At 45.3% G+C, this 948,838-nt stretch overlaps 7 protein-coding genes, 1 long non-coding RNA gene and 1 other non-coding gene across 39 annotated transcripts; 3 read left to right on the top strand and 6 right to left on the bottom strand.

Annotated features, from left to right (window-relative positions):
- Nucleotides 1-23,137: 23,137 nt before the first annotated feature.
- Nucleotides 23,138-26,147, bottom strand: LOC134809152 (uncharacterized). Its single transcript, XR_010154149.1, has 2 exons — nucleotides 25,220-26,147; nucleotides 23,138-23,730 (listed from the first exon to the last, which is right to left on the bottom strand). It is a non-coding gene; the product is annotated as an uncharacterized LOC134809152 (long non-coding RNA).
- Nucleotides 26,148-27,416: 1,269 nt separating this feature from the next.
- CDH26 (cadherin 26) lies at nucleotides 27,417-120,523 on the bottom strand. 15 transcript variants are annotated; one of them, XR_010154143.1, is made up of 19 exons: nucleotides 120,391-120,523; nucleotides 116,182-116,264; nucleotides 96,734-96,790; nucleotides 95,576-95,681; nucleotides 82,714-82,861; nucleotides 80,971-81,137; nucleotides 80,648-80,776; nucleotides 78,130-78,315; nucleotides 76,606-76,865; nucleotides 73,573-73,715; nucleotides 71,605-71,844; nucleotides 70,040-70,261; nucleotides 69,333-69,463; nucleotides 66,425-66,502; nucleotides 63,221-63,274; nucleotides 59,318-59,392; nucleotides 34,750-34,945; nucleotides 32,411-32,688; nucleotides 27,417-28,187 (listed from the first exon to the last, which is right to left on the bottom strand). XR_010154143.1 is itself a non-coding variant. In XM_063802694.1 (19 exons), exons 1-19 carry the CDS (start codon nucleotides 120,412-120,414, stop codon nucleotides 28,138-28,140), a joined length of 2,421 nt encoding a protein of 806 aa, XP_063658764.1. In that variant the 5' UTR covers nucleotides 120,415-120,523; the 3' UTR covers nucleotides 28,016-28,137. The 15 variants fall into 15 exon arrangements, 11 of the variants coding, with proteins under 11 accessions (XP_063658764.1, XP_063658767.1, XP_063658763.1 ...); XM_063802694.1 differs by having other exon boundaries at nucleotides 28,016-28,187; nucleotides 32,617-32,688; XR_010154144.1 differs by lacking the exon at nucleotides 63,221-63,274.
- FAM217B (family with sequence similarity 217 member B) lies at nucleotides 116,844-131,709 on the bottom strand. Of its 2 annotated transcripts, XM_063802702.1 has the most exons (5): nucleotides 131,614-131,709; nucleotides 127,403-127,525; nucleotides 123,207-123,318; nucleotides 123,004-123,089; nucleotides 116,844-121,579 (listed from the first exon to the last, which is right to left on the bottom strand). In XM_063802702.1, exon 5 carries the CDS (start codon nucleotides 121,573-121,575, stop codon nucleotides 120,424-120,426), a length of 1,152 nt encoding a protein of 383 aa, XP_063658772.1. In that variant the 5' UTR covers nucleotides 121,576-121,579; nucleotides 123,004-123,089; nucleotides 123,207-123,318; nucleotides 127,403-127,525; nucleotides 131,614-131,709; the 3' UTR covers nucleotides 116,844-120,423. The 2 variants fall into 2 exon arrangements, with proteins under 2 accessions (XP_063658772.1, XP_003953840.1); XM_003953791.6 differs by lacking the exons at nucleotides 127,403-127,525; nucleotides 131,614-131,709 and adding an exon at nucleotides 124,981-125,194.
- PPP1R3D (protein phosphatase 1 regulatory subunit 3D) lies at nucleotides 125,585-128,668 on the top strand. Its single transcript, XM_001142110.8, has one exon. It carries the CDS (start codon nucleotides 125,585-125,587, stop codon nucleotides 126,482-126,484), a length of 900 nt encoding a protein of 299 aa, XP_001142110.4. The 3' UTR covers nucleotides 126,485-128,668.
- An 84-nt stretch (nucleotides 131,710-131,793) lies between the features above and the next one.
- Nucleotides 131,794-223,621, top strand: SYCP2 (synaptonemal complex protein 2). 5 transcript variants are annotated; one of them, XM_063802690.1, is made up of 45 exons: nucleotides 131,794-131,895; nucleotides 133,312-133,404; nucleotides 143,001-143,068; nucleotides 144,005-144,148; nucleotides 144,975-145,105; nucleotides 145,869-145,971; nucleotides 146,278-146,302; nucleotides 148,911-148,996; nucleotides 149,940-150,025; nucleotides 150,291-150,325; nucleotides 151,230-151,372; nucleotides 151,454-151,506; nucleotides 153,069-153,114; nucleotides 153,643-153,738; nucleotides 158,066-158,126; nucleotides 163,690-163,838; nucleotides 164,682-164,756; nucleotides 165,217-165,363; nucleotides 168,983-169,082; nucleotides 169,908-170,068; nucleotides 171,905-171,974; nucleotides 172,298-172,355; nucleotides 172,767-172,900; nucleotides 173,042-173,478; nucleotides 178,657-178,784; nucleotides 179,527-179,563; nucleotides 183,322-183,392; nucleotides 183,485-183,542; nucleotides 183,995-184,050; nucleotides 184,468-184,525; nucleotides 185,020-185,188; nucleotides 187,415-187,452; nucleotides 187,910-188,080; nucleotides 189,975-190,173; nucleotides 191,380-191,585; nucleotides 195,458-195,643; nucleotides 196,516-196,606; nucleotides 196,879-197,034; nucleotides 197,599-197,735; nucleotides 198,838-198,932; nucleotides 199,035-199,134; nucleotides 199,567-199,625; nucleotides 199,781-199,859; nucleotides 199,988-200,044; nucleotides 222,558-223,621. In XM_063802690.1, the coding sequence occupies exons 3-45, from the start codon at nucleotides 143,045-143,047 to the stop codon at nucleotides 222,576-222,578; spliced, it is 4,536 nt and encodes a 1,511-aa protein (XP_063658760.1). In that variant the 5' UTR covers nucleotides 131,794-131,895; nucleotides 133,312-133,404; nucleotides 143,001-143,044; the 3' UTR covers nucleotides 222,579-223,621. The 5 variants fall into 5 exon arrangements, with proteins under 5 accessions (XP_063658760.1, XP_054530837.1, XP_063658761.1 ...); XM_054674862.2 differs by lacking the exon at nucleotides 222,558-223,621 and adding an exon at nucleotides 201,030-201,871; XM_063802691.1 differs by lacking the exons at nucleotides 144,005-144,148; nucleotides 222,558-223,621 and adding an exon at nucleotides 201,030-201,871.
- LOC112206571 (U7 small nuclear RNA) lies at nucleotides 212,457-212,520 on the top strand. The gene has a single exon (XR_002940990.1). It is a non-coding gene; the product is annotated as a U7 small nuclear RNA (small nuclear RNA).
- Nucleotides 217,476-488,401, bottom strand: PHACTR3 (phosphatase and actin regulator 3). Of its 6 annotated transcripts, none has more exons than XM_001141144.5 (13): nucleotides 488,221-488,401; nucleotides 322,293-322,454; nucleotides 317,726-317,803; nucleotides 310,229-310,411; nucleotides 298,265-298,474; nucleotides 292,133-292,307; nucleotides 291,096-291,343; nucleotides 259,243-259,396; nucleotides 228,590-228,645; nucleotides 224,715-224,776; nucleotides 223,621-223,761; nucleotides 219,930-220,006; nucleotides 217,476-218,072 (listed from the first exon to the last, which is right to left on the bottom strand). In XM_001141144.5, the coding sequence occupies exons 1-13, from the start codon at nucleotides 488,333-488,335 to the stop codon at nucleotides 218,057-218,059; spliced, it is 1,677 nt and encodes a 558-aa protein (XP_001141144.1). In that variant the 5' UTR covers nucleotides 488,336-488,401; the 3' UTR covers nucleotides 217,476-218,056. The 6 variants fall into 6 exon arrangements, with proteins under 6 accessions (XP_001141144.1, XP_054530844.1, XP_001141229.1 ...); XM_054674869.2 differs by lacking the exon at nucleotides 488,221-488,401 and adding an exon at nucleotides 482,119-482,143; XM_001141229.6 differs by lacking the exon at nucleotides 488,221-488,401 and adding an exon at nucleotides 460,667-461,257.
- A 253,643-nt stretch (nucleotides 488,402-742,044) lies between these two features.
- EDN3 (endothelin 3) lies at nucleotides 742,045-767,889 on the bottom strand. 5 transcript variants are annotated; one of them, XM_063802688.1, is made up of 5 exons: nucleotides 767,243-767,789; nucleotides 766,388-766,700; nucleotides 746,850-747,026; nucleotides 745,615-745,660; nucleotides 742,045-743,704 (listed from the first exon to the last, which is right to left on the bottom strand). In XM_063802688.1, the coding sequence occupies exons 1-5, from the start codon at nucleotides 767,292-767,294 to the stop codon at nucleotides 743,696-743,698; spliced, it is 597 nt and encodes a 198-aa protein (XP_063658758.1). In that variant the 5' UTR covers nucleotides 767,295-767,789; the 3' UTR covers nucleotides 742,045-743,695. The 5 variants fall into 5 exon arrangements, with proteins under 5 accessions (XP_063658758.1, XP_001140677.2, XP_009435781.1 ...); XM_001140677.6 differs by having other exon boundaries at nucleotides 742,045-743,700; XM_063802689.1 differs by having other exon boundaries at nucleotides 742,532-743,700; nucleotides 745,615-745,674; nucleotides 767,243-767,391.
- A 44,304-nt stretch (nucleotides 767,890-812,193) lies between these two features.
- ZNF831 (zinc finger protein 831) lies at nucleotides 812,194-947,916 on the bottom strand. 3 transcript variants are annotated; one of them, XM_054674870.2, is made up of 8 exons: nucleotides 947,833-947,916; nucleotides 925,379-925,522; nucleotides 907,127-911,665; nucleotides 876,341-880,111; nucleotides 875,093-875,229; nucleotides 864,041-864,192; nucleotides 818,150-818,310; nucleotides 812,194-817,391 (listed from the first exon to the last, which is right to left on the bottom strand). In XM_054674870.2, exons 4-8 carry the CDS (start codon nucleotides 880,073-880,075, stop codon nucleotides 816,546-816,548), a joined length of 5,031 nt encoding a protein of 1,676 aa, XP_054530845.1. In that variant the 5' UTR covers nucleotides 880,076-880,111; nucleotides 907,127-911,665; nucleotides 925,379-925,522; nucleotides 947,833-947,916; the 3' UTR covers nucleotides 812,194-816,545. The 3 variants fall into 3 exon arrangements, with proteins under 3 accessions (XP_054530845.1, XP_003317081.3, XP_063658757.1); XM_003317033.5 differs by lacking the exons at nucleotides 907,127-911,665; nucleotides 947,833-947,916 and having other exon boundaries at nucleotides 925,379-925,695; XM_063802687.1 differs by lacking the exons at nucleotides 907,127-911,665; nucleotides 925,379-925,522; nucleotides 947,833-947,916 and adding an exon at nucleotides 888,252-889,475.
- Between the last annotated feature and the right edge of the window lie 922 nt (nucleotides 947,917-948,838).

Below are 948,838 nucleotides of genomic sequence, written 5' to 3'. Positions count from 1 at the left end.
GAGGAAACAGGCAAGGACAGATCTCCAGGGCTCTTGCTCTAATTTTCACAGTGCAAAGGAGCCTCGGAGGATTTTAAGCAAGGGAAAGACATGGATGGTTGACTTGTTAAAGGATCGCCCTGTGTGGAGAACAGGCTGCATAGGGGCAAGATGAGAAGCAGGGAGATCAGAGAGGAGATGTGGCTGTCACCCCGGTGGGAGACAGAGGCAGCTCAGGGCAGTTTTAGGAGACAGGGAGAAGGCCACCAGCTTGAGAAACTGTCACGTGAATTCCTCGTGCGCCACTCAGTTCTTAGGACATTCTTCCTCGCCCCAGATGCAAGGTGTGCAGTTCCATCTACCCAGACCCTCAGTGCTGAGGGTCCTGGCCCCTGCCAGCAGCAGCTAGGGCTTCCAGCTGGTCCCCGAGGTCGAGCATGTGCATCCCATCAGAGGATACTGATGTCAGGACCGTAAGGACATCTGAAAGGTCCAAGGGGGGACATATGGAGAAGGAAGAAGGCCTCGCAAGTGTCTCCAGAGCTCAACACCCAGAAAGGGATGCAGGGTCACCAAATATGCCTTTTCATAGACTGACTTCAGCGTAAGGACGCAGGCTGCAGCACTGACCTCCCGGCATGGAACTTTCTATCTGCCGTCCCTTTGTTCCCTGACTTGTTAGAACATTGGGGAATGGCCTCCCCAGTTTTCTGCATTTTCCCTTCTTTCAAACAGATTTTCTCTTTTTGGGAGGTATGCCTGGCTGCACTGGAAAGTTAGTCTCAAATATGATTCTGCCTCAGTACTACTTAGGAAAGCTTTTCAAAAATACAGACTCCAGGGCCCATTGCGGGACTATGGGATCAGAATTGTTCAGGAAGGGTTCCAGAAGCTCTTCTTTCTAAAAGCCCCCTAGACAATTCTGAGGACCAGATGCTTTAGACTGGGACCAAATGGAAATATAGATGCAGGGATGCTTTCCTACCATTCCCCAGAACTTGCTTTAGGGACTGCAGTGCCATCCCAACACACAACACCCAGAACTGGCTCAGACATCAGAGGCCAGGTACACTGCCCACAAGAATTTCCAGCTAGGAGCTCCAGGCTCCCCAGAACTGGCACTTCTGACCAACTGGCCAAAAATTTGGCATTTCCCACAACCCCCTCAGGTTTCATAATTTGCCAGAACGACTGGCAGAACTCAGGAAACTGCTGCAGTGACAAGATTACAGTGTTATTATCAAATGGTGGAAATACAGCCCAGCCCAGTGAAGAGATGCATAGGGCCAGGCCTGGAAGGTTCCATGGCATCACCCTGTGGATCGGGACATATCACCTGCAGGCACCTTGATGTGTTCACTAATTGGGAGCTCACCTGAGCCCATGTCCAGAATTTTTATTGGAGTTTCGTTACATAGGCATGATTGATTAACTCACTGGCCATGCAATTAAACTCAATCTCCAGCCCTCCTCCCCTCACTGAAGGACTGACGTCATGTTGGTCAAAGCCCCAAGCCTCCAATTACCTGGCTGACCTTTCTGGTGTGGTCAGCTTCCATCCTGGTAATTTCATGAGCATAAACTCAGGTATGGTTGGAAAGGCCCACCATGAATAACATAGATTCTCCTATCACTCGGGAAGTTTCAAGGATTTAGAGGTTTCCTCCAAGAAACCAGGGCCATAGCCCAGCCAAATCCTTTATCATGGAACCGGGAGATTTGTAACTGGACTGACGCTGTCACGGAAGAAAGCCATTTTGGTCTGGCCTCCAGCAGAATCAGTTGACAATAGCCTTGAGACCTCCACCTCCTTGTTAGTGGCCTGAGACGCCTGGAGTAAAACAAAGACAGTAAGGGCTCTGGCCATTTATCATAGGGTGTGGGTTCTGTGGTGATGACAGTTGAATTGGAGGAGGATTTAGAGAACATTCTGAAGGAGATCTGTGTGCATTTCAGGGAAATTTCCTCTTTAACTTGTGCTTCCTTCCAGAACATTCTGGAAGGAGGTCTGTGTGCATTTCAGGGAAATTTCCTCTCGAAGTTGTGCTTCCTTCCAGAACATTCTGGAAGGAGGTCTGTGTGGATTTCAAGGAAATTTCCTCTTTAAGCTGTGCTTCCTCAGCACCAGAGTACCCGGGGAGCTCTCCCACTTCCTGCAGGGTGGGTTGGGTTCTGTGGGTTCGTGCCACTCCCAGATCACAGGCAGGCACAGCTTCAAAGGCAAAGGGGTGCAGGACCAGGCCACATCCTGGCACAGGAGACAATGTCTACACCACAGTCCGTGACACCAATGACCATCCATCCCATAGTGGGTTCTAGGCATCATGCTTCCATAGCAACTCCAGGCCCTCCACCCCAGCCTCATTTCTTGTGACTTTCAATGGGAAACTAGCAGGAGAGAGAATAAATTTTGGTTTTTCATTAAAGAGGACCACAATCAAGGGAATTAAATTGCACTTATTTAAGGCCTTTCTCTCCCAGTCCTGAGGGGAGAGGTAATTTCACAAGTTAGCCCAAGAGCCCAGAGACTGAGTTAGGTCTGCCGAAGCCAGAGTCCTATTTCCTTCACTGCAGAAGGCTTGGGCCTGCACACTTAAGATGTTTTCTGCCACCCCCAAGTCAGAGGACACCCTCCCTCGGGCCTTTTCAAATCCCTCCAATTTTTCTCCAAGCAGCCAGCTCAGTCTTGGGCTCCAAGACCCACCCACGTTCAAAGCAGCAACTTTGGCCAGAAAAAAATGAAAGAAGGGAATTCTCTGTGTGAAATAATGGATTACAGATACAGCCACTCCCCCGTCACTGCCACCACTTTAAAATGAATTTCCAATTGAAAATAGCCATTGGACTATAGATAGCTTGGTGCAGAGATGGCCGGTCAGGCTGTACTCCCAGATGCCTGGGTCAGCAAATTCCAAAGCATCTACTCAGCAGTTCCACATTCTTCCAAGAAAGTTCAGTTCTCTCCCTCCTCTCAGCTCTGGGACCCAGGGGCTAGAGATGAGGGTGGCCACCCCCACCCTGTGTTGATGCCAGGCACCTCTCCCCATGAGGACTCCAGGCACCGAGTTAAGTAAATTAAATAAAACTATTTGAGCTTATTTATGGCTTGTGGGTTTTTCTGGTCAGCCTGACCTCCGTGAGCACCTTCAAAATAAGATTTCTATTAGGGAAGATGACTTCAGCATTTTAAAATTTTTTCTTGCCCCCAGAGTCATGGTTTTAATTAACAGTATCACCGAGTGGCTCTCCCTGGCAGACAGTGGCGTTGCAGGCCTGTTGAGGCCCGGGGGGGGAATGAGCCAAGCAGATTCTGTTTGCGTTAATCCTGCCAGTGCAGAAGCTGCATCTCAGGGTAGAGCGACTACAAAATGAGCTTTCAGGCCACGAGCATCTTCCAGCAGAATCTGGGGGTGTCAAGGCTGCCAGACACAGCAGGCATGCCCGCCTGACCCCACGTTGGACAGGCAGGGCTCATGGCTACCCCAGCTTGCTGCGGGGAAGGCTGCAGAGAATCCCAGCTGCAGTTGGTTCCTGACAGGCCAGGCAGCACTTCAGCACTGCAGATTCATCGTCTTCTCAGGCACCCAGCGTGAGTGCCAGCCTTGAAAAAAATCAATCAGCTGTGGCTCTAATTCATTATAAGCTCCAAGCAGCCCGAGCCTGTGCCATGAGACGGGCCGAGCTCTGCATCCTGGCTTGGTGGAGCCCGTAGATATGACCAGCCTCCTGCTGCAGTGTGGCTGCAAGACGCCTTCCCCATGGCCCTGGGTAGTGTGCCTGCTGCCTGACAGCGAGCAGCAAAGCCCTGAGACAGGATTGCCATCAAGCGTTCATGGTGCAGGGTTCTTTGGGGGCATTTATTCTGTCTCTTGTCAATGGCAAGGCGAGGCAGGGATTCATCATGTCAGACCCTGTTCTTCCCGATTTGATTCTGTGTTTGACCTTGCCCAATCATACAAAAATATCCCCCTCTACCAGCAGTTTAGGTCAAGGAAAGTACAGACACCCCTCATTATCCAAATATTTTCAATTCCTGGAAACACTTTGGAGAGCAAATTTCCAGACATCAGGGCTTCACCCCTTTATGTGAACTGGGAAAAAATAATAATACATTCCCAGGCCAACAAAAACAATCCCCAACCAATTTTCCAAATATCTCTTAAGACACTCTTAAACACCTACATAGCAATGTGCTAAGGATGCTTGCACAATGCAAACACTTAGGACTCCTGCTTTTTGATGAGTCTACATTGGATGAACTTCTGGATGGGGATGTTCACATGCAGTATTTAACATCACTGAATGGAGTCAGATTAGAATTATGTTTTCCTTCTACACTGTAAGGGACGTGCATAAAATGTTAACTGCACAAATGAGGTAACAGGTAAAAGACAGAAGCTAGGTTACATCCAGCTTGGGAGGGGCAACACTGGAGCTAGAAACGGCTAGACCCCAAGGAAAGGGAGGGTGGGGAGGAGAGTGACACTGAGGAGCTGCTCTGAACAACCTGGCAGGATCCCCACGGGCAGAGAGCCGAGATGCCCACTGCTGTGCGCCCACCCTCTAGTGGGCACCTCTACGCACTTTCTTATTCTGAGTGAACTTGGGTAAAATATTAACACATTGTTAAGGCAGATCATTCAGATCAGGAAAAACTGGAGTAGGCGGAGTGATCAGCACTGGGTTTTCCCTCCCAAAAGGTAATTGGACAATGACTGTGTGTGACAGGGACAAATGCATTCGGGCGCTAGAGGTTCAGCCCTCCTCTTCCCCTACCCACTAAAGAAAATGTCATGTTTGCCGTTTCACATGCCTGCCTCATGCTAAAACGTGGAGCAGAAAACAAGGCCAGAGCCGTGAGGGCTGGCTCCAAGGAGCCTCTGGGAAAGAAAGGGGCTCTGGAAAAGCTCTGGAGTGAGACCATGGGAGGGGAGAAATACGGGTGAAAGAATCGGAGGGAAAGTCAGAGAGAGGTTTCTCCTTAAAGGGTTTGGAAGAACTCAGGTCATTTTTCCAATTGCTTTGAGTGTCTGCTGCTTCTCTTAGTGGGATGCTAAGAGCAGGGCAGATGGGGCCCCAGAGACGTTGATGTTATGCTGGGACGTTCAGTTCAGTCTGCTCAGATTTAATTTGGGCAGCAGCATTCACTTTTTAAGGGTGCTACAGGTGCCACCAGAAAGTCTAGCGTTCAAAAGTCTGCTACAAACACAAGGAGGCTGAGTGCCACCTTGTGCCCCTGTCGCAATACCTGGTTACCCGCCCACCCCAACACACCTGCGCTTCCCCAGGACGGCCTCATTCACAATCCCTTCCTCTCTGCTGGTGTTGCAAGCACTCCATCATGAACATGATTCAACTGAGTCTTCTTAGTGTTGACGAGAAACTAAGCCCAGAGGGAACAGGCAGCTCCCCCCAAGCTCCCTCAGGACATGGTGAGTCTGGGATCTGGACCCAGGCAGGCTGGCTCTGCAGCCAGGCCCCTCACTGCAGCTGCCCTTCAAAGAATGTCTGGCTGTGCAAAACAACCCTGAACCACCTCCTGTCACCACTCATGAGGCCTGTCCTGCCCCTGCATGGCTCACACTTGCCAGTCATTGTCAGGACTTACCTGCTAGAATCACACAACCTTGATTCTTGACCTGGTTCTGCTATGAGCCTCGCCCATAACACCCCTCAAATCTATAGACCTCCCCAAGCCCCAGATTCTTCCTTGTCAAACGGGGTTGTTGTGAAGGACCCATGAGGCAGCACCTGTGTGGAGTGTGTGGTGGCCCAGGGCCCACCTGCAATCACCTGCAGCACAGGTCCCCAGCCTCTGCCTGTGGACCCTCGCTGGCCCCAGGAGCACATGGCCTATGCTGGGCAAACTAGAAGCACCAGAAGTTCATGGCCAGGAGCAGGAAGTGGCAGTCAACACCCAGTTTTCCAGTCCTCCAGAGGGCAATTCTGACACATGACGCAACATAGTGGCTTAGACACCCCCACTGGAGAAATTGAACCCCAAGGTCCTCAGTGATGGCCTTGTTTGTGGTCACCCTAATCCCCGGCCTTGCTCCCTTCCAGGTTTCAGCCCCGCTTCCTCACGGTGCTGCTGGATCACCGTCCATGTTAGCCGCTTGCACCCGAATCCTCAGCTCAGGGTCTGTTTTGGGGCGACCTTATATTAAGAGAGCAGAGTCTGGCGCCTAGTAAATACTAAGCTCTCAGCAAAAGGTATGTGTGTGATATAGAGGGAGAAAAGATTCATACATACACATATGTGTGCATATGTGTACCAATATGCACTTGCAAATGTGGAAATCTAGATGAATGTACATGTGTTTATCTGTATGTATATATGTGTGCATACAGATATGTGCATGTATGTGTATATCTGCTATTTGTCTATATCCACATATATGTATGTATGCATATAGATGTGTGCATGCAGGTATATATGTGTGTATATCTATATCATGTGTATGTGTCATGCATGTGTGTCGATGTCAGTGCATGTGTGTATATGTACATGAATGCACATGCATAAATGTGTATATATGTGTGTATATATGCATGCATGAGCATATTTAAATATAGCTCTGTGTATATGTTTACATAGGTGTATGTGGGCATGTATGTGCATATATGTATAGGCATGTGCATATAGGTGTGTGTTTATACATAGACATGTGAGTATATATGTATATATCTATATGTGTATATATGTATTATACATATATGTAGATGTGGGCATAAGTATTTGTGAGTACATGCATGTGTACTGTATATGTACACATCTATAAGGATGTACATTTATGTATCTGTAGGTCTATATGTGCATGTGTGAGTGTACATGTGTACATGCGTATACGTAGGTATGTGTGTATGTATATATGAATGTGTGTCTGTATATGTGTATTCATCGTGTGTATATGTGTGTGCATGTGTTCCTGTGTGTGCATATGTGTTCCTGTGTGTGCATATATGTACATATGTGTGTGTCCACAGCTGGGTGGTGAGAGTCACACAGCAGGAAACAGGTGTTCCCTGACTGCGTCCCCAGAACGTATTCTCCGAGGGCCTCTCCATGACTCTCTGCTGGCCTCACTTCCAGGCCCCCACGCTGGGCCTTATCCCACCTCTCCCTGCCCTCAGCTCCTTCTTTGCACAGGTTCCCATTCACCAGAGGCCCCCGGCTTCCTCCCCACACCAGGTTACCTTGGGAAGTGGGAAAGCCGGAAGAGGAGACCTCACAGCAGAGCCTACCAACAGCTGCTCAGTGGCAGGACCCAGGGCGGCTGCAAGGAAATGAAATCCCCTCTCACTTAACAGCCTAATAAGGATTTGAACCTGAATCTGCCAGGAATTTCAGTTTAACTGCTTTCTCAGATGTGAAGAACATGTCTGGGCTTTCAAGCATGCCCCGGGGAGGAGCCGCGACAGGCTGAAGGGGAGGATGGCGCCTCTTGCTGAGGCTCCACCTGCCCGAGCTTCTCTGTGAGGCCCCGGAAAACAGCACAGGCCTGGCAGGGGAGCTAGATGTGCAGATGAGAGGGGGCAGCCGTCCCAGGAGACCAGCGCTTGTGGGGGGAAATGATGTCAGCAAGACGCAGCGGCAGCAGCAGCAAGGAGTCGCTTAAGGACATTTCCAGCTGCCCTGGGCAACCTGATCCTCCTGGGAGAGGGGCCCACAGACTCAGAAGGGCTGCAATGCTCAGAGCCCAATCCTCAGGGCTGCGCACTTAGCCAGACAGGCTGAGCTGCATGAAACTGCTTTGTCATTCACACTGGGCCATTCACACTCTCCCAAGTGGAGTCCTCACCCCTGATCCTGCCGGCTGGTGGCCAGGCCCAGGGCCCCTCACTTCCTCCTTCCGCCTCATGTGTTCTGCTCAGCCACCTTGGCCTCCTTCTAGTTCTTCAACAAGAGGCTCATCCCCCTCCCAGGGTTTGCTCTGGTGCTCCCTCTGCCTGGAGTGCCCTTCCCAGCTCCTCACAGGTGCGGCTTGTTCTGGGCAGTCAGGTGCTTCAGGCTTCCCTGCCCCCCTGCCACCAGCCTCCTATTTAATTTCATTCTTGCAGCTGGCCCTTTTCTACTTTGTCGTGTTTAACTCCCTACCATTTATTTTTCTCCTCTCTCCCTGGAAGGCGAGCTCCCTGGTCATCGTGGGCCTTGCGTGTGTTTCTCATGCTGCATCCTCAGAGCCTAGAGGCATGGAGTAGCTGCTCACTGAATCCTCACGGAATGAATGAATGATTGACCACACCCATCACATTAAGCCTTATGGGATTATTATCAAGAACGCCCTATTTAATGATGGGGACATGCTGCCCCACTTCCATCCCTGGGCCTTGGTGCACAGGCCAGAAAGTCCGAGACAGACCATCTGTCGTCCTTACAGGGGACCAACTTGCACAAACAAATGGGCATCAGCACCCACTGGGAGCAGCCGTGACCCCTGGGTCCTCGGTACCAGCCACAAAGCCAGTTCTGAGTTTGTTCAGAATCCTGCTTAGAATGAAGGATGCTCCTACACCAGAGATCTCTTAATACGACCACCAAACACCACGGGATTTTCCAAGGTAGCTGCCACAGCCGCAGCACACAAGCTCTGTTCCTGGCTTGCTTCTGCCATCTGCTGGCCACTTGATAAAAGGCACCGGGGGTTATTTTCCAGTCTCTCTGAGGCTCTTGTTTTGTGGGAGGAACTCATCATCACCTTTATCTTCACAAGGGCTGCTTGGCAGACCTGTCCCATAAGTAGTGCAACTCGGGAAGATCCTAGACCCCTTGTGGGTAGGGCAGTCATCCAGTCCTGCATCTTATGACTTCACACGTTACAAACATTAACTTGCTAAACACTCAATGTGAAACCTAGGAGTAAGGGACAATTATCTTTACTATCTACAAACAAGGATGTTCAGGCACAGAGAGGCTCAGTACATTGTGCAAAGTCACACAGCTACAGAGTTGTGAAGCCGAGATTGGAACTCAAGCAATAAGGCACTTTGATGGCAGGCACCTTAATGGGGGGGGGGGGAGAACACCCTTTACCAACAACCATGCAAATGGCCCAGGTGCTCCTGTGACCCCTGATCCCAGGGGCTCCACCAGAGCACCAGAGAGAGAGGGATGTGGGAAGAGCAGAGGACAGAAGAGGACACGTGCATCTAACCACTCGGAGGACAGGAGAAGGCGCCCTAACCTTCTGAGCTGCCATCTTCCAATCAGGAGGAGGGGAGCACTGGATACATAATCTCAAGGCTTTCCCTACAGTTCTCTCAACAGGACAGACAGGCAGGGGTGCACAGTGGTTAGAGCACAGGCTTTTTGGTCAGACAGAACTGGGTTAAAGATCAGACACGTCCACTCACTCTCAATGAGTCCGTATCTGTAAGCCTAAGCTTCCGTCCTCACACATGTTGATAAAAGAAAAAAAAAAAAAAAGGCCAAGTGCAAAGCTTTTAGCATTGTTTCTGGTTCAGGGTATGGACTTAATACATGTTTTCTATCATTATAACCACACTAAAGGCTCTGAGAAGTCCTGCAGGAAGGAAAACTACTTGTCTTTATCTCAGCCATCCCCAAGCTAGCTGCCCACAGAGCCACCATGGAGCCCCACAGCTCTGTCACCCCACAGGGCCCATGTGCCTGGCCCATTCATGTTCCCTCACATGGGAGCCTCAGGCCCCAGTGGAAACAGACTCAGGAGACAAACCCAGGCCTCCTGCTCCCAGCTCCCCACTCTGTCCTTCTGCTTCTACATCCAACTACCCCCAAAGCAGTTTCTACAATCCATAAACAAAAGAATTCAGAGACAATTCTCCAGGGCTCCCAAGACGACATATTTCATCTGTGGCTTCTACAGTGCTTATTTGTCAGTTTTACAGACCAGAGGCAATGAAGAGTCTAAGGCCAAGAAGGCTGTTTTTAATAATTCTGTCATTATTCTCAATTTTCAGCACCACCACACATGAAAAACCCATTTCCAATTCCCTTAAAGGTGTTAAATGGTTTTTGCACTGTGTTGCAAAAGTTTGCCGTCAGCCAAACTGCTACGAAGTGGGCTTGTAGCGTCCGGTCCTGAGCTGTGGGAACGACTTGGTCGGGCCTGATCCGCTGGAGCCCAGCTCTTTCCCCAAGCGTTCAATTCCCAGTACATGCCACACGGGTCACTGTGGATTTCAGGGTGGACTCACCGCGCTGCTGAGTGTTGCAGTCCAACCGATTTCACAAGACTCCATGCAGGACACCTCCACCCGGCCCAGGCTCAGGCAGGATATGAACAGGAAACCACTGTTTCCTGCCGGTCAACACTCAGGAACTGATGAAGTAACCCAGTGCCCAGCCCCTCTGACAGCCACGGAGCCAAGAAGAGGGAAGTGAGGCGGCATCCAAGGCGGCCCCTGAAAGAACTAAGCAAGGCAAGTTCAAGGGGTTCAGGGCTCTGCAGCAGCTGATGGGGAGCAGGGAGGAGCATTCCGTTTTCAGGGCATTGAAAGTCCTTGAAAGGAGAAAACTTTTATAAGGAATGACAAGGCCTGGATGCAGAAGGTGGGAGACCCCTGCCCTTAATAACCGTCATAGTTACCAATGACAACTATGATAAAGAGATGACTTTCTGTGGCTCCCACTTGCTGCCCTCTGTGGTTCCAGGCACATCACAGAGAACTCTTCATTTTCATGAGGCCCCATAAGGACATCCCTATCAATATCCTGATGTTACAAATGAGGGAACCAGGACACAGAGATGCTGAGGAACTTGTCTGAAGTTACATGGTGGAGACATAGCCTGGGACACAGCAGTGAGAGGGACAGACAAGCCCTGCCCCTGTGCACCAAGCCATCTGCTGGGGACGCAGAAATCAAACAGCTCGTGGCTGCCCTTGTGCCCAGCGCTGTGGGCATAAGCGAGCTGCTTTGAAGAGACAGCGTGGTGACCTGCCCGGCTGGCCCAGGCAGCATCACACAGCAAGAAGGCGGGCTTTGAAGGGTTTTAAACAGAGTCGTGTTCCCACGTCTGCAGTGAGAGGGCTGCAAGCCTTTGTGTTTTTCACACGATGTTACACAGCGTTGGGGTCCACAGACCTGCCTCGGAAGCTGCTCATGGGCAAATGGACGACCACAGGTGGGGAAGGAAATTTCCCCCAAACACACACATGCTTCACCCAGAGCAGCCAAGCTGTTTGTGTGTTTGTGTGTATTCATGTGTGTATGTGTGTGTGTGTGTCTTATGCCTAATGGTTCATTGAGTTTAAGGATCTCTCAGCTCCCTTGCAGCACAAATGTTTCATAATTTGGTGGTTAGCGCACAGTGACCAGGCAATACACGTTCATCAAAATGCACCAATGAGACAGAGACAGGAGAGGATGTTTTGGCAGCAGACAGACATCCAGGAGGCACAGCACACCCCCATCCCCCGGCCCCAACCTCAGAGAGATAATCAGGGGAACAAAGGGCATTAGTATGAAATGACCAAAGAGACTTACCGAGCAACATCAGACTCCCTGCAACACGTGTGCTGATGGGACAGAGGGGGAGTTATTTTTATACTTAAGAAATAACCAAGCATTCTGCATGCCCAAAACCAGTTTGGGTTTTAAATACCTTTCATAATTTTTCTGACTATGGAGGTAATACATCCTCAGGGCATAAAATTTAGAAATTATAGAAGAGTATTTTAAAAAATCCAACCATTGAGCAATAACCATTATAAAAATTTTACTGTTTTCCTTTCTTGTCATTTATCTAGGCTCATACAGATATTTGGGGCTTTTTTCACAAAACTAGGAAAATGTTAAAATATATATTCTAATAATGTCTCGATTTTATTATTAGATTTATCATAACCATAAAAGATTTGAACACTTTTAACGACAGCATATTATTCCATTTCCATGGAATTACTGTAATGAATCTCCTACTGTTGGGTTTCAGTTGCTTCCAAATTTGAATGTAAATAATTTGGGGGCAGTTCTCACTCCATCAATGGCAGACTAGGTTGAATACAGCCGAGGTTTTGCAGGCACACACTATGCCCAAATTAAAGCCACAGCCCAGGATGTTGGCCATGGAGAGATGATGCTTTCAACTGTATCAACTCTTGAAGCTGGTGAACCATGGCTTCTCCCCTTCAGGCGCTGGCAGACCTTCTCCTCACACTCTTGGCTCTTTGCTGGGCTGACAACTCCCTACTTGCCCTGCAGGCCTTCCCTGAGCTCTGGGGTCTTCTTTCTGCCCCCTTCCATAGCTCCCCGTGGCTGCCACATCTCAGCACTGACATCCTACGTGGCTCTTTGTCCACACCTAGCTCCCTAGACCATGCACCCCTTGTGAGCTAGGTCTTTGTCTTCCACATGGAAGTTCTCACTAAACACTTGAATAAAGGAATGAATAAACAAATGAATGAACAAACAATCTAACAAAGAAGGAGCACATGGGCTGACCTTGCAGGGCTCTCACGCCAAATCCTGGAGGCGCCTTCTGCAGCCGTTTCTGTCTCCCAGCCAGTTCACCTGCTGCTCAGGCTGCTCCTCAGAAATGGCGCGTACAGGAAGCACGTGCTTGTTTGTGCTGGCTCCATGTTTGTTTGCATTTAGGATCACGGAGTTTACTCAATTAAGAAATAGAGTGGAGAGGGGGTACTGCCTCTGTTTGGCAGACAAAACAAACAGAGGAGAGGGGAAGATGTCCAGGGCAGATTTCTCCCGCTTTCAATCTTAAATAAATAACCAGTTTCCCGATGCTAATTTTTCCTCTTTATGATCTTGTCTATCTGTGCACAGACGATGAGGTCTGATCCCTTGTGGTCCCAAATGCCACGTGGCAGTGAGCTTCCAGGCCACGTCCCTATTGCACCAGAAGAGCCCATGTGTGTCTTTGTGAGCATGTTCATAGTTAACCTTGTTGATCATTACATGAACGTGTTTAATCCTTACAAGAAGCCTGGGAGATAGGAACTCTTACTGTCCAAATTGCACAGATGGGGAAGCCGAGACACAGAGAGGTAATGTAACTTGCTCAAGACCACACAGCCAGCAATGGCAGAGCCTGGATTTTAATCCTGACAATCTAACTTCAAAACCTATACCTGTGATCACCAGCTAGTCCTCAATAGCCAATGTGCTGATTTCTAAAGAAATTCCAGCACATTCCCGCCATATATAAGCAGCCTGTTATTCCCAGGGAATATAAATGCCTTGGGTTTAATTTAATGAAAGCTGTTATTGGAAAAGATACACCAAGATAATTAATTCCTTAAACAATGGAAATGAGGCTGCAGTTGTGTACAATTTTGTTTTTAACTGGAGGTCTCCCACCTCTGGAAGAGGGTGTGCTAGAAAGCTGAGAATCCCAGGAAGAGAACTGGTAGGTGAGTCTGGAGGCTGCATGAGCCTCAGGGTCATGGAAGGTGTGCCAGTGTGTGGGTGCCAGACTCAGAAGAGGGTGCCAAGATCACCTGGAGCAGAGCATCCAGGGAGCTGGACAAAGCTCTCAGAGATCTTTCCCTGCTTTGAAATGAGACAACCAATCCAGGGTATAAGTCCATGCTGGAGCCATGGCAAAGAAGAACTAGGACCCAGCCCGCCAGCCCCTTTTTGAGGCTGGGACTTCTTGTTACCTCTACAGGATAGTATGATAGAAGGCCCCCTGGCACAGGGCCAACTGGCATATAGTAGGTAACTTCTGCATGTTCGGAGGTTAGTTTTAGCCTTCTTACCCTTTATGATAGCACCCTGATCCCCCCGCCCCAACTTCCTATTGTGTGAATCCTGCTGGGTGGGACTCTCCAAACAAGGATCTCACCCTGCCCAGAGGGGAGGCACGTAACCTGAGCAGATCCACTGGACCCTCTTGCTCAAGGTCCCCACCTTTGAGGAGAAGACCCCCAAAAGAGTAGAAAAGGTGCCTATGTCTTCTGGCCACAGCCCTGAGGCCTCCCGGACACCAGAGTGCCTAGGCTCTGGTTCTTTCTAGGTCCATTTCTCCAGCTTCTGCCCTACATTTGTGCATTCCCCCAAGCCCTTCCAGCAAACTCCCTCTCTGCTTCCCTGTTATTCTGGCTGTTGCCGACACTCAGGGCCCCTGGCAAAGCAGCTGCCCCACAGCTGGTTGTGGAGAGAACAAGCAGCATCTGAGAGTGGGAATGTGTGTCCTCTGCAGCACCCCATGCCCTGGTCAAGAACTCTGCTTTTGTTTTACTGCCAGGAGAGCTTGGGACCATCTGTGCACCCCACTGAGCCTCTGTGTCCCCCATAAAATGAAAACCATAACAGTTCCACAGGGCAGGAATGTGGATAGAACAAGGTAATGAAGGTGAAGTGCCAAGCTCAGAACTTGGCACGTGGCATCTAGTACAGAACAATGATGGTCTATCTCCAGAGCCTGGGCTGGAATCCCCCTTCTTGAACATCCTCTCTCTGCAACCTCTTTTTGGCTCTGTTTCTTCAACTCTGAAATGGACGTAACAGAGCCCAACTTGAGGAGTGAGAAGTACGGGAAGTCAAATACATGAACACCCCTGATGCCTGAGACACAGACCTTGGTGATTTTTTGAGGTATACCAGTAGAGATATGATGAGAAGTGCTTTATTTTTTCTAACTGCCCTTCTATTTCTCTGGTTACATAAAAAGTCTCAGGTCAGCACTCACCTCTATTAAAGACCCCATCATAATAAAGAGGGTGCAGGGCTCAGCTGGGTCCTCACAGGCAATACTACCAACCAGCATTTAGTTGTATGTTTTATGTCATATTTTGTATGGTTTCTTTCCATTCCTAGAAAGCCTTACTAGTTTTCTACTTGGAAGAGAGTTGGAAATCTTACTTTTTTATTTTTTAATTTATTTAATTTTTAATTTTGGGGGGTACATAGTAGGTATATATATTTATAGGGTTCATGAAATGTTTTGATCCAGGTGTGCAATGCATAGTAATTACATCATGGGGAATGGGGATATTCATCCCCTAAGCATTTATCCTTTGTGTTGCAAACAATCCAATTATACTTGATTAGTTATTTTTAAATGTACAATTAAGTTATCATTAACTATAGTCACCCTGTTGTGCTATCAAATAGTAGGTCTTATTCATTCTTTCTAATTTTTTGTACCCCACTTTAAAAATACATTTAAATAAAAAATTGAGTTGATTTAAAGAAAAAACTGAAGTAAATAACAGTATCAGCGTTAGAAGAACACGGCCAAGACCTTGAAGGTGGCACATGCTAGACGGTAGGGAGGCTGGAGATAGTGGATGTAACGCAACAGGAACATGGCAGGTGTGCTGTCAATCCAAACTGTCATCATTATCATCATTAGCCCCAGTTAGCAGGCCTGGTGTGAGCAAAGGGGCCAGCCTGCACTCACCTCCTTCCGAAAGCTGCTACCCTTTGGAAGCATAATCGGCTCTGAGGGCAATAGGGATAATTACACAGGGGATCCATGCCACTGTGCCTGGTGATTAATCACCAGCTCTCCCTGATGCTTCCAAGCAACCCCGGCTGATGGGCATAATCAAACCCTGCAACATGGGTCCTCCCACCAGCCACAAAACGTGCCGCCTGTGGCTCAGACAGATGTTCCTTGGGTTTCAGACCATGGGAAAATAAATGGGCTAATTCATCACCGCTCCTCTGAAAAACACAGTCCAACCCTGCAATATCCACCAACTCCCTGCTGGCAGAAGTCACCCACTGCACTAGTGAACCCAAGAGACAAATGGCATCCTTTGCCTATGATTGCTTAGTGGACTCCTGGGGTGCCAGACCCAGACATGGCCATCAGGCGGAGTTCATTCTCAACCCCACCTCCAGGTGGCACTTTTCACCTGAGACGCTCAGCCCCAGCCAGGTAAGCCCTGCTGTCCTTAGCTATGTGAGCCACAGGTAGGAACTAGAGACAATGTTCATAATACACCTGGGCAGGGGGTAAACACAGGCGGGCTCTTGTGATGGTTTGCTTGCATAAAAATGAAAATGAACCAGGCAGAAGCCTGCAATATGAAGTGTGGCTCTGACTGGAGCTGAACAATATTTGACCCCCTCATCCAAAATGTCAACATCACCGCATCTTTCTCCTAATAGAGCTGTGTGCCTATGAGCCTTGAAAGATCTGCATTATAATCTGTAAATGTCTAGGAGTCAGTATGACAATTATCTGAGGACTCCACGGATATGATGAATGGACAGAAAGACAAGGACAAAATTGGGATCCAGGCTAGGAACTAGGAGAGACAAGGACCCTAGGGGAGAGAGGAGCAAGAGGGTGAAGGAAGGGAGTGGGAGGGCAGAGAAAGGAAGGAAGAAAAACAAGAAAGAAGGAAAAGAGATGAATCATATATTAGTCAGGACCTGTTGATTGGAAGTCACAACAACCTAAAATAAACTGGATTAAAAAGAAGTAGAAGAATATTGACTCATGGAACTAAGATATCCAGCAAATGAAAAGACTTCAGGCAAAACCGGATGCAGGTGTCGAAACAATAGTATCGGCACCCATTGTCCCTCCATCTCTCCACGCTGCTGTCCTCTGCACCTCAGGAAGGCAGGTATGGAGCAAGGCACATGCTAGACGGTAGGGAGGCTGGAGATAGTGGTTGTAAGGCAACAGGAACATGGCAGGTGTGCTGTCAATCCAAGCTGTCATCATTATTATCATTAGCCCCAGTTAGCAGGCCTGATGTGAGCAAACCGGCCGCCTGCGCTCACCTCCCTCCAGCAACTTCGGATTTTCACCACCTTACAGACCAGAAACCCAGAGAAAACCCTGCGTTTATATCGAGTCCCCCTCCCCGAAAGACTCTCATTGGCTTTCCCAGGTCATGTGCCCACTGCTGGGCCAATCACTGAAACCAGGAACAAAGGAGTATTCTGATTGGTCAGTTTGGAACATGTGATTAACAGTCTCAATAGCAACATGGACAGAAGAGAAGTTCCCAGCATGAGGGGTGTTCGGCAGATAGAAAAGGCAGAAAGGGAAGAGAAGGAAAATGAAATTTCCTGGACACCTGCTCTCTGTCAAGCACAATTGAAATAGTTGTTTTTTTCCAATTTAATCCTCATCATAACCCTGCCAGATACGCATTTGTATCCCCATTTTACTAGTGAGAAAATTGAAGCAATGTCAAACTTAGCCGCCTCCAGCTGTGTAGACATATCAGACACTGGGATATGACAGTTGGGGATGGATTCATGCAGCCCCACCTCCACCACACTACCCAGGACTGATGTGTTCATGAGCCCACCTGGGCTGCTGGCCCATGAAACTTCAGCTCCTACCTTGGCTGATCAGTCAGGCAGCAGCCCTGGCTCCAGTGCAGCTCATGGAATCGTCAAAGACCTTTGTTACTTTGTTACTAAGCAATCGTTGGCGCACTTACTCACCCATCATGTAAAAATACTTTCGGAGTCCCTACCATATACCAGCTGCTGTAATAGGGATCAGGAACACACAAATGAACAAGACAACCCAGCCCTCAAGGAAAGACAGGCAATCAGGAAAATCAAAAACAAACATTTGTAAAATATTCTGAAGAGGCAAATGCAGGAAGATCTTGATTATGAGGAACACTCCAAAAATGTATCTAATTTGGGGGGTCAAACTTTCTAGATAGCTAAGGCCTTAGGTTTTTTGGGTTTTTTGTTTTCTTTTTGTTGTTGTTGTTCTTGTTGTTGTCATTGTTGTAGTTTTTTGAGATGGAGTCCCGCTGTGTCGCCCAGCCTGGAGTGCAGTGGCATGATCTCGTCTCACTGCAACCTCTGCCTCCCTGGTTCAAGCGATTCTCCTGTCTCAGCCTCCCAAGTAGCTGGGACTACAGGCACTCACCACCATAGCCAGCTAAGTTTTGTATTTTTACTAGAGACGGGGTTTCTCCGTACTGGTCAGGCTGGTCTCGAACTCCTGACCTCAGATGATCCACCTGCCTCGGCCTCCCAAAGTGCTGGGATTACAGGCGTGAGCCACCGCGTCTTAGGTCTTTAAGAATAAAACTGGCTACAGTGTGCTATAATTGCACCACTACATTCCAGCCTGGACGACAGAGCAAGACCTTGTATCTAAAATAAAAATAAACACAAAATAGTGAGGGCCCTTCTAGGGTAGAGATATTTCTTAACTGTAGCACATACTTTTCCTGACTACCTGAGTGGCATTTGCTGCACCCAGTGGAACCTTCCTTGATGACTTAGGGTCTTCATGGTCAACATGAGTGATGTAATGAATTGAGTGGCCTCACAGTGGACCTGGCTGCCCGGGGGCAAGTACTGGAAGCACTGGGGGAGAGGCTACATCCCCATGTGGGTGAGATCTTGTAGGTAGATGGAAAAGAATGCGGGATTCTGCAGAGATTCTCAACAGGGGATAATTCTGTCCCCCAGTGGATATTTGGCAAAGTCTGGAGACACTCGTGGTTATCAAAACTAGGAAAGGAGAGGTTGCTGCTGGAGTCCAGTGGGTAGAGGCCGGAGATACTGCTAAACATCCTACAATGCACATGATGGCCCCCCACAATAAAGAATTATCCAGCCACAAATGTCAATGGTACTGAGCATGAGAAATTTCAGGCTAGATGGAAATTAGTTTGTTGACAGTTTGAAGAAATAATCCAAGTAGATGATTTAGCTTAGTGTATGGCAAATAAGGAGCTGTTAAAATGTATTGAAATATTCGCTGCTATTATCTTCATCACCACCATCATAACCGTCACCATCATCATTATTATTATCATAATTTTTTTTCTTATAAAGCCACTTCCAACCTCCTGTATTCCACTCGGGCAATGGTAACAAGGATTGCTGGGTTAGACCTGCATCGTCAGAGCACACACATTGTTGTTCCGTCACTGACTCCTAAGATGACTTTCAATACATTACCCTGATCCTCCTAAGGACTCAAGATACTCACCTATAAAATGGGCAAACTGCTGTCCTCTTCATATGATGAAGACAGAGCTCAGTGCGTGTTAAGTTTCCTGCTGTGAATTACTTTGAATGTCACGATGAAAAGCCAGTTTATACATCCAGGAAAGTGGATTCCCATATTCCTCCATGGCTGTCAGTTTCACTGCTGGAAACACCACAGCCGTGACCACGACTATCCTTCAGCTGCATTCTTCTCTTGCAATCCTCCAGCCCTTCAGCATCCAGGCAAAATAACTGGCCCCCGCCCACCCCCTGCAACACACATAATCTCCGTGGACTATCTGGCCCCCTCCCGAATATTTCCAAAGATTCTAAGAAGTGGGAGAAGGAGGCCCTGGGCTTTCCAATGGTCACCTCGTCTGTCTTCTTGCTTTGCTCAACGTCACTAATGTCTTATTTCTATTGTGGCTGCTCCATTCTGTCCCAAATGTGGCAGCGCCTCTGTTTCTTTTCCCAATATACCACCTGGTACAGTTTACACCAGGTGAAACTTACCTACCAAGTTAGTGGATATAAAATCTCATGACGAATTGGAGTAGGAGGGCTGTAGAGAGCATGACGAAGGCAGATCAGAGCAGAGAGCAGAAAGCAGCTTCACACCAGATGCCAGAAGATGCCCGATGATGCCGGCTCAGCCCCTCAGCCACAGCCCATCGTGGGAGCCCCAAGCTGCTCTCTCCTCCAGTGCCAGCCCACCCTGCCACCCACTCTCACACAGGGCCCATTCTTCCTTGGGGCCCCATGCCCTGCCTCAAATCTATCTTCAGGGCCTACCCCAAAGAATTGTGTTTAGGAGCTACTTCTCAGAAGACTGAGAAGTGTAAACTAGAATTGAGGAATATTTCTGTCTCAAAGAGTGAAAAACATTTCACACTGGAACACGGAGGACTCACATTTACTTTATTGTGTAAAACAATGTGGCTTTCTTTGCCAGTATTTCCCCATTCCAGGCAACACTAGATACTTTACCTCTCATGACAAATAGGCCTAACAAACGTTTTCCTAGCAGAATGGCTATTTTGTTAGGCAATAAATTTTCCTTCCACTTCCTCATGCAACCAGCATGTGTTATGTCTAGTTTTTAAAAGAGGAACTTCTTGTCCTGGTGCACTCTCTTTCAGAGCTACATCACCGTGGCATCTACTTTCCACTGGGAGCAGTTCTGATCCCCTCGGGCCAGCCTTCCTCCTGGGAGACTTCCCAAAAAGCTGTTACTCCCCTTGATCTTAGCCACAAATCCATCATCTACTGGACCGTTCTTCTTGGAAGGCATTCAAAATGTGATACGTTTCAAAATCAATTTTCCTTTGGTGTCCAGTAACTTGCGGGTCTCATAGAGCTTATTCAAAAGCCAGTAGAGGATGTTTGTTTTCCTTCTCTTTTGCTATTCAATATGGCTTTAAAGCCTTTCCCCAAAGTAGAGGTAAAACTCATATGTGTATTATACTTTCGACTCAAACTCTATTCTGCCGTAAAACACCAGAATTTATTCATCCTATTTAACTGTAACTTTGTACCCATGGCCAATCTGTCTGCATTATCCTCTTCCTCCTACCCTCCCCTGCCTCTGGTAAACACTATTCTTTGCTCTCCTTCTATGAAAGCAGCTTTTTTAGAATCCACAAATGAGTGAGATTATGCCTTATTTGTCTTTCCGTCCCTGGCTTATTTCACTTAACAAATGTCCTTCAGGTTCACCCATATTGCCACAAATGATAGGATTTCATTCTTTTTATGGCTGAATAGTATTCTATGGTGTGTGTGTTTGTATGTGTGTGTGTGTGCATGTGTGTGTGTTTCTTTGTCCATTTATCCATTGCCAGACACTAAGGTTGACCATATCTTGGCTATTGTGAATAGTGCTGCAATGGACATAGGAGTTTGAATCTCTCTTAGATATACAGATTTCATTTATTTTAAATAAATATTCAGTGGTGGAATTTCTGAATCATTTGATAATTCTATTTTTGATTATTGAGAAACCTCTATAGTGTTTCCATAATGGTTGTACTAATTTACATTCTCACCAACAGTGTCTAAGTGTTCCCTTTCTCCACATCCATGCCAGCATTTGAAACTTTTTGTCTTTTTAATAATATAGTCATTCTAATTTGGGCGAGGTGATATCTCATTGTAGTTTTTATTTGCATTTATCTTATGATTAGTGAAACTGAGCATTTTTTCATGTACCGATTGGCCATTTGTATGTCTTCTTTTGGGAAATGTCTACTCAGATCTTTGCCCATTTATTAATCTATTACAGTCATCCCTCAGGATTTCAGGACCCCCCTCAGATGCCAAAATCCTCCAATGTTCAAGTCCCACAAATACTACATTTTCAATCCACATTTGGTTGAATCCACAGATGTGAGACCCTCAGAAAGGGAGGGCCGGCTGTATTTGCTTTTTGCTGTTAAGTTGTTTGAGTTCCTTATGCATTGTAGATATTAACTCCTTGTCAGTATCACAGTTTGCAAATATTTCCTCCCACTCTGTAGGTGGTCTCTTTACTCTGTTGATTATTTCCTTATCCTCTCAGATCTAGAACAAGACAAAGATGCCTACTTTCACCACTTTTATTTAACATAGCACTGGAAGTCCTAGCCAGAGCAATTAGGCCACAGGAAAAAAAAGGGGGGCCTCCAATTTGAAACGAGCAAGTCAAATAGTCCCTGTTTGCAGAGGACATAATTGTGTATATAGAAAGCCCTGATGACTCCATCAAAAAAAATTTGTTAAAACTAATAAATTCAGTAAATTTGCAGGATACAAAATCAACCTATAAAAATTAGTAGTATTTCTACACACAATAGTGAACATCCGAAAGAGAAATCAAGAAAGCAATCTCACTTATAATAGCTACAAAAATAGAATAATCTACTTAGGAATACATTTAACCAAGGAGGTGGAAGACTTCTACAATGAAAACTATAAAACATCAGTGAAAGTAATTGAGGAAGACACACATAAATGGAAAAATATCCCATGTTCATGATTTGGAATCAATAATATTGTTAAAATATTCATACTACCCAAAGTGATCTACAGATTCAATGCAATTCCTATCACAACACCAGTAACAGTCTTCACAGAAATTTTTACAAATCCTAAAATTCATATGGAACAACAAAAGAAGTTAAATAGCCAAAGCAATCTTTAGCAAAAAGAACAAAGCTGGAGGCATCAAACTATCTGGCTTCAAGATATAATACAAAGCTATAGTAAGCAAAACAGCATGGTATTGACCTAAAAATAGGTCAATAGAACAGGATAGAAAACATGGAAATAAATCCACACACTTACAACCAACTGATTTTCCACAAAGACACCCAGAATACACATTGGGGAAAGGACAGTTTCTTCAATAAATGGTGCTGGGGAAACTGGATATCCACATGCAGAAAAATTAAACTAGACCCCTATCTCTCACCATACAAAAAAATCAACTCAAAATGGATTAAAGACTTAAATGACTTAAATATAAGACCTGAAACTATAAAACTACTGGAAGAAAACATAGCCATAGGGGAAATGCTCCATGTCATTGTTTTGGGCAAAGAATTTTGGATAAGAACTCAAAAGTATAAGAAACAAAAGTGAAAATAGACAAATTGGATTACATCAAACTAAAAAGTTTCTACACAACAAAGGAAATCAATTTTCATTTTCTTACATCAAAGTTCGCCCCATTCCTGCTATGGGGTTAATGGGAGGTGCCAGGCCCTCTGGCTCTCCAGTGCTCGCCTTCCTGGAACTGCTACTCTTCCCCTCCAGGAAAAGACTCGGGGAAAGCTTGCCTATGGCATGATCATAGCTCCCCCTTGACAAATGTAAACCAGTGGTTCCTCATTAGCATGCATCAGAAATTACCAGAAGGGCTTGTTAAAATACTGATTGCTGGACCACACTCCCAGGATTTCTGATTCAGTGGGACCTGATAAATTTTTATTTCTAACAATTTCCAGGTGATGCTAATACTGCCGGTCCAGGGACCACAGAGAATAAGTTATGTCAATAGCTCCAAACTACCTCAGTGGTGTTTAGACTTTTGAATATATAAGCATCATCAAGGAGTTATTAATGATGAAGATTTTAGATCATCAAGAGAAATAAAATGTAAGCCACATATGTAATTGTTAGGTTTCTAATAGCCACTTTTTTAAAAATCAAAAGGAAACCATGAAACCAATTTTTAAGATATACTTTATCCCAACACATTCAAACTTTTACCATTTCAACATAGAGTCAATATCAAAGTGATTAATAAAATATTTTCCTTATTTTATTTATACCAAATTTTCCAAATCAAGTGTGTATTTTGCTCAATGCAGTTTCAGACGACCCATAACAACTGGGGGATCATAGCTCCTGTCCCAGACAGTGCCGTTCTAGGGCCTTCCCTTGGGAAACTCTAGAAGCTGCTCTTCTAGAAAGCCCTCCCTGCCTCCCTCCCACCCCTGAACTTCCCTCCAGCACCAAAAAATTCATACCAACTTTCCCTAATTCAGTGCTTCTCAACCCTAGCTGCACTCTGGAATCACTTGAGGGACTTTAAACATCCTGAGGCTTGGGCTTCACCCATCTGTGTTCTGATGTCAGTGGTCTCTGGCGCAGCCCAGCAATGGGATAGTTTTAAATCTCTCCAGGTAATCCTAATGTGCAGCTCTAGTCATCTCGTGGAAGCTCCCTGACCCAGCGGGACTGTTAGCTCCTGAAGACAGTGTTCCTCACCTCCTGGGACCATGCAAGACGTTCTCAATCCCAGGCCTCATCCAGAACTGCTGAGTTCAATCTGGCATTTTTATAAGACTGTCAGGTGATTTCTCTGCATATTGACGTTCGAGAAGCACTACCTTAAGGGGAGCAATTAAGAAATTAATTGGGCAAATGTTTCGCATTGTCTGTGAGAGAGCTAAATAAATCTTCTCTACCCTCCAGGCTGGGGGCCAGGCCTAGTGAAACTCCTCAGTAGAAAGATGGAGGTTGTGCAAAGGGTTCTTGGAGGGGATGTGGCTCTGAATCCAGTCCAGCCATTACACTGGCTGTTCTATGTTTGGAAAACCACTTGCCCTCTCTGAGCCTCAATTTATACAGCCATAAAATGAGGGAAATGGGCATAATAAAAATGATAAAAGTCTAGTTTACAGATGTGGGGAAAAGAAAGAGAGAGCAGACTGTTACTGTGTCTATGTAGAAGCAGACATAACAGACTCCATTTTGTTCTGTACTAAGAAAAATTCTTCTGCCTTGAGATGCTGTTAATCTGTAACCTTACCCCCAATCCTGTGCTTGCAGAAACATGTGCTGTGACTCAAGGTTTAGGATTTAGGGCTATGCCGGATGTGCTTTGTTAAGCCGATGCTTGAAGGCAGCATGCTTGTTAAAAGTCATCACCACTCCCTAATCTCAAGTACTCAGGGACACAAAACACTGCGGAAGGCTGCAGGGACCTCTGCCTAGGAAAGCCAGGTATTGTCCAAGGTTTCTCCCCATGTGATAGTCTGAAATATGGCCTCGTGGGAAGGGAAAGACCTCACCATCCCCCAGCCCGACACCTGTAAAGGGTTTGTGCTGAGGAGGATTAGTAAAAGAGGAAAGAAGGCCTCTTTGCAGTTGAGATAAGAGGAAGGCATCTGTCTTCTGCTCGTCCCTGGGCAATGGAATGTCTTGGTGTAAAACCCGATGGTATGTTCCATCTACTGAGATAGGAGAAAACTGCCTTAAGGCTGGAGGTGAGACATGCTGGCGGCAATACAGCTCTTTAATGCACCAGATATGTTTATGTATGTGCACATCAAAGCACAGCACATTTTCTAACCTTGTTTATGATACAGAGACATTTGTTCACATGTTTTCCTGCTGACCCTCTCCCCACTATTACCCTATTGTCCTGCCACATCCCCCTCTCCGAGATGGTAGAGATAATGATCAATAAATACTGAGGGAACTCAGAGACTGGTGCCGGCGCGGGTCCTCCGTATGCTGAGCGCTGGTCTCCTGGGCCCAGTTTTCTTTCTCTATACTTTGTCTCTTTGTCTCTTTCTCTCTTTCTTTTCTCAGTCTCTCATCTCACCCGACGAGAAACACCCACAGGTGTGAGGGGCAGGCCACCCCTTCATCAGAACCATTTTTCTTGGTTAATAATTTTCAAAAATCAAATTGGTTTCTACCATTTTTAAAAGGGAATTTGACATAATATCCCCAAATTCTAGTTTATCCTAAAAAATTCAAAGATCTGGCATCCCCAGGTCTATATTTATTCTGGCAGACAGTTAGGTAAAGCAATTAACTCTCCAGATGCTCACAACCTCACCCAGCCCCGCCGCTCGTTACAGTACTCACCTAGCCCAGGAGAAGGTTGAGTTTGAGAACTTGTACTGCAGCAACAATATCTAAGCTGGAACTGTGTTTCCCAGGATTCTTTCTGCTGTATGTTTCCAGGCCAAGGTTGGCCACAAAAGAAACCTATAGTGAACTGGAAGGCAGAAGTGAAGCCACATCCAGTAGGCTCAGAAGGGCTGGGCGATGTTGAAGCACCTGCTCGGTGTTGCTGATTACGGGCCAGGCCTGCAGCTCTTCCAGCTCCAATGAGTCCTGGGCCAGGTGCGCGAGCAGAGCAGCCTCCTGGTAGCTTCCTTCTGCAGGTCACCTGTGACAGATCTGGGTTCTTCTTGTCCCTTGTGCATTCCAGGTTTTCCTTATTCTCCCCTACTTCCTGTCTCCCGGACTCTCAGCCCTGCTGATCTATGGTGAGTTCAGGCCAACCACCAGGTTTGGAGACAACAGCCTTCCATAGACTTCTTCACCGTCTTCCATACTTGCATAATGTATAACCCTAGAAGAAATCTCTAGCTCCAAATAACTCACAGGGATTGATCAGGGAAGCAAAACCTTTTATCAACACTGCCCTGGACTTCACAAATCTCCAAAGCAGCAATTAAATTTTGTAGTCACAGGTCAATGTGAAAATCACATGAGAACTCCGGGATCCCTCATAGACAATGCAAAACATTTTGCCCAATGGATTCAATAGACCAGTGGGTCTCAAACCTTAATGTACACATGTATCACCTGGGGATCGTGGTCTCTTTTTGAATTGCAGATTCTGGTGCAGCGGGCCGGGGGTGGGGGCTCAGATTCTGCATTTGTAACAGGTTCCCGGAGAATGCTGGTGCTGCTGGTCCAGTGACCACACGTTGAGTAGCAAAGTGTTCAAAGGTTCATGAACCCCTCATAGAAGACCTCCCCTAAGGTCTCTCCTAATTATAATGTGCAATTGTTTGCCCGGCAGTTTGGTTGAATAGATTGCCCAAACTGAGAGGCAAGTCTGGGGTGGCCTGAGCAATGTCTGCTAAACCTCATAATAAATTTCCCCATAGATCCCCACAATGAAGCTGCAATGAAACAGAAAGCCCCTCACACCATGGGCTTTGCAGCTGTTACAGAACAGCTCAGCCAACTTTGGTCAGCACAGCCTTACTTCTGGAAAGGAGATTCTTGCCTGCCCTGGGCAGGGAGTGAGTTCAGACAAAGACCTTGGCGATGGGGTACTCTCTCCCCGCACCCACCTGCCGCCTGTGGTGAAGTAAGGCCTTCACCTTCTTCACTTTCTCATTGAGTTATACAACCCAGAGCCTGCCAGATTGTGGGTTTCTGTGGACTCTGTCATCCCTATTTACCTTTTTCTCTAGCTCCTGGTCCTTCCTGATACACATAGTAGATGCTCAATAAATGCATGCTGACTGAATGAATGAATATGCAATTTTCACAATAGTCCATCTGAAATTAGGCTCCCTTGGCCATCCAGACCTTCTAGGGCTTCCCACATGCCTCCCACTGTTTATTTGTAAGCGTTCAAAGTCCAGAGGCTCTTGTCACCATTGCCCTCAACACAAGAGAGTTAGAAAGGTAAGACAAGGCTCAAGGTCACAGGCATGGCTTTTAGAGGCAAAGAAGAAAGGTTAAGAGCAGAGGTTCTCAAATTTCAGCAGGAACTCCAGTCACCTGTGAAGACTGTTAAAAATGTAGATTCCAGCCAGGTGCGGTGGCTCACACCTGTAATCCCAGCACTTTGGGAAGCTGAGGCGGGTGGATCACTTGAGGTCAGGGGTTCGAGACCAGCCTGGCCAACATGGTGAAACCCCGTCTCTACTAAAAAAGTACAAAAATTAGCCAGGTGTGGTGGCGGGCACCTGTAATCCCAGCTACCCAGGAGGACAAGGCAGGAGAATTGCTTGAACCCGGGAGGTGGAGGTTGCAGTGAGCTGATCACACCACTGTACTCCAGCCTGGGCAACAGAGCGAGAATCCATCTCAAAAAACAAAAAACAAAAAACAAACAAAAAAACCCCCAGAAAAACAGATTCCCAAGGCCTCAGCCCAGACCTGCTGAATGAGCCTCTGGAGGTGGGACCCCAGCATCTGCATTTTAACACACTCCCCAGAGACTTTGGTGCCTGGTAGGTTAGGTTCCACCCCTCATGACCTACTTCTGTCCTGCAACCACCCTTTGTTAGCATAAAACAGCAAGGAGTGTGTTCGTTCACCCTTTAGTGCAACATACATTGATGAAGGTTTCACCTCTCACCAGCACTGTGTTGAGTATGGAGGCTACAGAAGAAGATAAGACACATCACTGGCCCCCATGAGCTCGCCTACAGCCTAGAGGAGGGGCAGACAAGCCAGGAGGCAGTGTGTTTTCCAGTGGTTCTGTGAGGCACTGCAGGGATCAGAGGAGAAATCCAGCCCAGTGACCATCCCTGCTGGCACCTGAAGGCTGAGAAGGAAAGCGCCAGGAAAACCTCAGTATGATTGGGACACAAAATTCCAGGCAGAGTGTGGAAGAGATAGGCTTGAGGGTGTCAAGTGCAGAATCTGGCCTTCCGTCCTGGGGGCAATGATGACAGGAATGCAACGTGTGAAATCCACACTTCACAGTTAAACTCTCATGCGATGGGGGTGGAGTGCCCACAGAGTATGAATAAGAGGTGAGGAGGAAATACCCGTCCTGGAAACACCATCCACTCTTGAGAACCTAGGTGACTGTCTCCCATCTGAAAAGAGTCTGCAATAAAATAGTCTTTACAGTTATTCAGAGTTTTCCCTGATCCTGCCAACCTCCGTACTTGATTTAAAATCTTTCCATCTGGAATTATTAGTCCAGAGCAGTTTATCAAAGAAAAGATGGATGGTGCAAGCCGACTGCTGCTAGCATTCAGAAAAACGTGTTCTCTCTCTGCCATTCAGTGAAAGTTCTTTAATCACAGTTGATTGGAGGTTACCAACCTTGAATTATTAGTTAATGGCATCTCTGCAAAGGAATGATTTATTGGGTGAGTAAACTTTGCAAACAAACACAGATCCTCCATTGCTGGCTATTTCGTCGGAAGCTGAAATGTGCATTATTTCAACTGTCTTTCTATGACAGTTTCTTTATATTTCTGTGAATCTGAAGCAGAGGCTAATATTTAGCCTTGATCTCAGATTTCTCTGCCATCGAGATGTTAAGAATACAGAAAGTCAAGGCACAGAAGAATCCCCAGATGTTCTGTTTCCAGGGTTCGCCTATGCTCTCAGGCTCCCTTGCAGCTGGCACCCCACCTGGGAGCAGCCTCCCTGTTGAGGATCACCATCGGGAGAGGAGCCTGTGGTTCAATGGCTGTACCTCTGTCACCTTTCACCAGGACCCTATCCTGAAACACCAGCCAGGGCCAGCACCACTCACTGCTGGAGGATCCCTGCTCTGCCACCTCTCCTTGGTCCATTTGTTCTCAAGCAAATGACATTGGAACCAAGAAAGGAATGTGCTCTGTTTGTCAATTGTCAGGCAGGGGACACATCTTCCCTTTCTTCCCTCAAAGAGGGACTGGTTCAGCCTCAAACCCTCTGAAGGGCAAGATCAGGGGAAGCAGGAATGCTGGAGCTTCCTCAGCCCTCTCCCCAGCCGTGTGAGTCACGGGTGCACCAGGCTCCCTCCTGCTGTCCCTCCACTGGGACACTGCCCCCTCCAGTTCGCTGTTCATACTCACAGGCAGCTCGGGCATTTGCGGGGCTTCCCCAACCCCCAGACTACGTCAGACCCCTGGAGATACACTCTCCTGATTCACAAACCTTTTGTGTAGCACTGAATGTAGTTATGATTGCATTTTTTGTGTGTGTAGTTATTAGATTAATTTCCATCTCACCTCTTCGGAGGCTCATTGTTTTTGCTCCCTTCAGCATCCCTGGTGCCCAGTGTTGGAGCTGTGGTTGGTAACTAAGAATGACCAGTGGTTAGAATCACTTGAGAGAGCAAGAAAGCCCCTGGAGGTGGCAGGTGGAGAGCAATGTTTCCACTTCATTACCCAGAGGAGGCAGCTGACTCGGGCGTGTAGCTCATGGGCTGGCCAGCCCTTGCTGCTCCCTATGCCACCTGCAGCCAAGTCCCTGGGCAGCTCAGCATCCTCAGCTCTTTGTTAACAACTCTGGAGGAGGTAAGCAGAGCACCAGCAGCCAGGGGGAGATACAGCAAAATCTCTGCCATGATGGCAAGAGGACCAGAGCCCACACGTGACCTCGGGAGGTAGACAAGACTCCCTGTGCGAGGACCATCGGGGCAGCCAGGAGGGCTGGTGGAGTTTCTGTAGATAGGGGTGGGGACAGGACTCCAGGATGAGGGCACAGAGTAAGCAAAAGCCTGGAGGGAGGCCCAAGATGGTCTCTGGGGTAAAGACCTGTAGCTGGGGTTTTGGGCTTCAGGCAGAAAAGGCAGGCTCATGGTTCGGAGGCCATTGAATGGAAATTCCCAGGCACTAGGGAACCACTGATGGGTTCTGATCCAGGGAATGTGTGGCGGGGGATCTTCTGGGGATGTTTGTACCCAACAGATGAGAGACACTGAAGCAGGGAGATTTGTCCAGAGGCTGGGGGAAGGGTGGCAATGGGGACAAGACAGAGTTTGGGGAGGTGATGCGTGTCCAGCATGACTTCGCAGCTTAAAGGCTAAGCAGGTAGGAAACAGAGGTGACAGTGACCAGGATGAGAGATGGGCCATCAACCCACCACACATGAAACACGCAGCCAGGTCAGATTGCTGTGTTCCAGGGTCAAGTCTGGTTTGGTGCAGGAAGGTGCAGAAGTTTCTTGTCACCTCCTTTTCTCACCATTCAGAAATCAGTGTCCTCTTAAAGCCATAAAGAAGAGTGATACATTTGACTTCATCTTTTTTTTTTTTTTTTTTTTTTTTTTTTTTAGTTTTCGCATGGAAAAAGATCTAAAAAACCAAAGGACAAACTGAAAAAAAAGTAACATATATAACAAACAGAGCTAATATCCTCACATACTGTATTAGCCTGTTTTCACACTGCTTTCGAGAACTTCCCTGAGACTGGGTAATTTATAAACAAAAGAGGTTTAATTGATTCACAGCCTGTAGGGCTGGGGAGGCCTCAGGAAACTTACAATCATGGCGAAAGGGGAAGCAAACATGCTCTTCTTCACAAGGTGGCAGGAGAGAGAGAAGAGAAAGTGAAGCGGGGAAGAGCCCCAAATAAAACCACCAGGTCTCGTGAGAACTCACTCACTATCATTAAGAACAGCATGGGGGAACCGCCCCCCGTGATCCAATCACCTCCCTCCCTCAACACGTGGGATCACAATTCGAGATGAGATTTGAATGAGGACACACAGCCAAACCATACCACATACAAAGCATTCCTACAAATAAATAAAAAGGACCACCAATCCATCAGAAAAAAAAAATGGGTAAATGACAAAAACAGGCAGTTCACAGGAAAATAAGTGGCTCATAAACATAATTTCATATGTTCCAGCTTCATTTATAATGAAAGTTATGGAGGTTAAGACTAAAATTACAGACCCTTTTTAAGTTGTTTTACTTAGGCTGGTAAATATTTAAAAACTGATAATACACACTGCTGGTGGGAATGTTGGAAAACAATTTGTCAATAGGTATTAACATTGTAAACGTATGTTCCCATTCCTCTAGGAATTTCACTGCTAGGACTGTATCCTAACAATATGTTCATGCATGCATAGAAAAAGTGTGAATTAGAATGTTCTCAGCAGAACTGTTTGTTGTAGCAAAAAGCCAGAAATAGCCTGAATATTCTCAGCAGAAAACTGCTTAAGTTATAACACAGTCATACAAACAATGACATAAAAACTCTAAAAAGTGCAATAACTATACCTATGTTGACAGGGCAGGATCTCTTAGGTGGATTGTTAGGTGAATAAATTAAAGTGTGGTTCAGTTTACACATTGGTATTAAAAATTTTAAATGATATGCATTTCTATTTAGAAGATACTGTGAACCATAATCACCTCTGTGAAGGAGAACCAAAGAGCTCAGATCTGGGATGGGAAGGAGTCCAGCTCTGAGCTGTTGGAGCTTTGGTCCTGTCCTTGTCAGGCCTTCTGAGCCACTGGCCTTCCCCACCTGTGCCGGAGCCTCCACCATCAGGTTAAAGCCCACTGCTGTTGTTTGTGGTGTTCAGTCGCCAACCCATCCATCTCTCAGACTGGCTCTTTCAGAAAGTAAAACAGACAGGGCCTTGGCTCCAGTCTCCGACAATGTCAGGAAAACTTGCTGAAAGTGGCCTTTCATTTGAGCCTGAACACTAAAGGAGAACTGGCAGAAACGCCCATGTGAAGGCAGCTGGGGGCGGGCTGACCTTTGTAGCTGGTGGGGGCCCTGGCGCCCACACTGCTGTCGGCTCTCCCCGGGCTGCCTCTGGAAAGCAGTCTCCTAAGTGCAATCTCTAGGCCCCTGACCAAGGTATTTTTAGCCACCCTCCATGGTAGCCACGGCTCTGAGGCTATGAGCAGAGACTTCAAGGGCAGGGCCAGGGAACATTCCTGAACTCTGGGTCTCTGCTCTGGGCCTGGCCTGTTCCCAAGGCTAATTTAGAACTTTCCTGGCTACCCTTGTGACCTTTTGCCTCATGACCCTTCCCCCAGAGCACAAAGCTCTGGCCCCACAGTTCCTGACACAGCACTGTCTTTTCATGGTGAGCAGTGGCAGAGGGACATTGCCTTCCCTTCGAACAATGTGGCTTTATGGACAAATGGAGCTGGTGACACTCTGTCTTGAAGAGCAGCACTTCTAAGCTGGAATGCAGGGAGACACTCTCTGTCCCAGGGTTCCTGAAGCTTCAGCTCCCTGGGCTTCCCACCTTTGCTATATTGACAGTTCCTGGTTTTCCCTGTGCTGCCAGCTGCACTGATTCACCCTCTTCACCTATATATTCACTTTAGTTGCATCCTAAAACATAGGATATATGATATCATGGGTTGAACATGCTAGTTGCTTTTTTAATGCATTAAAGGAAGTTCTATGAGAATTTATAGAAGGGAAAAAAGAGAAAAAGTAATTCTTACGTGCATATTGGATAAGCAGTGACCAGGCCAGTGGTGAGAAACATGGTGAACTGCCATCCACAGTTTGCAGAGGAAAAGTTATTTATGACCAGGGCTTTGCACATTATTTCTTCTTCATGATCACACACACACACACACACACACATCTTGTCTACCTGGATAATTGCCATCTCCTCCAGGAAGCCATTTCCAAGGCCCTCACCGCCAACAGCAGGCCCATGCCCCTCCACCGTACTCTCTGCTCAGCCTGAGACAGCCCTGCAGTTGTGACCACCTGCCGATTCTCCTCTGTAGTCTCCTGGGAAACATGCCTTTTTGTTAAGGGGTGATGGGGAATGCGCACTCTGGACTCGAACCCCACCTTGTTCATTTCTCAGCTGCATAACCTTAAACAAGTGGCTCCTTTGCTTTCTCCCAGCCTTGTTCTCCTCATCTGCAAAATGGGGTGATAACAGAAAGTGAGAATTAAATAACGTAGGCAAAATGGTAACACAGGCTTAGCATTCACTAAGCATTTGATAAGTATTTGCCACGTGCATGTATGCATGAAGGAAGGCAGCCTGTGTACACGAAGGAGGTTAAACAATAACCCACAGCTTCAGATCCACCAAAAATCTTATTACAAAGACAAGTTCCCGGGGCAGTGATGGTGGTAAGAGTAATAGCAATGACTTCTCAAAAAACCTGTAAGAGGGGTGTTACTATTTTCCCCATTTTACAGACAAAGCAATAAGGACTCAAAGTGTTGAATACACTTAATCAAGCTCACACAAGGTGAATAATAGAGCTGGTGTTAAGCCCTGGCTTCCTCCCAAACCAAAGCCAAATGCTCTAAATGCCCACATCATGTGTCTTTCATACACTGTTTTTTGATCCTCTATGAGACACCAGGATTGGAAATGTGATTCTTTTTTTTTTTATTATTATACTTTAAGTTTTAGGGTACATGTGCACATTGTGCAGGTTAGTTACATATGTATACATGTGCCATGCTGGTGCGCTGCACCCACTAACTCGTCATCTAGCATTAGGTATATCTCCCAATGCTGTCCCTCCCCCCTCCCCCCACCCCACAACAGTCCCCAGAGTGTGATATTCCCCTTCCTGTGTCCATGTGATCTCATTGTTCAATTCCCACCTATGAGTGAGAACATGCGGTGTTTGGTTTTTTGTTCTTGCGATAGTTTACTGAGAATGATGATTTCCAATTTCATCCATGTCCCTACAAAGGACATGAACTCATCCTTTTTTATGGCTGCATAGTATTCCATGGTGTATATGTGCCACATTTTCTTAATCCAGTCTATCATTGTTGGACATTTGGGTTGGTTCCAAGTCTTTGCTATTGTGAATAATGCCGCAATAAACATACGTGTGCATGTGTCTTTATAGCAGCATGATTTATGTTAGGCCCACATTCAAGTTCTTCGTAATTCCATCATCTAAATGAGTTTTGAGTTTCATTTCTGACTAACAACAGTAGAAATCCACCTTACATTGCTAGAGGAACCACATGCATTCAGTATCTATGCGTTCATTCTCACCTCCTCGTCTTCCTGGCAAATAGATCATGGTCACAGGACTAGTTCTGGCCAATAGAATTTAATAGCCACTGTGCTTTCTTCATCTTTTCCCCTGCCAAAGCCAACCTACAGGCCCAAATTGTGCACTTACTGGACTTTGCCTGATGATAAATAAACCTTCATTGGGTTAAAAGCCTTGGTGGATTTACCTGTTTCAGCTGCCAGCATTAATTTCTCCGACTGATATACAGATGAATTTCAGGGTGAATTTCTCACTCAACTTCCCCCACACATTGCAAAGCTTGGGCTTTATGCCACCATTTTAATAATGATAGTTATTGAATTATAATACTGTGAGATTATGATTTTTCTTTACTATTCTTAGGCTGTTTGGCTCTTGAGAAACAACTTGGTGTCATTTCATATTAATAACTGATTTAAAGAAAGAGGCAGGCCTTCCATGCAGTGTCACCTGTGTCATGAAAGCTAATAGAAGCAGACAGCTGCCTGTTGGGGTCTTGACTTACAAATCGCAAGACAGATGAAGTCCATAGGCTTCCAAAGTGGGAGGATGAAAACTTTAAAAAACAAAACCAGAAACTGGGAAAGTGAAGACAGTGGCCGCCACCCAGCTCCATGATAAACTCCCAAGAGGCTGTGAGCCAGCGTGGGAAGAACACAGCCCTCTCACCTTTGGCCCCCCAACTCTCTCCCAGCCTCTCTATAAAGAAGTTTGCATATCACACAAAGCCAATCAGCAAAATACAACAAAATACATCAACTGCTCTGGGAATTACAAGCAGAATTCTGTGAAGATCATACTCCTTTCATCTGAAGAAACTGAGGATGTTTTTACAAATAATTAATTCAATTGATTTAATTCTCAAGGATTAACTTGAATGCCTGAATTCATAACTGAATCTTTTTTAAAAGGAGAAATCTAGTACATGCAAAAATATAGAGACTCAAACCTTCCTTGTGGTCATAAACAACTTTCTTGAAAGAGGGTGTTCGAGCCAAAGCCCCGTGTTTCCGTTTACCAGTCTGCGTTAGTCTCCGTGGCATCATCTCCTTGTAAATGTCTTGTGGCAATCCTCGCCCAGCTGTGGCTCTTCCCTGGGGGATGATGCAGCCCCTGCTGAGGCTGAAGCGATTTCTCTCTTTAGACTACACAAAGCAGGTGAGAGGTGCTCATGAGAAGGTTCTCCTGGAAAGCTGGACTTCCAGTTCATCCCCACTGCTACATTCCCACCAGCACCATGACAGTTTACAAATGCCATGGCAACATCAGGAAGTTATCCTACATGGCCTAAAAAGGGGAGGCATGAATAACCCACCCCTTGTTTAGCATATCATCAAGAAATAACCATAAAAATGTGCAACCAGCAGCCCTCGAGGCTGCTCTGTCTAGAGTAGCCATTCTTTTATTCCTTTACTTTCTTAATAAACTTGCTTTCACTTTGAAAAACAAAAACTTTTGAAGGAAATGTTTTCACTCTGGGCTGGTTTCCAAAAACTTGAATCAAGCACAAAAGTGAATTCACTGGTGCAGGTAATTGTCCAAGGGGAGTCATGGCTTCTTAACTAGGTGCAGGACTTAAGCAATGTCATTAGAACCCACTCCACTCCCTCTCAGCTCACTTCCATGCTGCCCACATCTGGTGGCCCCCAACCACTCTGCCTCTTCCCCTCATGTTCTCAAGGTGGCTGCAACTGCCCCTGCACTTACAGCCTCTCAGCTTCAAAGTCCATCCAAAGAGTTGGAAAGACCCTGGGCCCCACTCTCACTGGCTCAGTTTGGGTAAAATGCACATCTCTGAACTAATAGTGGTGGCCAAGGGGGTGGGCTACATTAACTAGTTAAAATCTTCCAGGATCTGCCTCTGGAACTTACAGAAACAGAGGATGAAGAGATGGGGAACTACCCAAAGGAAGTCCAGATGTTTTCCTAGAAGAAGTTGAAGGGATACTGAAAAAAACAAAACAAAACAAAACAAAAAAAAGCAAACAAAAAAAACCCCCAGATACTTAAAACACCAACAGACCAAAGTTTCTCTGCTGTGATTGACTTCAAATCACCCTGATGTCCTGGAATGCTGAGGCTCTGGAGAACTCAGGTGGAAAACCCTCCAGTCAAAATGAATCCTCAATTTTTCAAATAGACACAGGCCCAGACTGGGGAAGTCACCCAGCAAAAAGGTAGCAGAGCTCCACAAAACTTGATTCTGGTGATGGTATACTATCATATCAGATTGTAGATATTCAATATATGTCTTTTTTTATATTAACATATCAGTTATACCTCAATAAAACCAGGGGTTGTGGGGGAAGGTGGCAGAAGGGATCCCCAGTTCACTTTCTTTTTCCCTTCCTTGTTTTTCAACCTCAGTGAAGACTGAATCTCTTGTCTCTCAGTGACCATGTGTTCCTTTGCTTTTATATATTATTTATTTATTTATTCATTTATTCATTTATTTATTTTTGGTGGTAAGGACACATGACATGAGACCTACCCTCTTAAGAAATGTTTAAATGTGCACATATACACCGTGGAATACAATGCAGCCATAAAAAAGAATGAGTTCATGTCCTTTGCGGGGACATGGATGAAGCTGGAAACCATCATTCTCAGCAAACTAACGCAGGAACAGAAAACCAAACACCACATGTTCTCACTCATAACTGGGAGTTGAGCAATGAGAACACATGGACGCAGGGAGGGGAACATCACACACTGGGGCCTGTTGCGGGGTGGGAGGCAAGGGGAAGGAGGGCATTAGGACAAATACCTAATGCATGCAGGGCTTAAAACCTAGATGACGGGTTGATAGGTACAGCAAACCACCATGGCACATGTATACCTATGTAACAAACCTGCACCTTCTGCACATGTATCCTAGCACTTAAAGTAAAATGTTGAAGTGCATTGTTGACTATAGGTGCTACGTTGTTGACTATAGGTGCCACGTTGTTGACTATAGGTGCTACGTTGTTGACTATAGGTGCTACGTTGTTGACTATAGGTGCTATGTTGTTGACTATAGGTGCCACGTTGTTGACTATAGGTGCTACGTTGTTGACTATAGGTGCCACGTTGTGCAGCAGACCTCTAGGACTGATTCCTCTCATGTAACTGTAACTTTATACCCGTTGACAAACAGATCCCCATCTCCTGCCCACCCCCATCTCCTGGAAACTACCATTCTATCTTCTGCATTTTCATCTGACTCTTTTTGATCACTCACATCAGTGAAACCTTCCAATCCTCGTCCCTCTGTGTCCCACTTATTTCACTTAATAGAATGTCTTCCAGACCTATCCATGTTGTTGCAAGTAGTAGGATTTCCCCTTTTTGGAAGGCTGAATAGCATCCCCTTGTGTGTCTATATCACGTCTCTTTACTTGTTCATTTATCTGTGGACATTGAGGTTTTTTCCACACCGTGGGGACCGTGAATAACGCTGCAGCGAACGTGAGAGTGCAGATACCTGTTTGAGATCTGGATTTCTATTCTTTGAATATATCCTCAGAAATGGGATTGCTGAATCCTACGGTAGTTCCATTTTTAATTCTTTAAGGAATAACCATATTATTTGTCACAGCAGCAGTACCATTTTACATTCCGATCAGCAGTGTACCAGGGTTCAGATGTCTCCACAACCTCACTTGCCATGTCAGCCTAAGACACGCTATCCTCACAGGCCAGGCTGCAGCCTCCTGATCAGCCCTGCCTCGCAGCTGTTGCCCATGCTGTGTCCCTCTGAATGTCTCCTGCCTATGAACTCCCTGCTCAGCGTTTTGAATCATCTCCTTCTGCAAGCTTTTCTCTCCCTCCACTGCCCCCTCTGCATCACAGCACGTAAATGCTTTTTTATTTGGATTGCCTCTCGCTAAATCAATAAACATAGAGTGCCTACTACATGTCAGGCCCTGGGGATTCAGCCACAACCAGTTCCTTCCCTCAAGGAGCCTGCAGTCCCAGTGGGGAAGACAGGCTTTTAAAAATGTGGAAGATCAAAAGAACCCAATCTCAAAGGATTACATACTGTATAATCCCATTTATATCACATTACGTAAGTGAAAACATTTTAAAAATGTTTAAAGCTGATGGTCACCAGTGGTTGTAAGAGTGAGTGGGAAGAGGAGAACAGGTGTGGTTACACTGGAGCAGCCTGGAGGCCCTGGGGGTGCTGCCCTGCTCAGCACCTTGTTCAGCATCAGTCAGTGGTGATGATTACACAGACCTACCCAGGTGGCAAAACAGTGCAGAACTTAATGCACACACAGAAGAGCACAGGTGAAACCAAGAAGCATGAGTAAGGTAGGTGGAGCATGTCAATATCAGTGTCCTGGTTGTGATACTGTCCAGTTGTCTGGTCAGATGTTACCCTGAGAGAAAACCGAGTGAAGGGTATGAGACCTCTTTGTATTATCTGTTACAAATGCATGTGAATCTATCATTATTCCAACCAAAATTTCAATTTTAAAAGGTAGCAGGTCACCCACATAGAATATAAACAAAAATTATTTAAAATTAAATAAAATCAAAAATTCAGGTCTTCCATCTTGGTAGACACATTTCCAGTACTCAGGGACCACCCATGGTGGCTGCTGTGCTGGGCAGCACCGACCGTTTTCATCACTGCAGATCCTGCTGTCGGCCAGCAATAGTCTGTACCTCTCTGGGATGTGGGTTACACAGTTGAGTGCATTTGTCAAAACTCATGGAATGGTGAAGTTAAGACCTATGCATTTCATTTGTAAATTTTACCTTTAAAAGTATCAAACTCAACACTACCTAGGCAAAGTATTTAGGGGTAAAGTATACTGATGTCTGCAACTTACTTTGAAACACATCAAAGAATAGGATGAAAGAAGAAGAAAGAGGATAAAGAGGAAGAGGAGGAGGAAGAGGAAGAAAAGAAAAAAGAGGGATGGAAAGACGCATTGATGTGTGTTAAAGCAAATATAGGAAATGTTAACTACAGAATCTAGATGATAGGTATACATGACTTCATTGTACAATTCTTTCAACTTTTCTATATCGAGGGAAAAAAACAACAGATTAAAATGTGACCCTATGACTCTCACCCTCCCACCACTGTCCTTCTTTTTCACCTGAGCCGTATACAAGCAGTGACCTTGAGGCCCCTACTGGCTGAGGGGACATAATCAGAGTCTTGTAATCACATCAGCACTACTTCTCCTCTGCCCAAGACCATAACCCTGTCCCCAGAGAGCTAAGTGACCACCTACTGCCCCTATCCTCCGCATGCCCCTCAACACACACACATACACACTGTCCTGGCTCCATTTGCTGCTGTGGCCCCTCGTGTCTTCTCCAGCCTTCTTGCAGGAGCCGCATACCAATAGTCGCCATATCACTCATTCACTCAGTGAGCACTTAATGAGCACCTATGCTGTTCCAGACACTGTTCCAGGCACTGGAGATGCCTTGACAAAGCTTCCCTGTGGAAGTTTACATTCATGCTAAGGTTTGATGTCATACAGATTACCAGAAAATTCCCTGCTTAAAAGCAGCATAAATTTACCCTACAGGGTCTGTAGGTCAGAAGTGTGGGCACAGCGCAGTTCAGCTTGTTCTCTGCCCTGAGTTTCACAGAGCCAAAGTCAAGGCATCAGCCAGGCTGCACTCCTTCCTACAGGCTCTGGGGGAGAATGCATGCCCAAGCGCTCTCAGGTTCTTGACCAAATGCAGGTCCTTGTTTGTGGGACTGAGGTTCTTGTGTCCTTGCTGGCAATCACCAGTGGGGTGAGGGGATGCTCAGATCCTGGAGGCCATCCACATTCCTTGGCTTGTGGCCCCCTTCAAAGCCACTAATGGCAGGGTGAGTGCTTTTCTTGCTTCCGGTCTCTGTGAAGTCCCTTCTGCCTCACCTCCCTTCTGCCTCCTCTTCTCCCTCTCTCTCTCTCTCTCTCTCTCTCTAACTCCAGCCAGAGAGCTGTCTCCACTCTTGTGGGCTCATAGAATTGCACTGGGCCCACACACAAGATGCAAGATCAATGCCTTATTTTACAATCAGCTGGTTATTCACCTTAATCCCCTCTGCAAATTCCTTCACAGTAATGCCAGATTAGAGTATGAGTTGAAAGGCCTCAGGAATCTTGGGAGGATGTCTTCACCATTCTGCCCCCCATAGGGAAACAAACAATGAACCCCAGAGCAAACACAGACTTCCCAGAGCGGATTAAGGCAACAGTCACTTTGTGGGACTTCACCTCCTACTAGATTCTAAGTCAGAATGAAGCCTTTTTCAGGCCATGCGTCCCAGTGAGGCCTGGTTGCCTGGCTCTGGGCTCTGAGAAAGCTAACACCACAGATTCCACATAAATGAAATAGTGTCCAGCACATAAGGTCCATTTCGGTAGATTGAAAGCATTCAACACTACGCCGGGTTCATTTTGATCAGGGGCAAGCAGCTCCTAATCACCTTTACTGTATTTTCAGACTCTTGGTTTAAGGGTGTTTTGATAAAGGATAGTATTAGCTGTAGTCAGTGCTTGGCAGTCTAGGTGCTGGGGAAACTGGCAGTGCCAGCCCAGAGTTGGCGATCTAGGTACACGCTTACCGCACTGCTTAATACTCCTCTCAGTTGGGCTGAGAGAGGAAGTTTTAAAAAACTTTTTAAAACTTAAAAGTTTTTAAAAACATTTAAAACAGGTATGCCCAAGGGCTCAAACCCTCTACAGGCCCATGTGGGAATGAATGGCCTTGTGACTCAGGTAATGAGTTCATCTGCCCTTCACCACACCTGCTCCCAGCCCAGAAGGGTGTCGCTGAGGCTGATCACCCACCTGCTTACCCCGAAGACCCTGGAGGACTTCTGGCAGTTTCCAAAAATCAAATCCAAGCTCAAAAGGACACTGTGACATTGTGAGGTCAGTGGAAAGGGATATTTAAAAGGATATGCCATGGGGCAGTGACAGGCATTTTGGAAGAGAATTTTAGGAATCTGTTAAGCAATAGTGTAGCACGGTGTAAGGAGGAAACTCTCTCATTGTACAAATACTTGTTTAAACATAATGGGAAAAATCTGTTCACTGAGTGCATTTAACTCATCGAGGCAATCACTCTAAAGCATAGCACACGTTTATGCATCAGTGGTTTTCTATTTATTGGTTTGTTTTTTAGGCCACATTACTGGGGCTACTTAGTATTAAGTTCGACGATGAATGACAGAACACAGTGCCCCCACAAATGCTGACTTACATTTATTTCTCTTTTGTAAAAGTTTGGGGATCCAGGCCTTTTTGGCCTGCCAGTGTGAGGGACTCAGGCTCCTTCCAACACAGGATTCCACTGAGGACGCCTCCCTTCCCAAGCTCTGCAGATAGTCCCCCTTCAGGTCGGCAGCCAGCCTGCAGGAAGAGGGAGGAGAGGCAGAGGAGGGCACACCTGCTTTCTGCAGGACCCTTCAGAACTTGCACGACCACCTCTGCTGCCACTACATGAATCCCATTGGCCAGAACTTAGTCACCTGGTCACAGCTAGGTCAAGGAAGTCTGAGAAATGCATTGTACATTTGGGAAAGCCATAGCCCTGGCTAAATTCAGGGTTTTATTTCTTAGGAATAAGGAAAGAAGAGATCATGGGAGTGGGTGGGGAGATAGTAGTTTCTGCTACAGTCCACTCCTTTGGCCACCCACAGACCTGTGTGAGCCTTTCTTCCCATACACAGAACATGCTCATCTCTTGCTCCCAAGAGATACATCTGCAAAATTCCATCCAATCACTGCATCTGACTCTAGATCTGGCAACCCAGGGTAAAGCACAGTCCTTTCTCTGAGATATGAATGAGGATTTTAACGGTTTGACAAACTACAAACTAAGTAATAAGTTACTTGTTCTCAATACATCCAACATAAGGGAGATGAGTAAGAACAGAAGAGCTGTGACTAAAACTACCACTTGGTAGTTGGAGGCTGATAAACACAGCCATCATCATCCACACACGTGAGCAAATCCCAGTGGGCAGGAAGAGTGGAGTCTCCTTCTGTAGCATCACCCGCCATGGCCATGGCCTTGTGTTCTCAGAGGCTCTTCCCTACTATTATCTCCCCTGCTGTACCCAGTGTGGGGGGCAGAGGGTATGCCCTTCCTGAGGCTACACAGCGTTCACAGTTTGCTTCTTGCTTTGAAGGTTGGTTGTTCCAACCCCCCAGAGGAATCACTTTGGGGTTAAACAATCACAAGCTTTTGCAGACAGACCAAACTGCTGGTTTCTTTGGTAAAACAGTTTTTCAAAAACATAAAGACTTCAGATCTACTTGTTTCCAGTGAGCTCTTCTGTGAAGACACGTTTTTAATGCTGAAACTTCTGGTTTTTCCTTATGGGCCTCCATGCTCTGCTGATATTCTCTCTCTCTCTCTCTCTCTCTCTCTCTGTCAGCATAATGGTACCCACCTGGAGCCATGGGAAGGAAGGGCTTGGCTGGGAAGACAAAACCCTTCAAATGACTTTTGACACAAGGTTCCAAATTGGCAGGATGGGGCACTAGTTTTATTTTCTGCTAAGCAGGCTGCTTTGCAGAAACCATTTCTACGACTGATATAGTTTGTGAAACACAGCAGTTGTTTTTTCAACCCTGCAAGGCTCCAAATTACCAAGCTCTCAGTCAACTTAAATTGCAGACTACAGGTAGAGTGCCTCCATTAGCACACTGTGTTTCCTTTCATTCTTGCTCAGGTACTGGCCAGCAGTAGCCAAAGTCCAGCTCTCTCTTGTAGAACATTGCTAAAAGCAGTGATAAGCAGCTAATGCTTTTTTTTTTTTAACATTATAAATTTCTCCTGCCATTTCCTGCCTCAGTCCTTATTCAGGACATGGGCTGCTTTTCAAAAAACAATGGGCAGTGGTTTTTATCAAATGCTTTGTTTCTGTATAACAAGGGTCACTGGCTCTCTAGCTCACAATATTTGAGCCCCTGCCACCTGAACACATCCATTAAGCCAAGGCCACGTGCTTTGGTTCTGCTACTTGTAGCTCACTTCTCTTGGTCTCTATTTTGTATCAGTTAAGATTAGACCTGGCCATGAATGACAGAAAATCCAAAAGAGCAATGGCTTAAACAAGACACATTTAATTCTTCCTCACTTTGAGTCTAGAGGAAGGTGGTTCAGGAGTGGAGTGGGGCTCCCTGGTGCACAGGCACCTCTGCCTCTTCTATCCTGCACTACACTGTGTATCAGCTCTGACGGCAGTGACCAGAATGGCCGCCCCACCTCCAGCCATCACATTCTAATTCCAGCCAGTAGAAGAAGAGGGAGAGGAAACAGACACATCTCCACCCTCTTCAAGGACACTTCCTGGAAGTTGCCTCCCATTGGCCAGAATTTAGTCACATAGCCATGCCTAGCTGAAGTGGAGGATGGGAAATGTTGCTGCCATTCTGCCTGGCAAGTGCACAGCAAGAATCAGGGTTCTTTTACTGGGGAAGAAGAGGTAACACGTTTTAGGGCAATCAGCAGTCTCTGCAGCCTCATACTTGCATAAAATTTCAGCAGTAGAATGCTTGTGTTGGGAACAGTGAAAGGACTGTTTTCATGGCTCCAGAATTCTTTATCCTTCTCCTTCTTCATAGCAGATTTATTTGGCCTTTGACACACACATTTCAGAGAAGACAATGACTAGACAAGGGTTGCAGTCTCTGCCACACAGAAAAACTCTCTGATGAGAGGAAACCATCTTAGAAACGCCCTCTATTGGGCACTGTCTTGATATCCTTGACGGCTGCCACAGGTCATCTTTGAGGGGACCGTTGCTATGCCTACTTCACAGAAACATACAATGAGGTCTCCTCGGTCAGTGTTTCACTTGGGAAAAGGAAAGTTTTAACAACTGAGGTATCTGCTGTGTTTAGTAAATCATAAAAGTAAGCACAACGAACATCTTAGATGAAAAGCTCCACAAAACCAATCAGATTGTTATTGCACATAAAAACCAAAATTGATGAAATGCAAAATAAATATTTAACTTCTCAGACTGCCGCTATCTTTGGACTGCTGGGTAATTTGGAGGCTAATGTTCATAATAAAATCACATTTTCTCTGAAAATATTTACTATTTCTGTTTATTGCCTTATTCATTGCCGTTAGCAAGAATTAGTTTAATTCATGAGTATATGTGAATTCCATTACAAGCTAAGAATTTTCACCAAAACCTCCTGGTGCTGATGTTTCTAATGGATGCTTTCTTTAAGCATGTAGGTAGACTTGAGAATGAACTTGGGAGGAGGACCAGCAGACATCCAGGAATGTCTCCTGCAGACATCAGTTGGGGAAGGTGATAATATATAATATAGACTTGCATGTAAAGGGAAAGGCTGAAGTATCCTATGCCAGGGGTACTTCATAAAGATGCCAACATGATCATTTTCTTCACTGGACACTATAATTCCAAGACCAAAAGGCCTATGAAAATAGTCAGGATATATATATATGTGTGTGTGTGTGTGTGTGTGTGTGTGTGTGTACAGATAAGGATATCGGCTTCAAAATACACAAAGAAGACAGCAAACTAAAAATTCATAAATGTCTAACTAAATATCTATAAAACATGACATTTTGTTACCTCATTAACTGTTAAATTTGTTGTTCATGAGTATTGCATGAATATTTTATTACTATTGAAAACAATTTGTCAGAGAGCATCTCATAATGCAGGAATTCACAAATAAGCAAAACTGCTGACATTTTGTAGCCAGTAGTAAGCTAAATAAGTTACCCATAGTCAAAAGCAAATTTATTTAAAACCTTTCAAAATTTGTATGGCAATGTGTTCATTTTTAATGTAAGGTATGAATACATCTTAAGATGTCTGATATGATGTAGAGGTTCCAAATAGAATTCCCCAGAGAAGGAGTCAAGCACACTTTTTCTATGAAGAGCCAGAAAGTAAATATGAAGGCTTTGTGGGCTGTGGGGTCTCTGTTGCAATTACTCAGCTCTGCTGCTGGAACACAAAGGGAGCCATAGATAATACCTAAACAAATGAGCATGGTTGTGTGCCAACAAAACTTTATTTATAAGAACAGACAGTGTGCTATATTTGACTCATGGTAGTAAGGCAAAGCTAGAAGGTCTAATAACCACCTATTGCCCTTACCAACAATTCAGACTCAAAAGTATATGTTTCTGGGAGTGATATCAGCAAGATGGCTGACTAGAGATGTCTGGTGCTCTCCCAGACCCCCACCAAGAAAGAATCATGGCAACAAATAAATAACTAAGCTTTAACTGGAGTGTTGAAAAGAGAATGCTGTCATGCAGCAGAGGAATGGAGAAGTACCTGTGACGGCTAGAAGCCCAGGAGGGCAGTGTAGAGGCACCGTGCATCTGCACCCCATCTCCCCTGCCTGGATCAGATCAGCCCAGAGACAGGAGGGACTTTCCATTGCAGGAAAAAGGTAAGCAGAAGATCCCTAACAGTCCCTATTGCCACTGCAAACACCTACAGTCCTTACATACAAGACTCCCACAGTCCTCACAAAGCCCTGAGCCCAGTTTGGAGAGCTGCTAGGATTTCACTGAACTGCATTGTTCCAGATTAGTAGCACAAGGTGCTTACCCCCCACACTGTGAGCCAAGCTCTCACCCCCCCATACCCACCCACTGTGAGCCAAGCTACTGCAGGACAGCACCATTCTGAGACCAGAGCCACACTCCGGAGTGTGTTATGCTCTGGAGATCAGTCGCAACTGTACGTCTACAGCACCAGCGCTCCATATTCATTCCACCAAGCCCACATGAGTGTCTGAATGTCACAACCCCAGCTGTGTAGATTCCAGGCCCAGAGTTAGCTGTGACTCAGGATGAGCCCAAAAAAGAAACCCACCCTTCACCGCCCACATTTCCAGTGGGACAAACGGCCTTGCAGTCCTGCCCAGGGTGAACCCACTCTTAAGCCAGCCAAACCACTGCATGCCCTACCCCAAGTGGGAGAGGTCCCTGAGGCACTAAGCAGCTGATACATCCCCAGGCCAGCCGAGAAACCATGTGCCCCCATCTCAGGCCAGAAAAATAGCCCTGTGGGCTGCTGCAGGAAGATACCTTCCAGGCTGGCCAAGAGGCCTTGTGCCCCTGTCCCAGGCCTGAGAAATAGCCCCATATGATGCCCCTGGCAGGCATGATCCCAGGTCAGCCAAGCAATTGTGTGTCTGTGCCCCCAGCCAGAGTAATAATCCCACGGTCCCAACTCCAGAAAGCCAGACCACAAGTTGGCTCACCCACTGTGTGCACACATATGCCCCTGACCTAAGAAACAAACCAATGAGCCCACCTCTAGCAAAGATGCACCACCACTGCCATAAACTCTCTCAGCCCAGGCCACTGAGACAAACATCACTAGCATGGATTATAGTTGAAGACACTACATAGAGACTACACTACTGTGTCCACTTAGAATCAAAGCCAATGCACCCCATCAAACCAACACCCCAAAACCCATCTATATGAATAAGTTTTTCCATATGAAACCTACTCCATAAAATTAGAAGAGGTGACTGTTTCACCAGATATGTATAAATCAATGCAGGGACACATCAAACACAAAACAGGCAAGGAAACATGACACCTCCAAAGGAACATAATAATTCTCTAGTAACAGACCCCAATTATAAGGAAACACACAAAATTCCAGTAAAAGAATTCAAAATAATAATCTTAAGGAAATTCAGTGAGATATAAGAGAATACAAATAGACAATTCAACAAAATCAAGGAGCAATTTCTGATATGTACATGAAATTCAACAAAAAGGTAGATATAATTAAAAAGGATCAAGTGGAAATTCTGGAATGGAAGAATTCAGTGAATGAAATTAAACAATATAATTGAAAACTTCAACAATGGACAAGACCAAGCAGAATAATAAACTTCTGAACTTGAAGACAAGTCTTTTGAAATAACATAGGCAGACAAAAAAAGAATGAAGAAAGACTACAGGATTTATGGGACACCATTAAGTGACAAATATTCACATTATGAGTGTTCCAGAAGGAGAAGAGAATGGAAAAGGTGTATGAAATATATTTTATGGAATAATACCTGGAAACATCCCAATTCCTGTTGAACAGATAGGCACTCAGATCCAGGAAGCTCAAAGAACTCCAAATAGATTCACTCCAAATAGATTCTCTCCAAGTCACATTATAGTCAAATTGTCAAAAGTTAAAGGCAAAGGAATAATTTTAAAAACAGCAAAGGAAAAGCATCAAGTCACATATAATGGAATCCCCATTAGACTGCGGATTTCTCAGCAGAAACCTTACAAGCCAGGAGAGAATTGGATGATATATTCGAAGTACTGAAAACAAAACAAAACTTGCCAGACTATAATATTATACCAAGCAAAGCTATCCTTCAGAAATGAAAAAGTAAAATCTTTCACAGACAAGCAAAAGTTAAGAGAATTCATCATAACTATTCTGATCTTACAAGAAATGCTCAGGGGAGTTTTACATCTAGAAGTGAAAAGAAAATAACCACAATCATGAAAACATGAAAAACTATAAAACTCACTGGCAAAGCCAAAAACAAAGGGGAAAAAAAGTAATAAAAGCTTATCACTACAGGAAACCAGCCAACTGCAAAAAAAAAAAAGCAGTAAGAGAGGAAGTAAGAAACAGAGGATATACAAAATAACAACATGGCAATCAATAAATCAATAAAATGACAGGAGTAAGCCCTCACTTATCCATAATAACCTTGAATCAGATTATATTCCTCATTTAAAAGATAAAGACTGCCTGGATGAATTTTAAAATAACCCAACTATATGCTGGCTTCAAGAAACTCACATCACCTGTAAAGACACACATAGACTGAACATGAAGGGGTGGAAAAGATATTCCACACAGACAGAAACTAAAAGTGAGCTGGAGTAGCTATACTTATATCAGACAAAGCAGACTTTAAAGTCAAATGCTGTAAAAAGAGACAAGAAAAACATTAAATAATAATAAGGGGAACATGTCAGCAAGAGAATATACCAATTATAAATAAACATGCACCCAACACTGAACCACTAGATCTATAAAGCAAATATTATTAGATCTAAAGGCAGAAATAAGCCCCAATACAATAATAGTTGGGGACTTCAACATCTCACTCTCAGCACTGGACAGATTATTTAGATATAAAATCAACAAGGAAACATCAGATTTAAACTGAACCTACCAAATAGACCTAGTAGACTTTACAGAACATTTCACTCAACAGCTACGGAATACACATTTTTTTTCATCAGCACATGTAACTTTCTCCAGGAGAGGCCATATGTTAGGATACAAAACAAGCTTCAAAAAGTTTTTAAAAATCAAAATTATATAAAGTATCTTATCTGACCACAAGAGAATAAAACTAAAAATCAAGAACAAGATGAACACTCAAAACTATACAAATACATGGAAATTAAGCTACATGCTCCTGATGACCAAGGAGTGAGAAAAGCAATTAAGAATGAGATTTTAAAATTCCTTGAGGCAAATAAAAGTAGGAAACACAGCACACCAAAATCTATGGAACATAGCAAAAACAGTAGTAAGAGGCAAGTTTAAAGTAACAAATGACTACATTAAATAACTAGAAATATTTCAAATGAGCAATTTAATAATGTATCTTAAGGAACTAGAAATTCAAGAAGAAATGAAACCCAAAATTAGTAGAAGGAAAGAAATAATAAAGATCAGAGCACAAATAAACAAAATCGAGACCAGAAAAACAATACAAAAGGTTAATGAAACAAAAAGTTGATTTTTTGAAAAAATAAATGAAATCAACAAACCATTAGCTAGACTAAGAAAACAAGAGAAAAGATTCAAGTAAATAAAATTGAAAGAAAAAATTGAGATGTCACAATAGAGACCACAGAAATACAAAGAATTATTAATTACTGTGAACAACTATATGCCGGTAAATTTGAAAACCTAGAGGCAATGGATAAATTCCTAAACACATACAACCTACTAAGATTGATCCAAAAAGAAATAGAAAACCTCAATTGACCAATAACAAGTAATAAGATTGAATCAATAATAAAAATTATCTCAAGAAAAGAAAGTTCAGGGCCGGATGGTTTCACTACTGAATTCTGCCAAACTTTAAAGAAGTATTAATACCAACTTTTCTCAGACAATTCCACAAAACTGAAGTGGAGATAGCTCTTCCTTTCTTACTCTATGAGGCCAGCATAACTCTCATTCCAAAGCCATACAAAGACACACAGAAAAAGAAAACTACAGGCCAATATCACCAATGAACATAGATGTTAGAACCCTCAACAAAAATATTAGCAAACCAAATCCAAAAATATATTAAAAAGATAAAAGATCATGGTCAAATGGAATTTATCCCAGGAATGCAAGGCTTTCATATACCCAAATCAGTACACATGATACATCACATCAACAAAATGAAGGACAAAAACCATATGATTATCTCAACGGATGCAGAAAAAGCCTCTGATAAAATTCAGTATCCTTTCATGAGAAATCTTTTATACCAAAAATTAGGTATAAAAGGAAAGTGCCTCAACAAATTAAGGCTATATATAACACACCCACAGCTAACATCATACTAAATGAGGAAAAGTTGGAAACTATTCCCCTAAGGACTGGAACAAGACAAGGGTGCCCACTCTCTCTTCTTGTATTCAACATAATACTGAATGTCCTAGCCAGAGCAATAAGACAAGAGGAAGACAAAAAGGGAATTCAAATTAGAAAGGAGGAAGTCAAATTGTCCCTGTTTGCAGATGACATAATCTCATATATAGAAAAACCTAAAGATGCTACCAAAAACTCTTAGAACTGATAAATAAATTCAGCAAAGTTGCTGGAGACAAAAATCAACATACATAAATCAGTAGCATTTCTATACATGAACAACAAACTAGCTGAAAAATCAAGAAGGCAATCCCTTTTACAATAACTACAAAAAATTAAAATATCAAAGAATAAGTTTAACCACGGAAGTGAAAACCCTCTACAAAAAAAGATTACAAAATACTGATGAAAAATCAGAGGATATAAACAAATGTAAAGACATTTCATGCCCATGGATCAGAAGAATTAATGTTGTAAAATTATCACACTATGCAAAGCAATCTACAGATTCAATGCAATCCCTGTCAAAACACCAATGACATTCTTCACAGAAATAGAAAAAAAAATCTTAAAATTTGTGTGGAACCACAGAAGGCCCTGAAGAGCCAAAACAATTCTGAGCACAAAAGACAAAGTTACAAGGATCACACTATCAGACTTCAAAATATACTACAAAACTATAATAACTGAAACAGCATGGTACTATAAAAACAGACACATCAATAAATGAAACAGAATACAGACTCAAGCAATTAATACACATATCTTTAGCCAACTGATTTTTGACAAAAAGACTAAGAACATTCATTGAGGAAAAGATAGTCTTTCCAACAAATGGTGCTGGGGAAAGTAGGTATCTATATGCAGAAGAATGAAACTAGACTCCCCTCTCTCACCCTATACAGAAATCAACTCAAAGTGGATCAAAGACCTAAATGTGAGACCCAAAACTATAAGACTATTGGAAGAAAATCTAGGGAAAATGCTTCAGGAAATTGGTCTTGTAAAAAAACTTATGAGTAAGACCTCGAAAGCACAGACAACAAAAGCAAAAATAATCAAATAGGATTATATCAAACGAAAAAAGTTTCTGCACAGCAAAGGAAACTACAGAGTGAAAAGTTAACGTACAAAATGGGAGAAAATATCTGCAAACTATTTATCCAATAAGGGGTTATTATCTGGAATACACGAGGAGCTCAAATATCTCAACAGCAAAATAAAAAGAATCCAATTTTAAAATGGGTAAATGATCTGAACAGATGTTTCTCAAAAGACATAAAATGGCCAAAAAATATATGAAAAAATGCTTAACATCATGAATGGTCAGGAAAAGGCACATCAAACCCACAATGAGGTATTATCTCATCCCAGTTAGGATAGCTACTATCAAAGAGTCAAAAATAGCAAATGCTGGGCCAGATGCAGTGGCTCACACCTTTAATCCCAGCACTTTGGTAGGCTGAGGTGGGCGGATCACCTGAGGTCAGTAGATCGAGACCAGCCTGGCCAACATGGCGAAACCCCATCTCTACCAAAAATACAAAAAATTAACTGGGCGTGGTGGCTCGTGCCTGAAGTCCCAGCTACTTGGGAGGCTGAGACAGGAGAATTGCTTCAACCCAGGAAGTGGAGAGGTTGCAGTGAGCTGAGATTGCACTACTGCACTCCAGCCTGGGCAATAAAGTGAGACTTTGTCTCAAACAAAATTTTTAATTAAATTAAATAAAGAAAAGAAAGCAAATGCTGATGAGGTTGCTGAGTAAAGGGAACCCATACGCTGTTGGTAGGAATGTAAATTAGTACAGGCACTTTGGAGAAGAGTATGGAGGTTCCTGAAAAACTCTACAAATAGAACTACAATATAATTCAAAAATCCTACTACTGGGCATTTGTCCAGAGGAAAGGAAATCTGTATTTTGAAGAGACATCTGCACCTCATGTTTATTACACCACTATTCACAATAGCCAAGATGTGGAATCAACCTAGCTGTCCAAAGGCAGATGAATGCATGAAGAAAGCATGGTATATATACACAATGAAATATTATTCAGCCACTAAAATAAAAAAATTCTGTCATTTATGGCAACATGGATGAAGCTGGAGGACATTATTTTAAGATAAATAAGCCAGCTGCAGAAAGTTGAAAATCACATGTCCTCACACATATGTGGAAGCTAAAACCAAGCAAGTTTATCTCGGAAGTAGAAGGTAGAACAGAGGACACAGCAGCTGGGAAAGGTGGGGGGAAAGAGGGATAGGGAGAGATTAAAGGATACAAAATTACAGCAAATTATTCCTAGGAGGAATACGTTCTAGCACTCTATACCACTATATGTTGACTATAGTTAACAATAATACATAGTTTTAGATAGCTAGAAGGGGGATGGATATTGAATGCTCTGTACCAATACAAAGAAATGAAAAATGTTTGAGCCAATGATTACATTAACCACCCTGATCTGATCACTGTAAATGTATTGAAACATGACTATGTACCCCCTAAATATGTACAATTATTATATGTCAATTATTTAAAATGAAATAATAAAGTTTTAAAACGAGATAATTTTTAAAAAATCTACAGGGGACAGAATGAAAGAGGCAAGTATAAGGAGGCAATCGAATAAACTAATGTTTACTTTGTTTTGTTGTCCAAAAACATGTATTTTTCTTAAAAAAAAAAAAAGACTTTTATCCTGAATTACCCAGAAAATGCCCTAGACTGTCCTCTGAGTCATGCTAGGATCAGTACAGCTGTTCTACACATTCAAGCGTCCCATTCAGACATTCCAGTGCTTTAAATGTGATTTTTCTTCTTTTTCAGCTTCCCAAAGCAGAGGAAGACCGAGGTAACCAGGTAGGAAAAGGCCAGATCTCCTTAAAAAGAAGTATTTGCACAGCTTCTTCAAAAAGAAGGAGAAAGTTTTAACTCTGAGCTGTAACTCACTGTTTAACATAATGCTTCACTGATTCACCAGCAAACATGTTTCTACTGATTTATTTTAGGGCATGAGAGACGGCATTTGCTCATTAATTATATAAAATTTTTATATGGCTGTAGACTTTTAGATATCCAATATGTGCATTAAAGTGTCCAAATAGCATTTTAAACTTTGCTTAGTCAGTCTCTTATCTATTACTCAGACTAGAAAACTGACTATTTTTAGGGCATATGTCCCCTATTAAGATTTTTAAAAGAAACCATTTCCTCCCCTGAAACTGACACTAGCAGTAAGTGGACAAGTAAAAACCAATTAAATTTTGTGGTTTTGTTTAAAGATAAAATCTAATCAGAACTTACTCATTCAAAGGCTCCTAACTCTTTTACTTACATAATACATACAAGTTAAATTATGTCAGCTCTTCATTTTTTAAAGAGTATACTGTTTATAAAGCTTTCAGCATAATCATTTTTCTCAAGATAACATATTTTATCTATTTATCTAATCAAAAAGTGAACAGGGACCAATACTTATTTTTTTAAAAATCACTTCAAATACTGACAACAAATGTTATAGAAAAAATTTCTCTATTTACCTAAGTTTTCCCTTAAATGGAAGCAGAATCATAATCATAGAAATGTAAGTAACGTTTTCAAAATCTATTTTTATTTTTCTTCAGTATTACCTGCTGTTCCCAAGTGGCTGGGTAATCTATGGGTTATATTTTCATTTACCCTCAAAGCTAGGCTGCCAGTGGAAGCTAAGAATAACACAATTAAATTCAAGTTTCTCTAGAAAATATGACAAATCAAATTTTAAGAAAGCGTAACTTGTGGTTTTGCTTTGGTTCAAGATGGCTGATCTGAGAATATCAAAGCATTTAATTCAAACTAATAGTGTGTCCTCATCCTAGGACTAGAAGGTAATTTTTCTTTTAAGGAGGGAAAAGAAGAGCAAAGGGGAAAAATCCCTGAATAGTGATTCCCTTCCATGAATTATTTCAATTCTCCAAAATAGACTTTTTTTTTAGGAAGGAACACCTGACTCTGAATATATTTCCTCAAACGGAGTCGCTTTTGAACCCAAAGAGTCCAGCAAATCAGGTTGCAACTCCTGTTCCAAGCTGGCCAGAGAGCTGAGGGATGGGGCCCCTCCACACTCCCCTTCCTCGCTGTAGACGTGAGGTAGGTAGGCGGGGTCATCTTCCAGCACATTGGCAACATGGAGTTTCTGGGGAAAAGTGGGGGAAAGAGAAGGTAAATGCCATGTGCTTCCATACCCAGCTCATTTCTCTAGGTTTGATTCGAGGAACACCTCAATGCAGTAGTAACAGCACTCAGGCCCCGTGTCCTCAGCTGACACAGGAGTTCGTACAGTTCCAGAAGTGGCAGCCATGCTGAGGGGAGACATCCCACCTTACAGTCTGAGAGGGAACTGTGACACAGTGGTGGCCGCCCCAGGAGTATGACAGGAGCCCCCAGGAGGACCTCCCACCTGCTCCCACCCTCTTGCAGATTCATTCCTTGAGGCTCGCCCTTCCCTGTCCTGTGCCCTGGACACCTCCCCTTCCCATGAGCCCCCGACCCTCGTTTGGACAACTGTCCCCTCTCTCTTCATCTTTACCTGGCCTCTTGCTGTGGGCTCCTTTCTCCCGACCCACAAATGTGCTCAGGTCTATCCTTCAATCTGCTCATACTTCACAGCCTCCCTGCAAGAAAGGGCGGCCACCACTTCCTGCCACCCCTTTCTCACCCACGTGGCTCCTCAAACCACTGCCCTCCAGTCTCCCCATTCATGCTCAGGCCATGGCTTCGTCCATCCCTAAGCAATGGTGATGTCCCCGTCACCATCTCTGTCTGTGACACTCCCTACAGTCACATCCAGAGCCAGAATTCCAACCAGACAGCTCCACAAGGACATCCACAGAGACCTCAGACTCAACATCCTGGAAACCACTGTGGTTTTGCCCACAACCTGCATCTCCTCCCACATCCCCTCCCTCAATGCTCGCCAAGCACAGTGTGCACCCCCTGTTACAGGGGCTAGCCGGCTACAACCCAGGGGATAATCCAGCACACCACCTGTTGTTGTAAATTAAGTTCTACTGGAGCACGGCCAAGACCGTTTATTTGTGTATCATCTGTGGCTGCTTTCACAGAACAATGGCAGGGCTGAGCTGTGGGAACTGGCCTTCAAATCCTACAGGATTTACTATCTGGCCCTTTATAGGAAGTTCACTGACCCCTGCAGCATTAGATGATTTCGAAGGTATCAGAACACATATTTATTTGAATGAATGGCCATTTTATCATATATTTCAAAACATAATAACAAGCACGCCAACTCCATGATTTCACACTAGCTGATTGTAAAGCCAAAAGCTAATTAACATGTGAGCTGATTTACAGAAATGCATTAAATACATCATAGTGAGTGGGTTAAACACAAGCGTGACAGTAGTGACAGAATGACCAAAGTTCATGAAACTCTAGCCTGACTTAAGTCAGGACATCCCCTACCGCCCAGCTGCTCAACCTTGAAACCTAGAGTCATCGCCAACTCTCCCCTGCCCCATCCTCTCAAATGCTCAGCGATATTTCTAGTTCTGTCCCCTCTCCTCCAGCCCCATGGCCAATGCCTGAGGATAGGTCCCTATCTCCACTCATTGGGGCGAGAGTGGCAAGTTCACTAACCTCATTTCTTGTTCTTCTGGTCACCAGGCAAGATCACATTTCCTGCCTCTCTGCTAGATGTGGCTACGTGACTGATGAAATAGGGATGTCAGGGACACGTACCTGGCCGTGAAAGCCTCCCCAAGAGCCTCTGTTCTTTCTCTGTCCTCCAGCCCCATTTCCAGTTCTGAGTGGTGGCAGAGCCACAGAGTGGGAGGACCCTGGGCAGGCTCCGGCTCGACACCCACCCTGATGTGTGACGTGAGCCAGAGGTGCCTGCTCTGCGCATTAAGCCACCCTGCTCTGGGGTTGCCATGGCTTTCTCCCTCCAAACAGCCCTCTTCTCACCATCTCCTCCTCTCCCCAACCTCTCCTGCCTTAGGTCCACCCTCTGCACAAACCCCAGAAACATTTCCTAGGCTTCATATCTGCTCATTCCTGTCTGCCTAGAACCCTAGACAGCCCTCCTCTGCCAATCTCCAACCCAGCAAACTCCAGCTCAGCATTCAGGACCCAAGTCATCTCTCTGTGAAGACTTTTCTGGCCTGAGTGATTCAATAAATAGGGGAGGGGAGGAGAGGGGAGGGGAGAGGGACTTTAGCCTATTTACCTTCTAATACCTCTAGAGGGTGCTATCTGAACCCAGAGCCAGTTCTACAGACCTTGGCAGGAATGGGTTTAGTGGGAGCCTGTCTAATCCGTCACTGCTGATAGTAATTCTGAGAGGGTGAGCTCATGTAGGGCATGAAAACAGTCAGAATCCTGGGGCTCAAGCCCAAGGTGGGAGGTGGGGAGGGCCTGGAAAGGGCAGCTCTGGGGCCCCAGGGACCCCATGCGTGTCCCCATTCTGATGGGACCCCTGGGCTTCCAAGCTCTTAACTATGCCCCCCGCCCCGCCCCGCCCAGTGACTGCAACAAGCTGTCTCCAGCTTCCTCTGGTTCTCAGGAGCCCTGCCTGGGCCCTTGTTTAGTGGGAAATGCTGTCTCCCCGCCCCAGTCTACTGCTATGTCAGGCTTGGTGCCCACGAGAAGCGCGGGAATGCTCACCTGCACATCTGGCCCATTGACTGGGTCTGCTCACTCAGGGACCGTGGTCACTGTCTGACCATATGGCATGGGGGAGCTGGGGGCAGGGGGAGGAAAGAAAGTTTTTACAGCAAAACCAGCAGATACACAAGCTCTGGCCTACGTGTTAGGAGTCTGTTCACGTCCTTGCAGTGAAGCTGAATAGATAATTAGCGACGGACCTGGTGTGTGCAGAGCAAAACAGAATCTGCAGTGGGGGCTGTGCTGGGTGGATTCAACTTCAAAACCCCCAGGCTGACAGCAGAGCAGTGGATGTCTGCACCCTGATTCAGCAACTTTGGAGGCCTCATCAGATCAATAATTCATCATACACCACCATCCAAGTTAGAGGGCTCACAAGGAAAGAACAGGGCCCTCTAATCTGGTGTTCCCTCCTCTCACACCACCAAGCAGAGCTTCGAGCTTCCATTGAATAAAGCTGCCTCCCTGCCCCACAGAGGGAGGAGGGTGGCCCGCGGCTGGAACACGTCCCTCTCCTGCTCAGCCAGGCAGGACCTGCGATACTGTCCACACAGTCCACTTGGCATGAGCGGTATGTGTGCATGTGCATGCGTTCACGTGTGTGTGCGCAAATGTGAAAATGGGTAAGCTGGATACTACGTGATGATCACCACATGCTACGTTTTCTGTAGAGACATAATCTGGTCTGCACAGAGCTTCACCCGAGAGTGTAGCAGAGCTGCCCCAACTCTCCTTTGTAGATGAGAAATTAAGGCTCAGAGAGGAGATTTCCCTGACCCTGCTTAATGATCAGGTGGGCCCGTCTGTAGTCGGCCACTCTGTGCCCCATTTCTGGCTCTGTCCCTCATGCCTTTACCATTGGAGCAACTTGTCTGAGCCTCCATTTTTGGATTCATCTATCACATTGGGTTATAGTGAAAATGGTTCTTTCATTGGTTCTTCAGTGACCCCTGTGTCATGCACCAGTAATGACACAGCCTGGCCCTCAGGGAGGTTACAGTCGGCTCGGGAGAGACATATGGAAATTTCCCCGCAGCTCATCCTTCATCTTCCTCACCAGCAGTCAGGACCTGGGGAAGGGCCCTGCAGCCCTGAGTCTGTGGGTACACAGCCCCCTTCTGCAGAAGCCTGGCTTGCCTGCTTTTAGGCAAAGCTTCTAGGCCCGGAGAAGATGTCTGTGTTCTCTTGAAGCAGGTGTCAGGCAGCACCCATTCTGCAGGGCTAAGGAGTGGGAGTGAGAAGGGGCCAAGCCTACAGCACCTTTGGGGCTGTCACTGGGGCACAGAGCTGGAGCTCCCACCTGGGGACTGTGACAGGAACCAGAGGAAGCAACACTGGGGAGACCCCAGACAGTGACTCTACATCCAGACACAGTCTGGGCTCACTTCCTCAGGCCACAGTGTTCACAGCCCTGTCTGTCATCCACTCTGACAACCACAGCAGGAGACGTCCAGGCTCACCAATGGGTTTCACAAAACAGGATCCCAGGACCTCAAGTCAGAGGCTCAGATGCGCACCCCAGACCCACTACAGCAGGGTCCACAGAGTTGGTACTGGGGATTGCTGCTTTTTAATGAGCCCCCTAAGTGCCTAGACCCTGGAGCCCAGTTGCCTGTATTTGAGCCCCAAATCTACTGCTTTCTGTGGCTGTGACCTTGGACACATTACCCAACTTCTTTGTTTCTGGGTTTCCACATGTTATAAAAAGGCATATGACAGCACCTCCCCCAATAGGCTGATGTGCAGACTAAGAGTTAACATCTTTCAAGTCCTCAGAACAGAGTCTACAACAAAGTGAGTATTATACACGTGTTTGCCAAAAAAATAAGTCTGGCCTGACAGAGACTGTCTACATTTAGGTCTTCCTTTGTGCTTATCATTCCACAGGCCTGAGTTCCCACTGCCCTGCAACAGGAGGAGCTGCTTAGAGTCAGAATGGCCTGGGCAGCTTCTTGGTACCTCCTTCCCCAAGCAGGGGGCATGCAGAGCCTCCATGACACGAGCATGTGGACTGACTCTGCCCTATCCATGTAAACCTGCCCATGGGTTTGCCCAGCTCCCAAGCTGCTTTCTAATCTTCCCAGGAGTACGCAGTGGCTGTGTTGATGGACCTTTCAGGATATACCTGAAATCAGAATCTCACACAATAGAACCCTTCAGCGCAGTCAAACTACATCTTTCACAATTTTGCAGGAAAAGATCCTTCATTCTGAGGTAGGAGGCCAGCAGGTCTTGTTTTCTGGTCACAACCCTGCTGACCAAAACAGGATCTGGTCCAGATGGGATGAAGTTAAAAAAAAAAAACCAGCAGAAACCAGCAGATGAGACGAAAGTGAACCCTGGATGCCCTCATTGCTCACTGGTGCAAGAGACTCACACCAGTGCCAGGACAGCTTACAAATGCCATGGCAGTGACCCAGAAGTTATCACCGCTCTCCTAGAAAGTTCTAAATAACCAGCCCCTCCGTTTGCATCAACTTGCTGCTTAATTTGCATGTAATTGAAAGTGGGTTTTAGTGGGTATTTATATACAGTTGTCAACAGCCCATACATTTCTGACTCTGAGTGTACTGCCTATGAGTTAGCCCTGCCTTGCAAGGAGCAGTAATGTTGAATAGAAGACTGCTGTCTAACACCTCCACCTCACCTTTGAATTATTTCCCAAAACCCTCCTGGGCTAATCCCCAGTTTTGGGGCTTGCCTGTCCTGTGTCAATTCTGTCTTCAGTTGGGTTCTGCAAAGCAGCACTGGATGGAGGATTTCCATGAAAGTGATTTCTATGGACTTAATTGTGTTCCCTCTCCAAATCCATATGTTCAGGCCCTAACCCCAATGTGATGGCATTTGAAGACGGAGCCTTTGGGAGACAATTAGGTTTAGATGAGCTCATGAGGGTAGAGTCCTCATGATGGAATTAGTTCCCTAATAAGAAGAGATACCAGGGAGCTTGGTATCTCTCTCTCCATCCCATGTGAGGACACGGCGGGAAAGTGGCCATCTGCCAGCTAGCAAGAGAGCTCTCACCAGAACCCAACCATGCTGGAACCCTGACCTTGGACTTCTAGCCTGCAGAAACATGAGGCAATACATTTCTGTTATTTAAGCCACCAGTCAGGCTATGGTATTTTATTATGGCAGCCTTAGCTGACTAATGCAGTGATTTAGGAGGAAGTGTCCCCAAATCAAGCCTGGAGCACAGTGGGGATGCAGAACCCATAGCCAGTGCACAGGACAAGAGAAGCTCTCCCTACCTGATTCAATGTCTCTGCCATCCTTCCTTCCACCGGAGCCAGGAGTTGTCTGTGCATTGTGGCATCTGGGTAAGCCTGCAAGCAAACCAGTAGAGTTTCATACCACAGCAGAGCCCTTGTCCTACCCCCAAACCCCTGTGTGTCAGTGGCCCCAGCATAGATGGGGCACACTGAGCACAGTTCTCTTGGAGGTGAAGAGCCAGGCCCAGGGCAGTTTGCTCATGTTTCCTCTCTTTGTGTTGGGGGAGAGAGGGAGGCCCTGCAAGCTCTCATGGCTAGACTTTCCAATGCCTGGGCTGAAACAAACTTTCAGTGAGGAAGGAACCCAAGTGAGCCCGGCCAGGAGGGTTGTTCCTGCTGACAGCCTCAGTCATGCCTTGCACCCCCTCAACTACATTGCCCCTCCTCGCTCATTTTGGCTTCTCTTCCTCTGAACCTTGCCCATTGTTTCCCATGATGGGCTGCTGGCAGTCACCTGCTCATCTGGCCCATGTCTGTGGATCTGGGTCTCTGTGCTATCTAAGGGCAGAGGATACAGTGGTAGGAAACAGGCTTGGCATCTACTGGAAGGAGTGGCTATCTGGGGGCTCACAAATCCCACCACTAAATCATGTGAGTCAGGCTGGCCTGGAGGCAAGCAAAGCACCCGGGGCCTCACTGTCGAGCTCACGCAGGTGCAAGGCAAGCACCCAAGAGTGGCGGTAAATGTAAGACTGATCACCAAGGGAAGGTTTAAGAGGGGATCTCACCCAGTTGAGAGCAGGGAGTTCTCAGGAGGAGGAAGTTGTAGGGCCATGGAACAGAAGGGAATTCCAATGAGAAGAAACAGCACAGGCCCTAAGCAGGGAGGGAACTTGGCATGTTCTGTGGCTGGAGCCCAAAGAGGTGGGGTGCTGGGATGGTTAGGGAGGTGGGGGGAGGCTCAGAGCAAGTTGAAGCCATACGTGAGCAAAGGCCACGTGATAGAGGGTCTCACAGGACATTAAAGACATAGGTCTGTCTTAGGCTGGGTTCTGCAAAGCAGCCCTGGAGGGAGGATCCCCTTAAGGTCATAAGGTTGTAGACTTTATCCCAGGTGCAATGGCAAGCCAACAGAAGTCTTAAATTGGAGAGTGACATACGATTTGTGTTTTTAATCACTGGTGGCCTTTATGGCTGAGATGACTTCTATCTTACCTGGGTTTAGGGATACTTATTGGGTTCCAGAAGACATATGTAAAATATGATAAAGCCTGGGGCAATTATGTATGTCCATGAGGCCATATATACACATACATACATACATACAGATATACACACATGGACATATACAGACAAACATATACACATGTTCATATATGCCTACTCATGCCTCTGTACATGTACATGCTTCTATACATATACATATAGACATATAGACATATATACATATACAGTTGACCGTTGAACAATGTGGGGGTTAGGGGTGCTGACCCTGCACAGTTGAAAACATGCCTATAACTTCTGATTCCCCCCAAACTCAACTAACAGTCTACTGTTGACTGGAAGCTTTTCCAATAATATAAACAGTCAATTAATGCACATTTTGTATGTCATATGTATTATATACTATATTATAACAAAGCAAGCTAGAAGAAAGAAAATGTCATTAAGGAAAATATATTCACTATTCATTAAGTAGAAGTGGATTATCATAAAGGTCTTCATCTTCATTGTCTTCTCTCTGAGTAGAATGAAGAGGAGGAGGGAGAAGAAGGGTTGGTCTTGCTGTCTCGGGGGTGGCAGAGGCAGAAGAAAACCCACATAGAAGTGCAGCCACACAGTTCAAACTCCTGTTGCTCAAGGGTCAACTGAATACACATATCTATCTACATACACATGCACACATACAGTTATGCACGGCATAACGTTTCAATGACAGGCCGTCTATATAAAGCTGGTCCCATAAGACTGTAATGCTGTATTTTTACTGTACCTTTTCTATGTGTAGGTGTTTTTTTCTTTTTTCTTTTTTTTTTTTTTTTTGAGATGGAGTCTCGCTCTGTCACCCAGGCTGGAGTGCAGTGGCGCGATCTTGGCTCACTGCAAGCTCCGCCTCCCGGGTTCATGCCATTCTCCTGCCTCAGCCTCCCAAGTAGCTGGGACTACAGGCGCCCGCCACCACGTCCAGTTAATTTTTTGTATTTTTAGTAAAGACGGGGTTTCACCATGTTAGCCAGGATGGTCTCTATCTCCTGATCTCGTGATACGCCTGCCTCGGCCTCCCAAAGTGCTGGGATTACAGACGTGAGCCACGGCGCCCTGGCCTGTGTAGGTAGATACACAAACACCATTGTGTTCCAATTGCCTACAGTATTCAGTACAGTCACATGCTGTACGGGTTTGTAGCCTAGGAGCAACAGGCTACACCAAGAGGTCTAGGTGTGTAGTAGGCTACACCATTTAGGTTTGTGTAAAACACTTTATGAAGTTTACACAGTGATGAAATCACCTAACAACACATTTCTCAGAACGTATCCCCATCATTAAGCCAGACATGACTGTACATATACACATGTGTGTACACATAGTGAAGCCACATCATACCAAGGTAAGCTGAACCAAACATACTAAGCCAAAGAGGCAAGGTGTGGACCACTACAAGCAGCCCTAGGGACCCTGCTGCCTGGTTCCCAGTGCTGGGAGCACTTGACTGGAGATGCTGTGCCCTCAGTCTGTTTAGCCCCAGGGGCCTCTCAGAGGAGGACCCTTAAGATGTGGGCTATGTACAAAGTACCCTTGCACCAGATGCTCACTGACCAAGCATGGGGCTCATCCAGGGCCAGAGGAAGACGCCATGTCAGTTTCCAGCCTGGCTCCTTCCCGAGGTAGACTTGGGGTGATTTTGCCTCAAGCCAGCTTCAGGTCCTAACCCCACACTATGTATGGCTGCACTGTGGCTGAGAGAGCACTATCTCTCCTCTCTGGGCTTCTGTGGACTTAGCCACTGGTTTAACTCTATCCCCAGGGCCTACGACTCCTCAAAGATACTTCAGCTAGAGTATTTGAAATTTATTTTCATTATTTACAAATTATTTCAATAACAATACTGAATATTATTTTTATAATATAACAGAAAGTGGTTTACATCTTTTTTAGTCTCCCACACCAACATGTAAATTTGGGATGCCATGTTAATTAGCTTTTATGCAACTCAAATGAAGCTTTTGGTCCCATGTTTCATTAATCAAAGAGAACCCTAACATTGTAAACTGAGCTATTCAAAAACCATTAAGATTTGAAACTGCTTGTTGGTATATATCAAAATTTTCTTGATACTTTAAAAACCAGTTTATAATAATGCGAGGCAATGAATTAGGTGTTAAGTTAACATAATTTTGCAAACTATATCCACAACATTCAACTTCCTTCTGTTTACATCAGAATCATTATTTTTATTGGCTATTTTGGTAATAGGTATATGTCATTAATGTCAGTGCATACAAAATTAGTACTTAGATGTTTTATTTACAATGGAGTTATTTGTAGGATCTCATTTGAAAAGAAGAATTCTGCTGCAGAACATATTTAGAAAAAAAAATTGACTAGATGATGTCTAAGACCCCCTTAGCTCAAAATTTCTATAGGTCTGTGACAAAGCACAGCAGAAAACTCAGCCTATGACTGAGGTCTTAGCAACTCAACAGCAAAAGAAATTTGCCAGGGACTGAAAAGCTCTTATGCCCTCGAGTCACGGGATAAATGTGCCTTAACTACTTCCAACCTCTCTTCACATTTGCTTCTCCTTCAGTTTGCTTGGATGTTGGGCATATTTTTTTTTATCACCTCTTTCCTTCCAAATTTCCAATTTTCAGGGATTTGCACAGCTTTTAGGCAGAACAATAAGGTAAATTTGTTCACGGTAACACCTACATCTGTACTTACAGGAGTAGAGTGTATGTTTTTCACACCTCTTGGCTCAAAGGGCTTGCCATAACCCTTAAAGAAAGATGAAATATTTACTGATTTCAAATAAATTATCAAAGGATGCAAATACATAACTAGAAATTCTTGCAGTCATATTGCCTTTCATTTTTGTACTAAAGGTATAGTAATCCTAAAGAGTGTAGATATTCATAGCAGAAATTCATGAACAAGTTTCACAGTTGCTTTGTGAAGAAGGAACATGAGAATATTAGATTTGCAAGCTCTATCTTGGGTCCATTAACACCCAGTAAGATTTCCTTTGTGCCATGGCCATGCCCTGAATACAAACAAATGACACACATCCACTCCTAGGACCCAGGCCTAGTGGCACAACTCTCAGGGCTCAGTGCAAGATGAAAGTTGGGGGCCCTTTGTTCAAACATTAAGAATTTCAAGATGGTGACAGTAGAATATTAAACCAAGCAGGGGTTCTTTAGAGTGGGAGGCCCTGTGCCATGGTGTGGGTTCCATGTCCATGCAGCTGGCCCGAACAGGACCAGAAGGATCAGCTGCACGGACATGGAACCCAACATTCATCAATGCGGGAGCCCTTCAGTGATGGATTTGTGGCATCATCTTTGTGCAAAGAAGAACATCATGTTTTCATCTTTGCTCAGATACTGCCTGTGCAAAGATATGAAATTACAGAGATCTTGAATGTATTTTAGAAGCTTTCCCTCATAAAAATTGGATGTGATTCTACGGCTCTGTAGACCCTGAATACCTCTTTTAATTCTATATCAGAAAAGTACATTTTGGTTAAATAATGGCCAGTTAAACTGGTGAGGCCCAAATAAGGTCTGTGACTGAGAACTGTACTCACAGTGCTGTGCCAAAGCCCATTTTCTGATTTGATCATGGAGTAGGGTTACATGAGATGGTATATTTGGGGGACCCCCAAGAACTCTCCAAACTATTTTTGCAACTTCTAGTTAGTCTAAAATTATTTCAGAAAAAGTCATTTCACAAAGCAATCGTCCTGGAATTTGTATGTAGAGTACAAGAAGACACAACACAGATGGGAAGTCAGGCCTCCCTTTCGCTGGAAGCATGCAGTCACTGGGCTGGAATTTAGTCAGGGCCAAAGTGCTGTGCTTTTAACTTTATAGATGATCTCTGGTGCCCTTAGAAGGACATGAGAAAATGTATCTATTTGTGGATGTTCTAAAAAGTGTCATATTTGATCAGGATTATCAAACAACTCTAAACACAGCAGCCATCACCAATAATAATACCTAGTTCTATAGATGGAAATAGAGTCGGGTGGAAAAAGCCCAGCTTCTCAGATTTTCATTGACTATGTGCCTTTTTCTGACAGTATCACCGAATCTTCTACAACGGCCTTCTCTCAGGGGGACCAACTGTTAGTCACTAGTGAGATGGCCGTAGCAGGGAGCAACCTTCTGGAATTCACCCAGCTCCCCAGAGCACAGCGTGCTTGGGCTGACCTACTCGCTGCAGATGGAGGCACTTCCTCGAGATCCTAGAGGGAAAATGCTGATTTACTCAAAAGAGAATGGATTTCTCTCCAGCTGGAAACAAAGTGGGCATGCGTGACCTCTCACCACTTCCCCTTGCTCATATATTCATAGGCAAACACAAATTAACACGATGAGAGGGAGGGCGCGGTGGGGGGAAAAGGAAAATGAAGAGAGGCAGGGAATGCAGGGATAAAAGGGCAGGCACAATGGAACCGCATGGCAGGAGGAGGTTTGAACATGAAGACGCTAATGTTCTTTCCATGACACAGACACCTGAAAACTGCATAGACACGCAGATGACATCTAGAAGGTGACACTCACAGGTGAAACTGTTTAGATTCAGGGATGGGATTGTGGGCATTTTCTGCCTTGGGTTTCTGTTATTTTAATAGTAACCCTTCAATAATGAAGTTATATTTCAAAGAAAATAAAGCAGGCAATGGACCTTGACAATGGTCTCATTGACGCTATTTCACACTATTCAGCAGATTTTAAAGTATCAGGTTACCCCATAAATCATAAGTGACGGCTTCACTTAGAGAAAGTGTGTGAATGGCAGTTTATTTAAGCAGTCACCAGAGATGTACTTACTACAATATTTGCAGGACACTGAAGGGAACCCAGAGATACACCAAAACCTAGAAGGTGGAGGCTTTGGTTCCCTCCCCTGTAAAATAGGGAAGCAAGATTGCCCCCACCACACACACGCCCCTATGGGTTCTGGTGAAAATTCAATGAGATGAGGCATGCAAAGTGCATAGTGTGCCCCTCAGGGCAACACCTAGACCTCTAGAAGTTTGCAGACTGGCTCAGAGGAAGGAAAGAGAAGGCTCTCGCCAGCCCAGGAGGCAAGTTTGTAGGAATTAGAAAAGGGCAGCCCTTCCCCCAGGAGCACAGATTAGTGGTCAGAATGCACAGCGGACCCAGCCCTGCTCACTGCCCTGGCCAGGCACATGCTCATTTATGGCAATCCTGGGTCAACTTTGTTTTCAAAGTAGGGGACACCTACTAGTTATAGAATGGAAGATTTAGCTACTTGGGAAACAATTTTAAATAACACTGATTTGCACGGTGAGAAAATTATTCCCTTTCTAATTCTGTTTCCACACCCTAATGACATCCAGGAGGAAGTGTCACTCTGGTGCTAGCCTGGCTTCCACGCTCTGCCTTCCTTGCAGAGGGGCCCCGGGCCTTTGGCAGTGCCATCGTCCACCCAGTCATTGTGCCCTACTTCTTTCATGGCTATCTTCACACTTGCCTGCTCTTTATACAAGTAAAACTGTTTTCATTTACAGTTGAAATATAAAATTTCCTACTTAAATAAATGTACTTAATGTGGATACAAGCCCATTTTAAGAAAAAAGTGTCTTAAGAAATACACTAGTCCAAGTGCCATATGCATATGGCAAAAAATCACCATATGGCACTGGACACAGTGCTATTTGGAAGCACAGGGTCATCTGACACCGCAGCAAAGATGAAAGAACTTGGCCACTGAAAGGCAAGGGTGTTTTAGGCTAAGGGAACCATGGGGCTTTGCAAGTAGGGGCTGGGGTTGCTGACTTGAAGAAGAACCTCCCTGGATGTGGCACTGGGAGGAGCATCCCAGGTGTTCCTTGTCAGGGAAACCACCAGGAAAGTCACTTCTCTGAAATCCAGAAGCAAGTAAGGGGCATTTTACCTTAACTCCCTGCGTGGGTCCTGCTGCAGCTGTGCAGATGAGCAGAGCCGGCCTCTGGCCTTCAACATCTGACCATGTCTGTAGAACACAGAGAAAGAAATATGACAAAGGCTGAAATCACAGATAGCAGAAATAAAAACAGAAGGAAAGGAATGACATTTTCTCCAAAACACATTGTATCTATGCCATCACAGAAGAAGTCCAGACTGTAAAAAATACACCTCTCCTGTAAATCTGGATGACTTATGTGGGAAAAGAATGTTATTTCTGTTTGCCTTTTGTAATTGCTCGCTGGGAGGTTGAGCTTCTCATGGTTCAGGGTTCCATGTAAACTGATGGTAAAAGGCTCATTTCAGGAGCTCTCAGAACTGAAAAGCTTGTCTTTTTCTAGGGCTCATGGTGATGGCTCTTGGGGTCACCAGCATTGCATGGTATTCTGTGCATTGTCCCATTCATTTATCACCCAACATATATGTTCACTGAGGGACTCAGGTTGATGGGTGCTGGATTTCTGTTGGCCAAGGGCTCATTAGCTTCCCCACATGCAGGGAAGGCATCTATGCATTTCTGTAGATCATCACCATCAGATGGCATCCCTATAGTTTAGTAGTAGAATGTGACAACATGTGTGCAGCTAGTCACGATATCTTGCATGGAGTTTTCCCAAGAGCACAGAATGTTCCTGGTGAGTGGATGTGCAAGGTAGGCTGGTATATTCATGTAAGATGGACAGAGGGATAAGTGCACCTAGAGATGGCCTTATTTACCAAGGTTACAGAGATATAATCAGTAATTACTGCTAATAATGCTAATATTGGCAGCCACCCTTTATTGCATGACTCTTAGTGCTGAAAATTTTACATGTGTTATTTGATTAGAGTCCAAAAAACTTAAGAGACAGAAGACTATCAAGCTCACTTTATATATGAAAGTCAGATTCAGTTAGATTATGTAACTGATCAATCACAGATTTGGAATCTACACCCAGGTCTGTTGAATTCCACTTCTCAGAGCCCTAAGATACTGAAGCAGGAATGGAGATGTGCCTTTAGCTGTGAATGGGAAACAAGAGAAAGATTTGTTGGTACAAGAAGAGAACAGAGCCCCTTGCCCAGCAGGAGGTTCTCTTGTCCCGCTGGCATAGCTGGTCTTTGACCAGTGCCACCATGTCATTAAGCCCCCTCCAACCCTCCTGGTCTTAGCATCACAAGGGCCAAGGTTCCTTTCCACCCACACTGCTTCCATAGCTGCTTCCTCTTTTCCAAGAGACAATCACAAAGCTGCTGGGAAAGAAGGGTAACCAGGGCATCCCCACTGTCCCTTCCACCTCAGCTACAACCTGAACCAGTGCTCAGGGAGTGTGACATTCCTGCCAGTCTCCTCCAAGCTCAGCAGCTTTCACTCTCTCCCTCCAAGGAGGAGACTGAGGCACAGCTCCTGGGACTGGGAACCATTTCTGTTTCCCTTCATGGTTGAGCCTCTGAGCCACTGGAACTGTCCAAGGCAAGAAATTCTACTGTTACACAAAGACTGCTGTTTGTCCAGATGGTTTTCTTCTTAAAATTACACAACAAATCAAGTTTACTGCTGCTCTCACATTTGGGATGCGGAGATTCCTTCCAGGGGACTTCACAATCTGGAGAGTTTGGACCTTGCTCCTGTTTCCCCACCCAGGAAGGGCTCACAGGAGGGTGCACAGGCACATACCTGCCAGAGGAGCCTAAGTGGCTGCTCCCTTCCCTCCTTCATGCCGCAGGGAAGACAAAATGCAAAGAACCCTGGGAGCCTTGGGCGAGCACCAGCTTCTTCAATCAAATATTTTTGAGAAACTCTCTAATTACATGAGCATCATATCAAGTTCATTGGAATATCTTTTCCCTAAATGTCTGACTTCATTCAATAAGTCTCTCCCTTCCAGGAAAAAAACATTGGTGGAGGTGTAAGATGGGGTGACCGAATCCTCTGTGTGTGTTTCCTTTTGACATTTCTTTTGCGTTCATTTTCTAAATCAACCACTTAATTCTAGATGAAGACAAACAGGAGAGCTCACAATGCTTTCATCTCTTTGTCTGTCTAACCCCAGCCCAGGGTTGCTGCAAGGATGACTAAGATAATGTAGGGCCCATTTCAGAAGCAGCCAGTTTGAAAAACCAGTGGCCATTGGCCAATTACTTTATATGGCTCTGCCTTGTGTTAGGTGCCTTCATAGGCATCCTCTTTGATCCACAACCTATCTAAGAATTTGACTTTATCATCCCAGTTCACAGATGAGGATGTAGGGTTAAATGATGAAGCTAATGAGATGCAAAGGCAGAAACAGAGCCTAGGCCTTGTACCTCCAAGGGCAGTGAGCTTTCTGGTTGGCCTCTGCCAGACAATGGTAGAAGAGCAGGTTCTGCCATGATCTACTGAAAGCCATGGCCAAGAAGCCAGCTCAGACTCATTTAACTAGTGAGCCTAACACAATCCCATTTAGGGAACGTCTACTTAATAAAAATCACTATTTCCCTAAGCACAGTTTCTCAAACTCAGCACTTAGGAAACTGGGGCAGATAATTCTCTGTGGTAGAGGCTGTCTTGTGTGTTGTAGGCTGTTTAGCAGCATCTCTGACCTCAACCCACTAGATGCCAGTAGCACTCCTAACTGTGACCATCAAAACTGTCTCCAGGCATTGATGAATATCTCCTATGGGGCAAAATTGCTCATGGTTGAGAACCATTGATCTAAAAGAATAAATTCATTTATCTGAGTTAGATAGTATTTGCAAGAATTTTTTCCCACTTGCTACTGAAACACGGGTAAGAGTGAAGAATTAAGAGGTGGCACAATGGGTGAAAAAATACATGCTGTATGTCTGTGTATTAGTGAATTCCTTGCCATAAGACACAAAGCATGACATTCCACTACCTGGGCTGAAGTAGCTTTGCTCTCCGCATTATACATGACCAGTGTTTGGTGGCCTTCATCATTGGATACAGAGCATCCATGCCTCTTAGGTTCAAGCACAAAATAGCATCGCAACAGAAAAAGCAGAGCCACTGTTATAAAACAAAGGGGAAAAACAGATTAGACAAGCTCACCCATATCAGAGGTTTCGTGAGGATCTTGTTCTGTTCATGTATAACTCAGTCATGAACTGGCAAGGCCAAATTGCGTCTTAGTCATCTGTGTAGCTATAAAGTTCAGCACCGTTCCAGGGTACAAGTAGATGCTACATAACTGTTTGTTGAATTAATCAATAATACTATCTGGCCAGTAATATTGTATTGTTTCTTGGAAAAGCTGCTTTCTTATTAGCCTTGCCAGGTCCAGGAGCCTGAATATCTGTACATTGCTGTCTCCATGGTTATTGCAAACAAAGGGCCACTCCTTGACTATATTTACCAGTGGATTCCATTGTGAGTAGAAGCTGCTTTTGCTGGCCAGGGATCTTGCCTGGCCAGCTTGGCAACCTCTGATCTGCATCTAGGAGCCTGAGTACACCCAGAAGTCATTCTCAAAGCCATTCCACCAATCCTGCCACCGCTGTCCCCTACCCCAGCAAGCCCCTTACCCCTGGCCTATTGCCTGGGGAGAGGAGCCACAGTCCCAGGACACCCCTACAGACCACTGACCTGCCAGAGCCACAAACGCTGCACAGACAGGGAACAGGGCCCCCACAAGAAGCCCCACTTCTGCATCTGCATGCTCCACACACGTGAGCCCACTGGCACAGGGGCAGATCCTTACATGGACAGTTTGCTTCTGGGAAAGTCCCTGTTTGTCTCCAATGAAGAGTGGCACCAAGTAATTACCACGTGGCAGGCTTCTCAAGGTTAAAAGTTCAACTGATTGACCTGCAAAGGGAAAAAGAACATGGCATGCATTGACTCACTCATCTGCTCATCTGCTCAACACACGCTCACTGAACGCCCTGCACGGGCCAAGCTCTGTATGAAAGTAAGCCAACTGCAGAGTTAGAGGGAGGGGTCCTCAAGGGTACCCTCACTTCTGACACCAACTGCAAGTTCACGGATTCCTAAGACCACCCTCAGGTTCAACAATTCTCTAGAAAGACTCACAGAACACACTGAAAGTTGTTACAGTGATGGTGCCGTTTTTTACAGGGAAAAGATACAGATGTAAATCACACAAGGAAAGAGGCACCTAGGGCAGAGTCCAGAAAAGCACCAGTAGCAGAGCTTCTCATCATCCTCTCCTGAGAAGCCAGGTAAGCGTCGATGAGGGACAGCACACATGGGATGTTGCAGTCAGGGATGTTCACCTGAGCCTCAGGCTCCAGTGTCCTCCTGGGGCTTGGTCAGGCAAGCTGGTGGGCCTCCCAGGTGGGCGGCCTCAGTCTCCAGCCTCTCTGGTAATAGACTGATACTATGTGACCAGAAGTCCCCAGTGTAAATCACATTGCCCCTATCCGGCTCAGCCCAAGACACCCCAGGTAAAGAGACACTGGTGTCAGACATGATACCCCAATAGAGATCACCCAGACCCCAAGGACAAAGACCAGACCTCTCTTTGGGCAAGGCGAAGTGCTTTACCACACACTCCAGGTCTGAGAACTACAAACTTGAGCACACAGTTTCAGCTGAAACCGTGCCACAGTCTACAGACGCCACGGCTAGAGGCACAGAGGAGAGTGTTGACAGTGGATGCCAGTTGCTTTTAACCTGCTCAGCATGTTCATCTTCTGGTAACAGTGCCCCAGTGTTTCCTTAGGGAAGCCCACACTTCCTGAATTCTCAGTATGAATCAGGAGAGGGTGAGCCCAGATCCCAACAAGGTCCAGGTGTGGGCTGGGAACCAGCCAATCAGCACATCCGCCCTCCCAAGTCCCACCCACAGTGATTGACAGGGCAGCTGACCCAGGCCAAACAGTGACGTCAATCCTGGAGCTTCCCTGGAAACACCCTTCTTGCCAGATGCAAGAATATGTCTCAGGGACTCTCAGCAGCCTCCTACCCCCTGATGAGGAGAGTTTCCTAAAAAAGAAGGAACCTAGAGAAAGGCAGACCATGTGTGGGAAGGATATCCAGGGACATCTTTTGAGCACCTAGAGCCAGCTCTGCCAGAACACAGACCTCTCCGGTTTTTTAAGCTAATAAAGTCCTTTTTTGCCTAAATCTGTTTGAATTGGATATCTGGCATTTTCCACTCTTTGCCCATGACCAATACAAAAACTCACCCCAATTTCTCCCCAACTTCCATGTGTCCTCCGCATTTCCCCAGGTATTGTCCAATTCAAATGTAAATGGGTCAGAGAACGGCTCCAGGTCCGGATCCTCTGCCTCGATGTGGAGGGGCTCATGCACAGCAGACTCACAGACCTCCATGTAGCGGGAACGTGGCCGGAGAGTCGGGACGTTGTCATTGATGTCAGACAGGAAGAGCATTAGGGTCCCTGTAGCAGTCTGCGGTGGGAAGCCTTGTATGGGGAGGAAGTTTCAGGAGTTGTTTATCTCGTGCACACACAGCCCTGGAGAATGAGCACTCTCCGTCTCTCAGAAAAAAAATATTCCTGAAATACTGGAACTGTTTCCCTTTCAAAGTCATAAGCTCTCCTGGCATGCACGTGATCTGTTTTCCTGCTTTTATGAGCATTCAGAATATTTGGGTAAGCTAATAAAGCACTTACCACCTCAAATCATTTGTAGAACAAGGTAGAATGTGGCTTCATTAAAAAAACAAAAGGCCAATCAATGGTGCCAGGCATCAAGGATGGGTGGGGTGGAGGAAAATGGGTGTGACTAAAGAAGGGCACCATGGGGGTCCCCAAGGGGAGGCAAATGCGCTGCGTCTCCGCGTTGATGTACTGGTTACAAGGTTACACTGTAGTCCTGCAAGGTGTTGCCCCTGGGGGAAACTGGCAAAGGATACTCAGGATCCACTAGATTATTTCTTAAAACTGCAAGTGAATCTACAATTATCTAAAAGGACTTTTTCTAATTCAAAAAAGTGGCAATCATCACTTCATAACTGCAAATATATGGAGCCAACCTAAATGCCCATCGACCAATGAGTGGATAAAGAAAATGTGGCATATGTATACTATGGAATACTACTCAGCCATAAAAAAGAATGAAATCATGTTTTTTTGCAGACACTTGAATAGAGCTGGAGGCCATTCTTCTAAGTGAATAACTCAGGAATAGAAAATCAAATACTGTATGTTCTCACTTATAAGTGGGAGCTAAGCTATGGATACACAAAGGCATGAGTGATATCATGAACTCTGGAGACCCAGAAGCAGGGGAGGAGGGAGCCAAGGGCTAAGAAATCTCACATTGGATACAAGGTACTCTACTCAGGTGACCAGTGCACTAAAATCTTAGACTTCACCACTGCATAATTCATCTACGTAACCAAAAACCACTTGTACCCCAAAAGCTTTTGAAATACAAAAAGCAAAAAATAAAGGAAAAAAAAAGTACCAATCATAAAATCATCCATAACAGAATGACGGAACCCTGAAACACTGGCCCCATTTTCTCTCCTCCCTTAATGCTGATTAGGAACACGTGTTTCATATCTCCATTGCCCCCCGCCAACATTCCACTAGTTAATTACAGAATGGAACGTATAGTGATATATCACTTGGAGCTTGGGTTTTAGTTCACAGACTTTCTTAAATACAATTTTAAAGTTATTTGAACATTTTTATTTCTTCAACTTTGCTTTGGTGTGTTTAAAGTTTCAGCCTTGGGAGAGTGTAGAGAAAAAGCTGAAACAGGCTTATAAAACCACCCATTCTGGTTTATGACAAATGTGTCCCTTACAGTCCCATTTACCTGAGCTCATATGCCATCCCAAGCACAGGGAAGCTGTGCTAAATATTTATCACACATCATTGGCTTTGACAAAGAGCTAAAGAGTTAGCTCATGAACAGATGAAAAAGATGCTGGGTTTGATTGCAGCCTCCTTGCTGGTTTAATTGTCTCTTCTGAATGAATACTGCCCTCTTTCGATGGTATTGGTCCCTTGTTTACCATTTCAAGAATTATTACCAAAAATAATCACCAGCATGGATGCAGAGTGATAACAAGGTTTATTTTATCCTTTTCTCTGCTGTGCTGAAAGACGCTCACCAGGGTTATTTTCCCGCAGGAAGCAAGAATGAGCATTTTATTCTTCCAATTTTGGGTAAACACTCACCATCATCAACAGCGTGAACGATGATTACATAAAAACTGTTATTTACATGAGGGGATTCTCGGTCAATTGGCTCCACGGTGATGACCACTCCGGAGTTTTTGTCGACGCTGACCCAATTTGCTGGGTCATGAACCAGTTCATATCTTGTAGAAGGAAAATGGACAGCAATTTTTAAAATTAAAAACTTACATTAAAAGATAAAAAAGTTGCATAAAAAAAACAAAATATGTCATAGAAACACTATTTCTACTACAAGTAATTTGAGAAATTCTAAGAGCAATTAAACTATGAGAGTGTTTAATTCACGAAAGGAATGGAAGCACAGGGAGGACAGCCTAAAGACTCTCCTAGGTCTGTGGAATTGACATTCACCAGAAGACCAAGCGTCCCCCTCCTTGTTGGACTGAACATAGTTTTGTCTGCCTTGGGGAGATGTTTCAATCTGGAAAGGAACCCATCTTCAGTGGCCTGTAGATGATGTTAGCTTAGTGTGAAAAACCAACCTGCCCTTGCAACAGAAACCTAGGACTTTACCCCTGGTGTGTTCCCTTTGCAGCAGAGCCCTGGCAGTTCACAGTTGGGTAACCCTATTCCTCAAAGTGGTCTTCTACATCCCCCTCACCTATGTGAACCTGACACCACTGTAAGGGGTGGGCCACGCCAAGCCCTCCAGGATTCCTGAGAGCTGTCAGCCATTGGATTGCATCCTTTGCAACCTTGCCAGGTTGCCACCCCAGCTACCTGCTGAGGGCACCGCAGCAGGAACCTCCTGGACTCAGGCAAACAACAACAACAACAAAAAGTGCAGGTCCCAGAAAGGTGCGGAGAGGGGCAGTTTCTCCTTATGCTTTTCCTTCATCTTCTGGGCAAATGTTTTTCAAAGGGTCAGCAAGGATCCCTCTCTCATGTTGCGTGGGTCACAGTTTTTAAAGGGATTGAAGCTTTTTGTGCACTGCTTCACCTCTTAGGGAAAGTTCCAGAAGTTCCTTAGAAGCACTGTGATTTTGCAATGTTTACAAACGAGGGGAAGAAACTCAGAGTTCCTCTGTGGATTATCTCAGGCCAAAAGGCAGCTCCCTCAGCTAATGCAGATGAAGCAGAACTAGAGGAAACCAAAGCTGCCCCCAACCCAGATCATGCCTCCACCCTGTCACAAAAGACACTCATCCTGCCTCCTGGAAAAAGCCATATTGAGGCTAAAATGATGGACTGTTAGTTCTTGATTTCAGCACAGTCCAAACATTTCCTGAGACCTACGTATGAGCCAACCATCCCAAGAGACAGGAAGACAGCAATGAATTAGGAAAGGCTCCTGTTGGTGGTGCCTAAAAGGATCCCCAGCCAGCATCATGGGCACCCTTGGGAGCTTCTTAGAAATGCAAATCTCAGTCCTGGCCCCAGACCTCTCAATCAAATTCTATGGGTGGGTTGGAAACCAGCCTGGCCAACATGGCAAAACCCCGTCTCTACTAAAATTGCAAAAATTAGCCAGACGTGGCAGCATGTGCCTGTAGTCCCAGCTACTCAGGAGGCTGAGGCAGGAGAATCACAAGAACCTGGGAGGTGGAGGTTGCAGTGAGTCAAGATTATGCCACTGCACTCCAGCGTGGGTGAAAGAGAGAGACTCCATCTCAAAAAAAAGAAAAAAAAAAAGAAAAGAAATTGTAGGGGTGGGGCCCAGCAATCTGCATTTTAACAAGTTCCCCCAGAGACTGATACACACTATAGTTTGACAGCTACTTCTTAAGAGCCTTGCTAACTCAAGGTGCACCACTGTGCACCAGAAGGGGTCTGTGAGCTGTTGGTTGGCTGCTCACAATGAGATAACTGCAAAAATGAAGAGCAAGTGTTGAGAAGCCCTTAGAGTCGTCAGCATTGTTGTGTCCACCTAGTGCATGAAAATTTTTCTAGTAATTCAATTTCATTATATTTTGCAAACTTATCACTCCATAATGAATTGTAAATTTTAAAAAAATCTAGCCATTCCCAACAGATAAGTTGAGAAGTGTTGCTGTAAGGGGAGGAATCTCACACTGAAGTGTGGACCGAGGCCAAGTAAGCACGAGAAATGAGTGAAGCTGGTGGAATGGGGTCTGGGGCCAACTGCTGAGCTCAGCCTGGAGAGAGAAGGGGCATGACTCATGACCCCTTTCTGTCCCCATGATCATGGTCTCATGGAACATAGACCCAAAAATGCCAATTTCTTCCATTTCTTCAAGAACATCAAGAGATTCAGGCCATATGCCACCCAAGTGCCCATCGATGGATGAGTGGGTAAACAAAAATGTGTCAATACCACATATGCATACTCAGCATCAGAAGGAAGGACATTCTGATACATGCTAAACGTGCATGAACTTTGAGGACATTATGCAAAGTGAAATAAGCCAGTCACCTAAAGACAAATGTTGTATGATTCTGCTTTGATGACCTGGAGTCATCAAACTCAGAGAGACAAAAAGTCAAATGGTGGAGGCCAGGAGCTGGAGAAGGGGGAATGAGTGGTTAATGGAGACAGAGTTTCTGTTTGGCCAGATGAAAAGAGTTCTGGAGATGGAGGGAGGTGATGGTGCACAACGATGTGAATGCACTTAATGCCACTGACCCGTACCCTTACAAATGGATAAAATGGTAAATTTTATGTATATTTTACCACAATTTACAAAAAAAACCCTCGCTTTTCTTGCCCAGAAGCAAGAGAGGTACTGGTTTATAACTTCTGGTACAGATGGGGGAGATAGAAAAATGTAACGGATTATTCTAACACAAAGGAAAGAATACAAAAGGAACACATGGAAAATGCAAAGGAAAACCAACAAGTGAGTTCTTCTGCTGGGGTCAGAAAAACCTATGGATAGAAGACGACATTTAACTCAGGTCAGTGGTCATGCACTGTGGCTTCTTGTATTTTCGTCACGGAGACTGAGGCAACCTCGTGAACACGTCCAAGGAGCTGGTTTTCTAACAGGAGCCCTCTTGGTTATGTGGCTATTTCCACTTAAACAACCGCCCTTCTTGGCCCTCTCTTCTCACCTTATCTGGCTGTCTGGATCCATGGCATTAAAAGTTCCCAACAGGGTCCCAGGCCTGGCGCCCTCCTCTTTACTGACAATGAAGCTCTGGGGGTGAAAGGCTGGTGGGTCGTTGGCGTCTGTCACCTGCACACTCACAGTGGCGCTGGCTGCTGCCTTCCTTGGCGGCTGAAGCTTTCCTCTCTCACAGAAGAAGAGCCTCTCCTCATTCTCCACGACAATGATGAGGCTTTGCGCTGGGCGAGTCTCATAATCCAAAGGCTGGAACCCCAGAGAGAGGATTTCATTAGCACCTGCTGCTCCTCTGGCCAGAGGAAGCCCAGCACCGAGTCATCATTGCAAACTCAGAGCTTGTGGCTTTTGCACTTCATTTATTATTTACGTTGTCTTTGATAATGATCAAAAGACAGTCTACAGCTCATTTTCAAATCATTTATGGAGTTCTTTTCTCTTTTATTTTTTCCCTCCTCCTCTGCTGGTTGAAAAGAGCCACCATCCTTCAGAGGGTAATGAAAAATGCAACAAAAACCATAGCCTAATGAAACATTAATGAGACAACCATGCAGCAAAAAGTCAGGGGAACTTAGGGAAATATAGATATTAATGATCATAGTTATTCAGGGTACAAAGTGGTCAGTTGACTTAAAAGGATTGAAAGCCTGGGAATATTTTGAAAATTCAACCCCAGGCATCTGGTGCAGCGTCTACAGAGCCTTGCTATTCATAGCACGGTCCGCAGGCCATCAGCATCCCCTGGGAGCTGGTCAAATGGGCAGGCAAATCTTGGGCTCTGTGCCAGACCTGCTGACTCAGGTCTGCCTTGTCCCCAGGTGACTCACCTGCCCTGCACTGCACTAGAGGCCCTGGTCACTCTAGGTCTGGTTGTGAGCAATGAAGACTAGAGGCACTGGGGTCAGACTGCCCCAGTGGGATCCTCCACTCCACCCCTCAAGCTGTGTGGCTTTGTGTAAAGGACCTAACCCCTCTGGGCTTTGGTTTCCTAATCAGTAAATGAGATGGTAATATTAATACTTTCTTCCAGGCCAGCTTCTCCATTAGGCACAGTGCCAGGGGCTCTCCATACTCTTGGAGCCACACAGATGCACTCCCATTTGTTTTAAACTTTAAAAGTCTTAAACACTGAAAACTCAGATGAAAAGAAAGAACTTTTAGTGTTGAAGAAAATGTTTTCATTTTTTAATGACATCTGAAAAAGAATAATCATTTTAAGGCCTATGTAAATCTATTACATTTTGCCTACAACAACAAAAAATTAAATGGTGAAGTATTTAGTCATATCAAAATAAGTTTTATTATTGATATCATTTTGGTAGGAGGAGTCCTCAGCCCACACACAGAAGTGGCACTGAGACCCTGCCTTCCTTGCCTGGTGACGTGTGGTACGTAATGGGCTCAGCACCCAGCATCCACGGACGTTAGCTCCCTGGTTCATTGTGAGTGATCCTACAGAAGAGGCCTCAGCATCTGCCACTAACTGGTTGGTATGTCACCGGTATGGTGTTACCTTGATAACATTTAATATCCCTTCGTTGGTCTCAGGGTCAGTCGAAATGTCAAAATGCTCCTCTTCATTGCCATGCAATATGTTGAATTTTGCTCTCCAAGCTGATGTAAATGGAGAATCTCGATCTTGAACCAGGAGACGCAACACGCCCTGGCTGGCTCGGCCTTCAGGAATCTGAATCTTATACTGAAAGAAGCAATCATCATGTCCATGTCATGGAAACAAAAACACAATTGAAAAGGAAAGCAGAGAGGAAGGAGGGAGAGAAGCAGAGAGAGAGCAAGAGAGAGAAGGAGAAAGAATGTTGCTCCTCATCACAACACCCTGGATATTCCTCATGCTGCTAAACCTGCCCTAAGGGATTCGCAACTCCGTCTGTTACAGCAGAAGGTGCATACGTTGGAATATCTGCCCCCTCCTACCTGTGACTCGCTAAATAATTCTTAAAGTACTCTTAAATCCAACTCAATGCCCTATTTTTTCTAAGAATTTTAAAAATAATAATACACAATCCTAGTTTATGCTCTCTAAAAATCCTAGCTCTTCCCCTAAAATAGGACACTTGTGGTTATTCAGATTAAGGTGATCATTTTTCTAACACATGTATATCTTCAAAATAGCTTGTTATTCAATACTTTTGGAGGCAATGTTTCTAGACGAGCACTTCAAAATAACAGGGTATATTTTTTTCCAGCCATATTTTTGAGAGCATTGCTTTTTACCAAGCCAGGAAAAGATTTTGAAACAAGGTTCAAGCATAATATTATTTTGTAGTTATTATATACTTCTGGTGAGGTGCTTTGGTTTGCAAACATTTCACTTTGGTTTATACAGGTTTTTTTTTTCTAATTAAATGACACCTTTTAAAAATAATTGTTTGCATCATTTATTCAACAACAGCTTCTATGTGCCACATTCCATTTCAGATGCCGTGAACAAGACAGGCAAAAATTCCATCCTTGATGGAGCTGAGAGCTGAGAGTGTGTGTGTGTGTGTGTGTGTGTGTGTGTGTGTGTGTGTAGGGGGATTTATAAAATAAATAAAACTGATTAAGTAGAACACTACTAAGCAGAAGAAAGCACAAAGGGGCTACAGTGTGTCCCAGGAAAGAAGAGGGAGGGTTTTAACTCAGTAGTCAAGAAAGGGCTCACTGACAGAGTCAGGAGAAAGGAAATATGGTGGATATTTACTTTTTAAAAAATACATATAGAATAGTAAAAAATAAAATATTGGAAATAGATCTTGAGTGATTCTTATTTTATCTCTTAGCCATCTCACATGCCTTAGGTGGAGCACCCATCCCAAACCATCTTACACAGTGGTTTTCAATGCTTTCTTAAAGGCTGGGAGTCTTGCAGCCTGGGAAATCCCATGTGGACCCTGACATACAATGTTTTTAAATGGTCACTGCAGTTACTTCTGTACTTGGATAAGGTAAGGTATGGAAGGCGAGGCCAAAGCCTACCTGCTCACCTTCCCTCTAGAATCCTGAACACGGTGTGAAAACCTCAGGTGCAGACTTCTCACCCAAGGGTGATTCTTCTCCCTGAGGGACATTTGGCAATGTCTGGTGACACTTTTGGTTGTCACAGCTGAGGGGCGCTACTGACATCTACTGGGCGGAGGCCAGGGATGCTGGTGAATATCCCACAGCACACAGAGTAGCCCCCACTCCAAATAATCATCTGGCCCAGTGTCAGTTGGGCTGAGCATAGGAACCCCTGACTCCAAGTAAACAGGAATTCCCTGTCTTCCCCTAGACCTCAGTTTTCCCATCTGTAAAACAGAAATCGTGTTGTAGTTTCAATAATCAAAAATGAAAAAAATGCATGTAAAAGTTTTTAGCATAGTTTCTGGCATACAGCAGTCAAAAATGTAAGCTCATGTGACCATTATGAACTGCTTCTATGTCAATATGATTTGGCTTCTTGATTCTAGCTTAAGTCACTTTGGAGAATTGCACATATCTTGGGTGACTGCGCGATATAGTTTGGAGATCTGTCCCCGCCCAAATCTCATGCTGAAATGTGATCCCCAGTGTTGGAGGTGGGGCCTGGTGGAAGTGTTTGGATCATGGGGCAGATCCCTCATAAATAGCTCCGGCCATCCCCTTGGTGATAAGGAAGCTCTGGCCCTGAGTTCACATGAGATCTGGTCATTTAAAAGTGTGTGGCCCCTCTTACCTCTCTCGTTCCTCATTCTTCCCCACCCACCTCCCGTGTCTTGCATGCTCTTGTTGTCACCGAGTGACATGCCTGCTCCCCCCGTCCTTCCGCCATGATCATAGGCGTCCTGAGGCCTCCCTAGAAGCTGAGCCGGTGCCAGCCCCAGGCTTCCTGTAAAGCCTGCAGAACCATGAGCCAATTAAACCTCTTTTCTTTATAAATTACCCAGTCTCAGGTATTTCTTCATAGCAATATGATAACAGCCTAACACCCTCTCCGAGAAAAACTGAGCCTAGGACCCAAGGGCTACTTGTTTTGGGGCTTAGACGTTGGGGCGGCCCAGGAGCCTCACGTTCTCCTGGGTAAATGCAGGCCTGTGGTTGTTGCCTTCTTGCACATCCACGTGAACGGTGGTCGTGGATGACAGTGACGGTTCTCCACAGTCCCTGGCTCTGATTAGCAGTGTAAACTGAGGAGCAGTCTATGTGGGAGGAAAAGGAAAGTTAAGCCCCTCAAATACAGGAAAGGAAAATATTAATAAAGAAATATTCTGTTTAGGAATTTCAATAGCAAATCTAGCCACAGAGGGTTCCCCACTACAAATGTAGAATCTAAGCCTGGGGCTCAAGGATGGGCCACACATTTCATTTAAAAAAAAAATAAAATCCACATAACCTCATAATCTAAGCACCCGGAGAGTCGTATTTCTCCACTAAGGCGATCAACCCGGAAACCACTTTCTTTCAGTAATGGTGTTTGAGAAATGAGGAAGTAGAGGACTTGAGAATTTGGAGTGTTTTCTTCATCCAAATCGACTGCTAACATCTGAAAAATAGGTTGCCCTAGAAAGAATTTTTAAAAATTGTTACTATCAGATAAAGGTAGCCTATCAAACCGGTAAGAGGATGAATTATTTGCTAAATGGCATTGGGGCATATACCAAAATGAGTGGAATGTTTAAATATAAAATAAACTATGGACATACTAGAAAAGATAAGGATGAATATTTAATTAGTTATAAGATCAAGAACTTTCTAATCATGACTGCCAATGCAGAATACTTACAGGACAAAATTGGTGGATCAGATTACACTTTTAATTTCTGGCAAAAAACTGTGGACAAAATTTAAAAGAAAATGATAAAGCAGGAAAATATATCTGAAACATACATGGCAGGCAGATATTCTTAATATAGACTGCAGAGGTTAAAATCAAGAAAAATGACAAACACACTAACAGAAAAATGAAGAAAAGAAAGGAAAAAGTAACTGATAGAACATGGAAATGGCGAAGAAACATAGCAAAATGTTCAAGCACATAGTTATCAAAGACCAACAACACACCAAGCATCTTCGTGGACTGGGGGCAGGTCAGCAAATGAGGACCCCTACATTGTATGCACAGCGCAAACCAGCAAGTCTACATCTCTGAATTCATGCTAAGTAAATAATGCTTGATTGGGACACAGATTTAGCTTAAATTTTATCATTGAAATATATTTTATGAAAATAACAGAAAGTGGCAAAAAAACATAAATGTTCAACCATAGGAGATCGGTCAAATACCTTAAAGCACGTCCATAAAATATTACACAACAGGGTATTTTAGAAAAATATCAGGTTACAAACAGTAAAATTGCACCTTTAGAGAGGAAATTTATAAATATGCACCTGTGAAAAAGCACACCAAATATGTGTAAATATTTACCATATACGCATATACAATGTGTACTATGATAAAGATGAAAAAATGTATGTACATACAAATATGCATTTGTAATTATACATACAAATGTGTGAATGCATACACATATATAATTTTAACACACAGCATGTGTATTCACACACACAGAAAATGCACACAAAAATGCTGAAAGAATACAAACTGAAACACGAATGGTTGTTATCTCTCATGGGTAACATTAAAGATGCTTTCTTTTTCAGTCTTTTCATTTCTTGGAATTTTTTGGAGAGATGATTATACAAAAAAATGATTTTTGTTATTAAAATAAATCCACATTCTAGTAAGAGTCGGTTGGGTTTAAGAATGCACAGTATCTGTAACTCGGAGGCTATAGATGTGATCGTGTTGCCATTTTACAGACAAAAAATGTGCAGAGATATGCAGAAGCTCATCACCCAGCTCTTTCTCCCTCACTGCATGTGGCTTTATTTTTAGAATGGCATTTACATATCAACCCTTCCCACTGATGTAATTCCCACATCACTTTATTGCCGATACAAAACGAGGCTTACGGACCTCAAAGCATTTCGCTCAGATCCAAGGCCTGCGATCTTTGAGATGTGAACAGTAAAAACTCTCCCTGACGATGACTAGGATCAAGCTCCTCATCAATATTAATGAAAAGGAACAGAGCAGAGACAGAAGGAAGCCCGGCAGCCCCCCAGCCGCACACACCTGCAGATTGGTTTTCTTGCACAGTGATGTTAAATTCCTTCTCTGGAAACTGGGGTGCATGATCATTCACATCACTGATCCTAATGTTGAAAATCAAGGATGTATCCACAATTTTTCCTGTTGAGCGCTCCACAACATCAAAATAAACCTAGGAAGCAGAGAGCTGTAAAAATCCTGCAGAACCATTTACTTGATGACACTCTAATAAAATAACTGTTATCCTAATTATGTGTTACGTCTGTCTCCTCCTCTAGACTGAGAGTTCCGGAGGGCAGGAATCAGACTGCCCTCATTTACCAAGTACCCCAGAGAGCAAGCATAGTACTGGCACAGATTAGGTGCTCAGCAAATGTGTAGAACAAGCCAATGCTCTGGCTTGGAAAAAAATGATCAGTTATTACTAGGTTCAAATCTCAGTCTCTCCACTGGGTAAACACATGCAGGTTGCTAGTGAGCCTCCGTTTCTACAACCTATCAGTGTTGTCATGAGAAATAAATATATTAACTGAATATTACTGAAACATCACAGAGAGCAGACAGTTAAAGATTTTTGGGAAAGTGAACATTTATAGTAACTAGCACAGCTACTGACATGCTATGTTTTTAAATGGCCACTGCGGTTACTTCTGTACTTGGATAAGAAAAGTCAGTCCACGTCAAATATGCATGTGTGAAATCTTTCACTTCAAATGGTCTCAAATCAATTGTTTAAGCTTCCACCTTAAGAAATTTTAAAAAGACATAATAATAAATCCAAACAAACAGAAAGCGATAGTAAAGGTAAGAGCACATATCAATAAAATGGAAAACAACAAAACAATAGAGAAAGTAACCAACGTAATCGCATGTAACCAAAAGCGATTCTTTGAAATGATCAATAAAGTGAATAAACCTCTAGGCGGACTGATGAGGGAAAATAAGGAAGCAGAGAGAATTATCAATAATGAGAATGAAAGAAAGGATATCACTAGAGATTCTACATACATTAGAAGAAGAATAAGGACTAGTATGACCAAGTTTATGCCAATGAATTCAGCAACTTAAATGAAATGGACCAAATTCTTAATAAAGAAAAACTACAAAAACTTTCTCAAGAAGAAACAGAAAACCTGTATAGTCCTATATATTTTTTTAAAGTGAAATTTATAGTTTAAAATCTTTCAAGAAATAAAAACAAAAAACTCCAGGCCCAGATGACTTCAATGATAAATTCTAGCAAAATATGAAAGAAGAAAGACCAATTCAACAGTCTCTTCCAAAAAATATAAAAGGTAGAAAAACTTCTCAACTGATTATATGAGACTAATATTACCATGATACAAAGTCAAATTTTTATAAATTACAGGGAAAACTACAGAACAATATCTCTCATGAATCTAGAGTTAAAAGTTCTCAACAAAATACTAACAAATAATACCCAGAAATATATTAAAAGGATAGTACATTATGACCAAATGAGGTTTATCCTGAGAATTTTAGGCTGATTCAACTTTCGAAAATCAATTTCAGCAATGTCACAAGATATAAAGTTAATCTATAAAAATCAGCTATATTTCTATAAACCAGCAATGAATTATTAGAAATAAAAATTTTAAAACAGCTCCATTTACAAATCTAAAATACGTATAGGATCTATTTAGTGAAAATGTTAAAACACTGGTGAAAGAAATCAAAGAAGACCTAATTGAATGAAAAGATATACTGTGTTTACAGACTGAAAGACTCAGTATTGCCAAGATGACAGTTCTTTCCAAATTGACCTATAAAGTCAGCATGATCCCAATCAAAAGACTAGCAGAATATTTTAGAGATATAAACAAGCTGATCTGAAAATTATATAGAAAGGCAAAGAAATTTGAATACGCAAAATCATTTTGAAAAAGAAACACAAAGTTAGAGGACTCACACTATATAATTTCAAGATTTATTATAAAAATACAGTAATCCAGAGAGTATAGTATTGACGAAAAGATAAATATATACATCACTGAAACAGAATAGAGAGTTTAGAAATAGGCCCACACAAGTATGGTTGATTGATTTTTGAGAATAATACAAAGGCTAGCCTTTTCAACACATGATTCTGAAACAATTAGATGTTCATAAGCAAAAAAAAAATAAACCTGGGTCTATATCTCACACTTTAGACAAAAATTAATTCAAAATGGATCACAGACATACATGTGAAACATAAAACTATAAAACTTTTAGTAAAAAAAGGAGAATATCTTGATGACAATGTGTTAGATAACACCACCAAAAACATGATCCAGAAGAGAAAATATTGATGAATTGGATTTTATCAAAATGTAATAACTTTTGCTCTGTAAGAAATGCTGTTAAAAGAATGAAAAGACAAAGGTAAGAATGAGAAGACAAAAATGAAAAGACAATTGCCTGAGAGAAAATACTTCCATTTCATATGCTGACAAAGGATTTGTATTCAAAATTCAATAAGAAAACAAACAATATATGGCCGGGTGTGGTGGCTCATGCCTGTAATCCCAGCACTTTGGGAGGCCTAGCTGGGTGGATTACCTGAGGTCAGGAGTTTAAGACCAGCCTGGCCAACATGGCAAAACCCAGTGTCTACTAAAAAAAATACAAAAATTAGCCAGGCATGGTGGCAGGCAACTGTAATCCCAGCTACTTGGGAGGCTGAGGCAGGAGAATTGCTTGCACCCAGAAGGTGGAGGTTGCAGTGAACTGAGATTGCACCATTGCACTCCAGCCTGGGAGACAAGAAAGAAACTCCATCTCAAAAAAAAAAAAGACAAAAACAATACAATTTAAAAATGGGCAAAGGGTTTGAACAGACACCTCTCCAAAAAAAGAGATACAGATAGTAAATAAGTCATCATTTGTCACTAGGGAAATCCACATTAAAACTGCAATGAGATATCGCTACACACCTTTTAGAACAGCTAAACTGAAAAAAACCTGACAATACCAAGTGCAGCCAAAGATGCAGAGCAATCAGAATTCTTATACATTTCTAATGAGAATGCAAAATTGTTCAGTTATTCTGAGAAATCGTTTGGGAATTGCTTATCGAGTTAAACATACACTTACGTGATCCAACTAAGCCACTCCTAGGTATCTACCTACAATAAATGAAAACTGACTTTCACATAAAAGCCATATGTGGGCTGGGTATGGTGGCTCACACCTGTAATCCCAACACTTTGGGAGGCTGAGGCAGGTGGATCACGTGAGGTCAGGAGTTCATGACCAGCCTGGCCAACATGGTGAAACCCCGACTCTACTAAAAATATAAAAATTAGCCAGGTGTGGTGGTGGGTGCCTGTAATCCCAGCTGCTCAGGAGACTAAGGCAGGAGAATCGCTTGAACCCAGGAGGCCAAGATTGCAATAAGCTAAGATCGCACCATTGCTCTCCAGCCTGGGCGACAACAGTGAAACTCTATCTAAAAAAAAAAAAAAAAAAAGTGCATAGCAGCTTTATCTCACCACAATTGAAAAGAGTCCAAGCACCCTTTAGTTTTATAAAGTGAGAAGCAAGATACTACTCAGCGATAAAACAGAACAAACTTGGCTGGGCACGGCGGCTCACGCCTGTAATCCCAGCACTTTGGTAGGCCCAGGTGGGCAGATCACAAGGCCCAGAGATCAAGGCCATTCTGACCAACATGGTGAAACCCTATCTCTACTAAAACACAAAAAATTAGCCTTGCGTGGTGGCAGGCGCCTGTAGTCCCAGGTACTCGGGAGACTGAGGCAGGAGAATTGCTTGAACCTGGGAGATGGAGGTTGCAGTGAGCCAAGATTGCACCACTGCATTCCAGCCTGGCGACAGAACAAGACTCCGTCTCAAAAAAAAAAAAAAAAAAAAAATAGAAGAAGAAGAAGAAACTCTTGATGCACACAATGACATCGATGAATATAAGATTCATTATGTGAGGTGAAAAAAATCTAGACTTAAAAAGCCATGTATTGTGTGACTCCATCTCTATGATATTCTAAACAAGGTAAATGTATTGGGAAGGAGAAGAAATGAGTGGTTTCCAGGGGTTAAGGGTTGAAGGAGGGTTTGTCAAAACTCTTAGAACCATACATCAAGAGATACAAATTTTACCGTACACAAGTTTTGAAAATAAATTTTTAAAAGTAAAATACATATAAATTCGGAAGGAATAAAGGCAGTTGAGGGTTCTCAGGTCATTATATTGTCAAAGAAGTTATTAAAAACTTCATATCAAATCTAATAAGTGAAGAGTGAATGTTATAATTTCTCTGTAATTATTTTCTCCTTCTGTGGAATTAGACCAGAGAGAAAAGTTGTGGGTGGGGTGAGATTTTTCATATATTGTACAAAATTTTGTAAGAAGCCCTATTAATTTTATATGTAAAAAGTAAATATAAGATCGGGCGTGGTGGCTCACACCTGTAATCCCAGCACTTTGGGAGGCCGAGGTGGGGGGACCACCTGAGGTCAGGAGTTCAAGACCAGCCTGGCCAACGTAGTGAAACCCCACCTTTACAAAAAGGCAAAAATTAGCCAGGCATGATGGTGGGTGCCTGTAATCCCACTACTCGGGAGGCTGAGGTGGAAGAATCACTTGAACCCAGGAGGCAGAGGTTGCAGTGAGCCGAGATCACCCCATTGCACTCCAGCCTGGGTGACAGAGCAAGACTTCATCTCAAAAAAAAAAAAAAAAAAAGTAAGTATAAATAATAGGAACTCTCATTTATTGCTGGTGAGAATGCAAAATGGTGCAGCCACTTCGGGGGACAGTTTGGCAGTTTCTTACAAAACTAAATGTACTCTTGCTACACAATCCAGCTATCAGCCTTCCAAATGTGTTGAATATGTATGTGCACCTGACAACCTGCACACACATGTTTATAGCTTTATTCATGATTGTCAAACTCTGGAAGCTACCAAGATGTTTCTCAGTAGGTGAATATGTAAATAAGCTGTGTCCATCCACACAATAGAATATTATACAATGAAAAAAAGGCATGGAGGAACTTTGAATGGTTATTGCCAAGTGAAAGAAGCCAGTCTGAAAAGGCTACATAGTGTATGATTCCAACTATATAACCTTCTGGAAAAGGCAAAAGTGGGGAGACAGTAAAAAGACCAGTGGTTGCCAGGGGTTCTGGGGGTAGGGAGGGGTGAATGGGCAGAGCCCAGAGAGTTTTAGAGCAGTGAAACTATTCTATACGACACTGTCATGGTGGACACATTTGTCGAAACCCATAAAACGTAAGATGCCAAGAATGAAGCCTAATGTAAACTATGGGTTTTGGTTAATAGTCATGTAAAATACTGGCTCAACAATTATAGCAAATGTAGCACATACATTATAGCAAATGCACACACTACTGCAAAATGTTCATAATAGGGGAATCTGAAGGGAGGGGGTGGGGGGAGGGGAGGATGGGAACTCTGTGCTTTCTGTTCTGTGCTTCTGTCAATCTAAAACTGCTCTAAAAAATAAAGTCCATTAATTTGAAAAATATGATGTCCCTACTTACAAAATAAATATATATATATTAATAAAATATAATAAATATGAACTATAAGAAAATATACATGTGTATTTTAAATAAATATACATATTTTTAAAAGCAAGTCGAATCAGGCTTGCTCCTGAATCTCTCATTGCTCTAGTATAAAGGGTGCTTTTGTTTGTTGAAGGCTGAAAAGGCTGTGGGCAAAGGCAGGAGTTCAGAGTCGCAGAAAAGGGAGTGGGAAAGGGCATGGATCCTGGCACGAGGGTGGTCCAGGCAGAGGCCTGTTCTGCAGTCAGACCACTGGATTCTCAAGGATCATCTGGTCGCCAGGTACAGTATCCTGCTTGGGGTAAAAAGGTTTAGTGCAGAAGCCTGGCTGCCAGCTTCAGCCAGGCCCAGGGCGGACTCACCAGCACCAGCCCTTCCCGTAGATGGCCTCCGTTCATCCCCGCGGAAGCCCTGGAGGAAGGCACCCTTGCTGTCCAGCTCTGCACCATGGAGAGACTAAGTGACTATTTCACCTTCAGCTTGGAAGTAGAGTAGCCCAGATTCAAGTCCAGTCAGGGATCAAGACTGCACCTTCCGCCGATTCTTCCTCACTTCACTCTATGGCTACTCAGTGCCCAGGGTCGGTGGCCCTCCCAGGGGGCCTCTAAGGGCCTTGAAAGCTTTAGGCAACACTCTCTCCATCCCCTTCCTCAGGGGCCTAAACGTCTTTCCCTCTGTATTGTTTCGCATGACTGCCTGAGCCCCCTTTCCCTGCAGACTTGCGGCTCATTCCTCTGCTTCCATCACCGTGGTCCCACCAGGTCTCCTAGCACAGCAGCCCCCATGTCTAACGCAGGTCAGTGCTCCTCCTCCCCCACAGCAGGACTGAGGGAGGCTTCAGGGCTTCTACCACTGAGCTAGTCCACTGCAGGGACTCCAGCATACATTTTTAAATTTTTGTGCAAATAAATTGGCTTTCTCACTCACCATCTCTACATTCTCCTCCATAATGTATGACTGTGCTGGCAACTCTTTGCTCCTTAATCACCCTGACTTCTGGCTGTAAAACTGTGCCAACTGTACTCCTTCCATTTAAAAAAAGAACCACTTGTGTGTTTTATGTTTATTATTTTATATTTCATTTATTATCCTAAAGCTACGTATGAGACCTTTAGTTCCATAAGATGCCTGAGAAACATGAGTGCTGTTTATTCTTTGGCAAGATGCTAAGAATTTCTAGGGATTCGGGTTACGATGGAGAAAAGAAATGTCATGGACATTTTCTGCACTTGGAAAGTGTTTCCAGCCTTTGGTTATAGCCTCAAGATTTATACCTTTGGATAAACAAACCGTGGTGCATTAACTTGATGCATCACATGGCTGTTTGAAATTACAGGCACAAGATCTGCGGCCTTCCATGCAAATGAGCACATAGGAACACCTTCAGCGCCAAATGCACAACACAAAATCACTACTGCATAGGTTAGACTGTGTGGTGAAAAAAAATTAACAAATAATTATTTTGAGAAATATAAAAAGATGGGTTTTGGGGTAGCTTTGTATTCTACAAAAATGAGCATATTTTGATATAAATAGATAAGGTCCATACACAGAAAAAAATTAAAACTTTTTCTGTTGCTGTCCTCTGTCTCAAATCTTACAGTAATTCTCAACCAGGGCTACTGCTTTCTTGTACATGCATGGAGTTAATAAATGTGAGCCTCCCCCACACCACCCCCTGAACACAATTTTTCTTTTGGCTGGTTTTAGAGACCCCATCAGGATGCTCAAGAGTAAAGAAGTGCTACTAGAATGTCTTTTTTGCCACTACATTAGGCTTACTTGATTTTTAATAATGTACTATCTTGATGGACTGCCAAAGCCAACAATAAACGCTCTCTTACAGGAGCAGATGGTTAAGCTAGGATGCTCAATTTGTGTAGTGTTTAGGACACGTCCTAATTTATAGGACATGGCTTATGCCACCCTTCCTGGTTGGTAATCCTTCTCATTGGACCATTTCACATGCTCCTAAATAGTGTGTAAGCCCCTGGCTGTTAGTTTCCTGTGGCTGTTGTAACAAAATACCATAGACCCCCATGGCTTACACTAGGAACTTATTCTCTCACAGCTCTGGAGGCTAGAGCTGAAATGGAGGAGTCAGCAGGGTTGGTTCTTCTGGAGGCTCCGAGGGAGAGACTCTTCCGGGCCTCTCCTGGCTTCGGGTGGTTGCTAGCAAACCTCAGTGTTCCTTGGCATCACTCTAATCTCTGCCTCCACCTTCACCTGGCATTCTCCTCTGCGTCTGTCTCTGTGTCAAAGATTCTCTCTTCCTCTAAAAATACTGGTCACTGGGTTATGGCCCACCCTAATCCAGTATGACCTCATTTTAACTTGATTACACCTACAAAGACCCTATATCCAAATAAGGTCACAGGGGTAGGTACCATGAATTAGGACTTGAACATGTCTTTTTGGGAGACACAATTCAACTCACAACACCCAGCAAGGCCGAGGCTGCATTTTACTCTGCTTGTTCATTCATTTACTCCTTCATCTAACATGATTAAGGGAGAACCTATTATGTGAGGGGCCCTGATCTTGACCCTGGGGCAATGGCAGACTTTCCCCAAAGTCAACAATAAGGCAGAGTCTCTCCCCTCTTAGAACTACATTCTAAGAGGGGAGATCAGCATTCTAATGGAGGAGATCAACTATCAACAGATAATTAAACACAAAATTCACATTTCAGGTGATGAGTGGTGTTGAGGAGAAAATAAAACAGGGTAATGAGACGGAGAGTGACAGGCAAGGTTGGGGCATGCCTCAGAATCCCCACCCTGTATCTTTCCTTGTGGAAGTCTGTAGTTAAATGACAGGGCCACGGATCAAATAAGTACCTAAATCAATATTAAAAGACAACTGTGGTCAATGTTTGGGGGATCAGAACATGGGTTTGGCCTAGCCAGGGAGCTCCAAGCATAGGGCCCTGAAAACCTGACATAACAGAATTAATGGGGATGCCATGTGTTTCCCCGCACCCCACACTGTCACTCTTTGCTCTAAATGGTGCCTAGGATCTATCTGTGATGCACCAAGCATTTCCAACTCAACTTCGAGTTTCAGGAAATGCTGTTAGATATTTGGCTTTAGCATTATCAGCTTTTAGACACAAAGTCCCATTTTAGACATTATGAATGTCAACCCTTAATACATCATTTAAAATGTTAAAAGCATAGTTCACAAAAATGTTCTCCCATTCTGCAGGTTGTTTACTCTGTTGATAGTTTCTTTTGCATCTGAAAAAGATTTAATATCTAGCATCTATAAGGAACTTAAAATTACAAGAAAAAAAAACCCCATTAAAAAGTGGACAAAAGACATAAACAGACACTTTTCAAAAGAAGATATACTTGTGGCCAGTAAGCATATGAAAAAAAGCTCAACATCACTGATTATTAGAAAAATGAAAATTAAAACCACAATGAGATACCATCTCACACCAGTCAGAATGGCTATTATTAAAAAGTCAAAAAACAACAGATGCTGGTGAGGTTGCAGAATAAAAAGGAGCATGTATATACTGTTGGTGGGAGTGTAAATTACTTCAACCATTGTGGAAGACAGTGTGGTGATTCCTCAAAGAGCTAAAAACAGAAATATTATTCAACCCAGCAATCCCATTACTGGGTATATACCCAAAGGAATTTAAATCATTCTATCATAAAGACATATGCATGGGTATGTTCATTGCAGCAGGATTCACAGTAGCAAAGACATGAAATCAACCTAAATGCCTATCAATGGTAGAATGGATAAAGAAAATATGGTACATGTACACCATGGAATACTATGCAGCCATAAAAAAGAATGAGATTATGTCCTTTGCAGGAACATGGATGGAGCTGGAGGCCATTATCCTTAGCAAACTAACACAGGAACAGAAAACCAATACTGCATGTTCTCACTTATAGATAGGAGCTAAATGATGAGAACACATGGACACACAGAAGGAAACAGACACTGGAGTCTCTCAGAGGGTGAAGGGTGGGAGGAGGGAGAGGATCAGGAAAACTAACTAGTGGGTACTAGGCTTAATACCTGGATGATGAAATAACCTGTACACTAAACCCTCATTATACAAGTTTACCTATATAACCAACCTGTACATGAACTTAAAATGAAAGTTAAAAATAATAATAATAATAAAAGGAAAGGAAAAAATAAAATATTGAAAGCAAACAAGCAAACAACAACAAGTGAGCACTGAATGTTTGGTTCCATCCTTGCGCAGACCATGACCATTACTAGGTCCTCCCTACTCAATGTGTGGAAGCCCGAGGAACAGCAGCATGGGCATCACCTGGAGCTTGCTAGACATGCAGGCTTTCAGGCTTCACCCTGACCTACTAAAACAGAATCTGCATTTTTACCAAGATCCCTAGGTGATCTGTTTGCTCATGAAAGATTGAGAAGTGCTATCTCAGGGTCTCCTTATGACTACTCTTCTTTTTAACAGGCACTGTTAAAAGTCATTCTTTTTAACAGACACTGTGAATTCTGCACAGAAGGGAGGCATGCATTCATACGGATAAGGAAGACCTAGAGAGTCATTTTTGCATGTTCATTGGAGTTTTAGAACAATTTTCACCTATTTAAAAACTAGAGATTCAGAGCCTATCAGTGAGTCAAGGGTATATCTTTTATTGTGTATATAAGTACTTTGAGATCACTGGAGAAAAGCTTCAACTGTTACTTTTCTTGAATGTTAATCAACGTCTTTCAACCCTGAAAGAGTTAATGAATAAATGTACAGCCAAGCACGCCTGAGAACCAAGCCCAGTTCCCAGCAGCTCCATTCCACTTAAGTCAAAATAGAACAAAGTTTGACTACCTAAGGACTTCCTATGATGTTAGGTGAGTAATGTGATACATGGTTCAGGGCTTTTTTCTTTATAATTTCCTTTCCTAGTTTAGAACCTGAATTTCAACTTCATAGTAAACCACAGTGTTGCAGTGATGAAATCGTAAAGAACACCTGCACTCACAATAAGACATTGTCAACAGGTATGCAACTGCTCATGTATCAGTTATTGGGCAACCCATTGGGTCTGTTATGGCTTGTCTCCATATTTCAGAAGTCACTCATCAAAAAATAAATTAGCCCATTTTATAAACATTCTGTGACCCTATCTCCAAATGCTTTCAGATATCCCGATCATGCTAGGACACTGGTCATTAGAATAAAGACCTATAGCGGCTCACATCGATTGCAGAAATCATTACAAAGCCAAAGTCCACAACTCTAAAAGAAGATTACAAAAGTCTCAGGCATACTCGTAAAGCTTGTCACAAGGCATAATTTCTCAATCTCCCGGAACCTGGCACATAGTCAGCTTAAATAATGCTTACCAAATACAACAGTCTTGCAAGAGCTTTTAAATCCGAGCTTAGAATATATTAAGTTTTAGATACCGTGAAAGACGGTGTCATTTCTCGATCAACAGGGCGGTGAACATATATCCTTCCATTCTCATGATCTTCTAGAGAAAACAAACCAATCTCTGGATATTCATCCACACCAGGTCCACTGATTAGATACATTAGTGACATGTTATAAGACATATTATTGAACAGCTGGAAGGAGGAAAAATGGAAAGAAGAAAAAAGGAGGATGAGAATAAGCCACTATGATAATCAAGTATCAAGGCTAAGAATCAATGGCATCTTTAAGAAATTATACCCAGCAATGGCACATCTGCCAAAGAAATAAATAGATGGGCTGAGATGCAGGAACAATGATGTTGACCTGTTAGCTGCAGTTTGGTCTGTAACAGTGAAAATTTGGAAATAGCATAAATGTTCATCAACATGAAAAAAATAATATAATGATACTTCCTTCACATAGCATGGGATACTCTGTAGCCTTTAAAGATGTATTTACACTGCCACGGAACGACGAGCAGGACACATCACTAAACAAGAAAGGCAAGCAGAACAACACACCAAGTGTGATCTCATTTCTTGGATGCAAATTCACATCAGAAAATCTGTAGAGAAATATCTGGAACCACACATACCAATTTATTAATATCAATTATCCCTTGAAGGAAAGAGAAGTAGGGATCACACAACTAACATTTAGAAAGAGCTTAGAATGAGTGGGCCTACAATATGCCTTGCTTGCCTTAACCTATTTAATCTTTAAAACATCTCTGAAATGTAGGCAATATCATTGACCGCATCGTACAGATGAGGACACGTTAAAAGTCTCTAACTTACCCAGCAAGGACGTGGTGCAGTAGGAATATGAACCCACTCATTCCCCCTGACTCTTAGGCATATACACTTTTAACCACTGAGACTTGAAAACTTTCTGTACTCTTTATGTTTGTTTTTAACAGTAGGCGTGCACTATTTCCTTTTTCTAAGAATCATAGAATGCCACAGCTATAGCAGAACTTAATCAGTACTTAATTCAAAGGCCCATTGGTACTAGGAAGGTAGTGGAAATAAACAACATGAGCCTGGTGAAAAGATTCTGCTATTCCAATACCATGTGACTTCTTCAAGGCAGTGCTCGCCCTCAGCATGAGGGAGGCAATAGGGAGGGGTGGAAACTGGTATTCTGAGTAACTCAAGCCCCACCTAATTGTTGTAATGTGGGAATGTGGGTTCCTTGTGGCCAGAACTTTCCATTTTTAAAAAGTCTTTAGAAGGGCAAAATTTTTAAGACAATCTCCCTTATTTATTTATTTATTTATTTTTGAGACAGAGTCTCACTGTCGCCCAGGCTGGAGTGCAGTGGTGCGATCTTGGCTCACTGCAAGCTCCGCCTCCTGGGTTCATGCCATTCTCCTGCCTCAGCCTCCCGAGTAGCTGGGACTACAGGCACCTGCAACCATGCCTGGTTAATTTTTTGTATTTTTAGTAGAGACAAGATTTCACCATGTTGGCCAGGATGGGCTCGATCTCCTGATCTCGTGATCCGCCCACCTCGGCCTCCCAAAGTGCTGGGATTACAGGCGTGAGCCACCACGCCTGGCCGACAATCTCCCTGTTTTTAAATAATATTAAAAAAAAAAAAAAGCCTCTGCATGGGCCAAATAAAGCAGACCTGTCAGTTGGAATTAACCACCCTGTTGCTGTATGAGATTCTCATCAGACACTCACATGGAGAAGTGACTCGTTCAAACTCACATAACCAGGTAGAGTTAGAGTGAGTTCTAGAACCCAGGCATCCTGAACCCCAGGCCAGTGCTCCTTCTGCTCTACTTCACTCCCTGGCCTCACTAGCACATAACCTTTCAAGACTTAATCTTCCTGGCCAAAGGGGCATGCTTACTTAGAGGGCATGATGGGGTCATTCCTTAAGAGTAGGCACCTTACCTCACCAATGAGTTTGGGAAAGGGTCCCGGGTCTTCCTCCACCAGCTCCAAGGTGGTGATAACCCATCTTCTCTTGGATCGCCGTAGAGGCTGGTAGATCTTTTCCTGGAACTTATAGTGACAGTGGTGACAATGAGGATGGCAGTGATGCTCACAGCCAGGATTTATCACACCCTTACTTCATGTAAAGGCCCTGTGCTGACACTTGGCCTGCATTCCCTCATCACCAGAACAGCCACCTAAGCTTGGAAAACCCAAGTGCCTGTCTTCTTAATAGCTGTAGAGTCATCTCTAACCACGGGGCTGATGCTGTCCGATGATTTGACGTGGTTCTTGAGATAATTTCAGGAGCTATCCAGACATAGCATTAAAGATGACTGTCTGCTATGTGCCAATGGCTGTCCTATAGTAGACATGCAAACGGTTGTTGAGAAAGTTTTCCCACTTCCATTTATCTCTCAATCTTCCTGAAATTATTGATGATTAGGTGCTGATAGACCTTTAATGCCTCTCTGTATATGACTATCCCTTTTAACAAATGTGCAGATATGTACACAAAGAGAAAGAGAGTGACTTAGACTCAGATCTTGGGCTCAGATATTTGTCAGGTAAGAGAATATATGAAATTTAAAGCATTGTTTTGTTTGCATTATATATTTTCACAGTTACCATCTATTATAAGTGAAGTTGGTTTCTAGCCACATTAATTTTATCAACAAAAATGTAAGTTCTTTTTTAAAAAAATTACTTAATGATAGAGTGAATTGACCAAGAGAACAATACCAAGTAAATAATCACAACGTGGCATGAGGATATGGCAAAACTTCACAGTGGTAGGTGCATGACTGCTGCAATGGAAAATATGAAGTTCAATATATTTTAATTCCATAAAGAATAAAATGATGTGGACAAACCTCCATGCTTATGGTGTACAGTTGAATTTTGATGTTCACAGGCTGCTCATATTCTAATTAGACATAAAAGCATCATCTGCAACTCTCTGGCAGTCCCTCAAGATTCTAAAAGGCCACATGAAGTTACTATTTTATTTTCTGCAAACCAAACATTGGCAGGGCACTAAAGAACTCCAAACTGCAATTCTGTCTCTAAGTCAAGTGTAGAGACTGATTTTATATATTAAGAAACTGACTTCCAAACCTCACCTTTGTTTGCTTAGTAAGATCATCTGTTTCCTGTTGAACACTGTCAATGATACTGACCTTAAAAATAAAAATAATATTAATTAGTAGAGAATATACTTACCAGAATCACATGGAAACCACCTGGAGTTGCACAAATCTAGAATTAGAAATGATGAAAACAGAACTTCTGTACTTAGTTTTGGTAAATAGAATTTCTTATCCTCTACATCTTAATTCTTGATTGCCACTTATCTTCTCTAACTATAGGAGAAATAATGAAAAGAATTCTGATTTATTATTACCAATGGTGGGGAGACGTTTAAAATCATAAAATACTACTGTTAGTTAACAAAGCAGGAAGTAGAACTTGTTTATTCAGGATGAGCACAGATGTATTTATATGTACACATGTAAAATAACACCAAATATTAATTGGTGACGAGGTTTAAGTGGGCTTTTCTTTTGTTTATTTTGCCCCTTATTTCTAAGACATTATTTACAATAATTAATAAAATAATAGACATGGCACTTTACATTTACATAATGACTTAGAGTGATAATACTTATTTATAATTTGTATCTCAACAATCCTTTCCCTTCCTCCAAAAAATACATGTACAAGACTGTTGAAATAGAAAGAGATAAGTCAGCCAGGAGCGGTGGCTCACGCGTGTAATCCTAGCACTTTGGGAGGCCAAGGCAGGTGGATGACCTGAGGTCAGGAGTTCGAGAGCAACTAACCAATATGATGAAACCCCATCTCTACTGAAAATACAAAAATTAGCCGGCCATGGTGGCACGCGCCTGTAATCCCAGTTACTTGGGAGGCTGAGACAAGAGAATCGCTTGAACCTGGGAGGCGGAGGTTGCAGTGAGATTTGATTGCACCACTGCACTCCAGCCTGGGCGACAGAGCAAGACTCCATCTGAGAAGAAAGAAAGAAGGAAAGAAGGAAAGAAAGAAAGAGAGGGGGAGAGAGAGAGAGAGAGAGAGAGAGACAGAGAGAGACAGAGAGAGACAGAAAGAAAGAAAGAAAGAAAGAAAGAAAGAAAGAAAGAAAGAAAGAAAGAAAGAAAGAAAGGAAGGAAGGAAGGAAGGAAGGAAGGAAGGAAAGGCAAGGAAAGGAAGGAAGGAAGGAAGAAAGAAAGAGAGAAAGAAAGAAAAAGAAATGAGGGAGGGAGGGAGGGAAGGAAGGAAGGAAGGAGGGAGGGAAGGGGAAGGGGAAGGGGAAGGGAAGGGAGGAAGGAAAGAAAGAAAGAGAGAGAGAGAATGGTCCTGCAATGTATGATTAGAACCAGCAGCAAACGAAAGGGTGGGAGTGGGGAGGGAGAGAGACAGTGTGCACGCAGGATGACTAGAATAAAGCAAACGGGGCAAAAAGTATAAACAACTGGTGAATTTTCACATGGGGTATTTTGGAATTCTTTGTATTTTCCTTAAATCTTACAAGTTTTATACCAAAACAAAAACTTATCAAAAAAGACAATTTCAGGAACTAAGATTGGGTATTCAATTTAGCACTAAGATTCTTGCCAGTTATAATAAAAAGGGAAAGTCTGTCTTTAAAAATGAAACATTTTTAATAAAACCTTTTCTTGTTATACAGTCTTCCTATTTAAAAGAAAATTTGATAGCAAAATGCTTTGAGCATACAGAAAGAAATAGAGAATGACATAATGATGCCCATCACCTAGTTCTCTCAAACCTTCATATTTTTACCCTATTTGCTTCGAAGTGTTGAGATGTAAATCGTTACAGATAAAATTGAAACTTCCTGTGTACCCCTCCCTCATCTCACTTTTTCCTCAGAAGTAACTCTCATCCTAAATTATACTTAGCATTTCAATGCATGTTTCTAAACCTTCACTATATGTATCTGTGTGCATAGATATGGCTATATATTCATAACAATGTGTAATTTTTATGGTTTTGGATTGGACTTTTAAATAATGGTTCACAGTAAGCATCATCCCATAACTTATTATTATTATTTTTTTTACTTATCATTGATTTTTCATTTTGGGGGAGGATGTGTGTGTTAACACCTACAGTTCTAGTTCATTCATTTTTATTGCTGTAGAACATTTCACTATATGAATAGGCAATAATCTATTTATCCATTCTCCTAGTGATGGTCATTTAGGTTGGTTCCAGTTTTTCATTACCAAAAATGCTATGGTAATAAACATCCATGTATATATGAAAAGTTTCTCTGTAGCAGCAATTTTCAAAGTATGGTTTCCACAGCCCTGTAAGAGAGTCCACAAGGCCAAACTCTTTCATAAGAGCACTAAGGCATTGTTTGCCTATTTTGCTGTCTGACATTTGCACTGATGGTGCAAAACAATAACGTTGGTGAGTGGAATTGCTGATGCCTCAGCACAAATGAAGGCAGTGGTACCAAACTCCCCACTGTATTCTTCACCACCATGCACTTGCTCACGCACTTGCAGGAAAAACCAAAAAGAAACACAAAGAAAACTAGTTTCATTTAAGAAGGAAATAATTAGTGAATTTACTCAATTACTGTAATCGCTTGAGAACTGATGAAGTAGTAAAAAATATTAATTGTTTTAAATTGCAACACTTGAGTGTACATCTTTTAAACCCTCTTCGTGAGTGGATGGGAAGTATGTACAAGGCACTGCTGCTGTACATCAAGGCAGAAGGTTTATCTCAAAGAAACGTACTTGCGTGATTGCTTCAGTTTCCAGCTGAACAGGCCACTTTTTTTTTTTTTTTAATGCAACACCATTTTACTTGAAAGAACAACCAACAAACTGTGATGATTCACGCCAGGGTATCTGATATACGGTTCCTTGATGATGAACAAAGTGAGCTTTCACTTCAAGAAAATCAATCAATGCACAGTATCTGTTCCCACTGATAAATGTAATCTTTCAAGCAAAAATCAGAATTTTAGAAAACTTGTGTCTGCCAATATAAGCATGAAAGCTTCCTAATAATTAAAGATTTTTACTATAATAGCAATAGTTTTTTTTTAATTTTATAGGCTGAAATATGTCCACACAGGAAATGCCTGCATAACTCAATAGCCAATGGCTTCCTAATGATCAACACATCATGTTCTAAAATCAGGTGCAGGCAAAAGAGTCATCCAGAGTGCAAGAGAGACCAGTGGATTTTAATGGAACGGAGTAGGGAAAATTCAGTGATATGGTTTCAGATTCCACCCAGTAAATAACTGTTAAGACATTACAGTGTATTGAGTTTTGGTGTAATATCAAAGAAAAATATCCACAATTATCTGTTCCAGGTTATTAAAATATTCCTCCCTTTTCAAATATCTGTGCGAGGCCAGAATTTCTTCATATACTCCAACCAAACAAATTCACAACAGACTGAATACAGAAGCAGAAAGGAGACTCCCGCTGTTTTCTTTAAAGCTGGACATTCAAAATATTTGCAAAAAATATATAGATAGTGGCACTTTTTCCACTAAATGGAATTTTGAAAAATATGGATAGTTTCCAAAATATGTGCTATTTTTATTAACATAGAATGGGTTTATTATGGTTATGTCCAATGAATTGAGAAATATGTTTAAAATTTCCCTGTTTTAATAGCTACCATGGTATCAGCAAATATAACCCACATAACCTAAATCTCTAGGACTGATACCTAAATCACCAGGGACAGAGCCTCCACCCTGGTTGGCTCGTCCGCGTCAGAATCTATCATTATTTATCCTTATTCACATTACAATACAAGAGGCCATGGTGGGTGGTGGGTGGGTGATGTTATTGGGTTGTATTGTCAGCATCAGGGCTAATGATAATATTTGTTTCCTGGCCAGGTTATATTTCTGTCTATTTACCTGAAGGAAAAGAATGTTTAAACTCTGAGTTTAAGTCTGAAATCTCAAACTGATTTTTTTAGACAATGGATGCTTCTTGATTAATGTCAGTAGTTTGAAATTAAGGGCCTACCCAGGTGTATAATTTTTAAATGGAGAAAATTGTAGTTCTTGCAAAAGATAAAGAAATTAATTCCGTTTCTGAAACAGGTGTATTTCCAGGTGGCCAAGGGTATTAACAAGGAATATATTGAGGTTTCTTGTTCCCTCTGGGCCTCAGTTTCCCCTTCTGTAAATTGAGGGTATGAGACAAGGTGTCTTTAAGGGCTCTTTCAACACTAAAGCTCTGTAAATTCATTTTATTATGATAAGACATAAACGGCACAGTTGACAGTCATGTAAGAGCTGGCTGAAGTGTTCAAAAAGAGGTTTGAAATGGTGGATGTTTATACTTTGCCAGAGATGCCTTAAATTTCACATTGTTGTGCATGTTTCATTTCTCCTCTCTTTATGCATGTCTTAGAAATTAACTTGAGATCTCTCATCTGGGTGATGCAGGAAGACTGGAAATTGTTATATTTTCTGTAATGATTTTGTAAGTGCTCTCATTATATTTCTCATCCGTGCCAAATTTAGGCAGTCTGTCCAAAGAGGAAATCTTTCAAAAGATTTACATAATGCTTTCTATAATGCGGTGGTGTGGGCCTGGGGTGGGGGGGGTTCTTTCTAGATGCTTGTTCCCTCAGCTACCATGTCCACCAAACCACTTTATCAGAGGGGGCCAGGCAGACATATGATTGCACGGTCCGCCCTGCACATGATTTGACAGATGGCTCTGGACCTGGGGCATGTAACCAATATCATTCAGGCTGGCCTGGCTGGGCAGCCATGGCATCTTTTGGGAGAAAATTCTCTGAATGAATGAAGATGTAATCTGTGACTATACAGGATACTAAAGAGCTAAGAGGCCTATATAGAAATCATTCTCCCCCAAAATGCTTGGAAATATTTCATTTTTAAATGCAAGCTTTTATTTAAGCAGAATTCGGGTCCTAAAAATCAGCAGAATTTGGATCAAGGACTCTGTTCTGCAGGTTTATGTCTTTGTTCCAGATTCAGTGACAAGTAATGACTAGCCATAGGAAAGGAGTCTTTCTCCCCTCTTCAGTCATTTCCAGTTCTGAGAGCCGACGAGTCCTCAGCTTGGGGCTGTGGCAGGCTTGAAAGACCACGGAGGAGAGAGGTTTTAAGATAAGGAAATTGGACAGTGAGGAAAACCTCTTTTTTTTTTTTATTTTTGGATGATGAGGAAAGCCTCTTAAGCTTTCATTCAGGGAGAATTTGGATCCTAGAAATCACAGAGTTTCCTATGAGAGATTCCTCTAGAGATTCTTTTAATCCGTACCCAATCTCTCTCTTCTGGGCTCTAGACCAGGGCAGTCCTAGGAAAATCTCTGTGAAGATGAGAATGTCCCTGCTGTCCTGGCCAGTGTGGTAGCCCCTAGCCACATGTGGCTAATTGGGCCCCTAAAATGTGGCTAGTGTTAGTATAGAACTGAATTTTAAATTTTGCTTAATTTTAATTAACTTAAATTGCCACATGTGACTAGAGGCCAATGCAGATAGTATAAAGTATTGGTTAAGCATGTGGATTTATAAGTTTAGAAGACCTGAGTTTAAATCCTGTTCTATGGGCAACATGGCAAAAGCCTGTCTCTACAAAATATATAAAAATTAGCCAGGCATGGTGGCCCATGCCTGTAGTTCCAGCTACTTGGGAGGCTGAGGTGGAAGGATCGCATGAGACTGGGAGGCGGAGGTTGCAGTGAGTTGAGATCATACCACTGCACTCCAGCCTGGGCAGCAGAGTGAGACCCTGCCAAAAAAAAAAAAAAATCCTTATCTACCCCTCACCAGCTATGTGATGTCGGGCAGGTAATTTATGCTCTGGAGTCTGCATTTCCTCATCTGTGCACACACATGCACAACCCCCACATATGTACATGTATAAGTGTTTGTATGTATTTGATCCTCACAACAGCCCAATCATGAAGGTACTATTATTATTCCTTTTTAACATACAACACTCACACACAAAGTGCTCAGGATGGCAAGGGCTACGTAAGTATCTCCTCTTTTTCCTATTCAAGTCTCTAGGCAACATTTCCACTGGCATCTCCCACAAGCAACTCAAATCCTACATGTCCCAGACTGATAGCATAGCTTGTATTCTCACAATCCTGCCCATCCTGGGGGCTCTCTAACCACAAAAGACACTTACCTACTCATTCCAAAGGTCATCCTTGATGCCTCTGCTTCTCTCATCCCCATGTCCAAGTTCTGTCAAGTTCACTTCCTAAGGCCAGCTCTTCTCTGCCTCCACCCCAAACAGCTAAAGTTTCCACCACCTCGGGAACCCACAGGATTGGTCTCTCCCATTCATTCCATCCTTCTGTGGTGGGTTGAATTGTGTCCCTAAAAGTGTATATTGAAGACCTAATTCCCAGTACCTGTGAACGGGACCTTATTTGGAAATAGGCTATTTGCAGATGTAATTCTTAACTGAATTACAGTTAAGATGAAGTCACACTGGGTTAGAGTGGGCCCTAATCTAGTGAGCAGTGTCTCGATAGGAAAACACAGACACAAAGGGATGATGCCATGTCATGACAGGGGCAGAGACTGGAGTGACATAGCTGCAAGCCAAGAAAGAGCTGGGATTGCCAGCAACCCACCAGAAGCTGGGGAGAGGCCAGGGAGGGTCCTCCCAGTCTCAGACGGATTTTGGCCCTGCTGACACCTTGGTTTCAGACTTCTGACTTCTAGAACTGCAAGAGAGTACATTTCTCCTATTTTAAGCCGATGTACCAGTTTGTGGTTCATTGTTTCAGCAGTCTGAGGACACTAATATACGTTCCTAACACATTCTCTGCACAGAGGCTTGAGTGATCTTTAAAAGCACAGATCTCACACCCCTTTCCACCCAGTGTTTTTACTTCTCTTAGGACAGAATCCAACCTGCTCTGTCCGCTGCTGACCCTCTCAGCTTCACCTCTGACCACACTATCCCCACCTTCTGCAACCCATCACTCTGTTGGTCTTAAATGAAGGGCTGAAAGAGTAATTCAGTCAGAGCATAAATGCTAACAATTTATTAAAATGTAACTCAATTCAGAATTTCCCAGATTGGTAACAACGCCACCACCACCAACAACAAAAAATCATAAGTGGCTTTTCTCATTGTACAGTTTCATTCTCTTAAAACTTCCCTCTTCTCTGGTCTTTGAAGCCTGCCACAGCCCCAAGGTGAGGACATATGAGCTCAGAGGCCTGGAAATGACAAAAGGGGAGAAAACTCCTCTTCCTTGGCTTGTCATTACTTGTCACTGAACCTGGAACAAAGACATAAACCTGCAGAACAGAATCCTGACTTGGTGATTTGGCTTCATGGCCAAATGACAAAGAAAGGGTGTGGGGATTTCAGAGGAAAACTATTGTGGACACAATAGCTCTCCAGCAGAAATGGTATCAGCTTGTAAATATGGAGATCTGAACAGGGGGAAGTAGGTATCTGTCATAGATGTCACAGATGGCAATAAGCCAATTCAGGGGGCGGGGATGTAAAGGAATGGAACGGAATGTTCCTCATAGCCAATTTGACAATTATGGAGCACCTGCCAGGTGTAAAGCTCTTTAAGAGTTAAAGGTCCAGCATTCTGATTGCTAAAAACTTCTTATATCTATTGAATCATGTTCTCTTCATCTGTCTTGATTCCCTGGAATCTACATAAAGCTGCTGTCATCAATCACTGAAGTACAATCCACAGACCCATTCCCACTGCCCACCCCCACCCAACCACCCTCAGAAGTCAATTAATTTGCTTTGGCACTGCACTAATACGCCAGAGGGAAGAGAATTCAGGTCTGTTTCCTGATCAGACTCATTGTGGGTAGGAGCAGGAGCGAGGGAAGGATGGGGACAGGATTTGATCTGGACTATATTCAAATCCATGCAAACATGGGCTACTAAAAAGGACTTCTGTGAAGTATTGGAGATCAAATTAATGTGCTGTCTGACTAAGGGAACTCGTAACTCTTGATATGGCAAAATGTGCCCAAGAAAATTCTCCAAACCTCAAGCAACTGGTACCAAACAAGTTATCCACTTTCAGACAGGGTTTTCCCCCTATTATGTTTATTGGTGTATCCCCAGTGCCTGGCCCAAAGCAGGTATCCAGTAAATAGTTTTAGCATGAGCTCTGAATGAATATTGGCAACCATTTTCACTGTGATTAGAAAAACGGCTGGGTCGTTACTGAACTGTGAACCTAATAGTAGACAGAGGCTCTCTAAGAGAAGATGACGTTTGTCTGGGCAAGGACATTGCCATGGGAATACGTGTGCCATGGTAAACGATGTGCAGAGTCAGGGAGGTAAAGGGAGATAAAGGTTTTCAAAGGAAAAAATGAGAAGGATTATATCATTGTTTTGAAACAATTATCTTTGGCTACAAAGATCAATAAGAAGGGTGACACTGGTCTGAGTTTGCACAAAAAGTTGCTGGGAAGATTTCTTCGAAAAAGTATTTTTTGTGTAAGGTTTTAACGGCCTTTGTGCAAAGTTGTTATTTTTGCAGAGCTTTTGTGATAGTTTTAGTTATCAAGCCTACAAATGCGAGAACCCCCTTTTCATAACCTTCTTTGTGTCTATATATCAGGCTTTGTGCCTGTGAGTGTGAGTGTGTGTGTGTGTGTGTGTGTTTTAACATAAGGAACTCCATTCTGATTCTGACAACTTTCGCAGTACCAAGGGCTTTTACGCTTTTCCTCATTCACTGGCACAACCACTGGCTCAGATAAATTCAGTTACTAGCTCCATTTTCAGGTGAAGAAAAATAGGCTTAACAAGGTTATGTTAAAACCAGTGCACTGACACCCAGTGCACTCCCAGATCAGCTCAACCTGAACCTTTGGGGGCAAAACCCAGGCACTGAGATCCCTTGAAGCTCCCTAGGTGAGTTCAACTTGATCCAAGGTAAGGAACAAAGTTAAGCTGGCCTAGGTACCCAGCTGGCTGTGAAGGAGCCTAGGTCAGGACGCCAAGCAGCCCAGTCCAGAGGTCACAGTTACCAGCCACTGGGCTGCTTCCCACCCTCAGCTGGTATTCAAAGGAAGAAATGATTCCCTCTCCCTACCTACAGAAAGCCAGCGAAGCAGATCATAACCAACAAGCGCATGCAACATTACCTCTGTCCACTCTAAGTACAAACAGAGCAAGCCCATGTGTTTCGAATCCTGACTCCACTAGTTTGTATTCCCATTTAAACAGTGGCAGTTGGGGGCAATGGATTTAGCCATTCCATCCCCGTGGGTTTGCTCAAATTGCCTTGGATCCAGACAACTGAGATTTCCTCAATCTTATGTAAAGTGTGAACAGAAGTATCATTATAAAACTTGGCAGGGCGCAGTGTCTCAAGCCTGTCATCCTAACACTTTGGGAGGCTGAGGCAGGCAGATCACTTGAGGTCAGGAGTTTGAGACCAGCCTGGCCAACATGGTGAAACCCTGTCTCTAATAAAAATACAAAAACTAGCCGGGCATGGTGGCGTGCACCTGTAGTCCCAGTACTCGGGAGGCTGAGCCAGGAGGTTGCTTGAACCCAGTAGGAGGAGGTTGCGGTGCACTGAGATGTCACCAGGCACTGTAGCCTGGATGACGAGACCCTGTCTCAAAAAAAAAAAAAATTGTGTGTGTTGGCTGGGTGAGGTGGCTCATGCCTGTAATCCCAACACTTTGGAAGGCCAAGGCGAATAAATCACTTGAGCTTAGGAGTTCGAGACCAGCCTGGGCAACATAGTGAAAATCCATCTCTATAAAAAATACAGAAATTAGCCAGGCGTGGTGGTAAGTGACTGTAGTCCCAGCTACTCTTGAGGCTGAGGTGGAAGGATCACCTGAGCCTGGGAGGTTAAAGCTGCAGTGAGCCTTGATCATGCCACTGCACTCCAGCCTGGATGATGAAGCCAGACCCTGTCTCAACAAAAGGAGAAAGAAACAAAGAAAGAAAACACGTGTGTGTTGATGTAATCTCACTAAAAATAGTGTGAACTATATAAATTAGTTTTAAACAGGTCCCTTAGCCTGCTCCCACTGTTGCCCCAAACAGACTGGGACCCTTAACTTCCCTTTATATAAATCCAGAGCCCCTGCTACCTAAGCCGTTCTCAAGACAGCCAGCCCTGGGTCCCAGCAGGTCACACTCAGTCCCTCTCCCCTCCCTTAGCCTAGAAGGGGCAGGGCCAGCTTGTGCTTTGCTTTCAGTTCCCTGCACCTGAGCACTAGGCTGCAGGCTCAGCTTACCTGCAGCAGCCACAGCAGCAGCACTAGAAGCAGCAGCAGCGAGGGGTGGCTCCCGGATCTCATGGCCATATGGGAATACCCAAGACAGACCCAGAACGTGCAGCTGCTGACCAGTCCTCCAAGCTGGTGGTCTCACCGGAGCCACACACCTCCTTCTCAGCCAGCAGCTTCTTCTCTAATGGTTTTCAGGTCACTTTGGCCCAGATGCTTTCATCCCATCTTGCTCCTCCCTTTTCAGCTTTTCTTGCATTTATCAGAGTGGGGTGGGCTGACTTGTAAGCTTGAACATACGTTTGCCACAAGTAGAGTTCCTAGGAAGGGTGGGGTAGAAACTAAAGCCACCATGGTCCTGCACGTACACAAAAGACTGGCTGGGGTCTGACCTCAGGAACAACAGCTCAGCCAGAGGAAGTAAAACCAGCACCTATCGGAAAGCAGAATTATTTGTTTCTTTGTTTCCTTGTTTGTTCTAGTTTCCAAATAGAAGGTCCAATCATCTCTTTCTATAGCAGGATATGTTAGTGACTATTTTCTATAATCTTATCCTCTTGAACCAAACAAAAAAAACTAGAAAATGACAAGAATGATAACTTTATTAAGGGGGAAGGGATGGGGAAGAATGATAGAAAAGAAAAATCAACTTTTACTTTCCAAAGCACTAAAAATTGTTATTCCAACAATATCCCAGGGCTCTGGGGTTTGCAAATTATTTCTACTAAAACCTTTTTTAAGCTTAGATTAATCTGCCTTTTTGAGTTTGGAATTAAAGTGGGAGGGAGGAGAGATGGGAAAGAGCCTCCCTATGGACAGGGATCTCTGTGGCAACCCGGGAGTCTTTGCATGAGAATTCTGAAAGAGACAATTTGAGATTATATTATACCAATACTTACGGTTGCAGTAAGCAAGTTTTAAAACACAATCTGTGATACACTAACCCTGATTACCTTAACATGACCTTTTTATCACATTACCTTGTTTAAAGTAGTAAACAGATAAAATAAAAGGTAAACTTTCTTTGCTTGTTCTAGATATTGGCTTAGGCAAGGATTTCATGACCAAGAACCAAAAAGCAAATGCAATAAAAACAAAGATAAATAGCTGGGACCTAATTAAACTAAAGAGCTTTTGCACTGCAAAAGGAACAGTCAGCAGAGTAAACAGACAACCCACAGAGTGGGAGAAAATCTTCACAATCTATACATCTGACAAAGGATTAATATCCAGAATCCACAATGAACTCCAACAAATCAGTAAGAAAAAAACAATCCCATCAAAAAGTGGGATAAGGACATGAATAGACAATTCTCAAAAGAAGATATACAAATGGTCAACAAACATATGAAAAAATGCTCAACATCACTAATGATCAGCAAAACGCAAATCAAAACCACAGTGCGATACCACCTTACTCCTGCAAGAATGACCATAATCAAAAAATCAAAAAACAGTAGATGTTGGTGTGGATGTGACAATCAGGGAACACTTCTACACTGCTGGGGGGAATATAACATAGTACAGCTGCTATGGAAAACAGTGTGGAGATTCCTTAAAGAACAAAAGTAGAACTACCATTTGATCCAGCAATCCCACTACTGGGTATCTTCCCAGAGGAAAAGAAGTCATTATTCGAAAAAGATACTTGCACATGCACGTTTATAGCAGCAAAATTCACAATTGCAAAATCGTGGAACCAACCCAAATGCCCATCAATCAACTAGTGGATAAAGAAAATGTGTATATGCGTATCTATATGTATATATACACATATATGTGTGTATATATGTGTATGTATATATATATATATACATATATACATATATACACATATATACATACACGTATATACACACATGTATATATACATACACATATATACACACATATATATGTATATATATACACACATATATATGTATATATATGTGTATATACAGATATATATGATGGAATACTACTCAGCCATAAAAAGGAATGAATTAACAGCATTTGCAGTGACCTGGATGAGATTGGAGACTATTATTCTAAATGAAGTAACTCAGGAATGGAAAATCAAACATTGTATATTCTCACTGATTTGTGGGAGCTAAGCTATGAGGACACAAAGGCATAAGAATCATACAATGGACTTTGGGGAATTGGGGGGAAGAGTGGGAAGAGGGTGAGGGATAAAAGACAACAAATATGGTGCAGTGTATACTGCTTGGGTGATGGGTGCGCCCGGATCTCACAAATCTCCACTGAAAAACTTACTCATGTAACCAATATGCCACCTGTACCCCAATAACTTATGGAAAAATAAAATTAAAAAATAAAAATAAAAAAGAACTCATCAAAAATAAAATATAAAATAAAAATCTCCCAATTAAAAAAAAACTTTCTTTGCTTAACTGAACATTCATAGCTCTGAGATGCTGCTGAATATTTTAATTTGAATAGTTTATTTTTATTGAAATTAATAGCTTATTATTGAAAAGAATAATAAATACAACTTCAAAGTCTATAGATATTTCCTGTGCATAAAGAGAAACTGAACACCTTGTGCCTATTTTCAAAGTGGATATTTCTATAATGATAGCCTATTTTTAAAAAACTGATTAAGTTAGAATTACTAATTTAGAATATATAAGTCAGGTGAGCTAAACCATGTTAAATATATGTGAAAAAACCACATCAGTTGAGCACTCCCTGCTGCTAGAATAGCGCTGGGGACTAAAATATTCTTGCTAGAAAGGCATTAGCCTCACAAAGTTCTAGTCTGGGCGGAGCTGGGGGACAACAGTGAATGATTCCACTTTCACATTCGTTTTAAGTTTAAAAGAAATTGGTATTTTAAAATTAGCCGGGCATGGTGGCACACACCTGTAATCCCAACTACTCCGGAGGCTGAGGCAGGGGAATCCCTTGAACCCGGGAGGCGGAGGTTGCAGTGAGCTGAGATCGCATCATCGCACTCCAGCCTTAGGCAACAAGAGTGAAACTCCATCTCAAAACAAAACAAAACAAAAAACACCATAGGAACTGGTATTTTAATATATTAGAAACAAACAAGTTTTCAACATTCTCAAGCATTTAACATAACTGAGCAGAATGCCAGTTCCCCACACGGCAACCCTACTTGGGTAGGCCACGGGGCCTGGAACTCAGCTGGTGATTCTGGGCATCACCTGCCGCACATCTTGGGTGAGCCTGAGCTTGAAGATGTCCCCGCTCCCTTTCTATTCTGAGCATGTGATCATAGTGACAATAGTCTAGCGCTCCTTTCTGTGTCCTTGGAAGTACAGTAATACTTTATAGCCACATGGTGGCAGCTCCCAGCTCCCTGTAAGCTGACAAATGAAGAAATGAGATTACTCATGAGATAAAAGTTACTTGATTGCAAGGGAGGTATGAGCTACAATTACCTACCCAGGGTCAACCTTCTCATGTTTTTGAGGAGTGCCCCCAGCCACCTCCAGTTCTCACTGTTCTTTTTTTAGTAATGATGATTGCATCATGAGGCATCCCCACCCGGCTTGGATTTCTGCGTGGACAGTGGTCTGGCTGGCCAGGCCTCATGCCCAGCTGAAAGGAGGGGAACTTAGGTGGACAGTGGGACTGAGGGAAGATGACAAATGCACCCGACTCTGCCTACATTTTGCATTTTCCATATGGATCAAGTAAACACCAGAGAAGTAAAGCGCTGGGCTCGAGCCTTCTTTCCTGGCTGGGGAGGTGAGAAGGCTGGCATTCGATGCCTCCTCTGCAGAGGTGAGCCAGCCGCAGTGAAAGGCTGGGAGAGTGGCCTGTTACAGAGGACAGGCCTTAGGCTTTCCCTTAGTCTCTCTTTCTGTCACCAACGCTAGGGGAGGCAGAGCCTGGAAGAGGGAGGGAGCAGAGGTGTCCCAACAGCAAAGCACCACCATGCCTTAGGATCTCAGTGCTGGGTTGGAAGGTGAGGAGGGGCTGCCCAAGCCTCCCCTGCCCACACACCCACCTGGGAGTCCAGCCCACCCAGGGCGGATGGAAGAGATTAGATTTCCATCAAGGCTGACATCGAAGTTTTAAGCTGGGCTGGTTTTACTGACTGACGTGACTGGGTAATAATGAGCCCCAGTTGTAACTGAGGGATTGAAATGCTTTGGGTGAAGGCTCAGATTAAGGAAGAATAAAATGGCTCATGCTTATATGTCCCCTGAGTCAAGACCTTTCTATATTCACTAACACAAAAATAATTTTCCAGCCAATACTTCTGAATTCAATTCCCGTTTCTTCATAGTCACAAGAAAAGTTTAATTTCTCAGAACACTCTTGAGAAGGGTTTTTAAAATAATCAGGGAAGAGTTCTGCTTCCAGTAGTGGTGAAGTAGGTTCAACTCTGCCATAGACATAGCAGCTATTAACATAATATAAAACAGGGCTGGGCGCAGTGGCTCATGTCTATAATCCCAGCACTTTGGGAGGCTGAGGCAGGTGGATCACCTGAGGTCAGGAGTTTGAGACCAGCCTGGCCAACATGGTGAACCCCTGTCTCTACTAAAAATACAAAAAAATTAGCCAGGTGTGGTGACACATGGCCAGCTACTTGGGAGGCTGAGGCAGGAGAATCGCTGAGGTGGAGGTTGCAGTGAGCCGAAATCAAGCCATCGCACTCCATCCTGGGCAACAAGAGTGAAACTCTGTCTCTCTCTCTCTCTCTCTCTCTCTCTCTCTGTATATATATATAGTATAAAACAGCTACCCACAGTGGAGGCCCTGGAGGGTGAGCATGGCAGGCAGAAGCTGGAAGGATACTGATGCCTGGAATAGGCCACAGCTGGGACTGCTAGGTGGCTAGACGGATGGACAGAGTAGACACAGCCAGGTGGCAACTGTCTGGTTATGAGAGTAAGCATGCGGGTATTCACTGTGAAGCTCTTTCCACTTTCGTATATGTTTGATTTTTTTTTTTTTTTTTTGAGACAGAATCTCACTCTGTCACCTAGGCTGGAGTGCAATGGCGTAATCTCGGCTCACTGCAACCTTTGCCTTCCGGGTTCAAGCGATTCTCCTGCCTCAGCCTCCTGAGTAGCTGGGATTACAGGCATGTGCCATCATGCCCAGTTAGTTTTTGTATTTTTGGTAGAGATGGGGTTTCACCATGTTGGCCAGGCTGGTCTTAAACCCCTGACCTGAGGTGATCCACCTGTCTCGGCCTCCCAAAGTGCTGGGATTACAGGTGTAAGCCACCGTGCCTGGCCTGAAAAAATTTATAATGCAATATTGGGAAAAAACCAGAAAGGTGAATTTGACTCCATCGAGGAAAACTCCATCAGCACTTTACTTCTCTGTTGTTTACTTGATCCATATGGGAAATGCCAAATGCAGGTAGAGTCCAGTGTGTTTGTCATCTTCCCTCAGTCCTGCTGTCCACCTCGGTTCTCTTCCTTTCAGCTGGGCATGGGGCCTGACCAGCTAGACCACTGTCCAAGCAGAAGCCCAAGCCGGGCGGGGATGCCCTCATGATGCATTCATCATTATTAAGTGTAGTTTTACCCAATACCTGATAGTGTATCTCTAGTTGTACCCCAATATCTTGTCACATATATTAAGAGCTGAAGTTCATTAGATTTCATATTAGAATAAAATAATCCATCATTTGTGTTTCTGGATTTTTTTCAAGGACTAAGAATTTTTTCAATTCTGATTACTAATCACATGGGTTGATTTGAGCGTGCATACTGAAACTTAGGTTTTGGTATCTTGTCAGCCACTAAGAGCTGGCCAGAAAATTATCTTGGAGAGATTTTAATCTCTTGCCCCAATTTTTTTTAACTAATATGTAGTTGCAGATATGCAATTAGAAAAACAAACAAAAACGCTGCCAGATATAACTTATTGAAGGCATTTTCACTTTTTGCAAGTATATTCCAATGCTAATCATACTAGTGGTATGAATCACCATGCTCTTTCTTCTATCATTTATGTTTGTAAATCAAGCTTGTTCAACCTGTGGCCCAGGACAGCTTTGAAAGCGGCCCAACATAAATTCATAAAATTTCTTAAAACATTATAAATTTTTTTGCATTTTTTGTTTTAGCTTAACAGCTATTGTTAGTGTTAGTGTACTTTATGTGTGGCCCAAGACAATTATTCTTCCAGTATGGCCCAGGGAAGCCAAAAGAATGGACACCCCTGACATAAATTGTTTATGCTTCTTTAGGAAAGGAGAAAATGAAGGAAAGGAAAGTAAAGGGGAAGATTTAAACAGCTGTTTTTACCTTCCTGCATCAAAAACTGTTCTGTTAAGGTGAACACATATACTTTAAAAAATCAGAACATCTTCAATTAAACTTGTTAAGCTATTTCAGTATTATATAAATTCTACAAATAAAAAGCATTTCATTCCAGCATTTAGAAAACTGAAAACACCACGTGAGAAAAGCAAAGACTTCCTTTTCTTTCTCCTTGCTTTATTAGGCAGAGTATCTCAAGAGATGGGTTTAGAGGAAAAGCTTGCTGACAGATGGTGAACACTCTTCTAATCCTGGACAAAATGACCAAGTGAGTGAAAGGAAAGAGACAAGGGAAGTCGAGTGAGTGTTCCACACCTGGAGTTTGAAAATCTAGGAGTCTGAATGTAAGGAAAATCAGATGAGGTGGTTAGGTGATCTAAGAAGCCCGAACGCTTATATTTTAAGTATTTGATCCATCCTGAGTTGGTTTTTGTATAAGGTGACAGATAGGGATCCAGTTTCGTTCCTCTACATGTGGCTTGCCAGTTTCCTGAAACAATAAAAATTCTAGAAGACAACATTGGAAAAATTCTTCTAGACGCTGGCTTAGGCAAAGAATTCATGACTAAGACCCAAAAAGCAAATGCAACAAAAATAAAAATAAATAAATGGAACCTAATTGAACTAAAAAGCTTCTGCACAGCAAAAGAAATAATCAGCAGAGTAAACAGACAACCCCAGAATGGGAGGAAATATTTGCAAACTACACATCTGACAAAAGGAATAGTATGTAGAATCTACAAGTAACACAAACAAATCAGCAAGAAAAAACTAAGTAATCTCATTAAGAAGTAGGCAAAGGACATGAGTAGACAGTTCTCAAAAGAAGATACACAAATGGCCAAGAAAAACGTGAAAAAAGTGCTGAACATCACCAATCATCAGGGAAATGCAAATTAAAACCACAGTGAGATACCACCTTAATTCTGTAAAACTGACCATTATTAAAAACTCAAGAAACAATAGATATTGACATGGATGTGGGGAAAAAAGAATGCTTGTACACTGCGGATGGGAATGTAAATCAGTACAACCTCTACGGAAAACATATGGAGATTCCTTAAGGAGCTAAAAGTAGATCTACCATTTGATCCAGCAATCCCACTATTGGGTATCTGCCCTGGTATAGTTTGGCTGTGCCCCCAGCCAAATCTCATCTTGAATTATAGTCCCCATAATCCCCACATGTCATGGGAGGGACCTCTTGGGAGGTGATTAGATCATGGGGGTGGTTCGCATGCTGTTCTCCTGATAGTGAGTGAGTTCTCCTGAGATCTGATGGTTTTATAAGGGGCTTCCCCCTTCACTCGGCTCTCATTCTCCCTCCTGCCGCCCCGTGAAGCGGTGCCCTCCACCGTGATTGTAAGGTTCCTGAGGCCTCCTCAGTCATGTGGAACTGTGAGTCAGTTAAACCTCTTTTCTTTATAAATTACCCAGGCTTGGGTATTTCTTTATAGCAGCATGAGAACAGACTAACACATACCCAAAGGAAAAAGAAGTCATTATATGAAAAAGACACTTGCACACGTATATTTATAGCAGCACAATTCGCAATTGTAAAGATGTGGAACCAACCTAAGTGCCCATCAACTGAGTGGATAAAGAAAATGTGATATATATGTACACACTCACACACGCACATATATATAGTATACTGTGGAATACTACTCAGCCATTAAAGGGAGCTAAACAATGTCTTTTGCAAAACCTTGGATGGAGCTGGAGGTCATTATTATTATTATTATTATTATTATTTTTTGAGACAGAGTCTTGCTCTGTCACCCAGGCTGGAGTGCAGTGGCACGATCTCGGCTCACTGCAGCCTCTGCATCCCAGGTTCCAGGATTCTCCTGCCTCAGCCTCCTGGGTAGCTGGGATTACAGGCGCATGCTACCACGCCTGGCTAATTTTTGCACTTTTGGTAGAGACAGGGTTTCGCCTTGTTGGCCAGGCTTGTCTCGAACTCCTGACCTCATTATTCTAACTGAAGTAACATAGGAGTGGTAAACCCAAATCTTTATGTTTTCACTTAGAGGTGGGAGCTAAGCTATGAATATGCAAGGGCATACAGAGTGACATATGGACTTTAGAGACTCAGTAGGGGAAAGTTGGGAGGGAGGCTGGCGATAAAAAACTGCGCATTACGTACAATGTACACTACTCGGGTGACAGGTGCACTAACATCTCAGAATTCATCTCTATATAATTTATCCATGTAACAAAAAACCGCTTGTACCCTAAAAGCTATTGAAAAAAATAAATAAATAAACTTCAACTCCTTAGCATTCACTTGTGGAGCAGATTTTATCAGAGGCCGTAAATCACTCATTTAGGCAACCTGTTAGGTAAACAGCCAGCCCAGTGCCTTTAAACTATGGAGAAAATAGGGCTAGATAAGCAAATGGCTTGCTTGAGGGGGAGAGGGCCTGCCAGCTACTCACCCACCATAAAGTAGTCACTCAAACTTGCAGACTTAAGTACCAGGAAAGCAGATTTCTCAAACTTTAATGTGCCAAGGATTTTGTTAAAATGCAGACTTTGACTCAGTAGGTCTAGGGAGGAGCTCACATGAAATTGTCCTCGCTTAATGTAATCTAAAGTTAAATATGTGTTATTTGTTTGCTCTAAAATCTCATTTAAGCTAGGGCAATTATTTATGACTATTCCATTTTTAATTCCATATATATTTTCCAGTATTATTACAGTAATTCCTTATACATTAAATTGCTGAAGACAAAAATATTCAAATTGTATTTTATGAAACAGGGATCTCTGTGAAGATTTTTATAAATTGATGATTTATGTTACTTCATTGAGGACGATTCTATGCTGGATACAGTGTTTTATGATGTGAGACTGTTCAATGAATCAAAGAGAATCCTCCACAGCACCTAACTGCATATAATAAACCACTGTATTCTCTGATGGCAGAGTGAAGTTAAATAAAGAACATGCTTTGGGCCTGAAGTCAAAAAGTCTTTGTCTCTCCATTTCTTTTTGATTCCAGTAAAAACCTTTTTATTTGACTAGAAGGTACTCACAGGCCAAATTCACTGCTATCTGAAAGGGTTTGGTCGCCACCTTGTGGATAATAAAACAGCAACAGCCCAAAATAATACAGTTCCTGTACAAAAAAAAAAAAAAAGATTTTAAACCTCCAGCATGGTTAATTTTCAAAACATATCCAAAAACTTACTTTTTAAGCCACTGAACATTACTGCCACAATTTGGTAGACTCAAAAGAATGCACCCTATTGTCAGAGTGAAGTTAGAAAGAAGAGCAAAGGGCTTTTGAGAATGTTTGCAGCTGGAGCTGCTCAAAACTGCTATCTCCTAACCAGGCCACTTCCTTGAAAGAGACGGTACTCGTTTCCGGATATGTACATAAAGGTGAAAGTTCATTACATCACAGGTTACCTTAATTTATGCTTACTGAATTTGCATCCTGCTACCCTAATTAATCCTCAACATGGAGTAGTAAGTGGAAGAGCGACTCAAGAAATGTACTGCAATGCTTCTCTGATATATCCGGTAATGTTAACCTGTGCTTTGGCCACCCATGTCGCTTAGTGTTAAGACAGGAGTTGTAACAGCATTTCATCCTGGGCAATTCCTTTAAATAACCAGGGAGAAAATAAAGGCAAGCTTCAGAAGAGAACTGCATGAAAAGCAAAACAAAACAATACCAGAAAAATCCAGACAATATTTTTCTGCTGTTTAATTGATCTCAAGGAAGGAGAAATTCAAGTCCACAAAAACTTACATCAATTCTGTTTATCACATACACAACTAAACATACAATATAACAGCAAATAACAAACATGCTGAATATTTTCAAGCCATTTTGAATGGTGTCCTGTACATGTACATAAATAATAAATACTGCTTCTGAATTACCTTAAAATACAGTACCACCAAGAGTTATATTTCTATGTAACTACTCCATAAGTGAGCATAAAGGAATGAGGAAGTAGATGATATCCATATTAGATAAAGTAGAAAGTCTTATGTCCTTCTGAAAAGCAACACAGTAGGCCCAAGAACAACTACAAACCATTTTCCTTTTAGCTAGTAGGTATATGGCAAGACCAATGATATTCTCTTCCCCATCCTTTTTGTCACAGGGTATGAAGTCTATCCTATTCAAGTTAGTTACAAGTCTTCAGCCCATTTAGTCATCTAAGAAGTTGAGAAAGTCTAAACCTAAGTAATCACAGCAAATACTGCAAATACTGATATACTTTTAGTTCATTTTTGAACTTTTTTACATTTTTTCCATTAGATAATTCTAAGCCTAAAATATTTTTCTTTTTTTTTCTTTTCTTTTTTTTTTTTTTTAAAGAAACTTGGATTGTTTTAATTGGTTTAAATGCAGGGTATATGTAAACAACTCCCCAGAAATGAGAGGCACTTCTCGGAAATACAATGACCCATGTCACTAGACTAGCAAAAGACTCAATGCTTTTGACTTGATGAACTGAATGAGTTCATGATTCAACTTTCTAATGTTGTCTACTTGAAAAATAGCAAGATTCTTATCTGCAGCATTTAATGCATTAAGATGTATTAGATAGGCGTATCAGATATCATAAAATTAAAATTGTGCTTATGTTAATTCTGTAATAGACCTAACTTTAAAACACCTCATGTTATTCACTAGGAGCTATGATCTAGTCGTGATAATATTGGTTAAAATAGTCAATCTGAGGCAGAAAGTAAACAAGCAAAGTCACTTTTGCAGGCTTTTTAAACTGTATAACACATGAAATTATGACTATTCCCCAGATTATGCAACCAGCTTCAATTTAAAAAGCTGGGAACAAATATTATGAGGCGTTACTTCTCAATTTCTTTCTTTTTCTTTTTTTTTTGAAACGGAGTTTCGCTCTTGTTGCCCAGGCTGGAGTGCAATGGCATGATCTTGGCTCACCACAACCTCCGCCTCCCGGGTTCAAGAGATTCTCTTGTCTCAAACTTCCGAGTAGCTGGGATTACAGGCATGCACCACCACACCCGGCTAATTTTGTATTTTTAGTGGAGACAGGGTTTCTCCATGTTGGTCAGGCTGGTCTTGAACTCCCGACCTCAGGTGATCCGCCTGCCTCGGCCTCCCAAAGTGCTGGGATTACAGGCGTGAGCCACCACGCCCGGCCACCTCTAAATTTCTTAATCACGATTGTCTTCAGCTCAGACATACACAAGGCAAGTAGAATTACTAATAAATCACTTTACCCTCAACCATTCAAGGTCTCTAAGAGCATGCACATGGATACATGACGGGGAAAGGCAGCAACTCAGCATAAACACTTTAGTATTAACATAAGGAGTATATATACATATACACATATGTATAGAATATCATGCTTTTGAATATCTATGGGCCATGAAACTTCATAGAGAGCTGCATAAAAATCTAGCAGAGAAAGGATCATAAGTGAAGTGCCAGCCATGGATAACAGACTAATCTGTGCTCACAAAAAAGGGCAGGCAAGGAACACACAGACATCACTCAGGAACTACAGGAAAACTAAGCGTAGTGCTGTTTTCCAAATATAAAACATATACTAAGTACAAAAGTTATAGTATATTTGAGGACTACGGAAGTAATACTTACTATATGTACATCTTTTGTTCACATAAAAAGCTTAAAGTAAGATCTTAGCATAAAAGTATGCTTTCTCCAGTAGGATGGTGTGAGAGGGAAAGAATGTAAGAAGGAACTTGTACAAGTCTGAAAATTAAGTCTTGAAAGTAAAAGGCTACCATAAAAAATACTATGTCATTTGGTATGATTAAAATCAGATTTTAAAAGACCTTAAAATATAACCTTTGCACATTGTTTTTTTATAATTATATACGTATAATTATAGCTACATAATCTTGTCTTTATGCTGTTTTTGATATTTTTTCAGACATTTACTGCTGTCTGAAAAGTTTACAAGCTATTATATGTTCCCAAATGAAAAATGCCAAGTTTTTCATTTGCCCCAAAGGTGAAAAAATTGAAACCTCTACGTCAAAAACAAATACAGTAATTGCTTAAAGGGATAAAATCAACTATAATGACATGGGCAGTATTAAAATACACTACGCAAATATGAACAGAAAACTCACAGCACAACTATAGGAACAAGAAGATGTTATTTAACTGCAGTGAAATAAGAAGGCTTGGAGAGAGTTGGGAAGCCTGAACACCAGATAAGGGAGTTTAGAATTCATTCAGCAACCTTACTCATATTCCACTCTCCCGCCCCACACCCCAAGCAAAATAATAAAATCCTGCTCTTGCAAACTGAAACAGATCATTATTTTTGACTAAGGACCACAGGGTGTGGAACCCAAATCAGTAACTTTGTAACTATTACACTGAATGTAGGTCCATGTGTTTTGATCCTTTTACAGGCCCTTCCTTTACAAATTGTAAAGAGTGATTTCCCTGGGGTGCCTCTCTGGAGAAGCTTTACATGCCAGCAATTCCAGAATGTCAAATATTTCATTCTCAGCCCCACCAAACAGCAGTAATCATGCTAAGCCCATTGACTTTGGAAAATTCTGCAAGTTATTTTAACCTCAGTTCGGAGAACTCAAAAGTAGGTTTTACCACCACCTCTAAGTTTAAAATGCCCCTCAAAAAAGAAAAAAAAAACCATGTCAGAGAAAATGTATTAAAGTACTAGATTCCACTGTCTCTCTAGAAAGCAACCAGCTTAGTGATAAATGACTACTCAAAACACAAACTCACTACTCCCTGACTTGAGGAAGAACTAAAGCTTCTCCTAAGGGTAAAATGAACAGAAATTTTGCTTGAGGAGTTTATAAAAAAGTAAGCGAGGGAGTGGGCAAGAAGGGCCTTATTTTGAACATTTAGGATTCCACACCATTTGAAACAGTCTGCACTATTTCATATACTTACGTGCATGTGAAAATGGGGAGGTAACACCACTAGCTGCTCTACACAGACCGGCTACTGTAGCTGAGGTTTCACTGACACTTTCCCTGGAGAGGTGCCATTTTATTCCTTTATATGGCACATATTTTACATAATTTTTATCTAAAGGGCTCTCATTTGCCTAAGACTGACAATACAAAGAAAGGCTTATTGAAAGACACCTCCCTTTGAAAATAACCCCACTCAGGGTAGAAATAAAGGTGGACAAAAATGCCAATCAACTACTTAAATGTCAGTATTTGTAAAATTCCTTAAAATTCACAGTATTTTGACTTTTGGAAGCGCTCTAACATTGAGGTACCTGCAGGTCTTGGCAATTCATCATTTTAGATATTTATTTTAGTTTATATGTGTTTTGCTTTACTCCGTTTGTTTTCAGTTTTTTCTCACTCGATACAGTGGCATGACCACAGCTCTCTGCCTTTCCCTTTTTCCTAGGATGTGCATGTGCTTGTGTTTTGGAGGCCTTACAGGAATCTGCTGAGTCCAGAATCACAGCTGCCTGTTTGGGAACTCGAATGTGACCGCTGGTTTCCACCTTAGAGCTGCTTCCACTGCCGGACAGATCCCAGCGCTGCAGCTTCGTACTCTTACTTGATTTCTTTTTCTTTTCTTCTGTCCTCATTTCAAGGGTTTGCCTCTGAGAACAAAACCTGGTACCACCAAGCACATCAATGGGTCTAGGGGAAGTCTCAAATGCATAATGTGATGGGTGGATTTCTTCATGGTGAAAAGCTTTCTTTCGGGAAGGGCCTGACTTTGAAGCCCCTTCCTGGTGAGGTAGTGGCTTGGACAGAGCACTAGCAATTAGCTTACTTCTCCCAGGGCTTTTCAGTGCCCCTGAGGTCCCAGGGGCAGTGGGGGGCCTTGCTTTGCCCCCCTTTGCTTTTTCACACTGTACAGTCTGGACTTGCAGCCACTCAAGCTGAATAAGTCTATCGATATACTTCCCAAGAAGTCCTCCCACTCGGGGCACGGCTTCCGTTTTGTTCTCTGCGTTCAGAAGCAGGGCCATATCTCGTAAGTCCCAGGAGCTGAAAGGGGATGGAAGGAAATTAGGATAATAGTATTCAGGCTTTGTATGGCCCTGACCAGGGTGAAGATCAAAGTAAACTGGATCAATTTCTTCAGCTCGAAGATTGAGATCTGGAGGTGTGAGGGGAGAAGGAGGAATGGGAATTCTTTCCGAATCAGAGAGATCACTTGCACTGTCCTCATCAGCATTCTCTTTAATAATTTTCATTGACTGAAAATCAAGAAACAGTTTATTCCCTGAGGCCCCCTGACACCTGGAACCGAGTGGATTCCTTTTGCGTCTTGCTTCCGGGGAAATGCTTTCTTTAAGTTTTTCTTCAGTAGGCTGGGTGACAGCTGTGAGGCTGCTTCTCGGCTGGGAAGAAGCGTGGGGTACTTGGGATTTACTCTGCCTTTTTCCTGAAGAATTCTTTGAATGTTGCACTTTATTCCAAGATGGGCCAGCATTCATATTGCTGTGAGAAAATAAAACTGCAATTCTTACCACATATGACAAAAAATGGTCTGGCTATAATTAAACAAACAAAAAGAATCTTCTAGTTGTACTTTTTTTGTCTCAGCTATTAGTAGGCATTAGAAAATGTCAGCTTCCAAACTCCTTAAAGCATAAGTAATTTTATAGAACATTTTCCCATATAATACTCTATTTGAGATACATTATATAATGCATGTGACAAAAGAGAATGCACAGTTTCCATTTTATATCAAATATTAGCATTTAGGAAAAACATTAACATTTCTCAAAGTGCTTGTTTCGTACTTTCGTGTGTACTTTAAAAAAAAACATTAGTTTGGAAAAAATCAGTCGTAGAACTCTGGAATTGTTACCATCAAAAGCATTTAATAACATTCAGAAGTAAAAACAGTTTTATTTTATACACCTATTTTAAATTAAGTGTAAATATCAAATAACATGCAAGTTTTGCAGTTTAATCACTGATTGGTGGCGATTCTGAGCTGAGTGAAATTTTAATATATAAAAGCATTGCACATACAAACCTGTACCTTAAATCAAAAGCTTGTTACAATGTTTTCAAACAGAAAACACATTTGGGAAAATTGTGTTTAAAGAACAGAAATAAAATCATATGGTGCCCTGTAACACATATGAATGAAAACACAGGGTCTTAGTGTTACCTTGTGAATAGCAGGTAAAGGGAATAATGAATACTGTGTGCATTATGAGTATAGAAACTAATTCTCTCTGGCATAATTTATTCTGATGCTGAATCTCACATCAGAGTTGAAAATATCCTCTTTTCAATTTATTTACCAAGAACGTGGCACTTAAGATTAATAATACTTCTCTGTAATATAAGTCAGATAGAATGAATAGAAATGGGTGGTAAACATGCTTTCTGGAAACTTCAGAGGTTCATTTGCCCAGTGGTTTCAAACAACCTAAGCAACTATTTGAATACGTGCTACATTTTAATTAATAAATATGGAGGACATTAAATCATTGCCAATAGTACAACGTGTGCTCAATAAATGTTGAATAAATGAAGAAATGAAGGAATCTCCATTATTCAGAATTCATAACACTGTTAAAACATTTTGTTCCTGCCTGTCAGTATGCATCCATAAAAATTAATTATTGTCACTATCCTTTTATATAAAAGGAAACTAACATAGAAAAGTGATTAAAGGACTTACTCAAAATTATAATTCTGCTAACAACTGCCAGAATTATGACCGTTGGAATCCTTATCCACTATTATGCTTAAACCACTTTTCTATCCATTTCTGCTAGAAAAAAATTATAAATGTATATTTCTTATCTATAGACATACTTTTTTCCCCACTCCACATATTCAATCTGGACAACAGAGATAATGAGTCTTTTGCAAGATAAAGCAATTATACTAAAACTATTTACCTGCTTTTCTGATGAGATTCATTCACCCTATTCCTCTTCTTGAAAAAATCACGTGGCTGATCATCATCTCGGGTTTGATGGACTGTCTAAAAACAGGGATGCAGTAATAAACACTGTGAACATGTACACAAGAAACAAGCAAGCAAACAAAAAAAAATCCCAGAATAAATCTAAGTCAGATTTTTCTTCTAAGTTTACATTACCTTTCCTGTAGTGCTCAAAATATTCTTGCTCAATCTGCTGGAAGATGATGACAGCTGGGGAGGTGACTTCTTTATTCCTCTTATATTTGGAAAGGTCTCCTCACCACCGGAACTAGAAGCAACAGAATACTGTCAGTAACTATTGATTGCAAAGGGTCCTACCACCAGTATTGGGTTGGTTTTTCACTTGTTTTTTAATACTTGTATAATATTGAAATATTAAGGCTGTGATCATATAGTGGTTTGCACTCTAGGTTATGAAATACTGGGGAAGGGAGACATTGTCTTATGCTTACAGCTTTGTCTTTTCTGCTTATTACAGTAGATATTAGAGACAGGATCACAGGATCACACTACTATAAATACTGTGAATGGATTCCATCTCTCTCTCTCTCTCCCTGTTCACACACAGGTATAATCTTCCTTGGAAATAATATGTTGAAGAAATCTGGAAGGCTAAATAAGGTCAGGTCTTATTCCAGCGTTCAATCATTGCATTGCCCAATCATTCATTCATGCAACAAATAATTACAGGAGTACCCAGAAAAATGGCAATGATTATGCACGTCCCTGTTCGGAAGGAGCTTAAACTCTAGGAGGAACGTTCCCATTCAATTTTTCGGCCTTCTCTATCACATCAATCCATTATAAGACTTTCCATATATTCACACATATTACATATTATATATTATCTCTTTATGAAGCATTGTTGATCTATACCACATATTGCTGTTATTCCCCTCTCATTTTGAGTGGCCTATTAAAAGTGCACTGAATGGAAATTGGATACTTCTCTTTCCCGTATCACCTGTCTCTGTAAAATAAAAGAGATGATTATAGAAGATTTTTATTTTCTTCCTGAAACTTTCCTGTATTTTTCCCACAATAATCATGTAAGCCTTTTTAGTTAGCTCACATCCAATGATAAATAAAATCACTCTCTCACATTTCATGAATTATACCACAATCAACAGCCTTGACTCATTTTAGATGCAGCGAATGTTCTTGAATCAACCCCCTTTCATTAGTCTGGTTTTCTTTCTGCTTTGTCCCTCTGGACAATAAAAAGGAACCTTCTTAATGGAATGGCTGGCCCCAAACTGCTCTCTGGAAAGTGCACTTGCATCTTTTCTACTTCATTTCACCTGGTATGCTTTACACCAACAGCTGTGGGGTTTTGTGCTCAAAGCTACCGGGTGAGAGACACGAATGCCTGCAGGGTTCTAAATAGGCAGAAAACAAGCTCCAGGCCTTGCTGGTGTTTCTGGCTTGCTTGGAAACAAAGCTAAAAGTCGGAGATTCTGGCTACAAATATGCTCCCCAAGCGCCAGAGGCTGATTAAGGGCAGCTGCAGAAGTCATCAGCGGGTAATAACTCTTGTTCCCCTGTCTTCCTCTCTGGCGCTGAGTCCAGGAAGACAACAGCAGCACCTCCCCTCCCCACCCTCAAGGGAATCTGCTGGCCATTCGGTGCGGCAAAGCATTCTGGGTGATGTGGACATGACGCTGCTCCTCTACGCAGTGAGGCTCCCTCGGTCTGACCAAGGGTCCAGGTTGCAGTGAACCTGTCCAAAGTGTGGGCTGGCCTCGATGTTTAAAATTAGCCTGAGACCAGCTCCTGGCAAGGCCGGTTTTTGCACCACCGCTCCCCCCATCCACAACCCAGAAATCTAAGGACACGCAGCATGCATTTTCCTTGTCCTCCGTTTGTGCAGACAAAGCCTATGATCGATAGGCGCGCAGTCCAGGCAGACGTAAACAGAAATTGATCAGACCTGTTTCGCGACTGCAGCGGACACGTGACGAAGCTGCCAGCCTTCCTTCCTCTCCGGCGCCCGCGCGGGGAGGCCCGGCTGCGGCGCGCTGCGGCAGGGGAGCTGGAGGCGGAGGCGCGCAGCTCGGCTGAGCTCCCTGGCTGAGCTGAGGCCGGCGGGGGCCCGCCTGCAGGCGGCGTCACGAGGGGCGGGGCGGAGGCTCGCTAGGAAGTTGCACCCGGTCAAGTTGCAGCCTTGTAAGTAACGCCGCCGACCGGGAAAGTGGGAGGGGCCGCTCCCGGAACGCAGCCTTCTTGTAAGAACCTCCAAGGAAGCAAGAAGAAAAAAGAGGCGCTCCCCTGCGCTCCCGGGAGGCCTCTGAAAGCTTCCACTAGAGAAAAACTCCCCACTCTTACAATTTCTTTAACCGCAAGAAGCGGAGGACCTGGACAAGGACTCGAGGAGCAAGGTGGCGAACCAAGGGTAGGGCGCACCGGGCCCGAGAGGTCCCCCGCAGGTTGCAGATACGGTGGACTCTCAGCGGCTTCTGAGCACGGAGGGAGCTGTCGCGGGGTCGGGAGGTCGTCTCTCATCCCTGCCTCATTTTCCGACGGCCGGCGGGGCCATGTCCAGAGGCCCGAGCTCCGCGGTCCTGCCTAGCGCCCTGGGATCCCGGAAGCTCGGCCCCCGGAGCCTCAGCTGCCTGTCGGACCTGGACGGCGGCGTGGCCCTGGAGCCGCGGGCCTGTAGGCCCCCTGGGAGCCCGGGCCGCGCGCCGCCGCCAACGCCAGCGCCGTCGGGCTGCGACCCCCGCCTGCGGCCCATCATCCTGCGGCGGGCGCGCTCACTGCCCAGCTCCCCCGAGCGCCGCCAGAAGGCCGCGGGCGCGCCGGGCGCTGCGTGTCGGCCGGGCTGCAGCCAGAAGCTCCGCGTGCGCTTCGCCGACGCCCTGGGCTTGGAGCTGGCACAGGTCAAGGTGTTCAACGCGGGAGACGACCCGTCCGTGCCGCTGCACGTGCTGTCGCGGCTCGCAATCAACTCGGACCTGTGCTGCAGCAGCCAGGACCTGGAGTTCACCCTGCATTGCCTGGTGCCCGATTTCCCGCCGCCCGTCGAGGCCGCCGACTTTGGCGAGCGCCTGCAGCGGCAGCTCGTGTGCCTGGAGCGTGTCACTTGCTCGGACCTTGGCATCAGCGGTACAGTGCGCGTGTGCAACGTGGCCTTCGAGAAGCAGGTGGCTGTGCGCTACACTTTCTCGGGCTGGCGCAGTACCCACGAGGCGGTGGCGCGGTGGCGCGGGCCCGCAGGCCCCGAGGGCACGGAGGACGTTTTCACCTTCGGCTTCCCAGTACCGCCCTTCCTGCTGGAGCTCGGCTCCCGCGTGCACTTCGCGGTGCGCTACCAAGTGGCGGGTGCCGAGTACTGGGACAACAACGACCACCGAGACTACAGCCTCACATGTCGCAACCACGCGCTGCACATGCCTCGCGGGGAGTGCGAAGAGAGCTGGATCCACTTCATCTGAGCCGCGCGGGGACCGGCCACCTGGAGCCTCCACACCTAAGCTGCGCCTCCTGTCATTTCCCTGCTGGGCTCTCACATCTATCTGGTTGTTCTTCACCATCCTCCAAGTCCTCTGACCTAATTTTCTGCTTCAAGGTCCCCTGGCAGTGGCCCATCCTGTCTTCTACTTGAAACGTCTGAGTCACTTGGTCTAAAAAGTAGCCTCAGGTGGCCAGAAGGCCGAGTTGTGTAATGAGTTGGGGCAGGGTGGTGGGGTGGGTGCATGGGAGGGTGGGCCCTCTGGGGAGGCCCAAGCAGCTTGTTTTGCAAAGGCCCAAGTCCTCCTGCTAGGAAAAGCTTTTGCATGTGTCCTGAATGTGTCTCTGTAAACACAGCTGTTATTTATTATTGTGATGTTGGGACCTTTAGCCCATAGCGGATGCCTCCTCAGGAATATTCTCGATTTAATAAGCTAAAAAAAAAAGTTCTGTGTTTGTGCCCACAGTAAACAGAATGTACAGTGTGACCCACATCGTGGTCCCTCCAGGCATTCCTGCCCCAGGACAAGGAAAACCTGAGCCCACATCTGATTGCCAACGGCTGTAGCCTTCTAACAGTGGGAAACTATTAATAGGCAAGAAATTTCTGCTTTATCAGTCATCACACAACCATTCCTGGGCATTGAGACTGTCCTGGTTAGGCTGTGTGTCTCCTACATTAACAGCTGGGGAGGCGGGAAAAGCTTCAGACTTTTAAACTAGCAAAACAGTTACTTCTCTGCATTCACAATTCTGATTTCATGTATTTCTCTGTACATGTTTGATCATTATCGGGCCATTCTGTTTAAGTTTGAAACTAAGCATTTTAAGAAGTCTTGCCTCAGTTATTTCAGTTTTCAGGTGACTAGAGAATTTCAGGCAACAGTGCCCTTTGCAATTACCTTTTTGATGATTCCGGTGACTATTTTTACTTCTTGTTAAGCATCAGAAGATGTCAGCATTCATCTTTTGGGAGTCCAGTTACAAGGTGGAACTAGAAGGTGTTTTCAGCAATAGCCAGAGCACTGGAGGAAAAATAATTGACAAATATTTATACTTTTAAATTGTTTTGAACTGTATTTACATACATCATGTTTTATCAAGTACCCACCAACTTTATACTTTGTGCCTTCAGATAGAGTTTCTAACATTTTCTAGTTTGTCAGTTTTAAAATATAAAATTCTTTTATGTTTTTAAACCGTCAACCGAGAAGTCAAGACCACTGTCCCCTGCTGAGTTAGGCAATCACTTAAAACTCCAAAGAACTCCAGGCTGAGGAGTTCTTTTGGTGCTGAACAGTGGTCTGACAACAGGTGCTAGAATTAAGGTGTGGAAAAAAAAAACAGCCAGGAAGGACAAGATCTCCAATTTGTGAAGCTTATGATACAGCTGAAACCAGTGTGATCAATTTTATGCTACCTGTCACCAAGAAATTAACTCTAAATTTTTGAATGCTTGTTGGCATCTGTCAAATCAATACTGAAAGGATGCATTTCGGCTTTTAACCAGTTTGGTTCTGATCATTGCAACCTCTGTGCTTTTATAATTCAAAGAACAAGGATAGCTTTCTTCGGTATCTTTTAATATAAGAACACTGAATTTTGACTTGAAATATTGTGACTAAATTGCACAATCTCTGGCTATTAGCACTGTTCACTACATTAACATGCAAGAAGCCTTGTTACATTTCCTGCTATTTAACAAACTGTCCAATTAGGTCAGCAAGCCTGTTAGGGCCTTCACTGCTACGCCTCTGGCCCCAAAACAGAGAGCAAGACAATTGTCCAGAGAATTTAGATATGAGTTAAGAGCTGCCAGATTTATTTTAAGGCATGTAGAGAATCTCATAATCTATGTGAAAGTCACTTGCCAAAAAGGTTTTGGTCATGAAAGTGAATGTTATATATTTAATATTAAGTGAACCTCCCGTGCCTTTTAAAAAATATCAACATTATGAAATTTAAAAGCTTAAATATATTTGCCTAGTTGATAAAGAGGCTGTGGAACAACTGAAGGAGAACTTTCAGACCCTAAAACAGTTATATTACTTAGATGTTAAAATTTTCTAGTGGGCTGTGCAATTGCCGGGTTGTCCCCCCAAACGTATTTTAATATGTTATTTAAAATGATTTTACCCAAGCCTAAGTATTAAAGTATATGTGCAAAAGTGGTTGTGAGCTATTCTATTATGCTTCAGTATGTTTTTCTTGTGGCCTAATTACAGAGACCAAGCTTTAGAAACTTCTTGTCTAAATCATTTCACATGCAAGTCTTATCCTTTCTACAACACGCTGCCTCAGCGTCAGAAGCAGAGTTGTTGTATGTGTCTTTGAGAAAAGGAAATGCAATTTTATATGCCAGGTCAGCATGAGGTATGAAGAAAGCTCTAGGGGAATACAGGGAATGTGATCATTAATGTACTTCTCTTACAACAGTTAATGACACTGTGCAGGCAGTAATGAGTGTGTGTCTGTCTGCCTTCCGGATCATGACCCTCACCCTAAGTACAAAGTCTTGCACATGGGGGAAGAAAACTTAGATTTATTTTGTCTTCCCTTATTTGCTTGGCCACAGTGCTAAGTGCTTTAAATATGTGATTTCATTTAATTCTGAATGTTATGCTACCTGGTAGACAATATCCCCTTTTTCTTAGCTGAAAATAAAGCTCAGAGTGGTGTAAGTACAGCCACAGGCCACATAACATTTCACTCAACAGGGTAACTGTATATATGACGTGGATCCATGGAATTATACCAGATTTTTTTCTGTATCTTTTCTGTGTTTAGATACACAAATACCCTTGTGTTACAGTTGTCTACCGTATTCACTGCAGTAACATGCTGTATACAGGTTTGCAGCCTTGAAGCAATAGACTGTACTATATATACCTGAGGTGTGTAGTAGGCTATACCATCTAGGTTTTTGTAAGTAAACGCTAAGATATTCACACAATAACAAAATTGCTTGAGGAAGACACCTTTCTCAGAACTTACCCCTATCATTAAGCAATACATAACTGTAATTCACCTAAAGTCCCATAGCTGGTAAGTAACAAATTGAACATTCAAACCTGTTTCAAAGTCAATGCTCTCTCTACCTGTTATATGACATATAGAATATTCCAAATAAATGCTTGTTGATTCAGAAAGCTAAATTAATTGAACGCCAAATTATGATATTTCTCTTTTTTGAGAGAAGGTCTTGCCTTGTCACCAACGTTGGAGTGCAATGGTGCAATCATAGCTCACTGCAGCCTCCAGCTCCTGGGCTCAAGCAGAATTCTCCTACCTCAGCCTCCCGCGTAGAGCAGCTAGGTGCACAGGCACATGCCACCACGCCTGGCTAATTTTGTTTTTTTGTAGAGATAGGGCCTAGCTATGTTGCCCAGGCTAGTTTCAAATTCCTGGCCTCAAGCAATCCCATCAACTCAGCCTCCCAAAGTGCAGGGAGTATATGTGTGAACCACGGCACATAGTTTCCAAATTTTGATTATAATTGATAAGGTTTTTCATGAAATGCTGCGGTCTAAAACCTTTAAAAAAATTAACAGTAAAATTAGTGATATCGTTTTTTTCTTCCATGTTGTAGTTCACTGATGTTTACTAAATAATCCGCAGGCTTCCTGAACACATGAAGCAATAAAAAAGACTAACATTTTTCTTCAACTAAAAAGCGGCAAGGTAAAAAATCATCACTATTAATTTTTGAAGTGTATTAGGAAAATTTCTGTGCGTTCGCAACTCCACCATGAAGGATCTTAGATCTATTGGCGGAAAACTAGGTATGAAAATAATTATGCAAAATTGCCAGGTCACAATTTTGAAGCACTCTTCGATCTTCTTACATTTTGTGTTATACATTATTAGTACTTAAACGTATAATTCAAAAGCATTGAAAGCTTTGAACATATAAAATCCCCTCAAATCCCTGCGTACACCTGTGTACCTTAGATTGCATATGTAATCTGTCAGCTCTGAATTAAAAAACTAAGATATCAAAATTAAGTTCGATGGGGGTAGTTACAAAGTTGTCAAGAAGTTGGTAATTCTAGCTAAGCAGAATATTTAAAACACCTCTGAGAGCTTATTTACTGTGATTTGATCTGCTCTGGTCCACAACTGAGCTTTGATTCTATTCCCTTGTGTTTATTTTTTTCAGGTGCTTTCCACCGCACATTTAAATCTTAATCCCATATTTTTAAACAATTAGTGCCTTTTAGATAAGAAATTAAAATGTTATTAAAATATAATTTTAAATTTTGATTTGAAGATACCTATAAAAGTTTAACTACACATACAATTCAACTTTTAAAAATTGATCCGACACAAATATTGATTAATCCAAAGGTGGTTTGCTGCAGTATTATTTGTAATAGAAGTGTAGGCTCATCAGTGGAGGATTGAATTCCTCGGATGAAGTTAATCCACATGATTAAATAATTACGAAGCTGTTAGAAAGACCGAGCTGCATCTCAGTGCACGTGGAACAGTTTCCATCTCAGAACGGGAGCACGGGGAAAACACGCAGAAGACTGAGCGCCGAACACCGACGCCCTCTGCGAGCCAAGGGGCAAGGAGACCCTTTCGCGGCTGTGCCTGTCTCAGAAGGGCCTGCGATTTTTTACACAAGCACCCGCTGGCTGCATAAGTTAAACGGATATCTTAAATGGAAACGTCTGAAAGAGCCTAGGAATACGCAGTTGGGTACCCAGCTCAGCACCCCGTCTCCGGACCTGCGGTCTCTCCCGCCCTCCTGCACCCGCACCCAGGAGCCCAGGCGGCCCTGCGCCCCCTGCCGGCAGGAGCCAGGCCTCACCCAGGAGTCGTCGGCCCGGCGCCCTGGTCCCCCGGTCCAGCTCGCCCCTGCAGGGCTGGCTGGAGCCGCGGGTCCCAGTGGCTCTGGGGACGCATAGCGCGGGGATGGGCTTCTCCTGGTCCCGCCCGCGCTTCCGTCCCTTCCATCCCTTCCTGCTCGCCTGTCCCGGGACCAGGGCCCCAGTCAAGGCAGCGCGTCTCCTCGCTGGCGGGGGTGACTCCGCTCGCGGGGCGTTCATCAGGAGAGCATAGCGCGGGAGGACGGGCCTAAGCGCGGGGACAGCCGGGACCCACTAACCTGAGGGCCTGGCCTGAGCCGCGCCCACCGCGTCCCCCTTGGCTCAGGCCTCGGGCGACCCCGGCGAGCGTTGGCGGGGGTGGGGGGGGGGGGGGCGGGACCTGGCTGGCGGCGACGCCGATTGGACGCACTATCGACCGCACCTGGCGCGGATTGGACGGGCGCTTCCCGCCTTCCGCCGTTCGCCTGAGGCGCTGCGGCGGTCCCTGAGGCGCAGAGTTGCGACGCTCGGCAGCATAGGGGGCGGCTCCACCGACACTACGCGGACGCCTCCTTCCGCAGGCAGGTTGAGCAGAGTGCCTGGGTGGGCTTCCCCCACGGCGGGGCGCGGAGGGAGGGTGGGGCTTCGGCTTGGTCTTTCAAGCCGGCAGGCGAGAAGCTTCCGACGGTTGAGGCGGAGCGGTTGTGGAAGCTGCTGAGGGGGAGGGGGTGCGGTTCTGCGGCAGTGGGCGGAGGGGAGGCGCCGAGGCTGGGCCAGGGCGTGGGCTGTGCAGAGTTCGCGGCGAGGGTGGCTCGCGCACGCGCGAGGCTCCCCATCAGCACCTGCCTGGCCAGCCTCGGCCTCGGGGATGGGAAATGGGCGCTCGGAGCCGCCCCCGCGCGTGGGCGGCTCAGTCAAGGTGGCTGAGGCGCGGGGCGGTGTCCTTGGCGAGCGGGGAGCAGGCCTGGGGCTGCGCGCGTCGCCGGCCCGAGGAGGCTGAGGGGTGCGGGAGAAGCGGTGGCGACGGGAGCCCTGGGGACCGCTGCTCGCCTGCCTCCGGGACACCTGAAGGGGGGTTGGCGCTGCGGCCTGGGGCGCATCTCGGGTGTGTGTGTGCTTTGTTGGTTCGGGGGTGACCCTTGGAAAAAGGGGTCACCGTGCCGGCGGTGGGAGCAGGGACTTCGCCTTCGGCCTCGTTGTTGCCACTGCCGGTTCCACTTAGGGAAGAAGGGAGTGCGCGCAAAACGTTCCTCCTGCTCGGCGCCTTCAGTCCCTTCTCTCCCTCCCGCCGTCCCCACCTGCGGCCTCTCCTTGCGGTTGAGGCCGCCAGCCCCTCCGCACAGCTGGGCCTGACGCGCCCCGGAGCGGCTCAATGCGCGACACGTGGCTCCACGTGCGGCCTTTTCTGGACCGGGCTCCAGGCTGGCCGAGCATCTGCGAATACGGCAGCGTGGTTTTTTTTTTTTTTTTTTTTTTTCGAGACGGAGTCTCGCTCTGTCACCCAGGCTGGAGTTTAGTGGTGCGATCTCGGGTCACTGCAACCTCCATCTTCCGGGTTCCAGCGATTCTCCTGCTTCAGCCTCCGGAGTAACTGGGACTACTTGGCGCGCCACCACGCCCAGCTAATTTTGTATTTTTAGTAGAGACGGGTTTTCTCCATGTTGGCCCGGCTGGTCTCGAACTCCTGACCTCAGGTGATCCACCTGCCTCGGCCTCCCAAAGTGCTGGGATTACAGGTATGAGCCACCTCGCCCGGCCTACATTTTTTAGTAATGATGGGAGGAGGAGGACGCCTTCCCTCCCCTTCATTCACCTTTAATGTCTTTTTGGACACCTTAGCTATGTTAGTTACCATGGCAGAGGGGACTTTGAATTATCCACTGCTGCTTGCATTTATTCAGCAATTTTTCCTTTGGGGGAAAATCTTTGCCTCCCTCATCTGCCAAATTGTTTTCTTTGTTGTTGTTTTTATCCGTAACGCCTTTATCTGCCTGCAGATACACAGTCATCATCTTACTAGTTCTCTGTGTTGCTCGCTAACCAGTCCCCCAGTTCAGTCGACTGGGGCCCAAAGCCTGCTTACTTGACAGGTAAGTCCACGCTTCTCTTGAAACATTATTATTCTGTTCTCGGTTTCCGAAGTCGTTCTGTTACATAGTAGTAGTTCCTAAAGATCTTTTAAATTGCTTCCTTATGAGGCTGGAAAAAATAAGTGTATAACTTTTGTTTCTTTTTAGAGTTAGCCTTCTCTTTCACTTGCAAATGTTGACTTGTTTGATGATGTGGATAGTGCTGTGCTTTTGACTCTATTGTGGCCTGTATGCATTCAGCTTTGAGGCATGCGTGTGTGTGTGTAACCTGATTATTCAGTTTGCTTTCCTTGGTTTGTTTTTCCCCAACTGACTTCGTGCAAAAGTAGATTAGAAACTAAAACCATCTTGTTAGCTTTATGTGCCTCTTTGGCTGTACTTTTTTCTGTGCTGTAATTAATGTCTCAGGGCACTTTGTAAAATACAGTGTTTCAAATTGCTTTAGTTCTGAAAACAGATAAAGCATACGCTAATGGGCAAGCCTGCCTCAACAGTTGCTGGCCCTAGGGAAAGAGTATAAATGGAGCCCCCACAACATATTTTAAGTATTTAAAGTTTTAAATCAAGTTTTCAAATTGTAAAATAAAATAGTCTCAAATTTCACAAATACACCTTCACTGCATCAAAATAGAAAACTACATGTATGGCTATGATTATTATTATTGAGACAGGGTCTTGCTCTGCCGCCGAGGTGGGAGTGCAGTAGCGTGAACATGGCTCACTGAAACCTGGACCTCCCACTTCAGCCTCCTGATTAGCTAGACCACAGCTGCGATCCACCAGGCCAGGCTAACTTTTATTTTTGTAGAAATAGGATCTCACCATGTTGCCCATGCTGGTCTGGAGCTCCTGGGCTCAAGCAGTCCTCTTGCCTGGGCCCCCCACAGTGCTAGCCACCAGCATTACAGGCATAAGCCACCAGCCAAGGCTATTATTTTTATGACTGAATCCTGAAAAGTACCAAAGATAACTGAATGCACTTATTATGGATATCTGATGATGGACTGGTAATCTTTGAATAAGTGATAAAATACTTACATAATTCATAAGTTACTGTGTATAGTTCATTTTTATTTTAAAAATCATGTTATAATGAAGACTTTTACTTATTTACTATTGACAGCCATGATCTAAGGGTTAAAACTGTAATTACTCAAAATGTGTTATACTCAAAATGTATCAAATTTGGGTTTATATCACAAACATAAAATAGGTGTAAAAAGTATTTTTCTTTAAAAAATTCTTAAATATTAAAATTATCATAGAATTGTAATTAATAGTTTCCTTAAAAATTTTTAATAACACCGGAATTGCTTATTTTTGAATAATTACCATATTAAATATTATAACAATACATTTATTCACTATTTTAGTGTTTGCTTACTGTCTAATGTAGAGTCCATGTCATGTTCACGTAGTTCATGTCTAGATCTACATATATATTAATATGGATTGCTTACTACTACAGAATGTTCCTCAGCCAACATGTGCTACTGTTGCAAATACTGTGCACTAATTTGCTAGTATTTCTAGAGTCACAAATTGGAGTAAAAAGAGAAGGAAGAAGATGGGCATTTGGCACTGTTAAAAAGTAATATCTTGTCATGCAAGAATCATCTGTATTCTTGCTTTGCAGGGGAAGGATTTGACAATATCTCTTTTCTCTTACCTAAGCACTTGCTCACATGCTATCTTTGTTCTGAAGCAGAGACTAAAATGTTAGCATTAGCACAGTCTGAAACCTTCTCTGTATTCAATTGTGGCTTCACACTCCCCGACTTCTTTAAGCATTTTTTTTTTATTATGGAAAATTCGGACATACGTAAAGTAAGCAGAATAGTGTAATTAACTGCAGTCCTTTTCTTTCATAGGCATAGGCAAAGGAAGTTCAGGGGCCTGAAGGATAGAGTTATGAGAATGAATAATGTGTTCATGGTTATAGACTTTCTGGGGGTAGGCCTGAGTCCTGGGTTTTGAGCTAATAGAGATGCCTGTGTGCTCAGTAATAAGAGATAGTGAGAAAGAGATTACACTATATAGAGTGCATAGCAGGGGCCCCTTTTGCTCTGTCCTAATGGTTGTGGTGATTGAAAGGGTATGTATGAGCGTATGTTGAACCTTAGGAAACAGAATTAAGTTAATTTAATCAATTGTATTCTCAGTCTAGGCACCATGCTTTACTGCACTCCTCTAAATAAATAATTAAAATTGTCTCTTTTTTTTTTTGTCTTTTGGTCCATTTTATTCCCTATCCCTAGGGTTATTTTCTTTACCTGTGCAAATCATCCAATGTTCATATGCCCAGTATTTGTATCCTTCTTTAATAAAGTATCCTCTGGTATTACACAGATACACACATATAAATAACAGTGCATATAAGCCTTTATTAAGTATACTTTAGATTTTACATAAAGAATTTCTATTATCTCATTCTGCATTTTTTATGCTTTATATTGTGTTTGAGATGCACCATATTCTGAGATATAGATCTTCTTCATTATATTCAGCTACTGAATTCAGTTGCATCACTCACCACATTTCATGTTTACCTCCTCACCCACCACACTGACAGAGGCAGTTTTCAGTTTCTTGATAATAGAAGAAATGCTTCAGTAAATATTTTTATATTCCCTTTGTGCTTTTGAGTTTCTCTAAAGTGTAAAATTAGAAGTGGAACTACTGTCATATGGTATTCAAGTTTACATTTTTACCCAATGCTATCAAACTCTTTTTCAAAGTGCAGTTATTTGCTTCCCACCAGGAGTACATACATGATTTCCAATTTCCTTTATTCCCACTGTGACTTGGTAGTATCAGTCTCTTTGGTTTTTGCCAATATGGTGGGTGGTGGAGAGGGGACTGGTTATTGTTTTACTAGCATTCTGATTACCATGGAGGTAGCATTTTCATTTCTTTATTAGCCAGTTGAGTTTTATTTTCTGAATGACCTCTTCTTATTTTCCATTTTTGCTGTTGGGTTATTGCTTTTTTTCTCCTTGATTTGTTAAGTTCTTCATAATAATTCTTTTTATGTTAATCCTTAGTCTCTTATTCCATTGCAAATGTCTTCCTAGTATGCTGCCTCTCTTTTACAAACAGTGATGCACAAAAAGTTAAAATCTATTACTTTTTATGTTTTGTGCGTTTGTTTTAAATTCTTTCCTCTTGGAACATCTTAGTGATAGCCTCCTGAATTTTCTGCTAATAGTTTATAAACATTTACTTTTTACATTCATGCGGTTAATTTATCTAGACCTTATTTTTTTATGGCAAAATAGATTTCTAATGTTATTTTTTCCACATGCCAAGTCACTTTTCCCAGACCATTTATTGACCAGTTTACCTTTCCCGATTTGCAAAACCATCTGACTCAAATATGAACTTCCAATATATGCTTATGTGTTTGAATTCTGTTTTGTTTTATTGATCCATTTGTTTTCCATTCTTAATACTTCACTGTTTATAGTTATTTCTTGTGACTTTGTAATATGTTTTAATATCAAATAAGGTGATTTTTCTTCTCTAATATTTTAAAAGTTAGTATTAGAGCAGCATTATTCCTCCATACATGTTTTAAAAGAATTAGCCAAATCTCTCAAATTATTATTTTGTGATTTTTACTGGAATTGCTTTGGAGTTTAGAAATTCAGATGTTTATTTTAGTGAAGCATTGATGGTTTTATAATGTTAAGTCCTTGCATTAATGAATAGGAACAACTCCATGTATTCATATCTCTTGCTAAGATCTTTTTGTTAGATTTATTCATTTTAGTTATTTATATTAAAAAATGGAATTGTCTGATTATTGCTAATATAAAAAGGAACACTGTAGATATTTATGTTGAGCCTTGCTGGAATCTCTCAAAGGTCCTCTGGTAAACAGCATTCCTCTTTCTTCCTGGGTTCTGACAGAGTAGGAAAAGAAACGTAACCTTCATTAGTCCTATATTGGCTAGGTTCATGGGTGTGAGTTTAGGTTGTTGGCCTAGTGAATTTGCTAATACTGAGCTCCAGAATTAAGCAAACTTACTGCCCAAGGCACTGCAAGGTAATTGAGTTAGACCTTTCCAGACCTGCATTTTTCGCCTTCCACCCTGGAAGAGAAAGCTTACTGTATTGACTCCAGAAAAAAAGGACAGAGCAAAATACTGACTTTCTCACAGGGGCAGAGCTTCCAGAAGGAACAAAACTGAAAACAACATGAAACTCCTCTTTCAGTTTTCATGTAAACAAAAGGGTGGAGCTGAGCTGAGCCTGGCTCGTTTTCCTTCCCAAATTTACCAATCAAATATTTCCAGCTCCTCAGTGGTGATGTAAATTAAAGGAATAGAGAGAGGCCGATGGTATACTCAGTCTTTCTCACGGAAGCTAGGAGTAGGGAAAAGGTATTTCTCTCTAACATTTCCTAGCTTTTTGTTCACTTAATTATTAACCTGTTTTTTGGAGGAGATTTATCTGGATGGTTCTTTTCCTTTCTTCACGAGGCCATTACCTTCTTTTGGGTATTCTCTTTGGATTGTGGAAGAACTTTAGATGTTGACCCTGGAAGAAGATTCTACTTTGGGTTAGAACAGAAAATTGAAACCTAATGCCACTCTATATCTGAGGCAGAAATGTCATTGTTTTACTTCCCATTCCAAATTATCTCTAGATATATGGTAGAGCCTTTGATGTACTATACTGAACAAAGGTATTTGGCAATACATAAAGATGTTTCAGCAGTAAAATGCCAACAAATTTGAATGTAAAGATTTTCTGTTTTGAACATCTCAGGGAACATTAAGGTTGCAAAATTAAAACCCTTTACAAGTTAAAGACCAAGGACTGAAAGATTTAAATGTCCAGAATCCTTTTTTTGTGCTTCTGAATTTAAAAGTCTGAAGGCCAAAATTTTTAAGTCCCAAAGACACATTCTCAACAAATCTCATTATGTTCAAGTGCAGTCAGATTCTTTGGTGGAGTTGGAGTTCTTTCATCAGCTGTAGCTTCAGCTGTTTTCCGTGGAAAGGAAGTACCAGTTATATGTTCTCAGAAACTGTTTGTTCAATGCCAAAGTTCTGCTATATATTTCCAGTAGACCAGTCTCTGTCAGTTATCCAGAATCTGACTTGTTTCACTTTAATTGAAATGGAGAAAATATTTCAGCAAGAGGCTAATTTTGGCACTGCATTTGAGGAAAATTTCTATAATTATGTCACCCTGTAATGGCATTGCTGCCTTATGTGCAGGGGGGTAACCCAGGCTGCCCTGGTTACTAGCTCTTATATGACATGTTTTCCTTCCCCACCCAGTACATTCAAAACCTCAACTTTTATTTCTTCTTTGAATCCCATGTTTTTGGCATTCCAATATTAAGTTTGGGCTTTATGTAGTGACTGTTATGGGTTGAATTGTGTTCCCCTAAAAAGATATGTGAGATTCTAATTCCCAGTATCTCAGAATGTGATCTTTTCTGGAAATAGGGTCTTTTGTATTTAACCAAGTTAAGTTATTAACTTATTATTTAAGTTATTAGGGTGGGCCCTAACCCAATATATATTTATAAAAAGGGGAAATTTGGATACAGATATGCATAGAAGACAATGTGGAAAGTAAAAGGAAGAATACCATGTGATAAAGGAGGCAGAGACTGGATTTATACTGCCACAAGTCAAAGAATGTCGGCAGCTACCAGAAGCTTAAAGATCCTTCTTCCAGCACTTTCAGAGGGAGTATGATCCTACTGACCCCTTTACTTTAGACGTCTTGCCTCCACACTGAGATAATTTCTGCTGTTCTAAGCCATCCAGTTTGTGGCACTTTGTTAAGGCAACCCTAGGAAATTAATACAGTGAGAATCCACACATAGCTGTGAGCAAACATTTTTCTTCTTGTTACAGAGGCAGTTGGCACAATTCCATCCCTTATGGAATTTCTCGGATTTATGAAACCTGTCTTACAGGAGAAGGTTCCTCCTTCAATCCATATTTGTTTTGGCTGGAGACTGTCTCCCAGCAGATTCCTGAATGGAAGCTGCTTTTGTTACTTCTAAAGTTTGTTTCCTTAATACTAGGAGGTGGGGTTAGGAAGAATTCTGAGCCTATAGACAAACATAAATTCAGAGCTATTATTTCCACAGTTCTCTGTGAGGTTTTGACAAACTAGTGAGGTTTTAAAGCAGGCAGTATTGTTCTGCTTCACTTCATCTAAATGAACACTCATGAACTTCTGATTTTCTTAAAAAAAGAAATTAACAGATTGATAATAAATTATAGTACCTACATGCATTTGGGAGAAGTAGTAGTCCCAGTAATCCTCTGTTTGATGAGGAAATCTTCCCTCTATTTAAAACATTTAGGAATCAAAGATGTCAATTATAACCTTGTTACCAGGGCAATACGTTAACAAGTGAGGCAACTGGTCAGAGTTATAGACTCTTTTGAAGGTGGAAGGTCAGAGGCTATGACATTAAATAGGCTGTGGTGCCAAAATAGGACCTTTTATTCAGTTCATGTTTCCAAGAGTATGTTTACATTAACTGATAACCAGATAACTTAGTAACAGTTGTGAATATTCACACATGTGAATAATGTACAAGAGAAAAATACTTTCATCTGTGTGGCCTGCCTTGTTCTCTCAATGATGTTTTCCAACAGAGTTCTTTCTTTTGTTAAATCCTATGCTCATGGATTGAGAAAATCAATAGGTTATTTTAAGTTCTGGGCTACATGTGCAAGATGTGCAGGTTTGTTGCATAGGAAAACCACCATGTTGTGTGTCATGGTGGTTTGCTGCACCTATCAACCTGTAAGTATTAAACTTAGCATGCATTAGCTATTTTTCCTAATGCTCTCCCTCCTGCCGCCCCACCAGGCACCAGTGTGTGTTGTTCCCCTCCGTGTATCCATGTGTTCTCATTGAACAAGAATTTCTAATTTTAAGGTTGTCCAACTTATCAGTTGTCTTTTATGGTTAGAGCTTTTTATAATCTTGCTTATTGCTTATTGCATGGTCATGAAGATGTTCTAATATATTATGTTCTAGAAACTTAATTGTTCTCAATTTTCATTCCACCTGGAAATGGTGTTTGCATATGGTATGAGATGGTTGGTATGAAGTAGTGAGGTTTTGTTAAATTTCTTATGAACATCCAGTTGAACAGTATAGATTAATTGAAAAGATTATCGTACCCTTTCCTTACTGCTTTGTGTTCTACCTTGATCATAAATCAAGTCATGTGTATAGGTCTGTTTCTGGATTCTCTTTTCAGTACCATCTGTGTTGGACTTTTATGGTAAATCCAACAGTAATATAGTTTTATTAGCTTTCTTTTGTTTGTGTGGTAGCTATCTTTTTATTTCCAACTGTTTTATAGCCCTTTATTTAAGGTATATCTCTTAAAATATAATATTTTTGGACAGCATATAGTTTTAAAAATGATTAACCTACCCGACAATCCAACTTTTTTCTTTTTAATTTTTGTGGGTACATAGTAGGTGTCAATGGAGTACGTAAGATGTTTTGATACAGGCACGCAATGATAAATGAGCACATTATGGAGAATGGGGTATCCATCCCTCAAGCACTGATCCTTTGAGGACAATCTGACTTTTAATTGGAGTTGTAGGGGAGGCAAAACTTTACCTCTTCCCTTTTAGAGTTAAATTGACATAGATCAACTGGAGAAAAACACACAAATTTCTTTAATACATGTTTTACATGACACAGGATCCCTCATAAGAACATGAAGACCCAAAGAAGTAGTTAGGGTCAGTTATATACTGAATTGGACAAAGAATAGTAAGTTGTGAAATAAGATAAGGCAAAGAGGCCTTAGGCTAGGGTAGTTAATTGGGTGGAGAAATGACTAGGAAGATAGGAGTGGGTTTAACAAAGTTTGGTTGTACAGATTTTCTTAATTTTAACTTCCCCTCCTTAATTATAAGATTACTTCTCTTTTGGTATAGTGAGGACATCTTTCACATGGGAATTTCATTTCCTGCTTTTAGGAAACGGAATGAAGGTGAGAGTGATCTTGTACCTGCTGTTTTTTGTTAAGTGCCCTTAATTTAAAATAGTCAATATGTGAGAGCAGCATATTGGGAGGGTGACATTCTTACTTCTTCAGAGTATTTAATATATTTTACTTTCAATGTAATTACTGATATGTAACTTTTAATCTATCACCTTACTTTGTGTTTTCTGTTTTTCTTTCTTCTTCTGGGTCTCTTTCTCTTTCTCTCTCTCTCTGGATTGATTAAAATGAAAACATTACAGCCTCCCTCCCCCCACTTAGCTTAGTAGTTACGTATTTTTTCACTACTCATTTAGTAGTTACCTTAGAAATGATGACATGCATTCTTTTTGTTTATTTTAGAGACAGAGTCTCCCTCTCTTGCCTAGGCTAGAGTACAGTGTTGTAGTCATAGCTCACTGTAACCTTCAACTTCTAGGCTCAAGCAATTTCTCACCCCAGCCTCCAGAGTAGCTGGGATTACAGGCACACACCACCATACCCAGCTAATTAAAAAAAAATTTTTTTGTAGACATGGAGTTTTGTAACATACAATATTTTTTAAAAAAATTCCCATAATTATTAAAATGAGATGGTAAGAAACATAATCATCAGACTTTATTATTTATAAATGAATAATACTATCAGGCACATGGTTCCTCTCAGAATAACCTTAGTACTTTGTTCCAAAAAAGACAGGCAAATAATTATGCATATTCTACAAAACACAATAGGGATACAGAGCTTTGAGGAAGACTACAGCAATGATTTGCATTTTCTTGACCAAAATAATGTTAATTCCTTAGGTGTTCATGGCAGGGAGAATCAATGACCTTTATCTTTGATCTTTGTCAGAAACACACAAGATAGGATTGTTTGAAGTGATTTAATCTATTTTTGGTCCTGTTTTCATAAGCATGGAATCTCTCTTTAGAACCTGGTGCATATTTTCTATTAGCCATATTGCAATATATTAATTTGTGGCAGTTATTTGTATTTGCATCCCATGGTCTTTAAGGACCCAGATAACTTTGGGAAAGTGAGGTCCTCACCTTAATTTCAGCATTCAACCAGAAACTGGGGGTTCTTTATCTTTCCTGAACAGTCTTGTGGACATATGAAATGCATTTGAGTTATCTTTTCCTCCTTTCCTTGCATATTTTGATCCTGTTCATTGTTAGTATATCTGCATATTCCTCCTTTCTTGAATATTAATAGCCCAAATTTCATTTGCACATTAATTCAAGAGTTTTTTTTTTTTCCTTGTTCTCAGAGGTGGAACAAGTATAGCAGGGAATCACTGGAAAGGGAGATCCAGGTTATTCTTTTACTAACTAGCTTTGTGACCTTTTGGCAGGATATTTGACATTAATTTAAGTAATCTATAAAAAGGAAGAGCTTGACTAAATGATCTTCAGGCTTTTCTCTAGAAACTTATTTGATCATATTCAAATGTGTAATTTAATAAACAGGTAAGTGTTTAGTGAGGAAATTAATATTGCCTTTGGTATAAATAATGCATATTTATGTGTGTAAGATATTTAAACTGTTAAACACATGAAACAGATTGTGAGATACAGAAAATATATGTTTTCTTTTATAGGTGTTTATTTTGTCTTGCTTTTTTTTTTTTTAAATGAAGTCAAAATGCCAATAAGACCAGATCTCCAGGTATGTAGTCCTAGACCAAAAGTAAGTATTTTCATTCTGAAAATCACTTTTTGTTTACTTACAGGTATTCAGTGCTATGTTTTTAGCAATGATAAAGCTTACATGTTTTTATGAAATGGTCAAAAATAGTTTAAATAAAGTGTCCTTTCATGTATTCAGTAGATGTTTGCAAAAGCTATATTAAGAATATTTATAAAGTATTAAAAATGCTGATTCTTTATACCTACCTTTTACATTGAAAAGAATTATGCACTGATTCATGCATAATTTATGCTTGGATATTTTTGTATTAAGTTTTAGAGATTAAAATATTGTGTATTTAGGTAAAGTGTAAGTGTTAATAATCTATTCAACATGTATGCAGTTCACAGCCAAACCTGTTTAGTGATCAGGTTGCAGTATGAACATTTGTTATTAATGAAGTTGTACTTTAATAGCAAGGATGGCAGATTTTAATAATGTTATAAATATTATATAATGGTAATGCTTAATTTATGTTAGTTGGCATAATTTCTAAAAGGTGCTTTTGCCTGTCTTTATGTATTTTTTTCTTTACTATTTAAACCCCGTTAAGAGATTAGTAGTCAGGTATGCTAGGCTTTTATTCTTGGTTTAAGTGTTTGCTACTTTAAACTTTTTTTGCTTTTTTCATCAAGTTTCTATTGAGGTTGACATAAAGATGACCTTAGTAATAAAAGATATGAATTGGAAATATTAATAAAATATTTTTTTCTAATCATATTATCAAAGAAATGTAATTTCTAATTCAGTTGTTCCAAATTTAATAGTGGCCATATTTTTAAAAAACACGTGAATTAATATTTTATGAGTTCATTTGAGAGTTTTCATGTGAAAGCGGTTCTCAAATTACTAGATTGCATAAGGTAATTAATTTTGGTTTTGATACAGTATGTGCCGTTAAATGTATTTCTCTAGCAGTTGGAAAAATGCATTGATGATGCTTTAAGAAAAAATGATTTCAAACCTTTGAAAACACTTTTGCAAATTGATATTTGTGAAGATGTGAAGATTAAATGCAGCAAACAGTTTTTCCACAAGGTGGACAACCTTATATGCAGGGTAAATATTCATTTTTGCTGAATGATTGTTACAATTATTAGATAGAACTCTAGTTTTAGAAGGAAGTACTCCATCAGAAAAAAATGAATAGGCTTGGGCAAGCTCAGTCATAATTATATAAATAAATGCTTATTTCACCATTTGCTTATTATTGTTTGTTTGTTTGTTTGAGGAATCTCAACACATTGGAATGTCATTTCCCAAATAAAATATACAAAAATATGTGTTCACAACGGCTTTACTATTAACTGTGGCTGAAACTGGGGAAAAAATACTTCAGCTCTTTGAAGTTTAAACAAGTTGATAGATTTTTTAAAAAAACCTATCAGTGTATACTTGATGTTACATAGGCAATGCCTACTTCTGTCAAAACTAAAACATAGAAAAATCACCCCAAACTTTGAATTTAATCATATTTAAGGCATTTTCATACATGAGAAAAGGTGATTATTGATAATCCCCTCACCCCAGTATCTGAGATTCATTATGAATCCAAGAAATTGAATAAAAATTTCTTGTTTCTGTTAGTTAAATACATGGAGCTTTTTAGAATGGAAAGTTGCTGATTCATTGTGTCATAGTATAAAGTTTCTTGGATTTATACAGATTTCCATTTTTGTCCTGAGTTTGTCATTCCCTGATTGTATGGCTTTGGGCAGGTCACATTCTTAAACCACATTTTCATCTGTTGCAATATAGAGGTGATTAAAATGACCATCTTTCAGGATTTGTGAAGATTAAAATATATGTGTAACGCTCCTTGTACAATGTCTATTTCATACTGTTTTGTGTTTACAGAAATTTTAATGTATACCTTTTATTTCAGGAACTTAATAAAGAGGATATCCACAATGTTTCAGCCATTTTGGTTTCTGTTGGAAGATGTGGCAAAAATATCAGTGTATTGGGGCAAGCTGGACTTCTAACGATGATAAAACAAGGACTAATACAAAAGATAAGTATGGAATATGTAACATATTCATGTGAATGAAATATTATAAAAGATATGCTTTCTAGTAAGAAATTATCCAAATTGTTGAAAATAAATTTAGGAACTTTAGGTACAATTTTTGGAATAAAACATTTCTATAACTTGTGATATATGTTACAAATATAAAGATCACAAGAAAACTGTACAAAGACAGACTCCTTGATAATCATGTGAGTTTAAGCTCCCTAAGGCCTTTACTTGCTTTATTGTCTCTTTAACTCTTATTATCTAACTTCATTTTTTGTTTTTATATTGTTTGTCTCCCATGCTAGAATGTAGGATATTGATTTTTGTCTCTTTTGTTCATTGCTACATTATTGTCACCTAGAATAGTATCTGAGATGTATGTACTCAAATATCTGAATTAAGGTAAAATAATATGAAAACCTTTCATATAGTAACAATATCAAAATGGTCTAAATTGTGATGATAATTTACTTCCTTCTATTATAATAAACGTACCCTAACTAGGAATTTGAAGGAGAAATAAGGATCTTCTACATGGAATCAAAATTAACTTACATCTATTCCCATTTCAAACAATGGGAAAAGATAGTTAAAAAAAAACGAGGATCTTTAAAAACATGAATTTATTTTGATACAACTCTAAAATTTTAATTTTGATGTATCTTTATTCCTAGGTTTACTGTTGATGCAAAGATAGATAAGTACATTCTTAAAATTATTAAAATGGAACTCAAAGTAATAAGTTCATTCCTTTTTTTACATGGTTGCCTGGTTTGAAAAATCCAAGGACATTATTCAGAGTCAAGGAAATTCAAAAGATGAAGCTGTTCTAAATATGATAGAAGACTTAGTTGATCTTCTGCTGGTAAAAATCACATTGATTACACTGATATTTATAAAGCATGTGTTTATTTAAAAAACAGTTTGTGTTCTCTGTGCCCTGAGCCTAAAAGTCACTAACAGATTGGTTGGTGACTTGGTTGGATTGGTCTGTTCAGATTGTATAAAGCATTTATTCTGGTAAATATAATTAAATGGTTAGTTAATAAAAAGTAATTATGCTGTGAGTTAAAATGTAATCTGTCATTTCAATACCATTTGTAATGGTTTATAATATTGTAATGGTTTGTAATATATAGTAACTTGTAAATTATTATTCACTTTTTTTCAGGTCATACATGATGTCAGTGATGAAGGTATAATAAACACTTATTTTCTATTGGAACAATAAATTTTACTGTTAGAGTTTTAGTATAATTTTACAATTCCCATTGTATTGTCCTAGTATTAAGAACTCATTATCTGATTCAAGGATCAACAAACTTTTACTGTAAAGGGCCAGATAATAAATATTTTAGACTTTGTAGTCCAAGAGAAAAACAATTAAGAATATTATGTAGGTACTTGTATAACAAGAAAGAAAAACAAATTTCTACGAATGATTTATTGATGGCATTGAAAATATAATAGTTGTACAATTTTTTGTAATATAGGTCTACTAATAATGAAACTTGCATTTTTTTTGCGAGAGAATAACATTTCATTTAATTAGGGTTCAGAGTTAGTGTTCTGTTTTCAAAATTGATTGTAAATGTTCGTTAATCCCTGTCTATAATGAGGTTTTATGTATGTCACATTAGAAAATGGCTTTTCATGCAGACAGTGCCAAATACTGATATCAGTGCATAAGCATGCTTTTAATTGAGCGTGTTCATCACTTGAAAGGCATTAATAGAATTGTTAGGTTCTTAACATTTGCATTTTAGAATGTCATTGCATTGCAAATTAATCACTTCCAATTGAAGGTTATGTGGAAGCTTCCCAGTTGCACAATTAAATGGATTTTGAAATGTGGAAATTTCCTTTGTACTTACAACAAAGCCCAAAAACACTGCTAGACCTGTAGTTGGAGTTTGGAAAAAATATATTCCCTGCAAATTTGTGTGGAAATGGAGATGTTGCTTCCTGTTTTGACAGTCTGTGAAGTGTATAAAGCAGCATAGCATTACTTGCCTTTCAGATCACCTTAGTTATCAGAATGACTTCACTGCAGTGTTAAGTTCATGATGCAAGCATTATTTTGTCTTGTAATTTTGTGCCCAATTCATTTAGAAACATTGTTAACTCTGCAGCCAGTGCTAATTACCAAAGCCATTCAGTATTCAGCAATAAAGGTTGAGGACAGCTCTTGTTCAGAAAAATTTCAGTCTTGGTGCTGGATATCAAAAAGTCACAATAAAACCCCACTGCCATTTGACTGCTGTGTGGTAGGGAAAGTCAGAATACTCAGCTTCTGCTTCTGACAAAAATTCAAAGAACTGACCGTGGGTAAACTGACAAGAGTGAATGATGTTCACCTTTGACACTACTGTTTTAATAAAACATGATAGATTCAAATAGTTTTCACAGAGCACTTGCTGGTGAGTAATACAGTCATGCAAAAACAGGCAGTGAGTTGCATTTAGTTCGTGGGCCATAGTTTGCCAACTTTGATCTAATGGAACAAATTTTCAATAGTAAATTGAGAATACAGAATATGTTCCTACTCATTCTTTGACTTGTGGCCTGCTTGTGCCAAGCAATCAGATCCAAGTTATTTTAGCTCTGTGTTGATTGAAGAAGACTTACCTAGGATTGGTCAATGAGGCTGGTGAATTATTTATAAATAAAGGTACTCGCTGTCTTCAGAGCCAAAAAGTTTTAAACAGATTGCCATTGATTTAAATAATAATTAATCCTACCTCTTCATTGATTGTTTTTGCTACATAACAATGTAGTCTAAATTTTTAAGTTTTTAGGGAAAAAATGATCCTAAAGCACCAGCAATTGTAAAGTGATCCACCTGATTTTTAAAGTAAATAATTGTATCTTTTCATCTGAGTAATTTTTTCTTTTTATGCAGTCACTTTGGAAAATTGTACATTTGTTGTTACAGTATTTCCATTGTTTAAAGTTATTTTTACAATTTGCATTATGAAACAGCATGTACACATTCCTCTGAATATACTTAGTATTGATAAAGCCTCATCTTTCAAAAATGCATTAACGTAAAAGGGGCTCACATCATTTAGAACTTCATTGGGGTTAAGATGTGTTGGTCTTTATGGGTATAAAAATTTTTGATGTATAACTAAAAATTAATGAGGTCAGTTTTGGTAAAAGCCTTAGAATTGAAGTTTTCAATTTTGAACTATATTTACTTAATCTAAAAAAAATAAATAAATACCTCCTTATGTGCCTGCAGTTAGAAACTAGATCTAGAGTTGTCCCTTGACAGTATTAGATCTAGAGTTGTCCCTTGACAGTATTAAAATCAGTCACATTTGTTGAGTGGTGTTTTTTGCAAGGCCAAGTAGAATTAGGACTTAATTTCATTCTTTCTCATCCCCAAGCCCTGGTGGGCCTTCTTCTGAACTGCAGTAGTATATCCTTTCCACTAACTATTTATTTTTATTTTTTGAGACAGGGTCTCACTCTCACCCAGGCTGGAGTACAGTGGCACGATCACGGCTCACTGCAGCTTTGACCTCCTGGGCTCAGGTGATTCTCCCACCTCAGCCTCCCATGTAGCTGGGATTACAGGTGCCCGGCTAATTTTTGTACAGACAGGATTTTGCCATGTTGCCCAGGCCGGTCTCAAACTCCTGGGCTCAAGCAGTCTACCTATCTGGGCCTTCCAAAGTGCTAGGATTATAGGCCTGAGTTACCATGCCTGGCCCCTTTCCACTAACTCTTACAAGAAAAGACTGACAGTTAAGAGGATTTGAAATGAACATTTATCAATAATTTAACACTTTTATTCAGGTAAAAAACAAGTAGTGGAAAGTTTCGTACCTCGCATTTGTTCCCTGGTTATTGACTCAAGAGTGAATATTTGTATTCAGCAAGAGGTAAAGTCATTTATTTGTGTTTTAAAAACTAAAAATGAGAACGTGAAGAAAATCAATAGCAATTAAATTGAACATTTATTTCACGTAGGACAAAATTACTTAGCTTGGAGTACATTTCTATCATCTTAATCTATTGCCTGACATATTTCCGAAATACTTATTGAAAATTTATAACCATATGGGTTTATGTATGCATATAGCTCAAATGGAAATAAATTATACCAACCAGATTTTTGGAGTGCTTAAGTATTTAAATGCTAAAAATAATCTGTATTAGTATATGTATGTGTGTATATGTACTATAATCATAAGAACAAAATTAATAAAGTAACATTTTTTGGCTTCCTCAGATTTTATAATGGAGTTAAATGTAAGTTTTATTGCAAAAAGTACAAGTGCTTTAAGTATCGGAGTCATGTTATATTCTATTTTTGATATTCTATAGTTTATGTTGTTTTTATATTCATTATTTTATACTTTATTATTTTTATTTTTATTTTTTTGAGAGAGTCTTGCTCTATCTGCCTAGGCTGGAGTGCAGTGGCGCAATCTCAGCTCACTGCAACCTCTGCCTCCCAGGTTCAAGTGCTTCTCCTGCCTCCCTCCCGAGTAGCTGGGATTACAGGCACGCGTTACCGTGCCCAGCTCATTTTTGTATTTTTGGTAGAGACAGGGTTTCACTATGTTGGCCAGGCTGATCTCGAACTCCTGACATCAAGTGATCCGCCCGCCTTGGCCTCCCAAAGTGCTGGTATTATAGTGAGCCACCATGCCTGGCCTATTTTATACTTTATATATTCTTTCCTCCATCCTACTCCATTCCCATAATAAAACTCAGTGATTAAGAAAAAATTAGGCTTCTAAGTTTATGTGCCTAGAATATTTCTCTTAATAGTGTTTCACTGAATGTAAAGTTAATGCAGTATCTTTTTTTCTTTTCTAGATAATAAAAAGAATGAATGCTATGCTTGACAAAATGCCTCAAGATGCCCGGAAAATACTCTCTAACCAAGAAATGTTAATTCTCATGTAATAATCTGTACTTATATGGTTTTTATTCTTAAAATCCATAAGAATGTTTTATAAGACAGACAACAATGAGTTTGCATTAATAATGAAACTGATAAACTGTTGCAGCTTTTTAATATAATTTAGTGTATGCATATAATTTCTGCAAAAGTCGGTGATATTAGCCAATTGTAAATTTTTGTGAAGTTTCTTTTCCTCCTAAACATGTGGACTTCCTATTTAATTGATATTGGTCTATTTTGTAATCTGTTATTTTAATTCACAGGAGTAGTATGGGAGAAAGGATTTTAGATGCTGGAGGTAAGTATGTCTTTTCAAAATCTAAAATTATTCCATATTTATGAATAGCAGATAGTATCTTTTTAATTTAAATATTAGCATAGCAATGTGAGACTGAGGGAATTATAAACTTTATGTACAATTAAGCAATTTTAAATAAATATACATGAAATTTGTCTTTGGGACAAAAATAATTTAGGACAGTAGGCGTTAGATACATACAATTTGTGCCTAATGGTAGACTTATGAATAATATAGCTTAATATAATAGCTTAAATTAATAGCTTAATTTAATAGCTTAATATAATAGCTTAATTAATAAAGCTTAAATTAATAGCTTAATATAATGGCTTAATTTTTCAATAGACCTGAACTACTTGTGCTAAGAAATTCCTCAGATTTTTTATGAAATTAGGGTGTCTAATATTCTTGATATTGATGGATTTGTTTTTAAACAATGTGTTTATTAAAATAACTTAAAATTTATTTTCTAAGCTTTTTGTGAATGAATTTTAATATGGTGATTTACATGTAGAATAAATCATGGTTTAAAGTACTCTGGGATAACTGTAAACATGTTACACAAGAGGAAAACAGATTTTGTAACTTATAGACAACTGTGTGGGTTACTTTGCATTTTATATCTCTAATAATAATGAAATGGCAGTGTCTGAATATTTAGAAGTCTCAAAATTTTTTTAAATTTTACTTATTTCTTCTGTTGGCACACTTGTTATTTGGGCTGTGTTAATTCCTCAAATGATGAGATATTTCTAATCCATATGAAGAAAATATTAATGGATTAATCAATTACATTAATATATTCTTATTTCTCTTGCTTATTCTAATACCTTGTAAAATATATGGTCTTTTATAAACTTAATTTTCATAATTGTAAATCAAACATTAACTATTTTTTTAATAGATTATGACTTACAGGTAGGCATTGTAGAAGCTTTGTGTAGAATGACCACAGAAAAACAAAGACAAGAACTGGCACATCAGTGGTTTTCAATGGATTTTATTGCTAAGGCATTTAAAAGAATTAAGGACTCTGAATTTGAAACAGTAAGTTGTATAACAATAACAGAAATTCGTGAATTTTTAAAAATTATTATGATTTTTAAAAGTATTTCTCTTTAAAATTAGGATTGCAGGATATTTCTCAACCTTGTAAATGGCATGCTTGGAGACAAAAGAAGGTAAACTTAATGCAAGATACAACCATTTACTGTCAAATAAATAGAGCTCAAGAGTGAGCACCCAGTTGCATCTTTATACGTTTAACTTTATTTGTTCTTGTTCTCTACACTATGTTGGAGTGTTGAATGTTGCATAGATAATTTAAAACAATAACATGATTTTAGCAAATTACTACACCAGTAATCTGAAGTAATTCTGCACTGGCCTTGTTTTATTTTGTACTTTTTAGAGGGAAAAGTTCATTTCTGTTTAATTCATATTAATTAATAACTTTAGATGTTCAAAATTGGCTTACTATACTTCTGAGTTGCATATCCGTTATTATTTAATGTTTGAGGGATAATAAAAATCTAGACATATTTATTACTTGAATCATCTCCTTCATCCACATACTGGAATGTAAATATATAGCAAACAAATCATCTTCCTTTATAATTAACATATGGTAAGTAGGATCTTTCTGAGGGGCATGAAAGTATGTGTAATGTAAATTTTAATCTTTATAACGACAGAAAAACAGGATTTGCAATGCCTGGCACCTCATAGATGTTCAACATAATTATTGGATGAATGAGTTCACATTTATTTTACTTACTAAAGAAATTAACGGTATTGTAAGGGTTGTGCAAGGAGTCATATTACCTGATTTGAATCATAAGTTCCTCTCTTCCTGTTCTAATATTGGGCAAATTATTTAACCTTACATGCCTCAGTTTCCTTAGCTGTTATATAATATTAATAACTACCTCATATGTTTGTGATATAGATTAAAATGAGATAATATGCTGAATATGTAAAATAGTATCTAAGAAAGCATTCTGTGAATTTAACCATTTTTAATGTAATTATTCACTTGTATTCTTATTTAAGTTCTATGGAAACATTAATAAGCTAAATTAGGAAACTCTGCTCATATTTGATAGCACACTGTATTAGTCTGTTTTAATACTGCTGATAAAGACATACTGGAGACTGAGACATTTACAAAAGAAAGAGATTTAATTGGACTTAAAGTTCCACATGGCTGGGGAAGCCTCACTATCATGGCAGAAGGCAAGGAGGAGCAAGTCCCATCTTACATGGATAGCAGCAGGCAAAGAGAGAATGAGGAAGATGCAAAAGCGGAAACCCCTGATAAAACCATCAGATCTCGTGAGAGTTACTCACTACCGCAAGAACAGTGTGGGAGAAACTGCCCTCATGATTCTGTTATCTCCTACCAGGTCCCTCACACGACACATGGGAATTATGACAGTACCATTCAAGACGAGATTTGGGTGGGGACACAGAACCAAACCATATCACACACAAAAACATTTGGTGCAATCATTTTAGTCAAAATGGTAGATTGAGTAGTATCGTCAAAGTAATATGATTTTCTCTACATAAATGTCCACTAAACATGTATTTTGAGAAGTATTAAAGAGGGAAATATGATTTTATTTCAATTATTATGACCACTGCCTGATTTCCTTTTGATTCTAGGCATGATTTCTATTACTGGACAAGATTATGCTGTGAAAGCTTATTTATTTTTTTCTTAAACTACTTTTTATTTCAGGGTCTTTACATTTCCTTGTTTATCAGCATTTCTTGATAAATATGAGGTAAAATTTTAATTTAACACATTATTTTAGTTATTGCATGAATTTTGATAGTCAAGTGAATTATGAGTTAAAAATGAATAAGAACACTAAAAATAGTTGTAATTAGATCATGAATGTAGCTGGTCGGTCTAGTATTCTGTATCTGACAGTGAAACCAGGAGAAGTTTTATGGAACAGCATATTCATTGCCAAGAATAACTGAAAAATAAAGGCTGTAGTCCAGTTTTTCTCCTGTTTCCTTAAGACCATTATTGATTTATCATGTATGAATCTATTCAAACTAGTACTTTCAACCTTTATTAGCACTTGGAATATTCTTAATTTCTTGGAGCTAGTTGATTTTTTATAAAACACTAAAGTAGCATTTCATTTGATTTTTAAATTTATCTAAATATTATACTTGTCTGTTCTTTCACTTCTCTCTCCTTCTAGCTTTGTTTTCTTGCTTTAGCCATGAATATAACATCATAATTGTCTATTATTTCTAAAATCATTGTATATTCCAGTTTTGTATGTTTATTTTGTTAGCTGCAAATACCATCAGATGAAAAACTTGAGGAATTTTGGATTGATTTTAATCTTGGGAGTCAGACTCTCTCATTCTACATTGCTGGAGATAATGATGTAAGTTTCATTTGGTTGGTATTATTCTTTATGTATATGCATATATAAGATTTTTACTTTAAGAATGTGGATTTCTTTATATGTTCTAGCCAGTCTTTACCTAGATTTTAACATTAGCTCTAGTAGTTTGATTAGCATAGCAACCTACCAAGCTAATTATAAATGCAAACTACTTCTGATGTTTTATTGTATAAGAAAAAATAATGCTGAGTTTTAATACTAATTTTTTAACATAAGCTTTTCAAAAATAAATGTTAATTTATGACAGTTAAAATTTTATATTCACATAAACAAAGTGAATTGACTTTAGAAAAGAGAAGTTACTCAAATACAGTGGCATTCTATTGAAAATATTATTAACAGACAGTGACAAGTGGTCCTAACTTAATCATTCATAAAACCTTCTCTTTGGAAATAGGACTTGATTGGGAGTTAATTTTAGTTTTTTTCTTCCTATGCTTTATCATAGCTGTGCTCAGATCTTCCAAATAGGTGGCATATTTTCTGCTGACCTGCATGTTTTTTACCTGAGGAAAATCCTTGAGCCATTATTTCATAATAGCTACCACCTCATATTTGATACATTTGCATACATTTAGCTCAAATTATGTAGTCCGTTTGCCAAAATCTGAGTAAGAGTTGATCAGCATTTACTAATCTGGTTGTGGCTGGTGATATTATAATAAGGCTTTAGTCTTTTTAGTCTGTTTCTTATAGAATCCTGCCATTTGTTCCAGGTAAACGTTTTATAGATGAACATTAATCAAATGCCTTTTAGGATTTCCACATGCCTTTATTGCTTTTTATTTTAAAGTACCTTCTTAGAATGCTTAAAATTGAGTTCCAATGACTAGCACTGCTTCTCAGCGGCACTGACAGTTTCCATTAGTATACTTCTCCTGCAGGATTTGTAGGAGTGTTTTAAGCTGATTTTTTTTCGAGGAGCTACTTAGGCAGGTGCAAAAGTAATTGCGGTTCTTGCCATTACTTTCAATGGCAGAAACTGCAATTACTTTTGCACCAGCCTAATAGAATTTCATTATGGGAGAAAAGTATTGTTATTAAATAGCAGTAACTACTATAAAGGAAATAAATAGGGCAGTGTTCCTTTATTCAGTTTGGTCTAATGGATTATTGAGATAAGAAAATAAGCAATTAAACATGGTGAAACCCCGCCTCTACTAAAAATACAAAAATAAGCTGGGCGTGGTGGCAGGCGCCTGTAGTCCCAGCTGCTCGGGAGGCTGAGGCAGGAGAATGGCGTGAACCCAGGAAGCAGAGCTTGCAGTGAGCCGAGATCGGGCCACTGCACTCCAGCCTGGGTGACAGTGCGAGACTCTGTCTCAAAAAAGAAAAAAAAAAAAAGAAAAGAAAAAAAAGAAGCAATTACACTATAGCAGTATACATGATAGGGAAAGTATAAAATGCATTTATAAGTATTTAATGCCTAGTGTGTTCCAGACACTGATCAAGATGCTGGGGGACTCTTCTTTCCAAAACTATATTTAGAATCCTCTCTCTCCTGAATTTCCGTAGCTGTAGTATGTTATCCCGTTATTCTCTCTTGCTCTCCATAAAAGCCATTCTCCACAGTGGCTCCTTGAATCCTTCTTCTGTCTCTCTGACATGGCATACAAGGCTTTTTGTGGCCTGGTCTCTGGCTGTTTCTCTGATATTTCATATATTTTCTATGATGACTGTGTTCCAGTCACATTTATTTTTCTATTTCTCTAACACAGATTATGCCCATCTTAGGTCTTTCTTAGTTCTTCTGCATAGACCTCTTCCTCCAGGTCCTTGCATCTTAGTTCTTCCCATTTAGATTTAAGCACAAATGTTGCCTTCTCATAGAGTATTCTCAGGTTACTCAATATAAAGTAGCCTCACAGCCACATTATTCCACATTGTCTTATTTCCTTTATAGTAGTTATTATTTAAAATCATTTTGTTTATTTGTTGTTTGTTGTCTGCTTTCCCGCATAGAGTATAAGATTAGTTTATAGCTATTCAGTGGCTCATGTTTGTTGGAAGAATGAGTAAACGGAACATTGAAAGAATTGAAAGATGTACAGAGGGCATAGGGGATTGCAAAAATATAGGAAGTGTGGAGCCAAAGGAGGATTTTAAGTAGGAGGTAACATCAGTTCAATGAATATCTATTGAGAACTATGTGTCACGTATGTACTAGGCACTGGAGAACACATTTGTGTAAAAGATCCCCCCCGGTAGGGGAAATGGATAAAAATAGACTGGGGAGAATGGATAAAAAGGAAAAATACTAGAGGCAGTTAGGAGGCTTTTGCAATAATCCAGGTGAGAAATAATTGTGGGATGGTTTTGAGATATAACAATGGGCATGGATGGAAATTGATAGAATCCAGAAAGACTTGAGAGGAGACAGAACTGAGTAAACTTGGTGATTTGTTTGTAATTTTTTAAAAAGAAGGATTACTAAAATTTGGGTAGCTGGATGGAATTTGAGCCGTAAGTAGAGATATAGAAGCTATCTGTATATAAATGACAGAAACATGGGTTTTAATGAGTGCCTATGTGAAAGAACTATGAAAACCAAATTTCTACAGGATAAGTAGAAGAGATTTTAGCTAGAAGGATACTTGAAGAATCGGCCAAAAGGGAACAAATTAAAAGGGTATAGTGTTACGGACGACAAAGGAAAAGAGGTTTTATGAGAGGAAATGATCAACACAGTGAAATATTCCTGAGAGGGGAGGTTAAATAAAAACTGGTAACCCATGAAAGAGCAGTTTCACTTACATGGTGAAGAGTTTAGGCATTCCTAGAAAGTTAAAATATCGGTTACGGAAGTAAAGACATCAAGTTAAGGAAAGAGCGTGACATGTGGATTCAATGTAGGGGTTTTTTGGGGTATATTAAGGATAAGAGCTTTCATAAATTGATGGTGAAGGGCAGATAGGGAGAGGTTGAAGGGAAAAATTGAGGTCAGGAGGAAGGAGTATAATGGAGGGAGAGTGGGACGTGAAAATGGAACAAAATTGCTACAACATACTGATAACTGTTGAATCTGGGTAAGGGCATATTTTGGGTTTATAATACTATGATTTCTGATTAAAAATCTGTTTGAAAATTGCCATTATGTGTGTTTTTTAAAAAGTGAACTAAGTGCCTTGATATATAAGGAAGAATCAGTTTTAAGTTGGTAGATGATAACAATTATTGGGAATAGAGTATGCCAACTGAGATATTCCTCAAAGGAGCAAGTTTTTTACACACAGAAATAGGAGGCTGCTCAAAGCCTTGGGGAAAAATTAGAATACTGTCCCTTTCCTCCTGATCCTGAGGTTTTGAGGTAAGGGATAAAGGTAGTGATGTCATCAGGGTGTGACTGGTTTCAATTAAGGTATAGGAGAGAAGGGAATTAGTGAAAATAATAAGGATTTAGAGGAATTTCTCGGGAATGAGTTGTCCTTAAATAACAAAAGTATTTAGTTTTTTTTCGTTTTGTTTTGTGTTTTGTTCTGTTTTGTTTGAGATAGAGTCTCCCTCTGTTGCCCAGGCTGGAGAGCAGTGGTGCGATCTTGGCTCACTGCAAGCTCCGCCTCCCGGGTTCACGCCATTCTCCTGCCTCAGCCTCCTGAGTAGCTGGAACTACAGGCGCCCGCCACCATGCCTGGCTAATTTTTTTTTGTATTTTTAGTAGAGACAGGGTTTCACCGTGTTAGCCAGGATGGTCTCCATCTCCTGACCTCGTGATCCGCCTGCCTTGGCCTCCCAAAGTCCCGGGATTACAGGCGTGAGCCACCGTGCCTGGCCAGGAATGGTATTTAATTTTTACTATAACTTTGTGAATTCAGTATCATTCAGTTACACACATTTTCAGTGAAAATACTTGGGGCAAACATTTTAGGTTATTATTCATGCGCATTCATATTTAAATCAAAGGACAATCAGTTAATGAGTATTGTGGTTACAGGACCTGGGATAGGTAGTAGGAGTGGGAATTGAGGAATGAGTATGACTTCATAAAATATTTCAAAGAAAACATAAAAAGACTTGGTAACATTTTTAAAAAGGGTATTCTCTAATTAATATTAACAGTCATTCTTTTTTTTGGTTAAGAATAGAAAATTGTCAAAATCATCATTTCGTTTTGATAATGAACAAATACATTAAATGTAACATGTGTAATATGTAGTTAATTGGTGGAGCAAGAAAGGTGTTATATAAACTAGTTACTTAGTGACTAGCAAAAAGAATTGATAGTTCCTGTAACTTGAAATTTGATGTTTAAAGAAACTGTAAATCAGAAATAAATTATTTATGGCCAAAACCTGCTTTTAAATTTAAGGATCATCAATGGGAAGCAGTTACTGTGCCAGAGGAAAAAGTACAAATATACAGCATTGAAGGTATTAAACTTGTTTTTTTCTAATAATTTTCTTAATTCTTACCATATGGAACAAATGTTACATCCTTTCTGGGTTAACAAAACAGACTAATGAAAGCAAAATCAATATTTTCAGATGTTCACATTCAGAAATTCATCAAACACCTTGATCCCATGTTTCCCTACTAATCTCCCAGCTCTACCCCTGTACTTACCTCCTTCCCTGTCTAGTCTAAAACCAGTGATCCAGTTTGTCATTCTTGTCTCTATGTTTAAGGCTCCTGACCTTCCATCCCATTTGCTTGATTAAATCTGAATATCTGGTTTCTCCAGTCCTATAACTGGAACTGCATAACGCTAGTGGACAAAATCAGACTAGTACTATTACAAATTTAGATATTAAGACATATTTTATCATTTCAATAGACATGTAATAATATCTCATGTTTTTTATTTGCATTTTTCTAATGACTAGTGATGCTGAGCACTTTTTCATGTGCTTTCTGGCCATTCATATATTTTCCTTTGTAAAGTATATATTTTAAATATTTTGTTCATTTTTTATTGGACTATCTAGTTCTTAGGTATCCTAGATTCCACTCCTTTGACATATATATGTTCTATGTTTTCTCCAAAATTGTATCTTGCTTATTCATTTTCTTAATGATATCTGGTGAGCAGTTTTAAATTTTGAAATCTACTTGATCTATTTTTATGGTTATTGCTTTCTGTGACCCAAGAAATTTTTGTCGACTCTTAAATCACTAAGATGTTCTATTATTTTTCCACAAAAATTTTATAGTTTTAGCTTTTATGTTTAGGAGTATTATAATCTCAAATTAATATTTGATTAAGGTATGATGCAGAGATTGGAGGTTCATTTTTTCATATAGATATGCAGTTATTACAGGATTATTTGCTGTAAAGGCTTTTCTTTTCCATTGGATTTCTTTGGTTTCTTTGTTGAAAATCATGACTCTGTAATAGTGTGTCTATTTCTTGGTCCTCCAATCTGTTCTATTTATCATAGGTCTTCTTTTCTTTATGTCAGTACCACACTGTTTTGATTATGGTAGATTTGTGGTTAGTCTTGAAGTCAGTCAGTATAAGTCTTCCAACATTGTGGTTTTTTAAAATATTGTTTTGGAAATTATAGGCCTTTTGAGCTTCTATATAAATTTTAGAATTGGTTTATCAATTGCTTGCTGGAATTATGTCTCAGGTTTTAGATCAATATGGGGAGAAATAACATGTTAACAGTCATAACTAGTTCATAAACATGGTGTATCTCTCCATTTGTTTAGGTCTTTGATTTCTCTCAACAGCGTTTCACAGTTTTCATTGTATAAGTCTTTTGATGAATTTGTTCCCAAGTATTCAGTCTATATGTTTATAAATAGAATTGATCTTTAATTTTACCAGTCATGGGATCTGCAAAAGAGGTAGTTTTACTACTTCCTTTCTGATCCTTATGCACTCCCTCCCTCCTTTCCTTTTGTTGCTTTATTGCAATGTATAGAACCTCCAGTGCAATATTGAATAGAAGTGATAAAAGTGGACATCTTTGCCTACTTCCCAATCTTTGCTTAGGAAAGAACATTCAGTATTTTACCATTAAGTATAATGTTAGCCAAAAGTCTTTTGTAGAGATAACCTTCATCAGATTAAGGACGTTGATAACTCTTCATATTTGTCTATGCACATGAAACCATCATGGCAGTTAAGTTAATATAAACATATCACCCCCAAAATTTCTTTGTACTTCTTTTAATCTATCCATCCTTCTACTCTACCCCCAGGCAATTACTGATGTTTTCTTTATCTTTGATACATTTACATTTTCTAGAGTTTATATAAATGGAATCATACAGTACATAGCAATTTTTGTCCAGCTTCTTTCTTTTAGAACACTTTTTTAAAAAAAGAATCAAGCATGTTGCATGTATCAGTAGTTTATTCTGTTTATTGCTGAGTGTTAGTCCATTGTATAGATATACTTCAATTGGTTTCTGTAGTCACCTGTTAATGAGCATTTGTAATGTTCCCAGTTTTTAGCTATTATGAAATGCTGCTGTAAATATTCATGTATAATTAATTACTTCTGAAAATATATTTTTATTTCTCAGGTAAATACTAAGAAGTTCAGTGGTTAGTTCAGACCCATAGGCATATGATTAGCTTTTGAAGAAACTTCTAAAGTGTTGTCCAAAGTGATTTTACCATTTTACATTTTCACTATCAGTTTATAAGACTTCCATTTGTTCTACATCCTTTCTAACACTTCTTATGGTCAGTCCCTCCTACCATCTTGCCTTGTTGCACTGGCTGTATAATTTTCAGTACAATGTTAGTAGAAATTAAAAGAGCAAACATATATGCTTAGTTTATGATGTTGGTGTTGAGGGTGAAGGGGATTATTTTTTCTTCTATAATTATTTCATGGTGACAATTTCTCTTGTTAATTCAGGTAAGCTAGTTATTTATATGGCACTTTCCCATCTCTCTCTTGCTCCCTCTCTTGCCATGTGATATGCCTACTCCCCTTTTGCCTTCTGCAATGATTAAAAGCTTCCTGAGTCCCTCATCAGAGGCAAATACTGGCACCATGCTTCCTGTACAGCCTGCAGAACTATGAGCCAAATAAATCATTTTTTAATAAGTTTCCCACCCTCAGGTGTTCCATTATAGCAGACTAATACAGACTAATACAGTCTTCTAAAAAGATCTGTTGTTTCCTCTCTTGATCAGTCATATGTTGTTGCCTCTATGGATGTCAAGTAATTTTATGATAGATAATGCATATACAGGAACAATAGATGCTCCAGATAATCCTTCCACCAGAAGAGTTTCTTTTTTCTTCTTAGGCAGAGGGGCTGAAGGACTGATCCAGTCATGAATGTTGGTCTGTGTTTAGTTCTGGTTTTAAATTTACTCTTTGTCTTGTTTGCCTCTATTACTCAGGTGTGGCCATCCCAGTCTGTTGATGATGAGCCTATTAGATTTGTGTCTTCTGAACCTGAGAGACTGTGGAAGATACAGTTCTGCCTCTTAGAGGTTTCCAGCTCAGCTCTCCAGCCGTTCACTCTACTCAGTCCAAAATCTGGCAGATATTTTGAACAGGACACTGAGTACATGCCTGAGGATGATACCTGTATCAGGCAGTACATTGATTCCAAGCCCATGAGACTATAAGAGAGTTAACTGCCTTTTATCAGGTTTGGTCCAGCTCCTTGTGCTGCCCCAGAATGAAGGGAAAATTAGTTATGCCTTTAAAGCTTTTAAGTGTCCTATTTGTTACTCCAGGCATTACTGCTCACTAAATACTTGCTTGTCTTCTTTTCTCCAGCAGAGGTTCTCTTCTTAAGCCTACAAACAGAATTAGCAAATTTCCTTAGAGAAAAAAAGGCCAGAGATCTAATTACATGTACAGCTCTCTGACACCTTTAAACATATGATATTTTAATCCTTCTGATTTTTTAAAACAGGATATTAGCCTGCCACAATATCCTACATTTTCCCCAGAAGTGGAAGTCTCCAGCTTCCAACTTTGGACTCTCACTGCTACTTGGCAGTCTTCCATGTCCATAGTTGCCATCCCTCTCCAGTTGTCTAACAGCTACTACTTAAATTTTTAAGTTATCCTTAACCTTGCCTTTTTTGCTTTCACTATGATGTGGTAATTCAGAAGAACATGAATTTTTCAGGTAAGAATACTTACACATTTTGGCCCTTCAGACCCTCCATCTCCAAACATCTTTTTATCTGTATCCTCCTTTATCTCTCCTGTAAACAGAAGATATTTGTCTACTCTTGTTGAAGGGTAATTTCTCTGAGTTCTCCACACACATTCTCCAAGTCTTTGCTCCATCAATTCATATTTTTTGTATCTTCCTCCTCTCTCTCAGTACCTCTTTTCTCTCAGTATAACAATGGGCTCAAATGTCTACATCATAAAACAAAAAGCCTACTTTTATCCTATGTCTTCCTGAAGCTATCTTTTTCTCCCCATTCATAGCCAATTTTGAGAGAATAGTTTTTACTCTTTCCTTCTCTTTCTATTGATTCTTATGTTATAAAATCTTGACATATTGATATCCATAAATACTTGGATTTTATAGCAAGCAACAAAACAAAGTTTTCTTGTATCTCAGTAACACTAACTAATTAAAAAGGAAACCAAGCCATTATATAGTCCAGACAGAGCAAATATCAGGAATTTCAACAAAGCAATCATTAAAATATAACAGATATTCATAAATTTCTATGTAAGTAGCCATAACATAGGTAGACAAATTTTTGTACAAATAGGCACAAAGCATTCAGCAAAATAATAAATTTGAAGTAGTTCTAATATCATGTGCAAGCAAGGAGTTAAAGCAAATATTACATTTAATATAATTTACAGTAAGCTATAGAAAAAAAGTCAAATGCATATCAGAAGAATAAAACAATCAGCAGAAATAGACCTAAGAATTACAAATGTTTTAATTTTCATCAAAACATGAAACATCATTTTTAAAGCCACCTAAATTTTCATCTCTGAAACCTGAAAACTTGTCACTGTTTAACTTTTAAAAACTACTAGCGCTCTTTGAGTTTGAAACTATGGTTACTACTTTCAAGCAATTGCTAATTCTTAGTACCTTCAAAGGTCATTACTGTGAAAGTTTTATGAGCATATATTTGCAAAAGCAAATAAAACATTTTCTGCTTGGGCAGGCCTCATAAGAATCAGGACATTTCATAGCCTGTAGGACATTTGTCCCTTAGGCCACATCATGGCGTGGCCTGCAGAGCTTTTTCAGATGTAGAGATAAATTTCCCTACTTTGTGTGATCCTGCTCCTTCAGAGTGTTTTTCTCTTGCCCAAAAGTACATTGTGGGCAGGGTTGGAGACTTTTCATTCGGCAATAGAATTCCTGCCACAAGTAGGACAGGAGCATGGTGGCCTCTGGTCTATAATACAGGTGCATTTATTAGATGCCAGGTAGTTTTTTGGTAACTTTTGTAGGGAGGGAGAGTGTGACTATTTCTTATAAGCTGGCACTTGCTGTATTCTCTGTTTACTGGATTGGTAAGTTCATTGAGGCCAAGTGCTAGATCCTTCTCACCTCACAATCTCCTGACACTTAATTTTTGTCAAATGTTGTTGTCAGCATGTTATAACAACTGTGGATTTAATAGAAATGTTTATATGTGTATGTCTAGAAATATGGTAATTATATGGAATTAAAGTTATTGTTTTTGTTTGCCTTTTTTTAAATTAAGAAAATAGTATTCTCAGATGTGTTCAAGGAATATTTTATTAAGAATTTGTTAGGGTCCAGAATGTATTTAGGATTCTATCTTATTAGTTATAGCCATATCCTGTATTTTATAGATAAGAACACTGAGACTAGGAAAGCTAAATTGACTTGATTGATTTACATAGGTAAGTAGTGCCAGAATTGATTAATTTAAACACTGTTCAATATTGAGAATTTGAATTTTGATTCAATTAATATGCTACATCCATGTCTTATTTATAGTATACTTGCAGAGTAGTATCATAGAGACATAAACTAATCAGTGTTGTTTCTATACAGTGAGAGAATCAAAGAAGCTACTGACAATAATTCTGAAAAATACAGTAAAAATTAGCAAAAGAGAAGGGAAAGAATTGCTTTTGTATTTTGATGCATCACTAGAAATCACTAATGTAACTCAAAAAATTTTTGGTGCAAATAAACATAGGGTAAGTCTTTAAACTTAATAAATATTTACTATTTTCATAATTCTGGAAACAGTTTGGGGTTATAAGTTTTATTGCATTTTTTCCTTTCTAGAATTCTTAAAATGTAGATTTTAGTTCTTTAAATTTGTACTGTTGAAGAGTCATCAGCTTGTTAGTCATATCTATTGAGATACCCATTACAAAGTATCTCGGATGACAAAATTAGCAGCAGCTGCTCAAAACATTTAATGAATTTCTGCCAGGTGTTTAAAAAGTAAAATGAGAGAAAGCACTGTTTTCAAGATTTTAAACATCGTGAGAATTACACACATGATACATCAGAAGAAGTAAATAATGGCATAGGGAACATGAGTTATAGACATTGAAGAAAGAGAATGCTCATAAAGAGTCAGGTTTGGAGATTAGCATTGTTATGGATATGGGACTTGAAATGGCCTTTGAAGTTGAAGGAAAGGATTTAGATAAAATACTTTCCAGGCATGTGGAAGACATTATGAGCCAAATATTGTTTAACTGAGAATCTAAGGTGACAATTCGTGTGATGTTTTGGGGAGATATTCAATTGACAAATTTTAATAGTACAAAAGATTTATGTTGCATAATATTAGATGTATTTGTGAGGAACCCTTGTTCCTCACAAATGACAAGCTAAGGTGACTGGTTAAAGGGGAGTAATTGAAGTGTTCTGAGAAGGTATTCATATATGCAAAGTAATAATTTGGGATATTTGGCAATTTTGGAAGAAAACAGGAAATAATTACATTAAATGGAAATAAAATGACATATGAAAAAGTGGAAAGAAAATGAAGAAAATGTCATCACTGTGAATTGATTTAATTTTAGGAATCTATCAGAAAACAAGGTATTTCAGTTGCCAAAACGTCGCTGCATATACTTTTTGATGCAAGTGGATCACAGGTATGTCTCAGACTTACTTGATTTTTATCACTGGGCTAAGTTTAACCATAACTAATGGAACAGTAATAAAGGTGTTGTTGGAGGGTGAATATATAGAAAACAAATGGTCTCAATATAAACAGTACCCCAATAAAATGTATATGATGTTTAAACATGTTATTAATGATAATTTTAGTGTAAAGAGTAGGGTTATTAATAAATATCAGTTTAGTAACTTTAAAACTTTAAAAAAGCAGTAAATGTCCTTCCATTAATGCCAAGCTTCTTTTATGTCTATTAGAGTTTGAAAAAATGGATGCTTTTTATTGGATCACTTTGTAAAAATTATAACAGCACATGGATAGAAAAGGGAAATAATTGAATATGTGAGATGAGTAGGAGCTTAAGACATCCAGTGATTGTTGATTACTTTCTGTGGTTTGCAGTTTTAAATACTTTTTTTTTTCATATTCTCCAACAGATTCTAGTGCCAGAAAGTCAAATCTCACCAGTCGGAGAAGAGCTCGTTAGTTTAAAGGAAAAATCAAAGTCCCCAAAGGAATTTGCTAAACCTTCAAAATATATCAAAAACAGTGACAAAGGGAATAGAAATAATAGTCAGCTTGAGGTAAAGATGGTGTCAAAATACTGGCTTATAAAACTACCATTGATCAAATCACTGCTATATATGAGTACTGAAAGAAGCATCTAGAATTTATATATTATTGGCCTTGATCAATCACATTTCAGAGTGTTTCTCCTACCTTTGACAAATGCAAACAAAAGATAGTGTGTGTCTTAGCAAATTGTGTACATGTATAGGGGTTAGAACAAGATACACTTTACAGTTGTAAATTACAAATCAGAGATAGATAAGATAACCTACTTCTTGAATGTATCCTTTTTGTTCTGTAATTGCATTTGGCTATAATGTAGAATAGAAATGTATAATGTTCTGTTTATTTGCATGAGGAAAAAAAAAGTATGAGGTTCTTTCTTTTACTCCTTTTCTTCCTCTTCCATTGAAGGACCTCCTCTAGGTCACATCCAAGAGAATAATTTCTCATAAATGGAACCCCTACCACCATACCTTGCTGTGACACTTGACATTGTCGATAGCCCCCTGTTTCTTAAGGTCCACTCCTTCAGCTTCCATTGTATACCACAGTTCCCTTTCTGCTTCTATTACTACATTAGAAAAACTTTCTTTCCATACCTCTTGGTAGGTTTGCTCTAAACCCAAAACCTTGATATCCAGCTTTTGGAACATCTTGTTGCCTTCTTTCTTAGAGAGCTTCCTTCATGTTCATAATGTGAGCTCTTAAAATGTAGCAGACTTTTCTTCAAAATTCTATAGCTGCATCTCTACTTGTTTTTCTGTATTTCCGTTTGTATGTCTCTTCAAGACCTTTCCTGAAGTCTAAGCTCAAACATTTTATCTTTTGACTAAAATCTGCATCTGTCTGTATTTCAGTAATACTACTGTTAATTTTTTTGGCAATATGCTTTATTTCAGCCTCTTCTCCCCTTGTATCTGGAACCAAGGTGCTTGTGATTATTCTTTCATAGTATCTGTGTCTCACACCCATTCTTTCTTGTTTCATCTGCCATTACGCATCTCAGCACACTTAGGTTAATACAGTAGACTCCTCGTAGGACTTTGTCACCACTGTTTTATCCTATGAGATACCCCGAATAATCAGCGATTTTCCTTAAATATCAGTATCTTGATAGCATTCTTCTACTCCAAAAGTTTTGTGATTTCTGTGTTCATCCCACTGACTGAATAAATTTTGGCTCAGTTCTGAGACTTTCTATAATTTAATTTTACCCTTTCTATTAAAACTGTAGTATGTATTCTCCCCTTTTGTAAGGTAGTTTGCTTTACTGTCTCTTTGCATGCCATGTTCATTCATGCCTCTAGATGTTCATTATTTGTTTCTTTTTTTACCTTTACCCATCTAAAGCATACTTAGATTTGCAAGTCTTGTTCATTTTCACTTTCTCTTTTTTTGCTTTCCTTTTAAAACATTTTACATATCTTTTTTTTTTTTTTTGTAGGAAGTCTTTTATTATACTTTAAGTTCTGGGATACATGTGCAGAACATGCAGGTTTGTTACATAGGTATACACGTGCCAGGGTGGTTTGCTGCACCCATCAACCTGTCATCTACATTAGGTATTTCTCCTAATGTTATCCCTCCCCTAGGCCCCCACCCCGCAACAGGTCCCAGTGTGTGATGTTCCTCTCCCTGTGTTCATGTGTTCTTAACTCCCACTTATGAGTGAGAACATGGGGTGTTTGGTTTTCTGTTCTTGTGTTAGTTTGCTGAGAATGATGGTTTCCAGCTTCATCCATGTGCCAGCAAAAGACATGAACTCATCCTTTTTTATGGCTGCATAGTATTCCATGATGTATATGTGCCACATTTTCTTTATCCAGTCTATCATTGATGGGCATTTGGGTTGGTTCTAAGTCTTTGCTATTGTGAATAATGCTGCAATAAACATACCTGTGCATGTGTCTTTGTGTTAGAATGATTTATAATCCTTTCAGTATATACCCAGTAATGGGATTTGCTGGGTCAAATGGTATTTCTGGTTCTAGATCCTTGAGGAATCACCACACTGTCTTCCACTTTCTTTTTATTTAGTTTTTGAGATGGAGTCTCGTTCTGTCACACAGGCTGGAGTGCAGTGGTGCAATCTTGGCTCACTGCAACCTCTGTCTCCCAGAGCCTCTGCTTCTTGGGTTCAAGTGATTCTCCTGCCTCAGATTCCCAAGGAGCTGGGATTATAGGCACCTGCCACCACACCTGGCTAATTTTTGTTTTTGTTTTTGTTTGTTGTTGTTGTTTTAGTAGAGACAGGGTTTCCTTGTTAGCCAGGCTGGTCTCGAACTCCTGACCTCAGGTGATCTGCCCTTCTCGGCCTCCCAAAGTGCTGGGATTACAGGCATGAGCCACTGCACCCGGCCCATTTTTTGATTTCTTCGTGGAGCTTTGCCTGATTATTTCAGTTTTTACTAATCTCTCACCTTTACGTAACTATAACTCTCACAGGCACTTCCATATATTTTGGCATGTTTATGTTACTATTTTGTTTTTTAGTCTTTTGTTCTCAATTAAAAGTGTCATTTATTTCCCCGAGATAATTAGCACATGAAAGCTATTTTTGGTGTCTTTATATCAGAATCATGTTGGGTGCTTATTAACAATGCTGATTCTTAGCCCCACCTTAAATCTGTTGAATCTTAAACTCTTGGAAAGGTCTTAAGCACACCAAAGTTCGAAAAACACCATACTACTGTTAAATACCTGTGCTCTGTTTTCAATAAGGATGAACTGTTTGAGGCATTTATATGAATAAGTAACTGTTCAGGTTCCATTCACTATGCCACTAAAAACTTAATTTCTCTAAGAAAAATCTGTTGGCTCAGAAGCTTGTTTTCTAGTTAATCTTAGAATTTTCTTTTCTCTTATCCTTTCCATCCTTCCCTCACGTTTCATATACATACCCACTCACAACTGTATCATTTTTTCCCCTGTTCTAGGGACAGGTGCCTTAAAACCAGCTCTTTTATGCCTCTCTGCAGTATGTCACCATCTACTTCTTAATATGGCATTCTCTGAAACTCCTGTCTCTTGTAGTCCCTGCCTCTGCTTATCTACTTCTGTCCCTCTTATAAATTAGTGTGAGATGATACGGGAGAAAACAAATCTTTATTGGAACCACTAGATTATGTGCCACTGAATCTATGAATTCCTGCAGCTACTTCACTCCAGTTTAGTCTTCACAGATTATTAGTACAATTTTCAAAAATGTGTGAATGTTTTGAAGAAAGCTTAACATGAAAGCACTCAAAATAATTTCATATAAATATGTAATCCAAACATCCTCATGATATAGAATAGGAAATTGCAAGCTATGGTTAACCAGATAAACTCAATATTGATAAAATATTTTCAGCTAGCATATAAAGGTACTGTACTTCATAGGTATGGATATTCTATAAATACTCTTTAAAACAATGTTCCTTACTTGTTTTAGCTACTTATTTAATACCAAACATGAAGATGAACCTTTCATATCAGCCTAAAACATGGAAATTTATGAATATTGTGTTGTTTATTTAAAAAACATATATCTTTGGCATGTATCAAGGCAAAATGTTATAAGTAAAATTGTAGGATATTTAATTTCAAAAAGACTGTGTTTACAGTGGTTGTTTTTCATCATGGTTTCAGAAAATTACTCCTAGCAAAAGAAAAATGTCTGAAGCATCAATGATTGTTTCTGGTGCAGATAGATACACTATGAGAAGTCCAGTACTTTTCAGCAACACATGTAAGTTTTATAGTTTTAAAAGATTTCTAACAATTATTTTAAAGGAGGCATTTTTTAAGGCAATTCTGAACATAATTTACATAAAGGATAAGTTTGGTGTATAAAAATTGATAAAATATGAACCACAAATGTCTTCTAATGGGAAGAAAAGTATAATGCTAACATATGAACAGAACAGTGTTCAAAATACTAATATTCGACATTAATAATTTATTATAATTTAAGCAGGACACAGCATATCTTACTGGTTAAAACACTGAATTAACCAGGCCAGGAGGACTTAGCTCCCCACTTCCAGCTGTGTGCTTTGTACAGATATCCTCTAGCTAAATTTAGAACCAGTTTTTTTTCTGTAAGTGGCACTTAAGTATCTATCTTATCAAGTTGTTTAGAGGATTAAATAAAAATCACTCATTTAATAAGTTATCTAGTGAAACTTTAAACAGTGCCTGATACATACTAAGAGCTAAATAAAAGTTTTAAAAAACCTGATACTGTGTACTAGTTAAAGTCTTAGTCTATATGACAACTTAACATTGACCTTCTGTTCTAAAAATCTTGTTGCCTACTGGCCAATTGCCTAGTATCTGACAGGCTCCCCAAACTTAATAGGTCCAAAATTAAATTAATCTTTCCACCCTTCCTGCATATTTTTCCTTCACTTATTATCTTGGTAGATGGCATCTATATTCACTTAATTATCTAAGCCAGAAACCTGGGAACCATCTAAGCATGTTCGTTTCTTACCTTCCTCATCGGAAAAGTACCTCAATAATAGCAATAGGTAAAAAAAGAAAAATCTGCAATCCTTGTCCTCCTTTTTAGCAATACCACCACGAAGAAGAAGAATTAAACCACCACTGCAAATGACGAGTTCTGCAGAGAAACCTAATGTTTCTCAAACATCAGAAAATAGAGTGGATAATGCTGCATCACTGAAATCTAGATCATCAGAAGAAAGACATAGAAGAGATAATACAGACAAAGTAACTTTACCTTGAAAGTATTTTAAAAATATTTTTTCAAGTAATTGTGGAAATATGTATTGAGCTAACTCCTTTTGCAAGCTGCAAGTATCTCATTTTGTTTAAAGCATTACCTTTTTTCCCCTAAATGTTTATTGCCCTTGAAAGTAGGGTCCTTCTGGCATTTGACTCATTTACTGTGCTTACAATAAGAGTTATGAATATTAATTCACTATAACTTGATTTATACATTTGGGGGCATAAATGAACCTGCCATAATTATTTAGTTTATTATACAAATTAGTGACTACTATGGGGAAGACTCTGGTATAGGAATGTGAAGTACAAGTGGACTGTGTCCTTAAGTTTCTCAAAATTTAGCATGAAAATTAGATACTAAGTTATATAAGCATTCTCAGATTTACACATATAGGATGCAGTAGGAACCAAGTAGAGGGTCAAGTGCCTAACCCCATAGCTAGAGGTGAGGGTGAAGATCAGGAGATGCTTTTTAAGAAAATATGGAGAGTGAATTGACTTTTGAAAGGTCAGTAAAGAGTCAAATGGATATTGAGGAGAAGGGCATTTGTTCCAGGTAGTTGAAAAGACAGAGCAGGAATGGATAAGAGAGAATAGTTTCTTGGAGAAACAGGAGGTGATCAGCGATGCAGATAAGCTTGTAAAGGAGGAACATCTAATAGCTGTTGTTTTTTCTGAAGTGTGAAGATGGTGAGTTTCTCCTGGAGATCTGTTGAAGTACAGGGTTCAGGGACATGTAAAGCTATGTGCAAGGTAATGAAGAGGCCTAAGAATAAGTGTTAGACAATGTTGACCCAGTTTAAATATGACTATGAATTTTATAGCATAAATATGTTCATAAATATGTACAATTTTCTCAAAGCTTAGTAGCCTTGGTGTTAATAGTAAGATGAGAACAGATGATGGATTCTATTTTTTTAATTTAAATGGGTATATGGTAGAAAGATAAAGGGTATGAGAGTTGAAGATATTAAAAGAAAATAGTCAAAGTAATGGTTCAAGTTGTCTAAGTGTTTCTTAATAAGGGGATTATTTTTCAGTTGTGCGACATGGTCCTAAATGTTGTAGGATGATAAGCATCCTAGCTAGGATTGTGCTTACCTATTGTCAGGCCCTCTGTCATTGTGACAACCCAAACCACACCTGCGTATTTCCATAATGTTCCCCTCCTAGTGAGGAGAATCACTGGCTAGAGTAAGAAGGAAAGGCAGCCAGGATGAGGCAAAATACCTTAGACTAAAGGGAATATTTTTCTGATAATAGTGGCAGATTTGTATTTGATCTGGATTAAGTGTTATCTTTGGCTATGGAAATAGGGAAGCTTGCTGTAGGAAAGCAGTTACCTGGGTAATGCAATAGATACTGTTACAAATAAAAAACTTACTAAACAAAAATCTTCCTCTTCAATATCTGATGATAATTCTGAAGAAACAGGAAAAGTGAAATATAAGAAAGAAAGAATGGACCATATCAAAATAGATAAAGCAGGCTATGTAATCAACAGCAGCAGGAGAGATTCCTCGTGGAGAGTCTAGAAATTGTCAGTTACAGATGAAAATTGAATTGTTATGCTAGCTATGGATGTGATCAGAAAATTTATGCAATATTCTGCCTCGTCTGCAGTGACAGTTTTCTTCTTGTGTTTCAGGATAGGGAATATTCAAAAACGGGCATAACGTTTATGAAATATATAAAAATAGTATCCAACTTTTCATATCAAGGCAGATTTGTTTTAAAAGACTCAAACCTTAATACTGTAACGTTTAGGTTTTCATGTAACATCTTAAGTTTACGTTAACCTGTTTCCTGTGTTTACAGCATATCAAAACTGCTAAGTGTGTAGAAAACACAGAAAATAAGAATGTTGAATTCCCAAACCAAAATTTTAGTAAGTACCTTGTGGTTTAATTTAGTCACTTTTTTAGAAAATGTATATACTTCTCCCTGTATTACCATTTAACCCCACTGGCTTTCATTGATTTGAAAAAGATTTACAAAGAATTTGTTTGACTTTGTGCAAGGAATTTTTGAGGTTACAAGGAAATATACAACCTTTGTTCCCCAGAAGTTTGGGTTTAAGAGAGAGGATGCAAAATCGATCAATCTGTTCATCCCAATATGTGAACCTTTATAGATTTCTATACTAACCTCCCTATCCCCCTGCCAACTGCATGAAAAAAATGAAAATATTATAATATTTGTTTTATTTAGGTGAACTCCAGGATGTTATACCAGATTCACAGCCAGTGGAAAAAAGAGATCATGCTATGTAAGTATGAGAAAACCATCGAATCATTTATACTAATGCTGTTTTCAGTGAATGTAACAGATGTGGAGGAAAAGGACTTTATATGATTAGAATGTAGTATTAATCATCTCTCAAGTATTATGACAGCACAATGGGGAATTATGTATATGGTTTTTTTCCCCATGTGGTCCAATATAACTCTTTTCAAGTGGAGAGACTTAAAATGAATGAGATTTTTAAAATGTATAAACAATGAATGTGTAGAAATATAACTTAGTTTAAATATACAGTAGAACTGTAAGATAAGGTAAATTTCCACATTATTTTCACATAAGTAATCGCTTTCAGTAAACATTGACTACATTAAAAATCAAGGTCTTAAAGTCATAGGCTAATGTTTTGTAACATTAAGCAAATTAATTTATTTTCTAGATTACCTGGTGTTTTAGACAACATCTGTGGAAATAAAATACACAGCAAATGGGCATGTTGGACACCTGTAACAAACATTGAACTATGTAATAACCAAAGAGCAAGTACTTCATCAGGAGACACATTGAATCAAGGTGAAACTTAGTTTTATCTATATGTAATAGTTCAGTGTTAATTTCCTCAAATGTCTAACAAGTATTAAAACAAATTTAACAAATTTTACATATGTCAACTTATTAATTTAAAAAGAATTAATTTCTCATTTTCCCCAATAGATATTGTTATAAATAAAAAACTTACTAAACAAAAATCATCCTCTTCAATATCTGATCATAATTCTGAAGGAACAGGAAAAGTGAAATATAAGAAAGAACAAACCGACCATATCAAAATAGATAAAGCAGAAGTAGAAGTTTGCAAGAAACACAATCAGCAACAAAATCATCCTAAATATTCAGGGCAGAAAAATACTGAAAATGCCAAGCAGAGTGATTGGCCTGTTGAATCTGAAACTACTTTTAAATCGGTTCTCCTAAATAAGACAATTGAAGAATCGCTGATATATAAGAAGAAATACATATTGTCAAAAGATGTGAATACTGCTACTTGCGATAAAAATCCATCTGCTAGCAAAAATGTGCAAAGTCATAGAAAAGCAGAGAAAGAATTGACTTCTGAGCTTGATTCCTGGGATTTGAAACAAAAAAAAATGGTGAGCTTTCAATGTGTTTTGATTTCTGCATATCCATAAGATGCCTACTTGATAAGAAAGAAAGAAACTTGATTAATTGCTACACATTTAACATGTGTAATACCTTGTTTAATTCAGTGCCCAGACTCTCAGAATTCCTCACTCACCTCTCCCTTGTCATAGCTCTGATAGAACAGTACTAGGCGCGTATCAGACATGTAAATATGTATAGAATTAATGAACCATGCAGTTCCTGTCTCTTCTTTTTAGGTTCCTCCCACTCTTTCCTTTTGACTTGGATATAGAACTGTTTGTACATTTCTTATAATTCTTACCTTTCTTTTTAATAAATGTTTTTTTTTCTCTCTTTGACTGTAACCATAGACTATGTTTTATTCAACATTTGTTTTCCTGCATGTCCTAGCACAGCCTTATACACAGTAGCATCTCAAATATTTTTTGGATGAATGCATTTAACCTTGACAAGGTTTTGCAAGAAAGTATGTGAATGGGTTGGAAGAGACTGTCTTCTATTGTAACTGTTACTCATCATTATTAGAGCTCCCACTTTCTTTTTCAGATTAATCATCTCTGGAGAACATCTCTAAGACATTTTTAGCTACTTTGCCACCAGACTTCCAGGGAAGAAAATATTACTTTTTTGTAACAGTTACGGGTAAATCATTTTTTCTTAACTATCAAAATGCAGATTAAGAACAATTTTTTAATTAGAATACATTTCCACCGCAGGTAATGCAATCTGCTTTTTGATATTTCTGAAATAATCCAGGTTTTATAGGCTTTTATTTTCATTTATCTTCTGTAGTAATGCTGATACCTGGGAAGCCAAATTTCTGGAGTCAATGTAAAATGTTAACACAATGTAACCTCTCAATGTGCAAATTATATTTAAAAGATAATTTGCAATTGTATATAATTAGGCATTATTTAATTTGTCTTGACCAGCCTCCTTTAAAATATTTTTTACACCTGCAGCTCACTTTTTATGCCTAATTTGGCTGTTTTCTTCTTTAATCATATTCTTTTGGGTCCCTTTTTTTCTTGGGTCCTAATATGTTATTTTCTCTTTCTCAGCTGCTGTTTACTTCCCTGAGTCCCAGGGAAAATAAGGTTCTTTTTGTCCAAACAAAGATCTGTCTTTAAATTTAAATTTTAAATTGCTTTCTTTGGTATTTAGAATAATTTCACATAATTTCCCTGAGCTAGTCATTTTTTTTTTCTGGGAGCACAAAACCTAATAATCTTTTCTAAGCTGTGCTCTGATTTTTAAAAAATCAACTTCCTGTTTTCAGAAATTGTCTTCAGTCCTTCATAGAGTCACTACCTGTATCCTATTTAGAATTTCCCACCAGTTCATGAATCACTGTCTCTACCTACCTACCTACCTACCTTCCTATCTACCTATTTATTTATTTATTTATTTATGTATTTATGTATTTATTTATTATACTTTTAAGTTCTGGGGTACATGTGCAGAACGTGCAGTTTTGTTACATAGGTATACATGTGCCATGGTGGTTTGCAGCACCCATCAACCCATCATCTACGTTAGGTATTTCTCCTAATGTTATCCCTCCCCTAGGCCCCCACCCCTCAACAGGCCCCAGTGTGTGATGTTCACCTCCCTGTGTCCATGTGTTCTTATTATTCAACTCCCGCTTATGAGTGAGAACATGTGGTGTTTGATTTTCTGTTCTTGTGTTAGTTTGCTGAGAAATGATGGTTTCCAGCTTCATCTATGTGCCAGCAAAGGACATGAACTCATCCTTTTTTATGGCTGCATAGTATTCCATGGTGTATAATGCCACGTTTTCTTTATCCAGTCTATCATTGATGGGCATTTGGGTTGGTTCTAAGTCTTTGCTATTGTGAATAGTGCCGCAGTAAACATACATGTGCATGTGTCTTTATAGTAGAATGATTTATAATCCTTTGGGTATATACCCAGTAATGGGATTGCTGGGCCAAATGGTATTTCTGGTTCTAGATCCTTGAGGAATCACTGTCTTCCACAACGGTTGAACGAATTTACACTCCCAACAGTGTAAAAGCATTCCTATTTCTCCACATCCTCTCCAGCATTTGTTGTTTCCTTACTTTTTAATGATCATCATTCTAACTGGTGCTAGATGATAACTGTCTTCTAAGGTAGCCATCTGTCTGATACTGTCTTTCTACTTACTGGATCACCCCAGAGCAACCTCTGTAGTTCAGTGGCACAGATTTCCCAGGCTGGCTCCAATTATACTGGAATTTCTGAAATCATACAGTATTTTGGAGAAGGTTCATTTTTGGTACATTTCTATCAAGACAAGTAAACCACTCTGATAATCTTAAGGGGACATTAATAACTTAGTACCTATTATATATAAGAACATATGGACTTAAAAATTGTTAAAATAGTAAATTTTGTGTTTACTAGATTTTTGTGTATATTACTACAACTAAAAAACCTATATGCCTGATAACCAGAGAAAAGTAAATATAAAATCAGGAGACCTCATATCTTTAAGAATAATATTGGAGTTTATTAAAACTAAGTTATCTAAATTATGCTGAGAATAATTCTTATTTTGTAGTCCTTTTACTTTTAAAAAAATCATTTTTGGAGCAATTTTAGTCCCAAAAATGAGTTGAAAGTATAGAGACTCCTCGTATACCCATTTACCCATTCCCCTATTATTAACATCTTGCATCACTGTGGTACATTTGGTAGAATTGATGAGTCATTATTGATAAATAATGATTATTAACTCAAGTGCTTAGTTTACATTAGGCTTCATGCTTTGTTGTACATTCTGTGTGTTTTGACAAATATGTAGTGAAGTGACATATCTACCATTACAGTATTGCACAGAATAGCTTCAGTGCCCTACCATTCCCCTGTGCTCCACTTGTTTGTTCTTTCAACTAGGAATGTATTAAATTTACAGATCGTTAGGAAGAACTGACATCTTGACAATATTGAGCTTTCTATCCATATATGTGGAATATCTCTTCATTTATTTAGATCTCCTTTGATTTCTTTCATCAGACTTCTGTAGTTTTTCTCTCGTACATGTTTTGTTAGATATACATCTAAGTATTTCTTTTGGCAGTGCTAATGTAAATTATATTGTGTTTTTGATTACACTTGTTCATTGTTGGTTTATAAGAAAGTGGTTGACTTTTGTATATTAACCTTGTAATTTGCAATCTTGCTACAATTGCTTATTACTTCCAGTAGTTTTGTTGCTAATTCTTTGAGATTTTCTACAGACAGTGATGTCATTTGTGAACAAAGACAGTTTTATTTCTTTTTTCCCAATCAATATACCTGTTATTTCCTTTTTCTGTCTTATTGCATTAGCGAAGAATTCCAGAACAATGTTAAAAAGAAGCAATGAGAAGGGACATTTTTGCTTTGTTTCTGATTTTAGTAGGAAAAGCATCTCGTTTCTCACCATTAAGTGTGATGTTAGCTGTAACTGTTTTTGTAGATGTTCTTTATCAAGCTGAGAAAGTTTCCATTTATTCCTAGTTTGCTAAGGGTTTTTTATCGTGAATCTGTGTTGGATTTTGTTAGATGCTTTTTGTGTATCAATTTATATTGATTGATTGATTATTTTAAATTAGCCTGTTATGATGGAGTACATTAATTTTCAAATGTTGAATCTGTCTTGCATACCTAGAATAAAATCTACTTGGTAATAGTTGCATAATTCTTTTTATACATTGTAGGATTTGATTTGCTGATATTGCTGATGTTGCGGATTTTTGTGTATGTGTTTATGGGAGATATTGGTTTGTACTTATACTTGTTTGTAATGTCTTTGGTTTTGGTATTAAGGGGACATTGGCCTCATAGACTAAGTTAGGAAGTAGTTCCTACTCTTCTATCTTGTAGAAGATTGTGGAGAATTGGCATAATTTCTTCCTTAAATGTTTGATAGAGTTCACAAGTGAACTCTTTCTGGTGTTTTGGTAGGATATCAAGTATTCATTCCATTTCTTTAATAGATATAGGCCTAGTCAGATGATCTGTTTCTGTTTACATAGGTTTTGGTAGATTGTGTCTTTCAAGGAATTGGTCCATTTCATCTAGCCTATCACATTTGCGGGCATGGAGTTCATAATATTGACTTATTTTTATGTCTATGTGATCAGCAGTGATGGCCCTTCTTTCATTTCTGATAGTAATTTCTGTTTTTTTTTCTCTTTCTTCTTAGTTAACCTGACTAAAGGTTTATCAATGTTATTGATCTTTTCAAAGAAATGGTTTCTCCTTTTTTCAGTTTTTTATTCTTATGGGTAGAAACATTTTTAAAAATGTCTGCAAAGCACTCTGTACAGTTCTGTTAAAAACAACAGGTGCTGGAGAGGATGTGGAGAAATAGGAACACTTTTACACTGTTGGTGGGACTGTAAACTAGTTCAACCATTGTGGAAGACAGTGTGGCAATTCCTCAAGGATCTAGAACTAGAAATACCATTTGACCCAGCCATCCCATTACTGGGTATATACCCAAAGGATTATAAATCATGCTGCTATAAAGACACATGCACACGTATGTTCATTGTGGCACTATTCACGATAGCAAAGACTTGGAACCCACCCAAATGTCCCTCAATGATAGACTGGATTAAGAAAATGTGGCACATATACACCATGGAATACTATGCAGTCATAAAAAAGGATGAGTTCATGTCCTTTGTAGGGACGTGGAAGAAGCTGGAAACCATCATTCTCAGCAAACTATTGCAAGGACAAAAAAACACCGCATGTTCTCACTTGTAGGTGGGAATTGAACGATGAGAACACTTGGACACAGGAAGGGGAACATCACACACTGGGGCCTGTCGTGGGGTAGGGGAAGGGGGGAGGGATAGCATTAGGAGATATACCTAATGTAAGTGACGAGTTAATGGGTGCAGCACACTGGCATGGCACATGTATACATGTGTAACAAATCTGCATGTTGTACACATGTACCCTAGAACTTAAAGTATAATAAAAAAAAATTATCTTGAGTTATTTTAATGCCTAACAAAGCTCAAACTTACTAAACAGTTGACTCTCTTTATTTCTCTCTGCAGTTATAAATAGAACCAGATTTATCTTAAAAGTTTTTTTCAGCCTTTATTTTTCCTTTAAAGATTAACTGGTAGAGTTTAAAAGTAACTTACAATTTTTTTCAGAGAGAAAAGTCAAAAGGGAAAGAATTTACCGATGTAGCAGAATCCTTGATAAGCCAAATCAATAAAAGATACAAAACAAAAGATGACATCAAGTCTACAAGAAAATTAAAGGAGTCTTTGATTAACAGGTATGTTCTTAAATTTCAGACATGAATATTTTTCTGACAGATACAACTATATTACACAATTTTAAAAAGGTTAATTTTAAACATAGGTTCAGATAATGTAACTTTTCAGTAGAAAACACATGGTTACTTAATACTTTTATAAATAGTAGGTGTTTAAATTACACAAGAAGGGAACTAAATTTGAAATTTGTCATTCTATTGTCTAGTTACATTTTATATAGGATCAAAAAACACATCAATACAACATACCATTTTAAAAATCTTTAGGATGTAGACATTGTACTTACTGAATCTAGTAATGAATAAATATATTTAAATACATTGCTTAATGAAATACAGAATTTAACCAGATATGAGTTTTTTTGTAGTAAATAGTACATTCTTTGCAGTCTTTCCAAAGATTGTTTATTACAAAATGTCTATTTATAGTCTATTAGGTGGTTAATTCAAGTTTACGTTAATTCTGGCCTTACTATAGGTCATGAATAAATGATTCTTATGGTGGAATCATTCATTTTAAATTCACACTTTCTGCTGCATTAATGATTCAGCTTCGAATGCTCTATTATAAGTGCTGTTTACTGTGAGTGAAGTAGCAAAACTATCAGACTATTACTGTTACATTTTGGTTATTTTTAACATTGAATATAAATTTAGTGACAAACATGGTTTATCTTAAAATGACTTTTATGATATTGATACTGATTTGCTTTTTCAATTTTGACAAAATCTTTTTTTACAGTGATTTTTCAAACAAACCTGTTGTACAACTCAGTAAGGTAAGTGTTATTTACTTAACTTCACCAAATCTATAGTCAAACTCAATATTTGACCATAAACACTAAAATAGCATAGTGGTAAAATGGAATTTGATACGATGTTTTCAGAATATTGCTAAATGAATGATAACCACTGACAGGTTTAATAGCAAGTACTCAAAATAGCCCTCCAACCTTCTGTTTTTCAAATAAAAAGCTTCTTTTACACATATGAGCATAATATTTTTACTTTTTGGTACATGATTCAGTATATCCTTATCGCGCGTGCGCGCGTGTGTGTGTGTGTGTGTGTGTGTGTGTATTTTTTTAATAGCCGATCCCATCTCTCCTAACAATTAGATCCTACTGAAGTTCCAATTTTGTTTAAAAAAAACCTTTACTCTTTATCCAGGCTTATAATATAAATTATCTTTTTTCTAACCTCACAGTTGCTCTCTGTGTCCACTTAATATTTCAAGTTTTGAAGTTCACCCTCTGTAAGTTCTTCTTGAATGTTTTCTCCCCTGTCGAGGCCAACTCCTATCAGCCCAGTTTCGGTTCTGATTTCTAATCTCTGGATTGTTACAATAGGCTTTATGTGTTAATAATTTTCTTTGCCTCTAGCATTTCTCTGTGTCAATCCTTACATCACATTCACTACCAGCTTTTTTTCTTTCTAAAGCACACAGCTCCAATCATGCCACTTTCTTGTTCAGAAACCTTTTTTTGGTCCCTGTTGCTTATTGAATTAAATGGAAACATAGACTGGCTCACTTTTCCCTTTAAAAGATTGTCTTGTTTCTTAATTTTCTAGGCATGTCATGCATAACTTGAGGTTTCCTGAAGTAAGTCTTTCCTAAGTATTCTCTTTTTCTTCTCCCTTTGCAATGAACTTTAAACTGAGTCAGTAGGCTCTCTCACCCTCTTATCTGATTATTAAAATATTTCTCTTTGTACCTTCCTTATGAAAACTTTCCAAGATGCCCTGACTCAAAAACCCATTTGGCAAGAATTCTGAATCTGTACAATAGAGTGTTTTGGTACCTTTTAAATTTTTATTTATTTTTGCTATTTTACTCATGGGTTTTTTCTTCTGTTTTTTCACTATATTTTGAATCATCTTTGTATTTTCTGTAATATTTTTGTGCTCACCTTTGTATTCTCTATAATACCATTGCTGCCTTTTGCTTACCTTCTTTAACATCTTTGCTCATTTTTACATATTCTGTAACAGCACACAAACGATGCAACAGGTGAATGAACATATGTATGCAAGCACTGGTAAAAATCATACTGGGAAGGATAAGTCAGATAAATGATCAGAGGAGTAATATATTGAGAGATAACCTTTTTAAAATAATGCAAATACGTCTATATAAAATAACGGAAAGAAATTGAAGATGAATCACAACATAAAATTAATATTTTAGGTTTTAATATTTCTAACTTACTAATTATTTCTGATCAGTAATCAATTATTTAGTGATATTTAATCATAGTACATTTCTTTAATACAGTATATTACAATTAATTTATTAAATGTTATTTAACTTCTTTTTTTGCCCTCACTACTTTGAGATCTGGTTGAATATATTTTTAGTTGTGGGCTGTATAAATAATTTAACACATATTTTTTTCCTAACAATACTAGTTAATTGATAGCTTTTTGACTCTTTTACATGAGATTTTACATAAACCTTAGCCTCTCTCAAAGTTTTCTATTTAAAAGTTTAAAGCAAATGAGAGTCCAAAACAAAGGAAAAGCATGCTTGGTTTGTGGTGATGGCATCACCAAAATTTAGCTTATAGAATTCCAGTAAGGAGGTCATTTATTTACGTACAACAATGTCAGTAAGTATTAAGGTTAAAGGATTTTATTAGATTTACAATATTTTCTATTGTATTTTTACTATTTAAGTCTCTGATATTTAAAGAAGTGTTTTTTTATTGTATGTATTTAAGGTGTATAACATGATATACATAGTGAAATGGTTACTATAATCAAATTAATGTATTCATTCATCTTTGTGTGTGTGTGGCAAGAACGCATAAAATCTACTCTTAGCAAATATCCCAAATATAATAGGTTGGTGCAACAAACTATTATATAATACAATACTGTATTATATATAGTTGGTGTACTATACAATACTATTAATAGTCCTCATGTTCTGCATTATATCTCTAGACTTACTCATCCTACATATCTGCAACTTTGTATCCTTTGATCTCCCTTTTTGCTTCCCTCCTGCCATCCTCTGGTGACCACTGTTTTATTATCTTACGTCTATAGATTTGACTTTTTTTTTTTTTAAGATTCCACATATAAGGGAGATCATGCAGTATTTTTCTTTCTGTCTGGTTCTTTCACTTAGCATAATGTCCTCTTGTCTTGGTTCATCCATGTTATAGCAAATTTCAGGATATACTATTTTTAAGGCTGAATAATATTTCTTCATATATATACACGCACCACAGTTTCTTTATCCATTCATATGTCAGTGAATACTTACTTTGTTTCCATGTTTTGATTATTATAAATACTACTGCAATGAACATAGGAATGCAGATACCTTTGTTTGTTTGTTTGGAGACAGAGTCTTGCTCTGTCCCCCAGGCTGGAGTGCAGTGGCGTGATCTTGGCTCACTGCAACCTCCGCCTCCCTGGTTCAAGCAATTCTCCTGTCTCAGCCTCCTGAGTAGCTGGGACTACAGGCGCATGCCACCATGCTCAGCTAATTTTTGTATTTTCAGTAGAGACAGGGTTTCACCATATTGGTCAGGCTGGTCTTGAACTCCTGACCTCAGGTGACCCACCCACCTTGGCCTCCCAAAGTGCTGGGGTTACAGGTGTAAGCCAGTGTGCCCAGCCCTAGGAGTGCAATTATATATATGGGTGGTGATTTAATTTATTTTGCATATATTTTTATTCAGTTTAAGGAGAATGTTACAAATGTAAGATTTATGTTAGTGGAAGCACAACTAGAAAAATATTTTAAAATGCACATTATTTGTTTGCCACATAGAGTAATGTACAAGTTTTTTTGTTGAGGTAAAATATACATATAAAATTTACCATCTTTATCATTTTTAAGTGTACATTTCACTGGTAATATATATATATTTTTAATCCCTTTGTTCCCCCCCTACTCCTTCCTACTCTTCCTGGCCTCTGATAATCACCGTTCTACGCTCTATCTCCATAAGATTCACTTTTTTAGCTCCCACTTATGAGTGAAAACATGCGGTATTTGTCTTTCTGTGTTTGGCTTCTTTCACTTTACTTTGGCCTCCAGTTACATCCATGTTGCTACAAGTGACAGGATTTCATTCTTTTTTTATTGCTGAATAATATTTCATTGTATATACACATACTACATTTTCTTTATGCATTTATCCACTGATGGACACTTAGGTTTCAATAATGCTGCAGTAACCATGGGTGTGCAGATACCTCTTTGGTATATTGATTTCCTTTCTTTTGGATATATACTCAGTAACTTGCTGGATCATACCGTAGTTCTATTTTTAGTTTTTTGAGGAAACTTCACACTGTTATTCACAGTGGTTGTACCACCATTTGCATTCCACCAACAGTGTATGAGGCCCACATCCTCACTAACATCTGTTATTGCCTGTCTTTTTGGTACAAGCCATTTTAACTGAGGTGAGATGACATCTCATTTTTTGATTTGCATTTCCGATTAGTGCTGTTGAGCATTTTTTCATATACCTGTTAGCCATTTAATGATTTTTTTATAACCCTCTTTTCTATTCAGGAAAAAGTTCAGAAAAAAAGCTACAGAAAACTGAAGACTACCTTTGTTAATGTTACTTCTGAATGCCCAGTGTAAGTATTTTTTGTAATATTTTTCATTTTCTTCATATTTGAAGAGACTACACATATTTAAGTGGAGCTAATATTGCTCTTCATTTTCACAGGAATGATGTTTACAATTTTAATTTGAATGGAGCTGATGACCCTATCATAAAACTTGGAGTAAGCTAAAATACCAAGATACTTTGTATTTACTCAGAAGTTACATTGTATTTACCATGCAGTTATTACATAGTATGTTTTTAATGTGCATCCTCATATGCTTTAAAATTTTTAAGAAATATGTAATAATATTTTGGATAACCAGCCTACGTATATTTAGGTGGCTTTTTTTTTTTAATTTTTGTTTTGGAATAAGGTAGAGAAAAACAAGCAATTGTGGGGTAGAAAGCCTTCACTACCAAGAAAATCACCTTTCTTATTGATGAAAAAAAAAACTATTCTATTTTTAGTGTATTGTATTTTCTTTTCAAATACAAATATTGTAGTAAAGTTAATTTTATGTCAAATCTTATGATTTTGTGAAGCAAAACTAGATTTTATGTTTATTCCTTTTAATTCTTGTTTATTTTGACACTGACACCTCTTTTTTTTAATGTTTATTTACAATATAGATCCAAGAGTTTCAAGCTACAGCTAAAGAAGCTTGTGCGGATAGGTCAATTAGATTGTAGGTATTTTTATTAGATTAAAATATTCTGATCTTCTTTTTTTTCTCTTAAATATCTCCTCCCAGTCTTAGAGTTTTTTAACAAATGAGAAGAGTGAATAAAAATGCTAGTCATTATTACTCTCATTATGATTCTGTTACTTCAACATTTACTCTTTAAATTAATATGCAAATTATCATCACTTTGAATATTAGTTGTATATCCTAGATCATAAAGCTAAAAAGACTTAGTAGTTCTTTAATCCAACATAGTTATTTTATAACTGAGGTCAGAGAGGATAAGTGGCTTGGCCAGAATAATATAGCTAATTAGTGAAAAAGTTAAGACTGAAAACTCAGGTCTAATTGTCCATTGTGTATTACCTTAAGAAACAAGTATGAACGGTATTTTTTAATTAATACATATTTTTGTTTAAGGGTAGGTCCAAGGAATCATGATGAACTTAAATCTTCTGTCAAAACAAAAGATAAAAAAGTAAGTTATAATATCTCAATATGTCTATTAGAAGTAGTATTTCTCTTAATTTTTAATGTTAAAGATTATCAAAAACAAGAAAACAAAAACATTTTGATTGTTTTATTTATGCAACTATCCACCTTCCTATTATGAATTTTCTTATGGTCTTTCAGCTATTTGTAATCATCTAATAAAAGAAATGCCATGTTTAGTTTTTTTAATATGTATACTATTAGGTTATACCTCTCTGGAAATAAGTTGTTTTGATTTAACTTTGAATTAACAACATCAACACCAAAATACAAATATCGTTATCTGATCTGGTTTTCCAAGTGACTTTCTTGGATAGGTTATTAATGCCATCCTAAATTAGGATGTTAAGAAATGACAAGTTAGTTTTCCTGTTTTGGGTTTTGTTTTTTGTTGTTGTTGTTGTTGTTTTGGTTTAACTTACCTTGCATGACATAATGAGATGTAGTATTTCTTCATGCATTTCAAACTTTTTTTTATAGATTATAACAAATCATCAAAAGAAAAATCTGTTTAGTGATACTGAAACAGAGTACAGATGTGATGACAGCAAGACTGATATTAGCTGGCTAAGAGAACCAAAATCAAAACCACAGCTAATAGACTATAGCAGAAATAAAAATGTGAGGAATCATAAAAGTGGAAAATCAAGTAAGAAATTATCTTTTGGATAAATGTTGCAAATGATTTTGCAGTTTATTTCAATTATTGAAAATGCTTTATATAAGCTTATTGTATTTAGACTGTTCATTACCACATACTTTCATGGATAGGACAAAACACTAGTTTTATGTTTTTTGTTTTATTTTAGTAATACGGTTATATTTATTTTTAATAGGACCTTAGGGACACAAATTATGACTTATCATTATCCTTGGCTCATGATTCTCGTCACTTGTCTACTCATGGCCCAGTATTATCCAGTTATTTAGCTAATTATTGTGAATAATATACCAAGTACTCATGAACCCAACACCTTTAAGACCAAGGCTTGAACTTTGACACTAATCTATATATATTTACATGTATTTACATTTGTGTGTGTGTGTATAAAATATATATATTTATATGTTTATGTGTGTGTGTGTATATATATATATTTATATTTACTAAATATCCCATCTTCTTGCTGCACCCAACACGCATCCTTTTTTAGGAATTTATATAGACACAAAAAATATATCAAAAGGAAAACAGTTTTCTTCCAGATATTTTTTTTTTGGGGGTCTAAGTTTTCCACAAAGTATTTTCCTAGAAAGTGGCTTCTGCTTTCTCTGTGATAGTGAATCTCCTGAAGCAGTTGGTAAGAGTTTCAGGTATAAGTTTTGGCTAGAGAGAATTACCATTTTCATAGCTGAACATCAATTTCAACGTTTGCTAAAACAAAGATTTTATATGTTGCATTTTTAAAAGAAGACTTAACTCTGTGCTTTTCAACTAAATGTATATTTATTTTAAGGGCATCAGCTTTCATTTTATTTCAGGATTAAAAATAACCAGTAGTTACCTAAAAATAGAAGTGAATTTTGGCATGTGTTTAGAAATGAAGCTGAATCTTGAAATTTAGGTGAGAGGTCACCAGATACATGAGGAAGTAAAGCAGCAGGATTATCATATATAAAAGGGAGAGAAGTATGGAATAGAATAGTATATTCAGGGAATGCAGTATTGAGGTATTTGGTACATAGATCATATTTATGGGAAAATGGTGAAAGGTGAGGCTAGATTGCATCATAGTCTGAACCTTGAAGCAGCCAAAGATAAATATAGTAAGATTCACATGCCCTCAGGGAGCTTACAGTCTAGTGGGAAGACGTACAAATAAAAACATTTATAACATGAAGTAGAAGATTAGAGATCTCACGAAGATGTTAGAGGTTAGTGTCATCACTAAATATTTATAAAATTTAACTTACGAAATTGAAATTCTGTATGAATTCTTTTGTTTAAATTATTGAATAACTACAAGTTAACGTGTTTGAGTTGACTTATTGCCAAGATTAGAGGACCTCTCTTCCAAAACAGCTTTGCTTCCTTTGCTTGGATAATCTTATTTCTTAGGTTTCAGAGACTATTTGGAAAGATAACATTATGCTTGAAAGGCAAAAAAGAAGTGAGACTAAAGCTGCTATCAATAATATGGGTAAATCTTATTAACATTGTGATGTATGGAAAATAAATCGTAGGATATTATACAGGACATGATATTTTATAAATCTCATTATATTGTTTAGAGATTTATATCTATGTAATAAAACTTGTTTTTAAAGCAAGTAACTAAGACCTGCAGATTTCAGGACAGTAATTACCTTTTAGCAGAAGGGACACGGAGGATGGTATAAGAGAGCATACGTAAGTAGATTCAGCATTATACACAATCTGGTTCTTAAATTGAGTGGTAGATTTATAGGTGTTAACTTTTTAACTTATGCTGACATATTCTCTTATATGTTTAAAAAGTTCTATAAAATAAAGGAGAGGGAGGAAAACTGGCAATTCATATCATAAGAAACACTTTACAGTAAAAGTTATCAATTCTTGAAAATTACATTTTTGAATGAGTTTAAAAATGGTGCCAATCAGAGATGTGGTACAATTGGGCTACTAAAAAGTTCTGGGAAAGGAAAAGCTTCCAAAATAGTGTATTGTGAGGCCAGATTCTTCAGCAGAAGAGGTGAGAAGATTACGGTGTCAGGAGGGCTGGTATCCTGGTGGCCTGAGGCCACATGGAGGTTCACTTATTAAATGCTAACACATGCTTTAAAAACTTACTACTTTTTATTATTTTAATTTAAATATGCTGAAATGATGTTCTAATAAATTTAACGCCTATTCTTATTTACTGTGAAAATTTAACCTTATTTTTCTGAATTACAGGATCATCCTTGGAAAAGGGACAGCCAAGCTCTAAAATGGTAAGCCAAGAAGTTTGTGTTCAAACATCTCTTTAAAATTATTTTTTCTTGCCATATAAAAATAATTCATCATCTCATAATCTTATCCTTGTTATCAGTTATGTGTTTTATGTACCTCTTCCTTCTTTTGCACACTTTCTCCTGGTTCTTTTTAAATCATACTGGCCTTTGTTTGACTCCATTTTATTCTGTGCTTTTAGGTATTTTTAAAATCTTTTACTTCAGTTAGATAGTATATATCAGGCTTCTCAGGGACTTAATGGTAGGGATACAGAGATGGTAAAGATGATAACTGGAATGGGAAGATAAAAATCCATTAATTTAAAGTATGTTAATCAAGAATCATTCTTACAAATATTTTATGTAAAACTTGTCACAGTGCCAATTTTATAGCAAATTGCTTGTATTTCTTGTACCTCAAATATTGATCTAATATTCAGGAATTTTTCTCCTAAAGACACCCAGTAAAAATATCATGAAAAAGACGGACAAGACAATTCCGGAAGGAAGAATCAGACTTCCACGAAAAGCAACCAAAACAAAAAAAAATTATAAAGATCTCTCAAATTCAGAATCAGAGTGTGAACAAGAATTTTCACATTCATTTAAAGAGAACATACCAGTAAAGGTAAATAGATACAGTTCAGATTAATTTCTAAAAGCCTCTTAAAATACTAAATATATATTTTTGTAAAAAATGTCAAATTTATCTTGTTACTTCTTAAGAGTTAACTTCCTTTATGACAAAACTTAAATAATAATTCTAGAAATTTGCCCTTAGGCAATATAATGCTAAATTTTGTAATAAGTTGGCATTTTTGTTATAAAACAGATGTCTGAATCTAGTGAAATTATAACTTGATGATAGTATCTTTGAAAGGGAGAAGTACTTAATCTTCTAAAATTAGGCTTTAATAAAGTATAGCATGGAGAAGCTGTGTGTCTGTTGAGTGAAAGCAAAACATTGGTGTCTGAGGTTCTTCCCACACACTGGCCCACCTGTCACCATCCCTTACTTCTTCCTTATGTCTCATAATGTCCAGACACATTCCCAGTCACCTGTTTTTGAAAGCAAAGTTAAATATTTATTTATTTGTCTGGCAGTCTATCATCTATAGAAGTAATGAGATGTCAGTATAATTTCATTTTTTCTTTACTTGAATATTCAATAGTTTTCTATAACTCCAATTATGGGAAAAATATATATACTTATATTACTATTTTAGTATAGTGTATGTGTATAGTATATAAATATATGTAGTGCTTACAATGTGTCAACTGCTATATTAAGCACTTTACAGATTTAATGTCTTAAAATCTCATAAGTACTATAGGTAATTAGTACTATTAGTGTCATCCCATTTTACAACTGAGAAAATTGAGGCTCAGAGAGAAGGAATTTGCTCAAGGTCACACAACTAGGAAGTGGTAGGTCTAGGATTTGAAACCAGAGAGTCTGGCACTAAAGATAGGTTTCTGAACAGTATAGTGTGCTGATTTGACATCATAAACTTCCATCTCTTCTTTTTTGCAATCTTATCTCTTACCCAAAATACTTTAAAGACTTCCTAACTTAGGTCTACATTTTCTATCACTTCTTCTTCTTTTTTTTTTTTTTTTTTGAGACACAGCCTCGCTTTGTCACCAGGCTGGAGTGCAGTGGTGTCATCTTGGTTCACTGCAACCTCCGCCTCCAGTGTTCAAGCGATTGTCCTGCCTCAGCCTGCCTAGTAGCTGGGACTACAGGCGCACGCCACCACGCCCAGCTAATTTTTGTATTTTTAGTAGAGACTGGGTTTCACCATGTTGGTCAGGATGGTCTCGATCTCTTGACCTCATGATCTGCCCGCCTCGGCCTCCCAAAGTGCTGGGATTACAGGCATGAGCCACCGTGCCCAGCCTTCTGTCACTTCTTAAAGGAAGTTTACCATACAAATAGTCATATGCCTTCTCAAGCCACCTCTCATCTTATCCCTCTTCAAAGGAAGACCCTAAAAATATCTCTATTGTCAGATATTCAGAGCATCAAAATGCCATTCCAAGCTTTTTTCTACCCTTCTCCAGTGTATGCCCAGAACTGTGAAATGGTCAGATAGTATAACCTGTGACTCCCAAAAAAGACCTGTGCCTCTCAACTCCCTCTGTTCTTGCGAAGTCTTCTCTATTCGCAGTATGTCTTCCCCTTTCTACCTTCTTTCACAAACTCCTTAGTATCTCAAATACTATGAAATTTAGGAATGCTTTCTAATTTCCCTAAACTGGATATAATCTTTGAACCCTCAAAGAAGGCTATTTGTATCTCTTAAGATATTTATTATAGTAAATGTATTATATTCTCCTGTGAATTTGTCTTATGGCTTCTAGTATATTAGAAAGTCTTTCACTGCTCATGTCTAGGTCCTTGTTATGCCTGTATGTGGTAATATACAACATTTAATAAATATTTGAATATAATTTGTTTTATGTGTCCAAGTGTAAATATTTGTACTTGAGTATAATTTGAAAGTTATTGATACATTTAGGAGGAGAATATCCATTCCAGAATGAAAACGGTAAAGCTACCAAAGAAACAACAGAAAGTCTTCTGTGCTGAAACAGAAAAGGAACTATCAAAACAATGCAAAAACTCATCTCTACTAAAAGATGCTATACGAGATAATTGCCTTGACTTATCTCCCAGATCTTTATCTGGCAGTCCATCATCTATAGAAGTAACGAGATGTCAGTATAACTTTGTTTTTTCTTTACTTGAATATTCAATAGTTTTCTATAACTCTAATTATGGGAAAATACAATTTTAAGACTAATTTTGAGGGGTATTTATAATTATAGTAGTTAAAACTTCATTGTTAAGCTAATTAATGCTAGTAACTTGACTTTTGATAACATGGGAACAATGCTACTAGGATACTGATGTTTTTCATGTTAGGAAGTTAAAGAGCAAATGCTTTAATATGGAAAATAATATATATTCACAAATTATAACTTAATCTTAAAAAAGTACTTAATTTTAATGTGCTTTTTTTTAGCTCAATATATATTTAATAACATGAGAATTTTTGGAGAATTCTGTTTTTTCTATTTACATTTCATTAACAAAAGTCCAAAGAATATCTTCCTCATTCTGTGGACCCACACTGGATTAATACCGTATACAGTTGAGGTTATGCTTTTATTTTTAAATGATTGCTAAAGAAAAATTCATATTCTTTGGAGCTCTGGTATATGTGTATGCCTTTCTAGTATAGAAAGTATAAGTTTGCCCTTTTTATACCATTTTTGTTTCCTTGTAAGGACATTTTAAAGCATTTCTAAATGCTAATCATTTCAGTTAAAATACAAGACTTAAATCAGTTAGTATACTTCTGCTTCCTCTAAAGTAGCTATTGTGTTCTCAGTACTAAGGACCACTATGAAATTTCACATAAGCGCATACTCAGGAGATAGATGTACATGCCCTGATTCGATCTGAAAATTGTCTGAGGATTTATTTATATTAAGATTTATTCCAGCAGTAAATTTTCTAATTTTTATGTGAAAGATGTAGAGCAGATGATTTCTCAAGCCTTTTTCAATCATAAAATTTTGTGATGTGTATATATAACACAATCAGCTATGATGTCAGAATACTCAAGATAATACTTAGGTTGATGCTTATATTTCAGGTCATACTGTAGATATTTTTGTTGGAAAATGTTTTGAAAGTTCTTGTTACAAGTACATTTTAAATTCAGCCATTTTGTTTTTCAGTCTTACAAATATTTTAAATATAACTTGGTCTTAATATTTTTAAAGCTATCCTTTTTTATAGCTAAGATTTGAAGATCTGACAAATTCTTAGGATTTAAATTAATCGTGCTATTTCTAAAGCAGACATCAATGATAACGCTTGCCATCTATTTTCTTTTTTATTTTGATGCAATATAGGTATAGAGAAAATAACAGAAAAGGATTTTACTCAGGATTATGACTGCATAACAAAATCTATATCACCTTATCCAAAAACTTCATCACTTGAATCCTTAAATAGTAACAGTGGAGTTGGAGGTACAATAAAGTCACCCAAAAACAATGAGAAAAACTTCCTGTGTGCAAGTGAAAGTTGTTCACCAATTCCACGACCACTGTTTTTGGTGAGAATGTATATATATTTTTCTCTTTATCAGATATATCTGAAGGTAGTAAGTTATTTTCCCTATCATCTTAATCAGATACACATTGCTTGTCTATTTAAGGTTTTGGGTTTGGTCTAGGGTCTTGGGGGAGAGGGACATAATGACAAGAGAGAGATACTTGCCAGTCTTGATGAACCTAACAGACAAATAAATGTATAGCTATACAGGAGGAAGAATGTGGTAGCAGGAGAGTACAGTAGTTTCTCATTATTTGTGGTTTCACTTTTTGAGGTTTCAGTTACCTACAGTCAACTGTGGTCTGATAATATTAAATAAGAAATTGCAGAAATAAACAATTCATATGTTTTACATTGTGTGTAATTCTGAATAGTGTGATGAAATATTGAGCCATCCACTCTGTCCCTCCTGGGACGTGAATCAACCCTTTGTCCAGTGTATCCATGGTGCTGTATACCCTACCTGCCTGTTAGTCACATAGTAGCCATCTTGGTTACCAGATCAACTGTAGAGGTATTGCAGTGCTTGTGTTAAAGTAACCCTTATTTTACTTAACAATACCGCCAAAGGGCAAGAGTATTGATGCTGACAATTCAGATAGGCCAAAGAGAAGCCATAAAGTTTTCCTTTAAGTGAAATGGTGAATATTCTGTGCTTAATAAGGAACCAAAAATAAGGTATGTGGAAGTTGCTAAGATCTATGGTAAGAATGAATCATCTTTCCATGAAATTAGGAAAAAGAAATCTGTGCATAGTATAATAGGGTGAGGTACTATCTGTGATTTCAGGAGGGTCTACTATATTTTAAGAAGAAATGATACATATAATGTGATAACATAGATGAGGAAGAATGAAGAACTTCTTTTCAACATATATTTACTTTTTATATTCCTACCATTTACCTGTTAAACTTCCTTATAAACACCTAAACCAAATATTGTAATTGCACTGTTTTCAACTAAATTATCAATTTACTTTGTCAACTTGTAATTTTTGTAACTAAAGGTTATTGAAGGCCATAGACTTTAAATTATGGTGAAATCTGAAAGAAGTACCTGCATTGCAGGAATAAGCCTATTCAGATCTAGAAAATGTGTGTAGTTCTAATGTGTAGAACAATTAGTAGTATCTCTTAGGAAGTGATCACTCCTGTTACAAAACTCTTATCTGTACTCTGTACAGTAATCACCCCTTATTCTCAGGGAATACGTTCCAAGACCCCCCAATAGATGCCTGAAATGGAGGATAGCACTGAATGCTATATATACTATCTTTTTTTCCTATACATACATACCTATGATTGTTTAATTTAAACATTAACTTATAAATATGCAATTTATAAATTATTACAATGACAAAACAACAACTATAACAATACACTTACAGCATCACTACTCTTGCTTTTGAGGGGCATTATTTAGTAAAATAAGAGTTGCTTGAGCACAACGATATCTCCACAGTCAATCTGATAACTGAGATGGCTATTACTTGACTAACAGGCAGGTAGCATATACAGCATGGATATGCTGGACAAAGTGATGATTCATATCCCAGGCAGGACAGCCCGATAGCCAGAGATTTCATGGCACCACACAGAATTGTGCACAATTTGAAACTTATAAATGATTTCTGGAATGTTCCATTTAATATTTTTGGGCCATGGTTGAGCATGAGTTATTGAAACCCTGGAAAGCAAAACTGCAGCTAAGAGGGACCATTGTGTGTCAGAAAGATAAAAGTGGAACTATGCTGTTTAAAGTAGAGGTAGGAGATCTAAACCCTAGATCTACCTAGCCTCCTTCACCTCCTTCCCCCAAATAATCCCCAAGGCATATTTTCAAAACTCTGAGTTTCTACAGACCACAATTTGAAACCCAGTTTCACACTAGTGAAATTCACACAAATTCTCCTGTGATCCTTTATCAATATAGTTGGCCCTCCGTATCTGTGGGTTCCACATCTGTGGATTCAACCACAGACAACAATATATATTTTTAATTGTGTCTGTATTGAACATGTACAGACTTTTTTTTCTTGTCACCATTTCCTAAACAATACATATAACAACTATTTAAGAGTATTTACATTGTATTAGGTATCATAAGTAATCTAGAGATTACATATGTATATGGGAGGATGTGTATAGGTTATATGCAAATACTGAACCATTTTATATCACAGATTTGAGCATCTTCTGATTTTGATATCCACAAGAGGTCCTAGAACCAATCCCTTTGTTTCTGTCATTCTTATTTTCCCCCGCATCCTTTAATCCCTTCAGTATGCCACCTTGCAAAATCTCCAAGCCTAGGTAATCCCCACCCACCATCTTTGATGCTACTCTGTGTTAGATGGAATTTTAACAGTTACATATTCATTGGCTGGACACTCATGAGACATTCCCCCATGCTGCCCCTTTACTGTCAACTCTTAATAAGGTGTTGGAAATTTGCTTTATATGGTAGTTGAACCTGCTTACGCTCTCAACACTGCTATGAGATAGTGCTCATTTCTCTACAGTTTTAACTAAGTAGATGTTATCAGTTGTTTCTGTTTTTGCCAGTCTGGTAAGCATAAAGTTGTGTCTTTAATTTGCATTTTCCTGACTCATTGCATCAATGAGTATTTTCACATGATTTTGGCCATTTTGTGAATTTCCTGTTTGTTTTCTTATTTTTAAATTGCATTGCTTGATTTTTCTTACAAATTTGTATGAGTTCTTAATATATTCTGGATATTCTTTATTCGTTGTATATAATGTAAACATTCTTTTCCTAGTATGTATATTTTCAGTTAATTACACAACTTCCCTATGACAAAAGATAGGACATAATCAAATTTACCAATCTTTTGGGTTGTTCAAGAAATCTTCCCCTAAGCTATTGTCATAAAAATATTTTCTTATTTTAGATTTGAGTCTAAATTTGACTCAAATTTTAGATTTGAGTCTCTCCAGGCTTTCTTTTTCATATGGATATCAAATTAGTGCGACATCAGGAGTGGAATAGTCTTAATTTAGTCATAGGCTGGGTGATCACATGGGCCTGGATTAGGCACCATTAGATTTTACTGTTTACTGGCCTGTTTATCTATCTCTGTGCTAATACCACCATTGCTTTAATTGGGGTCATTTTACATTTATACGGTGTTACATACCCCCTGCCCCACCATTCCTCAGAATTCCTTTGGCCCTTTACTGATTCATATACATTTTAGAATTAGTTTGTCTAAGGGAAGAATTGCCATTTTTCAATATTGATGTTGATCTTTCTTATCTACACATCATTTCTCTCTCCACTTTTTTGTCTTATTTCCTGCAAAGTTGGGTGAAGTCTCCTACAAAGGAAATTATGCATCTTGTTAGATTAATTCTTAAGTATTTTATGGGTCTTCTTTTTGCTGTATTAAAAGACTTTTTTTAAAAATTACATTTTCTGAGTTTTAAAATTTTTATATAGAAAAACTATTGATTGTTTTATCTCCAACAACCTTGCTGAGTTTTATCATGATTGTCTGCCTAGATTCTCTTGGCTTTTCTGTATAGACAGCCATATAAACTGTTACACATGAAGATTGGAACAGAAAATGCAAAAAAATTCTTATTCGTGTTCTTGTTAAGGTGACTTTGACCTCTGGAGCATAGAAACTGTACTAGCAGGGATCCTTATCTACAGGTTTTGGTCATCAAAGTAATAATCCACTTGCCTAAGGATTTTTTATTTTTAGTTATGAATTGGAATTGAATTTTTGCAGTGAATTAAGTAGTTTTGCAGTTTTGCTTTAATGTTTCTTATGTTCAACTCTTTTTGAAGTGGGGGGCTTTGAACAATTTTGTAACTTCTTATTGGGTTTTTGTATGTCTTCATTCATAGCCCAGACATACTCCAACTAAGAGTAATACTATTGTAAATAGAAAAAAAAAAAGTTCTCTGGTACTTACACAAGAAACACAAAACTGTAACAGCTATTCAGATGTAAGCAGTTATAGTTCAGAAGAACGGTTTATGGAAATTGAATCTCCACATATCAATGAAAATTATATACAAAGCAAAAGAGAGGTAAGTGTGGGACTATAACTTATAAATTTTCCTTACACTAAGATGGTTCTTATAAGACTCAGATTACTGACCTTTAGTGGTAATTATAATATTTTAATGCTTTTCAACTGTTATTACCTGAAAATCTGATGTTTAAAGTATATAGAATGGCTTGATCATAGAAAAATATTTTTTGATAGAAGAAAGTTGAAACTTTTAAAATGAGAGTAGTAAGGTCTTAAATAGTGAGGATACCACTGCTGAACCCCAGATTGCATATTTACAATTGGCACTTTCTGGTTTCGTGAATATATAGGTATTTGGTTGAACTTCCTGCCAGCATAAAAGCCCATCCATCCATCAATAAAAATATTTTAATAACCTGTAAAATATAGAAAATCAAGACAGAATTTTACAACTTGGTGAGGGCTGTGATTTGAGCTAGACCTAAGTGGATGGGTAGGTATATGTAGATTAAGTGGAGAAAAATCAGTAACCTATGTAAAGGTTACTAAGTAAAACCTGTATATTCAAATAGTATAACATAAGGTTAGATGTGAAAGATGTGGTTTGAAAGAAGAATAGTTTAAACTTTAGTTTTCTGTGGCTCCTCATTTCCTGACTCAAAGAAATGGAAATCCTAATAAAGAAATGAAAAGCAGGAATAGAAAAAAATGTAGCTCACATCACAGCTATTACAAGAAGATTGAGGTCAACTTAGAATCAAGGTTAACACATGGTAAATATTAGAGATGAAAAGGAAGGGATAGAAACAATCTGAGAAAGAATTGACAGCATTTAAAATTATTGGTTTTTGGGTTTGAGAAAGGTGATAAAATGTGAATTGAAATATATTTACGGAATTTTTTTCTAATTTCTAATACGTATTTTAGGAAAGTCATTTAGCATCTTCATTATCCAAGTCTAGTGAAGGAAGAGAGAAAACGTGGTTTGATATGCCCTGTGATGCTACTCATGTATCAGGTTTGTAGTCATATAGTCTTGCTTTTTAAAAAATGATTACTGAAATGCTACGTGACATTTCAACTAAAGGAATTATGTATTTTAAGTCATACCGTTATTCAACTTAATGTAAAAAGAAAATAAGTAAACTAGGTAGAATTGAATGCATAATTACCTAAAACATAATAAAAATACTTAGTGGAAACAAAGCCTTTTTAAAATAAAGGCAAGAAAATATTAGGTATTTTTAATGAAAATTGCAGCGCTTTTAACTTTCTTTAACTGTTCCTAAGGCCCCACCCAACATCTTAGTCGCAAAAGAATATATATAGAAGATAATCTAAGTAATTCCAATGAAGTAGAAATGGAAGAGAAAGGAGAAAGGAGAGCAAACTTGCTTCCCAAAAAACTGTGTAAAATTGAAGATGCAGATCATCATATCCACAAAAGTAGGTAGATCAGTAGCCTGTATCAAAATACAGTTATTTGGAGGGTGGTTCTTATATTTTGAATGAGTCTATTTACAAAACAAATTTGTAAAGACAACTTCGGATATGTCCAAGATGGATGATGCTTCATTGCAAAGTTCACATTTATATGAATAATTGTTGTAGTAAGGGTCTTAGATGCCCATAGATCTCCCTCATCATTCTGTCACTTACTATCACATTTAGGTTAACTAGAGTATGAATTTACTGATGTGCTAGTACCTCACTAAATACCTAATAATAATGTGGAACTAGTTAAAAAGCAGTTAAAAAAAATCCATAAATGTTCCAGCTTAAAGTAGTCATTTCTGCTGTACTAACCATACCAAAAAGTTTGTTTTATAAATCAGAATAATCTCATTTTTAAATTAAAAAAACATAAGGAACTCTTCTGCCTTTGATTTCATAATCCTTAGGTTACACATAGATTCGGAAAATAAGATAGATTTTGTTCTTAGCCTAATTACAAGGCTAAATTTAGAGTAATGCATATTTTAACTTCAGCAGATTGTTTTCATTTTTTAGTGTCTGAAAGTGTATCTTCATTATCAACAAATGACTTTTCTATTCCTTGGGAGACCTGGCGAAATGAATTTGCAGGTATAGAGATGACTTATGAGACTTACGAGAGGCTCAATTCAGAATTTAAGAGAAGGAATAATGTGAGTTATTCTTTAAATTATGATTTATACCCAATAATATAATAATATGCCACACTTTCTACTAGACCATTGGCTTGTTTGATCCTTTGGCAACAAAATATCCATTCATGAAACCAACTTTCCTTATATGTGAATAATTGGAATAAAATCTGTATATTACCCGTATTCTTTCTTTTGCTACTACTTTTTTCTCTTTTGTCCTATTTTCCTTTGCAGTTTAATGTTTTGGCTTTTCTGTGAATTTTTTTTTTTACTGGACAGTTTTCATGCCACTTTTCAAGACATTTTTTATGTCATTTAGGTGAGCATTAATGAAGATAGTATAGTGTAGTATAAAGAATGAGCAGCTGCAGTCAGAGAAATACCATTTCATTTTGTTTTACTAGTTCTGTATTATAGTTATGTAGTCTTAGTTTTTGAGGTTCCAGTGAGATAATGCAAAAATGCTTTTTAAAAGAATTTTTAATTATTAGTAATATATTTCTGCCTATCTCTTTCACATGCCTCTATTTGGAATCGATAGTTTTTTATGCCCTCCTTTGAATAAAAGATGTTTTGGGCACAGGTTATCAACACCGCCCCCCCCCCAATCTTGCTTTCCTTTCTCCTATATTCAGGGTTAAAATTAGAAATTGCTTGTTTTTTCTGTTTCTTTTTTTTTTTTTTTTTTTTGCCCAAGGCCAACCTAATCTGAATAGAGAAGCTTTGACTTATATATTCTCATATGTGTCTGTAGCTAGATTTAAATATATGTTTTTGTGAAAAAAATGGTTTTAAAAAATTCTGAGTGTGACTTTTAGGCTGTGTCTTTGAAGAGAATTATAACCATCAGCATTTTTGTAAATACTGTAGAGTGTGGGGTTCTTATGAAAACAGTTGAGGACTCAACCCTTAGTCAAAGACCTACTGATGGAGTTAAATAAGTTCACTCAGAGCAGTGTCTATTAACACTTCAGTTTAAATAACTGAGTTTTTAATTTTTCACTTTTCCAAGTTCTTCTTAGTAATTTACATTTCGTGGAAAATTATTTGCTGTTACTGTAGTCTTGGTTAGAGTGTTATTTTGTAAAGATATTTTAACTTAAAAATGAGTATTTTTCAGATCCGACATAAAATGTTGAGTTATTTTACTACGCAGTCTTGGAAAACAGCTCAGCAACATCTGAGAACAATAAATCATCAAAGTCAGGACTCTAGGTCTGTAATAAAAATCTGTTCTGAAAACTTTTGAATGCTACATATTCATATATTCTGAATGCTACAGTTTTTAAAATTAATCTCATTTTGTTTCTGTAATAGGATTAAAAAACTTGATAAATTCCAATTCATTATCATAGAGGAGCTGGAGAATTTTGAAAAAGATTCACAGTCTTTAAAAGATTTGGAAAAGGAATTTGTGGTTTGTTACTTTAAAAATTTTTTAAATAAGTTTAAAACCTTATTTTTAAAGAGCTATACTTGGAAAAACTTTCTTTTTTGGGAGCACATCCTAAAGCTTTTTGTTCAGAAAATAATTTAGTTTTATCTTAGATTTCTAATCAGCTTCATAGAAACACTTTTCAAGTACGAACTTAAATTTATGATGAATATCTTTGATAATGAGAAATCCTGAGAGATTTTACTTTCAATTTTATTTTAATTTGAAAGAGCGTATGACATCTGGAATATTTTTAACATATAGTGATACTGTTTATTTAAATTTGTAATAATAGAAATAGAGTAATTCTACTGTTGGATTTTAATTTTTAATCATATTAAAGTTTAACTGGATTTTATTTTAGGACTAAAATATTTTATTTAGGACTAAATAAAATTTTATTAATTAATTTAGGACTTTTGGGAAAAGATATTTCAGAAGTTCAGTGCATATCAAAAAAGCGAACAACAGAGGTTAGTATGACATTCGTAATGACTATAATCTATAAAATTAGATTTTTAAATTAATAAATTTCTATTTGAAAAATTAAAATTATATATACTATATTATAGCACTCTAATTTGAATTATTGATAAATACAAGGTTAACTCATTATTTTACTTCTTAGGCTTCATCTTTTGAAAACTTCATTGGCTAAAAGTGTCTTCTGTAATACTGATAATGAAGAAACTGTTTTTACATCCGAGGTATAAATTTTATGCTTTTTATAGGTTACCTCTCTTGATTACAAAAAGAATTTGTTAATGTAACTTTGTCTTTGCTGTGAAAACTTTATGGTAAATTTCATGGGTGAAATATATTTACTTTTTTACAGATGTGTTTGATGAAAGAAGATATGAAAGTGCTGCAAGACAGGCTTCTTAAGGACATGGTAAGTCAACTAAGTTTGAAAATGGGATAATCATACTTTAATGTCTTTTGTTTTTGATTTTTTTGTGTGTGTGCTTTTATGTCTTTCTTTTTCTTTTGGGTTGAGAGAAGATAGTTTTAGCCCAATTACTTTTAGTTCTTTAAATAATGGGAGCATATTTATAGTGAAAGAATAGGGGTAATTTAAACAGGCCCTCCTAAGGAGTAAAAGAGAATATAAATTTGCAAATTGAAAAATTATCTGAATGATTTGTTTGCAGTTTCTAAACACTGGGTACTGCAGCAGGCGTCTGTCCTGCTGTGTCTTCTGAAGGAGAAAATATGGCAGGACAAAACTCCCAGAAAGTCTGTAGTTTAGTGGAAGAATTACTGTCTGTTTGGACAAGATGTCATTTACTTAGATTTGAGGATTAAATTAGTTTACTTTCCAGTGGCCTAGTAGACCAGCAGCTGCATTCTGGGGGGAAACGTGGACCTGGGAAGGGACTAAAGGTACTGTTTTAAGTGATAATGTCTTCGGAGTTTTCTCAAAGATGAAAGGCATTTTTAAGTACACTGATCTTTGTATACACAGTATATTAATGTACTTACAAAGATAGAACCTCAATATGCTGACATAGTACAGGATCAAGATGTGGCTAAGCTAGTTTAGCTTCAAGCAAACAAGCTACTTAACTAGGTTGATCCTTGTTGAAATTGTTTTCTAGACTTTTAATTTTACTCTCTTCCTTTAAAAATTGAATCTAAATTTCACTGGTTTGGGGCTTTAAAAGATTAGAGCCTTCTCTCAACTGATTGTCTTGAATATCAGTAATGATCACAGAATTCTGTGGATATCTGTAGACCTGTTAGAATGCAGTATCTTCATGAAAGAAGTTGTTTTAAAATGAATCACTAATAACAGCTTGATTTTTTTTTCTATTTTATTTGGTGGTTTTACAGCGAAAATGTGAAATCTAAGTGTGATTTTTTTTTCTTGGCTATAGCTAGAAGAGGAGCTTCTTAATGTACGCAGAGAACTGATGTCAGTATTCATGTCTCATGAAAGAAATGCTAATGTGTGAAATCTAGTTTTTATCACCATACTTTATCTAATTATTATTCTCTGTGTATAACTGAGGAAATAAGAATAGTCCTACAAAGAGAAAAATATACATGTCACCGAAGCAAGTGTACCCTTTATAGGAACCCTCAAATTAAAAAAAAATGTCTTTTAATGGATGAGAGGGAACCACTATAACATGAGTCCAAGCCCAGAAGACTTCTGTCTATACAATATTTTTTTTTACTTTTGGAGATAGAAGCTTTAAGAAACTTTTTTGAGTTAATTATACTCATAAAATGAGTTTCTTTAATAAATTAAATTTTATTGTGTAAAATGTATTATTACATAAAATGTGTTTTTGAATCAATGCAGTTTGGGGATGAATATAATTAAAATATGTTTAATAACTTAGAATTCAACTAATAAAAATTTAGCCACACTTACAAGGGGGAGGAAGTCCCTAGTTTAAAATGTATAACTGAGTGGTAGATCAGTACTTTCAGCACACTGTTGGAAACATTTATTCAGATATGGCTCTAATGTATTAGGAAGCACTAAATGGCCTAAAAAAGCTACTACATTGCCTAAATATGTTAATTCAATATAGAAGTCCTATTTCATAAGCAGGCTGTTTGACAAATACTTTTAATCTAGTAGTCATTGTAATATCTTGCTAGATTAATTTATAAAAATGAGTATACATTTGATTTGCTTTTAATGAAGTTGAAATAAATGCTTATGTCACTTGAATAAATATAAATCATTATATTCCTATTTTGTGAACATTGGGTATCTGAAGAAGGATATTTATTTGATCCAAAGTATAATACTAAGTAGCTTTACTATCCCTTGTCTATTCAATGGTAGCAGAGTATTATTCAAAAATAATACCAGTAATTAAACAGTGGGAAAACTGGCTTCTTAAAACCCTTCTCATTTTGGTCAGCTTTATGCAATTATTAGCATCAGCTAAGATTTATTGATAGGGTAGTGGGGTTGCTATTTTAAGAGAGTGACAGCGTTGCAATATTAAATACCACTCAGGACTTGCAAATCCATCTTGCCCTGTGAAGACTAATTCCATCATGTCTTATCACCCTGTTTACCTCATCGTCAGCCAAATTTCCAAGACTCCTAAATCATACCTCATACTTGATTTCAATACTGTACTATATGTGTAATCTATCCCAGGTTCTTTATTCTTTCCAACTCTTCTAAAATCCTATCATTACCAGCAGTTGTGCCCCTCTAAACCTCAATTTCCAACATTCTTATCACTCCAGCCTATCTTTCCAACTTGCTTTGTATAGTAGTCTCAGGCTATTTATACTTTTTCTCTATTCCTGTTACCTTCTTGTCTGTCCTTCCTTCCTTACCCATTCTAGATGCCAGAGTTCAAAATAATACTCTCTTGCCCTTTCTCTTCCTGTCAACCTTATCCACTAATTCTTAGCTGTCATTCTACCAATTGAACAGCACAGGAGAAAATAATACAATCAGGCTTTAAATGTATGGCCACGTACTTCAAATGGACACTCAACATTGCTCAACAGTCCTTACTCTGCTCTCTTTAATTGGCTTTACCACATTTCCAGAGTATTATTGCATATAAATACCTCTTTCCTTGATTCTTTACCTTTGAGCTGATTGTCTAACCTCATAATTTTCTCATCTTCACCCTAAAATCTAACATGTTTCCTGCATCAAGACCAGCATTTTCTGATTTCTCTTTCAGTCCAATAGCAGATTTGTTTATTTAAGAACAATCACCCTACTAGTGATTAATGGGTTTTAATCCCATTATCTTTGATTTTCCTCTCCTGATTTTTATAGTCCATGTTAATTAAATAAGTAAATAAGTAAATAGGCCTTCCATTGACATCAAAATCTCCTGAAACCACTGCCCTACCCATATAATTATCCATTCACTTTTACAAAGAATATATCAGAATAATCTTCTCAGGTTACTATCTCAACTTCTTTGCTTCCTTCCCTCAATGCAGCTCTGCCCCTACTATTTCATCAAAACTACTTTTATCAAAATCAACAGTCATTTAAGTAAAAACAGATTAGATTTGGTAACATAGCCTCTCAGTGGCATTTCATGCTTAAAATCCTCTGCTGGCATGTATTTGCTACTCTTCTGTGTCTTTTCCTTGGGTTCATTCCTAGTCTCTTTCTTTTCCTCAGTCAGTACTTTCACCTTAAGTAATTTCATCTAGTCCCATATAATAACTATTTCTGTGTTGATGATCTCAAATTTATAAACGTTCTGACCTTCACTTTGGACATCAGAACATTATAAATACTGCTGTATTGACGTTTCTAATAAGAATCTCAACTCTCAAAACAACTTGATTTGTCTCCCTTACCATTCTTTCTCTTCATCAAAGAAAACGTGAACTTTGTCTTCCTATCTCAATAAAGTTACTTTTAACTACCCAAATATTCAAACCAAAACCTAACAGTAATTCCTGAATTATTTTCCTTTTAGCCAAACAGTAAATTGATCAACAATTCCTATAGATTTTACTGCCAAAATATGACCCACATCTGAATACTTTCTGCCACTTGCACTGTCTCTGTGACAATGTCAGTATAATTTCTCACACAGACAATTTCAACGGCCTCTTACAATGGCTTTTCAGCATTTATACTTTTCCTTCCACACTTTTTTCACTTAGCAGCCAACACTGTCTTGCTAAAGCATAAATCATACCATGTCACTCCCTTACATAAAACTCTCCAGTGACACACACTCTTAACCAGTGGGTCAAGGGACAACTCATAAGGGAAATCAGAAAATACTTTGACAAATGAAAATGCAACATACCAAAACGTGATCCGTTGAAAGCAGTGCTCGGAGGGATATTTATAGCTGTAAGCACCTACAATAAACAGTAAGAAAGGTATCAAATCAATAACCTTACTTTATACCTTAAAGAACTAGAAAAATTTAAAGCTGTCAGAATCGATGAAATAATGAAGAACTAGATCAGAGATAAACAGAACAGAAAAACAACACAGAAAATCAATAAAAACAAAATTTGGTCCTCTGAAAAGATCAATAAAATAAACCTTTAGCAGACTGACTAAGATAAACAGAAGACTCAAATTACTAATGTGAGAAATGAAAGTTAGGGACATGACTACTGAAATTTCGGAAATAAAAAGGATTCTAGGAGAATACTATGAATAATTATATATCAATAAATTAGTTAACCTAGATGACATCGATAAATACCTAAAAACACAAATTACCAACACCGACTCAAGAAGAAATAAAAAATATCAACAGACCTATAACATGTAAAGAGGTTGAATTAGTAATCGAAAACCTCCCAACAAAGAATTCTATCATTTAAATAATGCCAGTTTTTTTTATTTTTTCAAATTTATTTATTTATTTTTTAGAGACAGAGTCTCACTCTGTCACCCAGGCTGGAGTATGTTGGTCTGATCTTAGCTCACTGTAACCTCAAACTCCTGGGCTCAAGTGATCTTCCTGCCTCAGCCTCCTAAGTAAGCTTAGGACTCTAGGCATGTGCCACTATGCTCAGCTATTTAATATTTTCTAGAGAATGGGGTCTTGCTGTGTATCCCATGCTGGCCTTGAACTCCTGGCCTCAAGTAGTCCTCCTGCCTTGGCTTCCCAAGTCACTGGAATTACAGGCATGAGTCACCATGCCCAGCCCAGTCCTTCTTAAACTCTTCCAGAAAACAGAATAGGAGAGAACATTCCAAACCACACAATGGCGTCATTACACACTAATATTCTCTGTGAGTATAGATGCACAAACCCTCAACAAAATAGCAAACCAAATCCAGCTTCACATTAAAAGCATTCCATACCGTGACCAAATGGATTTATCCCAGCCAAGCATGGGTGGCTTAACATAGGAAAATGAATGTAATATACCATATCAATAGAATGAGGGAAGAAAAAGAAATATTCTTAGTTGATGCACAAAAAGCATTTGACAAAATCCAATACCCTTTTATAATAACACTCAAAAAACTGGAAGTAGAAGGAAAATTCCAAAACATGATAAAGAGTACGTATGAAGCCCTATAGCTTACATAATACTCAATGGGGAAATACTAAAAGCTCCCCTGCCCTGCCAAGACCAGGAATAAGACAGGGATGCCTGCTTTCACTGCTTGTATTCAATATTGTACTAGAAGTTGTAGCTAGATCTAGAAATGATGCAAGAAAAAGAAAAAGATTTCCAAGTGGGAATGGGAGAAACAAAACTATTTCTCCTTACAGGTGATTTGATCTTATGTCTAAGCAATCCTACAGAGTCAAGAAAATCATTAGAAGCTAATACAAATTCAGCAAAGTTGCAAGATACAAGATCAACAGAAAAATCAGTTGTATTTCTATATAATAGAAATTAACAATACAAAAATGAAATTAAGAAAACAATGTCCTTTACAATAGCATCAAAAAGATTAAAATTCTTAGGAATAAATTTAACCAAGGGAGGTATAAGACTGAAAACTACAAAACATTGTTGCAAGAAATTAAAGATGGCCTAAATAAGTGGAAAGGTAATCCATGGTCATGGATTGGAAGATTTGATATGTTAAAATGGCAATACTCCCTGAAATAGACTACAGATTTAATACAATCCATATCAAAATCCTAATGGTCTTCTTGCAGAAATGGAAAAGCTAACCCTAAAAATCATATGAAAATGGAAGAGACCCAGCATAACCAAAAAACTCTAATGAATAAAGTTGGAGAACTCATACTTCCCAAATTCAAAATTTATGACAAACCTACATTATTGAAATTATGTGGTACTAGCATAATGATAGACCTCTAGACCAATAGAATGTAATTGTGTGTCTAGAAATAAATCCACCCATCTATGGTCACCTGAGTTTCATCAAGGGTATAAGACCATTCCATGGGGGAAAGTATAGTTTCTTAAATTGTTCTGGGACAATTGGACAAACACATGCAATATAATGAGGATGGAACCTTACTTCATATCATATACAAAAATTAATGGATTAGAGACCTAAATGTAAGAGCCAAAACTCTGAAACGCAGGAAAAAAATGCAGGAGTCAATCTTTATGACCTTGGATCTGGCAGTGGATTCTTAAATATGATACAGATACAAGCAATGGAAGAAACATTAGATAAATTGGACTGTAGCACAATTCAAAACTTTTGTGCATCAAAGGACACTCCCAAAAAGTGGAAAGACACCCTACAGAATGGGAGAAAATATTTGCAAATTGTATCTCTGAGAGTCTAGTATTCAAAATATATAAAGAAGTGTTAAAACCAAACAACAAAACACAACCCAAATACAAATGGCCAAAGGACTTGAATAAGCATTTCTTCAGAGAAGACCTACAAATGGCCAGTAAGCACACAGAAAGATATTCAGCATGATTAGTCATTAGGGAAATGTAAATCAATACCATAATAAAATGCCACTTTATCCCCACTTGATACCTAGAATCAAAAAAACAATAAATTTTGGTGAGGGCGTGGAGAAATTGGAACTCTTGGACATTTCTGGGGCAGTGTAAAAGAATGCAGCCACAGTGGAAAACAGTTTGGTGGTTCCTCAAAAAGTTAAACGTAAGAGTTACCATATGACCCAGCAATTCTATTAGGTATATGCCGAAAAGAATTTCTATTAGTCTGCTTTGGCATTGCTGTAAAGAAATACCTGATACAGCATAATTTATACATAATAGACGCTTAATTGGCTTGTGGTTCTACAGGCTTTATGGGAAGCATGGTGCTGACATCTGTTTACCTTCAAGGGAGGCCTCACAAAGCTTATCATGAGGGAAGGTGAAGAGGAAGCAGGCATGTTATATGGTGAAAGCAAGAGAAGAGAGGGAGGGAGAGAGAGAGGAGGAGGTGCCACACGCTTTTAAATGACCAGATCTCAAGAGAGCTCACTCACTATTGTGAAGACAGCATCAAGTCATGAGGGATCAGCCCCTAGGACCCAAACACCTCCCACCAGGCCCTACCTCCCACATTGGGGATGATAATTCAGCATGAGATTTGGTGGGGACAAATATTCAAACTACATCATTCTACCCCTGGCCCCTCCCAAATCTTATATGCGTCTCACATTGCAGTATACAACCATGCCTTCCCAAGAGTTGCCCAAAGTCTTAACTCATTCCAGCATTAACTCAAAAGTCCCAAGTCTAAAGTCTCATCTGAGACAAGGCAAATAAATCGCTTCCACCCATGCGCCTGTAACATCAAAGGCAGGTTACTTACTTCCAAGATACAATGAGGGTATAGGCATTGGGTAAATATTCCCATTCCAAAAGGGAGAAATCAGCCAAAAGAAAGGGGCAACAGGCACCATGCAAGTCCCAAACCCAGGAGGGTAGTCATTAAATCTTAAAGCTCTAAAATAATCCTTAACTCCATGTCCCACTTCTCATACATCTGAAATCTAGGTAGAGGGTGCCAAGCCTCATTCACTCTTGCACTCTATGCACCTGTAGGCTTAACACCACGTGGAAACCACCAAGGCTTACGGTGACTTGTGCTCTCCAGAGTGGTGGCATAAGCAGTATCTGGGGCCCTTTGAGCTGAGGCTGGAGCTGGAGTCAGGGATGTAAGGAGCAGTGTCCTGAGGCTGCACAGGATATGGGCCCTGGGCCTGGCCTGGCCTACAAACCATTCTTCCACCCTAGGCCTCTGGGCCCCTTGTGGTAGGGGCTGCAATGAAAGTTCTCTGAAATGCCTTCGAGGCCTTTTCCCCATTGTCTTGATAGTAGCACTTGGTTCCCTTTTAGTTATGCCAGTATCTCTAGTAAGTGGTTGCTCCACAGCCTGCTTGAATTCCTCTCCCAAAATAGCTTTTTCTTTCTCTGCCACACAGCCAGGCTGCGAATTTTCAAAACTTTTACTCTCCATTTTCTGTTTAAATATAATTTCCAATGTTGAGTCATTTCTTTGTTCCTACATGGGAGCATAGGCTGTTAGAAGCAGCCACGTCACTTCTTGAACACTTTGCTGCTTAGAAATTTCTTCGACCAGGTACCTTAGGTCATCATTCTCAAGCCCAAACTTCCACAGATCCCTAAGGCATGAACAGAATGCATCCAGCGTAAAATGTGTGACCTTTGCTCCAGCTCCTTGTAAGTTCCTCATTTCCATCTGAGACCTCTTCAACCGAGACTTCACTGTCCATATCACTATCAGCATTGTGGTCACAACCGCTTAACCAATCTCTAAGAAGCTGCAAGCTTTCCCTTATCTTTTTTTTTTTATTATTATTTAAGTTTTAGGGTACATGTGCACATTGTGCAGGTAAGTTACATATGTATACATGTGCTATGTTGGTGTGCTGCACCCATTAACTCGTCATTTAACATTAGGTATATCTCCTAATGCTATCCCTCCCCCTTCCCCTACCCTACAACAGGCCCTGGTGTGTGATGTTCCCCTTCCTGTGCCCATGTGTTCTCATTGTTCAGTTCCCACCTATGAGTGAGAACATGCAGTGTTTGGTTTTTTGTCCTTGTGATAGTTTGCTCAGAATGATGGTTTCCAGCTTCATCCATGTCCCTACAAAGGACATGAACTCATCATTTTTTATGGCTGCATAGTATTCCATGGTGTATATGTGCCACATTTTCTTAATCCAGTCTGTCATTGTTGGACATTTGGCTTGGTTCCAAGTCTTTGCTATTGTGAATAGTGCCACAATAAACATGTGTGTGCATGTGTCTTTATAGCAGCATGATTTATAATTCTTTGGGTATATACCCAATAATGGGATTACTGGGTCAAATGGTATTTCTAGTTCTAGATCCCTGAGGAGTCGCCACACTGACTTCCACAATGGTTGAACTAGTTTACAGTCCCACCAACAGTGTAAAAGTGTTCCTATTTCTCCACATCCTCTCCAGCACCTATTGTTTCCTGACTTTTTAATGATCGCCATTCTAACTGATGTGAGATGGTATCTCATTGTGGTTTTGATTTGCATTTCTCTGATGGCCAGTGATGATGAGCATTTTTTCATGTGTCTTTTGGCTGCATAAATGTCTTCTTTTGAGAAGGGTCTGTTCATATCCTTTGCCCACTTTTTGATGGGGTTGTTTTTTCTTGTAAATTTGTTTGAGTTCATTGTAGATTCTGGATATTAGCCCTTTGTCAGATAAGTAGATTGCAAAAATCTTCTCCCATTCTGTAGGTTGCCTGTTCACTCTGATGGTAGTTTCTTTTGCTGCACAGAAGCTCTTTAGTTTAATTAGATCCCATTTGTCAATTTTGGCTTCTGTTGCCATTGCTTTTGGTGTTTTAGACATGCAGTCCTTGCCCATGCCTATGTCCTGAATGGTATTACCTAGGTTTTCTTCTAGGGTTTTTATGGTTTTAGGTCTAACATTTAAGTCTTTAATCCATCTTGAATTAATTTTTGTATAAGGTATAAGGAAGGGATCCAGTTTCAGCTTTCTACATATGGCTAGCCAGTTTTCCCAGTACCATTTATTAAATAGGGAATCGTTTCCCCATTTCTTGTTTTTGTCAGGTTTGTCAAAGATCAGATGGTTGTAGATATGTGGCATTATTTCTGAGGGCTCTGTTCTGTTCCATTGGTCTATATCTCTGTTTTGGTACCAGTACCATGCTGTTTTGGTTACTGTAGCCTTGTAGTATAGTTTGAAGTCAGGTAGCGTGATGCCTCCAGCTTTGTTCTTTTGGCTTAGGATTGACTTGGCAATGCGGGCTCTTTTTCAAGTGGGCGTCATCCCTGGGATGCAAGGCTGGTTCAACATATGCAAATCAATAAACGTAATCCAGCATATAAACAGAACGAATGACAAAAACCATATGATTATCTCAATAGATGCAGAAAAGGCCTTTGATAAGATTCAACAACGCTTCATGCTAAAAACTCTCAATAAATTAGGTATTGATGGGACATATCTCAAAATAATAAGAGCTATCTATGACAAACCCACAGCCAATATCATACTGAATGGGCAAAAACTGGAAGCATTCCCTTTGAAAACTGGCACGAGACAGGGATGCCCTCTCTCACCACTCCTATTCAACATAGTGTTGGAAGTTCTGGCCAGGGTAATCAGGCAGGAGAAGGAAATAAAGGGTATTCAATTAGGAAAAGAGGAAGTCAAATTGTCCCTGTTTGCAGATGACATGATTGTATATCTAGAAAACCCCATTGTCTCAGCCCAAAATCCCCTTAAGCTGATAGGCAACTTCAGCAAAGTCTCAGGATACAAAATCAATGTGCAAAAATCACAAGCATTCTTATACACCAATAACAGACAAACAGAGAGCCAAATCATGAGTGAACTCCCATTCACAATTGCTTCAAAGAATAAAATACCTAGGAATCCAACTTACAAGGGACGTGAACTACCTCTTCAAGGAGAACTACAAATCACTGCTCAATGAAATAAAAGAGGATACAAACAAATGGAAGAACATTCCATGCTCATGGGTAGGAAGAATCAATATCATGAAAATGGCCATACTGCCCAAGGTAATTTATAGGTTCAATGCCATCCCCATCAAGCTACCAATGACTTTCTTCACAGAATTGGAAAAAACTACTTTAAAGTTCATATGGATCCCTTATCTTTCTTTCTTCTTCTGAGCCCTCCTCACTCTTCTAATCTCTTAACCAGTTCCAAACCTGCTTCCACATTTTCAGGTACCTTTATAGCAATGTCCCACTTCTCAGTACCAACTTTCTGTATTAGTCCATTCTTACATTGATACAAAGAAATATCTGAGACTGGGTAATTTACAAATAAAAGAGATTTAATTGGCTCACAGTTCTGCAGGCTTTACAGGAAGCATGGTGCTGGCACCTGTTTGGCTTCTAGGGAGGCCTCAGGAAGCTTACAATCATGGTGGAAGGTAAAGAGAAAGCAGGCAAGTCACATGGCAAAAGCAGGAGCAAGCAAGAGAGTGAGTTGCAGGGGCAGATGACACTCAGTTTTAAATGACCAGATCTTGTGAGAACTCACTATTGTGAAGAAAGCACGAGCAAGCAAGAGAGTGAGTTGCAGGGGCAGATGACACTCAGTTTTAAATGACCAGATCTTGTGAGAACTCACTATTGTGAAGACAGCACCAAGCCATGAGGGATCCACTCCCGTGACCCAGACAAATCCCACCAGGCTCCACCTCCAGCAGTGGGTATTACAATTCAACATGAGATTGGGGTAGGGACAGATATCTAAAATATAGCAGAATTGAAAACAGATTGAACAAACACTTGGATGAGAATGTTCACAGCAATACTATTCACAATAGTCAAAAGGTGGAAACAACCCAAATAGCTGTCAACTGATGATGAATAAACATAATGTGGTATATATCCATACAGTGTAATATTATTCAGCTATAAAAGGAAAGGAGTATATAGTCATGCTACAATGTGGATGAACCTCAAAAACATTCTAAGTGAAAGAATGAGACACACAGGTCATATATTTTAGGATTTCATTTATATGAAATGCCCAGAATAGGTAAGTCCACAGGGACAGAAAGCAGATTAGTGATTGCCAGGGGATGAGGGAAAGGAATAATGGGGAGTGACTGCTTAAAAGTTATGTTGTGATGAAATGTTTTGGAGCTAGATAGAGGTGAGGTGGTAGTTACATAACATTGTGAATGTACTAAATGCCACAGAATTATACTACTTTAAATGCCTTATTTTATTAATCTGCATTTCATCTGAATTATTAAAACTTATTAAAACCAAGCCTTTATATCACGGGCTAGAAGGCCCCACATGAGCTGACCTCTGCCTCCCTTTACCCTTATTTTGTACTCCTTTCCGCCTTGTTGAGTATGCCTCAAGCATTACTTGAACAATCTCACTTTTTTCTAACTCTTTGGTTTTGAGATTCCATTTTCCTGGAAACTCTTGCTGTTTTTCACGTGTCCATTTAAGTGGTAATTCTTTAGAGAGCACTTCCCTCACCATCCAATTAATGTTACTATTTCTGTCTATCATATAGCAGTTTTTGGTATCTGAAATTTCTTTATTTCTGCCTTGCCTCCACAAACTCCACTTCTGTAAATTCTGTGTGGGTAGGAAACTTGTATGTCTTATTCATCACAATTTTCAGAAGCTAAAAGAGTGTCTGGAAAAGTAGGCTTACAACAATGTGAATGAACAAAGTAATGAATACGGCAGTTTTAAGTAGGAATTTACTAAGTTCAAAGCGAACTAATGTGTCTCCTAAAATTCAAGTCCTATATGGTGTCAGCATTTTCATTGTAATTGGTAAAGTATTAACCAGCCATTTGAACATCTATTATATGATATGCACTGAGCTCAGGTCTAGATACACAAATGAGTAATAAATGAACCCTTCCATGGTGTTAGACAGCTCTTTTAGAATATGTCTAGCAGGTTTTTCAGTTTTCACCAGAATGCCCACCTCAAAACAGAGATGAACTCCCTACTTAAAAATGAGGATATGTGTGCTTTTAATGTCATGCAGAATCATACAGATTTCCATTTCATTGGACCCTTAGAGGAATCATATAGGCAAATCAAATGTACATAGACTTCATTGTTAAGACAATGTATTTGTAATGGTTAGCTTTAGTTTTTCTATTTAAAATAAAGGCGCATGAAAATATTCTGAATTGACGTCTACAGGAGAACAACATTTTAGGAATACAGGTGTGTTGAGTGACATCAATATGTTGTACCATCTTGAGCTTTAGATAATATACTTTTAGCTTATGCTGTGATAGCAACAATTTTAAATAAAAGGAACTTGGAGGAGTGGAAGTCACACTAATGAAACACTTGCCTTTAATAATGATGAGGCTTTATTTACCTAATTTGATGTACATTTTGTACAAGTCAAATACAAAGATAATTGGGTTTATAAATGAGTATTGAAATTTGGAATAGATTTGAAGTTAAAAGGTTTTAAGCTTATTTAAAAACAATTTAGCTATTTGACTTCTATGTAATTCATTTCTAAAATGTTCTATTATATGTTTATTTAAATTTTTTAAGTTCAGAGCAAGATCTAGCAAAGTTTGTCCTGAGGGGCTATACAGAAAATGTTGTAGGCTTTGTGGGCCAGAAGGCAAATTTCAGAGTATCACGTCGGTGCTTATTATAATAATTTCAATTGTAACCATTTAAATATATAAAAACCATTCTTAGCTTACTGGCCACTAAAAGGGCAGGGGCTGGCCAGATTTGGTCTGTGGGCTGTAGTTTGCAGACTTCAAGTTCGGAAGGGAAATCTTATAGATCAGAACTCTCTGTTCTTTATTATAAAATTTTTCCTTAGTTTATCTTACTGTTTCACAGAAATAGTGATTTAAATCAATTTTGCATAGCAGAGGCTAATGAGTATATTAATTAATATAGCTAAAATTCTTGATTGTTCTATTTTAAACATATTAAAAATAAATGATCATTGTAGCTAATGACTTAAATTTCTTACCTGGATTGTAATCTAACACCCTGGTGTAGGTTTACCGCATGTCCTCAACCAAATAGAGCTGTAAGGTGGTAACTGTCCCAGAAGTACACATGGAAAAGGACATGGAAGAGAAGAAATTTTACGTTAGTATAGCTAGGCAGAAACCTAAATACTAAATTCTACAGCCATTACTGTAGTGATCTCATTGCCACCAAATCGTAGTGTCATGGATGGCCAACACCAACTTAAAAGGCCAGCAGATCCTTTAAATGAATAATAGATGGAGTGGTTTTCATACAGCATTTAATTCAACATGAAATTTGTAGTCTACAGTGACAAATTCTGCCAACTCTGAGTTCAGTGCCTAGCGTTGAGCTTCACAGTTGCTGGAGTTAGTTCTTTAACCATTCTGTTACCACCTATTAACAGTTAAACCACATACAGTTAGTGTATAAGTTTCTTATCTAATTAAAACTTAAAGTATGGAAGAATCATATATGCTATGAATAAACAAGTAGAATTTTGAGCAAAATAAAATACCAGCAAATAATATCAACAAACAAATCTAACTTGGAATGTAAAAATTGAAGCAAGATGATAGGTGGTTCTGGAGATTGTGCTTTCTGCCACATCAGGTGTCACCATTATAATTAAGAAGTAGGCTATCTGGAAAGCAGAGAATGGACTGGTGGTATAGACCAGTCTTTTAGGGAACACACCTGAATTGTAGTAATACATTCAGTGTATGTATTTTTGAGAAGGGATAATAAACTGCATTTAGAAAGGAATAATACACATATGTAACATGTCTGCAACTTGAAACATTAAATTATTGTCATATGTACCATATATCCAGATTTCTTTCCTCCCATTGCTTAGTAAGAAAACTGAATTTTTAGAATTTCCCCATTTATATCTTTAAGATTTACAGTTGAGATTAAAAACTTTGAAAAGGTTTTTTAAGAAAATTTTTATTACTTTAAAAATACTGCTCTATTTTCATAGAACTGTGGAACTGCTAACCAGTACTTTGTTGTTCATTCTAACAAACATTTTTTGTTTGAATATGAACTAGTAGTATGTTCCTAGTATCATCACTGTAAATAAATTTGCAGCTTAAATAAGCAAATGGGATTTATAGAAATCTTTTTGAAAATATTTTTCATATATTCAGTTTCATATGTTCACTTGCTTACGAATATCTTCTGAGATGTTTTCATATGAAAAATGGAGAAAAAGGTCTCTGGAAAAAAACTAGACAAATGGGTATCGGAAGCATATAGTAATAGCAGTTTTAATAGTACAATTAGGATTTTGCATTTCTGAGCTTGAATTTGTTGTTGAAGGACTGTAGGTACATAGCTAAAAACTTTGACTTTACTTCCAATGTATAATAAATGTAGGCCTGTAATTACCATATCTTTCCACAAGGTGGATGTCTTGATGTTAGGTTCTTCCTCCCCGCTCCCACCACCATTTCAATTGTCAAAAAATTACTTAGGTGATATGATTTCAAAGTCTCTTTATTTTATTTTTATATTTTTTGAGACAGGGTCTTGCTCTGTCGCCCTGGTTGGAGTGCAGTGGTGCAATCACGGCTCACTATGGCCTTAACCTCCCGGGCTCAAGTGATCCTGCCACCTCAGCCTCCCTAGTAGCTGGGACTACAGGCGCATACCACCATACCCAGCTAATTTTTTGTTTTGTAGAGATGGGGTTTCGCTATGTTGCCCAGGCTGGTGTCGAACTCCTGGACTAAAGCAATCCACTCATCTCGGCCTCCCAAAATGCTGGGATTACAGGCATGAGCCACCATGCCCAGCCCCCTTTAAATTCTTTTAGAAATACTTTTTACAAAGTCATATAATGTGGTATTTCCTCTATTACATTAGCTTAAAAGTTACTAGATGTTTCTAGAAGATATTTAATTTCCTCTCACTAAATTACTAACATGCTTGTAAAAACGTTTTGAACTCCTTAAAAACAGAACTTTTGATTTAAATATTCATGATTGCTTTAATAATTTTTTCTGAAAATAGGGACAAATGATTTGTAAATTTATTGCATAAAAACCTCATTATTGAATACTAGTAATGAAGAATTCTGATAATTCATATATACTGTTATTCAGTAGGACAAATAGTTTTTTCTAAATCTGTTGGCTGTTAAGTATATAAACTTTCTCTTCAAATTATAAATATATGCAAATCCGTGTACATATACATGTATGTCATCAGTGTAATATGACTTGTGAATTGCTTTTTAATTTTATTCCTCTAACTTGATAGTTGTGATGTGCAGGTGGAGAGTAAATATACTTGATTCAATTTTAGTTTATCTCTTAACCCTTATAATACCTGATAAGAACATGAAATATGTAAGTATAGTTTAGAGTAATAGTTTGTGCATAATAAAAACACAATGGTAGAAGTTAGATACTATTGCCACAAATTTTGATTAAAGTGAATATGTCTGCTGGTTTTAGGATATCTTAGAACCTTTGAGTCTGAACCAGTCCAAACCCTCCTTTGGTTATCCTGCACTTTACCTTTTTAGTTTTATTATCCACTAGTTATGGGACTTGGGGAAAAAACTAAATATATGTCCCATCTAACCAGGTCATTTCTAACTATAGGATCTGCCTGGTTCTTTTGTTAAGCAGTACTGATCTTTTGTACTTTGGGGGCCAAGGTGGTTTCTAAACAGTAGCACCTTTTCCTTTTCTGTTTCATAGTAAATATATTAATATTTCTATGTGAGGGAAATTGAAATCTTAGTTTTACATAATTTGGGCTCCCATTAATATTTTAAATTGAATATTAAATACAGAGAGCTTCTAATATGTTGCTTAAAATAGAAAAGAGGTAAAGTTTTGGCTACAAATAATGGGTTATGAATAACAGAAAATATATAATGTATATATATATATCAAATCCTTTAAATTTAACTGACTTAGAAAGGATTTAGATACATTTCACAAACAAATTGAGGCTCAGAGAAGTCAACTGATTCACAGAAGGTTACAGAGCAGCTAAGAGGTAGAGCTGGAATTTTTCTACCATAACAATTTCTTATTTAAAAAAACTATAATTCAATGAACAGTGTGTTTTGCTAGTCTCTAGGACTGATCATAAGTCACTTTGGACAAAGTGCTAACATAAAGACTTGGCAGTTTCTGTGGGCGTCTGACCCAGTAGCAGTCTTAAGTAGAAAAGGAAAAATAGTGGAAAGCAATGAGGTAGCATATGTGGCAAGAAGTCATAGAGGACACTCAGTTGCTCCAGGTGCTACCTGGCAACCATATCAGTAGCTAACATTTATTGGATTCCCAGAACGTCCTCAGCAATGTGCCAGCACTTTAGCTGCTTTGTCTTATTTAGATAGTACAGCAATGTTGTGTGAGAGAGAGATGACCATACTATAGAAAAAACAAGTAACTTGTTGAATAGCACAGAGCTTGGATTTGTGCACAAGTTCTGCAAGCTCTGAAAGTCATGCTCCAAGTTACTGTGCTTCCTGCCTCACCAGTATACCAGGAGGGAAGGAGGAGGGAAGGCTCATCTCTGTAAGGACACTTATTTGAAAGCCAATTAAAAATATTTTTCAGGGAACATTTATTGTTAGTTTCCCCCTTTGTGCCAAGATTTTCACCTTTGTGCTGGGGTAAATTTCCTTTCTTTAACAGTGTTTGCAGAGGTGAGCTTTAAAATACTCTAAAGAGGCATACTTTTCATTTTGATAGAATTTTTCAACAAATTATTGCTTATTTCTTGGTTAAAGGCACTCAATTTGATTTTCTAAGGCACAAACCAAACACATAAAAAGTTGGAATTCTCATTCATGTGTTTGGATTCTGATCGTTCAAAAGTAAAAATTGACTTGTTTCACAGATCCCTGTTCTAAAGTACCACTCATCCCAACCACAAGAAAATGTAAAGCCTGGGTTAATTTCCTGCAATAAGTAGTCATTTAATTAAAGAACAAAATTAACAGGAATCAAAATGTTGCAGCTGTATTTTTTGTTAGACATTATATAAAAAAGGAAAAGTATAATACAGTAAATCATCTTGTATAACATGAACTTAAAGAGTTTTCAAATTAATTATGATCAGGATAAAAATGTCTTTTGAACATAATACTGAATGACACTGTCACATGTCCCTCATGTCAGAGGCCTGGGAGTGGTGAGCCTGCACATGCACGTTGCCCGTCCTCCATTACACTGCAGAACTGTAAAACAAGGTTGAAAGGCAAACAACAGTTTTCTTCTGATAGAGTTATGTTGGGTCTTAACTGACCCCAACAGTTCACACTCCTCAGACACCAAAGAAGGAAGGAAGTGTGTCCTCTGGTTACTCCTCTTGCAGGTAAGTGTGGTCAAGATTGCACCTGTGTGTGTGATCCTACTCTTCTCACAAACACAGCAGGTAGGGTAGTCTTGAGCTGAACTTCAGGAAAGTTCCCTGATGAATGTTCAGTGTTGGTATCAAAAAATTAAACACAAATTCTTCTCAGAAGAAAATCTCTATGGCCTGTGGAATCTAGAGATTATAAAAAAGACAAAGAATTTAAGGTTATTCATTTCTAGCAGTTAAAATAGCCAAAAACCTTATACAAATAAATTTGCTGCTATTAAAAAGATTCTCAGAAGTCCCATATGTAAAACATGAGGATGGAGCTACTCTGGTTAAAATAGGGTAGAGTCTCAGAGGGCTCCCCACTCTCAGGCCCCTGTTATATGCTGAATTCTTAGGACTATCTAGAACTTAGTTTTAAAACTGTGAGTTAAAAGCCCTTGAAGCACACAGAAAGGCCAGGGCTTTGCTAAATCAGTAGAAATGATGAATTTGTTAATAAATTATTGAAAATTATAGTAGAGTTATGACTTTTTGTAGAGTAATATGTTCACAGTAATTTTAAAACTCTTAAAATCTCATAACTAAAAATACCGTTCTGACTCTTGAATTGTTAAAATGTGGTATAAAGACCCTAAAATTATTTCCTTATGTTCAAGTATTAGAGTCATTAGTTTAGAAAGCTATCAACTTAGGACAATAAACATCTTTACTAAACATTTAATAATGTATAATCGGAAAATGTACAAAATTGAGATTGCAATATATAGAATATGTATTCATTCTATTTAAGACAGAATGAACATTAAATGTAATTGTGCATGATTTACTGAAACTATTTTTCCTAAACATTCATATGACCTATTCCTCCATATGACCTATTCCTCCCCAAAAGTATGTTAGTCATGGGAGGGAACCTTAAAAAACAAACTCTTTGCATAATTTTTTCCTATTCATCCAACTTTCCCTTCCCCTTGATATATTCACCCTAAAACCATTGGTTAAGGTGGAATTCCATTGTACTTAGTTTCTGTTCTATAGCCACATTAATCTTACAGAGTAAATCTTTCAGATAACAATTGCAGTGGCCACTTTGTAACAAACAGAAAACTAAAACTATTATTTTAGTTTAAGGCAGTATCTACATGCAGGATTTCCTTTCTCTTTGTATGTGGGCCTTGAGCATCTTCAGATAAAGGAGAAGACAAAGCAACTGATACAGTTGAAGGCTTGTTGCATCACAGTCATCTGCTTTAGAATCAGAGATGTTTGAGAACTTCACATAATTACTACCGGTCATGGCCATGGAAAAGAAGTGGGGGGAAATACTGAAAAAATATGCAGTTCAATAAGTAAAGAGAGTTAAATCTTTTCCCAACTTCGTCATCACCAAGAAGCCCAGTGTCATCCCTTGCATATCGTAGCATAGACAGAGAATATATTCATCTTAATGGGAAAAGTCTTGATTATGGGAGAATCAGCCAATATATTCCCAATGGAACATAAACTCCATGAAGATGGGAGCCTCCTTTATCATATTCACTGTTGCATTCTCAGCACTTACTCAAATATTTACTGAGGAAACAAATACTCAGCTTTAGGAGAACACTGGCTGTGTTAAAGATGTGACTAATAATTTACGATAGGAAAAAGTAAATGTGAAGGTGGGGAGTGACTAATTTCACAAAAATCTATAAGTATAAACAGGTGAGTTCTATAAATTGGAGGAATTCTGAATATTAGAGGGGAATTAAATACACAGAAAAATTACTTTCATTGCCTTGAGGCTTATTTTTGTTAAATATGCATTAACTACTTAAATAAACCGATATTGTTACCATACATATCACCTTTCACCAAGTCCTAAAGGAAATAATGGGAGCAGGCAGCATTCTTACTTGAGGTACATTCTGTTTGTTCAATAGAGTTCTCTGGAAAAATGCTGAATTTGTATAGCTGGATACATGGTTTGTGGCGGGGGAGGGGGAAGGCGGTGTGTGTTTCAAAAATAAGTACCATGAAATTCATAGAAACAAATCTGACCTTGTCAAGTGCTTGCTTGATGCATGTACCTCCATTTCATTACTTTTGTACTCATTTAATTCTTTACGAATTGCTGCCTGAAATTTAAAAACAAGACATTGTTTTACAGGATATTAAAAAATCAGGAAATTAGCATCGTGTTTATAAATTAACCATTCCTAATCCTTGTTGACTGTATTATGTAATATACAGAAAAAAACAATTTTTTGGTTCATCATTAAAACTGCCATACTCATTATTATAGTCCTACCAAGCTAGTATGTAGCTAATATTCTGGAAGTCTTTGTAAAAATTTTATTGATACATAATATTTGTACATATATATAGGGTACATGTGATATTTTGTTATATGCATAGACTGTGTGATGATCAAGTATTTAGGATGTCTACCTCCAGTATTTATCATTTCTATGTGTTGGGAACATTTTAAGTCCTCTCTTCTAGCTGTTTTGAAATATACACAACATAGTTGTTAACTGTAGTGACCCTACTCTGCTATAGAACATTAGAACTTATTCCTTCTAATTGTACGTTACTACCGGTTAACCAACCTCTCTTTCTCTCCCCAAACCCTGCCACCCTTCCCAGCCTTTGGTATCTATCATTCTACTGTCTACCTCCATGACATCAACTTTTTTGATCCCACATGAGTGAGAACATGCGGTATTTGTTTTTCTGTGCCTGGCTTATTTAACATAATAACATCCAGTTCCATACATGTTGTCAAAAATGACTGAATTTTCTTAAGGTGGAATATTCCATTTTGTGTGGCTGTGTATACACACTGTATTCACATATACATATATACACGCACTACATTTTCTTTATCCATTAATCTATTGATGGACACTTAGATGATTTTGTATCTTGGCTATTGTTAATAATGCTGCAGTGAACAGGGGAGTACAGATATCTCTTCAATGTACTGATTTGATTTCCTTTGCGTATATACCTAGAAGTGGCATTTCTGGATCATATAGTTTTTAAAAAATATTTTGAGGAGTCTCCATACTGTTTTCCATAATGGCTGCATTAATTTACATTCCCATCAACAGTATATAAAAGTTCACTTTTCTCCTAATCCTTTCCAGCATGTTATTTTTTTAATAACTATTCTAACTGGAATAAGATGATACCTCATCGTGGTTTTGATTTGCATTTCCCTGTTGATTAATGATGTTGAGCATTTTTTCCATAAACCTGTTGGCGATTTGTATGTCATCTTTTGAGAAATGTCTATTCATGTCTTTTGTCTACTTTCTAATGGGATTATTTGTTTTTTTACTGTTGAGTTCCTTGTATATTCTGGATATTAGTCCCTTTTTGGATGAATAGTTTGCAGATATTAATATTTTCTCATATTCCCTGTTGTCTCTTTACTCTGTTGATTTGTTGTGTAGAAGCTTTGTAGTTTAATATAGTCTCATTTGTTTATTTTGGTTGTTATCTGTGCTTTTGAGGTCTTAGCCATAAAATGTTTGCCTAGACCAATGTCCTGGACTGTTTCTTCTGAGTTTTCTTTTAGTGATTTTATAGTTTGGGGTCTTTATTCTTCAAGTTGATTTTTGTATATAGTAAGAAATAGGGGTGCAGTTTCATTCTTTTGCCATATGGATATCCAATTTTCCCAGCACCATTTGTTGAAGAGTGTCCTTTCCCCAGTTTATGTTCTTGGCACCTTTGTCAAAAATCAGTTGGCTGTAAATAAGTGAATTTTTTCTGGGTTTTCTACTCTTTTCCATTGGTCTATGTGTCTTTTATACCAATATTATGCTGGTAGTATAACCTTATAATATATTTTGAAGTTAGTGTGATGCCTCCAGCTTTGTTCTTTTTGCTAAGGATTACTTTGGCTATTCAGGTTCTTTTTGGGTTTCACATGAATTTTAGGATGGCTTTTACTATTTTTGTGAAAAATGACATTGGTATTTTGATAGGGATTGCATTGGTCATTTTAGCAGTATTAGTCCTTTCTATCCATGAGCATGAGATATCTTTCCATTTGTGTGTGGCCTCTTCAATTTCTTTCATCATTGTTTTGTAGTTTTCCTTGCAGAGGTCTTTCACCTCCTTGGTTAAATTCATTTTCAGGTATTTTTGGTACCTATTTTAAATAAGATTGCCGCCTTGATTTCTTTCTCAGCTAGTCCATTATTAGTTTATAGAAATGCTACTAATTTTTGTATGATTTTGTATCCTATGGCTTTAGTGAATTTATCAGATCTAAGTTTTTGGTGGAGTCTTTAGGTTTCTCTAGGTATAAGATCATATTGTCTGTAAAGAGGGATAACTTGACTTTCTCTTTTCCAGTTTGGATGCCCTTTCTTTCTGTTGCTCGATTACTCTGGCTAGGACTAGTATTATGTAAGTGTTCCATTCATTAATTTGCTGAACTGTAGTGGGAAGACAACCCTTCCCCAAACTCCGTTCACTCCATACCTAAACGGACCAAGCACATGCTTAGGGCACTAATGAAACAGGAACACCAAGACAATGAGTAAACTTCAGCTTTTGGTGAACTTGGAATTTTATAATCAGAGATAATCTAGAAATAAGCCTTTCTAACTTCAGCATACATTAATATTTTGGCTTCCCCAGGCCCACTTGCATCATGTACTTCTTTCTCAGATAAACACTCGAGGGACCTGATGAGACTGAAAACATCAAACACAGCCTCTGGGACAAGGAAAGTCTTTAAGAACTTTAGGGGTATATTATTCTCATACTCAAACACATCTGCAGACCACCAAAGATACTTCTCCTCGCATCACTGTGATCCTCTGAGCACATCAGTCACAAAGAACCAGGCAAGTTAGTCCAACACGTTCGCATTTCTCCAAGTTGATGCAATATCTGTGTACATACTCATACTCAGCATATGAAGAATGAAGAACAATTAGCAAATTCCTTGCCTGAATGTATAATTTTTCTCTTCCTGAAGGCTTTAAGTCTTCTGAAAATTAATAGAAGCAAGAAGGTGACAAAACTCTATGGACACTCTTGGGCTTAAATCCTGCCAGTCAAGTGTTTGATCACAGACAAGAACTTACCCTCTCTCTGCTCACCAAATGTCATGCAGAGACTCTATGACCTACTACCTCCTTGTGTTCTTCCTGCCTCTCTAGCTGTTCAGTTCAGACTTCTTAGGAGGTTCTCAGAGATACCTCAAGCTGCACAAGTCCAGGGGGAGAATCTAGAACCTTTTCTATACTGTAGAGGCTTTCTTGAATGCCTCTTTGTCCCCACTGTAGCTCTTTTTGTTTAAACTTGTCAGTTGATCTCTTATGGCAGCCTTGCCCACCTTTGATTTATCCCTTATACCAAGGTTTCTCAATTTCCACAGTCTTGACATTTGGTACTAGATAATCCTTTGTTGTGGGGGCTGTTATGTGCATTGTGAGATGCTTAGCAGTGTCCCTGGCCTCTACCAGTAGATGCCAGTAGCATCCCGAGTTGTGACAATCAAAAATGTCTCTAGACATTGCCAAATGTCCCTCGGGGCAAAACTGTCACCTAGCTGAGAACCACTTCTCAATCTGACCCTGAATTATCTTTGAGAAACCAATATTTACTGCAGTATACCCTTAAATAGTTGAGGGCTCCTACTGTCTATGAATAAACTCCCTGGCATGACATATTTTGCCTTTATTATATCATCCAACACCCCCCACCAGCACAGGCAGTTAGGTACCTTATCTGCTGCTGACAGTCTCGTCCAGGGTTTGTCTGCCCTCCTGTCATAGTCCTGCGCTTTTGCTACTTCCACGTAATCACTGAATCGTATCAGAATTTTTCTGTCTCTTAATTCATCAACAGTGGGTCTCTGATTAAGCTAAAATTAAAGATCATCATAGTTAAGTATCACATGCCAAACTAGTTTTGAAGTACTCTGAACAAACAGCACTTCTCTTAAAAAAAAAAAAAAAAAACTGAAACTGGAAAATATAACCCAAATACAAGCAATCTCTAATGTGAAGGGCTGAAATTATATACTGTACTCTTAAATCACAATCCCCCTTCCTCCAACATATTTTATCAGAAGGAGTCACACCCCCAGTAGTACACAGCACCAGCTCAAGGAATGGTTAGTGAATTAAGTTAGATTTTATGGCATCACTGGCTTCAGATACAATTAGATAAGCTTTTTAAAAGTACTAATAAAGTTATTATATGTCCAGCTTAGGAAGGATATTCTGTTAATTTCAAGAGAATTATTATGGAGCAGCACAACGAAGAAGGGGAATCCAGAACACTTGAATTTAGAAATGGTCAAGGCTTTAAAAGTAGATTAAGATTTATAGAGTTGCTACCTGTATTGGCCATAGTAAATGTTAACTATTTGAGTCACAGAGAACAAACCTTTGAGTCTAATAAAGCTTTCTGCAACTGAGGAACTTCTAGACATATTGGAGGTGAACAAAAGCGATGAGTGTAGAATGTGACTAAAACACTGATACCCAGGTATGCTTTTCCTAGACACTGTAAATTAAGAAAATGCCAATCAACTTCTGGCTTCCACCTGAACATAAGTAAAAAATGTCATGTGCATTGTGCACCTCTCCAAGGACTACCGTGCTAGGGAAGGACTTCGTCCATAGGTAATGTCAGAGGGAGTTAATTCATTGTTGCTGAGCAAATATCCTGATTTAACTGATGCCATGATGTCCAAGAGAACATTATTCATGATCACAGAGTGATACCTAGCATTACCCATCCCACCTGCTACCGAAGCAGCTGTTCTCTAGACCACCTTTTATTATTCAGGCAATAAAATGCTTATACTACCTTTCTTGTCAATCTTTGCTTGATTTCTCTTCTTTCTTCCTGCTCTGTCTGATCATTCCTTTCTGTGAAAGATTAAAATAGGAAAAAAAAATAACAAAGAAACAGGTTGAAACGTTCTTCTCTTGAGCAGGGAAGTGTTCCCAAGATATCCATATTTCTGGGAGCTGAAGTTAATTCCACATCACTCTTGGTGTTTTCTTCCCACTTTGTCAGTCACTGCTCAGGAGATCATGGTCTCATTACACAGAAATACTTGTACTAAGCAAAGCTTTGCTGTCATCCCAACCTGGTCTCCTCAGCCCTTCTGTGCATTAGAAACAACCACAGATATGGCTGCTGTTTGTTTAAGGAAGTAGACACCTCTGTGTCTGTCTTTCTCACTGATTTTTCTTTCTCCCCAAATATCTTTATATTTACATCTAGCACTTAGATGCCACATAAAAAAAGCTGTAGTAGACTAAGTAAATAAATGTATATGTACATTTCAATATAAATAGCACTGCCACTAATTTTTTTCCTTAATAAGCGTACAGACTTTTTAACCAACATAAAACATGGAACACCTTCTTCAGCTCCTGGGCAGCATATGCTTGCCTGGAATTTATATGTTCAGACTATATTTCAAATCTTAACACATCTATGAACCTCGCTGACTCTCCATTGCTGAAGCGTGAACACTGTTATATGACAGTGCCTTTTAAAGGATCCCAAGTCCCTCAGCAAAATTAGCTTTGCTTGGTAAGTTGCGACTATTAACATTCAAGCTGTGCTCGCACCTACCCTTGGAAGCTAAAAATAGACGAAAGTGCTGAGATATAGTATAAAACGTAAGCTTCCCCCTGGGATACAAGATAATGGCTGTCCTATTTCTGGTGTTCTCTGTTGCTAAATAAAGCCTTATGTCCCTGACCTGAACATAGCTCCATTCCTAGGAAAGAGATTTCAACAATCAGCACTCCTAGAAACACTGGTAGGTTTTGGTAAGGGAAATCCTGCCACTTGCAATTAACACAATTTCACATTATCTGCCTTTATGTAAAAGATGCATTTCAAATATTTATACATTTGTGGGATTGGTTATATGAGAGTTTAATATATTGTGCTTTCCAGTAATTTTTTTTTAAGTGAGTCATCTTGGATTAGGGTGTTTTAGAAAACGTAATGAAATCCTCTTTCTGCTTAATTCTTTATACAAGTGAGAAACCAGAAGAAACCATACTTTTAAGGTATCATCAGAAAGCTGATAGAATTAGAGAGACATTGTGAAAGTGTCCAGACAAGGCAAGCCATGAGGGATTTACGTGACGTAAAATTTTTCAGATTTCTTTAAAATAGGCCATGGGCAGCTCCCAAGTGCAGCTTCCATGTGAAAAGATTGAAACAAAGTCAGATCTTTTTTTTTTTAAATCCTGAAAAATGCCATAATTACTACGAAGGTCACCAGCAGGGTCTTTGGAGAACTGATCTTTTTTGGAAGTTCCTGTCAGAGTGCTGCTTTGTGCCAGGCGCTCTGTTGGAGACCTCCTTCAAGAAGTCCTCCCTGTTAGCCTAAGCCCACAGACCTCCCCTTCTGAGCTCCCCTCAGATATATTTATGAATTTCTTATTTCCAGACCCAGAACACCCTCTGCATTATACAAAGCAAGGGACCCATAATCAGGACTGCTATACTCATATTTTCTGGAAATAGCTCCAGCAGCTTGGACAGTTATACCTGAGACTTCCATGAATATCCAGAAATGTATTACTGCTTCTGATGCAGTAGTTAAGAAGATGGGCAATGGAGTTAGGCAGACCTGGGGTTGAACTCTAGTGCTATCCTTTTCCCAATATTCATTTATTAAAAAGTGCAAACCTCACAAATATGTTGCAGTGATTAAACGAGGGAATATATACCAAGTACTGAATATAGTCCCTGGCACAGATTGGGCCTAATAAAGAATTACCATCACCATATAAAGGGGCCCCTGCTCTTCTGCTTTTCTATCCATGTTATAGTGTTATATGGGCAGAGTTTTGAGTGCTCCTCAGATATGACTGCAGTTAGTCATGAGCTCCCCCTTGAAGCAAATACAAAAGTGATATTCTAAGAATTGGTTACAAGAAGAAAATACAATACAGTATGAGTGCTTGAAGTCCTGTGTATCTAGAGCCTATGAGTATGATATTTCATACTAGGCTATATATAGTTACCCTATTCTCATCTCCACAGAACAAATGTAAAACCAAACACCCACCACAAACCTAGCAGTAAAATTCTCAGGTCCTTCCACTCAGGACACTAGAGAGGGCTTCCGAGCTAAGGACAAACCTACATTCACTGATGAAGGCACAGTGTTTATGGCGGGATTGCCATGGCCACCGCAGAGGAAACCCATTTTCCCTTTCGTGCACTGAAGGTAAGGGCAGTCAGTTTCAGTTATGCATTTGCTAGCTCCCTATTCACCAAAGATAGTTCTATTTCTAAGGCTCTGAATTTATTTCCAAAGATTAACACAATTAGAAGTACTTGCTGATGGGAAGACCTGGTTGCCCACGATAGGAAGGAAGAGGCTGCTACTGAAAGAAGACATGGTTCCTGGGTTAAAGGTCTGGGCTGTAGTACTCTCTTCCTGTTGCTGACAGCAGGCTACTTGGAATGTGGTGCTTCCTGTGTCTTGAACTTGCCTGGTTCAAGTCTGGACTGCTACTTTTAGTAGCATCTGCAACTTACAAGCTTTATAAATAAGTGACTTAATTTTTAAAAATTCAAATATTTGGCAACTGAAACAGCTTGACTTTTCTGTCTGCCTACTTAATTAAGCATGTTATCAATGAAGAGCTTTTCTTTAAATCCTCAGAGATGGTATAGTTAACATAGAACAGTAGTCACTATATCTTAAGTTTAAAAAGTAAAATGAAGAAGTCTTTATCTGAGGGTTATTTTCAACAATCTATAAAGGAGGGGATTGTTTTAGGCAGTTAATGAAGGCATTGAGGCAAAGAAAGGAGGGAGGAATCAATTCAAGTTCAGTACCCAAGGGGCTCTGCAGTATTTTCTGACAGAAAGTCAGCTTGGTCAGTTTTATTATAACTTCATAAAAAGATGTTCACAAATAAGAAAACAAACTCAGAGAAAGTCTGCAGTATTCATCACATAGAAAAAAAGTCCTTTAAAAATCCAAGCCATTAGAAGACACTTTCTGTGAAAAACGTTTTAAAAACTGAAAATGACTAGATAAAGAACTATTGGAGAAACACTTTTTCAAGAGGTTTGGCCACCCCTAAATCACTGACTTTATGGAATATTTAATGGAATATAGTGCCCTAGAGCATGGAGGTTACTCATGAACACCTATGCTCAGCGTATGCTATAATTGTCCACCTAACGGGAAATGCAAGGGGTTGCAAGGCTGGGAGCAACAGAGGGTCCTGGAACCTCAAAGTCCTGAGCCACAGGAAAGCTTCTCATGGCTTCACTGTTTCCCTGAGCTCACTGCTTTATTCCTCCCAAGTGTAACAGGCAAGGGGCGTGTCCTTCTCTAGTGTGTTCATGCGGTTCATGCTTTGTGATTTCTATAGCCATGAAGAACCCCGACCCACACTGCCAGGAAGACCTGCTTGAAACCTAACGCACTTAGACATATGGGACTAACCCTGAAAATAAAAACATCTTTATGCTAAGAGGAAAGGAGTTTTTTTAAATTAAAAAAAATGTTTCTAGGTATATCAGCTTTCCTTTGGGGCTTGCTTTCAGAATTCAGCAGCAGCTCAGGTTTACTGGGAGCATGGAGCATTCCGCTTGCAGAGAAGGGCTGGGTTATGGGAACTCAGGATTTGTGCAACAGCCTCACCACACGTGAAGGAAAACCTCTAGAGGAATCACCAGCTACTCACGTTTCAAGATATTTCTTCTCTCCAGCTCTTCCACGGCAGGTCTTTGGCTCAGCCGTCTGCGGAAAAACACTAAAATTACATTTTGCACCATAGTGGCTGCCTGCAAATTCCACCTGGGGTCTGCAAGGATGAGAGGTGGCTGGCAAACCCCTATAGATCACCTCCCAAAATTGGGAGGAGAGAAAGTGAACCTTTGGTTGTTGCCTCTTGCTGGCAAAATCAAGTCAGACTTCCAGGTGACAGTCAAAGCTCTCCCGTCACAGAGCTAATACTAGACTAGTCCTTGCTCCAGCTCCACATGTGCAGGTCTTCATTTTTCTGATCTGTCGCCCAAACCTTGCCTGGTCTGGACTGTTCACCGGAGCAGTGTGTTTAAGCAGCGAGGAGATCTGTTCAGGAAATTCTTTTTCCTGCCCATTGGCTTAGGGAGGGGTGGGTAGCACCACCTGTTTTCAGGCTTCTGGATCCAGAGATGCTGGGAGATTCATGCTTCCCAGCACTGCCTCCGTTGTCAGCACGGGAGACACCAGCCTTGGGAGCACTGATCTCTCCTTCCGGCTTTCTGCCTGCTGAACTGCTGAGTAGAGCCGCCTGTGCCCAGCCCAGCACAGGGGGAGTGTCTAAAGACGTCTAAGGGGCCTCCTGCCTCTTGTCAGCAAGCATGCAGCTCAGCTCGAGCGCTGAATAAAAACTGGGAATCTCTTCCAGCCAGCGCAGCTAACAGAGCTGAGCCCACCCACACGCATTCCCCTCCCACCATCAGCCCAGACGGAGTGTGCGATATGAAGACAAATTATTATTTCTTTTTCAAGTGGTCTCTCATTGAGGAAGTTGGAGGATGCAGCCAACAACAGTCACCACCAAAAAACATAAAGGGCTTGTCAGGAGAAGGAGACATCATTATCCAAAATTAATGCCAAGCTCTGATTATTTTTATGACTACAATAATATTGTCCTTGGGCCAGAGCCAGAAACCTTCCCACTTCCAGATCCTCTAACCACAGCAGGGAGACAACAGGGCCCAGTATTTGAATGCCCAGAATTTAGGGCCATAATATTTTGCCCCAGTGAGGATGTTGCCTCCATTTAAAAATTATTTATCTCCTATTTATAATCCTTGTCCCAGCAGAAAGCCTAGGGCATTGCGGGGCTCAGCCACTCCTCCCTCCCCACTAGAACACAACCCTTTGTGGTTCTGCTCCCCTGTGGGCTTTGTCTTCTGGCTCTGTGGGTGGTTACTTCCACATCATATCTCGATGTTCAGTGAGACGTGAACCTCCCCCCTGATAATTCCTGGCTGGAATCCTCCCCAGTCCCAAACAATGTATGCAAAGCCTAGCTCACTTAAGTGTTGCTTTTGCAGTCTAGTCAAAACACCCCAAAGGCCACTCATTCAAGCACTCAGGAGATGACTATGACATATTTGCTATGTGCCAGGCACTGTTCCAAGCCCCCAGAACAGAGTGCTGAGTATGGGAAGTCTTCCCTGCCCTTGGGAAGCTCATAGTCTAGAGCAAGCTTGTCTAACCCATGGCCTGCAGGCTGCATGCAGCTCAGGACAGCTTTGAAGGAGGCCCAACACAAATTCATAAACTTTCTGAAAACACAAATTATGAGGGTTTTTTTGCAATTATTTTTAGCTAATCACCTATCGTTAGTGTATTTTATGTATGCGGCTCAAGACAATTCTTCTTCCTGTGTGGCCCAGGGAAGCTGAAAGATTGGACGCCCCTGGTCTAGAGGTAAAGGCAGACAAATGAACAAAATCATCTGAGAGAGTGGTCAGTGCCGTGGAGGAAATGGCGGATATGGTGGGTGAGTGGTTGGGCAGGGGCAGATACATTCAGAATCTGGCAGAGATACATTTCGCTGAGACCCAAATGAAGAGAAGAAACCAGTGTGGGAAGACCATAGCGTCTCTTAACTGTTCACACACTGGGCTTAAACACTGAGGGAGTGAGGATGGGGGTGGGTAATCAAGGCAGGCTTCATGGAAGAGGAAACTTCTGAGAGAGTTACACAGAATCCACTTGGTACAGCAGTGTCTGCAAGAGTCTTGGAGAAGGAATTAGGTAAAGGAAGAGAAATCATCAGGAAATTGGAGTTGTCTGGGGTCTCCCCTTAGAGCTGGGCACCCAGCGTTAGCTCGCTTCTGAATGTATCTGAGTCTCTGTAAACAGGGAATGGTAAGAGAACCCAACAGCCTCTGTGTGTGAATAATGGTGGGGCAGACCACCATAGGAAAAGCAGGAACAAGCCAGATTCCTGGCCCCCATGCTGCCCACAGAAGGGCTCGGAAGCAGGAAGGAGATGGGATGGAGGGGGAAGGCACACAGGCACTTTTAGAGCAATAGAAATGAAAAATCCCTGAAGCCCAGCAAGAGTGAGCGCACCATGAGTCTTTTACCCATGAAAAGGTACTTCCTTTGCACAGCTCCTCTGGCTAAGAGGGAGAGGCTGTGTATAGGAATGGGATCTTGGGAAGTAAAACGTGGAGTCCTAATAAGTAAGCAACAATGAGGAAGGGGTCCTAGGTGGGGGAGAAGAATTGTTCTGAGAGCCAGCTAATCACAGACAACCCACTGGCATGACATCCTATTTCCAAACACCTTGTTCCACTCGAAGATCCAGCAGTACTATCTTATCTGCACATAAGCCCCTCTGGCACAACCCTATAAAACTTCCCTCCAGCCCCTGCCTCTTTGCAGCAGCCCCTTCTCTACTGTGCTGCCCATTGCACCCTTGCAACGGATCTTCATACTTTCTCTAATAAATTTGCCTTTCTTTACCTATAACTGCCTTGGTAAACTCTTTCACTGTCCGCGATGCTGGCCCCAGCCATTTGTATTTTATGTGTGGCTCAAGACAATTCTTGAGCCAGCTGCCCAGCCAGGAACACCCATAGGGACACCTGAGGAGTGAGGCTGTGCATTTCCTCAAATCTGAGAAGTACCCCAAATGTCCCTGGAGGCTAGTGTCCACTGGCATGGCCCCCGAACAAGGCTTCCCCCCGCCCTTTGTTGGAACCTTGTCTTTCTCATCTAAAATGAGAATTAGTACCAGACCCTCTTAATGAGCATTAAATGAGATAATGCACAAAAATGTTTGTGACAATGCATGCTTGGGATATAGTAATTTCTCAAGAAAACCCAACCTGTGACTTGCCAGCTGATCGCGGACCATGTTCCCAGAAGAGCATTTCATCCAACTGGTACACCTCAGGAAAGTGTGGACATCAAGCCAGCAAAAACTGTGCAATTGGTCCCAAGGCACAGAGGCAGTCTGGTAGTGGTCCAATCGCTCACTGCAGGGCTTCATCTAGCTGCCAAGCTTCTCACTGAATGTCAACAGGGTACCCCTGAATGGTCTAGAATATGCAGTCCTCTGGGTAGACACAGCCCCAGAGGCACAGGGTTGTAAACAGAGCAAAAGGGTGCTCAGGCCAGGACCCCACTGGCTTGTCACCAACCTGCCTCTCTACCTACAGAGTGCCAGGACCCCACACCTGGAAGGGTGGATGCAGAACCCTAGACAGTGCTGTGGGCCCCAAGACCCTCCCTGTGGTTCTCACCAGTGGAGGGGATTGAGGTGAGCAAGAAGACCCCTGACTGCCAGGTGAGGGTGCTAAGCAGGGTCTTAGGGTGGTTCTGCCAACCCAACAAGGCCAGGCCACCGTTCAGACTAGGCTCTAATCTGCACATGAATGGCTTCCCAGAAGGTGACACTTTAGTTGGGATCTAGAGGATGATTGGGGATCGCTAGGTGAGGAGAGGACATGTGCAAAGGTCCTGAGGCGGGGTCGTTTAGATTGCAAGGAGGTGTGTGTGCACTGAGGCTGAGCAGGGGCAGGACCCACACAGCCTGGCATCCCTGGAGAGGGAGTCTGGATTCACTCCTGGAACCCCAGAGCGGCACTGAAGGATTTAAAGCAGACCTGGGTGAGATGGGGTATGGGCATGCCAGGACTAGATTTGCATTTGCAAACACTCTCCGGACTCTTCCAGATTTCTGTCCAACAGAGATGGAGATGAACCCACCACCAAGAGATACGGACCTGCCCAGACCCCCACCAGATACCAAGGACAAAGTGTGCTGCAGGCCTGTGAGGGCCCCCTGAAGTGTTCAAGACTTGGGGAAGAAGTTGGCCACAGAGCAAAAACACCCCACACTCCAAATTAATACTTGTTACCCTAAGTATACATAAAAGATACCCTTTTGTCCACCTGCTACCTGAAGCTATGCTAACTCTTCATGCAGAGTTGGGGCTTCCGAAAGGAAAAACGGTGACGAGCCTGATGCCAAGGACAGACAATTACTTTGCCAACATTACAGGTGAGACCCTTGAGGCTCAGAGAGAGGAATGTGATCAGCAGCTACTACAGCTGGAATCAGAACCCACAGCCAGTTCCAGATGCTGGGAGGGCTGAGGCAGGGAGGAACACCAGCAACACCAGCTGGCAGGAACTAGCCAGCAGGGACACAGCTGGGATGAGGCCCAGGAAGCATTCTCCCAGCACAGAGAGTCAGGTCCAGGCAGAGGCATGCATCACAGGCCACCACCCCTGCCCCACAGTGTGCTGACCCCTGCCCTGACACACAGTCGCCACTCAGGCCAGGGTGGCCCAGGAAATTTTCTAGGCAGAACCATGGCCAGGAAAAGGGCAGTCAGGTTGAACGAGTCATGAAGCTCTGTGAGAGCAGACCCCCAGAGCCGGCACAGGCAAGGGGAGCAGCCTGTGTCGAGGAGCAAAGGAATGGGCGCCGGTTCCTCTCCCTCACTACATAGCCTGCTTGGACCTGGCTGGGGCAGGGATGCCGCCAGGGCTTCCTGGGCTTTGAGCTTCAGTATCAAGTTGCTCTCCGAGGAGCCACTAGAGACGTGGCCGGAGCATAGCTGGGCTTTGGAAGCTGCAGAAGGCCTTGCAGAGGGGTGGGGCGGGGTAGGTGGGGGTGTAGAACCCCTGTGGGATTCCCCAAACCTCCCCACCCTCTGCAGCTGCTTGAGACTCCTGATTCAGAAATGGGGCTGCTGGTGACGTCCTGGTGCCGCCTGGAGCTGGGGAAGCCACAGTCTATTTCTGACTCTCCCCACTGACAAAGCCTGAGTGTGGCAGTTAATTAAAGCATCGCGTGGGTGTGGGAGCAACACTAAGAAAAGAAACCCCAGGGACAGAGAGCAGCATCTGCCGGTCTCCCTACCTGGTCCCTGCTTGTGCACACACGAGAGGTGGGGATGACAGGGAGGCTGGAAGGACCAGGCTGGGCTGGGGAGCCAGGAAGAGGCTGAGCAGGCCCTGGAATGCAGACAGGAATTAAAGGTATCGAGCACGACACACCCTGGAAAAGGATGTCTATATGTTCAAGTGTGGATGTGAGTCATTTCTGGGGGCCAAGGGGGCACCAGCCAAACAGGTGACCCCACAGGCACTTCCTGGTTCCGAGTGCCTCTCACACGACAGATCTGTAGCAGTCACCTACGACACACCTGGCCCTGTGCTGTGAGTAGCACAGAGGAGACAGGGAGCAGGGGACAAACAATGGGGAGGAAGGGGCCTAGAGGTGGAGCTGATGAGACTGCCGACAGCCTAGACAGTCAGGACGCCTGGAGAGTCATGATGCAACTGTGCCACCCACATTTCCAGGTCTGTGGAGGCTGTCAACTGTCTTCCACAGTCAGCACTGGTGCCCCAGCACTGGCACAGAGCTAGGATTCCAGTTCCAGCTCTGACCCCTGCCAGCTGGGTGATGGGGTCACGCCCTCCCTTACTTGAGCCTCTGATTCCCCAGGTGAACACCTGCCAACAAAACCCACAGGGATGCTGGGAGAGTCGAGAACACTAAATACAGGAGGAGGTTGACACACAAATAGGTGGCATCATTACTACTATAGCACTGATATTATTCACCTGGCGTGCTGAGCCCAGGTCTCTTCCACCTTCAGCCAGCAGAGCTGTAGGCTCCATCCTGCCCAGTGCCTCCTTGCAGGCCTGGATCCCCAAGAATCACTCCTCCTTCAGACACTCACAGCCTCCTCCATCAGACGGATGCTCACACCCTCTTTCAACATCTGCTCATTCACACCTCCATCAGATGTTCACATCTTCCTCCATCAGATGCCCACACACTCCTCCATCAGACACTCACACCCTCTTCATCACTCATGCTCTCTCCATCAGACATTCACACCGTCTCCATCAGACACACCCTCCTCCATCAAATACTCACACCTTCTTTCATCATCTACTCACACTGTCCATCACTCACTTGCTTCCATCAGACACTCATACCCTCTTCTATCAGACACTCATACCCTCTTCCATCAGACACTCACGCCCTCTTCCATCAGACACTCACGCCCTCTTCCATCAGACACTCATACCCTCTTCTATCAGACACTCATACCCTCTTCTATCAGACACTCACACCCTCTTCCATCAGACACGCACATGCTCCTGTCTGTCATAGCCTCTTTCATCAGACACCCCCTCTTCTCCCATCAGACGCTGTCTCAGTGCCAAGTTTGTACCAGTTTCTGAATCGTCCTCTGCACACACTGCTCAGCTGACTGCCTTCCTGCATGATGAGCACAGCAGCAGGGGCTGCAGGTAATTTCAGGAAGTGGAAGGACACGGGGTCAGGAGAAGCATAGTTCCAGCTCCCCAAGCTTTGCTTCCCCAATGAAGCCCCACCCAGCCAGGCTGCCCCACTAAACGCACATCCCCCAAATCTTGATCTCACCCCAGCACAGATGTCACAGAAGAGGTTTGAATCAACATCTAAAGTCACCTCAGTGTGGAGCAGAAATTGAGAAGCAATTCCTTCCATACAAGGCAGAATGCCTTCCTAGAGAGAACAGACAGCTCGACACCCACAGGGGACGCCCGGGCTATTTTGGGAGGCTCCTTTCTGGGAACGCCAATCCTGCCCCACAGCCGCCTTGAGTCACGGAGAAAAGCTGGCGGCCCCCGCCTGGAGATGGGATTCCCCAGCAAGGCAGCGTCTCCACACACCATTCACACGACGCACTGATGCATCCTCAGACATCTGATGGTGAATGGGGCAGATGCCTCCTCTGCTTGCCCCCAGGCGCTCACCATCTGGGTGCACGGATGACAGGCACATTGACCCTATGTCTCAGAGCGTCAGAGCAATGTGGGTGTGTCTGGAGAGAAGTTCAGGAAGAGAAGAGGACTCTCCAGGCCATAAGATGAGGCCTGGATGATGAAAGAAACTGCCCAGGGAAAGACCTGGGATGGGCGTCCAGGCAGAGGGGATGGAGTGTGTCCACACTAGGAAACAGCAAGCAAGGATGTTCTGCCGACTGAGGGCTCAGCTGAGAGGTGCTGGCTGCTGGTCCACACGCCTGGGGCAAGCCCCATCTCAGCAGCCAGCAGTCCTGACTTCTGGGATGCCAGGGAGGATGTGACTCCAGGCACTTTGAGTCCAAAGCCGACCTTTTCACACCCTGTTCCCCACCTCCTCACACCTGCTCTGTGCCCAGCATCCTGGGCTCAGGGGCTGGCTCCAGCCACCACCCAGGCACACACCAGACCCCTGGGAGAACTGGCTCCTCTTACTCCCTACGTCCAACACCCCAGGAAGCTCCAAGTCTGCTGGGTTCTGCTTGCATCCATCCATCCGTCCGTCCATCCATCTGCCTCTCTCCATCCCCAAGGCCACTTCCCTGATCCAGGCCACAAGCCTCAGCCCTGGATGATGGAGACTTCCACACTGTCCACCTCCCTGCCCACAGCAGCATAACTCTAACTCCTACTCCCACGATGAGCTCAAGCCCGGGTTCCCACCATCCTCAGGACAAACTCCAAGGCCCTCAGCAAAGCCTTTCAGTTTATGGTGACCCCTCCAGCAGCCCCTCCTACTCCCACCCCTCCCAAAACTCCATGCCGGGTGATGGCCCCACGTCAAGCTGCATTTACCAATAGGTGGCTGTTCACACTGTCCCTGTCCGGCAAAGATGTCCTTCTCCTCACACAGGGGTCCGCAGCCCCACTGTACCCCACACCCCCCCATTATAACAATTGTCCTGTCTTGTCCCTTTTCCTCCAAATCCCTCACACGCATAACCAAAAAAACAACGTAACACCCTATCTGCAATATAAAGGAGGAAAAAGGAAATTAAGTTTTAATCAAATAACACATATTCTGATAGGTAAGTAAGTGCCAGGCATGGCTGGATTAGGTAACACAGCACACACTGCCAATGCTGCCGCTACAGAAAAATCACCATCACAGTGCCAGCCACCAATGCAGACAGACCCACAGCTGCCACACTGGTCACTCCATGCCCTGAGAGACACTGGTGGAGGAATGCTTCTTGGTGAAGCTCTGGACAAAGCAAAGTTCCCTCCCCAATCTGTGGGAGAGGTTTCTGGCATTTTGCATTCCAGGAGACGCCACCTGTAATACAGCTCCACCAAAATACCTCGTGTGTGTGTCCACAATGCACTTGGGCTGAGGCTCAGTTAATCATAAACAGGCTTCGGACTCTCATGAGTGTCCCAGGGACATTCAGAAGTCAAGTGGAATGGGGGGCCAGTCTTCATTGCTAAGGGAGTGCCCCATGGCTGCAGAACACCTGCCTCCCGGGACCATCCTGAAAATACAGCAGGAGCTCCAGTTGCTGTGACAATCCACAGAGCTGCCCTGAATTTCCAAAAGGCAACAGAACGGCTGGCCTGCCTCCTGTGTCCTGGGGGCATAGGAGGCAGGGCAACTTCAACTCCACCAGGAAGCCCCGCCAAGCTTGGTGCAGTGGGGGGCTTCTGATGTCGGGAAGGTGTCCCATGCCTCTTGTGCCCACAGTAACAAGCCTTCAGGCCAAAGGCTCCTGCCTACTCTGTCCTCCCAACCCCACCCTGCAGGAGAAATATGTCCCCTGGAGCCTGGGCTCCCTCCCAGGGCAGCACAGAAAAGAACTCCAGGTACGTGGAGTTGGCCTCCCAGACTCTCCAGTGTCTCTTGTCCTCCACCTCCTGGGTGCAGCCAGTCTCCTCTCTGCACCTCCATGGTCTCACCTGGTGAGACTGAAAGGAGAGAGCCGTATGTGAGGGGGCTAGCCAGGCCGCTGTGCCCTGGGCTCCGCAAGCTGCACACTGCACTGTCTCCATCACTGTTGCTATTTCTGTTTTGTCAGCCTGGCTCTGTGGCCCACTGTAAGCCAAAAAGGGACTCTAGACTGCCCTGCCCAGGGTTGGGTTAGTGCCCCTGGGATACAGATGAGATGAGTCCTTCACCCTCTGCACCAGGAACAGCCCCACTGGTGGTGGGGAGGGGTCTCGCCTCCAATCAGCTGCCTGGAGCCGGGTGTTCCAAGGGTTCAGGTGAGGCACCAAGATCATTTCCCGCCCCCCCATGAAGGCCAGCTGGTCACCAGCACCAGTCTCTCTGGATGGTTCCCGGGCTGCCCTGAGAGGCTTCCCCAACCCCACCATGAACATGCCCCTTCTACCTCCTCTTCCAGGTGCTAAAGACAGCAACATGGACATCAAGGGACACCCAGGTCACCTTCCATCTGGGAACTCTCAGAGGTACTGAGGAATCGCATGGTGCCTGAGAACTATGGGAGGGAAGGAGGGATGGAAGGAGAGAAGGGAGGGGAGCAGGGAGAGGGACGGATTCAAATCCTCTGGAGGAAAACCAGGCCCTTGACTTTCAGGACCAAACTTGCATCTACCTGTAGAGAGGCACTTTCTGTTCTCACAGTCAAGGTAACGCAGAGAACGTCATTCACAGTGACACCCAGCCCTGCCAATGCTATTTTTGAAAGGAGGAAAGTGGAGTGAGGAAGAAAGGCCAAGAACATGTGTGCAAAGAGGAGGGAGAGAGGCACCCTGCAGGGAAGGACGTGAGAGAGGGAAGCAGAGACAGCAGGCGTAAGAGGCAGGGCCAGGACTGTGTGTGCAGAGCAGGCACGAGAGACAGGGCAGGGACGGAGTGTGTGGGAGAGCGGGTATGAGAGGCAGAGTGAGGACAGTGTGTACAGAGAGAGCAGGTGTGAGAGGCAGGGCCAGGAGGGTGTGTGCAGAGACAGCAGGTGTGAGAGGCAGGGTGAGGATGGTGTGTGCAGAGAGAGCAGGTGTGAGAGGCAGGGCCAGGAGGGTGTGTGCAGAGAGAGCAGGTGTGAGAGGCAGGGTGAGGACAGCATGTGCCCTGTAATGCCAGGTGTAAGGCTGGGGCAGGGGAGTGCACTGGAAGGAATGTGCCCCACACCCCACTGGGCCCCACCACCCTGCCTGGCCTCCTTGGGTCCCAGCCAAGGGTGAGCCAAGCCCAGGTTGAGTCAGCTGGGAAGAATCAAGATGCTGGCCCCACATTGGCCCGGACCAGGGACACTCAGTGAAGATCTGTGTTCATCCACCAGGACCCAGAGGCCCGAGCCTGTGGCAGGGAATTCCTGGAGGGAGACAACCTGCTGAAGAGCAGAGCTCCAGCCTCCTCGAAGCCACTGAGCACCCCTCCCCTCCCCCACCCCACTGATCTCCCTCCTCCCCATACCTTGTCCTCCTTTGGTCATGCTGACCTGCTGAGCTGCCCTTGCCCAGCGCGGCTGCTACAACACAGTCCCCTAAACTCAGTGTCTTATAAAAAACAAAAATCCATTTCTCCCTGTTCTGGAGTCTGGGAAGTCCAAGGTTGAGGTGCCAGCAGATTCAGCATCTGGGGAGGACCCACTTTCCCAGAGACAGCATCTTCTCACTGTGTCCTCACATGGTGGAGGGAGCAATGCAGCCCTCAGGGGTCCCTTTTTTGAGGGCGCTAATCCCGCTCAAGAGCACTGCACCCTCGTGACCTAATCACCTCCCAAAGGCCCCATGTACAACCACCATCATACTGGGGGTAACACATGAATTTGGGGAGGACACAAACATTCAGACCACAGCACATGCCAAGCTGATTCCCACCCAGTGCCTCTGCCTGGGCCCTTCCCTCTGCTGAGAAAGTTGTTACCCAGATCTCCCTATGGTTCAGTTTAAACCTCTTCTTCCAGAAAGCCCACCCCGACTCCTCCAGCTGAAGTAACTGGCTCCTTTCTGCACAGGTTGCTCCCCAGTGCGTTTGTGTATTTTGTGGCCTTCATGGCCAGAATTGATTATTTATGTTTTGAGTACCTTAATGGTAAGAACTGCATCAGTAGTACCCAATGCTGTGTACTCAGGGCCCTGGAACCAAGCCTTGTCCATGATAAGTGACCAATGAATGAGTGACTGAATGAATGAATGAGTGAATGAATGAATGAACAAGTGACTGAATGAATGAATGAGTGAATGAATGAGTGGATACATGAATGGGACATCAAGGCAATGCCAGGTTTACATTGAGAAACTTGAGCCCAAAGGCTGGTTTTGACAGCAACAAGGCAACCTTGGGCAAGCCACCCTCCAAGCCTGTGAAAGACACACCACAGTCCCATGCTTGCACAGCTGCCACCAGAGTACAAAAGGCAGTATGTGTGCCAACCCAGGACAAGGCACCAAGCTGGCCAGTTAGGGACTCAGGACCCCTCCAAGGGCAGAGACTTTGTCTACCTGGTCACTGCTGAATCCCCAGCCCCTGCACAGCCTCTCAAGCTGGCACAGCAAAATGAACAGAGAAGCCACTGGCAATACAGGGGCCCCGCTGCAGGGGGCATGGTTCTGGGCTTGTGGGACACAGCTCTGCCTTACTAGTAGAACTGGGCTGCTGTTGTGGGGCAAGTCCAAAGTTCATCATCATTCACAGACCTCCATGGAAATAACAACCACATGGAGTGTGTGGTTGTGCCAAACAGCACGTCACTGTGCCACCTCCAGATCAGCAGAGGGCAGAAAGTTGGAAAATCCACAATGTTGACAGAGTGTAGACAGAGCCCCTCCCCCCCCCCACTGGTGGGGCTGTCAATCAGGGGCATTCCCTGGTGGTCAGTGCTCAGGTCAAAAATGACAGATGTATATATTCTCTAACCTGCCAGTTCCAGTTCCAAGATTTCTGATGTGTGTGAACATCCTTCCACATGGGCCTCTTACAGACACACGTATGAGGATGTTCATTATAGCCAAGCACAGGGCAGAGCCTTAATGCCCACTGGGCGTAAAGGACCTGTGTTCAACCCTGCAGTGGAATTCAATGCCATTACAGAAAGGAACCGGGTGCTGCTCCATTAGCCCTTATGTGGAAGGCTCTCCCAGCCAGACTCTGGGGAAGATAAAAGGGAATAAACGTGAATATAGAAACTGCAAAACCACATCATCATTAAGAGTCTAAGCTTTGAACTTGCCCTTTGCTTGAATAGTGGCTTCTCTACAAATCACCTGAGGAGAGAGGCTGTGAGTGAGAGACTGAGTGCAATCTTACATCTGCTCATGAGCTTTCTGCCAACCTTGAATCTGTGAGGGTCAATTTGATGTGTCAACCTGAATGGTATGGGGGGTGGGGTCCCAGTCCCCAGTTACTCAACCAAACACTCCTCTAGGTGCTGCTGTGACGGCGTCTGGTAGATGTGACCAAGGGCCATGATCAGCTGACTTTAAGTCAAGGAGAGTGTCCTGGCTGAAATGGGTGGGCCTGATCTGATCAGTGGGAAGGCCTTAGATACAGGTTGAGGCTTCTTGAAGCAGAAATCCTTCAGTGGCCCCAGCCATGCTGGGAGTCCCGTGCTGACTTCGTGGCCTCCCTGTTGATTTCAGAACTGCCTGGCCACACCAGCTGAGCTGTGCATGGATCAGGAACTGGTTGCTTCTGTTCCCAAACCTATTTGCACCAGGTGTACTTGTCTCTGTAATAAATTTAATTAAGCTTTTAATGCACATTGATTAAATGATCTCATACGGGTGTAAAATGAAAATGTAAATTCCATGAAAACTAAGCTTTGGAGTCAGTAGAGGCAAGTTGCTAAAAATACCACTGTGCAGTTTGCGTGGGAGAGAGAAGTGAGATCTGGGGAGGTGGGGCCTTAAAACTCTGGAAGGATTCTGCACTGAGATTGCTTCCAAGTGCCTTTAAATACTCACTCCTCTCCGAAGAAACTGTCAGTGGAACTTGGAGGAGACACATCCAGCCTTTGTTTAGAGCAAAAATAACTTAAGTTGGTAGATCCTTCCTCAAAGAAATGTCCTTGGATTCTACCTCAAAGTGACGGCCAAACAAGTGACATCTGTATGGTTTAAAATTGTGTTTAAAGCATGAACAAATCATGCTTATGATCTCTTCTTTCAAATGGCTTTTTGAGTAGTCACCTGGGGCTGAGCACTGAGGACAGGTCTTTACCTCCCTCCAGAGACTGATGCCGAGCGAAGGATCTACCGCAGGTTCCAGCTCACCCCGAGCTGGGCACAGCACATGGGAGGTAATATCTGCAGATTACTGTTCTGGGCGTTAGGACTCCTATAAAGACCCACTTCTGAATGATCACAAATGGCCCCGTGGACAGTGGCTGACTCCGGACAGATGGATGAGGTGGGAGTGAGAAGTACCGTTTTATTTTTTACCATGTATATAAGTCCCTTCTTCAGATTTCGAAAATGGAAAGAATACGTAATGCTCCCCACTGCCTGCTCCCAGGGCTAAGATCCTTTGGGGTCCATTCCACAGGCACCAATGGAGCACCTGCCAGGTACCAGGGCCTGCCTTGCCCTCCAGCTCCTTCCGCTTTCCTCCTTGGACGCTGAGCATTGTCTGCCTCTGATCTTTTGCTTGGGCAGGGCCCCTGCCAGCCCTTCCCCTCCCCATCTCCATCTCTGGGCTTCCAGGGTCACTCCCATGCACTCCTCCCTGTGGCTTCCCAGGGTCCCCGGCCTGAACAGCCCGCCCCTCTCCAGGATTCACCTGCCCTGGCGGCTGTTCCACTGGGCACATCCTGTGGCTCCCATCCCCCACTCCTAGTGAGGCTGGGAGCTGGAGGCAGGGTCTTGCCCAGCACGGGGCCCGAGCCACACGGTAGGTGCCTGTCAGGCTGACTGAACCAGCCGAGTCAGAGAGAAACCAAATCCATCTGAAAGTGTCCTTGATTTAAGACAGGCGCACCCCATCTGCAGACCACACCATTCCCACAGCACCCAGACCTTCATCAGCAACAGCACTGAGGTGCACCAGCGCCCACCAGCCCAGGAGGGGATGCTGGAAGCCATCTGCATGGAACACGGTCACTCTGCACTGCAGCCCTTCCCTTGTCCAGCCATAGCCACATATTCCACATGTACACACACATGTTCACCTGACCTCCCCTCCCCCACGCTTGCTGGTGGAATGGAAGCTTCGGAAGGCAGCCCCCGCATCTGCTTTGTTCTTCCCCCCATCCTAGGCCCAGTGCGGAGAGTGGCACATAGAGGCTGTTCAGGAAACATCTGTTGCTGAACTAAAATATTGGGGAGGGGGTGGGATCGCTGGGGAGGTGTTGGGATGGCTGCGGAGGGGGTGGGATAGCTGCGGAGGGGGTGGGATCACTGTGGGGAGGGGGTGGGATGGCTGCGGAGGGGGTGGGATGGCTGCAGAGGGGGTGGGATGGCTGCGGAGGGGGTGGGATGGCTGCGGAGAGGGTGGGATGGCTGGGGAGGGGGTGGGATGGCTGCGGAGGGGGTGGGATCGCTGCGGAAGGGGTGGGATCGTTGGGGAGGAGGTGGGATCGCTGGGGAAGGGGTGGGATCGCTGGGGAAGGGGTGGGATCGCTGGGGAAGGGGTGGGATCGCTGGGGAAGGGGTAGGATTGCTGGGGAAGGGGTGGGATTGCTGGGGACGGGGTGGGATCGCTGCAGAAAGGGTAGGATTGCTGGGGAGGGGGTAGCTGTGTTTGTCCACATCACTCTCAGCGCCTCTCAGGGTTCCCCTTTCCCTCCTCCTCCTCAACTTCCTGCCAGCTGCTCACCTCCCTGGCCCAGTGTGGGAGGGTCAGGAATGGGGCATTTTTAAATTCCCCGGCGGTGCTCTCCAAGCCCATAGGGATCCACATGCACTCCTCAAACCAGGCTGCTCCAGAAATCATTTAGAAATCATTGCTACCTAACAGACAGAATGATTTCTGTCTCTTCATTTGTTGCTTCTTTTCTTCCTTTAATGTAACAAAATTAACTTGAACACCTAAAGCAGCAGAAGCCGCGAGTTTCCTACCCCATCTCCCTTCTCCCCTTCTTATGCCTGAATGCTGGTCCTATTCAGAGCAGTCTCTTTTCCAGCTGACCACGGCCACATGAGGAGGGTCCAACCAAGGAGCAGTAGGTAGATGTGTGTGGAGGAGCTTCTGGGAGGAGCCCTCTGGAAAAGCTGACTCAGCTGAGATGTATGCCCCTTTGGGACTTGAATATGATGTCTGGTGCCTTTGCAGCCACCCTGGACCATGGAGGATCAACACCGGCATAAGGGTAAATAGCAGGAAGGTAAGAGGAGTCTGCGTCTTGTTGATTTTGGAACAACCATGCCAGTCCTGACTGCCTGTGCAACTATTCCAGGGAGTGGGGTGGCTCTAACGTGCGGTCTGGAGTCAGCCCGCCTGGGTCACATCTCAGCTCCACTAGCTTACTAGCTGTGTGACTTTGAGCATCTTACCCAATCTCTCTGGGCCTCCATTTCCTTAGCTGCTAAGAACATCCAATAATAGCATTTACATCTTATGTTTATAGGAATGCAGGCAAACACCACCCCTCATACATAACACGGGTTTCATACATGTTAGTGAGCTATGGTTGTGCTCTTATTACTATGACTACTACTCACACACGCTAAGCCCCGATCCTGGGTGAAGCAGGACTGTGTGGTATTTAGTCCCTGCAAGCATCTGAGCAGGCAGACATCACACACCCATTTCAAGGCTTGGACTCACCAAGTGACTTCCCTGGGCTCACTCAGCCCATGGCTCTCAGCTAGGCAGCCTCCAAGTCCACCAAACCACCTGCTCCCTGGTTTGGGAATCACATTTTATTGATACTGAATGGGGGTTGATGTTGTTTTGCATTTTCTTACAAAACATGCTGTACCATCCTCTACAGATTCCCAAGCAACCAAGGAAAACAAACAGCAGCTGACCCTCCCTGGAGCCCTCAGCAGGGACAGGGCCACTTCATATTGACACTGCACAGAAGGGGCCTGAGCCTCTCCCCTGCACAGGATGGGACTTGGGGACCCACTCCCTGTACCCTGCATGCCACACACAGATGGGCTTTCCCTCCCTGTACACGGGGACTTCCACCCAAGACGATGAAGTGTCATATTTATATCCTCTGGGGCTGAGATTTGCCAGTTTAAACTTGTCCCAATTTGGAAGCTGTGTGTTCTGTTGCTTAGCTACCTCCATCTAAAAGCAGAACGTACAAGATCCATACATGATAGCCACCATTTTGCCTGATCCATGCTGGCCTTGCCTGCCCTGGCCTTTGAAGGACTACCAGGCCCCTCCCTTTAGGGCTGAGGTTGATTTCTGCCCACAACACCACACAGAGCCTGCTCACAGCACTGCCTCATGAGCTCCTTTGCATTTTTGCAACAAATCCTTGAAAGTGCCCTCATAAATCTTGGTGGTCTTCTTGACCTTGGAGGCTCTGCAGTGTTCACAGGCAGACCCCTCACCACAGTGGTGAAGCAGGAGGTGGTGCCACGCCAAGAGCTCAGGAAGGTGCATCTGTGCATAACAGACCTGATCTCCACTTGCCCTGAGATTTCTAAACAAAGAGAGACTGGAAGCCCCAGCAACGGTCCCCCTGGAGGGCTGGGAAAGTCAGTCGGATAAATCTGCAGCATCAAAAAAAGGAAGAAAATCATAAATTGCTAAATGCCAACAGCTTCTGTTCTTGGGATCTCAGAATCCAAAGAAGGCTATAGATGGCAGAGCCCTGCATGCCTCAGCTGACCCGTGGCCAGTACTGGTACAGCACCGGCCCAACCAGGTGCCTCAGTTGACGGGTGGCCAGTACCGGGACAGCACCGGCCCAGCCAGGTGCCTCAGTTGATGGGTGGCCAGTACCGGGACAGCACTGGCCCAGCCAGGTGCCTCAGCTGACGGGTGGCCAGTACCGGGACAGCACCGGCCCAACCAGGTGCCTCAGTTGATGGGTGGCCAGTACCGGGACAGCACTGGCCCAGCCAGGTGCCTCAGCTGACGGGTGGCCAGTACCGGGACAACACCGGCCCAATCAGGTGCCTCAGTTGATGGGTGGCCAGTACCGGGACAGCACTGGCCCAACCAGGTGCCTCAGTTGACGGGTGGCCAGTACTGGGACAGCACCGGCCCAACCAGGCCACACACGGGGGTGGCAACCTGAGCTGGACCTGTGGGATCTGCAGGGTTCCGGCTCAGACTCACCTTCCCACCATTTTGTTTTGTTTTCTTTTTTTTTTAACGACAGGATCTCAATCTGTTGCCCAGGCTGGAGTGCAATGGCACCATCATAGTTCACTGCAGCCTCTAACTCCTAGGCTCAAGCCATCCTCTCTCCCTCCTGAGCCTCCCAAGTAGCTGAGATCACAGGTGTGCACCACCATGCCTAGCTGTTTTTAAATTTCTATTTTTTGTAGAGATGGAGTCTGGCTGTGTTGCCCAGGCTGATCTGGAAAATAGCAGGAAGATAAGAGGGAGGTGCCTCAGTCCCGTGGGCAGTTGGTGACTCAGGCACCTTCCTCTTATCTGCCTGTGGGCACCCAGGTCTGGTGACCAGCCTGGGCAACACAGCAAGTGATCCTGGACTCAAGCGATTCTCCTGCCTCGGCTTCCCAAAGTTCTGGGATTGCGGGAATGAGCCACTGTGCCCAGCCCCCACCATTCTCAAGAGTCCTCTTCCCTCCAGGCACGATCAGACTCAGCAGAGGCTCCGGAACCTGCTTTAGATGTGGGCTTCCTTCCCCTCATAGGCCAAGCCCCCAGACGTCAAAGGGGATTGAGAGCCCAAGTTCCCCGAGTGTCTCTAGGGAGCAAAGATGGGGCAAATTCGTGATTATGGAAATGATGAAAATGATGATGAGGATAAAAATGTTGACAAAGTTGTTGCTAAAGATGATGGAAAGATAATGAGGAAGAAAAAGATGAAAATGACAAAGATGATGATAAACAAGCAGTGAAGGTGATGATAGTGATGAAGATAAAATGATGGCAATGAAAAGATGCCGAAGCAGAAGAAAAGGATCTGAAGAAGATCAAGTTGGTGAAGCAAAGGGAATGGTGACACCAATAACTGGTCATGTTTAGGAGACGCCTTCCCATGCAGTTTCCCCTTCGTCCCTGCAGCAGTAGCTGCAAAATCACCAAGTACCCACAGGACTCAGTACCATTCTAGGGACTGGAGATACAGCTGAGAGGGAGAGGCTTCTTTTTGGAGTGAGGAAAATATCTTAAAATCGATTGTGCTGATGGAAGTACAACTCTATGACTATGTTGGAAGCCCTGAATTGGACACTTAAAGTGCGTGAAGCATGTGGTGTGTGAATTATGTCTCAACAAAGCTGTTAAAACTGAAAGAGACAAATTCCCTATCCTCATGGAACTCAGATTTCTTCCTTTTCTTCCTGGAGAGCTTCCTCTCTGCCAGGCATGATTCCAGGCATTCTACGTGTGACGGCTCATTGCATCCTTCCCGTGGCCCCACAAGACGGGCTCTGTTGTAGTCACATCCCTTTTACAGAGGAGGAAAGTAAGGCGCATGTCAGGAGGTGACTTCCCCATGCCCACATGCTGGAAAACTGCAGAGCTGGCTGGGAACCAAGGCATTCTGTCCATCCTGACTTCTCAGCGGTGCACTGTGTGGCTTAGTTAGAGCAAGGGTGGAGCTGAGAGGGCCGCACACAAGGGCCCCCTCACATATGCGAGGAAGGAGACAGGTTCGCTGAGGCTCCCTAGGATACTGACAGTGGTAGCCCTGGAGGCTTCTGCTGCTGACAGTCCCTTTACAGGATGACCCATTTATTTTCCCTGCTAACTCAAGAGTTGAAAATCCCCTTAACCTCAGTGTAAAGAAACATGTACTTCTCCCAATACAAGTGCATAAGTGACTTCACATCAGAGGTGGCCAGTGGGTGGTCCCAGGCCAAATATGGTCCACAAATATGTTTTCTGGGTGCACACATTGCTTTTAAAAATAGGAAGAGGCTCTCAACATTTACATGAAGGCTATTTCACCAAAAAAATCAAATCTTCAGTTTCTCTTGGAAATTCTGGCCACAATGGCCTGACATATGGCCAGGGGTGATGGCCCACAGGATCTGAGTGACAGCTGCCCTCTTGAGCAAGAGTGCACACTCCCCAGGATGCCACAGCCCTGCCTGGCCCAGGTCACTTATGGAGCATTTGGGTCTGTGACTTCTACTCTGTTGAATGAGCTGTGAAGACGCCATCCCCCACCCGCCTCCTGTGGCAAGTCATGGGTTAATATTATTGGTCTTATTCATTCCGATAAAGCTTTCTCTCCTATTCCTCCTGACAAGTGCTCAGAAAGCTTTAGGAGTAGCTTGTTTCCACCAGAGACTTCCTTCCAGTGAGGGTGAAGTGGGGGCTTCTGGAGTATCCTCACCTGAGGGCCTAAGGACCTGCAGCTCAGAAACAGCCCAGGCTGGTCAGCAGCCAGACGGCAGTGGTGTCGCCAGAAGCGTATGCAGACCCTGGCCTGGAGACAGCACAGAACCAGTCTCCAAAATTGGCAACGGCCACTGAGGTCCTGAGGGCTCACACTATTCACAAATACACTTCTGAATAGGTTGGTTATAATCAATGTAGTAAATGGAATCATTGCTTAAATGTATCCAAAGAGCCCACTATGCAAAGAGAGATATTCATTCAATAAACACTTATTGTATTGAACTAAACTCTTATTTTATTGAAATAAACTCTTAGGAAATTCCATCTAACCCACTGTGCGTGCTGAGACAGTTGCATGGATGGATGGACAGATATTAGGGTACATCAAGCACAGTGAATAGGATGCCATTTAGTTCAACAATGTCTCCATCCACCTCCTCATCCAACTACACAACATCCAACCACTTACCTACCCATCTACCCATTCATCCAGCTGTCTCTCCATCTACCTACTCATGCATCTTATAATGCAATTACCCCAGCAGCCATTAATCTGTTCAATCATCCCACCATCCAGATGGCCATCCATCTAACTACCCAACCACCCACCTATCCAATCATACAATCATCCATCTATCCATCTAACCAACCATCCATTCAACAGTAATTAGCTGGGAGCCTACTGTGTACCAGGCACTGAGGATGAAACATTGAAGAAGTTTCTTCCTTCCTTAAAGGAAAGTCTACTGCCTAGGTGGAGGATAATTTGAACCAGAGGATGGCCATGGATGAGTTCCAGGGAGTTGTGAAATAGGCTAAGGAAAAGGACTTTGAGCTGGAAAGACTCAGGTTCATGTCCTCACTCAGCTACTCACTGGCTACTAACAATTCTGAGCCTCCATTTCCTCACATGCAAAGTGGAGGCTGTGAGGCCTATCACACAGGAAGGAAATACTGTCATGGACCCAGAGTCCCCAGCGTGCAGACTGCTCTAGAACAGGGGTCCCAACCCCAGTACCCATCTGGGGCAACCTAGCCTATTAGGAACCTGGCCACACAGCAGGAGGTGAGTAGTGGCGAGCAAGCATTACTGCCTTAGCTCCACCTCCTGTCAGATCAGCAGCAGCATTCGATTCTCAGCAGATTGTGAACTATGCATATGAGGGATCTGGGTTGCACACTTCTTATGAGAATCTAATGCCTGATGATCCATCCCTGTTTCCCATCACCTCCAGATGGGACCATCTAGTTGCAGGAAAACAAGCTCAGGGCTCCCACTGATTCTATATTACAGTGAGTTGTATAATAACTTCATTATATATTACAATGTAATAATAATAGAGATAAACTGCACAATAAAGGTAATGTGCTTGAATCATCCCAAAACCATCCTCCTCCCTGGTCCATGGAAAAACTGTCTTCCATGAAACTGGTTCCTGGTACAAAAATGGATGGGGACTGCTGCTCTAGACAATGGTGGCTATGCAAGGAGAAATTCCCACAACCATAGGAGATGTTTGCACACCTGACATGCTTAAAACTCTCATCCAGTTCGCAGACCCATGATCCATAAAGGTAAATGATCACAAGCCTCATCGCCTGTTTTGCAACCTTGGGGTTCACTATAAAACAGGAAACCCAAGCCAGGCGTGGTGGCTCACGCCTGCAATCCCAGCACTTTGGGAGGCCGAGGCAGGCAGATCGTGAGGTCAAGAGATCGAGACCATCCTGGCCAACATGGTGAAACACTGTTTCTACTAAAAATACAAAAGTTAGCTGGGCATGGTGGTGCACACCTGTAATCCCAGCTAATTGGGAGGCTGAGGCAGGAGAATCGCTTGAACCCAGAAGGCAGAGGTTGCAGTGAGCCGAGATCACGCCACTGCAGTCCAGCCTGGAGACAGAGTGAGACTCCATGTCAAAAAAAAAAAAACAAAAACAAAAAACCGGAACCCCAAGTACAGCTGAGTCTTTCCTGCCACAACTGCATTTCTTTTGGCTGAAGATGCCCAGCTGTTGGCATTTTGATCAAGAACGGTCCTGGATATGATGAGTTCCTTGTTCGTCTCTGCATTTACCTTCTTTCTGGTGATCCCTTTGGAAATTGTCCCACTGGCAATTTAGGAGACTGACCAGACAAATGTGCTTTTGAATATCAGGAAGCCAAATTCCCCCCGATGAGGTCCCTCCTCATGTGTACACCACACTGGGAGAACAGTCTGGGCTTTGCTCCTTGAAGACTGTTCATTAACAAGAACCCTCTTCAAGTCGAGGGTTCCCTGAACTTCCTAGTCCAGCCTGGGTCCACAGGGACAGTCCCAAGGTCTGGCTTGTGAGATGTCACCTCTGAAGTCGGGGAACTCAGCCCCCAACTCCCTTCTCAGCAATATGAGGGAATCTCACCCTCCCCCCACCTCCTGTTTGATCCAAACAGAAGCCCTTTACCCTTGATGTACCCAACCTAAAACCCCAAATTATTCAGCAAGGCCCAACCGCGGAGGCCCCGCAGGCTTCAGAACAAGAAAAAATGGGTTTCCAGACCCCAGTGTCTTCAGATTGTGCTTTTAAAAAAAGCTTAACACTGCTCCATTCCCGAGAGACAGACAGGGCTGATTTCACTGGAACACACAGAAGCCTGTTGTGGTTCCTGGCGGTCAGTGGAAACCAACCCCTCCCTTCTGTACAAGTGTGTGAAGCTGGAGGGAAGATAGTGTAGAAGGAAACGGACCAAGGATAACAGGAAGTACAGGACCGTATAAAACACCACGACGGGCTCTGAATACCCTCGACCTCAGCTGAGATCAGCAAGTCCAGCATGGACCGGGCAGTCTCCCGTTCCAGCCCATGTGCTCCTTGGGCAGTCTAACCTGCACAAGTGGATGGAAGCACTGCCAAAAACCCCAGGCACCTGACGGCATAGGGACCCTTTGGACATATAACCTTTCCCCTGTGTCTGCCTGCCTTCTTCCTGGATTCCCTCTCCACCATTGCAGATCCACCCACCCCTAGGCTGGCAGGCCCTCCTCCCTCACCCCCAGGCCTGCCGTTCATCCTCACCAGCTCTGCCGTCCTCTCTGCAGCCCCGCGTCCCCAGGATGGTGCTGGCTCCTGGGCCTGTAGCATGTGAGAAACCCTTGTCTCCCCACCCAGCTCTAGCCTTGCTCTCCCAAACCAGCCCTGCACTGCAGCAGAGGGGTGTTTCCCAGACATGCCCTCGCTCCTGACCCCTCAGGGAGCCCTGGCTGCTTCTCGGGAGAGCCAGGCCTCCTCATCTGCCATTTCCCACCAGCTTAGCCAGCGCCTCCTTGGTGGGCAAGGTCCTCACAGAACAGCAGAGCAGGGCCCCGCCACACCAGTGGGCACACCCTGAAGAGGCGAACAGAACAGATGAGTAAACGGCACTTTCAGCAGCTGTGGAAGTGGCTAAAAACACAGCAGGGGACGATGTGACACAGGGTAATGGCGAGGCTGTGCCACTGGGGGATGGTCAGGAAGGTGACATCTGAGCTGAGCCCAGAATGACAAGAGGAGGTCTGTGTGGATTGGGAACCCATAGCGGGCAGCACAGGAGCCTCCACCACCTGGACCCATGGCCCCTCCAGTCTTCTCCCTCTGCCCTGCCACCCTCACCCAGCCCTGAACCTTCTCAGCCCCCAGGGTGGTCCTGGAAAGGCGGTGCTGCTTCCCACCTTCGAGCTCTCACTGGCTGGTCTGCCTGGGACACCCTCAACCCTCCCTCCTGAAGCTGGTCCACACATCTATCTCTGTACATCTTTCACCAGACACAATAATTTATCACCTGTGAGTGCCTCTTTTCATCTCTGCACCCCAGCGCCTAGCACGTGCACACTACATGAATTCGAAATCTCTGTAATTGGGGGGTAAGCACCCCAAGAGATGGGCAATGACATTGGATGTGACAGGATCAACTGGGCCCGTTCTGCAGGTGCAGCCTCCCCCTGTAGGTAATTTCAAATGCTACCTTCCATCCCAGCAGCCATGGATTAACCCTGAGGCAGAAGGCAAACTTTGCAGCCTTTTCAGGGCAGCAATGATAACTGTGACAAGAGAAACCGTCAGCGCTTGCGGCAGCTCAGCCCTGCTCCGGGAGTGACCCATGTCAGGTGTGTTCACTCCTCAGTGAGGGTCTTGGGGGATGTAGTAAGATCCATGAAGGAGCCTGTGTCCAGCACCCACACCATACCGAGCACAGAACTTCAGGGTCACAGACATCAGCGGGCAAAGGACTCAGCCCAGTGAACGTGGACCATAACCACCTCATTAACACAAACATTCACCGGAAACTGGCCTTTAGCTATAGTGTATCATCAGCTTCCTGGCCCTGTCCACAAGGTGTGAGCCGGATGCTTGGCCTCAGGCAGCAAGGCTCAGTGGCTGGGAGCGAGGGCCCTGGAGCCCACAGCCTGGCCATTCATGAACTGTGAGAGCCGGGGGCACTGCTTAGCCTCTCTGCCCAGTCTCCTCATCTGCAGAGCAGGGATGATGGTCCCTGCTCGGCATCGCAGGCAATCAGCACTGCATCTGCCCAGCGTCAGGGCAGACCCTCTCAGATGCTATTAGTGGTATCATTATGAAGGCTGGCATCGGAAGCTGATTCTTCCCCCGCTTCCACGTGTCTGAAATTTACCAAACACCATTTCTGTGGAAGTGAAAATTTCGGTCCATGCAGTTTCAGGTAAAAGCTCACAGCAGAACGAAGGCCCCATTGAGACAGGCTGGTCACCTGGCTGGCCAGGCGCGGTTTCCGCCTTGCAGCCCAAACCACAGCCTCTGCGGGGACACTGTCTGTCTCCACATTTCTGTGCGTTCTGTCTCCGGGACCAAAAATAGGCCTGCCTTGCCTAAAGCACATCTAGAGGAGGGAGCATCTAAACTCGCTGCACGCTGTGTCCTGCTCCTGCAGACAGAGCAGGAGTGGGAGGCCACAGCCCAGGAGGACACCTGAGGGTGCAGCGTGTTCTGGAGGCCACAGAACAAAACGTGCAGAGAAGCCACTCAGAGATCCGCTAACTGCTGTGTGAACATGCTAAGTGCCCCCTCCTGAAAGATGCTACTGAGCATTAATCAGCTTCTCACACACGTTCCTGGGAGCAAAGAACGCCCCAAGGGGAATGACAGTTTGTGCATGACTTAGGAGGTGCCTACCCTATTCCTCTCTCTTTGGGCAAAATTACACAACAGTCACGAATGGGAATGACACTCAAGCCCCATCAACAGCAACGCTCCTGCACTCCCTGGCCCACTAGCATCGTGACCGCTGTTCATGCAGCAGCATTCATTTCATCCTGCCACAAGGCCTGCTGCTGGCCTCTGCCCCGTGCAGGTGACAGCTCGCCCAGGAGAGCATCCAGCCTTGACTGTGACAGCAGCAGCTCTGGCCCCAGCACCCCCTGCTGAGAATGTGCTTTTATGACTTTCTTCAGGGACCAATGTGGAATCTTCCAGAGGGCCCTGAGGCAGGTATTGCCACCATCCCCATTTCACAAACAAGGAGAGAGATTCTGAGACACTGGTGCTGGCCTATCTCACGCAGCTGAGACAAAGACGGCTGGGGTTCTAGCCTGCTTGCTGCACTGTTCCAGGGCCCTTGCTGGGCAGTGTCTCTTTCTATATGTTCCCGCTGAGGATGTCCAACCCCCCACTGCTCCATGCTGTGTTGACAGTCTGCACTGCCACCACCCCCAACCCCCCTGTCTTTGCCCTGTTGCCCAGGCTGGAGTACAATAGCATGATCTTGGCTCACTGCAAACTCTGCCTCCCAGGTTCAAGCGATTCTCCTGCCTCAGCCTCCCGAGTAGCTTGGACTATAGGCACCTGCCACCACGCCTGGCTAATTTTTGTATTTTCAGTAGAGACGAGGTTTCACCATATTGGCCAGGCTGGTCTCGAACTCCTGACCTCAAGTGATCTGCCTGCCTCAGCCTCCCAAAGTGCTGGGAATCCAGGCATGAGCCACCAGACCCGGCCAACATTCTGCACTGCTTTAGAGCAAGTGTGAAGTCCTTTGCCCGAGACACCTGGTGCATTGCCTAGTTGCCAGCGGATACCCTGATCAAAGCCAAACCAATATAAGAAAATTCAAAGCCATGCCTAAGATAAACAAGCAGCCACAGTGCTTTCATGTCTAGAATGCTTCTCCCAGGCCCAGGGCTAGGGCTCTAACAAATGGCCCATCTCACTGCACGGCAGCTTCTGCAAGCTAAGTGGCCCTGGGCCAGTTACCTTCTCACCAAGGCTTAATTTTCTTGTCTGTAAAATGGAGATGATAGTACCACCTGCTTTACTGGGTTACTGTGAAGACTACATAAATTAAAGAAAGTAAGGCAGACATCAAGCACATCGCCAGCACCTATGCTGAAAGCCGGCAGCAGGTGCTTCCCACTGCTCTCCTTAGATGGTGGCTGTAGACAGGATGGAGGCAAAACAGCCCGTGCCTCTGTGCATAATTTCCAGTGCACACCTACCGTGCAGGAGCTGCGGGCCTCTCATACTCTGCTGATGCATCTATACAAGTTTTAAAGGTAAGCTGAGCTCCTACACAGAGAGGGGTGAAAATCAGCATAGAGCTTCACTCTTTCAAATGGGACCCTGACTTTCCTGGGGGTCCCAGACCAAGCACACGGATGTGTTCTGGGGTAGCCGTGGGGAGCAGTGACTGCTTCGCCAGGAAAAGGCCCGGAACACTCAGAAGATAAAATATGAAGGTTCTGGAAATTAAAAAAAGGAAATCGCAAATGTTCTTTGGGATACAGTAGATGGCACGTTGCCATGGCAACCAGAGGCTGAATTACTTAGCAAGAGACGGTGGAGGAATCTCTGAAAGGAGGCAGAGCAGAGACAAAGGGAGACCAATTAAGCCACTGCTGTAGGGAAAACAAACGGCGCCTCCAGGAAGCCATGTCTGACCTCCTGGGATGCTGCTACTCCGCTGCTGTTTTCTCTGTGTCTAATTCCAGGTTTTTAAACATGGTGACAAATAGCAGGGAGCTACTACATTCCAGTCCAAGGTTTAAAATTAGTTCCAGATTCAGTAAGTAATGGAGTAAAAACAAGCCACAGGGCCCATGTTTTTGGTACTTCTTACATAGGGGGGCGTTTGGGGTATCCCCGGCAGCCCAACCTTCTCCCAACTTCCTCTCAACCTTCACAGTCGGCGGTGGGGACCCCAGGCGTCTCTCATTCCAAGACCCACCATAATTTTTGTTGTTTTTTGAACCACATGTACTATCTTCCATTACTTACCTTTTTTTTTGTTGTTTAGATCAATTCACTTAGTATTTTAACTTGAAAGAACTTGGTTTGACTATCAAATAGAAAACCATTATTAACTGGTACAGGTAAAGGCAACTGCAAATAACAGAAGTGAATAAAATTCTGATGACCTCTAGGCTGGGGAGGATTTTTAAACACGGTACAAATAGTGCGAACCATAAAGCACATCAGGGGTCAGCAAAGTGCCAGCTGGACCCAATGGACCGCTGGCTATTTTTGTAAATAAAGTTTTATTGACACACAGCCATGCCCCTTCATCCTCAGATTGTCTACAGCTACTTCATCACTACAGCGCCTGAACTGAGTAGGTGTGGCGGAGACAGCCTGGCTCACAAACCTCAAAATACTGACAACTTGGTCCTCACAGAAAAAGGCCGTGAGCTCCTCAAGTTTATGATCAGCAATCTGACAGCCTTAAAAATCAAAACTTTTGTGCCTCAAAGAAAAGTATTTTAAAACTGAAAATACAAGCCCCAGAGAGAAGAATCATGTAACTCAAAATGGGGAAGGATTAGAAGCTACATCTTCAAAAGTAAACTCCTAAAAATCATTAAGATAAAGAAAACTTCAGGCAAAGTACATAAAGAAGAAACCAAAAAGCTGATAAACGCTGAAAATAATGCTCAACCTCACCAGAAATCAGAGAAACAGGAAACCAAGCCTTAGGAACACACGTCCCACCACTGAGACTTGCAGAAATGAAAGCCTGGGATGACGACACCACGATGCAGAGGCCGAGCGGCAGGGCTGTCCCAACCGCTGGTAGAAATGCAACCTGCACCTGCGCCTCAAGCACAACTATGTAACACCTGGAAGGGTAGGACCTCGTGCTCTATCCACAGCCCCACCCCGGGCCGGCCTCACCTGCTTACGTTCACGGCCCTCCACCGTGAAAACACTCAAGTAAGGATTTTGGTGGGAGTTGGGAACACTGGGGCTCAAGCTCCCCAGCGGAGACCAGAAACAACCCTTCCTCGAAATGAAAAGCCCCACTGCTCAGAGGAAAATCTGCCCAGAGCGGGAGTCCAACATGCAGATCATGGATTCTCACCTGGGGAGCGTTCTGTTGTCTCTGACCTCAGGGGACGTTGGGCGGTGTCTGGGACACGTTTGGTGGTCAGAAGCGGAGGGTGTACTACTAGTATCTAGTGGAACGCGGGAGGAATGCTGCTAACACACTACACACACGGGACGGCCCCTCCACGGAGAACGATCTGGGCCCAAACATCAATGGTTCCCTGGCTGGGGACCCTGCTGCAGACCCTCACTTCTCAAAGTGTGGCCTGCGGCCCAGCAGCGAGCAGTGTCGGCAGCCCTAGAAGCTTGCTAGAAATGCAGATTCTCAGGCCTCCCTGCACCTGCAGCATCAGAACCTGCATTTTCCCAGGGTCTCCAGTGACTCAGGGGCCTGGGGACAGCAAGGGTGCAGAGCAAACCAACAGAGGCACTGGCGCTCCGGGAGCTGGTTCCCCTCACCCCTGGGGCACTGTCTCTCCCTCCAGGGAAGGGTTGGCTTTTGAGGTTTAAAGAGGGAAGGAGCGGACTAGGGACTGTCCAGGGCACTGTCTACCAAGCCCAGCCCTACACAGACTGACTCACACCTCACAGGGTGGGCAGGAGATGTGGACTGTGGCTGCTGGGACGGTGCACCTGAGCTTTATCAGAATTTCCTCTCCTACCGCACACGAGACACGTTAGCCTGCCATCTGGCCTGGTGAAAGGGGAAACAGAGGCCCACCCTGCCAGAATGGCATGACTTTCCTCTGAAAGCCCACCGATGCCTGCTCAGTGGCTCTTGGCACCTTTGGGCAGTGTCTGTGGGCGCAAACTGGGGTACGCAGCAAGCTCCGAGGGGTTCTGAACTCCAGTGGCTCTGGAATGTGGAAAGCGACTAGGGAGGTGCCCGATCCTGGAAAGCCACCCAGGTCAGCTCCACCTGGCTCATGGCAGCCTTGCCTTCCAAAAGAAGGCCCCCATTCTGTCTCAGGGGCATGACTGGATCCCTTCAGACCTCAACCAGCATGACGCAGCAGCTCCACTCTGTCCTGCCCCATGAGACAGTCCAACTCCAGCCCAGCAGACAGCAGGGACCACCCAGGGAAACTTATGGGGGTGCAACACAGAAGGTGCCCACCCGTGGCTCTGGGTCACAGCCAGACGGCAGATGGGTGGACTTGGTGCACATATTGTCCAGAAAATGATGTGTATGTGGATATACCTGTATGTGTATATATGCACAGACATGCACCTCATGACATTTCAATGATACACGACATATATGACACATGTATGATAGTTGTCCCAGAAGATGAAAATGGAGCTGTAAAATTCCTTATGCCTAGTGACATTGTTGCTGTCATATAACATCGTGGTGTAAGGCGTTCCTAACGTGTGTGTGGCGATGCTGGTGTGAAAAAACCGACTGTGCTGCCAAGGCCTCTAAAAGTCTAGTGCGTGTAACCGTGCAGTACATCACACGTGATCATGATATGAAAGGACTGTTACTGCTTTATGTATTCACTATAATTTTAATGATTATTTTAGAGTGTACTCCTACTTATTAAAAAAAAGTTAACTGTAAAGCAGCCTCCAGCAGGTCCCTCAGAAGGAATCCAGAAGGCATTGTTCTCATAGGAGATGACAGCTCTACGCATGTTACTGCCCCTGAAGATCTTCCAGTGGGACAAGCTGTGGAGGAGGAAGATGACAGCGATGGATGGTTCTGACCCCATGCAGGCCCAGGCTAATGTGGCATTTGTGTTTTAATTTTTAATAAAACATGTAAAAAGTTAAAAAATTGAAAAATATAAAAAGCTTGTAGAATAAGGGTAAAGAGAAATTACTTTTATACAGCTGTATAATTTGTGTTTTGTGCTAAGTGTTATTATAAGAGTCCGAAAGTTAAAGTTTATCCAGTAAAAAGTTACTGTTAAAGAAAAAAAAAGTTCATGTAAATTTAGCGTAGCCTAAGTGTGCAGTGATTCTGAAGTCTGCGGAGGTGCACGGTCGCGCGCTAGCCTTCCCGTTCACTCACTGCTCACTCAGGACTCACCAGAGCAACTTCCAGGCCTGCAAGCTCCATTCATGGTAAGTGCTCTATACAGAGGTGACATTTTGTGTTTTGTATGTCATATTTTTACTGTACCTTTTCTATGTTGAGAAATGTTTCGATACCATAACGTGCTAGAATTGCCTACAGTATTCGGTAGAGTCATGTGCTGTACGGGTTTGTAGCCTCGGAGCCGTCAGCTACAGCGTGGAGCCAGGCGTGCAGCAGACCGCGCCCTCTGGGTTTGCGTAGTGCGCTCTGTGATGTTCCCACGACAACAAAATCTCCTAATGACGCATTTCTCAGAATGTATCCTGTCATTAAGTGACACGTGACTGCATAACTGTGTGTATGTGGGTGGGGGGGTAGCTTTACTTGACAAATTTAGAAGATCTGGCAACACTGGATCCACCTTCTTGCAGGAAAATGATCAGATAGAGGTGAACAGAGACTGCCCCTGTCTCTAACACTGACAAGCCATGTCCTCATCAGTTTGGCCCAGTCCTTGCCTGGCTGCTACAGGCCAGTGGAGCAATTCACCCTCCAGGAGGCATTTGATGATGTCCAGGGACAGTTTTGATTGTCACGGGAGGTGTAGTGTGTAGAGGCCGAGAATGCCGCTAAACATCTGAGCATGCACGGGACAGCCCCCACAGGAAAGGGCCCCCACACGGCCCCAAACGTCAACGGCGGCGGGGTCAAGAGACCTGCTGCAGACGGTGGGTTGTGCGTCCCGACCTGGCACACCCAGGATGTGGGATCTCAGAGGGGCTCCGCCTGCAAGGCCAGAGCACAGGCCTGGCTGTGCCCACACGCTGCCACTTACTTGGAAAGCTTCATCTCGATCTGCTGCCGGATCTCCTGTCTTTCTTCATCAGTCCTTCTGGGGAAAATGTTCCGGTCTTCTAGTTCCTGTTTGCTTGGCCGGTTCCTTAGCTTCACGGCCAGGAGCTCCTTCTTGCATTTCCGTGGCAGTGTTCCTAATAGCCCCATCCAGGGCAAGAGGAGAGAAGGGAACAAAGGAGACAGGTCTTAGCGGAGGGCTGGCTTGTCAATGGAGCCGCCCACCTGCCAGAGGAAGGACTCCAGACCGGGGTGATGGTGGCTAGAACTGAGAGGACACACGCTCGCCAGCTTGCGGCACTTTCCAGTGGAACAGTGGGCAACACAGGGGTAAGGTGATGTCACCATCTCTGTCCACTAAGTCCCCTACTCATGGGTTTCCAGGTACAGTCCCGGCTGACACCTGCTGTCCCAGATGATTACTAATAGCACCCACATTTTTCTTTCAAAAATGTCTGAGTTTGGACCAAAAATGACACAGTGACTTTCCCCATGGTGGCCGCTGCCCCCACCCAGCTCCACATGGTCCCTGCACTTTCTCCCTGCCCACTGTCCCCCCAGCCACATGGCTCTTCCTTCAGTTTCTAGATAGCCCACCCTAGGGTCTCCATGTCATCTCCTTCCTCCGCCTACCGCACAGCTCTGCCAGGACCATCCAGGGTTGGACCCAGGTCCTCAGAAACCCTCTGAGCCTCCAATCACCACCACTCCACTTATCTTAATTCCCCCCAACCAACTGATATCTTTTCAGTTTGTTTACCATCTGTCTCCTGCAGAGACTTTAAGTGACAGCCTTTCCCCTACCCACCCATGTCCTAGCAGGGTGTGGAGATGGTAGATCATTGGTGAATACTGTTGTGTGAACTTAAGGGTGGGCTGACTCCAGGTCTGCTAGGCCAGCCTTTGTGTTCTATGTGTGTCTGGAATCAGCTGAGTGAAGTTAACAGCATGAGAGGAAGGTATTAGGGAATGGAATGTTTATATTTACTTAGGAGCAGAGATGGGGTTTAGCTCTTTCGCAGGCAGAGAGTGTCATTCCTTAGTGCACTAGGAAATGTGGGTGCTAGTTAATTCAGCTTTCCGAACAGCACAGTCCCCACCTGCCCTGCCACTGCAGATGCTGCTGCCTGCAAGTAACTCCAAAGTATCACATGCAATGTAGGTTGCAGTTTTGCAGTTTTTTTGGGCCGGGATTTAATTCCTGGGGGCTCAAGTTATTATCCAATATGGTCACTTCCATAGATGAAGGCAGGTTTTATTTCTTAAGAAACATGGTACCTAAAAGGAAGTCAACTCCTAGTGTGGAGGCGGGAATGCAAAGCAAGAAAGTCAGTTGAAAAACATGGTTGTTTCACAGAAGTTTGGGATAAAGTAAGATACAAAAAGTGGAACTCAGCCAAGTCTTGAATTTCTAACATGCGATTGTTTGCCACGTGTTTTAGAGAGAAAACAACTCTGAAAATCATTTCAGCAAGGGCTCAGGCCCCACTTTGTTTTAATAGCTTTATAAATGACTGCAGTCTTGTATTTATAGTCTCCTCAGGAGCCTGGAGGAATCGCAGGCATTTTTCAGTTGGCCTTTACTGCATGTTATGAGAGAGACTGAATGCGACGGTGACATTCATGAATGCAGGAAGTCTCAAAGGTCTCGGGACAGATTCCTTCATAATGCTAAGGGACTAATACAGGAAAAGGAACTGCCATTTTCAGAGAACTAGGATATGCTTCAACATAAAACTATACTGAACGTGGTTTAATCTTTTCAGCTTTTGATGAACCAAGTCCTTAAGCCCATTGCAAATGTCTCAGGCTTATCATCACATACTTTCAATCGTATTTGTTCTTAACCGAGAAAAAGTTCCCTTCTTTGCAGATTTCTAGACATAAATGAAAACTCACTCTGTGTGAAATCTGTGCTAGGAGCAAGTCATTCTCATTTACTTATTAATCCGGCCTCTATGAACACAGCAAGGATACACAGTAGGACTACAACAAAAACTTATAGATCTGACTGATCTTCACCAAGGTATCAGAAGGTTACCAGGTTTTGCTACTTAAAAGCCAAAAGAGGAAATTTCCAAAAGACATAGCTTAAAATGAGGACTTTTCATGGATTTGAGTGACCCTTCTACCCACTGATTGAATTAATCTAAATGAGCATGCCTTCCCAGAGCAGGCTGCCTAGCACTGAGCAGGAGGTAGAAGCTGAGAAACAGGTGCAGGGATGGACGGAGAGCTTTCAGTCTAGACTGTGTGACAGACATCACCCTCCCCAAATGCCCCCAAACACGCTTACTTTCTCATCCTAACCTTTGATCTGGAAATCCCACTTCTAGGAGTCTGTCTCCTAAAATGATTGGGACAAACACATAAAAAGTACATGAAAGGATGTTCATCCCAGACTTTTTCATAAAAGTAAGAAATTGAACACAACGTAAACATCCAGTCAGAGGATGCCTGTTAAATTACGATGCATCTGTTCCATCTGAATATTGTGTACCTATTAAAAATGGTGGCGTATATGTTACGGAATGACAAAAGATAGTCACTATATATTGCTAAGGAAAGCAAATGACAGAAAGTATGCATATTATATGCCAGAATATATATGTGTATGTGTCCAATTTTGTAAATATATATTAAAATAAATTGGCAAATAAAAGCCAAGAATTGATCATTTTACTTAATTTTGGTTACTGTATTTTATTTTTTATATAGTTTCCTTATAAAAAAAGAAGTCATTGCTTAGAAAGAACATTGTTAGGTAACATCACAGAAAATGACAAAAAAAAATCTCTCCTTTGTAAAAGCAAAGAGAAAACTGGCAAAAAAAGATTGCAGTCAATTTTTTCACAATTCTTGAAATTAACCACGTTTACAGCAAAACAAGGAATGTTTATTCCAGAAAAATTGGTGGAATTTTGAGAAGAATGTTTCACCTTTTCCAGTCCTGTGCCCCATTCTTCAACTCTGCAGTAGCCTTGACATGTGACAGTCTGCATTTGTAGTGAAGACCAGCTGCCTGGCAGCCACCGAGGGAACAGAACGGGGCTAGAGCTCTTCAAAGACTCATTCCCCCCAAACTGTCATCATTTGACCCATCTTGTGTTCCCTGGAACACCACTTTTGCAAGGCTGTCTGTATTGGACCTGATCCAGAGCTCACCCAGTGCAAAAGGCCTTTTTCTCAAGGGGGTTTGAAAATAATACAGCATTGTCTTTCCAAGTACACAACTTTCATTTATCTTCAGACCAGTCCTGCTCAGTAATACCCTATGGAACCCTTTATTGGCAAAACTCAATAAAAATCCATGCATTGTGCAAGAAATTAAACTAAAAAGTAAAACCCTGATATTACCAGCTCTAGTCCAACTCCAGCAAATGTGGTGGGCGGGGGCATCTTTCCAATCACAAGTGACAGGGCTTAGGAGGAAGGATGGGCAAATGCCGGCTCCTTCTCTCCGGGTACCAGAGTGGCACAGATAGCTGCTAAGTGGCACTGCTCTCAGCTCCACCTCACCAAGCAGGAACTGCCTTCCACGCTCCCTGCACACAGACACAAACATGTGTGGGGCTCAGGACATTCCCCTAGCCCCGGTCTCATCAGGTCCCATCTTCCATCCCAGTGGAGCAAAGGATGCTCAGGAGAATCCCAGACTCTGTACTCAAGCACACAGAAACATGGACACCATCAGTCACTCCCTTCTTTGTGAAAGGCTCTCTTCTCTCTCCTTGCAGGTCTCTGCCCTAGCCTGCTATCCTCCTGCCTAAATGATTATGTCTCAGTTTACTTTGCTGGCTCTTCATCATCTCCCCTACCTCCATAGGTGGGTGTGTCCAGGACCCAATCCTCAAACCCCTTCACTCTCTGTCCACATTTTCTTCCTATATGACCTCCTGTGTCCCATGACACTAAGAACCAACTGCTACTGGCTCGAGATTTCCATCTCCAGACACCACCTCCCTCCTGAACTCCAGGCTTGCACATTCAGCTTTCTTCACCATGCTTCCCCCAGATCTCTAGCAGGCATCCCAAACTTAGCACGTCCAAAACTAAGTAGGACCTCCTGCTCTCCTGTCGAAGCACAGAGTGGTTAAGAGGCAGAACCAGGATGTAAACCAAGGCCTGACTCCAGCGACCACACTCCCAGCCTGACATTTGTGGATCTGCTCAGTTCAATAAGGCACCTTCCCATAATGGACCTGTTCCATACCTGGCACTGAAGAGCAAAGATGAGGAAGATGCCGCACATGTCTCGCTAAGCTTGGTCAGGTGAGGGAAGGAAAGGTAAAACCGGCATTTATCATGTTCTCAAGCACATTGTGTGTGTTTCTATTTGTGCACCATCACAACATATCCTAATTATTTGTGTGGCTCTTTCCCTAACCACAGTCATTATATGAGCTTAAAACATTTTCACTCCATGGAGAAAAACAAATATGGTGGGTTTATCTACAGCGAGGATTATACCTTGTTCATTGTTGCCATATACAAACTTAAAAGCTGCGGAATGATCTGGTGCAAGAGAGAACAAATAAGCCACATGAGGAAGGTAGTGTGCCAGAAAGGGACTTCTGAAGGAAGTAGCATCTGAGCTGAAGCCTAAAAATAAGTGGGGTTCCCATCTGGGGACACCCAATAGCAGAGCCTAACTTTATTCTCTAGAAGGAATGTGTTGTGAAAACTTGTCTCAGTCTTCAAAGTAAAAAGCTATGACATTAACTTCTGCTTCTGACCAAGGTGGACAAACATGGACTGAATTGTCTTCCTCACTCAAACCTCAAACACAAAGTCAAAATGTATAAAACCGTAGTTTTCAACGTGCTAGAAATCAGCAACAGAAGACAGTGATTCTTGAGAAATGAGAATCAAATGGAGTAGGCCCATGACTGGCCAGCTACTGCCTCTAGAGGGTTGCCAGGCCACAATCCAGGGAGGGGGAATCCAGGAAGAGCCTGGAAAACTCCCAGAGTTGAGAAGATGAACCTGAGAGGCCAAGGGGATCAGGGCAGCCAGAGTTAGCGTGAAAGAGACCTGGAGAGGAGAGAGTTGCATAGTAAGAAGACCCAAAGATCTGCAGAGGGTCCCTTGAACCCTCAGTGGATTAATATGTGACTCTGAGGAAAGAATCCTCTGAAATGATGAGATAGCAGTGCCCAGTGCACACATGGCACTAGACGGAGGGCCGGTTCCCATCAGCCAGACAGAAAACTTCATGGTGTACAGACATTGAATAGAGTACACAGGGGGTTCTGCCTCTGGAATGCGAGTTAGCTGTTGAGCTAACTCAATAATTGAGCACTGCTCTGGTTCTATCTAACAAATGTTAAAGCAAAACCTGGCATGAATTAGACTATTTTCAAGTAACTTAACTGCTTCCCAGAACAAAACTCAAGAGTATTTATAGGAATACAAAAAACATCCAACACCCAAGAAGGTAAAATTCACATGTGTCATCCAATAAAAAATTACCATGCCTGCAAAGAAGCAGGAAAAGGCTCAGTGAACTTTATGCATGAAACATAAAGAAAACTGTGTCTGGGCCATGGTAATCAAAATCTATAACCATGAGAAAATATTAAAAGTGTACAGAAATACAAAGACATTCTCTGTATTCACTGTATAGAGTAACAAAGAGAATGACAGCAGATGTCTCAAGAGAAACAATGTGGATGACAAGACAGTGGAGCAACAATTACAAAGTAATGAAAGAAAAAAAACCCCAGACAACTCGGAATTCCATACTTGGAAAAACTATCTTTCAAAATAAAGACAAAATAAGTACCTTCTTGGACATAAAAAAGCTGGAAGATTTCATCACCAGCAGACCTGCATTATAAGAAATGACAAAGGAAATCCTTTAGGCAAAAGGAAGATGATAGCCAATAGAAACCTGAATCTATACCAAGGAAAGAAGAGTAATAGAAACGGTAACCACAAGTGTAAATATGTAATTGTTTTCTTATTATTTATCTTTAAAAGAAAACTGACTTTGATACTAAAAATAAAGTAGTATGAGGTTTATAACATGAGTGGAATGGACAACAACAATAGAACAAATGTTGGGAAGGGAGAACAGAAGTATACTCTGGTGAGGTCATGAGACTAAAAGTGAATTAGCATACTATTGCTTGAGGTAGGCAGTGATAAGATAAGAGAGGTATGCTATAACCACTAAAGCAACCATTATAACTATGGAAATAGTCAAAGAGGTATATAGCTAATAAGCCAACAGAGGAGATAAAGTAGAATAAAAGAATCACTCAATCCAAAAGAAAGCAGAAAGATAGAGAAGATGGAAAAAACTAGATGGAACAAATAGAAAATAAATTGCCAGACGGTAGAGTTAAACCTAATAAAATAATCATTAAGTGCAAATGGTCAGAATACCCTAATTAATGGCAAAAATTTTCAGAATGGATTAAAACATGAGACAAAACTATGTGCTGCCAACAAGTCTTATATATAAAGAACCTATAAAGAACAACAAAACTATATATAAAGTTACAAATAGATTAAAAATAAAATCTTAAAAAAGATGTACCATTCTGACACTAATCAAACAGAGCTGAAATGGGCACATTAATGTCAAGCAAGGCAGAATTCAGAGCAAGAAACCTCATCAGGTTCTTTGAAAAGGGTCATCTTATAATGGTAAAGAGATACCTTCATCAGGAGAGCATAATGATACTAAATATTGACAAACCTATGTGAGCTTTAAAATACCTAAAGCAAAAAGTGATAGAATTGAGGAAAGAAATAAAGAAATCCACACATCATTACTTGGAGATTTCAAAACCCCTCTCTAAATAATTCATAGAATAAATAGAAAACTTGTAAGGCTACTGAAGACATGAATGACATTATCGACCAATTTGATCTAACACTTATAAAGCACTATACCAAACAACAGAAGAGCACGCATTCTTTTCAAGTACACACGCAACATTTACCAAGATTGGACATATTCTGGACCAGAAATAAGCTTCAATAAATGTCAAAGGACTCAGTCATACCAAGTATGTTCTCTGACCAGAGTGGAAATAAATTGGCAATCAATAACAAAAAAAATACCTCTAAAAAAAACCCACATATTTGGAAACTAAATTAAATTCCTGAATAATTCATGGCTCCAATAAGAAATCAAAAGGGAAATTTGAAAAGTGTTTTGAAACAAATGAAAATACAATATATCAAAATAATGGTAACAGGGAAATTTATAACATTAAATGCCAATATTAAAAAAGAAGAAAGGTCTCAAATCAATGATATCAGGTTCCATCTTAGGAACTTAGACAGAGAAGAACAAAATAAACCACAGGAGTAGAAGAAAAAGATAATAAGGATCAAAGCAGAAACCAATGAAATTTAAAAAATAATAAAGAAAATAATTCATCAGGAAGAAGAAGGAAAAAGAGATGGTAAGGGAACACACAAATTACCTATATCAGAAACTGGAGAGGTGACACTGACATCATCTAATTCTACAGATGTTAAGAAGATATAAAAAATGTAGTGAATCACTTCATGCTAATAAATTTGACAATTGATATAAAATGAACAACTTCCTTGAAAAAACACAAACTACCAAACCTCATTTAAGAAGAAATATGTAACCAGAATGGACCTATATTTATTAAAAATAGAATTTCTAATTAAAAATCTTCATGCACATACACACTGCAGTCTCAGACACATGCACTGATGAGTTCTACAAAACATTTAGGGAATAATACTAATTTTATGTAAATTATTTCAAAAAAGTGAAAGGAAGTTGTTACGGTTTGAATGTTTGTGTCCCTTCCAAAATTCATGTTGAAACTTCATCTCCAATGTAATAGTGTTAACAGACAGGGACTTTTGCAGGTGATTAGGGTCAGGAGGTCTCCTCCATCATGAATGGCTTGAGGGCTCCTCCATAATGAATGGATTTAAGGCCCTTATAAAAAGGGCTTCACAATAGTTCACATCTTTTTGTCCTTCCATCTCTTGTCATGTGAGGACACCTAGATGGTGCCACCTATGAAGAATGGGTTCTCACCAGACATTGAACTTGCCAGCTTCTTGAACTCCTAGCCTCCAGAACTGGGAAAAATAAATTTGTGTTATTTATTACCACCTTGTCTGTGGTATTTTGTTATAGCAGCATGAATAAACTAAGACAGGAGAGACTACAAATAATTCTGTGAAGCCAGAATTTACTCTGACAAAGTAAAACTAGAAAATATTCCAAGAAAAGAAAATGAAAGACCAATATTCCTGAAAAACACTGATGTAAAACTCTAAAAAAAAATAGCAAATCAAACCCAACAATTTATAAAAATTGTGATACACCATGACCAAATGGAGTTTTTATTTCAGGAAGGCAAGATTAGTTTATCGCTCAAAAAGCAACAATGTAATTTACCAAAATTCACAAACTGAAGAAAGGAAAGCACACAATTACCTCAATGTACATAGAAAAAGTATTTGGCAGCCAATTAGGAAACTAACACTATAGCTTGCTACCACTATTGCCACAGACTTCTGCAGACTAGGCAACAGAGGTACTCACAGGCATTGCTGACATTGATTACAGCTGAAAAACCTGCACAGAGACTATATTACTGCACCCACCTGGAACCAAGGGCAATGTACTCTACCCTACTGACACCCTAGGTCCCATCTATAGGTAAAAGTTTTTCCCAAAATATGCCAATCTATAAAATTAGAAGAGGTGATTGTACCACAATATGTGCAGATACCAATGCAGGGACACAAGAAACAAGAAAGCAAGGAAACATGATGCTGCCAAAAAAAAAACCACAATAATTCTCCAGTAACTGACCCTAAAGAAATAAAACTTTATGAATCGCATGAGAAGAAATTCAAAATAATGACCTTAAGAAACCTTAGCAAGATACAAGAGAATACAGTAGAAAATTCAATGAAATCAGGAAAACAATTTATGATCTGAATAAGAAAGTCAACAAAGAGTCATCATTTAAAAAGGAACAAACAGAAATCTTGTAGCTGAAGAATTCAATAAATAATTTTTTTTAATTGAGAGCTTCAACAACAGACTGGATCAAGCAAAATGAACTTCTGAACTCAAAATAACCCATCCAGAGGGGAAAAGAGAGAGAGCAAAGGATTAAAAAATGAAGAAAACCTATGGGACTTATGAGACATCATTAAGTAAACAAATGTTTGCATTATGAAATTTTCAAAGAAGACAGATAAAAACACAGAAAACTTATTTAACAAAATTACAGGTGAAAAATTCCCATGTGTTGGCAGAGATATGGACATCCAGATCCATGAAACTCAAACATCCCCAAATAACTTTAACTCAAAGAAGTCCTCTCTCAGATACATCATAATCAAACCACCAAAAGGTGAAAACAAAAAAGATTCTGAAAGCAGAAGTAAATAAAAATAACAAAGTCACATATAGGGGAATCCCCATTAGTCTATGAGCAAACTTCTCAGCAGAAACCTGTCAGGCCTGGAGAGAATGGGATGATAAGAGAGGGGGGAAAAAATCCCTACTAACCAAGAATATTATATCCAGCAAAGCTATCCTTGAGAAATGGAGGAAATACAATCTTTCCCAGGCAAGAATAAGCTGAGGAAATTCGTTACCACTAGATTGCCTTTACAAGAAATGCTTAAGAGAGTACTTCAACCAGAAGTGAAAGGACAATAATTACTATCATGAAAACATGTGAAAGTATAAAACTCACTGGTAGATGCAAATTCATAATCAACTTCAGAATCTACATTATGATAATGGTGTAGGTAAATCTTTCAAATCTCTAGTATGAAGATTAAAAAATCAAAATGGTCAAAAATAACTATAGCTACAATAAGTTGTTAAGAAACATACAAAATTAAAAAGATGTAAATTAAGGCAGCATAATTATAAATTGTGGGAGTGGGGTAAGGTAAAAGTCTAGAGTATTTGTATGTGACTGGAGTTACATTGTTTTCTACTTAAAATAGTGTATTATAACTTTATAATTTTTTATATAAGCCCCATGGTAACAAAAAAAAATTACAGCAGGTACACAAATGAGAACAAGGAAAGAATCAAAGCTTCGCACTACAGAAAACCATCAAACCACAAAGGTAAACAACAACAGAGGAAAAGAGGATCAAAAGATCTATAAAATAACCAGAAAACAACTAACAAAATGGCAGGAGTCTTTACCCATCAATACTAACTTTGAATATAAATGAATAAAGTCTCCAGCTAAAATAGAGAGTGGCTAAATAGATTTTTAAAAACAAGACCTAATTGTATGCTGCCTACAAGAGATTCACTTCACCTCTAAGGACACACATAGACTGAAAGTGAAGGGAAGGACAAAAATACTCCATGCAAATTGAAACCCAAAGAAAAGCAGGAGTAGCTATGCTTATATCTGATAAATTAGAGTTTAAGTCAAAAACTGTAAAAGGTCATTATACAATGATGAAATCAATTCAACAAGAGGATATTACCATTGTAAATATATATGCATACAAATTTGTACCTAAATATATAAAGCACATATTATTAGATCTAAATGAAGACATAAATTGCAACACAATAATAGCAGGTGATATCAACACCTTACTTCAGCAATGGACAGATCGTCCAGTCAAAAAATGAACAGAGAAATATTGGATTTAGAGTGTACTTTAGACAAAACAGACATAATGTACATTTACAGAACATTCTATCCAGCAGCTGCAGAATACACATTCTTCTCAATTGCACATGGAACATTCTCCTAGATAATATATTAGGCCAGAAAACAAATCTTAACAAATTTAAGAAGATAAAAATCATATCAAGTATCTTCTTTGACTACAAAGGTATAAAGCCAGAAATTAGTAACAGGAGGAACTTCAGAAACTTTTCAAATATGAGGAAATAAAACATCATGCTCCTGAATAACCAAGGAGTCAACAATGAAATTAAAAGGGAAATTAGAAAGTATCTTTAGACAAACAAAAATAAAAACATACCAAACCCTATGAGATGCAGCAAAAGCAGTTGTAACAAGGAAGCATGCAACAATTGCCTACATCAAAAAATAAGATGTGAAATAAACAACCTAACACTATACCTCAAGAAACCAGGAAAAGAACAAACTCAACCCAAAATTAGTAGAAGGAAAAAAAAATAAAGGTTAGAGCAGAAATAAAATAAAGACTAGAAAATACAAAAGATTAACAAATGAGGTTTTTTTGAAAAGATAAAGCTGACAAATCTTTAGACTAAGAAATGAAAGAAAATCAGAGATGAAAAATGGAACATTAGATACCACAGAAGGAATCATAAGACACTATTATGAACAATTACCTGCACAATGCACAGTATGAACAATTGGATAACCTAGAAGAAATGGATCATTTCCTGGACACGTACAGCCTACCAAGATTTACTTATGAAGAAATAGAAAATCAGAACAGATCAATAATGAGTAAGGAGATTGAGTCAGTACTAAAAACTCTCCCATCAAAGGAAAGTCCAGGACTTGACTGCTTCACTTCTGAATTCCACCAAACATTTAAGGAACTAATATCAGTTCTTCCTAAACTATTCTAAAATATTGAAAAGGAAGGAGTATTTCCAAACTATTCTACAAGGCCAGCATTACCTGTTACTAAGACCAGATAAGGACACAAAAAAAGAAAACTATAGGCCAGCATCCCTGATGAACATAGATATAAAAATCCTCAACAAAATAATAGCAAACTAGATTCAACAACACATTTAAAAAGATCCTTCAACATGATCAGGTGGGATTTATCCCAGGGATGCAAGCATGGTTCAATATGTAAAAATTAATATGTTAAATCATAGATGCAGAAAAAGCATTTGACAAAATGCAACATCACTTCATAATAAAAGCTCTTAATGAAGTCAGTTTAGAAGAATTGTTAACTCAATATAATAAAGGCCATATATGACAAATCCATAGTTAACATCATTTTGAAGGAGGAAAATTGAAAGCCTTTCCTCCAGGATCTGAAACAAGACAAGGATGACCACTCTTTTTTTTTTTTTTTTTGAGATGGAGTCTTGTTCTGTTGCCCAGGCTGGAGTGCAGTGGCACAATCTTGGCTCACTGCAACCTCGGCCTCCCAGGTTCAAGTGATCCTCCTGCCTCAGCCTCCCGAGTAGCTGGGATTACAGGTATGCACCAGCACACCTGGCTAACTTTTTGTATTTTTAGTAGAAATGAGGTTTCATTGTGTTGGCCAGGCTGGTCTTGAACTCTTTATCCTCAAGTAATCCACCTGTCTCACCCTCCCAAAGTGCTGGGATTACAGGCATGAGCCACCATGCCCAGCTAAGGATGCCCACTTTTACTACTTTCATTCAACAAAATACTAGAAGTCCTAGCCAGAGCAATTAGGCTACAGAAAAAAAAAAGGCATCCAAATTAGAAAGGAAAAGCTAAATTGTTCCTGTCTGCAGATGACATGAACTTCTATATAGAAAACCCTAAAGACCTCACCAAAAAACTGTTAAAATAAACAAATTCCATAAAGTTGCAGGATACAAAAATCAACATACAAAAATCCCTACTGTTTCTGTACAGCAATAGCAAACTATCTGAAAAAGAAATCAAGAAAATAATCCCATTCACAATAGCTACAAAAAAGTAAAATGGGAATAAATATAACCAAGGAGATGAAAGATCTGTATTCTGAAAATTATGAATCATTGAAAGAAATTGAAGATGACACAAATAAATGAAAAAATATCCTTTGTCCATGGCTGGGAAGAATAAACATTGTTAAAATGCCCATATTATCCAAAGTGATACACAGATTCAATGCAATCTTTATCAAAATACCAATGACATTATTCATAAAAATAGGAAAACAATGAATCTAAAATTGGTATGGAGCCACAAAAGACACTGAATATTTACAGCAATCTTGAGCAAGAACAAAGCTGGAGGCACAACACTACCTGACTTCAAGATATACTACTACAGGCTGGGTGCAGGGGCTCACACCTGTAATCCCAACACTTTGAGAGGCCAAGGTGGGAGAAATGCTTGAGCTCAAGAGTTCAAGAGCACCCTGGAAAACATAGTGAGACCTCGTCTCTACAAAAAAAAAATACAAAAATTAACTGGGTGTGGTGGTACATGTCTATAGTCTTGGCTACTCAGAAAGCCAATGTTTGAGGATCACTTGAGCCCAAGAGGTCAAGGCTTCAGTGAGCTGTGGTTATACCACTGCACTCCAGCCTGGACAACAGAGTGAGACCCTGTCTCTAAAAAAATAAAATAAAATAAATAGATATACTACAAAGCTATAGTAACCAAAACAGCATGGTACCAAACAATATTTTGGTATAATAACTAAAGCAGCATAAAAACAGACACACAGACCAATGAAACTCTCAAACATAAAAATCAATTGACCTAATTTTGAAAAATGGGCAGAAGATTTTAATAGATATTTTCCCAACAAAGATATGGTGATAAGTATATGAAAAAATGCTCAACATCATTAATTATTAGAAAAAATGCAAATTGAAACCATAATAAGACACCACAACACACCCACTAGAATTAAAAATTAAATTCTAACTCTCTGCTAAGTCTGTGGAATTCTGCATATAGGCATAGCCCAGCCCTTGGCCAACTGGATCTGCACAGAGTTCTTTACATGAAATTAAAAAGACTGACCACGTCAAGTATTGGAGAGGATGTGGAGGAACTGAAACTCTAATACCTTGATAGTGAGAATATATCAGAGGACCACTCTAAATAGCAGGATCACTTCACATTTTTCCGGTTATTAAAAAGTTAAAAACCTACCACATGACTCAGCCATTCCACTTCTAGCTATTTATCCAAGATAAGTGAAAGCATATGTCCACACAAAGACTTGTACACAAATGCTGATCACAGATTTATTTGTAATAACTAAAAACAACCCATATGTCCATCAACAGATGAGACCTGGTTGATGCTTCCAAGGCCCCTCATTTGTTCCCAGCTGTTCCTGATAGCCCCACTCCAAGAAGACCACACATGGCACTTTGATCCCAGGAAGAGCTGCCCTCTCTAGAGTGAAGAGAGGTGCCTGGCTCTAAGACTAGTCGTCAGAATCCTCCCTTCTATTCCTAGGTGAGTGGGGAGACAGGAAAGGGACAAAGAAGAGGAGGCAGATCTCACATCAGTCTTCTCCCTGATACCTAATCTCCAAGATGGAAAAGCTTAACATATATTAATGTATCTTCGCTTGTATAAGCATAAAACAGCCCCAATGGGACAGATAAGAAACCAGTAGCACTGGGGCTCCTTTGAGCAATGTATACTGAGTATACCACCTGTTTGCAAAAATAAATAGAAATACAATCAGTATGAAACAATGAGAACACATGGACACAGGAAGGGGACCATCACACACCGGGGCCTGTTGTGGGGTGGGGGGTGGGGGAGGGATAGCATTAGAAGATATGCCTAATGTAAATGACGAGTTAATGGGTGCAGCACACCAACATGGCACATGTACACATATGTAACAAACCTGCACTGTGCACATGTACCCTAAAACTTCAGTTAAAAAAAAAAGAAAAAAGAAAAGTGCTCGCATGCTTCTCCAGGGTGACCTTCTAGCCACTCCTCTGGGCAGTGCTCCTTGAGGTCAGGACTTCCCAGAGGACAAGGCTGTAGGGTGATTTGCTTCCCAATGGGGAGTCCCAGTCAGAGCCACCCTTCAACCTACAAGGGAGCTTGCTCTGACCATCAGAATTAGAGCCCATCTTAGTTTGTTTCATGCTGCTATAACAGAATACCCAAGACTGGGTAATTTACATTGAACAGAAATTTATTGGCTCACAGTTTTGGAGGCTGGGAAGTCCAACAGCAAGGTACCAGCATAACAAGGGGCCTTCTTGTTATGTCACAACATAACAGAAGGGCAAAGAGAGGCTGAGAGAGGGCCAGACGGACTCTTCTATACCAGCATTAATCCCATCCATGATGGTGGAGCTCTCATGGCCCAATCACCTTTTAGAAGTCCCACCTCTTAATACTGTTATAATGGCAATTAAATTTCTACATGAGTTTTGGAGGAGACAAACATTCATACCATGGTGGAGCTGAAAGGTGCTCACCAGGCTCTCCTTCTACCCTCACCTCCCTGGTGAATTAATGAAAAGAACACCAAAGTTCATGGAGATATGAGTTGTCCCAGGTCATAGCTGAGACCAGAGAGCTGACTGCCTCCCAGCAAAGCTCAAAGAACTATGTTCTCTTCCTCAGCTACAAAAATAATGTATGCTCATTGCAAACAACTTAAGCCTAATAGTATTAAGGAAAAATAGTCTTCCTTTCTCTGCCCACATCTCACCTCTAAAAAAAGCTACTGCTAACATTTTGCAGTATCTACTTCCAGACCTACTTCTATACAATTAACAATTTACAGACTCCCACTTAATTCTGATGTCTTACAAAAGTAGGATCATACCATACACACTACTTTGCAATATGCTGTTTCCTCCACACCACAGCTGGTCCTGGTTCCAAAGCAGGGTGTTTTGATCCAGCTCTTTCAATAGCTGTTAATAACCCCACAGTGTGAACATCACATAATCCCATCATTTATTGGTCCAGCTCACCATGAATGGACACTTAGGTTAGTGTTTGTTTTTGTACTTCTAACCAAAGCCGCAGAAAATGTCATCATTCCTGCATTTCTCTGCATGCATATGAATATTGCCATCAGCTTGATCCCTAGAAAGGGGAAAATTCCTGAGTCAAAGTTTCTGATTACTGTAGGTTTTGGCAGGAGCTCTTTTGGCTATTTCTCCCTGTATCACCGGGCTGGCTACTGCTTTTAGAACCAGTCTCAGGTACTCTCTAGAGAAGAAAAAGGATGCCAATGTGGTGGGAGAAGGGAGAGGATCAGGAAAACTAACTAATGGGTACTAAGATTAATACCTGGGTGACGAAATAATCTGTACAACAAACCCTCATGACACAAGTTTATCTATATAACAAACCTGCACATGTACCCCTGAACTTTAAAGTTAAATTTTAAAAAAGGGAAAAAAAGGAAATGTATATAAATAAGAACATAAGGCAAAGAGGCTTTGGAGTTAAAATAAGCTCACGATGAGATATCTTTTTCTCAATTAGCCTGCATGTTGGAATTTATCCTAAGGACATAATTACAGAGATGCACAAAGTCTTAGTTACAAGGAAATATGTCTCCACGTTGCTAATGCAGCCATTTCCCAGCACAAACTGCAAGCCAGGATTGGCAGTCGTGGATCCTGGTGGGTTCAGGCTGCATGAATTGATGTGCATGAGGCTTTGGCATTTGGGTAGAGGGAGTAATGAATCCCAGGAAAGAGGAGGGTGGCAGGGATTCCCCAACTCCTCCCAGCCTGGCCTATGTCCTGGCTTTATAAGCCCCTGTGTGAGAACAGTCCTGGAGTCTGTTTTGCACAAGCAGTGACATTTTCAGATATTGTACCTTTTAATTCTAGAACTTCCATTTGGTTTTCTTTTTGTTTCTGTTTCTCTGCTAAGATTCTCCATCTGGTCATTCATTGTGATCATTTTGTTGACACTCTAAGACCTCTAACATATTTATAATAACTGCAGGTCCATTTTGGTTTTGAACAAAGCCTTAAGGTATGCCCCTTACTCCTAAGTCTTGGTCTTTGTGGGATTTCAACAGTCTGTTGCATTCATCAAGATCTCTTCATTCTGTTTGAGCTGAACTCCCAACATCTCCTAGCACCCCCTGACCTTCAGCTGTCATGCTCACAGGCAATCTCTGCTAAGTCTGTAGAATTCTGCATATAGGCATAGCCCAGGCTATGGCCAACTGGATCTGCACAGAACCCGTTACATAGCTCCTTCCTGTCCTACAAACTCCAGCTGTTTCAGTAGCCCAGACTCCAGTCTCTGCCTCCTCATCTCGGTGAGATCACCACTCTGCTCAGAGGCCACCTCCCTGCACCCTGCAGGAAGATGCCTCCCCCAGAAACCAGGGAGATCAATTATGGGCTAACCCAGGGGTCTCCACTCTCTCAAGGATAACAGGCATGTACTGTTGCTGTTCAATGCCTCAAAACAGTCCTCTCATTCATTTTGTCCAGTCTCTCGTTTGATTTTAGTGGGAGGGCAGCTACCATCGCTTCATCATGGCCAGAGGCAGAAGTGCCTGACGTTTTCTGAAACAACAGTGACACTGTTATAGATGCCGACACCAGACTCTGGGGGTCTTGAGGGCAAACTCTCCCTGCCATGCCTGACACATACATCATGGCACATCTTTTCTGAATGAGTGGGGCTGTGATGTTGGAGGAGGGGACTGCCTGGGCTTTGATATGGAAACATGGAGATGACATTAGCTGAGTATGAGGATCTGGGAAGTTGAGCGGGTTTCCTGGGAAAGAGGACAAGGTTAGCTTTGGCTCTGCTGAACTCAGGGTGCATCAGGGCCTCTGCAGGGACAGTGGACAAATGGACATGTGGGGTTTTAGCATCAGAAAGAGCTGGAGCCAGGGATGGAGATTTGTGACGATCCACGTATGGGGACAGATGTGAGGTTGAGCCTCAAGAGAGAGCACAGAGCCAGCAAAGGAAGGAGCCAGGAAGCTTGGGCCTGCTCACCTTTAGGGGCGGGTCAGGGAAGAGGGGCCAGGATGGCAGGAAGAAAGGCAGGGATGGTGTCCTGGGAGCCAGGGAGAGAGCAGGGTTGGAGGTTAATGAGAGGAGGGAGCCAACAACGGGGGAGGAGGGGCTGCCAGGTGTGGGGGGCATCCAGACCCTGCAATGGGTGCCTGAGGGTAAGGGAAGTGTCACTATCCCTCAGTCTGAAAGGGAAGCGCCCAGGCAGGCCTTCTGGGCTGATGAACTTTCTCTAGAGAAAAACGCATCTGTACGATGTCGTGGCTGAGATTGGAGGCTATTATTCTAAGTGAAGTAACTCAGGAATGGAAAACCAAACATCGTATGTTCTCACTTATGTGTGGGGGCTAAGCTATGAGAATGCAAAGGCATAAGAATGATACAATGGACTTTGGGGTCTTGGGGAGAAGAGTGGGAGGGGGGCAAGGGATAAAAGACAAACAAATATGGTGCAGTGTTTACTGCTTGGGTGATGAGTGCACCAGGATCTCACAAATAACTTACTCACATAAGCAAATACCACCTGTACCCCAATAACTTACGGAAGAAATAAAATAAAATGGAAAAATGCATCTGTGGGTGTGTATTTCAGATGGGAGCTGGTGTTGCATGTTTACTACAGAGTCCTGTGGATCTCTACCGTTCCACACCTCCAGGCTTCTATAAAGTCTAGTTTCTGTAAAAAGCATCACTACCTGTCACACAGAGGAAAGTGAGGGTGCTTTGCTTTATACAGTAGCTGTAAACCAGTAGGAAGTGGGTGTGGAAAAGTCAGGCTCTGTCTGAAAGCCTGAGCTCTAGCCCAGGGCGCCTGACTAAGGAATGGCACTGGAAACTCTCCTCTCCAGCTCCTGGCCAGAGGGGCTGTCTAAGGAGTGGACTGGGGACTCTCTTCTCCTCCTGGGCTCCTGCTGTGAGGGTTTTTGTGTATGCCACGGTTGTTGGCAGAACAACAGCCACAAAGATGTCCCCATATCTCTTGTGCATTTTCTTTATATAAGGAGTGAGATCACTGGCATAGTAGACAAGGCTGCACACGGCCACTCCCCTACTGGCTTCTCCAGAATGATCTCTGCCTGTCTTCTTCCCTTTCCCTTTCGTCCCTCAAAGGCTGGGCTTCCTTCCACCCTGGAGCTTCTGAGCCTGTGAGACCCTCCCACCTCTGCTCCTCCTCTGGATCTCAGCTCTGTGCCCTCCCCAGCCCAGCCCTGGAAGCCAGTGCACTTGCCAGGGCACTGCAGTTGCATCACAGGCCTGGATGGGGCATCCTCTGCGAGAATGCCTGTGCCCATGGATGTAATTTACATACTCACCAAGAAGTTAACATCAACTCTTCACAGCAGGTCAAGTGCAAGGAGACCGCTCTTCTCCAATCTTCCTACAAAAACGTGGTGTCTATTTTCCTACCCCTTGTGTCTAGGCCAGCACTGGGACATGGTTTTGCAACAGAATAGGGCACAAGTGACAGGGTTTCCTCTTGCTTCCACTCTGCATGATTTCCCTTACTCTGACACCACTGCCACCATAGCCATGAAATTTAAAATAACACATGCACGTTGGATTGCAAAAGTCCTGCATACTTCCTGAAAAAAAAATAGTGATTAGTGAAGATCACCATTGTTGAGGACTTCTACAAGCAGCACAGAAAGAGACTTCTGTAAATACCTGTTAACTACACAGAGAGAGCTCCATGGACACCCGTCAACTGCACAGAAAAAGACTTCTGTAAACACCTGTCAACTGCAGAGAGAGAGCTCCACGGACATCTGTCAACTGCACAGAGAGAGCTCCATGGACATCTGTCAACTGCACAGAGAGAGCTCCATGGACACCCGTCAACTGCACAGAGAGTGCTCCATGGACACCTGTCAAATGCACAGAGTGCGCTCTGTGGAGACCTGTCAGCTGCACAGACAGCGCTCCATGGACACCCATCAATGGCACAGAGAGTGCTCCACGGACACCTGTCAACTGCACAGAGGGCCCTCCATATGCCCCTTTAACTGCTCAGCTGTGCTAAGTGCCATGCCGCGCACAATGGCCACCCTGACCTGTTGAAGTTTCAGGATGGCTCCACCAGGTCCTCGATGGCTCTGCCCCCAGGGCTGCTCCCTGGGCTGCTGTGGATGGACCTGCTCATCTTAAAGAGAGAGGAGCAGGGGGCCACAGCAGCCCTCGCTGTCCCCCACAGAAGGGCCTTGGAGTAGGCAATCTCACATCATTGAGTTGTCAGGTTCTCAAAGTAATTCTCAGAGGGATCACCATGACCTTTTTGGAAGGGAAATTGAACCTCCAGCAGGTGCCAGCCCCACAGACTGGGACCCAAGTGGGCAAACTGAATGGCCACACAGAGCTCAGAGCCCAGCCAAGGCCCCCAGACACCAGGCTAGCCTGCACTCCTTGGGGGCACACACGCAGAAGCTGGGGAATGAGCAGGGCAAAGGGGAGGATCCCAGCCCCAGGCCTCCTGCCACAGAGGGGCTCAGTTGAGGAGGGAGCTGGCAAAACACCGAACTGACTCAGAAGTTTGAGCATCACAGGGGAAGGATATTCTGACCTCTGAATCCAAACAGTGTTTACGACTCAGACTCAGCGGCAGTTCACTACCTGCAAATAAACAGAAAAGTCTAGTGCTACCTGGGGATGCAGGGGAGGCAGAGGGCCGTTGGAAAACCAGAAGCAGGGGATGCAGGGCAGGGGATGCAGAAGCAGGGGATGCAGAGGGCCGTTGGAAAACAAAATGAAGTAGGGGATGCAGAAGCAGGGGATGCAGAGGGCTGCCGGAAAACAAAATGAAGCAGCTTTAAGGATCGGACCTCACACGCTGTGCTGGTGCAACATGCCAGGGACACACCCACTGGACAGATGCTGGTGCTGCTGACCACGGCCTTCCTCTGTGGATGTGACTTGGCTTTCCTCACAGTGCATGCAGGAGGTGCTCAATAAATGCTCTTGACTGACTATATGGTCCCTGTCAGCGTGGAGCTGGGCAGGGCCCCTCTAGTCAACTCAGGTCGCTGGCAAATCATCTGCCGCTTCCTCCCCTCTGCGCTTTCTCTTTCAGCCAGGGGCCCACAGCAAGAATGGAGTCCAGCAGCACCATCCCCACTCCCCAGCTCCTGCCAGTTTCTCCTCTCTGCCTCAGTCTCCCACATTATGATTCACCTGTGTACCACCGCTCTGCCCCAGAATTCACAAGTTGAAGCTTTGACCCACAATGTGACTGTATTTGTGGGTAGGGCCTGTAAGGAGGTAACTAAGGTTAAGGAGGTTGCAAGAGCGGGGCCCTGATCTGATGGAACTGGTGTCCTTGTAGAGGAAACAGAGGCCAGAGTACTCCTCACCCACTCTCACCAACCAGCACACAGGGGAACGGCCCTGTAAGGACACAGAGAGAGGCCTCACTGGAAATCACCTTGTTCTTGGACTTTCAGCCTCCAGAATGGTAAGAAAACAAACGTCTGTCGTTTCAGGCACCCACTCTGTGGTATCCTGTTACGGCAGCTGGAGCTGACTCTGACACTCCCTGCAGACCCCATCCCCTCCTGCCTGGGCCTCCTCATGGCCCCTCCCTGTGTTTTCTCTGGCGCCCACCCTCCGACCCTTGGAAAGTCCCGGGGCCCTTTCCAAGGCTTGAATCATGACAGATGGCATCAGGTCTGCACTCCAGAAAGATCAGTTCAGCTGCAGGAGATCCCGCACTGCTTCCCACCAATGGCAGCAAGAGCAGCCAAGATTGAATGAGCCCCTGCTGTATGCCAGGCCCAGAGGTAGCCTTTGAATGCGTTTCCCATGTCATCTCCCCGCAGCCCTATAAGGCAGGTGCTAGGATTTAGTTTTCCTATTTTGCAGATGACACCATCCCACAGTGTAGCCCAAGGCCACATAGCCAGGAGGTGAGTGACTTGGGACAACCCTCAGAGGCTTCACACTTTGGTGTCTTTTGAATTCCAGCTTTCTTTACAGGGTGAATAAAGGTCTCTCTCCCTGGCAGTCCCTAGTTCTCACACTGGGCTCTGCAACAACCACGCTACCCTGTGCACCTCACGCGTCTCATCTCCACGCCCAGGCTCAAGCCGTCCCTATGTGGAAAGCCTTTACCTTGATGACCAGGACTCCTCATTTTAAAGCTTTGGTTCTCCACCCTGGCAGCTCTTGAGAGTCACCCGGTGTTTGGGTCAGGGCTCTCCAGAGACACAGAAGCAATGGGATAGACACACACCACACACACATATACATATGCACACACATACATGTTTGTACATACACATTCTATATATACATATATATATATACATCCACACACACACACATATGTGCATATGTGTGTGTTTTAAGAAATTTATTTTAAGGAATTGACTCATGCGATTGCGGGGGCTGTACAGTCCTGGATTTGGAGGGCAGGCCAGCGGCTGGAGTGGATTCCGCAGTCTTGAGGCAAGATTTCCTCTTCTCTGGGAAACTCCAATTTATTCTCAAACCTTTAACTGACTGGAGAGGGCCACTCAAAGCCCCTTAAAGTCACTGACTGCAGGTGACAACCACATCTACAAAATACCTTCACAGCAACACGCAGACTAGCATTTCAATAGCTGGGTGGAACAGCTCAGCCAAGAGGACACACAAGATTGACCTTCACCCTTGCGGAGCCTGCAAAGTGCAGAGGCCCAGGCCCCAGGGAGACCGATACAGTTCCTACCAATGCTTTTAAGAGCACACGGCTGGCCCAGAATAGCTGCTTTCAGATGCACAAATCACAGAGTACTCTTTGCCTGTGTCCATCTGGTGCTCATGCCCCAATCTTGAAATCACCTCCTGGGGGCTCCTGCCTCCCCCTTGCTGCAGGCACCTGCGGGCTGGGACCCTGGCTTGTATCACTGTGTCCACAGCACCCAGGGCAGTGCCTGGCACCTATGATGTGCTTACGCATTGGACGAACAGTGGGCTACAGTCATGTGCTGTGGAGCTGGAAAGCCCTGGATTCAAAATGGGCAAGTTTCATCCCCTCTCTTTGCCTCATTTTCCTCTACTGTTAACAAACAAACAAACAAAAAAAGCGGTAATAGCAGCTGTCTCATCACCTTGTCAAGGGACTTAGGCAATAAAATGCATGAAAAGTGCTTATCAAGGTACTTGATGGGAAATAATAGCTCAAACAAAAAAAAGGGCCGGGGTGGGGCGGGGCGGGGGGCAGCCCTGTTTCAGCTGATTGTCACTGGGGCTGTGCGTTCCCACTCTGAGAGCTCTGCTGCTTGGTGCTCAGCCAGAACCACCCTGGGCCAGATCTGCCTCCGCTGCAAGACGCCCACCAGGTCGTCCTGAGACCAGGTTCTCACAAGCATCCTGCATCCCAGCGAGCATCTCCAGCGCCATCTGGTGTCAGTGCAGGGAGTGGCTGGGTTTCCACAGCCTTTCAAATCTCTAGCCCCAACTTTCAAGAAAAGGCAGGGGCTGCCTGCTGTTCTGTGAAGTCACCATGGAGACGACTGTGGGGGAGTCCTCACTCGCTGCAGGTGGCTCTTCACTTTACAGAAGGATACACTGCACGAAGCCTTTCAGTACACCCTCCCCACACTTAAAATGGCATTCAAATAACACGTTAGCATTCACTTTTTACAAGTACGTCTACTGGGGAAAGGATCCCGGAGCTTGCAAAGAAGGCTTTCTTTACATTTAGACAGTACCAGGAACTGCCTGAGTGTCGCCTCTCTCTGTGTAACGTTCTCCATGTCATCAAATGCCCGTGTCACACCACATTCTTGGCGTCACACATTTGTCTTAGGATTTTGATATGGTTTGGCTGTGTCCCCACCCAAATCTCATCTTGAATTGTAGCTCCCATAATTCCCAAGTGTTGTGGGAGGGACCCAATGGGAGATAATTGAATCATGGGGGTGGTTTCCCCCATACTTTTCTCGTGGTAGTGAATAAGTCTCATGAGATCTGGTGGTTTTATGAGGGAAAACTCCTTTAGCATGGTTCTCACTCTCTCTTGCCTGCCACCATGATTGTGAGGCCTCCCCAGGCAGGTGCCACTGTAAGTCCATTAAACCTCTTTTTCTGGCTGGGTGTGGTGGCTCACACCTGTAATCCCAGCACTTTGAGAGGCCGAGGTGGGTGGATCACCTGAGGTCAGGAGTTCGAGACCAGCCTGGCCAACATGGTGAAACCCTGCCTCTACCAAAAATACAAAAATTAGCCAGGCATGGTGGTATGCACCTGTAATCCCAGCTACTTGGGAGGCTGGGGCAGGAGAATTGTTTGAACTCCGGAGGTGGAGGTTGCAGTGAGCCAAGATTGTGCCACGACACTCCAGCCTGGGCAACAGAGCAAGACTCCGTCTTAGAAAAAACAAAACAAAAAACAAAGCAAAACAAAATGAAAAAAAAACAACCACCTCTTTTTCCTTATAAATTACCCAGTCTCAGGTATGTTTTTATCAGCAGTGTGAAAACGGACTAATACACATTTCAACTCCCGACCCAGCCCTCTTTTGCGTTGTTGAGTTTATGGTGAACATCAGCTTTTAAGGTCAGTCATGAGCTCCTAGAGGGTTGGAGACTGTGTCTAGTTTCTCCTTAGAATCCTTGAGGCCTAGATTGGGACATATAGTACTTGTTGAATACATAGCAAGGGTGTGTCTTAAGAAGCTTTAAAAAAAATCTATAAAGCTGGGAAATCCCGTATGTCCCTTTACTCTTGTACCACCTAGCTGACTGGAATTGACTCATGGGATTGTTGGGGCTAGGATTTACTCTTTCACTCCTGCACCAGCACTAGAACCCCCCTGTGCTTGCTAAAATATACTTCCTAGGGCCTTACTCCTAGGACACAGTGGGGCAGGCTGTGCTAGAACATATTAATATGTACATAGTCACTCTCTCGGGTCACCTTTTATTACTATCTTGCATGTATATTTTATAAAGTACACAGTATATTAGCATGGTACCCCTAATGTATAGTTTATAAATAAATAATGTACAAATATCAGATTTTTTTTCTTTTGCCACTGGGACACACCCTCAGAAAACCTTGGCAGCAGGGCTACCACGTGAGCGCCATGTGCCCACACAGGCCAGGCCCTCCATGAGCGTTGTCTCATCCGCCCCCAGGACAACCTGACAAGGGGGTCACTGACATCACCTGTGAGCTACCGAAAGGCAGCCAGGGCCCAGATGTGCCACCACCTGCCCAGGGTCATCCCAATGGGCAGAGTAATCTGAGGCTGGGCGCCGTGGGTTACCCAACCTGGTCTGGGACGGGTGGCTCATGGCAGGTGCCATCGAGAGGCCTTCTTGAGGCTTGTTTCTCCTGACCAACCCAAAGGTCCCCGCCAGCCTGTCCTGGCACATAGACCCCGGCGATTAATTCCCCTTGCCCTTGTCCCTTGCTAAGCAGGCAAGCAAAACCACAGCCAGTTACACAAACACATCAATTGCATGTCCGGATGGAGAACAGATGTACCTATGCAGCGGCAGGGACATCAACACTCTCATTGATGAATTGGCCGAGGAATGAGGAATAGCACAAATCAGCTATGGAACATTGACAAACTGGGAGCTAAACTTTGCTTTGTGCCTGTGAGGCAGTATTTTGATGAGCGGGGGATGCCCAGTGCTTCCCTGTTCCTACATGCTTCTCAACCACAGTGATGATGAGGGTGACAGTGCTGATTACCACGGCAACCAGAACGCTTACTGAGCACAATGAGACAAAGCTATACTTCGGTGAGCACCCCTGTTTACCTTCATAAGAACTTTGTTGTCACCCCCATTTACAAGGGATAGAACTGAAGCACAGAGAGGTTAAGAAACTTTTCCAAGGTCACAGAGCTAGAAAGAAACATGTCGAGGCACGTGGGGTGGTCAAATCCTGCAGCGAGTCTCTCTACGCAGAGTAAGCCCCAGAGACGGAGGCCCACCCAGCTGCACAGACAGCCCTCCCTGTGACATTCCCAATGCCAGGGGCCAGATGTTTGTGTCCCCCAAAATTCCTATGTTGAAGCCTAACCCCAATGTGATGGTATTTGGGGGGTAGGGTCTCGGAAGGTGATTAGGTCATTAGGTGGAACCCTCACCAATGGGATTGGTACCCTTAGGAAAGGGGCCTCAGAGAGCTCTGTGGCCCCTTCTGCCATGTGAGGACACATAGAAGGCACCACCTATGAGAAAGTGGGGCCTTGCCAAACCCCATGTGTCAGAACCTTGATCTTGGACTTCCCTGTCTCTGGAACTGTGAGGAATGAATTTCTGTTGTTTATAAGACACCCAGTCTAGGGATTTTGTTATGACAGCTCAAAGGGACTAAGACTACAGCATGGATGAAGTGGAGGGCCTGTGCTGTCCTTACATGGGCCCAGGTGAGACACAGTGGTGAGTCCTAGCCTGCAGCCTTGCTGTCATGAACACCTGGGAGAAGCTGTCTGCAGGAGGAGGAGCAGCACAGGCAGCTGGGGGGCTCTGGAGAAGTCAGCTTTCTTGCATCAGTAGGTTCTTCCCTTGCAGCCCTGATTCCCATAGCAGCCCCTCAGTCCCTCGCTCCCCCTCATCACGTGTTTCTACTGCGCCCAGAGCTGGGACACTGTGAAAAACCAGACAGGTGTGGTCATGACTCTTGGGTTCAGCACAGAGAAAAGACAAAACACAAACATCTTTTTCTTGACAGGTTTTAAAACTTAAATCTTGGGGCAGTGACAACACAAAGACTGTTTCTCATAAAATTCGCTTTTGATGACTGGAGAATGAGCGCAAGGCCCTGCTCACCCACCGCTGACCAGGCATACCCACGAAGGCACCCCCTGTGCGAGCCTGTGTGTGTGGGCACGCATGTGCATGTGGGCATAGGGCCTCCACCATTTCTAAAAATTAAATTCTCATGCAGATGCATTCTCCATTCTAATAGAGAACTGAAGTTCACAAAAACGTTTGATAACAAAAATTTTCTTTTTCACATGGGATAAGACAATGTCTGCCAAGCCTCCCTCAACAGGGGAAAGAGAGGGAGAGAGGGAGAATAAATGAATAAATGAATAAAATAGTAGTTGTTGCGATTAATAATTGATTAATTTGCTGCCTGGTGCTTTCTGCTTTCACACCATGGAGATGTGAAAACAATGTATCAGGCGAGACAGTGGGAATGGGGTTTGAACTCAACACACTGCAGAGAGAAGCAAATAACAACCATTATTCACCATTGTCTGCACCAGGCAAAGCAAAATACTCTTACAGGCCTTTCCTACTGTGAGTAATTTTCCCCCCAAAAAGCAACATTTATATACTTTCTCTATGACCAATATTGAATTTTCCCACAGCATATTATCTCAGAGATCTATCACTTCTGGAGCATTGGGGACACAGTTGAGAATGTGACAAAAGCAAAGCACTGCTTTCTGCACTTGATTTCAGGGCTTCAGGGACCCTAGACTCTATACCCTGGGACCAGCACACAGAAGCCTCAATTTGCAAATGGCTGGAGGCTGCACCTCAGACATACCTACCAGTTTGTGCAATGAGCCCAGCCCTCAACAAGGAGTTTCTCAGGGTCAGACAGGAATCCTGACCTTGGCCCACAAAAGGCCCATGGAGGAAAGGGGGCCTCACCCAGGGCTTGCAGATGACACCCCATGTAACACATTGCAAGTGCAGACAGCGGTGGGCCTGGGCCACGTTCACGACAGCAGTTTCCAGAATGAGTTTCTACAATGAGTGCTACCTTCCCCCACTCTCAGACCCCAGCTCAAACTCCGTGTTCACTTACAGACACCGGGTTTCGAGAACAAATAACAAGAGGCTCAGGTCTGAGCCACGCCATGGGAGAAACAGTCCAGGGATGAGGGCTCCCTGGACCTGGCACCTGTTAGTACTTTACAGGCACTGGCTTCTCTAATCCCCCATTGGCCCATTCTGGCTCATTCATGTAACTGATATTTATTTTGCACTTAGCACTCGTGAGCTGTGCGCACAGTAAGAACTACAGAGGCGAAGACTTGGTCTCTCGGAGCCCACGTGCCGGTAGAGAGGCTGCATGGGCAAAGCCAATGGTATTGGGGTCAGGGACGCTGCCGTAGGGGAAATAAGGTTGGGTGAGAAGAAGGGGCCAAGTGTTGCCACACAGCGGCCAGGTGGCTTCCTGCACTGAGCGATGTTTTAAACGCGGTGGAGCCATGCACACCTCCAGGGACAGCAAGAGTCTCAGGGGCTGTGGTTGGGGTGTGAGGACCATCAAGGAGGCCCACGGGCTGGGTCCAAGGGAGAGGCGAGCTGGGAGAGGGAGGCAGGCCACATGGGGTGGGGCCACAGGCACTAGGGAGGATGTGGCATTCAGTGCCTCAGGGAGCCACTGGAGGGATTTGAGCAAGAGGTGACATTATCCAACTTCTATGAGACCCTGGTCCTGTGGCCACCTGTGTGGAGAATGAACTAGAAATGGGGCAATGGTGGCACAGAGAGACCGCCTGGAGGCCAAGTCCAGGCAGGAGAGCACAGCAAACCATTGCCAGAGAAGAGGGAGTCGGCTGGACCCGCGAACTGCTCCAAGGGGAACAGAGAGGACTTCAGGGTCATCTGGACATCAGCACAAAGCCAAAAGCTTCACAGGAGGCTTAGATGTATTGATTGAAATGGAGAAGAGTCCCAGCCCAGGGCGCAGATGGGAACCGAGATCTGGAGATGTAAGCTGTGCAATGCGCACCAGTCCCCATGTGGACGCATGCGTAGAGTCCACAGAGACACCCTGGAGCTCAGGGGCCATCGGCTGGAGGGACAAATCGGATTCATCAGGGTCACAGATGTGTTTAAAGCCACACAACCAACAGGTGCTTACTGACTCTTAGAACCAGGTACCGTGGGATGATGGACACACCACGGGACACAGACAGATACCAGCATGATCCCTCATACAGACAAAATTAGACAGTCAACAATAAGTAATTGATAGGTAGCAAAGAGACAGAGAATAGAGAATGACAAGAATTAGTGTGAGTCTGCAACTGTGTCCCAGCTAGGAAGGAAGGTTCAGTGTTGTCATAGAAGCCAACAATGAGGGCCTTCGTCTGACAACAAGGAAATGGGGCAGGGACAGGGGAGGGACCTGCCCAGGGCCAAGTCCAAGCTTCACAGCACATTCTGTTGGAGGCCATGGACCGGCCCAGCCACAGAGATCCCAGGGATGGAGGGGACTTTGTGGGTCAAATCCCAGAGCCTAGCTTTGGCTCAATGAGAAGAGGAACGAGTTAACCAAGAGGAGTGGAATCAGGGGGTTGAAAGGGGGTTCTCTAAAAGATATGCCAAGTCCAAATCCCCAGGACCTGTGAAAGTGACCTTATTTGAAAAGTGGATCTTTGCAGAAGTAATTAAGTTAATCTCTAGATGAGGAGATCACCCAGGATTATCCAGATGGGCCCTGCCTGCAATACTACTATCCTCATATGAAGGGGAGAGGAAGGAGGGAGAGGAGGCAGCTATGTGCCCACGGAGGCAGGGCTGGGATTCTCAGGCCAAGAATGCAGGAACCACGAGAAACTGGAAGAGAATGGCTCCTCCTTGGAGCACTCGCAGGGAGCACGACCCTACCCACACTTTGATTTTGGATTTCTAGCTTCCCGAACTGCAGAAGAGTAAATTCTGTGGTCATAAGCCACCCAGCAGATGATAAGGTGTTACAACAGCCACAAGAGGCTAACACAGCTGGCCGTGACCAGGCCACCTGGCTGAGCAGGAGGCGTCCCTGTGCAGAGCACTCAATCAGAGAAGGCAGGCGCTGGGCGGGAGGGACAGAGGCGGGAGCCAAGGGTGCTGCTAGATGTGCTTTGATGCCGTCTCCAGTGCAGAAACTCTGTGTCTCAACCACGCTGCTGGCTCAACCACGCTGCTGGCTCAACCACGCTGCTGTCTCAACCACGCTGCCGGCTCAACCACGCTGCCACAGAGGGTTTTGAGGGCATATCCGGGCCAGGCCTGAGGCTCCCGAGAGGTAAAATGCAGATTCCCATCCTCTTCTGTGTTTAAATAAAATGACTGCATTATACCTTTAATGCCAGGCGTGAGGACACTGCATCTGGATGGCCTAACAATGCCCTAAAGGAAAGTCAAGCCGGGAGACCCTTCTGGGCCAGAGGCTCTCCTCCCCAGGGGCTGTCCTCCCCAGGGGCTGTCCTCCCTGTGTGGCTGGTGAGGACAGGAAGAAGTGCTCTCCGAGGTGCACCCTGAGCCAGGCCCTGTGCCAAGGGCTGACATGGATCAATCCACTCATCCTCAGAGAGGGTCTAGCACAGAGCGGAAAGCTGGCGCTGGCAGCCTGGGTTCAAGTCCCAGCCTGGCACCAATGAGCTGCATGACCATGGCCAGTTACATGGCCTCCCTATGCCTCAGTTTACACATCTGTAAAATAAGGACTATGATGTCATCAGCCTCATGGGGCTCCTGTGAGGATAAAACCTTTCTTGTCACAACCTTAGACCAGCATCCCGGACACAAGAAGCACCCGGGAAAGGGCCCTGGCTGCTGACATTGTCAACGTCAAGGGGAAGCAGTTCCCATCTCCCATCTCCCTCTTCACCCATGAAAGCATTGTGTCCTGGAGTGGATAAGGGACTTATGGAAGGGCACCCCCAAACCAGGGGCACAGACTATGCCAGTGATTCTCAGCTGGGGGTGATTCTGCCCCTCGGGGCATCTGGCCAAGTCTGGAGACGTTTTAGATTGTCTTCACTGGGGGAATCCAGTGTGGAGAGGCCAGGGATGCTGCAGAATATCCTAATGTGTCCAGGACAGCCCCCTCCCCAGCAGAGAATCGCCTGGCCTCATGCCACCAGCGCTGAGGCTGAGGGACCGTGCTCTAGCCCTTGACCATCCCAACACCAGCTCTACTCAGAAGTGCACCCTCATAGCACCCTCCTGCTGGAGGCTCACAGGTGTTTAAGGGCAAGGATTCCAGGGCCTAACGAGTTTGGGGAACACCACAGGCGCCAGCCTCTTCAGAGAGGTTGGTGCCCTCAGGCCAGTGACCAGCTCCTAGTTTCTGCCACAAAGACACTGGTTCTGCGATGGAAGTCAGCCTCCTCCAAACACACAGGTGACAGCACCCCCACCCCTTTCATGTTTTGCAGCCACATATTCAGAATTGCTTCCTCGGACCCGGTGGAAAGGCTCCAAAGCAGCAGGAAGCGGGAGGCTATGGAGCCCTGGGCTGCCGGTCTGTCCACCCATCACAGTACCCACCGCATGCCTTCAGTACCAGCCAGGGTCAGCACCGACATCTGATGCCCTTTCCTGCTCCCCACAGACACCCAGGGAGATGTGGCCTGAGCTCTGCCCATGCCTGCAACAGTCACCATGAGATGCTTCCAGGAAGAACAGCAACGGACGCTTCCTGATCCTTGCCTTGCAGGCCAAACACCACGGCCGCCCTGGACCTTCCTGGGACTAATCAGAGGGCCCCGCACAGCCGGTACCAGCTGGGAGGGAAACCCCCTCAGCACTTCCTCCTCCTGGCCTGAGCCTCCTTCTCCCTTCATCACAGGGTGGTCTGCAGGCCTCTATCGTCCTGAGCCCTGGAGTCCTCAAGGGTAGGATGGAGCAATTACTCTGACCTCGAGAACGCACCATGAGGACAAATACGGAGCTGGCTTCCAAGGACCCTGTGAGCATCTGCTCCCAAACAAGCATATGCTGCCTGTCCCATCCACAGCACTTCTGAGACGGCCATTTGAGATCAATAGAGCAATCTCTCTTCCTCCCTCTCCCCCTGCTTCCATCTCGTCTTGCTTTACTTGTTACAGTTTTTTTTGTTTTTGTTTTTGTTTTTGCTATAACTTCTGTACACTGAGCATCTGTACACCAACTATATACTGTTCGCCACAGCATCCTCAGGGGTGGCATTCTCTAAGTCACTTGCTTCACCACTTTTATGTTGTTTTTTTTTCACACACACATGAAAACTAATACGCAACTCTCAAAACAATTTCACTGTGGTATTTTCTAATTCCTTGCTCTAAGCCTGGCTGTGCACCCCTACCCCAGCTTGTTTCAGGAGAAGCTCATTTCCAGAGGACACAGCCCCCCTCTTGTTTCTCCCCAGGTGCAGCCCCTCGACCTGTTCCTCCCCCAGGCATGAGCTCTGTCCTCGACCCCCTGGTGACACTAGACCTCTGGCCGAGATCCCCACACTTAATGGGCCATCCTTTCCTCACCAGAAATAATGGAGTCGTTCAGCGCCTCCTCGTCCTGATACAAAAGCAAGTCGTCTTTGAGTTCAGAATTTATGATCAGGTTCTCCTTGTTCTCCTCAGATTCCTTAGCGGCAGTTCGCTTGTTCTCCAATGCCCCGTCAAAGCTCCAAGCCTCCTCCCTCTCCTTGCCCCGCTCCACGCTGGACGTTCTCGACAGACGGACATCCAGCCGCTTCTTTGGAGACCCTTTACTTTCTCTTCCTTGAAAACTAAACCAGAAAGATGGTTCAGGTTATAGGTCCCCCCCTTCACCCAGAAACCCAGCACGATTGACTTTGGAGCTTATAATGAATATCACAGAGGCAGCCCCAAAATGCATGTGGCCTCTTGGTTTTTATCCTGGACACACCGGAAGGAGCATGAGGATTTGAGTTCAAGGCAAATGGCTGTTTACAACATGCTGTTTTGAAAAGCACAGAACATGCAAGTAATAAGACCTGCCAAAATACATGCAATCAATGTTCAGGGCGAGGACTTCACAAAAACTGAGAAGGACATTTTGTTTGTCTAATATTCCTCCAACCCATACTGTCTCCCATTACCTATTTTACCTCTAATCTTTCACAGTCCATGAGACACATGTGATCCAAAATAAGAGTAAGCTGCAGGCACAGGCTGCCTTACACTCTTGCCCAGTGACAACTATGAAGCCCTCAGTGTCCTGGGACAAAGTGGAACGGCCACTTTTCTCTAAGTCAGTCTCTCCTGCAAAGCTCCCACCCCACCGTGGGTCCTGAGGGGCTCACGCACAGGACTTTGTGGCCAGGTTCCCACAGTGCACATTCACTGTGCACCCCGTCCCAGAATGTGGGAACCAAGATCAGCTATGTAATCTGCAGAGCGAGGTGCAAAATGAAAATGTGACTTCCTTGTTCAGAAAGTGACTGTAGAACGGGACACCCAGCCAAGGCCCTGGGCGTGGCATGAGCTGCACAGCCTGAGGCTGGCCAGGCAGGGATTCTGGCAGCACAGGTCTCCCTCATGGGGCAGGGCCTCACCTGTCCTGGCGGTGCTTCGTGGCCAGCGCCCTGTGCAGCTCCTCAATGACGCGGCTTGGGGGAAGAGGCCGGTGGACCGTGGTGAGATGCGGAGACCCCGTGGGTGTGGAGAGCTGGCCCCGGAGGGAAGGGTCGGCACTCTTCATGCTGGAGGCTTGGAAGAGTGCGGCTTGGCCTGGGGTGTGGGAGGAAGCAGCAAGAACATAGGTCTTCAGGAGCTGGGACCAAGGGTTTTGCTGAGACTGGAGACCATGAGCGGAAAGGACGCTCCCCTGCACCTCCAGGAGGCAGCCCCAACTAATGCCAAGATGCTGGACCGGGATCCCTGCTCCCAAAGCTAGAGGCCAGGGTGCATCTCTGTCCAGTTCTGCTCCATCTGTAGGGCAAACCCTGTTAGGGGCCAAGCCTTGCAGACGCCAGCACCAGCATCCTCCCCGCAGGGCGCTGGGCTTAGAAAAGCCTCCTGCCTGCTTCTCTGCTATGAATTCAGCTTCCTGAAGCTGCTTCTTGTTCTTGGGAAACCCGGAAGAATCTGTGCAGCCACCCTTCAGCCTGGATGAGCACCATGGTCCGCTCTGCCCTCCCCACAGCATCTGTTCCAGCACCTTGGGCTTGCACTTCCAGCCCCCAGAACAGTAAGGAATAAATTTCTGGGCTCCAACCCTCTCCCTGTATCTCTGCCAGGAGGATCACCCCAGAAGGTGAATTGGATCACTCTCCCATCTTCCTTAGGACGTGATTCGAACTCATGGCCCAGTCTCAAGGCCCCTGGGGGTGGCCCCACTCGGCTCCCTAGCTGCATCTCCACCTCACTCTCTTCACTCCAGCATGTGAAGATCGCTCCCGTCTTTGAAGGCACCACACTCCCTCCAACCTGAGTCTTTGCATGGGCTGTTCTTTCTGCCTGAAATGCTTCCCCGCTCCTCTGCTAGAATACCATTTCCTTAGAGAGGCCATGATCAGATCCCCTGTCTCCTGTCCCCTGGGACCTGAGCCTGCCCTGACACTTTTCCTCTTACTTGGAGTGAATCACGCTGCCCAGTCTGTTTCTTGCCCCTGGGCAGGCCTGTGTCCACCTTCCTTCCTACAGTTTCCCCAGGCCTGGCACTTAAAACACAGGCAAGAAACACTTGTGTACATGAAATGACTTTGAAGATGATTCTAAACAGGCTTTGCTCATTCAAGTCTAACTGAGTGGGACACCCCCTCCTTCCATCAATGACAGTCTCCTGCATGTGCTCTGGGCTAGCAGGGTGTCAGGTGCCCGGAAGAGCAGAGAGCATGGGCTTTGTCGTCTGCAGATTTGGCCTCTGGTCTTGATCTGCCATTTCCCAGTGTGCAAGACTCTGGGCAAGTCACTGAAGCTCTCAAAGGCTTAGCCTACTTGCCTGTAAAATGAGACCATCAGCTCCTTTTCAGGAGCCTAGCAGCTGGCACAGGCCCAGAAGCTCTTAGGTGTTCAGCACAAACTCTCATTCCAAAAGCATCCTGGCAGGACTGGTGCAAACACCAGATCCCTTTAATCCCACCAGCAAAACAACCAGATCTAAACTACCCCATTCCCTAAAAACCAGAAACAAACTTCCAATACAATCCTGGGATGTGGACAGCATCAATAAAAAGTATTCCTCAAAACCCAAAAGGAAACTGTAAACCTCCTGGAGGACTTTAGTTATTTCACTTTCTCCACAAGCACCTGCTTGGCCAGACAAGGCCAGGCCACAGGGAAACGGGCCAGGCCCTGCCGTCGGCTGGTAGAGCCAGACAGAGGCCAGGCAGACAGAAAGAGAGCAAATGATTGTAGAAGAGAGGAGGAGACAGAAGGAGAGGGAGAGAAAAGGGCAGGGAGAGAAAAGGGCTGGGAGAGAGAGTGGGAGAGGGAGGGGGAGGGGGGCGAGAGGGCACCACGCAGGTGGGCTGAGAGTACTGGGCTGGTCGGGGGGAGGTGGTAGCTGGTTTGGGAGAGGGAGGTCAGGAAAGGCTTCTCTGCAGAGGGAAACTTTGAGCTGAGACCTGAGAAATGACAAGGAGCCAGCCATGCAAGAAGTGGCCAGGCAGGGCAGGGGCTGCAGGGAGACCCATCCCCAGCTTCTGCACACTGCGCTGTCCTCTCCCCACTGGCCTCAGCCTCCCCAGACTGCTCCTGCTCAGGACAGTGCCCCACTCCTGAGCACACGCAGGTGACACTCAGCATCCCCCAGCCCCTCTGTCTCTAACCATCATTGCCTCTACTTCTCACCCCAGCCCCATGAGGAAGGAATCACTAGCCCTTTTGTACAAATAGGGAAACTGAGGCAGCTTGGTTTGCCTGCTCTCGCTCAGCTTGGTGGAGCTGGGATCCCACCCAGGTCTCTGCCCCACTGTCAATCACAGATGTGACAACCAGCACTGCCCCCACGGCCCCCATAGAGCTTTGCCTGGCTCGCCCCACCCAGCTTGTGCAGGGGACCACTTGTCACCCCCATTTCATAGATGAGGAAGCTGAGGTTCAGAAGCCACCTCAGGGGCAGGCTGCCAGGAAAAGGTGGGGGCTGAGATCAGCACATCGCACCCAGCTCCACTTACACTTGGCAGAGGCTGTGGGACTCCCATCCCGCAGAGTTGAGTGTCACCAACTGGACCAGGTAACAGCAGGGGTAAAGGAGAGGTAAAAGGGAGAGGGGTAAACGCATCTCCAGGGACCAGGCAGGTGAAACCCAGGAATGCAAAGGACCTCCTGCAATTTCTCCATGGGGGCAGGGTGCGGACCACAGCACACAGAGGAGAACCTGCCCACCTTAATGGGCCTGTAGTGACTCAGAGGGTGATCAGAGATGAAGACTTTTCAAGAAAGTCCAGGAATTTGGCCTATGAACCAGGAAGCAAGCCCTCATCAGAGACACCAAATCTGCCGGCACCTTGATCTTGGACTTCCAGCCTCTAGAAGAGTGATGAATAAATTTCTGTGGTTTATAAGTCACTCAGATGAACTAAGACACCTGCAGTCCTGCCTTGGGTGGAGACTCAGTTGGGCCAGGGTCCCTCCTGCAGCAAGGGAAGCCCAGGTAAGGAGACTTTCTTCTTTGCTGCCATCTAGTGTTCACATGCTGAAGCACATGAACCTTTTCCCAAAGGAAAAGGAAAAAGAGGAACTGAGAAAATTAAATCAAAGTCACCAAAATGTAGTCTGTGCAGGAAGAAGCCAGGCCAGGGCCCATAGCTCGGAACCACCCTCCTCCGCCTCCCAGTCTCAATTCAGTCCCTATGGAAACGCATAAGTGTCAGAGTATCCCCTGATGTCCTTGCAACTGAGGGCAGGGCGGAAGCCAGAAGTGTCCGCAGACTGGGGACAGAACGCCAGAATTTAGGGCGTGTGGAGTCAGAATGAAGACCTGTGCCATCTGAGGCCCGACCTTCCCAAGCTCGGGAGAGGCAGGAAACTCTCTGGGTTACCAAATTATTGAGGGTCAGGAACAAATTATACATTCGCCAGAATAAAATGAGGTGGATGGTGGCTAATTGAAGGGACTTTAAATGGTTTTAGGTTTCAATGGAGGAAAAAGGGAGCTATCACAAAGACAATAACAAAATGCAAAGTAGCACAGTTTTGCCTCAAACTTTGTACTGTAATTTATGTGGCCATGTTGCACAAAGACTGAATATTTGGATTCATCTACAGAGATGTAGAAAGATGCAGAAAGCAGACAGACAGGGTTCAGAACACGCATGCATTCATTCACTCATCCATCCATCCATCCATCCAACCATCATCTGCACTTGCTGAGTGCCGGCTGTATGCCCTGTACTATGCCTGCACTTGGATTTGACAGTGAACACAGACGTGTGGCCGTCTCTCGGGGACTACTGTCTGGGGGGCAGGTGGTTAGAGAGAGGCAAACCATCCCACAGACAAGGCGTGTATGGCTCCTTGGGCAGCCCAAAGCAATAGAACAACTCTCACAGTTTTGGAGACCAGAAGTCTGAAATCAAGATGCTGGCAGGGTTGGTTCCTTCTGAGGCTGTGAGGGAGATGCCGTCCCAGGCCTCTCTCCCTGGAAAATTCTTGGCGTTCTGTGGATGCATCAGTCCCATCCCTGTGTGTCCTGTCCTGCCTCTCACATGGACACTGTCACTGGATTCAGGGCCTAACTGAATCCGCATGAGCTCAGCTTGATCTTTAACTTAATGGCAGTTGAGAGACCCTTATTCCAAACAAGGTCATGTTCTGAGGTTCCAGGTGGATGGGAATTTTGGGGTGACACCATTCAACCCACTAAACAAGGTGGGGCAATGTGGTAAATGCTGGAAGATGGGGCGCATGGTGCTATGAGGTCAGGGGTCAGGGCTGGCTCCCCTGGAGGAGAAACAGCTTGAGCTGTGGTCCCAAGCATGCAAAGGTACTGACCAGGCAAAGCAGGAAGGGAGAATGTTCTGGCAGGGAGAACAGCTGGAGCCAAGTCTCAGGGTGGTGGGGTGACGGGGGCGCCCCCTCACTCATCCCTCCACCCACCCAGCAGCACATTCTCCCACAAACCAACACTACTTGGGGAACCACCGGGCACCACAGTCCCACATCTAACCCATCCAGGGCATCTGCAGTCCCAGCTGAAGAGTCCCCCTGTGGGGTGCATCTCACCTCCTCCATTTCTGTGGTGTCTGGCTGAGAATCATCAGTTAGATCGGAATACTTAATTCGTGTTAGGTGTACAAGGAAAATGCCCCACTGAAAGCATTTTCCACCCAAGAGTCACCTCCAGATTGAACATTCACCCCATAAGGGGCAGTAAGGTCCCCAGAAAAGAGCCAGGGGCTGGGACCCAGCCCTCCCGAGCTCATGCCCGGGCTCTCCCCGTCCCAGCAGCTGACACCTCTTCCAAAAGGTGGCAGTTCCCTCTTTCATGAAAACTGGGAAGAAGCACAATGAGGATTAGATGAGATCGCAGAGGGGAGGGCACCAGCCCCTGGCCACACATGTGGTAGCAACAAGCTTTGGGCCCAAAAACCGGGTTCAAAAGTCTCAATCATTTCCAGGACCTGGGACAAGTTACTGGAGTTTCCTGAGCCTGTTTTCTCAACCATAAATGGGGCACCTCGTGCCTACCCAAAAAATGGCAATTATTGATGGTGGTTAATCACTGGTTAGGTGATTGTAACAAAACTGTCAAACTCTGCTATGCGTCATGTTTCACGCCCACAGCCTTCAAAGACAGCACGCGAGGCTTTACCCTGAAAAGTCATTATCTCCTGATCAACAGCCTACTTTTTCCCTGAGACCATCAATGTGTCCTGTTTGCAGCAGTCAATTCCAGACAAAAAATACCTAAGCTTGCAAAGTAATTATCTCTACTTGCTAGGCTTATTCTGCCAGTGTGACAAAAGCTACATAAGTATATGACTGTGGGGGCCTCTGTCCAGCTGTGCACCCCTATCTGACCATCAATGTCTGCTGTTTACTCCTGGCTCTGCCTTGCTGGACAGAACTCACTGGAAAGTGAAACAGCAAAACAGAGACCAGCAGAGAGAGGGAGGGAGGAAGGGAGAGAGACTGACTGAAAGAGACTGAGACTCAGAGAGAAGCACAAAGAGAAAGACAGACACATGAACATCCAGAAAGAATGGAACGGAACAGAACAGAACGGAATGGAACAGAAAGGAACGGAAAGGAATGGAAAGGAAAGGAACGGAATGGAATGGAAAGGAACAGAACGGAAAGGAAAAGAAAAGAAAAAAGAAGAAGAAAAGCCAAGCCAAGCTAAAGCCAAGCCCCATCCTGGGAACTGGCTGCACCTCTTGCATTCAGGTCCTGGAAGATCCCCCCTTTGACTCCTGCAAAGAGACTCCCCTGTTTGCTTGAGGGAGCCTAGGCAGTCTGCTCCTGACAACCACAGTTTCCTTGGTAAGATCTACTCCTCTGGGCCTGCCCTGAGCCCCAGTCACAGAAGCTAATGATGAGAACCAGGCCATAGTGGGTGCCCAATCAAGACTGGTTGAAGGTATGGATAGATGGGTGGATGGGTGGATAGATGGATGGATGAATGGATGAGTGAATGGGTGAATAAATAGACAGATGATGGATGGGTGGATGAATGTAGGATGGATGGATGGATGGGGCAGAGAAAGGAAAGAGGATGGACAGGATGCATGTGGACCCACCTGTGACATTTTTTGTGATTTTGGAGCTTGCCTTGGGTGGCGGAGTGGGCAGCAGTGGGGGGCTGGGGAGCTGGCCCATGGATCTCTCCAGAGGTCTGGGAGGACTGTCCAGGGAATCAGCCCCAGCTAAGGCTTGGGAGAGCTCATTGGTGGTGGGCAGGAGGCTGCCAGCGTCTGCTTCTTCACCACTGGATGCAGATGGCATCTTGGCTGGTTCGAAGGCAAAGCAGAGAGTTAAAAACATGTTTCCTCTGACAGCAGTGGAAGTAAGAGAGCAAAGCAAGAGGGTTTGGTGGGATGGGATCGTGAAGAGCATACAGAGCAGTGACCTCACACAGGCACTTGACTTCCTGCAAGTTCAACTCTCAATAGAACCATTGGAAGCAGAGAGAGGAGGATGGAGAGAAGAAAGTCATTTCAATAGTATGAGGGATTCCATTCTTTTTTCCACATGAGAGGTCCATGCCACAGCTCCCACCTCACCTAGGAGCAGTGTTCACCATGCCAGGTTTTGGAGTCAGACACACCCAGGCTCAAGTGGTCTCTGAATTTACTCTTGGACCTTAAGTTACTAAATCTCTCCAAAACTCCATTTACTCATGCATGGCATTGTGTTAACAATAGTCCCTCACAGGATTGTTTCTCAGTTTAAGCAAGAAGTGGCCATGACACAGTGTAACCCTCCAGTCCAGCAGCTCTCATTCTTATTTGTCTGTTTGCAGCAGCCCTAATATCTGGCATGCCAGCCTAGAGTGGGAGTGAGGATAGGAAGGATCGACTTGGAGGAAGGGTCAGGCCACCCAGAACCCTCATCCCTCCCTTTCTAGCTGCTGATTCAGGCTCCATCCACCTCCTTCACAACCACCCCTCAGCCTGCCCATCCCCAGCTTTCCCTCAACCCATCAATCCTTCCCTTTCTTATTTCTCTTTTTGCCTGGCTTGGGTTCCATCATCCATTATTTCAACAACAATCTGACCAACAGTCCCTAAGTCCTTTGCCTGGATTCCTTTCCATTTAACTCTCTGGAAAAGTTTCATCTGGGGATGAAGCTGCCACTTGTCTGCTCCTGCCCTTGCCTACTATTGCAGAAGGAAGAGCCTACGGAGTCCACTTCAGGAAGAACTGTCACTCTGCAGGACCCGTGGCCAGGAGCTTCCTCCTGCAGGTGCTCTTCATGACTGCTCAAGCCCTTTCTGTCCCTTCCCCACCTCCAGCTTCCCACCTTTGCCTGCTCCCACCACACAGCTTCACCTCCAGCTTTACAGGGGAAACTGAGGTCATCAGACCGGGGCTCCTCTTGGATTTCTGACTCAAATGCAAACTGCTGTCCCCAGCATCTCTATTCTTCCTTCCCTCTGATCCAAGAGAGATGGTCTCCCTGGGACCAGCACTCCCTCACTTCCTGCCCTCTCAGCACACTCTTGAGTGCTAAGGCCTGTGGAAGGCACCTGGCATACATCATCTTATTCAGTTTTTACAACTACCCAATGAAGAACACACGAACACTCTCCCCACTGTATGTCTAAGGGAAAAGCCTAGTGGAGCTGGAGCTTGTCCTTGGGTCACTGTGTTAGCTCCTATGGGGTTCATTCATCTATCAGCTGCTGTTTCTGGAGGTACCCAAAAGCTGTTGGGTGCTGTCCATGGTGCTGAAAACACAGTGGTCAGGGGAGGGGGTGTTACAACAGGCCTAATTCCTGCCTGCAGAGAGCCTCCAGCTAAACACCAGATGCAAATATTGCATGCTCCTTGTATCCCATTAGCTATCATTAGTTTCTGTTCCTTTATTGGCTATGTTGGAAGTTTTAAACTCTCATTCCCAGCCCTTTCTTATGTTAAGTTCGTGACAATGGAGTCCTTATCTCAGAAGGGCCAGCCCTCCTAATGCCTGGAGAACAAAATCTCTGAAAGCAGAGATGGAGTATGTGTTGTTCTCCCTCAACAACACATACTCCAGCTGCAGAGGGCAGACTCAGCTCTGTGTTATGAAGTTGGCCTGAACTGAGAACAACCATTACAATTGGCTGTATACTCTTGTTCTGCATGGATACCCACATGAAAATGCTGTTTTCATTTTATTTTTCTTATTACATTAAACTGTCCTCAAAAGTGTTACTTGTTAAAAAGGGTTTAAGACTCCTATGCTTTGAGACTGTCATTATGTCATCTGACTTGTAACCTATAATGTCTAAGAGTCTACAACTCTGATTAGTTGTTTCACTTAGTAACTTTTGCCCTGATAATAATATCAAAGTAAATATTTTATGCTTTCTAGGTAAAAATAGTTGTGAGGTGTTCTTGTTAAGCCACAGGTAAGCACAGAAATGCCCATTTTCTCTATGTAAGTTCCAGTTAGAACTTTGTGGAGTTTTCTGTCTTGTGTGAATCAGCACAGGCAAGTGGACACCCTCATTCTTGGGACACCACACTTCACAGCCCATTTCCTCGGCAGCCAAGTTCCTGGCCAAGACCACCAGGCATGGGGTGAGCTCTCAGTAGCCAGCCCAGGCCTAGTTTTCTTCTAGGAAGTTTCCTCCTGGGGGATCCCACCCCTTTTCAGATATTCACACATGTATTATTCTGAAGCCCTTTAATATGGTCCTTGCATCCACACCCTGCTTTGATTGTTTGGGTTTACAGGACTTCTTGTTCCTGATTGCTTCTTTGTGAATGGGTTACGCTCTCAGGGTACTGGTCACCCAGCACATTTCCAAAGTTCTGCTTTTGGGAGACAGAGATGTCACGGAAATGGCTCACCTGGCCTCAATTACACCAGTATCCAGCATCCGCCCCCTTCCTCCATGTGTTTGACTTATTTACAAACAAGTGACTTTGGTCTCCACCTTGCTTAGCGAGTCTCACTCTCCTCATCTGTACAAATATCCGTATAAAATACCTGACCCTGCCCACTACAAGTGTGGAAAGGCCAACATGAGACCATGGTGGGGAAGGTTTGTCTAGAGCTACTCAGCACTCCTCTGACTCATCTCCTCCAGGACAATGTGGCCAGCATCTGAACCAGGCTCCAAGGGTCTGCTCGGAGGTGCCACCAAAGGAAATATTACCAGGGAGGAAGAGCAGCCTGGGGTCAGTGTCCCCACTCCTGGGTCAGCCCCAGCCAATCATCTGGATCTATCTTCTATGTCTGATCTCCACATAAGACTTCACTAGATAAGCACTGACTTGGGCCAGTTCACATTCCCACTGAGCTATTGACAGGTTGTCCCCCTTGGCCTGCATCACTGACTTATCCTTCTTTTCAGGATCCCAACAAGATCTAAAATATTCTACCCAAAACCAAACCAAACACTCTTGACCTCATGCACACTCCCAGCTTAGTTACAGTTATCTGCTCCTTTGAAAAATAAACTTATGAAAGATGACCTTTAACACTGCATCTCCCCCCAGCAAGGCCTGGCCCCCTCACTGAGCCAGGGCCACCCCACTCAGCCATCCACCATCTTTAACACTTTCCCCTCTGGCTTCCCGACACATACTCTCCTGGTTCTCCCCTGGAGCCCTGGGCACCTCTGCTCAGCCTCTCTGGCAGGTCCCACCTCCTGCATCTGAATGTCCACCTGGGCTGCCCCAGGAGGCAGGCCTAGGTCCTCTTCACTGTCTAACCTTCTTACAGGTCATTCTCATCCACTCCTCTGGCTTCAGAACTGATTCCATTTCTCTGTTAACCCTGGACCATTTCTCTGAGCTCCAGACTCATATGTTACCAGTTGGCCACATTGGCATCTCCATCTGGAGGCCAATCACATCCAAACTTGAATCTTGGTCCCCACAAAAAATTCTCCTGAGCCTTCCCTTCCCTCTTACTCATTCAACCATCAACTCATCTTGCAAATGTTATTGAACAACCATGGGTTCCAGGCACTATTCTAGAAGCTGTGGACATGGCGCTAATCCAGACAGATCCCTACTGTATTAGTCTCTTCTTACACTGCTAAAAATAACTGCCTGAGACTGAGTAACTTATAAAGAAAAGAGGTTTAATTGGCTCACAGTTCAGCATGGCTGGGGAGGCCTCAGGAAACTTACAATCATGGCAGAAGGCAAAGGAGAAGTAAGCACCTTCTTCACAAGGCGGCAGGAAGGACATGTACCAAGCGAAGGGGGAAGAGTCCCTTATAAAACCATCAGATCTTGTGAGAACTCACTATTGTGAGAATAGCATGGAGGAAACTGCCCCCTGTGATTCAATTGCCTCCACCTGGCCTCTCCCTTGACACGTGGAGATTATGGGGATTGTGGGGATTATAATTCAAGATGAGATTTTGGGTGGGGACACAGCGAAACCATATCACCTACTTTCACCAGGTTTAGTGCTCCATGACCCACCAGCTGTCCAGCCAGACCAGATGCCCCATGCCATCCTTCTCTTGTCCTCTCCACCCTGTACCCACCCCTTATATCTAATTCACAGGCAAGTCTCATGAACTCTACCTCGAAAATATTTCTCAGAAATATCCACGTGTTTCCCAGTGTGAGCTGTCAGAACTTCTGCCTGGGCCTCCTCACCAGCCTCCCAGCTCCTGGCAATGCTTCCCACCCCAGTGGAAACCCATTCTCCAAACCAAGGTTTGGCAGGCCTTTCCTGCAGAGGGCCAGGTAGAAAATATTTCCAGCTTGGGCCATGTGGCCTCTGTTGCTATTACAGTCTCTGTTAGTATGGAGAACTCTGGAAGGCTAGCCAATCCAAACTACATCTGTCCTTGTTTCACAGCAAAGTAGATGTGCAGACACCCTGACCCTTGGTACTACCCAGTAGCACTTTCTGAGATGATGGACACGTTTCTTCCTTGTCCATATGGTGGCCACTAGACCCTCATGACCACTGAACACTGGACAAGCAGCTGGAGTGAAAAACAAGCTTAAATTTTAATTATTTCAAACAGTCACATGGCTAGTGGCTACTGCACTGGACAGGGGAGCTCTGGATTTCCCAGGACTGAGTCAATGGTCATAGTGCCACTGCCTTAAGGCACAGGGTAAAGGGCAAGTCTCTGAGGTCCCCTCATTCCACCTGCCCAAGGTGGGACTATGGGTTCCCCACCCTTCACCCTGATGGCCATGAGACTCACCACACCAGCTACGCTGACCAAAACCCTCCTCCAAAGTCTCCCCCGAAACATCCATCCTCACCACACTGAACCCTCACATCCTTAGCCTGCCTGATGGCTCTAAGGACAGGAGACGGTTTTCAGCATCTCCTCTCTCCCTCCCTCCTCCCCATCTTCCCTCTCCTCTCTGACACCGCCCTCTGCATCTCACATGAGTGTGCAGCCACGTTGTATTTTGGAATCTTGTCAAAACTGAAATTGCAACATCTGTTAACATCTCAAGTGCTGAATCAATTTTTTAAAAAGTGGAAGAAGACACTGGTTCCCTGCATTTGGGGGACCCCTCCCTTGGGGCTGGACCAGCAGAGGCTCCCTCTTACCAAATGCAGTCTCAACCAGAGGCTTCTACACTGTACAAACCCCAACTCAGGGGTCAGGGCTAGGAATGGAAATACCTGAAGCTCAACCACAGTGCCACAAGTTCACGACTTACTGGTACCTCTTTGCTAAGCATGTTCCACTGACACCCTTCTGTGTAATCCCCACTTATTTTCTAGAGCAGGGGCTGATAAACCTTTTCTGTTCAGATGCAGACAGTAAACATTTTTGGCTTTCCAGGCTAAGAGGCAAAATCAAGAATATTATGTAGGAACTTAAACAACAAGAGGAAAAACTCTGCCCTGCCACTTGCCTCGAGAGGGCTACCAGGGCAGGGGGAACACTTTGCAGCCAGTTACCACCCGCTGAAGACATTCTGGAGTTCAAGGGTGGCCAGCCCAAGGATGGATGTGGTGAGCCATGGTCACTTGTACTCCACCCCGTACACCCAGCACATCCTTGGTCTCAGCTTGGGCAGCTGGCTGTGGGCCAGGTGGCTCACCAACTCCCAGATGAGGTTCCTCCACTCGGTGCCCAGCAGTTGCCCAGAGCCCAGGCCCCAGGGGTAGCTGGGACCAGCATAGGCCCCAGGCAGTGGTGAAGGGCAGCCACCAACTGGGGAGACAGGAGCAGGACGCAGGGAGGGAGGCACCTCACCGTGGTCTCCTGGCTCCCAGGACCTGCCCACTAGAGCAGTGCTCCACGGCCATGCAGACACAGACATGGGCAGTATCTGACCTACAGCCTGCAATTTGACAGTCCCTGTTCTAGACTCACATTCCAGAACATTCCAGAAGCAGAACAAATGTTTGTCTCCTGTTTGGCTCTAGGGTTTAGGCTGTAGACTGTTATGGTGAAGATCAAACCCAGTCCTGCCACTGGGTTTGATCTGTTTTTATGCTCTATGGCCTGGGAAAGTGACTTAACCTCTCTGGGCTCTGTTTTCTCATCCAAAAATATGAGGCTGTTATAAGATAATAGAGTGCACACAGAACACGCTCCCTGAGTGTCACTCTCCTTTTTAATTAGTGCACTCGTGGGAAGGCCAGAACTCAGCCCCTGTCCCATAGTAGAAACACTGAAGAGGACCCTGTTCCCATTTGTGTCAAAACACCATATCCTTCTGGGCTTTGTAGGGAATGCTCTGTTGCTGGTGTGGCACTTATGAGTCTGTTTTCATGCTGCTGATAAAGACATACCTGAGACTGAGTAATTTATAAAGAAAAAGAAGTGTAATGGACTCATAGTTCCATATAGCTGGGGAGGTCTCACAATCATGGTGGAAGGCGAAACGCACATCTTACATGGTGGCAGACAAAAGAGAATGAGAACGAAGCAAAAGGGGTTTTCCCTTATAAAACCATCAGATCTCATGAGGCTTATTCACTACCATGAGAACAGTACTGGGGAAACCACCCCCATGATTCAATGATCTCCCACCAGGTCCCTCCCACCACACGTGGGAATTATGGGAGCTACAATTCAAGATGAGATTTGGGTGGGGACACAGCCAAACCATATCAGGCACCATCCAAACAAAACCAGGAAAAGCAAAATCGCCCCAAACACAAAAGCCCAAAGTCAACCCAAATCACCAAACCAAAGGCTCAAGGAAAATAATGGTCAAAATCATTGACAGTGTCCTCCTCCTGAGAGATTTGCAATATTCAGATGTATCCCCTGCCATCCACACTCATCATGGTTGGGGCACGGGGAAGCAGCAACTCCAGTCCTGGATGTTGCCACCTGGATGCCAGGAGTGACCCAGGACAGCCCCTTATGCTTTTTGATGACCCCTCTCCCCCACCCCCAGCAAAGCTCATGGGAGGTTTGCTTTTTAAGAGAAAGCAGCTGACCTTTCAGGACAGCAGTGAGCACCACTGCAGACACCCCAGGGGCTCCCACAGGTGTAGACCATCACCCACAGGGCACCATGTTCTGGGCCCCCATGAGGTTTCCCTGAACTTGTCCAAGGTCAAGGAGAGAAGCAAGTCCCAGGTTCCAGCACTCATGTGACACATTTGCCACTTGAGGACCTGGCTTTGTCTGCCATTAGATGACATCTGTCTGTCATGGAATTACCCACAACACAGAGCGACTGGGCCCAGATGTGGGCAGCTCCCTTGGGTGCTGAGGTGCAGAATGTGGGAAGAGAACAGACAGCATCAGACACACAGCATCAAACAGCTGGTCCCCCTGAGCTCTGCAGTAGAAACCGGAGACCTAGGACCATGTTGCCTCACAGTGGCCTCAGGCTTTATCTCCTTCTATCACAAAATACTGAGGCCCAAAGCAGAAGATTAAAAGTCAGTAACACAGGGATTGGCTCCAAAGACTAGGCTCTTAATCTTCATGGAAGGGGTTGCAAACTCCAACACCCATCTACAGGGACAGACTCTGTTCAGCTCCAGCGACCCTGGCTGTGTGGGAACAGGGATCCAGGGGGGCCTGAACTTTGATGACTGAAAAGAAACTGCACATCTGGATTTCTGTGAACACTCCTGATTTTTAAACATTGGCTTGCAAATTTTTAACCAGTGCATTTAATGTCCCTGTGTTAAGTTATACCCTGTTTATAGGGATGTTGCTCATGGCCAAGCTTCTGAACATTGACCTGGTGTTGTGGAGGTGACCGATGTCCCTGGTGCAGGGTCCCTGGTGCAGGATCCCAGGCCTGCAGGGCTGGATGAGGCCTCGGGGTTGTCCCAGTCATAGCAAACTGCAGGTGGCCCCACATCCCAAAACACACATGCTACCAGACAGATGGCCTCTCTGGGAGCATCTGTAGGCAGCTAAATAATGCGCGTTAGTGCGTCCCTTTCCAAGGGTTGTTTTTGACAATGAAGACGACAGATGACAATGATGATGACAACGATGATCGTGAGAGTAACAGTGATGCTACAGTAGCAGCAGCAGACACTTTCCAAGTGCTCGGTGTGGGTTAGGATGGAGATAAGTCTTTCCTGGGGATCACTTAATTTAATTTTAGCGACCCTGGGAGGTCAGTGTGACTACTATCCTCATTTTACAGTTGATCAAATAGGACCAGAAAGGTTAAGTCCCTTGCCCATGGTCCCACAGCTCAGTAAGGAGTTCAGCCTGTGTCTCAAACCCAGATCGGCCTGATGTCAAAGATGTTGCCCTCTGTTTCCAGTCATTTGGACCAGTTATTCGACTTGTGTGCCAGCATTTCATCATGGGTGTGAGATCTCCGGGGGCTGCTTCCAGGGCTAAGTAAGCTAATGAATGTGCAGTCATTAGTAAAGCACGCTCCCCCACCCTGCATGCAGGCAGCCACTTGTGTCACCTCTTGTTATCCCCAGCATGATGACAAATGTCACTAACTGCTAATAAGCCAGCTGCATCCCTAAGGAATGGAATGGTCTTTCTTAAATCAGACTTGTGGCTCCTGCTTTAGACATTTTGGACATTCCTCTGTACTTTCTATACTTTTGTTTGCTATATTTTACCTTAAGTGAATTTACATTTTTATCTCTGTTTATAAGAAAAAGCAAATCTCTATCATTGCCCAAAATGAGAAGCCAATACTACTTGCCCTAATTACTGAAAAGTATTTTCATTATTAATGTTTAAACATTTTCATTATTAATTAAACATTAATAATGTTTTCTCATTGTCTGTCCACATGCCATTCACAAGAAGTCATCTGACAAATCCCAGGGGCACAAGACCCACACTGGGGAAGCCGGGAATGAGACAAGTGCCCAGGGAACCACGCACGGCTCCAGTCTCCCTCAGGTCTTGCCGGGTCACCAGCAGAGCACTTCCTACAAGGCAAATCCCATCGTCTCTCCATCCCTGGGGGTTCCAGCTGCCCTCGGGGATAACCTGCCAGGCCTCTTCTCTCTCTCCAATCTGTGGGCTGTTTATTTTAAATTTTTTTTGAAGCAGGGTCTGGCTCTGTCGCTCAGACTGGAGTGCAGTGGTGTGATCACGGCTCTCTGCAGCCTTGACCTCCCGGGCTCAGGCTATCCTCCCGCCTCAGCTTCGTGAGTAGCTAGGACTACAGGTGTGTGCCCACACACTCAGCTAATTAAAACCAAAAACAAAAAACAAAACTTTTTTGTAGAGATGGCGTCATGCTATGCTGTCCAGGATGACTTTGAACTCCTAGGTTCAAGTGATTCTCCTGTCTTGGCTTCCCAAAGCGCTGGAATGATAGGTGTGACCCACCTCACCGGGCCCTGGATTGTTTTTAATCACTAAAGTTCCACCGACAAGAGCCCCACCCTTTCACCACTGACACTGCTTTTGTGCTACCAGGGGGCAGAGGCGAGTGGCTGCGTCAGACACCTCCAGCCTGCAGAGCTGATGTTCTTTCCTCTCTGGCCCTTTACAGAAAACGTGTGTGTTCCTGTCCCCTGTCTTTGCATGTCATTCCCCTTTCTGGGATGCTCTGCACCTCGCTCTCTGCCCAGCTGATTCCCACTCCTCCCTCAGGCCTCACTCAGGAGAGGGTCCTTGATACAAACGTGTAATCTCAACAGACCCACTCTGCTCTCAGGAACCCATCCCCACACCCAGCATCTGGAGAGAGAGCGGGAGCGTGTGTCTGAGGTCAGAAGAGGGCACTGAGGGGAGCAGGCACAGGCCCTGAGCTGAGCTACAGAAATCACTGCCAAGGAGAAGCGTGACCCCCATCAAGGGCTGGGAGCAGCAGCCCTGCCTCCCTCGGGGAGGCTCACAGGCCACACACAAGGGCTGGGCTGTGGGGACCACACCACGGCAGGAAGGCCAGGCTCTGCTCAGCCTTAAGAACCATGCCAGCGGGTTGCATAAATATCTTCTTTTGAGAAGTGTCTGTTCATATCCTTCACCCACTTTGTGATGGGGTTTTTTTCTTATCAATTTGTTTGAATTCTTCGTAGATTCTGGATATTAGCCCTTTGTCAGATGAGTAGATTGCAAAAATGTTCCCCCATTCTGTAGGTTGTCTGTTCACTCCAATGGGAGTTTCTTTTGCTGCACAGAAGCTCTTTAGTTTAGATCCCATTTGTCAATTTTGGCTTTTGTTGCCATTGCTTGGTGGGGGGAGGGGGGAGGGATAGCATTAGGAGAAATACCTAATGTAAATGACGAGTTAATGGGTGCAGCACACCAACGTGGCACATGTATACATATGTAACAAACCTGCACGTTGTGCACATGTACCCTAGAACTTAAAGTATTAAAAAAAAAAAAAAGAACCACGCCAGCCCCAAAGTCAGATGCCTGGGGCACACAGAGACCTGTGTGTGTGGAGGGGGCCTCTGCGTGAGAGCTGGGACCCTCCAGAAGTCACAACTCTCAGACCCCAAATTCCAAGCCAAGTGAAACTGGAGAGACACGGCCACCCCCGAAGAGGGCTGAGCATGCCTCTGGGCAAGTGCCGCTAGCGCTGCAGGGGCGTTGTGGACGGGCGGCCTGTGAGTGTGTGGTGCCACCCTTGTGTGGCAGAAGGAAGTCCCGGGCACGGAGGACCAGGTGTCCACCCGCTCTGAAGCAGAAGCCCAGCAGGCTGTCCTGGGCCTGGATTTCCAACCTCCCACACTCATGGAGAGACGCGTTCACCTTCCCACCCCCAAACCGTGTGAGACTCGCTTATAGCTTGAAATTTTACGAGACATCAGGATTCCAAGTCAACAGTGAAGCTCCGTAAGAATCACTCTGCCAGGTGGGCAGGAGGAGGAGGAGCTGGTGAAGCATCTGCAGGTGTCTGTGGCCAGTTCCTGCTTTCCTCCCCTCTATCCTTCCTCCCTTCTCCCCTATCCTTGGGAAACACCCTGGTCTATTCAATTAAAATAAAAACAACCGCCACTACGCAAAGCCCCTACTGCCTTTGATAATAGTCACTCTATGCGGCAGACACTGTGCTAAGTTCCTCCCACCCTCCAAACAACCCTGATGTAGGTCCATTACTTTTCCCATTTAACAGAGGGAAACTGAGGCTTGGAGCAAGGCACCAAGCCCACCTCCCCTCAAGAAGCAGTGGAAGAGCCCCGCATAGGCTGCAGCATGCTGAGCCTGCATCAGCACCGACCAGCTCCCAGGCATGCACACATGCAGGGACTTCAGCATCTCTTAGGCCAAGAGGCCCCCTGTGGCAGGATTTCGGCCACAGAAAAGTCCCTCAACCCTACGTCCTACCCTTTTAGGGTCACTAAAATCCCCCCACTGGGCACTTGCCCCTCCAGAGAGCACTTTCCTGCCTAGAAGTTCCCAGAGAAACACAAAGACGCCCTGGGAGGGGGGTAGGTGTGCCAGGGAGATGAACATCGTTAAGTACCTTCACTTATCGGCTGTGCCAGACTTGGAAAGAGACAGTAGAGAAAAGTGCCCCAGCAAACACTTCAACCCAGCCAGGCAGCACAGCATGGCAGCGCTTAGAGCACGGGCCCAGCTCTCTGGAGAACAATGTTCTACGAGGGCTGTTGCCTAAGCTATAGCCAAGGACAACAGTGGGGACGTATGGCCATTCTAGGAGCAGCTCAACTTCGCGTGGTCTCCAGCCAGTACCTGCATCATCCAAGTGGGCGGCTGAGGACAGTGGCTTGTCCAGGGAGACCTGGTCCGTCCCAGTGGCCAAGGGGCTTCCGGGCTGGGCATCTTCTGAAGTCAGCGTCTCCGACTTGGGAGTGGGTGGTTCACTCTGTACAGATCGGGGTCCTCCATCGGGGTTGCAAGTTTTGCTTTCAGCATCTACAAGGAAATGTAGCTGTCAGCTGGGCCTGCGCCTCCCTTCCTTCATCCCTTCCGTCATCCCAAGAGTCTTTCTTAGAAGTATCCATTCTAGGCTCTGGGTGGTCCCCCACCCCTCTCCCCCTCACCACACACCCTAGGAGTCCCTCTCCAAGTCTGGACTTTCCAGGGGAGCCCTGGGCACTTCAGCACACCCTAGCCTGGTTTCTGCTCTTACACTCCACTCCCTGTGTGCACTCTTCCTCCGACACCTGTGGGAGACTGCACAGTGCCCCTGAGCCACGTCCACACCCACTGCCATGCACCTTTGCAGTAGCCCCACTCTGACCCCGGCCTCTGCCCTGGAGCTTGCTTTGGTCGATGGGACACGGTATGACGCAGGACTGGCATGAGAAGTGCTTGCACATCCCTGCTCGTCCCTCCTGTTTCCCTGGACCTTTGCCCTGAAGACATGCCCAGCAGCTGGCTGGAGTCAGCAGACCCATGGGGCAGATCACAGGCCAACCCAGACAGGGGACAACAAACAGTGATTGCTGTAGGTCTCTGAGATGCAGGGGTTATCATGGCTGCAGAGAACCAACTCACCTCTGCACCCACCGTTTGACCCTCAGCCAGGCATTAAACAGGCGTTTATTGATCACCGGCTACGTGTCTGGCACTGTAATAGACCCTGGCAAGGTGGAGGTTAATAAGATACAGTCCTTGCTCCCAGGGGTCTCACACTCTGAGGAAGCCACGCAGATGACCACACATGGCACCGTGAGCCCAGGAACGGGGCACACCCATGGATGGAGGGGCCACAGAGCCGGGGGTCCCTAGGTCTGACAGGCAGCCTTCCCAGAAGAGGAGGCACTAGCAGGGCGTAAGGAAGGACCTGGTGCTTTCCGTCTCTTGAAGCTCGGCTGCTGCAGCCTCTGAGGGTCTGGCCCTTCACTTGCCATCCCTGGGTTTGCACCTTAATGGTGAGGGGCTCAGCACTTGGAGAGCAAAATAAATGGCCCAGTTACCCAACTGTAGGATGGCAGGGCCCTCGGCCAGCAAGTCACAGTCACGTCACTGAGATGCACGTTACAGTCCCATGCACAAAGCCTCCACATAGCCCTGCAGGACTCCTCTCAATCTCTACAGCAGTTCCTGGAGGCCCGGTGCAGAGGGCAGTGTGACCTGCACATGTCGACACAGCCACGAGGTGGCCGTTTGGGGATGCTAGCCTACGCTGACCTCCTTCCACACACATCCCATCCTGGCAGTGGAAGGAGGAGGCAACATTTACTTCAGGGTCAGGGTCCATAGGCCCTGGTCAGTCCTGATTCCTACCTGCCATCCCTGTGTCCTTCAACAGTGTCCCTTTCACTCCTAAAAGTGTCCTGTTTGGACAAACAGTATACAGTCACCCCATCATGCGTCCCACCACCTGTAAACGGTGTTTTGTGCCCAAATAGCAAATTCCTCTGGATCTCAATTTCCTTATCTATAAAATGGGGATAATATTTCTGCTTGCTTCATGGCAACATTGTGAGAATTAACGGAGCTAAGGTATGGAATGTGTGTGGCATAAGATAGGCACTTTACATGTGCTTTCTGTTGTTGTTGGTGATGGTTTCTGACAATGAGAAGAGGAGGGTGACAAGAGTGATCTGGCCCCTTGGTCTGCACCTTTGGGCCCATCTGCTAACAGCAGGCTTAGGACAGAACCGTTTCTCCCTCCAGAGTCCTCACCACACCCAGGACTCATGCCAGACCCATTTCCTGCCTGGGACCCTGGAAGAGATTTGAGCTTGTCATCGCTGCTGATCATATTCCCTCTGCCGCACATGTCTCCTCCGGGAAGAATGAAAAGGTCAGCCATGCCAGAAGTCTGGAGATTTAGGGCTGGACGATCTCATCCATGCAGCCGCGTCAGTTGCCCAGAGGTCCAGGCGAGGCTGGCAGGCTCTTCCCATAAGGCGCAGATGGCCATTGCGATGGGCTCTGTGGGCCATGTGCTGTATCCCCCGTGCTGCAACCCTTGATTTTTTTTTTAATTTTTATGAAAGTCTTTTCTATTTAAAAAGCATTCTTAGCTCAAAGACCACATAAAAACAGGTCCTGAGCCAGATTTGACCCTTGGCTATAACAGCCCACCAACCCAGATACAAGCCAAGAGAGCTCACCGAGTAGACAAAATTAGAGGTCACAAAGCTGAAAACTGAAACCAGCCCCTTCTCGTGACCGACTTACTCGCATTTGACGTGCAACCGTGACAGCACAGCTTACCCAGCCCCTGGCAACACACAGGGAATGTGAGAGCTGCCGTGGGGGAGCACAGGGCTCTGCCAGCTTGAGCTTCACACCTACCCTATGTGACAGGCAAGGCTGCCACCCACCACTTGCAGTTATGGACACCAAACCTTAGAATGCACAGGTCTTTTGCTGCCATGACTGTCACTGCTGTTAATAATAAGGATGCCTCCACCATCATCATCAAAATCATCACAACTGCCACTATAAAAAGGTCATAACATTGAACCTGGAAGGCTCAGAGGTCTCCAGACTCAGAAAAGCACCATGCCCCTCCACAGTCTTTGAACCTTCCCCTGCTTTCTTGCAGGTTTTCTGCAAGGACTTCTTGCAGGACTTCTCTGGGCTGCGGTCAGAGCTCCAGCTCATAATCATGTTCAATGAAAAGTTTCAGTTCCCAAAATAGCCCTGGTGGCAGGGCTGTTGCTAAGAAACGCTGGTTGGGGAGGGGTTGGGGGAGTGGTGGGAGCCCAGGCCCTGCTCCTCTTGCTGGAAGGTCAGCCTCCGCCCGGCCACTCTCCTTCTGAGGGCTGCAGAGCGGAGCGCGGGGCAGTGCGCCTGAGCAGCCACAGTGAGAGGGAACATGCTGCAGACATGCACACACACTCATACATGCACATGCAGGCACACACGTGTGTCGTGGCACATGTGCACAGTGCAAGCACAGGTGGGTGCACACAGGTGCACGTGCATGTGTGTGCACACGTGCAGACATGTGTCCCCCGGCGTTCCTACCACATGGAAACCAGATAGACTTGATTTGTCACTCTCCAATTCCCTGAGGAAAGAATGCCTAGTCAATCTCAGGTCACTGAACACAGCACAGAGTAATAAACTCTCTTCTTTTATACCCAACGACGGGGTAGGAAATTCCTTAAATAATTTAAGAAAATGCCAAGTCAACGCATACAGGGAGATGGAGGAAAGTCATTCAGAACATAAACAGTGTCTAGCCCAGAGAAACGTGGGCTGGGGACCAGGGCAAGGGGGCTGGGGAAGGGGACCCCTTGTACCAGAGATTTGGTCTGGCCTCGCTTAGTCACGGATATCCGAGACGAGGGTGGAAGGAGCACTGAAGAGAGCAGAGGGGTCCCCTCTGCCCTCCCCAGGGCACAACGGGCTCCACTGCACACACCTAGTCATGTAATAACGCCACCAGCAGGGTCCTTCCTAGGTCCAAGCTGATGACTAGAGTCACAGGAACGAGAGGGGAGGGGGTCACAGTGGTTCATAAAACAGACCATCGATCATAAATAACACCCCAGAGGGAGCAAACTCATGCCCTGGATGCTGCCTCACCCCCGGGAGCTGGCGGGCTCTCTTCTGCTGGCCCTGCCCAGAGTCCGGCTCACTCCACCAGGCTGCCCACCTGCTTCAGGGCAAGCTCCAGGGTGTCCAATGTGTAGGTACATGTGTGTGTGCATACATGCGCGTGTGCAGGGCAGAGGGCAATCCTGGGGTTTGTCCTGGCCAAGGAAGTTCAAATGTGAGTTTCGAGGGGGCTCAAATGAGGCTCCGGAGTCCCTGACAATCCACTCCCACAGCCTCACAGGGCCTGTCCTGCATGAAGTCCCGTCCACCTTGCAGGGAGGCTCATGAGCCTGGCCGGCCACAGGAGGGCGCCCCCGGCTGCAGATTCGTCCCTGCCAGCAGTGGAAGGCGGTGGCTGAAGCCGGTTCCTTAACCCCAAAGCCAGGAAAGCGCCTCTGCTCCTCACCCTGGAGAGTCCTCACATCCACAGCAGAGGCGGCGGCACTGGGTGCCTACCCCAGAGCAACAGCCCTCAAGCCTGATCCTCCCCTGAGCCGGAGAGGGCAGGTGCACAGCCACCGCCAACAATTCCAGTCATCCTGCAAGAGGACCCGGTGACCCAGCACCAGGAGGATTAGGGACAGACAGGGTCTGACTTCAGGTCGACCCAGTGAGAAAAGACATTTTTGAAGCTAGTGCAGAAGGGAAACTGCGGTGCAGGGAAGGATTTAGCCAGGAGCCTGTGGCCAAGCATCTGCGTGGATCCCATTATTACAGCACGTTGATTACAGGTTGATTACAGGTGGCACACAGTAAAGGATGCAAGCAGCACAGAAGAGTCGACTGCGAAAAGCAAGTCCAAGTCCCCTCCCAGAGCAACCCCTGCTGCCCGGTCCCTGATATTTCCCTGCAGAGACACTCGGACTCCTCGCAGAACCCACCCACTCGCACTGTGGCCGCCCCACGCTCCCGCAGCAGCGTGGTCATGCCTCTGCCACCCCAGCCGGTGTGTGGGCAGGGAAGACGGGAGGCGTCTTGACCCAAGCCCCTCTCCCTCTCCTGCTTCCTCCTTCCTCCTTTCCTCCAACCCAACCCACCATCTCAAGGTCCCTTCCACCGCGGGGACTTGCGCTTGCTGCTCCTGTGGGCTGGAAGTCACTCCCCGCTTCCGTCTGTCTCTTGGCTTTTCAACCTTCCTGCATCAAAGTTGGAATCAGCTGTGGAGGATGAGGAAGCACTGCTGCCTGGGTCCCACGCCCAGTGCATCTAATTTAACTGCTGCCTGAGCGGTGGAGGGTTATTATCTCTCCAGGTGATCCTAATATGCAACAGACTCTGAGAACCAGCCTAGGTCCTCCTGCCCACCTTTGGACCTGACTCAAACATCTCCCGGCCCCCCGAGAACCAGGTCAGGTCCTGTCTCATGATCTTAGGGTGCTGCATCCATAACTGCACTCACCGTGGTTGTGAGTTGCCGGCTTTTCGTGGGATTACCTAATGGCCCCACTGGATGTGCGTTCAGAACAGTATTTTGCTCACCTGTGTCCTCAGCAGCTAGCACAGACCCTGACACATAGTGGGCACTCAATAAAATGTCATGGCATCAATTTAGGAGTGCATTTTCCCTCTCAAGGAAAGTGACTGTCTTTCAGGCCACTCTAGTCCCTGGTCCATAATCATTTAGCAAGAGAGAGAGTATGGAAGGTAGAGATGAGCAAACCACAATGTGGGGAGCAATCCAGCTCCCCCACCTGGATTTGACATCTTTAAATGGTTGACAAAAGAAAAAAAATCAAAAGAAAAATAACAGTTTGTGGCACATGAAAATTATATAAAATTCAAAGGCCAGTGGCCATAAATAAAGTTTTCTTGGGACACAGCCATGCCCTCTCACGCATGTTTTGTCTCCGGCTGCCTTTGCGCTACAAAAGCAGAGACAAGTAGTTGCAACAGAGACTGCACGGCCCCCTGAAATATGCACTATCTGACCCTCTCCAGAAAAGGTTTGCCGACCCTGATCTAAAGTGATTCTGTAAGCCTGTGGGTGTGTGATGTCACCGTCAGAGGCACGGAAGCCAGAGACCAGGCTCCCACGGCAGCAGGGTGAGAGCCACACTGTCAGCCTGGCCGCGGCCAAGCATTCGTCTCCAGCCTCTGCTATGACTTCATCAGACAAAGTCATCTTGCAAAAATTCAGAGCGGAAAAAAGCCAACGCTCCTAGAAGTTTTCCCCTTTAATTAGTCAAACTATAGCTTCATTTTTGAGAGGAACCAAATCTATATACTTACTCTTTACTCAACAAAAGTAGGATATTTTTTAGAATAGACGAGAAAAGGCCTTAGCATTGTTTTCATCTTCTTTTCTCCTTCCCTAAGATCCAAAGGTACGCTTGTTGGCAACATATTCAAAATGCCGGAGTTTGGCACTTTTTTGTCCCATCCCAATGAAAATCCTCCAGATTTCTAGCTCAGCAACCGCATTCCGCCAAATCCGAGCGTCACGACGGCGTTAACCATCTGAGTGCCACGGGACTTGACACCAAGCTTTCCTCGCACATGTAAGGTTTTATTATCACTATGAAGCAATTTCCCATGTAGATTTCCCCTAAAAATAGCATCATCAAAATACTTCACTCTTCGAGTCTAAAGAAAGGAAACGATGACAAAAGCCTGGGCCCACAATCGGGTTTGTGTGCTGACAGGCCCGGCTGCATAAAATCTGGATTCGTTTATTTCATGAGCTTCCTTCCTAATTCCTGATATTTGGGCCAAATTACAAAGACACTAGTAATATTTTAAGGCTGAAGTGGGGAGAGAGGAATTCAATATATCCATGCAAGCCTCAGGAAACTGGCTATGCATGGCCAGATTCCTCAAATCAGCAGGCCAGAGCTTGGTCCGGCTCCAGAGAGTCTTCCAGAGGCAGTGAGGTTTTGTGAAACCTCCTAACCAAGATTTAGCCTCTCAGGGAACCGGAAGGCACCAACGGCCAGTGTCAGCATCCAAGTCCTGGGCCTCACACCTCCAGGAATCCATCACAAAGAGAAAGACTTGGGAATTAAAGAACTCTGTTCAGTTAATTGCATGAGTGATAATAACTGGCCTTTCTGAAAGATGGAAACAAAGATGATTATGTAGACACCACTGAGATTAAACTCTCTAGACCAGAGACCAAGAGATCAGGATTTGTTCTGTGTCTCTGCTCTCAGGCTGCAATGACTTGGGGCAGTCACCACCCAGACCCTCACACTCCTCGTCTGCAAGTGGGATGACCACTGCCCCTCTCCTCAGGGATGCTGGGAAGACCAATGAGACAGGGCGTGCACAATATCCCACCCCACCCCAGCATGTCCTGAATGCTTCCTGCATGGTGGTAGGGGGAGTAGGTAATAGTGGAATTAAAAATAATTTGCCCAAATGGAGGACTGAAATGTGAATATGAAAAAAAATTAATGCTGAAAAAACCACTGCTACCACTTTAAAGGAATTGGGATAAACCACCAGCTTCATGCACACCCAGCTCTGTTAGACATTCCCCAGAGAGGAGTGGTGCCATGAGGGGGAGCTCTTCAGCTCAGTAATGGGGTCTCCCATGCCCCTGGGGGCTGGACCAATGGAATGGCTCCTGACATGGGGCATCTCTCCAACCTTGCAGGCTTCATCTGAACATGGCCCTCCTTGGATTCTACTCTGTTTCTGATGGGCTTCCTGGGCTCATGTGAGACTTTTCATTCTGCATTCCCAGCACCGTGCCCTTCCAAGCCAGGGACGGGTCCCACTTACCCTGCTCCATCATCTCCAGCAGCCCCTTCTTGATGAGCTCCTCTCGGCCTTGCCTGCCGGCCATCTTCTTCTCCAGCGCTGCCCAACACACAAACACACAGGTGAGTCTCAGGCAAAGGTGTCACTGGGCCCTGTCCAAGCCACAGCCAATGCCAGGCTCAAGTTTACAGACCAAAAACACTGAGCTAGCAGGCGCCTCGGGGTTAGGGGGCCTAGTCCACTGGCGAGGCCCAACTTTCTTACCAAGAGTGCTGCTAAGCAATGTGCATAAACCACAGCTAAAGAGCAGTGCACGCAGTAGATATTCTACAGCGATCATTTCTGTGATTTATCTGGAAAGCCCCTGCACATATAAAGCCCCTCTCTAAGCTAGCTCTCACCAGCCATTCCTGCCCTTCACCAAATGTTCCCTAAATTACCAACCAAGGAAAGTGCCCTCCCTCTGCCCCCAACACCCCGGGCTCCTTTCCGTGGTTACTGTTCGCCTTTGCGAAGTGCCTCCTGGCTGCTGTTAACATCCACTCACAGATGAGATTCTCCTGTGCAGCTCTCCCACTAGAGCTTCTTCCAATAAACCCAGGTTAAAAGCTTCCAGTCTACCAGATGGACAGGAAGGGAGGAGGCCAGCCCCCAGTCCCCTTCCACCAAGCCTAATTTGCCAAATCTTTGTCAATTCCGCCTTCAGAATAGCCCTTTCTGCCTCCCCCTCCCGGAGCAAAACACTCTTGAGCGACGGCCCCCACCTTGTCCCATTCTCCCTTCTTTCACAGGCAGGCCTCGGGCTGCTCCACAATCATCTTCTTCCTTCCGTCAGGAAAACTGTTTGCCTACAGGTGAGCCCCAATTTCCAAATACAAGACTACATAACCACCTCAACCCTTTCTTTGAAAGATGCAGCTTTGCAAGGGCTGTTTCCACCGCTGTGATGCTTTTCCCCGCCTTTCCCAATGAACCAATTACATCTCAGCTCAATGCAGCCTGCTCACCTGGGTCTTCTCCGACCACTGGGCCCAGAGCAGTGCCCGCCCTGCTCATTTCCACCCCAGGGCCTGCTCAGTGATCCTGCCATTAACCCTGGATCACAGAGAGTCCATCAGTGTTCTGTGTGTGCAGGGGGCCCTGCCAGATGCCGGGGAACAGACAGAGTCAGCCCACCTGGCTTAGCTTAATGTCTAGTTGGGGAGGCAGATGACAAACAGGCACTAGCAATGGAATTATTTCACTTACTCAAAAGCATTTCCTGAGCACCTGCTATGTGCCAAGTGCTGAGCTGGGTGCTGGGGAGTCACGGAGGGCAGAAGCCCTGCAGCCTTCACAGGTGGGGCTCCACTGGGGGAACAGGCCATGGTGATCAGGTGTTCAATCTATGGAAACCCCTTACACATTTACTGAGCACCTACTGTGTGCCAGGCACCATGTCAGGCACAGGAGATTCTGCCATGAGCAAGACAGGCACAGCCTCTGCCTGATGCCAGCACAGGTGGGAGGACAGATGGCAAGTGTCTAGAAGTGGGCGAGGAGGAATAAGTCAGGCCTGGGGCGGGGGACTGACTGGGGGGCAGTTGTCTGGGGAAACCCATCCCATCCTTGACCTCCGGGGTGGCTTCCCTGAGGATATTTACCCTAAAGCCAAAGGATGAAAAGGGAAACCCAAACACAGCAGGGTGGGGACATTTTTGGGCAGAGAAAACAGAATTTCCTTTCTGTGGTCCCAATTTCCAAGCCAATTTCCAGGTGCCAGAATTGTGGATAAAATTGACAAAGTGAATGCTGACCTTGGGAGGTGTCAGCAAAGAGGCTGCAGCCAGGCTCACAAAGCAGATAAGAAGAACAGGGGTGGAGGCCTCGAGCTCTGAGTGCACCCCGTCCCCAGGCCGGCACCAGGCGGTGCTCATGGTGGCTAGCCTCAGACATCACAGGTCTTTGCCTGCACTGACTCAAGGACTTCCCGATGACCCAAAGATGCAGCTGCGAGGGTCTACCCTCCCCCTTTCGGGGATGGGGACATCAGTGGTGGTGCAGCTTGTAAAGGTGGTACAGTGTGTAAATGGCTGAGTGGATCTGAGCCACCTGCCAGAGCAGGCATGGACTGAGATGCTGGTCCACCCTGCAGCCCCTGAGAGCCATCTTCAGCCGGTTCCCCCAGCCTCGCCTACCAAAACCACTGTTTGCTACATATTTCTCTTTCAATCATCTTTGCATTCACTTCAACTCATCCTAACCCGTGATGCCCGTGAAATCAGGAATTTGATATGCTGAAACAAATAACACCCCCCGCTTTAAGGGAAAATAGTGGTTTGGAATAAGTAAACAAAATGCAGCACTGTTTCTCGAATTTCCAGATGCCCGAATGGCGGTCCTGAAGGTGGGGATGCTGCAGGTAAAAACCTCGAGACCTCCAATGCCCTTGCAGGGTCCCCAGAGCATCTTGTTGGTGAACTCACACGGCACAGCTTGGAGTAGGCCAAAGAGCCCAGAGTCCTCAGAAGACAAACCTCAGCCTTCCAGTCCCACTGCTGGGGGCAGCAGGCATGGAGAATGTCAGAGACCCCCCTGAGGTCACAGAGGTCACTCTGCTCCAGTCCCCCGGACTTTCACTGCTGCACAGACGTGCCTTCCCCAGCTCGCTGCCTTTTCGAGGGCTGTTCCCACTGCTGCCATGCTCTTCCCTGCCTTTCTCAATGAACCAATTACATCTCAGCTCAATGCAGCCTCCTCACCTGGGTATTCTCGGACCACTGGGCCCAAAGCAGTGTTCGCCCTGCTCATTTCCACCCCCCAGGGCCTGCTCAGTGATCCTGCCATTAAGCCTGGATCACTAAGAGCCCATTAGTGCCGTGTGTGTGCAAGGGGCCCTGCCAGATGCAGGGGAACAAATGGAACCCGCCCACCTAGCTGAGCTTAGCATCCAGTGAGGGAGGCTGCCTTGCAGCCTCACCGGAGTCTGCAATCGACTCACGTGCTGGTTCACTTGGTGGCTTCCACACTTTGTCACTCGACTCCCTACTCTGCAGAAAGCTCTGGGTGGGCAGGGCCTGGGCCCCTCCTGTTGGTACTGGGCACACAGGAGGTGCTCAAGATCTGCCAAATGATGATGCTTGTTCTGTTTCCACTTCAACAAGAATTCATCTATCAACTTCTTGGTTGATAAAAATAATAATAATAATTTTGTAAAGCACACACAAAAGCATGAGTGGAGGGCCTGCTGTCGGTGTTGGCCGCCTCCCCTGCTGTGGGCCTGGGCGCTGTAACACCTGGCCTTCGTCTCCACCATCCTCAAAGCCCTGGAGCCTGCACCTCTTCAGAGCTGGAAAGGAAATGGGACCCCAGGGACCCCCCGAGGCAACAGCCTGAGACGGGCACTCGCCAGGGCTGGTTCCTGAGGCCTGGGACTGATTCCACAGCAGCAGCTCCCTCACTAATTGTTTTTAGGTGTGGCTCACAGGCATGTGGCTGGAGGCGGGGCCCTGGGGTGGAGATGCGGCCTCCTCCGGGCTCTCTTCTCAGAACACTGCCATCTGCAGAGCCCAGGCTGATGAGCCACCACACCTGGCTGCCAGGGTCCAAGCCTCAGCCCCGCCACCTGCTGGCTGTGTGACCCTGGGTGAGTGATTTCCCTTTCTGGGCCTGTTCCCCATCCCTACGATGGGGCAGGATCCTGCGGGAGTGCTGGCCTAGCAGGAGGTTCTGAGGGTTGAGTTGGCTCCTCCATGCCAAATGCTGGGGGGCCGTGTTCTGCCGTCATGTGCCTTATGGCTGCTTGTCCCGTCATCACTGCCTGTGTCCACCCTGTCTGTGGTTCAGCCTCATGGCTGCAGTTCCCAGGGTGGATTCCGAGGAGGCAGGGGCAACGGGACCAGCCATCGCAATCCCGCTTCCCACAGAGCCAGGGGTGGCAGGGTGTGAGGGGGCAGCAGGAGGTGAGTGGGGGAACCTTCTAGATGCTTTGGTGGGAGGGTGTAGGGAAGGCACACTGAGACAGCTTAGGAGTGGGGGAGCAGCCTCTGTCTTTCAGGAAGAAGAGAGGCCCAGAGGTGTCAAAGCCAAACCGACGGCCTCAACCCTGAGTCACCCAGGAGGCTCTTGGCCAACTAAACCCGAATCTGTGGGGGTACGACCCAGGCCCCAGCATCCTCCAAGTGAGATTGCAGGTGTGGGAGGTGAGGTGGTACGGGAGTCGCGTGGGCTGGGGGCTCACCACCCAGGTGAAGCCAGCAAGTGAGACCTTGCTCCAAAGCCAGTGTCTCGGCCCAACCCGGCCCTAAATGAATCAGAGGCTTCGTTTTTAACAAGGTCCCAGTGGACTTGTGGGCACCTTAGGGTCTGGGCAGAGCGTCCCACATGGGGTGCCTGGTGCCAACTCCACCCCAAGGCTTCAGGGAGGCCAGGTGGGCCCTGGAGGGGCCAGCGGGGTAACTTGCATGGCTCCCGGCCATCACAGGCCATGAAGCACATCTGCCCCTCCTGTGTAGGGGCCAGGAAGTCACAGATCAGCAGGGGCCGCAGCACCATGCCAAGGACGCTGGTCCCAGCCACAGCCTGCCCGTGCCTGTCACCAGGCCCTTACCTGACGTTGTCTGCTTCAGTTTTTCGTTTTTCTTTTTCCTCCATTTCCAGGGTTTGAAGATCCTGCCCAGGGTGGCCAGTTTGCTGTTCCTCCTCACAGGGGGAGTTCGAATCCCTGAGACCAGATATTCAGGACGCGCCGGGGGCGTTTGGTCCATCTCATCTGGAAGACGAAAACCAAGGGGGTCCTCAAGTGGCCACCAAACCTATGTGACTCCTGGGGGCCCAAGGTGACGACCTCTTACCCTAAGGGGTCACCAGTGATCCCCCCAAAGCCTGGACCCCAGGATGGTTTTCCAGCAGTGCGCCCACAGTGGCCACAGCAGCTCAGCAGCGTGCGCTGAATTTCCCTCTGTGAGACCCTCCCTCCTGCGACCCACTCATGGCCACCAGAAGCCTTCGCCTTCCGCCATATGACGCGCCACGTGTGAAGATGTTCCTAATTCCAGCATGAAACGCTGCCTGCCCAGGAGCCTTGCTGGTGCTCTGCCCTCCACTCACGCTGCTCTCCCTCCCAGCTGCTTCTCTGCCTCATAAACTTCAGCTCCTCCATTGAATAGGACTTTGTCCAGAGTCTTTACCTTCCTCTTGTCCCAGACAGGGTCACTCCCTTGTCTTACGCCCATGAAGCTACCTATGCAGGCACCAATGAGCCGCAAAGACCTCTGCCTGCCTGTCCTCCTACCAGGCTGCCACCTCTCCTAGGGTAGAGCCTAGGCCTGGGGCAGCCTTGGACCCCAACGCAGAGCCAGGCCGGTGAGAATTCTGAGCAAACGGCTGCAGGGTGAGCACGTCTGTGAGCACGTCTGTGAGCAGGCAGAGGAAGCAGTGCTCCTGGACCCCTTCCTTGTCCATGAAACGGCCATGATTGTAGACTCTGGGACACGTGAAGATGAACGTCCTAGGAAGCTCATGGCAGTGCTGTTTGTTGTAAAAGAGACTCATAGCAACCTACATACCCATCCACAGGGGACTGGGTAAGTCATCGTCTGTCCTGTCAACCACCTGTGTGCAGATGCAGAAAGAAAGAAAGTGGATCTCCAAGCACGGACAGGAAACTGATCTGAGATAAACAGGCCAAAGAAAACCCCAGTGCACAAATTCACACGCACACGCCACCAGTGTGTGAACAGGGGTGGTATACAGGCACACACTGGTGTGTGGAGAGAAAATGTCTGTGGGCCCTCCAAAGAAATGGGGAACCCCGGGGCTGGGCACAGTGGCTTACGCCTATAATCCCAGCACTTTGGGAGGCCCAGGCGGGCAGATCACAAGGTCAGGAGTTCGAGACCAGCCTGACCGACATGGTGAAATCCTGTCTCTACTAAAAATACAAAAATTAGCTGAGTGTGGTGGCGGGTACCTGTAATCCCAGCTACTCAGGAGGCTGAGACAGGATAATTGTTTCAACCCGGGAGGCAAAGGTTGCAGTGAGCCAAGATCACACCATTGTACTCCAGCCTGGGTGACAGGGTGAGACTCTGTTTCAAAAAAAGAAGAAAAAAAAAAAAAGAAAGAAAGAAATGGGGAGCCCTGGCTGTTGGCAGGTGGGGGAGAGAGGGAGATGTGCTTCATAGGCTGTTTTTGTAGCACATGCCGTGTGTCCCTTAGTAGGAAAGATTAGTTAGAATGAAACAAAATGCAACTAACAAAATGGTAAAGTTAGAGAAGCTCACGAAGTAAGCCAGCGTCACCTCCATCCCAGGGTCACAGTGTAGAGCAGAGTTCAGGCCGTCACCCAGGCAGGACTGAGAATAAATGAGCACATTGCCCCAGATGCCTCCTGGGACAGGGAAGGGACGTTTCTTCTGGCAGCAACAAGGACCTGAGTCCCATCCAGGCTCTGATTTAACCTCCCAGTGTCGCTGGGGGAGGAAGATCGCAGACCCGTGGGGTGCTCCCCAGCACGGCTGCTACCACAGGAGCCCAGACCTCTGCCAGGACCCCTCGCCCTGCGAACATACACACTCCCCCACAGCTGGCTCAGCCTCCCATGGTCAGCGCGTGGTCAGTTCCACAGCCAGCAGGTGAATTTGCCTTGTTACCTGTGGAAGGGGCTGGGAGCCCTAAGCTGATGCAAACCTCAGAGCCCCAGGAAGCATGGACATGCTGGGAGAAGGGCTGGAGGGTGTGGCTAACACGAGGGCTCACCTGAGGAAGGAGGTCACCTTTGTCAGAGAGGACAGGGAGGGAGACCACCAGTGTTCGAGGGGAAGGGGCATTACCAGTGTCCAAGGGGCCGGGGGTTATGATGGGCAAGGCCCCTCAGACCCAGGGAAGGGGTCACACTCCCACATTTCCCACCTAAGGCACCCCATGCATGCCACTGGCTGCCCCAAGGAGGCCCAGGACGGCCTGCTCTGAATCTGGGCTCTGCAGCGCTCAGCCTGAGAAGAGCCATATGAGGCAGCACCCGAGGGCCCAAGGCCCCACATGGCAGTGACCTCTGTGCCCCCAGTGACAGGCGGCCTGCCTGGAAGCCTCTAGAACTTCCACAGGGTCTGGCTTCCAAAGGGCTGCACCTGTCTCTAGCCCAGGGCGTTCGAGTAAGCCACCCGGCCCCTTGGAGCCTCAGTTTCCACATCTGTTAAAAAAAAAAAAGATACCGTGATAATCATCCCTGATAGGTAAGGTTGAGGGGAGGACTCAGTGTGGTCATAAATTCTGGGAAGGCCAGTACAGTGGCTCATGCCTGTAATCGTAATGCTTTGGGATGCCAAGGCTAGAGGATTCCTTGATCCCAAGAGTTTGAGACCAGCCTGGGTAACACAGAGACTACACCTCTACAAAAAAATTTTTGGAAATTACCCAGGCATGGTGGTGCATGCTACTTAAGAGTCCGAGACAGGAGGATCACTTGAGCCTAGGAGGTCAAGACTGCAGTGAGCTATGATTTGCACCTGTACTCCAGCCTGGGCTACAGAGAGAGACCCTGTCTCTAAAAAAAATTAAAATGAAAAACAATCTGAAAACAAAGATAAACATCCACAATACACAGTTTATTAATAGTTCATGTTATCATCCATGTAAAATAATATTATCTATATGTCTAGACTTTATCATCACTCTGATTAACATACCATGCCAGTGTAGGTAACTTTTGGTCAAAATTTCTATTATAATAATTTCTATGATATGAGCAATAGAATAATGATGATGGAGTAAACGCTGGTCACTGCCTGTGCAGTGCCAGGACTATCCTAAGGCATTGTCCTATTTTACCTTCACAATAAATCTATGAGCTAGAGATCATTCCATTTTATATCCATTTTACAGATGAACAAACTGAGGATCAGAGCCCTGAGCCATTTTTTTGTTGGTCTCAGAGCTGGGAAATGCTGTGGCAGGGCAGGACCTTGAGCACCCTGACTCCAGAGGCCCCTCTGACCTTCCAAAGCTGCATCGAGGGGACCCAAAGCAGAACACAGAAGGATGGGACACCAAGACAAGAGGATAAACCAGGCCCTCCCTAGGTGGGTTGGGGCATGAGGCCATTCTCTCCAGGCATTACTAATAGAGTGCTGATATGGTTAGGCTTTGTGTCCCCACCCAAATCTCATCTTGAATTATAATCCCCATAATCTCCATGTGTCAAGAGAAAGACCAGGTGGAGGTGGTTGGATCAGGGAAGTGGTTTCCCCCATGCTGTCCGCATGATATTGAGTGAGTTCTCTTGAGATCTGATGGTTTTATAAGGGGGGCGCTTCCCCCTTCACCCTGCACTTCTCCTTCCTGCTGCCTTGTGAAGAAGGTGCCTTGCTTCCCCTTCACCTTCTGCCATGATTGTAAGTTTTCTGAGGCTTCCCCAACCATGCTAAACTTTGAGCCAATTAAACTTCTTTCTTTTATAAATCATGCAGTCTTGGGCAGTTCTTTTTGTTTTATTGGGGGCACTTTGTAGCAGTATGAAAACGGACTAATACAAGTGTTAACTGTGCTAGGTGCTGTGTCCACAGATGCTCCACAAAGCAGCCCCAGGGGGAAAGACAAGCCCAGGAATGTCTTGTTTGACATTCTGGGCTCTGCAAACCATTAAGGAAGCTACAGCAATGGCATCCTCCACTGTGTTTTTGAGGCGACCCCAGCACCTAGTGCCTGATACCCAGTGGGAGCCCAGGAAATGTGTGGAACCAGGGCAGCTGCAGAACACCAATTAACCACAGATCCTCCCGGCCACCCTCTCCCCAAGGCCACGGGAGGCAGAGGGATGTACAGGGATCCTTCTCTTCTCAGAGACAATGCATTCCATGTTCTCATCCTCTCCTTTCCTTCCTCCACCTACAGACACCAGATGGAAGCAAGACTGTGACTCCACATGGCCCTGGGAAAGCCTGCTGTCCTGAGCATGCTTGGCACAAGGGGAAGGATGGGCTAGGTCTCCCCAAGCCTCCAAGCTCAGCTGAAGATGAAGACGAAGATCTCCAGGGATGAGCAGAGGAGATGAGAATGGAGCATAATCATTGCTTTATTTATATCTCACCTCCTTCACAAAGGATCGGCGGCAATCACCAGAAACACACATACACAGCTGCAGGATGAAGGGAGTGTCAGGAAGGATCTGGAGGAATCAGGGTCTGCTCAGGGCCACAGCATCAAGGAGTTAGGTGGGTCCCCACGACAGACACCACATGGGCTCCAGAGGAGGGTATTTGTGTGCCCTGAGCTTCCTAGCAGCCAAGGCAAAACGGAGTAGCACACAGAATAAACTACAGATCAGACCCTGAACCCAACTTTCTTTGCCACCTGCATCATAACAACCCTGGTCCAACACCAGCATCCCTGCCCCAGCAACTGGTCTTCCTGTGATCCGATGTCTTAGAAATAGAGCTCTAACCCTATCACTTCCTGCTCACTTCCCTTCCCCAGGGAAGCCCCAGGGCTTCCCTTCTCATTTAGGACAAAATCCAAGTTAATCACTAAACTTGTGCAGCTCTCTGTGCTCTGCTGCTCCCTCCCCCTTATTATCATCCTTATTGTGCATTAGTGCTTGCCATGTGCCATGGAAGCCAGTGTGACGTAGCTGTGAAGAACATGGGGGCTGGGACCAGGCACCCCAGGCTCCCCTCCTGGCTCTGCCACTTACTAACAGGAGGTTGAAGCATTGACTCCCTGCATCCCCTTTGCCAGGGCCTTGCTGGGGGGTATGGTGTCTCTTTCTTGCTGTGGCTATGTGACTGCTTCCACTGGTGGAAAGTGGGCAGGAGGGGCAGTGGCGCCTCCCCCTCCCTACCACCATCACTGCCAGGACCACCGTCACCACCTGCACTATTTTAATCAGCTGCCTCCCCCTACTTCTGCCCTAGTGGCTGGAGCAGGTTCTGGGGTTCCCACCCCATCTCTGACACACAGTGGTCCTCACAGCAGAGCTGAGGGCTGGCGAGGGAGCACTTTGGCCACTGAGGAGACTGCACTCCTCTCTCCCTTTAAGAATTCACTCACTCACTCACTCACTCCACCTTTCAACAAATACGTACTGACACCAACCATGTGCCATGTATCCTAATAGGCACAGGGTGTGCAGAGGTGAACAAAAGAGACAATGCCTGCCTTTGTGGGGCTGTACTCACCTGTAGGAGATGAACAATGAATAAAGGTGTGAATTTAAACAGTCCTGGCTCACCGCCTGTGGGATAGCACTCCTCACTATTTCTTGCCTTCCTATTTTTCTCATCACAGGTATCAGCTGGTGTGCATGCACACACACGCACACATGCACACACACAGACACACACATGCACACAGAGACACACACATGCACATGCACACAGACACACGCACACATGCACACACACAGACACACACACACGCACATGCACGCACACACTTATTTGTTTACCTGTTTGTAGTTGTCTCCACTCCTCCTGCCCATGCCCCGAGCTGAAGCTCCTGACTGCAGGCCCTTGATGGATGTTTGCAGCTGTATCTCCAGTGCCAGCAACAGCTCAGGCACGTGCCAGGGGGACATAGAGAGCCCTGAACCAGGATCCCCACAGACGCGAGGAAGGACAGGACCCAGGGCCTGCTCAGGGAGCCTCGAGGGCAGGTGTCGACTGACCGACTGTGACAGGGTCAGCACTGGGTGCTCCAGAGGGCCGCCCCAGTGGGGAACAGGACAGGGGCTATGATGGGAAAGGGGCAGGCTGTCCAAGACAGGAGGAAACAGTGGTTGAGAGGCGTGGATGTGCTGGGGAGGCAGGCAGGGTCGTAGTCAGGGACTTGAACCTGATTCAGAATTCAGCAGGGAGCCACTAGAGGGTCTTCAGCTCAAAAGACCCTTTGCTCCTAAACCAAAAATCCAATGCATTGACCAGGACAGATGCCTTAGTCTAAGCAGCTCCTCAAGGGGCTCAAGTGTCATCAGAGGAGTGAAGACCCCATGCCCAGGGGCCCCAGGCTGTGCTGCTCTGCATCCCCCTTGGGAGGAAATTCCCTCTCCCCTCTGCCTTCCCTGGGGTGGCTGAAGCCCAGGACTGTGCCAGGGGAGGGCTTGTGAGAGCTATGACTCTCCGCCCAAGAAGAGAAACTTCAAAATAGTGCTGCTCAGAGAAAACTACTTACAAACCCCTCCAAGGGCAGAGGACATGAGCCCATCACTGCAGGTGTACAGCGGGGCAGGTGTGGTCATCCACGGCACGGTGTGGCCTGCGGATGCTGGTGGGCAGGTGTGCACAGAGTGGGTAGGTGTGTATCTCTGAGGGTGGGTGGGTGAGCAACTGCAGAGCCAGCATGCATGGGCATGGGTGGGTGTGCACCTACACGGGTGGGTGGGTGAGCACCTGCGGAGCCAGTGTGCATGGGCGTGGGTGGGTGTGCACCTGCATGGGTGGGATGCCATCTGTGGGTGGGTGCATGTGGCCCATGCACACCTGTCCACAGAGGGAAGGGACAGATGGGAGCACCTCCCCCCACTCCAGGAATTCTCTCCCCGTCTCTCCCTGCAGTTCCTGAGGAACTGCCTTCTCACACTGGAGAGACTCTGGAAGGTGCAAACACATTAGCAGCCACCCCCCAGCCTCTGAATAACAGTAGTGCCAGGTTCCACTGCACCTCTGCCACCTCTGAGGCATTAGAGGTTAATTAATGGGAAATGTCTGTCACACCTGGCATCTGTGTGAGGAAGTGCTACACACAGCCTCAGTCCTCAGATGATGGATGGGGCAGCTGGCCCTCCCCTGCTGATGTCACATGCTTGCAACTCAAGGGACAAGCTCCAGCCTCTTTGGCAACTCCAGCCAGCCCTCTCCCAGGCCTCTCTCAGGCTCACAGTAGCTGGTATACTTGTCCCTGGGTAACTAACTCCATCCCTTTCCCCCATCAACAGCCACACAGAGCTATGAGGCAAGAACTGTTCTAGGACTGACGGAACACTGACCTCATGGAGCTTACAGGCTAATTTCCATGCCTGGTGCAGGGCCAATCCCTTTATTCACATTTCCTTCCATCCTAGCTCTGATCACTCTCAGATTGTGTCCTGGGATTCACTATTTATTGACTGTCATCTGCATTTCCCATGAGAACAAACATAAGCTCCATGACAATGAGAACCGTCACTCTCGTGCTTGTTGCTGGGTCTCGCATCTTTGCTGGTTCCTGGCACCCAGGGGGTGCTCAAATAAACACCTGATTGACCTGTGAATCCAGAGTGCAGGGCTGCCAAATGCTGGAGCCAGGGTCTGTTCCTCGTCCATCTGACTTTGATGTCCACCCTTTAGTGACATCAGGTATTTTTTCATCCTCATCTTTCATCCACTAAGATATCTTATCTTATCCTTCCACTTCACGAAATTCCCCAAAACATATTGGAAGGAAAGCCCCATATCTCTGGGGGAGTGAGGTCAGGTACTCAGTGCCATGTGCTACATGGCTGATTTCTTAGAGAAGAAAGGTGCCATCTCTATCAGATAATATTGCAAAATAATTTTTTCCTTGTTTGTTTTATTCATTCACTCACAAACCCATTCATCATATCGGCTGAGGGCCTGCTGTGTGTCAGGACTGCTCTGAGTTTTGACAGAGCAGTAAATTCCATCAACATGCCTGCAGTTTCCCGCTGCATGAAGCTCATGTATTTATGGAGGAGAAAAGAAGGAACACAGAAAGTGTAAGGCAACCTCATAATGTGACATGAGCCACAATAGAAGCAAATAAGAAGCTGAGATATGACCTCTATTTCTTCTTTGAGTCCTTACCTGTAACACCAATACGTGGAGACCATTGTCTTTGAACAAAGCACAGTGTTAGGCCTGAGGGACAAAGTGGTGCTAGGTACCCTCTCTCCTGGGGGACTCAGTGACCACTGAGAAAACTAAGGTACCTGGAACCACCAGGAAGAATCAAGAAAGAGGATTATAATAGCAGAGGAAGCAACTTTTCCTGCTTGAGGGTGGGATAACTCTAAGAAGGCTACTAGAAGCTGGGGGAGGTAGTAGGTAGTGATAATTGAGTTGGGTATTAGAGGTTGAGTAGGATTTCAGTAAAACGTGCAAATTCATAAATGCATGGCAGTACATGCTGTTTGGGGAATGAGGAGTCATTTGGGGAAGCTAGGTCTGAGGTCCCCAGTCTCTAAGGCTCAGAAACCCAGTAAAATTTCCACATATAAAATTGGGATCCACACAGATATGCTAATGTCCATTATGCCAGTAATGGCCAACACACACACACACACACACACACACACTACACAAAGCAATCATCTATGTTCATCACAACTTACTACACATAATAGAAAAAATATAGTCTCAGAAAAAAACAAACAAACAGAATTTTTAGGCCTGGGCACAGTGGCTTGGGAAGCCAATGCAGGAGGGCTGCTTGAGGGCATGAGTTCAAGCCCAGCCTGGGCAACATAGTGAGACCCTGTCTCTACAAAAACGAAGGAAAAAAAAATTAGCTCGGTGTGGTTATGCACACCTGTAGTCCTAGCAACTCAGGAGGCTGAGGCAGGAGGATTGCTTGAGCTCAGGAATTCCAGGTTACAGTGAATTGCACCACTGTGCTCCAGCCTGGGCAACAGAGCAAGACCCTGTCTCTTAAAAAAAATTAATTGATTCTACATTCGTAAATGAAAACCCAACTGCCTTGCTCTTAGTGTTCTTAATTTGCTGGCATGGGTCTGTGCACTGGAACTTGAGAACCCTTAGGCTGGAGCTTATGGTCTATGGAACAGAGTTGACATAGGTGAGCTTAGGAAGGCGTGTGGGGACCTGACCAAGAAGAGCTGTGTGGCTGTGATAAGAGTCCTGGGGACAATGTGGAGTCATTGAGGGACCTGGAGCAAGTTCAGCCTTGTGAGAAGACCACATGGAATCTCGGTGAGGATGGCAGACTGTAGGGGGAACAAGGCTGAAGGCAGGAAGGCAGAGGATGGGGGCACTCACACATATGGAAGAGCCAAGGAACATGAAGGTTTGTTTTTGTCATCACTGTCATCAGCAACGGCAGCATCTACTGAGCATTTGCTGTGCAACAGGCTCAGTGCTGAGCACCTGGCATGAATTTGCTCATTGTATTCCATCATGACCCTAGCAAGCAAAGAACTATTTTCATCACCTACATTACAGATGAGGACAATGGAGGTTTTTAACAATGGCCTGGAGCTGTCCCATTGACTCCTGACAGTGGAAGGTAACTGCAATTCCCGAGCCACCTCTAGACCTCATGTTGGCCATGGCTTCTTCTGGCTGCCCCCTCAGCAGCCCTTAACTCAAAGGGCATCTCCTTTCTGTCCTTCGCTGGTTAGTGGAGGTGCTAAGAAGCACAGAGAAGAAAAGACAAAAGCCTGGCTAAGCTTCAGAGTGAATAATTGGCCCCTGGAAAATTGTGAATTGAATAAATACTTAATTTTAGGAGAACTTATATTTTAATGCCAAAAGGGAGGCCACCAAAACCTTTTGCATGTTCATTCCAGGCAAACAACCCTAACAGGCAGGGCCTATGTTTTCAGCTCCATTTTACATTTAAAAAGTAGAGGCTCAGAGCAGGAAAGCACTCGTTCAAGGTCACACAGCTGGTAAATGGCAGGTCTGCCGCAGGCTCTCTGATCTTCAGTTTACCATCTAGGCACACAGATGTGAAATAATTACCCCAGGGCACATGCTAGTTAGTGACAGAGTGGAGCTTAGAACTCAGGTCATCTGCTGTAAAAGCCCTGATCTTAACCCCACAGCCTCTTTGACAACTCCGCCCCTCTCCCAGTCCTGTGCTAGATGACACAGAGCAGATGATAACGCTGCTGTCTAAGATCTGGGAGGAGGAAGGAGAAATAGGGCTGGCAGGAGGAAGAAGTTAACCTTGAAAGCAACATACAATAACCTCACACGGAAGCACTGAGCACTGAAAAACCAATTGCCTGTGGCCAGGCTGCAAGAGATGTGGCTTGACAGCCATCTACAGAAAAAGGGCTGGGCATTTTCGGAGAGTGACCACCAGAATGGAGCTGAACCTCCAAAATCAAGTTTTAAAAATAGATTTCAATCTCCCAAATGTAAAAGTTCCTGGTTTGACCTCCTCCACCCCTAGAAAATTCCTAAATAATGACTGAAGAGCATGATATTTTGGGTGTGCTGATCAATAAAAACAAAACAAGGGTCATACCATCCAAGGACAAAGTGAGACCATTTGACAAGTGTCTTATAGTCACACTGCTTATAATGGAGGAATAAACTGCTTGCTGGTGTTGGGTGGAGGGCAGGGAGGGATGCAAAAAAAAAAAAAAAGGAGTGAATTTATTCAAAAAAGGGAAGAAAATACTGCTAAATGCCTATGGCTCTATTCCTAAAACCTTATAGGCTTTTTTCTACAGCCCTGCAAGTTCATTCATCAGAATCTGTAATCTGATTATAGCCCTTATTGGATGGAATAACTGCTGACTTTTCCAGTATAGGGGAAACAGAGACCTCAACAACTGCACAGTGCAATTCCTAGACTTAGGGTCCGCTTCCTCCTCCGGCACCTAGCACAGTGCCTGGCAGGTGGGTTGAATAAATGAGTGAGCGAGTGAATAAATGAATGAGTGGATTGATCCCATGATACAACAATGGAAGCAGAATCAAATGCAGGGCAATGGTTTTTAACAATGGCCTGGAGCTGTCCCACTGACTCCTGACAGTGGAAGGTAACTGCAATTCCCGAGCCACCTCTAGACCTCATGTTGGCCATGGCTTCTTCTGGCTGCCCCCTCAGCAGCCCTTAACTCAAAGGGCATCTCCTTTCTGTCCTTCGCTGGTTAGTGGAGGTGCTAAGAAGCACAGAGAAGAAAAGATAAAAGCCTGGCTAAGCTTCAGAGTGAATAATTGGCCCCTGGAAAATTGTGAATTGAATAAATACTTAATTTTAGGAGAACTTATATTTTAATGCCCAAAGGGAGGCCACCAAAACCTTTTGCATGTTCATTCCAGGCAAACAACCCTAACAGGCAGGGCCTATATTTTCAGCTCCATTTTACATTTAAAAAGTAGAGGCTCAGAGCACGAAAGCACTCGTTCAAGGTCACACAGCTGGTAAATGGCAGGTCTGCCGCAGCCTCTCTGCTCTTCAGTTTACCATCTAGGCATGACACCGGTGTTTCCCAAAGTGTTTTCCATGGAACTCTAGCATAGGGAGATGCTGAGAGGATTAAAGTAGTTAGAAAATGCTGTCTGTACTAAAACCCTCTTCATGAGAGCCCCAGTGCATATTAGCATAGTATAGGCTCTGAAAAGTTCTGCAGGAAGAAATCGTATTCAGTTGTTTAGCTAGATTTTCCTAAACAGACCTATCAGACAACCGCTATTTACACCTTGCTGCCTAGACTGCAATAACCCCACAAAAGCTGTCAAATCGTTTGAGCAATAAACCCAGGACTAAGCACTTTGAATGTATTCCGGATAAATAGTGTTAATAATTTATTTTTGGACTATAAAAGTCTTTTATCCACTATCTGTATTCCAAAGATAACAAGATTCTCTAAGATCTAGGCAGAAGTTGGGCCTCAAAATTTCCCAAGTCATTAAGCTTCTTCTAGCTGTCTAAGGCACCCTGCACGCAATGCTGCTGAAATTAAGACTACATAAATGGGCATCATTGATGACTCTGACACCAGTGGAAAAATCAAGACATTATTAAAGTGGCTTCTTTTCTTTCTCATATGTATTGTGGAAAAAACAGCACATCTAACTAGAAAGCCCATCTGTTTAGTATCAACCCTATAGTACTGCCAATGGTCGCTGGTGCCTGCCAGACATATGGTCAGTTTTCCAAGTGAAATTCAGCTCAAATCTGTAAATCAAGTGGATCTGAAAATGCTCTATAGAATTTGGCAGCACAAATTCAAACATGAAGAGGATGAGGAAGGAGAAAGGTGGAATCTGGAAAATTGGCTTTGTTGTTGTCATCATTGTGATTATTTTTTGTTATGTGGCTTAGTAGGATGCATCTGCATTTGCAAAGAACAAACTCTTATAAAAATTATTGTACAAGAGGCTCATCTATATCTTTGCAAAGGCTAAAAGCTGCTTTTACAAACTTCTTCCCTGAGATTATATTTTACAGAAAAGGAGGAAAATGAGCATTTCAGAGAAAGGACAAAAAGTGAAATAACACATCAGGAGACTTTAGTATTGTAGTAGAAATTTAGAGAAATAATATCACACAACATCTTCAAAGTCTGAGTTCCAACCCTGACTTTCTAAACCTAAAGCATAAGGTGAGTTTCTTATATATAATATCAGCAAAAGGTTAAAGAAAAACAAAAGTCAATTTAAAAACTGTGTATACTCTAGCATTTTTCAGAGGGATTAAATGCATTTAAGTGCTAGGAAGACTTTAAGCCAACAGATTTGTGTTTTGAAAATGTGTCCCTCACTCACTTTGCTTAGGTCAGGAATTGGTAAATGCCTTCTGTAAGGGGCCAAATAATAAAACTCTGAGGCTTTGCGGGCCACACAGTCTCTGCTGCCACCACTCAGCTCTGCTGCTGTAGTGTGAAGCAGCCACAGATGAGACATAAATTAATGGGCATGGCTATGTTGCAATAAAACTTTATTTGCAAAAACTAGTAGAAAGTGAATTTGGTTTGTGCATTTGACAGTTCCTGGCTTAAGTGATCCTTTAAGAAATGTCTTCTGGGAAAAAATACTACTGGGTGCCCCAAGAAGAAAAAGGGAGAGAATAAATGGTTTTGGATCCTGATCTCTTATCTTCATTTCACTTCTAACCCCTGGGGGGCAGTCCAGCATCACTTTCACCTGTACAGTTCTGCAGCCTCTGCCCTGGTTTCCCGCTTCCACTCCTGCCTACCCTGCAAGCAAGCAAGCAAACAGGGCCTTATATTGCTCCCCACATGACATCACAGTGGCTCTTAGGATGAAATATAAAACCCTCACTGTAACCCCAGAGCCCTGGCCTCCATTTCTTAAGCTTCTCTACCACCATGGCCCTCCTCGCTCATTAAGTGCTTTCCCACCATAGGGCTGCCTTCTGTGCCATTCCCTCTGGAGGCAACACTTTTCTCTGATGAACTCCTACTCATCCCTCATGGTCTCACCCTTCCTACCCACCTGTTAGGTTTCCTGTTATTTTTCCACCATGGCCTTCAGCGCAATTTTTAATTAGCTCTTGATGTATGTGTTCATTAGTTTTATGTCCATCCTGGCTACTTGACCATGAGAGCAGAGACCAAGTGTGACCTGTACAGCAGCCTCTGCAGGCCCTGAAACAGAGCCCAGGAGGGCCTAGCCAGGGCTCAACAAGTATATGAGAACCAAAAGGAGATGGGCTGAAGATCCATCTGCGCTCAAGTGCACAGTCCCTACCTGTGCATACCAGTCTAGGCCCATCTGAAGCTTAAATCCTGCAGAATAGAGCGTGCTTCTGAAGATTTACCAAGTCTGGGTCCAACGTGAATTCAATGACTTTCCCTGCCACACCGAGGAGGACTTTCACCCGAGAGCCAAGGACATCATGCTTGAATGTCTGGAACTGTCTGCATTTCTGATGTCATCAGGGCTGCTCGCTTCATCACAGGCCCCTTGCCTGGGCCTGGTTCCTCTGGTGATTGTCATGGAAGTGACACAACAAGATGGAACCATTCCAACAAACCAGCAAGTCATGCAGTGCAGGCTTTCCGGGAGCAGCTGACAGCAGGTGACAGAGCCAGTCCCTCTGGGACCCTTCTCCTGAGATGGCACCATCTGTGGGCATCCTTAAAGGTCAACCATGGCTGTTGAGGAACCACTTTCTCTGTGCCCACAGGGAGGGCCAGCCCGGCTAGCAGATGCGTCACTAACTCCCCTGGCTCTGGCCCCTCGCTCTTCATCATCCCGGGACACTAAGGTGTCTCTGGTCTCCAGTGAGTGATCTGGGCCATGCAATTTCTTTGCCCACTGCCCCCTCACTCTGCACACTGCACTGGCTCACTCGTGCCTCGGTCTCCTTTTCCTTTTCTGAGCATCTTCTCTGGGCCTGAGACCCAGTGCCTGCCCTCACAGTCCTGAGGCCTGGGAGCGGGGACAGCCAAGTGAACGGTCACTCAGGACAATGTGACTTTGCTACATCTGCCCTGCCCTGACTCCCCCGGCCCAGGTCTCCCTCATCGCTCCCAGGCTCCCGCAATGCCCTCCCTTCGGGTCATATGGCATACACCCCTGACCCCGCCTTACCCTGCCTCAACCCCTCCAGTGGCTTCCACAGGAGTTAGGCCTCCCTTTCGCCCTCAAAGCCCTGTGACCTCTCCCTGTGAGCCGCTCCAACCTCACAGTTCTCTGCAGCCTCCCCAGGCTCATCCCCACCTCCGGATCCTAGTAAGCAGCCCCTCAAGGGAGGCTCTCCTCCACCTTTGCAAAGCTGCCTCCTTCTTATCACTTGGGTTTCATTGCAAACATCTCCTCCTGGTCCATCAGAGCAACAGTGAGACATCCAAGCACCCTCCCACCCAACCCAAAATTCTCCGCATGGCACACACTCCCTCCACGGTGCTGTTATTTCAGCTGACTTGGTGTTGTCGGTCCCTCCCCACTGGAGTGACCTTGTCTATAGCAGGCACCCAACAAATACTTTGGAAGGAATCAGGGAATGAATTAATGAATGGAAGAGGCAGGACAGAGATTAAGACAGGGTTCTGTGATCAGAAAAAGGAATGGTCTCCAGACTCAGGTAAGACTCTTTGTGGAAAAGAGATGACAGCTGAGGTCACTTTGAAAAAATCAATAGGAGTTAAGAAAGCTATAATAATAATAATAATAATAATAATAATAACAAAAGGTAATAGTCCATTGTATGGAAATTGTTAGTCCATTGATCTGTCGATGGCCATTTAGGTTGTCTCCACATACTGGCTATTGTGAACAACAGTGCTGCTATTGGACATTCATGTGCAGGTTTTTTTCCCCCTAATACCTGTTTTCAGTTGTTTTAGTTAGATACCTGGAAGTGGAGCTGCTAGCTCATACAGTAATCCTATATTTCACATTTCCAGGAACCACCCAATTGTTTTCCACAATGACTGCACCATGTTACGCTCGTACCAGGAAGAAAGCACTGACACCCACTGCAGCACAGATGACCCCCAAGATCATGGTGCTAAACGAAAGGAGCCAGTCACAAAAGACCACTCAACAAGGCAGACTGGTGGCTGCCGCGGGATGTGGGAGGGGAGAATGGGCATGGGATCTCCTTTGGGTGTGATGTGAAAATGTTCGGGAACTAGACACATGTGGCAGATGCCATATCATGAATGTACTAAATGCCACTGAATTGTACACTTTAAAATGGTTAATTTTGTGCTATATGAATTTTACCTCAACAACAGTAACAACAAAATAAACAAAATCCCCTATCCATTGGGTATTTGGTGCCAGATGATTTTGTGCTGAGCCCTTTTCATGTCTCATTCCATGCAATCATCACACCACTAAGGAGGCAGGCGTTACAGGTGCAGTATTCTTGATCCGAAACACTTGGGAGCAGAAGTGTTTCGGATTTCAGATTTCTTCTGATTTTGGAATATTTGCATTACCAGTTGAGCATCCAAAACTTTGAAATCCAAAATGTTCTGATGAATATTTTCTTTGAGCATCATGTCAACACTAAAAAAGTTTTGAAATTCAGAGCATTTCAGACTTAAAATGTTTGAATTAGGCTATTCGGCTTTATAAGTATCTCATTTAACAGGTGAGAAAAGCGAGGCTCAGAGGGAGAGGTGACTTGCCCAAGGTCACATGGCATCAAGTGGCACAGCGAGGCCTCAAACCCAGGGACCGTGAATTCTCAAGATTCAAACCTGCCCAACACAGCCACTTCTCCTCCAGGAGACAGAAAGTCTCTGAGGGTCAAGAACGGCGCCTCTGACAACCCAGTAGTTCCCCCATCCCTTCTCTAAGCTGTGGCATGGTGGCGCTGACTACAGTCCTTATACACGACTGGCACTTTTACATCAGGCAGAAAGTATGATCTAAAGCAAAAACAGCCCAAATGTCCATCAGCGGACAAATGGACACATCAAGTATAGTCTATCCAGACGATGGAACATTCCCCAGCCATAAAAGGGAATGAGGCCTGGACACCTGCTACAGCGTGGAGGGACCCTGATAACATGATGCTGCATGGGAATAGCCGGCCACAAAAGTCCATATAGCGTCCATACAGCGTATGATTCCATTTACATGAAATGTTCAGCACAGACCAATTCATACAGACAGAAAGTAGATGCGTAGTTATCAGGGGCTTGGAGGAGGGGAGAATAAGGAGTATCACACAATTTCCTTGTAGGTGATGAAAGGTTCTGGAATTAGACAGCAGTGATGGTTTTGCAACAATGTGACTGCACTCACTGCACAGAGCACTGAACTGTACTCTTTGGTTATTTAAATTAAGAATTTAATCAAAAACACTGTAAAATGAAAAGAAAAAACACAGAGCAGGAAAAGATGTTTGTAACATATTTAAGGGACATAGTCCAGTTTCTAGAATATCAAAAGAACTCCCACAAATGAACAAAGTCAAATAACTCTGTGGAAAATATGCAAAGTCCGGGAACACCTTCCAAAAGGAGGTATCCAAACCGTCAACAGCATATAAAAAAGATGTTCCCCCTAATTAATATTCAGGAAAATGCAAATTATATCTAGCATGATTGGCACACATGAATCGTACCCTTTAAAATGGTTGAAATGGTAAATTTGATGTTACACGTAGTTTAGTGCAAAGAAAAACACAAAAAGCATGTCCTCATCCTGTGGAACTCCCTACCAAGTCAAGAAGCTGGGGCTGGACCAACAAAGCCAACCTATAAGAGCAGGGGTTTCCAGGGAGGGAGAAGGAGCAAACAGTTCTGCGTTTTTCCGTTTGCCTGCGTCTTGAGTCTGGCTTGACCTGGTGGTGAGGAGGCCCAGTGTCATGGGGAATAAGTGCTGGATGCAGTGATTCCAGCAGCAGCAGCTCTGCACTGAGCAAAGCACTTCCCATTGACTTAGTGCTGGTGGCTTCTGGGCCTGGCATTCTGGTCACACACACCAGGCCAGCCCTTAGCAGAAGTAGGATTGGGGGGCCAACAAAAAGCTGGCCAGGATGCCAAGTGACAACCCAAACATGCAGCATGACTGTGATTTATGCAGATTTCAAAGAGCAGTAAAGTCTCATGCAATATGCAAACTTAAAATTACCCTAAATTAAAAATTTGTCAAGGATCACATATTTCAAAGCATCTGGCTGTGGGGATTGTCAACTGGGCTCGTGCCATCGACCCTGGAGGTACTGCTATAGCTGACATCAGAAGCACGTCTCCCTCGTGCTGGAGCACATGGTACACCCTGTTCTGGAAGGCCTGTCGGAGAGGATCGGAGTAGAACACTGGATCCACGTGGCCTGACCCCAAGCGGATACTGTCAGTGCTCTGCCCACCCCTCCAGTCCCAGGCTGTGGAGCCTCCCAGCTCCCATGTGCTTTTGCCCCTAAGGGCACCCCTACAGGCCAACTCCCAGCCTCTCAGCCTCTCTGTCCTCCTGCACAGAGCCGAGAGCCAATGACTGATGGTGGCAAGAATGTAGCCTAGCCCCTGGCCTCAGCAGAGACAAACTCTGACACACTCATACTCAGAGTACCCTCAGGGTCAGGCCGCAGCTGCCCCTGCACAGCTGTGCCTGATACTACCCCTCCTTGGCCTCCCTGTGCCACTTTCCCAGCACTGGTGCCAGCTTCTCCTGGGACAGCTTTCTTATAAATTACTTGCTCTCAAATCCTCATTCCAGGGTCACCTCCCCAAAACCCAAATCAAGACAATCATCTGCTCTGGGCCAGGTACTGGGGTGATACCCATGAGCAAAACCAGGTGTGGTGTCTGTCCTCACTGAGCTCACAGCCCACCGGTGTTCACAGCCTCAATAAGGCACACAGCCCACCCGAGCTCACACCCACCTAAGCTCATACCGATCTGGGCTCACAGCCTCGGTGGGCACACAGCTCACCTGGACTCACTGAGCTCACGGCACACCTGGGCTCACACCACACCTGGGCTCACACCCACCTGAGCTCATAGCCTCACTGAACTCACATCCACCTGGACTCACAGCTGCCTGAGCACACAGGACACCTGGGCTCACAGCCTCACTGAGCACACAGGACACCTGGGCTCACAGGCTCACTGAGCACACAGCACACCTGGGCTTGCAGCCATCTGAGTGCATAGCCTCACTGAACTCACATCCACCTGCGCTCACAGCCTCACTGAGCACACAGCACACCTGGGCTCACAGCTGCCTGAGCACACAGCACACCTGGGCTCACACCCACCCTCCTCTCAACATACCTGAGCTCAAACCCACCTGGGCTCACAGCCTCACTGAGCACAGAGCACACCTAGGCTCACAGCTTCCTGAGCACACAGCATACCTGGGCTCACACCCACCTGGGTTCACAGCCTCACTGAGCACACAGCACACCTGAGCACATACCTACCTGGCACACAGCCACCAGGGTTCACAGACATCAATTAGTGAATGTTGCACATCATAGCTGCATCATGAAAATGCAGGTAAGCATTTTGAGGAGAGAGGGAGAGTCGCTTGAGAGCGTGTACTGGAACTGGAGAAACTTCCTGAAAGAGATGCCTCAAGCTGAGGTGAAAAGGATCAGCTAACTGCAAAAGGCTAACTGACTCGCCCAGGATCACACAGCATTGGGTGACAGCCCTGGTTATATGCACTAGGCTTCAAATCTCCCCAGGTGAAGAGGATTCCTACAGGTCCCTGCCGGCCACGCACCCCTGAGGGTGCCCAGACCAGAGTATTACAAAGCATGGAACTCATTCAGTTGCTTCTTGCAAACTTCAAAGGCAAAGAGACTGTGGACCTCACAATGATCCTATTCCTCCCCATTCAGATGTCTTTTTAAAAAACATTACTCTCAAACTGCCTTTATGAACATAAAATATTGGAAGGTCTTTGATCACAGTTCCCAGCCTAGCAAGCAACCTCCAGGTGGTGGTTTAAATACACTGTTGAAATGGAGTCCCTGGGGACCACTCCGGTCTTGGCCTCAGAAATCATTTCCTCCTTCATGCATTAAGTAAATGAAATTAAGCCTGAGAGCTCAAGTCCTTTTGGGGGTTGAAATGAACATGGGCAGGAACAGAATGAGAGAAGCCCTGCTCTAGATCACATCCCGACCCTGAGGGTGCATGTTGGCCAGCCCAGGCGCCACCTCTCGTGGCCAGGGATGTGTTGGCACTATGGCCGGGCAGCTGCTCAGGTCAGGTGTGACCATGTGAAAGGTGTTCAGGCTCAATAAAAGGTGTGGACAAGCAGGTGAGAAATCAGAGCCTTCACACACAGTGGGGAGGATGCAGACCAGGCAGCCAACATGGAAGGAGTCTGGCAACTCCTCAAATAATTCAACATCGAGTCACCATACAGTGATTCTACTCCCGAGCAGACCTTGAGGACCGAGTCACCATGAACATTCTACTCCTGACCACGCCCCAGAGACCGAGTCACCATATGACCATTCTCACTCCTTACCATTGCCTGAAGACCGAGTCACCATATGACCATTTGACTCCTCAGTAGACCCCAATGACCGAGTCACCGTACGATGATTCTGCTCCTGAGCTTGCCCCGAAGACTGGGTCACCATATAACCATCTGACTCCTGAGTAGATCCCGTAGAACTGAAAATAGGTGTCCACACAAAAATGTGCACGTGAATATGCACAGCAGCTCTACTCATAATAGACACAAAGTGGGAAAGAAACCCAAATGCCCATCAACAGATGAATGGATAAAGAGAGTATGGTCTATGTATCATGGAATACTATCAGCCCTAAACTGGCAATGCCGCAATGCAGGTGAACTTGAAAACACGGTGTTAGGTGAAACCACCCTGCCACAGCACACCCCACACTGTACGATCCTATTTGTATGAAGTGTCCAGAGAGACAGAAAGTAGATTCGCGGTTGCCAGGGGTAGGGAAAGGGGAAGTGGGGAGGGAGCGCTTAATGGACATGGGGTTTCCTCTTGGGATGATGAAAGTGTTTTAAAATTAGACTGTGGTGCAGTTGCACAAACCCGTGAGTGTAGTAAAAACCACAGAACTGTGAACTGTATAAGGGTGAATTGTATAATATGTGAATTATAATTCAATAAAGCTGAAGAAGGAAAGAAAGAAAGAAAGAAAGAAAGAAAGAAAGAAAGAAAGAAAGAAAGAAAGAAATAAGAAAGAAAAGAAAGAGAAATAAATAAAAAAGAGAAAAAGGGAAGAAAACCAAGATGGTCAGGGCCTGCCCACATCCTCTCTCAGGGCCATAGGCTGAGCTGGTTGAGAGCCACAGGGCGTCTTTCCCAGCACACCATATAGGAGTCCATCTGATAGCACGTGGGACCCAGCAGCCACACAAGCTTGCCTCTTACAAGCTGCGGTGCTCACCACCACCCCCATGCCCCCACCGTGAGCAGAGGCTCCTCCCAAAACAAGCATGAGTATTTGCTAACCTCTCCCAAACCCCTGAGGGCTCCTCTCCCGCCATGGCTGCCCCTCAAGCCCACTCCCCATCATGTGTGGCATGCATGATGGCAAGAGCGTCCCCCTCATCCCCTGCCCATCCCAGCTGCCATTCTGGCCACTTACCGGTCCACTGACCTCATGGAAGCAAAGAGATCCCCAGCAATGCACAGCAGGCCTTGCCGTCCTGTGCTGAAACCCTCCAGGGCATCCTCCCACCCCTCCATTAAGGATCCAATCCAAACCCCCTGAGGAGCCTCTGGCCTCACTTGGTGCCTTCTCCGTCATGCTCCCTCCATTCCAGCCACGCTGACTGCACAGGGAAGTCCCTGATCGTGCCCTGTTTGTTGCTGCCTCAGGGCCTTCCAATCAGCCACCCTCTCTGCCAGGAATACCTTCTCTCAACACTGCCACAGTGCTGACTCCTCACCCCTGAATGCCCACTGCACAGAGGTGCCCACCCTGCCCACCCACTGTAGTGGCTACCTGTACCTTCCTCAGTTCAATCTGAGGTGCCACCTTGTTTTACTTTTTTTTTTTTTTTGAGACAGAGTCTCACTCTGTCGCCCAGGCTGGAGTGCAGTGGCATGTTCTTGGCTCACTGCAAGCTCCGCCTCCCAGGTTCACACCATTCTCCTGCCTCAGCCTCCCGAGTAGCTGGGACCACAGGTGCCCGCCACCACACCCGGCTAATTTTTCTGTATTTTTGAGTAGAGACGGGGTTTCACTGTGTTAGCCAGGATGGTCTCGATCTCCTGACCTTGTGATCTGCCTGCCTCGGCCTCCCAAAGTGCTGGGATTACAGGCGTGAGCCACCCTGCCTGGGCCCTTGTTTTACTTTCTTTGGGCCACTTGTCACTCTTTGACGTCGTCTTGTGTATTTCTTTTCTTTTCTGTTGGAATACAAGTTCCTTGAGAACGGGGACTTTGTCTGTTTGTCCAACCATTGGATGCCCACAGAGCAGCAGGGGCTCAATACATTTCAGTTGATAGCAAATAACTACTGTGTTCAAGTTCCTCCGCCCTCAGGATGGGAAGCCCCCAGGCAGCAGTATCCTCCCCATGCAATCTGGTCCTTGTCACTCTCCAGCCTCCCGACTCATCACCCTTTGCTCCAACCAGACTGGCCTCGTCTAGATTCCTTAGGTATCTCTAGTTTCAAGAACTTTACACGCACTTTGCCTTCTAGAACCCCCTTCCCAACTCCTGGCCTGGCCATCTTCTACTCTGGGTAACAACTTACACTTTTCTTCCTTCAAAAGGCTGTTCTCGACATCAGTGGACGAAGCTGCTTTGTGCTGCCACATCCCCCACCATCGCCCCATCATCATGTCTCACCCAGAGCTGGGAGTCACTGGCTTCATCAGGTTTCTTGCTGGACTGACTCCTTCCAGGGGAAGAGACAGGCGTGTCTTGCCCCGCCACCTACCAGCACAGAATCTCCACAAAGTCAGTCCTAGGAAGGACCTCTGGAGAGAAGAATGGCCACCGCAGATGCATCCTACACAGCCTGGGGCAGCAGAGCAAGGCTTGGGCCCCATGAGCCAGAATGGACTGGGTTTGAATGCAAGCTCTTATTAACTGTTCAAACTTGGGCAAGTTACATAACCTCTCTGAGCTTCCGTTTCCTGTCATGTGCAATGGGGATAATACTAGTACCTGCCACAAATAGTGGCTGTAAGAATTAAATGAGCTAATGCATAGGAAAGGGTTGACATGGTGCCTGGCAATAGCAATGTTAATAAATGTTAGCCAGCCACAGCACCACCTCCATCATCCATTTTTCTAAGCACCGTGGTATACCACAGTCCCTGACACCCAGTACAGAAATCCAGGGTCCCTGACACCCAGTACAGAAATCCTGGGTGAAAATCACTCGATTTTCAAGGATACCACAAAAAGCAAACATTTTTTATCAAGTCTTTAATTTTCAACACAATAAATGTTCCCTTCCAAAAGCAAATGACCGAAGATAAATTAAAAAATCAGCAGTTCCTTCTGGAATCTGCGAGGACTGGGTTAGATGTTTTTAGGAGAAGTGGCCACTTTGGCAAGATTCTTAAATCCTTCTTAAGAGGATTCTCGGAAAAAAATGCACGGCAAACACAATTTGGAAGAGCTGATGTACTTGGATCAAAGGAGACGTAGGGGATTGTGTGCACCTTCGGCTTCCCCTTGAAGTGGACTTTGGCAGGAGGCCTCGGGCTGCATGAGGGAGACCAGCCCTGAGTGCGCACATTCAGAGGGTAGAGTCAAGCACAGCGTTGCGCTTAGTAGGTGCCATCAGCACCATGGTCTCTGGTGGAGCACCATGAGATAAAGTTACTGGACTACCCCCAGCAAGTGCCCCCCACTATGCAAAGGGGACAGGAATTGAGAGACAGAAGAGCCCGTGGCCTCTGCCTGTCTGAGTTTCCCACGCCCATCCAGGTGAACACCTGGATTCATTGATGGGCAGCTTCTGTGTTTATTGATCATGTATTACGGACCCAACGCGGGCCTGAAGAGCCCAGCAGACCACCCTGTGAGATGTGGACCACTTTGTATAAGCCCACCCAAAGAAATGGCGACTTTTCGGACCAGATATGCTAGCCTGCTCGAGAGATGTTATGGTCTTCAAGATAGCACCGTGCCACACCGCAAGGTAACTGGTCACGGTGCCCCTTCCTCGTTTTAGGTCTGCCCAGCACAGATGCCTGTTCCCTGTGCTCATCATATGCCTCCTATGAGAGAGCTGGAAGGGCAGGAAAACCAAGAAATGGAAACACAGGCCCCACTTTCTGGCATCTACAATATCATTTGGAAAAACAAAATGCAACCAGCTGGCATTTTGAAAACATGGAGAAAGCCTGGGCTTCAGAATGAGGAGACGCAGGCCCTTGGACAGGCTCCATTTCTTCCTGGCCTATGACCTTAGGCAGCCCCAGGGCCCTCCAAGCCTTTCCAGGGTCATCATTTGTAAAACAGGGCAACAATAATGTTAACATCAGTCACACCAGTGATGCAACGGGAAGAAGAAGGGGTCACTAAAACCAACTAGTTTGGGAAGCCGAACTAATTCCCCTGAATCTTTCAAATTCCCCAATCCTTGCAGATTCCAGAAGGAACTGCTAATTTTTTTCAAGTCCAATCTTTCAAGTAAGCTAGGGGTTGCATGTTCCATGCTACCATTGCCCTGGGGGAAGGTGGGCTAAAGGCTACAGAGACATCCTTTTGGCTGAAAGCACAACAACCCTTCAGGCTCTGGCAAATTTGAAACTCTCTCAAGAAGAAAAATAAAAGGTAGGAAATTCCCCTTAAGAATAGGCTAAGAGACTGGGAGCGGTGGCTCATGCCTATAATCCCAACACTTTGGGAGGCCGAGGTGGGTGGATCACAAGGTCAGGAGTTCAAGACCAGCCTGGCCAAGATGGTAAAACTCTGTCTCTACTAAAAATACAAAAATTAGCCGGGTGTGGTGGCAGGCGCCTGTAATCCCAGCTACTCGGGAGGCTGAGGCAGAGAATTGCTTGAAACCGGGAGGTGGAGGTTATAGTGAGCTGAGATTGCACCACTGCACTCCAGTCTGTTGGACAGAGTGAGATTCTGTTTCAAAAAAAAAAAAAAAGGAAAAAGCTAAGAATAAGAGAAAGGGAATTTCGCCCCAGTGTGCAGTTTAGCAGCCCGACAGCCCCGGGGGAGGTGCATTCTTAATTCATTCATCTGGTGTTAGCAAGGGCTGCAAACTAATTTATTTTAAAAAAAAAACCCTCATGCAACTGTACACTTTCACACATTAAATTTTCATAAGATCTGATGGATTCTTGTCTGGATGAGGAATGGCTCTCAGGAGGGGCTTGCCACCACTTGGAGGAGCAGAGACGCTTTCTGGTGACAACACGCCCATGCGTAGGCCAAGCAAAACGACGCAACCATTCACAGCTGCTTGCAACACAGGATAGACATACGCCGCCATCTCCGCAAGGCTGAAATATGTTGACACCCTTTTTAAAACAGAGCCGTGTAAAGTGAAAAGTTGCATATTCCTCAAGGTTTTAATTTAACTCGCATTAGATTGAACCATTTAAAACCTCCAATATTCAGCTGTCATCGACCCACAAAATTGGCAATTTCAAACAGGTCACCTTAATATAAGTCAAAACCAGATCTCATTCCATAATGAAATATAAACAAAGATAGGAGCATGATTAAAATTATTTTGGAGTTTTTTTTTTTCTATATCATCAAAAGGGGCCTTTCACGATGCTGTACCTGCATGTCTCTTTCCTCTAATTCCAGGCACTGCACACACTGGATTTGACCCTTGTAGATGGTCCAGGTGGGTGAAACCACTGGCCCTGGGGTCAGAGACCTTGGAGGGGTCTTGCTGGAGCCCAGCCACAGATACTGCATCTGCATTTGCCTCTGCATTTGCCTCCTCCCCAACAGGACCAGATGGAAATGATGGGCTGGGCAGCAGGATGCCTCATGATCCAGGGTCAGTCTCAGCCACACAGCAACCAGGAGAGGAACTGGTGGCTCTGGGTACTGTGTGGCAACTTCAGAAGTTGTCATTCTCCAAGCAGGGCAGAGCAAGCAGCCTGGGAGGTGGGCAGCAACAGTGACACAGCTGCCCAGGACTCAGGCCTGGGGGAGCCATTTCAAATCTTCCATGTGACAAGGTTTGGGGAAGAAAGACAGAAAAGGGGGAATCTTTTTGCCCTTCACCACCTAACTTCTGGGTTTCCCCAGCCCCTAGCTTCTAAGCATATGTGAGGAAACTACAAACCCAAGCTTCCTTCCACTTGGGACCTTTTCCAGCCTCTTAGCTGTATCTGTAAACCTGGATGGGAGGTCCATTCCAGGACATGGAGCTACCATCACAAAGGACATAAATCTGTCTACAATGAAACTGAAAGACTGGATGATAAATGAATACATTTGAGTGCTTCATCAGAGATTTAAGTGCCTTGAATTTTTGCAGAGGTTTTCTTAGACTTCAGACTTCTAAAAAATGCCATTCTGGAGGAATAGTCAAAAAAACCACACCTTTATATAGCAAAGTCATTTTTGTTAAGCAAGTAATTTTCTTCTTTAGAGATCTCTAACAAGGAACAGATCTATATATCGTGGTTTACGCCAGCACCAGGAAGAACACGGGCTGGGGGGTGGGTTTCCAGTGGGGATTCCAGCTCCACCCCTGAGCATGCACGAGGCTGTGAGCGAGTTGCTCCACCTCTCTGAGCACGAGTGTCCCAGGCTCTAGAACCTGAGTGATAATGCTATCCCCCTTACAGGGCTGTTGTCACAATTAAATGAGATAAAGCACTCAGCACAGTGCTGCAAACGTGAATTAAGTTAGACAGTGGGATAAGTTCAGTGGATTTCATCCGTGTCAGTATCCCAATTAGGTGTGTATATTCTAGTTTAGCACTGGGGGAAAATTGAGGAAAGGTTACATAAGATGTCTCCCTGCCATTTGTCATAGCTGCATGCATGCACATTTACAATTATCTCAATAAAAACTTCAATTTAAAAACGTCACCCAGTGCTGTTTTCATTATTAAGATCATTAATTCTGCCAAAAAGAATACACTAAATAAACACTCAAGGGCCCTTTCAATTTTTCATGAATCCAAGAAATAATTATTTTTATGTACTGTTTGTGTTGGAAACAAAATGAATGTAGGAATAAAACAACTTCTCAAAATAATCTTAATGCAGTAAATCTATTTAATTTTTGTGTTTATGAGCATAATAAATTTCAATTGCACTTCATCCATCCATTAATTCACTCACTCATTCATTCATGTATTTTACCAACACTAAGAGAGCACCCAGTGCTGGGCATGGGGACCCATCAGGGAGCATGATAGATTCAGCCTTCACCCACGCTTGCGTTTTTTGCCTATTAATGGCCTTCTGGAACCCTTTAGAAAGGAAGGAGAGCAAGGCGCATTTATTGAGCACCTACTGTGTGCCTGGTCTTGCATTGGGCACAAGAGTATCATTGGTGAGTAGAAGAGGTGCAACTGTTTTCATCATGAAGCCCGCAATTTGGTGACAACAAATGACATTAAAACAAAAATAATCATACAGATAAATGTGTGAATTATGAACATGTAAATGCTAGGAGAGAAGAGCATGGGGGCTCTGAGCTTAGGGGGCTGGAGAATCTCCTTTAGCCCAGGGGACCAAGAAAGTCCTCTCTAAAGAAGTGACGTTAATAATGAGCAGGACTCTCAGTTGAAGAGTGAAGAGGGCTGGGTGCAGTGGATCATGCCTGTAATCTGGGTGGCTGAGGTGTGTGAATCATCTGAGGTTGGGAGTTCAAGACCAGCCTGGGCAACATAGTGAAACCCCGTCTCTAGTAAAAATATGAAAATTAGACAGGTATGGTGGCACACACCTATAATTCCAGCTTTTTGGGAGGCTGAGGCACAAGAATCGCTTGAACCTGGGAGGCAGAGGTTGCAGTGAGCTGAGATCGAGATCGCACCACTGCACTCCAGCCTGGGCAACAGAACGACACTCTGTCACAACACACACACACACACACACACACACACACACACACACAAAGGGTGAAGGGAAGAGCAAAGCAGGGGCAGGGAACCTCATTGCTGAAGGTCCTGAAGCAATGTCTGGGTGGAGACTGAAAACATGGAGTGGAGCCCTGGAGTGGAGTGAGCACCATGAGCCAGAGGAGGGGCAGGGCCAGCACACAGGGACCCAGAGCTCACAGCCAGGTGCATGGACACACACTCTCAAACTGGAATAGAAAACACTCCTTGGTCCAGCATGTGAACTCCTAGAAGGCGGGCATGTGTGTTTCACTTCTGCTGTATCCTTAACTGCTGCAGTGTCTGGTGTGCTACAAACATTTAGGATATTTTTTGATGAATAAATAAATATACAAATGAATCATTCCCACTAGGAGAAAATATGGACAGGCACCTCTGCTTCTACCTTTAACGTTTTTTTTCTTAACTTGGAACCTCACGTAAAGGATGTCACCTCTTCTAAACATTTGAGTATCTGATGAAGGATGTACGGGCCCCACAGTAAATTCCACCAAGCTCTCAAGGAAGAAATAATACCAGTCTTACACAAGTGTCAGAGAGAATAAAAAACATGAGGGAATCAATTTTAAGAGGCCAGCATAACCTTCATACCAAAGCCAGAAAAGGGCATCACTAGAAATGAAAATGACAGGCCTATCTTTCGTGACCATAGATACAGAAATCCTAAAGAAAACATTAGTAAACCAGAGGCAGAGAAATGCAGAAAGACAAAACATGGAAAACAAGTTAGGTTTAATCTAGAAATGCAAGATTAGCTTGACATTTAAAAATAATCAGTGGAAATCACCACATTAACAGAATAAATTAGAAAAGTTATAGGATCACTCCCAAAAATACAGAGATAGCATTTGATAAAACTCCTAACACACTTATGATTAGAAACTGCCAGCAGATTAGGAATAAAAGGAAATTTCTTTAATTTCATGAGGAATATATACAAAAAATCTATTGCAAACCCATACTTAAGGACGAAATATTCAAATCTTTCCCTCCGAGATTGGGAATGAGACAAGAAGGTCTTTATTTAAAATTGTATTAGAGGTTTTAACCAGAACAACAAGGAATAAAATGTTTAAGGATCGGAAAGGAAAAAATGAAGCTTTCCTTTTTTTCTCCAGAGAAATGTTTTTAGAAAATCCAAAATAATCTTAATTAGAATAATTTAGCAAGTTTCTTACATAGGAAGTCCATATACAAAAATAAATTGTATTTCTATATGCCAGAACCAAAGAATTAGAAAATTATATTTAAACGAGATAACTTAAATGTCATTAAAGCAGCATAAAATACTCCAGAATAAATCTAGCCAAAGATGTGCATAAGACCTATACATAGAATACATTATTGAGAAAAAAGAAAAATAGCCTAAATACAAGGTGGGATATACCATGTTCACAGACCAAATTACTGAATGTTTTAAAGATTTTATTTGCTCCTAAATTGACCCACAAGTTCAATGTAATTCCAATCCAACTTACAAAAGGTTTATGTGTATGTGTGTAAATTAATTCAAATTTTTATATAGAAATGTCTAGAACCAAGAATGACTAAGATGATCTTGAAGAAAAAAAACAAAGTGGTAGGATTTCCACTATCAGATATCATGACTGATTTTAAATCTCCAACAATTATGATGATGTGCTATTGGAACAAGGGCAGACAGGCCAATGGAACAGAACATGGAGCCCAGAAATAGACCCACACAGTGTACTGACTGATTTATGTGAAAAGAACACAGCTGTGCAGTAGGAAAAGAATGGTCCTTTCACCAAATGGTGGAGGATCAATGGGATATCCATATGGGAAAATTGATTCCTGATCCCTCCCTCATACCATACATAAAATTAATTCTGATTCCAAATTTCAGAGCAAAACAAATAACACTTCTAGAAGAAAACAGGAGAAAAGCTTTATGGTTTGTGGGTAGGCAAATACTCCTTACATAAGATACAAAAAGGAAAAAAGATTGCTAAATGGACCTACATTAAAATTAAATATTTCTTTTCCTGAAAATATATAATTAAGTGAATGTAAAGGCAAAGCACATTGAGGAACTTCAACCAAAGACTCATATCCAGAATATATATTTTTTAAATTCCTAGAATTCAATTTTTAAAACTTTCAAAAAATTGAACAGGTACTTCATAAAGAAGACATACAAATAGCCATGAAAAAATAAAAAGGAGCTCAACCTCATTCGTTTTCAAGGAAATACCAATTAAACCACAATGCAATATTTCCATACAAGTATCATGATGTCTAAAATGTTTAGAAAAAGCTGACAGTATCAAGGGTGGGTGGGGGAGATTAAAGAGCAACTAGAACTTCCATGCTGCTGTGGGAGTTGACCATGGTTCAAACATTTTGGAATACTGTTTCACAGTATCTACTAATGCCAAACATATGCAAGCCATATGACCCAGCAATTCTTTACCAAAAAAGGAGGAAAAAAAAAAGCGAAAGACAAAAACGAGCTCAAGAAGGTTACCAGAGGTATCACTCATAACAGCCAAATACTAGAAATAACACAAATGTTATTAACAGTAGAATGGATAAATTGAGAATATATTCACACATTGGAATACTATACAGCACAGAAAATGATGAAATATTATCACACCCGGTAACATGGACCAATCTTAGAAATATAATGTTGAACAAAAGAAGACAGATACAAAACATTACATATTGTTCAGTTCCAATTATGTAAGACTCAAAAACAAGTAAAACTAATCAAGACGATGTAAATTAAGACAGTGGTTCTCTCTGGGGATACCTGGGTAGGGGTACACAAGGGGACTACTGGGCTGCTTTGTTATGTGAGGGTCATAATCAATAAATGTTTTTACATGAAAAGAAACGTGTCTATTGAACACCTGCTCTGTGCAAAGTAATGTCCTATGCCTAGTAGAAAACACAAGAAGTACCAGATATGTCCAGGAATCGACTTCAGTGTTAAAATGTAGATAGAAAAACAAACTCAAGTAGTTGGAATTTCTCTGGGCCTCTGTGGACCCTCATGAATGTAAACAGATGCCCAAAAAGGCACACATTCAACAGGCACCCAGGAGAGCTGTTTTCTCACCTCCACCCTGATTCAAAATGAGAACTCAGACCCTAGACCCTGTTGTGAGAAACGAGGCAAACTCGCTTTGTTCACCCAAGGTCTCCTTCCAGGCTGATCCAATATTATTTCATATCTCAACGGAATGTTTTGGGTTGAAAATAGAAATGAGAGAATACAGAAATTAGAATGATAATGTTTTTGGTTTGAAATCAAAAGTAAATCATTTTTCAAGAGTAAATATAAATGGGCTACTGGAAAGAAGTCTTCATTAATGTACTAAATGTCTGGCAATTACAAACAACACTGAAAGTTGAATTAACTTGGGTTGAAGCTGAGAAACACAAGCCAATTAAATACAGCACATATTTCTTTCCTAAATTTAATCAAATAATACACCTGACTGTAGGTTTTCTAAAAATACAAGTCACCCAGAAAATGACCAGAAAGAAATTGCACAATCAACATAACAAATATGTCTTCAGTGAATTCTATCTGGCCAATGCTATGATGGGCTATGCTACAGAAGATGTGTAGTTGATTAGGACAAATTGAGTCCCGTCCTCAAGAAGTTCACAGTGAGCTGAAGAGTTAAAGGCATTTGCAAAAGTCACTGGAACCCTCGAGAGTGTGCAAAGTTATGGCTGGGAGGGGACCACAGTATAAAAAAATGACAAGGAAGAGTATCTAACAGACCTGGAAATGCATCTCAAAGCTATAATAATCAAAACTGCATGGCCACAGTGGAAGTGTCATTACTCAGATCATGGGGTGCATCTACATGAAATATGGGATAGGTTAGGTCAAGATGAACAAAAGCACCATAAGCCAATGGGAAAAGCATTTCTCAACAATGCAACGCATAGCAGAATCATAATCAGATATTTGGGGAAAAGTCACACTGGAAATCTTTCATACCCCCACTAAGATAGATTTCAGTTTAATTTGAAAAGTATAATTGTAGAAAATCTAGGGGAAAAAACTGATTCAGGGTTAAGATAAAATTTTTAAGCTTAGAAGAAATAGAACCAATCAAGAACAAAAGAATAGCTAGTCCAAATTACATAAGAATTTTTAAAACTTTTCATTCAAAATCCATATAAAAAAGTAAAATAATGAACTCTGGAATATATTCACAATCAATGAAAAAAAAAAGTCCTTAGTATATAAAGACCTCTTTAAAATGAACAAGAAACACAAAAGCCTCCTCTTCTCTTAACCCCATTGAAAAGAGTACAAATGTTTTCAATCATTTTCAGAAGAAAAAATATAGCAGTAAACAACTGAAAAAAGAAAATTAAACTCTACAAGTTACCCCAAAAGAAACAAATTAAATACAGACTATCCCTGACTTACGATGGTTCTACATAACACTTTTCAACTTTACAATGGCGTGAAACCATTGCAATTTTGACGGGGTAAAGAGTATTTGATAAATTATATGAGATATTCGATACTTTATTATAAAATAGGCTGTGGTAGATGATTTTTGCCTAAATGTAGGCTAACATAAGTGTTTTGAGCACATTTATGACAGGCGAGGCTATGATGTTCCGTAGATTAGGTATATTAAATGCATTTTTGACATGATATTGTCAACTTAAGATGAGTTTATCAGGACAAAACCCTACTGTAAGTTGAGGGGAATCTGTAATGAGTTTCCATTTTTGCCAAACTGGTAGTTGATTTCTTAAAAATCAACTCATCAGATTGGAAAAGATTTGGAAAGATGAGCTTACAGTACATATGGGAGTGAAAACAAATACCACCTTCCTGAGAAAACGTTTGGCAATGTGTGTCAAGAGCTTAAAAGAGTTTACGCTGTTCAAAAATACTTATATTTCTACATACACAATCAGAGAGAGACAAAGCCTTATGCACAAGAAAACAATGTAAACAACCAAACAGCAAGAGGAATGTTTACATAATTGTAGGAGAGAGGTAGAACAGAATTTCAAGTATCCAGTGAAAATTATGTATTTGAAAAACATTTAATGATACCAAAAAATTTTCAAGACACATGCTATATTTAAAATTGGGATATGTAATTATATATACAATATGGCATCAGTATTATAAATATTTTCTGTATATATGTATACATGAAAGATGAATGGAAATATGCAAATATTTGTAGGGATTAACTGGTTGATATGACTGGGAATGACTTTTATTTTATTTATAAATATTCTATAATGAGTGTGCAATACTTTTAGACTCAAAAAGAAAAAAGACTTTATTTTTCCCCCAAAATCTTTCTGAAGGTGTAGCATTTGAACCAGACCTTGAGGGGTGGGTAGGATCCTGACAGGTGGCAAAGAACGTTCCCATAAAGGAAGGTATGATGCAGGAACATCAAGAAGTGGGTGAGGGGGTGAGGGAAAGCCATGGTAAGAGAGGTGAGGAAGAAAAAGGAGGAGGAGGCCTGGAAGAGGCTTGAATGCCAAGGTAAAGGCTAATGAGGATGAAGAAGATGCAGTTGGAAGTTAGGGAGTCATTGATGCAGCTGTTCATTAAAATAGCAGAGGGGAAGGCTCTGTAGAAAGAGTTCAAGTGCCTCCAGGAACCACACATGAATTTAAAAGCAAGCAAGCAAGCTGGTTAAAAATAGTGGGAAATTTGAAAGTGTGTGCCTGCCTTTTAAAGGGCCTAGCCAGTGAACTCGCTGCTGTGGTCCCCATTTTGCTGGTTACGATGATGCTTTGAGCCCCAGCTTGACCTTATTGCCGCCTCCCAAGAAACAAAACAAGCTTCAAAAACCAGGACCCAGTCACAGTCCAATGAGGACCACTAACATCTCACATCTGACAGCCCCATCCTTCCTGAGGTCTGCTTAGAGCCTGGTAGACTCCTGGTGTGGGATAAAAAGCAGGAGAATGGGATGAGTAAATGAGGCCACATCTATCTTTTCCATTCTTGTTTACAATACCTGAATAAATGGGCCTTTTTGTGCTTGTTAAGATAAGCCTTTTGATTCAAGAATAGGGGTGAACTAGAGAGGATTTAAATAAATCTTTCCAGAAACCAATCTGCAAAAATAGAAAGAAGAAAAGACCTCAAGCCAGGAAGACCTGAGCAAAACCCTGACTTTGCCACTTACCAACATGTTCCCTGAGACCTGATTTTTTCCTCTGCCAACTCAGGAATGTCAGAACACAACAGGTTCTGCAAAAGGACCAGATAACAAAATACACATGACCCCATAAAAGACCATGTCCCATATCACTACAAGTAGCCTATAAGCTGCACTTCAGAGATGCCGAGGGATGGCTTTACCTAATCAAGGAAGGCACCGAGACTCTGACTCAGCAGAATGGAAAGTGCTGAGTCAACCTCAGGAAACTAGTGTTCCACCTGCACCATCTCCCCCAACACCACCCAGAATTCCCATCAGGTCCTTCATGCATCCTGGAAAAAGGGGAGGCTCAAGGCATGAAAAATCTAATTTCTTCCTAAAACATACTAAGGACAATTCCTACTCCCAAGTAGGTGCTAACTCTCACATTTGAAGTCACCAAATTGCCCTTCCTAAGATGAAGGTAACAAACTACTCTCTTTATTCAATAATATAACCAGTACTTCTGGGAAAGTGTCTATGCAGATAACAGGGTCTGGCAAAAATAAAAGAGAATCTAGAACTTCAAAGTTTTGTAAGATTGGAAAAAAACCCTGGCTTCTTAGAGCCAATGAGAAAAGCAACAAAAGAAAGCCAAAAAGGCTTTAACTAGCAAAGGGTGGTTTAGAATTTGTCTGCTGTCACACCTGTGGTTAAAAATCCCAAATGGATTTATGTGGTGTTAGCAAACTAGGACAAAATTCATCGGCAAAGGGACCATGGTAATAGCTCTTTTATGGGAGCCTGACAAGATCAGGGTCCTAGATCTATGGAAAAGGTACATCTCAAAAAAACTGTAGGTGTGGTTTGGCAGATGAAGCCAACTGGGACCAAAAAAGTTTTGAGAGATTTTTATTGTCCAAGCCATCACCAGATTGAATAAAAGAGACTGAACGTTGTAGAAAATAATCCCTGGACCTCCATTTTTCTAGGCTGAGACACCTGCTCATACTCTATGAAGAGCATGTCTTCCAATATCTTCTTTTGATTCCGCCAGCAAGGATAACCAAAAAACGAAGACTTCAGAAAGGTGGCGCTAAAGCCAATGAAGAAGGCCAATGAAGACTGGAAGGTAGTCCCATGGAGCCAAACCAGCTCAATGAAGGAACTCTCTTTCCCCCAGAGAAGGGAATGTCACTGTATTTGCATGGGAGAACTTCAGGGTAGCGATCATTTGACAGTTCATCGTCCCTTTTCTGAACGTTTACTGCAGTTATCCCATCCCTGTTTCAAGATTAAATCTTAGGTGTTTGATGGTGGGGGCAGATCACTTGTCATAAGTCTCTGAATAAAGAAGAGCCATGTCCAAACATGATGTAAAGATAATGATTCATCACCCAAAGATCCTAGACAATGAGCTGTGAGTAGTGACTGAGTGGGACTTTGGGGCTGTCTCCCATGAAGCAGGACCTAAATATCTGGGGACCAGCAGGGCAAGCGAAAGCAGACTCTATTATGACTCACAAATGCTCTGTGCCTCTCAGCGGGAGGGAATTACACATCCCCACCTGTAGAACCCAGGCCTGCACATGGGACTTATTCTGGCCAACTGAATAGGAGTGGAAGTGGCATCTGCCCCTTCTGGGCGGATGCTTTCCCAGCCAGGGCACAGTTCTCCATGTTCCCCCTTCCTGCCTCTGTGATTGTGGAGGATATGTGGATGTGGTGCCTCGGTCCAGCTGGTGCCCAGAGAACTTCCATAAGCAGCGTCCCTTTGCTATCCCATGATCAACATGCCGAATTAGAGAGACACAGGCACCATGGCTGTGAGCCCCTCAAAAGTTCAGATCACTACAGCAGCACGTGCCCAGCTTATCCTGATGAACTCCCCCCTTCCCCATCAGCAGTCCATTGGCTTGGATGGAGCTGATGCTCCCATCTGTCACCCCAGTGACCCAGCTGTACAGACAGAGGTAGGCCTGGCCAATCAAATCAGAGCATCACATTTCACTGGCCACCATGACTGGTTCAGGGGATGGACATGTGACCAGGCTGGGCCAATGAGAATCCATTCCAGGACTTTTTCTGGAACTGTTAGGAAAATTTAAAATATATGTTTTCCCAGGTTAGTCCATTTCACATTGTTAAAAAAGAAACACTTGAGAATGGGTAATTTATAAAGAAAAGAGGTTTATTTGGCTCATGGTTCTGCAGACTGTACAAGAAATACGGCACTGATGTCTGCTTCTGGTGAGGGCCTCAGGAAGTTCCACTCATGGTGGAAGGTGAAGGGGTAGCAGGCACGTTCGATGGCAAGAGTCGGAGCAAGAGCCGGGCAAGGGGGCTCACGCCTGAAATCCCAGCACTTTGGGAGGCCGAGGTGGGAGGATCGCTTTTTGCTCAGGAGTTCAAGACCAGCCTGGGCAACATAGTGAAACCCTGTCTCTACTAAAAATACAAAATTAGCCAGGCTTGGTGGCATGCACCCTAGTCCCAGCCACTCGGGAGGCTGAAGCAGGAGAATCACTTGAACCCAGGAGGCAGAGGTTGCAGTGAGCTGAGATTATGCCACTGCCACTGCACTCCAACCTGGGTGACAGAGAGAGACTCCGCCTCAAAAAAAAAAAAAAAAAAAGAGTGGGAGCAAGAGAGAGAAAGAAGAAGGGAGGCCCCAGACTCTTTAGCTACCAGCTCTCAGGAGCTCATCACCATGGGGAGGGCCCCAAGCCACTAGGCCCCACCTTTAACACTGGGGATCACAAATCAACAGGAGATTTAGAGCGGACAAACTTCCAAACCGTATCACTAAGTAAGGATTGCTAAGCTATGAGAATATGAGTCAGGGGCTCTACACAGTCATTTCCTCCCTTATGGGGAGAACCTGCTGGGGGATGAAGCCAAATCAGATGGACACAGAGCCAGGCACAAGACAGCAGAGCCCTGCTGGCGTGGTCCACATCACTGAATGCAGCCACCTGCCTGATGCTCTTAGCTTTTCAGCTCGGTGAACCAATCAATGCCTCTCTTCATTTACACCAGCTCAAGTCGGACTATTTTTTTTTCCTGTACTCATTACTAAAAGATTCTTTATGCAAATAAATTTCATGTTCTCTTTAGTTAGAAAACAATAAGACATTTCTAGAGAAGCACTGAGGATAAGGTCCACAGATGATGTGAGGACTTGAGAGGTAGTGGGTGTTTTAAATCCAGGAGAGAAAGCAGGTTGCCTCCTCCTCAATCGCAAAGGAAAGAACCAAGAGCCCAGACCCCAGGGAACCAGGCTGGGCATGGTTTCCCTGCTGTGTGTCTAGTCTGGGTGCTCAAACAGAAGGTCCTCTGGTTGTTCTGGCTTTTCATGTATGTGTGTGACCACGTGTGTTCATATTCTAAGCAAAAACACAAGATTGGAACAAGCAAAGCAGAAAAAAAAAGCCCTTCTTTCCCCAATTAACAGCTCCTGGGGAGAGGGCTCTCTTTACAGGAACAAGCTTAACAACCATGAACACTAATGTGATCCAGGCAGGAACCCGGAGCAGCACTGGCTCCTGGCAGCTGGGAATGCATGGTCTGTGCTCTGGGTGGTGGGTTGATGAGTAGCCTCCAGGCCCACCCACCTAGATGGGGTCACAGTGCCATGTGTCCCCATTCCCACCTTTGCAAAAGTCTCCAGAAAACACTGGCCACATTGAATCAGAGAGACACAGAAAGGAACACACAGCTGAAACGTGTGCTGCAGTTTTGGTGCCTCTCTGTCATTTCCTAATTTGTTTATGCAGCGTCCTAGACCTCACTTGCCCTCTGGGTGGCCTTATCAGACTCTTCTCATTAACTAGGACAGAGTTCCACAGTCTGAAACTCCAAAATCAACCCTATTGTCTTTTGCAGAAATCCAAATACTACAGGCCAGTATGGGAAAAGTTTGAGTTCGTCAGGGAATTCAGAGGAAGCCAGTGGGGTCTTAATGTCACTGTTTTCATCTGGAGGCCATTGAGTTAATTATGTGAGAAACTTGTTTGCACAATAAAAGTTAAAGCCTATTGCACAATTCTTCTGGAAGGTCACCTGCTGACTTGGAATTGGTGCTTTGGAAGGTGGCGTGGGCTCTTTCTGCTCACTGCAGCTCTGGCCTCTGAGTCAACCACACCCCCAAAGTCTTCATCCACCACTTGGCTCAAAGAGTAACTGGACACCCAGGGTAGATCCTCGTCCCTCCTCAGGCTCAAAGGCCAAGCATGAGGGGGCCACCACCACCTCCTCTCACAGCAAAGCAGAAAGACCAGTGATCCAGCAGCCCTTCATTCTTGGGCTCACAGCCTGCAGGAAGGGAAATGGCAGTGACAGGTTCAACAGACAAGCCTTCTCCACAGACAGAGGGCAGCGAACTGCCCTTGAACCAGGAGTGTCTCGGCTCAGGTGCACTATAAGCCCCACGGGAACATTTCACAGGAAGCACCCCTTTCATTGTTCACCCTTTGAGCAGCTGATGAACCAATCTACACTCAGAGAACTGAAGAGAACCAACTTGAAAACTATTTTATTTAAATACTAAGAGGGTATTTAACATAAACATTAAATAATAAGTAATAAGATAAATACTAAGAGAGTAAGATGAATCACTCTTTTAAGGTTACAAAATGAATGAATCCAAATTAGTATTTTTTTCTAATGTTAGCAAAATCACCAGATAGTTTAACAGGAAAACAAAAATCTCATCTGCAATAACCAATGCAAAACATTAAACACATAGAAATAAAACTCGTAATAAATTGTTGGGTTCCCTGGGAAGAAACCATAACGTTTAAACTTAGAATTATATTGACTTTAAAATTCTCAAATACTGGCCAGGAGTGGTGGCTCATGCCTGTAATTCCAGCACTTTGGGAGGCTGAGGCGGGCGGATCACTTTTTGCTCAGGAGTTGGAGACCAGCCTGGGCAACATGGCAAAACCTCATGTCTACCAAAAATACAAAAATTAGCTGGGTATGGTGGTGCACACCTGTAATCCCAGCTACTTGGATGGCTGAGGCAGGAGAATTGCTTGAACCCAGGAGGTGGAGGTTGCAGTGAGCCCAGATGGCACCACTGCACTCCAGTCTGGGCGACAGAGTGAGACCCTGTCTCAAAAAAAAAAAAAAAGAGAAAGTCTTAAATACTAGGACAGACATACTAGGCTTTTGAATGGGATTACTCACTTTGGTAAAAATATCAGTTCTCCAAAATGATTGTATAACTTTTATGTAATTCTCATTGTATTTTATAATCTGATCTGATATTACTCATAATATTCTTCTTGTAGCATACACATAATAGAATGGCTCTCAAAATTGAAAAAAATATAATAAAGGAGGTGTTTGGCTGGATATTAGAATATATAATAAAGCTGTAGTTATCAAAACAGTTAACATGAAGACATGGCAGATCCAGACAAATAAAATAAAAAGTCCAGAAAGAGAATTTAGTATAATGTAAAAAATGGGAATACTATAAGACGTGCATTTCCAATCAGTGGCCAAAAAAAAAAAAAAAAAGACTACTCCCAGGATAGTGCTGAGTCACTGGGCTACCCAGAATGATCAGGAAGCTACACCTCACATTCAAATGCATTTCCCATGAGCTGAAGTAGAAAGAAAAGGAACCTACAAGAAAGCCAGAAGAAAATAATCCAGGAGAGAAAGCAGGTTGCTTTCTCTTGGTGATGGAGACCTTCTTAAGTATAGGAGCAATTAATGAAGTCTTAAAGAAAAAAATACTAAATTTGACCTAACAATTTTTCAAACTTCTGAACATGAAAACATACCATAGCAAAATCAGAATGCTACTAAGAAACTAGGGACAACATGTCTAATGTAGACAACAAAAATGCATCATTACAAGAGAACCCTTAAAGCCACTCTTAATGGGAACATAAAAAGATGGGTCATTTTATTCCTTGCCGATGGGAAGGCCACTTGTTCCCTTCTCTCTGGAGAGTTACTTAGCAAAAATGTATGAAAGTCTTTAAAGTGTTCAGGCCCTTTAACCCAAGAATTTCACTGCTAAAGATTTTTTGTAAAGAAATGAATGAAGATGGTTTCAAAGATTCCAGTGTGAAGGGGCTTTCCAACACAACTTTTCATCCCATGAAATAACAGCCCACTATGTAGAAATCATGTTTTCAAAGACAAATTTAAAAATGAGAAATTGCTGGAGGGACACAAAATCAAATATAGAGAACTATCTAGACTTTGCTTTGAAATACGTGACACACATACACTTAACTTTCATTCAGTTAGTAAATTGGCACTGAGTGTCTTCTCAGGAGTACTCTCTATAGAGCAATGAGGACGACAGACAAGAACTCTGACTGCTCAGAGTTTCCAGTCTGATGAAATTACACACACACACACACACACACACACACACACACACACACCCCCCAAGGAAATACACCAAAATATTAATGATATCTAGAAGAACTATGGGTAAAAATTATTTTATTTCTTTCACTGATCTGAAAATATTTATCATGCACATGTCTTATTTTCATAATTGGAATGAAACTTTGGTTTAAAATCTCACCATTTTCTACCCAGAACACAAACCTTACAAACCTTCCCCCATCAAATTACACAACGATCTCACTAGTGTGTCTATAAAGCTAGGTTTCCCCTGGGCTGCTTGTGCATTATCTGAAGATGCTTTCCTTGAAAATAATTTCCTTTGTTAAAAGCAAAAAATGGGCAAGGAGAAAGAGTATGAGACAACGATATGACTGCTATATTTGAAAAATCTAAATGACCTTTCAAAAGACTTAGACTTAAAATAAATGCATGACTCAGGAACAAGTGATCCCAGTGACTAAACGTCCTCATAAAAATACCTTTAAACCATCCCTAACTGTAGATAATTCACCATACCGAAAAAAAAGGCTATTCATGCTTGGAAGTACTGACAAGAAAATAGGAATTATGTCGGCAAATTTCAGGACCTGTTCAAAACTAACATATTTATGATGCTCATCTGTGCCTCAGGAATGGAGAATGGCAGAATCAACATAAACACCTTTCAAAGGCTAGAATAGATGAAGAGGAAGGGAGAGAAGTAGCATTTAAAAGAGGATCTCTTTGAAATGGATTTTGCAACAACACGCTTGTTTAGAATGATACATCACTGTCAGCTCCATCTTAGACTCCATAAGTAGGGCCATGTAGACGAAACTCAGGCAAAAGCTACAAGAACACACACTATGGTCCCACCCAGGTCCAAAATACAGGCTGCCAGAGACATAACCCTCATCACTGGAGATGTGCTTTTCCTGGTTTCTTCTCTCTTTTCATGGATGAATACAATATGTGTAGATGGAAAGCCATCAACTTGAGAAGCACTGGAGTAGTCAGACTAATCAATCCATCATTTACTTATCCAGCAAATATTCTGTGAGGCCCCAGGCACTGTTCTAGGGCTAGGATACAGCCAGGGATAAGCCAGATGTGGTCCCTTCCTCGGCGAAGCTGACATTCCAGAGGTGGGGGACAGATGATGGCCAGCTAAACAGGCAAGGCCATTTCAGAGAGTGAAAAGTGCAGTAAAGGAAATCCCAGGGGAGTCTGTGAGGGACATTTGCCTGGAAGCATGCAACCCTTTCAGTAAGGGGGTCAGGGAGGGCATCTTAGAGGATGTGTCGTTTCAGCTGAGATCTGGGTGTGAGAAGACTTGGGGTGAGAGTCTTCTGAATAAAAAGAAGAAAAAAGGATGAAGGTGCAGGATCCAACATGGTGCACAAAAGAACAGGAAGGAGGCTGGAGGGTCTACAGAGTGGGGAAAGAAGATGGAGTGGGAGAAGAGGCCAGAGAGGGAGGTGATGACAGTGGGTCCAGGCCATTTGGGTCCAGGTCAGGAGCACATCTGAATGACCTTCTAAGAGCAATGAGATTCACATATGAAATCTAATAAGCATTTGGAAAATACTGAAAAATGACCATATGCCAAAAAATGGGATGAAGCCAAGATGTCCTTCCACAGGTAAATGGATAAACAAATTGGGGTACATCCCGACAATGGACTATTAAGCAACAATAAAAAGAAATGAGCTATCAAGACAGGAAAGACATGGAGGAAACTTAAAGGCATCTTGCTTAGTCAAAGAATACAGTCTGAGAAGTCCACATACTGCATGATTCAATCTACATGACATCTTGGAAAAGACAAAACCATAGTGACAACAAAAAGATCTGTGGTTGCCAGGGGTTCTGCAGAAGCAGAGGACAGGGGATTGGGGGGTCGGTGAAACTATCGTCTATGATACTGTAATGGTGAATACATTCCATTATGCATTTGTCAAAACCCGTAGAATGTAAACAGCAAGTGTAAGCCCTGATGTAAACTGTGGACTTGAGTTAATAATTCATCAACATTTGTTGATCAGTTGTAACAAATGTGCACACAATGCAACATGTCAATAATAGGAGAAACTGGGAAGGGGAGAGGAGGTATATGGGAACTCACTTTTTGTACGATGTTTGTGTAAATTTAAAACTGCTCTAAAAAATAAAATCTATTTTTAAAAAAGAGTTGCTGGTGTAATGTTCATAGAATGCCTTTATTTCTATCCAGGTCTTTCCCATCTTACTGGAGCCTATCTGGTAACTAGACTGTCAGAGTAACTAGTGTCCCCAGAGACTGGCAGACAGATGGTAGCCAAAGAGGCAGCAGCCAGGCAAAGTGATGGTCAGGCAGAAGCAGTGTATTGCTTTGTGAGAAGTCTGCATTCCCTGGTTCTGCTACCTACTTAATCTCTCTGGACCACTGTTTTCTCATCTGTGAGACAGAAATAAAAACAATGATCTCAGCCTCACAAGAATACTGTGCAGACTAAGAAGACACGGGCCAGGCACTCAGCCTGCCGTGAGCACAGGAGGAGCTTTTGCTAAATACAAGGAGAAAACAACTCATGATGATTTATGGTCCATATTTTTATTATGTGGGTCAGATCTGTTTCATATGTGGCTTGGACATTTCTGTTATAAAAAGGAAAAAGAGCTGGACGCAATGGTACACACATGTAATTGCAGCATTTTGGGAGGCTGAGGCAGGAGGATCACATGAGCCCAGGAGTTTGAGACCAGCCTGGGCAACATAGTGAGACCCCGTCGCCACAAAAAATGTTTTAAAAATTAGCCAGACATAGTGTGGTGCACCTGTAATCATAGCTACTTGGGAGGCTGAGGCGGGAGGATCCCTTGAGCCCAGGAGGTCAAGGCTGCAAAGAGCCATAATTGTGCCAGTGCACTCCTGCCTAGATGATGGAGCAAGCCCCTGTCTCAAAACAAAAACAAAAAAACAAAACAAAAAAAACGTAAGCACCTACAAAAGTACAGAGCATGGAAACGTGAACTACCATGTACTCATCACTCAGCTTCACTTCAACAACTACCAAAGTACACTGATCTCTTTCCAGATATGCCCCCACCTGCTCACTCTCATACCATGTAAGATATCATACCATTTCAAGTGTAAACATGGCTTGAACCTAAACCAAAAAAGATGTTTTTAAGCACTACCATTGTAGACCCATCTTTTAGAATTGTCAATGACCTAGTTTGGTGAGGGCGTTGACAAACAGTGCTGCCATTAATTTTTCTGTTTATAAGTTGATATAATATCTTTGCAGGCCAATGTTTTACATCTAGACAAACTTAAAATGCACATATAATTTGGTCTTGCAGTTGCAGTCATCAGAACATATGTTACAAATAAACTCAAACCTGAAAATAAAGATGCATACATGGTTAAAAGATTATTCGAGGTAGCACTGATTCATCGATGAATGTTTGGAAACAACCCCAGTGTCAACCAATAGGGCAGTGGAGAAGAACCTTTTCCACAGATTATCAGGCAACACATAAAAGACTGAGAAAGACCAACATCCATCTCCATGAAATGATCTCCAAGAAATATTACAAAGTAAGAAAAGGTACAAAACAGTATGTGTAGATTGCCATCATTCATGTGACAAACACACATATGATGAATGACACGAATAAATCCACAAGAAATCATGAAAAAGAAACTTGTAACAGTGGTTGCCTCAGGGAAGGAGAACTGGTCAACCAGAAAGTAAGTTTAGTATGCAAACTTAACTTTTCCCTTCTCTTCTCTCATCTTCTTTTCTTTGACGGAGTTTTGCTCTGTTGCCAGGCTGGAGTGCAGTGGCGCGATCTTGGCTCACTGCAACTTCCACCTCCCAGGTTCAAATGATTATTCTGCCTCAGCCTCCTGAGTAGCTGGGATTACAGGTGCCTGCCACCACGGCCAGCTAATTTTTGTGTTTTTAGTAGAGATGGGGTTTCACCATGTTGGCCAGGCTGGTCTCGATCTCTTGACCTCATGATCCACCCACCTCGGCCTTCCAAAGTGCTTGGATTACAGGTGTGAGCCACCGCGCCCGGCCACAGACTTTTCACTATCCAATAAAGGTGATGATGATCATAAGAGTATTCATGATGGCAGTGTGCACCTTTTCATGCTGCTTAATTTTGTAACCATATACATGTATTGCCTATTAAAATATTTTTACAATAAATGTAAGGAGAAAGGGGGGAGAAAGAAAACCATTTGCCAGACCAAATATAATCTCCAGCCTCTCAGGAGATTCAAGGGGAATGACAACATCTAGGAGACTGGAGTAAACAAAACCAGAAGCCTTCTTTTAATAGCATAAAAAGGTATGTCCAGGGTTTAGGAGTCACAAGGGGTAAATGAGGTATCAGCATATTCCTCAAGGATGAATGGCTTAAAATTTGAAGTTTTTGGTTTGGGGCCATGTTTTCTGTAGCTCTGGGCCCCAAATCTAGGAAATGTCATATTTGTCTCAGCCCAAGACTAAAACAAGAAAGGAAGCATAGCTGTCTCCTTGCAAACAACATCGCCAACTCCTGGGGTTTCGAAGCAGATAACGGCAGTCACCAATGGGCTCAGCACTTATGTCCTTTTCTGACTTGGTTTTAGATATTTTCCCTGTTCTTGGACTCTTCTGGGCTTATAAAAAGTAAGAAGCAACAACACTCCTTTCCAGTTAATACTGCATACATTTGCTGATGTTTTCATAGCTGACATGACCTAGGGATTTGGGCATCAGCAGAAACACTGGAATATCTGGGGGAAGTTGTGTTTCTGAATGTACTTACCAGGCAGCATTGATCTTCTTTCAACATCCTGTGGCTCAGCTAGGCCAGAGGATGGCAAGCTGAATTCTTATCAAACTGAGAGAAAAAGTCATCCAAGATAAACTTACTTAGCTGAGGATTTATTTGTGTGCCTGGTAGAGAACTAGTACCATGGACAGTTCTGTGGGCCATGAACATGGCAGCTAATTAATAAATGTTTGCCGCAAACATTCTCCTGGAGAAAAGAAAATTGCTTTACAGAGCAAAGTCAAATCATACCTTGACCTTAAAATAAAAATCATTAGATATCCAAACTTTTCCCCTTCTCTAAGCTCCTCAAATAAATCTCTTGTTTTAAAAATTATTTCTCCAATTTCTTTGAGTAACATTAAGAAAACCTAAAAGCACAAGGAATCATATATCAAATGCACAAAACTGGAGGGTATTGAAGCTGTCATCTGGTGTGTGTTTATATGTATAACTATTATAATATATAATGAAGCATTCCTGATAAAGGTGAAATCCTTTTTTTTAATCATTCAACACTCCCAGAAGGAACAATTATCAGAGATTTGGTATGTGTCTTTTTAGTCTGATACCTACAGCTCTCACATTCTCTTGCTTGCTGTCTCTGTCTTTGTCTCTCCATCTCCCTGCCCCTCTCTCTCCATCCAGTCTTTTTTTCATTTCACATTGACGTGCTATATATGATATTATTTTGTTGGGGTGGGTAGGTTTACAAACATGGTATTATACTGTCCACTTCATTTTCCTCCCATAGAAATTTAGTTCATGACTTTTAACTATTGCCAAGTGTCCCATGGTAAGAATATGCCACATTTGATGTATTCAGTCCCCTGTTAATGGTCATTTAGGATTTTTTCCCAGTTTTTCATAATTACACACAATGTTGATATTGTAATGAACATCCTGGTCCAAGCCTCCTTACCTAGAAATAGTCACGGATAGTCAAAGCATTTGCTTTTCCAATTTTACTTGATATTGCCAAACTGTGTCTGCAAGATGGCCATACCAATTTATATCTGAGACTTGTAAGAGCTGTTTCCGCATATGTTTGCCAACACTTGATATTGTCAATGAGAAAATGCTCACAAAATAATGTGGGTTAAAAAAAACACAGGATGCAGCATAAGTTGTTGCATTAGTTCATTCTCAGATTGCCATAAAGAACTACCCAAGACTGGGTAATTTATTGATTAAATTAAATTTTTTTGTCAATCTCTTAGGTGAAAAACGTCCTGCTTGTTCTTTTTTCCTCTTTTCTCCTTCTAATCTCTGCTCCTTTCTTAGCCTGTGCACTGTCTAGAACATGACTATTCCTTGGTCATGATGAAGACTATTTCCTTGGTCTCATGGGTAACAAATAGCAATAGCAGCTATTTGAGGTTCAGGCAGGTTCGATGAGTTACCAATGGTCTCATGGCTAAGAAGTGGTAGAGGAGATCTACAGCCAAGTCTCCTGGCTTCCAAAGCCCCCTCAGTCATCCTTTGACATTTGTTAGGGGCCTCTGCCTGCAAGGATGGGGATAAGAAGTAAGTCTGAGCCACCATGAAAAATACCTTTTCTTTTTCTATTTCCGTGAAGTCATGATATAGATCTGTGAGGCCTCTGAATTCAGTCTTCCAGTAGCAATCAATACAATATGATGCAATCGCATGCTGAGAAGAAAGCAGGCAGAAGATAACCCTGAGACAGGCACATGCCTGCACTGTTTGTCAACAGGCTCTGGGGAAGGGCTGCTGGGCTCCTGGTCAAACTCGGGAGATTTATTTCCACCTTCTGAGCCTTCTGAGCCTTTGTTTCATATCCTGGTAAGTGGGGCAGTCCTTACCTCATAGAGTCCTAGGGAGAATTAAAGGGGCCAATGCTTGCAGGGCTTCCTATCACATCATTATTTCATTCTGTTTCACAGCCTGTCTCTCTCCCTCTGCCCAAATATTTGGGGTGAGTCCCAGCACCCTCTGCTGAACTCTGAGACCCTTTACTGGATCATCACCAATAGATTCAGTCTCCATCCCCCGGGCAAGGCACAGCCTCCACAATAGGAAAGCGTGGACTGTCTCAAAGTCCCAGCAGCAATCCAGGTAAAGCAAGAGTGGGGCTGGGGAGGAAACGCATCAGCCTTCAAGGTCTCCCAAAAGCAGAGCCGAGGCCCTCAGGGGCCACCCAGGGTCCATCAGCCTCAAATGGTCAAATGCTGGCCTGGCTCTCCTCAAAGGTTGCTGGCTTGTGTTCTCCATGGGCAGCTGCCCAGAGAGCCTGGTGTGGACAGAGCCAGGGCAGGGGCTGCTCCTTAGTATGCACCAAGCTGCTCCCCGGCCTTCTCAGCAGTGCTGGCTGGAATACAAACAGCCCGTGTTTGAATGTGCAAACCCTGCTTAGGTGTGAAGAGCATCCCAACGAGACCAGGGAGAAAAACCCCATGTCCCGAGGCACAGCCCCAACATGCTCAGACACTCAGGGATGACACAGGTCCTTCCTTCTGCCATGGGTCAACCACATGAAAAGTATCTTCCCGACGGGCCTGAGATGGTCACTCATGGCCCCACTCTTCATCATTGCCACCCTTCAGAGGCTCTCAGTAAAGCCCTGAAAGAGCCTGGCCATCCACTGCCCAGTACTAATTAATGCTGTACTTCGTCTTGGAGGCAGCGTCATTGTACTATTGCTGTCCTTTATAACCATCCACTGTTGTTCTGGACGCTTCGGGAATCCATAAGTGCTCTCTGCTTTGACCTCCGTTTAATTTTATTGTGTGCTAGCACCAAAGCATGCAGAGCACTTCTCTCTAAGTAAAACCTGGCACTATGTTCACTCTTCCTAAATAAAGGAACATATAGAAAAGCTTACAGTGGATGTTATGGAACTGGGCTAAGGATATTAACTCATTTAACTCTCCCCAGGTCAAAACAAAATAGTCTGGGTACGGTGGCTCACATTTGTAATCCCAGCCCTTTGGGAGGCAGAGGTGGGCGGATCACTTGAGGTCAGGAGTTTGAGACCAGCCTGGCCAACATGGAGAAACCCTGGATCTACTAAACATACAGAAATTAGCTGGGTGTGGTGAGGTGAGCCTGTAGTCCCAGCTACTCAGGAGACTGAGGCAGGAGAATTGCTTGAACCCGAGAGGTGGACATTGCAGTTAGCTGATATCATGCCTCTGCACTCCAGCCTGGGCAACAGAGTGAGACTCCATCTCAAATTAAAAAAAAAAAAAATAGACAACTTCTAGGAGAGAGATACTCTTACTCTCCCCATTTTCTAAACAGAAATTGAGTGTCTAAGAGGTGAAGAGAAAAATGCCTGACCCCAAAATTCTCAGGCAGTGAGAAAATACTCACAAAATAATGTGAATTTTAAAAACCCAAGATACAGCGTAAGTGGTTGTATTAGTCCATTCTTGGATTTCTATAAAGAACTACCTGAGACTGGGTAATTTATAAAGAAAAAAGGTTTAGTTGACTCACAGTTCCACAGGCTGTACAGGAAGCACGACTGTAGAGACCTCAGGAAACTTATAACCACAGCGGAAGGCAAAGGGGAAGCAGGCACATCTCACAAGACATAGCCAGAGAAGGAGGAAGAGAATGAAGCGGGAGGTGCTACCCAGATCTCATAAGAACACACTCACTATCATGAGAACAGCAAGGGGAAATCCACCCCTAGAATCCAATCACCTCCCACCAGGCCCCTCTTCCAACACTAGGGATTACAATTCGACATGAGATTTGGATGGGGACAGAAATCCAAACCATATCAGTGGTACAATTCCAATTTTGTCTACAGTTTCTATATTTACACAGGTACCCATAGGAAAAATTATGGTAATAAACTCAGCCAGGATGTCAACCAGATTGCTCTCTGGGTGGTGGGGTTTTGTGTGACTGGGAGTTTATTTCCACCTGTCCACATCCTTGGGGGAGTTATGAAAATGTATATTACAGCATCTAGTTTGCAGAGAGTTCACAGTCCACTTGTTCTGAAGTTTCTGGAAGCCTGGCCAATTGCTGCTCAAAGCCATGCCTAGAAGAAGCACTGAATGGCATAGCACCCGGCAATCATTGGGCTGCTTCTCTCTCTCCATGACCCTCTGAGCACCTGCACTATCTCCTTGGACCCACAGCATTTCCCCCTGTCCCTGCTGCTGTGTCTTCCATGCTGAGGATCCTAGTGCCTTCATCAGCTGAAACCAGAACAACTAGAGCAGCCATCAGCGATGGTCCCTATTCTAAAAGCTTCTGTGTATTATTTCATTACAAGCCAGGTAGGTGCTACTATTACTCCATCATACAGATGCAGTCAATGAGGTTCAGAAAGGCCAGTGCCTTGCCCCATACCTAGCTTGTTGAAGAATAATTTAAATTCCTTATATCTCTTCACCTCCTTCTTTCCCAACTGTTTACCTCCAGTGTCTTTCTTTCCTTCTTCCATTGAGGCTTTCTCTCATTTCCTTCCTATCTAGATGCCTAACTTCCTAACTCATTCACTCCCTTCCTGCCTTCCTGCCCTCTTTCATCTTATATTTACAGTGACCTACTAGGTTCCAACGATATAATAGTGAGTCAAGGAGATTCCTGTCTTCACAGAGCTTACAGTTTGGGAAGCGAAGCAAACAAGTACACTTCCACCTGTGTATGTGATCCGTGTGTGACAAGCAGAGGGAGACAGAAGCCAAAACAATGGTCTGTGGATCCCTGAGGAGCCTCTCACCTGAAGGACTGAAAAGGACACTCATTTCAGGAATTTTCTGGCCTTTTCATGACAAGGTAGAAAGCCCACAACAGAAAGACAGATAGAGTCTGCATCTCTGCAAAGCCCAGCTAGGAGACACATTTCTATAAAGTCACATATGACATAAAACACAGGGCCAGTCACCTTCTATGTGGTCAGTGAGGCAAATTGCAAAAACGGCCACATTTCTTCATCTCCCCAGACTAGGCCCCTCTGCAGTGAACTCTGTTCTTCCCATCAAGAGAAGATGTGTGCCCCCTTCCTTTGAATCTGGGCTGGACTGGGGCTTACGTTGCCAATTGCCTGCAGAAGAGATGGTGGGCCCGATTTGAGCCTAGGATTAACAGGGCTTTGTACATTTCCCTCTTGCCTGGGGCTGTGCCTCCACCATGTGAACAGGCCCAAGATGAAGAGTGCAGAAGAGAGTTGAGTCATCCCAGTTATCCCAGCTGACACCAAAATCTGACAGTGTTATACCCAGCCTGCAGTTGAATACGGATGCATGCAGGGGCCCAGCCAAGATCGGAAGAACCACCCAGCTAAGTCCAGCCTAATTGTCAACAAAATCACAAGCTAAATTCTGGAATAATTTGTTGCCAGAAACAGGTAACTGATACACCAGGTACCACCTCAGTCTCAGAAGCAGTGAAGCTACAGACAGGGCTGGTGCCTCCCCTAAGAGTCTATTGAGTCTATATAAATGATTCTGTGTCATCTCTGATAGATGGGGGAATGGAAACATCATATTCAGAGCTCAGTGAGAGCACATGAATAGATGTGAAGTCAAACATCACTGTCCCAATGTCTTAGAAACCTAAATGTTTACCCCAAATGAAACAGACTACCCTAAAAGTAGGTGATGATTCTGCAAACCGACCCCAAGCTCAACAAGCATTTTTAAAGATTCCCAGAACAAAGAGAAGAGAAGGGAGATGGGGACGGATTGTGGGCTAAGTCAAGCACATAGATGTAACAAGTCACAGGATCTTGGAGGATGAGGATGTCTGTGCCAGACGCCAATGCTTATTCTCTAAGCATCTCTCATTTGATCACACAACCCTGAGCCAGCCACTATCAGGACCCCCACTTTAGAGTGGAGGCAACTGCAACATAAAGGGGTTAAGGAATCTGCTCAAGGTCACACAGGTGGTCATGACGGTAATGTGACCCCGACAAATCCTCAAACCGAACCAAACCAAAAGAGAAGACAGCCACGCACCATATATAATGATGCTTTCATTTTATAAGTGGAAAACCTAAGGCTTAGAAACATTAAACAAGTTAAAAAAACCATTACCTTTTTTCATTGAGTACGTACCCAGTGCCAGACAACGTCCCAAAAGTTTTGTGTACATTTTCTCATTTAATCCTAACACCCTATAATTGACATACATTATTCTAGTTAAAAGGTGAAAATACAGATTTGGAGATTTGTAAGTTGCCCAAGGTCATAAGGGATGGAGCTGATATTTTAACCAAGGCTCCCTGGTTCCAACTCTTGCCATAGAGCTCCAGCCAAGAGGAGGCACGGTCTAGCAGGCAACCAGGCCTTTTGTGCTCACACTGGCTCTGCATTCACCTTTTTAGTGCTCAGTCTCCTCACCTACCTCAAAGCGTTGTTTGAAGACTGAACGGTTAACTCATGCAGAGTACAGAGAATGGTATCGGGCACATTGTCCAAAAATGTTTGCTGCTTGCATCACTAGAAGCATCCATCATCATCTTCCTTCCTCCTCCTCTGAGGTCACAGAGACCATGACAGACTCACAACCAAACCACAAGCCCAGGCCCCTGGCAAGGGACAGTCAAAATCATCACTGGGCAATTGGCCTGAGGCTATATATAAGTTGATGGTTACTCAAAGTGAGTACAAACAAGGACACCTCCAGAGCTGAACCACGGGTGACCTTCAAGGTTGTCACCCAATTCTATTTATTACCATTCTAGGCCAGTGGCCCCGTTGGGTACAGGCTTGTAGGGCTTTTGTTCTTGAGCCTGGATTTCACACCACTCACTTCCTTATCAAACACCCTGCCCTGGGTACTTGTAAGATTTTCCCCACAAGATCAATGAAGCCAACCCCTCTGAAAGAACTTCCTTCCGACTTTGACCATGGAGACAAAGGAGTGGCGTTGGCTACATTGCGGCCTGTCTCGGAAGGCTAAGAGATAAATGGAAACAAAGGTTGAATTCCTCAGCTTTGTCCTTTCTTCTAAAAGCAACATAGCAGAAAGAAGTGCTTGGATTCAAAAGGTCAAATTTAAATCGTGGCAGTCCACTAAGCTAAATATTAAGTAATTTTTGGGTACCTAAAAATATGCAGGGTCAAAAGCTGGAGGCTTGGTGGGGCGAGTGGATCTGGAGGTGGGTTCAGGGTTGGGGATTCCCTCGTTTCTCACTGCCATAAACTCACAGCATCACTTTGATAAAATCATATCCTCTCCAGAAAATGAGAGAGTTAGAAACCTCCTCAGCATCCTTCCAGGATTAAAATTCTGTAATTCTTACACAACTAAAATCCTGCTAAAGTTATCAGATATTTAAAAGACATATAGCAAATAAGATAAAATTTATATAAAAAATAAACAAGAAGAACTAGAAAAAGCTGCAAGAGGAATAAGGTATGAGGGAAAGGGACTTCTGTTATTAAAACATATAATATAGTGATAATAATTAAAACAATGTGGCTTTGTTGCAAGGATAGACACAATTCAATGGGACAAAATGAAAAGTCCAAAAATAGACACAAAATTGTATAGAATCTAATATATTTATAAAGGAGGCAAGAAAATCAGAGAAAAGCGATTATCATTCAATAAATGGAGTTGGGACAATTGATGGCAATCTAAAATAGAAAAGTAGGTTGGCTCTGTCCCTCACATTTTATATCAAAAGAAATTCTAGACTGATCAAAGTTTTAAATATGAAAGATGAAAGCATAAAGAGTAAAATAAAATCATCCCTGTTGACAATCAGAGGAAGCTTCCGACAGGAGAGCCAAGGTCTCCGCCAGGACACCCGAGGCCACATGGAAGCTACAAACGTGACTGATGTCCCCTCCACGGGCAGGGATCCTGCACTTACCCAGCCTCAACTAGTTCCTCCAACCTCCTGAAAAAAGACCACTGAGATATCCTATAGTGGGAGGCCTCTTTCTTGATAGTATCAGATAGAGCTGGCCCTTGCTTCTTTCATTTCTTCTAGAATCATCCAGATCATACTCAAGCCCTGTAAAAAAGCCTCTCCCAGTCCTGCATATTGGAATGTTGTCATGGCCCTCAACACTGTGTTAACGCTGTGATGCAGGAAGCTCCATAAATCTAATCTGATTCGACCCCAGGAATGTCTCTGGTGGCCTTTGGCAGGGAGGCTTTGGTAATATGAACAGGTAGCAACTCATTAGTTAAATGTTCATTATTAGTAACATAAGCACCAGAGACCTCCCAGGAAAGGGAAGGGGATGGGGAACTGGAGGTGGTTCCCTTTCCTGGGAACCCTGGATCTGAAACTATTCCACCATGAGATGCTTCATCCAGCCAGTGAGGAGGAAGGAGGATTTACTAGGAGAAAGAGGAGGAGAAGTAAGATATTTCCTGCTTGTTCTTTGGAACATGAAACCACTTCTCTATAATACAGTCTCCCCACAAAACGAAGGTCTCCTTCCACTCTGCACACACCTCCTGTGCCCAAAGAAGCACCACGCTGAAGGCCTGGGACACAGGCTAAAGCTATATGTGACCTTGGCTCTCAGGAAGCTGAGAGTCCAGTAGGGGAAGAGAGAGAGCAAACCAGACAACTAAGACAGTGGGGACGGGGTCTGAGGGCCCCAAAGGATTAGCCCAGAGTGCCAAAGGGCATCAGACAGGATGACGTGATGGGCCCTGGTGAGATTGGAAGGGGCCTTCCTGCAGAAGTGATGCTGAGGCTAAGATGAGAGGATGAGCTGGAGTCAGCCAGCAAACATCTGTGTTTGTGCATGGAAGGGGGCGGTGTGGGTTAGAGTTCTAGCACAGCTCAGACCATGTGCTCAGGTCCCCAGACTCAAAGAATCATGCCATCATGAGGCCAGAGGTGCAGGAGGGGGCTTGGTGAGGAATTTGGGTGTTTTGTTTTGTTTTGATTTTATAAGCCATGAGCAACCACTGAAAGATCTGAAACAAGATGGGAACATGGAGGAAGGGATATAGACTGTCATAATGAGATTTGAAGTTTCAAATGATCACTCCCATCACCCAGCAGAAACCCAATTAGATGGGCCCAACAAAGGAAGCTGGAAGGCTCAGGATGCATCTGTATCCTCCCAGCGCACAGACAAGGGGGCCTGGACCTTCGTGGTGTGGCTGGGGGTAATGAGAAGCAGATGAATTGGAGAGGTGCTGAAGGCTGGAGATGCCAGGATACAGGGATGTGGCAGGGATCCCCATCCCTGAGGAGGAAAATGGAAAGGGCAGGTGAATGCCCAGGTTTCTGGCTTCAGTAGCTAGGTGGAGGTTGGTGCCCTCCCCTGGAACTCTACAAGAGGGATTACCACTTTGGGATTCCTGGCAAGGCCTCAGTTTCCTTTACGGAATGGAATGATGGGGCTGGACTATTGCAGGGGGTTCAAAATTGTTTCACTGGCTATGTCTGGACTCCAGGAGAATCCACGCAACATCCTAGTATCCAAACCAATCAGATGGGAGGGGACAGTGGATGGCACCTGTAACCCGGTCAGCCTGGTTTGCTCCTCAACAGGCAGACCCTGCGGCACCTCTACAAAACTCCTCAAGATCCCCACACAAGTGTGAAAAAACAGGACTCAACAACTCCCCAGCCCCTGCCAACTCTGTCTCACTCTACATTTGACACACCATCTTCCTGCTTCTGGGTCGCCCCACTACCTGGACTCAGACCTACCCCACAGTCCATTTGGCCTGCTGGCCAACCTGGAACTGAGTTCTGCCCTGCTTGGAGAATGACCCTTCCTCCAAGGCCGCCCCACCAAGGGCTGAAAGGACAGTGGGTCCCACCCATTGAGCTGACGCTGCCTGTTCCTTGTTTCTGCCCTCAGCGCCTGCAAATCCACGTGGCAACTCTCCTGGCATCATGAAAAGCCTGCACACAGCAGAGAAGTTGGCTCTTAAGACACGCATTTAAAAATACCCATGAGATAGTGTGGGTATCTAGAGAAAGAATGAAGCCAGGCACCTCGGCCCACACAGGATGCAAATATGTGCCTTGGAGGAATCTATGTTGTTTCTTAAACAGAGGCCTGAGATATGAGCACCACCAAATAACAGAAATTAGCGTTCCCAACAACCACAGCGTTGCCCAGCCCAAGCCCACGAGAACAAAGCTTACTTCCTACAACACTCTTGGCCTCTTTGTCCTGATCACATTAAAATAACTCTAACAATGGAGTGGCCCCAATCTCACAGTTTGAGGAAAAAGTTTCATCATTATTTATTTATTCAGCATTTATGCATTACCCCTACTGTGTTCCAAACAATGATGTAACACAGCTTACAAAAATGTAACTGCAGTTAAGAAAAAAAAAAAAAAAAAAGACAAAATCAAAAAAAGGTCAGGGAGAAAATGAGGAGGAAAAATACATGATTCTATGGCTTCAATACACAAAACACATACTGTAGGGTTCTGTGCAAGGATTGGAGGTTGGAACTGAAATTGGATGCTGGAACTCCTAGCAACTCCAGTGAAGAGAGAAACATGATCACTGACAACATTCTCAGAATCCAAAAGATAAAGCCGACTAGGCTTTCCCAGTACTACTAACAATATAGTCCTGTGGTTTCCCATAAAGCAGATGTTTGGGATGAAGGAGAGGATGTCCTTAATGCTGTTCCACCAGGGATAAGGGGGAGAGGCTTACATGGCCCCAAATGACCCCAAACATCCATTTGGTCTATTCTCACTCCTCTATCCTGCCTTCCACTAGAGTTCTCTGCAGATTTGTCTTGTACCACTTTCATGATTTTTGTCATATATTCACACGTAGCTGCATGATAATGTACACTATGTTTTAAGGCAACTCACTTTTTGCACCTAAATTATCTATTAAAGAAACTTTACATCTTGGCTCTAATAGGAAAATCAGAATCAATATCCAAAAATATTAAGTGGCCACAAAATAAATGCAATGGAAACGAGTCAGTGTAATTCCATTCTGGCAAGACCCCATGCCCGTCAAGGGTTCTGTGCCTGAGGCTGCTCTCTGCTTGTTAGAAAAGAGAAATCATCCAACATCACCAGTCAGTGACACATGAGCCACAAACTACAACTTTCTCCTCCATATACAACCACACAACTGAAAGATAATTCACAGGGGAGCAACCAGCTGACCACAGGATTCTGTGAAATTCAAAGCCCCATGTGATGTGATTTTCATCTGAAACAGCACTACTCAAAGCGTGTCCTAGCACAGTGTCCTGCTACGGTGCCCATCTGGAAAGTGTTTCTTGCTGGCAGCTACAAGATAAGTATCTGTTCCAGGTACCAGTCCACAAACCTTCTCTTAGGGGTGAAGTGTGAAAATGTTTCTCTACACATTAATGAAATTATCAGTTTGCAACAGATTGAAAATTTTTAAATGGGTCCTATTTTACAGAGGGTGTGAAAAGCACTACTCCAAAATCATCTCTGACACCTCCTGGAGGCTTCAGTCCACACTCTGGGAAATCATGATCCTCTCATCAGCTTCGGTAAATTTTGGTTTCAGTAAAGTTCATGAGTCTGCTGCATTCAACTGATACTGGAATAAGCTGGACTCTTCCATTTCCTAGCAAACACTTCCTGCGCCCTACCTTTCTTCTTATTAACTCAGTAGTGTTTTCTTTAATTCCACTCTATTCCACTTTTTGAAATCTACTACAAGGTAACAACATCACCCTCATTACTACCATCACACCATCACATTCACCACCACCATCATCATCACCAACACCCCCATAATCAGCATCACCATCATCACCACTATCACCACCACCATCACAATCACCATCGTCATCATCACCATCACTGCCATGATCATCATCGTCATCACCACTATCACCACCACCATCACAATCACCATCGTCATCATCACTGTCACCACCATGATCATCATCACCGTCACCACCACTATCACCACCATCATCACAATCACCATCATCATCCCCACCATCATCACAATCACCATCATCATCATCACCACCATCATCACAATCACCACCATCACCACCACCATCATCATCACCACCATCATCATCACCACCATCATCACAATCACCACCATCATCACAATCACCATCATCATCATCACCACCATCATCACAATCACCATCATCACCACCATCATCACAATCACCACAATCATCATCACCACCATCATCACAATCACCACCATCATCATCACCACCATCATCACAATCACCACCATCACCACCACCATCACCATCATCACCATCATCACAATCACCACCATCATCACCACCATCACCATCATCACAATCATCACCACCATCATCATCACCATCATCATCACCATCATCATCATCACCACCATCATCACAATCATCACGACCATCATCATCACCACCATCATCATCACGACCATCATCATCACCATCAACATCACAATCATCACCACCATCATCATCACCACCATCATCATCACCATCATCATGGCAGCTCACATTTACATAGAAATTACTATGTGGTGGGCATTGGCACTGTTCCAGGACTTTAAACATAACTGACTCATTTAATCCTCCCTCCAACTCTAGAAAAGGTATTATTATTATTCCCATTGTATAGATGAGGAGACTGAGGTTTTGTGGCATAAAATGAAGTTGGCCAAGGACACTGGGCTAATAAATACTAGGGACCAAGACCACATGTGTGCAGTTAGGCCCCAGCTCCATGCTATTGGCCACTCTTCTCATCCCTTCAGTCTCATTCAATAACCAACAAAATGCTGTGTCCTAGGAACTGGATACCTTGCAGGGTCTATTAAAAGACACGAGCTGAATTCCTGTCTTTAAGGTGGGCACCTTATAAATTCAGAAGGAAAACCATCACACTGGAAAAGTTAGGTATGGGGGGGTAGCCCACCCCCATGCCACATGAATGAAACAGTCCCTCATGTCATGGTTCAGCATCTTTGCATTGTTCATGCCTCATTCCTGCATTCATTCAGCCAACTGGCAGTTACCGAGGGCCTCTGGTCCAGGCAGTTTCCCCCTCATGATGGGAAAGTTCTGGTTGGGGGAAGCAGAACCCACTGGCAGATACAATCAGGCCAGACTGTAACGGGGAATGTGAGGCGGGGAAGCCACTCTAAAAGGATGGTCAGAGAGGGCTGCTCTCAGCAAGTGACATTCAACCTCAGGCCCGAAGGATAATGGGCTGACCGAATGGTAAGGCAGGGGACGAGTGTCCCGAGACAGCATGGTAGAGGCAATGACCTTGAGGTGGGAGATGGTCTGACGAGTTCCAGCTATGTGAGCAGAGGCCAGAGTGGCCGGAACTGCAGGATCAACGGGAAAATGGCAACGGCGCAGTGAACCCTCCTGGAGCATTCACCAGCCTTGTGCTGGGTGGTGTTCTCGCACTTGCATATCTCAACCTTCAGAACAGCCCTACCAGGCAGGTCCTTTCAACACCACCATCTTACAAATGAGGAAAATGAGGAACCAGGTCACAAAGCAAGCATGCGGTAGAGACAGGGTTCAAACCCAGGCCGGTAGGGTCTCCCAAGTCCGTGCTGCCAGCCACCTGGCTATGTGGCCACCGTTCCCCAGGAATGGAAGACAAGATGAGGAAGGCAGGCAGGATCTCAGAGGCTGTGGTCCAGAGGCAATGGGAGGCAGGGACAGGGCAAGATCTGATACGCACTTCAGGATGCCTTCCCAGCTGCTGGGCAGGAAGGGGGCCACAGCACTGCAGGGCAGAAGCAGGGGCCCAGCAGGAGGTGGGTGCAGGGCCCCAAGAGCAGGACAGTGGTGGGTGAGGTGGGGAAAGAGGTGGAGGTGGTGAGTCAAGGTTTCATGAAAGAGGGGGCCCTGGAGGCGCAAGTAGAATTCAGAGAACTCAGGAAGAGTGGGGAGGACACGCCAGACCAAGGGACCCGCAGAAGCAAAGGAGTGAGAGCTGAGCCACGGGATGTGCTGAGCCATGGGAAGCCAAGGGACGTGCTGAGCCACAGGACATACTGGGCCATGGAATGAGTTGAGCTCAGTAGCCTGGAGCCCAGCAGTTTGTGTTCAGCAGCAGATTCTTTCATCCTCACAACCCTTCATCGGGCATTTTCAGAGCATCTCCCAAATGCCTGCACAGTTGTGGGCACGATGTCATAACAGCTCAGCAGATCCTCCTCTCTAGGGGCTCCCAGACCAGGGAAGGCATCAGACGCTTCCGGATTCCTGCGGGTGAGGTTGTGGAGGGAAACTGCAAACCCACAGTAGGAAGGACCTCAGAGATCCAAAATCCCTTCTCGTGCTGAGAGAAGCCTGAGTCTGTCTACATGCTTCCTATGACAGCAGACTCCCTCCCTCACCATCAGCCTAGGGTGGATTGCAGATAACATGGACAACTCCCATCTCCAGGCAAAAAGTACAGGAGCTGGTCTCCAGACCAGCCACAAAGAGAAGGTTCTGCAAAGGCCCCTCAGCACCAAGGCCACTTCCAGGCCTGGGCAACCTGAAACAAAACCCACCAGCTGAAACACACCGTGAGCACACACCAGCTCTTTGCTGCTTCATTCTGCAATGAACAAGGTCGATCCTGGCTCACCAGGCATTTGAGGAAAGCCTATAATGTCAAAAAGGGACCCCAATATATTAACTGAAAAAAGAAACAGCCCCAAAGAAAGATATTATTCAGGAGCAGACTACTTAATTTAAAAGATATGAGCCCCAGTGAGAATTCTCAGAGAGAAAGCCTGTGCCCAGAGGGAAGTGAAACCAACCCACTTGTATCCTTTTATCCTTCCCAGCTGGCTGCAGGGCCACATCCTAGAACCATGCAGGAAAAATCCCACCCTTGCTTTCCAAGGTTCTCATCCCCCAAGTCTGTTCTAGAATAAACAGCCATTGCCCCTCTCTGCGTTCTTGCAAATTGCAGTTTGCCTTTCAGAAAATACATAGTCCTAAAGCAAACCCAACCTCTAGCAGAGGGTCAAGCTGGACCCCAAGCTTCCTTCTTCTACCCACTATAACGGCTGCTCAGCTCAGCATCTCCCCAAGGGCCAGGCACATAAGAGGGTAAAAGGGGACTTTAAGTGATTCGTGGACCCGGGACAAAGCAACAGAAGCTAATTTCTTGCCAATTTCCCTCCAATCTTCCAAGAACTTCAAGAGGAGAGTCTTAGTTTGGTATTATGACGACCCTGGCATCTGACACTTGTTGATCTCTGTGTTTGGACAATACAGAAGACCCTCTGGCTCGAAATCCTTAGTGAGAGACTATGCCTAACTTGAACTAAATGTTGTTTTGTTGTCATTGTTTTATTTTATGGTTACCTTTTATCAAAGGCAAGCAATATTGGATTTCTACTTAAAAGTGCAACATAGATATCCTTTTAAAATGAGTTAAAATTTGAAAAAAAAAAAAAAAAAAAAGACCTGGTTTAAAGACAGTATCTGGCAAATTAGACTACAGGTGGCAGACAAATGACTAAGTCAGGGAGAGAGCGCGTTAGCTCACATTCAGCTTCTGCTCAGCTGCGGCCTCCCGAATGCACAGCTTCAGCCCAAACCTCTCTCCCAAGCACAGAGTTGTGCAGCCAATTGCCAATTTGTCATGTTTGCACGGATGTCAAATAGATGCTCCAAATTCACTGTAGCCAAAATTGAACTGCTCTCTCCCTGAAACCTGCTCCACTACGGCCTTCCCCTCATAGGCCAGGACCAACGCTCTATCCTTCTGTTACTCACGACAGAACCTGAGAGTCCTCCCTTGAAACTCCACTGTCCCTGTTTCCCCATCTGCTCCCTCAGCCAACTGCATCATTCTACCTTCTAGAAGTGTCCACGTCCACACCCTCACTGTGGCCAGTTAGCATCATCTCCCACCTGGATTGCAGCAATGACTGCTAGGCTGGTCAGTCCACCTGGACACTAGCCTGTTCTCAAGTTATTTGATGAATCATAATTAAATCTCAAACCCTCCAATGTCCCCCACGACCCGTCACACTCAGAGCAAAAGCCCAAGTGCTGGCAGAGGCCCCTCCCTACAATGTCCCTGCTTCTCTCCCGTCTCCCTCCCCAGCAATCTCATGTGACTCCAGCCACCACGGGCTCCTCCTCCCTGTTCCTGGAACCCACCAGGCCGGCTCTTACTCGGGGCGTCTTCACTGAAGGTTCCCTTTGCCCCAAAGGCTCTTGCCTCAGATATCCACATGGCTCACTTCCTCACCGCCTTCACGGCTTTGCTCAAATGTCACCTCTGTAATGATGCCAATCCTGACACTCCATGTAATACTCAAATGTCTACAGCCCACCACATTTATACCTTCTCTTACCTCCCCCTACTTCTCCTGTTCATTTCCCACAACACTTATTACTAACATGCAGGACGATCCCCTACTGGTTATAGGTGCCATTCATTGTCCTCTCCCACTAGCACGCAAGCTCCAGGAGGCTTTGCACACTGATGTCCCAGTGACTGGAACAGTTTGCACGCACTCTAGGGACCCCACAGACTTTGGTTCCATTAAGAGGCCTGATTTCTTTCCCTTTTTTTGTTTTGTTTTGTTTGTTTGTTTGTTTTTGTTTTTGAGACAGAGTCTCACTCTGTTGCCCAGGCTGGAGTGCAGCGCCATGATCTTGGCTCACTGCAACCTCTGCCTCCTGGGTTTGAGCGATTCTCCTGCCTCAGCCTGCCGAGTAGCTGGGACTACAGGTGCACGCCACCACACCCAGCTAATTTTTGTATTTTTAGTAGAGACGGGGTTTTGCCATGTTGGCCAGGCTGGCCTCGAACTCCTGGCCTCAAGTGATCCACCTGCCTCAGCCTCCCAAAGTGCTGGGATTACAGGCATGAGCCACCGCGTCCGGCCAAGAGGCCTGATTATTTTTTTCTTCCTTTTTTTTTTTTTTGAGATGGAGTTTCGCTCTTGTTGCCCAGTCTGGAGTGCAATGGCGCGATCTCTGCTCACCGCAACCTCCACCCCCTGGGTTCCGATGATTCTCCTGCCTCAGCCTCCTGAGTAGCTGGGATTAAAGGCATGTGCCACCACTCCCAGCTAATTTTGTGTTTTTAGTAGAGACAGGGTTTCACCATGTTGGTCAGGCTGGTCTCAAACTCCCGACCTCAGGTGATCCACCTGCCTCGGCCTCCCAAAGAGCTGAGATTACAGGGGTGAGCCGCCGTGCCTGGCCCAGAGGCCTGATTCCTATCAAAGTCTGCTCCTTGCAGGACCTGGGCAAAGATCTTTGTAAATCTGAGCTGGATACCTGAAGCTTATGAACATTAAACTTCTCCTTGTTGACTCAGCCTCCCTAACAGTCTGTTGAGATATCTGTTTGGTTCTTGAATATATGGGACACTTTGTTAATGCTTTTATTGATTTGTGTCATCTACCCATTTGATTAACCTGCCAAGTGGGTGAGGCAAATGTTGAAGACTCAGAACCTGGGATGGACCCCTGTGGCATTCCTCTAGAGACCCTGGGGTGGTCACTGCCACCGTCATCAAAATGTTTTACAAATTTTTTGGACACGTGAAAAAGTAGAAAAAAATAGTACAATGAACAATCACATGTACTCTAGACTCCACAACCCTTAACGTCTTGCTGCATGTCCTTAGTGTGAGTATGTATGCACATGTGCACATGTGTGTACGTGTGGAATCTCCAAGACAGCCAGCCCACAGAAACAAATCAGGATGGGCAAATTTTTTCTGCAACAGGCCAGAAGTAAATATTTTCAGTTGTGTGGATCTATGGTCTCTGCCTCAGCTATGCTGCTGGAAAGCAGCCAGAGAAGTGTGTAAGTAAATGGGTGTGAGTGTGTTCTAATAAAACTTTATTTAAAAAACAAGGTGGCAGCCTGAAAACCCTGGGAAAACAATAACTGGCATGATTCAACTTTTTCCTGGGCAGATGCCACAGCATCCTGCAGGGTAAACACACCTGACATCAATATTTTAAGCACACCCTTAGAATGACCCTGTATGACAGATGCACCTGAATGTGTGTTCCAAACTAGGGAATCTGGGAGTGGCCCACCCAGAGATCTGTTCCTATCTACCATAAACATCTGAGCCTCCGGCCTGTCCTGTGGAACACGGGCTGTACAGGGGATTGAGGCCCTGAGTTTTGGGTTACTATCAGGGGTGTCCAATCTTTTGGCTTCCTTGGGCCACATTAAAAAAAGAAGAATTGTCTTGGGCCATACATAAAATACACTAACACTAATGATAGTTGATGAGCTAAAAAAAAAATCTCATAACACTTTAAGAAAGTTTACAAATTTGTGTTGGGCCGCATTCAAAGCCATCCTGGGCTGCATGCGTCCCACAGGCCTTGGGTTGGACAAGCCTGGGTTACATGAAGGTTGCCAGGTGAGGGCTGTTAGGGGGAGGGTGCTAAATGAAAATGCTGTGTAAACTGCATGATGTTCGCGGGCGGTTGCAGTTGTGGTTTTCTTGCCCAGTCTGCCACCACTGGACTGTAGGAAGGTGGATATGTTGTCCAGCCTGCCACCACTGGACTGTTTCTGAACATTAAGACAGTTCTCCTGTCCAGCCTGCCACCACTGGACCATTTCTGAACATTAAAGCAGTTCTTCTGTCCAGCCTGCCACCACTGGACCGTTTCTGTATGTTAAGACAGTTCTCTTCAACTTGCCACCACTGGACTCTCTTCCCTGCACGTAAGTCCATAATAAAACTGTATGTCTTGTTTGCTGGCTCCAGGTCTCTTCTTTGGCCTCTTGAACCTGGTACCTTCCCTACTGAGGTTAATAGCAGTTCAGCACAACACATCCCCACATGGAACCCTTCTGGACCAGAGTCCTTTGACCCAGAGTCACCAGAAGACAGGAGATGGGGACAGGAAGAAGGAAGGAGGGAGGGAGAGCAGAAGAGAGGGAAGCCAGGGAGGAGGGAGTGAAAGAGAAGGGAAGGGAAAGGAGGAAAGAACAAGCAGATAAAGGATCAGGGAGAATGGAAGGAAATGAGAACTCCCTAAAGCGATGCGTGTGCCTGATACGGTTTGGCTGTGTCCCCACCCAAATCTCTTCTTGAATTGCAGCTCCTATAGTTTCCACGTGTTGTGGGAGGGACCCAGCAGGAGGTAACTGAATCATGGGGGCAGTCTCCCCCATACTGTTCTTGTGGTAGTGAAGAAGTCGCATGAGATCTGACGGTTTTATAAGGGGAAACCCCTTTCGCTTGGTCCTCATTATCTCTTGTCTGCTGCCACGTAAGACATGCCTTTCACCTTCTGCCATTATTGTGAGGGCTCCCCAGAGGCTTAATGTGAGTCCATTAAGCCTCTTTTTCTTTATAAATTACCCAGTCTTGGGTACGTCTTTATCAGCAGTGTAAAAATGGACTAATACAGTACCGATGCCCACGCCACCCGGAGCAACACAGCTGTGAACATGTGGGTGATCTTGATTTACTATTAAGCACACACACAAGAAAAGCTGTCCTAAGCCCTATTATTGTGTTTACCATGTTAATACAATGTTTATGATGAAGAAAAGTATTAGAAATAGAAATAGCGTGAAATTAGAATAGTATGAACACCCATTGTTTCAGCAATTAATATTTTGCTGAGTTTCGTGTGTGTGCATGTACACGCACTTCATTTATGTCTGTGTGTGCTGTCGGCCATCTCAAAGTAAGTTGTCTGAGTCGTGATGCTTCATCCTCCCTAAATAACATCACAGCATTGGACACTGTCAGGAGCCATCCTCTCAGTCAGCTAATTTTATTTCAACTTTAATTTCTTTTTCAATCAAGTCCATCTTCAACCGCGTGGACAGGATACACAACAACTGAAAATCTCCTGCTCCACCATCTGTATATTTCTTAAATTGGCTCTCTGCATGTAGGCATCGTCCACCCCCTAAATATTTACCAACCTTCTGCCGTGATCTCCATCTGTGATTCAAAGTGCAGTGCTGGACCGGCGTCAGCATCACCTGGGAACTTGTGAGAGATGCAAATTACTTGCCCCCCCACCCCACCCAGACCTGCTAACTCAGAAACTCTGCCAGTGGGGCTGCAATCGCCTTTGTAACAGCCCCTCCAGGTGCTTCTGATACAGGTTCCCAAGATGTGAGAACCACTGCTTGCTGCCTTCTGGTCCGGCAGAAGGAGGAGGAGTGCCTACCCTCCAGGTGCTCTCAGCCAGGAAATTAGCAGTAGAAAGAAAATCAAAGGATCAATTGTGTTTTGCATCTTTTAAAGTTAATTGATAGTATCATAACTTTCCCCCTGAATAATAATGATATAATATGCTCTGGCAAGGACTATTTCTGCCCCACAAAACACAGATTACAAAACACGGTAAGCTCTGCAAGTAGACGAGATTCAGCTGCGACATGTCGAATTATGTCAAGATGCAGGGAAGAAAGGAAGCTAAAAATAGCAGCACAGGCTCAGCACCAAGAGCTTCGGATCATCAACCTCAGGACTGGAGAGAAACTGCCTCCAGCCGTTCCTTGGGTCCTAAGAGGCCCTAGACAGGAGGAACGCACTCCCGTCCATATGTCATGTGCCTTCATGCCAACAACTCCACGGTGCAAAGCGTGTGGCTCCCGGGGAGGCAGGAGTGAGCAGGCTGCTCTGAAGAGTGGTATTTTATACTTTAAAAATAGAATTTTCTGAGCATCCACGATATGAACAGTCACCCCACAAGCAAAACTACTGCATTATATAACAACGATGTGTTGAAGCCCTGTAAGCCACAGGCTGAAGGTGTATAATATAGACTCAGGGCTCAACAGCTTGGCAACCAAAGAGTTAATACCCAAAACATACAGGAAAAAAAATCTATATCTATTCCGTGTAGACAGAGAATTGCAAACTGCCAAGCTACCTATGGGCTTGGCTCAGGAACAGAAGAAAATGTATGGGGAAGAAAGAGCGCATTTTCATACTGGCCTATTATTGCAGCTTGTGGGGTAAAAGTTGTGAAATTAAACGGCAGTAAGTTTTCAGAACATCTTATTGGGAATGCTTACTTCTGCTGAGAGTTGCACCTAGGTGACAACCGAAATGGTGGCTCTGGGACTGCATTCCTCTGATCCTCTCCTTAATTAAACAATACACTCTTGATTATTTCTGAATGAACCTCACCATGGGTTTTTCTGATTTGTTATTCTTCGATTGTGTATGTGGTTACCATCGTTATGCACGCACATAATTCCGTAATTCCTCCTCAAAGAACAACAGGCAAACCACACTCCACAAAAGGACTGTTAATTTCCCATATTTCCTGTCCTCTAAAAAGAAAGCAAGCATTTCAGGGAAGGGGTTTTAGCATTCAGACAACCTCTCCTGAAGTCCTTGGGATCCTGAATCGCCATTTTCCACTGGGTCAAAAAAACGTAAAACCTTGCAGCTTAAAAACACAGCAGGCACCTTTGGAAACCAATGCTGCTTCCAAGAACTTAACCATGACCCATATTAACTGTGAATTAGAATTCACTTCTCCATCTCCTTCTTGGGCCCCAACTCCAGACATCCAACTTCACTTGCAAACCATTTTTCAGAACCAAAAGTCCACAAATGATACCAAATGTAAAATCACACAAAAGTCAAGTGTGCCTTCTCCCTCACCCACTCCCGCACTCCCACCCAGGGTTCAGTGGTGGAGATCCCGGAAGGACAATGACTCCTGATAGTGGAGCATATGTTCCTGACACTAAATGAAGGCTTCAATCTCCACTGTGGGAAACCTCCTCTACTTTGAATTTTTACAAAACCTGGCTTAAGAATAGGACACCATGCAGTCAAAACGCACATCAATGACAATCTATTATTTCCTGGAAACTATCTTACAATCTACAGACAAAAAGGCATCTGAGGGGTATTTTTATTTTTAGCCCAGAAGTAATAGGTTAAAATACCATTCACATGCAAACAAAAGACCTTCGTGACTCTTTCTGGACTCTGTGGCAGAAACCCAGGGCTGATCCTGGTCTGATTCCCTTGATACATAAAAATGACCCATCTGTGTCTCCAAGAGGGGCAGCCTCCACCCCTCACCCCAGACTCCAAATGCAGTCATCTGATTCAAGAAAAAAAAAAAAAAAAAAAAAAAAGCCATTCTCTTAGGGCCCTGCTGCTGCTAGAATTTGCAAACCCTTTGCCTTTAAGAAGCCTGCTCCCTAAACAGAGTCCCTGCCCTCTGCCTCACCAGAGATGTGGGGCAAAGCAACTCACCTTATGGTCACAGAGGGATCCTGGATGAAGGGCTTCATCTTCCCCAGAACCCCTGCTCTCCCCGCGGGCTTCTGGAGTCTTTCTCTCAAACCTCCCTGAAAGGTCAAGATTGGCAAAGAGCCCTCACAGCCCTGGCACTCTCACTTGCTCCTGGGGACTCACTCCGCTCCCTGAGAAAACCTCCAACCCGGCACAGCACTGCAATTGTCAGGAAGCTCCTGTCTGCATTTTCGGGCTGAACACCATTATTATCTGTCAACATTTTTAAATATAGATGTTGCAGGAAGCAGAGTTGAGGCGGGGGTGGGGGTGAGGAGAGCAACCCAGGGTCTGAGGGTCCGGCTCAGTGGATCAAGTGCTGGCCCCCAACAAGCCTCCCCTCTGCTCAGGGCCAGGCGCCCACTCCTCTCTGTGCCCGAGATGTGTCACTCAGCACTGCCAGGACACTGCCTAGGCTGGCATCTGGCCAGAGCCTGGCAGAAACCACCTGAACCAAAGTCCTAAATCCCATATACAGAACCCACAATGGCAGCAACTTCTCCTGGCCTTAGGCAAGTTCCAGGAACTAGTGGGACTGGAGTTTTTCTTAGGGCCGTCTCTTCTCCTTCCCCTGCTTCCACTGCTACCACAATGACCTTGGTGACCTGGGGCAGAGCGGACCTTGGCCATGCAGAGTCCTGAGGCAGCTGCTGAAGTCTTAGATCAGGGAGGCTGCCTGGAGCCAAGTCCCAAGGGACCTCAGGAGGCAAGAAGGAGTCTGATATGCAACCTGAAAACAAAAAATGCTGAAGCCAGGGACCCTTGGTGCACCTTTTATTCCAGGCCCAGGCCCAGGTGGCAGACAGATGGGGAGGTCGAGGACCTAGGGTCACCTGTAGCACCAACACCTGCTGCTGCAGGTATGTCTACTGCTGGCTTAGTTGCAGGAACACAGGGTCAGCTGGGGAGGGGCCTGGTGCAGGGTTTCTCAGCCTCAGCACCGGTGACATTTGGGACCACACAATTCTCTGTGGTGGGGGCTGTCCTGTGCATTGCAGGAGGTTTAGCCGCATCCCTGACAGCAACATGCCAGAGGCCAGAAGCACCCTCCACCCCAGTTATAACAACAGAATGTCTCCAGGCACTGCAGTGTCCCCTGGGGGAAAAATCACCCCAAAGAAAGAAGTGCTGCTGGCAAGAAAGACAGCCATGGGTCTGAACCAGGACCCCTACTCCATAACCATCTGAACCCAGGCAGGGGACTTCACCTCTCTGATCCTCGGAGACAGGGGCAATAGCCCAGAACCAGGAACTGAACGAATGAAGCTTTGCTATGAAGAGGCAGTTGCCTCCTGACACCCCAAGAGCCCAGATCCTTCCTGCAGGGGATGAGGGAGCTGGACTCAGATCCAGGTCCAAATTCTGCTCCCAGCACATTGTAGTGGGGGCGTCTCTCCCCTCTTCTGTGTACCCACCTGTACAAGGGGGTACCCTTCCCCAGGGATGGTGTGACATGAGCTAAGAGAGCTACCCAAAGTTCCTATCACAAGGTACAGCCTCAATACAATTAGCTGGGAAGAGGGAGAAGGACAGGGAGGGAGAGGGGTAAGTGGAGGGGAGGAGGGAGAAGGGAAGAGGGAAAAGAATAGGGAGGGAGAGGGGTAAGTGGAGGGGAGGAGGGGGAAGGGAAAAGGGAAAAGAATAGGAAGGGGAGGAAAAGAGAGGGGGAAAAGGAGAAACAGGGAGGAGAAGGGGGAGGAACAGGGAGGAGAATGGGGAGGAACAGGAGAAGGGGGAACAGGAGAGGGGGGAACAGAAGGGGAGGAACAGGAGAAGGGGGAGGAACAGGAGAAGTGGGTGGACAGTAGAAGAGGGGATAGGAGAAGGCAGGAGAAGGCAGAAACAGGAGAAGCGGGGGACAGGAGAAGGGGGAACAGGAAAGGCAGAAACAGGAGAAGCGGGGGACAGGAGAAGGGGGAACAGGAGAAGGCGGGAAGAGGAGAAGGGGGGAAAGAGAAGGAGGGGGAACAGGAGAAGGAGGGAACCAGAGAAGGGGGGAACAGGAGGAGGGGGAACAGGAAAAGGGCAGAACAGGAGAAGGGGGAACAGCAGAAGAGGGGACAGGAGAAGGCAGGAACAGGAGAAGGTGGGAAGAGGAGAAGTGGGGAACAGGAGAAGGGAGAGGAACAGGAGAAGGGGGGACAGGAGAAGGGGGGAACAGGAGAAGGGGGGAATAGGAGAAGGAGGGAACAGAAGGGGAGACAGAAGAAGGGGGGACAGGAGAAGGGGGAACAGGAGAAGGGGAACGAGAACAAGGGGGAACAGGAGAAGAGAGGACAGGAGAAGGGGAAGGAACAGGAGAAGGGGGGACAGGAGAAGGGGAAGGAACAGGAGAAGGAGGGACAGGAGAAGGGGAAGGAACAGGAGAAGGGGAAGAAACAGGAGAAGGGGTGACAGGAGAAGGGGAAGAGGGCAGAGTGGGGCAAACCCAAGGGCAGGAGTCAGAGCCATGCCCCCCACCCCAGCACTGCCTGGGGCAGCACATTAATTCTGAACATTCTGGGGGCGTTAGTCCACATTCAGGGTCTCTGGGTCTCTAAACGCAGCAGCCACAGACTGTCTTGACAAGTTGTTTCCACCTGTTAGAAGACGTCTTGCCCTTGCTAATGACACCTTTAAGCGGGAGGTGGGAGGGAGTCAGCCCAGGACACTGACAGCCGAGGCTGGCTCCCGATTCCTGCCCCTTGTCAGGGTACAGAGCACAAAAAACCGAAATCTCAGCTGAATTTCATCAGAAGCTCGACTCCTGGGGCAGGCAGGTCTGGAGACCAGCTCGGGATTTCCTGGCCTTCCCAAGCTTCGGGGCTGCTCTGCCAAGGGCTGCACTGAAACCCTACCAGCTTGATCCGGCCTTCCTGTCAGGCTCTTCTCCTATTCCACTGTGCAGGTCAGGTGAGGAAACCAAGGCTCAGAGAGGCAGACTGAGCTGCACAAAACTACCCAGTTCGGACACATTTGGGAGGGGTGTAGATACCACTTGGTCCACCCCAGGCCTGGCTCTGACCTTCTGCAGCTCTGAGGCACTGACATCCAAGGGCCCATCCAAGAGCTCACTGTCCCAGCCCAGAGACAGTCCCAAGACAGCACCAAGCAAGCCCGGGTACAAGTCGGAATCCTGGGGCCTCCACAGGATAGCAGGGTCCCCAGGGTCACCATCCCAGCTGCCTGTCTTCCCTTATGTTTGGGAGCCCCAGGTGCTGCCAGGCCAGCTCCCAACCACCTGAGCACTGGCCACATTCAGGGCCCCAGAAGCCCAGGCTGTGAGCAGGTCTAAGACAATCCAAGGCCTGCCCCTTGTCGTGCTGCTGACCTGGACGGGGCAAACCGCAGACACCCCGCTTAGCACCACACCGCTCGGCCATCAGGAAGAGATCCTGCATCTGGTGCCCAACGCCTGTGCTTCATGAGCTCCTCACTTTGATGGGGGCTTCCAATACCAGGTCTTACTGAAAACTTAAAACAACAGGCCACAGAGTGAAGGATTCTATTCCCATTCTACAGATGAGCAGACTAAGACCCAAAGAGGCTCAGCCAGGAAGAGAGGGCTGAACCCAGTCTGGGGTCATTCCTGCCATGCCCACAGATAAACTCTGAGAAGATGCCAAATAAATTGAGGTTGTCCCAGGAAGATGCCCCAAAAGCTCCAAGTCTATTCAAATCCACAAACTACACAGCCTCACACACTAGAGAGACGCTGAGGGAGATGAGGTACCCTCCTGCCCTCAGATTGCTGCAGCTCACCGTAACAGACACATCCAACCTGCAGGCAACTCCTCTGGGCTCTATGTCCAGGGCCTCTCTCCAATTCCTTCCCTCCTCACCAACCCCACCACCGCAGCCTAGGCTAAGCCCCACTCACCTCTCTTGCCTGGAAGCCCCCAAGGGTCTTCCCACCTCCACAGGAGCCACCCTGGAGTCCATACACCAAAGGGCAACCACAGGTAACTTCCTAAAACTTTGCTGGGGTGTGTGGGGTCAAGGGGGAGGATTAACCTGACTCGTGGATGAGGAGAGAGATGGTGGAGGGAAGGAGGCTGCGAGCTGGGTGTCGGGCACACAGTGGTGTCTCAGGAGACCCCAGAACCACACTGCTGAGTCAGGATGGCGCTGCTCATGCACGTTTATCAGGTTCCATGTGCCGAGTGCAGACATTAAACCATTTAATCCTCACATCCTTAGAGGCTGCCCTATTCCTCTCTTGATGCCCAGATGAGGAAACTGAGGCTCAGGAGGACATACGACCCACCCATAGTCACACAGGTGGATTCCACAGCCCAGATCTCAGCCCCCATGGCTAGGGCCTCCCCAAATATCAGAGCTGCAACCCCGACCACTGAGTGTGATTCTACATGCAGACCATGGCGTTTCCTCTCCATCTAGCTGAGAGAGGTGCATGTGAGGATCACTCCACTTTAGAGATGGGAAACTGAGGTTTGAGGAGGCAGGAAGGTCAAGGGCAAGTGCAGCATTGGGACAGGGACTCAGGGCACTGTGACTCCAACGCAGGGATGCTCAGCCTCAGCAATACTGACATTTGAAGCTAAATGATGCTCTGTGGTGGGGGCCGTCCTGGGCACTGTGGGGGTGTTTGGCAGCATCCCTGGCCTCTGCCCATGAGATGCCAGTGGCACCATGCCTCCCAGCTGCGACAACCGAAGATGCCTCTAGACGGTGCCCAAACTGCCCACATTTGAGAACCGCTTCTGAAAGCTGTGGTTACAGCCACGGGACTCCAGACTTCCTTAGGGAAGAATCTCTAGCTGAGGCCTGATGGGCCACATTTCAGAATAAAGGAGGATCCCTTTCAGCACATTCCTCATGCCTACGGTTGCTCCCAAGGACCAGATGCAGATGTCCTAGAGAGGCCAGGCTGGATACACAGGTAAGTAGGTGAGGTGAACCAGGTGTGGATTCTCCACGCAGGTGGTCAGGGGCTTGGCCTAACTGGAGAAGGCAGGTCCTGCCTAAAGCAGGCAGCAGCCACGCAGCCTGGCAAGAGCCATGGCCAGTCTGTTCCTTCATTAAGTGGATGGACCTCATCTACCAGGCATGGTGCAGGCCTCGGAGACAGCCAATATCACAGCTGGACAATTCCATCCTCATGAACCCTCTAGCCTGGCAATAGCCAGCAGTACCCGAGCTCTGAGCTTTCCAAGCCAAGCCAGAAAGAAAATCCAGATATTGGTGTGAAATCTCCCTACATTTAAGTGTTGGTTCAATGAAACACACAAACACTGTGTTCAAATCAACCAAGTCTGCAGGCTGACCTAGGCCCACGGGCCACCTGTTTTTGACCTCAGGTTTCTACCTCTCCTTTCCACCAACTAAAGCAGAGGAGGGCTAAGCCACCTCCCAGCACTGCCTTTGAACTCTGTGGCTTCCAAGCCAGACCCATAAGAGAAAGAATGCATCATCGCTTTGGAGAAACCGACTCTTACTCTAGCCCTTCCCCGGCAAGGAGAGAGGAGGCTCACCCAGCATGGAGCCGCACCCCCAGCCTTCTTGTGAATGTACAGATGGTCACAGCCCCACTTGCCCAGGCCAAGGAAGCCACTTCACCAAGGCCCAAGGAAGGCCAAATATTCTGGAAATCCCCCTTCAGTTGGCTCCTGTGATTTTCCATGACAGGAATTGATGCTAAATGAAGGGAAAAAAGCTCAGAATAAACAGAAGGAGAACCACATGCTTCTCTCTGAAACCAAATGCTCTCTCCCATCGGACCAGGGAGGAGCTGTGGAGGGGGTGGGGCAGCCTCACAAGGTTGCTGAGAAAGCATGCGCACATGAGCGCAGAAAGCATGCCTCTAGCCCTTGGGCTGGGAGCAGAAAGTACGAGATTGCAGAGGAGAAGTGGCAAGAACATTTAAGGTGCTGGTGAGCAACACCCAGGAGATGGCAGTGAGAGTGGGAATAAGTGCCGGACTGGGGAGGCGTTCTGGAGACAGAAACCACAGCACCATCTGGGTCTACGGACCTGTAAATAGCCAAGTGCAGTAGAAGATGGAACATGGAGCAGGCTGTAAACACAAGCACCACGTGCTGTCACAGGTCCAACAAACACAAGCTTGAATGCTCCCTCTAGGACACCTTAACGACAGAAAAGCCTGGGGTCTTCCCGGACCTTCCAGGATGGAAACAGTAAAAGTGCCTGTCCCCCCAGCAGATGCCTGTCCTCATTTACCCTCCAGAGAAGGTCAAATGCAGAGAGAACATGGAGGCTTCCATGTAATTGAGAATGCAGGTTGGTGGATGTGTGTCCACACTCTGGCCATTCACGTGAGCTTGTCCAGGGCAGGGGACGACTGCACCCTGTGAGGCCAAGTCAGACTTCTCACAGGACAAAAGAGAGGTTTCTGCCTCAAAAGGTGGCCCCATCTCCAGGTCTTCAGAGGTTCATCACAGTCCACCCATTTCTGAACTTGACCCAGACCAGTGAAATCCATGGCTCTGCACCCATTGCCCTCCCCAGAGAGACATCTTCCCAGTGCCCACATCTGAAACAGCACCCATCACTCCTTCTTCCCTGTAGCCAGCTCCATTTCCCACCACATTCATCATCACCGACGTCATGGTGTGTATTAATAGCTATTTGTTGTTGGTCATCCGCTAAAGATCAGAAGAAAGAGCAGCATCTGAATGGCCCCCACTAGAATGGGACCTTCCGTGATGGCAAGAGTCTTACCTGCCTAGTTCACAGATTCATCAAAATGCCTTGCACAGCACCCAAGACTTACTGGGCACTCAATAAATATTCACTGGGCACATAAAGAGATGAATTAATGAACTCTACAATTGATAAGCAGACAGTTATATCAAAACAAGAACGTTGTGAAAGGCAATTTAGGTTAAAACAATTAATAGAAACAACACAAACGTCCCTCAATTGATGAATGGATAAACAAAGTGTGATGTATCCAGACAGTGGAATATCATTCCGTCATAAAAAGGAATGGAGGGCTGACACATGCTACAACATGGATGAGCTTCGAAAACATGATGCCAAACGAAGGAAGCCAGTCATAACCGCCACATGTCATGTGATTCCATTTCTATGAAGTGTCCAGAACAGGCAAATCTAAAGAAACAGAAAGCGGGTTAGAGGTGGCCAGGGGCCGGGGGAAAGGAAAATGGAAGTGATTCCTAATGGACACAGGGTTCTCTTTAGAGGAGAGGAAAATATTCTAAATTTCACCACAATGATGGTTGCAAAACACTGCTCATATGCTCAAAACCACTGAACAGTACACTGCCAATGGGTGAGCTGCACGATGTGTGAATTCTCTCTCAATACGCTGTTACCAAAAGAATTGAAAGAAAACTTTCAAGGCAGCTTGGCCATGGATCAGGTTTTCCTCATTTGGAGGCCACTTCTTGAGTATAATACATTAGGCAATGAGGAAAAGCGGCACTGATTATTTTAAGTCCCCAGGGGTCAGTAATTGACCCCATCTTCAGTAGTTAACACAGTCTTGAGACAGGGAATGCTGAGAAAACTCCTCAGTGCTGAAACCCTCCCTACTCCACACCGGGGGTCACACTGAGGGCTCTCCCTCCAACCCTAGGGAGTAGAGACAGTTCTGGTCCCCATTTTACAGCTGCAGAAACTGAGGCTCAGATAGGTTGAGCTGCCAGGCTGAAGTCACACAGCATACAAATGGCAGAGGCAGCATCTGAAGACACATCAGTCTTATACTAAAACTTAGGCTTTGGGCCGGGCGCAGTGGTTCACACCTGTAATCCCAACACTTTGGGAGGCCAAGGTGAGAGGATCATTTAAGGTCAGGAGTTCAAGACCAGCCTGGCCGACACGGTGAAACCCTGTCTCTACTAAAAATACAAAATAAAATAAAATTAAATTAAAAAATTAGCTGTGTGTGGTGACGGGCACCTGTAGTTCCAGCTACTTGGGAGGCTGAGGCAGGAGAACCTCTTGAACCCAGGAGGCGGAGTTGCAGTGAGCCGAGATCACGCCATTGCACTCCAGCCTAGGCAACAAGAAAGAAACTCTGGCTCATAAGTAAGTAATAATTTTTTAAAAACTTAGGCATTGAATTGTTCTGTTGAATTGTCATCTAAGGCACATGTCATTTCCTGAACTGCCTAATTGGAAGGAGCTTTGAGAGGACCTGGCCTAATATGGACAAAGGGTCCCATAGAGAAAAGAGATGTATCTTAAATGGCGGAGAGCTTTGTTCCCAGGAAACAAATTGAAATGACATCTGAGCAAGGAGCTGTATCTGCACAACCCCTGCAAACTGTGAGAAAGGCCAATGACCCAAACGAGGCAGCTCACTGTTGCAGGAGGAAGAGCCTGGAGCCTATGTACAGGTGTACATGTCCACCTCTAACCCCGTACGGGTGTACGTGCCCACCTCTAAGCCCATACAGGAGTATGTGCCCACCTCTAAGCCCATACAGGAGTACGTGCCCACCTCTAACCATGTACAGGCATACATGTCCACCTCTAACCCCGTACAGGCGTACGTGCCCACCTCTAACCCCATACAGGTGTATGTGCCCACCTCTAACCCTGTACAGGAGTATGTGCCCACCTCTAAGCCCGTACAGGCATACGTGTCCATCTCTAACCCCATACAGGTGTATGTGCCCACCTCTAAGCCCATACAGGTGTATGTGCCCACCTCTATCTGTGTACAGGTGTACATGCCCACCTCTGCCTCGGTACAGGTGTATACGCTCACCTTTACAAAACTAACAAAACCAACTGTGGTTCTAGGAAGGACAGCGACTTTCCTAGCACTGCCCTTGTGGCTCGCCCTGCAGAATTCACTGCTTATTTCCAGCCAGTGATTAAGTAGGAGGTTTTAACTCGGAAGCATGAGCAGTGCCTGAATGGCCATCACACACACCTGCCCCTTCTCGTGACACACATCTGCTTAGACAGAAAGGCCATCCACAGCACAAGAGAAAGGAAGAAGGACAGGAAGCCTTTCAGGACTTCCTTGGCAATGGAGCCACCTCTGTATTTCCACCCCCTCTGGTCTAAAACCTAAGCCCCAGAGGCAGGCTGGCCTGGAAGGAAAATCTGGTGAGTTGTGATGAAATCAGGATTCTGCATGAATTTCTGGAGACAGAGGAATGTCAGAAAAATCCCTTCTGTCTTGTAATCAGAAAAGCTGAATTTACGTGGCGAGGGTGTCCCTGCTTTGCTTCCTGTGATGTTTAGGGGCGTCTATCACAAGGCCTCGTGTGTTCGGGATTCACAGCTTAGACCGAGGGTCTTCAAGTCACATGCATGAAAAGGCAAGTGGGAGAAGTCAATGAATGAGACAATGAGACGGGCTAGTTGGGAGGCAGAGTACACTGGAGCAAACGCCCTGTGGCAAAGCAGCCCAGGTGGCAGGGCCTGCTGCTTGTACTCCTATTGTGGGAGCCCCACAGCTCATCGGGCCAGCCATGCCCACTGGGCTAGAGGGTTGGTTGATTTTTTACTTTTACTTCTGATGTTATTACCTCAACCTCCCCTGCCTCATGCCCTGCGATCACCTCATCTCACCATTAGCCCATCCCAAGACAGAAGAGAGAGGTTTAAATGACAACCTGGGAACTTACAATAGAATCTCATCACCCTGAGCAACTGAGGCACCTCCAGGCTGAGAGCTCCAGGTGGTCTGTGTCCCACGTTACTTGTCGGGACTGTCAGCACTGCTGTGCCTCTGCTGGGCACCTTGGACGTTGCTCCCCAAGCATGGGTCTCTCTGTTGGTCAATAAACGACCCTCAAAGGTAATGAAAGGGAAGTGCTGCAGTTTCATGTGATAATAATAACAGTTACTGTTTTAAAGATTACACCGTGTAAGGACCAGAAGCCCACTCAGACCAGTTTGATCACAAGGGGCGTGATGGGACTTCTCTGGATCTCAGGACCTGGACTGGGAGCCTGCCCTGCATGTCCCCTTCCTCTCCGGGAGTGGGCTCCCGCCCCTGCTTCAGTCTGCATGTGGAAATCAGGTCTCTCTCCCTCTCTCTGTCTCTCTAAATGTCACTCTCTTTCTATCTCTCTCTCTCCCTGTTTCTCTATCTCTCTGTCTTTGTCTCTCTCTCTCTCTTTCTTCCTCTGTCTCTGTCTCTCTCCATCTTTGTTTCTCTTCCTTTCTTTCTCTCTCTCCCTGTCTCTCTGTCTCTGTCTCTCTTTGTCTCTCTCTCTCTACCTCTGTCTCTGTCTCTCTCTTCCTCTGAAATTGAGCTCCTTCTGCTCCACCTGCCCACAGCTCAATGTGCCCACAGCTCAGCTGTCACAGAATGGTGGCCCCAGGCCCTGAATCCACCTGACATTCCAGCCCTGTGACTTTCAAGTGACCCCTGATGCTATGTCCAACCCTATCTTTCTGTAAAATAGACCAGTGGCCTGGTTTAGGCAGGGTGGGAGAGGGCAGACTCACAGGGCATGTGGGGCCGTGGCTTGCATAGAGCTGAACAGGAGATGTGGCGCAGGGAGGAGATGGCAGGACACAATGCCTAGGTCTGCCTGGAGCTAACCCCATGGGGTGCCTTCACACACCAGCATATTGATGTCCATCTCTGTTTATTTCTGCCTCAGCCACAGAAAGTCCAAGTGAGGAGAGAGCTCCGGCCGCCATGCCTCCCTGCAAGGCACGCACAACAAGCAGATGGAAGCTGGACAGACCTTCACAGCCCTCTCCACCACTAAGTCCCAGCCCCTGGGCCCCAGTCCTCTCTGGTCTCTTCCTCCTCACTCAAACCACTAGTGCCCAGCAGCCGGCTTCAGTCTCCTTAGCCATCTCCTGGGTTGCCCAATGCCCACGGAGGGGACCCTTGCAGTCCCCTGGCATCATGAAGCTTTGATGTCCTCAACGCCAACCCCACTTCTGATAACCATAACCATGGCCAACACAGAGTTAGCTTGTGGCGGGTTCTGTACTCCCCACACGTAAGAATGTAAGCCTCTGACTCCCAGTGTGCACCCAATCCTCTCGCCCTTCATCTCCTGAGCCTCCAGTCCACACAGGCTCTCCCTCCCCTCTCAGCCCCTCTGCAGGCTTCTCCAAGTGTTGTTTCCATCCAATTCAACCCAGACCCCCATGGGCAGTATTTCCAACCAGCACCCAAGATTCAATCACTCCCTCGAACTCCACCACAACCTCATTGCCCCTACCATCTGCTTTTTCTTATTTCTGCCCCCAAGTAGATAGCTTAAAATCTGCTGGAAAAAAAATCGTAATATGAAAAATTCATTTTACTTGGCTTGAGCAAGGTGCTAAGGACCTTCGGGTTCTTTAATTATCCCCAGATGATTTTCTGTCCCATTTCCCAATTCTCACAGAGGTGCAGTGAAATCAAACACCTTTGAGTATCTTTGGTGGCATCACAAGTCAGTACGACCCTTCCAAATGGCAATTCTGCATCATTTCTCAAGAAGCACAGGGCATTTAACTGCAGACATTCGTGTCTGAGAATCTGCCCTGGAGAAAGAATCCTAGGTAGAGAGAGAGCCACATACTTGAAGGATTTCCTGCTATATTAGTAATCACACTGAAAATGGTGAAGACTTGAGAATCTGCAACACAAGGGGAACCGTTAAGGAAGTTTTTCTACAATGGGTATTCTACTGAAAGACTGCTTATGGCTGTAGTTTTGAAAATAAAACTTCAATTTAGACTACTTGGAATAAATTATTTGATTTGATTATAAAATAAAACCAAATAAATCAGGTGCAAAGTAAGCATAGTATACTATTAGGGAAGGAGACAAGAGCAAGTGCCTAATTCCAGCAAGAGGGTTGAGATCACAGAAAGGTCCAGGAGAATCCTGCACCCAGCCCGCAATGGATACCGCACGGGTATTCACTTTCGTCTGATGAATCAGACAGAAGGCTTCACAGACAATGTCACATTTCAGGGGCTGACTTGTGAAAGGCGGCATCTGGCAGGTTGGCAGAAGACGTATGGTGCCTCCAGTGAGGGGTGGAGGTGAGACTTGAACCACGGTCTTAACAACTTTGCCACACTGAGATACACAAAAGGATTGGCAAGCAGCCCTTTGGCCTTTGCCAAGGCTGTGGAAAATGTATTGAAGCTTGGTTATGTGATTTCTGCCAGCAGTGAGGCACTGGCTCCCGGGATCAGGAGGGGGATGTCTGGAGTTGGGAAGGGAGGCGTAGGAGAAGGTCAAGGCTGTGGTCCAATGGGGAGTGAAGCCAAGCATGATCCTGGGGACCCAGACAGGGTCAGCAAGTGGCTGAAGCCACACCAGGAAACGGCTACGAGAAGCAGCCCTGGAGGAGCCTCCAGGAGGGCGGGAGGACAAGGTCACAAGGAGGCGGTGGCAGGCAGGACTGTAACCAGAGTAGGCTGCCCAAGGTTCACTATGGAGGAAGAGCCATTCTGCTTGATGCAAGGAACAAGGATATGGCCATGGAGATGGGTTGCTGGGGGAATTTGAAAACAGAAAGATAACAACTATGTATCCAATATCTCTCAAAATTAAAAAGTCCTTACACTCACTCCTTTTGTGGATTGTTCACAGCCTTGTCTGCTTCCTGTGGGGAAGCCTACTATTTTTCTTATCCATTTGTTAATTACTTATCCATCTACCACCACTTTCCCAGTCTACTAAATAAAGACTATCCTTAATAAGTAAGAACTTACAGTTAAGTGTGGCTTTTCTCTCGTAAGTGTTTAGGAAAAAGGGAGAATCACAAGAAAACAAGCAGTTGTCAATAAATTATGCTAAAGAGTAACATGGACGTTTCAATATGCATCAACATCTTGGACACTCTTGTTGGTATGTTTGGTAGAATATACAATATAATCGTTATACATAATGCCTTCAGTAAAATAAACAAGCAAGCTAAACAGACGGGTTCTTTGCCAAGCACGTGCAACCATGCTATAAGTCTTTCCACAGCCTTGTTCCCAAGTGTTTTCATCTCCGTTGCACAAGGAAATAACTTCAGCTCAGAGAAGCCCAGAACCCTCCTCAAGGCCACACAGCTCGAAAGCAGCAGCACTGAGGTGACAGCCCAGGTCAGCCGGCCCCAGAGCCAGGGAACCTCCTGCATGCGGCATCGTCAGTCAGCCTGCTCTGCGTCAGGGCTTGGTGTCGACACGCCATGAAAAGCACACACCCTTACTAACCTGAGTCACTGTCGCTGGACTACATGTCAGCTTCACAAGAACGGCTTTCACTAAGTAAGAGTGAACTGAAACATTTTCAGTCTCATTTGTTAAAAACAAACAAAAAACCTGAAAAGAACTGGGGGCCTCACTAGGTCTGGTCACCTCACTTACTCACACGTCCATGTGTGTTTCTGGTTCAGTGGCCCTGATGTCCTTCTGCTGGCGTCGGTCTGTCCTCCACGTCTCCACCCAGTTGCTACAGCCAGCCAGAGCCATCCTTAGCAAATCTGCCTCCCTCTCTGTAGCAGGTTGAATAGTTCCCCCGCCAAGATTCATGTCTACCCAGAACCTTGCCTAGAAGTAGGATTTTTGCAGATGTCATTCGTTAAAATGAGACCATGCTAGCCTATGGTGGGTCCTAAACCCAACTGTGTCATTCTAAGAGGAGGAGAGGATGTGCAGAGACATGCACAGTAAAGGCCACGTGAAGGCGCCCAGAGGCTGCGGTGACACGGCTGCAGCCAAGCAGGGCTTGCAGCCCCCAGACGCTAGAGAGGCCCAGGGGCATCCTGCCCCAGAAACTTTCAAGGGCAGGTTTCAGCCCTACTGATGCCTTGACTTCAGACCTCTGGCCTGCAGAGCCGTGAACTGCGAGGGAACACATCTCCGTGGTTTTAAGCCCCCCAGTTTGTGGTCATTTGTTGTAGCAGCCCTAGGAGACTCACATACTCTCCTTCACCCTCCCTGTGAAGTCCGTCACCATGTGGCAAGAATGTCAACTCATGCAACACTCTGGGTTAGTCCAGTTCCCTCACCCACTCCCCATTTCCAGCCCAGGACTGGCCCCCAGCACCTCCTGCCTCAGTGATTGCAGAAACGGCCACCGTGCCCTGCACCCCCTGCCCCCTCCAGCCCCTTTTCCTCCAGAGGGCTCTCTTAAAAAAGCAATCAAATCATGTCACTCCCTACTTAACAGCTCCAACTTCTTCCCTTTCGTTTTAAGGATAAAATTCCAGTTTCTTCACAAAGCTACAAAGCCACCAGGATGCAGCCTCTGAGACGCGCTCTCTCCATTAGCAACGTGCATGCTTCCCCCTTCCCCACCTTCCAGACTCATGGGCCTTTCGTTGGTCCATACATCCTGCTCTCTCCTGCTCAGGACCTCTTTCTGAAACACCATCCTGCTCCACATTCCTCTCTACCTCTCATTCCTCATCTAGGGAATGCTCCCCCACTGCAGGTCTCAGGGTAAAGGCTGCTTCCTCATAGAATCCGCCTCTGTGTCCCCCACCCCACCCCAAGCTAGGTCAAATCTCCCTGCTAAATGCCCCCACCATATCCTAAGCATCTTCACATACACCCATGTGTCATTCCTTGTCTAGTGTCTGTGTCTCTCAAGACTACATGCCTTTGAGGGTGAGACTGGCCTCTTGTTCACCACCAGAATCCTAGTGCCATGTGCGGTGCCTGGAACACAGTAGATGCAGACAGATTTGGGGTGAGAGAATAAATGAAGGAATGAATGAATCGTCTGTAGCTGCACAAAGAGTGCCCTTCAAGCACAAGTTTCATGTCTCTAAATGGGGTCTCCTGTGCAGCACCGAATACAATATTCCACCGCGAGTTCCTTTCACAGGGGCCAAGAGAAACTGATCCAATCCAAGGCATCCCACAAGGAGATTAGGAGCCGCAGCAAGCAGCCCTGCCACTAGCGGTCACCCTGTGGACAAGAGAAGCCAGTAGAAATTTCATTTTTCACACCACCTAACTGCCGAAGCCAGTCGTGCATACAGATCAGGTTTCCATCTGATTTGACTTCCTGAGAACTCCCACCGAGAGGCAGGTCTGTCGCTGCGTGGCCAACCTGGAGTCCAAGGAGCCAAGACCACATGCATGCAGAAAATCACATGTATTGGCATCTCTGGCCACAGAAAGAAGCCCTGTGGAAGTCCAAGTTGGACAATTTTGAAGCTTGTTTAACAGGACCTGGCCAAACCCATTTGCTGGTACACATTGTACCATGGGGGCTGAAGAACCAAGTCCTAAAAAGGGGGTCCTGTCCATTGTCCATTGAGTATCAGGATGAACTCAGCCACTCTGTCTGGTTCTCACAGGGAATGGCTGTGAGAGGGTGAAGGAGAGTATGTGAGTCTCCTAGGGCTGTTATAGCAAATGACCACAAAGCTACAAAGCCGCCAGGATGCAGCCTCTGAGATGCGCTCTCTCCATTAGCAACGTGCATGCTTCCCCCTTCCCCACCTTCCAGACTCATGGGCCTGTCGTTGGTCCATACATCCTGCTCTCTCCTGCTCAGGACCTCTGTCTGAAACACCATCCTGCTCCACACTCCTAACGGCACAGCCATCAACAAGCAGCCCAGTCCAGCAGGAAAAAGTGCTTTCTCTTACTCAAACTTCCTTAATTCAGAACAAAGTCATGGTACCCGGGCGTGCCCTTCTGCTAATCATGCCCCTAGAATCGAATCCAATGTTCCTTTCCCTGGAAGGTAATAGGAGGATCTAGAAACTGGCATAATCCACTGCCCACTTTAAAATTCTGAAACAGACATTAGGAAAATGAGAATCACAGTGTGAAGAGATACAGTCAAACAGACATTCAGGCTGCCACATTCTCTTCCTTATCCCTCAGAATTATGGAAAAACAAAGAATATATGTAAGGACAAATAGAAAGTGTTTCCCACAGATGAAGCAATGGTCTCCTGATTTCCCTTCTTTCTACTTTTCATAGGCAAAGGCAATGACTATTGTATAATTTCCCTATTTTTGGAAAATTGACTAAATTAGAAATGTTTCATAAAACAACTCACTTTCTGGCTCTCCAAGAGAATGATGTTCTTGCTGTAGATACTCAGTGTTTATATATGACTAACTTTTGTATGAAATCCAGATTATGGAGATGAAGTGATAGAAAACACTATTTAAGGCATTTGCCAGCTGACTGCTTTCACCCCTGACAGTAGTGCAATAACAGGGAATTGCCATAGATTGGAGGAAGGAGAAACTTGCTGATACTTTAATGAAATTCTGGTGGCCAGATGACAGATTAGAATGTGAAGAAGCCCAAGCCACAGAGTGAGTTTTTTGTTTGTTTGTTTGTTTGTTTTTTGAGACGGAGTCTCGCTGTCCCCCAGGCTGGAGTGCAGTGGCGCGATCTCGGCTCACTGCAAGCTCCGCCTCCTGGATTCACGCCATTCTCCTGCCTCAGCCTCCCGAGTAGCTGGGACTACAGGCATCCGCCACCATGCCCGGCTAATTTTTTGTATTTTTAGTAGAGACGGGGTTTCACCATGTTAGCCAGGATGATCTCGATCTTCTGACCTCGTGATCTGCCCACCTCAGCCTCCCAAAGTGCTGGGATTACAGGCGTGAGCCACTGCGCCCAGCCCAGAGTGACTTTTTAACCACTGGATACTGTTTTGTACAGGTCTTCCTGGAGGTAAAGCAAGAAACCTGCAAGAACCCCAGAGATATGTGGGGCCTCACCTAAGTAAAAGGCAGTGTCCTCTGAAAGTGGGGGGCTGAGGAGGAAACTCAAGAGAAATCTATCCTGGGAACTCCGGACATTCAATTATTGAAGGCTGGGGGCAGGGAAGACAGCTGGGAGAAACCTCTCCAGGGCATTGCAAGTCTTTACTGAGGGCAGGACAGATGCCCTACAAAGTCTGAGTAGCAGGGCAGAGGGAGCTCTCCAGTGGGACTAGAAAACAAAGGTAGCTCTCTGTGACCCCTACATCTGCTGGCCGGGCTGTGGCATGGTCAAAGCACTCCAAGGTTCAGAAAGCTAGTACTGCAGATATAAAGTACAAAGAAACCACTCAGTGCTCAGAGCCTAAGCTATGGTAAGGGAAAAATCCTGACCCTTCCCTCTAAGCACTCGAAGCTGGTAATAAATGGAATGAAACTAAAGCTACAAAAAGCTCCAGACCCAGCCAGTTGCAGTGGCTCACACCTGTAATCCCAGCACTTTGGGAGGCTGAGGCAGGCAAATCATGAGGTCAAGAGATCCAGATCATCCTAGCCAATATGGTGAAACCCTGTCTCTACTAAAAATACAAAAAGTAGCTGGGCATGGTGGTGCGTGCCTGTAGTCCCAGCTACTTGGGAGGCTGAGGCAGGAGAATCACTTGAATCCAGGAGGCAGAGGTTGCAGTCAGCTGAGATTGCACAACTGGACTCCAGCCTGGTGACAGAGCGAGACTGTCTCAAAAAAAAAAAAAAAAAAAAAAGTCCCAGACCCAGCTGATCTACAGGTACGACTGACTCAGTGCTCCAACTCTGATAAGTGGAAAGAAAAAGAATATGCTGTTATTTGACACAGAATGCCTGACATGTAGTATAAACTATGATGCCTGAAGAAGCAAGAACATTTGATTTGTGATCAAAAAGAGGAAACAGACAATAGAAGAAGATTCATAAATAGCCCAGCTATTGAAATTATCACACAACTTTGAAATAATCGTGATAGCAGTTTTTAAAAATAGTGTGTGAAAGGTAAACATGTATGAAGAGATTTTTAAAATGAACCACATGGAAACTGCAATAGATATCCAAATGGAAATGCTATAATGAAAAATATATTATCATTTAAAACATTCATTAGATGGTCTTAATGACAGAATAGGCAGAGAAAAAAAAAAAAAAAAGACAAGTAAGCATGAAAACAGGTATAGAAGGCTGACAGCTCCATGATGGCAACAAGCTAAATTGTAGGCCAGATAGTTTATCAGAGAGGATCAGAGCAAGACAGCTAAGAAGAGCCCTCTTGGTCAAACCTCAAAGACTGACCTCAAAAAATACCTGCAAAGGGGTTCAAATTTAACTGGATCAGGTTGTAGAGGAATGCATGCGCCCTGGACATTGTCAAAAATAATGGAGCAATAATTTGGCAGTTAGTGGAGCCTAATAGCTTGGTATGATACCAACAGAGGCAGAGAGATTAACAGGGAGATTAGGGAAGGAGGCAGAAGAGAGAAGTCAAAGAGACACTTGCTAAAACTACTATCATCTCAAGGTGACTGTGCACACTCCCAAGGCTTCAGCATCAGAAAAGTAACACCAAAGGCTCCACACTGTGGGTAGAAATAAACACTAAAATAGCCTATTCCTGTCACAAAACACATAAACAAACAACAATTGGCAAGCTCAGAGGAAAAGAAAACAAGTATCCAGAGTTGCTAAAATATATTATCTACTAAAATGTCCAGCTTTGAAAAAAATCTAGTATGTATAAAAACACAGGAAAGTGCAACAAATACATTTAAAAAAAAAAGCATTCAAAAGAAGCTGCCTATGAAAGGGCCCAGGTGTCAGACTTAGACAAAGATTTCAAAGTAACTATTATAAATATGTCCAAAATATTATAAATATGTACACTGTTAAAGAGGAAAGAGAAGGTATGTTGGCAAATAGATAATGTCAATAAAGAGATAGAAATTATTTAAAATAATCTAATGTAAATTATACAGTAGAAAATTATAATAATTAAAGTTCAAAATTCACTAGAGGGGATCAACAGTGGCTTTGTTGAATTGGTAGAAAAAAGAATCATTGAACTTGAAGACAGTCAGAGATTATTCAATCTGAAGAGCAGAGGGAAAGAATGAAGTAAAATGAACATAGGCTTAGTAAATTGTAGACACCATTAAGTGGACCAACATATGTATAATGGAAGTACCAGAATAAGAGAAGAGTGAGAAAGAAGCAGAAATTTTTTTCAAAGAAATAATGGCTAAAGCCTACCAAATTTAGTGGGAAAAAACCCTAATCTATACATCCCAGGTACTCAACAAATTCTAAATAGTATAAATGCAAAGAGACCCGCACCCAAGCACATAAAAATCAAAATGTTGAGAAACAACAAAGAGAAAAATCATGAAAATAGCAAGAGAAAACTGACTAGTCACTGCAAGGATGCCTCAGTAGGATTAACAGCTGACTTCTATCAGAAGTAATGGAGTCCAAAAGGCAGTGGGATGAAATATATTCAAAGTGCTGAAGGAGAAAATAAAACAACTGTTAACCAAGAATGTTATGCCCAGCAAAAGTATCTTTCAAAAATGAAAGTGAATTCAAGACATTCATAGATAAATAAAATATAATTTATTGCTAAAAGATCTGCCATATAAGAAAAGCTAGGAAAGTTTTGAGGCTGAAATCAGGTGACACCAAACAGTAATTCAAATTTACACACACACAAAACAAGGAGCTCCAGTAAAGGTAATGATGTAATTATAAAAGACAGCCTGAATGAATATTTCCTCTGCTTTATTCTGTTCACTGATTTAATAAACATTTGCATAAAATAACACACAAACACACACACACACACACACATGCACAACACACTTCTATCATTGTGCCTATAACATACAGAAATGTAAAATGTTTGACAATAACACAAAGGAAGTATATGGGAGCAAAGATGAATTGGAGTAAGGAAACGACACAAGACAGTAACTTGAATCCACAAGAACAAATGAAGAGAACCGGAAATGGTAAATTAAAAGGTTAAGATAACAGACTCTGTAAATGAGCACTTGCTCTTTATTTTCTCAGCTTCCTTGAAAGACATAAATTCATATAAAGTAATAATTAATTGTAACAATGTATTGTAAAGTTTGTAGCATATAGATGTAATATGTATAAAATTATAGCGCAAAAACGAGGTAGAAGAAAAAATCATGCTATTCAGGAGTAATGTTTCTATATCTAACTGAAATTAAGTTAGTATGAATCTGAAGAATTCTGATAAGTTAAGATGTATATGGTAATCCCCACAGCAACCACTAAGAAAATAAATTTTTAAAAAATGATTAAAGAAATTAAAATGTTACACTAAAAATACTCATTTAAGGCCAAATAAAGCAGTAAAGGAAAAATAGAGGAACAAAAAAGGCATGAGAGATATAGAAAATGAAAAATAAAATGGTAGATGCAAATCTAACTATATCCATTATAACAATAAATGTGAATGGATTAGACAATCCAACAAAAGTAAGGACTGTCAGACTGAATAAAAATCTGATACTACTATATGCTAGCTATAAGAGAAAACACTTTAGATTCAAAGATACAAACAGATTGAAGTAAAGAATGGAAAAAGATATAGCATGCAAACAGCAATCATATAAAAGCTAGAGTGGCTATTCCAATATCAGATAAAGCTACTCTAAAACTAGAGATATAGAGAGAAGATGGTGAAACAATGATGAAAGAGTCAATCCATCAGGGAGGCATAAAAATGATAAATATATATGTACCTAATATAAGACCCCCAAAATATATGAAGCAAATATTGATAGAGTTAAAGGGAAAATAACTCAATAATAAAAATCAGAGACTTCAATATCCCACTTTCACTCATGAATAGAATAAGTGGGCAGAAGATTAAGGAGAAAAAAAGAAAAGATGAACAACAGTATAAATGAACTATATACCATATGACAGACATCTATAGAACACTTTACCCAGAAATAGCAGAATACACATTCTCAAATGCACATGGGACATTCTCCAGGACAGATCATAGGCTGGGCCATAAAACAAACCACAATAAATTCAAAATAATTGAAATCATAAAAAGTATAATTTCTGACCACAATGGAATGAAATTAGAAAGCAATAACAGAAAGAAACTTAGGGAATTCACAAACATATGGAAATTAAACAATATGGCCCTAAATAACCAATGAGTCAAAGAATAAATCATGAGTGAGATTAGAAAGTACTTTGAGATGAATGAAAATGAAGAAACAATGAAGCAAAATTTATGAAACAGAGTCAAAGAAATGCTTAAATAGAAGCCTATAGCTCTAAATTCCTATATTTAAAAGAAAAATCTCAAAATAAAAGCCAAATCCTCCACTCGAAAAGAGTAGAAAAAGAAGAACAAACTAAGCCTGGAACATTCAGAAGGAAGGAATTAAAGGCTAGGGCAGAAATGAATGAAATAGAGAATAGAAGAACAACAGAGAAAATCAATAAAATAAAGAGTTGGTTCTTTGAAGGATCAATAAACTTATAAATCTTTAGCTAGACTGATAAAGAAGAAAGAGAGAAGACTCAAATTACTAAAATCAAGAGTGTAAAAGGGGCCAACACTACCAATATCACAGAAATAAATTATAAGGGAATACTATAAATAACTGCATGCCAATAAACTAGTAACTCAGATGAAATGGACAAACTCCTAGAAAGCCAAAGACTACCAATTGTGATGATAGTTGCACAACTCTGTAAAGATATTTAAAACAATTAAAGTTTACATTTCAAAAGTGTGAAGTATATAGTATGTGAATTGTATCTCAATAAAGCTACATATACAAAAATTTAAAAACCATAATGAGATACCATTTCATATCAGCCTGACTGGGAAAATTAATTGAAAGATAACACTCACTTTTGAAAAAGATGTGAAGCAACTAGAACTCATGCCACTTAGAACTATTTGGAAGTTCTTTTTAAACATAAACCTACCCTATGTTCCAGCAATTTCACTTTTATAATTTACACAAGAAAAATAAAAACATAGATCCGCAAAAGGACTTGTACAAGAATCCTCACAGAAGCTTTATTTACATCAGCCAGAAAATGGAAAAAACACAAATATGCAACGAGAGACTGGACAAATTATGGGATATTCATGCAATGAAGTACTCAATAAAACAAAGAAACCAACACATACACACACACACACATACACACACTGAATGAATTTCTAAAATATTATGTTCAATGAAGGAATCCCGACACACACACACAAATGCCAACTGTATGACTGCACTTATGTGATAATCTATGGTGACAGATCTATGGAAAGTAATTGTCTCTGTGAGCTAAGGAGGAATTGGCTCGAAGAGTAAACTGGGAAAATTTCTGGAGTGATGTGACTTTTCCATATTTTATTTGAGAAGCTGGTCAATTTGTTAACACGTTCCTTTAGCCTCCATATTTCCTGAAAATTGGTAGTAAAATTTAAAAGCTTGGTCACATTCAGGCTTAATTTTTTAGGAAAGAATCCTTTAGAGGCAGTGGTTTATATTTCCAATTACATATTAGGAGGCATATAACTTCTGGTTGTCCTACCTTTAGAGAGGTAAAATGAGATCAGTACATTCAGGTTATATCAGCCTGATTTATCCATTATAAAATTCCCCATTGATAGTTACCTAATGCTGTTAACACCTATTGATAATAATTGCCTACACCTGTTATTTCATTTGGGTTGTCAAATGGTAATTTTCTCATTCTTTCCTTTTGCATTTATTAATTAAAATTTTTCTATAAAGAAGACGTTCAATCATCAGCTATTTGGTTACCCTGAAATATAAATAAAACAGGAAGGCAGAATAAAAGCTTGTTTCTTATTCCTTTTTTAGCAACTTTCAGAATAGAGAGCTGGTGTTCTAGCAATATACAACGGTGACCAATTATTTTTTGAAGTACCATCTGAAGGCACAGATTTTTATAATTCTGATGTGTTTCAATCAATTCTAGTCATTATCCTGTTGGAAATGTATTAAGCAATTCCTCTTAGCCAGCAGAAAATCATTCAATTCTTTTGCAATCATCTCATTAACCTTTGATAGCTTATTTGCTTTCTGGCATAATAAAGTATCCCAGACCAGGAAGCAGTCACTTCTCCAAGGAACTCTGCTTCGTTTTAGTGGGGAATGGTACTTAGTACACAAAATCTGGGTGTAGAAAGCGTTCGTTGCTATAGGGTTTTCACTGCTTTTAGGCTTTTTCAGTAGACAGAGTTATGAAATAGATATTTTAAGAGCAAAGAATATCATGAATATTAATATTTCTAATTTAAATGTAAGATTTTAGGATTTCAGGTAACTTTAAAAAATATTATACCTTATCTCTTTTCTTTCATAATAAGAATCTTGATTCATAACAACATTAACATATTGCTTAATTGCTTTCTCCAAGTTAGTCCTATAATTTCAAAATAATAACATCCATATTACAGCTAATAATAACACTAATCATGAAATATATGATTCTTTTTATTTACATATGCTAGCATCCTTAAATTCCACCCCACTATGGATATACAGTTAAAATACTGGGTTTTAGTGTTACTTAAAGAAATTACTTTCTCACAGCCGGGTGCAGTGGCTCATGCCTGTAATCCTAGCACTTTTGGGAGGCCAAGGCAGGTGGATCACAGGATCAGGAGTTCGAGACCAGCCTGACCAACATAGTGAAACCCCGTCTCTATTAAAATTACAAAAATTAACCAGGCATGGTGGCAAGCACCTCTAATCCCAGCTACTTAGAAGGCTGAGACAGGAGAATCGCTTGAACCCGGGAGGCGAAGGTTGCAGTGAGCAGAGATGGTGCCACTGCACTCCAGCCTGGGTGCCAGAGCAAGACTCCATCTCAAAAAAAAAAAAAAAAAATTACTTTCTCGGGTTAAGCTACCAACTTGATATATAGTTAGGTTCAATTATTTCCATCTGTCTTCAATTATAAGAATATTTTCCCTTTCAATTTTTTGAATATGTAAAAATATTTACACACTTTAAAATTCAGAATCATATAACAAAGTACACTCATAGAAGTCTCACTTCTATTTCTGCCCTCCCCTCTGTTACTTCCTCCACTATAGGCAACCGTTAGTGCTCGCTTTTTACTCCCAGCATTTATTTTAAACAATCTAAGTACACACACACATGAAAATGCACACGTGAACACATCTCTTTTTTACATGAAAGGCAGTATTCTATAAAAATATCCCGATTTTTTTTTCACTCAATGATTGTGATGTTAATTTTATGTGTCAATCTGGCCACAGGTTTCCAGATTAAATGATATTATGGATTGTGGACGTGTCTACAAGGGTATTTCCAGATCTTAAAAAATGCTAATCTCGATGAAAAAATGTACACTCTTAAAGAGGAAAGAGAAGGTATGATGACAGATAATGTCAATAAAGAGACAGAAATTATCTAATTATTTAAAAGAATCTAATGGAAATTATAGAGTAGATTAATGCTAATTTTGATGAGATTAGCATTTTTTATTTTAAGAGATAAGGTCTCACTCTGTTGCCCAGGCTGGAGTGCAGTGGCACAAAGTGCAATCATACCTCACTACAGCCTTGAACTTTAGGGCTCAATGGATCCTCCTGCCTCAGCCTCCTGAGTAGCTGGCACTACAGACAAGTGTGTGCCACCATGCCCAGCTAATTTTTTACTTGTGTTTTTCAGAGATGGGGTCTTGTTATGTTTCCCAGGCTAGTCTGGAACTCCTGGCCTCAAGTGATCCTCCCTTCTAGGCACCCCCACCCCAAAGTGCTGGGATTACAGGTGTGAGCCACCACATCTATCAGAGACTAGCATTTGAATTGGTGAACTCAGTAAAGCACATGGCCTTCCCTCATGTGAGTGAGCAACATCCGACCTGATGGGGGCCTGAATAGAACAAAAAGGTAGATGAAGGAGGAAGTCAGCCTTTTTTCCTTCCTGTCTGCCTGCTTGAGCTGGCATAGGGACCTTCTCCTGCCCTTAGACTGGCAGTTACATTACCAGTTCCCCTGGTTCTCAGGCCTTCGGACTCAGACTAGAATTACACCATCAGCTTTCCTGGAGCTCCATCTTGCAGACAGCAGATTGTAGAACTTCTCAGCCTTCATAATCACATGAGTCAATTCCTCATAATAAATCTCCTTTTATATCTGTATGTATCTCCATATCTATCTGTCTATCTACCTACCTACCTACCTACCAAAAAGATCCTGTTGGTTGGGTTTCTCTGGGAAACTCTGACTAATGAATACTATGATATATCCTGGAGATGACTTCCATGTGAGTAGAGAGAACACGCTCATTTCTTTTATTGTCTTCCGATACCCCTTTGTCTGGCTATGCCATTATTTATCCAGCCAGTCCACTCTTCGTGATATGTGCATTGTTTCCAACACTTTGCTATAATGAATAATGGCAAAACAAATACCATTGCCTGTGTGCTATTTTACCATTTGCCAAGATATTTTGGGATAGATTCCTAGAAGTGGGATTACTGGTCCAAAGGGGGACTACTTATGTAATTTTGCTAAATATAGCCAGATTTCCTTCCATAAGGTTTATATGGCTAGCTGGTAATGGCAATATAACATGATGCTTTAATTTTTAAATGTTCTATTTTTATATTTTATATTGATTAATAGACACTGGCAGGCCATTTTGGCAACCAACTATAGAGGCAATAGTTCATAATTTACTACATGATTCAGTGACTTAATTTATTCTAGTTTCTGACATGAAAAGTTACGCTACTTTAGAAAATGTAGTGTAATGGGAGGATGTATTTATTCATTTACATTTTTTACTTTAGACAAGGTCTCACTCTCACCCAGGCTGAAGGGCAGTGGTGCAATCATAGCTCACTGCAGCCTCGAACTCCTGATTCAAATGATTCTCCCACCTTGGCCTCCTAAAGTGCTGGGATTACAGGTGTACACCACCATGGTCAACCCAAAGATGATTTTTTTTTGAACAGTTTCAACACACACACACACAACATTCATGCATTCAACAGCCAGAATTAACAAAGATTAACATCTTGACATCTTGCTTAAATCAGGTTTTCTTTTTGTTAAAAGACACAAGAAAAAAACAAAACATTATAGATCAAATGTAAGCCTCCACAGTCACCTCAGAAGCCCTATCATAGCCCCCAACCCTGCCACACTGCAGAGGTAACAACTAGGGCAACTTCTGGGTAGATCCTTCTTGTTTACGATTTCTCATTCCACTATCAACGGTCTGTCCCACCACCCCCAACCCCTGAGACTTTTTTTTTTTTTTTTTTTTTTTGCTATCAACGCATTGGAAAACATTGCTGGATAATTCTCTTGCCACTTACAAATGTGATTTTCTCCAGGGAAGAGGCCTGGAGAAGCATTGCTGAGTCATAGTGTCCCCAGCTCAACGGGATAGGTCATATTGCTCTCCAAAGCGGTCACACCCATTTACACTAACATCAGCAGGTCTCCATCCTTTGGCAACACTTGCCATTGTTATATGCTTTGATTTTTGCTAGTCTGATGGGTAGATACAGTAGTTCATTGTTTTAATTTGTATTGAATATGATGATGTTTGAAAGCAATAGTGCCTTCCTTTGATGGGAAAATTTACTTTCACTTGACTTTTTAAAATTAACTCCCTCCCCCCAACGAGAACAATCAATATAATGCAAAAGACAGGATACAGCTTCATATATTTATTCTTATACCTATGAACTTAGAATCTTTGTATCTGCAACCCTTTACATGAATCATAGGTGTATGCAGATATATACACACATACCTTATTAATTTTAGAGAAAAATGCAAGTATCAACATCACACCCATTTGGAATTTTCTCTGAATTTTTGAATTTATAGTTCTGCTGATGTATAAATATTTCTTTGTTTCATGTGTTTCATAGTAGAAACACAGATTTCTAAGAAACACGTCATAGAAAATATGACCAAAAATGCCTGCACATTTTGTATTGCATTGTGAATATTATTTTATATCTAGAGCCTAGTATTTCATTCTTTATAGTTAAATTTTTTGCTCATTTGCCAAAAGAAATTCTTCCAGCAAATCCCTTTATATCTATTTCCATACTTATAAAAATAAAATGGATGCACATCTATAAATTATTCATCTATATTTTGACAAATGTGCCAAATTTACCTTTGGACCTTCAGGGCAAAAAACAGGAACCTTTATAACCACATTATGAGGTCTTAGTTTCTTATTTTTAACATGTAAAGTAAACATTGATTGAGTGGTTAGGGACAATTTGTATCTCATATGGAAGGCATACTCCCAACTTATCAGTGATACTTTTAAACTACAGAAAATACACCACTGAATATTAACTGAGTCATGAACTGAAAAAAGTCTTCAAAATAATCAGTCTGTATTGGCATCTAAGCTCTTAATTGGAATTTCTGTGACGCTAACAGAATGATTTTTGATAGTCTGAGGTATGGAGAAGTTCTTCTTCAAAACCAAATAAAAGTAAATACTCAATAAAATTCCAACCGTCCTTTATATTACCACAAAATCCACCTAGTATAATTTATCCCCCGAGTTACAACATGAAATATATACAATATTTAAAGAAAGAAAACATGTTGCTGCTATTTATAATTAACTCTTTGTTGCATTTACTTCATTAATAGATGTGCCTGTGTATAACAGGATTAAATTAAGACACATGCTTTAAAGAAATCTTTTTAAGGAAAATACACATATCTTGGCTGGAATCTCCATAAGCATCAAGAATTAAATAGAGTTGTTTTGCCCTAACCATTACCATAATAACTTTTCTTATAACAATTTCATAGATGAGTTATTTGCTATTTGCTTTTCAATTTGCTTACCATAAAACCTCACTCTCATTAGCCTCTTTTTTTATATTAGGCCAAGTCATGGAAAAAAAATTTCAGTAATTAGCTCAAGTAAATAAACAATTGTCCAGCATGGAAACTCTGGGGGAAATCATCCAACTCTTTACCATACTCATGCATCAACAACGCTGATCTAGATGGAGCAAAGGAAACTGATGCTTCGATGCCTATATTCCCAGCCTCATCATGTAAACACAGACATTCCCAAGCCGGAACAACAGGTCTCTCTCCTCCTAGCAGGTGTTCTGGGGTAGGTGGTTGCCAAGCTGTCCCAGCCCCTCCTATGGGGGACACAGGCTGCCTGTGGCTACTCCGAGGTGGTTTCTCTAAGGGCGAGCTTGTCACTCATTCACTCCACCTCACATCGAGTCACATCAACCCAATCCATCATTTTCCTAATCCAAGTGTGTCCTCTTTAATTAGTGCCAAAAGGACATGGCAGTGATGGATGTTGCTGAGCAGAGGAAAGGACAGGCCCTGCCTTAAGTACCAAGGTCAGTGCAAGCCTGGACTGGGAAGAAAAACAAATGCTATCATCAGCCCCAGAAGGTCAACCCCTCCCTGACCCTCCATCCCTGGCCTCTGGGATAAACAGATTAAGCCACCCTCTTGCTGATTAAGAAATCACAAGGAGATTTTAAAGATGTTTTTTAAAGACTCTGAGATGGACTTATTTTTTCCTACCCAATTGCCATCACCACCTTTTCTGGTTCAGCACCTTGATTTCCCTCAAGGGACCTACCCCTTGCCCAATCAGGCCATGTGATTTTAAAGAAGCTGACCACCTCCAGGCCAGTAAGATATGATTCCTACAGCTTTGGTATTCTTCACTAATAGGAAAGAGAAACTCACCTCCTTCCTCAAAATGGCTGGAGCCTGGGGGAACAGAGGAGAAGGAAATGTGGCCTCACAGCAGGCCAGCAGAGAACCAGGCAGTGAGAGGGACGAGAAGCAATGGTGAACAGTATAATTAGACCCTGTGGTCAATGGGCCTGAAGCCAAACTCCCCCTGGACTAATCACAAAACGGTGTCAGTCAATAAATACCTTTGATGGTGAAGCCAGTCTGGGTAGGTTTCTCAACAGCAACTAAAGCCATATGCAACTACAGAATCTTCACTAATAAGATGAGTAACCTCCTGGAGGGAAGGCACCTAGCCTGCAACATCTATCCATTAACCAAAAGGATGTTTTCCTACACCAACAGTCTAGATGAAGCAAAGTCCTATGGAAAGTTGCAAGGCTGGCAGAAAGTAGAAAAATAAAACAGTGCAAAATCCCCCATTTCACAGATGAGGAAACCCAGCCAAGAAAGGCCAAGCACCTCACTGAGATTCACAAGCACATTAAGGGTGGGACTGGGACCTGAATCCAGGGATCTTAAGTCTGATTTAGGCAACCATGTTAGGGAGTTGGGCGTTGTGGAAGATGAGTTTGTACAGGGTGTGTGTGTGGCTGTATGTGATAATAATGGTATTCATTTCTTTCAGGAAATGTGGAGCTTGTAGATCAAAAGAACACAGGAAACTAGTGGGAAAAGAGATGGAAAGGGATCAACAGAAAAGATGTGAATAAGAATGAAGAGGACTGTACCCCCACCTGCATGTCACTCCAACACCCTGCTGCTCAGTCCTGCCAAAGGACCCCCAAGGGCCTGGCTGCCACCTGCTGCCCTGCGCCATCCTCCCCAACCTCAGGGGGCCTTCCACCTGGTACCCTAAACTCCACACTGGCCTCTCCATGCTAGTTGATATGGTTTGGCTGTGTCCCCACCCAAATCTCACCTTGAATTGTAATAATCTCCACATGTCAAGGGTGGGGCCGGATGGAGATAATTGAATCATGTGGGTGGTTCCCCCCTACTGTTTTCATGGTAGTAAGTCTCACGATATTTGATGGTTTTATAAATGGGAGTTTCCCTGCACAAGCTCTCTCTTGCCTGCTGCCATGTAAGACATGCCTTTGCTTCTCCTTTGCCTTCTGCCATGATTGTGAGGCCTCCCCAGCCATGTGGAACTGTGGAGTCCATTAAACTTCTTTCCTTTATAAATTACCCAGTCCTAGATATGTCTGTACTAGCAGCATGAGAACAGACTAATACCCTAGTCATCAAATCTTTGCCAAGCTGATCTGCCCGACTGCAACCACCATGTTTAAAATCCTCAGAGGCTTTCCTGGTGCTCTTCATTTAAAGACAAAAATCCCTTTAATGAGCCCTGCCTGGTCCCACCTTGGGCTTCCTCCCACAACACGGGCATCTTTGTGCTCCACTGGGAAAAACCCTTTCAGAGTCACTCATATCTCCCCAAACACTCACACAGTCTTCTGCCACAGAACATGTGTGCATGCATACATGCTGTCTGCTATCCCTAGAATATTCTTCCCAGCACCCTCCCTGCCTCAGGCCCAATTAACTCCTATGCCTAGTCAGATTCCAGCTCCGAGTCATGTTCCTGGGGGATGCATGCTCCCCTCCAGGCCTGGACTGGTAGTTGCAGGGCCTGAACTGGGGAACTGCATCTACTGAACGATCGGATTCACTCCCTGGGCTCTGGCTGTGCCTCCCAGGTACACTGGGCCCAGATTGAGAAAGTCAGCAGGAAGGACTGACAAACAAGCTTCATTTTCACATCGTTCAGTGTAACTCCTATATTTCAGTAGATCACATGGTAAGGTACTTTCTTCTGACAGGGAAAAACTGATTTAAAGAAAAAAAGGCAACAATGACAACTCAGTGAAGAAAGAAAATTTAACTTGCTCCTATTGTAAAAGTCACCAAGAAAATGTAGTTTTCTTCGTGGTCTTTTAAAAAAAGGTATTATAATATCCAGAACCAACCCAATTTTTTAAAACAGCCCTTGCTGAATAGCTAAACCTTGCCCCCAGGTATACAAAGGAGGCCAGAGTGAGCCCAGCTCTGGCAGGACATTTACCCAGGGCCCCAGGGCTCCCACTAACAAGCAGCAGCTGTGGATGACAGGAGCTGCCCACTTCACGGGACTTGAGCCTTACTTCCTCCCTCAGACATCCCCAAGGACTGGCTGGAGGCTGAATGACTGACAGGTCCCCTCAGAATTGCAGGGGCTGGGGGGTAAGATCTTAGAACTGCCCACGGGACTGGGCAGGAGCTTACAACCCTTGCCACCTGCCAACACTCCAGGCAGAACGGGGCCAGGGGCCTCCTGAGTGGGGCTGTGTGATGATAGTGACCAGCAGAGGGCAGAGGCCCTAGGCTCAACAGCCTTATTAAAAATACAGGACAGGGGAGGGGAAAGAAACTCATTCATTAATTCTAGCCGTATTTATTAAGCTTTCATGATGTGCCAGGCACTGAGCTAGATGCTGGGAGAGACTGTTTTCATTCCAGCGTCACGACATGAAACAGAAGGCTTTCTGTTTTCATTAAAACATGACGGTTTCATTAAAACATATTCTGGTGGTGTCGACAGGGATATGCACACACACACACGCCACACACACATATGTACATGTATATCATTATATAAATGTATGTTTTATATGCAATATAAGCAACATTTAATTGTGCATAAATAACATATGTCCAGATGGTGATGAGCACGCTCAGAATCAAATCAAGCAGGACGAGGAGAGGTCCAGGCTGGCAGGGGCCAGCGCTTTAGCCTCCGAGGCCAGGGAGGGCGGTGTGGGGCGGACACACACGTGATGAGAAAGGCGCCACAGGCTGGGATCTGAGGGAGGCTGTTTCAGGCAGGAGAAAGAGCCAGGGCAGAGGTCTTCCCTCCTTCCTTCCTCCCTCCACCTCCCTCATGATTCCACAAGAGAACTTTTGTTCATTCTAAAAATACTGAGCACCTGTTCTCTGGGCCCAGGGAGGTTAACCCAGCCCTGCCTTTGGGGGACTCATGATGCATGGAGAATCAGAGAGTGGGTAAAGGAAAAAAAAAAGATCTGCTAACATAAAAAAGAACAAAATCATATCCTTTGCAGCAACATGGATGCAGCTGGAGGCCACTATCCTGAGTGAATTAACGCAGAAATAGAAAACCAAATACTGCCTATTCTCACTCATGAGTGGGAGCTAAAACTTGAGTACACACAAACATACAGAACAACAGACACAGGGGACTCCGAAAGAGAAAGGGAGGGAGCGAAGGAGGGGGACAAGGGCTGAAAAACGTCCTGTCAGGCCCTATGTTTACTATCTGGGTGACAGAATGAACAGAAGCCCCAGCCTCAGCATCAGGCGATGTGCCCTGGTAACAAACCTGCACATGTACCTCCAGAACCTAAAATAAAAACTGAAATTTTATAAAAAGAGATCTTCTAAAAAAAACACTGGCCAACAAATGAGTAGCGATGAGGTAGGGATGTGACACAAAGGGAAGGTGCAGGGTGCAGGAGAAGCGACAGAGAACCACCAGGCTGGTGCAGGGAGGGCCCTCAGGAGGTGCAGCCTGCGCCTGGAGCAACCTGGGACACCAGGGCAAATGTGTCCTGGCCCCGTATGCTGGAAGTGCTCTGGCCACAGGCAGCACAGGACCACCAGCTTCTGTCTCGTACCGCCAAAGGGTACATTTGCCCATTCAACACATACTTGCTACAGGCTGCTAAGCATCAGGCCAGTGCTAGACCCTGGAGTCCCAGCTGGGAGCAAAAACAAACTCAGCTCCCGCCCCCTGTTGGAGTCTACAATTCAGTGGTGGGGGAGGCAAATGAGGGAGGACAAGGACCAGGGAACCCGAAGATAGTGTTGAAACTGAACAACCAATGTCATGGTCACTGTTTATTTCCTTTTATATCTTTTTATATCTGTTGTTTATATCACAACAAATAGAAGTTAATTCAAAACTGTTTTTCACTTCGAAATGCAATCAAATAATTTTATAACCTTGCTGCTGATGACTTGATTTGCAGCTGCCTTCTCCATCACCATAGCTCTGTGAGGGAGGCTTCTGCCCATCAGGGTGCTGCAACCACTAGATCTTGTCGCACACTGCAGGCACGCAAAGGCCTTTGACTTCATAATGGAGGCTTTTCCTCCCCACTATACCAGAAGCCTCCATTGCACCCATAACCTTTAGCAGTTGCTCAGTGTGTATCGGCAAGACCGACGGATGCAGGCAGGGGTTACTCTGGAACGTTCCAGGTCTGCTGCTGCCCTTGAGGAGACGCCGCTTAAGCCCTGAACCCTCTGCTCCACCTCCATCCTCAAACACAGTCAGTAGTGTTCTCTAACAAGTCCACCAAACAACGCCAAGCAGGACCGAATGCCTGCCTAAGTGCTACTTTCACAGGATATCCAAACTGTGACTACAGGAGGCGTGGCAGAAGGCTTTCTATCCCCACCCCCCTTTTCACTTAGAATCCAATACTTTTAGACAAGTAAAGGGACTGCGTCACCAGCACCCGTGCATTTGCCCTGAACACTCCACACAGAGGGGCTGCCTCACTCCCTCTCAGCTTCTCGCCGCTCCATCAGGCGTGCACCCAAGTTCCCCTGTACTGCCAAGAAGGATTAATTCTCCCACTGGGATTTTATTCAGATGCATTTTAACATGCAGTGTTTGCCTTCTAATTTTAGAGTCTAATTATCCTGTGAAGAACGAGCAAATGTCTGTTCTCCTCCTGGAGCAAGGGCACTGTTTTGTGCAGAATTACTCAAAACTTGTTGCAAAATTTAGCAAAAGGCAAAGTTGGGGTGCTCACATGAAAACAAGATGCTTAAAATCATAATAAAGACCAACTGCTCTGTGTGCGTTGAATTCCCCCAACACTACTTCCTTAAGGCTCATTTAAAGGAACAAGGAAGTCAGGCACAAATGTAGTTCCTACAAATGGGAAAAAAAATACTACAAATGAAGTGGAATAGCACTCATTTAATGTGCGCTGTGTGCATTGATGCTGTGCAGGATACCTTCTCACCTTACTCTGATCCCCAACTTTTAAAAGAAGAATTAGGCCGGGCGTAGTGGCTCATGCCTGTAATCCCAGCACTTTGGGAGGCCGAGGTGGGCGGATCACAAGGTCATGAGATCGAGACCATCCTGGCTAACATGGTGAAACCCCGTCTCTACTAAAAATACAAAAAATTAGCTGGGCATGGTGGCGGGCACCTGTAGTCCCAGCTACTCAGGAAGCTGAGGCAGGAGAATGGTGTGAACCTGGGAGGTGGTGCTTGCAGTGAGCCAAGATTGCGCCACTGTACTCCAGCCTGGGCGACAGAGCGAGACTCTGTCTCAAAAACAAACAAACAAACAAACAAAAAACAAGAAGAAGAATTAAATTCTTAAAATTCTTTGATTCAACCAGAGAGCTCTTTCTGTAGGCAAACACCCCAATGTTGGCAGGACAGCAAGTTGCTATCATGCACCAAGGGTTTCCAATCTTCATTCCTTCTGCCCCGGGTTCCAGCTTCTAGGAATTTAGCCTAAAGAAATAATCAGAGATGTACACAAAAAGGCAGGCAGCCTTAAGTCCATCCCAATTACTATAGCAAGAAAGAAGCAAACAAAAGCCTCAAGCCAGACTCAGTTTCCAATGAAAGCAGAATGGGAAAATAAACGGTGGCAAATTCCTATTCTGGAGCATTTGGTCCCAAGTGTCCTAAGCAGTGTGGAGAAAAGCTTCTGATGTATTAATTTAATAAAGGATATAGACCGAACAATCCCGACACGGGAAAAAATGTTTCTATAGGAAAAGTACTGGAGGAACACACACAAAAGTAGCCACAGGGGTTATCTCTGGGGTGGGGGTGGGGGGAGTTGTGAATGCTTTTGATGTTCTTGATAATCTCCTATGTATTCTGAATTTTCAATAATAAATATAATTTTTGTTCTAATCAGAAAAAAAAGTCTAAAAGAAATAAAAGTGAAGAGATACCAACCAAGCAAGCAAATAACTAATTATCCACTGAACCCTGCAAAAGTCCAGGAAACTAGAGGAAGGGTAACCTGGGGTGGCATCCTTGTCCATGTCTAAGTCTTTTTTTTCCTCTCTAATCCTGACCACTTCTTCCCAAATTCTAACGCTCTGCAGAAAGGCTGCCTTCTCTACATCCGGACCTCCATGGGCCATGCCACTACAAAATGCAAGCCAATGATCACCCACAGACCCAGGAGTTCCAACAGAGATGTTGGAACTAGCACCCTCCCCAGGAGCTAGGACAGCCATGTGACATCCACTCAGGATTCCTAAGTGACAGAGACTGATTTTGTGAGAGGTTCCTCCGTGAGGAGCCTTGGGAGGTTTAATTGACTTTAAACAGACGAATAGAAGAGCAATTAATAAAACGAGACTAGGGTATCATTGCTGCATAATTTATTTGTATATACAGAAACATTGGAAACCACCAGGTCACAATTAATCTCTGCCTCAAGGCTGTGAGACATCCTTAACAGGATAATTATATATTATATATACACAAACGTACATACACACACAATCTACAGATATGCCTGGGATGGTTCCTTTAATGTGTCAACTTGACTGGGCCTGAGGGTGCCCACACATTTGGTGAAACATTATTTTGGGTGCCCATGAGGGAGTTTCTGGATGAGACTGACATTTGAATCAATAGGCTGGGTAAAGCAGATGGCCTTCCCTAGCGTGAGTGGGCCTCATCCAATCCATTGAGGGACTGAATAGAGCAGGAAGACGGAATAAGAAAGAATTCTCTCTATCTGTCTTCGAGCTGAATCATCAGTCTTCTGCAGACTCAGACTGAGATTTACACCATTAGCTCTCCTGTTTCTCAGGCCTTCAAACTCGCACTAGAACTACACCATTGGCTCTCTCAGGTCTTCAGCTTGCTGACTGCTGGGACTTCTTAGACTCCACAACACATAGGCCAATTCCTTCTAACACATCTAGATAGACAGACAGACAGACAATGGATGAGTGGATGAAAATGATAGAGAGAAAGAGACATACATATATGCATACATACATGGATGGATGAATGGATAGATGATAGATACGATAATGGATGGATAGATGAACAGAGGTGGATGGATGGATGGATTGGTAGATAGATAAATAGATGAATAGATAGGCAGTAGATAAATCTATATATCCTATTGATGGTGTTCCTCTGGAGAACCCAGACAAATATAATATGTATATATATGCATACATTATCTCTATCTATATCTTCTCCCCATATATCTATGTATCTATATTTATATAGATGTGCATATATAGAGAGAGAAACACAGTAAAAGAAACCTGTAACAATAATGGCATATACTTGGTTATGAGTCCCTACTCTACCGCTTCATTTTTGGTCCATTTTTACAACTTAGAAGCCAAATGCTTGCTTTTCAAAGACGCATTTAATTCTTTTGCAATGATAATGGTATTTGTCAGTGTTCTTGGAGTTCATCACATTTGCAACCTCCCTAATCTAAAATAGCACTGCCCTTCTCTGAGATGCAAGGTAAAATTTACAACCCTATGATCTCTCTAGAAACAAGACTTAGGTTCTCCCCATGGTTGCCTTCTCTACTACTGGTTTGATGCATGGAAACCTAGACTTCCAAATTCTCTTGAAAACCAAAGAGCTGACAGTCACTCACATGCCCATGTCATCATAATGAGCAGGGCTGTGCAGCATCATCCTCTGCAGGCAGGGCAGGAGCACTTTAGGTTGCTACAGTCCCCACCCCTCCCCAGTGTCTCTGCACCCCAAAGCTGAGTCGAGCTACTATTTCTCACCAAGACTGGTTGAAGACCGCCTGGCCCCAGGGGCATCTGCACTCTCCAGCCTTGCTCTATCCAGCTCACATCCAACCAGGATCTTTGGAGAAATCTTTCTTCAACATCTTGTCCTCCAACCCTTCTGCGCACATGACCTAGCCCAACTAGAGAGAAAGTTCCTTGACAGTAGGATAGTAATTATAGCCAAAGCAGGGAGAGTTGACATGTCCTGAGTCCACGTGGTGAGCTAAGCATTTCTACACTGACTGTACTTGATCCTACCAACCATCCAAGGTTAAGAATCTTTCCCAAGATTGCTCAGCTGCTGACGGGCTGACCCAGGGTCTGAGACAAGTAGGTCTGAATCCAGATCACAGCTCATCAACCCATCTGCTATGCTCTACTGTCCTGTTGCACACCTCACAGCCTCAACCCCAGCATGCACAGGATGAAGTGTGCCTGTTCTTTGCTATTCCATAGAGCTCTCTCTTACAATGCCAGAATTGGAACTAGGAAAGCCTCTGTCGGCCTAGGGGCATCATGGCCAGGTTTGCGAGTTTTTTTCCTGCATTATCACGGAGAACATGGAAGAGGAAAGAGAACAGGTTTCAAAAATTTATATCCCAGCACAGTACATCTCTTCCAAGAGTCTAAGAGAAAAGAAATGAAGGTAGTAAAATGGAAAGTCAGATAAGGGGAATTAACAACTGCTGCTGCCTTCCATTCATGTGTACCCATCCCCCTTCTCCCCTCCTCCCTCAGCAGTACCCAAGGTTGGCATCAGGATGGGAACTGAAGCTCAGAGAGAGGGATTAACTTGCCCAAAGCCACACAGCTAGTAAGTTATAGAACTGGGACTCAATGCCAATTATCTTTGTGCCTGCCTCCCAAGACACTCCTCAAAGTCAGCTTTATGAATATTCTCTTTCAATCGGCCAGCCCAGAAGAGGCTCAAGGTAGGAACGTGGGGAGAAGATGAGAGAGTCAAGTTGGCTGGAGGTCACACCATGCTTGTCCCCTCTTGGAACTTTGTGTGGTCAGTACAGCCTTCCCCTGACTTTAACGAGAGCATTGCTGTGAGGTCCTCTTGACCAAGAGAAAAGAACAGACAGGTGTGAAATGCTCATCCTGCAGGTGCTCCTTTCTCCAGGAGCTAATGTCAGCAAATTGGGGGCTGTGCAGATAATTCCCCCCTCAAATACTATGTCTTTGTTTCCTCTTCAAATGACTGTCCTTCCAAATACTTGTCCTTCCACCACTGTCGTTCCAGCTGCCTGGATTTCTGCCCACTCATCCATCCATCCACAGACGCACCCACCATCCTACCCACTCATATATCTACCTAGCCATCATCAACCCATCCATCCGTCTACCCATCCATCCATCCATCCATCCATCTATCCATCTCCACTTATCCATCTGTCCATCCACCCCACCCATCCACCCACCCACCTATCCACTGGTATGTCTACCTAGCCATCATCCATCAATCCATTCACCCACCCAACCACCCATTCTCCAATCCATCCTCCTATCCATCTATCAATCTCCATCCATCCATCCATCCATCCACTCACCCACCCACCCACCTATCCACTCATATATCTACCTAGCCATCATCAACCCATCCATCCATCTACCCATCCATCCATCCATCCATCTATCCATCTCCATTTATCCATCCGTCCATCTACCCATCCATCCATCCGTCTATCCATCCCCATTTATCCATCCATCCATCCATCCACCCACCCATCCCTCCACCCACCTATCCACTGGTATATCTACCTAGCCATCATCCGTCAATCCATTCACCCACCCATCCACCCATTCTCCAATCCATCCACCTATCCATCTATCAATCTCCATCCATCCATCCACTCACACACCCACACACCCACCTATCCACTCATATATCTACCTAGCAATCATCCATCAATCCATCCACCCATCCACCAATCAATCTACCCATCCATCCATCCACCCACCCATCTACCTATCCACTCATATATCTACTTAGCCATCATCCATCATCCATTCATCCACCCACCCACCTGCCCATCCACCCATCCATCCATCCATCCATCCATTCACCATCAACCCACCCATCCATCCACCCAGCACTTATGGAGACCCTACTGTGTATAAGGCATAGATAAGGGATGGAAAACAAACTGGATACTGTCCCTGTCCTCACAAGGCTATGGCTTGGCCCATCCATATAACATAGCTACAACTACTAAGAACCTAAATAGCAGTTAAATGACAGTGTTTCTAAGTACTACAAGAGCACTTTCAACATGCTAAGACAGCTTATACCAGTGAACCCCACCTGGTTGGTGGAAGGCGGGGTAGTGGTGCAGGTGTCAAGGAACCCAGGCAGAATCTAATAGTATGCACTGGGGCTAAGACCTTGGGGCCAGAAGCAAAATAGCCTGGATTCAGACCCTGGCCATGTAGTTTTCTATGCCCATACTTCCCTGAGCCTTAGTTTCCTCATGCTCAAAATGGGGATAATAATAATGGGAATCTCTTAGAGCTCTCATGAGGCTTCAGGAAGATAAAGTATGTAAAGAACTATGTGCTTGGCAGATAAAAGCAGTCCCTCAAGAAAAATGGTAGCCACCCTCATAGAACCACCACTGACCCTGTCTTCTAGCAACTTCTTAAGGAGCAAAAAGAATGCAGCCACATCAACCACAATAGGGAATCAAGTTTTGCCAAAAGAATGACTCCTCCCTCCTCATTGTTTGTTGTTGTTTTTTTTTTTTTAAATGCTTTGTGTCTTTATTCTAGCATGTTGGTTAGTTAAGGATCATTTCATATTTGTTCATGTTAGGGTTGAGGGTAGGGACAGGAGTCAATGACAGGGTCATCCTATTTAAGGAGTGAATTCCCAGGAGAAATGCATCCATTATAGATATGAATTTCTATGGAGCATTTAATCTGTGGCATTTTTACCAGCTGTGAACTTGGATTTCATGTGAGCTAAGATGTTTTGGCCTGGCCAACTATGTAATCCCAAGAAAGGACAAACAGCAAGCATGGCTAGAAGTAAAACAAAGGTCACTAGAGGACACACTTACAGACTAGGCCACCTGCCCACATTGTGATTTCTTTAACCCACAGCAGAAAGGCCAGACCACAGGGCAACAGGGAAAAGGCATCTGCCAGAGACATCGCTCTAGCTGAGCTGGTCAGGAGAGCTGTGGGAGAACCCTGAGGACTCAGAGGCTCCAGCTCCAGCTCCAGCTCCAGCAGCCCTGAGTCCTGCTTCTGAACACAGAACAGACCCCATACAGGAAACAAAGGTACTGCTCACCTTCAGACCCCGTACAGGAAACAAAGCCACAAACCTGCAGAGGTGTGGCAAGCTGGAGCAGACAGCCCCACGGGAAGCCTGAGGAGCAGGTTGCTTTGGAAGCACGGCAATTTCCTTGCCTAGATCATTCTAAAATTCTCCTGGTCACCTTGGATCAGAGTCTGTGTTGGTGAGATAACAGCCTGTACCCATCGAGGGCTTTCAATAGGGCCCTTGGCAGGCAAAGTCTTCTTTGCTTATGATGTTACTGAATGCAGAAATACCTACACTGTAACATATTAACAGAATAAATAATAGCTAACTCTCGGGTAGCAACTATCTTCTAGACACTTTCTGTTCATCATCTTTGCTCTGTATTTTTCATCACTGTATTAATAATCATTGCTAATAGTACAGAAAATAGCCATCATTTATCAAGCATCAGTGAAGTATAGGAATTATGCCAGGGCCTTCATACACATCTCCATTTCTATTTACAGCAACCTCAAGGTAAATATCCTGATATCCATTTGAGAGCTGGGGAAATTTAGGCTCTGAGAGGTCACATAACTTTGTCCAGAGCCTCACAGCCAGTAAGCAGAGCCCAGATCCAGACCAGGTCTTCCTGGCCATCTCCCACACCCCTTCCCCTCCCCATGCCTCCCATGGTGTGCTGACCAGGAGTGTGAGCTCAGGTGGCCACATGCTCTGTTCAAATCCAGACTATGTCCCTCATCCACCAGGACTTGAGAGAGTTCTCAGTTTCTTCACCTGTAAACTGGGGATAAATAGCACCCGGCTCCTCAGGTGGTTATGAATATTGAATGAGATAAAACCTGCAAAGCTCATAGTAGGCCCTCATTAAATCAAAGTGCTATCAAAGTCTGCTATCTGCGACCTGATCCATGCCCCCCATTAAACTGTCCAAAGACTCAGGAACTGGCTTATAACCACTGGCCTCACCCAGAAACTAAAAGAAGCAAGAGAAATGACCAGAGATATTTCCAAGCAGTGACTTCTGGGAACATGTCTTTTTTAAAAAAATAAATACATAAAAGTGATGAAAATATAGACAAGCAATTTTTCGCCAGCAGATTGGCACAAGGAAGAAAGATGGGCAAGATCCAGCATTAGCTAATGTGAAGGAGCAGCAGCTTCTAACATTTTCTGTAGAAACATACATTGATCAAAGTCTCTTAGGAGGACCTCGTGGCCACTCTGGACAAACATGAAAAACACAGAAATACTTCACAGCAAGGACACTCATCACTGAGCAGCTTAAAACAGTCCCCAACTGCGTGCAGCCCGGAGACCTGCCCAGAGAGGCCACTGCACACCGAGCACCCTGCAGCCATTAATCAGGATAATATGAAGCTTTGTGTAGTCCCTGTCCCAGCAGAAAAGTGGGGGCACACCCCATGCAGACATTATGACTCCCCTCTTACGCGCCATACAAATATTTGAAAGTGACAGCAAATGTACTGCCCAAAATCCTTTATCTCTACAGCATGGGATTAAGACATCTTAACTTTCTTCCTCATGCTTGTGAATGTTTACCAAATAGTTCACACAAAAGAGTAAGTTCAATTTTTATATTTACAGATGCTTTGAATCAGCAAAAACATAATAAAAAGCAAGGAGCAGGCCGGGCACGATGGCACATGCCTGTAATCCCAGCACTTTGGGAGGCTGAGGCAGATGGATCACCTGAGGTCAGGAGTTCACAACCAGCCTGACTAACATGGTGAAACCCCGTCTCTACTAAATACAAAAAAATTAGCCGAGTGTGGTGGTGCACGCCCGTAATCCCAACTATTGGGAGGCTGAGACAAAAGAATTGCTTGTACCTGGGAGGTGGAGGTTGCAGTGAGCCGAGATTGCGCCATTGCACTCCAGCATGGGCAACAAGAGCAAAACTCTATCTCAAAAAAAAAAAAAGAAAGAAAGAAGGAAGGAAGGAAGGAAGGAAGGAAGGAAGGAAGGAAGGAAGGAAGGAAGGAAGAAGAAAGAAAGAAAGAAAGAAAGAAAGAAAGAAAGAGAAAAGAACAGAAAAAGAAAATGCAAGGAGCAGCCTTCTCCCTTTCCTTTATTTCAGCCAAAGCCAGCACCCTCCACCCGGCACTCTCAGAAAGGATGCTAGAATGGAGGTGACTGGTTCTCTACTCTGAGCCGGTGTGGTGTCACTGCACTGCCCGATGTGGTCGCCATTAGCCACAGGTGGCTATTTAAATTTAAATCAATTACAGCTAAGTAAAATTTAAAAATTCCATTCTGAGGTTGCATGAGCCACATTTCGAGTGTTCAGCAACCATCTGCGGCCAGCGGCGCAATCCCAGGCGGCATGGCGCAGACCTAGACCATTTCCATCATCACAGGACGTTCTGCTGGATGGCGCTCACCTATAATGAGGCCTCTGAAAGGAGACCCGAGAAGGTAAAAGCACAGGAGGCTGCCTTGAGGGCAGGGAGCAGCGATTCTTTTTCTATGAAGGGCCAGAGAGTAAACAGTTTAGACCGGGAAATTTTTCTGGGAAAATGCTCAATTCTGTTGCTGCGGTGTGAAAACAACCACAGGCATTTCATCAACAAAGGAGCAGCAGGCCAGGGTGAGGGCTTGCTCCTCCTCATTCCATGCCGTGATTAGATGACCATCACCACCGTTCACGGCCAACACTCCTAACCTGCTACTCTGTGCTGGACACCACATTAAGTGTTTTACCTGCATCTTCTCATTGAATCTTCACTGCAATGCAACCAGGTTAATACTACTAGTGTGCCCATTTTATGAAGGAGGGAACGGAGTTGGAGAGGTGATGTAACCAACCTAAGTGCAGAGGCTGGGATTCACACCCAGCTCCGCCTGATTTCAGAGGCTGCACCTGCAACCACAACACTTCATCCCTCATGAGAATTAAAATATTGCCTTAAATATTTCCGGCCCCTAAAGCATTAAAATACTGCCTTATGTTACAAACCCTTCCAGGGCTCATAACATCTGAATCCATTATATCTATCTCCCAGGCGATAAGGTGAAGACCGAAAGCTGGGCGCTGAACAGTGACGGAGTAAGCAGAACATTAGTATTTAAACTGAGCAGAGGAATCGTGTAAAAATTAGACGTTTCCCAGTAATGTTATACAGTTGAACGGTTTGGGAGAAAATATTCTTTGGAAAAATCAAAATGATAATGAAGTTAGGAACCTATTAGTTAATCTGTTACAAAGTCTTTGGCTTTGTAAGAACCTCCTAAATAATTAATTGTGTTATCCATTAACCTCCGCCCTATTATACCACTCAAAGAACCAGAGTCCAGAGCCACAGGAGGTAATAAATTGTGGGCATGGGTGACTCATTATTCAAATTAAATATGCCATTAGCAGCTCCTGAGAATACCTTTTCCATGACATACAGAGCCCTCCACAACACAAAAACCCAGGCAATATTAAAGTATCCAGGCAAGTGAGCTTCTATTTTCTTTTATTTCTTCTAAAAACAAAAACAAAAGAAAAACGGGATACATATGCAGAACGTGCAGGTTTGTTACATAGGTATACATGTGTCATGGTGGCTTGCTGCACCTATTGACCTGTCCTCTAAGATCCCCCCCTCACCCCAACCACTTAACAGGCCCTGGTGTGGGTTGTTCCCCTCTCTGTGTCCATGTGTTCTCAATGTTTAACTCCCACTTATAAGTGAGAGCATGCGGTATTTGGTTTTCTGTTCCTGTATTAGTTTGCTGAGGATGATGGCTTCCAGCTTCATCCATGTCCCCGCAAAGGACATGATCTCATTCCTTTTTATGGCTGCATAGTATTCCATGGTGTATATGTACCACATTTTCTTTATCCAATCTATCATTGATGGGCATTTGGGTTGTTTCCATGTCTTTGCTATTGTTAATAGTGCTGCAATAAACACACGTATGCATATGTCTTTATAGAATGATTTATATTTCAAAACCCTACTTTCACGAGAAAAGCCTAATCTCTAGCACACACTGTGTCACTGGGAGTGTGACAGGTCCTCCCAGAAGCAGAGGCCATGGGTAGATGTCTCCTCTCATCTCCCCATCAACTCCCACACTCCTCTCCTTCCTGCCCCCGTGCACCCCAGGATCAAGGTGGGGGATGGAAGTGCAAAAGCAAGAGCACTGCAGGTCAGTCTTTCTCAGCACCCAGGCAACCACCCTCCCGGGAAACACCACGATACTCCACTTTGAAGCAGCTTCAAGAGCTTTCAGTGAGGCAGAATCCCCAAAGAGTGATGGGAAGATCTCCCTGGGACTGGGCATGCACTTAAAGCAGGTGAGGGAGAGTGATGTGAGGGGAAGTAGGTAGGCATTTGGATTCCAGCCTGGGCACTTTCATGAGCCCTGTGATCTGGGCAAAGCCATTTCCTTCCTCTAAGTCCCTGTAATAATCAGAAATGGCAGAAGCTCAATCAAAGCCGCTGAAGCCTGAAAGGGAGGAAGTGTTTAACTGAGAAGCCCTGGGGTGCGCCAGCTTCACACACGCTGGATCCAGGGATGCAAATAATGCCATCGGGAAATCAACTCTCAAAATGTCTTTGCTCAGCTTTCCTTTGGGCTGGTTCCATTCTCAGGCTCTACCTGGGTTGGGGAAAATGGCCACCAGCACTCCAAGCCCACAGCCGACCAGCTCTGTGACTTCTTGTGGAGGGAAAACAACTCTTTCCAAGAGCTTCAACTGAAGTCCTAGAACAGATTCTCATTCGTGAAGCCTGAGTCACGAGCCCATCTGAGAACCAATTACCAGGGGCAGACACTGTGCAGGATGATGGTCAATTCCACGTGGACAGAGACGGAGGAGGTGCACCTTTTCCCAGCCAGACGCAAGGGGCCTGAGGAACAGGAGTGGGCTACTAGAACCTCCCCTAGCTTTCGTGCTCAACCCCAGCACATCCCAGGATGTGACCATCTCAGGAACCTGGAGCAGTGGTAGAACAGAGTCAGCACTGCCATGGCTCATCATGGCCTATGAAGGGCATGTGGTAGCATTAGACGAGAGGCCGCCAGCCACAGCCCAGATGATACAGTCCCCACACGTCCCGTACACCGCAAGGTGAGGACGATGGGGAGGCAGGTTCAGAAGCAGGGACACTCCAGGTCAGTGTTTGCTCAGGCCCTGGCAACCTCCCTCCTGGGAAAGGACAGAGGCTACCACAGGCCGGGGCCAGATGCCACTCTACAGGGGCTTCTGGGAACACAGACCTCAGCTCTGAGGACCACAGGCATTCCCGTTCATACAGCCGCAGCCCCCAAGCCTCAGCCCAGTCATCCATGCCAGCCTGGGGTGATGTTTCCCAAGTCCCTTGAAAAATGAGGACAATGCAGTGAGGTGTTTTGGGGGCTGGCTCTGTGTCCTTGAAAAGACTGTCCTCTGTTGGAGTATATGGCCTTCCTGACTCTTTGGATTTGAAATTCCATTTCTTTGGGGAAATACTGGTGATAATAGTGTTATTATTATACTGTTGTGAAACCAAGGATGTTCGGGTTTTTCTTCATTGTTGTTTTTAAACATCCCTAGTTGACCAAAATATAAAAGTTGGCAACTCCTGCCCACCCCTCCTGCCTCTGTCAAGGCCCCTGTAAACTGGACCAAGACAAAGTCCTACCTCTCTCCTCCCTCCATAGCTACCCAAAAACTGTCACTGCAAACAAACCTCCCTCCCCTGTCCCTGCAGAAAGGTAGGCACTAAGTGTTTGCTGTTGCTGGGGGCTAGGGGACAGAAGAGTGGGGCATCTGAGGAGCAGCATCCCCCAGGAGCTCATTAAAAATGCAGAGTTTCAGGCCCTACCCAAGCGTCAGAATCCACATTTTAACCAGACTCCCAGCGACGTGTATGCACATAGAAGTTTCAGAGGCACCGGACCAGACTTTATCCAAGGACCTTGCCTTGATAATTATGGCAACCAAGGGCCCCTAAGGTGGGCATCTGCCCCTGACTTTTAGCCCCTGGCCATTCTTCCGTGAGCATGGCTTCTCTCCCAGTATGGGAGGTCTATGCCTCTTTCAGCCCTGCTCAACGCACACTTTAACTTCCATTCCACAATGACAGCTAACAGTCATGAAGCTGGATCCACATGCCAGCATCCCTGGTGGTGGTCACTTCAACTCCAGAAACCCCACAGACCCACCCCTTCTTCATGAACGTTTCACCAAATCCCTCCAACCACCCCTGTCTACCCTGCAGGTGTAACTTTCCTCCTCGAATCCCCTAGAACACCGAGAATCCTAGAGCTTCCTTGATAAGCCTAAGAACCCTCTGCCCCTGAGTCAACATTTCTCATGTCCCCCTCCCCACTTCGACAGTACAAGCTCCTTGAGGGGGGCCGGGATTGGACCCTGCCTCTGTGAAGGGACCCCCACCCAGTGGCACTTCCTCTAGATGGTGCCGGGTAACCGCCCACCCCAGTGGTACTTCCTCTAGATGGTGCCGGGTAACTGCACCACCCGGTGTCTCCCCAACTTCACTCACACGTCACCACTCTTATGGATGTTGCTCTAATAGAACCACTTGGTCTAAAATGAATACAATGTTTTCTTAAGAAAGTTTAAAATGAAAACTTGACGTCTACTTTAATGGAAATGCAATATTTTTCTAATGAAAAATTAAACAGGCTGGGAACGGTGGCTCAAGCCTGTAATCCCAGCACTTTGGGAGGCCTAGGCGGGCGGATCACCTGAGGTTAGGAGTTTAAGACCAGCCTAGCCAACAGGGTGAAACCCTGTCTCTACTAAAAATATAAAAATTAGCCAGGTGTGGTGGTGGGCACCTGTAATCCCAGCTACTCGGGAGGCTGAGGCAGGAGAATCACTTGAACCTGGGAGGCAGAGGTTGCAGTGAGCCAAGACCATACCACTGCACTCTAGCCTGGGGGATAGAGTGAGACTCCATCTCAAAAAAAAGAAAAAAGAAAAATTAAACAGACATATACCTGATATGAACGTTCTTTATAAAATTAATAGTTCATTTACCACCTAAAATCATCTCACACATTGCCAGGAAATCAGTGTCATGATTGACACTAATCAGTTGACTGGAAAGTGGCAACCACCAGGACACACTTGCCCGTGGGCTGGGCTTTAGGACCTGGCCCTATATTCATGCATTCTGCAGGAAAGTTTCTTCTTTCCTTTGGCTGCATGGACCCCCCTTGGCTGCCTAGAACCCCTGGTCTACAGCCACACCCACGGGTGTCATTTAATGCCATCACGGGGAGTTGGGTGCTTCCTTCTAGTGACTTGCCATCAGTCACAGTGGGAAGACGGAAGGCCACAGTGGCTGTCTTGACAAGCACGACACTCATTCGGTGCCACCCACTGTAACTGTATTGAGGACAATTGTGAGATTAAGAGAATTTTATTTCATGAGCACTAAGCTCCAATTCCAGAGAGGCCACCGTGTTTATTCCGCTCCATTGTCTGATAAGGAGCAGAAGATGGAAGCCTCCAGATCTTCTGGGGACAGGCATGGAGCTCATACCCTGGAAGGGCAGGATGATCATGTGAAGAGAACCGGGAGAAGGCGGCCACTCACAGCCACAGAGAGAGTCCTGGGATGGGTCCTGCCCTCACAGCCGTCAGAAGGAACCCGCCCTGCCGGCACCTTGATCTCAGACCTCCAGCCTCCAGCACTGCAAGAGAGTAGGTTTCTGCTGTGGAATCCCCCAGTCTGCAGCACATGCTAGGGCAGCCACAGGAGATGAGCTGAGCCAGAACAGGGGAGGGAGAAGGGGAAGGCTGGGCCTTCTCAGGTAACCAGGGCCTTCCTGGGAAGAAGGGAGGTGGGGCAAAGGCTTGAGCCTCCACAGGCACCAGAGAAGCAGAGGCCTGGGGGCCAGGAGGAGGCTGCCCCTGCCACTGGAGCATGGTGGGGGCACAACGTAGAGAAAAGGAAGCAGATGGGCATCCAGCCAGCATCCACACATGTCGCCAATGCCACTTCAGGAGCCAAGGGGCCTGGCGCCTCATTTAAAAGTCAAGTCTCACCTGGTTGTCGTGAAGCTATAGATGTGATAAAACTTCATACAATTATTCACTGAAAAAACAGCAAAAGTGCTTGCAAAACCTGGTGGAATTAGCTAAGGCCTCTGGTTTAGTTGGTTTAGTTAACATCACTGTACCAACGTCCACCTCCTGGTGCCAACCAGTGAACCATGGAAAGGTGGATGCTGTCATTGAGGGAAGCTCTGCAACCCCCACATGAGTCTAAAATTATTTCAAAAAAGTTTAGAAAGTGTAAACAATTGTATTAAAAACAAACAAAAAACAAGATCTAACCTCCGTGGCTTTTCCCAGCACAGGGCTGTGGCTTCTCAGTCCTCTTCCCAGCCTTCCAGGGTCCCACAAATCCATCCTTCTCTGGCCCACCTAGTAGGTACTATGGGGAATCCTCCAGAGCACAGGCAACAGGGGAGGTCTTGAGACCAACCAGGAGTCGGGAGAATGAACTGATCCTCTCCCGCACTTTTTGTTTCTTTGTGTTTTTGTGAATTTTGTCAAACAGAACTCAGGGAGAGAACAGGGCTCGCCTCTCTCCCTGGGAGCCAGGAGCCAGAAATGCCTGCACGTGGCCCCATGCACGGCTGCACTCCGAGGGCCAAAGCCTCCATTCACGTGCAGGCTGCGGGGACAGTGCAGTGCTTGCTCTCTGTGAAATGCCCGATTTCAGCCTGCAGCCATCGCTAGCTTGCACAGCATCCCTGGCCTGCCTCAATGGCAACCCTTGTCCCCGAGAAGCACAAAGCCGCCTCTGCTCGGGAGCCAGGGCTGCAGCTGGGGGGCGTCTCCACCCCATGACTGGGCCCATTCTTCCCCAGCACACAGGCGACCCTGCCAGGGAACACGCATGGCTCGGAGCTCCCAAGTACTCTCTCCTGGCAAGTGAGGAGTGTAAATAAATCTTGGGAGGAGGACATGAGAGAGAAACACAGTCCCCGGAGGACAGCATTCTGGAGTGGCCACATGAGTTGGAAACTTCCATGCCGAAGCCTTAAGAGGTTGGTGAGTTTCCTGTCACTGAAGGCATTTGAGCAGGGACAAGAAATTTCCTGGGCAGGGATGGGCTAAGCAGGGGGCAGAAGGAAGCAAGCACTGCCTGGATAGATGGATGGATGGATGGACATAGAGAGAGACAATAGATACACAGATTGATAGATAATGGTAGATGATCGATTAGCAGATAGATGATAGATTATAGATATATTGAAAAATAGATTATAGATATATTGATACATAAATAAAAATAGATAAATGATGACTAGATGCTAGAATATAGATATATTTATAGATGATAGATATATTGAGAGATAAATAAAAAAAGAGAGATAAATGATAAATAGATGGATGATAGATACATACATAGATACACAGACGCTTCCTAAGCAGGAAGGCACAACTGAGTCACAGATGCAGGTGGGCACCTGACCTAATCAGTGTTGTCCAGTCCCAGATATCTCTATCCAACCATACACCTCTCCCTAACTCCAGGTACAATTTCCACCTGGGGATCTGATAGGTCTCTCAAACAGAACCCGTCCACAGCTGAACAGAGCATTGATTTGCCCAACCCCCATCCTGCTCATCTCAATGGCTCCCCCTCATTGCCGCCAGAACCTCTCCATCCTTCCAGCTGCTCAGGCTGGAACGCTTCGAGTCATCCAGGACTCTTCTGTCTCATCCCAGCCATCTGATCCCTCTCACACCACATCTAGCTCTACCACCATCTTAATTGGATTCTCCTAAAAGCAGAGCTGCAGGCGGGCTTAGGTGCAGGTAGCTTATTTGGGAGACATCTCAGGAAGCAGAAGCAAGGGAGCAAGGAGAGTGAGGGAGGGAGGAAGGGCAAACCCACACACAGGTGCATTTCCAAGGTCACAGCTGTAGGCAGCAAGGTTGCATTCTCTGAAAGCTCCAAGAAGCACCCACCTAAAGGATGCATGCCTGGGATGTTTACTCCCATTTCATCAGCTGAGGATTGTCCTTCAGACATTAGCTCCCCTCATGTCCTGGCTGCACTTTGATGCTTGGGAGAATATCCACAGCACCGGGCTCATGGCTGTGCTGTGCTGGAAAGTGTTTGGGTGGTATAAGGGAGCTGATATGTATATTTGCCAATTGCCATGGTGTAAATACTTCCCACTGCGGCCAGCTTGCAGCATTCCTGAAAGTGTAGCCACCTGCTCCAATACAGCACTCATCACCCAACATGCTGGTTGATTGAAGCCACAGCTGAAGACCAAGGCAGAGCTGGTCCAAGGAATTGTGATGCAGGCACAAAAAACATCTGCTGTGAACAACCTGCTCCAAACCACCAGCATCTCTGACTAAATGACCTTCGGATCCTCCAGCACAATCTCATCTCACACTGCAGCCATTCAAATCTTCAACGGCCAGCTCTGAAAACAAAGCCCAAGTCTTCCCCCAGGCCTCGGCACCTCCCTGGGATCCTCCCCTGGCCACCTCTTGGCATTGTGGGCATCAAAAACTTGCCCCTTTCCATCACTCACTCAGCCTCACTGGTCTCCTTGTTCCTCCCACACCCAAGCACATGCCTGCTGCAGGGCCATTGCACCTGCTGTTCCCGCTGCCCTAGTGTTCTTCTCGAGGGTAGTCACATGACCAGCTCCCTCACTTTGCCTGGTCTCTGCACAGATGCCCTGCTCTGAGGTCCTCTCTGACCATCTATCACAGACAGTTGGGCTCTCCTCCCTGCCAGTCTCATTCCTCCAGCCTCACTTTATCCTCACTCCAGGCATCTATAACCACCTAGAGTCCCATCATACATCTATTTCTATGCTGTCTGTTTCCCCTCATCCCACGAGACTACTCATTCCATGAAGGCAGAGACATGAGTCGTCACTGCAACCTGCCATATATAGCTATATGCATACTCCAAAAACGGTGACAGGCTTAAAACAGGTGTCCAGTAAATATTTGTTGAATGGCTGACGACCATGAATTCTGGAGGGAGAGTTCAGAATGGTTTCATTTTTAAATTCCCTGCAGAGGATTGCAAATAATATTTCTGGCTCTGAACACCTGGGTCAGACGCCCTCTAAAGTTTGGTCCAGCCCTGGTACCCCAAGATGGGCTGGCCTCTCCCCAGCACAATAGAAGCACTAAGATCTCTTGCAGCACAGAAATCTCCACGTCCCTTACCGCAAATGCTGAGGTATTCGGTCACAGATATAAGCGGTGCACCCTCCAAATGCCACCCAGATCTAGAACCAGCCAGAAACGAACAGAGAAGCCTCATCTCAAAGTCAGCCCCTGCCCAGGAGCTCTCAGCCAAGAACCCCAGGGTAACAAGGGTGAGAAACAGCCCCGGGCTGTCACGCAAGACAGAGACGGTGCATGCAGAGGAAAAGCCTGCATGCCTCCGCAGGGAGGATGTGCCCACTCTGACATTGGGGTGAGAGGAGGAAAACTGGGCTCAGAGGGGGAAAGCTGGGCTCAGATGGGCAATGGGAGTTGGGCAAATCCCTAAGCAAGAGAAGAAGCCAAAGGCGGCCAGGGAGACATCAGCATGTTCCTCCTGCACAGCCATGACATCCTACAAATGATATCTCTTAATTTTAACATCAGCTTTGGGAGAGGGCCATGAATAGATTTCTAAATATATTCCAGAGCAGAATTAAGTGGGATCTTCCAGTTTCTGAAAGTGACTTGCGGAGAGTGCATCAGATGGGATGAGAACATGACATCAGCCACACAGGCAGCCATACTGGGCAGCTGCCTGCCGGGCAAACCCCGTGCCCACAGAGACCATTCTCAACCACTCCTCCCAACCACACCAGCTCCACGCACCTTCTCTAACAGGAATGGGGCCTGCCTCAGGGTCAACTGAGGCCTCTAGCTATCAGATTCCAGAGAGATCTCTGCAGTCCCTGGCTCTAGGCAGAATTTACAAAGAAAACAAATGAGAATCTATTTCCATGACTCAAGATGCCCCACAAGCAGATGAGGAGTTTAAAAAGAAGTTCTGGATTGAAAGACATTCTACAGAACACCCTACAGGTGCTCCTCAAAACTGCTAAGGTCACTAAGAACAAGCAAAGTCAGAAAAGGCGTCACAACAAGACAGCCTGAAGGTACATGATGTCCAGATGTCATGCGGGATCTGGATGGCATCCTGGGATGGAAAAAGGGCATTAGAAAAATACTAAGGACGTTGGAATAAAGTATGAACTTGAGTTAATAATAATGTTTCAAGAGTGGTTCATTAGTGATACAAATCTACTATAAGAATGAAAGGGAACCAGGGTGGGGGGTTTACATAAAGTCTTTGTACTAGCTTCACAATTTTTCTGTAAAATTTAAATTAACATCACAAGTTTTTTTTTAAGTCTTCTTTCCATCAGACTGAGTTAGGGGGCTCCAGCAGGTCAGCTCCAGCCCCTGGAATATGTTCCTTGGATAGGCCCAGAGAATGGTACTCGAGGTGCCAGAGACCACTCCGGTAGCGACTGAGGTGGCTGCGCTGGACCAGCCTGCACACCCGGCTGCCAGGAGGTGTCTCCTGCAGGCTACACAGGAGCAGCATGGGAGGGAGACCAGGCCAGAGATGTTTCTAGTCTCCAGAGCAGGGTGTCCTCAGATCAGCAGCATCAGCGGCACCTGAGATCTTGCTAGAAATGCATGTTCATGCTGGCTTCATGGCAGATGCGTCAAGTCAGGAGCTCTGGGAAGGGACCCAGCATGCTGCATAGACAAGACCCCAGGCGAGTCTCATATACCCTAAAGCTTGAGACTCCTGCTCTAGAAGATCACCCAGGAGGACAGAGACCCCAACAAGGAGCAGGTGTGGAGCAGTCCACCAGTGGATCAGGGTCTGTAGGATGCAGCCACGTAGGGGTTGGTGCATGCTGTACTTGGCTTGAAAGATGACCTGGGGATCAAAATATCCAAACACCCATGAGAGCACCAAAAGAGAGGCAATTTTCACCAACTTCCAGGCTCACATCGAAGAAAGCCACCCTCTAGAGACACTGCCCCAGCCATTTCCCACTCTTATGTCCCCACCCTCCAAATCGAGAGGCAAGACACCAGCAGCTCCCAACCACTCTCCCCCACTTCTCCTGCCAGCGGGTCCATTTCCTCTCTTGGGAAACCAAAACAGGACACCTTCTCTACACAACGCCCATGGGCACCAAAGCAGAAGTGGGGTGACCTTTCCGAGTCCCAGATCAGTGGGTCACCCTCTGCTCCATAAGTGTCAGCAGGTCTCCATCACTCCATAGGATACAGACAAAAACCCTCAACCTGGTCTTCCCTGTCCCGCGTGGCAGGCCCAAGCCACCTCCCCATCCCCACGCACCAGCCGTTCAGCCCATGCTCACATGGTGCCCCTCCCACCACAGGGCCACCACATCCGCTGTTCCTCTGCCAGGGACAGTGGTCACCATCCCCACCCCACCTTCATCTGGTCCATTCCCACGTATCCTTCAAACTTCATATCTATATCCCGCAGATGCAGTTTTAAGAGGGAAAAGCCAGGCACAGAACAGGGGCTAGCTTATGTTTCCCTTCATATTACAAACAAACGAAGAAGAAAAGAATGCATAGAAATTTCCTGAGAGCGTACACAAGAAAGCCATCAGCAGCTGTTGCGGGACGAGAGACGGGTGCACAGCCAGAGAGACCTGGTTTTCACTAATGAAAAAGACAGTCGATGTTTGTTGAATACATACATGTAACAGGAATGTGACAGATCATATCATTTAACCCCCATAACAGCTGCATGGTGTATACAATACTATAATTCCCATTTTATAGATGAGGAAACTGAGGCCAAAGAGGAGAAGCAGACAGCTGGCAGGTCATAACACGGGCTGGACCAAGCCTGATCCATGCGGAGCCGACATACCTGCCCCACCCCATCCTGTCTCCAGCCGCCCTGGAATTTTTCAACATGCGCGCGTTCTACTTTTCCAGTTTTAAAAAGCCTGTTGAGTTTTTTTCAATAATGCTCCTGCCTCCCACAAAAAACATTTATTTTCCCTTCCCTGCCTATATTTCCAAGGGGTAGGGGAGTGTTTTTGAAAGCTATACATCATACAGGAACCATGGTTCTGAGTGTTTGCTGAAGATTTGGGTTTGTTTTTTTTTTTTTTTTTTTTTTTTGGTTAAAGCTGCTGTAAAATTAGAATCCTTGTAGAAGCCCTCCTTGAAATACATTTCACAATGGGATTACATATTAGCCCAGGGGTTTTGCTCCAACAGGATAAGCCCAGACACTCTGGATAGCAGTTCACAGCTTTCAAGCAGGATGTGCATCTCCTGGTGGGTGCCAGGAATCATCAGTCCTGGCCAGAGCCGGCTCCCCCAGCAGCCCAGGACAGATGGACAGATGGGAGCTGGTGCCTGGCTCAGGTCCCGAGGCATCTCTAACCTCTGGTCTCCCTCATTCCCAGTGTGGAGCTGAAGGGTCAAGAGACACACACAGCCTCTCTGTGTGCAGCAAGGTGCCGGGGCAGTCTCTGGGCCTCCCTAGCAAACAGGGAGCACCCCTTGCAGCAGGCACACGGCAGCCTCCTCCTGAGATAGTGTCCATCGCAAACCAGGAGATGGCTGCTGTGTCAGCAGGGCCAGCACTTTCTATTCTACTAACTGACATGAACAGAGCATTTACCAGTAGGTAAATTACCATTATGTCACTGTAATGTTAAAATCCTGCAAAGGTCACGTGCCTCATCTGGAACTCATACCCACCCCAGGAGTAGGAACTAGCATTGCCCCCAGTTTATAGAGGAGGACCTTAAAGCATGGCCTGATGAAGGGACTGACAGAGGTTGGCCAGGCACAGTCAGTAGGGCTGAGGCTGAAGCCCGACCCAAAGGCCAGCTTCCAGGCACCCAGCTCCAGCTCCCTGCAGGAGGGATGCACCATGGCCTTGACCCTGAGTCCCTTTCAGCCTTTCAAAAAAATGAGGGGAAGTTATGTCACAAAAAAAAAATCAGGGGAAGTACCCACACGTGCACACCTGCACACACAAACACATACTTGTGCATGCACATACACACACACATATATATATGCACAAACACACAGGCATACACACGCAATGACTCATTCTCCCAATGACTTTCGACAAAAATAAGCAGAAAAAGCTGTAGTGAAGGTTATTGCCTAAAAGACAGATGGCAAAGTTGACCTTAAAAGATCTGCTTGTGAGTCTCAGAGGCTGTGCCTTCTCCCAGGAGCTGCCTCTTGTCTCTGGGAAGAAAGGAGGGGAGTGGGTAGGGAAGAGGAAAGACAAATTAAGTGCCATGTGATTCTGTAGAGGTGACCTCCCTTCCTCTGTCCTCTGCACCCCCAAACTCTTTTCCAGCTTGGCACACAGTATGTGGTGGACGTGGCTCACCATGCCCCACACCTCCCCAGGGGCCAGTGGCCTGTGCTCCCTGTCACCTTTGTACAGCTCCTTCAGGGAAGGCCACTGAGGCAGGCAGGAAGGCTAGACTGCCACTGCCAGCCAGTGCCTGCCTGGGAAAGGCCACTGTGGGAAATCTACAAAGGATTCTGGGCCATCCACGAGGGCAAGAAAGACAGGAAGGAGGCAAAGATCTTATCATGGACCAGAAATATGCCTGAACCCCAGAAGAAAGGGAGAAATGGTGCATGTTACATGTGCCAAGACCATGCTCCCAGCCCTGACACTGTGGACAGTCCCCAAGATGTGCCAGGCTGACATGGGCTGCCCAGCATGGCCCCACCTAATCCCTGTGTGGGGTCTGACTCATAGGTCCTTCCACAGGGCAAGAGCACGAGTCTGGGCAAGCCCCACCTCTGCCACCTGCTCGCTGGGGAACCTGGCTACATCAGTCTATATGCACTGGGGTGCTCACCTACAAACAACCTACCTGCACAGGGGTCTGCAAGGATGAGGCGGAAGCAGGCATGGGAGCCCACAGCCCTTGAGAGCACCTTCCCAAATCCTGCACAGCAAGCACCTCAGCAGAGGCGAGGCCCTGGGGGCCTGGAGCGTCTTATGCTGCCAGAAAGCAAGAGCTCAGACAATGATGGGAGCACTCCATTGGCACAGACACCGACTCGAAGGAGCTCCCAGTGGCCACGTCTGGGACAGTTCCAGCAACAAGAAGATGACAGCAGTGGACTCTACTCCACAGGATAAACATACATGCAGGCGTCCACACTAGTGTAAGTAAACAGGTGAATAAATACATGGGAGCGTGGGGGAAGCTTTCCTTTATTAGTGAGTAATGGAACTCACTAATACATTTAAGAGAAATGACGGAAAGACAGCCACCCCTGAACACGCACCATGGTGACAACTGGCAGGCGAGGATTCCCAGGGTGGGAAAAGGTGTGATGAGAAACGATGTCTGACAGTCTCAAGGTTTCCCACAAAACGCTGACGAATTACAAAGAGGAAGAAAGTGTTAACTTTAGAGCAGAGGCACCTGGCTGAGCAACCACAGTCAACATCACCAGGATTGGTCCAACTGACCTAGGGATCTCCAGCGACATCGCTTATGGGGGATTTGTGCCAAAAACGCATATACTCGATTTAATAAGAAGGAAACATCAGACAACCCCTCATTTAGGGACAGTCTACAAAATAACTGAAAGTACTCTTCAAAGGCATCAGGCTATGAAGACACTAAGGAACTGTTCCACATTGGCGGACGCTAAGGAGACATGCTGGCCGCATGCCACGTGGGATCCTGGGTGGATCACAGGATAGAAAAGCATGTTAGCAGAAAAATGGACTCAATTCAGATCAGGTCGGTAGATGAGTTAATTGTATTGTACCAAAGCTAATTTCTTCTTTTTGATGACTTACTGTAGTTAAGTGGGATGTTATTTGGGGAATATAGGTGAAAGGTACGCAGGAGTTATTTTTTACTATTTTGTGACATTTTTAGATGTCTAAAATATTTCAAAGCGAAAAGTTTAAAAATGCTCTAAAGGAAATTAGAAATACACATAAAAAGGAGTGGCTATGGGGCCAGCTTGAGAGTCACACTAGTCAAGCCACCAGTAACCATGGAAACACACCGGGGTTAGGGTGAGTGTGAGGAGCCAGGGAGAGCCTCGGAGGGGCACCCCTCCAGGTCCTGTGTGCCAACAGGGAGGGTGACAACAGTCACAAGGGCCCTGACACTTTCACAGCTGGCACAGCCTCCAGGCCACTCCTCCTGCGGCCTCAGGACAATGCCATGACCAGCCCATTTTGCATATCAGGAAACCGAGGCAGCACACAGCAGGAGCATCAGAGTCTGGCCACACAGCTTTGCGTCTCAGCTCCGCCAGGGTAGCCAGGTGACCAGGACGATCCCTTCACCTCTCTGAACCTGAGGCTTTCCCCTGTAATATGGAAGCAATAAACTTCCCTCCCCGTATTAGTTTTCTATTGCTGCATAACACAAAACCATAAGCTTACTGGCTTCAAATAACACCCACTTATTAGCTCCTAGTTCCGTAAGTCAGAAGTCAGGACATGGCAGGACTGGGTCCTCTGCTTGGGGTCTCAAAGGCTGAAATCGGTGTGTCAGCCCAGGTGTCTTCTCATCTGCTCGGGGTCCGAAAGGCTGAAATCAGTGTAGCAGTGGGGTGCCTTCTCATCTTCCCTCAAGGGGAAACTCTACTTCCGTGCTCACTCAGGGTGTTGGCAAGAGTCAGATCCCTGCAGCTATGGCACTAAGATCCCTATCTCTCTGTTGACCATCAGCAGGGGCCACTCTCAGCTCCTAGAGGTCACTCACATTCCCTTCCACATAGTCCCCTCCATCTTCAAACCAGCATCCCCCGCTTCCATCCTGTGCTTCCAGTCTCAATCTCCAGGAAGAATTTTGTCCCCTTTAAGGCTTCCCTGATTAGGGCAGGGCCACCAAGGCTTATACTTTCTTAAAGTCTCCTGTGCATATAAGATAGCCTAGGCATGCAGGCGAAACCTGTCACAGTCACTGGTTCCTGCCACACTCAGGGGAGGGGGCTATACAGGATATGGGTCATGGAGGGTCTTCATATAGCAATTCTCCCTTCCACATTTGCTCACAGTAGGAGAAGCACACAGGAGGTAGTGAGCATCCACCCCTGCCAGCATCCCTGCTCCACTGTGCCAGGAAAAGAACCTTTGCCCACGGAATCCACGTCCAACTCCCATTTTCCAGCTTCTCATGTATAAAGAAGAAAACACAGTCCATCCTAGGGCACCCCAGGCAATCTCTCCGAGTATCCTGCACTGCCCCAGACTCTCTCTAAACAGTTCCAGGCTCTCAGCCCTGCTCAGGGTGAGACAGCACCTCTCAGGCTCTCGGCCCTGCTCAGGGTGAGACAGCACCTCTTGCACAGCCTTCAGGGCTCCTGCATGAGGATCCTGGGAGGAGCCTTTGGCTGCACCATGGAGTGCCCAGACACCACGTAGGTGCCTCATGGCACATACCCTTCCCTTCCCTCTCCTGCCCTTCCCTTCCAAGCTGAGATTGAGCCTCCTCTCCTGCACAGATCTTCCTCTGGGCAACGTAGTCCCAGCCCCTTTTCTGAATGAGCTCTGCAAACCCCAGCCCAGGCCCCACCATCTGTGGCTGCCACACCCTCTTCCCTGGTCTCACTCTGCTGCCTTCCTAGGACCCATTTCCACCCGGGGTGGCCAGCCAGAGTGACGGCTTGGAAATGTGCCCGATCACACTGTCTCTTGGTCTCTGTCACACACACTCACGCACACACACACTCACATCCCTCTCTTCAGACATCCCATGGTTCCCTCATGGCAGACAAGCTCCTCCCCAGTCCAGGAGGCCCCAACCGTCTGGCTCCCAGCTCCCCTGCAGCCCCATCCCGCCATACTCCTGCTTCTCTCTTGCCTCTGGCTCCAGCCGAAGCTGCCCCCACCACCTGGCCTTTGCACTGCCAATCTCTCGGCCTAGCATACCTTTCCCTTTCCGGCTGGGCTAGTTAATTCGAAGCCACCTTTTGGCTCTAACTCAAGTGCCCTCCCCTGGACCCTTCCCTCAGATCCCCAGACATGCCAACCCCTCTACAAGCCCGCAGGGCTCCAGGGCAGCCTCCCCACAGCTGGATGGGGCATTCGCCTATGAGCTGATGTGATCCAAGCCCATCACTCACCAGACGATCTACCATGAGGATGAGGCAACAGGTCGGTTTGCTGCACTATTCCCCAAGCCCAGCCTCACCCCTGACATTATCATAGGCACTAAATTTGCTGGAAGGGAAAGAGAAAGAAGAAGGACAGAGGGAGGGATGGAAGGAGGGACGAAGGGAGAAATGACACGTGCCGTGAGCTATGCCTCTTTTTTCTACTCAGGCTCTCAATTGTGGACAGAAGCCGCTTAATTCTCCTTCCACACCTAGCACAGGCACCCAGAATGTCAGCCCCACGAAATGTTAGCTGAGCCCCTGGGTGCTAAAGTGAACAACTTCCACCTCCTCCTTGCTAAAGATTTCACCAGGCAAGATGCAAACATCAGTTCAACAAAACAGAAAAAAAAAATGACTGGAATCCCTCTTTTCCTATAAGAAAATAGCTGCTCTACGCTAATATCCTCTGGAATAAATTGTTATTAGTTAATTTTTTAACACCACACAGAGACCAATCATTAACAAATGTGTGGGCTCACTTTCAGTGATGTATATTCCTGAGAACTCACACTCGGGCTCCTGCCCACTGGCTTGCTCATTTGCTCCAGGAATTTCCAACAGGGTGAGACTATTTAACCTGAAGCCATCATGGAACTCTTTGTTTATTGTTGTTTTTTTGGGTTTTTCTCCCTCGATTTTAATTTTTTTATGGGAACATGGGAATAGGTATGAGGAGGGGTGCTAGACGTCACTATCACATACCCAAGAGTCAATCAATATTTACCATGCACCTGCTATGAGCATAGCTCTATTCTACAGACCAGGATGGAGCTGGAACAACACAAATCCCTAAAGAAAAAGGATGCAAATATACTCCCTAAGCAGAAAAGGGCTGGAAAAATATTACAGGAAAATAATCACATTAAAATGTCAACACTGTTTGAAGTAATGATCTTAAGGAAAAGGCAGGCTGTATTAGACTCCCAACGGGGAAGCGAGCGGGGAAAGCCAGCCCAGGTGAATGAGAGTGCAGGCAACGCTCTGAGCTTACCCCACATGGCATGGTATTAAATGTGCTCCAAAACTCACCCTTCCCATTAAACAAAAATGAGCTAAATTATAAATTCTCCCTAAATCTTTTATTTCACATCAAAGCAGAACCAGCTACTTGCAAGGATTAGGGGAAAGAACTAACCAAAGCAAACAGCTAGTGCTCCCTTAACTCAGTGTCTACATGCAGTTTCCTTCCTGAGCCCAGAGGCAACCCTAAGGAACCCAGGGGCTGGTGGTCAGCTCAGCGCAACCACAGCCTCACGTCCCAGCTGGAATGAGACTCAGCCTCTGACCCTGGGTCTTTTACCCAACTCAGTATTCTGACTGCCTCAAGCCAGCTCCCCTACTAGGAAATCAGGGGGCAACGCCTTGAGCGGAGCTTCCCGGTGCATGCCAGCAGTCTCCTGAACCAGCTCCAGGGCAGTACAGGGTGAGGGGAGGAAGTTCTAGAGGGATGCCCGATTTCACCCAGCAGCTCAGGCCAGGAAAGCCCTCCCTCCTGCATCTTGAGGCCCAAAGGAAGACAAGGGCAACTGGGAGCCTCAAAACTGCACCAGATCAGAACCTCCTGCTCTTATCCACCAAGACATGGCCTTTGGTGAAAGCTTCTCCACGGTGATAGGAGGAGGCGAATGCTAGCTCATGGTGACAAGGATCTTCCTGTGTCCCAGGAACTGTGCTAAACGCTTTACAGAATTCATCTCATCTCAGCATCATGACTGCTCGTCTAAGGGGGTATTAATATAAGTAAAGTAATCCTCATTCTGCAGATGGGAAAACTGTGGATCAGAGATGTTAGGTAGATCTTCCAAAGCCACACAGTGAACCCAGGCAGTCTGACACCAGAGACCACATATCTGCAAGCACCCCACAGACCTTGTCTGTTGGCATCCAATGTCAAGGCATCACCCTATCAGAGGTGGCAGGAGATTCCAAGGTGATTCTGACTCCAGGAGCCCACAGACTACATAGAGAAATAAGCCTAATGTGTGGATTACAAGACTGGCCCCAATTCTCCACCTCTCCTGTATCTACATATGACTTTCCTGCTCCCCCAACCAAAGGGGTCAAGTGTATTTCCCTCCCTTTGACCTGAAGTTGGCCAATAGGCTAACAGAATCAGCATAAGTGAAGGTTTCCAGCCTAGGCCCTAAGAGGTCCCATGTATCTTCACCACTACACAAGACTAACATGGCTGGTTTAGACTGCAGGTCCAAGAAGGATAAGAGATGCACGGAGAAGAGGCAGCCTGGACCTTCGACCCTGCCAACCTTCAGAAACCCAAGGACTGAAAGCTCAATGCTGTAGGGCCACGGAGGTCTGAAGAATGCTTTTGCAGAAGCCTGTCATACCTGGCAGAGAATGAATGGGATACAGCACAGAAGGGGACAAGTTTGAGAGGCCTGGCACTTATTACATATGTGCCCTGTCATTTTACTTGTCAAAATGTTATGCCCCTAGCCAGACCATGACCTTCCCGGATGCACGATGCCCCTTTCATCACCCTCACACCAAGCTCCATGCACACTGTAGTGCTTAATGCATCAGCAAATAGGTAAGTAATCATGGCCGGGCCACAAGACCAAGATGAAAATTTATAACAGCATTTCCCCATTTCACTGAAACCTGTACACCAGCTTTGTGGTTTTTGGCATACCTGTGTCTTCCAAGCACTACCTTCATGGTTTCTTCACATATTTCTGTGTATTACCACCACTACATTATTACTATTTTTAAGTCATGTTCTTTTTTATGTAAATAAGCTTGATTGGAAAGAACACTTCTATAGGCCCCCTCTCGATGGAAAACCTGTATCTCTGGTTGTATACAGAGAATAACAGGAAAATAAAGAATGTGGGGTAGGGGCCAGGCAGATCCCCGAAAAACAGGTGACAAGACAGTCCTGACACCGTGGAGGTCATCAGATCTCAGAAGCTTTGCACAAAAAACCCGGCCAATAAACATGCCAAAGTCAGCAACCACTTGACTCACGTGACTCAAGAAACGCAGAGTCACCCCAGGAGTAACGCTGCCTAAGACAATGCCTTCCTGCCAAAGGGAAGCAGAAAGATCATTTTTGGCATATCTTCCTGACTTCATTGAAACTCCAGAGCTAGTGATTACAATAAGGCAACAATTTTTTCTATATATGGATACAAACTTTCAAGAGACAATTGAACCAAAAAGTAATGCCATAACAATACAACTCATTAGGAAGAGTATTGCAAGACCAATGGTGACTTTTTAAAAGGGTTGTATTACAAACAGGAGCATAGTATGTATAATAAACACACTTCTTAGGTCGTATAGCCACAGCTCCCGTCTTCTCAGTGCAGGGCTGATCCATTTCGTGGCTGCCAACTAATCAACGTCAAAGTCTACAGATGTCGTGACCATTAGGTAAGGTGCGTTGCCAAGCTACCCATCCAACCGACTTGCTTTAACAAACAGGAACACGAGTCCCAGCCCATTAAAGACGCGACCTTCAACAACTCTACAGACAGCTGATTCTCTGCCATCGCCTTGCCTGACTTTCAATAAATAAATCTTGTCCCAGTGGCCATTCTGGTTAAATGAACTGGGAAATGAAAGAGTACATCTGCCTCTGTGTGCTTTTGTGACTACAGGTATGTATACGTCTGTCAGCTAGATGGCTGGAGCCAGGAATGGGGGTGAAACACACATATCTATTCCATGTAAAGGACAGAGGACCGCTTTCCAGTAAGATGCAGGATGAGGGAGGCAGAAGCTGGGTGGTGCAGATAGGGATGGGCCGGGCCTCAGACTCACTTGAATTCAAGATCCTCTTTAAGCTACCCCTTTATATAAATGTGACCATGGGCCGGTTACTCAGCCTCGCTAGCTTTCTGGCCCTACCTCAAGGGTTTAGAGGAATATTCAATGAAAGGAAGTATGATGGCTCCTTTTATAACAAGAGTTGACAATAAGCACATTTTCACTCCAGCCGTTGATCGCTGACCAGATGATTGGCTCTGTGAGGAACAGTGACCCTGCCTATCTTGTTCCCTGGATATTGTTAAATAAAATTTGAATGGACATAATGTTTAGTCTTGGATCACATATCTTAGTCCAACCTTTAATTTCTTAGTAATGGCACAAAACATAAAAACTGCTTCAGTCTTCCCATGAGATTCTTTCTATCTGAGGTTTGAAAGGGCAACTACAGGCCACATGCAGCTCCCAGACATGTTTTGTTTTGATCACATTGTGCTTTTATAAAGTTGATATGGCAGAGACTGTAGTTCACTACCTGATAGTCATTCTCACCCTCCCCTTCCGCGGAACCTGCTCTTGTTAGGGTAGCAATACACCTATCTTAAGCAAACAAACAAACAAACAAAAAGAAAAAGCTACACTTCCCAGGCTCCCTGGCAGCTGGGAGTAGCCTTTTGATGTCCTCAGGCCAAGGAGGTATAAGTGGGTGTCACTGGGCAGTGCTCCCAAGAAGGCAATGTCAAACTCGGCAGGTGGACACCCCTGTGCCTCTCCCTACCCTCTTTGTCCTGCCTAGAAAATGTACTTGTTGCTGGAGGTGAAGCAACCATGTTGCAACCAGAATTCAGTATGAAATTCACTGAACGTCCCACCCTACGACAGGGATGCCATCATGCTGTCTGGACTTCTGGTGGAAGGAAAACCTTTATCTTCTTTAAGCCAGTGTTATTTAGGTTTTCTATTACATAAAGTCAACCCAATCCCTAATAGATAAACTTGTCAATATTTAAAAATCATATCCGATAGGGTTTGAATATTTGTCCCCTCCAAATCTCATGTTGAAATGGAATCCCTAATGTTGGAGGTGGGGCTGGGTGGGAGGCGTTTGAATCATGGGGGCGGATTCCTCATGAATGGCTTGGTGCTGAGGGAGTTCTCATTCTGATAGTTCATAAAAGATCTGGTTGTTTAAAAAAGCCTGGCACCTCCCTTCCTCGTCCCTCTCTTGCTTCCACTCTCACTGTGTGATGTGCCGGCTCCCCCTTTGCCTTCTGCCATAATTGGAAGCCTCCTGAGGCCTGACCAGGAGCAGATGCTGGCACCACGCTTCCCGCACAGCCCTCAGAACCGTGAGCCAATTAAACCTCTTTTATTTATAAATTACCCAGTCTCAGGTATTTCTTTATAGCAACACAAAATCCTAACACAACATGTCATATAAAAATCTGGATTCCCAGTGTCACTCTTAAAACAAGATGGTCAGCCAGGCGCGGTGGCTTACGCCTGTAATCCCAGCACTTTGGGAGGCCAAAGTGGGCGGATCACGAGGTCAAGAGTTCAAGACCAGCCTGGTCAGCATAGTGAATCCCCATCTCTACTAAATGCAGAAAAAATTAGTTGGGCATGGTGGCGCGCACCTGTAGTCCCAGCCACTCAGGAGGCTGAGGCAGGAGAATTGCTTGAACCCAGCAGGCAAGAATTGCTTGAACCAGGCAGGCAGAGGTCGCAGTGAGCCGAGATGGCATCACTGCACTCCAGCCTGGGCGACAGAGTGAGACACTGTCCTGGAAAAAAAAAAAGAAAGATGAAGATGGTCTCACCAACCTGGGCCCACATTTCCATGTGGCAAGAAGCAGCTCCGCCCCAGCAGGCACACACCCTGACCCTCCCACAGCGGAAGTCCTGGCCCTGCAGACGCTGCAGTTTGGTGCCCTGTGTTAAAGAGTTTTCTAGTGCATGGAATAGAACCCAGCTCTCAAATTCAATAAGAAAAGGTCTCAAACTAATATACTAGTTTTTTTCAAACTTTTTCTTTTTGCCTCTGTTCCTGTGACATTTCATATCCTCCCACATATGCTGCCCTGGCTAAAGCTCTGGGGAGGGCCGAGGACACACCCACTACCTGCACCGTTCCCTCCGGCATGCTTTGGCCATGCCACAGGACTAGCATTAACAAGGCTCACCTGTGTCATTCCAGACAGCCACCCTCCCCTAAAAAGCACCTTCCCTGAAGATATACTTGCAAAGGAAACAAACTCATCAGAGTAAAACAATCCCCGCAAAATACACATTCAAATCGCATTTCAAGACAACCAGTGTGCTATCCCAAAATTACCAGACAAGAGGGAATAACTTGTGAAGGTGGGGGACCCTAGGATATTTCCATTCACGAGCTGGGGAGCCAGGAAGGGAGCCGGGGAACAACATCCGAGGCTGGGTGGACCTGGGGCCGGAGAGGGAGGCAGGGGTAGGGGAGACACAGCCTCCACAAAAGGTGAGAGTGGGAAAGTGTAGGGGAGGAGCCTTTTAGAGCCAGGGGCCCAAAATCCAGAATCAGAGCAGGAACCACATCCTCCTCCTCCTCCTCTTTCCTCCACCATTTGCTGAGAATGGCCCTGGTGCCTGAAGCTGTTCTGCGTCACTGAGGGACACGGTCCCGTGACTCCTGCCTGGCCCCTAGCCAGATCAGTCCTGCTCTAACTCACATTTCACAGAACTCAGAGAGGCTGACCAGCTCAGCCAGGCACACGGAAGGGCTGGGGTCCACCTGCAGGCTGCGCCTCCTCCCGCTCCCTGCTATATACATCACTGTGGTCACTGCCGCCATGACTTTGTTAACAAAAGATGGAATTACCTCAAGGGGATTGGAGAATGTTTGGGGAGGTGTCTGCCTCCTAAAGCTGTGTCTCAAAATTTACTCATTGTTAAAGACAACAGCTCAGTTATCCTCACTCATTCTGAACTTAAGGACAATAATGCCCACCATTTTACATTAAAGGAAACTGAGATTCAGAGAGGTAAAGTGACTTGCCCAAAGTCACACAGCTTATCCATGGCTGAGCCAGGACTTGGACACATTTATTTAGCCCCAGGGAAAGAATCTCTTTGCATCTCATTGTTCTCTTGTCCAAAGAGGCCCTTCTGGCAAGGGCCAAGTGTGCTGCATTGCAGGTTCTCTGGGAAAGCTCACTAAATTGAAATAAATGAGTTCTGTGTGGATAGGAAATTATCTCTGCTGGGTACCCTCCCTTTCAGAGGATGAGATGATGAGACTAGGGAGGCTGAGGGTCCCTTCCCGCAGGAGAGCTCAAGACCACACCAGTCACTCTGGCACATCCATTCTGTCAGCATTCATTGGGGAACTACCAAGTGTTAGCACAGTGCTAGCACTGGTGACACAGCCAAAAAGACCACAGGCAAGGCCCTGCCCTCAGGGAGCTTACAATCCAAGCAGCACCGTCCAACAAAGCTGTCTGCAAGGAAGGAATGTTCTAGATCTGCACTATCCAGTATGGCAGCCACAGCTGCATGGGGCTCCCGCACACTTGAAATGTGGCTACAACTGAGGAAACAGAATCTTAATTTATTTTATTTTATTCAGATTCAAATTGCCACATGTAGTTAGTGGCTACTGTATTGGACAGACCATAAACAAGTTTGTCTAATAAACAAATGAGATCATCTCCAGGAGTACCAAGTGAGGTACTGAAAACAGGTTCCTGTGACCATGAGGAAGGCAGGTGAGGCTGGACGGTGCCCCTGGGCCTGACTTCCTCATGTCTGTTGTTCCAATGCTGACAGCTTCGCCAGGTACCTGGCAGATCCTAAAGACAAAGGGGTCCATTGTCATTGGCTTCTGTGTGGTGTTAGGGTGAGAAGGGGGCAGAGAACAGGAATTTTGTTTCTTTGGAGACAGGGTCTACCTCTGTCACGCAGGCTGGAGTGCAGAGGCATGATGTCAGCTCCATGCAACCTCTGCTTCCCCAGCTCAAGCGATCCTCCCAGCTCAGCCCCCCAAGTAGCTGGGACGACAGGAGCACACCACCACAACCAGCTAACTTTTTGTAGTTTTTATAGAGACAGGGTTTCACTGTGTTGCCTAGGCTGGTCTCAAACTCCTGGGCTCAAGCAATCTGCCCACCTAGGCCTCTCAAACTGCTGGGATTACAGGTGTGACCACCATGCCCAGCTAGGAAAAGGAATTTTAAAGCATCCATTTTCTATAATGAACAGGCAATGCTTTCATAATCAAAAAAAAAACTCTGAGTTCTTAAACTCAGTATTTTTTAAGCATCTAGCTTTTATGTTTTTAATAACCCTGAAGAAGCTGACAAGGTAATTACTGCATAGTTCTACTACTAATTAAGCCATGTAGACACTCTACAAGGAGCCAGAGGGAGATCCTCAGAACCCAGGACTCCAGAATAAGAGAACATTCGAGGAAGGAAGCTAGAAAGAGCCATGGTACAGACAAAAGAGGCTCTTGCCTCCGCCCTCTCCCACGCCCAGGAAGGGGGCAGCATTAGAGGGTTTGAGGCAAAGGAGAGACTAGACCACATTTGCATTTTGGAAACTTCCTGTTCTGCAGGAAAACCGGTAAGAGGAAGAGAACCAAGACTCAGTGTTGAGGTTGTCCAGGAAAGGGAAGGTAGGAGCTAAACCCTGGTGGGGGTGAGGGTGGGGGTGGGGGTGGGAGACCTGAAACAAGTGGGGTGGGCTCCAGGAGGCCCGTGTCTGGCAGACCTGTGACCTTGGGAGAGGGAGGTGTCAAGAACAGAGCCTGGTGTTGACGGTGTGTGGGTGATGAGGGTGCACAGGTGATGAAGGAAGTGGCCATCAGCACAAGCCCACACCTGTCTGCTGGCAGAGCGGCATAAAAGAGGAAGGGGCCAGCATGGGATGCCCTGAGCCCAGGGCCTGGGGAATGTGTCTGTGCATCCGTCTGTAGCTCATGACAGGAGAGGATGCTCTGAGAGGGTCTCCCTCTCCAGGCAGTAAAGCAGACCTGGACCCGGCCCTGCAGAAGGACGTAGCTGCTGGCTCCTCTTTGCTCACCCTCCAAGCACTCTCTGGCCCCATCCAGCTGGCAGGAGTGGCCAGTTGCCTGGCCAGGCACCGCCACATAGGTTGAGACACCAGTGCCTGGGGCTTGTGCCCATTCGTCCTACAAATGCTTACTGAAAGTCTCCTGCATCTGAGCTCTGTGCTGAGCTCAGGGGTGCAGCACTTCAGGTGACGGTCAAGCTCCCTGTCCTCAAGAGGCTCCCAGTCTAGAAGGGACGGTCCACAGAGAATGAAACTGACAAGAACCCCAGGTGTTGAAGAGTGCCAGGAGCAAATCAGAAATGAGATCAGAGTTCACTGGGGTGGGGAACAGGTCTGAAGGACTGGAAGGACTGGGCAGAACACAAAGGTCTGGAGCTCAGAGCCAGAGAGTTGGAGAAAGGAGCTGGAGAGGCATGGAGCCAGGACAGAGCAAGGCAGCGACAGCCAAGGGACAGGGGATGGCTGGTGAGGAGCAGTGATGGGATCATGTTGAGGAAGGCCCAGGAGGCAGCCTGGGACCCGACAAGAAGGAGGCCACCATCGTGCTGGGGCCGATGCCAGGGGCTGGCCCCAGGATGTGGAGCGGGCAGAAGCCTAGTCCCAGAGTCTGAGAGCAGATGGAAGAAAAGGAAGCAAAACCCCTTGTGACCATGAGCTCCTCTGAAGGAGGAAAGATCAGGGGATGCTTCCTTACCTTTGATTAAATTTCTATTTTGGAAGAACACCTAACCATGCTCACGGGTGTAGAGTGCGGATTTATAGAGAGGCACATTGTGTAGATACAGACGGGCCCATTAACGAAGCAGTGGTGAAAGTGGCGGGAAGGTCAGGCCTAGGGGAAATATCTCATCCCCGCCACACAGTCCATGGCCACAGACCCGGCCACGGGAGATTTAATGCACTAATAAGGCCACAAAAAGACACTCATGCTCACTAGGAATCAGGAAACTGCAGATTAACACAACAAGAAACCATTTGTCACCCTTCGTGCTAGAGAAAAATAGATTGATGATCTCAGGTGTTGGCAAGGGTTTGGAGAAAGGGCACTCTCATAGATTACGGAAAGTGTGAATTCGTACATTTTCTAGGAGGGTGCAGTATCATTAAAATAAAATATGTGGGTCCCCTGTGGCCTCAACATCCCAAGAGCTGGCATACACACACCCTAGAGGAAATTCTCAGGTGAGTACAAGGCAGTTTGTGCCCAGGTAATTACAGCTCTGTTGTCTATAGTGGGTAAAAACTGGAAACAATACAAATATCCAATGGCTAAACTGAAAAATTGTTTCTTGGCATCCTGTGTGGGTGTTAAAAGGGAAAGGGAGATGGATATTGCAATGAGGCAAGATCTCCGAGACCCAGTGTGGAGCAGAACCACTCATGGAAGAGCCATGAGTCCAGCACATTCCCATATGCCATTTTCCAAGCAACACAAGTATATAAAACATTAGGAAAAGTCCAAAGGATGCCCCTCAATTCCCAGCAGGGGTAACCTCTGGAGAATGGGAGAAAGAGGTGTCAAAACATAGCTCACCTTTTGAAGAACGCTTTGAGTCTTTGCAAAGGGAATACTGATGCATTAAAAATGCCTTTGCAGGGGAAAGGGTGAACGCAACCTTGGACTCTTTCATTAAATTATAGAATTTAGATGGGAGGAGACAGCTCTGCTTCTTAACTCTGTGTGAGGTTATTCCACAGCTGGAGCTTCAGGTTCAATTTTCAGGAGTCTCACATTAGAGCAGCAGGTGGACAAATAAGGGAGGCCATCTAGGAAGAGCAGGTGAAGGGCCTAGACTTTCCAAGAAGTGACTGAGGTTGTTTCAATACCTAAAACCCCAGGCTCTCTGAAAGCCCTGAGTAACACGCAGCAGGAGAAGATCCCATCAGGACTGATGGGTACCAGACCCTTTGGAACCATTGGAAAAAGAATTCTTAAACAGATCTGCCCAAAGACAAGTATGCACTACATCAGGAAGAACTGAGTCCACCATCAAAAGAGGTATGCAGGCACACACCAGGCCAGCCAGGCAAGGTGCTTACAGAAAATACTCTCTGAGCCCGCCCTTCCTCCATCAAGTTCCCAAGTTCCCTCCAACTTGATGATTCTGATTCTCTTTCTGCCAGAACAGAAACACAATCTGCTTCACACAATCCATAAATACTTAATTGCTTGGTGCTTTTTAGTAAGGTTCTACTGCTCACAGAATTGCACATATTTTAGACTTTTCACCTCTGACACCTGTTCCCTGGGTCCCATTTAGACCAGTTGCACCAGAGGAGAGCTCAAGCCTGTGCCCTCCCACGCATAACTTAATCACAGGCATCCCAGCCCTTCCTCCTCCTTCTCTCATGGACCGGCACCACCTGCCCAACCCTCCGCTCCCACCCACAGAGGCATAAACTCACAGACAGCCAAAAAGCCAAGTCCTCCATAATTTCCATTTCAAGTTTGCTTCCTCTTACTGCCAGGGAGACAAAGGGAGCTTAGAAGGATTCTCATGAGAAGCCACTCAACTTCCATGATTGGAACAGTTGTGGATGCGCCTCTCCAACCCAGAGAAAGGCAATCCATCGTGGAGTGCTGAAGGCTGAATCCCCCATTCCTAGTAAAAGGATTAATTAAAGCCTTAAGGGTCTGCCATGGCAGCCTCTGCTTGAAACTCTAAGGAAATTAACCTGCCCTCCCAGATAAAGAAAAGTCAGAGATTTATTCAGGCCGGTACCTTAGTTTGACCAAGTGACACAGTGTCAATAGTCTTAACAAAGAAATCTTCCAATACTTGCTCGGGTTTATTGTTTAAATTTTCAAATGGGGGGGGTGCTCCAGTGCCCACACAGCTGCCTGTAATGAGTCCTCTAGGCAGTTTATCGGGAAGCTCTGATGTGTTCCAGTGCAGGAATCCCTCCCCACAAAGCCAGCCTTCACCCGGGCCCCAGGGATTCTGATGCCCACCATTTAACATCATCAAGTCCCCATTTGGGGTCGTTGCATTTAGAGAGAATAAGTCTTCAAAGGCAGGCGAAGCAACTTGTTATCAAAACAGAATCTACGAAGGAATTGTGCTTCTCTAAGATACAAAACTGAGTCCTGTGGCTTGATACCAAAACACCAGCTTTGATTCTTTTTTTGAACCCTACATTTCAGAAGCCCAGACTTCTCCCTGTGAAGTGAAAATTGCCTTCTGGTGGAGAGAGGTTTTAATGATCACTTTGCTTCCTGCGTCTCCATGGTGACAGGCGCACACAGCCCACCCCCCCTCCTGCTTTATTAGGCCTTTCTTCCTCTCTGGAAAGTAATCAATCAAGCCCTACAGACGCCTTTGTGACCGGTTTATCACCTAAACAATCAACGCTGCCATGGGGGTGGAAGAGTGGACGGAGTCCACACATTGTCACGAAACCGGGCTCTGCCCTGGCGCACGCCCTTCGTCTCCCTGCCGGCGGCTCTGCCCAGCACACCTGTCCGGGGGCTAGCGCGCCCAGGTGCGCCAGGCCCCGCTGGAGTCAGGCGCCCGGTGGAAGCCCTCAGCGCGGTGGCCTCAGCTGCGGAGCGCTGCCTTCCAGGAGCGGATGCCCAAGCGGGGACGTCCGGAGCTGGGGCCCGGCAGTGGGGAGGGAGGGAATGGCCCAGAACCGGAGCTGGGCGGAGGCGGCCACGGGTCTGCCTCTCTTCCCCCAGCCGGTCAGCACCCGAGGAAAGGAAGCCCCCTTCGAGGGGACGGCAGAGCTCACCAGCCGGAGAGGAGGGGAAGCTGCAGCGCCCGGCTCTACCCAGGAAATCAGCTCTTTTATGGACAAAGGGCTCCGAGGCGCCCCAGCCCTGCGAGACTGGGGATAGGAACCGCGGGGCCGAGCGCCGGTTCCTGCCGCCGCTCCCCGAATGCAGGCGGGGCGCGGAGCCTCGCGGGGTCCTGCTCCCAGCGCCACCTGCCTCGGGCCTCCCCGACCCGCCCGCCGCCCCCGCCCAGCCCGTTACCTGGGTTCTCCCCGGCGTCCGCGGAGGAGGTGGCCGAGGAGTCGGTGAGGACGCTGGGGTCACTCTGCGAGCGGCCCCGCGACACGAGGCAGCCGCTCCCGTCCTCCGACGCGGCCATGGGCCCGGCCGGCGCGGGGGCAAGTTAGAGCGAGCCGCGTGGAATCAGAGCATCCGAGGCGGCCAAGGTCACCGGCGAGGGGGCTGGAGGGGGCGTCTTTTTAAAAAAGAAAATTAAAAAAAAAAAAAAAAAAAAAGGGCCGGGAAAGGAAACGAGCTGGAGAAAGACGCCGGGGCTGGCTTCAGGGCGGGGAGACAATAGCCTCGCCGGCTGCAGCCAGGCGCATCCCGGCGTGCGCGGCCTCGCTTTGTTATTTATTCGTGTTTATTCCCATTCTTCAGTCTATATTCCAGGAAAAAAAAAAAGTTGAACCAGGAAATAAAAACTTTTTCTTGTCAGTGTTTATTGCGTGCTTGGGGCAGGGGGTGATGTCCTGGAATGTCTGGGGGCGCTCCCTCCCCCCACCCCACCCCCCACCCCCCCAGGAAAAAAGGGAAAAGGAAGAATCTTTGCTCTTGCAATTGCTTTAATCTGAAAGCTGTTCTTGGAGCATCTGTTGGAAAACATTAGGATTCTCCCATCATGCCGCGCGAGAGGAGCATGACGTCACGGGAGAGGGGCGTGAGAAGGCGCGTGGCCACTGGGAGGGGTCGCACATACCTGGACCGCGCGCCGCGGTGGGGGAGGCGGGGCTGGACCCCGGGTTAGGAGCCGCCCACCCCACCAAGCCGTGCTCTAGAAACAAGAAAGCTTCCTAGTCCCGTTTCCTCCCCTCCCGGAGGAAAGGGAAACCTGAGAGCCCCTAATTTCCCCAGCAGCTGCAGACAGCTGGTTTCCCTGGTCCTTCCTCTCCTGGGACTGGGAGGCCAGTGGGTCCCGATGCGCCCACCCCGGCACCGGAGGGGAGCGACCTGAAGCTTCCTCCCCGCAACCACCTGGCCTGGGCCTGCTAGGGCACCCCGGACACTCCGAACCCTCGCCCCGAACCCTCCTCCCTGCCGGGGGGGCGGGGGGGGCGGGGGAGAGGGAGGAGGGCACGGGCGCTTTCCAATGAGGCTTTTCCTCAGACGCCCTTAGGAACCTGAGGGGCCAGGCAAGGGAGGCGACACCCCCCAGGGCTGCCACTCACAGAGGTGTCCTCCAGGGTGCTAAGGAGCGATTCTCACAACCCCAGCGGTGGTGTGGGGTGAACACAGGCAGGCAGCCGCTGCTTCCCCAGCCAGGGCAGGGAAGGAAGAAAGTCCAGGAAAGGGGTAGAGACGGGGGTGGAATAGTGGTGTCACCTGGCCTGGTCCTGGAAGGTGCCCAGAGGAGGAGGCATTTCAACAGACACCAGGATTCAAGGACCACAGAGACACCTGGGGGAGGACACCCCCATTTCAATTTCTCAAACAACCCCATGGGGCAGCCCTGCTCTGAGTCCCCTTTGCAGGTGCTGGAAGGGGTGGGGGCAAGCGGGGAGAGTCGCTCACCAAGGGTCCTCCTGCTGGGGACAGAGCCCTCCCTAAGCCTGCCCCCATCAGATTAGCACCTACAGCAGGGCCTGGGAGTGCAGTGTGAGCGCTGGCAGTGTGGACGAAATCCCGGTTAAGCGCCAAGGACAGAACTGAGCGGGGTGGTGGTGGGGAGGGGGAATAAAGTGGATGTTCACTCCACACAGAGCTTTGGGATCTTAGCAGCAGTTATTTCAGCAGCATCAGTCACCTCTAAAGAAAGGATTCATTCATTCATTCAGACTGTGCAGAGTCGAGTGTGTGCCAGGCACCACACCAGGCATTAGGGACCTAGCAGTGCACAAACACAGAGACGCCCCAACTCCTTGAGTCTTCCGGGAAAGGGGGAGGGTGAAGCCGAGAATGGTCACCAACACACTAATAAGATGCCCAAATAATCATTTAATTACAGTTGGCAATTAAGATCAGGAAACAAAGAGGAAACTGGTGGGAAACTGCTAGGAATAGATACGTTTTATCCACATAAAAATGTGCTGGCTGGATGGTGACGTGGCCTGCCAGCCTTGGACTGAGCATTTTGCATGGGGACCTCATTCCTTCCTACAACTGCCCTGGTAGGTGAGAGCTACTGTGGTCTCCACTTTTGAGATGAGGGCAACTTCAAGAGGTGAGCACTCTTGCCCAGGTCACAAGCCAGCACGTGGAAGAGCTGGGCCACAGCCAATGCTCTTGGCCCAGGGTCTCTCCAAGTGGGTCTTCAACACCTCCCACTCCAAGTCCCCAGGGGCTGTCCTGACACACTGAGTACTGGCCCCATGGGAAGGTTTCTGAATCCTTGCCCCCAACCATGCCTTGGGCCCCTTCCGAGTCTGGGTGAATGAACACCTGAGACAGTTCAGTTCCATTGGAAGGAAGCCTGCAGCTGACCCAGCCATGGCAGGTGCAGAGATGATGGGGACGGGCAGGAAGGGATAGAGCCCAGAGACTGGCTATAGGTGGGGGGGGAGGAGAAAGATCACACCAGAGGTCTCCAGCTGTCTGTCATTTGCCAACCATCCCTATGTTTTTTAGCCTTCCCTATTTAAAACCTATCTTTCCATCACCTTAAGATTTGTCTTTAAATCAACTCTTTGCACTTAAACATATTTTTTCTTTTCTTTCTCTCTCTTTTTTTTTTTTTTTTTTTTTTTGAAAGAGTTTTGCTCTGTTTTCCAGGCTGGAGTGCAGTGGCTATTCACGGGGGCAATCATCGTGCACTACAGCCTCAAACTCCTGGGCTCAAACAATCATCCCACCTCAGCCTTCCTAGTACTTGGGAGTACAGTGTGCACCTCCACACCGGGCCGACATGCATGTTAAAGGAAGCCTTCAATAGGACTGATGGAGCACAGCCTCGCTGGCTGGCATTGGTGGGAGGGACCACGGCACTAACTCAATACCTGAGTCCACTCTTGGCCTGAGCTGTCTCCTGTGTGGTTAAAAAGGGCCCAAGGGTGAGAGAGGAGTTCAGCCAGGCAGGCACCGAATAGAGTCATCCTCCTTAATGTTACCATAAGGACAAAGAATGGAAGGAACTTTCTATCTAAGCCAATGTTACTGCCTTGTCCATGCACCACCAAAAATTATCCCTAGTCCCTTCAGATGGTCTACACAGCAGCACCCATTCACCTACTCCACCAAACTGTGTATGGATGAGGGTTAAAAACATATAAAAGGATAGGACTTGGCATTTGAGCTCAGGAGCCCACATGGAGTGGGGAAGCAGAAGATGAGATGCAACCAAGTTTTATTTCTTAGAAGTATCTATTTTAGCAAAGCACTGTGGTTTGTTAAAGGTAGGTAGAGCCGGAGCTGTTCCTTATATTATTCTTTGGCTTTGAGATGTTCCATACTAAAAATAGTTTTAAATTTAAAAAAAGTTAGCAATCCCACCTCTACTGATCAATAGAAAATAATAAGGTCTCCGGGTAAATTGCCTGCAGGAGAGACTCTGGCTTTCAAAGTCGGTCATCTCCAGACCATGACTGGCTTGAGCCCTGTGAGGATCTGGTCCCCAAGGTGTGTGAAAGGCACCTGTTTGGAGGAGGGTTTCCAGCCTTGAGGGCCCACAACAGGTTTTTGTGAAAGTCACCAATTGTCCCTCCTGAACAAGATCCCTGGCAAGGGGTGGATTTGGAAGGCCATTGCAGAAATCCTATTGGAATGAACAAAGCTTCATAATGGCCAAAAAATTACGAACAACCTAAATGTCCATGGACTGATAAATGGGTAAATAAAATGTGGTCCATCCTAACTGTAGGACAATATGCAGCCATGAAAAGGAGGGACGTACTGACATGTGCCACAATCACGTGCAGATGAACCTGGAAAACATTATGCATGTAAAAGAAGCCAGTGGCAGAAGGCCACGTGTCACATGAACCCAGTTATATGCAATATCCATCCGATCAGAAAGCAGATCTGTGGACGCCGAGGATGGGGAGTGGGGGAAGAGAGGGGCTGACTGCTAATGGGTACAGTTTCTTTTTTGAGTTCTAGAAATGTTCTTAATGTTCTAAAATTAGATTATGGTGATGGTTTTATAACTCTGTAAATATACTAAAAACCACTGAATTTTATACTTTAAATGCGTGAACTTAATGATATGTAAATTCTTTCAATAAAGCTTTTTAAAAAAAAAAAAAAAGCATGTAGAGGCACTAGGCTGAGCTTTGAATTTGGAGGATTGGGTTCTGCTTCTTGCCCTGGTGGGCATAATCAAAACTGAAACCCTCCCTGTCTCCACCCAGATTCTAGATCAGATAGAAGCTCATCGAAGGACCCCCCTTCTGCCCCTTGATCTCCTTGATCCGAAAACCCAAAGCCATTTCCTGACTCAGGGCAGCCCCGATAACCCAACACTGCTCCCTGAAGAACCACAAAGATGGGACAGAGTCAATCCAAATTGCCCAAGTCCCTTTCAAAACTCACAAAACTGCAAAGGCAAAGGCAGTTTCCTCTGCCTAGGGGCAGCCAGGGAGCACATCACTGCAAAGGTGGCTCAGGGATGGCAGAACCCCTCCAACACACAGCGCATGTATGAGGCACCCCTGCTCATTAGGGAGTGGTGAGGAATGGTACCCCAAGACCAATTCCACCCCCACACACCTCCCAAGTTGGTCTCATTCTTAAAGCAGGTACAGACCAATGGATGCATCCAACCATCCAATATTTCCTAAGAATCTATTCTGTGCTCAAACAGTCACTTTGCCAGGAATACCACCATGAATGAGACATGATTGCACATTGGCTTTGTGGAGCTTGAGGTCTAGCACAGAAGACAAGATTGACTAATATGAATCAAAGGATCAATTAATTTCAATGAGTACAGAGTGCAGCATGCCTCATCTGCAGCAGGGAGGGAACCTGGTTTGAAGAAGTGATGCTCTGGAAGTGCAAGGGCAAATGGAAGCCAACTGGACATGCAAGGGAGGAAGGGCGCCCCGGGCAGAGGGAACAGCCTGAGCGAAGACCATGAGGTGGGAGCAGCATGGAGCCCTGAAGTCCCTGCAAAGAGGCCAGAGCAAGGGTCTGCAGCCACAAAGAGGGGATGACCCAGACCATGCAACATCTCATGGACCTCAGGAAGAGCCTGATTTTGTTCCAAGGATGGTGGAAAGCCACTGAGGCAGTGGTGGGTCTCCAGAGCATCCTTCTGGCTGCTGTCAGAGAAGGGACATGTGGGGCAAGGGAGGAAGCAGCAGGATGGACCAGGAGGCTGGAAATCATCCTGGTGAGTGGTAGCAGCAGCCTGGCCCAGCAGGAATAGGCAGAGGCACCCAGCAGGCTGGACTCGGTGTTCTCTGAAGGTGGCTCCCACAGGTTTGTGATGGATGAGCTACGGGGGACTAGAGAGAGAAGTCAAGGATACCTCCAGGGTTTTTTTTTGTTTTGTTTTGTTTTGTTTTCTAGTTAACCATTTATGAGGGGGGTAGAATTGAGGTTACCAGCAAATCTGATATTGACAACAGGGTGGGTGTGATGCTATTTCCTGGGTGGGGAGGATCAGATCAGGGAGGGAGGAGGCAGCAAAGAGGAGGAGCCCCGTTTGACAAGCAGCCTTTGGGGTGATGTGGAAGAGTCTGCTGCCCATCACAATGGGGTTGTAAACTGAAACCAACCACTGGCCTGAGGCTACTTCTTGCAGGCACTTAGACGGTTAGCTCAATTCCGCAGTCTTCTTATGCTACCAACTGCTCTCCTAAGGCCCTGGCAGGCTTGAAGTTCCCTGGGGAGCTGATGGGCCAAGGACCTGGATGGTGGCAATGTCGGCTTCACAGGCACGGGGATTTTTGTTGTGTTTGTTCACCCAAGAATGTGCCTGGGAGGTCGTAGTCTCCCAGTACATAAATATCCACTGATGAATAAATGAATGAATGTGCATGGCGGAGCCTAGCCGGGCAACTGCCCTGCTCCAGGAGTGAAGGCTCAGCCTCCCCACGGCCCAAGCTGACTCCGGGCTTTGTGGGACTGAGGGGCTCATGCTCCCTCTGCTGCCTCAGTCCCCCAGGACAATCTAGTTTCTTCTCTGGGGCTCCAGGGAACTCTTCTTCACGCTTAATGTAAAAATAACTCATTCAGCAAACTTCAAATGCTTAAGAACTGCTCAAGCCACGATCTCAGGCTAAACTCATAGGGAACCATCTAAAGAGAAACAAGAAGGCAAAACACCAGTGTGGGAGTTCCAGGACCCAAGGAAAGATGAAGGCAAAACCACCACTCTGGCACAGGCCAGGTTCGTCAGGTGGGCAGCCGCGCCCTCTGCTGGTCACCTGGAAAAACAACACCTGAAGCAGTGGCGGGTGGGAATAGTCCTTGGACCTGGCTTGACCACGTAGCCTTGAACTTCACTTCCTGCACCTTTGACCACATCCCTGAGGGACTCTCTACCTAGAGCTGTGACCATAGACTACCCAGAGTGGTGCTCAATGCAATGCCAACCAAGGCTTTTTAAAAACAACACACCCAGCTCTTCCAGAACCAAATCCCTGATTTCACCATTCATGGCCTCTGCCCTGAAAGGCACTGGTAGCTAGAGTCGCCCTGAAAAAATGTGGTGTGGGCATCCCATGGCTTCCTGGAGATATGCCTAGCCCTCCTTGGGGTCAAGTCCACTCAAGCTGTCTAGGGCAGGAGCCACAGACCCAGGCACAAGATCAGGTCCCAACATTTTCTGACTATGCGGCCCCGCTGAGCCTCCGTGTGTAAGTGAGAAGAAGATAACCTACCTTACAGGGTGTGGGCATTTGACACAGCACACAGAAGCCCTCAATATGCTTTCACCATTAGCAGAACAAAAAGTTCCTTGAGAGAGACCACCTGCCCTTTGATATTCTCCTTCCGTGCCCCCAGCACATCCAGGTGACTGGGAGAGGGGCCTATCTATGAGGCAGCAGAGATAGAAGACAGAACCTAGAGCAGAGAAACACAACCCGGGGCAGGGAGGCTTTCGACAGGGAAGGCAGAAAGCAGCCCCACTGGCCCCTGCACTCTTGTGTCATGGGCCACTGACCCATCTTGTATGTTGTCAGCACAAAGCTATAGACCTCCAGGTGACTTTTCCTCCATCCTGGGTCCCCCCACACAGTGATAGATACTGCATGCTCCGACTCTAGCTAATGAAAGGAGAGGAACAGGCTTCTGGGGCCTCTGGGAAAGATTGCTGATAGACAGAGAGAGCCACTTACAGAAAAAGCATTTGTCACCATTGCAGGTGCAGTTTGCAGTCCTGACTGCATTCCTGCTTCCTGCTCTGGAGTGCCTGTGGGGCCTGGAACAGCAGCAGCCAGCCTGTGACCCTGCAGCAACACACACGAGGATGAAACGCTAACAGCAGAGAAAGACCTTGCACCTGTCTGCCTCCTGATCTCTTGTAAAGGGGCCAAACATCCTGCTGGCATAGGCCTCTGATAGTAGGGTTTTCATTTACTTAACACTTAGCTCTTACCACGTGCCAGCCATTGTTCTAAAAACTTTACAATGATTGACATGGCTAATGCTGAAACTACCCAAATCAGGTAGAACTGTGATTTTCCCATTTAGCCAATGAGGAAAATGAGAGGCAAAGTTCTTAAGTACTTGCCCCAGGTCACAAACCTGCAAAGCCAGGACTGGATCCCATGTCCTCAGCTCCAGAGCTCAGGCTGTTATTGCATCAAATATACCCCAACTCACACAGGCAGGAACCTCATGCTTTTGTTGGGTCCCCCGAAAAGTCACTGACTTGATGATGATGCTAAAGGAGGAGGAACTATGAAAGGAAGAGGAGGAGGTAACAAGATTAACGCTGACAGCATTTTTGTAGAGCCCAGAGCTTACCAAGGACCTCACATGCATTGATGTATAATCTTGTGAGGTTGGAATAATCATCCTCTTTCTTACAAACAATGAAGTTGAGGCTCAGACAGGGTATCTAACAAGGGTTACCAACAGGACAGAAAAGGGCTCCTACATTCTTTCCATAATACCAGCTCCAGCTCATCCCTCTGGCCTCCCCAACCCACCAAAATCTCTACCAGCAACCCCGGCTTACAAAGCAGACATTTGCTCAACAAACATGCACCAAACACCGACTCCATGCCAGGCCCTGTCCTGTGTGCTGTCAGGCACGGGATGGCTTGGCCCAGTCTGCATGGTGAGAGGGTAAGCCGTGTCCAACACCATCACAGCATGGAGAGGTAGTAGCGTATGGAGCCACTGGCCAGGCTGGGAAGCTCAGGGAAGCTCCAGGAAATGGCCTTTCACTGGTGCCTGCACGTGACCTATATTTGTTGAGTACCTGCTATGCACCAGGCACTGGCAATCCAGCAGTACACAAAACAGATGCAAAAATACACCACCGCCCTGCTGAGCAGAGCTTGGAAAGACACAGAGGAATTTGCTGAGCAGACACACAAGCTATGCATGCCAATGTCCAGAGGTGTTACACGCAGAATAACTCATCCAAATCAAAGATAGTTATCAGACAATAAAATGTCTTTGAAATTTTTAACCTAAGAATTTGAGCAGGCATTAAATTGAGCTACATTCACAAAATGAAATACCATACAACAGTGAAATTAACCAGACAAAAACCTGGGTAGGTATCACAATATTCTGTTAGAGAAGACTATGTTCTCTCTTATTCCATTTACAGAAAGTTCAGTACCAGGGCCAGGCATGGTGGCTCATGCCTATAAACCCAGCGCTCTGGGAGGCCAAGGTGGACAGATCTCTTGAGGTCCGAAGTTCAAGACCAGCCTGGTCAACATGGTGAAAGTCTGTCTCTACTAAAAATATACACACACAAAAATTAGCCAGGCATGGTGCTGTGTGCCTGTAGTAATTTACTTGGGAGACTGAGCCAGGAGAATCGCTTGAATCTAGGAGGTGGAGGTTGCAGTGATCCAAGATCATGCCACTGCACTCCAGCCTGGGCAACAGAGTGAGCTCTGTCCGAAAAAAGAAAACAAAGAAAAATAAAAACCAGACAACACTACTTGATGATGTTAGACTGCAGAGAATAGCTACCCATGGAGGAGGGGTTTTGTTAAGAGGGGACACGAGGCGGCTTTGGGATCCAGGTTATATTCTGCTTCTTGAACTGCGTTCTGCCTACAGAGGTGTGTTCACTTGGTGAAAATTCATCAAGATGAACGTTTATGGTATGTGCACTTTTCAACAGGTATCTTACAATTAAGAGTAAAAAAATAAAAGTAAAGAAGAAAGGCAGAGCAGACTTCAGAGCAAGAGAAGCTACCAGGGACAGCAAAGGGCGTTACATAATGATAAAGGAGTCAATTCTCCAAAAAGACATAACAATCCTTAACATGTATGCACCTAATGACAGACATCAAAATACATGAGGTAAAAATTGACAGAACTTCAAAGAAAAAAATGGATGAATCCATGATTAAAGTTGGTGACCGCAACACCCGTCGATCAGAAGCGAACAGACTCATCAAGCAGAAAATCAGTAACGACAGAGTTGAACTCAACAGCACCATCAATCAACTGGATGTAACAGACATCTATAAACCACTTCCTCCAACAACAGTAGAATACCCATTCTTCTCAAGCTCACATGAAATATTCACCAGGATAGACCACATTCTGGGACACAAAATTCACATTAACAAATTATTTATTTATTTATTTATTTATTTTTATTTTGAGAGGCTGGAGTGCGGTGGCGCAATCTTGGCTCACTGCAACCTCCGCCTCCCAGGTTCAAGCCATTCTCCTGCCTCAACCGCCCGATTCGCTGGGACTACAGGCGTGCACCACCATGCTGGGCTAAGTTTTGTATTTTTTAGTAGAGATGGGGTTTCACCATATTGGACAGGCTGGTCTCGAACTCCTGACCTCGTGATCCACCCGTCTCGGCCTCCCAAAGTGCTGGTATTACAGGTGTGAGCCACCACGCCCGGCACATTAACAAATTTAAAAGAAATTATACAATATCTGCTCTCAGGCCACAGTGAAATTAAACTAGAAATTAGTAACAAAAAGATAACTGGAAAATCTCAAAATGTGGAGATTGAATAACACACCTCATGTGCCACATAGGTCAAAGAAGAAATCTCGAGTGAAATTTTAAAATATTTTGGACTAAACAAAAATAAAACACAACTTATCAAAATTCGTGGGTGCCGTGAGAACAATGTTTAGAGTGAAATTTGTAACACTGAATGTATATCCTAGAAAAGAAGAAAGATCTAAAATCAGTTATCTAAGGTTCTACCTTAGTAAACTAGAAAAAGAAGAGCAAATTCAATCCAAAGCAAGCAGATACAAAATAAAAAAATTAGAGCATAACTCAATGAAATTCAAAATAGAAAATCAATAAAGAAAATCAATGAAACCAAAAGCTGGTACTTTGAAAAACATCAATAAAATTGTTAAGTCTGTAGCCAGCTTAACTAAGAAAATAAGTGAGAGGACACAAGTTACTAATAGCAGAAGTGAAAGAGGGAACACACATTGCAGATCCCATGAACATTAAAAGGATAATGACAGAATACTCTGAACAATTCTATGTCCACAAATTTGATGACCTAGATGAAATGAACCAACTCCTTGAAAGACACAATCTGACAAAACTCAGACAGATTTTCAACATTGTGTGTCTGTTCAACATTGTTGAAGTTCAACTAATGCCATAAGACAGGAAAAGGAAAAATAAAAAGTACCTAGATTAGGAAGGAAGAAATAAAACTGTCTTTGTTCACAAATGACATGAAAATCTATGTAGAAAATAAAAAAAAACTCGACCAAAAAGCCTCCTGAAACTAATAAATTATTATAGCAAGGTTGCAAGATACAAGGATAACACACAGAAGTTAATCTCTTTCTATAAACCAGCAATGAGCAAGTCACCCCCAAAAATAAAATACCTAGGTATACATCTAACAAAATATGTATAAGATTTGAGGAAAATGACAAAACTCTGATGAAAGAAATCAAAGAACCAAATAAATGGAGAGAGAATCCATGTTCATGGATGGGAAGGCTGCTTAGTATTGTCAAGATGTCAGTTCTTCTCTATTTGATCCGTAAATTCAATGCAATCTCAGTCAAAATCAGTTGTGACTATTCACAAACTGAATCTAAGGTTTATATGGAGAGGCAAAAGGCCTAGCATACCCAACACACTGTTGAAGGAGAAGAACAAAGTTGGAAGACTGGCATTCCCGACTTTAAGACTTACTATAAAGCTACATTAATCAAGACAGTGTGATACTGGCAGAAAAACAGACAAATAAATCAGTGGAATTGAATAGGGAGCTCAGGAATTGATCCACATAAATATAGTCAACTGATTTTTGACAAAGGATCCAAAACAATATAATGGAGAAAAGAAAGTCCTTTCAACAAATGTTCTCAAACAAGGGGATATCCACATGCAAAAACGTAACTGAATCTAGACATAAGCCTTACACCCTTCACAAAAATTAATTCAAAATATATCATAGAACTAAATGTAAAACATAAAACTGTAAAACTCCTAGAAGATAACACAGGAGAAAAGTCTAGAAAACCTTAGGTTTTGTGAGGACATTTTAGATGCAATATTATGGCATCATCCTTGAAAGAAATAATTGATATACTGGACTTCATTTAAAAAAAAAGTCTACTTTGTACAGACACTGTCAAGAGATTGAAAAGAGAAGCTGAAGACTGGGAGAAAATATTTGTAAAAGACACCTAAAAAAGGACTGTTATCCAAAATATACAGAGAACTCTTGAAACTCAACAACAAGAGAATGAACAATTTGATTTGAAAATGGGCCAAAAGCCTGACTAGATCACCCATCAAAATAACCTACAGATGCTAAGTAGTACATGAGAAGATGCTCCAAACATTATGCCATTAGAGAAATGCAAACTGAAACCACAATGAGAGACCACTGCACACCCATCAGAATGGCCAAAGTCCAGAACACTGACAATACCAAATGCTGGCGAGAATGTGGAGCAACAGGAACTCTCATTCACATTCACTGCTGCTGAGAATGCAAAATGGTGCAGCTACTTTGGAAGACAGCTTTGTGGTTTCTTACAAAACTAAAAATTCTCTTACCACACGATCCAGACATTGCCTTCCTTGGTATTTACACAAAGAAGTCGAAAACTCATGTCTACACAAAAACCTGTACATGGATTCTTATAGCAACTTTATTCATAATTGTCAAAATTTGGAAGCAACCAAGATGTCCTTCGGCAGGTGAGTAGACAAACTATGGTAGATCCAGACATTGGAATATTATTCAGTACAAAAAAAAATGAGCTATAAAGCCATGAAATGATATGGAGGAAATGTAAATGCATATTGCTCAGTGAAAGAAACCAATCTGAAAAGGCCACACACTGTGTGATTCCAACTCTATGCTGTTCTTGAAAAAGGCAAAATTATGGAGACAATAAAAAATGAGTGGATGCCAGGGGTTGCAGAGAAGGAAGAGAGGAATGACTAGGCAGAGCACAGAGGATTTGTAGGGCAGTATCTGTATGATACTATAATGAGGGGTAGGTGTCATTATAAATTGGTCTGAAAATTTAGTCATTTTGTCTTTAAAAAAATGAATGAATTGGTCTAAAGAATGAGTGAATGTACATCACGAAGAATGCACCCTAATGTAAACCATGCACTGTGGGTGATCTTCCTGCGTCCATGTAGGTGCATCAGTTGTAACAGATGTACTGCTCTGGTGGGGGATGTTGTTAATGTGTGGAGCTATGTATGTTGGGACGGGGGTCTATGGAATATCCCTGTACCTTCCTCTCAGTTTTGCTGTGAACCTAACACTGGTCTTAGAAAGAAAGGTCATGGTTTAGAAATACTGGTGCAAAGGCCTGAGTGGAATAAGGGAAGCAGCCATAGGCACAGGGCTCTCTAAGGAAAGAGCATGCCAGGCGTGGGAAACAGCACACACAAAGGCCCTGAGATGGGTTCTGCTTGGAAGACATTTGTAGGCTGATAGACAGCAGCTGCTGTGATACACTGTTAATAGAAATATCAAGGTGTGCGGGAGCATACACAGAATGGAATGTTGTGTCTGTCTGTGTGTATGTGTATTTCAAAAGCTGTGCACAAAAGTTTTATGTAGACTTTCCAGAAGGATTCAGAGGCAACACTGGTGACCTCTTAGAGCCACGGCACTTCTCTGGGAGCAGCCAGAGAAGATCCAGAGGCCTGGAGAGTTGAGGGGCGAGAGAAGCTGATTTTTGCCTTACATTCTACTGTATTCTTTATATTTTTACCATATATATCTATCACTTTATAGAAAAACAACACAAAATAAAGTAACAGACGCCTTGGCCCTGCTGCGGGGAGCCACATGGTTTCTGCGGTGACACTCCTGGCCCTTTAACATTCACAGTTTTCCCAAGGCCATGGGCGAAGTGTCTGGAGAGCTTTGCAGAAATGGAGTCTCAATGGATCTCAATGGGTCTCGACGGGTGAGACCAGCCATGAGATCTCCCCCAATGGCACTGCACTGTGGGAAAAAGAAGGCAGAATCCCCTAAAGAAAGGAATTTGCCATGGCCCCCATGATGAGGAGCTGGAGTTGCTGGTGCCACAAAGCGGTCCCTGGTCCACCTCACCCAAAAACACTTCAGCTGTCTTCCTGAGGCCTCAGTTTCCTCATCTGTACCCTAAAATACCCACCAAGTTCCCCACATGGTGTCACTCAGGAAGATGTGGAGGCCAAGGCCAGAGCTGGGAGATGAGTGAGGAGCCTTGCCCAGGTGGAGACCTGCGAAGTGGACGCTGACAGGAGCCACTGGAAGCGGGGAACTGAAGCACTGGGGACCCGTGGGAGGGACTCTGATAGCTCAGCCTGGAGGGAGGAGCAGGTGCCTTCGGAGAGGATGAGATGCGTCCACGTGAGGGACGAGAATGGCCAGAGCCCTGTCAAGGGCAGGCTGGGGCTGGTGCAAATTGCTGGGGAGGCTGCCTCATCCCTGGCGCTGCACCATGCACTAGAATATTCTACGAGAATGAAGATGATGTACGTGGCACTGCCCATCATGGAAGCCACAAGTGTTGAGAGTGCTTAAAATGTGGTGCATGCTGCAGAGGACCTGAATTTTTAATTTCATCTCATTTTAGTTCATTTAACATTAAAATAAATTTCAACAGCCACATATGGGACATGGGTCCTGCACAGGACAGCACAGCGCTCAGAGATGATGGTGATTAGGTCATGAGGGCCCCACCCTCATCAATGATAAGTGCCTTATAAAAGAGGGTCCAGGGAGCCCCTGTGTACACCTTTTGCTTGTGAGGATGTAGCAGCAAGGAACCATCTCTGAGGAACCGGCACTCACCAGACAGCAAATCTGCCGGCCCCTTGATCTTGGACTTTGCAGGCTGCAGAACAGTGAGCAATAAATTTCTGCTGTTTCTAAATTATCCATCTAAGATATTTTGTTGTTGTAGCCCAAAAAGTCTAAGACAGGAACCAGTAGAGCTCCTTGAGGCCACAGATCCAGGGAGCAGGAGGGCTGGCGTGGATCTGTCCCCTCAGGCCTCCTTCTTAACCACCAGGCTTTACCCCCTGAACCCAGTGAAGAAAAGAATAAACAAACAAACAGGCAAAGTTGAAAGTCTAACACCAAGTGCTGGTGAAGATGTGGTGAAACAGGCACCACAAATGCTGGGTGGGACTGAAACTGGCAACCAGGATGACTGGCTGCATCTGCCCAAATAGAAAATGTCCTGTCCCAGCTCATCCAGTTCTTGTCATCTACTCCAGAGAAACCCCAAACACAGGAAGGTATGCATGAGGCCGATTAAGTGGAAACAACCTAAATGTCCCTCAAAGCAGAATGGCTGCCCTACGGTATATCCACACTAGGGAATAGCACTCAGCGGCTTCCTTGTACTGCAAAAGATCTTTGTAGTCTAACATCATTGGAGCTCTTATTTCCTGGGTTAGTACATAACATAACAATGCCATAATCACTCACGGAGCACACACTCACAAGCACGCACAAACATGCACACGTGAGTGCACACACTCACCAGTACCATATATTTCCCACAGACACATATGACTATGGAAGCACAGGGCGGATGTTCTGGGCATCTCTGTCCTCCGTGGTGAAACAGCTGCCTACAGAAGCGGAGGCAAGAGCCTAGACTCCATGACGGCGGCTGTCTGAGCTCCCTACTCAAAATGCTTTCATTTTTGCCAGGAGGCGGAGATCATGAAATACTTGGATCGTTAGAATGTTAATAATAAATAAAAGAGCAAATCCATACCCTCTTCTAGAATTGGCACTGTTGTGCACACTATTAGTGTTTACTTCTTTACTTTCACTTTTAAAGGAAGATCTTTCATGTTTAAATAATGCCCCTTGTCACCCAAACATGTTCTCCTTCTGCCAGTTCAATGTGGACGTTTCCTATGTTTACTGGATTTATATACTTAAGAGAGTTGTTTCTTTTCCCAGCAGAGTCCGTGGAGCTGGGCTTACGGACTCACCACAGCATAGATTCATGCCACCAGCACCCCGTCGCAGCAACTGTAGATTAAGTACTTTACAGAGTAACCATTCAAAAGCAGTCTCGTAGCCCGAGCTATAAATTACAGAAAATCCATAGCACTAGGCTTATACGTAGTGCTTTAAAAATAGATCTTACGTTCTGCAGCCGTAGCAATGATGATCCCAAGAATCGACCTGTACAAACCTATAAATAGTGACAGCCGTCCGTGTTTGCACAGAAGCTGTGATCTCTCTTGGCACCCACCATTCATTAAAACCCATGCGCACACTGAAGCTGGTGGGTCCATCGGGATTTCGCATTTGGGGAAAGCAATTATTTAGGCAATTAAATTCTGGCGCCCTCACCGGCCTTCACCCTGAGATATTAATAATAGTGCAAGGGTTTTCCAAAGCCCACGGGGGAATAACATTCACTTCTCTATTTGGCAGAGGGCTCTGCCGTCCCGCAACTTGGGGTGTAACAAAGATTACCCTGGTACTTCAGGCTGCAGTTTGCGGTCACAGACCCTGCTGGTTCTTTTCAATTGCTACTTGGGGGGATCTGTGAGTCTATACACTGCGGCATAAAGAGAGCCTCCCTGTTCCTGGGGATGGGCCTGGGGGGCCATCAGCAGCTGGGAGTGAAGGTGCAGACATTAGAAAATTAGCACTTCCTGCTCCTGTGGAAACCTGGGACTCACAGCAAAGATGGGAAGTAGACCCATCATTCGGCAACAGGCCTGAAGACCGCAGACTCGCCAGGCTGGAGGAGTGTCCCTGAGACACAGGCCCTGCTTTATATTTGATCATTTGAGTCTCTCATTCGTTAATTCACGTGTCCACTCATTCAACCAGTATTCACTGAGCACAGGGCCTGTGCCAGGCATGGGGGCCAGGGAGCGGGGGTGGGGGGTGGTAGGGCAAGACTAGCAAGCACAGGGCAGTTGGAGGGGCTGAGAAGCAGCCAGGGGTGAGGGGTGGGGCAGTACCGGGAAGATGGCGGGAGGCTGAGGATGGGGACAGGCCTCAGGACTCAAAGGGCCTCTTGCCCCAGCATGAGTAGAAGCGTGGATTTTATCCTGGGAGAAACAGGAAACTCAGGAGGGTCTTCAGCCAGGAAGAGCTGAGAGCAGATTGACCTCTCCTGGAAGGGTGCTGGGGCCGCCAGATAGAGGATAAAGTGGACGACAGCAGAGATGGCCCCAGGGACCAGGGGGACGGGGCTGCTGCATCGGACAGGGAGAGATGGGGCAGCCTGGACTGGGACAGGGGCGACAGAAATGCTCAACAAGGGGGCGGATCCCAGATTTGTTTTAACTATATTCAACCGAGTCTTTTTATCAAAAGCACCCTGCAGCTAAATCTGTAATAAATGAAAAAACTTCCTGTGCACTATTACTGCTACAAATCAGAGCCTCACATATGAGTTTATGTGCTGTTTAAGTGAGAGGTTGTTTGTTTTACCGTGAGGTTCCTCCAAGCAGCCCTCAGCCACTATGAGGTTCCTCCAAGCAGCCCTCAGCCACTTACCCACAGTAAGGACAGCAGAATTTGAGAGCCATTCATTCCCTCAGGACTCCCGACCCCCAGTGACCTGATCAAGCACCAATGTAGGCACCAATGTGAAGGCCTTTGCAGCTGGGATCAGGGTTACAATCAGGAGACCTGAAGATATGGAGATGAATCTGGAAGACCCGATGGGCCTCATGGAATCACTTAGGAAGCAGAGGGGAAGGCAGGAGTGGACAGGGTGGAAGGAAGGGAGGAGAGATTTGAAGGCTGAGAGGATTCAGCCACCCTTGCTGGCCTTGAAGGTAGACATGAGCCAGGGAAGGCAGTGGCCTCTACAGCTGAGAACCAAAATGACCCGGGCCCCAGCCCCAGCCCCGGCTCCAGCCCCAGCTCCAGCTGACAGCCAGCAAGAAAATAGGGACCTCAGTCCTACAGCCTCAAGGAACTGAATTCTGACAACCACCAGAACGAGCAGGAAGTGAATTCTCTCCCAGAGCATCCGGCAAACAGCACAGCGCTGCGGAGACCCAGAGAGGGAAGCAGGTAAGCCCACCTGCACCCCTGACCCACAGGCTGTGTGTGGCGATAAATCAGTGATGCTTTAGCTGCTGAGTTGGTGGTAAATTGTTCTGGCAGCAATAGACATCTCTCCTGTGATCCTCCTGACCTGCCATGAACACTGGGTTTCAGAATTACACTCCATCCACGAGGAAAGCCAGGCTCAGAGAAGGGTGAACATGTACAAGGTCACACTGGGACTCGGGGCAGAGCTGGGGACACCCCACATCTGCCTCCTGGCCCCAAGGGTCCTTCTCCCACCTCTGTGCAACCTGCATCTCCTCCACCCTGCTTAGACGATCCTCGGAAGAAAGGTGCGCTCATATCCAACATCAACTCAAGACTCTAAGAAAGGGAAGAAGCCACAGATGAGGACAGGTGGAGAGAACCATCCCAGTGTCCACCTGTAGGGCACACGGGGTCCCACCTGTGGGGCACCACATCCCACCTACAGGGAAAGGCTCTTTTCAGTCGGCAGCCTGCTTATTTCCACGACAGGCACCCCACAAGGACAGCCAGAGTTGGGGCATCTTTTAAGGGCTTCCAAAGCAGGCAGTAACAACAAGCATTGACCTGCTGTCAGACACTTTCCAGAACCAATGGGATATAATATAAATCCAGGTTCATGAGAGACAGGATCACAGAACGACCAAGAATCCAGCAGACTGTCCAGGCTCAAATTCAGCTCAGCAGCTGTGACCTTGGACACGTTACTCCATCCCTTTCAGCCTCGGTTTTCCTCACCTGTCAAATGGGGTCCCACCAGGTCGAGCTCATCTCCCACAGAGATGTGTAGATGAGTGAGCAGGACTGAGGACAGGACCTGGCTGGTGTGACTATCACTGTCCAGTGACTGCAGAGTGGCTCCTCTCCAATCCCCCACTGCAGTGACTCCCAAGCAAACGCAAATGATCAGTGTACAATATTCTGCACTTTCACCTGTGACCACAATACTCTAGGTCGGAAATCACAGTAATCTACAAATAAGAGGAATATCGCCTTATTTTTTATTATCCCAATGTTTAACCAAACAGTAAAAAAAAATGGAGTTAATTTATCATGATTTGTCATGGATTATAGGAAAAGGCACAGATAGCAAAGCCATTAAAATAAAAATAGAAATCGAACACGCACCAAGCCTCCAGTGCTGGAGCGTCCTTGTTACTGGAATTAGAGTGAATTAGGGTCGTTAAGGGGATTTAGTCATGGAAGACAGAGAATGTGCAGTTCATACAGCTGTTTCGGACACTCGTAAGTGGAGAGACGCAGTCCTTAGCTTATATTAGAAACCTCATCCAGTGAAGAGTCTATTTTTAGTGTTTGCCCTCTGGGGGAGTGGCAATGAACTTAGGTCCAAATGTGCAATGTGCAGGAGGCAGGAAGTCTGTGCCGGCCTCCAGGAGGCAGAATGACCACAGAGCAGGCCAGGGCAGGCCACCTGGAGGGAGGCTTGGATGGAGAAGGGCTACCAACGGCACCTGTCAGGTGACAGCACGAACACATAGGGTGGGTATTGGAGAAGATGTCCGGGCAGGCCTGCGCATTCCCATCTCCAGGTCTGCTTGTAGAAAAGGTGTGTAAATCATTCAAGATGGTCTAAAAATACGACATGTTTTCAGGAGGAAGAGCCAGCTTCCACCGCTGAGAGACTCACGCAAAGAAGCCACATGCCCACTTCCTGTAACTTGACAGAGATAATGTTGCTAAATTAGGAGATTCTTTTTGCTAAATGGCTTTCCTTTAGGGAGAGGTGAAAAGCTCAATGTCAGAGCGACAGTACTTAAAGAAACTCCTGTGAGCCGCAAGGAAGGGCCTCTACACGCGGGTGAGGAGAGGAGGCCTCCCTGCCACCAACCCCACCTCCCCACCATCGCCTCCCCATCATGCTCTCCATTGGACACAGAGCTTACAGCACACCTGCTAGGTGCCAGGCACGGAGTGCATGCCCTGCACACAAAAATGCGCCAGTCACTGCTGCCCTGGATTTACCTTTGGTGGAGCAGATGGATCATTAACAAGAGAGTGAACAGGGTGATGACTGTGCTGGGGGTCCCAAGACCACCCCCAGGTTGAGTGATTCACTGGAGGACTCACAGGACTCGGCTGTAGCTGTACTCACAACTGTGATTTATAGCAGCAGCAGGCAAAGCACACCCAGCAAATCTGCCAGAAACCAGGCACAAGCATCTGAGAGTCCCTCCCAGTGCAGTCACATTTTGGGGGATTTTCCCCAAAAATGGCCACAACATCACCTCCAACCTCATATGTTCTTCTTGCAATGTGGCTTTGCACCCTCCCACTGAGAGGTGGGTTCATGCCGACCCTGAGTCAGGGAAGGCCGATTCTAAGGCAGAAGCGGGACTGTGATGTCCAAAGCCAGATCATAAGCGGTGACAGAACTTGACTCTGTTTCTCTCGGGTTGCTCACTTCTGCACCTCAAGCTGCCCACGCAAAAAAAGCCCGAGTGGAAAGGACCCGAGGCCCTGCTCACGTTCCCAGCCGAGCTGTCAGGGGCTGAACTGTACTCCCCCTAATATGTATATGTTGAAGTTTTGATCCCCAGTGTCTCAGAATGCAATCTTTGGAGAAGGCGTTTTTTAAAGGGGTGATTACATTAAAATGAGGCTGCTGAGGGGGCGGGGGCTGGGCAATCCAATCTGACTGGTGTCCTTATATGAAGAAGAGATTTGGACAATAAGAGCTTACAGGGGGAAAAGATCCCCCCGGAATAGGGGGTGAGAGGCTTCACAGACGAAGTCTCACTGCTGGGCCTTGACAGATGGGTACACTCCACGGGAGGCCAAGAGCCTTCCGTCAGAAGGAGCAGCACAGGTGAAGGCTGGGGAGTGAAGGTGGAGGCCTGGCTTAGATGGAGTGTTAGGGGCTGGGAGCTGGAGGACCTCCTAAGCCTCTGGTCAGAGCAGGGCTGTGCTGAGGCTGGCACACTAGGTTGAGGGAGATCGCATCCATATATACATGCACACAAACATGCACGTACACACTCATGCACACACTTGCTCATGCACATACTCATGCATGTAATACTCATGCACACACTTGCTCATATACACACTCGCTCATATACACACTCACGCACACCTTCACACACCCTCCTGCACAGCTTCACACCCTCACATACATGCATACACACACAGGCACGCACACTCCTGCACAGCCTCAACCCTCACACGCACACACACAATCACGCACACACAGGCACATGCACTCATCACAGCTTCACACCCTCACACACAGGCACGTACACACTCTTGCACGGCCTCACAAACACATGCATACACACACACAATCAGGCACACACAGGCACACGCACTCATGTACATCCTCACACTCTCATGCACGTTCACACACACTTGTCCTTAAGGGCACCACCCAAGGCACTGAGGCACTGAGTCAGGGCTGCCCCGTTGCACACACGGGCACCAGTACGACACCTTCTTGCCCACTCGCTCACTTGTGTTTCCTTTGGCCCACAGTTTGTCACTAAAATGCCTGGTGCAGGAACCTTCCATAGCGAGCCCCCCGGTCTGGCCCACTTCGTAGTATGAGGCCCAAGAGCTGCTGAATTCCCTCCAGGAAAGGCCTTCCACATGTCCACGCGTGAACCGTCCCTGGTGACTGGTGCACCTAAGTAGCTTTCCTGAAAATACTGTAATCACGCAAAATCCACATTGCTCCAGGTCATCTAGGCCACAAGGTCACCAGCTTCCAAAGGGCAACTCCCCCTGCCCAATGCAAAGCCCACAACGCAAACCCTGGGCCAGACCCCCCGGTCCTCCCATCCCCTCATCCCAGCCAGCCCCAGCCCAGGCTAGGAGTCCTATGCAAGGGAGGTGTACCGTTGTTGTTTTCCTTAAAATAAACCGCTACCGAAGTCTGGTAGAAATCCCGAATCAGAGGAGGGTTCCGGGAAAGCCAGCACCCTGGGGTTGTTGGGAGTCAGTCCGAGGCTGCTTGCGTAGGCGGGCACGCGGGGAGCCTCCCTCCTGGGGCCGGCCCTGGGAAAGCAGCCAGGCTGCGAGAAGGAGCATCCAAATTTCTCCACACAGCTGGTCCCTGCTTGGGAAATGTACAGCCAATTGTCAATCGTATTAATAAAACCATGTAGGCTACCAGATCAGACCAATTTTTGCCCAAAACCTGCTCTGAGTTTTGGTTTGGAAGCCATGGTCCACTTCACAGTTAGGGGTAAAGTAAATTGACTGGATCTGTCCCCACCCCCAGACCACCTTTCCTCCCTCTGCTCCCTCAGGGCTAGGAATCCCCACCAGAATCAACAGATCCCTGGGTTAAACCCAGTGACTCCTGTAATCCTTATTAAAACCCTGCATTCTACCTCATACTGTTCATTCACACACGTTATAGTAGATAAGAAAAATAAATGCAAAGGAAAAGCTATACAAGCCTCAAAAGGAGACGCAGAGGGATGTGTTTCTGAGCAGCCATCCTGGTATGCCCCCGGCTGAGGACTTCTCAGGGTGCAGGACTTTCAGAGCTAAAACCAGGACCCTCCCTGCCACACTGAGAAAAACTGTTCACTCTAAACTCGAGGCAGAAAAGGGTTTCTTAAGACACAAAAAGCAAAAACAAAAAAAAAGCTGGATACATTTTACCACATCAGAACTAAAAGCTTCTATCAACCAAGGACACCATAAACAAAGTGAAAAGACACACAATAGACAGGACACGAATATTTGCAGCCAGCGGAGGATCGGGTTCCAGATCAGATCAACGGCGCTCACAAACCACTCGGAAACATATGAACGACCCCCTGGAAAAAGAGGGCAAAAAGTAAATGAAGAGGCAACACTCAGAGAGTGAAATCCAAATGGCCAAGTCACATAAGAAAAACTCTCAAGCAATCAAGGCAATGCAAATTAAACAATGTAATTTTCACTTCTCTGGAGGACTGGCAAAATTTCAGAATGTGAATGTATCAAGTGCTGGCGAGAGAAACGGGTACCTCCGACACTGCTGTTGGGAGTGACACAGCCACTTTGGGAAACAGTCTGGCAATAGCAGCTTAAATTTAAAATGCACTCATCCTAAGCCCCAGGAGTTCCATTCTTCGGATGTGCCTTATAGAGAAACACTTGTGCAGACGTGCTCAGTGCCTCACGCAGGTTGTCCCCTGCAGCACAGCCTGTGACAGGATCTGAGAGGGACCTCCATGGCCATCGGTAGCAGAAAGGTGAAAACAGCCATGGAATATTCTAAAGCAATTAGACAGAACCTATGAAGCCAGATAAATCTCCAAGATACACTGCAGAGTGAAAACAGCTTCACAGCGAGAAGTGCTGTGTGATGCCATTTCTTTAAAAAGCACATGCTTATGTCAAGAAAGTTTGGTGGGAAATGCCATGAATGGTAACAGTGGCTTTCCTGGGGAAGGGCGAAGGGTGGCGGGCGGGGGGAGGATTCATGTTCCAGAGGGATTTGAGCCTTATTTGCAATGTTTTCAATTTCTCACTTGGAGGATGTATTCATCACATACTAGTGTAATTAAATATATACGTGTATGTGTTGGAGTGAGTAATTTCTTTTCCAGAAAAACTTATCCCCTGAGCTGGAGACCACATTAGCCATTCATCCCATAAAATATTTATGGAGTCCCAACTACAGGCTAGGACTTTTTTTTTTTTTTTTTTTTTTTTTTTTGAGACGGAGTCTCGCTTTGTCACCCAGGCTGGAGTGCAGTGGAGCAATGTCGTCTCACTGCAAGCTCCGCCTACCGGGTTCACGCCATTCTCCTGCCTCAGCCTCCTGAGTAGCTGGGACTACAGGCACCTGCCACCACTCCCAGCTAATTTTTTGCATTTTTAGTAGAGACGGGATTTCACCGTGTTAGCCAGGATGGTCTCGATCTCCTGACCTCGTGATCTGCTGGCCTCAGCCTCCCATAGTGTTTTGATTACAGGCGTGAGCCACCACGTCCAGCCTAGGCCATTTCTAAAGATTGGGGATCACTCCTTTCCCTTCAAACAAAAACGGAGCGATCAACTTAGTCATCAGCAAAGTTCACCAGCAGACAGCAGTCCTTAAAGTAATGGGGTGACAGCTGCGTGGGGATTTGGGCTAAGTGGTGAGAAAATGTGAGGCTTGGAGCAGGTGAAGGAGAAGCAGACCTGAGGGGCCACTGGCTGTGGGGAGGTGCTTGGCTCTCACAGGTGTGCCCTGAGCACCCTGGGGGGAAAGGAGAGAAACGAAGATGTGTAGCCAGGTCACACCTCTCCCAGGGCCTTCTCGAGCTGCCGGGACATCATGACTCTGCCTTTTGCCTCCAAGCACCCGTTGGTCACAGGAAAGAAAACTGAAGGCTGCAGTGTGATTTGCAATGCACGGCAGGTTTTGCAGGTCAGGTGAGCACAGCTGTGGGGTTCTTGCACTGCCATGCTGGCGTTTGTGACCCCAGTACCCATGTCCTTCTGCGATCCTCCTGATTTCCTACTGGAAGTCTCAGGCTGGCTATGGCGGGGATGCCAGCTCCATTTCTGGACCGGAGGAGATAGCTAGGTCTCAGCCGTCCAGTCCTCCCCACTCCCTCACTCCAGTAAGTGGTTCAAGGGCCAGCTATATGACCCACCCTGAGTCTGGGACAGACAAGGAGAGGCTAGCTGGAGCTACAGACGCCCAGTTTCCTGAATTAACAGATGGCCCTTTTGCTTCTGTGTGTCTAGTCCATTTCAGTCACTTGCTACCAGAAAAGCCTGCTAAGTCCAGCTGGTTGTTATTAAGATTTCAAAAGAATTGGGCAACTCCAGACCCAATCTGGGTCTTCAGAGTTATAGCCTTCAGGGAGCCTTGCCCAGCCCCGACTCTGAGCTGAGCCAGGGAAACAAGGCATTAAATTTCAAACTGTCTTTTGCAGCCCCTAAAGCCACAACTTTTAATGAGCATCAGCTGGGACATGTCATGATATCATTGATCACGCCTTTCCCTTCAAAAAAAAATTTTAAAGGAAAAAAAAACTCATTTAGTGCAGAAATAACCCACTACGAGTCAGCACTTCGAAATCAGACTTCGAAGTCTGGAAGAATGAGTGGTTAATTTGTTCCTAAATTAATGCAGCCCTGGCCCCAGAAATAGCACATTATCCCTTTAAGGGTGAGAGTTAAGATTCCCAAGCAAGCTCCGGGAAGTAGCCACACAAATCATGGAAGCTGAGCTTCAGGTGGCAGCTGGACAGATCCTCCTGGTTCCAAAAGGAATGAAGTCAAAGGGACCTTCTTGAGGTCTGGCATCAGAGTGCACAAAGAGTTGTGGGCACACAGCCTGGTTCTTCCTTGGGTGCCGGGACCCTTGCTCCAAACCAAAACTTGGCATTTGCACTGGGGTCCTATCTGACTCAACACTGAAATGCAACATTGAAACCAAGAAACCCAGCCACACTCTCTGCCTCAGCCCCCTGCCAAGTGACCTCCTTTAAGTGCCAGCCCCATTCTGATGAATCTCAGATTGGAGCCACCAGACCAACCACCGCCCCAAGCTCCAGACTCAGACGTGCAATGGCTCAGTGTAAACAGCCCCTCCAAATCACCATGGTCAGCACGGAATGCGCGCTTCCTCTCCCAGACCTCCCCTCTCCACGGAAAGTGAAGGAATGCACTGCAGAAGCCTCCCACCAGTCTCCCTCCTCCCCGACCAAGCCTTCCACACCCCCATAAACAGCACCACCATCCACCCAGTGCTCAGACCCCAGACCTACAGGGCATCCTGGATTTGGGGTACCCAAGTCATGAGCAGGTCCTATCAGCCCCCAGTGCTTCCCACTTTCTCCGTCTCTGATGTACCCTCCTGTCCTCCAAGCAGCTGGCAACTCTGCTGCCATAGCCTCCAAATAAACCTGCGGCCACACAGCAGCCATGAGGAGCTTTCTCTCAGACACAGAGGGACATGCAATTCTCCAGCCTAGAACCTGCCATTGGCCTCGGGTTGCACATGTAAAACCCGTAGGGACTTCTGATGGAGGCCAAGGCCCATAGGCCACCTCCCCAAACTCAGCTCCCTCCAGTCCCCTAGCTGATGGGCTTCCAGCCTCAAGGACCCTCCTATTCCCCAGTGCCATCAAGTGAATTCTCACCTCAGGGCCTCCCTGCTCCCCGCAGCATCCCAGCATCTAGATCAGCGCCTGAAGCATTTTCAATGATGAATAATCATTTGCTGACCCACTGACAAAATATTCCGCTTTCTCCTTGGGGAAAGTGGGTCAGCAGTGGCTGAGCCCTGCCATCCATCCATCAAGGCCTAGACAGAGGCCGCAGAACTATTTTAAAAATGCCCAAAGACTGAGGAGCACAAGGAACAGGTGAGGAGTTGCATAATTACTGCAGGCAGAACATGGGCTCCTGGTGGCCCTGAACACACTGCCAAGCTGCCGAAGGTTAGGACTGGGAACGCCCTTTCCCAAAATCCAACCCAGAATACGCCTCACTGTTCTTAGTACTCATGCATTGCCAAAAACAGGGGTGCTTTAGGGGAGGACACTGACACTTGTGGGCACTTACTCTGTGCAGGCACTGGGGGAGGGGCTTCTGCCCCATTAGAGGGGGGCACCCTAGAGGGGCCTCATCTCCCTCTCCCGACTCCACCCTGGGAGCTCAGCACCGGGACTGGCGCTCAGTAGGGGCTCAATATTCCTGATGAGTGGATTCAGCTGCCCATCCTCTGTGCCTGAGCTAAGCTTCTGCCATGAGCTTCTCCTCCAAGGGCACCACAGAAGGCCTGGCAGGTAGCGGGCTCTCAAGTGTCCCCCAAATCCCCATGTCCCCCTTTCTTGACTTTGTGACTCCACGTATCCCTGTATCTCAGGGTTTCCCAACCCCAGCACTAGCCTGTGGACTACGCCATGACCGCCTCGTGGGGAAGGAGGGCTCCTGGCAGTGCAGGATGCTTAGCAGTGTCCCCGGCTTCTGCCCACTGGGTGCCAGTGGCGTTCCCCCAGGTGTGACAACCAGAAATGTCTTCAAGGGAAGGCAGGATCAACCCGTTTCGAGGCACTGAAAAGAACCACGGATGGATCTAAACCAGAGTTTCCAGAATGGCCCGATCCCAGAGTTTCCTGGTGCTTTGGTTAAAAACACAGATTCTCCCAGGAGATTGCAAGGGGCAGGCCTGGGTGGGGCCCCTGGAACAATCTGTAATAAGTGCCCCCAGTATCCTCACCAAGGGCCAGTGTGGAAACACTGGCCTAGCTCTCCTCCACCCCACTCCGGGCTCTGCCTGCTGGACACCTGGTACTCATGCACCCATGGCCACTGAGCACAGGCAAAACTCTAGCCTTGTCACCAGGAGGCCTGAGGCCACTCCCCATCCTCAGCTCCTCTTCCCTGGCCCAGCTGGGGCCCTGGCCATTTTCTGGATTCCTCAGGCCCCTCTTCCTAGCTCCCATCCCTTGAACTGCAGCTGGACCCTCTCCAGGGTCAGGTGTCTGCCCAGCAGGGGGCGAGGGGCCAGTCCCACGTGGGTGGAGGCCCATGGCCCTCCCTGGGGAAGAAGTGCGAACAAGCGCAGAGCCCTCCCTTGGGTGGCCAGCGCTGTCCATACGATCCCAACTGCTGCCCCCAAGACACAGGTATCCCCCATTTCACAGATGCAGAAACTGAGGCGCAGCAAGGTCAAACGCCATGCGCACAGGCTCATGCAGCGGGCAGAGGGGAATTCCAAACCCCAGACTGTCGACCCCAACGCCAGCGCTTCTGACCCTGTGGACAATGCCCTTGTTTAGGGAGAGACTCTGGTGACTTTGCTGCGAGGGGGAGGAGGGGGGCGGTAAGCCCGAGACCCGGGGCGCCCACCTCTGTGGCTGGGGGCGCAGCGGGCCTCCTGGCCACCCGCAACGGCCAAGGGCAAGGGATCCAGGAGGAGTCGTCCCCCAGCGCCTCGTGCCCGGCGGGCACCCCGGGCCCCACGTCCCGCGTCCCCTCCCCGCGGCGCGCGCTTACCTTGCGCAGGACCTCGGGCTGCGGCGGCGGCGGCGGCGTCCCGGGCCCCGAAGGCGCCCAGCAGCGAGCGCAGGGGCGCAGGACAGCGGGCGCGCCCCCCGCCACGGCCACGCATCCCGCCGGAGGGCTGCGGAGCGGAGCCGGGGCCGCGGGGAGGCGCCGGCGGGGCGGGACCGGGACCAGGGCCGGGGGCGGCGCCGCCACGCGAGGCCGGCCCCTCCGCCGGGCGGGGGCTCCGAGGGGCGCCGCTGCGACCTTGACCCGCCCGGAGCCGCAGCCTCGCCCGGGCGAGCGGGAGCGGAGACCTCAGCGCCGTGCCCGGGGCCTTCCAGAGATGCCCTAGAAACGTTAAAGGGACAGCCGGGCGGGAGGTGTAGCCGCCGGTTCCCCGCGCTGTAAACAGGCAGCAGCGCTGGAGCCGCTGTGGGGCGGCGGGCGAGTCGCTTGGCCTCTCTGAGCCTCAGTGGTCTGGTGTGTAAAATGGGCTGGGGCTGAAGTGGGATGGGCCGAGACTGAGCCGGGCCTGGCGCTCCCTAAGTTGGAGACTCCTTGGCTGCCTTTAATGTAAGGGCGGTGGGAGGCACTGCTGCCTTTCGAATAAACCCCATATATTTACCTTTTTTGCTATGAAACAAAACATTCGTATTTAGCTTAATGAGTGCTGCCTGGGGGACACATTTGTAACCACCAACCAGCTCCAGAACTAGAACTGTGCCGGCCCCGTCCTCTGACCCTCCCAGCGCCCTCTCACAAAACGCCCGTCCACCCACCAGCACCTGGGCCTGAAGGGGTTGGGGTGACTCTCCGGAGGCCTCAGCAGCCTCTACTGACTTTGGGGTTTTTGTAGCCACAGCCCTGCCCTTGAGGCAGGATCCTGGCCTGAGATGGACTCAGGGTCCCCATCAGTACCCACACAGCCACGTCCCCAGCAGAGTTCCGGGTAACCTTCCTCCTGACAGTCAGGTCCTTAGAGCCCCAAAGGAACACCACTCCCCTCCTCCACCACTGAAGGCTTTCAAAGTGCACTCTGCTGAGGGACTAGGAACCCCCGTTCCATCCCCCAGCGGCTCCCCCAGCAGGTGCAATCAGTGGGCCACACAGCTGCCAGGGCAGTGCTGGGATTGGGATGTAGCCAGGCCTCCCAGCCACCTGCCTCCTCCCTGGCAGCCTGCCTGCTTCCCGCATCTCCCGCCCAGACTTCTCAGCCTCATCTTCAGAACTGCTTAACGGCTGTAACAGTCGGCAGCCAGCACCTGGTGGCACTGCGCTGAGCATACATTCCCTGAACCTTTAGAAAACTCACTGAGGAGGGCGCTGTTACTGTGCCCACTTTATGGATGAGAAAATGCAAGCTCCATGAAAGATGAAACTTAGTCCACTGTTCCAATGCCCCTCCTACTTCATCCTGTTTGCTCCTCCATCAGCTCCTGGAGAGAGGCACTATCATCATGCCCTCCTTTCTAGAGGAGGAAACTGAGGCTCAGAGAAGTGAAGTTACTTGCCTAGAAAGTGAGAAAGGTGCAGCGTCTGGATTCAACACCTGGCCAGTGTTGCGGTGCTTCCTTGCTCTGTGCCCAGCTCATTGGTTTGCCCTGGTGAACTCCTACCCAACCTTCAAGACCTGGCTTAAGTGTTTGCCTCTTTTCTGAAGGCTTTAATCCTTCAGTCTCCCTGCCTGTCTTCCCCAGGCCTTTGGCTCTCCCTTCCGCAGGCCCCCTGCACTGGGTGCACACTCTGTTGGCCATACACTGCATCCCATTGAGATGATTTGTCCACCCATCTGCCCTGCCCCACACTGGGCTGGAATTTGAGAGGACAGGCATTGGTCCTGGTCACTCGGGGACCATGTGTTTTGCAGGCTTTGTCCCACTCTGCTGGGAATAGCATTTCCATTTCCTGCTGGAAGCCTCCTTCCCCACTCTGTGGACCCAGGGCCCCTCCCTAATTCCAGGGGAGAGCTCATGACCTAGTCCAACCAACCAGCATAGATCATCCACCTGACCTCAGAGACTGGGCCAGAAAAGTTGGTTCACAGAGGCACACATTTGGGACTTTGCTGGACTGGGAGAGAGAAGCCCATGTTATCCACTAGTCCTGAGAAGGATGGTCTGAACGTCCAGGGCCATTACATGGCTCAGAATCAAAAGAACACAGAAGAGGGAGGAGCCTGGACAGGGAGGTATCAGGGGCTGCTGGCATTGTCCGTGTTAGCAGCTGGTTCCAGCTGTGCCTGAAGGCAGCCCTATGGAGGACTGGAATTTTCAGTCCCACCCTCCTTGCCATTTCCTTTTCTCCCTAGCCTTGGTGGGGAAGAGGTCACTGGAGGAAAGAGTTAGGAGACAGAAATGTTAGCATGAAGACAAATTCAAGGTGTGCTAGGAAAGGTCTCTCTCTTTCTGCCGGTCCTGCCGCCTGTCCACAGGCCAGAGCCTTCGTGGCCCCTGATCTGTTTGCACATGGATCTATTGGTGACCTACAGAATGGGGCTTCACATGGCAGCCCTCTCAAATACACACTACCAAGGACGCTGACTAACCCTGTCTGAGGCCAGCAGACACTGTTGGCCTCCTTAGGTGTGACCTGAGTTGGGCTTTTGAACTCTGAGCAGGTTTCTTCAGAAGAGGATGCAGAGGGGAAGATGAAGGCTAATCATTCATCCTCACTGAACACTTCCGATGCGCCAGGACCTGTGCTAAACACTCCATCTGCTTTATCCCAGTTCATCTTCACAAAAATCTAAAGACAGCATTATTCATTATCCCTAAGAAAACTGAAGCTCTCAGAGGCTCCCCGAGGCCCTGCTGCTAATATTAGGACAAGCCAAGCTCCAGGCCTCGTAACGACTCCAGGACCTGTGCGCTTCACCAGAGCCACATCACCCCTGGGTGCTCCTAGGGCAGAGGACAGGCTGGCCAGGCCCAGCCCCTGCAAGGAATCCAGAAGGGCTGAAGGCCACCCCATCAGCTGCTCCCTCGGGCCCAGCAGGACCCTCAGGGCCAGCCCTGTGGGTAACATCCCTTCTTTGCGAGGACCCTCCAGGGTGTCCTGAATGTCCGTGGGTTGGTCTGGGCCGTGGGAACACAGATCAGCAGGAGCCCTGCTGCGAGGATCCCCCTCGGCTGTAGGGCTGAAGTCTAGGACACAGCAAGGGCCATGAGGGACAAGGGGTATTGGTCTTTCCTGCAGCCACGTGCAGTGGGGCATCCACTTGGCTAAGCCACCTAGCCCCACGTTTGAGCCCCACTCACTCCAGGGACTCTTTCAGTTCCAATGGGCTGAAATCCAAGTCCTTCTGGCTGGAGCAGAAAAGGCACCCCTTGGCCACTGGAGAGACCAGGAGGAGGGGTGGTGACAGACATGGCTGAATCCAAGAGTTCCACTACCAAAGCTTCAAGGGGCCACCTCCTTCCTTGGAGCTCCAGAGAAAGCACCAAGCCGAATTTGCTTGGACCACCTCACAGCACCTCTCCCCAACTCTGAACTGGTCCTCATCACTAAGGGATGGGAACTACGGGTTAGCCAGGCTGGTGGCACAGAGGAGGATGGAAGTGGGGTAGGATCAGCTCACCTGAGCCTCCTCTGCTGAGGCCTGGGGAGAGGAGGTTCTCCAAAAGCTGCTTTGGTGCAGCTGCCTAGAAAGGGGGAGAGCTTGGGGCAGAGCAGACACCAGGCTCTCCATGACACTGCGCTTCCAGGCCAGGCCAGCTCCTCATGCAGAGCCCGAGTCGGGGGAAATGGCCAGAATGACTGCGATGAGAGCTGCCTGGACAGGCACAGGGCCCCAGGCTCAAAAGGGTCCAGACTTGGCTTCCCGCCCTACCACCACCACCTGGCATCTCTTCATAATTTTTGAATAAGGGAACTGTACTTTCATTTGCATTAGACCCCTGGCAAATTCCGTAGCAGGTCATGGCTGTGAGTGACCTCCCTGGACACACACCAACCCAACAGCAGTGACTTGCCAGGTTCACTGTCTCTGTCTATGCTGGGAGTTTCTTCAGCATCCTTATGACCCGCAGGAACCAGCTGGGATACCTTCACAATGTTTTCCCTGCAGGCATGGAGTGAGGACTAGGGGTGATTTCTTGTAAGCCTATAAAACCCGGTTGCCCTGCAACTTGTGGACAAGTAAGACTTGAGTTCATGGAACCCAGTGTATGTATATATGATACAGACCTCTGTGTGTACAACATCACAGCTCGGAATGACCCAAAGCTTTCTTTCTCAGTGTTGGTTGGCAATGCACCTGAGCTCCACAGGGTCACTAGGCTGCCTCAAGGATCAGTAAGAGTGCTGCAATTGATTGGCAATGTCTGATAAGGGCAAGGGCCAGCAGAGTGGAGCATGTGTGCTACATAGTTACCAATCTTTCTGCTGTCTGGGAGGAAATGAGGACTCTGCTTCTAAGAGCTAGAACACTTAAAGAACATGTTGGGGTAAAGGCTGGCTATCACTGAGGGCAGAGACTGTGTGTAATCACCATTCAAAATCCCCAGTACCACACAGACTTTGGTTCATGGTAGATGCTCAATAAATAATTAATAAAGAAAGATCTAAAAGGCACCACGAAGATGAGGTTTTACCATAAAATGATGAAAATGGTTTGGAACAGGTAGAAGTAGTGGGCGCACAGCATTGTGAATGTCCTAAATGCCACTGAATTGTTCACTTTAAAAGGGCTAATTTGGTATTACACAAATATCACCTCAAATAATTATTTAAAAAAAAAAAAAAAAAGGAAAGGGTGGCTTATGCCTATAACCCCAGCTGCTCAGGAGGCTTCAAGCTTCAACTCGCTTGAAGCCAGGAGTTCAAGACCAGTCTGGGCAACATAGTGAGACCTCATCTCTACAAAAAATTTAAAAAGTAGTTGGGTTTGGTGGCGCAAGGCTGTGGTCCCAGCTACTCAGGAGGATCGCTCGAGCCCAGGAGTTTGAGGCTGCAGTGAGCCATGACATGCCACTGCACTTCAGCCTGGGCAGCAGAGCAAAACCCCATCACTAAAAATCATAAACACATAATTAAAAAATAAACTAAAATAAAGGAAAGAAATCCTCCTTTTAAAAAAAGCCACTGTAAGTTACTCAGAGTGACTGGAATGATCCCATCTTCTTCATCATTATCATTCCAGTACAGTGCAGTACAGTCTTTTCTTTTATAATAAAAATCCATGACACGTTTGCATTCTCTCCACACACATAAATTTTCCCTCCAAATCTTCCAGGGGCACTGACCCTAGAGGAGAAGACACTCAGCCCCTCTAGCAGCCCCTGGGCTGCACGCCGGGGGCCCCAGGACGCAAGACACCCAGACCTGGGCCTGACCCCAGAAGAATTCTCCGTGAGCGGCCTGCATCCCCTCATCCCAGGCTCCATCCCGCATCCCTGCTCTTGTTCCTTTCTCCTTGCGTCATCCCCGTCTCTCTGGGTCCCCGAGGTCGCAGCTGCTGCTGAATTTTGTGAATCGCTCTAAACTGCCTTAAATCCTCTTTGAGTCACGTGGCAGATATCCAGGAGCGACGGCTGTTTTTTCTGGGGCAGGCGCTGTGGGCTGTGGGCTGGGCCTTGTCCTGGCAGCGTTTCCACCCTGCCTCAGGGACCCCTAACCCTGGGCTTCTCAGCATCTTGTAGGAGGGGACATAGGTCCAAGGTCCCCCGGGCTGTGGGAGACGCCTTGCAAGGCCAGACCCTCAGCTGAGCTCTGCCTCCAGCTGTAGGATTCTCGACCGCTCTCTCCTTCGTCAGCGTGCTGACTGAGGTTAGGAGTCTGAGCGGTCCACTTCCCTCTGGGAAGCCCGGGGTGGGTTTCTGGATCAGCTCTGCCGGCAGCACTGGGGAGAAACGGGCAGAAACCTTGGGTATTTATTTCCTGGAATCTGCAACCCAGGGAGGATCCAGACGCCCTCTAGTGGCCACTAGGACGGGTGCAGGCGAGCCTGCCCAACTCTCCCCAATTCTGGTGGGCGGGAGGTACCCCTGGCTAGGGGTTCTCTGATGTTGGGGCTGTGGTGAAAGGAGCCTGCAGCGGAGGCATGCAGGTGCTGGATCCCTTTGAGCTTTCTAAAATTCATCCAGCTTTTCATTCTAGTCAACATGTGTCTATATTCTTTTCATACACCTCACTTTCTCACCAAATATTTAAGTAAAAATCAATGCTCTGGAAGATGCACGGTGTGTACCCAGGGGCTTCAGGGGCCACTTCCGAGCACCCAAGGGTACCCACCCTGCAGCACGGCCCAGAGCCTCCTGTGAAGAGCTGTGGCCTGTGCCGGGCAGGACTCTGCTCTCCCCACTCCCTGGTCCTGTCCCAATTCCCCGTCCTTGCCCCGATGCCTCTCATTTCTCTGACAGTCCCCTGCTGAATTCAGGTGTGGGTCTAAGCTGCTTTGAACCGTCTTTGACACATTGTGGGACTATCCATAAATTGTTAAAAACAAATCGTCAGCATGTAAAATGGTGCAGCTGCCTTGGGAAACAGTCTAGCAATTCCTCGAAAAGCTAAACATCAAGTTGCCACATGACCGAGCAATTCCACTTCCAGGTATGTACTCAACAGAACTGGAAACATTTTTCCCCAGAAAAGCAAGTACATGGCTGTTCATAGCAGCATTCACCATAACAGTGAAAAAGTGGAAGCAACTCAAATATCTGTCAGCTGATGAAAAAGTCAGGGGTAGTACCCTAGTCCCTCAGTATCCATGGGGGGTTGATTACAGAACATCCAGGGATACCAAAATCCACAGATGCTCAATTTATTTATATGAAATAGTGTACTACTTGCTTATAAGCTACATACATCCTCTTGTATTCATTAAATCAGGGATATCTAATCTTTTGGCTTCCCTGGACTGCATCGGAAGAAGAATTGTCTTGGGCGACACACAAAATACACTAACGATAGCTGATGAGCTAAAAAGAAATTGAAAAAAAAAACTCTCATAATGTTTTAGGGAAGTTTATGAATTTGTGTTGGGCTGCATTCAAAGCTGTCCTGGGTCACATGTGGCCTACCGGCTGCCCTTTGGACAAGCTTGCTTTAAATCATCTCTAAATTACTTATAATACCTGATACAATGTAAATAGTCATTATGCTGTATTGTTTATAAAATAATGACAAGAAAAAAGTCTGTGCATGTTCAGTACAGATACTCCATCCTTTTCTTTTAAAAATATTTTCAATCTGCAGTTGGTTGAATCCACGGATGTGGAATCCACGAATTTGGAGGGCCAGATGTATACCCATAAAATGGAATATTATTTGACAATAAAAAGGAATGATGTACTGATCCACACTACAACACAGATAAACCTTGGAAAGATTGTGCTAAGTGAAAAAAAAAATCATAAAAGTCTACATCGTGAATGACTCCACTTACATGAAATGTGCAGAAAGGGCCAATCCAAAGAAACATAAAGTAGCTTAATGGTTGCCAAGGGCTGGGGAAGGGGAGGATGGGGAGTGACTGCTTAATGGTTTTCTTTATGGGGTGGTGAAAATGCTGTGGAATCAGATAGTATGATAGTTACACAGCCTTGTGAATATACTAAAAACCACTGAATTGTCTGAATTATATGCTTTAAAATGGTGAATTTAGACTATGTAAATTATATCTCAATTAAAAAAAAATTATCAATACAGCCACCTGGTTGAGGGTCTACCATGTGCCAGATGCTTAGAAGTAATCTGTCAACCCTCCCCACCCCAGCCAGCAACCCTGGCAGTTGGGGGAAAAAAAAAATCTTACAGGAAGAACACTGAGTCAAGAAAGCTGCAGTATTTGGTTTGGGAACAGGCTCTACACCTTACAACTTGTGTGAGAAGAAGGCAAGGGTTGGGTAGGGAAAGAAACAGGAGGTCATGGGGCCCCAGAAGCCAATGTTGTGAACAACCAGGTCCCTTACAACTGATACGGCAAGATAAGGGTGCTCGCTGGAATCTGCCCATCGTCCATCCACCATCTATTTCCCATCCATTATCCATCCATCCAGCATCCTTCCATCCATCTTCCATCCAACATCATCCATTCATCCTTAATCTATCCATCCTCTATCCATGATCCATCCATCCATCCACTTACCCACCCATCTACTCATCCATCCATCTTCAATCCATCATCCATTCATCCCTGATCTATCTATCCTCCATGCATCCATCCATCCACCCATCCATCCATTCATCCATCTGTCCATCCATTCTCTCTCTCTTTTTCTCTCCCCACCCCCTCTCTCCTGCTGCCTTTGTGTTTCCATCAGCTTTGGTTTCTGTTTCTGACTCTCTCTGTTCTCTCCTTTCTCTGTTTCTGTCCCAGTTTCTCCCTCAGTACCTCTTGCTCTCCCCGCTGCAGCTGCAGTGATCAGAGGGTGCTTCCCCGCCCCATGGATGGAGTCTTTCATGGCAAAGTGCGGGTGGATGAAATGGTCCCGGTAGTGCAGTGCTTCTTATGGCCTTTCTTCTCTTGTTTTACCTGGACGCCTTTCCTAGGATTTGCTTCCCCACTTTATCTGCCACTGACAAGGGGCTCTACAGGATTTGGGCTGAGAAGAAACAGAGGGGCAAGAATCCTTTCTGGGATTTCCCCAAATCTTGGAATTCAGCCGTTTCTACCAGAGACCCTCTGCCTGTGCCAACCCCTGCCTGGACGACTCATGGCCCCCTCCCCTGCCAATTCTTCCCTCAAATCTCCCTACATGTCCACTCCTCAGAAAGTCCCTCCCCAGCAGTCTGGGCCAATTATTCTCCCTTGATTTCTGCATCACAGCTCCCTGTGGGTGTCCTTCCGTGAGTTGAAACTGGTCTGTCCCTAGAACCCAGACGTGCTTGTGACACTCCCGTTCCTCACACCTTCAAAGGCTCCGGCCTCAGTTCCCGAGAAACAGAGCCTGAGGCCCAGACACAGGTGACCCTTTGGGGCTAGGGAGTGTGGGCCAGGAGCCAGAGGAAGGGAGGGAAGAGGCAGCTGCCACTTCATGGCAAACCAGTTGCTGGATGTCAGGGGCACACATGAGGGTGCAGGGTGAACACATCCTTCATCTCATCATCTGGGATACTCGCTGTTAATGACACCAAGGTGACAGGTATAACCTGGGATTGTCCCAGGCAAACTGAGACATGAGCCACCCTGTGTATGGTGACTCCCTGAGGATGGCCCATCTGGCGGCGGGAAAGGAGGAGGATTTGATGGGAGGTGGCATCCTCCCGTCTCCTGTTGGATGAAGATTTACCCCAGTGGGCCCTGACTCCCCTGACCCTCCTCCACCTGGGCACAGAGCAGGGTCCACAGCAGTTCCTCCGGGATGCCTGGGCAGCAAGGAGTGGCAAGGCACTTCAGGTGAAGGCTGAGCCCCCATAGAGCTCAAAGTCACAGCAGAGGCCGAGACAACAGGCATGAGGCAGAAAGGCTCCAAAACCTCAATGAGGAGCCACGGCAGGCCCCGCCCACCTGCCCAGCCTCAGGTGTGCTGTGCCTTCGCCACAGATGCCCTATCCCTCCTCCCCTCCCCTGGGTCCTCTCGTTCTGGAGCTTTCAGCCCCACCCCCACTCTACACACACACACACTCACACGCACACACACATGTACAGTCACACTCACATGCACACTCTACACACACACATGCTCACACTCACACATGCAGTCTCACACACTCATACACACACACTCTCAGACACACAGTCACACACATGCACACGCACACTCACACACTCACTCTCACACTCATACACACACACTCACACACACGCTGCACTGCAGCCACTGGCTCACCTGCCCCTGCAGTGGGCTCAGATCTCGAGGAAGACAGTGGCTGCATCTCATCCCCACCGAGCCCCCGAGCCCAGCAGGGCACCTGGCACACAGCAGGCGCTCAACTCTGTTTGTCAAATGAATGTTGACAGCCAAGTGGCCCCGGTGAGGCATTAATCCAAAGAAGCAGGGCACAGAGATGAGATTGGGAAGGGAAGCTGTGGGGAAGGGATGGCAGAGAAGTAGAGACCCTGGAGAGCTGAGCCAGTGATGAGGGCTGGGACTCCCGGCCCGTGCAGAGTGAGAGCAGTTAGGGCTCAGAGGCCCTGCAGATAGGGGAGACCTGCCTGAGGGGCTTGGCGAGAAATCTGGGGCTTCGATCCTCAGAGCTGCTGGGCCTCCTTCTGGGCCAGGACCCTTGCTGCACAGCCAGGAGACGGTGCCCGGGACCCAAGTCCCCAGGGCCAGAAACACACATGGTTTACAGAGTACCTGCTGCACGCCACCCCTGAGCCCAGCCCGGGGTGTTTCTGCAGTGGGTCCCCATCGCTGACACCAGCCTGAGACCTGTCATAAAAGATCACAGCTGAGGAATGAGTCCCGATAGCAAATGGGTCCCTCCCCCTAGGCAGGTTCCCACCAAGGAGCCACACTGCCCTGGGGAACATGGAGAAGGGGCGATGGATGGGTGAGTCTGGCCAGGGCAGGGCTGGCAGTGGTCAGAGTCGCACCAGCTCCTCGTCCAGGCAGGGGGAGGACGCCGTTCATTAGCATCTGGTTCATGGGTGGGTGGCAAACTTGTCCTGTAAAGGCCACATAGCAAATATTTCAGGCTTTGCAGGCCACGAGGCCGCTGCCCCTACAGTGCCAAAGCAGCCCCAGATAATATGTAAACAAATGGGCGTGGCTGTGTTCCAATAAAACTTTATAAGACAGGCGACTGGACTTGGCCCACAGGTCACAGTTCTGACCCCTGACCTAAAACACGACATCAGTCTTGTGTCAGTTCCATGGTAGCCAGGAGACAAAAGGCTGAGTCAAGTGGATCTGACGAGTGCGTGTTGAGGGCCTAGGACAGTCAGTGCCGGGGTGCAGCAGGGAGGAGGGGACAGAGTCCCCGACGGTGGCAAAGACCTCATCACGCTCACCTCTGACGCTGACAGCAATACAACAGGGAATCACTGTTCCCTTCTACAATTTATATTGCTCTTTAAATGGAATATCTGACTCACGGCGTTGATAAGGTGTCCGCCTGTGGTTGCCAGAAAAGTTACAAGAGTTCGAGATGTCTCTGCCAGGGGCTCCTAGACTCAGGAGGAAGATGGAAGAGACTGCCCTTGGATGGACCACAGGGCGGCTTGAAGCAGTGGGAAACAAAGATGGAATTTCTTAAGGTTCTTGTTTCATCTTTTAAGGTCATGAGAGTGTTGCACTCAGCCCTCTTTGTATTCACGTTTAAACAACCCAGGTTAAAAATTATCACTTCCCCTCCCAAGCAGCTGTGTCCCTCAGGGGTGGTCAGCATGGCCAGCGTGACCGATGGCAGCCCACAAGCCAGGGCCCCCCCTATGCTTGGACTCCTGTGATGGGACCCACTTTGGAACAGGGACAGTCGTCAGCCCTGGGACCGCACATCCCCGTTCGCTGGGACAGCCCCTTTGCATGCTTTGCTGTACAGGGATGACTGTTAACCACACTCCTTTCCCTCTCTAAAGTTTCCTGGTTTGGGTGATCAAGCCTCCCTGGGTGTAAGTGAATGGCTAACAGCAAATAGCCAAGGGAGGGTCTTAGTCGTTCAGAGCCCCTCTCCAGCCTGCACATGTGCCCAGCGCTGAGATGGACACAGGACCACAGCCTGGCACCAACCTCACACAGGCCCCAGGGGGGATGATGCCCACTGAGGAGGGCGGGAGGCTCCATCAGGCACCAGCCTGGCCTGGCCCCATGGCATGGGACCTGGACAATCATGTGACAGGTGGCCCCTGCTGGGTGAGCAGGTTTGTCTCATTTGTTGCCTCTCCTTGTCCATCTCTCTGTCTCTAGGTCTCTGCCTCTTGCTTTGTCTCTCTCTAAGTATCTGTGTGTCTCTGGACTTTGCTCCATATTTCTCTCCCCCTGTCTCTCTGCAGATCTCTGCATCTCTCTAGACTTTGTTCCATACATCTCTGTCTCTGTGTCTATGTGTCACTCTCTGGACTTTGTTCCATATCTCACTGTCTGTGTTTCTCCCTCTCTCTATGTCTCTGTCTCTCTGGATTTTGCTCCATATCTCTCTGTCTCTGTGTCTCTGTCCTTCTGAATGTCTCTGGCTGTCTCTCTGTCTCTCTTTGGACATTGTTCCATATGTCTCTGTCTCTGTGTCTCCAGCTCTTTCTGTATGTCTCTGTCTCTTCAGATTTTGTTCCATATCTTTCTGTCCCTGTGTCTCTGTCCCTCTGGACTTTGTTCTATATCTCTCTGTCCCTATGTCTCGGTCCCTCTGAATGTCTCAGTCTCTGTATCTTTGTCCCTCTGCATGTCTCTGCATCTTTGCCGACTTTGTTCCTTGTCTGTTTTTGTTTCTGTTTGTCTCTGTCTGTCTCAGCCTGTCTGTCTCTGTCTCTCTGTCTGACTCTGTCTCTCTATCTGTCTCTGTCTCTCTGTCTCAGCCTGTTTGTCTCTCTCTGTCTCTGTCTGTCTCAGCCTGTCTCTGTCTCTCTGTCTCTGTCTCTCCATCTGTCTCTGTCTCTCCATCTGTCTCTGTCTGTCTGTCCCTCTGTCTGTCTCTGTCTCTCTGTCTGTCTCCCTCTGTCTCTCTCTGTCTCTGTCTCTCCATCTGTCTCTGTTTCTCTGTCTGTCTCTGTCTATCTCTCCCTGTCTGTCTCTGTCCCTCTGTCTCTGTCTCTCTGTCTCTGTCTCCCTCTGTCTGTCTCTGTCCCTCCATCTGTCTCCATCTCTCTGTCTCCCTCTGTCTGCCTCTGTCTCTCCGTCTGTCTCTGTCTCCCTCTGTCTGTCTCTGTCTCTGTCTCCCTCTGTCTGTCTCTGTCTCTCTGTCTCTCTCCCTCTGTCTCTGTCTCTCTGTCTGTCTCTGTCTGTCTCTCTCTCTGTCTGTCTCTGTCTCTCCATCTGTCTCTGTCTCTCTGTCTCCCTGTCTGTCTCCGTCTCTCTGTCTCTGTCTCTCTGTCTGTCTCCCTCTGTCTGTCTCTGTCTCTCTGTCTCCCTCTGTCTCTGTCTCTCTGTCTGTCTCCCTCTGTCTGTCTCTCTCTGTCTCTGTCTCTCTGTCTGTCTCCCTCTATCTGTCTCTGTCTCTGTCTGTCTGTCTCTGTCTCTCTGTCTCTCTGTCTGTCTCTGTCTCTCTGGCATGTCTGATCATGCTCTATATTCTCTGTGTCTCGCTGCATCCCCCTCCCTGTCCACCCTTTTCTCTCCGTGGCTGTGGTAAGAGGCTGTGATTCCACATTCTGCATCAGGGCAGGTAGGGGAGGCCGGCTCTGCCCTTGGCCTGGGGGCGGACGCTGCTTTCCCCCCATGCCCGGGGTGTTCCTTGGACTCATCCTCTTCATCTGAGTGGTGGTCGAAGTCCAGAGCTGTGGGCCTGGGCAGGGGACAGAGGGAAGGAGGTGTCCACATTGTCTCTTGGTGCCATAGGCCCCTCTGGCCCCAGCCCATGGCAGTCTCTGCTGGGCCCAGCCCAGCTCTCCGGCTTCCTGAGACCGGGGAACTCAAGCGCGCCCTGACTCCAACCATCTCCTCAATGGGCCAATCAGCTCCCTCTCAGGTCTGCAGACGGGTCATAGTGTAAGCCTGTCATTTTTCATCAAATTACTTGTGAAGACAGAGGCTGAAACTCTGCCTCCCCCATGTCACTCTCGGGGTCGCCATCTGAGTGGGGTGAAGTCCTCCCAGGTTCTGAAGACCTTGGTGCATCTCAACATGTGTGTGAATCTTCCGGTCTATTCTATTCTCCATCCTTTATGATTCTGCTAATGTGAAATTTTTTTAAAAGGTAAAATGATGACTTTCAAACATATATAAAATGAACGTGCGTCAAAGATTTGTTTTTTTTGTACTCACTAACTAATGAGGAATCCAATAAGGTATTAAAAACCAGTTCAAAGGAGAATCCAAAGGGCAGCCAGTCAGGAATGCTGACATGAATTCGCTCAGTGAAGGTGCAAAATGAGCTTCTGGAGAGGGGCCCAGTGTACCTCCACCAGCCAAGACTCATCCACCTTTCTATGAACCCAGGATAATTTGCACTCCATCCATTTCTACCATGTACAGAGCTGCAAAATAGCTCAGAGACAGTCAAAGGCACAGAAACCCCACCGAATCAGATAACCCAGATGCGGGACTGGAACCCTAGTTCTCCATTGAAATCATTCCCAGTAAGTCTTCCACAGCTTTTCCTAACAGCTTTAACATTTAAAAAACCTGATTTCTTTCGTTCCTTATCCTCACAAATGCTCTCTTTCATTCCAGGGCCTCCTGGACCTGCAGGATCCATGCTCTTGACAGTAGCCATATAACAGAAGGGGCAGCTTCTGCATGGCCAAGTTCACCTTCACCCTCAGCCTTTGCAGATATTGCTAATCAACCAGAGCCTGGGTCCCAGTGAGCCCTGAGGCTGGGTCACAATATTGATGCTGCCATCAATATTGATGGCAATATTGATGGGGGCTTCCCCTGATGGGGGAGCCAAGATGGGGGCTTCCCTTGGCATGGGGGGTGGTCAGCACCCTGTCTCATTCATCTGCTTTCTATATCTGTCCCACCCTGGGTTTCCCCATCCTTCGCCTTCTCCTTCATCTCTCCTCCTCCTGTTCATCTTCTTCTGGTTTACTTTCTTTTAAAAAATGTGGTGAAATACCCATAAAATTTACCATCTTAACCATTTTTAGGACTATAGTTCAGCAGTGGTAAGAATATTTACATCATGCAACCATCACCACCATCATTTCCAGAACTGTTTTCATCTCGCAAAACGGAAACTCTACCCATCATTCTCCCTCCTCCCAGCCCCTGGCAACCACCCTGGAACTTTCTGTCTCTATGAGAATTTGACTATGCAAGGGACTTCTTGTGAGTGGAATCACACAGTATTTGTCCTTTCGCCTCTGGCTTATTTTACTTAGCATAATGTCCTCAAGTTTCACCCACGGTGTAGCCTGTGTCACAATACCCTTCCGTTTTAAAGCTGAATCGTATTCTGTTGTGTGTACAGGCCACATTTGCTCTGTCTATCCATCCATAGACTCTTGGGCTGCCTCCACCTTTGGGCTATTGTGAATAATGCTGCTCTGAACACCTGTGTACAAATATCTGTTGGAGTCTCTGCCTTCGGTTCTTTCAGGTATGTACCCAGAGGCAGAACTGCCGGAGGCTATGGTAATTCTATTTCTGGTTATTTTGAGGATGCATCATTTTTCATAGCGACGGCACCATTTTACGTTCCCACCAACAGTGCACAAGGGTTCCAATTTCTCCATGTCCTCATCAGCACTTATTTTGTCCTGTCTTGTTTTTGTGATAGCCATCCTAATGGACGTGAGGTGGTTATGTTTTTAGATTTTTTTTCATTCTTTTCTGAAATTTTTTGTGGTAAAATATATACAACATAAAATGTGCTATTTTAACCATTTTAAAAGTACAATGCATTGGCATTAAGTACATTTGCAGTGTTGTACAACCATCCCCACCATCCACCTCCAGAACTTTTTCATCAGCCCCTCATCATTAAGCAATAACTCCTTGTTCCCACCTGCCTGGCCCCCAGAACCTCTCTTCCACTTTCTGTTTTCTACCGCCTGTAGCTGCTGCTGGAGATGCTGGTTCCCCCACAGCATCCTGGGGTCTGTGATGGACAAGTGCTGAGTGGCAGCTGTGGTGGTTCCTGTCCCTGGACTGCAGCACAGGTGCTAGAGGTAAACGATGCCAGTGGGAACCTCCTGGCACTGCCTTTTCTTGCTTGAGGCAGAGGTAGGACGATTTCGGCCTGGGGGACAACTTCTGAGCTGTCCTCCTAGAGTCTCCTCCTCCAGCCCTTCCAGTACTTCTGTGAGCACCTAAGCCCCTGTAGTAACTCCCATTCTGTGTAGAACTGGGACATGGTTTCTATTTCTTGCAAGTGAATCTTGCCTGACACTGTCAATTCTGTTTGGGATGAACACTTTTGGTGAGTCATGTCTGCCAGGATGGCACCATCCATATTGCAAACCTGCCTCAAGGCTCACTAGGACCCAGGCTCTCATTGATTAGTGATGTCTGCAAAGGCTGAGGGCAAAAGTGAACTTGGCCATACCAGAACTGTCTCTTCTGTTATATGGCAGTCCTCAAGAGCATGGATTCCTCAGGCAGGCTTCTTGGTTCAAATCCTAGCTCTGCTTCTGACAAGCTGTGCAACTACAGTTCAGCCACTTAACCTCTCTGAACCTCAGATTCCCTGGCTGTAAAATGAGCACACTTCAACGAGATGAGGCATGTGTGCTGGCTCCAGGGCATTGTGTCCTCACACCCTTTCTTGTCTCCCCTGTTCTGTTCTGGATGGCAAGGGGGCAGGGCTGCCTTTCCTGTATCAGCTGCTCCTGAAGGCCCTGGCAGGAGGCCGGGATGTTCCCCTACCACCCTTGTTCTGCCCTACACAGCATCTTCAGCAGTGCAGGAAGCAGCCTCCATCCAGTGACCTGGCCCCAGGTTCCCACCACCCCACCTCCACCCTCTGTCCCTCCAGCCGAGGTGTGGCAGCTTGCTGCTTCTCTGCGTCCCTGGGTTTGGCTCACAGCCATGCCACCCCCACTAGCCAGTCCCCTGCCTTAAATGCCCTGTGGGGTAAACACTTGGCCCAGGTACTGTTTCTTGATGGATACCACATGCCAAGCTGATAGCCCCATGCCTGACACACGGCGAAAGCTCACAAAATGGCAGCCCTTGTCATTATGGAGCAAGCAACCCACTGCTGGGCCAGGGGGTCTCAGAGTGGGACCTTAAGTAGGTACACAGCAGGGATATTTGAATGGGTTAAAAAAAGGACACAGAATTCAGAGTAGCTGAAGGGGAAGGAAGGGGAGAAGAAAGACACCAAGGAGGAGAAAGACAATAACATTTATCAGAAAAGAAAGGACAACAAAATAGTAGCACGTGAATTACTTGTACTACCCTGAAAATACTTTTTCCTAGTGAGGAAGCTGTGAATTGTGAAGTCTGTAAGCCTCCCTCTAGTGGCCACCCCAAGTGTTTCAACTGAGAATCTCAGATATTCCCCAAAGAAGAGGACTACAGATGCCTGGGATATAGGTGAGGAGTGTGATAAAACTATTTTGTAAATTGCATTATATTTTAAATTTCACTTTAATTTCATATATTCATCCAAAATATAACCATATTTTTAAAAATATAAAACACCGGTTTTTTTACCCTCTACAGGGATAAAATGCCCCATGTTGTTCCTGAGCCCCTCAGGGGACCTTTGGTGACACTCTGGTGTCTGGCCAGGAGGTTCTGAGAGCTCACAGTTCCTGGCCCTTCTCTAAGGAAGTGGAGAGGACTTGATTGTGTAGGGTCACCAGATAAAACACAGGGCACCCAGTGAAATCTGAACTTTAGGTACCTAAGAAATAATTTTTCCGTATATATCCCATGCAAATATTTGGACTGACTTATACTAAAAAATGTTCATTCTTTATCTGAACTTCAAATTTAACTGGGCGCCCTATATTTTTATTTGCTACATCTGGAAGCTTCATCATGTTATGAGTCCTGGGGGGCCAATGCCACACCCCTGTCCTCTCTTTCCCTTCCTTGGCCTCACCTTTCCCTCTCACCTAAAATTTCTGCCGCTTTGCTGTGTTTTACCCGTCACTGAAAGGCACCTGCATTCCACCTTGGGGAACAATGGTGTGGGGTCCAAACCAACCCACAGTGAGGTTGATGGCCGTGCCGGCTCCTTGAGCCAACTCTAGCAAGGGGTTTCATTGCTCAGGCCAACCCCAGGCCTCCCTAAGCCAAGGGGTCAAAGAGCTAAGGTCATGACCCAGCTGGAGGAAGGGAGGGAACAAGAGCCTCAGTGGATACGAACCTCAGTTCACAAACCAGATATACAAGAAAAAGGACATGGTTATTATGAATCAAGATTGCTTCTCTTCTAAGTCCCTTTCCTGCTGGGAGGGCCGAGACAGAATCCCACACCTCCAGGTCATGTCTATTCAGGGTATTTGCAGAGCCGAGGCATCCAGGATGGCCCTCGCATCCTCTACCTCATCTGGTCTCCAGACTGCCTTCCAGGATGTACCTGCCAGATACAAGGCTCCGCTGCTGCTTCCCATCCATCCCAAGCTTTGGGGGAAACAACTGCTTCTGGGCCTTGGACTTTCCATCCTGAGTGCTGACAGTCACACCATGTGCCTTCTCCCCGGGGCTTAGGCCACCCCAGGGCTCTGCGCAGGAGCGGAGCGTGGCCCCCTTCCCCTGCACTCCTCCCACAGCAGGCCCCTTCCTTCTGAGGGCTGACCTGGTACATGCTGGACCTGGGACAAGGGTCCAATAGAGGCCCACATACGAGAGTCTACATGTTACTTCTAGATCTGGCTCACACACAGCCAAATGCCATATGTTCTGTCCTCCTCCTTTGACCCACTTACCCTCCTGACAATCTGCCAGGCCATGCTGGCCTTTACAGTACTCAGAGACCTCGCAGTTCCCAGAGACCTCTCAGTTCCCTGCCAGGACATGGTGGCCCAGGCCAGCCCAGCCTTGTCCCTGCCCCACGCCCTTCCAGACCCCATCCCATGCACACCACGGGGCTTTGTGCACACACTTGTGGACACTTCGGGCCATGGCTTCACTCTCTGCTCACATCCTCCCTGCAGCTAACAGCCAGCACACACTTAAAAATTTAATCACAACACTTTGGGAGTAACAGAAAATGCTTGTTTCATACATGAGGAGAAAAAGGAAGTGAGCATGTGAAAAGAGCTGGGCATATTCCTCAGCCCCAGGCTCAAAACAAACAAGCCCAGTACAAACACATCCCATCCTCCCATCCCACCACATATCGCCATATATCTCTCAAACTTCCTGAGCCCAGTACAAACACCACCAGGAAAGTCTCCGATAAGGGGACAGCCGTTCAAAGTTTTACTGAAAGAGCGGGAACCAAAAGAATTCCTTTGTTCCCCTGTAACTTTCAGGCTATAAAAAGCAAACACTCACATTGTTCAGGGCCCTCTTGTATGCTGTGGAATGGAGGGACCAGGTTCGAACTTGTAGTAAAGATCCTTGCCGCTTGGCTTTGACTCTGGACTCTGGTGGTCTTCTTTGGGGAACTAACGGTCTGGGCATAACACATGTATTTATTCTGTGTATAGATATAAAAATGATGTTTGTAGGCTGGTTGCAGTAGCTCACGCCTATAATCCTAGCACTTTGGGAGGTCAAGGTGGGCAGATCATGAGGTGAAGAGATTGAGACCATCCTGGCCAACATGGTGATAAGGGAGGAGACCGCCCCTCATATTATCTTATGCCCAATTTCTGCCTCCAAAGAAAGAAAAAGTAAAAACTAAAAGGCAGAAATGAAATCCACAAGCAGACAGCCTGGCACCACACCCTGGGCCTGGTAGTTAAAAATCAACCCCTGATCTAATTGGTTATGTTATCTATAGATTACAGACATTGTATAGAAAAGCACTGTGAAAATCCCTATCCTGTTTTGTTCCAATCTAATAACCGGTGCATGCAGCCCCCAGTCACATACCCCCTGCTTGCTCAATCGATCACGACTCATCACGTGAACCCCCCTTAGAGTTGTGAACCCTTAAAAAGCACAGGAATTGCTCACTCGAGGAGCTCGGCTCTTGAGACAGGAGCCTTGCTGATGCCCCCGGCCGAATAAACCCCTTCCTTCTTTAACTCGGTGTCTGAGGAGTTTTGTCTGCTGCTTGTCCTGCTACATTTCTTGGTTCCCTGACCGGGAAGCCAGGTGATTGGCGGATGGTCGAGGCAGCTCCTTAGGCGGCTGAAGTCTGCCCTGTGGAACATCCCTGCGGGGGACTCCGGCCAGCCTGAGCGACACGGATCCTGAGAGCGCTCCCAGATAGGCATTTGCCCCGGTGGACGCCTCGCCAGAGCAGTGTGTGGCAGGCCCCCATGGAGGATCAACGCAGTGGCTAACACCAGGAAGGAATGGGCACTTGGAGTCTGGACATCTAAAACTTGGTAAGACTAGTCTTTGAAACTTGCCCACTCTGTTTGAGTGGAAGTGTGGCCTGATCACCCATGGCGTGCCTTTATCGACACTTTAGTTTTAGTTTTGGTTTTGACTTGGTTTGAATTGCTTGACAGGACCAGTCTTAGGAACTTGCCCATTCCATTTGAGTGGAAACGTGGCCTGATCACCCACGGCATGCCTTTTATCGGCACTTTGGTTTTGGTTTTGGTTTTGACTTGGTTTGAATTGCTTGACAGGACAAGTCTTAGGAACTTGCCCACGCCACTTGAGTGGAAGCGTGGCCTGATCACCCACAGCATGCCTTTTATCGGCACTTTGGTTTTTTTGGTTTTGGTTTTGACTTGGTTTGAATTGCTTGACAGGACTGGTCTTGGGAACTTGCCCACGCCACTTGAGTGGAAGCATGGCCTGATCACCCATGGCGTGCCTGGACCAGCACTTTGGTTTTTGTTTTTGACTTGACTTGGATTGCTTGATACTTTGGTTTTGGTTTTGACCTGGCTTAGATTTCTGGATACTCTGATTTTGGTTTGGTGTAAACTACAAAAGTGCATGTGTGCCTTTTTTACCCATTGTTTTGTGGTGTGTGTGTGGTGTGAGCGTGATGTTTTGTCTCGAGGAAACATAGGTGAAGCACAAAGTAAGCCCACCCCTCTAGGAACTATGTTGAAAATTTTCAAAAAAAAAAAAAGGGGGGGGGGGGGTGCGATTTAAGAGAGACTATGGGGTACTATGACACCAGGAAAACTTAAAAACTTTGTGTAAGATAGACTGTCCAGCATTAGAGGTAGGTTGGCCTTTAGAAGGAAGCCTGGACAGGTCCCCTGTTTCAAAGGTATGGCACAAGGTTCCCTGTAAGCCAGGGCACCCAGACCAGCTCCCGTACATAGACACTTGGTTACAGCTGGTTTTAGACCCCCCTGCCCCCAACACACAGTGGTTGAGAGAACAGCAGCATAAATGGCTGGCAGAGGCAAGGAAAGAGCAGCAGAGAGAGAGAAAGGAAAGGGACAGAGAGGAAGAGATAGACAAAGAAGGAGTCAAGGAGAGAGACAGAGAGAGGCAGAGAGAGAGAGAAAGAGACAGAGGCAAAAGGAAAGTCAAAGAGAGAGAGACAAAGTCAAAGAGAGAAAGAAAGAAAGAAAGATGATTTAACATTAACCACTGAAAATTCCCTTAACCCAGCAGGTTTCCTAACAGGGGATCTAAATCTTAATTACCATACAAAGGTCTGACCAGACCTAGGAGGAACTCCCTTCGGGACAGGACGATTGATGGTTCCTCTCAGGTAATTGATAAAAAAAAAAAAAAAAGCCATCTATACCAATTCTAATTTGGACAAAACAAGGTCTTATTAATATGAAAGGATAAATAAAATCCCAAATTTACAAGGTTTTCAACAAAAGTAAAGTTTGCTAAAAGTTAACAGTGTAACGTGTATTATAGTAACTTCTAATCTTGTGGCCTTAGACAGTCTAGTCCACTGACATAAAAAAAAAAAGTTCACTTTAGAAAAGAATGGTTATCATCTTCAGAAAAAAAAGAAAAAAGGGGAGGCATAATTTATATAAAAAGAGTATTATATAGTAAATTCTTGTCCTGAAATAAATTAACTGCTTATTTAAAGAAAGAAATATTTGTAATAAGTCAGAAAGTTGAGGCATGTCAAAAAAATTGCCTGTAAATAAAATCTTACCTTCTAGCCAAAATTAAAAATTAGATAAATATGTCTACAAGGTTTTATTAAAATTAAGTTTAACATTAGTAACACACTAATATAAAGATAAAATTTAGCTTATCTGGTATAAAAATCATACGAGAAGCATTGTTAAATGTAAAATAGTATTTGGCTTTCTTTAGTCTAAAAACTAATAAAAATAAGTGCTAAAGGAAATCTTTCAGTAAAAAGGCACTAAGGACTATAAAGTCCACCACCAAGGTCCCCACATTTAAAACAAAAGGTCAATTTCTTAGAAATTATATACTTAGTTTATCTTCCACTTTCTTTTCTCTCAAAAACTAAAAGTCTTTTAGCACATGTACCACCCCTAGAATTTCCAGTAAACCAGCACCAGCCTGAAGATCACATTCTCATCAAAAGGTAGAAAGAAGAAAAACTCGAGCCAGCCTGGGAAGGACCTTACCTTGTGCTGCTAACCACCAAGACCGCTGTTCACACAGCAAAGAAAAAAAAAAAAAAGGATAGACTCATCACACCTGAGTCAAGAAAACGCCACCCCCTCCAGAGTTGTAGGCCATAGTCCCAGGGGAAAACCCTACCAAACTAAAGCTAAGAAAAATTTAACTCTTTTCATCTATTCTATTACTCTTTTTTCTTTCCTCGTTCTGTTGCTAACCATCTAGTTATTAACATAACCAAGTCAATTTCGCCGCCTCAAACTATTGCATTTAATGTTTGCCTTGTTATACCCTGTGAGGACTTGCCTAGTCAAAGACAGCTCTCTACTTCCGAAACTTACTTCTGTCCCTCCTGACTCTCCTCAGACTGGGCGTTAGTAAACTAGGACCATTTAATCCAGGGAGATTTCAATAAAGACCCCAGTGCCAACCAGGAATCTTGCCCCCCGATGTACAGCTTTCATGCCACAGTTAGTCTAACGTTCTGTAGACCACTAAAGAGCAAAGATGGACTGCCCCAACCAGTTTTTGTAATTTCCTAAAACCATACATTCATTTTACTAGAAGATCATGAAGTTAAAGACTTAAAACAAATTTTAGCAATTAAGACAGGATACCAAGATGCAAATGGCTGGTTAAAATAGATCAAACATTCCACCCGTACGTTAAACAAAAGCAATTGTTATGCTTGTGCACATGGCAGGCCAGAGGCCCTGATTGTCCCCCTTCCACTAAGGTGGTCCTCCAGTCGACCAGGTGTAGGCTGCATAGTAGCTCTTTTCCAGGATTCTACAGCCTGGAGTAATAAGTCATGCCAAGTTCTCTCTAATATATCCCGAAGTCCAGCACCCTGCGGGTCAGCCCCCGAGGGCCATCCAGCCTCCGTCTCCCAACACTAAGTTCACTTTGTGTCTCTCACGACAACGAGGAAACTTAGTGTTCCTTAGAGACCTGAAAGGATGCAGTGAGCTTAAGAATTTTCAAGAGCTTATCAATCAGTCAGCCCTTGTTCATCCCTGAGTGGATGTGTAGTAGTATCGTGGTAGACCTTTACTGGGCACTCTGCCGAATAACTGGAGTAGCACTTGTACTTTAGTCCAATTGGCTATCCCTTTCACCCTGGCATTTCATCAACCAGAAGGAAAAAAAAAATAAGACATCGTAAAGCGAGAGAAGCCCCTTATAAGTCTTTCGACTCTCATGTCTATTTAGACGCAATTGGAGTCTCATGAGGAATACCAGATCAATTTAAAGCTTGAAATCAAATAGCTGCAGGATTTAAGTCAATATTTTAGTAGGTGACAGTTAATAAAAATGTAGATTAGATAAACTACATCTATTACAACCAACAGCAACAAGGTTTTCATGAGTTAAAAGAAAAACTCATGTCGGCCCCAGCCCTGAGGCTACCTGACCTGACAAAACTCTTTACAATCTATGTGTCAGAAAGAAAAAAAATAGCAGTTAGAGTTTTAACCCAGACTGTAAGGCCCTGGCCAAGGCCAGTGGCCTATCTCTCAAAATAACTAGACAAGGTTTCCAAAGGCTGGCCCCCAGGTCTAAAGGCCCTAGCAGCAACGACCCTGTTAGCACAAGAAGCAGATAAACTAACACTTAGGCAAAACCTAAATATAAAGGCCCCCCCATGTAGTAACTTTAATGACTACCAAAAGACATCATTAGTTAACAAATGCTAGATTAACCAAGTACCAAAGCTTGCTATGTGAAAATCCCCACATAACCATTGAAGTTTGCAACACCCTAAACCCCACCACCTTGCTCCTGGTATCGGAGAGCCCAGTTGAACATAACTGTGTAGAGGTGTTAGACTCAGTTTATTCTAGCAGGCCCAACCTCCAGAGACCGTCCTTAAACATCAGTAGACTGTGAGTGGTACATGGACAGGAGCAGCTTCACCGACCCCTGCAAAATGACTCTGAAGAAGACGAGAAGCCCTGCTCCAGTCACACCCAGAAGCTGACTGGTCCACGCACGGCCGAAGCATAAGAAAACTCATCGCAGGACTCATTTTCCTTAAAATTTGGACTTGTACAGTAAAGACTTCAACTGTCCTTCCTCAGACTGAAGGCTGTTCCCAGTGTATACATCAAGTCACTGAGGTAGGACAAAAAGTTGCTACAGTCCTATTGTTTTGTAGTTATTTTAAGTATACTGGAACTCTAAAAAGAACTTGTTTATATAATGCTATTCTATACAAAGTATGTAGCCTAGGAAATGACCAACCTGATGTGTGTCGTGACCCATCTGAGGCTCCCATGGCCACAGTTTTTAAAATAATATTAAAGACTAAGGACTGGTGAAGGCTCATAAATGATACGGTAACGTGTTAACCAAAACAAAAGAAAAAAAGGTGCCCAAACAAGTCACCTTAAAATTTGATGCCTGTGCTGTCATTAATAGTAATAATTAAGAATAAGTTGTAGTTTTCTTAAGTAGAAAAGAGGCTATATGGCAGAAAATAAGTACATCTGTCATAAATTAAGACTGTGTAGAAATAAATGTAAATACTGGTCTTGTGTCATTTAGGCCACTTAGATAAAACAAAAAAATGAAAAAGATCCAGTCCACCTTCAGAAAGGAAAAAAATGGCCCTTCCTGTACTAAAGGACAATGTAACCCCTTAGAGCTAGTAATAACCAATCCCCTTGATCCTCGCTAGAAAAAAGAGGAGCATGTGACCTTAGGAAGTGACGAGGCCGGACTGGATCCTTGGGTAAATATCTTAGTTCGAGGAGAAGTTTACAAACGTTCTCCTGAGCTGGTGTTTCAAACTTTCTATGATGAACTAAATGTGCCAGTACCAGAAATTCCAGGAAAAACAAGAAATTTGTTTTTGCAATTAGCTGAGCATGTAGCCCAGTCTCTCAATGTCACTTCAATGTTATGTATATGAAGAAACTATAATAAGAGATCAATGGCCATAGGAAGCCCGAGAATTAGTACCTACAGATCCAGTTCCTGATGAATTCTGGACTCAAAAAAATCACCCTGATAGTTTCTAAGTCCTAAAATCCTCAATTATTAGACAATATTGCATAGCTAGAGAAGGAAAAGAATTCATTCACCCTGTAGGACGACTTAGTTGTCTAGGACAGAAACTGTATAATAGTACCACAAAAACAGTCACTTGGTGGAGTTCAAGTCACACAGAGAGAAATCCATTCAGTAAATTTCCAAAGTTGCAAACCGTGTGGACCCACCCAGAGTCCCACTGAGCCTGGACAGCCCCCACTGGATTATACTGAATATGTAGGCATAGAGCTTATGCCAAATTACCTGACCAGTAGGCAGGTAGTTGTGTTATTAGCACTATTAAACCATCTTTCTTCCTATTGCCCATAAAAACAGGCGAACTCCTAGGCTTCCCGGTCTGTACTTCCTGTGAAAAGAAAAGCATAGCTATAGGAAATTAGAAAAATGATAAATGGCCCCCTGAGAGAATCATACGATGTTATAGGCCTGCTACTTAGGCACAAGATGACTCGTAAAGATACCGGACCCCCATTTACATGATCAACTGAATCATATGATTACAAGCTGTCTTAAAAATAATCACTAATAAAACTGGCAGAGCCTTGACTATTCTGGTCTGGCAAGAAACTCAGATAAGAAATCCCATCTATCAAAATAGATTAGCTCTGCTAGCGGCTGAAGGAGAAGTCTGTAGGAAATTTAACCTTACTAATTGCTGCCTACACATAGATAATCAAAGGCAAGTAGTTGAAGACATAGTTAGAGATATGACAAAACTGGCACATGTGCCCATGCAAGTGTGGCATAGATTTGATCCTGGGGCCATGTTTACAAAACAGTTCCCAGCGCTAAGAGGATTTAAAACTCTTATAATAAGAGTTAAAATAGTAATAAGAACCTACTTACTGCTCCCTTGTTTGCTACCTGTACTTCTTCAAATGATAAAAAGCTTCATCGCTACCTTAGTTCACCAAAATCCTTCAGCACAGGTGTACTATATGAATCACTATCGATCTGTCTTGCAAGAAGACATGGGTAGTAAAAATGAAAGTGAGAACTCCCACTATTAAGTGAGAGTCTCAAAGGGGGGGAATAAGGGAGGAGACCACCTTCATATTGTCTTATGCCCAATTTCTGCCTCCAAAGAAAGAAAAAGTAAAAACTAAAAGGCAGAAATGAAATTCACAGGCAGACAGCCCAGTGTCGCACCCTGGGCCTGGGAGTTAAAGATCGACCCTGAGCTAATCGGTTATGTTATCTATAGATTATAGACATTGCTTAGAAAAGCACCATGAAAATCCCTGTCCTGTTTTGTTCCGATCTAATTACTGGTGCATGCAGCCCCTAGTCACGTACCCCCAGCTTGCTCAATCGATCACAACTCACTCACATGCACCCCCTTAGAGTTGTGAGCCCTTAAAAAGGACAGGAATTGCTCACTCGAGGAGCTTGGCTCTTGAGACAGGAGCCTTGCTGATGCCCCCGGCCAAATAAACCCCTTCCTTCTTTAACTCAGTGTCTGAGGAGTTTTGTCTGCGGCTTGTCCTGGTACAGTGAAACCCCATCTCTACTAAAAAGAAAATACAATAATTAGCTGGGCAAGGTGGCGCACACCTGTAGTCCCAGGGACTCAGGAGGCTGAGGTAGGAGAATCGCTTGAACCCGGGAGGTGGAGGTTGCAGTGAGCCAAGATCGTGCCACTGCATTCCAGCCTGGGTGACAGAGTAAGACTCTGTCTCAAAAAAAAAAAATGTTTGTATATGGAGAAGATTCAAAGCAACATTAAAAACTGAAGTAAGTATTCATGGTGGAATGTTTTCCTTTTCTTATTTTTCTTTTCAATTTTTGTTTTAGGTTCAGGGGGTACATGTGTAGGTTTGTTACATGGGTAAATTGTGTGACAAAGGGGTTTGATGTACAGGTTATTCCATCACCCAGGTAATATGCCTAGTACCCGATGATAGTTTTCTGATCCTCACCCTCCCCTCCTCCACCCTCCAGTAGGTCCCAGGGTCTATTGTTCCCTTCTCTGTGTCCATGTGTAGTCAATGTTTAGCTCCCACTTGTAAGTGAGAACATGGAGTATTCGGTTTTCTGTTCCTGTGTCAATTCACTTAGGATAATGGCCTTCACTTCCATTCATGTTGCTGCAAAGGACATGATTTCATTCTTCTTATGGCTGCATAGTATTCCATGGTGCATTGTACCACATTTTCTTTATCCACTCCACCACTGATGGGCATGCAGGTTGATTCCATGTTGTCACTATTGTGAATCATGCTGCAATGAATGTATGCGTGCATATGTCTTTATGGTAGAATGATTTCTATTCCTTTGGGTATATATCCACTAATGAGATTGCTAGGTTAAATGGTAGTTCTGTTTTAAGTTCTTTGGGACATCTCCAAACTGCTTTCCACAGTGGCTGAACTAATTTACGTTCCTACCAGCAGTGTATAAGCGTCTCCATTTCTCCACAACCTCACTAACATCGGTTATTTTTTGACTTTCAATAATAGCCATTCTGACAGGTGTGAGATGGTATCTTATTGTGGTTTTGATTTGCAATTCTCTAATGATTACTAATGTTGAGCATTTTTTCATATGCCTGATGGCCATATGTGTGTTTTCTTTTGAGAATTATCTGTTCATGTCCTTTGCCCATTTTTTAATGGGGCCATTTGTTTTGGGCTTGTTGATTTAAGTTTCTTACAGATTCTGGGTATTAGATCTGTGTCGGATGCACAGTTTGCAAATATTTTCTCCCATTCTGCAGGTTCTCTGTTTATTCTGTTGATAGTTTCTTTTCCTGTGCAGAAGCTCCTTAGTTTATTTAGGTCCCACTTGTCAGTTTTTGGTTTTGTTGCAATTGATGTTTGAGTCTTTGTCTTGAAAGCTTTGCCAGGGTCTAAGTCCAGAACAATATCTCCTAAGTTTTCTTCTAAGGTTTTTATCATTTTCGGTTTTACATTTAAGTCTTTGATGCATCTTGAGTTGATTTTTGTATATGGTGTAAGGAAGGAGTCCAGTTTTAATCTTCAGCATGTGGCTAACCAGTTATCCCAGCACCTTTTATTGAATAAGGAGCCCTTTCTCCATTACTCTTTTTTTTTTTTTTTTGGTCAGCTTTGTCAAAGATCAGATGGTTGTGGATATGCAGCTTTATTTCTGGGTTATATAACCTGATCCATTGCTCTACATGTCTGTTTTTGTACCACTACCATGCCGTTTCAGTTACTGTAGCCTTGTAGTATAATTTGAAGTCAGGTAGTGTGACACCTCCAGCTTTGTTCTTCTTGCTTAAGATTTTATTGCTTATTTGGGCTCATTTTGGTTCCATGTGAATTTGAGGATAGTTTTTTTCTAATTCTGTAAAAAATGTCATCAGTAGTTTGATAGAACTAGCATTGAATCTGTAAATTGCTTTGGGCCACATGACCATTTTAACAATATTAATTCTTCCAGTCCATGAGCCATGGAATATTTTTCCATTTGTTTGTGTCATTGCTGACTTCTTTGCAGTGTTTTCATTCAATTCTCTTTCACCTCCCTGGTTAGCTGTAATCCTAGGTATTTTATTCCTTTGGGGGCTATTGTGAATGGGATTGTATTCTTGATTTGGCTCTCAGCTTGGACATTATTCATATATAGAAATGCTACTGATTTTTGTACATTGATTTTATATCCTAAAACTTTGCTGAAGTTGTTTATCATATCCATGATTCTTTGGGCAGAGACTATGGGGTTTTCTAGGTATAGAATCATATCATCTGTGAAGAGAGACAGTTTGACTCCCTCTCCTCCTATTTGGATGCCTTTTGTTTTTTTCTCTTGCCTGATTACAATGGCTAGGACTTCCGGTACTACGTTGAATAGCAGTGATGCGAATGGGCATCCTTGTCCTGTTCTCATAGTTTGTCATAGATGGCTCTTATTATTTTGAGATATGTTCCTTCAATACCTAGTCTGTTGAGGGTTTTTAACATGAAGCATGTTGAATTTCATTGAAAGCCTTTTCTGCATCTTCTGAGATGATCATGAGGCTTTCGTTTTTAGTTCTGTTTATGTGATTCATCACACTTATTGATTGATTTGTGTATGTTGAACCAACCTTGCATCCCAGGAATAAAGCCTACTTGATCGTGGTGGATTAGCTTTTTGATGTGCTGCTGGATTTTGTTTGCTGGTATTTTTTGAGGATTTTTGCACCTCTGTTCATCAGGGATATTGGCCTGAAGTTTTCTTTTTTGTTGTGCCTTTGCCAGGTTTTGGTATCAGAATGATGCTGGCCTCATAGAATGAGCTAGGGAGAATCCCTCCTCCTCAATTTTTCAGAATACTTTCAGTAGGATTAGTACCAGTTCTTCTTTGTACATCTGGTAGAATTCAGCTATGAATCCATCTGGTCCAGGGCTTTTTCTGGTTGGTAGATTTTTTTAAATTACTGATTCAATTTTACTCTTTTTTTCTTTTTTTTATATTTATATTTATATTTTTATTTTTTTGAGACAGAGTCTCACTCTGTCACCCAGGCTGGAGTGCAGTGGCACAATCTCAGCTCACTGCAACCTCCGCCTCCCAAGTTGAAGTGATTTTCCTGCCTCAGCCTCCCAAGTAACTGGGACTACAGGTGCATGCCAACATGCCCGGCTAATTTTTGTATTTTTGGTAGAGACGGGGTTTCACCATGTTGGCCAGGTTGTTCTCGAACTCCTGACCTCAAGTGATCCACCCTCCTTGGCCTCCCAAAATGCTGATTCAATTTTAGAATTCTATATTGATCTGTTCAGGGCTACAATTTCTTCTTGGTTCAATCTTGGGAGGTTGTATGTTTCTAGGAATTTATTTAATTATTCTACGTTTTCAGATTTGTGTGCATAGAGGTGTTCAGAATAGTTTCTGAGCATCTTTGGTATTTCTGTGGGGTTGGTGGTAATGTCTGCTTTGTCATTTCTGATTGTGTTTGTCTGGAGTGTCTCTCTTTTTTCTTCATTAGTCTAGCCAGCAGTCAATCAATCTTATTTATCTTTCAAAAAAGCAACCTTTGGATTTGTTGATCTTTTGTATGATTTTTGCATCTCAAAAGCAGAGCAGAGCTATGGTGCCATGTGGTCCATGTGCTCACACTGGTCGCTGTAGAATGGTGTGGTCCATGCATGAGAACTTCAGCAAAGCAGTTGGGGGAGGCTGTGGGTGAGTGTGCCCTGACAAAGCAGTGGGGAGGGCTGCAGGTTGCTGCATGCTGGCAGTGGCCTGTTTGTAGAAGTTCTCTGATTGTTAGGTGGGGTCTGCGGGTAAAGGAGCTATGGCAGTAGCCAGTGGGAAGTGCACCGATTGGGCATCTCAGGCTGTGCTAGATGCAGGTGCAGCCACGCAGGGACCCTGGAGAGGCTGGCAGGCAGAGGCATGCTCAGATCAGACTGGCCCTGTCCCACTGGAAAGATATTCTGTCCAGGTCTGACAATCGACAAAGACCCAAGCCAGCTAGAGAAGCACGGTGAGCCTTCCAGGATGCGCACCCCTGGGCTTACTCCATTGCAGACATTCCCGTGCCAAATCCTCTGGGCTTCACACAGGTGGAAGTGCTGTTCCTAGCAACTCTCCAAGCAGCTCTCCTTGCCAGCTCTAATGTCCATGTAGGTCATGGGTTCTCCTGCAGGTAGGCTTCTGGAGGTCTGTGGCAGGAGTGGACCACTTGATGCCCATTTAACTTGCCCCTTCCCCAGGAGCTGCTTGGGGCCAGGAACTAGTCCTCGTGCTTGGCAACCCCATGCAAGGTTCGCGGTTTCCTTCCCATTCAGCCCAGAGGCTGTGTCCTCCCTCTGTCCACTCTCACTGCCTTCCTCCCAAAGATCTGCTCCGAGTGTGGCAGTCTTCTTGATGGTCTGGTCTCTCCATGGAATAAGATCTTCCTGGCTGCACCTAGTCAGCCATCTTGACTCTTCCCACCATTTTTCTTATTTCTATTTAAATATTTATATGATTCTTGTAAATGAGAAAAAGAAAGCATAAAAGTTTAAGAATGCATCCCCAGAATCTCTGGCATCCTTTGCTGATCTGTCAAGCATTTATCATCCGTGAAGTTTTTAAGCTAAGTATATTTTCAGCCAGTATCACCTGCTGAAAAAATTGTACCTCCTTTATTTGTCCTAAAAAAAAAAAAAACACCACACTGCTACTTTCAGACCTCAGGGTATTATTACGCATTACTTTTGTATATTGTGATGAGCAGGATAATCCACGCCAACAAAGATATCCACATTCTAATCCTAAGAAGGTGTGAATAGTCATGTTATATGCCAAGGAGAATTAAGGTTGTAAATAGAATTAAGGTCTCTGATCAGCCAAACTTAAACTGAGGAGAATGTCCTGGATTATCTGTGTTGGCCCAGTGCAATCAAAAGTAGAAGAGAGAGGCAGGAGAGGTGAGGGTAAGACCATGTGAGATCTCAACCTGCTGCTGCTAGCCAAAGATGGCCAAGGGGCCATGAGCCAAGGTGCAGAGGCAGCCTCTGGAAACTAAAAAATTCAGGAAAAAATGCTCTTCTGAGCCTCCAGAAGGAACCAGCCCTGCTGATACCTTGATTTTAGCCTCATGAGACCCATGCTCCTCTCCTACAGAACTCAAAGACAATATATTTTTATTGTGGTTAAGCCACTAATTTTGTGGTAATTTGGCAGCCATAGGAAACTACTCCATGTACCAGGATTGAATGGAGTCTGGATTTTTCCTAATGATAACATCCATAGTTTTACAGATTCCACCCTATTCTCTTAACCTGTGCAGACTAAAGAGTCCAATTGCTTTTAAGTAAAGTCTTTTATAATATTCCCTAAACTGTTACAGCTCTTTGTCCTTGGGTCTTCTTTGTCTTCTTTGTCCCTGGATGTATGGTGATGGAAAGCATGTGCAGAACTTAGCATTCAGCTGTATCATGGTTTTATGCAAGCTTATATTTCTCACTTTGTTTCTAAAATTGACTTCATTATGGTGCTTGGCCAGATGTTGTTGGCTTTTTCAGTTGTGGCGGCAGATCAAGCCAATGTCTGTGGTAACAATACACAATGGCTTTTTATTGTTTTGTTACTGATTGCTCATAGTTATCATTGAATATGTAGAGTCAGGATTACTTATTTTCTTAATGCAAAAATGTAACCAAGACTCCCCTGCCATCTTTTAATTGGCTTACAGCAGAATTGCCTCACAGAATTGCATGCATTTTGCCACCTGGAAGAAATCTTCATCATTTGTGAAGTTGGATATTTTATCAGGACACTCTCTGTTTATCCACACTGTACATTCAATTTTTAACAGACACCAGCCCTTCCACTTAACTTTTTTTTTTAATCAAAGACAAAATCAGCTTATCTCTATTGAGTTATCTGGCCCTAATCCAGCTCCTTTTTGTGACAAAGCACTTGCCCCTTTTCCATCTGCTCAACAATACCCCACCCGCTCATCAGCAATGAGGTAACTTTGTGATAACTTCCTTGGGGAACCTTGCAGGAGCTTTTCATTTTGCATATTTTGAAGCTATATTATTAGGTACATAAACGTTTATGTTGTTATACCTTCCTAGTAGATTGACCCTATTGACATTATGAAATGATCCTTTACCTGTAGTAATGTATCATAATTTAAACTGTACTCTGTCTGATATACAGTATTAGTATAAATAAGCCAACTTTCTTATTTGGTCTATGTTTTCCAAGAGTTCATGTTCATTCTTTCCTAATGGACCTTGAAAGCAGAAAGCACTTTGTTTAGTTTTATGTTGTTTTATTTCTTTCGGTCCAGTCTAGCAATGTTTGTCTTTTAACTGGATAATTTTTCTATTTATATTAAATATATTTTGATATGTATTTGGGTTTATTTTTATCATCTTCCCATTGGTTTCCCTCTTGCCCTACTTGTATTATCTTCATTCTTGTAATTTAAAAAACTAATCAAGAATTTTATGTATTTCATTTTGCCCCTCTAATAGCTTGGTGGTTGAAAATTATTTTACTATCATTTTAAGCTAAAATAGAACAGTTCATGTAAAACCTGAAAAAATTAATATACACATCCTGGAACACAACAAAATCCAAATAGGGTAAACACAAGATGATCTGCACACTTTATCACCAAAATGTCGAATAAAGACCAAAACAACTTGTAAAAGTAGTGGGGAGAAATGACTCATCCCATGCGAGGTCTCCTCAATAAGGATAACAGTGGAATTCCCATCAGAACAAGAAAATCAATGCCAGAAGGAAGTGGAATAACCAATTCGAAATGTTAGGGGGGGAAAAGTTGTCAACAATAAAATATCACGTTTGGAAAAATCTCTCTGAAATAAAAATAAATGTATTCTAAGATAAACACTAAGATAATTTCCTCCTAGCAGACTTGCCATAAGAAAATACTAAAAGATGTTCCTCAGACTAAAAGCAAGTGAGACCAAGTATGAAATCAAAATTACATTAAGAAAACAAGAGCACTGATTAAGGTAATTATGTAGATAATTGTACAAGACAGTGTAATTGCATATTTCTTCTCCTTTTTTCACTTGACTGATTTAGCAAGCAATCATGTAGAACAATATGCATCTAATTACACTTTAGGTTTATCATATATAAAAATGTAATCTATGTGACAATAACAACACAAAGGAGGAGACGGAAAACAAAGCTGTCTTGAGTAATGATGCCGTAGAGGAGGTTGAATCCACAGGAGAAATGAAGAGAATCCAAAATGGCCAATAAGAATAATAATAGAGCAAACTCTATAAATATATATTAGCTCTTCTCTCTTCTCTGAGATTATTTAAAAGACATGAAATTATAAAAATAATGACAGCAATGCATTGTCGAGTTTGTAACACCTTTAGAAATAATATACATAACAAAGTAACGCAAAACTTGGGTGAAGGAATTGAACTATAGAGAAGTAAATTTTCTATATCCCACTGGAATTATGTTAGTATAAATCTATGCTGACAAGTTAAGATGTACGTTGCAGACCCTAGAGCAACTACTAAAAAAATAGCTAAATCATTAAAGAAATTAAAATGTTACCCTAGAAAATATTCACTTAATGCAAAAGAAGAACGTATACAGGAAGAAGTAAACTGAGGGAGAGAGAAAGAACAGAAAGTAAAATAGCAGTTGGAAATCCAACTCTATCACTAACAACATTAAATGTGAATAGATTTAACAGTCCAACCAAAAGCCAGAGATTGTTGGACTGGATTAAAAATAAGATTCAACTTGTCAAAAGACAAAATGACAAATTTAAAGTTGTTTTTATTTTCAATTCATAAATAAGGGCAGCCTCCATTCTACAAAATAGAATCAAAGCTCCCACTGGGCAATAGGTGGGAACAAGGAAACGGAACAATAGGGGGAATAAAAAGCTGATTGGCTAATGTCAGGAATAAAAAGCTGATTGGCTAATGTCAGGAATAAAAAGCTGATTGGCTAATGTCAGGTTACTTCAACTTACTTTTTTGGTAAAAGGTAAAGGAGAAGTGACTTCTTTATTACACTGACTGAGGTAGACCAGAAGCTCCTGTTTTTAGGAAAAACTGGTCTGAGGTTCTATAATACCTGCTTCCTCAAAGCGTCATTTTGATCATGTGTCATTCAGCATGAGTGACTCTGTTTTGGTTTGATTTGGTCTGGTCTATTAGGGCCTAGTGCGGAAGCTCAGTCCAAAACAATAGCCTCCCATAATTTCTGTTTAACACATTTTATACTGTATATAAAAAACATACTTTTTTTTTTTTGAGACGGAATCTCCCTCTGCAGGCTGAAATGCAGTGGTGCCATCTCAGCTCACTGCAAGCTCCACCTCTCAGGTTCACGCCATTCTGACTCAGCCTCCCGAGTAGCTGGGACTACAGGTGCCCGCCACCACGCAGGGCTAATTTTTTGTATTTTTAGGAGAGACGGGGTTTCACCGTGTTAGCCAGGATGGTCTCGATCTCTGACCTCATGATCCACCAGCCTCAGCCTCCCAAAATGCTGAGATTACAGGCTTGAGCCACCGTGCCTGGCCAAAAACCTACTTTTACCTCAAAATATAGGTTGAAAGTTAAGAATGGAAAAAGATATACTGTGCAAACAACAGTGGTAATAGAAAAAAGAAATAATTATAAATTACAAAGAATATTTCAGCAAACATATTCAATGAAAAACAAAACAAACCAGACAGAGAAGACTGGAATAAATAATTAATCCTTCAATGCAAAGACATTGGCATTCATCCACAAGAAACAACAGTGAACAGGGAAATATGACCTCCCCAAACAGACAAAGCAAAGAACTAGTGATTGGTCCTAGCTAGATAAAAATACACGAGCTCCCTGACCAATAATTCAAAATAGAAGTCTTAAAGAAACTCTGTGATCTCCAATATGACACAGAAAAGCAACTTACAAATTTATAATATAAATTTAATAAAGATATTGAAATTTTAAGAAACACAGACATTGTGGAACTGAGGAATACATTTTCTGAACTGAAAATTCAGAACAAATCAAGCAGAGGAAATAATCAGTGAGCTCAAAGACAGGCTATTTGAAAATACACAGTCAGGGCTGGGCGCAGTGGCTCATGCCTGTAATCCCAGCACTTTGGGAGGCCAAGGCAGGCAGATCATGAGGTCAGGAGATCAAGACCATCCTGGCTAACACGGTGAAACCCCATCTCCACTAAAAATACAAAAAATTAGCTGGGCGTGGTGGTGGGCGCCTGTGGTCCCAGCTACTCGGGAGGCTGAGGCAGGAGAATGGCATGAACCAGGAGGCAGAGCTTGCAGTGAGCCAAGATTGAGCCACTGCCCTCTAGCCTAGGTGACAGAGTGAGACTCCATCTCAAAAAAAAAAAAAAAGAAGAAAAGAAAAGAAAACACACAGTCAGAAGAGAAAAGAGAAAAATATAAAAAAGAACGCAAAGGAATGGAGATCATCTACAAGATATTGAAAATTACTTCAAAAAAAATCACACCTAACAATTATTAATGTTCAAGAGGGAGTTGAGCAAGAGCAAGCAGTGGAAAGCTGACTCACAGAAATAACAGAAAACTTCTCAAAACTTGAGAAGGAGATAAATATCCAGGTACAGGAAGGGCAGGTTTGACTCAAATAAGATCAAGCCAAGGCATATAATAATCAAATTCTCAAAGGTTAAGGTCAAAGAAAGGATCCTAAAAGCAGCAAGAGATATGAACCAAATAACATAAGAAGGAGCTCTGGTTTGCCTGGCAAGAGACTTCTCAATGGAAATCATATAGACCAGGAGGAAGTAGGATAACATTTTCAAAGTGTTGAAAGAAAAGAAAAGAAAAGAAAAGAAAAGAAAAGAAAGAAAGAAAGAAAGAAAGAAAGAAAGAAAGAAAGAAAGAAAGAAAGACAGACAAACCTTTGTGATCCAGGAATACTACATCCAATAAAGTTATCCTTCAAATATTAAAGAGAGATAAAGTGTATTCCAGATTAACCAAAGCTGAGAGACCTCACCATTACCAGACCTGTCTTACAAGAAATGCTAAAGAAAGTTCTTCAATATGAAAGAAGAAAAATACTGAAGTGCAAAAAAGTATATATATATATTTGCAGATCTAAAACCTACTGGTAGAAGTAGGTTTTAGTACACAGACAACCCCAGAATAATACTGTAATTGAGGTATGTAACCCACTCATAACTCTAGTATAAAGCCTAAAAGACAAATCTATCAAAAATAATGATAGCTACATCAACCTGTACATATATCAAATATTTATATTGAGACAACAAAAAGTCTAAATATTGGGGTAAGGGGGTGGAATTAAAGTGTAGAGGTTTTTAAATTTTTTTATTTGTTTTTATTCTTTGTGATCTAGGATAAGTTGTCATCTCTTTAAAATAAATTGTTATATCCATAAGATCTGTTTTGTAATAGATACACTAACAATAAAAAGCAACAAGTTAAAACATACACATTAAAACACATAACAACAAAGAAAGAGAGTACAAAAATGAAGAGTTACAAAACAATCAGGAAACAGGCAACAAAATGGAGGCAGTACATCCTTACTTATCAATAATAACACTGAATATACATGAACTCAACTCTCCAATTAAGAAACATCAAATGGCTGAATGGATCAAGAAACAAGACCTAACTATATGCTGCCTACAAGAACCCACTCACATATACAGACACACATAGATTGAACATGAAGGGATGGAAAAAGATATTCCATGCAATGGAAATCAAAAAAGAACTGGAGTGACTATGCTTATATCAGATTTAATAGACTACAAGTCAATAACTTTAAAGAGGGACAAAGAAGGTACACTCTATGATGATAAAAGAGTAAATTCAGCAAGAGAATATAATAATTATAAATACCTATGCACCCAACACTGGAGCTCTCAAGTATATAAAGCAAACATTACTAAATCTAAAGGGAGAGGTAGACTGCAATACAATAATAGCAGGGGACTGCAATACCTGACTCTGAGTAATGGACAGAAAACCAACAAAGAAACATTGAAGGTAAACTACACAGTAGACCAAACAGACCTAACTAACATTTGCAGAACGTTTCACTCAACTGCTGTGGGATACATATTCCTTTCCTCAGCACATGAAACATTCTCCAAAATAAACCATATCTTAGGCAACAAAACAAATCTCAACAAATTCAAAAAAGTTGAAACCATATCAAGTATCTTTTCAGACCACAGTGGAATAAAACTAGAAATCAATAAAAAGAAGAACCTTGAAAAATATACAAACACATGGAAACTAGACACCATCCTCCTGAATAACCAATGAGTCAATAAAAAAATGAAGAAGAAAATTTAGAAATATTTTGAAACAACTGAAAATTGAAACACAACATACCAAAACCTATGGGATACAGCAAAAACAGCACTAAGATGGAAGTTTATAGCAATAAATACCTATATCACAAACAAAATACTTCAAATAAACAGGCTAATGATGTGCTAAAAAAACTAGAAAATCAAGAACAAACCAACCTAAAATGAGTAGAAAGAAAGAACTAATAAAGATCAGAGCAAAATTAAATGAAATTGACACTAAAATAACAATACGGAAGATCAACAAGTGAAAAGTTGGTTTTTGCAAAGAAAAACAAAATCAACAAACCTAGTTTTTTTGCCCAATTAACTAAGAAAAAAAGAGAGAAGACCCAACTAAATAAAATAGGAAACAAGAAATGAGACATAACAACTGAGACCACAGAAATGCAAAGAATCATTAGAGACTATTATGAACAACTATACACCAAAAATTTGGAAAATCTATAAGAAACGGATCAATTCCTGGACACATGTAACCTACAAAGATTGAGGCGTGAAGAAATAGAAAACCTCAACAAATCAGTAACAAGTAACATGATTGAAGCTGTATAAAAAGTTTCCCATCAAATAAAAGCCTGGAAACTGAGGGCTTCTCTGCTGATTTCTTTTTTTTTTTTTTTTTTTTTTTTTTTTTTTTTTTTTTTTTTTTTTTGAGACGGAGTCTTGCTCTTTCGCCCAGGCTGGAGTGCAGTGGCCCGATCTCAGCTCACTGCAAGCTCCGCCTCCTGGGTTCACGCCATTCTCCTGCCTCAGCCTCCCGAGTAGCTGGGACTACAGGCGCCCGCCACCACGCCTGGCTAATTTTTTCTATTTTTAGTAGAGACGGGGTTTCACCGTGTTAGCTAGGATGGTCTCGATCTCCTGACCTCGTGATCCGCCCGCCTCGGCCTCCCAAAGTACTGGGATTACAGGCGTGAGCCACCGCGCCCAGCCTCTCTGCTGATTTCTACCAAACATTTAATAAAGAATTGGTACCAATTCTACTCAAACTCTTCAAAACACTGATGAGGAGGAAATACTTCTAAACTCATTCTATGAGGCCAACATTACCCTGATACCAAAATCAGACAAGGACACTATGATAACAAAAAAGAAAACTACAGACCAATATCATTGATAAATATGGATGCAAAAATCTTCAACAAAATACTAGCAAACTGAATCCAACAACACATTAAAAAGATCATTCATCTTGATCAATTTGGGCTCATCCCAGGGACACAAGAATGGTTCAACATACAAAAGTTAATAAACATGACAAATCACATTAATAGAACCAAGAACGAAAATCATACGACTATTTCAATAGATGCTGAAAAAGCAGTTGATAAAATTCAATGCTCCTTTATGATTTAAAAAACCCTCAAAAAACTGGGCATAGAAGGGACATACCTCAAAATAAGAAAGGCCATACATGACAAACCCACAGCCAACATCATATTGAACAGGTAAAAATTGGAAGTCTTTTCTTTAAGATCTGGAGCAAGACAAGGATGCCCACTTTCATCACTGTTATTTAACATAATACCGGAAGATCTGGACAGAGAAATCAGGGAAAAGAAAAAAATAAAGGGCATCCAAATGGACAGGACGAAGTAAAATTAGCCTTGTTTGCAGATGGCATGATCTTATATTTAAAAAAACATAAAGACTCCACCAAAAAACTATTACTGCTGATAAACAAGTTCAGTAGAGTTGCAGAATACAAAATCAACATACAAAAATCAGTAGTATATATAGACCAATAGCAAAAAATCTCAAAAGGAAATCAAGAAAGCAATCCCACTTACCATAGCTACAAAGAATATAAAATGACGGAATCAATTAAACCAAAGAACTGAAAGATCTAAACAAGGAAAACTATAAAACTCTGATGAAAGAAAATGAAGAGGACACAAAAAAATGGAAAGATATTCCATGCTCATGGACTGGAAGAACTGATATTGTTATAATGACAATACAGGTTTGATGCAATCCATATCAATATGCCAATGACATTCTTCACAGAAATAAGAAAAACAATCTTAAAATATATAGGGAATCACAAATGACCCTGAGTATACAAAGTAATTCTGAGCAAAAAGAACAAAGCCAGACACATCACATTATCTGACTTCAAAATATACTACAAAGCTATAGTAACCAAATTAGCATGGTACTGGCATTAAAACAGACAGATTGACTAATAGGACAAAATTAATAACGCAGATATAAATCCATGCAACAGCCAACTTATTTTTGACAAATATGCCAAGAACATACAATGGGGAAAAGACAGTCTCTTCAACAAATGGTGCTGGGAAAACTGAATATCCATGTGCAGAAGGATAAAAGTAGACTCCAGTTTCTCACCATATACAAAAATCAAATGAAAATGAACTAAACACTTAAAGACCTATATGTAAATCCTATAAAAAGAGAAAACTTAACAGATTCCCTGAAGAGATGTGGCAAGGAAGGTAGGTAGTTATATATTAGTATGATGCAACATTATAATCAAATATTAATAATGCAACCAATAATATTTTGGTACCACTTTTTTGATACAGGTTATCACTCCGTTGCCCAGGCTGGAATTCAGTGGCACAATCACAGCTTACTACAGCCTCAACCTCCTGGGTTCAGGTGATCTTCCCACCTTAGCCCACTGAGTAGCTTGCGCTACCAGTACTGCACCACCAAACCTGACTAATTTTTCATATTTTTTGTTAGAGATGGGGTCTCACCATGTTGCCCAGGCTAGCCTTGAACTCCTGGGCTAAGCGATCTGCCTGACTTAGCCTCCGAAATTGCTGGGATTACACGCATGAGCCACCGCACCTAGCCAGTGCCACTTATTCTTTTAAAAATTTGAATTTTGGGGAGGAGGAGCCAAGATGGCCGAATAGGAACAGCTCCGGTCTACAGCTCCCAGCGTGAGCGATGCAGAAGACGGGTGATCTCTGCATTTCCATCTGAGGTACTGGGTTCATCTCACTAGGGAGTGCCAGACAGCAGGCGCAGGTCAGTGGGTGCGCACACCATGTGCGAGCCGAAGCAGGGTGAGGCACTGCCTCACTTGGGAAGTGCAAGGGGTCAGGGAGCTCCCTTTCCTAGTCAAAGAAAGGGGTGACAGACGGCACCTGGAAAATCGGTTCACTCCCACCCGAATACTGCGCTTTTCCGACGGGCTTAAAAAACAGCGCACCAGGAGATTATATCCCGCACCTGGCTCGGAGGGTCCTACGCCCACGGAGTCTCACTGATTGCTAGCACAGCAGTCTGAGATCAAACTGCAAGGTGGCAGCGAGGCTGGGGGAGGGGTGCCCGCCATTGCCCAGGCTTGCTTAGGTAAACAAAGCAGCTGGGAAGGTGGAACTGGGTGGAGCCCACCACAGCTCAAGGAGGCCTGCCTGCCTCTGTAGGCTCCACCTCTGGGGGCAGGACACAGACAAACAAAAAGACAGCAGTAACCTCTGCAGACTTAAATGTCCCTGTCTGACAGTTTGAAGAGAGCAGTGGTTCTCCCAGCATGCACCTGGAGATCTGAGAACGGGCAGACTGCCTCCTCAAGTGGGTCCCTGACCCCTGACCCCTGAGCAGCCTAACTGGGAGGCACCCCCCAGCAGGCGCAGACTGACACCTCACATGGCCGGGTACTCCAACAGACCTGCAGCTGAGGGTCCTGTCTGTTAGAAGGAAAACTAACAAACAGAAAGGACATCCACACCAAAAACCCATCTGTACATCACCATCATCAAAGACCAAAAGTAGATAAAACCACAAAGAAGGGGAAAAAAACAGAGCAGAAAAACTGGAAACTCTAAAAAGCAGAGCGCCTCTCCTGCTCCAAAGGAACGCAGTTCCTCACCAGCAACAGAACAAAGCTGGACTGAGAATGACTTTGACGAGCTGAGAGAAGAAGGCTTCAGACGATCAAATTACTCCGAGCTACAGGAGGACATTCAAACCAAAGGCAAAGAAGTTGAAAACTTTGAAAAAAATTTAGAAGAATGTATAACTAGAATAACCAATACAGAGAAGTACTTAAAGGAGCTGATGGAGCTGAAAACCAAGGCTCGAGAACTACGTGAAGAATGCAGAGGCCTCAGGAGCCGATGCAATCAACTGGAAGAAAGGGTATCAGCGATGAAAGATGAAATGAATGAAATGAAGCGAGAAGGGAAGTTTAGAGAAAAAAGAGTAAAAAGAAACGAGCAAAGCCTCCAAGAAATATGGGACTATGTGAAAAGACCAAATCTACGTCTGATTGGTGTACCTGAAAGTGACAGGGAGAATGGAACCAAGTTGGAAAACACTCTGCAGGATATTATCCAGGAGAACTTCCCCAATCTAGCAAGGCAGGCCAACATTCAGATTCAGGAAATACAGAGAATGCCACAAAGATACTCCTCGAGAAGAGCAACTCCAAGACACATAATTGTCAGATTCACCAAAGTTGAAATGAAGGAAAAAAATGTTAAGGGAAGCCAGAGAGAAAGGTAGGGTTACCCTCAAAAGGAAGCCCATCAGACTAACAGCAGATCTCTCAGCAGAAACTCTACAAGTCAGAAGAGAGTGGGGGCCAATATTCAACATTCTTAAAGAAAAGAATTTTCAACCCAGAATTTCATATCCAGCCAAACTAAGCTTCATAAGTGAAGGAGAAATAAAATACTTTACAGACAAGCAAATGCTGAGAGATTTTGTCACCACCAGGCCTGCCCTAAAAGAGCTCCTGAAGGAAGCACTAAACATGGAAAGGAACAACCGGTATCAACCATTGCAAAATCGTGCCAAAATGTAAAGACCATCGAGATTAGGAAGAAACTGCATCAACTAACGAGCAAAATAACCAGCTAACATCATAATGACAGGATCAAATTCACACATAACAATATTAACTTTAAATGTAAATGGACTAAATGCTCCAATTAAAAGACACAGACTGGCAAATTGGATAAAGAGTCAAGACCCATCAGTGTGCTGTATTCAGGAAACCCATCTCATGTGCAGAGACACACATAGGCTCAAAATGAAAGGATAGAGGAAGATCTACCAAGCAAATGGAAAACAAAAAAAGGCAGGGGCTGCAATCCTAGTCTCTGATAAAACAGACTTTAAACCAAAAAAGATCAAAAGAGACAAAGAAGGCCATTACATAATGGTAAAGGGATCAATTCAACAAGAAGAGCTAACTATCCTAAATATATATGCACCCAATACAGGAGCACCCAGATTCATAAAGCAAGTCCTGAGTGACCTACAAAGAGACTTAGACTCCCACACATTAATAATGGGAGACTTTAACACCCCACTGTCAACATTAGACAGATCAACGAGACAGAAAGTCAACAAAGATACAGAACTCTCCACCCCAAATCAACAGAATATACATTTTTTTCAGCACCACACCACACCTATTCCAAAATTGACCACATACTTGGAAGTAAAGCTCTCCTCAGCAAATGTAAAAGAACAGAAATTATTACAAACTATCTCTCAGACCACAGTGCAATCAAACTAGAACTCAGGATTAAGAATCTCACTCAAAACCACTCAACTACATGGAAACTGAACAACCTGCTCCTGAATGACTACTGGGTACATAATGAAATGAAGGCAGAAATAAAGATGTTCTTTGAAACCAATGAGAACAAAGACACAACATACCAGAATCTCTGGGACGCATTCAAAGCAGTGTGTAAAGGGAAATTTATAGCACTAAATGCCCACAAGAGAAAGCAGGAAAGATCCAAAATTGACACCCTAACATCACAATTAACAGAACTAGAAAAGCAAGAGCAAACACATTCAAAAGCTAGCAGAAGGCAAGAAATAACTAAAATCAGAGCAGAACTGAAGGAAATGGAGACACAAAGAACCCTTCAAAGAAGTAATGAATCCAGGAGCTGGTTTTTTGAAAGGATCAACAAAATTGATAAACTGCTAGCAAGACTAATAAAGAAAAAAAGAGAGAAGAATCAAATAGACACAATAAAAAATGATAAAGGGGATATCACCACCGATCCCACAGAAATACAAACTACCATCAGAGAATACTACAAACACCTCTACACAAATAAACAGGAAAATCTAGAAGAAATGGATAAATTCCTCAACACATACACTCTCCCAAGACTAAACCAGGAAGAACTTGAATCTCTGAATAGACCAATAACAGGATCTGAAATTGTGGCAATAATCAATAGCTTACCAACCAAAAAGAGTCCAGGACCAGATGGATTCACAGCCAAATTCTACCAGAGGTACAAGGAGGAACTGGTACCATTCCTTCTGAAACTATTCCAATCAATAGAAAAAGAGGGAATCCTCCCTAACTCATTTTATGAGGCCAGCATCATCCTGATACCAAAGCCGGGCAGAGACACAACCAAAAAAGAGAATTTTAGACCAATATCCTTGATGAACATTGATGCAAAAATCCTCAATAAGATACTGGCAAACCAAATCCAGCAGCACATCAAAAAGCTTATCCACCATGATCAAGTGGGCTTCATCCCTGGGATGCAAGGCGGGTTCAATATACACAAATCAATAAATGTAATCCAGCATATAACAGAACCAAAGACAAAAACCACATGATTATCTCAATAGAGGCAGAAAAGGCCTTTGACAAAATTCAACAATGCTTCATGCTAAAAACTCTCAATAAATTAGGTATTGAGGGGATGTATTTCAAAATAATAAGAGCTATCTATGACAAACCCACAGCCAATATCATACTGAATGGGCAAAAACTGGAAGCATTCCCTTTGAAAACTGGCACAAGACAGGGATGCCCTCTCTCACCACTCCTATTCAACATAGTGTTGGAATTTCTGGCCAGGGCAATTAAGCAGGAGAAGGAAATAAAAGGTATTCAATTAGGAAAAGAGGAAGTCAAATTGTCCCTGTTTGCAGACGACATGATTGTATATCTAGAAAACCCCATTGTCTCAGCCCAAAATCTCCTTAAACTGATAAGCAACTTCAGCAAAGTCTCAGGATACAAAATCAATGTACAAAAATCACAAGCATTCTTATACACCAACAACAGACAAACAGAGAGCCAAATCATGAGTGAACTCCCATTCACAATTGCTTCAAAGAGAATAAAATACCTAGGAATCCAGCTTACAAGGGATGTGAAGGACCTCTTCAAGGAGAACTACAAACCACTGCTCAAGGAAATAAAAGAGGATACAAACAAATGGAAGAACATTCCATGCTCATGGATAGGAAGAATCAATATCGTGAAAATGGCCATACTGTCCAAGGTAATTTACAGATTCAATGCCATCCCCATCAAGCTACCAATGACTTTCTTCACAGAATTGGAAAAAACTACTTTAAAGTTCATATGGAACCAAAAAAGAGCCCACATCGCCAAGTCAATCCTAAGCCAAAATAACAAAGCTGGAGGCATCACACTACCTGACTTCAAACTATACTACAAGGCTACGGTAACCAAAACAGCATGGTACTGGTACCAAAACAGAGATATAGATCAATGGAACAGAACAGAGCCCTCAGAAATAACACCGCATATCTACAACTATCTGATCTTTGACAAACCTGAGAAAAACAAGCAATGGGGAAAGGATTCCCTATTTAATAAATGGTGCTGGGAAAACTGGCTAGCCATATGTAGAAAGCTGAAACTGGATCCCTTCCTTACACCTTATACAAAAATCAATTCAAGATGGATTAAAGACTTAAACATTAGACCTAAAACCATAAAAACCCTAGAAGAAAACCTAGGCTTTACCATTCAGGACATAGGCATGGGCAAGGACTTCATGTCTAAAACACCAAAAGCAATGGCAACCAAAGCCAAAATTGACAAATGGGATCTAATTAAACTAAAGAGCTTCTGCACAGCAAAAGAAACTACCATCAGAGTGAACAGGCAACCTACAAAATGGGAGAAAATTTTCACAACCTACTCATCTGACAAAGGGCTAATATCCAGAATCTACAATGAACTCAAACAAATTTACAAGAAAAAAACAAACAACCCCATCAAAAAGTGGGCGAAGGACATGAACAGACACTTCTCAAAAGAAGACATTTATGCAGCCAAAAAATACATGAAAAAATGCTCACCATCACTGGCCATCAGAGAAATGCAAATCAAAACCACAATGAGATACCATCTCACACCAGTTAGAATGGCAATCATTAAAAAATCAGGAAACAACAGGTGCTGTAGAGGATGTGGAGAAATAGGAACACTTTTACACTGTTGGTGGGACTGTAAACTAGTTCAACCATTGTGGAAGTCAGTGTGGCGATTCCTCAGGGATCTAGAACTAGAAATACCATTTGACCCAGCCATCCCATTACTGGGTATATACCCAAAGGACTATAAATCATGCTGCTATAAAGACACATGCACACATATGTTTATTGTGGCATTATTCACAATAGCAAAGACTTGGAACCAATCCAAATGTCCAACAATGATAGACTGGATCAAGAAAATGTGGCACATATACAGCATGGAATACTATGCAGCCATAAAAAAGGATGAGTTCATGTCCTTTGTAGGGACATGGATGAAATTGGAAATCATCATTCTCTATCGCAAGAACAAAAAACCAAACACCGCATATTCTCACTCATAGGTGGGAATTGAACAATGAGAACACATGGACACAGGAAGGGGAACATCACACTCTGGGGACTGTTGTGGGGTGGTGGGAGGGGAGAGGGATAGCATTGGGAGATATACCTAATGCTAGATGACGAGTTAGTGGGTGCAGCACACCAGCATGGCACATGTATACACATGTAACTAACCTGCACATTGTGCACATGTACCCTAAAACTTAAAGTATAATAAAATTAAAAAATAATAAATAAATAAATTTTTTTAAAAATTGAATTTTGTTAACTCAATATCTCTGTTCTTGTTTTAGTATAAAAATAATCAAACATACCCCTAAAATCTGGGAGAAAGTATGATTTTATTTGTTTGTCTTTTTAAAGACTACTTCTTGAGCAGTTTTAGGTTCACAGCAAAATTGAGCAGAAGGCACAGAGATATTCAAGATGTCCCCTGCCCCAACACATGCACAGCCTCCCCCATTATCAACATCGCCCACTAGAGGCGAATTGTTAAAACTGACCCATGGTTATCACCCAAAGCCGAGTCTACATTAGGATTTACTCTTTGTGTTGTACCTCTGTGGATATGGACAAATGTATAATGACATGTATCCACCATTACAGTATCATACGGAATATTTTCACTGCCTTAGAAACCCTCTGTGTTCTGTCTATTCATCATCCCTCTTTTCTTCCAACCCATTGCCTCCACTGATCTTTTTACTTTATGATAAAAAGCCCTCAATTAACTGGGTATAGAACATTCTCGCTAAATTCAAGATAATCTAGATTTTTGACTATACCATCATCTAGGAGTTTTATAGTTTTGTGTTTTACATTGAAATCTGTAACCCATTTTGAGTTAATTGTTATGAAAGGTATAAAAGTCTCCACAGTTTTGTCTTTTCCAGAATTTCAGAATGTTGGACTTATACTATATCTAGCCTTTTCAGATTTCCTCCTTCCACTTAGTAATATGCATGTAACATTCCTCCATGTCTTTTCATGGCTAAATGGTTCCATTTATTTTTAGCCCTGAATAATATTCCATTGTCTGGGTGTACTACAGTTTATCTGCTGCAGGACAGCTTGGTTGCTCTCCAGTTTTAGCACTTATGAATAAAGCCATAACAAACATCCGTGTGCAGGTTTTTTGTGTGAAAGTATGTATTTAACTCCTTTGAGTAAATGCCAAAGAGTGTGATTGCTGAATCATATGGTAAGGGTTTATGTAGTTTAGTAAGAAATCACCAAACTGTCTTCCAAAGTGGCTGCACCATTTTGCATTCCCAGCCGCAATGAATGAGAGTTCCTCTTGCTCCATATTTTTGCCAGTATGTAGTGGTGTCCATGTTCTGGATTTTGGCAATTCTAGAAGGCATGTAGTGGTATCTCATTGTTGTTTTAATTTCTTTTCCCTGATGACATATGATGCGGAGGACTTTTTCAAATCCTTATCTGCGATCTGTAGATCTTCTTTGGTGAGGTGTCTGTTAAGGTCTTTGGCTTTAAAAGAAAAAAAATAAGGTTGGTTTTTTCCTTATTGTTGAGTTTTAAGAATATTTTTGTGTATTTTGGTTGATGGTCCTTTATATGTCTTTTGCAACTATTTTGCCCCAGACTGTAGCTTGTCTTTTCATTCTCTTGACAATGTGTTTCACAGAAGTTTTTAATTTTAATAAAGTCCACAATCTCAATTTTTCTTGCATAGATCATGCCTTTGGTGTTATAGCTAAAAAAGTTCTTGCCAAACTCAAGATAATCTAGATTTTTGCCAATATCATCATCTAAGAGTTTTACAGTTTTGCATTTTACATTTAAGTCTGTAATGCATTTTGAGTTAATTTTTGTGAAAGGTCCATGTGTAAATTTATTTTTCATATGTGGATGTCCAGTTGTTCCAGCACCTTGTTGAAAAAGACTATCTTGGCCGGGTGTGGTGGCTCACGCCTGTAATCCCAACACTTTGGGACGCCGAGATAGGTGGATCACCTGAGGTCAGGAGTTTGAAACCATCCTGGCCAACATGGCGAAACCCCGTCTCTACTAAAAATACAAAAAATTAGCCAGGCATGGTGGTGGGTGCCTGTAATCCCAGCTACTTGGGAGGCTGAGGCAGGAGAATCACTTGAACCCAGAAGGCAGAGGTTGCAGTGAGCCAAGATCGCGCCATAGCACTCCAGCCTGGGCAACAAGAGCGAAACTCCGTCTCAAAAAAAAAAAAAAAAAAAAAAGACTATCTATTTTATTGCCTTTTCTCCTTCATCAAAGATCAGTTGACAATATTTATGTTTACCCATTTCTGGGCTCTCTATTCTGCTCCATTTGTCTATCTGCTTATTCTTTTGCCACTAGCACACTGTCTTGGTTACTGTAGCTTTATATCTTATCTTGAAGTCAGGTAGTGTATGTTGTCAACTCTGTCCTTCTAAAATATTGTGTTAGGTATTGTAGTCCTTTGCCTCTTTAGAATCAATTGGCCATTGTCTTCAAAATAACTGGCTGTGCTTTTGACTGCCATTGCATTGAATCTATAGACCACCTTAGGAAAAACTCACATCCTGACACTATCGAGTCTTCCTATCCATAAACAGGAAATATCTCTCCATTTATTTAGTTCTTCTTTGATTTCTTTTAACACAGTTTAATAGTTTTCCCCATAAAGATCTTGTATATATTTTGTTAGATTCATACCTAGGTATTTAGAAAAGCAATTGCCATTTTTTTGTTTTTGTTTTTGTTTGGTTTTGTTTTTTACATTAACCTTGAATCCTGTAACTGCTATAACGGCTTATTCATTACAGGATATTTTTATAGACTCTTGTATCTTCTCCAAGGACAATAATGTCCTCTACAGACAGACAGTTTTTTTTTTCTTTCTCCCCAATTAGTGTACTTTCTGTGTTCTTGTGTTGTGACATTGCATTAGCTAGAGCTTCCAGCACAATGTTAAAAAAGGGTGGTGAGAGAACATTCTTGCTTTATTTTTTACCTTCTCACAAAACTTCCAGTTTTTCACCATTAGCTATGATGTTAGCTATACTTGTTTATGGCTATCCTTTTCCAAGTTGACGAGGAAGTCTTCTATTCCTGGCGTGCTGGGAATTCTTTTTATTATTATGAATGGATGTTGGATTTTGTCCAGTGCTTTCTTCCTGCATTTATTAATATGATCACGTGATTTTTCTCCATTAACCTTTTGGTGTGATGGATTACATTACGACTTTGAAAGTTGAACCAGTCTTGCATCCCTGGGATAAATTCCGCGTGGTTGTGGTGTATCATTGTTTTCTCTCTTCTTTTTCAGTTTAGATGCTGACTGCTATAAACTTCTCTCTTAGTACTGCTTCCTTTGCAGTTTTTGGTATGTTGTGTTTAAATTTGTATTTCTCTACTTTGTAGTTCTTTGAAGCTGAGCCTCTTTTATATGATTATGGGCCATTCGCATTTCATTTTCTCTGAATTCTTTGTTTATATCTTTTACTTGATTTGAAAAATTTGGTTTTTGCTTGAATTCTTCTTTGATTATAGCCATTTTCTATATATTACAGACATAATGATTTAGAGATTGTTTCATGTTGCATGTATTAACATTTTAAAAATTTTTTTATAGCTGGGTAGATTGAGACATGCCACAATTTGTTTGCTCGCTAATGGATGGAGATTTGAATTGCTTCCAATTTGGGGCTATTAGGAATAATGCTGAACATAAAGAATTTGTATGCCCTTGTAAGAGTGTGTCTGTGTGTGCGTCTATGTATGTCTTCATTTCTCCTGGGTAAGCACCTAGTGAAACAGGAAAAGCTCCCTTATCCCCCTCACAGGGCGGGTGATGGGGGTGTGGCTGGTTTCTTCAGTGCCCCGCTGCTCAGACCTCTAGGGGGAACATGTAGACCGCAGGCTGTGGGGTCCGACCCCACAACACTGTCTAGGGGTGAATGTTTACAGCTGAAGCCCCAGTGGGCGTATGTTACAGGGTGCTCTTTTAGTTTAGCCACCTGTAGGTGGCTTGTGTTAGCTCAGTTCCCTCTGCCTTATCGCAAGAACAGAGGGCTTTCTGTATCCTGGGGTTCTTGCCTTGGTGTACCAGAAGAATCGGAGGATACGTGGGCTGGGAGAATGAGTGCAAGGTTTTACTGAGTGGAAGTAGCTCCCAGCAGATGGGGGAGACAGAATGGTGTGGTTTTCCCCTGGAGTTGGGCCACTCAGCGGCCTGGGCTCTCCTCTGACCACCCTGGCCAAACTCCACATCATTCCACGGGTGGATGCCCTGCCAGCCTGCCCACGTCTGTCAGCGTGCTCTTCTGCCACATGCTCCCCTCGACGGCCTCTCGACGTCCAGCCACTTGTGTGTTCTTCCACCAATGTGTTCCTCTTGATTTCCAGCTACCTGTGTGTCTGCTTGCTAGGGTCTTGGGGTTTTTATAGGCACAGGAAGGGGGTGTAATGGGCCAGGGTGATTTTGGGAAATGCAACATTTGAGCATGAAGGCAGGAGTGCCCGTCCTCACCTAGGTCTGGGAGCACAGACCCAGGGGTGGAGCTCTAGCCAGGGACCATGCCCTTCCATTCCCAGCACTGCCCTGCCCCCCTTCCATATCAGTAGCTGTAGATCCCACTGGATCACCCACTGGGTGGGTGACCAGTGCATGTCTGACTGTAAAAGGTGATCGATGCCTGTCTGACTGTATAAGGCAATCAATTCATGTCTGGCTGTATAAGGTGCTGCTGCGCTATTTCCAAGGGATGGCACCATTTTGCATTCTCATCAGCAATGTAATGGGTCTATTATTAATTTTCGAAGAGTAATACAAACATCTGGAAATTAAGTTTTGATTTCCAACATAATATAATATCTACAGTATATAAGCACACATGTATAAGCACTATCTATCTGCAGCATATAAGCACATATGTACCTGCTGCATGAACCAAAGCTTTCGTGGATCCTCAACACATTTGAAGAGAGCAAAGCGGTCACAAGACCCCACTATTAGTCTCCCCTGTTTCAGAGCAGCATTTAGAAATGGAAGGTGTCTGTTTTCTAGCAGCCACAAGGGGGAAGCCCTGATCTCTTCTGCGTTTCTCTGAACAGAGTTCACTTTTAAAGACACAAATCCACAAAGACCCCCTGAACATGTCCCAGCCTACTCATTGAAACACATCAAGCTACGAATATAAAATTCTGGACTATGACAATCTATTTTAATGGTGCATTAGCATTGAAATAGCAGGGTTTTGTCATTAGGCTGCTAAAGCTGTTGTTAATGCTGATTGTTTTACCTTTTTCATCAAAAGCTGCAAAAGTGAAATTTTTCCACACCCTTCCCATCCCCAGCACTCTCGCTGTCCCCAGTGGGTGTGAAAATGCAAATTACAGAAATGCTGAGTTGTGCAATTAAGTATCCATAAGATCAAAACAGACTGATTGCTCTGCAGTAACACAGCCTGTCTACACCAGATAAAGGCCACAGCCCTCAGTTCTGACCCTCAGCAGGCAGACCCTCCGTGGAGGGAGGACTCTAAGAGGGGCCCTGGGACCTCCAACTGCAGTCCATGAGCTCATCCCCGACTGGGCGGACCCCAGGCTGGACCCCACCTGGATGAGGACAGCTCCTGAGCTGTGTAGCCTGGGCCCTCCCTGCGCACCTGTGCGCTCTCGCAGATGGAGACGGTGGCTCTGCCTGCAGCGCGGGCGCCATCCTGGGAGAGGGCCAGGGCGTGCATAGCGAGGCAACCTGGACTCAGGTAAGGCCTGAAGTGCGTGGCTATCTATTCACACCCAGAAGCTTTAGACGCTTGTCCAGGCTCCTTTCTTCTCACAGAGGGCGACAAAGGATCAAAATGGCACATAAACTAGAGCACGTGTGACCAGCAACGGGGCTGGACGTGGGTGAGGGGGGTCTGGGCAGGAAGCAACCCCCTGCCAGGCTGGAGCGATGGTCGCCCATAGTCCCGGCTCCACCCGGGTGGGCGTTGCAGGCTCCGAGCCCCGGCTCAGTCCGAGGGTCACTCACCCACTTTGGGGGACTGGGCTGGACCCAGGGGACAGGAGGCTTAGTGTACACCTGGGGCATGGTTTACCTGGAACAGTTGAACATTTCAATATCCATTTCTATCTTTTTAAAACAAGCATCCCCCTCTGTCAGCCATTAATATAGAATCACTATGGAGCGATGAATATGTAAAATTTCCATGACTTTTGGAAAGTTTCCACGAGTCTGGAAAGAGCCACCAAAGACTCCCCTCTCCCTCGTCTGCAGCCCGCGCCTTCTGCCGGACATCGGGCGCATTTCTTCCAGAGAATACGGATCCAAATTATTACAGCGCCTCGGCCGCGGTCTCTCCAGCCGCCGCTAGAGGGAAACCTGATCCCGTGCGCGATTCCTAGGGGGCTCCCAGAGCAAGCACTGCCTGCTGGTTCTGGGAATGGGTGAGCCTTGGGAAAACAGAGAGAAAAGTGATCCTCCATGCGTCCCCCTCCAGCTCCAACTGTGCTCAGCATTTGGCCAATCTGGTTTAAAACCATCCCCCTATAGCCTGCTTTTTTTCCTAAAGTATCTTCAAGCAAATCCCAGACTTTGCATGGCTTCGCTTGCAAATAATTCAATATGACTCCCCTCCAGACAGTGCTTCTTCAATACATGAAGTAACAACTGTACCATCCTCACACCTCACAAAATTGCCGTCAATCCCCTGCTATCATATGATGACAGTTTTCAGCTTTTACAGCTTCTTGGAGATCTCGTAAATGCCTCCTGAGAATCCCAAAAGGGGAAGAAGTAGAAAAAGGAACAGAAGAAACATTGGAAACAATTATAACTGTGGATTTCCCCAAATTAATGTCAGACATGAAACCATAGATCCAAGAAGCTCAGAGAGCACCAGGTAGGAGAAATGCCAAAGACAAGATAAAATCACACCCAGGCCTATGTTTTTCAAATTACAGAAATGTTGACCGACTCAGGAATGGTAGAAATGGGTGGGTATGATATTTAAAATTAAAAATGATAACTAGTTTTTCTCAACATGTTTGCCTTTTCCTCCTCACCTTGCGTCTTTCACCATCCACTGTAGTTGGGGCATACATCATTTTCCTTCATAACACTTTTTTTCTAAACAGAAAAATAACTGTGACACTGAGATTCCATTTAGATTTACACCTAGATATGTCATTTTGGGGGGTGCTAATAAACACGGTATTGTGTTTTTAATTTCAGATTCCATTTGTTCAGTGCCACTGTGAAGGAAAATGGTTGACTTCTGTATGTTAACCTCGTATCCTACAACCTTGCTAGGATCACTTATTAGTTCCAGAAAACTTTATGTTGAGTCTTTTGAATTTTCTATATAGACAATCAAGTCATCTGCAAACAGTCTTATTTCTTCCTTATCAATCAGTACACATTTTTTCTTCTCTTATTGTATTCTTTATGACTTCCAGTGCAATATTGATAAGGCATGTTGAGAGAGGGCATCCATGCCGTGTTCCAGATCCTAGAGGGAAGGTTTCAAGTTTCTCATTATTATAGGTGATGTTAGCTGTCGGGTTTTTTTGTAGATATATTTATCAAGTTGAGGGAGTTTTCCTATATTCCTAGTTTACTGCGAGTTTTTTAATCATAAATTGGATTTTGTCAAATACATTGTCTGCATCTATTGATAGAATCATGCGATTTTTTCTTTTTTTTTTTTTTTTTACCTTCATTATGTAATGGATTCCATCAATTGATTTTCTAATACCAAACCAGCCTTTTGTATTTGGCATAAATCCCCCTTGGTCATAGTATAAAATTATTTTTATACATGTTGGATTCAATTTGCTGATTTTTGTGAAAATTTTTACATCCATGTTCACAAGAGATAGTGGTCTGTAGTTTTCTTATCATGTCTGGTCTTGGTTTAAGAGTGTTGTTGCCTTCATAGAATGACTTAGGAAATATTATCTCCCCCTTCTATCTTCTGGAAGAAACTGTGGAGAATTAGTATAATTTCTTCTCTAAATGTTTGGTAGAATTCACCAGTGAATTTATCTCAGCCTGCTGCTTTCTGTTTTGGAAAGTTACTATTTACTCAATTTCTTTAATAGATATATAAACTTATTCCAATTGTCTGTTTCTTGTGAGAGTCTTGGCATATTTTCTTTTCAAGTAATTGGTGTATTTCATCCAGGTTTTAAGTCTGTAGGCATAGAGTTATTCATTGCATGCCTTGATTATCCTTTTAACGTCTATGGGCACTTAGGATGTTCCCGCTTTCATTTCTGATATTAGTCATTTGTCCTCTCTATTTTTTTCTTAGTTACACTGGCCAGAGGCTTATTAATTTTATTGATCCTTACAAATAATTGGTGTTTGGTTTCATTGATTCTGTTGACTTCCTGTTTCCAATTTTATTGATTTCTGCTCTAATTTTTATTAGACCTTTTCTTCTACTTACTTTAGATTTTATTTGCTCTCCTTTTTCTAGCTTCCTAAGGTGGAACCTTTGATAACTGGTTTTAGACCTTTCTTTTTTCTTTTTTTTCAGATGGAGTCTCACTTCATAACCAGGCTGGAGTGCAGTGGCATGATCTCGGCTCACTGCAAGCTCCGCCTCCCAGATTCAAGTGATTCTCCTGCTTCAGCCTCCCAAGTAGCTGGGACTACAGGCACCCGCTGCCACGCTCGGCTACTTTTTTGTATTTTTAGTAGAGACAGGGTTTCACCGTGTTAGCCAGGATGGTCTCGATTTCCTGACCTCGTGATCCATCTGCCTTGGCCTCCCAAAGTGCTGGGATTACAGGCGTGAGCCACCGTGCCCAGCCTAGACCTTTCTTTTTTCTAATAAACACATTCAATTTTATATATTTCCCTTTAATCACTGCTTTCACTGAATCCCACACATTTTCATAAATTGTTTTCATTTTAACTTCTTTCAGAATATTAAGTTTTTCTTCAGATGTTTCTTTTGACCCATGTATTGTTTAGAAGTGTGTTGCTTAATCTCTGTAAATTTTGATATTTTCCAGTTATCTTTCTGTCATTGGTTTTAGTTTAATTAAGATCTGAGAGCAGACATTACATGATTTCTATTCCTTTATATACCTTAAGGTAAATTTTACCATCCCAGAACGTAGCCAATCTTGGTGAATGTTTCATATGAACTTGAGAAGCATGTGTATTCTGCTGTGGTTGAAGTAGTCTATAGATGGCAGTTTTAGGCAGTGTAGACAGTGGTATTGAGTTCAACTATATCCTTTCTGATTTTCTGCCTGCTGGTTCTGTCTATTTCCAGTAGAGGGGTGTTGAGGTCTCCAACTAAAACAATTGATTCATCTATTTCTCCTTACAGTTCTATCCCTTTTTGCCTTATGTAATTTGACACACTATTTTCAGCACATACACTTTAAAAATTATGTCTTCTTGCAGAATTGACCTCTTACTATTATACAATGCTCTTCTATATCCCTAATACATTTCCTTGCTTTGAAGTCAACTCCATCTGAAATTAACATAGCTACTTCTAGTTTGTTTTGATTAGCATTAGTATGGTATACGTTTCTCCATGCATTTACTTTCAATTTATATGCCTCTTTATTTTTAGGGTGGGTCTCTTGGAGACAACATATAGTTGGGTCTTATTTTTTGATCCACTCTGAAAATCCCAGGCTTTTACTTGGTGCATTTAGACCATTGATGTTCAAATGATTATTTATAGAGATAGATTAAATTCTTCCATATTTGTTACGGTTTTCTATTTGTAGCCCTTGTGTTTTGTTTCTATTGTGTCTTCCACCCCTTTTCAGCCATTTATGATTTTATCATTTAATATTATTTCATTCTCACTCATGTCTTAGCATATCAGTTATACTTTTTAATTTAACTTTTAAAAAGTGGTTGCCCTAGAGTTTGCAGTATACATTTACAACTAACCCAAGCCCACTTTCTTTTATCTTTTTTTTTTTTAGACAGAGTCTCCCTCTGTTAACCAGGCTGGAGTGCAGTGGCACAATCTCAGCTTACTGCAACCTCCACCCCCCAGGCTCAAGTAATTTTCATGCCTCAGCCTCCCGAGTAGCTGAGATTACAGGCGTATGCCACCAGGCCTGGCTAATTTTTTTTGTATTTTTAGTGGAGACGGGGTTTCGCCATGTTGGCTGGGCTGATCTTAAACTCCTGGCCTCAAGTGATCCGCCCACCTTGGCCTCCCAAAGCTGGGGTTACAGGTGTGAGCCACCACACCCAGCCTGCTTTCTTTCCCTTTCTTTCTTTCTTCTTTCTCTCTCTCTCTTTTCTTTTTTTTTTTTTTTTTCATATGGACTTTCACGCTTGTTGCCCAGGCTGGAGTGCAATGGTGCGGTCTCAGCTCACTGCATGCAAACTCCGCCTTCCAGGTTCAAGTGATTCTCCTGCCTCAGTCTCTCAAGTAGCTAGGATTACAGGCACCCGCCACCATGCCCAGCTAATTTTTTTTTTTTTTTTTTGACATGGAGTCTCGCTCTGTCACCCAGGCTGGAGTGCAATGACACGATCTTGACTCACTGCAACTTCTGCCTCCCAAGTTGAAGCGTTTCTCCTGCCTCAGCCTCCCACATAGCTGGGACTACAGGCGCATGCTACCAGGCCCGGCTAACTTTTTGTATTTTCAGTAGAGGTGGGGTTTCACTGTGTTAACTAGGATGGTCTCAATCTCCCGACCTCGTGATCCCCCTGCCTCAGCCTCCCAAAGTGCTGGGATTACAGGCATGAGCCACCGCGCCCGGCCAAATTTTTGTATTTTTTGTAGAGACAAGGTTTAACCATGTTGGCCAGGCTGGTCTCGAACTCCTGACCTCAGATGATCTGCCCTCCTCAGTCTCCCAAAGTACATGAGCCACCACACCTGGCCCCACTTTCCTTTTATATTCAGCCTTATGAAGGTTTGGTTGACAAATAGAAATCGTATGTATTTATGGTGTACAAGGTGGTGTATTGATATGTGTACACATTATGTGATGATTAAATTAGGCTAATTAACACATCCATCAGCTTGCATACTTATTTTTGCCTGTGGTGATCTGAAGATCTGCTGTCTTGGCAATTTCAAGTATGCATTACATTTTATCAACAGTAGTCACTATGCTGTGTGACAGATCTCCAGATATTAATTCTCCTGTTTAAAGGTTTGTATCCTTTGACTAACATCTCCCCTGCCCTCTACCCTGCCCCTGGCTACCACCATTTCTACTCTCTGCTTCTATGACTTCAGCATTTTTTTTTTTTTTGACGGAGTCCCACTCTCTTGCCAGGCTGGAGTGCAGTGGCGCCATCTCGGCTCACTGCAACCTCCGCCTCCCAGGTTCAAGTGATTCTCCTGCCTCAGCCTCCCGAGTAGATGGGACTATAGGCGCCCGCCACCACGCCTGGCTAATTTCTTTGTATTTTTAGTTGAGACAGGGTTTCACCATGTTGGCCAGGATGGTCTCGATCTCTTGACCTCGTGATCCACCCGCCTCGGCCTCCCAACGTGCTGGGATTACAGGTGTGAGCCACCGCACCCAGCCCGACTTCAGCATTTTTACATTCCACATATAAGGAAGAATGTGCAGTATTTTTCTTCCTTTGCCTGGCTTATTTCACTTAGTATAATGTCTTCTAAGTTCATCCATGTTATTGCAAAGGTCAGGATGTCTCTATTGAGTTTGAATAGTATTCCATGTCATATATGTCTACCGCATTTTCTTGATCCACTCATCAGTGGGTGAACACATAGGTTCTTTTCATGTGTTGGCTGTTGTGAATCATGTTGCAATGAACATGGGAGTGCAGATATCTCTTTCACATTGTGACTTCATTTCCTTTGGATATGTACCAGAAGGAGGATTGCTGAATCATATGGTAGTTCTGGTTTTAATTTTTTGAGGAAAATCCATAATATTTTCCATAATAGCTATACCAATTGACACTCTCACTAGCAGAGTCCAAGGGTTCCATTTTTGCCATATCATCATCAACTCTTTTCTGATGTCTTTTTGATCATAGCCATTCTAACAGGGAAAATCAGGCAGGATCTGGAAGTGGGACAAGGGCTCAGGTGGGCAAACACCTGCTCCCAGCCCAGCTGTATCCTTTCCAGGCCAGCCTCTGTCATCACAGGGTCCTGAGCTGAGGGCTGGGTGTTAGTGCAGCTCTCACATAAAAATCATACATTTTCCTAGGACATTTTACTAGATTTCAGGGAGAAATTGATTGCTTTTATATTAAAACAAAAGCTGAGAATTGAGCCCAAGGCAAAACACAAATGCTTCATCATGTTTATGCATTTACAAGGGGCACCGTCAGTGATCAAGGGGCTTGCACCATCAATATTCTGCCAGCCAAGCCTCTCTGGTCCCCTGCACAGCCCTTCAGGGAACCTGCTGCAGGTTCTTCTCCCTTTAAGAGCCTTGGGTGTAAAAGCAGAAGCCCTGCAATTCTTCTGGTAACCACCAGAGGGACAGACAGCAATTTGAGAGGCCAGGACTGAGCCTTGGGTCAGTGCTGAAACTCCTGTGTGTGAGTTTCTCTGGCGCTCCCTGCCCTGAACTGGCTCTTGCGTCAATCACACCTGTGTTTCCAGGGAGACAAGCCCTGGAGTGTAAAATCACATCTAGGTGTCTAGGTGCAAGAGAGCAAAAGGGTTCATTAAGATGCCACTCTAATCCATTGCAGTGCAACTTGGAAGGTCATGAGTCTTCCCAAGGGCTCTGGGGAGAGAGGTTGGAGGTGGCTTGGTGTTGCTGTGTGATGAGCGTGAGGGAGGGCTCAGATGCACCGGGGGCTGAGGTGTCTGGGGCTGCTGGACAGTGCCCTGGGCAGACCTCTGGGGGCTGAGACTGCACAGCCTGTGGATTTGGCTGAGCATTGGCCTCACACAGATGCTGGTTGTTGGATGGTGAGCTTTAGGGTAGAATGAGGGCTTGAGGGTCAAGGCAGATGCATTGTGTAGATTCTAGAACACAGCAGGACAATGCCAGTGATGACAGCTAGCTGTGATGGAGACCCGTGATAAGAATGTCAATTACAGTCACAATCCAGCAGGAATTGTGGCTGTCCTGGGCAGCACTGTTGCTTATCTTTCATGATTCTCATGGGCATTGATAATTCCCTAAATTATATTTTCCCTTGGCACTTGCTGGACAAAATGTCCTCCAGAGCTCTCCAACATTGAGACACAATCCCACTGAGAATGCGGGAGGCTAGTGAGGATGCTGCAGAGGAAGAGGAGGGCAGCCCCCTGTATGGTGCAATCCAACATCTATCCACGGTCCTTTACTTCACCCTTAGAAATGGAAGTTTTCTTCTCAACTGTATGGATGTGGATTTGGGTATTGGGAAGAACAGTGGTGTTCCAATTATTTTCCCACTACAAGTGAGGAGAGCCCAAGGTTCATCCGTGGCCTCACAGGTGGCCAGCACCCAGCCAAGGGCCCTGGTGGTGACAGCCCAGTCAGAGGTACTGGGACTCAGGGACCCACAAGAGGGCCTGGGACTGGAGCTGGCAGGCCACACAGCAGCCTCACACCTGGGACCCCTTCCTGCCCAGATTCTTGTTTCACTCTCTGTGCCTTCCCTGTCTCACCCACTGCAAATCTCTGTTCTGCTGCTGAAATTCAGGGACCGTGGTGAGGCTCTGAAGCCTTTTCTGTGCAGGAAGGAGTCTGAGTGAGTGTGTAACAATGGCAATTTGATTAATGTATGATCATCTGTTTGTAGCAGTCTGTTCTCTGCCAGGTGCTTCGGGCTGGGGGTGCCTCACTGTCTCTATTCCACCCTCACTGAACCCACAGATCTGGACCAGGTCTCCTGGAAGAAAGGGCTGATTCCACTCTGGGGCAGTAAATGCATAAGCTAAGCCAGGAGCATCTTGTTGACTAGGAGGCAAGGACACTGTCTACCTCTGGGGTGCTGGCCTGAGGGTGCAGGAGCTGACCTGGAGAGGCTCCCCTGGCCTGAGTGAGGACATGGACCATCCAGAAGAATGATGGTGGCAAGTGACTGAAACACATCAATTTTAGAAAAGAATGTGAGTTTGTAATTTTAAAAGGGGCTTTCAAAATGCTCGAACACCACCTTTTTATGATGCAGCTTGAAGGAATGAAAAGCATTGATCCCGCCTTTCCTATCCAAACCATATACCAGAAAAACCAAATATTGATGAGGAAACGTTCTTCCTGTTCTTATGAATAGAAGAATCTGGCTTACAAATACTGAAGGAATGATACAAATAGAACGTCACCATTTTGCAATTTCTTGTGAAAGGAAGGAAGGAACTTGGCAATGTTCATGAATGGCTGCTGACCCCATGAGCAGCAACATGGATGGTGAACAGATGATGAAGGATCCGACTGCACTGACAATCACAACAGCCCAGAGAGACACAGCCTGACCCTCCTGCCTCTGGGTGGAGCAACAGGAATGCACCCCTGATCCATCTGCAGGCTTTCCCAGAGTACTCAACCTGGCGCTGATGAGGACCAGTTCCCAGGAATACAGGGGTGTTGGGGCGGTTATCTCACAGCCAGATGCCCTCTAACGTAAGTGTGAAATGTCCTCACCAAATAAATGTCATACTGAAAACAAAATAACACAAAAACCCCAACAGCTAACAAATGAGCAGACAAACAGCAATGAAGAAAGGAAGGGGCAAGGCGCGGTGGCCCATGCCTGTAATTCCAGCAATTTGGGAGGCTGAGGTGAGCTGATCCCTTGAGCCCAGGAAGTTCAAGACCAGCCTGGGCAACATGGTTAACCCCTGTCTCTACAAAAGCTACTAAAATTAACCATGCATGTTGGCGTGCGCCTGTAGTCCCAGCTATTGGGGAGGTTATGGTGGAAGGATCACTTGAGCCTGGGAGGTGGAGGTTGCAGCAAGCTGAGATCACATCACCACACACCAGCCTGGGAGCCCAGGGAACACAGGAAGACTCTGTCAAGAAAAAAGAAAGAAAACAAAGGAAGGAAGGAACCCCGTATGTAAAAAGACTCTTTAGAAATATATTATCCTACAAACATAAATGTATGGGTCTGAAGGCAACCCAGTAGTCCCACAGACAGTTTTTTGTTTGTTTGTTTGTTTTTGAGATGAAGTCTCGCTCTGTCGCCCAGGCTGGAGTGCAGCGGCATGATCTCAGCTCACTGCAAGCTCTGCCTCCCGGGTTCACACCATTCTCCTGCCTCGGCCTCCCAAGTAACTGGGACTACAGGTGCCTGCCACCAAGCCTGGCTAATTTTTTGTATTTTTTTAGTAGAGACGGGGTTTTACCGTGTTAGCCAGGATGGTCTCGATCTCCTGACCTCGTGATCCGCAAGTCTCGGCCTCCCAAAGTGCTGGGATTACAGGCCTGAGCCACCGCGCCCGGCCCATAGACAGATATATATAAATACACACATAGAAATTGACCCTTCTGGTCTTAAAGCTTGAAACTTACATTTGTTTTATCTGAGTTCCTTCCTCAGTAAACGACTCTAGGCCTCTCAAAAAGTATTAAGAACTGAAACTCGCCAGATCACCATGTCCATAGGAGGAGATGCTGCCAGGCCCCTCATTTATCATGATTGCTTCCGGGCTCCTTCCGAGTTCCTGTTTTCCCACACATTGTTACATTTCTTCCCTACAATATAAAACCCTAATTTTAGTCTGTCTGGAAGATGGACTTGAGACTGAGCGCCCATCTCCTTGCCTATAGCACCTGCTTCAAGCCTTCTTCCCTGGCAATACCCATGGTCTCAGCGATTGGCTTCCTGTGCCCTGAGCATCAGGCCCTAGAGGGATCCCTGGTGTTTTGGTAACCGGTCTTGTCTGGAAATGAGTTTGAGCAAATCGGTTGCCAGGAGGTATTTACGAGATCTCCAAGAAGCCGTAAAAGCTGAAAACTGGTCATCATATGATAGCAGGGGATTGACGGCAATTTTGTGAGGTGTGAGGATGGAAAAGTTGTTTACGTAAAGTATTTAAGAAGTCTTTTCTTGAGGGGAGATATACTGAATTATTTACAAGTGAAGCCATACAAAGTCTGGGATTTGCTTGAAGATTCTTTAAGGAAAAAAAGCAGGCTATAGGGGGATGGTTTTAAACTAGATTGGAGCTGGAGGAAGACACATGGAGAATTACTTTCTATTCTCTTTGCTCTCCCAAGGCTCACCCATTCCCAGAACCAGCAGGCAGCAGCACAGCCTAGGGCTTCTCTGGGAGCCCCTAGGAATCCTGCATGGGATCAGGTTTCCCTCTGGCGGCGGCTGGAGAGACTGCGGCCGAGGCTCCTCTGGAATAATTCGGATCCGTATTCTCTGGAAGAAATGCGCCAAACGCCCGGCGGAAGGCGCGGGCTGCAAACCCGGGAGAGGAGATTCCTTGGGTGGCTCTTTCCAAACTCATGGGAACTTTCCAAAAGTCATGGAAATGTTATGTAGTCATCGCTCCATAGTGATACTATATTAATGGCTGACAGAAGGTGATGCTTGTTTTAAAAAAATAGAAATGGATATTGAAATGTTCAAATGTTACAGGTTGGCCAGGCACCAGGTGTGCACAGAGCTTCCTGTCACCTGGGGCCCGTCCAGTTCCCCTGAGGTGGGTGAGTGACCTTCGGACTGAGCCACGGCTCAGAGCCTGCAGCGCCCACCCGGGTGGAGCCGGGACCCTGGGTGACCTGCGCTCCAGCCTGGCGGGAACAATTTCCTGCCCAGATTCCCCTCACCCACCACCCAGCCCCTCTGCACCTCACCTCTCTGCACCCCTGCCCCAGTGTGTGTGCTGTTCTGAGCTTCTGTCGCCCTCTATCCAACTCAGCGCCTAAAGCTGCTGAGTATGAATGCGATATAGGAGGCGGGACTTGACTCCCAACCAGAGTGAAGACTGGCTGAAACATGGAATAGGCAAAAGCTCATTTGCATGAGACACGCCCACCAGCACAATGACAGTTTACCGTTGCCATGGCAACACTTGGACGTTATCACCCTTTTTCTAGAAATTTCTAAATAACCCGCCCCTTACTTTGCATGTAATTAAAAGTGGGTATAAATATGGCGGCACCACTGCCCCACAGCTGCTGCTTTCCACACACTGCCTGGTGGGTAGACCTGCTGTGTAGGAGGGGTCACAGAGCTTAGCACTACGCCTCCAGCTCAGCCCTGAATTCTTTCCTGGGTAAAGCCAGACCTTTTCAGGCTAAGCCCCAATTTGGGGGTTTGCCTGCCCTGCAGCCCATATACTTCAGGTCCTCACCTGCTTTGAGTACTCCCCACTGTGCACACTCTGGCCCTGGCCCTGGCCTTGGATGGTACCCGTGCTGCAGGCAGAGCCACCCTCTCCATTTGCAAGAGCACAGGTGCACAGGGAGGGCCCAGGCTGCACAGCTCAGGAACTGCCCTCGTCCAGGTGGAGTCCTGGATGACTAATGCATGGGCTGCAGATAGAGGTCTCCCGGCCTCTCCTAGTGCAGGAGGGGCTGCCTGCCGCACAGCAGGGTTGAGGGCTGTGACCTGCAGCAAGTATAGACAGGCTGTGTTGCTCCAGAACAATTAGTCTGTTTTTACCTTAGGGATGCTGAATTGTGCAAGTTTGCATTTCTGTAATTTGCATTTTCACATCCATTGGGGACATGGGGGAATATTGGGGATAGGAGGGGCAGTAGAAAATTTTTACTTTTGCAGTTTGTGATGAAAAATATAAAACAGCAACAATAAAAAACAGCTTTAGGCCAGGAGTGGTGGCTCACGCCTGCAATCCCAGTGCTTTGGGAGGCCAAGACGGGCAAATCACCTGAGGTCAGGACTTAGAGACCAGTCTGACCAACATGGTGAAACCCCATCTCTATCAGAAAACAAAAATAAAAAATTAGCTGGGTGTGGTGGTGCATGCCTGTAATTCCAGCTACTTGGGAGGCTGAGGCAGGAGAATTGCTTGAACCCGGGAGGCAGAGGTTGCAGTGAGCTGAGATTGCACCATTGCACTCCAGCCTGGGCAACAAGAGCGAAACTCCATCCAAAACAAAACAAACAAAAAAACCAACAAAAAACCCCAATAAAACAGCTTTAGCATCTAATGACAAAACCCCACTGTAGCAGTGCTAATGCACCACTGAAAGAGATTTTTATAGTCCAGAATTTTATATTCTTGAATTGGTCCTTTTCAAGTGGTGTCCTGGGACGTGTTCTGGGGGTCTTTGAGGATTTGTGTCCTTTAAAATGAACTTTGCTCAGTTAGAGAAACGCAGAAGTGATCATGGGTACCCCTCGCGGCTGCTAGAAAACAGACACCTTCCATCTCTAAATGCTGCTCCGAAAGAGTAGTTCCTAATAGTGGGGTCTTGTGACCACTTTGCACTCTTCAAATGTGTTGAGGATTGAAAAAAGCTTTGGTTTATGCAGGAGATACATATGTGCTTATTCAGTGTAGACAGATAGAGATATTATACTGTGTGGGAAATCAAAACTTAATTTGCAAATATGTTTGTGTTACTCTATGAAAATTAATAATAGATCCATTACATTGTTGATGAGAATGCAAAATGGTGTAGCCCCTTGGAAATAGCATGGCAGTATCTTGTACAGTCAAACAGGCATTGATCACCTTATACAGTCATTCATTCATTGATCACCTTTTACAGTCAGACATGCATTAGTCACCCACCCCGTGATTCTACTGCTAGGTGCTTACCCAGGAGAAATGAAGACTTATGTAGACACACACACACACTTACAAGGGTATATGAATTACTTATGTTCAGAATTATTCCTAATAGCCCCAAATTGGAAGCAATTCAAATCTCCAACCACTAGCAAGCAAACAAATTGTGGCATGTCCAAATCTACTCAGCTATAAAAATAAAGAAAATGTTAATATATAAAACATGGAACAATCTCAAAATCATTATATCTGTATTATACAGAAAACAGCCGTAAGCAAAGAAGAATTCGAGCAAAAATCAAATGTTTCAAATCAAGCAAAAGATATAAACAAAGAATCCACAAGAAAAGAAATGTAAATGGCCCTCAACTGTATGAAAACATGCTCATCTTTATTAATAATATGAGAAATACAACTTAAAATGGCCACTTATTAAATTGAAAAAATCTCAGTACTTGGATTGCACACTGTGTAGAAACAGTCAGTCTTTTATCCGTCTGGTGAGAACGCAAATCCCTAATAGAGTGGAACTTGGCAACTCACTGGAAAATTCCATGTGCATTTATTCTTTGCCAATTGATCTTACTTCTAAGACTCTCCCCAAAGAAATACTGGAAAAATAGAAAAAGAATCATGCAAAAGAGAAATATAAATGGATTTACTTAGTCCCTTGCATCATGAAAATAAGCAGAGGAAAGACCAGCCAAAATCTAGTAAATGGCGAATTGTGGCAGAGCGATGGATTGGAGTGGAGGACACAGGGAGAATGCAAACTTCTCTGAATGTAATTTTTATATAACGTTGGTTTTGGAACCATGTACGTGTTTTTGTATAACTACAAAGCGATATTAAATATGAGTAGTAGAAAAGCAATCTGAAATTTGAAAACAAAAAGAAACAAATGAATCTAAAATTCTATCAGACTGGTGGTAGCATCGCCACATGGAAAGTATCATGGGTTCAACTGACTTTAAAAACACAGTTTTTGTGAGCTATGCCTAATAGGATGTATTCTAAAAAGGAAAACACCTAAAAATTTAAAAATGAGTTGTGATTGGCATGGTTATTTTGAAACAGTTACAGGATCAAGCAAGTGATTATATTAATGTTGTTAGGAACCAAGATTTTCAGCCTAAAGAGAAAAGAAGTGAAAATGTTAAAGAAATTGAGGAATACCTTATAATCTTACAGTTGAATTTGAAAATATCAATTAATATCAACATATCAATATTTCTAAATATAGAAATATTTTAAAAAATATTATGAGGTTAAATGGATATTTTTTTATATTTTCTTCATTCTCTGTCTACTAAAATGCTGTAGAAAAATACAACTTGGCAGTATTTTAAAATGAGCACACACCTACCACCCAGATTTTACCCTCTAAATACTATCCTTCATTGCATTATTCTGAAAAATGATAAATAACAAGAAAGAATAAGATATTTATCTGGACTTTCCTTTATGAAAATCTCAGGGTAACCAAATTGGTAAGAGAGAATGCTCGCCAATGATTTCAAAGAGAATGACAGATCTAGGTGAGAGTTATCAATGGATGCTCAATTGTGGAAGTGAAATGTTGGTGGGACCATGACACTGGCTCCATCAGGCCCAGGCCACCAATGTGCGAACCAACTGCTCATGTTCAGCATCACTGAAGGTGAAATGACGTAGCCACACGCCCTGTGGGGCAAAGCCCACCTAGGAAAGATGCCCTACAAAGTGGCATGGATGCAGTGAACAGGGAACACTTCTACACCGCTGGTGGGAAAGTAAACTAGCACAACCACTATGGAAAACAATGCGGAGGTTCCTTAAAGAACTAAAAGTAGATCTACCATTTGATCCAGCAATCCCACTACTGGGCATCTACCCAGAGGAAAACAAGTCATTATCCAAAAAAGATACTCGCACACGCATGTATATAGCAGCACAATTTGCAATTGCAAAAACGTGTAACCAACCCAAATGCCTATCAATCAATAAGTGGATAAAGAAACATATATATATATATATATATATATATATATATATATATATATAATGGAATACTACTCAGCTATCGAAAGGAACGAACGAATGGCATTCACAGAGACCCTGATAAGACTGGAGACTGTTATTCTATGTGAAGTAACTCAGGGATGGAAAACCAAATATTATATGTTCTCACTCCTAAGTGGGCGCTAGGCTATGAGGATGCAAAGGCTTAAGAATGACACAGTGGACTTGGAGGACTCAGGGGGAAAGGTTGGGAAGGGGGTGAGGGATTAAAGACTACAAATAGGGTGCAGGGTGCAGTGTATACTGCTGGGGCGATGGGTGCACCAAAATCTCACACATCGCCACTAAAGAACTTACTTATGTAACCAAACACCACCTTTTCCCCAATAACCTATGGAAATAAAAAAAAATTTAATTAAAAAATAAATAGATCTGGTAATAATCACTAATATTTAATGATTAGGGAAAATTAGTTCTTCACACTTCAAGATTTATGAATGACAACTTTATTTTTTTTTTTGAGATGGAGTCTCATTCTGTCACCCAGGCTGGAGTGCAGTGGCGCGATCTCGACTCACTGCAAACTCCGCTTCCCGGGTTCACGCCATTCTCCTGCCTCAGCCTCCCAAGTAGCTGGGACTACAGGCACCCACCACCATGCCTGGCTAATTTTTTTGTATTTTTAGTAGAGATGGGGTTTCACTGTGTTAGCCAGGATGGTCTCGATCTCCTGACCTCGTGATCTGCCCGCCTCAGCCTCCCAAAGTGCTGGGATTACAGGTGTGAGCCACTGAAAAATGTCATTAAAATTACCTATAGAATAATATGAATTAAATAAATGCTATTGCTGTGCCTCAGACTTTAAAAAACAAAAAACAAAACCAAAGTGAGTTGCCTCTAATAAACTTCTGATCTACATATCTCTACAAGCTGCAGAATATACAGGGAAGGTTTAAGTTGCAGCCCAAGGAAGCAACTACCCGAATCCAGCATGTGAGTCATCCCAACACCTAGATGACAGGTCTGCACTGGGGGTGAAATAGTATATGCAGGGGAGAAGGATGATGGTTATACAACAGAAGGAGCTTAAGAATAGGCACCAAAAATTGCAAATGGCCCTCAATAAACAATGTGGCCCAAGCTTGCTCAGAATAAGAGAAATCCTGATTAAAATTAACATACCATTTCTCTTTAGTCCATTTGTCTCATATCCAAAAGTTGGACTTCATTCTCTGTTGACAACACTGTGAAACAGACATTCCTATACATCACTGGTGGGAAAGAAAAATATAATGAGAAAGCATTTCTATTTTTTTTTTTTTTGAGACAGCATCTTGCTCTGTCACCCAGGCTGGAATGCAGTAGCACAATCATGGCTCACTGCAGCCTCAACCTCCTGGGCCCAAGTGATCCTCTCACCTCAGCCTCCTGAGTAGCTGGTACTACAGGTACATATCATCACGCTCCACTAATTTTTTATTATTTTTGTACAGACAGGGTTTCCCTATGTTGCCCAGGCTGGTCTTGAACTCCTGGCTTCAAGTAATCCTCCTGCCTTGGCCTCCCAAAGTGCTGGGCTTACAGGTGTGAGCCACTGCACTCTGCCGACATTTTTTTAAAGAAAAAATGGTATATTCATTTTATCCTTTAACCCAACAATCCCACTTCTAAGAGTTCATTCTAAAGATTCATGGGCAAAAATATAAAACGGTATTTGTATAAGGCTAATCGCTGCAGCTTTCTTTTTTTTGCAATACCTGGAAACAATTTAAATGCCCACGAAGAGGGGACTGGTTGAATATACTATGGTACACCCACACAATGGAGGATCATTCAGCAGAAAAAGGAATGAGTATTTTTACATATAGCTATGGAGTGACTCTAGTGTTATTCATTGAAAAATGCCAAGTGGGAGAAAGTATGTATGGTATTTTTTTTTTTTTTTTTTTGAGACTGAGTTTTACTCTTGTTGCCCAGGCTGGAGAACAATGGTATGATTTCGGCTTACTGCAACCTCCGCCTCCTGAGTTCAAGGGATTCTCCTGCCTCAGCCTCCCGAGTAGCTGGGATTACAGGCATGCACCACCACACCCCGGCTAATTTTTGTACTTTTAGTAGAGACAGAGTTTCACCATGTTGGTCAGGCTTGTCTTGAACTCCTGACCTCAGGTGATCCACCTGCCTCGGCCTCCCAAAGTGCTGAGATTACAGGCATGAGCCACCACACCCGGCCGTATGACATTCTATTTATCTAAGAAGGTGGGATATAAATGTGTGTGTGTGTGTGTGTGTGTGTGTGTGTGTGTGTGTGTGTGTGTTGCTACACATTGAAGTTTGTGCCGCTCTAAACTTTCTATTTAAAACCTAATCTCCAATGTGATTGTATTTGGAGGTGGGAGATGATGAGGCCAAGAGGGCAGATCCCTCATGAATGGAATTAGTGCCCTTGGAAAAGAGACCCCAGAGAGCTCTCTTGCCCCTTTCACTACGTGACAAGACAGTCATCTATGAATGAGGAAGTGGCCCTCATCAGACCCTAAGTCTGCCAGTGCCTTGACCTCAGACTTCCCAGCTCAGTACTCTGAGAAATACATTTCTATTGTTTATAAGCCACCTAGTCTACGATATTCTGTGATAGCAGGCTGAACAGACTAAGACAGAAACACACTTGCCTATCTTTGAGACGGAGTCTCACTCTGTCTCCCAGGCTGGAGTGCAGTGGCGCAATCTTGGCTCACTGCAAGCTCCACCTCCCGGGTTCACGCCATTCGCCTGCCTCAGCCTCCTGAGTAGCTGGGACTACAGGTGCCTGCCACCACACCCAGCTAATTTTTTTGTATTTTTAGTAGAGATGGGGTTTCACCACGTTAGCCAGGATGGTCTCGATCTCCTGACCTCGTGATCCACCCGCCTCGGCCTCCCGAAGTGCTGGGATTACAGGCGTGAGCCACCGCACCCGTCCTATCTTTTTAAAAGGAAGAATAAACCAAAAATGTGTAAAATATATCTACTTGCAGAGAGAGTCAAGGACCAGTGTAGAAGGGGCAGGAATGGGAGCCGGACTGCTCAGGGTATATCCTGTCAGTAAACATGACTCTAGAGCCATGCAAATATTTTGACATAATTATGTAAAATCAGTTATAATTATGTAAGATTAATTCATAAATAGTCATGAAATTATATACATTTTTTAAAAGCAATCCCTAATAATTGCAGTCAAGCTGAAACAACTAAACTTAACACTGTATCATTGGTAGAATAGCCAGACATAGGGACTCTCCCGGCTGACTTTAAAACACAGATATTTGACTGTATGTTCCTAGTAAGTTAAATCAAAAAGAACGTGAAAAAAAACCTACACTGATTTTGCTGGTAATGCTGTGTTCCATTGTGGCAGTGTCTTGGGTAGATTGCAGGAGAAAGCAATGGGATAATTACTTTGCCACTGGCCGCTGAAGTCTTTAGAATAGGAGGAAGAAGATGCAGACGTGAGATCAATGAGGTTCAGTAAGGTCCCAAGAATTTTGAATCTAATTATAAAGGATCAGCATAAACTCAGGATATATTTTATCATATATATATATATATATTTCCTAGTTTTATCCTCTGACAAGGCCTAGAAACAATGACCACTGCAGTAGCAATGCATACTCCCAGCACATAGATTGTGGTCGCTACTTCATTTTTCTCTAAAAGGAACCAGGATTCCTTGGAGAAATAACTGATTATTTGTCTCAGGCAAGAAATGTTCCAGATAATCTTGGAGCATTTTATCATAACAGGAAGTGAGGACATTATCAAAGCCTACTAAGGTGGTATCTAAGAGACCCAGGTGTCAACTTGGATAAATCCCACCAAAGATGGGCTAAGGTAAGCACCACTAACAGTGATAACTGCCATGAATGGAGACACACATACAATGTTTAAATTAAAAAACCATAATTTTACTAAACACAACCTCATTGATCATGTTTTAAGGATCCAACTCAATATTTTGGAAATTGATTTTTAAAAAAAAGATTCAATCATCTTCCTGCCTTTCTTATACAAACTATTCCACATGATAACCAAGCAGTGAAGAAAAATGTATCTTTATAAAAGCATTATAGCTCCAAGTAATAAGCGAAGAATTGATAGAATTAAAATATTGCTATGTTGCGACCCCTGATTAAGTTAACAGATTTAGGCAGTAGCTGTATATGGCTCCAAACATCAGAAAAGGAGAGACAGGCAGGATATGCTCCCGATGGGTGTAGATCACTCCTCCTAGGAAGTACTTTTGTTTCCCCACTTCCAAAAAAAAAAAAAAGCTAATCAAACTTGAACATAATCTAGCCTCTGGGCATAGCTATCCATTTACAGGAAATATGGAAATACAGAGAACAGAAGAATGTGTTTAAAAGTCAGCCAGGCACAGTGGCTTACGCCTGTAATCCCAGCACTTTGAGAGGCCGAGGCAGGTGGATCACTTGAGGTCAGGAGTTCGAGACCAGCCTGGCCAACGTGGTGAAATCCCATCTCTATTAAAAATACAAAAATTAGCTGGGCATAGTGGTGCATGCCTGTAATCCCAGCTACTCGGGAGGCCGAGGCAGGAGAATTGCTGGAACCTGGGAGGCGGAGGCTGCAGTGAGCCAGGATCGTGCCACTGCACTCCAGCCTGGGCAACACAGTGAGACTTTACTTAAAAAAAAAAAACAGAGGAAGAGGAAGAGAAGGAAAGTATGTGTTTAAAAACCACATGGGAGGGCACTGGGCACAGTGGCTCACGCCTGTAATCCCAGCACTTTGGGAGGCCAAGGTGGGTGGATCACTTGAGGTCAGGAGTTCGAGACCAGCCTGGCCAACATGGTGAAACCCTGTCCTACTAAAAATACACACGCACAAAAAAAAGCCAGGTGTGGCGGTGGGCACCTGTAATCCCAGCTACTTGGGAGGCTGAGGCAGGAGAATCGCTTGAACCTGGGAGGTGGAGGTTGCAGTGAGCCAAGATCACACCGTTGCACTCCAGCCTGGGCAACAAGAGGGAAACTCCATCTCAAAAACAAACAAACAAACACAAAACCACACAGCGTGTGGTTAGCAAAGTCTAGGTGTGGGAAACTTTCTGGACAAATGATCTGATTTTGTTAAAATCAAGTGTGAACAAATGTGAACCTGAAAGAGCCAGTCCTTCAAGAGGATCTTGAGTGGCTAACTGGGCCTACATTTAAAATAGAGCCAGGCAGTTGTCTGCTCAGTAGAGGCCACACGTGTACTCTAAGTTCCCCCAAAACCCACACCTCTGTTTTACTTTGTGACTTTCAGAGCTAACACCAGCCAACTAATCAGAGCCCACCTGGCTTGACCAATGAGAGCTCAGTTATATTGGCCAATCAGAACTCAGCTGTGTTGATGAATCAGAAATAAGCTAGTTTGAATCCTTCATTTACATAAATGGACCTGATTGAGAACTTTCTCTATAAAAGCCAACCCTCCCTTTGTTCTCTGTAAAGCATCTTTCATTTTACCCGGAAGGTTGTGACTCCCTGGTTTGCAAACTATTCACTAAGATAAAGTCTCTTTCCTCCAAATTCTTTTTCAGAGAACTTCTGTTCACAATATATTGAAAGGGATTATTGATTACAGATTAAGAGACTGTAGAAACATATCAACAAATTGGGATGAAAGCTTATTTGGGTCCTGATTTGAAAATTAAAAAAATCACTTGGAACCATCAGAGGAATGCAGCATTAACTGGATATTGATGTCATTAAGGAATCATTGGCTATATTAAGGTTGAGAACTTCTAGTACTCAAAAAGGGTGGACTATACAGTTTATAGACATTTTGGAGAAGTGAGGTGCTGCTAATGATTATGCCAGGACAACAGGCATAAAGCTGCAGGCCAAGCCCTCTGGGGGCAGGGGTTATGCAGTGAAAGGGGTATGATGAGTACATTCTTTATTCAGGGGTGGGGTGCTGCAGAAGGCACCCCAAAAGTCCATGTCCTAATCTCTGAAATCCTTGAGTATGTTCAGTTACATAGCAAAGGGGAATTAATTAAGCCTTAAGACAGGAGAAGTATCCTGGATTATCAGTTGGGTCGATGTAGCCAGTCACAAGGGTCTTCAAAAGTGAAGAGAGAGACAGAAGAGGCAGCAATGTCAGAGTGATGTGATGTGGTTTGAGGAAGACATGGCCTGCCATTGCCAGCTTTGAGGATGGAGGAAGGGGCCATGAGCCTAGGACTGTGAGGAGCCTCCAGGAGCTGGAAAAAGCAAGAAAATAGGTTCTCCTCTAGGGCCTCCAGAAAGGAGTACAGCTCGGCCAACATTGATTTTAGCCCTTTGAGGCCCATTTCAAGCTTCTGACCTCCAGAATTGTAAGATAATACATGCGTATTGTTTAAGCCACTCAGTTTGCAGTAATTTGTTACAGCAACAATGGGAAACTAATACAAATTTCAACAGATTTCATCTCAGAGGCCACATTTAGCTAGTGGTCATAGCTTCTTGGACTGGAGTGCTAAAGACTGCAGGGCCTCCTCCTGTCCTAGGTGATGACGTTCATTACTATATCCATATAGTATGCTGTATAACAAATTGCCACAAATCTAACAGCTTAAAACAACACTCATTTATTATCTCACAGATTCCATGGGTCAGGGGTCTGGGCACAACTTCATTGGGTTCTTTGCTTAGGGTCTCACTGGCATGCAACCAAGGCCTCACTGGGCTGAGTTCTCAACTGAAGACTCAACTAGGGAAGAATCCACTTCCAGGCTCACTGACATGATGATCAGCAGAATTTATGTCCCTTTGGTTGTGTGGCTGAGGACTCCAGTTGCTTACAGGTGGTCAGCCCTCAGGTCCCTAGAGATGCCTGCAGCTCTCTGCCCTGTGACTTGCTTGGGAAGCAGCTCACAACATGGCTGCTTGCTTCTTCAAGGCCAGCTGGGGAGTCTCTTTCCCACCTGAAAATAACGTAACCTTATGGAGGGAATGACAGCGCATCACCTTTGCCATGTTCTGTTGACCAGAAGCAAGTCACCAGTTCTCCACAGACTGAAGGGAAGGAGATTATTCAAGGTATAACACCAAGGGACAGAGATCATGGGGCTCATCTTAGAATTCTGCCAAGCACAGTGATTGATTAGAGATGTCTGTCTTGCAAGAGGGATGTGGTATACAAGCTGCTTATTGTGTCTATTTTGCTCTGGGATAGTATTTCTTGACCCAAGCTATAAAATAGAATCAATCGGGTTGATTTTTTAAAAGTCTATACCAGTTAACACCAGCACAATTAATTAAGAATAGCTAAGGAAGGGTTCTAAGTATCAGCATATTTTAAAAGCACCCCCTGCACATACCATATAACTCAGACACACCACCATGGTTGCATTATTATTTTCTAGAGGAAAGAACCATTGTTTGTCTCCTAGAGGCTGGAACACAGCCGGGGGTGGTGAGGGTTAGGGCACAAAATGGCATCAAAACTGTGGAGTGGATGAGAAGGAGAAGAGGGGCACAATAACAGAGGTGACAAGCTGGTACAGAAATAAACAGGAAGGGGAATGCTTCTCACCAGTTGTGTTCACTTCTAGGCACTGACTCCTCCAGTCAGCATACCCTCAAGAAGCATGGTCACCGTAGAATTCCCCCAAGTCCCTCCAGAGACCTTCTAAGGGGGACAGAGGAAACCTACCAGGAACTCTCAGAGGCCTGGTTCACAGGATCAAGGTTGGGGTGCAGGAATTAGGTTTCTTAGAATTGTTCTTCTTGTGCCTTAAGTTGTAAGGGGCTCTAATATTTTACTCCCTATTATATGCCTGCTACTTTGAATACAAAAACTGATATACAGATATAGAAGATATTTATTCATGTATATATATATATACATATTTTTGAGACGGAGTCTCGCTCTGTCACCTAGGCTGGAGTGCAGTGACGTGATCTCCGCTCACTGCAAGCTCCACCCCCTGGGTTCATGCCATTCTCCTGCCTCAGCCTCCTGAGTAGCTGGGACTACAGGCGCCTGCCACCATGCCCGACTAATTTTTTTTTGTATTTTCACTAGAGACGGGGTTTCACAATGCTCGCCAGGATGGTCTCGATCTCCTGACCTCATGATCCGCCAGCCTCAGCCTCCCAAAATGCTGGGATTACAGGCATGAGCCACCACGCCAGGCTACATTTTTAAGTTTAGGAGCTTTGAGGTATAAGGTGCATCAGGTCTGTCTTGTAACTTTACATAAGCCCAGAATGTGGCCAAGCACCCCGGGGACATGCTTGGACATGTGCACAGCGTCCAAGGCAGGATCTTGGAGCCCAGGCAGCCCAGCCCCTCTGGCTAGTGCTCAGGGCTGCACGGTGGACGTTCTGTACCCCAGCCTCACCTCTGGTCCATTTCATGGAAAACCTGACCCTGGTTTTCATTCCCTTTGTCTCTCCTTTCTCACTCTTTCCAAATCTCTGTTGTGCTGTTCTAATTTATGTGCTACTGTGTGTCTCTGAACTCTCTTTGAATGAAGAGTGAGCCTGAAACACGCAAAAAAAAAAAAAGGTGATTTGATTAAACATGAGCTTGCATTTGTACGGGGGCTATTATGTGCCAGGGACTGCAGGAAGTCTTCTCGCGCTCCTGTTAGATGTTGAACCATAATAGGAGTGTTTCTCTTATTTGATAAAAGACACAGAGGTCTGGAAAGGTTCATTAATTTATACAAATCACACACCTGTGCTATGAAATGTTTGATCAGATCATACCAGATAGGAGCATGGGAATAGAAGAGCATCATCTAGCTTTGGAGGACAAATAGGTCATTGAGAGTGCGAGCTTGGAGGTCAGGACTCTGCCCAGTGGGTGGGAAGATGATGATTGATCATATCACTGATGAGGGCCAGAAAGGAGAGAACGGTGGAAGGATGTCACATCAACAGCCTCTGCTCTAAGTGGACAGACACTGTCCTGCCCATTAGGACCAGGCAGAGCAAGGGAGTGACCTGGGACAAATAGAGAAAACAGCAGCAGCCATATACCATAAAAGTAAGGATGCTGATGTGGGGAGTTTGTGCTTCTAAACATTTGTTTGCTTATTTTCCAATAAGCAAACAATCTTATCTTACTTGAATCTCTTATCTCAGTATTTTATTTTTATTTTTTGTAGAGGTGGAGTTTCGCCATGTTGCCCAGTCTAGTCTGGAACTCCTGGGCTCAAGCAATCCGCCCATCTCGGCTTCCCAAAGCACTGGGATTACAGGTGTGAGCCACTGTGCCTGGCCACGTATCTCAGTATTTCTTCATAGGAGTCTGCAGACCCTGGGAAATGCACCATGTAGCCATTCCACAAGAAAATGTTTAAAACTTATATTGCAATGTAAAATGTAAAACTCCATTGCAATGCAAAATCACAATTGAAAGATGACTTTTGACACTAAAACTTTAGAGTTTATCATTGGAATTGCTTTGAATCCTTCACGCTTTGCTCCAGAAATCTTCCTGAAGGCCCAGAAGGCTGCATCTTCTCTCAGGATGCCTGAGGTGAGCAAGACAGGATCCTTGGCGTTCCTAGATTTCTTGCTTTCTCCCAAGAGGATGTTCATAATTTTTCTTAAAAATGCCATCAGATTTGTATTCTACAAAATGATACATTTATTTTAACATTTATGCATTTAACATTGAAAATATCACCTTTCTATATATTTTCACAAAAAAAGAAGGGCATTGCCAGGCGTGGTGGCTCACACCTGTAATCCCAGCGCTTTGGGAGGCCGAGGCAGGCGGATCACGAGGTCAGGAGATCGAGACCATCCTGGCTAACATGGTGAGAGCCCGTCTCTACTAAAAATACAAAAAGTTAGCTGGGCATGTTGGCGGGCACCTGTAGTCCCAGCTACTGGGGAGGCTGAGGCAGGAGAATGGCATGAACCCGGGAGGCGGAGCTTGCAGTGAGCTGAGATCGCGCCACTGCACTCCAGCCTGGGCGACAGAGCAAGACTCCGTCTCAAAAAAAAAAAAGAAAAAAAAGAAGGGCAGTGTAGCCCTGTCCAGCGGTTAAGCTTCTCTGTCTTCCTGGCAATTTGGGCTCATTCCTTAACTTCTTGGTGCTGCAGTCTCGTCATCTGTAAAACTGCAGTAAATAGGATTGAACACACAGGATTGTTTTGAAGATGAAATGAGGAAATTCAAGCAAAGGACATAATAATAGCTGGCACAGTGCAAGGACACCAGAAATATCTGCTATTATTATTATCCTGCAGAAAGCTGCCCTCGTTTTCTTCCAAAACTTGACATAATCCCTTGATGTCACATGGGGCCCTGGGCTGGTGGAAACTCTAGGTTGTGGAGGAGAGAGTTGAGACAGAAATGGGTGGCAGGGACAGCGTGCATCAGCCACGTGGTTGGATTTGCCTTTACTCGACTCAAAACATTTTGGTTTTGTCCATTTCTCCTTTCAGTTCTTTCAATGTTTGCCTTATGTAATTGGAAGCTCTTTTATTTGGTGTATACAGATTTAGGATTGTTACATCTTCTCAATGAATTGCCTCCTTTAACATTTGCCATGTCCCTTTTTGTTCCTGATGTTCTTTGTTCTGAAATCTACACTGTTTAATGTTAATATAGTCAGTCCTGCTTTCTTTTGAGTAATGTTCTCACAGTAGGTCTTTTTTCATCCTTTTACTTTTAACAGTTCTATAGCTAAAGTAAATTTCTTGTAGAGAGAAAATAGTTGAGTCTTGCTTTTTGCCTTTTAAATGGAGTATTTAGGTTATTGTCATTTAATGTATTATCAATGTGGTTGGATTTATGTCTCTTATCTTTAAAAAAATGTCCTATTTGAAGTAATCAATTACATCTCACTGTTTCAATTTGCAGTGGTTACCCTAGGGTTTATAATATACATTTTTAACTTACCATTGCCTACCTTCAAATAATGTTATACCACTTCCCAGATAGGGTAACAGCCTTACCACATTGTATGTACATTCCCTCCCATTTTTTGTGCTGCCTTTCCTTTGTTCTAAACTTTATTTGTATGTATGTTATAGGCCACACAATATTTTTACTATTTTTGCTTTAGACAGTCAAATATTTTCTACTTTTCCATACCTTTTGGAGGTATCTTATATGTTTACTGTATCATTTATTTTGTTTGTATAGATACAAATTTCCAACTCATATCATTTTCCTTCTTCCTGAAGAACATAGAACATGAATATTTCTTCAGTGCAGTACACAGGTCACATTTTTCCTAAGCTTTCGTTTCTCTGAAAAAGTCTATTTCATTTTCATTATTGAAAGATATTTTCACTGAATGTAGAATTCTACACTGATAGGGGTTTTTCTTTCTTTCAGTATTAAAAATATTGTTCCATTGTCTTGGGCTCACATAGCTTCTGATGAGAAGTCTGTTGTAATTGATATCTTTGTCCTTCTGTATGTAATGTTCTTCATTCTCTGGATGTCTTTAAGATCTCTTTATCTTCACTTCTTATAAGCTTGACTGTGATACGTCAAGGTGTATTTTCTTTTGCATATATCCTGCTTTGTGTTCTCTGACTTTTTGGGATTTGTAGTTTGTTGTATTTTATTAATGCTGAAGAGGTCATTGCTGAGAAGTTTCTAAATATATCTTCTTCCTTGTTCTCTCTGTCTTCCCTTTCCTGGACTCCAGTTACAGATATTTTAGATCATTGGATATTGTCTTGGAGTTCTTGAATGCTCTTTTATGTTTTTTTTTTAATTTCTTCTTTGTGTTTCAGTTGGAAATGTTCCATTGATCTATTTTCCACACTCCCCTCTCCCCTCAAGGCAATAGATCTTTGCTTTAGAAGAGTGAGTAGGGAGCTTTCCAGCTCTTCTGCATCTTGAGGCTATAGTGTCATGAGAGAGGAGAGTTAGGGAAACAGTTGGGCTTTGTTCTTGCGGCCCCTCATAAGGCTCTGTTTCCTGCCCTGCTCTTGATCTTTCTCAGCAGCATCTAGCAGAGATCCAGGGAAAAGAGCTAACAAGAGAGTGTGGAACCCCTTGTGTCTAGGCTTCCCGGGTGTTCCAAACTGTCATGCTAGCCTGTGTCAGCAGCCTTTAAGAGTTGTTACAATTTCACCTGTTTTCCCCTAGCACTTTTAGGGTGATCACCTATTCCTTCCATCTGTGCCCAAGGTAAGACAGTGTGTATGTACTCTGTCTTCGGAGGGGCTTGTCACTTCCTGGATTCTATTTTACTAGGTTGCCTTGTATCCTCCGCTTTCAAATGGGCTCAAAACACTTATAATTTCATAGATTATTCAGGTTAAGGTGGGAGCAACAATCTCTTGTGACTTTCTACAGCCTAAGCAGGAAGAGAGCTTCTTGGTATTGGATATTTTTAAAGACTGCCTGGCTAATTGTAAAGTGTAGACAAGCAGGGAATGGTGCCCAATTCAGTTGAACTGAAGAGGAAATAAAAATAGTAGCAATATTACCAATAAAAATATAAACAGGGATGGTTTTGCTGCTGGACAATCACTTTGTTTTTAACTCAGAGACAATTGTCAGTCATGGGAAGCAACTGCATTTCTCTCTGGTAGATGCTACAAAGATGACAGCCCAACTTTTCCAGTTCTTTGTCTATCACCTTTATGGGAAGAGATGCTCCGGGTCCCTGCAGAAGTCAGACTCTTAAGATTAAGGGATTTGGTCCATTGCCTAAATGCCTTTGAATTATATTGCTTTATCTTTCAAAATCCTTATATTTTAGTTTCCCTAAGTTAGACATATTTGTGATGAGTAAAATGATGATATGTTTAATGGGCTAATTGTAAGATATAGGAAACACCAGGTGTGTCCTTAAACTTCACATAGTTCCAGCACATGGACAAGGACCCCGGAGGGTGAGCAACCCTCATCCAGGGCTTGAGCCCAAGAGGCAGCCCTTCTGCATGTGCCCAGGTCAGAGGGCAGGCGGTCCATGCTCCAGCTTCACCCCTGCCCATTTCACGTCCCAACACATGCACTTTTCTGTGGTTCTGCTCTGTTCTGTGTGTCACTGTGACCCATGAAAGTCTCGTGGAGACTAGAAGGTGTATGAATACATACTCAACAACAGTGATCTGATTAAATAGGAGCTCCCATTAATTGGGGGGCCATTGTGGGCACTTCACATGCTCTCTCCCACTCAGTCCTGCAAGGTACATGCTAAAATTCTCATTTTTTTTTTTTTTTTGAGACAGAGTTTCACTCTTGTTGCCCACGCTGGAGTTCAATGGCACAGTCAGCTCACTGCAACCTCTGCCTCCCAGGTTCAAGTGATCGTCCTGCCTCAGCCTCCCAAGTAGCTGGGATTACAGGCACCTGCCACCATACCCAGCTAATTTCTGTATTTTTAGTAGAGCTGGGGTTTCACCATTTTAGCCAGGCTGGTCTCGAACTCCTGACCTCAGGTGATCTGCCCACCTCGGCCTCCAAAAGTGCTGGGATTACGGGCAAGAGCCACCGGGCCCGGCCTATTCTTATTTGATTGAGCACATTGTGGTCAGAAAGTTTAATTAATTGATGAGTGGTCATGCAGCTGTCCCACGTCATTGATCCAGCATGGTCTGACCCCAGGTCAGATTATATTTGGAGCAGAGATCTGAAGGACACTTTCTCCCATCTCACATGCCAACCCTGAAAGCCCCTACTTCCCCATCCCCAGGCAAATAACTGATGTAGTAGGTTTTAATAGCACCCTTTTACTGAGAAGCCCTGTGGTTCTCTATAGCAAGCATTTCCCTCACCGCAATGAGTAATAAACCCAATTCATTCAACAATGAGTGTGTTCCTGAGGATCTGTGGCTGGAGGATGTGGACACAGGCTTCAGTGGCCTGTACTAAGTGGTCACCCACAGCCCGGACTTGAGGATGACAGTGGCTGAGGCCACAGGCACCAGGGCAGCCGGGTCTGTTGCAGGACCAAAGGGGTTCAGACATGAAACAACAAGTAATGGTAATATTAATAAAAACAAAAGTAGTAAGCATAGAGAAGTTGCACCTCTCTTAAAACACTTTCTTTTATTATATAGACACAGTAAAACTTGTCTGAAGAATGTTTAATATAGAATTCTGTTGCAATGAGTTGAATTGTGGTCCCCCCAAATTTCTACGTTGAAGTTCTGAAACCCCGAGTACCTTAGAAAGTGACCTTATTTGGAAATAGAACCTTTGCAGTTGCAATTAGGCAAGATAAGGGCATACCCAAGATAAGGCCCCTAATCCATATGACTGGGGTCCTTATAAAAGGGGGAAACTTGGACTTAGATGCATGGAGAGAAGGTATTGTGCAGATCCAGAGAGAATGCCATGGGAACATGGGGATGGCTGCCACAAGCCAGGGGACACCTGGGGACACCAGATGCTGGAGAAGCTGGAACGGATCCTTCCTCGAGGCCTCAGAAGGTGCCAACTATGCCGACACCTTGATTCTACACTGCCAGCTTCTGGCACTGTGGGACCATGGATTTCCACTGTTCTATGCCACCTCATTCATGGTGCTTTGTTACAGCAGCTCCGGCAAACTAACCCACCTTCAGATCCAAGACGGTGTGCACAGCACTCCGGAGGAAAATTCCCAACAAGTCACATATTTTTTAAAATTCATATCAATGAGAAGTTTTACATTATCTTAAAAAATATAAAGGCACAGTCATCCTGCAAAATCCGAATGGAAAGACATCTTCCTGATTTAATGATCGCGATTCTTAAATCCGAGTCTTTCACACTGGGATCTTCACATCTGTCCTGAGGGTTTGAGTGCTGTCTCCATGAGAAAGTGAAGTTGCTTGAGTTTGAGGAGCTGCATTGCCACTCTGTGTCCACCAAGGCAGTCAGAGCTGAGCAGAAACTCAGGGTGAATTCCAGATCCCGTAGCCCAGGTTCCATCCCAGCCCCAGCACGGAGTGGGTGACTTAACCTGTGTGTGCCTCAGTTATCCCATCTGTAATGTGGGGCCATTATTAGGCGCTTACCTTATAGAGTGCTGTGGGGATTTTGTCAATATATGTGTGGTTGGCTGAATAACAATACCCCCCACCAAAAGATATTCATGCCCTAATCTCTGGAAACTGTAAATGTGAACTTACAGGTAAAAAGCAACTTTGCAGATGGGATGAAGTTAAGATCTGAAAGAGGAAAGATTATCCCTGGGCCGGGATGCGGCCATGGGTATCCTTATCCGAAGGAGGCAGAGGGAGACTTGGCTCATACAGAGGAGAGGGTGAAGCTGAAGCAGAGACAGACCTGAAGATGTGGGTCCTGGAGACTGGAGTGAGGACGGCACCCCTGAGGAACCAGCAGCTGGCAGAAGCTGGAGCAGCCAGGGACAGCTTCTCCCCTGGCGCCACCAGAGGGCGCACGGACCTTGATTTCAGACCTTGATTTCAGATTTCTAGAAGGGAGAGTACTTCTCTGCTGCTTTCAGGCACCCAATGTGTGGTCGTTTCAGCAGCCACAGGAAGAGCTCCCCAGCCTCGACAATATTGCCAGGGTGGGCTGGTGACCCTCTGTGGTGGGGGTCACCTCGTGCACTGCAGGGTGTTTCACAGCACCCCATCTCCACTCGATAGATGCCAGGGGCGCGCCCACCTTGTGTGATAACCAAAAATGTCTCCAGACGCTGCCAGTTGTCCCCTAGGGGGACAGAATCACCCCAAGTTGAGAAGCGAGTGTGAGGACAGCCCTGGGGCTTGGCGAGCACACAGTGTAACCAGGGGCTGGTTTCCATCATCACCCTTTCTCTTAGTGCCGAGACAAAGCTGAACACTGTTCCTTCACACGTCGCCCCCAAAGACCTCCTGGGTCAGAGGGGACTGAGGGGACCCCACCTGTGAGGACATCATGGGCAGGGAAAAGGAGAGAGACTGAGGTGGCCTGAATGTAAACCCCAGTTCCTCTGGAATACTCTTTTCCCTAAGAAAAACAAATTTGAATTTGGTATTCTACAAAAATGTTACAGCTGTATTTGCACGTGGATACAAAGTATTCCTTTAAGTCCTTGGATCATGTCCACTCCGTGACACTGCCACCCAGTGCAGCGCCTTGGTGTGGGAGCTCAGTCCCCTCTTGGGCACCACGGGACATGGCTGCTGTGTGGGTGGAGCAGGAGGTCAGGATCAGTGCAGGAACTCAGCAGGCCTCCAACGCCAGAGGCAGCCATCATCATCCACACTGAGGAAGATGCACTATTTCAACCCAAAGACTAAACCACAGGCCCATGTGATGTCGGGAAGTGGGAAACACTTCTTTCACTTCTTTTTTTTTTTTTTTTTTTTTTTGGAGACGGAGTCTCACTGTGTTGCCCAGGCTGGAGTGCAGTGGTGCAATCTCAGCTCACTGCAATCTCCACCTCCCAGGTTCAAGAGATTCTCCTGCCTCAGCCTCCCGAGCAGCTGGGATTACAGGCATGCACCACCACGCCCAGCTGATTTTTGTATTTTTAGTAAAGACAGGGGTTTCACCATGTTGGCCAGGCTGGTCTCGAACTCCTGACCTCAAGTGATCCATCTGCCTCGGCCTCCTAAAGTGCTGGGATTACAGGCGTGAGCCACTGCACCTGGCCACTCCTCTTCTTTAGAGTCCAGTTGGCAGCGCTTCCCGGCAGATCCAGAGTTCCCAGAGGAGGAAGGGGATTGCGTGTTTTGAGGAGAGTGAGTCACGCCCGTCTAAATGAGGTCAGGAAATGATTGCGGGAGAAGAGGATTCGTGTACACAGAGGACACGCAGGCCTCCACGACCCGCGTGCTGAATTCGGAGACGGCAGTCCCCTCCAAAGGCCTGGTGTCCCTGCAGCTGCCCAGGCTGGTGGGTGAGCAGGGGTGCACAACGCTCCCCCCATACCACAAGCACCTCCCAGGTCATGATCCCTCACCCTCTCTGTGTCGAGGGACACAGCAATTGGGGAGCACTGGGTTCTTGGGGGTTCAAGATCTCAGTGCAGGTAATTTTTAAAAATTCTCCTTTTATGCCTTCCTATCTCCGTGCCTTGTCCTATAAAATGTGAGAAGCGGCCTCACCCCTGTGCTTCTAGAGACATGTACACACGGCGGTGTCTGAGGGCTGTCACACAGTAGTGTCACGACAGATTGGATGGTCCGTTATTTGAACAGTGGCTCATCCCATCTGTGGGTATATCTGTACCCCAACACAGGACTCGGACAAAGGGGTAGCCCATATGTGAAAGCGGAGGGCCTGAAGAGGACGGATGCAAAGAAAGCGCCATTCAAAGAAGCTGGGAGAAAGTTCTAAACTTTCTGAATGAGGGAATTGCTGTTTGGTTGGAGGTAGCCAGGTGGAGGGTCAGCACTTGACAGGAAAGCCCCCAGGCTTCTTCCCCAGGAGCAAGAAAAACTGCTTCTGCATGGTGGTGCTGAGAGCTCTGAGCTGTTTCCCCCAGGGAGAGGGCTTGCCCTGGGCTGGGTTTCTCGGACCCTGAAAGCCAGAGCCTGGTTGGAGTGATGCCCCAGGAGCTGCCTGGATGAGACCTGTCTGTCCCCGTGGTCCCCAATCTCCAAGCCCCTTTCTCAGCCATTAGAAACATTATCAATCTCCAAGCTTCCCAGGGCAAGGTATCCTCAGAGTAATGCTCACTTTGTGTCTTATCTAGATTTCCAGAGGGAAGAAGACCAATTCCCCAAACTTCACATAGGAGAGCTTAAGAAACCAATCTCTAGATATTTGAGTGTAGGAGACAGTAGCCTTGTATTAGACTTTGCCTAGTCCAGATTTTGGTTCATGGATGACCATATCTGAACTGGCAAATAATTCATCAAGGGTGGGGCATGGTGAGTCGGCCCACAGTGCCCGGGACCTCGGTGGTACCAGCTGCCGCAGTACAGCATTCACCCTAAGATGCTTCCTTCTGGTACAGAGACCTCCTGGAGGCGTGGCGGGTCCACCAGCCATTCCTTCAACACACATGGGTCTTGGACAGCAGCTTTTTAACAGGCTGTACATCAGAACCACCTGCAGACCTTTAAATAATCTGATGCTCAGCCCCATTCCATTCACTTAGGTCAGGATCTCTGGCAACATGAGTATATTCTCAAACACACCCCACATGAGGTTCCTGAGCGGCCAGATTGGAGAACCACTGGTCTAATGAGACAGCCTCCTCTGGCATAGGGAACGGCAGAATCATGGAATTTCAGAGGCTAGAATGTGGGAGGGAGCGAGGGAAGAAGGCGGGCAAGGCGCTGGCATGGAGCAGCATGGAGCTGGTTTGAGAACAAGAAGAAGGAGAATATCAACAGCAAAGATACTAACATCCAGAAATGTCCAGAATAGTCGTGCTGCCGTGTAATTGCTTTGCACTGTGAATTGTGGATGAGATTATGTTTCTTTTTTTTTTTTAAATAGAGTCTTGCTTGCTCTGTCACCCAGGCTGGAGTGCAGTGGTGTGATCTCGGCTCACCGCAACCTCCGCCTCCCAGTTTCAAGCAATTCTTGTGCCTCAGCCTCCCAAGCAGCTGGGACTACAGGTGCACACCACCATGCCTGGCTAATTTTTTTGTATTTTTGGTAGAGACGGGGTTTCACCATGTTGGCCAGGCTGGTCTCAAACTCCTGACCTCAGGTGATCTGCTGGCCTCGGCCTCCCAAAGTGCTGGGATTATAGGCGTGAGCCACGCACCCGGCCATGGATGTGATTAGGTTTCTAACAGCTGAAAGAGGAGCTACAGCAAGTCTTCACCAATTTTTCTATCAAATTCTTCCAGAGTTGAACAAATAGAAGGTCCCCATGTACCCTGCTGAGTTTGGAGTGATAGGATGAAAGCATTCAATTTCGATCACTTTTTTTTCTCCTTGAGCTTTAAAGTTAATTAAAATTTGATGTTTTTCTCCCTATTTATGCATGTCTTTTGGGGTATGAAATAATGGTCTTTTTTATTTTCTAAGTTTTCAAGGTAGAAGATGTGCCAGGGGCTTTATATTATCCCAGTCCACAGCCAGGAGCCAAGGGTAATTGGGCCCCTGCTCTGGAAAGCACAGGCTCAGAGCCCAGTGTGAGGTCCACCCGCCTTTGGCAGGGACCTGGGATGACAGGACCCGGGGAGGAGAGAAGGTGATCTGTACTCTCGCCTCCTCCCAAGCTGCCTGGGTTCCTCACCCTTGAGTTCATTCCTGTTGTCTCACTTTCTCACTTACCCCGTCTTTTGAGTTTATGTCCGAGGCAAGCCTCTGAGTCCCTCTCTGAATGGAGGGAGAGAATGTCACAAACACATCACAACAGCAATATGATGAACCAGGAGCTCCTGTGTATAAGGGACCATCATCGGCAGGGATGGTGTGAGGGTTGAGCCCACCCAACAACACCCACTTGTGGGTGTCCATCTCCCTCTGAGAGGAAGTGGACAGTAGAAAGGTCCATTCATAGCCAGGAGCTCCCATGGCTGGCTGAGTTGCACTTGGTCCAGACACCTTCGCCAGCAGGCCAGACAGAGACCAGGGTGGAAATCTGAGTCCTTTGTGTAGTTGGGGAGGGAAACAGGCTCTGTCTACAAGGAGAACACAATGGAGTCGGTGGGGTTTCCTTCAGGTCTGCTGGGTAGATGGGTTGGGGAGATGGGGAGGGAGTGGCTGTGCTGGCACCCACATCCCGCTCTAGATAGACAATGCCATCCAATCCATTCGGACTTCCAGAGAGGGCTGTGCATTGGGCACTGGAGAGTTGCCGGCTAAAGAGGTGAACAAAGGCAGCCTTGACTAGGGACAGCATGGCTATACTCCTAAGCAATAGTTTTGCTTTATCCTGAAGAACACAACCCATCAGCCATCTCGGTGTTGTTGGTGACTGCAGATCCATGGGGATGCGTGGGAGATCTAGGCCAGAGCTTTGTTTCATGATATGTTTTCTCTTTTTCTGGGTTCTTTTCAGTGGTAATTTTTCAAAAGTTTTTGTTTTGTTTTGTTTGTAACAAGTTGAAAGATAAATCTGCTCTGTTGAATTATTAATTTAAAATTGAGGCTGGGTGCAGTGGCTCATGGCTGTAATCCTAGCACTTTGGGAGGCCGAGGCAGTTGGAACACAAGGTCAGGAGATAGAGACCATCTTGGCTAACACGGTGAAACCCTATCTCTACTAAAAATACCAAAAAAAAAAAAAAAAAAAAAATAGCCGGGCGTGGTGGCAAACGCCTGTAGTCCCAGCTACTTGGGAGGCTGAGGCAGGAGAATGGTGTGAACCCGGGAGGCGGAGCTTGCAGTGAGCCGAGATCGCACCACTGCACTCCAGCCTGGGTGACAGAGCGAGATTCTGTCTCAAAATAAATAAATAAATAAAAACGAAATAAAATTGAAAGATATTTTCATCCTCTAAAACTTGAGATTTTTAAATCCGCAGTTTTCAGCCTACAGGGTCCTCAAACAGACTTAGAGCTCTTTGCAGCTTCTTTTTCTCTAAAAGAAAATCGGCTCAAGTTGGGGAAACGCTGATGGAATGGATCCAACTGTGCCATAATGACTGAGAGAAAACAGACGGCTTTCTCCATCCACATTCTCCACCTCAGTGTCCCAGAGGCACAGGGAAAAAGCCGAGCTCCTGCAGGAAGTCTGGGATGCGCAGAGGGAACGCACCATAGAGTGGTGCGAAGTCCCAACATTTTTATTTCTTCAAAATGCATTCAGAGCTTGTATCCCACTAAATAACACAACTGCGTTTATTTAAATGGAACATTTGTTTGATTTCATATAAAACAAGTTCCCCAAAGAAATCCTGGCAGCACAGCAGTGCGTGTATTGATTAAGAGCCCTGGTTTAGGAGATGCACTTCCGGAGTTCAAGCCCTGGCTCTGTGTTTCATTAGTTCTATTTTTTAAAGCCATAAGGAAGAGTCCTTAACCTCATTGTGCCTCAGCCTACCCACCCTGGTAACATCAGGATAATAGCCGTATCTATATCACAGGACCGTTGTTAGAATGAAAAGCAATCATTCATGTAAAATGCATAGACCCGTGCCTGGACAGTGTGAGCCCCGTGCACAACCATTAGTGATGTCTGTGTCCTTGGAAGAGGCACCACTTCATCCTGCAGCTTTCTCAGCCCTTGGCACGTGGCCCGGGGTTCCCTACAGGACAAACTCCAGGTTGACAAGAATGAGTTTATAAGCAAATCAGTGGTCGCTTCTAGCAAGTATGTATTTCTCATTCATGGTTTCTGTTTATGGTACTGTCTATTTTTTTCCTTTGCTTCATTTTTAATTTTTTATCCCCACCTCTAATTTTTGTTCTGTTGCTGTATTATATATTTTCCTATGATTCCATTTTAGCCAGCTTTATTTTTTAGTTTTTGAGACGGGGTTTCACTCTTGTTGCCCAGGCTGGAGTGCAGTGGTGCGACCTTGGCTCACTGCAACCTCTGCCTCCCGGGTTCAAACGATTCTGCCTCAGCCACTGAGTAGCTGGGACTACAGGCATGCGCTGCCACACCTGGCTAATTTTTGTATTTTTAGTAGAGATGGCGTTTCATGTTGGCCAGGCTGGTCTCGAACTCCTGACCTCAGGTGATCCACCCACCTCGGCCTCTCGAAGTGCTGGGATTACAGGCTTCAGCCACCATGCCCGGCCTTTAGCCAGCTTTAAAACAATTACAGCTTGCCTTTGTTGAAGGTCTACCCAGCATCACGTTAGGTACATTTCATTCATTCTATCATAGATCTGACACAAGAGCCTCATGTAGAAGTCACTGCCCTTATAACAGTGATCAGAAAGGCCCAAAGCATTTATGTAATCTACCCACAGTCATACCAGTGATAAGTAGCAGAGGTAAAAAGTCAGAAAAAAATCTATTAAATCACATTTTAAAAACCAAAATATTGTGAATTAAAACCTAGAGAAGTAGCAGACATCAGGCATCAATCAGAGAAAGAGAGAAAGCACAAATATCCAATATCAGGAATAAAAATTAGAACATTTTTATCATACAGATATTAAAAAGATGAGAGCATATTATGAAAAACTTTCTGCTAAGAAGCTTGAACACTTTGATAATGAACAATTTTTTTAAATACACATATGTTATTAAAACGGACTCAAGAAGAATGAAAAATGTGAATACTCCTACACTCTTTCTAAAAAGAAAATCCTAGCCCCAGGTGGCATCACTAATGAAGTTTACCAAGTTCAGCAAGAGGAAGTAATGCCAATATTGCCTACGCCTTTGGAGAGAATTAAAAAGGACTGTTTCCTGCCGTGTTTGATGAGGTCAGTGTAACATGGGCACTAAAGCCCGACACAGACCTTCAAGATGGCTGAATCTCACTTAGCAACAGAGATACCAAAACCCCAGATACAATAATCTGAATCCGATGATATATGAAAGGAGACACAATGACCTGAATCCAATGACATATGAAAGGAGACACAATGACCTGAATCCAATGATATATGAAAGGAGACTATCACACCGTGTGGAAAAGTCAACACAGCAGGCCTACACGACTGTGCTTGAAAAGGCCTGCTTGCAAGGTAGGTCTTTGGCTGGTACCTGGGGACTTGGATTTCAGAAGAGTCCCCACCATTAACTGCTAAGACTGGCTCACTGCACCCAACTTCTTTATGCAAACAGTATGGTATATGCTGGATACCTGCTTTCCTCCTGGGACTCAGAAATTTGGTATGTGCTAAGAGCATGCCTACAGCACCAGCCCCCAACAAAACCCAGACTTTTACTTCATGCACATTTTCCCTTTGCTGATTGTGCTCTGCATCCTTTTGCTGTAATAAATCATAGCTGTGAGTATCACTGTATGCTGAGTAGATCCCTAGCAAATCCCTAGCAAATTGCCAAACCTTGGGGTGGTCTTGGCTGCAGGATGAAGTGGTGCCTCTTCCAAGGACACAGACATCACTAATGGTTGTGCACGGGGCTCACACTGTCCAGGCACGGGTCTATGCATTTTACATGAATGATTGCTTTTCATTCTAACAACGGTCCTGTGATATAGATACGGCTATTATCCTGATGTTACCAGGGTGGGTAGGCTGAGGCACAATGAGGTTAAGGACTCTTCCTTATGGCTTTAAAAAATAGAACTAATGAAACACAGAGCCAGGGCTTGAACTCCGGAAGTGCATCTCCTAAACCAGGGCTCTTAATCAATACATACACTGCTGTGCTGGCAGGATTTCTTTGAGAAACTTGTTTTATATGAAATCAAACAAACGTTCCATTTAAATAAATGCAGTTGTGTTACATACACACCTGTTGGTTTATTCCAGGAATACAAAGCTGGCATATCATCTGAAAATTAAATTCACAGACTTTACCACATTTTCGGGGGGAAAAATCACATGATTCTTTCAATAAAGTAGAAAAACTTTTGATGCAAATAAAAATCTGGTCATCATAAAAATCCTTAGAAAACTAAGAATAGAAAGAAATCTTTATGTAATAAAGAGTGGACACACACACACACACGAACACACACAGAAACAAGTTTAGAGCAATCACTGCATTTGTGCATGAAATATTTGAAAGCTTTCCTTTTGACATTGGGAATGAGACAAGAATGCCCAAATTATCACCATTTCTGTTCAACACTGTCCTGGAGGTGCTAGCCAGGGAACAAACACATGGTAAATGAATATGGAATAACAAAAGGTAGAAATAAAGACCATTTTTCTCCAGTAACATGATCATGGGCAAGCTGACTCCAGTGTATGGCGTGCAGAGAGCCATGAATGGTCAAATCATTTATGAAAAAGAACAATCATGGAGGAGGGCTGCTGTGCTGGACCCTGAGACTAATGATAAGGCTGCAGGAATTCAGACAGTGTCTTATTGACGTGAGAAATAAACGGGTCCACGGAAGAAAAGAGAGAAACCAGAAACAAACCCACACATGTATGGACACATGATTTATAATAAGAGTGATACTGAAAGCTGCCAGTAATGGTCTTCTTCTCCATAAATGGTGCCATCCCAATTGGATATTCACATTAAAAAGAAAAACAAATCTCCAGCACTGCTTCACACCATAGGCGAACATCAATTCCAGCAAAAAGGTGTGGACAAGTGCACCAAGAGACACGCTCTGTAAACTAAAACAAAGTTTCTAAAAGCTAATATAGGAGACATTCTTCATGACCTTAAAGTAGGAAAGGGTTTCTAAAAGTCAGGATGCAAAAAGCACTAAGCAGAGAAGAAAGAGATTGATAAAGTTTTCTACGTGAATTAGGAACTTCTGATCATTCACAGGAAGCATTGAGAGGGTACAATGTGAGGTCTAGAGTGAGAGAAGATATTTGGAACACATGTAAATGATGACAGGCTCACACTCAAAATGTGCGATGACTACTATAAACCATTGATTAAAAATTAACACAGCAGCCGGGCACGGTGGTTCACGCCTGTAATCCCAGCACTTTGGGAGGCCCAGATGGGCCGATCACAAGGTCAGGAGATCGAGGCTATCCTGGCTAACACCGTGAAACCCCATCTCTACTAAAAATAAATAAATAAATAAATAAATAAGCTGAAAAAAAGGGGTGGAGGCTTTGCTAGAGACTTGACCAGGTGATTTATAAAAGATCTCTAAGGAGCCAATACACTTATGTAAATATACTTAACCTTATTAGTATAGTGGATTACAAGGGGTTTCAGGGGGTCCATGCACAGTCTTGTAAGATGGGCAGAGACAGCGGCCCGGAGCCAGGCAGAGCAACAGGTCCTGAGTGCAGGGCGAATGCCTGCCAGAGGGGTTTGTCTGTTTCTTTTTCATTCTTTTGCTGAATTTATCTTTTGTGAACAAATCACATGGTAATGCAAATGAAACCAGAGAAATGCCAACGAAAACCAGAATGAGATAATAAACATTATATATCCATTAGCAATATTGAAATTGGAAATATGGCAGGCCACGAGTTGGGTATGGAGCAACTGGAATTCTGATACACACAGGTGGGAGTTTGAATTGCTATAAACATGTCAGGAGATTGTGTGGCCTTATCCCCTAAAGGTAGAGATACCATAACCCTACGATCCAGCAGTTCTATCCCTAGGTATGTACCCAACAGACACACACAACTATATCCCAAGAGACATGCTCCATGCTGCCCGTAACAGCATTTTTCATAACAGCCAAATCTGCCAACAGCCCCAATATCCTTCAACAGCAGAATAAATTTGTATATTCATAAAATGGAAATATACCATGATAATGAATCAACTAGAGCAGGAAGTCAACACATGCTACAGCCTGGGGCCTGCTTTTGCATAGCTTTCAAACTAAGGATAGTTAAAGGATTATAAAAGTAAAAAAAAGAAAAAGAAAAAGAAAAGAAAAGAAAGAAAGCAAACTGTGCAGCAGAGATGACAGGTGGCTCGCAAAGCCTCAAACATTTGCCATCTGGCCCTCTACCAAAAAGGTCTGCCAACCCCTGCTATAGAACAGGCGCACTATGAATGACATCACGGTGTTGACTGCATCCTAAACAGACACATCCCATTTATATAAAGTTTAAAAATAATAGGCAAAACTAGGCTGAGTGTTTGGGGGTGCAAATGAACCAGCCCTGATGTGTGCAAATGTTTGTCCAGGCACAGGTATCTCACACTCGGTCAATCATCAGACTCGCCTGAGGTTTCAAATCACCCTTGAGCACAGGTTCATCCCCATCCGATGACATCCAAATCCCTGGCGGTGACTCCCAGTCAGCAGCGTGTCCTCAGAGCATCCCAGGAACTTCCAACAAGCAATCAGGTGTGGGACCATTGGTGAGGGAAGAGGTAGCCCTTCTCAAGGGGAGAAAGTCATGGGGGCTATCGTTTCAGAGCCCCTGAAATATGGTGGAGACAGCAAATTGGTGGGACTGAGGAGCAAGAAGACAACTACAACAACAATATTAATTTTTTCTTAAAGATAACCAGAAATTGGTCGGGTGCAGTGGTTCATGCCTGTAATTCCAGCACTTTGGGAGGCCGATGTGGGCAGATCACCTGAGGTCAGGAGTTCAAGACCAGCCTGGCCAACCTGTCTCTACTAAAAATACAAAAATTAGCCAGGTGTGGTGATGGACGCCTGTAATCCCAGCTACTTGGGAGGCTGAGGCAGGAGAATCACTTGAACCCGGGAGGCAGAGGTTGCAATAAGCCCAGATCACGCCACTGCACTGCAGCCTGGGCAACAGAGCAAGACTCCGTCTCAAAAAAAAAGGAGAACCAGAAATTATTCAACATCCGAGCAGCTGCTGTGCTTCTTCTCCCAGCCATGGTGAAGCTCAGAAATGATGGCGTCTCCTTCTAGTGGCTGCTAGTGGATTACAAGGGGTTTCAGGGGGTCCATGCACAGTCTTGTAAGATGGGCAGAGACAGCGGCCTGGAGCCAGGCACAGCAACAGGTCCTGAGTGCAGGGCGAATGCCTGCCAGAGGGGTTTGTCTGTTTCTTTTTCATTCTTTTGCTGAATTTATCTTTTGTGAACAAATCACATAGTAAATGCTGATAGTTTAAAATACATATGTGTGCGTGTGTGGTTAATAAATTTTCAAAAGTTAAATCGTCAAATAGTATTGTCTTTATTAAGTACAACTAGTTTGTTCATATAAAAAGTAATCGTAACGTTTTCCTTTGGCAAAGATATATATTTTTTTATTCATTAGAGAAAGATGCCATATTAGTGGAGACGTGAAGATTGGTTAAGCATTTTCCTGGGATTGAAATACATGTATTTTATTTTCTACTTCACTTAAAAAAAAAAAGAGATTTAAAACTGCATTCCCCGATATGAGGCTGCTTCTTTCAAAGTTAGAGAACCAGTGTTTTTCTTTTCCAAATTTTTGAATGGGAAGACACACCAGCTGTGCTGGCTTCTGCCCTCCACACATGGCTGAGTGCCCTGTGGGTGAGTGACCTCTGTCCAGGAGGCCTCGACAAGGAGAGAATTGCCACTTGTCCCACCAATCCCAGACCAGGGTCATGCCAGTTCCCTGCTCACTCTGAGGCCTCATCCAGATCCCCCAGATGGAAGAGAACATGCCTGCGACTGGGCGATGCATTCACACTGCCTTGGGTCTGGGATGTGAGTGAGCCCCACAGGATGGGTGAACACACTGGCCTGGAGGGTAGTCACCAGCTTCACCCCACAGGCCCATCTCACCCAGGGCTACCCTACATGGGGCAGACCACGAGCCTCATCCAAGACACTGGTGGTCAACTGGTGACATCTGACAAGAGCCGAGGGCAGTGGCCCAGCAGCTGCTCCTTCCCACACTTCCACTTAGGAAATTGATTCTCTGGCTGCAGAGAAGCTTTTTTTTTTTTTTTTTTTTTTTGAGACAGTCTCACTTGGTCGCCAGGCTGGAGTGCAGTGGCATGATCTCGGCTCACTACAACCTCCACCTCCCGGGTTCAAGCGATTCTCCTGCCTCAGCCTCCCAAGTAGCTGGGTCTACAGGCGAGCACCACAATGCCCATCTAATTTTTTGTTTTTGTATTTTTAGTAGAGACGGGGTTTCACCATGTTGGCCAGAATGGTCTTGATCTCTTGACCTCATGATCCGCCCGCTTCGGCTTCTTAAAGTGCTGGGATTACAGGTGTGAGCCACTATGCCCAGCCAAGAAGCATATTTTTTTAAAGTGAAAAAGCAGCCCAGGCCCTTCTGCAGAGCTATTAAATCAGGCTCCCTAGGTTCGGGGCTAAATTAGCACCTGTGTTTCCAGAATCTTCCTGGTGAGTTCTCTGGCACAGTCAGGGCTGAGAACCCTGGGCCTCAGGGGCAGCCCTGCCCCATCAGAGGACGGCACGTGCGTGTGTCTCACAAGCAGGGTGACCACCCTCCAAGCTTGCCCAGGACTGAGGATGTCCTGGGACAAGGGATGTTCCAACTGGAACTGGGGAAGTCCTGGGCAGACCAGGATGAGTTGGTCACCCTACTTACAGCACAGCAGCACTATTACAGGGGCAGTCGCCTGGGAGGGCACCACGGCCACCAGCTCTCCTCAGTTAACATCTGCCACCTTAACAATTGTCACACGTACACTTCTGCGGGGTTAAGTCCATGCACAAATCACTGCCCTCCAGCTGCAGAACTGTTTCATCTTGCAAAACTGAAAGTCTGTCCCCATTGAACATGTTCATAAGTCCCCCTTCCCAATTTCTCCCCAGCCCCTGGAACCCCCATTCCACTTTCTGTCCCTGAACTGACTCCTCTAGGGACATCGTAGAAGTGGATTCATACAGTCTTGCTTTTTTTGTGATTGGCATATTTCACTTAGTATAATGTCCTAAAGGTTGCATCTTTTAATATAAATAAGTTTTTCATAAATAAGTTTTTCATCCTTAATGAAGAGATGCCCTGGTTTGCCCTGTGGTTTTACATAAGGCCCAGCACACAGACTCAGATCCCTGGGAGTCAGTGGCCCAGGTGTAGGCTCCAGGCCCAGCGTGTGTCCTGTAGCCCCGGGCGCATCCCAGCCTGGGGGGTGACGTCCTGTGCACCAGCCCTGCCTGGGCCCTGCTCCTGTTCTCACTTCCTGTTCATTTCCCAGCCTGTCCTTTTCTTTCCTCCTCCAAACTGCAGTTCCGGTCCTGCCACTCTAACTGATGAGCCATTGTGAGCCCAAGGAACCCTCTTTGAAATGAGAAGAGGATGTGAATAAACCCATGACAATGGGCTTTGATTAAAACACAAGCTCCCAGTTATCGAGGCTCCTTTATATGCCTCGTGAGGGGCTGCACACCCCCTCCCACTCCATCTCACTCCAACGCACAAGGTGAAGCTTTATTACTGTCATTTGATAGAGGCCATTGTGGTCCAAAAAGGTTAATTAATTTTCACAAGGGCACACCACTGGGTTGAGATGAATCATCCTGGCCCTATCTGGGGTGGAAAGATACAGGCATTCTCCAGGTTTGGATGTAAATCATCCCCCCCAGCCTCTGGCGTACTTGTCAACTGGCCACAGCAGGATGAGGGTTGCATCCTGCTTCTAGGCTACGCTTTAATGAGCCTTCAGGACCCTAGCAGGGTGACCAGCCATGCTGGTTTGCCCAGGACTGAGGGGCTTCTGGGGTGTAGTTGGCGCCCCTAGTTGTCCTCATCCTAATCCCCAGAACCTATGAATGTGTGACTTACGTGGCAAAAGGGACTTTGCAGATGGGATTGAGTCAATGGTCTTGAGATGGGGAGGTTATCCTGTGATTCAGTTTATAATCACAAGGATCCCTGCAAGAGCTAGCAGGAGGGCCAGAGTCAGAGAGAGACTGGAAGATGCTAGGTCACTGGCTTTGAAGATGGAGGAAGAGACCCAGACCCCAGGAAACCAGGAGATTTCCAGAAACTAGAAAAGGCAAGGAAGCAAATTATCCTCTAAAGCTTTCAGATGAAATACAGCCCTCTGACACCACGATTTAAGCCTGATTTGAGGACTTCTGAAGTCCAGAACTACAAGAGGATGAATCTGTGTTGTTTGAAATCACTACATTTATTACAGCAACAATAAGGAACAAACACAGGGACACCTGGGGCACTCAGGGCTAAAGCCGGTGAAGGACCAGGCAAACTGGGACCAGTGGTCAGCCTAGACCCCAGGGACCCTCTGTAAGCTGAGGCTGATCTACGGGAAGGACGGCCATTGTCCTTCCCGGGTGGTTTAGGGGGAGGCTGCATATGTGGGCTGGAGCAGGGAAGGGTGGGTGCAGCAGAGGAGTGATGATGAAAATGCTGGGAACAGTATGGAATCTGAAGCGCTGCCCCTCCCTCCTTTTCCTGAGCCTGTGTTGACCTCATGCCCATTGCAAACCACGTGGTTTGGTGTTGCCCACACTGGCCACTTGGACCCCTGAGGATGGGTAGGCTTTTCTGGAGGGAGTGACCACGAGCTATTTAATCTGTGGGGTTTTTTGCCGTGGTCATATCTTTTAAAAGCGTTGCAGAAAACCTCTGTTGTTGGTGTTCATTCACAATGGAAACCCTTTGCAGTCTCAGCTTTAGATTCTGAAATCGGTGTTTTTTAAGCCGAGTCCTCTAAGGACTCATGTGCTAGCCATCCTAAATAACCAGTTTCCTGCAGGTACAATTGGCGCAGGTTTATGAAACACAGATGTAGCTGCTCAGGTTCCCCCATGGCCACCACAAACCTCAGGGCTGTGGTTTTCCACATTTTCTCCTATCCCTTCCCAGAGACACTCAAAGCTGAGGACTTCCTGTGAGCCCTGGCGGGGTTGGGGTGGTAACATGCTGGTGAATGTCAACAGCTGGCTTTTCAGAAAATAAAAATATGCGCACATATGCATACACATGTGTGCTTGGTCTACATACCACTGATACGAAGGGTGTGTAGCACAGAACCCATAGACAATAAGACTTACAATGCTCTATTGTAAGTTTCACACACCTATAACTTCAGCATAACTTTCTATTTCTTGCAAAGTCCATTATCAGCTCTTAAAATTCTATTACCAACAATAGAGTGACATTATCACGCTGTGAATAAATGCTTGAATGATATCCAATTCAGCAAAGAATCTGGCTTGTATCATTGACAAACAATTATAGTTCCAACCTGAACATTTGGTTGATATTTTCATATCCGTCAATTACTAAGACAAAAGTGAAATAACAAAGACATGTCTCAATTTCACTCATTTGATGATGGGAGCAACTGTCTTGCTAAATTAGACAAGTTTTCAAATGCTGGAAGAAGATTTCCTCAAACTTTTTGATACCATTCGCAATACAACAGCCACAGAACATGCATTTAAGGTAATCTCCATTATTAACATTTTCCATCACTATTGTGATGAACAAATCACAAAAAGTCTAGACGATCAACAAAACAATATATCAAGGACTGATTTCCATAGCGTAAAGCCCCCTGCACAGCTGCCTGTAAGATCCTCACGTCACTATCAAAAACAGCGTTGGTGGCCGGGCGCAGTGGCTCACGCCTGTAATCCCAGCATTTTGGGATGCCGAGGTGGGTGGATCACCTGAGGTCAGGAGTTTGAGACCAGCCTGACCAACATGATGAAACCCCGTCTCTACTAAAAATACAACTAGCCGGGTGTGGTGGCGTTTGTCTAGTGGTGTATGCCTGTAGTCCCAGCTACTCGGGAGGCTGAGACAGAATTGCTTGAACTGGGAGGTGGAGGTCGCAATGAGCCCAGATCACACCACTGCACTCCAACCTGGGTGGCAGAGTGAGACTCTGGAAAAAAAAAAAAAAAAAAAAGCAAGAAAGCAAGAAAAAGAAAGAAAGAAAGAGAAAGAAAGAAAGAAAAAGAAAGAAAGAAAGAAAGAAAGAAAGAAAGAAAGAAAGAAAGAAAGAAAGGAAGGAAAAGAAAAGAAAAGAAAAGAAAGAAAGAAAACAGCCAGCGTTGGGGAGAGGTGAGCAGTGTCTCACAGGATTCCCACCAAGCTGATACAGTAGGCACAGATAATTAGAATAGATCACTGTAAAATGTAGTTAACTAATTAGGAAGTGATGACTTTTAAGTAATTATTTGCATTTTAAATATAATTTAACTATAACTTTATTATTTAATTTTTAATAATGGCTGTGGTTAACAAGTAGCTTACGAAATTCCTGAAAATGTAACCATCAGCTCTGATAAGACATTGCAGTCAGGCATTGCTTCATGATGAGGACACATTCTGCGAAATGCATTGTTAGGTCATTTTGTCATTGTGTGAGCATTGTAGAGCATATTCACACAAACCTAGATGGTACAGCCTACTACACACCTGGGCTGCATGGTAGAGCCCATTGCTCTGAGGCTACAAACCTATACAACATGGGACTGTACTGAATAGGGTAGGCAACTGTCAGACAATGGTGAGAATCTGTGTATCTAGACATAGCTCAACATAGAAAAGGTACAATGGAAATACAGTATTATAATCTTATGGCACCATCGTCATATGCATGGTCCGCCATCAGCCAGAACTTCCCCATGTGGTGCGTGGCTGTGCTAACCAGCTCTTTAAAACACTAGAAGAGGTGGCCTTGAAGTAGTTTGACTTAAGCAATTTTTTGAAATGCTTGCATTCCCGTAAAACACACTTAAGGTTTGTGACTATTAAATCATACAATCATTTGTTTTAATCAAAGGATTACTTTTCCAAATCTTTGGTGAAATTGAACCTCAGTAAAATGGAGTAGCAAAGTACTCTGGTGAAGAATACCATCTTAATCTTCTACTTCTCAGAAGCTACAAAAATTAAAATTAAATCAAACCCACCACAATGAGACAGCTGCACGCCCGTTGGGGCGGCTATTATAAAAACAACAACAAAACAGAAAACCATTAGCGAGGAGGCGGAGCAATTGGAACACTTGTGCATTGCAGAGAAATTGGGACGCTTGTGCATTGCTGGCAGGATATAAAATGGCGTCGTTGCTGTGGAAAATGAACGGTGAGTCCTCAAAATATTAAACATAGAATGTCACCATATGATCTATCAATTCCACTTTTGGATATATACCCAAAAGAGGTGAAAGCAGGGACTTGAGTAGATATTTGCACACCCATGTTCCTAGCAGCATCATTCATGACAGTTAAAATGTGGAAAGAACCCGGGTGTCCATCACTGAATGAATGAATAATCACAATGTGGTATCTACTCAGACTTCATAAGAAAGGAAGCTCTGACACATGCTACGTGGATGAACCTTGAAGATGTTAGGCTAAGTGAAATAAGCCCGTCACAAAATAACAAATGCTATATTATTCCATTCATATGAAGTCCTAAAGTAGTCAGACTCAGGGGAATGGCGGTTGCCAGGGGTTGTGGGGAGGGAAAATGGGAAGTTATTGTTTAATGGGGACAGCGTTTCAGTTGGGGAAGATGAAAAAGTTCTGGAGGTGGCTGGTGGGGCTGACTGCACACTAGTATGGATGTACTTAGTGCCACAGCTGTGCAGCTTACTACCAGAGCTACACACTTAAAAATAGTTAACATGATGAATTTTATGTCATGTACATTTTACTAAAACACATAAATTAAACCCAAAGTAAGTAAACGGAAAGAAATAATAACAATAACAGTGGAAATCAAGAAAAATAGAAAACCTAAAAGAGAGAAACCAATTAACCAAAAAATAGTTATTTGAAAAGATCAATAAAGGTGGTAAATCTTTAGCTATTTGTAGACTGATCATGAAAAAGATAACACACCAATTACCAGTATCAGGAATGAAAAAGAGACAGCATTGCAGATATCATAGACATCAAAGAGACGGTCAGGAAATGTGGAAACAATTGTATGTCAATAAATTTGAAAAATTAGATGAAATGAAGACATTTCTTGAAAGGCAAAAAGTTACCAACACTGATTAAAGGAAAATAGAGATCGGTTTATATCATCTAAGAAATTGAATTCATAGTTGAAAACCATACCACAAAGGTAACATGATTGGTGTATGTTAGAAAACTCCAGAGAATCAGAGGCTCTATTATATTTAGAGAAAAACTCCATATCAGTTTTAGTAACTAATAAATAAGTCTATCACCATGGCTATTTTTTACCAAAAAATCTACTGGAACTTTGATTGGGATTGGTTTGAATCAATATACAAAACCAGTTATATTTCTTAGCTGTTTTTTTTTTTTTTTTTTTTTTGAAATAGAGTCTCACTCTATCATCCAGGCTGGAGTACAGTGGCGTGATCTTGGCTCACTGCAACCTCCGCCTCCCAGGTTCAAGCAATTCTCCTGCCTCAGCCTCCTGAGTAGCTGGGACTACAGGCCCACGCCACCACACCCAGCTAATCTTTGCATTTTTTAGTAGAGATGGGGTTTCACCATATTGGTCAGGCTGGTCTTGAACTCCTGACCTCGTGATCCGCCCGCCTCGGCCTCCCAAAGTGCTGGGATTACAGGCATAGGCCACCACGCCTGACCTGTATTTCTATATATTAGCAAACAATTGAAAAAAGAAATTTTAAAATATTTTCAATAGCATCAAAAAGCATGGAATAGTGATAAATGGAACAGAATGGATTTAAGATCAATACATTGAAAACTACAAAACCTTGTTGAGAGAAATTTTTAAAGGCCTCAATAAGTGCAGAGAGAGAGAGACCTTGCTCATAGTGTAAACCTAGAAGTATCTGAGACAGGTCTCAATCAATTCAGAAAGTTTATTTTGCCAAGGTTAGGATGTGCCCAAGACACAGTGTCAGGAGGCCCTGATGACATACATGTGCCCAAGGTGGTCAGGGCACAGCTTGGTTTTATACATTTTAGGCAAACATGAACCATCAATCAATATATATAAGATGTACATCAGTTTGGTCCGCAAAGGCAGGACAACTTGAAGTGAGGAGGGGGCTTCCAGGTCATAGGTATGCAACCGGTTGCAATCCTTTGAGTTTCTGATTAAGCTTTCGCTGAATGCACAATTTAGTGTATGCAGTGAACGCACTAAATGAATGAATGCACAATTTAGACTATTTAGGAATAGTCACTTATGCCTTAGTCTGGCTTAGTGAAACAACAGGGCAAAGGAAACAATCAGATATGGATTTGTCTCACCTGAGCAGAGGGATGACTGAGTTCTGTCTGTCTTTCCTCCACAAGGAATTTCCTTGTGGGCAAACTGTGAGGGAGGTATGTAGCTTTTCTATCTTTCATAGTTGGAAACCGTACCACAAAGGTAACATGATTGGTGTATGTTAGAAAACTCCAGGGAATCAGAGGCTTTATTATATTTAGAGAAAAGCTCTATATCAGTTTTAGTACCTAATAAATAAATCTATCACCATGGCTAATTTTTACCAAAAAAGTCTACTGGAACTTTTAATTGGGAATAGAATGGGAGGCAGTTCCCACCTTGACTTTTCCCTTGGGCTCAGTGATTTTGGGGTCCTGAGATTTATTTTCTTTTCACAATAGATTAAAGACTTGATATTTATCTGTAGATTTAAAGCAACCCCAATCCAAACCTCAGCAGACTCTTTTTGTAAATGTAATATGCTAAGTCTAAAATTTATGTGGAAATACAAAAGACCTAGAATAGGCAAAACAACTCTGAAACACAAGAACAAATGGGTGAACTTAAACTACCTGACTTCACCAGTTTTTGAAAGGCAGTAATCAAGACAATGCGGTATTGCAATGAAGACAGACAAATAGGTCAAAGGACTAGAAGTGTGAGCTCAGAAGTAGATCCTTACATACATGGTCAACTGATTTTTTGTAAGGAACAAAGGGAATTCCATAGGGAAGGATAATCTTTTAGAAAATCAGAGCTGGAAAAACTGAATATTCATATAAAAAATGCAAACTTGGCCCCTTACCATAAAATCTATGGAGAAATAAACTCAAATTTGACCATAGACCTAAATATAAAAGCCGATGTTACCAAGTGTCTAAAAGAAACCAAGGGCCAGGCGCGATGGCTCTTGCCTGTAATCCCAACACTTTGGGAGGCCGAGGTGGGTGGATTGCTTGCAGCCAGGAGTTCAAGACCAGCCTGGCCAACCTGGTGAAACGCTGTCTCTACTAAAAATACAAAAAAAAAAAAAAAATTAGCCAGGCCTGGTGGCACACACCTGTGGATCCCAGCTACTTGGGAGGCTGAGACATGAGAATCACTTGAACTCAGGAGGTGGAGGTTGCAGTGAGTTGAGACCGTGCCGCTGCAGCTGCGTGATGACAGAGCGAGACCCTGTCTCAAAATAAATAAAAGAAACCAAGGAGAACATCTTTACCTCTGTTAAAGCAAACTAAATATGGCCTGAGAAGGACTTTGGATTTCTATATTTGAGTCCTTGTGGGTGAACTGTAACCCAGCTTAATAGACAAGATTGACAACCTAAATTCGCAGTATGTGCCTGTAACAATAACTGAGTCTTGGCCAATCCCAGCAGCCATACTTCAACCACTCATAGAGTGCTGAGTGTTCAAACTGTGTTCAAATAAGGCAAACGCCAACCTGTAACCAACCCAGCTGTTTCTGTACCTCAGTGCCGATTTCTGGATGTCATTTCCCTTTTTCTGTCTATAAATCTTCTTCTACCACCTGCCTGCGTGGTGTGAATCTGCTGTGATTCTGGAGGTGCCTGATTCACAAATCATTCATTGCTCAATTAAACTATTTTAAATTTAAATCAGCTGAAGCTTTTCTTTATCACCTCTTTAGCATAGGTCTTAGATCTGATCCAAAATACACGGACCACAAATAAAAAATGAATAAGTTTTTAATTTTCATGAGGCTTCATTTAAGTGTTGTCACAAGAAAAATGAAGCATAAGTCAACAAAAATGATAAGCAGCCAGGCACGGTGGCCCACGCCTGTCATCCCAGCATTTTGGGAGGCCGAGGTGGGTGGATTACTAGGTCAGGGGATCGAGACCATCCTGGCTAACACGGTGAAACCCCGTCTCTACTAAAAATACAAAAAAATTAGCCGGGAGTGGTGGTGGGTGCCTGTGGCCCCAGCTACTCAGGAGGCTGAAGCAATAGAATGTTGTGAATCCGGGAGGTGGAGGTTGCAGCGAGCTGAGATCGTGCCACTGCACTCCAGCCTGGGCGACAGGATGAGATTCCGTCTCAAAAAAAAAAAAAAAAAAGCACATGAATGTTCACAACAACTTTATTTATAATAGCCCAAACTGGAAACAAAGGAAAGTAGAGATCAATAGGTGAGGTTTATATCAACTAAGAAATTGAATTCATAGTTGAAAACCAGACAATCAACAGATGAGTGAATAAGTACCCATATCTCCATATAGAACACAGCTCAGCAATAAAAAGCTAACCAGTTACAGATACACTCAAAACCTGAATGGATCTCAAAAAACACTTTTCAGGGTGAAAGAAGGCAGACATCAGAAGTCCATATAATTCCACTTGCGTGAAAAATCAAGAAAAAAGAAAATTTATCTATAGTGACAAAAAGCGTATCATTGTCTGCCTCAAAAAGGCAAGAGGAAATATTTTGGAGGAGATGGAAATGTTTGTTCTTCTGACTGTGGTGGTGGTTATAGGTGCATTATTTGTTACATAGGTGGGTACATGCATTACAACTCAGAGAACTGGACGCTGTAAACAGAAGCTGTTTGTCATAAGGCACTTCCAGGCAAGGATAGAGACCGTCCATGGGCAGGGAGGGGGCAGTTAAGGGCTCTGCTGTTTCAATGGAAAATCAAGCTTTTGCTTATGATTCCATTCATACGAAAAGTCCAGAATAAGTATCTATGGAGACAGAAGGTAGATTCGTGGTTGCTTAGGCCTGGCACAGCAGGGAGGCGGGAGTGACTCTAACACATGTGATTTCTTTCGGGGAAGGATAAAAATGTTCTAAAATTAAATTGTATGATGGCAACACAACTGTGAATATACTAGAAAACCCTGAATTGTACACTTTAGGTGGGTGAATTGTATATGTGAATTACATTTCAATACGTATTTTAAGGAAAAACAACCCTCTTGCTCCATCTCACTGAGATACTGAATATACAAATGGACCATGGCCTGACCATATGTAAATACAAAACTCTGGCCCATAATTGGTGGCAACTGGTCCAGGAAGCCAGGCTACTACATACAAGTCAGACTTGTAGGAAGTCGAATCATTATCTCTAGCAGATAATCTAGGAAGTCAAACAATAACCCAGGTAACAATCAGTCCCCAACTGATTTTAGGACTTGACTAATAGCCAACAGCTTCTCTAATTTCTGTCCCCAGTTGCAACTTAGGACCAACCAGAGAAAGCCAAATAGGCATCCCTAGTCAATCACAGGAGACACATGGCCTTCTAGTTAGCTGTCTCAGCTTCCTTGTGCGCACAGCCTCCAATCAGGGCACACGTGAAGCTTTCCCTTGTCTCCACTCCCCTGCCTGCCTTTGAGTCTCTGCCAAACCAATGTGATGGTGGTGATCCCCTAGCTATAGCAAGCTCTGAATAAATTGCCTTAGCTTGTTCTCCTTTGGTTGGTCTTTGTGTATCTCCACACCACTCAGGTAAAAGTAAATGTCTTTAGATGGTCTACAAAGCTGTATGTGATCTAACCCAGGGGTCCCCAACCCCCAGGCCGTGTGGGGGTTAGGAAACGGGACACACAGCCGGAGATGAGTGAGCATTACCGCCTGAGCTCGGCCTCCTATTAGATCAGCAGTGGCATTAGATTCTCACGGAAGCGTGAACACTGTTGTGAACTGCACGTGCAAGTTATCAGGCCTCTGAGCCCAAGCTAAGCCATCATATCCCCTGTGACCTGCACGTATACATCCAGATGGCCTGAAGCAAGTGAAGAATCACAAAAGAAGTGAAAATGGCCAGTTCCTGCCTTAACTGATGACACTACCTTGTGAAATTCCTTCTCCTGGCTCAGAAGCCCCCCACTGAGCACCTTGTGACCCCCCCCACCGCCCCGCCCCTGCCCACCAGAGAACAACCCTCTTTGACTATAATTTTCCACTACCTACTCAAATCCTATAAAATGGCCCCACCCCTATCTCCCTTCGCTGACTCTCTTTTCGGACTCAGCCTGCCTGCACCCAGGTGATTAAAAAAGCTTTATTGCTCACACAAAGCCTGTTTGGTTGTCTCTTCACAGGACACGTGTGACACAAGGGATCTAGGTTGTGTGCTCCTTATGAGAATCTAATGCCTGATGATCTGAGGTGGAACAGTTTCATCCCAAAACCACCCCTGCATCCCCCTTACCCCACTTCCCACTGTCTATGGAAAAATTGTCTTTCAGGAGACTGTTCCCTGGTGCCAAAAAGGTTGGGGACTGCTGATCTAATGGCCTGCTAGCTGTGTGCCCTTAGTGAGGGAGGGATGAATGAATGAAGAAAGGAAGGGAGGAGAGAATTCTGACTGTAGGTCAGACTGGACGTGGGTTGGAAATAGAAGGACATCATCTGAATTTGTGTGATGCCTTTGCTGGTCCCTGGATTGTGGGGTTGAGAGCTACAGGACTGCATCCAGGCTTAAGGGAAGGATGGTCGTGATTGATTCATTAGCAATGCTGGCAGGAGCAAGAGGTGTGAGGGTGCAGCACACCTACTGTATCAGCTGACTGTTAGAGATCTTCACTCACAAGGAACACCTGCCAAGCGCTCATCCTGCAGTGGGTCTTGGGACTACCTCAGTGAACAAAACAAAGATCCCTCCCCTCGAGGAGTTGCCCGGGCTGTGGCTCCTGCCCTCCCTGTCGGTCAGGGGGTGGTGTTGCATGGGCCAGAGCGACAGTGACAACAGCAGGAAAAACAGGAACAGTCTGGCTTTACAATAGGGACCCTGCGGCTCATTTGAATAGACATTTCACAAAGGAGTCTTTACAGACACTTGGGGCTGCTTGCAAGTTTTCCAGGAGGATGGCAGGGAACAGCAGGTATTTTTAAATTTTCGATTTTAGTGTTCTCATTCACACAATAACCTTAAAAAACTGTTTTAATGACAAAGCTTCTCTATATCGATGTTAAATTGTAATTGTAATAGGCACTTTAATAGCCTAAAATTTCTCCTTTTCCTATCTAGAATCCTCAGTCATGCTCTATGCATCTTTGAAAAACTTTTTAAGTGGAACTGGGCTGGGTTTGAAGGCTGTGGGTGTAATTAATCACATGTCCCGCGGTGTAGCAGTTTCAAATTTAGCTGAACATTCAAATCAACTGGGCAGCTTTTAACAAGCTGTACTTCCAAGATCAATGACATCAGAATCTCTCCGGGAATTTTGTAAAGCTTCCTGGTGGATTCTGATGTGTAGGTGGGGGTCAAGAACCTCTGTCCTGTGGGGTGTGGGGTGGGAGAAAGGGATCTCACACTATCCCAGTGCCTGGAACAATGCCTGGCACACACAAAAAAAGGTGCTTGGTAAGTTTCTGTTGACTGAAGAGTAATCAGGCTGGGAGGTAAAGGATTTGATTTTAGAACTCTCTTCTAAAAGATCATGAAGCTGGATCTGTTCTGCAGGAACAAGTGTTGTCATTAATTGGCTGTACCTAGAAGGGAGCAGAAGACCATTATGGCATCTGCCCCCAGCCCCATCTCCAGCTCAAGGTAACCTAAAGGCCCAAGCATTCATCCCTTGAGCATCTCTCACAGGTGTTCAGAAGTGCTCTGGGGCTTGTGAATATCCTAGGTGTGTCCTCTCTCAGCCAGGAGCCCATGAACAGGTGAAGCCAACAAACACAATCAAAGAAGGGATTCCACTAACTCGCTGGGGTAGCCAGCTCAGGCGGGCTGTCCCGTGCCCCCTCCAACACGACAGTGCAGGAAATGGGCCCTCACTGCAGCTGCTGCTTCCCGGCACTCATGGACACACCCCACCCCTGCACACTTGCACATCCCAACACACACCACCTCCCAGAGTGTTCCTGTCCCACAGTGCATTTGCAAGGGCACTTTCTGGACCCCAGTGCACCCCTAACACCATGTCAGGAGGGATCAACCTCTGACCCTCCAACCAGACTCCTCTCCTTCCCTTCACCTCCCCCATTCAGTTCCCTTCTCTTTTTATCCCACAATAGCCCTGAGTGTGGGCTAGGGATAAACGGGCATCCTGGGGCCCAGACCCCGGCCTTACCTGCAGCACAGTTCTGTGTTGATTACTCCTGTCCCTCAGATTGATGAGACGGTGGGGAGACATTTTACTTGCGCATTGAAAAGAAAAACCACGAGGTTACCTGGTGGACCCGTTTGCGGCCACAGTGCCGCCATGGGGATTGGAGGCCAGAAGGGAGGCGCGTCGGTAAGGAGGCAAGGCGGGAACCGGCACAGGTCACACGCAGGACACGCACTCCAAGGCCAGGCGCACAGGGAGTCTGCTGGGGCCTGGAGGGACCTTCGTCCTAGCCTGGCGTGGCAGGAGTGTGCCCACAGGGCAAGATCCATCTAGCAGCCCACTAGGGATGGCCACCCTGTGCTATATAGGGAGGTTTGTGGTGAGCAGAACGGCCCCCTCGGGATGCCACCCCCTAATCCCCAGAACCATGACTATGTTACCCTACTAGTGGCACAAGGGACTTTGCAGATGTGATTAGGGTTCTTGACAATACAAGAAAGGATGATCCTGGATTATCTGGGTGGCCCAGTCTAATCCCACGAGCCCTTAAAAGCAGAAAACATTCTCCAGCTGCAGGCGGAGGGATTCGAAGCGTGAGGAGGGCTTGACCTGCTGTCGCTGGAGGGGCCGTGTGGAGAATTCAGGCAGAAACGCGGCAGGCCCCAGGAGCACAGAACAGCCGGGGCTCACGGCCATCAAGGATTGGGAACCTCAGCCCTGTAAGCCCAAGGAACTGAATTCAGCCGACCACCAAGTGAGCGGGGCAGGGTTCTGCTTCAGAGCCTACAGGAAGCAGCTCCGCCCCGCCGACACTGCCCGCTCAACCTTGTGAGGCACGAGGCTGGGACCTCCCTGCGCCCACCTGGACTCCTGGCTACAGCACTGAGATAATAAGGCCCTGTTGTTTGAAACGGCTAAGTTTATGGTGACTTGTTACCGCAGCAACGGAAGATACAAGGTGATGCCACAACACAAAAGAAGGGACAAAGTCAATAAAAATCAAACAAAGAACCCAAGCAGAAGCGTAATCTTGCAACAGGCGAGAGCTGCACCCGGAAGCAAGGATGGAACGGGAGCGGCCCCGTTGATCAATGGCCTCCCGGCAGGCCCGGCCCTGTCCTCCACAGCGACCACCAGCGGCTGCTGCATTGGAAGGCGCTGGCATTTAGAGGGGAGGGTCCAAGCGCCTTGCATGGGGCCTTCGAACAGCCTGCTGGGGAGAGGGCGCTCTCTACTCTCCCCATTGTTTAGAATCCCCACCCCTGGTCCCGCACGGAGGCCTCTTTACCCAAGTAAACCCAGGGCTGCAGTCCTCAAAGAAAAATGGAAAGAAACACATCTGCCCAGCAGGGCTGGAACTCCACCATGCAAGAGTAACAGCTGGGGCTCTAGGTTGCAGAGGGTCCCTGGGCCTCCATCTCACCTCCCCCTCAGCCTGGGCCTGCTGAGCAGAGATCCTGTCTCCCTGCCCTGCCACACACCACGGCTCCTAACGCTTGATCAAATGAATGAGAATACACCTTCAGCTGCTGGTGCTGGGGGCTGGGACCTCTGCCCCTACATTGAGCAGATACAATCCAGGATGCTCAGTTCAGTTGGAATTTAAGATAATTGTTTTAATTTTAAGTATGTTCCAAGTAATATTTAGGGCATACTAAAGAAATTATTCTCTGTTCATTTGAAATTTAAGTTTACCTGGATACTCTGTATTTTACCTGACAACCCCAGTCAAGGCTTCTCCCCGACTGCCTCCAGGGAGGACAGTCACCCTTTCCTGGGTCACCCAGGGCCCCCTCCAGGGTGCAGCTGACCATGCAGGTGCCTGCCACCTGCAGCACCCACCCCACCCCAGACTTGCTGCTAAGGCCACTCTGGATCTCCCGAAGCCCAGAGTCCCAAATATAGCCGCTGTGCTGTGAATTCACCTGGAAACGTAAAGAAGTCCTGCCAACCTGGTGGGCGCCACCCCAGGGACTCAGATTTCAGTGGTCTGGAGGCAGCCCCAGCACTGGAAATTTTAGAAGCTTCTCAGGGGCTCCAATGTGCAGTCAAGTTCCAGCCCCTGTCTCCAAAGAGGCTGCCCTGACTCAGACTGTCTAGGGGGAAAGTTTAAAGTGAGAAGAGGGTACCTTGTGGTTAGTGGGTTCCAGGATCTCTGAGCTTGAGTTCGAATCCTGCATCTGTCGGTTGCTAGTTGTGTGGCCTCAGGCACGTTAGCTCTCAGCTCTAAGCTTTGGTCTCTTCCTCCGCCCTCAGAGAACTGCCGAGAACATCAATTGAGACAGAAGCGCTTCAGGTGTGGCCCCTGGACCAGCAGCATCCACCTCACCTGGGAACATGTTGGAAATGCAAGTTCTCCCCCTCCCCAGATCTCCTAAATCAGATCCTCAGGGGCGAGGCCAGCACGCTGTGTTTGAACAAGCCCTCGCACTGATTCAGACGCATGCTCTGCCACAGGCACAAGGTGACAGGTGTCAAGGGAAGACAGACAGAGAAAGGAAAGGGAGCTACTGGCCGTACCAACAGCCGAGACCTGGGGCCCTCTCCTTCTGCATCCAGGAGGCCTGATTTTCCCTTCCCTGCCTCCCTGCAGAAGTTCAAGCCTGTTCTTTATGAAAGAACTTACAGGTGGCCTCAGGCCCCCTGTTGAAGGTCGTGGTATCTTCCCTCGTGTCCTTTCCCAGTCCAGGAGCACTCGGCCGTGACCCCCGAGAGATCCATGCCCTGTCATGCGCCTGCCTCTTGGCCTCTCCCCAGGCTGATAACTGCTGCAGTGCCAAGGAGGGCCCTGCCCTTTGCCTCTGTGCCCCCATTGCCAGGGTTTCCTGTTCAGCTGTGAAGGGCTCCCTTGATTGCTCCAGAGTCTGGAATTTGGGAACACTTCAAGCAGAAAGTTTATAATTCACCTCCCAATTCTTTCAGCCCTGTGAACTGCCTACTGCTTGAAAAACAAAAAACATCAAGTGACTGCTGATTATGGACTAGAACAGAAATCATGCAAATATTCTTACTTTGGCTAAGTTAAAATAGATTCCAAGGCACAGGCTTTGGCATGGCAGAAGCCAGGGCCCTCCATCCAGATTGGCTGTACCAGGTGACTTCCCTGAGCCCGTAGTTTTCTCACTGAAAATAATAATAATTGCTATTACTGTTATCAGCATAATAGCAGAATTTGTAAGCCCTTTGTCCTTCCAGCCTCTCTCAGAGGTAGGGTGGGGCAGCAGTTCTCTCACTGCTCATTAGAATCACCTGGGGAGGTTTTAAAATGCAGATTCCCAGGCTACACTGGGACCAAGAGAGCCCCAGGATGGCCCAGCCATCTGCATTGTTTCAAGCCCTCCTCTGTCCTTGGGTGGGACTATTGCCCACTGGCCTGTGTTTTCGTTCCTTGGAAATGGCCCCTCAGTTTTTTTATGGGGACCCTACCCACTTCCTTCAGACACACGCACCTCAGGGTGTGACACAGACCAGGTGGTCAGAGTCAACTCCAGGGGCTTTCAGGACTTGGCCCTCACACTTGGGTTACATAAACCACTGCAAAGAATTTAACCGAAGCCAACATATGGCAAATTTTAAAACTATTAACTTCATTTAAGGAAAATAAACAACAACAATAGAGCCAGGTTGTCATGAATTGGAAGCAGATGCGTGGGGCTCTTTGTAGACTGCCTGCTCCCAACAAGATCATCCCTCTTCCCTCCCCATTCCCCTTCCCTGGTGCAAGCAGAGCTGCATCCTTAAGGAGGCTGGGCTCGGCCTGCCAGAGGTGGAGAGCCCCTGGACTCAGGAACCTCCGCCTGCCTCAATTTCCTCGTAATCACAGAACATCTGCTGCATGGAGCCTGCCCTGCATCCCTGGGGCCTGGCAGGGCCGTTAGTTACCATCTCATCTGGCAATGTCACAAACATCCTCATTCTCACTGTTGCAGCTGGTGTGAAGGGCTTGGGGACCTGGTGAGGGCTGGGCTGGCACCCAGGCCCCCTCCTGCCCCTGCAGCCCCAGCCGCTTGGGTCTGAAGCTGCAACTCTGAGTGGTGACATTTTGGCACCAGCCAGGGCCAAGAGCAGGGCCAAGAGCAGACACTTTGGTGACAGAGGAAAGGTTACGGCTCTGATGTTGGCTTTTTGAATTTTCTTTCCGGGCTCTCTTAGCTCTTGTCTGGTTTCTGGCTTTGGCGATTGGTTCTTCATGAGGTCTCTGGAGATGGCTTCTCTTCCTTCCCATGTGGCCTGTAAAATAGGCCTGGGCAGCCTCTTCATCCCAGCCCCTTCCCCTTCTTTCTCTTGATGTTGCCAGTCCTTACCCCCAGGAGATGAGGCCTGCAGGTTGTGCGGGGTGGGCAGCCCCCGTGGTTGTGCAGCCTGCTGTGCTCAGACAGCCCATGCTTAGTTTAATGCTCTGCTGTCCTGTCTTCAAAATCTTCATACTTTGGGAGGAAGGGGGCAGGCATTTTCATGTGGCCCCGGGCGTGCAAATTCTGCAGCTGCCCTGAGAGATGAATCCATAAGCGAGGATAGAACGGGGGCGGCCCTATTGACTGAGGAGGAAGATTTCTTCTCCTCCCCTGGAGGGCAGAGGTCAGGGTGCACCACAGCCTGATGAAGCCATGCGAAGATGACCAGGACTGCTTGGAGTAGGGTGTCAGCCTCAGGTCCCCAAAACCCACTCCCGCCCCCTCCGAGGACTGACTAGTCAGGAGCGCAGGGGCTCGGATGGCCTTCATGGGGAAGACAGGTCAAATCCTCCTTCTTTCTCTTCATTGATCACTTTTCAAAATCATAAGTTGGTTCCCTGACATCCTCCAGCAGTGACCGATAGTGTCACTATGAACTCCTAAATGTAAACATATTGGATGAGTTTTGATCTATTTCAGTGAATCCATGGCAACGTATAGACCTATTATATATCCTCTTTCAAACATATAGATAAAATAACAATTCAAAACTTAAATACTGATTGGATATTTCATGATATTAATAATTTTTAATATTTTAGCTGTTAATAGTAACATGTGTGACCACCCTTATTTGGCAGATTTCTTATTTTTTAGTGCCATGTATTGGAATATTTATGGGTTAAATAAAAACAAAAAAACAAAACTGCAACACATCTCCTGGGACCCCAGCCTCGGCCTCGGGAACCGGGTATTCTTGTGAGATGTTGGCCTTGGCACAGGGAGGCTGTAAGGTCCCTTCCTTGAAACCCTGGGGATTTGGGGGACATGTGACTTTTGAGCACTCAAGGCTCATCTCCTGCCAAAGCACAGGTGGGTGGGGGCTGTAGAGGATGGGAGACTTGGGGACACCGGGTCCCAGCACCCCTTTAGTGGCAGAGAAGAAGCTGGGCAGGCCTTGCTGGCAAAGCAGATAGGAACCTTGAAGGCCCTGGGCTGTGTCAGATGGGGCAGAAGGAGGAAGAAGGAGGAGGGAGACAGAGGAAGGGAGCGGGGCCATCATGCTGGGCCCAGTGTGGGGTTGAGTTCCAGAAGATAAAGTCAGCGGGGTAATACAAGAGCCAGGGGTAGAGGGCTAAGGACAACCTAGGCTGAGACAGTCACACCAGGGCTCTGGGGTCCCAGGGTCTTCCAGGTCTGGAGAAGGTGGATTTGGAACAGCAGCAGAAGGTGTTCTTTGAAATTCCCACATGGTTTGAGCACAGACCCCTGTGGAGAAAGCTGGCCTTCATTCAGAGGTCCACTAAGACACCAGGGTGTCATCTTTTCTTTCATTCCTTCATTCGTTCAACCAAGCAACAGATATTTATTGGATGCTGTATTAGTCCCTCCACACACTGCTATAAAGGAATACCTGAAACTGGGTACTTTATAAAGAAAAGAGGTTTAACCGGCTCATAGTTCTGCGGGCTGTATAGGCTTCTGCTTCTGGGGAGGCCTCAGGAAACTGACAGTCATGGCAGAAGGTGAGGAGGAAGCCGGCATGGTCTTCACATGGCCAGGGCAAGGCAGGAGAGAGAGAGAGAGAAAGGGAGAGCACAAGAGAGCACAGGGGGAGAGGCTACACACTTTCAAACAACCAGATCTTCTGAGAACTCTATCATGAGAACAGCAAGAGAGAAGTCTCCCAATGTTTCAATCACCCCCACCAGGTCCTCCCTCCAATACTGGGAATTACAATTCAACACAAGATTTGGGTGGGGACACAGAACGAAGCCATATCAGATGCATATTGTATGCCAGGCACTACCTTTGGCCCAATGGATATAGATGTGAACTAGGCTACCATTGCACCTGTCATGATATTTACATGGCTTTTGGGAAGCCAGACATTAACTGAGGAGTCACAAAAGTAAATGCATGCTCAGAACCATGCATCTAAGAAATGGAAAGAACAGAGAGATCCTGTGCACTTCCAGAGGCCATGGGGAGCATGGCCTCTGCGAAGAAGCTGCAGGTGGCTGGTTTGGCTGGTCTCAAGGCCATGCCTAGGGGTCACAAGGTGTTGCTGTTGATCTGCCCCAGGGCCAGATACTGGGACTTGGGTACAATTAAAGCTGGCCCTTGAGGAGCTCCCAGTCTGGAAGGGGAGACAGATGGACAGTCCCAGATGATGCTCTGAGACATGGATCTGCAGAGGGTGGCACAAGAGCAATCGGTGATGGGTTAGGAGAGACCTCCAGGACAAGGTGATACCAGAATAGTTGTAGAGGGAAGATCACAGGAAGGGTTCATGGCAGAGGCCAGCTCGGGGTGTATTAGTCCATTTTCCCCTGCTATAAAGAACTGCCCAAGACTAGGTAATTTATAAGGGAAAGAGGTTTAATTGACTCACAGTTCAGCATGGCTGGGGAAGCCTCAGAAAACTTGCAATTGTGGCAGAAGGCAAAGGGGAAGCAAGGCACCTTCTTCACAAGGCAGCAGGAAGGAGAAGTGCAGGTTGAAGGGGGAAGAGCCCCTTATAAAACCATCAGATCTCATAAGAACTCACTCACTATCATGAGAACAGCATGGGGAAAGCTGCCCCATGACTCAATTACCTTCACCTACTCTCTCCCTTGACATGTGGGGATTATGGGGATTACAATTCAAGATGAGATCTGGGTGGGGACACAGAGTGTAACCATATCACGAGGCAATAAAGAGGCCAGACAACCAACACTAGCCAGTCCAAGGGCCACCTCCTCAGGTAGAGGGAGGACCAGGTGCCTCCACTAGTGCTGGGGGTGGGGGACACCAAATGGGGCCTGAGCTGGGAGTGGCCAAGCTCCCAAGGTGGAAGACACACCCCTCCCAATGAGACTAGTCTTGCACGGGCTGACTCTGGGACTCTGAATCCCAGACAGGTGTGAACTGCCATGTCCCTGCCTGGAGACTTCTTGCTAAAAATCCCCTGGCTTTTGAGAGGTCCCTGATCATGGCCAGGTGGCCCTAGGAGAGAGAACAATGGCTCTGAGATTAGGCTGACCTAATGCAAATCCCAGCCTAGACCCTTGGTAGCTGTGCGACCTTGAACAAGTTACTTCAAGGAGAGGGACTTCATCTTTCTCATTTACTCTTGTATCTTTAGGGCCAGGAATGTAATAGATACTCAATAAACATTTATGAAATCAATGGTGATCTCTCCCAGTCTTGTTTCCCCATCTGCAAAAAATAAAACCAGGACCTTTCTCAACCAGAAGGCCATCTCCAGGCCTGGCCTTCGGAGGCAACAGGCAACAGTGGATGCTAACACAACCACTCTTCTCTGGATTAGGGGCAAAGAAGACACACTCGATTTGGCTCCATGGGAAAGATGCTTGTGGTGAGGCTGCTTTGGGCATCAGTTTCCATAAGAAATGGGACCTGTGAAGATGGCTTGTTCTTTTATTTTTTGAGACAGTCGTGCTCTGTCATCCAGGCTGGAGTGCAGTGGTGTAATCCTAGCTCACTGCAGCCTCAAACTCCTGGACTCAGACAATCCCCTCACCTTAGCCTCCTGAATAGCTGAGAGTCCAGGCACACACCACCATGCCCAGCTAATTTTTTACTTTTTTGTAGAGATGGGGTCTTGCTATGTTGTCCAGGTTGGTCTCAAACTTCTGACCTCAGGTGATCCTCCTGCCTTGGCCTCCCAAAGTGCTGGAATTACAGACATGAGCCACCATGACTGGCCCAGATGGCATCTTTGGCTACCTTTGTCATTATCATTCATGATAAATCTTCAATCATCATCAATTACAATGTCACGAGGTCACTCTACATTTAGCTACATCTGTATGCACATCTCTATCTGCACCCATATCCATATCAGTGTCTGCATCTCTACACATGTTCATATCCATTTTGTGGGGGGTGGATAGTGGCCTCCCAAAAGATACGTCCACGTTTTGAGCCCTGGAACCTAGGAACCTGGCCTACGGTGGTGAAGATGCCTGGGCTTTGAAAAGCAGCACCCTGTTCTCCTCTGGCCTGTGCCATCTCAGCACACTCAGTTCACTCACGTCCCTCAGCACGGTGCACAGAGCCTGGCCCGCCGTGCCCTCCTGTTCAAGCCTCAGCTTGTTCCTTCCTCAGCACCTTTGCACGTGCTTTGCCCTCTGCCTGAGAGGCTCCTCCCAGACCCTCGTGAGGCACTCACTCTGGGGACTTGGGCCTCAGACCGTCTTTGACATGCACCCCCCGCTCCCTCCCAGAGATTTTTAATATCACATTGACCTGTTTTGTTATTTTTTTCCAGAGCATTAACACTGTGGGGTGTCTCCTTCTTTGTTTTGGTATTGATTGTCTCCCCATCCGCATGCCAGTGCCCCATGAGCAGTGACACCGTGGTCTTATTTCCCCGTTGTGGCCCAAGCTTCTAGCATGGAACCAAGCACACAGTAGGTGCTCAAGGAATATTCACAATGCTGCCTGGCTGGAGTGGCTCCACTTCTAATTCCTCCATGTTTCCTTCTGTAGGATGGGGACACAGGCGCCCTTGCCACCTTGGCAGTGTGGGAAGGCAGGGAGATGGCAAAGGAGAAGGGCCTGGGGCGGTGTCCGGCTCTGCGTATGGGACGGTGCACTCTGCACCTCCCTGGGGACCACGTGTCTCAGGTTGATCTTGAACATTTGCCAGCAGCGCTGACCCACCCTCCCTGGGGCTCCCATCCACTGCGCTTGCATTTACACCCCGTTGTTTCTTTTAATGAGCATCCTGCTTCAACTCACCTGTGCTGGGAGATGAAGCAGACTCTGTGACTAAGAAATTGATTTGCGGGCCTTGCAGTAATAGCAAAAACTATTTTAAACGTACATGAGGCACGGTTAGTTAGCTGGAAACTGTTAAGGCTCCCAGCAGGGGCTTGCATTGAGCTTCCCATTGACGCATCTCGGTGTTAACGCAAAATAGGCTGTCAGATGCGTGTGGGGGTGGAGGGCAGGCTGAAGCCCAGCCTTCAGGATCAGAGACAGCCCACGACCACGATGGGAGCCACAGATGCTGCCAGCTTTCACGGGGTGGATGAAGAAAGTCCATGAGCTTGAGGGGGGTCTGCATCCTGTTTCCCAGGAGCTGAGGCCAAGGCTGACTCCAAGATGCTCTGTGCATCTCAAAACCCAGCCCTCAGAGCCATGAGCCGTACCAGCACCTCCATATCTGTTCCCGTCGCAGGGGAGGGTATCACCATCGCCCGAGTCACCCATATCACAAGCCCAGGCCCCATCTCGGACCCCTCCACCATGTTCTGCCAGTGTGGTGTCCACTGCTCTTCCTTCGCACCCCACTGCCTCATCTCAGACCTGGATAATGGCCACAGCCTGTTAGTTCCAGATGCCAGGGTCTTTCCCTGCAGCCCAGCATCCCCACCTTAACCCGAGCCTTTGTTCTAAACCACGGATCAAAGCCTGTCACTACATTGCCTTCGGAACACAGCTGAAAAGCTCTGGACTCACACTGCCTGGCTATCCTGGCTCTGCCACTTTCTCGCTGTATGACAATGCATAGTTGCTTCACTTCTCTGTGCCTTAGCTTCCTCCCCTGCAAAACAGATATGACAACGACAGTCGATCACTGTATCAGCCAGGGCATGGGCAGGAGATGGTGAAAATGGAGGGGAATTGAGAACAGGGACAGTTTATAAAGGTGTGGGCCAAGGGGGTCACACTGGTCACGGGCAAGTCCGTGTGCAGCTTCTTCAGCGAGATCTCACACTCCATCACACTGGAGGAGCTGCCACGCAGGGACCACATCCTCAAGCTCTGCCAGGACATCTTCCTGGCGTGCGAGACCCATGAGCTGGAGCTGGAGGCGGAGCTGTCTGCCAAGCTCATCTTCCTCTATCGCTCACTGGAGACCATGATCAAGTGGACTCGTGAGGAGTAGGAGCTGCTGCTGGCACCCTAGAGGGAAGGGAGCCGGCCTGCTGGGCAGCACGGCCACACAGGGGGTGGCACTCCTCAGGCTGGAGGAGCTGCTGCCCCGTCCAAGGCCGCCAGCTCTGATATGTCCTCCCGGCCTGCCTGAACCCTGATGCTGCTGTCAGAGGACACTGTGTCCCCACGGCCTGATTGGTGCTATAGTCCCAGCCCTCCCCCATGCAAACTGTAGAGTTTTTTTTAATTACAAATGTTTTATTTATATAATTGGAAAGAAAAATAGTGTGTGCCCAGATCAGGTGGGAGGACATGACCACCTTCGTGCCAGATGGGGCAAAAGGAAGGAATGCTTACCGGAATCTGATGTCAGCACCAGTGACCTGAGGGCTAGCAGAGGGCTGCCATTGACACTTAGATCCTTATTTGGGGGGACCAGGGGGATAAACAACCAACCTCAGTCTCCTCTCCCTGGCTGAGCTCCTGCTGAGGGTCCCTATAGGCTGAACCCCCAGAGAAGCCTGAGTGTAGGGGAGCCTGTGGCGAAGGTGAAGATGAAGCCACAAAGAAGCTGGAACAACAAGAAAGCAGGAAGTGTGAGTCAGGGAGGAGAAGGACAAGGAGAAGATGGGAATCCGGGTGAGGCTGTGTGTGAGGAGGAAGGAGGTCCTGCAGCAGGGGCTGTGGCATCCTCAGGCAGACATTAGTGTAAAGGGGGTGAGACTGTGAGTGAGGAGGAAGGTCCTGCAGCAGGAGCTGTGGCATCCTCAGGCAGACATTAGTGTAAAGGGGGTGAGACTGTGAGTGAGGAGGAAGGTCCTGCAGCAAGGGCTGCGGCGTCCTCAGGCAGACATTAGAGTAAAGGGCCTCCACCACCTGCTGCCTCCACCCCCAAGTCCTCTCCTGTGGTTCCTGCCCTTCCTGGGATCTGGTGGTTGAGATTTTTCTTGTCTCCTGGGGCACACATTTTCGTGACAACCTCTGTATTGGCGAGGGCTCTTTAGTTGCAAAGAAATCCACACTGGCTTGAGCCAAAGGAGGAATGGTTGGCTCATGTAACCGGCAAATCAAAGCTTGCTGACTTTAGGCATGGCTGGATCTAGGTAGTTGAAATATGAGGAATCTGACATTCATTCTCCACCTCTCAGTGCTGTGTTCTGTGTTTGTGTCTGTATTTGCTACCTAATGCTTTGCAACAAATAACCACAAAATTGAGCTGCCTAAAACAACAATAAACATGTATTATCTCACAGTGTTTGTGGGTCAGGAGTTTAGAAGTGGTGTAGTGGTTTGAGGTTTCTTATGAGACTGTAGTCAAGATAGTAACCAGGCCTGCAGTTATCTAAAGATTTTGCTGGAGCTGAGGAATCTGTTTCCAAAAGGGCTCACTCCCATGGCTATTGGCAGGAGGCCCCAGTTCCTTTCCATGTGGATATCGCCACACAGCTGCTTGAGTGACCTCCCAACATGGCCACAGGGTTTTCCCAGACAGACAGAGAGATCCAAGACATCAGGGTAAAGGCTGCAAGTCTTTAATGAACTAGCCTGAAAGTCACACTCCGTCATTCCTGCAACCTTCTATGGTAACACAGGCCAGCCTTATCCAAGGTGGGAGGGGACTACATAAGGACATGAATACTAGGAGGTGAGACTCATGAGGGGACATCTTGAAGACTATAACCACAGCTTCTTTCTCAGGCCTTGCAGAAAAGCAGTTCCAGACTGCCATCCCAGCAGGAGAAAAGGGGAACCTTCCCAATAATCTCAGCAAAATTCCCAGACCTGATCTCACTGGCCTGAATTTGGTCACATGCCCATCACTAACCAAATGACTGTGACTCTGATTGGCCAGGCCGAGTCACGTGCTTACCCACTAGGTCAGGGAGGAGAAAGGGTAAACCCCATGGCGGTCATGTGGACTGAGAGTGAGTGTGGGCTCTTCCCCAAGGTGGAATAAGTTGCTGCTACCAGTGAAGGGCGCCTAGATGCTGAGCAGACAAGGAAATAGAGGGGTTTCTCCACAAATGCAAAAGCCTCTGTCTCTGGGGAGGTGTCGCTGGAGGAGTAGGCAGAGGACCTAAGATATGAAAGATGAAGGATGGGAGTCTAGAAAGAAGGACAGGATTCCCAGCAGACTCGGGGAAAGCAATAAGAATTTGCATTTTGGGCTGGGTGCGGTGGTTCACACCTGTAATGCTAGCACTTTGGGAAGCCAAGGAGGGTAGATCATTTGAAGTCAGGAGTTCAAGACCAGCCTGGCCAACACAGTGAAACCCCATCTCTACTAAAAAGACAAACATTAGCCAGGCATGGTGGGTGGTGCCTGTAATCCCTGCTACTCGGGAGGCTGAGGCAGGAGAATTGCTTGAACCCAGGAGGCGGAGGTTGCAGTGAGCCAAGATCACACCACTGCACTAGGCGACAGAGAGAGACTCTGTTTCAAAAAAAAAAAATGTACATCCTGGGTTTTCTTACCACCAGTTCCATGAGCCAATCACCTCCCAGAGCCCCAGTCCCAGGCAACTACATGTCCAGCACATCCCTTTTCTCAGAGCAAAGACCAGTGAAGAAGTAGTGTGTTCTTAGCACCCTACTGCCCATCCTGAAGGAACAATAATTTAGAATTCATTTTCTGGCCAAAGCACATTCCTAAACAGAGGTCAGGCCATGTGTGGTGATATTAATCCTGGTAACTGATAGAGTGACGGCTAAGAGCTTAGGCTGTGGTGTTAGCAACCTTATGTCCTGGTTCTGCTACACACCAGCTGTGGAAACTTCGCAAAGTCTTTCCCCCAGTTCCTCTTACCCTCAGTTTCCTCATCTGTGAAAGGGGGGATAATAATTGGACCAATCCCACAAAGGTGATGTGGGCATTGAATGATCCAAGGGAAGTGCCTGGACGGAGCAGGTGCTGAATGAGCATTAGCTCTGATGGGGTCTTACACTTTCTATTTCTGGACAAAGGCAAACCTTTCCACAGTGCTGCCTCCTAGCTAAGAGTACGTGCTAAGAGGCTTGTCAAGCCCTAGAAAACCATCTCTGCCACTTCTAGCTAGCTAGATCTTTCTGTGCCTCAGTTTCTGCATCTGTACAATGGGCATAATACCACCTCCACTTGGTAGTGAGGATTAGGAAAGATGATGCATACAAATCATCTATCTCTGTGGTTAACTAACAACATAAGCCACTAAATAAACAGCAGTTGTAGTCACTAGCTAAACTGCATAGAGGTTAGGAGCTGGGACTCTGGAGCTGGACTGCCTGAGCTCCAGTCCCAGCTGTGTGACTTCCCAGCTGTGTGACTTTGGCAAATTACCCACTCTTTCTGAACCTCAGTTTTCCAACCTGTGAGACAAACACTTGTCAGGGCCATTGTGAGCATCCTGTGAGCTGCCAGGCAGCCTGGACGCAGGAGCCATGGCATTGTTCACCGCCCGTTGGAGGGTTATTGGGTTTGCCACTATATGTGTTGATTGGGTGCCGGGTGGTGTAGTCGAGATGGAATCACCATAATTTTCATTCACAAAATTCAGGTAACTGCTTGAAATAGACTCCATTTGGGGCCTGCCCTGGGATAATTACATAACGTGCCACTTAATAGTAATCAGTGAAGAACTAATTAAAGCAGGCGTTTCTCTGACAGCCGTCACAGATTGCTCAAGAGAGCAGGTGAGAGCAAAGCTGAACCGCTCCTGAAGCTTCTCTGTGCTGTCAGCCCGCGGGCGGAGGCCCAGGGAGCCGGGCTGGAAGTGGCCGGGAAGGGCCGCCGAGCTTTTGTTCTCTCCAACTTGCATCTCCAAGCTTCCATGGAGATGGAGAAAAGGGGTCGTGAGGAGCAGCGGGTGTGGGGCCTGGAAGCCCCCAGGGTTCTGTTGGGCCATGGGGGGCCTGGGTGAGAGTCTCGCTCTAGACTGCAGGGACACCCCCAGCAGGCTGGGCCCATTCCTCTCTCTGAGCTGCATCTCTCAGGGTAGGTTGGCAACGAGAAGGGGAGCTCACAGAGGTGTCACAAGGCTGAATGGGACAACACCCGGACCACAGGTGGGGGAAGCCCCCGAGACAGGACCACGCAGCCACTTGCTGGCAGTGTGAAGGGGCGTGTCGGCATGGCAGGCATAGCCTGTTGGCTTGCTGGAGCCAGGTATGACCACGGATTACTTTGTGAATGCCCCACCACCGCCCCTCCAGGGCTGAGGCTCTAGGAGCTCAGAGAGGCAGCTTGGCCTGCCTGAGACCTCAGAGCTGGGACTTGGTCAGGGGTGACACAGACCCACAGGAGAGTCGGGCCTTCTGGAATTTTCCAAACCAAATAGCATGCAAGTTTCTGTAGTGGTGGTGGAGAAGGGTGCTGGGGAGAGGTCAGTGTGAGTGGAGGTCCAGTCACGGTTCCCAGGACTGTAAAAGGCCGGGACAAACCAAAACTCGGATATGCCGAGTAAGTGCTGGCCCCGAGGGTGGAACTGGAGCAGGCAGCCAGCGTGGCTAAGCCTGAGAGGGGGTACTGCGGGCTCCTCAGACACAGATACTTCCCTCCCCACTGTCCCCACTGTCAGCAGTTCAGAAGCAGTGAGAGCTGGGAAGAATGAGGGGGAAGAAATGGATGCAGTCGCCCACGGATAAGGGGGAGATGCTGAGGTCGCCCTGACCTCCTTGGATAAAGACCACACCACACTCATTTACACACCTGTTTACTTTTTGGGTGTAGGTGCCCTGAAGCCCCCAGAGAAAATTCTAGAGAAAATGCTGCTTTCTGACCAGAGAGGGTGCTGTTGCCTCACAAATGAGCTACCCAAGGATTTGGAAAAAAATTTCCTTGCCGTGATCCAAAGACTGAGAAGTTTCTGTCCATAAACAGCCCTGAAATGGCCTGAATCCTGCCAAACCCTGGGCTTTTTTTCCTGCTAGTACCCATTTTCTATACTCCCACAGGTTGGGGTGAGGAGAGAGAATTATCAGAGCTAGGGAACACTGATGATAACTGCAATGGCTACAATGTCTCACTGCCCTGTAATACTTGCAGCAGTCTGAGGCCTGACCTTGTGCCAGCTACCATGTATCACAGCCAGCCCAGTGCACTGTGTGCCAAAGCCTCACCCTGTGCTAGTGCTTTGCACACATTTCCTCTGATCTCATAGTCACCCCCGGGGGAGATAGGGTTGCCCACATGTTGCAGGACCTCAGTGCTATCAGTCACTTGCCTAAGGTCCCAGGCAAGTGAGTGAAAGTCAGTCAGAAAGCTGTCATTTGGACCTGGGTCCACTTGGCTCCAGAACAAGTGCCCTTTAACCACTTCACTATGTTATTTGGGGGCTACATGGCAGGTGGGCCCCAAGCTAGACAGTGGCACGTCTCCTCCCCAACTGCACACCTTGTTCTGTTCCGGGGGACATGTGTCTGACTCCTGCAATTGGGGAGGAGATAGGCTGACATGGGCTGGATCTTAAGGCCTAAATACAAAAAGAAAACACATCTCTCCTCTCCTATCTTCCCCGGCCTGCTTTCAGTTGTTTCTGGTCTGCCTCTCCGGGCTGGGCTTCGAGGCTCTTCTCTCTGAAATGCCCTGGAGGGGTCTGCAAGAGAGAGAACCCTTGGAGAGGATTCCATTAGACAATGATCTCTGGCCAGATGTTCTGTTTTTATGCCACATTTTTTCTTTTTCTTTTTCTTTCTTTCTTTTTTTTTTTTTTTTTTGAGACGGAGTCTCACTCTGTCACCCAGGCTGGAGTGCAGTGGTGCCATCTCAGCTCACTGCAACCTCCATCTCCCAGGTTCAACCGATTCTCCTGCCTCAGCCTCCCAAGTAGCTGGGATTACAGACATGTGCCACCATGCCCAACTAATTTTGTATTTTTAGTAGAGATAGGGTTTTACCATGTTGGCCAGGCTGGTCTCGAACTCCTGACCTCAGGTGATCCACCCACTCAGCCTCCCAAAGTGCTGGGATTACAGACATGAGCCACCACACCAGGCTTAAGCCACATTTTTGATGACCTGTGGAGGCCCCATTTCCCATTTTTAGGGAAAGGAAGAACTCACATTACTGAGAAAACTTGGTGTAGGCCACTGATTTACATGGCAGTCTTCCAAAGGAGGCTAATGTCTGGGCCCCCTGGTTCAGCTGGGCCAGCAATGAGCAGCGTTCAAATACCTGAGTCGGGCCGGGGACGATAGGAGAGGAGAGATTTGTTTTCTTTTCACATTTATGCCTTAGAAAGAGACTGAGAGATGGAAAGTAGACAAGGAGGCCATGAGCACGACTACTTGCAAGCCTGGGTTTATGGAAAAGCATATGTCAATTCAGTGTTCACAAAAACAGACTTTTTCCCCACTGTGGACTGCTCTGCCAGCTATCTAGTTCATTTCTTGGGGCTACTCTGAGTTCCTGTAAATGAAACCGATGACGACCACTTGCAAAAATGAATGTAATTAGGCAAAACATGCTGATTTGACACCAACTGGAATCAATTGGGCATACTGAAATCCCAAGAAGCTTAAGATGACTCTCAGGATGGAGTTTTTCTCAATGACTTGACGTCTGTCCAGCGGTGCTCACTTAACCCCAGACAGGGTTGGTCAGCGGGGAGCCTGAGGCCAACATCCTGGAGCCCAAGAAGGCAGGCAAAATGGCAGCTGGGACCTCAACACAGCAGGGCCTCTCTGCGTCCCATAGGGCCTCCGCCGGCCTCTGCCCGGCACATTTGAAATGTGTACAGGAAACACATCTGTTCTGGATCCTTTTCCCCACTTCATCAGCTTTTCTCGATGTTTCTTATTGCAGCTGCAGAGCCAGCCCGCACAGAGGAAAACTGTGCACAGGTCGTTTCCATTTCTACTCTCTGCTGGTGATTTTTCAAGTCCTCACCCTCCTCTGTCCCCAGGCCTGACAAGGGCTGTCTGGGAGCTCTTCACACTGAGCTGCTGGCTTCAAGGGAGGGCTGCTCATGCTGGGTCTGCTTGGGATTCCTAATCAGAAAAGGGACCCTCCCTTCTTTTCTTGAGCTGAGCAACAAGACAATAGCGTATATGAATCTTAATCCAGTGGTTCTTAACTGGGGGGTGATTCTGCCCTCCAGGATGCTACTAAATATCCTGCAATGCACAGGACAGGCCACACCACAGGGAATTCCCCACCCCCCAAATGTCAATAATGCCAGAGTTAAGGAGTCCTGCTGTGAGCTGTTCAACCCATTCCCTACTGATGGACATGACACAGGGTTTTCAATCTTTTACTTTATAAACATTGCTGCAAAAACTAATTTTCAACCTAGGTTGTCCTGCCATTGGTAAAATGTACTCCAGTGTCTGCAGTGCGGTACCACTGAGGTGACCAGGAAGGAGCAGAACACAGTCACATACATAAGATGCCCCTGGAAGGGAATCCCGGGGGCAGTACCTTTAGGGCAGCAAACTAAGGTGGCAGTCACCTCCAACTTGGGCTCCCAACTCACTGGGCTGGGCCCCCTTCGGTCCTTCCCGACCCAGGGAAGACAAGGAGGGGTAAGATGGGAAACGGAGCAAAAGAGACTAGAGAACGACTCTGCCTGCCTTCTGAGGGCAGATGCACCTCCCCCGATGCTCGGGTCACTCATGCACTGCTCGGCACCCAGGCCGCCTCCTGCAATCTGCAGAACCATGCTGCGTTGTTAGCCTGGCCCACTCCTGGGCAGCCGGCCTGGCCAGGCTTTCCCACAAGGCTCCCCTACACCTGCACCTCCTTCAGCCGTACCCTGCCCTTGGCCTCCTTTCAGGGCCTTCACTGCCCTACACCCCAGGCACTCCTGGCCTAGTAGTTCCCTCTGCCCTGGCCATACTCCACCTTTAGGGCTCAGCTCGAACACAGTTGCTTCAGGGCCATGTTCCCAGACCCTTTAATGGGCCAAATCCCCCTAACATAGGCCGTCTTGGCACCGAGCCCCTCCTTTTGCCCACACCAATCTCATCATTTTCTACTTCTTTGTGTGATTCTTTGGGTAACAGCCATATCCCCCACTAGATCGTGAACTTCATGAGGGTGGCAGCCATGGATGTTCTTTTTAATCAATGTTGTTTTCAGAGGCTGGCAGGGTGTCTGGTACAGATGGGGTGCTCAAAAAGATGCCCTTGCAGGGGTGTTAACACTACTGTCCCCTCTCTCCCACCCCACAGCGGCCAGCCTTGACTACTCCCGGCTCTCCTGCCCAGTGCTCTCTGAAGCATCGCTGCTTTGCTCTCTTCCCAGCAAAGTCTGGAAAAGTTCTCTCTCCTCTTCAGTCTTTGAGTTGCACACGGCCAGAGACAATCTCTCTTGTTGACAGCTCTGTGCCCAGTGACAGCATGGTGTCTGGTATATGACCGGGAGTCCATGATGGATGGATGGATGAGTGAACAAATAAGAAAGGGAGGGCTGGAGAGAGACAGGAAGGCTGGACACCATGCTGGAAATTTGCATGTTCATGCTTTCGTGTGATCTTGACACCACATGTAAACCGTGTTAATTCCTTCTGTAAATGAGGAAAGTGAGGCCTCAAGATGGCTTAGCTTGCCCTCTGAATAATAGAGCCAATAAATAGTGGAGGCTTTTTCCAACTGGGGCATTCCAGCTTCACATCCAGCTGTCTTTTGGAAGTTTTTTGAGGACCCAAGGGTGAATCTGGACATCCGCTTGAGAAGCCCAACGCTAATTGGCTATGTGCAAATGTATCACATCTTGTATGAGCTAAAGTCATAAATGTATCCCTGGCTGAATGTTTGCTCCAGCTCAGTCTGAGGATAACTATATCCTCGGGAGAGAAAGGAGATCCAAGTGTCTCCATGCCAAGAGCAATCATCATTTCCTATGAAATTCAAAAAACACTCAACTTCTAAGTGTCATTCCATCATCTGTCACCCTATATCATGGCATAGCTTCTCCCATTCCCCAGCTGCCCCAGGGTCCACGTCTGTGGTGGGAATGCTTTAGTGTCTCATAAATAGGGACTGACAGGGACACTCTGTAACTATTAGTGCTTTTTGTGGTGGTTGTTTTAGAAGCAGTGGATTTGTTTTATATTTCAGATGTTGTTGACATTTTAAATCTTAGCTATGTCAGAGGGCAAATGACAAGTATTTGGGCTTTGATTGCTCAGGGAGAGAGAAGGTGGAGAGAGGGAAAAAAGCAATATCAGGTATTCAGCTGAGCAGGTGTTGGAGGCGATGTCTGAGAAGCGCCAGAAAACTGAATCTGAGAGCAAGCTAATAGTCCACTGTGCATACTGGTGGAAGAAACCTTTACTTAGCACTTACTTTTAAGAACCTGGATAATAAAACACTGTGTCTGACAACTGTGGTATCTACGGCCAACTTTTTAATCTCACTTCGCCAGGTTACTCACTCTTGAAATGTGTGTTCTTTATACCCAGGAGAGTATTTTCTATTTTCCAAACTTCAAGAAAGCTGCTTGAATAGAAAAGCAGGGATTTTTGAGCCAGGCCATCAATAACTTTTTAAAATTAAAGTAGAAGCAGCAGCAGCAGCAAGGGGAAAGGGGATTAGAACGTTTCCTAAGGCTACCTCTGGATTTGCTCGTGCCTCATGATTACCTGGGGGCTGCTGAAGATGCTCACACAATCTTTTTCCATATTAGTTCTTGGCTTCCAATGACGCATATCAATGAGGAATGTATGCATCCTGCCATGTGCTCTCCATCAATTAATTTATTCAGTGTGAATTGAAGAGCGTCATGTTCATTACGGGCAGCCACTCTATCCAGGGCGATGAAATGATTTTCCTAAGACCTCCATCTCCACTATCAACACTGGTCTTGCAGGGATCCTACCTATTCTTGCAGCTCATCCCCTGAGAAATCACACCAGGGCTTCTTCACCCTTCTCTTCATTTCCAGAGAGCCAATCCCAGAGGATGGAGAGAAGGGATTCCAGGCCCTCTCTTCCGGGTTTCCTCCATGTAGAGAGGCCTCATCACCCCCTCTCCACTTCCCATGCTATTTCTCTGGATTTCCCAGATAGGGTGGGGTCAGAAATGCTGCTGATGGGGAGATGCCCCTTCCCTGCACCTCTCTTCTGTTGCCTCTCATTAGAAGATGAGAGATGTGTGCTGTCATGTGTCAAAGTCAGGAAATCAGGGAGTTTCATCTGGGCCAGTTTCATCTTGGCAACTGTCTCTTGCTAAAGCCTCTATCTGACTTCCCAGGGCCTGGTCTCTGCCGTTTCTGGTCCAATTTTTGCCCCGCGTGGAGTGAACACTAAAAAATGAAGAACAGCTCACATTCTACATGAGTTTATGGGCTTCGTTAACCGCTTGCTGCCTCCACAGTGAAGCCTAAAGTTCCAGCATGGTTTCCAAGGCTCCTCGTGAGTTTGTCCCAGCTCTTCCATCCTTCTGCTCCCACACAGGGTTGACCTGCCATCCCTTCCCCACGTCCAATGTGGCCATGCGTCTGTGCTGCTTGCTCTGCCCAGAAGGGGAGACTCCTTCTCCATCCAATTCAAGCTTCTCCCCAGTTCTGAGTCTCTCCAAACCCCTTCCCCTGCACCCAAAAGAACCCACCACCCATTCCTTTTTATTCCTCTCTTGGCACATGGGCACCTCACTTCATCATCCTTCTCCTCGGCGCTGTGCTGTGAGCTCTGAGAAGGTCAAGGTGTCTCCCTCACAGCCACATCCCTGGAACTCAGCAAGGACTTGACACGCAGTAGATGCTCAACACATGTCAGCTTCTAGGTGAGTGAACAAGTGTTCTGCTATTTGTTTATTGCATGAACCCTCATAGATAAACATGTACATTGGACATCTGTTTATCTGAGAGCAAAATCTCATTTGTTTCCATTTTGTGGGTATTACATGTTTGTTTGTTGTTGTTGTTTTTTAGATGGAATCTCGCTCTGTCACCACACTGGAGTGCAGTGGCACGATCTTGGCTCACTGAAACCTCCCACTCCTGGGTTCAAGCGATTCCCCTGCCTCAGCCTCCCGAGTAGCTGGGACTACAGGCACTTGCCACCAGGCCCGGCTAATTTTTGTATTTTTAGTAGAGACAGGGTTTCACCATGTTGGCCAGGAGTGTCTCGATCTCCTGACCTTGTGATCCGCCCGCCTCAGCCTCCTAAAGTGCTGGGATTACAGGCGTGAGCCACCACGCCTGGTGCACATGTTGCTTTTAAAATTATATCATTGACTCCATTTTTTAATGGCTTTGTTGCCCAGGATTTATTTCAGGGGACCTCCCAGGAAGTTCTATAAACGTCTCATGCCTTCATAGACAAAAACGGGGTCCTTCTTGGAGGAAAAAGAACAATCTGTTTTTCACTTTTCTTTTCAATAAAACATGAATACTAACGGTAAGAATGAGAAACGTGTATAGCTCTGTGTCTGGAAATGGCTTTGTCATGAGTCATTTTCCCGTGGGATGCCATAGAGAACCCCTGCTTCTGTAATTCTGAGCCTGGGTGCTTCTACAGCTTCACCCAGACACGTAGCCTCCTTTGCTCACAGGAGATGGGAACAACTCTTAGGCTCTCTCCAAAGAAGCCAGAAATGAGTGATAAGAAGCACCAAGAGTGTCTTCCCTCCACACTCAGAGAAGCAAGGGCATCCGTGTCCTGTAGATGGTATCATTCTAATAGTATGCCTTGATTCATTTCAGAATCCTCTAAAAACTTTCTAACTCCAAGGGAAGGAAAGGATCTGGTTAGGAAACAGGCAAATTAAAAAGGCCGCCTTCCCACGCGGTCTTCCTACATTCACAAATTCTCACGGCGCCTCCTCTGTTTCACACCATGCCCTGAGTCCGTCCTCTGAGTCCCTACAATCTGCTCAGACCTCTGCTGAGTTAGTTTCCCTGACAGTCACTTGCCACCCTGTGCCTGGCTAAGCTGAAAAGCTCCTCATGAATCCCCTTCTCCAAATTACGGCAGCCTTGAGGAATATTTCATTTACAATAAGAGGCGAACGCTCATTCTGTTTCAACAAAATATCTGAGCTAAAGAGACACATGTTGAATTTAATTGTTTGATCCATTACAGGACTGTCTCAAAGCACTTTTAATTGCCTTTTCCTTCTTGCAAAAAAACGACAGTGGTAAGCAGGGCAGTACGAGGAACTTCTCCCTCCTAGGAACTTCTGTGTTCTCTCTCCAGGCAGGGAGCCTCACCACCAGAGCCTCGCCACCCCCTCCAGGCCATCTCCTGCTTCCCTCTTTAAATCTGTATCCTACGCAGCCTTGAGAGCCCCAGGGGAAGATTTGCCATGAATCCCAGGTGATCAAGACTTGCATGCAAGTGTAGTTTCCTGTCTTTATTTCTGTGCTTATTTCCCTCATTTGCCAAAGAGTGTGCTGAATCATGGATGTTTCATCCTAATTAAACTCATGCAGACATATGTGAGCTGGTAAGCGAAGTAGAAATGGGTCCAAAAATGGAAGAAATTTCACCCAAGGAGGAGAAAAGGCAAGGTTATTTTATCATCTTCTAAATCTTATGATATTATATTCTACGTCTTTCTCTTCCGTAATTGGGAGGGAAAGTGATTGGCATGGGAATCTTCTTTAACCCTTATCTCTAGAATTTTTTTTTTTAACAGTCATTATATCTTATCAGCAGGACCATCAGAGTCCACTAGAATTCTGAGCTCTGAGGTCACCAACTGACCTACACTCTTACATTCTTAGCCTTGTTGCCTTCCGGAGAAAGACACAAAAGCTCTCTTGCAGCCTGTGTTGTTCTGAGCTGCCCAGTCCAGGGAGAAGGCTGAGTTTCCATAAAGAAAGCTGACCTCTCTTACTTAGTATGAAATTCCCCCAAGTAGGAGTCAAGACAAGCCCAGCTCCCAAGAGGGGTCTTCCCACCCACACTCTCATCTCTGAGGTGAAGACCAGAAACTGAAATGTCAATACCCTCTGATAAGAAAGCTCCAGAAAATACATGTGAAATAAACTCCCTCCAGGAAGGAGGACCCTTCTTCAAGGACTTTGCCTTTGAGCCCTATGGGAACCTTAGGCCAGTATATTGTCATTAACAATAATGATAGCTAATGTGTATTAGGCATTTACTCTGCACACTTAATTGTCATAGCAATGCTATAAGATTTATATTATTTTTCCCATTTTACAGAGGAGGAAATTGAGGCTTAGAGTTTAAATGAATTATCCAAAATCCACAGCCAATAAGTGGCAGCACTGGGATTTTGAATTCAGGTCCATCCGAACTCCCAACTCATGGTCTACCTACTGAGCTGTTTCCAACACCACTTCCAATCTATCTGTGCTACAAACGGGAAGCCAGGGGCAACCCAGACCTAATTCCGGCCTTTTACAAGGAAGAGCATGTACTGTAACATTCTTACTCTCCTAATCATTGTCAGATTTAATTTGGCTACTTCCAGGGCATTGAGACATCTGAGGCTTTGAAGATGCATAAGCTGAAGCCAGAGGCTTCTCTCAGCTGTTGAGACACAGACACAAGCCTAGTGTATCATAAAAGGTAAGAGTAAGTCTTTCAATAGCTGGGCGTGGTGATGCGTGCCTGTAGTCCCAGCTACTCGGGAGTCTGAGGCAGGAGAATCACTTGAACCCAGGAGGTGGAGGTTGCAGTGAGCCGAGATTGCACCACCGAACTCCAGCCTGGTGACAGAGCAAGACTCTGTCTCAAAAACAAAACAAAACAAAACAAAACAAAAAACAGTAAGTCTTTCAAAACATTTCCTTTCTTTCTGGTCTGGCAAGAAAAGAATTCTTTTCAACCTCCCCGACCACTTTACCTTGTTAGAAGGAAACACTTTGACTAATGAGAAAAGTATCGCATGTATAAGGCAAAAGTTTTAAATGGGAATCTTAAATGGGGAGGTTGCATCAAGCCAAATGCAATGTCTATTTAGAGACATTTAAATACCAAGGCTTTGCAAAGAATGTTGGTGAACTGGGCAATTGGGTATGTCTTTCCTGTTTCCATTCGGCCAAATGTTCTACCACGGCCTCATGCTGAATGAAAATATTCCTAATTAATGCAGGCCCCTTTGAGATGGATTGTTCCAGAACATGCAATGATACACTTTGTTAATGAGGCGACTTTCCACTGTGCTCTGTGCTGGCTGAAACCTTTGAGCTGTCATTTATCATGGCACAGCTAGCTGGGGACAAAACCAGATGGTTTCATTTCTTCCCGGGGAGGAGATATAACTGCTATTTGAGGGACCGCAATAAACAGTGGAAGGAATGAAAATGTACCTCTACTTGAAAAAAGGCAAAGCAAAAGCAAGAACCTGGACTGAGAGAAGTTCAAACAGAAATCAAATGCCCCCTCCTTGCCTTTCAACAATAGAAGAATTGTGAAAACAAAGATGCTAGAACTGTGTAGGGGAAGCTGTGGGTGTCTGCCCAAAGCCCCATTATGTGCCTGATACACTCGCTCCCTCCCCACAACAACTCATGGCTCACACAGGCACCAATCTTTGGAAGACTGCTATTGGCCAGTGGAAGCCACCTCGCCTGGGGGTGCCTGAGAAGCTGTATCTCCTCCTCTACAGGGGTGGGGAATATTGAGATCTGGAATGAATGAATGAGCAGAGTCAGTGATTGCCTGAAAGGGGGAGTCTACCAGCCTAGGTCTCTCGCCTCTGGGACTCAGGAGTGGAGAGACTTTGAGGAGCAACCCAGGCTCCAGACTTTGCTATGGGGTGGGGCTGAGTGGATCCTCCTGAACCCACCTCTTTGATTGGCTCTTTTTCCAGCCCTCTCTTTCATTCCCCTACAGGTGGCTCCTGAGAGCATTTCTTCTTAAACAAGAATCCCTGGCTCCTACTCTACTCCCAGGGACACTGAACCCTAAGGCGAACTCAGTGGCTCACCCAGGTTATCATTCACCCACAAGCACCTCACACTTGGCCAGCTTGGAGAACTTGGAGGACAGGTAGGCATCTCAACAGCATTGAATGAGTGGGTCATGTTGTCAACAGCGTGGGATGAGTGGGTCATGCTGTCTTGTTCATTCTCTGAGCTCTGCCCTCACCTCACACAAATAATGAGTGACCGAGAAAAGGCATGGAAGGGGATGTGTAGGGTGCTGCAGGGCTACCCAGCCTTCTCATCTACAGATAGGGAGGTGGAGGCATAGAAAGTCAAAGGCTCAAGGTCACACAGCAAGTTGGTGGTCAAGCCAGGACCAGAAGCCAAGTGGGGAGAGAGGTGGGAGTCTACAGATGGAACATTCCAGACTCACTATTGACCTGCTCTGTGAAGCTGGGCATCCCATTTTTGCAGCTGAAATCCAGTCGGAGGAAAATGCTGAGGAGGTGACCTGGAACCTGCTGGCCTGAGGGTGTCCCCTTCAGAGGAGGACTCTGCTCCATCTGCATTTTGGACCCTTGTCATGAAAAAGCATCTCCCAATATTCGAAGATGTTCTCCAGAGCCTCATCACCAATTCTCTCCCCTCTCCCTGAACAGCCTCTTCTGTCAAGCAGTTAATGATCTGGAAATAGACTTTTCAATCCTCTGGTTAACAGAAGTCATTTGGGCAACTCCTTTTGGGAGTCTACAATTCCTTTTTCACATGTGAATAATCACTACCAAATTTACCCTGTTTTATAAGCCCTCTGTCCCTGGGTTGGTATTTAAATGGAAGGACTCGTGCAGTTCCGTGGAACTTTCCACAGTGATGGAGATGGTCCACATCAGCGCTAACCAGTATGGGAGCCATGGGCTTTGTGTGGCTTTTGAGCACTTGAAATGTGGCTGTTGTGATGAAGGAATGGAATTTTAAATTAAATGTTAGTTCATTTACGTGTAAGTAGCTCCTAGGGCTGGCAGCTACTGTGGGGACCACAGAGTCGGGCATCATGGTGCACAATGGAGACAGACCCCTTCCTCGAAGTGTGGTCTTCCAACTTCTTTGTGACTTAGTTTCTTCACTCAAAACTTAAAGACAGCACGCCCCCTGTTTTGCAGTGAGGATTCCCTAAGTTACTCCCTGTGTGGTGCTCAGCACGGGAATCAACAGCCATGCCCCCCGTCAACCTCAGCAATGCTTAGGGTGGCTCATGAAAACGCTGCCTTCTAGAAGTGACCTGGTCAATACACAAGAGACAAGTGATTCTAGGTGTTGGAGAATGAGGGGTTATTCAAAGGGCCACAGTAATCACCAAGCAAACCAATTTCTTAAAAAGCTCACTGCACAGGCTTGCTCTGTAAACCTCACCACAAGCTGGAAAAGCGGCCATCGTTTCCCCATTTATAGTGAAAGCAAATAAATAGACTCCAAGAAGTTGAAGGAACCATAGTGAGAGAGGAAGGAAGACATGGTCTGGAGCCAGGCCGCTGACCCCTGGGCCTTTCCCCACACCACCCATTCTCTTCTGCCCTGGGCTCGCCCACCCCCAACTAGGTTGGGTCAGCCTGAATTTCCAAATGCATGCCCATGGAGGGTCTCCCTCCTGATTTGTGTCCAGGCCAAACTTTACAAACCGCTATTCCCTCCCTTGTGGCTGCAAACATCCCACAAGACTGACCTTGGCACGGGGAATTGGAAGGCAAAGCCTCCTAGCACAGTCAGGGTCACCTGGACATGGAATTATCAAGATTTGATTTTTTAAAAACCTACAAAGCAACGTTGCAGAATTTCAAAAAAGTTCTGCTCTCCCCGACTTAATTGATTCAAATACTTCTGGATCCTGTCATTCCGGGCAGTTGCAGTCCTTCATTTAGGAGCACCACCCCGCTCCAACCCATGTATACAGGCATGAATCCCCTTCTGAGCTGTCCCAGACTAAAGCTGTCCTAGGTCTCCTAGGTTTGACATTTTCCAAATTTCATCTAATTGTCTTCATTGTATATTTCAGTTTCCACTTTAGAAGTTCTGAAGAAAACACATTTCTGCATAGGCTCTCTGGGGTGACATTTTTGTGGTTTATGAAATCTGGATTCAATATATTGAATAAACTGTGGCTCCAGGGGCCTTTTTTTTCTCCCCTACCCATCACCATTTTTTTTTTTTGTCACATCTTGAAACTTTCATTCTAAAGGGGCCAAGTCTACAGAATTGTCATAGCATTGCCCTCAGCTGTGAAGTTACTTTTCTAGCATTTATTTACAAGCAGAACTTTGAAAGTGCAGTTTGATGTGAAGAAGATTTGGTACCAATTTCTCTCTCTCTCTCTCTCTGTGTGTGTGTGTGTGTGTGTGTGTGTGTATTTAAAGTGTTTTTATCTATCATGTAAGTTTCAAGTGAAATACTTTTATCTATCATATAAGTTTCAAGTCAAATTGAAAAGGGAGCAATTAACATTCTCTTTTTTTTTTAATCCTATATACCCAAGGCATCCCAAGTCATGCCAGTTCACAGGAAGATTGGCAATAAAGAGCTGTTTGGTTTTTCATTGTCTGTTTTGAACTTTTTTATTATTTCCCTGAGAAGTTTCCAGAGATGGCACTGATGGAGTTGGTGAAATCACAGCTGAGGCAAATGAAAGTCAATTTAAAAGACAAAATGCACAGCAGCTGTAACACAACACAAAGCATTTACCTTCTCAGAAGCTAGAACTAATAGCAGAAAAATCACATCTGCAACAAGAGGCAATTAAAACCTCATCCCAGAATAGAAAAGACAGGGGCTTTGCCCCTCTGCCTCCTTGAAAGTGAGGGATCCATGCCTGGATGCAGGGTTGTGGATCTGGAGCTGAGGGGGAGTCGGGGGAGGGAGGGATTCTCCTTAGAAAATGACTCGGAGCAGGTGGCTTCCCAATGCATTGGAGGTGAGACGGCAGGAGGAATCATGCAGCAGCATTTTCTGGTCATCTTTTCTGTACAGAAGATAAGGAGCTCTCTCTTCCCCTTTATGTGCACTTGTGTCTTGCTTGTATTTAGTGGGGTAATTAATTCATGTCTAACATTCCTTGACTGTAAATCTGGTTTGAAGGTTAGGCAAGGCAAAGAGTCCCTGGGGCTTTCACAAAACTATTATTAAAGTTGGAGGAAAGGTGGATAGGCTGTGTTTGCATTCAAGAGGCAGAAAGGCTCTTCAAAGGCAAAGCGAACCACTCCTCCAGTGGCCCTTTGATGTGCAGGGCTCCCCAGGACCACAGTGTCACCACGCCACAGACACACATGCACGGGCACACACAGGCACAGGCACGTATTCACAGATGCACATGAACACAGAGATCATTTCCACTTGCATGTGTGCATTTTTCCTGAATGACAACAACAACAAAAAACAGTATTTGGAGATGCCTTGTTTACAAATAAAATGTGTATTTAAAAAATTCACAGAAAGGTCATGGGTATCCCCTCAGTTCTGTGGAATTTACCATTGGCTTCAACCTAACTCTTCTGTCATTCTGTATCAAACAGGAATTTCTGAGGGCTGGTCCTGAGCCTCCTGCACTGCTACAATCTGGGTAGTTGGCACAGTGCCTGGAACATCGTGCTTTGAAAGGAAGGAAAAAGGAAGGAAGGGAGGGAGGGAAGAAGGAAGGAAGGAGGGAGGGAAGGGAGGGGAGGGAGGGGGGAGGGGAAGGGAAGGAGTGGGGAGAAAGGGAAGGAGGAACGGGGTGGGGAAGGAAGGAAGGAAGGAGGGAGGGAGGGAAGGAGGGAGGAAGGAAGAGAAGGAGGCAGGGAGGCAGGGAAGGAAGGAGCCCAAATACTTCAAAAAGTAAATCCATTTTTAAGTGAGTACCTTCGAAGAACAATATTAAGTAGGTAATATTGGGCTAACTGTCCACCAAAATTTATCTTCCCTTCCGTACTAAGGGTGCGAGGCTGATGCGGCGGTTTCCTCCCTGCACTTGCACCCACAGGCTGAGGGCTGCCGGCTGAGTCACTGCCACTCTCCACACAGAGAACACCCAAAGGACCAGAGAGTTGATGCTGCTGGGGTCAGCCTCAAGTGACCACGAGCAGAGGGTCGGTGGCTGATGCGGTTACCTCCTTCCTGGTGGGCTGACTTCAGGCATGGTCTACCCTGCCTCCTCCCCGAGTTATGCTGGTGTGAGCTCTGCTTGTACAAGGTGGCAACTTGCTTGAAAACACACCTATGATGGGTCTTCTCCCTCCCTCCCTGTCATTCTCCATCCTCTCCTAGTGTTTCCTAGGATCGTCTCCCAAACATACAGCTTACATTCACTTGCTAGCATCAATGTCAGCTTCTGCCAGGACCCACACGAGACCAAGGGGAGACCATGTGGGCAGCAGGTGGCACCCAACCAGGGCTGCCCCACCCCCTGTGCAGTGAATGTGGCCCTGTGCAGTATGTCACTTTGAGGCCAAAGCATTTAAGAAGCAGATGCGTCTCCTTTTCACATTCTCCACCCCTACCCGCATGGACTGGCAGAGAAATGAGCAGGATACCCTTGGAACCCAAGTATTGCAGATGGCAGAGCCATCACCAGCCTGGAAATGAAACCATCTCACCAAACGATTCAGCTACACAGACCTGTTATTTGAGCAAGGAGAACATTTGTGGAGATTTACATCACTGATCTATTGCTGGGTCTCTGGGAAGGTTGTTTTCCAGAAGCAGATGCTGAAAAGGAATGTGAAGTGGGAGATGATGATCCAAGATCAGCACTTGTTAAAGGAGGAGGGTGGTGGCAGCCTTGGGCAAAGGGAAGAGGTGAACTATGCAGGCCCCCAACACCCTGGCGCATCCAGCGAAGTGCATGAGACACCGCATGGTGGTCAGGGTGGTCCTCATCAGTCTGACATGGCCAGGCCTCGCCTAGTCACCTCATGTCATTGGCTCCCAGAAAGGAGAGACCAGGGGGTGCAGCTCTCCACAGCTGAGGCCGACCCTGGAGGAAATGTCAGCTCAAGGCTCTCTACAGACTGCCCTGCCGGCAGCCAGGCAGGAAGGCCTCCCTCAAAGGGGGATCTAGGGGACTTTCATTAGAAAATGGGAGTGGCACAGCAGAGGCAGAGGCAAGGGGCTTTGAGCCACCTGCTCATGAGGCTTGCTGGTAGCCTCTGGTCCTGCTTGCACTTTATCCTGTGCCACCTCCGTTTTATGATGGACCATTGCTGGGCCCACTCAACCTCATGACTCAGTGAGGACAGAACACACCCCAGGATGGGCAGGCGTGACCTCTGACCTCTAGTCACATGGTGTTCCTAGTCACACGGTGTCCCATGGTTGGGCATTCCACCTCTACCAAGGCACACCAGGAATCTGTTCTTTTTTTTTTTTTTTTTTTCTTTTTGAGATGGAGTTTCACTCTGTCGCCCAGGCTGGAGGGCAATGGTACGATCTCAGCTCACTGCAACCTCCGCCTCCCGGGTTCAAGCGATTCTCCTGCCTCAGCCAGCTGAGTAGCTGGGATTACAGGCACCTGCCACCGTGCCCGGATAAGTTTTGTATTTTTAGTAGAGATGGGTTTCCCCATGCTGGCCAGGCTGGTCTCAAACTCCTGACCTCAGGTGATCCTCCCACCTCAGCCTCCCAAAGTGCTGGGATTACAGGCATGAACTACTGCGCCTGGCCGAGTCGGTTCTTACTAGGTGCAGACAGAGATGCTGTTCTCTGTCTTTTACTTTGATGATAATGTTTTGGCATGCCTCTGACCACCGGACCCGTAAAATTTTAGGGATGTAACAGGCCCCTGTATGTTCATAAGGTTTATCTCCAACCCTCTGAAGCGTGTGCGTGTGTGGCTTTCCAAGGGCCGCAGCATGTCAGCCACCACCTTTTGCTTTTCTGGCCTGATCAAGATCATGTCATCAGCATGACAGATCAAGGTGATATCCTAGGGATATCCTAATGGCCCAGATTTTTATTATGACAGAGGGCAGGATGGTTAACTGGCAAACTTATGGGTAAAACTGTAAAGGCATACTGTTGTCCATCTAAGGATAATGCGGACTATTTCCGGTCTTCTTTTCTGATTGGGATTGAAAAGAACTCATTGGCTCCATCAGTGACTGCAGACCACGTACTGAAGGCCAAATTCGTTTGTTCTCGCAAGAGTAACGCCCCAGGCACAGAAACTGAGTCAGGGATACTATACTACCTGGGCGAGCTTATGGTGGTCTACGGTCATCCTGCAGGACTCAGTCCCTTTCTGCAGGGGCTAGATAGGTGAAGCACACAGAGATATGAAGCGGACCCTCATCCCTGAATCTTTTAGATTTTTAAGGTTGGTACTCATCACGACCCGCCTCCTGAGATGGGATATCTGGACCAGAGAGGCTGAAGCTGCCGAAGGAACACTTGACATTCCCCACTGAGAGTGCTCTTACACAGAACACAGAGCTGATGTGGGATGGCTCCACCTGCCGGGCATGGCAGCCCAAAATATGCACCCGGACCAGACCAGGCAGTGACCCTGGAGAGTCTCGGGGCCCAGTGGGCCATGGTAAGCCAGAGTTTGACCAGGACTCCATTTACGAGACTCTCATCCCTTCCCTGTCTAAGAAGGAGAGAGTCCTGGTGGGTTTCCGGTTTCTGTGCATCAACTTGAACCTTGATAGAACAGAAGAATCAAAGTGCTTCCTGCAGCTCCACCGTCCTTTGCCACATGCAGAGGAAACCGATAGAATAATTAGCTTGTTGTAAAGCAAGTGCCTAGGCCGCGAGACCTGACTGGCACTCGATATTTTCACTGTGCTGTACCACGCCAGGTTCTGGCAGCCCCTGCCCCTCTTTGGGCATCTGACACCTGAGTCCAGCCATTGTGCTCTGTGCTGGTGGCCTAAAATTCAACCAGCAGATCTGGAGCAACTGATTAACATGCTCAAGGCTTGGAAAATTGCAGGCAGAAGTACTTTCCAACCCTGGAAGGAAAAAAGGACCTGGCTAGACAGCTGGGGCCAGGACAGAGGTATAGGAAGAAACAACCATCTGTTGGAAGTCGTGGCAGTGGCGCTGGGTGGCCCTGAGAACAGGAGTCGCCAGGGCATTCAGGAAGACATGAATGTCAACAGGTAGAAAATTGCCCTGACTCAGAGATAAAGAACACTGAGATAACCATAGATGGGTGTTCAGGACTGTTAAACCTGCTATTTCTCTCTCTGCATGAAAGACAAATGAAATTGTTTGTGTGATTATCTCTGAAGAGGAAAGGGAAAATGAGAGCAAAACTTGACAACCAGAAGGCCCATAAAACTGGGTTCTAGCTACAGACATGTGGGGTACCTGCAATGAATCCCTTCACGGGAGCCCCTAATCTCCAGGTTGGCTGTTTAATTACAGAGCAGGGCTGCTGGAAGGCACAAGACAGTTCAGAGTGCTGGAAAACCAGCTCCTGGAATGACAGCTCACCCGCTCCATAGGTATTTGACAAAGCCTATTGTTTAGGTAAACCAAGCATCCTTACAGCTCTCTTTCTTAAACCAAGCCCTGCACTGCCTGGGGCAATGGCCTCTCAATCTTATAATTAGGCAAGAGATAAGCACAGTGAAGATGACAGCTGGAGGTGTTTTTTTTTTTCTTCTTTCTTTCCATTTTCCTGTGAAATTCCTTCTTCCTCGTATAGCCCCCAAAATCACAGGAGGAATTTTACTTCTCCACTCCACCCACTTTGAAAGCCGAGATGAATTTCTTTTTCCAGGCAAGCTTCTTAGGAAACTTTGCATTTGCCAGTATTAAAAGAAATGGAAATACACAAACATTTCATTTTCATTTAATTGTCTTATAATCTGGATAAATGAAATTGCCTGGGCCGCCTGTCAAAGGCCGCAACAGTGGCCCCGGCCAACAAAAGCCATTTTACCTGAACAAAGCCCCGTTCTGCACCAACTGGAAAATGACAAGCTCAGGGCCAGCTGTCTAATATCTCTTCTACCTTGTCATCCCCACTCCCCTTCCCTTCATTTATATGTCATTATATGTCAGAATCTATTACGGTGCTCAACCGTTGTACTAAGCTGTTCTTTTTCCATTTAATTACCGAGCTCGAATTACTGACCCCTTGTCTGTTTTATTAAGATGTTGTAGCGATAATGAATCATTTGAGAGGAGAGAAATTCCAATTTCCTGTTTAGCCGCCTCTAGATGAAATCTCTTCCAGGACGATAACCAGATTGGCCCGTATCTTGTGCCCATCCGGTTTAATGGAATCACTCCAGGCTGAGCCTCACCTCTTGTTTTGTCAGCTAAGATAGAACACTGCACCGGAAATACATTGGTTATTTCTGTAAAAACATTCAGGAAACAACTGGAACCAAGTCACTACTATCAGGTCAAAAACCATCACACCAGCTCCTTGGAAAATGGGGCTGTCCCAGTCACATGCTTGGAAGTAGGAGTTACTGGGTCTGCCTAGTACTGGAAAGGAGCGTCTTTCCTTCATGGACTCTCAGGACAGCGTCTGTCTCAGGGCATCTTCTCTTGGTGGGACCCAGGCTTCTGTTGTGAAGATTATGTTAGAACCATTCCAACCCCTTTCCCAACCACCAGACCAAAGGAAGGCCCTCTAGACATCATAAATATTATTAACATTATTGTATATCCCTAACCGGGCACTTGGGCTCCATTTTCACACTAATAATCCGATTATGAGAGGGGGCAGATGAGATGTGTTTCATGAGATGAGTCTGCAATGGTCCATTTCAGCTGGGAATGATTGCGTCTTCCTGTGCATCTTCAAATAGTTTACCAAAATGTATTCATTTCTACAGGAGGAAGGAGGCAGGCATGATTGCCTTTATGTCTCCAATTAAGAAACTGGAAGACCTGCTTCTGGGCTCTAGGGAGCTTGTGCATCGGAGACTTTTGTTTTCTTCTTGGTGCCAGTGTTTGGGAAAGCAGGTAGAAGGATGAAGGAGTAGAAAGAAGGAAACCAAATAGACCCACTTCTGAATTCCAGTGAAATTTCTACCACATGTGACCTCAGAGAATTTTCTCTAGGGCTTTGGAGTAGTTGTGCCTTGGTAGAAACCTGGTGTTCTTGGGGGCTGGGGCTCATGGAAGACCTTCCTGACCCTGCCTCTCCCTTTCTCTCCCTCCTCAGCTCCTCTGAGTCTCACCCCTATTAGCTCCTCGCTGGTCTCCTTCTGACATTCTACTTTTTACTTGGCCTGAACCTCTTCTCTCCCAGTTCCCCCCAACCTAACAGTAACTCTGTGGTGGCTAACAGAGTAGACACTCAATAAAAATCCATCAAAGGCAGCTGAACTCTTCAAGTGAGAAAGGTTAGCATCTTCTTCAGGCCAGTGGCTGGCCAAAGCAGGAAAAGCCTGTGCACACCTAATCCATATTTCGATACAGTTCGCCCAAGGTGAGGGTTTAAACTTTCATTAAAAAAATAAATTGGTTGGTTGGTTGCCTAAAATAGACCCAAAAAATACTAACTAATGAACTCTCAGTGGGCATAACCCTTCCTAAGGCAAAGAGGGACAAAACCAAGACATCCAGCTTCACTTATAGCAAATCTGTACTTTTAATGCTAAAAATCCCTCCCCTAACTTCTTCTATTTTTCTAGTGTGTTTGGTTTATTATGATTGATTGTGAAAAATTGTACTGGCTTAAAGCCATAGAGCAGAATTTCTGTCTTTTTTTAAATTATTATACTTTAAGTTTTAGGGTACATGTGCACAATATGCAGGTTTGTTACATATGTATACATGTGAGCAGCATTTCTTAGCCTGGGTCAGCTCATTCTCTGTGGTGAAGGTCTGTGCATTGCAGGATGTATAGCAGCATCCCTGATCCCCATCCACTCAATATCAGCAACCTCTCCACCCCCTGCTTGTGACAACCAAAAACGTCCCCAGACATTTTCCAATGTACCCACAGTGGGGGGCGGGGGGAGGCCAAAATCACCCCAGATGAGAACCACTTTAACAGAGACAGCCACAAATGCCAAGAAATTAAACCTTCAAATTAATGTGGCCCATTCACTTAAGCTTGACAAATGTCTACAAATAGCAAAGCACATTTGTTGTGCTTCCGTTTGCATTTCTATTCTCAGGAGCAATTATCTACTTAATGAAAATCTTCTGTCTTCATCAGACTCATTGGCGACACCAAGGTATCAACAAACCCTGACCACCTGGGAGGTGAGGCCTAGAGCAGGTGACGCTCCGCTGGGTGGTGACGCTGTGCGCAGAATTTCATTCACGAGGGGCTATTTCACAATAGCAGGGACAGAAAGCTAAACAGAACCTCCATGTTTCCCAGCCTTTCTGGGGGTGTCAGAGCTGCTATGTTTGAGCAGAACCATCCAAGTTCTGGTTCTTGTTAAAGGAAATAAACAGCACCAGGTGGGGAAGGGGTGGGGAAGGGGTGGGGAAGGAGGTGGAGAGGTGGGGAGGTGGGACCCCACCCTCAGCAAACACATGCACCCGGCAAGTCCCTCCTCATCCTGCTGCTGTTTCCTTGTCCCCAGAATACTGACATCCCTACTATTATTTGGCCTATTTCATAGGTTATGACCAGGCTCTCTTTGTTTATATGAATACGCCTTGAAAAATAAGAATAATTGTTTTAAAAGTTGAGCAAAGGAAAGGCTTTTTATTTTTTATCTGGGTCCCATCCTTTGCAGACCCTGGAAGGATACCAGACTCTACAGATGGCATTTCCTGTTTAATCAGTGAAACTCTGATTCAGACAGCTTAATGGTCTATTAGTAAAGAAGGTGTCGCATTGCAGAAGAGAGTTTATCATCTGCCACTATTGATATCTAACAGAGGAGTGATTCTAGCAACATCGCTGAGTACAGATCTCCATGGGTGGATTTTAAAGTGATTTGTATGCATTGGACTTATTGGCATGGGACAGGATATATACAGTTTAAACTTCATATTTATTTAAACAATGCAATTCTTATGAAAATGAGTTCACTTTGAGCCTGTTGAAAGAAAGGAGCCAATGCTAGTTAAGGTCATCTTGGTTTTATGTAAGAACAAGGATATTTCTCCTTGGCCTAATTGCTTTAAAATGCAATCAAGCTGTGGTTCTCAAACTTGAGCATATATTAGAATTCTCTGGGAGGCTTGTCAAAATCCACGTGGTTGGGCTTCCACCCTCACAGGTTCTGCTTTGGTAGGTCGGGAGTGGGGCCCGTGAATTTGCGTTTCTAACAAGTTCCCAGGTGATGCTGGCACTACCAGCCCAGGTGCCACACTTTGAGAACCATGGCGATGGAGCTGAGACGAATCAAGACTTTCAGTTAGCAGTTGCTGTTGCCGCCCCGTCCACATTCCCTTAGCACTCACACCTCTACCCCGAAAGGCTGCTTCCAGCATTCCTTGCAACTCTCAACTGCGGGGCTGTTTGGCTGCAGGAACCCCCGGCCTACCTAGCACACATGGAATTGCCCCTGGAAACAGCCCCTAATCGTGTGCAAGCAGGACGGGGTGGATAAATATCCCAGGTTCCTCCACCCTCAGATGGGATAGTCATGAGCTATCTGCACCCGTCCCAGTACTCCAAGCATGGGTCCGCATCAGTGTGGGCTGGTTTTCTCAGCTGTTTATTACCAGCCTGTGATGGGCTAAGTACTGAAATTGAGCACAAGCATTTAGAAATTTTTACAGCAGTTTGGAACATTAATTTACAACTGTTGAAGCAAATTAATAATTTTTAAATGGGGCTTATATTTTCTATGGCTTTGTTCCTTTTTTTTTTTTTGGCGGGGGGCGGGGGACAGAATCTCGCTCTGTCACCCAGGCTAGAGTGGAGTGGCATGGTCTCGGCTCACTGCAACCTCCGCCTCCCGGGTTCAAGCAATTCTCCTGCCTCAGCCTCCCAAGTAGCTGGCACCACAGGCACCTGCCACCACACTCGGCTAATTTTTGTATTTTAGCAGAGACGGGATTTCACCATATTGGCCAGGCTGGTCTCAAACTCCTGACCTTGTGATCCTCCCGCCTTGGCCTCCCAAAGTGCTGGGATTACAGGTGTGAGCCACCACGCCCGGCCTGTTCCCATTTCTTATTTTACAAAAATATCAACCCTCCATGGCTTGGCAACAGAAACAAATCTTTCACCATAGACCGTTTAGAAAGCACTGTTCTATACCATCTCTGACCAATCTGAACCTTTGCTGCTTCCAGAAGTTACTGTTCGAGAGCATATCTGTTCTTCTTCTCCTCCCCCACTCTCCCTTCCCACTCTCCCGGGGTATTTCCTGAGACTGTCTCCCAAATAGACCATTTGTCTTTGAGTCCTTGTCTCATGGTCTGTTTCTGGGGAAACCCAAACCAAGACACTTAACTGATATAATTTCTTGAAATTCTTCAAAATGAGACTCTCTCTTTCAATATACTTCAAAATTGGGAAATTTCTCATATTTGGGTCTCCAGCTTCTTCTTGAAAATAGGAAAACATAACAACATAGGGTCTTCTTTTTCACATGGCAGCTATCAGTTGTAACTGAGCTCCCTTTGGATAAAATGTGAACACTCCAATTTTGCCACAATCCCCACCATTCTCTATTGTTTCCCTGAGTCTATTTTTTCTTGCCAATTATCAGTTGGTTGCATGGTGCTTTTCTTAAATTAGATGAATATCTCTCTTTATCTCAGGCTTTGTAAATAATGGGAACAGATAAATCAAAAGAGTTTCATGTTTTGAGTAAAAAATTAGGGAATAGACCTTTCTATGAGAGAGTAAAGAGGATTCCTATGTATTTAATATGAGAACAGGGACTGTCATCCCTAGCTCTGACTCCTGTAGGAATTTGAGTTTGTGATCTCCTGACTTCAAATTGGGATTTCGTCTCCTACCTGCAAGGGGTAGTCCGGTCAAATAGTCAGCAGGCATTTTGAGGGATGCCATGGGGATTGAGTGAAACCAATTTTGAAGAAAATTGGGAAACCTATGGGGAGGGAGTGTAGACGAGAGAGCCTCCCTGTGTCAGAGGATAGAACAGACTGGTATCTGGTGGCTCACGCCTGTAATTCCAGCACTTTGGGAGGCCGAGGCGGGCGGATCACGAGGTCATGAGATCAAGACCATCCTGGCCAACATGGTGAAACCCCGTCTCTACTAAAAATACAAAAATTAGCTGGGCATGGTGGCGCGTGCCTGTAGTCCCAGCTATTCGGGAGGCTGAGGCAGGAGAATCGCTTGAACCCGGGAGGCGAAGGTTGCAGTGAGCCGAGATTGTGCCATTGTACTCCAGCCTGGGCGACAGAGCGAGACTCCGTCTCAAAAAAAAAAAAGAACAGACTGGTATCTTCTCAAGTCCTTTTCCCCCTGAATGAGGCCTCAGATGGGGAGACAGGCTACTTACTTGGGGTCCCATCCTGTTGCTGTGAACCCTCAGTAACATCATCTAGGGCATTCCCAGCATCCCTTATCCCCCCCTGTCATGTAGAGATAGGAGCAATAGCCTCTCTGGGTTGCACTGGATGGGGTGAGTTATTTTGCAGGAATATTTTCTGTAAACTCCACAAATGCTATTTATTACTATTAGTAAGTAATGTAAGGAAATATACGCTTCCAAACACACAGTGTCTTCTCCAGCCAAGGTTACCTTAAGAGATTATGATATATTCTGAGACAGCATCTAAAGACAGCATCACCGGCCCAAACTTTGTCATTTCTCCTTCAGAAATACATTGCACAGGAGCCTGCTTTTTATAGAACTTTTTACATGCTTCTCTTTGTTCTTTGGATTTTGGTTTTCATTAAGACACAGTTTTAGGTGAAAACAAGAGGAAAAGTCCCCCAATCCCAACACCCTGACACAGCGGCTCTTTTTATTTTTGCAGCTGTCGTGTGTACTTACAGTTTGATTCTTGGGATCCCCCAACCCGACATTCTCTCAGAAATGTTTTCATATCTCTCAGTGTCTTTATAGTGAAAATCTCTTGTGGGGCACAGGTGGCAGGAGCCTCCGCAAGGCCCAATCCGAGGCATTTAGGTGGTTTTCTAGCTTGTTTCCTTGTTTGTTTATGCAGCTATTTGCAAAAAGGTGCTTGAACATCTTCATGCATGCATGGCCCGGAGGAAGGGGACCCTCAGGACGAAAGTCCGGGGGCTTTTGAAGCCATGTGAGAAGATCAGCCTTGGCTTTGGGGACTTGACTCATTGTCCGGAATATTATCTCAGAGTGATATTTCCCTGCGTATCATGACCTAGTCTTAGCTCCAAATGACTTGTTTCGAAAAATGCAACCTCCCTCAAATAACGAAAATCCGACACTGCCAAGAAGATTTTTAAAAATATGCCAAGGTCTTACTCCAGAAAGAAAAGGCAGCATCCAGGGAGGAAGGCTGAGGTAACCGAGGACCCAGAGTTGGGGTGCATTCCTTAAAGAGCTTTGGCAGAGCGCCCCCTCCTTATCCCCTCACACCTGCACCGCCACCTACAAAGGCCACAGCCACCTTCCCTACCGCAAGGTTGGCTCTGAACTAAAATACCATCAATATAAATCCTTTTGTTTTTATGTTTCTTGTTCCCAGGAACACCAGCGGTCACCTGAAATCAACATTAAAAGGGCAGAAGGCTCCAGAAACCCAACTCTTTCTGCAGTAAAAGCCTGAAAATTACATTTTGATGCAATTAAGAAGATAGCATTTTAAATATAATTCTATCAATTCAGCTAAATGCTCTCAAACTATAAGATCTGCTCTCTGAAACAAAGAAATCCATCTTTCCAATCAATATAATTACATTTTTAAATGAAATTTTTAGAGTACTCTCTCCATGAGGCATGTCAGTTGTTTCCAAATGCTTGATTAGGTTATTAATCTCTGTTCCCTCCTTACAATGCACTTCAAGAGGCTACTTTATATCAAGTTCATGTTAATGAAACAATTAAGATAATTTAAGATAATCTATCATCTCAAAATATATGATTCCAGATCCCTGAAAGCACCGCCTAAAAGACCCAAGAATCTCATTGCAGAAATGCACCTCCAAAATGGAATTATGTCTTACATTATTTGAAAGACTTAGAACATCTTTCAACTTTAGGTGCTTTTGCCATAGTGAGAGTTACTTGAAGTTCTATGTTTTATTTCTCCCCTTAGGATTTCCTGGATTCCCCAGGGGCCTGAATAACCCACAAGAGTAGTTGGGAAATTATATAAAACAATCTTGGCCGGGCACAGTGGCTCATGCCATAATCCCAGCACTTTGGGAGGGCGAGACAGGTGGATCACCTGAGGTCGGGAGTTTGAGACCAGCCTGGCCAACATGGTGAAATCCCGTCTTTACTAAAACTACAAAAATTAGTCAGGTGTGGTGGCGGGCACCTATAGTCCCAGCTACTCAGGAGGCTAAGGCAGGAGAATCACTTGAACCTGGGAGGCAAAGGCTGCAGTGAGCTGAGATCATGCCACTGCACTCCAGCCTGGGCTACAAGAGTGAATCTGCCAAAAAAAAAAAAGATAAGAAAATCTTTGACCAGGCACGGTGGCTCATGCCTGTAATCTCAGTGCTTTGGGAGGCCAAGGCAGGCAGATCACAAGTTCGAGACCAGCCTGGCCAACATGGCGAAACCCCATCTCTACTAAAAATACAAAAAATTAGCTGGGCGTGGTGGCAGGCACTTGTAATCCCAGCTACTCGGGAAGCTGAGGCAGGAGAATCATTTGAATCCAGGAGGCGGAGGTTGCAGTGAGCTGAGATCACGCCACTGCACTCCAGCCTGGAGACAGAGTGAGACTCAGTCTCCAAAAAAAAAAAAAAAAAAAGAAAAAGAAAAAAAAAGAAAAAAAGTAAAGAAAATCTTTCTGAGGTGAAATAGTGCCACAAAATGTACCCATGGTGATAGTGATCAGGTTGGTGGATTCCTGGCCAGGTGACTCCAAATATGTGCCAGGAACCTTCTGTGGGGGATGGAAGTTTTAATACTTTTACAAGAGTTGGACCATATGTTAAAAAGTCATCTCATACAATTTGTAAACTTTGCTGATCACATGCTATACTGTACTTTAAAAGGCTGGGTAAATAAGAAAGAAAAGAAAATGCTGCCACAAAATCATCTGAGAAATAGGATGGAATACATTTGTATGACAGAGGGAAGGACAATTTCATGGAGGCACAAACCAGATATGGCAGCCAGATTCTGTATTTGGGCCCAGCCGCATCATGTGTTGGCCCCGTTGTTCAACATCGCTAAGAATTTCAGGACGGTGACAGCCTTGAATTCAACCAAGTGTGAGTTCTTGTGAGCCAGAGCTCTGTCTGTCATCCTCCCTCTATCCCCATGACCAAGAAGGAAATGGCTGAATTTCTTATGTGTTCCTTCTTTTACTTTCATTTTTAATTCCAGCCGAATATAATTGCTTGTCACCACGGTTAGTTGTTGTTGCAATTTGTGCCCCTATTAAATGCAAATCAACCTACTTATTGAGCCACTCCTTGCTTTTCAAGGACCTGCGGGGTCCGTCTCCACTGAGCGCCCTGGGGGTTGTGGGCAGGGGACAGGAGAGTCTGGACTGCACTGAGTTCATCTCATTTTTGCTCTTGTGCCTCAATCCACAGCTTCCAGATGCTTCCACCATAACATTTGGCACCCCTGGCTTTGAGAAACAGGTGCTCCCCTACACTCAGGCTGCTTTACTTTAGGTATCTCCAGAATCTTCCTGGGCTATGCTGTTGACACTTTGCCAAACCATTGCTTTTCCAGAGGGACAGGTCTGTGGGGCTGCAGGGACATGATGGGGGCCTGGGTCCCCCGACTGGTACCCAAGTGGGTCCTGTGGGAGCCTCCTTTCCCCAGGGCCATGCTCCTGCTCTTTGCAGCATTCCTGAGGGGGATGACCTACCTTCAGTTCCTGTAGGGCTTGCAGCTCTCAGGAATGCAAGACTTACACGTCAAAGCATGAGAGAAGCAATTGGAGATGGCTCGCGATACCGCAGCACTGACACTATGGCAAGGATCCTGCGCTCCCTTGGCTCCCTCCCGTGTTCCCACTTCACTGCTGCTTTCCATTTCTGGAACCCACGTCCAGCTGCCCTTTGCCCCTGTTGTACCCTCTTCCTGGAACATGAACACTTCTCTCCATTCCCTCCAACCTCACTCCCCTTGCCTTGGTAACTCCTTTCCTCGGTAACTCCTTTCCTCCACAGGGCGATCTCTTCCTGTGATGCCCAGAAAGGCAGGTCCTGCTGGAACTACTGCCAGGGCACCCCTCACCCTCTTCTGGTGCCACCGTTAGCATTGCTTATTTGTCTGCAGGTCCAGTGCCCCCTGTGGGCAGTTAGTTCTATGACAACAGGGACCTACCTTGTTCAACATCATGTTCTACAGTGCCCACAACTGTAATGAACATGTGGAGCTGCTCTATAAAATATCTGAATACATGAGGGGGTGAATGAATGAGTGACTGAGTGAATGAATGCCTGAGTGAGAGAATGAATATATTGAGTGAGTGAATGAATGAATGTCTGTGTGAATGAGTGATTGAATGAATGAGTCAGTGAGTGACTGAATGAGGGAATAAATTAGTGAATGAGGGAATAAATTAGTGAATGGGTGAATGAATGAATGACTTAGTGAATGAATGACTTAGTGAATGAATGAATGACTTAGTGAATGAATGAATAAGTGAATGGGGGAATGAATGAGTGAAGGAATGAATAAATGAGTGGGTGAATGAATGAATGAGTGGGCGAATGAATGAATGAGTGGGCGAATGAATGAATGTGTGAAGGAATGAATGAGTGAATGAGTGACTGAATAAATGGGCGAATGAACGAATGAGTGGGTGAATGAATGAAGGAATCAATGAGTGAATGAATGAGTGAATGAATGAGTGGGCAAATGAATGAAGAAGTGGGTGAATGAATGAGTGTGTGAAGGAATGAATGAGTGAATGAGTGAGTGAATGAGTGAATGAGTGAGTGAATGAATGAATGAGTGAATGAGTGAATAAGTGAATGGGTGAATGAATGAATGAGTGAAGGAATGAATGAGTGAATGAATGAGTGAATGAGTGAGTGAATGAATGAGTGAACAAATTAGTGAATGAGTGAATAAATTAGGGAATGGGTGAATTAATGAATGACTTAGTGAATGTGTGAATAAGTGAATGTGTGAATAAGTGAATGGGAGAATGAATGAGTGAAGGAATAAATGAATGAGTGGGTGAATGAGTGAAGGAATGAATGAGTGAATGAGTGAAGGAATGAGTGAATGAGTGAGTGAATGAGTGAGGGAATGAGTGAATAAATGAGTGAATGAGTGAGTGAATGAACAAGTGAATATGTGAATGGGTAAATGAATGAATGAATGAGTGAAGGAATGAATGAGTGAGGGAATGAGTGAATGAGTGAGTGAAGGAATGAGTGAATAAATGAGTAAAGGAATGAATGAGTCAGCCAAGTCAAGTGACTGCAGTCAGGCATATCTATTTACTAATTGGGGAAAGGGCTCCTATAGATGCAAGAATTACAGTGTTTAATAACTAGGGGTTTGCAAGAAGTGGGACGCAGACAGAAACCAATTCTAAGGCTCATCAGCATTCCTTCATAGTTTGATCCCTCTCAATTCAAAGAATTCCTGGAAAATGGACCTGGGGTCATCCTGTAATTACAAAAACAGGGAAGAACTGAACTTCTTAACTCCCAAAGATGACAGCAGGGTTCTTTGAAGGAATGCTAAACATTGTCCTACTTGAGAGAAATGAAGAGTACAAAGAGCATGAGCCATGGACCCAGGCAGACCTGCAGTCAGTCATTCAGTCAGGAAACACTTGCTGAACACCTACTGTGTGCATTACTGCATCTGTGTTTAAAAGGGTGGCTGTGTACAGAAGATGGCTCAGTGGAGAGATGGGTTTGTCCCACAGGCTTTGGAGTCAGATTTTCGGGCTTTACCACTAGCTAACTGGGCCTCCACTTTCTCATAGGTAAAGGGAGGGTTGTAATAGCATCCACTTCCTGGGTTGCTATGAAGCCATTAATACACTCAACAGAGCACACAGTGAGCACTCAAAGTAAAATGTGCTTCGGACCAGCTGGTTTGGTGAGTTTCAGGCTTACACCTGAGCCTTTCTGTGTCTGAACTCCTTCATGGAAGGTGGATAAAAGAGGAGCCCTTCTGAGTGAATTGGAAGCTCGCCCATCTCCTTCCCTTTCCCTTCAGCCCCTTCCTCTGGGATGACCCTGAGGTCTGGGAAGCACAGTTTAGAAATGGCTTATTTCATCACCCCTCCTCGCCTTTTGAGTAATCACAAAGAAGTAGCCTGTCCCTCCCCAGAGTCTCAGCACCACGACTCAGTCCCATCCCTCTTGCTCTGGGATTTTCCTATGATGTCCTGTGCAGTAGAGAGAGCCATTTGCAAGTGACAAATGTTGGGACAACATGCAAATGCCCTGGCTGACTTTATAAGAGGTTGAACAACAAGATGGAAAGAAAGTGGGTCCTTGGTGCCACTGCTGTGTGTCCTTGGATCTAGCTAAACTGAAGTTAGATCCACTTTGGGACTTTTCAGCCTTTACAGGAACCAATAACTTGCCTTAATTGTTTAAGTCAACTTGAGTTTGGTTTTCCATTACTTGCAACCAAAGTAATCTAATGGCAGCAGGCCAACACACCTTTGACAACCCTCCTCAGGTTTCTCCAGCTTTACAGTCCCAAGGGCCCTCACACAACTACAGCCAGCTCCCTCCCATCCTCCATAAAGCTGCAGGCATCCTTTTCCCCAGGCCCCAGCATGGCAGAGGTTGAGTAACATGTTCCCATTTTCACCGGCCCGGCCTTACCTCGGCCTCCCTTCCCAGCAACTCCTCTCCATCCTGTACCTCTCCTAGCTCTGGCCCCGCTCCCAATTTGCCTTTTCCATCCTGAGCTGGGATTTGGGGGTCACATGAGCGAAGGGTTGGTGTGCTCATTCAGCAAACCACCTCTGAGAGGTTACTCTGTGCCACACTCTTTGCTGAGTGCTGGAAACATGTTGGCAAAGGTAACTGACTCAGCCCCGTCCCCCAGCAGAGGAGATGGGAAACCAGCTGTGCAGTGCCACGTGCACCGACATGCCCTATCATAAAAGGTGTGCTGGACACGCTTCTGGGCATTTAGCACACATTGAATTCCTCACAGTAACTACAGAGATGAAGAGACTCAGAGATGGGAGATCCCCATGCAGGGTCACACAGCTCACACATGGGGTACTGGCATAGGCCAGGTACATGGGGTACCCAGGCATATCTGGCCAAGTCCTGAGCCACATGTCTGCTGGGAACCATGGCACCCACTCTTCTAATGCATGGCAACTCAGACGTGTTGGTCTGAGCAAAGGGCAAGGCAGAGTTGCAACCCTGGAGGCTCACATATCCCCCCCAAACCCTCTCGCCTGCAGCTGGGTTAATACAGAGTGCCCATCTCCCCTCCTCCATTGCTGCAGACTCCACCGCCTGGGGCCCTCAGAACCAGGCTGGGCTGCAGAGCAACTCCAGCTCCTCCTGAAATGGGCCCCAACTCAGCCAATTTACTTTATGATAGCCTTAATCAGTACTGACTCAGGGGACAAAATCAAATTAAGTTTCCTCTGTCTGGAGCTTGACAATCCACTGTTTCCAGGGAAAAGCAAGGACTCCATCAGCAATCCCCTCCAGGAGGAATTATTGAGCAGCTACTACGTGACACAGAGCACGAGTACCCCATGACAGGTGCTGCAGGGCCTCTTGGGTCTGGCCACAACGAGCCCTGCAACAACTCTTACCAGGTCACATGAGATTTTTTTTTGCTGCAAGAATCTCTGAAAAGATTTTGATCATCTTTCTTTCTCGATTATTCAGGATTTTACTCACATGCAAAGTCACAAATTACTGTAATTTGTCCTTACCATTTTCTTATAATGTTTTAGTTTGCATTTTAAGATACATCTGTTTTGCTCATTTTATTCTGATGACTTACACTTTATTACGAGGAAATTGACTACAGTTTACTATACTTGAAGTCATCGAAACTTCTAGATGTGTACTCAAACATTTACTCATTCTACTTTTGCTGTTTTGTTTTTATCTTTTAGAGCCCAAACACTTTTTGAGGACTTTGGGGAAAGCAGGAAGGCCGGACAGGAGTACCTACAGGGGCCAATGGATCCAAGGAGAAGGCCCAGCGAAAGGAAGGACCCAGCAGCTCCCCCTTGCCAGCGCTGGAGACCCTGGCTCTGGGGCCCAGTCCCAGCCCTAGTCCAGCAGCGACGGACAGTGCATCAGTCAAGGGCACTGCTCACCTCCCTCCGGACCCAACCACCATGAAGGCCAAAGCCGAGCCCCCACGCAGGCCAGCTCACATCCCATTCTGCCATGTCTCGGGCTGGAGCGAATTGTATTGATAGAAAATAAAATGTCGACATAAAAAAGAATGCCCTGACTTTTTTCATTTGACCCTTTCGCCAAAGCAACTAATAGGAATGATATAACAATATAATGATTTAATAATTAGACCCAGGACACATGTGGTCTTCACTATTACAATGATTACTTTTCAGTAACATGAGGAAAAACACGAATCTTAAAGTAATTCTCAATAATTAAAGTCAACCATTCCCTAAAGAGTGGCAGCTGTGTTTGGAAGAGATTTCTGAGAAATCCTGATAATACAGTCCTAGGTATTCAGAGCAGTTCTGGGGGCCAGGGTGCCTTTCAATAGGAACCAGGGTGGCACATTCCATTGTTTCGTTTTGACGAAGCGAAATACAACAGAGTTCCCAAATGTGTTCATTTATTACAACCCAGCTGTGACTGAGCAGGTTGGGGCCCAGAAGCATCTTCCATTATGCCCTCGGTGCAGAGGGCTTTTTGATTCTCTTATTTCAGCCACTTTGGGGTCACTGGGCCATCCATTCATTCTTAGGTTCCATGAAGCTAAATTAGTTTAATTTAGCCTGAGCTGAAATGAGAAAGCGTGCCCCATAGTAAAGGGCAGGAGAGACTGAGCGCAGACTCATTCCTGGACTTGAGTCATGCGGTCCGTCTCCTTCCTTCCAGGTCTCCCACCCCGGACTAAGCCATCACCCTCTCTCCCCTCTTACTCTCCCCCTCCCACTGCAGGTCATTCTCCACCCAGTCGGGGGGTGGGGTGAGCTTTCTAAAGTGGAAATCAGACCTTCCAACAACCCCCAGCACTCTGGCCGCTTAGTGGTGGATCCTGACTCCTCCCCCAAAATTCAGGGACCTGACCTGGGCTTGCCCACACCCCCTCCCCAACCCTCCACTGGGTCTTCGCAGCGGCTGTTCCCCAGGCCCGAAACCCATGCCCTCCTTTCCTGGCCAGGTGCCTCCTTCTGCCCAGTCAGGTTTAAGCCCGCGCGCCCCCTCCTCCCCAGACAGCCTTCCCTGAGCAGCCTGCCTGAAGCATGGCCTAGTCACCCCGACACTGTCCTGTGCTATTTCAGCTGAGGTCCTAACTCCTGCCTGCACGCCCTTTCCATTCCTTCTGTGGTCCTCCCCCCAAATGCCTCCTCCTTAACATCCCGGCCTCCTTGGCCAATGCCATTTCCAGCCCATAGGACGGTGTCAGCACAGAGGAAGGCCCCACATATGAGTGAGCGGAGCCATGCGGGGCGTGCAAGAGAGGGTCCCTGGGTGAAAAGGGAATTGTCTACGAGACTGGGGGAGGGAGGAGGGAGCCGTGCCGCCGGCCAGGACCCCCGGGTAGGCTGTGGTGTTGGAACTCACCCCTGTCAGCTGGGGTCGGTAGGGAAGGCCGGGACCCTGACCTTGCCTGTGCCTGGCAGCCTCCCCGGTTGGGAAGGGCAGAGGCCAACAGAGGGCATCAGCAAGAGTGCCTCTCCCCAGTGGAGAAGGACCGGAACCATCGCTGGTCTCAGGAGGCATCCTAGGTTGAGTGCTACAGGCCAGCCATGGGCCCAGAACTCTGGTCCTCATGTCCCTGAGTCTTTGTCACACCCCTAGAAGGCGGTAACTGAGATCATCCCTGTTTCCTGGGTGATGAATGTGTGCTTTGGAGAAGTTGAGTACTTGCTGAGGTCACTGAGCTAGCAAGTGGCAGGCAGGACTCGAGCCCAGGTTTATGTCTGACCCGAGTCCCTTCTCCTGAAGACTTCTCTGTGGGGGATTGGGCAGGCAGCTGTGACGGGTCTGGGGGATGGTGTGGAAAGCTGGGTTCTGAGGACTTTGCAGACAGATTAGAACCGGAGAAGGACACTTCATGCTGCCGGAAGAATGAACACTCCCAGCCAGGCTAGATGGCTGTGAGGTCATGGAACTATACGGCTGCAGAGAGTCTTGGGAGAGGCCTTCATAGGGCCCCCGGTTGGAGGCCACACCCACACAGGGAAAGGGGCCCCTCCTGCCCCGCTCTGGGTCTCAGAGCCAGTTGCTCATTCTCCCTGTCTCCTTCATTCTCTATCCAGGCCTCTCAGAAGCTGGCAGCCAACCTGGCAACATCTGCAGTGATCACAAACCACGTCCAAGATCATCTGACTTGTAGGAAATCTAAGGACAAAGGCTGGGGCCCCTGACCCTCCCAGCCCCCCCACCCCTCAGGCAGAGACCCCTGGAGGGGCCCAATCTCCCCAGATCACCGAGTTCATTGCCACACAGCCTGGCCAAGAGCAGAGGTCTTCCCGGCCAGGCACACCCTGTCAAGTCATAAAGACTTTACTGTATATATTCCAGACATAGTAGGAAGAAATTCAGGTTTTTCCACCCCAACAAAGTACTGTGGATTATTTGCAAGAAGTCTGGGAAATTCCAGAAGTCTGTTTTCAAAAGACACCCACTTGGCTGCCCAGCAGTTTGAGAATAATCCCTCATTCAGGTATAGAAGAAGATATACTCTGTTGAAATTGCCAGACTCCACGCTCAATTCCTTGAAAGAGCTGGAGATGGAGCAACTGCCGACCCCAGATCCCGCTGCTCAGCCACTGTCCCCTAAGCTGCCCAAAGGCTGGCCCAGGTTGGGGAGCCCACTCTTCCCAAGTCACCTGGCCCCACCCAGCACCTGCCTTGTATTGGCACCCACTAGTCCCGGCATCTGCTTCGCATGACTTTAATTCCAGTTCTTCTTAGCTTCAGCAGCTCCCCTTCCTGCCCCCTATAATGTGCCTTGGCCCCTGCAAGTAAACTCTGAGATCAAATTGAAATTCCAATTCATGGACGTAAATTGTCCATGTGATTTGAGTAAGTGAGACGAGACTCAGGGCTGGTTGTTTTTCCTGGATTTCTAGACGGGGTTATTTACATGCTGGAAGGCACTGGTTGCATAACTGACTGTTGTTCTTGGATGGGCCTATTAGTTGCTTCTGTGTTAAGGGCAAGTGAAACAGGACCACGAGGGAAAATTGGTGCCTGAATTAAGATAATTTGTCGGTTGTACCTAGAAACTATTTATAAAGATATAGAAGAGAATTTGTAAAATATACAAGTATAAGAAAATCTGAAAAAGAAATCCTGTCTTCCCATATAATGTAGACTAAAACTAGGGATAATACACTGAATAGTTAAGAAGATCCCTATGGTAGATCATTTTAAACATGTAATTATAAATGTCACTCTAAGAATTTTATAATTTAGATGTAATTGTTCCAGTCCTAAAACTTTTTTGTTCTATGAAATAATTTTTTATTTAAAACATTTTAAACACAGAAAAGTTAAAAGATAATAAAACAAACACCTGTGAATCCTTAACTGAAATTTGACAGCTGTTAACATTTCTTCATATTGTTCCAAGTATTATTTTAAACTAGAGAAATAGAATTTTCAGATCAAGAAAATTTGATGCTATTTATGATCTAACTTTGGACCACCACTCAAAATCAACCTCTGCCATGAACTTAAATATCTCTCTGTGTGTGTATACACACACATACGTATGTATACATAATGTGTATATATACATACATATGTACGTATGTATTCCAAATAACATAGGGTAATGGAGAGCAAATATTTTTCTGTAAATGGCCCGCTGAGAAACATTTTCGGCTTTGCGGACCATATGGTCTCTGTTGCAACTACTCAGCTCTGCCACTGTGTGTGAAAGCAGCCACATACGATATGTAAACAAATGGGTATGGATGTGTGCCAATAAAACTTTATTTACAAAAACGAGCACCGGATGGTACTTTGCCAGCTCCCATTATAGAACATCATTTTGTGTGTGTGTTTAAATTTATATCAACAGAGCGGCAGTTCATTCATCTTAACTGCAAATTAGAGTTCCCTCTATGCAATATCTCATTTAGCCAGTCCTTTATTGATGAGCATTTAGTTTCCACTGATATTTTTAAAAGACCCTTAACATAACCAAACAGGTGAGCTGAACTTGACATAGTCTAGCTGGATTGGAACTACACCCATAAACTCTTAAGTTGTTTCATGTAAATTCAAGCTGTGGAGGACTTGGTGGGAATGTGATGAGCTTGAACTTGAATGTGGACATCATTGCATATTGTCCACCAGATTCTGGCAAGAACTAAAACTTCCCCCTTTAGTTATCCAGATCATTCCCTCCATCTCTGTTTCTTCATTTGCCTTGAAGATTTGGCAGAGTGCTTGCCCCAGATAGGTGGGTTATAGGTGGGTTCTGGCCAAGAATCTGAGGTTACAAACTCCAACACCTTAGAGCAGCAGGCAGGAGGAAATGAGGATGGATGTGGGCTGGGGTTGACTGTCAATGGAAAAGCACCTGCTCTATCCAGCCATGTCTTACTATGCGCACCACAGCCATTGTTGACAGATTTAACTTTTCCAGAGAAGCTGTATATCTGGATTGTAACATGAATTCTCTCCATTTTCAAATGCAACTAATTCAGTGCAAGGAAGGAAGGAGGGAAGGAAGGAAGGAAGAGAAGAAGGAAGGAAGGAGCTGGAGGTAGGGAGGTAGGGAGGGAGGGATCACTTTGGCATCCTATGGAACATATCTGGCCCTGGTTTTCAAACTCCAGAGGAGAATAGGAACAAGGAATTGTCATGTAGAAGTCACAGAAAAGCCTTCTTCTGGAAGGGATCTCAGGGAAGGAAGCCTTGGTTCGGCACCTGTTCCCACCCCGTCCACCTGGGCAGGCCTATAAGCCTCACAGCTGAGCCACCAGCTTCCTGTCCATCAAGCGTGGCTGAGGATCCTCATGATGCTGTCCGATTGACAAAGATGGGGAAGCTTTGGACAAAGCAGAAAATAGGTGTATTATCATTATCCTATAATACCTCTGAAACCTAATGTAAGGCTTTTTCTTCCAACAAAGCCCCATCTGCTTCGTTTTAGGGTGTGAGCTCGTTAGTGCCTGCTACCATATGTTGACAGGATGCAGATTCCTTCGTTAATTCCACTAGGCCGTATTCCTGGAGCATGTTGAGTGCACGACTTGTTATGGATCCAAGAAAGACGCTCCTTGGCTTTCTTGTAAGATGTTTATTAAAGCAAGTCCTGCCCTTTCCCCAACCTCCAATAAGTTACTTCTTCTCATCTCCCTACTGCCTTCCTCAATTCGGAGAAAATATTTTTGCAATAATTTCCCACCATTTCTCCTTGTTTATTTTTAATTTCATTGGGGTCCCAGCCAGCTGTGCAGTCCAGCCGTCTTCCCAGCCTTTTACGAGCATCGTTTTATATATTTCTACCAAGATCCAAAAAATGAAACAAATCCTCGTATAGAATGCCGGGCTTCCCAACAGCTGGGAGGAGGTGTTTTCCTGCATGATTTCTCGCTGCTCTGAAGGCTTCTTGAAGAAGCTGGGGCTGTCTGGGGGTGACCATGAGCAGAAAAAGCCTAGGATATGTCCCTTTCCTCAGAGCTGAGCAGAACAGTTTCTTCCAAGGATCCTGGATACATAGCCCAAGCAGGAAGGACAGCAACCTTCCAGAAAGACCCAGGTGGACTCACCACAAGGGTAATCACAACCTAATGCTAGAAAAGCAGAGAGCTGGAACATGTCACAGCCTCGATGGGCAGACTAAAATCTTCCTGTCCCACCACTGCGACCATCTCCTTCCAGAACCCCAGGCCCTGCCTCCCTCCTCTTGTTTCTCTGTCAGCTGCTCCTCTCAGCGTCCTTATAGACCAACTGGATAGATCAGGATGAAAAGTAAACTCACAGAGAAATAAACTTGCCAGAATAGTTATCCCAGTGTCAAAAACTAAGGAGATGCCACTTTCCAGTTACAGGCCTGGCTCTGGCTTAGGAAGGGCAAGAGAGAAGTGAATCAGGTAGGACAGAAAGAGCGGTGGAATAGCCACGCCAAACTCTTTCTCTCACAGTTTCGCTGTTTGCGGCTCTCCAGGGCTGGGAAGCTACCAGGGAAGAGCATGATGTGAAAGCCAGCCAGGTGGGGCTTTTCATTCCGTCTGCAGTGTCATCCCGAGTCATGTCAAACGGGAGAGGACGGTCACAGACTCCGAACTGGCATTTCACCCAGCACATGCCAACCCTTTAGTTGAGGTGGTGCAAGGCTGCAGGACTTGGCAACCCCAGATCTAAGCCCCATCTGTGACATTGGCTGGGTGGCCATGGGGCAAGTGACTTCTTTCACCTCTTGAGTCTTCAGTTTCCTCCTCTGTAAAACAAGAATATTAAGTGTTCACTTCAAAGGTGATTGTGAGCAGGGGGCTGATCCAGCGATGAAAGAGAAAGGAATGAATGAGTCTGAACACTGCCCTGGTGAGAGCTGCTGCTGCTGCTGCTGCTACTGTTAGAATCCAGGGCACTAAATGACTTGCTCTGTCATGGGGGGAGCTGGAGGCAAAGCCTGGACTCTAACCTGGATCTGCAGACGTCCAAAGCAGGCTCATGGGGCTAGGATGTTCATGGAGCCCCTCCTGCACAAATCAAGGTCCATCCAGGGGATGGTCTACATAGACGGTCTCCACGCCTACTCCAAGGAACCCATCCTGAGTTGGGATGAGACAGGGAGACGAAGAATTCTTCCCCACAAAGATAACACCAGATGTGAGGTCAGGAAACATGACCGGGTGAAGGGAAGAAGTGTGCCTGGAGCGTCTCTCTAGAACCCAGAGTCACCTTGGCCCTCTGTCACTCATCAGCTCTCCATGGCTCTGCCTACAGAACAAAGCCTGAATGGCCCAAGGCAGGGTTTGCTCTCTGCCCTGCACAGTGTTTGGCATATAGTGGGTGCCCAGTGGATGTGGGTGGAAGGAATGAACAAATGACATTCTCTGGGTGGCTTTCAAGACCCCCAGCATCTACTCAAACTTGTCTCCACTTCACCTTGGCTACAACCACAGGACACCCCTCCCCAGTGCCTGCTCTCCTGGGGAGCGTCTCCCCTACCTAAGACCTTCAGCCACTCTTTGCACTGGACCACACCAGTGGCTGCCATCCCTCTCCTTCCCTGAAATCTACAAGTGGTGTTGTCCAGCGCCTTCATTTGGGATTATACTCTCCATGATTCTGCACGATCCCAGGGCCCCAAATATGTAGACACCCTGTCCCAGATTGCTATGACTACCACGACCCCAGGCACAGTAAAGAACCCTCTTCTCCAGAATCCAAGTGTACTTTTCCCTCTTTGAACATCTTTTTGGGAGGATTCTGTCATTGGGACCCTCTTTAACCTACACTGTCATTCTTTCTCTCATTTTCTCACCATCTTCCACATTTCTATTTACAAGATTTTCTTCTCTTCTCTCATCAGTTACCCAATTCCTGGCTGTTCTGGCAATATCTTGACTGTGCTGGAAGCCCGCTGGTCAAGATCAAGCTACCTTTAGGAACCCTGTTGGCTCCTAGGTCCTACCACACAATAAGTATGCTCTGAAACACAAACAGGAGGCTGCAAGAGCAACAGGGAACAGCAAGGAATGAGGCGCGATCATTCCATGGACAACTTCATGGTTATCCTTGGATTGAGTTCTGCCACGTCTCAGCATCTGAGGCCATCTGCAGAGCATTTGATGGAAAAAGGATAGGCGGTCTCTGAAACCTTCAGACAAGAGGCGCCGTCCAAATCATTTGTGACTTTTATTCTTCAATGTTTAATTGTACCTCCTCTGGGATAATATGGCCAATTTTTGAAAAACAACCATAGCAATAAATTTCCCATAATTTACTGCCAGATTAATAGTTTTGTAGTCAAGCTATTATTGTTTTAATAAGAAGAGAAAAAGAAAAACATGTGAAGAGGCTCTGTATGTTCCAGGGTGAGCTCATCAAGGCAGCCCGCTGGACATGCCGGGCAGGGAAAGCAGCCAGCGCGCCCCAGATGGTGGGACCCTGGGGTCTCACGGGGAGGGGAGACAGGACCCTCGGCTGGGTGTTTGCCATCTACCCCTCACCCCACCAGGAGCAGCCTGAGCACAGGGGTCTCTGAGCTGCCTGGGTAAGACTCTCTAGATAGGTAAAGGAGAAATTTATTCTGCCCATGAAGGCAGGTAACATGGTCTTCCGGGAAACTCTACCTGCCTTTGGGTCACTCTTGGACAAGGACATTAGCCAGTGACACATCCATGATTTTGCCTCCTCTAGAACTGGGCAAGGGTTCCTAGTGGCAGGGTGGGGACAGGGTGGGCTCTGAGCCATTGGTTGGCAAAACATTGCTCCTCTGATGGCTTTATCTGGTGTCTCATGGCTTCTTCTCATCTCAGGCTTCACAACCATCATACTAACACAGCACCTTGAAAATTCAAAGACACAGCAAGCCATGGAAAGACATACACGGAACCATAAAAGCATCTTGCTGGCCTGGCGCAGTGACTCACACCTGTAATCCCAGCACTTTGGGAGGCTGAGACGGGTGGATCATCTGAAGTTGGGAGCTTGAGACCAACCTGGCCAACATGGTGAAACCCTGTCTCTACTAAAAATACAAAAATTAGCAGGGCATGGTGGCGTGCATCTGTAATCCCAGCTACTCAGGAAGCTGAGGCAGGGAAATTGTTTGAAGCTGGGAGGTGGAGGTTGCAGTGAGCCAAGATCGTGCCACTGCACTCCAGCCTGGGTGACAGAGTGAGACTCCATCAAAAAAAAAAAAAAAAAACGCCTCTTGCTAAGTAAAAGAAGCCAGTTTGAAAAGTCCACATGCTGTGTGAGTCCAACTAGATGACATTCTGGAAAATTCAAAATTATAGAGAGGTCAAAAGATCAGTGGTTGTTAGGAGTTCAAGGGGGAGGGAGGGACGAACAGGTGGAGCTCAGGAGATGTTTAGGGCAGTGAAATGACTCTGTATGATCCTGTAATTGAGGGCACGTGACATTATACATTTGTCAAAACCCATAGAATGTACACCACCAAGAGTCAACCCTCTTATGAACTTTAACTGATAATAATGCTTCAGTATTGGTTCATCAACTGTAACAAGTGTAGCACGCTAAGGCAAGATGTTAATGAAAATAGGATTATTGGGGGAGGGGTATGGGGCATGTGTGGGAACTCTCTGTGCTTTCTGTTCAATTTTTCCCTAAATGTAAAACTGCTCTAAAAAACCCAATCCTAGGGAATGTGCTTCGAAGCAAGATTCATCCCTGTCCCTTCCACTTCCCTGTGAGTAGCTCTTGTCTGGATCACCATCACCCCAACATCCCAGCCATGGGCCTCACTGGCTCTGCAGAATGCAATCATTCCCCAACCCTCTGAATCCATCTCCACCTGCTCTCTCCATCCTGTGACTTCTCCAGTTCAGGCACCACCCTCTCCTATCAGGCATTGTATTTTACCTCCTAGTGGGCCTTCAACTTTCCTGCTTTGGTCTAAAACAGTAGGAGCCTGCTCAGAACCCACCAAGCACAGGCCTTGCCAACTACTTGCCAGGCACACGGGGCTCTTCATGGTGGGGCCGCATGTGCCCACCCGCGCCTCTCCCTGGGGTGCCCAGCTCTGCTTCTCTCCTATGGCCCTCACAGATGCCCCTCCCCTGCCCTCCCAGCCCGAAGCTCTGGCACCAAGCATGACGTATCACACACCATTTAGGTGACCGCCTCTCTCCATAGATAGTGAGCTCCGATAATGCCTAGGTCTGGTCACTTTCACATTCCGGCCCTGATCCCCTACTCCCTGAACCTTGGGGATTGGCAATAAGTCCCACTGCAGTATTTGTTGGATGAAGTGCAATTTGCCATCATCAAACCTAACATTCTAGACCCATGGAGTAGCCGAGTCTCCGTGCTCCTCACCCAGAGGACAATTTGTATACTGGCGCCAGTGGCTTAGAAAGCTACGTTAAGCATCTTTGCAATTCCGCCACGGTTTGCTCCTCTGAGAACATATTTAATTACTGGAATGTACATCTCATCTCTCATTCCTCCTTCCCCGGCCCTCCCATCCCATGATTAATGTGAATCTGTCTCGCCGTAAAATAACCACGTCTCACTCTAATTAAGTTCTGGTTGTTTCTAACCTGGGTTTGAATGTTCAGCTTAAGAATTTCTCTGTAGCTTTCTAGCAATCCAATGGTGGGATCTCTTCATAATTGTATTAATGTTTCAAATGTAGGCTTTAATAAAGAGAGATTTGTTTTTAAAAATCATTCACCCTAAGAACAGGCAAAGTGTTCTATGGTGATACAGGTCAGAATGGTGCTGGGGAGGTTCTGGTGGAAAGGAGGCACACAGGAGCCTCTGGATCACAGATGTAATGTTCACTTTGATTGGAGTCTATGTGGAGGGCTGAATAACAGCCCCAAAGATGTCCATGTCTTAAATCTAAACCCTGAACCTGTAGGCATGTCACCTTACATGGCAACAGGGACTTTTCAGATGTGATTAGGTTAAGGATCTTGATATGGGGAGATCCTCCTGGATTATCTGGGTGGGCCCAATGTCATCACAAGGAGCCTTATAAGATGGACACAGGAGGATCAGAGAGAGAGGAGCATTTAAGGATGCTACACTGCTGGCTTGGAAGATGGAGGATGGGACCACGAGCCAAGGAATGCAGGTGGCCCCTGGATCCTGGAAAAGGCAGGGAAACAGATTCATCCCTAAAGCCTCTGCAGGCATGCACTCCTGCTGACACCTTGATTTTAAGACTTCTGACGCCAGAACTAACAACAAATACATTTGTGTTGCTTCAAGCCACTAAGTTTGTAATTTTTAACAGCAGCATTAGGAAACTAACCTAGAGTGTCTATATGTAAAAACACACTGACATACACACTTAAGATTCTCACAATTTGCTGCATGTCAGGTCAGATCTTGACTTCAGCGCTACTGGCCCTACAGGCCAGGTGACTCTGTTGTGGGGGGCTGTCCCATGCATTGGACGGTGTTTAGCAGCGTCTTGGGCCTATATCCACTAGATAGCACCCCAACTTCCCACCCAATTGTGACAACCAAAAATGTCTCCCGATGTTGACACGTGTTTTCTGGAGGGCAAACCACCTCCCTTGGTTGTGAACCAGTGCCATATGAGTATTATTCTTCATTATAAAGAAATGTTTACTAAATGCCGTGTAAAATAAACAAAATAAAAACTTTAATCCTACCCTAATCAGAGCACCACAGAATATGCTTACTTTTACCCAAGACACAGACAACCCTGCTCCTTCGAGGAAAGCTTTGAGAGGAGTCTCTTGGCATTATCTTACAGCAGCATCCGGAAAACACCCTGGTTTCCCATGTGTGGGGCAAGGGCAGAGAGTGGCACGCAATGAGGATGTGCCAGCCTCTATAAGGGACTCGGGGTACCCTGGGCGCACTGAGGCACTGCAGGTATGGGAGCTGGCCAAGGACAGGCTGCAGAGGCCCCACTCGCCCTGGATTCTGCCATGTTAAATGGAATTGCATAAATTAGACAGAACTCTGCCTGGGGCTGCTGAAACTGGAGCCCTGCTGAGTGGGGCACCTGGGCCTGGACAATGTGAGGCCCATACAAGATGCTGAAAGCTCCCAGGCGGTGACTGGGAGATGGAGTGTGGGTGGCTGATTAGCTGGAAGGAAAACAGAGTAGAAGGGACAGCTTTTGTTCACAAGAAGTCTCTGCCTGGCCATTTCCCTTCTATTCCACATACAATGCCTATTAACCCCAATCCTGGACTAATTCTCAGGAAATCTACCTTCCCCAATTACCTAATTGCTGTTAAATGATGTTTGAAGAGCTCAAAGAGGGCAGGGCCAGGGCTGACCCCTGAGTTAATTCTGCCTGCTCCCATCAGGGGCTACCTCCTTTGCTAGAGTGAGTCGTGCCTCCAGGGCCTCAGGGAGGGTGGGAGGAGGGAGGTGAGTGTGGCTGGCTTCACTCAAACGGCCACCTCCAAAGGTCTCAGCGCATTCCCACTTGATGTGGGGTCAATAAGGTCACCTGAGAATTCAAAGGGGAGTAGATGCCAAGGGTCTGGAAACCTGGAGACAGACAGCAGCTTGATGCCTTGGGTGACAGCCTTGCAAACAAGGTCCAGCAGTTTCTGGATCATTCGGGTCCCTTCCACAAAGCAGCTCAAGATGGCACTAGAACGCTTTCCCAGGCTGCAGGTGAACTGCGTTGCAGGAAGAGATTCAATCTCATCTGAATTTTGAGGACAAAAGAACTGTTTATCACGGTTTAGGGTGTAAGCCAAGTGCTGAAAACAGGATTGTGGCCCCAGATCTTGCCTGTATGAGAGGAGCCCATTTCTCCCTTTTGTTTAAAAATGAGTGGGGTCTATCTTCATGCACCTTAGCAAGTCAGCAAAATGCTGCAAAGAGAGTAACCCTTTCATTTGTGTTCCCAGGCACTTTACTCCTGAGTGCTAATTGGTAAAGAAAACATTCTATCCCTCTGAAAGGGGCTTCAGGAAGGAGGGGCTCCAGGGAGAGGAATTTGGGGTCGGACTCTTGCAGGACACAGTGGTAGCAGCTGGTGGCTTGCTGGTGTTTACTGATGAGGCTGTTTCTCCCTCCTCCTTCCAGGCAGAGATGAAATGTACAGAACGGCCCAGCTGTTGAGAAGGCTTTTTGCAAGGTTATTTAACAGACGGTGGTCACTGCCCAACATAGCAGGATCAAGGGAAAAAAAACAGACTCTTGCAATTATAAAACCTACAGCACCCTTGGTAACCTGGCATGAAATTTTGCCATCTGTGCCTTACTCTGCAAAGCAGCTAGACGCCCTGCTGGGCTCCTCGGTGCCATTCCTGCTTCTTGAAAGAGGTCCCTGGCACGGTCATGAGAGCTCCAGCATCTGGAAGCTTCTGACCGAGTCCTGTCTGGTGGGAGAAGGGAAGAAATCGGCCCTATCCAAGTGTTTATTATTCACACTTCTTGGATTATTAAATGTTAAAATATATGAAAATGCAGATGTTCTTTTTATGATCCAAGAGTGTGAGGTTTAGACAAAAAGCCTCTATTGAGTTTGGCCCGTGCTCCCCTGACACCAAATCGGTAGGGTGGGGTTTTCTCTGACTGCTGCTTTGGAAAGTTCTCCCAAATCATTTAATTCGGGGAACCAAGAGGTCCCAATACCATGTGCTGTGCATGCAGCCTTCTTACACGGGATCTCTCGAGCATTCAACAGGATGGTCTCTGCCCAGGTGGAGAGATGAGTGTGGGGGCTGGCAGGGATGCACCCAGGTCAGTGGGGCACACAGTGGGCCACGGAGAAGCAGAGGTTCCTGCACAGACAGTCCCGGGTGCCCCTAAGTGGGGCCCTGAATCTCTCTCTGTCAGTCTTTCCATCTGTAAAATGGGGCTAATGATACCAATATCTGCCTCAGGGATCCTCAACCTCTGTCCCCAGAGGCCAGCAACTCCCTCCAGCTGTGACAACCAAAGATGTCTCTAGACATCGTCAGACACCCCCGCCCTACCTGGAAAGGTGTTCACGGGGATTCCACAGGTGAATACATGCAAAACCCTCACAACAGTACCTCGCACGGGAGGTGCTTTTAGAAAATGTTCTCAGAATTGAAGTGCAAAGGAGGCCTCGCTCAGAAGATGGACGAGACTCGAAAGCTCCCTGCTGCTCCTCCCACTCCGCAGGGCCCATGGCTCGCTACTTCCAGATGGTGGTGGAGTTGCACAGCCCCAACTGTTCCCGGGACCCTTATTTTTGCTCGGTGTCCACCGTGTCTGATGGTCACAGTGCCAGGTGGCAGGCTATGCTCTCAGTTTTCCCAGGTGCCCAGGGCAAAGTTGTTCCCCCTCAGCAGACGTCAGGTTTCGGATGATCTGCCAGGGGCTGTGCACCACCGGCCCTGTTCTCTCTCCGGCTAGTTCACATTCAGGGGGAGGGACGTTCTTTCCTGACACTTACTGGCCTCTTCTGGGAAGCTGAGGACACCCTTGTTCTGGGCCTGGTGATGGCACTGCAGAAACACTGGCGTCTCCTTAACAAGGCCCGGCTTCCGCCCGAGGGCACACAGTGACACTGTGCAAAGTCTCTGCCATTCTAAGTGCAATGGAAATTCCTTCTGCAATAACAAAAACCCAGGAACAAAATGCTCCCCTAATTAGAAACGCCAAGCCATTCTCTACATGGCCTTGGAAGAAGAAATGTTGGAGGCAACGGGGCCCAGAAATCCCTCAACGGGAAGGGTCTGAAATGGCAACTGGAGATGGGGCCCCTGAGGCCAGCTACAGCCTGGCGACAAGGACGGGAAGGAGGAGGCCGGCAAGGGAGGAGAGGGTGGGAGAAGACACCTGGCTGGGCCAGACGGCCCTCACATCTGCTTAGGAGGCTACGTCGGCATGTTTAGTAAATACTGTCTGTGGGCAAAGACGTGGGCCCTTCTAGAAGAGGGCCGTGGCATTTGCCACCCTTTGGCAATGCAATTTAGGAGTTGAATTATGAAGCCCCAGATGGAGCTACAATTTGTCATCTGCAGCTTCTCTGGAAAAGTCAAAAGATCTGGCAATGCTGGTTGTGTTCCCATGCGGTGGAAGGTGGGCGTAGGGGGCTTGGGGGAGCTGAGAGCGCTGGTGCAGCTCTGGCCCTGGGGCCAGGGCCCAAGGAGAGGCCCTTGATCCGGGCAACAGTGAATGTGTACCTGATGGCTCCAGACACAAGAGGAAGTTGGTGTCCAAAAGGCAGACACTTCGAGGCATCAACTTCCCATCGTAATTTCAAAGTGAATCCATGAAATGGGGTAATAGAGTGACAGCTGGAGATGGTGGGTCTCTCATGAGGGGGCCCTGCATGCTTATCTCGGGTGGCCTCCTTCAGTCCCCAGAGCCCGAACACTGGGGTGGGTGGAAATTAAACATTAATCAGCTTCTTCAGGGGTAGTTTACTTGCTGAGTCAACATGAATTTCTTGGCAATTTTTTCTCACTCTCAACAGAGACTCTCATTGCCTCTCAAACAGCTGCCTTTTAAAACTACTTTCTTTTTTTAAATTTTATTTTATTTTAGGTTCCAGGATATAAGTGCAGGACATGCAGGTTTGTTACATAGGTAAACGTGTGACATGGTGGTTTGCTGCACCTACCAACCCATCACCTAGCTTAAATCTACTTTCCAAAGTGTCTCTCTCTCTCTCTCTCCTCTGTCTGCCCCTTACCCCATCTCTGTCTATTCCTCATTTTTTCTGCAGTAACCTCATTAAAAGAACTTGAAAATAGATGTCAAGTTTTTTTTTAAAAAATTAATAATGGCTATATCTCGACGACAACTCTTTATGAAATAAAAATTAATATTACTAATAATATAAACCTCCCTATCATTTCATACAGGTGCCATTTGGGGTTTATAACCCAAAGCAGCAGTCCTCAACCTTTTTGGCACCAGGGACTGGTTTCATGAAAGACACTTTTTCCCCAGACTGTGGAGGGGGATGGTTTCTGGATGATTCAAGCGCATTATATTTATTGAGCACTTTATTTCTATTATTATTACATTGTAATATATAATGAAATAATTCTCCAACTCACCATGATGTAGAATCAGTGGGAGCCCTGAGCTAGTTTTCCTGCAACTAGATGGTCCCATCTGGGGATGATGGGAGACAGTGACAGATCATCAGGCATTAGATTCTCATAAGGAGTGTGCAGCCTAGATCCCTCGCCTATGCAGTTTACAATAGGGTTCGTTCTCTTATGAGAATTTAACACTACTGCAGATCCGACAGGAGGCAGAGCTCAGGCAGTAATACCCACTCCACTGCCACTCACCTCCTGCTGTGCAGCCTGGTTCCTAACACATCAGGGACCAGTATAGGTCAATGGCCCGGGGATTGGGGACCCCGACCCAAAGGGACCTTCCTCCCTTGATTCATTCTGTCACCTATTATCAGTCAGACATTTTCCTTCCTGGTTTATCATGTGGCTGAGTTGCTTGTTGCTTCCAAGGTGAGGAGACCATGCATCCACTTCTTGTTTCCTCCTATGTCTGCTTGGTCCTCCTCACAGTGTGCACGATCAGAGAAAGTTCTGCCTGTTGCTCCCAAACTTCCCATGCTAATGAGGACTTAGACCGCATGTACCTAGCAGGTACCTAGCAGTCAACAGGGTCTGGGAAATCTCTTCTTGCCATCTGAATGTGCTCCCTCACAATGAGTTATGCCTGATGAAGCGCAGAGGAGAATTCAGCTGCAAAATATAGGGTTGTTTGTTGTGTGAGTGAACTTCCTGCATTGCCATTTTTAAAGATGCCTATTAAGCATGTCATGGAGCATGGAAAATACTTCAGTTTGTTATAAACGTGTGTCAAGGCCAGGCGCAGTGGCTCACGCCTGTAATCCCAGCACTTTGGGAGGCTGAGGCAGGTGGATGACTTGAGGTCAGGAGTTCAAGAACAGCCTGACCGACATGGTGAAACCCCATCTCTACTAAAAATACAAAATTAGCCAGGTGTGGTGGCGCATGTCTGTAATCCCAGCTACCCAGGAGGCTGAGACAGGAGATTCACTTGAATCCGGGAGGCGGAGGTTGCAGTGAGCCGAGATCGCACCCCTGCACTCCAGCCTGGGTGACACAGCAAGACTCTGCCTCAAAAAATAAACAAACGAATACATAAATAAAATAAACGTGTTTCAAGGAAATCTGCTCAAGAAATACAGATTGTGGTTCCTTGGGTGAGTGCAATTCTGGTTTTCCTCTTCTGGTGGGGGGCCTCCATCTTCTATTTTATCCCTTCTTCCTTTGCCCCTCTTCCTTTCAAAGAAACAATGCTTGAAGGTCACAAAGATATGAAAAATGAGAAGGCCTCACCTCTGGGAGCAGGGCAGGGGGTCCTCAATAGGCCCATGAGGACCAGGAAGCAATACATGAGGGCCAGCTCTCATTTTCTTGTTTTTCCCACCCTGGCTCCTGTTTTCCAGGCTGCAGCCCTAATTCATTTGCTCTTTGTTTCTTGTTGACAGTGAAAAATTGTGACCTTTTTTGGTTTCGTTCTTATCGACAACAAAGGGATGGATTTGCCTAAATAGAAAATAAGACTTGCCATGCATATTTCACACTGCTTGAGAAAGGTGAAGCTAGAAAGACCTTTTCCAATCACCAAACCTTTCAGCAAGCTACTGTCACTCTATCATTCATTTAAAGTCAACTTTGAGCACCATAATGCCCCCGAATCTAAACAACTTGTGTTCTCACCCGAGCACTAGCCTAGGAGCCCTGAAAAAAACATCCTACTTTTCTGGGTGTCTTGATGAACCTATATGTTTATGACTAAAATCAGTCCTCCAAAAATGTGGCCAATAGAACTTTCAATCTTATTATAGGAGGCATGATAGAAGTGCTCCTGAATTCAAGGACAAGAAATTTTTTCCATCCAGAGTCCCACATGCCAAAAAAAGCAAATGAATCCTGTGTGTGGAGAGAGGTTCCATGAATCAGAGTCATTCATTTCTAAAGTAAAGGACATGTGAGATAAAACTCAATGTAATACACTCAGTGAATAAAAGTATTACTGTACATGGTGGTCAAAGAGAGATGGAGAGAGCAGAGCTAGGAAGGAAAGAGCAAGGTACAGAAACAGGCCTAGGGAAATGGAAAAGGGAAAAAGAAAAAAAGAAAAGAAACAAGTAAGCAAAAGCTAAACTCCTTGACATTATCTCCCTAACTTGAGTGTAGAAAGTAGGGGTTTACTGAAGACACAGCCAGGTCCTGCCACTCTTTGTAACCTCAGGCTGCAGCATAGCCCCCAGAACACAGGAGACACTCAATAATTGCTTAAACAGTTGGACAAGAGGCAGAAAGAATATGAACTTTATGGAAGTCATCCCTCATTTTATGACTGAGATAAACCCAACGTAGCTCAATTTGCCTCTCCTCTTTTTACCCTTCTTTTATTGTTTTTCCTTCTTTCGTTATTTTCTTCTCTTCTTGAGGAGAAGATACAAAATACATTTTCACTCCTTCTTGGATTGCAGCAAGCAGAGAAGCCACACCTCGCAAGAAACCTTACATCCAGGAATAAGGCTCTGGGATCTGGATGCACCTGCCTAAGTTTATGCAACTCTGCACCCAGGTTTACCCATTTCTGATGAAACTCAATGGAGGTATGTCCAGCTAGAGGCTTGCTAGTGCTCTAGGAAACCGTTTCTCCAGCTCTCTCTGTCCACAGATGACTTGGGAGTCAGAAGGAAGGCTTGGCCTGCTCACGTGACTGTGAGGAAGACACCCCCTGTGGGTTTACACTGAGGCTCAGAAAGGACAACTTTTGCACTGGCAACCTGGCAGTGCCCTCTTTCAATAAGCCCCCGTTTCCTAGCTGAGAAGTGAAAGGTTTGGATTGGGGATTCAGACTCTTTCCTCTATGGGCCTAGAGCTTGGCTGTTGTCACACAGGGAGAGCGGGAGCCAAGACTCAAGCTTAGTACTCCTGCTTCCTCAGCAGGGCTTCTTTCGCAACTTTGGGAAATTCTTGTTTGTGAGGATCAACAGTTGCCTTGCTCTGGATGGCTTTCCAGCTCCCAAGTGTGGACTTCTCAAAGATTCTTAGAAACCTTGGAGCCCCCATCATCACCCAGAACCTCCAAAGCCATCTTGAGACTTCGGTGGCTACACATCCACTGCTCCTTCATTGGTCCACTGTGAAATTGGGACAAAAGATATCTTATTTTTTAGGATTCACATGGATTCATGATGGAGAGCAGGAACAAGTGCCTCATGTTTAGACTAAAGTGTGAATGGCTGATATAATTCTATTTCCAGCACATAAACATTGCAGGTGAGGTTCCGCAATGAGGGCACATCCACAATGGATGGTTTCATGGCGAGGACGTCAGTGTTCCCCAAAATTTGACTTCTATTTCCATTTCATCTAATGTAATCCAGTCTCCTCTTGGGGAAGTTCAGTTCAACATGGGTTCTAAACATTTCTCATTTGCAAATTATCACGGAGCTGAAACTTCTAAAAATAAACATGGTAAGATTTATGGCAAATTGAAAAAGTCTCCTCCTTGAAAGTGATTCTCAAGTGAAACTGAGTGAGAACAACTGTTTTGGGCCATCCAGGAAACAACGGAGTCTGCAGCTGTTTCACATCCACGCTTCTTCCTTGGGAACTCTGTAGACTGGTAATTTGGGAATTAGGCATTTTGTTTCAATGACTATTACAGAATACATTTCAGACTATTGTTTTGAATATCATGAGATGGGCTGTTTAAATATTTTATTTCAAAGTTGGAGTCAAGAGTCCAGAGTGTGGATCCAGCTCCTCTCCCTCAGATGCTCATAAGGAAGTTGAATAGCTTTAAGTCAACGTGCAAGAATGCTGAGAACACAACAGCAATGCCCACAAGGAGACGGCTTTTCAGAGTTCATCCCCACCCTCACAGGAGCACGGAGAGGGGCTCTGAAGCAAGAAGTCTTTGAGAGCTGACACCACTAAGTAGAGAAAATGGACAGAAGCCGACTTGGCAAACCTTGGCCATCTGGTCAACTGTACATGGATAGATCAAATTATGCATTCACTCACTTGACAAATATTTATTAAGTACTCCAATCCCTTACTTTCTCTTTGCATCCAGCACAAGCCAGCTCTGGCCGCTTCCCTGACCACTGCGCACCTGCCCCAGGGCCCTTCCTGCCATTCCTCAAACGGGCAGAGCTCATTCTCCCCTGACCCCTGGGCCTCAACCTGCTATTCACTCTGCCTAGAATACCCTTCCTGCTGTTCTGCACTCAGCCAGCTCCTTCTCCTTATCCCCGCCCCCCGCCCCTTGTGTAAAGGAGCCCTCTCCAATTAGTCTACCCTATTTTGCTTCATTCACAGCCTTTGTCTTCTGAAATTGTCTTGTTTACTTATTAATACATGGTTTTTGTCCTCTCTCCACCAGAATGTCAGTTCCTTGAGAGAAGAGGGACCTATCTTGTTCAGGCTGTGTCCCTAGCGGCCAGCACGGCTCCCAAAAGATAACAGGTCCTCAATAAACATCTGTTGAAGAAACGATGTTCTCTTTAGCCTATCTCAGCCGGCGGGTTGAGAGGGAGAAGTAAGTAGGACACCGGGAAGGGTTTTAAAGCAGCACAAATACTCCCTGTGAGACCGGACTGGGATAAAGACAGGTTTTGAGCACTGATCTCACCGGGATGGCGGATGGGCAGGTGAGGACGACGGTGGCTTTGCCTCATCTCCCAGCTGTGATTGAGAGGCCCCCGTGGACCTGGCCCAGTGTGGCTCCATTAGTGGCCTCCCCAGGATCTGGCTAAGGTGGTATATTTTATGGTCCTGTCTATACTGCTGAGCTAATCCTTGTTAACAGGAGACAAGAGGGCATCAGAAAGATTGCCCCGGCCCAGAACTTCTTAGCTGGGATACAGTGAACACAAATCATTTGAATTCCCGACCCAGCAACAGCAGACATTCCCGGCATCCTCCTGAGCCTCTCCACTTGAACGTCTGCAGAGGTATTTATCCCATAACCATCCCATAACCATCCTGGGGTGGTCGATGCCAGGGAGATCCAGCTCCCCCTCGGCTGGGAGCTGTGCCTGCTTAGTAATAATGATCCCTCCACCGTTTGGACTGCTGCCTCCTGAGAGCCTGTCGGGTACAAAAGCTCTCAAAGCTTCATACTTCATGTGATCTTCCCAGAAGCTCCGGGGGGTGTTCTTTTAGACCAGTTCCAGATGGGGAAACTGAGGCACAGAAAGGCAATGTGAGTTGTTCAAGTTCCCCAAACAGTGAGTGGATGGGCAGAGAGTTGAGCCCACGTCTGTGTGCTCAGCCTGTCTCTGCTGCCTCTGGTGAACGAGGCGGGGCTGGACAGATGTGCGGGACCCAAGAGTACAGGACAGCCCCCTAAGTCTGCACATTCTAGGACAGGAGATTGGAGACAAGTCCCTTTTCTTGGGGTCCTAAGTGGGGTTCACTGTGTCCCTGAAATCAAGGTCTCTTGGGCCCCTAAAAGAAAAGGTTTCTGGAAGCTTCTAGAAAAGTCCCTTGGAATCTGAACATCTACGAGAAGAGGAGAAAGGAAGGGAACATTGTATACAAAGACACCACAGCTGCCCAGTGGGTCAGGGGCGTGCGTCTCTGAGGGTCGGCTTAGACCTGGCAGCTCCGAGCCAAGCAGGGATTCGGGATCCGCACAGCCGGCGGGGGGCCCAGGGGGTGCGACCGCTGTGTTGCCGGCAGTTCCGCCCGCGGCCTCATGGTGGCGCTGTTGTGCAGCGAGTGAGCGCGGCGCGTGGGGGAGGCTTCGGCAGCGCCGGGGCCCAGAGATCTGCAGACTTCGCTGCGCCAGAGTGGGGGTGCAGCGGGGGGAACAGCCCGCTGGCCCCTTCTTCCTCGGGCCCCCTGCCCCCCACTCAGGCTCCTGGGGCAAAGTCATGGTTGTTGTCATCGCCCCTGATTGAGCCTAGATGAGACGTGGTCCCAGAGACAAGGGATTCAGGGGACTGGAGGAGGGACCCCCGCTGGGGTGGCTCGTTGGGGACCAACTTGCCTGACACCGAGATACCCTGCCCCGCTCCAGGCCTGGGAGCATCCTAGGAGACTGTGGCCCGGTGTCCTCGGGGGCCTGGCACTGGCTGGGTTCAGTGAAGTGGAGGGTCCCCTCTTTCTGGGCAGGGGCGTCTGGCCGCGAGGGCGTCACGGGGTACATTGAACTCCTGCTGCGACACCTGTGTATCCCGGCCCGGGAGAAGACAGAGCGCCTCCCTGCAAGGGGAGACCGGTTCCCACCTGGACTAGGTGCGGGGACAGGGGGAAGGTCCCTGAGAGGACCCTGGGGACGGAGCAGTGGGAGAAACTTCCTTCTTTCCTATGAGTGAAAGGCACTGCCTGCCCAGGGTGCAGAGTAAATGGACAGTGACATTGGGCCCAGACAGTGACACAAACACCCTTTTCAGACATGGAAAGGGGGTGTGTGTGACAAAGACAGAGAGCTCTCCTAGCTAAAGAGAGAATAACACAGGCACTGTCTTCTCGTGATAAGAAAATGGGTGACAGTGACCCATGCCCCTTTTTCTAAAGAGCAGGAGGGAGAGCGCCGGGTTTTCAGATTTGCAGGGCGAGTGTGTGCAGGTCTCCAGCCCCTGTAAGGGGTTAAGGTAGGAGATATTTCTGCCAGTGGGAAAAAGCAATAAACTATGATTTTTCCACCAGAGGGAGAGAGAGACAGAGGCAGAGAGAGAGAAAGATTGATTTTTCTTCTTGGAGAAAACACACACAAGCACGTGTTTTCCTGTGTGCGGGGAGAGACAGAGCAACAGGCAGGGCTGTGTGCACACACCCGTAACATGTGCTACCTGGGGAGTGAGCAGGTACTTATGTTTTCCTAATGTGGTGTGTGTTTCTTGGCTGTGGCAGGGGAAACGTTTCCAAGAGGGAAAGAGAGAAACAAGAAGAGAAAGAAAAAAAGAGGGAGGGCATTTTCTGCCTGTAACATACACGTATACATAATTTTCTGCAAGCTACAAAATAGTGTTTTTCAAGTGGTGCACACACACTTCCCTAGAGAATGGGAGACATATTTGCTTAGCAGGGGAGCCCGGTGAAGAGACGTGTGTGTGTGTGTGTGCGCGTGTGTGTCTGTACTGTGTGTGTGAGAGAGAGAGAGAGAGAGAGGAGACAGACAGTGAGAGGGAAAGACAGTGAGAGAAAGAGAAGAATTTTGTTCCCACTTGGAAAAATCACATACGTATTTTTCTGCTTACAGGGAGACAAATCCACACAGAGAGACATTTTTGCTTATAACCACACACCTATGAATGCACACAGAGTTTTCTTCTTTTCCAACGTGTGTTTTTCATATTTTGTGTATGCTTTCTTGGGGAGAGGGGAGTTATGTTGCCCGGTGATAAAAAGCTTTAGAGAGAGACTTTTCTGAGAGGGAAAAAGAACATTTTCTGCCTGGAGACACATGTATTTCTGTGAGCCGAGAATTTCAAAAGTGTTGGTATTTCAGGTGGTGCATACTTAGTGAGAAAACAGACATTCTGCCTGAGATTGTGTGTGTGTGTGTGTGTGTGTGTGTCTGCCAGTGCACCTCACGTACATGTTTTCCCGCAGAGAAAAAGATGCGTATATTTTTCTGCCTGCAGGAAGAGATAGACTAACAAAGTGAGGGTTTTTTTTCCCACTACACACGTGCACACAAACACACACACACTGTTCTAAGTGTGGAAAGACGGTGAGAGTAGGTTGTTATTTTTTAGGGAAGAATGTATTTCTGCCCAGTGAGTTTTGAAAAGTGACTTTTCTGAGTGAAGATTAAGAATATTGTTATTTGCCTGGAAACAAGCAAGCACATAATTTTCTGCAAGCCCAGAAATAGTGTTTGTTTGCTTGTTTTTCAGGTAGTACATAGAGAAGAGCCACATGTCTCTGTGTGTGTGTGTGTGTGTGTGTGTGTGTGTGTTGGGGTATTTTTTCTTTCTGGAAAAAAAAGAACATGTATTTTTTTGCTTGCAGGGAGGCAGCTCAACATGGAGAGACTTTCATCGGCTTGTACCCACAAACACAAACACACACACACAAAAACAAACACACAACCACAACCACAAACACACATTTTCCTTCTTGTTGTGTGTGTGTATGTGAGAGAGAAAGAGAGATTTCTGCCCAGTGGCAAACCTTTAGAGAGAGACTTTTCTGAGAGACAGAGAATATTTTCTACCTGGAAACATATTTTTCTGAGGGCTGGGGATTGGAAAGTGCTGGTTATTCCAGATGGTAAATCCTTAGTGAGAAAACAAAGACATTCTGTGTGTGTGTGTGTGTGCACATGTGTGTACATCTGTGTATATAAGAGAGAGATAGACAGAAAAACAGACAGTAGTTTTTCTGCCTGGAAAAAAAAGATACGTGGTTTTTTGACTTGCGGAAAAAAAAAAAAAAACAGACCAAAAGGGAACAGTTTTTCTCACACACACACACAATTTTCCAATATGAAAAGGAAGTCAGAGTGGGAGTGATCATCTTCTCTAAAGTGTTTTTCTTGGGGAGGGGAATCATTTCTCCCAGTGAGAAAGTGCTCTGGAGGAAGCAATTTAGGAGGAAAAAAAATCATTTTCTGTCTGGAGACACACATGCACAGATTTTCATAAGCTGAGAATTAGAAGAAAAAGAAGTGATTTTTAAGTGGTGACACTTGATGGGCAGGGGGAAGGTTTCTGCCTACGCGCGCGCGCGTTTGTGTGTGTGTGTGTGTGTGTGCACGCGCAGACATGTAAAGGCTGACAGGATGTGTACTGACGTGCACACAGTGCTCTTCTGGCTGTGAGTGTGTGCGCGCCTGCTGACTGGTGTGAGTGTGTGCATGTGCAGGGGAGGGCACGGCAGATTGTTCAGCCTAGTGACAGAGCACTTTAGACATTTCTCAGGGAACAACAGTATTTTCTAACTGGAGATAAAGGATTTCTCAAGAGCCAAGAATTGGATAATGACCTTTCAGGTGGTGCAAAGTTATTGAGAGAAGGGGAAACACGTGTGTGTGTGTGTGTGTGTGTGTGTGTGTGTGTGTGTAATTTTTCTACCTAGAAAAAGACACATTTGTTTGCAGAAAGAGATGAACCAACGGACAACATTTTTTTGGCCACGTACATGAGAGTGTGTGCAGGTGCACACACACACAGACTTTGCTCAGTGTGAAAAGGGCGGGCGAGTGTGAGTGGGCTTTTCTCTGGTGCGGGAGAGAGTAGAGGGCAGCTTCAGGGACAGACATTTGAGTGAGACAGATCATTTTCTGCCCGTAAACAGACACAAAATATTCCAAGAACTGAGAAATCATGTTCTAGGTGGTGAAGCCTTAGTGAGAATTGGAGAGAGGGGTGTGTGTGTGTGTGTGTGTGTGTGTGTGTGTGTATGTTATCTGAATTGTGTTTTCTTGGGGGCCCTTTCTGGGTGAGAGAATGTCTTGTGCCTGAAGACAGACACAAATTGGCAATTGCTCATGAGCCAAGACCTGCAGGGAATGAGCATCGTGTGCTGGAGGCGGTGCACCCTGGGGCCGGCAAGGGGGACATTTCTGTCCCAAGTGCCGTGTATTCGTGTGTGTGTGTGTGTGTGTGTGTGTGTGTGTGTGTTGGAAAGACAGGGTTTTTTTTCTATCTGGAAAAAGATAGGTCTCTTTGAGCTCACAGAAAGCCTCAAACCAGACACGTTTTGTTTTTTTGCACAAGCAGGCACACATGCAGGATTCTCTCAGTGTGGAAAGAGTAACGTGCGTGTGAGTTACTCAGTTGCGCCTTTTACTAATGGTGGAGGTCGTTTCTGCCTCATTACAGGTAGCTTCGGATGGAGCCTTTTCTGAGTGAAAGGGAAAAAACATTTTCTATCTGGAGGTGCACACAGACTGTTCTGAGGGCCAGGTACCAACAGGAAATAGAGCTTGTTTTTCTGGTGCAAACTGAGGCCTTTCTGCATTAGTGTGTGCGTATCCGAGTGAGCTTGCACGTGTCCAAAATCGTTTTTTCTGCCTGGAAAATGGCACACACGTTCTCCTGTGTACGGAGAGATCACGGGCCAGAGCACAGAGGTTTGGTTTTGGTTTGTTTTGCTTGTTTTTCCTGCGCAGTGCATACACACACACGGATTTCTGAGTGTGGGAAGAGGGAGAGTGAGTTTCTCTCAGTGTGTGTTTTTCTCTCCTAGAGATAAGGGCCTCCGAGAGAGACTTTCTTCATTGACAGACACGTTGTCTCTGAAGACAAGCAATGCCGGCAGGTTTCTGGAAACTGAGAAAGAGTGCCTGGGCTTTCTAGGGGTGCACCTTTCCTGAAGGAAGGAAAGACATTTTGCCTGTGTGTGCATGCATGTGGTATGTGTGTGGTACGTATGTGCGTTGTGTGCATGAATGTGCATGCGTGTGTGTTTTCAAAACAGATTTTTCTGCCTGATACAGATTTTCCTGCCCTCGGGAAGAGCAAACAACTCACAGACAGCGACTCTCTGCTGCCCGTACCCAGATACACACGAGTCTCCGAGGTGGAAAGGCGGGGGCTGTGGTCAGGGGCTTTCTCCGAGGGGATTGCTTAGCTGGGGATGGCGTCGCTGCTGCCAGTGATGAGCAGCTAGTGAGAGAGACCCCCAGAGACACCTGCTAGCCAGCTTTCTGCCAGTCCAAACGCAGATCCGATCGAGTGCTGTCTTTCTGGGTGGTGCATCTTTACTGAGAGAAGGGAGATGTGAGGGATTTTTCCCTAGGGATAGAGCCTGTGAAATGTGTGTGTGTGTGTGTAAGGATGAGAGGAGAGACTTGCTGCATGTCTGCTTTCAGAGACACAGACAGAACAAGACACAGACATCTTCCTGCATGCACGTGGACACACACACACACAAAATCTTCCTGCTGTCACAGCATGACTGAGTTTTTCTGTCCGGTGGTGGGGGAGGTGCCTATTTGCCAAGTGTCAGAAACCTTCAGAGAGAGACTTTTCTGAGAGAGAGAGAGAGAGAGAGAAAGAGAAAGGAAGAGATTAAAAGAAAAGACTTTCTGATTTTCTGCCTGGAGACACACACACACTTTATTCTGCATACTGAGAAATAAAGAGTCTGTTTCACCAGTGGCACATATTCAGTGAGAGAAGGGAAAATGTGTGTGTGTGTGTGTGTGTGTACACATGTGCGTGCATGTGGAGGGGGTGTGGGGGGAAAAGGGGACACTTTCTCTTCATGGATAAAAACATTTTTTCTCATTGCAGAGAGAAACAAACCAATACAGAAAGGACATTTACCTTCTACACACTCACACACACAATTTTCCTCTTCAACAGACAGAATTTATGCATATGTTTTTCTCCCTAGTACAAACTTTCTCAAAGGAGCCAGTATTTCCATCCAGTAATAAAGACTTCAGAGACCCACTCTCTGAGACAGAATAATTTTTGACAAACACACACACACACACTTCCCTTCTTCAGGGATTCATTTCTCAGCATGCAGGAAATTGTGTGAGAGTGTGTGTGTGCATCCATGTGCGTGAGAGAGTGTGTGCACACAAGTTTGGCTCAATCAGATCTGCATCTAGATCAAGTGCTGGCTTTTTGGGTGGTGCATCTTTAGTGAAAGAAGGGAGACAGTTTTTCCAGTGATGGAGCCTGTGAGTGCGTGTGTGTGTGTGTGCGTGTGTGTGTGCACCATGTGTAAGAATGGGGGGCCAAAAGGAAAGGGATTGAGAGAAAAGACTTTCTGACTTTCTGCCTGGAGACACACACATTATTCTACGTGTGTGGAATAACGAGGAATGAAGGGTTTGTTTTCCCAGTGGCACATAGTGAAAGAAGGGAAAATGTGTGTGTGTGTGTGTGTGTGTGTGCATGCGTGGTGTGTGTGTGTATCAAAGAGAGTGTGAGACAGAGAGGAGATATGTTTTTCTGTGTGCATAAAGACTATGTATTTTTTTCTCATTGCAGGGAGGAACAAACCAACCCAAATAAACAAAGATGATTTTGCATTTCAGAAGGCAGATCCTTAGCAAATAAAACAGAGGCCGTGCGGTCTAGAGCTGGTCCTGATAGAGAGGCATCTTTCTACCCACACAGGAGAGCACGGCTCAGAGAGCAGTAGTTTTCCATCCTGAAAAAAAAGATAGATCTCCTCATTCTGCTACAGAGAGAGGATTGGGCCTCACACACACGTACAGCTGTGTCTGTATAGACACAGCTACCTGCAAGTCTGGCCCTGCAGACCAGGCAGGTCAGAGTGTGTGGGTCTCCTGGTGCTATTCAGAAATCAGTGTGTTCTACCCAGAGGCAGAAGGTAGGGAGGGGGAGAAGCACTTTATCTAGAGAGGCACTCACATACGCATACACACTCACACACACATATGTACATATACTTTTTGATAAGCTGAAAATGGCAAAAATGTGTGTGTTTCAGCCCAATTCATTCTTGGTTAAATAAAAAGAATCATTTCTGCCTAAAGACCCACCTGTGTGTGTGTGTGTGTGTGTGTATGTGTGCATGCTCTGAAAGAGAGACAGATAAAAAAGAAACACAGAGATTGAGAGAGATGGAAAGAGACAGAGACAGAAATAAGGAGGCAGAGACAGAGAGACACAGAAGAAACACAGAGACAGAGACAGGGAGAAAGACAGAGACAGACAGAAAAACAGAGATAAAAGAAAAACAGAGAGAGAGAGAAACAGAGAAAGAGATAGAGGCAGAAAGATAAAGAGAGATAAAAAGATAGAGAGGCAGAGATGGACACAGACAGAGAAACAGAGTCAAAGACAGAAACAGAGACAGAGAGAAGGACAGATAACAAAGAGATGGAAAAAAGAGACAGACACAAAGACCGAAATAGACACAGAGACAGAGACACAGAGAAAAACAGAAAGACAGAGACAGAGACAACGAGACAGAGAGAACAGAGACAGAGAAAGGCAGAAACAGCAAGGCAGAGACCGAAAGACAGAGATGGAGAGACAGAAAGAAATGGAGAGAGAGAGGTTTTTCTGCCTTCCGCCAACAGAGAGAAGTGGACAGGCTGCAGCTTTAGAAGGGAGGCCCAAGCAGGTGAGTGGCCACTGCTCAGCTCCCTGCCTTGCACAGACCCGGCATGGTGTAGGTGCCTTACAAGTGTGTTTGCATGCTTCCTGTCCATTGCTCAGAAATAGGTCCAAGTACTAACACGTTGTTCCCCCCGAGTTTCCATCAGACTCACATGAGTCTCGGTTGTCCCCACCTCTTTTCTGGCGGTCACTTTCCTGTGACCAAAACGCCTGGAACGTTTTTGAGGCCCAAGGCATAAAACCATTCCCCAGTCAAAATGTCCCACATGAATGAAGACTGAAAGAGGACCCACAGAAACAGTTGCCACCAGTCACTTTAAGTGCTCCAGAAAGGCCTGGACCAAGGACACAATCCTGTTGATTAGAAATCACTGCCTTTGGCCTGGAATGTTGCAACATGGTCGAAACATGCAGTTGAGTTAGAGGGCAGACCCATGCCTCCTCCTGCAGCTGCTGCTGGGCACCAGCAAGGCAGGGTCTATTCTTGGCTTCTCCTGCCAGACCTGAGCAAGGATGCATGGAATTTGGGAAGTGGAGGGGGAACGTGGGGTCGTTGGTGGCTTCATAGTTTTTGTTCCACCCTCGGCTGACTGATGGGACATACATCAGGGATAACTTCAGGGACAGCCAGCAGCAGGTGCCCCGCAGAACGCACTTGCCTCCCTTGAAAATGGGAACAAGAACAGTGGGTTCTTGTATGATCAAAATGGGGCTATCATGAGAAACTAATGTCATTCAGTCAAGCCTTTAACCGGATGACTTGCTCATAGTAAGTCCTCCGCAAACGGAAGCTACTTTTATCTGCATTATTATTACAAATGGCAGAAATACTGACCGTCCACTCAGTAGTCATTCCTCCATTGTTCCTGTGACTAGAACACTGATTTTGTGCAGCAATCACAGAAAGTGCAAATCAGTCTAAGCCACTGCCATCTTATTTTTCTTTGTTTTTGGTGTAGGGATGGGCATGTGACCTACTCCCCAACACTGAACTGCAGAAGAAAATCTGCTAGGAAGCTTCTGGAAGAGCTTATCCCCAAGAATAAAGAGAGATTTATAAAGAGAAAGATCTTTGGCTTGTACCTCCTTCTTTCTTGTGTAGGATACTATGGTGTAAGCACATGATGCCTGGAGCTATGGCAACCTTCTTGTGACTGTGAAGATGGCAAGGCAGAAACATGCAAAACACAGGAGCCCCGGGTTACTCCCCTTCTCCAGGCTGCTTGTTGTACACAATTAATCAACCCCCATCTTTTAGTTACTTAGAGCTGGTAATTTTATCACCTGCAACTAAAAGGATTTTGACTGACACATTTATAGTGGATTAAAGTCAGCATCCTGAAAAACCGTAGATGGATGAATGTTTTGAAACAAGCAACAAGTCTGCAATGGAGTTCCCATGCTTGTAAAATTTCTTACACACAGGGTGAGCAAGCAGTCACCCTGTTCTGACCTCTTGTTTCCCAGAAGCTAAGAGCTAGAGAAAGCTGCAAATCAAGCCAGCTCTCCTCCAATGAGTACTGTGCTAGAGGAAGTCTGCTCTGAGGGCCCTTGTGGCTTTGAGAATCATGTAGTACTGCTGGTCCTGCTGGTCACTGTTGGCATTTATGGAGCACTGGCCACAGCTCTCGGAGCTCCAGACCTTATTTCACACTTATTTCATTTCAGTATTTATTTCACCTCATTTCAGTACTTATTTCACAGGCACTGCATGCGAAGGTGCTGAATGAGCTGCCCACTGGCACAGAATGAGTTGCTGAAAGAGTTAGTGGTCAAGTCCATGTTCAAGTTTGTCTCATTCCAAAACCCAAGTCTCAACATGGTCTTTTGTAAGTATCCTTTAAGAAATTGCCAAGTCTTTTTCTCCCATATGTGAAGAGCGGTAGGGTTTGGAAGCAGTCAGTGGACATCTGTAGATGCAGGAGTTGCTGCAACAGATGAGGTAGGGGAGAGGGGAGGTCCTGAAAAGAGAGAGAGCAGGGGGGAGCATTGGGAGCAAGAGAAGGGGCTGAAAACAATAGAGTTGATCTCTGCCCCGAGAGTCCTGGAACTGCCATTTGTGCAATGCCGGCTCGGTGCGCCGAACCTTTGGGGTTCATATATCACCATGTTATCCTATGTCATCCTTTGGACAGCCCTAGAAAAATGGGAGCTTACAAAATAGCAGCCTAGGGACCACAGTTGCCCCACAGATGTTTCCTGTGACTGGCAGAGCATTGTCGAACTTGGATTCTGAGCACTTCTGGCTGAGGCCTCTGTCCTGCAGTCTACAGACCTGGAATTCCTGGTGAGCCCTTCATGTTTCTGTCCTACACAATCCACCACCTATGTGGTCCCAGTGGTGGGCAATTTTGGTTACACTCCCCGAAGTATTTATTGTTATCCCCATTTTATAGGTGAGAAAGGTGAGTGTCAGAGAGGCTCACCAAGTGTCAGAGTGACTCACCCAAGGCCACCTGTTGACAAGAGGCAGAACCCAGGTGGGTCTGCAAGCTTATGGTTGTCAGATCATGCTAAAGAAAGAATAAAAGAAAAGAAATAAATTTGAATTTCAAATAAACAACATACTTTTTAATACAAATATGTCCCATCCAATATCTGCGAAATCCAACCATGCTTCATGCTCCCCTCCACTGGAAAATGATGAGAAGCAGGCTCCACACCAGTTTTACTTCCTTGAATTATGGCCCCAAAATTCTTTAAAATGCCTTTCATTTCTTCTATGCCATTCTCCTGCCTGCATTCTTCCTCTCCACATAGAGAAAAGGAATCTACTCATTCTTCAGCCTCCACCAGAATACTTGTAGGGCTAGGGATGGGACAACAATTGGTGTTTCCCAGGGGAATTTTCCTGGCACTCCCCAGGATCCCTGGCTGAGCCCATGGCTGACAGCTCTCTTTGGAGTTTTCCAGTAGTCACTATGCCCCCAAGGACACTTAAATGGGAAACATGCACCTGGGGTATGGTACATTGATGGTAACATGGATGGATGGATGGATGGATGGATGGATGGATGGATGGATGGATGAATTGTGATAATTAGATTAATTATTGGATGGATAAATGGATGACTGAATGAATGGGTGGAAGGATGTATGGACAATTAGGTGAATGGATGATTGGAGAGATGGGTGGGCAGATGAGTAGATGAAGGATAGATGATTAGATGGATGACAGATGGATGGATGGGTGATAAATGGATGAATGATTGGGTGGGTGGAACGATGGATGGATGGAAGGATGGATGGATGGATGGATGGAAGAAAGGATGAATGGATGGATGAAGGATGACGGATGGATGACTAGACGGATGGATGACTAGATGGATGGATGGATAAATGTTGGGTTGGGAAGAGGGGGCATTTCAGGTTGGTCCCAGCAAGTCACAGGACAAAGCAAAAGGGGAAGGAGAGTTAGCGGCAGAACGGACTTGGCTGTTCTGGGCTGGCCTGAAGAGAGACATGCACATCACCCCACCTTGTATCTTTGTGTCTGGGTGGCTGAGGAGTCTAGTGGTTTCTAATACCCTCCCTGGCATTACTAAGTCAAAAGATGCTGATTGTTGCCTGAGGGCCTCCAGCCTGAAGTCAGTTCCCCAGGGGACCCAGCTCAATAGATTCTCTGACTCTGCTCCTTGCAATCTTCACGGGGGGTGGGACAGCTGAGCAGCTGGCAGGATTTCCAGAGCCTCGGCAGGGCAAGAAACAGTAATGGACTTTATTGCTTTGTCAAGAACTTAAAATTGCAGTCATTTACACAACTTTATTTTAATTGCTGTAATAAATAATTTTTGGTTAATTAGGATGCATAAACTTATATATCATTTATTCAAAAACTAATTTGCAGTAAAAATTGGTGTGTTTTGCTGTTGGCCGTACTCTGTAGTCATTGGAAACCCTGAGGAGTAAACAATCACACAAACACCAGAAAGAGGCATCCATGGACTCAAATGAGCAGTGTTTTCAGGCCTACTGTATGTCTTGCACTGTGCTGGTGTGAGGGAATCACAAACAGAGGAAAGCAGAGAAACAACAGCAAAAATTCTTTTTGAGGTCATTACAAAGAACCTTGTAGTTGGGTTGGAGTCTTCTTATCAATTGATCAACTGTGTGCCACTGGGCAGGTCCCTTACCCTCCCTGTGCCTCATCTGTCCTCATATGCAACATGTAATGGTACCTACTTCTGCAACTTGTTAGTATTTGAGTGACAAGGGCCACAGAGGTGGCTCGGCATCCATTAGCCTTTCTTCTAGTAGCTGCATGCTGATGTTCCCAGAGGAATTCATTCCCCTTCTTGGTCCTTGTAGTTGAGCAGGGCAGGGGGTGGGGCTTGCAACTCAGCCCTCAGTCAGTCAGCATAATCCTGACCACAGCGATTGATTGACAGATGGGCATGTGACCCAGATTGTCCAATCAGGGCTAATTCTGAGACTTTTGTTAGAGTGACCAAGGGAAAGACATGGTCATTTTTTCCCATGAGTCTGGGGCTGCTGGGATCCCCCAGGAACAGATAGTCTCGGCACCAGCACATAAACAAGCAGAGCCATGACAGTTCTTAGAGTCCTGTGATGACACTGGAACTACTAGGTCCAGCCAGGCCTGAAGGCAGCTACCCCGGGGCCTTTCAGCTATGTGAGCCAACAAAGTCTAGTTTGGGCTTAACTCAGTTTGAATTTTTCCTTCTATAGACACAGAAAACCCTTAACTAACATAAACACTTAGAACAAGCTAGGCACAAAGTGACATCCAACAACTGTTCATTAACAATAGGGAAGACTAAAGAAGCAAAATCTGACTTTTAAAGCAGCACCCTGGCCCGCCCAACCTGATCATCCCAGGAGGAATAGGAAGTGGCCCCGGCAATTCAGGAGCTTGTACTAGTTTGGAGCAATGAGACAGACACAAAATAGATGAAAATCCAAGGCCCAATAAAATCAAATGCTGAACCTAGATAAATTAGTACCAGTTGAGTAAGCTGTAGTTTGTCTTTGCACAAAAAAAGGAGAGCTTCAAATTGGCTAAAGTGACTGACAGAAGTTTCCTGAATTTCCCTCACTCAACAAACCTTGATTAAACTTACTGCATTCCCACTGCCTTCTCACAAACTACATCCTCAGAGCATCGTATGTAAGAACAACCATATAAAGTACCACTTTTATTCCCATTTTATAGACTCAGAAACTGAGGCTCAGAGAGGTTAAGTAACTGTCATAGTCAGGACTCATTAGGTTGCAAGTGACAGAAACTCAACTCGAAGCAGGCAAATCTGTTGGCTCATGTAACTGGAAAGTCCCGGAGGAGAGGCTGGGCTTCACATCTGGATCTGGCTGCTGAATATCATCAGACCCCTGTCTCTCCACCTCCCGGCTCCAGTGCCCTCTCTGAGGCCTCATTCCCAGCCCAGCTCTGCTCAGGAGGCCACAGGGGCCACAAGAGCTCCAGGCTTGTGTCCCCTATGTTAGCGGCCAGAGGAAAGAGAGAGATTCTTCTGCACAGATTCTGCCAAGAGTCCAGGGCTTGACACTCAGTGGCCTGATTGGGCCATGTGTCCATCTCTGACCCATGGCTGACTCTGATTTACCCAGCCTGGGTCCTGTACCCATTGTGGTTCCAGGTGGGGAGTCAAGCCCATTCTGAAGGTCGCAGATGGAAAGCAGGGCTGGAGTCTTTGCTGGAAGCAGGAAGAACAGATGTGGCATCGGAAAGCCACGTACCCAGCTCAGGAGTTGCCCAAGGTTATTTAGGGAGAACCGTTTCCTTCTGCTGCCCAGTTTCTACTTTGGCTCAGTGAAGAAGCAGCGTCACCCCTGGTAAAAATGCCAGACGGGGCCCTGCTTCCCATCTCTGTACCCCTTGCCTGCTCCTCACCAGGATAGCAAACTTGGTGGCAGCCAATAGCCTGAGGGCAGAGTTAATGAAATGCAGATCACTGTTCATACCATGTGTAGCCCAGGCTTCTGCTTCCTGGACCAAACTGCCCCCAGGGCCGCAGGTATCTCTGCTTGCTGTGTTCACACAAACGGGACTCCATCCTCTGGGTCCGAGCCAACTTTCCCACTGTCAGCTCAGGGGAAAAGGCATATCTGGTTTGGGGTTGGAAGGCTGAGGCCACACCATTACCTGAAGCCCAGGTGATGTTCCAGCTACCTCTAGCCCTGGCACCTTCAGGGGGAGGAGGCAACAGCAAATGGCCCCTCTGACCACCATCAGCCTCTGTCTCTCCCTGTCCCCAGCAGGATCTAAACCTCCCTCCCTCCACTAATATGGTGTCCAGAGCACACCAATCGGAGACCACCTAGATCCATCCAGGAGGCTGGAGGAGGCAGAGGCTGGAGGGGGCAGCTTATGAATGGAGAGGAATTGTGTGGGGTCCCAGGGAAGCCCTGAGGATCTGGGCTGGGTCCTGCCCACACGGGCTTCTGCAGCATCCTGTGACATTGGAGCCCGGAGGAAGAAAGAAAGGGGAGTTCGCCAGGACTGGGGTCAGGGATGCTGCTGTACGTGCCCATATGCCCTTGGCACTCAGTTCCGGAACATTCCAACAATGTCCTTCTGTGAACACCAGCGACTCTCCTCTGGGATCTCCCATAACTGGAGGCACCATGGAGTTCTCATGCCCAGAAGCAGCCCTGAGCCAAGGATGGTGGGAGTTGAAAGAGACCCCAGTTTCCTTGCCCCACAGCCTGCCCGGCACCATCTCCCAGAGCCCCCTGGTGAGAACCAGCCTGGGTCACTCGCTGCTGTGATGCGCTGAGAGCACTGCTTCACTCTTTCCTCTCTACTGCTTTCTCGGGGTCTTAGGGCTGTCACCTGGGATTGCCTCCCAGAGCGGCTGCTTGCCCTCAAAGCCTTGTCTAGGGTCTGCTTCCTGGGGACCCCAGCTTTAAACAACCAGCTACTATTATGGGTTGAATGGTAACCCCCAAAAGATGTGTCCACATCATAATCCCCAGAATCTGTTATTGTGACCTTATTTGGGGAAAATGTCCTTGTGGATGTGATTAAGTGAAGAATCTTGTGATGAGATCACCCTGGATTATCCTGCCAGACCCTAAATCCAATGACAGCCATCCTTGCAGGAGAGAGGCAGAGTGAGGTCTGACACACAGAGAAGAGGAGAAGGCCACGTGAGGACGGAGGCAGAGGATGGAGGCAGAGATGGGAGGATGCGGCCACCAGCCAAGGACACCCAGAGCCACCAGAAGCTGGAAGAGGCCAGGAAGGAGCCTGTCCTGGAGGCTTCAGAAGGCGCTTGGCCCTGTTGACGCCTTGATTTCGGATTTCTGGCCTCTGGAATGGTGAGAGAACACATTTCTCTTGTTATAAGCCACTCAGTTTGTAGTCACTTGGTACAGCAGCCCCCAGGAAACTCCTAGAGCTGTCTTCTGTCTTGTGGGAGACTCTTGGGGCAATGGTATAGTATTGGGGTTATAACTCATTCACAATTCACTTGAATTTTATCCCTAAGAAAAGTCACGGGCCATGGGAGAGATTTCAAGCAAAGGCGTGATATGGCCCAGTTGTGTTTTTATTTTTATTTTTGAGACAGATCTCACTCTGTCACCCAGGCTGGAGTGCAATGGCACAATCTTGGCTCACTACAACGTCCGCCTCCCAGGCTCAAATGATCTTCCTGCTTCAGCCTTCCTAGTAGCTGGGACTACAGGCACACACCTCCATGCCCAGCTAATTTTATTTATTTATTTTTTTTTAGAGATGGGGTTTTGCCATGTTTTCCAGGCTGCTCTCGAACACTTGGGCTCAAAGGATCCACCCACTTTGGCCTCCCAAAGAGCTGGGATTATAGGCATGAGCCACCATGCCTGGCCTCCCAGCTGTGTTTGGAAAGGGTCTCTGGTTGTTGTGGAAAATGCAGACCAGAGCTGGGATGAAGGTAGGTTTCCCAGGGAAGGCCTAGGTCAGACCCTAAGCTGCTCCTGCCAACCTCGCTTCCAGGGCAGGCAGGCGTTGATGACGGACATCTGTGTTGACAACTGCATCTGCAGCATCCAACGCCCATTCTGGGCCAGCCAGCAGCTCTCTGAGCAGGTAGAGGCATCCCCGTGAGGGTCCTGGCCACCCCAGCAGCCCCAGATGATGCTCCCCATGATGGAGGTGACCCCCTAGCATGTACTTTGTGCTAAAGGGCCTGGCTCACAGCTTTTCAGAAAACTTGAAACCAAAAGGTAATTTACTTCCCTTCTCACCGAGGTCACTTAACTGTCTGCCAATCATATTTCAGATGTGATCAACCTGGTCACACCCTCCTCTTCTTGACCTGACTTGCAAAAACCCAGTTGAATGAATCTCCCTCCACCACAGGCAATTTTTCCTTGGGGAGAAAGACAGCTCGTTCTTTTTGACACTGGTGAATGTCCTTTAGGTGTGATATATGGCCTCTCTTTGACCACCAAGGTGGTGCACCCAACCTGAATTTATTCTTTTAATATCTCAGCCAAGGAGTGATTGCTCCATGTTCTTTATTCTCTTTGATGAAGCACTTAAGGGATTACCTGTACCTTCCGAGCTGAAGTGCCGCTCAGGAGAGAAAGGAAAGGGGTATGGCCCTATGAACTAATGGAATTAATAACTTTGGGGCAATTTATCTTCTCTTACTGACTTCCCACATCCCTTCTTTCCATCCCTACTGCCAAGACCCATTAGGGACACCAAGTTGGCAGTGAAAAACTGAGAAGCACTCTAAAAATGTGCAGGGGGTGAGACATTTGGGCATTTCTTTCTTCGTTTTGTTTTTTAGAGACAGGGTCTCACTCTGTCACCCAGGCTGGAGTGCAGTGGTGCCATTATAGCTCACTGCAGCCCCAAACTCCTGGGTTCCAGCCATCCTTCTGCCTCAGCCTCAGATGTGACAACAGGCATGCACCACCACACCCGGCTAATTTATTTTATTTCATTTTCTTGTAGAGACGGGGTCTCGCGTTGTTGCCTAGTCTGTCTTTGTAAGGAAAGAAGGAAACTTCCTTATCCTGTCACTACACAGCTGCAGTTAACTGTACCCTTTGTTATGGCCCCTCTTGAACCAAAACAGGGAGCTCCCACCTGATGATCAGCACCTCCTCAGCATTTTCTCTTGCTACCTCACAAGACGGTAAGCTCTCTTTGGAGAAATACAAACATCTCCTCCCGCCATGCCCTGTCCTGGTGTCCCAGGCTCTTGGAGATGCTCAGAAAGTAAACAGAGAGGTGGAACAGCATGCGCATGACAGCTGATGATGGATGTTGTGGTGACTCCCAAACAGCTTTCCCCACAAACCCTGGAGCCCTGCACCCCAGCACCCCCCCCGAGCCTCCTCTCCAGGCCTTCTGCGTTGCCAGAACTGTGATGGACGGTGGGGCCATCATCTGTCCTTCTCCCTGTCCTTCTGGCACACAAAACAGTGCCCAACATAAGGACAATTGGGAGGAGTTGGGAGAAAAAATAAAACTGTTCATGTAGCCAAGAAGCCAGGCGAGAGGATTTATCATGCATTCCTCATGGAGGCCACTCCCTCCACCCCCGACCCCTGACTGGCTCCAGTTTAAACATTCCCTTTTGTGTTTGAGGAGAATGGATGGAATTTGCATGTTTCTCTTCCAACAGCAGCTAGTGTCTGGGGACAGGGTTGCTGTGGCTGACACGTGGAGACAGCCATCATCAGCCAAAGGGAGAGGACTGGAGGGCCCCCACTGACCACCATGGAGCTGAGACAGAGCTTGCTGCTCCTCTCTGACACCTGATCCCCACCACTGCCACCTGTATGGCTATTGAGCCTGGACTAATGGAGAGGAGGGAAACTGAGGCACAGAGGGAGGGGGCGAGTGAAATGGAAAGGTGTGGAGAAGAGCTCCAGCTGGTGTCTGAGCCCAGCTATCAGACTCCCCTTTGACCTGGTGTCTCTCCTTTCGCTACCTGGTGCCTCAGTTTCCCCCCTGGAGTTTGAAGGGCTGCACTTGGTCAGAATTTGCTAAAGCGTGGCATTACGATGACAGGAAAAATCTCTGTCTAATATATCCACAGGCCCTGAACACTCACAACCTTCCTTGTGAACAAAGCTGGACTCAGGCTCGGAATCCTCTTCAGGCAAGGGTCTCCAGCTAGTAACACTTGGTTTCTGTTTTTCACAGTTACCGTCTATTAAATATGGCAAGGAGTAGTGATTTCCCACTTCTGACCCTGCGTAAAGAAATCTATTTAATGTTTTTAAGAGGTGAATTTATTTAGAAACAAACATGAAAATAGCACAGGTGGAAGTGAAACGGAACAAGCTTTATGGAAGGGGAGCCAAGTTGTGTCTAATTAGGCCGTGATTGTGTCTGTGTCCCCAAATGCAGGACATGAGGTCCTTCGGGCCACCCTCCCTCCCAAGTCTAAGATTCTTTGAGGCTACAGAGATTGGCTCAAGGTTTGGGACAACCAGGCAAGGTTGAACAACAGGCTAAGAGGACAACCTGTTCTGAGCAGATGCCCTGCACGTCCAAAGGTCAGGTTGGGGTGGGTCGTCTGAGTTTCAAGAAGAAGGAACGCGAGACCAGCGACAGCCCCAATCCTGGAACAGGAGTCTCAGCCCCATGCTGGAGCAGACGAGGAGAGACACGTGCTCGAGTGGCCACAGGGCGCTGGCCACCTAGGCTAACTAGGAAGGAAACTAGCTCATCTCTTTGGGTTTTGTCTGAAGCCTCCCTACTGAACTCACCCCCAGCCCTCCCTCCTATGTCTACAGGGACCCTTAGAGAGAGAGAGAACCTGCCCCTTGAATTGAAAACAGCTCACAGCTTTCTGAACTCAAAGCTCCCAGGCAGGAAGCAGCCTGTCACAGCAGAGGGAGCAGGAAGGAATGCGGTGAAGACAGCTGCATGTCTAAGCCTCTGCGATTCCTCCCATTGGCCCTAGGAGGACTTGCCCAGAGGTGCACGGTAAAGAGCACAGCCAGTGCAAATGCACATTTCTCCACCAAATCCAGCACCACCCTCTGTGGCCTGCAGACCTAGGAGTGATGCTAGGGTGAGGGGTGCAGCCCTGTCCCTCCTTGACATCTGCAGGACTCCAAGCTCGTCATCACCATGACTGTGGGAAGGTGGCAATGCCCTGGGCTGGTGTTTGAGACCTTAAGTTGAGCAGAACACCTGGCGGGTTCCTACGAGTGCATCCCAGGTGTGAGGCTGAAAGGGGACCCTGCCCTCCCTGCCCTAGCCCAGAGATGGGGCTGCTCAGGGACTTGGTGTTCTAACCCATGCTCAGAATCTGGGGAGCAAAGTTATTTCATGGGCCACTGAGGAAGGCCCACACCCAGACTGCTTGGCCTCTGCAGAATACAGAGGATGCTTAAAGAGAGGAGACATGCTCTGCCCCGCTCAGCTCCTTCCCTCTCCTTCCCCTCCCTTACCTCCTCTCCCCTCACCTTGTCCTCATTACCTCCTTCCCCCCTCATCTCCTCCCCTCTCACCTCCTCCCCATCACCTCCTTCCCCCCACTTCCTCCCTGCTTACCTCCTACACACTCACCTCCTTCCCATCACCTCCTTCCTCTGCATCACCTCCCTTGCCCCCTCACCTCCTCCCCTCTCACCACTTCCCCACTCACCCTCTCCCCATCACTTCCTTACTCATCTCCCTCCCCACTCACTTCCTCTGCATCACCTCCTTCCCCCCCACCTCCCCCACATCCTCCCTATCACCTCCTTCCCCCCACCTTCCTCCCCACTCACCTCCTCCCCATCACCTCCCTTGCCCCCTCACCTCCTCCCCTCTCACCACCTCCCCACTCACCACCTCCACATCACCTCCTTGCTCCCCACCTCCCCCACATCCTCCCCATCACCTCCTTCCTCCCACCTTCCTCCCCATCACCTCCTTCCCCCTCCCACCTCTTTCCCCCCTCACCTCCTCCCCATCACTTCCTTCCCCTCTACCTCCTCCCTGCTCGCCTCCTCCCTGCTCACCTCCTGCCCACTCACCTCCTATCACCTCCTTCCCCTACTCATCCCTGCTCTACTCATCTCCTCTCTGCTCACCTCCTGCCCACTCATCTCCTCCTTATCACTTCCTTCCCCCCACTCCACTCCCATCCCCACTCCACTCACCTCCTCCCTGCTCACCTCCTCCCTGCTCACCTCCTCCCCACTCACCTCCTCCCTACTCACCTCCTGCCCATTCACCTCCTCCCCATCACCTCCTTCCCCCCACCTCCTCCCCCATCACTTCCTTCCCCTCCACCTCCTCCCTGCTCACCACCTCCCTGCTCATCTTCTCCCTGCTCACCTCCTGCCCACTCACCTCCTCCCTATCACCTCCTTCCTCCACTCATCCCTGCTCCACCTCCTCCCTGCTCACCTCCTCCCTGCTCACCTCCTGCCCACTCATCTCTTCCCCATCACCTCCTTCTCCCCCACCCCCTCCCCACTCATCTCCTCCTCCACCCCAATCATCAGCTCTCACATTTGAGGATGGAGGAGCTGGAGCTGTCTCCCAACACAGCCGAGGGTTGTTTGCTTTCACGGTGGTTCCAGGGCCACAGAACAGTCCCCTGGCTTGGTGGAAGCACAAAACCTCAGCAGCCAAGAGAGGTGTGTGGGCCAGTGGGACCTTGTGTGGGTCAGAGGGACCGTGTGTGAGCCAGAGGGACTGTGTGTGGAGCCATGTGAGCTGGAGGGAGACCGTGTGCGGGCCTGAGGGGCCTCATGTGGGCCAGGGGCCCCAGAGACAGGCGGCTACTGGAGGCCCCTGCCATTGTCTCAGCTTGTAGCTCTGAAATTCTGCACCTGTCAGATTTCTCTGAGAGAGCTTATTTCAGAAATAGATCCCAGGCCTCTTCTAAGAAAAAGCCCAGGCACCCTGAGTGCTGGCTCCTGAGAGCATGGTTCTGTCAGGGCCCTGGAACCAACATTTTTAGCATGGTTCCTCAGGAGAAAACGACTTTGGGAGCTGGGAGACCTCACTTGAGAGACACGGGCCTTGGGGCTGCACCTGCCCCGCAAACTCTAACCAGGCGGCCTGGAGGACAGGTTTCCCAGCGTCGGTGAGCTTGCTTCCCCTCCTCCCATGTGCTCAGCACCTCAGGAGATGCACACACACATGTGGGGAGGCTGCCACCTGTCTCTCACCACATGGGGACACAGGAGGTACCAGGAGCCAAGCCAACATGCAAGTGGGAGGTCATAACAGTCCCAGCCTAGAACCCCCTCACAGAGGGCTTCCCAGAGGAGGTGGGCTGGGAGCTGGGTCCTGAGCAGTGGGGGTTTCAGGCCTGGAGGGGGAATACCTTGAATAGTGGGCACAGCCTAAGGAAGAGGCCTGGAGACTAGGCAGGGCAAGTGTGGCCTGAGAGCAGGATAGGCGCACCAAACAGCAAGATGGCCAGAGACATCTGGCGTGGAGCCACCTCCTGAATTATCATGGCCCTGTTTCCAGCCTTGGAAAACCCCCTTGTGCCTTCCCATCCGCCCCACCTGTGGTAGGGGCACAGGGGCAGGAGAAACATTGACAGGGGTGAGGCCAGATTCTCAAATTGGCCTGGGTTGCAGAGGGAGGATGCCAGAGAGAGTTCCAGATGCCTGGCAGAGCTGTGTAGACAGATGCCCACAGGCAGACACAAGCACAGCCCAGGCCCGCAGCCCAGTAAGCCACCCTGGGGGGCCACCGGAGCTGCAGACATTTGAGAGACAGCCGCAAGGCTCTCTCTAGAAACATAAACTAATGGTTTCTGCAGCCCGGGTTTCTAGCCCATCAGCCGGTTCCCCTGTGCATGGGCTCTGCTTCCAGAAAGGACTACTTCTGAGAAAGCCGCTGGTCGTCAAACCTCCAACCTCCCTGCGCCAGATCCTTCGATGCCGAAGTTGAGTTACTCGATAGAACAATCAACAACTAATTTGGCTCCCAACACGCTGGTTGATAAATCACGGAGAAGGTGGTTTCCTAGAACAGTGTGTTTTTTGCTCCGAAACAGCAGCCACACAGCTGCAGGCTTTCAAGCCAGAGCAAGCATGCAGGAAATTAAACGCGTCCATCTTTGCCAGTACCCCGGACCTCTGCTCAGCCTCCATTTTAACCACACTTTATATATTTATATATACACAGACATATATATACATATTTGTTTGTTGTCTCACAGGAACAAATTACCATGAAAAAGGCTGCAAACCTGACGCTGTAATTATGGGCTGCATCTGACCCTAGCAGGCACCTGCCAGGAAGAGGCAGGGTAAGCAGCTCTGCTACTAGGCATGTTAATTGATTCTCTTATTGAACTTGGTTATTAGCGGGCTCATCTTCCCGGGGAAAGTGATGGGGTCCTCACCTGTCAGACTCAGGGTGAAGCAGGAATGAGGCGGTGATGACTGCCTGCCAGGCCCTGGCCCTCCCAGCTTCCTGCACAGGACAGAGGAGGTGCCAGGGAGCAGAGGTCCCTTTCCTGCCTGGGCAGGGGTGGGAAGCCCTGCTCTCCCAGTGGCTGGCCTCTGTCCTGCCTGGGGCCCAGCAGCTTTCTCCCTTGGCCGTGCTGCCTTGCCTTCCTTCCTCAGCTCTGCCCCTTCCTGGGCACCCATCCCTAGGGCTCACCCCACAGTGAGGGTCACTCCTCAGAGCCTTGGCCTGTCGCCTGTCCCAAGAATGTCTTTCTGGTGCCAGGCACTGCCCAAAACCAAAGGGCTGACAAAAACCTGGCCCTTTCCAGTTTCCAGGTCCTCATCCAAGTAAAAGGCGGGCAGGGGCCATCAGCCAGCGATTGGTGGGGAAGGGATTATTTTTCTGGGGCCCTCCAGACACTGCTCTGAGGCTGGGGCACAGGGCAACCCCTTGACTCCATTTGACCTCCAAGGCAGCCCAGGGAGCACATAACTTGCCCTATTTTATAAAAGGGGGGCCTGGAGCTCAGGAATGTGGCAGGACTGGCCAGAGACCACCGGGTTAGGAGCAGCCAGACCTGAAACTGAATCCCAGTCCTGCCGCCAAAGCTCATGCTCTGAACTGCCCTTCAACCTGCCTGCTACCCTTTCCACTCAAAGAATGAGCTGTGCTTCCAGGCTCTTCTTGGGCTCTGTCCACCCACCCAGTGACACAGGGTGTGTGCCCCTGAGGCTGCCTTGTCTCAGCTGCACTGTGGTGTCCAGGGAGCAGAGAAGGGTGAAGGTGAGGTCCAGAGGGGCTGAGGCACAGGGGCGGGCTGGCTTTGTCTCCTCACTGAGTACCCAGGGCCAACACCTTGAGCAGGAAGAAAAGCCCAGGCACCCTCAGCTCCAGCTCTGGACCCAGCCAGACCTGGGATGGGAACCCACAGCCTCTTCATAGCCGTGCACTCCGAAGGATGCTATTCAACCTCATGCAGGCTCAATGTCTCCCAAACACAGCCACTGGCATGCTCCTTTATGATTTCAGCCCCTTCTTCATCCTACCCAGACTACCACTTGCAAGACTGTTTTCTCTAAATCAACTCTAGGTGGACTTACTTTATAGAATTTAACCCACTCCTAGTCAATAATGACCGTGAAATCCCAGACTGCATGAGCAATAAAACATTTTCTAATACCTACCAAGGTCCGTAAACCCATAGCTATGAAAACAAAAAATACCTGCCCACAATCCATCAGAAATCTCCCATCAGTGGTGTGTAGACCTGACCCAGGTTGTGGCTGTATTGGAAACCCTTAGCACAGTGCCAACATGCAGTAGGCACTTCATAAATGGGGCTTCTTCTGTAATTGTAAGATAGACACAAAGAAGGCCTTGGAAGCCGATCTGGACCTGGGAATTGTCTTCTCCGGGACTTTCTCTAATCTCTCCCCATATTCCATATTTCCATCGTACCTTGTTGGCGTTGCCCCCTTCTCAGGTTCCTATAGCCTGCTAGCTGTTTGCAGTCACTCTGGCCTGTTTCCTCCCTCGCTCCCTGAGGGTCCTGTACCACATGTTAGCCCTGAGCCGCATCTCCTTTTGCAGGTTCTCTCGGGACACATAAGAACAGGACTCTGGGACAGTTGACCCACATACCTCTATCTCTGGATTGCAGGGAACCAATCTTCCCTCCAAGTCTAAAGAGATTCTTTGCACCGTTCTTGCTCCAAGGGCCTGAAATCACCCCTCTGTTTAATGACCAGATTCTTCCTTCAGTCTTTCCCTTCCTATAATTGTAGCACAAAATAAAGGTCCTGGAAAGGGGATGAGGTTGTGCCTGGGGGATCTTGGCCCTGATCCCTCACCTGTCCCTGCAGAGCTCTGAGGATGAAGTGAGTGTTGGAGGCTCTATGTTCCCACTGGACAGTCCTGGGTTCTCCCCACAATGCAGTGATGTTCTGGGAGCTGCCAGTGTGCTCAAGAACCTGTTACTCCATGCAAAGCACTCAGAGACCCACTTCTGCTGCTCTTTCCCAGCACAGAGGTTCCGCCGGTGGGAGGCTCTGGGTGGGACTTTTAAATCATCCATGTTCACATGATCAGGAAGAGCAGAACTGCAATTTACCCCCTAATCATGGGAAACTATGTCCTGGTAAAACATCTATGAAACCAGAACAAAGATCAGATTCCCTGCCACCATCACCTGCTCTTCTTTTTGCTGGGACCCCACGTAGTTCCTTGGTCATGCATGTAATGACCTATGCTTGTAGGTGTGGTTGTGGTGGGCTCTGTTGGATACCTGTCACCACAATAGATTTCAAGCTTCCTGAGGGCAGGAACCACATCTGCCTCCTGGCATATCACTGACTCCTCAGCAGGGAGAACAGTGCCTGGGCATGGTAGGTGCTTGGTGGGCACTTGGTAAAGATTAGAAGGCAAAAGGGCAGTTGTTGAGGAGGTGGTGGTTAGCTAACGAAGACTCCCACTGTACAGCTGGCTCCAGTGTCCAGGGTCTCCCAGACACTAAAGACCTGTCAATGTAAGTTCTATAGGCTCTTTTTTTGGTTACTAAAAAGTGCTCCCCTACGTTAAGGAGGCCAAATTGGACAATTTTAATTTCCCCCAAATGCTAGTATTTGAGAGCTCTGCAAAACCAGAGAGGTCAGGGTCAGTTGCCTGAATTACTATTGGATGTTATTAATAGGACCTTGAGTTATTAAGAAAAGGCAAAACGATGCTGAGTATGTTCTGTTCACTAAGGCAAGAAACTATGCAAAGTATCCGGCAATGATGTCCATCAAAAGGAAAGAAGTTTCAGTGCTCAGAGCAGTTTCTGCTTCCCCTCACTGGACAACTCACTTATCCCAAACACTTTGTGGCCTCAAATGTCTGACAGAGGTCATTGTTGTGGATGCTCTGGATGCTTTTGCTGAATTTTGACATTCTTTAACCATGCTCACTTGAACTATTGATTAAAATCAGGAGTTCCCCCTGCAGTTCATTTTTTCAATAATGCTAATTTTAGGAATTAAGTTAAAACTGACAATGTGTCTGCTCCTAACATGTGTAATGACTTGAATCATGAAATCAGATAACTCATGAACTCCAGGATCAAACAGGTAATTGGGCCAAACACTGCCAATAAACTTGGCACCCAACTACAAGAACATGAAGCCCACCACACACTAAGGCCCTCAAAGACCCCTGTGTACACACTGGCTTCAAACCCCCAGCCAGGGGTTTCCTTCAGGGCCAGAAGGAAACTTTTCCAATTAGGACAAATGAGTCATCTTGTTTTCAAAGTTCTTTGTATTACAAAGATATTCTACCCCAGATTATCATCATTCATTCCAGAGTTTAATATCCTGAGACATCAGGAAGTTGTCCACAGTATCTAAATTAAATTCTTTCTTCTGAAGCTCAGATCCATTTCCTTCTGAGTAGATAGTAAACTGCCAGCCACAACTGTCTGTGCAATAACTAGAGATCCATAGATTTTTAGCATTATTCTGATCTAAACCCCTTTCAGAAGGAAACCACACTCCGAAGTGATCAAATGTCTTGAACAAGATTAATGGAGAGGTAAATGCATTGCCGGTCTTAGAGTCCAAGACTCCTGCAGCCCTCAATGGCTTCCACCCCCAGCCCACTACCCATCACCCTCTTGCAAGGAGCTTTACAGAGTAGGATAGAGGACACCAAGAGTGTCTGATGAAGGATGGGAACAGCCACATCACAGGGAAGGAAATTACAGTTGGCTTTGAAAGTCTATGAAGAGTTTCCCAGCCTCACTTATAATAAGAGCGATGCAGATGAGGTGTCTATCAGATTGGCTCCGTTACAGAGTCAGACAACGCCCTGTGATTGCTCTGCATGAGAAACTCGATGCCCTTGAACATTGCTGATGGGAGTAGAAAGAGCAACTCATGAAGAGCTGTCAGCAGCATCCCTCTAGACTAAAAAGGGGTGTGCCCTTTGACTTGGCAACTCCTTGTCAAGGAATTCATCCCACAAACATTCTCACACTTGCCCAAAGATATGAGAAGAACACTATAGATGCAGAGTAAAAGGGTAATGGCTCTGTAAATTGGGGTTCACCCATACAAAGCTACAGGACATCACTGAGAATGAGTCAAGTCCATCTGCACTCATGCTGAACTGTTTGTCAAACACCCTGTTAATTGAGAAAAGCAAGGTACAGAAAAAAATGCACATTATATGTACTTATTTGCATAAAGAGTAAGAGGGTCATTATGCAAAATTATGCATAGAATATGTGTATGAATGGAATATCCCTAGAATGATGTTCAAAAGATTATTATCTATTGTCTCTGAGAAGGGGGACGGGAGAACCAGGAAAGGATAGAAATGGATTTTGGTGTCTCTCTTTTGCTATTTTTTGAAGCTGTTAGCATATGCTTGCATATCTCACGTAACACATTTATTCACACATTGACATGGCATAATATAGCATGCCATGTTGATCATGGCCTTCAAAATCAGACAGGCCTGGCTTGAGGACCAACTCTACCACTTCATGCCTACTGGTGACCAAGTCTCGGTTTCTTCATCTGTCAAATAGGGAGAATCCTGGTCTCACGAAGCTGCCGAGAGTTCAGTGTGCAGGAGGCTTGGGTCTTGGACAGCACACAGGGAATGGTGGTCGCTTTGCCAGCTGCCCTTGTGGAAGCAGCCGGGGGTGATTTTCTTTGCCTACATGTGAGTACACTCAGACAGCTGAGGTATCTGACATGGTTTTACTTTTAAAGGTCAGAAGCAGATCTGAGGATTGCAAGGCCTCATCTGTTCCAGGAAGCACATGGTCTCAGCTGCTCCACAAACGCTTCCTGCTCCTCTTTGCTGGACTCAGAGCTCTCCTGGTGACTTCTCGACCACACTCCAGGATTGTTTGTTATGTCTTCACTGTTCTGCCCGTTTCATCTCGCGTCCAGGCCGTCCATCACTGAGGACATTCACAGAATGCTCCCCTGATCTCCTTTGCAGACAATGTTCAATGTGATCTTAGGCAAGTTTCTCAGCTACTAGCTCCACTTCTCCACTGTAGATTGGAGATCTGATTTCAAACTTGGTGGCTGCGATACTTAAATGATGGAGTCAGTCTAGCATTGTGCAAGCAATCGAGAAATGGTCATCATCATTGCCATCACTATTGTCACCCTCCTCATCATTCTAAAATGTATTATGAGTGAGTTGGCTTGAAATGTCCCTCATGGGAGCCTGAGAGAGTAAGAAACAGGGAGGGGGCAAAAGGAACCCACGACATGATTTGCAGAGCTCTGGCAGCGTGCCAGGGAGCTGCTGTGAACGAGGCCAAGACCAGCAAGCTGACCTTTCCCTGCGCTTTGGGATTTTTAAGGAGTGAGATATTGAGGTCAAGGGGTGGCCCCCCTGTGGCTCAGGGCTGTCTATCAGGATTGACCATGCACTGGGCAGTGGGGAAATAAATCGATCTTGCATCAATCACTATAACCTTTCCCCATGCCCGGCTGAGGCTCTTCTTGCCAGGTGGTGGCCATCTTAACCAGCAGCAAGTGGCCTGGCCCAGCCAACTTGCCTGAGCAGATCCCTGCAACACACACCTGAATGGAGACTCCAGGCCCTTGGGAGTCAGCTGTGGGGCTTGGCTCTGGGCCCTGTGAGGCAAGGCCTTTGCAATCCTGACACATGGTTCAATGGAGACAAAGGAGTCAACCTGGAGAACAGAGGACCTGCTACCTCCCCTTGTCCTTGCTTGATCCCTAACCGGACTGCTTAATCCAGAAACTGAGGGCTTTGAGGGGCTAGGACTTCCCACGAGGGCTGTTCTGAGTGGCACATGGCCCTGCCCTCCCTGGCAGCACTTCTCTTTCTAAGGTGACTTCTGCTGTGTGTACTGAGACCCCTGCTAGCAGCTCCCCATTCATCCCAACTCATGGAGCCACCAGCTGTTTTTTGACTTTGTCCATAGAGTATCCCAGGTGAAAGCAACCAAGCTTAATCATAATACAATACTATCCTTTGTTTCATAAATTAAACCACAATGCCACACCATTACATTCACATAAGAATGACAAGAATTAAAAGGCCATTGAAACCAAGCCTTGGCAAGGATCTGGAGCAACAGGAACTCTCAGAAGCTGCTGAGAGTCATGGGAAATGGCACAACCACGTTGGAGCTTTCTGTTTTTAATAAAATCTATACAGTAATCATTGTGCAGCCCAGCAATTCCACTCCTAGGAGTTTATCCAAGAGAAATCAGAACATATGCACAAATTCCTGATGGTTTAATTCATAGCAGCCTCAAACTGCGAACAACCCACATATTCCTCAATAGTAGGATGGTAAACAGATTCAGGGATGTTCATACAATAAAACGCTAGCAAGAAAAAAAATAACAGGCCAAGCACAATGGGTCACACCTGTAATCCCATCACTTTGGGAGGCTGAGGTAGGAAGATTGCTTGAGCCCAGGAGTTTGAGACCAGCCTAGGCAACATAGTGAGACCCCATCTCTAAAAAAAATTTTTTTTAATTAGCTGGGCATGGTGCTGCACAGCTGTTGTGGTCCCAGCTATTCAGGAGGATGAGGCAGGAGGATCACTTGAATCCAGGAGGTTGAGGCTGCAATGAGCCATGATTGTGCTACTGCACTCCAGCCTGGGCAGCAGACTGAGATTCTGCAGAAAGGAAAGAAAGAAAGAACAAAAGAAAGAAGGGAAGAAAGAGAGAGAAGGAAAGAAGGAAAGAAGGATGGAAGGGAAAAGAAGGGAAGGGAAGAATGGAAGAAGAGAAGGGAAGGGAAGGGGAGAGAAAAAGGGCAGGTGGGTGGGAGAAAGGAAGACATAACCACTTGCTAATACAACACAGATGATTCTTAGAGCCTTAGGTTGAGTGACAGACCCAGGCATGAACGAGTACATCTGCATCATCCCACCCATATGAAGTTCTAGAACAGGCAAAATTAACCTGTAGTAAAGAAATCAGAATATTGTTTGCCTCTGAGTAGCCAGGGTTGAGGTGGTGTGATATCACCTGGAGGAGGAGGGGACAAGGGAACTTTCTGGAGTGATAAAACACCACACATCTTGATTGGGATGGTGATTACATGAGTATATACATAGAATTTATAAAACCGTAAACTTATAATTTGAGTATTCTACTGAATGTAAATATACCTCAAACAAACAAAAAAGTGGGGAAAGAACTTCACATTTCCCCAGGCCAGATTTTTACCCAGCTTCTTTATCAATGTCTCTGAAATTTCAATTGTATTCCCTCTGCATGCAAAGACCCCACTGGCAGGGTCCTTCTATCTTTCAAGTGTATGGACTTAAAAAGTGCATCCTTTAAACCATTTGCAGGAAAAAGGAAGCTGAGTATAGTTTAGAGCTATTCTGAAGATGTGGTTGACATGCATGGAATTGTTCTGTATACATTCACACTTCTGGATGTTTTATTGCCTAATAAGGAGAAAGTTATACATGCCATTTCTCAGCCTTGGAATTCCTGTTGGAGCAATATATCGAGGCAGAGGAGAGTCTGTGTTATCAGTGATGGAATTTTGTTTATGGGGGCAAAAGGTACCCTGGAGCCTGCCTGGTAGTCTGGTGTAAGGAACAGCTCTCAGGTGATTGATGAAATGGCTTAATTGCTCAAGAAGCTGGATGTGCTGGCTGTGCCCTAGCAGGGGCTGAGCCCTCCAGAGCCAGAACACAAACACCTCTGTGGAGTTTGTTGGAGTTGGTCTTGACCTTGCTGCCCATTCCCATCTCTGAAAGTTTGCTTGTTCTGCCCCCTACCCCACCACAACTCCTACCCCACAACACTTTTTTTTTCTTCCTGAAAATGGGGTCTTGCCAGCTTGGGGGTTGCCCAAGCTGGTCTTGAACTCCTGGACTCAAGTGATCCTCCCACCTCTGGTTCCCTAAGTACTGGGATTACAGGTGTGAGCCCCACTCCTGCCCCCAACCCCCAAGAAGGAGGAGGAGGCATCTCCTCCTCTTTCCTGAAAAATTCACAAAGAAGTCTCACCTCTTTTGCCTGTTAGAACCTCGCTGTAGCCCTGAGAGATGGGGTCACTAGCTCCATCATGCAGGGAGAATGGTGAGGCTCCAGAGTGGCTGAGAAGAACCCGTGAAGCTCAAACAGTGAAGAGTGGTTGAGCCAGGCAACCACTCAGCATGTCGCCTCCATCATCATTGCCCGCTGGCCCACTTCCCTCCAACTATGCAAATCCTCCATCTGCTTTTCTCCAGAAATCTCTACTCATGTCTCTGTCCAAGCTCTGTCTGCCTCCTTCCATAGTACAATTCCTTGAACTGTTTACCATTTGATGTGAGCTCATCTCATAACACCTGGGAGATTCTCAACGTTTTGGAAATCTGCTCCCGAATTTGAGTTCCCAGAGCTGAACTGATTTGGGGAGAAGGATGGAATGGGGCCACAGAATGCTTAATAATGTGGATTGATTGACTGATTGATTCGTACCCTATTGGCAACCTGTTTTATGAGTCTCCCGGGGCATACACTCTCCCTGATTAGGATTTTTACTCCATCAACTAAGGATGCTGTGTATGATCCCACCATGTCAGCTCAAGAGCAAGCTCTAACGAATGTTTACTGTCTGCTTTGGAAGTGTGCATGCTGATCCTGGAGCCCAGCTTTGAGAGGCCAAGTTGTGAAATGTCAAATGCCACATGCAATGCAAACACACTGGGGAGAGCCTGTGTAAATCAATTACAATAAGGTCACTAGCATTTAGGTGAAGGCAGTGCTACTGAAGGTGATGAGATCTGGAGGGTTTTGCTCAACAACAAGGTCATTTTGCCTTCATCAGTCTATCGGCCATTTTTCTCCCTGGAACTAAACAATAAAGTATGTTGCCCAAGTAAAAATGCTGTGGTAAAATATCCTTATCACTCAAGTAAGGCTCCTAAAGTGTCAAGTAGGAGGACGGCGGGAGGGTAGAGACAGATGGCTCTGGAATCATTCTGTTTGTCCTGACGCCATGAAGTTTCTAGCAGGTGCTTGGGTTTCTGAAGTTCTGGGTCTCCTTCTTTGCCTCTAATTCAACACCCTCTTCCTACTTTGTCAGTACCATAGGTTGTTATTATTTTCCTTTCTTGATATTTTTAAAAATCCATGTGCTTGGGAAAGCCGACAGAGCAGAAGGGTGCCACCCTGTGAATGGGAATAACCCTGCCATGTAATAGAGGCCAAGTGTGGCTCTACCTCAGGCCTTGGTGGCGTCTTCAGCTCTAGCCCCAACTTCAATCTTAAACCAAAGCCTGAATGAGCCACAGCCCAGCCCAGGCCAGCCCTGGCTGGCCCAGCAAAGTGGTCTCATCCCTCGCCATCACCCCAGATGGAGCTGCCGAATTCACAGAGAAGGCATGTGCTCTTCAAGCAGCCAACACTATTAACTCATGGAACAAGTAAATTAGATTCGTGATGCTAAAAATTAAAAATGATGCTAACTCTTCTTTCAAAATGCTGACCCTAAATACAAACTTAAATTAAAATGCATGGAAGAAGAGGATGAGAGAAGGCTGTAAGGAAAGTGGGACCCAGTGAAACTGGGGGCACGAGGCAGCAGCTCCCCACAACCCCATGCCCAAAGAAAACCCCCGCTTTAGAAAGTCCTTAACGTGCAAATTTCTGACACCAAATGGAAGCACCAACATCAACAATAAAAGGTGAACTGTGACTGTAAATAATGTAAGCTTCTTAGGCCCCTCCAGGGCAGAGCAGGGCTCCTCTCTGGGTTGAAGCTGAAGGCACCTGCTCAGTGGCAGAGCCTCTAATTGGGAATGTAATGCGTCTCCAGTCCTGGGCTAACCAGCAGTCCCTGGGGCAGTGACGCAGGCTGCTCCCCTCCTGAATTCGCCTGAGCGCCAGCACAGAGTGGCCCTTCCTCACCATCTAGTTTCATTGTCTAAAAATGTGACCGAAATGACAGCAGGATACTCCCCCCTGGGGTCCAAAGGGGTGACTGTGGTGCTGAAAGGCTCTGTGGACACTGGGCCTTTGGAAATGGCCAAAGAAGCAGCCTCCTTTTCCATGAGAAAGAGCCCCAAAGATTAAGCAGATATGGCTTGTTTTGGCCAAGCAAACTTGGGAGTTGAAGGTATCGGGATAAAGGATGTCAAGTTTCACAGTTCTGAAAACGAGTTCATCTCCAGCCAGCTGAGGAAGTCCAGGCCAAGGTCACAATCTGGTTGTTCAGCTGTCTGCACACACAGGACGGAGGCACCCACGCCCCTGGCTGTGGGCCAGGAGAGGCTACTTTATCTGTGGTTTGTCTTCTCAACATGGGGATATCGGAAGCACGCATGGAAGAGGTCAGGGAGAGAGGAAGGAAAGAGACCTGCATGTGGGGAGCTAGGCTCTCTCCCCCTCTTCCCATCTCTTTCTCATTCTTCCAAGAAACGAGCCAATGGGAAGATTCTGTTGGTCAATACTGGAAAATCTAGCAGTGATTGAAGAGGCCCAATACAATACACGAAGGGCTATGTGGACACAGCGCCTGGGCCATCCGGTTCTGGGAGTCGCAGACACAGGACTGGTGGTGCAGGGTCTCCTCCAGGACAAGGGACAGCATGTGTCACCGCTTCCTCCTGGTGCGAATGTGGGAGCAAGAGAGGTTATGATCTTTAAACACAGGGACTAATTGACTCTTGGACATGTATTCAGTGTGGCCCGGCCTTCCTTTCTCCTTCTTGAGTGTCGAAGACTCATCCTGAATTGGGAGTCGGATTGTCTATCCCCAGACATGATCTGAGCATCAGTGTTCCCAGCCACCTTTCTTATAGGCTGTGCTGTAGCCACAGGGGCCTCCCCTGGCCTCCTGAAACATCCCAGAGCATGCTTGCCTCAAGGCCCTTGCATTTGTTCCTCCTCCAGCAACATGCTTCTGCACGAACTGTATGTTGCTCTAGTCCCAACACAACTGTCACTCCCTTGGGGAGCCTTCGTTAACCTCCCATCTGAAGCACCCCCCATCCAGGCAAGTACCCCTCGGCCGCATCATCTGGTTTATTCTCTTGTTCTATTCTCTTCATAGCACTAGCTGCTATCTGAAATTATCATGTTTATTTATTGGCTGACTTTATTCTCTGTCCCCACATGCTCCCTTGAATGGGGAGCCATATGAAGGCAGAAATCGTATCATTTTGCTTACCATCGTACCCTCAGTGTCTGAAAAATAATTGTTGTATTACTGAATGAATGAAGGTTGTTTTGAGGGTGAAATTTATAATAGACACCAATGGGTTTTGTGTACTTGTCAATAAATGTCACATTTATTATTGTTGTCAGTTATTATATTACTTATTATAGATTAGGCATGGTTCTTCAAATAAGGCATTACTGTTCCTGACTCCTTGTCAGGGGTGGCCAGGCTCTCTCCTCGCCTAAGTCACTCTCCCTCCAGGGAAGCTTCAGGACTCTCCAGTCTACTTTGCCCTGCCTCCTTGGAAAGCCTGTGTCATGCACTGTTTATACTCCCCAGCTAAATGGCAAGTCCCTTGCCTTGTATCTCTAAGTACATGAAAGGCTCTCAGTAGCAAGTTGATGAGAAGTAGGGTGACTACTAGATTTGTGCAAAATTTTCATTAATTTGAATGCGGTTTTGATGGCATAATAGCCATGGGCTATCCATATCCCAGCTTGGCCCCACTACCCCTTCCCAGCAAGGCTCCTGAAGGGGACCTACACATACAAAGAATACCATTAAAATGAGGATGAGGCAAACTTTATTATTACCTGGGCAAGCGTCTAATACCTCCCAATGCAGAGCTCTGGAAGAGTTTCAAGGGACACTATAGCTTAGGCTCAAGAAGTCTTATTTCACCTGGGAACCCAGTTCCAAATTTTACTGCTGGGCATTGCCAAATTGAAATAGTACATATTATATTAAGCAAGAGGATCAGAGGGAGATGTAGTCATTAATTTGTTGAATGCATTCATCCCCATCAAGAAGGAAGATCAAAAATAGTTTGTCATTCACTTGGCATGTACAACAGGGTACATTTACAGTCTTGCCTGAGCACTATATTAATTCTCCTGTTCTCTGTCCTTCTGAAGGAACCTGGATTATAGGGATATTCCACTGAACATCACATTGGTTCCATGATATCTGACATATCATGCTAATTGGACTGGATGAGCAAGAAACGGCAAGTTGGAACTCTTGGGAAGGCACATGTATTCCAAAGGATGGGAGAGCCTGACCTCTACAAAGGTCCAGCCATGTCAGTACAGTGGTCCAGTACAGTGGTCCAGTCATCTGGGGGCATAACAGCACATCCTCTCCAAATAAAAAACAAATTATTGCATCTCATACTTTTTACCACAAAGATGAAAGGATAACACTGGAAGACCTCTGTGGGACCTGAAGATGCATGTTCCATACTTTGGAAAACTACTCCAACTAATTTAGTGAGTGATACACAAGGCTGCCCACTTCCAGTGGGGATCAAAGCAGAAAAAAGCTGTGCAGCAGGTCAAGGCTGCAGCATAAGTGGCCCTGCTGCTCAGACCATATGACCCAGCTGAACTTATTATACTAGAGGTGTCAGCAACAGGAAAAGATGGCATGGCAAATCCTAGTAAGAGAGTCACAGTGTAGGCCCACTTGGGTGCTGGAGCAAGGCCATCTGCAATAGAGAATTGTTGACCATTTTAAGAAGAGCTCCTGGTGACCTCCTCAGCCCTGGTGGAGATGTGGAGCCTGACTATGGATCATCAAGTGACCCTCAGGCAGAACTACCCACAGTAAGTTGGGTTCTCTTAGATCCATCAAGTCATAAAGTCGGGAAGATCCAGGAACAATGTATTCAAGATGGAAGTGGTACTTCGAGGATCAATCACAAGCAGGAGCAGGGGGCACATGTAAGCCCCAGGAGCAGGAGGAAGTCTAGACTCCCTTGTCATCTACCATGGTGGCACCAGCCCCTCTCCCTTTGCTCAAAGCATTGCCAGCTGAAGACGGGGGTGGTTCCTTTATGATGAGCTGAAAAATGAGAAAAAATCCTGAGTTTGGTTCATGAGTGGGTTAATCGCATGTGAGTGAAAACCAAAAACAGATACCAGGTGCACTATATCACCACTCAGAAGTGACCCTGAAAGACAGCAGTGAAAGAAAATATTCCCAAAGGTACAGCAAAACTGCACAGCTGGGCAGTGCACCTGGCCATCCATTTTTGTTTGAAAAAAACAGTAGTTCAATGTAAGAATATACATGGACTCAGGGGCTGAGGTAAATAGCTTGACTTGTCAGTCAGAGGTCTTGAGAACAAAGACTTAAACATTTGGGACAAGGAGGTCTGAAAAAGAGGCTTCTGGAAGGACCCGTGAAAGTTGTCATACAGTGCTAAGATTGTTGTACTACATGTTCATGATAGAGAGCATCTATCTTGGAAGCCACTAGACAGCCAAGTAGACACAATGAGTAGGCCAGCTGACATCAGCTAGCATTTGTCATCAGCTACTGTTGATGGCACCATGGGTGCATTAATGGAATAGCTATGGTAGCACAGGTAGAAGATACACATGAGCCCAACAGCATGAACTCCCCACTTACCAAGGTTGATGTAGCTACTGCTACCACCAAATATCCATCCTACAAAGATCTACCCATATCAGTATAGTGGCTCAATCATCTGGGGAGACACACACAGAGCTTCTAATATGCCCTTTAGCTTCTAATATGCCCTTGAGAACACCACCAACCAGCTACTTGGTGGCAAGTTGATTCCACAGGACACTTTCCACCTTCAAAAGGGCAGCAATTTCTCTTGATTGGGGTTAACATATTCAGCTATGGGTTTGCCTTTACTATGCCTCAGCTAGCCCTACACTCTGAATGCTAACACAGTATTTGATCTGACAGTACAGGATCCCGCATATATCACATTATACTAAGGACTCTTCAGAAAAGGAGTTCTGGTGTTAGGCATATGGTTGTTGAATGCCTGGTGTTAGGCATATGGTTGAATCCTGGAGGAGCCAAGTAAGTGAATCAGAAGGGTGAAGCGTAGTGGATGCTCTGGTGCATGACCTGGGGCCTGCCTTTTGGGCCTGTTGGACAGAAGCCCTCAGTCTCCCAGCTGCTGCAAGTGTTAAAATGTGAGAGCTCTCAACTGAGTCCCTCTCCAGGCATTGCCCTTGGCTGAAAAAGATGCTTCATCCCTAATCAGGCCTTTCCCCCAGGGACAGTGTGCACCCAATGACTGATAATGAGAGCTATAAAGACAGAGTCCTTGCCTCAAGACAAGACAACTTGAATGGCTATCCCAGCTCCAGAGCTCCCCATGGGATCGGCAGAGGTTGCAACTCTGTCTCAGTTTGACTCCTCTTGCTGCCTGATCATTCTTTGTTCACTCTTCCATAGGTGTTGATCCTGAAGGCACATCTCAGCAATTTTTCTGCACGTAAAACACCAGCTCAGAATCTGTTGCCCAGGGAAACTGACCTCAGACAACAACCATCTGCTACTCATTTATCAATTCAATATTCAATTATCTACCCAGTCATCCAAACCTCTATCCTAACAACTTTCCATTTATCCATCCAACCATCCATCCAATTATATATCTGACCATCCACCCATATGTCCATCCATCCATCCATCCATCCATCCATCCATCAGTCCATCTGTCCAACATCCGAATATCTATCCAACCATTCAATCACCCAACCTTCTAGTAACCAACATTTTATTTATCCAGACATTAATCCATTCATCCACTTAACCACCCATCCAATCAACCATTCATCCATCTATCCATCCATCTGTCCATTTATCCATCATACAAATATATATTTTGCAAGCACTATAGACTAGACACTTCTAGTGGATATAAGGGTAGAAAAGACAGACCTGGCCTTCTTGGAACTATTTTCCTAGTGATAAAATCCAACAAAAATTCAGTACCTATTTTGTGCCGAGCCCTGAAAACATAGACAAAAAACAGTCCCAGGAGGCAAAGGGTTCCCAGTCTAGAGGAAGAGACAGATACAAGTAAGCAACTGTCATAGAACTCCCAGTATGGAGATGAAGGAAGTTTAGAATCTGTAGAAGCATCAAAAAGCCCCTAACCCCAACTAGCAAGTCCCAAAAAGGCTAGCTGGGAGAAATGACATCTAGGTTCTGACAGGTGAGTAGAAGAAGCCAAGTAAAAACACAGTAGTGGAAGCACAGGCATGTGTACTGCCACTCTGTGTCTAGAACAGTATGTAGCACATGGTAGAATCAATAAGAATTTGTGGAATGAATGCTGGATGAAAGTGAGAGAGGGTGAGAGGGAGAGAATGAAGAGAGGAACAGAACTTTCAGGAAACTTAAAATTCCTGCTTGGCACAGGGTCTCTTTCAGTAACAACAGTTTGCCATTTCTAAAATGAGATGGTAATACTACCTGCCTTATATGCCTGTGACCAGAATTACAGCACTTAAAACACAAGTGGCCTGGAACATAATGATACTTGATGTTTTTATTAATAATTACAAGTAATATAATTGATCACGATAATGAAATAATACCATGTAATAATAATCATTGCTGATAGTACATAGCTATTCTAATTGTCATAACTCGCCATCATTGTAGGTGATATTTTTCTGCACCCAGCTTTGTAAGAGGGATTTGCTCAGGGAGCCCAGAAGAGGCACATTGCCTTGGGATTTCTCTCTCCCCAGTGTAGGACAGTGTCTGAGTGACGTGGAGTAGCCCCCGACAGGAGGACTCACGGGGCTTGAGGAGGACCTGCCGCGTGTCTGGCCTCATGCCACTGGGTGGGTGGCAGTGGAAAGACATGGGAGAGCAGGTGCCCCTGACACAAGGCAGGCCGCAACCCACAGCTGCAGGACAGAACATCCTCCTCTCCCTTAATAGTGCCATTACGGCTGTCACCCGCGAATTTTGCTAAAACCTTTCGGGAAATTGTTTATATTTTCAGCTGAATGACCTCTTGGGGTAATGAGTTTCCATAACAACTAATGGGTGGCCAGCGTGCTTCCGCCCTGGGCTGGGGACCGCGTGCTCTTTGATTCGCATCAGCAGCGGCTGATGGCCCCTCAAGTGGTTCCTGTTTGCTGTCTCCCAGCATTGCGGCAGGTAGGCGGGGTGCAGCACAGGGCACAGGCCCCTGGGCCTCAGTGCCTCCCACGTGCCAGTTCCGGCTGTGGCGGTGGGGGGGTTGCGGTGTGCCTGGGCCTTTGGCTTTGCCCCGACCACCCTCTAACAGGGCTCTGCCCGCTCTTGGAGGTGAAGGGTACACTTGTGCCTAGAAGCTGATGGAAAGGGCTTCTGAATGAACTGCAAGCAACTGGCTCAGTGGTCACCTCTGAAGTCAAATAAAGGGAAAAGTTTGGAGCACAAGACAATGAGTACATAGATCAAAGTGTCCATGTCCCATGTCCATGTCTGGCATTTTCTCTGCCTTATGTCCCTGATGGTGGGGGAAGAGAAGGGAACAGATTTACAGAGACCCGGACAGCTCACCTCCAATAGGAGCCATATATCCCAGTGGACTGGACGCACCCAACACGGAGGCAGCAGCCGAGACTTACACCGCAAGGCCTTGGCTGGCTCTATTGGGCCAGGACCCCATACTGGGAGTGCGGGGTAGGGGTAGGTTGAATTCAGTTTCCAGAGTCAGGCCCCTGCCAGAGGGGGGAAGTGATTGTGAAATATTTTAAATGCACAGAGATGAGCTGATGGACAGGTCTTAATGAAGGATTAAATGGACACGTTTAAGAGCCTGGAAAGCACCAGGCAGAGTTCCATGGCCCCAGAATAACTGCATTGTCTCTGACCTTTTCTATCTTGGGAACATGCACGGCTTTAGCTGAAAGAACTGAGCTCATGGCACCAGTTTCAACCCCTCGCTTCCGGGGCCTCAGTTCTGGACAAGGCCAGGTTGTCCCATCGCCCCAGAGGGCCCTTTGGCTGAACTCAGAAGCTTCATGGCACCAGCTACCTTCTTTTCAAATCCAAAGCTGCCTGGAGGTGCCCCCAGCGTGGACAAGGGCAGCTTGAGCACTCCACTAATAGCTATGGGAGGATCACTCACTTTAGGATCAGCCTGCCAGGACCTCTGCTCCCTCATGTGTAAAATGAGCAGCTCCAGAGAGCTGAACCCAGACTCATAAAGTGTCACTGCTGAGCGGGCTCCACAGCACTGCCTCTCATGCATTCATGCACTCACGTGACCTACTCCGTGCCAGGCCAGGGGCTCGGTGTGGAGATGCAGGGCTGGAAGAGCACATCCTGGTGCAGTAGGCAGTTTGTAAGCAGGTAAACAAACAAAAAGAATAAAATTTCAGGCTGAGATAAGGGCTGCACAGAAACTCAAGTAAGTGATACTATAGGAGGGAGACCAGGGGCTGTCTCGCACACGATGGCCCGGGGAGGTGACGGCAGGCCTGGGAATTGAAGAGGACCATGGGGTTGAGCATGGACGGATGAGAGCATCCAGGCAGCACAAACAGGATAGGCAAAGGCCCTGGGGCAGCCACTCCCGTGAGAGTAGCACAGGCTGAAAGAAGGCCAGGGTGACTTAGCAGAGTCTGGGAAAGACTAGCCTGGCGTGCGGAAGAAGACGGAGGAGGATCCTGCGGCCAAAGTCCCAACTCTGGGTTTCACTCTGAGTTGGGGGAGCTGCTGGGGAATTCTGAGCCAGTTTACACTTTATTTTGTTTGTTTGTTTATCTATTTATATTGAGACAGAGTCTTGCTCTGTTGCCCAGGCTGGAGTACAGCGGTGCAATCTTGGCTCACTGCAACCTCTGCCTCCCGGGTTTAAGCGTTTCTCCTGCCTCAGCCTCCTGAGTAGCTGGGATTACAGGCACACGCTATCATGCCTGAATAATTTTTATATTTTTAGTAGAGACAGGGTTTTGCCACGTTGGCCGGGCTGGTCTCAAATGCCTGACAAGTGATCCACTCGCCTTGGCCTTCCGAAGTGCTGGGATTACAGGTGTGAGCCACTGTGCCCAGCTGGTTTACACTTTAAAATTCACATGGTGAAGAGCAGATGTTTGACCCAAAGAGTCAATGACCTCTGGAGAGTCTGAGTCAGTCACCCTGGGCAGACTGGGCTACCCACATTTCCACAGAGTCCCAGCTCAGGGCACAGGCTGACAGCTCTGTAGCCCCTGGGCCCTCCATCCTGAGGCCCAGAAGGGTGAGTGACTCTCCCAAGGCAACTCCAGGGCTTTGGGCTCCTCAGCATTTTCTCAGCACCAAGGCCAAGCTATACCCACAAAGCCAAGACACAGGAAGCAAAAAACTTTCTGGGCCTCCGTTAATTGTGCCTCAAGCAGGAGGGAAGAAAATAGAGCTCAGAAATGATGAGGGGTCGATGAGCAACACACAATTGGGCTTAAGAAAGAAAAATCCATTTGTGCTTCTTCTTCTCAGGAAGAGGGCCACGTGGAGTCTGAATCACTCTTCTGGGCCATTTGGTTTTGACTTCAAATCAGAAAATTGTAGTCATTACAACCCCAGGACTGATTGGCATGAAAGGAACAGCAGGTCCGCGCCTCGGCCTTTGTCTGCTCCAAGTCTGAATGGAGAGCATTTCCTCCGTGGTGGGTGGGGGTATCCGCGAGGGTGGTGAGGAGAAAGGGCAAAGGGTGGGCACCCTCAAGGGTGAACGACCTAGCAAATGGCTTTCCCAATGCATCCGAGCCCGGCTCATTCAGGTCTGACGTGTGCAGACATACTGCACGCTGTGGATGTCAAAAGGGGTCCTGTTGGGGCTGCCTTCTTCATTCCTGTAGGCCCTGACCCCAAGACCACAGACGTGCTCCGTTCCCTCACCCCACTGCTTTGTGGTAATTACCCATTGATCATCTTCAGGCTTTAACCTTAATCCCCGTAAGCCTCAGCAAATAGCCCCTAATTCGCAATCATCTGAAATGCTATTGATTTTTTAAAAATTTAACTCGCAGTAAATTTCCACCACCACTGCCACCCAGAGGGAAGCGGGATGATTTCAGGACCCTCCCCAGAGCCATTAAAGCAACCCCTCCTCCCTAAAAAAATCCCGTCTCCCAAGCACAAAACAGGCACATTTCATTATTTATTGTAGCTCGATGACCTTTTACATTCTTAACAGCTCCAAGAACAAAGCCAAATCCCCAGTGTGCTTTAGTTTTGCAATTTGTTATTAATTTGAAGCCATCGGATGTTAAGAGTCACAGAGCTTTCCCTTCGGTGTGTTGGGGCCTTCTGGTGCCCCCGACCCTGTACGTGGTGGGAGGTGGGCTTCCATTTGTCAGTAGATCTCTCCTGCCCCGGCTGTCCCAGGTCAGGCAGCCACGTGCTTTCTGCCCACATTACCAGACTGGAAGTCACAGTGACTCCCCACTCATCCCATTCCATCAGGGTCCACACACAGGAAGGCACTCTGTGAGATACACACACACACACACACACACACACACGCAGCAGGAGAGCGAATGTGAGCATGAAAGAGCACTCTGCCCTTTGTATATCATCTTTAGAAGAGATAAATTAGCAAGACAACATTTTTACCACCAGCTGTAAGTGTAGTTTAAGGGCTAACTTCGTCCACAAGTGAAGTCTCTCCCATATTAATCACATTCCCAAAGGATAGGGGTGTTGGAAAACCTAGAGAGGCAGGCAGGGGTGCAGCTTTGGAGTTTGACCTTCATGCAGCTCTGTGTGGTCACCTAGGCAAGTCCCTTACCCCTTTCTACGATTTGGTTCCCTCATTTATGAAAAGGGGATAATAATACTGACAACACTGCATAGAACAACACACACATGTACAAATAGTGCATGGAAAACGGTGAAATCGGAAAAAGAGCTGTAGCTTGAACCAATGCTAATATCTTGCTTTTGATAATCTACAATCACATAAGGTGTCACCACTGGGGGAACCTGGGGAAAGGATACATGGGACCCCTCTACTCTGTAATTTCCTGTGTCTCTGTCGTTATTTCAAAATTAAAATGTTGGGGTTTTTTAAAGGCATAAAAACAGCACTGATTTCACAAGTTTTTAGAGGGAATTTAGGGAGCTACGTCAATGTTGAGTGCTTACCGCCAAGCCTGGCATCCATGTGTGCTTAATAAATAGGATTTCTTTTTGATCTATCACTCTATTTGTTTAAACCCCTAGCAGCTCCTTTTCTCATTAGGAGTGTCCAGAGAATCAGAATGGTGTTTGTTGAAAGGGTGTCTGTCGAGCTTGGCAAAAGCAAAACTTTTCTTTTGTGATGGTTCATTTATTCTCAAGGTTAATTGTTGCTAATTGCACTATTACATTGCCAACAGGAGTGTCAACACCAGCCCAATTAGACGTGCTGATTGCTGATTGGCTCCGGCAAGGTGGGTTGGAAGCCGGCCCTTCGGGCAGTTTGGGGTCCATGAAACAAGACTACCCAAGTCTAAATGAGGGAGGAAGCGTGCGGTCTGCTGGTTAGTGTTGTGCTCAAATTCTTCTTGTTTTCCCTCCTACCCCTTAGGAATTCAAATCTCCTCTGTGCCTTTGCAAAGCAACATCCATCTTGAACATAAATGAGGTTCTGGCTTGATTTCTGGGCTTGGGCATCAGACATCTCCCTTTTGCGGACACCTACAGCTCTGTTCTTGAATTTTGTGATTGCGTGATAAGCACCCGCTCCTTTTTTTTAAGTCCTTTGGCAGATAGTCATTCATGCTTACAGGATGACCCAGGCAAAGCTAAACACAGATCTGGGCTCCAATCCCACCATGGCTGTGTGACCTGGTGGAGGTTCCTTAACCTCTCTGAGCCTCAGCTTTCTTTTCCACAGATTGCTGATTAAAACACTTACTTTAGTGTTAACACAAGGGAAAGCTGGGCGTAGGGGTCTATGAGAATTCTCTATACTATTTTTGCAACTCTTTTGTGAATATGAAATAATCTAAACTAGAAGATTAAAAAAAAAAAAAAAACCCAAACACGTGCTTTTCTAGGCTTTCTGAGGACTGGAGATGGCAAATGTGCGGTGCCTGGCATGGAATAGGTGTTCATCAGCTTTGACACAGTGGAGGGACACGGCCCAACCATCACGCCAGCCTGTACTCTTTCTCTTTCTTTTCCCTGCTGCAGCCTGTGCCACAGATTAGGAAAACACACTGAAGCAATGCTGAAGGGGCAATAGGAGTGGAAGGAGGTTATCGAGTATGAAACAGTACCCTTGATACAGTCGGGAGAGGAGTGTTTCTCCACTTGGAATTATAATCACAACCTTAAACACAAGTTTCGACCGCTAACTGACTGCTGCCTCCCTCTCTCACCAAGGGCTGGAGGCCACTGCAGAGCAAGACAAGGCGGGTCTGGCACAAGATCCATCCTAAATCCAGCGAGAACAAAGAAGGCTCAGCATCCTCCCCTGTGGCTGATCCTGCTATAATGCTCCCTGGCAAGCTCAATGCTTTGTGTCATTCTGGAGCTCGGGGAAAGGTGAAAAATACCATGCATCCACGTTAGCTATTAAAGCACGAGGAGTCCCTGAGTGTATTTACAGGGGGGAGTTGGCGAGGGAAAGGCAATTCAATTAAACAAAGGGCAGGACACAGAGGAAGTTTGGAAGGAGGGTCGATGGCTGAAATGCTTCATCCAAATACAATTCCGTCTCCCACCTGGAGGCTGCAGAAAAGCTGTGTCCAGCAAGAGATTTACAACCCCAAGCATTGCCTCCACTGGGTAATAAACTGTGCTCTCTAATCAATATTGGCGCTGGGCTGTCTGTCTGCAGCATAGATTCCCATTTAGCAAAGTCACTGAGTAATGGAAAACGCAATCGAGTTGCATAATGAGTCTGGGTAATTGGATGGACTGGGCAGAATGGTCCAGCTAAGTATATTCAGTCCAGCACATTAATTAAAAACTTGACACTTCAAGCGCCACCCAAAGTGCCCCATTAATTATTCTGTGAATCCAAAGGTCAGATGTAGTGGATGAGTTACAAGACGATGATAAAATTGCTTGGCTCCGGGGCCATCACAAGAGCATGCATTGTACTGAGGCCTGGACTCACCTGTAGCTTCAGTGGGAGTTGAACAGGCAGCCCTCTTCGCACTGGTGCCCTGCCAGTGCCAGATCCAAGAGGAAGGACTGAGGCTGCCCAAGGTGCTGACACCAGCGCGGCCCTGCTTGTGAGTGAGCTTGCCCATCTCCGCTTTCATCTCAGAGACCTGCAGGCACAGACAGGTAAAGGAATTTGCCCACAGTCAGAAATCAGCAGATGAGAATTCAAACCCAGGCCGTGAAGCATCAGAGCCACAGCAAGGTTATTACATGCAAGGAGAAACAAATTTTGTGCTTAAAGTAAAAAGCAGAGTGGCATTTCTTCTGTAATGTAAGCAGGTGTGTGACTTTGGGCACGTTGCTTCACCTCTGTAGGCCTCTGTTTGCCTGTCTGTAATAAACAGACCCCCCCATCTCTGGGACTTCAAAAGAGGAAAGGACAGTCAGCAGGGGTGGCCAGCTCAGAAGGGCCATACTTCATCCCCAGCACCCCTCAACAACTCCAAGGGCAATGCCACCCCAGACCTCACTGCCAGGCCTTCCAGAGTCCAACAAACTCATGTCCCATGACCACAGCTCATTCCCTTGATCTATGTGCACCTGGGGATGCTGGTGGCTGGGAGGTGAGTTCATGAGGCCTCAGATCCGCCCTTGAAGTCAGTACTGTCATTCACCCATTCTTCAGACGAGGACATAGAGGCCTGGGAAGAGTCAGCAAGGACAGAAGCTGGGTTCACAGCCCCCCAGGCCAGCTCCAGAGGCCTCAATCTTCACCAGCAATGTGCCTCTGGGCTTGAGAAGATTGGACAGGAAGAACACAGGAAGCTCCAAGAAAAAAGAACTGAAACTGCACCAAGAGTCAATGATCTGCTGCCTCCTCAGACGTGCAGCAATCTGACAACATCCATCAAAATTAAAAGCGCGTGCACCCTTGACTTCACAATGGCCTTCTAGGAATTTACCCTCCCAACGCACTAGTGCACGTGTCTAAGATACAAGGTTCTGCCAGGGCAGAACTGCTTACGGCAATGAGTTTATGGCCACCCACACCCCCAGCCTCAAGTGAGGAGGCTCCAACTCCACAGCAGGTTGGCAGGGGCTGAGCTGTGCCCCTCCACTCAATGGAAATATTTCCTGGACCAAAACGGAACTGCACCAGGGACCAAGACAGACAGGACCTCCTCCACCCCATGGAAGGTAACATGGAGAGAGGTCCCAGTGGATCCACCAGAGAAAAGGAATGTCCATCTTATCTTTCACCTAGAGTGGGATCCAGTGCAAACCAGCACATACAGGAGGATCCACTGTAGTTGCTGGAATGTAAGATGGACATACCGTGTGTGTATATATGGGAAACTTCTGGAAAATGCAATGTTGGGGTGAAGGAGGTAGGAGGCTTTTTCTTCCTACTGTTATATCCTTCAGTCATGATTCATTTGGTTTTGCACTCTCATGAGCACAGATTATTTTATACTTAAAGAAAAAGAGTTTGAATTTCAAAACTTCCATGACCAGCTCCGAAGTCAGTGGATCAGAGGGAATTCCCTGCTCACTCCTGGAACAGACCCCCTGCCCGACCTCCCTGGGCTCTGAGGGAACCACACCAGGACCAAGTTCAGAAGCTGACAGATGCCAGTCAGTGAGCCCCAAGTCCGTGCTCTGAGCCTAGCTAGCACTCAAGCTTAGGACAGCATAACTATTTATTTAACTGATGGCTGCTGTCTTCATTCAAATGATGCTTGCCGTGTTAGAAATGAATGCCCATTGACTCTGTCACTGTGACAAAGTGCACCTGTGTTTATCCCTCTGCTGCCAAGGCTGCATGTTCAATATTTTGTCCATCAATTTTTAACTTTTTTAAAAAATGGGACTTTGGTGAGGGAATGAAGAGGCCATCACTTTCCCAGGCAGATAGCCTTTCTGCCTCCACCCTCTCCCGGGGTTCTGCTTGAAGCCTGGTAGAGTCACATCCCCATGGGCCTTGACACTCAGAGGCCATGCTCTCCCAAAGCTCTGGCTTTCTAACAGCCAGGGGACACTCCTGCTTGGGCTGAGACTTGTGCAGCTCTAGTAGGAATGTCCCTCTGTGCTTAGAAAACACCCAAAGCTTGCCACGGCATCCAGGCTGCCTACTGCACCCCTCACTCAGCCTTCTTGGGCCACCAGGTGCCCATTCCACACCAAGCTTTGTCTCCTCAACAAAGTTGCTCTGCTTGAGCCAGTGAATTCTGTCTCCAGGAGGCTGTGTCATGGCTTTGTCTTCTACAAGCTCATGCCCTGGAGGGAAGGACAGAGTGACTCTGACATGTCAGCCCATTCAGTCATTCATTCCTCAACTCTAATAAATTTCCTGCTGAGTGTCAGGTACTGGACTGGATTTGGGGGATCTGGTGATGAACACATCAGATGGGGCCGGGTGCAGTGGCTCACACCTGTAATCCCAGCACTTTGGGAGGCCAAGGCAGGAGTATCACTTGAGGCCAGAGTTCAGGACCAGCCTGGCCAACATGCTGAAACCCCGTCTCCACTAAACATAAAAAAATTAGCCGAGTGTGGTGGCGCATGCCTGTAATCCCAGCTACTCGGGACACTGAGGCAGGAGAACCGCTTGAACCCAGGAGGCAGAGGTGGCAGTGAGCTGAGATCACGTCACTGCACTCCAGCCTGGGCCAGTCTCGAAAAAAAAAAAAAAAAACACCACACACACACACACTTCAGATGGGACTCTCCCCACAGGGCTCAGCTCAGTGAAGGAGCAGTGGGAAGGAGAAGGGTTTCCCTAGTGCAACCAGAGCTTCTGGTGAACACCCTTGCCCTGCCTCCCGCCCCACCTCCACTGCAGTGCTGGAAGCAAAATGGTGCCCAGCACAGGCAAACAGCCAGGGCCAGAGGGAAGGGAGGGCTGCCAAGGAGCTGCAGATGTTGAGCAGCTTCCTGGGGCTGCAGTATAGGATCCTGGGCTGCACTGACACCACTGCAGGTGGTGTTTCCTGTCCTGTTTCCAGCACTGCCACACTGCCAGTGCTTAGTGGCACTCCCTTGGGGACACGTTCATTGACTCCAGTTCTCCAGGACCTTGTTTGCCCTTAACTTCTCAGGGCCTCTACTTCCTTATTTGAATAATGGGATGGAAACAGCTGCCATTTTGAGTGTCACTGCATGCCTGGCTGTCTGCTAAGCCCTGTCTCTTCCTTGCCCCTGTGGGGCACCCCAGCAACCTGCATGATGGGCTATGCCTTTGCGCCCACAACACAATGAAGAAACGATATCCTGATCCCTCCACCAGGATGGGATGAGGACTGACTGAGATGGTGTGTGAGAAAGCCTGGGCTTGCCCTGGGAAGGCCCAGTGACAGCTTCCTTCCTTCCTTCTGAAGGATCTGCTGGAGGGCACATGCCTGCCCACATCTGGTTAGCGTGAAATACACCATCGATGACCTGACCCTGCAGCTCCCACCACGTCTGGGATGTGGCCTTGGAGGAGTGCCCAGAGGGCTCCCCTCTAGAATTCTAGCACTGTGCCATAAGTAACCCCAGATGCAGGTCCCCTGGATCTTCACAGAGCAACTCCAAGCCCACCCCCAGGACAACATGTGGCAGCCACAGGGGCCAACCTCCACCCTCTGGAGGAAACCCCCTGGTATTTCTTCATGGCCTTTAGTTCCTTAGAGTGTGAGCCCTGGTTCCTGTGAGCAGGAGGAAACAGGGAGAGAGAAGAGAGAGACAGGACAGAGGGGAGAGAGAGGGGAAAGAGAAGAGAGAGAGGGGAGAGAGAGGAGAGAGAGGAGAGAGGGGAGAGAGGATAGAGAGGGGACAGAGGAGAGACAGATGGGAGAGAGGGGAGAGGGAGGGAAGAGAGTGGAAGAAGAAGAGAGGGGGAGAGGGAGAGATGGGAGTGGGGGAGAGAGGAGAGAAAAAGAGGGGAGGGAAAGATGGGAAGAAAAGAGAGGGGAGGGAAAGATGGGAGGGAAAGATGGGAAGAAAAGAGAGGGGAGGAAAAGATAGGGGAGGAAAAGAGGGGAGGAGAAGAGAGGGGAGGAAATGAGAGGGGAGGAAAAGAGAGGGGAGAAGGAGAGAGGGGAGAAGGAGAGAGGGGAGTCGGGGAGGAGGAGAGAGGGGAAGAAAAGAGGGGAGGAGAAGAGAGGGGAGGAAATGAGAGGGGAGGAAAAGAGAGGGGAGAAGGAGAGAGGGGAGTCGGGGAGGAGGAGAGAGGGGAGGAAAAGAGAGGGGAGGAAGGGGGAAGAAGAGAAGGGAGGGGGAGAGGGAGAGAGGAGCGAGAGGGAGAGAGGAGGGAGGGGGAGAGGGAGAGAGGAGGGAGGAGGAGAGGGACAGAGGAGGGAGGGAGAGAGGAGGGAGGGGGAGGGGGAGAGAGGAGGGAGGGGGAGGGGGAGAGAGGAGGGAGGGGGAGGGGGAGAGAGGAGGGAGGGGGAGGGGGAGAGAGGAGGGAGAGGGAGGGGGAGAGAGGAGGGAGAGGGAGGGGGAGAGAGGAGGGAGTGGGAGAGGGAGAGAGGAGGGAGTGGGAGAGGGAGAGAGGGGGGAGAGGGAAAGAGGAGGGGGGAGAGGGAGAGAGGAGGGGGGGAGAGGGAGAGAGGAGGTGGGGAGAGGGACAGAGGAGGGAGGGAGAGAGGAGGGAGGGGGGAGACGGAGAGGGAGAGGAGGGAGGGGGACAGAGGGAGAGAGGGGGGGGAAAGGGGAGAGGGGGAGAGGAAGAGAAGGGAGAGGGGGAGAGGAAGAGAAGGGAGAGGGGGAGAGGAAGAGAAGGGAGAGGGGAAGAGGCAAAGAGGGAGAGAGGGACAGAGGGGGAGGGAGAGGGAGGGAGAGAGAGGGAGAGAGAGGGAGAGAGAGGGAGAGAGAGGGAGAGAGAGGGAGAGAGGGGAGATGGGGAGAGAGACAGAGAGGGTTGCATTCATCACAAAGACAACGGTAAGCAGAGAAGAGGAAGCCTGGCCCAGCTCAAACTCCCAACTTCCACAGTAGCTGAGTGTGGTGGGGGAGACAGGCAGAGGTCATTGGAAAGGCCCAGCGGCATCTCCCTCTTGCTTTCCTGGATCCCAGCAGTTACTTGGTGAATGTTCCTGTGGCTCTTGAAGCCATCCCCAAGGCCCAGCGATAACATCCGTGACAAGGAGGGTCCCTTGAGACCTCCCGCTGTCCCCACTCCTGTGCACCATTAATAATACTACTACTGAGGATATTAGAAATAGTCACAGTCCCCGTGGCTCTTGTCCTGCCTGAGGCACGGTGATCATTCCACTGAGTGCTCACCTCAGCCCCATGGGAAGAGGCTGCATGGTCGCGTCCACTTTTGAGATGAGCAAGCTGAGGCTCTGTGAGTTCCGTGGCTGCCGCCCAAGGTCGTAGAGCAAGGAGAGGCAGGACTAAAGTCGTGCAGCATGGGAGCCCATGGCCTTAACGCCCGTGGAGCCGTGTTCACCCGTCTCATTTACTTTATTCACTTGGCCCCTTGGAGGTGCCAGGCCTGGGAGTGCTGGGGTCTGTGCTCTCTGGGGTGACTGTCTACTGGGAGGAGACCCACCCGCCGCAGCAACTACATGACTGGAAACACAGCAGGTGGGGCCCATCTTCCTAGGAGGAGTCACGAGGAAGGCCTGCCTCCTGCACTAGAGTGGCTGCACCTGAAACCAGGAACCCTCAGGCTCCTGACAGCCCCCAGGCTTGGTGCTGGGAGTTACAGAAGCCAAAACCCAGCCTGTTCATATTGATCTCAGCTTTACCAGGTGATGCAATGAATACCTTTGTATAATTGTGCTTGATTGAGGAGGAAATGGGCTTTTATCACAAAAGGCAAAGATCCGATTTTGCATTTTAATTTCAAAAGTTTTCTTCATCTAAAAGAGCAAAACAAAAAGCCTAAAGGGAGTATTTAGGATGAGGCAATAAGTGGTGAGCTGAGAGTGGAGGGTGCGCACTCCAGGCAGACAGAAAAGCAGGTAGGACTTTGCGGGGCCCTGCTGGGTGCACGCACGCAGGCATGACCGGTCGGCCCCGTGTACACAAGGCAAATGAGGCACGATGGCACTGCAGAAAATGCCCAGCAACAAGGCCACCCTGTTCTAAAGTGGGCACAATTCAGGCCTGGCCTAGGGTCTGAATCCCTGCCCTGTGACCTGGGAAGTTCTCAGACCTGGTGTCCTCATCCATCAAGTGGGGCAGCCGCGAGAGTTCCATGAAGCACAGTCAGCACAGAGGAAGAGTGGAGGAAAGCCGCATGAGGGTTGGGAACCGTCTCCTCCCCAGGCTTCCATCCTTTCTGGCCCCATCCACCACCCCAGGCCTCACCTGTCACTGACAGCAAGCAGAAGACACACACACACCAGGGGCGTGCACTGGGTTAGATTCTGTGATGAGAAAATTGCTGCCACCTTGATCAATAAATGAAGCCATGGCTGCCAGGCGCAGAGCCTGGGCGATCCAGAGCAGGGGAAAAGGGCCTGTTCCCCAGGCTGTCAAGCTCCTCATAGCTAGGGAGAATCTCAGGCCACATCTCAAGAGGGGCAAGAACTAGCCAGGCTCCTACTTCTCCCCATGAATGAAATTCACCTCCACGTGTCCATATGCCAGCTGGATGGCACTGTGGGACTCCCTCAGGGCTGTGCTGAGGTCCAAGCCAGCCCCAAAGCATAGGAGAGGTCCTTATGGCTGGGTCCACCTGTCCACACGGCTCACCAGAGAGGTGCCCATTGCCCCATTGTTGAGACCAGGCTGATACTGCTCCTACAAGCATCTGACCTCTCTCATGTGGCCCGTCATGGTCCCCGAGTGAGGAATGAATGGCCTTGCACCGTCCCCATCTTTTTCCCATCTCTGCCGAATTGCCCCTTGCCCTTCCCTTCCCCTTCCCCCTCCCCTTCTCCTCCAGGACACCCCACTTTAGTTCTGTATATGCCCACAGCTGGGTGGGGAGAGTGGCAAGCAGGCAGGAACATGCCTCCTGAAGGCGGCAGTTGGTCCCCAGCTCCAGCCCATTGTTGCCAGGTGGAGACACAGGACCAGACTGCCCAGTTCCTTGGGAGAAGTCAGGAATCCTGGGTTTTATGTGAAAACTGTGAAATGCACACAGCCAATTCATTACGGGCTTGTTTTTCGGGAAGGGAAGAAGCTCCAGCAGGTGGCTTCCACCTGGACGCCTGTAACACAGCTGCCTAAAGCTGCAGGCACACAGAGGGGCCCCGTGAGCTGCCGGAAATGGGGCAAGCAAAAATATGAGGAAAACCAGCTTGAATGACTAAAGAAATAACCTGTCACACTATCAGGGGAGGCCAACCCCAAGGGGAGCAGAGGAGGGCACGTCATGATTAGGGCAGGAGACCCCGAAAGTCTGTGAACCATCACTGGAAAGAAATAGAGCCATTCAGGGGTGCAGGATGAACTGTGCTCTGGGACAGGGCAAGAGGGAAAAATTCCACCACCAAGAAAGATGTTGTCAGCTCTGCCATCTCCTGGGAACTAATTACTAATTACTCAGATTAATTCCAGTGATATCAGCCCCAGGTTCCTCTGAGATTCCACACCGATGTCAAGACCCAGGTGCATAAAGCTCTGCCTTGAAAGGAAGGAGGCAGTGTCTGCATCGCTTCAGATGAAAGATTTCCAGAGTCGTGCCCAAGTTGTTATAGCCATGCCCCATTAGATAAAGCAAGTTTAAACTCTCCCAAGCCCTCAGGATCATGAAGAATTGCTGCAGTTTCAGAGGAAGGTAAAATCACTTTTTCATCTTTTAATTTTTGGGAAACAGGGTCTTGTTCTGTTGCCGAGGCTGGAGTGCAGTGGTTTGATCAGAGTTCACTGCAGCCTCAAATATCCTGAGCTCGAACAGTCCTCCCACCTCAGCCTTCCAAGTAGCTAGGACTACAGGCAGGCACCACCTTTGCTTGGTTGATTTTTTTATTTTTTTGAGACCAGATCTTGCTAGGATGCCCACGCTGGTCTTGAACTCCTGGGCTCAAGCAATTCTCCTGCCTTGACCTCCCAAAGTGCTGGAATTACAGGCCTGTTTCTTTGTTTCTTTTTCACTCTTAAAACTTAGTTTCACTTTCTATGTCCTGCACTACAGTTTCCTTGGGCTAACAAGTTGGGTCCAACTCCACGATCTGGCACATGAGACTCACCCAATTTGCTTCTCCTGCCTGTTTCCCTTTAGCCAGCTCAGGACAATAGGCCCCTCCCTGTCCTGGGCTCCAAAATCCTCGGTTAGCACCCTTACTCCGACTGGGTTGGAATATAGGTATTTATTTGATTTTCTTTTCCCACTATATTAGCTAAGGATCTCCTGAAGGGATCACTATTGTGTTCCCAAGAGCCTCATACACAGACTTCCCTCATAAAATACTTAGTGATTGTTGGATGGATGGATGGATGGTTTGACGGCTGGATGGAAGGAAGGGAGGGAGGGAGAAAAGATAAATTGATGGATAGATGGATGATGAATGGATAACTTGATGACTTGGCAATAATTCAGATGGGTGGTTATCACATTTTAGAGTGCAAATTCCTCATCTCTAAAATAAAAATAGTAAGAACACCTCTGAGTTGGGGACTATTATTAGCCCCACTTCACAGATGAGAAGACGTGAAGTAACACGACCCCAGGTCCCATGAAGACTGTCTCCTGGAAACCTTCCCAGAGCCCTCATCTCTCTATGTACTGAATGAATCACTATCCCAAGAAGTTGAAGTCTCATGGGGAAGGAGATGGGCACTAAATATACAAGCACATGAGTCACTGGTTTATGATCTGCCACTGGGTAAGGTTATGAAGCAGCGCAAGATGCAACGGATGAGTTTAAGATGAGAATCAACATGGTGGGGCAGGGACAGGTGTGGGTGTGGGGATGATCCAGATGGTTCTTGGACTCCACTGCCATGATGCTTATGTACTTTGCTTTGATTGGCTCAGGGTCACCCCGATAGCTGTAAAACAGTGACCTGGTCCAGTGGATTTGTCCACACCATCACACCCTGAAAGGGCAGCCTGCGGGGAGGAATTCCTATAAAAGAACGAAAGGCCAACTCTGAAGTTGCCCTTCTCTGAGTCTCTGTGTCTTCGCTGACATCTTCAAGGGCTGGGTTGCCTCCTGGGTGGCCCACAGACCCATACTTTTTCTGGCATGTTAAATGGTTTCTCCGTTAAAGGGGCCTGCTTGGCCTAAGATCCTTGGGGGAGGAGAGGAGAGACACATTCACGAACCCATTGTGAGGCTGTGCAGTCTGCGAGGACAGTGATAAATCATCCAGGGCCTCAAGCACGCTACATTAAATTCTCATCTCACCATTTCTGTTTTTTGCTTCTTACATATTTGTTTAGATTACAACATAATCCCTGGAAAAGGTAAAAGGCCCTTCCGGAGTTTGTTTTTAAGATCCACTAGGAAAAACCTTCAGTGTTCAAATGGAAAAATAGAACCTGGGGTTAATCAACTGCTTGACTCATGTTTGTTTTAACTTGGTGTCCTAGAAAGTCAGTGCTAGAAGCAGCTTTGATGATCTCCTAATCTAAGCCCTGAGCTTTACAGATGGGGGAGCCAAGGCTTCCTGGACCAGAGTCCTACGGTAAACTTGGTGTAACTGTGTGGTGAGGTTCAAGAAAATGTCACTCAAGAAATACCAAAGTGTGTGAAGATTCACTTTTTCAAATGAATTTAGAGTAGGCTCAGGGCTACCTGTCTAAACAAAATCACTTCCTGGAATTCCAATAGGTTCTCTTGTGAGGGGGAGGACCCAGGGCTCCAGGCGGTTCCCCAGTGTCACACAGGTGACAGCTGTCAGTCAGTCAGATGCACATGCTGGACATTCAGCTTCCAAGGAGTCCCATCCACTGTGCTTGGCTTGGAGTCAGTACCTGAAAACATTTGAGTGAGTGACTATATGAAGTGTCTTGCTCGAGATCACATGCCATTACTGGAAGAGTAGATGTGAACTCCGTGGTGCACAGACACATTAGTGCTCCACCCGCATGCCTCTGATCTCCCTAATGTGTGTCCCCTCCCCACCCGCCACCACCCGGCTTCTGTGTGTTTGCTTCTAACAGCTCACAGTGTCAGTCTTCTTTAGAGGATGATGCCTGTGCTACTGGAATGGCTCACTTGGACTGAGGGCCAGGAGTGCCTGGGAGTCTGGTTTCTCAAACCCTCATCCCGCAGGGCAGGTCACAGCCGAGGGCAGATTGACGCAGAAATGCAGAAGCCCAGCTCCTTTGTCTTGAGCAAGACAAACCTCAAGATAAGATTTATGATCCAGAGCTCCCCACAGGCTCAGGCTGAAGCTGGGACTCAGGTGAAGCCTCACCTTTCCTTGGTCTCTTCCCCTTCCCTCTCCAGTTTCTCTCTGTACCTTCTATCTCTACCTGACCAGTTTTTTGGGGGAGTGCCCCTTTAATGAATCACTTATGCACAAACCTTCATTTTAGGGGCTGCTTCTGGGGAACTTGACCAAAACCAAACTTCAAGTTCTCAATTTCCAGTTCTGCACATGCTTCCTGGCCCACTCAGCAATAGCATGTGAGTCAAATAAATACTCCCAAGGTGAAAATCATGAATTTCTTCCAAATGTAACCCCAATATCGTAGGCCCCAATAGCCTGAGGTGATGATGGTCATCATCACCATCATCATTAATTATCATTATCATCACCATCATCATCTTCATTATCAGCATCAATCATCCTCATTGTTACCATCATCATCAATCATCACTATAGTCATCATCCATCATTTCCTCATTATCATCCCCACCATCATCCTCACCATCATTATCATCATCATCGTCACTGTTATCATCAATCACCATTATCATCATCTTCATTATCAACATCAGTCATTACCATTATCATTGTCATAATCATCATCACCAATCACCACCATAATCATCACCCATCATTATCATTATCATCATCAATATCATCTTCATCATCACCAATTATCACCATAATCATCATCCATCACTATTATCATTATCATCATCAATATCACTATTTTTGTCATTCCGCAGGGCCCTTACTATGTGCCAATCACTGTTCTAATGAAATGAATTAATTTATTGATCCTCACCACAACTCTTTAAGGCAGGTACTATGATTATTATTTCTCCATACTTTAAAGATGAGCAAATTAATGCTTGAAGGAGTTACATGCTTGGCTCAAGGCCACAGGGCTAGCAGGCAACAGAGCAGGAATAAGAACAGCTCTGGTCCAAACCCTCTCCACTCTCCTGTGCCTCATCAACCTATAGCAGACACCCATGGGGGCAGATGAACATTTGTGCTGAGATGTGATGCTGGTTATGAACCTCAGTACCTACCCAGGACCCAATCTAGCCCCTTACAGAGGCCCCAGGTATGTCTGGATGACCCTGGAGCCTGCCAGCTTCAGTCCTCTCAAAGGACCCTCCCTGATCGGCCCTTCTGTCTCTGCCTCCTCTTGTGCATCTCAGTGTCTTCCCTCTCCAGGAGCTGCCCAAGGGACTCTCGATGTTGGCCAGGGTGATAGATGCATCTGCCAAAGGAGCTGCCTTCCAGTAACCCCAGTTCCACAAATCCTAGAAAACCAAGAGTTAGGAAGGATTCCTCTCCCCAACTTGGGGTCATAATTTATCACCTGGGCACAAAAATGGGGCTGCTTGAGCCCAGAGTCTTGCAAAATCCCTGTGGAAATCAATGTCCTTTGTTTGTGGCCTTAAAACCTCTCACCATCCGAACTTTAAATCCAGGCCAGGGGGCTAGTGTTACCATCAAGGGTGCTGTCATCCTCCTTCTCTCCTCTGCTAAGTACCCCACACAGACTTTCCATGCCCCTTCTCTAGAAAGCCAGAGCCCCAATGCTTAACTCATAAAAAGAATCCCTCATCCCAGAAGGAAGGGCACAATGTGACCAAACAATCTAAATGCATTGCAAATGTTTGAGACAACCCCACAGAAAAGGAAAGGTACTGACTTTAGTAACTGTGGAAATGAGTGAAGTCAGTAACACTAAAGACAAAAGGAACTGTACAGAAGCACTTGACTCGAGCTGATAAGGTTGCTTCCCACAGGGTCAAGAGAGGCACCACTGAATAATTCTGTTACTAATATCCATGTCCCTGGCAACTGAATAATGAAGTAAATGGACAGAAAATGGTGAACACCAGCTTTTCACCACTGCAGTGAGATAAGCAAGGGGTGGAGGCCAAATGATCCATGTGGTGATGGATTAGAGCTGGAGACATTAGTGTGAACTCACGTTGAGCTTTACAAGGATACAGGTGGTTCCAAATAAAAATATTTATAGATCTGTGCATATACATGGGTTAATATGCACAATCGGATCCCCTTACTCTGTCAGCTGAGATGGTCTACAAGCAACAGCATCCCTATAGCAATGAGCCCACCTGTACCCAGATCTTGGTTTCTAATATCATTGTCCAGTAAAAGGAACAAAGGACCCTTGGGAAAGTAGCTTCTTGTAGGACTGATACAAGATGACCTTGGGGTGTCTTATAGTGCCAGAAAGTAAGGAAATGGTAAAGCAAGTAATAAAGATCCCACTAACAACGATGAGACTATGTCAAAGGGACACAGGAGCCAGCTGAAAGAGCTCCCCGTGCCCAAAGCTGGGACAATTTGTGCAATAAAATACATAAAATGTTATTGAATTGTAACCCAAAGTAAAAATAAATATCCATGAGACCACACTGATTAAATAAATGATTGACTAAGTAAATAAATTCGAGAACAGAGATAAATCTCCCAGGCAGAAGAATTCCAAATAGTTTATGTAGATACTGTGCCCTCGGGGAGATGGAGGATGACCGGCTACTTCTTAAGTGTGGCTGCACGGTGACCTTCCTCCAAAGTGTGTAATGAAGGACCAGACCTAATGTTGGAGGACAAGAGGCCCTCTTGATACTTCAGACAAGATCTGAGGATGAGAAGGAATTTGCAGACTTGGTGCATGGTGGTGGAGATGTAGGGAAGCACATCCCAGGTACAGGTAACAGCATGGGCTAAGACTCTGAGGCAGGGAGGAAGCATCTTTGAAGGAGCAGTGAGACAATCAGGGATGGGACTCAAACTACAATGCACAGATACAAAGTGGGCACCATCAATGAGAACAACACGTGCGTAGGCTCTCACAGGGTTCCAGAGCTCTCCAGACAGACAAGCTTTATCCATAGATTGGGAGAGGTCCCGAAGGTTCCTGGGGAGGGTTAGAAGTGGGCTTTTGGGAGCTCAGGGTGGTGGTTATTTAATAACCAGCAGGGAAGGCTGCACAATTCTAAACGGGGGTAGGGGAACGGGAAATCTTTCTGTAAAAGGCCATGTAGTATGTATCTTAGACTTTGTGAGTCACATGGTTATTAAAACTACTCAATTCTGCCATTGTGTCAAGAAAGCAGCCACAGACAATTGGCAGATGAACAGTCATGAATGTGTTCCAATAAAACTTCATTTGTGGACACCAGAATTTGAATTTCATATCATTATTTGTATCAAAAAATATTCTTCTTTTGACTTTTTAAAAATCAATATCACAAGCCTTATCAGAGAATTGGTCTTTTATCCCAAAGGCAAGAGAGCCTTGAGTGCAATTCTGGAAGCAAGCCCTGGACCCAGGCCTCAGGCATGTACTATTCCGGCCCTCGTGGTGCCGGGCCATGGGTGATTCTTTGCCCTAGATCATCCCTTTGGACTTTCCAGAATCCCACAGAATGGCATACAGGAGGAGAGGGCTGTGCTTGTGGGTCCCGCTGCCCAGGGAGACTGGGAGAGCAGCGAGGGACCGTTTGCTGCTGGCGTGGGATTTTGACATTTGACTCTATTCTATTAGGTTGGTGCAAAAGCAATTGCCATTTTTGCCATTACTTTACCGGCATTACTTTAACGGCAAAAACCGCAATTGCTTTTGCACAAACCTAATATTAGGAAAAGCTGAGAGTGAATTACAATTTGGTTGGCTCTGGAATGGAGCTGGGGTCTAAATTCACATCTTTATCCAGTCACCCTTCACTGCCCCCACCACACACACACACACACACACACACACATCTGGTCTTGATCAATCTTGAAAGAATGAGGGAGAGGAGGCAATTTTCCCCCAGAAGGGAATCACCAGCCACAAAATAAGCTGCTTATAAAGCACATTTGTGGAAACAGTGTCATGGTGTGGAAACAGCCTGCCTTTAGAATATGAGGTGTGTGATAATGGCCCCCCAAACCTGCTCCTTCTCTGCACACCTATGCACACCTATGCAGAGAAGGAGTATAGGTGGTCTTGGCTGTCACCCAGCAGCACAAACCAGAATCTGGCAGCCAGGCTATGGTGCCAGTTGTTTGGCCAAACACTCATTGAAATGTTGCAGTGAAGATACTTGTAGAAATGACTCACCTTTGCAATCAGTTGACTTTAAGGAGGTTACCCTCAATAATGGGGATGATCCTCAGCCAATCAGTTGAAGGAGCTAAGAGCAAAAACTGAGGTTTCCTAAATAAGAAGGAATTCTGCCTTGAGACTGTGACATAGAAATGCTACCTCAGTTTCCAGCTTACTGGCCTGCCCTGCAGAGGTCAGACATGCCAGCTCTCACAGTCATGGGAGCCAGTTCATTATATGTGTATGCATATCCTACTTGGTCTGTGATATGGTTTGGCTGTGTCTCCACCTAAATCTCATCTTGAATTGTAATAATCCCCATGTGTCAAGGGCAGGACCAGGTAGAGATCATTAAATCATGGGGGTAGTCTCCCCCGTACGGTAAAAGTAATTGAGATCTGATGGTTTCACAAGGGGCTTCCCCCTTCACTTCGCTCTCACTTCTCTTCCTGCTGCCATGTGAAGGACATATTTGCTTCCCCTTCTGCCATGATTGTTAAGTCTCCTGAGGCCTCTCCAGCCATGCTGAACTCTGAGTCAATTAAACCTCTTTCCTTTATCAACTACATGGCGTGTAGTAGGTATTCAGTGAATGGTGACTATTTTTTTCAGTGAATTCAGCCATGATTTATCCAGAGCCTATAACATGACAGGTCCCGGGCTAAAGCACTAGGGTAGGGGAATCTGGGGAGGAGGCTTACCATGGCCTCCGTCCATGATCACTGTCCTTGTATTCTCATGGTCAAATGCTCCCTCCCTTTTACGATGACAAAAACAAGGTTCCAAAAGTTAAGCAACTTATCCAGGTTGACACGGTTCTTAAGAGGCAAGAACCATACCTGACCTAAAGTGCACAGACTTGACCAGTATGCTCCAGTTTTCTGTACAGCCTTTTTTCTTTCAGGAACACTGTTCTCTTGCTTCTTTGCCTAATGGGGAAGGACAATTATTACCCCTATGTTACCAAGGGAAAGCTGAGATCAAAGAAGTTCTGCAGGATGGCACTGAGTCCAAGCTGCTACTCAGCTGCCCACCTTCCCCCAAGGCCTCCGTTCGCGATGCACAGCCTTGGCTCCCTAGGACCAAGCCCCCAAATCAGGGAAGAGCATTCACATCTCCCCCACTGAGCCTTGCCTTTCCAGAATGGCGAGGTCCTCCCAGCTGTGTGTTCCATGAAGGGAGCTTTGCTGTTACTTGTATTAGAGCTGCTTTTGGAATCCTTGCCTCTATTGCATTTCTCTTGCCTCAGTGCAGCCCAAGATGTTCATTTCCATGAGCCAGGAACCCCCACAAAGTGCTAAGAAATAGAGTCTGAGCTATAAACATGCCCGGATGTTCTCTTGCTGCTCAGCCTAGAAGCTGAGGGCCACTGCAGAGATTCTGGGCCACGTGCAGTCATGACGTGAAGCTTATTTCTACCAGAAGTTTTATAAGGTTGTTTCATTAAACCGCTTATTGACTCTGGTTATGTTATTATGGGAACTGACTCCACTAGGGCCAGGGTCTACACTCTGGATCCAAGATCAACTAGTAATGTGACTTCAAGCAAACCAGCTCTTCTATCTGAGCCTTGATCTATTCACTGTTTATCAGTCGGCTTTTGCTGCATAACAAACAAGCCCCAAACTTAATGTTATGAAACAAGACACACTGATGATTGTTTGTGAGTCTGCGGGTAAGCAGGGTGGTTCTTCTAGACTCTCTGGACTTACTCATCTGTGGTCAGGTGTAGTTCAGATGGACAACTCTGCTGTACTTGGCTGGGCTCTCTCTTGTGTTTGGGGTTTGGCTGGCTGTCAGCAGACGAGAGTGGCCTTGACTGGGACAGCTGGGCTCTCTTCCTCCTGGTTTCTCACCCTCTGCAGCCCAGTCCAGGCTTGTTCTCATGGTGGCTAAACAGGGTTTTGAGAGCTCAGAATCAAGCAAGTCTCCCGATGTGTGGAACTCTAGGCTGGCTATCATTCATTTCAGGCTGGCTGTCATTCATTCTAGGCTGGCTGTCATTCATTTTAGGCTGACTGTCATTCATTCTGCCCCTTGACCAGAGCAAGCCCCAGACCAGCCTGTATTCAAGGTCTGCACTTCTTAATGGGAGATGCCACGAAGTCACATTGCTAATTTTACAGCTACAGGGAGAGAGGAAAACCATAGAGACTGGTAACCAGTCTATCGTCATCTGTACAGCAGCCATTGGCTTTTCTTTTTTGTATTTTTGCTGTTCAGCACTCATTTCCTCTTCCTCACACTGTCACACAGTGGCTGGAATGAAGAGCCTTCAGCAGACATGCCTAAACTTCTGTGGGATTCTTCCCAGAGGTGAACAGCTGGATCAAAGAACACATGAGCTTCAAGTCTAGGCCCCAGCTCCTAATGACAGGAGGCTTTGTTCTGACTTCTGCCGGCAGAGTGTTGGGGCGCCAACGTCCCCATGCTCTCACTAGTGCTCTACAGACAACTTTCAACATCCCTGGGATCTTGTCACCCTCTCAATCCCTCAGACAACTTAGCCTGAGTGTGACCCAAGGCTTGCTAGAGTGGCACGGGGAGGTGCTGAAGGCTCGTTCCAATCCCCCAAAACTCACAGGCACTCTGCTCAAGGCAGCACCAGTGACCAGAAAGGCAGGCAGAAGTGTCCACTTCCAGGACTGTCTCTCCAGGCTGATGGAGGCTCACCCTCATGCAGGTGACAGAATCTGAGAGCTCACTGTTAGCAGGTTAGGAAAGCAGAGAGGGTTGGCACTAGGGCTGGGGTTGGAGGAAAAGGGGAAAGTGGTGACATTTCGAGGTCATCTTAGCCTTTCCCTAAAGCAGTGGGTCTCAGCCAGAAGTGACTGTGCCCTCAAGGTGACATCTTTGGTTGTCACACCTGCCCTCAAGGTGACATCTTTGGTTGTCACACCTGGAGGGACCTACTGGCATGTAGTGGGTTGAGGCCAGGGATGCTGCTGAACACCCCACAATGCACAGGATGGCCCCACCACAGAGGACGATCTGCACAAAATGTCAGGAGTGCTGAGGCTGAGAAACCCTCGCCCAAAGAAATGGCGACAAGGCCAAGCTTGTGGACTCTCAAGACAAAGGTCCAAAGTCCAAGTCAGCCTCGCCCACTTCCTCCTGAATTTTACTACTTTCCCCAGTTCCCACATCTGCAGAAGGGAGTCAGCGACCGTCCCTTCCCCAGGGGGATGTGGTGAGGTTCAGTGGGACAAGGCGAGCTGAGTGCACAGCCCAGGGCCAGTGCGCAGAGCTCAGTAAAGGACGGCGAGTGTCGAAAGCCATGTCTCCAAGCACATGCCCAAGTGTCTGCTCCCCACAGGGCTGAGCCAGCTCACATACCTGGCAAAGGAGCGACATGGGCCCAGTGCAAAGCAGATGCTGCGCCACCCTCACGGCATCCCCAGGAGGGCACTCCTTGTTCTCATTTCCTTCCCCAACAACACACTCAGCTGCTGGGGCAAGGACCAGGTGCAGATGAGAGGAGGACACACGCCAGGGCCCCGGGCCATCCGCACAGACGTCCAGTGACCTCCTCCAAATCCAAGCCACCCTGTCAGATGGCGGGCCCCTTGTCACCTTGGCTGCCTGGTGGCACCTTGTTTCACAGCAACTTGGGGCTGCCCCAAAGCTCTGCTCAGCTGCGAGGCTCTAGACTTTCTGAGAGACAACTGCGCTCTGCCTAAGCCCAAGGCAGGAGTAGCCAAGCTCCCCCTGCAAAGGACACGAGAGCTGTCGCAGCCGCCAGCCATAAATCTCTCAGGAGGAGGATTTTCCTATGAGCACACAGGCGCTGCGGGAGGGCCGGGCTGGGAAAGCAGCCTCCTTCTAGGTGGCTCGGGCCCTGCATGCAGCCTCTGTCCCCTCTTGCTTGCTCAGCTATTGTTCCTGTGCCCACCTACACCCCCAGGGTGAAACCAAGTGAGGGCCTGTCACCACCACCTCAGCCTCAGTGCTTCCAAACAGGCTTGTTCCCTAAGGCCTGCAGAGGAAGCCCCAGAGCCTGTCACATGACTGCATGAACCCCAAACTTGCTTCCCCTTTCGTCTCCTGCTGCTCACTAATGCTAAGTCCTCTCCCTTAGCAACAGACACACACACACATGCACACACATTCATACACATGCACACTCACATGCACACACACTCACACAAGCACATACACACTCATCCACTCACACATTCCTACACACCCCCTCATGCACACTCACACAAGCACATACACACTCATACACTCACACATTCCTACACACCCCCTCATGCACACTCACACAAGCATGCACTCACTCATATACACTCACACAAGCACACAAAGCACATACACACTCACACACTACACATGCCTACAGTCACACCCCCATACACACATGCACACACAAGCACATACACTTATACACTCACACATGCATACCCACCCACACACAGTCACACGCACACTCATACACATGCACACTCACACAGCACACACTCATATACACTCACACATGCATACCCACCCACACACACATGCACACTCACAGCACACACACTCATACACATGCACACTCACACAGCACACACACTCATACACTCACACACACACATGCACACTCACACAGCACACACTCATATACACTCACATAAGCACACACACATACACACAGGCCACATACAAACACACATACACTCACATGCACACACACACAAGCACACAGACTCAAACACATACACATATACTCACACACTCATACAAGCACACACATGCATGCACACTCACACACATGCACACACAGGCACACATACTCATACTCACATTCACATGCACAAACTCACACAGATGCACACACTTACACACTCAAACACCCCCAAATCCTAGCCATGGGACTGCATACATGCTTTCCCTCTGTCTCGACGCCCCTCCGTCTTGGGGTACACCTCCTCATCCTTTGAGGCCCTACTCAAAGGCTCCTTCCTCCAAGCAGCCTTCTCAATGCCTGCCGGGATATTGAGGCAAAAGAATGATCACAGGGAGCTTGCACCTGCTTTTAAAATCCTAATCATGTCATCGAACTCTCACAAGAACTGCAGAGAAGGAAACAGGGCACAGACAGGTTGAATTACTTGCCTCAAGTCAAAAAGGCTTTTGGTTAGGAGCCAGGGTTTGCACCCAACGCCCCTCCTCTGGGCCTGCAGGCTTAATCGCCACATGTGCTGTGGTCTCTGGAATGGATTAGCCCCCTAGGGCTCTTGCAATAGCTTCTCATCTCTTAGCGCTTTGACCACGCTGCAGAAGGCTTCCTGGAGGCCGCTACCCATAGGATCAGCTTCTAGAAAGCGAGGACCAACCCCAGAGCACCAGGGCCGTACTCCATTGGCTCTGCATAATTGTTACCACAAGGCCCTCTTGGCTCCGGTGTCCTTCTGAGCTGTCTGAAGGACTGGCTGGAAGACTTCCTTTTCATCAGGATCCATCTCCCCAGCTGCTCCCTAGCAAACACCCTCAGTCTCCCCATGCTGGGTGCAGATGTTGTTTTGCTACAAAGTGAGCTTGTCCCCACATAGCTGAACCCTGACACCCTCCCTGCTCATCAGCGTCCCATCTCTTCTCTTGCAACACACCATTCTTTGCAAAGATGACATCTCTGGGCCACCCAGTCTGACACAGGGCATGTCTCAGTAACCCAGAGAGTCCTTCTCCAGCCAGCTTGCATCCCCGTTGAGATTTGGAAAAGCCCTGAAGTGACTTATGCTCCACACAATGGGGCTGCCCATCATGGTGGATGTGGCATTGTTTCATAGCAGACACATGAAAAGATTGCAAGGCAGACCCCCTTCTTTTTGTCTCCTCCTCATTATTTTTATTGATAACATGTGCCTAGCACACATTATTCTAAGAACATATAATGCATTATCTCATTTAGTTCTCACAACCATCCCATGAGAAAGTGTTATCACTATCCCTACAGTGCAGATGGGGAAACTGAGGCAGTGATCAAAGAACTTGCCATGGTCATTCAGAGGAGTGGGGCCAAGTTTCCAGCCCAGAGCACTTAGGCCTCTGCAGGCAGTGCCGGCAAAGATGGTGCCCATGCATGTGTGGGGTGAGGGCTGGCTCTTGCTAGTGGTGGATTAACACTGCTTCCAAATATTAAAGTCTCTTCTGAATGATCCCAGCCTGCATGTGCAACTAAAGGAGGGTTAACATTTACCAGACCTAACTTGCTGCTCCTACCCCCACCCACATGGGTAGAATCTCTGGGGCTCCCCGTGGCCATCTCGAGGAGTGCAGATAGCAGGTCCACTGGCCATCCTCTGGCCCCACCAGCCTTTTCAGGACAAGCCTCCTCCACCTTCTTCCAGAACTTCCACAAGAAAACAAATGTGCAGAGTACAGCGGTTGCTGAGAAGGTAACATGCTTGGGCCCCAGGCGCTTCTGCCTTCCTGGTCCCTCTCCTCCATAAAAAGGATTCCCAAGTCTATGTCCAGCAGCACTGGTGTAAAGAGCACATAACCCAGCTGCTTCCAAACTTGGCGTGAATGTGGTTCCTGCAGAGCCCAGGAAGGTGGCAGGGGGCTGGATGGGTCTGTTCCAGGAGTGAGCAGGGAATTCCCTCTGACCCACTGACTTCGGAGCTGGTCATGGAAGTTTTGAAATTCAAACCCTTTTTTTTAAGTATAAAATAATATATGCTCATGAGAGTGCAAAACCAAATGAACCATGACTGAAGGACATAAGAATAGGAAGAAAAAGCCTCCTACCTCCTTCACCCCAACATTGCATTTTCCAGAAGTTTCCCATATATACACACACGGTATGTCCATCTTACATTCCAGCAACTACAGTGGATCCTCCTGTATGTGCTGGTTTGCACTGGATCCCACTCTAGGTGAAAGATAAGATGGACATTCCTTTTCTCTGGTGGATCCACTGGGACCTCTCTCCATGTTACCTTCCATGGGGTGGAGGAGGTCCTGTCTGTCTTGGTCCCTGGTGCAGTTCCGTTTTGGTCCAGGAAATATTTCCATTGAGTGGAGGGGCACAGCTTAGCCCCTGCCAACCTGCTGTGGAGTTGGAGCCTCCTCACTTGAGGCTGGGGGTGTGGGCGGCCATAAACTCATTGCCGTAAGCAGTTCTGCCGCGGCAGAACCTTGTATCTTAGACACGTGCACTAGTGCGTTGGGAGGGTAAATTCCTAGAAGGCCATTGTGAAGTCAAGGGTGCACGCGCTTTTAATTTTGATGGATGTTGTCAGATTGCTGCACGTCTGAGGAGGCAGCAGATCATTGACTCTTGGTGCAGTTTCAGTTCTTTTTTCTTGGAGCTTCCTGTGTTCTTCCTGTCCAATCTTCTCAAGCCCAGAGGCACATTGCTGGTGAAGATTGAGGCCTCTGGAGCTGGCCTGGGAGGGCCAGCTTCTGTCCTTGCTGACTCTTCCCAGGCCTCTATGTCCTCGTCTGAAGAATGGGTGAATGACAGTACTGACTTCAAGGGCGGATCTGAGGCCTCATGAACTCACCTCCCAGCCACCAGCATCCCCAGGTGCACATAGATCAAGGGAACGAGCTGTGGTTATGGGACATGAGTTTGTTGGACTCTGGAAGGCCTGGCAGTGAGGTCTGGGGTGGCATTGCCCTTGGGGTTGTTGAGGGATGTTGGGGACAAAGTATGGCCCTTCTGAGCAGGCCACCCCTGCTGACCATCCTCTCCTCTTTTGAAGTCCCAGAGATGAGGTGGTCCGTTTAACTACAGACAGCCAAACAGGGGCCCAGAGAGGCAAAGTACATTGCCCAAGGTCACATAGCCCATCACATTATAGAGGAGATCCATATTCAGTATTATTACAATGTTCACTTTTTCATCTGATTTTAAAAGAAATTAAAACATTTTCGGCCAGGCGTAGTGGCTCATGCCTGTAATCCCAGTACTTTGGGAGGCTGAGGTGGGTGGATCTCCTGAGGTTAGGAATTCAAGACCAGCCTGGCCAACATGGAGAAACCCTGTCTCTACTAAAAATACAAAAATTAGCTGGGCATGGTGGTGCGTGCCTGTAATCCCAGCTACTCGGGAGGCTGAGGCAGGAGATCACTTGAATCCAGGAGGCGGAGGTTGCAGTGAGCCGAGATGGCACCACTGCACTCCAGCCTGGGTAACAGAGCAATACTCTGTCTCAAACAAAGAAAGAAAGAAAGAAAGAAAGAAGGAAAAGAAAAGAAATTAAAACATTTTCATAGGACCCTAAAAGTTTCATGGGCCCTAGGCCCTGTGCTCACTGTGCCAAGCGGGGAAGTTGGCCCTGAAGCTGCGCCAGGGTTTGCAGCAGAAGGAACCACAGAGCCCTCTCCTAAGCCTGACACCTGTCTGCCTCCTGTAGGCCCGATGTCTGCCTAGCTGGAGGGAGGAGCTCACAATCCACCTCAATCAACCTCAGTGGCTGAAATCACACCACAGGGGTGGACAGGGAAGGGATGAACTGCATGCTGTACTCCTCCATCTTCTCTGTCCTCTTAGGTACCCTCGCCCTAAACTCTTTGAGCCCCCAACCAATGGCCAAGGGGTATCAGCTCATGTAAGTCAATGCCACAGGGAATCAATAACCCATCAGCTCCCAGAATCAGGCTGTGAATTCCAGCCTGGGCTTGGTCAGGCTCCCATTCGCCCATCCAACATTCCAGGATTCAGCAACAGTTGGCCACTTTCACAGAGAAAGAAGGTGCTACAGAGAACCTGGCACCAAGCTGATATTGAAACCACACCAGGGTCCTCCCAGCGCAGCCTCCACTCTGTCCCCAGCATTTCCTGAGCTCTTCTGTGCTCCCAGAATCTGTGAGGAGCACCCCACTTTAGGCAAACATGCTCTTCTTAACAAGTTATGTGTAAAAGGAACTTGATATGAATTCTGTGTGTTCCTGAGACTTCAGTCTCACATTCTGACTTCAAGTTCCTCTGACCCGCAGACTCTCTGTCAAGGAGTCAGCGCTGATGCTCTATAAATCAGCTTTGAACTGTGGAGAGGCCCACACATACGGCCTAAGAGTCCTTCCTGCACATGAGGAGTCACTTCCAAAATATCCATTCCAGGCCAGACTATAGCCAAACAAGAAGACTACATTTTTATTGCTTATTTTTTCTCACTCCAACAAAATCTTCATGGACAGTCTTCAGAGGATGTCTTGATTTTTGCTGGCAAATGTAGAGAAACATGTCAGATTATTACTATCATTTAAGCAATGGGTTTTTTTCCAGGTATTTTGTGATTTTTAAGTAACATTATGGTAAATATCTTTGTAATCAAAACTTGGGGTATGAACATTTTCAAGTTCTTCAATCATTTTGACAAACTGTTTCTATAATAACCATTCCAACTTACACTTCTACTGGTATGCTATGAGAATGTCAATTCCTCTGTAGTATTGCCACGTTTTTTAAAAATGCCAAAATTCATTTTAGTATTACAAAATTTATATTTTTTCAATTAGGGAATAAAGAGATGAACCACATCAGAGACAGATGCCCATTGGATCATGAGGAAGTAAATCGCCTCGATCTAGATTACTAGATAAAATACAGAACAGAGTTAAATTTGAACTTCGGATAATTCGTGACAATTTTTCAGTGAATATCCCATTATTACACAGAACATACTTCTACTAACATTTTATTTATTGTTCAACGGAAATGTAAATGTAACTGGGTTTCCTGGATTTCTATTTGTGAAATTTGGCAACCCTACCTCAATTCCCATTTGTAAGCGTGTACATTTTATCTACATTTTCCTTTCAAACATTAGCGTAAAACTTCCTACCTTTACCATGTATGCATACTTATGCTAAGACCATACTCAGCACTTGCTCTTCACTGATGAATGTCTTCCTCGGTAGTCCTATATGTCAGTACCATTACAAGTAGTATTAATTTACTTAGAACACAAAAGCATGTATTATCTTAAAAGTTTCTGCAGGCCAAGAAATCTAGAGAGGCTTAGCTGGGTGGCTCTAGCTTGGGATCTTTCATGAGGCTGCAGTCCTCCGGTGGTCCACCTGGCACATTGGTGCTGACTGTTGGCAGGAGGCCTTGGGTATATGATCATTCCCGTTTTACAGGCAGAAAAAGTGAGGCTCAGAGAAATTAAGGAACCAACCAGGCCAGCTGGGGTAGAAAACAAAGCTGCCTGAATCTAGACACGAGCCTTAACAGCGATTCAGTTTCATCGCAGGTGAAGAAGTTTTTCCACGTGCATCGTAAAGGAAATAGTTGTAATTAGCTACTTTAAAGTGCTACCGTGTGTGACCTTAAGTATTACTTCAAGTACAATAAGAACTAAGAGAATTTGGTCCATCAGAAATCTGGTAGACCTGGAAAAGAACCATTTGTAATTACCCTATTAATTTATTACATAGTAACAGATAGTTTGAAAAGGCCAGGAAAGAGTTTGTTCCTGTTAGAAGGCTGGGCACATCCCATGCAGTCAGGATTATGCTTTTAATTTGCTTTTTCATAGATAATTCAGAAAGAAGCTCCAATCCATGCCGTGTCAGAACAATTATACACTCTAAATTTATGGAGCCCACATTACCATGTGTTGACCGCAAACCCTGCAGGTGCAGAAAATGTGACGTCAGAGGATGATTTAATTGAGGCATCAGGGAAAACAGCACAAATTCTGCTGTTCTGGGCTTTTTTGGTAACTAACCCTGAGCCTCTGGGAGGCTTCCAGGCTGAACACCCATCTCCCTAATCCTTTCAACAAATGGTCTCCTCCCATTCTTCTTCCACATTTCCCAAAACTCTGAGGGAGAAATGGCTGGGCCTCCGTGACGAGGGTGGGAAATATGTGGTCACTGGAACAGGTGGTACCACCTGTGGTTGGCGCTAATTCCAGGCCCACAGCTGCTGCCCAGCTGCAGAGACCCAAATCCCAAGGTTTTTTGAGGATTTTCCCACCATCTGGGCTCTGAAATTCCCATGCCCAGAAGCTTCCTTGTGAGCCAAAGTGTCCCACCGCAAATGTTACCAGTGTCCTCAGGGGATCCCTTCACAGTCCCGTCTTTCCCTGAGACATTTCAAACCTCTCCCACAGGGGCCCCCACAATTATGTCCCATCTGTCTTCCAGCAATGACTGTCCATCAGAAGTGGAGCTTCCCCCCAGCCCCATCCAAGCCTGGATCAAAAAGAGCCTGGGACTCCTCCAATCATATTCTGTCACCCTTTGCTGTCATCATGGCTTTAGTATTCTAACAGGGGAAGAAAAGCATTTTAGAGATCTGAGAAAAAGCCCTCTTCCCATCCTCCAATTGTCTTGGTTATTCACCTGTTAGCTATATAACAACCCAGGCACTCAATGTAAGACAGGAGATGAGGAAGCAGTTTTCTTCTGAAAGAGACCCCAAAAGGGTGCATATATTTCTATGCTTTCTTTTCCTCACAGATTCTCTGCCCTTGGAAAAGCTGGGCTTGCATCATTAATTGATTCATTCAACAAATTTTCCCTGAACACAGACTTGATTCTGAGCTCAATAAGAGCAAACATTTATCAACCTGTCTGGCCCTGTGCCAAGCGCTTGATGTGCATTCAATGCGTACGACGACTCCATGAGGAAGGTAACCTTGCTCTCTCCAGGTCACAAAAGTATTAGAGCTCAGAGAGGCTAACTTAGTTACTCAAACAACACCTAGAAAACAACTGGGGAAAACCAGAGTTACAGAGCCTGGAGCCCGAGCTCTCACTTGCCAGCCTTCGAGGCTTCTGATAAAACACGAGGGCCAGGGTGCGCACATTGATGCCACGCCGCTCCATGTGGTAAAAGAGCATTTTAGCAAATGTGCATTTTGCATCATTGCCATTTGACATAGATCAAGGTAACATCGATTACGTTGTATAGAACAGACAGGATTTGAATATAGCAAAGGAATATTTTCTGTGAGGGCTAAACATTTCCTTGTAATATTGAAACACAAATAAATCATAGATTTGCTAGTCAGCTGTGACGAAGATATAACTCCAATTCTCCCCCTCGTTCTACATCCACACCCTTTGTAATGTGATTTTATGGCTCCTGCTGTCAAGAGGTAGAGTTTATTCCCATGCCACTTGAATCTGGGCTGCTTTTTGACTTGCTTCAAATAATAGAACAAAAAGGAGCCAGGCCTTGGAGACCCAAGTCTCTGAACGTAACACTTTTGTCCCCCGCTGGGCCCCTCACCCCCACTGTGAGGGCAAGCCAGGCTACCCATGAGGACAAACCAGGCTACCCTGCAGATGAGTGACTATGTGGAGCAGAGCCAAGTCACCCCAGCCAAGGCCATGCCAGACCAGCCAGTCCCAGGTCAAGCTACCAGCTGACGGCAGATGCACCAGCTAGCCCAGTCGAGATCAGCCCAGCTCAGCCCAGATGAGCAGAAACACTCATTTATGGGGGGGTGGTGGGAGGGAGATTATTTTTTAAGCCACTAAATTTTGGGGTGATCTGCTATAAAGCAATAGCTCACTGACACAAAGCTAACAAAACATCAAGCATTTTGCTTTCTCTCTTGATTGATCATTTGAATTTAGGCAACACTTGGACCCACACAGAAAAGAACCATACGGCAGCCCAGAGCTGCTTTAGCCTCAGACAATTCCTAACAGTAACAAAGCTATGGCTTACGAGCCTTCCAAGGGCCTGTATCTGAGGGCCGAAACAAATAGAATCCATTGGCTCCAAAATACAAAACAAAGCAAAGCAAGGTGAAAACAAAAACAACCTTGCAAAATAAAACTGATAACTGCCTCATTACATGCCTTCAAAACAAAACATTATGTCAACTAGTCAACTGTGACTCTATTAATATGTAACCATATGAATTACGTATAATTTTGTGCTCACAAGCAAAATAAATAACTTCTTTTTAATGAAATCAAAAAATTTAAAAATCATAAGAAAATTCAAATTATTATTATCTTTGTCAGCCGGACGTGGTGGCTCACACCGGTAATCCCAGCACTTTAGGAGGCCGAGGTGGGCAGATCACTTCAGGTCAGGAGTTTGAGACCAGCCTGGCCAACATGGTGAAACTCCGTCTCTACTAAAATTACAAAAATTGGCCGGGCGTGATGGCGCACACCTGTAATCCCAGCTACTCGTGGGGGCTGAGGCAGGAGAATCACTTGAACCTGGGAGGTGGAGGTTGCAGTGAGCTGAAATCACACCACTGTATTCCAACCTTGGCAACAGAGCAAGATTCAGCCTATATATATATGCATTTTTTTTCTTTGTCACTTTTACTGAGCCCAATTCCACATAATTTTCCCAGGAAATATGGTAAACATTTTGGAAAATCTTACAGTCCTCCGATAATTACCTAGCATGGGATGCATCCGCATTTTCATGGCATCGCCGTGCCGTGGCCTGAAACCTCTGAAAATGACTGCGCCCAGGGCCTGCAAAAGTCTTCAAACAGCTCTGGAAAAGCTTCTTCTGCAGGCTCATTGCACCCGATTGCTGAGAAAATGAGAACTGCGAGTTCCCCTGAGGAGACAATTAGTACTGATCTGAATCAAGAAACACCAGCATGCCTTTTGATGAACACATGTGGTGGCTCCTAGAGCCTACGTCCCCAGACAGGAGAGCCTTGTCAGGTAGCAGGTGTCTACACTGCGCCAATCCAGCAGAGACCTGCTTCCCCTTGGGCTCCGTTGCACTCTGTCAGTCCCTGAGCTCCTGGGCCGACATCGGTCTGTTTGTTTGCTTGCCTTTTCACTAGACTGTGAGTCCCTCAAGGCACAGACCATGTGGTGCTTATCTTTGCGTCTTCCTTCACTCAACAAATGTTTACGGAGTGCAATCAAGTGCTAAGTACTTGTCTAAGTAGTAAGATTACAGCAGCAAACACAACAGACACCAACTCTACCCTCCCAGGGGAGACGAACAGAGGGGACAAGTTATGTTTTAAAGTGACAAAATAAGTATGCAGAAGATAAACTATTTACAAATTAACCACGAGGTCTCCAGCCTTGGGCCTTCCTCTCCCTTTGGCTTTGTTTTCTACTGCCTCACCCTCCCCACCACCCCCAGAGGATCTCTACACACTGGGCCAGCTCTCCAGACCCTCTGGGAGGTAGAATTGGGGAAAAGAGCTGAGGACAAGAGGCTCTCCGGTAGGATTCTGCAAGACATGGTTAAAGAGGTGTCGAGAGAGAGAGGGGGGAACAGCTGCAGGGGTGAAGGAAGCAAGCAAGAGAGAAAACGGGAAAATTTTACCAAGCATGGATCATCTTCATCTCTCTCTTCGCAGCATGTGGGAGATTAAGTAGAGCCCGCAAGTCACCTTTTGGTGCCTGGACTGTGCTTCTGTGTGGCTCGGCTTTGGGACTGGCCAGTGGGCGATGGCCTGCCATGCTATCCTGTGATAAGTGCTATCAAACACAGAGCCATGGAGGGGCTGGACCCAGACCAGGAGGGGATGGAATCTATGCTAGCCAGGTGATGTGGAGGTAGGAGGAGAAGAAAGAAGAGCATTCTAGGCAGAAAAACAATCTAACTGAAGGTCACAAGGTGGACAGGAATTCCGGCAGCTGCAAGGAGCCCCTTGTGGCTGGAGTTTCAGGAGCACTCGGGTGCCATGAGCCTGCAGAGATGAACAAGGGCCAGATCACGGAAGGCCTCATAGCCCTGTGAAGGAGTTACCCTCACTTTGACTTAAGTGCTTGGGAAATAGGAGATTCTTAAAAACTGGCTTTTTTCTTTTTTTTTTTTTAATGCTGACTTAGTATTTGCCAAGAGAAAAGGCTCATCCACCACAGTTCTAAACTCAAGTCATATCTGAAGCTGCCTGAGCCACTAGGAAGTGCCTCTGTTATTAAATCACTTTGGAGAATGTCCAATAGCAATTCCAATGCAGGCTGATGTTTCCTTATCTGAAACCTATACCTATAAGTAGGGATCCCTGATTCCAGGTCCCAAGGTTAATCAATTAATTACCAGGAAGAAGGGTCCCCTGGTTTTTGATCCTAGCAACCAAGTGAATGCATACTTAAGATATTTAAGGAATATCTGAATTTTTGAACTCCAGATACTCTGGCCTCAGGTATGACTGGGATATGGTTGTGATAATAATTCCTTGGGCATCCCTGTCATGATGTCGCTCGCTCACTGGCCGCTGGCTTGTCATTGCATTGTGATTTGGGAGCAAGTTTCCTCTGACACTTTCAAAAACAGAATGCAATTTTCCCATTAAATCATCTCTTTCGGCCGGGTGTGGGGACTCATGCCTGTAATCCCAGCACTTTGGGAGGCTGAGGCGGGCAGATCACGAGGTCGGGAGATTGAGACCATCCTGGCTAACACGGTGAAACCCCGTCTCTACTAAAAATACAAAAAATTCGCCGGGCGAGGTGGTGGGCACCTGTAGTCCCAGCTACTCAGGAGGCTGAGGCAGGAGAACGGCGTGAACCTGGGAGGCGGAGCTTGCAGTGAGCTGAGATAGCGCCACTGCACTCCAGCCTGGGTGACAGAGCGAGACTCCGTCTCAAAAAAAAAAAAAAAATCATCTCTTTCCCCTACTTATAACATTAGGCTGTCTGCTGGACCACAGGTTACAGAGAGAAATAAAGGAAGATGTCACCAGGTCTTCTCTAGTGAGAAACATGGACAACACATATGGTTGGAAGGAAGTATCTGAATAAGCCTGTTGAGATGCATTTCATTTTGGAGGCTGGATACTGATGGAAACCATCCATGGCTTCTCTTGGAAGAAGCATTTAATCTGCGTTAATTCTAGACAGGCACACTGTCCTAGTCAAGGCTCTTGGGTTACCAGGTACCTGCCAACGGCCCTTGGGTTTTGCTGCTCATTATCCATTTTTCCTTCCTCTGGAAAAAGCATCCAAACTTCCTTTGGGTCCAAAAGCTGAGTATGAGAGCCTAGGCCATTCCTTACATGGTAACCTTCAAGCCCTTTGATTAGCTCAGGATGGACACAGTTCCCACGCTGGCCCAATCACAATGGAGCCAGCACTTGCACAGGATTGATTGGGGACAAAGCTCTCCCCCTGCCCTTGGACTTTCTGTTCCATCCCCTGACCTCTGGGCTTGAGTTCAGTCACCAATGGCCAATGATTTAATCAATCAGGCCTAGGTAATGAAACCGCCATAAGAAGCCTTAAGTAAGTTCAGGGAGCTTCGACGATGGCCAACCCATGGATGTACTGGAGCGTGGAAACCTCCTCTCCCAGGGCTTCATTCTCTGCCTGTTTCCATGGGGCTGTTCCTGGGTCACACCCTTTATAGTAAAGCTGAAGTTGTATGCACAGTACTTCCCTGAGTTCTGGGAATTGTTCTGATGAGTTCTCAAACATGGGGGTATAGCTTAGATTATGGAACCCCCAAATTTGTAGTAGGCTGGGAAGAAATGTGGATCTGCTGGGAACCCCACTTGTGTGGCTGGTGTCTGAAGTAGGGGCAGTCTTGCAGGATTGAGACCTTAGCTTGCTGGCTCTGATGCTAACTCCACATAGATAAAGTCAGAATTGGGTTCAGTTGTTGGACACTCGGTTGGTGTTGTAGAATTGGATAACTGTTGTGGGAAAACAACATGTATTTGGTGTCAGGAAAAAAACCCACACCCTCGGTGGCAAAGGTGGTGTCAGAGGAAGACAGTGTTATAGGCCAACTTGTGTGAGAAAGTAGTGAGAAGTGTTATATGCTAACTTGTGTGGGAAAGTAGTGAGAAGCAAGACTACATGTTCCTGTTTGCTCCTACTCACACAATGCAGATGAAAAGGTACTCCGGACAGTCGTGACAGTGGTTTTCTGGGGGTGGAGGTGAGGCAGGGAGGACAGGACAGGGAGGGGGCAAGAAGTCCCTACATAGAATGTTTTAATAGTTTCAATTTTTCAATCAAAGAGTTTTACTTGCTCAATGTTTTAATTAAAAATACCTTCTCCATAAAATTATTCTGAGCCTTCGTTCCTCACCTTCAGCTGCCATTAACTAATTATACAGTAGTACAGGTGGGCACGATGTGTTCAGGTGAGGACCAATTTCTAGCTATGTGGCCATAGGCTGGTAACCCCTCTGTGCCCTGGTTTTCCTCATAATCCATAAAATGAGGACACAAATAATACAGACATCATGGAATTACGTTGAGGGCTTAAAACAATTGCATATACTTTGAACAAATTGGAGACTTATTCTTGTGTGTCCTGGGCTCCTCACACACACCTTGTGCAAGGAGAGATCCTAGGAACCACCGTGGATTGACTGACAGGAACAAGCTTCCCGGAGAAATGCAACCCCTCGATAACCCACAACTGTCTCTAATGACAGTCCCGGGTTTTCAATACTAAACTCAGACTCAAAAATAGGGGAAAAAAGAAAATATCAAAATATTCAGGCAAAGGAGAAATGGAGAAAATAGGCACTTTAAGTAGTTTAAACAGGCACTCCAGAGATGCCAGAGAACAGTGGAGTGGCAACGTTGGAGGAGAACACTAAGTCTTTCAGAAACAAGTGGAGGAGAGAGGCCCTTCAACTGAAAAGTCAAACCAATTCTAACTGGTATAAATTGAATGGAAATATCTGCCTGGACACCTTATACTGAAACTGCAGAATGTCTAGGACAAAGAAAAACATTAAAGCCACCAGAAATTAACCTATGATTTGTCTCAGAGAAAATTTCTAACCAGCAATAACTGACCTCAAAAGACAATGAAATAACATCCTCCATCTAAGGGGCTACTACTGTCAACTTAAAATTCTCTCCCCAGAAAAACTATCATTTATAAATTTCAAAATAAAGATATTTGCAGATAGACAAACACATAGAAAAAAGAAGAAAAGGTAAAAGAAAGAAACTGAGGCTGGGAGAGTTTAAAGCTGGTTTCCCTAAAGGACGTGGTGTCAAATCCAGGTCTCCAGACTCCACAGCCTTTTTTGCTGGGTTTCAGCTGAGGCAACCTTCACAGGTGAACAGGATCCCGGGCTCAGAAGGGCTTGACGCTCGTGGTTTAATGCACGATCTGAAGTTCTTACTCCTTCTAAGCCAGGGGCCCTACAGTTTCCATAGCCAATCCTGCTCATAAATCCATAGACTGCCCCTTCATTCCTCCACCCAGATGCCAGAAAAGCCTGCCACGTCTGGGCCTCGGACTGCCCGTGACTCCTGGAAGTCCTTGGCTGTCCTCCTCTGCCTGGGGCCTCTGTGGCACCTGGGCAGCTCCTAGACTCCAGGTCCTGTTAGTGCCTCGAGTGAACGCTGCAGCTCCTGCTGTGTGCTGCCCCACATCCTGCAGAAAAAACCCAACGCTCTCAGTCCATCAAAGTCAAAACTCTCTAAGATGACTTTAATTAAAACAAGAGGCTCCTGGGTTTTCTCAGATCAGGTAGCCATCAAACTCAAACCTACTCCTCTTCTTGGATTTCTCTTTGCTCTTTGGCTGGGCCTGTCTTTGTCCAATTCCCTGCCTCCCACGGTCTCTGATTCTTTATTCAAAAGGCAGGTGCAGAAGGTAGGAAAGGAAGTAAGAAAGAAAATGAAGGAAACCCCACTCTTCCCGAACATCCCCAATCCCCCAAGACGTCTTATAAGCTTTAAAGACTTGCAGGTGTGATCATTGCTGCCTTCTGGTTATCAAGAACTCAGCAGCCACACCCTTTCCCTAGAATCCTGAGCCCCCAGCAGTGCTCTCCCTAGAATCCTGAGCCCCCCAGCAGTGCTCTCCCTAGAATCCTGAACCCCCAGCAGTGCTCTCCCTAGAATCCTCAGCCCCCAGCAGTGCTCTCCCTAGAATCCTCAGCCCCCCAGCAGTGCCCTCTCCCTAGAATCCTGAGCCCGCTAGCAGTGCCCTCTCCCTAGAATCCTCAGCCCCCCAGCAGTGCTCTCCCTAGAATCCTCAGCCCCCAGCAGTGCTCTCCCTAGAATCCTCAGCCCCCAGCAGTGATCTCCCTAGAATCCTGAGCCCCCCAGCAGTGTTCTCCCTAGAATCCTCAGCCCCCAGCAGTGCTCTCCCTAGAATCCTCAGCCCTCCAGCAGTGCTCTCCCTAGAATCCTCAGCCCCCAGCAGTGCTCTCCCTAGAATCCTGAGCCCCCCAGCAGTGCTCTCCCTAGAATCCTGAGCCCCCCAGCAGTGATCTCCCTAGAATCCTGAGCCCCCCAGCAGTGATCTCCCTAGAATCCTGAGCCCCCCAGCAGTGCTCTCCCTAGAATCCTCAGCCCCCCAGCAGTGCTCTCCCTAGAATCCTGAGCCCCCCCAGCAGTGCTCTCCCTAGAATCCTGAGCCCCCCAGCAGTGCTCTCCCTAGAATCCTGAGCCCCCCAGCAGTGCTCTCCCTAGAATCCTGAGCCCCCCAGCAGTGATCTCCCTAGAATCCTGAGCCCCCCAGCAGTGCTCTCCCTAGAATCCTGAGCCCCCCAGCAGTGCTCTCCCTAGAATCCTGAGCCCCCCAGCAGTGCTCTCCCTAGAATCCTGAGCCCCCCAGCAGTGCTCTCCCTAGAATCCTCAGCCTTCCAGCAGTGCTCTCCCTAGAATCCTGAGCCCCCCATCAGTGCTCTCCCTAGAATCCTGAGCCCCCCAGCAGTGCTCTCCCCCTAGAATCCTGAGCCCCCCAGCAGTGCTCTCCCTAGAATCCTGAGCCCCCCAGCAGTGCTCTCCCCCTAGAATCCTGAGCCCCCCAGCAGTGCTCTCCCTAGAATCCTGAGCCCCCCAGCAGTGCTCTCCCTAGAATCCTGAGCCCTCCAGCAGTGCTCTCCCCCTAGAATCCTGAGCCCCCCAGCAGTGCTCTCCCTAGAATCCTGAGCCCCCCAGCAGTGCTCTCCCTAGAATCCTCAGCCCTCCAGCAGTGCTCTCCCTAGAATCCTCAGCCCCCAGCAGTGCCCTCTCCCTAGAATCCTCAGCCCCCCAGCAGTGCTCTCCCTAGAATCCTGAGCCCCCCAGCAGTGCTCTCCCTAGAATCCTGAGCCCCCCAGCAGTGCTCTCCCTAGAATCCTGAGCCCCCCAGCAGTGCTCTCCCTAGAATCCTGAGCCCCCCAGCAGTGCTCTCCCTAGAATCCTGAGCCCCCCAGCAGTGCTCTCCCTAGAATCCTGAGCCCCCCAGCAGTGCTCTCCCTAGAATCCTGAGCCCTCCAGCAGTGCTCTCCCTAGAATCCTCAGCCCTCCAGCAGTGATCTCCCTAGAATCCTGAGCCCCCCAGCAGTGCTCTCCCTAGAATCCTGAGCCCCCCAGCAGTGCTCTCCCTAGAATCCTGAGCCCCCCAGCAGTGATCTCCCTAGAATCCTGAGCCCCCCAGCAGTGATCTCCCTAGAATCCTCAGCCCACCAGCAGTGCTCTCCCTAGAATCCTCAGCCCTCCAGCAGTGCTCTCCCTAGAATCCTGAGCCCCCCAGCAGTGCCCTCTCCCTGGAATCCTGGGCTGCACAGCCATCTTTGGCAGGGCCACAAGGAAGCCTCCCTGTTGCTAGGAAGGCACAGTGGTCTAGGGGAAGAACCAGCTCTCTCCCCAGGTTTCTCTCTTCCTGACTGCTGTGAATGTTTTATCTTCTTGGAACGGTCCCCAAACCCCACTTCTTCCTTAATATTCAGGCAGCCCCTCATCTAGCTCCATAACTGACTTTAGATGGATTCCACTTCCCAAACCACAACTTCTTCCCGTCCTCTCCAGAGGTCCATGAAAAGTTGATGCGCAACCCCGCACATAAAGACAGTGAGGAAAAAAACCCACAAATCAGAGCAAACTTTAGCTTTTTTATTAGGCTTTTGACAGTACTTTCTGAGTATTTGAGCAATTGATGGGTTTCTCTCTGATACCATCTTGCCACGGTGCCAAACAGCACATATGCATTTTAAAAATGTAATTCAAGCTCTAAGGAATATGAGTTTGTATTCAGAATGCAATTTAAAATCTACCTACCTATCTACCTCTCTATACGTATATACAGTGACTACTTTCAACAGATCCACATAAAGGAGTTGGAGTGGAGAACAGTTTCACAATAAATAATCGCTTCTCTAAACTGTACAAAATCCTACCAGCAAATCAGCCACTTTCATTTCCTCATGATAGGTCATCACTTTTATACCTGTAATAACTTATGAAATACACACAGAGGATTTAACATTTGGTCAAGGCCAATGCTGTGTCATACACCATCTTAAATGTCTCCCTACGGGGCCCTGGACACCCACTCAAATGCCGTTTCCTATCTCTCTGTGACTGGGTGGAGAGATGGGCAGCCCTCCCCTGCGCAGGCGACTTTACATGGCGGGATAACATCTCCACACTCACAGTAAGCTCGGCTCAGCGGGAAGAGCGCAGCTGAAAGAGATTTTGAACTGTCAGACGGTATAAGTTGTTGCCAATTTATATAAACAGGAATTTACATAATTTACAAAGAATTTGTGTTCGTGACTTATTTTGAAGCCATTCCCCAAAGATCCACATTTACTCATGAAAGCAAATATTCAACCTAATAGCCTTGAGCTGGGGCTGTCTTTACAGTCGGCTTCCTGCAAACAAGGCCTGGGAACTCCACTGTGTATCGGCCTGGTGTCTATACAGAATACAGAGGGTCAGTCACTGAACAGGAACAAGCTCTGTATTGCAGATACTAACTTTCTCATTTTCTTGTCACAAACATCAAGGATCCTTTTTTCTTCTTCCTTCATTCTTTTGAGATACATTCTTTTGGTGGGTATCAAGCACAGCTGAAAATTTCTCTGCCAAAATCCCATAAGCTTCAAATTCATAAACTCCTGTAGAGCTATGATCTGTGTCTAAAGCCGACGCCTCGTGGCCCTCACTGACATACACCATGCAGCCTATTCTAGGCAAGGATATGAAAGTCGCATGCTTCTGCTGCACGGGCATTTTGCATTTATTACAAGATGGACATGTGTTTACATTTGCAAAGAGTTAGCTTGGAGTCCACTTATTCTCCAAGAGAAGTCATGTCAAAAGCCAGTAAGTGGCTTTCCAACTTGCCAAAACTCTCCAAAACCAATTTCCTGCATGAAACCGGAGCTGCGGGCGTCATGCTCTGGGGCACATCTGGGATCATTTTACTCATTAGGAAAACTGGGGTCATTCGGATTTGGGCATTCTTGCCGTGGGGGGGTATTGTTAAGTGGGGACTCTTTGGGTGGGTGTTCTGCCCCAGGCAAATTCACTTCTTGTCTATAAAGAGGTGGAAATCTGAACTGTGTGTGAGCAATGACAGAAGCCTCCCGAGACCAGGATGCTGCAGGCCTGTCCTCCTAAGGGGCTCCTTCCTGAAAGAGGCAGTGGGGGCAGGTAGATGGAGCGAGGGCGAGTCCACTGCCGGGCATGAGCTTTGGATGGTGGAGGTCTAAAGCCTGTTTGCTTTGTTGGTCCTTGACTTCAACCTGTCTTGGGGAAAGGGGGCAAAAGAAAAAAAAGAAAGGTATGTTATGAAAGCGTAGCTCTGTAGCTCTGTGAAGCTGAAAAAGGGAACGTCTTCCCACTGCCTCTCCAGCCTGTTTCCTGATTGGAACTGTATGTACCCTCTTCCCAGTGCTTCTCAGCAATTTCCGAGCCTACCACCAGACTGGAAAAGTGTGAAAAGAATAACACCAGCAGACAAGGCTGCTAGGGGCCCTCCCGCAGCCTGGCCCCATCTTTGATTACCACAAGCTAAGGATGGTGACAGCTTCCACTCTGAGAATGTGAATCTGGGAATTACTAACTTGAATCTCGCAAGAAAGCAAGAACATTGGCTTAATAAGAGACTTTTTCTTACCAAGTAAAGCCTCTTACTAGAGCTTTACATGACTCATAGAGACCTGGAAGAACCACTTTTCCAGGCCCTGCTGGGACATCTGCACCACCAATTGCATCTTTTGAACATGTGACATAGAACAGTAATAAACACCACAACAGCAAAAGGACCGGTGTGCTTCTCCCGTATAGGGCTCCCTTCTGGCCGTTCCCTGAGCACACTCTAGGGCGTTTGCACTCACTGGTTCCCCTACCTGAAATCCCTTTCCCTCACTCATCCCTATGGCTCCTCCCAGCCTTCCTTCAGGTCACCTGGTCAGAAAGATGAGGCCACGTCAACCCCATCTCAAACTGCAACCACCCCACGCTTCCTACCCTTGCCGTGTCTTTCTGTTATTCTTTGCAATCTCACTTTATATTGTACATGTTTGCTGTCTGCATCCCCCACTAGTTAAGCTCTATAAAAGAGATCCTATGCCTTGTTCCTGCTATGTCCCCAACATCGAGAATGGTGCCCAGCCCGTAGCAGGTGCCCAACAAGTCTTTGCTGAACGAATGCATAAGTGAATGAATAAATGATGCAATGGATGGATGGGTTTAATTACATCCCGCCCTCGCTGAGAGGAGCTTTGGTTTGGGGTGAGGAAGAGAAAAAGAGGAAAAAGAATGAAGAGGCAAAGTGGGACCATCTGGGTCTGACTCATGCTCTCCCGGGCTCTGTCTCTTCCGCCTCGGCCCTCCTCCTCCCGCTCCATTTTTATTATGGATGCTGACAGATCCCTCTCTGGACTAGACTAGAAGCGATCTGCCACCAATTTGGAAAGCCTCCTGTATACTGAGCATGGTTTCATCTTCCCTTGATCAGTCTCTGTAGAAACCCAAGCCACCTCCAGGCTATTATTATGAACATAAATTACCATCCCATTGCAGATGAGCCGCTGAGTCATTAATAATGACTTCTGATTGATAGAATGACAAATAAACCCAGTTTGACTGCAGGAAACCCTCAGGATCTCTCATACAAAAAAGACAAGTGGGTTAAAAAAAATAATAAAATGAACTGGAGAACCAAGGGACCCTGCTGTCAAGCTGCTGTAATTCACCTCTGCCCAGAATCAGCTGCTGAAAAGAAGAAATGATTTTTTTGAGGAGAAAGACCACATGTTGCTAAGGAAGCAGAGGCGAAGTGTGGGTCTGGGCAGAGCAGCCTACAGGGCCTCTGAGAGCGGTGGTTGACTAGCTTTGTCCAGGCCAGGTGAAATCCAGGCAGGACATCACTGCCCAGAGCTACAAGGGATGCAAGGGCTGGCTCCCAGGACACAGAGCAGGGTGGCCAGGGCCCGACAAGTGACAGCAGCTGTCCACAGCTTCAGCCTGCTCTGCCCCCAGAAACGGTCCACCAAAGGCACCATTGCTTGTGGGTGCAGCATCCCATGAGATCTGGGGTTCCCACTGGACCAGACCAGATGCCATCCCCTCAAAACACCCTCCACCCACCCCCGAAGGAATGACACATCACATCGTCACCTCCTTTGACACAGGCCTCTGTTGGCACCTCTCACCTTCCCTTCCTCTTCTTTGTCTGTTTTTTCTGCCGTCCTTGAATTACTGTGGGGAGAGAGCTGGTTTTAATCAATCAACCTGCCTTTCCCTGTGGCTGGTTTTTCGGTGTCAAATTATGACTTCCTCTTCCCTACCAATGAGCACATTAGTGCGTTCCCCAAGGACTGCGTCTCAGGCACAGTTTCTGAAGGCTGAGCACTCGGTGGGTGGATTTCTACCAAAGTACAGAATATACTCACCACTCACTTATTCATCGGATGTTTAAAAGCCCAGAAGGAGGGAAAAACCATGCAGTTCACACTGGGTTTCACAGACGGCAGATCCTGGGGTCCTGAGCGCTACCGTCTGCCTTGTTGGGGTGTTGGGAGCCCACCCCTGCCTATGTGTCTTTTGTGTGCATCAGGGCAGCTCACCTACGCCTGCTCCAGGAAGGGTTTTGAAAGGGCCGATCTGCCTCACTGGGTTCATGAATCTTGGCCCGAAGTTAAGAAAAAGATGGAGTAAGGAGCATTAACAGGAATACCTGTTAAGTGAATACCAGCTCAAAGCCCCTGGGTCAAACATGGAGTCTGCCTGTTGGTTCCATTCAACGTGATTTGCAAGCTTCCCTAAGGCAGCCAGGACAGACCACAGGGTCTCAACCTTGGGGGCCTCCAGGGGCTACAAAGTAAGATAAATTGGTAACACAGGTAAATGGATATTGCACATCCTACTCAAACGTGAGATGCCCCCACTCAGTTCCAGCTGAGGGTGGCCAAAGAGAAGGGGGGCTCTGAGACCAGATGGTCCTACGTGCTGGGTTCCCTCCCCCCCCCCCCCCGCCAATAAGCCTTTTGCACTCTTATCATGGGCTATTTTCGAGAAGGCTAAAAATACGCATTTGGCAGGGGTTAATTCTTCAATCTTTTAAGTGTTGGCAACTTATTCAGATTTTCACAAAGTGCTGTGCAGGCCAGAAAAACATATGTCTGGAAACCAGATGTAGCCATGGCCACTGTGAAGCTTCTGTTCCAAAAGGCAGCAAGGGGGTGGGGACGCTGCATCTCCTGCCCTCCTGATGCTGAGGACCTGGGTCTTTTCTGGGCTCAGCACCTCCTTTCTCTGGCCCACAGGACGACAGTAGGTCAGGATGTGACTGAACTATCCTACACCCTCCTTTGAGAAGCCCCTGGCCTGGCCTTGCCGAGGGTTGATGCATATCTGCAAATGAGTGAAACTGGAGGAGGTGTCATACCTGCTGACGTCCAGAGTTTGGGTGCAAAAGTGCAGGCAGGCCTTGTCATATCTCCCCACACAAGCGCAGCGCAAGTGTGGCCGATGTGAGAGCTGCAGATTCCCTGGAAGTGGCCCTGCAGACCTCTTGCCCCGGAAGCTTCCTCTGTAGTTGGACAGTCCATAGGGCACCGTCTGTCTGCAAAGCACAGGATAATGTTAGGTGAGCACACCCAGGCCTCCCTGCTCAGGGGCCCCCAAGGGTGTGGAGCGAGAACCACCGCCTGGCTGAAAAGGTCTCAGAAACTGGTGTTCACAACCCTCCCCACTACAGCTCTGGGTCTTAGGAAGGTTCTGGAGTGAACTGTGCACCCCCTGCCCTCCACAACCCCCAGGAAGAGAGTTGGGGCTGAGGGCATGGAAGGACATGGAGGGTCTGGGTAGCTGGGCAGCAGCCAGCACTCTTGGAGCCCAGCAGGCGTCTGGGCATGTGTGCCTGCACTTGTGAGCCCCTTAGCCTCACCCAAGGAACCAGCTGCAGGTGTGGCCTGAACACCCTGGGGCTCTGCGATCTGTGAACATGGGTGGGCTTTCATTCTCTTCAAGACCAAACCACGGCCGGCCTAGCTCCTCCGGGCCTGGTTCTGCTCCTCGGCTCTGGAAGTACCATCTGGGCCTCCTCCTCATTCCATGGAAAGTCGAGAAAGAATTAAAGACAACCATAGCACCTGTTCCAGAGGCTTTTCTTCCTGTGCCAAGGGCACGTGGGGCAACCTACGTGCTGGTCTGGGTCTTTGCCCTGATCAGATCACCTGCCTACCCCGCAGCCTGAGGCCAGACCTGAGGCTTCTGACTGAGTTTCTTCCATGTGCACAGCAGTTTGTGCTAATGAAGATGGGAAATGCAATTACAGTCATTAGAGATGCATCCCGGCCTTTGAAAGTTGCTTCCTCAAAGAGACAAACATCAGAAGGAACACTCCGTGACCTCTGAGAGGCGGGTGAGGGCCTGGCCATGCAGCTGAAAGTGGAACCAGCCTCAGAAGAGCCGCGTGATGAAGAAGGCTTGAAACCGTTGACCAATTTCGTTTATGGTTGGCGTTGGCAGGAGGAGTGTGATGGTGTGGTTCAGAGCAAAACCCGTGGAAGCCGGTTCTAGTGAGTGTGCACATCCAAATCATCACTTGCCAGAGAAAAAGGGGGTGCCTGCCAGGCAGTTCAGTGGGAAGAAGTTGAAAGCAGATCCTTAACTTACTAGCTTGATTTGAGGAACAAATTACTAATAGCTAGAAGAAACATGTGGCCAAAGCCACTTTTCCAATAAACATTGGTTTTCTTGCTAGTCCCCAGAGATGAACCACCTCGGTTTCCATGAACCCCACTGAGTAGTACCAATTATCCACTTCAAAGGGAGTCCTGACATCCCCTCTGCATTTTCTTTTTTCTTTTCTTTTCTTTTTTTTTTTTTTTTGAGACAGAGTCTCGCTCTTGTCGCCCAGGCTGGAGTGCAATGGCACGATCTCGGCTCACTGCAACCTCCGCCTCCCTGATTCAAGCAATTCTCCTGCCTTAGCCTCCCAAGTAGCTGGGACTACAGGCATGTGCCACCACGCCCGGCTAATTATTATTATTGTTATTATTTGTATTTTTAGTAGAGACAGGGTTTCACTGTGTTAGCCAGGATGGTCTCCATCTCTTGACCTTGTGATCCGCCTGCCTCGGCCTCCCAAAGTGCTGGATTACAGGTATGAGCCACCATGCCCAGCCCCTCTCTGCATTTTCAAAATAAAATCAAATTGAATTTCTTTTCATTTGAAACACACACCATAAAGCCTTTTTGCGACAGTGAGGGCAAATTGGGCCAGGAAGCCCCATAGTGACCTAAGGCTTGGAGGGAATCCCCCGCCCCCGCCTCCCTGCTGGGTTGGACACAAGAGCCTAAAACTGACCCCACCCTGTTCGTTGACTCTTGTTCTCCCCACTAACTCCCTCCCACCCAAGTTCCTCAGAAACAGAGGTGGTGGGATCCCTCCAGGCAGAGACAGGCCCCGCTGATGAGCCATCTGTGCTCAGGAAATGGAGACAGAGGGCAGGATCCAGCCCTGTATTGAGCTGAACCCTCTTTCAAGCCCGTTTTTTCTCAGGAATGGGAAATGGGGGTAGGGAGTGCAGCAAGACAATGTAGACATTGTTTTGAGGCAGAGTTTGGCAAAGGTGTATTTTTCCAGTAACAGGGCCACATTAAATCTCTGAGTGTTGACATTAAATCAATCCCCCCATTTCTTGGAGAAAATTACACACAAGGAATAACAATGCTCCCATTTCTCCATCAATAGTGAGACCTGCAATTTTGAAACTGCTGTCAGCTGATTATGCATTTGCACATGTAGAGCCCCTCAACTTGAGCCAAAACACTCCAAAGTGTTTTAAGTAAGGAAACAAGGCAACATGGTATTTGTTAATGAAGACAGGCTTAGCACTTCCCCGGCCGCCAAGCGCGGTAAAGTGCTGGTATGCAAACAAGCCCTGGCAGTTTCAGAGAATGTTTAGAGAGGCACGGCCCCCTCCCCTCCCCTACAGCCTTGAGGCACAGAAACCCCTCCACCAAGGCCTGGGCCTTCCAGGTGTGCAGTCTGCTGACTGACCTGTGCGGAGGTGAGGGAAGCCGATGGCCCAGCAGAGCCTGCCGCTGACATTGTAGAGTCTGGAACCAGAGTTCGCGATGGAGGCCCACCTTCCACAGGGAATCATTTAAAGGTTTCAATCGATCTGATAAGCCCTTAAACGAAAAAGTGTTATCTCCTGTATCTGGACAAATGTGGCTTCCAAATGCTGCCTTGCAGGTCCAGCCTTTAATTTAGAATCCTGGGCTCCTGGCCACTCCGTATTGAAATGTGGTGGAGACCCAGTACCTTCTCTGCTATCCTGCACCATCCCACACCAGCGCTGGCTTCAAGCACTCCCCGTGCATGCCCCAGGCTGCTTCCTCCAAGCTCCTTCCACCCTACATCCTGTAAGCAGCTGTCACCCTGCAGGCCTGGAGATATGTACCCGGAGCCCTGCTCATCCCCAAGTGTCAGGCCCTGGAGGATACCTGTGCAGGCCCTGGAAGTGGTCTTGGGGATGCATGAGTAGGGAATTCCAGCCCCTGAATACCTGGAACATGGTCTTGAAGAGGGAGCATATGGCTTTGAGTCCCAGACTCTTACAGTGGGGTGGGAGGCATGGCCAGAGTGGCGTCAGAGGCAGTCCTCTAACCCACAGGGCCCAGAGTTGCAGTGTTTCTTACCCAAGTCTAAAGGCAGATTACTGGATCCTCAAAAGAGAGGGCAGGTCTTTTACTTCTTTTTTACCCACCATGGGCCTCACACAGGGTCAGGCGAACAGATTATTGATTGAGCAACTGGTAATTCATGGTGAGATCATTCTAGTCTGGCGAGACAGGATTCTTTTCCCCCTAAAGAGTTCAATAACCACAAAAATCACTGAAAGAATCTCCAACATTCTTCAGCATCCACTATATACGTGGTATCAATGTAAGTGTCACAGGGACACAGAAAGGCACATCCCTATGTGTCCATGCCTTCAGGAGTTATATGCTGTTGGACTACGAAAACAGGTAAAGGAAAAAAGGCCAGTAGGTACAGGTATGTGCAAGGTACACACAGAGACACATGACCTGGTAATACTGCTCTTATGTTACATGATGATCACTTCACCCTCTCAACAACTTCCTGGTCGACAAAAGTGTGGCTGGACAAAGCAAAGGAGATACTGCATGGAAAATACTTAGCAAAGTGCCGTAAGCAAACAGTAGCTACTATTGTTATTTATCTGGTCTGGGAGGTCAAGTGAGTTGTATCAGAAAAGTCCCATCTACTAAGCTTGGCATTTGAGATGTTTGACTTAGCAATAAAGAAGGGTAATAAGGAGCCCAAGGCCACAGGTCACCTCATTCGACACCACCTTCTTACCGAGCTCTGACGCCAGATTACCAGCTCATGAGCACTTCTATTTCAGTAGTGATAACGTACTCATATCTCATGAGCATTCATATTTCATTTGTGGCCTGCTTCATCGCTGGCTGTTTACTGAGTAGTGAACAGGAAAGACCTAACGGTGGACCATGAACGTGAAGTGAAATTGGCCGAGAACCTTTGACCAGCATGCCCTGCCCAGTGGCTGGGGCCTACTGCTCTATAATACAATGGGGTTTTCAGAATACAATCCTTTATACAAGTAGGCAGCTCTTCCATCTGTTCATGTCTCAGTTATAAAACAAAGCTCCATGCAAAAGAAAAGCAGGTGAGAAGATTAATCCAAATATCCTTAGAAAAAACAAAATGCCCTCCAGCACACTTACATACGCAATCTCTGGTGTTGTGTGTGTTCATCCAATAAATTATCACTCAACTTATGTATTCAGAACATTCATTATTTGATTGGTGTGGTGACGTCAGAGTCTTATTTATCAAATGTTTCTTATTTGTCACGTTTTCCCAAACATCATGTTTATTAAATATTAAATATTAATATTTAATAATATTAATAATATGTGTTATTAAATATTAAATTCCCAAATCTCTCATATTCATTCTTCATCTGCAACACCACACTGAAAACACTTTATTTCTCTCTACAAGAAGTTTTTAAATAAGGAAAGCTGACTTTTGTTTTAAAGATTCTGTTTTTAAGTTCCGTGTTGCCTTTTCATGAATGAATTAACACTCTCCATCTTTCTGATCAGGAAACTGGCCTGTATATCTGAAGTTTAAAGAAGAGACACAGATATTCCCACTGACCAGATTCTAAATTCTTAGGAAAGCTTATCAAACTGTCATTCCCTATTGAAAACCCAGTTTTTATTCCACCCCCGACAACTGAATAGCATTCAACAAATATTTGCCAACTGCTTTTCAAATATTTGAAAAGCAGCGCCATGCAGGCGCTGGACTAGACTCCGGGTAAAACTTATGTAAAGACAGACAAGGGGCGGGGCCCTGCCCTGCACACATACACTTTTAATCCAGTACTGAGGTCAGCAAATTGGCATTTTTGTCAGCTTTTTTCTGTCAACAGTGTTTTGTTTTTGTTTTCGTTTTGAGACAGAGTCTCACTCTGTCGCCAGGCTGGAGTGCAGTGGCGCAATCTTGGCTCACTGCAACCTCCGCCTCCTGGGTTTGAGCGATTCTCGTGCCTCACCCTCCCAAGCAGCTGGGACTACAGGCACACACCACCACACCCAGCTAATTTTTTTGTATTTTTAGTAGAGACAGGGTTTCACCATGTTGGCCAGAATGGTCTCAGTCTTTTGACCTCGTGATCCACCCCCTCACCCTCCCAAAGTGCTGGGATTACAGGCGTGAACCATAGTGTTTTTTGTTAAATCCGGAAATTTAACATAAACATCCCGATTTCCAGCTTTTCTTGAAGAATTGGAAGTTGTGCTAATACCAACCTCATATTCCAGCATGGCAGCCGGGTAATGATCTCAGAGACTGGGCGTAAACCCTCCATTCTGCCCCAGCCCCCACCATTTTCAGTAGTTTTATACCTGGCCCCCTTCGCTCATCTTTTTTATGTGTCTGGCCCTCAGGAGCATCTGAGTTTACAACTCCTAGTCTAGTGGTTTATTCCATAAAGCGAAGGCAGATAGGTCAGATGACACATGAACAAAATGAGTACCTGATACTATTTTCCTCTTTACAGATAGAGGCATTGTTTCATTTAAATAGAGGTGTTGTTTTCATTTAAAAAGTCCAGCTGGTGACTTGAGTGTCTCCCCAACAAATAGAACATGTTCATGTCACACTTAGGATACATGTCAAGTTGATGATCTGCTTCCTCGGTTCACATTTTTCCTTCTGAACTGGGAAAGCAGAGGCAATATTGCCTTTTGGCCCAGGGGACATATTGTACAGAAAGCATGGCTCTGTGACTTGTCCTGTGGCCAAGAGGAGGAGAAACAACTGTTTCCCACTGGCAGACAGTCAGGAGGCAGCCCCCAGCTGCCAGGCACCAGCAGTCATTGGATACTACCTCCTGCCATTCCCTGGAGAAACAACTTCTAGACCCTCGCATGCTTTCTAACTACAGCTCAATTTCAGACTTTATTACATTCCCTAGAAGGCACCACTCATCAACTCTCCCAAGCTTAGAAATGTCTGCCTGGGCAGGGAGGAAAATTTATTTACCATCTGTAATCTGAACCAGTCAGAACGTGGCTCTAATGACTAAGACAGGGTGAAATAGAAAGATTAATCCAAATACCCTTAGAAAAAACAAAATGCCCTCCAGCACACCTACATATGCAATCTCTGGTGTGGAAGTGGCTGACTATTCAAAGGCCCATGAAAGTGACCCTTTGCTTCAGCAAACATCCAGCAGACACTGCTATGCACAACACATGGAGACAAAGGGGAGGGATAGGACCAGGAACAGGAGCACCTGCACTCCAAGGACTGAGAAGCAGGGAATTCTCTGGAGCCCGAGGCCAGCATTGGTTATTTTTGTCTCCTAGGATCCAGTCTGCCATCTTCTCTTTGGAGAATTATCCGCCTCCCATTGTGTGAGGTCTCTGGGGGGCAGTCAATTGATGGGCCTCACCTACCACTGCCTGAGGACTGGTCAGGAGACCTAAACTGGGCCAATAGGACCCACTCTCTCCCAAGACTCCTGAGAGGGGCAACTCGAGATCAGAAAACACTCTGGAGCTACGATTTGCCAAGCAGCCCCGCCCCTCCTTGTCCATTTGGTGCACCCCTAGACCCCCAATCCTGTCCTAACACCTCTCCTTTCAGAGCCTAGGGCTTCTTCTTGCCTCCAGTCTGTGAGCTTTCCCGTGTCCTTCCAATAAACTCCTCCTGTGCTTTGCCAGCTAGACTAGGTTTCTGTTGCTTGTGACCAGTGAACTCTGGCTGATCCTGGACCTCACTTTCATGAGATGGCAACCACAGACTCTTGGGTATAAGAGGAAGGCTTGTAGTCTCCCCAGCTGTTGAAGACAAGGAAAAATTTTCTTCACTGCAACAACACACAGAAAAGCATGTTCAGAATCAGGACAAACCCAGCACAGTAAGCTGGCTGGAGTCCTTTCCCCCAAGTGTGTGCACTGTGAAATGTCTGTCCTCCGCAGGTGGAAGCAGGCTATGCCCCTCCTTTCCCCCAGGTGTGCCCACTGCCCACTGTCTGTCCTTCAGCAGGTGGAGGCAGGCATGCCATCCCTTCCTTCCCAGGAGGCTCAGAGCCCACCCCCAGACGCTCATTTGACCACCTCAGAAGTTTCGTCCTCTACTGAACTTATTCCTTGCCCACTCATCAAATGCTTATGAAAGTCTGCTGTGGGCCAGGCCTTATGCCAGACAGCCCATGGGGTGCCCTTCCAACTTCCAGGAAAGAAAATAGGCCAGGAAACATAGCTCCTCAGTGACCTCATTATATAAGCAGAGAACACACACAGGCGCTTTCTGGTTCTAACGAATATTATACAAAGCTTATGCTTCCTAAACATCAGAACAGTGAACCGGCAATTCATAGCTTTCCTTCTGCTGCAGAAAATTCTCATGGCTTAAAGTTGGGAGGACCCAAGGCAGACCGTTCATCCCACCACCCCACAAGGTGGGAAGTCCATCTCCCGCAGCCCTCAGAAAGAGCCCATGATTCTAGAATATTTGGAAATACCAAAAGCAGTGAGCAATGTGCTGTGGGTTAATTGTTGCCTTTTTAAAAAAATTACTCTATCCCCCTCCTTTCCCCCTCAAAAAACCTTTGGAATTACCCAGGACTTGGCTGTTTGAGAATTTTAACAGGATCACATACATTTTCAAAAAGAATACTGAGCATTATCCCCTACCAATCAGATCTAAGAATGAGGGCCAGTTCCTTCGTTTCATTTAAGAGATGGTGTCTGGCCCAGGCACAACCCCCTGGCTCAGCAACAGCAGGACCTTGTCCAGCCGGAGCCACTGGTTGTGTCTGCCCCATTCACCTCTCCATCCAGGGCAGCTGACACCATGTCTGGCTCAAAATCAAGTCCCAATATCTCAATAATAAATACCTGTTAAATGAATGAATGAATAGGGTCCAAATGAGCCATCACTGCACAGCCCTACCCAGTGTCCCAAACATATGACATTCTTGGCTGACTCAATGGATCTCTACTTATTTTGTCCTTAATCAGCTGGTCTTTGAGGGGTTTTTCCTAGAAAACCTTCTAGATTACTTGTGACCTCTAGATTACTTGAAGTGGAAGAATTATGTCTTGGCAATAACTCCTGCAGGCCACATCAGCACCTTGGTGGACAAACTAGGCTGCGTAGATGGGTAAGGTACCAGAGCAAAACAGAGGCTTTACTAAGCTGGCAGACCCAGGCTTCTAGTCCCAAGGATGACTCATTCACAGGAAAGGTGGGCACCTTCCTTCTGGCCCTGAGAAACAAAAGGGCTGGCTGGGTCTCTCCAGGGTCCCTCTGGCTCCAAACTCCACTCAGATGTTTCCAAAGGCCCTCACCATCCCTTGAACATCCTTAAATAGCACAATCACTGGAGAAGGCCTTAGACCTTTGCGCCAGCACTAACACCAAACTCAAAGTGAGGTGCTCCACCCCACCCAAGATAAGTGGTTCCCAGGATCTCATCAACTGTATTTAGAAAGCCTTAGCCCAAACTGTTTACACTCTTCCATGGCCTATTACCATAAGGCTGAGATTAAAAAGAATCTCAAAGTCGCAGAATTTATCATCTCATCAGCTCATTGGACCATAGACCTATTCCTCCCCTAACACAGGCACCTGCACACTTAAGGATATTTGGAGGAAGCACCAGGGGGTCAAAGGAAAGGAGAACAACAGAAAAATACCTCTGGTTTTTGTTATGTGGTGCAGGATTTTCAAGACTTATGGCTAAAAAAAAAAATTAGAGAAACAAACTCCTCCGAAACTTGGGGAATTAAGCCGTCTATGGAATCCTACAGATTAGCAGGTTTCCCTCCATCTGGTACAACCAAAATGCATCAAACGAGTTAGGCTAGAGATTCTCTCCCCAGCCCCCAGTGACCCTGCTGAATTCCAGGCCGAATGTAGGCATGAGAAATCCATGGCTGCCTGGCCCAGCCTCATTATAACTTTATGCAAAGCTGCAGACAGACAGGGCTCAAAATAGTTCCCAGCAGTGGAAAGAGAAGAGGGAAAACAGGGAGCAAGTATTTTCATAAGGATGGGGTTACGTGCAAAGGGATTAAAAAAAATGCCGACACCATCATACATGCTTTGAATAATCTAAAGAAAGCAAGAGAAGACACTCTTGCTAATTTTCAGGAGATACCAGGTTAAGGATGGAAAAGATCCTCATGAGCAAGACTTATGCTTACCATCACAATGACTGTAAAGATACGCTCATCTTCCACCTAACCTAATTGTCTGTGTCCTTGTGTAATGCCCTTTTGGTAGCTCTGTCAGAGGTGTTCGAACCAGAGCAACTCATCTTGAATAGGGGCTGGGTAGAATGAGGCTGCATTGCCAGAAGGTGAGGCATTCTTACTCATTGGATGAGACAGGAGGTCCACACAAGACATTGCTCACAAAGACTCCCACTAATAAAACAGGATGTGGAAAAAAAAAAAAAGAAGATGGCCAAAATCCACCAAAACCAAGATGGCAACCCAAGTGACCTTCTGTTGTCCTCACTGCTCATTATATGCTAATTATAATGCATTAGCCACTAAAAGACAGTCCCACCAGTGCCATGACAGTTTACAAATGCCATGGCAACATCAGGAAGTCACCCTATATGGTCTAGAAAGGGGGAACCTCAGTTCCAGGAATTCATGAATAACCCACCCCTTGTTTAGCATAGGATCGAAAAATAACTGTAAGTATACTCAATCAAGCAGCCCATACCACTGCTCTATGGAGCAGCCATTCTTTTGTTTCTTTACTTCTCTAATAAATTTGCTTTCGCTTTACTCTATGGACTTGCCTTGAATTCTTTCTTGCTCGAGGTGCAAGAACCCTCTCTTGGGGTCTGGATCGGGACCCCTTTCCAGTAATAGCTCCAACAGATTTATCACTTACCTCAAACTACTGAGTCTCTATTAGAGACACAGGCTTTATCCTCAAACAAGATGCCAGGGCTGGGATTAGGGTGAGGCAGGTGAGGTAAGTGGAGCAAGCTCAGGGCTGGATCCTGCCTTTACTAAAAACAATATTTGGTCGATTATGAATTTTTTTTGCACTCATTTTGGCTTTCTGAAAATAGTGCATTACATTTTACTTGTTTTTTCCTACTTTCTGGTGCCTCCTGAAAGTTTGTACATGAGGGAGTGCCTCACTCACCCCAGTCTATTCTCAGCCCTGAAAGAGACCCATGGAAATCAGATTCCTAAAAATCCAGAAAAGTTACATGGACCTCTGCTGTCTCATGTAGTTGCTTCTGACTCTCGGCAAAGCAATTTTGCACTCCCCAAGTTGTGGGGCGAAACTGTCCACCAGCGGGCCAGTCATGTTTTTGGTTGCGTCTGTCGGTACTTTTGTCATCAATGCATATGAAATGAAGCTGTTTCTGGTTTTTCAATTACTGAGCCAGGGACCAGGCCTCCCTGACTGTTCTGTTCCTGAGTTACTGTTTATTAAGAGCTCCCACCAAGTCTGCCCTGAGGAGGCCACAAAAGAAGAGGAGGCCAGTGCTTCCAAGCCTGTGAATGTCCCCAAGTTCTCCCAAAGCTCTTGGCCCTCCTAAGACTCTGAGGTGGGGCAGATGAGAAAGAGAGCTGATGCCTCATCCTGTCTGTCTATTCTTGGGAGGTTTGGTGGGTGAGCCAGGATTCCGAAGCCCCCAAAACTATGCGGACAAACAATTCATTCACACGTGGCCGTCTGTACTCAGCCATGCTCTGCAATTTATTTTCCGAGTGCAATTAATTTCTATTCCAAAGTGGGCAAAAGTCTGTGTGTATGTGTGTGTGCATTTCCAATTTTGAGGAACTCTGTTTCAACTGAAACATGACAAGGAAGGAGACCGGGTCACTTTCTCATGCAAAACAGAGACCATCCACTTCCAATACACTGGAACGCGGGGTGGTGCCGTAGACAGGGTCACCCTTTACAGCTCCCCCTCTGAGGTTTGGAACTGGAATTATAAAGCAGAAGCATTGTTTGCCTCCCAGCTTCCTTTGTTTTAAATTCTTGCAGGAACAAACATGACCAGACACATCAGAGCCTTTCATGTGCCTTCAGATAGAAGTCCAAGTTCCTCACTGTAATGGCCCTTTCATCTAGCACAAATCCAAATTCTCCCTCGGGGTCACACAGGGTCACAACCTCTTTGTACCAAGTTTTCTTGCTACAAATCAAACTGCCTTCCAGCCTCAAGTCCCTCTGTCTCCCAAGTGGAGATTAGTTGCATTCCACCAAGTCTGTTTTTGTTCCTGGACCACTCACCCCTCCTGCTGACTCTGGGGCAGAAAATGGGCTTTCTACCTGTGCATCCCCAACAGAAAAGTCCTCGTAGGACTGACCTTTCCAACAAACTGCGAAACTTAGCCCTAAGTCTCTCCAATTTTAAAGAAGTATCTTGCCATCCAGTGTTCTAAGAAATATGCCACTCCAACTCAAAACTGGTACCCAAAAGTGCGCTAATTTCTAAGGAAGAGATAGAAATGGTTATGTGAGGGGGAAAAAACTCCTGAAACCATGATCAGTCAGAACCTCAAGCTCAGGGTCCCTTTTAATCTGGCCAACACCCTCTTCTTTCACATGCCCGTCTCAAAAGCACATCATGAAATGATGTTTTCTAAATCAATGTCTGTGGGATTTCCTCGATTGCTTCCTGGTGACTCCCGGTTGGTGACACCCACTTCAGGTCCTGGGCAATGCTGGGTGAAGTCAGAAGTGAGGCTACTGGTGCCCCATGGGGTCCTCAGCTGCAAATTACAAGGCATTATATCTACTCTGCTGGACGTACCAAGGACATGAGAGCCACAGATGCCTCACAGAGCTCTCAGCATAGGTGTTTAACAAAGAGGTAAACAGATCATTCCTGTTCTCCTGAACTGACACCCTAATCACCCCAATCACCACCCTTACCTCCTATTTCACAGACACAGCCCCAGACCGGTGCCCACAAAGAGCGCCATGCCCCATTACTGAAAACTTCCAATGATTTACCAAGGGGAGAGGGAAGCAATAGAAAGCAGAAAGGAGGGGCTGGAAGGGCAGGACTGAATCTCAGCCCAGCCCAGCAACCTTTGACCACAGAGTCTTTATCAGGCTGCTTATCAGCAACAGCAGACAGCCAGGCACACCTTTTCCCAGAGTCTGTAAGCTTTCTGCTAATTGAGGCTAACAGACCGTCCTGCAGGGGACAGGGTGGACAGGTTTGCTCCGGGGCACTCCAAGAGCTAAGATCAGAGTCAGAAGGTCCAAAGAGGTGGACCCCAGCAGAACTTGAGAAAGGACTTTCTACTCACCAGCCAGCATCCTCCAATCACAGGATTGGATATGGCAGGAGGACTGGTTTTGGCCCAGGAAGGGCTTCTGCAGGGCTGGAGGTTGTGTTGTTATCATTGCGGCCACCGTCTTCAAGACATTGAGTGTTTACTAGATTGTAGGCGCTGTGCTAACCACGCCCTGTGTACTTTCTTGTGTCATCCTGAAAACATCTTTCCTCATAGAGTGCTATCTATTCCCCCACTCTCTAGATGGGGACACTGAAGGTCTCAGAGGTGACATCTCCTAAGTGGCAGATCCAGATTCCAGCCCAGGCATTCGAGCCCACAGTTTGAGCTCTTAACCCCTACAAATGGATCTGTTCCTCCTCCACGTGACAATTTGGATGAGTGGGCCCCAGGCCCCATTCCTCTCTAAACCCCAGGAGTCTCTGAACCAAAGTGTGAAGCTGGATCTGCAAGAAGAGATGGATTTGAGCAGCCCCACCTCCTATGTCTGCCCTGCTCCCGTAACCACACCAAGAAGCAAGAAGACAGAACAAGGCACAGAGCAGCAGCCAAGAAAAGAAAAATCCTGCACCAGGAATGGGACTCATGGCCTGGGGGTCCCTCGCCCTCTCCCCTAGACTCAGCCCCCTCTGTCCCAGCATCTCTGACATCAGGACAAACCTTCTGGTTTGCTTGGAGTGCACACTCAACCAGCCCCTCTTACCCACAGAGAAACCACCAAGGGCTCTGGTAGGCTAAAGGAGAGTCACATGCTTCTATGCAAGCCCAGGCTACATTTCCAGAATAAAATTTAGGACTTGTGATGGACCAAGGATTTGGGCTTTGCCCATGTGTTAACATATGTTAATAAAAATAATCTTGCAAAAGGGTAAATATATGATTACATAGAATTATATATATGAATCATCACTATCAAAAAGAACAAAACCCCAGCCCTAACAATGTAACAAGACCTGATCTCTACAAAAAAAAAAAAAAAAATTACTAAATTAGCTAGGCATGGTGACACGCACCTGTGGTTCCAGCTACTCGGGAGGCTGAGGTGGGAGATTCGATTGAGCCCAGGAGTTCAAGGATGCAGTGAGCTATGATCGCATCACTGCACTTCAGCCTGGGCGACAGAACAAGACACTGTCTCAAAAAGAACAAAACCACCCTGAATCAGTCACAGATGGGGAACCATGTCTTTTATTCATTCTTGGGTCCCAGAGCCCCATTCAGTACTGACCCAGGTGAGGCACTCAGGGAAAACATATTAAATGAACGAAAGCAGGAGTCACCTAAGATGGCATATTAGTCACCTAAGAAGCCCATGTTGGGAACATGCACACAGGAGGAGGCTTACAGGGCAGGCTTCAGGGCCAAACTTCTGGGCTGGCAGCCCAGTCCCTGCTCACAAGCTCTGCAACCTTGGCCAACTGACTCCGCCTCCTGGGCTCAGCTTCTTCCTGTAAACTACAGGGACAATAGCATCCAACTAATGGGGCTGTCAAGCTGATCCCATGAGATGACATGAGGTCACAGTCATGGTCAGCCATCCTCACCATCCATGCTTGGCATCATGATTAGTAGCAGACTATTCATGACCCCTTTCCAAAACCATGATGGCAGAAAGACTGGCCCTCTGCCTTATATGGCCACATGTCCAACAATGATACTGCCAGGTGTGGCTCACAGGTCAGGGTGACTTTTGTTTTTTTGAGATGGAGTCTTGCTCTGTCACCCAGGCTGGAGTGCATTGGCGTGATCTCCGCTCACTGCAACCTCCACCTCCTGGGTTCAAGTGATTCTCCTGCTTCAGCCTCCCCAGTAGCTGGGACTACAGGCACATGCCACCATGCCTGGCTATTTTTTGTATTTTTAGTACAGACGGGGTTTCACCATGTTGGCCAGGCTCATCTCAAACTCCTGACTTCAAGTGATCTGCCCACCTCAGCCTCCCAAAGTGTTGGGTTTATAGGTGTGAGCCACCGCGCCTGGCCCAGGGTGACTTTTATCGGGATCCCAAAATCACATTCTGGTGCTCAGCTGGTTCCTCATGTGCAGGAAGTTGGGGTTCCAGATCCAACCGTTCTATTGGGATGTTCTAAAATTTGGAATATCTCTTCTTGAGACCATGCCAAGATGCCTTTCTTGAAGAACACAGAAGGCAAAGCCAGAATCTGTGATGCTGCCCTTTTGTGGTAGAATACATTAAAATACAAGTTTAAATGTTTTGTTAATTCTTTTTTTTTTTCCTCTTTATGCATTTAGGGGAGAAAAAAAACTCAAAACAAATGGCATTCCTGCTGGATTAAGTTTAGTGTGGCTTGATCCAGGGCAGCCTGGGAAGCCGGCCTGGGCATCTTGATAGGAGCTGATCAGACTGTTGGGATTAGGAGAGACTTGGCAGCTCACTGTCCTGGAGCGGCTGATGTCTGCACCTTCCAGAGGGTCACAGAGAGGCAGCAGTACCTCCTGGCTCGAGGCCACACAGATAGTCATGGCCAGGACTCAAGGGCAGCACTCCTGGGTTCTGGAGTCTTCTCCACAAGTGGGGACTGCAAATCCCAAATTTTCCACCATGGTCATGATTCCCAACATCCTGCCCTGTTCTTTTCATAACTACATTCCTATCTGCCAGCCCATGTGTGTCAGATTTTGGTTTGGAAAACACGGTCACCATCCAGCATCACAATGCCTCCCTCAGATGTCCTTAGAGGGATGAACAGATGGCAGGATCCCTCAGCTCATGGGGCGGGGAGGAGCACAGTGGGGCTCTTTGCTGGGTGCTTCACAGCTCAGTCAGCCATTGGATAAACAGGTTTTCAGTCTTCAGCCAGGGTCTGAGGGGCTGGTCCGCCGTGAAATGTGGTTCGAGCTGACATCCCCGTTATGGGTCACTTTAGGTGTCAACTTGGCTAGGCTACTGTGCCCAGTTGTTTAGGCAAACAGCAGCCTAGATGTTGCCCTGAAGGTATTTTTGATATGTGATTAACATTTAAATCAGTAGACTTTGAGCAAAGCAGCTGACCCTCCAAAATGTAGTGGGCCTCATCCAATCTGTTGAGGGCCTTCACAGAAAAGACAGGTTCCCGAACAGAAAAGAATTCTGCTTCCAGACCTCCTTGACATCAACTCCCTCGGGAATTTTCAGCCTGGTGGCATGCAGATTTCTGGCCTGCCAGCCCCCACAATCGTGTAAGCCAAATTCTGAAAATTGCTCATTGTCTCTCTCCATGTATATATCTCCGGAGGGACATTGCCCATAACTTCTGTTTATCCTCCATAAAAGTCCATGGCCCCCAAGAGCAACCAAATATTTCCTTTGGCAACTGCACTTCTGATACATGCATAATCTGCAGACACGCACACACCCTGTTGGTTCTGTCTCTCTAGAGAACCCTGACTCCTACAGGCCCCAGTTACCTGGTATCTGTTTCTTCAGTCTGCTCATAGAGAACAGCCGCAGTGTACAAGGACATCAGCACATGGACCTCTTGTTCACTCCCTGTCCCCTTTCTATCTTATTCTTGGCAACTTATCCATGACAATAGGATGGGATATGTTTTTCTCTGATTTGGGACTTTGATTTTGTTGGCAGTGGTGGGATGGCTTGGGGACTGTGGGGGGCAGCCAAGGAAAGGCTAATGGAAATCGTACTATCCCATTGATGAGCTGTGATCCCAGCAGCCTTGACGGGGTAAGTATAAATTTGGTTCCTCTTTGGGGCCATGGATTTTGGGGAAGATATCACAGAAGTTATGGGCAACATCCCCAAGAAAAATTCTCTTGCCCACGCCTGTCCACAGGGATGTGCAGGCCCCTGAAGAGCAGCCAGGCACCTGGAGAAAGAGGCCTCCTGTGTGGGAGAAGGCACTGGAGATTTAGGGGCTCAGCAACAGCAAAGATGAGCCAGAGTACCCAGGTGGCAGGACTTAGCCAAAAGTCAACCAGCATTTCCTGAGCATCCACGCCATGCTGGGTGCTAACAGAAAGGGCCGACCAAGCTCGGGTCTGGAAGGACTAAGGAGGGGAAAAAAGCAGGAGGGCTAAAGGGACAGCCGAGGAATCTCAGACCTTCTTTCCAAAAGAGACTTAAGAGACCAACTAGTCTCTTGAGCCTGAACTAGACAGTTAACTTCCCTTGAGGAGATGCAAAGCGGGTCTCGGTAGTAACTCCCAACATGACTCCTGCAGCATCTCAGATCCTCGAAGGGAGCAAAAATGACCGTACTCAGAGCAATTTCCATCAAAGACGAACTAGGAGTGTTGATTCTGTCTTCATGCAGCTGGATGGGCCATGGGAGGAAAGACTCTGAAAGGTGAAAAGCACCCAAAGTTCAAGACCCCTGACTGAGGCACAAGAATCAAGGCTCCTTCTCGTGCCCAGAACAGCTGCCGCTGGGACAGGGAGAAATCACACCTGGTGGAGAAGTTTGGAGAGCGAGACCAGTCCATGAATGAAGAGGGCGTGACAGCAGGAGAGGGGAACACGTGACAGGTGGGGTTGTGATCTAATGGGGAGACAGAACCACTAGAAAAGACTGTGTCACTCACTTCCAGTGCCTCTTTTGCTCAATTCAGTGATTTTTTAGATTCCTCCCCATCACTCGTGTTCCCTGTCACCACAGCCCATTTTCTCAAATTGCAGTCTTGCCTGAGATATTTTAAAGATGACAAACAGACCTATCTACACATCTACAGAGTTTCAGGAAGGAAGGGAAGGAGGGAGGGAAAAGAAAGGTAAGGAAAGAGGGAAAGAAGGGAGGGGGAGAGGGAGGGAGGGCAGGAGGAAGTTTGGAGGGTAAGAAAGAAAGGAGGGAGGCAGGAAGGGAGGGAAGGAGGCCATTCGGGCAGTTCTGCCTCATAAAAATTATTTTACCTGTCTAATTTCAAAATGCTCAAGTCTGGCTATTGTCGTTTTTGTTTCCCAAGTAGCTCAGGGGATGCCCAAACACCAGATTTAATCCTTCTTTCATCGTGTTTAAATTGAACCAGTGTCGGGAAGGAGGGGAAGAGGTAAATCACACTTCAGGGGGAAAGTTATCAAGTTGGCTGTCCTGGAAAAAGTCAGAGATCCACAGCTTCATTTCAAGACAAACTCGAAATCATGAGACAGGACTTCAAACAGATCGCAGGATGCATGAGACGGAATTTTAAACAGATCACAGGGTGTTGGTTGAGACTCTCAGACATGTCTCAAGTCATCACTTCCTCCCCAGCCAGTGCTCTGGGGCTTGGTAAACAGGCAACGAATGAAAGAGATGGTTTCCAAATCCTCTCCCGCCTGCCCACCACCCCAGGTCCCTGCCTGTCATTCCATTAGCTTTCTTCTTTCTCCTTCTAGATTCACAGCTGGGGATTCTGGCCAAGACAAGAACTCGGTTCCTGGTGACTGCCCAGTGCCCTCCATTCTATGAAGTGAATTTGATCAGAGCACAATGACGCGGGATAAGAATCAGAAACGGCGGTGCCAAGGTGCAGGGGCTATAAGGAAAGGTGACTCCCATCGCTATCTGAGGATAAGAGGCAATTGATGATGGCCCAACACTCACAGCTTCTATCTTCCCCACAAAGGGAAAGAAACAGGGAGGCACCTCCCATCCTCTAGGTGGACACAGCCCAGCCAGCAAATCAGGGTATCACGACCAGCTACAGAATTTGTGGGACCCAGGAGAAAATGCAAATGTGCAGCTCTTGGTTCAGAAAGTATTAAGGATTTCAAGACAGTGACAGCAGGACTTTAAGCCGAGCCAGAGTCTTTCTGAGTGCAGGACTTTGTGCAAGTGTCCTGCTGGCTCAATGTGAAGCCCCTGCCTGCCCTTCGAGCATGATGGGGTGATGTTCCAGATCTATCATGGATGTGATTAGAGGTCTTGTCCCCTGGTCTGAAAGACATTCCACCCCTCAGGTTTACTACCCTCCTCTGCACTTCATTTTTGAGGTGCCAATGACACAAGGTAGGTAAGTGAGCCCCATGAAAGCTGCTACCAAGGGCTCAGAGGTTATGGGGCTTGGGGATAAAGGTGACCGTGAGGAACCTGAATCAAGACGGCTCCGGGACATGGTGGCAAAGGTGCCTTTCCAGGCTTCCAGGGGTTTGCATTCACAACCATCTCTGAGTTCTCAGCTAAGAAGCCCTAATAGGGTACAAGCAGGAGTCCCAAGAGATCCCATGAACACCCAGGAAACAGAACTTAGAGGTGTCTGATCCAAGTCCCAGATCTTAGAGATGGGGAAGCCAATGCCAGAGAGTTGGTGACCCAAGCAAGGTCAAGCCCTCTGTATGGCTTGCAAGATGATGTGTCTGCAGGAGGGGTTCCCTGAACACTGGGAGTCATCAAAGCCTCCCCCTGTCAGAGCCACACTCTCTCCACATGGCCCCAGGAGAAGGCTGACTTCCCCACTGGACGAACCCCAAGACAAATTCAGGATGGTGCTGTCTAGGCCCTAGGGTAAGAGAGTTCCTAAGGACTGCAGGAGAGAAGGGAAGGCCCTCTGTGACCATGGCAGTGGGTGACTGGAGCCAGCCTGTGGAAGGCCCAAGGACGAGCTGATGTGAATTCACCCTGCCTTGGCATCCAGGGGGGCCCACAGGGAGGAAGGGAGCCCATACCAGGGGAATTCTACCCCAAGTGGACTGTGCAGGTTCTGTCAGGCTCAGCTAAACCCACCCTTAGACTCCCTGGAGACCAGGATGCTTTCAGGAATTTTAAACCCCTTGGATCCTGGTGGGGTCAACAGTGAGTATGAGCCCCCTTGGCCCCTGGGGAATGAGATAAACTTTCGGGGCTTTCTCTATCTCAGAAAAGAGGCTCAGAGAGACTTCTCAGGTATCTAATCCCCCTGGTCAGTTCACTTCATTCAGAGGGAGGGCTCCTCCTTCCACAGGATCAAACTCAGGATTGAGTTTCTCTTGGGCCAGGCCCTCAGGGGGGATGTGGGTCACACCCCTGACCTGCAGAAGAGATCTGGGCTGGCAAGAGGCCCCAGCAAGAGCTAAAGGCTGTGCCAGGGCAGGCTCTGGGCTAACTGAGCGGGGCTGGGGTGGAGTGAGGTCCTCCTGGGAATGAGCAGATGTGGGCCTGGTCCGGGAGCCACGTTCCTCACCACAAAAGGCTGACTTACTCGGGAGTGTTGATCCAAATGATGTCCAGGTGGCAATAGTAGACACACTCCTTGTCCTTGTAGGTGAAGCACGTGCAGCGCCTGGATCGGTGGTGCTCAGGGGCCCCCTCGGCCGCCTGCTCCTGCCCAGGGCTTCCAGGGCTTGGACCCTGCAGTGCTGTCGGGGCCACAGTCCCCTCGCCAGGGCCAGCCACAGTCTCCTCGCCAGGGCCAGCCACAGTCTCTTCACAGTCCCCCTCAGATCTGGCTGCGGTGGGGGCCTGGGACACGCCGCTCCTACCAGCATCCCCAGACTGGGAGCAAGGCACGAATCCTGCAGAAGGCAGATTGAGGGGCTCCTAAGCTGAGTGTGCAGACCCCTCAACACCCGCCACCCCCAAACACCTGAGGAGGGGGGTGGAGCAAGCAAAATGTCTGCAAAGTTTCCAAAGTTCTGCGCAGTTTCTGAAAAGTTTCCAAGCTATCTGCACACTCTGTGAAAAGCTTGCAAGCTATTTGCACCCGTTGAAAACTTGCATGCATTTTGCATACTTTATGAAAACTTTGCCAGCGTTTGGCACAGCCTCTGAATAGTTCGCAAACTTTCTGAAAAGTCCCCAGTTTCATGAAAAATTGACCAAGTCGACCCAGGCAGCAGGTCTCCAGCCAGTGCGCGGGCTGCAACCCCCAGAGCCCGTGCGGGTAGTCGTTGCGCGCCGCTTCTGCTCCCCAGCCCTCCCCCAGGCGTCTTCACGAGTGCAGAGCCCAGGCAAGAGTTTGCTCCCCGCGACGCACATCTCCGCGCCTCGGGTCCCCCGCCCTGGGTCCTTTTGTGTGCGCTCGCGCCAGGAGAGGCGCGCCGCCCCGCGCGCTTACCTGCGGCGGAGGTCACTGTGAGCCCGAAAAGGAGCCACAGCCCCGGCTCCATGAACCTAGATCAGGCGCCGGAGCACCGGACCAGGAGGACGGCCGCTTGTGGCCGCGAAAGGGCACTGGGGCCGGGTACAGCTGGCCTCGCCCTCCAGCTGTGGGGGTTCGAGGCCGGCCGATCGCTCGCTGCGTCTCCAGCTCCGGCCAGGAGTTGGCTGCGGCGGTCATAAACTTTCAGAGCGCGCTGCCCATCCCTGCGCGGAGCTGGCCGGCTGTGGCTCGGGCTTTTCTGGCTTCTGCACCACCCCCGTCGCCTCCCCGCCCCCCAGAGGGGCTGGAACTGCCTCGCCGGGCCTTTGAACCCGGGCGCACTGGGGGTCGCCTCCCAGGCGCTGGGGGGAGCTGGCCAGGAGCGCAGCGGCCCGAGGCGCACCCAGCACAGCGAGGGGCGGGGGCGGCGTGGCGTGGCGCGGCTGGGTGGGGTGGGGTTGGGTGGGGTGGGGGCCGGGACAGCTGCCAGCTGCCGGAAGGCCACGAGAGCGCGCGCACACACGCACACGCGCGCTCACACTCACAGGCGCACCCCCGCCCGCCAGTTCGCCGCTCCGGAGTAGCAGCCCCCCATCCAAGAGCAAGAACAGATGAGAAAAGGCTGTGCTCAAGGGGTGTTATCTTTTCTATCAGGGGCTGAAGGAAAGACACATTTCTCATTGTTCCCCGAGTGACACCTTCCCCTTGAAGAGCCTGCTTGCCAAGGAACTCAGTGTACTTTACACTCTTGACTCACGCCTCGGGCTGGCTCCCTACCTCTCCCAGGAGTTCAGAGCCTGCGTGTGGGGCAGTGGCCTGGGAGCAAAGTCAACAAAGATCCTGGGTTAGCGGTCCTGTGGTGTCCAGGGCTTCCTCAGCCATCTGCACAGGTTGGGTGGCTTCAGGTGAGAGTCGGGCTCCTCTCCCTAAAGGCCAAGTTCATTCACACAACCGTCCCTACCGTGGGAAATGACCTCCCAAGAGAGCCCCCTACTTCCTTCATAGCCTTCCAAGTCCTGTGTGTGGGAGGCTGTCCCCATCTCCAGCTCAGATAAAAATGTCTGAGACTGGGAAGTCCTCCTGACTTCTCAGGGCACTTGTGGCCAAAGGACCCTCCTTTCATAACAGATGGGGTTGGGGTAGGGGCAGTGCTTCACATCTGTAATTCCAGCTCTTTGAGAGGCCAAGGTGGATGGATTGCTTGAGCCTGGGAGTTCAAGACCAGCCTGGGCAACATAGCGAGACCTCATCTCTAAAAAATGGGGTTGAATTGGGTCCTGCCCTCTACTAGCCTTAACGACCAGCTTCTGAAAACTAGAAAGCAGCTGAAGTGACCAGAGCAGTTTCTGAGGACAGTCCAAAAAAGTGCTACAACATCCACCTGGCTTGATAGCTCAGGACACCTGTCCTCTGAACACAGCTGCTGTACCAGGAGGAAGCCCTAACAAGCCCACCTGGAGAGATCACCTGGAGAAACCTACGTGGAGAGAAACCGAGGCCTCCCAGCCGACCACCAGTGTCAGCCACTGACCTGAGTGAATGTGCCTTCCGATGATTTGAGCTCCCAGCCCTCAAGACTTCCAACTGAGGAATAGCTGTCCTGCTGTACCCTGTCCGAACTTCCCACCCACACAATCCATGAGCATAATAAATGGTTGTTTTATAGCACTAAACTCTGGGTAAATTGGTACAGAGCTGCAGTAACTAGAGTAGCACTCAAGCTTCCAGCATTGAAGCTGATGCTGAAGTTCTCCATCCCCCCACTCCCATCCCATCCTGCCTAGCCCTTGAATCCAAGTGTTTATTTGTTTGTTTGTTTGTTTTTGCACTTGATGCTTTGAAAATAAGAAAAACCCAAGACTCACAATATCTTCTGTTCCTGCTGGGCTAGAATTTGGATCATTTTAGTATTATCTTTGTTTGTTGGGGCTACTATAACAAAACGCCATAAGCTGGGTGGCTGATAAACCACAGAGTTTTATTTTTCACATTTTTGGGGTCTGGAAAACCAAGATCAAGGTGCTGGTAGATTCCGTGTTTAATGAGGGCTCGATTTCTGATCATGGATGGTGACTTCTCACTGCATCCTCAGATGTGGAAGGGTCAAGGCAGCTCTCTGGGGGTCTCTTTTCTAAGGACACCAACCCCATTCATGAGGGCTGCAACCCTCATGACTTAATCACCCCTCAAGGGCCCCACCTCCTGACATCATCACCTTCATGGATAGGATTTCAACAGATAAATCTGGAGAGGACAAATATTCAGACCATAATAATTACTATCTCTTTGGAATTAAAATTTCCATCTTCAACAAAATAAAAAGTTCTTGGATTGGGGGATGGCTGGAGGAATAGAAAATATACTAATCAGCTAAAAGGAGAAAAGGAGTAGGAGGAGGTTTCCGGGTACCATGTTCAGACACAGGAGGTATCATGGCTGCTTAGACCACTCTCTGGGTCTATGGCCTTCAGTAGCTCGAAGCCGACCACCACTTGTCTTCACTGGGACTAAAAATCAACAAACCCTGGATGAGCCTCTCAGGCACCAGGAGGTGCTAGCCAAATACCAGGATGGAGCTGGCCCTGCCCTCTGGGTCTTCTACTCTAGTTGAGATAAGGAAGTTCAGAAATAGATCGCCAAGGATCCAGGATGCTGAGAACATAAAACGCTGCACAGAGCTAAGAGAAGAAACAGTGTGTTCAGCTGGATGATCAGAGGAGGCAGCATTGTCCTTGGTCCCTAAAGCAAGCCGGGCGCCATGATTTGAGGCAGCAGCCTGCAGTGACACTCGCCAACACCAGCTCTCAAGCGAAAGAGCTCCCTTTCCTACTGTTCTTCTGGCTTCTGACGATGGCCAGGGCAATGACTCGATGTGTCTTTAACAGCTCTCGAACAGAGAGAGAGCTGTACAAAGGGATTTTTGTACAAAGGGATACTAAAGGAATATAGCAGGCCATAGGCTTGTACAAAGGGATAGCAGGCCATAGGCTTGGAGCCTTTGTCAGGCTGTGGAATCGAGCTTACTGTGCATGGTAGTGATTGACATAAAATTCCTTTCTAAATTAATACACTTAAGTCAAGTAAAGGTAACCTCAATTACAATATGAAGTAATTCATTGTAAAGCCGGCTTGGAGACTTGGCAAGATCACAAAGCCTCCTGGGTTCCAGGCTAAGAAATGTGCAAAGGAAACATACAATTCATGTAACTCAATGGCAAGCTGGTGGTTTCCATCATTGTTTTGCCCTTGTGACAACTCAACAAAATTTATACTAACATTATCCCCATCTCACAGATTAAAAAACTAAGGCTCGAAAAGGTCAAAGTAACCAGCCTACAACCATGCATCTATTAAGTGGCAGTCTATCAGGATTCAAATTTGACTCCACATGATTCCAGGGACAGAGTTCATAATGCTTAAGCAGCGCTGCCTCTGGAACTCATACCCAAGGTTTTAATGGTTCCCATTTTCTTCTGTGTATCATTGACAACTCACTGCCTCTCCATCTGTCTAGTTTCCATTCCATAATCTCTGATGGAAGGTCATGTAAAGGAATGATGACCTCTACAGAGGACACGAATGAATAGGCGTTCTTCTCCGCAGACGTCTGCCAATATTCCTTGATCCTCCTTCACTGCCTCAGCATCCAATGTGCCCCTAGGAGAAGTCATGTATCAGGACACTGCTGGGGCTCGGCCAAGTGCACGGCTTGGTCATTGTGTTTATTTTTCCTCAACTTTTTCCAAGTCAGCAGATGTGCGACTGATACTTTGAGACCTTACCACTTACATTTTGATTCAAAACCCAGCCATTAAGAATGTTGCAATTTATCTCAGATAAGCATCCCCTCAAGTTGTCTCTTTATGTGCTTTATGATTCTTTGAAGATTGTTTTGCCTTTAATTTAAGGGATTTAAGGGAGAGTAACATAATACATTATGTAGTTTTCCATCATGCTGGAATTTCTTCTCCCCACCCATCCACAGCAGCAGGAACTCTGGACTTACTCAAAAACCAAGTAATTAAGTGCTTTTCCATGTTGTCCAACTCTTAGCTATGTCTCCCCTCACTGGCACGTGGTTCATTCTAAGATGCACTGGAGGAAGTGCCAGGCTCCAAATCCCTTGCTTTACAAATGATGTACACTGTGTATAATATTCTCAGTGAAATAAAATGATCACAATGCATTCTGAACTTTAGTGCTATCAATAAAATGTGCTCAAAGCCTAAGAGAAATCGGGTGATCCCAAAAGCAACAAAACTTGTTCAAAAGAGTCCTGAAGTTTTTTCCTGTGTTTTCTGCTGTGGACATTTGCTGTTGTTGCCCTGCCAGCATCCCATCCCTCCAGGTCTGGTAATGGACCACATCTTCCCCTGGGGAACCACCCCTCCCCTTCTCTGTCCAAGTGGTTTCAGGGGACGCTCCAGGGCCAGGCTTGTAACTATGGATTAACTAATCAGACCATACATCATCTTTGAGATAGGAAGAATAATGGTATCCCCAAAGATGTCCATGTCCTAATCCTCAGAACCTGTGAATATGTCAACTAACATGGCAAAAGGGATTTTAAGGGTGTGATTAAAGACATTGAGATGGGAGATGACCCTGGATTATCGGGGGTGGGGGGCGGTGGGCAATGTAATTTTTTAAAATGTTCTTATAAGAGGGAGGGGGAGGGTCAGAGTCAGAGAAGCTGTGACAATGGAAACAGAAGTTGGGCTGGTACAAGGCTATGAGCAGAGGAACACAGGCAATGTCTAGAAAATGGAAAAGGCAAGGGAATGAATTCTTTCCTTCAGCCTCCAGAAGGCACATAGCCCTTCCAACCTATTTTTAGACTGCTGACCTCCAGAACTATAAGATAATCAATTGGTATTGTTTTAAACCATTAAGTTCATGACGATTTGTTGCAGCAGCAATAAGAAATTAATACAACTTTAAATATAGTGATTTGTCCAGAGATAGGCCCATGAGCCAAGCCTGGCTGCTCAGGACCCAGGAGATTCAGTTCTGGGACTTTGAAAAGAGGCTCTTCTGTTTTTCTGGGGAGCTGCTGAGAAAATCAGATGAAAGCTTGCTGGTGCCAGCAGTACTTGTCATCATGAGGTGAAAAGTCTCTCCGGGAATGGTGCCAACACAGAGTAATCAGTAGAAAGTAGAAAGTAGAAGTAGGGAATCAAGGCTAAGTCATAAGCCCTGGACCCAACATGGCTCCTTGGACCTTTCACCTACATCAGCCAAGACATCTCCATCTTTGCTGACACCAGTTCAAGTTAGGTTTCTTCCACTTGCAGTCAAAAGCATCCCGATGTGTTTTGTCTCAACTTACTGTGAGAGTGGAGTAGGCTGTAAAGAACATGGATGCTGCTAATGGTAATTGTCTCCAGAACCAGCAGCAGAATGGCTATGTTGGTTCATTGGTCAGGGAATGAGAAGAGCTACTGAAATAAATGCTTAGTTTTTTCTAGAAAGTCTGAAATTTCACAGGTCTAGCAGGCAAGACATAAGTGCTCGTTCAAAACCATCTCTGGTGGGAGTAGAAACTATGCAGGGAAGAGAGAAAGAGTGGCTATTTGGACCCCGAAACAGCACATTATACAACCATCCAATGCAATGCTAACCTGGAGCCTCATACCCATAGACAGACCACTTCCTGATGGAAGGGCACAGATTCCATCTCTCAACAGCACCCAGCCCTTGGGGGAAAATGGTAAAGGAAGTCTATTTGTTTTTGGAATCTCTTGCATTTTGGTATTTGTTTTATTTCAGCAATGCCTCTAACTCATACCTTTCCCATCCCTCCTAGGAGCCCTGACCCGGACCGTGTGCACGCGCACACACACACACACACACACACACAGTCTCAACTTATCTCAAACAACATGTATGTACTTTAACTGGAGCCTTCAATGCCTCAGCCAAAGTTGGGAATTTCAAGCATCTCAGCAGATACATGGGAGAGATGCTTTTGAATAAGTTAAGTCAACATGCCACAAACACACCTGTGTGTTTTAATTACCTTGAAGTAGCCTTGACTTTTATCAGAGGAATTTTTCACAAGCTGTATCCCTTTAAAGTTCATATAGTGATGAGTCCCTGTGTCCACCAAATGCAGCCAAGCACTGGATGTGGAAAACTTTCCAGCAGCTGCCAAATACCTTGATCTGTTTGCAGAATAAAAATATTCACATAAGCACTCCTTCATTCTCACCTCATTGCATGAAATCCTGACCAAAGCCACTTTAAGTCCCAGATCAAATGCTGCCCCTTCTAGCAACCTGATTTGCCTGTTTAAAAAAATAATATGTTGAGATCCTCCTGTAGCTGCTAAAACATTTAGACTTGCAGGAAAGCATAATGGCCTCACTCATGGGCTTTGAAGTCAAACAGACCTGGATCAAAATACTGACATCCCCCTTGCCTAGCTGTGTGACCTTGGGCAAGTCACTGCACCTCTTTGAGACTCAGTTTCCTCATCTGTGAACTGAGGATAAGCGTTGTCGCACAGATTAAATGACAGTGAAGCATTGAATATAGGACCTGGAGCAAAATAAATAAGCATTGGATAAATGTTACCCAGCAGTGATAGTAGTTGTAGTAATTACGGTTATGTGCAAACTTTTGCCTCTCACCAGATTGGAAGTCCTTTGAGGATGGTGTATGAGTTATCCATTGCCACGTAATGTGCATTACAAGTGTTCCTCAAACTGCAATGATGGTCAGCAGAGCATCCAGTGGCTAGGCAGCTCTGTGGACTGCCTAGACCCCCTGCTGGACTCAATCGTTTGTCTGGGGATAGCTGCTGGAGGATCCGGGTTGACCTTGACTGAGACAATGAGAATTACTCACCTCTACTCCCCAAGTCTCTTTTCCTCCAGCAGGCCAGCCAGGTATGTCCTTCTCATAGCAGGAGAAGGGGCTCCAGAGATGAAAGCTTAACACACGGGCCCCATGCAAGCCTCTGTTGGCTCCATGAACATCCCAATGGCCAAACCAAGTCCCATGGCCAAGCTGTTGTGACTCAGGAGGGCACACCATGGCAAAGGGTGTAGTAAGAGAGGTGTGAAGAATTGGGGCTATTTGCAATCTACCACAAGCAGGAAATGAAGTCCTACAACAGCCTAAAGTGCTGTCGTGGTCCTGAGAAATCCATTTGTAGATGCTGGCTGAGCTGAACATGAAGTTGGGCTCCAAACCTAAGTTGCCACTGTTAAACATCAAAAGCAGTGGTTAAAAATAGAGGAATTTATAGAGTGCAGGTGATTCATTGTTGTTGAGGCTTGTGGGTCCACCCCCCCACAAAAAAAAACAGCTAGCTTTTTTTCCTTACATGAAACTATTTAAACTTCTGTCCCCAGCGCTAGAGAAAAAAAAGATATTGAAGGTTCTGCATTCCTAGTATGTCACCTACTTTTCCTCCTCCCTCACACCTGGGAACAGTTCAAACTTGAAAGAGAAGTAAGGAAATGAATGGTGAGAGGGCAGCAAAAACCAATGGGACGGAGGAGAAGCCACTGCGGGTGGGGGAAGGAAGAACAGAAATCTAAGCTGGCTGCTGGATTCTGGAACTTTCAAAACCTAGAATAAGAAATGGACTTCACAGAACTTCTCAAGCTAGGGCACAGACGCATTTTCTTCTGAAAGAAATTTCACAATTGTGTTTTTAATGAGCTCAAACACTTTAGCAGGACACAGTTAAACAAAAGAGTAACACAATCAAGCCCAGAAGTCATAATTCAGGCTCAGAAATGCAGGGGGGCAGGATTTGACCTGATACCTTCTCAGAGACGTAGGACTCCGAGAGAGCAAAATCTCCTGCCGGAACGTGCTGATGGATTGGGGAGGAAATGGGAATCATTTGGCTTTTTAAAAAAAAACCTTAGAATTAAACTCTTAGTTACTGAGATGTCGCAACTCACATCACTACGAAAGTCGTGTAAAAGGGTTCTGTGTTTGTCCCTTTATTCATTCAACTACTTATTAAGCACCTACTGGGAGTCAGACACTTTTTCTAAGTACTAAGATTACCCCTGGGAACAAGATGGTGCCTCCATGAGATGCCTCCAAGAACTAAGAAAAAACAAAGAATTAACTAATATGACATTGGGCTTGATGAAAAAGACAGCAATGGGAAGGGCAGAGAAAGATGTGTAGCATGAAGAAACTGGCACCATTTTGACTGGAGTGAAGAGGAAATTTGAGCAGAGACTCAAAGAGGTGAACCCACGCAGCCATGGGGAGTGTTCCACACAGGTGGAAGTACACGGTAGGAATGGACTTCCTGGGTTCTGGGAGGAGCAATACGGCGACCCTATGAGGGACACTCCGCTGCACCATCAACTCTTTTCAGATTACAGGTCAAGGACAGCTTCTTGAGGAAAACTCTGACCTCTCAGGCTAGGTTGAGTCACCCATTGCTGATGCTCCGGAGAAGACCCAGGACTTCTCCTTAGAGCATACTTCAGCATTTCTGAAGATACCACTTTCTCTGATCCTGTTTCTGGGCAGATGTGGAGAGTGTCTGTCACCCCTGCGACATTACTAGAAGCTGCAGGTCACCATCTCCTTGTCCACCGCTGTGGCCCCAGTACCTAGGCTGGGGCCTGACACGTGGTAGATGCTCCACAGAGGTGCTCGCTGCCTTCCCCGCATTCTCTTGTTTCATCTTCACAGCTCCACTGTGTGAGTGCTGCCGTTATCCCCATTTTCCGAAGGCAGAAACCGAGACTCAGAAGGGGAGGTGGCTTGCCAGAGCCAGGCAGGTAGGCAAGAGGTGGGGAGAATGGTGGAAATCACGATTTTAACCCAGGTCTTTTTGACTCCAAAGTCCGAACAGCATGCCTCACCCTCTGGACAGGTGTTTAAACAGGCATGAGCATGTCACCCAGTCAGAGTCAGTGACTCATCAGCAATGTTGGTTGGAGCTTCCAGGAAAGAGACGCCATCTGCCCCACTGGAGAGCCTTGGGTTGAAGGCGAAGCCGTGGAAGACAGACCAGAGCCTGGAGGGGATCAGGCCCGCAGTGGCATCATCGGAGGCACTGCATCACGCCTCACCTGAACGAGACATGCATCCGGGCACCCCAATCCCTATGTTCTAAGCCCATTTCCATCTATCTTTCACTTGGAACAACAATACTTTCTAATTGATAAAACATGTTAGTGTTGGTTATTGTCATCACCACTGGGGTGGTTGTTTTTATGGAAATTAAACACATAAAGTAGGTTAAAATATGGATGTACTGCATATATGTTACCAGAGCTGGTTATATATCAAGTGTTCTGGAGAGGTTACCCTTGGTTTCCTCTTCTGCCCTAGTTCTCCAGTCTTCTCCATATGTAGCTTAGCTACCCTGCTAGACCAGCTGTCCCCACTCCCTGCTGTGGCCATCAGGACCAAATCAGCCCAGAAGGAATGAGATGCCTGGTGAGGCTCATAATAGGAAAATTCTAAGCCCATATCTGCCTTTTCCTCAATACCATGAATAAGGGATTAATTCATGCCAGACGCTAAAGTCAGGCATATGATGGCAGTTAAGCCCACAAAAGATGAGTGACTGTGCCGCTCCAGCCTGAGCAATAGAGTGAGAACCTGTCTCACAAAAATAAAAATACATATAATGAAAGCACAGAACTCCATCATTAACATTCTAACAAGATATGACTGTGGGCTGTGGAGTTCCTGGCTGGCCTTCTCTTTCTGTGTTGGGGAGGTGTTAAAAATATGCTTTCATCAAAGGGAGGCTGTCCTGGGGCAATCGGGATTGGAACAGAAGGAGGCAGCAGCCTTATCATTATGCGATTTAGTGTCAGTGTCATGTCCATGCACCTTATAACATTATCTCAGGCTCCACTCTTGAGCTTGCCTGCAGGGTAGCTGGTGGCAAGGGCCTGTGCATCACAGCTTGGGTTCAGATGCCACTCAAAGTATTCGCTGTGAGCATATCGCTTAGTTTCCTCCTTGGAAAAATAATCACCATAATGATACTAGCTAGCTCGCTAAGATCCTGATTGGGAGGACCTTAAGTGAGATACATGTGTATGATAATATGCACATCCTAATAACTCCACAAAAATAAGCTGTTATTCTTTTTGTTACAATGACCACAGTGATAAAAATATTTGGAGACCCACCCTCCCCAACCCCGCCCCACCTGACTGGTTGAGTGGCTGGCCCTAGTTCTGTTCCATGTTTATGCATCCAGCAAACACTTGAATGCCGCCTTGGTATCAGGCACAATGCTGACAGGCCTTGCCCCTACCCTCTAGGAGTTTATATTTTAGCAGGGAGGCAACATTTGTCTGGCCAAAGTAAAATGACAAATGTGACAGTGGCTGGAAGGACAAGTCCAAGGTGTTAGAACAGGGCAATGCAACCTTGGTCCCTGAGGAAGTGCTCCAGTGCTGAGAGGTGAAGAAGAGAACAGGTAAGAGGGAACATCCTGTTACATAGGAGGGCAGGTCTGGGCAGCCAGTGGGAGAGCAGCTCCCAGCATCTGGCTGGCTGGTGGGGCTGTTTCTGAGGCAGGACTCAGCTTCAGGCCTGAGGATTTCCAGCCAGTGTCCCTCCACTCTGGCAAAGGCCAGGCAGGTCTCACCAGGACCTGGGTGATCACAGTTGAGGGTGTGGCCCACGTTCCAAAGGGCTACCTGAGTGCTGCCTGGCTGCTGCCCCAGTGAAGTGGTGAAGCGCTGCCACCACCCCTCTGTTCCCATCGCCCAACGAAGCTTCCTTCCCCCAACAAGAGCTCCTTGTTCACTACAGAGCAACAGAAGCTGTCAGGCACTACTAGAGGTTGACTCTAAAGCAACCCTAGTTTGCAAAAAATCACTCCTTTTGCAAAGTAGAGGAATTATTTGTAAAGTGAAAAACTTTGTATCATGTCTGCTGCAAGGAGACCGAGAGACAGTCTGGAGGCAGCTCTAGCAACAGTCCGTCTCTCAGCTGAGAATTCTACTTTGGCTCTTGAAGGACATCTTAGGAGGAGCTTTCCACGCAGTGATTCCTGAGTGTGATGCAAGCACAGGCAGGATGCAGTTTACCTTCCACATGGCCAGATAGAAAACACCGGAGGTGGGTTTCTGCAAGTCTGTAGATGAACCATAACCCATTATTGTGTTTAAAAGCCACAATTTCTTGAGTCTGCACTATGTGCCAGGCACCACACTAAGCTCTTCCATATCTGATCTCATTTTATCTTCATGTCAACCATTGGATAGGTACTCTTACAATCCCTTGTCGCCATCTGGGGAACTGAGGTCTGGACAAATTAAGTACCTGGACTCGGGTCATAAAGCTACGTAAATGGGCGTGTGAGGGCCAGAATTGAGGTCTATCTGATGCCGATGCCAGGCATTTCATCGCTGTCTTGCACTCCCTTCTCTGTGGTAGCATGTCCTTGCCCTGGCACATCCCCCTGACGACAGGGGAGCCCCTCGATTTCAGGTACATGCCATCAACACCTTCATGTCCTCAGCTTCTTGCAGTATCTGGCAGGTGTTGGCACCCAACTGAAGCTCATCGAATGAGTTTGCTGAACTGAGCAAACATCTGCAAGCACGTGAACAAGGAGTGGTTGGTGTCAAGATGTCCTCTAACAGATGGGGTTTCTTTCAAATAGAAATGAACCCAGCCCCTTCTCTAGAGGAGAAAGCAGGAATCCCCTGCCTTGGGGATCTGTGTGCCTGTCACCACCTGAAGCCAACTTAACAAGGGCACCACCTTGGGAGCAGAGGCTGGGAGCATGCAGGTGGGATCAAAGGACCCTATGGCAATGCTGCCTCATGTTATGAGGCTTTCTCCGGCCGCCCCTCCCCTCCATTGCCTCTGGGTATTTGTTCAGAAGCAAGGCACACCACCTGTAAGGCAGCTACAAGCCCGTGGAGCTACTGGGGCCAGCCGAAATGTCTCTGGTTTCTGTAGAGGCCTGAGGGCTCCCCAACCTCCTGGCTAGACTGGGGATTCCCCAGGAGGTGGAAGGTCAATGGGTCATAACTTTACATGACTTCCAAGCATCACACATGCTTTGTGAATAGCTGTGCTATTTGCAGGTTTGGTCCTGTTGACTCATTCATTCATTTACCTGTGGGTTCCACACAGGGGCCTGGCAATGGCCCACCCAACACAGAGCTACACAGACCTGGAGAGAACACAGGCCCTTGATACCATGACTTTGTGAAGCTGACAAAGGTGATCTGGACCCTGAGGGAGCCTGCCCCTGGAGAGGAGGAAAGAAGGAAGAACAAGACTGAGGCCAGAATTGGGGGAGGGGCAAATAACACCTGCAGGACCTCATTGGACCCTACAGTCAAGAGTCCAGGGCAGTGGTGGGTGACAGGGGCACAGGAGAGCCAGGGACCAAGCAAGATGGGACCCTGGGTCCCTAGAAAAAAGTCCACAGCCGGAAAAGGAAAGAATAGAGCCCAGTGACGGAGCAGAGGCCCTGCAAGAACCCAGGGGCCCCCAGGGTGGTGGAGGGGAGAGTGTGAGCTTTGTCCCAGTCTTGCTGATGGTTTTCAGCCCATTTCTTCCTCTCTACACAAAGGTAAGGCAAGATGCGCTCTGCAAAGAAGGAGGTCTTCCCTGCTTTCATTCCATCAGCAAATTTACTAAAGACCATCTGTGAGCCAGGTACTGTTTTTGGCACCAGGGAACAAGATCCCAGCCCTTGTGATGCTTATGGTTCTGGTTGAGGAATAGAGGCAATAAACAGGTAAATAACACGGTAGAACAAAACTACAGACTCTGAAAGTTTCCATAAAGGGATTGGACAGGGTGAGGCCACATCGAGTAACTAGGGGAGGCCGTTTACAATGGGTGGTCTGTGAAGGCCTCAAAGGTGGTTGAGGTTTGAGCAGGTCCCAAGGATGGGAGGGAGCCAGGCATTTACATCCCTGAGGAAAAGGCATTCCAGGCAAAGGAGACGGCAAGTGCGAAGACCCAGGCAGGGCTGGAATCAAGCTTGACATTTGACAACCCTTTCTAGGCTGACGGGGAGTGTGTTAGCGTGGCTGCTATAACATACTGTCACAAAATTGCTGCATTTAAACAGAAATGTATTCTCTCACAGTTAATATGAAATCAGGGTGTCGGCAGGGCTGTACTTGCTCTAGAGAGTCCAGGGGAGAAGCCTTCCTGGCCTCTTTCAGGTTCTAGTGGTTCCAGGTTGAGGGCAGCATAACTCTAATTTCTGCCACCATCCTCACGTGGCCTGCTCCTCCCCATCCTTTCTCTTTCTCTTTTCTTCTAAGAACATTTTTCATTGGATTTAGGTCCCACTCCTATCCAGAATGATCTCATTACTTAGTGTAATTACATCCACAAAGATCCTTTCTTTCAAATAAGCTCACATTCACAGATTCCAGGTGGAACCTGTGGATATCTTGTGGGAGACCACACTTCAGTCCACTAGAGTCTGCTCTCTGGCTCCCAAAAATGCATATTTGTCCCATGTGCAAAACATCCCATCCCCACCAGCTCAACTCATTACAGCATCAACTCTATGTCCAAAATCTCATCTAAATATCATCAGGTCAAAAGTGCCAAATCTCTTCATCTAAATCAGTATGGGTGAGACATTTTGTACAGTCCATCCTCAGACAAAATTCCTCTTCATCTGTGCCTCTGTGAACCTAGAAAGCAAGCTACTTGCTTCCACAATACTGCGGTAGGACAGGCAAAACACAATGATAGGATAGGGTAGACATTTCCAATCCACAAGGGAGAAATTGTACTAAGTAAAGGGGTCACTTACCCCAACCAAATTAGAGATGCAACAGGACAAATTTCAAGAAGTTGCAAGGACTTGGGAACAGCACTCTGTGGTTTTCCACTCCCTTGTCTAGGCTAGGTTCTGCCTCTTTGGTTCTTAGCTCCATCCTCCAGGCCCAGGCCCCACCCGCTGTGACTCTCAGCTCTGCCCTCTGGGCCCTCTAGCTGCATATAGAGAATGGGTTGTACTGATCTAGGATAAAAGCCAGGAAACCGGGTGGGATGCTTGTGTAGGCCAATAGGAGATGGCTTAACCTGGGGTTACAGGGATAGGGAAAAAAGCATTGTGGTCAGCTGAGATTCAGAAAATATTTTGGGAGCAGAACCAACTGGATTTTGCACAAATTGAAGTTTAGAGGCAGGAGAATACTGATGAAAAGGAATCAAAATGCCTTCTAGGATTTTGGTGGGCAACTTGGTAAGAGGGAAAGATGTGGAAGTTCTTTAAGATGTAGGAAGTTCTGTGTGAGTGAAGGGAACTCTTCATACCCCATAGTCCTTGCAGCTAGACAGTAGGCAGCCCCTACATGCAAGATAAGGTCATATCTCAAAAGCCTTTCCTTTAGTGCTCAACTAGTTTCTATTCCAACCTTCATCTCTACTTCAAACTCAAAGCGCATTTCCCATAGAAGAGTTCTGGGGATAAAAAGAGGAAAAGAGTTATTCTTGGAGGCCTTCCCCATAACCCAGCATGCTGAGAGGGCCTTCCCCCAGCTGCTGGGCCCTCTGCCCCATCCCACCTTCATTCTTTAGACACACTTTTCTTGGCTGGACCACCCCAACCCACTACCACCAGCCCAGCAAATGGACTCCGGGCGTTAGTTACATAACCCACTCATTTTTCACTGAGGTAGGAGATGGGACTCCACTGCAGAGGTGGGGCTTGGACACCAGACCAAATTGAGAACTAACTAAAACAGGGACAGGGTAGAAGCTGCTTTCCGTAAGACATGCCCAGCAATGTGCCATGTCAGTTTACCATTGCCTTGGCAGCACCTGAAAGTTATCTTTCAGCCCTTTCCGTGACAGCAACCCAGTGATCTAGAAGTTGCCACTCTTTCCTAGAAATTTCTACGTAATCTACCCCTTAATTTGCATATAATTAAAAGTGAGTATAACTATGACCACAGAACTCTGAGCTGTTGCTCTAAGCTCACTGCCTATGGGGGAGCCCTGCTCTGCAAGGTGCAGTCCCTCTGCCACTGCTGTGCACGGCCCCTTCAATCAAAGCTGTTGTTGAACACCACTGGCTCACCCTTAAAGTCTTTCCTGGGCTAAGCCAAGAACCCTCCAGGGCTAAGCCCCAATTCTGGGGCTCTCCTGCTCTGCAGCATCACCAGGCCTATAGCTCAACACCACAGTCATTTTCAGTTTGAAATCACTCTGGCCTCTGTTGATATGGCTGCTCTCAACTGGTTGAAGACAAAAGGAATCGACAAACAAAAACCCTTTGGGAGGACCAGGCACAGTGGCTGACACCTGTAATCCCGGCAGTTTGGGAGGCTGAGGCAGGCGGATCACCTGAGGTCAGGAGTTCAAGACCAGCCTGACCCACATGGAGAAACCCCGTATCTACTAAAAATGCAAAAATTAGCCATGCATGGTGGTGCATGCCTGTAATCCCAGGTACTCAGGAGGCTGAGGCAGGAGAATCACTTGAACCCGGGAGGTGGAGGTTGTGGTGAGCCAAGATCGTGCCATTGCACTCCAGCCTGGGCAACAAGAATGAAACTCTGCCTCAAAACAAAACAAAACAAACCCTTTGGGAAAACAGATTAACATGGAAAAGTACAAACAGTATACACCCTCCACACTTTGAGGAGTCTAGGGTGGCTTTCAGCTGCCTGCCATGCATGCAGATTTCCACATTTTAACTCTTGTTTTAATTTTTTCCAAATGTTCTTTATTGTGGAATATCTGATAATATAAGTAGTCTTTAGGGGCTTCCTACAGCTGACTCTTAATAAGATAAACTGAAATAATGCTGACCACTTCTAGGTGCCCGGCATTGGCACACAGTATCTATAATACACAGCAGCAAGGAAGATCATAGTATCCCTTGTTTGCAGATGAGGACACTGGCTCAGAAGGGCTCAGTGGCTTCACTAGTCTTATGAGAGAGGGTGGGTCTGGAGATTTGGACTCAGCAGTTGTCAGCAAATGGATTGCATTTAAAGCTTCAGGATAAGCTTAGCCTGGAAATAAATGTGGATGGAGAAGAGCTCTGAGGCTGAGACCTCAGGTGATCCAAAGTTTAGATCCAGAAAGAGAAAGAAGATCCAGAAAAGGGGACTGAAAAGGAGAATCCACCTGTGATTCAACCCCTCTGGGCCACGCTCCCCCGATGAGTGTAGCAGACTCCAGTGGCTACTCCACATTCTCAACAGCTATTTATCCACGGGCTTATCTGTTTGCTCAAAACACTTATTAAGAAGTGAGCAATGGGCCAGGCACCGCCAAGATGCTCACTGGCTAGAGAAGGAGGCTGGTAGAGCAAAATCATTAGAATACTCATAATCATCCTACAACGTGCTCAGGATGGGCAAGCTTCAAATGGGGATCAATGCAAACCCACTTGCCAGGTCATTTATGCTAATATAGCCGGCCTGACTACATTGATCAGATTAGCCCCAGTAAATAAATAAAGCCACTAGGCAATGGCAACACACAAACTAGTGAAAACAATCTAGAAACCATTCTCAAGAAGTTTGTAATCTGGTGGAACAGTGAGACAGGCACAGAGAACATGGATAACACAAAAATATGGCAAATTCAAAGAAAGAATGCATGAATACAGTAAAAGTTCCTGATGGCATGCCCAAGAATAAACCATCAAATATATGTGAAATTGATTTTCAACAAGGATGCCAACCCATTCAGTAGAGGAAAAGACAATCTTTTCAACAAATGGTCCTGGAAAAACAGGATATCCACATTCAAAAGAATAAAAGTGGACCCTTAGCTAACACCACATACAAAAATTAGCTCAAAATTGACCAAAGACCTAAATGTAGGAGCTACAATTTTGAAACTCTTAGAAGACAACATATGGAGAAAGCTTTTTCCATGCTAAATCCATGACAAAGGATTTAGCAATGATTTATTGACACCAAAGGCACAGACAACAAAAGAAAAAATAGGCAAATTGGACTTCATCAAAATTAAAAACTTGTGCATCAAAGGACCCATCAACAGAGTAATAAGGCAGCCCACAGACTGGAAGAAAGTATTTGCAAATTGCTTATCTCTTAAGGGATTAACATCCAGAATATGTAAAAAACCAAAATGCAACAACAAAAAAGCAAACTCAATTAAAATATGGCAAAGGTTTTGAAGACTTTTCTCCAAAGAGTATGTACTAATGGCCAATAAGCACAGGACCAGATGCTCAACATCACTCCTTATTAGGGAAAAACAGATCAAAACCACAATGAGATACCACTTCACACCCATTAGGATGGCTATTATCAAAATAACAGAAAGTAACCAGTGCTGGTGAGGATATGGAGAAATCGGTACACTTGAGCACCACTGGTGAAAATGCAAATGGTACAGCTGCTGTGAAAAACAGTATGGCAGCTCCTCAGAAGACTAAAAATAGAATAATGACAGCCGGGCAGGGTGGCTCATGCCTGTAATCCCAGCACTTTGGGAGGCCAAGACGGGCAGATCACGAGGTCAGGAGTTCAGATCAGTCTGGCCAACATAGTGAAACCCCGTCTTTACTAAAAATATAAAAAAATAGCTGAGTGTGGTGGTGCGTCCCTGTAATCCCGGCTACTCAGGAGGCTGGCTTCCCGCCCGGCTTCCACAATTTAAAAAATACTTTTCTTTAAAAAAAGGGTAGTGGGGAAGCTTCCTGTCTTCCCCAAGAAAAGTTACCAAGGGCAATATAGCCAAGCAAGTTGATTTTTCAGAGCACTTTAGTTCAAAGCCAGAAAGGCATCCAGGGAAATCCTGAGTCTTTGAAAAAGTCATTAAGGCAAAGCATTTCTTCCTTCTCTTTGCTCTCCTACAGAGCATAACTGTCTTCGGTGACCCTGCTCAAAATCTTTCTCCCACCAGCTCTTGAAAGGGGAAGTGCGGCCAAGCATGTGACCCTGGATAGGGCCTCCTGACATTCGATCTTTGCTCATTTTGCCACTTGATGCCCAGGACACAGCGAGGCACTTGGAATGTGACCAGTAGATGCTGCGTGAGTCATGTGCTGGGATCAGCTGCAGCTTTTCTGAAGGCAGTCTTAGGGAGAATGGAGGCAGGAGTTTTAAAGGTCATAAAAATTTCAAGCGAAAGAGATGCTCCAAATCTCTTAGAAAAAATTGTCAACAGAAAAGAAAGGAAATAAAGGTCACATGATTATGAAATGGAAGGGCACAAACCCCAAGGTGGCATTCATTTTGCATTTAAGTCCTGTATCAGATTGCCAGCATCCTCTCTGCGCAAATGCGAAGCCGAGGTGCCGCAGTGGGGCTATGACCCCAAGGATCAAACTACACCATTTTGTTACAGACTAAACTCTTTCTTTCTCTGGGAGGAACATTGCAAACTTGGGTCGTGTTGGTTCAATAGATGCATAGAGGCTGATGTCCTGGGAGGAATGGTCTCTGCACAAAGGTAAGCAGATACTACCATTCCATTTCACACCTGCAGCAGAAGAAAAAACATCTGTGCCAACTTCTGATTGAGAGTCCTCTAGCAGGTCCTCTCCTTTCCTTTGGGGTCACCTGAATTATAATGTTTAAACTTGTCTTTGGACAGAACCAACCTCTTTTGACCAGCTCTTTTCTCTTGAGGGAATCCTAACCTTAATTAACCAATAGGTATATGTGTGAGGGTTTCCATTCCAGCTTGGGTTTTGTTTGGAAGAAATATGTTATTTAATGACTTTTTGGAAAATATTTCAAGTTAAGGGATTCTTTTGATGTTCAGATACATTAAATAGTAAACTGTTCCAGAGAGCTGTGAGTGACAGGAAACAAAATTATTTACTATTTACACAGTTTTGGGTTTAACTTAAATATTTATTGTGTATCAGCCCCTTAGATTTCCTTGAAAAATCTGTTTTGTAATGTATGTTTACATGGGTTCGTCTAAGCAGGACCTCAGATCAACCACTGATTTGATCAAATCAGTTTAAAAACAGGGCATATTGAGCAATTGATCTTGCTGGGGATTTTGTTGTTGTTGTTTTCCTGCATTGGCTAATTAATTTAAAATCAGTCTTTGTATGTGGCACTGAGGGATAGATGATCACCTCCTCTTGTTGTCTGACATTTTCTCTTGATACAGCCCTCCTTCCCTTATCCCCAAAGTTTGTGTGTTCGGGGTAGGAAGGAGGGAGGAGAGACGATTGGAAACTTACCTCAAGAGATTAAAAAAATTCTGGGCAAAGCAGGGTTAATAAAATTTAAGACAAAATAGAACGAGTGCAGTCAGTTACGTGATTTTTAGATTTGTTTTTTGCTATAGGTACATTTCCCCAATGGAGTCAAGAATGCCGACACTTCTGGCAAACAGAAAAGCCTTGTGGGAAAGGCTGGGTAAGGATAGAGTTGCTTTTTACCTCTGGCGAGGTTATGTAGACTGGGTGCCTTTGTTCTGTCTCACAATAGAGTTATGAATAAGATCTCATGGTTAGCAGTAGCCTTAGACATGTGGGGAAGCAAGTTATGGGCTGCATGAGAAAATAATTACATAACCCAAAAAGGAGGCCAGAGGTTGTCTAAGTAAGCTTGGAGAAACAATAATTCCAAAATAAGCTGAGACCAACTCTGTAGCGTAATGAACATTCAAAGCTGTGCAGATTCAACAGAGGAGATGGCTGTGTCATTAAGAAATTATGTCCAACGTCAAAAGCCAATTAAAAAGTGAAGGTGGTCCCCCTCCCCCCTCTCCCCTCCCCCCTCTCCCCTCCCCCCTCTCCCCTCTCCCCTCTCCCCTCTCCCCTCTCCCCTCTCCCCTCCCCCTCCCCCCTCTCCCCCTCCCCTCTTTCCACGGTCTCCCTCTGATGCCAAGCAGAAGCTGGACGGTACTGCTGCCATCTCAGCTCACTGCAACCTCCCTGCCCGATTCTCCTGCCTCAGCCTGCCGAGTGCCTGCGATTGCAGGCGTGCGCCGCCACGCCTGACTGGTTTTCGTATTTTTTTGGTGGAGACGGGGTTTCGATGTGTCGGCTGGGCTGGTCTCCAGCTCCTAACCGCGAGTGATCCGCCAGCCTCGGCCTCCCGAGGTGCCGGGATTGCAGACGGAGTCTCTTTAACTCAGTGCTCAATGGCGCCCAGGCTGGAGTGCAGTGGCGTGATCTCGGCTTGCTACAACCACCTCCCAGCCGCCTGCCTTGGCCTCCCTAAGTGCCGAGATTGCAGCCTCTGCCTGGCAGCCACCCCGTCTGGGAAGTGAGGAGCGTCTCCGCCTGACTGCCCATCGTCTGGGATGTGAGGAGCCCCTCTGCCTGGCTGCCCAGTCTGGAAAGTGAGGAGCGTCTCTGCCCAGCCGCCATCCCATCTAGGAAGTGAGGAGCGCCTCTTCCCGGCCGCCATCACATCTGGGAAGTGAGGAGCGTCTCTGCCCGGCCGCCCATCGTCTGAGATGTGGGGAGCACCTCTGCCCTGCCGCCCCGTCCGGGATGTGAGGAGTGTCTCTGCCCGGCCGCCCTGTCTGAGAAGTGAGGAGACCCTCTGCCTGGCAACCGCCCTGTCTGAGAAGTGAGGAGCCCCTCCGCCCGGCAGCCACCCCGTCTGAGAAGTGAGGAGCGTCCTCCCTCCTCGTCTGGGAGGGAGGTGGGGGGGTCAGCCCCCCACCCGGCCAGCCGCCCCGTCCGGGAGGTGAGGGGCACCTCTGCCCGGCCGCCCCTACCGGGAAGTGAGGAGCCCCTCTGCCCGGCCAGCCGCCTCGTCCGGGAGGGAGGTGGGGGGGTCAGCCCCCCGCCTGGCCAGCCACCCCATCCGGGAGGCGAGGGGTGCCTCTGCCCGGCCGCCCCTACTGGGAAGTGAGGAGCCCCTCTGCCCGGCCAGCCGCCCCGTCCGGGAGGGAGGTGGGGGGGTCAGCCCCCCGCCCGGCCAGCCGCCCCGTCCGGGAGGGAGGTGGGGGGATCAGCCCCCCGCCTGGCCAGCCGCCCCGTCCGGGAGGGAGGTGGGGGGATCAGCCCCCTGCCCGGCCAGCCACCCTGTCCAGGAGGTGGGGGGGGCGCCTCTGCCCGGCCACCCCTACTGGGAAGTGAGGAGCCCCTCTGCCCGGCCAGCCGCTCTGTCTGGGAGGGAGGTGGGGGGGTCAGCCCCCCGCCCGGCCAGCCACCCCGTCCGGGAGGGAGGTGGGGGGGTCAGCCCCCCGCCCGGCCAGCCGCCCCGTCCGGGAGGGAGGTGGGGGGGTCAGCCCCCCGCCCGGCCAGCCGCCCCGTCCGGGAGGGAGGTGGGGGGGTCAGCCCCCCGCCCGGCCAGCCGCCCCGTCCGGGAGGGAGGTGGGGGGTCAGCCCCCCGCCCGGCCAGCCGCCCCGTCCGGGAGGGAGGTGGGGGGGTCAGCCCCCCGCCCGGCCAGCCGCCCCGTCCGGGAGGGAGGTGGGGGGGTCAGCCCCCCGCCCGGCCAGCCGCCCCGTCCGGGAGGGAGGTGGGGGGGTCAGCCCCCCGCCCGGCCAGCCGCCCCGTCCGGGAGGGAGGTGGGGGGGTCAGCCCCCCGCCCGGCCAGCCGCCCCGTCCGGGAGGGAGGTGGGGGGGTCAGCCCCCCGCCCGGCCAGCCGCCCCGTCCGGGAGGGAGGTGGGGGGGTCAGCCCCCCGCCCGGCCAGCCGCCCCGTCCGGGAGGGAGGTGGGGGGGTCAGCCCCCCGCCCGGCCAGCCGCCCCGTCCGGGAGGGAGGTGGGGGGGTCAGCCCCCCGCCCGGCCAGCCGCCCCGTCCGGGAGGGAGGTGGGGGGTCAGCCCCCCGCCCGGCCAGCCGCCCCGTCCGGGAGGGAGGTGGGGGGGTCAGCCCCCCGCCCGGCCAGCCGCCCCGTCCGGGAGGGAGGTGGGGGGGTCAGCCCCCCGCCCGGCCAGCCGCCCCGTCCGGGAGGGAGGTGGGGGGTCAGCCCCCCGCCCGGCCAGCCGCCCCGTCCGGGAGGGAGGTGGGGGGATCAGCCCCCCGCCCGGCCAGCCGCCCTGTCCGGGAGGTGAGGGGCGCCTCTGCCCGGCCGCCCCTACCGGGAAGTGAGGAGCCCCTCTGCCCGGCCAGCCGCCCCCTCCGGGAGGGAGGTGGGGGGGTCAGCCCCCCGCCGGGCCAGCCGCCCCGTCGGGGAAGTGAGGGGCGCCTCTGCCCGGCTGCCCCTACTGGGAAGTGAGGAGCCCCTCTGCCCGGCCAGCCACCCTGTTCGGGAGGGAGGTGGGGGGTCAGCCCCCCGCCCGGCCAGCCGCCCCATCCGGGAGGGAGGTGGGGGGGGTCAGCCCCCCGCCCGGCCAGCCGCCCCGTCCGGGAGGTGAGGGGCGCTTCTGCCCGGCCGCCCCTACTGGGAAGTGAGGAGCTCCTCTGCCCGGCCACCACCCCATCTGGGAGGTGTACTCAACAGCTCATTGAGAACGGGCCATGAAGACAATGGCGGTTTTGTGGAATAGAAAGGGGGGAAAGGTGGGGAAAAGATTGAGAAATCGGATGGTTGCTGTGTCTGTGTAGAAAGAGGTAGACATGGGAGACTTTTCATTTTGTTCTGTACTAAGAAAAATTCTTCTGCCTTGGGATCCTGTTGATCTGTGACCTTACCCCCAACCCTGTGCTCTCTGAAACATGTGCTGTATCCACTCAGGGTTGAATGGATTAAGGGCGGTGCAAGATGTGCTTTGTTAAACAGATGCTTGAAGGCAGCATGTTCGTTAAGAGTCATCACCACTCCTTAATCTCAAGTACCCAGGGACACAAACACTGCGGAAGGCCGCAGGGTCCTCTGCCTAGGAAAACCAGAGAACTTTGTTCACTTGTTTATCTGCTGACCTTCCCTCCACTATTGTCCTGTGACCCTGCCAAATCCCCCTCTGCGAGAAACACCCAAGAATGATCAATAAAAAAGAAAAAAAAAAAAAAAGACTAAAAAAAAAAAAAAAAAAAAAAAAAACTCTAATCCCCAAATTCTCAGGGAGACTATTTTGAGTAATAATAAAACTCTAGTCTCCCATACAGCTGGCCCTGCATGAATTACTCTTTCTCTATTGCAATTCCCCTGTCTTGATAAATTGGCCTTGTCTAGGCAGCAGGCAACATGAACCTGTTGGGTGGTTACATTGCGGTTATCTTTGAAACATAAATCATAAATTAAATTATAACATGCTTCTGATTCAAAATCTCAAAAAAAAAAAAAAAAAGAAAAAAAAAAAGTGAAGGTGATGAAGGTCTGGTCCCCTCTGGCTAACGTGGCTGGAAGCTACAACCTTGCAAGGCCATTTCTGAGATTTTCACACCTGCAAAGCAAAGGGAAAAAAGCATGCATTCTAGTGACAAAATCCAATTAATTACAGGATCTGTTATAAACAGTCAGCTGCATAACTTTGGCAGAAAGCAAATTCGTCATCTCGAGAGGATTTTGCTGTTCTAAATAAATAAGTGCGATTAGGGTGATGAGCAAACTTCTACCTACTTCAACCTCCTTCATTTTGAAGAGAGAGAAGGACAGAGACAGGGTGCAAATTTGAGCAAGATGGGAAGCATTCAAGAAGAAATTAAATAACTCCAAACAGAAAAGTGGGTGAATGGTGACTGATGACTTTGGATGAACGAAACCAGTTTATCTCCCAGAAGCCCCTGGAATGCACATGGCTTGGCTCCACTTCAGCATTTGAGGATGGCAAATCTCTTCTAAATCATAAGTAGTTTGGGCAGCAAAATCTTGACTTTCATTTCATCTTATTTTATGTTTTGGTGTTCTCATCCAATCCAGTCTTTTTTACAGAAGATGGTCAATAAATCATTCAAAATTAGAATTGTAGATTTATGTACATCAGTGGTACTCAGCTGGGGATGATTTGACCCCCAGGGAATGCTTACCAATGTCTGCAAACATTTTTGATGGTCACAACTAATATGGAGGGAGTGTTGCTGGCTGCTGCAATCTAAAGGGTAGAGCCCAGGGACCCGGCTCACTATCCTGCAACACACAGGACAGCCCCTATAAAGAAAGATCTGGCCCTGATGTCAATATGCCAAGGTTGGAAAACCCTTGTCCAGTGGACTGTGCGTTTTAGAGCATTCAGCGGGCCAGACAACAAACCTTCCTGAGCAACCCTTTGTACGCCAAGCACTGTGTATAATACTCAGAGGAGACCGTGGCTTACAAAGGACAAAACCCAACTCATAAGCTCAGACAGAACAGGGAATCCATTGACCCTAGTAACTAATACGCATGGCAGGAACCTTTAATGAGTTAAGTATACCTGGTTCCACACATGGATTCTGTTCAGATGCACCAACATGTCTACAAATGAAAGCTCAGGTTTGCACCTTTTCATGTGTGTTATCCTTTTGAGGCCATCTGCCTTCTCCAAGCAGAACTTGTGTTTCTCATCAATGGAGGAGGAGGAAAAAAGAGTGTAGAGCCCTCTGATTTTCTATTATCTTGTAGATTTGCTGTAAGACTGTTTAATGTTACTCTGGGGTTTGGATTTTTCCATGGAAAACAGTGGCTAACATAAATGCAATTTGTAAACAGCATAAATTTAAAACTTCTGGAGCTTGAGCACATGCACTGTGCAATATGGTGCCACTTGGAGATGTTGCATACAGCCCTGCTGGGCAGCACAGTGCTGAGAGGCTCTTTGGTAAGATTTGGAGCATTTATAAGTCCTAAGAGATCAGGCCAAGCGTAGTGCTAAGCTAGCATCTTCCACTTTTCCTCAAAAGTAAAAAAAACAAAACTGGTTTTCCCTAGTCTCCGTGGTTCACCTACAGCCCTAAATGTGCTGTGGGCTCTTTACTGATTAGAAGGGTGTGACTAAATATGTTCCAATCATTGAAAAGAGCAAAAGGCAATGTGCACACATACACATCACTGCTTCTTCCTCAGCCACAGAAACCATTGGACTTCAACCAGATGTTCATTGGAGCAAAAGAACCCAACAAAACAAGCATCAGGAATTCTTTAGATGCCTTCTTTGAAACCATGAAATTTGCAGAATTGAAGCAAATTGCTGAGCTGTTTCCTAAGAGATTTCAATGGAAAAGCATGAGGACATGATTCATAGGAGTTCTGAGGAGACACGCTGACCATGTTGTTGGCTTGGTTGGAGGCTTGTCCTTTAAAAAGCACCTATTTCTTGTAAAAAATGAAGGAGGTTTTTCCTCGTTCTGCACAGCCAGCCACTCAGTGGCCGCAGGACTTCCATGGCCATACGCTGGGCCTTTGGAGCCTTACAACATTCTGAGACTGTGAGCTTCTTGAGGGCTGGAGCTTTGGCTTTGCACCTGTGTGTACCCAAAGGTCTTGGACTTCAACTTAGGTTGAGTAGAACTTTCTGAGAAAAGCCAGTCAAATGTCACTGTCCTCATTGTCCATACAAGAAAACCAAGAATTGGCGTTTGGTGGGATCCTGCCACATTACATAGGAAGGTCTTAAAAGATCCACAGCAGATGTCTGTTTGGGCCACATTGCTCCCCTGAGAATCTCCTCCCTTCTTGTGGTTCACTTTCCCCGCTGCGTGCTGAGCCATCACTCTCTGAAAGACTCTGTCCCTTTGTTTACTGGGCTTTTCATCCCCAGCCAGAAATTGCCACAGTTCTTCACTTTCTGGTTTTCTACACACCCCAGTTGCCAACACCTATAGCCCTAACTCCAAGCAGGAAGTGACCGCTGGAAAGCAGCTGAACAAAGCAAAGTGGATCAAGGTCACTGGATGGGAGATGAAGGATGCATCGACACCTCAGGCCAAAGGGTCCTTGAGGACAGGAATCAGGTCTGATTCTTCTTTGTCTGAAACCGACACATTACCTGACAAAGTCAAAATCCTCAACAACCACTCACTCAATTAACCCATTTGTCTAACCATGGGTTTGCTATGTGCCCTAAGCACCTGACTTGGGTGATGTCACTGAATTCTCAATATAATCCTATATGATCAAAGCCAACATTACCACTGACAGCCTGGACCTCTGATAGGCTAATGAGAAGCTCACTACCCTTCTGACAGCTTCCTCCCCAAAATCAATAAGCTCAGTCTAATACGAGGAAAACATCTTGCAGAAACCCAAATTGAGGGACATTCCACAAAACACCTGACTATACCTTTTAAAACTGTCAATGTAGGCCGGGCACAGTGGCTCACGTCTGAATCCCAGCACTTTGTGAGGCCAAGGCAGGTAGATCACTTGAGGTCAGGAGTTTGAGACCAGCCTGGCCACCATGGAGAAACCCTGTCTCTACTAAAAATACAAAAATTAGCCAGGCGTGGTGGCAGGTGTCCGTAATGCCAGTTACTCGGGAGGCTCAGCCAGGAGAATAGCTTGAGCCCGGGAGGCAGAAGTTGCAGTGAGCCAAGATCACACCACTGCACTCTAGCCCAGGCAACAGAGCGACACTCCACCTCAAAAAAACAAAAACAAAAAACAAAAAAAAAAACAAACAACTGTCAATGTCATCAAGACCAAGACAAGTCTGAGAAAATTGTCACAGATCAAAAAGGCCTAAGGAGAAAACTAAATGTAAGGTGGTGTCCTGGATGGGACCCTGGACCAGAGAGGGACATTAGGAAAAAGTGAGTGCAGTTTGAATTAGCCGTGGAGTTCAGTTAATAGTAATGTGCCGATGTTAGCTTTGCAGCTGTGGCAGACGCACTACAGAAATATAAGATGACATACATACAACAAGAGAAGAACCTGTGTGAGAGGCTTACAGGAACTCCCTGTACTTTCTTTGCAACTTTTCTGTAACTCTAAAGTGACTTTAAAATTAAAAATGTATTTAAGTAAAAACATTTGTTAAAAAAAAGAAAAAATAACCTTCTAAGAAAGCTACTATTGTTTTTCCCAATTGACAGGTAAGGAAACGGTCCAGGTGAGTTCAGAATCATTGTCTCCTAAGCTGATGATCATTCTAGTATCTTCTGGGACCTGGCTTTAAGGCTCCTGTTTACACCAGGGCCCCTGAGAATTAGATCATGAAAGATTTCCAAGGGATAGTTTCTCTGCTCAGAATCATGAGTGACCCAAATCGCTGGGAGGGGAGAGAGGGAAGGAGCTTGTGAGGTCTGGCTATGAAAGTTTCACACCATAATTGAATCGTTTGAACACTCCCAGGGAGAAAACGTCTGGAGATTGATTTAGAGGGGCATTCGGGGACCTCTTTAGAACCCTGTAAGTCTTGGATGTCTGAGTGGGATGAAAAATGGTTCCAATTCAGTGGGGCCCAGAAGGCAGGAAATCTTCGGGCATAACCTCTAACACCATAAAGACACCAAACTTTCTGTCCCTCTCAAAAGTCAAAGGCCCACAGCTGCTTCCAATCAAGGAAAGCAAACTAGCCAGGGCACCACATGCTCACACATTCCCACTGCTGGCCCTTCAAGCACAGTTCCTTCGCACACCCAGTGCAGGGAAAAAAACACATCCTTTCAAGATCCCTGGCCCATCTTCCTCCCTTTCTTCTCCTCTCTTTGATAATGCTGTTGCATTTCTCATAGTGGGCGGGGGGGAGGGTTCCCCAAGTCCTCAGATGCCTCCGGCATCACACACAGGGACTTCACGAAAGGTCCCCTTTGTCCCAGTGCTCACCTCTACCAGCTAGATTTCCCCATAACATTCAGCCTTATACATTCGCATGCTATCCAGATACACAGTGGACTGCAAGGCAGACGTCTCTGTGTTTGACCTTCCCAACATCTGTTCTCCCTGCCTCCCACAGCAACTTGGTCAACACTGCATCCCCCAGGAGCTGGCTCTCATCTCTGAGGTTCTCATAAAAAAGGTCCCACCTCCCCTGTCCAGTCCCAGCTTATTCACAGTCCCAGTGAATGCTGGACTCAGGGAAAGGGAATATGAACCAAGCATATTTGACTTGGATTTGCCACTAACAAACAAGAGTCCTGAGTGCTCTGCGAACAAAGGGTAAGTCCTCTATGATGTCTCCCAGATTGCCTGCGTGGCTGCAGGTCAGTACCCATTGCACAGCTTTAGCAAAGTGCCTGCCTCTTTCATTTCCCAAAGTACCCCATGTGGACCAATTACATGACCATGTTACTTAGGATACCACCTTCTTCCCAGAAAATCACCACCAGCTGTTTGATAAACATTCTTCTCACTACGTTCTTCTATACTCAACTTAAACACAGTATTGTTTCTTCCTTATTTCTACAAAAATGCAAATATCTGGGCTGGGCACAGTGGCTCACACCTGTAATCCCAACAATTTGGGAGGATGAGGTGGAAGGATCACTTGAGCCTAGGAGTTTGAGACCAGCCTGGGCAACAAAGCAAGACTCCATCCCTACAAAAAAAATTTTTTTTTTAATTAGCTGGGCATGGTGGTGTGCACCTGTGGTCCCAGCCACTCAGGAGGCTGAGGTGGGAGGATCACTTGAGCCTAGGAGGTCGAGGCTGCAGTGAGCTGTGATGGCGCCACTGCACTCCAGCCTCTGGGCAATAGAGCAAGACTTTGTCTCAAAAAAAAAAAAAAAATGCAGACATCTTATTAATACTTGTATACACTTTTCTTTTTGGACCCAGTCACCCTTCCATGCCATACTTATGGGTTTACTTGTTCTTTTGGACACTGCAGAGTATCCATTGAATGAACACACAATGGCTTATCTAACATTGACTTTTGGATGGACATTTAGGTTATTCCCACTCAGTCACTGTTACAAACAGTGCTGCATCCTCCTACAAAAGTCTCCGTGCGCTTGTTTCTGTAGGACAAGTGTCTAGAAGTGGATGGGCATATTACCTGAAAGGGAAAATGTGCAGTACCTCCCTGGGGACAGACCTCAAGTGGCTCCAGCATCACTCACCTTGACCCAGGGTTTCCGTGGTCACTCCCCACTGGGAATTTGTAGCTTGTCCTGTGAACACAGAGCTCACATTCAGTGGGCACCTCAGCGTGTCAGGCTCTCTGATGCCTCTTTGCTTCCAGAATTTCATGAGTGTTTAACTCTGTGAAGGACCTGCAATTATAACCCCATTTTACAGATGTAGAATTGAAGGTCTGGGAAGGTAGGTAATTTTCCCAAAATCACGTAGATGATACATGGAAAGATACAGACTCGGCTCCCTTCCTGCCTAACTCTGGAGCCTGGGCCCATCACCCCCACTGTCCCTCCTGGCAGCTGTGTGCCTTGGAGCTGGTTGCACTGTCACAGTCCCCTCCACCCCCATGAACTCTGTAAATGCCACCTCCACAAAAATTGATTAGAAATCAGAGGAATTGGCCAGGCGCGGTGACTCGCACCTGTAATCCCAGCACTTCGGGAGGCTGACATGGGTGGATCACTTGAGGTCAGGAGCTAGAGACCAGCCTGGCCAACATGGCGAAACCCTGTCTCTACTAAACATACAAAAATTAGCTGGGCATGGTGGGTGGTGCCTGTAATCCCAGCTACTTGGGAGGCTGAAGCAGGAGAATTCTTGAACTCGGGAAGTGGAGGTTGCAGTGAGCCGAGACACGCCACTGCACTCCAGCCTGGGAGACAGAGTGAGACTCTGTCTCAAGAAAACAAAAAAAAAAGAAAGAAATCAGAGGAATTGGTATGGGGTTGGGTGTGAAGTTTTTTTTTCATCTGGTTTGAGTTATGAAATCCGGGTCATGTTGATATTTTTCATGCTGTACTCAGATGACAGTGATTATTTTCTTTCATTCATTTATTTTCTTTTTGTATCAGCTTCAGCTCTGAAATCCTCCTCAGTACAGCCTTCCTGATCTTTCTAAAATTGCACAGGATGAGAAGGATTTTCTGTTTCCTAAGCAAGTCGGCTCCATTGGGGTGGGTCAGACACTTCCACGGTCTTTGTCTTTTGGTCTATTTTGTCCACAAACTTTTGGCTCCACAGAGAAAACACATTTCTGCAATGCTCCCATAAACTTTCACAAACTGGATGCCTCTGAAGCCAAATAAAAGCAAGTTGTGCCCTCCTGGGCTGTGAGAACCATGTTCCCAGCCAGATGACACATAATGAGAAAACATGAAAGATTTTACAGGCAAACTTGGCTTTACTCTCCCTCACTTTTGTTTCCTCTCTGCGGCTTTCTTTACTTTTCTTAGGATTTCTAAGCTGCTTTGTGTCAGGAAGGATGAGCAGCCCCTCACAGGAAGGACCAGTGAACACACTTGACCTTCTTGTGGCTCACTAGTGTCATCCTGCAGCACGCCTAAGAGGAAGTGGCAGGCGCCATGCATCAGATAGAAGGCTGGGAGGAGCATTCTATATCCAGAATGTGGCCACACCACCCTTGTCTGGGAGGTACTGAAGATTCAGCAAACACATCAAGGACATAATACAAAAAAAGGCTCACCCATTAATCTCCCTCCCCCACATCTCCCAGGTTTAAAACTTGACCTTCTGGAGTGTCGGCAAACTGAGAAATCCAGCAGACTCCCACGCATGAGGACTCCGGAGATGACCACAACGCCGTGACCAGCCGTGGAGGCAGCTTGGGGGATGGACGAGGCTAAGCAGGTGAAGCCTGCCTGCTGAGTAGTACACATGAGTTAGAAGTCAGGAGTTGCCAAGGTGAAAACCTAGCAACACATTGGGTTTTAACAACATAGGGCTTGAAAAATATGAAGAAACAGGCAAGATATATAACAAGACCATGTATGTACATAAAAAATACATGCCCAAAATTTATGGTGATAGATGTCAGAAAGTGGTTACTTCTGGATGGGGGAGATAGTAATGTACTGATGGGGCATGAGAGACCTTTCTGGGTACTGGATGTCTTCTGTATCCTGATCTTGTTGGTGGCTGTGAGTATAGACATATGTGAGGTCCATCAAGAGATACACTTAATATTTGTATATCTATGTGTATATGCATACAAAGCAATAATACACATTTTGCAAAAATGAAAACAAATGATTAACACATCTGTATGGTGGTCAGTGGGGCAGAGGGAAAAGGGACTGGAGTAGGATATTAATGGGGATAGAAGGATGGATGACTGGTTGGATGGATAGATGGGTGGATAGATAAATTGATAGATAAAACTAGTTGGTGGAGACGGATAATGTTACCATTGTTGACCCAGCATAGCTGGCAGGGTTCTAAGTTGCAGCCATCAGAACTGACTCCGGCTTGCTTAAGCATTGAAGGAATGGATCAGCAGGACATCAATGAGCTCACAGAACTGAGAAAAATGTTCATGCATCGGACTCAGAAAGCAAGCCAGTTCCAGGGAAGCTGAGTCGCCACAGAGACCACGAATCTGGACCCCGCAGCCGGCTCTTCTGCTGTACACTCAGAACTCCACCTTCATGTCATGAGCAGGCTCCAGTGGTCCCAAAGTCTTTACCTGTCACTCCCAAGATTCCAAGTCCTCACTGACAGTATAAGATTGGCCAAGCAAAGACAGGTGGTTGAGCCATTGCCACAGGGAGGCAGAGGAGGAACAAGAGCCTCTACTGCCCCTTGGCTCTGGTAGGGACTGACACACTAAGGGGATATCCCCCAAAGAGGATGAGTGTGCCCCACTGCTCTGACAGAGCTGGGAAAGGAAGACTGGAGGTGCACAGGTCCTGGATTAGGCTGTAAGGCCAGCCCTGGCCAGCAAAACCAAATGCACTTGTCAAATGTGAAGCTCCAAGCAACTCTGCCAGGAGAAAAACCACGGAGATGAAGAAAAGAGGGGTGTAGACTCGGAGTGTGTGATACTTTCAGGCATTTGTCGCACGTAGGTTGACCAATCATCCTGGTTTGCCTGGGACTTGGAAGTGGGGGATCCCAGGACACTGGACTTTCAGTGCTAAAAGTGGGGAAGTCCTAAGCAAATCAGAACAGATGGGTCACCTCACCGTAGTGAATAGCTCCATCCAATTAAGGAAAAGAACGAAGCTCACAGAAGACCCTGCTTGGATCACTCCCCAGAGCTGGGCCTGCACCTCTTGATTCTTCAAGGTGAATTCTCAAAAAGTTTGACATAGTTTGGGAATGCAATTTTAAAAATTGCTGAATATTAATGACTTCTTGTCCCAGGCACTTCTGATTAAATCTGGAGTGTTTCTCCATAATTTGGGGCGTGATGGTGAGGAAGTAAAATCTCTGTCCTGCTGACTCCAGCCCGGGCAAAAACTCCATTCCACACAGTTAACAGAGTTAAATCCGTGAAGTACAGAACAGGGCCTTGTAAATTGCAAAGCACTGTGCAAATATAAGTAAGTTATCATCATCCTGGTTTGTGAGGGTCTCTTGTGGTATTGATGATTTTTTATATGACAAAGAGCTATGCTTTTTTGCACTGAATTAGTAATTCACTGATGCTAATTAAACAAAGAAATCCAGGTGCCTGTGTCTTAAAAACAATCTCATTTCTTCCCATGAATTCTAATGTGGCTTTCCCCCACTTCTCCTTTTTCTCCCCCACCCCCCACCCCTTTTAAAGGGCAAATGGGAAGAGGTAAGTTGCAAAGTCTGTGGAGTATTTTGAGCTGAAAAGAGTAAATGGTATATGGACTTTTTTTTTAAGAGTGAGAAACACTCCTGTGTCTGCTCGGCCTCCTGGTGTAGTCCCAGATGCAAGTCATTTCAATCAACTCCCAACCTTTTTGGTCACATGAGATAAAGCAGGAGAGGTCTACGCTGAAGTTGTATTTTCCACATTCTCCCTTCAATGTACCCGCTTTCTTTGTTGTCTGCAAACGTGCATGAGGGTTTGGCCTCACCACAAGGTGAGGAGAGCTGCCCTGATAGCCAGGGGGATTCTAATGGTTTCTAGGTGATCAGACAGACATAGTCTTCCTCTGTGAGTGGCTGCAGGCCCTGTAGATGCTTTAGAACGAACACTCAGGCAATCGAAGAAATGTTCAGATTATGAGTGGCTATTTCCAAAGCCCTGTACATGGATTTCAAAGAGCTATGCCAGTGCCTTCGGTAGGAAGTGAACTGACCGTCAGAGAATGGGGTGATATCACCTTCATCACAGAAGGACGTCCAGCTGCTCACGTTGGCCCAGAGCTTCCTGCGGCCAGCACTGTTCTGGGTTCTCTGCGTGAACCATGGTGTGGTGGTGGGGACACAGACCCTGAGGACAAGCAGCTGGGTCTCAACGCCAGCTCTGCTACTCTTAATGGCGTAGCCTTGGGCAAGCTCCTTAAACGTTTGTGCCTTTATTTCCTCATCTATGAAATGGGAATGAAAATAGCACTTACCCTGGAGGGTTGTGTTGAGGAGCAAGTGACTTAATACAGGGGTGCTCAAGGTGTGACCTGAGGTCCCCCAGACCCTGTCGGGGAGTTTGGCTCATGATCATCACAATAATGCTAAGATATTGGCCCTTTATACTCAGATTCTCTTAGAAGCTCACCGCGGAGTTTTTGAGAGACTACATGAAATGTGATTTACAACAGACATGAAAGAAGATATGCAGAACGTGGAAAACAATGCCCTGTTTTTACTAAATCCTTGTTGTCAAAATGTTTTTTATTTTAAAACATGTAATGGGTTTATTATTGTTATATTTTAATGAATTAACAAGTGGTTTCAACTGCTTTCCGTTTTAATTTATAATACAATAAATATGGGTAGCTATTTTGTAATAGAGACTGTGTAACAGGAACTCTTTGAGGTTCTCAATCACTTTTAAGGTATCAAAGAGCCGTATGCCCCCAAATCATGAATAAACACTCCAGGTTCAATCAGAAGCAGCTGAGGAAATAAGTCATTCATATTTAACAGCAGATGCAAAGCACTCAGAACAGTACTAAACAGTAGGCATTAGTATTTCATTTAATGCAATAAACCTGGGAGATGGTTCTTCCTGTCCCCATTGTATAGAAGGAAAAACTGAGGCATGGAGAAATTGCAAAACCAGACAGATTCACAGCAGAGCCAAACTCAAGTCCAGGTCTGTCTGAGTAAAAAGCCTGCGTGTTTAGTCACAGATAGAATTGATTCTAATTCAATCCTTTTTTTTAATCCGGTGATAGAATTGATTCTAATTCAATCCTTTTTTTTTTTTTAATCTGGTGGCTAGTTGACTATTAGTCTGCCTATATGAGGCCTTTGAAAGGTTTGTTGAATGAATCAATGAACGTGCTAGAGTTCCAGCTTAGGCAATATAATTCAGCAGACCTTATTTTGTGCCTACACTGGGACTGAAATACACTTTCTGAGACTGGGGACATGTCTTTATTGACCTCTAGGACTCCGATGTCCAGCACAGGCTGGACTCACAGTAGCTATTCAAACGCAAACAAGCAAGATAAAGTTTTTTTTTTTTTAATTTTGGGGGGGGGTCTCTTCTCCGTGAAAGTAAAAGTATTTCTTGTTAAAGAAAAACCTCAATAATTCTTACAACAACCCCAACACAAAAATCTTGTCTTTTGTTTGAACACTAGAGGAAAAAACTCTGGAAGCTTAACAAAGGAGGATCTTGCAACACTGTATGCTAAAGAATTCCCATTAATTAGGAGAATTCCCTTCCTAGGCTACCCCTAATCTTATCTTGACATTTAGTGAACTCCTGAAATATCATTTAAGGCCACACACAATCCACCATTTGTCCCTCTGACTTTCAGGGTAGAAAATGGTTGAATGCATCCAGAGGTATTTCATATTCAAGGCAGATCTGAAATCCATTCAGGCCAGGGCTATTGCAAGCACTTTGCAGGAAGAAAAAGAACATGTGCTTCAAAGAGAACAGATAAGGTGGGGCCCTCACAGATTACGGCTTTACCCCCCACCCATGGCACTCACCCCCACCCCGTTCTCTAATTGCATTTTTTACAGGGTGGTGTGGTTCTGCTCAAGTGCATACACACATGGGGTACAGCTCCTGGTCTGCACGCTTTCTCCTCTCTGGTGCACCAGGTAGTTATTTGAAATTCATATGTATGTAATTGAAAGCTACATTTCCTCTCACTGCACATGAAACCACCAGGCGTGACCACAGTGGTGATTAATAATATACCTTCCCCTACCCCCTAGCTCCTAGGTTTAGGATAGAAGTCCATTAAATTTCCACCTTTATGGTCCCTCCTGCTCCAAAGCATATTATTTTATTCAATCTGTCAGTAATTTCCAACAATCTGGTTATAAAATCAGAGCACAATCTGTAGGGGTTTTCTTTCCTGCTCCTTATAGGCTCTTTCTCCCCCAGATGAAATAGTAATGAAATCTGCACAATGCCATTCTGATTCTTCAGCATTCCTTGCATGTCCCCATGTCTAGGGGTCTCTCTTGACAGAGGACTGCTTCTTCTCCAGCTCTGTTATTGTGGCAGATGTGTCGCACGGGAGGGGACGGTGGCTTGACTTTCTTTGCCACTTGTGAAAATTGAGTTGTCACGGCCCAGGGAGTCCAAGATCACTTATAATCTGCCCTGCTGGGAAGCATTTAGCTGTAGGTCAGCTGTATAGGCCAATGCAGGTACCAGGACAGCTGGGACAACAAATGCATCTTTGTTACCCACGGGCTTCATGCTGCCTTTGAGCCACTGGTGGTTTAAGATGTTAAATGCCCTTCATTTGCAACAGTTTCCTTAATTAAAGACCAATAGGCACCTTCTGTTCCCAGGCTCCAAGCCTGAAGTGTTATCTTCTGAAGACACTTTCAGGACAGGACATTTTGAGGTGCTTTTCCCTGATGTGCTCCTTCTTGGATATGGACCTTTTTCATAAGAACCAAATAAAAGACAACTCGTAGACACCAACCCAGGAATTGGGTTTTTAACTGGATGATCTCTATGGGGGAGAGCTCAGCTACTAATTGAAAAGGTTAAGCTTTTCAAACTTTATGTTAAATAAGGACCGCAACTGATGAACAAAATAAAGCAACCCAAGCAGGTGAGGAGTTCCGAGTGAAGCCCAAGCAAGGTTGCAAAGTCGTTACAGCCTGTTCTTCCTCAAGACGGAAGAGGTGTGTTTTTCAAATGTTCCTCCACTGTTCTCTCGGAATGAACAGCGAGTGAGAGACAACAAGATGGGAGTAGAGAGTGGCAGGGAGAAACACCAAATATGAATCAAAGTTTCTAAAATTGTATCAGATCCCAAGTCCTTTAAATTCTCTTCCTCAAACAGTCTGGAAATTTCTCAAAGAACTTAAAACAAAACTACCACTTGACCCAGCAATCCCACTACTGGGTGTATACCCAAAGGAATATAAATCATTCCACCATAAAGACACATGCATGCATATGTTCATCACAGCATGAATCACAGTAGCAAAGACATGGAATCAACCTAGATGCCCATCAACAGTAGACTGGATAAAAAATATGTGGTACATACACACCATGAAATACTACACAGCTGTAGAAAAGAGTGAAATCATGTCCTTTGTGGCAATACAGATGGAGCTGGAGGCCATTACCCTAAGCAAATTAACACAGAAACAGAAAACCAAATACTACATGCTCTCACTTATAAGTGGGAGCTAAACACTGAGTCCACATGGACACAAAAAAAAGAACAATAGACACCAGGGTTTACTTGAGAGTGGAGAGTGGAAGGAGGGTGCGAATCAAAAAACTACCTATCAAGTACTCTGCTCATTACCTGGGTGACAAAATAATCTGTACACCAAACCCTCATGACACACAATTTACTCATGTAACAAACCTGCACATGTATCGCCTGAATCTGAAGTAAAAGTTGGAAACAGAAATTAAAAAAAAAAAAATAGAAAATAAGAAGGGGATTAAAACATTTCACTGCAAAAAACCAACACAGGTGGGGTGCAGTGGCTCCAGCCTGTAATCCCAGCACTTTGAGGCCAAGGCAAGAGGAACTCGAGACCAGCCTGGGCAACACAGGGAGACACTTTCAGTACAAAAAAAAATTAAATTAAAAAATAGGTGGGTGTGGTGGTACATGCCTGGGGTACCAGCTACTCAGGAGGCTGAGGTGAGAAGATAGCTTGAGCCCAGGAGATTGAGGCTGTAATGAGTTATGATTGCACCACTGCATTCTAGCCCGGGCAACAGAGGGAGACCCTCTCTATAAAATATATATACATATATATATATATATATATATATATATATATATATATATATACCTCACCACAAAAGAGATAGTAATGCAGGAAATCAGGGACAAAAAAAGCTATAAGGCATATAGAAAACAAATCACAAAATGGTAGATTTTATTGGTAATTACTTTAAATGTAAATGGATAAACATTCCAATCAAAGAGATTGACAAAGTGCATTAAAAACATGATCTATCTACATGTTGCCTACAAGAGACTCACTTTAGATCCAAAGACACAAATAGATTGAAAGTGAAAGGATATTTGTACATCCATGTTCACAGCATTACTCACAATCATGAAAATGAAGATCAACCCAATTGTCCATCAACAGATGAATGGTAAAATGCAGTATATACACACAATGGTATATTATTCAATTTTTAAAAGAGAGGAAGTTCTGACATATGCTATAACATGGATGAACCTTGAGAACATTATGTTAAGTGAAATAATCCAGTCACAAAAAGACAAATTCTATATGATGCCATTTACATGAGGGAGTAGAGTTGTCAAATTCTTAGTGACAGAAAGTAGAATAGGGGTCTCCAGGGAAATAATTTAAACAACTCCCCAACTCCTCCTTCCTGAAAGGAGAGGGAGGTCAAATCTTCCTGAAAGGACGGATTGGGGAGTTGTTTAAATGATTACAAAGCTTCAGTTTTGCAGGATGAAAAGAGTTCTGGAGATGGATGGTTTTGCAATGATATGACTATACTTAATATCACTGAACTATATGCTTAAGAGTGGATAAAATGGTAAAATATATATTATATATATGTTCATATATATTCACATATATTCATATAACATAAAATTTACCATCTTATCTATTTGAAAAAAATAAGAAAAAATAAAATTCTGTTTCTAAGTAAGTCAGAAGAGAAACTTCTTTCTCTGTAAATTCCATAGACACAACAGTTTTCAGCAGGTATTTGGACTCATCTGGATGTGGTCTTGAGACTTTTTTTATCTTTTCACCTACAGGAAGGCAAAAATTACAAGATGATTCAAGTCATCTACTCCTTCATCCAAGGGTTAATGGACTGCAGTTCTCAAATCTTGTGGTTGACTGGCCCTGTAAGTGTTTCATTTCACAGTTTGGATTATTCCATGGAGATGAGGTTTGAGAATTACAAAGCTCAGGAAAATGGGATGCTGAGACAAAAACCCAATGAGTCTGTGTGGAATATTGTGCAGCTCACACTGAATGAAGCTATTTTAATTTTAGTTAGCTCCCATTTTCAAGAATAATATAAACCTTGTAGGTAGGAGCGTGCATTTCAATTTTAAACTAACTTCTAGCTTTCTGGTCCCAGCAGAACCTCATTCCTAGATCTCCAGACACAGTATACATTTTTTGGTCCCAGTGTTTAGGATGAAACTCCTGAGCTCTGCCTGTGCAATCCCCAGATCTTGTCTCATCTCTTCCTTCTCTCCCCTCCCCACTATCCCTGGGCCACCCCCATTGTGCTGCCAATTCTTCCAACTCAAAGCTCCCTCCACCTGGAAAACCCATTTCTTTTTCATCCTAATTCATTCCTCAGAGTTCAGCCTAAACATTCCCTGATTCTGTTGGTTCCTGGTTCCCCCAATTATCTTCTCTCATCTCACTTGGTGTGGTCTCTTTCTAATATGCATCAAGTTGTAAATAAATAATGTATAATATTTTGTTTAATGACATCTTCTCCATCAGGTTGTGCCTGGCAGATGGCAGACACAAAATAAATACATGTTGGATGCATGGATGGAACAAAAGAAAGAAGGAAGGAAGGAATAAAGAAGGAGGGAAGGGAGGGAGGGAGGAAGAAAGGAAGGAGGAAAGGAAGGAAGGAAGGAAGGAAGGAAGGAAGGAAGGAAGGAAGGAAGGAAGGAAGGAAGGAAGGAAGGAAGGTAGGTCAGTTCTCAATGTAGCCTCACAGTAGTGAATGCTATGATATGCCACCCAGAGCCCCTTTAGTGAAAGATTGTCAGCAAGCAGCCTTCAGCAATCTGTCCCTTCAGAGATTGCTTCAGTTGCAAAGAGCTGCCTCCCTCAAGGTCACAACTTTCTCAGGTAGCCCCAGGCAGCCCACATCCAGTGACTGATGAATGCAGGAGTCTAAAGTCCTGGTCTAGCCAACTTTAAAGGCCCATTCTACCTGCAGAGCATCCCATGGGTTGGCCAAGGCTGCTGTTGCCTGTATCCATTTCCTCCTCCTCTACACAGATGTGGTTGTCCATGGTAACTCCCTAATAAACCCCTGGCACACCGAGCTCCATTTCAGAGCCTACTTCCCAGAGAACTCAACCTGAAATATTCATAATCTCTAGTAATCTAAGGCCCTCTCCTTGCAAATGGGTGGCCCCCAAACCTTAGGATAAACCAGTCGCAGAGAACTCAGGCTCCCAGGGGGAAAAACACCAAGTGATATTCCCAGCTGCACTTCTAAGTTGAGCCAAAACAGTTTTTGCAAAAACCTCAGAAAAAAATGGCCTTTCTAGAGCCACTGTTGGAATCAGTAATGAGACATCTAGAAGTTTCTTTCACATGATTGAAAGAAATTTTAAGAGTAGAAAAAGTCACAGAAAGTGTAGCCTGGTGCCTGGCAACATACTAAATATCCAATAAATGTTTGTTGCAACAATGAAAGCTTCTTTTTTCTTATTCTCTGTTTCTCCCCTAAGAATTTAAAACTAGAAGAAGATTATAAGACTAACACATTCAGCCCCATGCAGTTATTTTCTCCGAATCACTTGTTTTTAGCACAAAAGGGATAACTACTTGTGATGTATTTTTCCATTATTTTCTTTGTGCAGGAGGTTTTTAAATTAATTTATTCTCTCTCTGCATCAGGTTGTCTTATAATTGAAGATGTGAAGTGTTTGTCTTCCAAAGGCTTTCTGGTGATGTCTTTTTTGCTGTTAACATCTTCTTTGTCTATGCCTGTGATCCCTGCCAAATTGCCCACGGAACAGCAACTCAAGTGCATAAATTATGAGACCACATAAGCACCGGGCACATCTATTTGAGTCTAAATGTCTTAGGAGAGAAGTTTTCTTTTTGCAAAACAAACACAATCAAACCTTGATTAACTAGAACATTTGGGGGATGAGCAGTCTAGATAATTTGACTTTTTGGGTAATTTTCAGTTAACCAAAAAGTCATCAAAATTTTCAAACCCTGATGCAGAAAATCTTGACAAAAATGTCCTTCTTTCCACTTCTGGGAAAGACAGTAGAGCATAATCGAAAATTTTGGAAGCAGAAGGCGGTGGTGTCATGGCAAAAATGTTGGAGTTTAGGGGTGAAGTCCTGGTGTCAGTCACCACTTTGCCTCTGACTCAAGCTTGGGCAAAACCCTCTGGTCCTTGATTTCCCCTAAAAGGAAGAAGGAGCAAACCAATACTCTCGATATTCTCAACTTGATGCCCAGCATTGATGTTCATTCTTTTTCATTCCAGTTGGCTATAGAAGTTTGTAGAGCGTTTGGGTTGCATCTACTTTCACAGCAAAATCCTATCCTTCCCTATGTAAATATTTCCTTAGTGTCTACTCAGTGTTCAAGTGTGCTTGGGGATGGTAAAGCAATAAACAGCATCTATTCCCATAGACGTGTCATCCTTTCTCCTGGCTCTTTCTCCTCAAGGTGGAATGGAGCAGGGCAGGGGGATGATTTTGGGGTTTAAATTTTCATCAGTTAATGTCCTGCTGTGTGTAGGCTCTAGAAACATGTCCTAATGCAGCTGTGAAGAAATACCGGACTGTGGGCCCTGGACTCTGCCTCTGGTCCTGCCAGGGTACGTCTTTCTCTCCACTCCAGTCTCATCGTCAGCATGAGGGCTGAGCTGTTTCTGGGGCCGGCACTACACTGTCACCCTAACTCCTGAGACCAGAGCTTCTCAACCTCAGCACCACTGGCACTATAGACTGGATACATCTTTGTTATGGGAACTGCCTTGTGTTATGCACTGCAGGACGTTGAGCAGAATCCCTGCCCTCTGCATACAGATGCCTGGGAAATAAAATTGCCCCCTCTGAGAACCACTGCCTTAAAGCATGATATCTTAATCTTTCTTGAGAAAAAGAATTTGGGAATGACAACATCAGGCATCAAATATTTGATGTTTCCTCCCAAGGAAGTTAGGTCTGAAATAGTGTCGACTTGGGTTTCTTTGCTATGTGGGATCAAAGATGGCTTCATTTCCTTTATGCTGAGGTGCCTGGAAATTACCTTTTAGCAAAAGTAGTCCCAAGTTACGATGCTCAGGTAGAGAAGACACTGACATGGATTGAAGCTACCAGGAGGATAATAAAAACTATAAGCACAAGACTAGTGGGAAGCATCTTTCAAGCTTCTGTGCTCCACGTAAGGAGAAATGAGGCCGCTGGCATGAAACAGAGGAGGAGCCGCATCTTAAGGCACAGAATGATTTCTTCTTCTCTGAGGACAATTTTTAAACATTTTATTTGCATTGTTTTGAATTAGGGTAAAGATACACTTTCTAACATTCCCTTCACGTTCTTCACCCTTAGCACCACCTGATATTATGTAGTTTACATATGTGTCTGCCTGACTCCTGAAATGACACTTCCTCCCCGGCCCCCAGATAAAAGCTCCATGGATCCTGTATGTCTTTTTCACTCCTGTGTCCTCATGTGCCTGCTACAGACTTAAGCACTCAACAACTATTGGCTGAACTAACAAGATGGAGTAAGTAATGGGAAATAGTTGCTCAATTCTGAAATGGATAAATAATGCCATTGTTCATCTCTGATAATGAGATGGATCTTCATAAAGAAAGGGGTTGCGGCCAGGTGTGGTGGCTCACGCCTGTAATCCCAGCACCTTGGGAGGCCGAGGTGGATGCATCACTTCAGGTCAGGAGTTCAAGACCAACCTGGCAGAAACTTTATGTGATTATTCCTTTGAGACCAAAATCCTTTGATTTGAAATGTCAATTATTTAACTGTACAGTTTGACCAAAGAAACTTATCCAAGAAACCCACAATTCCATCTGTGGTCATTAGTTCTATTGTCTTGGAGAAAAAATGGAGACAGAGCTCTGCTTAACAGGAGCTAGAATAACTAGGGAACCTAACAGCAAATATACTGTTTAGGTTAGCTTGATGTTTCCCCAAGTGCACTGGGTAGACCACTGGTAATTTGAAGATGATATTTAACTGGCACATGAACAATTTTTTATAGTTTTACTACATTTTAATGCATATTCAAAAATAACTTCAAAATTCAGCAAGTTTTCATAGACATTATTGCTTAGAGCAATAATTGCTTCTTTAACAGAGATAACTTAAAGTATTAAGTAAATAACATACCCACATGTGGCATCTTGATGCATAGGGCAAAAAGCATTAAGATGGTTCTCAAATGACTGAAGTTTGGAACAAATAGATTAATTATAATAATGGCGATTACAGTTTGATGAGTTTGGAAAAAAGCTATTAACAGCCATCAATTAGTATACCTGTTCCTTCCGTATCCTCAATCCCACTTTTCCCTCCAACGAATTGTGCCCCACTGACTTCAAGTGTCTTCAAGAGGTATGTAAATAGACTAATAATATTGTGTTGGGCTGTAAGTCTACCTATTCCTGCAAGGAGTACATAAATCACCTTCATAAGAAGTTATGATTTTGGTTTAAGGACATGGGGAAACCCCATCTCTACTGAAAATACAACAATTAGCCCGGTGTGGTGGCATGCACCTGTAATCTCAGCTACTCGGGAGGTTGAGGCAGAAGAATTGCTTGAACCAGGGAGGTGGAGGTTGCAGTGAGCCAAGATCACACCACTGCACTCCAGTCTGGGGCAACAGAGTGAGACTCCATCTCAAAAAAAAAAAAAAAAAAAGGAAGGGGTTGGGCTATATTATTTATCTTAGACTCTTTCTTTCTTCCCTATTTACTCTCGGTGAGCCATTTTCATTTGTTTACTCAGCAAAAGTGCACTAATGCCTGCTATCAGCCAGGCACTCTTCCAGCAGCTAAGAAAACCAAGATAAAGACACCATGGGCTCTGCCTCCAGGGAGCTCCCTTTTGGGCCATATACATAGCTATCTCATTTCCTAACTCATCGGCCCTAGTCCGCCCAGTTATTTTAACAAGGGGAGGACTTTTGAGTAAGTTTTCAATATGTTCAGTGTGTGTGTGTGTGTGTGTGTGTGTGTAAGGAGGGTTCCTTCAGGCAAATATGTCCAACTAGAGTATTCGCATTTGTGGTTTACACATCATGTAGAAAAAGCAAGGCTAGATATCTGGCCTTTCATGTATGATGGAGCCAAGAAGCCTCAATCATGCTGCATTAATACCCCATTGCACACAATATACACACAGAAGGCAACCAGATCTCTGTGGCCACAGACAGAACTGGGCCACTCTTTCCCAGGTGCTGCAGGTACAAACCTCTCATTCCCAATAGGAATGAGATATCCATTCACTCATACCTCACACGGAAAAATAATTCACCTATTTCTGGGCTGAAATAGCCATGGACTAATCCCAAGATGCTCAATGGTAGAGGCTGTTGAATTTGCCTCTGGCAGAAACTGAAGGAAACTGAAGGCAGACTGTGTCTGTCACCACTGGAAACAAAGGTCGCAGATGCCACTGAGCAATTCTTTCTGCATACACAGACCAAAGATCAACAAGCTGACACTAAGGAGACTTGAAAGTTGCTCTCTGTGGTTCTTAGTACAGCCAAATCCATTTCCCTCACATTTAGAAGTATGGAAGCAGTTATTTCAGCAGAACTTATGTCGGTGCTTCTGGTTGGGCATGAATTCCTAACTATGCATTCCTATACATCATTCTGTACTCACCGACTAATCAGCCAACACTCAAAACACCAAAACAAACAAACAAACAAACAAAAAACATATTTATGCAACAAAACATTATGTGATTATTCCTTTGAGACCAAAATCCTTTGATTTGAAATGTCAGTTATTTAACTCTACAGTTTGACCAAAGAAACTTGCCCAATAATCCCACAATTCTGTTTGTGGTCACCAGTTCTATTGCCTTGGAGAAAAAATGGAGACAGAGCTCTGCTTCATAGAAGCTAGAATAACTAGAAAACCTAACAGCAAACATACTGTTTAGGTTAGCTCAATGTTTACCCAAGTGCACTGGGTAGACCACTGGTAATATGAAGATGATATTTAACTGGCACACGAACAATTTTTGATAGTTTTACTACATTTTAATGCACATTTGAAAATATGCTTAACTAGAAAATTCAACAAGTTTTCATAGACGTTATTGCTTAGGGCAATAATTGCTTCTTTAACACAGAGATAATTTAAATAAAAGTATTAAGTAAAAAATATACCCACATGTGGCATCTTGATACATATGGCAAAAAGCATTAAGATGGTTCTCAAATGACTGAAGTTTGGAACAAATAGATTAATTATAATAACGGCGATTACAGTTTGGTGAGTTTGGGAAAAAAAGCTATTAACAGCCATCAATTAGTATACCTGTTCCTTCCATATCCTCAATCCCACTTTTCCCTCCAATGAATTGTGCCCCACTGACTTCAAGTGTCTTCAAGAGGTATGTAAATAGACTAATAACATTGTGTTGGGCTGTAAAAGTAAGTCTACTTATTCTTGCAAGGAGTACATAAATCACCTTCATAAGAAGCTATGATTTTGATTTAAGGATGTTTTCTCTGTTAATGAATAATGCTAAATGTCCAGAAAACATCAGATCCAAGGGGAAAAGATTCTGGATTATTGCACTGTGGTTCGTGCCCTCCTGTGGCTTCAGAGTTTCGCTACATTTAAGAATCTAAAACCAGATTCCTAAGTTACAGACTATAAAATACGGCAGATAATGACAAACCAGCTATGTGTGAAAAGGAAGCACCACAAGAAAGTGAGATCATTTGACATGACCTAATCCCTTTGTTGAGTGGAATGGGATACCAATACGGCCAACGAGGCATTGGGTCAATGATTAGGAATAATCAGATGTCCAATTCATAAAGCATATGATTTGCAGGGGTTTTGGTTAAAATGTTAACAAATCACGTGAGACATTTGCATTTTAAGTTTTATTTTTATCAAAACAAAATAATTTAACCATATAAAGAAAGAAAGTTCAACAAACAACCAAGAAGCCAATCATTTCCCTGATTGTGAACAACCAATTGAGTAGTAAATCCTGAACAGCTGACCGCATATACAAGACATTCCGTCATCCTCTAGTGCTCCAAGTGGCAGAGGCTGATGCTTTTCCCTGGTTCCTATTCTTCCAGTGGTGAAGTAATGTGCTCAACTGTTCCTATACTTCTTCAGACCAAATTATGTATATTCCTACATAAGTGCAAAGCATGGACGAAAAGAATCATACAGGGTAGAAATCCAGCACATAAGATTTTCTGGGTTCTGACCCTTATATTTAATGGGTTCTGAAAAATAAGGACAATAAATTGTGCTTAAATATTGAGAAATGTAGTGTTTCAAAAGCCAAAGTGCCTCCCTACATGAACTATGGGAAGAACAACTGAAGTGAGGAAAAATACACAAGCCCAGCTTGCTGCAGTAGTAGAAATATGATCACCCATAGAGCCAGGCAGGTCATATTCTCCTCACCATATTAAATTATGTCTGGGGAGTTGAGCAGCAGCACATTCCGATAATGATGACAGTTTCCATAACTATAAAGATCTGCTGCACCAGGCAAATTTTGTGCAAAATGCAAATTTCTGTGCTGGGGAAAAAAATGAATAATGTGATCATTCTAAGTAATGAATGTAAATGCAAGGAAATACTTTTTGGCATGAGACTGCAAATTGTTTATCTTTCATGCCAAGAACTGTGGTCACAGTGCACTTCTGCAAGGTTCCTCTTCCGGTCTCAGCTTTAGAAGAGTGATTTCAGGAAGAAAAAGTCTGTCTTGCCCTAGGTTACCCACCATGCTATTGGCAGTGTTTCCATTAAAATTCAGAGACACCCTCCTCCATCTTTTTTTTTTAATCACTTGGCAAATGAACCATAGGTTCTCCTGGTTACTGTGAGATGTGAACCAAAGGGGTTATTAGCTTTGTCTCAAATCGCAAGGGTTAAGCCTAACAGGAGAGATGAGCTGTTTTTCAATGTGTTTTACAAGAAGGAGGATTCCAGTTGTCCACCAAAAATCACATGACTTTGAGTCACTTAACAATGTAGGTTGCCAAGGAGGGAAGGATTGAAACCTCTTCCCTCCATACATCTTTAACGACAAGATCTAGCTGGGTGTAGGTACAGGTGGAGAGAGAAACCTGGTGAGTCTTGAACATCATGGGGAAATGTCACTTTTGAGATTGGCAAAAAAAATTCAGTGCCCTTCCCTTAGTTCATGACAGCATCCCTCTAACTATTCTCTGTGGAAGAAACTGAGGCATCAGTTGGTTAAGACCCTTACCTAAAGATATAATAAAATTAACACTGGGAAAATTAGCATTGGGGAAAGAAGGAAATCCCTGATCTTTAAACTCTGGTTTGCTTTGTTCTAAAATAAATTTGTTTTTCCTTAACCATCATGCAGTACACACTTGCAGAGTATAAAACTGTGGTAGTTATCAATTGATAATACTGACATTTTATTTTTAGTAACCCAAACTGGGTTCTAGGTTGTTAATGTTACCCTTAAAATGTATTCTTATAATTGTATTTCACTTTAAGAAAACCCAAAGGAAAATTAAGATTTATAAAATCAGAGATTGTTCATTGCTTTATAAAAAGATTCTTCATTTAAAAAAAATCTTTACCTTAGGATGCTTTTTAAGAGCCAGCTCCCTTAGGGTCATTCAAAATACATTTTTAATTTTAAAAAAATCCATTGACATACAGCTTTTTCACAAATTCATGTTGATATAAAGTAAGGTACACTTGTAAACATTGCCAGCCACTAGGCAAAGACCAGGGAAGCAAGGTGGCTTGGCTACCTGCTTTACCTTTGTAAGAGATACAGGGAGTTAGGGACGAAATCAATATTCCGCCATATTTGACCTAGGTTGGGATGTGACAGCTGGCAACGGTGGCTCCTAGAGGGACAGAGCTTCCACCATCATCCTGAAGTTGGTGCTGTTTGGAGCTATGACTTACTGATTTACAGCCAGTGACCCCATTGATTCCACAGTAGCCACCCAGAAAGGAGGCACCCTGACCAGTGCCTCCTAAGACAAAGGTGCCAGTTCAGCCTACAGATAGGTTTTCTCCATTCCTACTGGAGACTTCTGGTTTTGCTTTTAATTTTTTGAACTATGAGCCACATGTATAGGCTGGATGATTGCACCCTAAAATCTGGAACTCTGGGGAAAAAATTAGATGGAGCTTCTTCAGGCTCAGGTTCTTCACAGCAATAATTGGTGGAAGGTGCTTGTGTGTCAGTTCCTCACTGTCCCCACCCAAACTTCTTGCATGCAAGGCCTCCGTGGCAATGGTTCCCCATGGGGAATATCTTCAAGCCATTGAGTCCATGCATTTTAAGGAGAGAGCAGCTTCTCTATCAACCATTCTCAGAAAAATTGGAACCTGGAGATACATTCATCTTGTTCAACTCTCTTATTCTCACTTAGGGAAACTAAGGTACAGAAAGACTCTTAACCAAGATCTCCCAGCTAAAGTCAGGACTTCAATCTCCATCCAAGGCTCAGACCATTTGCCTACACTGCCTCTCTCATTACAGTGGCATGAATCCTTCAAAAAGGGAGATAATCACCACATCACTTTTGTTGGGTTTAAAAAGTACACTAAGTGAATGTCCAACATCCTTTTCACCTCCCTTCTTATGTTTTTCTTGGCTGGGCCTGAAATCCTTGGATATTTATGAGTGCATATGAAATGGTCACAAATATATGCTAAGTAACCAGGGAAGCTGGTCTGGCATTGAAGTTTTCTATGAAAAACACCAAAATTGGAAAATTCACATGAAGATACTTGAAATTTGACCATACTTAGTCACAGGCACAGACTGACTGAAGTGTATTCACATGTGTGAGATGCTCTGCATTGCTGCTGTGTCTCTGAAGTACAAGATGTCACATGAACATCATTACATCAAAGTTACACCAAAAGAGCTCAGCTACAAATTTCAAATTGTACAAAATCATACCAAAAGCAAGTATAAAATTTTATTGAAATGCAGCAATGTAAACCTCTTTAAGTTTCTCCTCTCCCGTGGAAGGAGGGGGAGAGGAAGGCAGTGGAACTGAGGCTTTGCCCCCTGGGCTGGCTGACGTAGATCTGTTTTCTTCTGCACAGGGGCGCACCGGCTTGGAATACTGGGGAATTTTATCTGTGCAGTTCTGACGTGCACAATACAGAGGCTGATTTAATTTGACAGCAAAGTAACACTAAGCCCCGAAAATAAAATTACCGAGATGTAAAACAGCGTCAAAACTCCAATTAGTTTTGTATCCTTGAAGCTTCTGAAGGAAATCTAAAAGGCTCCCGTCACGACGAGCAGGCATCAGTTGAAGCTGTACAGATTACTAAAATGTAACCCTCTAATTGAAATTGCTCAGAGCACAATATGACAAGAAGAATCAGAGGAAAATAAGTGAATTTTTCCCTCTCAAAAAATGACTCATTACAGAGAGACAGTTCTATTAACTTTTAACACCGTTCCTTTGCAAGAACTAGAAAAACCGACAGTCTCAGAGATCTCCACAGCAAACGCACCAGGCACAAGAGCATGTGCTTGCATCATCTGACCATAAATAAGTATTGACCATTTGTGCAACATTTAAAAGTAATCAGCATATCACCGGATCATAGGCATTTTGAAGTGTATTTACAACTCCACTAAGGACGTGAATTACTCTGAACAAGCTTCAGTTTTTTAATGTATCTGAATTTTGTCTCCAAAATGAACAGAAGTATCTTTGTGCCCAGTTCACACCCCCCGTCTCTTTGTCAAGCTACTCCAATTATCCCAAGTGTGCTCTCCACCTTGGAAGCAAACCCTCAGTTTACTAATGGAGAAAGCCAGTTGCCTCGACTGTGTGGGGTCCACTTGTGGAGAAATGTGTTGATGGTGGCTTTCTTGGTTAGTGCCATTTGATTGCAGAGAGGCAGTGGGGGACAGGTGCAGAAGACGAGGCTGGGAGTCAAGGCCCAGTCACTGTGCACGTTGACCATTTGCAGAGTTTGCTTCCTTGCCATGTCTGCCCTGCCTGGCACCATTTGAAGATGAGCAGAGCACTCCCAAGGGGAGCTGGAGAACGCTGCGGCTGAGTTGGGGGTCAGAAGTTGGTTGGAGTTGGCTTGTAAATAACTCAAAATGGCTTTCCTAATCTGTAGGTGTTTCACAGATAGAGTTTAGTTCTTCCGCCAGCCTGACAACATTTACTTGTGAAGCGTCAACAGTCTTTTTGACCAAAGACACCATGTTTCTCTGGAAGCTTCATATTTCTATAACTAATCGGTCTTCATCGTCGCTGCTGGTGTCACTGAACTCTACTCGAGTTTGCTTTCTCATTCCTTCCAGACTCCTCTTCTTGAGGGATTTAGAAGGGGCTTCAGGAATTTCTATGGGCTGCTCTGGCTTAGAAGGAACCACAGAATCTTTCCGAGTGATTAATCCAGATACCTGACGTTTCCTACCGTCACTTCCTAAAGAGGGGCAGGGGACAGTCATTTCCCCACACCCATACTGGCCTCTGGAAGGAAAAAACATCTTGTGTCTCCCTTCCTTGTGGTGTGAACTAGCTGAACTTGGTCCTGAAGCTGGTGTTTCAAGATGAGTTTTTTCAGTTGACTCCAGTGGAACCGAATCTGAAATTCTTTGTCCAGATGAAGGTCTCCCTGGCAAGAGGGTCTGTGCTCTGCCCTCTTCTGTGACTTTGCTGTCTGGGGAGCTTGATGTCAGAGTCCTCCCTGCAGTCTGGCTGTGGTCTCGTGGTTCAGCACTGTGAATTTCCTGGGCTATGTGATCTGTTCTCACTGGCAGAGAAATACAAACGGCAGCCACAGAGGTAGCAATGTCATGGTGGGGAAAAGTTCCTTTGGACCCAAAGGAAGAAGGCCTTTGAGCATCTGAGAAGATGCATGGTTTGGGATCTGTTGAGACTGAATCCTGGGAGGCCAGCAGCTGAGTCTCCAGCAACCCAAGGTCAAGACCTTTGCCAGGGGGTAGAGGCACGTCATTAACCACTGCCAGGCAGGTGTCAGATTGCAGAGATAATCCTGATGTGGCAGCAGTGCTGTGAGTAGTACAGTCACCATGCTCACCAGCAGATGGAGAAATATCCTGCAACAAAGTGCAAAGGAAAAAAATGGGGGGGGGAAGGTTAATTGGTACAAAGAAAAATGTGGTCAGAAACGTGGTCCTCAATGAAAACAGGTCTTGAGGTCTTAATGATTCTTTACCAAGCGTGAACTTCAATATGACGCCCTCAATAAGTTTCCATTAATAACTAATTGGTGCATTAACTCGAATAAAGCTCCTGATTGATACAAAATAGGTTGCTGACATCCTGTGCTTTTATCTGGCTTTGTGAAAAACAAAACCACTCAATTATCTAACCAGTTCTCAGCTTCCTTTTTTAAGTCACTACCGCTCATGAAGCGGATGTACTATTTTATAGGACCGTGTGTTGAAGGGTTTTTTGTTTTTTTTGTTTTTTCCAGGTGAGTGTTTTTCCAAGTGTGGTCTGGATACATATTTTAGTGGTTTTCAACACCCAGCCCCACAATCTGTCTGGGGGGGCTTCATGTTGCAGTGGCGTCTGTCAGCCATCTCTCTATTCAGGTGTGCAGTAATAACATACTTGGGTTTTTTTTTAAAGAAACCATCAGAAATCATCCCAATGTTTGCACTACCAAAGCTACTCATTCGATACAGAATGTTTTGAGTTATTTGTTTGTCTTAATGGGCTTTCTGTGCCACGAATCTTCATAAGGTGATCCGAGCAAGTTCTGCCACACTGAACAAGAGCAGCAAGAACAAGCAGGGCTATACATCTAGACCAGGAATAGGTAGAGGCAGCTCAAAATCATCATGCCCACCTTCACAGTTCGTTTGTCCATTTCCCTGACAATTCTTGAACTTGTACCAAGAGAGAGGGTTCCTAAGGTTTGTCTGCAGTCACCTTCCTTCTTCTCTTCCTTCCCACAACAAGGAGGTGATTCTGAGGTGGCACAAGATGGCTCCTCTTGCAGATTCAGACCTGCAAGGGGAGAGGCACATTTACATACGACTGGAATTATAAAATTAGCAAAGAGTAATTTCCTGGGAGGTTGTCCATGACTTCTTGATCGCCTCTGAGCTCATTAACCCTCATCTCACAGGGTGTGTGCAAGAACTCAATTTATCTCCAACCAATTCACATTTGGTCAAATAAAATATATCCACTCTATGAAGGAAGGAAATGGCAAAACCAATTCTCAAAGTAGAAAAATCCCTGAATGATACATATCATAAAATATATCTATATTTCATGTTGCTTCTTCTCATCAGAGTTGTATTCCTGGTCATGTCTGTTTAGGTAAATTTTAGATCAGCTTGAATTCTCTGACATACTACCAAGTAGTCAGAATAGACGTTTCACTCGATGCATGGTGGGAACCCAGAAATATAAACCATGTCTTAATTCCCACTAGAGTGCTGGGCAGCAAGGGATGAGGTTGGCTTTTGTGATGCTGTTGTTTTGTTGTGGTGGTTATTGTTGTGATTGCGGAAGGAAAGAAGGGCCCTGACAATATCCACAAAACAGCACTTCTCATACCTGTCTTTCCTTCATCCTTCACCCGCACTGATGACCTGGCATACCAGTCAAAAGGATCACAAAATTTCAGAGAGGGCAGGTTCCATCATGATATGAGATCAGAGAAATATCTTAAAACGACTGTGTCACTAGAGAAGAAGCACTAGACCCACTTTTAAATTTGCTTTTATTTTGATGAAAGGTACACATGTGCAGTCTGAAAAGTCAAGCCTAACTGTGTATTAAGAAAAACTGCAACCCCTGCCAACCCATCCATCTTTTCCCATTCGGGAGTCTTTTGACTTTTAGCTCCTTCATGTCTGATAACATTGTTATAGAACTACATCTTGTGGAAGTAGTAGCTGTGACTTCTCATGGGGAGAGAGGAGGGTTTCCCTCTTCTTCCAGCTCTCCTCCTCTTCAAACTTCATGACCCCCCACACAAGCACACATTCTACCTCTCTATCTTCTCAACAGTTCTCTAACCCCTATGGCCTGTTTTCATTTAGGCGAATATTCCATGTTTATATTAGTATGTTTAGGAGAATACCTGTCAGCACTGAATCTTGTAGTATACTACTATTATGTTGCCTTTCTTGCAAAAACGGCTTTCCCTGGAATTAATGACGATTTTGCTTTTTAAAAATTTTGCTGAGTTTTCTATGGACTCATTTCTAAAATCATTTTCCAACCACCTCTCCAATTGTCTGAGGTTTCATTTCATTCTGTGAGAAATGTTTCCTTGAAACTTTCTGATTTGCTCCAAGTGGACCATGTTTCTCTGCAGCATGGCTGTGCCCCTGGGGTCTCCCTTCATCCCCGCTGTGCTGATTCTCTTCGCCTCTTTCCTGGTTCCTGAACCTCTACAACTTCTTTTTTCTTGGTTTACACTCCTGCTTTCCTAACACAAAACTTCTAGTAGTTTCATGAGAAAGGGTACATGAAGTATAACTCTTTAGATGTAATTGGCAGCTTGGCTGGGTATGACATTCAAAATCAGAAATCATTTCCCTTTGGGGTTGCAGACATGGCTCTATTGTGTTCCAGTTGTTGAAAAGTCTGGAGACAATATGATTTATGATTCATGGTCCTTTGGATGAAATCTTTTTGTATGTCGTTCTCTGGAATCCCCGAGGCTCTTCTTTATTTCTGGTGTCACCACAGCCTGGGTCGATCTTCATTCATTGCCTGGGCACTCAATCAATTCTTTTAATCTGAATCATGTCCTCAGGTTTTAGAAAAATGTGGTTCTGTTTTTCTTTATTTCCTTTTCCTTCCTCATGTACAATGCATTGTTTTGAAATATATACACATTGTAGGTTGGCTAAATTAGCTTATTATTAATAACGTATGTATTAGCCCATAGGCTTATCTTTTTTTGGCAAGAACACTTATACTCTCAGCAATTTTTAAGAATACAAAACATTGTCATTAACTATAGTTACCATGTTGTACAATATAACTCTTGAACTTACCTGTTATTTCTGATTTTTTTTCCCTTCTGTTTTGTCTTCTCTCTCTTTCTAGAACTGCCCTTATTGGGTTATTGGATCTCCTGGTATAATCTTCTATTTTTCTTATCTTTTCGCTCTGATGTTCTATTTCTTGGTCTTTTTGCTTCACTTTTGGGGGAATTTCCTCAACTTTATATTCCAATGAGTTTCTATTTCTGCTATTATGCTTTTAATTTCTAAGAGTTCTTTCCCATGTCCTTTTTTTATAGCATCCTGTTCTTACTTCATAGCTCTAACATCCTCTCTTTTACCCCCGCAATGTTAATAATGGGTGTTGTTGTTGTCGTTGTTGAAGTTTGCCTCCCCGTACATAGTCCCTCTTCCAAGTTCCTTTGTTTCCATTGATTTGTTTTTATTTCTCTCTTTAGGTTGGTGGCTTTCCTGAGAAATACAGCAATCTTAGCTGCTTATGTTTAGGAAATGGGCACAAAAAAGCTGACTTGGTGTTCTTTACAAGTGCAATCTGTCAACCATGGGCCCTACCGTTAGGTTATGTGGTTGCCCTGTTTCAGTGGGAACCCTGAAGTAGTTATCTGCAGGTCTCCACGTGTACTGGTCAGCTTCTACAAGAAGAGTCCTCGGGTCTCCTGACTGGAAAATAGAAGCCAGGCTGCCGGCATTCTGGAGTCAAAATTAGAGAAGAGATTCTGGGGGCTCATATGCAGTATTCACATTAGCTCAAACCCCATTTTCAATCTAGTCCCCTCACTCCCCTGCTGAACTAATTAGGCCAAGTGTCCCCCAGCATTTTGTATGCTGTCCAGAGACTAAGCCCCTAGTCTTCTCCAAGGGTGAGGGAAGTTACCAAGCTCTGAGAAGTAGAAACGGAGTGGGAATGAAGTCTGATTGCTTCTTAGTCTTTCAATCAATCTTGTTTTCAGCCACACCTGGTACCATGAATGTCTGAGTTGTGCGGAGTCTTCTCACTGTTAAATCAGGATTCCATTCCTTGGGGTCAGCTACATCAGTTCCCACTCAGACTCTGCACTCCAGTTTTCAAACTGGTGGCATCATTTCTTCTCCAAGTCGTTTCTCCTTGTGAGCTTATACATTAAAAACAGCTTTAATTACTAACCTCTTGTGGGTTTTTAGAGAAAAGCTGAGGTAAATAAATGTGTTCCATCCTCCATCTTAAACCAAAAGAACAGTTCCACTTCTTATATCTCAAGGGGTAAGTTACTAGATTACCAAGTGTGCTAATCCTGAGCAAATCAACTTTGAAAATCCGTAGAGAAGTGCACAGTTTGGGAAAGATAGCAATGCTTTTTTCTTCCACACAATCTTTCTTGACCCTCCCGTGTACTCAGGTAATCTAATGGCACAGAACCAGGCTTTTGGTACTCCATTCACCTGTTCAACAACCACATCCTGGGCCCCTTCAATGACCCAGGCACCATGCTCCACCTTGAAGAGTCTGAGAAGAACAAAACAAAGGTGACGCTGGCCCTCAAGAGCTTCTACTGTAATGGGGAAAGAGAAGCAAAGACAAGGAAGCAGACGCCTATTGTGATGGGGTCGCAAAGGAAATAAATCGAGGACGGGGATATTACCGAGAGTGAAAATGAGAGTATTACAGGCAGTAACAATTAACAGGAGGCTATTCCAGACACTAATGAGAAATGGAGGGGAGCATACTACAGACTCATGATAAGCAGGGGGTAGTAAAGAGAGTAATGAGGGGGCTTAATCCAAAGAGTAGCCAGGGACGACTGTTTTATATAGTCAAGGAAGACTTCTCAGAAAGGCAACATCAGAAATGAGACCTTCAGAGTGAGAAAGAACAAGTCCACAAAGGATGTTCTAGACAAAAGAAGGAACAATACAGAGACCTTAAAGGGGAAAGCAGCTTGCGGGAGCAAGAGACCCATGGGGGGCCAATGTGGAAGGACAGTCGTGAATGCAGGGGCAGGGGCAAGATGATGGTGGGGAAGTCAACAGGGACTCAGATCTTGTGGGGTACAAGTGACTGTGGTAAAAAGTTTAAATTTTGAAGCCAAACTCGGGAGAGAGGTGAGGAGAGGTGGGAAAAACAGTTACAAGCTTACTAGGATAATCCAGGGGCCAGATGAGATGGCTTGACTAGGGCACCAGAAATAGAAAGGGAAAAAAGGGGTGGATTCAGGATATGTTTTCATTCTCACCCATGAAAAATTATCAAAAATTAATGGTGACGATACGCATTTCCTTAGCCTCATCGTTCACCAAGCACAAGTGCTCACTCTAAGTGAATTAAGCTCTGTCCCCACAGTGACAAAACAACCATGCAATTCATTCAATTCAATGAAGAAGTAAAACCAATTAGTGTAGAGAAAATAATCAGATTGGCCAAATGTCTTCCCAACAGGTTGTTTTGGTTTTTAAGCTTAAGTAGAAAGGTCATGTGCACATTTGACCAATAACTTCTGACTCATCTATGAAAGTAAAGGAAGAAAATCCACTGATCTAATTTGTTTTTGACCCTGCAGTCTACAGAGAAAAGTGAATTATCTTTAATAATTGTGAAAAATGCTCAAATAATGTCACTGAAGTGTGTTAAACTGATTTGGATTATTGAGGAAGGACACTAACTTGCTTTTAAATGAATGGCCCTTTTCAAAAAGGAAGTAGTTCCCTGGCCAAATTTTAAATCACAGAATGTGATTCCATTGAGGCTTCAGCATCACACTGTATGAATCACTTCCTACATCCTCAGAAATTACAAACTCCACTGTCTTAATGCCATCTTCAGAAATTCGATCGCTCTTACACAATTATGGGACTTTTATTAGAGAGACCATCTCTCATCACAGCTCTCTGTGCCGTGCTGTTCTTTCCCTGATTAAAGGCTGTGTTTTTAATAACTTCCCTCAGAAATAATTGCCAGACTGCATTTAGAGGAAGAGGCCACTTAAAGTGTTACAGCAATTTTAAATGTGGCCATCTTGAAAAGGCTACAGGAAACTGTAAAATACTTAGAAAGAAAATGAAATAAATAAACAACATGATGAAACTTACAACATAACTGTAGACATCTTTAATGCCAAATCTTCTTCCAGCTGCCTAATGTCTAGGCCTTATTAAAATGCTATAAACGCACTGCTCAAATATCATTAACTAAAAATGTAAGTAATTTGATATATTTCTTTTGGTTTGTCCCAATACACCAAAACTCCATGAATGTGGATTCCAAAGACTGAATTATTATTTAAAAAAAGGGTTAAAAATGAGTCTATAAAATCAACCTTCTAAGCAAGCTGCAAATATAAACAAGAATATAGGAGTAATTTCCTAGACTATTAATTAATCTGTGATTAAATTGTTTAGAAGCATCCCTGGAATTAACAGATCCACAATGTGCTAGCAATTACTTAAAGAAAGCTGGGCAGATCTCTAAAAGTAATAACTTTGTGGACAGTTATTTATTCAAATATTTTTAAGCCTGTTTTCGAGCCTATGTTATTGAGCCTAAATATTTACTGAGCACCAAGCACAACCAACAACCGTGCCAAGAACTATGCTAAACACAGGGCATTTGTTCTGTGGAAAACGAGGCAGACACACCCACATGATAATTATAGTTCAATGGGGGAGAAATTCAGTAAGCAAATAATTATATAAAAAATTCACCAAGCAAATATAGTAAATAGCATGAAAGAAAAAGCACGAAGGTGCTGGGTGGCCATGAAATAGGACCCCAACCCAACCTATATCTATGGAAAAGAGCAAAACTATGCACACAGTAAATCATCTGACATCACCCCTGTCCTGGATGGCTTTCTAAGTCTGAATCATCTATTCATGTAATTATTCAACCAATTTTCTTTAAGTCTCTGTTGCATACCTGACGTTATGCTAAAGTTTCTTTGACAGTAAATTCATTTGTTTCTGCAATCCTATTACATTTTTTGTTTATGAAGCCTCTTTACGAAAAAAATGGCTAAAAATGATGGAAGAAAGAGGTTTTATTCCTCTCAGGCAGAGAGAATGGGAGACGCTGGATGTCAATGCCAATCAAAAAATAATCAGAAGTCAGTGGGCGGTGAGCAGTGAGAAGCAGCCCCAACTTCAGCTGCACAGGCAGGGAGGGTTGGGGGAGAGGACCAGAAAGATGGATTTATCAAGTACAGCCTCGGGTATTTCTGCACTATCCTAATGCAATCTTTTGAAAGTTTGCCTCTAAGTAATCACAAACAAATCTTTTACTTCAACAACCACTTTTCTTAGTAATTCTCATCTCTTTTCTATTTCTCTGATGAAAGGCAATCAAGATAACCACCCTCCCCTCACAGAAATCCTGAATTCAGTGCAAAGCGGTGTTTAAAATTTTGCTTTAAAAATTCTGTCGTGTCCAGACATCAAGTGTGTGCCCTTAAAATACAGAGTGAAAATAGGATTATGAAATTAGAGAAGGAAAAAAGACAATAAAAAAGAAAATGCCATTTGAAAGATTGAAAGCCAAAAAGAAACTGGCTGATATACTTTGTGTAACATTCTTTTAAAAGTTTCTTGTTGCTAAATGAAAATTGTCTATGTGGGTCTCTTCCCTGGGACATTATCGATATACCTGAAACAGCATCTCATCTTTCCTCAAGATTTACACCCTAGAATGAAGGAGAAATTATTCTGTTTCAGCAATTTCAGAGCACTATGACTTAATAGCTTTGGGGATAGTTCTCCATTAATTCTAATGAGAAAAGATGTCGGAAGTCCTGTCAGAGAAGGAGAGTGAAGGCACAGAGAGAGAAGAGGGCTCTGGAGAGACCCCCAGACCCATCCCCGGCCTCTTGCTGGCTCCAAATACCTCAGAAATCCCTTCAGAGGAGGATTATGTGAGCCCAAGGAGACAGACTGCGGAGGGAGAGGTGAGCTCGCCCAGGCCCGTGATGAACAAACAAAAGAAACCACTGAAGAAAACCAAAGTGAACAAAGCCAATGTCTACCTTTGTGCCAGAGATGTATTCAACCCTCTTCATACAGTATTTAGAAATGGTATCTTTTATGTGTGTGTAATTAGGTAAAGGTTTTACTTCAGAAACCATCTGTAATCACCGTTGTCTCTCCATTTCTGTTCCTGAGATGAAAGGAACGAGTTTTGATCACTTTTTCCTCTCAGATACTTTCTCCAAATTCAGTGAATGGGGCTGATTTGAAACATTTCAGTGACTTTAAAGCTTGGTCGTGTACAGAATTCAACAGTGTTCCTTCATCAAATGAAATAATGAAAACTGCCCAGGAACAGTCTTTGAACAGTTTATTTCAAAATTGACTGAGGAAAATGCATTTTGTGGGTTTGTTAAAAACCAGTGGTTCCGAAGCAAGGGTGATGTCTGGAGAAATTTTGGGTGGTCCTGACTCGGAGTGGAGGGGATGCTCCTGGCATGTTGTGGGTGGAGACCAACAACCCTGCTACACATCCCACACTGCAACAAATAATGGAGTGTCGCCAAATGTCAGCAGTGCCCAGGTTGAGAAACCCCAGTTTAAACCAAAGATCACAAACTCAAATGCTACAGGAGCCAGACAAATTGCTAATTCGGGTGCCTGCCTGGGGATGGCCAAACAGCAAGCCCAGGCCCCAGGGGCGGCTGACCCCTAGCTCCAGCCAACTGAGACAATGAAGGCCGGAGGGTCCAGCTCACCAGATCTGTTTGTTTTTCAGGAGAAAAATAAAAATCTGTATTTCACATGCTTTCAAACATTCATAACTAATTAGTTTTCAAAACGACAGTAGCATTGTGCTACCCAATACATCTGTGGCCTGAATTTGCTAATGAGAGGCCGCTTGGTGGTGACCTCTTGTTATTTAAGAAACTCACATGCGCCGCCCACTCTGATAGCAAAGCTTCACCGTGGCTTTGTTTGCTCTCTTGCTGAAGCAAAGTTTCTTTTTAAAAATACTGTTAAAAATATTGATGGGAGAGTAAGTCCGTTTTTGAAAAGTAATTTGGTGGTATCTTATAAGGTGAAATAAGTAAGTATAAAACCATTGATCCAGCAATTGCTCTTTGGGAAATCAGGCAAGAATGTGTACTGCAGCAATAGTTGTGGTAGGAAAAACAACAGGCATCAACATAAACATCCATCGATAAAGGAAGGGATGAACAGATAAATAGTAGTACATCCAGACTAGGGGATTGTATGCCACTATTAAAACAATCTATATACGTATCGGCCTAGAGTTATATACAAAACATATTAAGAAGAAAAGAATTGGCGATTACTACATCTGGTATGAGCCTTTGTGTAAAAAACAACAACAAAAGGTGTCTGTCTGTATTTGTTTGTGAGTGGAGAAAGATGTAGAAGGATGTGTGCCAACCTAACTCTGATGGCCTCAGGGGCAGTGTGGCTGGAAGTTGTCAGGCTTTCCTTGGATAAGTCAATGCTACTTTCTTTTTTGCAACAAACATGATATTGCGTTATCAGTTGGAAAGAAAAATAAGAGACACATAATCATATTGGTTCTAAAATTCAGACTCAAAATAATGAGGAAAACCCCCAAAGTGTATTATACCTGGATATGCTCAGGCAAAACTAAAAGTCAAATCAGTCCTCTTACCAGAAGATCAGAACAGGTTGCTGAAAGACAGAGATAAATCCTCACACACCAGTAACTAAAATTTAGTTTTTCAGGCACAGAAAAACTGAGAGATTCATGAAAGGAAGAGAAAAATATATTTTTTCCACCTCTAGCCAAATCTAGAGTATTTCTGTACTATCCTATTTTTTTTGAAACTTTGCCTCTCTCAGTAATAGTTTTAAATCTGGTTTTTTTTTTTCCCCAGAAACCACTTTTCTCTATGGTTCTCATTCGTCTTCTCTTTCTTTGATGAAAGGCAATCAGTTGAAGAACACTTCACTTACCATTTTCTCCAAAAAAACATTTTTAGTGGGGAAAGTATGCTTAAAATCTTTTGGTAAGCCAAAACTTTAATCATGCCCAGACAAGAAGAGAATGCGCTAAAATAAAGAGAGGATAAATTGTGAGGAAGAAAGAAAACTAAATGAAGGGAAAAAATTGTTAATATTATTTGCATTCTTCAGTGCCAAAATTGAATCAGGAGAATCTACTTTATGGATCATTCATTTCAAACTTTCTTAACTCTAAATGAAAATTGTAGAGAGAAAAGTTCAGGTTTGGGGATATAATTGATGTGTTTAAGCAATTGCCTCATCATTTCTTAAGATTTACACTCTGGGGAAGGAGATGTTATCCTGTTTCAGCAATTCTGTAAGCAATATTACTTAACTAATGGCTTTAGGAAAAGAATATCTCCCTATTAATTCTTACAGGAAAAATAATGGTACAGAGCCATTAGTTCTAGTCAGAGAAACAAGGAGGGAGTGAGTGGATGAGGGAGTCCTAGAGTTCAGGCTGCCATTTTGTTTCTCCTTGGGAAAACATTTTGAGGCGATTTGTGACAGAGAGATGGGGCACAACAAACACCAAGGGTGTCTCCTCCCACCTCCCTCTGTCTACTTATGGCAGAGTAACACAAGTGCAATGGATAAAAAGAAGAAATAACTCTCATCTACTTGATTTCAGAGAATTACGTCACCATCCTCACATAATACTTAGCTATTCGACCTCTTCAACGTGATTAGGTAAACCTTTTACCTCGAAAAGTACCTGTCTGAGCAGTTTTCTTTGCTTTTCTATTTTTTCAACGAAAGGCAGCTGCGTTGATAACTTCAGCCTCAGAGGAATTTTCCTAAACTATGTTAGTGGGGGAAAAAAATCCAGTTAAAATATTTCAATCACTTAAAACCTTAGGTATGTGCTGAATTCAAAAGAAAAGATTCCATTAAGAGGGAAAGTAAATAAGACAAGGGGAAAGAATAGAGGTCTCCCCTCATCCCCTGCCCTGCCTTGCCCTGGAGTTAAATACAGGTTTATTGCTAATAATTAAGAAGCTCTATTCTATGTACTTGTTGTAGTATACACGTAGCTGAAGATAAAACAAAATAGGACAGAATTACACAATGATTGGTATTGTGGTAAATGCCACAGAGGAGATGGGTTATGAATCATCCCATCTCCACACCACCAGGGCGCTTCATCTGCTTTGAGAGTCTGAGGTGACCAGCCTGAGGAATCGCTAAAATGCCACCTCACAAAACCATCTAAGGAGGGTTGACTTGGTGATGAAGCCTCAGCCCCGGTTCCTCAGAGAGATGTGGCTGAAGGACTCATCGAAAGAGCAGAAAAATACATTTATCAAAATCTAGCAACCCATACCAGGGTATTTCTCTTTCCTAGTGCAATTTTTTGAAAGTTTGTCTCTTCTAAAGTAATCATACATTTTATTTCAGAAATTACTTTTCTTAGTGGTACTCATTTCTCTTATTTCTTTGATAAAAGGTAATCAATTTAAGATTTCCCATTTAGAGATTTGTCTTTCTTTTTCCAAACAATATTTAGCGGAAAGTCATATTTAAAATCAATCGTTAATATTTGTGCCTAGACCACAAGTGTGTATCTAAAATTTAGACAGCAAAAGGATATATGAGGAGAAAAAATATAATTAGTGAAAATACCTTCTGAAATATATGATGCCAAAATTGAAATCAAGAGTATCTATTGTTTGAATGATTATTTTCAATGTTTCTCAATACTGGATGAGTTCATAAACAACAGCCCATTTCTTGAAATATAATTAAGGTATTGGAGAGAGCTCATTTTTCCTCAAGATTTGCATCCTTAAAAAGGAGAAATTGATCCATTTCAATAATAATAGCTGGGAAGAAAGATCTCCCCTTCTCTCCTTCATTAATCCTGAGGGGGAAAAATGGGCTCTTGTCAAACTAGAAACAGAAACAAGAAAGAAAATATTAGAGTTGGCGCCATCAATTTTGGTTTTCTAATCACCTTAGGAAAGAAAACATTCTAAGTCCAGCCTTTGTGAAGCAACAAATATTGAAGGAGCATTTAGGGCTTCGCTCAAACCAAGACTTCAGACGAGTAAAACTTAATTCGACAAGAAAACCAGCAAAAGACGATGGGGGAATATTGTTCTGTTTTCATAACATGTTTAGATATTCTATCTCGTGGAGTACTTAGGCGATTGTACTTTTCTTTCTTCTCTTTCAGTTCTCTTATTTTTTGTGGCGTAGAGGAAAGTGAAGCATTTGGAAAGCAGAAAACTTCCTTTCACCCAGATATTTCTTCTAAACAATACTAAAGGAACAGTCAATTTGAATATTTCAGTAATATAAAATCCTATTCAGGTACCAAATTCAACAGCATTTCTTAAATACTGTTTAAGACAAGAGGACTAAGATAAAGAGGAAAGAAATAAACATTGCCCAAAATACTCTTTAAAAACTTTCACATACAGAAATTTACTCAAGAATCTACGCTTTCTGGCTTATTTTACAAGTGTCATTTTCTTATAAACGTTTCTTACAAAAGTTTTCTTATATATGTTTCTTATAAACGTATAAAAGTTTGTAATAAAAGAAAACCGGGTGGACTGTGGGGTCACTGAAATGCTTTCAACTTGGCTTCTTTTCTCAAGATTTCCACCTCAAAAGAAAGAGTACTTCGGGAACTGCAATCCTTAGCAACGCAGCTCAAGTGGCATTTTTTTTCAGCAAAAGCCTCTCAATGGTTTCTGTGGGTTCTGATTAAAAAAAAATAGAGGGGCCGGTTATGAGTTCTTTTAGACCAAAGCAAGGAATAAAATATCAAGACTTAGCTCTGCTCTGCTATGAAGAGATCATGGAGACTTGAACCTCAAGGTCGCATATAACTTGGAAGCTGAGACGTGGGGTAACAAAGAGGAATGGAGGAATAATAGGAAGAGAGGGGCCAAATTCTTACGGAATTCTAAGAAGTCTCTCCTTTGTCCTCACACCAGCTGTAGAAATTCTTTTATAATATAAAACTTTAATTATAGGACTTTTTTTCTTTTTTACCTCAGAAACTATCTCCTAGACGCACGGTAGCGTCTCTTATCTTCCTGTAAATTTCTTCAGTCTGGTTAAAATGCATTAAAAATTTACAAGCTCAATTACACACAAACCCAAAAGCTTACCTGAAAATACAGGTAGGACGACAAAAGCAACATTTAGGAAAGAGAGGGAATTAAAAAGGAAGAGTATTTCCCTAGAAATATTTTTATTTATTTATTTATTTATTTATTTATTTATTTTTTGAGACGGAGTCTCGCTCTGTCGCCCAGGCTGGAGTGCAGCGGCACCATCTCGGCTCACTGCAATCTCTGCCTCCTGGGTTCACGCCATTCTCCTGCCTCAGCCTCCGGAGTAGCTGGGACTACAGGCGCCCGCCACCAAGCCCAGCTAATTTTTTTGTATTTTTAGTAGAGACGGGGTTTCACCGTGTTAGCCAGGATGGTCTCCATCTCCTGACCTCGTGATCCGCCCGCCTCGGCCTCCCAAAGTGCTGGGATTACAGGCGTGAGCCACCGCGCCCGGCCCCTAGAAATAATTTTCAAACCAATCAAATCAATCAGTAAATCTCATTCCTAGCTGTTTTTAAAAGAGCAGCAATTGATGTATTATTAGAACTGCCTAGAAAGTCCATTTTTGAGGTGTAGAAAAAGCCTTTACATCTTTCCTGAAGGATTCTATTCTACCACTCACAAAAGGAGTCTCTTTGGCAATTCTAAAGCAATAGAGGAAAGGACATCTATGATCTGACAGAAAATGGGAGGTAGCCTTTAACCCTTGTCCGAAGAAGAGTATAAACAATGTCAAGCATCCAGAAAATTCCAACTACAGAAGGGGTGGAGAATGCCGCAGGAGGGGAATCTTGTGGCAGGCACACAATTCCGCACAGAGGATAGACAGCAGCTGGGGGACTGGGGGGGTAGGTGGGGGTGGGGGTGAGAAGAACAGAATAAAAAATACACAAACCTTCCCCAAGGGGAGAGAAGGTAATCTTTAGAGTCTTCCACGCTTCCACTTCCCTGAATCCTCCCCTGGGGGTGGTCTTAGGCAGGGGTGGGGGCTGGAGGAACCAGTTCACCATAGCACAGGGCTGTCTACCTGGGTATTTTCTTGAGTGAGACAAAACTGGAGAAGTAAGACTGTGCTGCCCCAGAATCTTCTCTCAATAGAAGTCACAAGGTCTGCTTAAAATGCTTACAGATGGCCGGGTGCAGTGGCTCACGCCTGTAATCCCAGCACTCTGGGAGGCCTAGGTGGGCGGATCGCCTGAGGTCAGGAGTTCAAGACCAGCCTGGCCAACATGGTGAAACGCTGTCTCTACTAAAAATACAAAAACTAGCCAGGTGTGGTGGCGCGCGCCTGTAATCCCAGCTACTCGGGAGGCTGAGGCAGGAGAATCGCTTGAACCCAGGAGGAAGAGGTTGCAGTGAGCCAAGGTCACTATACTCCAGCCTGGGCGACAGAGCGAGACTCCATCTCAAAAAAAAAAAAAAAAAAAGTGTTTACAGAAAGAAAGAATAACTAAATCAAGGATGTAAAATGAAAGTCAAATAAAAGATGAAAGAAGGGGAGAAACTTGAACCGTAAGCAGTTGTCATCAAAAATGTATTCGAGAAATCTTCTTGGCTTATCTTTTAAAATATGTTATGACTAAATTCAAATCACAAAAGAATACACAGCTTAAATGATCATGCAGTAAACTAACATAATGGTTTTGAAATCAAGTAGTTTACACTGTTTCTATGAACACTGACAGAAAAATAATGAGAAAATTGCATGAACATCCAACAAAACCTGAGGGCTGGAAGCGCTGGGAATGGGTTTGGTTTGGTTTTCTCACTCAGGCCATCATAAAAATTTATTAAAGAAAAAAAAAGTCAATGTGGAGAAAGGGGAAGAAAAATGGGAAGTGGGCCTGTACCCAAAGGATGCTGGGTGAGGGGAACAAAAGAAAAATAATTGTCATATCTACATGCTTTCTATCACTTCATGGAGTCTTCAACTTCTCTATGCCAAAGCAACCTTCAAAACTTCTATTTGGGGGAATGTATTCATCCATCTTACCTCCAATATTCCAATATTTCTCTCATAGAGAGGAAAACAAAGCTACCATTTTCCTTGCTGAACCTCTTCCGGCCCTGCGTCTGCTGTGTGTGACTGTCAAGTATGCTTCGTGATTATGAAACTTATCTCAGGGAAAGAAATCCATACCCAGGCTCTAATAGATACAAGGGGGAGAGGACGAGAGGAGATGAAATAGCATGAGGTGGATAATAAAATTTAAAATAGTTTTAGCGTAGAAATGTACCCTGTATATAAGATCTCGTCTCGGTGCTCATTATAGCTTCTGGGTGTATTTTCTAAGCCAGAAGGGTGCAGCTTTGATGCTGTCTCCCTCACGAATTTCAAAGAGAAAAGAAAGTTAACCCTTCTTCTTCCATGTATTAGCTTTGAAAACAAAGAAAGCAAATGTGGCCTTTCCTTTGTGGCAAAGTCAAGGTTGGACAATCTAGGTGACTGGCTGCTCCTCTCCTCTGGTCAGGGTGTTTGGCTAAAGTTTCCCAGGTCTTGAAAAGGCCAGGCCTTACCTAAGCCAAGCAACCCCAGGCAGAGGGGTGGGCAGAGACCACATGAGAAGTAGAGAGGAAGAGAGAGAGAAATCGAGATGCACTGATTCCAGAGGAAACTGGGGGGTCAGGACACTTGGTGGATGGGAACCAGCTTCCCAGCTCTTCAGAGGTAACCAGTTTAGTGTTTGAAAAACAGAAGGCCCAGAAATCAACCCAGCTGTGAGAAAGGCCCCAGGCCGACTGAGCAGGGATGAACAGGAATGCCCAAACTGATCAGGATTAAGAAGAAAAAATCAGATTTGGGAAATTTTCAAGCAGATGAAGTCCCCCAGAGAGGAATATGCCAGAAAGGATGAGGGTCCGAGGTCTCTACCGCTTTGCCTTAGGGAAGGGTTGGCAGATAAAATATGGATGCCTGGTTCCATATGAGTTTCAGGTGAACAACAAATCATTTTTAGCATAAATATGTCTTATGCAATGTTTGGGACATACTTATGCTAAAAAAAATTATGTATTCTGGGAGTTCTGTATTTTTATTTGCAAAATCTGGCCATCCAACTTTAGGGAGGTGGAAGAGGAAGCAGGGCAGGGGCTGGCCGAGCTTAGACGAATCAGTCTGAAGACGTCAGTCCTGGCAGTCAGCACCTCCTCCCAGCTCCAGGCACTACAGCACTACAAGCTGTACATCCAAGGATGGCTGCGGGCTGTGTTTTGGGATGAGTAATTATCATCAATAAAGACATCTTCATGGGGGGAGCACCTCACAAATATCCCAAGCATGGAGATGGCCCTGACAGCCCTCAAAGGAGAATAACTTCCATGAGCTCCCGAAACTCAGCAGACAAAGCTCACAGTGGCTCACGCCCATAATCCCAACACCTGGGATGCATCACCTGAGGTCAAGAGCTCGAGACCAGCCTGGCCAACATGGTGAAACCGTGTCTCTACTAAAAATAGAAAAATTAGCCGGGTGTGGTGGAGGGCACCTGTAATTCCAGCTACCTGGGAGGCTGAGGCAGGAGAATCACTTGAACCTGGGAGGCAGAGGTTGTAGTGAGCTGAGATCGCGCCACTGCACTCCAGCCTGGGTGACAGAGCGAGACCCTGTCTCAAAATAAAAAGCTCACAAGCAAAAGGTAAGACAGGGATAGGTCTGTGGAGAAAACCAGCATCCCACAGCCCTGCTATCCTCTTAGGAAGTTTTTAGGACCACCATGAAAAATAACCTTCTAAAAATCTACTTTGAAAAATCATTAGTCTATCTCATCTCAAAAGTACTTCTCCCACTCTATCCATTTTCTTCCCCAAATGGTCCCCTAACTAGGAAAGGCTTATTAGGTATAGTTCATTATTATGAAGGTTCTTTCTGGGTGAGAAACCTTAGGTAGCCTCTAAGAAATGAGACTGGGAAAAGATGAGGGGAACAGAAATGGCATGATGTAGATAATAACCTTTAAAAGGGACATTATGTGGAAATGCGTCCTGGAGTTCCGGATGAGGTGGCCACACTCCAGTAATTGCAGGTTCGGGAACATTTTCTAGATGAGAGTTTTGTTATGCTCATAACTTCTCCCTCAATTTTAAAAGGAAGAAAAAAAGGGGGGGGGAATCTTTTTCTTCTTGTCTTAAGCTGGGATGGGGGAGAAAAAGAGCATAAACTTTGGCTTTTATTATTAAAGTTGTCAATAGCATGGACTTCAGAGAAGGGCAGGAGTTGACTTTTTTCCACCAAAAACATCTTTGTCATCCACTTGAAGGCAAAGGGCTCATAAGAAAATGGCCCTAAGCCAGGCATGGTGGGTGGTTCATGCCTGCAATCCCAGCACTTTGGGAAGGGGGATCACTTGAGCCCAAGAGTTAGAGACCAGACTGGACAACATGGTGCAACCCCACCTCTGAAAAATAAAATAAAAAGCAAAACACTGGCCAAGCGTGGTGGTGCATGCCTATAGACTGCACCACTGCACTCCAGAGTGGGCAACACAGTGAGACTCTGTCTCAAAAAAACCAAAAACAAAAACAAAAAAAGGATAAAAGAAAATGGCCTCTCATGCAGAGAAGAGGAATCGGCCCTCAAGGTGAAAGCTCTTCAAAGGGAGAAATCAAGCAAGCCAGGAAGACCCTTCTATATTCATTTGTCCTCTGTACCTGGGAGAGGAGAGAGATGAAATATAAGAGGACAAAAGGGCATGTTTGGCCCAAGAGACTCGTTGGCTAGGCAGGGACGGACAGACACCCTGTGCTTTTTGTTCCTCACCTGGCTGCACAGAGGCAGAGAAAGATGCAGCCACATCACCAGTGTCTCCTGACTTTGGAGGGATCTCGAACAGAACAGGAAGGAAGAATGAATTTACAAGGATGTCAAACACACTTGGGAGGCCACAGTACATCAACAGAAGGCAAAGGACTGACAGAGGTCCAGGGTGAAAAATTGGTATCCTCTATCCTTCCTGTCTGAGACATTTTTAACCTCACTATGCAAAAGCAACCTTCAAAAATTCTATCTTAAAAATTATTCGTCTATTTACCTTGGAAATATTTCTCCCCTACATGTGAGGAGCCAAGGCTGTCTGTCTTTCAGCACTGAGCATCAGCTGGCCTTTTGCTCACTGGGAGAGAATCTACCATGTGCTTCACTCTTTTGAAGGTTCTCTGAAGGGGAGAAAGCTATGCCCATCTGCTAATAAATACCAGGAGAGGGGATGGAAGTTGACGAAATAGTACAGGGCAAATAATAAAATATAAAATAGGTGTCAGTGCAAAAGTCTACCCGACGGTTCTTTTTTTTTTTTTTTTTTTTTTAGGTAGCACCTCTCCACTGATTATAGGTCCAGGGTATATTTTCTCAGTGAGGATTCTAATATAGTTCATCTCAAATATTTTCAATGAAAATAAAAGTAATTTATGTCTCCAATAAAGTTCTGGTTTGGGTAAAGACTATAATGAACTTAGTCTCACACAGCAGCTCTGATAAGAGCCTAGGTTAACTCTGCTCTGGAAACACTAATTGCACCCTGCATCACAGGAAACATAAGTGGGGTGAGTGGGGAAACTCCTGGGGGCAGGGGGCAGAGGTTACAACGAAAGGAAACGCATGCAGCAGCAGAGAGATGAGGCAGGTACCAGATACTTTTGGCAGAGAAAAGCAGAACCCCTGTGGGTCAAAAGTCCCCCAAGAGAAGCAGAAAATGACTGTGGCCGGGTGCTCGAGGTCAGCATCACAACAGGGAAACATCATGTTGGCAGCGGGGACCCTGGCTGTGGCACGAAGAAAATGGCACTTCATCCCTGTGGTCTTCCTCCTCAACACCCACAGCCCCAGACTCATCATGAGGAAAATATCAGACCTATCCCAGTAGAGGGACATCCTACAAGGCACCTGACCAGTCCTCCAAAGTGCCATAAAAATAAGGACAGTGACTGAGAGCCGGGGCAGAGAGGAGCCTTAGGAGCCACGATGACTAAATGTCATGTGGGACCCTGAATGGCAAGAAGAGGGCATTAGGGAAAAACCAGGGGAATCTCAACAAACGGTGAATTTAGGTAACAATAATGGGTCAATAGTTAATGGGTCATTAATTGTAAAAAATGTGCCATACGAATGTAAGATGTTAATAATAGGGGAAACTAGGTGCAGAGTTTATGGGACTTCCCTGTAGTATCTTTACAACTTTTCTGTACATTTAAAACTGTTATAAAATTAAAAGTTTATTAAAAACAACAACAACTGCCCAATTCCTTAGGTGCTCTTCAAAGGATCATGAAAACTCCTTTCTCTTGGGGAAGGGATTTGTGTTTGCGGGGGGGATCTTTCACTTCTGCCGCTTTGAGTGTCTCAAAACCTAGACTGTCTCTAAAACCCTTCTGGAAGTCTACACTGTCTCCCTTATTCTCTGGGACTTGGACAATACAGCTCTTCCTCTAGGATGTTACCGTCAGGGTATCATTCCTTCCCTGATAGGCCATGAAATCAACACATTAGTTTTTCAGTTCTCTCATTTCAAGCCACTTTCTTTAACAGTATTTGGGGTATTGTACTGTCAGGACAAACTATCTAACGGGCAGAGCCCAATGCAAATGAAAATGGAGGGCCGTTACTCAACATTATTAAGAATTTCAAGCCCACAACAGGGGAGCATCAAACTGAGCATGGGACCTTGGTCACACACCCATCAAGATGGCCCTGGATATTGTTCTAAACTCTAGTTTGGAAGATGTTTATTGCTTATTATGAAGCAGTTCTTAATACCAACCATGACAACCAATCCAACAACTCTGCAAAGACAGGAAGAACCAAGGAGTGAAACTCTCATGAAAGCATGTGCAGCAAGGTGAGGCTGTTCCTTAAAGACAAGCCCCACCTGCCAACAGCACTGCACCCCTCTACGTTCTGTGGCTACCCCAAGGTGGCCCACCGTGAGCCCTGGCTGACTTCTCTTCTTAGAAAGGAACCTAAAAGCCCATAGTAGAAAAAGCTGCTCATCATCAGAAGTAGAAGAAGCAGACAGGAGAGGATGGCCCATCGGGGTTGTTTTCTCTTCTATTCCTTTCGAGTAGGTGGGGATGAGGGTGGCTGCATGCATGTGTGCACATGCATGCGTGACCCACCCTAGGATCAACTCCTCAACAGCAGGCATGCAATTGTCAGATCAGAGTTGTTAGCTCTGATCCCCAAGAAAATTAGAGAGGGCTTGAGAAAATTCTTTAAGGTTCTTGTCCTGATTCCTGTCATGTGTTTGGGATAAAGCAGAGGAGTGATGTAGGTCTGAAAAATAAAACTTTCAAATGGCCACAGTCCCCTAAAGGGGACATGATACTTCCATATTTATTGAATGCAAGGTATTTTGGATGGAGAAGAGGTTGGATGGCCACTTGTTTACTCTCCTTCCACTGAAATAATCATTTATGGAGGCTTTGGCTTTCACAGAATCTCAATTCTTTGCTGTTTCCTGATAAGACTGAGGTTTTTTCTTGTGTGTGTTTGTTGGTCTGTCATTTGCTTTGTGTTTTGGCTTTACTATTGTCCAGTGGGGAAACAGACCCTATTGAGTTCCCCTTCATTCTCAGGCCACCTGTGTTCTTGCTACTCAGATTTTTTCCCCCACGACACCAGGAGAGACTCAAAGGCAAATGTTGGGAGAAGAACCTAGGCCAAAATGGTGCACCTTGGCCATGATTTGGGTGAGCTCACTGCGCCAGCCACTGTCCTGTGCCCAGTACTGAATGGGAAGGGAAGAGAACAGCTCCTGAGCCTCTGGGTTGTAAAAACAATGATGACTCTCAACTTCATGCAGAGGCAGGTAACAATGCAACCGCTAAGAATTTGGACCTCAGAGCCAGTTGCTGGGTTTAAATCCTGCCTCTGCCAACACCAAGCCATGTAACCTGGGGCAAGTCTGTCTGTCTGTCTCTGTCTCTGTCTGTCTGTCTCTCTCTCTCTCTCTTTATGTGTGTGTGTGTGTGTGTGTGTGTGTGTGTGTGTGTGTGCCTCAGGGTCCTCACCTATAAAATGAGAGGAATCCTAGAACTTCCTGCAACAAAGGTGGAGAAAGTTAAATGAGTTGATACTACAAGCACCAAGTTTAGGATCTGAAACATAGTGCTCCAAAAATGTGGGGCTGTTATTCCTGTTAGTGCTGTCTTTATGACATCATTGTATGTTGTTATCTGATTCACTCATTTGTGGTCCGTGGCTCATCTCCCACTAGCTGGGATATCAGCTCCAAGAGTAATCTGCCATGATCATCAGTTTTTCCAACACCTAAAACACTGTGTGGGGCACAGAATAGATGCTCATGAGATAGCTGCTGAAATTAATGAATGAAAACTAGTCTGACTCCAAAACTTATACCATTGACTACTTTTCCACTTCAAAATCTCAAATACAATCCCTGCACAGAGATGTTTTCTCCTTTAACATGATTGTAGATCCTGTTGGAAGGTTTATCAAAGGGTTAACTAAGTGCCCAGTGTCTCAGGGGTCCCAGGGCTGAGGCGGACTCTGGGGAGAATTCACAGATGGACAGGCTTTACGGAAAATCTCCTTTTCTGATTAATTCACAGCAGTTCTTTCCTCCCACCCCCATGAGCGAGATCAATAATGATTTGACTCTGCTCCACTATTCTCACTGATTATAATTATATTTTAAAACCCTGATCATTTTTTAAACTCCATTTAATGTCAATTTGCACTTATCAAGCGGTTTTTTCTTCTTTAAAAAGGTAGTTCCCTTTAAAAGCTAAATATGAATTTTGAAGGTATTTCCAAGAAGAAATGGATTAAAGGTGTCCATACATTTCAGCCCTGTTTCAGCAGGGAGTGTTGCTGTAACGGAAAGTGAGAGCCAACCCAGGTTTGTGTATTCCTTGTGCCAGAGTTTCTCTTCTCTCGTTACATACACTATTAACTTTCTGGAAGGGTGTACGGGTCTATCCATAAGCTCTCCCTCAGTGATCAGTGGGGTCCACTGGGAAGGAACAGCAAAATATATACAAATAATGGGACACTTCATGCAGTGGTGACAATCTCTCACGCCTTGTTCTGTGTAAATCACAGCAAGGTGTTTTTACTTCTGTTATTACCGTAGCTCACCATATAATTTGAGAATTCTTCAGTGGGCAATAGTGGAAAAGCAGCAATAACTGACTGGAAGTGACAAGGAAGAAAACTAACCTCCCCAGGTGCAGCACCCATAGCTGCCTTGACAAAGGGGAGACCTTGCTCCTTCTTTTACAAACGGCAAGGGGCGGACAGTGGGGAGAAAGTGCAGAGAGGTTTCAAACAGAAGTGTTTGAAAGCGGAAGAAATTGAGAGCAGTGTGCATCTCCAGGCTCATAAACATGAACATGGAACATGGGTGCTTAGGCATAAGACTCTTGAAACAGTATCACTTGCTTTCTTCAGACAAACAAGCAAAAACACGTTTTTCTCTAACTAGAATTTAAAAGTCTGTCATTTTTTTTTAACCTGACTTTTTACACCGTGCTGGGGAGCACAATAATGAATAAGATTTTACTACTGCCTCGAGAGACTAATGGTTGAAGCATAAGGGAAATCTTAGCCTGAAAGTGGTGCCTGGAAAATGTCATTCTGGCATGAAGACAAACTGAAATTAGTCTTTCTAAGGAAAAACACATGCGGACTTTCACCTTATCTAGATCTCTAGCTCATGTGGCAGAGCATGCAAGTTGCCTATTTCTGATCCTTTTCCTCAGTAATAAGAACCTACTTTCCAGCTACAGTACATTGTTGTTCTGCTGAAAACTACATTTCCCAGGTTTCCTTACAGCTAAATATGACCGGGTAACTCATTTCTGGCTAAAGCGATATGAGAGGCAGTGATACATGCAATATCCACCGCATGTCCTTACAGGGAAGTAGGTACTCTCTCCTTCCTCTTTTCTTCTTTCTTTCAGCTGGAATGCTGATCTAATGGCAGGAGCTGGAGCAGCCATCCTTGACCACAAAAAAATAAGGGGAAAACCTATGGTGAAGAGAGCAGAGGAACAGGACAGAAGAAACCTGGCCTCCAGCACACAATGGAGCTTCCATAATAGACCCAGACTGCTCTCACCCGGTGGTTATTTGTGAGAGAAACAAACTTTATGTATCTATTTAAACTCATTGGCATTTTCAGTCTTCAGTCTTTGGCATTTTCAGCCAAAACTGTATTGTATTTAATACCATGGTAATGTGAAAGGTTACAGTGTGAGCTCTAAACTTTAGCCTAGTTCCTAAACTTTGGCTATCCCCATATCTCCTTGGTAAATTTGCTATGTCTGTCAACCACCAAATATTAAGCCTTCATTGTTTTGTTATATCTGCAAATTATCTGGACCAGGCATCAGCAAACTATAGCCTATAGGCCAAATCTCTTTTGCGTTCTGTTTATGTAAATAAAGTTTTATTGAAATGCAGCCATGTCCATTTATCTTTAAATAAAGTTTTATTGAAACACAGCCATGTCCATTTGTTTATTTCTATTTATTTATTTATTTATTTATTTATTTATTTATTTTTGTGAGACAGAGTCTCACTCTGTTGTTCTGTCATCCAGGCTGGAGTGTACTGGCTTGATATCAGCTCACTGCAACCTCCATCTCCTGGGTTCAAGCGATCCTCCTGCCTCAGCCTACTAAGTGGCTGGGATTACAGGCACCCGCCACCATGCCCAGCTAATTTTTGTATTTTTAGTAGAGGTGGGGTTCCATTTGTTTACATTTTTGTCTGTAGCTGTTTTCTCCCCACAATGGTATTGAATAGTTGCGACAGGACGGCATGGCTAGCAGAGACAAAAAAAATTTAATTATCTGGTCTTTTACAGCAAAAGTTTGCCAACGTATGATTTAGACTAGTAATTACATTCAAGTGTTTAATGAATTCCTTTTTTCACTTAAATAAGATTATTTTAAAAATTAATTTTATATTATTGTCTCAGATGGAAAACTAGTATTACATGCCGGGGGAAGACACTGTGAGATGTCAACCTACTCTCATTCTCCCCTTTCTTTCTCACCAGTAAGACTCCAGTGATGTTTAGTGCCCCTCTAGAATACTCTTTCTCCAGCATTCCCCAAAGCCAGGCTAGTCTTGTGACCCAGTTCTAGACAATGAGCTGTACAGAGGAATTGCTGGAAGCCCTCCAGAGAGCTTTTGAAAGGCATACCCCTTAGGGCTTCAGGTTCTTTTCTTCCCCGCTGCCTGAAACACAAGCATGGTGCCTCACCCTGCTGCTGCGATCATGCCACCCAAAAAATTAAATGAAAAGAGTAGGGGTGGGTGGGGCAGGAACAGAGAAAGATCCTAGGTCAATGGTAATATCCTGGACCAGCTATAGTAACCAGACCACCTATACCCAGACGCCTTGTTATATGGAAAAATAAATCACTTGTTTATTAAAAGTTTCTAGCAAATGTGTTCTAAATTGCTACACATGCCTAAAGTAGAAGGTATGGTTGACTGCTTGGGGAAAAAGAGCTTCCATTCTTCACCACTCCCTGTATTCATGCCCTTTGCAATGTGATTTTCAGGGTCTCCCATCAGGACCATCAGGAGGTGGGGCTGATTTTCCCATGCCTCAGATCTCAGCTGGTCTTGTGACTCTCCTTGGCCAGCAGAATGCAACAGAGGTGATGCCATGCCAGTTCCCAATCTAGGTCTCAAGAGCCTTGCACTGCTAGGTGTTTAGCCAAAAGAAGGGAAATCATTATACCAAAGATAGTTGCACTCCCATGTTTACTGCCGCGCTATTCACAACAGCCAAGATGTGGAATCAACCTAAGAGCCCATACCTGGATGAATGGATAAAGAAAATGTGGTATGTATACACAATGGAATATTATTCAGCCATTAAAAAGGAATACAATTCTATCATTTGCAGCCACATGGATAGAACTGGAGGTCATTATGTTAAGTGAAATAAGTCAGGCACAGAAAGAAAAACATCACATGTTCTCACTCACGTGAGACTAAAGAAGTAGATCTCACAGAGGTAGAGAGTAGAATGGTGGTTAACAGAGGCTGGGAAGGGAGGGAGAGGGGCAGATAAAGAAAAACTTGTGAAGGCGTACAAAAAATATAGTCAGAAAGAATAAAATCTAGTATTTGATAGTACAGTAATGAAATTCAAATTACATGACAATTTACTGTACATTTCAAAATAGCTAGAAGATTTATAATGTTCCCAACACAAAGAAAAGATAAACATTTGAGGTGATGGAAATCCCAATTTCCCTGACTTGGTCATTACACATTGTATGCAGGTATCAAAATATCACATGGACTGCAAAAAATGTGCAACTAATATATATCACTTTTTAAAGAGCCCTTTGTGCTGCTGTGCTCACTCGCTTGCCCTCTCTCTCTCCTCTCTCTGTCACCATGCCCAGCCTTCATGGGAGGATGGAAGACATAAAGTTCTTTCACCCCCGTTGGCTGGTCTAGGATGGCCTCACTAGGCCTAGGATGTTCCCATTGGCTGGTCTTCTACACCCACTGGCTGGTCTAGAATGGCATCACTCACAAGCATGGAAGTTGGTTGGCAGCATGGAAGTTGGTTGGCAGCATGGAAGTTAGTTGGCTGTCAGCAGCCAACTAACTTCCATGTCTGTGAGTGAGGCCATCCTAGACCAGCCAATTTCCCATCAACCTGCCAGCATTTCCCCCAGCTGGCTCCACAGATGAATGAGCAAACCCAGCAAGATCAGCTGAGCCTGGCTCAAACCAGCCAATACCTAGCTGACTCAGAGATCCATGAGCAGTAATAAACACATGTTGCCACGAGACACTGAGTTTTAGCGTGGTTTGCTACACAACAATATCTAACTTACATCACAGGTAAACACACATTTGATAGAAAGCAGATACTGCTGTGTTACAAATATACCTATGGTACCTTTGATATATAACATGCATATGTTATATATTTATGATGATTAATATGCATATTTTTATGAAAATTTTTTCTGAATATTTATTTGCAATTATCACTATAACCTATGTGGTTGAAATGGAAAGCCCAGCGTTTCCTAAGAAGGGTCTGGAGTCAGACTTCCTAGATTCATAGCTCTTGCTTTTCCTGTAACCTCCAGTAAAGTCACTTAACTTCTCTATGCATGTTTTTTCATCTTTAAAGTGACTATCATTATGGCGCTTATATTTTTTTCAAAAAGAGAAAAAAAATGGGCCCATAATAGTGACTGATCCATCAGAAACATAAACCCCACTGAGGTGTTTATGATGGTGTTAGCTAAGACTATTCCTACTACTATTCTTATTACATAATATAAGACAATGGAAACCAATTATAATATGGATAAGGAATCAATATAACTGAAGTTTGAGGGTATTCAAAACAATGAAAGTCAAAACAAATGCTTGTTTAAAATAATGCATGAGAAGATAGAGTTGCTCCCAAATATCCCTGTATGACTGGATCCTCCAATTAGATACTAGGTCTTTTTCTACTTCTGTTTGTATTAAAATAAAGAAGGCATTTCTCCATATCCAGCCAAATGTTATTTTACTTTCCAAATGTTACATCTGAGTCAAGCAAGTGGAGTTGGTCCCATTTCAATCCCTCTAATGAGATCTCAGAGCACCTATGACACTAAGGAGCAGATATGTCTCAGTGTAAGAGATTTTTCCTCCAAAATTTATCTCAGAAAATAGTTCCCTTAAAAATCAAATTCATACAAAGGCTCCCATTTTACAGAGAACTCTCTCAATTACTTCATTTTGAATTACAAAATACTGTTTGGGAAGATACATTAGCCTGAAATGACGCCATTCAGTGCTGGTCTGGGTCACTTATAGACATCATCTGAGAAAATTGGTTTAGAAAAAGGTGACGGAAGGGGAACCTTTAACACAAATTTAGTCATTATTCTTGAGCATTTGGGATACAATTATAAGCGAGCACTGGATGCTATTGTAAACAAGTCTCTTAAAGACTGATTTAAAAAGTAAAAGAGAACATGTTTATTTGCTGGAAATTGCAAATAGGCACCTACGGGAGAAATGAAAGTGACTGTCCTAATGTCAGGTGAATGGGTGCTTATGGCTATGGATAGATTTCTATTATGACATTGTACTTGGATTCTAAAAGGACTAAATCTCAAAGAGCTGGGATGAAAGTGAAATGCTACGCTCTGAAAACTCCATTAGATGACTCAAACAAGTGGCTCTGGTGATGATGACAAAGACATTATCAAAGATGCATGCTACAAGTTCAGCTAGAATTGCTTTGCAAAATGTGAGCAGAAAACATAATGTCCCCAAACTAAGATTTTATGTAACACATGATTTAAAGGGACAGAGGCAACTAGATTAATAAACTACAGTAGAAATTTGCCTTTTTCTTCTACATCTTTATATATGTCGGGTTGGCCCCAAAATTTTCAGTCTTTGTGTTGAGAAAATAGGTGATAGCCTTATATCGGGCATGAACGAGAAAGAGCTGCATTTCATGATTTACATATAACTTGGGCTCTTGTGAAAGTGCTTTATTAAAGGGGTACTCCCAAGAAAAATGTGGAGGGAATAAGGGAAGCAGGGAGGGGTAAGAAAAAGATGGGAATGGGTGGAGGCCTGGCCTGGTGGAGAGGGGTTCTAGACAGGACACCAACAGCATCCACTACCAACATCACTTGTAGCACAAAACATGGAGAAGGCAGCTTGCTGGCCGAGCAACTCACTGAGCACCTCTACCCATTAGGAAGCAGATCAGGTTGTGATCGACATCTGTGCTGTGTGTTCAGCAGCCATGCCCCACCTCAGTTCTCCTTTAGAGAACATCCCTCCTCAATATAAGCTGGGTGACTTGTGACCACTGCTTTTCATCTCTTGGAGTGAGCATATTCCACCCCCCTGGCCAAGTAGAAGGTTCAGGGCCAGGCATAAGACCCACACTGATGCTGGGATTTTGAACAGAAAGTAGGTAGGATATAAGCCAGGGCCATGGGGCCACCACATGCCTAGGGATGAAGGCAACCCAAAGGAACGTCTACTCTGATTTGAAGAGGGATCAACAGAGCCCTGGTCACATTGTTTACATCCCTGGATCCAGCTGGAGCTACCCTGGGCTCTTTCATCACATGAGCAAACAAATTCCCTTTTGTGCTTAAACCTTTTTGAGCTGGGTTTTAGTCTCTTTCTACCAAGAATGGTAACCCACACCATTCTCCTAACTCTTACAGACATTGCACGATTTCCCTGATGCCCCAGAGAATGAGATGGGTGAACTCCATGGAGGCCCGCTGGCCCCCACCACCCTCCTAACCATAATAAAGGTGGACTAAAGTTTACCTCACGTCATCTAATGACAGACTTAAAATTCAGAGTTTGATCGTCTGCTCCTGTCCCCTGGAAAACCATCTAATGTGTCTGCATATGAGCCACAAATCATGACTCTGATGAAAGAAGCCAGTCTTTTCTATAAAGAGGCATTTCCAACAGACGTTGATTAATCTAGTTTCTCATCCTTCTAAGCAAAATAATAGAGAAATCATCATTTTCTGCCTTATCAAACTACACAGATGACTGCTTGGTGACTCCACAAATTTATTGAGTAGTGAAACTGGAAGCAAAGAAGAAATATGCCCTGCGTCCTCAGAAGCACTGAAAGACTTGAGCTGTCAGGACCAAAGCAAGTCTTGCTAAACCAGCCGTGGAAAATCCAAGGCGAGATTGGGAAAGGTAAACACAAAACCTAACAAAATAAAAAAGAACAACTTCTTCTTCAAGGAGACTTCCAGAGTAAACCACGTTAAGTGGGTTTTCTTAGCTTTAATGCAGAGTTACTTAAAATTGACCAAAAAATGTTCCCCATTTCTTAAGTTAAAAAAAATATACATGCATTGAACCTATAATGGAATATTACTTAAATGAATCCAGATTAATTGAAATTAAACACAATGGAACACAACAGATATAGACTAATGAAAAGACTAATAAAGAGCTTTTCCCCCACCAGTTAAAAGCATGCAGTATTCTACTCTACAGAATGAAAAAGGAAAAAAAAAATCACAAAATTTAAAAACCCTACAAATCCAGGAAGCAATTTTTAAAAATATTGTTTTCATATTAAAACATACAAAACCAATTACTTTTCAACCATTAATGCAGGGACTTTTAAAAATCAATAACATATTTAATTTGTTTGGACAAAGATGAATGAGAATACATGTCTTTGGTTCTCAGTATTCTCTCTGGGCTGCCCTTTTGGAATCACTGTAGCAAGTAATTCCTGTTGTTGTTTTCTCGATTAGATTGAACGACTATTAAACCTTCTCTGTTCAACTGTAAACCCTCAACATTTTAAGAAACAATCGAAAGTCAGAGGAATGTGCCTGATTTGCCTCTCAAGAAACAATGTCTAATGCCTAGCAGTTGCCCAGCAAACAGCTACTGAATGCATGGCTGCTTGAAGGAGTGAAGCTATTAGGGCTGGATGAAGTGCAAAGAACAGTCGGATTCGTCAAGGCAATGGGGCAATTAGAGTATATCAGATGATCAGGGCATCAGGGTAAGCCATCAGGAGGGAACAAAAGAAGGCTGGGATGGGACGAGGCAGAAGAGGCGCCCCCCCCACCCAGTGCTCTTCTGCCCTAGGGTGCAGGAGAGTGTTGGCCTCCTGGAATACATGAGAAGTCAGCTTGGAAGAGGATGCTACCAAACCACGGATGAGAAGCCCATGGGCACCTCAAAGCACCCAGGTGGCGAGGTACCTGGGCTGGTGAGAAGCCGGGCGTGCAGAGCACACACTTGTTGGGAGGGGAAGCAGGTCTCTAGGAACAAGAGGCAGTCCCCCCACCCGCCACGCACCATCACATTTCCAAGGTGGCTTCTGAAGGCCTCCTGGTGCGAGGGTACTCAAAGTGGGTGCCCTCCTATATTCTCCCAGGGGGAACGGAAAAGAAGGACATGTTTCCCCGTAATCCATCCACCCCCAAAAGAGCGCTGGCCACACCGGTTTCAGTGTTTGGCTCAAGTGGCCTGGATGTGGGGGTGGTGGATGACAGGGAGAGATGACTCCTTCCTTCCTCCCTCCTGCCCCGTGGCCTCCTGGCAGCCTTTGAAGTAAAGGTCTCAAACTAGCTGACTGTATTTGGGCCCAGATGGGGTATGTGTGCAAGTGCACGTCCGTGCGTGTATGTGTGTTTAAATTAGCACCCTGTAAAAATTGAGAGATTTTATTTAACGTGAAATCTGGGTTCTGCCTTCCCCGTAGAGCTAGATGAATACCAGCCTGCTGGCGTTCTCACCACACAACAGCCAAGGTTATATGATTCAAAGCACTCTTTCAAATTCTAGATATATTTTGTGTAGTGTTACTATCACCCCCATTTTACACATGGGGAAACCGAGGCACAGAAGAGCTGAGACACGTCCCTAGGATGACATGACTACAGGTGGTGAAACTCGGCCGCGAGCCCGAGTGCTTTCCTCCGAGGCCTGTTCCCATAGCCGCTGGAGCACCGCTGCCTCTGCTGGGAGGCTGCTGCCGGCTCGTTCCTCCTGCATCTCTCTGTTAAAACGTTTGCTTATTAACATTTTTCCATGTGCTTTTAAAAAACATGGCTAGTTCTGAAAGAGAACCAGTGTGTCTGCAAGCTGGAGAGGAAGGAACCATCGCACACACTTGGCAAGCGAAGGGTCCGGGAGTCCTGGTCACCGTGCAGCGATTGGGAGCCTGCATTTTGCGGCAGAATCCTGGATTCTGCTTTACATCCCTGCGGACAGAGAGCACCCAACAGAGCCTTCGGCACCTCGTTTTGTCCTTTTTCTTCTTTCACCCCCATCTCTCACCCTGGTCCTGGGAAACTGAAATAATGTCCCCCCTCCGACCTCCTCCAAGGCCCCCTTCCTGCCTCCTCCTGTTCTCAGCTGGGGCTCCTGCCTCCCCTCTTCGTGAACATTCTTACTCTTGCATTTCTGGGTGGCGTTTATGTGAGGGCAGTGAAACATTATCCACAGGCTGGGGTCGTCTGGTGCGGGGGCCGTGACGACAGTCGCTTGCTCAGCGGGGGGTCCCAGCCGATTTCCAGAAGCCAAGGAACTAGGATCAAAACCCTGCTCTCCCTTCCTTCGGCTTCAGCCTGCTCCCTTGGTTCTACCACGGAAACCCCTACGAACATAAAATACATTTGTACCGCCAGGTCCCTGGTATTCAGAGCAGGTGCCCCTGATTGCACGAGTCTGGGGTCCGCCCGCCTCCCCCCCAGACCGACCCCAGGCCGTGCTGCGCCGCGGAGCGAGGAGGGAGCCGGGCTTCGGCGGTGCCCGCGATGGGCGCTAGGGGGCCCCCGCGGAGCTTGGAAGGCGGCTTTGCTGTAAATCCCAGCCCTCTGCGCTTTTTTCCGGGTAATAAATTCACAAGGCTTGTTTTTTAACCCCCACCAGAGGTTAAAATAGTTTCATAAAAAGTTTTGGTAAATTCATGGGTAACTTTTGAGGTTATGTGAGGTTGTTGTCACACACACAAAAAAAAAAAAAAAAAGAGAGAGAAAAACAGAGCCTTTTTTCTCTGCTCCTGCAAGATTGAGGCTTGGCGCCGGCGGGGGCGGAGGGGGCCCGGGCTTTGTGTTCTTCCAGAAGCATCCACGTGGCTAGGCGGCTCTCCAGGCCCCCGGGCGCCCACCCACCGGGGTAGGGGGGTCTCGGGAGCGCCCAGCCAGGGGTCCGCACCCAGCCCGCCGCCCGCCCGGGCACCCTGCAGCCTTCCCGAGGCTTCGCTGAGCTCGACCCCCAGCCCAGCCCAGCCCAGCCCGTGGGGCGAGTGGGGTTCGGGGCTCTGCGTTGATCGCTTCCTGCCATGCCCGGGGGAATAAAGCAAAAGTTAGAGCCCCTGAGTAGGGGTTAAAAAGAACTTTATCAGATTGATAAGCCGGGAGACAGGAGGAGGCAGAAAGAAAACAGCGCAGTTAAGGGAGGGGGCGTCGCACATTAACTATGATTCAGACTCCAATGCACTGAGTTCATTTTTCAATCTGCCTTTAGCTAGGGGGAAAAAAATAAGGAAATTATGGAAAATTGAGAAATAAACATCTCTGAGAGTGCTTTGCACCCGGGGGTGCTTAATGAACACTTAATAATTTCAAACGCTAGTACTTAGAAAAATGGCTTTTGTCCGTTCCCGGCACGCCAGGTGCCTCCTAGCAAAACCGGAAAGCTGAAAATGACTGAAAATGATCGCTAATGTCTATGTGGAGGGTGGTACAAAAATCACTTGTTCATGTCCTTTGGAAGTTAAGGAAATAAGCAAGCCAAAATTTTAAGAGTTTTAGCAAGGGAAAAACCTTGGAACTGAGCTTGCATTTCTTTTCCTCAACGTATGAACTTGGGCAAGACTCCTAATTAGGACGGGGCTGGCCACACATCACCTCCTGACCCCACGGGGCCATACTGAAAATTAGATGAGGAAAAACATTTGGAGGAAACTCTCAAAATGCTACTGCAGGAAGCAATGGTTGTTTTTGGAGCAGATTCCCCATGCTCCCTGCCAGCAGCCAGCAGTGGGGTGAGGGCCAGTGTGAACCATTTACCTAGAGGACGATGGGGTCCCTACAGGAGCACAGTATTGCCAGGGAGGCCTCTGGGACGAGTTGGAGCTTGGAGGATTATTCCAGTTTCGTCATTTTCTCAACCTGGAGGGCAAGTCTCACCCCGGCAGGAAGAGCACCATAGGCATGCATGTAGCACAAACTCAAGGGCCCAGAATGTACTCCCGAATCCCTACGAGCTCCCTGCTGGGGAAAGTATGGACCTGCACCATTCACTGCCTCCCTCCTTTGGCTTGAAGACGTCTTGTCCAGACCTGGGGGGGAAATTCAGTGTATGCTCACCCCTGCCACCTCCCAGCCATGATAACCACACACTGTAAAGTCCTTTGTAGTTCACACAGCACTTTCACAGTCACTGTCTCATGTAACTTGAGCCTCTCCTCAATCTCAAGGGCAAATGAGTCAGGTATTCCTGGACAGGCTTCATGGGGTTCTTGGGCACCAGATTAAATGAATTATGGACTCAGAAACTCCAGCCCCATTCTACAGATGAGGACCTGAGACAATGAGAAGGAACAAATTTTGCCCAAAGAACTAGTAAAAGTCAAGACTCAAACCAATTCCTCTAAATCCAGAAAGCAAAATTATTTATCCTGTACCAGCCTTGGCCTCAAAGGAGGCTGAGAGAGAAAGGGAAACATTAGGCTTTCCAAGGTTAATGGAGTAAGGTGGTTGAGGAGACTTTGGAGTGTCTGGCATCAGAAGGAGCAGATTCTTCTTTAAAAATAACAATAAAAACAGAATTGTGTTCTCAAATTCTAGCTAGATGTTGAGACCCAACCTCTTTCTCTCTGATTAAAAGGGAGGTTAGGAAGGGGTTTAGGCAAGTGTTAAAGATGGAATCAAAACAAGACTTTCTCCATGGCATGATCAAGAGGCTTGAGAGGGAGTTGAGAGGAGAATCGCCTTCCCATTATGAGTCAGTGTCACTGAAGGTGTCTCTCTGTAGCCCCTAAAGTTACTTCTCCCCTAGGTTCCACTCACACCTTAGTTAGAATTAATCCTACAGGCTCATCTGCCTCCAAACCAAAAGGGCCTGGCCCCTTGTGAAGACCAGGCAGCAGGTGGGTGTCGGGGAAACAGACCCCGCAAGGCGCACCTAGTGCCTCCATGATTTTGTTGAGGGTGAGTCTTGCCTTTTGTGTCCCATTTGTAGCCTGTTGAGTTCCATCCCTGAGATCCTCATTTTTCTTCCTGCCTCATCCACTGATTCTATTTGGCTACTGATTCCAGCACGTTGCATAGGAAAATTCCAGAACAAAACTCAGGATTCATTTGTGGCCCTCTGCTGAGAAGGGGGTCTTCCAACCCAAATATGAGAACGGTTTTCAGAAAGTCTTTCAAAAGCAGAACCGTCCCCATTTCAGGTGTGGGATTGAAGGTATGAGAGTTTCTCTCCCTCCCTCTCCTCTTTTCTCTCTCTCTCAACTTTTAACATAAACACATCTTTATCTTTAAAATGCCCATATTTCAACCTTCTCCTTCAATGACTATATCGTCCTACCCACCCACCTGCCCACTGAACCCATCATTAGTGCACTACCTATTGTTGCCTTCCCACCTTCTGTCGGCACAGACATCAGAATTCTAATCATGGCACTCCGTTTCTACAGGAACCTATTAGTGATTGCTAAGGGAAACACTTAGCATTTTAGATAAATAAGTACATAGTAGTTAAGTGCTCCATTCTCAGCAGTTTAGAGTATATGGCAAAAATTCTTTATGATCGAGGGATGAAAGAAGGCATGATAAAGAGTGACGGCCTTCGGTTCTCCCACATGCCCTGCTGACATTCCTTTCTGCAGTGGGGGGCCGAATGGAGAAGCCTTTGGGGTGAGCGTCGGAAGCGTGCCCCACCCCCTGCTATGCTCCTGTTTATGCTAGCACACTCTCCCCTCTCCGCTCCAGCAGGCCTTGTCAGGATCCCTCATTTGGAAGCTTAATCATATCAGCGAGCTCACCGCACTGCATTTGTAATGACTTGTTTACCAGTCTGTGCCGGCTCCCCTTGCCACACTGGGCTCTCCCTAAGGACAAGGGCCATGTCATGTTCTTGTTTGCCTCTCTTCCTGCTCCCACACATTGCCTGGCACAGAACAGGCCCCAGTAATTGCCTGGGACCCTCAGGCCACGTGACTCTCATCTGTCTCACAAAGGTGTCTTGGCCCAACAACCGGTTCCTAAGCTCCTTGAGGTGAGGGCTCAAGCCATCTTCTGTGCCTCTCCTCTCATGGGGCTTCAAAAGACACTCAGTGGCTCACAAATGCATACCTAATTGCATTAAGCCACGAGTAAGATGGTTTCCCCATGTCTGCATGGAGGAAGAGGGGACATCTGCTGTGATTACTTGCCTGACCCCCACTTCTTTAGGGGGAACCATCTCTCAGTTACTCTTTTTATTTTGTATTTTTTATTTTGAGACAGAGTCTCACTCTGTCACCCAGGCTGGAGTGTAGTAGCGCGATCTTGGCTCACTGCAACCTCCGCCTCCTGGGTTCAAGCAATTTTCTTACCTCAGCCTCCCAAGTAGTTGGGACTACAGGTGCATGCCACCACACCTGGCTAATTTTTATATTTTTAGTAGAGAGGGGGTTTCACCATGTTGCCCAGGCTGGTCTTGAACTCGTGACCGCAGGCGATCTGCCCTCCTTGGCCTCCTCTTAATGGCTGTAGCAAAAAGATGGCCCCAACCCAACCCTCAGTACAAGGACAGGTGCAGGACCCATACCTGGCCGCTCAACATCCCCAGTGACAGGGTCAAGGACAGCCACATGACCAAACCAGGCCAGTTAGATTGAGTTTAGGGACTCAGTTATATATATAAAAAAAAAAACGGTCACGCTAACACAAGCATGGAACAGCTGGGCAGGACCAGAGCTGCCCAGAGATGGAGAGAGACGAACACACCCACCTGCAGAGCCTCTGAACCCAGCTGAGCTTGAAGCAATTCTCTCTGTTCTGTGAGATAATGAATTGGGTTCTGTTTGTTTGTCTAAGCCAATTTGAATCAAGCCTGTTTTCCTCACACCCCAAAGAGTCCCTCCTAATACAGGCATGCAGAGTTTAAAGTTCTGCCTCCAGTAGCAACATTTCAAAATAAGATAACCAGGGAATCTGTTTGGGAATAATAAAAGCTTGAAAAAAGAAACACTGCTCTCATATTGGGAGCCCCAGCTTTGTGAGCCTTCTCATTTTATCCCGGGAGTCTGGACTATGGCCCCAAATCCCACCCTAACCCAGGAAGGGCTGAGAAATTCATCTCTCTGGCTTCTGTTTATAATGAGGAATGACAACTCTGCTCAGCCTCTGCCTAAAGCCTCACATATTACTATTTGCTCTCTCAGGCTCCTGGGAGGCCAGGGCTTCTCTGAGCTTTCTGGGAGGTAGCTGAGTAACACTGGGGCTTGGCAGCCTGCAGATCAACTCATCTCTTTTGCAAATTGCTAACTGGGTCTAATGAATTGGCTGGGCACAGAGGAAGGCCTTGATGTCCTTTGCAGTGACAGAGTCCCCCCAGAGCAGGCTGATCCATCGTGCCTCTGCTGAGGAACAAATCTATTAATATTTGGTGAGAATATCAAATTGTGCCCAGTGGACATAACATCTGGTCAAGAGAAACTTACTTCTCTGTGATTTAAAAAAATAAATAAATAAATAAACGAGTCTTATCGTCCCTCCATGTTCTTTTTTTCTACTAGAGAATGCCAGCCTTCCACAGACAGAATGGATAACAGACCCCTAGTGAGAATCAAGGAGGGCTGGAAAGGCCCTCCCATCCACAGGCATAGAAGGTAGCATCTTTTACTCATCCAAGGGGAAAAGAAGAAAAAGTTTTATAAACTGGAGGAAAAGAGAGGTATTTAATATGCTACTGGTAGGGGTATAAACTGGGAAGCAATTTGAAAATGGCTATTAAAAATGTGCAACACAACACTCAAAAGACCCAGCAATTTCTCTTCTTGGTTATTCCCTAGAGCAAACCCTGCCTGGGCTAAGGAGATATAAACAGTGTGTCCAAGGAGCATGATGCAAGTGTGAAACACTGGTGATGACCAAACTCTTCGTTAATAGGAGAATGGCTTCATAAATAAGAGTATTCCCACCCAGAGGGACTCTGTCCCTGCTCAGGAAGTTGAGACAGAGCTACATGTTTTCACAGTGTGGAACCACAAAACATTTTTGAGTAAAAAGAGCAAGTTGTGCAATGAGATGTGCAGTGTGCTGCTGCTGTGTTACACACACACACACACACACACAGAGATGAAGATCTGTCAGATGGACTCCAGACTCCAAACTGTCATTTTACCTGAGGATGGTATTGGGATGGGGTAGTGGTGAAACTGAACATCAGCCTTATCTATTGCATTTTTATGTGTTAAGATAAGTATTATTCATGATTACATGTGTAATTAAAAACTAATAATTAACTTTTTTGCCCCTCTAGGTGGAGCATCACTTTTGCCAAGTTTTTTTTTTTAAGAACAAAGGTGCCCCACCTGTCAGTGGTCTCCTAATCAGTCACCTCATACCCACTCTATTTACCCCAATTCTTGCTCCACTCTGTGTCTAGAGTGATCTTTAGAAAACCTAAATGGGATTATCTGCATAATCCTGTTGTTCTCAGGAAAAAAATTTCAGGCCCCGACTGAGGCCTGAGAAGTCCCGCAGGTGATGCCCTGTTCTGTGAGCCTCCACTGTGCCTGCGCCCGCCCCCCATGCACCTGGTACACTAGCCATCTGTCTATCACGCATTCCATCCTGTGAGCCCCCACTGCACCTGTGCCTGTCCCCCACTCACCCTGGCACACTGGCCATCTCTCTATCATGTGTGTACCACCTCCTCCTGGCACAGGCAGCATGCCCACCATGGGCTCCCAATCAGTGTCCCAGAATCTTAGAAATGCAGGGTTTCCGGGAGCCAGAGGTTGCAGTGAGCCGAGATCACGCCACTGCACTCCAGCCTGGGCGACAGAGTGAAACTCCATCTCAGTCAATCAATCAATAAGAAATGCAGGGATTCAGGCTGCCTCCGAAACTCTTGGCAAGTGCCTCTCACCCTAGCCCAGTGAAGCAGAGAAGGGAAGGCTCTTCCAGGAGGGTCTTTGCAGAATGTTGCCCATGGCCTCTGCAGTCAATTCTGCTGAATTGGTTCAGTGGTTTAAATCCATACAGGTCAAGGCCTTACAAAAATTGAGAAAATTCTAGATGAGACAATGCAAGCCAATGAGGATCCTACTGACAGAAAAAAAGGGGGTATGGCTCTCCAAGAGAGGGGCCCAGGGAAGGGTGTGGGGGTTGGTGGTTATTTTAGGTGATTGATAAGCAAAAAGTTAAATAAAACTGAATTGCACAATGATGAAGCTGTTCTCTCTTCTATTCTCTTTTAATCTTCTGATTAAGGAGAGAAGAAAGTCTCGACTAGGTGCTAATGCATCTTGAATGCTTCCCTAACACTTCCAAATCTCTTTTTAGCAGAAGGGGTATTCCTAGGGCTCATGGACTTCAGCTCACAACAGATTCTGGCTAGAACTTATTTGCCAAAAACATTGTAGGGTTTATATTTTTGCCATGTTCCCTTAATGGCACATAATATTAACTTTTCATTTTCAGTATCGATAAACAGCTTCTCTTGAAATAATTGGACTTAAGTTTTTTTGTAAGTGCACCTAGGAGAAAAAATAAGTAAAGAATCACATAGGTGACATGTAGATGCAACAAAAGTTCTGAAGGTGGCACCTAGATGATTTCGATTTAGGCCTCAGTGCTGATCCCCAGATCAATCATCTGGGTGCCTCTGGGCAAGTCACTGGACAACTCTCTAAGCCTCAGTTTCTCCATCTGCCAAAAGAGGATAAAAGTCACTCATCACAAGTGTGTCCAAGGGAATAAATGCGTATGAGCTTCCTAAATCGAAAGTGCCTCCTGAGTTTAGTTATTGAGAGAGTTTTCTAAAATCTCCATTGGAAATATAGCCCTGAACCTTGCTGTGTTTACTGTTATAAACCATGCCAGCTGCAGGAAATTGCAAAACCATAAACTCAATGTAGTTCTTATCGTTCAATAAAACATCTCCCTCAATCAATAAGACTTCAGATGTGTCATCTGGGCACAGGGCCACGCTCAGCTCCTCTTCACTGTTCCAATTTTAGTCTGTGTACCAGGAGAAGCGGCACGACTTCCAATGTGCCCAGCAAAAGCCCAAATAATTAACCTCAACCACATCAATGTTCTCCATTCAGTTCCGCAAAATGTGTTTCTAAGGAAATATATAAGAGCACTCTTTATACCACGGAATGTTTTAATGTACCCAAGCATTCGAGTAAATAGAACAGGTCTCAGTTAATGGAACTTTTAGCACAGAGGTTTTCAATAATAATAATTTTTTACAAAGCTGATATGTCATCGGCTAGAAAGAGATGTGCAGATAAATATAAAAACAGGGAAAATCTATTTATGAGATAATTTTTTGCAGCCCAAGGGTCAATAACTGTCATATTAGGAGAATGATAATAAGGCTGTATGTTGATGGGCATTAGGATCACAGAGAACAGGATGTCCCAGTTGAAATACAAACAAAATCAATGACGTTGCCTTCATCCCCCTACCTCCCTACATTCTGAATAATAATCATTTCAGATCAGTGACCTCATCAGAAATTGTGTAACCACAACAGAGAATCTTCGGCAGCTTTTGCTTAGGTGGCATCACCCTTCATATGGATGTGTAATTTTCAATTGCTTTTTCTAATGGAAAACTGACACAAGAGCATGTGAGCACATGTGCAGACACACACACACACATACATGCGAAGCTTGTCTTCCTAAGTGAGACTCTAACTGGGAAAATAGTGGGAAGAGCATTTTCAAGACATGATTTGCTGTGAATTTCTCCTTGGGCTAGAAGGGATGGTCTTTGACTGAGTGGCACCAGCTGACTCAAGATGACATGGAGTAGCTGTCCAGTGGAAAACTGCCCCCCAGCTCCTACGCTAGAGTAAGAAAGGCATTCCAAGTGAGAAATGAAACTGCAGCACAGTCCCATCACACATGCATTTAACCTACACCCTGACTGTTGAAGCTCACCCTTCCCTGACCCAAGAAGACACAACTCCACTATCTTGCTTAATCCTCACCATAACAACTCAATCCATTAAGATGTCACAGCAGTTTTAGAGGCTTAATGCTAAAACCAAATGGCACACACCATGCAGTGAAGCAGGGACACGTGGGAATTTTTCTAACCTCTCTTCAGTGGGAGGATTTGCTGTTTATCTTCAAAGCTGCCTGCATGGATGGACGGCCTTTTTTCTTTCCTTCTTTCATCTCAGCAGTCCTCACGCATATTGTGCACGAGAATTTCTGTTCAGAGTTGTATAAACAAATCGTACCCTTATGATAGATTTGCAGGATTCTCAAAGATAATTTTGACAATAGGGATTGTGCCTTGGGGGCCAGCTTTGGAAACAAACCTCACCACCCTTTACAACATGGCCCCACTGTAGTGTGGGAGAGGACGTCAGGTTAAAAGGCATGGAAAGGACATTCGCAGTTCGGTTACTACTTTTACCTCCCCAGAGCTTCCATCCGTAAAACGGAGGTGACATAAGATGACCCCTAAGGTTGAAAATGGTGATTCCATAGAGTTGAATTTTGCGGTTACTCCACTGCCATCCCACTGGTAACCCACTGGATTTTTCCATTATTGACACAACGCACAATCAGAAACCAAGACTCCAAGTGGCATGCTCGCTGTTGTTCATGCTCAAAGAAGATTTGGGGGCTGGTCTTTGCTGGTGCTTTCACCTGAAACTAAGCTTCAGGAACCTCAAGGTAAAGAAACTTATGTTTGTTAAATTGTTCATTCAACAAACTTTATTGAGGACCTGCTACATTGCTAGGCCCCTGGATGCAAACATGGAGGAGATGACCTAGCAGCTTGGTAAACAAGGTCTTCTTTAGTTGAGATCATTGCTACAGGGGAAAGGCCACCTAAAATGAATTCATTCACAATTCATTCGCAGTACCACAATTTCACAGTGAATAGTATTAAGGACTTTGAGAATTTATCTGGAAAAAAGACAAAACCAAAAGTTGTGAAAATAAGCTAATATGCCCACAACGATAAAATAAAAATAAACCTCCATTTTGGAGGTTATAATGGCAAACTATGAGCTAATTGTTAAAAATCAACAAAACTTAGTCAAGTATTGATGAGGACATACATTTTTACATAAAATTGTAGGGTAGACCAATGGACTATTTACCCCGCATTTACTTTAATTGCTAGGTCATCAAGAAGGACTCCCACCCCCCAAAAAAATATTATAGAGCTTTATCAATCTTTCCAAAGACTTCTCTTAAGCCTCTGATATTCAAGTCACTCTCCTAGAGTTATCATCTTTGTCACTTTTCTCTTGTTCATTTGTCACCTAGTCTGATTCTGCCAATGGGTGTGAATCAGCAGGCTGCCAATGGTCTTTTCTATCAATTTCACGAAATGCAACATCTTGAGCACAATTTGCAATTTCACTTAGCAATCAATTTCCATGATATTGCGAAAATTAATCTGAAGGGCATGGATGGATGTGATGGTAGGCAAGGAGAGAGAGAATTGAATGGGGTCTAAATTTACCAGCAGTCAGTCTATTAGGGAAAGTTCTCATGTTCCCACCTAACCAGCCAACCTTATGACTGGAGTGCTCCATAAAGAACATCTGGATTATAAGGTAGATGCCCGTTTTCCCTGGTACATCAATGACTTGATATCTAAGAACTTTCTTACCAATCCCTTCAATGAGACAGCCCCAGTCTATGAGATTAAGTGCACCCCTCAGCCCTGATCCTAAAGCAAATGCGATGAGGAAGGATGTTCTTTAAAACGGCAAAACTTCTGTCCATTCTTAGTCACACTCAGCCTGGGGTGCCTGGGAAATACACCTTAGTTGATATTTAAAAAGAAATTTCAAGTTTCCTGCACCCACTAGCTGGAAACTTGGATGGAATGGACTACCGGATTTAGGATTAGGGAAAAAAGACTCAGTTGTCCGGGCAGTCTCACAGACTCCAATCGATGTACAATCTTACACAGTAGGTCTTTTTCCTTCATAACTCCTCTGGCCTTCTGCTTACAGATGACTTCACTGCCAAGCCATCTGTTAATTCAAATGATTAGAACCATGCTTTTGGAATAGTTTAGGAGAGAGGGAAATTAAACATCTTTTTTAAAAATATTTTTTTAAAAAAATCTCTCTCCATCATCCTCCCAAGTTATTGACAGGAAGTGTCTCCAAAAAATAAAGAAGACAAAATTATCAGTTATCACATCTTATTTCAGTCCCTGGACACAAGTATTCATGACTTCTTATTTCTGAATGTTTTACTGATTCTAGCTGGCCTATAAGGATTAGTATCTAAAGTTTTTCTCTGCCTTTAAATTGAGAAATCCCACCCACCTCCACCTACACAAAGGTCATTCTCAATTTCTTTGTTGGATTCTACCAAGTTTCCCCAAGTTACAGCCCTCTGGGTCACCCAAAACAGATTACCCCATCATTGTCCTGCCATGGAAAACAGGTCATCTCTCCTCAGAAAGAAAAAAACACAGGCACACTCACGAGCACACACACACACACACACACACACACACACACACACAAGGTCAGCTCCCTCACCGAGGACGCAGCTCTGATCTCTCCATCCAGGACGCGCCAGGTCAAAGGAGACTCGAGAAAGTTGTTTGTAAGTGGTGGACCGCCAGGCTCAGCTCTGGGTTCCTTTGAAGTGACAGTGCTTTGTCTTCAAACACCCAGTGCCCTCAGAGTGCCTGTCACTCTACTGTGAAATATCGGTATTGGCAAGTGCTGGTAATAAAACCCCTGTGCCCCTTTGATTTCCAGTGGTATTTATTTTAAAGCATTCTTCCACCCTCCAACTCCATGGTGTCCATCATGATCTGTCAACCCCAGCTTGCTGGTTTGCCCTACTAGCCTTCCCGGTTCCCTCTCTGACACTTCAATAAGGAGCAGGCAGTGATTGATATTCTCTGGGCTAGGGCTTCTACCACATCCTGCAGCTCACAGCTGCCCTGCAGTGGACATTCTCCATGTCCTTCCTAATTGCTGGAGAGGAGGGCCTTTGAAAATGGGAGCCAGGGACCTAGGCCCCTAGTTCAACTGGATGCTCAAATAACAAACATGAAAGCATAGATATTTGTCACCATTCCAGGCTGTTGCTGGGGCCTTATTACCTATGTAAGGGGATGGGGTGGTGGAGCTGTGTTCCCAGCAGGAATCTGAGCTATGGAAAGCCACTTGTTTCTTAGATCTATATTCAGGTTTTGTTTCTGAATTTTTTTTTTCTCCTTGGATTTGGTTTTATTCACCATTCATTGGTGCCCCCAGTTTGCTCTTGGGATTTAGGTGTGAAGAAAGCAATGAAATGCTGATGTTGAAACAGGATGTTTATGGAAGTGGGATTTCCCCCACATGGAGGGAGCTCAGGATCTCTGGGACTCCTCCATTAGTCCATGGGGTGAGTGTGCAGGACCCTTCCCTGAGGCTGAAGGGAAGAAGGGGTGAAAGGGCTTTTCATTCTGGGCTCTCTGCTCACACTGAGGCCCCCAGGGTCACCATGAGCATGCAGGATAAGCTGCAGATGAGGCAGGGGTGCCAACTTCCATGGAACATGTTGGGAACTGTGTCCCCTGTGGAGGGGGAGAGAGGAGCAGGTGTCCCTGCTGCAGCTGACACAGCCTCATGCTCAGGGCCAGCGTGTGAGCCGGACAAGTCAGGCCACAGACGGATTTCAGCTCCAACAAACACAATCCTCACACATGGCGGCTCCACGGAGCCCCATCCCGCCGGCCACTGGGCTTTCTTCCTGAAGGGAAGCCAGTGGGCCCCATAGCTATCAGCATCGAGGCTACCCGTGGTCACTTGGACAACTATTCCCCCAAGTGTGGAGCATGTCCTGCTGGCAGTGGCCGGGGCAATTCTGTTTTAATTGTATTAGGTTTATAATAGAACTTTCCTGCAAAAATGATTTACAAACAATGAGAGCCCAGATGATGTGCATTATTGTGCACTGAGTGTCCGTGTGTGTCCCTGCCTTTTTTGTTTACAAACACATTTTAAGGCCACTTCTGTTGGTTCACAGATAGGATAAAACCTGGAAGGATGGTTGAATAGTGGCCCTGAGGTCCTAGTCCATGGAACCTGTGGATGGGTATGATCTGAGTTAGAAAAAGGGTCTCAGAAGCAGTAATCAAATTAAGGATCTTGAAATGAGATAAGCCCACGTTTAGTGAGGCTCCTAAATCCAATGACAAGTGTCTTTATAAGAGAAAGACAGAAGAAGATATGACCCACAGTGACACAGGGAGAAGTCCACATGAAGATGTAGGCAGAGGCCCCAAGACGTAGATGAGGCAACAAACCAAGGAAATAGCTGGAGGCCCCAGAAGCCAAAAGAGGCCAGGAAGGATCACCCCTAGAAAGTCCAGAGGGAGCATCAGCCTCTCTTGGCCTCCAAAACTGGGAGAGAATCCAGTTTTACTGTTCAAAGCCACCACCTTTGTGGCAATTTCTTACAACAACCCTAGGAAACTGATACAGGTGACACCCAAGTGGAGACACTGTCATCAATGGCTGTCCCACATCTTCTGGGGGCCCAGCATGTGCCCAGCCCACCTGCACTCTATCTGAACTCCCCATGTTCCCTCTTCTTGACCCTGAGACTTTATCCACTCAATCCCCAGTCCAGAAAGTCTCTGTCTGTTCTCCCTACATCCAGATTTCCAAAAGAACCCCCATCTTTCCAGAAAGAGCCTCCTTTTTGTGTTCCTCCCCCAACACTAATGAGATGACCTCGTCCTCTGCTGAACAACAAGAAAACACTCATTACCCACATGCACACTCACGGGCACTCAGCATGTGCTAACTGTCATGCACATGTGTTTATAATGCTGAGCATATGATGATACTTGGTCATCCGTGCTGGAGTCTGCAAGGCATTGCTGCACCTTGAATCTCACACTGACAGACCATCGCCATCCTAGACAGACAGACACGAGATGTCCCGGGGAAGCAAACAGATCTGCCAATGTCGTTCCCGGTGGCATCTGAGCTAAGGGGTGGACAGCGGGTCAGTCTGTCTGTCTTTGTCCTGCACCACATTTATCGAGACCAGGGGTCACCTTAGTTCCCCTCCCTGTCACAGTGCCGAGTCCAGTGCCTGGGGAGCTAAGCAGGGAGGCTGACAGGGAGTTCCAGGAGCAGCTCCATTTGGCTGTCCTGAAGGTGCTGGGAAGAGAGCTGGTGGTAAGCTCCTCCATGGGGGCAACTGGCAGAGCTCTGGCTGATTCTGTTGGATTCCACCAATGACCATCAGAACCTCCCAGGTAGCGGGGGCTACCAGCTCTCTGCCAGCGTCTCAGCAGGGGTTCCATCCAAGCTCTACCCCATAAAGGAAAATTCAAGAACTGGAGCTGATGGGGGCAAAAGTGAGGGAAGAGTCCATGGGAACAGGGAACGAGGAGTCAGCCAGCAAGTACCATGACCCCCGAGGCTCACTTCGTACTTGGAGTTCCCGTGCGTCTGGAAGTCACCCACACACACACAATTCTGTGCACAATTCCCAGGTACCCTGAGTTGGCACTTCAGAGGGTGCTGGGCTGGACCTGGATTCCCAGCTGTGGGTTATACATTGGAAAACTCTTAAGGAGAGACGAGGGGCATCCACAGGGCACCTGGAGAGCACAGAGGTGACATCGATGGCACCTGTGCCTGTCACAGGAAGGCCCAATGAGAAAGCAGAGAGTTACATGGTCCCCTGGCCTTTGCATGGGGGAGACATCCTCTTGTCCTGGTGGTACAGATCAGCATTTAGCCCTGAGATGCCCTCCATGGGGCGTGGCATATCAAGCACAGCCCAATGGGCAATTTCGCTGGATACAGAGGAGGGAGATGGAGGTGAGGTTGATAGCCACAGATGAGGAAGAGAGCTCAGAGCCAGTTTCTTGATGGAATTTCCACCTACCCAACCCCCTGCATCCCAGCCTCTCCCACATGGGGGAGGCTTGACCCTTGACCTTCCTTAACAAAAACAACCTTTCTTCTTCAACAACTGGCCCCAACTGTAAGATGAATTCTTGCCTGGATTTAAATTCTCTCTGGGAAACAAGACTACTCCATGTCCTTGCCTACCCTGGAAGACTTTGGGGGTTGGGGAGCAGAGGTGTGGGGAGAGCACTCAAGTGCCATCTGCCTGTAGGGGGCACTGGAGCTACACAAAGGTGGAGGCAGAGTTGCCCCAGCAAAGGATCCCCCAGGGCCAAAGACCTCAGGCATGAGACAGAGCCAAGGGTTAGCTCTTGAGCCAAACAGACAACAATGAACCATAGAAGGATGGTAATTCAGGCACTGCTGGCCAGATGGGACCCTGCAGCATTTCCCACAGGGTATTCATTTTTCCCAATCAACAATCAAGCAAGGCTAAGGCTGAGCTCCTTAATGCTGGGGAGAGGGGAGAAAGGAAGAGGAAATTGAGGTCCAGAGAAGTTGAGCCATTTGCCCCGGTTGCCCAGTGATTGCAGCTTAAAATAGCCATTTTTCCAGGAAGCAGCCCCACTTAGTTCGCCTTTTATTTATTTCCAAGCATGGTGAAGAGTGTGCCTCTTACCGCTTCACATGTAAGCAATGTACCCTGCAGCCTCACATAACTACTCATCTTTCTATTTCACATGGGCTCTCAAGCCCATCCACAGACCCACTTTAGCTTTACAATGACCCTGCAGAGAGAACTGAGTGAGCTTTCTTTTTAGAAATAGTGAAAGTAGAGGCACCAAGAGCTGTGATTCATGTTCTCCTGGGTCCTGGAGGGAACCTGCACCTGGTTCAGAGCTTGGCACAGGTGGCCAGTACTCAAGGATATTGGTGACTTCTCAATATTGAATTCTCCGTCTTCTACCGCATGCCCTCCCCACTAGTTTAGGGTCGCTTTGATTGTCTCATAGACGTCATGTCTCTGTTACTCTCCCTTTTGGGCCTGACCCCTGTGGCACTTGGGGCTGACTCCTGCCCGTCCCAAATCCCCAGTGTCTATGCCTTGGGCGGGTGCCTTCGAGTGCCCAGTCTGGATGCACCTCCAAAGAGAGCATTACCTGCTATTTCTGAAGAGGTCTGCCCAGGGGTCCTGCATGGCTTCAGTCCCTCAAGTGCGGGAGGGTGGCGGCTTCTTCTTCGCACCCAGGTTGGTGTGCGAAGTCTACTGGCTCTCAGCTGAACACAGCTCTGCAAGAAATTCCCTTTGTACCTGTAGAAGAGAGAAGCATGCTTGCAGTAACCAGCCTGGAGAGCACATGCCTGGAAAAATCTGGAAAGTCACTGTGGGGTGCCCAGGAGAACACGGGGCTCAACCTCTAACTAGCTGGTCAGCTCTGAGCAACTCCTGATCCCTCCATACCTCATCCCCCACCTCCCCAGGATAATGCGCCTAGCTTCAGAGGTTGTTGTAGGAACTAAATGAGGTGGTCACAAAATGCTTCCCAGGATGCTTAGTCATAGCAAGGGCTTAGTCAAGGATAGTTGCTGCAATTAGGTTTTAAGCTATGTGGTCTTGACTACTTTCTTCACAGACTGTCCAACAGTTTATTCTTCAATGATGGAAATGTTCTGTAATCTGCATTGACAAATACAGTAGCCATTAGGCCCATGTAGCTATTGTGCATTTGAAATGTAGTTAGTGTGTCTGAGAAACTGAGTCTTAAATTGTATTTCACTTTAATGAATTTAAATAGCCACGTGTGGCTAGTGACCACCGTACTGGACAGCATTCTTCATAGACCTTCCATCTGGAGGAGCCCTACTGGATCATCTGATTTATTTGTCTTCAAATAAATTTTCTTCAAATAAAATGTATTTGTCTTCAAAACAAAGTATTCACATCTCAGAGGGATGTGATGAGGGTAGAGAAAGAAAAACACTAGAGCTTCTATTTATATTTATTTTCATCTAGTCTTTCTTATTTGTGACCACCATATTGGACAACATTCTTCATAGACCTTCCATCTGGAGGAGCCCTACCAGATCATCTGATTTATTTGTCTTCAACACGAAGTATTTACATCTCAGAGGGAAGGCATGATGACAGTAGAGAAAGAAAAACACTAGAGCTTCTATTTACATTTATTTTCATCTAGTCTTTCTTATTTCTATTGTTTCATGTCCTTTCTTGTTTCTATTGTTTCGTGTCATAGAGCAGAATATATGTATAATTTGTAAATGAACAAATACACATTTAATAGGTGCAGGCTACAAATTATTTTACTAATAGGAATGTACAACCACAAACAGGCCATCAACCTAGTATAGCACCCCCATTATATAGGCAAAAGAATGAGATGAAGAGCCAGGCCTGCAATATGCCTTAAGCTCATTTAGAAGATCTTTGCACTGCTTCTAACTGCCTGGTCAAGCCACAAGTAATCCCTTCCCTTTACAAGCCTCAGTTTACAATATTTCTACTCCACAGTGCTCCTCAGAACCGGCTATTTTCCTTTCTCATTTATCTGAGCCACCGCCAAGATCCAGCCGCAGTCCCCTAATCACCAGGGCCGCTCACAGAATTTTAAATAAGATCTACAGAATGCAGTATCCTCTTGGGCACTGGTTTTTCCTGGCAGCAACAATGAGAAAGTGACATTTTGTTCATCTTTTCCGGCCTCTGTGTTTGGGAGAAGCTCCCCTCAACTGGGCATGATTGCCTCCCCTGTCTGGGGCAGGAGCTGTCATTCCCCGGCTTGGGGGAGGGGAGGTTAGTTTGGTGGGGGAGGCAGTGGTGGCTGGTTTGTTCTTTGAAGCAGTTGTCAAGAACACAGGTTCCTGAAAGAGCTGTCTGAGCCAGGGTGGGGAGCGACAAACCCCTGAACCAAATCCTGCAGGGCCTGGGTGGAGAGAGATTTCAAAGTGCAGAGACAAAGGGAGGAAGGAAGGGGTGGCACATGGAGAGAATTCTTCTTCCACCTGCTGCTGGGTCACCTTTGCGCAAGTCAGTGGGTGGCTGCCACACACTTGCAGGTGTTAAGAACGGCACAGTTTGAACTGCAGGGAGGTTTTACTTTCAGAAAATTAGCAAGCGGGGGTCTTTCTCCTCAAGCAAAATAACAAGGAGAGGGCTAGGAAAGGCCCCGCCTCTGAATTCGCACTTCATCAAGGTGGAATTTCAAACTTTTTGCCTTCGAGAACAGCCCAAGTGGACCTTGGCAATGTCTTCAAAGGACTGTTTAGTTTAGTCATGGGCAGGGTACGTTTCTCTCTCTCCTGGTTCTCCCAAAACGTTCTGTGTGCAGCCCCTCCTGGAGAAGCAGCATCCTGGCTTAGGAAGGTTTTGCAAGCTCATCTCCATCACCAGCCATGCAAGTCCCCTCAAGGTGTGGCCAGTGCTGTTGGGGCCCCATCCAAGGACACTTTCGTCAGGCTGCACCTCCGCACCCGGCTGTGAGGGTGATACACTCGTCACCCCCTTGCCACCTTTGTCAGGCTCTCTCAGGGAAGGACAGTAGACCCAAGGAGTGGGTGTTGCAGGTGTACACAGCCCACTCCACACACATTCCTTTCTGGGGCGAAACTATGAGATCTGACGTGCTATTTCCCTCACTTTCCTCTCTTGACCCCACAGAGAAGAACAAAGCAAAGAGAAGAGCAGTGGAGGTGTGGATGGCAGAGCCTCTGTGTCCTGCTAAGCAGGACCTGGGACTGCTGTCCAAGCTCTGGGGCTGTGGCCAACGTGACAAAGAGTCTCAGCCACGTGTGGTGGGGGCCACATGCAGCAGAGGCCACGTGGACTCAGGGCCACATCTGTAGGTCTTTGTCTTTACCTCACTGCAGAGATTGTGCTCTCATTTCTGAGAGTGCTATCTCATTGAATAAGTAAATTGTGTGATGACTAAAGTGAATAGACACATGGCTTAGACAGATAAACATCCGCTCCATAAGGAAAAACACTATCTGCTAATAGAATTGCATTCTCAAAGCCCAGGATTTTTTTTCTTCTCCACTCTCCCCTTCAATGACTAATGTATATTTTAGGGTTTTATAGAGTGCCCTTCTCCCATACAACCTGCAATCTTCTCCTCGCTCATTTCCATTCACTTGGGGCTTCACAATTCATTGTTCCATTTGTTGGAAGCTTCCTAGGAACAAGTCTCTGAATGTTTCATGCTTCATACAGCACGGTACACAGTTATAAATTAATCAATAAAATCTAATTCCATGATCCCGCGCTTGCTTTGGGCAAGGCGGGGAGGTATTTTGTGAGTGCTCCGGATCTCTATGCCTCTAGTTAATGTCAGGGCAATTAGGCTTCTGAGTATGAATTTTCTGCGTTTTTCCATTTCCACTCTGGAAGTGGATCCTGCATTTTCTAATCTCTCTTCTTTAACTCATGTAGTTTTGTTAATGAAAACAACCATTTTCATTACAGTGTGGTATTTGCAGTTGGCAAAAAACATAGAGATGAATGAAAGCAGAATGAAAGGCCCTGAAAAAAACTTCAAGTATAAACGGGAAGCTAAAATTTAACATGTAAGTGGGCAAAAGTGGATTAATGCAGGGGTCTGCTTGATTTTTATGCAAAGGTCCAGCTAATAAATATTTTAGACTTTGTATGCCACAGACAATCTGTGCCACGTATTCTTCTTCTGTTTTTATATGGATAAGCTTTTAAAAATATAAAAACCAAGCCAGGCATGGTGGTGCATGCCTGTACTCCCAGCTACTCCAGAAGCTGAGGCAGGAAGACCACTGAGGCCAGGAGTGTGAGGCTGTGGTGTGCTATGATCACACCTGTGAATAGCCACTGCCCTGCAGCCTGGGCAACATAGTGAGACCCTGTCAATCAAATATATATGTATATAAATAATGCGTTGCTCATGGTTAAAATAAGTTAAAAACCATATTTAACCCGTGGTCCATAGTTGTCTTTATAAACAAAAATAAAAATAAATCCTTCTATATATATGAATTCATATAAGAAGAAAACATAAGATAACATATCTGCATATTTTTGAAAGTAGGAAATTGAGAGTAAAGAAAGATTTCTTAGATATACCAAAAAGTCATAACCATAACGGAAAAGACAGCCCCATTTGACTACATCAAAATTTACGAATTCTTAATGAAAAAACCATCATTATCAAGGTTAAAAAATAAGAACTCCATTTCCAACAGCACAGTGGACTCAATACTCTGACTGATTACCACCAAATTTATCCTTATACTGAAAACAATTAAAAATGCGGCGTAAAATGTAAAAATTTTTTAAACTTATATTTAAATTTATGTATGTTCTGATTAAAAGATAAGAAATAGTTCAAAGGCAAAAACCAAGTGAGAGCTGCGCCCTGGAAAAGTGAGATTGCTTTCACTTTGAGGAATCTGCCAAACCAGATGAGGATGACCTTCCCATTTTCATGCTCTGGTGCAGCTGCAGGTACAGGACTCAAAGCCCAGAATGTTCTTCAGTGAGAGGCACGTGGAAGACCCAACCTCCTTTCCTGCATAAAGCTGAGACCTCTGAAAGGCATACTCTCAGTATGTGGGTGAATTAGAAATAAATACTCCCTACCCCCACCACCTGCCCGGGGAACATAACAACAAACAAACGAGCACCCCCAGGCACCCAGTGGAAGCAAAACAAATATTTATTGGAGGAATCCACCTTCAACCCACATCTCAAAGTTCCAAAAATATCAACTCACAGTCAAAAATTTTAACACAAACAAGGAAATAAGTTAACATATGTGAGAGCAAATATATAAAACAGAGTCAGATGTGCCAAGACTTCATATGTTGTCATTGTCAGATGCAAAACATTAGATGTGTTTTTTTTAAAAAAAAAAAAAAAGATTGAAAATAAGAGTCAAGTGCAAGAGACTATAAAATGATCAAGCAAATTAAAAAAATAATTAAATAAAACTTTTTGGAAATAAAATATAATTCACATCAACAATTGAACTTAAACTTTAGCAGACCAATAAAAGTAGGGGAGATCAACTAGGAGGCACTGCAATAGGCCAGGGACTTCTGACCAAGACTTTGCAAAAGTAACCAGATTTACCATCCCAAGTAAAAAACTGAAAAAAGATACAAAACAATAGTGTTCAGGGCATTGGACATTGAGCAATAAAGGCAGTGATCCATGAAAGAAGAGAAACAGATGAGGTAAGCCTGATGACACCTCAACTTATTGATGGAGAAATTTTCCAGGTCTGGAACCATTTGTTGAAAAGACTATACTTTTTCCGCTGAATTTCCTTTGAGCCTGTATGAAAAATCAATTGACCACAGCATGGTCTATTTCTGTATTCTCTATTTTGCTCCATTGATCTTTGTATCCATTTTGATGCAAATACCACACTCTTTGGAATACTTTAGCTTTATAATAAGTCTCAGAGTCAAGCGGCGTAATCAAGTCAGTGTGGTATTTGCATTGAAACAGACAAATAGATCAACAAATGATGCTGGAACAACTAGATAAGATATCCACATACAAAAATAAGAACTTCGATCGATACATCACACCATATGTAAACACTAAGTGAAAATGAATTATAAACCTAAATATAAAACTTAAAAGTATAAAACTTTAGAGAAAAATTTAGAAGAAAAGCTTTGAAGCTCTGTTTAGACACACTTTTTAAAACTATGACACTAAAAACATAACAAAAAAAGGTAAATTAAATATCATCAAAGTGAAAGACAGTTGCTTTTTAAAAGATGCTACTAAAAGAATAGAAAGATAAGCCATAGATTGAAAGAAAATAGTTACAAATCACATCTCCGATAAGGAACTTATAATCAGAGTATATTAAAAAAATTCTCAAAACTCAATAAGAAAACAACCCATTTTTGATGCGCAAAAGATTTGAAGAGACACTTCGCCAGAGAAGATATACAAATGCTAAATAAGCACACACAAAAAGATGCTGAATATCATCACTTGTTAGGGAAATGCAAATTCAAACTATAAAGAGATACCACTACATAACTATTCAAATGACTAAAACTAAAAAAAATTACCATACCAAGTGTTGGCAATAATGTAGAGAAATGGAACTCTCATACTCTGATAGTGGAGATGTAAAATAATACAACCACTTTGGAAAACAATTTGGCAGCTTCTTTAAAAGTTAATTATACATCTACCATATGATCCAGGCTTTTCACCTCTAGGTATTTTCCCAAGATAATTTAAAGCATATGTCCATACAAAGGTTTGCATATGAATATTTATAGTCATTTTATTTGTAATAGCCCCAAACTGAAACAAACCAAATGTCTATCAACAAGTGAACATGTATACAAATTGTGACATACTCACTCAACGGCATACTAGTTAGCAATAAAAAGGAATGTGTTCTTGATAAACACAACATGGATGAACCTCAAAATAGTAATACTGAGTGAATAAAGCCAGGCAAAAAAAAGAGAGCATATATTGTATGATTCTGTTTCTATAAAATTCTAGAAAAGGCAAACTATCCTATGTGACAGAAAGCACATCAGCGGTTACCTGGGGATGGAAGGACTTCAGGACGGGCAGAAGGGAGGAATTACAAAAGGATAGGAGGAAACTTTTGGGCTTGACAGATATGTTCATGATCCTGGTTATATTGTTTCACAGGTATATATATATGTCAAAATTTATTTAATTGTATGTTTTAAATATGTGCAATTTATTAAAATTTAATTATACTTTAATAAAGCTTTACAAAAAATAGTAGATTAAAAAACTGGTAAAATTTTAAAGACAGATTTGAACAAAGTATCCAGATTATAGCACAGAGAAACAAGGTTATTAAAAGTATTAAGAGACATGAAAGATAGAAAAGGACTAATATATATTATTTCAGTATTTCAGAAAGGAAGGAGAGAGAACAGGACAGAGGCAATATTTGGAGAATGATCGCTAAGAATTTTTTACAGAGAAACACCAATCCACAAATCAAAATAGCCCTGTGGATTCCTAATGGAACAAATAAAAAGCAACATACATCTATATACATCAAAGTAAAACTATGGAACACCAAAGGATAAAAGAAGATCTTAAAGGTAGCCAGAGATAAAAGACTTTCAAAAGACAGATGAGTAGTCTAACAGCTGGCTTTCTTTACCACAAAATGGAAGCTGACAGATAGTGCAATGGTAGCTTTGATGTGCTGAGAAAATAACAGTCAACCTAGAATTGTGTACCCAGCAAACTATTTTTCAACAACAATGATGAAATAAATATATTTACAGAGTAATAAAAACTAAGAGAATTTTCTTCTCTAATAAAGGAAATTCTAAAGAATATGATTTAGGTAGAAGAAAATAATCCCAGAAGGAAGATCTGACATGCAGAAACAAATGAAAAGACAAGAGATGGGCAATTATGTGGGTACATATAAATAAAGGGGCTTAAAAAGACAAGTAATAGACTTGGAAACATATTTGCAGTATATATAACAGGCAAATAATACATACAAATCTAGGATATATATAGAATCCTATAAATTATATTCATCACTTAAAAAATCTGATAACGACAAATATTAGGAAGCATATGAATGAAGGGCAAACTCTTACTCATGGATGAGACACTCTACAGCAATCAGAATGAGTGAATTTGATCAGTATGTCCTGACACGATGAGATCTTCAAAAACACAATGTTGACCTTAAAAATCAAGCTGAAGAATGATAAATGATAAATAACTATGATACTTTTATGTGTACTTTAAAGACACCAAACAATATTATATATTATTGGTGATTTGCAAAGTATGAAAACACAGATTGATATGATTTGTGCCAAATACATAAAACAATATAATAATCTTTTAAATTTTTCTTTTCTATATATTGTTATATAACATTTAAGGTAATATTTTACTTAGAAGAGAACTGTATCATTCTCTGTGAGCTAAGGACCATAGAGCAATCTCTGCTACAGTATTTCATTTTCTGTAGAACATTAAGACAACTGAAATTAAAGTGGGAAAATGAATCAAGAAGTAGGCTTCCTTCTTGAGGAGAGAACACAAGGGTTACGTGATAGATAGATAGATAGATAGATAGATAGATAGATAGATAGATAGATATGTAAGTGGATGGGTGGGTGGGTGGGTGGGTGGGCAGATGGACAGATAAATATCTACAAACATATGTGTGTGGGTGGTTGGATAAACAGTGTGGTAGGCAGAGTAATACCTCCCCTCAAAGATGTCCATGCCTAGATATCCATGCCCTCATGGTGCTGATGCTTTTTCTGAGACAGGGGAGCCAGCCATGTGAGGAGCAAGAGGAGGAGTGTGCAGGTGGAGGTAGAGGGACTAGCAGGTGCAAAGGCCTTGAAGCTGGAATTAACTCAAAAGACAGTCATAAGCCAACAAAAGGACCAATGATAAACAAATCATAATCAACCAATAAATGTTTGTGCATATAAAAAGCTCAACAGCTTCCTCCTCATTTGACCCAGCCAGGAGCTCTTGGTTAGAGCTCTAAGTCCTTGTTCAGACTCCTCCCTGTTCTGCAATGCCCCTGCCCCCTCCTGTGCCCATCCATGGGCTCTTGTTGTGATTTGTTGAGTGGAGAGGCTGTCTAGTTCCACAAGGCCAGCTAGTAAGGCCAAAATTTGCAAACTCAAATGCTATGGGGGCCAGGCAGAGAGCATAACTGAGAGAGGCTGGCCGAGGGTAAGACATTAGGGAGAGGTGAGCTAGAGAGCGCAGCAGGGAACACAGCTCTTACCCACAAGGGGTGGCCACTGCTCATCTCCATCTGGCTGTTGCCATGTAAGGAGGCAGGCCCAGTGTCTTCAGAGCCTCCCATATTTCAAGAAAAGTTAGAAATCCAGATTTTTATGAGAAATCTTTACATCTAATTATGTGGCTGCTAAGTGCCAAAAGTTTTAGAGCACTGGCCTAATAAGGGTCTTACATGCACTGTGTTTGGCCCAAGAGCTGCTAGTGGGTTTGCAAGGTGTCCTGGAGTGATATCTCCAAGCCTCCTGGGCTCCAGTCTGGGACCCTCACCCTGGATTAAGAAAGTTTCCTCGGCCACCTCCAGGTGTGGGCACCAGGCACACAGCAGGTACATGGTAAATATTTTCGAATTAGTCAAGCTGAAGTCTTGGGAAAGTGGGAGCTGTTAATGAGGCAACTCATCCTCTTCCCTCTCCTCACATCTTTCCAATGATGCCTGGAGGCTTCAGGCTCATCAACTGTCAGTCAGATGTAACTGAGCACTTCCTCCTTATTGGTGAGATACTGAGGAGGACCACAACCACTAGCCGATGTCCCTTGTTTCCCAGAGCCCCGCATGCAGCTCCTCCGTCTGGATGGCATGCATTCCCCTTTCCTCCAAGAGCAGCACTCGAATTTTCCTTTGGAAGACTGTCCTTCCCACACCACCAAGTTTGGGCCAGGGCTGATGATGAGGCTTGGAGGCCCCATTACACAGGCAGGGAGGCCTTATTTTGTTCAGACTACCTTGAGTCAGGCTTCTGTCTCAGGACCCTGAGTGATCCATGAGAAAGGAGGGACGCTGGAAAGGAAAGCCCCACTCCCCTAAGCCTGCTCTGGGGGCCACGCCAGCACCATCACCTGGCTGTGTCAGAAATGCAAAATCTCAAGCATTGCAAGAAAAATCTAGAAAATGCCAGGCCGCTAGCGTGCCCAGGACAGGCTGGGGTGCACCAAGACAAGCAACTAGCTGGCACACAGGCTATGGAAGGAGACTGGCTGGTTCAAATCTGGGTCCTTGGGTAGGTTATCTAAGCTCTCTGTGTCTCCATTTCCTCATGAGAAAAATGGGGCTAATAATACCATCCACATCACGGGCAGTACCTTGTGGGATCTCCTGAAACAATGCATGCCAAAAAGCGATTAGGGAAAGTCTGGCACACAGCAAGTGCCCCATAATGTTAGCTCTGGACACATGGTCCCGGCAGACCATTGATAGAGGCAGGGCAGGAGGGGGAACCAAAAGAGAAGAGGTCATCTCTAGCCACTGAGGGTCTGAGCAGCTACAGGGGAGAGTTAGGAATTTGGATTGCCCCTTGAAGAATATCCAGGCTTTGGATAAATTACTGACAGTGCAGTGGCTCACCGCCTATAATCCCAGCACTTTGGGAGGCCAAGACGAGAGGATCGCTTGAGGCCAGGAGTTTGAGACCAGCCTGGGCAACATGGCAAAACCTCGTCTCTACTAAAAATACAAAAAAAAAAAAAAAAAAAATAGCTGGGCGTGGTGGCCCATGCCTGTAATCCCAGCTACTCAGGAGGCTGAGCAGGCAAATCGCTTGAACCCCCGAGGCAGAGGTTACAGTGAGCCGAGATCACGCCACTGCACTCCAGCCTGGGCAACAGAGTGAGACTCAGTCTCAAAAAACAAAAAAAAGGACTGACAGGCTAGGGGGAGAATGTTGACAGGTTGACAACTGAGGTGTGGAGTATAAATGCATCAGGGATCTGGGATTAGAATGTGGATTAGAGAATGGGATGAAGGTGGAGGGCGAGCAGGAGAGGAGGAGATCACAGGGAAAATGAGGGTAGAAAGAGGGCAGGGATTAGAGAATTTGCTTTTCAACTTGTATGCAACGGGCAGCCTGAAGGGTTTTAAGCAAAGGAGAAAGACAATCCAAGAAAGGCACAATGAAAGAGTGGCAGGAAAATCCCCAGGGCCTCCCGTTTGTTGGGGGTGGATATGTGCAAACGCATACCGCAAAGAAAAGTCTAGAAGGGCACACTCCTGAATGTTCACGGTGATTATCTCTGCGTGGCGAGATTACTAGGATGTTTTATTGTCTTCTCTTTGCTCATCTGTATTGTCTAATTTTTCTGCAAAGGACATTCATTGCTTGCATAATTAAAAACACAATAAAAGCTGTAAATAATTAACAGGCTCTCTCTTCCGGACTTAAGTTGAATGGATGTGTTTTCAACCCAGTTATTTCAAAGATTTGCTGGATTCCTGGCCTTAGAAAGGTGCCATCAAAAAATACACAGGCGGTGAGTTGTAAGGGGTGGGAAACAAATTCAGTCCTTTAATCATGAAGCTCTAAACCCTAGGAAACAGGAACTCTTTCTCTGGAGCACACGGATACCTTTCAAATCCCATAGTAAATTCCTCTTGGGGTTTTGTGGAAATGACAGAGGTGGCCACTCATCCTACCTTTTAGGGTTGATCCTCAGTTTTCTCTGCTTGCTGTTCCCACGAGACATCTTTGCTCTCCGAGGCAGGCCTTTCTTCCATTCTGGCTCAGACACCTGGTGCTGGGGCATCACCCCTGGGACTGTTGGGTAGGAGAACTGAAAACACCAAGCATGTTGGCATCACATTACTCAAAGTCCTCATGATGAAGAAAACTCCAAAGGGTTCTTGCTCTGCAGACAAGATGCCTGTCTTCAGAAATCAAAACGGAAATACTGCATTGCTAAATGGGCTGAGCCCCTGAGAAGTTCAACCAGGCAACGGCAGAGCGTTCCTGGACAGAACCTCCTGAAACCCCGCCTGGGCTTGATCCGCAGAGGAAAGCCTATGCCATCGGTGTTAACTGGAGGCCAAAGAAACACGGTGACCAGCCCCTTTACTATCCCCTAAATCCACCTCCCCGGGAGCCCCCGCACCCCTGGGGCCCTACTGACTAACCCGCTACTCTCAAGATGAAAACAGCACTCCCCACAACTTTGGGTTCCACCTAGGGAAAGCCGAACAGCCAGCAAGACTCTGGTCTCCTGGCCTTTGTCACTGTCCACAAGGGTTAAATGACTGCTGAGCCTCCAGGACCGTCCTCAGTGGCCGCGGCCCAAGCCACTCCAGAGCAGGACTAAGCCCTCAGTCATCACAACCAGGTGCGTGAACCCCCTCTCAAGGCGGAGCTCTGCATTATCATTTCTTCACCAAGTGAGAACACCTGTGAGCATCCACCACATTTCCCCCTTTTCTCTCTGCCCCCAGGAACTTCAGAGAGAGGGCTGAGTCCAATCAACAGTAATTCCTTCTCCAGAATCCCCAGTATAAAGACTCTCTCAATTATTGGGAGTCTCTGGTTTATAATCTTAGAATGATCCAGAGAGCTCACCTCTCTGATGGAGTGTTTCATTTTACTTTTTGCTTCTGTTACCAGGAAGCTCAGTTAAATTTTACATTTGGTTATGAAGACTATCTCACTTCATGTCTTGAGTATAGTAATTCTTTCCTTTGGAATTTATGTTTTCCGCAACTCTGTTTTGGTTTGCATTTGGGCCTTTATTCCTTCCTGCTGTCTATGTGGTATCCCCGGCCTCCCTCAGGAACAAGCAAGCAGTGAACAGCAGATGCTACATGGGACGGCTTCAGACTTCCTTCCCTCATGAGAGGTCTTACGGGATAACAACATGCTCTCTCAACCCCGGGCCCTGGGGCAAAGCCCAGCTTTACCTTGGACATCTGCGCCGGCCCTCCTTCTCCAGGGCTTGTCCAGGTCCATCCTCCATTGCTCCCAGGAGGGCCATTGGGACCCTCATCTCGGAGGCTGCTACCAGGAAAGTGCACCGCCAAGTACACAGATGCCGCCTTTGCCTTCTGCTCCGCGGGCAGAGGGACACTGCGGCTCAGGCAACACCACGTGAGCCGTGGCTCAGCCTTCAGTGAGGGAAAGGGGTTTTGGGTGCTGTGGGGACTGCGGGTGCTGTGGCTCCGGGACGTCCCTGAGTGGGAAGACAAGGCCAGCTCTGGCCAGCCTGGGGGCACACCCTGAGGCCGAGTGAGGGCAGTGAGGAAGGAGCCAGGCTGGAGTGGGGAACACGGGTCGGGGCCCACCAGGGGCCCTGAAGAAGGATCTTCTGGGGCATTCCCAGGAGGCTCCCCCAGCTCCCAGTTGGGTACCCAGGGATTCAGGACATTCCCAGAGAGCCTGGCCCTTGCCAAAGTGCTGCCCATGCAGAGGCGATGGATACGGTGGCTGTCACCCTCCATGTCCTGAACTAAGTGTGCCTCACACGTTGGAGTGGGCGGGGAGGAGGTAGCCTCCCTGGGAGCCCCTGGTGCTGAGATGGGCAACTCCCTGGCTGCTGGCCTGCTAGTGGCCATCCTGTCCCCCTTGTCCCCCCCCAACTGTGCCCCTTTTCTCCCATCCTGTGGCCTGGAACAGCTGGGGTCCTCCAGGATGCTGTCCGCCTCACCTGGGGAGGGGCCTGAGGCTGGGCTGGGAGAAAGAGGGGTCCCCAGTCCTGACCCAACAAATGATGCCCGTTCTTCAGGCCACCCACTGCTGCAGAGAGAGTCCTGGCTGTGCTTTGGTCCCCAGGGAATGGGCAGTGGTAAGGGGGTCTCTGCCTGAGGTAACCTGAGGAGGTACTTGGGGGAAAAGGCATTGTCTGCCAGGGCAGAGAGCACTCTAGGAGCCTGAGGTGGGGTGGCCAGCGGGGGGTGCTCTGCGGGGGCTGGGGCTGCAGGATGCAGTGGGGTAGCCTTGTCCCTTGGCCCCACCCTCTTCAGGGCAACAGAAGCAGCAGCCAAGGAGGCTCCAGAGGACTCCAGAGGCTCGCCCACCTGCCTGGCACTCTCCTTTGAGCCCCCTGGCACCTCCCCGGGATCGGCATCCTGCTTCTGGGATGACAAAGAGGCAGGCTGCGTGGGCCCACCTGGGGTCTCTGCGCTCACAGGCTCTGGTTGCTTCCAGCTGTGCAGGTCCTCCACTTTCAGCTTCTTCCTCTCCGAGGGGAGCTTGTCCTCCCCAGAGCCCCTGCTGGGCCATCTCAGGACAGTCTGGGCCCACAGGCAGGTCTCCTGAACATCCCCCGCACCTCGGGCACCTCCTTCCAGCTTGGGGTCCGGCAAAACTGGCCTGGGGGCCTCTACGTCACCCCCTTTGAGGGGGCCAGGTGCTGGGGGCATCTGCCACGCCAGTTCCAGCCTCCCATTTGGAGAGACCAGGGGGCTCCTACTGCCTGAACAGGGACTGTCTCTGCCACCCAGTGCAGGGGATGACACAGCCTCTTCCACCCTGGGTCGGTCACTGTCTCCTGTCCTGGCCACCGTCTCCCCATGCTTAGTGGGTTCAGTCACCAAGGAGGCCTCCAGGGCTGGTGGATTTCCCCAAGGCTCTGGCGCTTCCCCTGCGGATATGTCCTCATGGACAGGGGTCCTCCTGTCTTGGGTGGGGACTGTGCCTGAGCTCCCTGCTGCCTCTTTCTGCAGAGGAAAGCCCAGTTCTGCCCCACTGCCCACTCCCACCTCCCTGGCTTTCTTGCCTCCATGGGGACTGGCTTTCATTTTCTGGTAGATCCTTTTGAACGTCTCATCCCCGTACACCTGCCACTTCTCCTGGGAGAACATCTTCAGCCTTCTCTGGCCGCACTTCCTGCCGCCCGCTCTGCCCTTGCCGGCCATGGCCTCCGGCGCAGCAGTTCTCTTTGCGTCTGTGTCCTCTGCGGGCACCAGGGCATCGCCAATGGGGGTGCCTGGCAGGTCCTCCACCGCGGCCTGTCTGACCAGGGCCCGGGGATGCCCACTGGGAACGTCAGTCGAGCTTAGTCCCGAGCGGCAGCCCAGGCGGGCTGGGCCGGGCCTGGGGCTCAGAGGCTTCTGCGTCCTGGACCAGGGGTCCCGGGGCTCCCTGGGCTCCAGCCACGTCCTGGAGCCCTCGACGAAGGGCAGCGAGTTGCTCCTGGTGACGGGGACACATTCCACGGTGGTGGAGAGCTGAGTGGGGACGGAGTGGAAGAAGAGGGGCCGAGACTTGTCTGGGGGCGTCCAGGTGGAGCGCACGGGGCCCGGGGCCCTCCTACGGCCTGGCTCCAGCGCGCGGATGTCAAAGTGGAAGGAGTCCTTGTAGGTGTAGGGCGTGGGCAGGTCGATGCTGCCCTGTTTGGACAGCCCGGTCTTCCGGGGCCGTACGTTGTCCAGCTGGGCATCGTCCACCACCGCCTGGTTGTGGGAGATGAGCTGGGCGATGCGCTCCTCCAGCCGCTTCTTCTCCAGCTCCAGGCCGGCTTCTCGCGCCCCGGGCTCGGCCCCTGCGACCCCTGGCCCCGGGCCCGGGCCGCCCTCCCCCTCGGACTCGGCGCTGTGCTCCGAAAGGCTGTGCAGGGGGCTGCAGGGCGCATGCGGCTGCTCCGCGCTGTCGGAGCGCGACAGGTACCCCGAGTCGGTGCTCTCACACTTCCGCAGCCGGCCCTCGGGGGCCTTGGCATCCCAGGGCTTCTCGGCTGCCGTCGCCTGCTGCCGCTGCAGGGCGCACGGCTTCCCGGCGGTCGGCGACTTCTGCTCTGGCAACTTGCGCCAGGGCTGTGTGCTGGCCGCGGGGAGCCCAGGTGACGCCATGGGGGCAGAGTCCCAAGGAGCCTCTCTGTCGGCAAATGCGGACCCTGGACGGGGAGCAGCTTCGGTCCTCACATCCAGGTTCTTGGCAAGTAGGGGCACGTGGGCACCCGGAGAAAGGGGTCTCTCCGAGGCGCCTTCGTGCATCCCCTGGCTCCTGCTCTCGCCCCTGCCGTCTGGTCTGGGGGGCTCTCCGGCCTTGTCCCCTTCCTCCAGGAGGCCGCCCCCGGTGCCCTCGGACTCTGAGGACAGCCGGGAGTTGTTAAGGTGCGTCTGCGTCCGCCTGTGCTTGTAGAGATTGCTCTGGGTCTTAAAGGCGATGCCGCAGGTGGCACACGGGAAGGGCCTCTCACCCGTGTGGGACCGGATGTGCTTCTCTAGAACACTGGGCTTCAGGCAGTCGCGACCACAGTGCGGACACAGGTACTTGCCCGCATTCCGCACCTTGCCTGGGCTGCCCAGCGTGGGGCCCAGGCCCGGCGACAGGACAGGCAGAGTGCCCACGATGTTCACCGTCAGCGTAGGGGCCGCCGGCTTCCCCACCTGGGTGGGGCCAGGCCCTTCAGGCTGCAGCACAGGGCTGAGTATGAAGGGCACGTTGCCCCCATCTAGGCTGCCCGTCACTAGCGGGGCGCGGGGCTGGAGGCCCCCGGGAGGCACCGTGTGGTACAGTGGGATGGGCAGGGCCTTCAGGAACACAGTGGGGGCCAGGCCCTGCTCTGGCGGCAGAAGGACAGGGCCCAGGGTCAGGTGAGGTGAGGCCTGGCCACCTGGGGCCCCTGGAGGGCCAGGAGTGGGAGCTGGCTGGTCCCTCGCAGGAGGGGCAGGGCAGGTGGGTTCTGGAACCTCCATTCCGCATCATCTGGATGGCCCACAATGCTGGAAAACCTGCAGACAACAACCAAACTTTACCATGGGCACCTCTCCTCTCTCCTCATGCAGTAAATCTTCCCTACCCTGCACCAAGCACTTCATCACCCAACGGAAGCCTGACAATCCCCTAAGGAATGTACTCTCATCCCAAGCGAGAGGAAGGTACTCTCATCCAAAAGGGAAAGCTGAGGCTCAGACAGCGAAGTAACTTGTCATGCAAGCTGACATGTGGCAAAGCGGGATTTGGACCCAGATCTGTCTGAATCCTGCCTCTTATTTAACATGCCATCTGCACAGGTCCATGGCAGGTTTGCCACCATCATCCCCTGGCACCAGCACAGTGCCACATGCAGAGACACTCAGAAAATGTGCTGACTTCATGAAAAAGTCATGCAGCTTGTCAAGGTCCTCGAAGTTCACAGTGATTCCGTGCACTTGCACAAATCCCTTTTCTTCTCTGGGACTGTTTCCAGATCTGCAAAATGGGCAAGGAATCAGGGCCTTCCCACTCTGAGGTTCTGAGTCTCTGCTGCAGGATGAAGACAGCAAGAAAAAAAACTGACGCAAGGAAAGGCTTGCCAGATTTATCAAACAAAATCCAAGACTCCCAGTTAAATTTGATAAACAATGTATAGTTCTTTAGTGGGAGTATGTCCCAAATATTGCATGAGAATTACTTTTGGTATAAGTATGTCCCAAATCTCACACGTGCCATGCTTATACGGAAACACTGAGCGCTGCTTATCTGAAATTCCAATGTGGCTGGGTATCCTGTATTTGATCTGGTGACACCACTAGGAAAAGGAGCACTTCCTCAGCCTCAAGACAAGACTTAGGTCTCTGCTCAAAGGTGGGGCTTCCAAAGCCCCTCCAGACTGAGTTAGGACAAAACTGGTTCCCTCTAAGCCAGGAGGAGTAGCTTGGCAAATCCTAGGGGAGGGAGCAAGAGAGGTCCAGCTATGCTCTTCACATCACAAAGGAAAAGCCAGATGCAAGAAGGAAATTCTGGACAGGCCCGTGACTAGAGAATCAGGGGTCCCCAGATCCTTTTTCCACAGATACCCATCACCAAGGAGCTCCATAAGCACATTTCACCCATCCCCAGCTCCGTTCCCCAAGAAAACAACCACATTCCAGCCGTTAGCAGCAAGGGGTTCTAAGCAGGGTGTGGTAGAAGTAGTAGCACAGCTGGACATGGTGGCTCATGCCTGTAATCCCAGCACTTTGGGAGGCCGAGGCGGGCAGATCACCTGAGGTCAGGAGTTCAAGACCAGCCTGGCCAACATGGTGAAACCCCGTCTCTACTAAAAATACAAAAATTAGCCAGGCATGGTGGCAGGAGCCTGTAATCCCAGCACTTTGGGAGGCCGAGGCGGGCGGATCACCTGAGGTCAGGAGTTCAAGACCAGCCTGTCCAACACGGTGAAACCCCGTCTCTACTAAAAATACAAAATTAGCCGGGCATGGTGGCAGGAGCCTGTAATCCCAGCTACTCAGGAGGATACGGCAGGAGAATTGCTAGAATCCTGGAGGTGGAGGTTGCAGTGAGCCAATATCGCACCACTGCACTCCAGCCTGGGTGAGAAAGTGAAACTCTGTCTCAAAAAATATATAAATAAAAATTTAAAAATAATAAAAAACATAGAAGTAGCAGCACATTGAGCTGGCTCATACCACTCATACTGGCTCAAGAGAGCTGATTGTTAAATTTTCAAAAATTGCGCAAGCCAGTTGTGAAACACAGCCCTAATTAAAAGATACGTTACATAAACTTACAATCAAATAATGTTAAAAACAAATAAATGACAACTGGATAACTTAAAATTGATTACAGTCTCAAATGTAAGCACTAAAGTTATAAAACTCTTAGAAGACAAAGGATTAAAACTTCATGACTTTTTTGGATTTAGCAATGGATTTTTTTATTTTTTTATTTTTTTATTTTTATTTTTGAGATGTAGTCCTGCTGTGTTGCCCAGGCTGGAGTGCAGTGGTGCGATCTCAGCTCACTGCAACCTCTGCCTCCTGGATTCAAGCTATTCTCTTGCCTCGGCCTCCTGAGTAGCTGGGCTTACAGGTGTGCGCCACCATGCCCAGCTAATTTTTGTATTTTTAGTAGAGACCAGGTTTCACCATGTTGACCAGGCTGGTCTCGAACTCCTGACTTCGGGTGATCCACTGGCCTCAGCCTCCCAAAGTGCTGGGATTATAGGCATGAGCCACCACACCCGGCCGCAATGGATTTTAAAATATGACACCAAAAGTACATGCAGCAAAAGAAAAATAAATTTGACTTCAAAATCTAAAACTTTGGTTCATCAAAGGATACTTTCAAGAAAGTGAAAAAACAGTCCACGGAATGGGAGAAAATATTTGCAAATTATATGCATGATATATCCAGAATATACAAAGAACTCTTACAATGCAATAACAAAAGACAACCCAATTTATTTATTTATTTATTTATTTTTTGAGATGGAGTCTCACTCTGTCGCCCAGGCTGGAATGCAGTGGCATGATCTCAGCTCACTGCAACCTCCGCCTCCCGTGTTCAAGCGATTCTCATGCCTCAGCCGCCTGAGTAGCTGGGACTACAGGCGTGCATCACCACACCCAGATAATTTTTGTAACAACCCAATTTAAAAATGAGCAGAGGACTTGAATAGATTTTTTTTCTCCAAATGCCCAAAAAGCACATAAAAAGATGCTTCATCCCATCAGCTGTTAGGAAAATGTAAATCAAAACCACAATGAGATAGGACTTCACACCAACCATGGCTATAGTAAATAATAATAATAAACTAATAAGCAATAAAATAACAAGTGTTGGTGAGGATGTGGAGAATTTAGAACCCATAAACACGACTGGTGGGGATATAAAATGATGCAGCCACTTTAAAAACAATTGGGTAGTTCCTCAAAAAGTTAAACATGTATTACCATAGGATCCAGCAACTCTACGTCTAGGTATATACCCCAAAGAATTGAAAACAGGTATTCAAACAAAAACTTGTACATGCATGTTCACAGTAGCTTTATTCAAAATAGTCAAAAGAGAGAAATGACAGAAATGTCCATCAGCTGATGAGTGGATAGACAAACGGCAATATACAGTACCGTAGAATTGTAATCAGCCATAAAAAGCAACGAAGTGCTTGCACATGCTACAACATGGATGCACCTTGAAAACGTCATGCTACATGAAAGAAGCCAGACACAAAATATCACGTGTTTTATAATTGCATTTGTATGAAGAAACTGGAATAGACAAACTCACGGAAACAGAAAACAAATTATAGCGGTTGCCAGAGGAGGGGGAGAATGGGGAATGAGGCTTTAACTGGGTACAACGTTTCCTTCTGGGGTGATGAAAATGTTCTGGAACCAGACAGAGGTGGTAGTTGGTAAAACTATGAATGTACTAAGTGCCATAGAATTGTTCACTTTCAAATAGTTAAAATGGTGAATTTAATGTTATGTGAATTTTACCTCAATTGTAAACAGGTACTGTCTCAATTTTTTTTTAAAGTATTGTCTTCATTGAGCAAAGGTACTCAATTTTTTAAAAGTACTTTGGGCTGCTACAACAAAAATACCCTAGATTGGGTGGCTTAAATGACAAATATTTATTTCACACAGCTCTGGAGACGGGAAGTCCAAGATCAAGTTCAAGTCCAAGACAGGTTCAGTGCCTGGTGAGGGCCTGCATCCTGGTTCCTAGACGGCCATCTTCTTGCTGACCCCTCACATCACGGAAAGACCAGTAGAGCTCTCTGGGGTCCCCTTTATAAGGCACTCATTCCACTCATGAGGGCTCCACGTCATGACCTGACCACCTCCCAAAGGACCCACCTCCTAATACCATCACATGGGGAGTCAGGATTTTACATGTAGATTTGGAGCTGAGGGGAAGAAACATCCAGTTCACACCAGCTCCTACATACTCAGAGCTCACCACTGCTAAGGATTCTATGTCATCTTCCATTCTCAGGGATCTTGGGGCCATTTATGTGGGATGTACTGGTGTGGTGGGAACGCTTCCTGGCAGTGTGGAACGTCACACCTCTGGCTCTTCCCAACCTCAGCATCAGTAGCATCATGTTCACAGCTTGAACTGGCCACAGTGGAAGCACTGACACCACAAAAATCAGCAAATGCTACAAGTCAGTCCTTTTTTTTTTTTTTTTCATCCTGAAAGCCAGTTTCAACATTTACCAGCACACCACTGAGCAGAAGGGAGGACCCAGAAGACCATTGCACCCACTCTCTGTCCCTCTCCTAAACCTCTGGTCTCATTATGAATCTCACCACACTACGCCATCTGCAAGAGCCCCTGGCTTCAAAACAATCTGAGACGTTCTAATTGTTTAAGGAAAGATGTAAAGGCAGGAATCTTTAGAGATTAACAGGTGGCTACTAGAACGGATAAGAGCTAATAGGAATGGAAGATAAAGGCTTACCTCAAGACGCTGCAACCTTTCTACTAGCTGAGAATTTCAGGAACCTCCCCAGGAGACCAGTAGGCCTGAATTTCTGTCTCTGCTTAACCATCTTGCTAGAGGGTGGCCCTGAGACTGTTTCCTCATCTCTAAGAACAGTGGCATTGGGGCAGAGCCACCAGGAGGTTCAGATGAAATAAGTTATGTGAAAACACCAAGTGCTGTGCCCAGCACAGAATAAGCGCTCCATTTATTTCAGTTTTCAATTATACGCCATAATATTTTGAACTATTAACTACCGGTTCCTCCCCCACCCTGTCTTCCTCCTACCCTTGTCTCTTCCCCCATCCGTCAGCTCAGCAGTCTCCATGCATCGCCTCTAGCAAGGGATGCTGTCTCGGGGTGGGTTCCTGAGAAAAGGATTCCATTCCAAGTATTTTATTTGGGAGGTGATCCCAGGAAACACTTGTAAGGAAATGGGAAGGCTGGGGGTGAAGGAGGCTACAAAATGTCCAGCAAGTCCCCACTGTGGGTGACTGGAGCTTAATCCCACTGGGGGACACCAGAAGATCATGTAGAACATGCACCCCAGGGGCAAGTGAGCTGCCTGCATCGGGACTGCCTCTGGGAGCAGCCATGTCCTGGCATTTCCAGCTGCATGCATGAATGCACGGGGTAGGCTCTGTGGCCACAGGGAGCCATCAGACACAGAAGCACTGCCTGCAGTTGGCTCTTAAATGCTGAGTCGGAGAATAGGTGGGCAGGGCTTCTGTCTTCCTGTGGCAGAAACTCAGTAAAGGCGTTTTAATTCCAAAAGCCCTAAACCCTAAGGAAACTGGATGAGTACAAGCCTTCTGTCCTGATCCCCTGGTTATAATGGTCATGGGTGGGGAGGTCACGGAAGGGAGGAAGGAAGAAATAAGTCCGTCCAGCTCCTGCCTCAGTGGCAATTCCTGCTCCATTCCCCAGGGCAGTCTGGAAAGAGGGGTGCCAGGACACAGAGCATCAACAGCCCAGAGTGCGCGTCCAGGCAGGAGGACGAGGCACACACAGAGCTCTCGCTGCAGGACGAATTTCAGAGCACCCAGAAAGGCCCTGAAGTGACTGGGAAAATGGGGCCAAATTGAGGGGGTTGTCACCCGAGGGGTGTCTCAGTGGGGGCCTGCCTGGGGAGCTGAGGGCTGAGTATCACGTGCCCCCCAAAAACTTTAGCCCAACCTGGGGGTAGGGGGAGGAGGAAAAGGAGCCCAGAACTGACTCTCATAGGGTGGGAGGCTTGGGGCTTCAAAATAGAAATGCCAGGAAAAGAGCGCTATGTTTCCGACACACCTGCCACGATGATCATTTTGTGCTCTCTGCAGCCTGTTCTGTGATCACTGCGAAATTGACGCCTTTGAGTAACAGCTGATCCCTGCTGGCAAGATGACAGCTGACTAACACCTTCCTCGAGGGAGATGACGCTTTTCTCAGGAAAACCTCAAAAGGCTGCAGATAATTTTGCTCACTCTGAATCAAGGAGATGGCAAGTCCTATTGTCCCCATTGGACTGATGGGGAAGCTGGGGGCCAGGGCTGGGAAGGCAGCTCGCTAGAAGGCTTACCTCTTTGTATGAGCGAGGAAAGGGTCCGGGACAGCCCCTTGGTCACCTGGACTGAATGCCAAGTCCTCACCCTGTTGCCATCCCCAGGCTCCCGCACGCAGGGAACCTGGCGCATCCCTCATCTGCCGCGTGTGCAGCTCCCCACCTCCTTCCAATTCCCCCCCCCCCCCAAACAGTCATATCTTTTGGCGCAAATGTGCAGCTTTATGGAGGAGAGGGGAACAAAGAGGTGGGAGAAACTTGAAGAAAGAAGTGACAATTTCCCAAGCCCTCCTTTGCAAAAGCAAACCACAGATGAGCCTGGGCAAAGAGAGAACATGAAAATGCCATAAGTAGGTTTTTAGAATTTACATTTAGGGCCCCGAAAGAGAAGGCCATGGAGAAGCATATTGGATACGTTAAGCAGATAGAACTTGGGTACTAAGATGGCTGGTGTAGTTACAAGTTTCCCAAACTTCCGTTAATCCTGGACCACCATCACCCACTCCACCACGTATGGGGACCACTTACGCTGTTACTCAGTCCCCACCCTACCTGTGTAGAGCCTCATGCCTAGAACATCATTGCTTTAAAAGGGATGCATGCAATGTGAATGCACTTCATGCCACTGAACTGTATGCTTCACAATGGTGAAAGTGTTATATTTTATGTATGTTGTATCGCAATTTTCAGAAAGTGAAAAAAAAAGGGGGGAGGAAGAGGAACTATATCATTGCCCAGTGAGTTGAAAACTGACATTCACACAAAAACCTGCACACTGATGTAAACATCAGCATTGTAATTGCAAAAACCTGGACGTGAGCAAGATGTCCTTCAGTAAACATCAGTAAACACACATCCAGACAATGGAATATTATTCATCGATAAAAAGAAATAAGCTAGCAAATAAGCTGGCAAGCCACAGAAAGACACAGAGGAAACTTAAATGCATGTTCCTAAGTGAAAGAAGCCAATCTGAAAAGACTTTGTCTTGTGTGGTTCCAACTGGATGACCTTCTGGAAAAGGCAAAACTATGGAGACAGTGAAAAGGTCAGGGGTTGCCAGGGGTTGGGGGAGGAGGGGATGAAGAGGTGGGTGGAGTGAAAGGGATTGTTCTGATCCTGTAATACCAAATACTTGCCACTATACATTTGTCAAAACTCATGGAACATGCAATACCAAGAGAGAACCCTAGTGTAGACTATGGACTTTGGTGTCTCTCAGTGGGTTCACCAGTTGCAACCAATGCACCACCCTCATTTGCAAGATGCTCACAACAGGGAAAAAAACAGTGGGGACACAGGCTGAAAGAGGCGGATGGGAGGTCTCTGTACTTTCTCCTCATTTTTCTACAAACCTAAAACTACTCTTGAAAATTGTCTATTAACTTCGAAAATTGTTTTAAATCAAAACAGTTTTTTAAAAGAGATGTGAAAAGATAGTTATCCTCACCAGCCAAGAAATGCAAGGTATAAACCATGATGTCATGTTTTGCCTATTGCAGGAACGAGGGGGCCAAAAGAAATAAATACTTGTAATAATTGGGCATAAAAGCGGGCGGTGGGGATACTAAATCAATCATCACCAAAAAGAGAAGATCAATTTTCCCTATGAACCATTAACATAAATACCTATTAAATTTTTTAAAATATGTATCTGTAGGCCACCATGTATGCTCTCGCACACCTGAGTGGTATGGTCCTCTACTTTGAAAAGCACCTCCCTAACTTACAGTCTTCACCTGATACACCCTTGGTGCAGACCCTGTACCTGCAAGGCTGCAGCAACATGCTTCCTAGTCCACTAGCACCCAGCTAGGCTTGCCCAAAGGGAGGTGCTGGCAAGTCCAGGCAGGAGGGTAAGGTCAGGCCTGGCTCCAAGGTGGCCTTTGTCCCTCTACTCAGGGACAGACTTTCATTAGGTGGCCCTCTCTAGGTCCAACCACGGTTCCCACGTTGGCCTCTCATGCCTGGAGTGGGTAACACTCCCCCACTGCTGCCAGCCCTCAGGTGCCCCAACTTCCCAGAACCAGGCCCACACTTTGTAAATGGCCCCACATTGAAACCCCTCTCAGTCGCCCACCCACTTGAATGTGCATCTAGGCCAGCCAGGACCCAAAGGGAAATTACAACTTACCTTATATGCGCAGGTGAATGTTCCCAGAGAGCAAGAGCAGCCCTAACTTTTGTCAGATTCTAGAAGGGTCTGGAAGGGTCTCTGAGGGTGAGAATAGCTGGTTAGAAACAACGCCTCCCTAAAAGCAGGGGAGGCTGCCCGCTTCCTGTCAGGGCCAAACACATGTTAGTTCCCACTACGACTTCACCAAATTCATTCTCTTTAGTGACAAAATATGTTTTGCCTAAACAATTATGATAAAGGAGCAGGCCAGAAGAGAGTTTACAAACAAACACACAGTGTGCAGAAAGCTTAGGCAAGTTGGAGGAGAGGAGTGTCTCCTGCAATTGCCTAATTTTCATACACAAATTACGTGGTTTCCCTGTAGATGGTCAATTGGTTGCAGATGTGTGGAAGGAGAAGCTTGATGTCAGGTTGGCTTTGGCAAGAGGGAGGGCCTGCCAGCTGCGCTCAGCCATCCCCGTCCCCTGTCTTCTTGGTGGAAGAAGAAAAAAGCATGGGTTTGAGTTCTGGTTTTGCCACTTACCCCCTCCCTGTGAAGCTCAGCAAGTTCCCTAACCTCAGGATTTTCATTTGTAAAATGTGGATAACGAGGATTAAACATATGCTACCTATAAGCACTGATCACAGCATAATGCAAAATGGGAAAAATCTGCTGAAAATTATTCAGCTAATTTTCTCTTTTTCTTTTTCCCAAGCCCATCAGTATTACCTTGATCTGCCTGAGACATCTTCTGCCTAAGCTTTGCAGGTTCACAGCACAGGGAGCTGACCTTTATGTGACACCATGTCCAGGCCACAGGCCCAAGGTCTACACATGCCCTAAGCCATCTAATCCACACAGCAGGGAGGTGCTGTTATTAATCTAACAAGAGGAATAAGGCGCTGAGAGATGGAGGGATTCACCCAAGATCAAGGAGTTGAGAAGTATATTCCTTCCAGTGAAGAAAGACAGAACAGGGAAGCCTGGGCTGGCATGCAGAATAAGATTGGCATAAAGGACCTCTTCAAGGAGAACTACAAACCACTGCTCAAGGAAATAGGAGAGGACACAAACAAATGGAAAAACATTCCATGCTCATGGAAAGGAAAAATTAATATCATGAAGATGGCCATACTGCCCAAAGTAATTTATAGATTCAATGTTATTCCCATCAAGCTACCAGTGACTTTCTTCACAGAATGAGAAAAAACTACTTTAAATTTCATGTGGAACCAAAAAAAAAAAAAGCCTGTATAGCCAAGACAATCCTAAGCAAAAGGAACAAAGCTGGAGGCATCACGCTACCTGACTTCAAACTATACTACAAGGCTACAGTAACCAAAACAGCATGGTACTGGTACCAAAACAGATATATAGACCAAGGGAACAGAACAGAGACCTCAGAAATAACACCACACATCTACAACCATCTGATCTTCGACAAACCTGACAAAAATAAGCAATGGGGAAAGGATTCCCTATTTATTAAATGGTGCTGGGAAAACTGGCTAGCCATATGCAAAAAGCAGAAACTGGACCCCTTCCTTACACATTATACAAAAATTAAGATGGATTAAAGACTTAAATGTAAAACCCAAAACCATAAAAACCCTAGAAGAAAACCTAGGCAATACCATTCAGGACACAGGCATGGGCAAAGACTTTATGACTAAAACACCAAAAGCAATTGCAACAAAAGCCAAAATTGACAAATGGGATCTAATCAAACTAAAGAGCTTCTGCACAACAACAGAAGCTATCATCAGGGTGAACAGGCAACCTACAGAATGGGAGAAAATTTTTGCAAGCTACTCATCTGACAAAGGTCTAATATCCAGAATCTACAAGGAACTTAGACAAATTTACAAGAGGAAAACAACCCCATCAAAAAGTGGGCGAAGGATATGAACAGATACTTCTCAAAAGAAAACAATTTATGCGGCCAACAAACATATGAAAAAAAGATCATCATCACTGGTCATTAGAGAAATGCAAATCAAAACCACAATGAGATACCATCTCGTGCCAGTTAGAATGGCAATTATTAAAAAGTCAGGAAACAACACATGCTGACAAGGCTGTGGAGAAATAGGAATGCTTTTACACTGTTGGTGGGAGTGTAAATTAGTTCAACCATTGTGGAAGACAATGTGGCGATTCCTCAAGGATCTGGAACCAGAAATACCATTTGACCCAGCAATCCCATGACTGGGTATATACCCAAAGGATTATAAATCATTCTACTATAAAGATACATTCACACATATGTTTATTGCAGCACTATTTACAATAGCAAAGACTTGGAACCAACCCAAATGCCCATCAGTGATAGACTGGATAAAGAAAATGTGGCACATATACACCATGGAATAGTATGCAGCCATAAAAAAGAATGAGTTCATGTCCTTTGCAGGAACATGGATGAAGCTGGAAGCCATCATTCTCAGCAAACTAACACAGGAACAGAAAACCAAACACCGCATGTTCTCACTCATAAGTGGGAGTTGAACAATGAGAACACATGTACACAGGGAGGGGAACATCACACACCAGAGCCTGTCGTGGGGTTGCCGGGGGGGAAGGGGAGGGAGACCATTAGGACAAGTATCTAACGCATGCAGGGCTTAAAACCTAGATGACAAGTTGATATGTGTAGCAAACCACCATGGCACATGTATACCTATATAACAAGCCTGCACGTTCTGCACATGTATCCCAGAACTTTTAAAGTAAAATAAAAAATAAAAAAGATTTCTCATAAGATGATCATCAGTGCTTGAGCCTGGGAGCTTGAGACCAGCCTGGGCAACATAGTGAGACCCCCATCTCTACAAAAAATAAATAATTAGGCGGGCATGGTAGTACACGCCTGTGGTCCCAGCTACTCAGGAGGTTGAGGTGGGAAAACCACTTGAACTGAGGAGGTTGAGGCTACGGTGAGCTAGGATCACACCACTGCACTCCAGCCTGGGTGAGAGTGACACTCTGTCTCAAAATAAAATAAAATAAAATGATCACCTAGAAAGCCAGATATTGTTTATGAGAGTGAAGAGTTTTTCAAAATTACCTTCACTCTTTAATATTTCACGCTCCAAGGAGGGAGGACCTGTGCCCAGAACTCTCCTGTAGAGAAGATGCCCCTCTAACAGTGGCACAGCAAAGATATGGGCCTAGCTGCCTGATAGGTCAGGGCAGCTTTATGTAAGGGAAGCATGGTGGGTTCAATCGTATTCTCCAAAACAGCATCCAAGTCCTGCCCCTACTACCTGCGATTGGGACCTTATTTGGAAATAGGGTCTTTGCAGATATCATTAAGTTAAGGATCTCAAAATGGTATCACACTGGATTTAGTGGGGTCCCTGAATCCAGTGACTGATGGTGTCCTTATAAGAAGAGGAGAGGATGCAGGGACCCAGGGGGTAGGCCATGCGAAGACCCACGTGAGGACAGAGGCAGAGATGGGGCACAATCCAGCCACAAGCCAGGGAATGCCTGGAGCCACCAGGAACTGAAAGAGGCCAGGAAGGACCCTCCCTTGCCCTCTCCCACCCAGAGCTTTAGAGGGAGGGTGGCCCTGTGGATGCCTTGATTTCAGGCCGCTGCTCTCCTGCACTGTGAGAAAATCCATTCTGTTGCTGTGAGCCCCCCAGTGTGTGGTCATTTGTTACTGCAGGCTCAGGAAACAAATCCAGGATGTGAAAGGAAGCTCTGCCCTTCGCTGGACTGTGGTGAGAAGCGGATGGGTGCGGAGGAGGAAGGCAAGTGGGAGGGTCAGGCTTCAACCAGAGAGGAGCAGGTACAAGCGGGGGTAACACCGGGGCTATCCCCCAACTTCCCATTGATGGACTCTATAAAGAGTCGTCTTCACAGGCTGTCCATATGTGACCTGGTGTGAGGCACGGTCGGGCAGTGGGGGCCGCAGGGCTGCACTGTCCTGAGCCACTGTGGTCCTCCCATGATATGAACAGAGTCTGTCGTGGAGCTCACAGTGTGCCAGGGCAGGCACAACTAGTGGGAAGAGGTGCTCTGTAATGAGGGCTCCAGGGTGGACCCCCCGCCCTTCAAGTCCTTCATGCTGGGGGTGGAGGATGGGTAAAAGGACACGACATATGGGGACATAAGGAGACTGGGTGTTTATTTCATAGAGTGTTTAAAAGAGAGCGGGCTCTGGAGGACGACCCAAATCCCACCATGCATTTCCAAGTCCTGTGACTCAGATGAGCTGCACAGCCTCCCTAGGACTCGGTTTTCTTGTTTTTAAAATGGAAAAATATTGACACCTCCCCCATGGCATCATGTGATACTCAAATGAACTGTAAACATGCCTGGCCAAAGTAAAAGCCTAATGGAATCAATAAATACATGTTTTTTCTTCCACTCCCACTGATCTTAGAGAAGATCCGATCAGCTATGGAAAAGTAAAGGAATATTTTCTTTTAGTATATCCAAGTTGTAGAGTGAGTTATTAATACATTTTTTTCAAGGCATGAGACTTTTTCTGAACCATTATACTGAATGACTGCATAGTATCCATCATTGACCCAGGATGGCCCAGGGCCCTGTATACTACCTGGCACATAGCAGGTGTTCAATAAATATTGGTTGAGTGAATGAATTATAGCCATAGATAAGACTATAAAGAAATGGCCTGACTTAAATTATCACATTTGAGAAAAAGGGAAGGCATTTTTATGTGAAACTCCTCTGAAGAGGTTCCTCACTTATTTGAGCCAAACCATGCTGTTCTGGTCTACTTCTCAGAAATTCCCAAAGGTTTATACAGCAGAGTCCCTTAACGTGCAAATTTAATTCACTTGAATTCAACCTCACAGGCTGCATAAGAAAATAACAATTTCCACCACTTGGTAATGCTCCTAGCTGTCAACTCATAATGCCCAAGTGAAAGGAGGGGGCTTGAAGCCCTGGTTCCCTCAAGCAGGCTCAGCCCCACATGGCCCTCACAGCTACTGCTAAACACGATTCCAGTGTTTCCAGTATTTTTGGTACAACATGTGCCAAAAATACAAGCTTCTCGCCGCATCTGTTGATTAAACAAGGAAATAAGACAAAATTCAAAACCAAAAGAAGAACTGGCTGAGTTGGAGGTACTGAGAAGTACTGTGAGCAGATCGGAAAAACAGCCTCGCTTCTTCACACCTTTCTGTTTCTGTGGCTTCTGCAAGGGCACTTTGCTACTCCTCCCATCAAGATCTGGAGACTTTTTCTCCACTCCTCAACTCCAGGCAACATCGTGTCACATTAGGGATGGTGTGCCTAGGTCCCAAGAAGCTTGCACGCTTCTGCTCTGCTTCTGCCATGAGAACAAGCCCAGATAAGCTCCCAGGAGGATGAGCGACCATGTGGAGCTGAGCCAAGCAATCCCAGGAGAGACCGTCCTCGTCCAGCCAGTGAGGGAAGAGTGCAATTTTAAATGAGATGGGCCAGGTGAGCATCCCTAACAAGAATGTCAGCTCCATAACACAAGCTCTTTCATTTACTGGTCTACTGTATACCAACTCGTCCTAGTTTGTCCTAGACTTGCCTGGTTTTAACATGGGAACCTAGTGGTGGAATGAGCCATGCTGGTACCTGGGGTAAGAGTGTTTCCTGCAATGCAAAGGCCAATGGATGCAAACAGCCAGTGCAAAGGCCCTGAGGTGGGAATGTGCCTGGAATGTTTGCGGCATGACACACTGAATCAGAGGAACTGCACCCACAGACGCTAGCCTGCTCAACAATATTTTTTAAATTCTTTCTGGGCAAGTATACTATTTCCCTGGGCTTTTGTTTCCTCAACTGCAAAATGGAGAGAACAATATCTGGGTACCTAATGACCTGAAATTACGGATACTAGGGATGCCATGCTTAATTAAATGACAAGAGGCCTGTCTTGATTACTGCTGTGACTGTTACTCTCCTCCACGGCAAATGGAGAAAGCAAAGCCTAAAGCTTTATTGCTGGACAGAAGACAAGGCCAGCACAAGGATGAGAACTGCCATCCAGAACTGCTCTCCTTCCACCACTGAGGGCCACTTGGAAGGTGACCTCTGCTGGCTGTTGTGTGTGCCAAGGGCAGATCTTTCCAGTATGGGCCTGGCTGTGTTGGAGGTTTATCTTGATTCCTCATGGCTTAGAACACAAAATAAAATGTTACATAGCACCACGATTCGTGATTGCCTAGCAGGCTATCAACAGATTTGTTTATGATGTGAAATAATGAATTCAGAATACTGTATTGATGATGGTTATTCTTTTATATAATTACAATAATTATCCAGGAAAATAGCAAACAGATGCAGTGCTGAATTCAAATAAAGGGTAGGAAGAAGCGTCCCAAATACTGACGTGATTCAGAATATTATATGAGTTAACCCTACCTCTTAAACTGCCCATGTCAGAACTACAAGGTATGGATAGGCACTCTTTATAAATGGACATAATGTACGCACTAAAGCGAAATACACATGCATGTTACAGCGGGTCTAGGGGGGTTACTCAGAAAAGGTATGTCAGTTAGGACCCAACATGATTCTATGGCTGCAGACTGACAGGTGGCAAGAGATCATGTTCCTCAAATTTCTCCATCTCTCAATGGGATGTATTTTTTTTAATTAAGGTACAATTTACATACAGTAAAATGCACCCTCTTTAGTGTACAGTTCTGTGAATTTTGACAAGTAAATACAGTCGTGTAACAACCAACATAATCAAAATGAAGAAGGCCATCACATCCCCAAATCATGCCTCCCTCTCTGGTCAATCCCTTCCTCCACCTCCAGCCTCTGGCAACCACAGATCTGTTTTCTGTCCCTATAAGTTTGTCTTTTCCAGAATGTCCTATAAATGCAACCACATATTATGCGGCTTTTTTGGTCCAGCTTCTTTCATTCAGGACAATACCTTTGAGAGCCATCCAAGCTGTTGTGTGCTCCAATCATTCATTCCTTTTCCTTGCCAAGTCCTGTTTTACGGTGTGGGTGTGCCACAGTGTGTTAATCCACTCCCTCTTTCTGTGGGAGGCAATAACAAGGCATTCCTAGCTCTTCCAGACAGGGAAATGTCAGTAAAGGCCTGGCAGAAAGCCAGTGCTACTATCCTTCCCAGGAGGTAACAGGGCCTTCCCAATGAGTACCAACAGAGGCTGAGTGGGGAACCTCAACTTCCACTCATCTCTTCCCCAGTCAGAGCAGTCGCAAAGGAAGCCAGCTAACACAGAAGGGTCACTAAACCCAGACTCTCATACCATAATGCCCAAAATGTCCAAGTCTCAATTAAAGATCATTTGTCATACCCTGAACCAAGAAGACCTCAAACTGAAAGGAAAAAGACAATGCACAGATGCCAACACCAATATGCAAGAGGTGCTGGGATTCCCTGACAGCTGTGAAGCAGCCATCATGAAAATGTTCCCATGAACACTTACAAATATGCTTGAAACAAAGGAAACACAGAAAGCCCCAGCAAAGACATAGAAGATAAAAGAAGAACTACATGGAAATAATAGAAATGAAAAATACTATAATCAAAAATGTAAAAACTCAGTGGATGCCCTCAACAGCAAAATGGACAGGACAGAAAAAAAGAATCAGTGAACTTGAAGATAGGACAATAGAAATTACCCAATCTGAGCAACAGAGAGAAAACAGGATGAAAATTTAAAAAAATGAAAAAAAAATGAACAGCCTCAGGGACCCATGGCACTAACAAAAGGTCTAATATTCCTATCATCAGAGTCTGGGAAGGAGAAGAGAAAGAAGATGAGCTTAAAAAGTGCTCAAATAATGTTCAGGAGCTTCAATTTGGCAGAAGACATAAAGCTACAAGTTCAGGAAGCTGAGAGAACCACTCACCCCCACCCCCACCACCAGGATAAACCCAAAGAAATCCACACCAAAGCACGTCATAGTCAAACTCCTGAACTCTAAAGATAAAAAATATTGAAAGAAGCAAGTGAGAAACAATGCCTTAGCTACAGAAAAAACAATTCTAATGAAAGCAGGTTCTCATCAGAAACTTGGAGGCAAGTAGAAAAGGGTATCACATTTTTCAAGAGCTGATGGAAAGGAAGTGTCAGCCCAAAATTTTATATCCGGTGAAAATATGAAAATATCCTCCTGGAATGAAGGGGAAATCAAGATATTCGCAAATAAATGAAAACAAATAGAATCTGTCACCAGCAGGCCCACCCTCAAAGAATGGAAGTTCTCTAAACAGAAAGGAAGTAACAAAAAGAGAAACTTGGAACATCAGGAAGGAAAAAAGAACAATGGAAACAGTAAAAAAGTGGGTAAAAACATTCCCTTTTGAGTTTTTCTTTTTTGTTTTGGGGTGTTTTTTTGTTTGTTTTGTTTTTTGTTTTTTTTGTTTTTGAGACAGGGTCTTGCTTTGTCACCCAGGCTGGAGTGCACATACATTGATCAGTGGTGCGTACACGGATCACTGCAGCCTCAACCTCCTGGGCTCAAGCAATCCTCCTGCCTTGGCATCCCAAAGTCCTGGGATTACAGGCATGAGCCAACACTCCCGAGCAAGTTTTCTTAATCATGTTTGGTGGCTGAAACAAAAATTATAACACTGTCTGATATGGTTCTAAATGTATGTAAAGGAAATATTTAAGATAATTCTAAATGTGAGGGCATAAATGGAGGTGAGATTTCTACTCTTCACTCCAACTGGTAAAATAATGACACCAGCAGACTACGATAAGTTCCATATATATAAAATGTAATACCTAGAGCAACCATTATGCGGTGGTATCTGAGAGAACCAGCCTGAACCGCAGGCTGCAAAAGTGCTCCCTGTGCAGCCTACAGCCTTGGATCAGGGATAATCCATCTGCAGCCTTCCAGACAGGGAAACTAAAGCCGCATAAAGCCAGCTAGCCTCCCGTGGCCAGGAGTCCACACACAGTGGCCGTTTCCTCTGCAAGCCCCACTTCCTCTATGCATGCCACAAGCTCCAAAGCCTTCTGTCCTGCTGTGCCCAGGCTCCCAGATGCACGCCCACATCTCTGCTTGTGCATGGTCTGCTATCCAGCAGCACCCCAGAGGGTTGTCAGCTGTTTGCCTAGCAACTCCACACCATCTCAAGTCTAGCTGAATCAGCCAACTTCTCTGCTTTCTGGTGGCTAAAATCACAGCTTCTCCGATGAGACCTGAATGCCTTCCAAGTGTGTTGTTCCTTGAGTACTCTCCCTCAATCTTAGGGTACCCTATAGAGTTTCCTTGTACCTAATAGTCACTCTTTCATTGTAACTAATCATTCCAACGCTAAGTTTCCCCTGCATAACCCACTGGGTGGTTTCTGTCTTCTGACTGGGCACAGAAGTCTACAGAATTGTCTCTGGGAATGGTCCCAAGAGATCCCTAATGATGGGATTTAGGGACTAGTGTGGTTGTGCTTTTGGATGTGGGCACAGTGTTGAGCTCCTTGACAATGAGAAATGTGACTCTTGTAACCTGTGAGGTACAAAAGCATCACAATTAATAAAGCCATCACCTGTGGTCAATTGCGGCAAAGTGCCAATTTAGAACATGTGCCTTGGAAGCTCAAGTGGCTTCTGTTCCTGCTGTATGGCAGGAATGATGACCATAAGGGATGTGGTATGAAATGGATTTCTTTTGGCGTCCTTGAGCACTTACAGAGAGAAAATGACAAGCTCAGGTCCATTAATTCCCACCTCGAGTCATGATCTGAGGATCACACAGCCTCCATGACAGCCCTCAAAGAATGTCTCATTTTTGTAGCCACAGGGCTGATGTTGCTGAAAATCAAACAAAAAATTTAATGGTGCAAGTTACTGAATTAAAATGGCAGTTGAATTCACAGTCATGCCAAGCTTCTCATGTGAAAATTTGGGCACTAATCAGGAAAAAAGGGGATCCTAAAACTCGAGGTGAGGACATCTTGTCGGACCTAGAGAAACTGACAACATTGACCTCCAGGTCATTCTGAGCCTCCCGTACAAGTGGCAGCAGCTTCCCCTCCACTGTCCACAGAGGCCAGACTTCCTGAGCTGGAAAACCTTATGATGCCTTCACTTAGGGTAGATGCCTTGAAAGGGAATACTGATCCTTCTCAGAACCCACCACAACAAGCCCCTGCTCCCTCTAGACTTAACTAGATTTAACTGAGTCAAATCTCAGCATGGCCCAAGGAGACAGGTGCTCACTATGACCCAGAAGGAAATGGCTGACACACCAGAAGAGCTGAACGCCCTGGCTAATATGTCAGCAGAATCCTAGGGAACATGTGTGTGCAAATGGATTCTGTGGGTTTATACCAAGGAGGGCAGAAAACACCACCAGCCATTGGACCAAATTCATTGACAGGAGTGCACTTACCAGAGAGTCTCAATTTAGTGTATTAGTTGTGCAGCTGGATGTGGCTTTAACAGCTTCCTAGGTTGGTTGACTGAAATCTGGAAATGATGGTGACCTGCATTTAGTGAGGCCGGAATGCTGGAGCTTCCCTGGCATGACACAGAGGAGGGGCTCTAAAGACTATGGGAAATATGCCTGCTGGGCCGGGTGTATCACAGGCAACCTTCAACTCTCCCAGCGGCATGCCTCAAGAAGACCCAGAAGGCCCCTCTTCAGGAGGGCACTGAGAAATGCATTAATGAGGGGAGCATCCGCATCCCCGAAAAGATCTGTGGTTGCTCTTTTTCCAGGCCAGGAAGAGCTGTAGGGGACACCACTATTGAGACAGGCTCCCTCATTTCACTGTGGTTGTTGGGGGGTCCCAGAATAGCAGAGGACCAAGTGGCATCACTTCATTGCCAAAGAGAAGGTGAGCGTGCCACGGGAGCAACAGGGAATGGCAGGAATCCGAATTCTTTGGCTCGCAGAGATCTTAGCAGTAACTAACGGATCACGTTGTCCCTCGGAGGGAAAGACCAGTCAGTCTACTATGATATCATAGGAAATCATAGGAAAAGTCCTAAGTGTGGTAGCAAGTAACATGACTCAGTCATCAAATGGAGACTCACGGCCCTTTACCCAGTTTTCAGAACTAAGGCAGTTTGCAGACCTACAGGCCCTTGATTGAAGGGAAAGCCAGGTCCCCTTGAAAAGGACACTGTACTATTGCCAAAAGGATACATTGTAAATCTTTCTTTATGCCTTCTCAAAGGGACCTGTTGCCACATACTGGAACAACTGCAATTTGGGAGAAAAGTACATACTCATACTTTTCAGGAGTTAGTAGATATTCCAAGAGGTAAAGAACCCAGGGCAGCTGAGGTCAAGGAAGATGTGGAATGGGTGGTGGAAGAAGAAAGTCACAGATATGAACTACAACTTCATGATCAATTATATAAACGAGGACCGGAGGGGGTTTGTGTATGGTCTCTATGTGTGTTATACGAATGAGTTTTATTTTATCTTTACTAATCATTCTCTACTTCTTTCTCCTACTTCACGTTTTAAATTTTTATATATGAGTTATTGGAAGTTAACTTTACAATTTAGGCTTTAGGGAACAGAATATTCAGTGAGATCTTGACTGAATTTGAAGAGCAATTGATACAGCCTGTGCTGAGTACAATGACTGCATCTGCTCATTTCGAACAAGTGAGAACCTCTTCACTTGCTAGAAGCATGGATGTATCTTGTTAGGTGGAAATACAGAGCCATTCTGTTGTAAGAAAGTTCACATGCATGTAAAGGGTACACATGGGGCTGCACAGGCAAAGGGATAGACTGTGCCAGATAGAAATTTATTGCCTCTCAGCTCCAAAAAATGCCATTCAATACATGCTGTATGATAAGGGATGCAAACTTTTAAAGATTTTCTCCTTTAAAGTGGACACAGTGCTAAGTTTTTCCAACAGAGGATGTTGGAGGGTCATTGCAGGAGGAAGAGGCTTCCTGCAGTTTCCAGGAGGGGCCCACGAGAGGGCCAGTGGTGTGGGTATGAGGACATGCCATGGAGTTCCCCCTCCCAGCCACAGGCCCCAGGACTCACTCCCTCTGCAACCTTGCAGCCTCAGCCCAGCAGTAATCTGTCTGCAGCCCCCACAACATAAAAACCAAAGCTGTTGCACAGCCTGCCTGTGGCTGGGGGGTTCACATGGATCTGCTCCTTCTGCAACCACACAGCCAGCACACTGTCTTTCTGGGAGCTCTGGAGACTTCTGTCCCACTAGTGCCAGACTCCCATAACACACCCACGTCTCTGGTTGTAGATTGCCTGCCACCTCCCACCTGTACTCCAGAAAGTTGCCCATTGTTTGCCCAGCAACTCCAGATAAGCTTCAGTCTTGCTAAGCCAGCCAACTCCTCTGCTATCCAGTGGGCAAATCACATCTCTTCCAAGGAGGTCTGACTCCTTCCACGTGTGTCCTTGCTGGGAGAAATGGAAGCTGTCTCTTTCAGTTGAGAAGCTGAATCTCAATCCTAGGGTGCCACATGGAGTTCCCTTATGTCTTATAGTCCCTCTTCATTATAGTTAGTAATTCTTATCATCAGCTTCTCTCATTTAGCCTATTGTATGGCTCCTACTTCCTGATTGGACCCAGACTGCTACATCAAGATAGACCACATTCCAGGCCATAAAATCAACCTCAACAAATTTAAAGAATTAAAATCATACAAAGCATGTTCTCTGACCACAACGGAATCAAACTATGAATCAACAACAGAAAGATAACAGGACAGCTTCATATACTTGAAAACGAAATGGCACACAGTTCTAAATAATCCATGGGTCAAAGAGGAAGCCCCCAGGGTAATCAAAAAATACACTGACGTGTGAAAACAAAAACACATCTCAAAATTTGTGGCACATAGCTAAAGCAGTGCTGGGAGGGAAATTTATAGCACTAAATGTTTACATTAGAAAAGAGGGGCATTTCCCACAGTGTGATGATTTCACACTGCATGCCTGTATCAAAACATTTCATGTACCCCACAAATATATACACCTACTATGTACCCACAAAAATGTTTTAAAATAAACTGCTATTAATTGTTTAAAAAGAAAAAGAAAAAGAGGGAGGGCTTCAAATCAAGACTCCAGACTCCCACTTGACTGTTGTAAAAGGAAAGCATAATAAATCCAGAGCAAGCGGAAGAAAGGAGATAATAAAGGTAGGAGAAGAAATAGGTCAAATCAAAACAGAAAAATAATAGAGAAAATCAATGAAAGAAAGAGCTTTTTCTTAGACAAGATTAATAAAATTCACCTTTTTTTTTTGAGACAGAGTCTTGCTCTATTGCCCAGGCTAGAGTGAAGTGGCATGATCTTGGCTCACTGCAACCTCTGCCTCCTGGGTTCAAGAGATTCTCCTGCCTCAACCTCCCGAGTAGCTGGGATTACAGGTGTCTGCCATCATGCCCGGCTAATTTTTGTATTTTTAGTAGAGATAGGGTTTCATCATGTTGGCCAGGCTGGTCTCAAACTCCTGACCTCAACTGATCCTCCTGCCTCAGCTTGCAACATGCTGGGATTACAGGTGCGCACCACCACACCGGGCTAATTTTTGTATTTTTAGTAGAGACAGGATTTCACCACGTTGGCCAGGCTGGTTTCGAACTCCTGGCCTCAAGTGATCCACCCATCTCAGCCTCCCAAAGTGCTGGGATTATAGGCATGAGCCACTGTGCGCAGCCTAAAATTGGTCTTTAGAATCTCTACAAAAACTGACAAAGGTCAAATGAGAGAAGACACAAACTATCAATGTCAGGAAGGAAAATGGGCTATCACTACAGACCCTGCAGACATTAAAATGACCTTAAGGGAATACTGTAAATAACTCAGCTCACGTAAATTTGATGACTTAGATGAAGTGGACCAATTCCTCAAAAAGCACAAACTACCATGATCCACCTAATGGGAAACAGATCATTTGAGTCACATGAGAATCACACTATAACTATTTATCAGATTGAATTTGCAATTTTGAAGCTCCCTACTAAGAAGTCTCCAGGCCCTGATGTGGAGAATTCTAACTTTAAAAGAAGAATTAACACAAATTCGACACAACTTTATCCAGAAAACAGAAAAGGAAATAACACTTCCCAGTTAATTTTAAGCACCTAGGTATTACCCTGCGACCAAACTAGACAAAGACAGCATGAAAAGACAACTACAGACGAATATCCCTCATGAACACAGACTCAAAACCTCTCCCAAAATATCAGCAAATAGAATTCTGTGATAAGAAAAAAATTATACACCTTGAACAAGGATTCCAGGAACGCATTCAGTATAATCCACCATATTAACAGGGTAAAAAGAAAAATCACATAATTATATCAATTGATGTAGAAAACGCTTTTGACAAAATCCAACACCCATTCATAATAAAATCTCGTTGGAAAATAGAAATAGACGGAAATATCTCTTAATGTGATTTAAAGCATCTACAAAACACCAAAGTTTACATTATACTTAACGGTGAAAAACTGAATGTTTTCTCCCTAAGATCAGGAAAAAGAAAGATGTCCACTCTCATCACTCTCATTCAGAAGATGACTGAAAGTTTTAGCCAGTACAATAAAGCAAGAAAGAAATACAAAATACAGGGAAAGGAAAGACTTGCAAGCAGGAAATGAAAAAATAAAACTATCCCTACTTGCAGATGAGATTATTGTCTACATACAAATTCTCAAAGAATCTACAAAAAAAAAAAAAAAAAAAAAACCTCCTCGCACTAATAAGTGAGTGCAGCAAGGACACAGGATACAAGATCAACACACAAAAGTCAATTACATTTCTATATACTAGCTATGAATGGTTGAAAACCAAAATTAAATGAAAAACGAAATATGTAGTTGTAAATCTAATAAAACATGTACAAGACTTACGCACTGAAAACTACAAAACACTGATGAACTAACTCAAATAAAGTCTAAATAATAAAGAGGCATATTGTGTTCACGCATTGGAAGATTCAACATAGTAAAAATGTCAATTCTCCCTAAATTGATATACAGGTTTAATGCAATTCCTATCAAAACCCTAGTAAGATATTTTTGTGGGCATAGACAAGATTATTCTAAAATTTATATAGAAAGGCAAAAGAACTGGAATAACTCAAACAAGTTTGAAGAAAGATAATAAAGTGTAAAGAATCAGTCTACCTAACTTGATAACTTATTATATAGCCAAAGTAATCAAGACTGTATTGTCAGAATAGACACAGACATGAGTAGAACAAAATAATTTAAAAAAAAACATAAATCAATCTGCACAAATATACCCAACTGATTTTTTTTTCTTTTGAGATGGAGTCTTGCTCTGTCACCCAGGCTGGAGTGCAGTGGCACGATCTCAGCTCAGTGCAACCTCTGCCTCCTGGGTTCAAGCAATTCTCCTGCCTCAGCCAACTGATTTTTTGACAAAGGTTGAAAGCAGTTCTGTAGAGAGAGTGTAGATGTTTCAACAAATGATGCTGAAACAATTGACTTTCGCAGGCAAAAGAAAAAAGAAAAAAAAAACCTTGACCTAAACCTCACATCTTACTTATATAGAAATTAACTCAAAATATTTAAAACAGTCTTAAATGTGAAATATAAAACTGTAAAAGCTTAGGGGGAAAAAAACACAAGAGAAAATCTTTAGGACTTCTAAAGTGGGAAGGAGTTCCCAGACTTGAAACAAAAAGTATGAGCCATAAAAGGAAAATATAATAAAATGGACCTCATCAAAGTTAATTTTTTTTTTTTGCTCTGTGCAAACCCCTGCTTATAATAAGAGAATAAAAAACTAGCTACAGATCTGGAGAAAGTATTCACAAACAACATATCTGACAAGGGACTTATATTTAAAATCTATACAGAACTATGAAAATTTAACAGTTTAAAAAAAACCAACAACAATCCAATTAGAAAGTGTGCAAACACATGAAGCAAGTTATCACCAAAAAAGGTATACAGCCAGCAGATAAGCACACGAAAAGGTGTTCAACATCTTTAGCCACCTGGGAAATATAAATTAAAGCCACAATAAAATATCACTTCACACCTGTCAGAATGGCCAGAATAAAAAATAGTGAAACAGCAAATGCTGGGGAGGATCTGGAAACACTGCCCACATTGCCAGGATCCATTTCGGTGTGGATGTGAAGTGGCACAGCCATTCTGGAAAAAAGGGTGGCCATTTCTTAACAAATCAAACATGGGACTATTATTCAACCCAGCAACTGCACTCCTGGGCATTTATTTCAAAATGAAAACTTATGTTCACACAAAAGCTTGTACATGAATGTTTCTAAAGCTTTATTTGTAATAGTCAAAAATTGGCATCAGCCCAGATGCCCTTCAATGATGAATATTTAAACCAACTGTGGTACATCCATATCACAGAACACTACTGAGCAATAAAAAGAAGCACACCGTTGACACATGAAACATTTGGATGAATCTCTAGAGAATTATGCTGAATGAAAAAAGTCAGTCCCCAAAGGCTACACACCACACTGAATGATTCCATTCATATAACATTCTTGAAATGACAAATTATAAAACTGGAGGACAGACTAGTGATTGTTTCGGGTTAAGGGGTCGGGGGGAGAGAGAGAGGGGGAGAGCAGGAGGGATTTGGGGTGTCCACGACGAATCCTTGCGGTGACAGAAATGTTCTGTATCTTGACTATATCACTGTCAATATTTTGATTGTGATTTGCAAGATGTTGCTATTGGAGGAAACTGGGTAAAAAACACATGGGATCTCTCTGTATTTTTTTCTTACAACTGCAGGTGAATCTGCAATGTTCTCAAAACAAAGAGGCTAATTTATGAAAGTAATAAATACATAAATAGAATCAAAACAGGAACAACCTTCCCAGTGTGTGAGTCAATGTTATTTACTGCAGCATCCATAGTGTATCTAGAACCGACCCTAGCCACGAGTACCACAGCCTACCCTTGGAGAAACACCGACTCTGCACAGACCATTTTCCTTTCATTTTCTTTATATCAACCCACTTTTTCTTATGTATCCTTATATATTCAAAGGAAAATTGACATCACTACCATTTACCATATCTGGAAAAGCTCCAACATTGCTATGAATACAAAGTGATCATAAAGAAACTACAAGGGGCTGGGTGCGGTAGCTCACGCCTGTAATCTCAGCACTTTGGGAGGCCGAGGCAGATAGATCACCTGAGGTCAAGCGTTAGAGACCAGCCTAGCCAAAATGGCGAAACCCCTTCTCTACTAAAAATACAAAAAAATTAGCCAGTTGTGGTGGTGAGCACCTATAATCCCAGCTACTCAGGAGGCTGAGGCAGAAGAATCGCTTTAACCCAGAAGGTAGAGGTTGTAGTGAGCTGATCATGCCACTGCACTCCAACCTGGGTGACAGAGCGAGATTACAGCTCCAAAAAAGAAAAAAAGAAGGGAAAAAAAGGAACTACAAGGAAAGCAATGAAAACATACAAAGATCTCTCACTTGGTAACAAGCCAGTACTGAGAACAAGCTTCCTACCTATGCCCCAAAGTCGCTCTGCAGAAATCCCTGAGTGTCACCTTCCAGCATAACTCAGCCGTCCCTGCCATGCCACACCCAGACAGGCAGCATGGTGGGTAAAGTTCCCAGACCCTGGAGATAAGACCTGTCTTTGAACCTTTGCTCTGCTACCTATAAACCCTGTAACCTGGAATAAGTCACTTAAACTCTCCATGCTGTGTTTTCCTTATCTGAAAAGTGGGGCTCATGTTCATTTGTTCAAAGGATTGGATAAAACCATAGATGTGATTTGTCCAGACGTGGTAGACTCTCCCTGTGTCTGTTCCTGCCCCACTCCCCTAACCAAACAGCCTACCCTACCTCCCTTTTACAGTCTTGGTTCTCTGCCTACATGATGTTCATGGTCTCTACCAGGAGAAAAGTCTCTCTAGCTGGTAACTCCACGGCGCCTGATAGTGAGCCCATTTCCCCTAGGCAGGTGCTTTTGGGTAATCCTGCTCACATGGCACTCCTCCTTCAGGACCATCCCTCCCCAGCTTCCCAGCGGAAGCACAGCTAAGGAAGTAAATCTCACAGACCCCAACATTGCCACAGAACCTAAGTGTTCCCTCTGATTAATATTAGCCTATGGTCCTAAATACTTGCTCTTAGCTGGGGCAATAAAGCGAGGGTGGTTAAAAGGCATATTATTTTAAACCGGCCCTGACGTTGATTCTGTTTTTCCCAGTCAGCTAATGTTACCATTTTTCTAAGTTGCATCCTGTCCCTCGTTGCATTTTGGTAGATAACATCTCTGGTTTCATTCTTACAGAAAGATTTGCTACGGGAAAGGAGAAACACGTTACCTCTCAGAGCATGGCTTCCATGGCTGATCTGAGATAGCCTCCAGCTCTTTGCTATTTTGGACACTGGGAAGTCAGATATGTGTATAAATACATGGACTATTGGCCCTTGTAAATCTCATTGAAAAATGCTACCCTTGGGTGGCTGATCAGTAGAATTGCTATAAATAGTAGCTCTATCAAATACCTTGATATTTCAATTATATTATATATAAATAAAAAACTTGGCCTAATGAAACATACATATATATATGTATATATATACCACACATACTTGGGCTAATATGTTCTAACCAATTCACACTTTCAGTTTAATTAGGTTCATCATTGGGGAAAAAAACAGTTTATAAAGCAATAAATTTTCTTATAAATGTTTTTCTGTTTAGTAGAACATGGATTGTGGACCTGGTTTCTGACAGCCATTATGAATTGTAGTAAATATTTTGACAAAAGCAACAGCAGTATTAAGCACATGAGAGAATTACTTGAACTGGGTCACACACAGTTTTACGCAGCATTTTCCCTTTAACTGCGTGCTTGAAGATAAATATATCATTAAGAACATAGAGTAAAAGAGTTTTTTTTTAACTGACATTTTATATATGCTTATGTCATGGAGCATGTTACATACCTTTATAAACAGTGGAGTGTTTTCAGCCAATGATGCTCTGATTCAAACACAATGATCTGGTTGCCCAGAGAAGACACCCACAGGTCCAGAAAGGACCATTGGGCTGGCCCCACAGAGAAGAGATGAGCTCAAGAGCCCGTGCTCTCACACTCTGTAGGGAGCTCGCTACTCTTTGCTGAGAGGGGATTTTAGTGTTCTCTCCCAGTTCCTACTCTGCAGGCAGCATCTCAGAGAACAGAGAGATGCTCCCTGAGCCTTAGAAAATAAAATAAAATAAAAGAGGGCAGCCTCCTGCGGCTTGGCCTTTATGTCAAGTCCACGTTTAACTGAGAAAAGCACCATTTCAAGCAACCTGGAAGAGACTCAAGCAGAGATAAAACTTGGTATGGCCCAGAAATAGGAAGTAAATTATTTCCTATACATTACCTAACGTCACGGTAGCAACCCTTAGAAAACAGGAAGAGATAGAAGCAGACAGAAAAAAAAAAAAGAGCCACCGCTCAGCTCTTTAGTAATTGTTACTATTGACCTAACAACCTATAAACAGAGCCTGCTGCCCAGAAATGTAGGTGTGCAAAAAAACATTGCATTAGAGATGAGGTTGTTCTGTGCAGGCAAGTTTAAGAATTAGAGCCTAGGTGGTCGTTTTCCTGGAGATGTGGATGGAACAAGTGTTTGCAGAACCTCCACATGTAACCCCAGAGGTTCCTGAGGGCCCAGAATGAGCATTTCCACTGCAATTGACTATGGTGGGAGGTCCCAGTGAAAGATTTCTGCGATGCTGTCTTTATGTAAAATGGTGATATTTTGTTCAACATGGATTTGTTTGAATTAGGTTTTATTTTTAAGATATGGCACTGATCACTCTATTCAACATAGTACTGGAAATCCTAGCCAGAGCAATCAGGCAAGAGAAAGAAATAAAAGGCATCCAAATAGGAAAAGAGGAAGTCAAGTTATCTCTCTTCACTGATGATATGATTCTATATCTAGAAAACCCTAAAGATGCCACCAAAAGACTCCTAGACCCAATGAATGACTTCAGTAGTTTAAGGATACAAAAATCAATGTACAAAAATCAGTAGCATTTCTATACACCAGTAATGTTCAAGCCGAGAGCCAAATCAAGAACACAATCCCATTTACAATAGCAACACACACACACACACAAACCTAGGAATACATCTAACCAAGGAGGTGAAAGATCTCTACAAGGAGAACTACAAAATACTACTGAAAGAAAACAAACAAATGATAAAACACTCCATGCTCATGGATTGTAAGACTCAATATCATTAAAATGTCCATACTGCTCAAAGCAATTCAACACTATTCCTATCAAATTACCAATGTCATTTTTCACAGAATTAGAAAAAAACTATTCCAGAATTCATATGGAACCAAAAAGGAGCCTGAATAGCCAAAGCAATCCTAAGCAAAAATAACAAAGCCAGAGGCATCACATTATCTGACTTCAAACTATACTACAAGGCTACAATAACCAACACAGCATGGTATTGGTATAAAAATAGACACACAGACCAATGGAACAGAATAGAGAACCCAGAAATAAAGCTGCACACCTAAAACCAACTGATTTTCAACAAAGTCAACAAAAATAAACAGTGAAAGAAAGGACCCCCTATTCAATAAATGGTGCTGGGGAAACTAGCTAACCATATGCAGAAGAATGTTGAATAGAGTGATTAGTGCCACTCTAATTCCAGAACGAAACTGGACTCTTACCTCTCAATATATACAAAAATTAACCCAAAATGAATTAAATACTTAAATGTAAGACTTCAAACTATAAAAATCCTACAAGAAAACCAAGGAAATACTCTTCTGAATGTCAGCCTAGACAAAGAATTTAAGACTAAGTCCTCAAAAGCAAATGCAACAAAAATAAATATTGACAACTGGTACCTAATTAAACCAAAGTGTTTCTATGTAGCAAAAGAAATAATCAACAATGCAAACAGACAACCTATGGAATGGGAGAAACGATTTGCAAACTATGCAGCCAACAGAGGTCTAATATTCAGAATCTATAAGGAACTTAAACAAACAACAACAAAACCATTAAAAAGTGGGCAAAGGTCATGAAGAGACACTTCTCAACAGAAGACATGCAAGCAGCCAACAAGCATATTTTAAAAATGCTCATCATCTCTGATTATCAGAGAAATGCAAATCAAAACCACAATGAGATACCATCTCACAGCAGTCAGAATGGCTATGACTAAAAAGTCAAAAAATAACAGATGTTGGTGAGGTTGCAGAAAAAAAAGGGAACACTCACACATTGTTGGTGGGAATGTAAATTAGTTCAACTCCTGTGGAAAACAGTTTGTATATTTCTTAAAGGACTAAAAGTAGAACTACCATTCGACCCAGCAATCTCATTACTGGGTATCTACCCAAAGGAAGATAAATCATTCTACCAAAAAGACACCTGCACTCGTATGTTTATCACAGCACTATTCACAAATAGCAAAGGCATGGAATCAACCTGGGTGCCTGTCAACGGTAGACTGGATGAAGAAAAAGTGGCATATATACACCACGGAATATACAAAGCCATAAAAATAATAAAATCATGTATCCATGCAGCAACATGTAATCCCATGCCTGTAATCCCAGCACTTTGGGAGGCCAAGGCAGGCGGATCACTTGAGGCCAGGAGTTTGAGACTAGCCTGGCCAACATGGTGAAACCCCATTTCTACTAAAAATACAAAAAATTAGCCGGGTGTGGTGGTGCACACCTGTAGTCCTAGGTACTCAGGAGGCTGAGGCAGGATAATAGCTTGAACCCAGGAGCCAGAGGTTGCAGCAAGCTGAGATCATGCCACTGCACTCCAGCCCGGGCTACAGAGCGGGACTCCATCTCAAAAAAAACAAAAAAAAAAACAAAGACAGTGAGAGTGACTGTAATGTATGGGGTTTCTTTGGGGGTGTTGAAAATGTTCTGGAATTAGATCACAGTGATGGTTGCACAACCTTGTGAATATACTAGAAGCCACTGAATCCGACACTTTAAAAGGGTGAATTGCATGGTATGTGAGTTATATCAATTCAATATAACAAATAAATCCATCACTCCCATTCTAATTTTTCTAAGCACCATGGTACAGATAGACTCTCCAGAGCATGTAACCAATAACCAATGAACTAAGCATGTGGCAACAGTCACCAAAGAAAAAGAAAAATCATTTCCAAAGAATTGTTAACTTGCTTTCTCAGGCCCTTTTTTCTGAAGGAAACAAACAAACACAAAGATATCTCACTCACTTGCCAAAAGCAAGCCTCATTCGGAAAACTGCAGTCTGCATTGACTATTCTTTCAAACAAAACTACCTCATGCAGCTAGAAAAAAAAAAAAAAAAAGCAGCAAAACCAGGAGGAGACATGAGAAATCCTGTGTGTCCGAGGGAGACTCACGGGTAGAAAGAATAACTCTCTCATTGGCCATGCCCCTCTGGTCTTGCACCATCAGACACACATGCCAGTCCAGAAGCTGTGGTCAGGAGGAGCAGGGACACCCTTCGCCTTTGCAGTTCAGTCCCTGGGCCCTTCTCCAGACCCCAAATGTGCAGTCACGTGGCAGGAAGCCCCAGGGAGAGGGCCTGGAGCAGCACTCTGAGTGGAGCCACCTGGTACACTCAGGGCTAAGTGTGTGGCTGGGTCTCAGCAGGAAACTGGGCCTTGGGGAGCCAACGCAGCCTCACAAGCAAGCTGGGGATGAAGGAGCACCTCTGGGGCCTCAGAGGAGTTCGATCAAGAGCGGCCATAAGACAAGCCCCCTGGGCTCCTGCACGGCCCCTCGCCACATCCTTCCTCCCCCCACCATCATGATCCTCTTCTGGGAATTGAACTCATGGCCCCAAGAGTATGTGTCAAATAAATGAATGGGAATAGATGGATATTTCTTGTGTCTATTTTAACCCTCTTATATATACCAAGGAACACAATTTGTGAAGACCCAAGTCCTCCCAAGGTCAGCCATGATGGGTGGTCCTCTCTCCTCTTCCGGAGGCTCCCCAGGGCTGGGCACCTGACAGCCTGTCTTTCGTTCCTGTGGATCTGTCCATTCTCTGGTCTGTGGAGCTTGGTGTCGTGAGCGACTGTAGGAATGTTCGTCTCTGCCTTGGCTGTGCCTGGCCTCACAATGGAACCCAGCATCCAGCACAGGGCCTAGCACAGAGCCAGCCCTCAGTCCACACCTGCTGAATGACAGAGAACTGCGACTCCCTCACTTCCCTGAACTTGCTGGAGAGACCACAAACTTACGCACCAGGTGGAAGCTGATGCCAAAGGCTCCAAAGCACAGTCTATATTCCAATGCAGGTGCTGTCATGCCTTGTCCTGCGGGGGAGGCAGCGGAACCCAGGGCTCCTCTCTGGGGCTCAGCAATGCCCTGCCTCGGGGAGGCACGCACTCCGCTTTCCACTGAAGCTGGTTCCCTCTTGGGGTTTGGTTCCCCTAACATCCACCGCATGCTCTCTCCATTGTCAGAAGAGGTTGATCATCACCAGCCCTGTGCGAGGGAACAGGAAGCTGTACCTGAGGAGCCCCCCTCAGGAAGTAACACTCCTCAGATGTGCGACATTGTGCTGAGGGCCACCGCTCTCATCTCCGTGCATATAGGAAAGTACCTCCCCCTGGAGTGTCATTGGATGAACACCCCATGCAATTATCTGCTTGCACATCCTCAGGGCCACCTCAGCGATGTTTTTATTTAAGGCATGATGCATCCACCCCGTTTTTGATTATCCATGGTAATGGGGGTCAAGGATCAGCTGAATAATTGAAAAGGAAACTTTATTCCCACTGAGAGTTCCTCTCCTCTCCACCTCCTTCCTCCCTTCTGCAGCATCCAAACAGGGAGAGGGGCGCTGTTGGGCCATGGAAGGGGTACTGGGTTGCTAGTCCTTATCTCAGCCCCACCAGGACTTTGTTAGGGATTTGCTTGGTGTTAAGCAAGCCTGAGCTTCTTGGTGGGTCTGTGAAGTAAAGGGCTGTACCACATGTCATCTGTATTTATTTTCATAACACACCTCTTCAAATTGACTTGCTTTTATCATTTAATTTGTCCCAAGCTATAATAATTGATGTGATACTTTTTGTAATATTCATTAAAATAACTCCATAATTATGGCACTTGAAAAAAGTTATATGAAAAATCACCACCCACCCTGGCTTGGATCCTGGAACAGAAAGAGACATCAGTTGACAGACTGGTGACGTGCACATAAGGTCTGGAGTTTAGTTCATAGGAATGTACCCACATGCGTTTCTTAGTCATGACAAATGCCCCATGCACATGTAAGATGCTGCGGGGTGGGGGTTCACTGGCTGAAGGGATGTGGGAATTTCTGTGCTAACTGTGCAGCTTTTCTGTACATCTCAAACGATTCCAAAATAAAAAGTTTATTAAAAAGAAAAAGTCCCTCCTAATGTCAAATAAATGAGGTAAAAAGTTAAAAACCAAACAAAAGTGCCCCCAGGGGGTGCATACCAGCCTTTGGGAAATGGGCTGACTGCAGGTCTGAATGGTCTGATACTTTGAACAAAAGGGATGGCCTGGGTTTGGGTTGATCTCTCCAGCCCAAACTCCTCCAGGGAAGGCTAAGTGAGAAAGAGAAAACAGACAATCCACGTCACCATCACCTGTGGTTCAGTGGGCACAGAGTGGGCAGAACTTTGCCAAGACAATGTCCTCCTGACCCACAAACAAGTTCCCTGCATCCTGTCCTCCCCTCACCTCTGCTGACCTGTTGCCTCATCCCCTCTCCCTGTGCAGCACAGACTGTTTGGAAATAAATGCCCCCTGGACCCTTTCTGGAAATGCTCCCGTCACATTGACGGAGATGGCTCCATCAAGCTGGCTTCCTGCGCACGCCAGGCTGTGACTGTGGGGTCCTGGGGGAAAGGCACACAGCCTCTCAGTGCCCAATGCTCCCCCAGAGTAATCGCCTTCTGCAGCTCCCTGTCGCCACGGGCCAGTCTCACTGCATCCCAGATAATGAAAGCGCCTGAGGAACAGAAGCAAAGCCAGAGGAGAGCAGGGTGTGGTATATTCCTGCTTAGGAAGATGTGATGTGGCTCCTGAGCACTTGGCTACCGACTTTTAATCATAGAGTGAGAAAATGAAATCATTTCCAGCACCTGAAGTGATTTCTTTGGTGTCACCCACTGTTTTTGTAGATTAATTTTTCAGGACCAGAAAGAAAAAATGTTTATATTTCAGCTACAACAAGAAAAGCTGGTTCCCCCTCCTTGCAGCCCCAGAAGTTTCTTATGTAAGGAGTTTGCTTTCTTATTTGTTTTTTTAAAGGGAAGAGTTTACTGGCCCAGATGGGGAACAAAATGGCAGGGCTGGGACCCTGCCACACCCATCACTTGGGGGGCTGGCTAATCAGTGTCTGTTGGATGTATTTACAAAAACAATATGTTTAAACATTTCAATAAACAGATTTAAACACAGATTTGTATATTAGCCTCTGCCAACTCTTCTCCAAGCCAAGAATCCTTTGTCCTTATGAAACTAAATGATGACTGTTCCTTGAATCCAAGTCCTGGCCTGAGAGACCCTGGCCCTTCCCAGGGTTTGGTTTTCTCTTCCTTTTGGTGGCCTATGATCTTTCACTCTGGTTTTATTTCTCACTGTCTATCCTCTGAGTATGTTCTCACTGTAAGTCCCCTCAAATCCTTTTTGGAAGGTGGCAGGGCTCAAATGATAAGCCACCCAATTTGCCTCCCAAGCCAGAGTTCAGAATCCCATCCACAGCCGGAGGAAAGAGTGAGCCTAGCCTCATTTCCCTCTTCCCTTAGCACACGGATCCGCCCCCACACTTTCAGTAGGACTTGTTTTCATTTTAGTTTTTAATTTTGTTTTCTTCTTTCTCACTCATTTGTGGGAGGTAAAAATTAAAACAATTGAACTCACAGAGATAAGAGGGTAGGGGAGTGGGGGGAAAGTGGGGATGGTTAATGGGTACAAAACTATAGTTAGAATGAATAAGCTAGAATTTGATAGCACAACAGGATGACTACAGTCAACAATAATTTATAGCACATTTAAAAATTAAAAGAGTATAATCAGAATGTTTATAACACAAAGAGATGATAAATGCTTGAGGTGATGGATGCACCATTTACCCTGATGTGGTTATTAAACACTGCATACCTGTATCCAAATATCCCACGTATCCCATAAATATATACACCTACCATGTGCCCATAAAAAGTAAAAAAATAAAATAAAATTTTAAAGAATTGTTTTAAAGTTCTTTCTTCTTTTTAAAAAAATATTCAGTTGAGATGTTTATTCCACCTTTTAAGAATTCTGCCTTTGCAATAACATAGAGGGACCCAGAGGACGTTATTCTCAGTGAAATAAGCCAGGCAGAGAAAGAAAAATACTATCTGATGTCACTTCTATGTGGAATCTAAAACAGTCAAACTTATAGAAGCGGAGAGTCCAGTGGTGATCACCAGGGAGTAAGGGAGGAGAAATGGGGAAGGTGAGGGTCAAAGGGTACAAAGTTTCAGTTATGCGAGATGGCTAAGTTCTGGAGGCCTAGTACACAGCAGAGTGTCTGTTTTGCCTATTTAACATTTTCTTTCTTTTCTATTTATTTATTTATTTATTTATTTTTGAGACAGAGTCTCACCCTGTCGCCCAGGCTGGAGTGCAGTGGTGCAATCTCGGCTTACTGCAATCTCCGCCTCCTGGGTTCAAGCCATTCTCCTGCCTCAGCCTCCCGAGTAGCTGGGTTTACAGGCTCCCACCACCAAGCCTGGCTAATTTTTTTCTATTTTAGTAAAGACAAGGTTTCACCATGTTGGCCAGGCTGGTCTCAGACTCCCGACCTCAGGTGATCCGCTCGCCTCAGCCTCCCTGGGATTACAGGCGGGAGCCATTGCAGTCAGCCCACGTACTTAAAATTTTCTAAGACAGTAGATCATATGTTATGTTTTCTGGCCACAGATAATAATAAAGGAGGCGAGAGGAAACTTTGGGAGGTGAATATGTCTACGGCCTTAATGGTGCTGATGGTCTCACAGGTGCATACTTATCCCTAAAGTCATACAGTGTATGTTAAATACATACAGCTTTTTACGGGACTTGCTTCTAAGCGCTGGGAATTTCAGTCTTCGGCTGAGCATGAGGGGAAGCACACAACTCATCATGTACCCTTTAGGTGGACCCTACTCCTTCCTCTCTAGTCTTCGGTTGAGCATGAGGGGAAGCACACAACTCATCATGTACCCTTTAGGTGGACCCTACTCCTTCCTCTCTAGTCTTCGGTTGAGCATGAGGGGAAGCACACAACTCATCATGTACCCTTTAGGTGGACCCTACTCCTTCCTCTCTAGTCTTCGGTTGAGCATGAGGGGAAGCACACAACTCATCATGTACCCTTTAGGTGGACCCTACTCCTTCCTCTCTAGTCTTCGGTTGAGCATGAGGGGAAGCACACAACTCATCATGTACCCTTTAGGTGGACCCTACTCCTTCCTCTCTAGTCTTCGGTTGAGCATGAGGGGAAGCACACAACTCATCATGTACCCTTTAGGTGGACCCTACTCCTTCCTCTCTAGTCTTCGGTTGAGCATGAGGGGAAGCACACAACTCATCATGTACCCTTTAGGTGGACCCTACTCCTTCCTCTCTAGTCTTCGGTTGAGCATGAGGGGAAGCACACAACTCATCATGTACCCTTTAGGTGGACCCTACTACTTCCTCTCTAGTCTTCGGCTGAGCATGAGGGGAAGCACACAACTCATCATGTACCCTTTAGGTGGACCCTACTCCTTCCTCTCTAGTCTTCGGTTGAGCATGAGGGGAAGCACACAACTCATCATGTACCCTTTAGGTGGACCCTACTCCTTCCTCTCTAGTCTTCGGTTGAGCATGAGGGGAAGCACACAACTCATCATGACCCTTTAGGTGGACCCTACTCCTTCCTCTCTAGTCTTCAGTTGAGCATGAGGGGAAGCACACAACTCATCATGTACCTTTGGGTGGACCCTACTCCTTCCTCTCTAGGAGGGGCTTTCTGGCACATGTCTCAAGGCCAGACTCTGAAGATGAAGTCTTCCCAGCGGAGGAGAATTGTTCCTTTCACTCAGGGTCTCCAACCCATCTCTTACCATTCCCAAAGGAGGGGAGACTTTTGGAATTTTAGAGCCAACAGTGCTTCAGGGATTATCTAATGCAGCCACATCACAATACGGTGCCCCTTCTCTCCTTCCTACACTCAGGGTGGACAGTGCGTCCTGGCCCCAGCACTCCTCCCTGCTGCGCTGGGCAGCGGAAGCCAGCTTTACCTGGACTTCCAAGGCAATCATTCCCAGTAAGATTTAGCACCTGAGCTAAAACCAATTTGCTACGCCCTCATTCTAAAGATCACAGAGCAAGAAAAGTTGACCAGCTAATGAGCAAGATGGGAACAAACCCACCTCTCACCAGAGCCCAGCCAGTCACCCAAAACACCAAATCCCAGCTGCTCCCATTCACATCAGGGTGCTCTAGGCATGTATGTGCAGACAGAGACGCAGCTGCACGCAGACAAAAATATTAGTGCATTCATGTGCCCAGCCTTGCCTGCTTTCCTGCCTGCTAACAAGTGTTCTGGCTTTGTCCAATCTCTTCCTTCCCTTCCTCCTACTTCTGAGAGGTTTTGCCTTTACTAGACTGTTCTATAATCTTTTGTATGAGGTATAATCAAGATAATTGGGAAACAATGACAAAAGCCAAACAGGCAGATTGTAATGAAAAAAAGCTATGAAAGAGGAAGACATTATCCCTCCCAGGTGTCAGGGAAACTGTATTCAAGTTACTTGTCCAGCAAATACTGACTGACTCCCCAGCACATCCCAAGTTTCATTCACGGCTGTAAGATCAGGGGAGAATAAGAAAGCGGCCCCCTTGCCGTCATGGGACTGACATTTCAGTGTGAGAGACGGGTATAAATAGGAAAATACATACATGAGTGAAGTGATTTTAGAGAAAATCGCAATGAAGGAAAAGGAATAGAGTGGTATGATGATGAGTCACAGGGGAGGGGTAGGAGGCCGTCTATGAAGACAGACCTGGGAGATAAGAAAGATTCAGCCCCAGGCACATCTGAGGGCAAAGGGCAAAAGACGGTGCGGTGAGTGCCAAGGCGCTAAATGGGCACTCTTCCCTGCGATGCAGAAACCAGCAGAAGGCTCATGAGTTGTCAGGGTCCCCACAAAGTGGGCAGAGCGAGGAGAGAAGCCAGGCAGCATGCCGGGGACAGATGACACAGAGCTTAGGCCACAGGAGAAGTTTTGTTCCAAGTGGCATAGGACTTGTCTCCGAGAGAAAGTCATTAAGAGAAGCAGCAAGGGCAATGCAAAAGGAGGAACTTCTCATGGAGTCTGAAGAAGAGGGACACTGGAGTTGCTGCAGGATGGGAGGAAAGTGGAAGGAAAAGGAGGTACCAATCACAGGGGATTGGGGTAGAGACCGCTTCGGCTTCACAGGGTTCGAGCAGAGAGCTTGAGTTATGGTGCTTTCTGCTTACTGCTCTGGGACTGCACCACCTGGGTCCTATCCCAACACGGTTATGTGTACCTTCTACGTGGGTTACTAACACGTGTGAATGAGCATGTGTGCATTCTTGGAGAAGCACTTAGTCTCTGCATGTATGTCTTTCCCCAATCCTACATGGGAAAACCAAATCTGGCTCTCCCAACCCACTGCGAGAAGTGATCTCCCCACTGCCAAACCTCGGCAGCAGGGTCCCTGTGACACTTTTAGGTGAATCTTGGCTCGTCTCACATTGTAGTGGATTTAGCTTAGCTCTCTGGACTCTAAGATCTTCAAAAGTGAGAGCTTCACTTTTTTTATGACTAGCTCTTTCTAGCATCCTCTGTGAAGCATGACCAACCCACCAGGCTGCAGGAGTCTCCACCACCTCTAGGGTCCTGTGCCACCATAGTCACTCCTCACCACCTGAACAGGACAGTGCCCTGTAATGACTGGTTTATACGTCAGGCTTTCTCATCAGACCATGTGCTCCTTGAAGGAGTAGATGAAAATTTCTCTTTCTTAGCCCAGCTCCAAGTAGGTACTTGGTAAGCAATTGTCCAATGGAATCTCTCAGCTATTTTGGGAGAGCAAAAATTGCTTGTGGCTTTTTCAAAGAGTTTGCTACAGTACAAAGTAGCAGGACAGTAATTCCCTCTCCAAGACTATGCTGGCCAAAGCCTCCTCCTGCCCTGTCCTTGACCTCCTGGAGTTCAGCTTGATGGGGTCACCAGCCCCCAACCACATTTGCCCTTCATAGGGTGTGCTGGTGAGCCCCCGGAACCATTGAACATGTCCGTCCAGCCTTCCAATCAGCTCTTGGCAGCGGGGCACCCAGGCTGCCAGGGCAGCTTCCAGCACGAATAAGCGCTTGGCCCTGTGTGCCTTGGCACTCACTCCCTCAATGAGGCAATCCACTGCTCCTGCCAAGCCTTCCGCTCCCAGGGGGAGGCTGTCCCAGGAAGATGCGCCCAGCCCAGGGAGGAGGGACAAACAGAAATCGGGCCCTGACCTTCTCAAAAGTCAGGCAAGGGGTCTGGAGCAGGCTTAAGATCTTGTTGACTCCTTCCTGTTCTCTCCGGGTCCAGTTCCACAGGATTTGGCTCTGTTGGGAAGAACACAGAGCATGCGGGCTGGGGGCCAATGCACGTGTGCTCGGCAGCAAGGGTGGTGGGAAAATCAGGTGGGTGCTGAGCTCAGGAACAGGGACTGTATGAGACACTGCTCAGGTGGGAAAGAGTGAGTTGTTGAGTCTGTTGGACTGAGGATGGTGGCGATGGCAAAGTGGGATTTTGGTCAAGTTGTACAGTCCACAGCTGGCCAAAGTCCAGTTTCCTCCCTTCACCTTCACCCCTGCTACATGCAAAGCCTTCTCCACCACCAGCAGAGGGATCTTTTTTAAACACAGAAGTCCACCCACACATCCCCACTCTAGCTAAAACCTTGTAGTAGCCTCGTCACTCTTGGAACAAAGTAATGTCCTCCACCTAGCAGGGCCCATGTAGGCCAGCCTCTGCCCACCTCCTCAGCCACTTCCCAAGCCCCACTTCTGGTTGCCTGCAGCACAGCCACATACTGGCCTTTTGGCTCCTTGGATGCTGGCCCATGTCAGGGGCCCCAAGGGAGCTGTACTCAAGGCCTGAAGTGCTCTTTCCATTCCCTACTGCCTCCTACTCAAGCTTCACTTATGCCCTCAGGGAAGCCTCGGGCACCTGCTCCCTGAGCAGCTCAGATTCCCCAGAGCTCATCACAGCTGCAATTAAAAAATTAAATGTATCATTACTTGCTTAACGTCGCAATCCCCATAAGAGCAGGGACTTTGTACCCTATTCGCCAGCTCCAAGCCCACTGCCCCGGCATGCACGGATGGATGCGTGCACCCTCCAATCAAACCAAAGGCCCCCAGGCTCTCCTCCACACTTTGCTTATGCTGTTCCTCAGCCAGGAATTCCCTTCCTTCTCTTGATCCACAAACCCAAATCCACCTGTCCACCTACTCGCTGCCTCCTCAACCAAGGCCTCTGGAAACCCTCAACAAAGGCCTCTGGAAACCCCCAACCCCCTGTGAGTGGTGATCTCCCCCTCCCGAACCTCAGCAGCAGGGTCCCTGTGACACTTTTAGGTGAATTTATGCCTGTCTTACATTGTACTGGATTTAGCTTAGCTCTCTGGACTCCTAAGATCTTCAAAAGTGAGCGCTGTACTTTTTTTCTCATTACTAGCTCTTTCTAGCACCTAAGCTGGTACCTGGCAAACAGCAATGACTAATAACTATTATGATTGATCAGGCAACAGACTAGTGAAATCTCCAAGCTGGGGTGTGAGGGAGGTGCTGTCATCACAAATATTGCTTAACAGATGAGGAAAGGAGGTTGATAGTGGTGAGGCAGCTCGCCCCAAACCACTCAGCCAGAGACTGGCAAAGACAACCTGTGGCTGAGGCTATATGGCCCCCACACCAGCATGTTCAACCATTCAATCAAGCCCCGCCTTTGGTGTACACCTTCCCCTTGCAGCATCGCTAGACAGAGGGGCTGGGCAGCCACCTCCTATGGGTCTCCCGAAGGTTCAGCGTTCCCTCGTGGAGAACATCTCCAATACATGGGGCTCAGCCGGCACCAGTATTTGAGGCCAACCCTACTAACTCTAAGAGCACAAATACAAAACAATCTTAGCTAAAACTACTACAAATCTCCATAAAGGACTTTTCAAAACAGTGCTCTCTTCAGAAAGTCCACGCCCAGGAGCTGGTGTTGAAAGCCATCCCTCATTCACCTGGCAGCGATTCACCTGACCGGCCTGCAGAACTCAGGTGGAATCTTGGCTCGGTATCTTTTACCTTTGTGGCCAAGTTATTTTACCTTTCTAAGCCTCGAGGTTTTCATCTGTCAAGTCAGGGCAACAAGAGCCCCAGGCACGTGGGAGAATTAAGCACAAGATGCTAGCACAGGGTCAGGTGTATCATAAACACCTGGTCAACGCTCACAGTAGCATCACTGTGGTTAGGATTATTCTCCTCAAAGGTCTGCAGTCCTGTGGCATCTCAGCAGGAGGGTGCCCAGGGAAAGGGCCATTTCCTTCTGTCCAGAGATGGGTGCTGGAGCCTCAGGAAGGGTTATCCCAGGAGAGAGAAGCCATGTGGCTTGCTGGGAATACACAGATCAGGGTGGCAGGTCATGCACGCATCAACACACCCCCTCCAGCCTTAGGCATCCACCTCCATGCTAGCCTCCTGGCATCTTCATCCACACCAGGAAAGTAAGTGTGTGCATGTGTCCCAGCCCACATGTACCGGGAACATGGGCCTCTCCAGAGACCCAGCCGCTATCAGCCCGGTACCCCTGCCCTATCGGAAACCCATGGACGGCTGGAGGCTGTGCTCATGGGTCTCCCATCTGGGCAGGCGGGCCAAGTGTATTTGCATATAATTTGCATGGTTGACACAGCCGTTCCCATCTCTGCAAGGAGAACTTCCAAGCTAACCTGTTATTACTGCTCCTCTGAAGCTGGCACTGCCCGCCCGCCCACAGCCAGCGAGTACTATGCAGAGAGACAGGCCAGGAGCTGACTGAGTGTTTGGGTGCGCCACACCAACCTCCCTGAGCCTCTGTTTCTCTCCTGGACAACAAATCACTACACACCTCCGTTGGGCAGACTCAAGGAGAGCTCCTTGCCCACAAAATGACAGCGTGTGCTGGCGCGGAGTACTGGCCACAGCATAGTGGGCTGTTTGTTATTCTCAGAAGGTCAGGAATTAATCTGGATGGAGAAGTTTGCCTCAACGTTCTTCCCAGATGATGGTTCTGAGTCTCATACGGTGGGTCCCCTATGCTGTGGTTACTGTTCATAGATGATCTATAAAAACACAGGATTGCCTAGTTAAATTTGAATTTCGAAGAAATAATAAATATTTTAGTTTAAGTATATCCTGTGCAGTCTTTGGGACACGCTTATACTAACAAAGTATTCATTGTTCACCTGAAATTCCCATTTTAACGGGGCATCCTGTATTTTATCTGACAACCCTACCTGTGACCCGAGGTCCACTGGTTTCCATTACGACTTATATCCTGTTTTCTCACAGTTTTTACCTAAACTCAAAGGAACACGGTCTCTGTTTCCTAAATGTGCAGCTTCCCAATCTAGGATAGGGAGGGCAGAGGTTGCATGTGAGGAAAATTGAGACTTGCTGAGAGGAGAGAGGGAGGGAAGGAGAGAGAGAGAACATGTGTTTCCTAATTGAGGTAAAAATCTAAAATCTGTTCCTCTTTGGTTTCTGTGAGGAGCCTGGTGGTTACCATTGTGAACGTGAGGCCACGTTTCCTGTGGCAAAGGGTATGTGTGTTTTTATCAACAGAGCCCGTTTCTAGGGCTCCTCTCAGGATGTGAGGCCCGTAGCAGGTCACAGAGGAAAAGGCGGGCCATGGCGGGGCAAAGGGGGCTGGCGCTGGCGTTGGATGGGGGTCCAGCCATTGAGGCTCCCTGGAGAGCCTTAGCCCTGTGTGGGACGACAGCCCCCCTCAGGGCCTCGGCTCAGATTTCCCTGTGCACACCGGCCAGCTGGAACATTCCACAGAAAAAGGCAGTGGAGACTGGGCCTTGCCGGATTCCCTGGGGCCCTCAGGGCAAGTTCCAGCCCCGCCATCCGCACAGTGTCAACATCACAGGGACAAGGCTCAGGCATGAAACGTGTGTTGGGGGCCCTGTGGATGGTGTCTGCTCTCCATACAGGGGCTCTGCAGCCTCTCTCTCCGACAGGCCAAGCCCAGGCTTTTGGCGCTCACTCAGGAGGGAACCCTTTTCCTTCACGATTTTTTTTGGAGGAGGGAGATCTTATTTTATAGTAAGATCAATAGATATATTATGGAGTATAAGGTTAAAGTTTTATATCTTTAAGATACAATGCAAAAAGTAAAATAAAATGTATAAGACTCCGTTTCTTCCTCCATAAAATGGTATTGGGGAAGGCGCCAACCACATGGGGCCATTACAGAGATTAGACAAAGACACATAAGCAAAGCCCTTCTTTGGCACAGCCCCAGGCCACAGTCACATCTTCTTTAATTGGAAGTTTGCCATTGAGACTGGGCCCAAGGATTAACATCCCTTCATCTCGTCTGGCTTATCAGACCTCCACACACAGAAAGAAATTGCAAAGCAGCAAAGGGAGTCTAGGTTTTGAGCACCAGAGGAAGCTGGTTAATCTTCAGTTGATTTTCTGATGGCACCTCTGGTCTGATCTCAAACAGAGGATGGGGTCTGAGAGCCCTTACCTTGTCTGACCCATCAAGATGGGCACCCATCCTATTCATCTGTGGCCACAGACACGGCCAGCCTGGAAGGGATGGAGACCCTCGTTACCAATGGAGACACCATCCCCTGGCTCTGCCCCTCACGGCCTCTGGCCAGGGCTGAACTCGAGTGCCCGCAGCCCAGAACGCTGCAACTGCACCTGCTCTCCAAGGCACAAGATGCTCTGGGGAAGGATGTGGTAAGCTGTGTCCAAGGTGCAGGGGTGTTGTGGTCAGGAGGGCAGAACTCTCACCAGGTATGTGGTTCTGAGGTAGGAGGCTGCAGGACCTCTGAATCTCCTGGCTGGGTGACAGGATGGAATTGAGCCTCAAGACATGAGACCCAGAGTCAGCACCCTGCTTGCTCTCACGCTCTGTTCTAACCCATCTTCAGAACATCAGAAATGTAGCAGTGGTGATGCTTCCCAAGGACTGAACAGGGACTTTGCCACTGGTCCTCAGAGCTCATGTGCACCCCTTGGATATCCCCCCTCAACAGAGAGGCCAGCCCCATTCCATCATGGAAACCCTCCCAGCCTACTCTGATGAGATTGTCCGTGTCCCTGTCTTGGATGGGCCGACCACAAATGACTTAGGACTAAACGAAGACTATGCATTGGCCTTGACCAACGGCACTTAACAATTAGCGTCAATGGCCCCATCAGGCTCTAGGTTAGTAGGCGAATATTCTCAAACATTTCAGAGAGTATAAGGGACGTCTCTTCTAATTAGGGTCCATGATGTAGTCATACTTTCTTATTGATCTAATAATTGGTGCAAATGTACAAAAACAGCTGTCCCAACAGTGTGCTGCCACGTGGCCTTGGGTTTTTCATTCTGGCCTGTAATCCCCCCTTTTACCACCACAGAAAGCAAGGCTTCATGCGTACAATCATGCCTGCATTTCAGCTGCTCTTCAGATTTACAGCCTCGCCTCTGAAATATGAACAGGTTTTTTGGAGATAATTAGTCTCACACACAACTTCAGCCAACATCTGATCAACCCCAGTCATATCATTAGTTCTTGCTAACATATTACACTTTGCCTAAACTATATTGGAAGATGTTCTCCAGTTATGATATCTGATTTGTCAAAATCAGCCTTGTTTGGAGATGAGGGGGGCCTCATTCTTCCTTGTGGTAGGAGAGCTGCCCTCAAAGCCTTTTCTTTAAATTCTAAGCCAGGATCCAACATCTTTGCCTTTTCCCAATTTCAGCTTGTACAGCCTTTCCTTTTAAAAAACAAAGTATAACAATTGCAATTCTCCCTTGGCCACTGGCCAGACATCCAAGGGCCAGAGTGAGGAGATTAACGGATACACCCAGAGGGGACAAGGTCAGAGAGCAGAACATTCTGGACACATGTTTGTGTCAGAGACCAGACCCCAAAGGACTGGAGAGCTCCCATTAAGAAGGGCTGGTACCTCCAGCTAGAGTGACACGCGAGGGCCCTTCAGAGCCTGTGCATGGAACATGCCTGTGACATTAATTAATGCCAGGCAAAATGTAACAGCAGATCTTGGAAACTAAAAATAGATCTTTACTAACTGATTCATCCCCTGACTGCACAGAATTTGGAGCTTTTTGTCTGCTTCTCTTCTACATGTACATTACATTACGGCCCTTTTTCCCCCTTTTCTCCATCTTTGTTGTTCTTCCTTTTTCCTCTCCTTCTTGGTGAAAGGTCTAAACCTTCCAGAAGCGATGTCCCCACTCAGCTCCCCTCCGACCCAGAGACATGCTCGATAAGCAAGGAGATTACTCCTTCTCCTGCTCCCATGGTTGTCAGCCATGTAATCTGCACTTAGTATTTTCCATGCCGAGGTCCCTGCCTGTTGCATTCCACACAGAACTCTGCAGCTTCATTTCCTATTAGAGTCCCTTCTATTTTAGACTTTGTTGATTTCTACTAGGAAGGAAGCCTATTTTAAAAAAATTAGCTGGACAGCTGGGTCTGATTGCTTTTGATTACTGGGCTTGGGGCCACTAGGGAAACAGGCTTCCCAAAGCCCCTTGGATGGAGGACCATTTCATAGGGCCCCAAAAGTGTGAGTCACTACTCACTCTAGAGAGGAAGGGCCAGCAGCCCCGGTTGGAAATCAACAGGTCAAGTCAAAGGCAGGACGGCACCTTCATCCACATCTGAGGTTTACAAGGCTGTGCTGAAAGGTGAGGAGGAGGGGCTAGAAGCCCCTTGGTTCAAGAGATCTCACGGGGACCTGAGCGGGGCTCGTGTCAGAGATAACTGCGTGTGCTTGGAAGGAATCATCCATCATGCTTGCCTGATAGAATCACTCGGGAGGCAACAGACCAGGCTCAATGATTAAGATCCCTTCATCTGGCCTTGCATCCCAGACCTCCAGGTGCACAAAGAAATCACAAAGTCCTCTCTCACCTTTAAGTGCTCAGTCCACAGGCAGGTGGGGGCTGCCGCTCTCTCCCGAAAACCGGTGGCTCCGATGAGGCAGGAGCATTCTCCCTGCTCGTCCCATCTCTGCCTCTGCTTCTCTTTATGCCTTCTCTAGAGAAAAACCGACTGCTGGAAATTTAAAAAAAGAAAAATTGTGTGTGTGGAGGGTGGTGGGTGTCGGGGTTGCTGGGGCGGTGGGGGTGGCAGAGGGACACCGGGGGTAGGTGTGCAGCCTGCCCTGGTGTGGGCTCGGGTTTAATGGCCGACGCTGGTGATATGGTTTGCCTGCTGAAGCTCAGTGCCACGGCAGCTCTGTGTGTGGGCGGCGGCAGCTACACGGCTGGGTTTCAAACCATTACACTGAACATTTGCAAACAGATAAAAAAACAAAACCATCCGGTACAAATGGAAACTTCTGTTCTCCTTTCTCTTCCTGCACTCTTTCCCCTTGCACCTCTCCTCTTCAGTTGAGGAGGAGGAGGGTGAGGGTGGGCATTTCTCTGTCTGGGCTCCCTTGGTCCCCTCTTTTCCGACCATACCACTCCCACGGCCACTCACATGGACAGGGAAATCAGGTCTTCCAGACCAACTCCCCCAGCTTTGGGAATGTCCAGTCATGTGAGAAGGATTTTCTCTCCTCCAGGGTCTTGCTCAGAATCCAGCCACTGAGAGCCACCAAACCAAAAGAGGGTGTGGGCTTCCATATCTGACATTCTTTCATCCTTCCTAGTTTCAAAGCCACCTTAGAAATGGCCAAACACAAAGTGGGGTGAGGTGTCCTTTCACATCTAGGTGACACTTTTCCCGCAGAACATCATGCACACAGTGGAATGTGATACTCCATGAAAAGACAAGAGGTCTTGTGGTCAAATGACTTTGGGAAATGTTGCGGCCTGTATTGCTCTGGAATAATCATAGAGCACATTACCAGGTAAAGGCTCTGAGAAGTCCTGCAATAAAGAATCTTGTTTTACCTTGTTTAATCCAACATTTTCAAAAAGGGTAAGACCTTAAAGGACCGACCCCTCCTCTCCCTTAACAAAGACAATGACACACACAAACACACACACAATCTTCCGTCCCTCAGTCCAATGGTAACGCGACTCAAGTCAATTATTTTAGCCAGAGAGCAAGATTGGGCCAGAAAGGATACATGTGGGGAAAGGGTCCAGTCAAAGTTCACCATCTAAGGACACTATCAGCTTGGAATTAACCAAGGTGCCACAAATGGTTATCAATGAACATGAGACTGTGGCTGTGGTTCATGAACAGAGCGTGAACCGGACCATCCACAGATGATTTCTCAGAACTGTGGGTCACTGTCAGTACATCTTCCCTCCCACCCCAGCAGGTCTGCTCCTCACTGCTCCTGCCCATGCATGGGGGCAGCCTGTGGCCAGGTAACAGGAACAAGCACTGTGGGACAAATTCACAGGCCCTCCCTGCCCAAGAGCCCTCCAGACAGTCTTCTGGACACTATAAAAATTAAATGAGATGTCCTCTAGGACATGAAACTTAGGAGGCAGAAGAACAGAAGCCTGAAACACATCAACTCCAGAAGACACATTTGCTGAAAAGACGCACTTATGTTGGCAGTGACTCTACCAGGACGAGAGGCAGGGAGGTTGACACAGGGGGTAGGAGAGGAAAGAATGGTGCCTCTGCTGGGTTTGAGGGTTTCTATGAGTCATCAGTGCAGCAACAGAAGAGGCTGACAGACCCTCCACAGCACGCCATCTGTAGGGCCTCGGGCAAGCCCTTCCCGTCACCATCTCCTCATATGAAAATGGGTTAAGTCAACTGTTCTCAACCAACAGTGATATTTTTTCCCCTCTGGGGACATTGGGTAATGTCTGAGGACATTTTTAATTGTCATAACTAGGGCAGGGTGCTAGGCCTCTAGCGGGTAGAAGCCAATGATGCTGCTAAGCACCCTACAATGCCCAGGACGCCTCCACCACAGAGAACTGATCAAGGCTTCCATGTCAGGAGTGCAGAAGGTGAGGAATCCCAGCCTCAGCAACCCCTCCAGCCTCCTTCTGTGGGGCTCAACTGAGACGACACCTGTGAGAATCCTGTGCACATTGAAGGCAGTTATGTTCTACTGTGTGTGGTAAGGAAGCGACTGTCATATCATTTAAATGGCATTTAATTTCTTGTTGGGTGACAAGATGGAAACAGATGGAAAGCAGAGTAAAAACTCTGCTTCAGATGAAAAAAAGAGAAAGCTGGCCTGCCTTAAAAACACTCCAAATTACATGATTTTAAAAAAAAGAAGTAGAAAGAAACAAAATGCCTCCTCTTGCTTAAGTACATCAGACAACTTGAACTCTGTGTGAACAGAGTGAAATGGGCACAGAAAAGCTTTAAAAAGCTTGCGAGCACTCAGCGGATAATCACTGGTAATTAGAGCATTTTATAGAATCCATTAAAGTGGCTTTAAACAAAGCTGAAAATTATTTGTTGACCTTCACTCTGAAGGAGGCTACCGGTCATGCTGACAACAGTAATGTGTCCAGCCTGGTTGGGGATTTTCTTTTAAAGAAATCCTGGGCCAGACTTGCAATATAATCCTCAGCACACACTGAATTATTAGAGGCCAAGAAAAGGAGAAAGTGAAGTTAAAGTTCAGACTGATCCTCGGGCCAACCATCCAGCCTTTAAGAAGAAAATCTGGCCATGTTCTGATCGGGAAACCCATCCTCCTCCCCAGAAGGACCCCGAAGGTGCAATTCCAATTCCACAGGCCCAGGACATGGTTTTTTCTTCCACGGCAGAGAAGTCCCAGGTGGGTGAGAGCTCTGAAGAGCCAGGTAGGGCCAGGCCTGCCATGGCTGGAGCGAAGGCAAGGCCCAGCCCAGGAGGGAAGGGAGAGAGGCTTGTGTGAGGAACAAGTACACAGCTCACTGTTCTTCCAATAATGCTTTCAAGGAAGGGACGACCAGCTAAGTTTCTGACATAGACTCTGAACGGGACTCACACTAGCCAGTTCCATCAGCTACCTCTGGGTATCAGCATGGAGACCAAGCCCAGCCTGTTAGACTCAACTTTCCTGTGTCTTCTCCACCTGCCTACTTACTCACCAGAACAAGCAATGGTTGTGTATTTGAGCACTTTTCTAGGCCCTAGGAGCAAAATGGCAAATAAAAAACAAAAGCAGGGCCAGGTGCAGTGGCTCACACCTGTAATCTAAGCACTTTGGGAGGCCAAGGTGGGAGAATCATTTGAGGCCAGAAGTTGAAGTCCAGCTTGAGCAACAGAGCGAGACCCCATCTCTACAAAAATTAAAAAGTTAGCCAGGTGTGGTAGTGCACACCTGTGGTGCCGGCTACTCTGGAGGCTGTGGCAGGAGGACCCCTTTAGCCTAGGTGGTGGTCGAGGTTGCAGTGAGTTATGATCGTGCCACTGCACTCCAGCCTGGGCAACAGAGTGAGACCCTGGTCTAAAAAAAATAAAAATAAAAAGCACAGTCCCTGACTTCAAGGAGTTCATAGTCAGTTGAGGTTAAAAAGACAAAAATCAAAGAATAATGAAAAATAATCAAATTAATTCAATGGCTGAGAGTTTGAACCTCTACAATGTGCTAGGCACTGAAAATATGAGTAGGCAAATTACTGTCAAAAACCATAATGAAAACAGAAAAGCACTATGAAATTTTTGCTAGAGGCATTCCTCATCAAATGCTGTAAAGCCAAGGCCACCTCTCTTTGTTAAAAGGGATTAGGAGGGACGAGGTGTTAACAACCTATTCCACTGAGATCACTGGAAAGGGGGTAGCTTGCTGATTCTGTGATGTGTTGTTATTTAATCCCAGGTTCTGTGCACCCTAACGTCATCTTGTGCTCTTCCATGGCTACGAATCCCAAGCTTTGGAAACACTACCTTAAAGGTGGGGGTAGGGGGTATTGGGGAAGAAGAGAACACAAACCAGATTCAGGTCTTTCACAGAGGAAAGAAGGCTGTTCAGGACCTAGGACAGCTCCAGTGCCCATTGGCTAGTTTCCCATCCTTCCCAGGCTGCTGGCAGACCAAAGGAAGTACGGCTCCCAGCTCAAGTGCTTCCCACCATGAGGAATCAGTTACTCTTTCCATGGGAGTCTACTGATTCCTTCATGCCTCACTCCTTCATGGCTCTGCTCCTTCATAGCTTCCACCCTATTCCCCCTGCCAACTACTGACTCTCTACTACCCATCACTCAACTGTGTTGACGGAGGATCTGATTGGTTCACTTAGTCCATATGGAGCCTCACAGTTGGGCAGAGCTTGCCCTCTGGGTCAATACATTAGCCGCAAGCCATCCATAGAGGATTGCTGTGGGGCCACACAGACACCACTGAGCCAGCTCGGAATGAGGCGGCCAAGCCATGTGAGTTTCCCCAGACACGTAGAGCCAGCAGTTCACCACAGAGTGCTCTTCCCAACACAGGGGTGCTGGGAGATGAGGGTCCAGGCCAATCTGGGGGTTCATGGGATAATTTCACAGGGTTCACAGATACTTTTTTAAACTATAATTGTTATATTTTTATTTTAACTGACTTTGACAGTACAGCTCTAGCTGACATAGCAAACTTATGTGTTTTCCTTTTAAATAAAGTTGTAACCATCAATTTAAAGAAAATTATTAATTTTGTTCTAAAATTTACATGGAAAGTCAAAGGAACTAGAATAGCTCAAGTATTTTGAAAAGGAGAATAAAGTTGGAGGAATCACATTATCTGATTTTAAGACTCACTCTATGGCAACAGTAATCCAGAGAGGGCCATGGTAATGGAGAAAAACACCTAAATCAATAGAACAGAATAAAGATCCCAGAAATAGACACACACAAATATGCTTGACTGATTTTGACAAAGGTGCAAAAGCAATTTTAACGGAGTAAGGATAATCTTTTCAACAAACGGTGCTGGAGCAAATGGACTCTGTAGGCAAAAATGAAAGAAAGAAAAGAAAAATCTATTCTACACCTCACACCTTATACAAAAAGTAATTCAAAATGGATCATAGATTTACATGTAAAACTATAAAACTTTTAGAGAAAAAAATTGGAGAAAAACTTTGAGACCCAAGATCAAAGTAGACTTCTTAGATGTCACACAAAAAAATACAATCAATAAAAGAAAAAAAATCAATAAATTAGACTTTATTAAAATTAAAAACTGGCTGGGTGCCATGGCTCATGCCTGTAATCCCAACACTTTGGGAGGCCAAGGTGGGCAGATTATTTGAGGTCAGGAGTTCAAGACCAGCCTGGCCAACATGGTGAAACCTCGTCTCTACTAAAAATACAAAAATTAGCCAGGTGTGGTGGTGCGCACCTATAATCCTAGCTACTCGGGAGGCTGAGGCAGAAGAATTGCTTGAACCTGGGAGGAAGAGGTTGCAGTGAGCTGAGATCGTGCCACTGCACTCCAGCCTGGATGACAGAGTGAGATGCCACAATAAATAAATAAATAAAATTTAAAACTATTGCTCTGCAAAAGACCCTGCACAAACCACATATCTGACAAAGGGCCAATATCCAGACAGAATATTATAAAGAACTTTCCAAACTCAACGGTAAATGAAAAAGTAAAACCATGATAAGATATCACTGCACACTTATCAAAATGGCTAAAATTAAAAATGACAACACCAAATGCTGGCAAAGATGTGGAGAAACTGGGTCACCCAGACCCAGTTGCTGATGTGAATGTAAAATGGGACAGTCACTCTGAAAAGTTTGGCAATTTCTATAGTTAAATAAGACGTTAGCATTGGAGGAAACTGGGTGAAAGGTCCCTGGGACCTCTCTGTACTATTTTTGCAACTTCCTGTGGATCTATAATTATCGAAAAATAAAAGACTTCAGAAATGAAGAATATTAATTAAATAGTAGTCAGGTGATTTATGAATGCAGAAAAAAATTGTGATGGTGCCTAAGTTCTGTGGTTTACTGTTCCCATGGGGTGGAGGGCCCAGTCTCAACCAGGAGCAGACTCTCTGGCCAGCCTACCTTAGGCACCCAATGGATTTGCTAGAAACAAAACTCTAGCTCTTCTCCAGTCCAGGTATCTGGTCAAATTTAAAATCACGGTAGCCTCTGAGTCCAAATGAGCCAGCTTTCTAAATGGCCAGAGGCCTTGTTAAACTCAACTAAAATTGAACTGAATGACACAGCAGATGTCTTTGTGATAAGGGCAGTCTCTGAAAGAAATACCACATTTCATCACCTCTAAGAAACACAGTTGCAAGAAGCACCATTATTTTTTGTTCCCCTGTGAAAGAAAAATACGCTGCCAATTAAACCACGACACAACGCATTCTTATCACTTAGAATTTTTAATTTTACTTATTGTAAGAGTTCTTTGAGACTTAATTAGACAGATTTTTATCACATATTACTATTGTGCATACATAAAAATGAAAATACAAGTGAAATAACTTGGTTGTTATTCCTCAAACTACTTTACACTGAGTCCAATTCTTCTGAATCACTGTTCAATTCAGACTCATCAATGTTTGGGGTTTTTCCATGCTCTATCATCCTCTGTGCATTCATCCACGAGCACTGATTATACGGCATTTCTTCAAAGAATCCATAAAAAGATTGAAAGTCAAGAGTGCTGGGCTTTGAGGACTCTTTAAAATTATATACAGTTTTTCTGCTTCGGGTCTGACTTCAGCAATGTCACTAAACATATTTGACTTGCTCTAGTCCTCCAGTCTGTCCCCACATCCATGACATTCATAGGGGTTAAAAGAGGGCTCCATTGTCCAATCTCGGATTCTTTTCCAGTGCACTGATGCTGGTCAGTTGCGTATTAGTTACATGTGTTCACTGGTCATTTGGTTGTTCACACCTGCACAGGTAATTCACCTGTGTCATGGCCTGAATAGCACACTGTGGACTCTAAGAGCCATCCTGATTTCAGAAAAGCAATCATGTTAAAAACTTTAGGGGGGCTGGGTGGAGTAAAAACAGAAAAACAGAAACAAGAATGGAAAATAAAAATTATTTTTATTTCAAGTTTCCATCTCAGAGATAATGAAATACAGTAAGTGGACTGTATTTATAGATATAAATAAATGCCCTTCAACAGGTAAATGATTAAATAAACCATAGTACATCCACACCATAGAAATACTATTCAACAATAAAAAGGAAGGAACCACTGTTATACCCAGCAAGTTGGATGAACCTCAAGGCCTAAGCGGAAAATAACAGTCCCGCACACTGTATGATTCAACGTATAACATTCTCCAAATGACAAAATTACAGAGATGGAGAAACACTTTATTTATAAATTGTCACGTTATTTATAAATGTAAATAAAATAATGTCAGAAGGCAGTAACCGCTGTCAAAAAAAAAAGAAGGAAACAGAATTGAAAGTGGCTCTGGGGAAATGGACAGAGAGGACCTTTCTGAGGAGGGGATTTGCGAACAGTCTCAAAAATAAGAGAGTAAAGATCAAGGAAAAATCCAAGGGAACATCCGCTGGCTGTGTCCATCAGGGCCAGTTAGATCATGCTGCAGAACCAAGCCACTCCAAGTCCCAGTGGCCTAAAACAATAAACGTTTGTTTCTGCTTTATACTTCAGGTCCATAAGCAGGTAACTTCAAGACCCCAGAGTGATGGAGAAGCTGCTGTCTGGACAATCTCCAGTTGCCATGGCAAAGGAAAAGAAAAGGTGTAAATTCCACAGGGTTCTAAAAGCTTTTGCCCAGAAATGGCACGTGTCCCTCTGCCCACATTGCCTTAGTTACTAGGGAGACCTAACTTTGAGGGGGTGTGGGAATGGAGCATAATCTATTATGTGCTTGTGAGAAAAACCAAAAATATTTGTTGAACAACAGTAACAATGACCTCACAGGCAGAGCAGAGAGCAAGCAAGAGTGCAGTGAGGTGCAAACAAGCACAGTGATCAGGGGACGGGGGCCAGCGAGACTGAAGGATGGCAGAAGAGACTAGTGGCAGGGGAAGACAGCACCATAAAACATGGGGAGCCAGTCAGCACCCTGAAAGTGAGGAGCCTGTCAGCACCATGGAAAGTGGGGAGACCCATCCTAAAGCCCAGTCATGCCCCAGAAGCCACAGCTTCATCCTGATTATGACCTCAAATGCCTGCAGACAGAATTAAACAACTAATTGTATAATGAGGTGGTTGAATTACACCTAATTTCCACAAATGTTTTTGTTGAACAAACATTGCAATGCCAGAATGTGGTTTTCAATCATTTAATTAGTCTTCCAAAATGCTCCAAAATCGGTGTTAATCACAGTTTTAAAATAATACATCTAATGTGTCCCTAAATACATTACTGTGTCTCAGCATTAATCCTGCAATTAAATATGTCAAGTAATTCATACACATTTAACACCTGGTGTTTGGGATTTGGGAAATAATGCATTTCTGAAAGCAGGTAACCAATGCATGAAGTCCAAAGGAACTTAGCAATTTTCTCTGGGATAGCAAGAGAGGAAGGGGCCACAGTCTTGGAATTGGGGGGTGGGTGCAGAAATGACACAGGAATTGAAATGAAGGGCTTAGGATGTGACACAGGGTCAGAGTAGGCCTATCTTAGAATAACACAGCTGTGCCCCAGGGAACACATGGGCACTGCCAGGTCCCTCCACCCAGTGCTGGTTGCTATAAATGCTCTGCTGGCACCACTCCCACCTGCCTGGAGCTTCTGCCAGGATGTGGCCATGTTCATGATACTGCCATAAACCAAAGGTTAAAAACTGCAGGTTGACTCTGGCTTTGCAACTTCCATTCCACACAAGAATCCCTAACCCTGTGTCAGCTCAACTTCTACGGAATTAAAGGAAACTCTTCCAGGGGCAGAGAGCTGATGCAGACTCCAGCTTTGATAACCCCATAAAGTTTGAGCCACCAAAAGAACCTAAAAAGGTCTGAGTTTGAAGCTGACCACCTCTGAGGACCTAGAGATGTCAAGTAACATCTTGGCACTCCCTGTTCTCCAACCTGACATCAATGGTGAACAGAAATAGAGACTGATTACACAAAATGTAGTGAGAAAGGCAAGGTATTTTTCATCTTGTATACAGCGCTTCATTGATGCCCAAAAAAAAAAAGATGTATTGGGAGCATATTAAAGGCATATTAGTGCATATAACATCTAAAAAATCTGGATTTTGCCTGTCTTGGGATGAAAGTTTGGGTTTTGTAATAGAGACCCCAAATAACAGTGGCTTAAGCAAGATGAATGTTTATTTTTCTTCTGTATAATAATCACAACACAGACAGTCCAGAGGTGGGTGATGGATCCACAAAGTCAAAGACCCAGGCTCCTTCTAACCGGTTGCTCTTTCTCCCTAACAAATGCCCTTGCCCACATAGTCCAAGGTGCTTCACCAGCTTATTCCAGGAGGAACAAAGGGGTGGAAGGTGGATGCACCCCTTCCCTTTAATGGTGGGACATGAAAACTGCATAACTCTTTCCTGATCACAGCTCTTTCACCAGAATTTAGTCATCAGGCCATCCCTAGCTGCAAGAGAAGGTAGAAAGTTTTATTTCTATTCCGGGTAACCACGTGCCCAGCTAAAACCTGGGGGATCAGTTGCTATGAGATAGAAAGGAAAAAAGATTTTGGGGGACAACTTGTAGCCTCTGCTATGTTGCCTTACAGAAATCTGGAGTCTGGTGAGGAAGAAAAGAATATGGCCAAATTCCAACATTTTATCCTAGAATGAGCCAAATATCAGGATGAAAGCTCAGAGGAGGGGGGAGGTTTTGGACTGCAATCAAGAGGGAGCTACAGTATCTACCGCAAAGGATCATGGCAGGTTTAAACATGAACACGCAAGTGCAGCAACAGTTGGGTGTCAGAGGGTATCTTGAGCTCCAGGATCTCAGGACAGAGCTGGTGTCCTGTCCCACCATTTACTTTCTGGGTAATGTGGAAGGCAGAATTCTAACCACATCCCCTGGTTATTCAATCAAACTTTAATCTAGATACCGCTGCAAAAGGACTTTGCAGATGGAATTAAGGTTACAAATTAGCTCACTTTAAGATAGGGAAAATACTCTCAATTATAAAGTTGGGGCTGAAGTAATCACATGAACCCTTAAAAGCAGAAGAGAAAGGCAGGGCAATGAAGCAGCAGCAGAGGGTAGGAGATGAGGCAGGAGGGGAAGGAAGAGAGACTCGAAGCATGAGAAGGACTTGACAGCCTATGCTGGCCTTGAAGGGGGCCATGAGCCAAGGAATGAGGCAGCCTCTAGACCTTGACAATGTATTCAGCCCACAGTTAGTAAGAAAACAGGGACCTCAGTCCCCCAACCATGTGGAATTCAATTCTGATGACAACCTGAATAAGCTTGGAAGTGGATTCTTCCCCAGGGCTTCCAATAAGGAACACAGCCTACTAACTTTTTTTGAGACAGGGTCTTGCTCCGTTGCCCAAGCTGAAGTGCAGTGGTGCCATCATGGATCACTGCAGCCTCAAATTCCTGGGTTCAAGCAATCCTCCCACCTCAGCCTCCCAAGTATTGGGTTGGTGCAAAAGTAACTGTGGCCACTGAAAGTCATGGCAAAAACCGCAATTACTTTTGCACCAACCTAATAACTGGGATCACAGGCATGCACCATCATGCCTGGATTATTATTATTTTTTTTTCTGAGATGGAGTCTCGCTCTGTCACCCAGGCTGCAGTGCAGTGGCACAGTCTCGGCTCACTGCCAGCTCTGCCCCCCGGGTTCATGCCATTCTCCTGCCTCAGCCTCCTGAGTAGCTGGGACTACAGGCACCCGCCACCACGCCTGGCTAATTTTTTGTATTTTTAGTAGAGACAGGGTTTCATCGTGTTAGCCAGGATGGTCTCGATCTCTTGACCTCATGATCTGCCCGCCTCGGCCTCCCAAAGTGCTGGGATTACAGGCGTGAGCCACTGCACCCAGCTGCCTGGATTTTTTTTTATTATTTTGTGTAGAGATGGAGGCTTACTATGTTGCCAAGGCTGATCTCAAACTGCTGGGCTCAAGTGATCCTCCCAATCTCGCCTCCAAAGTGCTGGGATTCCAGGCATGAGTTGCCACACCCAGCTCTGCCAACTTCTTGATTTTACCTTTGTAAGACTCAGAGCAGGGAACCAGCTGAGACATGCTATTCCTGGACGTCTGACAAACAGATTGTGAGATAATAAATGGGTGTAGCTTCAAGCTGCTAAATTTGTAGTAATTTTCTACAGCAACAGTAGAACATGAGCCCAGTGATCTTGTGTGAGTCCCTTCTCTGTGGCTTATTTTCCTTATGGGTCAACAAGAAGAATAATAGTCGTTATTCCTTAGAGCTACCGAGAGGCTGAAAGAGGACTGCTGGGGTAGCTGGTGTAGAGGAACCAGTAATCAATGTTCCTGCTGCCATGCAGATGGTTTTTTTTCCATCTTGGAGGGGAAGGGGCCAGTGGAGGTGGATACCTGTCATGCATGGTATTCCTCAATCCTCACCACAACCCTCTAAGCCAGGTGCTTTCATTAGCCTCATTTATAAGAGGAACCTGAGGCACGAAGAGATCGAATGACTTCCCCAAGATTGTACGGTTAGTAAGAAGCAAAGTTGAGATTCCACCCCAACCCATGTGGCTCCAGGGCTCTGTGAGGAAGACTACAGACGCTCCCATCCCAGATGAGCACAGAGAGGTTGGGAACAGAAGGACCACACAGCCAGTCTATGGGGAGCCAAGCATGTGAGAACAGTCTCTTGAGCCAAGACGACAATAAACACATGCCTTCTGGCTTGGCCCATGGTGGGACCGCTGGGTTTCTCTTGTCCTTCTCAGGTCTCTGAGAGGTCCAGTGTCTCACCTGTAGCTTCTCAGAGTAGACTAAAGAGAAAGCCCACAGTTTCCATCTGCTTAAAGGTCAAGAGAGAAAAGCGGATAAAGAAAGACTCATGCAGCTGTTTTCCCTTCAGTCTCCTTGTTCCTCATTTTTTCAGCAATCAATGACGTTCTACATGTCAGGCACTGTCCTTGGTGCTGGGTGACAGTGGTGAGCAGGATGGCACAGTCCCCATAAGGAAATACAGACAGGAGACAAGAAAATAACCGAACAAGGACACAAGATCACCGTGGATAGAGGGACTGCTTTGGGCCTGGGTTCTGCTACTTCGAGTCCTCTTTGGTAGAGAGGGAGAGCAGGAGGGGAGCAGGGGATCTGCTGGCTGCTACAGCCACTGCTTTCTGTCCACCATTCAGCAAGATTCTGGGCATGATAGTCCACATTAGAGGGTTCTGGGGCGGTCCTCAATGCCACTGAGAAGCCAGCAGGGAGCTGACCCAGAAACATGCCCAAGACATCTGCTGGGAATCAAGGAGGAGCATCTGAGCTGTGAGGTGTTCCCATATCAGGGCCCCAAAGAGCAGCAGCCCTACCATGGGCCAAGCCCAGAAGGCATGTGCTTATCATCGTCTTATCCCACGGCACTGCTGACCAGTGACCTGCACTTGATGGCAATGATGCGCTCTTCTCTGGGACCTGAGAGTGAGCAGCATGGAAGTCAAGCAGGGCCTAAAGGAGCAGAGAGCCAGGGGGAGGCATGCACTCTTGCTCCAGGGCTCGTCCTTGCCGCTGAGCTGCCTCCCCTCTCTGAGTGTCTGTTTCCAAGCTGGAAAATGACCGAATGCAGGGAGATGAGCTCTTGAGTCTCTGACCCCTGGACTCCAGCATGTGCTTCTTCCTCACTTGGTCAACCAGCCTTTATCTGCTGCTTGTTGTGTCCCCAGCCCTACACCCATAACCCAAAATCCATGCTTTCTATTCCCTTTTCCTCCTTGGCAACTGTCAAATTGAGGCACACACGGGGCCACTTGTTCTGCCCATGGGCAGGGCCATCTGGTTCTGCATGGAGATGCCTATGGACAGACCTGCATTCATATATATTGCTTTAAATTATCACAAAAATTGAGTTTGGATAAGAACTTGACAGGGGAGGTGTGTTTTCCTACTGGAAAAACAAGCATAGCAACTGCCCAAAGTGATCCTACGGAAGTCATGCAGGACCAGAGGTTGAACAGGCCCTAACAGGTCAGTTGAGAAGCTTCCAGCTGTGGTCAGCAGTGTAATGGGCCACTGTCAGGCCTTGGGAGCCTCAGCAGAGTGGAGCCTCAGCCCAGCTGGCTCTTGGCACAGCTCACCCAGGCCAGCAAGGCTGGAGAAGCGGCCTTCAGCCCTGACCAGCTCACCTTCTTCCAGCTGAGGGGTGCTTGAGATGAAGTTGAAAGTTTGCTGAGGATTCAAGTTAATTCACCAGTGTAGCAATCTGGTGATTACAAAAAAGTATGAAAAAGACAAGGTGCCCAATTGAAAAAAAAATAGGCAAAGACATTTCCAGAAGCCATGCCAATGTCCAAGGAGCCTATGAAGAGATACTTCACCTCTCTGATCATCAAAAGAAAAGCAGGTGAAAATGAGATGTCATTTTTTATCCACCAGACTGAGAAGAAGGTGAGATATTGCCAAAGCTGGGCTTGGCAAGGCTGCAGGGAAGAGGCCTCCTCCAGCCCTGTTGATGGGCATGTAAAATAGTAAACTTTCTGGAGACCAGCTTGGCAATATGGGCACAGCGATTAATCGTCTAGAAAATTTTTCCTGACAACATAATCAAACACATTCACTATAGGCATATACAAGACAGTTTACTGAAGTCAGACAATGGCCAAAAAAAAAAAAAAAAAAAAAAAAGAGTTAAACCTCCAACAAGAAGAAACTTGAGCAACTAAATTATGGGACATCGCTGAAATGCAAGGCAGTCATTTAAAATGCTGATAGAATGCTACAGTTTTTATTTTTTAACTCACAAAGATGACTCTATCGTATTATTGTGCAGAAAAAAAACAGCAAGTTACAGAACAGCACAGGATAATGTTCCCACTTGTGTGAAATTTCTCATACAATGGGGTGTATGTGTGCTGTGCACAGTTAGACACCAAAGAAGAGGCATCCAGAATGTTACCCCTATGTGGAGAGAACTGGAGGGATTTTAATTTTTATCTTTATGCTTTCCTGTGTGCTTTGAATTCTTTACAGTGATCATGTACCATTTTTATAATCAAAAAAAGTACAATGAAAACAGTTTTCATTTTAAGAAGAAAACAGCAATTTAATGAGGCACAAAGAATGCCAGCACTCTAAAGACCTGGCCATGCCTGGATGGATAGAGATAAATCTGTCTCACGCCCTGGAGACAAGGGCTCACAAGGCCGTCCCTGCCATGCCTGCAGGTGCTGCTTCACACCTCCCTGGGGCTGTACCCATCACCCACTCAATCCCTTACTCCCTTAAAAATGTGCCAAGGAGCAGGCCTCCTTGCTCTAGCCCAGGCCCCTCCTTAAGGATCCCGGTGCTCAGAGGGACACCTGCACGGGGCTGGGGTCTGTAGAGTGGAAGACAAATGGGAAAGGACCACCATGGGGTGCAGGGCAGAGTAGGCAGCAAGAAACCCCTCGAGGCCAAGACTTCTGGAGCCAGACACACTGGCATGTATCAGTAAGTAAGGAATTCCACCTCCCCTCTGTCAAGTCAGAGGTGATGACACCCACCATGAGAAGCTCTCCCAAGGACCCCCTGAGCTGACGCACATGAAGGCTATCACACCTGGACCAGGACCCTGGCTTTAGTGCGGGAGCCGACTATTAGTAGGAATCCTTTATTAGGAGTGTGGTTCCTGTCCTCCGAGGACATCAGAATGTGAGCTGGAGGTGAACGTGAAGTACAGAAATGGTGACTTGGGTACTGATGACCACAAAGCTGTTTTCAAACATATGAAAGGAAGGGGCAGAGAGGACGCCTTTTCCAACTCCAGACCAAGAAGCGGTCCCAAGACCCAAGATGGATGCTGGAAGGTTAATGCTGGGAGTCTAGCATTTCCTTCAACCTTGCCCACAAAAGAGTGTTTCAAAGGGAGATGGATTCAGACACATCTCATGTTTACTGAGCGCCTACCATGCACCACACGCTTCCACGCCCATTTACTCAGGCCTCACAACCAGCTGTGATAAGAGAATCACTAGCCCTCCTTTCAGATGAGGAAACGGGGGCTCACAGAGCTCAGCCATTGTCAAAGTCCCACTGGCAGAAAGTGTCAGGGCCAAGTGCCCCACCCAGACACTAGGTTCCTGAGTCCTGAAAGCAGAGGCTAGAAAACTGTCCCCAACTCCCAGACCTCCCACCCAAGAACCATTCAGAATATCCATTAAACACCAAAGGCACAGATGTGTCCATACCCAGGGTGAGTTTGGGGCATTTTTCATCTCTGGGACTCAAATTTGGATTAATCACATTACCAGCAGCTTCCAGCATCACCATCAAGCGCCACCACACAGAGCACCTTGTCTTTCCAAAGTGCCTTTGGCGTTTAGACGCCCCAAGGTGCATCCACAGGACATGTTCACACAGCCTGTCTTGCTCATTAGGAGGGGAGGGAAGCCAAACGCCTCAAACTTCTTTTTCTGGGCCTCGCCCCAGCAATGTGTAGGGTGAAGGGAGAACCATCAGGTGTCTGTTTGCTCAGAGTGCCAGGCCGGATGCCAGCAGTTCAGTGCACCCTGGAAACTTAGGGGCCCTTTCACACTTTGCAAACCTTCACACCTTCCAATGGCTACGACAGTTCACATCTTGCTGGAAAAACAGGGAGAAAAGGAACACGATGCTGAAGCCAGTAATGTGCTTCCAGGCCCGGCTTAAATGCCATGCCTCTCACGACACCCACCCAAGAGAACCTTCTCTCCTCCAAGCATATTAACGGCCCTGTCTCTTTAATAACAGCAAATGTTGGTCAGCTTCTTACCAGGTGCCAGGCCCTTCCTAGCTCCCTGAATCCCAACGTCAAGGCTGTGTGGGAAGTACTGTTCTTATGCCCATCTTACAAATGAGGAAACCAAGGCCAGGTGGTTCATTTCTGCTCTAACCACACCCAACCCAAGGGCTGCTGGCTCTGGTCCAACGTCCATCAGGAATCCTGAAGTCTGCATATGGTCTGAGTCTAGTTAATAGGATAAATGGTATAAATGTCCTTCAACAGGTGGATAGGTAAGCCCCCCATGGAGTTCTAGTCAGCCAGAAGGAGGAACGAGCATGGGATGCACCAATAACATACAGGAATCTCAGGGACTTTGTGCTGAGTGAAATGAAAAAGGCCAATCCTGCACATCGTGTGAGTCAATGTATAGCATTCTCCAAATGACGAAATTACAGAGGTGGAGAACCAATGAGTGCTGGCCAGAGGTTAGGGAGGTGGGCTACGACCATGAAGGGACCACACAGGCAGCAACTTCACGGGGCTACACAGTTCTGTGTTGTTTGTTTGTTTGTCTGTTTGAGCCAGAGACTCACTCTGTCACCCAGGCTGGAGTGCAGTGGCGTGATCTTGGCTCACTGCAACTTCTGCCTCCCGGATTCAAGCAATTCTCCTGCCTCAGCCTCCTGAGTAGCTGGGATTACAGGCGCCCGCCACCACATTCTGCTAATTTTTATATTTTTAGTAGAGGGTTTCATCATGTTGGCCAGGCTGGTCTCAAACTCCTAACCTCAGGTGATCCACCCGCCTCAGCCTCCCAAAGTGCTGGGATTATAGGCGTGAGCCACCACACCAGGCCCAGTTCTGTGTCTTGTTAGCGTTGGGGGTTCCATGCATCTACACAGGTGATAAAACGGCACAGAACTAGATACACACACACAACACACACATACACACATGCACATGCACACACATACATACACAACATACACACACACAAATGCATGCAAAAACTGATGACAGCTGAATAAGGCACTGTGCTTCCATAAGGTGCTATCAGTAGAAGAGAGGTGAAGGATCCACGGGAAAACTCTGCACCACGTTTGTAACTTCTTGTGAGTCTAAAATTATTTCAAAATAGGCCAGGCACGGTGGCTCATGCCTATAATCCCAGCACTTTGGGAGGCCAAGGCTGGCGGATCACCTGAGGTCAGGAGTTCGAGACTAGCCTGGCCAACAACGGGTGAAACCCCGTCTCTACCAAAAATACAAAAATTAGCCGGGTGTGGTGGTGGGTGCCTATAATACCAGCTACTCAGGAGGCTGAGGCAGGAGAATAGCTTGAACCCGGGAGGTGGAGGTTGCAGTGAGCCAAGATTGCACCACTGCACTCCAGCCTGGGGGACAGAGCGAGACTCCATCTCAAATAAATAAATAAATAATTTCAAAATAAAAAGTGTTTTAAAGTACATCCATTTCTTACCACTTCCCCGGCCTGAGCCACCACCACCTCTGACCTGGTCACACTGCCTCTGCCATCCCCAGGCCCCCAACAAGTGGCTACCATCTCATGGAGAATAAAGGCCAGGTGCATCCCCCTAGCTGGCAAGGGCCAACGTGGTCTGCCCACCAGCCAGCTCACACTGCGGCTCTGTCTCAGCCACTCCTCTCCGCCACGCTGCCTCCTGGACCATCCTCCATCTGGGCACTGTCCCCCAGGTCTCCTGTGGCCACCTCCTCCTATTCCTTCAGGGCTCAATTCCGATGCTACCTCTTCAGAGAGGCCTTCCCTGGCCAGTCATCTAGGGGTCCCTTCTAGGAATGACTGGGGAGGGACAGCAGGGAAGACAGATGGAAGAGGAAGTGTTCCATACCCTTGCAGGGACAGGAGTATGCACGCTGGCCACTGCTCATCAAAGTAAACACTTGGTCTGTACATTTTACCATATGTAATTATACCTGATTTTTTAAAAAACACCTAATTAGTATCCCTCCTCACTGTGACTATTCCATTACCCTATTTATTTTCTTTGTGGCATTTGTCACAATCTGTGATCATCTTTTCATTTATGTGCTTACATAAATGAAAATTTACATAAATGTCTGTTTCTGGATGCAGACCACACCTCACATGTGTGGGCACGCACATGTGCTGCACACGCACGGTTGCAAACGCCTCACACTGGGCCACGGCCCCCAGGATAGGCAGCCCAGCATCCAGCCAGTGCCAGGCTGGCTACAGCGAAGGAGTGTCTCCCAGGCTTGGCACACCATGTGGGCACTGCCCTGAGAGCTCACCAGGGAAGAGTGGAAGACTCCACTCTGCATCCTCTCCAAAGTCCTCCTCTTTTGTCTAGGCCAGAAAAGTTCAGCCCAAATTCAGAAAAGTTCCACAGGCAGGCATACTTGCTCATTTGAGAAATGCTTCCTGGGGGTGGAGGGTGCTACAGGAACCAAAACAACCCAGGCCCTGCCCTTGAAGCTCCTCCATTCCAGAAGGAGTCACAGGCAGGAAACACATAAATATCTCACAGGCAAGGTGGCAAAACCATCACGCTGGAAAATAAAGTAGGAGACCTTTGAGTAGAGATCAAATAAAGTAGGAGTGAGCCCGTCGGAGGGAAACCAGTCATGGAAATCGAGGAAAGCACGTGTCAACCATCTGGGCTGAAACACGCATTTGTGGCAATGGAGGAAGAGCAGGGAGCCCCGTGGGGCTGGCTGGGAACAGGAAGGTGTAGGCCCTCGAGGCCACGGGAAGGACGTAGGACTTTACCCCAAGTGAGAGGGAGGCCATAGGAAGATCTGACCAGAGAGCAGCATGACCTGACTGAGGTTTTCACAGGATCCCACGGATTGCCTGGCAAAGAAAAGCCTCTAGGGTGAGATGACAGGGCCGGGGAGCCATGAGAAGTGGATGGTCTATGATCAGGGGAAATGGAATGGTGACGTGGACTCAAGAGACAGTGATGGAGGTGGGAGAAATGGCCAGATTCAGACTATGCTTCAAAGGCAGGCCCAAGGGGACTTGCTGGTGGATTAGATGTAAGGTGTGAGACAGAGAAAGGATCAAGGATCCTCCGAGAGTTTTGCCCGGGGCCCAAGGAAGAATGGAGTTGAAATTTACCCAAGAAGCAAACCTCCTGGGATGAACCCCTTCAGACGAGAAGTCATGAGGTAGGTAGGGGCAGTGGGGCAGTGAGGGGACCAGTTGGGTGGGGCAGCAACCCAGGCAGAAATATAAACATGGAGCCCATTGGCATTCCAACAGGCGCTCAAAGCCACACTCTCCACCACTTACCCAGGAAAGAGGGAGGAACGGGTCCTGCAGCCCAACACCCAGAGCTCAGAAGAGGAGAAGCCACAAAGACGACGGAGCCAGAGTGGCCCATGAGCTTCACAGAGAATCAAGAGTTTGTCCTAGAGGACAAGCAAGAAAGTCTTTCCAGAAAAGGAGAGTGACCAAGCATGTGCAAGGTGGCTGATGCGGACAGCAAGCGGAGAGGAGAGACTATGAGTGCGCGGCCTCAGGCCATGCATGCATATGGAAAGGGGGGGCCATGGAAGCTGAATTTCAGTGCGTTTGAATGAAAATGGAGGACAGCTGGAGATGGGAGCAGGCAACTCTTAGAGGAGACAAAGGGAAGCAGGAAAATAGGGTGTGGCTGGAGGAGAGTATAGAATCAAGATCAGAGAGCTCTTTCTAAAAGGATAGAAACAAACTTCAGTGTGCACACCCAGTACCTGGGTATCTTGTTAAGGAACAGAGCCTCAGAGTCTGCATTTCCCACAAGCTCCCCACAGTGACACTGCTGGGACCACTTGGAGGAGCAGGGCATTTAGAGTGCACTAATCTGCAAGTCACAGAAGCCAGCACTTCTGAATGGCTGAAACAATAGGGACTTCATGTTATTTTACAATCCAAGAGTTCCTACAGCAAGTTATAAACACCTTGGAGGGTAAAGAGGAATTGACACGGGGGAGAGAGAGGGGGCTGTTCAAGAGCAAAGTGCTCTGGCACACGTGGGGAAGGTGGCCTAGGATAGGAACACAGGCTGCTTAAGAAATGGCATTTCCTAAAGAAATCTGATACTTCCAGCATGGGTAATGATTAAAAGTAACTTCTAACCAAGTGTGTTCTGCCAGCCGGGGACGTTTGCATAAGGGACACTCAATAACTCTTTGTTGATGGATTGATTTCCAAGTGTGGCTCCTGCTGAACTCAAACACACCAAGGGTCGTTTATAATTGGAAGCATCTCGTTGCACCCACCTGGTGGGCCCAAGTCCTTCAGAACAGTTTGCTCTCAATCCTGCTCTCACGCCAGCCAGCCCAGCCTCCATTTAAATTATCACTTCAAAATTGGTGAGGCCTGAATTAATGAGATTTTACTGTAGTCACGGCTTTAGATTAAAATCGATGTGGTACCCAAACACGAGTCAATGAAAAATGGTTGGGTAAAGCAGAAACTAATAAACAACTCTCTCATAATTTTATTTAAGAGACCAGCTAGGCCCTCCACCTTCCTCCCTGGGCTTTTCCCCAATTCCTTGACACAGCTGAGATTTCAAAATCTGCATAGCTAACACCTCCTACTCTGTCTCGAGAAAAAATTGAACCCAGTATTGTCAAAACCCAAGTCCTCCTCCACAGAACACGTTGGACAAAAAGTAAACCCATCGGCGGAGCTTCTCAGACGTCAGTATGCACACGAAGTGCCTGGGGATCTCACTAAGGAACAGAGGGTGATGCTGCGGGGGGGTGGGGAGAGCCTCAGAGTCTGCATTTCCCACAAGCTCCCCATGCTGATGATGCTGGGGCCACTTGGAGGAGCAGGGCATTTAGGGTGAACTGATCTGCAAGTCACAGAAGCCAGCACTTCTGAATGGTTGAAACAATAAGGACTTTGTATTATTTCACGTATCAAGAAGTTCTACAGCAGGGTGAGGCCAGGGATGGCGAGTGCGCAAGAGCCACAGCTCCTAGCAGTGACCCACGTCCTTTCTATTACTATCTCCCTGATCTTGCATCCCCAGTGTGCAAGCTCTGTCCCCAGGCTGTCACATTCACAAGATGGTTCACGTAGTCACAGGCATCACATCTAGTCCTAATAACGTCCAGCCAAAGAAAAGAGACATCTCTCTTCTTTGAGCCTCTTTTTAAGGGAATTTTTTTCAGAAGGCCCCAGCAGGCATTATCTTTGCCTCACTGGCCAGGCCTAAAATACTTGCTCGCTCTAGACTGAGCCCTGGTCTAAGGAATGTGACAGCCAGAAATGATCGCCTCCAATCAGACTTGACCCCGTGCACGGGGATGGGATCCTCATCCTGAACACACTCCCAGCGTGGAGGAGGGTGGACACCGAAACCAACTAGAGGTTCCACCAGCAAAGATGAGGAGTGGCGGGCTGCCAAGCCCACTGCGATAAGAGCCATTGTATTCCACACTGAGCCTCTCGAAGGGGCCAGCCCCTTACACGAGAGAGATCTGAGGTTCAGAGAGGTGACCTGACAAGCACCGCTGTTTTCTGACCACAAGCTCACTGTTCCCTTGCGTGACCTCCTCCTTGTTGGGGTGGTGAGCCCAGCAACAGACAGCAACGATCCTGGACATGCTGTACCCACGGAGGCGTCTGGCCCCACTGCACAGGCTGCTTAGGTGCATCTGTAATCCCCCAACCCGGGGTTTAGAGTCAACAGAAGCCAGATCAACAGCTAATCATGCTTGTGAAGCCCAAATGATTTCAGAACTTGGATTGCTAACCCTGAGACAGATGGTGAATCAGGTACACAAAAACAAACCCTATGTGGCACTGAGGGATGCTGCCAAGGGACAAAAGAGGTGACAGTTTTATTCAAAATCAGACTCTGTACCCAGCTGTGCTTCCAGCCAGCCTATGGTAATATGAGACCACCAACACAGCCATGATTTTTCTTTGGCAATGAGGCCTGAGGAATGACCCTAGAGGCTAGAGTTATAGAACACAAACAGGCAGCCCAGTGTCCTCCTCCCGTTCAGAACCGAGGGAAAAGAAACGGCCACAGGAAGAGTTTATTTTTCCTGAGCTGCTGGAGGATCACCTGACATTGCCACCAACACAGATTACTTTGCCTAGGAGTCCACCCCACCTTGTCCCCGCACCTGAACCAACAACCCTGACCTTCACGGGGAATGGTAAAGGTTCTCCTGGCAGGAGGAAGACCTGTATTGCCTGCTCCGTGTGCCCTGGCTAAGCTAGTTTGAAGTCAAAACTTTAATATCCTTTCAACTGTCACTGACTTCAAATATGCTTCAGAGAGCTTCTTAATCTGGTTTATGTTCTGTGGATGAGATGCCTGATTGGAGCCCAGAAATGCTGCTGTAAAGCAAATGCCCCGATTAGAGACACTCCTCAGAAAGCAAGATCCCTTAGCAGCTGTGTGGCTGGGCTGGGAAGACCACCATGCTCCTGGGAATTAACGGGTAGCCCACTCCCCTCACCTGCACTGACCCTGTCATCGAGTCACCTCCACATCGCTCTCCTTGAGCTTTCTTCCTCCTTGCCCTGCTTGTCAAATACAGACAGGGCTGCTGATTTTATCTACACCCCTACCTTTCCCCATTTGGGGGTCCCCAATAACCCCCGGCGCTGCTGTCTGCTGGCTCCTCTTTCCTACGGGGTGGTGGCCTCCTTAGACTTCTGGGTCAACCCCTACCTCATCACAGCAGGCCATGCACAGAGACTCCACAGAAACAAAGGCTTGGAAAAAGTCCTCCACCCCCGACGGAACTTCTTAGCTGGGGTTGTTTTGGTGAGACAGGATGTTCACATCTGAAATGTGCCTCTGAATATGCAAGTGGGTATTTGCCCATCATTTATTTGCTATGCATAAGATTTCCACGCACGGCTGACGATTTTCTCTCATAAACAGATGCCCCAAACTTCCTTTCTCTCTCTCCCTTAAACCCAACATCTGGGCCATCTACGTGGATGCGCCATTCTATGGGGGTAGCCACATGGGGGTGGGAAGGAGATGCAGTCGAGAGAGCTGAGCTTTAGCCCTAGAACGGCCGGAAACTTCCCAGGGACTTTGGGCAGATCGTCAAACCTCCCCGGGGTTCAATTTCCTCCCTGACAAAGTGAGAAAAAAAAAAAAAATGAAGCTAGTGTTGCCCCTCCTGCCTGCCCAGCCAAGCTGTAGGGAAGAGGAAATAGAAAATGCAATGGCTTTGAAAATTAGAAACTGTGACATCCAATTGTATGATACAGAAAATGACACAGGGCATCTGAAAATGGACCACCAAGCCTCCCGAGGGAGATTCTGGATCCAGTTGGGCCTCCTTGGTATTACTTCAATGAGTCTGAAGAGTAGAGGCAGAGTGACATGATCATAGTAGAAAGAATAACACGCAATTTATTGCAAGCTCATTGCAGGTTAGACACTGTGTAAGTGCTTCTCATGCATTAGTTCACTGAGTTCTCACCACCCTCTGAGGCTGACATTAGTGAGATCCTCATCTTACAGAAAGAGTTTACAAGGTCAGCTGGTTTGCAGAATGTCACACAGCTAGTAAATGGTGTCACTAGGACTTGTACTCAGGTCTGTCTGACTCCGGGCCCTGAATGCTTACCCACTAGACTAGACTAAAATCCTAATGGCACATTAGACTGACTGCGAGCAGCCCTCTTCCCTCTCAGGACCTCAGCTTCCCTCCCAGCTG

This window comes from Pan troglodytes, chromosome 21 (genome assembly GCF_028858775.2).
Source record: "Pan troglodytes isolate AG18354 chromosome 21, NHGRI_mPanTro3-v2.0_pri, whole genome shotgun sequence".
Lineage (NCBI taxonomy): Eukaryota > Metazoa > Chordata > Mammalia > Primates > Hominidae > Pan > Pan troglodytes.
The sequence above is the reverse complement of the archived record's forward strand: the minus strand, read 5'-3'. Positions and strand labels throughout refer to the sequence as shown.

Bases quoted from the DNA above. Each gene is read 5' to 3' on its own strand.
- PHACTR3 (XM_001141229.6), bottom strand. From the start codon at position 460,784: ATGGCCGCGTCGGAGGACGGGAGCGGCTGCCTCGTGTCGCGGGGCCGC. The intron at 298,475-310,228 runs GTACTGGCTGGA...CCTTCGAACCAG, and splicing joins CGCCCACTTGGATGATGCAG to CCAAGATGCCATCTGCATCC. The intron at 291,344-292,132 runs GTGAGGCCCTGC...TTTCTGGTTTAG, and splicing joins ACGAAGCACCGCCAGGACAG to TTTTCAAGGAAGAGAAAGTA.
- PPP1R3D (XM_001142110.8), top strand. From the start codon at position 125,585: ATGTCCAGAGGCCCGAGCTCCGCGGTCCTGCCTAGCGCCCTGGGATCC.
- ZNF831 (XM_054674870.2), bottom strand. From the start codon at position 880,075: ATGGAGGTTCCAGAACCCACCTGCCCTGCCCCTCCTGCGAGGGACCAG. The intron at 875,230-876,340 runs GTAAAGCTGGGC...TGGTGTTTTCAG, and splicing joins GGCCGGCGCAGATGTCCAAG to TTCTCCTACCCAACAGTCCC. The intron at 818,311-864,040 runs GTAATGCTCTCT...CTCCCCTTGCAG, and splicing joins GACCTCTTCAGAAATAGCAG to GTCTGAATCTGCAAGAGGAG.
- SYCP2 (XM_054674862.2), top strand. From the start codon at position 143,045: ATGCCAATAAGACCAGATCTCCAG. The intron at 143,069-144,004 runs GTATGTAGTCCT...GTATTTCTCTAG, and splicing joins CAATAAGACCAGATCTCCAG to CAGTTGGAAAAATGCATTGA. The intron at 187,453-187,909 runs GTAAGCCAAGAA...TTTCTCCTAAAG, and splicing joins GACAGCCAAGCTCTAAAATG to ACACCCAGTAAAAATATCAT.
- FAM217B (XM_063802702.1), bottom strand. From the start codon at position 121,575: ATGAATGCTGGCCCATCTTGGAATAAAGTGCAACATTCAAAGAATTCT.
- EDN3 (XM_001140677.6), bottom strand. From the start codon at position 767,294: ATGGAGCCGGGGCTGTGGCTCCTTTTCGGGCTCACAGTGACCTCCGCC. The intron at 766,701-767,242 runs GTAAGCGCGCGG...TGCCTTCTGCAG, and splicing joins CACAGTGACCTCCGCCGCAG to GATTCGTGCCTTGCTCCCAG. The intron at 747,027-766,387 runs GTAAGTCAGCCT...TGTGCTTTGCAG, and splicing joins ATTTGGATCAACACTCCCGA to ACAGACGGTGCCCTATGGAC.
- CDH26 (XM_063802693.1), bottom strand. From the start codon at position 120,414: ATGATGAATTGCCAAGACCTGCAG. The intron at 80,777-80,970 runs GTTATGTGGATT...CCTCCCACATAG, and splicing joins CCGGGTGCTTAGATTATGAG to ACTGCTCCTCAGTTTACACT. The intron at 73,716-76,605 runs GTGAGAAGAGAG...TCCTTCTACAAG, and splicing joins GATCCAGACAGCCAGATAAG to ATATGAACTGGTTCATGACC.